The 1,139,334-nt window shown below is 32.1% G+C and overlaps 20 protein-coding genes, 1 long non-coding RNA gene and 2 pseudogenes across 35 annotated transcripts; 12 read left to right on the forward strand and 11 right to left on the reverse strand.

Annotated features, from left to right (window-relative positions):
• Positions 1-4,211: 4,211 nt before the first annotated feature.
• Positions 4,212-568,368, reverse strand: LOC135127681 (protein bric-a-brac 1-like). 6 transcript variants are annotated; one of them, XR_010280263.1, is made up of 10 exons: positions 568,208-568,368; positions 512,521-512,566; positions 444,312-444,440; positions 388,198-388,942; positions 118,206-118,259; positions 44,769-44,826; positions 22,650-22,931; positions 15,928-16,076; positions 8,373-11,484; positions 4,212-7,743 (listed from the first exon to the last, which is right to left on the reverse strand). XR_010280263.1 is itself a non-coding variant. In XM_064054229.1 (9 exons), the coding sequence occupies exons 4-9, from the start codon at positions 388,927-388,929 to the stop codon at positions 10,882-10,884; spliced, it is 1,875 nt and encodes a 624-aa protein (XP_063910299.1). In that variant the 5' UTR covers positions 388,930-388,942; positions 444,312-444,440; positions 512,521-512,566; positions 568,208-568,368; the 3' UTR covers positions 4,212-10,881. The 6 variants fall into 6 exon arrangements, 5 of the variants coding, with proteins under 5 accessions (XP_063910299.1, XP_063910302.1, XP_063910298.1 ...); XM_064054229.1 differs by having other exon boundaries at positions 4,212-11,484; positions 22,650-22,928; XM_064054232.1 differs by having other exon boundaries at positions 4,212-11,484; positions 22,665-22,931.
• LOC135128295 (uncharacterized) lies at positions 108,657-109,533 on the reverse strand. 2 transcript variants are annotated; one of them, XM_064055203.1, is made up of 2 exons: positions 108,827-109,533; positions 108,657-108,761 (listed from the first exon to the last, which is right to left on the reverse strand). In XM_064055203.1, exons 1-2 carry the CDS (start codon positions 109,496-109,498, stop codon positions 108,750-108,752), a joined length of 684 nt encoding a protein of 227 aa, XP_063911273.1. In that variant the 5' UTR covers positions 109,499-109,533; the 3' UTR covers positions 108,657-108,749. The 2 variants fall into 2 exon arrangements, with proteins under 2 accessions (XP_063911273.1, XP_063911272.1); XM_064055202.1 differs by having other exon boundaries at positions 108,657-108,777.
• A 5,200-nt stretch (positions 568,369-573,568) lies between the features above and the next one.
• LOC135128296 (myosin regulatory light chain sqh) lies at positions 573,569-574,503 on the reverse strand. The gene is made up of 3 exons (XM_064055204.1): positions 574,369-574,503; positions 574,076-574,268; positions 573,569-574,028 (listed from the first exon to the last, which is right to left on the reverse strand). The coding sequence occupies exons 2-3, from the start codon at positions 574,263-574,265 to the stop codon at positions 573,694-573,696; spliced, it is 525 nt and encodes a 174-aa protein (XP_063911274.1). The 5' UTR covers positions 574,266-574,268; positions 574,369-574,503; the 3' UTR covers positions 573,569-573,693.
• A 5,357-nt stretch (positions 574,504-579,860) lies between these two features.
• Positions 579,861-646,552, reverse strand: LOC135127682 (P-selectin). Its single transcript, XM_064054235.1, has 16 exons — positions 646,308-646,552; positions 618,148-618,324; positions 610,000-610,305; positions 603,598-603,720; positions 595,334-595,624; positions 588,564-588,713; positions 582,371-582,846; positions 582,087-582,321; positions 581,866-582,039; positions 581,636-581,815; positions 581,348-581,587; positions 581,120-581,299; positions 580,897-581,070; positions 580,665-580,841; positions 580,506-580,614; positions 579,861-580,458 (listed from the first exon to the last, which is right to left on the reverse strand). Exons 1-16 carry the CDS (start codon positions 646,387-646,389, stop codon positions 580,182-580,184), a joined length of 3,351 nt encoding a protein of 1,116 aa, XP_063910305.1. The 5' UTR covers positions 646,390-646,552; the 3' UTR covers positions 579,861-580,181.
• On the forward strand, positions 598,403-601,024 carry LOC135127747 (golgin subfamily A member 6-like protein 26; annotated as a pseudogene).
• Positions 646,553-653,778: 7,226 nt separating the features above from the next.
• LOC135127683 (uncharacterized) lies at positions 653,779-670,065 on the forward strand. 2 transcript variants are annotated; one of them, XM_064054237.1, is made up of 7 exons: positions 653,779-653,921; positions 653,978-654,049; positions 654,106-654,253; positions 654,305-655,217; positions 660,090-660,297; positions 660,349-660,547; positions 669,503-670,065. In XM_064054237.1, exons 2-7 carry the CDS (start codon positions 654,042-654,044, stop codon positions 669,662-669,664), a joined length of 1,638 nt encoding a protein of 545 aa, XP_063910307.1. In that variant the 5' UTR covers positions 653,779-653,921; positions 653,978-654,041; the 3' UTR covers positions 669,665-670,065. The 2 variants fall into 2 exon arrangements, with proteins under 2 accessions (XP_063910307.1, XP_063910306.1); XM_064054236.1 differs by lacking the exon at positions 669,503-670,065 and adding an exon at positions 660,599-661,345.
• A 99-nt stretch (positions 670,066-670,164) lies between these two features.
• Positions 670,165-677,138, reverse strand: LOC135127684 (twisted gastrulation protein homolog 1-B-like). Its single transcript, XM_064054238.1, has 5 exons — positions 677,011-677,138; positions 676,312-676,525; positions 676,053-676,256; positions 670,512-670,722; positions 670,165-670,455 (listed from the first exon to the last, which is right to left on the reverse strand). The coding sequence occupies exons 2-5, from the start codon at positions 676,517-676,519 to the stop codon at positions 670,359-670,361; spliced, it is 720 nt and encodes a 239-aa protein (XP_063910308.1). The 5' UTR covers positions 676,520-676,525; positions 677,011-677,138; the 3' UTR covers positions 670,165-670,358.
• Positions 677,139-693,893: 16,755 nt separating this feature from the next.
• On the reverse strand, positions 693,894-708,435 carry LOC135128297 (protein twisted gastrulation-like). Of its 2 annotated transcripts, none has more exons than XM_064055205.1 (4): positions 708,304-708,435; positions 694,856-695,075; positions 694,577-694,780; positions 693,894-694,526 (listed from the first exon to the last, which is right to left on the reverse strand). In XM_064055205.1, exons 2-4 carry the CDS (start codon positions 695,061-695,063, stop codon positions 694,207-694,209), a joined length of 732 nt encoding a protein of 243 aa, XP_063911275.1. In that variant the 5' UTR covers positions 695,064-695,075; positions 708,304-708,435; the 3' UTR covers positions 693,894-694,206. The 2 variants fall into 2 exon arrangements, with proteins under 2 accessions (XP_063911275.1, XP_063911276.1); XM_064055206.1 differs by lacking the exon at positions 708,304-708,435 and adding an exon at positions 707,880-708,152.
• Positions 708,436-716,751: 8,316 nt separating this feature from the next.
• On the reverse strand, positions 716,752-729,785 carry LOC135127685 (paraplegin). 2 transcript variants are annotated; one of them, XM_064054240.1, is made up of 7 exons: positions 729,571-729,785; positions 729,217-729,519; positions 728,796-729,161; positions 728,427-728,743; positions 723,401-724,010; positions 717,058-717,453; positions 716,752-717,003 (listed from the first exon to the last, which is right to left on the reverse strand). In XM_064054240.1, the coding sequence occupies exons 1-7, from the start codon at positions 729,724-729,726 to the stop codon at positions 716,812-716,814; spliced, it is 2,340 nt and encodes a 779-aa protein (XP_063910310.1). In that variant the 5' UTR covers positions 729,727-729,785; the 3' UTR covers positions 716,752-716,811. The 2 variants fall into 2 exon arrangements, with proteins under 2 accessions (XP_063910310.1, XP_063910309.1); XM_064054239.1 differs by having other exon boundaries at positions 729,217-729,785.
• An 8,940-nt stretch (positions 729,786-738,725) lies between these two features.
• Positions 738,726-772,796, reverse strand: LOC135128081 (uncharacterized). Its single transcript, XM_064054905.1, has 5 exons — positions 772,761-772,796; positions 772,619-772,716; positions 772,261-772,564; positions 739,981-740,055; positions 738,726-739,067 (listed from the first exon to the last, which is right to left on the reverse strand). Exons 1-5 carry the CDS (start codon positions 772,794-772,796, stop codon positions 738,873-738,875), a joined length of 708 nt encoding a protein of 235 aa, XP_063910975.1. The 3' UTR covers positions 738,726-738,872.
• LOC135128298 (uncharacterized) lies at positions 761,238-763,662 on the reverse strand. The gene is made up of 2 exons (XM_064055208.1): positions 763,528-763,662; positions 761,238-763,239 (listed from the first exon to the last, which is right to left on the reverse strand). The coding sequence occupies exon 2, from the start codon at positions 763,237-763,239 to the stop codon at positions 761,308-761,310; it is 1,932 nt and encodes a 643-aa protein (XP_063911278.1). The 5' UTR covers positions 763,528-763,662; the 3' UTR covers positions 761,238-761,307.
• LOC135128299 (fork head domain-containing protein crocodile-like) lies at positions 772,749-774,332 on the forward strand. The gene has a single exon (XM_064055209.1). The coding sequence runs from the start codon at positions 772,917-772,919 to the stop codon at positions 773,925-773,927; it is 1,011 nt and encodes a 336-aa protein (XP_063911279.1). The 5' UTR covers positions 772,749-772,916; the 3' UTR covers positions 773,928-774,332.
• An 89,203-nt stretch (positions 774,333-863,535) lies between these two features.
• On the forward strand, positions 863,536-864,123 carry LOC135128469 (uncharacterized). Its single transcript, XR_010280414.1, has 2 exons — positions 863,536-863,751; positions 863,815-864,123. It is a non-coding gene; the product is annotated as an uncharacterized LOC135128469 (long non-coding RNA).
• A 46,620-nt stretch (positions 864,124-910,743) lies between these two features.
• LOC135128300 (forkhead box protein F1-like) lies at positions 910,744-925,616 on the reverse strand. Its single transcript, XM_064055210.1, has 3 exons — positions 924,964-925,616; positions 919,233-919,779; positions 910,744-911,279 (listed from the first exon to the last, which is right to left on the reverse strand). Exons 1-3 carry the CDS (start codon positions 925,348-925,350, stop codon positions 911,119-911,121), a joined length of 1,095 nt encoding a protein of 364 aa, XP_063911280.1. The 5' UTR covers positions 925,351-925,616; the 3' UTR covers positions 910,744-911,118.
• A 43,046-nt stretch (positions 925,617-968,662) lies between these two features.
• Positions 968,663-1,004,825, forward strand: LOC135127690 (importin-4-like). Its single transcript, XM_064054245.1, has 14 exons — positions 968,663-968,869; positions 968,966-969,138; positions 969,496-969,670; positions 969,792-969,977; positions 976,605-977,276; positions 984,186-984,567; positions 984,619-984,854; positions 991,737-991,939; positions 991,987-992,332; positions 992,382-992,567; positions 992,629-992,837; positions 992,903-993,035; positions 1,004,214-1,004,391; positions 1,004,487-1,004,825. The coding sequence occupies exons 1-14, from the start codon at positions 968,792-968,794 to the stop codon at positions 1,004,612-1,004,614; spliced, it is 3,285 nt and encodes a 1,094-aa protein (XP_063910315.1). The 5' UTR covers positions 968,663-968,791; the 3' UTR covers positions 1,004,615-1,004,825.
• A 70-nt stretch (positions 1,004,826-1,004,895) lies between these two features.
• On the forward strand, positions 1,004,896-1,031,979 carry LOC135127687 (adenylate cyclase type 2-like). 2 transcript variants are annotated; one of them, XM_064054241.1, is made up of 18 exons: positions 1,004,896-1,005,027; positions 1,005,446-1,005,610; positions 1,012,874-1,013,017; positions 1,013,075-1,013,431; positions 1,013,483-1,013,632; positions 1,013,689-1,013,807; positions 1,013,863-1,014,007; positions 1,014,059-1,014,198; positions 1,022,809-1,022,958; positions 1,023,005-1,023,622; positions 1,023,690-1,023,857; positions 1,023,928-1,024,174; positions 1,024,228-1,024,380; positions 1,030,519-1,030,662; positions 1,030,715-1,030,934; positions 1,030,991-1,031,154; positions 1,031,215-1,031,440; positions 1,031,493-1,031,979. In XM_064054241.1, the coding sequence occupies exons 2-18, from the start codon at positions 1,005,485-1,005,487 to the stop codon at positions 1,031,765-1,031,767; spliced, it is 3,546 nt and encodes a 1,181-aa protein (XP_063910311.1). In that variant the 5' UTR covers positions 1,004,896-1,005,027; positions 1,005,446-1,005,484; the 3' UTR covers positions 1,031,768-1,031,979. The 2 variants fall into 2 exon arrangements, with proteins under 2 accessions (XP_063910311.1, XP_063910312.1); XM_064054242.1 differs by lacking the exon at positions 1,004,896-1,005,027 and having other exon boundaries at positions 1,005,341-1,005,610.
• Positions 1,031,980-1,036,266: 4,287 nt separating this feature from the next.
• Positions 1,036,267-1,040,854, forward strand: LOC135127689 (adenylyl cyclase X E-like). Of its 2 annotated transcripts, XR_010280265.1 has the most exons (18): positions 1,036,267-1,036,494; positions 1,036,547-1,036,690; positions 1,036,742-1,037,101; positions 1,037,163-1,037,312; positions 1,037,367-1,037,485; positions 1,037,531-1,037,675; positions 1,037,724-1,037,863; positions 1,037,919-1,038,068; positions 1,038,117-1,038,695; positions 1,038,744-1,038,911; positions 1,038,961-1,039,207; positions 1,039,256-1,039,387; positions 1,039,441-1,039,584; positions 1,039,633-1,039,852; positions 1,039,906-1,040,069; positions 1,040,112-1,040,313; positions 1,040,361-1,040,682; positions 1,040,733-1,040,854. XR_010280265.1 is itself a non-coding variant. In XM_064054244.1 (17 exons), the coding sequence occupies exons 1-17, from the start codon at positions 1,036,381-1,036,383 to the stop codon at positions 1,040,627-1,040,629; spliced, it is 3,447 nt and encodes a 1,148-aa protein (XP_063910314.1). In that variant the 5' UTR covers positions 1,036,267-1,036,380; the 3' UTR covers positions 1,040,630-1,040,854. The 2 variants fall into 2 exon arrangements, 1 of the variants encoding a protein (XP_063910314.1); XM_064054244.1 differs by having other exon boundaries at positions 1,040,361-1,040,854.
• Positions 1,040,855-1,050,354: 9,500 nt separating this feature from the next.
• LOC135127692 (adenylate cyclase type 2-like) lies at positions 1,050,355-1,053,382 on the forward strand (annotated as a pseudogene).
• On the forward strand, positions 1,053,325-1,054,048 carry LOC135127694 (adenylate cyclase type 2-like). The gene is made up of 2 exons (XM_064054251.1): positions 1,053,325-1,053,525; positions 1,053,574-1,054,048. Exons 1-2 carry the CDS (start codon positions 1,053,387-1,053,389, stop codon positions 1,053,825-1,053,827), a joined length of 393 nt encoding a protein of 130 aa, XP_063910321.1. The 5' UTR covers positions 1,053,325-1,053,386; the 3' UTR covers positions 1,053,828-1,054,048.
• LOC135127693 (uncharacterized) lies at positions 1,053,510-1,101,860 on the reverse strand. 3 transcript variants are annotated; one of them, XM_064054250.1, is made up of 6 exons: positions 1,101,821-1,101,860; positions 1,100,914-1,101,505; positions 1,100,797-1,100,865; positions 1,089,223-1,089,312; positions 1,053,947-1,054,001; positions 1,053,510-1,053,896 (listed from the first exon to the last, which is right to left on the reverse strand). In XM_064054250.1, the coding sequence occupies exons 2-6, from the start codon at positions 1,101,427-1,101,429 to the stop codon at positions 1,053,844-1,053,846; spliced, it is 783 nt and encodes a 260-aa protein (XP_063910320.1). In that variant the 5' UTR covers positions 1,101,430-1,101,505; positions 1,101,821-1,101,860; the 3' UTR covers positions 1,053,510-1,053,843. The 3 variants fall into 3 exon arrangements, with proteins under 3 accessions (XP_063910320.1, XP_063910318.1, XP_063910319.1); XM_064054248.1 differs by lacking the exon at positions 1,101,821-1,101,860 and having other exon boundaries at positions 1,100,914-1,101,622; XM_064054249.1 differs by lacking the exons at positions 1,089,223-1,089,312; positions 1,101,821-1,101,860 and having other exon boundaries at positions 1,100,914-1,101,622.
• Positions 1,059,203-1,089,230, forward strand: LOC135127691 (membrane-bound transcription factor site-1 protease-like). Of its 2 annotated transcripts, none has more exons than XM_064054246.1 (7): positions 1,059,203-1,060,533; positions 1,076,425-1,076,723; positions 1,076,794-1,077,173; positions 1,077,229-1,077,434; positions 1,077,493-1,077,896; positions 1,088,066-1,088,546; positions 1,088,609-1,089,230. In XM_064054246.1, the coding sequence occupies exons 1-7, from the start codon at positions 1,059,435-1,059,437 to the stop codon at positions 1,088,842-1,088,844; spliced, it is 3,105 nt and encodes a 1,034-aa protein (XP_063910316.1). In that variant the 5' UTR covers positions 1,059,203-1,059,434; the 3' UTR covers positions 1,088,845-1,089,230. The 2 variants fall into 2 exon arrangements, with proteins under 2 accessions (XP_063910316.1, XP_063910317.1); XM_064054247.1 differs by having other exon boundaries at positions 1,088,595-1,088,701.
• Positions 1,101,861-1,111,014: 9,154 nt separating the features above from the next.
• LOC135128159 (uncharacterized) lies at positions 1,111,015-1,111,945 on the forward strand. The gene is made up of 2 exons (XM_064055053.1): positions 1,111,015-1,111,169; positions 1,111,756-1,111,945. Exons 1-2 carry the CDS (start codon positions 1,111,015-1,111,017, stop codon positions 1,111,943-1,111,945), a joined length of 345 nt encoding a protein of 114 aa, XP_063911123.1.
• Positions 1,111,946-1,111,998: 53 nt separating this feature from the next.
• On the forward strand, positions 1,111,999-1,116,046 carry LOC135128160 (uncharacterized). Its single transcript, XM_064055054.1, has 3 exons — positions 1,111,999-1,112,163; positions 1,112,811-1,113,155; positions 1,115,981-1,116,046. The coding sequence occupies exons 1-3, from the start codon at positions 1,111,999-1,112,001 to the stop codon at positions 1,116,044-1,116,046; spliced, it is 576 nt and encodes a 191-aa protein (XP_063911124.1).
• Positions 1,116,047-1,139,334: the final 23,288 nt, after the last annotated feature.

The following is a 1,139,334-nucleotide window of genomic DNA, read 5'->3' on the forward strand; positions in this document are numbered from 1 at the left end:
TGTGAAATATGTTCTTCAGTAATCGTGTTATACAAAGAAAACTGATTGCATTAATAAAAAAGAAACCAAAAGTGATTTTCGATTTCTCAATTTTCCGGTATTTCAGTTTTACATTTTAAATTTTAAATCTTTCGATTTTAAATTTTCAATTTTTCGAATTTTTGATGTTTCGATTTCAGTTTTTGGGTTCTTCGATTTTTCTGTTGAATTTATCAAATTTTTAAATTCTAGATTCTTGATTCTTGATCTAAGTTTGTAAGTTTTTCGATTTTTCAGTCCTTCGATTTTTGTATTTTCCAATGTCTCGATTTCTCGATCTTCCGATTTTTCGACTTCCAGGTTTTACAATTTTCGGTTATTCACTTTTTCAATTTTTGCCATTTTTGAATTTTAGACTTTTCAATTTTTCTATTTATCGAATTATCAACATTTCGATTATTTGATCGTTAAATTTCCCGATTTTTCAAATTTTCGATTTTTCGTTTTTTTTAGAACTAAAATTTAAATTTTTTCGTTTTTGGGATTTTAGATTTCTTGATTTTTTTCTATTTTTCGATCGTTTCATGTTTCGATTTCTCGATGTTTCAATTTTCCAGTTTTTCGATCTTTCGATTTTTCAATTTTTCGGCATTTGTGTTTTCATCCTGTTTTAAAACAAAAAATCCAATTTTAAAAATTTTGAAACAACTAAAACCGTTTTATACTCACCAACATTATGTAGAACATAAGAATAAAAAAATCCTCACAATTGAGATGGGGTGGGTGGGCGGGCTTTATATTTTGTCTTTTTCTCTTAATATATTTAGTATTGTTTGAACAACACGATACTCAAAAATATGTTTTTCATTTCTTGTAAAGAAATAAGTATTTTGCAATCAAGCTCCGCCCCCATGATTAACGGTGAATAAAAAAAATCATCACAATTGAGATAGGGTGGGTGGGCGGGCAGACATTTTTCCTGTTTGTTTTAATATTTGTAGACTCCTTTCCACAACATCATTGCAAAATCCATCTTTCCTTGCAAAAATTACCATTTTACTCATGTTTTAAGTTTCTTGTTGTGAAAAGATGGCTATGTATATTAAGAAAAAAAGCAAAATATAAGCCCCGCCCACCCGCCCTTTCTCAATTGTGATGATTTTTTTTGTTATTTGTCGTAAGCTGAGGGGCGGAGCTTAATTATAAAATCCTTATTTTTCCACGAGAAATTACCATGTGAAAGTACCATGTGTTCTTAAGTAATCGTGTTATACAAAGAAAACTAATTGTAATAATTAAAAAAAAAAAAAAAAAACGAAACGAGATTGTCAATTTCTTGATTTTCCGGTATTTCAGTTTTACAACTTGACAATTTTGATTCTTCAATTTTTCAATTTTTTATTTTTGGCGATTTATCGATTTTACGACTTTTCGACTTCTTGACATTCCTATTTCTGGATTTCTCGACTTTTTGATGTTTTGGTTTCTCGGCGTCTTCATATCCCGATTTTTTGATTTTTTAGTTTTTCGATTCTTCACTTTTTCGATTTTTCAGATTTTTAATTTTTCAATTTTTCGATTGTTTTAATTTTCGATTTTTCAACTTTTCAGCTTTTCGATTGTTCGATTTTTCCATGCTTCAGTTTTGAGATTTTCGAATTATTTGATTTTTCAATTTTCGTCGATTTTTCAATTTTTCCATTTTCGATTTATCAGTTTATTAATTTTTCAATATTTCTGTTTTGAGATTTTTCAACTTCTTGGTTTTTTATTTTCGATTTTTCAAATTTTAGAACTTTCGATTTTAAATTTTCAGTTTTTCGCATTTTTGATGTTTAGATTTCACTGTTTTTAGGTTCTTCGATTTTTCTTTTGAATTTATCGAATTTTTGAATTCTAAATTCTTGATTTTAAGTTTTTCCGTTTTTCGATTTTTCGGTCCCTCGATTTTTCAATTTTCCAATGTTTCGATTTCCAGGTTTTACATTTTTCGGTTTTTCACTTTTTCAAATTTTGCAATTTTTGAATTTTGGATTTTTCAATTTTTCTATTTCTGGAATTATCAACATTTCGATTATCCGATTGTTAAATTTCCCAATTTTTCAAATTTTCGATTTTTTGTTTTTTTTGGAATTAAAATTTTTCAATATTTAAAATTTTAATTTTTCATTTCTGGGATTTTCAATTTCTTGATTTTTTATATTTTTCGATCGTTTCATATTTCGACTTCTCGATGTTTCAACTTTTCGATGTTCATATTTTCCAGTTTTTCCATGTTTTGATTTTTCAATTTTTCGGCATTTGTGTTTTCATCTAATTTTAAAACAAAAAATCAAATTTTAATAGTTTTAAAACAACTAAAACAAACCGTTTTTTACTCACTAAAATTATGTAGAACATAAGAATAAAAAAATCATCACAATTTAGATGGGGTGGGTGGGCGGGGTTTATATTTTGCCCTTTTTTCTTAATGTAATTTGTATTCTTTAAACAACACGATACTCAAAAACATGTTTTTCACTTCTTATAAAGAAATAAGTATTTTGCAGTTAAGTTCCACCCCCTTGAGACAGGGCGGGTGGGCGGGCAGACACTTTTCCTGTTTGTTTTAATATGTGTAGACTCCTTTTCACTATTTATATTAAGAAAAAAAATTAAGTCAAAAATTAGGCCCCACCCATACCCGCCCTGATCTCAGTTCTTAATTCTGATGATTTTTCATTCGTTGGCAGACCTAGGGGCGGAGTCTAATTGCAAAAATCATATTTCCTTACAAAAATTTACCATTTTAAACCTGTTTTAAGTTTCTATGAATAAAAAAAATCATCACAACAGAGATGGGGTGGGTGGGTGGGGTTTATATTTTGCCCTTTTTTTCTTAATATACATAGTATTCTTTGAAAAACACGACACTCAAAAACATGTTTTTAATTTCTTGGAAAGAAATAAATATTTTGCAGTTAAGTTTCGCCCTCTTGGTTCACAGCGAATAAAAAAAATCATCACAATTGAGATGGGGCGGGTGGGCGGGCTTACATTTTGTCTTTTTGTTTTAATATGTGTAGACTTTTTTTCACAACATGAAACTCAAAACATGTTTAAAATGGAAAATTTGTATAAGGAAATATCGATTTTGCAATTAGACTGCAATGTCGATATTTCCTTGTCAAAAATTACTATTTTAACCATATTCTAAATTTCTTGTTGTGAAAAGAAAGCTATGAATATTACTAACAAAAAGAATATATAAACCCCACCCACCCACCCTATCTCAGTGGTGATGATTTTTTTATTCCTAGAAACCTAAAACATGACGAATAAAAAAAATCATCACAATTGAGATAGGGCGGGTGGGCGGGCTTACATTTTGCCTTTTTTTTTTCTTAATATGTGTAGACTTTTTTTCGCAACATGAAACTTAAAACATGTTTAAAATGAAAATTTGTATTAGGAAATCTCGATATTTCCTTGCAAAAATGTACTATTTTAACCATATTCTAAATTTCTTGTGGTTAATAATGTGGCTATCTATATTGAGAAAAAAAAAAGGCAAAATATAAACCCCGCCCACCCGCCCTTTCCCAATTCCGATGATTTTTTTTATTTGTCGTAAGCCGAGGGGCGGAGTTTAATTATAAAATCCTTATTTTTTCCGGGCAAAATACCATGTGTAGTTAATATGTTCTTAAGTAATTGTGTTATACAAAGAAAACTAATTGTATTCATTAAAAAAGAAGACCAAAAGAGATTTTCGATTTCTCAATTTTCCGGTATTTCAGTTTTACGAATTGACAATTTTGACTTTTTCGATTTTTCTATTTCTCAAAAACCAAAATCAAATTTTATATGTTTTCAAAGAGCGAAATTTGCTGGGTTCTCTTCAGAGGCAAGGGAAGTTCTGACGGACCAATTCTTTATCGAATCAATTAATCATGTTCTGTCTACTATTGGTTTTGTTATTTCGATCCCCGGACTGAAATCACAGCATAGATAACTAAATTGTTATCTCTACTGTGCTGAAATGCTACACAGACGAATCTAAATGTATATGCAACCAACATTACACGCACACTTGAAAACAAACCGGAGCGCTGGAAATTAAAAAATGACAGTTGCAGTAATTTTTGTGACGTGCTACCAATCGCTGAACGAAATGTCACCAAATTTCGATTTGGTTGATTTTTTTGGTGATCTTTTTAGAAACGTTGGGGATATAAAAGTATGGAGTCATGTTTAAAATTGTACAATTTATTCTTATTTACCATACAGACATAAAATAATAGTAATAATAATGTGCATAAATGAAAGAAAACAACAGTTGTAGACTGGAAACTTAGTCTTATAAAAATATAAATAAACAGACTGCACATATAGGTAATGACTTATGATGCATACAATCGGGCCATTGCATGTAAGTTCAGACTGTCTCTACGAGTAGCACAACTTGAATGATAATAATTATTGCATACTGACTAAAGAGGCTATTTATAACTTTAGGTATGCTATGTTATATTTGCACTAACATCGAACTATATTATGTTTCTTTAATAGTATACATTAAAATAAAGCTTTTACCTGAATTTTGAGTGGTTATACATATCTAAAAAATGCCAATCTCACATCACTTTTGCTTATATATATAATAAAGTTAGGTATATAAATGTAATTTACAGAGATATGAAAAAGAACATGCCATTCAGGGTGATACCATACCGAAACACATCAAAACGCGTAATTTTGTCAAAAATTTAGTATCTCGGATGACATAAGTGGTCATAGTTTGGAAGGCACTTACTACTTCATTTTTGAACACATTAAGCCTAGTCGAGAACGCAACAACTACTACACCAACAAAAGATCGGGAGAATTAGTTCCAAAGGTTTGCGCAATTTCGAAACAAACACAGTTTAAAGGCCACTTTTCGAAAAATATCACTTCACGAGACGCATAAAGTTAAACGAGCGTGGTAGACCCATAAATGGCAGGAAGGCATTTATAATTTCTTTTAAATCGTAATAATCTTTCTACATTTACAAGTTTTTTATATAAATTTTGTACATTATTTCATATCCTACACTCTAAACAAATCACAAAAATAATTTTTTGTTGGCTCCGTGACTCCTAAGACTATCTCTGAAAGTATAAATGTTTGTTTCAATTAATCAACATGTGCTATCTGGTGAACTGAGTCGCAAATAATCGTGTGGCAGCACTGGAGTTCGTCTGTTCGAGTTGCACTACACTTTGTACATACACAACACCTACATTCACTATTGATGCTACGTTGTAACATATAATACATTTGGCATTGCTACAAGTCAGTAAATCATAGCTTCTCACCAAGTGGAAATGCACAGGGGGGCGCGGGGCGCCCGGGGGTGCGCCGGCCCGCGTCACGCGCATGCGCACGATTGCACATCGGGGGAGTTAATTTTGATTAAGAGTTGCGCGGGCGCGGCGCCCCGGGCGCGCATGCGCCCTCTAACGTCTGGAAATACAGAAGCTAAAGGCATCAACAAAGCATCTTTAATATCTATACATCTGTTTTAGTTACATATTTACTAAATAAATACAAATAATTTAAGGAGGAGACCAACTTATAAGAAATACTGATAATAACTGACCGTTTCTATTAAGTTAACGCCTATGTCTCGAACTAAAACTACCTAAAACAGGAATTCCTCAATATTGCACTGAAAAAATACAGTGGCTGATAAGAGCTAGTAGTCGTAATAGTACACGTACAATCGATTACATTGTCATTTTGTACATGCTCAATAACCTATCGAGTGACTTTGGTGTATTCTCATAGTTAGTATTAAAATAAACCATTCTCACGTTTCCCTCAACGCCTGGTATGCAAATATGAAAAAATAAATAGCATCTGCACACTTAACCACTAAATATACAAAAATTAAATTACTAATAAAATAAATAAATAACCTTTTTACAAAATATATTTAAACTATTTTTTAAGTAAACATTAAACAACTCCTTAAAAAATGTTTATTTCTCTTTATGATTCAACCGTTCGAGATATGCAAATGTGGAGTATACTAGGTGTTTTAATAGGTAAATCAATAACTTCTTCCGCACGACCGCGATAAAACTCTATTTTCATAACGTCGTCATTGTTTCGCCAGCGTACCAACTACTCAAACAAAAATGTATATAAATAACAAACAATTTAGCTTCTCAGAAATGCAGATTACGCCGCCCTAATTGTGTGCTTCGCGTTTATTACAGCGACACTGACTATGTCGTAAAAGAAAAACAGTTACGTTTATAGAAACGTGACGTAATTTTTATAATTGTACGCAATTATTCACTTAATGAGCACAATGGAGGCTATCAGACATAAATAAAAATAAACATTTTAATAAGGCGGACTGGGAAAACAATTTTAATTTAAATTTGTATACGTGTACAGGTGCCTGGATAAAGATCTCTTTAGAATATCATTATTGCATAGCATTTTCAACTGTTTGGGCCCCGATACAGCAATGTCAGTGTCAAGAAAGCACGGTTTTAGTTCTGGTGGACTGGAAAAGCGAACACGGGGCGAGCGCAGCGAGCACCACGAGGTTTTACAACGAACCACAATGTTAGTCGTTTTTTAATTCATACTAGGACTAAAGTGGGGTCGTGACGAAGGACAACCCGATCACATTTTTTTTTCGACCTTAATTTTTTTTAAATCACTCAAATAAATGTAACAATGGCCAAGTTCAAAACACATCTACCAGACTTTGAGTATTTTGATTACTTTAAAATTCGGATTCATTGATTGATTCGCAAAATCTGTGCAATTCTAACCTTTATGTACCAAAAACCACGACTACACCCACAAAAAAACACTTTGTTGATGTCAACAAATTTCGATTTAAAATTTTTAGCTTAGACTTAAAACTAAATCCGGCGCTGGAAGTTAAAACTTGAAACTTTAATTGAAACTAAAACTGAGCCTGAATGTAATAATCTGGAAGGAAAGTTCAAACTGGAACTGCTTAAAACTCAACGTGAAACTAAAACGAAGTCCCAAATTTGAACTATAACTGACTTTCGATCTCAATTTCAAATTAAAACAGATCAAGAACGTGAAACTATAACTGCGCTCAAAGCTGAAACTGAAACACTGAACGGTGATCTAAAATGAACCCAAAAGTGACTGTAACGTCAAAATTAAACTGCAGCTGAAACTGAACGTGAATTTCGGTCTTAAAATGAAACTGAGTCTGAAATTCAACTAGACAAAACTGAACCTACAATAAAATATGCCTGAAACTAAAATTGAATTCAACTCTGAATTTCGTTCTAAACTTCAAACTGAAACAGAGCTTAAAAGTGAAATTGAACCTAAAAATGGCAAAGCTACAAATCGGAAATTAGACTCTCGCTTAAACTGGGTTCGAGTTTATAATGAATTGGATGTGAATACAAACCAAAAAATGAAACTGAGTTTAAAACTAAATCTGAAACTAGATACAGTTATAAACTATAAATTGAAACTTTGGTTGCACCTTGAAAGTGAATTTGAAACTAAACTTGTAACGTTGAACTAGCTTCAAGTGGAACTAAATTTGATTCTTAATCTTGAACTGAGCCTGAACCATAATTTGAACTTGAAACTGGAATTCTTAATAATCTGCAAGGAAAGCTTAACCTGCAACAGTTTAAAACCTGAAACTAAAATTGAGCTCCAAATTTGAACTGAAACTGAATTTCATTCTAAATTTCAAACTAAAACAAGCTTGCAACTTGAAACTATAACTGAGTTCTAAGCTGGAATACTGAATTGTGTTCTAAAATTAAAACTAAAAATGACTGTAACACCCAGCTATAAATTACAAAATTAAACTGAACCTGAAACACAATGTGGATTTCGACCGTCAAATGAACTAATCTAAAATTAAACTGAAAAAAACTGAGTTTGAATCGAAATCTGAAACTGAATCTAACTGTAAACTTAAACTAAGAGCCTGAAATTACAATAGAACATGGCTGAACCTAAAACTGAAACTGGCTTTGACTCTGAACAATAACTGAATTTCGTTTCTCAGCTTCAAACTGAAACAGAGTTTGAAAGTGAACCTGAAGCAATAATAAAACAAAAATTCAAAATGAAACTGAATGTGAATCACAGCTGTAAAATGAAACTGAGTCTAAAACTGAATGAGAAAAAAACGGAAACTGAATTTAAATCTGAAACTAGGTTAGAATACAATTGTAGACTGAAACTAAAATCGTCACTGAATTTGAGCCTAGACTCAAAATCGAAGCTACAACTCTTCTTGAAACTAAATCCAGCGCTGGAAGCTAAATTTGACTCTAAACCCTAAAATGAACTATATTAAAATTGACTTGAACTTGAAACTAAAACCGAGCATGTGGACCTCATACGAACTAAACAGAAATAGAATGTGAAACTGCAACTGAGCTTAAAGCTGAAACTGAAACACCGAATTGTGTTCTAAAATTGAACCTAAAATTACTGCAACGCCAAGCTGCAAACTACAAAATTAAATTGAAGCTGAAACTGCACGAGAAAAAACTGAGTTTGAATCTAAACCTGAAACTGAATCACAATATAACTGTAAACTTAAACTACCAGTTTGAAATTACAATAGAAGAAGTCTGCAGCTAAAACTGAAACTGACTTTGACGCTGAACAATAACTGAATTTCTTTTCTCAGCTTCGAACTGAAACAGAGCTTGAAAGTGAACCTGAAACAATAAAAAATCAAAAATTTAAAATGAAACTGAATGTGAATCAGAACTGTAAAATGAAACTGAGTCTAAAACTGAACGAGAAAAAAACACGGAAACTGTAAACCGAAACTAAAATCGCGATTGAATTTGAGCTTTGACCCCAAATTGAAGCTAGAACTCATCTTGAAACTAAATCCAGCGCTGAAAGTTAAATTTGGCTCTAAACCCTAAAATGAACTAAATTAACATTGAGTTTAACTTTAAACTAAAACTGAGCCTGAATCTGAACCTTAAATGAGATTTCGTTCTTCGTGAAACTGAAACTGAGCTTAAAGCTGAGACCAAAATACTGAACTGTATTCTAAAAATGAACTTAAAAATCACTGCAACGCACGCTGCAAATAACAAAATTAAATTGAAGCTGAAACTGTATGTGAATTTCAGTCTTAAAATGAAACTGAAGCTGAAGTTGAAGGAGAAAAAATTGAGTTTTAATCTAAATTTGAAACTGAATCAGAATATAATTGTAAACTGAGACTAAGAGCCTGAAGCTGCAATAGAACATGCCTGAAACTAAAAGTGAAACTGAGTTTGACTCTAAACAACAACTGAATTTCAGCTTCAAACTGAAACTGAATGTGAATCAGAGCTGTAAAATGAAACTGAGTCTAAAACTCGACGAGAAAAAAAAACCGGAAACTGTAGATTGAAGCTAAATTCGCCACTGAATTTGAGCCTAGACCCTAAATTGAAGCTTCTAAATCCAGCGGTAGAAGTTAAATTTGACTGTAAACCCTAAAATGAACTAAATTAACATTGAGTTGAACTTGAAACTAAAACTGAGCCTAAATCTGAAATTTGAAACTAAAATAGACTTTGCAATTAAACCTCAAACGAACTAACCGGAAATAGAATGTGAAACTGAAACTGAGCTTAAAGCTGAAACTAAAACACTGAACTGTGTTCCAAAATTGAACCTAAAAATTACTGCAATGTTAAGCTCCAAACTACAAAATTAAATTGAAGCTGAAATTCAACGAGAAAAAACTGAGTTTTAATCTAAAAGTGAAACTGAATCAGAATTTTATTGTAAACTGAAACTATGAGCTGATTCTGAACAATTACTGAATTTCGTTCTGGACTTCAAACTGAATAGAGATTGAAAATGAACCTGAAACTGAAGCTGGTGAAGTTGAACCTGTAAATGACTATAGTGCAAAGTGGAAGTTAAACTCTAACTAAAACTGAGTTTGAAACTAGATACAGCTATAAGCTTTGAATTGAAACTTTGGCAGCACTTTGAAAATGCAACTGAGATTTACTATAAGCTCTAAACTAGCTTCAACTGGAACTAAATTTAATTCTAAACCGTGAACTATTATTTAAAACTGAGGCTAAATTTTCATCTGAACTGAATGTAATTTAGGTGTGAAATGAAACTTGAATGTTTCCTAGTTTTTTGACATTTTGACAAATTTGTGAACTAGGTTTGACCAACTCAAACTGCAAACCAAATAAAAAAAATCTTCAATGAACTGATTGAGAAAATCGTGGTTTTATGGGAAAATGTGACATAACCTAACCTCAACTTTTGGTACAAGCGCACTCTAGATTATCTCTCATGGTCATGGTGTTTGAGATTCGTGATATCATCGTAAACTTGGCCAATTGTAGTATTTTTGAGAATGTTATCTGGAAATATATCTCTGACAAGGTCGAATATGGGTATGTAGATCCGGTGTCCTTGAAACCTGCGGCTCCCACCGCTCTCGCTCCTGCGCGTCGCGTTTTCCGCGTTAAACAGTATATCTCATAACGTCAAAATGGAACCTCGCGCATTGGACGTTCATATATCCTAAGTCCGTCCAATCCAACCGGCGAGAACAGATTGTCGTAAAGCGAATTGGGAATGTTGATAAATTTTCCCTGCAACGAATGTGATTTACCTAGCGAAAATATCCACTCTAATTTTGAATTTCGAACAATAGTATACATATACACAACAGTCTTTTATGGAACTGGCCGAAACTTTGGCTTCTAGATAAATTTTATAAAATCGTCCGAAACATTCTACACACTAAAACTCGAAAAAACAACTGCTCGCAATCCACATAAAAAAAGCCTGCCGGGGCTCCCCCCGCCTACCGTCAACTAATAATAATTTATCACATTACATTGTAACACCGTCTCGTCTCATTCGCCGCGGCACTCCGCCATCGGCTCCATCTTGATGGTGGCCATCGAGTCCTTGGGCCTGGGTGTGGCGGCGTGCATGGGCTTGACCAGCTCGTCGATGTCCTCCTGGAAGAGATTCTCGGGGCGCGGGGAGGCGAAGCCCCGCGGCGGCTTGTACGCCATGCCCATGCCCACGTCCATGCTGATGGCCGGCTCCATGGAGCTGGAGACGGTGAGGCCGAGCGGCGACGAGATGGGGCTCTCGAGCGCCGACTCGGCGGGGCTGATCCGCAGGTCCTGGATGCTGCCGGCGGGGCTGCTCATGCTGCGCATGGAGCTGACGTGGGGCATGGTGACGGGGGCGGTGGCGCCGTTGCTGGCCATGGAGGTGACGCTGCCGCAGTGGCCGGCGAGCGCGAGAGAGTTGACGAGGCTGGCGACGGGGTTGGTGTCGTGGCCGGAGCTCTGGTGCTGCGCCGCCGCCACCATGCTGCACATCTGTTGGCGGAGGCCCTGCGCGACGGCCGCCACGGCGGCGGCGGCCGCGGCGCCGGGGGACACGTTCGGGTCGGACCCGTTGCTGCAGGAGTTGTTGGGGTAGCTGTGTATGCTGACGCCGTCCTGGAATTCAGTCATGGCGCGGTTAGTGGGATTCTTAATCCTGGACATAATTTGCTTTATTAAAAATGATTTGCGATTGTAAATGAAAAATCCGCATTAAATAAAATGTTGTAAATTTAAAAAGTATATGTAAAAGTTTCTAAAACTAAAGAATATTTTATAAGAATTCAATTTCCTGAACGGAAAATGGAAACAATCTTCGAGTGAAGATCTAGATCGAGATTAAAAAGAAAGCTAATGAAGGTGAATTTTATTAATCAGGACCGGTGAAGGCCTTATCAGGTCAAGCCATGTCAGGTTAAGCCATATCAGGTTAAGTCAGATCAGTCCACGTCAGGTTGGATAACTTAGGTTAGGTCAGGTCAGGTCAGGTCAGGTCAAGTCAGGTTAAGTCAAATCAAGTCAAGTCAGGTTAGGTCAAGTCAGGTCACGTCTGATCAGGCAAGGTTCGGTCTGGTCCGGTTTTGGTTTCTTGACTTCTCGACTTTTTATATTCCTATTTCTGGATTTCTCGACTTTTCGACGTCTTGATTTCCCGATGTTTTGGTTTCTCAGTTCTTCGATTCTTAAATTTTTCGATTTTTCTGATTTTTTATTTTTCAATTTCTCGACTGTTTTGATTTTCAATTTTCCGACTTTTCAGCTTTTGGATTGTTCGATGTTCCAGTTTTGGAATTTTTAAATTTTTGGATTTTTTAATTTTTCGTCAATATTTTAGGCTTTCGATTTGTCAATGTGTGAATTTTTCAATATTTCAGTTTTGGGATTTTTCAATTTTTGGGATTTATTAATTTTTATTTTTCAAATTTTAGATTTTTCCATTGCAATTTTTTCGAATTTTCGACATCTCGGTTAGATTTTTCAGTTTTTCGGTTTTTCAATTTTTCAGTTTTTACAATTTCTGATGTTTACATTTTTCAGTTTCTCAATTTCTCGATTTATCAACGTTTCGATTATTCATTTATTCAGTTTTTCGCTTTTGATTTTTCGATAAATCGAAAAGTTGAGAAGTTTGAATATCTGGATGTTTCAATTTTTCGATTTTTCAATTTTGGAATTTTTCAATTTCTCGATTCTTCAATTTTTCAATTTTTTTAAATTTTAGATTTTTCTATTTTTCGTTTTTTTATTTTTCTTTTTCTCCATTTTATAAATGTTACATTCCTCAATTTTTTAATTTTTAAATGTCAATTTTTCCAGTTTTCAAATTTTCGTTTTATCGACATCCCGCTGTTTGAAAATTTTTCGATTTTTTGATTTTTTTTTGACGATTTCATAAGTTTTGAATTGCTTTATTCATCCAGATTTCGATGTTTCGATTATTTTCCATTGTTCAATTTCCCGATTTTGCAATTCTTCAATTTTCCGATGTTTTTAGAACTAAAATTTCTAATTCAAATTTTAATTGTTCGCTTTTGAGCTAAATTTCTCGATTTTTTCTGTTGGTGTTTCAATTTTTCATTTTCTCGATGCTTCGATTTTTCAATTTCTCGTTTTTTTAAATTTTTTTGATTCTTAGGCTTTTCGATTTTCCGTTTTTTCAATTTTTCGATTTCCCACATATATATTTCAGATTCGGAATGTCTCAATTTCCCGATTTTTTAAATTTTATAATTTTCGAATTCTCGTTTTCTTGATTTTTGAATTTTTAAAATTTTACATTTTTCGATTTTACGATTTTTTTCCATTTCCCAATTATTCAATTTTTTAATGCAAACTTTTCGATTTTTCGAATTTTCGATTTCTCGATTTGTTAATTTTTAAACGTTTCAATCTTTATCGTTTCATGTTTCGATTTGTTAGTGTTTCAATTTTTCGAAGTTTGGATTTTTCGATTTCTCGCCAAAAAATAATTTTTTTCATTTTTTGGCTTTTCGATTTTCCAATTTTTCGTCATTTCAGAATCCGAATGTGTCAATTTCCGGTTTTTAAAATTCCATACTTTTCGATTTCTAGTTCTATTTGATTTTTAAATTTTTTAAATTTGACATTTTTTGATTTTCCGATTTCCCTATTTTTTAATGTCGATTTTCCGAATTTTCGATTTCTCGATATCTCGGTTTTTAAAATTTTTGACTTTTAGCATTCTGGATTTCTCGATTTGTTATGTTAATTTTTTAAACATTTCAATTTTGGGGATTTTTCCACTTCTGGGTTGTCAGTTTTTCGATTTCTTTAATTTTTGAATTTTTTGATGTTTCGATTGCGCCTGTTTTTTCAGGTTTTCGATTTTCCAAATTTTCAGGTCTTTTTCGATTTTAAAACGTATTGAGATCTTGATTTCTAGAATTATCAACATCTCGATATTTCAATGTTGGAATTTTAAAATTTTTCGATTTTTTAAATTTTATACTTTTCGATTTCTCGTATTTTTCATTTTTAATTTCTCCATTTTTAAAAAAATACATTTTTCGATTTTACGATTTTTCTTGTTCTCATTTCCTTATTTTTCATTTTTTAAATGTCAATTTTTCGAATTTTTGATCCTCGACATGTCGGTTTTTCGGTTTTTAAAATTTTTGACCTTTAGATTTTTGGATTTCTCGATTTGTTAATTTTTAAACATTTCCATTTTGGGTACTTTTCCATTTCTGGGTTTGTCAATTTTTTAAAATTTACATTTTTCGATTCTACGATTGTTTTATGTTTCCATTTGACTATTTTTCAATTTTTTAATGTTAATTTTTCGAGTTTTCGAATTTTCAATGTCTCGACATCGAGGATTTTCGGTTTTTAAAATTTTTGGCTTTTAGATTTTTGGATTTCCCGATTTGTTAATTTTTAAACCTTTCAATTTTGGGCCTTCTTTGAGTTCTAGGTTTGTCAATTTTTCGATTACTTTCATTTCAAAATTCTCAATTTTCCAAATTTTCGAGTCTTCTTCGATTTTAAAACGTAGTGATTTCTTGATTTCTAGATTTATCGATATTCCGATGTTTCAATGTTGGAATTTTTCAAATTTTTGATTTCCCAATTTTTCCTCATATCAGATTCGGAAAGTGTAAATTTTCAGATTTTTTAAATTTTAGACTTTTTGATTTCTTGTTTTTTTTTTGATTTTTAATTTCTCAATTTTTTAAATTTTACATTTTTCGATTTGACGATCTTTCTTGTTTTCATTTCCTTATTTTTAAATTTCGGATTTTCAATTTCTCGACATGTCGGTTTTTCGGTTTTTAAAATTTTCGACTTTTAGATTTATGGATTTTCTCGATTTGTTAATTTTTACACATTCCAATTTTGGGAATTTTTCAACTTCTGGATTTGTCAATTTTTCGATTTCTTTAATTTCAAAATTTTCAATTTCTTAATGTTTAGATGATGCTTTGATTTTTCGAATTTTCAATTTTTCGATTTTTAAAATGTGTTGATTTCCCGATTTCTAGATTTATCGACATTCCGACATTTCAATGTAGGAATTTTTCAATTTTTCGATTTCCCAATTTTTCGTCATGTCAACTTCCCGATATTTTAAATTTTACAGTTTTCGATTTTACGATTTTAGCTCAGGTCAGGTCAGGTCAGATCAGTACATTTCAGGTTGGATAAATCAGGTTACGTCAGATGAGGCCATGTCAAGTCAGGTCAGGGTGAGTCAAGTCAGGTCAGTCCATGTCAGGTCAGATTATAGTTTTTGAAAAAGTGGTCTAAAAATCTTCAAAAAATTCTGAAATATAGATCTCGACGTGATGATTCGAAAAATATAGCGTGTTTGTGATTTCTAATACCAATCTTCGAAATATTTGGCTTTCAATTCAATTTTTTTAAAGAAATCCTAAAAATTGCAATATTTCATTAGTAGGAGTTATCGAAGAAACGAAACCGGACGTAACTTCTAGAGGTCAAATTCACAAGAAAATGTGTTTAAGTAATTTTCGAAAATGGTCGAAAATGGGTCGAAATTTTCACGAGGGGATTTGAAATTTGAGATTTTGAAACAGTTACCAAAAAAATCTTTAAAAATTCTGACAAAAAAAAAACGAAAACGGAAACGAATGAAAACACAGACAAAGACTTGAACATGAAAAATGAAGAAACGAAGTAACAACGTGAATTTCATAAACTTTATATCATGTACAGAAAAAACATTTACGCGCATTAACACAAACAATAAACCCGATATATGTATTTATAATAGTTTACAATTATCGTCATCGATAATATAAATAAACCAGTAAGTTAATTATAACACAGCAAGTATTTTGATTACAAACGATGCGCCAAACCGCAGATTTTACAACAAACAATTATTTTGCTAGCGCACATATGTTTAATTTGAACAAATATTTGTCGTGATTTATTAAGTTCCGCTGCAACAGTTGTTTACGTTAACAGATGATAAATTTATCAGCGAAAAAAAAATGTTTGCAATTCATACGCAGATCAGTGAAGTGGCAAATTTCGATTTTTGTGAAAATTTTACTTATTTTATTCGATACGTACGTGTAATCGCGGGTAGCCAATATGAGGTTCTTCTTTGATTTGATGCGAGTCTCTAAACACTACTGCTCTTATAACGCCTCGTATATGCTCGTCCGGCCACACTCCTAGCAGAATCCTCTGAGGCCTTCCTCTTCCTTTCGGCCGTAAATCTGAAATCGAAAACACTTTAGCTAAAGCATCACAAAACACACACCAAAGCAAAATTTAATTTTTAAGTGCGTCTTCCCCGACTACCTGTTCCTGTTTAGTCTGGGCTTTTACCCAAAATCTAAAAAAAGCGATTTTTTTATAACTTCCTTTCAATAATTGAAACGGGAATGTCGTCAAACACTGTTAAAAATAGCAAGGGTATCTACCCCTATACATTTTTAAAGCGGACTTTTCCACTATAAATCATACAACTAAAAAGCGACGAGTAAAAAGTGTATTTCTTTAGATTAGCTCGATGTAAGGAGGAGCAGCGACACGAAAACGCAATCGAGACGATTGCCTTAAGAGATCAATTCCGTTCATACGAGTTGAATTTTTTAGGGAGTAAACGCTTCCGTTTGCAAGCAGTAATTAGGAAACTGAATGTCTGCACATCCGTAATTAGTATCGACTTGAACGCTCTAATAGAGTTTGGGTATGGGTTTTCGCAACGCTCTCACGGAATTTACTGAATAACAGAACTGTTGTGGCGGTTAAGAGGGCTGCGAAACTCACAAATACAGAAATTGGGTTGCTAATACAGCTATTCAGATGTAGGTGGCGCTCAAATTTCAAAGTCCACCATTTATTTTTTAAGCAAATGATTTGATAAAGACAAGAGATGATGATGTGGCGATTAAACTAAAAGAACACAATTCAAAAACAAAACTGGGACTTTGGCGAAATTTCGGAAAGAAAAACTGCGACGCCAGGATAAATAAGAAAAAACGAAAAAATTGTAAATATTCTAGAGAAAACAATAATAGGACACTTACGTGGCAGTCGAATCAACAAATCAGTACCTATGAATAAAAAATTAAATAAATATCAAAACTCAGAACTAGGAAAAAAACATAAACAAAGACAAGGGAGATATTGGTATGTTCAAGACAAAAAGTATGTTAAAAAAATTATATTATCTACGAATCTACGTATGGAATGAAACAACAACATCAAACAATGAAGAGAAAAAATAAGAACAAAAAGAGCATGATAAGGAAGAGTCAAAGAAATAATTTAACTCGACAACTCTGAATTTACGACAAACTACGATTAACTTTAAGGATTCTGGAAATGGAATACCAAAATCAATTATACTGGGTGTCTGGAAAATGGCGGATTAAATCTCCGTTACGCTCTTAACAATCAACTGGTGCGTCTGGGAAAAATAGTAAGAATTCCTTCTCACATTTTGGTTCTTTTGGTACGTTTAACAACTAAATATTCATTATCACAATAACTAGTAATAAAACATTTAGTTAATATTTTGCTCGCCCATGACCATCTTCAATTACCATTTCAGTTAGAATGTGCAAAGATATGGTTGTGTTGTTTTTGTAATAATTTGTCAAAATTCCATTTGACAACAATGTTTGTCTGATATAAAGGTACAAATCAGCAAAAATTGAGCAGCTAAAAAATTTGACGTTTCAAAAATTGTCAAAAGTTTTCAAAACTCTATGTTCAACAGTTCGCAATTAATTTTAGTTTGTTTTATTTTTGGACTAAATTTAAAGGAATCTAGTGTTTTGTTGCTGGATAAACGAGAAAAAAAAATGTTTTGAACTTGTAGCTGCTACGATAAGAGTGATTTTGGCAAGTGAGCTACCCTCCAAGAATAAACAGGGTGGGTGGGTGGGGCTAGTAGCTGCTAAGATAAGACTGATTCTGGCAAATCATATATCCTTTAAGAAAATAGAGGGTGGGTGGGCGGGGCTAGTAACTTCCAAGATAAGACTGATTTTGGCAAATGAGATAATTTCTAAGAAACGACAGGGTGGGTGGGTGGGGTTAGCGGCTGCTAAGATAAGACTGATTTTGGCAAATGAGTTATCTTCTAAGAAGCGAAAAGGTGGGTGGGTGGGACTAGTAGCTGCTAAAATAACACTGATTTTGGCAAATGAGATACCCTCTAAGAAAGAGAGTGTGAGAATATTGTGTTTGTAAGGTATTTTCAGTTCTATTTGACCAACTGAGTGCTGCGCCATTTTTGAATCAATGTCTTTTATTTTTTATTTCATCGGACTCAAATGAAATAAATCAATAATCAAAATTATTTATTACTAAAAAAATACAAAATTAATAAATTTGATAATTAAAAAAAGCTAACCATTAAAAGTAACATGAATTGTGGAATCTGTTTTCCCAATTATTTCATCCGGAATATTACAGTTTGTTGTCATTTTGTCCCGGAAAATTCAACAAAACAAACAATAGAAACAGTAACCTTAGAGACTAGCGTTTCATAGATGATCACATTTTCAATTAAAAAAAATATATTTTTTTTTCAAATTTAAACAATAAACTCGAAATAAAACTCATTCGACGTCCGGTAAACAGTAACTTGTAAAAAATGAGTTTACCGGACTTATAACGTAAATTACTATTACGAATTTGAAAAAGTATTGAGTGCCGCAGTGTTTTTTTTTTAATTCGGGAGACTTGGGTACCCATGGTGTATTATTTTGGGAATCCATGGAGTTTTTTTAATGGTTTTTTAAATTATTTAAAAGAACTATGATCTAACCTGTTTTGAGTTAATTGTGGTACCCCGTTTTTTTTGCTTCTTGCTGGGAAAGGATTTGAAAGTGCCTTGGAGCTTCTAGTGTCTTATCATATAATAATTTAATCAAATTTCTTAGAGGATACGTCATTTACTAAAATCAGTCTTATCGTAGCAGGAACTAGCTACGCCCACCCACTCTCTCTTTTCTTAGACGGTATATCATTAGTGAAAAACGCTTTTATCTTAGCAGGTACTAGCCGGGTGGGCGGAGCTAGTGCTTTCCACGATAAGGCTGTGACTGTCAAACGGCATACTCTCGAAGAAAATAAAGGGTGGATGGGCGGGGTCAATATTTGCCAGGATAAGACTGACTCGTCAGCTATTAGTCCCGTCCACCCACCCTCTCTTTTCTTCGAGGTCTGTCATCTGCCAAAATCAGTCTTATCTTAGCAGCTACTAGCCCCGCCCGCCCACCCTCTCTTTTCTTCGAGGATATGTCATTTGGCCAAATCGTCTTATCTTAGCAAGCTTTACTTCCCAGGATAAGACTGATTTTGCCAATTTATATAATCTCTAAAGAAATAAAGGGTGGGTGGGCGGCACTAGTAGCTGCTAAGATAAGACTGATTTTGGCAAATCATATATCCTTTAAGAAAATATAGGGTGGGTGGGCGGGGCTAGCAACTGCCAAGATAAGACTGATTTTGGCAAATGAGATACCTTCTAAGAAACGCCAGGATGGGTGGGTGGGGTTAGTGGCTGCTAAGATAAGACTTAAGACCTTCTAAGGAAGAGAGTGTGAAAATATTGGGTTTTTAAGGTATTTTCAGTTTTATTTGGGCAACTGAGTGCTGCGTCATTTTTGAAGACGTTTCATCAATGTGTTTTATTTTTTATTTCATCGGAGTCAAATGAAATAAATCAATAATCAAAATTATTATTTATTACTAAAAAAATACAAAATTAATAAATTTGATAATTAAAAAAAGCTAAACATTAAAAGTAACATGAACTGTGGAATCTGGATTCCCAATTTTTTGATCCAGAATATTACAGTTTGTTGTCATTTTGTTTCGGAAAATTCAGCAAAACAAACGAAAACAGTAACCTTAGAGACTAGCATTTCATGGATGGTCATATTTTCAATAAAAAAAATATTTTTTTTTCAAATTTAAACAATGAAGTTGAAATAAAACTCATTCCGACGTCCGGTAACCTGTTACAATAACTTGTAAAAAATGACTTTACCGTAAATTACTATTACGAATTTGAAAATGTCTTGAGTGCCACAGTGTTTTTTTTTTAATTCGGGAGACTTGGGTACCCATGGTGCATTATTTTGGGAACCCATGGATTTTTTTTAATGGGTTTTTGAATTATTTAAAAGAGATTTAGGAGACTTTGGTGTTCTATTTTTGGAAAATTCTAATCTAACAACCTGTTTTTGAGTTAATTTTGGCACCTCGTTTTTTTTGCTTCCTGCTTGGAAAGGATTTGAAACTCCCTGGAGTCTCTAGTGTCTTATCTTATAATAATTTAATTAAATGTCTTTGAGGATACGTCATTTGCTAAAATTAGTCCCACCCACCCTCTCTTTTCTTAGAGGGTATATTATTTGCCAAAATCACTCTTATCTTAGCAGGTACAAGCCCTCTAAGAAAATGAAGGCTCTTCATTTTCTTGGAGGGCCTGTCATCTGCCAAAATCAGTTTTATCGTAGCAGGTACTAGCCCCACCCACCCACCGTTATTTTTCTGAGAAGGTACCTCATTTGCCAAAATCAGTCTTATCTCGGCAGTTACTACTCCCGCCCACCCACCCTCTTGTTTCTTAGAAGGTATGCCAGCTGCCAAAATTACTTTTATCTTAGCAGGTACTAGTCCCGCCCGCCCACCCTCTCGTTTCTTCGAGGGTCTGTCATCTGCCAAAATCGATAATATTTTAACAGCTACTAGCCCCGCCCACCCACCCTTATTTTTCTTAGAGGGTATCTCATTTGCCAAAATAAGGCTTATCTCGGCAGGTACTAGCCCCGCCAACCCACCCTCTCGTTCCTTTGAGGTTATGCCATTTGGCCAAATCGTCTTATCTTAACGAGTTTTATTTCCCAGGATAAGACTGATTTTGCCCAATGATATAATCTCTACAGAAATAAAGGGTGGGTGGGCGGGGCTAGTACTTGCTAAGATAAGACTGATTTGGCAAATGAAATACCTTCTAAGGAAAATGAGGGCGGTTGGGCGGATTAGCTAGTACTTGTTAAGATAAGTCTGATTTTAGGGAATAAGAACATAAACGGCGGATTGCGAGGCTAATATTTGCTAAGATAAGATTCATTTTGGCAAATAATATACCTTCTAAGAAAATAGAGGGTGGGTGGGCGGGGCTAATACGTGCTATGGTAAGACTCATTTTGGTAAATAATATGCCTTCTAAGAAAAGAGAGGGTGGGTGGGCGGGGTTAATATTAGCTAAGATGAGACTGATTTTAGCAAATGATATACCCTCTTAGAAAATAGCGGGGGGTGGGCGGAGCTAGTACCTGCTAAAATCAGTTTGATCTTAGCAGCTACTAGTCCCACCCACCCACGCCCTATTTTCTTGATAGGTATCTCATTTGCCAAATCGGTCTTATTTTAGCAGGTACTAGCTCCACCCACCCTCCCTCTCTTTTCTTAGAGGGTATGTCATTTGGCAAAATCGTCTTATCTTAACAAGCTTTACTTCCTAAGATAAGACTGATTTTGACAAATGATATAATCTCTAAAGAAATAAAGGGTGGGTGGGTGGGGCTAGTACTTGCTAAGATAAGACTGCTTTTTGCAAAGGTCCTACTCTTTAAGAAAATAAAGGGCGGGTGGGCTAGTACTTGCCAAAATAAGACTGATTTTGCCAAATAATATACCCTCTACCTTTCATTTTCTTAGAGGATATGTCATTTGACAAAATCACTTTTATCTTAGCAAGTACTAGCCCCGCCCACCCATCCTCTATTTTCTTAGAAGGTATGTCATTTGCCAAAATCAGTTTTATCTTAGCAGGTACTAGCCCCGCCCACCCACCCTCTCTTTTCTTCAAGGGTATGTCATCTGCCAACATCAGTTTTATCTTAGCAAGTACTTATGACTTAACTTCTAGAAAAAAATGATTAAAATTTGGAAATATTACGAGTTTACCTATATCTACAAGGCGGAAATTTTGAACATCTCAAGTATTTAGTTGGTTATGCTTTAATGGATTTTTCTTTTGTTGGTTTTGTTGTTGTTGTTTATAATTTATAAATGTCTTATTAATTTTTTTTTTGGTTAATCCGCCAATTTGTCCAGACACCCGGTATGTTCTCATTGGAAGCTATGCACTAAATTTTCACCTATTTAAAAGTAAAACAGCGTTTTTTCAAGGAATTTTCAGTTCTATTTAGATAACTGAGTGCTGCGCCATTTTTGAAGACGCTTTATCCATGTATTCCATGTTTCAATGAATTGCCTAGTTAGACTAATTTTCCACAACCACATCATGAGACACCCTGTATACAAAGGAGTCTTAACCTATTTCCGGAAATTTTCTGACATTATAATTTTTATTATATAATTATAATTTAGTTGTATATTGTATCATTATCGTTTTGCTGGTTATTAAACAATAAATCAAATTATGAAAGAGACGAATATCGAGGTTGAATGTCAGAAAAAAAGAAAGTGTTGTCCGGTGTTGCGCAAGGAGCAAACGTCACCCACTGCTATTTCACGGATACATGAATGACATTTGGAAACCTGTGCTGCGGACGTTAATCGCTCAAAATTGCTTTACAAGATAAGATTTATGACTGCTAAATAGTGGTTTGAATTTTATAGCAGTATTATTTATAGTCGTATTGGTGGCACTAAATCTAATTTCTAAGTTTCTAAACAAACATTATAGATATGAAGATAATAAAACTATCATTATCTTAATATTTATAACGTAAAAATTCGCCCAGCGCCATCTACCCGCGAATAGCAAGTTCGAACCTATAAAATTATTATACCTAAGCGACCGTTACCTGATCCGCCATCCGCCGAAGGTCCCAACATATTGTGCACTCGATTTGCGTACAGAACGAACGTAGGATAAGGTATATCGTATTTCCTGGCGGCCTGCGACAAGGACAACCCTTCCTTCAGCACCGAGAAAATTGCCTCGGCCATGGTCTCGGGTCGCCAAGACTTCAATGGCCCTCTTTCACGGAAGCGCAGATTGTGTACAAGACTTTGATTCGTATTCCAACATTTTTGCCACATGGATTGCAACTGGTACTGGTAGCTGTCTGCTGGAAGAAAAAGAAAAAAATATCGATATTAGTATACTGGTGAGCAAAAGAGGACAAGATTTACAAAAATGGAACAAACGGCCAGACTGGACAGTCAATCAAAATGTATGTTTTTTTCTGAAGTTGTAGTCAACTGTGAACCAGTTTTTTTTTTGAAGAGTGATATTGTGGATGGAGCGTCCAGTCTGGGGAGCAATATATATCGAAAAAAAAAATGTTTAATGGTTTAAATAAAGTAGAAAAATATTACCATTTGATGGGTACCTGGAACATAAGAGTAATTACACATGAGTGGTATGTTTCAAGAAAATTTGGAAACGTAGAAGGCTACTTTTTGTTTTTAGTATCTCGAGAAATGGTTACCTGTGTGAAAATTAACGGCTACTTTTATCGGCTTTTGTTATTTTAATATAGCAAAGAAGCGGTGAAAGACGAAGAACACTGAAAAAAAATCTTTTTAGTCCTCTTGTGTTTTTTTTTCTTCTATTTCCTCTTGGTCTTCTGGTTTTCTTATTGTTTAACTAACATACCTACATGATCGCACTTAGAGTGGAAATACTATGGGAAGATTATAACAGTGACGTCTGGAATGCGTTTTATTCCCATAGTATTTCCACTCTACTTAATTTTCTGATATACCTGAAGTTGGAAAGGAGACGGGCGAAAGAAAACCAAAATTTATAAATTCTCTTTTTATTTATTCAAAAATGGGGAAAAGGACTGAACTAAAAAAAAATAAAGAAAACTGACGACTTTGTACTTTACGAATCGGTGAAATGCGGTCATGACGTCATGCGCGTCTTAATATAAAGCCTCCTAAATTTAAAATGCAATTTTCTCCATTCTGTTAGTGAAGGAAAAATTTGTTGTTTTTGTAGCGAAGCTCAGGCCCGAAAGTTCAGTGCGCAGCGAAAACAATAAAACGACGTCGGAAAGCAATAAGAGAAGCTCTTCCAGCGTGAAAAACAAAAATCGCGAAATGATTGTTTACATTCTCGAAACAATTATTATAAATGAGCGTTTTATGTGGTAATGAAACTGAAATAATTTTATTAATTTTGATTCCCACTACATCACCTACACAACACGACTGTAATTTGCGTAACTTTGTGCTGTTTAAATTGCGAAATAAAAATGGCACGTATTTAATATTAATTTGCGCCCGAAATGAAAGCTTTGAAGTCGAAAGATCCAGCTTTTCACTAATTTAGCTTATTCGAAACAATTTCAACCTTTCGCATTTAAATAAATATTTCAGGCTTGAGTTCCATCACAATACGAAATACTTTTGTGGCCGACATTACTCACGTCCGCGACTCATTTCATTGTTTTATTATCTTAATTGGGTTTTTTATTAAAATTTGCCATTTAATTGAACTAATTGGAAAAGATTAAATAAATTACTGCAATTGCGGTTAATAATTGTTTATTAGGAATATAATGCGCAAGTTTGGGTCAAAATAAAATCATTCTGGATGCGGCTGAAGACTTACATTATTGCTAAAGTTACTAAACTACTTTAAATAAATTTAAATAGGAGCAGCTGCCACTAGGAGACGACTTATGCGAAAAATAAGTTATATACATAAAGTAAACTAAACTAACAATATCGCGTGTAATCAGTTGCATAAATATTTAACGTGAACCATTTCTCGGTCCAAAGTATTCAGTTTTAGTTTTATTTTATATATACATGCACTTCGGACACGGTCGACTCACTTCGTGTTTTGCGCAGACTCGCTGCGCACAAATTCAAATTTTCCCGCCAAAAGATTAAATAAATTCCTCAGTACGATTGATCATGATTTATTAGAAAGATAACGCGCAAGTGTAAAATAAAAATTTTGGATGCGGTCGACGACTTAAATTATTGCTAAAATAACTAAACTAGGAAGCAAGTTTAACTAAAATTAAATAGGAGCAGCTGCCACTAGAAGACGACTTAACAATGATCGATGCCGGGAATAAGTTATTATAAAAATAAAGTACAACTAAACTAATAATGAAACACAATATCGCATGTTGAATATAATAATATAACACGCATGGTATAATAGCCATGTAATTAGTTGCATAAATATAGCTCACTTGAACGCAAACATCGTATCATTAATAACAAAGTAACGTTAATAGAGGATGCAATGTACAAAATAAACCTAACGAGTAATGATAATAATATAGGAATGGAGGAAGCACAGGGAATGTAGAATTACATACGTTTTTAATCCTAACGATACAACCTTCGTAAAATATGTCACAAATCAACCGACTCTTCCAAATTCAACGAGTTACAAAAATAATTGCTTAAGGGTATTGCTGCGTTATTCTTAACCCTAAAATATCGGCGGCAGTGTCCATCTATCACAATCTCAAATCGTGTTGTTCATAATATTCATCGAGCCGTTATTCTCGTAGTACAGAGAGACGATATTGTGCTTCTTGCAGAACGCCCACCACCACCGGAAGCCCGACAACCCTGTGAACATGAACTCCGGGTCCCTAGTGCGCCGCAATTTCTCCACGAAGTAGAGTACCGACTGGAGCGACTTCTTCGTCCGCCGGTTGTACGGAGACAGCGACACGTCGCAGCAGAACTCCAGCACGGCGGCCTCCTCGGAGGGCGTGAGTCCGGCCTCCTCCAGCACGGCCATGCGCTTGGACTTGCCGAGGATGTTGTCGTAGAGCGTCCCCTTGGGGATTCCGTACCGCGCTGAAGCCTGCGTGAAGCGCATTTTTTGTTTCACGACGGCTTCGATGGCCTCTTTGAGCTGGTCTTGCGTCCACGTGGGGGTTTTTAGTTTTAGTAATGTCGGGAAATCTGAGCAAAACAAACGTGCGGGTTAGAGTCATGCGCGCAGCGTCGGGTGAGAACTAGACCGGGCGAGGGACGATAGAGGCGAGAGTCCCTCGGCCGGTGGCTGGTTCGTGCAGCGAGGCAGTTCTCAAGCGACGACGTACGGGGTAAGCCAAGGCCGTGTTGCGAAACGCCGTAACGAGCGGATTTAATTTATGGGGAGTAAATCATTGGTCTGAGTTGTCGTTTAGTGCGACGTTGAGTAATACATGTTGGGATTTTATACTTGCTATAAAAATGGAGCTGGAATTATTATTATTATTACAACTAATATGGCAGGACGGAGGTTTTGCGCAAGTGGACGGTTTATGGAGGTTCGAATATGGAATGTCGAGCTACTAAGTGGGCTGCGCGTTTGCCTAAAAAAGGTCTAGCGGCGATAAATAAGGCTCGGATGAAAGAATTGCGAATAAATGGACGTTTCGTAAACGTAATCGTTATCGTGGAGTCGTGACTGGAGCGCCATTTAACTAACAATTCAGACATATAAATTAAGAGTAACTCTAATTAATACTAAAGGATTTTTTACTGCAGTAATAGCAGGTTGTGTCAGTAGGAGTAAAAGTAATATTTCATGTGGCAATCCAGGCACATAAAAACACAGTTTATTTTCGCGATAAAATTAAATAAAAATGGTCAAATAAAGCAAACCAGGTTAGTTTGTTATTATGGATATTCGCATTGTTATTAATATTCATATTCTCACAACTAATTGAATTCAAGACGTTTGTTTCGGTGAAACTTTAACGAAACTTTGTCGAAATCTGACAATACCGTGGATTTTCGAATGGTGCGACAAAAAAATTGAGTAATGATATACACATCAAAAGTGTATTGTTACCAAGTTTCTCGGAAACAGGGACGAAAATTAACACCTCAACATGTAGTCATATTGTTTTCTCCAAAAAAACTCCCTAGTGTCTTAATATTACAATTTTACTTTCAAGCTTAAACAAAAAATAAAACTTACGTTAGCAATCAAGTCATAAAAGTACAAAAATTTTGCTGAAACCGGCATTAAAGTGGCACTTTATTCTATGTTTTTGACTATAGCTTTGTTGCTAGGTCTCGTAACCTTTTAGAGTCCATTTTCCTTAAAATAATCACCACTATCATATTAATTAAATTAGTTAAATTGAAATTAAAACCAGAAAAAATTGATCACTCTTATTTTCTGGCTGTGAAGATTTCTTACTTCATGAATATTATGACTGAATAAATATAAAAAAAAAAAAAATCGAACGTTCACATGAATAACACAAATATAAATACCTAAATTACAGATTTTTTATAGACAAAAGTGGAGAATATATACAGGGTGGATTATAAAAATGACCCAGGTGATCAGGCTATGGCGGGTGAGATGAGACTTAATTGGTTCATTAATTTTTACAACATATCGATTTATTTGCAAATGTGCTAATGAGACTGCATTATCAGTAAAACATATTAAGAATGCGAGCGCAGCGAGCACGTTTAGGTGTTATTTAAAATTACTCGTCAGTGCCCTTGAGAAGCTAAATTATTAATGAGATAATTTTTCTTGTCTAAAAAAAATGGTGAATACTAAAAATGTTTGTGATTATCTGCTGAAATTGGGAAGACTCCTGCACTCTTAAAAAAATTATTCGTTGGTGTCCCCGGGAAGCTAAATTATCATAAATCAAAATTTTTTTGTCTAAAAAACTGAATTTTAAAAATGTTTGCTTATTTAATGTAATAAGACTAGATTATTATTACTACAAAACCTAGGCAGCCTCGATGAGATTCTTTTATAATCACTTCTATGAGTATTATAGACTACAAAAAAGTGAATCTTAAAGACAATTCTGATTACTCAAGTTGAGGAGACCTATAGTCTACAGTCTATCTACCTGTACAAACGGTATCTACTTGTGTCATTTTTGTGAACTTAGAATTTGTATATGATTTCTGGTACTAACAAAAGTGATTATAGCTATGCAGCAACAACCATAAATTTTCAAAACCTTTTTTTCGACTAAACCAAATAGATACTGACCATATTTTTTTTAATTAGTATTTTCTTATCATTTGTCACATTTCTTCTTCAAACAAACACCACTCCAATCAGTGTTTCTGATCCGCTTTTCGCAGAATCACCATTTATAATAAACTAGATCATGATTCTTACACCCTCGACCAACACATTTATTCCAATTCACAAAACAAGCTCAAGTATTTTTTTAATTAAATATTATTTCGAACTTGTTGTACTTTGTTGTAAAAGGTGAATTTTTCATTCGTAATCAGACTTAGGGACAGGGCTGGAGGCGGAGCTTATTTGCAAAACCCATATTTTTCTACAAAAATTCACAATAACACCATTTTAATCATGATTTCCGTTTCTTGTTGAAAAAAGAAGACAATGTGTATTAAAAAAAAAAAGGCAAAATATAAACCCCGCCCACCCACCCTGTGTCAATTCTGATGAATTTTTTATTCGTTGTCAGATCGAGGGGCGAAGCATTGCAAAATCCGTATTTGGCTACAAAAATTTACCTTTTTTTTTTATTTATTTATTTATTTTTTTTGTTAAGATTACTAAGAAAAACAAAGCAAAATGAAACCTCGTCCACCAGCTTTATCTCAATTGTGATGATTTCATTTCTTATCATTTGTTACATTTCTTCTTCAAACAAACACCACTCCAACTAGTGTGTCCGCTTTTGACAGAATTACCATTTATGATACACTATATCATGATCCTTACATCCTCGATCTAACACATTTATTCCAATTCACAAAAAAGCTCAAGTATTTTTTTTAATTAAATATTATTTCGGATTTGTTGTACTTTGTGGTAAAAGGTGAATTTTTCATTCGTAATCAGACCTAGGGGCGGAGCTGGAGGCGGAGCTAATTTGCAAAATTCATATTTTTTTAGAAAAATTCATAATAACACCATTTTAATCATGATTTCCGTTTCTTGTTGGGAAAAGAATATCATGTGTATTAAAAAAAACGGCAAAATATAAACCCCGCCCACCCGCCCTGTGTCAATTCTGATGAATTTTTTATTCGTTGTCAGATCGAGGGGCGGAGCATAACTGCAAAATCCGTATTTGGCTACAAAAATTTACCATTTTTTTTTAGTTTCTTTTTGTTAAGAAGATTACTAAGAAAAACAAAGCAAAATGCAACCTCGTCCACCAGCTTTATCTTAATTGTGATGATTTCATTTCTAATCATTTGTTACATTTCTGCTTCAAACAAACACCACTCCAACTAGTGTGTCCGCTTTTGACAGAATTACCATTTATCATACACTATATCATGATCCTTACATCCTCGATCTAACACATTTATTCCAATTCACAAAAAAAGCTCAAGTATTTTTTTTTATTAAATATTATTTCGAATTTGTTGTACTTTGTGGTAAAAGGTGAATTTTTCATTCGTAATCAGGCCTAGGGGCGGAGCTGGAGGCGGAGCCTATTTGCAAAATCTATATTTTCTAGAAAAATTCACAATAACACCATTTTATTCATGATTTCCGTTTCTTGTTGGGAAAAGAATATTATGTGTATTAAAGAAAAACGGCAAAATATAAACCCCGCCCACCCGCCCTGTGTCAATTCTGATGAATTTTTTATTCGTTGTCAGATCGAGGGGCGGAGCATAATTGCAAAATTCGTATTTGGCTACAAAAATTTACCTTTTTTTTAGTTTTTTTGTTCAGAAGATTACAAAGAAAAACAAAACAAAATGCAAGCCCCGTCCACCAGCCTTATCTCAATTGTAATAATTTCATTTCTTATCATTTGTTACATTTATTCTTCAAACAAACACCACTCTAACCAATGTTTCCGCTTTTGACAGAATTTCCATTTATAGTAGACTATATCATGATCCTTACATTCTCGATCTAACACATTTATTCCAATTAACAAAAAAAACCTCATGCATTTTAATTAAAAATTACATGTTATTTTGAATTTGTTGTACTGAAAACGTCATGTTTTAAAAGAAGTGGAACTATTTTATCGTACTGTAAAAAAATAACAGGTTGTTTCAAATTTTAACACTGATAGTAATTTTGTTAATGAAAAGAAACTACAGGAAAGTTTCGGATATTTAGTCTACCATTGTTTCAACAATTTATGACAAAAAAAAAACACAAAACTAAACAAACAAGAAGATGTCTCTTAGGATTAGGGCACCTTCTTAAAAAAAAGAGAAAAGCGAAAAAAAAAATAGAAAACAACATAACACTCTTAAAAATAACAGAAGAAAACCTTTGTTGAAACAATTATTTTTCTACTCATCTCTTTTTACAACACTTATACCTTCCTGTCTAGTTTTGTTACAATAATTAATTGCCTTTAATTTCACGCCTTGTAAACAAACAGAGAAACTGCTCAAAATTGGACGACAAATTCGAAGAACACACAAAATTAAAAATATCCACACAAAGGAAAAACATTCTTACTCTACATTTAATAGTCATCACTTCTATTAAAATATGAAGTTAAAATCGGATTTGTGTTGCAGATATAAGCCGCCAGTACGACGCTTATGTCATTCGCTGAATAACTTCGCCAAAAAAAGAATTCTCGTGATTAAAATCAACATAAAATATTCTGAATAATAATCCACCCCTTCTCCGAAACATTAGTAACTCGACATTCTATATCTCTCCGGCCGACTTACTTAAAATACTCCAAAGCGCCTCTTTTTAATGCAGACCGCAACTTGCACAAACCGCACAATATTCCTCGACTCACAAAGGCCGAAGTTTTTGTATCCCAGCCAAAACACTTTTAAAAATACGAAAGCCCCACATCTATCGAAAATATTACGACGTTATTTATTAGAGAAACTCAGAAAGTTTGCGAAAACAGCACAATAAAAACTATTAACAACAGCAAAACACACATAAAGCAAACGAGAAAACTTATCTAATAACTAATTCTTCAATTTTTCAACTTTAACCGTACGTCCTCGAGCGCAGTCCGTACGTTTCGTTTCGGTTCGTACCGCTTTTATCGTCTCCTCTTTAACCGAAAAACCTCAGCAATGCGAGCCCTGACGAGTGCTGAAATTTTTCAAATTGCGATCTTAACCACACCTCCGTTTCACATGAGTCCATTTACCAACCTCCTCTATGCTCGCATCGCAATAATATAAAATGTTTTTGCACGTGATTTATTCGCTAATATGCATAATGCCAGGCAATAATTCATTTTGCACACTGAATTAATACCAGCCTTGATTTATAAACCCCGGAGATGATTATTTTCATGAAGTTATATCGAACGAATCTAAATAAACACGGCATTTGGCGCCCGATTTACCGCAATCGAATTTCAGCGGGCCGGGACCATCTCGAGGTCGTGTCACCTGTCGCCCGAAAGCGGCAGAATCGTGCATAAATCGCTGCACTTTTTGATTAAGTGCACGCCCGTTAGTTCGTACGTAGGTGTAAAATATAAAGCAGATTTTATAGCTGTTACAATAAAAGATGCTGAGATTGTTGCAATGTGTGGGGCCTTAAACCCGATACGTGTCACGCTACAATTTATTTGTTACATATGTTACAATTTTGTCGACCGTGAAACACTTAAATATAAACTCCATATACACGTCGGTTCTCCTGTTACTGGCTATGTGATGCGGCCATTAACTTGTCACTCGTTAATCCGCTTGCATGCATTTCGTCTTCGGATGCCCGGCTTGTCGCGTTTTTATGTGGGATTTGGATTATGCTGTGCCGCTGTGGGTTATAGTTACGCTAAATAGACTGCGTGCCGATACGTATTCATAGGTAAAATTCAGACCGTGGGAAATTTTATGGCTTTTATAGTTTTGTGCTTGCATTTGCGATCACGACACGTTCGTACATACACATCTGTGTTCCCACTCTTGGAGTCAGTAATGTATTGACTACACCAAAAAGGTGAAAAAAATTAAGTCGACGCCAAGCCAAAATATAAACCCCGCCCACCCACCCTCACTCAATTCTGATGAATTTTTCATTCATTGTCAGACCGAGGGGCGGAGCGGAATTGCAAAATCCGTATTTTCCTACAAAAAATTACCATTTTGAACACTTTTTTGTTGTGAAAAGAAGACTACGTATATTAAGAAAAACAAGGCAAAATGTAAGCCCCGCCCACCCGCCCTATCTCGATAGCGATGATTTTTTTTATTCGTCGTAAGCCGAGGGCGTAAGCTTAATTGCAAAATCTTTATTTTTCTGCAAGAAATTACCATGTGAAACAAGTAAATGTGTTCAAAGAAAACTAAAGGCATTAAGCAAAAAAGAAAGCCAAAGATTACGTAAATTGAGGATTTCAGAAGATTTTTTTAGAAAAATACTAATCATTGTGTTCAACTACGATTTTTTTCAAAAATCAAACGCGTCAAACGGTGTTCAAAATTTTGACTTTTTCGTTGCTCATCGATTTTTTGTAAAAATAACAACACAAAAAAAGAAAATAGTTGCAGTTTTTTCAAGACGTCTACACCCAGATAGTTGTAGGAAACATTTGTTGGTCACAACAGTATCAAGTTTAGGACCGTCCTGTATCGAAATTTTTGTAGGCAAGTATGGATTTTGCAGTTATGTTACGCCCCTCGATCTGACAACCAATAAAAAATTCATCAGAATTGAGACAGGGCGGGTGGGCGGGGTTAATATTTTGCCTTTTCTTTTAAATACGCGTAATCCTTTTTTCCCAACAAGAAACTGAAAAAATATTTCAAATGCGTCAAACTGTGTTCAAAATTTTGACTTTTTCTTAGGCTCATAGAAGATTTTTATAAAGGTAATAACACAAAAAAAAAAGAAAATAGTTGCAGTTTTTTTTCCATTGTTTTGTTGAAACGTCTACACCGAGATAATTGTGGGAAACATTTCATGGTCAAAATAGTATCCATAGCTCAAATTTTAATATCTTGAGAAAATTTATGTCAAGCTTTAGGACCAGCTTGTATCGAAATTTTTGTAGGCAAATATGGATTTTGCAATTACGCCCCGCCCCTTGGTCTAACAACGAATGAAAACAATTCATCAGAATTGAGGCAGGGCGGGTGGGCGGGGTTAATATTATGATAAGAGCATCTATTGTAAACTTTGCAAAATTTTTATTTCCTTGAAAGCAGCGTTACTCAAGCGAAAAAAGATGAAGTTTTCATACCTAGGAGCCGAACTTATTTGCAAAATCCATATTTTTCTACAAAAATTTACGATTACACTATTTTAAACATGACTTCAGTTTCTTGTGGAGAAAAGGATATCATGTCTATTAAAAGAAAAGGCAAAATATAAACCCCGCCCACCCACCCTCACTCAATTCTGATGAATTTTTCATTCGTTGTCAGATCGAGGGGCGGAGCGGTATTGCAAAATCCGTATTTTCCTACAAAAATTACCATTTTGAACAAGTTTTTTGTTTTGAAAAAAAGACTACGTATATTAAGAAAAACAACGCAAAATGTAAGACCCGCCCACCCGCCCTATCTCGATTGTGATGATTTTTTTTTATTCGTCGTGAGCCGAGGGCGTAAGCTTAATTGCAAAATCTTTATTTTTCTACAAGAAATTACCATGTGAAACACGTTCTTAAGTAAATGTGTTCAAAGAAAACCAAAGGCATTGAGTAAAGAAGAAAGCCAAAGATTACGTAAATTGAGGATTTCAGAAGATTTTTGTAGAAAAATACTAATTTTTCAAAAATGAAATGCATCAAAAATTCAACGGTATTCAAAATTTTGACTTTTTCTTTACTCATAGAAGATTTTTTATAAAAGTAACAACACAAAAAAAAAATTGTTGCAGTTTTTTCTACAGTTTTTTCAAGACGTCTACACCCAGATAATTGTGGGAAATATTTCTTGGTGACAATAGTATCCACAACGCAAATTTTAATATCTGGAAAAAAATTATGTCAAGTTTAGGACCGCCTGTATCGAAATTTTTGTAGGCAAGTATGGATTTTGCAGTTATGCTCCGCCCCTCGGTCTGACAACCAATTAAAAATTCATGAGAATTGAGAGAGGGTGGGTGGGTGGGGTTAATATTTTGCCTTTTCTTTTAAATACACGTGATACTTTTTTCCCAACAAGAAACTGAAAAAAATGGTCACAATAGTACCCATAGCTCAAATTTTAATATCTTCAGAAAATTTATATAAAGTTTTAAGACCGAAATTTTTATAGGCAAGTATGGATTTTGCAGTTATGCACCGCCCCTCGGTGTAACAATGAATAAAAAATTCGTCAGAATTGAGAGAGGGTGGGTGGGCGGGATTACTATTCTGAATTTTTTTAAATACACGTACATATCTTCTTTTGCCAACAAGAAACTGAAATCATGTTTAAAATGGTGTAATTGTAACATGATATAGAAAAATTAAAAAAAAAAAGATGATTTACATATCAATCTAGCAAATTTTATAATACTCTAATTACTTTATATTTTTATTAATTATTTTCTGAAGTTTTTTATTTAGGATATGCATTTTCTATGCATTGATTTTTTATTGTTGTACCCTTGTTTTAGTGTAGAGGTTGCTGTTGGAGTACAGTTTTCTCCAATAAAGATCATTATGATTATTATTTTATAGCCATGACTTAAACGACAATTTTAAGGAAATTTCATATGTACATTTTAAAATTGTACAAACACAAAGATACATATTTCGTGAGCTTTTTACATATCTTCTCACACTAAAAAAAAGTGACTATAACAACCAGAAATTATCAAAACTTGTGTTTTTGACTAAACTAAATAGATGATAACCATATTTTTTTAAGCTGTATTTTCTCATCATTTGTTACATTTTTTCCTCTAACAAACCCCACTCCAACCAGTGTTTCTGACCCGCTTTTGATAGAATTACCATTTACAATACACTATATCATGATTCTTACACCCTCGATCCACAATATTTATCCCAATTTACAAAAAAAATCAAACATTTTTTTTTAATTAAATGTTATTTTGAATTTACTTACTATGTTCTCGTATTATAAGAGTTATAGTTTTTTTTCCAAATTTTAGCGTTGCTAATAATTTTGAATAAATTACAAATATGTAAACAGAAAGAAAGTTTTTTTTGACAATTTTTTTATTTCGTTAAAAGTAGCGTTAATCAGGCGAAAAAAGTTTAATTTTTCATTCGTAATCACACCTAGGGGCGAAACTTATTTGCAAAATCCATATTTTTCTACAAAAATTTACGATTACACCATTTTAAACATGATTTCAGTTTTTTGGTGGGAAAAGAATATTACGTGTATTTAAAAAAGGCAAAATATAAGCCCCGCCCACCCACCCTCTCTTAATTCTGGTGAATGTTTCATTCGTTGTCAGACCGAGGGGCGGAACGTAATTGCAAAATCCATATTTACCTACAAAAATTTGCCATTTTGAACAAGTTTTTTAGTTTTTTGTTTTATAAAGAAAATTACGTTGATAAGGCAAACTGCAAATCCCGCCCACCCGCCCTATCTCAATTGTGATGAATATTTCATTCGTTGTCAGACAAAAGGGCGGAGCATAACTGCAAAATTCTATTTCCCTAAAAAAATTACCATTTCAGACATGTTTTAAGTTTTTCGTTGTGAAAAAAAGACTACGTATATCAAGAAAAAAAAAAGCAAAATACATATATGTAAATATAACAGGAAAATGAACTATTGGACATGTTTTTTGTAATGCGCAAGTCCAAAAATGGAATGGAATTATGTGAAATTTATACAGACTAGATAGAACTGATAAAATTTTAGGAGAGTTAAAATCCACAAGAGAACCTTGAAAGAAGGATAGAACTCCATCTACGTCAGGGCCCCAAAAATTTAATTTTTCAGAAGATTTTTTTTTCTATAAAAATTTCAGTTAAAAATGGAGATAGGGAAGATTACACATTTCTATAAAAAGAAAATTTGTGAGGATCAAGTGACTAATTTTGGAAATATTTTCACAAAAAAATGTTGCCACAATACAATATATCATGGTTCTTACACCCTCGATCTAACACATTTATTTCAATTCACAAAAAAAACTTGTGCATTTTTTTAAATTAAATGTTATTTTGAATGTGTTCTACTTTGTTCTAAAACGTCATGTTTTAAACGAAGTGGAGCTATTTTATCGTACTATAAAAAATTAATAGTTTTTTCCAAATTTTAACGTTACAAAAATTTGCGATTATACCATTTTGAATATCTTGTTCGGGCAACAACATTACGTGTATTGAAAAAAGTCAAAATATAATTTGGATACGGCCCTGTTCGGCTGGGGGCAGTCGTCCAGGAAAGCGGCGTCCATTAAAACTGGCTTTGTCCCCGCCGATAAACAACATAATGGGTTTAATTAAAGAATTAAGCGAAAGAAAAGTGTGCCACTTGAAAACACACCGTCCACGTAACATTATCAGATTAAGCACTTTTTCGAGCTAATAAACGCAAAACAAAGCGTGAAATTCGCCCGTAGCGCTCGCCGTACAAGCATACAGAACACATCCAGCTCAGTCAATAATTTTATAAATTAAACATAAAACGCCACAATGAAATTAAACATTTGCACATTAATAGCAACTGTTTCATTAATACATTATTAACTGCAGTAAATAAATTTAATTAAATACATAATTTAATTCCGAAGCCAATGTTATCGACTGCTGGAATATTGAGATAGCTGACGGACCTGACGTTAATCTTTAATGATTCCATTACGGCTTGACCTGTAGTGTTGCTAATTTATTTAACTACTTTGTTATTTGAATCTCATTGTTATAAAATAATGAAATTTTTAATTGTTAATTGATTGGCGGGAAGTCGATATGCGAGATCGACGTGCTTTCCTCATTGTTGCGCCCTACGTACATTGTTGGCTTTTTATTGAGGCGATTTATAATTAGCCGGATCATAATTGAATCGGAATATTTTCGGCAAAGTGCTCCTGCTGCGAGGAAATGAGATTCGGCGGACGTTCAACCGTCACGGGCGGCAGGATTTCAACGAATGCATCGTTCTTTTCAAAACGGAATCGAAGAAACAAAGCGCCAGACGCGGAAATTTATACCTGCGACATTGACACAGATTGTTGAACGTCAACATTTTTTTCAAAATTTTTACGACTGACCTAATTTGTTTGTTTATGGTTTCATTAGGATTGCGAGGTATAACATATATGAAAAATAATAAAATTAAAAACAATAGTTGATTATAAAACCGCAGCATATTTAACAATGCTCAATTTAGCTAAGAAAATTGCTTTTTAACTTATCAAGGTTCTATTAGTTTTAAAGAGCTTGGTTGTTTTATTTTTCATTATTTTGCATTATTATTACTTCGTTTAAATATACAACCTTTTTATTTATTTTTCGTATTAGGGTAAATGTGTACAAGAGTGCGCATATGTATAAGAGTACGCACTGATGATTTCTGCTTATTAGTGCCATCTGGGTAAGATGAAGTTATACCATTCAGAATTTAATGTTAAACCTGAGTTAAAGGTGCAAAAGTGACCTGAATATAGTTTATAGTTTGGTCGTACTGACGATTTTATGTTCACACGTTGTGTGGATGTAATTTTTACCGCTCATAGTTTTAGTTTTTTGTAAGGTACGTACCAGTTCTTTTATTTTACAGTAATAATTTTCATTAGTTGTAACTTTTAAGGTGTCGTTATACACTAAGGCCCGGTTGTATAAAAGCCTGTCAAGTTGGATGTCAGCTAACACTCTGTCAACTTTAACAGCTTGTTAACATTGGGTTATTTGTGACACCGTTGTATAAACAATTTGCGGACGCTAGTTAACTGACAAACCTTTGACAACGAGTTAACATAGGATCACGTTCGAATACTAGAAATTTTATCGTTTATGAATTGATGTTGGTACGAGTTCACGCGTTGTTGACGTTTTCTCTAACGTAACTTCAATTTTTGATTTTGTTGTGACTTGTATTGTGTGGTGTGGTAGTTTTTGGTGGGTAACATGCAAGATAAACCCATTATTGAACATAAAGGTACGTCATCTGTTACGACAAAAAGAACAGATCGTGGTAATGATTCTACCCATCAAAGATTTTTGAATGTCAAGATTGTCCGATTGTCCCCGAAAACTTGCTGAAAAGATGCATTTGCCAGAAATCGTGATGTATGAAGAAGTTGCAGTTTTGGATAAATAAAGTGATATCTTTTTAATGCGGGTTCTAGGTGATGCTGATGACCGATTAGATTGAGCAACTGGATCAAGGTGTTGTTTTTTATCCTCCACCTTTTCTCGTAAAATCCACATCATCATACAGCTTAAATGGGTTCTTACGAATGAAAATACGTCTTGGATGGCGCATTCTTACTGCTTGCAATCTCGTTTCTTCATCACTGTTTTCACTCATCGAAGACGAACGAGATAATGATATCTTCTAAGATTTGCATGAACAATTACAGTAAATACAACCATTACTACCCAATTACGTTTCCTTTATTTCAAAAACCTAAGAAATCTTGTCCTTAAAGCTTTATACAAACACGAAATCGAAACTTAATTGATGGCGGATGACTGATTAGCTGACAGAAAGTTAACTAAGGTTTGACATGATGTTAACTTTGACGATAGCTTTATACAACCCAAATCCAGAGTTAACACAGGTTTGACATACTGTTAGTTAACACGTTGTTAATCGATTGTCAACTGCTTTATACAACACTTGACATTAGCAAACGAATTTAACATTGGTTTAACAATTTGTTAAAGTTAACAAAGGCTTTATACAACCGGGCCTAACAGTTTTACACTTTCTGTCCATCAAAAGCTTTTAACTTTGAAAACATTAGGTTATGTACAAATGTACAAGAGTGCGCAGCGAGGTATTGTATAAGCGTGCGCATTGCTTGCAATATGTAGTCTAATAGTCTTGGAGATACATATCATACGGTAATGAATTATTTAACTCTACTACTTTGTACTGCTTCTCGAGTTGTGGGGTGGTGGTTATGGTGATTTTTTTTTTATTTTTACTTCCTGAGCGTGTTGTAATCGAGTCCGTCGACCGACTTTCTATTTTTACGTTTTCTCGTCTTTTCAAGACCCCTAGAGTACGAAGAAATAGGTCTCCCGTTTTATGTGTAGTCTGTAGTCACTTATTCCCATTTATTTTCACCTTAGAAACAAATATTTTTTCATAAAATGTAATGCGTACTCATAAGCGTTCAAATGCGCACTCTTGTGCAATGAACTGTCTAACAGTGCGCATTTACACATCTTGACAAAAATTGAAATTACTCTTAAAATATAGTGGTGTTGAGGCGTACAATTAAATATATCTGATCTCTAAACATGTATATAACGAACCCATATCATAAAATTTGTCTATCCAAAAAAATTAAAAAGTTGTTGACAGTTTTACACTAAGTGCGTACTCTTGTACACATTTACCCTAACACTTCGAATTGATGTTAGTTTTAAAGAGCTTGATTGTTTTATTTATTGTTTTTTGTTTTATTTCGCGACAGTGCTTAGAAGGATTTTATAATCAAGTTTTTATTGTTCTGTTTTTCGAGTCGATCACGTTTTATTTAATTCTTAATGCTTTTCTCGTCTCATTTTTTGTTTCACAATTCGCATATTTTACATTTTTTCTGCCTTTCTTTATCTCTTTATAACCCCTTTTTCACACCTAATTTTTCTCCTAATCATTCGTGTTTTTCTTATCGCATTTCCGTCTTTCACAATGCACGCGTTTTTTTTAATTTATTAATTTTATTAAAATAACTTTTAATTTTTTTAATTTTGCACCGTAAACATGTCATGATTTTTCTTTGTATGTAATATTTTATCCTATTTTTGAATTATGTGTTTTTCGTCTACTTATTACAAAAAGGCGTTCTTCCCTTAATTGAAAAATACAGGTTTTTTCAATTTTAAGTTTTATTTTTGTCCTGTCTTGGTTAATAATAATTTTTATTGGCTTTATGAAAATTTTGACCTTTTTTCGACCACTTTTGAAACTACCTAAAGATATTTTTTTGTTTTTAGGCAACATTTCTTTGGAAATTTCAACCACGTTTCCGGAATCACCTAATAAAATATGGTAATTTTTGGGACATTTTACAAATTCGAGTTTGAAACCGAAAATTTCGAAACTCTTGCTCTGGAACCATCAACAAGCTGTTTTCTGAATTAGGTCGTTTATATCCCAGATTTTTTTTATATTTTTAGGCAACTTTGTAAAACGCTCGAATTTTCACTATCCCTCCTTACGAAATTTTTGACTTTTTTTCGAACACTTTGGAAAACTACCCAAAGACATTTTTTTGTTGATTTCGATTTGTAAAAGTCATTTTAGGTAACATTTCTTTAAAATTGTCAACTACTTTTCTGGAATTACCAAAATTAAATATGGCAATTTTTGAGATATTTTAAAAATTCGAGTTTGAAATTAACGGAAAATTTCAAAAATCTTGGTTTGAGACCATCAACTGTCTATATATTTCTTTTTTATAGTATCAAGCGACTTTGTTAAAAGCTCAAATTTTCATGACTTCCTTCTTATAAAATTTTTGAACTTTTTTCGAACACCTGTCCAAATTACGGAAAGAGAGTATTTTAAACGAAAATTATGAAATTCTATATTTTCTAAATCAGCACAGAATTTTTTGTGGATTTCAAACAAGTTTTCAAAAAAGTCAACTTTTCAGTATTTCAGCCTTATGAAATTTTTGATATTTTCCGAGCACTTTTGAAAATCACCCAAAGACATTTTCTTGTCGATTTCGATTTGTATAAGCCATTTTAGGTAACAAAGCTTTGCAATTGTCACCCACTTTTCCGGAATTGCCAAGAAATATGGTAATTTTTGAGATATTTTAAAAATTCGAGTTTGAAATTAACGGAAAATTTGGAAAATCTTGGTTTGGGACCATCAACTGTCTATATTTTTCTAATTAGGTCGTTGACATTTATATTTAATTTCTTTTTTATAGTATCAATCGACTTTGTTAAAGGCTCAAATTTTAATTACTTCCTTCTTATAAAATTTTTGAACTTTTTTCGAACACCTTTCCAAATTACCGAAAGAGATTATTTTAAACGAAAATTATGAAATTCTACATTTTTTAAATCAGCACAGAATTTTTTGTGGATTTCAAACAAGTTTTCCAAAAAGTCAAGTTTTCAGTATTTCAGCCTTATGAAAATTTTGATATTTTCCGAGCACTTTTGAAAATCACCCAAAGACATTTTCTTATTGATTTCGATTTGTATAAGTCATTTTGGGTAACAAAGCTTTGAAATTTTCACCCACTTTTCCGGAATTGCCAAGAAATATGGAGATATTTTAAAAATTCGAGTTTGAAATTAACCGAAAATTTCGAAAATCTTGGTTTGAGACCATCAACTGTCTATATTTTTCAAATTAGGTCGTTAATCCCAAAATTTTTTTTATATTTTCAAGCGACTTTGTTAAAGGCTCAAACTTTTTTCGAACACCTTTCCAAATTACCGAAACAGATTTTTTTGAATCGAAAATTTTGAAATTTTATGTTTTTCAAATCAGCTTAATGATATCGACAGCACACAATTTTTTGTGAATTTTCAAACAAATTTTCCAAAAAGTCAACTTTTCAATATTTCACTCTTATGAAATTTTTGATATTTTTTGAACACTCGAAAATTACCGGAAGACAGTTTTTGTTGATTTCGATTTCTAAAAGTCATTTAAGATAACATTTCTTTAAAATTTTCACCCACTTTTCCGGAATTATCAAGGAATACGGTAATTTTTGGGATATTTTAAAAATTCGAGTTTGAAATTAACCGCAAATTTCGAAAATATTGGTTTGGAACCACCGACTGTCTATACTTTTACCGAATTATGTAGTTAATATTTATATCTCATTTTTTTTTTATATTTTCAACAAACTTTGCGAAAGTCTCAAATTACAAATACTTTCTCTTTTTGAAATTTTTGACCTTTTTTCGAACACCTTTCCAAAATACCGAAAGAGATTTTTTTGTTGATTTCGACTTGCAGACGTTACTTTCGGATTCGTTTCCTTAAAAATTCGAATCCTTTTTCCAGAATCACCAAAATGAAGTACGGCGAGTTTTAGGATAATTTAAAAATCTGAGTCTGAAACCGAAAATTTTGAAATTCTTGATCTGAAACCGTCAACAGGGTATATGTTTCAAACTAGCTGGTCGATATTTATATCGCAAAATTTTTTGTGAATTTCTAGGGCAATTTTTCAATACAATTTTTTGAGATTTTTGACCTTTTTTCGAACATTTTCGAAAATTATCCAAAGACATTTCTATGTTGACTTCGATTTGTATGTCAACATTTTGGTGAAAATTTCAACCACTTTCGGAATCACCAATGACAGATGGCAATATTTTAGGATATTTTAAAAAATCGAGTTTGAAACCGAAATTTTGGAAAATTTTGATCTATGTTTTCCGAATCAGCTCGTGGATATTTAAGTATATGGCACAATTTTTTGTGAACTTTTAGTCAACTTTGTCAAAGGGTACTTTTCCAATACACTTTTTTATGAAATTTTTGACCTTTTTCTGACATTTTCGAAAATTATCCGAAGACATTTCTTTGTTGATTTCGATTTGTATGTCATTTTAGGCAACATTTTGGTGACAATTTCAACCACTTTTTCGGAATCACCAATGAAAGATGATAATTTTGGGACATTTTAAAAATTCGAGTTTGAAAGCGAAAATTTTGAAAATCTTGGTTCATGTTTTTCGAATCAGGACGTCAATATCTAGGCATATGATACATTTTTTTTTGTGGATTTTTAGACAATTTTGCCAAATGCCAGATTTTTCAATAATCCTTCTTTAAATTTTTGAATTTTTGACTTTTTTCCGAGAACTCTGGAAAATTACTCAAAGAAATTTTATGGTGGATTTCGATTTAACAGAACTTATTTTTGGCAACATTTCTTTGAAAACTCCAACTACTTTTCCAGAATCATCAAATTGAAGTGTGGCGAGTTTATGATAATTCAAAAATTTTAGTCTGAAACCGAAAATTTCGAAATTCTTGATCGGAGACCATCAACTATGTGTTTCGAATCAGCTCGTCGATATTTATATCGCAGAATTTTGTGTGGGTGTTCAGGGAACTTAGGCAAAAGTGCAAAATTTCAATACAATTTTTTATAAAATTTTTGATCTTTTTCCGAGCATTTTCGAAGACATTTCTTTGTTGATTTCGATTTGTGAAAGTCATTTTAGGCAACATTTTTGCGAAAATTTCAACCACTTTTTCAGAAGCACCAATGAAAGTAGTAATTTTGGGATATTTTAAAAATTCGAGTTTGAAACCGAAAAATTTGGAAAATCTTGGTCTGTTTTTCGAATAAGCACGTCGATATCTAATGCCACATTTTTTGCGGATTTTTAGACAATTTCGCCATATGCCCGATTTTTCAATACTTCCCTTTTAAAATTTTTGACTTTTTTACGAGAACTCTGGAAAATTACCCAAAGAAATTTTATAGTTGACTTCAACTTACAGAAATTATTTTTGGCAACATTTCTTCGAAAACTTCAACTACTTGTCCAAAATTACCAAAATCAAGTATGACCATTTTTGGGATATTTAAAAAAATTGAGTTAGAAACGGAAAATTTTGAAAATCTGGATGTGGGTCGTTCAACAGACCATGTTTTTCGAAAATTTCCATACTTGCCCTTTACGAAATTTTTGACCTTTTTGAGCACTTTCGAAAATTACCCAAAAATATTTTTTTCGATTTGTAGAAGTCACGTTAGGCAACATATCAACAATTTCAAGTATTTTCTGGAATCACCAAAATGAAATAGGATAATTTTTGGGATATGTATTTTAAAAATTCTAGGTTGAAACAGAAAATTTCGAAAAACTTGGTCTGAGATCACAGCATTTTTATATCCCAGATTTTTTTTATTTTTTTAGATTCATCAAAATGAAATCTGGCCATTTATGACATACTTTAAAAATTTGACTTTGGGATCAAAAATTTCGAAAATTTTGATCTAGAATAGTCTCAGACAGGCTACCTTGACAATTTTTTCTTATTGTTTTCGTCGTCTCAATTTTTTTTGTTTCTGTTATTTTTTCATGAAGTGTACAGAAAACCTGGTCGCGAACAAAAATCCCCACCACCCCCAAACCCGCCCCTCCCCCCTTTCCCCCAGCACAGATTAAAACCAACTTCATCAATTTACGCAATTGCCAACGTTCCAGACACCGCCGTCCCTTTTTCTTATTCACCGTCACGGAAGAACATCCAGAAGTGTTAAAAACTTTCCCACCCCTCGGAAACAACGCCAACCCTGCGACTTTCCCACAGTCTCGCTCCCAAAACGGGTCACGACTGCGAATTTCTCGCGAACACAACTAATTTGCGCCGAAAGAAGCTGTGCTCGAGCGCAATTAAGTTGTCACGTGTCATATGCGAGCTGCATAATCAAACGGCGACTAGTAAACGTAAATCGCAGGTGGCCTGTCATCGCGGCACAGCATAATCGGCGCAGTTTGTGTGTTTGTGTGGCGCGATGGGTCGAAACTGCAAGTATTGAGCGAGGGTGGTGGATCGATGCGGATGTATGATTAGTGTTTATTTTAATTTTAGGTCAAGAAATGGGGTTTAATGTCCAATATTTTGCATTCGATAAAATATAAACATAGAGGAGGATGGTTTTGCCTTATAAGTAGGTAGTTAATATAAAAATACGAGTTTTCAGGTAATGCGGCACTAAATAAAGTAGTAGTCGTATCAAATGTGACATCGGCATTAATTTAAACGTGGATTATTGATGGCGAGTAAATGTATAAGGAGAAAATATGGAATGCCATGTGAAATTGACAATCAAAGCCGATAAAAAAAATGTGAATAATAAACGTGGAAAATCAAAGCATGTGGAGACGTACTGTTGAATAATAAAGGTAGCCATAAATGTTACGTTTCGTATCGGAGAGAGTAACTGAGGGGAAATTGTTGACACTTACCGGCTATAGAAGACGTGGAGGCTCCGAGCCAAGCATGGGAAGACTCCAGCAACTTGGCCTGTAAGAAAAGAAAAACAACATTAACGCAAAGCCAAAAAAAATTTTTAATTTCGACAAGTCTGAGGCGCGCAATAAAAACTCGTGTCGACCGACACTTTTTTATTTTAATTAAAAGAACTGACGAGAAGTGGCGCCTTAAACGATTTCCCAGATAAGTGTAGTAATAGTAATTTAAAATAATAGCGATCCAGTCCTGATATAAAATTTATGAAGAAAAGTCATTGAATTAAAAATTTCATAGTCGTATTAAAAATTTAGCCGGTTGCTGTAAAAGCTTCAAAGCAACCCCTTTTTTGTTCCTGCGCCCCAACGTCACGTAAAATGACGTCACATGCCCTTCTTACTGCATTAACAATTTAGGCCCATTAATACTTAATTATATTTGTTCTCCTGAATAATTAACGGGTTCACTAACAATGTTTTTATTATGTATGCTTGTACGTACGTGTATTATAAGTAATTCATTACCGAGTGGATATTTGTGTACATATCTATCGAGTTAATGTGGTTTAAATGTTTCAGGGTAGTAATTATGATTGCCAGGTAACGTTATTACTGTTTCAAAATATTTCGCCCCGGTTTTCGCTCCTTGTGAAAACACGAAGGCGCGTTTTCGATTGAAATCGGTCGCGTGCATTATAGATGCAAGTGGACAAAATAAAACGCGAATGCGATCTAAAAATGGTCAGCTCCTTTCGAGGATTGCCGCCAGTCAATAACCACTAAAATCGCTTTGCGCATCACAAAGTTTTTATTAAATTACGGGATATGAAATATGGATACGATATTATATTGAAATTGGCGGAAAGGCGAATTATAATTTTCGAATTTTAGCGAATTTGCTCCCTTGGGGCCGGCGCACCGACTGCGCCATGTTTAATAACTCAATTTTTTTGAGAAAAAAAATTGTGATTGTGTAGCAAAACCAAATCGGTTTTGTCGTTTTTTTCACGTTTGTGACGAAATAGGTAGAAAAAAATGAAAAATATGACAGGTTTTCGTAGAAGAAATTGTTAAGTAAACAATCCGACAAGTCCCCACGGGGGCATTAACGTCTACGACATAAAATTAACTATATGACACGCCCTATTAAATAAAGTTATAAATGGGATTATTAAACGAACTCGGAAAATTAACAATAAAATGCTTAGAGTTCATTATGGCACGAAAACACTTCCTACAGTTGTATTATTATTGGCACAGTAAATAGTTCGTTTAAAAAACACATTCTGGAGTACTAATGGAACTGCGTTTGCCACGATAGTTTTGCTCTTGGATACAGAAACAGGATATTTAATAAATGTTAAAGGATTAGAAAAAACGGGCAATAGTTGCTGGATTTGTTAATGAGTCTTTGACCAATTTTTAATTCCTACGCCAAGATTTTGGTAAATAATTTATTAACGTTTGGATATTTCTGTGAATTCTGGTTCTATAATTTCCTTAGCTCATTTTTCCTATAACATGGGCAAGTTTTCCACTTTTATTTTTACGAAAACATGTCTTTCTTTCTTTCTTTCTTTCTGATAATAATTCCATGATTAACTAAATTATTTCAGAATAATAATAGAGGTTCCTAAAGGTCCTTTCATTTTTTTTTAACATAACACCGCCGCAAATTCTTCGAGTTTCTTTCAAAATTTTTTAAACATAAAACACCAGGGGTCCCAATGCTCCAAAAGTTTTTCCAAAAATAAGCAATAAGGGATTAATTCCAAGAGTCAAATTTAAAAAAAAAGACGATCCCAAGATCTTTCAAATTTTTCCAAAAATGAATACTAGGGACTAAAGGAATTCTTTCCAATTCTTTTGAACATAAAACACCAAGAGTCTCAATGCTCCTTCAAATTTTTACCAATATATACACTACGGAAGTCCAAGACTCGAATTAAGAAAAAAAGGCGAATGGTTCCCAAGATTCTTTCAAATTCTTCCAAAAATGAATAAACACCAGAAACCCTGGCAATTTTTATCAAATTCGTCCGAAAATAGAGCATCAGAGGCTCTAGACATTTTCCCAAATTATTTGAAAAATAAATAAAGCACCAGGGGTGCCAATGCTCTGAAAGAACTTACAAAAATACAAATTCTTTTAAAAAGTAAAACACAAGAATCCCAAGATAGTTTCATTTTTTTCTCAAAATAAACACTACCGGATTCCAAAATTCACATTCTTTTAAACAGACGCAAGGGGACCCCAAGATTCGCCCAAATTCTTCCAAAAATTGAAACACCAGAAGCTCTATAAATTTTTTCAAATTCCTTTAAAAATAAAACACCAGCAGGGGTTTCAATATAAAACATCACAGGCTTTCGAAATTTTTTAAAATAATAAAAAAAAAACACCACGGGATTCTGATATTCGAATTTGGTTAAAAAGAAAAACCCATGAACCGTTCAAATTCTTCCAAAAATAAAACACCAGTAGTCCTCGAGATTCTCTTTTAAAAATAAAACACTAGGGAGCTCCGAGATTCTTTCCATTCTTTTGGAAATAAAACACCAAGATTCCCAAATTTCCTTCAACTTTTTTAGAAAATAAGTAGCACTGAATTGACTCTCCAAGATTATTTCAAATTCCTCCAAAAATGAAACACCCGAAGCCCTGGAAATTCTTTCAAATTTCTTTAAAAATAAAACACCAGGTGCCCGACGATTCTTTCACATTGCTTCACTATAAAACATCAAAAGCCTTCGAGATTTTTTTCCAATTCTATCAAAAATAAAACACCGATGGTTTCAAATGCTCTTTCAAATTCTTACGAAAATAAGCACCACGGGATTCGGGTCTTCAAATTTCGTTAAAAAGAAACACCCATGAACTTTTCGTACTCTTCCAAAAATGGAACACCAGAAGTTCTCGAGATTCTCCTTTAAAAATAAAACACCGGGTGTCCCCTGACTCTTTCAAATTAGTTAAAAAATAAATAAAACACTACACAAAATACGAATACACTGTGAGAGTGCAGAATTCGAATTAAAAAAAAGGGGAAGAATTCGAAAGATTCTTAAAAATTTTTTTAAAACAAAAACAAAGGGGATACCAAGATTCTTTCAAATTCTTTTAAAAATAAAACACCCAAGCCCTTGTGATTCTTTTCAGAACATTTTAAAATTAAATGAAGCACTAAGGGCCTCCGAAATTTTTTCGAATTCTTCCAAAAATGAAACACCTTCGAGATTTTTTTCAAATTATTTGAAAAATAAATAAAACAATGAGGGCCTCGGAGATTTTTCCAAAATATTTTAAAAGTAAAAGGCGAAGGGTCCCAATGGTCTTTCACCTTCCTACGAAAATAAACACCACGAGATTCCTTGATTAAAAATTCTTAAAAACAAAAACAAAGGGGATACCAAGATTCTTTCAAATTCTTTTAAAAATAAAACACCCAGGCCCTCCGAACTTTTTTCGAATTTTTTTAGAAAAAGAACACGAAAACTCCAGATGCTCTTTCAAATTCTTAAAAAAATAAACATCACGACATTCCGAAGCTCACATTCTCTTAAAAAACTAAACAGAAAGGGGCCGCGATATTCTTTCAAGTTTTTTTTTTTTATTTTTTTTTTATTTTATTTTTATTTTATTGGTTAACGTTACCCAACAGGCCGGAGGCCCAATTACAGGGTAACGGGGGACATACACAACACCCAGAGCAGGGCGGGAATCGAACCCACGACCCAAGGTGTGGCAGGCAAGCGCGATGCTACCTAACCCACCCGGGTCCTTTTGAAAATAAAACACCAAAAGTCCCAAATTTCTTTCAACTTCTTTCGAAAAAAACACTGAATTCCGAGATTCACATTTCTTTTTTTAAGAAAAACACAAAGGGACCCCAGGATTTTTTCAAATTCTTCCAAAAATAAAACACTAGGGACCTCCGAATTTCTATAAAACACCAAGAGTCCCAATACTCCTTCAAATTTTTACGAATATGTCCGAGATTCGATTTAAAAAAAAGGCAAAAGATCCTCAAGATTCTTTCAAATTCTTCCAAAAAAGATTTAGAGGCCCTTGGCATTTTTTTAAATTATGTAAAAAGTAAATATAATACTGAGGGCCTCCGAATTTTCTTTTAAATATTTTAAAAGTAAAGCACGAAGGGTCCCAATGGTCTCTCCGTTTTTACGAAAATAAACACCACGGGATTACTAGATTAAAATATTTAAAAAGAAAAACAAAGGGAATCCCAAGATTCTTTCAAATTCTTTGAAAAATAAACACCAGGAGTTCCATTTTTTTTTTAATTCTTCAAAAATTATACCAACAGAGGCTCTCGAGATTTTTTCAGACTATTTCAAAAACCAATAAGACACTTGGGGCTTCCGAGATTCAGATTATTTTAAATGAAGAAACACAAAAAGAACTTCAAAATTTTTTCAAATTCGTTTAAAAATTAAACACCAGGAGGAAATTCTGCGGATTTCACGTCTAAACATTTAGAGACATGTCATATTTTGGTTTGTTTTAATTCTAACGCCCTTGAAGAGTTTACATTTTGTGTAGTTTAGCGTAGTTTGTATTACGGTAAATCATTTATACAATCAAATGTTTCTGTCTATGAAAAAAACAGATACAATTTTTGTAAATTTGATATGATCTTACAAAAAAAAAACAAGACTTCCAAATACTCAAAAACATTTTTGGATCTGAAAATAGTTCAGTAACCTGGTCAAGTCAAGACAATGATGTCAAAAGTGCCAACAACTTTGAAGTAAATATAATTTCTGTCGGTACCTCATTTCAATTTTTCAGAGTTTTCTGGAACTCCTTTTTTTAGTTGAATCTATTTACGCTTTTTAATTAGTTTTTGTTTTGACCCGGTTTCCGCTAGCAACAATCCATTAATTAACAACACCCTTGCAACAAACTGCACTTAGCAATTAGTTGAAATCTTGACGGAGTGTAAAGAAATAATAGCAAACTGCAACACCGTACACAAAATAAGACCGAAACAAGTGGAAAAAAATGGTAATCCACAGCCGCTAGTTTACACTTGAACATTTTTATTACTCATTACCCGTAATTAGCGGAATTATGTAATTTCATCGTCCAGAACTCCACAATGCTACAAGTTAAAAAAGCCAATTAACGCAAACACACTCGAATTAATCTTATATGCTCGCACTAGAATAAAGTCGTTCGTGCGATCTTCACCTCGAACGAATTCTAATTAATCCTCTCTTCATCCATATGCATCAAACAATCTCCGAGGCATTCCAGGACTCTCGAAAACGCACAGCATCCCCTGTAAACTAACCCGATTTTTCTCGGAACACGCGAAGCCGGATAAAAGAGACATCCAAACAATTTATCGTATTTTGCCTCCGTATTTATCGAATCGAGCAACTCTAAATTTGAGTGCAAGAGACAGGCTACAATAAAGCATCTTTAATAAGACAGGCGCTGGTCGACAGCGACGTCATAAAATGCGCACCGTTTGTGGACTGATTCTTGATTAGCATGAGCGGCAACTCGGTGCGCGTAGCGCACCAAGCGAAAAACAACGAATATCGCTGTAATTGAACTAGGAAATGCACAACCGCAGGCTTAAAAATGGATTTCTTTTCTGTCCTCGCGACATGTGTCTCGTTCCGGAATAATAGCGGTTCGTGAGCTATACATCATACTAAGTAGATGTGCATTGTGGGACTGTCTTGTTAAAAAAATACGAACGTAATTATTACGGAGGAATATTGGACGTCCTGGTTACCGTAACCAATAGTAAACGGCGAATCGGAAAAAATGTGGAGCACTTGTTGAATGTTGCATGACTCGATGGTAGCTTGGGTGGCTTTGCTAAGTTATGACCTTTACGACGTTGGCTCGGGCTTGTTCCAGCCTCCGGTGAGCACTCTGATCGCGTAATTCCCTTATCTTGCTCTTAAAACTCGCAATTAGCTTCTGGATGGGCGCAAGCGGGCTCGTGATAGCGATTGTGATTTATTGTGTAACGAGAAACGAAATTGGAAGTTTGCAATAATTACGGGTAAAGTAACCGTAACAGGTCATGGGCCCAGATTGAGCGCTAAACTATTACAATTTTTCTACAAGTCCCCCATCGCTAATCCATCACCTGCCGACACGTTCTCGTCCTCATCCTCATCCTCATCCTCAGCCGCCTCTCCCACTTTATTAATAAAACAAGAAAACTCGACAACTATTAATCATTAATGACATCATAAAAGCAGTAGCGCGCGAAGAACTCGACGAACACGTTCCGAGATAGGTTCCTCAATTTGGAAGGAAACACGTGTCTATGTAATGAGACGACCGTTTAGCACCAGTGGATGACAAGTGACAAGTTGTCTGCGATAAGCAGATGAGCGACGTCGCAAAGCTCGCGTACACCACACGAGCACGCACGCAGACATACGTTCCTGTGTGTGTTTGTGTGTGTTTTGCCGTCCTCTTCGGCTCGCGTGAGTCGTAGGCCATTAAAATGCCGCAAACACCTTGTCACCGTAATTAGTTGTGTTGTAGCACTAATGCATTTTTAGATAAATCGTTACGATTTATCTGATCTACGCTGCTTATTTTCTCTTAATCATTCGGCGTGGTTTGTTTTTTGCTAAATTTGAGTAGGCATTCGCGTGTTAACGGCCGGACTGTTTGCGTTACGTTTGCGATTATGCTAATGGGATCTTGTTACGGCGGGGTGGTCGGCGGGACGGATGTGCACATGGACTGGCGGGCTTTGGAAAACTAACAAGATGACAGGCGCTGAAAACACTTGTTCCCACTTGTGTAGTTGGCGATTTTTTTTTAAACCTATCAAAACCAACGAATTTTGGCGAGGAATAAAAATTAAATAAATTTTCACTGATTACTACTTTTCCTACAGCGAAATGGTGTTCTTCCACTTTTAGTTTTCGGAGCTCTTCGTCAATTTTTTATGTTTCTTGCGATAACCACAAGATTAACTTCTTTCGGATTAATTTTTAAACAAAATACTCCAAGATTCTTTCAATTTATTCCGAAAACAGAATACCAGAGGCTCCCAGATTCTTTAAATTCGTTCTAGAACAAAATTCCAGGAGGACTATCAGAGACCGTCAATTTTCGCTTAGTTCTAAAAAAAAAACAACATTACAGCCCATGAATTACGTTCAATTTTTTTAAAAACAAAACACCAAGGGCTCGAAAATCTTTAAAATCTGTTTTAGATCAAAATACCGGGGGCCCCAAGATTTTTAAAATTGTTTCAAAATTAAAACACTTGCAACCCCGAGACTCTTAATTTTATTCCAAAATAAAACCCCCAGAGGCCCGAAAATTCTGCCAATTTTTTTAAAAACAAAACAACATCGTCCCGAGATTATTATAAATTTGTCCCAAAAAAAACCTCAGGAGATCAAAAAATTCTTCAAAATTTTTCGAAAAAGATGGACCGACTAGATTAATTTAGATTTTTCTAAAACAAAATAGCAGGGGTCCAGGGACCTTTTAATTTACTAAAACAAAACCCAAGGTGTCTCAAGATACCTTTAAATTTGTTCCAACGCAAAACCCCAGGTACCCGAAGATTTCTTCAAATATTCCCAAAAATAAAATATTAGTGGCACTGAAATTTTCTTAAATTTGTTGAAAAACAAAACACCAAAGGCCGGGAAATCTTTAAAATCTGTTTTAGATCAAAATAAGCCCGACGATTTTTCAAATTGTTTCAAAATTAAAACCCCCAGAGGCCCAAAACTTCGCTCAATTCTTTTTAAAAACAAAACAACATCGTCCCGAGATTATTATAAATTTGTCCAAAAAAAAACCTCAGGAGTCCAAAAAATTCTTCAAAATATTTCGAAAAAGATGGACCCACTAGATTAAATTAGATTTTTCTAAAACAAAATAGCAGGGGTCCAGGGACCTTTTAGTTTACTAAAACAAAACCCAAGGTGTCTCAAGATACCTTTAAATTTGTTCCAACGCAAAACCCCAGGTACCCGAAGGTTTTTTCAAATATTCTCAAAAATAAAATATTAGTGGCACAGAAATTTTCTTAAATTTGTTGAAAAAAAAAAAAAAATAGAAAAAGCACAAGTGCGAAAATTGTTTCAAATTCTACCAAAAACAAACCAAAAACAAAATACCAAGACCCACAAGCTTTTCACAAGTTTTTCAAAAACAAAATACCAAAGGAACCAAGAATCTCTTAAATCTATTCTAAGCCAAATTGTCTGTTTTAAATCCATGGTATTCCAAAACAAAACCGCAAAGTCCCAAATTCTTTCAAAAACAAAAAATCCCGGCCTATAAGATTTTTTTTGATTTTTTTTTAATGAAACCTGAAGAATCCCGAGATTTTTTGTACATATTTCAAAGCAAAATACAAGGGGTTCCCAGGATTCTCTCAGGTTCGTTCTAAAATGAAACATTAAAGTCCATAAGATTAGTTCAAACTTTTGAAAAACAAAATACCAGGGACCCCAAGATTCTTTCAAATTACTTGAAAAATAAAACGCTAGGATCCCCAAGATTCTTCTAAATCTATTTTCTATTCCAAAAAAAAAATAAACCGGAGACGTCCGAGGATTGGTTCAAATCATTTCAAAAACAAAACATCAAGGGCTTCGAAATTGTTTTAATTCTATTCCAAAACCAAGGCCCAGGGGTCCCGAAATTCTCTTAAATTTGTTCCAAAATAAAACTGAGGACTGAAGATTCTTTCACTCCAAAACACCTGGGAACCCGAGGCACTTTTAAATAGGTTTTAACCCCCAGAAGCCTGAAAATTCTTTCAAAGCATTAAAAACAAAAGAACTGAATTATTCTAAAGCAAAATAGTAATGGGATTCAAAGATTCTTTTAAATGTTTTAATTCTGTCCCAAAAAAAACCCAGGTTATTCTTAAATTTCTACCAAAACAAAACTTTGGAGATCCGAAATTAATAGATCGATTCTGTAACTTGTTATGTTAATAACATTCTGTTATCACTATGTAAACACAGCTAACATTCTGTTGTTGCTATGTAATCACATATTTAACATAAATTGCAATTCGCTAAGCTTCTTTCTGTTATGTTAATAACATTATGTTATTAAAATACTCTGTAAAATAACAGAGACATTTGAGTCAATGTTATTAACATAATGCGGTTATTTTGAGGTTTATTAATTAATAATATCACAAATTTGACTGAGGTGGCAAAAGAAGTAAAATGACAGAAGTGGATGATTTTCTACCCGTTTTCGGTTACTTATTATTAGAAGACGAAATTCAACGGTAGGTCTTTCAATTCATAGTATTACTAAAAATATTACAATACATGTATTATATGAACAGAATGAGAATTCGCCTGAGAGAGCTTCGCGACAATCAAAATTCCTTTGAAAATTTAACAGAGACGGAATTTAGAAAGTCCTTTCATTTTAGCAAAAATATGACCCGTTTCTTGCTGGAGAGGTTGGAACCTCATTTGGGAAATCTACGTGCCAGTGGTATTCCGGGATACTTAAAAATTTTAGCCACATTGAAGTTCTTAGTCCATGGCTCCATACCAACACTGCGTAGGAATGTCTTCTTCTGTTGCCATGAGTCAACCATCGGTTAGCAGGGTCATGACTTAAATTTGTCACCTAATTAGTGAAATTTTAATGCCTGTCTGGATCTAGTTCCCAACGACAGCAGAAGCGATAATATCTACTAAGCAAAAATTTTATGAAAAAACACATTTTCGTGGTGTATTTGTTTGACAGTGACAGATGATGAAAATGGTGTCATTACTTCGAAAAATAACATTTTCGGACAAATGACACATCTGTTATTTAGGTACTAACATAACGGTTTACAGAATACGACATTTGTTGTTTTATGTTAACGTCCTGATAACATACCAATTTTAATAACAGAAATTTAAAATAACATAATGTTAACTGATTGTTACAGAATCGACCTATAAATTAAAATGGTTCTGAAAGAAAATTCCAGTGGTCTGAAGATTGTTTCAAATTCTTGAAAAACAAAGGCACCCAAAAATCTTTTAAATCTGTTCTAAAGCAAAACACCAAGAGCCCCGAGATTCTTTTAAATATCCTTGAAATCTATTCTCTATTCCAAAGCAAAAAAGAAGAGGGGCCCGAACATTGATTCAAATCATTTCCAAAACAAAACACCAAGGGCCTAGAAATTGTTTTAATTCTATCCCAAAACCAAAAATTCTCTTAAATTTCTTCCAAAATAATACCCCAGAGGTCCGAAGATTCATTCAAATTCCTTCTAAAACAAAAGACCAAGGGGCCCAGATTTTTTTTGTTACATGTTTTTAAGCAGACTACCATGGGTCCCCAAGGTTCTTTCAATCTCGTTCTAAAATGAAACACCCTTCAATCAGATTTGTTCTAAAACAAAATATCAGGAGACTCGAAAATCTGTCAAATCTGTTCTAAAGCAAAACACCAGGGGCCTCAAGATTCTCTCAAATTGTTTCCAAATTAAAAACACCAAGAAACCCGAGGCTCCCTTAAATCTGTTCAACCCCAGAGGCCCGAAAATTCTTTCAAAGTGTTAAAAACAACAATTGATCTAGAACCTCACGATTCTTTTAAATTTCTTTTAATTCTATCACAAAACAAAACCCCAGGGTAGTCTTAAATTTCTTCCAAAAGAAAACTTCAGAAGCTTCGAAATTACATTAAATTTGTTCCAAAAGAAAACCCCACTAGTCTAAAGATTCTTTCAAATTTTTCTTAAAACATACTTTTCAAAAACAAAACACAAAGGACTCAAGATTTTTTCAAAAGTAAAACACCAGAGGGCCCGAGACTCTTTAAATTTGTTCTAAAATAAAACACCAAGTGTCTTCAAAATTCTTTCAAACTTGTTCTAAAATGAAACACCAAAGAGACCTTCAATATTCTCTCAGAAAATCTTTCAAATCACCTCCAAAGCAAAACACCAAGGGCTCCAAGATTCTTTCAAATTGTTTAAAAAATAAAACCCAGGAACCTCAAGATTCTTTTAAGTCTATTTTAATTTTGTCCCAAAAAAACCCAGGATATTTTCAAATTTTTGCCAAAATAATACCCCAGGGGTCCGAAGATTCATTTAAATTTCTTCTAAAACAAAAGACCAAAGCTCACACAAATACTTACATATTTTTCAAAAACAAAACACCAAGGACCACAAGAGTCTTCTTTCAATAGTAAAACACTAGAGGGCCCCAGACTTTTTAAATTTGTTCTAAAATTTTTGATACATTTTTTAAAGCAGACTACCATGGATCCCCAAGATTCTTTCAAACTCGTCCTAAAATGAAACACCAGAGAGAGCCCTTCAATATTCTTTTAGATTCGTTCTAAAACAAAATATCAGGAGACTCGAAAATCTTTCAAATCTGTTCTGAAGCAAAACACCAGGAGCCCCAAGATTTTTTCAAATTGTTTCAAAATTAAAACACCAGGAAACCCGAGGCTCCTTTAGATCTGTTTCAATCCCCAGAAGTCCAAAAATTCTTTCAAAGCATTAAATACAAAACAATTGAATTGTTCTAAAGCAAAATAATAGGACCCTAATATTCTTTGAAATTATTTAAACAATAAAACCCAGGAACCTCAAGAACCTTTTAAATCTCTTTTAATTCTGTCCCAAAAAAAACAGGATATTTTTAAATTTCTTCCAAAATAATATCCCAGAGGTCCGAAGATTCATTTAAATTCCTTCTAAAACAGAAGACCTGGGGTCACACGATTCTTACATATTTTTCTAAAACATAACAAGAAGAGCCCCAAGATTCTTTCAATAGTAAAACGCCAGAGGGCTACAGACTCTTTAAATTAGTTCTAATTTTTTTTTATACATGTTTTAAAGCAGACTGCCATGGATCCTCAAAATTCTTTCAATCTCCTCTTAAAATGAAACACCAGAGAGAGCCCTTCAATATTCTATCAAATTTGTTTTTAAACAAAAGATCAGGAGACTCGAAAATCTTTCAAATCTATTCTGAAACGAAACACCAGGTGCCCAAGATACTTGAAATTATTTCAAAATTAAAACACCAGGAAACCCGAAGATCTTTTAAATCTGTTGGAATCCCCAGAAGCCCGAAAATTCTTCCAAAGCATTAAAAACAAAGCAATTGTTCTGTTCTAAAGCAAAAGAATAGGGCTTAAGGTTCTTTGAAATTAAAAAAAAAAGAGAAGCCTTAAGAGTCTTCTAATTCTATCTCAAAACAAAACCCCAGGGTATTCTTAAATTTCTTCCAAAACAAAACATCAAATTATTCCAAAAACAAAACAGTAGGGCCTACGAGATTCTTACATATTTTATATTTTTCAAAAACTAAACACCAACACCCAATCTTTTATCTGTTCAAAAAAAAAAAAAAAATCTGGAGCCTGCAAACTCTTTTAAATTATATATAAAAAAAAAAAAACAAAACCCGCAACGGCCCCAAAATTGTTTCAAATTACTTCAAAATTAAAACATCAGTGAACTCGAGACTCTTCCAAGTTTGTTTTAACTCCCAGAAGACAAAAAGATTCTTTTAAATTAGTTCCCACACAAAACCCTAGGGTCCAAAGATTTTTAGAAATTCATCGAAAAACAAAATACCAGGGATCCCGAGAATCTTTTAAACTGTTCTAAAACATAACACCAGGAGCCTCATGACTCTTTCAAATTATTGAAAAAATAAAACACAAAGGGCTCTCAGCGTTCTTTAAATCTATTGCGAAACGAGATCCCCAAGACTCGAAAATTCTTTCAAATCAATTTAAGAATGAAATTAGATTCGTTTATTTTTGTTCCAACCTGGTTGATTTAATTATACTTGACCTGACCTGATATGATACGACCTGGATTGGTCTAGTCTGACCTAACCTGACTTGATCTGACACGATTTGACTTGACATGACCTGACCTGACATGACCTGACTTGACATGACCTGACTTGACATGACCTGACTGGACATGACCTGACTGGACATGACCTGACCTGACGTGACTTGACACCTCTAACATCTGTTAAGCAATTTTTCCCAAATCCTGTCTGACATACTCAAAGAATTTTTTTAACCCTGAATCTAGGACAAAACAAAACGCCAAAATTCTCTTGTCCCGCCCTCAACCCTAGCCTCCTTGTATCTTATTGGCAATTATGCAAATGTCCATCTTGTCACGTTTCCGTCAGTCTTCGACGTCGCGCCGACGTGCCCTCCGACTTACTCGCATCACAATAGCCCGGATGAAGCGTCGCCGAAAGCAATAAAATAATTAATTATAAAATATCCAGCTGAATCGAAATATAATTAGTCGTGATTGGCCCCGTTCCGCGCGAAACGTGCTGTTGACATACGTCTGTTACAACGCGACGTTTCTGTCACATCTCTGGTTTGTCCTTTTTAGAATATCTGAATATTTGTAATGGAAATCCGTGTTTTGGTGATTCGTCGGAAAATTGCTATTTGTTCGACGGGGTCGGCGCAGACGGCCACCCTTTTCGAATTATTCACCGGGATTTTTCCTAGGGCTCGTCGATTTCAGGATTAATACTTTTATATGTGGCGGCGATAATTTATGCTCTCGCTGCAAAGCCGCCGCTGCAGTAGCCGGTGCAGGAGTTTTTATTCGGCGAAACGGCCGGGATGATTAATGAACTCTTGGCCTAAGTCGGCTATCCACTAGATGAAATCTAAATTGCTGAATATTTGCGAAAAATATCAAGGGCAGGATTCCAGGCTCCGGCTGAAATTGCCAGTGTTTGGTATTTGAGTAGTCCTTGACAGATTCTGTTGATGTGGTAACACGAATTCCATCGTAAACGCTGGACCGGCATCTGCGTCAATCACTCTACCCGTGTTTTAAAAATCTGGGAAACAATCGACTAATTCCTAAATACGTTGTATCAGAGTTGTAAACAGCGTGAAAACGAAAACGATTTCGGCACGTTCGGTGCAGCTTACACAGGAACGCAAAAAAAAAAGAGTGGGGGAGCGGACCAGCATCCGCGTCGCTCACTCTATCGCACCATAACCTCGTGCGAAAACAATTTTTTCTCTTCGTTGCACTTAATGTGTGTTTACCGACGTCGGGCATGAAAAGTGTGCGTTTTCTCCCTCGAGCACCGCACCTAGTGCGATTACGAACCCGCCTAAGAATATGGAAATTACAAGCACGTAATTGTTTTCAAATAATGAGTGTTCAGTGTTCATTAATTTATGGCGGCGGTAAAATGTTTGACTTTATTAGTAATACATGGGCACGACGTGCGTAAATACCAGCGCCGCCACCTTCGGTGCCATTTAAACTTGGCCCAAAATGTAAATAAATAACTAATGGACGAATTTGAATTAGGGCGATAACTCCGAAAACAAATTGCTGTCGGTAATTTATTCAAGAGATATAAGGAGAATTTGGACGCGTGTGTGTTACAAAAAAGTGGCTGACTAACTTTAATAAAATTTTATAACGCTGTGATGATTAAATAGCAAGTGTTTTAATTATAAGCGGAATAAACATAAAATAATTGTCGGGCGAAATACTGGCATGATGTAATAATTCAAATAAGAAAGAATGTATAAAATTAAAACGCAACTGCTGTGAGTCACGATGACATATTTTCATCTGATTTAATTAAGGAAAGAATACGACTTTGTTTCGCTTGATAATTTACACAGGCTTCGGAAAAGCTAATTTTCTGCTATATTAAAAAAGTGCGAAATATTTTTCTGAGCAACAAATAAATATTTCGGTTCGGGTTGAATTGAACAAGGTGGAATATTGGGGCGGCCGATAATTTGGCGGGTGGTGAATTATTCGACACGTAATTAGAAATTCTCATTAGAATTCAATTCGACGTCGAGGTCCATCAATATTTCTTCCAGTAACTAACTCCATTTGTGTGTTAATAGTGTCATTCTCATTAATCATATCTCTAAAATATTCACGACTTTCGTAGAGTTAACAACAGTAGATGTAGACGGGAGCGAATCTGCGCCATTTTCTATACGCACATTCAAAGCCTTAATTACAAATGTCCTGTATTATTTAAATTACAATTACGAACTTCCTGTTATAATTAACTTATTACATTACAAAGACTGAAGCTTTAATGTCGGCAATAATTTCATTAAAAGTTGAAATGGAACACACGTGCATTCAATTATAATAAAACATTTATAAATCTATTTCATTTTGTACTATTTCGAGACTTCGCATTCGCTATAAATATTCCTCGGGCGAACTTTGTAAAGTGTGATTCACAAATACTCATAATTTCATAAATACACACCGGAGGATTTTCTATTTAAAATTAACGCTCGTTTTGATTTAATTTCGTTATTTAGAAAAGCGATAAATAACGCTGCGCGATTTTAATAAATAAGCGTATAAAACTTTTGATGTTATAATAAAAAGTCTTTAAATAATCAAAGATAAAACATAATAAAATTTATTGGAACTATTATGTTTTAAAATGTTCGATAAATATTTACACACTCACACAAACGGTATTTATTTAAATTGTTTGTTTATTAAGAGAAATAAAACTTTTATTTTTAGTTGTTTATATGCGTTTCACCCAGTTCCGCTCCCATGTTCCATTGTAATCCAAGCCAGTACAGTCATCACTAAAGTTACAAGTGACACGTTGTACAGACGTCACATTCGACGCCGGAAAAACACGAAACTAACACAACTAGAGTCAAAAACGGTCACTATTTTCGTCCTACGATCAAGTACAAATATGGTCATTTAGGAAAAAATAGCTGGCCGATCTTTTTTGAGGAAGTTAAAGGGTTATCTGCAGGGATTGAACATATAGAAGACCAGATGGATTATAAAAAACAAATCAAATAGCCGATTTTTTCGAAATTTGGTAATTTAGCTGCAATTTTTGAACCTGCCTAGCAAAAAACTTAATCTATTTTCATAAAATCTTACAAAAATGTTTTGTTAAACAAATTGTGTTTTTATAATCTCAAACTGTAATGTGAATTTTCAAATAATAAAAAAAATCTCTGTGGAATATTAATCACCATAAATACTCCCACTTGTCTATCCTTTAAACAAATTAGCGTCTCTTATCATTTACAACATCCATAAATCTTTAAACAATTTAGATTAAGTGTTTTTCTTATAACAATGATAAAATTTTAACCAGAAATAGCAACCTGTCATTTTTAATTCTCAAGCGTAAGGTTTTCTCCGTTTTCGTTTAAACGTTACGAATATCGTGTAGATGGTAAAAGGTTGACCAAAATTTGGTTGATCGTCCTCACCAACAGTTTGGTGATGTAAGTTCGACATGTTTTTAGTAAACTCTATTTAAATTTTATAAAATAACATACTACTATATTTGTGGTTTATGAATCCGCCTTGATCTTTCACCTTGAGCCTACAGATTTTCGTAAAAAAATTTAAATTGCATCATCATTTTATAGAAATGAGGTGTAAAAGCAGGTTATAGCTAATGATTAAAAAAAATCTATAAATTCTAGAGAAATGACACATTTTGGGGCTTTTTGGATTTTCTAAATAGTTCAAAAATTCCTATCAATTCTAAAGTTCCTAGAACTTTTGGATGCGTTTCCGAAAATTTCCAGCATACCAAGTTTCCAGGGATTTTAAAGAGTACCTAGAGATAACAAAAATTCTTGCACTAGTTCGAAGTTCCCAGAGATTCCTGTTGTATTTGAGGCGGAAAAGTTTTTATAGATCTTCGTAATTTTAAACATTTCCGAAATCATAGAAATTCTTGAGATGCCAAAAATCTGAAAGATCCTTCAAATTTTGGATATTCTAGGAATCCTCGACATTCCAGAAGTCCTATGTATATACTACAGACCTTAGAGATATTAGAAGTCACAAATATTGAAAAAATTAAGTAATTTCAGCGATGACATAGATTTCAGAGATTCTCGCCATTCTGAAGTCCTTGAAGGGGTTGAAGATATTAAAATTCTGAAAATTCTTTCAATGATTCCATTCTAGAACCCATAGATATTACATAAATTCCAGGAAAGCACAGATTTCAGAGAATTTCACGATTCTGAAGACCTTAAAGATTCTGAAATTTTGAAGATTCCTCCAACCAATCAGATTTCCAAAAGGTTAGAGTTTTTAAGGTTTTATACACCTTAAGGACCTTAGGATTCATAATTACTGCAGAAATTTAATAAATTCCAGGGATGCAAAAAAGTCCGAGAATCTTACTTTTCTGAAGACCTTGCAGAGCTTGACGATTTTAAAATTTTAAAGATTGTTCCAACGATTCAGATTTCCAAAATCCCCGTAACTTAAGCGATTTTCAAGGTTTTTGCGAAAGAGGTTCTGAAGACCTTGAAGAGCTTGAAAATTCTGAAAATTCTTCCAACCATTCAGAGATATCCAAAATCCCCATAACTCTTGAAATTTCAAGGATCTTAGAAATCCTGGATATTCCACAAATGCTAGACATACTACAAACCTTAAGGACCCTAGGACACATAAATACTGTAGAAAACGAATAAATTTCAGGAATGCGAAGGAGACAGGGAATCTCACGATTATGAAGACCTTAAAAAACTTGAAAAATCTAAAGACTCTGCCAACGATTCGAAGATTTCCAAAATCCTCCTAACTTTTGAGATTTTAAGGATTTTAGAAATCCTAAAAAATCGAAGAAAATATTAAATTTAAAATTGCGAAAAATTCCAACACTAAAATTACGAAAAATCGGGAAATCCAAAAACTGAAAAACCCAAATATCGAAAGATTAAAAGAATCGAAAAGCCGGAAAATCAAAAAATCAAAATGAAACCGAAACATGAAACGATCGCGAACTCGAGAAATTGAAAAGTCGGGAAATTGAACAATGGAATAATCAAAACGTCAAAATCTCGATAAATCCAGAAATAGAAAAGTTGAAAAACCGAGCTGTCCAGGAATTGAAAATTGGTGAAATAGAAAATTTTCTCGATTTTTCCAGTTTTTGTTTTTTTTTTCAATTTTTGATTTTTCGATAATAATAAAAATGGAGAAACTGAAAAATCCAAAACTGAAATGACGAAAAATTGGGAAATCGTATAATTGAAAAACAGAAACATCGAAAAACTGGAAAAACGAAAAGTTGAAAAATTGAAAAATCAAAAAATCGAAGTAGCCCAAAAGCGAAAAATCAAAAAATCGAAGTAGCCCAAAAGCGAAAAATTAACAATTAAAATATTTTAAAAAAAGATAAATCAATAAATCGAATAATTGCAACTTGAAATCTCGATGAAACCAGAAATAGAATTGAAATATTAAAAATGGATTAAACAAACAAAAAAAAATAAAAAATCAAAAACTGAAAAGTAAAAAAATTGAAAGCTCGAGAGATCGAAGCATTACAAAATTGAAAAATCTAGAAATATAGAATTCGAAATATCAAAAAATCTAAAAATTGAAAAGCTTATAATCGAAAAATCTCAAAACATTGACAAATAGAAGAATCGGAAATCTGAAAAATCGAAAAATAGATAAATTGAACAGTCGAATAATCAGAACGTTGAAATCTGGATGAAACAAGCAATAAAAGATTTGATAATTGAAAAACTAAAAAAATTGGAAAATCAAAAGTAGCCGAAACGTGAAAAAAATTGAAAAACCGAAAAATCTACAACCGAGAAGTCAAAAAATCCAAAGCTCAAGAAATCTAAGTATTAAAAAAAAATAGAAAAATTTGAAATTTAAAAATCCTAAATAATTAAAAACTGTAAAAATCGAAGAATTAAAAAATCGGAAAATATAGAATTCGAAACATCAAAAAATCTAAAAATTGAAAAGCTTAAAGCCGCAAAATCTAAAAATTGAAAAATGCCAAAACTGAAATATCGAAATATTGAAAAATCGAAAAATGCCAAAACTGAAATATCGAAATATTGAAAAATCGAAACAAAACTGGAAAATCCCAAAACTGAAACATCGAAAAATCGACAGATTGGACAGTCGAATAATCGCAACGTCGAAATCTCGATGAAACAAGAAATAGAACTGGACATTGAAAAACTGAAAAATCAAAAATGGTCGAAATATCAAAAAAATTGAAAAACAGAAAAATGTACAAGCGAGAAGTCGAAAATTCGCAAGCTCCAGAAATCGAAACCTCAAAAAATCGAAAAATTGAAGAATCGAAAGTCTGAAATATCGAAAAATGGACAAATTGAACAGTCGAATAATCAGAACGTCGAAATCTCGATGAAACAAGCAATAAAAGATTTGATAATTGAAAAACAAAAAAATTGGAAAATCAAGTGGTCGAAACTTGAAAAAAATTGAAATACCTAAAAATATACAACCGAGAAGTCGAAAAATCGAAAGCTCAAGAAATCTAAGTGTTAAAAAAAAAATGAAAAATCTTAAATTTAAAAATCCTAAATAATTGAAAAATGTCAAAATCGAAGAATTGAAAAATCGGAAAATATAGAATTCGAAACATGAAAAAATCGAAAAATTGAAAAACTTAAAATCGCAAAATCTAAAAATTAAAAAATGCCGAAACTGAAATATCGAAATATTGAAAAATCGAACAAAAACTGGAAAATCGCAATCTGAAACATCGAAAAATCTACAAATTGAACAGTCGAATAATCGCAACGTCGAAATCTCGATGAAACAAGAAATAGAACTGGACATTGAAAAACTGAAAATCAAAAATGGTCGAAACATCAAAAAAATTGAAAAACCGAAAAATGTACAAGCGAGAATTCGAAAATTCGAAAGCTCCAGAAATCGAAACCTTGAAAAATTGAAGAATCGAAAGTCTGAAATATCGAAAAATGGACAAATTGAACAGTCGAATAATCAGAACGTCGAAATCTCGATGAAACAAGAAATAGAACTGGACATTGAAAAACTGAAAAACCAAAAATGGTCGAAACATCAAAAAAATTAAAAAACCGAAAAATCTACAACCGAGAAGTCGAAAAATCGAAAGCTCCAGAAATCGAAACCTCAAAAAATCGAAAAATTGAAGAATCGAAAGTCCGAAATATCGAAAAATGGACAAATTGAACAGTCGAATAATCAGAACGTCGAAATCTCGATGAAACAAGCAATAAAAGATTTGATAATTGAAAAACAAAAAAATTGGAAAATCAAGTGGTCGAAACTTGAAAAAAATTGAAAAACCGAAAAATATACAACCGAGAAGTCGAAAAATCGAAAGCTCAAGAAGTCTAAGTGTTAAAAAAAATTGAAAAATCTGAAATTTAAAAATCCTAAATAATTGAAAAATGTCAAAATCGAAGAATTGAAAAATCGGAAAATATACAATTCGAAACATCAAAAAATCGAAAAATTGAAAAGCTTAAAACAGCAAAATCTAAAAATTGAAAAATGCCAAAACTGAAATATCAAAATATTGAAAAATCGAAGCAAAACTGGAAAATCCGAAAAATGAAACATCGAAAAATCCACAGATTGGACAGTCGAATAATCGGAACGTCGAAATCTCGATGAAACAAGAAATGGATACTGAAAATTGAAAAATCAAAAACGGTCGAAACATCAAAAAAATTGAAAAACCGAAAAATGTACAAGCGAGGAGCCGAAAAATCGAAAGCTCCAAAAATCGAAGCACTAAAAAATTGAAAAATCTAAAAATTGAAAAGTCCCAAAAATGAGAAAAAAATTGAAGAATTGAAAATCTGAAAAATCTATACATTGAAGAATTTGAAAAACTGAAAAATCGAGAAATTCAGAAATGGGAATGTCGAAAAATCGATTAATCTAGAAATAGAAAAGTTAGAAACGTCAAAATTTTAAAAATTAAAAAAATTGAGAAATCATAAAACTGAAATATCGGAAAATTAAGAAGTCGAAAATTTGAAAAACCAAGAAATTGACGAATCGAAAAATTGAAATTAGATTTATGGCCAAAAATGGGAAAAACGGAGCCCAGCATATTTTTTTGAAGAAACTGCCGAAAGATATGCGGAAGGAACGGACAAAGTCACCCTCATCCCTGCCACTAAATGCTTCCATATTTCCCATAGCTCCCACTTTGGGAATAAAAACGATTCCAAAGCATCTCGATTAGCCCGAAATCGAAAACATCTATACATATTTTAAAAGTTCACCAGCACCTGTACCACAAATCTGCCCAAAACCCCCGCTCGCGGTAGTTTTTTCCTCGTCCGTCCCGATTTCGCCGCCGCCAGCGCCGCCGCGCTCCTTCGGATGAATCTGGTCAACCGTCCGAACACCCTTCCGCGTCCCGACGTCTGCCACGAGGGATCTGCAGGTCGATATCACATTGTTAATTATGTAGGATATCGACCGACCAACGGAGGTGTAGCCACTGCAGTCAACTCTAATGTAATAGAATTAAGCTCTGGTACAGCCAGATTATTAAACATCCCGCTCATCTGTCACTGCCTGGCGTCGTAAGGCCGCTCCACGCCGGTCGACGGCGTCTCTTTCTGCCGCCCTGGCGGCGTGCGGCGTCCCTCTCATTTAATAAGTTGACGTGGACGGGCGTCGGGGGCGGCTTGTTTTAGCTACAACATTGTAGTGCACGGGATGACATTCGCAAATTAATGGCGGCGCAGCATCTCATCTATATCGTTAGTGGAATATCATCAAATTCCGCAACGACATGGGAAGATTTAGGCTAAATTGCCGCATTTGTTACATGTAAAATTTCAATTTCGGTCCAAATGACAGTATTAAATTTACCTCATAATTGGTTTCGGGGGCGGCGAAGAAGCGCGATGGGGTTGATAACGGCGCAACAAGAAAAATAGCAGGCGTTGGAAGATGGATACTACTTTTAGTCCACTTTGTGGGGGTGCGGCGGGGGACGATCTTGTGGAACGTTTAAACTTGAAACTGCTTCAGGATTTTCGGCGGTCGTCAGTCAGCAGGAGCTAATTCCTGCGGGCCACGTGACCTGGCTTCTTTCAGCGCCAGTGGAAATGGTCCGCGCGGAATTACTCAAAGCCTTCTTTAATCCGTTAATTATACTGGCAACTAACCGCCAATGACGCTATTCAATTAGGAAATTAAGAATTAAATTTTAATTACGCTCAGTTAAAACATATTTGCAATGTTTATAGTCTGTATATACTCAATTTAAGCGATCGATAAACTTATAAAACTTGAAACAACAAACTTCGCAACGCACTCCGACTTGCTTGTTTCGGGGCAGTTTTCGTTTTCACTACGTGTTTTCTTACCAACAGTTAACAAAATATATGATTTTAATTATCTGCGGAACGGTTAATTATTCTTTATTTACGTTTCGTGCGTTATTAAAGCGGCCGTTTTGCAATTACGGGCGATGAGCGCTGTCATTAAAAATATGCACTGCGAAAAATCGGTGACCGTTTTCGAAACTAGGGCGATTTGCTTACGTTTTTCCTAATGGAAATTAGAACTGTTCTCTCATTTCGAATTCAAACACCCATTCTGTCATGTTTCGATATTATTGAAGTTTTCATTTGAATTAATTGAAATTCGTGCTTATAATTAGAATAGGATCGAAGTCGGAACTAACAATAATTATTTATAAATTCCGATAATCAGGCAGGTCGCTTGTCAAATGACTTGTGGAACGAAACATCCATGTGTAATTGTCCTTTGTTTCAAAGTGGCGCAGAAGGAAATGACATTCCAAGTTTGGATTACTTTTTTTTATCTTATTGTTGTTGTTAAAGTGGTCACTATCTGATCAAAAATAACGACGACGTGACCGTTATGATACAAGTAAACGCCCACATTTTAATGTTCTTGCTTACTTATTAGAATTCTGACGTAAAAAATAAGCGTTGTGATGGCGAAATTGGGAGTTTAAAAATTTACATGTTTGTGTATGTGTCTTCTAAAATGTGGACGTTTAGAGAAAATGGGATTGTTGCTCGAAGAATTTAAAACAGATCGGAAACAATTAAAATTTCTCCACTATTTAAGAATTCTTGGATCCTTAAGGTCTGCAAAATGTCTAAGATTTTTAAAATTTTCTGCAGTATTTATGTCTTCTGAGGTCCTTAACGTCTATAGTATATCTAGGATTTGTGGAATATCTAGGATTTTTAAATCCCTAAAATCTCAAAATTTATGAGAATTTTAAAAATCTTCGAATCGGTGGAAGAATCTTTAGAATTTTCAGTTGTTCGATTTTTCAGTTACAGTTAATTTTTCGACTTTTAAATTTCAAATTTTTTAATGCTTCGATTTCTCGAGCTTTCGGTTTTTCGACTTCTCGGTTTTCGATTTTTCGGTTTTTCTTTTTTTTATGTTTTGAGCATTTTTGATGTTTCAATTTCCGTCCCGATTATTCAATTTGCTCAATTTCTCGATTTTTCAATTTTTCAATTTTTCGGTTCATTTATATTTAAAATTTTTCAATTTTTGGACTGCTTCGATTTTTCGACTTCTTGTTTCATGTTTTGATTTCTCGAGTTTTTCGATTTTGTGATTTTCCGGCTTTTCGATTTTTCAACTTTCCGTTTTTCCAGTTTTTCGATGTTTGCGTTTTTCAATTTTACGATTTTCTTATTTTTCGTCATTTCACTTTTGGAATTTTCAATTTCTCGATTTTTTAATTTTTGAATTTTTAAATTTTAGATTTCGGATTTGTTTTTTTATTTTTCAGTTTCTCGACTTTTTGAAAAACTGTAAATTCAAGAGAAATCATAAAATCTAAAATTTAAAAACTCGAAAAACTGAAAAATCGAGAGATTTTTTGATTTTCCCAATTTTCAAATTCTCGACATCTCAGTTTTTCGGTTTTTAAAATTTTTCGATTTTGATTTTTCGAGTTCTGGATTTTTCAAATTTTAATGTTTCGCTTTTGGAGTTTGGACAATTGTATTAATTTTCTGCAGTATTTATGTCTTCGGGGGTCCTTAACGTCTATAGTATATCTAGGATTTGTGGAATAGCTAGGATTTTTAAATCCATAAAATCTCAAAATTTATGAGGATTTTAAAAATCTTTGAATCGGTGGAAGAATCTTCAGAATTTTAAAATCTTCAAGCTTTTCAAGGTCTTTAGAATCGTGAAATTCTCTGATTCTTTTGCTTCCCTAGAATTTATCCCGTTTCTATGGTACTTATGACTTCAGAGATCCTTAAAATCTATAATATATATATATATAAGATTTCGAAAATCCTTAAAATCTAGAAAATTACGGGGATTTTGGAAGTCTGAATGGTTGGAAGAATCATCAGAATTCAAAATTTTCAAGCTCTTCAAGGTGTTCAAAATCGTAAAGATTCTCTCAGGAACCCTAGAACTTAGAACCTTAGAAAATTTCTGCAGTATTTATAACCTCTAGATCCTTGAGTTTTGCAATTTTTGGATTATTTTGGTGTTTCGATTTCTATATTTTTGGATTTTTCGGTTGTTCGATTTTTCAGTTACAGTTTTATTTTTTAATGCTTCGATCTCGAACTTTCGATTTTTCGACTTCTCGGTTTTAGATTTTTCGGTTTTTCATTTTTTTTATGTTTTGAGCATTTTTGATGTTTCAATTTCTCAGTTTTTCAATTTTCAATTTTTGTATTTCTGGTTTCATGGAAATTTCGGCGTCCCGATTATTCAATTTGCTCGATTTCTCGATTTTTCAATGTTTAGATTTTTTGGTTTATTTATATTTAAAATTTTTCAATTTGTGATTTTTCGCTTTTGGACTGTTTCGGTTTTTCCACTTCTTGTTTCATGTTTTGATTTCTCGAGTTTTCCGATTTTTGAGTTTTCGGCTTTTCGATTTTTCAACTTTTCGTTTTTCCGGTTTTTAGATGTTTGCGTTTTTCAATTTTACAATTACCTTATTTTTCGTCATTTCAGTTTTGGAATTTTCAATTTCTCGATTTTTGAATTTTTGAATTTTTAGATTTTAGATTTACGATTTGTTTTTTAATTTTTCAGTTTCTCGACTTTTTGAAAAACTGAAAATTGAAGAGAAATCATAAAATCTAAAATTTAAAAAATCTAAAAACTGAAAAATCGAGAGATTTTTCGATTTTCCCAATTTTCAAATTCTCGACATCTCAGTTTTTCGGTTTTTAAAATTTTTCGACTTTGATTTTTCGAGTTCTGGATTTTTCAAGTTGTCTATTGCTCGATTTATCGAGATTTTGACATTTTTAGATTTAAGGTCACTCAATTTTTCAAATTTTAATGTTCGCTTTTGGAGTTTGGACAATTGTATTAATTTTCTGCAGTATTTATGTCTTCGGGGATCCTTAACGTCTATAGTTTATCTAGGATTTGTGGGAAATCTAGGATTTTTAAATCCATAAAATCTAAAAATTTGAGGATTTTAAAAATCTTTGAATCGATGGAAGAATCTTCAGAATTTTAAAATCTTAAAGCTCTTCAAGTTCTTCAGAATCGTGAAATTCTCTTGATTTTTTTGCTTCCCTAGAATTTATCAAGTTTCTATTATATTTATGACTTCAGAGATCTTTAAGATCTATCATTTATACCTAAGATTTCGAAAATCCTTAAAATCCAGAAAGTTACGGGGATTTTGAAAGTCTTCACAATTCAAAATTTTTAAGCTCTTCAAGGTCTTCAGAATCGTGAGTCTCTCTGACTGTTTCGCATCCCTGAAATGTATTAATTTTCTGCAGTATTTTGTCTCCTGGGATCCTTAAGGTCTACAGTATATCTAGAATTTCTGAAATATCTAGGATTTCTAAAATCCTTAAAACCTCATAAGTTATGGGATTTTGGAAATCTCTGAATCGCCGGAAGAATCTTCAGTATTTTAAATTTTCAAACCCTTCAAGGGGTTCAGAACCGTGAGATTCTCTCTTTAGGAACCCTAGAACTTAGAAATTTCTGCAGTATTTATAACTTACAGATCCTGCAATTTTTAGGTTATTTTGGTGTCTCGATTTCTATATTTTTCGATTTTTCAGTTGTTTGATTTTTCAGTTACAGTTAATTTTTCAATTTTTTAATGCTTCGATATTTCGAGCTTTCGATTTTTCAACTTCTCGGTTTTAGATTTTTCAGTTTTTCATTTTTTTTATGTTTTGAGCATTTTTGATGTTTCAATTTCTCGGTTTTTCAATTTTCAATTTTTGTATTTCTGGTTTCATGGAGATTTCGGCGTCCCGATTATTCAATTTGCCCGATTTCTCGATTTTTCAATTTTTCGACTTTTTGGTTTGTTCATTGTATTTAAAATTTTTCAATTGTTGATTTTTTGCTTTTCGACTGTTTGGATTTTTCGACTTCTTGTTTCGATTTCTAGAGTTTTCCGATTTTTTGATTTTTCGGCTTTTCGACTTTTCAACTTTTCAAAAGAGAAGTTGAAAAGTCGAAAAGCCGAAAAATCAAAAAATCGGAAAAAATTCCAGTTTTTCGATGTTTGCGTTTTTGAATTTTTATGATTTCTTTATTTTTCATCATTTCAGTTTTGGAATTTCCAATTTTTCGATTGTTTAATTATTGAATTTTTAAATTTTAGATGTTACGATTTGTTTTTTTTTATTTATCAGTTTCTCGATTTATTGAAAACCTGAAAATTGAAGAGAAATCATAAAATCTAAAATATAAAAAATCGAAAAACTGAAAAATCGTGAGATTTTTCGATTTTACCAATTTTCAAATTCTCGACATCTCGGTTTTCCGGTTTTTCAAATTTTTCGACTTTGATTTTTCGAGTTCAGGTTTTTTCAAGTTTTTTATCGCTTGATTTATCGAGGTTTTCACTTTTTTAGATTTAAGGTCACTCAATATGTTTTCAGTTTCTTGTAGGAAAAAGAAGACTTCGTATATTGAGAAAAAATGGACAAAATATGGGCCCCGCCCACCCACCCGTTCTCGATTGTGATGAATGTTTTATTTATCGTGAGCTGAAGGGCGGAGTTTAGTTGCAAAATCCTCATTTCTCTACAAGAAATTACCATATGAAATTCATCACAATTGAGATTGGGGCGGGTGGGTGGGGCTTAATTTTTGTTATATTTTTAAATTCATAGTTTTCTCTCAACAATAGGACAGTTAAACATGTTTTCAGTTTTTGTTAGGAAAAGAAGACTTCGTATATTAAGAAAAATGGACAAAATATAAACCCCGCCCACCCACCCGTTCTCGATTGTGATGAATGTTTTATTCATCGTGAGCTGAAGGGCGAAGTTTAATTGAAAAATCCTCATTTCTCTACAAGAAATTACCATATGAAATTCAGCACAATTGAGACTGGTGCGGGTGGAAGGGGATTAATCTTTGTTTTTTTTTTTTAATATATATGGTTTTCTCTCAACAACAGGATAGTTAAACATCTTTTTAGTTTCTTGTTGAGAAAAGAAGACTTCGTATATTAAGAAAAAATGGACAAAATATAATGCAATTTTAATGTTTCGCTTTTGGAGTTTGGACGATTCTATTTGTCGAATTTTCAACTTTTCGATTTCTCAACTTCTCGATGTTTCAATTTTTTCAGTTTCTCGATTTTTTAATTTCTCGATGTTTCATTTTTCTGTTTGTTTCAATTTTAGATTTCTTGTTTTTTTTTTAATTTTCCAGTTTTTCGACTTTTTTAGATTTAAATTTTTCGCATTTTCAATTTCAATTTTTTCCCGATGTTTAAAATGTTTTGAGTTCTCGACTTCTCGATATATAGATTTTTCGAAAAGCCTTTTTACTTCCTGAGTCACTATGGAAGTAGTGATCGAGTCCATCGGGCGACCTGCCAGTTTCATGTTTTCTCGGCGATTCATGACTCCAAGAATACGAAAAAGTAATCTTCTGTCTGCCTGTCGTCCGTGTCGATTTTTATTAGACACGTAATCTCCGAAACTACTGGACCGATTGTTGTCAAATTTGGTATGCATATTAGGTAGATGATTTTGATTATTATTAATATATTTCTTTATTGTCTAATCACCTTATTTTCTCGAAAATGGATAAAATAAGCATTATAATAAAAATATCCAGAGCACTTTGGTCGACTGTGGCTCAATCAATAATTTTAGGTGTCTGTTTTCAGGCGACAAACTCATTCAAATCAAACAAATTTCTACGTGACATTCTTCCGATGCATAAACATAAACACTAGAAATTAATATTCCCGTACAAGTTAGAAGAATGTCAGAAGAGAACAAACACTGGATCTCTTAGCTGATTTGAGTACTTTTTCGATGTTCCTCTCGGTGCCAAGTCTCGTGTCGCATTTATGCGGCGACTCTCCCGCCCCGGGATTATCCGGCCGTCAGGCTTAAACCGGACAAATTTGCAAGCAAGTTGTAACTATAATAAAGTGCACCCTCGACCTAGTTGCGCCCAAGCGGGCCCCAGGTCCAATCGAAGTCGTCCGCCGCGGCGCAGCAGCAATAATTAATCTCGAAGACACAGGGAGCCTTATCTGAACAACGTACAACAGTTTGAATAATTAAAAGTTTTCTTAATAAACGCGGCAATATAATAATACGGCCCAGTAAGTTCATTTACATTAACATTCGGCTAAATATATTCTCGCCGGCAACTTGACACCAGCGCCAACGGCACGTGATTGAACTAATGAAACTCCCAAGAGTCGTATACATGTCTTACGAATGGTTATTGTTATGATTATTGTTATTCGTCGCGGCGTTTACGATTATTGTTATTATTATTATAGAATATAATAATACTTAGAGCATAACAGACTTTAGAGCGGCGAACGAAAATGAGCGCTCGTACCAAAAGTGCCCATCAAAATATGCGGCCATAACGGAAATTTACGCTCTTCCGCAATCACATATTGCCCAATTTTTGGCGACGCGGGGTTCAAAGTCGTTCGCGTTCGATGCATACACACAGACAGACACGACGCGACTTCGCCCCGTCCTCGTCGCCCCCACGCCGAGACCTCCGTCGCTCCTTGTTTATATTTTATTCCGAAGCCGTATTTGAGTCGTGAGTCGAGCCACCCACCAAGTGGTTGTTGAGAACGGTGGCACGTACCTTTCTCTGCATGCAGCTCGACTTCTATTTACAATCATACACATTTATCAAGTATCCAGCCAGACGAACGGTCATTTATGTCTAAATTGACAATAATGATATGTTGAGGAATATATTTAGATTCCTTGATTGGTAAGCCTTAAGTAACTTGTCTCATGGATTGCCGAGTTCAAAGACGTGCATTGTACAGTTCATACCGAGCGAACGATGAAGAGTCGAACACATGATCCGGTGTTTACTATACCACAAACAAATTTAAATAACGGGAGTCGTACTTGCGGGAAAAATGGGATTCGGCTTCTGGATAAGTTGCTTTGCATGAACGGGAGCGAATTCGTGAAAGACGCTCGTTTGTTGCGAAAGATGAATTTCGCAGGAGGAATGGCCGGATTTTTCTAGTCGTAGCGCTAACAAGGAGCGACAAAGCAGCTACCAATTTTTCCCGGAGAGGGATAATAGTGAACATTCTAATGGAGGACTCCGGGAAAAATGGCGTCGGAAGGAAAATAAGTTACCAGTGCAAGTTTTTTACGTTGGAACGTGTGCAAGGACAAGCGGAAATTAACGTCTTTTCGAACGGGTGTTTAAAAAAAGGAATCATGACAATGGTCTATAAAAAAAAATAATAATAAGCGGTTACCACTTTACTAAAAACTTTGTTCTATGTTTGTGAAGACTGCAATTTAAGCATATTTAAGTTTTGCAGTTTGTCAGGTCAAGTCAGATATAGTCAAATCTGGTCAGACGACATTTTTTTTCCTGCCCCTTTCCTTCTATTGAAATGTCAAAGATGGGAAGAGGAAGGAAAAATGCCCATTTCCAGTCACCCAGGGGAATGTGAGTGAAGAAATCACCGATGCAGAAAGGACGGAATTCTTGCGAAAAGGGGGTCACATATGGTCAGACCGGACCACATCAGGTCAGGTTTGTTTTCGTCAAGTCAAGTCAAGTCAGGTCAGGTCAGGTCAGGTCAGGTTGGGACAGACACTGAATACTTTTTGGAGTACTCGATGGAGGTCCTAGGGACTCAGGACACTGTTATTAACACGCAGCTGAAGTACTTCGGCAAAATCCTGGACGTTACAGGACGTTCGATCCACATGTCAATTATTTAACAGGTAAGCCCTTGGAAAACGGATGCCTGATGTCCGAGGGTCAACCGGTCCAAGAGAGACAAGATCATACCCTATATAAGACAGCAAGAAGGGAGATTGGTAACAAGAAGGTGGTAAACGAGATGGGAAGTTGAGACTAAGGAAGCTTGGATCAGGAAACTGGTTACCAATATCAGGAAAACCAGGATTAGACTAGGTCAGCTGTAACCTAGATCAGGTTTAGTCATCCGCAGCAATGCCAGGTGAGACCAGGTCAGGTCATGGTATCGCTCGTCTCGACCAGTTTCTTAATATGATATCTTTTAAGCTTGGTAAGAAACAGACTATTTACCTGCTAAGATAAGGCTGATTTTGGCAAATGATATACCTTCCAAGAAAAGAAAGGGTGGGTGGGCGGGCCTAATTCCTGCTAAGATAAGACGGATTTTGGCAAATGATATACCTTCCAAGAAAAGAAAGGGTGGGTGGGCGGGCCTAATTCCTGGTAAGATAAAACGGATTTTGGCAAATGATATACCTTCCAAGAAAAGAAAGGGTGGGTGGGCGGGGCTAATTCCTGTTAAGATAAGATGGATTTTGGCAAATGATATACCTTCCAAGAAAAGAAAGGGTGGGTGGGCGGGCCTAATTCCTGGTAAAATAAGACGGATTTTGGCAAATGATATACCTTCCAAGAAAAGAAAGGGTGGGTGGGTGGGGCAAGTACCTGCTAAAATAAGACCAATTTTAGCAAATAACGTATCCTCCTCAAGATTTTTTTAGAACATCATTATATAGGTAGATACAAATAAAAAAATGGTTGACGGTTATTTCGAAAGAACTTCTCAGGCCCTTGAAGTATACCTAGTCCGACAAATCCAGCTTCTTTGAAAAATTATACACTCTGACACTAACCTCTATAAAATAAAAAGCAGTGGTGTAAATAACGCCTTCGCAGTTCTCAGTACATGTTTAACTTCGACTGTTTATGTTTATACTACGAAAGACTTCGATAATTAGCACATTCGGATTTCAAGAATCGACGCTTAAAAAAAATCAAATTTGACTGATTTTGTCTCCCTAACGCAGACGTCTAACGCACACACTCATAAATTTGAAAAACATTCATTCGGCAAAACTGTAAAATGACGTACGTCATGATTTTTTGGGAGGTCATGAACGAATAATTGCAGAGCATTGAGTTTTGTAGTTTCAAAGTTAAATAGCAACATTGTAAAATAACGTCATCATTTTTTCGGGCGGCAAAAATGTAAAAATTTTGATTACTGATTTACTATGCTTAGGACAATCTTACAATGTTAGCAAGGATTTAGAACATTCGGTTTTGGGGTTTCAAAGTTAAATTGCAAGATGTTGTTACACAGTTTTGATTTTTGTTTTAAAATCTAGACGTCTAAGGTAAAAATTCAACACGGATTCATAAACCACGAGTGTGGGAGTATCTGATTTTATAATATTTAAAGAATAATTAGCCAAATTTTGGTACGTTTTACCATCTACAGGATATCCCTAATATACATAGACAATTTTACAACACCCTACTAAAAATCGATACAGACGGCGGAGATGCAGGCAGACGGAAACGGGAGACCTATTTTTTCGTACTCTATGAATCATGAAACGCCGAGAAAACATGTAAAGAGCCAGTCGCCCGATAGACTCGATTACAGTATTTGTCTAGCTTACGCTCAGGAAGTAAAAATGGTATGAAGGTGACAATTTTGAAATACATCTACATTATATGTTCAACAGTGGAAAAATTTTCAAACTATGTGAACTATTTTCAAGAATAATTTCTGATCGGGGTTCCACTTTTTTGGAGACGCTTTTAAAGCTAGTAATGCATACAGGAATTACATAGGTTTTTTTTTGTTAATACTAACTCCCAGATTTTTTCATCTCTCCTTTAATCAGCGTATCGGGTATCGCGTGATTTGTTAAATTTATGCTCTAGTTGGCCATGACGCTTAAACCAGCCGTTTAAATTGCATTGCTGACGTGCGCGTTATGACCAAATAGAGCAGAATTTAAAAAGTCACGTAGTACACTATGGTAATGAAAATTTTTCCAAAAACCAAATATACAACTAGATGTTTGGTTTTTGGAAAAATTATCATTATTTGAAAAAAATGCTCTTTCAGTGTTAAAAAAATATACAGTCATAATTATTGCAACACTTTCGCCAGTTGTTTAATATTTAACTTCTCATTAAACCTAATTTTTATTGCTTATGGTATAGATACTAGTATAGATACTCCCCATTAATGGGCTAGCCATTGTTTGCTATTAAATATTCTGGGTAATTATTTAAAACAATTTTTGGGGATTTTGGTGTTCTATTTTTGGAAAATTCTGACCTGACCTGTTTTTGAGTTAATTTTGGGATCTTATTTGCCAAAATCAGTCTTATCTTACCAGGCATTAGCCCCGCCAACCCTCCCTCTCCTTTCTTAGAGGGTATGCCAAAATCAGCCTTATCGGAGCAGGTAAATAGCCCCGCCCACCCACCCTCTCTTTTCTTAGAGGATATGTCATTTGCCAAAATCACTCTGAGGCTAAATGTTTGCTATTCTGGCCTTTTTTTGGTAATTTTGTCATGACAGAAAACCGTTACTTCTCTCGAGTTTCCTTTTAAATCATAAAAAACCCGACTTTGTGCCAAATAGACTTCTTTTTCGATCTCGTGGGAGGTTTTGGTCTTGTAATTTTTGTTTAACGATTTTCTGTTAAGGAATATTAGTATAATGTCTTCCGAAAACCAAATTTAAGTTTGAATTTTTGTTAAATGCTAACCAAAATTTGGCTAATCATCTCCAGCAAAAATTTGATGACTTTTGGGGATTTTGGTATTCTACTTTTGGAAAACTCTGACCTGACCTGCTTTTGAGTTAATTTTGGGACTTTTTTCTTGAAAAATTTAAAACAATCTTGACGTTCTAGGTCTTGCTATTTGGAAAAATTTCAAAGTGCTTTGGAGCCTCTAATGTCTTTTCTTATAATAATTTAATTAAATTTCTTAGAGGATGCGTCATTTGCTAAAATCAGTCTTATCCTAGTAAGTACTAGCCCCGCCTACCCACCCTCTCTTTTCTTAGAGGGATCTCATTTGCCAAAATCAGTCTTATCTTACCAGACACTAGTCCCGCCAACCCACCCACTCCTTTCTTAGAGGGTACGCCAAAATCAGCCTTATCCGAGCAGGTAAATAGCCCAGCCCACCCACCCTCTCTTTTCTTAGAAGGTATGTCATCTGTCAAAATCAGTGTTATCTTAGCAGGTAAATAGCCCCGCCCACCCACCCTCTCTTTTCTTAGAGGATATGTCATCTGCCAAAATCACTCTGAGGCTAAATGTTTGCTATTCTGACCTTTTTTTGGTAATTTTGTCATGACAAAAAACTGTTACTTCTCTCGAGTTTCCTTTTAAATCATAAAAAACCCGACTTTGTGCTAAATAGACTTTTTTTCCATCTCGTGGGAGGCTTTGGTTTTGTAATTTTTATTTAACGATTTTCTGTTAAGAAATATTAGTATAATGTCTTCCGAAAACCAAATTTAAGTTTGAATTTTTGTTAACTGCTAACCAAAATTTAGCTAATCATCTCCACCAAAAATTTGATGACTTTTGGGGATTTTGGTATTCTACTTTTGGAAAATTCTGACCTGACCTGCGAGTTAATTTTGGAACTTTTTTTTGAAAAATTTAAAACAATCTTGAGGTTCTAGGTATTACTATTTGGAAAAATTTCGAAGTGCTTTGGAGCCTCTAATGTCTTTTCTTATAATAATTTAATTAAATTTCTTAGAGGATGCGTCATTTGCTAAAATCAGTTTTATCCTAGTAAGTACTAGCTCCGCCTACCCGCCCTCTCTTTTCTTAGAGGCTATGTCATTTGCCAAAATCAGTCTTATCTTAGCATTTACTAGCCCCGCCCACCCACCCTCTCTTTTCTTCAAGGGTATGTTATCTGCAAAATCAATTTTATGTTAAGAGATACTAGCCCCGCCCACCCACCCTCTCTTTTCTTAGAAAGATCTCATTTGCCAAAATCAGTCTTATCTTAACAGGCACTAGCCCCGCCAACCCACCCTCTACTTTCTTAGAGGGTATGCCAAAATCAGCCTTATCCGAGCAGGTAAATAGCCCCGCCCACCCACCCTTCTTTTCTTAGAAGGTATGTAATCTGCCAAAATCAGCGTTATCTTAGCAGGTAAATAGCCCCGCCCACCCACCCTCTCTTTTCTTAGAGGATTTCATTTGCCAAAATCACTCTGAGGCTAAATGTTTGCTATTCTGGCCTTTTTTTGGTAATTTTGTCATGACAGAAAACCGTTACTTCTCTCGAGTTTCCTTTTAAATCATAAAAAACCCGACTTTGTGCCAAACAGACTTTTTTTCGATTTCGTGGGAGGCTTTAATATTGTCATTTTTGTTTTACGATTTTCTGTGAAGAAATATTAGTATAATGTCTTCAGAAAACCAAATTTATGTTTGAATTTTTGTTAAATGTAAACCAAAATTTGGCTAATCATCTCCACCAAAAATTTGATGCCGTGTTTTCAATGAATGGTATTTTAAAATGATTTGAATGTTACACAAAAATATACATATGTACTTGTAGTGTACGAATACGCTTTCAGTTTTTTCGCTAAGCTTCAAATTTTGGCAAAAACATTTGCAAGGTATAACAACGTTGTATTCCCAACACGGTTTGTACGTATCCGTGCCGCAGTGGGTGTAACCTTTCCTATTTTTTTTTCTTGCATTGGTATAACGCTGTGACTTCTTTTGTGCTGTCACCCCATTTTTTCGAAAATGTGAAGAATACGCAATGTATATATGTGTAATAATCATAAAATAAGAATTATATGCAATATTCAGAACAGTTTGTTCCATTGTGGTTCAATTAATAATTTTAGTCCTATTTTGAGAAGACAACTCATTCAAATCAAACTGATTTCTACGTGACATTCTTTCGATGTATACACATAAACAATCGAAGTTAACCATTTACAACCACTAGTTGTTACTATATAAAGGTTATCAGAAAGCACAAATTTTCTATAATGTTTCAAAGAACCGGAATTTGTTGGACGGAAATTCTGTCGAAGTAACCTTGGACCAATTTTTTTCGCAAAATTATCCGTTGTTAAGATAATAAATAGGATGACAATCAACGAAAAAAAAGTTTTCAGGTATTTTTTGTCACTATCACAATCAACTTTTTCGCCTTAAAAAGATCAAACGCCGCATTTTTAACCTATTACGCCACCGCCGGCTCTGCCTCCGATCGTTCGCCGCCTAAATTCCACCTGAAAAAAGAAAACCCGCCTTCCATTATCCATCCGAAAGCCTGATAGCAAAGTATAATCACGCGGCGAAGCACAAAGCTGCACCGATACAACGGCAGCGACACACTTCCCGTGAAAACTTTAGCAGGATTGCAGGAGATCAAAGGATACGGACGTGCCGTAACAGGCGACGTTACAAACGTCGAATAAACCGTGTAAACGGAGTCACTGGAGAGCGTTTATGGTTACGGCCGATGGCGGAGTGCTAATGTTTAGTAAATTATTCAGAGTGCAGAGCACACGCTACAGACTGAAATGCATTAAAGAGCACTCCGATCCCTAACTGATTGATAGATTAATTAACTTACAACGCCATCGACGCACGGGTTCCCATTATAAAAAATTCAGGCGCACGGTGCGACTAAATTTAATAAACGCGACCAAGAACTTGCACTATTTACCGATCTCCGTCCGCAGCGCCCGGATTATTTTATGCGACGCGATTAAATTTTAAGCGGGCGAAGACGCGCCACCCGAAGACTTCGCACATATCTACGACCCTCCGGAATGATAACACTGCGGCCATTGTGCATAGTTATAACGAGTAGAACTCGCTGATGGCGTAGTTACGACTATCGTCGCAGTTAATCCGGTCGTAACGGGGCGGGGGCGCAATCGGGACGTGAGGGGCGCCCCTTGACGTATTATGGAGTTCCTAACCCGAAAAAATGCTAGTTACGCAAAGTAGGCGACGATCGGAGACGTAAGCGCGCCACTGATCGATGTATCGCAGCGACCCGTCAAAATCCGCCGTTACATTTTCGTCGTCGTGTCATTTCCAATTTATCCGTACGTATCACAGCGCCGCGACCGGCCGTAATTTATGAACGCAGCATAAAAATCCAATTTTCGCTGCAACAATAACGCCAGAGTGTATGTAGAATAATCGGCCTGCGCCCGTTATCGCAGCCGATCTGCTTTATTTACCATTATTAAAACAATAAATTCGCACCAACGTCACATTCTGTATTTTTATTATTTTTGTTGCCGACAAGTGATCTGCATTGTGAGCCACGTTCCCATTATAAATATCTAAAATAAACTGTTTTAATCTAGAATAAACGCCGTGAAATACGCCGGCTTTACACCGGCGACCCAAAAATTGCCACCATAAATATCGCTTTATTAATTTTATAATATGTTGCACGAGTTCGTTTAGCATTTTTGCGAATTTGAGGAGCGGCGAGGGCTTAGGACGGACGGCGGCATCGGCACGGGCCGGGGGCGGCGCCGCGGGGGCATTTTTACGCAATCACATTAACGGAGAAGAACGGACGGGTTGCGGGTGTAATGGCGCGCCGACACGAAAACGGAAGCTCTTAGGATGCGGCCACATCGGCCCGATATGCAGATGGATACAGTCACTCGATATTGACTTTCATAACACTAATGGGCTCGGCGGGCACGAAATTGCGCCCAAAACGCAGCGTCGCGGGTGGACAGATCGCAGAATTGGAGTAAAACGTGACGTTGGAACGACACTCAAACACACTGTTACTATTACTATTATTATTATTAACAGTTGAGCACCCGACTAGCACCTTTTTTCTACGACCATTTAACTATGAAAAGGATTATCAGAATCCGAAAGAAAAAGTTGGGGTTACAAAATAGTTATTTGTGTATCAGGGCCACCAAGAAGGAGGAGTTTTTCCGCCGAGATGAAGTTTGGGGCTGTTTCTTTAGTTCTTAGCCGAGGCACACACGTTTTTTACGCCACCATACACAAGAATAATTGGTTATGGAAGTGATTTTGAGGTTAGGAAATCTGTTTTCCTTGTTGGGGGAAAAATGTTGCAGATTTGATAAAAACCAAAGTGCCACTTTGTTCCTCTATTAGGAAAAAATTGCTACCGTCAGAAAACACAAGCGGAACTTTCAGTATCTTTCGAACTACTTGAAAAGTAAAACACAAGGGGCCCACAAGATTCTTTCAAATTACTTCAAAAAAAGACCCACAGAGGGTCCCCTAGATTCCTTTAAACCACTTTAAAATTAAAACACAAGGGGTCCCCGAGATTCTTTTCAATTACTTCAAAAATAACACCCACAAGGGGTCCCCGAGATTCCTTCAAAACACTTCAAAAACAAAATATAAAGGGTCCCCGAGATTCTTTCAAATTACTTCAAAAACAAGACCTACAAGGGATCCCCGAGATTCTATTCAATTACTTCAAAAATAACACCCACAAAGGGTCTCCGAGATTCCTTCAAACCATTTCAAAAACAAAACATAAAGGGTCCACGAGATTCTTTCAAATTACTCCAAAAACAAGACCTACAAGAAATCCCCGAGATTCTTTCAAATTACTTCAAAAACAAGACCCACAAGGGATCCCCGAGATTCTTTAAAACTACTTCAAAAACAAAACACAAAGGGCCCCCGAGATTCTTTCAAACTTCTTCAAAAACAAAACACAAAAGGTCCCCGAGATTCTTTCAAATTATTTCAAAAACAAGACCCAGAGGAGGTCCTCAAGATTCCTTTAAACTACTTCAAAAACAAAACATAAAGGGTCCCCGAGATTCTTTCAAATTACTTCCAAAAACAAAGCACAAGGGGTCCCAGAGACTCTTTGAAATCATTTTAAAAACAAAACCCACAGGGAATCCCGGATATTCTTTCAAACTACTTTAAAAATCAAACACAAGGGGTCCCCGAGATTCTTTCAAATTACTTCAAAAACAAGACCTACAAGGGATTGCCGAGATTCTTTCAAATTACTTCAAAAACAGGGGGTTCCGCAGATTCTTTCCAATTACTTCGAAAATAAGGCGCATAGGGGAACCCCGAGATTCTTTCAAACTACTTCAAAAACAAAACACAAGGGGTCCACAAGATTCTTTCAAATTACTTCAAAAACAAGACCCACAGGAAGTCCTCGAGATTCCTTTAACCCACTTCAAGATCAAAACATAAGGGATTCCCTAGATTCTTTCAAATTACTTCAAAAATAAGACCTACAAGGGGTCCCCGAGATTCCTTCAAACCACTTCAAAAACAAAACATAAACGGTGCCCGAGATTCTTTCAAATTACTTCAAAAACAAGACCTACAAGGGGTCCCCGAGATTCCTTCAAACTACTTCAAAAACAAAACACAAGGGGCCCACAAGATTTTTTCAAATTACTTCAAAAACAAGACCCACAGGAAGTCCTCGAGATTCCTTTAAACCACTTCAAAATCAAAACATAAGGGATTCCCTAGATTCTTTCAAAGTACTTCAAAAAAAGATCCACAGAGGGTCCCCTAGATTCCTTTAAACCACTTCAAAATTAAAACACAAGGGCTCCTCGAGATTCTTTTCAATTACTTCAAAAATAACACCCACAAGGGGTCCCCGAGATTCCTTCAAACCACTGCAAAAACAATACATAAAGGGTCCCCGAGATTCTTTCAAATTACTTCAAAAACAAGACCCACAGGGGGTTCCCGAGATTCTTTCAAATTACTTCGAAAATAAGGCCCTTAGGGGACCCCCGAGATTCTTTCAAACTACTTCTCAAAAACAAAACACAAGGGGCCCACAAGATTCTTTCAAATTACTTCAAAAACAAGACTCACAGGATGTCCTCGAGATTCCTTTAAACCACTTCAAAATCAAAACATAAGGGATTCCCTAGATTCTTTTCAATTACTTCAAAACTAACATCCACAGAGGGTCCCCTAAATTCCTTTAAACCACTTCAAAATTAAAACACAAGGGGTCCCCGAGATTCTTTTCAATTACTTCAAAAATAACATCCACAAGGGGTCCCCGAGTCATTTAAACCACTTCAAAAACAAAACATAAAGGGTCCCCGAGATTCTTTCAAATTACTTCAAAAACAAGACCTACAAGGGATCCCCGAGATTCTTTCAAATTACTTCAAAAACAAGACCCACAGGGGGTTCCCGAGATTCTTTCGAATTACTTCGAAAATAAGGCCCATAGGGGACCCCCGAGATTTTTTCAAACAACTTCAAAAACAAAACACAAGGGGCACCTAAGATTCTTTCAAATTACTTCAAAAACAAGACTCACACGAAGTCCTCGAGATTCCTTTTACCCACTTCAAAATCAAAACATACGGGATTCCCTAGATTCTTTCAAATTACTTCAAAAAAAGACCCACAGAGGGTCCCCTAGATTCCTTTAAACCACTTCAAAATTAAAACACAAGGAGTCTACGACATTCTTTTCAATTACTTCAAAAATAACCCCCACAAGGGGTCCCCGAGATTCCTTCAAACCACTTCAGAAACAAAACATAAAGGGTCCCCAAGATTCTTTCAAATTACTTCAAAAACAAGACCTACAAGGGATCCCCGAGATTCTTCCAAATTACTTCAAAAACAAGACCCACAGGGGGTTCCCGAGATTCTTTCCAATTACTTCGAAAATAAGGCGCATAGGGGAACCCCGAGATTCTTTCAAACTACTTCAAAAACAAAACACAAGGGGCCCACAAGATTCTTTCAAATTACTTCAAAAACAAGACTCACAGGAAGTCCTCGAGATTCTTTTAACCACTTCAAAATCAAAACATATGGGATTCCCTACATTCTTTCAAATTACTTCAAAAAAGACCCACAGAGGGTCCCCTAAATTCCTTTAAACCACTTCAAAATTAAAACACAAGGGGTCCCCGAGATTCTTTTCAATTACTTCAAAAACAAAACACAAAGGGCCCCCGAGATTCTTTCAAATTACTTCAAAAACAAGACCCATAGGGAATCCCGGATATTCTTTCAAACTACTTTAAAAATGAAACACAAGGGGTCCCCGAGATTCCTTTAAACCACTTCAAAAAGAAAACACCACGGGTTCCCGAGATTCTTTCCAATTACTTCAAAAATAAGACCCACAGAGGATCCCCAAGATTAGTTCCATTTACTTCAAAAATAAGACCCATAGGGGATCCCCGAGATTCTTCCAACTCCTTCAAAAAGAAAGCACCACGGGTTCCCGAGATTCTTTCCAATTACTTCAAATAAAAAAGACCCCCCAGGGGATCCCCGAGATTCTTTCCAATTACTACAAAAATAAGACCCATAGGGGATCCCCGAGATTCCTTTAAACCACTTCAAAAACAAAACACAAGGGGTCCCCAAGATTCCTTCATATTACTTCAAAAATAAGACCCACAGGGGATCCCGAGATTCTTTCAAACTACTTCAAAAACAAATCATAAGGGACTCCCAGATTCTTTCCAATTACTTCATAAATAAGACCCACAGGGGGTCCCCGAGATTCCTTTAAATCACTTCAAAAACAAAACACAAAGGGTCCCCGAGATTCCATCAAATTACTTCAAAAACAAGACCCACAAGGGGTGCCCGAGATTCTTTCAAATTACTTCAAAAACAAGACCCACAGGGGGTCCCCGAGATTCTTTCCAATTACTTCAAAAATAAGACCCAAACGGATCCTCGAGATTCTTTCAAACCTCTTCAAAAACAAGACCCACAGGAGGTCCTCGATATTCCTTTAAACCACTTCAAAAACAAAACACAAGAGGTCCCCGAGATTCTTCCAAATTACTTCAAAAGCAAGACCCACAAGGGATCCCCGAGATTCTTTCAAATTACTTCAAAAACAAGACCCACAAAGGTCCCAGAGATTCTTTCAAATTACTTCAAAAACAAGATCCATAGGGAACGCCCGAGATTCTTTCAAACTACTTCAAAAACAAAGCACAAGGGGCTCCCGAGATTCTTTCAAACTCCTTCAAAAACAAAACATAAGGAATCCCAGAGATTCTGTCAAATTGCTTCAAAAACAAGAATCACAGGAAGTTCCCGAGTTTATTTCAAACTACTTCAAAAACGAAACACCCCTAGGATTCTATCAATTTACGTGACACGAGTGGTTCTCAAGATTCTTTCAAATTTCTTCAAAGACGATATTTCTCAAAGACAAATGGTATAATTTTGGCATTTTTTCCGCGCTGGGTTAAGTTATTTTATAAGTAGAATTTTTTCTACATAAATTGTTAAAAAAATTTATGATTCAGTTAATTTTATTGGTTATTAATTTTTGATAAATTTCTTATCATTGAGTCATATTAATATTAATCATATTTATAATCGCATTATTGATTCTACTTTCACAAAAAAATAATCGACTATACATCTACTAATTTCTTGCCTTTGAAAAAATTCGCTTTTTTAGCTTTCAGGGATATCAAACATTTTAACGCTCGAAAAAAGTAATCATTTTCTCATATTTAATGCTGATATTTTCCTTAATCGCTAGCGTTGGTCACCATGGAATATTTAAATCAAACTGTTAACGTTTTCAACATATTTGAAAGCCACTTAAAATTTTTTAGGAATCGACAATCGTCAAAAATTAATAAACCGATTTTTCAGTGAGCTTTAAAAGGTTGTGATGTGTAATTCCGGATGGGTTTTTGAATGAAATTTTGCTATATAATTTATTAAGCAAGCTACTTATGTTTTCCCAATTATTCTGTAATTGTGGTTCGCCCTGTGGGATATTTAAATAAGTAACAACAAAAGTAATGAAAATTGATGGACTCTCTGATAAGAATGATTAATGGAAAAACAGGTGGCATTAATTTTTGAAATAGCTGATGCGTGTCGCCGTAAAGAGTTAAAAGAAATTCGAGTCCGCTTTACCCTTACAAAAAAATTCCGAATTTTAACCCAGTATTGTTGACATTATGTCACCGAATGCAGACAATCACGTTTCTCCGACCCCTATGACCAGATCCACCCGAACCAAGTCGGCTTGGTAAACATCACGAAAGAAAGGCCGCGTAAATATTAAAACATGTAATCTAGAGATGAGCCAACACAATTTCTTTTATGCTTTTAACTAATTTCCAAGGAAAATAAACGCCGTTTATTGGGTTTATTTTTAAGAAGCTTTAACAACACTCGGAGATCAAGCGTTGCGAGCAAGATGTGTGGAACAAATATTTGTGAGGAGGGATGATGGGTGGGTTCGGGCACACATCCGGCATTTGCGAGCATACTGCATCAAGGCTCGTGCCAGCCAAGAGATAGATCTAGATTCAACGGCGAAAAGTGAAGCGGGTCATCGAAGATTTGTCCGTGCTCGTGATTGTCCGCCGGCTGTCCGCCGATTCGTGTGTAGTTTTCGGCTCTTACACTGTTAAAAATTGAAGCACGGCGGCAATGTCGATCCATGCCTCTCCTACTTAATAGCATAATATCGAAGTCTTGCTCTTTTCCACCAATTTGTTCTCTGCTTCGGCGTTCATAAAATTTGTAAGTTCATCGGAACTAAATATTTGATGAGTCGTTCTCAACAACCGCTCGTACTACTTTATTAAATTATTACAAATGTATTTTTAAACCGGCACAGTTTATTTATTACAAAGGCAATCACGAGGAAACTCGAAGCAGTTTACCAACTTTCTTTCGAAAATTAAATCGATTAACTCGTTATTGAATTCCGAACAAGACGGCGTAATAATAAATTTATTTCTAAATAGGATTATGTATTATGTATCTGTGACGAGCAAATATCTACCTACATCAATTCCTACTTACTTACGTTTCGATTACACATGCATGCAGCCCAAGAATAAAAATTACTGAATAAATTATCACGCGATGAACAACTTTAAAACGTCGTGAATTTTTTATGCACAACTCATCTATTTTAAAATAACTGCCTTTTACGGAGGCCGGAAAATGGGAAACTCCGCCCAAACGTGGAAAGTTTTATGTGTTATGGGGAAAGTTCCACGGGGGCGGACTGCCCACGTCACGTGGAGATAATACATACGTTTTGCGGCACTTCGCATGTAACGACAACTTACCATCCCCGCAACGCCAAGACTAAGCCCGTCTTTTTTCACAAGCTCCATCACTCACCGCTTAAACTACCGAAAATCGTATTCCAATCGTTTAAACTCCCACAGCCGCGCATTTAACCTATCGATAGTGAAACGCAATTGTCGAAAATAATTCGAAATATTACAAAGAGGAGTAATTACGGCGATAAACAAAAACAATTAATCAAACCATTCATGTAATTTTACATTCCGCAATCAGAGGCGCAAAATAACACGGAAAATTGAAAATAACAGGTGTCAGAGCGTACACAACAACACAGTTGGCTCTCGCACCATGGGCGTCACAAAGCACTCGAAAAACACACACGGCGCAACACCGCCGGGTTAAAATGCCGCCCGATGCAAACATTTTAAATGGCAAATTCGGAAAACCATTAATTAGCCGTTTAATTACAAAGCCTGGTCAATATACGCGCCACTATGAATCTCGCCACTTTTCACCTACGCTCATCAAGTGGTCCGCGATTGAAAGCGGGGGCGGCGCGCCGCCACCGAACTAAACCGTTTTCTTTATCTAAGCCAGTTTCTGAGACTTTTTCAAAAGACGCCACTTAACTTCGCATTAAAACAGCAGCAAATAAGGCAATTTTTAATATCTTGCATGTTTCCTCGACGTTTCATGACCCCTAAAGTACGAAGAAATAGGTATGCCGTTTCCGTCTGTCTGTCTGTCTGTCTGTCTTGCCTGCCGTCTGTCCAGACTTTTATTAGACAAATAATATCCTAACCAAGGACCCTTAATATACACTCTTCCAAAAACAAAGTAGCAAATATTGTCAAGAATCTTTCAAATTCTTCCCAAAGTCTTCTCAAAAAGAAATTAAATTAAATCCGTTGAAAATATGCGTTGCAATAAAAAAAATCGGTTTGCGTCCTGACACTTCCAAGCTAAAAATAATGGCGTTTACAGAATTTCAATATCTCTATCCGTTCTAAAGCTATTTCTTTATTCCACAAAAACCAACTTTTCATAAATGGTACGTTGTTTACTATAAAATATTAAAAGAAAAAATTTCATTATGTGTGTGCCGGAGTCGACCGGAAGCGATTTTCTCCAGAGAAAGAGGTTGTTGGAGGATCGGCGCTATCTTGATGCGAAATTAGCAGAACAATGACCAATCGACGAAAACAGGAAGAGCCATCTCTTGCGCTATCGCCGAGATCGTGATATCGTTAAATATATTTAACTGTACTCAATACCGTATCGTTAGCATAAATTAAATCGGTGAATAATAATAGCCACGGTAAGAGTGGCACACCGGAAGCTATAAAACAATTTAATAACATATTTAAGTGGCAATGCTGAAATCTGAAACAATAGATGTGTGTTTTGTTCGGAGGCAGATGTCCGCACCGTTTAATATTACTGAATATAATACTGGTGTATATTACTCGGAATGGATTTATTTACTGCGTATTGTTTGTCAGGAATAATAAATGAGGATTTCATATGGAGGACGTGGATTTAAATTAATTCTGGGTGATTGTAAGAACGGCGTGGCGGACGATGGAGCGCTTGGACTTTCGTTCAACCGCCCGAGTCATTTGGTAGCACTATTGTTGAATTACAATATTGCACTGATTTAGTCTGAATGGAGAAGATAACCAGTTAGTTTTACAATTCCAGTTACAGTTATTTCTAACAAATATAAGTATTCATTCAGACTATTGCAAGGATTCTTTTAGAATAAGCGTATTTCAAGGATAGTTCCATCAATCCAAAAGGAATTACTGCAATCTAACAGACTGTTGCAGGGTGAATGCACTGTGACTAAAATAATAATAGAAAGCGTTGCGGATTCACAGAGTACGGTTTCGAACCCAAAAATCTTCAGTGTTGTAAGCTTGAGAGAAAATTGTGAAATTAAAATTTTTCTTAGTGAGAAATCGTTATAAAAATCACTGCAGTAGAAAAATAAGTTATTCGCGGTGAAAAATAAAAATAACTGTGCTTCATACTCCCAAAAAAAAGTATCACGATTTCGTGTACAACGTTGAGGAACATTAATTTTGATTCCTGAAAGAATATTCGGTAAATCCAAGAAACTATTAATTTACTTATATATAAAACATAATTTATGGTATATTCGACGATATTGTGAAGAGATAAAACAGATACTTATAATTTAACATACAACCAGTATTTTAAAAATAACACCTTTTATATTTTAAATTAAAAAAAACTGAACTAACTCAATATGCATTAGGTTTATGAAGTTATTTTTGTAAAACTTGGAAGAATCTTGGGAGTCCTTGATATCCAGCTTTTGGAAGAATTTGAAAGAATATTAAGGGTTCTCGATACTTTAATTTCGGCGAAATTTAAAAAAATCTTGAAGTTTCCGTCCTTTTTCTCCAGAACTTGAAAAGCAAACCAAGGATTTTGGTGTCCTTGGTATGCTTTTTTGGAAGAATTTGAAAGAATCTTGGAGGTACTTGTTATTCTGCTTTTGAAAGAACGAGGAAGAATTTTGGTAGCTTACGGTATTTTATTTTTCACAGGATTTGAAAGAATCTTTGGGACCCTAGGTTTTTTTTCACACAAATTTGATAGAATCTTTGAGGTTTTTACCGTTTTGTTTTTGGAAGAATTTGAAAGAATTTTGAGGGTCGTTAATATTTTAATATTGGACATTTTTAAAAAAACCTTGGGGATTTTCGCCCTTTTTCTTAAGAATTTGAAAAAATCTTGGGATCTCCACTGTTTTATTTTTGGAAGTATTTGAAAGAGCTCTTGGGGGATACTGGTATTTATTTTCTTGAGAATTTAAAAAAATCTTGAGTTTTTGTTTTTGGAAGACTGAGAGGACCTTGGTATGCTTTTTTGGAAGAATTTGAAAGAATCTTGGAGGTCCTTGGTATTCTGCTTTTAAAGATTAAGATCTTGGTGGCTGACGGTATTTAATTTTTCGAAGAGTTTGAAAGAATCTTGAGAATCCTTGATGTTTTATTTAAATTTGAAAAAAATTTGAGAATTTTCGCTCTTTTTTTCCGAAGAATTTGAAAGATTCTTGGAGATATTTGCTACTTTGTTTTTGGAAGAGTGTATACTGAGAATCCTTGGTGTTCTGGTTTTGGAAGAATTTTAAAGAATCATAAAGGTCACTGACATTTTGTTTTCGGAAAAATATGAAATAATCTTTGCTGTTTCGTTTTTGGAAGAATTTGAAAGAATCTTAGGGATCTTTCCATTTTTGATGAATTTGAAAGAATTTTGGGGACCTTGATGTGTTATTTTTGGAAGACTGAAAAAATCGTGGTCGTTCTTGATATTTTGCTTTTGGAAGACTTTGAAAGAATCTTGGGGGTCCCTGGTGTTTTGTTTTAGAGACAACTTGGCAGAATTTTTGGGATGTATTTTCGTTTTGAGAATTTGAAAGAATTTTGAGGGGGCTTGACGTTCATTTTTTACAAAAATTTAAAGGAACCTTTAGGGTTTTTGGCATTTTGTTTTTGAAAGGATCAGAACAATCTTGAAGACTTTTGGTGTTTTATTGCTAGAAGAATCTGAAAGAATCTTGCTAGTCTTTGCTGTTTTGTTTTTGGGAGAATCTAAAAGAGTCTTGGAGGTCCGTGATGTTTAGTTTTTAGAAGAATTTAAATAAATATTGAGGGTCCATGATGTTCTATTTTTGGAAGAATTTGAAAAAATGTTGAGAGTCTTTGCATTTTTGTTTTTGGAAGACTCGGAGGATCTTGGCGTCCTTGGTCTGTTGCTTTTGGAAGAATTTGAAAGAATCTTGAAGATCCTTGGTATTCTGGTTTGGAAAAATTGAGAAAAGAATCTTGATGGCTTATGGTATTTTATTTTTCAAAGAGTTTGAAAGAATCTTGAGGACCCTTGATGTTTTATTTAAATTTGAAAGACTTTTGAGAATTTTCGATCTTTTTTTGGAAGAATTCTCGGGGAAATTTGCTAGTTTGTTTTTGGACGAGTGATCGTTGGTGTTCTGTTTTCGGAAGACTGAACAAATATTGGAGGCTCTTGGTATTCCGTTTTTTGGAAGAATTTGAAAGAATCTTAGGGATCTTTTCATTTTTGATGAATTTAAAAGAATTTTGGACAGCTTGGTGTGTTATTTTTGAAGAGTGAAAAAATCGTGGTCGATCTTGTTATTTTGCTTTTGGAAGACTTTGAAAGAATCTTGGGGGTCCCTGGTGTTTTGTTTTAGAGACAACTTGAGAGAATTTCACGGATGTATTCTCTTTTTGAAAATTTGAAAGGATTTTGAGGGGTCTTGACGTCTATTTTTACAAAAATTTAAATGAACCTTTAGGGTTTTGGCGTTTTGTTTTTGGAAGTATCAGAATAATCTTGAAGACTTTTGGTGTTTTATTGCTGGAAGAATCTGAAAGAATCTTGCTGGTCTTTGCTGTTTTGTTTTTGGGAGAATCTAAAAGAATCTTGGAGGTCCGTGATGTTTAGTTTTTAGAAAAATTTAAATGAATATTGGGGGTCCATGATGTTCTATTTTTGGAAGAATTTGAAAGAATGTTGACAGTCTTTGCATTTTTGTTTTTGGAAGACTGGTAGGATCTTGGCGTCCTTGGTCTGTTTCTTTTGGAAGAATTTGAAAGAATCTTGAAGATCCTTGGTATTCTGCTTTGGAAAAATTGAGAAAAGAATCTTGGTGGCTTATGGTATTTTATTTTTCAAAAAGTTTGAAAGAATCTTGAGGACCCTTGATGTTTTATTTAAATTTGAAAGACTTTTGAGAATTTTCGCTCTTTTTTTTGGAAGAATTCTCGGGAAAATTTGCTACTATGTTTTTGGAAGAGTGATCCTTGGTGTTCTGTTTTTGGAAGCCTGAGCAAATATTGGAGGCTCTTGGTATTCCGCTTTTTGGAAAAATTTGAAATAATTTTTGGGACCTTGGTGTGTTATTTTTGGAAGACTGAAAAATTAAATAAGAGTGATTTTGGCAAATGACTTATTCTTTAAGAACTTTCATTAAATTATTATAAGAAAAGACACTAGAGGTTCCAAAGGACTTTCAAATTCTTTTCAAACAGGAATACCTAGAAAATAGTTGAAAAATGGACCAAAAATGTTAAAAGTGCCAAAATCAGTTTTATCTTATCAAAACTAGCCCCGCCCACCCACCCTCTATTTTCTTGGAGAATATGTGATCTGCCAAAATCAGTCTTATCTTAGCAAGCCCCACCCACCAACCCCCTCTTCTCATTCTAACGACTAATTATTTTTCTGTTCAGTTTAAGATCATTAATTTCATTCAGACTGGATAAAATCAATCACTAAAATAGAGACAGGGTGGGTGGGCGGGGCTAGTTATGTTCTTCTGTTGTGTAGGAGTAGAAAAAGGATGTGAAAAAGTAAAAAAAAGCGCCAATCGTATTTTTTTTTTGTTATACTATTTGCTATAAAATTTATTTCTTATTTCACGTTACCTCACGTGACTTGACCTAATGTGACCTGACCTGTCCTGATTTTTCTATTGTCTCAAATAAACAAATTTTAAACATTTCTGTGAATCTACAAGACAATGTCTTCCACTAATTTTGAAAATAGTTGAAAAATGGTCCAAAAATGTTAACAGTGCCAAAATCAGTTTTATCTTATCAAATACTAGCCCCGCCCACCCACCCTCTATTTTCTTGGAAGGTATGTGATTTGCCAAAATTAGTCTTATCTTATCAAGTACTACACGGAATTATTTTAATTTTCAATTTTAACTTTTTCAATTTTACGATTGGTCTTTTTTTGATATTTCAATTATTTTGCAATTTTCCAATTATTCCATTTTTCGATTTTTAAGACCGACTTTTATTTCATAATTATTCTAGATTTCAATTTTAAAGGTTTGCATTTTTTTATTTTCAGCAATTTTTCAATTTTTGAATTTAATTTTTGGCTTCTTCAGTTTTCCGTTTTTCAATTTTTTAAATTCTAATATATTTCTATTTTTCAATTATCGCATTCTTGGATTTTATTTTCCACTTTTTACAGTTGTTGGATATTTTCAATTTGGTTTTTTGAGTTTTTCGAATTTCGCTGAAAACAAGTTCTATTTTGCAGTTTTTCTCGTTTTCAACAAGAATTTCAAAAGTAGACTGCAACGAAGCCAAAACATAGGGCGCGCATAAACTTAAAAAACTAAGTTGTGTGTTATGTTTCAAAAATTGAACACTTTGTATAGTTGAAAATAAGTTTAGCGTAGGTTACTCAGACAACCGTACAACAACTTCAGTTCTTGATCTTTTTTTTTGTTTTCAATAATTAATCAGATAAAGTAGACGAACGGGTGCTTACTGACTCACCCTGTATATAAATATAAAATGTGATGCGCTGTTGCCGTAATGCGTTGTAAACATCAGAGACTATCTAAAAATTTGTCTTTAAATTGAAAAGTTATAATATATATATATATATATCTTGAGGGTCTTTGCTCTTTTGTTTTTGGAGATTCCCACTCCGTTGTTCTGTTTTTGGAAGACTGAGCAAATATTGGAGGCTCCTGGAATTTCGTTTTTGGAAGAATTTTATCTTTTTATTTTTGAAGAATTTGAAAGAATTTTGAGGAACTTGGTATTTTGGGTTTGGAACATTTTGAAAAAATCTTAGGGGGTCTCTGGTGTTTTATTTTAGGGGCAATTTATGAGAATGTCAGGGATCACTTGTATTTTTTTTTTGAGAATTTGAAAAAATCTTGAGGAGTCTGTAAAGACGTAAATCTATTTTTTGCAATTTTGCTTTTGGAAGAATTTGGAGAATCATGGAAGCTCGTGATGTTTTATTGTTGGAAGAATCTGCAAGAATTTTGAGAGTCTCTGCTGTTTTATTTTTCGAAGACTATGGAAAATATTGGGAGTTTTTAGTGTTTTGTTTTTGGGAAAATCTAAAAGGTCCTTGATGTTCAGTTTTTAGAAAAATTTGAAGGAATCTTGGGACCCCATGATGTTCTATTTTTGGAAGAATTTGAAATAATCTTGAAGGTCCCTGACATTTTGTTTTCGGAAAAATTTGAAATAATCTTTGGAGATCCCCACTCTGCTGTTTTGTTGTTGGAAGAATTTTGAGCAAATATTTGAAGCTCTTGGTATTCCCTTTTTGTAAGAATCTGAAAGAATCTTTGGGGCCCATGGTGTTTTAGTATTTCTAAAGAACTTGAAAGAATTTTGGGGGATTTGACGTTATTTTTGAAAGAATGGGAGAATCGTGGGCGTCGTTGGTATTTTGTTTTTGGAAGAATTTTGGGGGTCCCTGTTGGTTTATTTTAGGGACAACTTGGAGTTTCTTTTTGAGAAGCCCTTGGTGTTTTCTTTTTCGAAGACTTTGAGAAAAAAATTGGGGATTCTTAGTGTTTTGTTCTTGGGTGAATTATTAACATAAGTAATTAATTTTTCGAAACAATAATGACAAATTGGTTTCATTCCTTTTTAATTTGCTTTGACAGCTGCTCGCGATTCCCCAAAAGAAATATATCAAAACTAAGAAAAACTAATTATTATACAGGTGTTACGTTAATAACAACTGGAAACCAAAGTGATCGATGTACTGCTACAGTTAGTCAAAAAAAAACACACACAGAATCCACAGATGACCTCAACACGTGTACTTATTTTTGTATTTTAATTTGCAACAATTTCCACAATCAATGTCAACAACAAACAAATTTTTTCCCAATCCAAAAGCAACAGTCAACCCAGAAAAACTAAAATTGACGTCGAAACCCCGGTGGGACGTATCAATAAATGAGTCACGGAGATTGTACGAGCAGCTGAAAGGTGTGGAACACGGGAGTACAAAAATCAGTCGCCGTAGGCCAACCGAGCGATCACGTGGGCAGCAACATTAATTAAAACATGCATTGTAAAGCACAGACAAGAAGTAAATATGCCCCGATACAAATCCATTTATATTTGTTGAGTGTAACCGAAGAAAACGTATCGGTATTTTGACCCTCCTTGGCGCCGAGCAGATTTCATAAACAAGTTTATTTTGCACATAAATATATATGCGTGGTGTAATTACAGTGAAATATTATTTTTGGGAATAATATAAGCAGAGAACCCATTAAACGGTAGCTTATACTCGAGTTATTAATACGGAACATTATTTAAAATGATTTAGTGCGCGTGTATTAATAATATTATATGTATAGGTATGTAGTCCGGAATTAATTAAGAATATATTACAACAATAAATTCATAAAATTCCGGGCAATCTATCCAAATCAGAATGAAATACCGACACGTCATTGCTGCGATCAGTGTAAAATATTCTCGACGTGATGGATGTTTATGGATAAGTGTTTCATTTGAATATCGGATTTTTGAGGACGGGGGAAGACAACGCTGATTAACCGAGACATTTGCGATGAAGTTGTTACAATTCAAACACTTCACACTGAATTACCGCCAAGATGTAGATTTTCCGAGCGTTTAACGTCGCGTCCATCCGTGTAAATACGGCTTTAGCGATCTCGATTTTGAAACGTGCAGCGTTACGACCAAAGAAATAAAAGCTCTTACTCTCTTATGGTCAGTCTTACGTTAACTGGTTCGAAGGCCGCCTCGAAGCTGGTACTCACCTGAAAAAAAAAAACAATTATGAGAATTAAACCCTCGCATGGAATAGAGTTCGAAAGTAGAAATTACAATTTTCATCATCTAGAGACCCCGGGGATTAAATAAAAACAGCGGTAAATTTAATAATCATAATAAAATTCCATGAATATTTATGATGTGGGTTGTCATGTCAATAAATTTCATTGTCATAAATCAGAATTTATTTATTATCAGTTTCCAAGAAATTTTGTTACAGAGTTATGATTAAATATTTTATTGTAAGATAATGAGCTTTGTGCGCACATGCAATGCGTACAGACCGTGCAAATAACGCATGCACAACGAGTGGAATATTACAAAAATTGGTCGAAGGCTATTCCGAGAGAACTTCCCTTGCCTTATAAAAAGTGACTGCGATTTTTGTTTTATGATGATCTCTATAAAGTAAAAACCAGTAGCGCAAATAACACTCAGTGGCTTTTTTAACTTGAATTTTTCAGTTCTGCAGTTTTTTGACTTGCAATTTTTCGAATTTGTAAGGTTCAATTGGTCAGTTTTTCAATTTTCGAACTTCTGAATTTTTCAGGTTTTAGATTTTGAAATTTTTGAGTTTTTCGAGTTTTCAGTTTTTAATATTTTCGGTATGCAATTTTTGGTTTTGGTGTTTTATTATCTTTATTTTTTAGTAATTCGATTTTTTAGTGTCTCGATTTTATAATTTTTGTTTCTTAAATTTAAATTTTTTATTTCTTCATTTCATATTATATAATAATAATACTTTTTAAAATATTGTACTTTTCAATTTTTCAACTCTTCAATTTTCCATTTGTTCAAGTTTTCGATTTACAATTTTTCATTTCGGTTTTTTATTTGCTCTACTTTTAAATTTTTCGATTTTTCAATGTTTCATTTCTTCAATTGTTCGATTTGCAATTTTTCAATTTTTTATTCTTTTTTATTTCTTCAATTTTACGATATCAAACTCTTCGAGTTTTCATCTTCAATTTTTCAGTTTTTCGATTTTCCGATTTTTGGGCGTTTCATTTTTTTTTTATTTCTTCATTTTTCGATTTGCAATTTTTCGTTTCCGTTTTTTATTTTCTTATTCTTTTCAATTTCTTAGTTCTTCAATGTTCTGTTTTTATATTTACATATTTTTCAATGTACAATGTTTAAATTTTTGGATTTTTCAGTTTCTTCACTTTTTAATTTTTCGTTTCGTCAATTTTTGATTTGCAAAGCTTGTAGTTTTTCATTTTAAATAAGTAATGCCAATTATAATCTTTACAATGTGACGATTATAGAATTTTTATATTTTTCAGTTGAACTTATACAATTTTTCAGTTTTTTGACTATTCAATTTTCCATTTCTTCAATTTTTCGACTTGCAATTTTCCATTTTTTCAATTTTGCGATATGCAACTCTTCAAGTTTTCATTTTCATACGTTTCCGTTTTCGATTTCAATTTTTTGATGTTTCAAATTTTATATTTTGGGACATTTCGATTTACGGGTTTTCAATTTTTAATTTTTCATTATTTTCATTTTTCAATGCTTGGATTTTATAATTTTTCATTTTTTCAATGTGAAAATTTTCAATTTTTCGATTTGCAATTTTTAGACTGATTTTTCGTTATTTCGATTTTCGATTTTTCAAATTTTCGTTTTTTCAATTTTTCATCTGCAATTTTTCTAGTTTTCATTTTAAATAGGTAATAATAATGATTTTTAAAATACTTCACTTTTTCAGTTTTACTATTACACAATTTTTCCATTTTTTAATTAAATTTTAAGACTTTTTCATTTATTCGACTTTTCAATTTTTCATTGCGGTTTTTTATTTGCTTTAGTTTCACATCTTTTTTTATTTTCAAATATTCCGATTTTATAATTTTGTTTTTTCAATGGGAAAATTTTCAATTTTTGGATTTTTCAATTTTTCGATTTGCAATTTTTAAACTTTAATTTTTCGTTTTTTCAATTTTAGATTTTTCAGGTTCATGATTTTCCAATTTTTCGTGTCTTCAATTGTTAATTTGCAATTTTTATGGTTTTTCATTTTAAATACGTAATAATGTTTATAATTTAAAAAAAAATTACTTTTCCAATTTTACGATTTTAGAATTTTTCCATTTTTCAATTAGTGGATTTTAAAACTTTCATTTATTCGATTTTTCAGTTTTTCGAGATTTAAGTTTTAAATTTTTTTAACTTTATTTGTTACAGTTTTTCGACTTTACAATTTTGAAAATCTTATCATTTTTCGATTTCATGAATTTTGGGTTTCTCAATTTTTCGATTCGATTCGTTTTCTCTTTCCAACTTTTCGATTTTGCCTTTTTTCAGTTTTTCGAATAAAAAAAATGGAGAAATTTAAAAATTGAAACATTAAAAATGAAAAGCGAAACAGGATAAGACGAAAACTTAAAAAAATAAAAATTGGAAATCAAGAACTTAAAAAATTCAAAAATCGAAATATTATAAATTGAAAAACTTTTAAAAGTTGTACAAAATCGAAAAAACGAAATATGTATTGTAAAATCTATATATTGAAAATTAAAGAACTCGGGATTTTATTTTCTTAGTTTTTAAAATTGTTTTGTTTTTCATGGTTCTGATTTTATAATTTTTCTTTTTTCAGTGCGAAATTTTTCAATTTTTCAATTGGCAAATTTTACATTTTTAAATTTTTCGTTTTTCCAATTTAAAATTTTTCAGATTCATGATCTTTCAATTTTTAGTTTTCTCAGTTATTGATTTGCAATTTTTCGATTGAAATTTCAGGAATTTTCATTTGCTTTTTAAATTTTTCGGTTTTTCAATTCTTCATTTCCACAATTTTTTGATTCACAATTTTTAGTTTCTGTTTCTTATGTTTCCATTTTTTCAATATTTGGATTTTGCAGTTTTTCTACTTTTCGTTTTAAATGTAATAATAACTACAATGTTTAAAATTATTCATTTTTTCAACGTCACGATTTTAGAATGTTTCCATTTTTAAATTAGATTTTGAAACTTTTTCATTTATTCGATTTCTCATTTTCTCGATACATATTTAAAGTTTCAATTTTTCGATTCTTCAATCTTACATTTTTCACATTTGACGATTTTGACGATTTTATAATTTTTCAATTTTACAATTATTGGGTTTTCCAATTTTTCGATTCGATTCGTTTTCTCTTCTTTCCAACTTTTCGATTCATTAAGTTATTTGAATTTTTAAGTTCTTCATTGTTTCAATTGTTCCATTTTTTGGATTTTGCCTTTTTTCAGTTTTTCGAATAAAAAAAAATGGAGAAATTTCAAAATTGAAACATTAAAAATGAAAAGCGAAATAGGATAAGACGAAAACTTAAAAAAAATAAAAATTGGAAAACAAGAACTTAAAAAATTCAAAAATCGAAATATTATAAATTGAAAAACTTAAAAGTTGTACAAAATCGAAAAAACGAAATATGTATTGTAAAATCTATATATTGAAAATTAAAGAACTCGGGATTTTATTTTCTTAGTTTTAAAAATTTTTTTGTTTTTCATTGTTCTGATTTTATAATTTTTCTTTTTTCAGTGCGAAATTTTTCAATTGGCAAATTTTACATTTTTAAATTTTTCGTTTTTCCAATTTAAAATTTTTCAGATTCATGATCTTTCAATTTTTAGTTTTCTCAGTTATTGATTTGCAATTTTTCGATTGAAATTTCAGGAATTTTCATTCGCTTTTTAAATTTTTCGGTTTTTCAATTCTTCATTTCTACAATTTTTTGATTCACAATTTTTAGTTTCTGTTTCTTATGTTTCCATTTTTTCAATATTTGGATATTGCAATTTTTCTACTTTTCGTTTTAAATGTAATAATAACTACAATGTTTAAAATTTTTCATTTTTTCAACTTCACGATTTTAAAATTTTTCCATTTTAAAATTAGATTTTGAAACTTTTTCATTTATTCGATTTCTCATTTTCTCGATACATATTTAGTTTCAATTTTTCGATTCTTCAATCTTACAGTTTTCACATTTTACAATTTTGACGATTCTATAATTTTTCAATTTTACAATTTTTGGGTTTTCCAATTTTTCAATTCGATTGTTTTTTTCCTTTTCCAGTTTTTAGTTTTTCAGTGTTTGAATCTTTCGTTTCTTCAGTTCTTTGATTTTCAATTTTTCGGTTTTTCAGTTTTTCGATTTTTCAACTTTTTCGGATTTGCGAATAAAAAATGGAAAAATTGCAAAACTGTAAACTGAAAAAACGAAAAGTATAAAAGAAAAACTTTGAAAAACTAAAAACTGGAAATAAAGAACTTATAAAATTGAAGAAACGAAAAAACTGGAAATCCAAAAATTGCTAAATTAGAAAATTTTAAAATTGAAAAATCAAAGAAATGAAAAATCAAAGATCGAAAATTTGTGAATAAACGGATAATTCAAAAAAAGAAAGATTAAAAATTGAGCAACCTAAAAATCAAAAAAGTGCAAAATCGAAATACTGAAACTGAAAGGAATCGGAAAAATTTTAAAATTGGAACATCGAAAAATTGATAAACCGAATATTGAAAATCTGAAAAACTAAATGAACGAAAAATTATAAAATCGAAAAGAATATTGAAAAATAAAGGAAACGATAAAACGAAAAATTGTGATAATAAACTCCAGAAAATAAGAATTAAAAAAATCAAGAAAAATGAAAAATAAAAAACAAAAACTTGAAAAACTGAGGAAACGAAAAATTAAAAAATGAAAAAGTGAGAAACTGGAGATTCGAAAAAAAAAATCTGGAAGTCGAGAAAGTGAAAAATTGAAAAAATTAAAGTTAAAAAAAACGAAAAATTCTAAAACGAAAATATTGAAAAATGCAGAAATTGAAAAATGATAGGCAATGAAAAGACGAAAAATTGTGATATTAATGATATAATGTTGGTAGTGGGGATGACTAATCAAATTTTGGTTAGCGTTTTCCTAATATAGAGAAATTTTGTCTAATAAAAATTGATGCAGACGACAGAGATAGACAAACAAACAGAGACCACTTTTTTCGTACTCTAGAGGTCATGAAACGTCGAGAAAGCATGAAAGTAGCAAGTCGTCCGATGAACTCGATGTCCAAATGCAACTTTTAAATCGAACACGAGGTATAATTTGATCTTAACCTGCACCGGAACGAATGTGGCACTTCGTCGACTGGGAGAAATCGCTCGGTGAAATTATACAGCGTGTTTGAAAAATAGCTTGTACTTTAAGCTATCGTCGTGGCCGCGATCCGTTTATTATTTAAGGTGAGCGTTAAAAAAGGCAGCCGTTACGAGGCAATAAATCTCCTGTTGCACAGTGAGAGTGGTAAGGTGGTAATTAACTCATTATCGAGTAGAATGTGGTAGCACTTAACCTAATGCAAAAATGTTGGTCTAGATTATTTTAAAGCCGGGGTGAAACCGCCCACTCCGTTTTCACAAAGATGAAATATGAAAGGCGTGTTTGAGCGATCAAATCCTCGCATTTATTATACTTAATTACTGATACAAATTATATGGAACATAATAAATTAGATACGTAAGTATTATTTAATTACATATTCTCGTCGTTGTGGTGTTCTTTTTTACAGTGAGTCGATTTCCTCACATCCTATTACCGGCCATAATTAAATTTAATTATATAGATACAATTGATACGATCTGTACGAGCGAAGAATAAAAGTAATTATCGAAGGAAATGATTTTTTCAGATGGGACCTCCAGATAGCGCAAACACATACCGAGCGACTGGCGGACGTTTCGGACCGAGCCCATTATTCGAGGTGCAAAACGGAATATACATAACACGTTTTGTACATTTAACGTACAAAAGTAAACCTAAGTTTCTGCATATAAAACTCGTTCGGCAAATAAGCTTTGTAAAATGAACATATTTTCGTTCGTTTGAAGTGCTGGAAGCGACTATTTTAATTTTAACACTCGGGCCGAAGTAGACACTGCTAATTTCTCTGCTTAAAGGTGAAATATGAATTATTTACCGTTTTAAAAGTAAAATACACTTTAAACCTGCATTTCGTATGAATTTACGCGGATCACTTGTTTATTCATACTTTAATAATTTGCTGGTTTGTTTAAGAGCCCGCTTTAATAAACATAAATTATTTTCGTTCTGGCTAAGGCCTGCATATTCATGCCGACCTACGCTCGGTTTTATTCGTATTTTCGTTAAATTGTGCTTTATATTTAAAGAATTAGATTAAATAAACTCCTTTCTCTTTTAACCTTTGCGCAAAAAACGACTCGTGTTTTGGAAATTCAATTTCCGAATGGATCGACCACACTTTCTTTGACGAGGCGAAGCCGAGACCTTCGCGATTTTGTGTCCTCCAACACCTGTCACTTTACGTCGTTCAAACACATACAATTTCGCACCGTGTTTGCTTTTGTTATGTAAATTCGTGAATTTTATGCCCACGACTTCATTTTCGGCGAAACGGTGGGCTCGCTTGATTATCTACAGCGTGGTTTTCTAAAATATTCAGAAATCAAACAGCCAATAAACAATTTTAACTTGTTAAACTACATTCCCTGCTTTAAAAAAAATTAAAATACGTAGTCCTAAAAAAAAAAAAAAGAAATCACGTCTAAAAGGGCAAGCAAATTAGTTTACTTGTACTACAACATCTTTATTAGAATTTAATTTAAGTTTTTTATCAGCGCTCTCGACACTAAAAAGAAAATGCTTTATCACAAAAAACAGATTTCCTAGTAATTTTTTTATCGAGCCTGCTTTATCATCTTCTCTTGTTTTTTAGGCCGATAAGAGCGGTTCGGGATTTTTCTAATTTACCAGCAGAGTCTGAGGATTAATTTATCTTGTTTTCATTAAGTCTCTGTGCTTAATCTATATAAGTTTTTACAGCAGTGTTTGCAAGTGGAGAAGCTTTATTTATAACGATTATTTCGTATCTCTTAAAGATTAACGCACGCTTTCCGTCATTTTTACTTTCCGAGCGTCAGTTAAGGAAATTTGGATCCATCAGGATCCTAAGGGTACGAAAAAATACGTCTCCCGTTTCCGTCTGTGTGTCTGACTGTCCGCCGTCTGCGTCGACTTTTGTTGGACAGATTATCTCCGAAATTACCGCATCGATTTTTGTCAAACTACATGAGTAGTTCATGAGTCCGCGTTGATTTTCAAAAGAGATTTTTTTCATAAATTTTGAGTTTAGTAAAATTATTTTTGGACTCATTTCTTCGAAAATTCTTATCATTTTCCCAGAATCGCCCAAATTTTAGGATTTAAAAAAACATTCTATTTAAAGACGAATTTTTCGAAACTCTTGCTTTGGGCTCTTAAACAGGCTATATTTTTTTGTGGATTTTAAATACCTTTTTCAAAGTTCAATTTCTCCATACTCTTCCTTTGGAAAATTGCGAACTTTGAAAATTACCGAAAGAGATTTTTTTATAAATTTTGACTTCAAAAGTTACTTTTGGAAAGCTCATCATTTTTCCTGAATTGAATATATGAAATTTTTCAAATTTTAAGATTTTCAAAAAAATTCAACTTCAAGCCGAATTTTTGGTAAACTCTTGATCCAGGACAATAAACACGCTATACTTTTCAAATCAGGACGTCCCGATCTACATTTCAAAACTTTTTGTGAATTTTTAGACCACTCTTTCAAGAGCACAAGTTTTCTACACGAAAATTACGGGCTTTTTTCGACCATATTCGAAAATTTCATAAAGACATTTTTTTAAAGATTTTGACTTTAAGAAGATAATTAATTTTGGAGTCATTCCTTGGAAAATTCTTAACATTTTCCCAGAATCGCCCATTTAATTTTTTTTTTCTTAGAAAACTAAAACATTACGAATAAAAAAAATTAATCACAATTGAGATCGGGTGGGTGGGCGGGGCTACATTTTTTCTTTTTTTTTTCTTCATATGTGTACTTTTTCTCATAACATGAAACTTAAAACATGGTTAAAATGGAAAATTTGTATAAGGAAATGATATCCATATTTTCTTGGAAAAATGTACCATTTTAACGATGTCCTAAATTTCTTGTTGTGAAAAGATGGCTACGTATATTACGAAGAAAAGGTAAAATATAAACCCCACCCACCCACCCTACCTCAATTGTGATGTTTTTTTTTCGACCACATTCGAAAATTTCCTAAAGACATTTTTTTAAAGATTTTGACTGTAAGAAGATAATTAATTTCGGAGTCATTTCTTGGAAAATTCCTACCATTTTCCCAGAATCGCCCATTTAATTTTTTTTTCTTAGAAACCTAAAACATGACGAATAAAAAAAAATAATCACAATTGAGACCGGGTGGGTGGGCGGGGCTACATTTTGCCTTTTTATTTTCTTAATATGTGCAGACTTTTTTTCACAACATGAAACTTAAAACATGGTTAAAATGGATAATTTGTATAAGGCAATGTCCATATTTCCTAGGAAAAATGTACCATTTTAACCATGTCCTAAATTTCTTGTTGTGAAAAGATGGATATGTATATTACGAAAAAATGGTAAAATATAAACCCCAAAAAATTGTGATGTTTTTTTTTTGACCACATTCGAAAATTTCCTAAAGACATATTTTTAAAGATTTTGACTTTAAGAAGATAATTAATTTCGGAGTCATTTCTTGGAAAATTCCTACCATTTTCCCAGAATCGCCCATTAAATTTTTTTTCTTAGAAACCTAAAACATGACGAATAAAAAAAAATAATCACAATTGAGATCGGGTGGGTGGGCGGGGCTACATTTTTTTCTTTTTTTTGTCTTAATATGTGTAGACTTTTTTCACAACATGAAACTTAAAACATTGTTAAAATGGAAAATTTGTATAAGGAAATATCCATATTTCCTAGGAAAAATGTACCATTGTAACCAAGTTCTAAATTTCTTGTTTTGAAAACATGGCTATGTATATTACGAATAAAAGGCATAATATAAACCCCACCCACCCACCCTATCTCAATTCTGATAATTTTTTTTTCTTAGAAACCTAAAACATAACGAAAAAAAAATAATCACAATCGAGATCGGGTGGGTGGGCGGGGCTACATTATGCCTTTTTTTTTTCTTAATATGTGCAGATTTTTTTCAACATGAAACTTAAAACATGTTTAAAATAGAAAACTTGGATAAGGAAATATATATATTTCCTACGAAAAATGACCATTTTAACCATGTTCTAAATTTCTTGTTATGAAAAGATGGCTATGTATATTACGAAAAGAAGACAAAATATAAACCCCACCCACCCACAGAATTGAGATCGGGTGGGTGGGCGGGGCTACATTTTGCTTTTTTTTTTCTTAATATGTGTACACTTTTTTCACAACATGAAGCTTAAAACATGTTTAAAAATGGAAATTTGGATAAGGAAATATCCATATTTCCTTACAAAAATGTACCATTTTAGCCATGTACTAAGTTTCTTGTTGTCAAAAGATGGCCATGGATGTTAGGAAAAAAAGACAATATATAAAACTCTTGCTCTAGGCCCATAAACACGTTATATTTTAAAGTATATCAAAGTCTATAACGCAAAATTTTTTCAAAACTTAAATTTTCCACATTCCTTCAGGACCACTTTCGAAAGTAGCGAAAGAGATTTTTTATAGATTTCAACCTCTAGAAGTTACTTTAGAGCACATTTTTTAGAAAATTTGTATAATTTTTCCTGAATCGGATATATGAGATATTTCAAATTTTAAAGATTAAAAAAAAAATTCAATTTCAAACGGAATTTTTCGAAACTATTGCTCTAGGACCATAAGGCTATAATTTCATACCAGTACATCAATGTCAATATCCCAGAATTTTTTGAGGATTTTAAAAAGCCTTTTTCAAATGTTCAATTTTCCACCTCCGCTTTGGAAAATTTCGACCTTTTTTCGACCATCTTTGAAAATTACAGACAGAGATTTTTTACAGATTTTGATCTCAAAAGTTACTTTAGGACTCACTTCTTGGAAACCTGTCTTTTTACCTAAATCGGTAATATGAGATATTTCAAATTTCAAGATTTTGAAAAAAAAACATCAATTTCAAAGCGAATTTTTGGAAACTCTTGATCCAGGACAATAAACAGGCTATATTTTTTGTGAATTTTTAAACGACTCTTTCAAAAGCACAATTTTTCCACACGAAAATTTCGAGCTTTTTTCGACCACATTTGAAAATTTACTTAAAGAGATTTTTTTTATAGATTTTGACTTTTAGAAGTTAATTTCAGAGTTAAATTCAATCAGTACGTGAATATCTATATCCCAGAATTTTATTAAATTAATATTTAATTATAATAAATACTTTTTCAAAAGTTGAATTTTTCGACATTCTCTTTTCGACCTTTTTTTCAACCACCTTCGAAAGTATCGAGAGTGATTTTGTAAGGGATGAAAAATTTTAAACAAAAAAAGAACACATTTTTTTTTTTTTCGATGTGTTGTGTTTGTGAGGGCGTTACATTATTTCTTTACCAGTTATCCACATTATCAAACGTCAGATTTTAATATAACATAAATTATAAACTCACTTTTAAGTCGTCAGTGTTGATAGCTGATTAATTACATTTACAGCCTGGTCAGGAGGGCTGGTGTCGAGGTGAATCGGTCATTACAACAATTATGCACCCTGTAAAATGCAATTGGGGATGTGAGCCATCGATTCCTAAAGTCGATGTGGCGAATTTGCTAATTGGGTGATACTCTTTAACAGCGAGTCCGTGTCATTTTGACTTATCAACAATCAACAAGTTTGGTACTACTTTATCGTGAATATGACTGCTTTAATTAACAATTATTTCATCAATCAATGAGCTCTGTCCTAATGGTTGGAATCACACATGGTCCATACTGCCCGGTACAGAGTGTACAATGAGCACTAAGGGAAAACCGCACGAAGTGCTCACTCTCATACCGTCGTAGGGTATAGTACGGAGTCTACAAGGGGCGAAGGGGAAGGCCGCGCGACGCACCCAGCTCCTGCTACTATCCCAGGTCTAGTACCAAAGGGTGCAGTGACACCAAGGGAATAACCGCACGAGGTGTCCACTTTGATACTAGTCCTTTGACCACAGACATCAGGATTGATGTCCGCACCGTACCCGCAACAACAGGCACATACCCGCAACAACAGGTATTTCTTCGCCCGCAACAACAGGCATAAACCCGCAACAACAGGTCTCTTCGCCCGCAACAACAGGCATAAAGGTATCACAGGAAGGCGGACAGCCTAATCAAATTAGCTCGACATGTCAAGGCTCATTTCATCACTTTTACTATTTCAATATCTCTCAGGATTATGTTAACATTATTTGACAACTGACTCGGTACCATTTATCAATAATCATGTCAAATACAACAATAACAACAAGGAACGGACTCACCAAATTACAGTAGATAATCCAATTAGCTTTTACAACAATTAACAACGCAGATTACACCTTAGTGAAATCTCACTCACATCACCCCTAAGATCGATAACTCAGTGATACACTCACCTCAACACTTTTTGAACAACCGTAACACGGAACTGTTAAATTTTCGTCTTAATCGGTACGCGTCCGTTTTAAAACTGAAATCTTTATCCAGGCCTTTTTAGTTACACCCTCTCAACAGAAACACAGTCAACCAATCAACCCCAATCTGGTCTATTTTCTTTGGGTCACACATGTGGTTTCTGTTTTTGCCTGCGACTGCGATAATCTCAGATTTGTTTCGCTCAAGTGTAGGTCGCTGGACCACCCGCACCCCTGCATCGCAGGCCATTAGTAGGCGTGTGAAAGGACATAGGCCATTCCCCAGTTTCTGGGAAATATATATTTTTACGAGCCCCAAATTAGCATGAAACTCTTAACTGCATGCTTCTACACCCCAAATATAAAAAAAATATGAAGAGAAGCACATGTTAAGTACAAACCTATCTTACAATTTTTTATAGATTTCAACCCCAAGCAGTTACTTTAGGGCTCATTTCTTAGAAAACTCGTATCATTTTTCTTGAGTCGGACGGACAATTCAAATTTTAAAATTTTCAGAAGAATTCAATTTCAAGCCGAATTTTTCGAAACTGTTGCTCTAGGACCATAAAGAGCCCAATTTTCTACATCTAAAAATTTATTTTTTACATAAATACACAACTAATCATTTACAAGTTCCTGGACGCATCCAAAACGTTCCTGGACGCATCCAAAACGTCAAACGCACACTCCCTTCGGCCAAAACTCCCCTCTCAATAAGCTACCCTTGATCCTAAAATCAACATCAACTTTATAAGCGTCGTACGCACTCTCAAGGTACAAATTGTTTAGGATTACTTCATCGCTTGAAAATTTGTCGGCTATGAAGGACCGGATGGCCTCGAAATCCACATTGGGTACCATTTTCCCCATATAGTACCAAGCCCTTTTGACGTACCACGCACCAAAACCGTTGTCCACCTGGACTGTCCCATTCACCGTACCATTTCGTCGTGGTTTCCGCTCAACATCGTCTTCAACATTTTCGTTCGACGATTTCCGCTTACGACGATTTGGACGCGAACTTTGTTCCAAACAACGATCTTCGTCTGTGGTTTCCACATTAATTGAAAGTTTTTTGTTGTCAAAATTTCTTTTGACAAATTTTGGACCATGATTGTCAGATAAGAACTTCACGAGTTCCACGTTGCTTTCTTTGAGAGTTTGAACTTCACCTCGCAGCAGCTCGATTTGGTGTAACAACGGCTGGGTTACTTTTCCCACAAGGTCTTCCATTTCGTTTTTTGAAAGTTCAAGCTTTTGGGGTGGATCGGGTTCATTTTTTGGGTTAGTGGTGGTCTCGCAACAGATTACCGTTGTGTCGTTCAGATATTGGATGTTTTTCAACAGTTTGAGACAACTAGGGTGGTTTAGGGAGTTACATTTTATGCATCTGAGCGCCGTCGAGGGCATTGATTTACATTTTCTGCAAGGGATTTTGGAAAGATTGCCAGACAAGTCACTGTTCATGGTCGTGATTCCAACTTTAACACTTTTTGACTTAAAAAAAAAAAGTGACAATTTCAAAATCAAATGTCACATTTATTACTTGATTAGAAATAGGGACGACGGACACACCGACGGACATTTGCGTCCGTTAAAATATAAGTCGCGCTATAAAGTTATGACGTTTCTATATTGCGTGGGCGATAGTTTATGCACCTTATTAAATAAATGAGATAATTTAAAACACCTACAAGGCGTTAAATTATAAAATGGGATGTGAGTAGGTCCCGTTCTGGTCAAGGTTTTTTCAATTCCGCGCCATCAAGTGTCGTTTTTGCATGGCGAAAGCGATCGCATCGCATGTGAATAATATTCCAATTACCGTGCAATAAAATATGTAGTCATGATATAATTTGAAAAGTTTCTCGGAAATTGATATTAAATATATTATTACGACTTTGGAAGTTATTGATGAGCGGAATGTTATATTCATGTGATTTTATTATAAAGGTAGTCTGAATAAATATTTAATAGAGCGAGCTCATGGGCACCGTTAAGTTATTACACTAAAATAAAAGCTAATAAATAATGAAAACGGAATGGAACAAGTAGTAATACGTTAAAATACAGGCTGATAATTTATTTAGCGTACATCTACTCTTCCATACCGACGTACGTAAATAAATAACAAACAGTGCATATTTACATTTAATTGAATATATATCGCTTTAATTAAATTATTACGGGAGCTAGTACGGCGCGGCGAATACAATATAATAATTATATAAATACACACATCATGTCGCCATAACTAATTAACGTCAATATTATATGATTAATGTGCAGTGACCGGGTTTACTCGGCCCGGAGAGGTTAAACGAGACGGTTTCCTCTTGTCTCGCTTTAATTACAATACCCGGATAGCAGCAGTCAATGCGAAATCGGAGATATATATACGTTGCAGCATGGCTCGTCTTCCGAAATAATGTGATTATTACACATCGTCCATACATCCAACAGGAATACACCGAATGTCGATAACAGGACAATGTCAACATTTCCGGTGTCAGATCTATGCTTCCGGGTCCGGCCGACAGACTCCGGGAAATCCGCAAGTCATTGTTGCACGGCCACCAATCAGGATAATTGCGCGTTTTTCCGAGGGATCTAATTGCGGGGAACTTCTTGACGAGACGAACTCGATATTTCCAAAAGGATGGAGAATTTTCAAGGAAATCGTGCATATCACAGGTTATTTTTTCTCCCATTTTGATTCTGGGGCATCCCTTCATTTAATTACAACCCCTACTGCAGAGAAATTTTGAAAAAAAGTTGGATAACTCAAGTTCAAACTGGGATCGAAGGATTCAAGAATTGATCTGAAATTTATATAGGCAGGATTACCCAGACGTCAACTTTGTTTACGTAAAATTTTGGTTTTCTAAGACGGTCAAATTAGTCAGGAAAAAAGTGATGGAGGTCTTAAAGGCAGGTCAAATGTTTGACAAAAAATGATGGGGGTCCCAAAGCAGGTCAAAATGGTCAATAGAAAAAAATGGGGGTCCTAAGAAGGATGAAATTGGTCGTCAAAAAATGATTGGGTCCCAAAACAGGTCAAAATGATCACCAGAAAATAATAGAGGTCCTAAGACGAGTTAAATTCGTCTTCAAAAGATGACAGGGTTCCGAAGACAGTCAAATTGGTCAGGAAACAATCATGGGGGTCCTAAGGTAGGTCAAATTGGTCGTGAAAGTCCGGAGGGTTCTACGCCAAGTCAAATTGGTCGATAAAAAATGATGGGGGACCTAAGACAGCTCAAATTGATCGTCTAAAAATGATGGGGATCCTAAGACCTTCTTGGCCGGGAAAAAGCGAACGGGGTCCAAAGACAAGTCAAATGTTTGACAAAGACAAGTCAAATGTTTGACAAAAAAATAAGAGGTCCTAAGACAAGTCAATTTCGTCGACAAAAAAAAATGATGTGGTTCTAAAACAGGTCAAAATAGCAGAAAATAATGAGTGTCCTAAGACAGGTGAAACTAGTCGTCAAAAAATGGGGAGGGGTGGTCCTAAGACGGTCAAATTGGTCAGGAAAAAGTCATGCGGGTCTTAAGGCAGGTCAAATTGGTCGTGAAAAAGTCAGGAGAGTTCCAAGACAAGTCAAATTGGTCGATAAAAAATGATGGGCGACCTAAAACACAACTCAAATTCATGGACTAAAAATGATGGGAATCCTAGGACCGTCTTGGCCTGGAAAAAGTGATAGGGGTCCAAAGACAGGTCAAATGTTTGACAAAAAATAAGAGGTCCTAAGACAAATCAAATTCGTAAACAAAAAAATGATGGAGGTCCCAAAACAGGTCAAAATGGTCAACAGAAAATAATGGGAGTCCTAAGACGGGTGAAATTCGTCGACAAAAAAATGATGAGATTCCTAAAACAGGTCAAAATGGTGAACAGAAAATAGAAGGAGTCTTAAGATAGGTTAAATTGGTCAAAAAATGATGGGGGTCAAATTAGTCGGAAAAAAGTGATGGGGGTCCTAAGGTTTGCCAAATGTTGGACAAAAAATAATGAGGTCTTAATACAAGTCAAATTCGTGGACAAAAAAATGATGGAGGTCCTAAAAAAGGTCAAAATGGTCAACAGAAAATAATGGGGGTTCTAAGATGGGTTAACTTGGTCGTCAAAAGATGATAGGGGTCCTAGGAGGGTCAAATTGGTTAGGATAAAGTCATGTTGATCCGAATGCAGGTCAAATGGTTGACAAAAAATTATGAGATTCCTAAAACAGGTCAAAATGGTCAACAGAAAATATCGGGGGTCTTAAGATGGGTTAAATTGATCGTCAAAAAATGACGGGGGTCAAATTAGTCAGAAAAAAGTGATGGGGGTCCTAAAGTTGGTCAAATGTTCGACAAAAAATGATGGGGTCTTAAAACAAGTCAAATCCGTCGACAAAAAAATGATGGAGGTCCCAAAACAGGTCAAAATGGTCAACAGAAAATAATGGGGGTTCTAAGACGGGTTAATTTGGTCGTCAAAAGATGATAGGGGTCCTAGGAGGGTCAAATTGGTTAGGATAAAGTCATGTTGATCCGAATGCAGGTCAAATGGTTGACAAAAAATTATGAGATTCCTAAAATAGGTCAAAATGGTCAACAGAAAATATCGGGGGTCTTAAGATGGGTTAAATTGATCGTCAAAAAATGACGGGGGTCAAATTAGTCAGAAAAAAGTGATGGGGGTCCTAAAGTTGGTCAAATGTTCGACAAAAACTGATGGGGTCTTAAAAAATCCGTCGACAAAAAAATGATGGAGGTCCCAAAACAGGTCAAAAAGGTCAACAGAAAATAATGGGGGTTCTAAGACCGGTTAAATTAGTCGTCAAAAGATGATAGGGGTCCTAAGACGATCAAATTGGACAAGAAGAAGTCATAGATGTCCTAGGACAGTTCAAATGTTCGACAAAAAATGATGGTGTCCTAAAACAAATTAAATTCGGGGACAAAAAGATGATGGGGTTTCTAAAACAAGTCAAAATTGTCAACAGAAAATAGTGGAGTTCCTAAGGCGGGTTAAATTAGTCGTCAAAAAACGATGCGGGTTGTAAGATGGTCAAATTGATTGGGAAAAAGTCATGGGGTTCCTAAGGCAGGTCAAACGTTTGACAAAAATGACGGCGTCCTAAAACAAGTCAAATTCATCGACAAAAAAAAATGATGGGCCTCCTAAGACAAGCCAAATTGATCCGTGAAAAAGTAATCGGATTCTAAGACAGGTCAAAATAGTCGACAAAAAATGATGGATATCCTAAGACGGTCTTGGTCGGGATAAAGTGATGGGGGTCCTAAGACGGTCAAATTGGTCACGAAAAAGTCATGGGGTTCCTAAGGCAGGTCAAACGTTTGACAAAAAAGATGGGGTCGTAAAATAAGTCAAATTTATCGACATAAAAATGATGGGGTCCTTATACGGTCAAACTTATCGTGAAAAAGTCAGGGGATTTTAAGACAGGTCAAATTGGTCGAGAAAAAATTATGAGGATCCTAGGACGGTCAAACTGGTCAGCTAAAAGTTGTGAGGGTTCTAAAGCAGGTCAAATGTTTGACAAAAAAATATGGGGTCCTAAAGTAAGTCAAATTCGTTGACAAAAAAAATGATGGGTCCCTAAAACAGGTCAAAATGATCAACAGAAATGAATGTCGTAAGTTGGGTTAAATTGGTCGTCAAAAAATGATGGGGGCCCTAAGATGATCAAATTAGTTGGAAAAAAGTGATGGGGTTCCTAAGTCAGGTTAAATATTAGACAAAAAATGATGGGGTCCTAAAACAAGTCAAATTGGTCGTGAAAAAATCAGGGTGGTTCTGAGACAGGTCAAATTGGTCGACAAAAAATGATGGGTGTCCTAAGACAACCCAATTGGGCGATAAAAAAATTATGAAGGTTCTAAGAGAGGTCAGCCGAGGCTTGCCGACGATCTTGAACGAAGCGATCATTGACAGAAAATGATGTCGTTTCTAAGACAGGTCAAATCGGTCAACAAAAAATGATGGGTCCTGAGACTGATGGTCGAGAAAAAGTCAGGGAATTCTAAGAGGGGTCAAATTGGTTGACGGAAAATGATGGGGTTCTAAAACAAGTCAAATTCGCCGACAAAAAAAATGATAGGGGTTCTATAATAGGTCCAATGGTCAATAGAAAATAATGGGGATCTTCAGGTGGGTTAAATTGGTCGTCAAAAATGATGGGGGTTCTAAGACAGTCAAATTAGTTAGGAAAAGTATGGGTGTCCTAAAACAGGTCAAATTGATCGACTAAAAATGTCTAAAGACAGGTCAAATGTTTGACAAAAAATATGTGGTCCCAAAACAAAGAACAGGTCAAAATAATGACAGGGGTTTTAAAACAGGTCAAAATGGTCAACAGAAAATAATGGGGATCCTAAGACCGGTTAAATTCGTCCTCAAAAGATGATAGGGTAACTAAATCGGTCAAATTAGTCAGGAAAAAGTCATGAGGATCCCAAAGCAAATCAAATATTTGACAAAAAATTATAGGGTGCTAAAACAAATTCGTTGACAAAAAAATGATGGGGGTCCTAAATCATATCAAAATGGTCAACAGAAAATAATGGGGGTCCTAAGACGGGCTAAATTAGTCATCAAAAAGTATTGGGGTCCTAAGAACGGTCAAATTAGATGGAACAAAATTATGGGGGTCTTAAAACAAGTCAAATTATCGTGAAAAAGTCAGGGGATTGTACGACAAGTCAAATTCTTTTACAAAAAAAAATAAATATAATAATAAAAAAAAATAATGGGTGTTCTAAGACAGATCAAATTCGTCGACAAAAAAAGATTGGGGGTCCTAAGAAGCTCTAATTAGTCGACAAAAAATGATGTCGGTTCTAAGACAGCTCTAATTGGTCAACAAAAAATCATGCCGGTCTTAAAACATGTCAAATTCGTCGATACAAAAATGATGGAGGTCCTAAGATAGGCCAAAAAAGAAAATGATTTCGGTTCTGGCTCAGATCAAATGAGGTCAAAATGAGGTAGAAGCGGCATCATGTAAATACTTACTATCAAGGAAGAAATGTTGAACTAATAAGTTTAATAATATTTCTTGATGATTAAGCTGGCAACAATGGTTAAGTTTCTGACACAATTCATAATCTTAAACCGGTGACTCCATCAGAAGAAGCAATTCAAAGGCAAATCGCTACAAGAATTTTTAGAATTAACTTCGATATTTGAAGAAGAAAAAAAGATCATTAAGGATCTGTAACCGAAAAAACACAAACACCTAAAATCATCCGCATGAAAATGAAAAATCTTTATAAAAAATTGGTCTAAAGAGTTTAGACAGTACTTCCCTCGCTGTCGGAAACGTGACGACTGCATGCCTATTATGTTTTTTTTCGCAGTGGATTTCAAAGAATTCGGTTTTGTAGTTCCTGATTAAATCAATAAAATATATTTACGCATTCATTAATTTTTTTGAGTCACTCTGTATATGCAAATCCAAAAAATATAAATGGAGTGATAAATGACAAGTACAGACTCACCATATTTTGTACATTTTAGATATGATTTATTCGGCAAACTTTCGAGCTGACGTCATCAAGTTTTTGGAGGGGATAAGCAAATATATTTTGACTAGACATTTATTATGCTCTTTATGACCTTAAAACATCTGCAAGATTTCAGAGCATTCGGTTTTGTAGTTCCTGATTAAATCAATAAAATATATTTACGCATTCATTAATTTTTTTGAGTCACCCTGTATATGCAAATCCAAAAAATATGAATGGAGTGATAAATTACAAGTACAGACTCATCATATTTTTACAGTTTAGATAGGATTTATTCGGCAAACTTTCGAGCTGACGTCATCAATTTTTTGAAGGGGATAAGCAAATATATTTTGACTAAACATTTATTATGCTCTTTAGAACCTTAAAACATCTGCAAGATTTCAAAGCATTCGGTTTTGTAGTTTCTGAGTAAATCAGTAAAATAAATTTACGCATTCATTAATTTTTTTGAGTCACCCTGTATATGCAAATCCAAAAAATATGAATGGAGTGATAGATCACAAGTACAGACTCATCATATTTTGTACATTTTAGATATGATTTATTCCACAAACTTTTGAGCTGACGTCATCAAGTTTTTGGAGGGGATAAGCAAATATTTTTTGACTAAAGATTTATGATGCTCTTTATAGCCTTAAAACATCTGCAACATTTCAAAGCATTCTGGTTAGCAGATTAAAAATTAAATTTCAAAATGTTGTTTTATAATTTTGATTTTTTTTCCAAAAATCTGGACGTTTCGGGTGAAAAGTCGATTCGGAGTTGTAAACTACATGTGTAGGACTATGTTATTTTATACAATTGAAAACCCATTTACTACGTACAATTTTGAAGTGACGTCATCGCATTAGTGGTGGGGATGATTAGACAAATTTTGGTTAGCGTTTTACCATCTACATGATATTCTTAATATAAGTACAAAATTTCACAACAATCGGTCGAGTACTTTCGGAGATTATCTGTCTAATAAAAATCCGGGACAACAGACGGACAGACGGACGGACAGACGGACGGACAGACGGACAGACGGACGGACAGACGGACAGACGGACAGACAGACGGAAATGGGAGACCTATTTCTTCGTCTTCTAGGGGTCATGAAAGATCGAGAAAACGTAAAAGTAGAGAGTCGGCCGACGGACTCGATTACAATACTTCCTTTGCTTACGCTCGGGAAGTAAAAAAGTCCAAAATTTTGCCTTTTAATCCCAATGCAATAGTGCACTCTAATCGCACGTGATGCACTACGGATAGCTTACATATTAAACGCCATCAGTTTATAATATGTAATTTTTGAAAAATTTTCAGCATCATTACAAACGAACCAAGTAAGAAAAGTCTGAAATATTTAAAAACAAATAGTTAAAATACTGTTACATTGAACCAAGTTAGACCTTTTAAATGTACGAATACAGAATTACACACTAGTAAAAAAAAATACTGTTACCTGTCATTGCTGACCTTGCATGTTGTCGATTGTCAGCTAAATTTCAATTTCAAATTAAAAAAAAAACAAGCAAACACCTAAGATCGCCCCTGCCACTACTTCCATCAAGGTAATTGAACTTATTGTACTTTATTGCATGTGTGTGTTATGAATGCGTACAAAGTAACAATTAAATGCCCACTGCCTTCTAAGAATGTTAATATTAGTACAATGCCAGTATAAAACTCGCATAAGCGTTACGTTCAAGGTTTGCACCAGAAAAGAAATTTCTTCGAGCAAACCAACCATCATTCGAAGATTGACTCTTTCTAGTTTAACATAGACCATTAAACTTTCACATCTCGGTCTCCCATCTCCTCATTCGAACCACCACACATTTATACCGTCAATAATTACAATCCGCATTTTTCTCGTGCACTAATTGCAGCGCTCTGTCAGCTCACGTCTTAAAACTCGCCCGCGGCCAAGAAACAGATTATCCGCGATCATTTAATAACAATTATTATTAAAATGCAAAGGCCGACAAGCAACATTCGCGATGCGCAAATGGCGAATTGTTATTAAAAGCTTTCCGGAAGTTCGTGACGTCGTTGCATGTGGAAAAGCTCGTGTGAATGTAACACTTCGGGCGAATGCGACCTGTGGGATCAGCTTAAGCTGCGACAAGGGGTGCGTTGTAAGCGCCCGGATCACGGGACTACAGGTGTTCCGGTAAAAACTCCAGGTGCTGAAAAGGTAGGCGGACCTGCCGCGAAATTAAGATTGATTGCGTTGAGGGAATGCCGAAGAAATATGGGGCTTTAGCGGCGGCTTTCTTACGGGGAGACTCGCTTCCAATTAGCCGGAGCGGGTTTTGGCCGGGTTGTAGCACGGATGGGAATTAATAGCGGCTTGCTTAACTAGGCGACAAAGTTGCAGCATATTTACACCGGTTTCGAATATCGATAACATGTGACAAAAAGTCGTTTGCAACTTGCGGTAAAAGAGGACTTTACACACCAGCTACACAAACACTTACAACATTCGAATTCTAAAAATAAACAAGAGCGGTGCATGCATGGCGAGCTTTGGCGACATTTGTGAAGACTTGGTTTGGTTTTTTGGTAAAAGTAGAATAGTATCGCGCTAAAACAAACAAACAAAAAACAAAAACAACGGATTTATAATAGAGATGCGAAATACCTTGTAGATGCTTTCAATTTTCTGCTTGTCAGTATGGTTTCCGTCCAAAACGATCTACGACAAAGGCAAATGTCAGTTGTGTCAGGTGTCCACTTTGGTCTACTCTAAATACACTGATTAACGAGCTGCTTAAAAAATTCACTGTTAATAATAATAGTGATAAAAAAGTACAACCTTTCTCCATTTATATAATGATTTGGAGACTGCTCTCATGCTATAATAGTGAATGCGAAACAAATTAGAGTGTATTTATTTTTGAAAAGTATTCAAATAAATTAAACAACTCAGAAATAATTGGCCTGAAATGTTTAGAGTGTTTTTACAGCAAAATTCTTTATCTGCCAAGTTTAATTATTCATTTGAATTAAATTATTTATTTTTGTAGACAATGTACGAGGGACATTTAGTATAGATTGAGAGCATTATCGTTATGACCCTGTATAACAAATTGTCGAGATCTTTAGACCACACTAAGGTTGACAAGGTTAAAAGAAACAGCAATAAAACACAAGATTTTGTGACATCAAGAGGGAAAATCTGTATCGATTTTATCGTTTTCCTGACAGTTCAGAAGCGCTGATGAAAGCAAGGCGCTAATTTTGCACTTATTTAAAAAACAAGCAATTTAACAAAATATCGTTGATTTGTTTTTATATCAGTAATATTATTTTGTCTTTAATTCAGAACCAAAAATGAAATTAAAATATAGCACTTTTGGACAGATGTTGGTGATGATTTTAGACAACTAAACTGTAAATTAAACATACAAAATTGACAATTAGTTTGCTTTGTCAAAGCTCCAGGGTTCAAGGTTCAAGCGAAATAAAACATAAAAAACCAGAAAAAAAGCGGAGATAAGAAAATTCATGAAAACACAGAACACTGCAAAAACAGGAGATCAAAGTGCAGTTATTAATTGCAAGAAAATAAATATCTCAAAAACTTTACCCATGGAAACCACCAAAAAAGAAAAAAAAGACCTCAAAGAAAAGCACTGAATGACTTCTTTAAAATGACTAAATATAAAAGAAGAAATTTGGCTTTAACATACAAAAGAAGTTTTGTAATAGACTCTTTTGAAGTTTAAAATTAAAATGAAGAAAAATAACAATACAGAAAATCTGGTCTGACTTGACTTGAGTTAACATAATCTGACCTGACTTGACCTAATCTGATCCGATCTGACTTGATTTAAGGAACAGATTGAACCAACAGATTTACACAATATTTAGAAAACTTTTGGACGAAATTTCATCTACAAAATATCAACGAGAGTCCTTAGAAACTGTTAAATTAAGTGCCAAACAGGACAATGGAGTCGAAAATTGGAAGAAAAAGTTCTAGAAAAGCAAAATAGTGGTTTACCAAACGTGGATACAGAACGAAAAGTTTGAATAAAACGATCCAATGAAAAATTCATAACTGAAAACTCAAAAAACTGCAAATTGAAGCACCGAGAAATCACAAAGCTGAAAATTATAAAAACAGAAAAATCGAAAAACTACAAATCAAGGAGCTGAAAAATCTAAAATTGGAAAACTGAAAAAACGACAAAGTGAAGAAATGAAACTCTGAAAAATCGAACAATTGAAAAATGGAAAAACTGAAGAAAAGAAAAAATGGAAAGTCCAACAATTAAAAATTGAGAAGTTAAAAATTCTAAAAATTGGAAAATACAAAAACTGAAGAAACGAAACTTTGAAAAATCACAAAATTTTGGAAACTCGATAAATTGTAAAGTCGAAGAATTGAAAAATCGACGAATTAAATTCGAGAAATTCAAATATTGAAGGTGTGAAACGTCGAGAAACTATAAAAACGAAAAATTGAAAAGAATGAATAATTCGAAAAATTCAAAAGTTTGAATCAAGCGATCAAATGAAAAATTCACAACTGAAAATTATAAAAACTGAAAAGCCGAAAAATTAAAAACCAAGGAGATGAAAAATCTAAAATTGGAAAACTGAAAAAACGAAAAAGTGAAGAAATGAAACACTGAAAAATCGAACAATTGAAAAATGGAAAAACTGAAGAAAAGAAAAAATGCAAAGTCCAAAAATTAAAAATCGAAGGAGCGAATACTCGAAAAATTGTAAAACGAATAATTGAAAAGATACAATAATTCTAAAAATTCAAAAGTTGAAATGAATAAAATGAAAAATTGCAAATCGAAAAATCGAGGAATTGAAAAATTGAAGAAACAGAAGAATGAGAAAAGAAGAAACTTGGCTTAAACATAAAAAAAGAAAAGTGTTATAGTAAATGAAGCAGATAGAGGAATGCTATACATGTCAAAAGCAACGAAGAGTACGAATCCGAAAAGGACCTACTGAGTGTTTCTGGATCGAGGAAATACATCCAAAAAAAAACAATATAGAGAACCTTGTCTGATATAACCTGAGTAAAACACATGAGTTCCAAAAGAAATTCAAACACTTTGAAAATGTTCATGGTCGTAGAAAAACTTTTATCGCAGGCATAGTAAAAAGAAAGTTGTAGGGTACCAATTTTGGCACATACTTTATCACACACATGGCCAGTTTTGCATAGATTTTTGATATAGCCACATCAGCATCATTTTTTTAGGACTTTATAAACGGTAAATCGAAGTAAATATAAAAATGGTGAATTAATTCAGCAGAAGACTGAAGATGTTTTGCGACCAAGGTCTGCCAATCATTGTAAAGAGAATGATCTCAATGTGACGTTTATCAACCAGTCGAAAACTTCGAAGATTTTCTATTTCTAAATTTTCTTTTTCGTACATTTTTCATTCCTCACATTAATCAATTCTTACTTTTCCAATTTCTCACGTTTCCGATTTCTCAAAAGTTCCCACGTGACCCACATATTTCTCGCTTCTGATTTCTCATTTCATCTCATGTCTTTATTTTCAATTTTCATTTCATATTGCTCACATTTCTAAATTTTCACGTTTCCCATTTCTCACGTTTATCATTTCTCAATTCCCAAGTTTCTGATTTTCCACGTTTCTCATTTGTCACGTTGACCGTTTCTCACATTTTCCACTTTTCTCATTTCTTATTTATCACATTTCTCGTTTCATATTTCGCGTTTCTCACATTTCTCTTCATTTTGTATTTTTTTTGCCTCATTTCTCACATTTGTCATTTCTCGGGATTCAATTTTTCACATTTTTCATTTCAAATTTTGTATTTCTCGTATTTCTCAATTCTTGCTTTTCCAATTTCTCACGTTTCCCATTTCTCAAAATTCTCACGTGACCCACACATTTCTCGATGCCGATTTCTCATTTCGTCTCATGTTGTCTGTCTTCTCATTTTTTATTTCATATTGCATACATTTCTAAATTTTCACGTTTCCCATTTCTCACGTTTAACAGTTCTTACATTTTTTGATTTCTCACGTTTCTCATTTCTCACCTTGACCATTTCTCACAATTTCCACCTTTCCCATTTATTACATTAACCTTTTCTCTTTTCTCACGCGTCAATTTTTCTCATTTCTTATTTCTCACATTTCTCGTCCCACTTCTCAGATTTCTTTCCATTTTGTAATTTTTTCTCCTTTCTCATATATATTATTTCTCAAGTTTCAAATTTTCACATTTCTCATTTAAAATTTTTCATTTCTCGCATTTCTCAATTCTTATTTTTCCAATTTTTCACGTTTCCCATTTCTCACAATTCTCACGTCCCCAATTCTCACGTGACCCACACATTTCTCGTTTCTGATTTCTAATTTCATCACATTTTGTCTATCTTGTCATTATCTCATTTCTCATTTCATATTGCCCACTTTCTAATTTCTCACGTTCCCTATTTCTCCCGTTTATCAGTTCTCACATTTTTTGATTTCTCACATTTATCATTTCTCATTTCCCAAGCTTCTGATTTTCCACGTTTCTCATTTGTCACGTTGACCGTTTCTTACATTTTCCAGTTTTCCCATTTCTCTTTGCTCATTCCTCAATTTTTCTCATTTCTCACTTCTTCACATTTCTTATTTATCACATTTCTCGTTTCACATTTCGCGTTTCTCACATTTCTCTTCATTTTGTATTTTTTTTGCCTCATTTCTCACATTTGTCATTTTTCGGTTTTCAATTTTTCACATTTTTCATTTCAAGTTTTTCATTTCTCGTATTTCTCAATTCTTGCTTTTCCAATTTCTCACGTTTCCCATTTCTCAAACTTCTTACGTGACCCACACATTTCTTGTTGTCGATTTCTCATTTCGTCTCATGTTGTCTGTCTTCTCATTTTTTATTTCATATTGCATACATTTCTAAATTTTCACGTTTCCCATTTCTCGCGTTTAACAGTTCTCACATTTTTTGATTTCTCACGTTTCTCATTTCTCACCTTGACCATTTCTCACAATTTCCACCTTTCCCATTTATTACATTAACCATTTCTCTTTTCTCACGCGTCAATTTTTCTCATTTCTTATTTCTCACATTTCTCGTCCCACTTCTCAGATTTCTTTTCGTTTTGTAATTTTTTCTCATTTTTCATATGTCATTTCTCAAGTTTCAAATTTTCACATTTTTCATGTAAAATTTTTCATTTCTCGCATTTCTCAATTCTTATTTTTCCTATTTTTCACATTTCCCATTTCTCACAGTTCTCACGTCACCCATACATTTCTCGTTTCTGATTTCTAATTTCATCTGATTTTTTCTATCTTGTCATTATCTCATTTCTTCTCATTTCTCATTTCATATTGCCCACTTTCAATTTCTCACGTTTATCAGTTCTCACATTTTTTGATTTCTCGCATTTATCACTTCTCATTTCCCACCAAGTCTCTGATTTTCCACGTTTCTCAGTTTTCACCTTGAGCATTTCTCACAATTTCCACTTTTCCCATTTATTACATTAACCATTTTTCTTTTCTCATTCCTCAATATTTCTCATTTCTTATTTCTCACAATTTTCGTTTCACATTTTCCAGTTCTCATATTTCTTTTCCTTTTGTAATTTTTTCTCATTTTTCACAATTGTCATTTCTCAGATTTCAATTTTTCACATTTTTCATTTAAAATTTTCATTTCTAGCATTTCTCAATTCTTACGTTTCCAATTTCTCACGTTGATCGTCTCTCACAATTTTCACTTTTCCCATTTATTACATTTCCATTTTTCTTTTCTCATTCCTCATTTTTTCTCATTTCTCCCAATTTTCATTTTTCACATTTTTCATTTCTTATATTTTCAGTGTCTCGCGCTTCTGATTTTTGAGCAATTTTTTCAGTTTTTCGACTTCAAATCTAACCTAACTTCACCAGACTCGACTTAACCTGACCAGATCCAACCCGATCTGACCTAATAAGAACCAGATTGTGGGAGAAGATTTACACAGTATTTGAAAACAGTTTTGGACTAAATTTCAACTACAAAATATGGGCAAGAATCCTTAGAGACTCTTGACCCAAATAACATTGTAATTGAAGATTGGAAAAAAAAATTCTAGAAAAGTGGCAAGATCTTGGTTTATCAAATGTGGAGACCCAACCAAAAAAAGAAGAAATTTTACTTGAACATACAATCGAAAATTTCTTAGAAACTTTTGAACTGTAAATGAAGATGAATGATGAAAGAAAGAGATAAACAAATGTAAAACATGTCAAAACCAACAAAAGCGAAGTAGAAAACGAATCCGAAGAGGACCTACTCAGTGCTTCTGTATAGAGCAACTACAACCAAAAGAAGAAACAAGATTATGTGAAAAAATTTACACAGTATTTGGGAACATTTTTGGACTAAACTTCAACTACAAAATATTGGCTCTTAGAAACTGTTGAATAAACACCAAGCAAGATATTGAAGTTGAAGATTAGAAGAACAAATTCTAGAAAAGCGGTAAAATGGTCGTTTCCAAATGGGGATACCGAACCAAAACAAGAAGAAATTTGGCTTGAACATAGAAAAGAAAATTTCTAACAGACACTTTTGGAGAGTAATAGTCAATGAAGAAGAATGATGAAGGAAACAGATAGAGAAATATCAAAACCAATAAAAGTGAAGAAGAAAATGACTCCGGAAAGACCTAATCTGATCTGACCAGACCTGATCTGATTTGATATGATCCGATCTGACCTAAGAAGCAGATTATGTGCGAAAATTTACACAATTTTTGGAACCATTTTTGGACTAAATTTCAACAATAAAATATCGGCAAGACCCCTTTGAAACTGCTGAAGCTAATATCAAGATGACATTGAAGTGTTGAAAATTGGGGAAAAAATGTAGAAAAGCGACAAAATAGTGACTTATCAAGCGTTGATACCGAACGAAAAAGAAAAAACTTGGCTTGAATATACGGAAAAAATTCGTAAGAGAGAATCTTTGAAGAAGAAAAAGAACAGATAAAGGAATGTGAAAATTGACAAAAGTGAGAATAGAACGAATCGGAAATGGAACCACAAAGTGCTTTCCAGTAGAGGAAACCTAACATAACCTGACCTGACCTGGCCTGGCCTGAGAGAAATGATACTTTCCTCTTCTCCAGTTTCTTCCAAGTACGAAATTCGCCGGAATTCAACATTTAACCTTAAGAGAAACGAATTTCAAGTCCACATCTTCGGGAGTCAAAATTCTCTCTTTAAAGCTGTCGTTTTCGCTCGACTGTTATCTAAAGCATTCGAACCACCGCAGTTTCATCAATTACTCAACGAATCCTCGTCGCCTCGTCGACGTTCCGATCGTCTAAGAAAATCACAATTCGTTCACTAGGTCCTTCCTCGTCGTGCGGGCGAAAATAGCAAAAAGTCTCGCTGTAGCCGTGTGTATCCCGAGCCGGCTGGCGTGTTTGTATGACTTTTTGCCGGCGGCAAACGCTAAGTGGATAAATAAATATTTCAGCCCTGGTTTGCTTCGTTTTCAAGCAAATGGAAATGCTTGTTTTCACACCTACAGATATATTGTACGCGCCCGCTCTCCCTCTAAATTGAAAAGTTGTTTTTTTAGCAAAAAGAAAATTCGTGTATTTTAAAAATGCAGCGGATGGAAACACGATTTAGTTGGTGTGTTTGCAGCATTCGGATTAAATAACTAGCGATGTGCGAGCGAGCCGAAATTGTTTTTCTTTGATTTTTCTGCGATAATAAGCGCGTTTTTGGGCGCGCGATTCGGTCGAAATTTATCCCGCGTCCGCATTAAACTTTAACGACATTATTTTATCGACAGTAAAATGCACGTTATAAACAATATACAATGTAAACAAAATGATCTCATAAATTGCAAAATACGAGGAGCAATTTTAGATATGTTCCTTCCGTCCGTCTCGTACCGAGCTTGTTTATTACTTTAAACAGCATAAATATTTATAGAATTCGCCGGTATTGACGTTATTTATTTTTATTTATTATCAAATTTGCTTCATGCACTATGCATCGGGTCTTATCACGAATTCATGTATTCAATTATTTAAATTGACGGCCAGGACGCCGCTAACTCGTGTATACGCCGAACGGGACCGAGGAGAAAGAAAAGATGGTAATTGACGTGGAAATGTGTGTTTTTGAATAAAAATACCTACAATTTCGGCGCTACTTTGTATTTTGTTTTCTTTAATAATATGTTAATGCCGGACGTATGCATATTTATTGCGCCACTTTTGTATACTTTATCGCCATCACGAATTCCACAATTTTCAACAACCTTCTATCAAGATAAGAAAATCTAACTGTCACAGTACAACGGCGCGACTCCCCTTGCGTATATCAACGTCATGAAAAATGTATGAAGCTCTCTTTTTTCCTGCCGGATTAACCCATTGCTTGGCCCGATACAATTCTGATTTATCTTGACCATTCCGTGGGCGTACTGATGGAACTTCATCTCTCTTTTCAATATAAGAAATTCGGACATCAAATATTTACATCCATCGATTCGGCCGACGGTTGGACTCCGCTGCAAGATTTCTCCCGGACAACCGAATTATAACAGAACCGTAATCAAATCAAACACGAAATCCACACTATTTACAAATTACAACAAAATTAAACTCGATAATTCGATCTTCTTCTTACTTTTCTTGTAAGAGTTTCCAGAAATATATATTCTATAAAAAAAAACTGTTTTTGTATTCAAAATTATGTAGACAGTGCTACAGTGAAGCATTCTCGACATATAATTCTCTGAAGATCGTCCTTCCCTAGGCCCTGAAGTAAAATCCTCTTACATTATTGTAAATTGATTTTTTTGTGATTTTTTATAAACAAGTTTGAAACTTGAAAAATTTAAACATCAAAAATCGAGAAGCTACAAATTCGACCAATTGGAAAAAATTGAAGAAACGGAACTCTGTAGAATCTAAAGAATTTGGAAACTCGATAAATTATAAAATCGAAAAATGGAAAAATCGATGAATAAAATTCGAGAAATTCAAATATTAAGAAAGTTGAAATCAAGCGATCAAATGAACAAATTCATAGCTGAATTGTCGAAAAATTAAAAAACAAGGAGCTGAAAAATCAAAAATTGGAAAACTGAAAAACTGAAAAATGAAACACTGAAAAATCGAACAATGGAAAAATGGAAAAACTGAACAACAGAAAGGAAAGTCCAAAAATGAAAAAATCCAAAAATTTAAAATCGAGAAATTTAAAAATTGGAACACAGAATACTCGAAAAATTGTAAAACGAGAAATTGAAAAAATCCAATAATTCTAAAAATTCAAAATTTTAAATCAATCCAATGAAATATTCATAACTGCAAACACGAAAACTGCAAATTGAACAATCCAAAAATCGATAAAAAGAAGAAAAAAACTGAAAAGTGGAAAAATTAAAAATCAAGCTGAAAATTCAAAAAATGGAACATTTAAAAATCCAAAATTGCAAATTGAAAAATTTTAAAAATCGAAAAATGGAGAAATCGAAATACTAAAAAAATCTAACAATTGAAAAAGGAAAAACTGAAGAAAAGAAAAAATGAAAAGTTGTGAAATTAAAAAATCCAAAAATTAAAAATCGATAAACTGAAGAATAGAAAAATTGCTCATCGGAAAATTGAAGAAAAAAAACTGAAAAGTCGAAAAATTAAAAACCAAGGAACTGAAAATTCAAAAAATGGAAAATTCAAAGATCGAAATATTGCAAATTGAAAAATTGTAAAAATCGAAAAATGGAGAAATCAAAATACTAAAAAAAATCTAAAAATTGAAAAAGGAAAAACTGAAGAAAAGAAAAAATGAAAAGTCGTGAAATTAAAAAATTCAAAAATTAAAAATCGAAAAAGTGACAAATTCAAAGAGGGAAATCTCGAAAAACTGTAGAACGAAAAATTAAAAAGATCGAACAATTCTCAAAATTCAAAAGTTGAAGTCAATCAGATGACAAATCCATAACTGAAAACTCGAAACACCCCAAAGTGAAATCACAGTGATCGGGAAATCACAGAAATTAAAATTATAAAAATTGAAAAGTCAAAAAATTGTACGACCAAAAATTTGCAAAAACAAAAAATCGAGAGGCACAAGAAACGAAAAATAAAAGAAGCTACATATTGAAAAATCGTAAAATTAAAAATCGAGAAACTGAAAAATCCAAAAATTGAGAAATCCAAAAATTGCAAATCGAAAAATTGAAGAAAGAAAAAGAATGAAAAGTATAAAAATAAAAAATAAAGGAGCTGAAAAGTTAAAAATTGGATAATCAAAAAAGAAAAATCGAAGAAACGGAACATTGAAAAGCTGAAAAATCGAACAATGAAAAATGGAAAAGCTGATGAAATGAAAAAATGGAAAGTCCAAAAATTAATAATTGAGAAACTCAAAAACTGGCACAACGAAACCTGAAAAACTTTAAAATGAATAATTCGAAAAAGTCAAAAGTTGAAGTCGATCGAATGAAAAATTCATAATTGAAAACTAGAGAAATCGAGGATTCGAAATATTGAAGAAAACGAAAAATTAAAAATCAAGGAGCTGCAAAATCAAAAATTGGAGAATCGAAAAATTCAAGAAACAAATGATTGAAAAATCAAAATATCGCAAGAAAACTGAGAAATCGAAAAATTAAAAATCTGGAAATTAAACAATCGAAAATTTAAAAAATGGAAAACCGAATAAGAAAAATTGAAACACCAACAATTAAAAATCGAGAAACTGAAGTATTTGAAGAGCGGAAACTCGAAAAATTATAAAACGAAAAACTGAAAAGATGAAATAATCGGAAAATTTAAAAGTTTACAATCAATCAAATATAAATTTCATAAATAAAAACTCCAAAAACTAAGAAAGAAGAGTCGAAAAATTATAAAATCACGGAACTGAAAAATTGAAAAATCGAAAAATTGTGAAAACCAAACATCGAAAAATCGAGCAACCGAAAAATTGAAAAATTAGAGAAGACTGGAAAATCCGGAAATTAAAAAATTGAAAAACAATTTAAAACCGAAAAATTGTAAAATCAAAAAATTGAGAAATCGAAAATTTTAAGAAATAAGACTGAAAAACCAAAAAATTGTAAATTAGAAAAATTGCAATTTAGAAAATTGAGAAATCGAAAAATTTTATAAATTGAAAAACTAAAAAATCGAAAAATGTTATAGAAAAATTAAAAATTGTAATGTCCAAAAATTAAAAATCCAGAAACTTTAAAATTGACAGACCGAAAACTCGAAAAACTAAAAGGAAAAACTCAAGAGATCGAATAATCGAAAAATCAAGAAGCGGCAAGATCAAATATTGGAAAATTGAAAAAACCAAAAAATTGAAGAAACGAAACATTGAAAAGTCGAAAATTGCAAATTGGAAAACTAGAAATCAAAAAATTTTGAAATCTTAAAACTGTAAAACCAAAAACGCAGAAATCCAAAAACTGAAAATCGAAAAAATCTGAAACTAAAAAAATTACAAAAACCAGTAAGTTGAAAATTTGAAATGAAAAATGGAAAAACTGAAGAAAAAAAATAGAAAGTCCAAAAATTAAAAAATGTAGAAATTAAAAAACGAGAAACTATTAAATTGAAAGAGCGAAAACTCGAAAAATTGTAAAAATGAAAAATTGAAAAGCTGCAGTAATTCGAAAAATTTGAAATTGAAATCAAAGGAAAAATTCATAACTAAAAACTTAAAAAATTGTAAATCGGGAAATTGAAAAATTGAACAATCCAAAAAGTCAAAAATCAAAAAATTAAAAATCAATCCCGAAAATTTGAAAAAATGAAATATTGACAAAATTAACATTCGGGAAATTGATAAATCGAAAAATTGGTTAACACTGGAAAATTCTGAAAACGAAAAATTGAAAGAATTTAAAACCGAAAAATTGTAAAATCGGAAAATGGAGAAATCGAATCCAAAAGTTGAAAATGGAAAACGGAAGAAACGTAAAAGCGGAATTTAGTGCTTATGTATTGAGGGAATCACAAATAATTGTACGAATTATTTAGAATTAGGCGGAATTCACTATACATACGTGGAAATCGAGGGTTTTTACCTTACAAGATCGGATCCAATTTTAATCAAAATTACCAATTTGTGTAATGGAAAATTTCTGTAGGAATTCTTCGAACCTCCGCAAATTGTTTCAGGAATAATAAAATTAATTATAAAGAAGAATTATTCTAGAGAAAATCAACTTCGGAAATTAGCAATACAAAAATTTACTATGTTACGAGACCCTATTTTTTGAGTTAAAACTACAAAATTTTGAATATAGAAACGAAAATAAATTTATTTGTATGAAACCTGACACTTTGTAGATTCTCGTTGCTAAATACCCTGGATAGTTACAAAAAAGCATCGTATGTTATCCAAACAGCAACTTTTAAACACGATGTGAATAACAATAAATGTAAACATTAAAATTTACCTAAAATCCCAACACTATGAATCTGGGCAAAATAGCGTAAATTCAGCTAAAATTTTTTAGAAACTTTAAAAACCCGAATATAACAAAGAGGTAATGTGTATTATTACTAGTTTTAGTCGTGGATTGTTTGCATAACGTTTTTATTCGAATTGTCAGAGTCGAAAACAAGGCTGTTCTACCAGCTACCGTAATACCCTCAGGGTAAGAGTGGTATCGAACGTGCTGACGTAACACCCTGCTTATTTGATATTTTTTAATTAGACGAACTCATTAAATAATGGCACGATATCAGCATGTGTTATTAGCGTTTGAGATTTAATCTTGTTAAGTTGGTACGCATTGGTACTGAATTAAAGGGTTAAGCTCATATTGGTTATGAAGTGAAACATTAATCAATACATTTCATCATGCTCATTGGCACGAGTAGAAAATTAACGGAATTATCCTTAGAGCTCGGTGTACGAGGACGAGAACTTAGGACGATAAGGACAAAAAGCGGTTTGTCGTCCGCGACTTCCACGAACGGCAGTGCCGTTGGTGTCATTTCGCCTGAATAAATAATGAATAACTATTAAATTTTAAGACCTTATACATTAAAGATTAAATCGGCCATAAATCTGCCCCTCAATGGCGTCGCAGATCATATCTTCGGAATTTGTTTATCGGGAACAAGCGGCTAAAATCAATTTTACGATTGCAATATTTCCCAGTACACCTGTGCTTATATTTTTAATTACCCTTTTAATAACCAATAAGGCAACAACGGCCGGCATAAAACATGTATGGACGGCGACTTCCCCGAATTCAATTAACTTTACACTTTATTATATTATATTAGCACTTGGCACTAATTTTAATTTGTCCGTACAACACTTGGAACAAGCGTCGCTTCAATTAAAGCTAATGTATTTTAATTACTTACAAATTTATACAATTTGCAATGAATAACATTTTACCGAGTGGGCTATTACGGTACTATTTTCTTTGGACATTTCGAATCGGAATAAATCGCGGAAAACGTCCGTAATTGATTCGCGTAATCACTTTGTAATGCAGACGCTGAATAAAATATTTACCGCCGGTCCTGGATTATTCAGATTTATTGGAAGGTACGTAGACAAATAACCTGCATCTTGAATTATAAAATTCCTCTAATAGGGGTTGCACGGATCGATCGACATGAATTTTTTAGCGCCGAATTTCTTATATTGAAAAGAGAGAACAACCTGTTTATGTGAGCACAACCGCCCACACCACGAAAATCCACAAAAGCGCTTTATTTCCCCTTCAATAGGATCTATCTTTAATAATAATAAAAACTTGAGCCACAAATTTTTTAAAAAGGCGAAATATTTCGAAAAAACTCGCACAGATACTTTTGGTTTATTACAGTGTTATTTTGACCGAATTTCCCTCGCCCTTGAAGTATAGTCCTACAAATTCCGCTACTTTAAAAAGCAGGTAACTAACATTCTCAATTTCTCAGTATATGCTTAACTTCGACTGTTTATGTTTACACTTCGACCGAATTCGACTTTTAGCACGTTCAGATTACAAGCATTAGCGGTTAAAAGAAAATGAAATTTGGTAATTTTTTTCCAAAAATCTCTATGTCTAGGGGAAAAACCCAACACGGATTTTAAATTACACATACATGGAGTATGTGATTCTATAAAATTTAAGGAACACTCGTTCTGCAAAATTATAAATCATTTTTTAGGAGGCCATAAACGAAAATCGATTAACGATTTACCATGCTTACGATAAACTTAAAAGGGTTTGCAAGTTTAAAATTAGTTAGATGAAAATTTCATAAATAAAAATTAGAAAAATTGCAAAACAAAAAATGGAGAAATCAAAAATATCATAATTCCAAAAGTAAGAAACCAAAAAATTGAAAATCCAAAAATTAAAAAAGGAAAAAAAATCTAAAAATTCACCAAGCTGAAAACTTGAAAAATCGAAATATTGAAAACCTAAATAATTGCAAAATCAAAATATAGAGAAACCGAAAACTGAAATATCGAAATACTAAAAAATCGGAAAATTAAAAATCGAGAAGCTGAAGAATTGGACAAGACTGGAAAATTCGGAGACTGAAAAATCGAAAGAATTAAAAACCGAAAAATGGAGAAATCGAAAATTGAAAAAATAAAAAATCGAAAAACTAAAAAATCGATACGTCGAAAAATAAAAAAATTGGCAAACTCAATATCTGAGAAATCGAAAAATTTTAAAAACAGAAAAATCGAAAAATGAAAAATCGATAAATCGAAAAATTGAAAAACTGATGAAAAGAAAAAATGGAAAGTCCAAAAATTAAAAATTGAGAATCCTAAAAATTGAAACAGCGAAAACTCGAGCAACTGAGATCCAATAATTCGAAAAATTCAAAAGTTCAAATCAATCAAATGAAAAATTCGTAACTGAAAACTCGAAAATTGCAAAACTGAAAAACTGAGCAATCGAAAATTGAACAAAGGAAAAATTTCAAAGTTGAAAAATGAAAAATCAAGAAGCCGCAAAATAAAAAAGCGGAAAATTGAATCCGGGGAAATTCGGAAATCGAAAAATTCGACAATCGAAAGATTTTTAATAAATTTTTTATTTTACGATTTTTCATTTTTCGATTTCTCCATTTTTCAGCCTTGTCCAATTTTTCAATTCTTCAGTTTTCGATTTCTCTATTTTTCGATTTTGCAATTTTTCGGTTTTAAATTCTCTCCATTGGTTAATTTTTTTGTTTCCGAATTTCCCAGTTTTTCCCAATTTTTCAATGATTCGTTTTGACAATTTCTCCATTTTTCAATTTTTCAGCTTGGTGCTTTTTAATGTTTCGACTTTCCAGTTATTTCTTTCTTTAATTTTTGGATTTCCAATTTTTTGATTTCTCACTTTTGGATTTTTCGGTTTTTCCATTTTTCGATTTGCAATTTTTCGAGTTTTTATGTATGAAATTTTCATCTGATTTCAGTTTTTTTTTACGATTTTTCGATTTCTCAATTTTCAGGTTGTAATATATATTTGGATTGTTCAATATTGTGTTTTTACAATTTTTCAATTATGACTTTTCAATTTTTCTTTTCTTTTGGTTTTGGATTTTCAATCTTTTTATTTCCCCTTTTTAGATTTTTCAGTTTTTCGATTTCTCGATTCTTCGATTTGCAATTTTTCGAGTTTTTATTTATGTAATTTTCATTTAATTGATTTTAAACTTTTGAATTTCTCGATTATTCGATCTTTTCAGTTTTGTTTTACCATTTTTCGAGTTTTCGTTCAGTTTTTCAGTCTCTCGATTTTTAATTATTGGATTTTCCAGTTTTTCTTTTCATCAGTTTTTCAATTGGTCGTTTTTTTCAATTTACGAATTTTAATTTTTCAATTTGTAGATATTAAATTTTTCGATTTTTCATTTTTCGGTTTTAAATTCTTTCGATTTTTCAATTTCCGAATTTTCTAGTTTTGTCCAATTTCTCAACTTTTCAGCTTCTGGACTTTTAATTTTTCGATATATTAGTTTTTCGATTTTTCAGTTTTCGATTTCTTCGTTTTAAATTTTTTCGATTGTTCAATTTTTCTATTTCAAAATTTCCCAGTTTTTTCCAATTTTTCAAGTTTTCAATGTTTCGTGTTCTCAATGTTTCGATTTTTCAATTTCACAGCGTGGTAATTTTTAATTTTTCGACTTTTCAGTTTTTCCTTTATTTAATTTTTGGATTTTCAATTTTTTGATTTCTCGATTTGCAAATTTTCGAAGAGGGATTTATTTATGAAATTTTTATTTAATTGATTTTGAACTTATGAATTTTTCGATTATTCGATCTTTTCAGTTTTTGTTGTACAATTTTTCGAGTTTTCGCGCTTTCAATTTTTCAGTATCTCGATTTTTAATTTTTGGACTTTTCCATTTTTTCTTTTCATCAATATTTCAATTGTTCGGTTTTTCAATTTACCGATTTTTAATTTTTCCATTTTACTATTTTAAAAATTTTTCGATTTGAAATAGAAAGAACAACACACTCGAAAAATTGTAAAACAAAAACTGAAAAGATCGAATAATCGAAAAATTCAAAAGTTTAAAATCATTTAAATGAAATTTTCATAAAAAAAACTCGAAATTGCAAATCGAAAAATCGAGAAATCAAAAAACTGAAAAATTCAAAAAGTCAAAATTAAAAAAATTGGAAATCCAAAAATAAAGGAAAAACTGAAAAGGCGAAGAATTAAAAATCACCACGAAAAATTGAAAATGGAAAACCGAACAATTAGAAACCGAAAAACTGGATATTTGGAAAAATGAAATTTTTTATAATTCACTGAAATTATTTCAAAGATCACCGAAATTCCTGTGGTAAAAGTACGTTTTGATAGAATTGAATACAATATTGAATTATTTAATGGTATATTTGGAAACTTTTCTTTAATTTTTCCAGTTCTCCATTTTAGTCGAGTTTTTAGTTATGAATTTTTCATTTGATTCATTCCAATTTTTTGAATTGTGATTTCTAATTATTCGATCTTTTCAATTTTTCGAGTTTTTGTTCTTTCAATTTCATTTTTGAAATTTTGATTTTTTCGATTTCCCCATTTTTTGATTTCTTAAATTTCCAACTACCAATGTTTCTATTTCTCAGGTACTTGATTTTTAAGTTTTCTTTCTCTATTTCTGTTTGCAATTTTTTGATCTTACAATTTTTCCAATTTTTGCAATTTCTCGGTGTTCGAATTTGCAGTTTTGCATTGATTTCAACTTTTGAACTTTTCTTTTTGATTTTTCAATTTTTAAAATTTGTCAGTGTTTCGTTTCTTCGACTTTTTGATTTTCAGTTCTTCTCTTGAATTTTTCGAGCTTTCAATATAATTGTAATTCCGATTAGTCGCAAAATAATTCCAATAGATTCCAAAACCCCGGTAAATGAATTTCAAATAATGAAAAACACTCACAAACTATGAAAATATAGAAAAGGAAGAACACCCTGACGGTTTTTCCTCCCCCTAAAGGCACAAATGGACCCGTCCGGACGCTTTTACGTCTACTGCGACGTTTCATTGACGCCTTTACTTGGTGAGCGTAAGCTAGGGAAGTATTGTAATAGGGTCCATCCTACGAAACAATATATTGTCACCCGGACTTTTTCCCTTTCCAAATCGCCTCAGCAACGCCAATTTTTACCGTGAAAATGTAAATCTCGACCCTCCCAGATTCGCACGTCCGGCTGCATCAATCCGCTTTTTTTGTATTCGCGAGATCATAAATTCACAACTTACATCTCTGCGTACGACAGTAGACCCCGTTTAATAATGAAGTCGCCGGCTTCACATTCATGCAACTTTTATCACAACGTAGATAGATGTATATATTATACATGGTCGATGTAAACAAGCTGGTACTGCGAGCGGGTCGCCGCAGTGAAGAGCCCTTTCCGTGAACGCACTTCAACTCATAAGCAAAATACCCCTCAAGAACCATGAGCCATTGCACAAAATCTCGCGACGGTTAACAAAGTAGGTCGCGAGAGGCCACGTCGAAAATTTTCTAAAACGTGATCGAGCGACGGTAATTAGCCGCATCGTAAATCCACTGCCGTAATTACAGTCGGATTTGATTTATTATCATAGCGACAGTGTGTGGAAACGGTGTCGTTACGCAACGAGCGCGGAAAGGGAGACATTTCGCACGAACGCCGGAGCGCTCCGGAAGCAATGACCGGTGTAAATTCTAATTCTAGGCGCAATTAGTGTGTCTGGAAGCCGCTCCGTAAAAATGGTGGCATGACAAGTCAGGATGAAAAGGTGTATTTTCAGCATTCATTCGACAGCAGCAATCTGCACTGGTTTAAAGTAAATAATAAACCTTATTATAAATGTTTTATGAGGCTATCAAGAGTAGTTGGCATTGTATAATACATATCGAATCTCATCTTGTCAAATGCATAGAAACTAGCGCTTTCACAGGTTGACATCGTATATTTATAGTGCGTTTTATGGACGATGTACACGTGATTTATTTATTCCAATGAGATTGATTTTCTTTCAAGAATGTTGCTCCACAAGTCTAGCATGCATTTGTGAAGCGTTAACCGTATTTTACGACCTTAATACAAATGATTTTTTGCACTTTATTACGGAGCGATTGTTTCACTCGGAGTACCTTTAATACAAATAATGCCAATAAGGAGACCACCTACGGCGTGGTTTCATTCAATTAATTTTACATGTAGAGAAATTATCGGGAAGAGAAAAAGTCGACGGGTTCATGCAAACTAACCATTTGCTCGAACCTTCGGGTTACACCCACTTTGTTATAATTAGAAAATTATTACCGGCTGCGAACTCGGGCGTTTCTTTTATTGTATTTGAAGAATTTTCCTACTATTGACTATTCGATGGTAAAATTTTAAAAGATTCTCGTCGTCGCAGCTGTTTGTGGAAGCAATTAGTTTCATTACGCAGTTCCTGGAAAGGTTGTAAAAACCGCCTTAAAACCAACGGATTTAATTTGTCATATTCTAATTACTAAGAAAATAAAAAGGAGCTTCTCGAGAAACAATTTAGCGTCCGCTTGTCATAACTCGGAGTGATACAACCGCTTATTAATTTCTTATGCACTTTGAAAAACGAGCACTAAAGAAGGAAATTACCAATCAGGTGTGTATTAAGTAGTATTTTGCAACGCGACACACTGACAATATTTTTTCTCTGTCTGTGTATATTGGTTTGGTGAACGTCTCGCTCGTCCCGCGTGCCAGCGGTTCCCTTTTCTCCTTTTTCGCGAGCACATTTCCCGTTTACACACTCGAGCAAAGCCGACGATGGTCATCATAATGGCGATTAAGCCAAACTAAGCATAAAATCGTCCCGGAGTCCGGGCTCGCTGCCAATTCCGGCTTTTTCTGCCTGTCGTCGCACGAAGAACTCGCCTAACCTTGCACGTGTGGTCCGTCCGACGCGGCTTAATTTGAATTTCACTCAATTATTCGACCCGGAATTATATTCCCGACACATTTCAATGCGGGTGTGAAATCGACTGAAAATGAAATCGGCGGACATCAATTTTCCAGACTATATAATTTGGTAGCCAAGCGGGCTTTCGCTAGGCCGGGTTTTCTGGATCGATAGCAGCTGCTTGCTAAAGTGTATGTGTGGAGTGTCTTGCTCTTCCTTCGTGCACGCGAGATTTCTACCCCCGAGATCCCGGATGAGTTATTAAGGGATTCGATGCGGCGATATCATCTCGACCGCTTACTTGGAAGGGTTACTTTGCGCCCTAATTTATTTCGCGTTTACCTGCGGATAGACGAAGGGAGGAATTGTTTCTTGATCGATGCCGAAGACCGGATGGCAGAAATTCTTCGCGAATCACGCTCGAAAGTAGATCTGAATGCGAAGACGAGACTAGGATGTCGTGGGGGTTCTGGACGACACAGTGGGATAAGTGACGACTAAAAAATATTGAGGTTGCCAGATCGAATTTATTTTTTAAAATGATACTTTATCTTTCACGTTTCTTATATTTTGATTTTTGATTATATATTTTCAGGAATTTTTGGTATTAATTACTTTATCTCGAGTAGCAAACAAAACCCTTCTACTTGGGAATCCAAACTCAGAGGCGGATTATGCCGCCGGGACACCGGGATTTTTTTTTTGTATACAAGGATGTTACAATTTTTTTTTGTGTATCTCTTTAAAGTGTAGGTGGGCGGGGCCTTGGATTCCTAAAGATTTAGATCATGATTTCAGCGAAATCATATAGAAACCGCTGACTTTGAGATTTAAAATAAAAAAAAACCTTTTCGCATCAAATTGGCCTACTTTCTTAAAAAAATAAATAAAGTACCTTATAATAAATTAAAAAACAAAATATGGGATGAATTTTACAGTTTTACTTACGTTTTAATGTCGAATTCTCACCCTAGACATCCAGATTTTTGAGAAAAAAATCAAAATTGTATAAAAAAATTTTACAATTTAACTTTGAAAACTTGCAAGCTTTGTAAGATTATCGTAAGCATAGTAAATCGTTAATTAAACTTTTTTCATTTATGGCATCCTAAAAAACGATGAAGCCAATTTATAATTTTGCAGAACAAATGGTCCTTAAATTTTACAGAATTACGTAGACATCGATATTTTTGGGAAAAAATTCAAAATTGTATTTTACAATTTAAAATTCCAGAAAAATTAATAAATGAGTATTATTATAATTTTTTAAAGAACAAATTAAAATGAAAAGATATAAGAAAATGCAGAAAAGGTTTATACTGAAGGTAAGCGAAGAAAAATGTTGCTGCTTTGATGGGAATCGAACCAGACGTCACCCGCTTGCCGGGCCGGTATCCTGACCACTAGACTACGAGGCCGCTTATCTTTCTCTGCTTACCAACGTGTTATTGTGCCGCCACAATACCATTAAATAATTCAATATTCTATTCAGTTCTATCAAAACGTACTTTTACCACAGTAATTTCGGTCATCTTTGAAATAATTTCAGCAAATTATAAAAGATATCATAGCTTTTTGAGTATTCATTTTTCCAAATATCCAGTTTCTCGATTTGTAACTGTTGGGTGTTCCATTTCCAATTTTTCGATTTTTTAGTTTTGCAATTTTTCAGATTTCGATTTCTCTATTTTTAGATTTTTAATTTTTTGGTTTTAAATCCTTTCGATTCCTTTATTTTTAGATTTTATAATTTTTTGGTTTTAAATTCTTTCGATTGTTCAATTTTTCGTTTTCCGAATTCCCAAGTTTTTTCCAATTTTTCGATTTTTCAGTTTCTCGAGTTTTAATTTTTCGAGCTTTTAATGTTTCCTTTTCTCAATTTTTCAGCTTGGTGATTTTTAATTCTTCGCCTTTTCAGTTTTTCCTTTCGTTATTTTTGAAATTCCAATTTTTTTAATTCTGACTTCTTGGAATTTTCAGTTTTTTTATTTCTCGATTTTTCGATTTACAATTTTTCGAATTTTCAGTTATGAATTTTTCCACTGATTGAACTTTTGAATTTTTCGATATTTCGATTTAATTTGACATTTATAAATTGAAAAATCAAAAAAATGCATATTCGAAATTTGAGAAATCGAAAAATTTTTTAAATAGCATAATGAAAAAATTAAAAAATCGGTAAATTGAAAAATTGATGAAAAGGAAAAATGTAAAGTGCAAAAATTAAAATTCGAGGGACTGCAAAAATTGAAAGACCGAAAACTCGAAAAATCGTAAAAAACAAAAACTGAAAGAATTTCAGCGAATTATAAAAAATTGCATCGCTTTTTGAGTTTTCATTTTTCCAATTATCCAGTTTCTCGATTTCTGATTGTTGGACTTTCCATTTTTACATTTGTTCGGTTTTCCATTTTCAATTTTTCAACATATCGATGTTGAATTTTTCGATTTTTAGTTTTTCGATTTCTCTATTTTTCGAAACATTGAAAAATCCAAAAAAATTGAATAATCGATAACATGTAAAATCGAAAAATGGAAAAAAGGACAAATTAAAAATCGAGAAATTGAAATATTCAAGAAGAATCTGCAGAAATAAAAAACTGAAAAGATTGAATAATTAGAAAAATTCAAAAGCTGGAATCAAGAAGAAGAAGGGAAAAAATTAAAACTAGAGATGCTGAAAAATCGGAAAATAAAAGCAAAGAAACAGCAAAACCGAAAAATAAAAAATCGAGGAACTGAAATATGGAAAGTTGAGAAATCGAAAAACTGAAACTGTATCTGTTTTTTTTTTAAATAAAGACCTTTATTATCATTATTATTACTATTAATTACAAATGCTAGTACTTGCTATAACAAGACTGATTTTGCCAATTAACATACCCTCTAAAAAAATTAAGGGCGGGTGGGCGGGGCTATAATTTGTCAAAATAAGTATAATTTTGGCAATGACCTTCTCTCTAAGAAAATAAAGGGTGGGTGGGCGGGGCCTTGGATTCCTAAAAAATTTAATCATGAATCCAGCGGAATCACATAGAAGAAAAAAAAAGAAAAAAAAAACCTCTTCGACGTTGAAATTGGCCTGTTTTCTTAAAAAAAAAAGATAAAGTACCTTATAATAAATTGGAAAACAAAATATGGGATGAATCGTACCGTTTTACTCACTACGAGTTTGTCCCTTTTTTGGTACTATATATATTTAATTTTATAGGATTGCAAACTCCTCCATGTGTGGTTCATGAATCCGTTTCGAGTTCTCACCCTAGACATCCAGATTTTTGATAAAAAAATCAAAATTGTATAACAATTAACATTTTACAATTTAACTTTGCAATTGTAAAACCGAAAGCTTCGAAAACGTGCAAGCGTTAATCCATTTTTTTTCATTTATGGCCTTCTAAAAAACGATGACGTCACGTTATAATTTTGCAGAACAAATTAAAATTAAAAGATATAAGAAAAATTACACTGAATTCCCAAGATTTGTAGTAACTGCAGAGAATTTAAAATAATTCTAGTGCAGAAAAGGTGCCAAATATAGCATTAAATAATTATTCAACATTCTATTCAATTGTTTAAAAACGTACTTTTACCACAGAAATTTCGTACCTGGATTTTGGAATCTATTGGACTTGATTGGAATTATTTTGCGACTAATCGGAATTACAATTACATTGAAAGCCCGAAAAATTGAAGGAAAAAACTGAAAATCAAAAAATCGAAGAAACGAAACATTGGAGAATTTTAAAAAATAAAAAATCAAAAAAAAGTCGCAAAGTTGAAATCAATGCAAAACTGCAAATTCGAATACTTACCGAGAAATCGCAAAATTAAAAACTATAAAAACTGAAAATTGAAAAAATGTAAGATCAAAAAATTACAAATACAATGTTTGAAGATGGGAAAAACTGAAAATCGAACAATTAAAAATCGAGAAGCTAAAAAGGAAAATGAAAAATAGAAACATCGCTAGTCGGACATTTAAGAAATCAAAAAATTGAAAAACCGAAAAATGGGGAAATCGAAAAAAATCAAAATTTCAAAAATTAAAGGTCAAAAATTGAAAGAGCGAAACTCGAAAAATTGTAAAAACGAAAAATTGAAAAGATCGAATAAATAGAAATCACAATTCAAAAAACTGAAATGAATCAAATGAAAAATTTTACTAAAAAACTCGACTTAAAATGGAGAATTCGAAAAATTGTAGAAAAGGTTCCAAATATACCCTTAAATAATTCTATATTCTATTCAATTCTATCAAAACGTACTTTTACCACAGCAATTTCGGTGATCTTTGAAAAAATTTCAGCGAATTATAAAAAATTTCAAGGCTTTTTGAGTTTTCATTTTTCCAATTATCCAATTATCCAATTATCCAGTTCCAAGTCCATTGAATGAAGAATCCATAAAAATTGAAAAATCGATAACTTGTAAAACCGAAATATGGAAAAATCGACAAATTAAAAACGAGAAATTGAAATATTCAAGGAGAAACTGCAAAAATGAAAACTGAAAAGATTGAACAATTCGAAAAATTCAAAAGCTGCAATCAATCGATCAAATTAAAAGTTCATAACCAAGACCCGAAAAACCGCAAATTAAAACATCGAGAAATTTCAAATTGACAATTATAAAAACAAAAAAATCGAGAAAAGAAACATGGCAAAACCGAAAAATAAAAATGGAGGAATTTGAATATGGAAACATTGCTTATCGGCAACCTGAAAATATTTTGGAATCGAAAAATGAAGATTTGAAAAATTAAAAAATTCAGAAATTCAAAATCAAGAAACTGAAAAATTAAAAAATCCTAAATCGAAAAATTGAAGAAAGCAAAAACTGAAAAGCCGAAAAATAAAAAATCAAGAATATAAAAACTAAAAATTGTAAAATCGAAAAATGGGGAAATCGAAAAATCGAAAAACCAAAAAATCCAGAGAATATAAAATATTGAATATTTGGAACTGGAATTTTTGCAATTTCTCTGGAATTACTATAACTCTTAGAAATTCAGTGGCATTTTTCTTATATTTTTCAATTTCAATTTCAATTTCTTCGTTAAAAAGAACTATAAAAATACTCAACTTGCTAAATTATACGAAATTTCGAGAATAATTTTAAGTTAGTGGAATTACTTTAACTAACAATACAATACTTCGTTAGCTTATCTTTTCATAATTCCTGAGTGTTTATTATTATCTATTCGAGTCAGTTCTTTTCAGAACCACAAAGCTTTCGATTTTCACAAGTCAAACTCTAACAACTGACAGATTGCGATGACTCAGTACTCTTCTCACAGTATTTCTACTCTAGAAGTATTCTAACATTGTGTATTTATTTACTTATTTATTTGAAATTCGTTTACTTGGATTTTGGAATCTATTGGAATTGATTGGAATCATCAAAAAGAAAAATTCAAAAGTCGAAAACAATGCAAAAACTGCAACTTCACACGCGACTTTAACACGTCGTGTTTTCGAATCGAAGAAATTCTGCGCAATGTCGGAATGTAGTGCGCCTTTTACATCAATCACGGCCGATTTTCTTCCTTGTTATCAATAATAATCAAAGTTTAATTAAAATTTTATTCCAATTACTTTTGTTTACGCTACGAGCCACCTAGCAACAAAATCAAACCTGGGTGGTGTGGCTTTTCGATAAGCGAAAACGAATAATTTTGCGATTAAAATAATGGCGGTTTTCAATCATTTTAAACATTAAGTTTTTCATTGTTTAACGAGTGCAATCGCCCGTGCGTAACCGACACATTTTCCTCCTTTGAAAATCGACGTAATTGTGCCAGAATCGGGTTCTCGTGGCGACACAGATGCACGCCTCGCTAACCACATATCTGTCATAAAATTTTCTTTTAATGCATCGCTTTAAAATATATTCCGGTTTAATTTCTTGTTTGCAGTCCGAAATTGCCCATAAACGTTGCTTAGTACAGTTATAGTAAATTTGTAAATTTTATCTTCAACCGCACACGTAATTTTATTGCTCGTATTAGGGACTTAAAAGCGTCAACCGAACATACACGCTATATTTCAAGCTTCATAATTTGTATTATAATGTGTATAATGTAAATTGTTAATAATCTGGAAACTCTCGGAATTTATTGCGTTATTAAATTAAACATATAATGGATATTTCAGCCGCTTCTTCTCGTATAAATCCACAAAATTGGACGTGCCGCTACATTACAGTTTGCTTTTAATCTGATTAATGGGCGCAGGTGAGGTACCGCGACACACACACATTTTTTTAATCAACACCCCGAGTACTTGGTATCGTATCGATCACTATTTATATCACCACGTCGACACTCCGGAGCGCGCGACCACTAAACGCTGGCGCCATCTCTTAGACACGCATCTTTCAGCGTAATCCCGAGTCCGTGCCTGCCCCAACCCGGGCGCCGTGGCGCGGATTCGGGATAAAAGATGTCGGGCGATAAAATAAAATTCGCGTTGCGGTTAAATGTCTGCTTTAATTCTGAGATTCGCGGCTGCGGTGGCAATGTCGCCGACCCTAAAAATCTCGTTTGTAGATGTTTTAATTAGCGTGGTGGAGGTTGTAGAAGGTTTTGGCTGGCTGGGAGGCTGTTAATTGTGTTGTCGACCGCAGAATGCTGACGGCTCGGGGGTTACAGAATCAGAAAAGCAGAATGCCGATTTTAGCCGCCGTTCTCGCGTTTCTTCATCGTTCTCGCGTAATTCGGCGCTAGTTTACGCAGAAAATTGAAAACATTCGGATGGAGTGGATCGAGAACAATCGCGTTCGGGGAGATGGGGCGGAAGGCGGGAATATGTATCGAGGTAAGAACGGCTGCTAAGCTGGGAAAAAAAGGTGTCCCAAGGGGCTGTTTGGTCGTGATAGGACGAAAATTGCGCGGGGATTTTTTGAACGACGAAAAAATTTTCGAATTTGTAGTGGATGGTTGGATACATTATTGACGGGGTTTAATTCGATGTTTGATAATTTCGTTCATTATTCACGGCCTCCATTACTGACGCCGGAATAGATTGCTAAGTTTTTGTGAATTATAGTTTTGGAAATTTCAATCTACCCCATATTGCCAATAAAATTTAATAGGGTAGAATGAAATTTCCAAAACTATACGAAGTTTCTCATATTTGGATCTTTGATTATATATTTTCTGCAATTCTTGGTATTAATTACTTGGTTTTGAATTTTAAAAGATGTGTTAATCAGTTATTATTACCATTAAGTCTTAATTTGCCAAACACGTAAATCAAATAGTGAATAAAATTATTTCACAGCCAGCTGTTCTATTGGTCTTGCAAAAAATATTTTATTGGGCATAATATTTATTCATAACATACATCACTCATTAACACTCAATTGCTACAAAAACATTTAACTTGCACTAAATTAAAATTAACATATTCTAATAATCAGTTTCAAAACAAATCCGGCGCTTGTTGTCACTGAGAATTAATTCAAACAGTATTTAACATAATCAAAAATTTTAAATTTGGCTGTATTATCGCACGCAAAAGTATTGTCGGTACCTAGCAGCGAGGGGTATTAAGCTGCTCTGCCTTCTCTCTGAGGGTTGCAATAATTCCATAAACACTCAGGTAGAATAAAATCGACAAGGACTACAGTTTCCTTGCTCGATTACAGAAATTAGTTACACAGAACCTTTTTCAATTTTTCGGAATTTCGATTTTTCAATTTTCGATTTTTTTTTTTATTTTTCGTTTTTTTGTTTTTAGATCGCCACATTTTATACCAATATACGAGTACTGGTTTGTGAAGGACGCCAGGGCTCGAAAATTTTAGAATACAGTAATGTTGTGCGCGCCTACATTTAATAATGATAAAATAAATAATGTCGTGTTCTTTCGATATATAAACATACACAACGGAAGTTAAGCGTGTACCGATAATTATTTTTTTTTTTTTTTAATATAAAAATCTTCGGGGCTCCTAGCGTCTTTTTTTTAATATGTGAGGTTTCGTTTTTGAAGGAGAAATCAAAATATTGTCAAAACCGAAAAATTGAAACTTAAAAAACCCGATAAATTGAAAAATTGAAAAGGCGAAATATGGGAAAACCGGAAAATTAAAAAATTGCAAAATCGAAAATTGAGAGAGCAAAAAATCGAAAGGCTGAGAAACCGAAACAACCAAAAAGTGAAAAATCTAAAATTTAAAATTTCGAAAAATTGAAATATATATTGAAAAATCCCAAAACTTAACACTGAAAATTTGAAAATAGAAAAATAAAAAATTTAGAAACTCCAAAAATTGAATAATCGAAAAATTGAGAAATGGAAGTGGCTAAAAATCGAAAAATGGATAGGAAAATTCAAAATTGAAAAATTTTAACTCAAAAATCGATAAACCAAAAAATGAAATATCGAAAACCTAAAAAATTAATACCGACAAATTGAAAAACCGGACTATTTAAAAACGAGAAGACGAAAAATCGAAAGAAAATCGTTAAATCGAAAATTGAAAAATCGAAATGTCGAAAAACTGAAAAATTAATTCCGAAAAATCGAAAAATGAGAGGGCAAAAATCGAAAACCTGAGAAATCGAAACAACCAAAAAGTGAAAAATCTAAAATTTTAAAATTCGAAAAATTGAAAATTTACAAAATCGAGAAATCAAAACATCACCGAATTGTAAAATCGAATAAGGAGAAAATGGAAAAATTGAGAAATCGGAAAGACGAAAAATCCAAAAGGCGAAAAATTAAAAATCCATTAATCGAGAAATTGAGAAATCGAAAAATCCAAAAATTTAGAAACGCCAAAAATTGAAAAATTGAAAAATGGAAAAATTTAAATACATAAAGTATGCTCAAATGGGTAGGCTTTATTTACATTTTTAAGTATTAAATTAGGCAGACAGCTGCTCTGTGTACCGAATTATGTAAAAAAAGAATTAGGCCCGCCCACCCACCCTCTGTTTTCTTGGAAGGTTTGTCATTTGCCAAAATCAGTCTTACTTTAGCAAGAACTAGCTCCGCCCACCCACCATCTTCTAATTCTAAGATCATTCCATACATTCAGAGCGGATAAAACTAATCACTGAAATGGAGACCGGGTGGGGGGGAGGGGCTAATTATGTTCTTCTGTCAAGTAGGAGCGGAACCTAATAGAATCTAGGATGTGAAAAAAGTAAAAAAAGGGCTAATCGTAACTTTTTTTTTGGTCGAGTATGTCAAAACCAAAATCAGTCTTATCTTATCAAATACTAGCCCCGCCCACCCACCCTCTATTTTCTTGTAGGTTATGTCATTTGCCAAAATCTGTCTTATCTTAGCAAATATTAGCCCCACCCGCCTACCCCCTCGTCTCATTCTGACGGCTCATTTTATTTCTGTTCAGTATAAAATCATTCCATCGATTCAGAGCGGATAAAACCAATCACCAAAATGGAGGCCGGGTGGGTGGGCGGGGCTAATTATGTTCTTCTGTCGAGTGGGAGTGGAAATTAATAGAATCTATGATGTGAAAAAAGTAAAAAACAGCGCTAACCGTAACTTTTTTTTGGTCGAATATGTCAAAAGTCCCAAAATTAATCTTATCTTGTCAAACACTAGTAACGCCCACCCACCCTCTTATTTTTTTTGTAGGATAAGTCATTTGCCAAAATCTGTCTTATCTTAACAAACATTAGCCCCACCTGCCCACCCCCTCTTCTCATTCTAACGACTAATTTTATTTCTGTTCAGTATAAGATCATTCCATCCATTCAGAGCGGATAAAACCAATAACCGAAATAGAGGCCGGGTGGGTGGGCGGGGCTAATTATGTTCTTTTGTCGAGTAGGAGTGGAAACTACTAGAATCTAGGATGCGAAAAAAGTAAAAAAGCACTAATCCTAACTTTTTTTGGTCGAATATGTATGTCAAAAGTGCCAAAATCAGTCTTACCTTAGCAAATATTACCCCCGCCCGCCCACCCCTGTTCTCATTCGAACGACTAATTTTATTTCTGTTTATAAGATCACTACTTTCATTCAAAATGGATAAAATCAACCAATGAAAAGGACACAGGGTGGGTGGGCGGGGCCAATTTTTATTATACTATTTGTTATAAAATAAATTTATTACTTAATTCATGCACCGACCTGACTTGACCTAACGTGTTCTGACCTGTTATGACTTCTTTATTGTCTGAAATAAACACCAAAACTGAAACGTTGAAAAATTGGAAAATCGAAAAATCGAAAAGATGAATTATCGACCAATCAGAAATCGGGAAATCGAAATGGAAAAATTGAAAAATCGCGAAATCGAAACATCAAAAGATCGAGTCGAAAATAAAATTTTAACTTCAAAAAACCGATAAATCAAAAAGTGGAAAATCAAAAAGCTGAAAAATTAATTCCGAAAAACTGAAAAACTGGAAAACTTAAAAACGAGAAGGCGAAAAATTGAAAATAAAAATCGAGCAATGAAAACATCCACAAATCGAAAAATGTGTGATACTATAACACAGTTTCCATCTGAAGATGGTAGTGTGTAATCAATTTTTGTAATTAAGCAAGGAAACATTAGTCCTTGTCCGTTTTGTTCCACCTGAGTGTGCAATAGTACATCTAAAATGCGACACTGGACATAGTTTCAGGCGTTCATCTTCTACAACATTCCGCTGCATCTTTTACTACTCATACGATTGTACTGACGGAATTGGTATCGAATATAATTGAATTTTAAAAAAATTTATTTTGGTCGGGTTTTTTGAAAAAAAAAGCTGTAAAAATCGCGCGTCTTCCTCAGACCCAAGACGGAATCCGGCGAACTAATTAAAAAAGTAATCTTAAAAATAATAAACACGCCCCCGCCAGGCTTTGTCTCCGGCACACAATTATCCCGTGCCGTCCGCCTCCGTCATTATCCCGTCGGCGAGTCCTGCCCGAGCGGTGCATTGTGGGTTGCAGCGCGAAATTTTTCCGAATGATAAACCCGAAATGCCTGCATTTGCCGTAAATAATTCCCCGATACCGAAGAAACAAAAAAGCACGCGCGCTTTTCCCGCAAAACTGTGACGTGAAATTTTCCACACAATAACTCCGAAGTGAAAAAATACGAAAACAATGGAAAAGTTGAATACGATTTTCAATATAAATTTTAAAAAGTAAATTGAATCGAATTGAATAGAAACGCTGGAACTCGCAATTTTTGCGAATATCAAAATAAGCATTATTCGAAAAAATATTACTTCCAGCATCCGTTCACGACAGAAATAAAGCTCGATACAATTGTGCTTTGATGATGGTAAAACTCGGAACAAAACAAAGCGCGCGCTTTAAAAATGTATTATTTTTTATTGACACATGGACGTGTTTAAAATACGAGGAACGTGAGGTTTTTGTGTTGGCCTGCGTCAGGAGTTATAAATTCTTGCCTGGAATCTGGCCGACATCAAAGCGGAAGAGTCGGAGGTCCTGGGGCGCCGCACCGTTTGTGACGCTGAGCGCCGCGACGCGAGGCAGGTCAGTAACAAAGCGACGTCGTGCCGCGTGCCGATGTCTTTATGCTTTACGAGACTTGCACCTTTTCCCATACCGAGGGCCCGGATCGATTCCGCGCGACGGAAAAACGGGAGCGGAAGCGGACAAATCCCACCACCGCTGGGGAGCATTGTGTGTTGTCTAAGTGGCCGGGCGCGTGATCCTCGTCCCCATTATTATTATTATTGTTGTTGTTATTTTTCAATAAAAATTTTTATTTTTTTTGTCCATGCGTGCGCGGCTGGGTTTGGGGGTCCGGGTTCCGGGTCGGATCTTCCGGTGGCGTCGTCGCCGGTTATCTGTGTGGCGTAAGACACGTCTGAAGCGAGTCGTTAAACTCGCAGTTAGAGGCTCGTTAACGTTTTAATTGTTTTGGAGAGTTATCTGAAGTCTGCGCAGATGCTGCACTTCGAGATACTAAGTAAATTTATTTGAGACCTAGGCGGTTTTCGCGAGTCGGTATTAAAATTAAAGCAATACATATTATATATTGCCGGCTCGAAAGTTTCCGTTAATATTTTCAGATATTCTCAAGTTTCACCATAATATGCAAATTTCTCAAATGCTAGTACATCTCGAAAGTTTCCAAGATACGTTTTTACATGAAATATGTGCCCTCGTCTGCGTATATATTCTAATTTAAAATATAGAATACAAATTTATACGAAGCGCACCGAACGGAGTTCAATTCCCCGCGGAGACGTTCAATTTGATAAATGTGAAATAAATATTAACCAGAATTTACCTCTCTTACCGACTAACTTTATTCATCCACTTTAATACTTTAATATTCGATAAAAGAATTATTTACTCGTTGATTATTAATTTCTGTTTGCCTTGCTACCAGATTTAATCTTGCATAATTGATTCCCGATTAGCAAATTAAACGAGGAGAGAAAAAAACCGGCCGAAGGAGAGCCGACTCTATTTGCGCTGGAACACTCAAAGAAAATTTTATATTTAGTCGTTTGAAGTATGTTTCCTTCAATTAAACATTAAAACAACCCCGTTCCGCGCTCCCGATTGAAAAAATAAATTGGGCGCCGCGCTACACATTTTTCAGGATTTTCAAGACTCGACGTGTTTGCAGTGCATAAATCGTCATCCGTCTCGCGTAAATATACAAAATACATGTGCATACATATGTAAACGCGACACTATACTCAATGGTGATAAAAATAGAGCACATATCGTCGAAACTAAAAAATACCGCTTCATTATCAAAGTGTCGAACCGTATTGAACATGTATGATTCATGTTTCGAAACGACAACTTCAATGTAAAAATATGCACTCCTCGTGTCATAAACAGGACATATATTGCACTATACATTATTAATACGCCATGAAAAATGAATCAAAGGGATGCATGCGCCTGCATTCCTTCCAGAGACCCTCTTTTGTGACGACAAGAGACAAAGTCGCCACCGGTGACGACGAAACGCAAAATTCTCTCAACTCTATTTACTAGAAAGACGCATTTTGCAAATTCTTTACTCAAAATAGCCAAAATTACGCGAAAAATCGAGAAAAATTACAAGTTCTAACATTGTTCTTTTTATTTTGATAGGTGCACTTTAACACACCACACAGACACTCGAATCTTGCGTCTGGAGTGTAGGCAAAACTGATGCCGTTTAATATGTAGGCTATCCGTAATGCACCCATAACCGGTTGGGTTGAAAAATAGCGTGTACTTTGCACTATGTCTTCCATTAGTATCAAAAATCAGAATATTCTATTGATATTTTACCATTGAAACGTTGCAAAGAATGAAATGAATGATAAACAACAGAAATTACGGTTAATGTTTTCAGAAATTCTTATAATTAATCAAATACAAATTATTTCAACTCATGAACCGCCCATATCTGTTACCTAAGGCCAAGTGTTCGAATCTGCGATCTTGGTGTTGTTGGCACGCATTTTAACCAGTTGAGCCAAATTGAAAACTTGAAACATCGAAAATTCGAAACGAAATGGTTAAATTGGGAAATCGAACAATCGAATAATCGAAATGTCGAAATCTCAATGCAGAGAGAAATCGAAAAACTGAAAAAACGAAAATTGAAAATTTGAAAAATTTTGATTTAAAAAATTGAAAAGCGAAAATTCTAAAACCGAGAAGTCGAGAAACCGAAAAATTCAGAAACGAAATACCAAAAATCTCGAAAAATAGAAAAATCGAACTAATGAAAAACGGAAAAATAGAGAAATCAACAACTGAGAAATTGGAAAATCGCACAGTCGAAAAATTGAAGAGAAATGTTGAAGAATCATAAAACTGAAACATCAAAAAATCGAGACAATAAAAAATCAAAATTTGAAAAACTGAGACATCGGCGGATGGGAAAATAAAAAAATTGAGAAACGCCAAAAGTTAAAAAATTGGTCAAAGGTTATTTCGACGGAACTTTCCTTGCCCCTGAAGTACAGTACAACCAATCCCCAAACTTTTTCGAAAAATTATAACATTAGCGAATTTTTTCGTGTGATTACCCTTATACTGCTTAATGTTATGTGGTATACAGTGTTGTAATTAAATTTTTTGTGAACATTTGGGCGCCAGGATAAAAACCCAAAGCAGATTCATAAACCACAACAATTCCAGATTCTGTGAAAAATTATTAGATTTGATTTTGCGAAATTTTATATAATTTTGATATGTTTTGGCCAGGGTAAAAAATGAAGTCGGATTCATAAAACACAAGTACAGGAGTATCATATTTTATAGGATAGCCGTTTACTATCTAGACGATATTCCTAAAATACAATAAAATTTGGCAGTCTGGTAGTTTTGGAAAAAAAATCCTAAAACTGAAATGTTGAAAAATTTGGAAATCGAAGTCGAAAAACTGAAGAAGAAAAACATTGAAAAATCTCAAAACTGAAACAACAAATAATTGAAAAATCAAGAAATTTAAAAATCAAAATTTGAAAAACCGAAATAATGAAAAATCAAAAACTTTAACGATATTTCAAAAATACACACAAAATTTGACAATCTGGTAGTTTCGGAAAAAAGTCCCAAAACTGAATTGTCGAAAAATTGGGAAATCGAAAAACTGAAAAACCAAAACATCGAAAAATTGGATAATCGGAAAATAGAAACATTGTGGAATCGAAACATCGAAAAATTGAAAACTTGAAACATCGAGAATTCGAAACGAAAGGAAAAGATGGTTAAATCGGGGAACTGAAAAATCGAATAATCGAAACGTCGATATCTCGATGAGAAACCGAAAAACTGAGAAAACGAAAATTGAAAATTCGAAAAACTTCAATTTCAAAAACTGAAAAATCGAAAAAACGAAAATTCTAAAACCGAGAGTCGAGAAATCGAAAAATTCAGAAAACGAAATAGCAAAAAATTGAAAAAGCTAGTGTTCAAAAATTCCAAAAATTGAAAAATACATAGAAAAATAGGTATGTAGAAAAATCGAAGTAGTGAAAAACTGAAAAATAGAGAAATCAAAAACTCAGAATATTGGAAAATCGAAAAGCCGAAAAATTAAAGAAGAGAAACATTGAAAAATCTCAAAACTGCAACACCAAAAAATCGAAAAAATCGAGAAATTAAAAATCAAAATCTGAAAAATCGACATATGAAAAATCAAAAATTTAAAAAATTGAAAAATCTATCCACACGATATTCCTAAAATACACATAGTTTTACTTAGAAAAAAAATCCCAAAACTGAATTGTCTAAAACTTGGAAAATCGAAAAACCGAAACATCGAAATACTCGAAAATTGAAAAATTAAATAATTGTGAAATCGATAAATCGAATAATCGAAACGTCGAAATCTCGATACAGTGAAAAAATAGAAAAAACTGACAAAACAAAAATTCAAAAAACTTCCAATTTTAAAAATTGAAAAATCGAGAAAACGAAAGTTCTAAAACTGAGAAGTCGAGAAATTGAAAAATTCAGTAAAACGAAATTCCAAAAATTGAAAAAACTAGTGTTAAAAAATTCAAAAAATTAAAAAATATTGAAAAATCGAAATAGAGAAAAACTGAAAAATAGAGGAACCAAAAACTGAGAAATTGGAAAATCGAAAAGTCGAAAAATTGAAGAGAAACATTGGAAAATCTCATCAAAAAATCCAAAAATCGAGAACATAAAAAATCAAAAATTTGAAAAATTGAAAAATCTACCTACACGATATTCCTAAAATACCCATAAAATTTGACAATCTGGTGGTTTCGTAAAAAAAATCCCAAAACTGAAATGTCGAAAAATTGGGAAATCGAAAAACTGAAAAACCAAAACATCGAAAAATTGGAAAATCGGAAAATAGAAACATTATGGAATCGAAACATTGAAAAATAGAAAACTTGAAACATCGGGAATTCGAATAATCGAAACGTCGATATCTCGATGAGAAACCAAAAAAATGCGAAAACGAAAATTGAAAATTCGAAAAACTTCAATTTCAAGAACTGGAAAATCGAAAAAACGAAAATTCTAAAACCGAGAGTCGAGAAATGGAAAAATTCGGAAAACGAAATAGCAAAAAATTGAAAAAGTTTGTGCTCAAAAATTCAAAAAATTGAAAAATAGAAAAACAGGTATTTAGAAAAATCGAAATAGTGAAAAACTGAAAAACAGAGAAATCAAAAACTGAGAAATTGGAAAATCGAAAAGCCGAAAAATTAAGGAAGAGAAACATTGAAAAATATCAAAACTGAAACACCAAAAAATCGAAAAATCAAGAAATTAAAAAATCAAAATCTTGAAAAATCTATCTACACGATATTCCTAAAATACACATAAAATTTGACAGTTTGGTAGTTTCGGAAAAAATCCCAAAAGTGAAATGTCAAAAAATTGGGAAATCGAAAAACTGAAAAACCAGAACCTGGAAAAATTGGAAAATCGAAAAATACATAGAACCATTGCGAAATCGAAAAACTTTGAAAAATCTATCTACACGATATTCCTTTCGCAAAATATTTTTTTTTGTTTTTCAAAGATCGGGTTTTGACGAACTGTTGTTCAGTTTCACCGGAATTACCGGAATTTTCCGGAAACATTTCGAAGGTAACCGGAAATAGCGTTACGCAGATGCAGTTCGGGAAAAGGTCGAACGTTCAGAACTACTTAGCACCTGTGCTATTGTACGTTTTAATAGATTTAATTTCGAATTATCTATTTATTTAGTGAAATCAGTGTTTCGAGCTTCGTCGGAATTATTTATTTCCAGCACTAGTAGAGCTTTCGGAATAAATGGAATTCATTACGAAGATATGAAATTTATTTTTTAATTGTTTCGCAAGATTGTCAGATTGAGCGCACGTGATCGCTCCATCTGTTCGGTAACCGGCCTCACACACGCTACAAATTTGAGGTGTCTCCGGATTCGGTGCTCAGGTGCCTCTCTAATCACATAAATGGATCCGGAATCATCCGGCGACGATGGCGTTCGTTTTACCCTTCCCCAGTAATTAAAATTCTTCCATAAATGAAGAAGTGAAGAATGCGATTGGTTCTAATTACTGGGATCTTAGGAGTTTGGTGTAAACGCAATGATAGATCGTTGGGATTCCTCTTGGAAGCGCCACTGCGCTCCACCCTACTTAATTACTGCCCGTCTTGGATTACGGAGAAATTAATTTCTCCGGAGAGCTCGAGCATTTCTCTATATAATATATTAAATATTGCATTATATTAAATTTTCCATCTGGATATTCTCGCTTAATCCCCGACGCCATTGAAAGTTTTAGTTTCTAGTTAGCGAATATATTTCCAAGTTATTACGAAACATTCGTAATATCCTCCAAGATAATGCATATCGCTAATGCCGAACCGCTGCATCTTACTGTTTCGGCTTTGTCTGCGCTAATGGCGGAGTAATTTACAATGCGCATACATCACTTACAAACTTTGCCGATGTTGCCACCTTAACATTCACTTCGAGGATGATTTAGGGCCTCGTTTGCTGTCTAACTTTAAAATATCATCAATTAGCCCGGCGATTATTACCGCAGAGCAAGAACCAAGCGGTCGCTCCAGAATGAAAACGCTGAACCCTCGACATCTCAAACGAAACTCGACCGCACGTGAAGACGCTACAAAGACACCACAAAGATCCGGAAATCTTGAGAAAAAATCGGGTCTTTGGGGTACGAGTTTGCTCGGAGGCGTCGTCCCGGGTCGGCGGCGGTTTCTGGGCTCGCACTTGGAGGCAGGAGGCGGCGGCGGCGGAGAGTTATATGGCGGCACATTAATTATAACTTGCGTAAATGTAATATTACATTCCGGCAGTGCCATCCAAATGTTAAATTACATTGGAAGTTGGCTCAGTGGCTCACGTTATCAAGAGTCGTGCCCCAGCGGTAACAGCTCGAATTATATTATAATGAAAATTAACTTTTAATTGACAGTGCAGATAATTTCAGATTCGCAATCCGGGAATAATGCGTTAGGCATTTGTAAAGTGTCGCAAATAACCGCATGATAGTTTTCATTGGCGTTAACAAAAACAGGATTAAAAACAGATCAATTATTATTATGGCGGGCCGTCAAACAATGGGAATAGGCCGATTCGCGCATTTGCACTTTCGGCGTTTTGCTCTTTTGTCGGCTGCGGTATCAGCTATGCTCAGGTACGCCGGCGGCGGTGTGCGTTTTGGTCTATTATTTACGGGGGCGGCGCTATTACGCGGGTGATGGATTAATATTTATTTAGTTATATTGCGATGTAATGTCGGACCATGCCAAAGATGCATTGTCCAAATGGAAGCTACCGATTTCCATTAACTATTTAACTCGTTGCGACAGGGAGAACGTTTGCTGCGGTCGCTAGCGACGGATCACCGAGGAATTACTATAGACGAGCTGTTCGGGGCGCTGGATAGGGCTCTGATTACAAATTGCCTCACTGGGGTAACTGGGTTTGCGTTGGAACGCACTCTAGCATCGGAAATTTATTCTAGATCCAAAATAAAGAATGTTAGTTAGATATAATTTCTTTTTGATTCTCTAGACCTTTTTATTGAAAAAACTAAAACGTAGACCACGTTTTAGTGAGTATTTTGAGGTGCAGACCGGGGTTCCACAAAGATCAGTCTTAGGTCCGTTGTTATTTATAGTATATAGGTACGGTCGAACTGAAGTATAGTCATCAACTACTCCTCCAAAACGAAGTTTAAATAAATCAGTTAACCCCTTAAGTAATAAGCTAGATTGTCCAGTATTAATTTGACTTTTCTCCCCAATTTCTTCGGTCTCATTCCAGCATTACGCAACCACACCTCCCCACCCCCTCCCTCCCGAAATTAAACGCCAAACGAATACAATTTTCTTTTTATTCAGCAGACACGGCCGAAATGCGCGTTTTTTATGAAAGCGCCTCGAAGTTTAACTATAAAACTTTGCGTCGAGTCAACAATATAAGCAAAGTTGAGAGACATTTTTATATGGGCAAAAATCCGTTCCAGTAGTGTATCTTTAAATTAGGTAGAGAAATGCCTCCGCAGCCACGCCACGTTTAAATCTCATCCGAGCGTGGATGTCTCGAGTACAAGAGGAGGAACATCAATAGCGCTCCCAGCTGAAAGTGAGGCTCGTCGGGAGCGTGTCTGGAATGAGAAAACAAAAAACGAGGAAAGTGTGCAAAATCCGAGTCGCGGCGGTGCGAACGGCCCTCCGCGAATTAATCAAACGGAGCTCCGGAGCGATGTTGCCGTTCGTGCAGCGAGTGACCGGAATTGGCGGTAAAACGCCTACTTGGTCCTCCGGGCTGCCAGAAAATCGGAAACTTTGGACAACTTTCACACCAAGGTGCTCGTTTGAAGAGTTTTTCAGACCTTGAATAGAAATATATGTACATTTTTGCAGACTTGGATCAACAGCTTTTTCTTTGGAGGCTCCGGGACAAACGTATTATTATAACTCTGTGGACATTCACTAGCCCTGTGTCCAAATTTTCTACATTTGTTGCATTTAATTTGAATGTACCACTATTTGTTTTATTTTCAGGTCCATTCTGCCGCTCAAATCTTGATCTCATCCAGAAAAAAAATTTCCTTTGCCATCACTGCTTCAGGATCATCCCCAACCTGTTGACGCTGCTTTCAGGATGTTCTTAGACAAAGCTAGGACATATAAATCTAGTCATTTGATTGGCAACTAGTTCGGTAAATACAAAAATCCCTAAATGAAATTTTAGCCTATTAGGTTAAGTTGTTGTTTGTAAGGTTAGAAAATGCCCACCAGCCCTATCTCAATTGTGATAATTATTTTTTTATTCGCCGTGAACCAAGCTTAACTGCAAAATACTTATTTCTTTGCAAGAAACTAAAAACACGTTTTTGAGTATCGGGTTGTTCAAAAAATACAATGTATATTAAGAAAAAAAGACAAAATATAAACCCCGCCCACCCACCCCGTCTCAATTGTGATGAAGCTTAACTGCAAAATACTTACTTTTTACAAGAAATTGAAAACACGTTTTTGAGTATTGAGTATTCTTACATGGTAATTTCTTGTAGAGAAATAATAATAAACCCTATTTCAATTGTGATGATTTTTTTATTCTTAGAAATCTAAAACATCACAAATTTAAAAAATCATCACAATTGAGATCGGGTGGGTGGGCGGGGCTACATTCTGCCTTTTTTTTTTCTTAATATGTGTAGACTTTTTTCACAACATGAAACTTAAAACAAGTTTAAAATAGAAAATCTGTATAAGGGAATATCCATATTTTCTTGCAAAAATGTACCATTTTAACCATGTTCTAACTTTCTTGTTGTGAAAAGATGCCTATGTATATTACGAAAACAAGGCAAAATATAAACCCCACCCACCAACACCCTATCTCTTTTGTGATGACTTTTTTATTCTTAGAAACCCAAAACATGACGAATAAAAAAAATTATCACAATCGAGATCGGGTGGGTGGGTGGGGCTACATTTTGCTTTTTTTTCTCTTAATATGTGTAGACTTTTTTTTACAACATGAAACTGAAAACATGTTTAAAATAGAAAATTTGTATAAGGAAATATCGATATTTCCATAGCAAAAATGTACTATTTTTTAACCTTGTTCGAAATTTCTTGTTGTGAAAAGATGGCTATGTATATTACGAAAAAAAGGCAAAATATAAACCCCACCCACCCACCCTATCTATTTTGTGATGACTTTTTTTATTCTTAGAAACCTAAAACATGACGAATAAAAAAAATCATCACAATCGAGATCGGGTGGGTGGGTGGCGCTACATTTTGCCTTTTTTTTTCTTAATATGTGTAGACTTTTTTTTACAACATGAAACTGAAAACATGTTTAAAATAGAAAATTTGTATAAGGAAATATCGATATTTCCTTGTAAAAATGTACTGTTTTAACCAGGTTCTAAATTTCTTGTTGTGAAAAGATGGGTATGTATATTACGAAAAAAAGCAAAATTTTTTTTTCAGTAAGTTCATTTTTCGGTTTTTAATTTTTCCTTTTTCCAGTATTATGATGTCAATTTTTTGAGTTTCCCGTTTAATTGTTCGATTTTTTAATTTTTCGTACTTCATCTTTGAGATTTGTAATTTCTTCAAGTTTAAAATTTTGTTTTTTGAAATTTTGGAACTTTCACTTTCTCGATTTTAAAATTTTTGGTTTCCTCAATTTTTTGATTTGCAATTTTGTTTCCAGTTTTTAAATTCTTGAATAATTAGAATTTGCAACTTTTGAATTTTAAAATTTTTCAGTATTTCGATTCTTCACCTTTTAGATTAACTTTTCTAGATTTATACTTTTATATTTCTCAAAATTTCCATGTTTTAGTTTTCGTCTTTTCAGTAGTTTGAGTTTCTACATAAGAGCAACACGACGAAACATTTTTCAAAATTTCAGTTCGAAGAAACTTGTTTTTTTTTTCCAAAATTTCAGAATTCAAAAAGGAGAACTTGATTATTTAAAAGCTAAAAGTAGAAAAGATTAAAAATTCAAAACTACAAAAACCGCATGAAAATTTGAATAATCGTTTAAGTCAAATAAAGAAAAATTAAAATATCTAGGAAACGAAAAATTGCGGCTCGAAAAACTGAACGAACGAAAATTTGGATGACCGAAAGTCTAAAAATTCGAAAAATTGAAAAGTAGAAAACTTGAAAGCGGATAATTCTAAATCGAAAAAGTTAAAAATCCAAGTATAAAATAGAAAATTTGTTAAGAAAATTTTAAAAACTTAAAACAAATTGAAAAAATTGAAAATCGAAAAAATTGCAAAGTCAGAAAACTAAAGAATTAAAAAAAAATCAGTTATAATAAATTTGTTCTTTTTGTTCACAATTTAAAAATTACAATCTGGGAAACTGAAACAGTAAAAAATTGAGAACTTGAAAAATTTAAGAGCTAAATTAAAAATTGAAAACTAGAAAAACTTACAAATAGAAAAAATAAAGACATGAAAAATTAAAAAATCGATTAAAAATTAAAGTATCTACAAATCGAAAAATTGAAGGAGTGCAAAATTGGAACATCAAAAAATTGCACAAATCGTAAAATTGAAAAAATAAACATTGAAAACTGGAAGACCTGAAATCGGAAAATCGTAAAATCGAAAAATTAAAAATCGGGAAACTGGAAAAACCAAGAAGGAATAAACGAAAAATTACAGCATCTAGAAATTGATAAACACAGCTAACTGTAAAATCGAAAAATTGTAAATTAAAAATAAAAAAAACAAATGTCGACAAATCGAAAATTTAAAAATTGCAAAATAAAAATCCAAAAATGAGTGATATTAAAAAATCCTCAGTCAACACGATATAAACAAACGTGGCGAAATAATTTGGGAGGCTTTCACGGTCGGAATCAATACATGATCGTTTTCCGGGTTGAAACCGTGTTAATTGAGTTTTTGGGCTCAACGTTTTGCACACTTTCGTTAAGTGGCATCTTCAGGAGTAGGGTTAAGAACAAGGCAAAAGAGCACGGTAACTCAATAAGTAAACCATATCAGAGGCGAAACTCTTTTAACTCTGCTCCTGAAGATGCCACTTACGAAACGGTTCCAACCCGGAAAACGATAATGTAAATGTGGCGAAAGCTGCAACATTCGAATGACACCGACGTGCTTTGTTGTTTGTCGAAATTAATGCATGCCCTCAATTAAAAATCAAAAAGTTAAAACAATTTAAATATAAACGAAAAAATCGTAAAACTGAAAAATTCGAAAGTTCAAAAATTGAACAACTGAAAAATCATAAAATCGAAGAATCAAAACGAAATTTGCAAAACAAAAAACTGAAACAATGAAAAATTGTAAGTAAGTTCCTTTACAGATAATCTCAGAGCTAGGAACCATCTTTAACAAAATTTAACAAATAACGTTTCTGTGTATTTATTTTGTACTAGAAAATGTTGGTGGCTCGTCCAACTGCATTGAATGATGTGGTACGTTGTCCATAACCACCACACATTTTTGTTCAACTTAGCCAAAACAGCAATAAGTTGATTAACCACCCAATTTTGAAAAAGTGTCTCGTTGACTGTTTTGTGATAATTGCTGTTCGATTTTTCAGGGTTCAATCTGGTCCCATAACCTGTTGTTGTAACTTCAGCGTATGACAATACAAACATAAACCAACTTCCGAAATTATTAGAAGAGTGCTTTTTTCTTGTAATTATGTTGCCACAACAACCCGTCGAGCGCCGTAATGGCAGTCGAAAGAGGAGCGTGAAAATCGGGATCGCGCAAATGGCCTTCCGCGGAATGAAGACAAGTCGCAATTCGGCCGCGAATTAATCAAAGTTTAAGCTCCGTAATAATGTGCGCTGCCTGTACGTCAGCATTATTCCTATTTTACAGCAAAACTCAATCAGGGACTAATATATTAGAGCTGTAAATTGGCAATCAATGTTTCCATGCATATGTATGTGTGTGTGCTCGAGTACAGGTAGGGCCCGTGCTCGCCATGTAATAACAACGCTAGATTGCATCGTATATTAAGCAACATCCAATATAGATAGGACAGTTTTAAAATCAAATTTTCTCTATCTATCATGTGTACGGTTTATAATTTCCAGCATTAATACAATGCACAGGATGTTAATCTGCAATAACCGTTCGCGCGCTGGGATTTGCTCCGATAACGCTGCGATTCAGATTCGGAGTCGGAACGACCGTTCTGGATGCGCGGATCTAATTTAAGGCCCATATAGGCGTCCGGCCCTTTTTCCCCGAAATGGATGGGGCAACCGATCGGCGACTAAGCGAATTAAGCGGCGCAAATTAACCAAAGCAAATGTTTTCGACCGGAGACGCACGAAAAGTTTACTCTTGGCTTGCACGCACAAGAGATGGGATGAGATCTTTGATAATGGGTTCGGCGGCGCGGGAAATGCGCAAGTGAGGGTGTGAGGACAGGAGAAGGAAGTAATAGTTATTGGATGGACTCTTAAAATATTAAAATTCTCTTTAGAAAAAATGCGCTCGGAATGCCGTATTTTCAGCGACGAGTCGCGCACCGAGTCTCAGGTCGCATCACACGGAAATGCAGGTTTCGTCGCAACCCTGTCTTGCTGTCGCGATTAAAACCGGCGTCAGTTTCGGCATCAATTCAATAAATTTGTTCGATTTCAATCAGTCGTAATAGTCCAATAAAACCGGCAATTATAATAAATAATCATATTACAAGCCCGAAGCCGTCAAAACGGCGAACCGCACAACACTACCGTATTAAAATGACATTTTGAACTAAAATAGCGGCGGAAATCAAACAGCGGTCAACACTTTGCGATAGTATTTCATAATTAACACACAATGATTGCATTATATCGATTGATCGAGCGATTGTGGGTCCGATGATCGCATTACGGAGAGTGCCGGACGGGACCATAATCTCTCTCGGTAAAACAGCGATGATTGATGTTGCTAAACGAACGAGCGCTATTTACTACACTCGGTATTACTGTGTGCGTGTACTTGGTGGCGGTGGCACGGGCCGGCGACGGATTAGTCGACAATGGAAGGTGTTAACTCTTCAACCTAACTAGTACTGAAGAAGTTTTTTCATTTTGCGTCATACCAAGTTCCATGTAATTATTGTACCCTTAACATGTACCAAAGCTGAAGAAAGGTGATGTTATCACTGAAAAAGAAAGTGGAAGGTGTCGAGTGTAGCAATCATGGAGGTAGATAGATTAATACCAGCAAAATAAATGGGCGAAAATTGCAGGTTTGCTTGATTAATACTGGTGCCAATAACACTTCTTGTCTTTAGAATTATAGCAGGTGCGCTCGAAAACACCTCCCCTAAGAAACTAAAATTATTTTTTTTATTCAGCGTATCTGTGGAGTAAAAACAAGATAACTAGTGCTTCAAATTATATTTGCGTGTGAGTGCATGTTGTCCCGGATCAAATTCATCACTGATGCAATCCCAGTTGATTATGCAAACTCAAACTTGCCAATAGGAGCTAATAGATGAATGGCACAACTCGAAATATATAATAGACGATTTCTGATTTTAGCTACAAATCGATCACATTAGTCCCAATAGGGCGACATTCATCAGATTATTTTGACTTTTGTAAAGGAGGTTATGTTCTGATTTTCTATATAAATATGTAAAATGCGCTATATTTTTCGAATAATCTTGTCGAAAAACGAAAATTTCGATCTATTTTCGATCACAATTATTTTTTTAATATGTCCCCCATAATCTATTTTCGATCTCATTTCTTGGAAAACTGCTACCATTTTTTGAGAATCGCCCAAGCAAACATGGAAATTTTGGGCGTTTTTGAAAAAATTTACTTTCGAACCGAATATTTCTAAAATTTTGCTTCAACCCCATAAATATCCCACATTTTTCTGTGGATTTTTAGACGACTTTTTCAAAATCTCAGTTTTCAATAGTTCCCCCTTATGAAAATTTTGCCCTCTTTTCGATCATTTTCGAAATGGAATTTTTTGTCCATTCCGACCTCCAGAAGTTACGTGCGACCTCATTTCTTCGAAAACTTCGACTATTTTTTTTTATTTTCGGCCTTATTTCTTCGAAAGCTGCTACCATTTTCCGAAAATCGCCCTACTAAACATAGAAAATTTAAGAGTTTTTCAAAAAATTGACTTTCAGAACGAATATATATTTCTAAAATCTTGTCTCAGGACATCTTGGCTAGATAAATTTTTCGAAAGCTCAATTTTTCAATGTTTCCTTCTTATAAAAATTTTGACCTGTTTTCGATCATTTTTGAAAATTACCTAATGGGATTTTTTGTCCGTTCCGACCTCCACAAGTTATTTTCGACCTCATTTCTCCGAAAACTTCCACCATTTTTCCAACATCGTCCAATTACTTATGGCAATTTTAGAATGTTTGCAAGAGATTCTAAAATAATGCCTCGAAATTATAAATATGCCACATTTTTCGAACCAACACTGCATGATCGCAGAAATTTCTGTGAACTTTCAGACAACTTTTTCAAAAGCACAATTTTTCAATGTCTCCCTTATGAAAACTTTTACCTCATTTCTTCCAAAATTCCTATAATTGTTTCCTTGAAATAAATGCCAATTTTTAAGACTAAAAAAAAGAATATTTCTAAAATATTATATTAATATCTAAAATTTTGCCTCGAAATCATAAATATTTTTAGAGGAATGTTTCCCGATCTTAATTATTGGAGTGGTAAGAATAAAAAAATCATCACAATTGAGATGGGGTGGGTGGGGTTTATATTTTGCCCTTTTTTCTTAATATACATAACCTTTTCACCACAAGAAATTTAGAACATGGTTAAAATAGTAAATTTTTGCAAGGAAATATCGAGATTTCCTCATACAAATTTTCCATTTTAAACATGTTTGAAGTTTCACCTTGTGAAAAAAAGTCTACAGATTTTAAAACAAAAACGGCAAAATGTAGCCCCGCCCACCCACCCGATCTCAATTGTGATGATTGTTTTTATTCGTCACGTTTTAGGTTTCTAGGAATAAAAGAAAATCGTCACAATTGAGACAGGGTGGGTGGGTGGGGTTTATATTTTGCTCTTTTTTTCATAATATACATAGCTATCTTTTCACAACAAAAAATTTCGAACATGGTTAAAATGGTACATTTTTCCTAGTAAATATGGATATTTCCTTAAACAAATTTTCCATTTTAACCATGTTTTAAGTTTCATTTTGTGAAAAAAAGTCTACACATTTTAAGAAAAAAAAGACAAAATGTAACCCCGCCCACCCACCCGATCTCGATTGTGATGATTCTTTTTATTCGTCATGTTTTAGGTTTCTAGGAATAAAAAAAATCATCACAATTGAGAACGGGTGGGTGGGGGGGGTTTATATTTTGCCTGTTTTTCGTAATATACATAGGCATCTTTTCACAACAAGAAATTTAAAACATGGTTAAAATTGCACACTGTTGCAGGGAAATATCGATATTTCCTTATACAAATTTTCCATTTTGAATATGTTTTAAGTTTCATCTTGTGAAAAAAAGTCTACAGATCTTAAGAAAGAAAAAAGCAAAATGTAGCCCCGTCCACCCACCCGATCTCGATTGTGATGGTTTTTTTTATTCGTCATGGTTTAGGTTTCTAGGAATAAAAAAATCATCACAATTGAGATCGGGTGGGGGGGTGGGGTTTATATTTTGCTTGTTTTTCGTAATATACATAGCTATCTTTTCACAACAAGAACATTCCAACAATGTTAAAATGGTACATTTTTGCAAGGAAATATCGAGATTTCCTCATACAAATTTTCCATTTCAAATGTTTTAAGTTTCATCTTGTGAAAAAAAGTCTACAGATATTAAGAGAAAAAAAGGCAAAATGTAGCCCCGCCCACCCACCCGATCTCGATTGTGATGATTTTCTTTATTCGTAATGTTTTAGGTTTCTAGGAATAAAAAAATCATCACAATTGAGATCGGGTGGGTGGGTGGGGTTTAAATTTTGGTTGTTTTTCGTAATATACATAGCCATCTTTTTACAACAAGAAATTTAGACCATGGTTAAAATAGTACATTTTAACGAGGAAATATCGATATTTCCTTATACAAATTTTCCATTTTAAACATGTTTTCAGTTTCATGTTGTGAAAAAATTCTACACATATTAAGAAAAAAAAAGGCAAAATGTTGCCCCGCCCACCCGCCCGATCTCAATTGTGATGATTTTGTTTATTCGTCATGTTTTGGATTGCTAGGAAAGGCAAAATGTATACAGCGTGTTATTGAAAGGTACGTACAAAATAAAATCGGCAATTGGTCTCAAAGTATGAGTGCTAAAGGTAAAAAAAAGCTCAGGTATAAGTGTTCTCCTTTTATAGATAAAAATTATTAAAATTTATGTCCAAATTCGTTGTACGCCTCTGATAAAAATATCACCTTTCGTTTCTATAGCAACATTTAGTCTTGACAAAAGTTTTATTGTTACAATTGCTAGGCTTTACTAAAATAAATTAATTTAACCTATTTATCCTTCAATAGAGTCTAAAAAAGTTGGATAAGGGTTAATTTTCCCCTTATAATTTTGATAACACAAAATAAGTGTTTCAGATTTCTTAGACTTCGCGAATAACTGTCAATTTTGTTGTACGTACCTTTCAATAACACCCTGTATGTATATATAAATCCAATTACAATATTATACAAATACCAGTATGACCTGACCAGTCGTAACTTAACTTACCATGACCAGACCTGACCTGACTTGCCAGGACCTGAAGTGACCTCAGTTAACTTGAAATGACCTGACTTGACAGCGGTATTCGTAGTACCTTGATTATTTCTGGTTTCAAATATCGAAAAAGCAACTGCTTTAAAAAAACAACGGTTAGCTTGAAATACACGGAGGATTTATTTTCTTTCCCATTAGCTTTGTTTAATTTATTGTCTCGTACAGTTTATCGGCGGAAATAATTCAACGACGTTTTGAAGTGTCGCTGGGAACTTTTGAGAGAAAAGTTCTTCCCAAATTGATTTTTATCAAATTTATGGCTTGGTTGTTTTGATGCAGTTGGAACTTTTTGGTTGTTGTGTCTGCCGTTTGAAAATATTGCAGAATAATGGAATAACGACTAGTCTTAAAAATAGCTCGCTATAAATGATTTTAATTTATAACGGAATCAATTTCGTAAATTTTGGGCACGATTTTAGTTTTGTGTGTTACGAACGTCACTGCAACACAATTTAACCGTCGAAACTGTGTGGAAGCAGCGACTCCGCAGCGCTAAATGAGAAACCCACCTTTACTGCGTTCGCGAAATCTTTCATAGGAATATTTTATTGCCGCCGTTATACCCAATAAAAGTTTCGGAGTCGGTCTATCAGTCAACAAAAAAATACATTGTTGGTAGTTTTTACATTTTATAATGTTTCCTGCTGCAATATACAGCCCGAACGGGGCTCATAAAGTCGGATATGGTCTGCAATTCTGATCACCGCCCGTGTAATGGAAACATCCAATAGGCACCGCATAAAAACTTTTTCATATAACATAATAAAACCCTGCACTAGTACGTTTGTTTATAAATGTGTTCATATTGTAGACTTATACGACATTATGTATACGGCAGGCGCATTTAAAACGCCCGCCTTAATTTCATTCCGCCCGTATTTGAAACAGGTACTTTACTGCACCATAAAAGTCTCAATAACTAAATTTCAGACGCCCGTATTTATACGACATTATATTCCGACGTTCATCAAAGTAAATGTATTTATTATGTTTACACATAAAACTTAATACAAGTGCAGGGGCGGACCCCGAATTTCTCGTCAAATACAACCCAGATTCTTGGATTAGCAAAATTTTAAGATGGCGTCATATTATTAATGCTCTTACTGCAGGAATTGATGTAGAGTGTGTATTAGGTGAAGTGAGGGAGCGGTAATTTTTCGATTTTCAGCAACCCTTGGCCTTTGCCTCTCGTAAACTTCACTTGCACATTCCGGCGGAGCTTATTATTATTTTCGAGTACAGGTCCCTTCCCCGTCCGAAATCCCACAAAGTTCATTGATGTAAGAAATTCGAAATTAATTCAAAGCGAGAGTGAGGCAGATAGGGCTTCCTTCCAATAAGAAAATAAAATATAAAATCGAATAATAAAAACGAACCCCTCCCTTCCTTGATAAAATAAAATTTAAAAGAGAAACGACAAAAGAACATTTCCATCCATTTTGGTTATATAAATGTAAAGTCTCGCGCAAGAAATTCAAATGTGTAAATTAGATTATTTCAGTTCTTTTATCGGAAAGCTGTAACAATATAAAAAGTACAAAAGCTTCTCGGAAAGAGTTGTAGAGACTGGCTGCAGGGCGTTGGCCGGGACGAGAAGAAATATTTACCTTAGAACTTAGCATCGTCGCGCTCTGCGTAACTCACAAATTCAATAACAATACTTTCGAGACGCGGAGCCCGAAAAATCTCGGGCTCACACGTCATTACGGAATATTTACTGCCCACAAAGCCCAGGTGCCTCGACTCATTAAACCGCCAGTCTTCGCTCACGTCCACTTTATTAAATTCATTTCATTAACTTACAATACAACAATGGCTACTTTGAATGTTTATTGGGAAATTTACTGCCCCCATTGTCGCGTTACATCCGTTAAACGCACGTACTTCGCGCCGACTTCGGATTGTCTCCTCTGGACACGCTTACGACGATTGAAACGTTACCCATTCTCCGCGGGATCGATCGCTGACGAAGCATAAATTTTTATTTACTCACTTGTTGGCGATGAAGGCAGTTTATCAAAAATTCCGCGCAGGTGTTCGTCCGCCTCGGACCAGAAGAACCGCGCTCTTGTTTTGACCGCTCGCGTGTCTTCAATTAATGGCTCTTCCTGCGGACCGCAAATTGGGAGCCAAATTCGGCGGAAGGACCAGCTGCTAACGTTCGCCTTCTCCCCCTTCACCCAAAAAGACCAGATTTCTGGTAACCCCTCTTGTTAATAATAATAACTTTATTCATCCAAAGACAACATCCACAAAGTATGGATTTCGTCTATATGCGTACCAATTATAGAATTGGCACTCGGACAACAGGTTTTTTGCTCAACGCACTCCCGTTTGAAGCACACCTAACATTTCCAATGATTCACAAAAACATCTATGATATTATGAATAACCTTATGAATCACTGAACTAACTTGAAGTCTGGTGTAAAGTGGATCCACCTTAGACTCTATTACTTCCATATTTTACAAAGATAAAGAAGCTTAAGAACTTTCGCTGAACAGTTTCAACTCTAGGTTTTTTTATTCTATTATATGCTATTTCTCATATCGGAACACAACCAACCCTAGAGATTGCTACTTCTAAAAACGAAACAAATTCGATCTCCAGACAGTTTATATTCTATATCGTCCTATTTCAAAAATCGAAAACATTTAGCCCCGAAATTGCTACTTCTAAAAACGAAACGGTCGATATCTGAACATCTTTCATTCTATATTATGCTTTTTCTAAAATCGAAACTCTTTTAACCCTCGTGATTTCGAGTTTTAACCCTGATATAAAATTTATATCTTGACGTTTTTTATTCTATTGTATACTAGTTCTAAAACTGAAACAATTGATCCCCAAGAACGCTTTTTTCTAAAATCGAAACACGACTAACTCTCGAGATTGCTTCTTCTAAAAACGAAACATAATCGATCTGGGGACACTTGATATTCTGTATTGTGCTAGTTCTAAAATAGAAACACAATTATCCCTCGTCTCCCGAGATTGTTAATTCTAAAGGCGAACGAAACACGATTATGCCGCGAGATTGCTACTTCTAAAAACGAAACATAGTCAATATCTGAACATCTTCCATTCTATATTATGGTATTTCTAAAATCCAAACACATGTAACCCTCGACATTTCTAGTTTTAACACCAATATAAAATTTAATTGTTGACGTTTTTTATTCTATCGTATGCTACTTCTAAAATTGAAACACAATTAATCCCCGAGGACGCTTTTTTCTAAAATCGAAACTAACCCTCGAGATTGCTACTTCTAAAAACGAAACATACTCGATTTCCAAACATCTTTTATTCTATACCGGGTGTCTCGAAAATGGCGATTAACTCTTCAGGACGGGGGTTTCGGGAGTCCCAAAACATTAATAAAAAAATCTTTATGATACAGATTACGCAGAAAACATAGTTAAAAAGTAAAATTGGCAACACTGGACGCACCTAATGCGTGAATACCCCCGGCTTACTTTCTGATTTCTTAGTAACGATGGTGACTGAAATCTACCTTTTATTTATTTTATGACAGTAACCATAACAACCAAGGGGATAGTAGCTGCTAAAATAAGACTGATTTTGGCAAATGAGATACCTTCTAAGAAAAGAGAGGGTGGGTGGGCGGGGCTAGTACTTGCTAAGATAAGAGTGATTTTGGCTAATGGGAAACCCTCTAAGAAAAGAGAGGGCGGGTGGGCGGGGCTAGTGTCTGCTAAGATAAAACTGATTTTGGCAGATGACATATCCTTGAAGAAAAGAGAGGGTGGGTGGGCGGGGTTAGTTGCTGTTAAGATAAAACTGTTTTTGGCAAATGAGTTACCCTCTAAAAAAAGAGAGGGCGGGTAGGCGGAGCTAGTATCATTCTATTGTATGCTAGTTCTCAAATTGGAACATAATTCTCCGAGAATGCTTTTTTCTAAAATCGAAACACAACTAACCCTCGAGATTGCTTCTTCTAAAAACGAAACATAGTCGGTCTGCAAACATCTTTTATTCTATACCGAGTGTCTAGAAAATGGCGAATTAATTCTTCAGTAGCTTATGTGGGGGGTTTCGGGAGTCCCAAAAAATTAATACAAAAAATCTTTATGAAACAAATTACGAAAAAACGTAGTTTTATAAAAGTAAAATTGGCAACACTGCACGCACCTAATGCGTGAATACCTCCGGCTTATTTTTTTAAGATAAGAGAGGGTGGATGGGTGGGCCTAGTGGCTGCTAAGATAAAACTGATTTTGGCAAATGAGATATTGTACTCCCAGTTTAAAGTAGTTTTTATGACAAGATAATAAACATTATCATCTCATTATTACCCCACGGCGAGTTGAATAACAAAGTACGGCTCTGCAAGAAACCGAACACTTTCTTATTTATGGCTAGGGATTTACTCCATCATCAACTTCGACACAATGGACCTATCATGAAAACCACTTTAAACTGGGAAGACCATAACCTGTAAGAAAAGATAGGGTGGCTAGTATTTGCTAAGATAAGGTTGATTTTGGCTAATGAGAGACCCTCTAAGAAAAGAGAGGGTGGGCGGGCGGGGATAGCGGCTGGTAAGATAAAACTGATTTTGGCAGATGAGTTATCCGTTAAGAAATTTAATTAAATTATTATAAGAAAAGACACTAGAGATTCCAAAGCAGTTTCAAATTCTTTCCAAACAGGAATACCTAAAACCTCAAGATTGTTTTAAGTTTTTAAAAAAAACGGGGTCCTAAAATTAACTCAAAAACTGGGTATCGAAATCTACAATAAAATGAGTTCAATTATTTCGAAAATGGTTGAAAATGGTCCAAAAATATTAAAAGTGCAAAGTATATTCTTAAAATAATTGCATTTTGTGAAACAGAAATTAATAATTATTTGCTTGTTTATCTACAAAATTTTTATGTCCAGCTATTTTGACGGAACTGGACAAATTGCTATATTTCAGTTGGCAATTTTGAAAAAACGGTAGAAATTTCCGAAGAAATGAAGCCGAAAATGACTTCTGGATATCGAAATCTACAAGAAAATGAATTCAAGTACTTCGAAAAATGGTCGAAAATGTCAAAAATGCCAAAATCACTTTTATCTTATCAAATACTAGCCCCGCCCACCCACCCTCTCTTTTCTTGGAGGGTATGTGATTTGCCAAAATCAGTCTTATCTTAACAAGTACTAGCTATATAAGATAAAACTGATTCTGGCAAATGACATACTCTCTAAGAAAAGAGAGGGTGGGTGGGCGGGGCTAGTACCTGCTAAGATAAGACTGATTTTGGCAAATGACATACCTTCTAAGAAAATAGAGAGTGGGTGGGCGGGGCTAACACCTGCCAAAACCGCCAAAATTAGTTATATCTCATCAAATAGTAGCCCCGCCCACCCACCCTCTATTTTCTTGGAAGGTATGTGATTTGCCAAAATCAATCTTATCTTAGCAAGTACTGACCCCCCCCCCCTCTCATTCTAACCACTAGCTTGTACTTGCTAAGATAAGGCTGATTCTGGCAAATGAGATGCCCTCTAAAAAAAGAGAGGGCGGGTGGGCGGAGCTAGTATTATTCTATTGTATGCTAGTTCTCAAATTGGAACATAATTCTCCGAGAACGCTTTTTTCGAAAATCGAAACAGACTTAACCCTCGATATTGCCACTTCTAAAAATGAAACAAACTCGAGCTCCAGACAGTTTATATTCTGTATCGTCCTATTTCTAAAATCGAAACACAATTATGCCTCGAGATTGCTACGAGTACTTCTAAAAACGAAACATAAGCGATTTCCAAACATCTTTCATTCTACATTATGCTACTTCTAAAATCGAAATACTTTTAACCCTCGAAATTTCTAGTTTTAACACCGATATAACATTCAAATCTTGACGTTTTTTAGTCTATTGTACGCTGGTTCTAAAATTGAAACACAACTAACCCTCGAGATTGCTTCTTCTAAACACGAAACATACTCGATTTCCAAACAACTTTTATTCTATAGCGGGTGTCTGGAAAATGGCGATCAACTCTTCAGGACCTTATGTACCCAGGGGTTTCGGAAGTCCCAAAACATTAATAAAAAATATCTAACCTAATGCGTGAATACCCCCGGCTTACTTTCTGATTTCTTAGTAACGATGGTGACTGAAATCCACCTTTTATTTATTTTAGGACAGTAACCATAACAACCAGGGGGGATAGTAGCTGCTAAAATAAGACTGATTTTGGCAAATGAAATATCTTTTAAGAAAAAAGAGGGTGGGTAGGTGGGGCAGTACTTGCTAAGATAAGAGTGATTTTGGCTAATGAGAAACCCTCTAAGGAAAGAGAGGGTGGGTGGGCGGGGCTAGTGGCTGCTAAGACAAAACTTTTTTGGCAAATGAGTTACCCTCTAAGAAAAGAGATTGAGAGTGTTTGCTAAGATAAAACTGATTTTGGCAGATGACATACACTTGAAGTAAAGAGAGGGCGGGTGGGCGGGGCTAGTGTCTGCTAAGATAAAACTGATTTTGGCAGATGACAAATCCTTGAAGTAAAGAGAGGGCGGGTGGGCGGCTCTAGTGGCTGCTAAGATAAAACTGTGACAGTTTAGAAAATTTTCAAAAAATGTGGTTTTCAAACCCAAAATTTGGAATATTTTGGTCCGCGACCATAAATAAACCCTAATTTTTTTCAAATCAGCTCGTCGGATTTATATTTTTTCAATACCCACTCTTCGTGAAATTTTTTACTTTTTTCTAGCACCTTTGAAAATTATGCAACCAGTTTTTTTTCTTAGATTTTGGCTTCATCTCTGTGAAAATTCCTAGTCTGTTCCCAAAATCTCCAAAATTAAATGTGGCAATTTTTAGAACTTTAATTAATTTTGTAATAGCCAACTTTCAAATCGAATATTACAAAAATCATGGCCCAGGATCATCAGCACGCGAAATTTTTTGACTCAAGTTACTTTTCCAGTAGCTCAATTTTTCACAGAAATTTTTGACTTTTTTCTAACCTCTTCGAAAATTACACAACAAGGTCTTTTTGATTTCCACCTCCTGAAGTTATTTTCACCATTATTTCTTCGAAAATGCACACACTTTCCCGAATCTTCACAATAAAATGTATCCATTTTTGGAATTTAAAAAATATTTGACTTTCGAACTCGATTTTTCAAATATTTTGGTCCGGGATCATCAACACGCAAAATGCTTCGACTCTGCATCTGTATCTGTGATTTTTTATCGATTTTTAAACTACTTTTCTAAAAACTCAATTTTTCAATGAAATTTTTGACTTTTTTCGAAAATTGACACACGAGATTTTTTTGTAGATTTCGACCTCATAAAGTCATTTTGGGCTTCATTTCTTTGAAAATTCTAGTTCTTTCCCAGAATCGCCAAACTAAAATGTGGTGATTTTTAGAACTTATATTTAACAAATATCCAACATTTAAAACTAGATAATTTCGATTAAAACTCGACGATAGACGACCCCAAACCAATTCCCCCTCATTTAGTGATGATAGGTTCAGGTGGGAATACAGAATGTGCTCATAGTTGTTGTGGGCGCTATAGTTACAGTTCTGAAATAATGAATCGGTTGACAAGTTTCAAAACCTGGATTATACAGAAGATAGATTTAGAAAAAAATCGAAAAGAATTGTTCACGTTTTGTGTTATAATAAATAACTAATTCGAAAACGTTGTTATCCCCACGCGATTAAAAACATTATCACATTCCGCTAATTACTCCCCATTTCCTCCGATTTTTCCGCCCGATCGCCCTCACTATTCACCACACGTCGTTATAATTATTCGTTTCCGATTTTCGAGTGAGAAAAATAAATACAATTCCCGTATTTGCATTGCAGTGCAATTGTACATATGTATATTAAAATGATAAACAAAACTGAATGAGCATAATTTTATTTGCTATTAAATCATTAAATATGACAAATGCCGTTTTTCGCCGTAATTTGGATTAATTCATCCCGCAAACTTTTACAACAATCGTCACATCCGAAATGTTTTATTGTTTCGAAACAAAATCGACAAATCAAAAATTCCGACCGACTGCCACGCGATAATTAAGTGCTTGAGCGACAGCAACTCGGGCTAATTTATTAATATGCATGCATCCGAGTTGATTAGGTTTATTGAGTGTAATAAAATGTATTAATCACTTTTTCTGCGGCCACACCTTGCGGACAATACTTTGTTTAATTAAAAGCCATTTGATGGAACGAGAGGTATTGGCTGCACGGCGGGTTGCGGCTCACCCAGGCTGATCAAGAGATACCTATTTATTTATTTTTTCAGTGAAATAGAAATCTCTTAGTTTATAATTTACAGATAAACTATAAACAATGGCTGAAACTAAATAATAGACTCGTAATTAATTAGCCATTTACTTATTATTAATAGCATAGTATAGTAAAACAAACATTCTAAAAAATTTCAGCAGTCTCAACACATTAAACTCGTTAACAACTATGTATAATTCCATATATTATAATTTTCAGTTTTTGTCCTCCGAACTGGATTCGAATATTCAAATTACTAAGGTTAGTTTGTTTGCCGAACTTTGGAAATTCATAAAAAAATCGACTTTTCGTTTTCTGATAAATTCCATAAAGTATTGTTCAATTTTTTTTGTTTATTTTCTTTTTCGATTTGCATTTTTTCGAGTTTTCAAGTTTACATTTTTTTAGTTTTTCGATTTTTCAGCCTTTGATTCTTTCAACTGTTAGATTTTGCAATTTTTCAATTTGAGTTTTTCGAGTTTTTCGTTTCTATTTTTCTTTATTTTTTTCGATTATTCGACTTTTCAATGTTTCGGTTTTATAATTTTTGTTTCTTCAATTTTTAGATTTAAAATTTCCCCGAGTTTTCAGTTTTTAATTTTTCAGTTTTTCCATTTTTTAATTTTGCTTTCATTTTTTCAAATTTTTAATGTTTCGAATTTATAATTTTTGGTTTTATCAATTTCAATTTTTCGATATTATAATTTCTTCGATTTTTCAGGTTCTCAAATTACAATTTTTAATTTTTTCATTTCCTTTATTTTTTCAATGTTCCTTTCGATTGAATAATTTTTCGATTATCCAGTTTTTTTATTTTGCAATTTTTGGATTTTCACTTATATGGGATTTTTCGATTTCCTTAATTTCCAATATTTCGATTTTACAGTATATATTTCTTTTGCCTTTTTATTATGTCCTTTTTTGATCTTTAAGTTTTCCAATTTTTAATTTTTAGATTTTTCAAAGTTTTCACTTTACACTTTCGTATTATTTTCATTTTTGATGTGTCAGTTTTACAATTTTGCAATTTTTCCAGTTTAAATTTTTAGTTTTTTGTTTACCAACTTTTGAAACTTTCAATTTTTAGATTTTGCAATTTTTCAATTAAACATTTCTTGAGTTTTCAGATTTTTAATTTTTTATTTTGTCGATTTGCAATTCTTCGTTTCTATTTTTCTTTATTTTTTTAATTATCGACTTTTCAATGTTTTGATTTTATAATTTTTTGTTTTTTCAATTTATGTACTTCAGTTTTTCAATTTGCGATTTTTCATTTTTCTTGTCTCTTCAATTTTTAGATTTTGCAATTTTTCGATTTTTCTTGAATTTTCAGTTTTTAGTTATTCAGTTTTTCGATTCCTTAATTTTTCTTTCATTTCTCAAATTTTCGATTTGCAATTTTTCTTTTCTGTTTTTTAATTTTTCGGTTTTTCAATGTTCCAATTTTATAGTTTTTTGTTTTATCAATTTTAATTTTTCCAATTATTCGAAATTATAATTTTTCATTCTTCGATTTTTCATTTTCCCAATTTAATTTTTTTTTTTGAATTTTTATGTTTTCGTAATTTTACCATTTCTAATTTCCATATTTTCAATTATTACGATATTCCATTTTTAGTTTTCGATTTTTCAATTTTTCATTTCTCGACTTTTAATTTTGCGTGTTTTCAATTATTATAATATTCGACTTTTAGTTTTTCGGTTTTTATTCCACAATTTTTGTTCTTCAATTTTTCCATTTTTTTAACTTTTGATTTTTTTAATTGTCGATTTTTTTTCTTTATTTTTACGTTTTCGCAATTTTACGATTTTTACTTTTTCAGCTTTAAATTCGTCGATTTTTCGATTTTACAATGTTGCAACTATCTATTTTTCAATTTCTCGATTTTTAATTTTTCATGTTTTCAATGATTTTTGTTTTTCCGCCTTTATTTTGCAGTTTTTCAACTTTTCGTTTCCTAAATTTTGCAATTTTGAATTTTTCGATGATTTCAATGTCTCGATTTTTTTTAATTTCTCAATTTTTCATTTTTTCAATTTCTTTAATTTTCAATACTTCAATTTTTCCATTCTTGTTTCAATTTTTAGATTTTTCAAAGTTGTCATTTTACGCTTTTTCCTATTCTCATTTTTGATGTCCCAATTTTACAATTTTGCAATTTTTGTCATTTTTTTTTGAAAAGTTGAAAAATTGAAAAATTATAAATCGAAAAATTGAAATGTCGAAGAGATGAAAAAGTTTCGAGTTTAAATTTTTCAGTTTTCTATTTACCAACTTTTAAATCTAAAGTGTTTAGATGTTGCTTTTTTTGAGTTTTTCGAGCTTTCAGTTTTTAATTTTTAAATTTTTTGATTTTCAATTTTTCGTTTCGGTTTTTTATTTTCTTTATTTTTTCAATTTCCAATTTTTCCAATTTTTGTTCTTCAGTTTTTCGATTTTCAATTTTTCAGTTTTTTTTTTCTTCAGTTTCTCCAAACGGAACTCTTCATGTTTCATTTTAAATATGTAATAATAATATGTAATAATTTTAAATTTTTTTGACTTTTCAATTTTACGATTTTACAATTTTAGTTTTTTTTTTTCATTTATTGGACTTTTCCAGTTTTTCGACTTTTAATTTTTCGATTCTTCAGTTTGTCATTTCATCAAATTTTCAATTTGGAATTTTTTTGTTTCGGTTTATTTTCTTTATTTTTACAAATTTTTGATTTTTCAATGTTACTGTTTTATAATTCTTTGTATTTTAAGTTTCAATTTTTCCAACTTTTGAATGTTTCACTTTTTAGATTGTGTCATTTTACGATTTGCAGTTTCACCAGATTTCAATTTCTATTTTTTCAGTTTTTCATGTCTTGAATTTTTCGATTTACAATTTTTCCATTTTTTTTTTATTTTTACTTCCCGACCGGAACCGAACGAAGTATTGTAATCAAGTCCGTCGGCCGACTCTCTACTTTTACGTTTTCTCGACCTTTCATCACCCTAAAACTACGAAGAAATAAGTCTTCCGTTTCCGTCTGTCCGTCTGTCTGTCTCTCTGTCTGTCAGTCTGTCCGTCTGTCTGCCGTCACGGATTTTTCAGTTTTGCGATATTGTGATTTTACAATTTTTTTTCAATATGAATTTTTTAAGCGTTTGGATTTTTTAATCTTTTGTTTTTTTCAGTTTCATCATTTTTCCGGTTTTCGTTTCTTGATTTTTTGATTTGCAATTTTTCTAGTTTTCTTTTTAAATATTTGTAAAAATGTTTTCAATTTAGAATTTTAGGTTTTAGAAATGTTCTATTTTTCAATTATTTTAAATCTTTGTTTTATTCGACTTTTCAATTTTTCGATTTTTAGTTTTTCAATTTTTTTCCTTTTCGAATAAAAAATGGAGCAATTGCAAAATTGTAGAATAAAAAAATCAGGACTGAAAAAACGAAAAAGTGTAAAATGAAAACTTTGAAACATCTAAAAACTGGAAATCAAGAACTTGAAAAATTGAAGAAACGAAAATTGAAAAATCGAGAGATTAAAAATAGAGAAACTTAAAAATCCATAAAAGGAAATATGTATTGTAAAATCCAAATATTGAAAATTAAAGAAATCCGAAAATCGGGTAACTGGAAATCCAAAAATTGTTGAAGTTCAAAAATTGAATAAAGAAAAATTATGAAATCGAAAGGAACATTGAAAAAATAAAGGAAAAGAGAAAACGAACAATTGTGCTATAAAATCGAGAAAATTAAGATTGTAGAAATTCGTAGAATGAAAAATAAAAATCAAGAAGTTGAAAAATTGAGAAAACGAAAACCTAAAATACCGAAAAATTAAAAATTGAGAAAGTGAATAATAAAAAATTAAAAATTTTAACAACGGAAAAATGCAAAAAAATTGACAAATTACGAATCGATGATTCAAGAAACGAAAAAGTGAAAGAACATGAAAAAATGAAAAATTGTGTTATAAAAAAATTGTAAAATCATAGGAAAAGGAAAAACTAGAAAATTTCATAAAAAAAAATAGAATTTTGAAAAAAATGAAATAAAATAAAAAATTTACCTTATTTGAAAAATCTGGAAGTCAAGGATGAAAACTAATATTTCTAATATACCTATAAAAGTTGACAAGACAGGCAGACAGACAGACAGACTGATAGATAGACAGACAGACGGAAAAGAGGGACCACTTTTTTCGTGCTCTAGTTCTAGTGGTCACGAAAACACGAAAGTGTCAATGCGGCCGATGGACTCGATTACAAATACTTCCTTAGCTCACCCTCGGGAAGTAAAACGCCAGAATCCTTGCACCTCGATCGGCCCATTGTTCCCTCGTCCTTTTTAATTACCCCGTTCTCGTCCTGCCGCCACAAGTTCATTATTCTTGAACCGGACGGAAGGCTTTCCTCTTTTTGCTCTCGGTAAGTGCGGCCGAAATCCGCCGAAGGAGCCCCGACCCTTTTTCTCGCAATAAAGAAGGCTATCATTACGTAACCCAGATACTCCCGTGTAGAGCGAGTCAGGTTGTAATAACATCTGAAGACGCAAATAGCACTTCCGCCGATTTAAGCTCCGTAATCCTGGAAAAGCGACGAGTATTGAAAGTAAAACTCTGCAGCGGGGTGGCTACGACCCGCACCATCACATCCGCTTTAAGCAGCCGCCCCTAAACCGTTCGACGTCGATTCGACGGAACCCTCTCTTAAGGAACACACGCCTTATTATTTAATCAAGCCTAATTAACACGGACGCGGCTCTAGGTTTTAAACTAACAACTGGGGCAGGTTGCGGAGGGTTATTTTTGAACGCGGACGGAGAAAGAAGGCGGGAAAACACAGGTGGAAGTGGCTGGCGTTCCGCAATGTTTGTTTAAAGAGTTTAATGAGTGTTTGGTGTTTGGAATTGGGGCATAATTTGCGTCTTGGGTTTCTGGATGGGTGCTTACGCTTAAAGCACTTTTAAGACGCGAGGTCGTAATTATGGCGCGGGGTTCGAATGGAGATGTATGGGAGGAAGCGAACACGCGCTGCCACCACGAACTGTGGGCAATATTTTTATTTGGTCTCTTGGTCGCCACTTCAAAGGCTCGAACTCTTTTCCTTTCAATTGAGTTCTTTGGTCATTCCAGCGGGCACGAGGCGGTTTAATTCAGATTCCGGCGTCCCGTGCGTAAACCAGCTCCGGTCATGCGTTCTCATGTAATCCGCCATCACACGATTTTATCTAGTTACTTGTTTCATGTTAATGTTCACACTAGTTTGGGTAATTCGGTACGTTTATCGCCATCGCCGCCGCCACCAGCGACCGGTTTATTTTTGATGTGATTTGTTAGGTGCACGGTTCTTTCGTGATAATGGTAGTAGTTGTCGGTTGTCGGCGTTCGCCGTTTTTTAATTGCAAAACACATTTTTATGCGTTTCTGCCCGCCTAAGTAATTTGCTCTTGCCTACAAATTAACCTTATACAAAGTCGTTACTTTATACTTTGTTTTACGTTAACTGCGTTTTTGAGCTGATTTGCATCCAGTTTTCGTGTTCATTAGCGGACGGCTTTTTCTTTGGCTCTCGATAGGGTGCCGAGTGAGAGAGAGAGAGATAGAAAGAGAGGATCGTAGACAGGGACGGGTTAGTCACGGTTGTGGTGGTGCATCCAGTGGTCGAACTCAAGCTTATTAAGTATCCGCATAATCAATATCTATATACACGGTGCAAAAAAATCCGAACACCTGGTTAGAATTAAGGGGGATGTTATACACCGGTCGAGTTGCCAGTGGTTAAAACATTCGTTGACACGTCTTAGCGTAGGTCTAACGAGCCGATCGATGTTTGAGGTAACCCATCCCAGACAACGCACATTTGACCCCTAACATAATTTAAGATTGGTGCAGAACAGTGTAAATTGGACAATCGTTGTCCCATGAACACGTGTCCGATTGGGAAGGGTCAGGGACTTAGATTTTGCACTTCTGAAAAGTTTAAGGCGGCTCTGGAACATGACCGAAAAGAGAAATGGGAAAAATGTGATCCTCATAGATCTTGTATTTTAGTTAAGTAGCCGGTTCAGGTCTAAGATTTTTTTTTTAATTTCAACCGGAGAGGGTGCTGGCGCCCGAGCAACCGTCCCCGTAGAAGGCGCCAATCCCCGTGGCCAGGATCCAATTTATTATGCCACAGATGATATTGCTAACCTTTCCAGAGGTCAAAGAGAATTAGAAAACGCTGGAGAAATCGGCGGGGAAAATAAATTAATTAATCAGACAAAAAATTTCAAGAAGAGCGAAAGTATAATGTAAAAAGGTAAAGTTACCGGTTTGAAGAGGCGAAAAGCTTTAAATATTCGGGTGATGATAAGAAACCCAAGAGGCCAGGAAGAGATACATACAGACTTCAAAAGTGACATATGTATGTCTAGACAAACAGATCCAAAATCAATAGAAGTATAGTAAAAGAATTTACATTTTATATCAGTTTTAGAACTAGAAATCTCGAGGGTTAATTGTGTTTAACTTTAGAAATAGCACAATACAAAATATGAACTGTCTGGAGATCGAATTTGTTTCGTTTTTAGACGAAGCAATCTCGAGGGTTATTTGTGTTTCGATTTTAGAAAAAAGCGTTCTCAGTGAATTATGTTCCAGTTTGAGAACTAGCATACAATAAAATAATACTTGCCCCACCCACCCACCCTCTCTTTTCTTAGAGGGTAACTCATCTGCCAAACTTTGGCTATTGTATGAAGAAACTAAAATTTTCAAAGAAATGAATCCAAAAACAACTCCATGAAAAATCTACAAAAAAATTCGTTGGGCAATTTTTTAAGCTGTTCGAAAAAAGTCAAAAATTTCATTGAAAAATGGAGTTTTTCGAAACGTAGCCAAAAAATCCACAAAAAATACTGATATACATGTCGATGAGATTATTTGAAAAAAATAAGTGTTTATATTCACGGATCAAAATTTTCGAAATATTCGGTTTCAAAGTAATTTTTTTTTTAAATTCCAGAAATTGTCACAATTCATTTTGGCGATCCTTGGAAGAAACTATGAATTTTCAAAGAAATCAATCCGAAAATAACTGCGTGAGTCGAAATTTACAAAAAAAAATCTTGTTCGGCAATTTTCGAAAATGTTGAAGTCCAAAACTTAATTGAAAAATTGAGCTTTTGGTAAAGTAGCCTAAAAATCCACAAGAAAAGTACTGACGAGGTGTTTTGGAAAAAATTACATGTTTATGGACGCGGATCAAAATTTTCGAAACATTCGGTTAGAAAGTAAAAATTTTTAAACATTCTAAAAATTGCAACGCCATTTTGGCGCTTCTGCGAAAACACCAAGAATTTCCCGAGAAATGAAACCGAAAATAACTTCAGTAGGTCGAAATTAACAAAAAATCTAGTCGGGCAATTTTTGAAGATTTCATTGAAAAATTGAGTTTTTGGAAAAGTCGTCAAAAATCGACAAAAAATCCCAGATACAGATCTTGACCACCTGAATCGAAAAAAAAAGGCGTGTTAATGATTCCGCACCAGAAATTTTGAAACTTCAGGAGGTCGAATTCAAAAAGACCTCGCTGGGTAATTTTGAAAGGGGCTCGAAAAAAGTCACAAATTTCACTGAAAAATCGAGCTTTTCGAAAAGTAGATTAAAAGTCCACAAAAAATATAGATCCTGACAACCTGAATCGAAAAACTTTGCGTCTTGGTGATCACGGACAAGGACTTTTGTAATGTTCGGTCTGAAAGTCACGATATTTTTAAAATTCTTAAAATTTTAAAAATATCATTTCATTTTGGAGATTTTGGGGAGAAACTAGGAATTTTCATTGAAATGAAGACGAAATCTACAAAAAATCTCGTTTGGTATTTTTCGAACGAAAGTCAAAAATTTCATGAAGAGTTGGTAAAACAATACTGACAAATCCGACTAGCTGTTTAGAAAAAAATTAAGGTTTATTTATAGTCGGGCATCAAAATTTTCGGTTTGAAAATCAAATTTTTTGAAAATTTTAAAAAGTTCCGCTATTCATTTTGGCGATTCTTTGAAGAAAAACGCCGAGTTTTCAAAGAAATGAGTCCGAAACCAACTTCATGAAGTCGAAATTTACAAAAAAAATCTCGTTGAGCAACTTTTTAAGATGTACGAAAAAGTCAAAAATTTAATAATAATTTTAGTTTTCGGAAAAGTAACCAAAAAGTCCACAAAGAATATTGGTATAGATATCCATGAGATGACTTGAAAAAAATTAGGTGTTTATAGTCGCGGAACAAAATTTTCGAAATATTTGGTTCGAAAGTCAATTTTTTTTTTTAATTCCAAATATTGCCACAATTCATTTTGAAGATCCTGGAACAAAACTAAGAACTTCCAAGGAAATGAACCCGAAAATATCTTCATGACGTTGAAATTTACAAAAAATCTCCTTGGGCAATTTTCGAAAAGTCAAAAATTTAATTGAAAAATTGAGTTTTTGGAAAAGCAGCGAAAAAATCCACAAAAAAAATACTGATATAGATCTCGATGAGATGTTAATGATATATATAGATATCTATGAGCCGAGTTTAGAAAAAAAATTGGTGTTTATAATCGTGGATCAACATTTTCGAAATATTCTGTTTGAAAATACAATGTTTTCAGTTTGACAATTCTGGGAAAAAACTGAGAATTTTCAAATTTATTGAATCCGAAAATAACTGCATGAGGTCGAAATCCACAAAAAAAAAAATTTCGTTAACCAAAAAAATCCAAAATATCATTGAAAAATTGAGTTTTTGGAAAAGCAGGCAAAAAATTCACAAAAGATATAGATCTCGTTAAGATGATTTGAAAAAAAAAAAAAAGGTGTCGATCAAAATTTTCGGTTTGAAAGTCAACTTTTTCAGAAATTCCAAATATTGCCACAATTCATTTTGGCGATCCTGGGAAAAAACTAAGAACTTTCAAAGAAATTAATCAGAAAATAACTTCAGGAGGTCGAAATTTACAAAAAAATCTCGTTCGACAATTTTCGAAAATGATCAAAAAATAGCCAAAAAATTAACTGAAAAATTGAGTTCTTCACAATTAACAAGAAAAATATCTCGAGGAGTTGATTTGAAAAAAATTAGGTGTTTATAGTCGCGGATTAAAATTTTCGAAATATTGGGTTTGAAAGGAAACGATTTTTAAAATTCAAAAAATTGCCACATTTCATTTTGGACATTTTGGGGAGAGGATGGGAATTTTCGAAGAAATGAAGCCCAAATTTACAAAAAATATCGTTGGATAATTTTCGAAGATTATAGAAAATTTGGTGTTTATGTCACGAATCAAAATTTTGGATATATTCGGTTTGTAAGTCAAACTTTTTGAAAATTCTAAAAATTGCCACATTTCATTTTGGCGATTCTGGGAAAAAATAAGAATGTTCAAACAATTGAATCCGAAAATAACTTCATTAGGACGGAATTTTCAAATAATCTCGTTGGACAATTTTCGGAGATCAAAAATTTCATTCAAAAATCGAGTTTTTGGAAAAGCAGCTTAAAAATACACAAAAAATCACAGATATAGATGAGGAACGAGTTGATGTGAAAACAAATTCTTGTTTTTTATAGTAGCGGATTAAGGCTTTCTAAATATTCGATTGAAAGTCAATTTCTTGAAAATTCTAAAAAATAGCTTCCGGAGGTTGAAATAAAACAAGTTGAAAATGTCATTGAACAGTTGGGTTTCTGGAAAAGTTACCTAAAAACTGACAAAAAATCACGCATATAGATCCTGACCGAAAAGCCTTGCATGTTGATGATCCTGGACCAAGATTTTTAAAAAATTCGGTTTGAAAGCAAAACACATTTCTATAATCCTAAAAATTGCCACATAGATTTTGGGGAGACGCTAGAAATTTTCAAAGAAATGAAGCCAAAATCTACAAAAAAAATTCGTTGGGTAATTTTCGAAGGTGCTTGAAAAGTCAAAAATTTCATAAACCGGTTTGAGTTTTTGGAAAAAAGTAGCTTAAAAATCTTGCCATAGTCCGGGTTTTGAAACTCGTCCACCGATTCATTATTTCCGAACCGTAACTATAGCGCCGACAAGTTTGATGTTGCACTACGAGTTTATTCCGAGGGAACGCGGAACCAATCACGCATGTCGGATGACAGTTCCACGTTTCGCAATAACTCGCTTACAAAATCTGAATTTCGTATGGATTCATCGTGATCCGGTTTGCATATTTTGGGGGTGAACGGGTTTGCGGCCGTTTATCGTCGAATTTTAATCGAGAGATTATCTAGTTTTAAACGTTGGGTCCTTTTATGACCCAGCGATGGGCGTACCCGCCATAAATAGGTAATACGCGGAGGCGGCTTGTTATCAAGTTGGAATAAACCGTGTGGGGTGTGCGAAGTATTAGCGGGTGAATAATGTAGAACGTCTTCGATGTCATTGTGTAGTAAAACAAAGCGAAGGAGGGTTGCGAGAGTGCGAGCAAACATAATTTTATACTTTCATCGAAAATAAAACAATAACATTAAATAAACAATAACGAGCAAGCCGTCTGCGAGGAGCGAAGCTTTCATAGAGAACGTTTTTAGTTTATTTGATATTAGCAAAATTGGAGCAATAAAAAGTTCCGAAAATACGAAGCGGGCGAAGCTATTAGATGCAATATAAAATGAAAAGATTATAAACTTGTATCTTTAATAGCCAAAGTTTATGTGCGGATGTTGAACGATGAATATCGCCTTTCTTATAAAATAAAAATATACGAAGATAAAACGTTCAAGTCTTTAGCTTTAATATCTTATATTTATTATCCTCCATCCAACGAAATAATTTAATATTCCTCGCAATAAATTTTGGATTAGGGTTTACGGTGCAATAAAAATGATAATTTATAACAAAATATACAAAATTCCATTTCGAAGCTTCGTTTCTTTTTTCTAAAATAAATACTATCATTTATAATTTTAATGCGCCGTCTTATCGCGTCGTTTATCAAACGCATATAATATATTTCCTACCCCCCGCCAGCCGGACACACCCTCCATTATTAATGCGATACCGATCTTTAATAAAAATTATGAAACGTTTCATCCATATTTAATTTGAAACTAATTAGAGAGATGATGTGAAATACCGCAGCTCAATACCATTACTCTGCTGGGCATTTACCTCCGACGCCGCCGTAATATTTCGTTGGCACGACACCGCCAAATCCCAACTCCGACTCTGCAACTCTCCTTTTGAAAATCAAACCAAACAGCGCCCTTATGACCAAAATAAAAAATGCACACAAACGTATACATATTTTTGAATCAACTTGTCATTAAACGGGGCTTTTACTGTCCGCTTTACACGATTCGATTCCGATCGACTCCCCCGATTTCCCTCGCTTTTAAAAAATTTAATAAACCCGATTCTTGCTTTAATTCCATCGTGTAATTGTTGCTTTGACCAGAGCCCCCCACGCGCCTTCCACGAATGTACAAATTAAAAATTAATATCGCCGCGGAGTCGAGGTCATTGTTACAAAATTGATTTAGTTTCGTGAAGCTTGCTCAAATAAAAGGATTCGCCCTTTTTTCCGTCGCCAGAAGTAGAACGCAATCAATACTTCATAAGAAATTTAATTAAATTGCAGTCTATATTTTATTTTTATAGCAGTGCGGCAATTACATCTAATGAGAAAAAAAGAAGGAAAAAATTCGATCGATCGCCGGTGCGGCGATCAAAAAAAAATTTAAGATCGCGACGTCATCGTGTTGTTTCCAACAAGTGTCTCCCACTGTGAACAAGTCTAGAGGGATGAAAAGTTCGAGCGGGGTCGCGCAGGGTGGGTTCGGGAGGGGAAAGTGGCGGTGATTGACGATGGGCGAATTGTGTGGAGCACAGGGCCGGGGTGGCGGCTAGGGTTAATTTGCGTGAGGGGGCGAGATGGAGGAGTTGTGTACTTACGGGTGGTGAAGTCAAAGGCTGGTACTCACCTGGAAAAAAAAACATTAATTAAAATGAGGACTGTGACAGGTCGTTGTGCACTAAATACTCTCAGTTACGGGTAAAATTAGCGGCTAGAAAATTAATTTTGGAAAATATTGCGGGCTGAATGATGAATTCGATGGCTTCAATCAATTAATTCCTTTCGAAACTAAATCGAGGTTTGGAGTTAATGGAGTTAAGTAAATGAAATATATTTAAAAATTTTCATTCGACTTGAGATAATTTTTTCTGATAGATGCATCATTCCTGCACAAATACGATTTTTGTCATAATTTTTCGTGATTCACTTCCTCCTACATAGGTCTTCAACAAAAACAAAACTTCACCAACAGAAATTTTCTGAATTTTGTTACATATTTCCGAGCAGCCCCGAAAATTACCAATTATTTTGCCAATTTAGACAGCCAGAGGTTTTCTAACGGTTGTTTTTGTAGATTTAGACCCCCAAAAGTCATTTTTGGCTGTATTTCCTACAAAATTTCGACCACTTTTCCATTCGGGAGCATAAACAAGTTATATTTTTCGAATCACACGTCAAGATCTATATCCTAGAATTTTTTGTGGATTTTTAGACCACTTCTTCAAAAGCTCGATTTTTAAATAAATTTTCATTTTGAAAATTTCGACTTATTTTCGAGAACCTACGAAAATTGCCTATTGCTATTTTTCCAGAATTGCCATTCGAAATACGGTGGTTTTTAAAAATTTTGATTTTCAGACCGAATTTTTCGAAACCGTAATACGCCGAGATGATAAACACGATTAATTCGACAGTTGGAGATCTATTTCCTAAAATTTGTTCTGTATTTTTTGGTCTTTTTTTCTAATTTTTGAAAAAAATTTTAAAATTTTTTCAAAAAATGCTCATAAAATTTTCGACCACCTTCGAAAGAGCACCTAAACAGATGTTTCTGTAGATTTCACCCTCCAGAAGTTATTTTAGGATTCATTTCCTTGAAAATTTCCACCATTTTTCCAAAATTGCGATATCAAATACATATGTCAATTTTTTAAATAAAAAAAAAATTGATTTTCAGATCGAATATGTCTTTCGAAACACCTACTCCGGCACCCGAGATTAATACGACATATTCTCGAAATTAGTACGTGGAGATCTTATATCCTAGAAGTTCTTGATTTTTCGAATTTTTTTTTTCAAAAAAATGTTTATATTTTCAAAAAATGCTCAGAAAATTTTCGACCTCTTTCGACCACCTCCGAAAATCTGGGTAAAGATATGTTTTTATTGATTTCGTCCTCCAGAGGTTATTTTCTGTTTAATTTCCTTGAAAATTTCTACTATTTTTCCAGAATTTCCATTTGAGATATGTCAATTTTTAGAGTTCTAAAAAAACTGATTTTCAGACCGAATATTTCGAAACCCTTACTCGGGAAAGATAAACACGATATATTCTTCAAATTATCACTTGGAGATCTAAATCCTAAAATTTGTTTTGGATTTTTGAAAACTTTTCCTATTTTTTCAAAAATTTTTAAAACTTACATATAAAAAAAATGCCCATAAAAATTTCGACTTTTTTTACCACCAGACTGTTTTATTTCCTTGAAAATTTCCACCATTTTTCCAAAACTGCCATCTCAAATGTGTCATTTTCAGAGTTTTAAAAAAATTTTGACTTTCAGACCCAATATTTGGAAGACCTTACTCCGGAATCATTAATATGACATATAATTCAAATTAGTACGTGGAGATCTAAAAGTTGTGGATTGTCTGATAACTTTCCCATGTTTAAATGTTTTTTTTTAATATTCCAAAAAAGGGTCACTTTTCCAGAATTGTCATAAAATCAGTCAATTTTTAGAGCTTATGAAAAATATTTCGAAACCCTTACACCGGGATCATCAACACGAGATACTGCACAAATGAGGTGGAGATTTATATCCTATTTTTATTCCCGCATTTTTTTAGCAAGTTTTCAGTTTTTCAAAATTTTAAAAAAAATTTCGAAAAATACCTACTTAATAAAATTTTCGACTTCTTTTTGACTAGTTATTTTCCAAAGAGTATCTAAATGTTCTTATGTATCTCGTCAGTTTCGGTTTCATCTCCTTGAAAATTTCTACCATTTATCCAGAATTACCATATGAAAAATGACAATTTTTGGAGTTTCTAAAAAATTAGAATTTAGATTTTTAGGCCGAATATTTCGAAATACGAGATATTATTCGAATTAGCACAAGGAAAACTTATCCTAAAAGTTATTCCGGATTTTTTGCAACTTTTCCATATTTTCCAAAAAAATTCAAAATTTTTAACATTTTTTATGAATGGATTTACAATCGTCATAAAATTTTCGACCTGTTTTCGACCACCTAGAAGAGTATTCAAAGATTTTTTTGTCGATTTCGACCTCCACAAGTTGGTTTCGGTCATTTTTCTAAAAATATGGCAATTTTTTGGGTTTTTAGAACATTTTTATCTTCAGACCGTATATTTCGAAACCTTTACTTCGCCATCACTAATATGACAAGGATCTATATCCGAAAATTTGTTCTGCATATTTTTGGCAATTTTTCCAAAAATTTTTAATTTTTCAAAGAAAGCTCATAGTTTTCGACCTATTTTCGACTACTTTCTAAAAGTGTACAAAGAGTTTTTTTGTAGATTTCAACCTCTAGGACATATTTTTGGTTTGGTTTCCTTGAAAATTTCGATTTTTCCAGAATTGGCAATTTTAGACATTTAACAAAAACTGATTTTCAAAAATATTTTTCAGTAGATTTCGATCCCCAGAAGTTTTTTTCGGTTTCGTTTCCTTGAAAATTTTTCCAGAATTGCCATATACAATATGGCAATTTTTAGAGTACCTACCTTAAAAAATTTTGATTTTCAGACCTTATTTTTCGAAACCCTTGCTCCGAAATCGCAAACATATTTTTTTAATCATCAGAATTTTTTGTGGATTTTTAGACCACTTTTCCAAAATTTTCAAATACTCTACTACATATTTTGAAAATTTCGACCTTTTTTTGACCACCTTCGAAAATTACTCAAAGAAATTTATTTCTAGATATCGACCTCCGAAACTTATTTTCAGGTAATTTTTTGAAAATTGCCGCTATTTTTCCAAAATAGCCATATGAAATATATTTTGATTTTCAATATATATATTACGAAACTCGTACATAAACACAAAATATTTTTTAAAACAGGACGTGGAGGTTTACATCTTTTTTGGAATTTTAGACAACTCAAGGCCCACAAAATTTTCGATCTGTTTTCGACCATTTTTGGAAATTGCCAACAGATTTTTTTTTGTAGATTTTGATGTCCAGAAGTTATTGTTGGCTCCATTTCCTCGAAAAGTTCTACCATTTTTCAAAAAAAAAAAAAAAAATTAAATTTCGTTTTCAAACCGAATGTTTCGAAACTTTTACTTTGAAACAATACACAAATTATATTTTTTGAATCAGCACGTCAAACTCTATATCCCAAAATTGTTTGTGGATTTTTATACCACTTTTTCAAAAACTCAATTTTTCAATACTCCCACATTTTCAAATTTCAACCTGTTTTCGACAACCTACGAAAATTGCTCAAGAGATTTTTTGAGATCTCAACCTACCGAAGTCATTTTTGCGTTAATTTTTTTTAAACTGCTGCTATTTTTCCAGAATTGGCATACGAAAGATGTTAATTTTTAGAATATTTAAAAAATTTTGATTTTCACACTGAATATTTCAAAATCCTTACTCCAGGATTATAAACCTGATATGTTTTTTAAATCTATCTATATGGGGATCTATACTCTAAAAGTTGTTCTGCATTTTTTGCAATTTTTCCAAATTAAAAAAAAAAATAAACAAATTAAAAAAAATGTTTTCAACCTGTTTTCGATCACCTTTGAAAAACTAACGAGATTTTTTTTGTAGATTTCGACCTCCAGGAGTTATTTTGGGTTAATTTCCTTGAAAATTTCGATGATTTTTCCGAAATTGCCATATGTTGATTTTCAGCCCGAATATTTTTTAACCAGATTTTCAAAATTTTCTCTATTTTGAAAATTTCGATATTTTTTCGATGACCTACGAAAATTACAAAAAAAAAATTTGCAGATCCCGAACTCTAGAAGTTATTTTAATTGAAATTTTTTTAAGTGAAATTTGACAATTTTTAAAACTTAAAAAAAAATTAATGTAAGACAAAATATTTCAAAATTCTTCCTCTGGGAACATAAGGTATTAGGATATTTTTCAAATCAGTAAGTCGAAATCTATATCTTGGATTTTTTTCGGAACTTTTATTAGGCAACTCTTTCAAAAGTTGGATTTTTAAAAAAATGTTCATGAAATTTTCTTGCGAAGTTATCTAAAGGGATTTTTTAAATAAATTTTGACCTAAAGAGGTTATTTTCGGCGTTATTTCTACCGTTTTTCCAGAACTGCCCTTTGAAAATGGCAAATTTTTGGGATTTAAAAAAATGACCAAAAATCTTTGAGGGAATTTTAACAAAAAACCAATTTTCAATACATATATGCAAATTAATACTCTGGAACTGTCGGGAAAAACCTTTTTAATTTAATTTAATTTTAAAATTCTTAGTATTTTTTACGTATTTAAAAAAATTGTATTCAAAATCACAAACTTCAAAAACTAATCTTAAAATAAGAGAACAAGGTCTATTAAACCACAAAAGAGAGAACATAACACCTTTAAATGGTAACCTGATTTTGGAACAATATGTGGTTGTGATGGCGCGCAACAATAATCAATTTATGTGGCAACATAGTTTCAAGCACTACTGAAAACTAATGAACTTTCAAAGAGATTATGTTTTAAACTAACCACAATTAAGAAACTCGTAGTTATAAGATTACGCAATATGTAAACTAAATCTGAAGAAGACACACCTCATTTAATAACTCAGTTAGAACTCAATGACCCGGCTCGAGATTTAAATTTATCAAAAGCTCGAACGGAGATACTGAGATCAAGATTACGAGAATCGACGTTACGAATTTATGATTATTTCGTGATAAATAGCTATAGTTAATCTTTTTCTACGTAATTTGTTCTGTTTTTTTGTCTTTTACCAAATATGTCAAAAATTCGAACGCGCCATCCAGCCGCCTATTTCTAGAAAATCTCGACTTTTCTTATTTTTAGGAGCAAAGGAACATAATTCTACGCCGCCATTACATAATTGCATGCTAGACCCGTCCAGCAGACTTCTGATTGCATGCTACGGGGGCCCCATTAAAATATGTATGGTAAAGTCTAATTGATATAAAATTCAACTGTATAAAGATTATAGGCGCAGCTCGTAGCAATTATTGGTCCGGTACGTACTCATTATAGATCATCATTCACTCTGCTTTATTTTATTATATTCGTTTCCAGACATCGAATACGTTATTTTGATGTTGCAGGTCCGACTACTTGTCGTAATCACGGCTGATTAATAAAAGCGCCGGGCGTGATTGAAATTTTTTGCGTTGTTTCTTTTACTGTCTGCTCGGAAAAAATTATAAATTAACCGGCGTTTAATTAATAAAATTCCTCTTATTATTACAGAATTATGTAAATTGTTTTCGCGAGGTGTGTCTATCTGATAAAATTGGCGCGTCTGTGTTTGAAGAGCACTGACATTGAAAATTCGTAAATAGGGTAATGCTGGAAATGTGTAAACCTGATCAACGTCTCTGCGGGATTAAACGTGACAAAACAACAGCGGTAACTACCGTGTAGCACATGACACGTAGTTAGCGTACTAGATAACATTTTATTAATTAATTTACGGGTTTATTCATAAAAAGCGCACGAAATCGAAAGTTCGCCAGGAGCTTTTCGGAAATTGCTCCTTGGGATGTTGTAATGTTCCAGGGCTTAATTTTGCGGTGTGTAGTTGCGTTGCGCACTACTATTTTGGTGACGATGTTTTGTCGATATTATTGTAATGTGATGCAATAATATGCTTATTAATAATTATAAATTAATTACCCCAATAATTGTCGATAGCGTGGTTTCGTTTTATTTAATTAAAATCGAAATGTAATAAAAGCAAACGCAATAATATTCGCCTGATTATAAGTGCCATTAAAATAATCGCAAAAATGTGACTAATCGACCGGAAATTATTTTATTTATTAAATATAAGGAAATGCCGATTTGTAATCGTTTAATTAAAGATGTATCTCTTTTTGGTTGAAATTTTTAAACTCTGAACATTAAAAGTGTTTCTAAATTTTCTTCTATCATTTCTGAAACTTGCCTGGCTTGGATATTTTTCCTGTTTTTTTTTTTAAATCATGTAAACATTTTTTCTTGTGACTAGATATTTCTAGGCAATTAGTTCTCCATAATTATCGTTTCAGTCTAATAAACTTCAATGTAATAAACATTAATTTCCGAGATTGTTATAAATATTATTACGCTTTAATAGTCTATGTTATTTCTTTTTTAATAAGGGTCGAGGAAAGCTAACTACGTTCTGGATGTTCTAAATAGTCTTTAATTCTTAAATTTTCAAAGTATGCAAAATTTTATAATTTTATACATTCTACTAAAATATTTTCTTTCAAAAAATTATTCGAATATTTTTTATTAATCTGTCATTTTATATAATTAATAATAAATTAATCAATACACAAAACTGACAACATTTAGATTCTCGTCACTACACTAACCAGTTATTTACCTGAACAATCAGATTTATTAAAAATTGGAAAATCGAAAAGTTAAAAAAAGAGGGAAAATCCCGAAAACTGAAAAATAGAACTGAAAACTTGAAAAATAAAAAATCTAGAATTTTTAAAATTGAAAAATTAAAATATCGAAAAGTTGAAAAATTGAGAAATCGAAATATAAAACAACCGAAAAATTGAAGAATCCAAAGTTTAAAAAACGAAAAACTGAAAATCGGGAAATCCAGAAGTCGAAAAATTGTATGCTTAAAAAATCTAAAAATTGAAAAATCAAAAACCTGGAAAATCGAAAAACTGAAACATCAAAAACATGAAAAATCGGAAAATTGAAGAATTGAAGAAGTGAAAAAACTTTGGGAAGAAATGGGAAAATAAAAAAAAATACTCAGAAATCGGAACACTGAAAATTTAGAAACGTCAAAATTTGAAAAATTCAAAAAGTGAAAAATCGAAATGTTTTGAAATCGTAAAATTGAGAAATTGTATTATTGAAACATCGGAAAATTCAAAAATCGAAAACTTGAAGAATGGAAAAATTGAAATTGTCCAAAATTGAAATACTGAAATCCAGACGTTGAAAAATCGTAAGCTTAAAAATCGAAAAATTGAAAAATCAAAAACCTGAGAAATCGAAAAATTGAAACATCAAAAACCTGAAAAATCGGAAAATTGAAGAAGTGAAAAATCGAAACTTTGGGAAGAAATGAGAAAATAAAAAAGTTTGCTTCAGAAATCGGAAAACAGAAAATTTTGAAACGCCAAAATTTGAAAAATTGAAAAATCGAAATATTTTGAAATCGTAAAATTGAGAAATTGTATTATTGAAACATCGGAAAATTCAAGAATCCAAAAATAAAAAAATGGAAAAACCGAAAATTTGAAATTGTCCAAAATTGAAATACTGAAATCCAGAAGTCGAAAAATCGTAAGCTTAAAAATTCGAAAAACTGAAAAATAAAAAACCTGAGAAATCGAAAAATTGAAACATCAAAAATCGAAACTTTGGGAAGAAATGGGATAATAAAAAAAAGATTACTACAGAAATCGGAAAACTGAAAATTTAGAAAGGTCAAAATTTGAAAAATTCAAAAATTGAAAAATCGAAATATTTAGAAATCGTAAAATTGAAGATAAAAATTGAGAAATTGTATTTATTGAAACATGGGAAAATTGAAAAATCGAAAAATAAAAAACGGAAAACCGAAAATTTGAAGAATGGAAAAATTGAAATTGTCCAAAATTGAAATACTGAAAAATTGAAAATCAAAAGTTGAAAAATCGAGAAATCGAAAAGCCGAATAATCTCAATAATGTATTTATAAACTACAAGTTCAGGACTGCTACTTTTTAACATTTAAATAACATTTATTACACAAAATTGTAAGATAACGTGTTAACATGCTTCCAATGACTATAAATTGGAAAATGTTGATTTTTTTCCAAAAATCTTGGCATCTAAGGTAAAAACTCAACACGGATTCATAAACCATAAACGGAGGATAAAAAATTTAAATTACATCTACTACTGTAAAATTTGTTCGTGTCGGAGGAGTCATTTTACATGGAATTGCCATTTACGGATGGCTATCGAAGTGATGACGAGTTCGGTAAGTACTTTTTCTTTTTTCTTATTTGAAATAAGTAACTTCGTTCATTTTTTCATACAATATTGGAACACAGGATTAAACAATTGCATTTTTTTTTTTAATGTTATATTTGGACATAAACAGTTTTTTTACATATTTCTAAAACATTATCAAGAAGATACAAAGTTGTGTTAGGGTGAACCTTGTGGGTTTCTCAATTTCTTTCAAAATACATACAAATGGACTTCGTTATTCCCCTGTACTCTTGATTTGGAAATAAATAAGCTTATCTGGTGTTGTTTACAAATTTACATTTTATGACGGACTCCCTACAGTGACTATAATCTCTCCTCTCTCGGATCGGTACCTGCGGTGGGTTAGTACTTTGGGATGCAATAGTTACAAAAAATAATTCTTCCCACTGGAATCGATTTTATACGCGACGACTGGGCACCCTTAAGGTGGTGGCTTTCCTCGATCTCTATCAGGGGATATATCAGATCTCTAAAGCGAACAACCTTCTAGTTTTCCCTGAGAAGGGACAGTGGAATCAATTCATTTGGAACTAACGACTCCAAGTAACTTAGAACTTAGGACGGGTACCACGTAGAATCCCATCTTGGTGCCGAAGGTCGGAGATTGTAAATGCCCTTAAAGAATTGTCTGATGCGACGGTCAGTTCCAAGGTTCTCTGAGCTATACGATGCTCCATTATTATACAAGAGCGCTAAACGTTCTAAAGTGGTGGTGACTGATTTCTTGAGGGGGCTAAGTGTCGGTCTTTACACTAATCCTTTTCCAGGCGGTACCGTACTGACGGAGATTCGAGTTGATAACCGATGAACAAAATATTCGCACCGTGGATTGTGGCAATTTTTTCCGTGCCACCAGGGTAAGCGATGACCCTGTTAGAACAATTCAGCATTGACGTGAATAAAGGGTACCATGACCGTGTTTTTCAATACGAGACCACGAGGATCCCTCTTGCCTTGTCGAAGGCAGTCTTTTGGAGTCCCTTGGTAAGATTGCGAACGGGGCAAAGGCTTAAAAAAACTGTTTCCAAGACAGTGTGAATGCGTCGATAGCAAACGCTTCCGGGTCCTTGTCCCATAACAAATACCCCTGGAATTTTGCATTGGTTCTGCTGGCGAATAAATTTATTTCCGAGAGTCCAAAAAAGGGAGACAATCCTGTCATAAAACTCTGGAGACCATTCTATCTCCGATGTCATGCGTAGAGCCAAATATTTCGACCTTCGCACCAGTTGTTGTTGACGTGGTTGTTTAGAATTTACAACACCTTTCTGACCTTACCATCGAGTTTGCACTTTGATTGTAAACCCTAACCTTCAAAAGGGAGAAACAGTTAATGGGGAATATTATGTCACTCTACTATAACGTCTACAACAGGAAATTAAAGCAAAACGGCCACATTTAGCGAAAAAAAAGGTGTTGTTTCACCGGGACAATGCACCCGTCCTTATTTTAGTCATTGCGGTGGCTACAATTCATGAATTAAAATTTGAATTGCTCCCGCAGCCTCCCTACACACCCGATTTAGCCCCATGTGACTTCCACTTTTCCTCAAACCTCAAAAAATGGTTGGATGGTAAGAGGTTTATGCCAGCATCGAAGCAGTAAAGATCGCTGGGTTAAGGGGACTCGCTAGACGAGGTATATTTTTTTAGTTTTTTGTATGAAAAAATTATATTAATCTAGATGTATCATACATCAAACTGCAGCTTTTTTCATATTCTAGAGCCCAGAGACCAGTTCAATCAACTAAAAAAATAGGGCTGAGAAATATTGTAAAAAAAGCACCATTGTATGTTTTCTTTTCAAGTTTTTTGAGTCATAACCATCATAGAATCGCTTGAAAATTCGCACATGGATAAAACATCACTTTTAACAGGGCGCAGAGTCATTAAATGTTTGTTAGTGGTACAATTTGTTTAAATAATAATGCGTTTATTAAAATCAAAATATACCACAAATTAATGCAAAATACGTCGAATAATTTTAACAGGAATATCAGACGAAAATTAGTGATCTATTGGTTAGCAGAGTTTTTAACAAAAACTAACAATTATTGAAAAAAATGGGTATCAATTCTACAGAATTTGAGCAGTTAGTTTAGTACTTTGCCGATAGGAGCGCCACTAAAATTTACGGAAGCGACTTTCCAGGTAAAACCCTTATCGCCTGCTCTACCATAAGCTGATTGTTAGAGTTCTCGGCTGATTTTTCTAATTTATGGCAAAGAACTCAGTTTTATAACAAGCCGCCAGGACCGGCCGTAGTAATCTATTGTTAAGGAAATTAACCTTTACGCAATGAGGTACTATCATAAAACCGAATTAAAACTGGGGAACCATAATATTTTTACTCCACTCAGGATACTGAATTCAATACACATGGTTACTAAAAATTCATTGTAATATTATTGTTAATATATATTTCGCTTTCTTAATTAATAAAACTAATAAACATATTTATAATAATAATAAAAAATATATAAAATACAGCTTTTGATTAACACGTATAAGTAGCTAAGTGTATCTACTACTTAATAATAATAATAATAATAATAAGACTTTATTGCCCAACAGATTATTATCCAATGACAGGACAATATATTACAATTAAATTAAGATAACATTCAAAGAAAAGAAAAAAAAATTATACATAATTAAAGAAATAATTACAAAAATTACAAAATACAGTGCAGTGCTCTCTAAATCTGAACCCTAAATGTAAAATAAAAATTAAGTAATATAATATCATATTGCTTTAAACAGTACAGTTCACATCACTAAAGTTGCGTAAAATTGCACTAATACTTGAAACAAATATATCACAACGGTTTGCTACTTGATTCATAGATTTGCACATCCTGTATACTGGTGAATTTAACCCTAAACTAAACTAAAAAAAAACTACTTATCCCAGAAAGGAGGTGTTTTAAAAAAGCCCTACGCCCAATAACTTCTCCCTTCATTGTTTACTCGAAAAAGTGCTCGTATATGTTTTCATTTGCCGAGAGATCATGTTCAAAATATATTTATAATAAAAATATGCAAGTCTTGGTGATGAAAAATGTACTCCTAATAAATTATTAAAGTACATAAAAAAATAGAAACAAATTTTATTTATTTTTTAAAAAATCTCTGGCAAAGGCAGGTTCCTCTTTCTTCTTGAATCAATTATTTCGGGCAATAATGCGTCAAAGTAAAATCCGCCAAATTTATCTGCCATCTTTTTACATATATTTCTTCGTCTTTATACATTTTTTCTATATTTATTCCTTTGGGTGTCCATACAACAAAATAAACTTGTGAAATACTCGTAACAAGCATTTGTCCCTGGACTTGAAAGTAATAATCATGATTTTTTTTAGTTTCAATTCTGTCTGTCAATGTACAAAATTTGATTTTTTTTTTCTAACCGCTTCTTCGAGAGACAAATCTTGCGATTTTGAAGGGCATTTAATTTCGACTAATGCACTCCTATCCTCTAGAACCCTGTCTGGACTAGCAGATAAGTAAGGAAATTATTTTGAAATAAAAAGCCACACCGCTCAGTTTTTATATTTTTATTTATTTTAAAACACTTGACAGCTTTTTCCTCACTTTGTTGTCCATAGTATGTATGATTATTACGTCTAAATGTACTGTACAACAGAGACTCCACAGTTTTAGCTATTGCTATAGTCGGTCTAAGTTTGTATAATACGTCCAAAATTTGAAGCCGTAACCCTAATTTCTCTTTCTTTTGCCCAAATGTGCCTGTTGCCTAGTGTCTATTTCAATTTGGTCTAAATTCAAAGATAATTTTCTCAAAAAAACCTCTTTGGCTGTCACAAATGTTTCTACATCCATGACAGGATTTTCTAAAAAATATTTAAACCATAATCTCAGTCGGGACCAGCATACGTAAATTTTTTTACGACACATTTTTTTTACGAATACTTTGTCTAAGACGAGCTTGTTCTACAGACGAACAATATTTTTTTGTTATTAAACCAGGACCGTTTTAATCACAATATATTTACTTATCCCCTCTAAAAAATTGATGACGTCACCTCAAAATTTTGCTGATTAAATCTTATCTAAATTGTATAAAATATGATGAGTCTCTTCTTGTGATTTATCATTCCATTCATGTTTTTGGATTTGCATATACAGGATGACTCAAAAAATTTAATGAATGCGCAAATTTATTTTATTAATTTAATCAGGAACTACAAAACCGAATGCTTTGAAATCTAATGTGAAAAAAAAAACATAATAGGCATGCAGTCGTCACGTTTCCGATAGCGAGGGAAGTACTGTCTAAACTCTTTAGACCATTTTTTTTTATTTTCCCATTTTTCCATTTCTCAATTTTTCAATGTTTCAGTTTGGGATTTTTTCACTATTTCGATTCTTTAATTTTCCTTCCATTTTTAGGTTTTTCAATATTTCAGCTTTGGAATTTTGCAATATTTCGCTTCTTCAATTTTTCAAATTTTTGATATTGTTTTTTCGGTTTTAAAATTTTTCGATATTTTAATTTTTCAGTCTTTGAAGTTTTAGGTTTTTAGATTTCTCACTACCTCGACTTTTCGATTTTTCAGTTCCATGATTTTTCAATTTGTCGAATTTTTAAATTTTAGATTTTTTGTTCTCGATCATTCAATTTTCTGAGTTCTCAGGCTTAGATTTTTTTGTTGTTCAATTCTTGGATTTTTAAAATTTTTGATTTTTAAATTTTCCTATTTATCAACTTACTGGGATTTCAGTGTTTTGATTTTTTGATTGTTCAATTTCTCGATTTGTCGAATTTTTAGTTTTTGATACGATTTTTTTTTTCAAAAATTTTCAGTTTTTCAATTTATTAACTTTACGATATTTTTTTGGTTTTGGTTCTAAGATTGTGAACTATCGTTAGGTACATGACGAAAGGTTCTAAAACTTCGAAAGTTTTTGTATTAAAACTGAACGCAATCACATCTTAAAAGTAGTCTCTTGGAATCTTGGAATTTATAAAACTCAGAAACTTCGTAAAATTTCAAAAATTTAGAAACTTAAAAAACTGTATTAATTAAAATATTATCAGAATGCGTAATTTATTCATTAATTGCAAACCCTAAATAGTAAAAGTAGCAAGAAGTTAGAAACTGAACGAGAAATCAAATCTTAACAGTGGTTTCGTAAAAAGTTGAAATTTTCAAAAATGCAAAATTGTGAACTGTCCTTAATGAAAAGTTCTAAAACTTCCAGATTTTTTGTAATAAAACTGATCCCAAAATTCTTAAATTTTCAAAATTATGATCTGCCTAAAACTTCTAAAACTTCAAGATTTTTTATATTAAAATTGAACGCAATCAAATCTTGAAAGTAATTTCTAGAAATATTGGAATTTTCAAAAATCAAGAACATCTACAATTTCAAAAATATAGAAATTTTAAAAACTGTACTAATTAAAATATCACAATGTGTAAGTGTTAATAAAATAATTTCGATCAATTAATACGAGGTGAATTTGGAATCCAAATTTTTCTATTACATTTTGGACTTTTTTAAATATTTTTCAAAATATTGTAGTTTGAAGCGAGTCTTTGATTAATTTGTGTTTATGCAAAATTAACAGAAAACAAGAACTCGCCATAGTAACAATAGAAAAAATATGGATACTTTTTCCTGTTTGATGACATAAATATCTCATTTTTTATGAATAATAATCAAATTTTTGTTTAATGAGTTAAATATTTTAACCAAAAATTGCCAAGTTGCGGGGTTAGTTATTTTTATCCAATGACATTTTTTAAAATCATTTAAACTTGTGCGTAAATAGGATGTACTAGCCCCGCCCACCCGCCGTTTTTTTTTTGCTTGGAAAGGATTTGAAAGTGCCTTGGAGCCCTTAGTGTCTTATTTTATAATAATGTAATTGAATTTCTTAGAGGATTCGTCATTTGCCAAAATCAGTCTTATCTTAGCATGTACTAGCCCCGCCCACCCGCCCTCTATTGTCTTAGAGGATACATTATTTGCCAAAATCAGTCTTATCTTGGCAACTACTAGCCCCGCCCACCCGCCCTTTATTTTCTTAGAAGGTATGTTATATGCCAAAATCAGTTTTCCCTTAGCCTGTACAAATTTTTAAATTTTCTAAATTATGAATAGTATTAATATAACGAAAACTTCTAATACTCAAAATTTTTGTATTAAAATTGAAGGCAATCAAATCTTAAAAGCACTTTCTGGAAATATTGGAATTTTCAAAAATCAGGAACATCGTCAAATTTGAAAAATCTAAAAATAAAAAAAAAACTGTATTAATTAAGGTATTATCAGAATGCGTAATTTACTCATTAAATACAAACTCTAAATAGTAAAAGTACCAAAAAATCAGAAACTGAATGATTAATTAAATTTAAAAAATAGTTTCATAAAATGAAAAAATTTTCAAAAAATTAAAAACGTTCTCGTTGTTTTAAATTTTCAAAATTATGAACTGTCATAACATAACGAAAAATTCTAAAAGTTTAATAATTTTTGTATTAAAACTGACTACAATCAAAATTAAAGCGGTTTCCCGGAATCTAGGAATTTTCAAAAATCAGAAACATCGTCAAATTTTAAAAACATAAAAATTAAACAAAATTGTTGAGAATTAAAATATTTTCAGAATGTGTAATTTACTCATTAATTACAAACTCTAACTGGTAAAAGTACCAAAAAGGTAGGAATTGAACGAAAAATCAACTCTTAAAAATGGTTTTACAAAATGTTGAAATTTTCAAAAAGGTAAGTGCGCTCTCGATGTCCTAAATAGTATTTTAATTCTAATAAAAGGTCCAAAACTTCAGGGATTTTTGTATTAAAACCAAACGCAATTAATTCTTAAATGTAATTTCTTGGAATTTTGAAATTCTCCAAAACAGGTATATCGTCAAATTCCGAAAACGTAAAAATAAAAAAAGCTACTAATTAAAACATTCTCAGATGGCGTAATTTACTTATTAATTACAAATTTTAAATGGTAAAATTAGCAAAAAGCTAAACGTTGAACGAAAAATCAAAATTAATAAATAGTTTCACAAACTGCTGAAATTGTGAAAAAATGTTTTTTAATTCTTACTAAAATTTCTAAAACTACAAGAACTTTTGTATTAAAACCGGACCCATTAAATTCTAAAAGTAGTTACTCGAAGTTTTGAAATTTTCACAAAACACTGAAATCGTCAAGTTTCAAAAACTTGAAAATAAAAAAAAACTGTCTTTTAATTCTAAAATTATAAACTATCGTTACATTTCGAAAGATTCTAAAACTTCAATGTGTTTGTATTGAAAGTGAACGCAATTAAACCTTCAAAAACGTAAAAATTAAAAAAAAAAAAAAACTGTTGCCCGTTAAAATATTATCAGAATGCGTAATTTACTCATTAATTTCAAACTCTAAATGGTAAAAATACCGAAAAAAGTAGAAACTGAACTAAAAATCAAATCCTAAAGGTAGGACTCTACAAATTTTCAAAAATCAGAAACACCCCCAAATTTCAAAAATGAAAAAATTTTAAAATGTCTGTACCAGAATATGGTACAAGTGGTAAAAAAGTAGAAACTGAGTAGAATGGAATCTTAACCATGGTTTCAAAAAATTTTGAAATTTTCAAAAATTAGAAACATTGTCAAATTTCAAAAAATGTAAAACATAAAAATCTCTGTTAATATCATAAGTGCTAGTGTTCTTATTAATCACAAACTCTAAATGGTAAAGGGTAAAATTTCGAAAAACCAAATTAAAAAAATTGCAAATATCAAATGTCATGGCCAATTTAAATACAACTAATTAGAATAACGGCAACATTTGATGATTTTTCTCAAAAATTTAAAATCAACACTTAGCGTTTTCGGTATTTTTTTTTGACTTGCCTTAAATTCAACATATTTGACAATTGGTATTTTTGACAAAACGTCAATTAATATACAGGGTGAGTCAATAATCGCATTCTGTTTATGTGGTGTAACATACCATCTGGTTTTTTTAATTGAGACGCCTATATTTTGTCAGATGTCTTGGTTGACTTTACAAGTATATTTAATTTCTTTGTAATATTGGCTAATGGGCTAACTTTTTACACATGTGTTCTAATATTTCTTGTGATATACATCAATAAAACAGACACTCAGTATACAAAGTATACATAAAAAAAACTAAAATGCTATGATTTTCAGTCAAATCTTATTTTTATGTTTTTTAATTTTTCAGCTTTTTCGAAGTTTTTTCATCTCTAAGGGTTTTCCAGGACTCGTAGATCGCAGTTTATCTTTATAGAACTAGAGTGGAAATGCAATGAGAAGAACATCTTGACGAGGTTTCACTAGCGTGTTGTTCTCAAAGTATTTTCACTCTAGGATGCACATACACAACAAATCCACATCGAAACCTTTATCCTCAAAAACTCGCAAATAACGTTGGTTTGTGTTTATACAATTTTGTGTAAAATTCACCACAACCGTTGCGAACGAATCGCGAGTTTATTAAAAATAAAAAAGCGAAGACAAACACCGAATGCAATATGTAGTTGCACACAGAGCCTTCTGGACGCATCCATCCCTCGCACAAAAAAGTGCTTCCAACCCCCGAACCAATTAATTCAGTCTGACAGTGCGAAAAAATTTTGCACCGCTTCCCGTTGTCCTCAAGTCAGGCTTGTCAAATTCGCCATACCCTCTAGCCTACAAGTGGCAAACAGGCGCGATCGCCGACTTAACAAATCGACTTCTTTCATTACAACCCTCCTCTCCAAACCCGACACCCTCATTAAGAAACCAGAAATCAGACGCCCGAAAAAGTCCGCGCGCCGACACCGAGAGGGTGGGAAATTAGTAATCTCTGTGGTGATAAATGAGGCAGATAAGCGCGATCCTGGCCGAACGCAAGCAATTTTAATAAATCGGGAGAGATCCTTGGGCATGAACATGGGTGAAGTTGTCGGCGGAGAGGAGCGAGCACAAATACATAGGGTACACAGAGTTAAGCACTAAAATACACCGTGAAAGCCGGGAGCAGTTGTCGACAGCGGCTGCCGCTTTGTCCTGATCGCCTCGGTAAACGCTCCTACAAAAGGACGAAAACCATCGCCCCGGATTATTCTATATCGATGGCGACCGTGGACAAGTGTTTGACGTTAATATTAACAACTAACCGTTTTTCAGGCTCGCGCAAAACCCAGATATTGCCGATAACAAATAAGCCGCTGATGGATGCCGGGAATAATTAACATTGACGATCTTAGGCTCAACCGTACCATTTTCAGATTACGATATCACTTCCAAGTCGAAACCGAACCCAGAAAGAAAGTGGAACGCCGAAATGAGGGTGCACTTCCCCCCGAATTTTTTAACTTTTCCCAGAACGCGTCCCGAGCATGTCAACTACGTCTGTTTGTCGCAATCAGGGCGGCACTTCTTTTCGATTAAGACCTCATCGGGTTTTCGAAAAGGCGTAAATTTTTAAAGAGCTTGAAACCAACGACCCGACTAGAAATTACAAAGTGTGAGCGTCGAGCTGAATAAATAATTGGCCGCCGGACCTGGATTGGTACGATGCAGTAATTAAACGTGCCTATTGGAAGACAATAAAATTATTGGTCATTACCTATGTAAAACAGAAAAAAACTGAAATAACGGTTTTCCATGAACCTTTAATTTAATCGAGGCACACTCGAACATCGTGCACATTTTAACGACTATTTCGAAATGAATCAAATATGCAAATAATAGATCTTTGGATAAATTCATGTTTTATTTATGACAGCAATATTTACTTAAGTTGATTATTTTCGAACAAGAGATGTGCGCCGCGGAAAAAATAACGACGCCGAAACACGAACGACGTATTTGTTTCGAAGATTTCTTCTTGCGCAGTAAATTAGGGAAAGGGGTGGCAGGGACGCGAGCCGCAATAATCACTAATTATTTGCTAAATTGCGTGATGTTTGTAATTACGTCGAGTCAAAAATCGGCCGTACACCAAGCCTTCGACGATTACGCCGGTGGTCATTCCATTTGGGCCATTCGTTATTCGGTGTCATTAAAACGAACATTAACATACAGCATGCGAAAGCTGACACGTCGAAGAACGACACGAAATATTATTCGTCTTTATTATGGCGGCGTGTTCGCCCGCCCGCGAATCTATAAGAGACACAGTCACTTCGAAGATAGCCAAGAACGAGCGCAAACACATACCCCTAACTATTTTTCTTCATTTAAGGCACTCCGAAAGAGACGGAGTGGCTTCTGTACCCATGAAGGTGCAACACAGTATCTGAAAATACTCGATTAATATTCAATACACTGGTCACTGCGGCTACAAAAATCGCTGTCATTATCATCGTCAACTGAATTCATTATTAGTTCGTGCAATGATTTGCACGAAAGTCAGTCTTCCTCTGTCGGTTTGTTATTTTCTCGTGACGACTTTATTTTCGTTAAATATCTACATTCATTCCTGTTATTTCTGGAAAGTATCTTCAGAATATTGTAATTGTCTTTCAAATTCTTCCAAAAACGAAACACAAGGATTTCTCAAGATTCGTTCAAAAATAAAACACCAGAATTTCAAGGTTCTTCCAATTCATTCAAAAATAAAACACCATGTACTACCAACATTCTTCCAGATTTGTTCTAAAATAAAACACCTATAGCCCTCCAGGTTCTTGCAAACACTTCCAAAAATAAAACACCAAGGACTTCAAGATTCTTTCAAATTCTTCCAAAAACAAAACACTTGGGGCCTTCGAGATTCTTGCAACTCTTTTAAAACACCAAGAAAAGTCAAATTCGTTCAAAAACGAAATACCTGCAGCGCGCGAGATTCTTTTAAATCCTTTCAAACACAGTCGCAAAATACCAGGAAACATGAGATTCCTTAAGTTCTTTATAAAATAAGATACCGGGGATCGCAAGATTCTTTCAAAAGCAAGACATCAAGGACCTCAAGATTCTTTCAAATTCTTCCAAAAACAAAACACTAAAGTCCTCTAGGTTATTTCAAATTCGTTCAAAAACAAAACATCTGTAGTCTGCGAGATTCTTTTAAATTCTTTCAAACATACTCGTAAAACACCATACACCCCAAGCTTATTTCAAATGCTTTCAAACATAAAACATCACTGGCAAATTCTTTCAAATTTTATCAAAAACTAGGCACCTGGAGCCCTCGACATTTTTTCAGAATAAAACACCAGGTATTCCAAGATTTGTCAACATTTTTAAATATAACATTAGAGGCACTAAGATTCTTTTAAATTCTTAAAAAAAACACAGGGGTCACAAGATTCTTTCAAATTCTTCCAACAATTAAACACTTGAAGCCCCAGATTGTTTCAAATTCTTTCAAACATAAAACACAAGAAACCGCAAAATTCTTTTAAATTCTTTCAAAAACTAAACATCTGGAGCCTGGGAGATTATTTCAAATTCTTTTAAATATAAAACACCAGGAACCGCAAGATTGTTTCAAATTTTTCCAAAAACTAAACACTTAGAGCCCACAAGATTTTTTCAAATTCTTTAAAAAATTAAACATCAGGGTCTCTAAAAGTCTTTCAAAAATAAAACACTAGGAACTGCAGAATTCTTTCAAAAACAAAACACCACGGGTTCCCATGATGCTTCAACATTTTTAAAAATGAGGCATCAAAGGCCCCAAAATTTGTTTAAATTCTTAAAAAAACACTAGAGGCCCCAAAATTCTTTCAAATTCCTCCAAACTGAACACTTGGAGCTCCGGAGATTATTTCAAATTCTTTCAAAAACTAAGCATCTGGAGCCTCGGAAATGATTTCAAATTCTTTTAAATATAAAACACCAGAAACCGCAAGATTCTTTCAAATTTTTCCAAGAACTGAACACTTAGAGCCCCCAGGATTTTTTTAAATTCTTTCAAAAATTAAACATCAGGGACTCTAAAATTCTTTCAAAAACAAAACAGCACGGGTTCACAAGATGCTTCAATATTTTTAAAAATAAGACATCAGAGGCCCCAAAATTCTTTTAAATTTCTAAAAAAAATCCACCAGGGTTCCCAAGATTCTTTCAAATTCTTCCAAAAACTAAACACTTAAAGCCCCGGAGATTATTTCACATTCTTTCAAACATAAAACACAAAAAACCGTAAGATGCTTTGAAATTCTTTCAAAAACTAAACATCTGGAGCCTGGGAGATTATTTCAAATTCTTTTAAACATAAAACACCAAGAACCTCAAAATTCTTTCAAATTTTTCCAAAAACTGAACACTTAGAGCCCCCAGGATTTTTTCAAATTCATTAAAAAATTAAACATCAGGGTCTCTAAAATTCTTTCAAAAATAAAACACTAGAGGCTGCAAAATTCTTTCAAAGACAAAACACCACGAGTTCCCAAGATGCTTTAACATTTTTAAAAATACGACATCAGAACCCCCAAAATCCTTTCAAATTCTTCCCCGGAGATTATTTCAAATTCTTTAAAAAATTAAACATCAGGGACTCTAAAATTAAAAAAAAAATTAAACACCAATGGCCTCAAAATTCTTTCATATTCTTTCAAAAACAAAACAACACGGATTCCCAAGATGCTTCAACATTTTTAAAAATAAGACATCAGAGGCCCCAAAATTCTTTCAAATTCTTCCAAAAACTAAACCCTTAGAGCCCCGGAGATTATTTCAAATTCTTTCAAACGTAAAACACAAAAAAAAACAAGATTCTTTTAAATTCTTTCAAAAACTAAACATCTGGAGCCTCGGAAATTATTCCAAAATTCTATAAAACATAAGACACCAGGAACGGCAAGATTCTTTCAAATTTTTCCAAGAATTAAACACTTGGACCTCAACGATTTTTTCAAATTCTTTCAAAAAGTGAACATCAGAGACTCTAAAATTCTTTCAAAAATTGAACACCAATGCCCGCAAAATTCTTTCAAATTCTTTCAAAAACAAAACACTACGGGTTCCCAAAATGCTCCAACATTTTTAAAAATAAGACATCAGATGCACCAAAATTCTTTTAAATTCCTAAAAAAACACCAGCGGTACCAAGATTCTTTCAAATTCTTCCAAAAACTAAACACTTGAAACCCCGGAAATTACTTAAAATTCTTTCAAATGTAAAACACAAGAAACGGCAAGATTCTTTTAAATTCTTCCAAAAATTAAACACCTGAAGCGCCCGAGACTCTTTCTGAATAAAACACCAGGGGTCGCAATATTTTTTCAATTCTTCCAAAAACATAACACTTGGGGCCCCGGAGATTCCTAAAACAAAACACCTGGAGCACCCTAAATTTTTTCAAACACAAAAACACCAGGAACTCCCAGATTCTTTACAAATTCTTTCAAAAATAAAACACTAGAGACCCCCAGATTCTTACAAATTCTTTCAAAAACAAAACACCACGAGTTCCCGAGATGTTTCAACATTTTTAAAAATAAGACATCAGAGGCCCCAAAATTCTTTTAAATAAAAAAAAAACACCAGGGGTGCCAAGATTCTTTCAAATTCTTTCCAAAAATCTAAATACTTGGAGCCCCGGAGATTAATACAAATTGTTTCAAACAAAAAACACAAGGAACTCCAAGATTCTTTCAAAAATAAAACACCAGAGACCGCAAGATTCTTTCAAATTCTTTCAAAAATTAAACACCACGGGTTCCCAAAATTCTTCAACATTTTTGAAAATAAGATGTCAGAGGTCTCAAAATTCTTTTAAATTCTTAAAAAAAAAACACCTGGGGTGCCAAGATTCTTTTAAATTCTTCAAACAATTAAACACCTGGAGTCCCCAGATTCTTTCTGAATAAAAAACACCAGGGGCCACAATATTTTTTCAATTCTTTCAAAAACGTAACACTTGCGAGATTCCTTCAAAAATAAAATAAATAAAATACGAAGGATCGCAAGCTTCTTTGAAATTCTTTCAAAAACAAAACACCTTGGTGCCCCCGAGGTTTCTTTAATTTTTTTCAAAATGAGCGACTCGGAGATTCATTCCAAATTTTTTCAAAAATAAAACACTAGAGGCCCCAAGATTCTTTCAAACTCTTTCAAAAACAAAACACCATGGGTTCCCTAGATGCTTAAACATTTTTAAAAATAATACAACAGATGCCACAAAATTGTTTTAAATCTAAAAAAAGCACCAGCGGCCCAAGATTCTTTCAAATTCTTCGTAAAACTAAACACCTGGAGCCCCGGAGATTATTGCAAATTTCTTTAAAAATTAGAACATCAGGGACCCCAAGATTTTTTCAAAATTCTTTCAAAAATAAAACACTAGGGGCCGCAAGATTCTTTCAAATTCTTTCAAAAACAAAACACCAAGTAGCTCAAGATTCTTTCATGTTTGTTTAACAACAAGAATCAAGTTTTTTAATAATTCTTAGAAATAAAACAGCTCAGGTTACAAGATTCTTTCAAATTCTTTCAAAAACAAAACACGTGGAGCTCTCGAGATTCCTTCAAATTTTTTCAAAAATAAAACACCAGGGTCCCCAAGATTTTTTAAAAAACAAAATACCTGGAGCCTATGAGGTTATTCAGTCTTTTAAAATAGAACACCAAGGACCACAAGATTCATTCAAATTTTTCCAAGATTTTCGGAATTTTTTTGAAAATGCTTTTGAACATACTGAAATTTATTTGGAATTCTGGAATATAAAATTCGCCGAAGATTTCCTAAATTATTTTTTTTTTACTTTTAGTAATGGTAATGCTCTGAAGTATGGTCACAATCATAATTATTATATTTAATTATCTAATTACTCAGAATTCTGACAATTATTTTTGACTAAGTAGAAGTACTGGGACTAATTGGACTTCATTGGAATTGTTTTTCATTTGAATCTAGCGTTGTATTAGGTATAAATTTTGATCCTCAAATTTTCCTAAAAATATCTATTGGAAAATTTAGCTGCGATATTTGTATTAGAGATAATTGCGCGTAATTTTTTATTTCAGTTTCAAAGCCGACGAAGATCACTTGACAGTTCACATTACAGGTATTGAATGTACAAAAGTGGTCAAAGCCTAGACATTTTAGTTAATTCATTTAATTAATAAAGAAAATGAAAAACTAAATACAGATAGATATTTTGTCGATTCTTCACCTTCATTCAAAAAAGATTCAGAGAAAGGAAAATTTTCGTATTTTCAATTTCGAATTCTTTCAAAAATAAAGTTTTTTAAAAATGAAACGAAGATAATTAATTAACAATTTGACGTCGTTAGCTCCTTAAGTCGTGTTTAAGCTTACTCATTTTTTCCAAAAGAGACTTAAGTGGCCACTTGGATCGAACGAATGAAGAAATTACAATTTCCGAGCTCATCGTTGGTTTCCGTCATCTTGTTGGCCGCCACTAATAACTATAACATCTTTAAGATGTCTTAAACAAACCGGATGGCTTAAGCTGAGCCAGTTTTTACGAGACGCCTTTTACTGACGTAACTGAAACGTCTCCTCACATATTTTATTCCAAATTTAGATATTTCTAACTAATTTTTTTCGATTTTTCCGAAGACGCCAATTAATCCAACATTAGCTAATTTACAAACACAACGCGCTCATGTTATTTTATTTAAATTTGGATAAAGTTGCGCTTAATTGGTGCGGCAGCCGACAGCACATGATGTGTTAAATTAGCGCCGAAAAACAATAAAAAGGCGAAATTTTATCACGTAATAAATCATAAATAGGTAACGATTTATTAAAACGGATCATTCATAATACCAAAACACCAAAACTTGGTGACTGCATAAATATTACAATAGGTAAATAGTAGGAACATGCGTGGAACAATATTTAAATTTAAACAGTGGACGGAATGTGACACACGGCATTATGAATATTAAAAAACTTTAAGCGTTGAAAATTTCAATGCAATTTGCATATTTGATGAATGCTTTGTATTTTAATTACGGTATAATATTTAATTCAAATTTTCCGTACAATTAAATACACGTAACGACACACCGAAAGGGCCGTGACGGCGTTTAGGGATTTTTACACACTACGGGATTTTTTTTAACGTTTCAGACAACGATAACAAGCTGGGGATGCCAACGCCGTGTGCTCCGAATTGAGCTAACCCAGCGCCATTTGCACTCACTCCCAATATAACCCGATTTAAACTTTGCCCCATAGAAATATGGAGTGCACAGTCTAATTTAGCTCCCTTGCAAATAAGTGCCTCGAACAAAGTATGTGCATAAATATCTAATTGTTCAAAGTACGAGTTGTTTAGGTTCGGAATAGGAACTTGCCCTTACACATATAAGATAAATAGCCTGCTCCGTTATTATTGCATGGTATAGGTGCACATTGTTTATATAACAAACGTTAAACTTTGCAAACTTGGGCGTTGTATTGATTGGATAAACTTGGAGGAGCGCGCAAATCGAGGAAACCTACAAACTTATGAACTAATTAAACTATCCTACACTTGCTATCCTATGACAATAGAGATATGTAAATGTAGTTGGGGCTAGACTCGAATTCTTGCTGCTATTCAATGCGACTTCGACGCGAGGTGGCGCTGAGGGACGCCTCTTACAACAAAACATGATAAAATTTGCTATTCTTTTTTCTTCTATTTCGATTTATTATTATTGAAAGTATGTAAAACTTCTCTGGTTAGTTTGAGTGTATGTCGCGCGTCTCGATTATGCCCGGCCCGCATCATGCGACCCCGCCGAACTCGGTGACGCAATCGCTAATTAGCCATCTAAATCAAATTAGTGGAACACTTGCAAACGTGAGTCTCGGCTCTCCGCCTTCGAAAGTGCGACACCGTGAAAACGTGCGTTACATAACAACAAATCCGAGGGCCGTCCCGAACGAAAGCGCTCGCCTGTATTTTTCGCAAACTGCGATGTTAATTAGCTTAAAATAAAGCTCAAACTTTAATCGTGACAGTTGTAATTGCAGACGTGCCTTGTCAGTGTCTGTGGAGCGCGAGCATTACAACAGCGAGCTGCTGAATCGACGGGGCGATGAGGTAACCGAGGGGCGAGGGTGTGTTTGATATATCGTGATGGCAGTAAGACATATTAATAGTTATTAGTCAAGTCTGCGAGCATGCTACATTACTATTGATTACAACTTGTACAAACAGGCACGCGAGGCCCCACATTGCGCCAAATCTAAACTAACGCCGAGTAATTACAAACACAACTGCTAATGCCCACTACCTGCCAATCTGGATTGAGACGTGAAGGCTGCCTTGCACGACAAGGGGGTGGTTGGGTTCTAAACTCTTGTAAAGGTTGATGAGTATGTCCAAAAAAGCGAAAAGTGAGTGGTAATCCGCGAAGAAGTGGTTGAGATGCCTATGAGGCGTGAGTAATGCGCGCTGGAGGTCCTGGTTTACGAGCGATCTAGATGGCTAATCGCTTAATGCATGGACAAGTTTGAGAAAGCTATAAATCGAATGGTCTCATTTTCAGTAATGTAGTGGGAAAAATTGAAAAAAAAAATCAGTAGACTTCATAGATACTTTTTGAGTTCATATTCATGCCCTGGAGATTCGTTTTACAAAAAGGACCAAATTTCAGAAGGCTAACCGCCGAAATAAGCAAATTAGAACCAGACAACCGAATGCTGAAAATTTTCCAGTGTCCATCTATGAAGGAATAATTTGTCGAAAAAGGAGAAATCAAGCTATCTTCATATAGCTGAATCTATTTCTGAATCATTTACAAGATAGCTCTCCGAGTTCCACCCGAACAGCGCGTTTTTTTTTCAATTCACAAAGTCAAAAAGGAAAAAAATTGAAAAAAAAATCGGAAGGATTTATAAGATACTTTTTGAGCCTAGATTCGTGTTCCAGAGATTCGATTTATTAAAAGGACCAAATTTCAGAAGGCTAGCTGCCGGAAAAAGCAAAACATGACCGAATTCTGACAACTTTCAGGTGTTATGTACTAAGAAAAATTGAGCCAAAAAGTAAGGTCTTGAGAGACACTAGAACATTGGATTCTACACTAACTTGACATCGCTGAATCTATTTCTCAAATCAATTATAAGATATCACCCCGAGTTCCACCTGAAAAACGGTTTTCCCATTAGGGAGATTTTTTTTTCAATTTATAAAGTATAAATCGAATGGTGTCATTTTTGGATATCTGAAGTCTGAAAAAAAAAATCGTAGAATAATTTTGAGCCCGGATTCATGTTCTGGAAGATCAGTTTATTAAAATAGCCAAATTTCAAAACGCTACCCACCGGAACAAGTAAACTGGAACTACATGACTGATTTCTGAAAAATTTCCAGGTCATCTACTCGTATAAAGGGAAAAATTTGGCCAAAATGTAAGCCTTCAGAGAAACTTAAAAATTGGGTTCTACGCTAACCTGACTCGCCGAATCCATTTCTGAAATCAATTGCAAGATATATTCCCGAGTTCGACGTGAAAAACGGTTTTTTCCATTAAGGAATTTTTTTTTCAGTTTATAAAATCACAACTCCGGAATGTCAAAACGTGGTGCTTGAAATTTTAAGCCATCTGATTCCTTTAACTAACTTGCCATCGCTGAATTTTTCAGTTCCTCAATTTTTAGCTTCGATTTTTCAATTTTTCATTTCCTCAACTTTTCAACTTCTTGATTTTTATTTTTCATTTTCTCGACTTTATATCACAATTTTTGGTTTTTTTAACTTTCAGCGTTTGTTTCGATTTTATAATTTTTCATTTATTCAATTCTTCAAATTTTCATTCCTTGATCCTCGATTTTCCAATTTTAAAATTTTTGGATTTCCCAATTACACATTCGATTTTCCGATTTCTTTAATTTTCAATATTTCGATTTTTCAATTTTTCGTTTCTTCAATTTTTCAAGTTCATGTTTTCTGCTTTTTAGATTTTCCAGTTTTTCATTGTTATTTTTTCGTTTTTTCATTTTTGATTTTCCAATTACAACACGATAAATCGGAAGACTGAAAAATCGAAAAGTCGAAAACTAGAAAGAATCGAGAAAACAAAGTCGAAAAGTCGAAAAGCTGAAAAACGTGTAAATCGAAAACTGAAAAATTGAAAAACCGAGAAATCGAAAAATGGAAAAATGAGAAGTCGAAAAATTGAAAAATTGACAAATCGGAAAACTGAAAAATGTAGAAATGGAAAATTGAAAATTTGAAAAATCTAAGAAATTAAAAAAGCTGCAAATCGAGAAATCGAAAAATGGAGAATCAAAGCTCGAAAAATCGAAAAATTAAAAAATCGACAAATCGCAAAATCGAGATAAAGGAAAATTGGAAAATCGAAAAGTCAAGAAATTGAAAAATTGAAAAAATGGAGAAATCGAAAAATTAAAAACTAGAAAAGCCAGAAAGAAAAAAATGGAAAATCCAAAATTTGAAAAACTGAAAACTCAAAAAAATGATAAATCGAAAAATTGAAAAGTCGACAAGTGGAAAAATTAAAAATCGAAAAATCAAAATGCTGAAAACCCTGCAAATTGAAAAATCGAGCAATCGAAAACTTGAAAAGTCGAAAATCGAAAAATTGAAAAATCAAAAAATCGACAGATTGAAAAATGAAAAAATAGAAAAATCGAATAGTCGAAAAACCTACAAATGGAAAAATGGAGAAATTGAAAAATTGTAAACTCGAAAATCGAAAAAACAAAAAATGAAAAATCGATAAGTCGAAAAATTGAAAAATTGACAAGTCGAAAAATTGAATAGTTGAAAAATCAGAAACTGAAGAATCAAAAACTTGAAAAATGGAAAATGGGAAAATCGGGAAATCAAAAAAAGGACAAATGGAAAAACCGAGAAATCAAAAAATTAGAAGATCGGAAAATTGGAAAGTCTAAAAGTCGAAAACTCGAGAAATCGAAAAATCGAGAAATTGAGAAATCCGGAAAACGAAAAATGGAAAATCGACATCTGAAAACCGAAAAATTGACAAATGGAAAATCGACTAATGGAAAAATCAACAAATGAAAAAATCGACAAATTGAAAAATTAAAAAACTGAGAACTCGACAAATGGAAAATCGAGAAATTGGAAAATACAAATATCGAAACACAGAAAAATTCAAAATCGAAAAATCGTGAGATCGATAAATTGAAAAATCGACAATTACAAAAATCGAGAAATCGAAAAATGAAAAATTCAAGAATAGAAAAGTCGAAAAATGAAAAATTCAAGAATAGAAAAGACGAAAAATCGAGAAATTGAGATTGAGAAATGGAGAAATAGAAAAATCAAAAAGTCGAAAAATCGAAAGATCAAAAAGCTGTAAAAACCAAGAAATCAAAAAATTGGAAAGTTAAAAACCGAAAAATTGAAAGATGAGAAGATCGAAAAATTAAAAAATCTAAAATTGGGAAACTCGAGTAACCGAAAAATATAAAATCGAAAAATTGAAGAGCCATGACATCGAAGAATTGAAAAATCGAAAAATGGAAAAATCGTAAACTCGAAAAGTTGGAAAATCGAAAACTGAAAAAACGAAAAATTGCAAATTGGAAAAAGTGTAAGTGTATTTCTGAAATCAGCTGCAACATATATCCCCGAGTTCCACCTGAAAAGCGATTTTCCCAATCAGGGAGTTTTGTTTTCTCAGTTTACAAACTCATAAATCCGGAACGTCAAAATCGTAATGCTGAAAATTTTACGCCATTTAATTCCTTGAGTTTTTCTGGTCTCGACAATTGACTTTGAGGCCAAAATGGGCATTGACTTCAGTTTGAGAAAATTATAAATCAAATGGTGGAATTTTCAGATGGGTGACGCAATGGAAAAAAAAAAGTCGGGAAACTTTGTACATCCTTTTTCAGGCCGGATTCGTGTTCCGGAAATTCGATTTACTAAAACGACGAAATTTCAGAACGCTGCCTGCCGGTATAAGTAAAATCGAACCACATGACCGTATTCTGAAAAATTTCTAGGTCACTTATGAACGAAAAAATTTGGCCAAAAAGTAAGTCTTCAGATAAAGTTGAAAATCGGGCTCCAAACTAATTTAATATCGCTCAATTTTACTTAAGTCAGTTACAAGAAATCTCCCCCAGTTCCAAGGCTGTTTTTTTTGAGTTTACAAACTCAAAAATCTAGAACTCCAAAACATATTAGTTGAAAATTTAGATCATTTAATTCCTTGAGTTTTTTGGTTGCCACAGCTGATTTTCCGGCCAAAATCGGCATTGACTTCAGTTTGAGAAAACTATAAATCAAACTGTGGCATTTTCAGATAGATAACACAAAAGAAAAATTTAAAGAAAAAAATCGGGAAACTTCGTACATCCTTTTTGACCACGGATTCATATTCCGGAGATTCGATTTACTAAAAGGACCAAATTTCAAAAGGGTACCTGCCGGAATAAGCAATTTAGAAGCACATGACCAAATTTTGAAAATTTTCCAGTGCCACTTTTGAAGAAAAAATTTGGTGAAAAAGTGAAAGCCCAGATGAACTTAAAATTTAGATTTCTAGCTAACTTGACATCGCCGACTCTATTTCGGAAATAAGTTAGAACATACTGTCGTTGAGTTCCACCTAAAAAGCGATTTTCTCAGTTAGGGAGTTTATTTTTTTTCAGACTACAAACTCATAAATCCGGAACGCCAAAGCGTAATGCTTGAAAATTTAGGTCATTTGATTCCGTGAGTTTTTTGGTTACGACAGCTGATTTTCAGGCCAAAGGCGGCATTGGCTTCAGTTTGAGAAAACTATGAAACAAATGTTATCATTTTGACATAGGTAACGCAATAGAAAAAAATTGAAAAAAATCGGGAAACTTTGTACATCATTTTGAAGCCTGAATTCGTATTCCGGAGTATCGATTTACTAAAATGAGCAAATTTCAGAAGGCTACTTGCCGGAATAAGCAATTTGGAAGCACTTGACCGAATTTTCAAAATTTTCCAGTGTCAGTTTTAAAGGGAAATTTTAGTGAAAAAAGGGTAAGTACTCAGATGAACTCGAAATATAGAGGTCCCTTGCTAACTTAAACATCGTTTTACTGAAATAAGTTCCACCTGAAAAGCTATTTCCCAGTTAGAGATTTTTTTTTTCAGTTTACAAACTCATAATTCCAAAACGGCAAATTGTGCTTGAAATTTTAAACCATTTGATTCCTTGAATTTTTTAGTCTCGACAGTTGACTTTTAGGCCAAAATCAGCATTGACTTCACTTTTATAAAAATTTATTTCGAAAAACGCCATGTTCAAATAGGTGACGCATTTTGAAAAAATCTGGAGAAATTGTATGCCTTTTTGGGCCCGGATTCGTGTTCTGGAGGTTCGATTTAGATTAAAGGACCAAATTTCAGAAGGCCACCTGCCGCAATAAGTAAATTTGAATTTTCTGAAAAATTTCCAGCTCATCCAGGAAAGAAAAATTTGGGCAAAAAGCAGAATTCTTCAGATAAATTTGGAAATTAGGCCCCTTGCCAACTTAACATTGCTGAACCCATTCTGAAATCGGTTACAAGATATCTGCGCAAGTTCCACCTGAAAATTTATTTTCCCAATTAGGAAGTTTTTTTTTTCAGTTCAGAAATTCATAACATTTTCAAAGAGATCATGGGATATTAAAAAAAAATCAGAAGATTTCTTAGATCCTGTTTAGGCCCGGCTTCGTGTTCCGAAGATTCAATTTACTAGAGGAACCAATTTCAGAAAGCTACTTGCCGAAATAAGCAAATTAGGAGCATATGACCGAATTCTCAAACATTTCCAATGATGGAAAAATTTGGCGAAAAAGTGAAAAGCTGTTTTTCCCAATTAAGAAGGTTTTTTTTCGCAACTCCGGAACGACAAAGCGTAGGACTTGAAATTTTAAGCCAATTGGTCCTTTCATTTTTTTTTTTTTTTTTTGGGTAGCGACAGTTGACTTCAGTCTAGAACTATAAAATTTAAGAACAGGTGATCCAAGCGAAAAAAAAAAATCAGAAAATTTCGCTGGATCCTTTTTGAGCCCGGATTCGCGTCCCGGATGTTCAACTTACTAAATTGAGCAAATTTCAGAAGGTTACTTTTCGGAATAAATAAATCATGAACAGAATTAAAATTTCTAATTTTCAAAAATTTGGTAGTGATAATTTTTAATCTAGTTTATGAAGTGTACGAAAAAAACTTTCCAACTGGACCATTTCTTTTCCACACGTCATACTTTAGAAAAAATTTGGAGCACTTTTGTTAAGTTTATGACGTCTCTACGATTTTTTTAATAACACCCAATATTTTTCGTATATAGTTTAGAAGTTGGATGAAACAAAAAAAAACTTCTGAGACCACTCTGAAAATCAGCATCAATAAATAAGTTTTCAAAAAATACCAACGAACGACCATAAAATCGGCGCAGTTCGGTGTTGGCCGGAAGTTCATATCCAAACAACCCCTATTTTAAGCTGATTCTTACAACCGTTATTAAAAATAAATTTAAAAAAGAACTTCTTAATAGTTTCTCAAACTGAAAGACAGCAAGAATTCGTAACAGTTCAAATATTTGTCTCCTTAAATTTTAAACATCCATCTCACATTTAAGCTTGAAAATTAGAGTAATTTAAACATCCTCAAATTTACTTTTTCACGAGTTCAAGAACTCGCATTTAATGGCATTACTAAAAATTACATCAACATCCCAAGCTGGGCATCAGGGTCGTTAGAGGGGCGATGAGGCGACTTCGGCAAATTTGCACTGTGTCTACCCAGAAGTGACGTTTTAGTGTCTCTTTCGTCAGCTGACCGTGAGATAGCGCCACACAACGCGATTGACGGAAAACCCAATATTAATCATTTTAAAACCCCACACTCTTGTAAAATTAAAAAGCGAATAACACGTTAAAATCTTAAATGGGCACTGAACACTCGTCCGTTTTTTTTCGTAAACAAGCGCGTTCGTTTTTCCAGCCGCCCCAATCAGTCCGCCGATCTCGCAGTAATTAAGTCTAAATTAGTGAATTTGTGTATTTCTGAATAATTAAATCACAAATTATATTTGAAATATGTAATTTTATCGCATGACCAGTCATGACTAAGTTAATTAATTTTCCAGAAACGGCAATTTGTCAGATGATTTAATAATAAATAAGTTATTTTACAAATGTCGAGCGAGCATAAATTTCCAGCGACCGCGTCACTGCACTTTTTCCTATCGTCGTCGATAATTAGCCGCACCACGACCGCCAACCTGCCGCAAACAAAAGTAATTACTCAGCCGAGCGAGAAGGAGCACCCGAATGCAATAAATTAATATCAACGCATTTCAATTTACTTTAATTCGTTCGAAATGAAGAAAAAGTATTTACGTGGATAGGTCGAGATATTATATTATATTCGGGACGGGGTAAAAGCGAGCTTCGGGCTTTTGATTTAATTTAATCTGCGGAGAAATATTAGTTTTCTGAGAAAGGTTTTCTCCGTTTGAAGTAATAGCTGGTAGGTAGATAGCGGCGTGCAATATTTACGGCTCGAACTAAACCATTAGACTTAATATATTTATATTGTTATTTATAGTGGTTTCTTGGAAATTACGGGGAGGAACTCGAGAATATGGCCGTTGCGTGCTCGAACCGGACGCTCAAACAACCTTTCAGAAACTTGGTAATCGGCCAGAGTAATATATTCAAAGAGTGCACAACGACCAAATGGGAGAGACCATAAAAACCGGTCAATATTTGCACCCAAGACACTCGCATCACTTTTATTCTCGACACGAAAATTAGTCGTACGTTTTCCTGATAATCGAGGCGTGCCTCAGTGCTCAGCCCTGGACCCACTTCTATTCCACTAGTATAGTAGTAAAAGCTTTCCGTTATCAATTTCTTCCGATCATAAATAAATATGTGTTTCTTGTTTATGTAGTGCGACTATTTTAGGCGCCTGGCCCTCGCTCGTCTTCCGTTTTTAATTCTGTAATGGTTCCCCTCCCGTTCGTAGTCTCACGGAATCGGCGAATTTTTCCGCGTATAGAATATTCGGCGTCGCCGACCATTATTTGTAGTTTACTTAGTAAATTAAGTTTTCGGCTCGTCCGGGGTGCCGTTCCTAATGGGGTGTATGGGCCCCGGAATGGTCCGTATTTTTGTTCGGCGCACAATCCATGACGTGCAAGTGTTATCACAAATCCTGATCGAAGAGTTTCATTATTCCGTCTCTCATTAATCAAACCGGGCCCATGCGTAAATTTAAAAATCTCGTTAACGAAATAACTCTTGCGTTGTATTTATTGTGAATTTAAATTCGGCGTATAGCCGATATGAAAAGGGGTGGAAAAGTCCGAAAGGAGGGGTCGCAGCGGCATGTATGTGTTTTGTTTCTTTCATTCGGCGAATATCAATTAAGTCGTGCTTTATCGCGTGTCCACTAAATTGCGATTTATTTGGAGAGAAGAGGAAAAAACTCATTTTATTTTACAAATTATCATAATAGCATTGAGTCTCTCCCTTATTTTATGCTTTATTACAAAGTAAGAGATGGAAAAACATTAAAATTTAAATTTTCATTCTCCGCCGTTATAATTTGCATGGCATTATTCTCCGTCTAGAATACAATATGCATTATGAATGTTTATTTATAAATTATGTAAAAGAAGACTTTAAAGCTTAAGTATATTGTAATATATTGGCTGGATGGACGCCGCCGCGACGACCACGACGCCGTTTACACGCCAGACGCCTAAACCACGTTAAGTGCCGGCCGCAAACGAATTTCGATTTTACATCCCATCAAACTCGCCCCCAGCACGACACCCGCGGAGGGCCCGGGACCCGCACTTTTCCCGCGTCTTGAACAGAATGAACAACCCTAGTCATAAACGAACGCCGATCGACCATCAGATTTATATTTTCCCAACGGACTCGCCGAACCTGCGGCCGTGTAAGCGCTACTTTAAAGCAGGCCAAACCTTTATTTTTAACCCTCTATATCTGGAAGACAATCTTAAAAAGAAAAAAAATACAAGGTGTCTGATCGAGGAACTACTATAGTCGAGTTCATTACCCCTAGAGTACCAAAAAATAGGTCTCCCGTTTCCGTCTATCTGTCTGTCGTCTGTGTCGATTTTTATTAGACAGATAATTTCGAAATTACGGGACCGATTCTTGTGAAATTTTTTTGATCATCCCCATCAACAATGTAATGATGTCATTTCCAAATTTTTCAACAGTAAATGTTGTTTAAATTTTATCAATAACGTACTCTTCCACCTGTGATATATGAATCCGCTTCGAATTTTTATCCTAGACAACGAGATTTGTGGAAAAACAAAAACAAAATTGTATGAAAATTTTTCAATTTCTCAGTTTTTCAGTTTTTCTATTTTGCAACTTCCGATTTTTAGTTGGAATTTTTCAATTTTCAATTTTTCGATCAGGCAGATCATCAATTCTAAGATATATCAGTTTTTTGATATTTAATTTCTTGATTTTTGAAATTTTAGATTTTTCGTTTTTTTTATTTTTCGATTCTTCAATTTTCGATTCCTCAATTTTTCAAATTTTCAATCTTTTCGATGTTCCGATTTCTCGTCGGTTTGCTTTTTCAGTCCTTAAGTTTTTCGATTTTTTTAATGTTTGGACTTTTCAGTTTCCCGATTCTTCGATATTTCAGTTTTGGCATTTTTCAATTATTCAATTCTACTTTTCAATTTTTCGACTCTTGGTATTTTAATTTTTCGATTTTTTCAGTTTTTGATTTTTCTATTTATCGATTTTTCAGTAACACTTTCAATTTTTCAAATTTTAAATTTTCGCTTTGGGAATGTTTCAGATTCTCGTTTTTTCGAGTTTCGACTTTTCGATTAATCCATTCCTCGCTCTTCTCGTGTATCGATTTCTCAATGTTTCGATTTAACAATTTTTCGTCATTTCCGTTTCGGATTTTTAATCTTTGGAATCTTGAATTTTTCGATTTTTTAAATTTTGGATTTTTCGATTTCTCGATGTCTCGTTTTTTTGATTTTCGAGTTTTAAATTTTCTCGTTTGGAATATTTCAGTTTCTCGATTTTTTGACTTCCGACTTTTCGATTCCTCCATTCCTCGATCTTCTTATGTTTCAATTTCTCTGTTTCAATTTTTTGAGATTTCGGTTTTTCGATTTTTGGCTTTTTCCATTTTTCAAATTTTCGATTTTCCAATATTTCGATGTTTCGATTTCCCAATTTTCGATTTTGAAACTTCGGATTTTTGTTTGGAATTTTTCAGTTCTTTAATTAGGTACTCAATTTTTCAATAATTCACTTTTAAGATTTTACAGTTTTTCAAAATTTAATTTCTTGGTTTTCAATATTTTAGATTTTTCCATTGTTTTTATTTTTCGATTCTTCAATTTCCAATTTTTCGACTTTTCGGCTTCTTGATTTTTTTGATTTCCATCTCTCGAATTCTCGATATTTTAATGTTTTGATTTCTCGACGTTTTGGTTGCCCGAGCTTTTCAATCCTTGCATTTTTCAATTGTTCAATTTTTAAAATTTTCGATTTTTGATATTTTAAATATTTCGATTTTAAGTTTTTCAATCTCTTGATGAATTTTGAAATTTTGAAATTCTCAATTTTTTTTTTCGATTTTGTGATCTTACAATTTTTCGACTCGCGTTTTTTTAATTTTTCGATTTTTACAATTTTTGATTTTTCGATTTTTCAATTTTTCCGGTTATCAAGATATCGAGATTTCAACGTTTCGACAATTTGAGTATTTATTTCCCGATTTTCTAGATCATAACTTCTTCAATTTTTAAAATTTTAAATTTTCCCTTTAGAATACCTCAGTTTCTTGAGTTTTCGACTTTCAACTTTTTGGATATTTTGATTTTTGACATTTTCCATTTTTCGACTTTTCGACTTTAAAATTTTTCGATATCTCGATTTATCATTTTTTCCTCATTTCAGTTTTGGAATTTTTTAATTTTTCGATTCATGTATTCGATTTTTCGTTGTTTTCATTTCCCAATTTTTCATCATTTCAATTTTGGAACTTTTCATTTTTTGAATCTTGAATTTGCCGATTTTGTAAATTTTGGATTTTTTGATTTCTGGATGTCTCGTTTTTTTGTGATTTTCCAGTTTTTCAACTTTTCAACTTTCGAATTTTTAATTTTGAATTTTCCAATTTTTTGATCTTTCAATTTTTCGACCCTGTTTTTGAATTTTTCGTTTATTACAATTTTTGATTTTTCGATTTTTCAATTTTTCGGTTTTTAAATTTCGACGTTTCGATTATTTGAGTGTTCATTTTTATGATTTTTTAGATGTAACATTTTCAATTTTTCAAATTTTAAATTTTCGCTTTTGAAATATGTCAGTTTCTCGATTTTCGACTTTCGAGTTTTCGATTCCTTTATTCTTCGATCTTCGCATCTTACGATTTCTCTGTTTCAATTTTTCAATATTTGGCTTTATTGATTTTTGGCTTTTTTCACTTTTAGATTTTTCGATTTTCCAATTTTTCGATTCAACTTTTCGATTTGTCAATGCTTCGATTTCCCAATTTTTCGATTTTTTAAATTTTGGATTTTTCGATTCTCGATGTCTCGTCTTTCTAATTTTCCATTTTTTGACTCTTCAATTCTTCAAATTTTCAAATTTGGGATTTTCCAATTTTTTGATGTTTCCATTTTGACAATTTTTCGGTTATTAAATTTATTCATTTTTCAGTTTTTCACTTTTTCTATTTCTCCAAATATCGGATTTCTACGTTTCGATTATTTGAGTGTTCATTTGCAAATTTTTCAAATTTTAAATTTTCGCTTTGGAATATTTCAGTTTCCCGATTTTTCGACTTTCGCCTTGCCGATTCCTCGATTCTTCGATCTTGTTATATTTCGATTTCTCTGTTTCAATTTTTCGATTAATGTTTGTTTCGGTTTTAGATTTTTTAAATTTTTGGATTTTTCAATTCTCGATGTCTCGTTTTTCTAATTTTCCATTTTTTGACTCTTCAATTTTTCAAATTTCCATCTTTCGACTTCGATTTTTCAAGGTGTCGATTTTTCGTTGTTTCGATTTAGCAATTTTTCGTCATTTCAGTTTTGGAATTTTTTAATTTTTCGATTCAACTTTTTCAATGTTTAGATTTCTCAACTTTTCATCAATTCAGTTTTCGAATTTTTTAATTTTTCGAATCTTGAATTTTTCGATTCTCGATGTCTCGTTTTTCTGATTTTCCAGTTTTCCGACTTTCCAGTTTTTCGAATTTTAAAATTTTAGATTTCTCAATTTCTTGATGTTTCGATTTTTCGGTTTTTCAATTTTTAGATTCTTAAATGTTTTGGTTTTTGATTCATCGATTTCTCAATATTTCGATTTATCGTTTTTTTAGAATGAAAATTCTGGTTTTTTCAAATTTTGTTTTTTTTAAATTTTGATTTTTGGCTTTTGGAATATTTTGGTTTCTCGGTTTTTCGATTTCTTGGCTTTTTGATTTCTCGATTCTTCGATTGTCTCATGCTTCGATTTGTCGATGTTTCAGTTTTTCGATGTTTCTACTTTTCAATTTCTCGTTTTTTCGATTTTTAGCTTTTCCATTTTTCGACTTTTCGATTTTCCAATTTGACGATTTTTGAATGTTTCGATTTCCTTGTTCATCAATTTTTTAATATTTCAATTTTTCCAATTATCGAATTCTCGAATCTTCAAGTTTTCAATTCAATGTTTCAACATTTTAATTTTGAAAATGTTATTCGATATTTTGATGTTTCGATTGCTTTCTCTTGAATTTCGAATTTTTGGGCTTTTCAATTTTTCGATTTTTATTTTTTTTTTGTTTCTCGATTCTTTCTGAAACCACCTTCTACAAATCTTTGATCGTAGTCTTGTTTAATACAAACAATGTAAGACCATCTATGTATACGGTAAAAAATAACGGACCCAAGATGGAGCCCTGGGGGACACCAAACAGGTGAATATATCAAGACTGCGCCTACTTTGTGGCATTTGTGTCTAGTCCGGCCCTGCCCCCGAATTGGGGCCCCACGACGCCTTGTGCGGACGCGCGCCTTTAGAATCCGCGTAGATCGTTCGTGTTTACTGCAGCGAAGAGGAAAGGGAGTGGAAAATGCAGAATTCCTAATAAAGTAAATTGATTACGTTTTTGTTCTTTTATCCGCATTACAAAGAAGTTCGCTAAAATTATTTTTAATTAACTTAATTAGAGTTGATTTATAGTCCACGATAAAAATATTAAATTAAATTAAAGACAGCCATAAAAAATGCGCCGGAGCCGTTCATCATTTAAATTGGATTATGGGCGTTAATTATAAAAATTGAAGTTTTTGTTTTCGATTCGCTCGGATATCGATACCGTCTGTATATCACTTGGTTTGGCCCGAAATAAAAAGTGTAATTAATTTTTGAGATGGATATGAAAATATCGGGGCGATGCGATTTTCCCGATTGAAAAATAAATCTAAAAAAATACATTTGCGATCTGTGATATCGGTTTTCACGTAAGGGGCGGCGAACGGGGGCGGCGAGAGCGAGGGGCGGCGGATTGCGCGACACATTAGCCGGCCGCCCCGGATCCGTTGTCTCCCTGCGTGCTGCGGCCGTGCAAATCGCTGATTGGAAACGGATTTTCACGCGCTCGTTACACCCAAATTCCGTTACGCTCGCTCTGAAAGCTACACCGTAACCACCAAACGGCCAAGGAGTCAATCTGTCAAGCTGTAACGTTCATTCTGAAAGTAACGCGCTTTAATTGGGTAACTTTTCCGCCTGTGGCCGCGCGCTATAATAGCGATTTACTTTCGGCCGAGTTACTTCGAAACGCTGTGCAAATCAAACCTGTCATATCCCTGTGTTGCGCCGCCCCCGTTCGTTCGCCGTGGATCAAAGGAGCCACCAGAGGTACAAAAATAATTAGGTGGTAAGTGTATCGGACAAAAATCCCGTGAGCGAGCGCCGATTCTGGAAGGATGGGGTTGTAGGGCTGAATGGAGGGCGGCGTGTTGCACCCCTTGCTTAATCAATATCCCTGCCGTTGACGGTGCTTTGGTGCTCTGCCCCCGGTACTTGTGCAGACTCGCAACCCCGCCGCCACCCTGATTGCTAATTTAATAATATGCACACCGCCAACTCTTGTTTAATATGCGGAATCTGATTTGTCTAAGTTGTGTGTTTTCGTACGAAGTTGCGAGGTGCGAAGCGCCGCTTCTTGGCCATATCTAATCAAGGGAGTTCGCGCCGCCTGGGGGCCGCTGAAATGTTGAGGGGCAGCAATTAGGCGGCAGGGAAGATGTGGGTTCGCAATGTCTTGCGAGAGGTGTCGAGTGGTGGTGCGATCGATATACATACTACATTTTTACTTCCTGAGACTAAGCTCATAGTAATCGAGGCATTCCGACTTGCCACTTTCATGTTTTCTCGACGTTTCTGTCTGTTTAAGTTTTCATCCTCGACATCCAGATTTTTGGAAAAGAAATTCAAATTGTATAACATTTTGCAATTTAACTTTGGAACTGTAAAACCGCATTCTCTGAAATCTTGCAAACGTTTTAACGTTGTCGGAATCGTGGTAAATCGTTAATAAAAATCTATTCGTTTATCATCTTCCAAAAAATTGATGGCGTCACCTTAAAATTTTGCCTAATAAATCATCTCTGATAATAGATTTTAGAAATACTTATATACATTCGACCAATTTTTTGATATCACAATTTTTAATTTTTTTAATTGTCTTTCATGTTTCCATTTTTCGATATTAAATTTTTCATTTTTAGATTTTTTAGTATCTCAATTTTTAATTTTTCGATTTTTGAATTCATCGTTTCCCCAATTTTTCAAGTTCTTGATTTTGTTTTTCATTTTTTCGATGTTCTGATTTTCATTTTATCGATTTTACATCATCATTTTTCGTTTTATTTTGTTTCCTCTGCTTTTTCAACGTCCGTCTTGATTTAGTAATGTTTGGTTTATTCTATTTTTCAAATTTTCTTCTTTCAATACCTCCATTTTCTGTTTTTTATGTTTTTAAATTTTGCTATTTTGGATTTTCAATTATCCGATTTCTCTAATTCAATTTAATTTTTCATTGTTCAAGTTTTCAGTGCCAATTTTTAGATTTTTTAAAGTTTTCATTTTATACCTTTTCGTTTTTTCTTTTGTGAGTATTCAATTTTACAATTTTGCACTTCTTTCATCTTTTTGATTCCACAAGTTGAAAAATCGAAAAATTAAAAATTAATAGACAAAAAAATCAGAAAAAATTGCAAAGCAAAGAACTTAATTTTTGAATTTTTCGTCTCTTCAATTTTACAATTTGCAATTTTTACTAATTAAAATTTTTCATTTTTTGAATTTTCAGTTTCGCAATTTCTAACTTTTAGATTTTTCAATTTTTCAAGTCTTGATTTTAATTTTTCATTTTTCCGTTTTTTAATGTTCATTTTCTCGATTCTATATCACAATTTTTCGTTTTTTTATTTGCTTTATTTTCTTTATTTTCTTAGTGCAACATTTTTCAATTCCTCGATTTCCAAATTTTAAAATTTTTCAATTTTGCAATTTTTATATATCCAATTATCCCATTTCGTATTTTAGATTCGAAAAATTGAAAAATCGAAAAACAAAAAATCGGAAAAAATTGGAAAAACGAAAAACTGAAAAACGAGAAACTGCAAATTTCAGAAATTGCAAAATCGAAGAAGTGGAAAATCAATAATTACAATTTTTCGAAATTAGAATTTTTTAATTTTGGATTTTTCAGTGTATCAATTTTTTATTCTTACATTTTTCAATTTTTCAAGTCTTGATTTAAATTAGTCATTTTCCCGATTTTTAATTTTCATTTTTTCGATGCTATATCACAATTTTTCGTTTTTTTTTCATTTTCTTTCGTAATGTTTCTTATAATTTTTCATTTATTTAGTTTTCCAAAGTTTCAATCTGCGGTTTTTTCAATTCCTCGCTTTTTCTATTTTTAAGTTTTTCAATATTTTTGGGATTTCCAGTTATCCGATTTTCCGATTTCTTCAATTTTTTTTTAAATATGCCCAGTTTACAACACATTTTGTTATTCGATTTTTCATTTTTGGGTTTTCAAGTTTCTCAATTTTTAATCTTTCGGTTTTTAGATTTTCAAGCTTTTGATTGACAATTTTTAGAGTTTTCATTTTTCACTTTATCGTTTTTCATTTTGGATTTTTCAATTTTCCAATTTTTTTATCTTTGAAAAATTGAAAAATTAAAAAACTGAAAAAATGAGAAATTGCAAAATCGAACACGAGAAAAATCGAAAAATTGGAAAATGAAGGAACTCAATTTTTAAATTTTTCATCTCTTCAATTTTTCGAATTGCAATTTTTCAAATTTTCAACGTTTGATTTTTAAATTTCTAGATTTTCGAATTTTAACATTTTTCAGTTTTGCAATTTTGGATTTCCAATTGTCCGATGTTCAGATTTCTTTAACTTTTAAAAAGATTTCCATCTTAGAACAATCTGTATTTTGATTTTTTATTTTTCAGATTTTTAAATTCTCAATTTTTAATCTTTGGATTTTCAAATTTTTCGCTTCTTCAATTTTTCAAGTTCATTATTGCCAATTTTTAAATTTTTCAAAGTTTTCATTTTATATTTTTTGGTTCTCTCATCTTTTTTTCGACTTTTTTCATCTTTTTGATCGAAAACTTGAAAAATCCAAGACTAAAAAATTGGAAAAAAATTGAAAAACCGAAAAACTGAAGACGAGAAATTGCAAAATCCAGGGACTGCAAAATCGAAGAAGTGGAAAATCGAAAAATTCCAAATCGAAGAACTCAAATTTTCACTTTTCGATTTTTCAGTTTCGCAATTTTTTATTTTAAGATTTTTTAATTTTTCGAGTCTTGGATTTTTATTCTTCATTTTCCCGATTTTTAATTTTCACTTTCTCGATTCTATATCACAATTCTTCGGTTTTTTTCTCATTTTCTTCAGTTTCTGAATGTCTGATTTTTCAATTCCTAGATTTCCAAATTTTGAAATTTTTCAATTTTTCAATTTGCATATTTCCCAGTCTGTTATTTTCCGATTGCTTTGATTTTCAATGTATCAATTTTTACAACACATATTTCATTTTTTCTATTTTGCCCTTTTCGTTGTTTCTTTATCTTTGTTTTTTCGAAAAGTTGAAAAATCAAAAAATTGAAAGATAAAAAAATCGAAAATATGGAAAATCTGAAAATTGCAAATCGTCGAAATTGTAAAGTTGAAAAACTGTGACATTGAAAGATCAAAACGTTTTAAAATCTAATAAAATGTAATTAAAATAATTAAAAATGATAATTATTACATAATTTTTAAAATTAGAACTAGAAAAAGTGGACATCTATAATCGAAAAATAGAAAATTAAAAAATCTAAAAGTTGAAACATCGAAAAATTCAAAACCGAAAATTGAAAAATTCAAAAAATAGAAAAATTTCATATTGAATAACAAAAAAATTATAAAATCGGAACATTGAAGAACCAAAATCCTGAAAAAATAAAAAAAATAAAAACCCGAAACGAAAAATTGCAAATCGAAAAATTGAAGAAATGAAGTACTGAAAATTCGAAACGTCAAAAACTCGTGAAATTGCAAAATCCGAAAATCGAAACATCCGAAAGTTAGAAAATCGAAAAACTAAAAATTTCAAAATTAATAGTGGAAGAGTTGTACATCGTAAAATTGAAGGAAAAAAATGAAAAATTTAAAAATTGCAAATTGAAAAATTGAGGAAACGAAGGACTGAAAAAGCAAAAAATTATAAAATCGGAACATTGAAAAATCGAAAAATTGCAAATAAAAAATGAAAAATTGAAAAATTTGAAATCGAAAAATGGGAAAATTCTAAAATCTGAATTTATTTTTTTTTAAATATTACTACATACAGGGTGTTCAAAAAATGGGGCATCAACTCAACGGTACATTATTAAGTTCACAAGTCTGATATGGAGACAAATTATTAAACAAAATTTTTCTAAATCCGCATTTCGCCAATCAGCGCGGCACCGTGCGGATAAATCGGCGAATATCCTGCCAGCTCAAATCCAGATCAGCCGAAAATGGAAATTCGGGTTTATCTGTTTCACACTTGAACTTCAGGCCCGGTATTTACGTCGCCACGGAAAGTAATGTATAATAAAAATTAACGACCACCGTCCAGGTTAAAAAAGGCCGATAATTTGAAAGTTTTCTCTGTAATTTGTGCATATTTAAGACATAATAAGTAAACAACCTCCTATAGTGGTGTGCACGATAATGATACAGTATCTCTGTGTGAATATTTTCCACGATTTCATTTTATACGTTTTACATTATTTAAGTGTAGTCTGTTTTATTACTTTAATAATATGGAAAAGTTGATTCTAGAATTGTTTAAGTGGACGGTAAACTCGGAAACAAAAACACAACGGGGAATCAGGCCGCAATTACATGGTAATGAAATTGTGTAGCTATAAAATACTCCTTAGCTACATATACGGACTACATAAATAAATTACCGGCTGCAATTTATGAAATAACGGAACGGATTTTGTTTGTCTTTATATTACTTGGAAGTCGGAGTATGAAATATTCATTCAATAATTGCATATTCGAGGCGAGCTGAATTCATCATTCGAGCGGTTGGTTACTTACGATTTGGATGGGAAACAACAACTGGGACTCACCTGAAAGAGAAAAAGAAATTAGTATATGCCACGATAAATGCACTGTTTGTAGTAAAATCTTAAAACCTCACCGAGATGGCGAGAAAGTTTATTACTACTCACTTTTACGAGGATGTTTTAGCGGTTCCGACTCTATTTATCTCATTGTTGCATTATCTGCGAGGAAAACGCGACCGTATACTTATTATTCATTACTTTTACGCAGATTAACATATGCGGCAATTTCTCTACAATTTATCATGGAGATTGCGCTCGTTCAAAGTATATACATTGCACACATAACTGCACTCATCATCGTACCAGCTCCTGGCCACGACAGATCATTACCTTTCGAAAAATCTATAAATAAAACGTCCCCAGAGAAATTATGCTATCTTCTGGACCCATCGCACTATTAATAACGTCACGTTAATCAAAGGAAATTGCAGTGCAATAAATTCTGCATGTTTTATATGCGCTTTTTGCGAGTCGATGCAAAAGTAAAAATAACTTCATTAGGTGGTGGCGGCCGGATAACGAGTACTTGGCTTTTTGCGATATTAATGTCGGATTGTATTTAAAGTTTGTGTAATCAGAGGCTATAAATGCTCGAAGATTAACAAAAGGTAAAAAATGTAGTTTACGGCCGCACGAACAAAATCTCAAGGCGCTGGAGAAGCGAGTGAAATTGGAAGGTTGAACTCTTAAATCCTGATGGTGACTTGTTTCTAGATTTGCTGCAGCTAAAAAAGGAATTCCGCTTATTTTTGGCTCCTTTTTAGCTGATTCGTGGTTAAAATATGACCGAGTAACATGGAATATTTTTGGATGGAATTGTAGCTTATAATTTATCAACGAATATTTACAAGGAAAATCGCTGCTGAAAAATTTGTGCGGTGAAAAATCGTTGGTTTTAGGCAACCAACAATACTGTTTTGGTGGTTATATTGTTCATCTATCTGCAATTCTAAAATTATTTCTATACTTTTTGTGTCTGACGTACTCTTCTTTCAAAGAACAAGAAAATTACCAATTTTATTCCCTTATTTCTCTTGGGTCTTCTCCAGCAATTGCCTGAACTTTAAAAATTCAAACTTGAAAACACTGTTATATCACTATTATTAAACATTTCATTTATTCATTTCAAAGTTGTCTTCCATCGATAAAATAGTTTCCAAACGGACATTAACTTTAGCCGGTTCATATCATTGGAAATTTTTGTAGCATTCTTGGCGACTTCACATTTCCATTTTTTCTCATCATTGTGAAGCGGAATTCTTGGAATGTTGCAAACTAGTGCAAAATATACAGGTGTTCCTAAACTCTAAGGAAACATTTTTATGGTAACTAATTGTCGTGTGATCGACTGAGTTTGGGATAATAATATATAACCCCTATAAGTTAAAATAGAAAGCTCTTGATTTGTAAAGTATAGGTAAAGAAGAATGTTATCCAGTGTACGGTCCCCACAAGTGCGAGAGTTATGAAATATTTTTAATGCAGAGAACCAAGGGAAAAATGTATTCTCAGTACAAGCTTAACTTCTACCGTTTATGTGTATAGTGTGAAAGAATTAGACTATTAAGCCCGGCATCAGCGGTGGCAGATCAAAATAAGGATTTGTGTTAAAATAAAAACTTTAAAATGGTAAATCTGTACAGGGCAATATCGATTTTCCAATTACGCTCCGCCCCTTGGTCTGACAACGAATGAAAAATTCGGCACAATTGAGATCGAAACGGATGGTAGGAGCTTCTCTATTGGTTTTCTTTTTTAATTAGTACATTTAGTTTTCTTTGTATAACACGATTACTTAAGAACACATTCCACATGGTAATTTCTCGTAGAAAAATGAGGATTTTACAATTAAGCTCCATTCGGCGGCTCATGACGCATAAAAAGATCATCAGAATTGAGATAGGGCGGGTGGGCGGGGCTTATATATTGTTTGGCTTTTTTTCTTAATATACAAGTCATCTTTTCACAAGAAGAAACTTACAACATTGTTAAAATGGTAAATTTTTGAAAGGAAATATGGATTTTGCAATTATGGGGCGGAGCCTAATTGCAAATTCAATATTTTCTTATACAAATTTTCCATTTTTAACATGTTTTAACTTTATTGTGAAAAGAAGTCTACACATATTAAAACCAAAAGGCAAAATGTAATAACGCCCACCCACCCTATCTCAATTTTGATGATTTTTTTCATTCATCATGTAAGAGGGCGGAGCTTAACTGCAAAATACTTATTTCCTTAGAAGAAATGAAAAACATGTTTTTGAGTATCATGTTGTTCAAAGAATAGTATGTACATTAAGAAAAAAAGACAAAATATGAACCCCGCCCACCCACCCCATCTCAATTGTTATGATTTTTCTGTATTCGGAGGTGAAGCTTAAACCTAAAACACGTTTAAATTGGTAATTGTTCGTAAGGAAATAAGGATTTTCCAGTTAAGCTCCGCCCCTTTGGCCCACGACGATTAAAAAAAATCATCCCAATCGAGATAGGGCGGGCGGGCGGGGCTACATTTTGCCTTCGTTTTCTTAATATACATAGCCATCTTTTCACAACAAGAAACTTAAGTATGGTTAAAATTTTTGCAAGGAAATATCGATTTTGCAATTATGGGGCGGAGCAAATTTTCCATTTTAAACATGTTTTAAGTTTCATGTTGTGAAAAGAAGTCTTCACATATTAAAACAAATAGGCAAAATGTCAGCCCGCCCACCCGCCCGATCTCAATTGTGATGATTTTTTTTATGCACCGTGAACCAAGGGGATGAAGCTTAACTGCAACACACTTATTTGTTTACAAGAAATTAAAAACATGTTTTTGAGAATCGTGTTGTACAAACAATACGATATATATTAAGAAAAAAAGGCTAAATATAAAATCCGCCCGCCCACCCCATCTCTGAGATTGTGATAATTTTTTTATTCTCAGAAACTCAAAACACGTTTAAATTGGTAATTTTTTGTAAGGAAATAAGGATTTTGCAGTTAAGCTCCGCCCCCTTGGCTCACGACGAATAAAAAAATCATCACAATCGAGATAGGGCGGGTGGGCGGGGCTACATTTTGCCTTTTTTTTTTCTTAATATACATAGCCATCTTTTCACAACAAGAAACTTAAAACATAATTAAAATGGTAAATTTTTCAAAAGAAATATGGATGTTGCAATCATGGGGCGGAGCCTAATTATTTTCTTATACAAATTTTCCATTTTTAACATGTTTTAAGTTTATTGTTGTGAAAAGAAGTCTACACATATTAAAACAAAGAAGCAAAATGTAAGCCCGCCCACCCGCACTATCTCAATTGTGATGATTTTTTTATTCTTAGAAACTTAAAACACGTTCAAATTGGTAATTTTTTGTAAGTAAATAAGGATTTTGCAGTTAAGCTACGCCCCTTTGGCTAACGACGAATAAAAAAAATCATCACAATCGAGACAGGGCGGGTGGGCGGGGCTACATTTTGCTTTTGTTTTCTTAATATACATAGCCATCTTTCAATTGTGATGATTTTTTTGTATTCGCCGCGAACCTAGGGGGTGAAGCTTAACTGCAAATATTGATTTCTTTACAAAAAATTAAAAACATGTTTTTGAGTATCGTGTTGTACAAAGAAGATTATATATATATTAAGAAAAAAGGCTAAATATAGACCCCACCCGCCCACCCCATCTCAATTGTGATGATTTTTTTTATTCTTAGAAACTTAAAACACGTTTAAATTGGTAATTTTTTGTAAGGAAATAGGGATTTTGCAGTTAAGCTCCGCCCTCTTGACTCACGACGAATAAAAAAAATCATCACAATCGAGATAGGGCGGGTGGGCGGGGCTACATTTTGCATTTTTTTTTCTTAATATTCATAGCCATCTTTTCACAACAAAAAACTTAAAACATGGTGGTTTTTCTATACCAAGAAAAAAAAAGCCAAAATATAAACGAAAATCGCAAAATTAAATGAAAAATAGCCTACTTGACCTCCTGAAAATACAAATTTGAAACTTTCGGGAAAGTCCCTACGTTCATTTTTTCACGCCAGTAAAAAATAAATGATGACGGTTTTTCGTAACTGGTTACCTAAAAAATCATCCTCCATTTTTTTTTTCAAAATGAAAAATGTGGCACTTTTTTATTTAAATTTGGTGTTTTCGTATGGAACGACCCGTAAAAGAAAGCCAATATTTGGCATTCAAGAAATAAATGCTAAAAACCGAAAAGGAATAAAACCTAGAAACGAAATGAGAAAGATTATTGGTTTAATTTAATATACACTGCGTTTAAAAAAAAAGTAGGACCCTAAAGGAGCATACTTTTAATACTGAAATTTTGTAGAAATAGGTACGACCTTCCAGAAGTGACTTTCCAACAAGAAAATGCCCGCCCTTATATCACTAACATGACTTTGGACTGAAATAATGAGAATCTTTTGCTATGGCCACCACGGTCACCAGATTTAAATCCAATCGAACATTGCCCCAAGATGCAATCAATCATCTCACTTCCAGCATGCCTAGAAGGGTTGCTGATCTTTATTATTTTTTTGTAAATACATATTGTCAGTTTTGTTGAAAAGTTAATCACAAAAACCAAACTAGGAACACGTTTATTGTAATTTTTGAGAAAAAATCTCAACATGACGATCCATCACGATTGTCAAGTGAGACATCTTCCTTTCGAAGCGTTATCTCGTTCTGTCGTTTCATGTAGTCGTCGCACGTTTCGCGATTAGAACCGTATGTGTACAAAGCGCCCCATGTAAGAAATTAATCTTTTATGTAGAGCAACTAATCCAGCTCTGTAGCTTTCGACGCGAGTTCCTCGCCGCCCGTATGAATAATACCACATATCCTGGTATCGATCCGAGGATTTTTCGCCCATCCATCCACAAAGCGAAGAGGAACCCATCAACATACATTTCTCGCTGGCGAAGGAAACTCATTTTAATTACAAAGATTAAAAAATCGCTTAGACCGCGATGAAAGACACAAAAGCTCGCGATGATATACGGCAACTATATGCAAATTCATGAATAATTCTTACCTATGTGTTGCTAGATAACTATTATAAATATGGGCGTCTACGCGAGCGCCATGTAAATGAAGTCGACTCAGGAACTAATATATTTTAGTGTTTTAACACTTTGAGCGTTGGCCTGACCGCAGCCGCTGTTTATATTGTGATATATCACGGGTAATTAGTGACTTACGGTGTCAGATTTTGTTACGTATCGGCAATCTCCGCGCCTCCTTTCACAGTGGATGACGTCTTAAGTGCTTCGATATTTATAGCTCGACAATTTCATGTTGTTTTCCAGGGTAATATACGTTATGATCTATATCGGTTTATCATATGTTATGCGCCTCTCTTCTTTGATTTATCTTCACGAACGGAAAAATCCTCGCGTGACAAATAGGGGAAGTCGGGACGGAGCGGCGGGGGTCAAAAAACCACCTTCTAAAGCCAAAAACTCTTCTACACCAAAAAGGAAAAATTCATTTACACTTATTTAAGCAAGCTACACACGAAAAACATTAAAATTCCCAAATCTTAGGCTAGGTCGTGGCCAGCAAGGTCGCCAGATTTGGTTTCAAATGATTTCATCTAGTATGGTTATTTGCATGACCTTCTGTACTCTGCTAGAACCCACGGAGATTCGGAGGAGTCGAAGCTGATGTAATTCAAAGACCAAATCAGATAACCTGCCAACAATTAGCCTGAACAAGAAGAAATCGATGTAATGGATTGGGATTTTATGGTTCGAACGATTTATTTCTTACATTGTATTAAATTGAAACAACTGCATGACTTGTTGTTTAATTACAACTATTTTATTTGAATAGATCTAGACGCCTTGAAGGTATATGCTTTAATTTCCATATCTAATTATAATAAAAAATAATACCGTTCGAATTGTCAACATTGTATTCTTTTTAATACATTTCATTGCAGTTGCAAATTATTTGCATGTACTACCTTTTTCCACTCCCAAGATTCTTTCACATTTTTCAAAAAAACAATTTTTCAAAATTTGTTCAATTCTTTCAAAAAACGTTTTGAACACGCTGGAATTTACTTAATTAAAATTTTGAATTCGTGGAATTATATATATATTTTTTATATTTAATTGCTCAAAATTTTGGAAATGATTTTTGACCCAATAGAACACCATTAGAATTACTGGAACTACAGGGCTTTCTTAGAATTGTCTTCTATTTGAAACTTGATCTATATTACAAGCTTTCAAAAAGACAGTGATCTAATTTTTAGTAATGTAGGAAATTTTTACAATTAGTAACTTATTTATTTGTCACCAATTTATTTAACAGGTTGTTTAAAATAAATATTTTTTTCATCAGTTAGTTAGATACTAACTGTCTTTTGTATCTCAACATATTTTTCAATTTCAATTACTATCTTTAATATCTTTTGCGTTGCTAAACATAAATATTGTATGGGCCGTCAAGAGTGACGTTCGAAAAGCCAGGAAGCGGAAATTGCGATGGGTATTCGAGAAAGACCTCGATCGCAGAAGTACGGGTTTAAATAGACGCCACCTTCGGGAACGATTATGATTCAGCCAGTTGAGTCAAGAGAGTCCAGTCAAGTTGCGCCGGAATTATTTTGTACATAATCGCTGCAATAGTTAGTCGTGTAAATTCGAGTTAGTAAAAAATAAATTGTTGAGTTTTACCCAGGCCGATTTTAATCGCCCGTTCAACGTAACAATGTTTTTTAAAATCTATGAATTCCAAAATTTTGACACAAAATGCTCACTTAAATCCCCGGAACATTATTTTTGACATATTTCAACGATTAACGACGTGGTACTTCTACAAAAGTCACGGAAGATTTTGTTTTAGCGATAACTGCGTGTATTTTGTCTCACATCCGGCATAGACAAAGAATTTAAAGGTTTAGATTAAATAAAACAGAAGAGAAAACAATGCTATGTAATGGCAAAAAGAAGAGAAAGAAAAATAAAGAAAAAAATGATTTAATTTTTACAAGTTACTTAGAAAAAAAAAATGGTATGTTTAGCATTTTTTATTTTGGATTAATTTATCTAATATGCTCTCACAAATTGAAAAATTATACATCGAATCGTCAAAATTGTGGAGTGGAGAAACTGTAACATCGAAAAATTGAAAAATCAAATATCGACGAACTGAAAAATCGAATAAATAAATAAAAATTCATAATCGTAAAATTGACAAAGTGAAAAATTATAAAAATTGTAATATTTATAATTATTATTTTTCTTATTTAAAACGAAAACTAGAAAAATTGCAAATCAAAAATTGAAGAAACGAAAAATTGAAAAATGGAAAAACCGAAAAATCTGAATTGAAAACACGAAAAATTCAAAATTCAATATCAAAAAATTGAAATTTATCCAAAAATTGAAAGATTTCACAATGAAAAAAAAATTATAAAATCAAATTACTGAAAAATCGAACATTTTCAGTGATCTGATATTATAATTTGTCTTTTTTTCAACGTAAATTTTTCAATTTTTGGATTTTTCGATTTTGAATTTTTTAATTTTTCGTTTTTCAACTTTTGTTTTGCAATTTTTCAAGTTTTCGTTTCAAATATGTAATAATAATTTTAATTTTATTAATTTTTCGCCCTTCTCAGTTCTACGATTATAAAACTTTTCCACTTATTTGGTTTTTGAGTTCCTCGATAATTAATTTTTCAATTTTCCAACTTTTGAATTTTTCAATTTTTAAATTTTGCAATATTTCGACTTGAGTTTTTTTTCAGTTTTACACTTTTTAATTTTTGGATTTGCAATACATATTTCATTTTGGTTTTTATATTGTTTATTTTTTCAATTATTCGATTTAGAGTTTCTCGTTTTTCAATTTTTGCGATTTGCCATTTTTAAATTTACAATTTTTTAGTTTCTTCGAAAATTTTCCAATTTTTTGATTTAAAATTGCCCGACTTTTCAATTTTTTATTTTTCAGTTTTTCAATTCGTTCAAATTTTCAATGTGCAATTTTTCGTTTCGGTTTTCTATTTTCCTAATTTCTCGTTTATCGGTGAACGAACTGAAAAACCGAAAAAGTGAAAAAGCTTTATAGTGGTAAAACTGAAAAACTGAAAAATTATAATTATTACTACAGATTTAAAATAAAAACTAGAAAAATTGCAAATCAAAAATTGCAGAAACGAAAAATTGAAAAGTCGAGAAACCGAAAAATCTAAATTGAAAAAACGAAAAACTAAAAAATTCAAAACTGAAAAATTTGTAAAACCAAAAATCGAAATATTTTACATTGAAAAAAAAAGTTATAAAAATTTATAAAATCAGATCACTGAAAATTGAAAAAGTAAAGAAAATAAAAAACTGAAACGAAAAATTGCAAAAAAAATCTGAAAACAACGAAGAATTAAAAACTGAAAAATTAAAACTTGAAAAATCCAGAAATTTTAAACCGAAAAATTGCAAAATCTAATAATTGAGGAAACTAAAAAATTAAAAATTTGCGAATCGCAAACTGCAAAAAATAAAATTTGGAGAAACTGGAAAATCGAATAATTGAAAAAATAAAGAAAATAAACCACCGAAATGAAAAACTGCAAATCGTAAAATTAAAAAGTAAAAAATTCAAAACTGGAGAAAATCAAATCGGAATAATGCAAAATTTAAAAATTGGTAAATTCAAACCTTGAAAATTGAAAAATTAAAGACCGAGGAATTGAAAAACCGAATAAGAGACACAGTTTTATAATTACTGTTACAGATTTAAAATGAAAACTAGAAAAATTGCAAATAAAAATTTTTCAATTTACAATTTTTTAGTTTCTTCGAAAATTTTCCAATTTTTTGATTTAAAATTGCCCGACTTTCCAACTTTTAATTTTTCAGTTTTTCAATGTGCAATTTTTCGTTTCGGTTTTATATTTTCCTAATTTCTCGGTTTTTCGGTGATCTGATTTTATAATTTTTCTTTTTTCAATGTCAATTTTTAAATTTTTGGATTTTTGTATTTCGATTTTTCATTTTTCGTTGCCTCAATTTTTGATTTTCATGTAATAATTATTATAATTTTTATAAGTTTTCACATTTTTAATTTCGCGAGTATAAAACTTATTCGGTTTTTCAAGTTTTGGTTGTTGCATTTTTTCGACTTCACAATTTTGACGTTTCTATAATTTTTCAGTTTTAAAATTTTTTTGAATTCGCTTTTTCTTCTTGCCAGTTTTTCGAGTCATTATTTCGTTTCGAATTTAAAGTTTCCCGATTTTTAGTTTTTCGTTGTTTCAATTTTTGGATTTTTCAACTTTTCGAATAAAAAAAATGGAAAAGCTGTAAAACTGAAAAATCAAAAATGAAAAAACGAAAAACTATAAAATGAAAACTGAAAAATCGAAAGATTAAAAATTGAAAAATTTATAAATTGCAACGAGGAATTAAATCAAAGATCGAAAATTGAAAACTTGAATAAACGAAAAATTGTAATACATATAAAGTCGAGAAAACGAAAATTAAAAAATCGCGAGAATAAAAATACTTCAAAAATTGAGGAAATAAAAAATTGAAAAACTGTAATTAATATAGGGAAATTGAAAAATTGACGGTAATCTGAAAAAGGCCCAATGAAAACTTGAAAAATTCAAAATCTTAACGCAAAAGACACAAAAATAGTTCTAAGAGGAACACATTATTCATGAAACGACGTGTAAGAAAGGACAAACCAATTGCAATTTAGAATGATAAAGATTATTTTACAATAAATTTAAATAATAGTGTAAATTAAAGGCCGAAATGAAGTAGTCTACTAAAGGTCGTTGACATTACAACTCGAAACTGACTTGTTCTGAGTCAGACTAAAAATTATGCAATGAGGTCTTTTCTGTTTACTCTGACTCACTGACTTAAGTTATTTCGTCATTTCTATGTCTCACTCATGATAATTTGCCCCTTTTTTAGGGAGAAAAACCAACCACCACAAGGTCTATTTTAATAATGGCGAGAGATTCACACTAATTGGTCGAAAATGCGTTCTGAAATGTGCGAAAACGCCGCCCGATGACAATCCGCCGCCCCAAAACGAATAACTAAAATGCACCGCGATCGCGTCCCCCACTCGCCGCCGCCCCCGTCCTTTTTCGTTTTCCCAGAGAATAGAGTTAATTAGTAACATCGAGCGATGGAAAAATGTCAATTTCCGCTTTGTTAACTTTTGATTCGAAATTTAGCAAAAATGTGACGAGCCGGCGTCCGAACAACAGCAATCGTCGATGCAGTCTCGAGTGCATTCGAGAATTAACGTTTCTTCATTGTTATATGCATATGAAGGGTTCGGATGAAACGTTGCCTCTCTCAATGTGGGAATACTAATCAAATCCGATTTGTTTGAACGGGCAAAATTTAAAAAGGTTTTTATAATGAAGTGCTTTCTACACGTCCTGTTGGATTTTTGTTCCGCTCTTAGTTGTTTTATGGAATATGGCGTGCAAGTCTCTCGTACTGTTAATCCAATCAGCCGTTCAAATTTTGTTATTGTAAACGCTCATTTCATAAAAGCCATTTGCTTGTTTTGCGACTTTTTGAGGGGCTATTTTGCGAAGATGGGAGCGATGGATGCTAATAGAAAACTGACCGGCATAATTCAATTTGCACAGTTTTGTGTTAATTGATTTACAGTTGTAAAATATTTGCGTTTTAGTATAACGTGTCGACGGGTTTTCGCTCGACTTTGAATAGTTTTTTCGAAAATTTTGAAATGGCAGTTTGATTTCCGTAATTACTCTCTTGTGTGCTGTCGTTTCGCGGTCGGCCGAAACGCGGAAAACCATTCATTTAGAACAAAGGTGTGTTCTGGAATTTTTAACGCAGATAGTAATTACACAGTATGTACATAAATTATCGCAACGTTATTACGGACCTTAGCCGGCAATTAAAAATGTAGGGACAGCGAAACAATTGCTGAATATTATGATAATTAAGGTACCTTGTCTCCGGAAATGCTTTTCATTAGTTTAGACAAATACATAATGCAGTAATAACAACCGAGACGAATTCTCATGAATTCACCTGATGCAATTTATTCCGTAACGGGACTTTTTAAATGCCCGATAAAATTTCGCTCGACTTCGAAACACAATTGGATATTATTTTAAGCATTTATGGCGGACCCTGCAGGAATAATAATGTTTACCGACTAGTGGAGGAATTCTAATAAGACTAATTGCAATCATGGCATATTCAACATACTTGCATTCACTCCACATTAGCCATTGTTGGCGGATTCGTTTATAATTAACGCCAGAACTTAACGCATTTTTGCTTTTCGCTATTACGTCGACTATTTTGCTTCCTTTGTTTCAAAACTAGGTCATAATCGTTGGCGGCGATTTAATATATAACTAAGCATGAAAATTTAAATATTAAACAATTGTAATACTGGCTGTGACTCAATGTAAATGAATAAGCTAAATGAAGTGGAGGATGACATTTCGAATGCTTGGATGTCATTAGCATACATGAAGTCAGATGGGTTACAAAATATGTGAATCCTACAACCGACTTACGAGACGAAGGATTTACACGTTTCCTTGCATTCCTTACTTTGCTGACGATTGCAATGTCATTCTTATGGACGGAATTTAAGTGTAATCATTGGATTTTTCACTGCATTCAAATGTCGCAATTTTTTAAAGTTAGAGTAAAATTCACAATTAATACTTATCTTGCAATCACGCGAAATGGCATTTAAATCATTTTCAATTTAAGTAAATTCAACAAATTATTTTAGGCTTATTACTCATCTTGGCGCAACAAACATTCAATAAAAATTTCATCACAACGAAATTTAAATACCTAATATAAATCACGTTTACTTTCCAATTTTAAAATTTTAATAAAATGTAACAAATAAATCTTCACATTATTTTTAAAACAATTTTAAAGAACCTGGGAGACTCTGCTGGTTTGTTTTGGGAAGGATTTTAAAGAGCCTAAAAATACCAAAAATCTGAGATCAAAGTTTTAAACTGTTGAAAATATGCAAATCCTTTCTCCCAGAGTTTTTTGTACGTTTTGTGTCTATATTTAGCTTTCTCATTTGTTTTTTTCCTTTTTTTACCTTTGACTATTATTTAGTTTTAGTACGACAGCCGGTAGTCGTTGGAATTGACAAAAAATAAAAAATATTCTTTAATTTGTCACAAAAAAAAACATTTTTTCCTAAGTAACTGGTTAGAATGAAATCATTTTTCCTTTTAATATATTTTTTCTCTTCTTTATGTCATTAGATGGCAGTGTTTTCTGTTCCATTCTATTTAGTCTGAACCTGTGCAATTTAATTTCTTTGTAGATGCTGGAAATGGGAAAAATATACCCAGTTATCGCTCAAATAAATATATCATCTAGATTTTTCAAATTTTCCATGTTATGGTTTTTTGACTCCACAATTTTGACGATTTTATAACTTTTCATCTTCGAAATTTTTTTTTCAATTTTCATTTCGATTTGAGTTTCTGCAGTTTTTGATTTCAAACTTTTTAATGTTTCGATTTGCGATTTTTCATTGCTGTTTTTTATTTTCTTATTTTTTCAATTAAATGTTCTTCCAGTTTCTCGTTTCTTCACTTTGCGATTTGTGATTTTTCGATTTAAACTTTTTCGGCTTTTCAATTTTTAATTTTTCTCTAATTTTTCATTTCTTCAGATTTACAGTGTGCAATTCTTCGTTTTTTCGTTTTTGATTTTTCAATTTTACGAAAAGTTGAAAAATCCAAAAATTGACACAACGAAAAACTAAAAATCGAGGAACTTTAAATTCGAAACAAAATAATGATTCGAAAAATTGGAAACAAGAAAAAACGAATTGAAAAACTGGAAAACCCAAAAAATTGTAAAACCGAAAAAATATAGGAACGTCAAAATTGTGAAGTCGAAAAAAAGCAACAACCAAAACTTGAAAAAACCGATTTTTTAATTTTCGTTTTCTGGATTTTATATCACAATTTTTCGTTTTTTCATTTCCTTTATTTTTTCAATGATTCTTTCGATTTTGTAACTTTTCGGTTATTCAATTTTTAAATTTTCGATCTTCGATTTAATTCCTTGTTGCAATTTGTAAATTTTTCAATTTTTAAACTTTCGATTTTTCATTTTAGTTTTTCGTTGTTTCAATTTTGATTTTTCAATTTTACGAAAAGTTGAAAAATCCAAAAATTGACACAATGAAAAACTAAAAATCGGGGAAATTTAAATTCGAAACAAAATAATGATTCGAAAAATTTGAAACAAGAAAAAACGAATTGAAAACCCAAAAATTGTCAAACCGAAAAATTATAGGAACGTCAAAATTGTGAAGTCGAAAAAAAGTAACAACCAAAACTTGAAACAACCGAATAAGTTTTATAATCGCGAAATGAAGAAAAACACTAATTATTATTACATGAAAATCAAAAATTGAAGCAACGAAAAATTAAAAAATCGAAATACAAAAATCCAAAAATTTAAAAATTTACATTGAAAAATTATAAAATCAGATCACCGAAAAATAAAACAGATCACCGAAAAACCGAAAAATTAAGAAAATAAAAACCGAAACGAAAAATTGCACAATGAAAATTTGAGGAAATGAAAAATTACAGAATTGAAAAACTGAAAAATTAAAAATTGAAAAATGGCAAATCGCAAAAATTGAAGAACGAGAAACTGGAAAAATTAATTTTGAAAAATGGCAAATCGCAAAAACTAAAAAACGAGAAATTAAAAAATCGAGAAACCGAAAAATCTAAACAGAAAAAACGAAAAATTAAAAAATTCAAAATCGAAAGATCCAAAAATTGAAAAATTTACGTTGAAAAAAAGAAAATTACAAAATCAGATCACCGAAAAACCGAACAATTGAAAATGTAAAGAAAATAAAAAAGTGAAACTAAAAATTGAAAAGTCTAGAAATTTTAAATCGAAAAATTGCAAAATCTAATAATTAAGGAAACTAAAAAATTAAAAACTGGAAAATTGAATAATTGAACAAATAAAGAAAATAAAAAACCGAAATGAAAAATTGTAAATTGAAAAATTAAAAAGTTGGAAAATTGAAAAATTTCTGAATCGTCAAAATTGTGGAGTCGAAGAACTGTAACATCGAACAATTGAAAAATTAAATATCGAGATCAGATTGAAAATTTGAAGGAATGAAAATTGAAAAAATTGAAAAATGAAAAAATTAAAAATTGAAAAGTCGAGAAATTTTAAGTTGAAAAATTGCAAAATCTAATAATTGAGGAAACTACAAAATCGCGAATCGCAAAAATTGAAGAAACTGGAAAATCGAACAGTTGAAAAAATAATGAAAATAAAAAAACCGAAATGAAAAATCCCACATCGAAAAATTAGAAAGTTAAAAATTGAAATTTCGACAAGCTCAGATCGAAATATTGCAAAATTTAAAAATTGAAAAATTCAAAATTTGTAAAATTGAAAAATTATAGAAGCGTCAAAATTGTGGAGTCGAAAAACTGTAACATCGAAAAACTATAAAATTAACTATCGAGTAACTCAAAAAAAGGAATAAGTGAAAAAGTTACAAAATGGTAATATTGAAAAAGCGAAAAATTATGAAAATTGCAAATCAAAAATTGAAGAAACGAAATCGAGAATTAGATTTTTTATCTAAATTGAATAAACGAAAAATTAAAAACTTCAAAATCGAAAAATTGAAAAAATCAAAAATTTTACGTTGAAAAAAAAATTATAAAATCAGATCACTGAAAAACCGAAAAAGTGAAAAAGTAAAGAAAATAAGAACTGAAACGAAAAATTGCACATTGAAAATCTGGAGAAATGAAAAACCGAAAAATTAAAAATTGAAAAGTCGAGAAACTTTAAAACGAAATATTGCAAATTCTAAATTTTGAAAATTCAAAACTTGGAAAATTGAAAAACCGAAAAATTTAAATTCAAAAACTCGAAAAATTGCAAATTGCAAAAATTGAAGAAACGAGAAACTGGAAAATCGAAAAACTGAAAAAATAAAGAAAACAATATATATATAGAGGTCATCAGAAAACAAAAATCGCAAACAATTTTAACAACGTTTCAAACATTATTATTATTATATTGTTTACCGACGTATTAGATAATCAGAAACTCAAAGACGAACTAAAGGATCGAAAACTTAACCATGTTCGGTAATCTCACGATGGCCACTTTAAAATATTTGCCGTGAGCTTTGTTCTTTACGAAAATGTAATTTCTTGCTCCCCCCATTGAAAAAAACTCACCGAATGCGGCCGCCCGTATTCTTTTTGGATTATTTAATAAAATGAGTAGATACTTAAAATTTAATTTAAATGGAGATTGGGTAATATTTTATATGGCAGGAGAGAGAAACTGTGTATAAAACATTTCGATAACAGTTTGCAGACTCCATTTAGACTAGACTGAGATACAATTGAAAAGTTTCATAAATACGGTGTGCTATAAACTAAACAGACCCATTCAATATATTTATTTCAATATCGAGAAATAGATAAATGGCGGCATATATTACATTTACATTTCTAGTGAATATATTTATACAATGCAAAAAGTTATTTCCAATTTAAAATACAAGTTCGATATAAATCTTTGTGTGGTATAGAAACGCTCGAAACGGACCCTATTCATAAAGCCCCAGCGTGTACGTTCAATCTGCACTCATAATACGTTGCTGCATTCTTATTACCAGCTGCATTATCACATGAGAAAGTCATTTACAAATCAAAGAAATATATTGCTGGATCACCGTACATCCATACACATCTAATCACGTAATAATTAATAATGCGTTTCCTGTTGGTATTTCCAACAATGAAAATACTTTTATTGTTTGTTTACGGCTTCGCAGCAAGTATGCATGCAATTTATTCGGCCGTTGCACAAGCCGGAGACAATGATGGGATTTTCGGAATTCGCCGGCCACATTTTCGAAATGCGCCCCCGGACGCACGCTTACACGCATCATCAGCGTCCGCAGCGCTTAAACGACCCGAGTTAATCAAAGAAAAGTCATTACGTATCCTTGAAACGAAGTTTAAGGTTGTTATTACCAAGACTCTGCCCGCCGGCTGAGAAATTCAAATGAAAGAAATACCGCATAAAATGTATATCGCTTTATATTTTATTATTATTATTTCAAGCTGCAGGTATGTAGGAACGATGAAAAATTTATTTTATGCAAATTGCCGTTTTGTTCTTCATAAATTATTTAAAACGTTCTGTTGTAAAGTGTTCTCACAGAGATACGGATCTCCGGGGTCTTTTGTTCTGATGTTGGTTTACAGCAAAAATGCGAGTAATGAACAAAGTGTGAGTTGCAACATTGGATTCGGTTCCGGATCGCGCGAATTTTACAAGAAAGACGAAAGAGCTAACTAGGACCACCATTTCCGATTCATTTACTCAATGAAGGATTATCGGAGTAGCGCCGAACATCGACAGCATGAGCTGGAGCGTCATCTTGTCGAAACCAAATTTTTGCTCACAATTTTTTCCAAGGAAAACTCCAACAATGGATTATAATTTTAACTATCTGTTACCATCCACTGCCTTTATTAATAATTATAACGCCACATCACGGGACCCCGAGGTTCTTTCAAATTACTTCAAAAACTAGATACATGGAGTCCTCGAAATTCTTTCTTAAGGTCAAAAACCAGACGAGATATTTTCGAAATTTTTTCAAACTACTTCAAAAATCAGCCTGAGATTCTTTCAAACTACTTTAAAAAGCAGACACCAGCGATCTCCGAGATTCTTTAAAACTGTTTCAAAAACCAGACAAGAGATTCCCGAGAGTCTTCCAAGCTACATTAAAAGCAAAACAAAAGGAGTCCGCGAGGTTTTTTGAAATTGCGTCAAAACCAGGACAAAGGATCCCCAAGATTCTTTCAAACTACTTCAAAAACTAGACAACAAATCCTTCAGATGGATTCTTTCAAAGTACATCAAAAGCAAAGCAAAATTGGCGAATGAGATTCTTTCGAATCACTTCAAAAACAGGACAAGGGATCCCTAAGATTATTTCAAACTACTTCAAAAATCAGACACAAGAAATCCTCGAGATGGATTCTTTCAAACTGACACCAAAAATAAAAGGAGTCCCCGAGATTCTGTCAAATTACTTCAAAAACTGGATAAAGAATCTCGAAAATTCTTTTCAAACTACTTCAAAAACCAGACAAAAGAGGTTTCCGAGATTCTTTCAATCTACATCAAAAACAAAACAAAAGGGGTTCCTGAGATTCTTCCAAATTACTTCGAAAACAGGACAAAAAAATCCACAAAGTTTCTTTCAAACTACTTCAAAAACCAGACACAAGAAATCCTCGAGATGGATTCTTTCAAACTTATATCAAAAACAAACCAACAGGAGTCCCCGAGATTATTTCAAATTACTTCAAAAACTGGATAAGGGATCTCCAAGATTCTCTTCAAACTACTTCAAAAACCAGACAAAATAAGTGCCCGAGATTCTTTCAAACTACTTCAAAAACCAGACAAAAGAGTTTCCCGAGATTCTTTCAATCTACATCAAAAACAAAACAAAAGGAGTTCCTGAGATTCTTCCAAATTACTTCGAAAACAGGACAAAAAAATCCACAAAGTTTCTTTTAAACTACTTCAAAAACCAGACACAAGAAATTCTCGAGATGGATTCTTCCAAACTTACATCAAAAACAAACCAAAAGGAGTCCCCGAGATTCTTTCAAATTACTTCAAAAACTGGATACGGGATCTCCAAAATTCTTTTCAAACTACTTTAAAAACCAGACAAAAGAGGTGCCGGAGATTCTTTCAAACTACTTCAAAAACCAGACAAAAGAGGTTCCCGAGATTCTTTCAGTCTATATCAAACACAAAACAAAAGGGGTCCCTGAGATTCTTCCAAATTACTTCAAAAACAGGACAAGAAATCCACCAATTTTCTTTCAAACTACTTCAAAAACCAGACACAAGAAATCCTCGAGATGGATTCTTTCAAACTTATATCAAAAACAAACCAACAGGAGTCCCCGAGATTATTTCAAATTACTTCAAAAACTGGATAAGGGATCTCCAAGATTCTCTTCAAACTACTTCAAAAACCAGACAAAAGAAGTGCCCGAGATTCTTTTCAAACTACTTCAAAAACCAGACAAAAGAGGTTTCCGAGATTCTTTCAATCTACATCAAAAACAAAACAAAAGGGGTTCCTGAGATTCTTCCAAATTACTTCGAAAACAGGACAAAAAAATCCACAAAGTTTCTTTTAAACTACTTCAAAAACCAGACACAAGAAATTCTCGAGATGGATTCTTCCAAACTTACATCAAAAACAAACCAAAAGGAGTCCCCGAGATTCTTTCAAATTACTTCAAAAACTGGATACGGGATCTCCAAAATTCTTTTCAAACTACTTTAAAAACCAGCAAAAGAGGTGCCGGAGATTCTTTCAAACTACTTCAAAAACCAGACAAAAGAGGTTCCCGAGATTCTTTCAGTCTATATCAAAAACAAAACAAAAGGGGTCCCTGAGATTCTTCCAAATTACTTCAAAAACAGGACAAGAAATCCACCAATTTTCTTTCAAACTACTTCAAAAACCAGACACAAGAAATCCTCGAGATGGATTCTTTCAAACTTATATCAAAAACAAACCAAGAGGAGTCCCCGAGATTATTTCAAATTACTTCAAAAACTGGATAAGGGATCTCCAAGATTCTCTTCAAACTACTTCAAAAACCAGACAAAAAAAGTGCCCGAGATTCTTTCAAACTACTTCAAAAACCAGACAAAAGAGTTTCCCGAGATTATTTCAATCTACGTCAAAAACAAAACAAAAAGGGTCCCTGAGATTAGTCCAAATTACTTCAAAAAGAGGACAAGAAATCAACCAAGTTTCTTTCAAACTACTTAAAAACCAGACACAAGAAACCCTCGAGATGGATTTTTTCAATCTTACATCAAAAACAAACCAAAAGGAGTCCCCGAGAATCTTTCAAATTACTTCAAAAACTGGATAATGGATCTCCAAGATTCTTTTCAAATTACTTCAAAAACTAGACAAAAGAGGTGCCCGAGATTCTTTCAAAATACTTCAAAAACCAGACAAAAGGGGTTCCCGAGATTCTTTCAGTCTACATCAAAAACAAAACACAAGGGGTCCTTGAGATTCTTCAAAATTACTTCAAAAACGGGACAAGAATTCCACAAAGTTTCTTTTACACTACTTCAAAAACCAGACACAAGAAATTCTCGAGATGGATCCTTTGAAACTTACATCAAAAACAAACCAAAAGAAGTCCCCGAGATTCTTTCAAATTACTTCAAAAACTGGATAAGGGATCTCCAAGATTCTTTTCAAACTACTTCAAAAACCAGACAAAAGAGGTGCCCGAGATTCTTTCAATCTACATCAAAAACAAAACAAAAGGGTCCCTGAGATTCTTCTAAATTACTTCAAAAACAGGACATGAAATCCACAAAGTTTCTTTTAAACTATTTCAAAAACCAGACACAAGATATTCTCGAGATGGATTCTTTCAAACTTACATCAAAAACAAACCAAAAGAAGTCCCCGAGATTCTTTCAAATTACTTCAAAAACCGGATAAGGGATCTTCAAGATTCTTTTCAAATTCCTTCAAAAACCAGACAACAGGTCCCGAGATTCTTTCAATCTACATCAAAGACAAAACAAAAGGGATCCTTGAGATTTTTCCAAATTACTTCAAAAACAGGACAAGAAATCCACCAAGTTTCTTTCAAACTACTTCAAAAACCAGACACAAGAAATCCTTCAGATGGATTCTTTCAAAGTACATCAAAAGCAAAGCAAAATTGGCGCCTGAGATTCTTTCAAATCACTTCAAAAACAGGACAAGGGATACCTAAGATTATTTCAAACAACTTCAAAAACCAGACACAAGAAATCCTCGAGATGGATTCTTTCAAACTTACACCAAAAACAAAAGGAGTCCCAAAGATCTGTCAAATTACTTCAAAAACTGAATAAGGAATTTCCAAAATTCTTTTCATACTACTTCAAAAACCAGACAAAAGAGGTTTCCGAGATTCTTTTAATCCACATCGAAAACAAAACAAAAGTGGTCCCTGAGATTCTTCCAAATTACTTCAAAAACAGGACAAGAAATCCACCAAATTTCTTTCAAACTACTTCAAAAACCAGACACAAGAGATCCCGAGATTCTTGCAAACTACTTCAAACGCCAGGTAAGGGATCCCCGAGACTCTTTCAAACTACTTCAAAAACCAGAGAAAAGATCATCGAGATTCTTTCAGACTAAATCGAAAACAAAAAAGAAAAAAGAAGTTCCCCACATTCTTTCAAAATACTTCAAAAACAGGACCAGGGATTGGCAAGATTTTTTCAAACTACTTCAAAAACCAGACACAAGAGGTTCCCGAGGCTCTTTCAAATTACTTCAAAAACCAGACACGAGATCACCGAGATTCTTTGAAACCACTTGAAAAAGTGGTTCCAAATTTTTCCAGATGGGCCAGTATCCGTCGTACACCAGCGCCAAATTGTATATATTTTTGATGCGATTTTGACAATTGACAACAAACGTCAAAATAATTTAATTTTAACGAAAATTGTCAAAATTAAATAAAACATGAATACAAGATATTCGAAAAATTGTGCTCCAACTCTATGACGCTTTGTTCAAGACCATTTATAGAGCAGACGAAAAACAAAAAATCCTTTCTCCAAAAGAGAAATTCGAAATTTTACCATATTTTAACTACCTACTAAGTGACTAAATTTTCACGCTTTTTTTGTCTATCTATCTACATCGATATTTTGTTTTTGTAAGTGAACGTCGAATGGACGTAAAAATTTTTTAATGATTTTTCTCGAACTTGGACTTGTGAATTTAATCCTGTATCGTCGAGTTGGTGCGTCATTTTTTGAACAGCCTGGGTAACTTAACGAATATTACTCATGTGTTGGATAAAACTTTATAATAGACTCGTGTGTTATGGCTTTAAATCACTTGAGAAAATTAGTCACTGGCTCCGTGGTCTCTCGTGACTAAACTTTTTCTCGCGTGATTTATAAGCTACATAACACACTAATATAATAATAATTAAAAATTAAAGATAAGAAAATTCGTATTTTGTTGTTGTTGTTAAAAACAATTAATTAATTAATTTTAGCTTCAAAGCAGTTAAATACGGAGAGTGGGAATTAAAGTGGGACAAATTGTGCTAAAATTTCAGTTATCTGTCGCTGGATTTAAAATGACAAAACTTCAGTTTCTTTCATTGTTAACTTCAAATTTTGAGAAAAAAAGTTGACTTCAGTGTCAGGTGCAGTATTCGAACCTGCGGTCGTTGAACTTTAGATTAAAAGTTCAAAATTACAGAATTCAACACTGCAACTAGAGACCGTGTTTGAAAAATCGGTGTTCCAAAACCGCGTGTTTGAATAATCGAACGCGAACAAGACTGACCCAGTGTTCTAGAAAACTCCCTCGCCACTTGGCAATTCCGCCAAATTCGCCAAACAAATGTAGCTAATTAATTTGTCGATTGTTTCTTTGTTGTGTGTATCTGTCGTTCTGCATTGCTGCCCCCGAATTTCCCCCAATAATCAGTCGTTACTAAATTCCTATGACACATCAATAACGTTCATTGTACTAATTACAATTGGCTGATTTAGTTGGAAACCGACCCAGCCGATGACCCATCCTTTAATTTCCATCATTATGTTTAATGGCGTAAACTTAACGAAGAAAAACTAAATTGATTTAGCTAAATTATTGTTATGACAAGCCAGCAGCGCGGCACATATTTCATTGCAAATGGGCATAGTTGCAACCAATAACTACAATTACTGTAGTGACAAGGCGAGATACACGACCGGCCTATGACCATTAGTTATCGGACAAGCCACCAATTAACATCGCGATAAGTCGCAGCCCTTGACGCGGGGTTTCGGACGCGACGCGATGGTGCCCCGCCGCACTAATTCCAAAAACGGGTTAACCCCGTCAGAAGCGAATAAAATTCGTGCTAACAATGACGGATCCTGCGAGCTAATGACGATGGATGGTTTCATCAACGACTTACGTGCGGGTGACTTATAACATAGTTTTAATAACATGTATCAGCCTTATTGCAACATGCTCCGACATACAATTAACGCATCACGCGATCTCTGTAATTTCTCCATTATGACAATGGACTTCACTTCATCATGTATGACATTGGCTTTATTGGACGTATCCTTTGTATATCTAAACGTATTCATTATTTTTAAAACTTATGTGATTTTTTTTCCTTCGGCACAACGTATCCTAGCCGTGTTATCGAACAAGTTCGGTTGCTACGAACACTGCCTTCATATTAAACGATTTTTGTGCTCAAGTCTCCTGTTAACCTGCCTTTATGTGTGTAAGTTATTAAACGACAGTTAATAGAACGGTGCACGCACATGTACTCCATCATACGTTTTATTGGAAACTCCTCAGCTCTGCTAATTAAATTATTTAATGTTTGTCTGTTTAAGTATTCGGAGCAATTATGAAGGAAACATGTTTTTACGTAACGGGGTCAAAAGTGTCACCGCGATACGACGCACACGACCGTCCCCCGGTTCGTTCACCGAACAGATGGAGCGATCGCGAAAAATTCTCGCTTTTCTGTTTGGGTCTGCGGCGGCGGGGTAATCGGGAAAGCGCGACCGGAATGTCTGTCGGTTAGTCGGTGCGGTTGCGGTCGACAGGATTTTCATCGACCACGGTTCTCTCTGAATTCGCACTTACGGGAAAGCGTCGTCAGAATGGAATGACTCTTATTAAGTTCGAATGCTCGGATGAATGCGAGGTGAGAGAATGAACGAAAAAGTCGTCTTTATTGGAGACGTAGGATATGTATGGGGCCGTCTGTCTGTGTGTGTGGGTTCGTCGGTAATAACTTGACAGCGAGATATTGGTTCGAAATTCGGCGCACAAAAACAAGCACCGTTGCTTGATTGATGGACGGTTAAGGTAACGAGTTTGGTGCTTGTTAAACTACAAAAAAAGTGGATTTTAAGATATTCGGGTCACAAGTGTCACTCAATGCGAATTAGTTAAAATTCTCTAGTTTTGCATAATTTTTTTTTGAGCGAAACCCGCTCAGTTTGGGTTTTCAGGAGTTAAGACGGAAACATTGAAAATCAATTAAATTAAATCTGGCGCTCCTATATTTAATAGTTTTAACACTTTTTTCACCGTTCGGAAAACCCCGAACCCATTCCTTGTTCGAGTGATTTTCCCAAAATTCCGAAGTCTTATAAACGTTTCTGTTTCTTTTTTTTTTTTTTCGGTAGTTCGTCGGAAACGAAAAAAATTGAAAACTAAAGTTTTAAAGAAATTAAGCAGTAAGTACACTGTGAACCTACGTGCGATCAAAAATAAAACACCTCTAGTTACCACTGGATGCGCAAATGTTTTTTGAACGTATGACGCAGCTAACATCATACACCGCAGGCTTGTCGTGAATGAAGTGGAGCGCACGTCACTAACCGAGTTGTAGATGTAATCTCATATGATTGTTAGATATTAGCTACGCCATACGTTAGAAAACATTTGAGCATCGAAAGGTTATTAGAGAGGTGTTGTTTCGCTCATTATACCAAGATAGAGCAGTAAAAAAATACGATCAAAGGCAGCCACGGATTTTTTAAGATTTGTCTTTGATAGAATTTTCGTTGTCGGATTACCGTCAGTTTGAAAGTTAGAGTTGAAAATGCAGGAAGCAAAGACAAACTTTAAACAATTCATGGCTGTCTTTGATCGTGTTTTTTATTGCTCTCTCGGTATAAGTCGGGGCTCCAATTTGAGTCCTCTCCTCTTTATTTTGTTTATAAATGACGTTATAAAAGTTGTTTCGCCTGATATGCCATTGGAATACTATAGCTTAGAATAATGAGATTTATTTTATTGTTTAATTGAGGTTCCCTGGACGACGAAAGACTATAATAAAGATTATTACTATTGACGGAACTTTTGTCTTGTCAGATTACCGTCAATTTGAAAATTTGAGTTCAAAATGCAAAGACAAACCGTCAAAAATCCAGGGCTGCCTTTGATCGTGTTTTTATTGCTATATACCCAGAATCTAAGGAAGTATTGTAACAGGGTCCATCGGGCGACTGGCTACTTTTATGTCTTCTCAACGCTTCATGACCTCTTCTGTCTGTCTGTCGGCTGTGTCGATTTTTATTAGACAAATAATCTTCGAAACTACCGGACCGATTGTTGTTTAATTTTTGATTTGTCAGGATTAGAAATATTGTGTGGATAGTAAAACTCTGACCAAATTTGACTAATTACCCAAAAATTTGCCAACATCGCCCCATTTTTTGTAAACGCCATTTAAATTTTATAATATAACATACACCTATACTTGTGCCTTATGAATCCGCCTTGATAGTTTATTACTGCTATTGACTATTTTTTTATGTACAGAGGTTATCAATAAAATGTCGCAGACTCAAATTTTATGATTTTTCAAAGACGCGGAATTTGTTGGATTCTACTTCAGGTGCGAGGGAAGTCATCAGAATCGGGAGATACATATATTTTTTAATGAAGAAAAAGTATAATTTTCTATATTTGGCTATAGTATTTCAAAATTTGAAAATTTTACTGTTGCCTGTTGTAGATTGGAACTTTGAAAAAGTAATTCTGTAATGTTAACATGAAAATTCACAGGCAAAAAATTCTAAAAAACTTAAAATCAACTGAATAACATTTTTACTGTGATGGGTTAGAACCACAACTCGCTTCAGCTTCAAGTTGAAATTAAAAAAAACATTTTTTTCTTTATATGGAACTACAAGTGAAGTACAAATGAAAATAATAGAAAATTGCAAAAATTTGCGAAAAAATATAAAGCTAAAAATTGGTCCAAAGTTATTTCGACAGAATTCCCCTCGCCCTTGAAGTATAGTTCAGCAAATCCCGCTTCGTTGAAAACTTATCCAAAATGTTTGTTTTCTGATAACCTTTATACCGGGTGTCTGGAAAATAGCGGATTAACTCTTCAGTACGTTATATATGGGGTTTCGAGAATTCCAAAAAATCTATAAAAATATTTTTTTTACGCAAATTGACAACACTGCATGCACCTATGCGTGAATACCTCCCGCTTATTTTCTGATTTCTTACACTTCTGACTGAAATCTACTTACTAGTAGCTCCTAAGATAAGACTAATTTTGGCAAATCAGATACCCTGTAAGAAAAGAGAGGGTGGGTGGGCGGGGCTAGTATCTTCTAAGGTTTGGCAAATGACATACTCTCTAAGAAAATGAAAAGTAGAGGGTACATCATTTGCTAAAATCAGTCTTATTTTGGCAAGTACTAGCTCCGCCCATGAGCCCTATATTATTATTTGCCAAAATCACTCTTACCTCAGCAAATATTAGCCCCGCCCACCCACCCTCCCTTTTCTTAGAAAACATGTCATTTGCCAAAATCAGTCTTATCTTAGCAAATATTTGCCCCGCCCACCCACCCTCTATGTTCTTAGAAGCTATGCCATCTGCCAAAATCACTCTTATTTCAGCAAATATTACCCCCGCCCACCCACCCTCTCTTTCCTTAGAGGGTATGTCTTTTGCCAAAATCAGCCTTATCTTAGCAGCTACTAGAAGAGAGGGTGGGTGGGTGGGGCTAATAGCTGTCAAGGTAAGACTGATTTTGGCAAATGACATACCTTCTAAGAAAAAAAAGGATGGGTGGGTGGGGCTAGTACCTGCTAAGATAAAACTGATTTTCGCAAAAGACAAATCCTTCAAGAAAAGAGGGGGTGGGTGGGTGGGGTTGGTGCCTGCTAAAATAAGGCTGATATTGGCAACTGACCTACTCTCTAAGAAGATGAAGGGCGAGTGGACGGGACTGGTACTTACTAAGATAAGACTGATTTTGCCAAATGACATACTCTCTAAGAAAATGAAAAGTAGAGGGTATATCATTTGCCAAAATCACTCTTATCTCAGCAAATATTAGCCCCGCCCACCCACCCTCTATGTTCTTAGAAGCTATGCCATTTGCCAAAACCACTCTTATCTCAGTAACTATTACCCCCGCCCACCCACCCTCTCTTTTCTTAGAGGGTATGTCATTTGCCAAAATCAGCCTTATCTTAGCAGCTACTAGAAGAGAGGGTGGGTGGACGGGGCTAGTAGCTGTCAAGATACGACTGATTTTGGCAGATGAGATACCCTGTAAGAAAAGAGAGGGTGGGTGGGCGGGGCTAATTCCTGCTAAGATAAAACTGATTTTGGCAAATGATTTACCTTCCAAGAAAAGAAAGGGTGGGTGGGCGGGGCTAATTCCTGCTAAGATAAGACTGATTTTGGCAGATGAGAAACCCTGTAAGAAAAGAGAGGGTGGGTGGGCGGGCCTAGTATCTCCTAAGGTAAAACTGATTTTGGCAAATGGCATATCCTTTAAGAAAAGAGAGGGCGGGTGGGTTGGGCTAGTACTTGCTAAACTAAGGCCAATTTTGACAAATGACGTAGCGGAAAGTTAATCCGCCATTTTGCAGACACCCGGTATAGTAAAAACTAGTGGTGTCGTCCGCAGACATACGGACAATATGAAATATATTCAAAACAAATAACCAACGGAAGAAAGTGTATTATTGTCAGTGTACAAGTTCGACTGTTTATGTTTATACATCGAAAGAATGTCACGTAGAAATTTGTTTCATTTGAATGAGTTATCTCCTCAAAACAGTGGACTAAAATGATTAATTAACCCATAATGGAACAAATATTATGGATATGATTATTTTTCTAAATTGGTAATAATTAAACAAAGACGTGGGTACTCTCATATTTTCTAGAAAACGGGATTCTTAATTTGATCAATAAAAAATTGGTCAAAGGCTATAAGTATAATCCGACAAATCTCGCTCTTTAAAAAAATGATAAACTTTGATTTTACGATTTTTGTTTTATGATAACCTGTGTAAAGTAAAAACCAGCGGCACGAATAACACTCTCGCACTCCCTGCGCCGTACGGACAATATAAAATATATTTAAAGCACATAACATAACTAACGGGATAAAATGACCTTCAGTACTAGGTAATAGCAATCTGAAGTGTTTACTTGTGTTTATACATCGAAAGAATGTCACGTAGAAATTAGTTTGACCTGAATGAGTTTGTATCCTCAAATCAGAAGGCTAAAATTATTAATTAAACCACAATCGAACAAAATGCAATGAACATTATAATTCTTAATTTATCGTTATTATATAAAAACGTGCATATTTTCACATTTTCGAGGCTCGTTTTTAATTTGACCAATAAAAAATTTGTGATGATGTCACCAACATGGATAATACTAGTCACAGCGCATTACCAGCGCAAGAGATGGCGTCATCAAATTGTTGGTGGGGATGATTAACCAAATTTTGGTTGGGATTTAACCATCTACATTATATTTCTAACATACATACAAAATTTGACAACAATCGGTCCAGCAGTTTCGGAGGTTACGTATCTAATAAAAATGGATACAGACACCAGACAGACACACAGACAGACAGTCGGAAGTAAGATTAGTCTTTAGATTATGTTAGAATTGTACGGAATTTTAAAGCACAGGAAGAGAGTTGTTTTTTTTTTAATTTTGGCTTTAAGTGATGAATCAAGCAGTATTAGCTTGATAATCAAATACTGAATGAATTGAAAGTAGCAAAAATTAGTAAAATCTCTTTAATGTACAACACATAGATTTTCAGATTGAAATAGAGTCAAAATTTTCAAATTAAACTAAATCTGTAGGTGTTTTATGTCTTTTGTTAAAACGAGATTCTAAATTTAGCGAAGTTCCTTTGAAGTTTCTCAGATGATACTCGTGTTTCTACAGCAGTTTTTCAAGCTCGACGAGTGAGTGACATCGAGTTCCGATCGCCCGAAATAATGTTACAACACTCGAAAATTGCGTAAACTCAAAGCCTCGTCGCTTAATGCTCCATTAAGACAAAAAAATCCGAAACTAAAGCGTTCCTAAACACTAGTTCGGTAAGTCCGCATCCGAGTTCCTTCTCTGCGGCTTTTAAGCACGAATGCAAGTGTTCTTCTGAAAGCTCCGCTTGCAAGTTGCAAATGGTGTTATTTACAATTTTCCCTGTCGACAGGCGGCCTTTGAAGTGACGACATTTGATTATATTATGAAAAAAATAACGCCCGCCAACATACGGATGGCGTTTATCATAAATCTTGTAGGAAATTAGATTTACACAAATTTTAACACATTTCTCGGATCGCCGAAGGATTGGTAAGTAAATAATCTTTGAATATTGCGGTTATTTTAAACATGGTTTGTATCTGTTTATTTGAGCTGGCGTCGAGAAGTAATTTTCAGTGGCGTTTAATGTATTTATTAATGGATTGTTTATTAATGTTGTGTTATTTCATTATAATCTACTATGAGCTGCTGGGAGCGATGTTTCTATCGCTTGTATCATTTTCGAATTTAGAGCAACACCGACTATTCGATAACTAATTTATATTTCGGCGATATTGAATCAACGAATAATTGCGGCGCTGCGCGCGGAAGGAGTCCGACGATTTGCGAATTTATTTACAAAGTGCGCAAAAAAGGACGCTGCGAGCCCGATTAATATTAAATTAACGCTTTTGTTTATGGCTCGGATTCAGACTAGTGTTTAATTCCAGCGTCATGCGGGGATATCTCGACTTTCGCATAAAACTATAAAATATAGGCTATGCAACGTTAAACGAAATTTAATTAAACAACTTTTATATCCTTCTGGTCATAAAAAGCGACGCTATTATTACAATGTAACACAGCAACGACATAAATTCCACACGTTTATTCCGAATAATGGTATGGCTAAAATCGGCAAGCGAACGCTTTAATTTTTTAAACGCAAACGCACATCCATCTCGTCGTTATGCCTTTTGTTGAAGGCCACCGGACTGGATTACGCGCGCTTTTTGCGCGTCAATATTCCGGCCGGAGCCGCAAATGCACCCCAAACTTATTCGAAAACGCAAAATTTCCCCGCCCAATGAACTTGAACACGATTATAGACGTACTAAGACCTCTGAAATGAACTCGGTTTTCGAATTACCCTCGTATAACGACCTCGAGAGAACGTTCTTGATGCATATTCTAGTAACTGATAATCAGACTTGCAAAACGCGAGAAAAAAATCCTGCAATTGCTGGTATTAGTTTAATTGTCGCCGTCCGCCCCCTTACATTTTTGCCACTCCTGATAGCCCGAACGTGCACTTCCTCGTCGATAATAGCAAGCGCAATATATTTTAATTTTATTACACAATGATACACGTATCTAATATTATAAAATATATTGCATATTATCACTCTAGCCTTCGCAGTTAATTTACGCTTTAATTACAGCCTCACTAATGTCATTTATATAATATAGCGCTGGCGTCACAAAGCTTTTTGTAATCATCCCAGGAAAATAATTAATAATTATCTTACCCATCGTTATTCTTAATGGTAATTTAAATTTTTATTTTCATTGATTTACAATGCAAATACGGTAAACTTGGCGGCTGCGTCGCACGTCTTGCGCATTTAAAAACTCCGCAACGCATTAAGTCCGGGGTCCGCACTCGCTCCGTCGTTGTTCTAAAACTTCTGGACGATCGAGATTGTCGTTTTCGTGCGCGAAAACAAGGGTGCCGCCGCCGAAAGCAAAACAATGGGTGAAATTTTATATTTAATCATTTCCGAAGCAGCACGGAAGCTCCACAATTATCAGCAATTAGCTGATTGGAATCCGCATATGTGGCCCTAACGCGATTAGCGGAATGAAATAAGTCGGCTGAATATCTAACACGTATTTCTCAACTCAGCGGGCGATTTTTCCCGCCATAAAGGACCCGTAATTGGATCCTACTGGTGCCCTTTGCCCGGCCGGCTCCTTGGGCGTATTGATTGCCGCACTTTGTATCAAATTAGATCAATTTGTCAAATCCTTCGGGCCGAGTGTCCGCCACGTTGATGAATTTTATGTAATGGCGCCTCCCTTAGTTGAATTACGGCAAATTGGGGAGACGCCGCGGCTGTCGGGCCCTCGCACCGACATTACAACAAGTTATTACAGATATTAACACAGTGAGGCTGTTTACTCTTGGTTACATCTTGTAATCTTTGCCTCCACTATCCGCTCTGCCCTTTTCGCAGCATTAATAACGTCTGATTTGTGTGTATTATCCTGAGAATTTCTCTGTAATTGCTTTATTAAATCCGACTAAGTACATCGTCGTTCTCGGCGGGATGAACATCTCGAGGCGAGGAAAGAGTCCAGGCGCCAGACGAGAAGAATCCAGGCCGCGAGATAAAGCACGATGCAAATTAAACGCGACTTTCACTGCTGAATCTCGACGGGCGTATTTATTGCAACCGTGTTTGTATTTATTTGTGCGGTAAAGGGGCTTTCCCCGCCACAGGCCGCGCTGGAGTGACACGTCGCGCTCGCACCGCGAGCTTCTAACCTACGACCTAATTAATGGACTAACTGAGATTGAGGTCAGTCGAAAATCTCCCAAACACACTGTCCACAAGCTGGTTAAATTTAAAATCGCCACCGATTTTCGTGCAGATTGAAATCAACGTGGCAATGTAAATTTTTTGCAGCGTAAATGCCAGCGTTTCTTTTTACCTTTTTTCATTGATTATTCCGCAAATATTAAGCCTGCATGCCATTAAAAATTTATATTTTTGCATAAAAGTTGATCCCGTATTGAAATAAAATGGGAAACGCAATTTCCAATATGTTGAAGGATTTTTTTATGGATGATGGTTGAGTACTTTTTACTAAAAAGTATTTCCCAAGAGATTGCTGAATATTTTTCTGCTTTTATCCTGCTTTCAATTACTCGTATTGACACGCGGACGTTCGGTGACGCACATACAGTTCATTTTCGTCTTTTGACTTCATGAGCGTTCAATGCAAATTGTGTGAATGTTTTATAATATTAATGTCGATATTGAAAAACCCAAAGACCTCATTCGACCAAAAAAAGGAAGCACAACTTCTTGATTTTAGAAGCAATAAATTGATTTTAGGTTTACCACACTAAAAAATTGGTTATTTGGACAGAGCTTTCCTCGTCCATGTGAAGGTCATCGCTAATTACACTTTCAATTTCACCATGTTAATTCGCCACTGGACTTCTTTGTCACTCGTGATCAATAATGAAATTCCATTTTACGTCACAAAAATAGTGGAAAATTCGCTATGCAACATATACATAAAGACGAATTCCGTATTCATTAGGCAACTTTTTTTCATTTAATTAATTAATAGTGTAATAATATTTAATTAACCTAGTGATAATTATTTCATAATTTAATCAGAAATTAATAGATTTTGATAATGATAATGAGTAGTTAATCATTGCCCCGAGGGTAATTAGCACGGTGAAAGGGAAATTGTAATTACGGATGACCTTCACCATTCTCATGGATACTACTAAGATATCAAGGTTTTGCAGTTACAAAGTTAAATAATCACAGCGAATTCATAAACCACAAGTGTAGGAACATTTTATTTTTCAGATTCAGAAATAACATTAGAGGCCACCGAGAAATTTTCCGATTATTTTAAAAAGTACTAAAGGATCCTGAAATTCCTTCACATAAAAACATTAGGCTCCCCTGAGATTCTTAAAGTTTCTCTCTGACAAAAGTCACTAGGGGACTTGGAAATTATTCCGCAATTTTTAAAATACTAAATATATTTAGGAACCACCAAGATTCTTTCAGGTTCTTTAAAAAAGGTATTCCAAAATTCTTTCAGCATCTCTAAAAAACGTCCCTAGGGGACCTCAAGATTATTAAAGTTTGTCTTTGGAAAAAAACGACACTAGAGGACCCCTAAATTCTTCCAGATTCTCTTAAAAACAACACTTAGAGTCCCCTAGATTCTCAAAATTGTTCTTTGACAACAACGACACTAGGGGACCCCGAGATCCTTAAAGTTTCTCTTTGAAAAAAAAAAAGACACTAGAGGACCTCGAGATTCTTTCACATTCTCTAAAAAACGGCACTAGATTCTTAAGTTTCTCTTGGAAAAAAAGACACTAGGGGGCTCAGAAAGTATCTTACATTTTATAGAATATCACTATGGACCATCGAGATTCTTTCAGATTATTTAAAAGAAAAACACTAAGGTGCTCCAAGGTTTTTCAATTGCTTAAAAAACGACACTAGGTTTCTAGGTCCTTAAGGTTTCTCTTTGAAAAAAAGAGACACTAGAGGACCCTAAGATGATTTCAACTCCTCAAAAAAGGACAATAGGGGACACAGATTCTTAGTTTCTCTTGGAAAAAAGACACTAGGGGACCCTGAAATTCCTTCAGCTTCTCTAAAAAAAAAACTCCAGAAGCCCTCGAGATTCTTTCAGATTTTCTAAAAAAGAAAATAGAGACCCCAAGATTTTTAAAGCTGGTCTTAAAAAAAAGACACTAGGGGACACAGAAATGTTTTCAGATTCTCTTAAAAACAACACTTAAGAGTCCCCTAGATTCTCAAAATTGTTCTTTGACAACAACGACACTAGGGAACCCCGAGATCCTTAAAGTTTCTCTTTAAAAAAAAAGACACTAGAGAACCTCGAGATTCTTTCACATTCTCTAAAAAACGACAGTAGGGGACCCCGAGATTCTAAAGTTTCTCTTGGAAAAAAAGACACTAGGGGGCTCAGAAATTATCTTACATTTTATAGAATAATATCACTATGGACCATTGAAATTCTTTCAGATTATTTAAAAGAAAAACACTAAGGTGCTCCAAGGTTTTTCAATTGTCTAAAAAACGACACTAGGGGACCCCTGAGGTCCTTAAAGCTTCCCTTTGAAAAAGAAAAGACACTAGAGGACCCTAAGATGATTTCAACTCCTCAAAAAATGACAATTGGGGACACAGATTCTTAGTTTCTCTTGGAAAAAAAGACACTAGGAGACCCTGAAATTCCTTCAGCTTCTCTAAAAAGAAACTCTAGAAGCCCTCGAGATTCTTTCAGATTTTGTAAAAAAGAAAATAGAGACCCCAAGATTTTTAAAGCTTGTCTTAAAAAAAAGAGACACTAGGGGACCCAGAAATTGTTTCAGATTTTCTTAAAAACAACACTTAGAGTCGCCTAGATTCTCAAAATTGTTCTTTGACAACAACGACACTAGGGAACCCCAGATCCTTAAAGTTTCTTTTTGAAAAAAAAAGACACTAGAGAACCTCGAGATTCTTTCACATTCTCTAAAAAACGGCACTAGGGGACCCCGAGATTCTTAAGTTTCTCTTGGAAAAAAAGATACTACGGGGCTCAGAAATTATCTTCCATTTTATAAAATAATATCAATATAGATCATCGAGATTCTTTCAGATTATTTAAAAGAAAAACACTAAGGTGCTCCAAGGTTTTTCAATTGTCTAAAAAACGACACTAGGGGACCCCTGAGGTCCTTAAAGTTTCTCTTTGAAAAAAAAGAGATACTAGAAAACCCTAAGATGATTTCAACTCCTCAAAAAACAACAATAGGGGACATTGAGATTGTTAGTTTCTCTTGGAAAAAAAGACACTAGGGGACCCTGAAATTCCTTCAGCTTCGCTAAAAAGAAACTCTAGAAGCCCTCGAGATTCTTTCAGATTTTCTAAAAAAGAAAATAGAAACCCCAAGATTTTTAAAGCTTGTTTTAAAAAAGAGAGACACTAGGGACCCAGAAATTTTTTCAGATTCTCTTAAAAACAACACTTAGAGTCCCCTAGATTCTCAAAATTGTTCTTTGACAACAACGACACTAGGGAACCCCGAGATCCTTAAAGTTTCTGTTTGAAAAAAAAGACACTAAAGGACCTCGAGATTTTTTCACATTCTCTAAAAAACGACCCTAGGGGACCCCGAGATTCTTAAGTTTCTCTTTGAAAAAAAGACACTAGGGGGCTCAGAAATTATCTTACATTTTATAAAATAATATCATTATAGACCATCGAGATTCTTTCAGATTATTTAAAAGAAAAACACTAAGGTGCTCCAAGGTTTTTCAATTGTCTAAAAAACGACACTACGGAACCCCTGAGGTCCTTAAAGTTTCTCTTTGAAAAAAAAAAAAAAAGATACTAGAGAACCCTAAGATGATTTCAACTCCTCAAAAAAGAACAATAGAGGACACTGAGATTGTTAGTTTCTCTTAGAAAAAAAGACACTAGGGGGCCCTGAAATTCCTTCAGCTTCTCTAAAAAGAAACTCTAGAAGCCCTCGAGATTCTTTCAGATTTTCTAAAAAAGAAAATAAAGACCCCAAGATTTTTAAAGTTTGTCTTAAAAAAAAAGAGGCACTAGGGGACCCAGAAACTTTTTCAGATTCTCTTAAAAACAACACTTAGATTCCCCTAGATTCTCAAAATTGTTCTTTGACAACAACGACACTAGGGAACCCCGGGATCCTTAAAGTTTCTCTTTGAAAAAAAAAGATACTAGAGAACCTCGACATTCTTTCACATTCTCTAAAAAACGACACTAGGGGACTCCGAGATTCTTAAGTTTCTCTTGGAAAAAAAGACACTAGGGGGCTCAGAAATTATGTTACATTTTATAAAATAATATCAATATAGACCATCGAGATTCTTTCAGATTATTTAAAAGAAAAACGTCAAGGTTCTCCAAGGTTCTTTAGGTTCTTTCAGTTGTCTAAAAAACTACACCAGGGGATCCCTGACTCCTCAAAAAAGAACAATAGGGGACACTGAGATTGTTAGTTTCTCTTGGAAAAAAAAAAACACTAGGGGACCCTGAAATTCCTCCAGCTTCTCTAAAAAGAAGCTCTAGAAGCCATTGACATTCTTTCAGATTTTCTAAAAAGGAAAACAGAGACCCCAAGATTTTTGAAACTTCTCTTAAAAAACTACAAACACTAGGGGACCCCGAGATTCTTTCACATTTTGGAGACAAACGTTAGAATCCCCGAAGATTTTTTAAGATTTTCTAAAAAAAACAAACTAGGAGATCTCCAAATTTTTAAAATTCTCTAAAAAACAATTCTAGAGGCCCCCAGGATTTTTCATGTTTCTCTTAGAAAAAAACGACATTAGGAAACCCCGAGATCCCGTTAGTTTCCCTTGGAAAAAAAAGACACTAGAGAACTTCGAGAAAAGTTCAAAAAAAGGCACTAGGAGATCCCGTTTTTTTTAATTCTCTAAAAAACAACACTAGAGGCCCCCGAGGTTCTTAAAGCTTCTCTTAAAAAAAAGATACTAGGGGACCTCGAGATTCTTTCATATTTTGGAGAAAAATATTAGGATCTTAGAGAAGGTACTAGGAGATCCCGAGATTCTTCACGCTTCCCTTTGAAAAAAACGCTAGGGGACTCCCACATTCTTTCACAATTAGGGAACGAGCACTAGGGTCTCACGAGATTTTTTCACATTTTTGGGAAAACCAAAACTTCTTTCAGCTTCTCTAAAAAAAGACAGATTCTTAATGCTTCTGTTTAAAAAAAAAAAACAAAAATACTAAAGGCCCTCGAGATTCTTTCCGATTTTCTAGACAGACAGACAAGCAACAGAGGTAAATGTGGGACCTACTTTTTCATACCCTAGGAGTCATGAAAAACAGCAATGTAACGTTTGGAAAAAATTAAAAGTCACGTACCAAAGTGTTTGAAATTTATACACATTATATGTATATTTTAACAAACTTATGTTTCTTGTAGAAGCACCCTGTATATGATAGATTGTATTAGAAACCGCAACTTATATGAGATCGTTCCGACGCGACGTGTTCTAAATTTTCGCCTCCCGCTCGAAAATCGCCAACCAAGAGTCGCTCGACAGCAGCCGGAGCGTAAATCTGACATGAGCGATATGGAATTATTGCACAGCACAAGAGCCTAATGGACTATGTTCAGAAACGAAGTAATCACATTAGCGGCCATAATTACTAACCCCTTTGAGAACGGAAATGCATCCATATCCTGTTGTGCATAACGGCGGCTTTTTTGCTCATCCCTCCGCGTGCCCTCTGTTTAATGTACGTAATTCGATTAATTTATTGTCAAATTGCCTTAATGCGGTTGTTTCACGGCAAATGGCGCACTTCGCCTCCGGAATCAAGGCAAGATTTGCCCGTGCCGGATGTGGACTCGGAGACAATCGTTTTGCTCGAGTGCTTCCATCGACCAGGCTCTGATTTAGACTATAAACACTGTTTTACTAAAAGCTTCGATCCGGTTCGGACGACTTTAGACTCGCTATTTTTGGTCAACGGAAATTCGATTCAACCCCTTTTTAGTTCGGGGAAGACGGGGCTGGGACCCTCGGAATTCACAGTTGGTCGATAGTGGTGCACGGGCATGCAGATAGAGAGGGTTATGGCGATACCCTAATTATCATTCGAATACGTTGGAACCACAACGACGCGAAAACGAAGGGTGATGAATTCGAACACTTAAGAATCGAAGTTTAAACAACATCGTATGAATAAGTTGTCAATATTGTGAAATTAAAAAAAAAACATGTACCATGCAACATTATGAGGTGACGTCATCACATTGATGGTGGGGATAGTTAAATAAATTTTGGTTAGAGTTTTACCGTTTACACGATACTCTGAACATACACATTAAATTTTACAACAATAAAGTCGACACAGACAGACAGACAGATAATAGACCGAAAACACGAAAGTAGTCATTGATCCGACACTCCCTAACTCAGCTTACGCTCGGGAAGTAAAATGAATACCAAGGTAAACTTTCTTCACTTGAGAGAAAAAACCCCATTATCTGCCTAGATATGTACAGTTGACGGCAAAGATGTTTGTCACGTTGAAATTCGTATCGAACGCCCTACTTCCACCAACTAACTAAAGTAAAAAAATAATTAATTTTTGAACTTGGACATAACAATTACAGAAGCTCCATTGAATAAATAATTCCCGAGCGGGCGGAATAAAACATTCAGCTTATTACCCGTCCGATAGAAAATAATAAATATTTGATTTATTACCATTTAATCTTAAATACACTTAGCCAGAAATAAATAATTTCCAAAGCAGTCTTATTTATTACGGCATGTATTATTCAGTCTAGCTAGTGACATTCGCCCCGTTACGGCTATATTTAAACCCCCGCCCCAGCTGCGACACAGTTTCCGTCTCCGGAGAAAGCCGCCGCCGCCACACACCGGCGGCACAGGTCAGTGCCGAAAACAATCTCCTCGTCCCGTGCTCCCAATTGATTTATCCGCCCCCAGCATCCGTTCGTCGGCCCAAGATTCCGTCGGTGGCGGCGGCGCGCGGCTCAATGAACCCGCTCCGTACGCGTTCCTCTCCTCCTTGACATTCACGAGCGGCCGCCGCCCGCCGCCCCCTCGCCGATCAGCTGTTCCCGACGAAAATATTGTGGGAGGACGACCTTGCAGCGTCGCCGTCGTCGCCGTCACGACGCCCCTGCACGTAGCGGCGGCCCGGCCCACGTGCCGCCGAATCCGAATCCTCTTCGTCTACTACGATTCCTTCTATTACGACTTTTACTGCGTGTTCATTCATGGCTTTCGGATCCGCGGACCGCATTAGTCATCGCCTCCGATGTGTTTACGATGAGAAAGGCTGTTGTCCTGTGTGCGTGGCTCCGGTGAATACCCGGAAATGAGGCGCGTTGGCTCGAGAGAATTGGGGCACCGGAGCAGCGGCGGGGACTCAGAGCGGGAGGAGGGGCTTTAGAAGGGTTAAACAAACATTTGGCGAACTTTTAACTTATATAAAAATATAAAAAAAAAAACTAATCTCTCTGGGTTCTACTACGCTAATAGAAGAAAATCATTTGGAGTCAAATCTGGCGACCTTGCAGGTCAATGAATTGTACCACCATGACCTATCCACTGATTCGGGAATCTACTGTCTAAATGAAGTGAATTGGTATAAAAAATGGTTCAATAATCCGGTGACCTAATATTCCAACCCATGCGTTGACGGTATTTCTGGACTGGGTACGTTGATAATTTTATCTACTGGCTTTAAATCGTCTGTAAATAAAATTTCTTTCACCTTTTCTTTATTCTCCTTGAATATTTGCTGCTGTATTCCCAAATTTTGTCCAATTTGTCTCAGAGATACATTGTCATTGTGCGTAACACGTAACAGTACATTTTTATGAGTTTACTTTTCCATTTGTTCGAATTCGTTGAAGTTTACATACTTTGTTAACAGTACCATGACTATGAAATTTTTTAACAAATCGTCGAATTGTAGCCAAGTTTGGCATCTTGTTTTTGGGATGGAAGACAAGAAACAGTTGTTTAAGAACTAAATGGAGACAAAGAAAATGCAAGAACCATGATTTTTTTAAATATTATAATAATTATTAAAGCCTGTAAAATGATGTACCTACACAGAACTTCCCACGCTCTTGAAACAAGACAACAAGTAAATGTATGCAAAAAATTAATGTTTGATAACTTCTTGGAACAGAATGAATAATTCACTTTAATATTTGACGTTTATTTAATAATTTTTGATATGACGTCACCCACTCACTGAATAATAAACAACTAAATTAGCAAGAACGTTTGTCAATTCAATAATTTACCTTCACATTTATGTCTAGAAACAGACGAATACGATAAATCAAACAGTCAAGTTGGCGATTTATCCGTAAACATGTCTAGTACCTAGATTTATAAAAAAAAGCGAGCACAGCGAGCAGGTAAATAAATAAGTGATTCATTAGTGTACCTAAATAAGTACCATTAAAGAAAAGTGGGCCCGAAAAAAGTCCTTTTTAAAGTCGATGAGACTTTGATAACTTGAACATGCTCGCTGCGCTCGCATTCAAACTGTTTGTTTTTTTAATTCAATTTACCTTCTTAGGTACCCCTAGAACTTTATTATGATAAAACCTAAACTGTCTGAGTTTGAAAAAAGTTCGTCGTTGTTAAGGTCCACGAAACACGAAGCAACCTGAACGTGCTCGCTGCGCTCGCATTCAAGACAGATGTTTTTTAAGGCAATTTATCTACTCCCAGAAATTATTGTAATAAAACCTACTCCATCTGGGTGACAGTTTGTTCGTAAACATTTCAAGGAACTAAATTAGAAAAATAAGAACCTCTAGATTGCGAGCACAGCGAGCACATTCAAGTCCTACTTATAAATTTTACACTGGTGTCCGTAATAAGGTAAATTATTAACAAAGCGTGTGAACCTGACTCGAGTTCGTCCTTACTAAAGTCGATGAGATTTTGACACCTAAATAAACTCGCTGCGCTCGTATTTTAGAAGTTTCTGTTTGCTTCACATCTACTCCTTGGGAAAATTATTATCATAATAAAACAAAAATCGTCTCCGTGACAATTCGTTAGTAAATGCTTTTACGAAAATTAAATTTGTAAAATAAAGAACGTCCAGAATGCGAGCGCAGCGAGCACGTTCAGGTCTTCTTGTCGATTATTATTCATTGGTGCCCCTAAGAAGCTAAACTAATACCAAAAGATATTTTAATTGCTTGAAAAGGGATAGTGATTTGATGGAACTTTGGGAACCGAAACATGCTCGCTGCGCTCGCATTTTAGACGTTTCTTCTTCTTACAACCTCCTCAGTTATCTCTACAAAATTATTATCATAAAAAAACCTAAGTCATTTCGGTGACAATGCGTTCGTAAATAACTTTACCAAATTAATTAGTAAAAAAAGACATCTCTACAAAGTGAGCACAGCGAGCATTTTAAGATCTTATAAACATCATTCATCGGTGTCTCTAAGAAGCAATTTTTTTCATAACTAAAAAATTAACCTGAAAAAGGATCGCGATTCTTAGACCCGATGGGATTTTGATAACCTAAAGCTCGCTGCGCTCGCCTTCAAGTTTTCTTCTTTCTAGAGCAATTTACCTTCCTAGGTACCTCTATGAATTTATTATCACAATAAAACTCAAGTCATCTCGATGACATTGTGCCCGTAAACAGTTCTAGTAAAGTATATTGGCAAAAAGACCTCTAGACAGCGAGCACAGCGAGCACGTTTAGATCTTATAATAGATCATCCATCGGTGTCCATAAGGAGCTAAATTACTAATAAAAGATATTTTTATTACTGAAAAACTGTGAGCTTGAGAAAAGATCGTCATTATTAAAGTGGATGGCGTTTAACCAACTTAAACGTGCTCGCTGCGCTCGCCCTCAAACGTTTTTTTTATTTAAAGCAATTTACCACCGCAGGTACCTCTGTAAATTTATTATCTAGGTGACAATTCGTTCATAACAGTTCTATGAAAGTAAATTATTAAAAAAAAATCAACCTCTATAATGCGAGCGCAGCGAGCACGTTCAGGTCTTATTAATATGTCATCGATGGGTGTCCCTAAGAAGGTAAATTATTAACAAAAAAAAAAATTTATTACTCAAAAACAGGCAGTTTAAAAAAGAATAGTGATGAGGTTTTCGCAATCTAAAAGTGCTCGCTTCGCTCGTTTTCTAAAGTTTTCTTTTTTTAAAAGCAATTTATCTCTGGAAGTACCTCATAAATTTGTTATCAGAAAAAGACCAAAGTGATAATTCGTTCGTAAACAGTTTTAGGAAATTAATCATTAAAAAAAGAAACCTCTAAAATGCGAGCACAGCGAGCACGTTCAGGTATTATAAATAAATCATTCATGGGTGTCCCAAAGAACCCAAATTAGTAGGAATTTTTTTCATAACTAAAAAATTAATCTGAAAAAGGATCATTAAAGCCGATGGGATTTTGTAACCTAAACGGGCTCGCTGCGCTCGCATTCGGGAGTTTTCTTCTTTCTAGAGCAATTTACCTTCGTAGGTACCTCTATGAATTTATTATCACGATAAAACTCAGTCATCTCGATGGCAATGCGTTCGTAAACACTTCTAGGAAAATAAATTGGTAAAAAAGAGATCTCTACAATGCGAGCACAGCGAGCACGTTCAAGTCTTACTAATAGATCATCCATCGGTGTCCCTAAGAAGCTAAATTATTGATAAAAGATATTTTTGTTATTGAAAAACTGTGACCTTGAAAAAAGATCGTCATTATTAAAGTGGATGACGTTTTACCAACTTAAAAGTGCTCGCTGCGCTCGCCTTCAAGTTTTTTTTTATTAAAGCAATTTACTTCGGAAGGTACCTCTGTAAATTTATTATCTCGGTGACAATTCGTTCATAAATAGTTCTAAGAAAGTAAATTACCAAAAAAAAAATCAACCTCTATAATGCGAGCACAGCGAGCACGTTCAAGTATTACAAATTAATCGGTGTCCCAAAGAAGATTAATTATTAACAAAAACAAACTTTTAATAAGTAAAAAAAAAAAACCTGAAAAAGGATTGTGATTATTAAAGCCGATCGGATTTGGTAACCCAAACGTGCTCGCTGCGCTCGCATTCCGGAGTTTTCTTCTTCTTAAAGCAATCTTTTATGAATTTACGTAAAACCAAAGTCATCTTGGTGGCAATTCATTCATAAACAGTTTTAGGAAAATAAATTAGGAAAAAAGCATTTTATATTGATTTTGACATTCGTAAAAAAATTAAATCTTCGGATTTGCCTGAAAATAAGTTTTTAGTTTAATTTTGCACCGCAGAATTTATTTCTGCCAGCAGTTTTCAAATACTGGTTCGATTTAGGTATCCCAAAATCGCCTTTCCTTTTGTATTTAAAAAAATAATTTCGAGTTTACGGGCTCTTCATTTAAAAATGGTTCAAGACATCGACTTTCAGTTTAGACCAGTCGATTCTTTGAAGATTTGTGTTCACAATACGTTTTTTTTTGGACCGGATAGATTAAGCGTTTTGGTTTCAGAAACCGATGAACTGGATGGTGTCATTTTTCATCATATAAAAAATTTAAAAAAACCAGGTAACCTTTTAGCGTAATTCTGAGTACGGATTCTTAATAAGGAGGCCCAAATTAGTGAGCACAAGAAATTTCAGGAATCTTAGTTACCGAATAAAAAAGTTATTCGACGTAATACAACCACGAGATTTTACATAGAATGTCAGGCGGAAAAATAAATGTGTTCATCTTTGTCTGAAATTGAATTTCTGGACTAATTTTAGACTGCAGAATTCATTTCGGCCATCAATTTTCGAATGCTTGTTCGATTTCATCCAAAATCGAGTTTGATTTCTTATCTCAAAAAATATTTCTCTAGTTTAGGGACTCGTTATTTCAAAACGGTTATCTTGGTCAACTTTCCGTTTATACCATTCGATTCGCTGGAGTTTACTAGTGGGAACATGTGAATTTTGTCCCGGATAAGTTAAGCGTTCAAGTTTGAGAGACCGTTAAACTGGACGATGTCATTATTCTATAGGTAACATTATTAAAAAAAAGAAAATCAGGAACTTCGTAGCTTAATTCTGAAGACGGATTCGTTATCAGGAGTAAGATTGAAGAATCTGTGTTATCAAGTAAAAAAGTTAGCCTGTTCAGTTTAATTTTGCGCTGCAGAATTCATTTCTGCTCTCTCTAAGAAAATAAAGGGTAGAAAGTATATCATATGGCAACATCAGACTTATCTTGGCAAGTACTAGGCAAGTAAGACTGATTTTGGCAAATCACATATACCATAAGAAAATGAGGGTGGGTGGGCGGGGCAGGTACTTGCCAAGATAAGACCGATTTTGGCAGATGACATATATTCTAAGAAAACACAGGGTGGGTGGGCGGGGCTAGTAATTTCTAAGATAATTTTTGTTAAGTATCTAGATCAAGATTCTTAAAAAAAATTATGATATAAAAAATAATAAACTCGAAAAACGTTGTGATTATTCAAGACGATGGACCTTTATGCTCGTATTCTAGGAGCTTTTTCAAGGCAAAAAAAAAATAATTTTTCGTGAAACGAGAAGAAACAATAAAAGAAAAGGAAATAGCCATTTATGGGTTAGTGTGGAGCATGGTATAAAAAAGACGAAACACAGAAATATATATATTCTAAATTGAGAACCTAGGGAAGCTCGTAGAACCATAAACGGAAAATATGAACAAGGTGAAACGAATCAGGAGCCAAAGACAATCAAACAAATCGAGAAACACGAAACTAATTATACTCGTTAATCAAAATCGCATAGCACAGACAGAGTATCTCCAAAATTTGACAAAAGTAAATTCAATAGGCCAACTAGAAGATCATAGTTTTGTAACTCAAACCTGTAAAAATCAAAAGGGAAAAGGAATCTCGTCTACCCAGTCCGACCCTGCGTCTTTTCGAAAAGCGCGCCTCGCGTCACCTCCGAACGCGCTACTCCCATAACCTCCATTCGGCGCGGTCGCAGGGCTGCCATCTGGGGCGCAATGCATAAATTAATGATCTACAAACCGGCAGCCATGTATAATCCACGGTACTGCACACAATACATGCTCAGAGGTATTGTACGGTGGAGAATGCATGTGCAGTGGGACCACCCTGGTGCAAGGCAATCGATGGATACAATAGTTAGTTTGCTCCAATGAATAATTAAACTATACACGTAATTACATAGTTTAATGGCAATGACGTCGATGGCCGGTCCTGCAGCAGTTGCCTTCTTGCCGTCGACGGATTTGTTTATAGTCGGATTCTTCACGCTCGGATTTAATCCGGTCATGCGGCAATAATAAAACCATTACGGTCGTGTCGCGGGAGCGAGGGTAACGCAGGGTCGGGTTGGCCATCTGTGCCGATTTTCGCAAAATTTCGAAAGTTCCACCTGGCGGCATTTTTAAAAAAGCGCGTAGCGGCAACAAATCCCGGCGGCGATTGCGCCCCCTGCCGCCGCCACACCGTAACCAAGAAATACATATTTCGCGCACATAGATTCAATTAGTTTAATACATAGCAGTACAGACGCATTAGTTACGTTGCTCCGTTAATTAGTTGATTAATTAAATGATTAATCAATTGATTGGTCTGCCGGGTAGCAGTAATTAGTTTTAATTGAAATCCCGAGTCATTAACATTGGGCCGTCCCTGATAAGCTATTTTGGCATCACGAGATCGGCATTCATGGCGGTCAAGTTGCCCTTCGGCTTCAATACATCTAATTAAATTAATATAATTGTAGTTCGTTTCGGTGGGATTTATCATTTAGTTTGGACGAGGCCGCCTCTGAGCGTAATTATATCTTATAGTTAGTTCGTTACGGGGAGATTTGGGGTCTTGTGAGGCGATTATGATTAGGTCGTTCGGACGAAAATTCGAAAATATGTGAAAAATTATTGAGTAAGTAGATGGTGCAATATCCTGCAGACAGGCAATCGAGGACGTTCGACGGACTTAATTTACGGCTCCTGAATTAACAAAGGTCGCTGTATTCTTTACAAATGAAATACCTACTTAGGACGCTCAAATTTAGACCGATTACTAGTCAGCGACGAAAAATTTGAAGCACAACAATGACACTTTTAGGAGGTTCAAGGTTAGCAGCGTCACCTGGAGGAGTCGGTCGCCTGTAAAAATTCCGATTTTGACTTTATGCAAAGAATTTAATTATCAGCGGAAGCGTTGAGTTCAAATGAACGTTTTTGATGTTCTTCGTGTTCCAAGTGCTAGTTAGCAGTCAGTCGACCGAATTCTTCCTCTTCGTACACATGATTGTTGGTTATTTTAGTTTTTTAGAAGCGCGGAATCATGAATTTATAAAATATCGAATCATGCATAGTGGTTTCTTTCTTATTGAGAGGAGGTTCTGACCTCTAACCCCACCCTTGCAACCAACAACCGCTGATTATCATGCGGTAGGAGTAGTCAAAGCATTGCCGGAGACTACATCCATGGGCGTCCATTAGGTGGGGTTGCAGAAGGATCTGAGAAGACTAATTTAGCAAATCTAATAGAATTATAGAGAAACTGGAGTATAAATCAAAAAAAAAAAAAAAACATTTTGTTAGAATTTAAAAAACATAGAGTACGTGTTATCTGCACCATATACTTCATAATGTCGTTTTTTCGCCCCCTGTAGCGCTCTGAAGGTGGTGAATAAATTATATATAAAAAATATAATACCCGAAACTTGTCGACAAACCATTCTCGACTCGCGTTTAATTTTAAAGCTTGAATCCACAAAAGTTCTTGTCCTACACAGAAAACAAATTTAAACGTTTTGTTAAACTATCCAATTTTTCTCTCTTTACAACTTGCAAAGCACTTAATTAAAAAAATCCAGGGTGTTTCATCTCAAATATCCAATACAAACTACCACAACCACTATTTGTGCAGGGACCAAATTATTAATTGGACTTGTCGCTTGAAACGAAAGTTGTCTTCCTTTCCGGCGAAACCGGATGTGCCACAATCAATAGTATGAAAGTTTTGTCTGGATTCTTGGTATTATAATTTATTTTCTATACCCACAGGACCTTTAAAGTAATTTTCATCGATCGATTGTGATGACACATCGTGTGCTTTAAACTGTTTTATTCCTGGTAACATATTCTACATTTCGTTACGATTTTTTTTATGAGACAATTTCCTGTTTGTTTTTTTTTTCGTCCTGTGGGATTCTACCCGACATCCAAAGATCTCGTTTTCTGTCATGTCAAAAGTTTAAATTTAGCTTGCAAAAAATTCTTTTCGTTTTATAATTCATAATAATAGTTTCTTTATTGTATTGATCTGTGCAAGTGTTAAAAGCATGTTTTCACGTATGGTTGTGTCAGTTGTTTGGTTATGTTATCTACTTGGAACTGGAAGAGTTGTATTATCTTTGAGTTCGACGATAAGTTGGTAAACTATGCAAAGAATCTTGTTTATTCTGTCACACAACAACATTGTCTAATTATTATAGTTATCAGTTTTGTCAAATTTCTTTTGTTGTGCATTCGATAGGCACGGTAAACAAGTCCATTGTAAACAGCTCGGCTCGTATTATTGTAAAATGTTGGCGAAATTCATTATCTCTCCTTTACAAAATATTAGCACCCGTGCAGTGTCAATGCAGCTCGTCTAATTATGATAGTTTTCGTGAATTACGTCGCCAAACAGTGTGTCCCCGGCGGTCCCGTATAATTTATGTGTCCAAAGATAAAAGTTCGCTTCGGCATCGGAATGACATTTAAAAATATGCTTCCTTTTTTGTTATAAAATCCAATTTTATTTTTGTTATTTCCATATTTTCTGTCTGAAATTGCTTCGCCTGAAACTTATTACGCCGGTGCTATTAAACTGAAATATTTACATCGATTCATTTCCAGACAGAAAAAAGAGGAACGAAGAGAAAAAAACTCGCCAGATCAATCAGGAAACGCAATACGTTTGAAAAAAGCAGTGCGTGTAAATAATTTGTGTATTTTCATAAATATTTCAGGATTTATTGCGATTTTTTAGCGGCGCTGTACGCGTCACAAACGGTCCAAAAGTATCCTCCGCCACTCCGCACGACGCACACAGATTGAATTAACCTCGGTTCCATCTCTCACGCACAGAGCACTCGCTAAAAAATCCCGGCTTTTATAGTGAAATATTGATGGGGACGTTAAAATATTCAGTCGGCTGACCTAACCTTTCATAGCGCCTGACGTTCGACTGATACGTCATTCGATTGACAGAAAAATCGCAAGCCGTCCTTTTCTAAAAGATAGCGGACGACCACGGCAGAGACAAAGGGGGCGCCTTCCCATCGACTGACTGCAATGGACTGCCTAATGAACTGACGATTGACGGCGGAGACTAGAATCCGGGGGCAGGGCCGGGTTCGGAGATTCGAAGCCCGACGCCGCTGTTATCCTCATGCAAGAGTTGCGACGACAACTTATCCGGGAATCGTTTCGGTCCTCGTCCTGATCCCTAGTGGTCGATTTACCGACTTTCCACACCCAAATTTTCTCTTCATTTCAACAATCAGCAAAAAACGACATTAATAAATCGTGTCAGGTCATATCAGGGCAAGTCAGGTCAGACAAAGTCGGGTCAGGTAGCAGTAGTCAGAGGTGTATTCTTGTGAGTTCATGAGTAGACAAGTGAGAAAACCCAAAGAACAAAAAGAAAAAATAAACGACATTGATCCTGGTGCAATTTGGGACAGTCTTTTACTTTGAATTCGATAAGATCTTCAAACCACTTTCAGGCATCCTTTTCACATTAATTCTTCCTCTTGTTCACCATCAACAAACCCATTGATTCTAATTTGTGAGTGTTTTTTTTGTCACTGTTTTCTCTGGGTCTCGTTTTCTTATCTTTGTCCATCTTCTAGTGCGTATTTCATTTCTATAGAATGGCTGAACAATATCTACCATTGTATCTAAATCGTGATCTTATAACTAACCAACTAGTAACAGTTAACTGAGCAAGACTACACAGGGTGTTCATTTCATCTGTTCACGCCTGAATACATAGGCAACCCATTTTACGTTTCATAAACAGCAATGATCAGAAGCAAAATTATGACAAATTATTATTTGTGTCAGCCAAATATTTTCAATTTTGGTTTGTTTTAAAATCTTTTCGAATTCTGAAAAAACAGACATGCTATTAAAATTGGCAAAGTGTGACAAAAATTTTGATGCTGCTGTTCGTCTCTACGCCAGACAATATCCCAATAAAAGAACTCCCTCAAATCAAGCGTTTAGAAAACTTGAAAAAAAGTTTCGAGAATTTGGACAATTCAAAAAAATTAAGTTAGAAATCGAACTGTAACAACAAAATTGTAGCAGAAAATCCCCACGTGAGTCATCTACAGATTGCAAGACAATGGAGATTAGTATTTTAAAAATATTTTACCTGAACTGTTGGAAAACGTAGAAATAAACATACGAAGAATAATTTGGTTTCAACACGATGGCGCTCCCACTCATTATCAGAGAGGAACTATTTACACAGAGCGTTTGGACCAAGACTTATTGCTAGAGAAGTAGAACACGTTTGACCAGCACGGAGCCCTGATATAAAGCCACTAGATTTTTTTCATTGGGGGAAGGTGAAAAATGACGTTTATAGTATCTCAATCGAAAATGAAAACCACTTACGAAAAGAAAAGAGAGAGCGGGTGGGCGGGGCTAATACCTTCTAAGAAAAAACTGATTTTGGCAAATCACATACCCGCTAAGAAACAGAGGGTGGGTGGGCGGGGCTAGTATCTGTTTAGATAAGATTGATTTTAGCTAATGAGATACCCATCTAAGAAAACAGAGGGCGGGCGGGCGTCATGTAGATCTATAATTCCCGGACATCGTTAAATAAGTAGGTAGAAATAGAATACTGTCATAAAGAAGCGGTCATTTGTGGCAATCTTGGTGAAACTGTAGTAAATTTTACGAACATCAAAAAAAAACAGAAGACAGATTTTGAAATCCTTTGCCAAAACTATTTAAATTAACGTCGACAAATACAGGGTCACTAGAATGTATGGAAACGGTTAAATATCTTGAGAACCAATTGTACAAATCAACTGAAATTAGGTATAGGCATACAAGAAGTTGTGCTCTAATTACTCGTGAAACAATTTTTTTTTTGCTAAACAAACATAATACTTAGCTTCTACGTAACTTTTAATATTCAAGAAAAAAGATCAGCTTTATCATGAACTTGAGAATAGGTTAATATAGCCTGATGAAGCAGAGAAGTTTTCAAATATCTGTTTTCGGTTCCCGAACTTCAAATATATTGGTAGCTTTTAAATGTGAATTAAATGTTCGAATTTTTAATTTGTTTAATAACTGCTGAGAGTCTATATTTAAACGCACTAAATGTACTAACATCAACTAGAAAAACAGAATTCCCCTGCAAAGAAGGCTCCTAAATCCAAACCTCCCTTATCACAACGCCTAAACACTGTCTACCTTGTAGACTAAACAGGTGTTTGAGAAATCGCCTTTGGATTTTTCAAAGCTGGAGATATGTGTTTCATATGCCCATACGATTAATATATGTTCGCAGTTAATTGTGGGTTCCCTGGCGTTTTATTTTCCGATAAATTTACAAGAATCTGGTGTTTTGTTCTGGATGAACTTGAAAAAATCTTATGAGCTTATTTTGGGACCCCATGGAAATTTTTTTGTAAATTATTTAAAATAATTTTTGGGGTATAGGTATTCTCATTAGCCAAAATCAGTCTTATCTAAGCAGCTACTAATCCCACCCACCCACCCTCTCTTTCTTAGCAGGTATATGATTTGCCAAAATCAGTTTTATCTTAGCAAGTACTAGCCCCGCCCACCCACCCTCTCGTTTCTTCGAGAGTATCCCATCTGCCAAAATCAGTCTTATCTTAGCAGGTACTAGCCTCACCCACCCACCGTGTCTTTTGTTAGCGGGTATGTGATTTGCCAAAATCAGTCTTATCTTAGCAGCTAGTAGTAAGAGGATTTCAGTCAGAAGTGTAAGAAATCAGAAAATAAGCGGGAAGTATTCATGCATTAGGTGCGTGCAATGTTTTTTTCGTAAAGAATATTTTTATTATTTTTTTGAGACTCCCGAAACCCCGTACTGAAGAGTTAATCCGCCATTTTCCAGACACCCGGTATAAAGGTTATCAGAAAACAAAAATTTTGTACAAGTTTTCAACGAAGCGGAATTTGTTGGACTGTATTTCAAGGGCGAGGGAAATTCTGTCGAAGCCTGGTAGATTATAGAAAAGTAAAATTATAACTTTTGTCGTCTTATTTAAATTTAAAATTAACTGAAGCGAGTTGTGGTTCTAATCCATCACAGTAAAAATTTTATTCAGTCGATTTTAGGTTTTTTAAAATTTTTTCCCTGTGAATTTTCAGATTAACATTGCAGAATTATTTTTTCAAAGTTCAAATCTACGCCTTAACAGTAAAGTTTCGAGTTTTGAAATACTATAGGCAAAATATAGAAAATTTTACTTTTTCTTCATTAAAAAAAATATATTTGCCAAATCTGATGACTTCTCTCGCCTCTGAATTTGAGGATCAAACAAATTCCGCGTTTTTAAAAAATCATAAAAGTTGAGTCTGCGACATTTTATTGATAACCTCTGTACATAACAAAATAGACAATAGCAGTAATAAACTATCAAGACGGATTCATAAACCGCAAGTATAGGTGTATGTTATATTATAAAATTTAAATGGCGTTTACAAAAACCACGCGACGTTGGCAAATTTTTGGGTAATTAGTCAAATTTGGTCAGCGTTTTACTATCTACACAATATTTCTAATCGTGACAAATAAAAAATTAAACAACAATCGGTCCGGTAGTTTCGAAGATTATCTGTCTAATAAAAATCGACACAGCCGACAGACAGACAAACAGACAGAAGGAAACGGGGACCTATGATTTGCCAAAATCAGTTTTATCTTAGTAAGTACTAGCCCCGCCCACCCACCCTCACGTTTCTTCGTGGGTATCCCATCTGCCAAAATCAGTCTTATCTTAGCAGGTACTAGCCCCGCCCACTCACCCTCCCTTTTCTTAGAGGCTATATCATTTCCCAAAATCTATTTTATTTTAGCAAGTACCTACTGATGACTAACTTTTTACAAAAAAATGATCAAAATTTGGAAACATTACAAGTTTACTTATAAGGCACGAATTTTGAACATCTTCTCTGGTGTTTAGTTAGTTATGCTTTAATGGATTTTTCTTTTGTTGGTTTTGTTTTTGTTTATACTTTATAAATGTGTTTAAATGTTTTTTCTTTGGTTTATTTATTAATGAAAACAGTGTTGCCAATTTTACCTTTACAAAATTAGGTTTTTTTCGTAATCTACATCATAATTTTTTGTTTATTATTTTTTTGGAACTCCCGAGGTACATAACGTACTGAAGAGTTAATCCACTATTTTCCAGACACCCGGTATAGGACTCCAAATCTTGTTTGCATATTCTAGTTGAGATCTTACAATATGTTGTTTTATAAAATCTAAATAGCATTTACCACGCAAAATTTTGAGTTGCTGACCCGATGTTCCCAAGGGAAAAAAAGGTCTAACAACAAGCGATTCGATAGTTTCAGAGATTACCGGTCTGATAAATATCGGCACAGACTATTTTTACTTCCCCAGAGTACGAAAAAATAGGTCTCCCGTTTCCTGTCGGTCGTCTGTGTCCATTTTTATTACACAGACAACCCCTGAAATTATTTTAGGAGTATCGTGTGGAAGGTAAAACGTAAACCAAAAAAGGTTTTTAGTAATGGCCAATTAAATTTTGTAAAATACTCCTACACTTGTAGTTTATGAATCTACTTTAATTTTGTTTATTATCATGGTATTTTTTTTATTGTTTAAATCGGCTTGTAGGCACATAGCGGTCGCGCAGCTTTTTTCGGTGACCAAATCAAGAATGGTTTATCCTAATTCCCCGAAAATTTAATAATACAGTAATTATTATTAAAATTAATATTATATTAATACACGTATTCAAATTGATATGCGAAAATTGAAAATCATAATTTTTAGAAGCCGCATTTGTTCGACTGTGCTTCTGCGATGACGGAAGTTCTGTCTAAGTAATCTTCAACCAATTTTTTCAAACTCTAGGGATCATAAAAACATCAAAGTGGTCATTCGTTGGAAGATTGTATTACAATACTAGACCTAGACCAAACTTGACCTGACTTAACCCGACCTGGCAAGACTAAACCTGGCAGGACATGACCTGATCCGGGAAGGCATCATGGATAGCACGACTTCTGATCTGATCATCTGGCAAAATCATTGCGTTCAACAAAAACTTCATTTGCGTTTTGCTTGACCCAACAACATCCGACTTGGGAAGGCTTGATACGTTATAACCTGACCTAACTTAACCTGAAAAGGCATAACCTGACAAGACTTAACCTGACCAGGTTTAAAATCAGTTGATGCTTTTTTACCGTCAAGACTATGAAAAACGTGACATTCAAGAGCTTCAATGAAAATCAGCAGACTTACAAATTACGGTTGCCGCCGTACTACTGTGTGCTCAATCCTATTGAACTGGTATGGGCTACGCTACAAAAATCCATGCGGAAACATAACGCAAAACCAGGTTAAAGCTTAGGAGTGGTCGATTTGATAATAAACTTACAATTTGGAAACTACTGTCGGTCGTAGGTCCTGAAATTCCAGGGTCGTACCGCGGGGTCGTTTTTCGCGCACCTGCGTTCCGTGGGAAAAAATGTCCGTTCGAGGTCTTGCAGGGCCGTTGGCGACGCGCATGCAAGAGCCAGTATTACGGAAATGGCGAATATGACAAATGAACTCCTACTCTTAATATTTTCAATTGCGGCATGTATTATTCATGCGTCTTACTCATCTAGACACATTTGCACATTACATACATTACGTAACTCCGGCGACATCGTTTATATTATTTAAACCATAAAACACAACATTAAGTAGAAATTTTATAGTCATGGACGTGCATAATGCTAATAATGCCAACAATTATCATTACAACTTCGAATTACATATAATAAAAATAAAAACAAATGATATCCATAACCATAACGAGACGAAGCCTTGAAGGTTCGAGGGAGTTGCCGCTGCAATTTATTCGCGAGTTTTTCTCCGCAACAGCGCCAGCAAACGAAACAGTCTGCTATCAGAAATCAGGAATTGTGTGTGTGCCAGTGCTTCCCGGTAATAATATTATACTATCAACGTTCCCTGGCTAATATGCGATGCAGTACATTTATTACATTAATACGTCGTGCCAGTATTGCCCCACATACATGCAGGGGTTTGGCGGTTACAGATAACTCAACAGGGTGGAAAGTGCGCCGGATCCCTCCCTCGACGTTCGATGATGATATGGAAATCTTTATTTCATCATCATGGCGCACGGGGGCGGCGAGAGGGCGCTAATTTCGGACGAATTATGGAAACATATGCGACTTTTTCCGACACTTTTCGCAAAAAAACAACTCCAAGCGAGTTTCTTGAATTCCAACTAGGAAAACTGGTGCCCGAGCAAGTCGAAATTAATTAAAACTGTCGTTTTTACGGCGAGCCCGTTCCCGAATAAAGCTATTTGCTCAGCGTAAAAATAAATCGACAGAAAAACAAGACAAATAAGCGCTGCATTAAAACATTTGTCGGTTGTAAATTACAAAATCCCAGGTAGAGTTCTCAGCGCCTCGAATAAAACGTCCATCCATCCAGTCGGTTTACTCAAGAAATAAAACAAATAATGACGTAGTAATAAAATGCAATTTCGAAGAAAGCTTTATGCGGTCGGTTATTAAAATGAAATTATAAGAATAATTAAATAAAACATGGCAATATTATTAATGGATTTTAGATTATATGTGGGAAAGTGAATAGTTTTGTTTCTTATTTGTACAAGATTTTAAGCGGGATGTGGAGCACTTTGAGAAATTTTCATAATTTCAGGCACTTTCCCATCGCATAATGGGCAAGTTATTAGTTCGTCGCAACCGGCTCGGATACTTCATCTCTGGTTATTAAACACTAATCTGCAATAACCAGGACGTATGGAGGCGTACGAGTTTGTTGACTTGTTCGTCGGTTTTCGATAATTGCGAATTTTTAATTTCGTGTTCTAGGGAAGGGGCTGACTTGCTGGCGGCCGTATGAAATTAGGGCACACGTAAAACAAAGAACAAAAGTGTCGGTGGTCATATCATTAATTGTAGCTAATTGATTCTAATTAGTTCGTATTGTTATAATCTTATCGGTGCACATTAAACTGATTCTTGTATCGTAATTATTCTATATTTTTATCTGAATAATTCCCATTACTAAAGTTCTATTGCATCATTATGCAGGATTATGGGCTGGAGATTTTTCATTTTGAACGGCGATTTTCACGCACAAACATTTCCTATTTATAATTATTTTAATACAGTTGGTTAGTGACAGAATGCAGGTAAATAAGTGCCGATCTTTTCTAGTACTGCGGACGGGTTTTTCCAAGACTTCAATTGTGGGCACACCTTATAATATATTATAAACTTTGATCCAGCTGCACCAAATGGTACAAATGGTAAAAGTGTCCCCAAATGACACTCGCAAGGAAGATCTTGAACCTCTCCGCCTCATGGTTGTCATTTTCCCCACTTTTTCCCGCCGTCGAAGAGCAAGTCATCGCCAGGATTAACCTCAGACGCCGTGTTTGCCGGAATGGCCCCGGTGGTCCTGGCGGCGTAATCCTATGCGGCGTATTTGCGGATTCCGGCGTAATGCATATGTGCCGGTCGTACAATTATTACCGGCAATGCAATGTCATATTAGAGCGAGACCGGCAATGTGTGATGGCAACAGCAATCCGGAGCTCTTGGGTGCAGCGCCCCAGGCCGTTCGTGCTCCTCGCAGACGTGCCGGCGCCTGCACGACTTGCATGGTTGTCCGCTCTGGTCATACCTATTTGCATAACACATTCAATACCTATTGATCACGAGCATTTACTCTCTCATGATGCCGTGAATTATGGTCGGCCACTATCTATTTGTTTAGCTGATTAGTTAGTAACATTATTAGATCACTGCGATACCTGCTAATCAATTAATTATTTATGTATGATCCGCCATTGCTGTGGGCAGGACTCGGTTCGTTAATTTCAAGATATTGCAGTTGCGTTGTGATTAGTTGGAGCGACTCCAATTGGGGAAAGTCGGACGTGGATGGTGGCGATGGGGAGATATGGGAGAGGGAGAGAGATGGAGGAAGTGCACCGTGGCGAGGATGTATGGAAACGCGTGGCTGGAGGATGGGCGATGGGCTAACTCTCCACTCTTCTGGAATGTGCGAGGGTACCGGTTTCGGGATTCTAAGGCAAAATTTTTAAGTACGACGATCTAAATAAGGTGACAAGAGAATGCCAAAAACTACAGACCTACAGCTCTTACTGTTAACAGTGATGTGGGACAAGGGTCAAACCTACGTCCATTGCTATTCACTATATTTTATAATGACGTTGTGAAATTTTTGAACTATATATGCATTTATATATGCAGATGATCCAAAAATTGCAAAAGTGTTAAGAAAACTAAATGTTGAAAAAAACGTTGAGAAACGAGGAGGAATATGTCATGTTCAGTATTTTTACAAAGGATTGTAACCGGACAAATTCATAGTCAAATTTTACTCGGTGAAATTAATTTTAATGTACCCAGATTGAGAATCCGTATTTAGATAAGTTTCTCATATCATATTCCAAACACATTTCACCACTTCAATAGTCCCCTTATAGCTTGTTTTCGTTTGTATAATTATATTACTTGCAAAGACAAAGATATTGATATCTTCCACGATAATTTCGGGAACTCTAGAACCAGAAATAAGATTTTGAAAATTGAATACTAACATTAACCTAGTGGCCTTTTTTTTTCGAAAAGAAAAATCTTTGTTTTCGTATAAATTCGTCTCTAAAACCTAGACTAATTGCGTCTCGAAATAATATAAGTCGTCGCTTCGGAATATTATATGAAAAACAGCAATTAAAAGTATCTTTAAATACCCTTATTTAGTTAAAATAGAACCGTCGCGTATTTTTTATTAATGCTTCGAAGACGTTTCGATCACGTCTCTATATTTATCCGTCGCCTGCATCGATTTCCCGATCGTCTCTTTTCCCGTTTTAATTGTAACAATTTTTGCGTCGACTTAATTGAAAAACTCCGCAACGAATTGATAAATTCAGCCCCGCTCGGCTCTTTCTCTTTTTTCGAATTAGTGCAAACTCTGTATAGAAATGAAATTTAATAATAAATTAAACTCGTATGTCATGTTCCGCATGAAATTTCAGTCCGAGAAAGAAAAACGTCCCGTCATTCAGAAAAAAGGAATCGTAATAAATACAAGCAAAAATGTAAACGTCACCTCACAATAATTTTTCATTATACACTGATTCAGAGTGATATATAAATGTATTACACGTACGAAAGTATGAGTGCGGATCAATAGATGGGTGTATGCAAAATATAAAAACAACCCTCGCGAGGCGCGCGGGCGGGGGCGGGACCCTTCTCGCTGCCCCCTCGCGCCGCCACTCGACGGATAGTGACAAACAACTGTCGTTTCACCCTCTGTCATTCGGGCCTTTGGGCGAAAACTTTGATTGTTGCCAACGCGGCGGCTTGCGTCGTCGCGAACGATCCTTGCAACAAAGTAGACAGATGCACCCTACCTGTCGCTGCGGTAATTATTTCGTGCATTAATGGCGCATAAAGGCGATGCAAGGGAGATGTTTGCTCAGCGTTGTGCGGAGGATTTGTGTTCAGAGGGAGACGCGGCAATCTGGGTCGCCGGGAAACGAGCCGGTCGTTGCTCAGTTCGGCGTCTTAGTTTTACTATAGCGTTTACCGAACAGATGGAGTGGTAAAACACACAATGGATCAAGTCATTAATCTAAATAAAGGCTTGGAAGGTCACCAGAACAGAAAATTGACAAGGAAGACGCGGGAAAACACATTTTGGACAAGAAGCCGCTGACAACGCAGAGGAAAATCAAAAAGGAACACTAAACCAAGAGCTAATGACACTGTTGTAAACAATTATATCAGTAAAAAGTTAAACGTACAAACTTCAGAAGTTTCAGTGAAAGAACTAGATGTGAGAACGAGAATTCAAGATTTGATTTTAGGCTAGGACCTCATTTTTTTGATATGAAACAGATGAAATAAGTACAGTAAATTTTGTTAAAAAATACTGCAGTCGATAATACTTTTCACTTAAATGTTCAATCTAGGACCAATCAAATTATTGAGCTTGATTCCTTCTTGGAATCTGATAAGCCCCTAGCGATCCTGTGCATACATGAACACTGGCTTTCCTTAATAATGATATAGCATTTCTCAGGTTTGAGTTTGATTCTTATTTCTTTTAGATCAGAACGACTGTCTGGTGCAGTAGCAACATTATAAAAAATTCGTTGACAGACTGGAGATCCCTAAACATTATAAAATCCTCTGAAGAATTTCATTGTGAAATTGCAGGCGTTTTCTCCAAAAACCTTTTGCTCACTTACTGTATACAAGTCTCCCAAACTGGATTTTCATATTTTTATTTCAAAACTAGAAAGTCTTCTGACAAAATTTATTAGTAACTATAATATTATTATCACAGGTGATTTCCATGTCAAATTTAGCACATCTGATAAACAAGTTTCAACTTCCGTAAATATGTTTTTGTCTTTTGAACTTCTGCAAACTAATAATGAGACTTCGGCAGCGCGGAAATAATGCACATTGCCGTCCGATCGTCAGCGCTATTGCAGTCCTGGGAATTCTCAATAATAAATTACTACATTTTCTAGGTTTTCCTCAGTTGTACCAGTTTTCCTAGAGGTTAAAATGCTTTAAAAATCAAAAATGACTGCTCAACATCACAATTTTCGTGATGATCTTAATCAAATAAACCCTGAACTGCATCAAACGCCACTGAAGTTGGGACTGCACAGTCGGCCACCCAAATTTACCGCCTGACGTCACGCCGTCGTTTTTAATATTTGTCTGATTGATTACCCATCACTTCGGCTGTGCCTAGCTCTGCTAATAACAGTCCTACCAGAGGAAATTCCTGTTTGGACAATGTCTTTACAAATTCTCCATTTGATAAATTTCTTGTAACAAGTTATGATCCAACTCATTTTTGATCACTCTGGGAACAAGAAAAGGGATCCTCGAGATTCTTTTAAACCACCTTGAAAACAAAACAAGGATTTCCCCGAGACAATTTCTAATCAATTCCTTCAAAGAGAAAATAAGGGATCCCCAAGATTCTTTAAAACTACTTCAAAAACAAACCACCGGGGTTTCCGAGATCCTTTTAAATTAGTTTTAAGACAAGACAAGTTTTCCCCCGAGATTCTGTAAAACTACTTCAAAAATAAGACAAGGGATCCCCAAGATGCTTTCAAACCACTTCCAAAACAAAACACAAGGGATCCAGCAAGACTCTTTATAATTACTTCAAAAACAAGATCCACGGAGGGTCTCCGAACTTCTTCAAACGACTTCAAAAACAAAACACAAGGGGTCTCCGACATTTTTTCAAATTACTTCAAAAACAAGACACAAGGGGTCCCCGAGAATCTTTCACGTTACTTCAAAAATAAGACCCACAATGTGTACCCGAGAATCTTTCAAACTAGTTTAAAAATGAAACACAAGGAGTCCTTGAGATTGTTTCAAATTACTTCAAAAACAAGATAAGAGATGCCAGAGATTATTTCAAACTATTCTTCAAAAAAAAAACACAAGGAATGAACGAGTTTTTTTAAACTACTTCAAAAACAAATCACAAAGGGTCCAGCGAGACTCTTTATAATTACTTCAAAAACAAGAACCCCACGAAGCCTCCGAAATTCTTTCAAACTACTCAAAAACAAAATACCAGGGATCCTCGACATTCTTTCAAATTACTTCAAACACAAGACACAAAAGGTTCCCGATATTCTTTCACATTACTTCAAAAATAAGACCCACAGGGTGTACCCGAGATTCTTTCAAACTACCTTAAAAACAGAACATGGGGTGCCCTGAGACTCTTTCCAATTAATTACTTCAAAAAAAAACCATGACGAGCCTCCAAGAACCTTTTAATTTACTTTTAAGACAAGACAAGACCCCGGGATACTTACGAATTACTTCAAAAACAAAACACAAGGGGTCCAGCAAGATTGTTTATAATTACTTCAAAAACAAGATCCACGGAGGGTCTCCGAGCTTCTTCAAACTACTTCAAAAACAAAACACAAGGGGTCTCCGAAATTTTTTCAAATTATTTCAAAAACAAGACACAAGGGGTCCCCGAGAATCTTTCACGTTACTTCAAAAATAAGACCCACAGGGTGTCCCCGAGATACTTTCAAACTACTTCAAAAACGAAACACGGGGTCTCCGACATTCTTTCAAATTACTTCAAAAATACGACAACAGGTCCCCGAGATTCCTTTAAATTACTTCAAAAACAAGACAAAGGATCCCCCAGATTTTTTCAAACTATACTTCAAAAACAAAACACAAGTGCTCCTGCGAGAATCTTTATAACTACTTCAAAAACATATGGGGGTCTCTGAGATTCTTTCAAACTATCTCAAAAACAAAACACAGCGAATCCCCGAAATTTTTTCAAATTACTTCAAAAACAAGACACAGGGGGTCCCTGAGATTCTTTCACGTTACTTTAAAAACAAGAGAAGGTATCTCCGAGATTCTTTCAAATTACTTCAAAAACAAGTCAAGGAATCCCCGAGATTCTTTCAATTTATACTTCAAAAACAAAACACAAGGGATTCAGCGACACTTTTTATAATTACTTCAAAAACAAGATCTATAGGGTGTACCCGAGATTCTTTCAAACTACTTCAAAAATGAAACAGAAGGGATCCTTGAGATTGTTTCAAATTACTTCAAAAACAAGATAAGGAATCCCAGAGATATTTTCAAACTATTCTTCAAAAAAAAAAAAAAAAACACAAGGGATTAACGAGGTTTTTTAAACTACTTCAAAAACAAATCACAAGAGGTCTAGCGAGACTATTTGTAATTACTTCAAAAAGAAGATCCACAGGGGGCCTCCGAGATTCTTTCAAACTACTCAAAAACAAAATAGCAGGGATCCTCGACATTCTTTCAAATTACTTCAAACACAAGACAGAAAGGGTTCCCGAGATTCTTTCACATTACTTTAAAAACAAGAGAAGGCATCTACGAGATTGTTTCAAACTACTTCAAAAACAAAACACAGTATGTCTCCTGAGACTATTTCTAATGACTTCAAAAACAAGACTCACAGGTGTATCCCAGATTCTTTCAAACTACACTTCAAAAACAAAACACAAGGGATTCCCGAGATTTTTTCAAACTACTTCAAAAATGAAACACAAGGGGTGCTTGGGATTGTTTCAAATTATTTCAAAAATAAGACAAGAGATCCCCGAGATTCTTTCAAACTATCTCAAAAACAGAACAAAGGGTTCCCTGAGACTCTTTCCAATTAATTAGTTCAAAAACAAACCACGAGGAGTCTCCAAGAACCTTTTAAATTACTTCTAAAACAAGACAAGACCCCGAGATTCTTACAAGTTACTTCAAAAACAAAACACAAGGGGTCCCCGACATTCGTTCTAGTTACTTTAAAAACAAGAGAAGGTATCCCCAAGATTCTTTCAAATTACTTCAAAAACAAAACACAAGAGGTCCCCCGAGTGTTTCTAATTACATACTTCAAAAACAAGACCCACGGGGTGTCCCCGAGATTCTTTCAGAGTACTTCAAAAACGAAACACCACAGGCAGTTACCAATCGGACCATGTGAAAATCAGGAATTTTCCAGAGACGCCAGTAGCTGTGGTACACTAAAGCGTCGGTGTAGAAATTCAACTTTTATTTACTTTTAAATGAAGTAAGATTTCGGCCTTTCAGATCTACATTTTTCAAGCCCCGCCCACTAAGTACAAAGGTAAAAATATTTATAATATTAATTCTGCTTTGGACTTCAAATCCTACCGGTCGTATCCGAACTACGGTGCAAATTTTGTTCAAATATCAGGTACATGGATATTTCTCACCGAATTGTGGTTCATTCTCGAACTGTAGGGGTTCAGGGGTTTCTGGTATTGTTCTTAAAGCAACTGAATAAATTCGAAGAAGAGATGAAACATCATTTAGTGCTTTAAATTTAAATTTTGATGAAAACTATACACTTTTTAGACTCATAGAATAAAGGGAATTTTTTACATAAAAACGAAAAAAGTTATATTGAAAAAGAAAATTAAATTCATAGAATCTAAAATTGTCCAATATAAGTTATCAAATTTTCCTTATTAAATGATTTCAGAACTTATATCTTTCGGAACTACATCAGTAATAATATCTACCATTGATAGAATTACTGTTACGAAATAAACCCATACGCCGCCCCGGTACGACGCCTATGGGTTCTAGTTGTGTAGGTCGCCGATGACTCATTGTCGGCGACGGCGGCCAGAGAAAAGCTGGAAGCGGAAATCCCGAATGGGTGCTCCAGAGAAGTCTAGTGATGTAGGCGTCTCGACAAAAACAGCGTGCTGTTTAAATGGGTGTAGTCCAGACAACGAGAGCTGAATTCAGTTAACAAGTCGAGTCCAACGAATGTCGAGAAAACATTTAATCATGACATTTTTTGAAGATTTCAGAAAAATATATCGTCAACGCTAAAAAAAAGTTACAATGATTGTTGAAAGTGGGAGAAAGGGTAGAATCCAAACAAAATGGGATGAAATGGAGCAACTGACAAAAAATACAGAAATGAAGGTAGAAATTAGTAGGAGTGGGGGAGGAAAAATGACTGGTGGAATGAGGAATGTCACATATTAAAGAGAAAAACAATAAAGGCATTAAGAAGATCGAACAAGCAAAAGACAACAAAAGAAGAGTTCGTCAAAGCCAGGAAACATCGTTTTGAATGGACTTCTTGTTAATGACACTTCTGATACTCACATTTATGCTAAATAAATGTCACTTAATTTTAATAAAAGACAGCTATGCAAATATCAAAACTTTTGAATGTGTAATTATTTGGGTTAGGTCAGATGTTAACTCGTCATATTTACTAACTCGGCTTTCGACCTCGTTGTACATCTTCGGCGACTCGTTAAAAAACGCTTGTGCTTTTTTTAAAACTTGATAATTTTACAATAAATTAATCAACACGTGTTTTTAATTTATTGTAAAAAGCAAGCGATAGCAATTATAATTTACAAGAGTGAAATAATTACGGGTAATAACAACATAATGACAGGACACTGAGCATTACACTGATAACGATAACCCATACCCGGAATCGTCGAAAATTGAATATAATAATTTTTCCGAAGACACTAATTCGCGTCGGGTGTATTTGGATTAAGTCGTCGCCGAAACGCCGCAAATTAAAGTCGTTAAAGAAACGAGTCCAAGAAGTGGAATAGCCCCGGTATTTATTCGCAGTCGTTCCGATGCAAACGGCTTCATACAGAGCGTCGGCGGAGCGAATTTCTGTACAATATGTTATTTATCGATTATGCATTAAACCGAACAAAAAATAAAAAAATAAGCACATTGTAAAGTCGTTTCGCCAATCAGACGCATCGAAATTCCATACACAAAAATAACCAAAACGTCCCGTCGTCCATTGGGGTATACAGCGAACGAAAAAACACAACAGTACACATTTTCCTATACTCATATTTCAAATGGCCATTTTTATTTGTCTGTCAAACTTTTTCCGCATGCCTGAAAAATGTTTAATTATTTTTGCGTTTCATATCGAGAAATGTAGGCAGGCACATCTATATCGCCGATATTTCATTTAAAAAATGTGTCCGAACGAGAACCGACCATCATATATTTATATTCTCGGCGGACTGCCATTGTTTCAGTTGCAGACAAAAATTCGATGTGATTTTTAAATTTAATGAAACAAAACGAACCCATCAAATATGCAAAATATCATTCGGATTTTTTACCCTTGTAATTTTTAAAAACGCTGCACTTTTATTTCGCAGCACACACCACCGGCCAGCGCCGGCTTTTTTAAAATCAACATTTTAGATGCACCTACCTACTAATTGCAATCGTAAATTCTGCACATATTCGGCAACTACAATGCATCATTCGGCGCGACGTATACATTATATGCATCATCATCAAAAAAACTGCGCTTTATTTTTTAGCAAAAACGCTTTAAAAAATGGAAAACGCTTAATAAGTTCTCTGAACTGCTGACGCTTCGAAATGGTTCATCTCGTATCTTTACAAACAGTCACTGCTTTTACGAATACATCAAAATGATTTATTTATTCGTCGCTCGACATCGGAATCGCACACCGGAAGCGGGTTCGACACTCCGGCGAACTAGTTTGAATTTCCCGCGCCACATAAATGGATCTGAAGATGTCGCACGAAACCGGTCGCTCCCCGAACAAACTAAAAAACACCCATCCACTTAACCTTTGTCACCGTTTTTTCTCCAATTTGATCGATTTCCATCCGATTGATTGATTCGATACAAATAAACAAACCCATGCAAAACCTTACCCCTCGCCCCTCGTCGGTTCCACTCACCTGCAACAGAAAAAAATAAATAAAAAATCACCCTCAACAAAAGCATACAAATACACATTACACAAAATACCCGAAATCCCTTCGCCTCTTCGCCAGATTACCGCGAAGCCGTGAAAACGTGCCGACTCCTCGCGAAAATAAACCTCTCCCAGTTCCTTGATTTCCTTTTACGTGGTCTTTTGGGGGTTTATCGACAAATCGAAATTGAATGGTCGGCATTTGGAACCGATATGAACAAGCAATCAAAAGCGCGCGATAACGCTTATTAGCTCGCGAACCGTTTTGAATATTTTCGTGGTTAGCAGGTTTATGGTCGGGAAATATCGGCACAATCAGTGTTAGTGATAAAACAACCATCAGCTATCAGTGAACTGATCACCGAGCTGCGAAATCATTCGGTTTTACGGCGAGGGCACAATTCGCATGTGGACTTTATCGTAAATGCGCATTCGGCGTATGGTCGGGCTGCCAGGACCGGCGCGACGCGAAAAGGCGTTTTCTTTGAGAAAAAATTCCTTGACGTCATCGAATTTTATTTTAAATAGCGTTAAAACGGTTCTCCTGTTGCTTTAAAACCGTCCGATATTTCGCTTAATTTCTTTCGATTTTCGTGTCCGAAATTTGCGATTCGGTCCGCAGCGAGCTGCATTCGTTAATCAGGACGCATTGATGGAAATTGCACGTGGCGGTACAGATCCGTACAGGCGATAATTAAGTGCGCATAATATGTGTCTATTCATCGAGAAATGGGCGACGTGTAATTTATTACGGAAAAAGTGGAAGGCAGACAGGAGTCCATTAGGGCTATTTGTTTCTGTTATAACGATTATTACTACAATTTCCTGTCATATAAAGAAATAGAAATTATAATAAATATAATGTTTATTAACCGTATTTGTTGTTATTTTACTGTTATTGTTATTATACACGTTTTATACATGCATCATGTCTTTCTCATATTATTACAAGTTATTTCAATGAAATATTATTAAAGCCGGCTATTATTGGAAATAATCTTCATTGTCCTGTTCTTTGTATGGCTAGGATGCCTGCCAGGGTTTAATGAGCAAATTACACACTAATACAACGCACTTAAATACACACTATATACATGCGGGAATTGCTTGCTTAGGACTTTTTTACTCATTTTCATGCGTTACGGCTTCACTAAACGACACATCACTGGAATGCTTTTAGCCGTCGAACTATCGCAATCGATGAGAACGAAACGTGCAAAACATAAACAAGAAGGTCGGCGAATTCACCTACATAAATCTTGATCGTAATCTCCGTCTATCTATACGCGATGACACAAAATGCAAACCGACGCGAAGAACGAGATTACGCGCTGCAGGCGTTTGCGTAGGCACGAACCCCCAGTGTTCAGACCAGGAAAAGAATACCAAAAAATCCCCGCAGATAAAAATTTTATCTGTTAAAAAGCTTCGTGACTCGGTTTAGTGATCTGATTAATGGTCACGTATACAGGTTTGAAAATCTGATAAGAATGTTGTAAGGTTAATATTTTTACTGTTTAAAGTGACTGCATTTTTATAGGGTTTTTGTTATTCATTTGGTTCATAAGTTTTATTGGTGTTTAATTGCATATTTAGATTTCTTTACGCTGATTGTATTTTAATGGTTCCAGAAATTTCATATAACTGTTGAGTGTTTTATGCCAAAAATAAAAAGTGTTTTATTTTAGATGTAAGTTTTGTTTTGGTTAAAACAACTATAATAAATTTTAAGTTTTATTTTTAGACTATATAGTATATTTTAATATTTTATAGTTTAAATTAAATTTACTCCCAAACCGACTAAACAGAATGAAAATATATGTATCATATGGTAAAGTAAAACAGAATACGTAATTTTTGGGGTAAAATTACCATAAAATATGTTAGAGTCCAACGTACTTTAAATTTTTCTTGAATTTTTAAGACCTAACAATTTAAGCAATTGATAGATTGGATTGGAATGACAAAAATTGCTCGAAAATTGTTTCGACAGAACTTATATCGGGAAATTGAAAATTTGAAGCATGGGAAAAATTTAGAAATCGAGAAATCAAAAGGTTTTAAAATTCAAAAAATCGAAATATTGCAAAATCCAGAAACTGACGAATGCCCAAAATTGTAATGCTGAAAAATTGACAAATCGAAAACTTGAAAAACAGAGAAATTGAAAATTCGAAAAAACCGGCTCAACTATTCTGGAAAAATGATTGTGCTTTTCGTAAAAATAAAGACGAAAGTATTTTCTGGAGGTCGAGATTTATTTGAAGAAAAATCTATTTAGGGAATTTCCGAAAGTGGTCGAAAAAAAGTAGAAATTTTCATAAACTGACTGGAAAATTGACCTTTGGAAAAAGTTGTCCCAAAATTCGAAAAAATCAAGGATTTAGATTTCGACGTTCTGGCTCGAAAAATATTGTTCGATAGGATTTTTTTTAAATCAAAAAACTTAAAAGCTATTTTTTGAACGATTCCGGAAGAATTATTGGAGTTTTATTAAAAAAGAAGCCTAAAGTATCTTGTGGAGATCGAAATATACAAACAATACTCTTTGGGAGGTTTTCGAAAGTGGTCAAAAATTGTTGAAATTTTTTATATTGAAAAACTGAGCTTTTCAAAAATTTGTCTAAAAATCATCAAGAAATTTTACATAGATGTCGACATCCTCATTCGAAAAATATATTGTGTTTGTGGTCGCCGAGTAAATTTTAGAAATATTCAATTTGAAAATATTTTTTTTTTGGAAATCCTAAAACTTGCTATACTTCACTCAACCATTCTGGGAAAATAATTGTAGTTTTCAAGTCCAAAGTCGGCTAAAAATTAAGAAAAAAATCTAGGATCTATTTCTCGATGTTCTAATTCGAAAAATATTGTGTACGTGGTCCCGGAGCAAGATTTTAGAATTATTCAATAGCAAAGTGTTTTTAATAGAAAAATTGTTACACTGCTTTGAGCAGTTCCGGAAAAATTATTGAAATTTTCGTAAAAATGAAGCCGAAAGTCTCTTCTGGAAGTCGAAATATACAAACAGATTGCTTTGAGTAGTTTTCAAAAGTGGTCAAAAATAGTCGAAATTCTTTATGTTGAAAATTGAGCTTTTGAAAAAGTTGTCTAAAAAACCCGCAAAAAATTCTGGCATATAGATTGCGACATTCTGGTTCAAAAAATATAGGGTATTTATGATCCCGGAGCAAAATGTAGAAATATCAAATCAATTTTTTTTTTAATTCTAAAAATTATTTTTACTCAGTTATTCTGAAAATATGATTGCAATTTTCGTTAAAATAAAGTCGAAATTGTCTTCTGGAGATCGAAATATATCTACCTAAAAAATGACCTTTGGGAATTTTTGAAGGCAGTCGAAAAAAGCAGGAATTTTCAAAACTGACTGAAAAACCAAGCTTTGGAAAAACTTGTCTAAAAATTTAGAAAAAAATCTGAGATTAGATTTCGACCTTCTAGCTCGAAAAATATTGTGTAGGTAAACCCGAAGAAAGATTTTAAAATTGTTCGATAGGATTTTTTTATAAATCAAAAAATTGTTCTATTTTTTTGAACGATTCCGGAAGAATTATTGGAGTTCCTGTAAAAAAAAGCCAAAAGTATCTTGAAGAGGTCGAAATATATAATCAAATCTCTTTGGGTAGTTTTCGAAGGTCAAAAATTGTCGAAATTTTTTATATTGAGAAACTGAGCTTTTCAAAAAAATTTCTAAAAATACACAAGCCATTCTATATGGATGTCGACATCCTCATTCGAAAAATATGTGGTGTATTTTAGAAATATTCAATTCGAAAGTTGTTTTTTTTTTTTCGGAAATCCTAGAACTTGTTCTATTTCACTCAACTATTCTGGGAAAATAATTGCGGTTTTTGTAAAAATAAAGTCGAAAGTTGGCTAAAAATTCAGAAAAAAATGTGGAATCTATATCTCGACGTTCTAATTTGACAAATATTGTGTATGTGGTTGCCGAGCAAGATTTTACAATTATTCAATAGGAATTTTTTTTTGTAATCAAAAATTGTTACATTATTTTGAGCGATTCCGGAAAAATTATTGAAATTTTCGTAAAAATAAAGCCAAAAATATCTCCTGGAAGTCGAAATATACAAACAAATTTTTTCGGGTGGTTTTCGAAAGTGGTCAAAAATAGTCGAAATTCTTTATATTGAAAATTGAGCTTTTGAAAAACTTGTATAAAAATCCGCAAAAAATTCTGACATATAGATTGCGAGATTCTGGTTCGAAAAATATGGGGTATTTATGATCCCGGAGCAAAATGTAGAAATATCAAAGCAATTTTTTTTTTATTCTAAAAATTGTTTTTTCACTCAGTTCTTCTGAAAAAATTATTGCAAATTTGGTAAAAATACAGTCGAAATTGTCTTCTGGAGATCGAAATATATCTACAAAAAAAAATGTCTTTAGGGAATTTTTGAAAACGGTCGCAAAAAGTAGAAATTTTCAAAACTGACTGAAAAACTGAGCTTTGGAAAAAGTTGTCCAAAAATTTAGAAAAAAATCTGGGATGTAGACTTTGACCAGTATTGTGTACGTAATCCCGGAGAAAGATTTTAGAATTATTCCATAAGAAAGTTTTTTTTAATCAAAAAATTGTAATATTGCTTTGAGCGATTCCGGAAAAATTATTGAAATTTTCGTAAAAATGACGCCGAAAGTATCTTCTGGAAGTCGAAATATGTATACAAACAGATCACTTTGGGTAGTTTTCGAAAGTGATCAAAAATAGTCGAAATTCTTTATATTGCAAATTCTAAAAATCGTTATATTTCACTCCAATATTCTGAAAAAATGTCGAGATTGTCTTCTGGAGATCGAAATATTTCTACAAAAAAAAATTCTTTAGGGAATTTTTGAAGACGGTCGCAAAAAGCAGAAATTTTCAAAACTGACTGAAAACTGAGATTTGTAAAAAGTTAAAAAATCCTGAAAAAATTCTGGAATGTAGATCTGGTCGTAGATTTTAGACCTATTTAATTAGATTTTATTTCAAATCCAAAAAAGTTGCAGCTCTTTGAGCGATTCTGGAAAACTTATTGAAGATTTCGTACAAATGAAGCCGAAATATATTTTGGAGGTTGAAATTTTCAAAATATTCAGCTTTTGGAAATTTTGGAGTTGTTGATTATTATATTTGACCAAGTTTCGAAATATTTAGTTTCAAAGTCAAATTTTTAAAACATCTCAAAGATTGCCATATTTCATTTTTGGGAATTCTGAAAAAGTGGTAGGAATTTTTGACGAAATTTAAATGAAAGACTCGAAATTAACACAAGAATCTTTTGGTAATTTTTTAAGGTGTTCGAGAAAAGGCCAAAAATGTTGAGTACTGAAAAATTCTGAAATATAGAAATTGATTTCGGAAATTTCAAAAGGTGGTTGAAAATTTCCACTTTTTTCAACCAACCAATCGAAACATTGAGTTGTCTAATAATTCAGAAAAAAACTCTAGGAAATAGATCTGATGTTCAGATTCGAAAAATATATATAGTTATTTGTGGTCCGGAATAGAATTTAGAATTATTCAATTTGAAAGTTTTTTTTTTTCAAATCCAGAAAAAGTTGCAGTTCTTTGAACGATTCTGAAAAAATTATTAGAGTTTTCGTAAAAATCAAGCCGGAATATCTTTTGGAGTTTGGAATTTTCGAAACTTTCAGCGGAAGATTATCTACAATTGACACCAATTTTCGGTCGATAAAACCAATTTTAACCACTTTTTTTTGGAAAATTTTTGGAAATTTTGAAGTCACTTTTCGGTTCATTGGACCAGATATCGTGGCGGCGATTTCAGAATCGTAACTAGCGAAAGATTATCTACAATTTGACACCAATTTTCGGTCGATTAAACCAATTTTAACCACTTTTTTGGAAATTTTGAATTCACTTTTCGTGTTTATTGGACCAGATATCGTGATGGCGATTTCAGAATCGTAACTAGCGGAAGATTATCTACAATTTGACACTAACTTTCGGTCGATTAAACCAATTTTAACCACTTTTTTGGAGAATTTTTGGAAATTTTGAAATCACTTTTCGTATTTATTGGACCAGATATCGTCACGGCGATTTCAGAATCGTAACTAGCGGAATATTAGCTACAATTTGACACGACGAGCTAAATCGAAAAACATGACGCATTGACCAAGGTTTTCGAAACATTTAGTTTCAAAGTAGTAGGAATTTTTGACGAAATCTAATTGAAAAAGACTTGAAATTAACATAAAAGTTTTTTGATAATTTTTGAAGGTGTTCGGGAAAAGGCAAAAAAAAGATTGAGGATTGAAAATTATAAAATATAGAAATTGATGGTCTGAAATCTAACCTGAAAGTTTCTTCAGGTGGTCGAAATGTATCTACAAAAAAATCTCTTTAGGGAATTTCCAAAAGTGGTCGAAAAAAGTCGAAATTTTCAAAAACTCACTGAAAAATTGAGTTGTCTAATAATTCAGGAAAAATCCAAGAGTATAGATCTCGACGCTCAGATTCTAAAAATAGCAATAGTGTATATTTGGTCCCGGAAAAAGGTTTTAGAACTATTCAATTCGAAAATTTTTTTCAAATCCAAAAAAATTGCCGTTCTTTGAGCGATTCTGGAAAAATTATTGGAGTTTTCGTAAAAATGAAGCCGGAATATCTTTGGAAGGTTGAAATTTTTGAAATATTCACCTTTTGGAACTTCTGGAATATAAGTCACGACAGACTAAATCGAAAAACATGGCGTGTTGATTTAAAACTGAGTTTCTATAGATTTAACACAATTAGTTTTAAAAAGCAACATTTTTCCAAGAAAATTGACTTAAGTGAGTGTTTTGCCTATCGTAACACACGTTAAGTGAACCGTCTATTATTCATATATCCAAACAAATAAGTGCACAATTTTCTCGTAATTATTGTTTAAATGATCGTCTGCTGCACCTAATTCCTCTACATGGTGCCATTAAAACCGGTTCTTGCACCCTTGAAAAACAGCTCAGGACGAGAAGATTACCCAGCGATCATTATTCCGTTTTAAAAATCCTGAAGATGTAAATCTGTCATTAGAAACGGGATGAATACAATTACATCGTTAAATAAACAGTTATTACGAGGTAATTACGTCGCTACCGACGACGTTCTTTCAAAAATTAACACTAAAATATGGCTCGCCGATGAAGTGTTGATGGCCGTCGTTCCATTTTCAGGTTTTTCTTTCGGTACCACGGTCACGTCCTGGGAACCTAATTGTGTTTTTTCAGCGTCCGTCAAATAAATCGCGTATATAAATATACACATTATTTCGTCAAGCCCGGACAAATATAATAACCGATATATCAAAGTTTTCAGTCCGGAGCGCCCGGAGCGATCTTAGATCGGTGATTAATAGATCTATAACTCTTGACCAGGTGAGCAAGTCGGGTCTGCTAATAGTCTTCATAATATATTTTGTTGGAATTAATTGTCGAGCAACATTCATCTTGAACGCGTACGTTAATGTCAAAACAAGTTAGGGCCCTGGCAATTACGTCATAAATTGAAGTAGTTTTTATTATTTCCATTTGCTCGCCGGCCGCCGTTGTTCTCAAGGTATTTATTATTGTACCTAAAACAAAAATAATATAATTGGGATTATTACTTTCCTGATTTATTGTTTTATTCTGGCGCGGGAGGGAAAAAACGTAATTGTGGCGCGCTCTTGCGCTGATTGCGTTCTGGCCGGGGCTTTTTCAAGGAGTGGATTAGCGGCGAATTCGTCAATAGGGGTAATGGAAATTGCGGCATTATTTCGAGAAATTTTCCTGTGTTTGTTTGCCGTTATTTACACAGAATGTAGATTCGGCGGATCATGCAACCTACTTCGATGCTCATAATGAAAATAACAAACGTCCCCAAAACAATGATTTGCAATTCAAGTTTTGTAATGTGATGAAAGGTGAGGCCAGCGTAATACTTCCTAGAAGCTAATAATCTAATTTTATGGCGGTATGGACGCTAACTAAGTAATTACGCTGATGATGTGATGTATAGATTCATCACTCTCTGAAGGATTAAAAATGGAATATAGATTAGTGCGGGAACATGACCGGTTCCGGTGTTTTTCCGGCAGAACGAACGAATGAGAATCGCTCAAGTGGTAAGAACTTGGAAATCGAATTTTTAGACAACTTCTTAAGAATTCAGTTTTTATAATTTTTCGAAAAAAATAATTTTCGAATTGAATATTTTTAGAATCTTGCGCCGGAACCAGAAATGTGCTACATTTTTCAAATTAGAACGTCGAGATCTCAAACATTTTTGTGGATTTAACTTTTTCAATATGAAAATTTTCGACTACATATTTTTCGACCACTTTCGAAAATTAACCCAAACGGATCTTTCGACCTCCAAAATCTTGCGAATCGAAACACGGTACATTTTTCGAATCAGAACGGCGAGATCTATGTATATTCCAGAACATTTTGTGTATTTTTTAGACAACGTTTTCAAAAGCTCAGCTTTTCCATGTGTTTTGTTTGTGTACTCCGGGACCTCCGGGAGATATTTTCGGCTTCGTTTTTATAAAAACTCGGATTGAATATTTCTAAAAACTTGCTCCGAGACCAGAAACTACGTATTTCGAATCTCTACGTCCGGATTATAATTATAAACAAGAATTTTTTTCTGAATTTTTCGCAGATTTTTCTACAACTTTTTCCAAAGCTCAATTTTTCATGAGGAAATATTTCCGCCTTTTTTGATCACTTTCGAAAATTATCGAAAGAGTTTTTTTTATTAATTTCGACCGTCAGAAGATAATTTTACTTTCACTTTTACAAAAACATCATTTTTCCAGAATCGCTCAATGAAACATAAAAATTTGTAGGATTTAAAAAGCAATAAATTTCGAATTGAATATTTCGAAAATCTTGCTCCAGGACAACAAACACGTTATATTTTTCAAATCAGAAAGTCGAGATCCATATCCTACAATTTTTTGTGGATTTTTAAACAACTATTTCAAAAGCTCCATTTTTCAAGAGAAACATTTCGACTATTTTTCGACAACTTACCAAAATTTTTGAATATTCCGACGCCAGAAGATACTTTCAACTTTATTTGGACACGAAAACTCCGACCATTTTTGGAGAACCACTGTATGAAACTTGACAATTTTTCGGACTTCTTAAAAAAATTAACTTCCGAATTAAATAGGTCTAAAATCCTGCTCTTTTCAAAAACTACATTTTTCGAAAATTATGCAGATTCTTTGTAGATTTCGCTTGGTTACGGTTTTTTCGCACATTTTGAAAATTAAAAAAATATATTCAAAACAAAATTTCAAAGCACTATCGAAAATTAGAAGTTTTTAATATCGATTTCAAGAAATTTTTTACAAAATCGTTAAAAAAAAATTGGATCTAAATTTATTTAAATAGAACTTCTTTCGCCACTAAAGCACAAGCGAACAGCTTTTTCTACTAATTTCGACCACCAGAAGTTACTTTCGGCTTCATTTTTACGAAAACTCCAATCATTTTTCCAAAATTGCTCGATAAAATAAAACAATTTTTAGAATTAAAAAAATTATAATTTTGGAATTGAATATTTCGAAAATCCTGCTCCTTGACTATAAACACGCTATATTTTTTAATTCAGATCGTCGAGGTTTCACAAATTTTGTGGACTTTTAAGCAAATTTTTCAAAAGCTCAGTTTTTCAATATGAAAAATTTCGATTTTTGACAATTTTCGAAAATTATCCCGAGGGATTTGAGAATTTTTTTTGTTTCGCCTCCCTTTGATGAAAACTACGATCATTTTTCCAGAATCGCTCAATGAAACAATATTTAGGTTTAAAAAAAAATCAAAACGAATATTTCTAAAATCTTTTTTCGGGACCACAAACACGCTGTATTTTTCGAATCAGGACGTCGAGATCAAATATCATAGAATTTTTTGTCGGTTTTTGGAAAACTTTTTCAAAAAGTCAATTTTTCAATTTTTACAATTTCAACTATTTTTCGACAACTTTCGAAAATTGTATAAAGAGATTTTTTTTGTATATTTCTACCGCCAGAAGATACTTTCAGCTTTATTTTCACACGAAAACTCCGACTATTTTTCGAGAATCGCTCTGTGAAACTTAACAATTCTTCGGTCTTCTTAAAAAAAATAACTCCCGAATTGAATAGGTCTAAAATCTCGTCCTTCTAAAAAACTCCATTTTTCGAAAATTACACAGAGATTCTTTGTAGATTTTTACCTAATAAAGTAATTTTCGGCTTCGTTACGATTTTTTCCAAGTTTTTTGATTTTGAAAAAACAATTCCTCAAAAAAATTTCAAAGTACTATCGAAAATTAAAAAAAGGTTTTAATATCGATTTCTAGAAGTTTTTCACAAAAGCGTTTAAAAAAATGGATCTAAATTTATTTAAACAGAACTTCCTTCGCCACTAAAGCACGAGCAAACAGCTTCTTTGGAAAATTATAATTTCGACTTTTTTCTTGACCACCATCAAAAATTATCTAAAGCTCTTTTTTTACGGATTTCGACCTCCAGAAGTTAAGTTTCGGTTTCCGTTTTACGAAAATTTGAACTTTTAAACAACTTTTTCAAAAACTCAGTTTTTCCATATGAAAAATTTTGACTATTTTTGACAATTTTCGAAAATTACGCAGGGAGTTGAGCCATTTTTGTTGTTTCGGCTTCCTTTTATGAAAACTACGAGAATTTTTCCAAAATCACTCAATTAAACTACACTCACCGGCAAAAAAATCGAATCATCAGGATTTTTGTAGAAATCTTCAACAAATTCTGGTGTGCGTCACATTTATAAGACAAATTAGTTTATCTAGGACAAAGGAGATGAGAAGGTAACGGGACCTTCGCTGAAATTGCAACAATTACGAGTTTATTAAAAAGTACCAGAAAATCCATTACATTAAACCAACAAAAGACTACTTAACATATCATTATTAACGACTGTTGCCGCCTCTAGCTTGCATTACGGTTGCCATACGTCTTCCCATACCTTCTATGAGGTGTCTAATCTCAGCCTGGGCTAATTGGTCAAATTCTTCAACTAACGCATTTGCAAGATCTCTTATGTGTTGTATGGCCGGCACACGTGCTCTGATACGTCTACCTAACATGTCCCACACATGCTCAATTGGATTCAGGTCGGGACTGCGTGCTGGTCATTCCATACGTGAAATCCCGAATCCGTCGAGGTAGGTTTGTACAACTCTAGCGATATGTGGTCTAGCATTATCATGCATTAGAATAAAATTATCGCCAATAAAAGGAGCAAAAGGTACGACATGCTCTTGAAGAATATTTGCTATATATATCGATCAGCATTCATTGTGCCTCTATCCACCACTACAAGTTCCGTGCGAGCCTCGGCAGAAATTCCTGCCCAGACCATCACAGAACCTCCATGAAAACTTAGTCTGGAAACAATATTGCACTGAGCCTACCTTTCGCCTCTTCTTCGCCATACTCTTTGACGGCCGTCAGAAGAACGTAGACAAAAACGCGACTCATCTGTAAAGAGTACTTGGCCCCATTGGGCAAGATCCGAGTTAACGTGTTCTCGAGCAAATGCAAGTCGGGCTACTCTATGGCGTGGGAGAAGTTCTGGGCCACTTGCAGGTCTACGGGCCCTCAATTCAGCTGCAGTTAACCTTTTTCTTACAGTTCTTTCACTTACACTAACTCCTCGTGTTTTTTCAAGTTGATTTCTGGCCTCAGCTGCGGTCGTATCACTATTACGGAACACGGTCAGCGTTAAAAAACAGTCATCCCAAGCCGATGTTTTCTTTGGACGACCCGAATCAGGTCTTCGGCTGTATGATCCAGTCTCATTAAACCGTCGTACAGTTCTGTGAATGCTCACTTGTGATACCCCTAACGTATTGGCAACGTACCGTTAACTTCGACCATCCTGAATAAGAGCAATTGCTCGTGCTGCATTAATGGCCACAATACTCATGTTAATTGACAAAAACACAGTTTTCATCAAATTACAATGACAAACAGTCTGTTAATGCCCTCTAAACGTCACAATTGCAAATCTCATTGTTGGAAAAAACTTATCATCTTCAGATTTGAGGTTCATATCATGTACAAAAAAGAACCAAAAACCTAGTATTAGTATATTTTGTGTGATTTTTTCAAAACTGATATTGACTGTAGCCAAACGTTTAAAAAAGGAACCATTTTCAATACAAACTTTGGGTGATTCGCTTTTTTTGCCGGTGAGTGTAGTTTGTTTTCAAAAAAAAAAAAAAAAATGAAATTGAAAATTTCTAAAATCTTATTTCGGGACCACAAACACGCTGCATTTTTCGAATCAGGACGTCGAAATCAATATTATAGAATATTTTGTAGATTTTTGGAAACCTTTTTCAATTGTTCAATTTTAAAATTTCGACTATTTTTCGACAACATTTGAAAATTGTCGAAAGAGATTTTTTTGTAGGTATATTTTGACCGCCAAAAGACACTTTCAGTTTTATTTTGACGCAAAAACTCATCATTTTTTCAAAATCGCCCAATGTAATTAACAATTTTGAAAACTTCTTAAAAAAATTGACTTCAGAATTGACTATTCCTAAAATCTGGTTCTGGGATCACAAACAAGTTATATTTTTCAAATCAAAACGTCAAAATCCAATTTTTCAATATCCTTCAATGAAAATTTTTCGACGAACTTGGATATTTTTTTTTGAACATGGCTCAATGAAATATGACAATTTTTTGGCTCCAAAAAAATATTGGAAAAATTTGGCTCCCGGACCATAAACATGCTGTATTTTTCGATATTAGCATATATATATCAAAAATTTTTGTGGATTTGTTAAAAAATTCAATTTTTCGATATTTTTCGAAAATTGCGCAAATAATTTTTTGTAAATTTCGAGCAACTCACTGCAATTTTCCACAATTTTAAAAATTAAAAAAAAATACTCAAAAAAAAAATTCAAAGCAGTATCGATAATTTAAAAAAGTTATCTTCATTTCTTCAAAAATTCTTACCTTTTTTTCAAAATTGCTAAAAAAATTTGAACATGTATTTCAAAAACCAGTCATTGTATGGACTTTTGTTTTTTTTTTCTTTTTTATATTCTTATCTTGCTCTAAATTTATTATTATTCCCATTGGCTCTGAAGAAAGCATTTCTCGAGTTTTCAATTTTTAGTTATTCACTTTTCGATTTTCCAATTTTTGACGTCTCCAATTTTTCGAACTGAATTTCTTTAATTTTTCATTTTTTTTGTTCGTATTTGTTAAGATAAAACAGATTTTGGCAGATGACATCTTCTAAGAAAAGAGAGGGCGGGTGGGCGGGCCTACTACTTGCTAAGATAAAACTGATTTTGGCAGATGACATCTTCTAAGAAAATAGAGGGCGGATGGGTGGGGCTAGTATTTCCTAAGATACGACTGATTTTGGCAAATGATATGTATACCCTCTAAGAAAATAAAGGCTTAGGTATAATTTTTGACGTCTTCAATTTTTCGAACTGCATTTCTTCAATTTTTGACTTTTTTTTTTGTTAGTAGTTGCTAAGATAAAACTGATTTTGGCAAGTGACATACCTTCTAAGAAAATAGAGGGCGGGTGGGCGGGGCTAGTACTTTCTAAGATGCGACTGATTTTGGCAAATGATATGTATACCCTCTAAAAAAATAAAGGGCTAGATGGGCTGCACTAGTTCTTGCTAAGATAAGACTAGTTTTGGCAAATGACATACACTCTAAGAAAATAGTGGGCGGGTGGGCGGGGCTAGTATTTGCTAAGGTAAGACTGCAGAATCATAAGTATAGTCACTGGAATGAAGAAGGGGTCAGTGGGCGGTGCTATTGCTTGCTTACAAGACTCTTAAGAAAAAAGCTAAACTCAGCTCCGCCCACCTTTTTCGCTATTTCACACTTATTTTATTTACTGTACAGAGGGAATTGAATTCTATTTTCACAAGCGGTAGAAACTAAGATTTAAAACAAAGTCAAAAGTGGCCATCCAGCCGTCCGTCCTCTATTTTCTTGGAAAGTATATTATTATTTGCCAAAATCACTCTTATCTTTTTAAATATTAGCCTCACCCACCCGCCCTCTGTTTTCTTGGAAAGTATGTCATCTGCCAAAATCAGTCGAATCTTAGGAAGTACTAGCCCCACCCACCCGCCCCTTTTATTTTCTTAGAGAATATATCATGTGCCAAAATCAGTCTTAACTTTACAAATACAATTTCAATTTTTGAAAATTACAATTTATGAAAATTTCGACTTTTTTCGACCTCAACAAGTTACTTTTGGCCTTATTTCTTCGAAAATTTCGCAATTTTTCCAGAATCGCCAAAAAAAAATTCGACAAATTTTGAGATATGATAGATGTGTTACTCAAGTGCAAACACGATTTTTTTGATAATTTTTGACCACCCAGTTTTTTCAAAGATTCAAGAAACAATGAACATCAGTAAGCAATTCTCGAAATTAAAAAAACAATAATTCCAGTGATGCCAACACGTACAAAGCACTTTTAGCAATCATAACGATTCGAGAATAATGTGCCGTTAAATAAAGATAATTCCAAAAATAATTCCACCAAAGAGTGGGTAGCCCGGGGGGACTGACTGGTCATTTCCAAAATTAACAACACTATGGCTAATGTTAATTTCCATTAGTTCCATTTCCACCTACTTTCAACAAAACAATATCCGTCTGTGTTAACTAAACTCATCAATATATATTACGAACCAAGATATTTACAGGGTGTTCCATTTTCAGAAAAAAAATTATAGTAACAGTAACTGCGTTATTTCACTCAAATACTCTTTAATAATGAAAAAAAAAAACTACTACTGAAATTTCGTGTGTAGGTGTCAGTAAAAATATTTTTTAAATCTTATAAACCGAACCGTTTATAAAAACATTATCAAAATTTTATTATCCTTCGTTTAGTGGATTGCTAAAATTATTTTTATTTCTTCCTGTAAGTAAATAGCTGATCAAAGTTTTAAATTTAGAAATGTATTTTGAAATTTATTTTAAAAGTCGTTATGTCATACCCGTTTTGAAAAAAAATCTTCTTGAGATATAGCCACAAAACCGATTTAAAAACGTTTCGTGTCGCTACAGACTGTATAACTTAACCCCTCCTTTGTGATTGTATAAGTACGTTATTCGGGTTCACACCCGGTATAAAGGCAGCATCTGGTTTCCAGCCCCTCCCAGCCGCCAACCCATCCCCTTGTGTTAAAAGAATAAGAATAAAAATATTACACAAAAATACAATATTTCTCTGAGCAACTTCATCGAGATACTGAATAAATAAAGGCTGAATAAATATTAGTGCTGTGAGAAAAAATACACACATGGTTTAAAATAAAAATATATATAATTGAACTCCGAACGCAAATGTTGTTTGTGATAATAAAACCCAATTTTTACGAGAGCTCTCATCAAACAAAGGCTTTTCAAATAAAATAAACATAAAAAAGTAAAATAAATTATCGTCGGTCCAAGTTTTGTTTTTATAAAACGAGCAAGAATTGTATTTTAGATTGAACAAAAAAAAAAAAAAAAAACAAGTGTATTACGTTCAGAAATATGTTGTATTTTATTGAATTTGTTTCGTATTCACGGTGAAATTTCTATCAGAAAACGCAATTTCATTCGGATGCTTTTTTCAGCCCCGTACAACGCTGGAAAATAAATACACGCAAACTTTAATAATAACGTAAAAATGCATTCTTCAATAATTAATACCCGTGCGCGGCATTCATGTGTTGATTTTAGCAAAAAAATATCAGTTTACATTTTTCTGGCAAAAAATTCGCGATGCATATTTTATTTACATAATATGTATGCAATTTTTACAAACGCGGTTTCGTCGGGCTCTATTTTAGAAACGCTCGTAGCGGATGCGGTTACAATTAGCGCTATTATTATTTATTTGTGGGTGGGACTCGAAAAGGGACTTTCACTTCGTAATAGATCGACGGCGTTCTTGTATCGCTAATTGAATCAATTTTTAAATGGTAACGTAAGAAAAAGCGCTGGCTCGAGTGTGAAACTTTGATTCCACGAGTCATTCTTTGTCAATTACACCAGGACGTAATCGCACAAATCGAAATAGATCGTCCAAATTTAAAAACTCCAGTCAATGACTCCCAGAAATTACATACTACGTTCGTCGTGATGTCTGTTACACGTATGTTTTCGGAGCGGCCGAAATTACACAGCAATTTATAATATGATAATATAATACACTCGTATTATGAAAAAATATATAAATATTTATCAAAAATTCAAATTATAAATTAAAATGGGATAAAGCTTAGACGATTTGGAAATGGATCGGTAAATTATAATAAAATGTAAATCTTAGAGATTACGAAAAACTAATGTATTCGTGTGGACGAAAATCTGATCTGGATTTAGGACGATTTTAATTTCATAAAAACATGACAAGATCGTTGATCCCTCCGTTATGTTGATGACTACTTGTCGATTTTCCCAGAAACTTTATAATCACGTGCTGGGACACACAATGGACGACAATCGTGGCACGCCCAGAAGTCTTTTTCTTAGTTCTACCATAAACATAAACTTTCTTCCCGAAAAGAGTATTATTTATTTTACTACTTAGTTATGACTTCATTCGCAATTATGAGAGTGACGCACTTGCTTAAAAATAGGAAGCTATTAGTCTGTAGTGAAGGAATATTAGTCAAGTTACAGAGAAGATTTTTGTTTATTTGTGTAGAAAAATACAAGATAATAAATAATACATGGTGGTCGGTACGTTCGCACGAAGATAACACGTGTTGTTGAATTATTTATCGATTGTTCGTTAATATAAGATGGAATGTATGAGGAAAAACCATTGTGTATTATAAATTCTTGAATCTTAGATATAAACTCCAGATCTAATTTAAAATGTTCTGTAAGAGTAAATTACTACGCTCCGAGTTTAAAAACTAATAATTTATTTATGAATCGCGCAACTTTTTAAATGTTAATGGGCATTTTTTACATTTTTTCAAGTTAATTCGTGGGTGACGTTTTTTTCGAACAACATTTTTTAAGTTAATTTTTAATAACTTGGTGAAGAATTAGTTACTTTTTTAATATTTATTGTGTACTCGAATCAGAATGTTCTTTGCTTTTTTAAAAGCATTCAGTTTTTATTTTTAAACTAAACAATAAATTGTGAATATTAATAAAAATAACACGTTTTAAAATTTAGAGATTTTCTGTTTGTTTTAAGTTTTAGTGAGTTTATAGGCTTTTTGTTTTTAAACTGATTCAATTTCAAAATTTCTTCCAATATTCTAAAATACTTTTTTATTAAATTTATTGTTTAACTTTTTTCAGAATGGTCTAGTTATGTCCTCTTTTGGAAACTAAAGAGTTCAGACTTTTTTCAAAAATGCAAAAGCCACTAAATTATTCGACTTCAAGATCAAATTTCCTTATTTTGAATTTGAAATATGTACTTTTGGAGCAAAAAAAAAGATAATAACGAGATGGACCAAAAATATATATAACAAGGAAGGTAGTTCATCAAGGCTAAACATTGTTTTAGAAAATTCTTAAATCGTCGATCTTCTGTAAAATAATAAATTCTGACTATTAAGAAAAAAATAAATATTAGTAATTAGACGTTCTCAGGGCTTATGTAAACCTGGCTGCCCCCTTAGAATTACACCTAAAGTCACTGACGCGCACACTTCCTTCTGCGACGAGCGACTTGGGTGGAGAACCCCAATTCTACTCAACCTGTGACGAGAGGACTGGCAGGATTTAACGTAATCCTCTCTACTCCAGAATTTTAGTTACAGGCACTGACGCGATCACAGCGAGCGACGCAATTCTTCCTGCGACGAGCGAATTACACGGAGAGCCGCAATTCTACAAAACCCGTGGCCAGAGAACTGCGAAATGCGTGAAGTGGCGCAATTCCAACCAGACGGTGACGTACGCCAGAGGATCAGTCCGTATCAAAATCGTTCAAAAAAATTGGGTCTAAATTTCTTATTATTCTTAGTGGCTTTTCAATTTTTAATTATTCACTTTTCGATTTTTCAGTTTTTGACGTCTTCAATTTTTCGAACTGCATTTCTTCAATTTTTCTTTTTTGTTAGTATTTGATAAGATAAAACTGATTTTAGCAAATGACGTATCCTATAGGAAAAGAGAGGGTGGGTGGGCGGGCCTGGTACTTGCTAAGATAAGACTAATTTTGGCAAATGATATACACTCCAAGAAAATAGTGGGCGGGTGGGCGGGGTTAGTTATTTTTATCCAATAACATTTAATTTTTTTAAATCATGTTGACTTGTGCGTAATTAGCATGTACCAGCCCCGGCCACCTGCCGTTTATTTTCTTAGAGGGTGTCGTTTGCCAAAATCAGTCTTTTCTTAGCATGTACTAGCCCCGCCCACCCGCCCTCTATTTTCTTAGAGGGTATATTGTTTGCCAAAATCAAGTACTCGCCCCGCCCATCCGTTCTTTATTTTCTTAGACTGTAAGTCATACATCAAAATCAGTTTTATTTTAGCCTTTGAATTTTATTTGAATTTTCAAAAATCAGCAACATCGTCAAATTTCAAAAATTTTAAAAACTGCATTAATTAAGATATTATCACAATGCGTAATTTACTCATCAAATACAAACTTTCAATAGTAAAAGTATCAAAAAAGCAGAAACTGAACGATTAATCAAATTTAAAAAATTGTTTCATAAAATGAAGAAATTTTCAAAAATACGTTCTCGGTGTTTTAAATTTTCAAAATTATAAACTGTCATAACTCATAACATAACGAAAAGTTCTAAAAGTTGAAGAATTTTTGTATTAAAACTGACCGCAATCAAAATTAAAGTGGTTTTCCGGAATCTTGAAATTTTCAAAAATTATAGAAATATCGTCAAATAAAAACATAAAAATAAAAAAAAAATGTTGAGAATTAAAATATCAGAATGTGTTCTTGATGTTTTAAGCAGTTTTTTAATTCGTAATAAAAATTCCAAAACTTCAAGAAATTTTGAAATGTTCCCAAAATAGAAATATCGTCAAATTTCAAAAAAGGTAAAAATAAAATAGAGTGCGGTTAATTAAAGCATTATTAAAATGCGTCATTTAGTCATTAATTACAAATCAAAAATGAAAAATTAAAGAAAAATCAAAACTGAAAAATTGTTTCACATAATATTGAAATTTTCAAAAAACCCAAATGCGCTCTCGATGTTCTAAATACTTATTTTTTTGATTCTACTGAAAGTTCCAAAACTGCAAGAATTTGTATTCAAACCAAACGCAATTAAATCTTAAATGTAATTTCTTGGAGTTTTGAAAATTTCACGAAACATATATTGTCAAATTTCGAAAACGTAAAAATAAAACAAAAATGCTGCTAATTAAAACATTGTCAGATGGCGTAATTTACTTATTTACAACAAATGGTAAAATTAGCAAAAAGCTAAAAGTTGAACGATGTACCAAATTTTTTTTAATTCTTACTAAACTTTCTAAAACTACAAATTCTAAAAGTAGTTAGTCGAAGTTTTGAAATTTTCACAAAACACAACCATCGTCAAATTTCAAAAACTAAATACGACTGATTTTTACAAATGACACGCTCCAAGAAAATAAAAGACTGGTGAGTGGGGTTAGTATTTGTAAAATTAAGACCTATTTTAGCAAATTATATATATGTATACCCGCTATGAAAATAAAGCCCTAGGTAAAATTTTTGAGGTCTTCAATTTTTCGAACTGCACTTCTTCAATTTTTATTTTTTTTTTGTTAGTATTTGGTAAGACAAAACTGATTTTAGCAGATGACATATCCCCTAAGAAAAGGGAGGGCGGGTGGGCGGGCCTGGTACTTGCTAAGATAAAACTGATTTTGGCAAATGACATACCTCCTAAGAAAACAGAGGGCGGGTGGGAGGGGCTAATACTTCCTCAGATACGACTGATTTTGGCAAGTGGTATGTACACCCTCTAAGAAAATGAAGGGCTAGGTATAATTTTTGACGTCTTCAATTTTTCGAACTGAATTTCTTCAATTTTTCTTTTTTCTGTTAGTATTTGCTAAGATAAAACTGATTTTGGCAGATGACATATTCTCTAAGAAAAGGGAGGGTGGGTGGGCGGGCCTAGAACATGCTAAGATAAGACTAATTTTGGCAGATGCCATACAGTCCAAGCAAATAGTGGGCGGGTGGGCGGGGCTAGTACCTTAGACAGCGTAACATTATGATTCAGATTTATTTGTACTAGACTTTGAGGCGAAAGTTTCATTTTTGAAGTGTTGGAAGCACTGTAGAAATATTTCATCAGTCATTGGATAAAAAAATAATTGCTCAAATTGGTGTGGGATATTACAAAAGTTAAAAAATAGTTTGTGTTAAAGAATTACTTAAAAAAAATGTGTAATTACATGCAGATGTTTATGTCTCCTTAAATATGATTTGAGGAGTTTTGCAAGGGTCTTGGCGTAGACCCATTCCTTTTTCCGATTATTTGAATGATGCTGTGACTATTTTTAAACGATTAAAAATAATTTGGGAATCAACAGAAAGCCGTTTCTTCTACTTCGACACTAAAAATTTCTGAATTGTTACGTATGCAGATATGTGGTATAAAAAGTAATGAATGGATCAAATTTTTTATATTAAATTTTTTTTAAATAAAATAGCGGAATCAATTTCGGGCGTTTTCCCACGCTGATGGTTCTTTTAAATATAACTCCAAATTGTAATTGTTTAATTGTGTGCCGAACAAATACCAATTCGACATTTTCAATTATAAACTGTTCGCATTATTTATGCCAATAATAACATAACCGTTTTTGATTAAGTTCGCGTCGAGAGCAAATTGGACCGTCTCGAAGGCTTAGATTATGATAGTCATTTGGCTCGAATTAAAATATGCAGCCTGCCATCATAAAATAATGCCTCCATACAATATAACATTAAGAGAAATAACCAGTATCTGTATTGAATAAAAGTATTTTTAGGCGCGCCGCTGGTCGAGCCGCAGACGCTGCCTCAGTAATTATTTTTATTATTTTAATATCCCGACAAGAAAACGGGTTCATGGTCGTTATCATTAAATATTATAACTTTTATTCCAAGACCATTTGTGGATGATTGTTGTATAATAACACATTTTGAAGGCATGTAAGTAACTATAAACTACAAGCACAATTATTATACATTGTTCTCGTTTAAAACATTATAACGAACTAAATTAGGAGACATTCTACCGTAATTTAGCGTGATTATACGGACGAAAAAAACACGTTCGGACGTCGAAGCGACGTTGTTAATACGTATTTTAAAGCCGGAGTTAAACGGCGACGTTACGTATTAATATTAAGTTATGTGCCGTAAATTCAAATCGCAACAATAGTACGTACATATTTCTACTCGAGGAATACACAGGCTGGCAATATTTTCCTAAGCGGGGTTGGATATTTTTCTCGAGAACTGGTTTTATCTCAGACTGGCGGGTTATTTATTTTGAATAATATAAACATTATACGTATATTTATATATAAATGTACTCTCTGCCCAAGATATTGCAACAGTGCAGAACTATAACTCATCAGACACGCCGCAAGATCGTTACTATAAATTCATTCCAGTGACGTAGAGATGCATTAAACCGATTGTGCGAAGTGAATAAATCATCGCCGGTGTATCGATTGAAAAATCTCATTATTATTCGCTGATGGGGAACCTTTTATTACTACAAAAATAAATGTAAATAAAATGCGAAGAGAATATGTTCAATTTAAGGCTGATATTGACAAATGTTGCTCTGCTTCGTACAGGCTCCCTATTAATTTTACCTCATTAAAATTACAAATTGCTTTATTGTTGGGCAGATATGGAAACTAACACCGCCACGTTTTCGAGCAGGAAGTAGGAGGAAGAATTGATTAATTTTTCCCTTGATAGGATTTCTCTCTAGATTGCACAGACAGTGATTCATCTCGGTTTCTTTTATCGCTAAACGTCTACCGATTTTTCACCTGCGTGTGTACACGATAAGCGGACAATGTTGCCAACAGACGGTGACCCACCCATAAATCCTTCCTTATACGCGCATAACCTACCGATTTAAAAATCAGACTGACCCGAAAGCTCGACGTGACGTCATAACCACATCCGACCGATTCGGGATGTAGGACACACTGTTACCATTTGTTTTGCGTTATGTTGCATCCGAAAGATGTTCCGCTCTGTTACATAGTAAGAAAGCCATTAACAATCGGAAACATCCTATAGCTAGCAATTTTATTGTTTCATTTTTGAATTCGAAGTAGCAAAAAATTCGTGCGAACCGTCTAAATCTTCAAATAAGGAAAAACACCATTTTAAGATTAAAACTCATGATGAAGTTTTACAGAAGATCTAAGATTTCAAAATGTTATGACAATTCTACTTTCCTTCTTATATATTTTGGATTTATGTATATAGTGTCAACCCAAATTTTTTATAATAAATATCATTTAAATTTTATACAATAAACAATAACATAGGTATCGGGTGTTCAATTAAAAAAGTCATCAAGTTGGCTTTGATTTTTTGATTGTGAAGTATATCTACAATTAATCTCAAATTTAATTCATGACAGCTGACAACGCGGAAATGCCGACTATATAGAGCAGTATGAATTAATAAAACACATGCGTTTTTCTCTACGTTTTCTTCTATCAAAAAAGCAACCCCAACTTGATGACTTTTTTAATTGAGTCGACGTCATCACAATGTTGGTGGAGTTGACTGGACAAATTTGGGGTTGCGTTTTATCTACACGATATTAGTAAGATTTATGTAAAATTTGACAACAATATTTTCGTACTGTAGGGATCATGAAACGTCGAGGAAACATGAAAGTTATTTATTTACACTAGTTCAAAACAGGTAATGTTACTAGAATTTTTCAAAAACTTCAGGCTTATTTCATTTTTCTAAATACTGAAATACAATTTTAGTTAATATGTAACTTTTGATAAAGCACTGAAACAATCGACTGCTTCTGAGTTTCCAGCCAAAATACCCCATGAAATAGACAGTTTAGACAGAATTCATTATTTTACAGACGACTTAAAGTTTAAAAAAATTACGACACATGGTTTTGCGTTATACTTTCCATTCTATTTGTTTGATTTTTGGAAATTTTGTTGTCTTTAAGATAACCCCTATAAGTTAAAAAATGTAGATAATGCCAGTTAAGAGTGTAAGAAAAAAATGCCGCATAACCCACGACGCTGCTTATGTTAGTATAAAAGGTTATTCAATTTCGATTTATTTGCGAAAATCTGAATGCTTAAAGGAAAGGTTAAGGCGGATTCATACAGCACGAGTATGTACAGGAGTAGGGAAAGGTGCCTAAAATGATCCCCCTAAGGGAGAAATTCTTTAAAAAATACAAATTATTATTATTCATGTAAAACTGTAGCATTATTTGTAAGAACATTGATTTATCTAGGTAACAGTATAAGCCAATTGGTGATTCGATAATTATAAAAAAAGTTATTAACGTTTTTCCAGGACCTTACAAAAGGATCATTTTAGGCATCCCCATAGGTAAAATGATCCCTCGGCATGGGCATAATGATCCCTTTGAATTTTGACCATAAGGGGACAGCATCAACAAGAAAAATCAAATCATGACATAACTGATAAATATTTTATTTCAAAAATTAACAAAAAAATTAATTCTTAAAAAAATAAACAAAAAAAGTTTGAAAAGCACCGAAAATACGGGGTGTATAATTTCTGGAAGAGTTTGAGACAATACTTTAGTCATCTGTACGTGCTAAGATAAGACTAATTTTGCCAAATGGGATACCCTCCAAGAAAAGAGAGGGCGGGTGGGCGGGCCTACTACCTGCTAAAATAAAACTGAATTTGGCAAATGATATACCCTCTAAGAAAAAGAGGGTGGGTGGGTGGGGCTAGTAAGTGCTAAGATAAGACTGAATTTGGCAAATGATATAGCCTTTAAGAAAAGAGAGGGTGGGTGGGTGGGGCTAATACTTGCTAATATAAAACTGATTTTGGCAAATGAGATACCCTTTAAGAAAAGTGACGGCGGGTGACTGGGATTAGTACCTCTTAAGACTGAGAATTTCCCAAAAATAGAACACGAAAATCCCCAAAATTCTTTTAAATTATTTAAATTTCCCCGTCTTAAGAGGTAGTAGCTCCACCCACCCTCCCTCTCCTCTCTTAGAGGGTATTTCATTTGCGAAAATCAGTTTTATTTTAGCAGGTAGTAGGTGGGTGGGGCTAGTAACTGCTAAGATAAAACTGGTATTGGCAAATGGTATTCCCTCGAAGAAACTAAAGGGTGGGTGGGCGGGGTTAGAGGATATGTCATCTGCAAAAATCAGTCTTATCTTAGCAGGTAGTAGCCCCGCCCACCCACCCTCTCTTTTCTTGGAGGATATGTCATTTGCGAAAATCAGTCTTATCTTATTAGGTACTAGCCCTCTAACAAGATAAAGGGCGGATGGGCCGAGCTAGTGCTTGGCAAGATAAGGCTGATATTGGCAAATAACATACATTCTAAGAAAATAACGGGCGGGTGGGTGGGGTTAGTACTTGCTAAGATAAAACTGATATTGGCAAATGGTATTCCCTCAAAGAAAATAAAGAGTAGGTGGGCGGGTTTGATATGTTATCTGCAAAAATCAGTCTTATCTTAGCAGGTACTAGCCCCGCCCACCCACCCACCCTCTCTTTTCTTAGAGGGTATATGATTTGCAAAAATCAGTCTTATCTTAGCAGGTACTAGCCCCGCCCAATGATCCGGTATCATTTTGCCTCAAGAAAAAGGGATCATTTCGCCTTAGGTAGCATATCCGCATTCAAAAATTGTAAACTAACCTTCAATTTTTACATGCGGTAAAAAGATCATAACTAACCTACGACTGAAATGTATCTAATTCTGTCAAAACAACTACCACCGCTATAAGACCTTTCAAATGGAAGTAATGGACTTTTAAAATATATTCTTACCTTAGATCAGAGGTGCTTATTTTACATATTTTGGCACAAAACTGTGCAGAATACACAGAACGCCATCAAACTTTCAGAAGGTACTAATTACAGAGCGCTTAATCAAATGACAGTTATGTTTGGTAGATGGAGCCACAAATTTTTCTTACAATTGATGGGGATCATTTGACCTGAGGGGATCATTTTAGGCACTTTTCCCCTATGTTATTTTATAAAATTTAAATCATATTTATTATAAGAATTTGACTTGACGTCAAGATTGGACAAATTTTGGTTGGCGTTTCATGATTTGTACGATACTTCTGATATTCATGTAAAATTTTACAACAATCGGTCCAGTAGTTTCAAAGATTATTTGTCAAATAGAAATCGACACAGACAGACGACAGACGGAAACGTGGACCTATTTTTTCGTACTCTACGAATCGTAACACATCGAGAAATCGTGAGATATTTGGAAAAACTCAAAAGTGGTAATTTTAGAAGCTTAGAATTATCTACCAGAATTTTTCAAAAATTTCAGGCTTAGTTAATACAAATTCTTACGAATAAAACAGAACCAGAATATCCAAAATGAGTCAATTTTATCTTGATTACTAAATTTTACAAAAAATTGTTAACATTTTTCAGTTCCAATATACGGATCGATCCTTTTGCGTATGTCACCGTTTGGATGGCATTGCGCCATTTCACGCAATCCGCAGTCCTCTGGTCACAGATTTCGTAGAATGCGGCCGACATCTCTTTTGATAATTTTCGAAAGTGGCCGAAAAAAGTCGAAATTTACATAAATTGTAATTTTTTAAAATTGAAATTGTATTTGTAAAGATAAGACTGATTTTGGAAAATGATATACCTTCTAAAGAAAATAGAGGACGGGTGAATGGGCACTTTTGACTTTGTTTTAAATCTTAAATTCTACCGCTTGTCAAAATAGAATTCAATTCCAACTGTACATTAAATAAAATAAGGCAGTGAAATAGCGAAAAAGTTCGGCGGAGCTGAGTTTAATTTTTTTCTTAGGAGTCTTGTAAGAAAACAGTAGCCCCGCCCACTGACCCCATCTTCATTCCAGTGACCATTCTTATTATTGTGCAGTCTTACCTTAGCAAGTACTAGCAATGTTATATGTTATATTCCTGTATTTGTGGTTTATGACTCTGCCTTGATTTTTACTCTAGGCGTCAGATTTCCCTAACAAAATCTGTACTATCTTTATTTTTTAACTTATAGGCACTTTAAAGGCGACGGAAGTTCTGTCTAAATAACTTTGGATTGGACCAATTTTTTTAAGAGTGGATTAGCAAAAAAATACTTATTTTTACCAAAATGTTAATTTTCAAAACGCTTTGAAATTTGAATGAACTGATAGTTACAAAGTTTTCTTATTTTTGTCTCCCTTTTAATCGTTCAAAAGCAAGAGTTCAGTGCTTTTCGAAATATATAAACTGTCAATATAACTTTATACAGGGTGTTTCAAGTGATAAGTTAATATTAATCCAAACCTGTTACCTGTACAGAGTAATAAACAGACAACTGAAAAATTTACCCTACAATAGGAACCCTAGTTTGTTCATTCATTGATCACGTGTTTTTTACTACGTCTGTTCACTGAATTTAGTATACAAAAAATCATTTCGGGGAGATCGGTTTCACCGACAGTGAAGACAACTTTTTTTGTTCTTTTAAACATAAAAAATTTCAAAAAATTACAACAAACGATTATGAAACTTAACCATAGGTCAAGCAATACAATTGTCAAGTAGGTACATAAGATTTTAAATAGAAATTTCACTAAAAAATAATCAATTTATGGTAACACAAGGCAAACATTATTAAAAAAGAGTCTCTATTTATACAGAGTGTCTCATAACTAACGACCAGTGGAAAAATTAATACTTCATTACCAAACAAATAATTTAAAAAAAATCCTGAAGCAGGTAATCTCATCTAAAAACAATCTGCCTTCATTTCCGGCGAAACCGAAAGGACTACAATCAAGTATATGATAAGCTTGTTTTGTAGATCCTAGTCAGCAAATTTTTTCATATCTTGGTAAGGTGTGTGTTTTTTTTAATTTCTGCTCTACGTCAAACGGCTGATGTAAACGTCATGGCCAACTAGAGCAGAAATTTAAAAACTCACCCGATAGTTTGAAGTAACAAACGAGATGAAACAGCCTGTATATACAAGATAAAAACGTCTCAAAACCAAACATTCTGTTAAAATATCAATCGAGTCTGTGATTCAACTTTAATTTTAATATTATTCTCACAACTTGGAAACAAAATAGCTTTTATAAAAAATTATTATAATTCGCGTTTTAACAATATCATAAGCGACTTAGCAACCGATAACGGCGCCAACAAAATTTCTTCATTTTTGAAACGGTACACACAATTATTAAATTATTTAAAATTATGTAAAATTCAGTACTAGAATCAAGCAGTCGAAATAAATTTTAGTTTATGTAAAATTCGCTCCACCGTGACCTAATCCATAAATCTTCTCAGTTATTACTTTATCGTTTGCAATTGTGTCAGATAACAAAATGGCCGCCGCAATCCTAGTTATTCCATGGACTAATTCGCGCCAGAGTTGACGACTTCCACGGCCGCCCGTGCTCTCATTTTTAATTCATCAGGCGCTTAGCGTTATTTTTAATGCGTATTTTTGTACATTCCTGAGTTTCTTTTATTTAGCTGGCACGTTATTAAATTGATATGATTATTTATGAGCGCGAAAGAGAAAGTAATTAAGCGGGCGGCCGTTTTAAAACCTGCTTATAGGTTAAAATACTTTACGCACCAAATAGTCGCAATTAATTCTTTTTGGCTAGTAGCTCGTCCCCGACAGCTACGGCTGAACCTTTGTTTCGCAGCAGCTCTGCTCTCCCTCGAAGATTATTATTATTCATAGCCCGACAGATAATTTAATAATGACTCTGTCAAGCGGCGAATAATAAATTTTTCCAAAAATATATCAATATTGCATTAATCATATCGGTTCAATTAGATATTAATGCAACGTCAGAACACTGTCAAATAAATCTAAATTCTTCACCGGCGGTAGAGCATAATAATACTTTATGATATAAATTCAGTTCTGAGAATGAGTTATTTTAGAACAGCCATATATCTGCGTGACTCATTTAAAATTCAACGCCAAGAAAAACTAATTTAATATGAATAAGTAATTCCGAATAAATATAAAAGCTGTGTGATGTTCGAGCTTGAGGCGCGGGGGTATTAACTAATATAATATTCTATTATTTTTTATTCGATGCTATAAAATATGAAAAGGAAGTATATTTTTTCGAGAGTGCATATAAATTATTTATATTGAAATCCATTGTACCGGGACCGGCTGGGGCTGCATTATTTAGGTGCGCAGCCTTATTTATACATATAACATGATATATCTGCATTTCGTAAAATAATCATACACCCTGCCACCGCTAATTTATCGTCGGTTAATGCTGAAATATAGAATTCATTTATATTAATGTCGTTTATAATTCAGCCTCTTGCCGATACGTGCATGCCTGGCGAATAATAAGCAAAGACATAAATAAACGTTGCAACACAGGCAACAGCTACGATTGTTCATAAATCCAACAGCCATAATTGACAGCAAATCGGCCACGACGAACAAAATTATAGCAAAATCGAAAAACACACAGTGATTAAATTAACAAAAACATGCTCTTGACTGCCATCCCGGAAAAATGCATTACATTGCTTGTGCGTACTTAACGTCGAGGTCACTATTTATTATTATACAACTATTAGCTTAAAAGGTTAAAATCATGAAACGCGCCAACTTTTATAACTATGTATGTATATACATATTTTAATAATACACCAGCACCATTTCATTAAATTTATATGCCGGATGATTTATATCTGGAACTACCAAAACTTTGTAGCAGCATAATAATACAATCTATATTTAATCTGGCAACACACTGAAGTTTGAACCGGTACATGTAAGCGTCAAAATAATGACACATGCAAAAAGAGCGAAAGCTGTTTATTGAAACCGATCCGAAATGCAAAAATAGTCGACAGTGTTAAATGTGATGAATATTAATTAACTAAAAACTGCGTTAACGGATTTCCTGACAATCAGTTTCAACAGGTTTCAATAATTTCATCAACAACATGTGTTTTTATGGCTTTAAAATGTAAGTAATTTGTAATAAACGAGACGCTGCATTTAAATTAATCAATTTCTGAGATGAATTAGTTTCATTTATGGTTAATAAAAGCAGAGGAATGCCAATAAATCTTCGCAAACCGGTTTGATGACAAGTTGATAAGATAACACAACAGGATATGGCTGAAAAAGCAACGCTCTGAGGTACTACCACCAAGTACTTTGTTCCCAAATATTTTACTTCGTTAATAAGACGAAGCGCAGAAATCTGTGTTAATTCACTTTTATAAAAAAAAATCAAAGTGTTCCAACTGTTCGTCCACCTGTTGTAGTACGTAGTCAAGGATATTTGATACACCTGACAGGGTTTGATGTGGATTTGATCATTCCACTTGACAGATAAGTGGCGCGGTGTTGTTAACCTAAATTGTTACCACACGGAATTGTGGCTAAACACACCCTTGGGTGTAGCTTATAATACACAAACCAAGTGAGAATCTTCATCGAACGACACACCATTAAATTTTGTCTTAGACCATAGTTATTTTGAAAATCTACACTTATTCCAATGTAAAGAATAATTAAACATGACTATACATTTTTTAGGAAAGTGTACTGAGAGTTTTTCATTTTTTTTCCTTCTTCAATCTCAACACGAGAAAACTCTTCTCAAAAATTTCATTCTATTGCCTGCATTGTGCTTTTGTGTCTTTGATTTAGTACTCAAGTCTTGCATCCAAATGTTAACTATTTAGTGTATGTGTATATTTCTTTTATCTCTTCAAGGTCAGTTTGATTTTCCTGAATCTCTCCTTCTGCTCTCTGATTATTTGGTTATGGTTCTACCTTATTGTGATTTTTCTATCTTTCCATAATTTCTTTGTCGTTAGTACATCGTTCCTGTCTTTTATCCCTTTCGTAAATTCCGTGTGTTAATGTTCTATCGAATAGATTTTGATCTTTTAAGTCTATCCATTGTTGTTTTTTTCCTTTTATTAATAAATAGCTCTTTTCCTTTTTTCCTTGCAAATTCCATAGCTTTCAGGATTTTTATTATTTAAATATAGATTCCATTTTTACTTTTTTATTTCTACTTGCTTCTTTGTATTTTGTCCACTACGCAGTTTACTTCCTTTTATTATTTTTCCTTTTATGTCCACAAATGTCTTTAGTTGCTTCGAGGATTGTATTTTTGAAAAAGTTCCAACTCATACTTTTTTGTATTTCTTTCTGCTCATTTCTTTTCTTCTTTGTCCCTTATGTTTGTCTCGATTATAGCCTATTCCTCTCTTTCTCCTTTTCTTTTCCGTTTATTTCTTGATTTTCCACTCAAGTTGTCTTGCTCTTGTGCTATTTCTGATTGTCATATTGTGTGTTGTTCTGACTTTGTCTTTTCTTGTGTTTATTTCATCCGTTTTCATGTCTTTCGTCTTTGCTTTGGTTGTTTTTTACTATGTGCCTTTTACAGTTTTTTTACGGATCTTCGTGTCTCTCATCTGATCTTAACGTGGTTAGGATTCCTGTTCCACTTCTATACTACTTTTTTCCTTTCCCTTTTTTGCTTTTGTCTTCATTCTCATCTCTCGTTGCATGTTTCTCCCTATCTTGTTTAGGTCGTCGTTTAAATAGATTTTTTTTCTGTTCCATTTCTCAACAGCTTTTTGTTCTTTAGTATTGTCTCTTTATCTGTCGTGTTTTCTTTATTTCTTCATTTTCTCTTCCTATTTCTCTCATTTCTCTTTTTCCTGAGCTATACGCAGTTTGACTCTCCCAAATTGATTTGCAACTAAGTGTGGAATCCAATAATAAATTCGTCTTTCTTTGTAGGATTGAAAACACCAGAGTTATTCCACTTCGAAGTTTTTATTATTATATTACATACAACAAATTTTCTTACATATTTTTTTGTTAGACTCAAGATTACAAAGAAAAAGAAAAGAAAATTGCAACCTATACTTATATATCCACATTTAAAGGAAAAAACTCTTTTGGAGGAAAGTTGTTGAAAGAGTGGTTGACAATTTTATGTTGTAAAAAACTGGATGGCTAAAAAGCAAAGACTTTTACCGATGGGAAAATCACAGAAACCTCGCAACTTAAAAAATGTCTAAATTTTCACAAAGTTTATTACCGTGTCAATAAGAAGGCAGCCAAAAGTTTTCAAGACGAAATCCTCCAATAGGATCGAAAATTGAACCAACAAAATCGGAAAAATGACAACCAGGAAAAAATTGAATATTTGGCACAATAACATAACTTAAGATAAGATCGATTTTGGTATGACATATCCTCTAAGAAAAAAAAAAGGTGGGTGGGGCTAAAACTTGATAAGATAGAACTGAACAATATTAAGAGTACTCACTACAACGACGAAGGGGTGGGTGGGCGGGGCTACTGTTTTTCCTAGAACTACACAAAGGGTCCCCGAGATTTTTTCAAATGACTTTAAAAACAAAACAGGGGATTCAGAGATTCTTCCAAACTACTTCAAAAACAAAACACTAAGGATCCACGAGATTCTTTCAAATTAATTCACTAACAACACAAAAAGTGGTCATCGAGATTCTAATAAATTGCTTCAAAAACAATGCACAGAAAGAAACCCGAGATTCTTTCAAATGAGTTCAAAATCAAAACACAAGGCATCCCAGAAATTCTCCCAACTACTTCTAAAACCATCCACAATAGGTTCCTGACATTCTTTCAAACTACTTCAAATACAAAGCACAAGCTGTCCTCGAGATTCTTTCAAATTACTTCAAATCAAAAACACAAGGCATCCCAGAAATTCTCTTAAAATTCTAAAACCATCCACAATAGGTTCCTGGATTCTTTCAAACTACTTCAAATACACAGCACAAGGGATTCTCGAGATTCTTTCAGATTACTTCAAATCCAAGACACAAGGGGTCCCCTAGCTCCTATAAATTGCTTCAAAAACAATACAGAGAAAGATCCCCGAAATTATTTCAAACTACTTCAAAAATAAAACACAAGTGGTCCCCGAGATTCTTTCAAACTACTTCAAAAAGAAAACGCTAGGGATCCCTGAGTTCTTTTAAATTACTTTAAAAACAAGACAATAGATGCCCGAGATTTTTTCAAACTATTTTAAAAATACAACAGAAAGGGTCCCTGAGATTCTTTCTTCTACTTCAAATATGAAACACAAGAGGTCCCCAAGATTCTTACAAACTACTTCAAAAACAAACCACAAGGGGCCCGTCAGATTCTTTTAAAGTACTTCAAAAAGAAGACCCACAAGGAGTCCCTGAGGTTTTTTTTTCAAATTACTTCAAAAATAAAACACAAGTGGTCCCCGAAATTCTTTCAATATACTTTAAAAATATGACACAAGGTGTTCCCGAGATTCTAATAAATTGCTTCAAACATCGTACATAGAAAGATCCCCGAGAATACTTTAAATTACTTCAAAAATAAAACAAATATCGTTCCCGAGATTCTTTCAAATTACTTCAGAAAGAAGACCCACAAGAGGTCCACGAGATTCTTTCAAATTACTTCAAAAACAAAACACTTCGAGTCCCCGAGATTCATACAAACTACTTCAAAAACGAAGCACAAAGGGTCCGTCAGATTCTTTTAAAGTACTTCAAAAAGAAAACCCACAAGATGTTCCTGAGGTTTTTTGTCAAATTACTTCAAAAAAAAAGACACAAGGGGTCTCCGAGAGTTTTTCAAATTACTTCAAAAATAAGACACAAGTGGTTCCCGAGATTCTTTCAAAATACTTTAGAAATATGACACAAGGTGTTCCCGAGATTCTAATAAATTGCTTAAAAAACGGTACAGAAAATTCCACAGATTCTTTCTAAGTATATAGTTCAAAAATAAAGCAAAAGTGGTGCCCGAGACTCTTTCTAATTACTTCAAAAATAAAACAAAAGCGGTTCCCGAGATTGTTTCCAATTACTTTAAAAACAAGGGATCCTGGAGAAGAATTTCCAAAAATTTTGAGCTTGAAATCGAGTACATATTTCGAAAATCTGCATCCAGGACCATCGAAAAGCTATACTTTGAGAGTTAGTTTGTCGAGATCTACTTAACTCGCTTTTGTAGATTTTAGGCAAAAAAACCTCATTTTTTTTTGTAATTTACGCCCTTTTTTAGACTACTTTCGAGAACTATCCAAATAGAACATTTTGTAAATTTCAATTTCCAAAATTTAATTTCGACTTAATTATTTCCTCGAAAATTCCGAGCATTTTTCCAAATCGTCAAATGAAATACTTCAATTTTTAGTATTACTAAAAAAATGATTTTGAAACAGAATACTTCGAAAATCTGTATTGGGAATAATCAATAATAATCTGTATTTTGAGAATCGGCATGTCAGCATTGGCATCCTACAATTTTTTATAATTTTTGCCCAACTTTTTTTGGAAAAGTTTCCTAAACATCCCCAAAAAAATAAAATTTTCGACTCTTTCAAAAATTGCCGAATGATTTTTTTTTTTTGTAAATTGCAAGCCTCTGAATATTTCGAAAATCTGCATTTGGGATGATGAAGATGCAAAATTTCGAAAATCAGGATGTCAAAATCCATATCCTAGAATTTTTTCATGCAATTTTCCCAATTTTTTGATACCTTATGAAATTTTCGACTCTCTTTCCACCACTTTAGAAAAATTACTGGAGGAGATTTTTCTGTAAATTTTGACCTCTAACACTTACTTTCGGCTTCATTTTCGAAAAACCATACCGATTTTCCAAAATCGCCAAATGAAATATCCCCGAGATTCTAACAAATTGCTTCAAAAATAATACATATAAAAATCTCCGAGATTCTTTCTAATTACTTTAAAAACAAGGCAAGGGATCAAGGAGAAGAATTGCCAAAAAAATTGAGCTTGAAATCGAGTACATATTTCGAAAATCTGCATCCAAGACCATTGAAAAGCTATACTTTGAGAATTAGTTTGTCGAAATCTACTTATATCTCGGAATCTTTTGTAGATTTTAGGCAAAAAAACCTGAATTTTTTTCTTTTGTAACTTACGCCCTTTTTAGACCACTTTCGAGAACTACCCAAACAAAAGATTTTGTAAATTTCAATCTCCAAAATTTAATTTCGACTTCATTAATTCTTCGAAAATTCCTAGCATTTTTCCAAATCGTCAAATAAAATACTTCAATATTTAGTATTACTAAAAAAATGATTTTGAAACAGAATACTTCGAAAATCTGTATTGGGAACAATCAATAATAATCTGTATTTTGAGAGTCGGCATGTTAGCATTGGCATCCTACAATTTTTTATAATTTTTGCGCAACTTTTTTTTGGAAAAGTTTCCTAAACATCCACAAAAAAAATAAAATTTGTGACTCTTTTTCAAAAATTGCCGAATATTTTTTTTTTTTGTAAATTGCAAGCCTCTGAATATTTCGAAAATCTGCATTCAGGATGATGAACATGCAAAATTTCGAAAATCAGGATGTCAAAATCCATATCCTAGAATTTTTTTATGCAATTTTCCCAATTTTTTGATACCTTATGAAATTTTCGACTCCCTTTCCACCACTTTAGAAAAATTACTGGAGGAGATTTTTCTGTAGATTTTGACCTCTAAAACTTACTTTCGGCTTCATTTTCGAAAAACCATACCGATTTTCCAAAATCGCCAAATGAAATATTCCCGAGATTCTAACAAATTGCTTCAAAAATAATACATATAAAAATCTCCGAGATTCTTTCTAATTACTTTAAAAACAAGGCAAGGGATCAAGGAGAAGAATTGCCAAAAAAATTGAGCTTGAAATCGAGTACATATTTCGAAAATCTGCATCCAAGACCATCGAAAAGCTATACTTTGAGAATTAGTTTGTCGAAATCTACTTATATCTCGGAATCTTTTGTAGATTTTAGGCAAAAAAACCTGAATTTTTTTCTTTTGTAACTTACGCCCTTTTTAGACCACTTTCGAGAACTACCCAAACAAAAGATTTTGTAAATTTCAATCTCCAAAATTTAATTTCGACTTCATTAATTCTTCGAAAATTCCTAGCAATTTCCCAAATCGTCAAATGAAATCCTTCAATTTTTAGTATTACTAAAAAAATGATTTTGAAACAATACTTCGAAAATCTGTATTGGGAACAATCAATAATAATCTGTATTTTGAGAATCGGCATTTCAGCATTGGCACTCTACAATTGTTTATAATTTTTGCCCAACTTTTTTTTTTAAAGTTTCCTAAACATCCACAAAAAATAAAATTTTTGATTCATTTTCAAAAATTGCCGAATGATTTTTTTTTTTGTAAATTGCAAGCCTCTGAATATTTCGAAAATCTGCATTCAGGATGATGAACATGCTAAATTTTGAAAATCAGCATGTCAAAATCCATATCCTAGAATTTTTTTATGCAATTTTCCAAAACTTCAATTTTTTTTGTACCTTATGAAATTTTCGATCCCTTTTCCACCCCTTTAGAAAAATTACTGGAGGAGATTTTTCTGTAGATTTTGACCTCTAAAACTTACTTTCGGTTTCATTTTCGAAAAACCATACCGATTTTCCAAAATCGCAAAATGAAGTATCCCCGAGATTCTAAAAAATTGCTTAAAAAATAATACATATAAAGATCCATGAGATTCTTTTAAATTACTTCAAAAATAAAACACAAGTAGTCCACAAGATTCTTTCAAACTACTTCAAAAACAAAACTCTAGGGGTCCCCCAGTTTCTTCCAAATTAGGAATTCTTCCATATTACTTCAGAAAGAAGACATACAAAGGGTCTCCGAAATTCTTTCAAACCGCATACTTCAAAAGCAAAACACAAGGAGTCCGTCAGATTTTTTTAAAGTACCTACTTCAAAAAGGAGACCCGCAAGGGGTCCCCGAGATTTTTTCAAATTACTTTTAAAACAAGATCTACAGGGAGTCCCTGAGATTCTTTCAAACTACTTGAAAGGCAAGACAGGTCAGGGGCGGGTGGGTGAGACCATCTGGAAATGGTCACCCCTGGTCATTAGAGGTTAATATGGAGGGTTCAAGCATTTCTGAAAAAGTGTCTGCGACGAATTGTGAAGATCTATTGGTCAGAAAAAAACGGAACAAGGAACCATATCTTGGGGAACAAAAAAACGAGTTAATTTTTAATTATTATTAATTGCCCATTTTGGTCAGTTCGTTTATAGCGCCCTTCGACACCGTCATAGCGTAATGCCGTTATTTATCCGGTTTCGAGCGTCGATCTGTTTTTCTTTGTGGCCGCTAAGAAAGCGGCATTAAAATAAAATAAATATCATAAATATGGCGTATTTGTGTTGGAAAGCACCTTGTGGCATAAATTGTGCGGACGTAAAACCTGCGTTTATCCTTTTCACCTGCAATTTTAAATCGTAAATATTTCGATTGTTTATTTTTATTTCAATTTAGCGAGGATTATAATTTTTCTCCGTCGACGGTTTTCTGCTTCCTTTTGTAACTTTATAGTTGTGTAAATATTATCGGGTCGTATCTAACGGCGGTAAGTATGCAACACCTGCATCGCCATATGACTTTACGATATTAAGGCATTTCTTTTGTGCGGCGTTATTAGTCGGTTGGCATTTTTACAAAATGTTTACCAACAGGTAATTGATTTTAAATAACCGCTCGGACGCTTATTGAAATCGTCAGAAAAATGTATGTGTTCTTTTGTAACGAGTCGCATGTGCTAGGATAATTATTGCTATTAGAGATAAATTGCAGATCGAACCTTTTTATTGCATTTTTTCCTCGCATTCATGCTCTTGAGAGGGGACTATTATTATTCATGGACTGCCAGGTAATTTAATAATGATTCTGTCAAGCTCTGAATAATAAATTCTAAATACGTAGCAGCAGTAGTGCGTCTATCGGCTAAATGGAGGTTGTCACAAGCAACATTTTTTCCTGCGAATTCAACAACAAAACGCAGATTCGATTGTCGTTTTCTTTTCGGGGGATTTTTCTGACGCGTCGGAAAGCTCGTCGTCAACGCGTCCATTCAAGTCGCCCGAAACCCCCGATTTTTGTTTATGTTTATTTATAATCCGAGCGAAGAGTCCATCCGCTTTCGAAAAATCATCTATTAATTGAATGCCGGCATTATTGTTAATGAATGCGGGGCATTTAGAGCGCTGCCATAAGATTATAAAATTGGAGCTAAAAGAGCTTTCTTGTGTTCGGTAATTATTAATCCCGATTTGTCGAGCTGTGAGCACCGAGCAGCCACGTTCACACAGTACAGTAATTTTTCCATGAAAAAAGGCAAGAAAAAAGCACTCGAACAAGCAGCGCGCTTTATCAATATGTGAACAATCAATTTTTCGAGTTCTGTGAACCCTTTATTTTATTAAGAATGCGTACAAATTAAACATAAAGACAGACGGGCTGTGTGGGCCGACAACAAATGAGAAGTGTCAACACTGTCCATAAATAAGAAACTCGCATCGCGTCTGTAATAACATATATTTATACATGCGGACAAGACAAACAGAGAACGCTGACACCCAGATACACTCGCATCGAAAAAATAAATAATAAAGGAATTTTTATTTAGAGGACTTTGTCGAAAATACGCAGACGTTTCAACGAACTCCGAATTGGCAACTTATCGGATTATGAAAAGAAAATTACGGACGGGAGGTGCACAAGAATGTGGACCAGTTTCCATAAGTCGTTCATTATTTATGTCTGTGCGCTGCAACACTGAGCTCACGATATTTTCTATTATGTACAGGGAGCTCAGTGATTGTTGGCTTCGGAGTTTTCCTTGCCTTTTCTTCTTCTTACTTTCTGCATTCCGCTATTACTGGTTTACGCGCTACAAAGCGACCACTTGTCGCTTTTTTACTATTCTCTTTTTCGGCGGTCCTGCGGTTCCCGGGTTTTATTTTATCTTTTCTTGATCCCGGTCTCGGATCACATTTGTGCATCACGTCTCCGCCGTGTCTAATTAACATTTCCGTTATTACCTCGAACAAAAAAATTCTATCATAAACATACTTTACCAATTTTGAAAAAACAACCAACAATGAATTGTTATAACAACAGCGAATATTCCAGGCGGATTTTATTTACATGCGAGTGTAAATTTTCTTTGAATGGTGAAGCCAACAGATAAAATTATCGCCTCTGGAGTACCAAAAAATACGGGCTGGAATATTAGCTACCGGATTATTGAACCGTTTTTTATACCAGTTCACTTAACCGCAGTCGTTTTTTTAAATTTAATGGATGGACTAAGTGGACCAGCAATGGAGGAAATTGCTGGTGAAAACAAAATTTGGTACCAACGTGACGGTTGTTCTGCGCATTTTACCCAGCATGGTCATGGTACAACTAATGGATCTGCAAACTTGCCAAATTTAGTAGCAACTGAATTCTTGCTTGTTTTTTTTTATTTGCTTGATATTTTTGTATTTTACTATTTTTGTTCGTTCTTTCAAAGATTTACAAACAAGTTATTAGAGAACTCACTACAGATATTTGTCGAAGACTAAAAGTGGAAACGTTCTAAATAGAACAATCAATTAACTGGAAAAATTTTCGTTTTTTCATTTATTTAAAAGAAACTCAAAATGTCTTAGGCTACTTGGAAAAAATTTGAACCAATTTCAATCAAATTTTATTTTTGAACAAAATGTGAAAACATTCGGGGGTCCCTGGTGTTACATTTTTGAAAAAATTAAAAGAATTTCTTGGTATCTGATATTTTGACTTTATAAGAATTTGAAAAAACTCGTAGAAGCTCCTATTTATTTGGTTTTTGGAACAATTTATTAAAATAGTTCTATGGGTTCCTGCATCTTTTCCTGTCTTGTACTGAAAGACAAACAGGAAAACTAAGTGTCTGTGGTGTTCTATGTCTGAAAGAATTTGAAAGAATCTAGAGAGTCTCTGGTGTTTTTTATTTTTGAAATCATCGGAAAGAATCTCAGAAACCCCTGGGATTTTATGTTTAAAATAATGTTGGAGACCCCTGGTGTTTTAATTTATAAGGTATTTGAAATAATCTAGGGGGCTCTTGGTGTCTAATTTTTGAAAGAATCTCGTGTTGTTTTAGGAAAATTTGGAATAATCTCGGAGGACTCTTTATTCTGTTTATGGAACATTCTGAAAGAATCTTTGGAGACCTCTGGTGTTTTATTTTTGAAAGAATATGAAAAAATCTTCGACACCACTAGTGTTTTTTAAGGAATTAGAAAGAATGTCGGGGACCTCTGGTGTTTTGTGTTGAAAAGAATCCTGGAGACACCTCGTGTTTTATTTTTATAAAATATTTGAAATAATCTAAAAGGCCCTTGGTGTTTGAAAAAATTTGAAACAATTTCTTAGGCTCTAATGTGTCGATTTTACAAAACTTTGAAAAAATCTCCCAAGCGTTGCCGTTTAGTTTTCCTGCTTCCTGCTGTCTTGTACTCAAAGAATTTGAAGGAATCTTGAAGAGTCTCTGGTGTTTTATTTTTGAAAGAACGGGAAAGAATCCTTAGAGACCATTGGTGTTTTACTTTTGAAAGAATGTGAACGAATCTTAGAAACCACGGGTGTTTTTTAACGAATTTGGAGGAATCTCGGGGAGTTCTGGTGTTTTATATTTAAAAGAATCTTGGAGGCCTTTGGTGTTTTAATTTCATAAGGTATTTGAAATAATCTACGTACAGGGCCCTTGGTGTTTCATTTTTGAAATATTTCGCAGACTAAGGCTGTTTTGTCCTTTGTAAAATTTGAAAGAATATCGGAATTTGAAAGAATCGGCCGCATTTGGTGTTATTTATACTTTTTAAAGAATTTGAAAGAATTTCTTAGGTTCAGATGTTTGTTTTTATAAGAATCTCAGAGACCTCTAGGATTTTATGTTTAAAAGAATCTTGGAGACCCCTGGTGTTTTAATTTATAAGGTATTTGAAATAATCTAGGAGGCTCTTGGTGTTTCATTTTTGAAAGAATCTCGTGGACTGCAGCTGTTTTGTCTTTAGAAAAATTTGGAAAAATCTTGGGGGACTTTTTATTCTGTTTTTGGAATATTCTGAAAGAATCTTAGGAGACCACTGGTGTTTTATTTTTGAAAGAATATGAAAAAATCTTGGACACCACTAGTGTTCTTTAAGGAATTTGAAAGAATCCCGAGGACAGTAGTTATATAGTGGGGGTTCTAGACCAGGTCAAATGAGGTCAAACTGGTCCAGCTCCCCCATTACTTTTCATCGAGCGGTCATTGACCTTTCATTTGTTGTCGAGCTTGTCGGTGCACGTGGCTGACCTTGCCAGCTGGTCCAGCTCCCCCATTACTTTTCATCGGGCGATCATTGACCTAGTCGTTGCTCGACCTTGGTCGTTTATTGCCCTCGTTCATCTCGAGATCTATCCCCTCTTTTCGTTTAGGTCGGGGAGGGATCTCGGACGCAATCTCGCATCCCCACTTCCGTTTTATACTTGTATAAAAGTCGATGGATTCGTGTGTAAGAATTAATTAGTTTTTTGAATTCAATTATTTAACACTTAGAAATGTCATCTTTCATTTCTACCTTGAATAAAGAGTCTCACTTGCAAGCTTTTGTGAGTGCGAAAACTTTAGAAGAAAATAAAAAATTTTTAACAAAAAATTTTAGTAAACTGTCTACAAAGTACGGTGACAAGATATTTGTGCAACTTGAAGAGTCTAGAACGATACTTCCACAGAGATTTACCGAAAAATTCACCGACTCAGTGATCAGCGATCTGAACCAGAAGATCGTGAACGGCTTGAAATTGTACTTGGTAAATAGAGGTCCGATCGGTCGAACCATCAATATCGAATTTATCGAAGAATGAAGAAGGCATTGGTTCATGTGGAAAACAAATCAAGTGCAGTTAGACTGCTTCGTCGTAGATTAGAATTACATTTAAAACGAATTAGTTATTTAAAAGAAGCAATTAAAATGTATGAAATAAGAACTAAATTGAATAATCTTAAGCTGTAATAGAAATTATAATAAATATTATTTAATTCGTTCGGTGTATTATTTTCCCCAGTCTCATGTAAAAAATATTTGATTGCAAACTGTCATGAATAACAGACGTGTTTGTTTCGACAAAGTTCCGGTTATTTTCTTAATAAATGATAAAGAAAGCCGAATTAATACTTGGTTATACGATGTTAAAAGATTTCAAATGAATGTGGAACGTTTCGAATTGCAAATAAAGCCCTTAATCGAAAAAATGATGGAGAAGAAGCGAAAATTTAGAGAAACAATCGAAAAATTGGATTCAGAATTGAAAATTATTCAGCAAAGAAAATCAGTTAAATAACTGTGCACATTGCGGTTAAACCACTGCGTCGTAAATTAGATTTAAATTTAAAACTTATTAGTTTCTTAAAATGTATAAAATACGAACTAGTTTGTATAATCTTAAGCTGTAATTGAAATTATAATAAATATTGTTTATTTCGTTTGGTGTATTATTTTCCCCAGTCTCATCTAAAATTATTTAATTGGGAATAACAGCAACGAATAAAAGCCGTGTTTGCTCCGACAAAACTCCTGTTATTTTCTTAATAAATAAATGTTCATCAGCAACTTTCTGCCGATTTAAGCTTATTTGTCAGTGATTATTAGAATAAAATCTCAAATGTCAGAAGGCGAGTGTGTTGTTAAAAATTAAAAAAATTGTTACTTACGACATTGAAAACAGGCAATAAAATCATCCGTTCTCCCTCGAAAACATTCAAATACACGCACACTTCACAGAAGCCACCATTTAGTTCAACAAAACCACCTTTTTCCCAAATCTTTTCACGGTAAAATTCATAAACCGAAACACGCCGCCCGTCATTATTACAACACAGAATGAAATAACGCGATGCTGTTTCAGCAAATTCTTACGGAACTGGACGCTCTTATCTTCAATAGACAGGGACGTATTCGGAAATATTAAAAAAAAAGAATTATCGCTTGAGGGTGCCAAAGGGCAGAAAGTTTGTTAAAAAAATAAAAATGCATCCCTATAAACTAATGACACATTTGTGTAAAAATAAATGTGGGTTGGAGGTGCAATAATTGTTTAAATATAAAAAAAAAATGTTTTACTCGAAGACGGTAAGAGATACGAGGTTCGTGCAAAGAACAAAAAAGTTCCTAAAATACGAAACACATGCACCTGTGTCGACGGTTTTTAGTTTGAGTTTAGCATTTCGGAGAAAAGGGCAAAAGTTTGTGGTGACCAAACGGAATTAGTTAAAAATTTGTTTTTTGTGTCAAAATATTTTTGGATGAATAATCAATAGGTCCATGTAATTAAATATGTGAAAATTTGAGTTTGGGGCGCAACAATTTTTGTCAAAAAAGGTTGTCAAAATTCGAAAAAAAGTTTTCCTTGAGCAGTAGGAAAGTAAATTAGAAGTTTTGGTGAAAAAAAAAATTTTAAAAATTCAAAGAATCCAAAGAAAAATTAAAACAAAAAAAATCTAAAAAAAAAAATCCAAATTTTGAAAAGTTTGTTTTTCCACAAAATCAAATGCATATTCATGAAGTACTATCTAATCGTGTGTAAAAATGATTATGACTCATAGGTGTATCTACCGTTTAATTAGAAAAAATTTTTGTTACTCGAAAATGGTAAGAGATAGGAGGTTCGTGTATAGAGCAAAAAAGATTGACAAAAACAAATAATATCGACAGCCGTCGACGGTTTTTCGCTAACTTTTGACATGACTGTGAAAAGGGCAAAAGTTTGTGGCGCCCAAACGGTAAAACTTAAAAAATATATTTTTGTACCAAAATATTTCTGAGTGAACAGTCTATAGGTCCACTTAGCAAAATAAATATTTTTTGCTACCGTTTAGTAGTAATAACGAAAAAACGTCATAGTTCGTAAGCGGTAAGAGGTAGCATGTCGGCTCAGGGGAACGGGGAAAAGCTAAAAAAATTAAGCCATATGTTGAGCAAAAAAAATTTTCAAAAAAGTTGAAAATAAGGGAGAAAAGGGCAAAAGTTTCTAGTGTCCAAATGGTAAGAGATAGAATATCGGTTGTATACATCAAAACCTTCTTCTGGAACGAACGCATAAGTCTGCTCAAAAAAATCGATTCTGTCCACATCGACCTAGATACAGGAGCCATTTCTAGTTTTTTCGAGGGCGCTACGTAAAAATTTTTTCAGGTCGAAAAAAAGACCATCGAAAAAGGATTCGAATAAGCCCAACATGCAACACTTAAAAAAAAAAAAAAAAAAAAAAAAAGCGAAATAGGTTGTTCTTTATATGTATTGTTATATGACTACTACCATCACAACTAAATATACTAAGACATTAAAAAAAAAAATTTCAAGTTAACCAAAAACGGCTTTTTGTTGAATTTTATATGAAAACAACAAAACATCATTAAAAAACGAAAATCAAAAACCTATAAACAATCATCAAAAATCACTGCTGTGGTGGTAGATCGTGATGAGTCATATCGTGCTGCTGGACAAATAATTTAAAACATATTAAATAACTTATTGTTGTATTAAATCGTAGTACTGATGCTGTTAAATAAATATGTTAAAGGACATTAAATAAAACTATTAATAATAACTAATTGTTTTATTGAATCATACATATATTTGTTAAATGTCGCATGGTAGGCGTTTAAGGCTGTTCTATCTAAAAACAGGGATCTATCTAACTTTGGGACATAGGTCCCTGAGAATTCGTTGTCCCAGTTTTCCACTTGCGGTGGTGTTGGTGGTGGTTGGCTGAACCACTTTGATGGTGGTGGGGGTGGTGTAGATGGTCTTGGAAGTGCATTCTCCCAGAGTTTTCGCTCCCTTTCCCAGGCATCCCGGTGGCATTTGAAAATATGCTTTCTCAGCCTATTCTCTAAAAGCCTGTGGCTGACATCATAGGGGCAGATAACAAATTTCTCTATACAAAAAAAAAAATTAAATACTACAAAAAAAATATATATATATAAGCTTACCCATTTCTGTCGTTAATTAATTTTTATGATATGTACTTGCAGAACACTTATTAATCTGTTCTTTTGTGTGATCTTTAATTTATACACTATATTAATCCCCACCCCTACTTTTTTCCCTCCTTCAGTTGCTTTCCTCATGTTTCATTTTTCGCTGACTTGAATTTATTTTTTACGACCACGTTTTCAACTACGACTTGCAAGTTGTAACTTGCAAATTAATTCTCATATAAACAAGAAACTAGTCAACGGGAAATAGTAGTGTTTCTTTTTTTCTGCTGTGGTGAGCAAGTTTCACGACAAAAAATGAAATCACAAGAATCAGTGACGGCTATATGTAAAAACTCTCTTAAGCTAATTCATGAATACATAAGTAAAATCAAAACAATCGAAGAAACTAAACATTTTTTAGTTTATATCAATACCAGTATTAGAATAATTAGAAAAGCACTCAAATGTAAAATCCATCGAGAAAATATGTTGGAAAACGCAAATTCCTTAGAAACAAGTTTGGCGTATTTGAAATTTTATCGCCTAAAGCTTTTAAATAAGAAAAAACAATTATCTATAAAAACTGGTGAAGGCTATATTAAAACAGTCAAATTTAAACCGGTGACTAATGTAACATGGCAGGATGTCGAATCCTGTTTTCAACAACGAATTCGTACAGGATTTATAAGTAACCACCACATTAAAGATCCTCTTCAGTTTTTTCAACAATCTTTTAAATGCTTTATGTTTAGAATTAAAAAAGAACGGAAAAACTCAATGCTTAAGGTAAATGTAATTTTTTCGGCAAATTTTATTCAACCGCACTCTGGTGAAACAGACATTAAAACATTTTCAACAAAAAATCAGCACATTGATCAATACACAAATTTAAAGGAATGGTACGAAGAAAACGTCATTGATAAAATCATGAAAAAATTAGAGGAATTTGCAGAAAAGGATTCCGGTTGGGCGTTGTATGAAATTTTAGGATTGAAAATTAACATAAATAAATACGACCCAATTAAATTCGGCTATTCAACTTTTGTATCCACACCAGATTTTATAAAAAAAAAACATGCAATAATTAATGTACAAAATAATGATGAATATTGTTTTCTTTGGGCCATAGTTTCGGCTTTATTTCCTACCGATAAACATTCAGACCGAAAATCATCGTATCCTCATTTCAAAAATGTGTTGAAATATGATAATTTAGACTTTCCAATCACAATTAAAGACATTCAAAAATTTGAGGAACTCAACAATCTTGCCATTAATTTATACTGCATCGAGAAGAAAAAAATTTTACCTTGTCGTTTAAGCACTAGATTTTCAAATTCTTATAAAGCAATTAATTTGCTTATGCTACCCGCTGAAAGACAAATACAAAATACTAATAACAGTAATGATAACTTTGAAGATCAACAATTGCTCTATCATTTCGTATGGATCAAAAATTTGTCAGCTCTTTTAGCTACGCAACTTTCCCTCCATAAATGTAAATTTCATATATGCGAAAGATGCTTAAACCATTTCACCACAGAGGAATTGCTCCAAAAACATAAAACTTCATGCCAGAGTATTAATAAATATTCCATAAGACTGCCAACAGAAAACGAAAATTACTTGTATTTTCAAAATTATAGACATCAAGAAAAAGTACCTTTTACTATTTATGCAGATCTCGAGAGTATTCTTCTTGATTGTACCAAACAGCATATGTCCACCACGAATAAGACCGAAACTTATCAAAAACATATTGCGCACAGCATTGCTTACTATTTTCACTGCTCATATGATAATTCATTTTCTAAATTTCGTTTGTATCGAGGTAAAAATTGCATTCAATGGTTCGTTCAGGAGTTACATCGAATGGCTCATTTTTGCAACGATAAATTTCAGAACGTTATTTCTATGGAAACATTAACTACGGAAGAACGTGAGCAGTTTGAATCCTCCCAAATATGTCATATATGTAAAAAAGGATTTTCGGAAAAGAACATAAAAGTACGCGATCATAGTCATTTAACTGGAATGTATAGAGGCGCTGCCCATCAAAGTTGTAATTTAAATTATAAAGATATTTGTGTTATACCCGTGGTCTTTCATAATATGAGCGGATATGATGCCCATTTTTTTATTAAAGAACTTTCAAATTCAATAAAAGGTGATATTAAGTTACTTCCCATTAACAAAGAAAGATATATCTCGTTTACTAAATTTGTCGAAGACACGAAAGTTAGTTTACGGTTTATTGATTCTTTCAGATTTATGCCACATAGTTTAGACAAACTTTCCTCCAATTTAGATAATTCTCAGAAAATTATTACGTTGGCAAATTGTAATAATATGGAAGAATTTGATTTGTTAAACAGAAAGGGAGTTTTTCCTTACGATTATATAAACTCCTGGGAGAAACTACTTGAAACAAAATTGCCCGAAAAGGAGGATTTCTATAGTCGCTTATCCGATGAAAATATTAAATATGAAGATTATTCCCATGCTACCAATGTATGGAATACTTTTAATATTCATACATTAGGAGAATATTCTGATTTATATTTAAAAACTGATGTGCTTCTTCTAGCCGATGTATTTGAAGCTTTTCGAACTACTTGTTTAAATACTTATCAACTTGATCCGTTGCATTATTATACTGCTCCGGGCCTAACATTTGATGCTATGTTAAAAACAACAGAAATTAAACTAGAACTTTTAACGGATATAGATAAAGTTCTATTTGTAGAAAGAGGTATTAGAGGTGGAGTTTCGCAGTGTTCCAATAGATATGGTAAAGCCAATAACAAATACATGCCAAAAGAAGAATATGATCCTTCGAAAGATAGTACCTATTTAATGTATTTTGATGTTAACAACCTTTACGGAGCGGCAATGTCTCAATACTTACCGTATGGAGAATTTGAGTTTGTAGAAAATTTCAATATAGCTGATATCTTAGATACCCCAGAAAATTCAGCAATCGGTTATATTATTGAATGCGATTTAGATTATCCAATAGATTTACATGAAATTCATAGTGATTTACCATTAGCTCCAGAGCATATGATACCGCCCATTTCAAGATCTAAACTTAAGAAGTTATTGGTGACTTTATATCCCAAGAAAAATTATATTATTCATTATCGGAATTTAAAAATGTATACAAAATTTGGTATGAAAATAAAATGTGTACATCGTGTTATGAAATTCAAACAATCTCCGTGGTTAAAGGAATATATAGATTTAAATACAAAACTTAGGCAGCAAGCAAAGAACGATTTTGAAAAAGATTTTTTTAAATTAATGATTAATGCTATTTATGGTAAATGCATGGAAAATGTAAGAAAACATCGCGATATTCGATTGGTTAGTAAATGGGAGGGAAGATGGGGAGTTCGTTCTCTTATATCTAAACCAAATTTTCACAGTTCTGTTGTATTTGACGATGATTCAGCAATAATCGAAATGAGTAAATTAGAAGTATTTTTGAATAAACCAATTTATGTTGGTTTTTGCATTTTAGATATTTCTAAAACTTTTCTCTATGAATTTCATTATGACTATATTAAAAAAACATTTAAAAATAATGCTAAGTTACTTTATACCGACACTGACAGCCTAATTTATGAATTTCACGTAGACGATATATACAAATATATTAAGAAAGACTCACATCGATTTGATACTTCTGACTATGATTTATATAATATTTATGATATAGAACTGAAAAATAAGAAAGTACCAGGTTTAATGAAAGATGAAAATAACGGTAAGATTATGCTAGAATTTGTGGGTCTCAGATCTAAAATGTACGCATATAGAATTGCAAGTGACGATTTCAATAAAAAATTAGTTAAAAAATCCAAAGGTAGTACAAAAGCATCACTTAAAACAATAACGTTTGAAAATTACAAAGAATGTTTATTTAATAATCGAAGTTACGAAAAATCACAAAGACTCATCAAGTCCAAACATCATACTGTTTACACAGTAAAACAAGAAAAAGTAGTTCTCAGCCCAAATGATGATAAAAGGATTGTCACAAGATTTGCAACGGATACGAAACCTTGGGGATATCATATTTCGCACGTAAGTTAAAAAAAGTGGGGATTGCCATATATAAGCAATTAAATTTCACAGATGATTTATTCGATGTTGGTTATTTCATTATTACAACAATGTCTGACTTGAGACAATTTGTTGATTTACAAGCATTTTGTGCATCCGAAAATGTGTACAAAACATATCTTAAAGCCGCTGCGAGTGATCGAACGAAATTAAATTTATTCCTTCATCTCATCGATAAAAAAGATTTTATTGTACCGGACGAAGTGTTTAAATGGATTGCCGAAAGTGAAAGTGACTTTTATACACTTGACATTTGTATTCTGCTACAAAGAAAGCAATGTGTCGATGGTTACATTGATGCATTTCTACATGTATGCGAAAGAGACCAAATTGAAAATTTAAATTATGCTGCTTTGGAGTTTTTGATGACCACCAACTATTTGGACAATACTCTAACGTATAAATGTTTTATTTATAAATTATTGAGTGATAATCGCTGGCAGAATCTTGGAGATATATTCTATCCTGTTGAGAATATCCGGAAAAATTATCGAAGGATCGACCAGTGCGTGGATGAATTTATGTGTCGGGCTGCGTATTTGGCAAACCATAAAGCGCTCAGTACTTTCTATGAGTCTTTAGAAATAATAAATTACGATTCTTTCGCATTTCAACCTTCTCAAAATCAGGAGCACCGAAGAATTTTCAACTGGATCAAAAAGAACATTGTCAAAGGAGAAGCCAATCCTGAAATACCATTAGGATGGACTGAGGGACCGGATTCAACAAAATGGCCCTCGATTAAGTTAGATGATTATAAGAAAACTTTACATGTAATTTCTGGTAGCCATGAATAAAACACACAGAAATGGGTTATATGTAGTTTTATTTACCCCCAAACATAATAATAATACAATAACAGGTTAAATTATTTACAACACTCTGACGACATCTTGTGCAGGGATGTATTTTACCATTCGGTCGTGAAGAATAAGACAGTAGGCTGTAGTGTCTGCAGGAATACCAGAGATCGTCTCAAACCACAAAGTGATTGTAACGGGGCCTCTCTTCAAAGCTTCCGTTTGTTTAGAACAGTCGATTACTATTATAGGCGTCTTTTCTTTAAATTCATCCTTATCGAATAATGGTTCGCTGGTTTGTTTGGATAAGAACGATGTCTGGAATTCTTTAAACATATCATAGAGAATTGCATACCGATTATTTGTGAAATCAACATTCAGGTTGTCGTAGGGATACATGGTATCATTAAGGTACAATTTTACATCTCTCAGATTACAATGATCAAACTGACTGTAGTTTTTCTTCAATTGGTTTTTTCTTCCTTGCTGTAATGCAAAAAGTATGTACTGAGGTTTTTCTAAGGAAGTTTTAATAGTCCAAGTATTTGTTATCGATTGTACTGGTGGAGCAAATTCATGTAATTCTTTACTTCTAAACATAATATCCAATTCCCTGTTGCTTCTTACAATATCGATTAATGCGATCCTTTCGGCATCGGACACGGACAAGTGATGCATTTTCCAGCATATTTTACTAAGTTCTACTTTAATTTTGTATTTATCATTTGAGGAAATTAAAGCATTCACATCGGTATTAGAACGAACCAAAACAAGCTCCTGTCTTACATTCAAAATGGTCTTTTTAAAATCTTCACAAAAACCAAAAATCATTTTTAATGGAATCGAAACTTCAAAAGTTCCATTTTCCTTAATTATATTCGAATCTTTTTTGGGAAACCATCCAGCATTCTCTAGAGCTACGCTTTCATTACTGTTATACGTTACATATCCTTTCATGGTAGACGCTAACCCAGGATTTCTAATACTATCCACAACGACTCCAGCAATTTCATATCTTATTTGATTAAACATCAGAAGAACGCCATTATTTACAAATTTGATTTCTGGTTTCTGTACAATTTCGTCGATTTCATTCTTCACAATAACCTTACCCTCTATATGCAATGTACTCAAATGTGGAAAAGTGTATAAATCTTGATGTTCAATAGGAATTCTTATTTCATCATCGTAGTTAAATGAACTGTTAGAATAAGGTAGGTGTGTATGTCTTTCTCCATAATAAATTGAATGATCATAGGCAGCTTTTTCGCTTACGTTTAATATTTCAAAATTCATTGCTGATTTATATATTCAATAAAAATATTATTTCAAGACCGTTAATCCTAGAGATTCAAGAAATTTACGATTGCCTAAAGTTAAACGTTTGACCCTTCTCAAAGGACTGACTGATCTCTTTTTCATTGCCCTACTTATATATACCGAATTTCGTTTTTTTAGATTTTCATTAAATATAATACCCATCACGTGACCTTCTTAAGATGCAACCGTACACCTACCTCTTCACCTCTGAAACTAACAATATTACCTTCTTGATCTGTTATTTTAACGATTATTTCATCTATTTGTTTCGTATTAATTGGTAGATATATCACATTTAATGGTCGTTCCACTATTTTGTAACCGGGTGGTACTGTTGGAAAAAATTGATGGATGACGTGAACGGGACTTCCGTTCTTGTATGAACCAGTTACTATATTGCAATAAACGCAAAGAGCATTTACCTTTAAAATTTTTGCTGGAAAATCTGATATATGAGTTTTATGCGCTTTCAGAATGGTATCCTTAAATCCCAATAAATTCCCTAACGAATCCTTTCTTGAAAAATTTATATCAAGAGTACATTTAACTTCCGATTTTAAAGTATTATTATTTCCTCTAATTATTAAGCTTGGTGTTAACATTTTAAATTTCTTTATTCTATTTCCGTGTTTGTCAATTTCGTATTGAAAATAATGTTCCATATAGTTTTTGATTTCTTTATTTAAATACGACTCAATGTCTTCTATCTCGTAAGAACCCTCGGGAATTTCTATGTAATGCTCTTTTTTGTCTGGTGTAAAAAAATAAAATTTGTTGTTATTGCTATCGATATTTGGAAAAGAATTCCAAGTAACCAAACTTTCTAATCCTAAAGCATAGTTATAATCTTCCAAGATAATTGGTGGATAGTATCTGCTCGAAAGTACAGAACTGTTTCCATCCAATGAGAATACGTTGGACATCGTGCAACTTACTTCGACGACACTAACAGTTCAACTAAAACGCTCGAATTTCAAACAATTTTATTTGTAGCAGTTATATAGGAATCTTAAACACAAATGTCCACAATTAATACTATTAAAAGTCTGTAAAGATTCATAATTATATACTATATTACAGAAACCGTTGCTTTGTAAATATTTGATCAGTTCAAGAGGTGGTCTCAAATCTCCATAACCATCAAAGTATATAACTTCGTTTCGAGTTTTTTTATAAGCTGTCCAATGTGTTCCAGGACCTTCCTTATTGTCTAAATTTAATATACCACACTCATTAAGGCGTACTTTATTTGGAAGTGAATTTTTCATAAAAACTCCTCTGAAGCGGGGAATTTTCAAACGCTTTACATATTTGTAAATGTCGATGTTGGTGAGAGCATGTTTTGGAATATTTATCGGGAGTTCTTTTGAAATTTTGATGGAGCTAAAAAAAGACCATATCCTCTTTTATATGGTTTCAAATATAATCCACTTCCTGACTTTCCTACAGCTATCGACTCCATTTTCTGATTGTGTCGTTGATTTTCTTTCAACTGTTCTTTAGCTGATTTAGCATCGTTAACAGCTTTTGCAATGGCTGCTGCGCCACCACCTAGAGATCCCAGAGCGCCTAAAGCGGCAAATATTGGTAGTAGAGGTAAAAATCCACCACTTTTCGGTATGGGTATTATACGTCTGTGACGAACAGGTCTCACTCTCTTTTTTCCTTTTGATGATTTTACTGCTCTCATGGCCACTTTTACAGCATCGTTCATATTCTTAAATTTCTTATTTTTTAAAGCAAGTCTGGCGGAATTTCTTAAATCATTAAAATTCAAGACTTTTCCACGTTTGCTAGTTTGTCTTTTGACTCGACAACCCATACCGAGTTTTATTTTAGCTTTCATCGCAGCCGCAACACCTAAAGCAGCAGCTTTTTCGCCCAAAGAAGCGTCCGAAGAACGTAGTCTAAGTTTCGCTTTATCTAACAGAACTTTATCGGCCTTATGTCGATTTTCCAAATCTTTATGTTCACCATAAGCTATATCGTGAAATTTGCAAGCTTCATCTAATTGATTCCGGCCTTTATCTCCTCTTGCTAATCGTTTTTCTAATTTAGTTCCTGGTCCACAAAAGTTATAACCGGGAATATGAAGTTCAAACGGTAATTTATTAATAACCGAATTTACGATCCCACGTCCACAATATCTCTTTCTGTAGGTCTCAATCCGACGACTGTTCCTTTTTCGCTTCGTAATCTTCATTTATACTCAAACTTTCGGATCAGCTAAACTACTAACGGAAACGTAGAAAAATTTAGTATTTATACCCCCCCACATGTCAGTTTCTTAATCAGATGTAGAAATGCGTTTGACACCTCAAAACCTCAAATTGCCGATAAATAATAACGATATCAAAATTAATAGTGGGAATAAAAGACATGGGGATCTTTTACCATCTACAGTAAGATGTATTATTGTCGGACCGTCTAACTGCGGAAAGACTAATGTTATGATAGGTTTAATCGAACATCCAAATGGTTTAAGATTTGAAAATGTCTATGTGTATTCTAAATCTCTTTTCCAACCAAAATATCAATATTTGGAAAATCTTCTAAAACCTATTAAAGGTATAAATTTTTATAGTTTCAGCAATTTCGACAATAACAACATACCACCACCGCACAAAGCTAAAACTAATTCTGTCTTTATTTTTGACGATGTGGCATGTGACAAGCAAAATTTAATGAAAGAATATTTTAGCATGGGACGACACAGAAATATAGATTGTTTTTATTTATGTCAAACCTACACATGTATTCCTAAGCATTTAATAAGAGACAACGCAAATTTTATCATTTTATTTAAGCAAGATAATTTAAACTTGCGCCATATCTATGATGATCATATCGGCACTGATATCTCATTTGATAAATTTAAAGAAATGTGTTCATTTTGCTGGCAAAACAGTTATGATTTTTTAGTAGTCGATAAAGAGAACGAAATTCGTAGTGGTCGGTTTAGAAAAGGATTTGATAATTTTATTGATCCATTTTCATAATTTCAGTCTATAGAAGTATGTTGAACATTCAACATGCCAGTTCCTGTAAAATATAAATGTCCAAAATGTGGAGGTGAAACAGATACTCCTAACTTACCATGTATATACTGCTACTATAAAGATCATATAAGAGATCATTGCAAAACAAAACATGTGCATCTGTACTATTGAATAAAGTATTTTTATAGAATGTTTGTGAAATTTTGCATAGGTATATAAGCCTATCATTCAAATAAATAGATTCAGTTTATTTGTATTTTCGGAAGCCTTAGGAGACATGGATTCAAAAATATCAGATGTGGTTGATTTAAAAAGGAAACTGATTAAGAAAAGAAAAGATTTACAAAGAAAATTAGAACTAATTAAAGCAACTCAACGAAATGAAGAGAAAAAGTATGAACCCCTCACTAAACATTTGGAAACATTAATTGAGAGACGGAGTGAAAATCCAATAAAAAGTAATCAAGATGTGAAAACAAAAAATGTGTCGAACATTGAGCACAGTACACCTACAAAGCGAAAGTTAGAAAATACAATTCTGTCTCCTGTTCGTGAGAAAAAAACTATTGTTACTACACCAAAGCAAGCAGAAATTTTCACGCCAAGACAAAAAAGAATTGCTACAAAAGTTGCTAACCTTGTGAAAAGAATCGATGCCATCAAAAATGAAAAAGAAGATCGAATGAGTCCGATTAGTTCAAAATATGATGTTTTATCACAGGAAGATTTCGAAGAATCAATAAATAAAACAGATGCACAGGACAATGTGTTCCAATACATTCCCGAGGAAGACAATGATAATTATAACTTCAATGAGGTTCTTGAAAAATCTGTTCAGTTAAGTAAAAATTATATTAAAAACATCGTTGATACAGACGTTTACAACGAATATTTAAATGATTTTGATGAATTACCCAGAAAATATATTGACGAAATGCATCACGATGCAGAAAGTAAATTTGATCACAGAACAGGCGTAAGACATGACACTTTCTCAGAGAAATTTTATATTGGTTCGAAGGAGGTACAATTTATAGGTCCAGATATAAAAATAGACAATGAAATCTTTAAAGGGACTCCTGGAATTTATGAACTTATTTTTAAAAAGAAGCCTGTTCATTTTACTACGGAAGACAAGGAAATTTACAAAAAAATTTTAGAAAAAACCAATGCATATCGAAGAAATTTCGATGAAAATGATCGAATATTGGGTACAAGTTCGATGAAATACAAAAATATTATAGGACCATTATTCTCAACTCTCACGAAGTATAAAAAACCGAAGAAAGGTGGTCAAGTACTATTTAAAGAAGTAAACACAAATAAAGTTGATTATGTGTATTGGGAAGATCCAAATGAATTAGTTGAAAGACTGAAGTTGTTAGTCGCTTCCCAGACAGCAGGCCATTCGGGTCATCAAAACGAAATCGTTTCTATAATAGAAGAACTACGCGAAGCTAAAATTATTGCTTAATATGACTCTGGATAAATTCGGGCGTCATTTGTTAAAACATGCTAAACTTTCAGGTTCTATCGACAATGATATGATTACTATTTCAAACTATATGTTCTATAATCTGATATTTCGCTTCGAATCCGATAAAACCGTGGAAAACACGTATGTATTAAATTCTAAAGAAACGCACTATACGTTTCCTTTAGAAATTGGAACCCTTACAAAATTGAATATTACCATTAATGAAATAAATGTTTATGTAAATAACAAATTTTTTAGTAAAGAAGAATTGAAAGGATTTGTACTACGTAACGGTGATCGAATATCGTTCAAATATGCTGTAAATAAAACAGAAAATGTACCAAATTTGTTCGCAGAAATGATAATAAAATGTCCTGTTAATTTTGAAGAATCGTTAGTTAGTGCCGAGAAAGCACATTATATACATAAGACTGATAAAAATGAAACGCAAGAAGGTGTATGAGCCAACTCCCATTAAAAGAGATATTGTTGCAGAATTGCACAAACCCGTAAGAATTAATTTTAAACGACGCAAGGTTATAATAAAAGGTATTAATGAAACATTACAAGCAGATCTAGTGGAAATGATACCGTATGCTAAGATAAACAGAGGATACAAATATATACTTGTTGTTATTGACTGTTTCTCAAAATACGTGTGGGCTGTCCCTGTAAAGTCAAAAGATGCTCAACAAATCGCCACTGCAATGGAAACAATTTTATCCAAAATCGTACGGTTACCCAAAAATTTACAAACAGATCAAGGAAAAGAATTCTACAACGTAAAGTTTCAAAATCTTATGAAAAAATACAAAATTAATCATTACAATGTCTACAGTTTAAAAAAAGCCTCAATCGTCGAAAGAGTAAATCGCACATTAAAAAATTTAATGTGGAAAGAATTTAGTTTGCAAGGAAATTATAAATGGTTAGATTTATTGGCAAATGTGGTACATCGATATAATAATTCTTATCATCGTACTATAAAAATGAAACCGTCACAAGTTAACAAAAGTAATGAAAACGCTATTCTAAAAGCTGCTTATACTCAGATTAAAATAGTTAGCAATAAATCAAAATTTAAAGTTGGTGATAACGTAAGAATAAGTAAGTATCGCGGAATATTCGATAAGGGATACACACCCAATTGGTCAAATGAGATTTTCATAATAAGAAAAATTAATCTCACTAATCCCACCACATATTTTTTGAAAGATGAAAAGGGTGAAAACATTTTAGGTGGTTTCTATGAAATGGAACTATTGAAAGTTAAGCATCCAGGTGTATATCTCGTTGAAAAAGTTTTAAAAAAGAAAGGTAATCAACTTTATGTTAAATGGTTAGGATTTAATAACACCCACAACAGTTGGATTGATAAAAAAAAAATTACATAGTCGCTTTTCTCTCAGTCAGTTGACATAATTGATACGATGAAGTTGGTTGTAGTCGACGTACAAGGTTTTTGTCTACCTGAATTCATTGTAAAAGAACTTGCGATTTACGATGGAATTAACACAATACACGAAACATTCAAATCTACAAAACAACTCAAAGAAATCGATGAAAGAACGAAGAAACAAGCTAGATATCTAGAACGTTATCATCACATGTTGAGATTTAATGACGGCTTCAAGGAGCAGATATCTGTAAAAGAAATTTTGTTCAAATACATCAAGGAATATGCAGTGGAGATCTTATATGTAAAAGGAAAATGTAAAGAAAATTACCTTAGGGAAACGCTAGGAAAAGACTGCCCCAAAATTGTGAACCTCGAAACAATTGAAGACTCTGTGAAATTATCTAAAGAAATCCCAGCATGTGATAAACATATTGCTAATAATAAAAAATGTTACTGTTCTTTAAACAATGCTAAATGTATTTACAATTGGTTGTATTCAAGGTTTCCTCAATAAATAATACTATATTAAACTGTGTTTTATTTAATCGCAACACAAAACGTCAAAATAACGAACGAAAAAAAAAAACTGTCAGGTGTGGGATTCGAACCCACGCTCCCTTTCGAGAATCAGAGCTTAAATCTGACGCCTTAGACCGCTCGGCCAACCTGACTATGGAAAAACGGGTCAGGTCGATCGAGTAAAAGGCATTGCCAAAACGTACAGGTCAGGCACGTGAAGTCCTAAGGCAAGTCAGCCAAGGCCAGAACCGTGCAGCGACCCGACCTAAAAAAAAAGAGGGGATAGATCTCGAGATGACCAAGGGCAATAAACGTAATTCCTACAGACGAATCCATCGACTTTTATACAAGTATAAAACGGAAGTGGGGATGCGAGATTGCGTCCGAGATCCCTCCCCGACCTAAACGAAAAGAGGGGATAGATCTCGAGATGAACGAGGGCAATAAACGACCAAGGTCGAGCAACGACTAGGTCAATGATCGCCCGATGAAAAGTAATGGGGGAGCTGGACCAGCTGGCAAGGTCAGCCACGTGCACCGACAAGCTCGACAACAAATGAAAGGTCAATGACCGCTCGATGAAAAGTAATGGGGGAGCTGGACCAGTTTGACCTCATTTGACCTGGTCTAGAACCCCCACTATATAACTACTGAGGACCTTTGGTGTTTTAAGTTGAAAAGAAACCTAGAGGCCTCTGCTGTTTTAATTTAATAAGGTATTTGAAATAATCTAGAGGGTCGTTGGTTATTGAAAAAAATTGAAACAATTTCTTAGGCTCTGATGTTCTAATTTTACAAAAATTTTAAAACATCTCGGAAGCTCTGCTGTTTAGTTTTTGTAACAATTTATTAAAATAGTTCTACAGGTTCCTGCATCCTGCTGTTTTATACTGAAAGAATTTGAAGGAATCTTGGAAGAGATCCTGATGTTTTATATTTAAAAGGATCTTGGAAGCAATTGGTGTTTTGATTTTATAGGTATTTGAAATAGGAAGGGTGGGTGGGCGGGACCGGTACTTGCCAAGATAAGACTGATTTTGCCAAATGATATACCCTCTAAGAAAATGAAGTGTAGAGGGTATATCATTTGCCAAAATCGGTCTTATCTTGACAAGTATTGGCCCCGCCCACCCACCCTTTATTTTCTTCCAAGGTATGCCATTTGTCAAAATCAGTCTTATTTCGGCAAGTACTACCCCCACCTGCCCGCCCTTTATTTTTTTAATTTGAAGAATATCGGACGAAATCTCGAGAGTTCCTTTTGTTTTCACAAAAATTTAAAAGAATCTTGGGAGCCCATGGTGTTTTGATTTTATAAGAATTTGAAATAACCTCCAAGATATCCGGTTTTTTATTTTTGGAAGAATTTGAAAAAATCTAGGAGGAGCTGCGGTTGGAAAAAATAATTATAAGATTTCTAGTGTTGTTGCTGTCTTGTTTTGAAAGAATTTTGGGTGTTTGTGGTGTTCTATTTTGGAAAGAATTTTAAGGAATCTTGAGAGTCTCTGGTCTTTTGAACAAATCTCGGAGACCCCTGGGATTTTATGTTTAAAAGAATCTTGGAGGTCCCTGGTGTTTTAATTTCATAAGGTATTTGAAATAATCTAGGGGGCTTTTAGTGTTTCATTTTTGAAAGAATTTCGTGAACTGCGGCTGTTTTGTTTTTAGGAAAGGTTTGAAAGAATCTCAGGGGACCCTTTATTTTGTTTTTTCAAAAATTTTAAACACTTCAGGAGTCCCTGGTGTTTTATTTGAAAATAATACCAAAGAATCTTAGACACCAGTGTTTTTTTAAGGAATTTGAAAGAATCTCGAGGATCCCTAGTTTTATATGTTGAAAAGAATCCTGGAGGCCTCAGGTGTTTTAATTTAATAAGGTATTTGAAATAATCTTGAGGGTTCTTGGTGTTTCATTTTTGAAAGAATCTCAGGGGACCTTTTATTTTGTTTATACAAAAATTTGAAACACTTCAGGAGTCCCTGGTGCTTTATTTTTGAAAGAATATGAAAAAATTTCGGGGACCTCTGGTGTTTCATGTTGAAAAGAATCCTGGAGGCCCCTGGTGTTTTAATTTTACAAGGTATTTGAAACAATCTAAAGGACCCTTAGTGTTTCATCTCAGGGGAGTTTTTATTTTGTTTTTACAAAAATTTGAAACATCTCGGGGGTCCCTGATTTTTTAATTATGAGATAATCTGAACAACTCTGGCGTTTGACTTAATATATTTTGAAAGAGTCTGGGGGACTCCTGATGTTTCATTTTTGAAAGAATTTGGAAGAATTTCGGAGGATGCGGCTGCTATTTTGTTTTAGTAAAATTTGAAACCGTCTCGAAAATCTCCGATGTTTTTTGTTCACAGAAGAATTTGATAGATTCTTGGGGATTCCTTATGTTTTGTTTTTAATAGAAATTTAAAAGAATCTAGGAAGCCTGTCGTTTTTTTACAAGAATTTGAAAGAAATCTGGAGCCTATGGTGGTTCCTTTTTAGACGAATTTGAAAGAATCTGGAAGACATCCACTTTTTTTAAAAGAATCTGTTTTGCTGTTTTGCTTTTGGCATTATTTTAAAGAATTCTGGGTGTTCCAGCTTCCTTCTTTTGAAAAAATTTTGGGCGTCTTTGGTGTTTTATCCTGGAAAGGATTTGAACGAATGTCGAGAGTCTGGTGTTTTTTTTTAAGAAATTAAAAGAATCTTGAAGACCGCAAGTGCTTTTTGAATTTTTTAAAGAATTTGAAAGAATCTCGGATTTCTCTGGTGTTTTATGTTGAAAAGAATCCTGGAGGCCTGTGATGCTTCAATTTTATAAGGTAAGTATTTGAAATAATCTGGAGGGCCCTTGGTGTTTCATTTTTGAATGAATCTCAGAGAACCTTTTATTTTGTTTTTACAAAAATTTGAAACATCTCGGGAGTTTCTGTTTTACTTTTATAAATATTTTGAAAGAATCTCGGGGACTCCTGATGTCTAATTTTTGAAAGAATTTGGAACAATTTTGGAGGATGCAGCTATTTTGTTTTTGGTAAAATTTGAAAGCATCTCGGGAAGCCCCCATGGTTTTTGTTCACAGAAAAACTTGATAGAATCTTGGAGAGATCTTCTGTTTTGATTTTAACAGAAATTTGAAAGAATCTAGGGAGCCCCCGGTGTTTTATTTTTGAAGATTTTGGAAGAATTTCACGGGCTCGGGTGCACTGTTTTTTTTTACAAAAAAATTAAAGATCCCCTGGAGCCTATAGTGTTTTCTTTTTAGAACAATCTGAAAAAATCTCGGGGGTTTTGTTGTTTTATTTCTGGAATAATTTCAACGAATTTTGGGTGTTCCAGCTTTCTTGTTTTGGAAGAATTTTGGGTGTCTGTGGTGTTTTATCTTGGAAAAAATTTCAACCATTGTGGAGTCTGGTGTGTGTGTGTTTTTTTTTTTAAGAATATAAAAGAACCTTGGACAGTGCAAGTGTTTTTTGAATTTTTAAAAGAATTTGAAAGCATTTATGGTGTTCTATTTTGGAAATAATCTCAGAGAACCTTTTATTTTGTTTTTACAAAAATTTGAAACAGCTTTCAGTTTACATCGTAATTTTAAGAAATGTTCAACAATTATTTTCCCCTAAAATACATTAATCTTGTTTATTCTATTTGAAGTTATTTTTTGTTGTACCTCATTAATGTTCAATTCTGAAGGAAAACCTGATTGCAATCCAATAGTGTGCGTGATGTCTTTTATTCATTCTTTCAGTTATTTTTTTCGAAACCTGACGTACTAGGATTGGTTTATTTTTAAATTTGTAATTAGAACTAAACAACAAAAACAAGATTAGCCAGAAACAACAAAGAATGGGCTAATTTCCTACATTACCTGACTGCATGTAATGGCAGAAGGGTTTTGATAATATATATCTATTTGTTTTAATATTTAAGAATTTTGTATGAATATAATTTGACTCACGATAATCTAGTACCTGGAATCATTCGATGGAGTCCATACCAGACCTACTTCTCCATTAATAATAGTAATAATAACAATAATAATGTGACGTTATAGGTAAATTGGCGCTACAGCCTTGGTTGTTATGATCGAGTTCTCTGTAATATTATTAATACAAGAACACCACATTTTTTTACAAACCCTGATCAATAACTCCGATGAAATATTAAAACCTGCGTTGCAATTAACTTACGTGGTGGACGCTGGCGGTCTAAAAATATTCGACTTTTCGGCTTTCCACCACGTCAGGCGTTTTTCTCTCCTTTTCCGCGCACGAATCTTCCGTCTTCGCGAACCGAAATCGCGCGCTATTATTAAGCGAAAACTAATCGATTTAGGCGGTTAAAATAAATTCATATCGAAGGGAAAACGAGCCAATTTTAGTTCAAGGGAGCGAACAGAAATACCGTAAATTATTCAGGAGACAAAGGTCCGTGAACTGAATCCTACTGGCGGCGTAGACGCAAAAAATGTGCCAAACAAAGTGGCGATTTTTTGTTTGTTTTGCCGAATCGGGGTCCCATTTTAAAAAATTCGATCCGTGACGTCGGCGGCGCTCTTGTGCGACGTAACGAGTCTATTTAAGTCGGTCATTATCTGATAGAGATCTGTTTGTCGTCGTGTATTACTTAATCGATTACGGACAGATACGAGGTGATAGTGGAATAAAATGTGTTCGGAGCGTAATAGGTCGAAATGAGAGGCCGTAATTGCCTACATTTAATAGTGATATTTAATTCAATACGCAATTAGTGGGCTAAAGAAAATGATATAATAAATCATGATTTCAAAGGCAGTTGCTTTCTTAGAGGAAGACATTAGTTATTTTATAAAACGGAGTAAAATTCTCGACGATAATGGCTTTTCTTTAATAACAATAAAAGGTAATTAAGACCGGGGATATTTAAATATAAATTAGTGCATTTAAATATTTAAATAAAACGATAATTTAAATCGTTATTTATTCAACAACGGCAATTTTACGCCGGCAATAAAAGAATTATTTATTTTACCATGTTTATTATTTATCCTCGAATTATGTATTTCTTTTTATACACTATAAAACATAAACATAAATACGGAATACATCACAAAGGTTGATGGTCGTGCTTTGTGAGGGGAACAAATGAACGTTGTCTGGTTGACGGAAGGGTAGGGATAAAAGTAATAAAATGTTAATCATAAGTTATAAACAGAGGGATTCAAATCCGGCATTCTTTTATATTTCATTTGCGGTTTGCAGCGCAATAACACAAAATATAAATTTTATCGTCATCGTGATGGAAAAATCGACGCTCGATCGAGAAAAGTTCATCGCTATTAGCCCGACTTAATTAACATTCGTTTTAATTGAGTAATAATTCAGAAAAGCTCTTGTTCTAATGCTGAGGCATAGATTTGTAGGTAACGCCTCTCGGCTCGGAGGTGTCGATGCGCTCGATGCTTATATAACCATTACTAAATGATTAATGATTTACAAAAAATAATATTAATAATTAATGAACGAAACCAACTAATTATCCATAAATATAAAGTTCCCGGCTCGGTGTTGGATTTCATCATTTTAATCGAAACGCAATGTAAACGACCTGGGACGATCACCTCTACACAGAAATAATTACGCATTTGACGAAAAACAGAAACAATTTAATGGGTGTTCGCATTGTCAAGAAGCGGCACAACGGTTGTCTTGATAGTAGGGTCGTGCGAAAAGGTATGCGGCACATTACATTTACACCATTGAATTTATACAAGTCTTCGCTTCCTGGTCTGATTGATTGATTTTTGTATGCAAGAATGGTTGCCACAATATTTTTTTAGAGGTAAGTAGAGCAAGTGGAGTGAGCGTAACGAGATCAGAGGAACATAAACGCACCGAAGTCAGTGCATCACAATGACTAAGGCTATCACGTTACACTAATAAAATCAAAATATACGGTATTTGTGTCGACTGAGTATCACAAAGTTTTTAATAGCACGTTGTTTAATGTTTAAAAATAAAAACCTTTTTCAAAATCGTTCAAATGCAACACATTTTTTGAAATTTTATTTTGGCGTGTTTTTTTTTGACTTAGATAGAGCTTTTCATTTTACGACTTCAACATCATCATCATTTCCAATACTAAGTACATACTCATAATTGCAGATATTCTGAAGAAATTTACAAAAATAACAAGAATTCAGAAACCAATTTTGCACAAATATTGGTTTCGATTATAAAGTGCTTAAAGCAAAGATTCTTCAGAGTCAGGAAAAATATTTATTAGTATCTATTGACTAGATCAATAAAACAAAAACAATGATGACGGCAACATGGTCTTTTTTTAAGAATTTGAAATCTTTTGGTTTTAATTAAGAATGAATCTGAAAAAAATCTGAAAGGCCCCTAGAAGAATCTGAAAAAATCTTGGCAGCCCGGGGTGCTTTGTTTTTGGATGAATTTTAGAATCTTAGGTGCCTTTGATGTTTTATTTTTTACAGATTTTGACAGAATCTCTGGGAGCCCTGCGGTTTTTGGAATAGTCTGGAAAAATCTCGAGAATCCCTGGTATTTTATTTTTGGAAAAATCTGAAAAACTCTTGGCACTCCATGCTGATTTGCCTTTAGAAAAATTTTAATGAACGTTAAAAATCCTTGATGCTTTGTTTTTGAAAGAATTCAAAAGTGATTTGGGGGTTTCTGATGTTTTACTTTCGAAAGATTTAGAAAGAACCTTTAGAACTCCTGGTGTTTTATTTCTGGAAGATTAGAAAAAATCTCGAGGATTCGTAGTGTTGTTTGCAGGAAAATTTTTAAGGATCTTAAAAGTTCCTGATGCTTTATTATTAGAAGAATTTTGGACACCCCTGTTGGTTTTATTTTTGAAAGAATTTGAAATTTGAACCTCTAAACCCATGGTGTTTTATTTTTGGTAGAATTTGAAAAAACCTGAATCTTGTAAGCCCATGGCGTTTTATTTTGAGAATAATTTGGAAGAATTTTCGCCACTCCCTTCCGTTTTAATTTTAAAATAATTTGAAAGAATCTCTGGGACCATGGAGTTTTATTTCTGAAAGCATTTGAAAAAATGTTGACAACCTTTGGTGTCCTATTTTTTGACAAATTTCAGCAATCTTAGGAGTCCTTGATACTTTCTTTGTTTTTGGAAGAATTTGAAACTATCTGGGGTTTGTTGGTTAATAGTTTTTTTATATCTGGAAGTATAAGGAATAATCTTGGGCTCCTTGGTGTTTTATAATCTCTGAGACATTGGTGTTTCATTTTTGGAAAAATTTGAAAGAATCTCGAGGACCCTGGGTGCTTTATTTCTGAAAAAATTTGAAAAATACTTGACAGTCCCTGATGTTTTGTTTTTAGAAGAATTGTAAAGAATTTTAGGAGCTCCTGAAGTAGTGTTTTTTTTTCTGAAAAAATTTAGAAGAATCTGGGACCCTGGTATTATCTTTATGAAAGAATTTTAAAGAATGTCGAGAACCCCTGGTGTTTTATTTTTGGAAGAATTTGGAAAAAATCTTGGAACCGTGGTGTTTATTTTTGAGAGTTTAACGAAATCTTGGGAGTGTTCTATTTTTGAAAGAACTGGAAACAATCCTGAGGGCTTTTATGGTGTCTTTTTGAAAGAATCTGGAAAAATCTTATGGTCCTTCATGTTTTATGGTTTGAAAAAAATCTTAGAGGAGCGCAGTATTTTTTTCTTTAAATTTGAAAGGATTCTAAAGCTTCTAGTGTTTTGCTTTTTGAAAGTCATTGAAAGAATTTTCAGCCCTTTCGGGTGTTCCGTTCTGAAAAAATTTGAAAGAATTTTGAAAACTCGGGTGACTTATTTTTGGAAGAATTTGAAAATTATTGCTAGGCTGTGGTGTTGTTTTTGAAAAGAATTTGGAAGAATCTGGGACCCTGTTATTTTCTTTACGGAAGAATTTTCAAGAATCTCGAGAACCCCTGGTGTTTTATATTTAGAACAAAATTAAGAACATTAAGAGCTCCCGACACTTCGTTCGTGGTGTTTTATTTGTTAAAGAATTTGGAAGAATCTCTGGGAATCCAGGTATTTATTTTTGGGAGTTTGGTGGAACTTTGGGGAGTGTTTTATTTTTGAAAGAACTGGAAACAATCTTCAAACCATAAAATGAGATAACCTTGAAATCACAAAATGATGTTTTTTTGAAAGAATCGGAAAAAATCTTATGGTCCCTCGTGTTTTATGGTTTGAAAAAATTCTTAGTCAAGCTCAGTATTTTTTTTTTACGAAACTGAAGGGATCTTAAAGCTTTTAGTGTTTTGTTTTTGAAAAAATTTGAAATAATGTTGATAAGAACTCCGGTGATTTATTTTTGGAAAAATTTGAAAAAATATTTGTTGTTTTTAGAAGAATTTTAAAGAATCTTAGGGATCCCTGATGCTTTTTTTTTTTTAAGAATTGAAAGTGTCTTGAAAGTTTCTGGTGTTTTATTTTTGAAACAAATTGGAAGAATTTTTAGGTCTTTGGTGTTTTATGATTTGATTTGAAACAATCTTACACCCCTCGAGTTTTATTTTTGGAAAAATTGGAAAACTCTTGGCAGCCTCTGCTGTTTTATCAAAAAATTAAAAGAATCTTAGGAGCCCCGAGTACTTTGTTTCTGTAAGAATTTGAAAGTATCTAAGTGTTTTGTATCTAAATGAATTTGGAATAATTTGAATAATTTGAGATCCTTGGTATTTTTTGATCTGAAAGAAGAATATTGGACCTGCTTGGTGTTTTATTTTTGAAAGAATTGGATGACACCTCTGGAACACTCGCGAAAGAATCTTGAGGACTCTGGGTGTTTTATTTTTTAAAAAACTTTTGAAAAAAAAAATTCTGGCTGTCCCTGATGTTTTGCCTTCGGAAGAATTTAAAAAAAATCCAAGGAGCCTCTGATACTTTGTTTTTGGAGGATATCAGAAGCATCTTCAAGGGTTCGTGATGTCCAAGAATCCCTGGTGTTTTTTTTTGAAGAATTTGGAAAAAATTTTGCTTGGCAGCCGCTGGTGTTTTCTATTTTGAAAAAATTTAAAGACACTTTGGTTTTGGTAAAATGTGAAAGAGGGTTCCTGGTGTTTTATTTTTGAAAAAATTTAGAAGAATCTGTGGTTCCTTACATTCTATGGTCTGATTCGAAAGAATCTTGCGCATCTCAGGTATTTCATTTTTGGAGGAATTTGAAAATGACTGGGTGTTCTATTTATAAATGAATTTCGAATAATCTTGAGATTCTTGAGATCCTTGGTATTCTATTGTTTGATTTGAAGGTATCTTGGGCTTCCTTGGTGTTTTATTTTTGAAAAAAATTGACAGAATCTCTGGAGCCCTTGTGAAAGACTCTGAAGATTTCTTGGTGTTTTATTTTTGGAAAAATTTTAAAAAAAGTCCCGGCTGTCCCTGATGTTTGGCTTTAGGGAGAATTTTAAGGAATCTTAGGACCTTTTGATACTTTGTTTTTGGACGATATTAAAAGTATCTTCAAGGGTTCGTGATGTTTTATTTTTTGAAATAATTTGAAAGAATGTTTGGGAGCCTGGTATTTTATTTATGGAACAATTTTGAAGATCCGCGAATCAATTTGGAAAAATTTTGTCAGCCATTGGTGTTTTCTACCCCCAGACACTTTATTTTTGTAAGAATGAGAAAAAGGGTTTTTGGTGTTTTATTTTTGAAATATTTAGAAGGATCTTGTGGTTCCTGACATTTTGTAGTCTAATTAGTAGGAATCTTGAGCATCCCAGGTATTTTATTATTGAAAGAATTTTTAGAAACACTGGTGTTTTATTATTTATGAAAGAATTTTAAAGAAACTTATCCATGTTGGTTTTTGTTTGGAAAAATTTGGAAAAGGGTTCCTGATGTTTTATTTTTGAATTAGTTCGAAGGAACGTTGAGAAGTGTTTTATTTTTTTGGGGCTTATGGTGTCTTATTTTTCAAAGAATTTGGAAGAATTTTAAGGTGTTTTATGGTCTGAAAAGAATCTTTTGAAGAATTTTGAGGACTTTTGATGTTTTAATTTTGGAAAGCATTGATAAAATCTTGGCAGGCCTTGGTTTTGTATTTGGAGGAATTTGAAAGTTTGTTGGGAGTTCCTGGTGTCTTATTTTTGAAAGAATTTGGAAGATTCTTTAGCCCTCTGCTGTTTTATTGTCGGATTTGAAAAAAATCTGGAAAGAATCTTGGTGGTCTCTTTTATTTTTGAAAGAATTGTTAGAATCTTAGTATTCTGTTTCTGGAAGTAATAATTCGAAAATTTTCCATTCACAGCAAAACAGGCAAAATTACATATTCATGATGTAGTCAGTCTAAGTGTTCACCGTTTTAAATGTTGATTTAATTTATTATGGCTCTACATATTATTATGTTAATACCCGCATCCACACGATATAGCTATTAAATATATTACCTCAGAATGTATAAAATTATCACAACCATTAAACAAAACGAAATTTTCCCTTCGTACACCTGTAGTTTTACAAAATTCATCAATTACCCCATACACTAACTTGAAATTAACAAAAACTGCGATGTATTTTGAAGGGCGCCGAACACATAATCCCCCACATGCATCACTCAACATAAAAAAGCCACAGCGTTCAATATAAACTTTTTACCATCTGGCAAACAAAAAGCCAAGACGAAACTTCACGCTATATCTGTCTGTCCGTGTGGATAATTTAATATCACAACCGCAGAATATAACAAAACACAATGTAACCTCTGCGCACTAACACTTCCTTAATTATGTAAATAACCCCATAACAAACGTACCGAGGCAAAAAACATCTTATTTATAACAGCATCAGCAAAGTGTACCTGAAATAATTTCCACATTCTCCGGTGCTATCAAGAATAATAATATATCGTTGTTGCAGAAACATTCATTTTCAAAAAAAAAAAAACCGAGAGAAAAAACCACCGGCATTCCACGATTCCAAACATGAAAGTAATAGAATTTTACGACTTGTCGATAAAGTAGTGGCCGATCGTTGTTATATTTTATCTATAAATCCATTTGCAACTAACTGATTAAGTTTAATGGCACTGAAACTGGCACAGAACAGACTTGAGCTAGGCTAGGCGAGGTCGTATTATTTTATACAACAGGATGGGACTTGTTATATTTTATTTATATTAATCAACTGTAGGCGAATTATTACCTCAATTACACGGAACAAATCTAGATGAGTGGAAGGAACGTTTTTACGTTTCGACGCAATTTGCAATTTTCGCTACAATATTATTATAACTGTATGTGCGTACATTGTACGTTTTGTAATTAATTGATGCAACGGGAATGCGGGAGGGGCAGGGCCGGACTCGCGGAAATGTTAACATGGGAGAGTGTGTGTCGACGCCAGGAAGCGAGAATTTCCAAAAAAGGACACTCTTTTTTGTGGAAAAGTAAACCGCTGCGCTCTTACCAGTTTAATCCACCCCTGCGGCGTTAATCGATGCCCCGACGAAGTAATAAATATAGATTCAATTATAATTTATTGAAAAAACAGGAAACGGTCTCGGAACAATAAGCAATTGCTTTTCATTATATTAATGGTAGTGACAGAATAAAATTAAATGAAATACAAAGTTTAATTCGTCTATTGTTAAGATATTGAGGAAATTTAGTAAAGGGCAACCGTCTTTAAATATTCAACTCGAATGATTAAAATTCTCCGACAATAAAACAAAAGCAAAAGGACGTTCATGATCTATTATTAAAGACCGAAGTTACTAATTAATCAGTAAAGATGGTCGAGATATGCCACTAATCGAATATTTCCAATAAACGTCCTAACTTCATTCATTATTCAACATATTGTTTAGAAGGAGTAGTGATGTGACTCGAAACGCAATAAATATTTTACGAATTCATCCATAGTCGGATTGATGGACTACAGCGGGTCTTCTGTATGCCGCAGCAGGACAAGTTCGGAGGGACCTCAAAGGTCAGTGTCGTCGTCTAGCGACTGTCTACCCACTTTTATTAGTACACGTAGTAGGCATAATAAGCTTACCGATAGCCATGTCCAAGTTAGAAAACGAGCGATACGAAGAGAATCGAGCTAAAATGGCATACTTTTCAATTTAACGTCCACTTTTATCAAAATTATTTACATGGAAGCGACTACGTTTGAAAATAAATCCACCACATTATTTATTTCCTCTATTCACCAACATTTCTTCGCCCAACACCCGCCTATTACTAAATAAACAACAAGCCGCTGTTTATTATTTGTCTACCGAAAACATGTCGTTAATACAGGACACGAGAACAAGATAGACAACAAGGTTAAAATCTACATAGCACTTGGCAGACATGTCATGACCCTGATGACTCAAACCTCTAAGATCATCAACGACTGTTAATTACGAGTGCCATCACCTGTCAACTTCAGTGACATACGTAGACAGACACACATGTCCCCAAAAGAAACCCAAATCCCGACAGTGCCGATTTCCATTTTCCCCTCCTTTTGAATAAATCGTGCATGGAAACAATATCTGCGTTCGTTCAGACCGTCCATCCTTCGATATTCCCAATTATTTGTTATTTTGTTTAGTGGTGTGTATCAAAACCGTTCAATCATTATTTTCAACGCGTCAACATCATCAACCTGTTGAAAATAGTTTGGAATTCACGATGTGCGGGTCTGGATAGCGTCTGGATACAGCGGGCGCTCGTTGTTCGGCGTGGATGTGGCGCTTAAAATATTTTCGAAATGGGAAGCTGCTGGGGGTCTTGGTAATTTGGGAGTGATGGGAATGGTCGTTTCTGGAATTAGTGGCGTGATAATTGGCTGAGAAATGAGAAATATTGCGGTTTTGGATGTTCTTGTCTTTGGATTTGTGTTAATTTGTAAGATAATTGATGTGTATAAAAGCATGCTTAATTTAAAAAAAAAAAAGAAAAAAATCGAAAATAAAATGAAGACATTACTTAAATTGAAGCTCAAGACTGTATGCAATTTTTTCGTTTAAATTTAGATTCTAAAAGAACATTAGAGGCACCTGATATCTTATTTTCAAAGAATTTTGGGAGTCTTGGTGAAGTCTGATGTTCTATTTTTGAAAAAACTTGTAAAGATCTTGGAGCCTCTGATATGTTATTTTAGAACGAATCTGAAAGAATCTTTGGGGCCCTATTGTGCAGTGTTCCATTTTTGAAAGAATCTAAAAGAGTCTCCGCGACTCTGGTGTCTTATTTTGGAAGAATCTTGAAGGTCTCTGGTGTTCTGTTTTGGAAAGAATGAAAATCCCTGGTCTTTTGTTTTAGAACAAACACTAAAAAACCTATGTTCTATCTTTGAAAGAATTTCAAATCTAGAACCTTCTGATCTCCTGATTTTTAAACAGTTTGAAACAATCTCGGCCCTGTTATTTTGTTTTGCAGGAATTTTGGGGGTTTGTGTGGTGTTCTATTCCCTAAAAAATCAAAAGAATCTCGACAGTTCCTATTTAAAGGAATTCTAGGGGTTTCATCGTGAATGAATTTTGGGAGTCTTTGATGTTCAATTTTTAAAGAATTTGAAAGAATCTCGAGGGTCTCTGGTGTTTTATTTTTGGAAGAATTGAAAGAATCTCGAAGATCTCTGGTGTTCAATTTTGCAACAAACATGAAATAATCAAGGGGTTTCCTTGTGTTCTATCTTTGTAAGAATTTGCAAAAATATAGGAGACCTCTGATGTTTTTTATTTTCAGAAGAATTTGATTGGTTTTTAAGAAAATTGAGTGCTCTATTTTCGAAAGAATTTGAAAGAATCTTCAAGGTGTCTGATGGTTTCTTTTTCGAAGAATTAAAAAAATCTCAGGGTCTCTGCTGTTCTGTTTTAGAACAAAAAATGAAAGAATCACCGGGTTCTATATTTAAAAGAATCTGGAGGAGGCTGCCCTAATGTTTTTTACAAGAATTTGAAAGAATCTCGGTAGTTTATGGTTTTTGGTTTTTAGAATTTCAAAGAATCTCAGGTGCCCTGATGCCTTTTTAAAAGAATCTGATAGAATTTCGATTTTCAGAATATGAAAACTTCTCAGATGCCTTTGTGTTTTATTCTACACGATTTGAAAGAATTTCAGATTTTTTTTCAAGGTGTTTAGTTTTCAGAAGAATTTGAAAGAATCTCCGCAGTTTATTGTGTTTGGTATTAGAAGAATTTTGAAAGATTCTCATGTGCTTTGATATTTTTTTACAATAACTTCAAAGAATGTCAGAATTTCATGGAGTTAGAAAGAATCTGGGGAGTTTATGATGTTTGGTTTTGAGAAGAATTTGAAAGAATCTAGAGTCTTTATCATATTTAGTTAGTTTTTGGAAGAATTTGAAAGAATCTCGGTAGTTCATGGTGTTTGTTTTTGGAATTTGAAAAATTCTCAGGTCCCTTTATGTTTTTTTCTACAAGAACTGAAACGAATTTCAAATTTTTTTTCCATGATGTTTAGTTTTCAGAGAATTTGAAAGTATCTCAGTAGTTCATAGTGTTTTAGATTTTAGAAGAATTTGAAAGATTCTCGTGTGCTTTGATTTTTTTTACAATGATTTCAAAGAATGTCGGGATTTTGTGGTGTTTGGTTTTTAGAAGAATTTGAAAGAATCTCTGGAGCCCTGATACTTTTTTACAAGAATCTGAAAGAATCTCGATTTTTAGAATTTGAAAAATTCTCAGGTGCCTTTGTGTCTTATTCTACAAGGACTTGAAAGAATTTCAGATTTTTTTTCAAGGTGTTTAGTTTTCAGAAGAATTTGAAAGAATCTACGCAGTTTATTGTGTTTGGTATTAGAAGAATTTTGAAAGATTCTCGCGTGCTTTGATATTTTTTACAATTTTTTTTAAGAATTTGAAAGACACTCAGAAGTTCATGATATTTGATTTTTAGAAAAATTTAAAAGAATCTCGGATGCCCTGATGTTTTATGCAATAATTTCGGGATTTTATGGAGTTTACTTTTCAGAAGAATTAGAAAGAATCTCGGGAGTTTATGATGGTTGGTTTTTAGTAGAATTTGAAAGAATCTTGGTAGTTTATGCTGTTTCGTTTTTTGAATTTGAAAAATTCTCGGGTGCCTTTATGGATTTTCCTAAAAGAACTTGACAGAATTTCTGGATTTTTTCATACTGTTTAGTTTTCAGAAGAATTTGAAAGAATCTCGAACCTTAATGATATTTAGTTAGTTTTTGGAAAAATTTGAAATAATCTGGGTAGTTCATGATGTTTAGTTTTTAGAATTTGAAAAAATCTCAGGTGTCTTTCAGTTTTTTTTTTACAAGAACTTGAAAGAATTTCAGAAATTTTTCATGGTGTTTAGTTTTCTGATGAATTTGAAAAAATATCCGAAGTTTATGGTGTTTGGTTTTAGCAGAATTTGCAAATAGGTATCTCAGTAGTTCACAGTGTTTGGTTTTTAGAAGAATTTGAAAGATTCTTGTGAGCTTTGATGTTTTTTTTTACAATAAATTAAAAAAATATCCGGATTTCATGGTGTTTGTTTTTTAGAAGAACTTAAAAGAAACTCAGGAGTTCATGATGCAAGATTTTTAGAAGAAATTAAAAGAATCGACCCTGATATCTGTCAAGGACTCAAAAGAATCTCGCGATTTCATGGTGTTGAGTTTTAGAAGAATTTGAAAGACTCTCGGTAGTTCATGGTGTTTGGTTTTTAAAATGTGAAAGAATCTCTGGAATTTATGTTTGGTTTTTAGAAGAATTTGAAAGAATCTCCGCTGTTTTGATGGTTTTTTACAACAATTTGAAAGAATATCAGGATTTCTTGGTGTTTAGTTTTTGGAAGAATTTGAAATAATCTCGGGAGTTCTTTGGTATTTGGATTTTAGAAGAATTTGAAAGAATCTCAGGTGCCCAGATTTTTTTTTACGAGAATTTGAAAGAATCTCGATAGTTCATAATAAGTAGGTATTTGGTTTTTAGAATATGAAAGAATCTCAGGTGCCCTACTTTTTTTTCTACAAGAATTTGGAAGAATCTCTGGTCTTCATGATGTTTGGTTTTTAGAATTTGAAAGAATCTCCGGTGGTTTGATGATTTTTTACAACAATTTGAAAGAATGTCGGGATTTCATGGTGTTTGGTTTTTAAAATGTGAAAGAATCTTTGGAATTTATGTTTGGTGTTTAGAAGAATTTGAAAGAATCTCCGCTGTTTTGATGGTTTTTTACAATTTGAAAGAATGTCAGGATTTCTTAGTGTTTAGTTTTTGGAAGAATTTGAAATAATCTCGGGAGTTCATGGTATTTGGATTTTAAAAGAATTTGAAAGAATCTCAGGTGCCCAGATTTGTTTTTACAAGGATTTGAAAGAATCTCGATAGTTCATAATAAGTATTTGGTTTTTAGAATATGAAAGAATCTCCGGTGCCCTACGTTTTTTTCTACAACAATTTGAAAGAATCTCTGATGTTCATGGTGTTTGGTTTTTAGAATTTGAAAGGTGCTTTGATGATTTTTTACAACAATTTGAAAGAATGTCGGGATTTCATGGCGTTTAGTTTTTGGAAGAAATTGAAAGAATCGTGGATGTCCTGATATCTTTCAAGGATTCGAAAGAATCTCTGGATTTCATGGTGTTTGGTTTTTAAAATGTGAAAGAATCTCTAGAATTTATGTTTGGTTTTTAGAATAATTTGAAAAATCTCCGGTGTTTTGATGGTTTTTTACAACAATTTGGAAGAATGTCAGGATTTCATGGTGTTTGGTTTTTAGAAGAATTTGAAAGAATTTCAGGTGACCTGACTTTTTTTTACGAGAATTTGAAAGAATCACGATAGTTCATACTGCTTGGTTTTTAGAATTTGAAAGAATCCCAGGTGCCCTAATGTTTTTTTCCACAAGAGCTAGAAAGAATTTCGGATTTCATGGTGTTTAGTTTTCAGAAGAATTTGAAAGAATCTCCGGAGTTTATGGTATTTGGTCCTTAGTAGAATTTGAAAGTATCTCAGTAGTTCATAGAGTTTGGTTTTTAAAGGAATTTGAAAGAATCTCGGGGGCTCCTGCTGTTTTGTTTTGCAAGAATTTGGGGGCAATGTGGTGCTCTATTTTCGAAAGAATTTTAAAGAATCTTGACGGTCTTTAGTGTTTTGTTTCTGGAAGAATTAGTAAATCTCGAGAATCTCTAGTGTTCTGTTTTAGAACAAACATGAAAGAATCATGAGAGTTCCTTGTGTTCAAACTTTGAAAGAATTTGAAAGAATCTCGGAAATTCCTTGTTTTTTGTTTTCAGAAAAATTTGATAGACTCTCGGGAATTCATGGTGTTTAGTTTTTAGGAAAACTTTCAAAGGGAGTTTATAATGTTTGGTGTTTAGAAAAAATTGAAAGAAACTTCTTTCAGAAAGTTTTGCACAAAGATCGGTAAATTAAATTGACAACGCTTTTTGTTTAATTCCGTATTAAACAAAAATACTTTCCTAAAAAACAATAAATAAAACATTAAATGCAGATTTTAAAAGTGTTGCCTTGAATTCGACTTTGATAATCATTCTCAACGGTTGAGCTCATTTTAACACGAAAAATGATAGTCTAGACAAAATAAAAAAAAATAAAACACGTTATTTACCGTTATAATTCAAATATTTAAATGAGTATTTTGCATATTTTATCTTATAATTTATGTCACTTCATACCAGTTTAAATATGTATAAGAGCACAAAACCAAAACTAAGAGCCCAAATCTTCGACGAAAAAGCCGCAATCGAGACAGACAATACTCAACACGAACCAATTAATCTCCCACCGTCTTTTAGGCTTATCACATAGATTTTTCCACCAAAATCGATTTTCTTCGACTACCCAAACGAATCGCTCGTAAAAACAACGCAAAATGCATTAACATTGACTAGCCTATACATGAACGAAACATAAAACGTTATCTCGTTTACTAATGCCATCGTAACTAAACAAACACTGTTTAACGACACATCGAAAACAATATACGGTAGGAGAAAAAATATTTTGATTGATTACCAACAAACTTAATTTGATTTCGACGTTTCAAAACACACCTACAGGCCTCTGCACCTCCTGTACTCGCACCTAATTTCCTAAGCGGCAAAATTTGAACCGACCATTATGTTATTTTTAATCGTTTTAATGAAACAAGGCGTCCAATTTTAAAATGCAATTTCATTTTTAATTAAAAAATATATTAATAAGAAAATAAGTCTCTTAATCTTTTCAATTTAATAATTTTCAAGTAGACGGTTAAGAAATAAATCGAAATTTCGTAATTATTTAACTGGGTTTGCGGCAACGCCCACGGAAATGTGGGTCTCGTTGTAAACAAACAAAAAAATATATTGCACATGCAATAGTACAAGAAAACCAATTCGTCGACGCTAGAACACACCCGGCCCCCTCCGGGCTCCTTTTCGAAACAACCCCCGAACGCCGCGTCCTAATTTGTTTTTAATTCTCCCGAAGTCGCCATGTACCACATTTCGTGTGCGCTCCGAACAAATGACTTAATCATCGCAAGTGTTGACTGTAACAAATTATGTTTTAAGGTCGTTAAATGATAACGTCTCGCATTCCTCAAATAACCTTTCCGTTTTGACAAAACATTCGGACCCCTTTACCCTGGCGTGGCACCCCTGCAATAAACACCCGAATCCGCCGCCACAATAATTCAAAACCGGTTCTCTTTCCAATGCGGGCCTCGCCACCCTCGCCCCATCTCTCTCCCGACATTAAAGCAGGTGTAGAGTGGAGTGTTTAGGATACAACGTTGCAGCTCGAGGGTGGGTTTGATTAGCGGTTTTACGATCCCTGTTTTGTTATGTCGTGTCTCCACGCTGCACGGTTCGCCACAATGACTGTCTTTTCGCTTTGGAAATGTGCGAGGCGGGTAGTCGCGAAATCCGGCTCGAAGGAGCGCCGACAACGTAATCCTTTGTCGACGATTTTTCATCCCGTCTACGGTTTTTTTGCTTGTTGTTCAAGTTTAAATACAATTAGGGTTTTTCTAATTTACGCAGGGGCGGTGAAAACTCCTCTAGAATAACAACCACGTAGCTGTTTTTGAATAAGTTTTACTTCCGGTGCGTAAACTAAGGAAGTATTGTAATCGAGTCCATCGGGCGACTGGGTGCTTTCAAGTTTTCTCGACGTTTTGTGACCACCAGAGTACAAAAACATAAGTCTCCCGTTTCCGTCTGTCTGTATATCCTCTGTCCACCCTTTATGTCGATTATGATAACCAAAATTTGTCTAGTCATCCCCACTAACAATGGAATGACGCCATTTTCCCAATTTTTACAATAGTAATTGTTCATTAACTTTTATAAATAACATCCTCCTGCATTTGTGGTTTATGAATCTGTGTTCAATTTTTATCCTGGACGTCGACATTTTTGGAAAAAATCTAAACTGTATCGAAATTTTTCGAATTTTTATTTTTCAACTTTCGGTTTAACCATTTTTCGAAATTTCACTTTTGGTATTACTCGAGTTTTCACCCCCTCGATTTTCAATTTTTCGATTCTTCAATGTTTCAATTTTCTTAGTTTTTGCCGTTTGTAGATTTTCAATTTTTCGACTTTTTGATGTTTTGATTTCTCGACGTCTCAATTTCCCGATTTTTCCATTTTGTCAGTTTTAACATCCCCAATTTTTCGACTTTTTGATTTCTAGATTAATCGGCTTCTCGATTGTCCTAATTCTCAATTTTTCGAATTTCAAATTTATCGATTAAGCGTTTCAATTTTTCGATTTTTTGATGTTTCGATTTTTCAGATCCTCGATTTCTTTATTTTTCAATGATCCGAATCGTTAATTTTAGATTTTTAAATTTTTTGATGTTTCAATTTCTCGATCTTTCGATTTTCCGACTTGTCGGTTTTAGATTATTGGGTTTTTCAATTTTTCATTTTAATTTTTCGATTTTCCAATTTCTTGATTATTCGATTTCTGGATCTTTCGGTTTTTCGATTTATCAGTATTAGATTTTTCGATTAAGATTTTTTGATTTTTCCATTTTTGAATTTTTCAGTTTTTACATTTTTTGGTTTTTAAATTTATGGATTTTTCAGCGTATGGATTTCCTAATTTTTCAATTTTTCAATGCTTCGATTTTCCAATTTTTCAATGTATCGATTTTTCAATTTTTCGATTGCCCAATTTTTTTGCCCTTTCAGTTTTGGAATTTTTGAATTTTTCGATTTCTAAAATTTAGAATTTTTTGATTTCTCGTTTTTTAAAAATTTTTCAGTTTTTCGGTTTTTCGACTTTTAGATTTCTGGAATTATCAGCTTTTCGAATATTAAATTTTTCGATGTTTCAGTTTTGGTACTTTTCAATATTTCGAACTACCGGTTCTTCAATTTTTTGATATTTCAGTTTTGGAATTTTTCGATTTTCTTCAATTTTGCGATTTTTTTGATGTTTGGATTTCTCGATTTTTCGAATTTTTAAATTTCAGATTTTTCGATTTTTGAGTTTTTCGATTTTTTTATTTTTCAAATTTTAAATTTTAAGTTTTTAAACATTTTGTTGTGTCGATTTCTCGATCTTTCAATTTTTGACTTCTCGGTTTTATATTTTTCGATTTTTAGAAAAATATAAAACCGAGAAGAATATAATTTTAGTTCTTTATAATTTTAATTTTTCGATTTCTCGATTTATCAATCTTGAATTTTTCGATTTTCAAATTTAAAATTGTTCAATTTTTTGAAGTTTTGATTTTTGGATCTTTCGGTTTTTCGATTTCTTAGTTTTAGATTTCTGGATTTTTCAATTCTACAATTTTTTACAATTTTCAATTTCCCAATTTTTCAATTTTTAAATTTCTCAATGTTTCTTTCCATTTTTCGATTTCTCGGTTTTTCGGCCTTTCGATTTTCCAATTTTTCAATGTATCTATTTTTCAATTTTTCGATTGCCCAATTTTTTTGCCATTTCAGTTTTGGATTTTTTTAATTGTTTGATTTTTAAAATTTTGAATCTTTCGATTTCTCGCTTTTTAAAATTTTTCCAGTTCTTCGATTTTTCGACTTTTACATTTCTCCATTTATCAGCTTTTCGAATGTTCAATATTTTTTTTTAAGTTTAGATTTCTCGATTTTTCGAATTTTTAAATTTCAGATTTTTCGATTTTTGAGTTTTTCGATTTTTCTATTTTTCAAATTTTTCAATTTTAGGTTTTTAAATATTTTGTTGTTTCGATTTCTAGATCTTTCAGTTTTTGACTTCTCGGTTTTAGATTTTTCGATTTTTAGTTCTTTATAATTTTAATTTTTCGATTTCTCGATTTTTCAATCTTGAATTTTTGGATTTTTGGATCTTTCGGTTTTTAGATTTCTCAGTTTTAGACTTCTGAATTTTTCAATTCTTCAATTTTTTTACAGTTTTTGATTTTTCGATTTTTCAAATTTTTAAACTTCTAGATGTTTCTTTCCATTTTCCGGTTTCTCGGATTTTCGGCCTTTCGATTTTCCAATTTTTTAATGTATCGATTTTTTAATGTATCGATTTTTCAATTTTTCGATTGCCCAATTTTTTTGCCGTTTCAGTTTTGGTTTTTTTTAATTTTTCGATTTTTAAAACTTTGAATCTTTCGATTTCTCGATTTATCAGCTTCTCGAATGTTCAATTTTCCCATGTTTCAGTTTTGGGATTTTTCGATTTTAAGTTTTTCAATTTTGCGAATTTTTAAATTTCAGATTTTTCGATTTTTGAGTTTTTCGATTTTTCTATTTTTCAAATTTTTAAATTTTGGGTTTTTAAATATTTTGTTGTTTCGATTTCTTGCTCTTTCAATTTTGGACTTCTCGGTTTTAGATTTTTCGATTTTTACTTCTTTATAATTTTAATTTTTCGATTTTTTAATCTCGAATTCGATTTTAAAATTGTTCAATTTTTTGAAGTTTCGACTTTTGGAACTTTCGGTTTTTCGATTTCTCAGTTTTAGATTTCTGGATTTGTTAATTCTCATATTTTCGACTTACCGATTTTTCAATTTTTCTATTTCTCAATTTAAAGATTTTGACGTTCGGATTTTCCCGATTTTTCTCGATTAATCGAATTTTTTAGATTCACAATTTTTCAAATTTCATTTTTTCGATCTCCCGATGTTTCGATTTTTCAATTTTCCCGTCTTTTAGATGTATCGACTTTTCAATTTTTCGCTTTCCCAATTTTTTCGTCATTTCTGATTTAAAATTTTTTGATTTTCCGATTTTTTAAATTATACATTTGCCATTTTTAAGTTTTTAAATTTTTGTTTTTTTAATGTTTCGATTTCTCGATTTTTCAATTTTTCGATTATTATTTGTGGTTCCGATTTTACAGTTCTTCGATTTTTCTATTTCTCAATCTTTCAAATTTTTTAATTGTAGATTTTTCGATTTTTTAATATTTAGATTTCTCGACTTCTCGATTTAAGATATTTTGGTTTTTCAGTCTTTCATTTTTCGACTTTCAAATTCAAGATTTTTAATTTGTCGATTTCTCGATTTTTTTAGATTTAAACATTTTCAAATTTTATTTTTTCTCTTTTGGGCTATTTCGATTTCTCGATTGTTTCACGGTTCGATTTCTTGATCTTTCAATTTTTCATATTTTCGCTTTCCCAAATTTTTCGTCATTTCAGTTTTGGAAGATTCTTTAGTTTTTAGTTTTTTTAAATTTTCGATTTTTCAGGTCTTCGATCTTTCTGTGTTTTTCAATTTTTCAAATTTTTGAATTTTAGATATTTCAATTTTTTTATGTTTTGATTTCTGGATCTTTCAATTTTCCAACTTATCGATTTGAGATTTTTCGATATTTTTATTTCTCGATTTCTCAATTTTTCGATTTTACAGTTCTTCAATTTTTCTATTTTTCAATTGTCGAATTTTTGAATATTAGATTTTTCAATTTTTTGATGTTTCGATTTTTACAATTATGTATTGACTTTTTGATATTCCAATTTGTCGGTTTTTAAATTTAGGGATTTTCCCAGCTTTTCAATTTTTGTATTTCTGGAATAATCGCGATTTCGACGTTTCGACTATTGGAACGATCAATTTCCCTATTTTTCATTTTTTTGATTTATCGATTTTTTCAAATTCAAAATTTTCTAATTTTTCAAATTTAAATTTTCCGCTTTCAAACTATCTCGCTTTTTCGAGCTCTCGATAGTTTCATCTTTCGATTTCTCGGTTTCTCGAATTTTTAGCTTTTCGATTTTACAATTTTTCAGTGTTTCGACATTTCAACTTTTCGATTTTTCAATTTTTTCGTCATATCCGTTTTGGAATTTCTCAATTTTCCGATTTTTTAGATCTTGGATTTCTCGATTTCTCAATAAAATATTTGACTTTCCAGTTTTCAATTATTCAATTTTTCGATTTTTTAAATTTTACGTACCTGTTTTGATTTTGATTTTTTAAAATTCTTCTATTAGATTTCTAGATTTTTCGAGTTTCGGTTTTGTCAATTTTTCAATTTTTTGACTTTTCCTCTCAACTTTCTGATTCGAAATAGACATTTTCAATTTTTCGATTGTTTGATTTTTCGGAAAAATAAGTTCTGTCTTTGACCAATTTTTTCAAATACCTACACCTACTTCGACATAAATAAAACATTGTGCAGCATTTGTGGTGAGTTTCCGCTTCTTCTTCTTTCTTTTACCCGCCAATATCAAACGAAAGCGAAATTGGTCATCACCAGTGATTGCGAAATCCGGCTCGAAGGAGCACCGCTGTCGCAACCTTATCGGCCGCCGCTGCGCAATGCGGATTGCTTTATTTATTTAAATTCGTACGGCACAAATTGATTTTAGCGTTATTATCGCATTAACTAGCTTTCATAAAACTTTTTTTATATTTCAACGAAATTATTACCTGCTCATAATTACGGCCATTAAAGCCATTATTTACTCGAAAGTTCCGAGTTCTTGTTTTTAAAGCGACGGCCTCTAGATTTTAGATTGCTGCCTGGATTTTTACGATTATGGTGGGTAAAGTGGACAAATGAGGCGGGGAAGTGTTAATATACGTTGGAAATCGAGAGGGCAATGACGCCTAGATCTGGGCATCGTGTTTGCTTTTTTAAGACAAGATTCGTGACAGTTGGCGAACGGCGAAGCTTAATCTTCGTAAATGCAGTGGATGTTCGGATTTCGTAGTTTATATAAATTGATGTCGGCAACAGCAAAAGTATACACGGTTCGCGGCGGCAGCCGCTCATGAGCTAGCGGATTCGATCCGTCGATCAGTGCCGCTCTTACGTCTCCAATATGGAAACTGAATTTGAAAATTTTTTTTTATTGGTTTACGCTTAATTTCTACATCTAATTTTACCGAACACAAAAGGTTCCGTCAGCACAGCGATCCTTGACACCACACACTCGCTAGTGATACACAACACCGAAGACATTTCAATCACGATATAAATAACTGTAATGTATCACATCGCTTATAAATGTCAACTTGGCAAATCTTATTATAATATAAATGTAAAATTTCTGGTAAAAAATGTATTAATCAATTTACCTCAGTATATTGTTATGTAATGGTCCATTTAGTAATATCAATATCCAATTAAAAACAATAACGGCTGATTAGATTTTAGTTTATTTTTATAAAATTGTGGGTGTCGCTGTATATCGAAATAATACGTTTCATAGATTTACTAAAACGTAAATAAAATTGAACATATTAATGAAATATACCTACATAACGTATCGCTTTATTTACGACTCATAAAAGGAGATAATCAAATGCCATTGTTGTTTCTGCTTAGATTTAGGTCAACCGCGTATCTAGAAGGAGCACTCGAAACCGAACCGAAAAGTCGGCGATTTTTCGCCGGGCCTAAAGGCCGCATTCCACGGTGCGTGCCGCGACCGCACACCGTGTAAAGCCCCCTTTACCCCTAATTTTCGTAATTCGCCGCACAAAAAGAAAAGTTAATCAAAACGTGTTCGGAGCAATCACGGCGTCGGCAAAAATGGCGGCGGCGATTATCAGCGAACGTTGCCCACATCGATTCGGCGTCCGTTTGAAAAATTATTCGTCAAACGAAAGCACGACTTTTTTTGCGCCCAGACACAGCCAGTCTCGCCGCGATAAAAAATATTTTCATTATTTAGCCCCTTTTATCTGCATATATTCGTTATATATAAAATAACTTGTCAGGCATGTAGATGTCACAATGTATATCAGTAATATTGCTACATTGTTCCAGCTCGACAATACAACATTATCTCGTCGAGCAAAAAATGACACATTAATATTCGCAGCACCCTCGCCTCGCAATATAAACTTAGTTACAAAATACATTAAAACTGTTTAATACACACATAAAGTAAATTGTGTGCAACGCTCAACTGCACCGAAGCGGACTAATGGTGACGAGGCCCGTCGACGGCGGCGGCGCCCCTGACTCCGCCGGACGCCGGGGCCGGTGTATGGCCGAATTATACAGAGCGTCGGCGAAATGCGCGCTTAATCTAGCGTTTAACGCGCTCCAGATTCGCCAAGAGTCGCCAGGTGATGGCGCCGGTGCGGACGGCGGCGAAAGCGATCGGGCGCTCGCGTGCCGCCGGAATCGGCGGCCGATGCGTGACCTGGAGGCTTAAAGAGCGTCATCTGGACGGAGGAAGCGCGTAACCGGAAATGGAAGAGGATGGGGACCGGAGCGGCGCCTTGAGGAATCGGGAAACGCGAAATTCGACCTACTAAGGCTAAGTGAGTTGATTAAGGAAACTGGGTCGAGATGTGGGTCCTAGAATACCCTACATTTTTTACTTACAACATTTTGGAATTTAAATTTGAAACTGCAAAACCGAATGGTTTGAAATTTTGCAGATGTTTGAAAGTTATGATAAGCATTATAAATCTTTAATCAAAATATATTTGCTTATCCCCTCCGAAAAATTGATGACGTCAGGTCAAAATTCTGCTGAATAAATCCTATCTAAAATGTCCAAATTGTGATGAGTCTATACTTGTGATTTATCATTCTATTTTAACCTGTGCATAAAATTAATCAACCTGATCAGTATCTGACTAGCAGACATAGAAAAAAAAATACGACCGGAAGCAGATATTTGTTCATAATTTATCTCTAGGGAGGAAAATATGAGACTCAGTTCATTTCGACGCCACATTTTTTTCTACGCCCATGACAGAGCAGAAAAAAAAAGATAAAAAATGTGGATCTTAAGTTAAATGCTCTCTCGTAATTTTTCTTACCAGAAAGATAATTTGGACGTATGTTTTTTAAACTCTGCATAAAATTAATCAATTTGAGTTTTATCTGGCTAACAAATCTAAAAAAACTTGTACAACGGCAAATGGATGACAGCGAATTTATTAAGTTGTGTTTGCCATCTAAAATAAAAAAAATAAAAACGGTGATATTTTTAGAAAATGTTTTGCGTGCATTTTATGTATTTTCATAACAATATGCATTTATTACTTTTTTAGTAGATCATTAATTTCATTCAAAAAATCAGAGGTCACACAAGTGTTTTTTACATATACAGGGTGAACGATAATTATTGGACAGAGAAACAAAAATCACAGACTAAATAAAGTTGTACATCTCGCGTCTATACAGAGTGTTTTGATTTTATGGCATGCCACGCAATTTATTTCTTTTCTTTTAATAGAATACCCTATATATGTAATTTTAGGTAAGTATTTCGGAAGACATTTTTTTATAGATTTCGACTTCTAGAAGTTGGTTGTGGACTCATCTTTTCTTCTACCACTTTTCGAGAATGAAATACTGCAATTTTTTGGATAAAAAAAATATATTTTCTAGCTGAACATTTTTAAATCTTTTTTTTTGTGAATTTTTTTAGCAATTTTTCAAAAACAAAATTTTTCAATACCTGAAATTTTCGGCCAATTTTTGACAATTTTCGAAATTTAAGCAAAGATATCTTATAGACTTCCACCTTAAGAGGTTGATATCAGATTCTTTTTCAATACTATTTATTTTTTTTTTTATATTGCAATTCTTGGGATTAAAAAAAAATTCAAATCGAGTATGTATTTGTAAATCTTGAAATAGGATTTTTTTGGCAACTTTTTCAAAAACAAAATTTTTCAACACCTTCCCCTATGAAAATTTCGTCAAATTTTCGACAATTTTCGAAATTTAACCAAAGAAAATTTTCAAAATTTAACCAGACATTTTTTATACATTTCGACTTCCAGAAGTTTGTTTAACATTCATTTCTTCGATAGCTCCTAGCATTTTTCCAGAATCATCCGATGAAATATTGTATTTTTTCTATAAAAAAAAAAGAATTCAAGCCGAATATATATATATATAAATCTTGCACCAGAAGCATAAACACGCCATATTTTTGGAATCAGCACGAAGAAATCTACCCCACAGAATTTTTTGTGATTTTTTTGGCAACTTCTTCAAAAGACAAAATTTTTCAATACTATGAAAATTTAGTTCAATTTTCGTCAGTTTTTGAAATTTAACCAAAGACATTTTCTTATAGATTTCAAGTCCAGAAGTTTGTTTCAGATTCATTTCTTCGATAGTTCCTACCATTTTTCCAGAATCACCCAATGAATTGTCGCATCTTTTTTGAATACAGAAAAAAAAACAATTCAAACCGAATATTCTTAAATCTTGCACCAGAAGCATAAACACGCTATGCTTTTGAAATCAGTAAGAAGAAAATCTCGCAATTTTTCTGGAATTTTTGGCACCTTTTTCAAAAAACAAAATTTTTCAATACCTTCCCCTACGAAAAATTCGTCAATTTTCGAATATTTTCGAAATTTAACCAAAACCAAGGACATTTTCTTATAGATTTCGACGTCCAGAAGTTGGTTTGGGATATATTTCTTCAAAAACTTCTACCATTTTTCCAACAGCGCCCAATGAAATATCGCAGCTTTTTTGGATTAAAAAAAAGAATTCAAACCGTATATTTTTAAATCATGAACGCCTTATTTTTGGAATTAGCACGAAGAAATCTATACCCCAGATTTTTTTAGGAATTTTTTGGCAACTTTTACAAAAGACAAAATCTTTCAACAATCATCAATCAACAATTCAACAATCTTCCTCTATGAAAATTTCGTCAAATTTTCGACAATTTTTTTAAATTTACCCAAAGACATTTTCTTATAGATTTCGACGTCCAGAAATTTGTTTGAGATTCATTTCTTCAATAGTCCCTGTCATTTTTTCAGAATCACCCAATGAAATATCGGAGCTTTTTTGGATTAAAAAAAAAAAAGAATTCAAACCGAATATGTTTAAATCTTGCACCAGAAGCATAAAAACGCTATGTTTTTGAAATCAGTAGGATGAAATCTATATCTAGCAATTTTTCGGGAATTTTTGGTAACTCTTTCAAAAAACAAAATTTTTCAATACCTTCCCCTAGTAAAATTCATCAAATTTTCGAAAATTTTCGAAATTTTTCCAAAACCAAAGACATTTTGTAATGGATTTCGACGTCCAGAAGTTGGTTTCGGATACATTTCTTCAAGAATTTCTACCATTTTTCCAACAGCGCTCAATGAAATCTACATCCCAGAATTTTTTGGCAACTTTTTCAAAAAAGGAAATTTTTTAATATGAAAATGTCGATAATTTTCGAAATTTAGCCGAATACATTTTCTTATAGATTTCGACGTCCAAAAGTTTGTTTAACGTTCATTTCTTCGATAGTTCTTACCATTTTTGCAGAATCACCGAATGAAATATTGCAATTTTTTTGATTAAGGAAAGAAAAAAGAATTCGAACAAAGTATATGTATTTAAATCTTCCACCAGAAGCATATACACGCCATGTTTTTGAAATCAGTACGAAGAAATCTATCCCCAGAACTTTTTGGGACTTTTTCAAAAGTCAAAATTTTATTTTTATGAAAATTTCGTCCAATTTTCGACAATTTTTGGAATTTAAGCAAAGACATTTTCTTATAGATTTCGACGTCCAGAAGTTTGTTTCAGATTCATTTCTTCGATAGTTCCTACCATTTTTCCAGAATCAGCCAATATCGTAGCTTTTTTGAAAAAAAAGAATTCAAACCGAATATTTTTAAATCTTGCACCAGAAGCATAAACACGCTGTTTTTGAAATGAGTAGGATGAAATCTATATCACTCAATTTTTTGGGAATTTTTGGCAACTTTTTTAAAAAACAAAATTTTTCAATTCTTTCCCATATGGAAAATTCGTCAAATTTCGGACAATTTTTGAAATTTAACCAAAACCAAACACATTTTTTATACATTTCGACTACGAGAAGTTGGTTTCGGATACATTTCATCAAAAACTCCTACCAATTTTCCAGAAGCGCCCAATGAATTACCGCAGTTTTTTTGGATTAAAAAAAAAAGAAAACGATTCAAAGCGAATATCCCAGATTTTTTTGGGAAGTTTTTGGCGACTTTTTCAACAGCAAAATTTTTCAATACAGTAGACTCCTTTGACTTTATACCTAGTAAAACTTTATTATATGTATATTGTAGATTTCAACCTCCAGAAGTTAGTTTCGAACCCATTTTTCAATTTTTCGAGTATCGCCTACTAAAATATTGCAATTTTCTTTTTATAAAAAAAAGTCTATTAAATATAAACACGCTATATATTTAGAATCAGTACGGCGAAATCTATAGGTAGGTGCCAGATTTTTTTGACAACTTTTTGGAACACAATTTTTTTTATAACCCCCTATTTTTTAAATTCCAATGCCACGTTGCCACGTTATTCCTACATTTTTTTAGACTTCAGCAATGCAAAGATCCACAAAAAAATCGTGATAACGTTATTTTTAACAATTTTTTATGAACAGATATACAGAAGTAGACACTTTGTCATGATATTATCAGTCATATACAATTTTAATAGACAGGGTGTTCTCAAAAAGATTAAACCTTGCAATTTTTAAATACTTATTTTTTATAAATCTTCATTCGTCTCTCCACAAAATATTTAAAATAGCCCTACTGCGATTTCTTTGTGAAACCTAAAAATTAAAAAAAAATTGGAATAACGTTGCATAGGAATTTCGAAAATAAACTATGGTTATAAAGCCTAGAAAGAGGCCAATCAGAATAAGTACATTTATAAAAATTTAGAGGGTTTTCCATTTGAAAAAAATCTACGTTGTGTACCGTCTTAAAAACAGAACACCTGTATAGTTTAAAATAATGTAATCAAAGAACTGTATAGCTTTAGTCTTGGATTTTTTTTATTGCCAATGGATAATGTGATATCAAAAAGGGAACTCAGCCTGTATACACATAAAATTAATAAATTTGACAGGCATAGAAAAAAAGTTGTACGACCACCACAAGTAGCTATTCTAGCTAATAATATTGCATTAATTTCGACGCTACAATTTTTTTTCTACGACTACGATACAAAGTGTAAATAAGAAGCTGTAGTCTTGGCTGTATTGAACTCGACTGTAGGTGTGGTTCCTTGGAGGGTATCTCTCTACATAACTTTGAAATTTTGTTGCGGTAATTATATCAATGAAACCAAATTAGGCACAGAAAATAATGAAGTACGTAGTAATTTTCGTCGAGAACTCCACCATTCACACAAAAAAATTAATTAAATGCTATCAAATGAATCTACAAAGAATTGGAGAAAAGTTAAATATAACATGAACGATTTAATTATAAATTTCTTTATACTTCTGCAATACGCATTTTAGCCATAAAACTGTGTGACCAGTAGTGTAGATGACACTGGATTATTTGTTCAATACACGGGTCACTGTTTTGGGCGTTGTTCTAATTCCGGATCGCTCATTTAAGTAAAACTCGTTCTCACAAAACACATTCAACGGCGAAATACCAGCGCATAAAACAGCGTCCTTGATTTTTGTTCTGTTATTAAATTATTCCATAATATAATACAACAATGCGTTAGTAAAACAATTCTTGAAATTAATATAAGTTGTATACGATAAACAATCTAAGGATAATAATTTCACAACGTGAATAACATACTGCGTCACCAAAGCAATAACGTATACTTATTTAAACATAATGTAATAAAATACCTCCACAACGAAAGCAAGTTTATTAGAAATTTAAATATATATGTTTTAGAACTGAAAGTATACAATTAATAAAAGTGACGTAGATAATGACCGGGTAGAGGAGGAAAATGGGAGAATAATGCACGTCGAGAAATCCGCTTTGCTGGCCAAAACTGACCACGCAGAAGGCACTGACCATTCCCAAAAGTTATTTTTTGTGGTGGTTTTTCTTGGAACGTCGTCAACGACAACATCCGATCACCGGAACGAAATTAGCCACTCGAAGTTATCTTATTATTCACTTTTCCCGTAAGTAATCACTATTTTCATGCTCGGGCGCCACGCTCTGATTTCTCACAACTATTAAAAGTTTGCTGAATAATAAAAGACACAACGTGTCGCAAGTCACACACGCATAGATCAATAGTTGTTTACCGTATCTATAAATATAGAATTATTGTCGAGTACGTAACACGAAATCATCTATCGAGCGCTCTTTTTTCATCTAAATTTACCCGAGACCTCGACGAATAAATTTATTCCCAACTTTAATGCAATAATTTACAGCAAGGCATGATTAAATATGTACTCTAGGCGAGAAAACCATTTGGAATGTAAATATTTTTACACGACGTTATAACTTCGCTTTCACCAATAAACCGTACCACGAAGATGTAATATACAAATACAGACTTTCCTTTATTATCTTAAATAAATAGGTTTATTTGACGCTCGTCAACGAGGTGCATTTTTGGTGATTGGAAATTCAAACGACGAGCCGATAATTGGATGGACAATTTTTGGACTGAGTCGCTTCTAGGAACTATGTTTTCTGTGAGACATTGTGACTGTGTAATCAATAGATGTTATCAGGGCATTTCAAAACACGTACGTATATAAATTATTATATCAATATTAATATCTCAGTCAAACGCACTCAAACATTTTAACGTTTAACAAAGACAAACAACAATATCGTGTTTGAAGAAATCTCCTTGTGTCATTTACACTTTTTATTTTAGCACAGATAAAATAGATAATAAAAGTAACAAAAAGTCATTCCAGTTTATAATTCTTTTGTAATTTACCGTTGTCGGCGGGGAGCTCAAAGCATGTAAATACAACGCGACATATCCAAACACGGCCTTTATTAAATAAGATTAAATTATTTTACTCTTTATTGCTCCGAATTGTGTTTATTCTTATAAATTATCCCGATTTTTGCATAATATGTTTTTTTTATTTCCACAGCAAACACACTAAAGTAGTTGTAAAACACACCTCGGTCATTTATTCTAGAAGCAGAACAAAACAAATAGAGTAACGATTTACGTGTTTCTTATGACGAAAATAATGCGTAGGAGTACGAGCTGTAAAACGCAACAAAATAATAAAAAACAAATATGGGTAGGTCAATAATTCTTCGAACGGATGTTTGTCGGAGGTTCTGGGAAAATTACACGCATGCATAAAAATAATTTCAAACAAATAAAAATCGGAGGGTAAGGACTCCGCAGCGGCCGTTACCCCCTTCTTCACAAAAAGTTTTTTAATTCACTGACATAAGATTTATCTCTCGCAAATAATATTTTTTACGCTGAGTTAACGTCCCCTCACAATGCACCGCATAAAAAAAATTTTACAGTCATTTTGATACTTAAAACAAACAAAAACTTTAAACGTAAAATCTCCATCAAATTAACCGTGGCTCTGTTTTATCTAAAAAAATATTAAATCAATTTATAGCGCAAAATGTTCCGAAATTGCGACGTTAAACGCCGGATTAAAAAAATTATATTCAGCGTGTTTTAAGGATCTCTTGGGTCAGGTTTCATGGGTATGATTGTGATAACTGTCCGATCATTTTTATTTTTGTTTTCGAATCTAAAGGGCTCCTTTGGGTTTTATTTTTTTATGAATTTAAATATTATCATGAGAACTGGTGTTTTAATTTTGAAGATTTTTTTTTGTTTTCGAATCTCAAGGGCTCCTTTGGGTTTTATTTTTTTTTATGAATTTAAACATTATCATGAGAACTGCTGTTTTAATTTTGAATCAATTTTATTAAATTTATAGAACACCCGATACGTTTTTGACGCAGTTTTACAAAATTTTAAGGCCCCTGGTGTTTTATTTTTGAAGATTTTAAAGAATCTCTGATGTGCTACATGTTTGTTTTTGAAGTAGTTTCGCAGAATCTCCTGGGCACCTGGTGTTTCATTTTTTTAAGAATTTAAATAAACTTCAAGGGTTCCGAACGTTTGTTTTTCAAGTAGATTTAAAGAATCTCGGAGGCACCAGTGTTTTGTTTTTGAAGTATAATTTCAAGGAATCTCAAGGGCCCCAGACATTTGTTTTTGAAGTACATAGTTTTAAAGAATCCCGATGTTTTATTTTTTAAAGAATTTAAATAATTTCGAAGGACTTTAGACGTTTTGTTTTTGAAGTAGTTTTGAAGAATCTCAGGACCCCAGACGTTTGTATTTGAAGTGGTTTTAAAGAATATCAGGGGCACCTGGTGTTTTTGAAAGAATTTAAAAGAATGTAGTATTTAGGCGGCTCCTGATGTTTTATTTTTTAAAGAATTTAAATAATTTCGAAGGACTTTAGACGTTTTGTTTTTGAAGTAGTTTTGAAGAATCTCAAGACCCCAGACGTCTGTATTTAAAGTGGTTTTAAAGAATATCAGGGGCAACTGGTGTTTTTGAAAGAATTTGAAAGAATGTAGGCGGCCCCTGGTGTTTTCTTTTTTCAAGAATTTAAATAATCTTCAAGGGCTCCGGACGTTTGTTTTTAAAGTAGATTTAAAGAATCTCAGGGGCACCAGTGTTTTGTTTTTGAACTATAATTTCAAGGAATCTCAAGGGCCCCAGACATTTGTTTTTGAAGTACATAGTTTTAAAGAATCTTAGGGGTACCTGATGTTTTATTTTTTAAAGAATTTAAATCATTTCGAAGGACTTTAGACATTTTGTTTTTGAAGTAGTTTTGATGAATCTCAGGACCCCAGACGTTTGTATTTGAAGTAGTTTTAAAGAATATCAGGGGCACCTGGTGTTTCATTTTTTCAAGAATTTAAATAATCTTCAAAGGCTCCGGACGTGTTATTGAAGTAGTTTTAAAAAATCTCAGGGGTGCCAGTGTTTTGTTTTTGAAGTATAATTTCAACGAATCTCCTGGGTACCTGATGTTTTATTTTTTAAAGAATTTCAATAATCTTCAAGGACTTTCGACGTTTTGTTTTTGAAGTAGTTTTAAAGAATCTCAGGGCCCCAGACGTTTATTTTTGAAGTGGTTATAAAGAATCTCGGGGCACTTGGTGTTTTGAAAAGATTTGAAAGAATGTAGGTAGCTCCTGGTGATTTATTTTGTAAAGAATTTAAATAGGTAATCCTCTGGACGTTTGTTGTTAGAAGAAAGAATCTCAAGGGCACCTATGGTTTTTGAAAGAATTTGGGTGGAACTTCCCCCGTTTTATTTTTAAAATGGGTTTAAAGAATCTTATTAATGACTTTAATGAAAACGCAATCTTCGTAGAAGTTTTCTCTTGTCTATATGTCTCCTAAAGCTGCTAATAATTTGCGTAAAAATATAAAAATAAATCATGTTTAATTTTGAAATGCTAAAAATTTAGAAACTGTCATCGATTTTGTCCCTATTACTTTTTCTGCAATTTTTCTACGCTCTTCGAAATTGCTCAAAATTGATAATATAATATTTCATTTTTATTCAACTAAATTAACCGTGGCAACGTCAAACGATTGATTAAAGACATGTTTGTATTCAACATTTATCATTTGTGTTTTATAAGAATCTCTTGGTAAAGTTTCATATATAAGCTTGAATTGTGATAATTTATCAACTCTCTAATAGTATCTGATTCATAAGAGATAATTCCGCTATTTTATAGCTTTCAGGATAAGAAAAAGAGATTTAATAGAACCTACTATCACAATTAATAAATAAAAAATAATAAATAAAACACCAAATATAGATACCTAACAAAATTCAGTTACTTATCGTTTATGGAATTATTACAAAAAATCTATGGACGTAAAATTTTCTTATTTATGTTTTGTTTTAACCGAGTTAATGTTCCCTCGTAACACACAACATTAAAAATCACAGTTATTTTAACACAAAAAATAATAAAATCTTTAAACGTTAAATCTTTATCAAAACAATCGTGGTTAGGCGTTATCTAAAAATATTAAATCAATTTATAGCATAAAACGTTTTATATTCCATTGAAATTGCGGCGTTAAACTATATATAAAAAATATTTGCTGCAACACATACAACAATGAAACCAATGACATGAAAAGTTTTTATAGTAAAGTGAGTAAAGCTGTAAACTTTTACTAGCTACAAGTCAGCTGACTTTACTATATTAAATTCGTCTGTCTGATGAAGACATGGTGTCGAAACACGTGCAGCACTCATTCAATCTTATTTCGTGGTATGCAAAAAGGGTGACATTGTAAAGCCATAAAGTCGGCCAACTTTTAAACAAACTAAGACCCAGGCATCTGATTGCCACTATTTGACAACAGGTATAAAAATGACCCCTAATATAAGAAGGAAAAATTCTAGTACGATTTTATGAATTCTTCACACTATATTAGAATCACGTTTATTTCAAAGGAAATTCACCTCACACAGTGTTTGAACATTTTCTATTGCCTCGATGGCCCACAAAGATAAAATCGAAAACAGCGAACTCATCGGTGTGTTAAAAATCACTATAATGCAGAAAGTAGGAAATCATATAATACTTTTTGTGGCAATTTTATCGAGCGAATGTCAACATTGATAAAATTTTATTGGCGATTTTAATGACAAAGTCCATTTGATTTTCTAAATTTAGTTGCACACTGATTTTAATTTAATAGTGCGGCTCAGGTACGACGCCTTCGACTATTTAAATTCAAATTATGCAGCTATAACACCTTTAGTAATAATTACACACAAAATTCCAGCAATAGCTTATTTGAAAAAACGGCAATAAATTTTATCGCAGCGTCCAATTTGTAAAATTTAGGTGATGGTTGTAATTTTTCGAAATAGTGGAGTATACAGTTCGACAGTAAAATTTCATGTTCGGTTAAATTTTGTTGATGTCCACTAATAAACGTTACGACCGCTACCACCACATTTTTCGAAAAATCAAACCCCCAGACGCGACGAACTCGTCGCCTCGAAACTGAATCCACGAAATCAGCAAATTCCGACTTCGTCCCCCTTTTTCCACTAAATCATCGCACAATAACTCAAACCCACAACATATCCCGACCACTCGAACTCCATCATACATTTAAGTACAGTAACCTTATTCAACCCCCTTCGCGACCCACAAAAAAGCCTCCCCATTCAACGTGAGCCGAGCTGAATTGCACTTAAATCTATCGATTGCTGCATCTGACCTAAGCGAGTCGTTCGCATCAAAAGACCGAGACTCGGTCGACATGATGACATCTGGCAGTTCAGCGGGGGATATCACAGCAAGAAATGCTCTCGACTAAACCACAGAGGAGTTTTCCCTTTCGACGGCTCTATACCATCGACGTTCGTATTTTTAACCAAGGAGGTATTTTTAGACGGCCGTTTGTGGCGCGTTTTCTCGCATTTGGGCACGCTGTCGTCGTTATTATTATTATTATTATCATTTTCAAGACGAATTTAGTGCAGTACAAAGCTTAAAGAAGTGGCTTTATTCATCGAGCTTGTCGCAGTTTTCGCCCGTATGTCCCCCGTGATAAGGGTCACGCCACTTATGTCAAAGCTGTAGCTTCTCTGATTCATCACATTACGTGTAACAACATCAAGAGAATGGGTTATGCTTTACTAGGGTATTCCACGACTACACAACATTCTAGAATAGATTATCAATAAATGTTATAATTTGCTTAAAACGTTAAGAAAAAAATACCGTTACCAAACACGTGTATCTGCGCACCTAGAAGCGTAATATTATTCGTTCTATAAATATATACATTATACTTTTCTTTAATTCATTATTATGATCTTTTCCGTGGTCTGATGCTAGACATCAAAAAGCTTATTACGCTATTGAAGTTGCGTTACGTAAGCTAGTAATGACGCACATTGCTTTAATTCAGCATCTCCTAAATCATATAAATAAATTTATGACAAGTCTAATTGTTTCATAGACTCCCACGGGCTCAAATTTAGCTTATCGTACGAAATATTACGCGTAAGTAACAAAAATCGTCCTGTAGCTGGGTTTCGTATTTCCCGTTTGACTGCTGGTCGAGCGCCAACTTGAGGACAATTGACACGTTGTGCATGTTTACGACTTGCTATGTTCGATAATCATCGAAAGTAAAAATTAAAAACTGCACAACTTCCTGGGTGCCTCAAAGCTCCAATTTAGGTCCTTTACTTTTCCTACTTTTAATTAATGACTCCTGACTATAATAATAATATTTTGTTAAGTAAATTTAACCCAATCAATTTTGTAAATTAGGTTTTTTCAATGTTATTTATTTTTATGTTGTCCCATAATTAGGTGTTGTAATGGGTGACTGTAAAATTTAAGTTTACCTTGCAAAAATTGAAATTTAATTTTTAATTTTACCATTTTTGAGCTATTTAATACGAGTATTCACAGTATTTTTTTCATATATTAGTAATTTACTGCATTTATGAGAAATTTTACCATGAAAGTATGGTTATTAACGGAATTGTGTTTAATTTTACCTCCAATAAACCAATTTTACAGTGATCAGCAAAACAAATACTTAAAATGTAAACCTACTACGAACTGTATAAAAGATTTTTCATGTGTCATCTGTTACTACAAAAAAAAATTGTCTAACATTATTTCGACCGAACTTCCCTCCTTTCGGAAGTGCACTCCAATAAATACAGGGTCTTAAAATTACAAAATTTGACTTTGCGAATTAAATTTTTTTTACAATCCCTATACGTTAAATCTGTGTGGACTGTGAAGATAGGTGAAGGAGCATGCTATGCGTCTGTTTCAAGTGAATTTTTCGTAACAAAATTTTGTATTGACGTCATCAACATTTTAACAAGATCACATAAATAGCTTAAATCGGTTGAAATTCACTTCCATTTCAAAAAATTGATGAAAAATGTGAAGATTTCTTTACCAAAAAATCATTAATTTTGGTATCAAAAGTCATATCTATTTAAAACAACTTAAATATTTTTCTGAAGATATGCGAAATTTTCAGCGAAGAAGGTATAATAAGTTTTCAGAAATGATGATAATAATACAATAAATAATAATAATAATAATACAATTTTAGTATTCCTCTAGTTTATAAGAGTACCAAAAGTTGAACTTTTTTTAACTGACGGAACAAAGCGCTACAATATTGTCATGAATATTTAAAGATGGATCAGGCGAAATGTTCGCCTCTATTTAATTTGAAATACAAAAAAAAAAAAAAAACAACGTTAACTTGAGAGTTCATTCAGTATTATTTCCTGAAATATATCCCCCAAAATATTTAAGGGTTGATTTGCATCTGTTACATATTCTGAAATGAATGTTATTAATTTCAGATTAACCTGATTCGCTAAGAATTGTGAACGAGCACCCGGTACAGGAGCCATATCATCTAGAATTTGATGTTTACACAAGTATGTGGTCTACTTTTTTAACCTATTTCTCTCTAGCTGTCAAAAACTTGGACCGAAACGTCAAGATTTTGACAACTCAATGACTTTCTACACAATCGTATCGATCAAGCATTAGACTCAAAATTTGTCTTCGCTCGTTATTTTAATTTACTGATTTAAACTATTGCTTAATTTTCTTTAACATAAAGTTATCAAGAAAAAATAACAAGATATGCAATTGAAGTCATATAAAAATAGGATCTATGAAGACTTTCGTACTCGTCTGCAACAAGTAACGTTTTCGCAGACAAACTTCCAAAGATTGTAGAAATTTTCATTGTTTTCTGGCTTTGTTTGTGTTTTTTTTTTATTTTCTCTGTTCTGTTTGTATGATAACAATATAAAACCTCGATACCAACAGCTGCTTAAGTATTAAAGATCCAAAATCGCTATTTTTAAACTGATCAATTTCCAGTGGCCGATCAAAATAGATTCGTGCGTTATCCAGTGGCCATGTCGAAAGTGGTTACTTTTCGCCGCCCCCCGAACAAAACAGGCGATTCTTATTCATGTGGCGGCGGCGGCGGTCGAAATCCCGCCGCCATCGCCACGTGCCGCACCTCGTGCTTGCCGTCCCCTCCCGCCACTTACCCGTTCCTCCTCGCGTATCATCTCGGCGATGCCCGGCTTGATCTCCATGTCGTCCGAGCCCCCCTGGTGCGTGACCTGCGGCTGCTGCTGCAGCGGCAGCGTGAGGGGCAGCGGTTCCGTCGAGACGGCCGCCGCCAGCGGCGTGGCGGGCGGCGCCGGCGACATCTCCACCGAGGGCGGCGGGTCCGGCGCCTCCGTGCCCGCGCTCTCCGCCGGGCTGCTCAGGCTGCTTCGCTCCCCCGAGGGCCGGCGGCGCTTCTTCCTCGGCGCGCCCTCCTCCGGCCGGCCCTCCCAGTCGGCGGCCGGCGTGGCCACCTTCGGCAGCGAGCGCGCCGTGATTTCGCCGCCGATCTCCTGGTCGCCGTTGACGTCGGCCAGGCCGCGGATCTTGAGGCTCTCGGCCACCTTGAGCAGCGGCCCGATCTGCTCCTGCGACACGTTGATCTCGCCCTTGTACATGAACTCCACGGCGGCCTTCAGCTCGGGCCACTTGATGTCGCGCATGATGACGATGGGGTGTTGGCAGGGGTTCTCGAAGAAGAGCGACTGGAAGTAGGGGCTGCAGGCGCTCAGCACCATCTTGTGCGCCTTCACCGAGTGCCCGTCGCAGGCTAGCGTCACGTCGACGAAGCTCTCGCTCTGCAGCAGCTGGTCGAAGACGCTGGTGAGGTTCGACTGGTAGTTGTTCCAGCGGAGGCAGAACTGCTGCGGCGACCCGGTGTTGTGCTGCATCTTGCTTGCCTGCCTGCAAAAGTCCGCAACTTCACAACACGCACATCTCCTCGAGTTCTAATGTCTAAGTGCTGGGGGCGGCGAGCACGTGTTCACGTGTTTTCTATCGGAAACGCTGCTGCTTACACCGACACGACGACTACAGCGGCGATACTGACACTGACTGACGAAGGTACGGCGATGGGTTCGGCAGGAGGGTCGAGGCCGCCGCCTCCCGCGCACGCCTTACCCCCTCCAGCGGACGAGACCGCCCCTACCCCACCCATACACCCACAAGACCGCGTGGCCGCCGCGCGGCAATCACCGCCACGCCAGCCTAATTACCAACACCGATACGAATACGACCATCGACACCTGAACCCGGGGCGCCGCCACCGACGGACGAGGGAGCAGCTCGCCGGGGGGAAGAAGGAACTGCCGGAGGCTGCGGATGGGGGTTGGTTTTGGTCACCGCAAAGACGCGAGGGACGGGAGAAAGCGGGAAGCGAGAGCTCGCGACGACGGTTTTCTTACAAGAAAAAACGAATTGTGGGAGGACGCGGCAGACTCGAGAAATATCTGGTTTCTTTTACAAAAAAAAAATCAAAATTACCACGAGGGTAGGATGTGGTTCTTTTTTTTAACACCAAATGGTGGCTACAATAATCTTGAATTTCTGATTTAATTTAGCCGCGGCTAAATTTTTTGTAATAAAACGTACTAGGAGGAATAAGACCGAATACGGGACTTTTAATTTTTAATTGATTATAAATTCTTAAAATACCCTACTTTTAGCAGTACAACGGTGCACTAGGAAGAACATATCTCGCTAGATTTTATAATTTAAAATCTGAGAGAAGTGCTTTTGTAAATTTGGAGCACAAAATGTTAAATAATTACACAACCCAACACTAAAAAATCACTAACAGTCTGAATACTAGTTATATTACATTGGATCCATAGATGCTACAAATTAGCAACTGGTTCTGCTATCACGTCCCAAAACGTAACTACAAACTTACTTAATGTGGAGAGCAGGTAGAACTATTATCTTGTGGAAAGTCTGAACAGTTGACGTTTCTTACACACAACAACTGATCCATTTTTTAGCTTTACAAAGCAACGTGTTCATGCTAATTCCGGGGTTTTATTGTGTCTCCGTGGACAACTAACTGTTAAATTAAAAAATGTCACGCTGCTTATTTTAATTTTTAAACTAGAAATCAAGATAAATCCTGGGCCCCAGTTCTAGAGAAAATAAGACATGAATCGCGTTTATGAAAGTAACGAAAAAGTTTTTAAGCAACTACACGATTTCCACTTTTATTTCAAAAATCATCAATCAAATAAATTCTATTTCAGAAAATTACAGTTGTAGTTCTAATTTTTACTTAATTAAGAACCAACTTTTTCTAGACATAATTTAAAATTCCATCGGCACAGGATTGTATTATATAATAATGCGGTTTTGGCATTGGAGGGTGACAATGTGACATTAAATATTATTGTACAGAACGTAAATATTTCAACAAATTTAGGCTTACGTTAATTTTGTGTATCCTCTCATTCGAGTGCTTTTGACATTTTCTGGAATAAAAATATTGTAATCTGAATTAAAATTGATATTTTCTGAAAACAGTTGACTAATCTGAATTACAACTGACCTTTTATCTGAAATACAGTTGGAAAAGGGGTAGAGATTGCCTGATTTTGCCCTCGTAAATCTTAGATCTTAAATAAATTTACCAAATCAAAACTATTTATAACACACATGGAAATTTATGCAGCCACTAAAGTTTCGCTTTTTCTGAAATTACGAACTTCGATTCCAGGCAGCGAAAAAACTACTTGGATTCATAATGAGTTTCCACTTTTACCATGAGAAAAAAAGGTCAGAAAAAAGCCTCGCTTTTGCTCCTACGAAAATGGCATGTTCAATCCACATTGTCGGCGATTTTATGATAAATTAAGAAGTACCTCATGGTAAACACTCGTTTATTTTTCATTTTTCAGTTAACACTGATACCGTGGTAGTAAAAACTTAATATCGACTCTTTTTATTGAAACAGCACTCCAATGACCAAAATAACATTAGCCGGTTTGTTGTACAGACTGCCGTTTAAATAAAGAGAGGTGATGATAAGTTTTTAGTATCGCAGTATCTGTGTTAACCAAAAAAGGAAACACAAACACAAACATTAATGAGTTAGCATTTCTAGAGAAGTAAAACCAATCGTCAATTTAAACGTCATTCATTTCTTGGGGAGCATAAACAGACAAATTTTGGTTAACTGCACTACATTTGTCAAGAACGCTGCAGACTTCAACAAATAAAAATCTACACAATTTATAGATCCTTCAAAATATTTTCTAAGTACAGTTTTAATGGGGCAAGTAGCCAAACACGAAAAAAATTAATTGAATATTTTGGAGCTTGCATAAAATGAAATAGTGGTTTCCAACATAAAAAAATAATCGACTGTCATATAATATCCGATCAATCTTCCACTTATGAATCATAAAAATTGCTAATTAAAATAAAACTTACGTTACTCATAACAAAAGTGGCGCGCCAGTCTGACGTGTCAAATTAAATATTTTAAAGTAATGGCGCACATAATCAAAGATAATAATAATGACCCATTCGATAAATTTCTGCTGAATTTATGTTTATCACGTGCATTGTGCTTGCCAGTTTGAACATAAACAAAGAAATCGTTAGACTAATTAAATCTCGTGTAGAGTAATGACAACGATTATGTAAAAGAATGAATAGTTTAGATATCAGTGCGCATATTGCAAAGTGAAGTCCCTAGGGTGCGATAACGCAGTCTTTATCAGTTGACTACGACTCATATGTAATGTAAAATTAAACTATGCTTATTGGGTAAAAACCAAAACACTATTAACTGCTAGTCTATCAATATACAATAATTTTAATTTAGAATTTAGTTTTATTGTGTGTCGATTTGGCGATTTCGTTAATTTTTGTTGGTTGTTGCGTCTAAAAGCCTAATAAAGCTTAGAACCAGTTGCTTCAAATTGATTATTCCCTCAGAACTCGCCAAAAATGAACTCTGTCCGTACAAAGCGATTGTTCCCACCTCCCCTAAAAATACGTCCACCAACAAAGCCGCCGTTCAAACTCCGTTCAATGTATCAAAACTTAATTGAAAAGTGTCTCATTAACAGTCGCCTTAAAACTGGTTATTTTTTATAGCTCCTTCATTAAATTCCGCCGAGAAATATTATTATAATTAAAATTATGTTTAGTGTGTTTGCTGAAAGAGAAACAGGATCGTGGGCACGCATTTTAATAACTTATCGATTATTTAACATATAAATTACGTTGTAAGATATTTTGTAATTAAAATGTGAGATAAAAATCTTCGTTAATAGCCCATAAATGATATTTTTGTCAACCGGGTACTTGCTTTGAAAATTTAATCGTCGACGCTATAAAGTACACGAAATTTATCGTCGCAGCCTTGGAAGAAATGCATAAATTAATATTTACAATATCGAGTACGCTTGCTCGCGTACGATAAACGATCGAGGTAATTACAGACGTACATATTCGGGACATCCTGTAGCCGACGTTAACAGATGTACAGGCTGTCCCACAACCGGGAATTACGCCGACGACGAAAACGACCAATATACGCTCTTTTTTTGTTTCCGCACCCGTAGCTACGTTTACAGAACTGATTTAAATAAAAATGTGTTTAAAATGTAAAATAATTGCTCCGTTCCGGTCAGAATACAAATTTGTTAAATATGTTCGCTATTTAATTATGGAGATTTTATGACGTATTTGTAGAGATACGGATCTGAAAAAAGCCACATTGTTAGAGCGAGGATTATTTTTCGATTTTTTCGCGAAAAAACGGCGCATTCGGGGTAAGAATAAACCCGGCTAATGCTATGCACATGTTGCAAGCCCGCTCATTTTCTTTCCGACTTCAAAGAGCCTGTCTTATGAATAACTAAACCGCTTTGACTTTCTTAAAGGAAATGTATGTGCGAATTAAATCCCAAAGAACAATATGAAAGCGGGTAGTTTATTAAATAAATGATTAAAATAGTGACGTATAAACGACGTCGCGCCGAGATATAAAATTAGCGTCTTTAGAGCGTACTTTAAACAGAAATGTTAATATTGAACAATACATCCAAGGCACCATTTCTCAGGCCATTCTCAAACAATTGAATTATTTACCGAACGGATTGGCATAGAAGAGCGAGTTCTATTCAAATTGCACCTTTAATATTGCATAAATGAAGTGAAATAATTCATAAGTTTGTAGTCTGCGCGTTTAGGGTTATTTACAATGCACAAGGAAATATTTATGATCCTCTTCTTGAGGAAGGATTGCCCGTGTTGTCTTATTGCCGAGTTTGATTCCTTGTGTTAACTATTAATGCGGGGACTACGGCAATTTGTTAATGTATTACCTCGGCCCACTCAAAGGGCGCCCCATTTTAAAAAAATCGCCGTTTCTTTTTCCCTCGACCCGCAATCCCGACGATTCCTCCGGAGGTTTTAATTAAACACCCTCGTCTGCACCCAGGTATTGTCGTTTATTAATTTTGGATCGCCGGTTTACAACTTAATAATTGTAGGGTTTGTGTGTATCAAAGTTCCAAATTGCTTAATTTTCGATTCAGTGCTTTACCGTATTGTAAGACGTCTTAATCACGTTATTTTCGACCAACGAATCAATTAATAACATCTAAGATGCACGCGCAATTTCCTATGATTAAATCACGACTTAAATGTCGACACTTCCTTCAGATTTACATGTTAAGGCTTTGATTTATTTATTAATGCAAATCTCGCATTCCTTGTGTCCTGCGAATGCACCTAGACATGAATTTAGATTTGAAAAGGATTTATTTCTGCGCTGGACTTGCAGATTCTTGTAAACGTTCTAGCATAGATCGGGAAATATAGCAAATTTATATTTTAGTGTAACTCCGGGTTCGAAGCTTGAAGCTTTCAGCGAGATTTTTGATGAAGGATCCGAAGAGTACGATCATCTGAATTTAAAGTGAGATCTATACATACGTTTGAATTCTAGCCAAAATCTAAATAACAAAGAAATGTAACAAAGAAAAAAATAACTGTACCTACATACGTATGGCGTTGGGTTTCGAACACTATGTGTTCTTCTTCAGTGTTATATTTGGTAATTTAGCGCGCTAGCATCGTGGCGGTTACAATCACTACTGTTAACCTCAGACAACTACTGCATGATAAATAAAATTTCCTGAAACTCTGCTAAATCACAAGTCGGTTTTATCCAGAATTCAACGAAATATTATTAAATTATTATATACCGAGTGCAGGCGTCATCTTTCTCACTACTGTGTTATCAGAACCATCCTGTATACCCAGCAAGTTCTTAATGTAGTTAACATACGAATCCAGATATGCATCTGTATGTACTAAATTAAAATTTGTAAAGTAAATTTATGATTAGAATCTGGGTATGAATTAAATTTAAATTTAAATTAAACAAATTAAAAAATGAATACTTCGTGTTTAAATGTAATATATACCACTCACTTAAGTTAATCTATAAATTAAACTTCCTGGTGGTTTTACTTAACTTAATTCTTATATCGTTTCATCTAAATTTAAAACTGCTAATACGATTTAACGGAACAATATAATTTTTTTTAATTTTGAAAATTCTCCCTTCTTGCCTACTCAATAAATATTCGAAAAAAGTCATATCGTTTACAACTGGTCGTAAAAGCTCGAGAAATTCGTTTGTTTAGTCTTAAGCAATAAAGGCTTACACCTGTCAAAGTACAAGTCGTAAAATTAAATATTACGTTTCTGTGTTTTACTTAACGATAACGGGGAATTAATTAACAATGCGCGTTTTTAAAATGAAAGAACGGAACTAAATGGATTAGTGGCACACAGGGTGTTTCCTGATCGCAATTACTTCGTGTATTGGAAACGAATTATGCGGCGGATAATTTACAAAATCGAGTTTAACAAGGTGGCTTTGAAATAAATACAGTACGATTTTTTTTAAATACTGTCGGCTGGAATATATCTGTGTACGGATGAATTCGAAATACCACGCCACTATATTACAATATTAAATTAATTTTTTTAAGAAATTAAGTTTGATTGATTTCGACGTAGTTCAATTAAAATTCTCAATCAGAAAAATAAAAAAAAGTCGTTCGAGCATTAAATTGTTTCCTTAACGATTTATAAATTTTCAATTAAGGGGGCGAAAATGATTTAAATTTCGTTGATATCTATCTAATACTTTTTTTTTACTCTTTTTTCGATTATTTTGAAATTTTCTTTCAGGATTAAACAAAATAAAAAAAAAAATAAGGCGGCTTATGGATTATGTTTCATTATACAGGATGTCCCAAATCATCTGGTGGTGGAAGATTTCGTACATTAAAAATGTAATTAATTATGCAATGAAATCGCTGTATTTAATTTTTTTTAACTCCGTCATGTTTAAAGATGTAGGTCTGGGATTTTACACAAAACATTTCAGTCAACTTGCCTTAATATATGTACTAAAATATGCTAATAAGGTTTAAATTTATTTATACAGGGTGATTAAATTTGAGAACTCTATACAGGGAATATTCTTCGAGATACAGAAAAATTGAGAAATCGAGAAATTGCAAAACTGGATAATTAAACATCCAGAAACAAAGAAATCGTAAAACTGGAAAAGTCGAAAAATTAAAATCCCATCTGAAAATTAAAAAATCGAAAAATTACAGAACGAGATTCAAAAAACGAAAAAAACCGAAATATTAAAAATTCAGAAACTGAAAAATCCAAAATCTGAAAATTGGAAAATTTGCAAATCAAAAAAACTAAAAAAAAAAAGGAAAAATCCAAATATTGTAAATTAAAAACGAAGAAACTAAAAAAAAAATTGTATGATTAAAGCATTAATAATCGAGAATGTGAAAATCGAAAAATAAATATCTATTAATTAAATAAAACATCTAAAAACTGAAGAAACGGAACATTTAAAACACGAAAGATAAAAAAATGAAGCAACTAAGAATTGAAAAACTGAAAGAACAAAAAATTGTAAAAGTGAAATATTGAAAAATCCAAAAAACCAAATCGCGAAACTGAAAGAATGAAAATGGCAAGATTAAAGAAACGAAAATCTAAAAAATTAAACCCGGATAAACTGAAAAAAGAAAAACTAAAATCAAAAAATTAAAAATCGGGAAAGTGAAAAATCGAAAAATTTAAAATGGAAGAACTGAAAAATCCAAAAACTGTAAAATGGAAGAATTAAAAACCCAGATATTGAAAAACTGAAAAATTTTAAATGGGGAAAGTGTAAAACAAAAAATTCAAAAATCAAATTATCTGAAAACTGATTATGCAATCGAAAAATTGCAGAAACAAAAATTGAAAAATCGAAAAATCGAATAATTGCAAATCAAGAACTCAAGAATCGTAAAATTAAAAACGGAGAACTAAAGCTGGAAAAATTATAAAATGAAGCTTTAATAATCGAGAATATGAAAGATCAAAAAATAAATATTTATAAACTGAAACATCGAAAAACTGAAGAAACGGAACTCTGATAAATCGAAAAAAAATCCAGAAACTGAAAAATTGTAACATCGAAAAATTGCCAGTCAAAAACTGAAGTAATGACATATTGAAAAATCGACAAAATAAAAATTGAGAAAAAAATGAAAGAACGAAATTGTAAAATCTGAAGATTGAAAAATCCAAAAATCGAGAAACAAATAAGTCAAAAAATCAAAATGGCTAAAAATTCAAACAACAAAAGTCTGCAAATCCAAAAATTGAACAAAGAAAACTTGAAAAACTAAATACGAAAAAACCAGGAACCAAAGAACTGTAAAATCTAAAAATAGCGAAACTGAATAAGGAAAAATTAGAAACTTTTCAAGAAAATCGACAAAAAGTAAAATCGAAATTTTGCTAATCGAAAAACCGAAAAACTAAGAAGTCAAAAAATTAAAATAGCTAAATAATAATCAAACAACAAAAGTTTGCAAATCTAAAAACTGAATAAAGAAAAATTAAATATGAAAAAAACACAAATCGAAAAATTGTAAAATCGAAAAATTAAAAATGGGGAATCTAAAAAAAGAAAAATCAAAAATTTGTAAAGAAATGCTGCCCCAACTCTATGGGAAGTCATTAAGGACTGTTTATTGAGCAAAGAAAAAATAATTTAAAAAATCCTTTGGCCTCAATGTTGAACACATAAGCCTCAAAGTTTCATTTTTATTTTCCATATTTCACCATATTTAATTTAATTACTAGGTGATGAATGCATGAAATCGATTACATTTTCATCAGTCACAAGAATTTCGAAAGTATCATGCCTTTTTCCATCTTTTCTAAAATTGACATTTAACGAAAAATGGAAAATTTGCGAATCCAAAACGGAAAAACACAAACTTGAAAAATTAAAACGGAGAACCTAGAAATCGAAAAATTTTAAATCAAGAAACTGACGAAATGAAAATTCAAAAAATCAAGATAGGTGAAAATTCAAAAATCTGACAAAAAGACCGATAAACTGAAAAACCCAAAAACTAAAATCGAGAAATTAAAAACAGAGAAACTGAAAAACGAAAAATCGAAATATTTAAATATCTAAAAATTGAAGAAACGGAAAATTGAAAATTCGAAAATTTAAAAATCTAGAAACTGATAAATCGAAAAAACTGTAAATTCGAACAGTTAAAAATGGAGAAACTAAAAAATCAAAATATCCACATATTCAAAAATCGAAATTTTAAAACTGGGGAAACTGAAAAACGAAAAATCGAACAATCAAAAATCGAGAACCTGAAAAATTGAAGAAACAAAAGAAGATATACCTATAAATTGAAAAATTAAAAACTGTGAAACTAAAAAATCGAAAAACATAACAGTTAAAAACTCAAAAATCAAAAACGGAACATACGAAAACTTGAAAAATTAAAAACGGAGAAAGCAAAAATCGAAAATTAAAAATGGAAAAATCAAAAAGTTGTTCTCAAAAAACTAACTCTATGGCTGCTTATCAAGTAAAGAAAAAATAATTAAAATAACCCTTGTTTGGCCTACATATCAACACAGCCTTCAAACTTTAATTTTTTATTTCATCGTATTTTAATCTACTACCACAATAATTTTGGAAGTATCATGCCTTTTCTATCCTTTTCCAAAATTGACGTTTAACAAAACCTTGTTTTAACTTTTTTTTGTCGAACTTAGACTGGTAAACTTAATAAAATGCCGTTGAGTGGGTGCGCCATTTTTTGATCACCATGTATTTCTTTGAACTTTTTTCTAAATAAGTTTTCATTAACTGGTAGATTTGATTTTTTTTTTCTAATAATAATTCGTAAAAATTATAGGATAAACCTTAATAAAGTTATTGGTCTGAAAATTAAGCATAAAACAGGTGAATATAAATACCGGGTGATTTTTTTTTGAATTGCGATGTTACCCAAGAATCTGTTGACAGAATTCAGTCAAAAAGTAGGTCGTAATTCGACAGTTTTAAAAATTATAAATTTTAATGAATTTAGCGCATACAACCCACTACAACACAAGTTGTGTTCTACGAGATGACCTACTAGATCACAAATCAGAAAAATCACACGATATTTTGCATATTGGACACAGTCAAGTTCTTAATCATTTTTCACAGAGTTTGATTTTTGAGTCAGACGTTCTGGAACGAAATAAACAAAACTTTGGTTGATTGCATTACACAGTTATAACCTTTGACAAGTTGCCATCGAATTTAAAATTAAAATTAGCACAACAATGACAAAAATTACTCAACCTTCGTTAAAAAAATGTGGAAAATTACACGAACAAAATACGAAATATGTAAATAAAATTTCCAAAAACGGCGCAGTGATAAAAGTCCCTGGACGTATTTTAAAACCCGTGGCGAATTCCTGTCCACTGTAAGAGAACACCTTTCCACACCGGATTTAGCCCGGTACACGTGTTCAAATAATAACTATAACTTATTTAGATTGATTACAGCATAGCCTCGTAAAATATTGAAGTAAATGTATGAAAATAACCCGGCGATCGGTTACAACGAATAAAGATTAAATATTATAATGGTTTAATTGAGTCGGATATGCGCAGAAAATCACGTCTCCGCGTTATATTTGGATTCTTTACCGTGCACGCAAATATTTTATTATTGGAAAATAATGTTGGAAATAAATTTTATTATTGTACCTACTAATCGGTTGAAAATAGAAATACAAAAATATACAAACCTACTCGTATATATTAAAAAATTTTACGGCGCCGTCTTGGATTCTGTTTTTCTGAGCGAATTACGACCGGTGATGATTAGAGATTAATTATTTCAATTAGTGTTCCGACGTAAACGCGAAAACGAAAACCGAGCGGAATATGTAAAAATACGACAAAGCAAAAATAGGATGCATCAATTATGTACATATTTAGTATTTACATTGCCGTGACGAAAGGTTACAAAACAAATATTCTTTGAAATGATTACAATAACTGAATTTAAACATACGTAACAATATTTGAATAAAATATACGGAATAACAAAATAACAAGTGATTGGGTAATAATTGAATGAGCACACAGGAGCATAAAACCGGGCTTCTAATGAAAAAAATCAAATTATTAAACATTTATACAATGGGTTGTGTTTTCGTTGAATGATGCTCAATAACATATGCTCGTATTATTTAACTTCCACTTATTTGAGCTCGAAGGCAGCACGAGAGTTGTGGAAATATCCGTTGCCTCTGCAACAACAGAAAAACAAAAGCCGCGGACTTTTCCGACCGTCTGTTGCGTGACGAACTCGAACTAACACACTCGATAAAGCTTAAACTTTTTTTTCTTCTTTCGGAAGGGTTGAGAACAGCGACGCTTTTGCTCCCGGACTGAAATATCCTAATTATCCCGGATAAAACTTATTCAGATGCAAAGTAGGCGCAATTTGTCTGTGGCCATTATTAAATTTTTCTCTTATTAGATTTTTAATGGGGCTAATGACGTCAAAAATGGATCCGAGACGACCCATTTTAAGATAAGCACTTGCTAAATCCCAACTAACCGACCTCGCCACACTCGATTCGGTGTACGACGACTCGTAAATCGCGATAATTCCAAAAACAAATTAATTTCACAACTTTGTAAAAATAGTAATTTTGATTGCACAACGCATTAAACACGACTGTTTGACTGTTTCGTACGTGAAACTGACGATTTAATTGGATTCATCGCAGGAATACGGCCGTTTAGATAGCGTTGACAAACAGCTCAGCTCTCCATCGAAATACAAGAGTTCATAAACTAATAGTTTTTATAATAATAATCGAGTCCACCGGATGACTTGCCACTTTCATGTTTTCTCGACTTTTCACGACCTCTAAGAGTACGCAAGAAGTCATCTCCCTATAAAATAAGATACTCCTATACTTGTGATCTATGAATCCGTGTTGAGTCGATGAGTTAAATATGAAGATATAAAAATCAGTAGACGAAATTGTGTGATGGAAATAAATACAAAAATACATTAAATAAAAGTAAAAAGTAGGTTTTAACTAATTACTCTCTCCCTCTCCCTAAAATTTTCGCTACAATTTTATTGGCGTAAGAAAGAGGAGGATTTTTTATTAAATAATCAAACAATTTCACTCGAGCGGAATGAAAATGAACTCCCTTAGCTGAATTATTGCTAGCGTCACTGTTTCAAATGTGACCCGATTCCAGCTAAATACAGCGACTAGAAGCGCGGTTTCCATGGCAACGTCTAAATAAGTGAGTCATGATTTGGCCTCCGCTTTTATCGAGACCTTATGAACGATATATCCAAGGCACAACATTTTTTGACGCGTTTTATACAAATGGAACGAGATAAAAAATTAGTTTTAGTAATTACCAAAGTATGACAAATTTCCGGATATTTTTTTAATTATTTTCTTTCATTTTTCAATGTTACGGTTTCGTCTTTTCAACTTTAATTTTTTCGATTTCTCAATTTCCCAACTTTGAAAATTTTCAATTTTCTTGTTTGTTTTTTATATACAGAGTATTTTTTCAACCACAGAATAGTTAAACATGTTTTCAGTTTCTTGTTGGGAAAAAAAGACTTCGTACATTAAGAAAAAATTAACAAAACATAAGCCCCGCCCACCCACCCCTTCTCTATTGTGATGAATGTTTTATTCATAGTGAGCAGAAGGGCGGAGTTTAGTTGCAAATCCTCATTTCTCAACAAAAAATTACCATATGAAATTCATTTTCGTTTTCGATGTCTTAATTTTTCAAATTTTCGTTTCCTAAATTTTTTTTCAAGCTCTTGACTTTTTATTTTTCATTTTCATGATTCTACATCACAATTTTTCTGGTTTTTTTTTGTTTCCTGTATTCTTTCAATGTTTCTTTCAATTTTATAATGTTCCGTTTACTCTATACTATAAATTCCCAATTTTTGATTTTCCAATTTTTTAAGTTTTTCAATTTTATTTTATACTTTCTATTTTTCAAATTTTCGTTTCTTCTTTTTCCTTTTTCTTCATTTTTTTGACTCGAAAAGTCGAAAAAACGAAAAATTGAAACGTTAAAAATAGGAAAACAAAAAACATCGGAAAAAATGAAAAATTACAAAATCCAAAAAACTGCAAATCGAAAAATCGGAAAACCCAAAAATTGTAAAACAGAAAAACTGTACACTGAAAGATCGAAAAACTGAAAAACAAAATATCGAAAAACCGAAAAATTAAAAATCGAAAAATTGAAAAATCGAATAAATGAAAAAAATTCTAAAATCCAATAATATCACAATTTTTCGTTTTCTCATTTTCTTTCGTTTTTCAGTTTTGCCATTTTTCAAAGTTTCGGCATTGTAAGTTCTCGTTTTTTCAACTTTAATTTTTTCAATCTTTCGTTTCTTCACTTTTTTTTAAGTTTCTCAATTTTTCAATTTTTCGTTTCCTAAATTTTTCAAGTTCATGACTTTATTTTTCATTTTCACGATTTTGTCACAATTTTTCGTTTTTTTTTGTTTCCTTTTTTCTTTCAATATTTGTTTTTATTTTATAATGTTCCGTTTATTCAATATTCTAAATTTTCAATTTTTGACATTTCAATTTTAAAATTTTTCAATTTTGCGATTTTTGGATTTCCAATTATCCGATTTTCCGATTTCTTTCATTTTCTCATTTTCAAAATTTCGATTTTGAAATATAGAGTTCGTGTTTTCTGTTTTGCACTTTCGATTTTTAAGTTTCTCAATTTTTAATCTTTCTATTTTTCAAATTTTCGTTTCTTCTGTTTCTTTTTTCATTTTTTTGATTAAAAATCGAAAAACTAAAAAATTCGGAAAACATTAATGGAACGAAAAACTGAAAAAACGAAAACTTGCAAAATCGAAAATGAGGAAAACCGAAAAATTGCAATCGAAGAACTGAACAAATGAAAAATTGAAACATTGAAAAACTAAAATCGAGAATCTTCAAAATAGAAAAAAATTAATGAATCAAAAAGTTGGAAAAAAAACCGAAAAATCGGAAAACCCAAAAATTGTAAAATAGAAAAAGTGTACACTGCAATATCGAAAAACTGAAAAAGTAAATATCGCGAAATTGAAAAATTAAAAACAGAAAAATTGAAAATCGAATAAAAGAAAAAAATTTAAAAATCCAAAAATATCACAATTTCTGGTTTTTCTCTCTCTTTTGATATCAATTTTTCAAATTCTTTACTTTTATTTTTCATTTTCTCTATTTTGTCACAATTTCATTTCGTTTATTTTTTCAATATTTCTTTCGATTTTATAATTTTTCATATATTTACTTTTTCAATTTTACAATACATTTTTTTAATTTCTGTTTCTAATCTTTCGATTTTTGAACTTTTCGTTTCTTCTTTTTTCTTTTTCTTCATTTTTTTGACTCGAAAATAGGAAAACTAAAAAACATCGGAAAAAAATGAAAAATTGCAAAATCGAAAAACTGCAAAATCCAAAAATTGTAAAACCAAAAATTGTAAAATTGAAAAACTGTACACTGAAATATTAGAAAATTGAAAAATTAAATATCGCGAAATTGAAAATTTAAACACTGAAAAATTGAAACTCGAATAAAAGAAAAAGTTTAAAAATCCAATAATATCACACTCTCACGTTTTTCTCTTTCTTTTGATATCAAAATTTCCGTTTATCATTCTCATTCATTTTTCAATTTTTCCATTTTTCAGTATTTCGGTTCCGTAAGTTCTCATTTTTTCAACTTTTCATTTCCTCAATTTTTCAATCCTTTGCTTTCCAATTTTTAAATTTTCCAATTTTCCGATTTTCCAATTTCCTTAATTTTCAATATTTCGATTTTACATTACATTTTTTTTAGTTTCTCAGTTTTTAACCTTTCGATTTTTGAACTTTTCGTTTTTTTAATTTTTCAAGTTCCCAATTTTCAAATTTTAGAATTTAACAAAGTTCTCATTTTATGCTTTCGTTTATTGATTTTTGATTTTTCAATTTCACAATTTTTCCATTTTTTATTCGAAAAATTGAAAAATCGATCAATAAAAAATCAAAACACTAAAAAAACGAAAAAAATTGAAAAATCGAAAAACTGACAAAACGAAAAATTGCAAAATCAAACAAGTAGAAAATGGAAAAATTGAAACTCGAAAAAATATACATTCGAACAATTGAATCATTGCAAAACAAAAAATACCGAAAATTTAAAAATCGAAAAAATCAATGAATAAAGAAGACAAAATGAATCGAATCGAAAAATTTGTAAATGTCAAAATTGTAAAATCGAAAAATTGTAACACTGAAAGACCGAAAAATTGAAAAATTAAATATCGGGAAACTGAAAAATCGAATAAAGTAAAGAGTTTTAAAATCCAATAATTGAAAAATGGAAAAATTCTAAAATCGTAAAATTGAAAAAGTGAAAATTTTTAAAAAGTTTAATCATCATTACAAATTTAAAATAAAAACTAGAAAAATTCCAAATCAAAAACTGAAGAATCGAAAAATTTTAAAATCGAGGAACTGGAAAATCTATAACTGAAAAACTGAGAAACTAAATCTAAAAAATCGAAAAATTAAAAAATCCAAATACTGAAAAATTTCACATTGCAAAAAAAAGAAAAAAATATAAAATTAGGATATTAAAAAACCGAAAAATTGAGGAAATGGAAAACTGAAAAATCGAAAAATCGAAAAATTAAAAATTTTCCTGAAATTCCTGAAATTGCAAACCGAAAAATTGGAAAATTTGAAAATGGAAAAATCTAAAAATGGAAAAATCCAAAAGTCGTAAAGTAGACAAACTGAAAAATTTTGAAATGAAAATTCGAAAGCTAGGTACATTTCGTAAAATTGACGAAACAAAAAAAATTAAAAATTTAAAAATTATAAATCGAAAAACTGAAGAAACGAAAAATTGTAAAAATAAAGCAAATAAAAAAACCAAATCAAAAATAGAAGAAATGAAAAATTGAAGAATCCAAAAATTGAAAAGTCGAATAAATGAAAAAGTTTTATAATCCAAAAAGTGGAAGACATATGTTAAAAATTATTATTATTACATATTTAAAATGAAATCTCCAAAAAATGCAAAAATTGAAGAAACGAAAATTGAAAAATCACGAAACTGAAAAAACTAAAATTGGAAAAACGAAAAATTAAAACACCTAAAAATTGCAAATCGAAAAATTGGAAAATCCAAAAATTGAAAAAATTCACAAAAAGAAAAATTATAAAACCAGAACATTGAAAAACCGAAAAATTGAAATTATAAAGAAAATAAAAAACCGAAATGAAAAATTGCGAATCAAAAATTTGAAGAAACTCAACAAACTCAAATAAAAAAATTGGAAAATCTAAAAATCGACAAACTGAATAATTTTAAAATGAAAATGCCAAAGTTGCACATCGTAGAACTGAAGAAACAAAAAAAAAACTTAAAAATTGCAAATCGAAAATTTTTAAAAATTACAATTGAAAAAACAAAAAAATATAAAATCATTTAAAATCAACTAAAACATTGGAAAATGGGAAAATTGTAAAAATAAAGCAAATAAAAAACCAAACTGGGAATTGAAGAAATGAAAAATTGAAAAATCGAGAAATTGAAAAGTGGAATAAATGAAAAAGCTTTAAAACCAAAAAAAGTGAAATATCATAAACATTATTATTATGTATTACATACTTAAAATGAAAACTAGAAAAAGTGCAAATCAAGAGTTGAAGAAACGAAAAATTGGAAAATCGCGAAACTGAAAAATGTAAAAGTAAAAAAACGAAAAATTAAAAATTCTAAAAACTGTAAATCGAAACATTTAGAATTAGAAAATCCAAAAATTGAAAAAATTCGCATTGAAAAAAAGAAAAATTTTAAACCAGAACATTGAAAAGCCCAAAAAATTAAATAATAAAGAAAATAAAAAACCGAAACGAAAAATTGCAAATCGAAAATTTGAAAAAATCAAAAGTGTAAAAACTAAAAAACCGAAAAATTTGACAGCTCGAAAAATTGCGAATAGAAAAAAAACCTTCGACTAATTTTTTAACCTGACGTTATCCATTTTTTTGAGGGGACGAACAATTCTTTGTTAAAATTCCGTCTCTCTGGTCTCAGTCTGTTAAGCACGTTTTACTTACTCACCGTTTCTATCCACTTGCGATAGTCTAAACTATGCAATAAATTACCCGATCTATAAAAGTAAAAACGTATCTTCCAAGCAAGTTGGGAGCAGGGTGGTTCAGATAACCTCGGAATTACATGGAGCCAAGTGCTAGGTAAATGTATATTTTATCGAGCAAAGCAATCTAGCAAATTCAATTAGTTGAAGATTAGTTGTAGATGGCGTTACACCATTTCATATTAGTTGTGCAGATCTCGGGATTCGGTTAATTCTACATCTGCTCTTCCATATAAATATCCCTATAATTTAACTTTATATTTTGCACGGAACTCACTCCGATAAGAACATTCTCGTCTCGGCGATCGATTCGCCCGTCGTAATTGTGATTGTTAAATAAATGAGCGCGCTAGTCGCGGCCCAAAAAACTGCAGAAAAACTCAAGTCGTCCGAATCGGCTAAAACAAAGCAGGGCCCTAAATTATTTTAACGAGGACGGCCAAAAAACCATTTACTTTTAGTTAAAACAACGCCTCGGCCAGTGCTGGTGCTAATTGACTGTTGTTTTAAAAATGCGAGTCACTCAATTTGGAGAAGCAGCACTGTCACCTTCATTAAACGCTATTATTTTTACTGGCATAATAACGCGCGGTATATTGTTTAACGATTTTTTTCTTGAGGTCGGAGGAGGTGCAACGAGGTCTGAATTGGCGGTTTTATGAGAAAAAGAGAAAAAGTGGAGGAAATAAACAAAGTTCAAATTTTGGGTTGTCGTTCTTTTGGGCTATAGTGAAGAAATTATGCCGATAATGGTATCTAAATGGAGGTTGTTACAAAAAGTACCAATTAATTACTACTTATTTAAAAAGTTTGTTTCCCATTGGGGGTACTAGGACAAAATGCCCTTATTAATCATTCCTTTTCTATTTTATCCATTTGACTGCAGTCCATGTCCAGTTCTATTTTATTGGTATTGGTAATATGAACGTATAGATATTAAGCAGTGCAAACATGTTAGTAATTATAATTGGTATTATGAAATGTTACACGCATGAAATTGCACAAGTTTTAAGCTTCACTTGGTTTTTACGCTCTTTATTTTAGATTTAAAAAAATATTGAAACCAACTATCAACAAAAATTAATTAAATCAATTAATTCTGTATAGAGATGCTAGATTATAGCACATATGATAGAAAATTGGATTTTGTCTGAAAAGGAACTTTGAATACAAAATGTAATTGAGAAAGCTATAAAATAAAACACAATTTTTCGTTGGAATTTTCTAAACAAGTCCGCTCCGCGTTGATGTTTTTCGAATCATCAAGATTTTCGGGCAACTTCGCCAAAAGCTCGATTTTTCAATACTTAATGAAAATTTCCATTCTATTTCGACCATCTTCGAAAATTACTTAAAGAGATTTTCTTGTAGTGGATTTTTTGGCAATTTTCTCAAAAGCTCAAATTTTCAAACTCCGCTCTTACGAAAATTCTGTTCTTTTTTCGACTATTTTCGAAAATTATATAAGCCGACTTTTTGTAGATTTTGATTTCCAGATGTTATTTTCCGCTTCATTTTTTCGAAAATTTCTGCCATTGTTCTAGAATAATGCAACTAAGACCCGGTTTATAGACGATCAAGCTCATGTTTGATTGGGATTAAATTTTGTACAGACTGTTAAAGTACCACATGACCGACTCTACGCCAATCAGACGTCGCTAAAAGCCTTATATCCCACAATTTTTTGTGCATTGTTAGACCATTTTTCGAAAATTTTGACCTTTTTTCGACTATTTTTGAAAATTACATATCACGATTTTTTGTAGATTTTCCGCTTCAGACGTTACGTTTTCGTTTGGCATTTTTCAGGTCAATTTCAGTATTTTTTTCAAAAAATTGATCTTCAAAACAAATTTTTTTGCTCTGGAACCATAAACACTGTACTTACAATTTCTATATATTTTTTTTAAATCAGATATAATAGATTTTTTATGGACTTTAAGAAAACTTTTTCAAAAGTTCAATATTTTGATATTTCCAGTTCCTTCGAAAATTATACAAAGGGATTTTGCGATTTGTATTACATTCTTTTATATATTTTTTGACACCATTTTTCAAAAGCTCAATTTTTCAATTCTGGATCTTCAAGAAAATTTTGACCTTTTTTGACCATCTTCGAAAATTGCCTACACAGATTTTTTTTTTGACTTTGACCCTCAGAAGTTACTTTAGACCTCATTTCTACTTACTTCTACTAACTTTCACTTTTCCAGAATTTCCAAATTAAATAAGGGGTTTTTTGGGTTATTGAAAAAAATTTACTTTCAAACCGAACAGTTCTCAAATTTTATTCCGGGGCATAAACACGTCACCTCGAGATGTATGTCTCAATTTTTTCTGGATTTTCAGACAACGTTTTCAAAAGTCCAATTTATCAGTAAATTATCCCTTGAAAATTTTGATCTTTTTCGATATACAATTTTCGAAGGTGGAAAAGCGAAATGCGAAAAATTTAAATCAAAATTTGAAGAAACGAAAAACTGAAAAATCAGGAAACTGAAAAATTTTAAATTGAAAAGCTGAAAAATTAAAAAATTTAAAAAATTGAAAAACTAAAGACAATAAAACACCGAAACGAAAAACTAAAAATCGAAAATTGAAGGAATGAAAAACCGAAAAATCGAAAAATTAAAAATTCTCCTGAAATTCGTGAAATTGCACATCGAAAACTTGGAAAATCTAAAAAATATCCAAAAGTCGGAAAATCGACAAAGTGAAATATAAAATGAAAATTCGAAAGTTACATACCGTAAAATTGACGAAACAAAAAAAAATGTTAAAAATTTAAAAATTGTAAATCGAAAAATCGAAAAAACGAAAAATTGAAAAAATCTGAAATTGAGAAAACAAAAAATTGTAAAAATAAAGCAAATAAAAAAACAAAACTAAAAATTTCAAACCGAAAATAGAAGAAATGAAAAATTGAAAAGTCGAATAAAAAGTTTTAAAATCCAAAGAGTGAAATATGTATTTTAAAAGTTATTATTATTACATATTTAAAATGAAAAGTAGAAAAATTGCAAAACAAACAACTGAACAAACAAAAATTGAAAAATCACGAAATTGAAAAATCTAAAATTGGAAAAATTCACAAAAAGAAAAGAAAAATTGAGAATCAAAATTTGGAGAAATCAATAATTAAAGAACCGATCCATTGAAAAATTAATAACTGAAAACTCGACAAACTCAAATCAAAAAACTGTAACATTTAAAAATTGAAATTACGAAAAGTGGGAAAATCGACAAACTGAATAATTTTAAAATGAAAATTCGAAAGTTGTATGTGGCAAGATTCAAGAAACAAAAAAAAAATAGATAAATTATAAAACAAATAAAAACCAAAACGAAAAACTGTAAACCGAAAATTGAAGAAATGAAAAATTGAAAAATCGGGAAATTCAAAAGTTGAATAAACGAAAAAGTTTTAAAATCCAAAAAACTGAAGTATCTTAAAAACTATTATTATTACATATTTAAAATGAAAACTAGAAAAAGGGCAAATCAAAAATTGAAGAACCGAAAAATTGAAAAATCGGGAAACCGAAAAATGCAAAAGTAAAAAAACGAAAAATTAAAAAATCTAAAAACTGTAAATCGAAAAATCGAAAAATCCAAAAATTGAGAAAATTTACATTGAAACAAAAAATATTCAAAGTCCGAAAATCGACAAAATGAAAAATTTAAAAGTGAAAATTCGAAAGTTGCATTTCGTAAGATCGGACAAACAAAAAAAGTAAAAGTTGTAAATCGAAAAAACTAAAATTGGGAAAATAAAAAATTTGAAATCAAAAATTGAAATAAAAAAATTTTCGAAAATTAATAAAATTATATAAAAGGGATTCTTTTGTAGAGTGCGATGTCCAGAAGTTATCTCAGACTTCATTTCTTCGGAAACTTCTACCATTTTTCCAGGATCGCTCAATTAAATATGAAAATTTTTAAAAGGAGTATTAAAAAGAAAAAATTACTTTCGAACCAAAAATTTTTTCGAATAGGCCCTTTTGAAACTTTTGATCTTCTTTCGACAATCTTCGAAAATTACTTTTTTTTAAGATTGGGACCTCCAGAAGTTATTTTCGGTCGCATTTTTTGGAAAACTTTTACCATTTTTCAAGAATCGACCAATGAAATACCTCCATTTTTAGAATAAAACAAAAAATTCGAAACCGACTATTTCTAAAACCCTTGACAGGCTATATTTCGAATCAACACCTCCAGATTTATATCCCAAAATTGTTTGTGAATTTTTAGACAAACAACAGAATCGCTCAATAAAATATCGCAATTTTTACGGTTAAAAAAGCAATTAAATTTGAAAGCGAACATTTCCAAAATCTATCCCAGAAATTTTGCTGAATTCTTAGGCATGTTTCTCAGAAGCTCAATTTTTAACATTTCAAAAATTTCACTTTTTTCGATGACCTTCGAAAATTACCAAAAGAGATTTTTTCTACGTTCCACCTCCAAACGTTACCTTCTACATCCAACTATTTTTCCAGAATTGTCAAACTAAATATGACAATTTTTTGGAATTCTGAAAAAAAATTGCTTTCCAATCGCATATTTTTTGTATTTTTCAATATCAAATTGCATGAAAATTTTGAATTTTTTCGAGCATCGTCGAAAACTGTCTAAAAGAATTTTTTGCAGAAGTCGAATTCCAGGATTTATTTTCAGTTTCGTTTTTTCGAAATTTTTACTACTACTCTAGAGCGATTCTAGAATCGCCAATATGAAAAATGGCGATTTTTATCTAGAATTTAAAAGATAACTTTCAAACTGAATATTTCTAAATATTTTAGTCCGGGACCATAAACACGCTTCAGTTTTTAATTAGATGTAGGTATCTACCAGAATTTTTTCTGGATTTTTAGACAACTTTTCAAAAGTTCAATTGTTCCCCTTAAAAATTTTGATTTTTTTCGATGACTTCTGAAAATTACCTAAAGAGATTTTTTGTACATTTCAACCTCTAAACGTTACTTTCTACATCCTACTATTTTTCCAGAGTTGCCAAATTAAAAATGGCAATTTTTTGGATTTTTGAAATTAACCTCGAACATTTTTTATTTTTCAATATGAAATTGTAGGAAAATTTGGACTTTTTTCGAACATTGCAGAAAACTATAAAAGAATTTTGTGTGAATTTTTAAGCAACTTTTTCAACACTTCAAATTTTCACTTTAAAACTTTATGGAATTTTTTACTTTTGTTCGAACACCGTCGAAAATTAAATATATACAAGGCTTTTTTAGAAATTGTCGACCTCGAGAATTAATTTTCGGTGGACTTCCCCGAAAATGTCTACCAAATCTTCAGAATAACCAAAAAGCATAATATGTCAATTTTTAGGATTTTGTAAAAATTTGACTTTGAAAACGAATAAGTACTTCCAAAATTTTTGTTCGAGATCACCAACAAGCTATATTCCAACATTTTTAGCTTTATCTCCTCGAAAAATCGTAGCATTTTTCCTGAATCGACCTTGAGAAATATGGCGAACTTTAGGATTAAAAAAAAGCTTTCAAACTGAAAATTTCTAAATATCTTAGTCCGGAACCATCAACTTTTTCAAAGCTCAATTTTTCTCCATGAAAATATTGATCTTTTTTCGACAACCCTCGAAAATTACGTAACGGGAGTTTTTTGTAGATTTCAATCTCCAGACATTATTTTCGATTTTTTGCGAAAACTTGTTCCACTTTTCAACAGAAGCCCAAAAATCTGCAATTTTTTAGTAGTTTTTCAAAAAATTGTCCTTCGAACCAAATATTCTAAAATCTTCTGTATCTCTCAAGATTTTTTTTTTGTGGATCTTTATTCAACTTTTTCAAAAGCTCAAGTTTTCAGTAGTACCTATTGTAAATTTTGAGCTTTTTTGGACCACATTCGAAAATAACCGAAAGAGATTTTTTTGTCTTATTTCTTAGAAAAGTCCATTTTTCCCAAAGCGCCCAATAAAATATGGCATTTTTTAGTATTTTTTTGTACTTGCTCGAAATTCATCTGCAATACGACGATATCAACACATTTTTTTGGATTCAACTCTCCAAAGATTTTTGTGGACTTTTAGACAACTTCGAAAAGCTCAGTAAATCCTTGACCTTTCAATTCTAGGCGAATTTGTTAAATTTGAAAAATGTATGCTGTTCTTGTTTAAAAATACCACCGCCAGGTGACTAACAAAACAATTGCCTCTCAGGGGTGCGATTTTGGGGATGATTCGCATGCAACCGTACCTCAAAACGCTCAAAATTCGCTTAGCTTATCTTCAACTAATGTGGTTATTGCGAGCGGAAAAAATGCACCTCAAGTCGCAGGCTTAGTCATCACAGAGGCCGATTAACACAGGCAAAACCAACAGGCGAAGTTTGCAAGTTCGTTTGATTAATATTGTTTCCCCCAACATTTCTTACCATTAAAATTATTGCAGGTGCGTTCGACATAAATGCTTAGGCGTGATTACCGCAAAGGAAAAAAAAACCGATGTCTTTGCAGTTTCAGCTCAGAAAATCTTCTTACTTTCAGTTGCCACAACTGAAAATTGTTTCCAATTAAGAATTTCATAAAAATAAGAATAAAACTATTCTTAAACGTTTTCAATTAAGTTCGAGCCGAAAATTGCAACGAAACGAATAAATTTAATTTGGTTTATTGCCACGTAAGATTTTTATTTGTGTCATAAATTATAAGCGAGAAGACAGCTGCCTTTTCCCATTAACAAACATAATTCGTACAGGAAATTTGTGTATAATGGAGAAGACTTAAAAAATTCATTTTCACATGTTAAAAAGTAAAACCGTGTCAAAAGTTTGGGCTTTTTATGGCGGCCGAAGCGCTGATGATAAAAATTTCATATAATATAGTCCATGTTGGTATTAACGCGATTCAAAAAAAATCGAGAACATAACCAATTCCACAAATAATGAGAATTGATGTGCTTTACATATTTATTATTATCGATACTCGTATTTATCCTGAGGTCATCATGAACTTTCATCCCGATTTCAATATTTTAGTAATACTCGGACGTAATAGTGCGCCTCAAGTGACCGTCTAATTTTTGTAGTCCATTAAGCTAATTTATTTTTATTCATTAGGAACGAAAGCGATAAATAAGGCGAAATGAAATATGTTGCGGGGAGTTTATGGAATAGATCATCTGTTTTTACGATCGTTATTATTTTCGTGAAAAGTGTTCCCGCTGAGCTAGCGTCATTTACATGGCAATCAAGCGATATTAAGACGTAAAAATTGACCGGAATAGAGACGTTAAAATTGGTTACAAACTGATAAATTAATACATCTGCTACTGCTTTGACGTATCCAATAAATATGCAAATTTAGTAGAAATTATTTTTTAATGGCTCGCCTTACATTACGTTTATTCATACAAATTAATTTTAATCTCTCGCTTAAGTTATGATAACACGATTCGTAGTAGCTCCGAGCGCGGAATAAATTTAATTTCACCAATAATTTTATTTGGGATTTAATCGATGATATAAGTTGTAAATTCGAAGCATGGTGGCCTCTACAATATTAAACTCAATCTACTAGAGTTCTCAATAATTAATTTCTCCAACCCCGTGAGCCTTCAGCTCTAGATTGCTCTTTAAGAACGCTGTTGGATATTGTTTAGTCATTACTTATTCAAGTAATTTAAACCTGAATAGTACGAACAACCGTACAAATACAAGTTTGCATTCTACTACTTTTCCCTCTCGCAGCCGCTGAATAATAGATGTCTTTATATGCGATTAGACGAAATATTTTTTATTCAACGAGGAATGGAATTTCTCCGCGTCGACTCGACTCCATAATGTTAAGCCTCCAGTTTTAACAAGACGGTGAGCGTATTGCTTTCGATATCAAATCATGTGTTAAATAATAGATGAATCTGAGGTTTAAAGTTTACACAAGTAATGGAATGGCGTAGGTATCGATCAAGATGTAATAACACTAATCCCGTTTCGAGCTGCACTCTTCATTTCTTATTTATGCCACGACAAAATAACAATTTTCTTTATTCCGTTTCTTATTTCATAAAGCAGCGGTGAATGTACGTACCACCGACGTCTCTCTCGGCGTGCATACGTATGAAAAACACGAGTGCAATGCACTTAAAAATTACATTTTATTTTTAGTTTGTCTGGTATTTATTTATAATTAAATATTTATGGGTCGTCTCATACTTGGCTCCGCTTTTAAAAATATTTTAATCGTTTTATTCTACGGAGTTCTTACAAACGCACGACTTCTTGCGAGGATGTGGGTCGGATTTTTGCGTCGGGACACGGCTAAAGCGCGCCCACTTGGCAGGGGTCATTTTCTACCATTGTTTCTACACATTTTTTCACTAAATTATGCATTTAATGATTGTCGGACTTTGCGATGTCATCTTCGAACATTAAAAAAGGTACGGATCCAAGTAGGAAACCCTGCGGAACGCCGCAAATGCTTTTCTGATACCCATTGACACGGTAGTTCTGATTAAATGACACATTTACCTTATCGAACCCAAAATTGTTAGCTTTAAAATGTCGTGTTTCAAGTATTGCGAATCCACAAAAGCACAACTCGATTAGAAGTTGAAAATTATGCGATGCTTAGTTAACGCATTCCAAGGCTCTTTGGACGTTTAGAACATATATTGTGTGGAATGGAAGTTTATGGATACTTTCTAGTAATTAAACTGAAGTAAAACAAACATTAAATTGTAAAATGTCAATTATTTGATTGCGTACTGTTTTCATTTTTACATAAAATACATAGAATTGTGAACAAGTTTGTAATAACTTCGAACATTGAAATATTATCATTTACAGGGTACCAAGTATATGACTAATTTAGCTTCTTATTAGTCAGGTCAGGTCAACTCAGGATAAATCGTAAAATAAATTGCATTGAGAACTCTAGTGCCTATATCACTGGTTCCCAAAACTCTTCCATATTCTTTAAACAATAAAATATGACGGGAATTTGCTTCAAATTCGTTCCAAAAGAAAACAGCAAGTGCCCCAAGCTTATTTTAAAAACAAAACATCAAAAGTCCCCAAGATTCATACAGATTCGTTCTAAAAAAACACCACGGATTCCAAAATTCTCTTGTATTTTCCCAAAATCAAAACAAGAGGACCCCTTTAAACTTTTTGAAAGTATACAACAGAGATACTTAGACACTTTCAAATTATTTTAAAAGTAAGACACTAGAAGCCCCTAAGATTCTTTCACACTCTTTCAAAAATAACACATCAGATGCTCCCAACGATCTTTTAAACTGATTCTAAAACAAAACATCAACGGCTTGAAAGATTATTTCCAAAAACAAAACGCCAGGGACTTCAAGATGCTCTCGAATTCTTCTTAAAATAAAACACTAGGAGTCCCCAAGATTCTTTAAAAAATAAATCACAAGAACACCCGATGATTCTTTACAATTCTTTTAAAAATAAAACGCCAAAGATTCTATGATGCTTCCAAATTCTTTTGAAAATAAAACACTAGGAGCCCCTAAGATTCTTTAAAATTCTTTCAAAAACCGAACGCCAGAGCCCTAAAGCTGCTTGCAAATTCTTTTTAAAGAAAAACACTAAGAACCACCAAGAACGTTTCAAAAATAAACAAGAGTCTCCGAAGATTATTTGAAATTCTTTTCAAAATAAAATACCAGAAGTCCACAAGATTATTTTAGATTCGTTCTAAAATAAACAAAAAAAAAACACTAGGAGTCCCAAAAAATTCATCAAATTTTTGCAAAAATAAAACACCAGGGAGTCGACGACGCTCCAAAGTTTTTTTTTAAATAAAACACTTGAAACACCATGTACTCCCAAGGATCTTTCAAACTCATTCTAAAGAAAACATTACGAGTCTCCAAGATTCTTTCCGATTCGTTTAAAGATAAAACACTACAGATTCTTTCAAATTCTTCCAAAAACAAACAGCCGGGGCACCGAGATCCCTTCAATTTTTTTTTTTTTATAAAATACTTGGGAGTCCCCAAGATTCTTTCAAAAATAAACCACAAGAGTCCTTGAAGATTGTTTAACATTCTTTTAGAAATAAAACACCAGAAATTCCCAAGATTCCTTCAGTTTCGTTCTAAAAAAAAACCCAAAGGGCTCTAAGATTCTCTTCTATTCTACCAAGAAACATCAAAAGTCACAATATTCTTTCCAATGTTTCCAAATACAAAACACCAAAGACTAAGATATTTTCAAATTCTTTCAAAAATAAAACATTAGGGGTTTCTAAGAATCTTTCAAACTCATTCTAAAACAAAACATTAGAGACCTCCAAGAACAAGCGTCCTAGATTCTTTCAAATTCTTCCAACAACAGAGTGCTAGCCGATTTCAAATTCTTTTTAAAATAAAATACTAGGAGCCATCAGGATTCTTTTAAAAATAAAACACCAGAAACCCCCAAGATTCTTGAGATTCGTTCTAAACAAAACCCAAGGAACTCGAAGATTCTCTTCAATTCTTCGAAAAAACACCAGGAGTTAAATATTCTTTCCAATTTTTTCAAATATGAAATACCAAAGACTCTAAGAAGCAAAATTCTTTTAAAATAAAACACTAGAAACCCCAAGATTCTTCCAAATTCTTTCAAAAACAGAACACCAGGGACTTCTCAGAATATTTCTACAACAAAACATTAGGAACTTCCAAGATTCCATCAAATTCTTTTAAAAATAAAACACAAGATCCCACGATCCTTTCAAATTCTTCCGACAACAGAATGCCAGAGGCCCCAAAGCCGATGTTAAATTCTCTCCAGGACTCATAATATTCTTTCAAATGTTCGCAAATAAAACACCAGAATCTACGATGTTTTAAAATTCTTTAAAAATGAAACACTAGGAACCTCCAAGATTCTTTCAAAAATGAAACACCAGGTACTTCCAAGAAGCTTTCAAACTCATTCTAAAAGGAAACACAATAGGCCTTCAAAATTCTTTCAAATTTTTTTAAAGATAAAACACTAGAAGCACCCGAAGTTCTTTCAACTTCTTTTTAAAATAAAAAACCAGAAGTCACCAGAATTCCCTCAAAAATAAACCACAAGAAGCTCCACAGATTCTTAAAATTCTTTTAAAATAAAACACTAGGGACTCCAAAAACAGAACGCAAGAGACCCAAAAATGGTTCCTGTTTTTTTTTAATGAAACACCAGGGGTTCCAAAGATTTCTTCAGATTCGTTCTAAATAAAAAACATGGGGGCCTCCAAAATTGACTTGTATTCTTCGGTTCTTCCAAAAACAAAACAGTTGCCTGTCAAATATTCTTTCAAATTCCTCTAATATAAAATATCAGAGACTCTAAAACACTTCAAGCTCATTATAAAACAAAAAATCAAGGCCTTTCAAATTTTAAAAATAAAATTCATGAGCTCCTCGAAGATTCCTTCAATTTTGTTTTTATATATAAAACACTAGAGGTCCACAAGACTCCTTCAGATTCGTTCTAAAAGAAAACACCAAAGTCCTCTAGATTTTCTTATACTCTTCAAAAAACAAAACACCAACATTTTCTTATAGATTTCGGGCCGCAGAAGTCATATCCGCTTTTATTTCTTCGATAACTCCAATGGTTTTTCCAGAATCGTCCTATGAAATATACAAAAATATGTAAAATTTTCGACCAATGTTCAACGAAATTTTCGAAATTTCACTAAATAAGTTTTCTTATAGACTTCGGGCCGCAGAAGTCATATCCGCTTTCATTTCTTCGATAACTCCAATGGTTTTCCCAGAATCGTCCTTTGAAATATACAAAAATATGCAAAATCCCACCAATTTTCGACCAATTTTCAACGAAATTTTCGAAATTTCACTAAATACATTTTCTTGTTAAATTTGGGCCGCAGAAGTCATATCCGCTTTCATTTCTTTCATAACTCCAATGGTTTTTCCAGAATCGTCCTTTGAACTATACAAAAATATGCAAAATACCACCAATTTTCGACCAAATTTCAACGAAATTTTCGAAATTTCACTAAATACATTTTCTTATAGATTTCGGGGTGCAGAAGTCATATCCGCTTTCATCTCTTCGATAACTCCATTGGTTTTTCCAGAATCGTCCTTTGAAATATACAAAAATCTGCAAAATACCACCAATTTTCAATGAAGTTTTCGAAAATTCACTAAATACATTTTCTTGTAGATTTCGGGCCGCAGAAGACATATCCGCTTTCATTTCTTCGATAACTACAACGGTTTTTCCAGAATCGTCCTTTGAAATGTACAAAAATATGCAAAATACCACCAATTTTCGACCAATTTTCAACGAAATTTACGAAATTTCATTAAATCCATTTTATTGTAGATTTCGGGCCGCAAAGTCATATTCGCTTTCATTTCTTCGATAACTCCAATGGTTTTTCCAGAATCGTCTTTTGAAATATACAAAAATATGCAAAATACCACCAATTTTCGACCAATTTTCAACGAAATTTTCAAAATTTCACTAAATGCAGTTTCTTGTAGATTTCGGGCCGCAGAACTCATGTCCGCTTTCATTTCTTCGATAACTTCAATGGTTTTTCCAGAATCGTCCTTTGAAATGTCCAGAAATATGCAAAATATCACCAATATTCGACCAATTTTCAACGAAATTTTCGAAATTTCACTAAATGCATTTTCTTGTAGATTTTGTGTCGCAGAAGTCATATCTGCTTTCATTTCTTCGATAACTCCAATGGTTTTTCCAGAATCGTGCTTCAAAATGTACAAAAATATCCAAAATATCACCAATTTTCGACCAAGTTTCAACGAAAATTTCAAAATTTCACTAAATACATTTTCTTGTAGATTTTGGGCCGCAGAAGTCATATCCGCTTTCATTTCTTCGATAACTCCAATGGTTTTTCCAGAATCGTCCTTTGAAACATTCAAAAATATGCAAAATACCCCAATTTTCAATCAATTTTCAATATCATTTTCGAAATTTCACTAAATACAGTTTCTTGTAGATTTCGGGCCGCATAAGTCATATCCGCTTTCATTTCTTCGATAAGTCCAATAGTTTTTCCAGAATCGTCCTTTGAAGTATACAAAAATATGCAAAGTACAACCAATTTTCAACCAATTTTCAACGAAATTTTCGAAATTTCACTAAATCCATTTTCTTGTAGATTTCGGGCCGCAGAAGTCATATCCGCTTTCATTTCTTCGATAAGTCCAATAGTTTTTCCAGAATCGTCCTTTGAAATATCCAAAAATATTCATACCACCAATTTTGAACCAATTTTCAACGAAATTTTCGAAAGTTCACTAAATACATTTTCTTGTAGATTTCGGGCCGCAGAAGTCATATCCGCTTTCATTTCTTCAGTAACGCCAATGCTTTTTCCAGAATCGTCCTTTGAAATATACAAAAATATGCAAAATACCACCAATTTTCGACCAATTTTCAACGAAATTTTCGAAATTTCACTAAATACATTTTCTTGTAAATTTCGGACCGCAGAAGTCATATCCACTTTCATTTCTTCGATAACTCCAATCAATGGTTTTTCCAGAATCGTCCTTTGAAATATACAAAAATATGCAAAATACCACCAATTTTAGACCAATTTTCAACGAAATTTTCTAAATTTCATTACATACATTTTCTTGTAGATTTCGGGCCGCAGAAGTCATATCCGCTCTCAATTCTTCGATAAATCGAATGGTTTGTCCAGAATCGTTCTTTGAAATATACAAAAATATGCAAAATACCACCAATTTTCGACCAATTTTCAAAACTTCACAAAATACATTTTCAGTCAAATTCTGGGAAATAAATTAAAGAGCACCCAGAAGATTCTTTCAAATTCATTTGCAAATAAAATACCACGGATCCTACCGTTTTTTCAAAAATAAAATACAAGATTCGATCAAAAAATCACAATATTTTTTCAAATTCTTCCAAATAATAAACTCCACAGATTCTATAATTCTTTCAAATTTTTTCAGGAATAAAACACCTGTGGCCCCAAGATTCTTTCAGATTCCTTCTAAAAGAACACACCGGAGTCGCATTCTTTCAAAAATAAAACACCGGATTTTTTTTCAAAATATGTGTAACTGTGGACACAGCTTTTTTTCCACGTAAGTTTCCATCCAAATAAATGTGAAATAACTGACGACGTTATCTCTCAATTTATACAAAATAATTTTGTTTACACTCTGATGCGACTAAAAAGCTTAAATAAGAGAGTTTGTAACTTTAAATAAATGAAAGCTTGCGACTTCTGTAAAAATAAAACAAAACTGAAGGTATTTGTGATGAAAGCGCAAAGAAAATAAATGAGAAATTTAATTATGTATTACACAAGAATAGTGGACTTAACAAACTTCCACAAATAAATAAAATGTTAAATGGGGATTTTAGCAAAAATGTTGACAAAATATCCCAATAGCTTCTTGCGAGATTAAACAAACAATTTGGTCGCTTAACATTTTTTTACAAATAAATGTGAACTTTTGCACTGATTATTATTATGTAACACTACGAGCTGATTGAGTGCAATTTCTCAAACTTGCGCCATCTGCGTCTAATTTCAGCGCATTCAGTTAATCGAATTCAAGTTTTCACGACTGCATATGCATACAAAGTAGATACTAAATATAATGTTTAAACCTTGACAACACTAAAAAACCGTTAATTGAATGTTTTGAAAATTTCGAAGTAATGAAAACGGTGTCAGTAGGAGCAGAATGCGGCTGAATCAGGCATCCGAAGTGCCGACGAACAAGAAAACACACACGCCGTTGGCCCCCACAGCAAAACGCAGCAAAGCCAGCTACCCTTCCACACCCCAGTGAGTGTAATGGAAGCAGCCCCATGCAATTTTAACAAGTTTCACTGTATATTTAATTATTGTAATATTTATAAAAGCAGGCCCGCTCAGGGGGTTACGCGCGTCGGTGGATGGGGGTCTCTAAATAACTAACAACACTCCGCCGTCTAATTTACTTCGCAAACTTTTATTATATATAAAAACTTTCAACTTTTATTCGCAATTTATTACTTTTACTTCTGAAACACCTAGCAGGGATATTAAAAAAAAAGCAAAAACACGAATGTCGTTCGAGCCGCGTTAATAATACAACAATAAGGTAAAAAGTTGACAGCCGGAATGAACCCGCGGTAATTATTTGAAAAGCAACGGAATTACCATTCTTAATTTCGAACAATACGATAATTTGTGAGAAACGGGAGTCGTCGTAATGACGCCATTAATTTGCAACAAATGCGGTTTTGATTGATAATCGCAGGAGAATTCGAGTTTTTGTTTCGCGATTTAAATTTAGAAAGTGTAAATGCGGCACAACTATCGGAAAGAAATACAATACTTAATTACATAAACATTATTCTACAAGCCGCACTTGTTAAATTATTTCAGAATACAATAATAAAACTTTACAGCCGCTATTTCGACTTCTACAGGATGTGTATACATAACCTAAAAACCGGCGATAAAATCAAATATTTAAATTCAAAAGCATAAATGCAAATCCACTACCAAATTAAAAGCTGAAAGGAAATTATATATTTTATTTCAGCCGAGCCTGAAAACTATAGATGTGCGTGTTCTGCGAAAGCACAAGCCCGTCGCCACAATACGACGCCTCTCGACCTCTCTCTCGCAAACGAAGAAACGCAAAACGACGAACGGACTGGAACAACAGGTGGAGGAAAAGCAAGAAAGGAACGACAAGATCGCCACCCCGATGCATATTTACATTCGTTCGCTGCAATTATGTGCATGCTGCCAATGCACACAACTTTGGACCGCCTCAGTGAACAGAAATGCGAACGAATTTGGACCTTCTTTACAGCAACCACAACGCTTCTAATGCATGCTAGTATCAAACTAAAGCGGGATTTTAGAATCAATCGTTAGTAGATGAGTACTAGAAAGCAAAACGAGCAGCGAATCCCAAGTGGCTACACCTTTCTGGCAATTGGCTATTATGTTAAACGAATATAAAGACCTATGTCGGGTACAAAATTTTAAAAGCAACTCTGGGACAACAAGAATTAAACCCTGTCGGATTTAAAATGATTTATTACTTCGAAAACAAGAGAAGGGATCCCCGAGATTCTTTCAAACTACTGCAAAAACAAAACACAAGGAGTCCCGAGATTCTTACTTCAAGATTCTTTAAAATTCCTTCAAAAACAAAGCACAAGAAATCCCCAGGATTCTCTCAAATTACTTCAAAACAAAACAGAAGAGAACCCCGAGATTCTTTCAACTTACTTCAAAAACAAGACAAAGGATTCCCGGAGATTCTTTAAAACTACTTCAAAAACTGACCACACCGAGCCCAGAGATTCTTTCAAATTGAAAACACTAGAAGCCGTCAGGATTCCTTAACAAAAACACGCAAGAGCCTCTTTTTAAAAATTCCTTCAGATTCATTCTAAAAAAACCCAAGGGACTCCAAGATTCTCTTTTATTCTGCCAAAAAACACCAGTAGTTACAATATTCTTTCCAATTTTTGAAATACAAAACAACAAAGACTCCAAGACGCAAATTCTTTTAAAACAAAACACTAGAAGCCACAAGATTCTGCCAAATTCTTTCAATAATAAAACAGCAGGGACTCCACAGAATCTTTCAAATTCTTTTAAAAGTAAAACAGAACAAGCTCCCTAGAGTTTTTCAAAATCGCCTGAAAACAGAATGCTAGGAACCACAAACCGATTTTAATTTTTTTTTTTTTTAAGTAAAACACTTAGAGTCACCAGGATTCTTTAAAAAATTAACGACAAGAACTCCAAAAATGTTTTAATTTTTTTTTTTTAACAAAACATCATAGGCTCCAAGATTCTTTCAAATTCTTTCGAAAAGAAAACACTATAAGCTCCCTCGATTCTTTCAAATTCTTCCACAAACAAAACGCAAGGGACCCAAGCCCAAGACGCTCCTAAATTCTTCTAAAAATAAAACACTAGAAGCCTCCCAAGATTTTTTCAAAAATAAACCATAAAAGCACTGAAAGATTCTTTAAAATTCTTTTAAAAACAAAAACACGCGGGGTTTCAAGATTGTTTTGTATTCATCCAAAAACAAAACACCAGGAATCACAATAGACTTTCCTATTTTTGCAAATATAAAACACTAAAGATTCTAAAACATTAAACTACTTCAAAAACAGACCACACGGAACCCAGAGATTCTTTCAAGGTACCTACTTCAAAAACAAAACAAAAGGGATCCCCGAGATTCTTTCAAATTACTTCAAAAACAAGACACAAGAGATCCCTATGACTCTTTCAAACTACTTCAAAACCAAAACACAAAGAGCCCCGTGATTATTTCAACTTACCTTCAAAAACAAGACAAGGGATCCCCGAGATTCTTTTAAACTACTTCAAAAACAAAACACACAGAGCCCCGAGATTCTTTCAACTTACTTCAAAATCAAGACAAGGGATTCGCGAGATTTTTTTAAACTACTTCAAAAACAAAACACGACGAGCCCCGAGATTTTTTCAACTTACTTCAAAAACAGGACAAGGGATTCCCGAGATTATTTTAAACTCTTTCAAAACCAAACCAGAAGGAGCACGGAGATTCTTTCAAACTACTTCAAAAACAAAACACAAAGAGCCCCGAGATTCATTCAACTTACCTTCAAAAACAAGACAAGGGATCCCCGAGATTCTTTTAAACTACTTCAAAATCAAGACAAGGGATTCGCGAGATTCTTTTAAACTACTTCAAAAACAAACCACAAGGAGCCCGCAGATTCTTTCAAACTACTTCAAAAACAAGACAAGAGATTCCCGAGATTATTTTAAACTCTTTCAAAACCAAACCAGAAGAAGCACGGAGATTCTTTCACACTACTTCAAAAACAAAACATAAAGAGCCCCGAGATTCTCTCAGTTCACTTCAAAAACAAAACAAAAGGGATCCTAGAGATTCTTTCAACTTCAACAATAGGAGCCGTCACGATTCTTTAAAAAAAAACCGCAAGAACCTCTTTCTTAAAACTCTTTTAAAAATACAACACTAGAAATTCCCAAAATTCCTTCAGATTCGTTCCAAAAAAATTCAAGGGACTCCAAGATTCTCTTTTATTCTACCAAAAAACACCAGGAATTATAATATTCTTTCCATTTTTTGCAAATGCAGCCCCGATATTTTTTTAAACCACTTCAAAAACAAACCACAAAGAGCCCGAAGATGCTTTCAAACTTCCTCAAAAAAAAAGAAAAACACAAAACGGATAACCGAGATTCCTTCAACTCACTTCAAAAACAAACCACACGGAGCCCGGAGATTCTTTCAAACTACTTCAAAAACAAAACAAAAAGAATCCCCAAGATTATTTCAACTTACTTCAAAAACAAGACAAAAGATTTCCGAAATTCTTATAAACTACTTCAAAAACAAACCAGAAGGGGCTCGGAGATTCTTTCAAACTGCTTCAAACACAAGACAAGGGATCCCCTAAATTCTTTTAAATTGTTTCAAACACAAACCACAAGAGCCTGGAGATTCTTTCAACCTACTTCAAAAAAACAAACAAAAGAGATAACCGATGTTCTTTTAACTCACTTCAAAAACAAACCACACGGAGGCCGGAGATTCTTTCAAACTACTTCAAAAACAAAACAAAAAGAATCCCCAAGATTCTTTCAACTTACTTCAAAAAGAAGACAAGGGATTTCCGAAATTCTTATAAACTACTTCAAAAACAAACCAGAAGGCGCTCGGAGATTCTTTCAAACTACTTCAAACACAAGACAAGGGATCCCCCAAATTCTTTTAAATTATTTCAAACACAAACCACAAGAGCCCGGAGATTCTTTCCATCCACTTCAAAAAAAAACAAACAAAAGAGATAACCGAGATTCTTGTAACTCACTTCAAAAACTACACGGAGCCCGGAGATTTTTTCAAACTACTTCAAAAACGAAACAAAAAAAATGCCTAAGATTCTTTCAAATTACTTCAAAAACGCAAAATCACGGGTTCCGATATTCCTTAGAATAAAATAGAAAAAAACAGAATAAGTTTATAGCACAAATAAAAATAGCGTACAAAACCTACATAATACTAATTAAAACTAGTCAAATTTTAAAACGGCGAATATTGATGTCGTGACCATTTAAAATATCGGATTTCCTTCACTTTTTGATACAAGAACTAGATGCATTTAATATAACAATAGATTATTGTTAATATGTGATGAAAAATAGGAGAAAGAAAACTAAAATCTTGCACTTTTATGAGTCGTTGATCAACATATCTCAAGTTTCTTACATGTACTTCATTTTACTTTATCAATTTTGCAAAAAAAAATTCTGGAACATGAGTTTCTAAAATTTTTATGAAGTTTAAGTAGTGTAAGAAATGCTTTTCATTCAGCTTAAGATCCTTTAAAAATTTTGTTTATGGTGAAATTGGTTGAGATAACAACGTTAACAATAAATCTTACACAGGTATTTTAAATTTTTTCCGGACCATAGACTTGAGTATAATAATTTAACTTAGAAAAAAGTATTGATTTGACTAAAATGAGTTTAGTGCCCTGAAAGATTCTTTCGGATTGGTTCAAAAACAATCCATAGAAAAATTCCCGAGATTCTCGCAAATTACTCCCAAAAATAAGACAAAAGGGATCCCTGAGATTTTAAACATTGGTTCAAAAGAATACACAGAAAAGTCCCCGAGATTCTTTCAAACTACTTCAAAAGCAAAAAGCAGAGGGTCCCTAAGATTCTTTGAAATTACTTCACGAAGGACCCACAGGGGGTTCCCGAAACACCCTAAAACTACTTCAAAAATAAAGCACAAGGCATCCCCGACAATCTTTCAAATTACTTCAAAAACAACACACAAGAAATCCCCGAGATTCTTTCGAATTTCTTTGAAAACAATACACAGAAAGATTCTCACAAAAAGCCCCGAAATTCTTTCAACGTACTTCAAAAACAAAACAAGGAATCCCCCAGATTCTTTTAAACTACTTCAAAAACAAACTACAAGGAGCCCGGAGATTCTTTCAAACTGCTTCAAAAGCAAAACAAAAGGGATCGATGAGATTCTTACAAATTACTTCAAAACAAGACACAAAGAGCCCCGAAATTCTATTCAACTACTTCAAAAACAAACCACAAGGAGCCCGGAGATTCTTTCACCTTTACTTCAAAAACAATGCATAAGGTGCCCCGAGATTCTTTCAATTTACTTCAAAAACAAGACAAGGAATCCTCGAGATTCTTTTAATGTACTTTAAAAACAGACCACAAGGAGACCGGAGATTCTTTCAAACTATTTCAAAAACAAATCACAAGGAGTCCGGAGATTGTTCCAACCTACTTCAAAAACAAAACACAAGGAGTCCCGAGATTCGTTTAAACTACTTCAAAAACAAATCACAAGGAGCCCGGAGATTCTTTCCCACTACTTCAAAAACAAAACACAAAGAGCCCCAATATTCTTTCAAATTACTTCAAAAACAAGACAAGGAATCCTGGAGATTCTTTTAATGTACTACAAAAACAGACCACAAGGAGACCGGAGATTCTTTCAAACTACTTCAAAAACAAAACAAAAGAGATCCGCGAGATTCTTTCAAATTACTTTAAAAAGAAACCACAAGAAGTCCGAAGATTGTTTGCAATTACTTCAAAAACAAGACAAAAAGGATCTTCCAGATTATTTTAAACTGCTTCAAAAACAAAGCACAAGGAATCTGGAGATTGTTTCAAACTACTTTAAAAACAATAGGGATTCCCGAAATTCTTTCGAATTACTTACTTCAAAAACAAGGTACAAGGAGTTCCGAGATTATTTCAAGGAAGTAGAACAACGATTTGCAAAGATGGGACAAGTGTTTAACACGACAAAAAATACGTTTCTGGATAAACGAGAAATCCCGAAACAAGGCAGAGTAGAAGTTAAAAAAAGTCATTAAACCAACTCAAGTAAATCGTGAGGTTTAACAGAAAATGATAAAAGTAGACTTAGTGCATCTGAAACCTACGAGTTGTTTTTAAGGAAAATTCGGGAAAAAATAAGACAATACAAAATCATAAGTGGAACATTTAGGTCACAATTATCAGTAAAGCCGATGGAAGATGCAATAAAGGCTCGACAACTGGAATAGTTGGGACAAACAGAAAAATGACAGTCTTTGAACACCCGAAGGCAAAAATAGAAAAGGAAGACGTCCTTAATCTTTTAGCATTGTAAAACGGTTCGATATTTAACGTAGACATTTTTACGCAACCAATTTCAGTTAAACCAACAAATGCTTGCAGCCACAAATCGTTATAGGTTAGCTACCTCAGCCAAGTTGTCCTTTGAAATTTTCCTACGATATTTATGCAAATGAGTCAACATCACAAGCTTTCTAATCGGTAAAGCTAATAATAAATTCGATACTGGTTACAATCACTGTGGTAAATACATCGAGAAAACATTTAAAACACTCGTTTGTTAGAAAACTCTAAGCAGTAGCGTTCGCTACTCGTTTTACTTTATAGTTCGGTCGACAAAGCGGCTGTCACAAACTCTTCGACGTGCTAAAATTCCGCTTTCGTCCGACACTACCACGTACTACAAGGCAACGGAAATCGAAGTTTTGATTTCGCCTCAATACCCCCAAAGCCACCGAAAAGCGCACCAGTTCTTGTCGGCGCCGCTGACGTCACGTCCCGTGAATCATTATTTCTATATATTTTGTTTGTGAATGAATATTTCATCGAATAATTACGACGGAAAAGTAAATACGGTGGGGTCGGTTTCTATTTAATTAAGTCCCTAGACGAACACGGGCGGTGCATACCCAGAATGGGGTTATGTTAAACACAATGCACGAAAACGACCGCTACACATATAATATAATGTAATTACAATCAAAAAGTGAGTTAGCTCGCGGCGAACGACGTAAAAAATATGAATTATGCGAGGTAAAAATCGTAATTATAAATAAAATATTACACGTTCGGAGTATAAAGCCGGATTTATACAAACAGAGGAATTTGTAAGCGGCGTTATGCGGAGTCCGATGATCGCAAATATTTTTCATTACGTGTTTTAATTAATTTAAAGCATTTATTATTTTTCTCGGAGCGTCAAACGTACGCCGCTGGACGACAACATCAATTTCGAGCGTGTTTGTGTATGTGCGTTAAATCATTTGAATAAAATAATGAATTGTCACCGGCGATTAATTAATTAAAAGGACAAGATTGCCGCATTTGATATGCGATTGCTTCGTGACGGAGTTGTAATATATAGACGCGAAATGGAAACAAAACAAGAAAAAAAAAACTGTTTTCGGACGAAAATTAAGGGGTGTCGTTCTATTACGATATTACTGAGACGACTTTTTAGTTTTGATTTTTATTTTTAACTAGTCCACATCAACTATTTTTAATGTGAATAAAATAAATTTTTGGCAGCTCGAAAGTTTAAAAGTTAATTATACTACAAGATACAGGCTGTTAGGCAACAATTGAAACGGATAATAAACCGTACAATTTTTATTCTTAAAAAACACATCCTCCACTTAGAAAAAACTGACGCGTTTAGCTAATTGTTATAAGTGGCCTTTTCTTCAAGATATCATTAAATAATTGAGCAAAACGTTGACCAGTGAATTTGCACGTTGTCTAGGCGCAGCAATTAAAAACTACTTAGTATTATAGACACATTTTATGACCTCACTTATCCTAATAATTATTATTAAAAATCGCCATTAACACGCAAGAGCTTTAATTTTATTAACAACAAAGATCCGTCCAAATGTTATAAAACTCACACTTTGTACTTTCCACAAGTACTTGCTAAGACAAGACTTATTTCGGCAAATGACATATTCTCTGAACAAATATTCTCCAAATATTCTAACCCTTTCAAAGGTTTTAAAGCATTCAAGGATACCAAAAACTCTAAGACTACAAGGATTTCAGGAATTTAAAAAAATTAAAAAAAGCTAGAGAAGCCGGCAATTAAAAAAGTTTAAACGGATTTCAGGGATTTCAAAAATTCAGAGATTCCACAGATTCCAAATATTTAAAAATTGGAAAGATGATAAAAATTGTAAAGATGTGAAAATATTTAAAATTCTAGAGATACTGAAGTATCTAAAAATAATGAAAATCTCAAAGCTCTAAAGATTATAGAAATTTTAGTGATTCTAGTTTCTAGAGATTCTAAAGATTCCAAAGTGGTTTGAAAGATTCAATAAGTATAAAAGCTTTCACGGATTACATACACTAGAAACTGCGAATTGTAAAGACACTTAAGATTCTAAATAAACTAAAGTTCTAATGTTCCAAATATAAAAAAGATCCAACAAAATCTTAAAAATTTTAAAGAGCCTGGGGGTACTAATGATCCTAGAAATTATAACTCCTAGTAATTCCCAAAGTGTTCAAAATTTCCATAGTTTGGAAAGGCTCTAAAGACTAGCTAAAATTCTGTTTCGAATACTTGAAAGATTCTAAAGGTTCTAGAGAAATTCCAAAAGGCCAAAGATTCTAAAACTTGCAAAAATCGCGTGAACTCTTAAAATACCAAAGATTTTAAAAATTCCAAAGACTTTAAAGAAAACAAAAATCTTAAAGACCTAAAATTCGTAAACATCGGAAGAATGCTTTCTTTAATTTTTATAAATCCTAAAAGCACTGAAGGCCTTGAACACCCTAATTATTATTTTGTAAATCTTGGAGACTGTAAAGATTCCAGAGATTCCAAAAATTCCAAAAATTTAGACTTGAAAATATTGGAAAAGGTTGAATTTCAAAATTGTGGTATAACTGGAGACTGATAATTTTAGAAATTTCGGAAAATGTGGAAATTCTGGTCATTTTGTGGACTTCGGAAAATCTGAAAAATTGAGCTAATGTGGAAAATCTGAACATCCTGGAAATTTTGAAAATTTTGAAAATTACGAAAATTCACAAAAATTAAAAGGAAATAAAAAAGTATTGAATCTCAAAATTTCAAAAGTTTACACGATCTTAAGATTGTAGATATTCTAAAAATTCCAAAGTTTCCAAATGTTTGAAATATTTAAAAGGTTTCAAACCTTTCAAAATTTCTAAAAATCTTGAAGTTTTCATACACAAAAATAATAGTAAAGGCAGCAAAGACGCTAAATAAACTAAAGTTTTAGCTTCTAAATAGAAGAAACATCCAACAAAATCTTAAAAATTGTAAAGATCTTGGAAGTACTAATGTTCCTACAAATTATAAAAATTATTAACTTCATAAAATTTGTGGTAATTCTGAAGCATCCAAAATTCCCAAAGATTGTTAAGACTCTAAGGACTCTGAAAACTCTAAAGATTCTAAATACTCAGGACTCAAACGTTAAAAAGGTTTTTAAAATTGGGTTTCAAATATTCCAAAGATTCCATAATTTGTAAAAAACGCATGAACTCTTAACATGACAAAAATTTTAAAGATTCCGAAGACTCTAAACAAAACAAAAATCCTAAAAATCTAAAAATAGTACAAATCTTAAGAATGCTTCCTTTAATTGCTATCAATCCTACGAGTGTTTTGGAGTGAGTTCGTCAAGACCTATATCCCAAAATTTTTTGGAATCTCAATTTTTCAAAACCCCATCGTATGAATTTTTTGACCGTTTTTTGAGATTAGAGATATTAAAAATTTTTTTGAAAATAAATGTTTCCAAAATGTAAAATCTCCAGATGTTTAAAAACTTTCATTTTAAATTTGGTCCAAAACCATTGACACTTTTGGAATCAGCTCGTCAAGATCTATTTCCTAGAATTTTTTGAGGATTTTTGAGAGTGTATGTCATTTGCCAAAATCAGTTTTATTTTAGCCGCTACCAGGCCCGCCCACCCACCCTGTCCTTTCTTAGGCTATATGTTATTTGCCAAAATCACTCTTGTCTTAGCAGGTACTAGTGTAAAGTTGCAAAGGTTTTTTTTTGTATGGCAGTGTAGTTTAAAAGAATCTCGGAGACCCTCTGTGGGTTTTCTTTTTGAAGTAATTTGAAACAATCTAGAGGACACCTTGTACTTTTGAAGTTGTTCGAAAGTAATAATCATTTTATTTCCAGAGAGACAAATACATTTGTATGGAAATCGTCAGTATAAAAAATAAAACAAAAGAGAATACATTACAAAGACATACATCAAACTAAGAATTCATTCACTGTATACAAACACTTCTTAACTAAATAATATTTTAGCTTATTTTTAAAGAGCCGCAAATTTGTAGTAGCTGTAATTTCCATAGGTAACCTATTATACATTTCTAAACCTGATACAAACAAACAATTTTTACAAATGGTTTTTTTCTTGAATGGAACATGAAACAGATTTTTTTGTCTTGTATTTTTGTCATGGATTTCATAATTTTTGATGAATTTATCCCGACTTTTATGTACATATGTGCAACACTCATAAACATACAATGATGGTAAAGTTAGAATTCCTAATTCAGTAAAGTATACCTTACATGATTGTCTCTGTGATACCCCTACCATAACTCTCACAATTCTTTTTTGCAACAGAAAAACCTTTTGTAATGATGATGATGAGCCCCAGATACAAATCCCGTACCTGAGCTGAGACTCTACTTGAGCATAATAAATCATTAGCAAATGCCCTATATCGAATACACTTCGGATATTACGGATTAAAAAACATGTCTTAGATAATTTATTTGTTAATTTTTCACATTGCGTGTACCAGCACATGTTATCATCTATAGCTAGACCTAAAAAATTAACATTGTCATCTCTCGATATGTTGTTATTATTCAGCGATAAGGTTATATTATCTAGGTCAAACTGTATATTTTTTAGGTGAAACCGGAGATATTTGGTTTTATTTTGGTTCAAATATAAAGAATTTGCCCTAAACCAGTTTAACATCGTGTGTGTAGCTTCATTACAGATACGCTGCATTTTTGTTGGGTCTTTGTCTGAGATGAGTAATGTTGTATCATCCGCGTATAAGGTGAGATGAGTATCAGGACCAACATTCTTAAATAAATCATTGATATATAGGACAAACAAAATTGGCCCGAGAACAGACCCTTGAGGTACTCCCATTGTGGTAGTTAACGTGTCTGAATTTACATTATATACAGAGTTCTTTTCAACATTTAAATACTTTATCGAGACGTACTGAGAGCGCTCATCCAGAAATGACTGTAGCCATTCCTGAGCCACTCCACGGATACCATAATGTCCTATCTTTTCCATTAATTTTCCATGATTAATGCAGTCGAAAGCTTTGCTCAAATCACAAAAAAGAGCAATAGGATGCTCGTCATTATTTATTCGATTTAAAAGAGTTTCATAAAAGTGACTTACTGCATCAAGCGTGGATAAATTTGGTCTGAAACCATACTGATTTTTATCTAGAATGTCATTTATATCTATATAAGTTTGCAATCTGGATAGAAAACAGTACTCAAAAATTTTTGAAAAGCTAGAATTAAGTGTTATTGGTCTGTAGTTATTAGCATCATAGGTTTCACCTTTTTTGTGGATTGGAAGAACTTTACTCAGCTTTAGTTTTTGTGGAAAGCACCCGGTTTCAAAGGATAGGTTAATTAAAAATGTTAATTCATCCGCCACGTATGCAATAACTCGCTTTATCAGATATGTCGGTACATCATCAGAGCCTGAGGATTTTTTGGATTTGAGTTTATTGATTAAGAGAGTTATTAATTCATCTGTTGTAAATGGCATCAAGAACATGCTATTATGATACTGTTGTTGAAAGTGTAAGTCTGTGGCATTTGCAATTTGGTTCACCACCTTCTTAGGTGCATCTCGGAAAAATGTGTTAAATATATTAGCAACCTGATATGGGTCATCCACAGATTCACCTTTAGACCTCAAATTAATATTTGTATGATTGGTGGTTTTGTTAGACATTTGCTTAAACACATCCCAGGCACGTTTCAAGACATTATCCGAACCGTACATTAGCCCTTGATAATACTTCTTTTTAGTCGTACTTATTAACAAATGATGCAATTTCTTTGCATTATCATAGACGGGTTTTAAAATCGTATACTTTTTTTGCAAGTTATACAAATCGCGCAATTTTAAACTTGATAGCCGGACCTCATCATTTATCCATGTTTTACTATTAATATTGCGAACCTTTTTTAATGGGAAATGTTTTTCGAAATATTGCATAAAAACATTGTGAAAATAATCGAAAGCAGAATTAACATCTTCATATAGATATAGGCGTCCCCAATCTTCACTACTAATATCGTTTATAAAATTAGCTACGTTGGTTTCATTATAAATTCGTTTTTGAGATACAGGTTTTTTTGTCATACCAGTTGATCTTTTGAAGTAACCATCACAGTACACAACATTGTGGTCAGAGAATGTTACTTCTTCTGTAGTACAGAAATTTGTGTTAGGTATATTAGTGAAAACGTTATCTAGAATATTTTTATCTCTAGTGGGAGTTTTGACTTTATCGGTTAAATTATATGTACCTAGAATGTGTTTTAGATAGTCAAAGCTTCCACGATCTCTTATAGGGTCGACATTAAAATCACCGCATATCACAACATAAGCATTACTCTTATAAAACATATCCAGTACTTCGCAAAGTTTGTTGCAGAAAAGGTTAAAATCGCTACCAGGTGATCTGTAACATGTGAATAAAAAAACCCTTACACCGTTGTCCCAGGTAACACCGCAGATTTCAAAATGTTTATCATGACAATAACTTGATATATTGAGAGCAGTTACTTGCAGATCCGATCGGCTCCAGATGCCGACTCCGCCACCCTTGAATTCATTTCTGGAGAAAAATGCAGCTAACTTATATCCTGGAAAGTTGAATGTTTCTGCACTTGTTGCTGTACACCAAGTTTCGGTTAGACACAAAAATTTAATATTGTTACTAATAAGTTCTGCAAAAAGGACATCACATTTTGTTGTTGTAAGTGCTTGAATATTGAGCAGCAAAAGGTCATTTGTCATATCCCAAGAAGGACAATTTAGAGCTACGGAGTTTTCAGAGGAAGCAACCTTTTGCGAAAAAACTTATTAATGGTTACACCTTGGGGCCAAAATTCCGCGTCCATAACTGTTTCCGTCAGAGATGCAGGAATTGTAATTTTAAATGAGGAGTAGATTTCTGGCTTTTTTGCATTAAGTTTTTCACATGTCACATCATTGGTTGTATTTGAAAGATACTCGACCACCTTATCTATAGTCGTACTCGGATGTAATCTGGTAATATGAAAAGTGGCTACACGTGCTTTGGGAACACTAGTTAAGGATGTTTTGGACGAATTTCCCACTATAGGCTGTGATTTCACTTTATTAAACGTTGTTACCTTTTCATTTTGATTATCTTGCTTTTTAGGACTCTGTCTACGTTTTTTGTGTGTTACGAGAACAAAATCATTGTCATCTGGGGTGTTTTTACCAAGCGTTGTCTTTTCGACGTTATCGTTGTGTTTCATTTCAAAATTAGTGAGATTTATCAATTTATTCATGACATTCACTTGTTTATCGTGAATCAGTTGATAATTATTTGCCTTGTTTGAATCTGGTATAGTATTTACGACGGATGTTTTTGTGGTATTACTTTGTGCAGACCTGTTATCAGAAATTGTCGGTGATCTTGATGTCAATAGATTCTTTCGAGATATTTCGGATTTAATAATATTCAGTTCCGCTAATAGTGTGTTAAAGCCAGCGTTGATCTCATCTTTTGTTGCGAAAAGTTTAGTACGTTGATTCTGTTGTTCCGCAGTGGCTCTCAAATAAGTGATCTCCAACCTTGATTCTTCCAGTTTATTTTCTAACACAGAAATTGTTGCTCGCAACTCCAAAATGGTATTTTTCAGGACTTTATTTTTGATAACATCAGGTGAGTCGCCATCTCGTGTATTTTCTTGATCCTCCGTATCATCTACAGCACATTTAAGGTCACTTGAAATTAACTTTTTCGAACAACATCTTGCTCTATCCGCACAACTTTTATGGAACACGGATTTACAAGAAAGGCATATAACCTTTTTTCTTGTCACTGAATTTTTACAACTAATACAAGGCACAATATTATCGGGGACAATTTTAGCAGCACCATCATCGTCGCCCGCCATATTGTATTTCTATTAGTAACTCGGGGACCCACTGTAGGCCTTGTTTATGAGCTAATGTGAAAGAATCTCAGGGATCAGAGAGGTTTTTGAAGTAGTTTTTGAAAGATTTTCGGGGAACCACTGAGCCTTGTTTTTGAAGCAATTTGAAAAACTCTTAGGGCCCCTTGCGTCTTGCTTTCGAAGTAATTTGAAAGAATCTGTGGGATTTTTGTGTTTTGTTATGAAATAGTTTGAAAAAATCTCGGGAACTCCTTAAGTTTTGTTTTTGAAGTACATAGTTTGAGGGTTTTTGGAGTACACTGCCAGAAAAAAAAACAGAAACTGTTGATTTTTTGTGATTACCTGCAATTGGAGGAACTTCTGTAAAAAATGTCAAACAGAGAAAAAATTAAAAAAGTTATAATATTAAACATTAGAATAAAATTACAAATATTCAAGTGTCCAGGTTTTTTGTTTGCTAGTGTGGTTTGAAAGAATTTCAGGGAATACTTGTGTTTTGTTTTCAAATTAGTTTGCATGAATCTCGGGGATCCCTTGTGTCTGGTTTTTGAAGTAGTTTGGGAGAATCTCGAGAAACGGTTTACTTTTGTTTTTGGAGATCCCTTCTCTTGTATTTGAAGTAATTTTAAAGAATCTTGGGAATCTCTTAGGTATCCTTTTTAAATAGTTTGAACGAATCTCTGGGATCTTTCAGGATTTTAAAAGTTTAAAAGTTAATTATACTACAAGACACAGGCTGTTAGGCAACAATTGAAACGGATAATAAACCGTAGAATTTTTATTCTTAAAAAACACATCCTCCACTTAGAAAAAACTGACGCGTTTAGCTAATTGTTATAAGTGGCCTTTTCTTCAAGATATCATTAAATAATTGAGCAAAACGTTGACCAGTGAATTTGCACGTTGTCTAGGCGCAGCAATTAAAAACTACTTAGTATTATAGACACATTTTATGACCTCACTTATCCTAATAATAATTATTAAAAATCGCCATTAACACGCAAGAGCTTTAATTTTATTAACAACAAAGATCCGTCCAAATGTTATAAAATTCATACTTTGTACTTTCCACAAAATTGTAACAAAATTTCAAGGCTTACTTTTGTCTAAGAACATCTTCAACGGTTTACTCAAGTCGATGCGCGCGAAAGCTCCCTATTTTTATTATTTAAATGTAAAATTTGTTGTTCTATTGCATCTCTCTCGGTCGTTAAAGTTAACAGAAAGCCATTTTGCCCCGAGACATGTAATTTACTCTAATACCGCTGCAACAATGTAGAAGTAATTGATTTATGACGAAATTTTGTTTTATATTTTCTGTAAAATTAATTCAGAATTGTTTTAGTCGAACAAAAATAGCTACATTGTGGTAAGTCGTAAAGTTTTATAGGTTTATTTAAATGAACGAGTTGGAAATTAATCCGTGCTATATAATCCACAATAATTGTTTCTGAAACTCACGCCATAGATCTGTGGCGGGCGGCGCAAGCCCGTCATCCCGAAAACCGAAAATTTCTTTCCGGAAATTAGCGAAGCGTCCGACGGGCTTCAACGATTAGAAGGAAATTTATGTGACTGGCAAACCGAACAAAGTCGCCTTATAAATGTTTGATCTGAACACTTGTGCAAAGTTATAAAGTAGAATTTTTACGAGATTGAATAAGTCCATGTGTACGCATGTTTTATGAAAGTTATGGTGGTTTAATAATCGAATCGCGTTCTCTTGTTAACGTTAATTTTACACCAGACTTGTGTTTAATAATTACAGAAAATGACCACCCACAACGATATTTCAAGTGGACTAAGTTTACCCTTAGCCGTAATTGTTTTCGCGCCTATTTTTTTACGATACTCATTTTGACATTTTATACAAGCACCGTAACTTTCCACTTATTTTCACACACGTGATGGAGGCCGGCTCGTGTTGCTCCTGGCTGGGAGTATGTGGACGACGGTAAAAAGGCATTCGAGATGATTTCGTTTATTGAGCCGTCGACGACCAACTCGCTTACTCGGAAGAAGCCATGAAATTCAGCTTTAAAGCTCTTGTTTGTTCATTTAACACACATAATTTACCAGCATAAAATCTTCGCTCTTCGAGGATTAACTCTTGCGTTATGACTACGAAATGCGGTGGCTACGAACACCGACGAATTAATATATCTACTTAAAAGTATTACGACCGAATTTATTATTTCTAGTGGGAGATTACGACCTCCGCGGAATTATTAACATTTTGTTTATTAATAATTGTTATAAGACTTATAAGGGAAATGGATATTGTTATGGGTACTGTTACAGCCGTACTCAAACTTTACCAACGCTTGGTCCAAGGACTTCACAGAACATACGAACACAGTCCATTTCGCACGATGCACCGACTCGGAAAGACGCAACTTGCAATTACAGCTCGGGTTTTACACTAAATGCATGTTATCAGCACGGAAACATATTTTTAGAGTTTTAGAGTCGAGTTGAAATTATCCCCTTTACTAAGATTCCACCCCACAGTACAGTGATCATGCGGTTCAAAGGACTGGATTTGTGAACTTTTAATATTCAAAGCTTCCGGGAAGAAGGATCGCACCTGACCTACAACACCGTCATAGGTACCTTTATAAATCTAGTACAAGACATACGGGCACTGATAATGAGAGTTTTATAGTAACTACTAACTAGAGGAATTGTGGATACGCATTTATAAGGCTTTTGGGGTTGATCTGTGGAATAAAATGAATGAACTTTCTAATTTTACTTTTCACATCCTTTCCACAAAATTCTCAGGGCAATTTAGCGTCAGGCAATCAATTGCAGTTGCAACAGACTGTAGAATTATCAACAAAAGTGTGAATTTTATCCTAGGCAATGCTTCTAACAAATATCATATCCTTCGATTTTCTTAGTACATACACATAATCTTCTTTCAACAATAAAATAATTAAAACATCAAATGGTAAATTTGAGGTTAGATTTGTTTTAAATATCGTGTTGTTGAAGACAAGCCAATAATTAAGCCCCACCCACCCACCCCTACCTCAATTGTGATGCATTTTTTATTCGTTGTCAAATAGAAGGGCGGAGTTTAATTGCAAAATCCATATTTTTCTCAAAAATATACCACTTTAAACATGTTTTAGGTTTCTACTTCTTCTTTCGATCTTCTTTTGCTTTTAAGAGAATAAAAGTATTCATTCCCTATTTTTTCTCAAAATAGTCGATTTTCTACAATACGATCGTGTCTCAAACATATGGATTTTGCAGTTAAGCTCCGCCCCCTGATCTCACAACGAATAAAAAATTCATCACAATTGAAATCGGGCGGGTGGGTGGGGCTTAAACTTTGGTTCTGTTTTTCTTAATATGTGTAGTTTTCTTTCAACCACACGATACTCAATATGTTCGACATGGTATTTTCTTATAGAGAAACATGGGCTTGGCATTTACGCTCCGCCTCGTATTGTCAGAGCAAGGTATATGGGTCGCATCAGGTCAGGTTAGGTTAGGTCAGGTCAGGACTAAGAAATATGTGTGTATAATTTCCCATAATATTTACATCATACCATTTGAAAAAAAAAAAAATTCGGGGAACCAATGATACTTGTTTCTGAAGTAATTTTGAAAAAAGTCGGAGATCTTTCTGTATATTTTTTTTGAAGCAATTTGAAATATTTTGAAAGAATCTTGCGGGCTTTTGTGTATTATTATGAAATAATCTGAAACAATCTCGAGGACCCCTTATGTTTTGTTTTTGAAGTACACTGAAGGCATTTCTTGCGTCTGGTTTTTGAATACACTGCCAGACAAAAAAGCCGAACAGTTGAATTTTTTGTGATTACTTGCAATTGGCCGGACTTCTGTAAAAAAATATTACAAAAAGCAAACCATTAATGTATTCATTAACAGAAAAAAATTACTATTCTAAAACATGTGGAAACAGAAAAACTTGCGGTAATTGAGATTGCAGTGCCATAAAAACGAAGTCAGAGTTGGACCACTATAGAATAAAATGGATTACAGAAATTGTATAATCAATTACCTTCTTCAGGTAGAAACTGCGTTGTAGTGCGTATCACACAGTAAAATATGAAATATACTCAGAAAGTATTTTTCTTAAGATAAAAGTGAATTAATGGAGTTTAAACAAGCAACCGCCATATCCGTATAAATCATTATTTTTTAACAAAAATGAATATTTCAATTTATCATGGGTAGATTTTAAATGGGAAGTGGTGTTTTTTTGTCAACCTGATTTAGTGAGAAATCTAATAAACTAACGAATATTGACAACTCGAAAAAAAAAAAGACGAAACCTGGGAATGAAATATATAAAAATTATCTTCTATTTATCTACTACCTGCTTCACTTTTGGGACTTTTTAAATCTCACATTTTTCGATTTTTCAGTTTTTTGATTTTTAGATCTGTTGATGTTTTGATTGTTCAATTTTTTGAATGTTCAGTTTTTAGAATTTTCAAATTTTTGTATTTTTCGATTTTCCAATTTTTCGGAATTAACTTTTCAGTTTTTCGATCTTCAGCTGTTTCAATATCTCAATTTTTAGATTTTTCGACCTCTCGACTTATCGGTCTTTTGATGTTTCGATTTCGAGTTTTTTTCATTTTTCGATTTCCATTTCTCGATTTCTCAGTTCTCCGATTACTCCTGTTTTCGATTATTTGATTTTTCAATTTTTGGCGTTTCTAAATTTTCGGATTTTTCGTTTTCCCAATTTCTCGATTAATCGATTTTTTAATCTTTGGATTTTTTGATTTCTCTGTTGAAGTTTTGAGATTTTTCAATTTTGAGATTTTGACTGTCTTTTTTACTTTTTGCTTGATTTTTCTATATTTTGTGAGTTTTTAAATCCTACATTTTTCAACATTTTCATCTATTCGATATTTTAATTTTTGGATTTTTGGATTTTTTAATTTTAAAATTACTGATTTTTATATTTTTAGGTTTTGACAATATTTTGATTTCTCCTTCAAAAACGAAACATTAAAGAAGATTCTGTAAAATTCTTTCCAAATAAAGAACTCCACGGATCTTTGCGATTTTTTAAAAGTACCTTTAAAAACAAAACACAAAAGGCCTGAATTATTAGTACGTGCTTAACTTCAATCGTTTATGTTTATACATCGAAAGAATGCCACAATTAAGCACGCAGCAAATTGTCTCCTCAAACAGAGGAAGCGACTAAAAATATTAATTAAGCTTCGATGCAGAAAAACGTTCTGAATATTATTTTAGCTAAATCGATGTTATTATGACCATTTTTACTTTGTCATTATTAAATATAGATGGGCGCAACATTACTGTATTCTAAAATTTTCGGGCTCCGGCGTCCTCCACAAACCAGTGCTCGTATATTGGTATAAATTTTGTGATGATCCAAAAACGAGAAGGCGAAAAATCGAAAGAAAAACGTTAAATCGAAAATTGAAAAACCGAAAAATCTAAAATCGGAGGACTGAGAAATTGAAACAACAAAAAAGTGGAAAATCTAAAATTTGAAAATTCGAAAAATGTAAGATTTAAAAAATCGCAATATTTTGAAACACTGAATAAGTAAAAAATCAAACAGACGAAAAATAAAAAAAATCGAAAAATTTAAAAGTTGAAGTATTTAAAAATCCCAAAATTGAAATAAATAGAAAATAAATAGAAGATAATTTTTATATACATATTTCATATAGTTCGAACGCACCTCGGGGACCACTTGCATCTGGTTTTTGAAGTACACTGCCAGACAAAACACCCGAAAAGTTCCAAAAAGCAAAACATTGATGTATTCATTAACAGAAAAGATAACTTTATTCTAAAACGTGTGGAAACAAAAAAAAAAAAAGAAAAAAGTTATAAATAATAACTAATAGCAGGCTGATTTTGGCAAATCACATACTTTCCAAGAAAATAGAGGGTGGGTGGGCGGGGCTAGTACTTGCTAAGATAAGACTTATTTCGGCAAATGACATATTCTCTGAACAAATAGCCTCCAAATATTCTAACCCTTTCAAAGGTTTTAAAGCATTCAAGGATACCAAAAACTCTAAGGACTACAAGGATTTCAGGAATTTCAAAAAATTAAAAAAAGCTAGAGAAGCCGGCAATTAAAAAAGTCTAAAGGGATTTCAGGGATTTCAAAAATTCCGAGATTCCACAGATTCCAAATATTTAAAAATTGGAAAGATGATAAAAATTGTAAAGATGTAAAAATATTTAAAATTCTAGAGATACTGAAGTATCTAAAAATAATGAAAATCTGAAAGCTCTAAAGATTATATAAATTCTAGTGATTTTAGTTTCTAGAGATTCTAAAGACTCCAAAGTGGTTTGAAAGATTAAAAAAAAAATAAAATTCTGTTTCGAATACTTGAAAAATTCTAAAGGTTCTAGAGAAATTCCAAAAGGCCAAAGATTCTAAAACTTGTAAAAATCTCGTGAACTCTTAAAATACCAAAGATTTTAAAAATTCCAAAGACTTTAAAGAAAACAAAAATCTTAAAGACCTAAAATTCGTAAACATCGGAAAAATGCTTTCTTTAATTTTTATAAATCCCAAAAGCACTGAAGGCCTTGAACACCCTAATTATTATTTTGTAAATCTTGGAGACGGTAAAGATTCCAGAGATTCCAAAAATTCCAAAAATTTAGACTTTGAGATCTATAAATTTTAGAAAATTTGAAAAAATTTAGAAAGTGTGGGAAAAACGTGGTAGACCTAGAAATCTTGAAAATATTGGAAAATGTTGAATTTTAAAATTGTGGTATAACTGGAGACTCATAATTTTAGAAATTTTGGAAAATGTGGAAATTTTGAAAATTTTGCAAATTACGAAAATTCCCAAAAATTAAAAGGTAATAAAAAAGTATTGAATCTCAAATTTCAAAAGTTTACACGATCTTAAGGTTGTAGATATTCTAAAAATTCCAAAGTTTCCAAATGTTTGAAATATTTAAAAGGTTTCAAACCTTTCAAAATTTCTAAAAATCTTGAAGTTTTCATACACAAAAATAATAGTAATTGGCGCTAAATAAACTAAAGTTTTAGGTTCTAAATAGAAGAAACATCCAACAAAATCTTAAAAATTGTAAAGATCTTGGAAGTATTGTTCCTAAAAATTATAAAAATTATTAACTTCATAAAATTTGTAGTAATTCTGAAGTATCCAAAATTCCCAAAGATTGTTAACACTCTGAGGACTCTGAAAACTCTGAAGATTCTAAATACTCCAAGGACTCAAACGTTAAAAAGGTTTTTAAAATTCTGTTCCAAATATTCCAAAGATTCTATAATTTGTAAAAAACGCATGAACTCTTAACATGACAAAAATTTTAAAGATTCCAAAGACTTTAAACAAAACAAAAATCCTAAAAAAAAATAGTAAAAATCTTAAGAATGTTTCCTTTAATTGCTATCAATCCTACGAGCGTTTTGGAGTGAGTTCAAGACCTGTATCCCAAAATTTCTTGGAATCTCAATTTTTCAAAACCCCATCGTATGAATTTTTTGCCCGCTTTTCGAGATTAGAGATATTTAAAAATTTTTTGAAAATAAATGTTTCCAAAATCTACCAAAAATGAAAAATCTCGAGATGTATAAAAACTTTCATTTTAAATTTGGTCCAAGACCAATGACACTTTTGGAATCAGCTCGTCAAGATCTATTTCCTAGAATTTCTTGAGGATTTTTGAGAGTGTATTTCATTTGCCAAAATCAGTTTTATTTTAGCAGCTACTAGCCGACCCTGTGACTATTATACCATTGCAAGAAACTTTTTTAAATTAAATAATTAAGGTAATTAAAGATGGTGTTTAATGCCAGTAGATAAAATAATAATAATGAAGTAATAAATAAAGTTTTACTGCATTCCTGTACATTTATCATTAACCTGCGATAATCAAATATGCTTGAAGTACTCCACGTGAAAGAAAAAAAATTGTTGGCAACATGTTTCGACCCCCGCTGAGGCCATGTTCAGTCTTAAATAAACTAAACTAAAACTGCGTGATTAATCTTTGTTTCATAATTTATCATTTAATTCGTACAACTAACTGTAAAAAGAGCAGAAATTTACATTTTACCACACGTACCAATTAAAAGTGAATTTTACAGAATTAGATTAACCTTTACAATAAAAAATTTAATTAATCGGTACCCAAGTGCCGATGCGTCAAATGCATAACACAAAAACAGTTTGAAAATTAAAACAAAAACGTTCCCGAAAAACACAAGAGGGACGTCCATTGCTCATCCCTTAAAATATAAAACTGACAAGTTACACTCCAAAGCTTTCATCTCCTACAGCCACAGTTTAACTCTTATCGTATCATCCGAGTGCAGACGGAGAGGGCAGCGCAAATTTTAACTCCCTGGGCACCTCTGCGGATGAATATCTCTAACAATTATATTCGAACGGGTGCTCGAACTATGTATGTTCAACTAGAAATAATCTAAATATGTCCGAAATGGTGCACAATGCATTAATTACCCAGCTGCCCATAGTTGATTTATTAATAGTCCTCGAAAGTACGTAGGCAATTTTTTCTCCTAAAAATGGGTGTTTCATTATAGTCTTTACAAGCTATTGTATTGTTGAATGAAGAGGACATCGGCTCACACAATAAAAATTAAAAAACAATGTTCTATTCTTATTGTGGAAGTATGATTTCTTACTTTATACGTTGGATTTTGATAACGTGTGAAAAATAGATGTATACACTGTTCGATAAATTCCAACTGCAGTTAGGGAAAAAAAAGTACACACTTGCTTTTATATATTTTACGAGGTGTGAAACGGTAGAAAACTTGGATTAAACATTTATCAAAACGACGTAATCACAATAGTGATCTCTCAAAGCAAAAATCGTTATTATAAAGTGTCAAGGCATTAACAAGCCACTTTATTGTTAGCACTCCTACTTCCCTCTCATTTGAAAGCTCCTTGACGGTTTTACATTTAAAAACCGTTCTCGTTGTACAGCGTGGCATTAATAACGTTACTACAAACAATAAAACGAATTCCCAGAAATCATTCCCATTTAGAAACTAGCAAACTTCAGCCCCAGTATTCAAGTTTACAAATTGAACTTCTCTCATACAATTGACTTCTTATAAAAATCGCTCCGTAATTTCCCTGAATTCTGGACTTGACGCAGAAAATCTTATGAAAGAAAACAACTGTAGAATCCGAGAGGAGAAAAAAACACTCAAATAACTTTCCTTAATTAAATTAAAACCAAGATATTTCAACGAGTTCTGCAGAGAATTAATTAAAGAAAAACTTAACGTGTTTCCGAGTAATATATTATAATCGTTAATAACAAAAATTAATTTCATCGATCCGGGGTTCGAAGTTGAGTGAGAATTTCCCGAAAAGGAACGACTGTTTAAAAGTTTCCCGTGATTTGCATACAAGCCTCCTCCTAACTGGCTACTGCCAAATGGAATACGAACGAGTTCTAAATCAAAAAATACACTAATGGAACACAACCCGACTCCTTATTAATGGAGCCGTCGCCGATTTATCCCGGACGTCGAAAAAACCGCCCTAAATCTAGATTAAAACTAGTACTCACCGATTAAAATTTAGGAAGAGTTGCTACGTGCAGGATCCCTCCTTCCAGAAGCCCTTCTCGTCCGCCCCTGCCGCTGCCCCTCGTCGATGCGAAAGAAAAATGTGACGAGGCAAGAATGGAACGCGTCAACTGTAAATAACAAGTAGTAATGTTAATAATTTAGCGGGAAAATTCGCATTCGGGATATTTTATAGTTTTCATTAAATTGTTCCGGTTTCTTTTAGGGCATATATATTTCCCTGCTGAAAAATCTGATGAAAAAACCCATCGCGTTTTCGCAGATATAACCCGTATTTCTATTAAAATTGCATTTTTACGGTTGCAAAGTTCGTTTCTGGTATTTTATCATCATTTCTGAGCGAAAACAATGTAATATTATTACGTTTTTATTACTTTTTACTGTATTGAAATGAAATATTAATTTTTCTCCGAGCCGAAAGGATACTGGGCTGTTGTTGGCGTTTTTTAATTGGAATTTAGCGAAACTAGCCGAAAAATGGGATGGGCGAAATTAAAAGTTACGCAACTGATCAAGTGGGCTTGGTAACAAGAGGTCACTCGATTTTCAAAAAATTGCGCGGAGGTTAGTTGGACAGAACTTACCTCGCCCCTGAAGTACAGCCCCCAAATCCCGCTGCTTATTATAACTTTTTTTGCGATTTTGGTTTTCTGACAAGTGATAAATTCTATAAAGTTAAAACTACAGGCATTTGTTTGTTTTTTTTGCAATTTTTCGACTTTTCAATTTTTTGGCTTTTCAACTTCCAGATTTTTTATTATTCCGTTTTTCCAATTTTGTATTTTTTTCAGTTTCTCGTTTCTATAATTTTTAATTTGCAATTTTTCTAGTTTTACCATTTTAGAATTTCTTCATTTTTCGATTTTTAATTTTTGACTTTTTCGATCTTTCAATGGTACTGTTTTTCGACTTTGCAATTTTGACGATTTATAATCTTTCGATTTTACAATTTTTGGGTTTTCCAATTTTTCAATTCGATTCGTTTTTGCTTTTTTCCAATTTCTAGAGTAATTTTTTTTAGATTTTTACGTTCCTAGATTTTTAGTTTGTTAGTGTTTTAATTTTTCGTTTTTTCAGTTCTCCGATTGGCAATTTCCCGATTTTCCATTTTCAACGTAGCAATTTCTCGTTTTTCACTTTTTTGATTTTTCAATTTCCTCCTTTTTTTTTAGATTTTTCAACCTTTCTAATCAAAAAAATCGAAAAATTGGAAAATTGTTAAATTGAAAAATCAAACAAAAAAAACGAAAAAGTATAAAATGAAAACTAAAAAAATCAAAAAATCAAAAATCAAGAACTTGAAAAGTCGAAAAAACGAAATACATATTGTGAAATCGAAATACTGAAAATTAAAAAATTGGGAAAATCGGATAATTAAGAAATCCGAAAATTAAAAATTGAAAAATCAAGGAGGTGTAAAATTCAAAGATAGAATAATTGAATTAACCAAAGATTATAAAATCGAAACAAACATTGAAAAAATGAAGGATTCGGAAAAACGAAAAATAAAAATCAAAAATAAATTGAAAAAGCGAAAAATTGTAAATAATATCGAAAAATATCAAAATTGAAAAATTGCAAATCGAAACATTAAAGAAACGAAAGATTAAGTAATTCCTAGATGTCAAAACCTGCAAAAAAAATCTTAAGGTTATTACCGATAACGCTCGAAAAAAGATGAAAATTTTCATAATGGTGGAGTTTTGAAAAAACATAGCAGGTGTTTTTGGTTCCGGGCCAAAATTTTGGAAATATTTGGTGCTGAAATCAATTTTTTCTTCAGAGATTTCTTTGGGCCGTTCTGGGAAAATGGTGAGTCTTCGGAGAAATGAATTCGAAAGTAACTTTTAGAGATTGAAAATTTGAGTAAACGAAAAATTGTAAAATCGAAAGGGACATTGAAAAAATGAAGGAAATGAAAAAACGCAAAGCTGTGATGTAAAATCGAAAATATGAACATTTAGAATCAGGAAAATGAAAAATAAAAATCAAGAACTTGAAAAACTGAGAAAACGAAAAATTTAAAAACCAAAAATTCCAATGTCGGAAATTGAACAACTGAAAAATAAAGAAATTGAAAAAACAAAGAAAATGAAAAAAATTCAAAATTGTGACCCCAAAAAATTGCACAGTTGAAGAAAAAGGAAAACGAAAAAGTGTGATATCAAAAAATTGGTCGAAGGTTAGTTCGATAGAACTTCCCACGCCCCTGAAGTACAGCCCCCAAATTCCGCTTCTTATTATTATACAACTTGTTTGCGATTTTTGTTTTCTGACAAATGATAAATTCTACAAAGTTAAGACCACAGGCATAAATTTTTATTTTTGTTTGTTTGTTTTTCTTTACAATTTTTCGTTTCCGATATTTATTTTCCATGTTTTACAATTTTTCGATTTTTCCATTTTCCGATTTTATAATTTTTGTTTTTTCAATATCAATTTATTTAAGTTTTCGTTGCATTGCACTTTGCAATGTCTCAATTATTCATTTTCTTGTTTCTTCAATTTTTTTTCTTCCAACTTTTGGACATTTCAATTTTCAGATTTGCAACTTTACGAATTTTCAAATTTAAATTTTTTGTGTTTTCTACTTCCAGATTTGTTATTATTTAATTTTTTCAATTTTATACTTTTCAGTTTCTCGTTCCTATAATTTTTTATTTGCAATTTTTCTAGTTTTCACTTTAAATATGTAACAATAATTATAATAATTTTTAAAATCTTTCACTTTTTGAGTTTTACTATTTTAGAATTTTTCCGTTTTTCGATTACTGGATTTTAAAACTTTTCCATTTATTCCATTTTTAATTTTTGAATTTTTCGATCTTTCAATGTTACAGTTTTTCGACTTTATAATTTTGACGATTCTATAGTTTTTCAATTTTACAATTTTTGGGTTTTCCAATTTTTCAATTCGATTCGCTTTTCCTTGTTAAATTGAAAAATGTAAAAATTAAAAGACGAAAAACTATAAAATGAAAACTTGAAATAATTGAGAAATCCAAAAACTAAAAATTTAAAAATTGGAAATTCGAGGAGGTGAAAAATCAAAGATTGAAAAATTGAAGGAAACGGAAAAACGAAAAATAATTATGATTATATCGAGAAAATGAAACTTAAAAAATCGGGAAAATGAAAAATCGACAAATTAAAATTTGAGAAATTGAAAAATCAAAAAATGAAAAATTCTAGATAATACCGAAAAATGTCAAAATTGAAAAACTGCAAGTCAAAATATTGAAGAAACGAAAGATTAAGTAATTTTTTTCTAGAAGTCGAAATCTAGAAAAAAAAACTCTTCAGGTTATTTTCGAAAAGGCTAGGAAAAAGATGAAAATTTTCATAAGGATGCAGTTCTGAAAAATTGAGCTTTCGAAAAAAAAAAAATCCACAGAGAATTCTGCGACATACATCTCGAGGTGCTGATTCCAAATATATAGCGTGTTTTTGGTAGCAGACCAAAATTTTGGAAATATTTGGTGCTGAAATCAATTTTTTTAGTTTAAAATTTGAGAAATTTCTTTGGACGATTCCGGGAAAATGATGTTTTCGGAGAAATGAATCCGAAAGTAAATTTTAAAGATTGAAAATTTGCATAAACGAAAAATTATAAAATCGAAAAACGCGAAATTGTGATGTAAAATCGAGAAAATGAACATTCAAAATCAGGAAAATGAAAAATAAAAATCAAGAACTTGAAAAACTGCGGAAATTAAAAATTGAAAAATCAAAAAATTAAAAATTGAGAAACTGAAAAATCGAAAAATAAAAAATTCTAACACCGAAAATTGCAAAATTGAAAAAACCAAACATTTTAAAACCGAATCGCTGAAAAATAAATAGAAAAAAATAAATAAAATGAAAAAACGAAAAATTGTGACATCAAAAAATTGCACACTTGAAGAAAAAAGAGAAACGAAAAATTGTGATATCAAAAAATTGGACGAAGGTAAATAAATCCAGATTTTTCGAAAAATCATAACATTTGATTTTGCGAATTTTATTTTTTATGATAATCCTTATAAGTGAAAAAAAAGATGTCCATATAATGTTAAAATAAATATCAAGCAGCATGCTACGCGCTTATTTCAAGTGAGTTTTTCTATTACAAAATTTTGTGATGACATTATCAACATTTTTGCAAGGACACGTATGTCAATGTGGATAGTTGAAGTGTAATACTGAGAATAATAGTTCTGTATTACCAAATTTTCGAAAAAATCGAGTAAGTGCTTCTTGATTTAAATCAATACAATAAATTGCCTCAGTTATTAATTTCTTTTCAAAATTTGAAAATTCAAGCCCAAAGTATGGTTCAAAACATAACTAATTGAGTAGTGATTATCCGAATCTGATTAATTATTGCAAACTAACCTTCCACCGAATTACGACAAATTACTAATTAATTATCACACATAGTAGTACAACAGTATCTCAATTATTCACAATGAAACGATTAATAATTAACCAGTCATTACATCGTCGTTAACTCAATGAACTCCCGCTTTTCCTTAATTTTAGTCAATTATAATTAATTAGTTATTTATGTTATTACTGTTTTACTTAGTTGCCATTCTTTGGATTATAACATTAACATAACTGAGATTTGACAGACATATGACGAACGTATTATTTAACAGCCGTGGGAAAATATCTAACGCCGTACGAAAAACATCGCGTTATCACACACAAGTAGGAGCATTTTTGTGAATAACTAATTGAGTGCTAATTAATTACTGCAGTTAATCACACTTAATAACAGCTTGCTGCATGAAATTACAACTAATTTATTAATTAATTATCACACATTGCAGTATCACAATACCTTAATTAATCACAATTACAAAATTAATCATTAACTAATTAACAATTTTTCGTGCTTGGCTTCTTCCTTAATTTTAATCAAATACATATAATGAATTAGTCACTCTTTGGACGACCGAACCATAAAAATTTAATTCAAATGAGTGGCTTACAATTTAGTGGTCGTAGAAAAAATGGTTTCCGATTCCACGTTATCGTTGCAAAACTCGTCGATTTTCTAACACCCTGCGAAAAACATCCCGTTATCGCACCGTTACGCGGGCAGATACGAATCGAGCGAAATCGGCGAGTTTTATATCATGTCACCGGCACAATAGTCGCTTTACATTTTACAACATTTAGAGAAATGTATCAGGCCGATCCGAATTTACATAGAAAAGGTATTTAAATTGAAAATTAGAATAGTAATAAAGTAATAAAATAGCTTTTAAAGTTATTGTACATCCACAAACGCTAAAGTAACTCTATTTACATATTTATATGACGTGTTTTACTATGATATGTCGTCCACACATGAGTGGTGAAGTGTGAAAATACTAAAATGAATACGCCGGTCGACATTTGTATTTATACAAATTTACATGAAACTGTTTTGTTCCATGTTTTAACGAAACGTTCGAAACGACTTATTTTACATAAAAATTTATCATAGATGACGGCTCTTATTTTTCGACGCGGGGGGTAAACTATCATGCAAATCGGCCGAAAACGGTGCTGGCCATTATTTGCATCTCATTGTTTTATTCATTTTATTGGTGTGTTGTTTTACTAATCAGCGTTTTTAAAACGAATTTTATTTTAATGTACGTACGACGTTCAATTTTACGGCGACGGAAGTGGAAACTATGATAATTATAAAAATCTCGGACGACGTTAATATCGCTTAAAGGCAACTCAGAGCGTTGCGAAAGAGCGTATTCGAGAACTAGGTCATACAAAAGTGGCGATGTTATTAGTAAATATATAGCAAGAAATGCATGGAGTTGCCTTTTTTTCAACCTGAATTCTACTGTTTCAATTATCAGCACGTTGAGTGAGTATCGAATCGTAAAAAAAGTTTGAGTTTGCGTCCTGTTTTGTCTCTTCCGCTTTCATTAAATCTGAAAATCTCTCAAACTTTGACTTGAGATGACATTCATTGATTAAGAAAAAAAAACAAGTTCGACGTTAATCTCGAAACTTTTCTGTTTAAAATCGCGGACTGTTTCCGTCGAATTCTTTTGCCGAAAGAGTGGAATTCGAAACATTTGTTTATTTTAGAAAAAATATCCTAGTGAAGCCTTAACACTTCACAAGTGAACAATATTAACATATAATTTCCGAAGCCTTAAGAGTGGAAATATTATGAGACGAAGATGTTAAGGAAACACACTAAAAAGTGAACAAAATACTCTAGATTAAACCACGAAAGACCCACAAAACAGAGAGATGAAGAACACGACCAATTAAGTTTCCTCCCCCTAAATTCGCAAGTGAACCCGTCCGGATGCTTTCCGTCTACTGCGACGTTTTATCGGTGCGTTCTTCTCAAAGCATTTCCACTGTACCCATGAATTTGGAAGTCTGGACTTTTTAAGTATCTTCGAAATATAATTTTAAATATTCAGTTACACACTGGACAGCACAAGTAAAAAATCATACAATACGAATAATATATGTCATATATAGGTAATAATGAATAAACATTGCTTGAAAATCAGACAGGATTTTTGCTAAAACTGAAGCTAAATGAAAATTATATTTTAAAATTTTTTAACCACTCTGTAGATTAACATTCAATTTTATCGATTCCTTGTTTATTCATAAAATATTACAATGTAAACGTTAAAAATAACCTTAATGTGTTTTTTTCTGTAAAACTTTGCTTTGCTAAAAAATAAATGGCGAAAATATACAGGATGTTTCGTAAAAAACAAAACTACATCGTGTATTGCTTCTTTAAAACACAGCAATAATTTAGCGTCTGCTACTTTAAGAACCGTTTAGAAAGATTTTAGTTTTTCATCTTTTCTCTCTGTCTCAGCAATTTAAAAGTTCTGTTAAATATTACTAATCTATACTTTTTATCTCTGATGAAGCTCCAATAAAGCAAGGCGAAACGTTAACGATACTCCCTCATAAACATATCTTTACTGTGTTTACAGAATTAAAAAAAAAATGAAACCGCCTAGTTTGGCACGCTGATCTGCTATACTTGGTTTTTAGAAGTAGCAAAGTAGAAACCTTGGGGAAAGACCGTGTTATTTTTGGATCGAATAGTGTTTCGTTTTTAGAAGTACCATACTACACCTCAATTTCAAAAATAATCTTAGGACAGACAGCCAGTTTCACTTTCAGAAGGTAGTAATATGCTGTGCTTCGTTTTTTAGAAGTACCATAATACACTTCGCCAATGCTGTTTTATTTTTAGAAGTACTTAATAATAATATGGTCTCACTTCGCAAGCTGAATGAAAAAAAAATCGAGGATAGACAATTTCATGTTTAGTAGTAAGGAAAGTAGCTCTTTTGGCATGCTGAAAGAATCGCAAGTACCTTCTGTACCTCGTTTTTTGAAGTAGCATAGTATTTAAAAACCCCAGGGAAAGACTGTTACGCTTTTAGAAGTAATATACTACAAGTCGCTGTGTTCACTGAACGAATCTCGTGGTTAGAACAGTGTTTCGTTTTTAGTAGTAATATAATAAGTAGTGTTTCGTTTTTAGAAGTAGCATAGTAGAAACCTCGGGGAAAGACTGTCTAGATAGTGTTTCATTTTTAAAAGTACCATACTACACCTCAATTTCAAAAATAATCTTAGGGCAGACAGCCAGTTTCACTCTCAGAAGGTAGTAATATGCTGTGCTTCGTTTTTAGAAATACCATAATACACTTCGCCAATGCTGTTTTATTTTTAGAAGCACCATAACACGGCCTGATTTCGCAAGCTAAATGAAAAAAAATCGAGGATAAACAGTTTCATGTTTAGTAGTAAGTAAAGTAGCTCTTTTGGCATGCCGAAAGAATCGCAAGGACCTTTTGTACTACGTTTTTTGAAGTGGCATACTATTTAAAAACCTCAGGGAAAGACTGTTACGCTTTTAGAAGTAATATACTACAAGTCGCTGTGTTCACTGAACGAATCTCGTGGTTAGAACAGTGTTTCGTTTTTAGAAGTAGCATAGTAGAAACCTTGGGGAAAGACCGTGTTATGTCTGGAGAGAGTTTCATTTTTAAAAGTACCATACTACATCTCAATTTCGTTCGTTGATTGAAAACTAATCTCAGGACGGACATCTAGTTTCACTTTCAGAAGGCAGTAGTGCTTCGTTTTTAAAAGTACCATAATACACTTCGCTTTGCTGTCTGTACGAGTATCTGGGATTGAGTGCCGTTTTGTTTTTAGAAGGACCATGACACACCCTGATTTCGCCCGCTGAATAAAAAAGAAAATCGAGAATACACAGTTTCACTTTTAGAAGAAAGAACATAGCTTCTTTGGAACGCTGAAAGAATTACAGTGACCCGTAAAGTTTCATTTTTAGAAGTAGCAGATGGAAAACTTGAGTAATGATTGTGTTTCACATTTAGAAGTAGTGTAATACAAGAGATCTAATAGTGGTGTTTTGATTCTAGAAGTATCATACTGCACCCTCAATTTAGTCGTTGATTAAAAAAAAAATCTCAGGATTGGCAGTTTCACTATTAGAAGAAAGTAAAATAGATCTCTAAGATCACTGAAACAATCATGGGGATCTGCTGTGCTTCGTTTTTACAAAAAGTATAATACAATTTGCTTTATTGCCTCTAGGAGTCTCTGGGATCGAAGTGTTTCGTTTTTAGAAGCACCATTTTGCGCCCTCATTTCAAAAGTTGAATAAAAAAAATCGAGGATACACGGTTTCAATGTTAGTAGTACGCAAAATAGCTACTTTTGCACACTGAAAGAATTACAGTGACCTGTTACGCTTCATTTTTAGAAGTAGCAGATTGAAAACTTGAGGATGGTGGTGTTTCGCATTTAGAAGAGCTATGATAGACGGGATCGAATAATGTTTCGTTTTTAGAAGTATCATACTGCACCTTCAATTTGCTCGTTGATTAAAAAAAAATCTCAGGACTAGCAGTTTCACTTTTAGAAGAAAGTAAAATAGATCTCTTAGGTCAATGAAAAAAATCATGGGGACCTGCTGTGCTTGATTATTTCTAGGAGTCTCTGGGATCGAACAGTGTTTCGTTTTTAGAAGTATCATTTTACGGCCTCATTTCTCAAGCTGAATGAAAAAAATCAAGGATAAACAGTTTCAATTTTAGTAGTAAGAAAAATAACTTTTTTTGCACGCTGAAAAATTCACAGGGACCTGCTGTGTTTCGTTTTTAGAAGTAGTATAATTCAGGGAATTGAATAGTGTTTCGTTTTTAGAAGTACCGTACTGCACATCCATTTAGCGCGTTGATTGAAAAAGAAGCTCGAGTAAAACGGATCTCTCAACTCGCTAAAAAAGCCATTGGGATCTCGTTTTTAGAAGTAGCACAGCAACAATCTCCAGGAAAAATTGTGTTTTGCTTATAGAAGTAGTGTAATGCCTTTGATTTTCTTAATATACGTAGCCATATTTTCACAACAAGAAACTAAAGAGCATGATACATTTTTTCAAGAAAATATGGTTTTTGCAATTATCGAGTGGAAGGCAAAACGTAAGCCCGCCCACCCGCCCGGTCTCGATTGTGACGATTTTTGTTATTCGCCGTGAACCAAGTGGGCGGAGCTTAACTGCAAAACACTTATTTCTTTACAAGAAATTCAGAACATATTTTTGAGTATCGTGTTGTATAAAGAATACTATGTATATTAAGAAAAAAAGGCAAAATATAAACCCCGCCCACTCGCCCCATCTCAATTGTAATGATTGTTTTTCTTACAAACTTAAAACACGTTTAAAATGGTAAATTTTTGTGAGGAAATTTGGATTTTGCAGTTAGACTCCGCCCCTCGGTCTGACAGCGAATGAAAAATTCATCACAACTGAGAATTGATGTTGGGGCGGGTATAGGTGAGGCCTAATCTTTGGTTTTATTTTTTTATTAATGTACAGAGTATTCTTTGAACAATGCAACACTTACTCAAAAACATGTTTCCAATTTCTCGTAGGGAAATACAAATTTTGCAGTTAAGCTCCGCCTTCTTGGCTAACGATGAATAAAAAAATTCATCAGAATTGAGACAGGGCGGGCGGGCGGGGCTTATATTTTGCCTTTGATTTTTTTAATATACGTAGCCATATTTTCACAACAAGAAACTTAAGAGCATGATACATTTTTTCAAGAAAATATGAATAGTGTTTCGTTTTTAGAAGTACCAAATTACACCTTCGTTTCTCTCGTTGACTGAAAAAAAAAGTAGTCCTTAGCTTACGCTCAGGAAGTACAAAAACCTCGACGGCAGACAGTTTCACTATTAGAAAGAAGTAAAATTGATCTTTTAGCCTGCTGAAACAATCATAGGGGACGTACTGGGTTTAGTTTTTAGAAGTAGTATAATACAACTCACTTTGTTCTCTGTAAGAATCGCTGGGAGCGAATAGTGTTTCATACATATATAATAGGGCCTCATTTTGACATGAAATAAGTACCAGAAGAAACAATTTTTTTTAATGATCACACAGCAACTCAAAATAAACAAAATAGAAGCAATATTTAACGTTTAAATTTTTTCTGAAGTAACAAATGTTGTCTCTGGTTTCTAATTTTTTGTAGTTTTTACTGAAACATTAAAACCTATATTTCCAAAATTTTGAGTCACAAAAAGTTTTCATATTGTGAAGTATGGAATTATTAAAAAAATCCTTCACTAAATTTAAGACTTTGACACTGTTCAACTAAGAAAAAAGTATGGAGTTTCGCAGGGATCAGTGCTTGTTGTGGTGTTATTCAGAGATTTTATTAGCGATCTCTATAATGCCAGCACAATTTGTATTTTTTGCAGAGGATGTGATTTATTTCTTTATAAAGTAAAAACTCGAAAACTGATTCCATTTGATGGACATGCTTAAATCGGAAGTCCATATTATCAATATTATATACATTGATGGGATTTTTTTGACGTTCGAAAAATGACTCTGTATCTCCTGACACTATTAATATTCAATATTCCACATGTCGCACCACATTTGCACATTCTGCAATAATCGTTGCGGCTTTTTTCTGTTTATTAATGCAAATTAGGGCGAAACCCACCAACGTTCGTTTGCTCTTAGGTGTTGCCAAAAAATAATTCAAAGTAGTGGCAGCAATAACGTCGAAAGTTGGTGGTTTGTCGAAATCAATCAACAACTTTCAGCGGAAACAATTTTCCAGCAAAGTTGTACAACATGCCGAGCATCCTCTAGCCCTCTCATGGCCAATAAAGCAACCGAATTATAAGAGCGCCTGTTGTCAAAGGTAGTTTAATGAAACACAACACAATATCCAGATGACGAAATACATCACCGATGTAGATTCTAACATAAATATGGTCAGTTGCGTTCGGAACATATATGCAAATTGTTGTTTGTATTGGGGAGGGAAAGAGGAAATCTAATAATTTCACAACACTAATTAATTCAAAATATCATTCCATTATCAGTTTCATATGAATTTTCTCTATGTTATGACCACACTAATAATAGGTAAACGAAATTTACTTGGTTGTATACGTGATCAATATTGCCATTATTTTGCATATGATTAACATAATGGACGACGGATTTTCGCAAATTTCGGCGGCCGCCATCGATCCCGCCACAGCGAAGGAACAAAGTTTAATTAAAATATATTATAAGGATATTTAAAATCAGTTCGTATATTTAATATCGAAAAGTTCGCCAACTTATTCGGCGGAGCTCGGAAAAGAATTTTTTAATTGCATTAAAATATTGTATATTAGTAATGAGAACTTCTTTCATTACTCGGCCAAAGTTCCGAAGTTGAAGTATGGCCGAAATTTTTAATATATCGAAATTTAACGCAACAATAATTGCTTTTTATTAAACCTCGTCCACGGATCGCCGTTATTCGTAACACTTGCGTTAATTTCTTTTTCTTCGAAACGGCGAAATGGATGTAAATTTCAGCATTCGGAATATTGCAACCGCTCCGAGTGGAATTTTTTTATTTACAATGAAGGAAAAGGCCATTAGTTTTAAAATTAAAATATACATCACTCGCGGATACACCGAAGCAAAAACAAATGGCTCCCCGTTTCTTACAATATTACACTATGAAATTTATGATAAGTTATAAAGAACGGGGCTACATTCGCCATTAGCGAGGGAACTTTACTTTTTTATCGCCGGCCACAATGTTGACTGTTGTAAAGACGACGACGTGTTGACTCTTGCAGATTTATATTTTTACTAGTTCGAGTTTCGGTTTTTACTCGACGCCCCTTTTCAAATGAACTTTAAATGTTTATTGCTGCCGGAGTTTTCAGCTAAATTGCATGAAAACATTGCTGGAGATTTTCCAGAAAGAACTTACGTAAATTCTCGCACGACGTCGACGGGCATATTTAAAATATACTGCGATGGAGAAATTATGCGCTGATTGGCCGCTCAAATTTCGACACCAAACATTATACAGAGGAACGATAAAGCGCGACACACCGAACGCAATAAAACCTTTATGCGCAAATATAAAGAAGACAACACTCTGCTTAAACTGCCTATACATTCGTTGCTGTGGCGATGACGTGACGTCAACAAACGTTATTTAAATGGAACTGGATCATTTTTATACTTAATTTTCAACTCGTTGTGCTAAATTTACAAACAATGTCCTGAAAAATACCATTTTCTCAACTCGCAGAACCTCATAACACCGTCAGATTTATGTTTAGCATTTTTTCCAACGAATTATTGTAAAATACGCAGTTTAAAAAATGGCTGATGACGTTATACAACTAATGTACCTACTAATTGCTACTTGTTGTAAAATGTAAATTTCAGTTGTCTGAACAGTTAGTTCTACGAATTAAATGATAAATTATGAAACAAAGATTAATTACGTGCTTTTGGTTTAGTTTATTTATTTAAGACTGAACATGGCCTCAGCAGGGGTCGAAACATGTTGCCAACAATTTTTTTCTTTCACGTGGAGTACTTGAGCATATTTAACAATCACGGTTTAATGATAAACTTTATTTATTACTTAAATTTTACCATGTTATCTACTGGCATCAAACAAATTTTTAAGAATTGTGTTGTTCGAACACCTCAACTTCAAATGGTATTTTGGTAATCCTGAAATTGTAAATATTAAAAAAAAAACTTGAAAATTGCGACTTATACGCAGAAAAAAGTCAAGTTTCCAAAAGTCTATTACCTATTTTTTTAAGTTCAAGAAATTTAAAACATCAAGCAAGTTCATGGATTCACTCTGTGAACATTAATTTCAGCCACTGCATGTTGCCAATTTAATTTTAATTTAGGTAGATGTTAGCGACTGTAGACTTAAAAAAATCTTTCAAAAACCATTGAAAATCAGGCTTAATTAGGTATAAAAAAAAAATAGTAGTGGGATTATTTTTAAATGCCAAACTAGTTGGACATCGACGACCGGAAACGTCCGACAGGAGCAGAGGCCACCGGAGAGGATTATGATCTTTTGTTTATATTGTACTTTTTGTTTTAACACTTTATCATTTTAATAAAATGTAAAATCACAACGGACTCTTACAGTCGCCCCCAAGTGTACAAAAAATCGGTCCAAAGTTATCTAGACAGAACTTGCCATGTTACTGTACCACAAACAACAAAACAATTACAGTTCCTTACATAAATTATAAAATTTGATTCCGCAAATGTCATCATACAAAAGCGACAAAAAATGCAACAAAAAAGGGCGTCAAAAAATATATAAAAACGCTCATAATGCGAGCGCAGCGAGCACGTTCCGGGGTTGTTAAAAATAAAGCATCGGTGTCCCTGAGAAGCTAAGTTATTAATTAAAAATTATTGTTATAAAAAAAAACTTCCAGAATTTTAACCGAGATTTGTGGGATCAAACAACCTGAACCTACTCGCTGCGCTCGGTTTCTAATGGTTTCTATGTTTTTAAGTAATTTATCTTCGTGGATATCCAGGGTAATTTATTATTATTAACATAATAAAACAGAAATCATTTCGCTGCTGATTAATTTATCAACGCTCCTGTGAAATCAAATTAGAAAACAATATACAGAATGCGAGCGCAGCGAGCACGTTCAAGTGATATTTAAAATAAATCATCGGTGTCCCGGAGAAGCTAAATTATTAATTTAAAAATATTGTTCCTTAAAGAAAAGTGAACTTTCATCATGTTAACCAAGGTTTTTGGGCTTCAAACAAACTAAACGTGCTCGCTGCGCTCGCACTCGAGTGTTTTATTTGTTTTTAAATAATTTACCTTCATGGGCATGTCTGGAGTATGTAGTTTACTAAAAAAATAAAACCGAACAAATAAATTCTTTGGCGATTCATTTGTCAACGCTCCTACGAAACCAAATTATCAAAAAAAACGCTTATAATGCGAGCGCAGCGAGCACGTGCAGGTGTTAATAAAAATAAATCATCGGTATCCCTGAGAAGTTAAATTATTAATTTAAAAATACCCTTATTTAAAAAAAATGTGAATTTCCAGAATGTCAACCGAGGTTTGTGGACTCAAACAACATGAACGTGCTCGCTGCGCTCGCATTCTAGTGTTTTCTTTGTTTTTAAGTAATTTACCTTCATGGGCATACTTCCAGTGTAATTTATTATCATAATAAAACCGAAATAAATTCACTGGCTATTCATTTATCAACACCACTGCGAAATCAAATTATTAAAAAAAAAACTCATAATGCGAGCGCAGCGAGCACGTTCAGGTATTTTTGAAAATAAAAAATCGGTATCCCTGATAAGCTAAATTATTGATTTAAAAATATTTTTATTTTAAAAAAATGTGAATTTCCAGAATGTTAACCGAAGTTTGTGGAACTCAAACGACCTGAATGTGCTCGCTGCACTCGCATTCGAATGGCTTCTTAGTTTTTAAATAATTTACCTTCATGGGCATATCTGGAAAATGCAGTCTATTCATATAATAAAGCCAAAATAAATTCGCTGGCGATTCATTTGTCAAAGCCCTTACTAAACCAAATTATCAAAAAAAAAAGCTCATAATGTGAGCGCAGCGAGCACGTTCGGGTTTTATTAAAAATAAATAATGACCAGCATCCCCGAGAAGCTAAATTGTTAATTTCAAAATATGTATTCTTATTTAAAAAAGTTTGTGGAGCTGAAACAACCTGAACGTGCTCGCTGCGCTCGCATTCTACTCGTTTCTTTAGTATTAAGTAATCTACGTTCATGGGCAGCTGGAGTAAATGATTAACATAATGAAACTGAAATAAAATCCCTACGAAACCAAATTACAAACAATCTCAGAAGCGAGCGCAGCGAGCACGTTCAGGAATTATAAAGATCATTTTTTGGTGTACCTGCGAATCTAAATATTAAAGAAATATGTTTTGTTATTGAATTAATGGTGATAAAAAGATCTAAGAAAAAACAGAACTAAAAAAAAACAGTTTTAACTTAATAAGTACCAGCCCCGTCCACTCGCTCTTCATTTTCTTAGAGAGTAGATCATTTGCCAAGATCAGTCTTATTTTAGCAGGTACTAGCCCCGCCCACCCACCCTCTTTTTTCTTTGAGGATATGTGATTTGCCAAGATCAGTCTTATCTTAGCAGGAATTCGCCCCGCCCACCCACCCTCTCTTTTCTTTGAGGATATATGATTTGCCAAGATTAGTCTTATATTAGAAGGAACTAGCCCCGCCCACCCACCCTCTCTTTTCTTTGCGGATATGTGATTTGCCAAGATCAGTTTTATCTTAGCAGTCATAGAAAACTAGTATCCTATAATTGTGTGTCAATCATCTGAACCATCAAAATCCACAGACTTCTGTAATTTAAAAGTTTTGATAATGTGATATTTTTGTGTCTAAGAATTCCGAAAAATCTAATTTTACTAATTCAGTTTAGTATTTATACAGGAAATGAATATCTCAGAATTCCGTATCTTAAGTATCCAAATCTACTTCCATAATTTAAAATTTTTGGAAATCTGATATTTTAGTATCTAAGAATTAAGAAACACCTAATTTTACTAATTCAGTCATAGGAAATTAGTATTCTAAAATTGTCTGTCAATCATCTAATTCCACAGACTTCTGTAATTTAAAATTTTTGGCGATGTGATGTTTCAGCGTTGACGAATTCCGAACAACCTAATTTTACTAATTGAGCTTAGTATTTATATTGAAAATTAGCATCTCAGAAATGTGTATGAATCATCTTAAGCATCCATATCCACAGAGTTCTACAATTTAAAATTAAGAATTCCGAAGAACCTAATTTCACTAATTGAGTTTAGTATTTTTAAGGAAAATTAGTATCCCAGAATTGCGTAACTATAATTTTAAGCATTCAAGTCGACAGATTTCTATAATTCAAATTATTTGAAAATGTGATATACTAGTATCTAAGAATTACGAAAAACCTAATTTTATTAAATCAGTCATGGAAAATTAGTAATCTAGAATTGAAATTGAAAGTTAGAGGGTCTATTTTTTCTTTCGAGATTATTCCATTTGCCAAGATCAGTACAAGGTACTAGCCCCGCCCACCCACCCTCTCTTTTCTTTGAGGAAAGTCTTATCTTAGCAGCTACTAGCCCAGTTTTTCAGCTTTTAAATTGTGAAAATTCATAAACTTCAGCTCTATAGTTGTGAAAAATGAAAAATCTTGTCATAACATGGTCAACTTCCAGAACAATAAAATACAAATGAAATTTCAAAAGTGGTACGAATGTGAACAATAAATTATATAAATTTTTTCATGAATACAATATCTAAATTTCCAGTCGGTGACGATGACGACTTTCAAGTAATTTAATTACGTAACCAAAATGAAAGTGTACATCGTATAGTTTAAACCATACTGTATTAGGACATTTATTGAATTAATTGTAACGAAACAAATTTAATTTATTCTTAAAACCACACACATCCAGGGACACCTGTGTCGTTTCTTCTATGAAACAGAACATTCAAAAGCCGATAAAATGTACGTACTTTCAATTTATACAAGTAATGATTCTGTACATATTTAAAATTATTTTCAATTTAGACATAAAACCATCGAAGTATATAATCTTAACCATAAAAACCGTTGTTTACTGAAATCTCTGCTTTGTGTAATGACTATTACTATTCCAGGACACAAAGCTCATCTTAGAATTGGCAGAGTGAAAAAATCAAGGGTTGCTTTAATAACACCTCGGAAAGCAGTTTTTAGATAGGATTTCTTAACGGAAAAATTGTAGATGTTTACGTCGGAGATAATGTTTAAAATTCTCTATAAATAACCAGAATTCCAAAAAAATCTAGATCCAGCAACACCAAAAAGAAAACGCAAAAAAGTGAAACGTTTCAGACACAACTCGGGAAAAAAATCTGAAAAAGCTTTCCACAACCCACAACACTTACGTAACACAACACCAGACAAGCGAACCTCGTGTTATTAAAACAATTGTTTTCCAGACGTATTACTCGATGCGGCTACATAAAGATGCGGTTATACAGAATCCCGGCTTCGCCCTCTTCCACAGCCCGACCGATTTTAAGTGCCCTTTTAGCTCTAGTATAATCCGGACCGTCCACAAAGCAACACGTTTCCCAAATGATTTACACGCAGTGTGACTAAAACGCGATAAAACTGCAACTGCAACAAGCGGTGGTGCATCATTGCATGTTTAAATCGTTAGGCTACAAACCCCACGGCTTGTCAGCGGCCAATTTCGCACTGCTTGTCAATTACCGGACACACTGTTGACAAAACGATACATCTTGTGATTGACGCTTTTCGGTAGGAAGAGGTTTACAGAAATTCGGCCGGGTTTAATAGCGCTGCGTGAAATTTTAATTGTAAATTGTAGATAACGGAGAGATAAAAGTGGGATTTTAATTATATTTGATGAGTTATTTCTCGGTTTGTGAAATATTACAATGCTTTATTTGCAATAAACGAAATATGTTTTTGTTGGGGGAGATCGCGGGCTTTATACATGACCGGACATAATATGGATATAATTTGTACTGTGTAAGTAGCCAGTTTAGATTCATTAAATTGTCTATTACACAAAGGTTTTTGGTAAATTTGCACTTGTGAGGAACACGTGGTCGCTCCATCTGTTCGGTAATCAAACTATATTACCGACGTTAGTTTAATTGAAAACGTGTATAAAAAACAACATAATAACATATTTGTTAAGGCAACGACACGCTACGGTTCAGAAGCTACTTAAATCGAATAGAATAGAAACATGTAAAATTTTATTTTGTTAGTACAGTAATTTTCTGTGCACGTGCGTTTCATGGACAGTATTGTTGGCTAAATTATATGTAGGCGTACCTGTAGTTATTTTATATGTTCAATTGGCCATTAGTAAGACTATAATATTTAAAATATGAGAGACACGAAGTTTCAGGGAATTTGGGGTGAATGCATCGGACGCGCAGCTACGCATTCTAGCTACGTCACACGTCTTTAGGTCGACTATTAAATAACACTATCTCGTCGCCTTAACTAAGTCGATAGAGCGTCGAATCTCGACTCTGCAAACAAAATTTGCGAAGAAAAGCGATTATCGTTTTATAAAAGTTTGTCATAAAGAACGAAAAGCTGCGAGTTTCTTATTTAATATTCTAATACAATTTATTTTATGCATAAATTTAAGTAAAAAACCGTAATGGAATAATAAAAGATTTCTCGGAATTTGCATTAAATATGAGAGAATAACTAAAAACAAATTAAAATTTAAGAATAAAATTTACATACATAGTAGGATCCGCTAAATTAAATCCCAGTAAAGCGTAAGTTGCTTTAATACTTTAATCAATATTAAGTGTCGTAAACAATGATTAAAGTTAATGGTTATTGGTCGGGTGTAGCGGTCGATCGATGCATTATAGTTCAATAAATTACTGATAAATAGGCAAAACTCCCACGTTCCGTGGAGGCATTGGGTGCGAACCGGTGACGTAGGTGATATTGTCAATGGGGGATAAGATCTCGACAAGAATGTGCAATCACAACGCAAGATTCTGTCATGTGATGTCACAGCTCATAAACTGTTTTCACTTCCGTTGCAGCTACCGAGGTGATTATATGGCCGAACAGGTGTGCGAAGCTCGATGGCGGTGGCTAGGGTGGGAGGAAAAAGGATATCGATCTAGAGATTTCGATAAGCGAACGACGGTAGAGGACACAAGCGAACCACGAGGCGCTCGCCGAGGCACCAAATGTGGTATTCACACAAATAAGATAATATGTATCGGAAGTAATTGATGGTAATGGACAATGTCATCATATATACTGATTTCGAAAAGGCTTTCGATAAAATAGAACAGTGTTTATTCCTGCAAAAGCTCTGTAATACTGACTTCACAAATTCGTTATTGAAACTTTTAATCTCATATCTGACCGGTAGCTCTAAACCATTCAGTCAATCTTCTGGGGTCCCACAGGGATCGAACTTACGACCCTTGTCGTTTTTGCTCTTTATTAATGATCAGGATGTACTCTTATTATGTATAAGGTTACATAATTTTTTTAATTTTCTAGTAATTTTTTGTAGGAGTTTATTTTTAGTTTATTTAGTTTGTGTAATGACACTTCTTCCAGTTTTTCTCGAGTGGAAAATTCTACTTTTGTGCTAAAACACTAACTTTCTTGTTGTCAAAATAAGTCTACACATATTAAGAAAAAGAGGCAAAATATAAGCCCCGCCCACCCACCCTGTCTCAATTGTGTGGTTTTTTTTATTGTCGAGAGCCAAAGTAGCCGAATTTAATTGCAAAATCGTTATTATTTTATCATGTAAGACATGTTTTTGACTATCGTGTTATTAAAAAAATTCTATGTCTATTAGGAAAAAATGAAAGCCAAAGATCAAGCCCCACCCATACCTTTTGATTCGTTGTCAGACCTAGGGGTGGAGCCTAATTGCAAAATATATATTTCCTTACAAGAATTTACCATTTTAAACGCGATTAAGTTTCTAAGAATAAAAAAATCATAACAATCGAGATGGGGTGGGTGGGCGGGGTTTATATTTTGGTTTCTGTTCTTAATATACATAATATTCTTTGAACAACACGCGTACTCAAACGCATGTTTTTAATTTGTTGTAAAGAAATAACTATTTTGCAGTTTCTTTGCGCCCCCTTGGTTGACGGCGAATAAAAAAAAATCATCACAATTGAGATAGGGTGGGTGGGCGGGCTTATATTTAGCCTTTTTCTTTTAATATATGTAGACTTCTTTTCACAACATGAAACTAAAATCATGTTTAACATGGAAAATTTGTATAAGGAAATAAAAATTAGGCTTCGCTCCGTAATTGCAAAATCTATATTTTCCTTGTAAAAATGTACCATTTTAACCATGTTTTAATTTTCTTGTTGTGAAAAGATGTCTACGTATATTAAGAAAAAACAAAGGCAAAATATAAGGAATATCTCAATTCTGATGATCTTTTTTATTCGTCGTAAGCCGAGGGGCAGAGCTTAATTGTAAAATGTTTATTTTTCTACGAGAAATTTCCATGTGAAATATGTTTTTAAGTAATCGTATTATCGATTATATTTGGGTTTATTTGATTTCTGTAATTGAGATTTTTTCCAGTTTTTCTCGAGTGGAAAATTCTACTTTTGTGATAAAACACTAGCTTTCTTGTTGTCGAACTAAGTCCACATATATTAAGAAAAAACAAAGGCAAAATATAATCCCCGCCCACCCACCCTGTCTCAATTGTGATGATTTTTTTATTGCCGAGAGCCAAACCAGGGGAATTTAATTGCATAATTGTTATTATTTCGCTACAAGAAATTATCATCGAAGACGTGTTTTTGAATATCGTGTTATTAAAAAAAAGCCCCACCCATACCTGCCTTTATCTAAATAATAATGAAGTTTTGATTCGCTGGCAGACCCAGGGGCGGAGCCTAACTGCAAAATATACACTTCCTTACAAGAATTTACCATTTTGAACATGATTAAGTTTCTAAGAATAAAAAAATCATAACAATTGAGATGGGGTGCTTTTTTCTTAATATACACAGTATTCTTTGAACAACACGATCCTCAAAAACATGTTTTTAATTTCTTCCAAAGAAATAAGTACTTTGCAGTTACGCTCCGCCCCCTTGGTTCACGGCGAATAAAAAAAATCATTACAATTGAGACAGGGCGGGTGGGCGGGCTGACATTTTGTCTTTTTGTTTTAATATATGTAGACTTCTTTTCACAACATGAAACTTAAATCATGTTTAACATGGAAAATTTGTACAAGGAAATAAAAATTAGGCTTCGCTCCGTAATTGCAAATTCTATATTTTCCTTGTAAAAATGTACCATTTTAACCATGTTTTAAGTTTCTTGTTGTGAAAAGATGTCTACGTATATTAAGAAAAAACAAAGGCAAAATATAAGCCCCACCCACCCGCCCTATCTCAATTCTGATGATCTTTTTTATTCGTCGTAAGCCGAGGGGCGGAGCTTAATTGTAAAATGTTTATTTTTCTACGAGAAATTTCCATGTGAAATATGTTTTTAAGCAATCGTATTATCGATTATATTTGGGTTTATTTGATTTCTGTAATTGAGATTTCTTCCAGTTTTTCTCGAGTGGAAAATTCTACTTTTGTGCTAAAACACTAAATTTTTTGTTGTCGAAATGAGTCCACACATATTAAGAAAAAAAGGCAAAATATAAGCCCCGCCCACCCACCCTGTCTCAATTGTGATGATTTTTTTTTATTGTCAAGGGCCAAAGTAGCGGAATTTAACTGCAAAATCGTTATTATTTCGCTACAAGAAATTACCATGGAAGACATGTTTTTGACTATCATGTTATTAAAAAAATATCTACTACGTATATTAAGAAAAATTTGAAGCCAAAGATTAAGCCCCACCCACACCTGCCTTGATCCATATAATAATGAAGTTTTGATTCGTTGGCAGACCTAGGGGCGGAGCCTAATTGCAAAATATATATTTCTTTACAAGAATTTACCATTTTCTTTTAACTTTCTAAATAAAAAAACCATAACAATTGAGATGGGGTGGGTGGGGGGGGGGGGTTTATATTTTGGCCTTTTTTTCTTAATATACATAGTATTCTGTGAACAACACGATACTCAAACGCATGTTGTTAATTTTTTGTAAAGAAATAAGTATTTTCCAGTTTCTCTGCGCCCCTTTGGTTCACGGCGAATAAAAAAAATCATCACAATTGAGACTGGGCGGGTGGGCGGGCTGACATTTTGCCTTTTTGTTTTAAGGTGTGTACACTTCTTTTCATAACATGAAACTTAAAACATGTTTAATATGGAAATTTTGTATTAGGAAATAAAAATTAGGCTCCGTCCCATAATTGCAAAATCTATATTTTCCTTGTAAAAATGTACCATTTTAACCATGTTTTAAGTTTCTTGTTGTGAAAAGATGTCTACGTATATTAAGAAAAAACAAAGGCAAAATATAAGCCCCGCCCACCCTCCCCGTCTCAATTGTGATGACTTTTTATTGTCGTGAGCCAAAGTTGCGGAATTTAATTGCAAAATCGTTATTATTTCACTACAAGAAATTACCATGGAAGATATGATGAAGTTTTGATTAGTTGGCAGACCTAGGGGCGGAGCCTAATTGCAAAATATATATTTCCTTATAAGAATTTAGTACCATTTTAAACGTGATTAAGTTTCTAAGAATAAAAAATCATAACAATTGAGATGGGGTGGGTGGACGGGGTTTATATTTTGGCTTTTTTTCTTAATATACATAGTATTCTTTGAACAACACGATACTCAAAAATATGTTTTTAATTTCTTCTAAAGAAATAAGTACTTTGCAGTTACGCTCCGCCCCCTTGGTTCACGGCGAATAAAAAAAATCATTACAATCGCGATAGGGGAGGTGGGCGGGTTTACCTTTTTCCTTTTTCTTTTAATATCTGTAGACTTCTTTTCACATTATGAAACTTAAAACATGGTTAACATGGAAAATTTGTACAAGCAAAATAAAAATTAGGCTCCGCCCCATAATTGCAAAATCTATATTTTCCTTGCAAAAATGTATCATTTTAACCATGTTTTAAATTGCTTGATGTGAAAAAATGTCTACGTGTATTAAGAAAAAAAAAAAAAAGGCAAAATATAAGCCCCGCCCGCCCTATCTCAATTCTCATGATTTTTTTTATTCGTCGTAAGCCGAGGGGCGGAGTTTAATTGTAAAATGTTTATTTTTCTACGAGAAATTTCTATGTGAAATATGTTTTTAAGTAGTTACATTATATTTAGTTTATTTGATTTCTGTAATTGAAATTTCTTCCAGTTTTTCTCGAGTGGAAACAAATCTAAGCCCCGCCCACCCACCCGATCTCAATTCTGATGATTTTTTTATTGTCGAGAGCCAAAGTAGCGGAATTTAATTGCAAAATCGTTATTATTTGACCATGTAAGACATGTTTTTGACTATCGTGTTATTAAAAAATACTATGTATATTAGGAAAAAATGAAACACAAAGATTAAGCCCCACCCATACCTTTTGATTCGTTGTCTGACCCTGGGGTGAAGCATAATTGCAAAATATATATTTCCTTACAAGAATTTACCATTTTAAACGTGATTAAGTTTTTAAGAATAAAGAAAATCATAACAATCGAGATTGGGTGGGTGTTTATATTTTGGCTTTTTTTCTTAATACACATATGTAGTATTCTTTGCAACACGACACTCAAACGCATATTTTTAATTTGTTGTAAAGAAATAAGTATTTTGCAGTTTCTCTGCGCCTCCTTGGTTTACGGCGTATAAAAAAATTATCACAATTGCGATAGGGCGGGTGGGCGGGCTTACATTTTGCCTTTTTGTTTTAATATGTGTAGACTTCGTTTCACAACATGAAATTTAAAACATGTTTATTTAATATGGAAAATTTCTATAAGGAAATAAAAATTAGGCTTCGCTCCATAATTGCAAAATCTATATTTTCCTCGCAAAACCAAAGGCAAAATATAACCCCCGCCCACCCGCCCTATCTCAATTCTGATGATTTTTTTTATTCGTCGTAAGCCGAGGGGCGGAGTTTAATTGTAAAATGTTTATTTTACTACGAGAAATTTCTATGTGAAATATGTTTTTAAGTAATTACATTATATTTAGTTTATCTGATTTCTGTAATTGAGATTTCTTCCAGTTTTTCTCGAGTGGAAAAAAATATAAGCCCCGCCCACCCACCCTATCTCAATTCTGATGATCTTTTTATTCGTCGTGAGCCAAGGGGGCGGAGTTCAACTGCAAAATCCTTATTTCTCAACGAGAATTTAAAAACATGGTTTTGAGTATCGTGTTGTCCAAAGAATACTATGTATATTAAGAAAAATGTTTGGTTTCCTCTCAAATAAAGATTTCGCATTCAAAAAGTGAAATTTTACTTCATTTAAAAGCACCTAAAATTTGGAAACGTTTCTGAGGCCCCTGGAAAATTCTGGGAACCCTTTGTATCTTGTTTTTGAAGTAATTTGAATCTCGTAATCTTTCTTGAATTGTTTTTGAAGCACCTTATTAGAATCTCTTCTCCCCTTCTGTCTTCTTTTTAAAGTAGTTTGAAAGAATTTCAGGGACCTCCAAGTTTTGTTTTGGAAGTAATTTGAACGAATCTCGGGGATATTTCTATCTATTGTTTTAGAAGCAATGTATTAGAATCTCAGACACCATTTGTGTTTTGTTTTTGAAGTAATTTGAAAGAATCTCAGGGACCCCTTGTGTTTTGTTTTTGAAGTAGTTCGAAAGAATTTCTAGAATCATTTGTCTTGTTTTTGAAGTAATTATAACGAATCTCGGGGGAGTCTTGACTTTTGTTTCTGAAGTAGTTTGAACGAATCTGCAGGATCCCTTGTGTTGTTTTTGAAGTAGTTGAAAGAATCTTGGGAATCCCTTGTCTGATTTTTGAATTAATTTGAAAGAATCTTCATTTTATCTTTATTTATTAGATTAATAAAACTGACTATTTACTTCCAGCGGAGAACCTTTTTTCTAAGTTTCAATACCGACAAAAAAACCTTTGAAAATTTCCATCCCACAAGTACAAAAACACTAAAAGCGAACAGAAAAACCAAAAAATACGATTATTTAATTGAGATTAACCTAAAAATATCTTTTAGTTTATTCTGTAGTAAAAAAAATCCATTTCAAGCAATAATTTTTTAAAGCGACGTTTTCCTAAACATCGTAAAAGCCAAAAAACGAAAGTACGCGTAAAAAGGCTTTCTTAAACCGGCGGACTGTAGTTAAAAACCGCCGCCTTTCATCCGAGTAACTCAACGCAAAAATCAACGTCAAATTAACGTTTCCTCCTCTAGATTGTTTTCGATGTTTTTTATTTTATGCGTGATGAATTATAATTACGTTTTGTACATTTCCATTTCGGGCTGTTTTGTACATCCGCAAAGATATTTTATCCGTGATTTATGTAAATCTTAATAGCATTTCGTACCGTACAGTGTTGAACCTGAAATTATGGGATCCGATCGCTGAAATTACACCGAAATTAGTATGTACATGCGGCATAATAATTAGCATATTTTATTCTTATTGCATCTTATAATATGCAAGTTTTCTACATAAAAAGTCGTCGACATGTGCACCTACCTATAATGCTACATTGAACTACTATGTGTTTGAAATTTTATGGCTCATAATTAACGTCTTTGAGGGGATAAATAAAATGTATAAAGTTTGTCTGCTGCAATAATAACCACCATTTACATAGAGTGGACGTTAATACTTGTTACCTACATTTTATGTGGCGAAGGTTTTTTCGACTTTTTACGCCGTCGCGCATTCCTTTCTGTTATTTACGATTTATAGTTTAATTGCGCTTATCTCCGTGATAAATTCGACGCAGTTAATACGGCAAGGAATATTCGAAACGCTTTTTAGAATCGACGAATTTTTCCAAAAATATCTTCCACTACTTGTTTTTAATTTTAGAGCTCAGTTGCGCTTATTCCGGCGATAAATCGTCAAATTTACAACAAGGAATGAATATTCGGGGCGGTCGCATTTGTCGTCCTTCATTAACAAGCGCCCGGATTTAAATAGTATATCTTAACAATGGCTATAGAATCGTCCGCTGTCCAACAAGATCCCCATTTAATAAATCTAATTCTGACATGCACACAACGCATATATTATTTATCAATGCTGGAGCCGGACAATTGGAGTTGACAAACACCGATATGGCCATTATTTGAATATAACATCATGATCCACCTATCGGTTGCATTATTAATTAATACAAAATACACAACATACATGTTTGTGCCGCATAATTGCAACTAAATTTGTGGCACTTTCATAAATTAACTGATATTGATATTGGCTAATATTTTGTTTAAATTTGCAAACATAAATTGTCTTTATTGGGCGGCGGGAAATTCTTCGGAATGACTTATTGGTCATTTTGCTGCGGGAATGACGGATATGCAAACGGATTTTCGCATTACGGGCGAAAGAAACGCCGCTGAATTATGAAAACGGCATGGCGTTACGCGATGACATAATGCTACTGCAGAGTTTTGATAAAATTCCAAAGAAAAAATCAAAGGATCTGGAGAAGTTACCTGGGCGAGGATTTTTCTCAGTCGGTTTATACCGAAAATCTGGTCGGCGCTACAAAAGTTAAGATTTTATTATAAAGTGAGGATTAACACGTTTCGGTACCATCATCAGAGCTAAATGGTGAACAGGAATTAGCTTACAAAAACATTAAAGTTAATTAATACACTTACCCAAAGTACAAACTTAGTGATTACATAATTACACAAATTATGCTTGAAAGCTTGTGTTAACAGCAACCTCAAGGTCTAACTGTGAAATAAAACATGAAATACAAAAGTAAATTAAAGACATCCAGAATAGAACTAATATGGTAATTGGCGCCATCTACCGAGTGTCTTTAGAAAAAGAAAAACCAAGTGTAAACTACAAAAAGAGAAAAAACCAGACGTGGACAGGACGTAACAGAGAAAGATTTAAGAAATAGGTAGGAGGGAAAAAAGAAAAGGAATATTGAAACCAGTTTGTTCAATTACACAAATTAGAGATCTCCCAACGGCTTTATAAATTTCAAAAAATTCGAAAAAATTGAAAGTGGTGCTTTTGTTTAAAACATGTAATATTATTAGTGGGGTGAAGAGAATATCTAAATTCTAAAATGTGATTATCAAAAGCTGAATTTGTGTTAGTTATACCAGTGTTTGGGTATTGGGTGATTAATTTATTGTGTTCTTTAATCCTAAGAAAAAATAAGGACAGAGTCTTTGTTTTTTACAAAGGAAGTCTTAAAGACAATGTTGAGAACTTTGAAAATGTACAGAGAAGGACAACCAAAAAAGGAGATGGAGGGCAAACCAGAGAGAGAAATTTATTATTAATGGCAATTTATTTAGATACCACACTCAAAGGCTTCATAACTTAGGGGAATGTGGAATAATCCGCATAATAAGAAATTTATGAATAATGAGGGAAAGGATTCTAGAAACCACAGATTTTGGACATTCCAAAGATTATAAAGTTTTGAAGATTTTCAAACTTCATAATTTTGAACATCCTTAAATAGTCTGGAAATTTTAGATGTTTGGAATTATAATTTATTAGAATTCCATGCACATCTATCTTACAAGACTTACGAATTATAAGAATTCGAAAGATTTTAGATATTTTACAATTTCATCGATAATTATGCGGATTTTGCATTTTTTAAGATTTTCAAGACTTTGAAGACTCCAGAAATTTCAAAGTGTCAGAATATGTTGCAATTTCTGACAGTTTAGAGATTTTAGAACTTTGGCAATCTAGAATTTTTGAAATTCTCGAGACTCTAGAATTTTGCAGATTTTAGATATCCTAGAACAATTCTCATTTCAATTCTTATAATTTGTATAGTTCTGGTAATATATTGTTAATAATCTATAGAATTTTACAGATTACAGACATTTCCAAAAAGATTCTAAAGATTTTAAAGCGTTTAAAATTTTTACGAACTTTGAATATTCGGGAGATTACAGAAATTTCTGAATTTTTGGAATTACTGATGATTCTAGATGTCACAGATTTTGGCCGTTCTAAAAGTTACAGAATTTTGAAGATTTTCAAACTGTATAATTTTGAACATCCTCTGGATATTGTGGAGATTTTAGAGTGTTTAAAAATGTAACAAATTTAACAAACTTTGAAGATTCTAGAGATTACAGAAATTTATGAATTTTTGGAATTACTGATGATTCTAGATACCACAGACTTTGGACATCTCAAAAGTTATAGAATTTTGAAGATTTTAAAATTTTATAATTTTGAACATCCTTTGAATATTGTGGAGATTTTGGAGTGTTTGGAATCTTGGAATGCTTGGGGAAATATAGAGATCTTGAGGGTTCTAACGATTCTAGAAATGCTTCCAGACGATCTAACAAATTTCAGCATCAAAGATTTAGAATTGCATGCGTATCTATTTTATGAGATTAAAGAATTATAGGAACTCGAGAGATTTTAGAAATTTTAGAATTTTATCTATAATAATTAAGGGGATTTAGCAATTTTAAAAATTTTCACGACTTTGGAGACCCCAGAAGTTTCAAAGTGTCAGAATATGTTGCAATTCCTGACAGTTTAAAGATTTTAGAAATTCTCGAGATTTTAGAGTTTTACAAATTGTCATGATTCTAGAATTTTGCAGATCTTTGATATCCTAGAACAATTCTTATTTTAATTCCTATAATTTGTATAATTCTGGTAATATATTCTTCTTAATCTATAGAATTTTACAGATTACAGACATTTCCAAAAAGATTTTACAGATTTTAAAGTGTTTAAAAATTTAACGAACTTTGAATATTCGGGAGATTACAGAAAATTCTGAATTTTTGGAATTAGGTACTGATGATTCTAGATACCACAGATTTTGGTCATTCCAAAGGTTACAGAATTTTGAAGATTTTCAAACTGTATAATATTGAACATGCTTTGGATATTGGGGAGATTTTGGGGTGTTCGGAATCTTTGGATGTTCAGAGAAATTTGGAGATCTTGGGAGTTCTAATGAATCTAGAAATAATTATGCTTTCAGACGATCTAACAAATTTCAGCATTAAAGATTTTAGACTTTCATCCATATCTATTTTACGAAATTTAAGAATTATAGGAATTCGGAAAATTCGAGAAATTTTACAATTTTATTGATAATTATGAGGATTTAGCAATTTTAAAGATTTTCAAGACTTTGGAAACTCCAGAAGTTTCTTCAAAGGGTCAGAATTGTTGCAACTTCTGACAGTTTAGAGATTTTGGAACTTAGGCAATATAGAATTTTAGAAATTCTCGAGATTATAGAGCTTTACAAATTTTCGTGAATCTAGAATTTTACAGATCTTAGATATCCTAGAACAATTCTCATTTTTTTTTGTGTTTTTATTACTCCATAGAGATTACAGAAATGTATGAATTTTTGTAATTACTGATGATTCCAGATACCACAGATTTTGGAGTTTCCAAAAGTTATAGAATTTTGAACATCCTTTGGATATTGTGGAGATTTTGGAGTGTTTAGAATCTTTAGATGTTTAGGAAATTTTGGAGATTTTGAGGATTCTAACGATTCTGGAACTAATGGAATTATAAATATTTTCAAAATTCTAGAGATTCCAGAAGTTTAAAAGAGTCAAAATATGTTGCAATATCTGACAGTCTAGAGATTTTAGAACTTAGCCAATCTAGAATTTTAGAAATTCTCGAGATTCTAGAATTTTAAAAACTCTCTAGATTCTAGAATTTTGCAGATCTTAAATATCCTAGAGCAATTCGCATCTTAATTCTTACAATTTGTATAATTCTGGTATATATTCTTATTAATCCATACAATTTTACAGATTATAGACACTTCAATTAAGATTCTATAGTAATTAGTGTCTAAAAATGTAATAAATTGAACAAATTTTGAAGATTCTAGATTACAGAAATTTATGAATTTTTGGAAATACTGATGTTTCCAGATACCACAGATTTTGGGCATTCCAAAGGTTATAAAATTTTAAACATTCTTTAGATGTCTTGGAGATTTTAGAGTGTTTGGAAACTTTGGGTGTTTGGGGAAATTTGGAGGTACTGAGGGTTCTAACGATTCTAGAAATAATTATACTTTCAGAGGATGGAACGAATTTCAGCATCAAAGATTTTATAATTTCATGCATATCTATTTTATGAGATTTAAGTTTTATGGGGACTCGGGAGATTTTTATAAATTTTATCTTTAATTAAGGGCACTTAACAATTTTAAAGATTTTCAAGACTGAAGATTCCAAAAGTTTTAAGGAGTCAGAAAATGTTGAAATTTATGACAGTCTAGAGATTTTAGAACTATGGCATCTAGAATTTTAAAAGGTCTCTAAATTCTAGAATTTTGCGAATCTTAGATAGTATCCCAGAACAATTCTCATCCTAATTTTTATAATTTGTATTGAGGTATAATTGTAGTGTATATTCACGTTATTAAAAAAAATGACATTTTAGAGTGTTTTGAAATTTTATACATTTAACAAATTTTAAAAACTTTATTTATCACAGAAATTTATGTATTTTGGAAATACTGAAGTTTCTAGAAAGTACAGATTTTGGAAATTGTTGAGATCTTGGTGTGTTTGGAACTTTTTATTAACTTTTTGTAAGCTAACTCGTGTTCATCATTTAGCTCTGATGATGGTACCAGAAGGCACCGAAACATGTTAGTCCTCACTTTATTATCTTTCTGATTTTCTTGGTGTACCTAATACTAATTGGGGGCACTTTGAGAAAAACATCTAAACTAGTAGATTTTCTAACAGAATAAAAATAAACTCTTTTCTTTTGGTTTTTGATTAATGAGGGTTAAGTTTAAGTCCGTCATAACGAAACCTCCGGCTCAGTTTAAAAGCTGTCAATCTTCCAGCGTCGATAATCCCCCGCAGGCAATCAAACGAAGTTCGTTCCTCGTTAAAAAGATTCGCATTGTAGAAATAATCCTCAAAAATCCGCAATTAGCATCCATCCCCTCGCATAACTCTTGGAATTTTATTGCACCTAGACATAAAAATCTATAAAATATTACGGAATAACGACCGAGCCTAACAAAAAATTACGGACTTTAATATTAAATAATTAATTTTAATACAGTGCGCAGGGGTTATAAATTTGTAAGCGCCGTAAATATTTAATGTTGCAAGGCATTGCTGAGACTCCGGCCCAGGAATTTCACGATCCCTTCATAAGTAATAACACTTCGCATGCAATAATCATTTAGTTGCGAAGCAATTTGCACGCTCTACGTAAACAGCTTTATAACAACAAACACATGCTATATGCATGCTCATGCTTATTGCTTACGACTGTAAATTATTATTAAACTGCCGAAACTTTAATAATATCGCCGACTCCAGACGCCATTAAATTTTTTCCGTGCTGCCCGAATCGCGCAAAAAAACCCCCGTTCCCTCCCGTTATCAGCATTTTTGCTAAGCCCGCCTCGACTTGATGCAAGTTTCAATTGGGTCGGGAATAATTGAAGCTTTCGTCTATAATGCATGCGGACATTTTAAACGACGATTGTTCGCCGCTGACGTCACTTTGTACTCGTTGACTTAGGTCGGAGAGTTCGTGTGTCGTCGTTATTAATGTTTAATCTTCCACAAAAACATATATTCCACAAACTATCGTTGTCTCCGGGTTCCTTTGATGTCGGATTTTCTCGATTTGATGAAAAAATTTATTTTGGTTTATTTATCAAAGACGAGCAAGCTGTACTTAGTGCAGTTCTCAAGAAACGGGGCGGTTAAATATGGAGGAACTTATGCATACGTCATGTATAAATTGAAATTGAGGGTGACGCTACGACAAGGTAAAGGAAAAGTTGTGGAATTGAGTTTTTATTAACGGAATAGTAGAAAGGTACTCGTTGCAATTGCAGTCTCCGCCGACGCCTCGTCAAAGAAATCTTGAGCGTTTTAATTGTTGTATAATTTGTGACCGAACAAGTTCGACCGAAAGTAGGTGTTTTTTAAAGTCGGGAATAAGAAATAATCTAAAGGTGTCAAATCAGGTGATCGAGGTGGGTAGATATGGTGTGTGTCGGAAATAATTAAGATGGATGCTTAAAAAATACTGATCTTGTCAAAAATTGGAAAAACAATAAGCGAAACGAATTTGCGAAAATGAAAACACAGTACAATTTACGTTGTTAAGACGCGAAGTTATAGGCAATCGACTAGATACAAGTTGTATGTTCTGAAAACGACCTACGTAATTTGGTGATGTATTGGGTTGTGAAAACTAGATCACAAATCAAAAAATCACACGTATAACGTTTATAAAGCGTTAAAATATATTTTTTGATTTTTGATGTGTCCATTTAGATATTTTTCGATTTCTTAATATGCCAAAATTAGTCGAATTTTGGATTTTTCGACATCTCCGTTTTTCGGGTTATGGATTTTGCGATATTTCGATATTCCCGATTTCTCAATTCTTTGATTTTTCGTTTTTTTTTTAATTACAATTTTTCAATTCTTCAAATTTTAATTTTTCGCTTCTAGACTAATTCAATTAATCGATTATTCGACTTTTCGATTTCTCGATCGTTTCGTGTTTCGATTTCTCGGTTTTTTTATTTTTTTATTCTTCGGCTTTTCGATTTTTCGATGTTTCGATTTATCAATTTCTTAGGATTTAAACTGTTCAGAATATTAAAATCCTCATTTCTACTCTTGGTGCATAGAGATAAAAAATTGAAAAAAAAAATGTCTGTCTATATTGGGCTTTCACTTTTTTTCTCGTTTTCTGCCTTATATTTTTTCTTGTTATTTAGTTCAACCACTACTCGTCAAATTTGGAAAAAATAACAATTACAACTAAGATAAAATTACTAAAACTAGATCATTTTTCCTCTTAATATACTTGTTTTCTTTTTTTTTGACATTACATAACATTTCATTTTTATTTTTTCTGTTCGCGTTTAATTTTTCTACACTTGTGCAATGTAAATTCTTAAGTGACATTTCTGGATGTAAAAAAGAATCAACCCCAATTATTTCTGAAACAAATATGCAGCAAAATTTTCCAAACGCTATTTTACATGAAAATTTGAGTAACTGATCGCTAGACAACATAATAATTGTCAGCATATTCGAGGCATAAGATACTGAAAAAAAATCCAAAATTCCAAATAAATTTTCGTTAAATATAATTTCAAAAATACTTAGTTTTGTGAAACAAATACAACTATTTTGACCAAATTCCAAATAAATTTCACAATTTCACAATGAATTCCATTAATCCCAGAAGCTCTAAATAGTGCAGGAAATAAATAATTCCGACGAATCTCTAAACAGTTGGTAATTCTAAATAAATCTCAGCAATTTCATTAAATAAACATATAACTTGAAATTAAATCTATTAAAACCTACAATAAACACAGGCGGTAAGCAGTTCTAACTGTCGGACATTTTCCAGAACTGCATAGGACGTAACGCTTTTTCCGGTCAGCTTTCAAATGTGTCCGGAAAATTCCGGTAATTCCGAGGGAACTAAATATGTAATCCAATTTTTGATTTAATAAGTTTCATTAATCTAATATTTTTTCTAAAAATCTATATATACTCAGGCAGAAATTGTCAAAAAAAAAAACAAAAAATACAATGACAATCATTCGGTTGAATTTCGAAGAAGTCTTGTAAATTTCAAAACAAAAAATTGAAATTGCGCTAGCATTCTAAGCAATCTTTTTTTAGCAGTTTAGTCTCATCGCCATCGAAGTGATTTAGGTATATAGGTTTTATTGAAATAATAAATCTCTACACTTAAAAAAAACACATAGGTTTAGAATGCGAGCGCAGCGAGCACGTTCAGGTTACTCTCTGACTTTACGTAAGGTAATGAAGTATAGGACGAATTGCCACTTTCTTGAAGTTTCTGCACAATCTTTAAAAGTGTTTCTATGACTTCTACAACTAATTTCTACGTGACATTCTTTCGATGTATAAAAAACAAACATTAATAAACACTTGAGTTTCAGAACTGTAAGATAAATTACTTTGAAAAAATTAAACTCCAAAATGCGAGGGCAGCGAGCACGTTCAGGATGTTTCAGTCCCACAGAGATTAGAGATCACAAACAAAATCACATTTTTAAACAACAAAAAAATTGTTTTTAATAATTTAGGTTCTCAGGGGTACCAAATTGAACAAAAAACTGTCTCACTATTTCTTAGTGAATAAATTTCGTAGATTTTACGCCAGAAAGACTTTCCGAAGAACATGAAGCACAGAAGAAATTACGAAGAAAAGTTTAGACGAACTCCAATTGAAAGGTGAAGAAGATATTGGAGCGTCAAGTTGAATTAACAGTCTTAGAAGACGCCCAAGGTGAGAGGACTGGACCACGAAATATATTTCAACGATTTAATGTTTAACTTGTTGGACTGTACTTCAGAAGCGAGGGAAATTCTGTCGAGATAAATTTCGACCAAATTTTTCAAAATAGTCTATTTTCTACAATACAATCATACCTCAAATATATAGAATTTGCAATTAAACTACACCCCCTCTCCAATCTTATAACAATTGTTATACGGGTGGGTGGGCGGGGCTTAAATTTTTACTTTGTCTTCTTAATATCTGTACAGTTTCTTTCAATAACAGGATTAAAACACGTTTCACATAATAAAACACAATTAAAACACGTTTCACATAATAATTGCTTGTAGGGAAATATGAATTTTTCAATTCAGTTCCACTCCCTGTGTAACGGCGAATAAAAAAATTAATCATAATTGAGATGGGGTGGGTGGGTGGGGTTTATCCCTTTTCTTTCTTTTCGTATTATACGTATCATCTTTCAACAACAAAACACTTAAAATATCAAATTGGAGGTTAGAATTGTGTCCAGCTGCGTCACTAGATCTACCGATTTTCTTCTTCTTTCGATCTCTTTTTTTACTTCCCGAGTGTAATCTAAGGAATGTCAACTTTTATATTTTCTCGAGGTTTCATGACCCCTAGAGTATGAAAAAGTAGTCTCCCGTTTTCCTCTGTCTGTCGGTATCCATTTTTATTAGACACGTAATTCCCGAAACTACTGGACCGATTGTTGGCAAATTTTGTGTGTATGTTAGAAATATCATGTAGATGGTTAAATGCTAACCAAAATTTGGCTAACCGTCCCCACCAACAATTTGATGACGTCACCTCAATGAATCGTATTTTAAAATGAGTTGCATGTTATACAAAAATATGCTCTTACACTTGTGTTTTTTATTAACAAATAGAGTTTTCGTTCAACAACAGGAAAGTTAAACATGTTTTCAATTTCTTGTTGGGAAAAAAAGACTTCGTATGTTAAGAAAAAAATGGACAAAATATAAGCCCCGCCCACCCACCCCTTCTCGATTGTGATGAATGCTTTATTCATCATGAGCTGAAGGGCGAAGTTTAGTTTAAAACATCCTGATTTCTCTACAAGAAATTGCCATATGAAATACGTTTTTAGAAGGGTAAAATTTTCTAGAGAAATATTGATGTTACAACGGTCTGATTAGGAATGATAAACTCATCACAACTGAGATCGGGGCGAGTGGGTGGGGCTTGGTTTTTTTTTAATATATAGAGTTTTCTTTCAACAACAGGAAAGTTAAACATGTTTTCAGTTTCTTGTTGGGAAAAAAAGATTTCGTATGTTAAGAAAAAAATGGACAAAATATAAGCCCCGCCCACCCACCCCTTCTCAATTGTGATGAATGCTTTATTCATCATGAGCTGAAGGGCGAAGTTTAGTTTGTAAAATCTTCATTTTTCTACAAGAAATTACCATATGAAATATGGTTTTAGAAGTTGGGAAAAGATGGATAAAACATATTTTTTAAGTTGCACCCGTAGGTGCTCACTGCGCTCGCATTAAATTTTTTTTTTCAGCTTGATTCTCATAGAAGTGTGCAGGAAAAAGTCTGAATTAAGTTGTGTAGATTCTGTTGTAAGAATAAATTTCCAAACTTAAAAAAAAACACCTTTACAATACGAGCGAACTGAGCAGTTTTAGATTGCTAGATCTCCCAAACTTCAACAGATAATGACAAACATTTTTAAGATTCACTTTTTAAGACAATAAAAATTCTCTTATTAATAATAATTTAACTTCTCGGCGACACCGATCTTTAATTTTTAAGAAAACCTAAACGTGCTCGCTGCGCTCGCGTTCCTAATATAATTTTTTCAAATAATGCGATCTTATAAAAACGTTGTCGAGTTATTTATTATTAAAAAATCACTATAAGGTTATCATTGACATTTGCAGCGCGTTTCTGTTGTTAAATAAACATAGGAATTTTTTAAATTTTTGGGAATTTTTCCTAGTTTGTACGACAAATGTCAGATTGTAACATTTCAAAGCGAAATTTTCACAAATGGGCTTTTAGCGGTTGGTTATTTCTAGACAGTTATAAAATATTATTGGTTTTAATGAGTCCTATAGTACGTTTACCGAACAGATGGAGCGATTACGTGGCTACGAAGTGAGCGTCTAATCTTACACGATAACGTCGAAATTGAACGTGCAACGACGGGAAATTTGAGGATCACACACTATTACAACTCCATCTGTTCGGTAAACGGAGTATAAACTACCACAAGTTTACAACCGGCGACGACTAATATATTTGAAAACATCATTTATAATTCAGTCGGACAATAAATTATTACAATAAGACAATTCGTTTCGTGGTGTTCGTTAAGCAGTCGATTTTTTTCGAGGAATCGGTCTCATAAATAGCTAATCACTCCGTAATGCAGTAATTATGATTGTTTTACGTAAACGTCGTAAAGCATACGCTTAACGAAATTTATTAGCTTTTAAGTGAACCGCGCCACCGTGAACATGTATACATAATAATTAAATTTCATGTATAAAATCTTTTTCGCTGCCGCCAGTTTCAATTAGATTTTATCTAAACGAAATAATAAAGAACGGCAAACCCTTTTAGACTAAACGTTTTACCTTCGAGGCGGAATTTAGTTTCGAGTACGGTTAATTTAAAAATTATAAGCATGTCATATAATTAAAGACGCACCGATATTACGCTTTTACCAACTCTTTCACAAAACGTTATTCACATAAATGAATAATAAATTGTGGACATCAAATGCAACGCGCTATGGTCCTTTATGTTGTTAGGGGACGCCGAGGCACACACACGTACACAGTTTTATTTGCTTTTATGACAATTTATTCTGTTTTCTTTGAGTTTGGAACGAATTATGCCCGTGCATGTCCACAGTTTAGATGTTATGGAATTACCTTGATTGAAATATGCAATTTTAGATGAAGGCACTTGATGCAAAATGGAAACGATTTCACCCGACAAATCGGATTTTATATCTCGGTACGTTGCCAAAATGACGGCAGGAGGTTTATTTTTTGGTGTGTTGATTTATTGTTTTGTTGTTGCTGCTTGCTGGATTTGTTTGATGCATTAGCTTTTCGGTTATATCTGCCTATAATTTTTTTCCAAATGAAAAAACAAACCGGAACGGGGATCAAACTTTCAAAACTCAAAATTCTTCGTTGTGTTGAACAAATAGCGGCAACCTTGGCCACAACCGCGGCTTCCAAGCACAAATAATAATAACAAATTAGAGAATGAAATGCAATAATTCTGTAAGGTTAATATCATAATTAAATGAATTCCATTTCCCGGTAAAACACAATGTCACAGTGGTCAAACAATGGTTACACCGTTCAACTTTATAATTTAATACAAAATAATACCTAAATAATGTTATAAATTAGCATAAATAACGACTGCGCAACACAAATATGGCTCTAATTAAACACATTTATTAGCTCGGCGTTGCGTCGCAAGGAAGGAAATTTTTGAGTGTTTTAAGAGCGACAATTAAGTGAGTAAAGGAAATTTTAAAATCAAAGAAAAAGAAAAGGGTTATGCAGTCTGCAGAGGATTCTTTAATAAGTATATTGGAGCTGAAATGAAATTTCTTAATTGTTCCATTTCCGCCTTCTAGGTCGGATTTTTCCGATGGAAGAGTCACCGGGACACGTGTGGACGTGAATATTAAAGGCCGAGGTAAAAAAACATGTTTATAAATATTTGTATGCAGTTTTAAGCATCACATATCAGCGAGTTGATCAATATTATCCATAAATCAAAGTCCCGCCTATTCCAAGAGCGCACGACATTCTATCATATTTCAAAAACATCAAGCCATTATTCTAATTACTGTGGAATGAATATAGATGATTTTAATAATATAACAACTCAGCGGGAACTCTTCGCTGCTGTAATTACAAAATTTGAATCACAGAAACCAGATTTTCCTAAGCTGTCTATAGCGTACGTCGCAGCCAAATACGGTTTTACATTGAGAAAAAACTCTAATCAGATTAACCGGAGAACACTGATAAATTAAATAACTGTAACGACTTGTTTAAAAAAATTCGTCTTCGTCCTGGCTATCGACCTCTACTTACATTAGGGCGGCTCTTACGTGCAACAAATACCGCCAACCCTTAATGTGTTTGTTTTATAATAAACTCATCAATAATATTAACGATGGCGGCGAGTAATTAAAACATTCATGAAAATACATGTTGTTTATGTACAGCAGGACATCATGAATATTTGCTAAACCTCATTAATTGCCACTTAGCTGTTTTGTTCGTTCCCCAAATAATTACACTCGGTATTCTTTCAACGTTCAAAACAACTTTAATGTATTGTCGAGGCGGTAGTTTCGAAACGTTAACCCGCAAGTGCAAAAAGCGATGCACAATTTTCAGGGATGGGATGGAATTGCTGAGTTAATTGGACAATCGGTTCATTTATTTGCATACGAAAAATGTGTGATTATTATTTGAGTCTTTAAATGGCTCAGAGGAGCGGTTTGTGTGTAATGGCCACCAGATGTTCACTCTTACAACTCCATCTGTTCGGTAAACGGCATATAGCATGCATTTTTTTGAGATTTTTATAAATCCTCGATGTTTTACTTTTGTATGTTCACACAAAAATTAAAAAATTGGTCCAGGGTTATTTCCACAAAACTTCCCTGAAGTGTATCCCAACAAATCATATCTTTGAAAAAGTATAAAAATTGTTTGTGATTTTTATTTTATGATAATCTGTACAAAGTAAAAATCCGCGCCATTCCTGCAGCTTTTTGACTTGAATCTTTCATTATATTATTGCAATTTTAGAGTTTTTAAGTTTAAGTTTTTTAATTTTCCAAATTCTGAACTTTTCAAGTTTTAGATTTTACCATTTCTCGACTTGAGCTTTTGGAGCTTTCAATTTTATAATTTCTTGTTCTTCAATTTTAATTTATTCAGTTTCTCGTTTCTTCAATTTTTCGATTTGCGATTTTTCAGTTTTTGTATTTTGTTTCTTCAATTTTTAGATTTTGCAATTTTTCGATATAAAATTTCACGAGTTTTCAACTTTTCGACCCTTTAATTTTTCATTTATTCAAATTTTTGGATTCGCTATTTTTCGTTTCGGTGGTATATTTTTTTAATTGTACAATTTTTCGATTTTTCAATGCTCCAATTTTATAATCTTTTATTATTAAAAATTTTCAATTTTTAGATTTTGCAATTTTTTGTTTCGGTTTTTTTATTTCTCTATTTTTTTTTTCAATTTTTCGGTTCTTCAATGTTCTGACTTTAGTTTTTACTTTTTTTTAATGTGAAATTTTTGTAATTTTGGATTTTTCATTTCCTCGATTTTGCAATAATTTTTAATTTGCATTTTTCCTAGTTTTCATTTTTAATATGTATTTAATAATTATTATAATTTTTAAAATTTTTCAGTTTTCCAATTTAACGACTTTGGCATTTTTCCATTTGTCAATTATTGGATTTTAAAACTTTCTTATTTATTCTATTTTTCAGTGTATAGGTATTTAATGTTCAATTTCTCGATCTTTCAGTGTTCCGGTTTCGATTTTACAAATTCGACGTTTCTATTATTTTTCAATCTTTTTCTATTCAGTTCGCTTCTTATTCTTTCCAATTTTTCAGTTTTTTACGATTTTTTGATTTTTCAACTTTTCGATTTTTCAGCTTTTCGAATTAAAAAAAATGGAAAATTGCAAAACTGTCAAAATGAAGATTTTGAAAAATCTAAGAATTGGAAATCAAGGACCTGAAAAATTGAAAAATCAGAAATTCCAAAATCGAAGAATTAAGAATTGAAGAACTTACAAATGGAAATATTGAAAATTAAGGAATTCGCAGGTAACTATAAATCCAAAAATTACAAGATCGAAAAATTAAAAAATTAGAAAATCGATGAAGTGAAAAACCAAAGATTGAAAATTTTAAAAACTGAATTTAAACGAATAATTAGAAAATCTAGAGACATTGAAAGAATAAGACAAATGAAAAATCGAAAAATTGTGACATGAAATTGAAAAAATGAAAATTAAAAAAATTGGGGAAATGAAAAATAAAAATCAAGACCTTGAAAAATTGAGAAACTAAAAATCACTTTTTCCTGTCTACATTTCTTCAATTTTTGTTTTTTTCAGATTTTCGGTTATTAAATTTTTTCCGATTTTTCAGTTTTTCGATTTTTAGTTTGATTATTCGATTTTTCTACTTTTCGGATAAAAAATGGAAAAATGGCAAAATTGATGAATTGAAAGATCAAAAATGAGGGAGCGAAAGTGTAAAATGAAAACTTTCTTCAAATCTAAAAATTGGAAATGAGGAACTTGAAAAATTGAAGAAACGAAAAATTTAGTTCAAATTCAAAAATTGAAAGACTGAAAATTGAGAAATTTAAAAATCGGAAAAGTGCAAAAGCGAATAAAGGAAACATGCAGGACTCCAAAATCACAATATTGAAAATTAATAAAATCGGAAAAACAGGAAATCAAAAAAAAAAATGCAAAATTGAAAAATTTTAAAAAATAGTAAAAAAAAAAAGAAAATCTAAAGGAAATGAAAAAATCAAAGATTGTGACATAAAATTGAGAAAATGAAAATTAAAAAGTTGGGAAATTGAAAAATGAAAAATTTAGAAAACAAAACTCAGTTTTTCCTGTCTACATTTCTTCAATTTTTCGTTTTTCTATTTTCCACTTGTTCGATTTTGCAAATTTTCGATTTTTAGTTGTTTGATTTTTTGATTTTTCTTCTCTTGAAAAATCGAAAATGAGAAAACGAAAATGTAAAATGAAAACTTGAAAAACTTAAAAAATAGACGTCAAGAACTTAAAAAAAAATACAAAAATCGAAAAATCAAATACTGAGAAACTTAAAAATTGAAAAAGTGCAAAATCGAAAAACCGAAAGTTGTATCGTAAAATCAAAATATTGAAAATTAAACAAATCGAAAAATCGGATAACTGGAAAGCGAAAAACAGCAAAACTGAAAAATTTAGAAATTGGAAAATCGAGGAATTGAAGAATTAAAGACTGAAAATTTGAGTAAGCGAAAAATTATAAGATCGACAGAAACATTGAAAAAATAAGGGAAATGAAAATAAAAACGAAAACCAGGAAATTGAAAAATTGAATTCATTTAAAAATCGAAATATCAAAAACTGAGAAATTTAAAAATCGAAAGTCTAAAATGAAAACTTTGTGAAAATATGAAAACTGGAAATCAGAAACTTGAAAAATTGAAGAAACGAAAAATTCAATTCAATTTCAAAAATTGAAAGATCTAAAAATTGAGAAATCTAAAAATCGAATAAACGAAAGATGTATTGCAAAATCAAAATATTGAAATTTAAAGAAATCGGATAACTGGAAACCAAAAAAATGCAAAATTGAAAAATTTAAAAATTGGAAAATCAAGGATTGAAAATTTGAAAAATTAAATAAATGGACAGTTATAAAATCGAAAGAACATTAAAAAAAATTAAGAAAATGAAAAAACAAAAAACTGACAAAATCGAAAAAATGAAAATTAAAAAGTCCGGAAAATGAAAAATAAAAATCAAGAACTTGAATAATTGAGAAAATAAAAATCAGTTTTTCCTGTCTAAATTTCTTCAATTTTTCGTTTTTCTATTTTCCACTTGTTCGATTTTGCAAATTTTCGATTTTTAGTTGTTTGATTTTTCGATTTTTCTACTTTTCGGATAAAAAAAATGGCAAAATTGGTGGATTGAAAAATCGAAAATGAGAAAACGAAAATGTAAAATCAAAACTTGAAAAATTTTAAAAATAGACGTCAAAAACTTAAAAGAAAATACAAAAATCGAAAAAATAAATACTGAAAAACTTAAAAATTGAAAAAGTGCAAAATCGAAAAACCGAAAGTTGTATTGTAAAATCAAAATCAAAATTAAAGAAAACGAAAAATCGGATAATTGGAAAGCGAAAAACTGCAAAACTGAAAAATTTAGAAATTGGAAAATCGAGGAATTGAAAAATTAAAGCCTGAAAATTTGAATAAGCGAAAAATTATAAGATCGACAGAAAAATTGAGAAAATAAGGGAAATGAAACTAAAAAGACGAAAAATGGGGAACTTGAAACTTTGAATTCATTTAAAAATCGAAAAACTAAACATTGAGAAATAAAAAATCGAAAAAGTGCAAAATGGAATAAACGAAACACGTACCTAGGTATTCAAAAATCAAAATACTGAATATTAAAGAAATCGGAAAATCGGATAACTCGAAACCAAAAAAATGTATAATTGAAAAATATAAAAATTGGTAATCAAGGATTGAAAATTTGACAAATTAAATAATTGAAAAATTATAAAATGTGGAAAAATTGACAAAATAGAGGAAATGAGAAAACGAAAAATTGTGACATAAAATCGAGAAAATGAAAAATAAAATTCAAGAAGACGAAAAATGGAGGAAACGAAAAATTAAAAATTGGAAAACTGAAAAATCAAAAAAATGGAAAATTGTAATATCGAAAAATTGCAAAATTGAAAAATTGCAAATCGAAAATATGAAGAAACGAAAAATTGAAAAATTTGGAAAACTTTGAAAAACTGACAGAATTAAAGTTGAAAAAACGAAAAGTCGATCAATAGATGAATTTCGAAAAATCAAAAAATTAAATAGAAAATTTGAAAAATCGAAAAAGTGAGAACACAAAAAATTTACAAGTAAAATAATTATAAAGTCTAAAAACTGGAAAATACATATAATAAATTGAAAAATCGAGAAATTACAAAATTGTGAAATTGAAAATATGGAGGAATTGAAAAAAAAAATTGAAGCAGAAAAATCAGAAACTTGGAAATTTGAAAAATCGATAAATTGATATTAAAAAATTGAAAAATCGAAAAATCGAGACATCAAAAAATTCGAAATTCGAAAATTAGGAAATTGAACCTGAAAAACTTAAAAATCAAATATGTAATTCAAAAATCGAAAAATCGAAAATCGGAAATCGAAAAATCGAAAAGTTGAAACCACGAAAAGTAGAAAAGTCGATTAATTGATGAGTTGAAATTTCGAAAAATCTAAATATCGAACTATCGAAAATTCGAAAAATCAAAAAAGTGAGAAAATAGAAAATTGAAAAGTAAAAAAAGAGAAAGAAAAATTGATATCCACGAATTTTAAGTCTAAAAACTGAAAAATTGAATAAATCAGATAATAGAAAAATTGAAAAATCAAAAAACTGATAAATAGATAAATTGAAATAAAAATGAAAATGGGTAAAAAGCATCGAAAAAATGAGAATCCAAAAAATTGAAAACATCATAAAATTGAACAAAAAAACTGAAACAAGGAAAAACATTAAAAAATCATGAAACTGACTAGAAAAGTGACAAATTAAAAAATGGAAGAACTGAAAAACTGAAAAAATGAAAAATCGGAACACTGAAAAATCAAAAATTGAAAAATAAAAAAACGAGACACTGAAATGTCGTATAATTGAGAAATTCGAAAATAACAATAATTGTGAAACTGAAAATCGAAAAATTGGGAAATTGAAAATTGTGAGTTTCCATTACAAAATTTTGTGATCAACACGTTTGCAAGGACACGTGTAGCAATTTAAATAAATGTAGTGTCTTACCGTATTTCCAATTTTTTGGAAAAATGGAGTGAGTCCTTCATTTAATTAATAAAATAACATTCATTAATTTTTTGAGTCACCATGTATGAGAAATTCCAAAAACTATTAGTCCATTGATAAATCACAAGTATAGTCATGATATTTTCCATATTTCAGAGAGGATTTATTAGGCAACGAATATATTTTGATTAAGTTTTCAGAGCATTCGGTTGTATTCGTAAAATAATGCTCATTTTCGTTCGTGATTAACGATGGTCCCTGTCTGGACTTGGATCATTCTGCTTTCTACCATCTGGGGATTACCGGCACGCGACAACTTTAAGTTGTAAGTATCTCTTGTTATTGTTCTACTGTCCGTCTCATTATTGACAGTACAATTTTATAGGGTAGAATGAAATTTCCAAAACTATAAAAATCAGTCTTTTTCAAGACTTTGTCGCACAACAAATTCAGATCATGCGAGAACAACACAGGTCAAGAAAGAATACAAACCCACAGCCTATTAGCCAGAATCCGAATAATTCGTGGAGTGTTGTGTCGAGTCCACATTTTTCACAATGCCGACAACATTCAAAATTAAAATAATTACTTTCGCACTAGGGCCGGCTCGCAAAATTTCATACAGTCCCTCCTTTAGTTGTATTAAAAATAAAGATGTCACCGTGCGTGTGCACATTTTTTCTCTGTAATTAAAAAAAAGCCGTTCCATAATTTTCTCTTTTGAACATAAAGCCTCTCCCCCATACGTGTATATCATCCGCATATAATGTATGTATCATATACATATACACATCTGCATAAAATTTAAAAAAAGAGTATGAGTTTTTTACGCTCGCAAAAATTTACCCTCTGCTCTGACCCATTAGTAATTCAGTCAACCCCGATCACATGTGGACAAAATTCGCTCTAATTATTGTAATGGATGGCGATTTCGTTGATTTTATTTTTAAATTCAGAAAAAAAAATGCAAATTATTAATACATGGAATTTTTGCGAACCGCTCCTGTTATTCAATTACTTTGTTCTGTTTGGTCATCACGAATATCGAAATGGCGGAACAATTTTATACGCGGCGGTGGCGGTATGTGTGTGCCTTGTTATCAAACAAAATGTAAAACAGCAATATTGAAAGTTTTCGCTGGATGGAGAGAGAAAAAATGGAAAAATTCTGGAAAAGCTGGGAACGGGTGGGTTATTACGGGCGCTAGGGGTAGACGCGAAACTAGAAAAATAAAACGGATGTGTTTGTTAACAACAAGAAATTTTCTACGTACGAACGAAATCGACTATCTTCGTAATGTTACCGCTGCTGGCTGCGAAGACTCGTCTGGAAATATCGACACTAGTGTTTTCGTTGTTAATAAATCTAAACACAGTCACATTTTAGTTTTTACTCTTCAACAAGAAGTAATTTAGCGATTGAATGTTTTTATAACTCTCGGCTGCGCCTCGGGTACAAATCGTAAAAGCTTTCATAAATTCTAGAAATGTAAGCTGCACAACTCAACAATAAAAACCCTCAGATCTGCATCGACTTCACAATCGTGTTTTTTTAAATATATAAACGTAAGTGAACTATTACCCGAGGCGTAGCCGAGAGTTGCAAGTGTTCAGAGACATAAATTTCCATTTAAAGGACGGCATTTCCTGTTTATACATCACTCCTGTTGAATTATTGAAACTCAACAAATTTTGATGTCATGAAATAATTATATTCCAGTAACGAATGATTCATTCACAGAAAAGTATGTCAATTTAAATCAAGTTGCTATAAATTTTGCCGAGTAAAAATTTTTCTCACAATAAAAAACTTTGGCACTTTTGGGCAAATAACCCTCGGCTACGCCTCGGGTGCACATTAAAACGTTTACTTAGAGCTTGGGAATAAACTGTAAACCTTGCGTACGCTATAAAATTGTCTGTTCGCAATCCCAGAAGTTATTATATACACAGAATCCAAATAAATGGTTGTCCGAGACGTAGCCGAGGATTACGAACTTCTAGATCTTGTGGCATAAACAGTTTCTTAATTACGATTGCTGTACGTATTGTTGCTTTTACGAACCGGGTTTTATTAGATATTTTCTGCGTTGGCAATTTTTGAGTTTTCTCACTATATATAATTATAAGCAAAAAAACGATTAAAAATTATATACAGGGTGAGTCATTAAGGGGGCGATCTTCGATATCTGATTAATTAGTACAAGTAGTAGAAAATCATAAATCAAAGTCGATGCAACGTTGCCACATTATTTCAATTTTTTTTTGTTTTTTTAGTAACAAGGGATCACAAAAAATCGCAGAAACGCTATTTTTAAGATCTATATTGCAATATTTTTATTGAGAAATAAACTGAGGTAGCGCTTTGTTATGTTGTCGATAATATAAAATTTTAACATACACAGTATTTAAATTTCACAATTTTCAAATATATTTCAGTTTTTTCAAATAGAACACTCTGTATTTTATTACCGCATCAACTTTAAACATAGAAAATACTTAACAAAAACAAAAACGAAGAAAAACCAGAACAAGATTCGAAAAAACTGAACTATCAATATTTGACAATTTTTATAAAAATCGAGCTTTTGAAAAAAAGTTGTCTAAAAATCCACAACCAATTTTACGACATGCATTTCGAGGTGCTGATTCCAAAAATATAGCGTGTTTTTGGTACTCGGCCAAAATTTTGCAAATATTGGGTGTTGAATTCAATTTCTTTTTTTTAATCTATAATTTGCGCGATTCCTTTGGGCCATTTTGGGAAAATGGTGAAAGTTTTTGGAGAAATGAATTCGGAAGTAACTTCTAGAGATTGAAAATTTGAATAAACGAAAAATTATAAAATCAGAGAGACATTGAAAAAGTTAAGGAAATCAAAAAACCAAAAATTTTGATATAAAATTGTGAAAAGAACTTTAAAAAAATCGGAAAAATAAAAAATAAAAACCAAGACACCGAAAAATTAATGGAACGAAAAACTCCAAAATCGAAAGATCAAAAATTAAAAAACTTCAAAATCGAAAGAACGAAATATTGTAAAATTTAAATATTGAAAATTAAAGAAATCGGAAAATCGGATAACTAGAAATCCAAAAATCGCAAAATTTAAAAATTCAAAAATTGGAAAATCGGGGAACATAAAAATCAAATTCTTAAAGTTACTTTCGAAAGAGGTAAAAATAGGACCAAAATTCTCATGGAGGTGGAAATTCGAAAAATTGAATTTCTGAAAAAGCTGTCTAAAAATCCACAAAAAAATTCTACGACATACATCTAGAGGTGCTGATTCAAAAAAAAAAGTGTATTTTTGGTCCGAACAAACATTAGAAACATTCGATTTTAAATCATTTTTTTTTTTAAATTCTAAAGTTTGTGAAATTTTTTTTGGCCATTCTGGAAAAATGGTGAGAGTTTTTGGAGAAATGAGTTCAAAAGTAACTTTTAAAATTTTAAAATCAACAAAAAAATCTCTTGAGTTCTCGAAAAAAAATCAAAATTTTCTAAAGATTGGAGTATTGAAACATTGAGTTTTCGAAAAAAGTTGTCAAAAAATCCACAAAGAATTCTACGACATCCATCTCGAGGTGCTGATTGCAAAAATATAGCGTGTTTTTGGTACTCTGCCAAAATTTTGGAAATATTGGGTGTTCAGTTCAATTTCTTTTTTTTAAATCTATAATCTGCGCGATTTCTTTGGACCATTCTGGGAAAATGGTGAAAGTTTTCGGAGAAATGAGTTCGGAAGTAACTTTTAGAGATTGAAAATTTGAGTAAACGAAAAATTATAAAATCGAAGAGACATTGAAAAAATCAAGAAAATCAAAAAACAAAAAATTTTGATACATAATTGTCAAACTGAACATTAAAAAATCGGAAAAATGAAAAATAAAACCAGGAAATATGTATGTATTGTAAAATCTAAATATTAAAAATTATAGAAATCGGAAAATCGGAAAACTGGAAATCCAAAAATTGCAAAATTTAAAAATTGAAAAATTTAGTAATTGGAAAATCGGGGAACTAAAGTTTGTGAGATTTTTTGAGCCATTCTGGAAAAATGGTCGTAGTTTTTGAAGAAATGAGTTCAAAAGTAACTTTTAAACAATAAAATCAACAAAAAAATCTCTTCAGTCCTCGAAAAAAGATCAAAATTTTCTAAAGGTTGGAGTATTGAAACATTGAGCTTTTAAAAAAAGTTGGCTTAAAAAAAAAAAAAATTGTGAGATATATATTTGGAAGCGCGTTCTTGGTCCCGGACCAAAATTTAAAAAAATTCGATCTTACAATCAATTTCTTTTTTCAATTCCAAAACTTGCCATTTTTCATTAGGCGATTTTGAAAAAACGATGAAAGTTTTCCGAGAAATGAGGCCGAAAGTAATTTCTGGCAATCGAAAGAAAATTTTCGAAAGTAGTCGAAAAAAGATCGAAATTTTCATAAGGCTGGAATTTTGAAAAATTGAAAAAGACTGAGACTTTAAAAATGACCCTATCACGATTTTTTCGAATCGTTCCATTACCAAAAATGTGTAAGACAATTGAAAAAACATGGCAACGTCGCATCGAAATTTCAAAATTTAAACGCCAAAGAAAAGATCAATCAAAATATGTAAAAATATATACGGTGTTTCATTTAAAAATACGTATTGTAAAATCTAAATATTGAAAATTATAGAAATCGGAAAATCGGATCATTGGAAATTCAAAAATTGCAAAATTTAAAAACTGGAAAATCGGGGAACTTAAAAATGAAATTCTTAAGGTTATTTTCGAAAAAGGTTCGAATTTTTTATGGGGGTGGAATTTTAAAAATTTGAACTTTTGGAAAAAGCTGTCTAAAAATCCACAAAAAAATTAGTGATATATATTTGGAAGTGCTGATACAAAAGTATAGCGTGTTTTTGATCCGGGACCAAAATTTAGAAAGGCTCGGTCTTACAATATTTTTTTTTTTTTTAATTTCAAAACTTGCCATTTTTCGTTAGGCGATTTTGGAAAAATGGTGAAAGTTTTCCGAGAAATGAGGCCGAAAATAATTTCTAGCAGTCGAAAGGAAATTTTCGAAAGTAGTCGAAAAAAGATTAAAATTTTCATAAGGCTGGAGTTTTGAAAAATTGAAAAAGAAAGACTTTAAAAATGACCTTATCACGATTTTTTTTAATCGTTCCATTACCAAAAATTTGTAAGACAATTGAAAAAACATGGCAACGTCGCATCGAAATTTCAAAATTTAAAAGCCTCAGAGGAGATCAATCAAAATATGTAAAAATATATAGGGTGTTTCATTTAAGAAAAATAAGTTGTGTTGCGCCTTAATAAACAGAACATTCTGTACCTATAGTTAAAAATAATTTTAAAGAATAGTCCTCAAAGAACCGTTCAACTTTGATCTGTGATTTTTTCTTTTATTTCTAATAATTAATGAGATATCGAGGACCGCGCTTAGTGAGTCACCCTGTATAATTATAGAACTATTTTAAAGTGGAATAAATTTTGGTGGTACATACTTGTCACTCTGTAGACTTGGAAAATTTAACAATAGTATATCAAGGACGTTAGATAATTTCTTTATAATTCTAGGTGTATAAGAATATTGATTACCATGTACAAGTATATGTTATAGTATTTACCAGAAAATATAAAACTCGGTGGGGCCTCAGATACCGTAAAACTGATAAAACCATAGAAAAATGTTCCAAAAATTTTTAGGCACCCTGTATATTTACGAATTATAAAGATTTGTTTTAAAATTTTACGAAAACTAACGACGTTTCGAAGGTAGTTTCCTACTTCTTCAGGTGTGATTCTTCGGCACGCTTCGTCTGCGCGAGAAATCCAATACGCAAAAAGTAGACTTGGAGAAGAAGAAAACTATCTTCGAAACGTCGTCAATAAATACAAAGTAGTGATATACATACAAAAAAAGCTGTTGACTTAACAAAAACAAATTTTGCGTTTTTTTATAAATCAAGACGCTGAGACTATCAAGATTGATCATTTTCAAAATTAATTAACTAAAAGGTATAACATTTTTTTTGATTTAATAAATTTCGAAAATCCAAACACATTTTCGTTATTTGACTTCAGCTTTTATTTAACCCAATCTAAATAGTCATTCAGATTTTTTAGTTGTGTTATTTAGTTTAGTTATTTCTTCGTTTTTTTTTTTCCGGCTACGCAAAATTTGAATCCTTTGAAATTAACAATTTTTAAAATTTTGACAAAAATCAGATTTTTAAGGTTAAAAATTTGAAACAATAATTTTAAATATTTTAAAAATTTTCACATTATAACAACAACAAAAAACCCTTCACGAATTTCGATAAAAACATGAATGTGGATTTTTTTGTTTAATTTGCCGTACTAAATTTTAATGTGTGTTCTAAATTCATCTTTACTGAAAATCTCAAAATATACGTTCTAAAATGTTAAAAAAGTGGCTCGTGTGAGGGTAAAATTCAGAACTGATATCCAACTTCATCAAATCATGTCTTTCATGTTTTTGGAAAAAAATATTTCATGGTTTTCTTATTTTATTTTATTTTTATATTACTGACCATATAAACGTTGCAAAAAATGGGATAAATTCGGACACCAAAAACGTAAAATACTAGTCTATTTGCATTTATCTGGTTGGTAACAAAGTGGATCCACGACACAGCATCATCGAACCAACTGATCTCAAAATTAATATCATTGATAGAACACAAAAACAAAACGAGTGTTAAAAGCCATCCTTGCGAGCACCCGACGGAACATTTTGTCGATCGAGCAAGTCACGCCGGAAAAACTCACCGGATTAACCTCATCACAGCACTAAATACCTCAAATACTAGTCACACATCATTAAACAAACGTCACAGCTATTTAGAGTCTGATTACACTGCCGAAATCCCAACTATCCGAATCCGTCCATCCCCATCCCGACTTATCACAAATCCGCAAATATTCGCGCCTAATCTGCAATCAAACCTCCTCGAACAATTAAAAAAAGAAGCATATTTCAAGCGAAACACAAAAATCGCCGACCGCTATAATTCTGAGTTATCTGCAATGTGGGGGCAGGGCGGCAGAGATACCACAAGATATATCAATCCGCATGTGACATTTATAATAATCCAAAAATATATATACGTATGCGTTATCCGGTATACGGTTGACAGTGGGCAACTCGTCACCAGCCCTCCCTTTGTTGTTTGCAAAAAATACATTCATTATTCATCAAAAGTGGGGGAAGAGTGTAATCAAAACAAATCGCGCTTGCTACAGACCCACTGCCCTGGTGGTGGCGGTGGCGGTGGCGGCGGCAGTAATACAAATGCTGCCCTTGCCGGAGGCTCCGGCACGAACCAAACACACGCCTGACTCGGTGGATTCGATACCTCGGAGGGAGGTTTGGGGGATGAAAGAGTTTTGACAATGGAACTGCGGATAAAATGGATAATTCTGGCGCGATCGGGTGACCTACAGGTATGGGGACGGGTGGGGCGGAAAAATTGTGGTTAAAGAATGGCCACACGAAAAATGTACATGGGAAGGTTGGGCAGGTTGTGTGTTGTGGTAACAGAAAATGGCATTATTCGCTCGGCGGCCTTGAACTGTAATGAGTGGAAAAAGATCTATCTACAGCGCCAAACCCGAGGGGCTAATGGCGATGTAATTCCATTGTACGGTTTGTTAAAATTGAAGGTTTGGAAGGACGAAGGCGTTATGCTACAATTATTAAGTTTGTAGTGTACTGGCTAGGTCTATATTTTTCACTATTCCTATATGCATAATCAAGTTTACTCTATTTTGATTATTCTTGACGTCATGTTTTTACGTTCTTGGTGCACTTAGTTCAAGTGTACAAATAGAATTTTCATTTCGTATTAATTATACATTAAGTGGGTAGAGGGGAGTTTGTTGTTTGTCGAATAGTTCCGGTTTTTGAAAGGGTTGCTCGACAAGAAAGTTTAGTCGAATATAATGGATTTTATTTTCAAGGATCGTAGTCCTTCCTAGGTCATCTGAGACTATAAACACTTCATAATTTTGATATGAAAATATTATTTTAGATCGTATTGTATAATTATGAAACAAGGATCCACAGTTTCAATCTAGAAGCAAAAGAACGAATATAGAATTAAAATACAGTTCTTCCCCCTCTAGTGAATTTCCGGTCCATTAAATTGGCAGGAAAAGTTTTCACAGCAATTGGGTAAAACTTTTGCGGGAAAGTTTAATTTTAAGTTATTAACAAATTTTATGAAAACCAAAAATGCATAAAAAGGTCGCAGAAAAATTTCCACGTCACCGGACCTAACCTGACCTATATCATTAAAACTCGTGAAAAGTAAACTAAAGGCGAGAAAATATTGGATCAAAATCCATCGACACATTTTACACTGACCTCGATTTTTGAAATACTCGGTGTTAAAATCATTTTTTTTTTAAATTCTAAAATTTGCGAGATTTCATTGAGCTATTCTGGAAAAATGGTGAGAATAAAGAGAAAAAATGAAGCGCAAAGTCATATCTACAAAAAAAAGTTGTCGAAAAAAGATAAAAATTTTCATAAGGGTGGAGCTTTAAAATATCGAGCTTTTGAAAAAAAAAGTGTCTAAAAATTCACAAAAAATTCTACGATATACATTTCGAGGGGCCAATTCCAAAAATATAGCGTGCTTTTGGTCTCAGATCAAGATTGTAGAAATATTTGGTTTAAAAGTCAATTTTTTGAAAAAATCCCAAAAAACGCCATATTTAATAGAACGATTCCTGCAAAATTATAGAAGTTTTCGAAGAAATGAGACTCCTTATGTAATTTTTGAAGGTAGTCGAAAAAAGATCAAAATTTTTATAAGGGTGGAGTTTTGAAAAAATGAGCTTTTGAAAAAAGTTGTCTAAAAATCCACAAACAACTGTGAGAGATGCTGACTCCAAAAATCTAGCGTTGTTTGGCCCCGGACCTTTTCTAAAAATATTCGGTGTTGAAATCAATTTTTTTAATTCCAGAATTTCTGAGATTTAATAGTGAGAGTCAACAACAAAAACAATCTCATTAGGTAGTTTTCAAAAGTGGTCAAAAAAAATGAAAATTTACATAAGGGAAGAGTTTTGAAAAATTGGGCTTTTAAAAAAAGTTATCTAAAAATCCACAAAAAATTCTGTGCTGATTCCAAAGACATAGAGCGTTTTTGGTCCCGGACCAAGATTTTAGAAATATTTGACGTTAAAATCAATTTTTTAAGAAATTCGAAAATTTGCGAGATTTCATTGGGTGGTTTTGAGAAAATGGTGAGACTTTTAGGAGAAATGAGGCAAAAGTAATATCTGGAAGTCGAATTTTCGAAAATTGTCGAAAAAACACCAAAATTTTCTTTCATAATGTTAAAATTTGAAAACCAATACTTTTGAAAAAAGTGGTCTAAAAATCCCAAAAAAATGTTTCGTGATCCACTTGGAGGTGCCAATTTCATAAATATCGAGCGTTTTTGGTCGCGGACCAAGATTTTAGAAATATTTAACGTTAAAATAATTTTTTTTTTTATTCTAAAATTTGCGAATTTTCATTGGGCGATTCTGGAAGGATGGTGAGAGTTTTAGGAGGAATCAGGCGAAAATAATTTCTAGAAGTCGCAATGTACAAAAAAATTTCTTAAGATAATTTTCAATCAAAATTTTCGTAAGAGTGGAATTTTGAAAATCCAGCTTTTGAAAAAATTTGTCCAAAGAACCAAAAAAAATTCTGCAATGTACAACTCGAGGTGCTGATTCCAAAAATATTGCGTGTTTTTGGTCCCGGACCAAGATTCTAAAAATATTCAATGTTAAAATAATTTTTTTAATTAAAAAAATTGTGACATTTCATTGTGCAATTCTGGGAGAATGGTGAGATGTTTACAACAATTGAGGCGAACATAATTTCCAGAAGTCGCAATGTTAAAAAAAATCTCATAAGATAATTATCGAAAGTGTTCGAAAAAAAATCAAAATTTTCATTAGTTTGAATTTTGACAAATAGTGCTTTTGAAAAAAGTTGCCTGAAATTGCAAAAAAAATTATGTGGTTCACCTCGAGGTGCTGATTTCTAAAATATAGAGCGTTTTTCGTCCTGGACCACAATTTTGAAATATTTGACTTTAAAATCAATTTTTTAAAAACATTCTAAAATTTGCGAAATTTCATTGGGCGATTCTGGGAGAATGGTAAGAGGTTTAGGACAAATGAGGCGAAAATAATTTCCAGAAGTCTCAATGTTCAAAAAAAATCTTTTAAGATAATTTTCGAAAGGGGTAGGACAAAGATCCAAATTTTCATAATTTTGAGTTTTGAAAAATAGTGCTTTTGAAAAACGTTGTCTAAAAATGCAAAAAAACATTTATGTGATACACCTCAAGGTGCTGATTTCTAAAATATAGAGCGTTTTTGGTCCAGGACCAAAATTTTAGAAATATTTGACGTTAAAATCAATTTTTTAAAAAGATTCTAAAATTTGCGAAATTTCATTGGGCGATTCTGCGAAAATAGTAATAGTTCTCGGAGAAATTAGGCCGAAAGTAATTTCTAGATGTCGAAATCAACAAATAAAGTCAGGTAAGGTAACTTTCAAAAGTGGTCGAAAAAGATGAAAATTTTCTAAAACATTTTGAAAACAGTTATCTAAAAATCCACAAAAATTTTTCGTGATTCATCTCGATGTGCTGATTTAAAAAATATAAAGCGTTTTTGTTCCCGGATTTTAGAAATATTTGACGTTAAAATGAATTTTTCAAAAAAAATTAAAAAATTGCGAAAATTCTTTCGGCGATTCAATGTCAAGAAGTCGCAATCGACAAAAAAAAATTTCTTCAGAAAATTTTCGAAAGTGGTTAAAAAAAGATCAAAATTTTCGTAAAAGTGGAATTTTGAAAAATCCAGCTTTTCAAAAAAGTTGTCTAAAAATCCGAAAAAATTCTATAATATACATCGCAAGGTACTGATTCCTAAAATATAGTCTCATTTTGAGCCCAAATTTTGGATTTTTTTTTATTCTAAAACTGACGAGATTCCATTAGGGAGTTTTGGGAAAATAGTGAGAGTTTTTGGAGAACTGAGGCCGAAAGTAATTTCTAGAAGTCATAGTCTACAAAAAAATCTCTTTCGGTAATTTTCAAGAGTGGTTGCAAAATGATCAAAATTTTCACAAGGATTGGGAAAACAAGTTGTGTACAAATCCACAAAAAATTGACCAAAATCAACCTTATCTTACAAAGTACTAGCCCCGGCCACCCGCCCTCTCTTTTCTTAGAGGCTATGTCATTTGCCAAAATCAGTCTCATCTTACCAAGTACTAGCCCCGCCCACCCCCCCTCTCTTTTCTTAGAAAGTACGTGGTTTGCCAAAATCAGTCTTTTCTTACCAAGTACTAGCCCCGCCCACCCGCCCTCTACTGATTTTGGCAAATGGTATACCCTCTAAAAAACTAAAGTGGGGGTGGGTGGGGCTGGTACTTGCTACGATAAAACTGATTTTGGAAAATTATATACCTTCCATGAAAATAGAGGGCGGGTGGGCGGGGCTAGTACTTGTTTAGATAGGACTGGCTTGCCAAAATCAGTCTTACCTTACAAAGTACTAGCCCCGCCCACCCGCCCTCTCTTTTCTTAGAAAGTATGTGGTTTGCCAAAATCAGTCTTTTCTTACCAAGTACTAGTGTCTTCTCTTTTAGATATGTCAAAGGATCTTAAGGACGCTTTGTTTTATTTTTCAAAGAACTTCAAAAAATTTCGGGGCATCCAAGTATTTCATTCTTTAAAGTGTTTCGAAAAAAATCTTAATGATTCCTAGTGCCTTTTTAATATGAAAAAGAATCTTTTGAGCCCTTTGTATTCATTTTTGGGAGCATTTTAAAAATCCTCGATGTTTGTTTTGCTTCAGAAAGAATTTTGAGAAAATTTGACGATCCTGATTTTCAAAAGGGTGGAATTTGGAAAAATCCAGCGTTGGAAAAATTTTCTACAAATCCAAAAAAAAAATAACCGGTAATATGTATTCCGAGCTGTTGATTCCAGAAATATAGCATATTTTTGGTCTCGGATCAAGATTTTAGAAATATATGACGTTAAAATCTTTTTTTTTTGTTTTAATTCTAAAATTTGCGCATTTTCATTGGGCGATTCTGGGAGGCTGGTAAGAGTTTTAGGAAAAATCAGGGGAAAATAATTTCTAGAAATTGCAATGTACAAAAAAAATTTCTTAAGCTAGTTAGTTTTCGAAAGTGGTCGGAAAAAATCAAAATTTTCATAAGAGTGCGATTTTGAAAAATCCAGCTCAACGTTAAAATAATTTTTTTATTTAAAAAATTTGTGAAATTTCATTGGGCGATTCTGGGAGAATGGTGTGAGGAACAATTGACGCGAAAATAATTTCCAGAAGTCGCAATGTTAAAGAAAAATCTCATAAGATAATATCGAAAGTGGTCAAAAAAAGATCAAAATTGTCATAAGTTTGAACTTTGAAAAATAGTGCTTTTGAAAAATATTTTGCTGGGAAAATAGTACGAGTTCTCGGAGAAATTAGGCGGAAAGTAATTTCTCGAAGTCGAAAATCAACAAGTCATGTGGTCGAAAAAAATGAAAATTTTCTAAAAAATTTTGAAAGAAGTTGTCTAAAAATCCACAAAAATTTTTCGTGATTCACATCGAGGTGGTGATTTCAAAAATATAAAGCGTTTTTGGTCCGGACCAAGATTTTAGAAATATTTGACGTTAAAATGAATTTTTCAAAATAAATTAAAAAAATTGCGAAAATTCATTGGGCGATTCTGGGATGAAGCTGAGTTTTAGGAGAAATGAGGCGAAAGTATGTCAAGAAGTCGCAATAGAAAAAAAAAACTCTCTTAAGATAAATTTCGGAAGTGATCAAAAAAGATCACAATTTTCGTAAAGGTGGAATTTTGAAAAATCCAGCTTTTCAAAAAAGTTGTCTAAAAATCCAAAAAAAATTCTATAATATACATCTCAAGGTACTGATTCCAAAAATATAGTGTCATTTTGGTCCCGAGCCAAAATTTTGGAAATGTTCCGTGTTTAAGTCATTTTTTTTTATTCTAAAACTTACGAGATTCCATTAGGAGATTCTGGAAAAATGGTGAGAGTTTTTAGAGAAATGAGGCCGAAAGTAATTTCTAGGAGTCGAAGTCTACAAAAAAAATCTCTTTAGGTAATTTTCAAGAGTGGTTGCAAAAGTATCAAAATTTTCACAAGGATGGAATATTGGGAAAAAAAGTTGTCTACAAATCCACAAAAAATTGGCTAGTACTTGATAAGATTAGACCAAAATCAATCCTATCTTACAAAGTACTAGCCCCGCCCACCCGCCCTCTCTTTTCTTAAAAAGTACGTGATTTGCCAAAATCAGTCTTATCATACCAAGTACTAGCCCCGCCCACCCGCCCTCTTTTTTCTTAGAGGGTATGTGATTTGCCAAAATCAGTCTTATCTTAACAAGTACTAGTGTCCTCTCTTTTAGATATGTCAAAGGATCTTTGGGAGGCTTTGTGTTTTACTTTTCAAAGAACTTGGAAAAATTTCGGGGCCTCCAGGTATGTCGAAAAAAATCTTAACGATTCCTTGCGCCATTTTTTAATATGAGAACTAATCTTTTGAGCCCCTTGCACTCATTTTTGGAAGAATTTTAAAAATCCTCAATTTTTGTTTCGCTTCAGAAAGAATTTTGGCAAAATTTGACGATACTAATTTTCAAGAGTGGTCGAAAAAAAATCAAAATTTTTATAAGGGTCGAAAATTAAGCTTTTGAAAAAACTTGCCCCAAATTCACAAAAAATTCTACGATATACATTTCGATGGGCTGATAAAAAATATAGGGTCACTTTGGTCTCGGAGCAAAATTTTTGAAATGTTCCATGTTAACGTCAATTTTTTCTTTATTTTAAACCTTACGAGATTTCATTGGGAAAAGGGTGAGAGTTTTAGGAGAGATGAGGCGAAAGTAATTTCTAGTAGTCGAAATATACAAAAAAAATCTCTTAAGATAATTTTCATAAGGGTGGAATTTAGAAAAATCCAGCTTTTGAAAAAATTTGTCTAAAAACCCACAAAAAATCGGCAAAATGTATTCCGAGCTGTTGATTCCAAAAATATAGCTTATTTTTAGTCCCGAATCAAGATTTTAGAAATATAGTGTTAATTTCAATTTAGTTTTTAAATTCCAAAATTTGCCAAAGTCCTTTGAGTGATTCTGGAAAACTGGTGAGTTTTTGGGTGAAGCGGGGCGAAAGTAATTTGTAGAGGTCGAAATCAACAAAAAAAATTCTCATAGTAATTTTCAAAATGGTCAAAAAAGATCAAAATTTTCGTAATTACATTTTTGAAAAAAAGTTGTCTAAAAATTCACAGAAAATTCTGCGATATATACGCCTCGAGGTGCTGATTCGAAAAATATAGCGTGTTTATGGTCTTTGTGTTGGATTTTAGAAATATTCGGTTTGAAAGTCAATTTTTTTCAAAAGTCCAAAAATTGGAAAATATGTAATTAATTTGATAGTTCCGAAAAAATTATAGATTTCGAAGAAATGAAGTCGGAAGAAGCTTCTAGAGGTAGTAATTTACAAAAACAATGCATTTAGGTAATTTTCGGATTTAATCAAAAGAAGTACGAATTTAGTTTTTGAAAAAGTTATCAAAAAATCCCAGAACAATGTCGTAATAAAAGTTAAGTTGTTATAAACCATTAAAATCCATAAAAGGCAAGAAAACATTGCATAAAAATCCACGAAACAGTCATTGCAAACCAAGTACAGAAAAATACAATAATATAAATCGAAAAACAAAATACCTGATTACCTCTAAAACGGTAATGTTTCAACCAGTAAAGTTTAGTAATCCGAAAACTATTCAACGCCGGCGTTGTAAAACAGCATGTATTTATTAATAAAAGCAGCAACGATCGAAAATCGTGAGTAAATTCAAGTTGAATTTTATTTAGAATTGTTTATTGCAACTATTTCGCTCCATCAAGCGGCCGCATTAGAGTATTAAAGGTGCCATAAACCGTGGAAATAATCACGCGAAAAACAACATTTTTGTCATTAAACGCCGTCGGTCAGTAGCAAACAACGAAATTAAAATTTACTTTATGACATTTGTGCCAGATGTAGAAGTGACATTAATAATTACACTATAATAAGCTTGTATATTGATTTAAAAGTTATCAAATAAATATTTCGGATTGATAAATATACATCTTTATGGCGAATAAAAATTTTACGACTGTTGCCTAATTAAACAAAAATATGAAAGAATAAACTCCCGTTTCGCGTTATAAAAACATAACGTAGGTACATAAAATGTAAATATTAATAAAAAAATCTTAATATGTATTAAAATCTAAATAGACGTTGGGTCATAAAGCGTAATTTATTATTATTATTTGCGTAACGATTCGGGGGATATAAAACATGCACTAGGACTAATTAAGGCCACACATCGCCGCTTCGGAAAGAAACTTATTATTATGCAAATGTCCTCCAATAAAATCGTTTCAGAAACGAAAATAGCCTAAATCCAACGTAATAAAAATAATTTCACAACAAAGACACCTTTTACATACAATGGCCATTTAATACGACAAAATGTTTATATAAATATTTAGGTTACTATATTGTAATTCCACATTAAAATGCATCATTGATTTTTTTTACACGTAAAGTTTACGAGCTATAAGTAAATGCTTATTCATCGAAAACAGGAAGTCGGCTCTTATTATAATATGATAGATTGTCCATTATAATAGCTTTTAAATATTCTTTCTACTAAATAAAAATGGAAACGCTGACGTTAAAAAAATGGATAAGTAAATTAATGATAATTTCGCGGGACGAGCATGGATACGTCAAATTACATAGTAATGATGGAACGGCATTACAATAAACATATTAATTATATTAGATATTTGAATGACATTTGACAAGTAGCTGCTACTACTGAATATAGTAATAACGAGGAGGACAATGACTAGGAAATAACAGTTAGTTACACAATTCTCACAAAATTGTTTACAAAATTGTCGTGTCGGAAACGGAATGAAATCACAGTATCTGTAATAATGATACTGCCAGCCTAATTAAAAATGTTTGAGTTGATCTAAAGCACTGTATCCCTCCACAAATTATATCTTCGATGGCAATTTTTAGTCCGCGCCCAGCGGACGTTTCAGTAATTAATAGTAATTTCAACATGGGGGACTAAGATGACAATTAAAGCTCGCCACCACCGTGTAATAATAAAAAATTACGGTCACGATCCAGTCAACGCGCAAAAGAAATTTTTCTTGGGTTGGAAATTTTCGTTCGGTCCAAATGTTGATTAATCATCGAATTTTGTCGCAGTTTAGTGTAGTGCGACAAAAAAAGCGGGAATCAGAGTTGCCTACGAATTGTAACGCATACGCGTCAGACAAGATATTATTATATTATTAATATATTTTCTAATTAAAATACATATTTGCGATTGTTTATTTAAAATAACAACCTCGTCTGTTCTTTAGGTATTAAAATGTTGGCAAGGAATCCTGAACCGCTTCGTCATTCGACCACGAACGGATACTTTCTCAAGCTCCAATTTTTCAGATGCGGATCTGTAGCATTAGAACATGTTCGTTTGTTATCTCCATTAAATCCGTTGTTCCTCTTCGTAAGTAGATGTAGGATGTATCATTTTTAATTAGGCTTAATAAAGCACCGGCTTCATTAACATGGCAAACAATCCATCGTTTTATGTAATGAAGCAGATAAAACTAATACTCTCCGAAAGCGTCTTTCTCTAAAGCATCACCTCCGTAAATAACTCGAGAAAACCGCAACAATATCAAAATAAATTAGTGGAAGCGTCGAGCAATGCTCGTATATTTTTAAAATTTATTCACGTTGACTTGTTTTTTTCGGCGAAATTTATTTCGTACGGATATAAAAAATTCAATTTCATTTACAAAACTGTAAAAATGCATAAATAATTCAAACAAAAAAAGAGTCAATATTACATAAGCTTGCGTTAGCAGAACGCGCTCCCGAATCATACATACGTACCTACAAAACGTGTATAAGGGAGGGCTGGAGGGGCGCGATTTTGTACGAGCTCATCACTCAAACCGCATCACTGAAAAATGTATTTGGGATTTTAATTTTTGTCATTGATTTTCTTGCTGGGCGTGCAGTGGGGGTATTCTAAGCCGTGCCGGTATTACCAGTTATTATTGGTATTTGGGAAACAGGGACAAAGGACGCGCAAACAGAAATTTCTTTCTGCTGAAATGTTTTAATTGCGTTAAAGTAGCAACAAGCCATTGACGGTTTAATAAAGGGATGAGAATTATGTTAGTCGGCGGATTAATTTGTAATGGATGATTAAAAAGTTTGTGGAGTGGAAGAGGCCGGCGAAGAATTTTTCATACTGCAAATGGCAAAAACTCAGACTTGTCGAAAGTAAAAGCGTATTATTATTTTATTCTCAGAAATTACATACTTAGTTTTAAAATGTTTCACCGTTGATGGCATTGGAGAGTCACGTATGTTACGAATAACACCATCCTATACTTGTAGTTTATGAATCCGCCTTGATTTTTACAAATTCAAATTCAATCATCACACTGTATATTAGTATGAGAGCGCACTTACGTGTGGTAATCTCGATTGCTGGTTCGATTTACTCATGATTTTTTTTTTAATCAAATCAAGAACGACTTACACTGTTTTATAGAAAATTTGAAAATACAATAATGCTGCGCCCATCTATATTTAACAATAATAAAATGAGACTTATGTATCATAATACCAGCTCTATTTTTTGAAGAAGCTGTATTTGTTTGAATAAATTTCAGTAACTTTGGAGCAATTTTTTGTGTTTAATACAAATTTCATCTTTTTTACTTTTTTTAACTGTTTGGAGATATTAGAAAAAACTTCAACAAAGCTATGTCATTTGCCAAAATCAGTCTTATCTTACCAAGTACTAGCCCCGCCCACCCGCCCTCTCTTTTCTTAGAAAGTACGTGATTTGCCAAAATCAGTCTTATCTTAACAAGTACTAGTGTCTTCTCTTCTAGGTATGTCAAGAGATCTTTGGGACGCTTTATTTTATTTTTGAATAAACTTGAAAAAATTTCGGGGCCTCCAGGTTTTTTGTTCTTTAAAGTGTTTCGAAAAAAATCGTAACGATTCCTAGTTCCTTTTTTAATATGAGCAAGAATCTTTTAAGCCCTTTGTATTCTTTTTGGAAGAATTTTAAAAATCCTCGATTTTTTTTGCTTCAGAAAGGAAGAAATTTGGCCATACTAATTTTCAAAAGTGGTCAAAAAAAGATCAAAATTTTCATAAAGGATAGAAAATTAAGCTTTCTGTTTTAGCTTATAGGAGCGAAATAGTCAAATTCGATTTTTTTGGAAAAAAAAGATGTATTTGTTTAATATATTTCGGTAACTTTAGACCAACTTTTTTGTGTTTAACACAAATTTCTAAACCTGTTTGGAGATATTAGAAAAATCTTCAACAAAATAGGCCGAGGTTAAGAATTAAGAAAGCAACCATTGATAAACATAACTTTTTTAATTTACTCCTCCTAAATTTTGAAAAATGGCTTCAATGTGAAAAACGTCTTATCGTAAATACTAGACAATGATTTAGATTTATTTATACATGCTAAGAATTAACTTCTTAATTTTGTTTTAATCAACTGCATGTCTAATAGATAGTTAAATATTTAATTATCAACAATTTAATAATAATTTGCTAGAACTCGATTGACGGCATTTTTTACTGTTCGCGGATGTCATTTTTGACAATTTGTATCGAAATTTTAGCCTGTCAATTAAATTCACATTAAAACTTGTCAAAATTACAAGTTAATTCTTCAACTTTGAAGTTTAATATTTAAAAAAATTTGGTTTAAGGATTTTTGGAACAACTGTATATTTTGATTCACCTCTACTTCTGTTCTACAACCATGGTTTATTTTCAAAATTTCGATGCGATGTTGCCAAGTTATTCCAGTTTTTGGATTTTTTAAAAATGGAAAAGTTCACAAAAATCGCAGTATAATTATTTTTTAAATCTGGCTTAACGATATTTTATAGGGAGATAAATAAATGTACACGATTTATTGTTGTAGAAACTTGAGTTTTAATACACAAATGTTTATTAAAAAAAAAAAAATTATAATAATATTCAAATATCATTTATATCAGTTTTTGCAAATAAAACACCCTGTATTTTACTGCTACATGTTACTCTGTTTTAGGTTCTCTTTTTTTTTTGTTAAATATCTTCTATATTTAAGGTTGATAGTTATTTGGATTTTTTACTTTTTTAAGGGAAACACCGACATATTGAAAGAAAGAGAACAGAGCAAAATGCAGTAGTAAAGTACAGGGTGTTCTAACTGAAAAAACTGAAATATCGATATTTGAAAATTATTGAATTGTTTTTGCGAAGCGTTGCATTACTAAAAAAACTCAAAAATTGGAATAATGTGGCAACGTCGCATCGGAATTTCTAAAATAATAAATGGTTATAAAGCCTATATAGGGTGTTCTACTAAAGAACATGTGGTGTGCTTTATCTCGAAAACAATATAATTGTATTCTGATTGACCTCTTCTTAGGCTTTATAACCGTAGTTTATTTTCGAAATTCCGATGCGACGTTGCCAAGTTATTCGAATTTTCTTGATTTTTTTTTTGCAATGGATGTTCTGTTAGTGTACAAATAAGACCGGGTTTTAATATACAGAGCGTTTATATAGAAAATTGGTCGAAAGTTGTTCCGACAGAACTTCGCACCTAAAGTACAGTGAAACATTTCCAGCATTTTGGAGTTGAGTTTTTACTTTACACAATTTTGTGGTGACGTCATCAACATTTTTGCAAGGACACGTATATCACGTATGGATTGGTGCAGTATAGTACTTGCCTAAGGAAATAAGGGCGGGTGGGCGGACCTAGTAATTGTTGAAATAATATTGATTTTGGTAAATGACTGAACAATATTAATAATAATCATTGAAATGAAACGAGGTGGGTGGGGGGGATGTTGCTTGCTTAGAAAAGATTCTGTAGGAAAAACTTAAACTTAGCCCCGCCCACCCACCCGTTCTCTCAGTTTTTTCTTCAGAAATAAGAAATAAATGGTATAACAACTAAGTAGTATAACAAAAAAATTACGATTAACGCTTTTTTTAACAGTTCTAGTAGTTGCAATTCCCACTTTAAGAACATTAATTCGCCCCGCCCACCCACCCCGCCTCCATTTCAGTGATTGTTTATCTAGTCGGAATTAAAGGTGGATCACAATTGAAGAGAGATAAAATCGTTAGAATGAGAACAACGTGTGAGGGCGGGGCTAGTAGCTGCTAAGATAAGATTGACTTTGGTAAATGATATACTTTCCATGAAAATAGAGGGCGTGTGGGCGGGGCTAGTACTTGCTACGATAAGACCAAAATCATTCTTACCTTGTAAAAGTCCTTTTTTTTATTATAAAACTTACGAGATTTCATTAGGGGATTTTGGGAAAATGGTGAGAGTTTTTGGAGAAATGAACCCGAAAGTAATTTTTAGAAGTCGAAGTCTGTAAAAAAATCTCTTCAGATAATTTTCAAGACTGGTTGCAAAATGATCAAAATTTTCGCAAGGATGGAATATTGGGAAATTAAGCTTTTGAAAAAAGTTGTCTACAAATCCACACAAAAATCGGCTAGTAATTGCTAAGATAAGACCAAAATCAATCTTATCTTACAAAGTACTAGCCCCGCCCACCCGCTCTCTACTGATTTTGGCAAATGGTATACCTTCTAAAAAACTAAAGGGGGGTGGGTGGGGCTGGTACTTACTAAGATAAAATTGATTTTCGAAAACTATATACCTTCCATGAAAATAGAGGGCGGGTGGGCGGGGCTAGTACTTGCTTAGACAGGATTGATTTTGGAAAATGCTATACCTTCCATGAAAATAGGGGGCGTGTGGGGGGAGCTGGCAGTTGCCAAAATCAGTCTTATCTTACAATGTACTAGCCCCGCCCACCCGCCCTCTTTTTTCTTAGAGGGTATGTGATTTGCCAAAATCAGTCTTATCTTAACAAGTACTAGTGTCTTCTCTTCTAGATATGTCAAAGGATCTTTGGGACGCTTTGTGTTTTATTTTTCAAAAAAGCTGAAAAAATTTCGGGCCCTCGAGGTATTACATTCTTTAAAGTGTTTCGAAAAAAATCTTAACGATTCCTAGTTTTTTTTTTTTTAATATGAGGAAGAATCTCTTGAGCCCTTTGTATTCATTTTTGAAAGAATTTTAAAAATCCTCGATTTTTGTTTTGCTTCAGAAAGAATTTTGACGAAATTTGACCATCCTAATTTTCAAAAGTGGTTGAAAAAAAGATCAAAATTTTCATAAGGATGGAAAATTAAGCTTTTGAAAAAACTTGTTCAAAATTGACAAAAAATTCTGCGCCCTGTGTGCTGCTTTTTTTCCTACTGTATAATATCTTTGTTTCAGCTCATACGGTTGTCACAGAAAAATAATCAAATTCGATTTTTTTAAGAAGAAGCTGTATTTGTTTGAATATATTTCAGTAACTTTAGACCAATTTTTTTGTGTTTAATACAAATTTCATCCATAAACTTGAAGAACAATATATAGAACTTTTTTTTTAAACTGTTTGGAGATATTAGAAAAAACTTCAATAGAACAGGCCAAGAATAAAAATTAAGAAAGCAACCATTGATAAGCATAACTTTTTAAATTTATTCCTCCTAAATTTTGAAATATGGCTTCACTGTGAAAAACGTCTTATCGTAAATACTAGACAATGATTTAGATTTTTTATATACATGCTGAGTAATTTTTTACTGTTGACGGATGTCAATTTTGACAATTTTTATTGGAATTTTAGGCTGTCAATTTGATTCACTTTAAAACTTATCAAAATTACAAGTTAATTCTTCAACTTTGAAGTTTAATATTTAAAAAAAAATTGGTTCAGGGATGTTTGGGACACCTTGTATATTCGTCTTCTTGGGTTCTACAACGATGGTTTATTTTCAAAATTTCGATGCGACGTTGCCAAGTTATTCCAATTTTTGGATTTTTTTAAAAATGGAGAAGTTCACAAAAAATCGCAGTATAATTATTTTTCAATAAATAAAAGTACACGCTTTATTGTAGTAGCAAGTTGAGTTTTAAAAGAACACCCTGTATTTTACTGGTACATCTTAATCTGTTTTTGGTTCTTTTTTTTGTTAAGTATCTTCTATATTTAAGGTTGATAGTTATTGGGATTTTTTCCTTTTTTAAGGGAAACAGACATACTGAAAGCAAGAGCATAGAGCAAAATGCAGTAATAAAGTACAGGGTGTTCTAACTGATAAAACTGAAACATCGCTATTTGAAAATTGAAAAGTTCTATCCTTTTTTATAAACACTCTGTTTTTGTGACGCTTTACATTGCTAAAAAAAAATAAAAAAATGAAATAACGTGGCAACGTGGCTAAGATAAGACTGATTGTGGCAAATTACATACCCTCTAACGAAATACAAGGCGAGTGGACGGACCTAGTATTTGTTAAAATAATAATGATTTTGGTAAATAACTGAACAATATTAAGAGTAATCACTGAAATAAAAAGCGGGTGGGTGGGCGGGGCTATTGCTTGCTTATGAAAGATTCTGTGGGAAAAAATGAAATTTAGCCCCGCCCACCCACCCGTTCTCTCAGTTTTTTCTTGAGAAATAAGAAATAAATGTTATAGCAACTAAGTAGTATAACAAAAAAATTACGACTAACGCTTTTTTTTAACACAGTACAAAAGAACATATATAGCACGAATTCTTGAATAATAACCGTACCGGGTGTTTCAGAATTTCGGGAAAATTAGAGAAAATTTTTGACTATAAAATTAATTGTTTCATACAATAATATTTTTGAAACATCAGATTAATTCTGCCTAGTGATTTTTCATTTCCAAAACAATCTTAAAGCGTGTTTAACGTTCTAATGCAATGAATTGGGTTTCTAGCTTTTAGATTAAATCGTAAAATTTTGTCGCACCATTTTGATATTTTTTCCCAAAACCCACTCAACTTACGCTCGGGGGGTAAACACTAACAAAAAATCTTATTTATTGGCAAAACTGGGTATAAACGTCAGAAATTTGCTTAATTCGATGTATTTATGTATATGGATGCAGATTATTCTAATGTTTGGAACGGCAGAAACATGCCGAGCTAATAAAGTCGACCAGATGACACTAGATGCAGAAGATTCACGAAAATCACTGAAGGTGAAAATGACTGAAACGATTTTTGTGTTTTTACGGTTGTGGACACTGGCGCACCACCACGCCGTCCCGATTTTGGCCTGGGTAAGTTGCATTCGCAGCGCACCCATGCACCGCCTGCAATCAGAACGCATTGATTAAATCAGTCCTTGTCCCAGCTCAAAACCCAACCGAAGCCAATAATTCTTATCATTTGTCGAAGCGTGCATTACCTTGTAATTTTCGTGTTAGCGCATCGACGTCCTCCGCATTGATCTACAGCAAGAGGGGGTGATCCGACGACGCCCCCCATTCAATCAAGCCCCAGGGAGGACGATTGACAATTTGTATCCATTATATTTATGTATTTTTACTAAGCCAACAGCAGCAGGAGTGGATATTGCAGACCAGTTTTTTTTATATTTGGGAATAACGGCTAGCTCCGGGGCTTGATCGAGAGCCTATCCATTCGATATTTGATAACCAAATGTGATATATTTGATTTTTGCTTTGCTGCTTTGCGACCAACGAGTTCTCTCGAAGTATCATGATGAATTGGAATTTTTAAAACGGAATAAAGAGAATGCCAGATTCGAAAATGTAATCAATATCTATACTCCCCCACACCGCACCGCACACATGCACGCTAATTTATAAGTTCCAAGATATCGGGAGAGCAATTTTTGCGATTCGCTTTTTGACACGGAAACTCATAAATACCGCTATTTCATTGCTGGATTCTTTAATTGCCCGGCTTTCGTTATTTATACGAGCTAATATGTTAATGTGCTTTTATATTCATGCAAATACTCCCATTGTAATTACGATTTTAATCAAAACGTCTTTATAAAATATGGACGCCGTGAAATACTTTACTTACCGAATGGTGATGGTGATAAGAAGTATCGTACTTCGGTCGGCTCGAACTGAAACATAGAAAATAATTATTAGAGCGTGTACTACAGGTAAATTATTGTCAGGGGTGTATAATGGAAAGTAGGGCAGCGAGAGCCGATTCTACGTTACATATTCAAAATTAATTACGTCTTATTGATCCTTTTAAATGTGGCGAAGAGGCATAACGAGACGCTGCACTTACACCCATCCCTGGACAATTTCAATTATTTGTTCTTTATTCAAACGTTTTTTTATAACAGAAAAAATTCAACAAACTGTAATTTTCTAGGACGAGATTCTACTGCTACCGCTACAGTCATTAAAGGTATGTTTACACAATTACTGCCTTTAACGTCAATCAAATTTTAGTGGAAACAAAAATGACGTTCTGAGAATAAAATAAATTCGAGAGCGGTCCTGTAACGCTCACAACAAAAGTCCCTTAGGTAAACACTTTTACAACCCCTTGCGGTTATGGGGTAATAAAGACCTGTGAAAGTTAATAATCATTTTGGGTCATAATCACACTATGAGTGTAGTTGTAACTTGTAACAAAGCTCTGCCACCAGAATGTTAAAAAATTGGTCAAGGTTATTTCGACAAAACTGTCCTAGCCCCTGAAGAGTAGCCCAATAAATCCCGCTTCTTTGAAAAATTATAAAAATTGATATACTGATTAATTGATAACCTCTATAAAAGTTCAAGTTTTTAAGTTTAAATTTTCCAACTTTGGAATTTTTCAATTTTTAGATTTTGCAATTTTTTGATTTGAGTTTTTCGAGTTATTAATTTTTAATTTTTCAATTTTCCGATTTGCAATTTTTCGTTTTGGTTTTTTTTATGTTTTCAATAATGAATTCGATTTTTCAATGTTTCTGGTTTTCGTTTCTCCAATTTTTCGATTTGCAATTTTTCATTTTTTTGTTTCTTTAGTTTTACGATATAGAGTTTCATTTTTAAATTTTTCAGATTTTCAATTTTTCAACCTTTGGACGCGCCAATTTTTAGATTTGCAATTTCTCAAGTTTCAAACTTTTCGGGTTTTTATTTTCCATATTTTTTCAATTTTTCAGTTTTTCTATGTTCTGTTCTATTTCTCAATGGGTTTTTTAGTTCCTTGAGTTTTCAACTTTTAATTTTTAAAATTTTCAATTTGCAATTTTTCGTTTGGGTTTTTTTATTTTCTTTAATTTTACAATTTTTCGATTATTCAATAATGCTCCGATTTTATAATTTAATTTGTTTTTGATATTTCAATTTTTTCAATTTTATTCTCCGCTTCTACAGTGTTTCAATTTATAATTTTTCATTCCTTTCTATTTCTTGAATTTTAGGACATGCAACTCTTGAAGTTTTCAGTTTAAATTTTTTCAGTTTTTCGATTTATCAACTTCTGGATGTTTAATTCGTAGATATGGCAATTTATCGATTTGGTTTTTCAGTGTTCTAATTTTATAATTCTTTATCCTGTCAATGTGAAATTTTTAAATTTTTGGATTTTCAATTTTTCAAGTTGCAATTTTTAAATTTTTCCTTTTTTCAATTTTAGATTTTTCAGTTTCACGATTTTTCAGTCTCATGATTTTTCAGTTTTCGTTTTTTCAATTTTTGATTTGTAATTTTTGCATTTGCAGTTTCACGAGTTTTCAATTTTTAATTTTTCAATTTCTCGATTTTGCAGTTTTTCATTTCTTCATTTTTTCGTTTCGGTCTTTTTTGCAGTTCTTCGAGTTTCCAAGTTTTAATTCTTCAATTTTTCTATTTGCAATTTTTTGTTTCGATTTTTTTATTTTCCTTAAATTTACAATTTTCCGATTATTCAATAATATTCCGACTTTTGTAATTTTTTGGTTTTGATATTCCAATTTTCTCAATTTTATTGTTCGTTTCTTCAATTACTCAATTTGCAATTTTGCTTTCTTGAATTTGGAGTTTTCGGTTTGAAATTTTTTAGTTTTTAGATTTTTCAACTTCGAATGTTTCACTTTTAGATTTTGTAATTTTTCGAATTGTGATTTCACGAGTTTTCAATCTTTCGGATTAATAGCTTGTTAATTTTTTCGATTTTTCGGTTTTTCAATGTTCCAATTTTATTAATGTTAAAGTTTTCAGTTTTTGGATTTTTCAAATTTTCAATTTGCAATTTATAGATTTTTAAATTTCTCGTTTCTTCAATTTTAGACTTTTCAGTTCATGATTTTCAGTTTTTCGTTTTTTCAATTTTTAATTTTTCAATTTCTCGATTTTGCAATTTTTCATTTCTTTGATTTTTCGATTTGCAATTTTTCGTTCTGGTTTTTATTTTCCTCAATTTTTCAATTTGTCGTTTCATTAACTTTTTATTTCCAATCTTCATAGTTTTCATTTTTTCACTTTTGAATTTTACGATTTTAAAATTTTTCCATTATTCAATTGTTGGATTTTAAAACTTTTTCATTATTAAATTTTTGAGTTCCTTGATATTTAATTTTTCAGTTTTTCGACTTTACAATTTTTGGGTTTTTCAATTTTTTGATTCGACTCGTTTTTTCGTGTTTCCAATTTTTCTATTCATTGAATTTTTTCGATTTTCAAGTTAATCGAGGTTTAGTTTTCCAATGTTTCAATTTTTCGTTATTTTAGTTCGATTTTTAATTTTTAAATTTTTCAACTTTTCAAATCAAAAATTAAAAAACAAAAAAGTATAAGATGAAAACTTTGAAAAATCTAAAAACTTTAAATCAATACCTTAAAAAATTCAAGAAACGAAAAATTCAACAATCGCAAGATAAAAATCTGAAAAACTTAAAAATCGAAAAAGTGCTAAATCGAAATCTGTATTGTGAAATAGAAATATTGAAAATTAAAGAAATCGGAAAATCGGATACCTGTAAATCCAAAAATTGCAAAATTGAAAAATTTTTAAATTGGAAAATTGAAAATTTCAAAAATTGAATGGACGAAAAATTCAAAAATCGAAAGATTAAAAATTGAGAAACTTAACCAAAAAAGTGCACAGTCGAAATATTGGAAATGAAAGAAACTGGAAAATCGGATTTTTGAAAATCCAAAAATTTCAAAATCGAAAAATTTTAAAATTGGAAAATCGAGAATGTGAAAAACCGAAGATTGAAAATTTGAAAAATTATAAAATAGAAAGAAATATTGAAAAAATATTGGAAATGAAAAACCGAATAAATGTGATATAAAATGGACAAAATCAAAATGAAAAAATCTGAAAAATGAAAAATAAAAATCGAGAGCTTGACAAATTGAAGCAACTAAAAATTGAAAATTGGAAAAACTAAAATTTGGGAAACTCAAAAATCGAAAAACGGAAAGTTGTAATACCAAAAAATTGCAAAATTGAAAAATTTGGAAGTCGTGAACTTTAAAAAATTGAAAAAAAAGTTATAAAAACGAAAAATTATGAAACGGAAACATCGAAAAGTTGAAAAATTAAAAACTAAAAAATTAAAAAAATGAAAGAACCAAAAATTGTGATATAAAAAAAAATCGGTCTAACGTAATGTCTTTCAGTGGCGCGTAAAAACAATAAAGGAAGGCGACAAAAAAATAGAAAAACCGAAAAAACGACAAAATATGTAACAAAAAGAGACAAAAACCCAAATAAAGCAACAAAAATACTAAAAAAATCAAAGGGGAGGGAGGCGTAAAAAAGAATAAAGAAAGACGAAAGAACATAGTGGAAGGCGAAAAAAACGACTAAAAACCATTAAAAGTAACAAAAGAGGCGACCAAAAAGATCCACAAAAAAAGAGACAAAATAACCCAACAAGTGACCAAGAAGACGACAAAACAGCAACAAAAAACGAAAAAAAAATGAGATAAAAAAGAAACGCGTGAAAAAGGGACCAAAAAAACCCACAGGGAAATCAACAAAATAAAGCAATAACAAAATGCGACAAGACATAAAAAGGAATAGAGAAAGACTACGAAAAAACGATAGAAAAAGGAGAAAAAAGCTATTAAAAATCGACAAACAAGTTTACAAAAAAAAAAGATGACAAAAAAGGACACAAACCCAACAAAGTAAAGGTGAAGAAACAGGCGACAAAAATAACATAAAAGGAACAAAAAAATGAGACAAAAAAAAGGTCTAAAGAGAAAGAGAAAAAATTAAAAAAAAAACAAGCGAAAATGGACTTATGGAAAAAAACAAAAAAGGTGGCGGGCATAAAAAGGAAACAAAAAAGCTGCAAAAAGTACGAAAAAGGGACAAAAACAACAAAAAATATATGACAAAAATGCAAAATTTTGAGTGATTATTTTTTTGGAAGGGGATAAACGAATAAATTTTAGTGAAGGATTTACCACGATTACGACAACCTTAAAACGTTTGTAAAATTTCAGAGCATTCGATTTTACAGTTTCAAACTTACATTGCAAAATCTTAGACATCTATTTTTTTTTTCCAAAAACCTGGATGTCTATGGTGAAAACTCGACACGGATTCATACCTCATAAGTACAGAAGTATCTTATTTTATAAAATTAAAAGTACACGATACTCCTAATATATACAAAATTTAACAAAAATCGGTCCAGTAGTTTCGGAGAATGTATGTCTAATAAAAACTGATACAGACGTCCAGAAAACATTAAGTATAGTAATCGTCCGATCGACTCGATTACTATACTTAATACTTGTAATAATTAAAAAAAAATTCGGCTCGCAGGACCAAACTACATTTAAATTCCAACCCATGGAATACAGTAAATAGAGAAAATTGTGTGGGTGTCTCGTGTCGTCGTGTTTTTTGGCGATCCAGGGGCCAAGAATAAAATGTTTCTGCTGCGACCCTAAAATCATTATTCGATAACGCAATTTTGAGTAAAGCTGGAAGTAAAAGTTGTAGATTAATATAATTTTCTATTGACGTTCAGGAATATCGTTCGGCAAGTTGAAATGAAATTTGCGAACATGAAATATAATTTGTAGGAGAGCCAGGCCGGCTTCCGTAATTATATTTATTAAATTATTTATTAAAGCAACGAAGTAAGAGGACCCTCCCTTAGAAAATTGCATTGTGGTCATATTTTAGTGCGGCGTATAGCACAAGACAGGTTAGTTGATGCGAACACATTAGAATATTGATATAAACTTCACAAGTAATACTAGTTTTAGTTAAAGTTTATGTCGGCGCTAATGAACTCAATTATAACTTTGAGAATGTTATATTCGATTAAATTTTGGCAATGCGTCGAGAAGTATTAAGACGTAAACTAAATATTAAGTTACTGTGAAATTCAAGACAGACATTTAATTTTAGACGGGGGAAAACGTCCTCTAGAACAAATCGTATTTGAGCAATATTCAAACTATGAATCAAATCGAATTAAGCTCGGAGCAGCGCTGTTTTTCGCTTTTTAACCGCTAATAAATATTGCAAACGAACAATCGGAATAAATTCTACTGCATAGTTAATGTTTTATTAACAATACTTAAGTATGCCGGGCCGATGAATGATTTATTAAATATGATTAAATTGGAAACTTTAATTATAGTTAGGGGGTAATGTAATTACTAAGATTTTCGGCTTTCAAAAATTCATTAGGAATATAATTATCAGAAATACCCAATTATTCCGCTGAACTATTAACAAGTTTTAATTATTTAGAGCTGATATCCTCCCTCACTAATTCTCAAACAGTTGCTCCATTAATTGAACGGATGAAGATGTTAGAGGGACGAAATCGAAATGTCAAAGGACACGCATGTGTGGAAAAAATCAAGTTTACGAAACACATCGAATCGCGGCTAATAACTATACATCGAATAATAAGACTGGAATGTAGATAAACGTTTCCAAACTATCTGATGCGATATATTATTGAAGGTCTATAATTTAAGTACCTGAACCTTCGTACATCCATTTAAATAAGTTATTACTAAATTACCGTGGGTGATGGCTGAATGTTCAGATTTATTACAATCGTGCCTTTTTCTTATTAATACCAGCATCATTTACAACTACTGACGATAATTATTATAAATAGTACCTACGCTACTTCTGATTGACACGATGCAGAAGAGTTTAATGGCGAACCCGGCTATCATTCTCTTTTACTCGCAGCAGAGCAATTTCTTGTATTATTAATGTAATAAATTTGTTTCTCTTTTATCACTTGTTAATTACGCGATTTCCTTCTTTTTGCTGTCTGTTCTGGTTTGTTTACGCACTGAGATTAAAATAATATGTTAATAAGATTGCTGCATATGCTGGAAATTGCAACATATTAAGCGCAGAGCGCTTTTTTCTCGATTCGAGAAATCTATGAATAATAATGGTAGCTGGGCGGAAAGCAAGACTGTTTAGATAACCATCATAAATGTAAACAGTGACAACAAAAAAGGTTCTTTCCATGAAAAGACTTGCACAAATCCAAACGCTACTGGAAATGGCATGCATGTGAAAGAGTTGGATTTATACTTGATGCTGTAAATTTAAGATTTTATTGTAGACAAACTGTTGAACGCAAATTCACACTTTTTGAAAATTTATCATAGCGCCTAAACGTCAATGCGACAATTTCGCAAAACCAACACATCACTTATTTTTCGAAAAATTTTCCAGAATTTCAAAATCTAAATTTTCTGTAGTTTGTAGAAGGTATTTTCGGTTTTAGCTCTTCGAAAATTCCAACAATTTTTCTAGAGTCGAAAAATGAAATGATATTTTCTGAGATATGTCTGATTCTCCAAATCAGATAGTCGAGATCTCATCACAACATTTTTTATAGATTTTTGAGCAAGATTTGCAAAATTTTAATAAAATCAACTTTTTACCGTTTTCAGAGGACCCTTCAAAACTTACCTTAATACATTTTGTTGTAGTTTTGAACTTGCAGGCATTACTTTGGGCCCCAGTTTTTCGAAAATTACTACACATTTTTCAGAATCGATTAAAGAAATAGGACGAATTTTAGGATACTTTAAAAATTACATTTTCAAACGGAACATTTCAAAAAACCTTCCTGTTTCGAATCAGCTCGTCAACACGATAATTTCGAAAAAAAAAACGGAAAATGAGGCAACGAAATAAACTATCTGAGACAGAGAAATGTTTAAAATTTGTTTATTGGAGGTCAGAGCTAGTCAGGTCAGGTCACCAACAATTGTTTGCATATTATGCATTTTCAAGTCAGTTTAGGTTCAGAAATTAGATATTCTGAATAAACGACATGTTTTTCGATAAAAGCCTATTGAAATTCACATTCCAGAATTTTTGTCGTTTTTTAAGCGACTTTTCGAAAATTTCAATCTTCCGATCAAATCAAAATTTCATCGAATGAAATTTTTTGAGTCATGTCAAAAATTTACTTTTCGAGTGGAATATTTCAGAAAACCTTCCCGGGATCATCAACAGGTTATGATTTCTAAATCATATAAACGAGATCTGATAACAGAATTTTTCGTAGATTTTTGGACAAAATTTCAAAAATTTCAATTTTTCAACCAAATCGAATTTGTTAAAGTTTTCGGAGAAAATCACCTAAATACATTTTCTTGTAGATTTCGACTTGTAGAAATTACTTTGGGCTTCAGTTTTTCAAAAATTCCAACAATATTTTCAGAAACGATTAATGAAATGGGACAAATTTTAAGAAATTTCAAAAGTTAAATTTTCAAACAGAATATTTCAACAAACCTACCAATGCTATTAACACACTATGTGCTTCGAATCAGCTCGTCAAAATTTACATCCCAGAATTTTTTGTGGATTTTTAAGCAACTTTCCCGAAGTTTTAATTTTCCAATCAATAACCAAACACATTTTCTTATAGACTTCCATTTGTAAAAGTTAGTTTGGGATTTAGTTTTTCAAAAATTCCAATTTCCTGAATCAACAATTGAAAACAGACATTCTTGAGATGTTTAAAAATTTCAGCTTGAAAACGAGTATTTCAGAAAATGTTGCTTCAAAAGTAACAACATGTTACTTTTCGAATCAGCTCGCCCAGAAATTTTTATAAATATTCGGGTAACTTTTTTAATTTTATCTTTTCAGTCAAAATTTTGACCATTTTCTGAGAATCCTTAGAAAATTAATTAAAAAAAAAAACATTTTCTTGTAGATTTCCACTTGTAGAAATTATTCTGAGTTTTAGATTTTCGAAAATTCTAATAAATTTTCCTGAATCAGCAAATGAAAATATGACATTCTTGAGCTGATTCAAAAATTTCAATTTCAAACCGAATATTTCAGAAAATGTTGCTTTAAGACCATCAACACATTACGTTTCTCCAATTATCTCGTTAAAATCTACATCCCAGAATTTTTTATACATTTGTGGGCAAGTTTTCCAAAATTTCAATTTCCTAATCAAATCCAATTTTTGGTCATTTTCTGAAAATCCTTCGAAAACCAACAAACGTATTTTTTTGTACATTTTCACTTGTTGAAGTTATTCTGGGCTACAGTTTCTCGAAAATTCCAACAATTTTTCCTGAATGAACAAATGAAAATATGATATTCTTGAGGTATTTCAAAAATTTCAATTTCAAACCGAATATGTAAGTATTTCAAAACCATCAACACGTTATGTTTTTTGAACAAGTACGTCGAGATGTACAACCTGAAATTTTTGTAGATTTGTGAACAAGTTTTTCAAAATTTCAATTTTTCAATCAATCCAAATTTTTGGCTGTTTTGTGACGAACCTTCGAAAATTAACTAAACACATTTTCTTGTAGATTTCGACTTGTAGAAGTTATCCTGGGTTTCAGTTTTTCGAAAATTCTAGCAATTTTTCCAGGATCGATAAATGAAATACGACATTTTTTGCGATATATCAAAAATTTCGTTTTCAAATAGAATACTTTGAAGAAAATAAAGATAACACTGATTTTGCCATTTGGATCATTTGATCTACCTTCTACCCTTCATTTTCTTAGCAGATATGTCATTTGCCAAAATATATACATATATATACAGTATGCGGTTAATATATATTTCGATATACTCTATGTAAGCAATTGTACTCATCTTTAATAAACTTATATTTAATAATTTGTTGCAGTGGCGTCATCAACTTTCTAGAGGGGGCAAAGACAAAATTTATTTAATGTTGTATAATGGAGAATGATCAAATCGATGGCAGTGCTTTAGTAAAAGTTAAAACATCTCCGTTGTATCATCTCTCAGATGAATTTAAAAATGTTGTTGTAGAGGGAAAATAGTTTGAGAAGAACACACCAACAAAATATCGCCACAAAGCATAAGTGACAGATAGGGATGATTTAACACGTTCTTCTCATAATGTTTCTACTCTACCAATTTGACTTCTTTTTTTTTATAATCCGACTATGTGAAGTTAACAATAAGAATATTTTTTGAACGTCAAGTCAAGGACATTGTTTCAAAACAGATGCATTTATGGCGTCATCAATTTTTCAGAGGGGATGCATAGACAAATTTTCGTTAAGTTTTCATTATATTAATGTACAGACATAAAATTTTAAGAAAATTGCTACAGACTTTCGAAACACGGAATATACATGAAACTAGTAGATGTGTTTGTTAATGAGTTTATACAGTTCAAATGGTGCTATATATATATTTTGAAACATTCTGGGTAAGTAATTGTAAAGCTACCATTTAATAAACATTTATTTAATAATTTCTTGGGGTGACGTCATCAATTTTCTAGAGGGGGGTAAAGAAACAAAATTTATGTAACGTTGTCTAGTGGAGAATAAGCAAATCGGTGTCAGTACTTTGGTAAAAGTTGAAACATCTCCGTTCTGTCATCTCTCAGATGAATTAAAAATGTTGTTGTAGAGGGAAAATATTTTGAGAGGAACACACTAATAAAATAATCGCAATCATCACAATTGAAAGAAGAAACTTAAAACATGTAGAAAGGGTAAATTGTATAGGGAAATATCGATTTTGCAAGCCCTAGATCTGACAACGAATGAAAAATTGGGTGGGGCTTCTCTTTTGGTTTTCTTTTTTATTTAACACATTTAGTTTTCTTTGTATAACACGATTACTTAAGAACATATTTCACATGATTATTTCTCGTAGAAAAATAAGGATTTTACAATTAAGCTCCGCCCCTCGGCTTACGACGAATAAAAAAATCATCAGAATTGAGATAGGGCGGGTGGGCGGGGCTTATATTTTGCCTTTTTTTCTTAATATACATGGCCATCTTTTCACAACAAGAAACAAAATGGTACATTTTTGGAAGAAAATAGGGATTTCGCAATTATGAGACGGAGCCTAATTGCAAAATCGATATTTCCTTATACAAATTTTCTATTTTAAAGATGTTTTGAGTTTCATCTTGTAAAAAGAAGTCTACACACTTTCAAACAAAAAGGAAAAAGATAAGCCCGCCCACCCACCCTATCGCAATTGTGACGATTTTTTTTATTCGCTGTGAACCAACGGGGTGGAGCTTAACTGCATAATCCTTATTTGTTCACAAAAAATTTAAAACATGTTTTTCGAACCAACTCGTCGAGATTTACATCCCTGAATTGTTTGTGGATTTTTAAGCAACTTTTCCAAAAGTTGAATTTTCCAATCAAACAATATTTTTCCCGTTTGCTGAAAATCCTTTGAAAGTTATATAAACACATTTTCTTATAAATTTCGACTCCAGCTTTTCAAAAATTCCATCAATTCTTTTAATGAAAAAATAAAAAGTGATATTTCTTTAAATGTGTCAAAAATTTCGTTTTCAAACAGAACATTTCAGAAAACCTTCCGGAAATATAGAATTTTCTGTCTTAAAAAGGAAAATTAATTTCCGGTAAAATTAGAGTTCTCCTTGTACAGAACAAACTCAAAGATTTTGACAAAATTGCATATTAACGAAATTAGCCAAGAGTTTTTGACATCACTTGGGTTATCATTTTTGAATGCGGACAAACGGATTCTTGTAACCAATGGTAATTTTTGAAGATTGAAGATTGAAGACCTAATAATATAAAGGATTTTTGGGTTAAGTAAGATATATTAAAATGCGCCAAGAATTCCAAGCTGCTCTGTGTACAATTCACACGATAATAATTGTTTAAAAATAAATTTCGCGTTGTTTTGTTTCGCAAACGATTCGTTAATGCCGAACGTTAAAGCCTCTTAATATTTAAGTGTCGTAGACGTCATGATGCGGGTCTCCGGCGTTGGTTAAGAAGTACTGTAAGTAAGATCCGTCTGAGGCACTCGGCAGACGCAAAGAACTCGCAAGTATGTTTTTAATCAAAAACAAAGAGAAAGACATATTTAATTTCCCATCTACAATCGGAATATATAATAAAAGTGAGTTGTTGAAGAGAAAGATTAACAATTGCATGTCTGAATAAAAGACGAGGGCAAATAAGACAAGTGGATAATTTCTTTGGCAAATGCTGCAACTGCTGAATAAAGCATCGAAGGGCCGAGGAGAGCGCGGAAAAGCGGTGGATATAATACATACGGCTGCATCGCTGAATCCTAGTTTATATTAAAATTTTTATTCTAAGCGAGCCATAGTTAAGGGAAGAGGCGACTCGCCAGTAGCAGCCCGGTTAGTTATGCATTTATGTATATATTTGCGGGAGAGAGTCGGAATACACGACCGGCGGCCATCTTGAATTGATTTCAAATCGATATGTCATTATATTAATTCCGATAAATAACGAATGAATGCTTACCAACCTCTGCCATTATTTCCGATCGTGATTTCGCGTTCTACTTATTTGTGAATTTTAAAAAATGACAGTTTTTATTCCTCTCCGGTCGCTCTCCGCTCGCCCCTCTCGTGGCTTTTACAGCAACTCGTACATATTTATGATTTTCAGAGTGCCCGTGAAACAAGCCTCGATGGACATACTTACTCATTATTTTTTATTGATGGTAATTCGACGTTCTCCAATATATTGAGAAAAATGCAATTTTGAATACTATATCAGTTCGTTTCACCTGAAAAAACCTTTTCGAATAACGGCGGACGTGAATTATGGATTCCCCCACGTATACAAAACGCGTTTATTTGCACTTTTCGTTTTTTAGATTACGCTGCGAAGGCTACATGCAGTAATTACAAAGCTTGTCAGGGGTCCTGAAAATTTTTATTGACAAACGCGGACTAGACAAAACCGCACATACGTCTAGCTAAAATCTTTCAACTAAATACTGAAACATCAAAATTGGTCGACAGAACTTCCCTCGCTCCGAAAGTACAAGTCCAACAACTCTTTGAAAAATTAGAAAATTAGATTCTGCGATGTTTGATTTGTGATAACCTCTATGAAGTAAAAATCAGCGGCTTAAATAACACCCGCGCGGTACGGAAAATGTTAAATTTATTGAAAGCAGATATCCAACGGAAAAAATGGCCTCACAGCAATAACGACAAGCTTTAACTTCAAGTGTTTGTTTATACTTTAGTTTCAATTTAAATTTTGCGCCAAAACTGTACCGTTTTAGCAACATTATATTATAATAATGTTATTATGACACAATTACAGTTAAAATAGAGGTTTTGCGTATTTACAGGTGGTTCTTGTGAAAAAAAATCTCCAAAACCACGGCAGCTTCTCGGTTCTTCGAAACTACAGACGAAGACATTAACTCCGAAAAAAATTTCCGCCCAAAACAGAAGCTATCTAAACCGATCTAAAAAAGTGTCAGCCAACAGTGAATGAATAATTCCACTGGGCCGATGTCCCTGAGCTCCACTATAGCACATGCACCACAACTCGGTCCCTAATAACAGAGTGCTTCGCCGCAATCTCCACGGGGTTGCCGTCCACAATTATAGATATTACAATATATTGTCTGTCTGCTCAAATTACCTCCAATCACAGACATTACCGGCCGCTCCACTAATTGTTGATAACATTCCGGCCGTGATGAATTATCTTACTTCTTAATCCGGTTTGATTAGGGGTTTGGCCCTCCCGTATTCCAGCCATGACGCGATCTCTTCGACATTCGTCATTAACTATGGTTTTATTTTTCCGAGTTTGCAGCAGGGAGTGCCCTCGCCGAAACTGCCAGCTAAATTATTGTTATTACTGGGTGTTGTATTTTGCGACGGCGGCGGGGAATTTTTCAAATGTGCGAAAGACGGCTGGAGTTCGCGGACGTTGACGTCGAGAGGTTTGGAGCAACTTTGTGCAAGAAATTTGGCCTAATTTGTGATTATTCAGATGTCGGGTTTTGCGTTTGGTCTTGGTTATCAAAACGGACTACCACATAGTTAGTGTTAACTGTAGATACGTTTCATATACAAAAATAAAATATATAAATAAATAAATAGAACTTGAGAACGGCAACCCAAAAATGTCTTCCTAGACAAGGCTGTAAAGAAAATCTCTTGGAATTCGGAAATCAACTGTGGCAAAGGTTTAAGCTAAAGTGTAAAAGTATTGAAGAGTTTTAACAATTTGTAAGGAAATCCTAATAAATCAGCCACGTCGGGTTGGGTCAGACCAGGTCAGGTCAAATCCGGCCAAGTCACGTCATGTCATGTTAAGTCAAATCATGAGAAATCAAAAAAGTTGAGAAACCAAAAATTGAAAACGATGAAAAACTGTGGAGTCTAAAAATTGCAAAAGCGACAAATCGAAAAATTGAAGTCCAAAATTTGAAGAACTGAAACATTTAAAATTGAAAAATGGAAAACCGAAAAATTCAAAAACTCGAAATCTGAATAATCGAAGAATCAAAAATTGAAAACCTAAAATGTGAAAAATTGCCAATCGAAAAATTAAAGAAAAAACAAATCAGATCATGTCTAGTCAGATCATGTCACATCAAGTCAGGTCAAGCCGGGTCATGTCAAGCCATGAAAAAACAATCGAAGATTGATAACTTCAATAGCAAAAAAAACTGAAATTGAAATATTTTATATTGAAATTTTTAACTGAAAACTGAAAAATTGGAAAATTTGAAAAGTTCAGACGTTGAAAAATTGAAATATCGAAAATTGAAAAAAAAAGAACACTGGAATCGAAGTATAGAAAATTTTCACACATTCAATTAGAAAAAATTTAAAACTGCAAAATCCAAAAAATTTATAAATCGAAAATAGAATGAAAAACTCAAAAAATTGGAATATAGGAAAATTGAAAAATTAAAACCTGAGAAATTGAGAAAGCGTCAAATGGATAAATTGAGGAATTCGAAAGTTAAAAAATTGAAAACTTTAAAATTTTAAACTGGAGAAATTACAATCGAATAACTGAAGAAACAAAAAATTAAAAAGCTCGAAATCTGAAACATCGAAAAATTAAGAAATTTAAAACTCGAAAAATTGCTAGTCAAAGAATTGAAGGAAAAAAAAGGCAGGTCATAAAGTCAGGTGAGGTAAAGTTATTTCATGAAAAAGAAACCAAAAACTAAAAAATTCAATAGCTGAAAAAATCAGAAATTGAAAAATTTTAAATTAAAAACCCGAAAAATTGCAAACAGAAGATTTGACGAAAGAATAAAATTATAAAGTCAAAAAATTGTAATCTCGGAACATTGAAAAATTAACAATTGAGAAATTGAAAACTCCTCAAATGGAATTCAGGAATTCGAAAGTTGAAAATCCTAAAATTATTCACTCGAGAAATTATATCGAATACCTAACTGAAGGAATCAAAAATTGAAAAAGCGAAAAATTGAAAAGCTCGAAATCTGAAAACATCAAAAAATTCAAAAATTTAAAACTCGATAAATTGTCGTCACGAAGTTGGGTCAGGTCAAGTTAAGTCGGAAAATTTGAAAAGTACAAAAGTTGAAAAAATTAAAAAATCGTAAAAGTTGAAATTGAAATATCGCAAAATTGGCAAAAAAACGGAAAACTGTTGAATCGCAGCATTGAAATCACAGTTTAATTGGAAAAAAATTAAAACTGGAAAATCAAAAAATTGACAAATCGAAAATTGGAAATCTCGAAAACTATCAAATCAAAAAATTAAAGAAACGAAAAAATAAAAACCCGAAGAATTGACGAAAGGAAAAAAGAAAAATCGGAAATTTTGCAATGTTCTGAACTGGAAAAATTGAAAAAACGGAAAACTGCAGAATCGAAGCATTGAAAAATTTCACAGGTTAAACTGGAAAAAATTTAAAACTGGGAAAACAAAAAAGTTCTCAAATCGAAAATTGGAAAAGATCAAAAATTGTAGAATCAAAAAAATGGAATCTAGGAAAATTGAAAAATTAAAACTGAGAAATTGAAAAGCTCGAAATCTGAAACATGGAAAAATTAAACAATTTAAAGCTCTATAAATTGCTAATCGAAGAATTGAAGAAAAAACCAGTCAGGTCAGGTCAAGTTAGTTCATGAAAAAGAAACTAAAAACGGAAAAATTTAATAGCTGAAAAGATCAGAAATTAAAAAATCTTAAATTAAACACCCGAAAAATTACAGAAGAATTAAAGAAAGGAAAAAAAATCGGAAAATTAGAAAAGTTCAAAAGTTGAAGAATCGAAAAATCGAAAATGTGACAAATCGCACATCGAGAAATTGAAGAAAAATGAAGCTGAAAAATCAGAAAGGTGGAAAAGTTCCGAAATTGAAAAATTGAAAAACGCAAAACTGTAGAATCGAAGCATAAAAAAATTTACAGTTTAAATTGCGAAAAATTTTAAACTAAAATATGAGAAAAATCGATAAATCGAAAATGATGAAAAATTATGAAGTCAAAAATTTGTAACCTCGGAAAATTGAAAAATTAAAAATTGAGAAATTGGAAAATCGTCAAATGGAATTGAGGAATTCGAAGGTTGAAAATCCTAAAATTGTCCACTCGAGAAATGGCATCGAATAACTGAAGGAAGCAAAAATTGAAAAAGCGAAAAATTGAAAAGCTCGAAATCTGAAACATCGAAAAATTCGATAAATTGCTTATCGAAGAATTGAGAAAAAAATAAGTCATGTCATGAAGTCAGGTCAGGTCAAGTTAGGTCATAAAAAAGGAACCAAAAACTGAATAATTCAGTAACTGAAAAATCAGAAATTGAACAACTTTAAACTGAAAACTCAAAAAATTAAAGAAACGAAAACTTAAAAAACCGAAAAATTGCAAATCGAAGAATCGGAAAATTGAAAATATGAAAAATTTTAAATCGAGACACTGAAACACATAAAACTGAGAAATCGGTTCCAAGAAAATCGTCATAAATGTCAATCACAACATGATTTGACCTGACCTGGCTTGACACGACCTGACTTAATATAAAGTAACTTGACATGATTCATTAAGATTTCGTTTAAAAATTGTTGAAAATCTTGTCTCCACTGTCACCCTTCGTAATTTTTGTACAAGAAAAACGTACGTTTAACACTATATGGTAACTTTATAGCTGAATAATTGCAAATTAAGTCAAAAATGCAACACAGAAAATCTTATTTTAGCGTAGCATATTAAAACCGAGCAAGAATTATCGCTTTCAATGCTACCTCGGCTATTCAAATGAAATATTGTTTCTTATGGAGCGCCTGCATTTAAAAAGTAATTTAGAAAAAAGCGAGATATTTATAGACCACTGGATACGGATTGACGAAGGTCGAACTGGCATCCACTAACAAAGAAAAAAAGTGGAAAGTAGAACGTGTGTTTAACTCCACAAAAACATTCAAAGCGTAATAAATAGACAGCGGATTTCTGTCGGGCTACGTCACGATTTTAGTGGGGACGCGCTGCATCGCCGGGACTCAGTAGCGGGTCATAGGTAATCACTGAATTTAATTGTCACTTGATTCCATAAATATAATTAACGATTTATTAATCAAACGGCTAACTAAATGAGAACTGGAATTAACAGCAGAGTGCAACGAAGCAGCGTTATTCTAATCTCAAATAAACGAAGTGCAGCCGGTAACTGCAATGAATTCCCCTCCCGTACGAGCCGTACCGAGTTTGGCCTTGTCTAGCCCGACAGAAATCCGCTCTCTAGTAATAAAGCTTAGTTAACACTTGTTAAATTTTTGTCGCAGGTATTACGAAACTAAAATCTTAAGAAACAAAACATAGACGAGAATTGTGATGGGAAAGGACACAAAAGTCGCCGTCCACTCATTACTTAGCGAAGTTTGCAGCAGGGTGTGTCCTCTCGATAGTGCCCGATTTAAATAGTTGTTATTGGGTTTCGTTATTTTTGCGTGGAACGCCAGGAATTTTTGAAATGTGCGACAACCTGTTCGACGTATTTGTAGATGAATATAAAACACAATAATAACGGTATGGGTGGTCTGTAGCACAAATAACCCCGCCTTTATTTGTATTGTATCCACCCAATGTCCATTCATCCCGACCAATTAATATATCAAATATTTAAACTTTTCACATTTACATTACTAATGTTGTATAATTATTCGATATTTGCCCGCTTCCTCGGACAATATTTTTAATTAAAAAAAGAGGAGAAGTAATAAAACTTTCAGAGATAGGAATTCACCAGTACGTCGCAATAACGTCAAATTAAAAAATAATTAAATAATTAAAGTTCGCAGGGAACTTTTATACTATATAATTAAAATCGAGTTCAGTAGACAGCCGAGCCTGTAGATTTATATGTAATAATTATGAGATATGAATTCAGTTCCAAGTTTTAATTAATCGTTATTAGAGAGAAAAAGTGGAAAGCCGCTAAATTATCTTTGCATCGAAGGCACATTTTTCCTGCGCGAAATATCGCCGAAGAAACAATAACTTACGGTTCACGTCTGTTAAATTTCAATTGAATACATTATTTCTCTTCACGAAATTGATGTATATTTTTCATAAATGTAACTCTCTATTGTTTTATTAGCCGGGGTATTGAAGGTTGCGCACGATCCATGCTCATTGTCTTATGAATAATTTACAAATAGACGGACAATTGCGAACGATTTTGTACCGTTTTAAAGAAACAATTGGAAAAGAGAACATGTTATATTTGTTTGTTTTTTATCGGGCGAGCATGCCTTATACCGTTATTGTTTTTGGCTCGTTTATGGAATGAGTAATCTGGAAAAATGTATGCGGGGATATTGTAATGCCTCTTAATGATAAATTAATCGCGTTGTGCTGTATAATTTTACGAGGGATTAAAAGTTGGATGCGAGTTAAGGAACCAGTTTTTGAATTGGCCGCCTAATTATGTGATGACATCAGATCTTTCCACTAGATTTAGAAAATGACGAGGTGCCGTTTATTGCTCTAAACGATCGTCAAAATAACATAAGAGATCGGCTTCTGTGTTCGCACCATTGTTTCTAACAGGTTTGTATTGTTGATCGTGTTACGAACCTTTTTTCGGGACGGCTTTCAAATAGAGCGTTAAGAGATTCCTATCTTCCGTGTTTTAATTTAGTGCCATTTCTTAATAGTACTTTATTTCCGGTTCTTTATAAACTCTAGAAATGTATAAAAGAATATTAAGCCAAATGCGACTTCCTCTCAAACAATTGACATGATTTTAACCTGCTCTCTACGCTACGGAAACGCGGATTTCTAATATTCGAGTGAATTTTTTTACCAAGAAAGTGATAATAAGATAGATAGGAATGTTACTTGTGAATTCAAAGTTTTTACCACGTAAGCGTGAAACCTACTCGCGACGAGGCGTCAACCGAGTGATGTAATCAAACGAGTGGAAACTAAATATGTAGATTGTACTTCAATGACAAAAATTTTAATTGGACCAAATTCAAAACGAATTTTATGGTGGAATGAGGACTCCTGAATCTTCCGTAGGCACATCTGTCATATAGTTGTCAATTTATTCAAAATGCTCCTCATCGTTGAACTGCGCGAACACCACAAGTTGAAAAATAAAAAACAATCAATAAAAAGCTTCTTATTTTAATTCTGAAAAAATTGAACTTTAAAGCTCGCAAAAATTTTTGAATCAGTTTCACAGAAGGCTTTCCATACAATTGATTTCTTTATTTTTCTGTCATTATGGTTTCACTGATTCTCTAATTACCCTTTTGAAGCCAGACCTACTCAGATCTCGCAGTCAGTATTCTGCTCCATTTTGTCCCAATATCCAGAGTCCCACAGGATTCTAATTTAGGACCATTATTATTTTTAAATCGTTATTTGTGAATAATTTGAAGTTTTATATGGAAATCATTTCAATAGAAGACTGTACAATCCCTCAAGCCGATGTTAATCGCAATACTCAATAGGTGTAAACTTGAAAAATCGAAAAATTGTAAAATGGAAGAATATAAAATTTCAAACTTAAAAATCAATACATAAATTAAAAAAAGAAACGAGATATTAAAAGATCTAAAAATTGAAAAATGAAAAAGCTGAAATATGCTAACATTGAAACTTTGAAATATTAAAATTTCGAAAAACCGAAATTGATAAAAAAAAGGAACACTTTAAAGAAACAAAAAATTTAAATCGAGAAGGTGAAAAATTGAAAAATTAAAATTTGGAAATGAAAACTCCAAAAATTTGAAAAACTGGAAGATCTAAGAATTAAAAATTCGAAAAATTACGATATCGTAAAACTGAAGAAACGAAAAATTGTCAAATGGAAAATTAAAATTAAAAAAAAAAATAATAAAATGAAAAAATAAACGAAAATACTAAAAGATCTAAAAATCGTAAAACTGAAAAATGTACAAAATCGTAAAATTGAAGAAACGAAGAATTGAAAAATCCAAAAATTGTAAACTGAAAACTCAACGATTGATGAAACTGAAGAAACGAAAAATTAAAATTTGTAAAAACTGAAAAATCGAAAAATTAGAAATTACAAAAGCCAAAATTGAAAAATTTGGAAAAACGAAAAATTAAAATATCTAAAAACTGAAAAGTAGAAAATGTCGAAACCATAAAATTGAAAAATTAAAATTTCGAAAAACCAAAAGTGGTAAATTCGAAATTGCAAACCGAAAACATTAAGAAACAAAAAATTGAAATATCAAAACTTAAAATCGAGAAGATACAGAATCGAAAAATTAAAAATTTGGAAATGAAAACTCGAAAAATTTATTTCGAAAAATAGTAACATCAAAAAGTTAAAATTCGAGAAGCTGGAAGATATAAAAATTGAAAATTTAAAAAATTACGACATTGTAAAAGTGAAGAAACGAAAAATTGTCAAATCGAAAATTTTTTAACGTTAAATCTGAAAAGTCGATGAACTGAAAAAACAAAGTCTGAAAACATCCAAAAATTGAGAAATTGGGAAATTGTAAAATTGAAAAAACGAAAATTGCAAAAGTATAAATTTAAGAAACCGAAAAATTGCCAAGTCGAAAAATTGTAGAATTGTAAAACTGTACAACGAAAAATTCTAAAATGGAATAATTAAAACTTAAAAATCAATAAACTGAAAAAAACGCAAAACTAAAAGATCTAAAAATTGGAAAACCGAGAAACTGCAAAAGCCTAAAACTGAAAAACCAAAATCGTAAAATTGAAGAAATGAAGAAATAAAAAATCCAAAAATTGTAAACTGAAAACTCGAATCTCTTATGAAATTGAAAAACCGAATAATTAAAAATTAAAAAAGGCAAAACTGAAAAATTCGGAAAAACGAAAAATTAAAATATATATCTAAAAATTGAAAACAAAAATGTCGAAACCATAAGATTGACACATCCAAAAATTGCCAAATCGTAAAATCGAAGAACGAAATTTTGAAAAATCGAAAATTTCAAAAAAATTAAAAAACTTCGAAAAACGCAACACGGAAAAATTCGAAATCACAAACTTGAAAAATGGTAAAATAGAAAAACTGCAGACCGAGAAATTTAAGAAACAAAAACCTTAAATATCAAAAAATAAAAAATTTGGAAGACTAGAAAAATTTAATTGGAAAAATTGTAAAATCCAAAAATTTAAAATCCAGAAACTGGAACATCTAAAAATTGAAAATTGGAAAACTGAAGAAACGAAAAGTTGTCAAATGGAAAAATTAAAAATCGATAAATTGAAAAACTGTAAAAAAAAATTATAGAACTAAAAAATCGAGAAATTGCCAAAATTGCAACAGTAAAATCGAAAAATTTCGTTACCAAAAAACTCAAAATTCGAAAAATTAATAATTTGGAAGTGACAACTTGAAAAATTGTAAAATAAAAGAATTAAAATTTGAGAAACTGGAAGATCTAAAAATTGAAAATTCGAAAAAGTACGATATCGTAAAATTGAAGAAGCGAAAAGTTGTCAAATGGAAAAATTAAAACTTTAAAATTAAAAAATCGATAAATTAAAAAAACAAAATATTAAAATTTCCAAAAATTAAGAAATAATTTATTATAATATACAACAATAAATGAATTGGGAAATTGTAAAATTGAAAAATTACAAAACCGTAAAACTGAAGAACAAAAAATTGTAAAATGGAAATAGATTTAAAACTTAAAAATCAATAAATTTGAAACTGCAAAACCGTAAAAAATTGAATGATGAAATTGAAAAAATGAAAAATTAAAATTTGTAAAAATTTGAAAAATCGAAAAATTACAAAAGGCAAAATTGAAAATTTCGGAAAAATGAAAAATTTAAATATCTAAAAATTGAGAAGTAGAAAAATTTCGAAACCATAAAACTGAAAAATCGAAAAATTGCTAAAACGAATAATCGAAAAAACGAAATTTTGAAAAATCGGAAATTTCAAAAAATTAAAAAACTTCGATACAGGCTACACTGAAAAATTCGATATTGCAAACTTGAAAACTAGTTAAATAGAAAAATTGCAGATCGACAAATTTAAGAAACAAAAAACTGAAATATCAAAAAATTAAAAATTTGCAAGTGAAAACTCGAAAAATTTAATTTGAAAAATTGTAAAATCCAAAAATTAAAATTTGAGAAACTGGAACATCTAAAATTTGTAGATTCGAAAAATTACGATGTCGTAAAACTGAAGAAACTAACAGTTGTCACATGGAAAAATTAAAAATCGATAAATTGAAAAAGTAAAATATGAAAATATCCAAAAATTGGGAAATTGTAAATCTCAAGAACGAAAAATTGTAAAATGAAGAACAGAAAATTTAAAGCTCACAAATGAATAAATTGAAAAGAAAATCGAAATATTAAAAAATCTAAAACTTAAACGCAGGATTAAAAAATTCGAAAAAACGAAAAATTAAAACATCTAAAAATTGAAAAGTTTAAAAATCGAAGAAAAGCAATTTTGAAACATCGAAAAATTCAAAAATAAAAAAGCTAAAATCCTAAAAATGAAAAATTGAAAATTCAAAAAATTCAAATTTCGAAAAACGCAAAATTTATAAATTCGAAACTGCAAATCGAAAACTTCAAGAAATAAAAATTTCAAATATCACAAAATTAAAATTGAGATGAAAAATCGAAAAATTAAAAATTTGGAAACGAAAAGTCGAAAAATTTATTTCGAAAAATAGTAAAATCAAAAAATTAAAATTCGAGAAACTTGGAAGACCTAAAAATCGAAAATTCGAAAAATTACGATATCGTAAAACTGAAGAAACGAACAATTGTCAAATGAAAAAATTAAAATATCCAAAAATTGAGATGCATATTAAAAAAATCGAAAAATTGCAGAATTGTAAAACTGAAAAATGAAAAATTCTAAAATGGAAGAATTTAAAATTTAAAACTTAAAAATCAACAAATTGAAAAAAACGAAATACTAAAGGATCTAAAAATTAGAAAACCAAAAAGCTGCAAAAGCGTAAAACTGAATAATCGAAAATATGCAAAATCGTAAAATTGAAGGAACGAAGAATCGAAAAATCCACAAAATATAAACTGAAAACCCGAATGACTGATGAAATTGAAAAAACGAAAAATTCAAATATCTAAAAATTGAAAAGTAGAAAAATTTCGAAACCATAAAATTGAAAAATCGAAAAACTGCCAAAAAAGTAAAATCGAACAAACGAAATTTTAGAAAAATCGAAAACTGACAAACCGAGAAAATTGCAGAATTGTAAACTGAAAACTAGAATCATTAATGAAATTGAAAAAACGAAAAATTAAAACTTGTAAAAATTGAAAGGTTGAAAATTTCGAATCCACAAAGTTGAAAAATCGAAGAAAAGAAGTTCTGAAAAATCGAAAAATTCAAAAATGAAAAAGCTAAGTTCTAAAATTGAAAAATCGAAAAATTAAAATTCCGAAAAACGCAAAATTGGTAAATTCGAAATTGCAAATCGAAAACTTTAAAAATTAAAAATTAAAAATTTGGAAACGAAAACTCCAAAAATGTATTTCTGAAAAATAGTAAAATCAAGAAATTAAAATTCGAGAAACTGGAAGATCTAAAAATTGAAAATTCGAAAAATTACGGTATCGTAAAACTGAAGAAACAAAAAATTGTCAAATGGAAAAATTAAAACTTTAAACCTAAAAAGTCGATAAATTGAAAAAACAAAATATGAAACTATCCAAAAATTGAGATATTGGGAAATTGTAAAATCGAACAATTAAAATTTGGAAAAATTGAAAAATAGAAAAATTAAAAAAATGAAAGTTCGAAAAAACGAAAAATAATAATATCTAAAAATTGAAAAGTACAAAAATTAAAAAAAAAAAAAGAATTACTAAAAGATCTAAAAATTAGAAAACCGAGAAACTGCAAAATCGTAAAACTGAAAAATCCAAAATATGCAAAATCGTAAACTTGAAGGAATGAAGAATTGAAAAATCCAAAAATTGTAAACTGAAAGCTCGAATGATTGATGAAATTGAAGCAACCAAAAATTAAAAATTAAAATTAATAAAAATTGAAATGCAGGAAAATTTCGAAACATAAAATTGCCAGATCGTAAACTCGAACAAACGAAATTTTGAAAAAACTTCGAAAAACGCTACACTGAAAAATTCAAAGTTGCAAACTGGAAAAATGGTAAAATAGAAAAACTGCAGATCGAGGGATTTAAGAAACAAAAAACTTAAAAATAGTTAAAAATTTGAGAATGAAAACTTAAAAATCGATAAATTGCAAAAATTAAATATGAAAATATCCAAAAATTGAGAAATTGGGAAATTGTAAAATTGAAAAATTAAAACTTGATAACTGCAAAATCTAAAAATTGCTAAATAATAACATTGGAAAAAATCAAGATTTGTAATTGTAATAATAAGATTATTTCTTAAATTTTCCAAAATATAATGTTTATCAGGGTGTTTTAATTTTGAACTAGTTTAAAGGAACCTGGAGAACCCTTTGTAGCTTTAAATTCAGATCAACGTCAACAAGATATTTTAACTCCATTTGTTAATGAACTTCATGACGATGGAAAGGCAACTCTCAACAAGATGGAGCACTAGCTCACTGGATACGACAACATTTGAATATGTTTTCAGAATTTCTTGCCGAACTAATTATTATCAGTCGAAATTTCGACAACAAATTGAACTTTGACACAGAATAAATGAAAAAACCATTGAAACTATAGTAAAAAGTAAAAATACGACAACAACGACAAGATCATCCCTATTATCGACTTCTCCGCTCTTTCTTTGTTAGATTCCTGCGGAATTTCGATTTGTGCCCGCTTTTTAATGATAGTTTTCCACACCTGATCAGCGATTTTTTGCGAACGCGGCCACTCGAAATCTATAGTTGATCACAACTAACCGTATAATTTATTTACAACGTAACCGCAACATAATACACTGTAATAAATCGGTATTCGAAAATTCATTTAAATAATGACCGTGAATAAACAAAGAATCAAAATAGAGAACAGCAATATAATAAAGGTCTGCGCCGTGTACAGTTTGTATTATGTTAATGCGTAATTAGACGAGGTTGTGAACAGTAGCCATTCGGCCCGCAGCGCATAAGAGTTTCTCGAAAAAACGCATAATAATTGCTTTAATATCGCAGAATGCAGTAATCACACAGTGATATTTTATGTAGATATCAATCCGCAGTCGGACTATCGGATCGCCGTAATCTTTATTTGACTCAAATTACATACAAACCGCCTTCAGCCATCACGGTTATTTAGTCGACCGCCATTGCAGTTCTTTGGGAAAGAGAGGAGATTGCTTAATTGTGAGACGTGTCCGATTTTGCGGATGCGAACAGGGCCGTATGGTGAATTTTGAGCGCAGGGCCGGCTCGAGTCCGACGTTCGTAGCGACTTTATGCGGCTACTTATTCGTATCATAACGGCCGGCGGTTTCGTTTTTTTCTAATTAAATCGCAAGTGGCCATTAAGGCATCACAACATGCCTGAGTTGAAGGATCTACAATTTAAAACATAAAATACATGATCGTAATTGTTCAGTATCGTGTTCTCAACCATTTAATATAATATGCAAATTCTGCTTGATAAAACATAAAATTAAAGAGTAACTGATTCAGTTCCTGATCATGTTTGAGTTTCAATTGCAGAACACGACCAACTGGATCGGGTTCCCATGATGGTAATTTTTGTTATTAGAAATGTCAAACAACGAGAAATCGGAATGTGAATGCACGATCTGGTTGGATGGGAGGCCGTTTTGGTACTGAAATTGGTAGCTGTACGCACCTTGGAGAGAGGGAAGTTCGAGTTTAAAAGAAATTAAATTTTCGTCTGTAAAAAAATGATTTAACCAAAGTTATTTGGACAGATCTTCCCTCGTCTCTGAAGGACAATCAAACAAATCCTGGGTTTTTTATTCATTCTTTTGACAACCCCTACAAGTTTAAATAAAGATATGCGTTGATTGTTAAATTACGGGCAAAGGAGCATTCTATGCGTGTGTTTCAAGTGAGTTTTTCATAAAAAAAAGCGAAACAAAGGCCAAACACAATAGAATACTATAGTAAAAAGATGACAAAAAAGGAACCACAAAAGATGACCAAGACAAAGAGACAAAAAAACAAAAAATGCGAAACGAGAAAAAAATGTCAAAAAAAGTGAGCAAAAAAGACAACAAAAAATCGACCAAAAAAACGATAATAAAGAGGAAAAAAAGGCGACAAAAAACAACAAAAGTAGAAACAAACTATGATGAGACAAAATTGAACTCATATTCTCAGTTCAAATTGGAATTGTCATTAAATAAAACATATAAAAAAAGCGAAATAAAACGAGAAAATAAGAGCAAAACGGTCACAAAAAAGCAACAAAGAAAAAGCCACAAAAGGGCGATATGAAAAAGCCAGCGAACATAGTAAAAACGAAAAAAAAAATGACCAAAAAAGCGGTAAAAAAAAGATTAAAAAAAACTTGAAAAAAGCAAAAAAGACTATAAGAAAAGATAGTAAAAATGGACAAAAACAGTAATAAAAATGGGTGAACAAAAAAATACTATGAAAAACAAGGGTCAAAAAAAGCGGAAAATAAAAAAAGACCAAGAAAAGGACTTGAAAAACAGCGAACAAAAAGGGCAAAAAGGCTAAAAAATGCAGCAGAAAATAAAGGCAATTAAAAAAGGCGGGAAAAAAACAAAAAAGGCAAACCATGTTATTAAACAATAAAGAGTCGAAATAAAACAAACAATTGAAGACACAAAAAAGATAAAAAGGTGACAATAAAGCAACAAAAAGAAGGTGAAAAAAAGCGACAAGGAAAAGGCAAAAAAAGGTAAAAAAACAAGAAAGTAGCAAAAATGTGACACAAAATATAATAAAATCAAAACAGGCTGCAAAAAAAGGGCGACAAAAATGTACAAAAAATGCAATAAAAAATGAGCAAAGGCGACAAAAATCAAAAAAATTAGAAACAGGCGACAAAAAATGCCGTGAAAAAAGAAACGAGACTCGTCAACAAAAGCACAATATAAAAAAAAAATAAAACGAAACAAAAATAACAAGAAAAGGGGGCAAGAAAAGAACTATACAAAAGATAACACAAAAAGAACAAAAAAAGGACAAAAAACAATTAAGTAATGATAATAAAAAGACAAACAAATGCAATAAAAACGCAGCACAAGAATGATTCAGAATAAGGCGAGAAAAAAATTGACGAAAAAGCACTAGAAGAAAAAAGACAAAAAGGAAGGCAAAAAACGTCGTCAAAATTGATCTAACATTTTCAGTTCAAATTGTCATTAAATAATGATAATAAAAAACCGAAAGAAGAGGAGAAATTAAGAGCAAAGGGGGGCGAAAAAAGCCACAAAACGGAAATAAGAAGAAAACCGATGGGAAAAAAACACCAAAAACGAAAAGCACAAAAGAGGGAAAAAAGATAACCAAATGACGACAAAAAAAAGTAAGGAAAAAACTACAAAAGACTACAAAAAAGGAACAAAAGCGACAAAAAAGGGCAATAAAAAGACAGCCCAAAAACCACAGAAAAGGCTACCAAAAAATCGACGAAAAACAGGAAAAACAACACAGAAAACAACTACAAAAAAGGGAGGGAAAAATGGCGACAAGATTGACTTGATTTAGATAATCACAATAATAAAGAGGCGAAATAAAACGAGAAAATAAGACGCCAAAGTGAGAAAAAAAAAAGACAAAAAATGGAGACAAAAATTAAGTGATAAAAACCTAATTTAAAAAAAGAACCAAAAAATACACATTTTAAAAAAACTCAAAATACGGACGACAAAAAAAGCGGAAAAGAACTAGAAAAGATCGCAAAATAAGATCAAAAAGGCAGCAAAAAGCAGGTAACAAAAAAAGAGACAAAACATCATTCAATAATAACAAAAAGTCAAAATAAAACACAAAAAAGAGAAAAAGGCGACAAAAAAGCAATGAAAAGGTGACAAAAAAAACCTACAAGAAAAGGAAAAAAGAAATAGTAAAAAAATACAAAAAAATCTCAAAAAGGTGAGACAAAACAAAAACGAAAAAATGACAGGAGGCGACAAAAAATTCTACGAAAAAAACAACCCAAAAAAAGAGGTCGACTAAAAGAAGAGCCAAAATAGTGCAATAAGTATTAAAAAAAAGGCCAAAACACAACAAATTAATATAATAAAGGGATGCAAGAAAAAGACTACAAAAGACAACACAAAAATAACAAAAAGGCGACAAAAAACTGGCCAAAACAAACACAAAATAAATAAAAGCACAAAAAACAAGAAGCAGGAAAAGAAAAAAACTACAAAAGAAAACAAAAAAGGAACAAAAAGGCGACAAAAAAGGCAATAAAAAGGCAGTCCATAAATACCAGAAAAAGCGACCAAAAAAATGGCAAAAAAACAAAAGCAATAAGAAAAGACGTCCAAAAACGATACAGAAGACGCTAGAAAAAAAAAATAGACGAAAAAACAAGAAAAAATAGGGAAAGAAAAAATGGCGACAAAATTGACTTCATTTAGATAATCACAATAATAAAGAGGCGAAATAAAACGAGAAAATAAGATAACAAAAAATGTGAGAAAATTGGAAGTTAAAAAACAAGAGAAAAAGACAAAAAGGATAATAAAAAGGAAAAAACGGCGACAACAAAGACAACAAAAAAAAAGACAAAAAACAGGGACAAAAACTAAACTAAAAAAAGAACCAAAAAATACACCATTTAAAAAGAGGCTAAAAAAGCACAAAAAAGGACGACAAAGGAAAGCGGAAAAGAACTACAAAAGATCGCAAAAAAGGAATAAAAAAGGCAGCAAAAAGTAGGTGACAAAAAAATGGACACAACATATCATTCAATAATAAAAAGTCAAAATAAAACAAGAATAAGAAAACGCAAAAAAAAGAGAAAAAGACGACAAAAAATGCAATGGAAAAGGAAACCAAAAAAGACGTCGACTAAAACAAAAACCAAAACAGTGCAATATAAAAAAAGGTCACAACAAAACAAAAATAACAAAAAGGCGACAAAAAGAGCCAAAAAAGCGCAAAATAAATAAAAGATAAAATGACTACAAAAGAAAATAAGAAAAGAATTACAAAAGACAACAAAAAGGCGACAAAAAAGCAATAAATGGGCAGTCCATAAACGACAGAAAATGCGATAAAAAAAAATCGACGAAAAAACGCGAAAAAAAAGGGAAGGAAAAATAGCAACAAAAAACAAAATATTCTTATTTAGACAATCAAAATACGATGACAACAAAAAAGGTGAAAGAATGCGATAAAAATAAAAGCGACAATAAATTAAAACTGTTCTATAAAAAGGGGAAGTTAAAAAACAAGAGGAAAAGACAGAAAATGGAATATAAAAACGAAAAAACGGCTACAAGAAAGACAAAAAAGACACAAAAAACTGGGACAAAATAAAACGACAAAAAACACAGTAAAAAAAATATTGGACCAAACAGGTCGACTAAAAAAGAACCAAACACTATTTTAAAAAGGTCAAAAAACGTACAAATAATACGACAAAAGGAGGAGAAGAAGAAGTACAAAAGATAGCAAAATTGGAATAAAAAGGCGAAGAGAAGGTAAGAACAGGAGTTAAAAAAGGAGATAAAAATATGAATACACAAATTTACAGCATTTTATACATTTTAGAGAGGATCTATCTAGCAAAATTTTGAGATAACGTCATGTGTATGCAGCGATTTAGCATTTTTACAAACTTTAGACCAAAGAAACGTTTGTAAGATTTCAGTGCAACTGATTTTATAGCTTCTAAGTTGAATTGTAACATATTATTTTTCAATTTTGATTTTTTTTCCAAAAATCTAGGCGTCGAAGTGCGAACTGATAAAACGTATGTACAAGAGGATGTTATTTTAGACATTTAAGTGGAATTTATTTTATAAAATTACATCTATGCGATATTCCTAAAATATTATATTATTTGTCTAATAAAATCGCCAAGAGACATCAAATAGACCGAAAAGGAAGACCTACTTTCTCATACTCTTGGGATTATGAAACATCGGGAAAACCGGAAACTAATCCTTCGTCAAATCAACCCACTTACAATATTTTCCTAGCACTTAACTCTGAAAGTCAAATACACGAACACATTTGTTTCAGTTGTAGAATCATCAAGATTGATTAACAAAGAAAAAAACCGTTGAAATCTTTCCCTTCCCAACTCCGTCCGACACCCTTCTGACCCAAAGAAATCCTCCCTGACCTTCCCTCGCGGCGTCCCTCCGCTAATCCTCCAAGCCTCCAAGCCCTTCCACGCGATCCTCCGACCCCATGAATTTTTCAGGCCGGCGGCGTAAAAAGCGGCGACCCCTCGCCGTGCCCGCCAACGCCGGTGACAACAAACCGCCGCCGCTCAAAATAAAGGAAGCCACCTGTAACGTTCGTCGTCAGCACCTAGCAATCAATCGAACCCTCGTCTGCCCCACGCAATCAGGGAAGCAACAGCCCGAGGGCCCGAGCCGGTCCGCAGATGTTCGGGGGAGGTGGCGGGCCAATGCGGGGCGCAAAGACGTGGCCCTCGTGGGTGGGCCCTCATTCGATCAGCGGCGTTTAGATTGATATTCGACGATTGATGATTGACGGTTCACGGCCGGCGGCGGCGGCGGTGGCGGCGGCGGCCCTCCAGACGCCCGCCGCGCGTTACTTTCACTCTCGCGCCCCTCGATTTAGACGTTTCATGCCGAGGGGCGTCACAGATATGGGAGATAGAGACGACCGCCGCGACGCCCGAAAATATTTAAACGTAATGCGCGCAGGAAATGGGTGTCAAAATTCTATTTGGACTAATTTGAGGAGAGCGAAATATAAATTATTGCTTTTTAAATCCGATTTTGACAACGAAAAAACTTTATGGGAGTTAATCGCGTTTAGAATGGAACGGAAGGCGAAAGGTAATGGAGGGTACTAATTAAGGGTGGATTTTTTGAGGAACAACGTGCGAATCAAGACTTGAATGACGCCATTTTAAAAAATCTTCTTTCGCGTTTTTAAATATCTCACTGGAAAAATGTGAAATGGACTGCGGTCTGACTTTCATTATAATTTTATACAAACATTAACTTCATGCTACATACATGGATTTTTTCATAAAATGCCGCAGCGAACAACAAAAAAAATTCAAGAAATATGTGAACTGATCCTGATCGCGTTTTTCACTCATTTTCTATAAAAAAAAACTATGAAATTTTTACTAAAATTAAAGAAATAAAAATTGAAAAAATAAAAAATTATAAAATCGGAACATTGAAAAATCGAAGAATTGTTAAAATAAAGTAAACAAAAAACTGAATAAATGACAATTTGAAAACTCATGAAACTGTAACAGTAGTTTCAGAGGTTATGTGTCTAATAAAAATTGACACAAACGACAGACAGACAGACGGAAACGGAAGACCACCTTTTTCGTACTTTGGAGATCATGTAACGTCGAAAAAACATGAAAGTGACAAGTCGTCCGATGGACTTTAGCTCACGCTCAGGAAGTACAAATGCAGGAACTTCGTATCAAACGCGAATTCTTTGCTTATCTAAATCTGGAAATTTTTTTCAATTATCAGACAGCAAAAAAATCTAATTCAATCCATTTCCTATTCGAGCGTGCAGCCACAAGCATTAATCCGTTAGCGTTTGATTACTTTCTGATTACATTATCACTTCGCACGTTGTCCAGCAAAGCAGGTGGCCACATTAGGGTCCCCGTACAAATATTCTTTCGTCACAAACGCCACACGAAGTGATTATAACTCTGGCGGCCCGTCCGTGTCTAAATAAGCCCAATTTAATTTCTAAATATATAAATGGCGACCATGCGTATGATTAGGTCCCCAGACTGCACGCTTTGCTGCATGGACATGCTCTTCGAGAGGTCCCGCTCTTTATTCTTTACCTTCCCGGTCTTCTTTTTTCCGGTGGTGCCACCTGTGCGTAGTCGCGCTCCAACGCTCGATGCCGCCGTTAATCGCCCTTAAATAGATTCGCTTATTTTTTAATGTGTCGCGCTAAATACGTTCGAAGGACCGATGAAAAGCTCTATTGAACCTTTTAGGGCTATTAGGGCTGATTCGTGCGAGTTAAAATTGAAAGGTCGCGTAGCGCACGGGATGTTGTCGTTTTTGAGCGGGGTTGAAAGTAAGAATAATGTACCAGCAGGTGATGGTAATTAATAGGTGGTAAGTGGTGGAAGAGAGCGACTGAGTCACATCTGTCATGCGACTTGGTTCCTATGTTAAGCTCTACAATGAATCAATTTGGGGAAAATGGAGACCTGCTGCGTATTCCACATTTTATTGAATAATTAATTTAATATACCTGACAAGTGCATACATGCAGTGGCTGATGTGAAATATTGTTTAGCATTAACGGGGATGGCATTCGGGTTGGACACGTTTCGCAGGATTTGGGGTAATTGTTTCGCCAAAGCACGATGCGACCGATATTTGAGAGGATTTAAGGGCGGTCGCATGACAGACAAGCAAAGCATTAACTTTGTATAGATTGTGCGCAATATCCCTAAATTTTCACCCTTCTACCACCAACCCCCATTTTTTAATAACGATATGAGTAACTTTACTCTCATCCACAGATGCGCAATAGGGTCGCAAGATGGTTATTGAATATAATCATTGTCGTACGATAAATTTTTATGTATAATTTATAATTTAAATTAATTATATTTATATGTATTTATTTTAATTTAATTTTTTATTTAACTACCAAAATATTCACTAGAAATGCCAAAACAACGTTTGCCAGGTCGGCTAGTCTTAGATATTCTTAAAATCCAGAAGTCATAAACACTGTAGAAATTCAATAAATTCTACGAATACAAAGACTCCAGAGATTCCTGTCGTTCTAAAAACCTTGAAAAGTTTGAAAATCTTGAAATTCCAAATAATCTTCCAAAGATTTAAAGACTTTCAAAATTCTTATAACTTTTGGGATTTTATAGACTTTAGAAGTCTTAGAGATTCCCAAAATCTTGGAAATACTATAGATTCTAAGGATCCTAGAAGTCATAAACACTGTAGAAATTCAATAAACTCTAAAAATGCGAAAAATTCCAGAGGTTCCCATCATTCTAAACGACTCAAAGATTTTCAAAATCCCTGTAATTTTTGAGATTGTAGAGATCCTAGAAATTTTAGATATTCCAGAAATCTTAGATATACTATTGACTTTAAGGTTCTTCGAAATCACAATTCCAGAGATGCGAACAATTCCAGGAGTTTTGACGATTCTGAAGACCTTGAAGTTCCCGAAATTCTGAAAATTCTTCCAACGATTCACACATTTTCAAAATCGTTATAATGGAATTTTATAGATTTTGGAAATTCCCAAAATCTTGGAAATACTATAGATCCTAAGGATTCTAGAAGTCATAAACACTGTATAAATTCAATAAATTCTAGGAATGCAAAAGATTCCAGAGATTCCCGTCATTCTAAAGACCTCGATGAGTTTGAAAATCTTAAAATTCCGAATATTCTTCCAACGCTTCAAAAAATTTCGACATTCCTGTAATTTTTGGGATTTTAGAAATCCTAGAAATCCTAGATATTCCAAAAATCTTAGATATATTGCAGACTTAAAGATAGTCGAAATCATAAATAACGCAGAAGTTCAATAATTCCAGAGACGCGAAAGATTCCAGAGATTGTCACGATTCTGAAGACCTTGAAGATCCTGAAATTCTGAAAATTGTTCCAACGATTCACACATTTTCAAAATCTTTAAAACTTTTGGGATTTAATAGATTTTGGAAATTCCCAAAATCTTGGAAATACTATAGAATCTAAGGATTCTAGAAGACATCAACACTGTAGAAATTCAGTACATTCAAGGAATGCAAAAGATTCCAGAGATTCCCGTCATTCTAAAGACCTCGATGAGTTTGAAAATCTTAAAATTCCGAATATTCCTCCAACGCTTCAAAAATTTTCGAAATTCCTGTAATTTTTGGGATTTTAGAGATCCTAGAAATCCTAGATATTCCAAAAATCTTAGATATATTTTGGACTTAAAGATAGTTGGATCCTGAAATTCTGAAAATTCTTCCAACGATTCGCACATTTCCAAATCCTTATAACTTTTGGGATTTTATAGATTTTGGAAAATTTCAAAATCTTGGAAATACTATAGAATCTAAGGATCCTAGAAGTCATAAACACTGTAGAAGTTCAGTAAATTCAAAGAATGCAAAAGATTCCAGAGATCCCCGTCATTCTAAAGACCTCGATGAGTTTAAAAATCTTGAATTTCCGAATATTCTTCCAACGCTTCAAAAAATTTCGAAACTCCTGTAATTTTTGAGATTTTAGAGATCCTAGAAATCCTAGATATTCCAAAAATCTTTTAGATATATTTTGGACTTAAAGATAGTTGAAATCATAAATAACGCAGAAGTTCAATAATTCCAGAGATTGTCACGATTCTGAAGACCTTGAAGATCCTGAAATTCTGAAAATTCTTCCAACGATTCACACATTTTCAAAATCCTTATAACTTTTGGGATTTTATAGATTTTGGAAATTCCCAAAATCTTGGAAATACTATAGAATCTAAGGATCCTAGAAGTCATAAACACTGTAGAAATTCAGTAAATTCAAGGAATGCAAAAGATTCCAGAGATTCCCGTCATTCTAAAGACGTCGATGAGTTTGCAAATCTTGAAATTATGAATATTCTTCCAACGCTTCAAAGATTTTCGAAATTCCTGTAATTTTTGAGATGTTAGAGATCCTAGAAATCTCAGACATTCCAGAAATCTTAGATATACTATAGGCTTCAAGGATCTTCGAAATCATAAATAACGCAGATGTTCAATAAATTCCAGAGACGCGATCGATTCCAGAGGTTTTCACGATTCTGAAGATCTTGAAATTTTGAAAATTCTTCAAACAATTCAAAGATTTTCAAAATCCCTGTAACTTTTGAGATTCTAAAGGTCCTAAAAATCTTAGCCAGAAATCGTAGAAATAGAATCTTCGAAATCATAAATACGGCAGAAATCCAATAAATTACAGAGGCGTGAAAGATTCCAGGGATTTTCACATTCTGAAGGCCTTGAAAATTCTAAAATTCGGAAGATACTTGCTACGATCCAAAAAATTTCAAAATCCTTATATCTTTCGAGACTTTATAGATTTTATAAATCTTAGATAAGTTATAAACACTATAGAAATTCAATAAATTCTTGGAATGCGAAAGATTCCAAAGATTCTCGTCATTCTAAAGACCTCGAAGGGTTTACAAATTTTGAAATTCTGAATATTCTTCCAGCAATTCAAAGATTTTAAAAATTTCTGTAATTCTTGTTTGAGTTTTTACGAATTTTAGGGATCCTAGAAATCCCAGACATTCTAGACATCTTAGATATGCTGCTACAGACCTTCAGATTCGTAGAAATCATAAATATCGCAGAAACTCAATGAATTCCAGAGATACGGAACCTTCCAAGGACTTTCACGATTCTGAAGACCTTTAAGATCGTAAAATTCTGAAAATTCTTCCAACTATTCAAAGATTTTCACAATCCTGTAATTTTGAGATTCTAGAAATCTTAGACATGCCAGAAATCTTATATATAGATTTTTAGAATCTTCGAAATCATAAATACCGCAGAAGTTCAATAAATTCCAGAAACACGAAAGATCCCAGGGATTCTCACACTCTGAAGGCCTTGAAGATTCTAAAATTCGGAAGATTCTTTCAACGATTCAAAAATTTCAAAATCCTTCTATCTTTTGAGATTTTATAGATTTTAGAAGTTCTATATATTCTCAAACTCTTGGAAATACTTACTATAGACCTTAAATATCCTAGAAGCCACAAACACTGCAGAAATTCAATACATTCTAGGTATGGGAAAGATTCCCATCATTCTAAAGACATCGAAGAATTTGAAAATCTTGAAACTCTGAATATTCTTCCAACGATTCAAAGATTTTCAAATTCCTCTAATTTTTCTATAGGCTTTTACAAATTTTAGAAATCCTAGAAATGCTAATTATTCTAGAAATCCTAGATATAATTACTAGTTATCTTAAGAGTCCTAGAAATCATAAACACCCCAGAAGTTCAATAAATTCCAGGGATTTTTACGATTCTGACGGCGCGGCGTTGAGGATCCTGAAATTCTGAAGTCTTCTAACGATTAAAAAATTTTCAAAATATCTGTAGCTATTGAGATTTTACAGATTTTAGAGATCTAGAAATCCTAGATATTCCAGAAATCCTAGTTCATAATAAAAAGTGATTAAAATGGGAATATTTACTTCCACCGTAATGATATTATTTAATGAAATTACTGCGATTTATTTAGAATTTTCAACTACTTCAAGATTCGTCGGAATTATTTCCTTCCTGCACTATTTAGAGCTTTTGGAATTAATGATACCCATTACGAAGATGCGAAATTTGCTCAAACATTTATTTCAGAAAACTGTCCACTGATTCAATGGTAGGGTAAAATAGAAGAAATATGTATATGTTTTGAAATTATATTTTTCTAGTGGTTTTCCAAAATTTTTTAAAGTGCCTGGTTCATGCTGAAATTTATTTGGAATTTTGGGATTTTACGAAATCCACGGCAAGTATTTCGAGGATGGCTGAATTAATTTTTTTTTACTTTACTATGCGCTGAAATATGGTTACAATTACATTATTAAATTAGTTAATTGCCTAGAATTTTGAAAATTATTTCTGACCCACTAGACGACATCATCCATTGGAACTATTTATTTAAAATTGTTTTCTACTCAAAATTAAATTTACATATATTGTACGCAATTTCGGAAGTAATCAGCTACTCAAATTTTCCTGTTAAATATCTTTTGCAAAATGTAGCTGTAATACTTGTTTGGTAGATAATTGAGACTGATTTTTTTTTAAATTCAGGTGATGGATTTTTTTTAACTTATTCCATCTACGGACTATACAACTTTTAAAATTTTAACTTTCTAGAAATAATCAACCGATTTCAATGCAATGAATCCGTGCCTCTATAAACAAATTTTGTGCAGAATAAGAACCACTTTCCATATTGCAAATACATAATAAAAGTGCAATCTGGAAGAATTCGAGTTTAATTAATTTATTTATAGCTTATTTATACACCAAAATTTGGACAATTTTGAAACGAAACAGAACTCATGGGATTTACCAGACTTCTAATTCAACTGAATTATTGTGATATTTTTTTTAACTTTTTTTTGAGAAATATAATAAGATTAATGAAAGTGATTTAAATGAGAATCTGTACTTCCACCGGAATTAGACATTCATTTATTTAATGATATTATTGAGATTTATTCAAAATTATCAGGGTAAAATAGAAATATGTAATTTTGAAATTACATTTTTCTAGTGGTTTCCGTAAATTTTACAAATTTTCAATAAAGTTGGATATATTTTATTGTACTTCTGGGATGAGGCAAGTTCTGTCGAAATAACCTTTGACAATTTTTTTATTTCACTATATTTGGCATATTTGAACGATTAATGGCTGAACTAAAAAAAAGTGAGAACTTATATCGACAAACTTTTTTTTCCATTTTTTACCTCATACGAGAATTTTAAATATTCTCAAGAGTTTAAAACTTTGACCCGAAGTTCTCAGATTTTTGATAATTCTAACTTAAAACTTAACTGGCAACTTTTAATATTGAATATCAGACGATATTTCAACGCTTGCTACATGTTAATACCGTGTGATTTTTCTGATTTGTGATCTAAAACGTACAACCTGCGTCGTGGTTGGTTGCCTATAATTTGGGGTCTTATAAACCTAAATTGTACTTTGTTTTTTTCGCAAATTCGTTTAATTTATGGTTTTTTCAATTTTCAAAATTATCCATGTCTGGCACAGAAGCAGAATTTTCATTCATACTTGAGTTTTAGTTCCGTAACGACCAGCAAATGAATAGGAATGGGTCAAGAAGTCCGACCATGTTTCAGAAATTTAGTGAAAAATTCCCTATTTTTTTTTTTAAAGACTCTCAGTTATGTGATAAAATTATTTTGTGAGGCTTGTAGTATTATGAGGAAATCAGGAAGTCGTACATTAACAAACCGAACTCCCGAGGCGTTAAAATTGCCAGCAAGCTGACTTGTCATACTCAACTTATTAAGAAATTGTTAAAAAAGACCTGATGTTTCCTGCAAAATGCAGATGTTTCAAGAACGTAAACTAGTTATTATTGTAACTGACACACAGGCCACCTCGATCACCTGATTTGACACCTTCAGATTATTTCTTGTTCTCGACTTTGAAAGACCTAAAAGTGAGAATCATACAGGAGTGTGGACGAAGGTTTAATTCTTGTCGACCTAGCTTATAAGTTTAGTCACATTCATGTTAAGAAAAAAAACCATCGTTGCACTCTTGTAAAGATCTGAAATTGAATTTGGCGTTAATTTCCCCCAACCTCGAGAGCCCCATCCATCCCGTCTAGCGCCAATTAATTGAAATTTCGGTTCGAAATAGATTCACACTTGTGATAATAGTTTAAAATTGCTCTATAATAACTGTATATCACTGCGGGTGTTAATGGGAAAATAATAAAAGTTAAAATGCAAATGATTTGTGCTCGTCCCCTTTTGCGTCGCAGTTTATTCGCAAATCAGCACGAGAGCTCTCGGCGGGTTTCCAGCGGGTCGGGCGCTTATTCAACTGGAAACCAACCTAATTGTGAATTTCTTCATCTGTTTATTATTTTATTATAATCATCAACACTAAGTGCACTCGGTGCGCCGACCTGCATGCTTTCAAACGTACACGAGAGCAGCTGCCTCCAGTTATTATATTTATAATCATCACAACCGTCAGCCTACAACTGAATCTTTGTTCATAATTTTATTGTGGTCTTTGTTGCAAACTCTGAACGTATCTGGTTAACCGGCGCCACCTGTCGACGAATAGAGCAACAGTCGCCGTATACTCGCATCCTGCGTCCGCTTTAAAAACGCATTTTTTCCACACGTGCGAAAAACCCTGCATCCGGTTCGCGTTTACGTTGTCTATAAACAAACCAAATTCGATTAATTTAGTCAGTCCGGAACAGCCGCGTCTCATCACACCATCGCTTCGATTTTCTATAAAGAAACTCAAATATAAAACGTAGATAAAATTCTCTCAATGCGAGAGACCATTACGGACCGAGCTCTTTACACGGTATAAGAGTAACAGAAAATCATAAACGCCGTATACACCAGAAACACTATTAAATGCAAAGCGGCAAAACGCCATACTATAGCTTCTTGAATGTAAATGGAAGAGAAGGCGAGGAGTTAGTTACATTCAATTCCGGACATAAAAATATACTGCACTCATCTAAAATATATTAAGAAAACGGCAAATCGAACACGACATCAAGCCAGGTAATACGTGGCGATGAAATTCGTCCAAATCAAGAAGAAGGGAACGTGGGTTTTGCTAAAGCGACTTTGTTTAATATACAAATTTAAAGAAGGAGGTTTTTCTCTCTCTGCTGGCAAATAAAAGGCATCGTCAGGTCATATTACGGGCACAATCTGACGCTATTGGGTTGCTAATGTCTTGACATCAAATAATACAGACCCTTTCTTATTGATTACTTTCATAACCGATACTGATACACAAATAACGGCGGGGCGGCAGAACAGATAAAATAGATATAAAAGTATTATGTTCATCATAAACAGGTTAATAGCGAATAAGATGTTTAATATTGGTAACATTACATTACTACAATGTTGCTCAAAATCGAGTAATGGATTCCGATGGATGCGATATGAATGCGCAGGAGTCGGTCAAGGGGTTACTTTATTAATTTAAATTGATTTTATCTAGTGCGACTTTACGGAAACGTTCAAGCTTGCAACTAATTGACCATTTTGTTTCAAGGTTATGAGTGTTTTCGGATTTTATTATTTATCGAAATATTTTGTTTTTTTCAAATTTAAGCTTACAAAATTATATTGTCTGATTTGTTTTAATTTGTGATCTACTTCTCGCTGCCTATTCTGTCACCAAATTACAGTTTTTATATATTCCAAATTTTAAATACTCTTAAATGAAGTAAAATTTAGATTTTTCAGACCGGTCTAAATTTTTCACACAAGGGGGACCCCGACATTCTTTGAAGCTAGTTCAAAAACAAAGAAAACACAATGAGACCCTGAAATTGTTTCAAACTACTTCAAAAACACGACACAGGGGTTTCCGGAAACTCCTTCAAACTACTTCAAAAACAGGTCACACGGGGACCCCTACATTCTTTGAAACTACATACTTCAAAAACAAAACACAAGGGGTCCCCCAGATTCTTTCAAATTACTTTAAAAACAAGACAAAGGATACGCGAGATTTTTTCAAACTACTTCAAAAACTCAAGGAGACACCGAGGAAATTCTTTCAAACTACTTCAAAAACAAAATACACGGAATCCTGGAGATTCTAATAAATTGATTCAAAAACAATAACTGAAAGAACCCGCAGATTCTTTCAAATTACTTCAAAAACAAAACAAAAAGGATCCACGAGATTCTTTCAAACTACTTCAAAAACAAGATAAGAGATTCCTACTTTAAAAGAAAAACCCACAGGAGATGGCCAAGTTTCTTTCAAACTACTTCAAAATCAAAACAGCAGGAGTCCTCGAAATTCTAATAAATTTCTTCAAAAACAATCAACTGAAAGGACCCCCAGATTCTTTCAAACTACTTCAAAAACAAAATACAAGGAGTCCTCGAGATTCTAATAAATTGCTTCAAAAACAATCAACTGATAGAACCCCCAGATTCTTTCAAATTACTTCAAAAACAAAATACAAGGGGTTCTCGAGATTCTTTCACACTACGTCAAAAACAAAACACAAGGAATCCTCAACATTCTAATAAATTGATTAAAAAACAATCAACTGAAAGAACCCCCAGATTAAATTAAATTAAAATAAATTACTTCAAAAACAGAAAAAAAAACGGCCCCCGAGATTCTTTCAAACTACTTTAAAAACAAAACACAAGGGATGCCCGAGATTCTTTCAAATTACCTCAAAATAAGACCCAGATGGGGTGTCCGAGATTCTTTCAAACTTCTTGAAAAACAAAACACAAGGAAACCCCGAGATTCTTTCAAACTACTTCAAAAACAAAAATTAAAAACAAAACACAAAAGGTCCTCGAGATTCTTCCAAATTACTTCAAAAGCAAGACCCACAGGGGATGCCCGAGATTCTTTCAAACTACTTCAAAATGAAAATACAAGTAGTTCTCGAGATTCTAATAAATTGCTTCAAAAACAATCAACTGAAAGAACCCCCAGATTCTTTCAAATTACTTCAAAAACAAAACAAGAAATCCCAGACATTCTTTCTAACTACAAAAACATGAGACAGGGGTTCCCGTAAATTACTTCAAACTACTTCAAAAAAAAGAACACACGAAGACTCCGACATTCTTTGAAAGTACTTCAAAAACAAAACGCAAGGGGTCCCCCAGATTCTTTTAAAACACTTTAAAAACAAGACAAGGGATCCGCGAGATTCTTTCAAACTACTTCAAAAACAAAACACAAGGGGTGCACAAGATTCTTTCAAATTACCTCAAAACAAGACCCAGATGAGGTGTCCGAGATTTTTTCAAACTTCTTGAAAAACAATACACAAGAAGACCCCGAGATTCTTTCAAACTACATCAAAAACAAAACACAAGGAATGTTGGAGATTCTTTCAAATCAATCCAAATAAACAAGGCCCATTGGAAGTCCCCGATATTCTTTCAAACTACTTCAAAATCAAAATACAATCAGTCCTCGGGATTCTAATAAATTGCTTCAAAAACAATCAACTGATAGAACCCCCAGATTCTTTCAAATTACTTCAAGAACAAAAGACAAGGGGTTCTCGAGATTCTCTCAAATTACTTCAAAAACAAAAAACAAGGAATGCCTGAGATTCTTTCAAATTACCTCAAAAACAAGACCCACAGGGGACGCCCGAGATTCTTTCAAACTACTTCAAAATCAAAATACAAGGAATCCTCAAGATTCTAATAAATTGCTTCAAAAACAATCAACTAAAAGAACCCCCAGATTCTATAAAATTACTTCAAAATAACAACAAAAAGAACGTCCCAGATTCTTTCAAACTACTTCAAAAACAAAACACAAGGATGCCCGAGAATCTTTGAAATTACCTCAAAACAAGACCCAAATGGGGTGTCCGAGATTCTTTCAAACTTCTTGAAAAACAAAACACAAGGTCTCCCCGAGATTCTTTCAAACTACATCAAAAACAAAACACAATGAGTGTCGGAGATTCTTTCAAATCAATCCAAATAAACAAGGCCCATTGATTCCTTCAAATTGCTTCAAAAACAAGACAAGGGATACTGAGATTCTTTCAAACTACTTCAAAAACAAAACACAAGGAAACCCTAAGATTCTTTCCAACTACTTCAAAAACAAAACACAAGGGTGCCCAAGATTCTTTCAAATTACTTCAAAAACAAAAATTAAAACAAAACACGAAGGGCCCCCGAGATTCTTCCGGTGTACTTCAAAAGCAAGACCCAATGGGGATGCCCGAGATTCTTTCAAACTACTTCAAAATTAAAACACAAGGAGTCATCGAGATTCTAATAAATTTCTTCAAAAACAATCAACTGAAAAGACCCCCAGATTCTTTCAAACTACTTCAAAAACAAGGCCTACAGGAAGTCCCCAAGATTCTTTCAAACTACTTCAAAAACAAAAATTAAAAACAAAACACAAAAGGTTCTCGAGATTCTTCCAAATTACTTCAAAAGCAAGACCCACAGGGGATGTCCGAGATTCTTTCAAACTACTTCAAAATAAAAATACAAGGAGTTCTCGAGATTCTAATAAATTGCTTCAAAAACAATCAACTGACAGAACCCCCAGATTCTTTCAAATTACTTCAAAAACAAAACACACAGGAAGCCCGAGATTCTTTCAAAATACTTGAAAAACAAAACACACGGGATCCGAGATTCTTTCAAACTACTGCAAAACCATACACACGGATTTTCCGAGACTTTTTCAAATTACAAGTCCAACTTCAAGAAAAATGACATCGTCTGATAAATTCGTTTCCTGCTACTAAACGACTTAAGCCGTCCTCTGGCGAATTTTATTTCTGATTTACAAAAGCCTGAGGAATTGAACAGTTTTTATTTCAGCTGCGTAGCGTCAGTGGTTCGCGACTAGTGAATTTTCAAAATTAAAGAAAACATTTTGAGCACACGAAAAATATGAAATGAAGGATTTTCTTGAACCATTATAAATTCCCGACAACTGATTGCCAAAATCAATTCAGCAGCGTCGAATTGACCTTATACCAAAATCTCAACTCAATATCAGAATTTTGATTTTTTTATCATTTTTTCGAAATCGCGAAAAATTTTGAAAGTTTTCTCAAAAGGCATCCATCTTCTTGAAATTGGTTCTACTTGGTAATTCGAACCTCCCGAACACGAACCGGGCTTCATGTTTACTCTCTGAGGCCGTAGTAATTTTTTATGAGCTGACCTAGCCCAACTTCAAGAAAAATGAAATCGTCCGATAAATTCGTTTCTTACGACTGAACCACTTATACCGTCCTGCTGACAATTTTTTTTCTGATTCACAAAGGTCTGAGTAATCGGATAGTTTTCATTTCAGCTGCGTAGCATTAGTAATTCTCGAGGTATAAATTTTCAAATTAAAAAAAAAACTTTGAGCACACGAAAAATATTAAATCAAGCGGATTCTTCTTGAACCGTTATAAGTTCCCAACAATTGATTGCCAAAATCACTTCAGCAGCATCGAATTGACCTTAGACCAAAATCTCAGCTCGATGTGAGAATTTTTTTCGAAATCGCGAAATCGTCAGATTTTAAAATTTTCTTAAAAGGCACCCATCTTCTTTAAATTGGCTCTACTTAGTAATTCTAACCTCTCTGAAACCGCAATATTTTTTTACAAGCTGACCTAGTCCAACTTTAAGAAAAATGACATTGTCCGGTAAATTCGCTTCCTGCGACTAAACCACTTGAGCCGTCCTCTGGTGATTTTTCTTTCTGATTCACAAAAGCTTGAGGAATCGAACAGTTTTTATCTCAGCTGCGTAGCGTCAGTGGTTCTCGAGTTGTGAATTTTCAAAGTAAAAGAAAAAATTTTGATCACACGAAAAATATGAAATGAAGGAGGATTTTTCTTGAACTGTTATAAATTCCCGACAACTGATTGCAAAAATCAATTCAGCAACGTCGAATTGACCTTAGACCAAAGTCTCAGCTCGATGTGAGAATTTTGATTTTTTTCTCATTTTTTTCGAAGGGTCGCGAAATCATCAGATTTTGAAAATTTTCTCAAAACGCACCCATCTTCTTGAAATTAGTTCTACTTGGTAATTCGAGCCCCCTGAACAAAAATCCAGCGTCAGATTTGCTCTCTGAAACCGTAACAATTTTTTACGAGCTGACCTAGTCGAACTTTAAGAAAAATGACATCGTCCGAAAAATTCGTTTCCTGCGGCTAAACCACTTAAGCCGTCCTTTGGCGATTTTTTTTTCTGATTCACAAAAGCCCGAGGAATCGAACAGTTTTTATCTCAGCATAGTATCAGTGGTTCTCGAGTTATGAATTTTCAAAGTAAAAGAAAAAATTTTGAGCACACGAAAAATATTAAATGAAGGAGGATTTTTCTTGAACCGCTATAAATTCCCGACAACTGACTGCAAAAATCAATTCAGCAGCGTCGAATTGACCTTAGACCAAAATTTCAGCTCGAAGTAAGAATTTTGATTTTTTTCTCATTTTTTTCGAAATCGCGAATTAGTCAGATTTTGAAAATTTTCTAAAAAGGCACCGATCTTCTTGAAATTTGCTCTACTTAGTAATTCGAACCTCTTGAACAAGAATCGGTCTTCAGATTTGCTCTCTGAGGCCGGAATCATTTTTTACGAGCTGACTTAGTCCAACTTTAAGAAAAATGACATCAGCCGATAAAGTCGTTTCCTGCGGCTAAACCACTTAAGTCGTCCTCTGGCGATTTTTCTTTCTGATTCACAAAAGCCTGAGGAATCAAACAGTTTTTATCTCAGCTGCGCAGCGTCAGTGGTTCTCGAGTTACGAATTTTCAAAGTAAAAGAAAAAATTTTGAGCACACGAAAAATATGAATTGAAGAAGGATTTTTCTTGAACCGTTATAAATTCCCGACAACTGATTGCCAAAATCAATTTAGCAGCGTCGAATTGACTTTAAACAAAAATCTCAGTTCGATGTGAGAATTTTGATTTTTTTCTCAATTTTTTGGAGGGGTCGCGAAATCGTCAGATTTTTAAAATTTTCTCAAAAGGCACCAATCTTCTTGAAATTTGCTCTACTTAGTAATTCGAACCTCTTGAACAAGAATCGGTCTTCAGATTTGCTCTCTGAGGCCGGAATCATTTTTTACGAGCTGAGTTAGTCCAACTTTAAGAAAAATGACATCAGCCGATAAAGTCGTTTCCTGCGGCTAAACCACTTAAGCCGTCCTCTGGCGATTTTTCTTTCTGATTCACAAAAGTCTGAGGAATCGAACAGTTTTTATCTCAGATGAGTAGCGTCAGTGGTTCTCGAGTTATGAATTTTCAAATTAAAAGAAAAAATTTTTAGCACACGAAACATAAATTGAAGAAGGAGTTTTCTTGAACTGTTATAAATTCTCGACAACTGATTGCAAAAATCAATTCAACAGCTTCGAATTGACCTTCGACCAAAATCTCAGCTTGATGTGAGAATTTTGACTTTTTTCTCATTTTTTTCGAAATCGCGAAATTTTGAAAATTTTCTCAAAAGGTACCTATCTTGAAATTGACTCTACTTAGTAATTCGAACCTCCTGAACAAGAATCGAAGCAGGCAGCCAACATTTTCCAGCAATGTAAATTCAATTAAATATGTTACTTATCATAAACAAATCATTTTAAAACTAACGGGGGTTTGATTCTTGTTGACACAACATAACCTAGCTTTGTAAGTTCAACCAGACTACCCATTTCTCTCCGTGAATTACCTAATGGACACGACACGAGTTTTTTTTTACTGTACAATAATTAAATTGACTGTTTCGAAAACAACGTCACACCGGTCAGAAACCACAGAAAACTGTTTAATTTTACAAATGCTTTCATTATTTATAAACAAAAAAGGCTAATGGAAACTTTACAACAACACTACTACATTTATAATTATAGTTGTGTTGTTTTCACAAAAACTTCAAGGAATGACGTTTATTTTCCTTCAATAAAAATGATAACTAATTTATATTAATTATAATAGAAAAACACAAGTGATTTTTTACGCATTTAAATAATAGTTCCAACACCTGTTCATTTAACAGAACTTTGATTTGTAATGCCATGAGTAGGATGAAGATTTGCGATAATCCAGTCTGAATTATAAAAATATTCATCCCAGGATTAACGCTGCAAGTTTGTTTCTGTTAGTATCTAAAGTAAATTTCTGTCGAGACTTTGGACCATTTACTATACTCCGTTTACCCAACAGATGGAGTTGTAAAAATTCTCCCTAGACTACATTGTGACTACAGTATGGGACGCAACAATGTCGTATGTATATTTCCAAACTCATAACAGCTGCGAAACCAAAAAAAGCCCATGTAAAAAAATCACACGACCCGAATAACTTAAAGCGCATTTTTGTACCAAAAAGGTAATGCAGCAATTTACTTAATACATTTCTGATAAGACAATGTAATAACATACCACTTTAAATTCAAATATAATTACACCTCTTGCCACGTACCGTAATTTAAAGTGTTGCGGTTTGATTGACTGCAGACATGTGTGCATCGTCTTGTAATTACAATCGTTATTGTTAAAAAAAATATTATTCTTCGGCTACGCTATTATTATTATTTACACAAAATTTCCACGACGTAGTCGCAGTTTCTAGAGCATGTATGTGAACAGCACCACATTGTCTTCGAACCTCGGTCTGGAATGAAATGATACAACACATTTTCAACTCGGTCAAAACGAATAAACTGCCATTCCTAGTCATAACATGAGAATATCGAGCCAAACCATTGTGTGTCTACCACAAAATTATACCCACGTTAGAAATGCAAATTATTTTACTTCTAATTACAACAAGATATTGAAGTGATAACAAGTCTTTTTAAGTTTGACCTGTAAATAAATGCATTCCGGGAAATATTTTTGTAAGACCTCGCGTGTCCCGGAATATGTATAATACTCAAATTACTTTCTGCGCCGTAATTCCCGCATTTCGTCATGAATCGACATTCTCCCGTGAATCGATTCGCGTTGTTGAAAGTGTAAAAAAATCGTCGAAAATTATAATTTTGGCGATTCGTCGATAAACTAGCGAAAATTGTCGCTAGTTTCGAATCCGGCCCGATAATGAAGTAATCGAATCGTCAACTAATTACTCCTTGAATATTTCGCGTCGTATCGCCCGAAACAATAAAGGCCATCGCGTCCGATGAGTTCCGTTCGTAGGAATATAAATTAGGGTGGCTAAAATAAATAAAGGGGAGTTGAGATCAATAATTTACAACTGTGTTTTATGTTAGTCTCATATGTACCCAGCGAAATTACTGGTCCGCATTTTTACAATCGAAATTCTCCCGAGAATTTGTTTCATATAAATGTTATATGGCTCAATTAAATTGCCTTTCGGTTATGTTGGGTATTGTACAGCATAGTTGGCGACATTTTTTTCTCTTTTTTATTTTGTATGTTGTTCGATGTTTTATTCAGTATGAGTCAATTAAGGCTAGGCGCATTTTATTCGGACGAGGACTGATTCGATGTAAAAAGTTGATGCAATTTTTCAGATGTACATTTTTTCAGGTTCGGTTTTAGCTCTGTATTCACTTATTGGAGGTGGCTGATTGATTTTTTTAGTTTGTAATCAACAAAGCAAATATGGAACTTTGCGATGGCCGCTTTAAATGTCTATTTTCATTGTTGTGTGGGATGGATCGGGGGGATAAAGCGATTATGAACGCAGCGAGCCGTGTTTTTCTTATTGGAATGAAGCTTTTTGCGTGCGTTGAAACTCCAACTATTTTTCATTTTAGTTAGTTTAGTTAACTGCTCTCGACTTGCTACCGACTTTTTCATTGCATTGGAAATTGAAAATTGTCATGAAAATATGACCTGGTTACAATAAATACGATACGGAATTTTTTTTAAGAGAAAAAAGGAGAGCTGAACGCTGAAGAGTTCATTGGCAAACGTTCATTTTTGTGTTGCCTGGATGTTTCAAAGTTTGTAAAACACGAAAATATCGGCCTTCTATTCACTATTCAAACTTTAAGTACTTTAAAATTATCGTGTAAGTGCCAAAATGCTATACCCTGAAAAAAAATTATGACAACATATAATTTCGGTTTAAAAAAACTAATAATAAAAAACCGTGATTTTTTTTTACATCATATTTTAAATTTGTTAGTTTTCTAAATATTTGCTTGGATTTATAACTCAAAAGGTAGCAAGAAAATCAAAAGTTAGAAGTTTTAATTGCGTTAATTCAGATTTTGATAGCGCGGTTTATACTACCGAGTTATTTTAATTTTCATTTTCCACGTATTTTAACGCACATTCACAAATAAGCAAGTATTATGTTTCGGCGAGTTTTTGGATAAAGACAATTTATTTTCATTTACATTGCTATGATTAAACCACTAAAGGCATAAACCACAAATTTAGGATTGTTATTTTATAAAATGTAAATACCATTTACTACGCAAAATTCTTAGATGACGCCATCCGAATGTTCAGTTTTACCATCTACACGATATTTTTAAATTACAAATAAAACTTGAGAACATTCACTACAATCAGGGGCGGATATCGGGAATTTTCCAGAGGCGCCAGTTGCCGTGCTATACCAGGGCGCCCGTGTCCGAATCCTAGTTTTAAGTCCTCTTAAATGAAATAGAATGTACCTAGGTACCTCAGGTGCCGGTCTAAATTTTCGCTGTCTTGATTCAATCTTTCAAATTACTTCAAAAAACAAAACAGGGCAACACCAAAGTTATTTCAAACCACATACTTCAAAAACAAAACAAAAATATAACCGAGATTCTTTCAAATTACTACTTCAAAAACAAGACACAAGGAGCGCCGAGATTCGTTCAACCTAATTCAAAAACAAGACAAGTGATCCCCGAGATTCTTTCAAACTTATTCAAACCCAAACCACAAGGAGCCCGGAAATTCTTTCAAAACTATTTCAAAAACAAAATAAAAGAGATCCCCGAGATTCTTTCAAATTACTTCAAAAACAAAACACACCTGGAGCCCCGAGATTCTTTCAACTTATTCAAAAACAAGGCAAAGGATTCTGGAGATTCTTTTAAACTACTTTAAAAACAAAACACAAGGACCCCGGGGATTCTTTCAAAGCTACTTCAAAAACAAAACAACAGGGATGCCCGAGATTTTTTTCAAATTAGTTCAAAAATAAAACACAAGGGCTCCGGAAATTCTTTCACCCTACTTCAAAAACACGACACAAGGAGCCCCGAGATTCTTTAAAACTTCTTCAAAAACAAACGACAAGAAGCCCGGGGATTCTTTCAAAACTACTTCAAAAACAAAACAAAAGGGATACCCGAGATTCTTTCAAATTACTTCAAAAATAAAACACAAGGGGTCCGGAAATTCTTTCAACCAAAGTACTTCAAAAACACGACACAAGGAGCCCCGAGATTGTTTAAAACTTCTTCAAAAACAAACCTCAAGGAGCCCGAAGATTCTTTTAAATCGAAAGCGATTCCCGAGATTCTTTCAAATTACTTCAAAAGCATAACACAATGAGCCCCGAGATTCTTTCAACTTACTTCAAAAACAAGACAAAGGTTTCCCGAGATTCTTTTAAACTACGTCAAAAACAAAACAAAAGGGATACCCAAGATTCTTTCAAATTACTTCAAAAATAAAACACAAGGGGTCCGTGAATTCTTTCAACTTACTTCAAAAACAAGACAAGGGATTCCCGAGATTCTTTTAAACTACTTCAAAAACAAAACAAAAGGGATACCCGAGATTCTTTCAAATTACTTCAAAAATGAAGCACAAGGGGTCCGGAAATTCTGTCAACCTACGTACTTCAAAAACACGACACAAAGAGCCCCGAGATTCTTTAAAATATCTTCAGAAACAAACCACAAAGAGGCCGGGGATTCTTTCACAACTACTTCAAAAACCAAAACAGAAAGTATCTCCGAGATTCTTTCAAATTACTTTAAAAACAAAACAAAAGGGATCCCCGAGATTCTTTAAAACTTCTTCAAAAATAAACTACAAGGAGCCTGGAGATTCTTTCAAAACTACTTTAAAAACAAAACAAAAATAGAAGCCCCGAGATTCTTTCAAATTACTTCAAAAACAAAACACAAGGGGTCCGGAGATTCTTTCACCCTGCTTCAAAAACACGACATAAGGAGCCCCGAGATTCTTTAAAACTTCTTCAAAAACAAAACTCAAGGAGCCCGGAGATTCTTTCAAAACTACTTTAAAAACAAAACGAAAGCGATTCCCGAGATTCTTTCAAATTACTTCATAAACAAAACACAAAGAGCCTCGAGATTCTTTCAACTTACTTCAAAAACAAGACAAGAGATTCCCGAGATTCTTTTAAACTACTTCAAAAACAAAACAGAAGGAGCCCGGGGATTCTTTCAAAACTACTTCAAAAACAAAACAAAAGGGATCCCCGAGATTAGTTCACCCTACTTCAAAAACACGACACAAGGAGCCCCGAGATTCTTTAAAACCTCTTCAAAAACAAACCACAAAGAGGCCGGGGATTCTTTCACAACTACTTCAAAAACCAAAACAGAAAGGATCCCCGAGATTCTTTCAAATTACTTTAAAATCAAAATACAAGGAATCCTCGAGATTCTAATAATTTGATTCAAAAACAATCAACTGAAAGAACCCCTAGATTCTTTCAAATTACTTTAAAAACAAAACAAAAGGGATCCCCGAGATTCTTTAAAACTTCTTCAAAAATAAACTACAAGGAGCCTGGAGATTCTTTCAAAACTACTTTAAAAACAAAACAAAAATAGAAGCCCCGAGATTCTTTCAAATTACTTCAAAAACAAAACACAAGGGGTCCGGAGATTCTTTCACCCTGCTTCAAAAACACGACATAAGGAGCCCCGAGATTCTTTAAAACTTCTTCAAAAACAAAACTCAAGGAGCCCGGAGATTCTTTCAAAACTACTTTAAAAACAAAACGAAAGCGATTCCCGAGATTCTTTCAAATTACTTCATAAACAAAACACAAAGAGCCTCGAGATTCTTTCAACTTACTTCAAAAACAAAACAAGAGATTCCCGAGATTCTTTTAAACTACTCCAAAAACAAAACAGAAAGAGCCCGGGGATTCTTTCAAAGGATCCCCGAGATTCTTTCACCCTACTTCAAAAACACGACACAAGGAGCCCCGAGATTCTTTAAAACCTCTTCAAAAACAAACCACAAAAAGGCCGGGGATTCTTTCACAACTACTTCAAAAACCAAAACAGAAAGGATCCCCGAGATTCTTTCAAATTACTTCAAAATCAAAATATAAGGAATCCTCGAGATTCTAATAAATTGATTCAAAAACAATCAACTGAAAGAACCCCTACATTCTTTCAAATTACTTTAAAAACAAAACAAAAGGGATCCTCGAGATTCTTTAAAACTTCTTCAAAAATAAACTACAAGGAGCCCGAAGATTCTTTCAAAACTACTTTAAAAACAAAACAAAACAAAAATAGGAGTCCCGAGATTCTTTCAAATTACTTCAAAGACAAAACACAAGGGGTCCGGAGATTCTTTCACCCTGCTTCAAAAACACGACTTAAGGAGCCCCGAGATTCTTTAAAACTTCTTCAAAAACAAACCTCAAGGAGCCCGGAGATTCTTTCAAAACTACTTTAAAAACAAAACGAAAGCGATTCCCTAGATTCTTCCAAATTACTTCAAAAACAAAACACAAAAAGCCCCGAGATTCTTTCAAATTACTTCAAAAACAAGACAAGGGATTCCCGAGATTCTTTTAAACTACGTCAAAAACAAAACAAAAGGAGCCCGGGGATTCTTTCAAAACTACTTCAAAAACAAAAGGGATACCCGAGATTCTTTCAAATTACTTCAAAAATAAAACACAAGGGGTCCGGAAATTCTTTCAACTTACTTCAAAAACAAGACAAGGGATTCCCGAGATTTTTTTAAACTATGTACCTCAAAAACAAAACAAAAGGAGCCCGGGGATTCTTTCAAATTACTTCAAAAATAAAACACAATGGGTCCAAAAATTCTTTCAACGTAAGTACTTCAAAAACACGACATAAGGAGCCCCGAGATTTTTTAAAACTTCTTCAAAAACAAACCTCAGGAGCCCGAAGATTCTTTCAAAACCACTTTAAAAACAAAGCAAAAGCGATTTCCCAGAAAATGCAGCAAAAAAGACCAAAAAAGGCAACTAGATGACGCGTCGCAAAAAAAAAACGACAAAAAATAGTGCGCCAAAAAACAAGGCTATTAAAAAGGCAGCAAAAAACAGGCGATAAAAAAAGACGACAAAATAAAGCGATATAAAATAGGGGAACAAAAAAATAGACAAAAAATGTCCAAGTGATACTAAAAAGTCGAAATGAAACAAGAAATTGAGAACACAAAAAAAAGAGAAAAAAAGGGACAAAAGAGCAACAAAGAAAAGGTAACAAAAAGAAGGTGAAAAAAACAAGAAAGTACAGTAACAGGAAAAAAACAAAAAAATAGCAAAAAGGTGGAACAAAAGATAATAAAAGGCAAAAAAGGCTACAAAAACAGGCGATAAAAATGGACAAAAAACGCAATAAAAAATCAACGGACAAAAACGGCAATAAACAAAAGAGGCAGAAAATATGATATTAAAGAATATGAAACTGGCAATTCGCCGGATGGAAAAAAGAAAAAATGTCCAAGTGATACTAAAAAGTCTAAATAAAACAAGAAATTGAGAACACAAAAAAGAGGAAAAACAAGAGACAAAAAAGCAACAAAGAAAATGTAACAATTTAAAAGAGGTTGAAAAAACGACAGGAAAAAGACAAAAAGTACAGTAAAAGGAAAAAAACAATAAAATAGCAAAACGGTGAAACAAAGGATAATAAAAGGCAAAAAAGGCTACAAAAAGGGGCGATAGAAATGGACAAAAAACGCAATAAAAAATCAGCGGACAAAAACGGCAATAAACAAAAGAAATTACAAAAGAGGCGGAAAATATGATATTAAAGAATATGAAAGTGGCAATTCGCGAGTGGAAAAAAGAAAAAATCGACAAAAAATGTCCAAGTGATACTAAAAAGTCTAAATAAAACAAGAAATTGAGAACACAAAAAAAGAGAAAAAAAAAGAGACAAAAAAGCAACGAAGAAAGTGTAACAAAAAGGAGGTGAAAAAAACGACAAGAAACAGACAAAAAAGTACAGAAAAAGGAAAAAAACAACAAAATAGAAAAACGGTGAAACAAAGGATAATAAAAGGCAAAAAAGGGTACAAAAAGGGGCGATAGAAATGGACAAAAAATGCAATAAAAAATCAACGGACAAAAACGGCAATAAAAAAAAAATTACAAAAGAGGCGGAAAATATGATATTAAAGAATATGAAAGTGTCAATTCAATCAGTGATTTTTTTGAAAAAAATTTAAAAAATCACGATTCAATCTGGGATTCAAAACACAATTTAAATCAAATGACTTAAATCGAGCCAACCCTGCTTGTATTTCAGAAAAAAAAGCTTTATTTTAAGAAATATTTATACAGGCTCAGAATGTTTGCTTGTTTTTCTAAAACGCTTTTAAAATGTGTAAAACTATTCAGATTTTAGTCTGAAGATGTCAACCTTGCTGGTGAAATACAGGTGTTTAAAGCGCTGTAGAAAAATTTTAAGAAATTTTAACTGAATGAATTTTTTTACAGCTTAACTTCGCAATCGGCTACTTTCATGTTTCCTAGCGTTTCATGACCCCATGATTACGAAAAAATTGTTAAAACGCTAATCAAAATTTGGCTAGTCGTCTGCACCAAAAATTTGACGACGTCGTCTCAAAAGTTTCTATATTAAAATTATTTAAATATTATACAATCATATATTCCTACACTTATGTATATTGTTTTTACTTTATAGAAGTTATCACAAAAAAAGTAAGTATCGCAAAACGGAATTATAGAATTTTTCAGAAAAGCAGACGATTTTTTTTCAATCTCGTAAACAAATTTAAATTTTTTTATGAAATAAATATTTAGCTACATGTATCTTTTAGAAGGTGAATTTAATATTTTTCAATTTCTAAAATCAATTTTATAAGGAAGAAATTTAGTGTTTCAAGAAATCTAGGTTTCCGATTTTCCAAATTTTGGTTTTGGACTAATTATGATAAATTATTCCATTAAAAAAAAAATAATTTTTGATATAGTCAAGAATAATAGTAAAAATCAGAATACAAACATACATTTACATACAAAGAAAAATGTATTCTACTTTGGACAATTATTTAAAAAAATCCAAAGCCATTGTGCGGCAGAGAACTAGAAAAAATTAAATAATGGTGCTAACTTTAGACTGATATTAATTTGAAATTTTTTATTTTGATAGAATGCCAACATTTTGTTAGCTTTACGAACTTTGATAAGCATTTTACAATTTTCACAATGGTCTTATTGAGAGAAATGGAAAATTAGTATGTAAAAATAGAAAATTCGATTATTAAAAAATTAAATTATTAAAATCAATTGACATAGTTTCACACACCTCTAATAATATTTTTTAAAATTCTTCACCCTTCCGTGTATCCTAACTCCGGCAAACTACACCGAGCGCATTCCATCGACCATAATTCACAACAAAAAACCAGAAACGATTAAATTTAGCACTCATTATAACATCAGGATGTAGAAGATATTAAGCAAAGTAAACCATCTTCAATACTCTCAAATAAATGAGCTTTTCTTCAAAGAGTTTCTAATTTTAACTTCCTTGACCGGGTGTCTTAAGAATAATAATAACAATAACAAACGCCTCTATTTATATGAGTGATGAGTATAGGCTGCACCTACTTGTAAGGCGACTCAACAAAACAAATAAATAAATTTCAGCTTTAATTTCACAATTCGAAGGAATCCTGGGAACCGTGTTTCTAATTTCGTGAATTCGGTTTGATACCGTACGCAAAATGGTAATTGTGGCGCCACCTGTTGCCGCGTGGCGAAACCTGAGAGGAATGTTTTGAGTGGGTTGTTGCAGTAAGTAGAAAACGCTAGTGCGACAAGCGAAAAAAGTTTAAATTTTAAATAGAGAATATAGCGTGACTTAATTTAATTAGCGATATTTTGTACTTTAGGAATTTAATAAATCAGCATAAAATGACGGTACGAATTCAACTTCTATCCGTAGTTTTAGTTTGTTAAAAAAAAAAAAAAAAACAAACGAAATATATTTTACTACAGTTTTAATTTGGACGTTAATGGGGGTTGTACTTTTGAAACGCCATTTAATTTAAAAATTTTAAAAACGACGTTAAAAGGGTCGGTATATTTTAAGTTTTTCAATTAATTCTAGTTCCGGTCGCTTTTTATCATATCATGTCACTAAAAACCAATTAATTTAATCACCCCACAACAATCCCAAGTCGAGATCGTCTCGATTCACCGATAAACTGATAATCTCCTCATGACATCACCCTGACGTCACGCCGGGGGTGCTCAGGCCCAAAACAAACACCACAAACCCACCTAACCTCACTTTTCCGCGGCCACCCCCATCCCGCCCGAACCCCGGCCGCAGCGCCGCCCCCGCGCGCCCAGCCGCCCCCCGGCGACCCCACGACCCCCCATCCGGGCCCCCCTCGCCCGCTCCGCCATCGCAAGACGGGCGTCTTGGGCGTCTCATGACCCCAAACAACAAACAAAACGTCAACTTAAATTCAAAAATAAAATAAAAATCTCACCTCGAAAAAAGAAAATAAAGAAGCACGCCAACACACAGCAACATAAACAACATCGAGAAACACAAAAACTAAACAGAAATCAAAACTTTCATTGTGAGGACGTTTGTTGGTAGGTGTGCTAAGAAAACAGGTGGATTGATGGTGGAGGGACGCGTCGTGGCGCGGCCAACGTCGTAAATAGCGGCGCTGCCGTCGCGGCGCCCGCCACTTGTTGATTCCGTTCAAAAAGACGCCGCTTTTTCGGGCGGCGGCTGGACGAGGAGGCGCCGGCGTTTATCTCAGCGCTAATTTTTTCGTAAAATGCTGTGTACACAAGGAGCACGTGGAGTTTGACAGTAGAACATGTGTTTATTAAACTATGTAAACAAATGAATAATGAGGGGGGAGTGGGAGCGCGAACCGGCGGGAAAAGGACGCGACTGGCGTGAACTTGGGCTACCAGCGGCCAGAGGGCGCTGGCTACTCAATTGTTAGAATTGTAGGCATCTTTCGGAAATTCAAAATACGCCTTAGGGGAAACTAAGGTTGAAGAAAAGTTGAGTTTTTTTTAGACTTTTGCTACGTCAAGTTTCGGCTTGAAAGAAATCAAATTTTATATGATTAATAATTTGATGACGTGCTCTCAAAATTTTGTACATTAAATGTTTAGAAATTTTATAAAAAATATATTCCTATATTTGTGATTTATTAATCCGCCTTGACTTTGAATCACAATTATTTTACAAAACTCTGTGCAAAATGTTGCATATAACCATTGTTTAAGTATCTTATAGTTGGACAACCTAATACAAATTTTACTTCGCCTGAATAGGGAGCTTTGGGACAAGGAATCAATCCAGGGGGCGCAATTAGGTTTATTTTACTCTACATCAGATGGCGCCATCAAAGATTAGCAAAAGCAAACACCTTTCGCTCTGCTCTTATACGAGGAGTTATCCATAAATCCATAATTAACATTGTTCCGTAAACAGTAATGCGTATAGACATATATATACAAAATATGAAAATATACTTGACATAATAAATATGAAGCAACGCGTTGTAACGTTGATACGAAAGAATTGTATTTAAATGAATTTGACGCCTATTTTTATTTGACTATATCTGAAAACTGACAGAAACTTTCCAAGGGTTTTTAAACTGGTATAATTGTTTAGTTTTACAAGATTTAGTAAAATTTAGATTCGTGGTGTTACAAAAATATTAAGACAAAATGAAAATATATATTCAAAATAAATAGCAGAATGACAAACTTTCGGCGTTGACATTACAAATAATTACAAGACAGAAAAAAAAACACATTAAGAATTTAAGAAGCATGTTTGTAATATCGAGTTGTTAAAGGCTTCTTTGAAGACTGTTGGTTTCTATGAAAAACAATTGATGTTATCCGACGTTTTGGTACATTTTGTTCCAAAAATACGAGATAACTACTCCTAATTGTTTCTTGAACTAGTTTCCGTAACTTCTAAAATTTAAAAAGGATGCGCCGTTCTGCTGTAATAAAATCTAGAATAAGATCAAAATCACGCTAATATTACATCTGATTTTGTCAACCACATGAATATAATTTACATTAAAATAAGTTACAGACATTGTTTGAAATGTTTATTATATTTCGAAAACAAGATAAAATAAATAAATAAATAAAATGTGCAGTTTATAAACTTCAGAATTTATGATATTTTTATAATTATCATTTTAATGAAATTGTGTTCTTCACTTCACGAACAACAGCAAACAAATTAAAATTACTGCTAGTCCCACACCTGAAAATCCATCTCTCCTAAACATTTTACACCGATGTAAGTTTATTACTTTCTTGGCACGATCTGTAATCCGAAGTCTCCCTCCACATGCAATTTTTCGTCGCCTGGGAACTTGTTTGATCTACAGACCAAAGCACACTCAGGCCAATATCGGCTCTAAGCGATTTATCTATAAGCCGATATTCCTAAGATTTGATCTGATGCACATCCACTACGAAGAACTAACCCGTTTCGACCATTGGACTTTACAACGAATAAGTGAACAAAGTTCTTGAACATCTTAACGATTTAATACATAATGTTCCCGAATTACAAAATTTACATTTCAAATTGTGTTATCAAATGGTAAAACACTCACCAAAATTTGTCACCAACAATGAAATGACGCAATCTCCAAATTTTACAATTGTATATCCTCCGTTTACGGTTTATGCATCCATGTTGAGTTTTCACCCTAGACGTCAAGATCTTTGGAAAAAAAATCAACATTTTCCAATTTATAATGTTAAATAGCATATATATTTAAATTTTAAAAAGTACCATAGTCCTGATCGTGTGATTTATAAATACGCTATTGAGATTTTTCGGCTTTTCGATTCTCGATTTTTCAACTTTAAATGTCTCAATTTTTCAATATTTCAATTTTGGGCTTTTCCAATTTTTCCATTCTTCAAATTTTCCGTTTCTCGATTTTTTTATTTTTCGATTTCCCAATTTTTCGATGTTTCAATGATACGATTTCTCAATTTTTGTCCTCTTCAATTTTACGGTTTTTAAATATTTCGATTTTTCAATTTTTCAAATTTTCACGTTTCTAAATTTTCAGTTTACCGATTTCTAAAGTAATTTTTTTTTTTATTTTTCGATTTCTGGACTTCCTAAAGTTTCGATTTTTCACTTCTTCAATTCTTCAATTTTTCGACTTTTTAACCTTACGATTTTTCGACTTTGCTATTTTAGATTTTTGATTTCTCAATTTTCCAATTTTTTAATTTCTCAACTTTTGAATATTTCTTTCAGTTATGAGATTTTTCAATATTTTGATTTTCCGACTTTTCGATTTTTGAATTGATGGATTTTTTTCTCTCGATTTTTTACTTTTTGGATTTTTAATTTATTGTTAAACTTTAGATTTTTCAATTCTTCGACTGTTTTATACTTCGATTTCTCAATTTTTCAACTTTATGATGTTTTCATATTTCATTTTTTAAAATTCTAGGTTTTTCGATATCTCGCCTTTTCAATTCTTCGATATTTCAATTTTTCCAATTTTCTAATTTTAATTTTCGACTTTCCAGTTTTTCTTTTTTACAATTTTTCGATCATTCAATGTCTCAATTTATCACTTTTTCAATTTTTAACTTTCCTTTTCAACTTCCGACTCATCAATTTCTCAATCCTCAATTTTTCGATTTCTCGATGTCTCAGTTTTTGAATTTTTCGATCTTTCGATTTTTGGATTTCTCGGTTTTTCGATTTTTTAATTTTGGGCTTTTCAATCTCTGGATTTTCCAATTTTTCAATGTTCCGATTTTTCAATTTTTTAAATTAAGTTGGATTTCTGGATTCTTCAATTTTGCGATATTTTAATTGTTCAATGTTTTAAATTTTAGATTTTTCCATTTCACCATTTCTCGATTTTTTAACTTTTCAGTTCTTCAGTATTTAAATTTTTCAAGTTTTGACGTTAAATTTTCAGTTTTCTGATTTCTCAATTAATCTATTTTTGATTTTCCCACTTCCCAAAGTTTCGATTTTTCAATTCTTCAATTCTTCGATTTTTCGACTTCGCTTGATTGGTTTTTCGATTTCTCAATTTTTGGATCTTTCTTTCAGTTTTGATATTTTTCAATATTTCGATTCTTTGATTTTTAGACTTCTAGATTTTTCGATTTTTTATTTTTAGATTTTCAGTTTTTCGTTTTTTATACATACTTTAGATTTTTCAATTTTTCGATTGTTTTATATTTCAATTTCTCAATTTTTCAACTTTTCCATATTTAATTTTTCAACTTTTAAATTTCTAGGTTTTTCGACTTCTCGAGTTTCCAGTTCTATATTTTAATTTTTCAATTTTCCGAATTTGTAAATTTTTTGAGATCTCGATTTATTGAGATTCGGATGTTTCTATGTTTTGAATGTTCAATCTCTCGCTTTATCAATATTTCCATGTATAAGTTTTCGATTTTTCGACTCCGATTTTTTGGTCTTTTGATTTTTCGATTTCTCGATGTCTCAGTTTTTGAATTTTACGATATTTCGATTTTTCCATTTGTTGGTTTTTCGATTTTTTGCTTTTCAGTTTCTCGAGTTTTCGATATTTCGATTTTTGATTTATCCGATTTTTCAATTTTACAATTTTTTTCATTTTCGACTTCTCGATTCTTTAATTTTTTATTTTTTCGATTTTTAAATTTTAGATTTTCCAATTTTTATTTTTTTGATTTTTTTATGTTTCGATTTCTCGATTTTACAATTTTCCCATATTTGAATTTTTCAGTGTTTTAAATTTTCGATTTCGAGGATTTACTGTGTTACAGTAGTCGTCGTTCATCAAGAACGATTATTACTGTGCGTTAAAATGCCTACATACTGATAAGCACGTACATACAAGACGCATTTAAGGCTGTTTTAACTCTGCTGCATTTAATTTTTGCAATTTTAAATTTATTTCTTGATATCTAAATCGTATATATTTAAATGGTGGTAAATATTTTGTGATAAAATGCATTTTAGTTTAAAAAATAATATGTATTTAATGATTTGACTACTGTTAATAAAAAAATACGTAAGAAGATGTTCCATATTGAATTACTTTGGTGCTCATAGTTTGATGATAACCCATAGTTATTCTGGAGGCAAATTAGATAACTTGTTACTTATTAATTAAAGTAGTGCTCGTTTAATTTCGTGCCTTTAAAGTGGGCGAAAGGACGCATATTTGTTAGCCTTGCAGTTCATGGATAATATACCGTGATAATATTAAATTTTTGTTACCTTAACCTTTATTTGTTTTTGTGCAAATATACGTGCTACCACATACATGAAACAGGTATGCACTATATATAAATATATTACATATATGTAGTCTTCAACACGCGTTTGCTTATTTTGTGACTGCTCCCCGTACAACGTACTGACTAATACTTCCGTTTACTACCTTATCGACATCACGTGCTTACAGACTATTTTTACCCCCTTTCGTAAGGTACCGCCACTTCATAGTGAAGCGAGTGAGATGTAAAATATATGTTCATTCTTTTCTACATGGGAAAACGATTCTCCCTATTCATTGTCCAACTATAATATACTTAAACAATGATATAACCGATATCTTGCACACGTAGGGACAAACCTTTCATGGTAGCATTAAACATCTGTTTAATCAGCCCCACCAAAAATGCGATGACGTCATCTCCAAAATTTTCAACAGCACACGTTATTTAAATTTTATAAAATACAATATTCCTGTACTTTTTGTGGTTTATGAATCCGTGTTAGCTTTTTACCTTTGAAGCGTATGAAAATTGGAAACTGGGAAAAAGGAAAACATTGAAAATTGCGGCCAGTTCTAGGTACAAAAATGAAAACATGGGAAGCAAAATTTTATCACCTCATACACATATAAAAATGTACCTATAGTCTAAGTTGGTAAATACTCGATATCAACCCTTACAAATTTTAATAAATGGCCAACCAATAACAATGAAAATAAAATTATTGCTCATCCTTATCCTTGGCCCCGTGTTTCAAAATGCGTGTAAACTCAACATAATCAAACAAACCACCTTTAATAGGTGCCTCCCTGTACATCTCGTCGACTTCATCATCCGTGAACCTATCACCCATGGAAGTCAGCAGCTCCCTCAGCCTCTCTTCATTAATCACCCCATTATTGTCTTCATCAAAACAGCCAAAAGCATTCTTAATCACATCTTCAGGGTCAGTCCCTTGCAGCCGCTCCCCAAACAGCGTCAAAAACATGGTAAAATTGATGGGCCCGGGCGCCTCGTTCATCATACCGTCCAGATAGTCGTCGGTTGGGTTCTTGCCTACAAGCAATCTCTCAAAACACAACCACCACGTAGTCAAAACCCACCCAGCGACGCCAGCATATCATGGAGGTCCTCCTTATCAACAAACCCGTCATGGTTCTGGTCAATCATGTTGAAGGCTTCTTTGAACTCGGCGATTTGGGCCTGGTCGAACATGGCGAAGACGTTCGAGGTGGCCCTTTGGGCCCGCTTTTTGGTGGTTCCGCGTCGGTTTACGGTCTTCCGTGACGACATTTCCTAGAAACGGGGTGTGAAAAGTAAACAATGAGGTTAAGTGTAATGGGTGAAAATATGGGTTGTAAAATGAGTGAAGGGTTGAATTAATGGGTTTACTTACGGGCAGTGGTCGAAATTAACGCTAAATTTGTAAAAACTCAATACTGATGGAATGGCAGTTTGTGCACAGCCAACTATTTAGAATTGTTGATGAATCAGTCGAAATACCGTACCCCACTTCACCACACCTAAATTGGTGACCAATCAGGTGTGGAGGATTTCGGCGCGCTGTTTAAATATGCAACTGAAAAGTTGTGTTTTCGTGTTTAAATAGCTTTAAGCGTGCTTCTTTTTTTGGGAGTGGTATATTTAATTGTAATTTAATGACTTGAGTTTGATTGTTTACGTTATTTGTCGATTTTTTCGGGTTTAAAATATTTTTGGGCCTCATATGGTTTGTTTAAACTTTAGATCGCGAAGAGGAGGAGAAAAGAGGTCGTTTTCTTTTTTATGACTATATTTGGTAGTGGATTTATTACGTCTGAACTCTCACTGTTGTTTATCTTTCTCTGCAATAGGAGAGGTTTAGTTTTAAATTTGCTAATTGGACTTAAGTGACACCACAAACGGTCTGTCTTTTCAAATTCTAATCTAATAAACTTAGTAGATGCTCTTGACTGATAGTGGAATAACGTTTTATCGTTATATCGGTTAAAAACCGTTGCATTTTTAGCCATGACGTCATAATTTCGTTGGATTAGAAACTGCTCTTATTATGAGTACAAAACAAATAAAACAAAATAAACCAATTTTACAATAATAATTTACTACTTCAAACTATGTTGAACCGTTCAAATCTCCAAAGAACTGTTACATTTTGTACAAATGTCCACGTGTATTATTGGTTGCCTATAGTCAAAATTATAAAATGGTTAATAAGGTTATATCATGGATTAATATAGATGCGAAATATACAGGCTGATTTTAGAAAACCACTCTTAATAACATTGGGAGTTCTCAACCGCCAAATTTAAATACTCCATGCCAGTAAAAAAACTTGATTCACTACAACTCGTCGCCTGAGAACTTGTTTGATCTACAGACCAGAGCGCGCTCAGGCCATTGTCGACTCTAAGCGTTCAGAAGCGATTTGGTTGGTTTAGACTATAATTTCTGCGGGAAATAGTTGTTTGGTCGTTTTTTATAACGACTAAGCGAATATTTTTGGTACATATGTATTTAGATGATTTTACATATTTTGTTTAATTATTTGCGTTTTATACTAGCAAAACGTCTTAAACTAAGAATATTGTTGAAATCGTAGTAACCCAATGGATTTTTTCGGGAAAACGTTTTGGAAACACTGTGTTCTATTTTTTTTTAGGGTGGGTTTTTCCAAAATGTAGTTAACCTCTGGTTTCGTAATTTTTAGTTAACTTTAACTCCAAGTTAACTAGCAGTTAATTTTGAATGCGTTTTTCCAACAAATTTGTAAATTTGGTTAGAAAACTAACAGTTAACTATGATTTATATTTGGTATCTATGGCAACGTTTCACAAATCTGTTGTTTATTGTGATAAATGTCATTCAAATTCTTCTGGTGTGATTATTTTGTACAAAAATGAGTAACACAGAGAAAACAAAGCGGTGTTCTAACTTTACGAAAGAAGGGGAAAGGATTTTGACCCAATTGGTTAATAAAAATAGAAATATAATTGAATGCAAAAAAAGTGGCCAGGTAACATGGGAGCAGAAGGCAAATACCTGGCGTACCATTGCAGATGAATTCAATTCCACTGTTGGGGGGCATTTTAAAGGGGTCCAAATTTTAAAATGCAAATACGCCAATTTAAAAAAAAAGTTGCAAACGTTTATCTTTGTAAGAATTCTTTTCTATCCCATTTTTCAAAATGGTTTATACGTTCCCTTAAAACTCTTTATTTTCGTACAGGCACCTCCTCATCGTCGCTATAAACGTTAATATCGACGAAATCCATCATTTTACTGATGACAGTTTTATCAAATCAAACGTCAAAATATGAAACTACTAGTTAACTGATACTTTGAGTTTTGGTTAAATGAAATTAGAAGTTAACTTTAAACCGTTAGTTAACGAAAATGGAAAAACACTGCAGGCCTAGTTAACTGTGAGTTAGGTTAAACCGTAAGTTAACTAGAGATGGAAAAACCCACCCTTAATGATTTTAGTGACAATTTTGTGGTTGTTTTCGATACACTGTATGATATTAACTGAGAAAAAAAAACAAACAATTAAAATAATGGAAAATTCCAAAAATTGAGAAATCTAATAATCGAAAAATCGAAACCTTGAAAAATCGAAACATCGAAAAACTGGAAAATCGAAAAATTGAGAACTCGAAAAATCAAAAGATCAAGAAATCGTGGAGTCGAAAAGTCGAACAATTGAGAAACCCAAATAGGCCAAAATCGAAAAATCGAAAACTTAAAAATTAAACAATTTATAAATTGAGAAATTGGCAATCAAAATATCGAAAAATCCAAGTCTCGATATATCGAGAAATCAAAAAACTTAAAATTTTCAAAAATTGAATTGATTGGAAGATCAAAAGAACGAGAAATCGAAAAGTGATGAAGTCGCAAAATCGAAAAATAGAAAAATCGACAAACAAAAAGTTAAAAGTTGAAAAATTGGAAAAGCGGAAAAATAAAAAAATGGAAAACTGGAAAAACTGAGAAATCGAAATAGGCCAAAATAGAAAATTGAAAAACCGATAAATCGTCTAAAATAGAAAAGCCGAAGAATTGAAATATCGAAAAATCCTAAAACTGAAATACCTAAAAACAAAAAAATCGAAAAATCAAAAAAGTGAAGTCGAAAAATAGAAACCTTAAAAAATCGAAAAATTGAAAAATCAAAAACCGAAAAATCAAAAAATTAAAGAATTGAAGAACAGGAAAATCGAAACACTCGAAGGTCAAGAAATGGGAAAATCAAAACATCGATTAATTGAAAAATCGAAAAATTGAGAGTTTATAAAAGTCAAATTTGAAAAATTAAAAAACAGAAAATCTAAAACCGGGAAGTCGAAAAATCGATTGATCAAGAAATCAAAACATTTGAAAAATTCGAAAACTTGAAAAACTGAAATATCGAAGAACTGAAGTGAAAAAATCGAGAAATCGAAAAATCTACAATTTTAAATATTTAAAAATTAAAATATCAAAAAACTGAAAACTGTAAAATTTAAAAAGAGAAGAAAAGAATTGCAAAAACGAGAATTGAAAGACAGAAAATCTAAAACCGGGAAGTCGAATAATCGATTGATTAAGAAATCGAAACATTTGTAAAATTGAAATATGGAAGAGCTGAAATGAAAAATCGAGAAATCGAAAAATCAAAAATTTTAAATATTAAAAAATTAAAATACTAAAAATTGAGAAATCTAAAATTAAAAAATGGAAAAAGTAAAAAGTCGACACATCGAAAAATCCAGAAGTCAAAAATGGAAAAGTCGAAGTACAGAAATATTGAAAAATCCGAAAACTGAAATGCCCAAAAACTGAAAAATCGAAAAACCAAAAAAGTGAAGTCGAAAAATAGAAACCTTAAAAAATCGAAAAATTGAAAAATCAAAAAATTAAAGAATTGAAGAACAGGAAAATCGAAACACTCGAAGGTCAAGAAATGGGAAATATTGAAAAATCCCAAAACTGAAATGTTCAAAAAACTGTCCAAAAACCAAAAAAGTGAAGTCGAAAAATAGAAACCTTAAAAAATCGAAAAATTGAAAAATCAAAAACCTGAAAAATCAAAAAATTAAAGAATTGAAGAAAATTTGAAAAAACGACAATTGGAAAACAGAAATATTGAAAAATCCCAAAACTAAAAAATGAACTGACGAACCGAAAAACTGAAAAACCCCAAAACTGTAATATCCAAAAACTGAGAATCCAAAGAATCGAAAAATCAAAAAAGTGAAGTCGAAATATCGAAACCTTAAAAAAATCGAAAAATTGAAAAATCAAAAACCTGCAAAATCGTAAGATCGAAAAATTGAAAAACAAGTAAACTGAAAAATCCCAAAACTGTTATATCCAAAAACTGACAAATTAAAAAATTGAGAAATCGAAAAATCAAAAAAGTGAAGTTGAAAAATCGAAACCTGAAAAAGTAGAAAAAATGAAAAACCAAAAAAACCTGAAAAATCAATTAATTAAGAAATCGACACATAAAGAGCTTATAAAAGTCAAAAATTGAAAAATATTTAAAAATCGTAAAATTGAAGAGAAAAAGTGAAAACCGAGAAATTGAAAAATTGAGTAATAAATAGGAGTAAACTGAAAAATCCCCAAACTAAAATTTCGAAAAACGGAGAATTCGAAAGTTGAAACAGCAGAAATTATGGTCGAAACCGGTTAGGATGTGTAACAGATCACGGATCATGGCTTATAAATTAAATCGTTTCCGAACGCTTAGAGTCGACATTCGCATGAGCGCGCTGTGGTCTGTAGATCAAACAAGTTCTCAGACAACGAACTGTAATTCGTGTGACCTGAATTAAAGTGAAGGAAACAATAATCAGCTTGTAATATTCTGGTAAGTCTAGTGTCAATTTGTCGAAAGTAAAACGCGTCGTTAAAAATATTATGACATTTTTTCTATTAGCCACTAACACGTGACGTTACGCTGTGGCAGGAACTCAGATGAAATGGAACATAATCAGGATGGTCCACATCCGACAAATCTGCAGGTTTAACTAAAAGAGCACCAATGTAGTAATTTGTTAGAAACTGTATAAATCTAATAGGTAGGTACTGTACCTAAAATAAAATGATCTGAACAAACATAGGAATACTTTACATTGGATTCTGTTAAATCCACTCGTTTCATCCTGTATATATTTACCTTTATTGTTGCGAATTGCTGGGAAAGGAAAATAAAATTTGTCCACATTTCTGGTGCTTCGATTCGCGCAACCCACAACAGCACAAAATTTAGGCATTTTCTCCTAAAATACAAAATATTATAATATTAAGCTGCCAGTGTACTTAAAAAACATTGACATACATTAACAACGAATTAATTTGCAAAACAAATAATATAAGATGCAGCGAAGTTAACCTGTACATCACATTGGAAAACATTATTTTTTAAGCATATTAAAACATTATGGTGCGTTTTACAGATATCTACACAGCCTAGAAACTGTAACAAACTTACCAAAGTATAAAAACACAGTTGACACACTCTCAAATTTAAATGAATTGCGAAAATATTAGCATTGACTCTTATGAGAAAACCGGTTAGTTGTCAAACGCTGCCATCTTGATCACCTCGGATGACGTCAAACACTGTTGCCAACATAAGTCGAGGAGTCCTCAACCATCATTTAATTTAAACTATGACGCTTCTCTATTTTCTCTGGTTATATTAATAAGTTTGAAAGTAAAACGCACACAAATAATGTTAAAAGCTGCAATTCTACACAATCTAAAGACTGTACTTAGGCAGAGGCACCTAATTCCTGAGTATGAATAATAAGTTTGGGACCACAGACGTAAAAATTATAGAATATTTCTATTGAGTTAGTCGTAGCAAGGATAGCCATCTTACTAATGAAACTACAAATATTTTATTTATTTGTTATATTTACTATAATACAATAACACTATCTTAGTACAAAATGAGTATTTACATTGGTCCACACAATTTAACCCATGAACCATTCACTCCTCCATTCACACAACACCCACCCACACAAATTTACAACAAGTAAACAATTTTTAATTTAAATCATATTTCCACTCTTGACAGTCATCAAATAAATAGTCCCCAACACATCAACTCTCCACAAAACACAATTTAAATTAAAAATCGTCCAAAATAAAACTCTCTACTATCAACATCTAGGTCTCGTTGTTTTGGTTCAGTTCACGTGATAACAAGTTCCCTCATCTGACGGAAACGCCATTAATGGTAACTACACTCCCATTTGACCGTCCAATGGGTTCAGGCTCGTAAGTGCCACTATCCCTACTCGTTTCTTCGTAAGGCGCGTCGTACATGTTTTCGTCGTGGATATTTTCATAAATGTTTGGCGGTAAGTGCGTGTGAGCGTACCCATTTCTGTCACTTAGCGTGGCGTAACTCATAACGGCTGCGTTTCTGTCTTCTTTGCGCTCCGCCCCTTCCACGTTTTCGGTGTTTTTCACTGGGATGGGCTTGCGTCTGAAGGGATTTGGTGAAAAATTTGTACTAATTGGGGTGGTACTTACAGTTTTAGGTAGATTATGCCGAGGAGGAGAAGGAGGAAGAGTACCACTCCGGCGCCTATGCCTATACTAGTACCTAGGTTTGAGGTTTCTTGTGGTTCTTCGTTCGACACTAAAATGCGTAAAATGCGTTAGTTTGTCTCGATGGTTTGCGGTACTTACTTTCACATCGTGGTTCTTCTCCCGACCACTCTCCATTTTCCATACATTTTCTCAAATAAGGTCCGATTCGTTCATAGTTTGGTATACAGTGGTACTCCACGCCGCTATTGTACGTGGTACCGTTCATTATAATCACCCGTCCGTTTTCTATTAACCCTGGGTGCTTACAGTCCATCACTGCAATCGAAATTTTAAGTAGGTACCATTAGTACCAAGATTGTTTTGTTCGTACCAGTACAAGAAGGCGCTTGACCACTCCACACCCCTTTCTTCAAACACAAACGAGTCGAGTTTCCTTGCATTATGTGCCCTCGAGGACAAGAATACACAGCGATTCCGCCCACACTATGGGTACTAATTTTGAACGACATCCCTTCCAAACTATCTGGATCTCTGCACTGAATCTCTAAAACCAAAGTTTGAACTCTTAAAGAACAAAAATTTGTACACCGTACCTCGACAAACAGGCGCGTTTGAACTCCAAGTACCATTTTCCAAACACAGCCGCCTCGATACCCCGTCAAGCTCGAAATTTTTGTTGCAAGAGTACAGCGCCAAAGCGCTATAGTAGGTCGCATTTGTGGCTAAAGTAACTTTACCGTTTTGGATTTCCTCAGGATTCGCACAGTCGACATCTACAAAAGAAATTAGAACCTCTGGCGGTACTCGAGTGTTTTACGTACAGACACACTGAGGTACGTCCCCGCTCCACTGCCCTGTATCCTCACACGTGCTTAAAGGCTCCCCTATAACTTTGTAGCCTCGTTCGCACCTATATTTCACCAAAGCCCCGATTTTGTAAGTGGTGGAGGCCACGTTTGACGAGTCCTGGGTTCGGATGAGGGTACGACCGTACATTCGGTCGTTTCCGGTCACTGAGAGTATACTATGTTCGGCGAGGACCGGTTCGGGACACCGAATTTCTAAAACGTGACTTTAGGAACGAAATTTATTGTGGTACCGCTTAGTACCTTCACATTTTGGGGCTGAATCGCTCCATTGTCTGCTTTCCAAGCAACGTCTGCTACGAACCCCGCTTAACCTATAGTTTTTGGTACAACTGTAGACGATTTGGCTGTCGAGGTACGTCGTGTCGTTGATGTAGTTGACGGTACCGTACAACATCGTAGGAACTTTACCACAGTCGATAACTACAAGCAATTATTTAGTAAACCGAAATAAAAAAATGGAAGGGACTTACATTCACAGGTGGGGGTAGTACCCGACCACTCTCCGTCTTTGGTACACGTGTGCACTGGTTCGCCTTTTAGCACGTGTCCAACTTCACAGTGGTACTCGATCGACGAATGAATGTTGAAGTCGTACCCGACGACGTAGCTTCCTGATGGAACTTCAGGTTCCTCGCATGTAATCACTGGAAGGAGAACATAGTACGAAATGGTACCACAATAAAGTACTTACATTCACACGACGGAGCGTCCGCAGACCATTTCCCTTCGCGTGTACACGTCTGTGTTTTTTGCCCATCTAGCCAATAGTCGTCGCCGCATTGGTACTCCACCAAGCTTTCAACTGTAGTGGTACCATTGGTTAGTATATAGCGACCATTGTCAATGTTGGGAGGGGCTCCACAGTCCACAAACTTGCACGAGGGAGCTTTACCAGACCACTGACCGCCCAATTCGCACGATAGTACCTTAAACCCCAAAATACAGCTTCAGTACCAAATTTTAAACAGTACTCACTCCTTGTCCAAATAAGATGAAGCCCGACTGACACGCATAGACCGCCGTGTCTCCAGCTCGATGACCTGAATTTTTCACTATACCTCCATTGATAGAAGGAGGGTCAGGGCACCAATCAAACAAACACTGAGGTGTGGAATTCGTCCAAGTACTATTTTCCCCACAAGTACGGACTTCGTGCCCTATTAAAGTGTAGTTTTCGTGACAGGTGTAGACCGCTTGGGCTCCATACGTAGTACGCTTGTCTTTTAGGGTCACAGTTCCGTGTTCAAGTCCCGGAAGAGTATCACAGTTGACATATTTGCACGTGGGGGCGTGTCCCGACCAGAACCCTTCGTTCCCGCAGGACCTTGTGGCTTCCCCTATTAACATTTGTCCTTCTGGGCACTGGTACTCGATGGTTGAGTTGACGTTGTAGTTGGTACCTTTGATGGTTGTGTTGAGTTGTTTATCGGGGCTGCCGCATGATGATGGTGCTACGATAAATAACAGTGAGCGAGTGTTATGGGTGGTTCGTGATGGGTGTGGTGAAAGGGTACACAGTCTCTAGAGTCTTAAAGTTCACACTAACAATTTCGTGCTTTCGCTGAAAAAGTACTGTTGCTCCAGAGTATTTGAGTATTGTAACACTTTACCAAATAGAGAGATTAGAAAGGTTACTCTAGTAAGGTAAAGTGTTATTTTCGGGTCACTGGTCTTACCTAATTTTAACTAAGTTTTTGATTAGTTTGCAGTACTTAAGTGTCAATAAAATGCAGCGATTTTCACTTTATAAGAAACTGAATGGGTGTTTACCATGTTAGGATCTAAGCAAACTGGTGGTAAAGTGAAAGGATACAGATGTTAGATAAATAACTTTGTAACGCATGCTTAAGTTTTATGTATTCAAAAAATTAAATAATCCTTGTTTTCCTTTATCCTAGTACTGAACTATACAGTAAACACATTTTTTCTACGACCTTTAAAAACCCATATATCTAGTAGTGATTAACCACACGTAATTGAAATAAATAAGCAAACGTTTCATCAAAACAAACAGCTAACTAACACATTTTCTGACTCCATAACCGGTTTTTGATTTTTAAAAAACGTGCGTGAAAGTTTTAAATTAAAATTAAAATTAGGTTTACAAAGAATGCATGTAACAGTCGTAAACAATAAATTTTAGTTAATTAATTTAGTCGTCTGAGTATAGTAAATTACGAAACAATTACTACAGATTATGGAGAATTACATTTAATTACGGTTACTTATAATAAATTTACATTTAACTTAATGACTTAGTGATTAATTTAGTGTTAATTTTGGCTAATTATGATTATTGTTTATTTACACTTTTGAGATCATTAATAAAGTGAATAATTCAGTAATTTAATAGCTTTAAAAGTTTTAATTTGAAATAAATTTCCCTTGAAAATGAAAATTGAAAAACCGGACAATTGAGAAAACAAAAAATTGCCGAACTAAAAAATAAAAAAGCTACAAAAAAAAATTGCAAAATTATTAAATTGAAAAGTCAAAAACTCGAAAACTAAAATCGAAATTTTGAAAATTTAAACATCAAAAAATTGGAAACTCGAAACAATGACTAAAAAATCAAAAAAGTGTAAAATCAAAAAACTGAAAAATCGGAGAATAATGGTAAAATCGAAAAATTTCAAATTATTAAAATTGAAACATGGGGAAGTTAAAAAATCGAAAAATCAACAAATTTTAAAATCGATAATATTCTAAAATTCAAAAATTGGACAATCGAAGATTGAAAAATTCAAAAATCCAAAATCGAAAAATAAAAAAAATCGGGGATCAGGAAAATCTGATAACTGAAAAAGCAAGAAATGAAAATTGTAAAATTGTTTCACTAAAAACCAGACACCTGGGAAGTCGAAAAATATAAAACTGAAAAATCAAAATATTCTAAAATTACTAAATTGAAAAATTGAAAAATTATTAAACTGTAGAAGTGAAAATTTTCAAAAATATAACATTGACAATAATCATTTTAAAATAAAAAAATTGAAAAGTCAGGTAACTGCAAAATAGAAAAATTATGAAACTAAAAAATCAAAAACTAGAAAAACTGAAAATGGATTATTTGAAAAATTAAAAATCAAAAAAATTGGAAAATCAGAACAATGAAATTGAGATATCCCAAAATTGAGGAAAAGTAAAATTAAAACATTAATTTAAAAAAGTTTAAATTAATCGCAAAATTAAAATTTTGAACAGGTAAAAATCAGAACATTGAAAAATTGTAAAATTACAAAATTGAAAAATTGGATGTAATTGTAAAATCGAAAAATTATTAAAGTGTAAAAACTGTTAAGTCGAACTGAAAAATGAAAATCAAAATAAAATAAAAAATTGAGAAAACAAACATCTCATAAATGAAAAATAAAATTGTACACTGAAAAATTGATTCATTAAAAACCGGACAATTGAGAAATCGAAAAATTGTGAAAATATAAAAACTAAAAAATAAAAAAGTTGCAAAATTATAAAACTGAAAATTCGGACAATTGCAAAACGGAAAAATTACAAAATTGAAAAACTGGAAAATTGCAAAACTATGAAATTGACAAGTCAAAAACTTCGAAAATCGAAATTTGGAAAAATCAAAATTCAAAAAATTGGAAATTCGCAACAGTGAAAAAAAATCAAAAACTTTAAAAATGAAACATTATAAAATTGAAAACTGAGAAATGAATTAATTAAAAACCGAATAATTGACGCATACAAAAGTTTTAAAAATATAAAATTGAAATATCAAAAAAATGTAAAATCCAAAACTTGAGAAATCGGAGACCTATAAAAACGAAAAATTCTAAAATAATTAAACTTATTAAAATAAATCTTGAAAATTTAAAATTAAATATTGAATTATTGAACAATTAAAACTTATGAAATTGCAAAATTGTAAAATTACAAAACTGAAAAATTAAATAATTGTAAAATCGATAATATTCTAAAATTCAAAAATCGAACAACTGAAGGATTTAAAATTCAAAATCGGAAAATAAAAAATCCAGAAATTTGATTCCCTAAACTCCGGACAATACGAATTGAAAATCAAGTCTGAAAAATTAAAAATTAAAAAATTGGAAAATCAAAATAATGAAATTCGGATAATTGAAAAGTCGAAAATTGAATATTTGAAAAAAAAACGAGAAATTTTAAAGACGATGAATTATAAAATTCAAAATTGAGAAATTGATTAATTAAGAATCGAATAATTGAGGCATCCAAAATTTGCGAAAAAGTAAAATAGAAACATGAAAAAAGTGTAAATTAATCTAAGAAAACGAAAAAGTCTAAAATCATCAAGCTGAAAATTTAAAAATTTGAAAAATGAAATTGAAATTTTGAATAATTAAAAATCAAAAAATTGAAAAATTGGATAGTTGTAAAATCGAAAAATTACTACACTGCAAAAATGAAAATTTGCAAAATTAAAACAAATGAAAAATCAAATAATGATAAAATCGAGAATTTTCAAAATATTAAAATTGAAACACAGAGAAGTTGGAAAATAACAAAATCAAAAAATCAAAACATTTTAAAATAGATAAAATTCTAAAATCGAAACGAAAATTGTAAAATTGGTTCACTAAAAACCGGTTAATTGAGAAGTCGAAAAATATAAAACTGTAAAATTAAAATATTCCAAAATTACAAAATTGAAAAATCGGATAATTGTAAAATCGAAAAATTCTTAAACTGTAAAAGTGAAAATCAAGAAAAAATTGAAATTAATAATTTTAAAATCAAAATATTGGAGATCCGATAATTGCAACAGAGAAAAATTATGAAACTAAAAAATCAAAAACTCGAATAATTGTAAGTGAAAAATTTGAAAAATTGGAAAATCAAAAATTGATGAATTGAAAAAACTAAAAATTTTACAAAACAATGAATTATAAAATTCAGACTTGAGAAATTGATTAATTAAAAACCGAATAATTGAGACATCCAAAAATTGTGAAAAAGTAACATTGAAACATCAGAAAAGTGTAAATTAATCGAAAAATGGAAACATCGAAAAATGTAAAAAATGAAAACTGAAATTTTGAACAGAAAATCAAAAAATTCAAAAATTATAAAATTACAAAATTGAAAAATTGGAAATCTAAGGAAACGAAAAATTGTAAAATAATTAAATCGAAAAATCAAAAATTTGAACATTTCAAAATCACGAAATTGAAAAACTGTAAAATTATAAAATGAAAAAATTAGATAATTGTAAAATCTAAAAATTATTAAACTGTAAAAATGAAAAATTGCAAAATTATAAAGTTGAAAAATCGAATAATGGTAAAATCCAAAAATTGCAAATTCTTAAATTTGAAACATGGAGAAGTTGAAAAATCGAAAACTGAAAATTCTAAAATCGAAAAAATTCCAAAATTTTCAAATATTGCGGAATGAAAAATCCAAAAAACTAAAAGCAAAAAATTAAAAAATGGAGAAACTAGGAAATCTGATAATTGAAAAATCAAGAATTGAAAATTGTAAAATTGATTCATTAAAAATAAATATATGAATATTAACTGAAGAGTCAAAAATTGAATATTTCAAAAAGGCGAAATTTTAAAAACAATAAATTATAAAATTTAAAAAAATATTAATACATTAGAAAAGTGTTAATTAACAGAAAAATTGAAAAATCGAAAACCTCAAAAATCGAAAAATTATTAGATAATTAAACTGAAAAATCAAAAACTTAAAAATTTAAAACTGAAATTTTGAATAATTCAAAACTAAAAAATTTACAAAAACGATAAATTGCAAAATCTTAAAATAGAAATATTGAGAATTATAAATTACAAAATTATAAAACTGTAAATTTAAACCATTAAAAAATGGAAAATCACAATAAACTAAAAAATCGAGAAATGGAAATGGAAATCTGATAATTGAAAAATGAAAAATTGTACATTGAAAAAATGATCATTAAAAATCGGAAAAAGAGAAATCGAAAAATTGTAAAAATATAAAACTGAAAAATCAAAAATTGCAACATTACAAAATTGAAAAATCGGATGTAAAATCGAAAAATTATTAAATGGAAAAATTAAAAAAACACGTAACTGCAAAATAAAAGAAGCACAAAATTGAAAAATCGAAAAATTATAAAATTATGAAACTGAAAAATAAAAAACTTGAAAAATTGAAAATTGATAAATTGATTAAGTAAAAACCAATAATTGCAACATCCAAAAATCGGTTTCCTTCAAAAAGAAAAGTTGCAAAATGATTACACTGAAACATTTAATAAAAAATAATTCATAAAAACATTATTCATCTCTATATATGTACAGGGTGTTTTTCCGTAAATAAAACGGTTCAAAACGACAAAATTTAAACCATATTTAAATAACCTACTCCCTGTACAATTTCTCTTTGTTTCGTTGCAAAAGCACAAAACTGGAAACGTTTGATCCGTAAATAACTATGACCAATATTACTCAAATTAGGTAATTAATATGTACGGCACAGTCCGATTTAATTGGGTTATTGACATATGTAATTAGTGTTTGTGTACAGTTACATGCTAGTGATACGCGTGTCGATTTAATTTCATAGCAGTTGGATTCTGATTCCAATAATAGAAAACCAAGCCGTGAACCATGACGTGATTACTGATATCCACCTGTATTCAAAATTCATTAAAATTTCGAATTTCCATTTCGTCATTGTTCGAGTGATGTTTTCTTACTTTTCGTAATTTCGACCAAAAATCGTCCAAGCATCCGGGAATTTTGGTCGGTGATTAAGCTTATGAAGCTCCGAAGTTATTGTTCATTATTAGGACCGCCTAAATTACCACGCTTCAAGAACTTTTGAATATTCAGACGATGAAGTAACACCGACATCCTTCATAAGGTTGTAAAACAATAGATTTTTTAGGAGTAGCAAGTGCGTGTTGTTGGCCAGTAATTTAACTGACAGTTTAATAACAGATCTGACTTGCATGTAAATAAATTAACGACAGAATTGTCGCGTTTATCTCGAATTTTGTTTTTGGATGTTGATTATTGTTTTTATAGTCGGTGACATTGCATCTCAGCCTTCGGACTAAATGCATTGTTAGATGTGTTTTTATTGTTTGAAGACTAATATGCTAATGATGATTTAATTCGAATGCCATGGGTACTGTTGGGTACGGGGAGTTTGTTTTGTGATGGAGACTTACTGTGCTGACAGATCCATGGTAGATAGTCGAGATTGCATCCCACGTCATTCCATAGCCACCCGCGACCACCATCAAGGACCACGCAGTTTTGTTCGCCGTTATAGTTGTTCGGTTGGTCTTTTCCCCACGCTGGGCGCTGGACCAAATCGCCTGGACAAATTGGAAAGACACAAATTAATTAATTAATTCATAATTTCCGTTTGTTTGTGAGAAAACTTAAAATGTATTAAAGCAAACTACATTATTTTTGTAATGCTTGCTGATGACGTCATCGGTCTTTTAGTGGGGATTAAATACATCAGATTATGTACGACCGAGAAATGTAAGAAAATATTTTGCAAAAACTGTCCAAAAAAATCCCTGAAACAGATTTTAGTTGAATAGAAAAAGCATTAGTTTATCGTGAATTTTTCGAAGATGACAAACTTGAGAACAATTTACAACAACTGAGAAAAATACAAAAATCAGAAATTTAAAAAAAAATCGAACTGTAGTCCACTATAAAAGTCACCATCTTATAAAGAAGTATTTGCCGATTGTCACTTTGAAGCCATTTCTGCTACGGCTGCTCAAATACTGGAAAAAAATTGAAAAATGTTTTTAAAAATCGTCGAAAAAATTATTTTTGACCATAGCTTTCCAAATAATTTAGAAAAATAGATTCCAAAGGTTTTCCAAAAAAATGTTAAAAGGAACTCTATTCCAGTAAAAAATCACTATTTCATAAAGAATTATTTGCAAATTATCACTTTGAAGCTATTTTTGCTGCAGCTGTTTACATAATGCCGAAAAATTGCAAACATATTTTCCAAAAATTGCTCAAAAAATGTCCTAAAACAGACTTTACTCGAATCGAAAAATGCGTTAGTTCATCGTGAATTTTTTCGGAGATAACGAGCTCTTGTGATAACTGATAAAAAGAGAAAATTAAAAAAAAATTATTTACAAAATTTTACAAAAAAATGTTGAAACGAGGTTTAGTCCAATACAAAAGTTATTATTTCATGAAGAATTATTATCACTTTGAAGCCATTTTTGCTACAGGTGTTCAAATGATCAAGAAAAACTGGAAAATATTTTCAAAAACTGTCCAAAAAATTGTTGAAGCTGATTACTCGGAAAAAAGAAATTAGTTTATCGTGAATTTTTCGAATATCACGAATTTTAAAGCAATTCTACTATAGTTCTTCAATAATTTTGAAAAATAGAAATATCATTTCCAAAAGGTTAAAAAAAAAAATGTTGGAACGAAATCAGTGCCAATACAGAATAAATCACTATTTTGTCAACATGTATCTGCAAATTATCATTTTGAAGCCATTTTTGCTACAGCTGTTCAAACATTGCAGAAAAATTGGAAAATAATTTTCAAAAATTGTACAATAAATTGTTCAAACGGTCTACTAAAATAAAAAAGAGGTTCGTGTATTGCGAATTTTTCGAAAATAACGAATTTTATGACAATTCTACTACAGTTATTGAAATAATTTTGAAAAATAGAAAAATCATTTTCAAAAGTTTTCAAAAAAATGTTGAAATGAACTCTATACCAATATAAAAGTCATTATTTTATTAAGAATTTTTTACAAATTATCACTTTGAAACAATTTTTGCTATAGATGTTCAAATATGGAGAAATATTGTAAAATATTTTCCAAAAATTGTCAAAAAAATGGTTGCAACGGACTACTCGAATAAAAAACAAATTAGTTTATCATGAAATTTACAAATATAACGAATTCTAGGACAATTCTACTATAGTTCATTAAATATTTTGAAAAACAGAAAAGTTATTTTCAAAAGTTTCCCAAAAAAATGTTGAAACGAACTCTATTCTAATACAAAGCTCATTATTTTATTAAAAATTAACTGCAAATTATCACTTTGAGGCCATTTTTGCTACAGCTGTTCAAATAAATGGAGAAAAATTGAAAAATAATTTCCAAAAGGTTTCCAAAAAATTTTTAAAACAAACTCTATTCTAAAAAAAAGTACAGATCATTACTTTGAAGTCATTTTTGCTACAGCTATTCAAACAATGTCGAAAAATAGGAGAATGTTTTCCAAAAACGTGAATTTTTGAAAACAACAAATTTGAGAACAATTTGACTATAGTTCTGCAAATAATTGAATAAAATAGAAAAATAACTTATACATTTTTCCAAAAAATGTTGAATATAACCATTTTCTATTTAAAAAAACACTGTTTTATTAAGAATTATCACTTTGAAACCACTTTTGTTACATGTGTTCAAATTATCAAGAAAAATTCGAAAATAGTTTCTAAAAATTGTCCAAAAAATTGTTGAAGCTGACTACTCGGAAAAAAGAAGTTAGTTTATCGTGAATTTTTCGAGTAAACAAATTTTAAGGCAATTCTACTATAGTTCTTCAAATAATTTTGAAAAATGGAAAAATCAGTTTCAAAGGTTTTCAAAAACATGTTGAAACGAACTCTATTCTAATACAAAACTCATTGTTTTATCAAGAATAATTATCTGCAAATGATCACTTTGAAGCCATTTTTGTTATAGTTGTTCAATTAATGGAGAAAAATTTTTGAAAGAGAATATACTCGAATAGAAAAAAGAATTACAGTATCCTCAATTTTTCGGAAATAAAGAACTTGAAGACAATTTTACAATAGTTCTTCAAATAATTTTGAAAAATTCAAAAATCATTTTTAAAGTTTTTCCAAAAAAAATGTTGAATTGAAATCAGTTCCAATACAGCTTTTCCTGCAGATTATCATTTTAAAGCCATTTTTGCTACAGTTGTTCAAATATTGGAGAAAAATTGGAAAATATGTTTCAAAAATTGTCCAAAAAAAAAATGTACAATGGACTCCTAGATTAAAAAAAAGGTTCGTTTATTGCGAATTTTTCGTATTTAACGAGTTTTAAGACAATTCTACTACAGTTATTCAAATCTTTTTGAAAACCAAAAATTGATTTTCAAAAATTTTCAAAAACGTGTTAGAACGAACTCTATTCCAATATAAAAGTCATTATTTTATCAAAAATTAGCCGCAAACTATCACTTTGAAGCCATTTTTCTATAGCTGTTCAAATAATGTAGAAAAATTGGAAACGATTTTGTAATAATTGCCCAAAAAATTACTGAAATGGAAAAAAGTGTTAATTTATTGTGAATTTTTCGAAGATAACAAACTTAAACGCAATTTTACTATAACTCTTCAAATAATTGTTGAGAAAATGAGAAGAATAATTTCCAAAAATTTTCCAAAACAAATTTTGAAATGAACTTGATTCCAATACAAAATCACTATTTTATGAAGAATTATTTGTATTTTTGTTACAGCTGTTTGAATAATGGAGAAAAATTGGACAATATTTTCCAAAAATTGTAGAAAAAAAAATCCTGAAACAGACCTGGGTTTTTATTTTGAAAAGAGCCTTACTTTATTGTATGGCTACAGCTCTTCAAATAATTGAGAAAAATAGAAAAATAATTTTCAAAATTTGTCCAAAAAAATAGAATAATCAATATTGCATCAAGAATTATTTACAGATTATTACTTTGTAGCAATTTTTGCTACAGTTGTTCATATAATGAAGAAAAATTAGAATTGTTTTTCCAAAAATTGTTTCAAAAAAATTATTGACACATATACTTGAATAGAAAAAAGCGTTAATTTATCGTGAATTTTTGGGATAGATATTTTTCAAAAGTTTTCTAAAAAAATATTAAAACGAACTCTTTTCCAATACAAAGTAACTATTACATAAAAAAATACTTGTAGACTGTCACTTTGAAGCCATTTTTGAGACAGCTGTTCAAATACTGCAGAAAAATTGGAAAATATTTTTCAAAAATTTCAAAAAAATTCTTGAAGCAGACTTTACTCGAATAGACAAAATCGTTAGCTTATCGTAAAATGTTTTAATATAACTAACGTGAAGACGATTCTATTATAGGTCTTCAAATAATTGAGAAAAATAGAAAAAATATTTCCAAAATTTTTCCAAAAAAAAAAAATGTTGAAACGAACTATATTTCAATGCAAAAATCATTGGTTTATAAAGAATTCTGCAGATTATAACTTTGAAACCATTTTTGCTACATCTGTTTAAATAATGGAAGAAAATTAACTAATATTTTTAAAAATTGAAAAAATTAAAAAAAAACGGACTTTGCTCGAACAGAAAAAAAACTTGTTTTATTGCGAATTTTACGGACTTAATGAACTTGAACACAATTTGACTATAGCTCTTCAAATAACTGAGAAAAATAAAAAAATCCAAAATTTTTCCAAAAAAAAAAAAAATGACGAATTCTATTCTAAAACAAAAATCACAGTTTTATAAAGAATTATTTGCAGATTATCACTGTGAAAAATATTTTCCAAAAAATTGTCCAAAAAAATTGTCCAAAAAACATTGTTGAAAGAGACTACCCGAATAAAAAAAAGGTTAGTTTACCGTAGATTTTTTGAATTACACAAATTTTAAGACAATTTTACTTTCGTTCTTCAAATAATTTTGAAAAATAGAAAAGTCATTTTCAAGTTTTCAAAAAAAAAAATTTTTAGCACGAATTCTGTTCCAATACAAAAGTCATTATTTTAGCAAAAATGTTCTTCAAAGTATCACTTTGAAGCCACTTTTGCTACACTTGTTCAAACAATAGAGAAAAATTGGTCAATAATTTCCAAAAATTGTTCAAAAAAATTCTTGAAGGAGGATTTACTCGAATAGAAAAAAGCTTTAGGTACTTTATCGTGAATTTTTCGGAGAAAACGAACTTGTACACAATTTTACTAAAACTCATCAAATAAATGAGAAAAATAAAAAAATAGTTTCCGAAAATTTTCCAAAAAAATGTGGAAACGAACTATATTCCAACACAAAATTCACTGTTTTATGAAGAATTATCTGCAGGTTATCACTTTGAGACTACTTTTATTACAGCAGTTTGAATAATGGGGAATATTTTTAAAAAATTAGTATAGCGTAAAGAATTATTTGCCGATTATCACTTTGAAGCCATTTCTGCTACAGCTATTCAAATAATGAGGAAAAATTGGAAAATGTTTTCCAAAAATTGTGTCCAAAAAATTGTTGACATACATTACACTTAAGAATAGAACCCCGCCCACCCGCCCTATCTCAATTATTATATATATTTTTTAAATCTATATTTCTCTATAAACATTTACCATTTGAAACATGTTTTAAGTTTCTTGTTATGAAAAGAAGACTATGTATATTTAATAAAAAAAGATAAAATATAAGCCCCGCCCACCCACCCTATCGTAATTGTGACGACTTTTTTATACGTCGTGAGTTGGGGGGTGGAGCTAAATTGCAAAATACATATTTCTCTGTAAAAATCTACCATTTTATAATATGCTTTCAATTTCTTTTATGAAAAGAAGACTATGTATTTTATATATTATTAATTATGTATACGCCATGCTACAAGTAATAAAAAATTGGAAAAAAATTTCAAAAAATTGTCCAAAAGATTAAATTACAAAGTAGAATAGAAAAAAATTTTAGTTTGTCGTAAATCATTGAGAAAAATATTAAAATAATTTTCAAAAATTTTTCAAAAAAATATTGAAATAAATTATTCCAATACAAAAAAATCACTATTATATAAAGAGATTATCACTTTCATACCATTTTTGGAATGGAAAATAATTTCGATTTTTTTTTTTCTAACAATTCACTGCGAATGTGAATAAATTTTTATCATAACCTAATTTTCAAATAACCGAGAAGAACGGGAGTCAATCTTCCAAAAAAATAATTTAAACGAGTTCTGTCTGGATAGAAAAAGCATTAGTATACAGAAAATTTTTCAAAGATACGAAAAAATAATGAAAATATTTTTCAAAAATATTTCAAAGTTGAAGCTATGACATTTTTTTTTTATTTCACAAATTGGAAAAGCACTATTTTTATGGAAATGAGGAATTTAAACCAAATTCTAAATTGTTTGAACTTAAAATATTCTCCGTTTAATTTAAAAAACAGAAAATATTTATTAGGTACAAATTTTACTCATTAACTATGAAATAATAATAATACGAGTAGGAAGGTGATCTTACTGTTATATCCATTTCTTGATAAACATCTTACCTTTAAAATTTTATCTATAAATATGCAAATTATAAAACCACTACAACTTTACCTCGTTTCAAAACGCTAAAAATAAATTTTTATGTGGATCAATGTCAAAGTTAGAAATTACGATAGGCGCATTAAAACGAACGATAAATATTTATCACAGCGTGTAAATTCACGAAGCACCAATTTTGGCTAAAAGCATCATCAATTTCTTCCAAAGAAAGTAGCACTTGAATTTAGAAATACCGTAAGTAAACAGTAGCCATCCATCTTCGACTTTTCATCAACATTAAGATAATCTCAACAACCCATTCACCATCAACTACTCGTGTTTTCTAGCACACAACACGTCGAAGTTACCAGAAAAAGTGAAACACTTTGTGAGGTTCAATGCATTATTCACTTTCCCATCGACAAATAAACAACTAAAAAAATCGCGAGAGAGTTCGAGGAAGTCTTTAACAACATCCACACAATACATACACAATTTTTTCTACTTTTTCAGCGATGATCGCATTAGATGCAATTATTACGTTATACCGCAACCTTGAAAATCTCCGCAATCATGTCATTTTAAAATCGTTCGTCCTGTAGCTGTGTAAGCGTTCTCACGATTATCCTAACGGATGTTTCGTCTAATCGCCGAACATAAAAACAACAACAGATTGGACTCACCATTAACCCATTTCCACACTCTGGAGGTGATTCCTGGCTCTTTCTGGGCGCCGATCCACACCAGCTGGGTCTTCAGCATGGGTTTCCTTCGTTCCAGTTCTGCGAAGAGGAAGGAGGTCGCTCCGGCTGTCATCCCGTGGACGAGATCGCCGTTGTGGCCTTTGCAGTAGTTGCGGGCCTCGACGAAGGAGCCGCCCCTGGACACGCCGAATTCGTAGCAGGTCCGGGCGAAGGCGGCCAGTTGGACGTCTTCTGGGGCGCCGCGGGGGGCGCAGCGGTCCACGGAGAATTCTAGGGGAATACAAAAATTGAGTGAAGATGAGAGAAATAAAATCGAAACATCTAGACGCTTTTAAAATTCTGAATTTGAAAAAAATTAAACAAACTGAAAGAAGTAAAACGTGTTCATATATTTTTTTATTTGTTAAATATAATTTTGTACAATATGATTTAAGCACAGATTTGATTCAAGAAGGTCGTCGATGTGGACCAACGTTTTATAAAAAGAATTTGAACATTTTTCCTTTAGCTTCTGTCAGTTATATTATTATTCTGTATCGGTATATACTATTTGTTTTCCATTTTCTTCCTTATACGTATATTTTTATATCTTTTAACTTTTTAGTTTATAACATATTTTCTTTTGCTCTTTGTCTCCCTTCTTCCCGCTTCTTCACATTCATCGTCAAACCAACTTCTATGTTTCTGTTGATTCTGCTAGCGATAAAAAAGAGACGAAAAAAAGCCACAAAAATTTATTAAAAAACGCAACAATAAAACGAAAAACAAAAAATTAAAAAAACGGCAATTAAAAAAAGTAGCAATAAAAAAAGGAAAAGGGCGACAAAAAAAAGATGGAGAAAAGACAAAAAGCGACAAAACAAATACAACACAAAAGGCTAAAAAATGTAACAAGAAGAAGACAACAAAAAAACAATAACAAAAAATGATAAAAAGAGACAGAAAAAACGCAAAAAAACAAAAAGCGATAAAACGACAGTAAAAGTCAAAAAAGGGGGCACAAAAAAACCTTAAAAAAAAGGGAAGATGTAAAAACGAACGAAAAAACAACAAAAAAGCAAACTGATAATAAAAATTGGAGAAAAGTGAAAAGTCGACATAAAAGAAAAAGAAAAAACGCAGCAAAAATAACACAAAAAAGTAACAAAAAAAAGACAAAAAAAGGTAGGGAGATAGGATGATTAAAATATAAAACCTGAAAAAAGCCAAGAAAACACTACAAAAAAACCTGACCAGAAAAAAGCAACAAAAGATACCAAAAAACGACATAAACAGGACGTCGGAGAAAGACAATCCCGAGAAAGGGAATCTCGTGAAAGAAAATACTGAGAAAGTCTATTCTAAAAAGGAGAATCCGATAAGAAAAATAAAAAAAATAGATAGAAAGTAAATCGCGAAAAAAAGGAATTTAAGAAAGGAAATCTGAGAAGGACAATATAAGAAAGGGAATCCGAGAATGACAAGCCTGGAACGAGAAATCAAAAGAGAGAACCACGAGAGAAAAGAAATCACAAGAAAGGGAATCCCGAGAGAAGAAATCACGAGAAAGAGAATCCCAGGAAGATAGAATCCCGAGAGAGCGAATCACGAGAAGGGAATTCCAAAAAAGCAAAACTCGATTATGAAAAGTCCGAGAAGAAGACGCCCGAGAAGGAGATTCCGGAAACAGAGAATCTCGAGAAAGAGAAACCTGACAGAATCTATTCCAAGAAGAAGAATCCGATAAGATGAATCCCAAAAAAAATCGCTAGAAAGGAAATCGTGAAAAAAGGAATTCAAGAAAGGGAATCTGGGACAACAATCTAAGAAAGGGAATCCGAAAATGTGGAGCCTGGAACGAGAAATCGAGAAGGAGATCCACGAGAGAAAAGGAATCACAAGAAAGGGAATCCCGAGAGAGGGAATCACGAGAAAGGGAATCCCGAGAAAGAAAATACCAAGAAAGGCAATTCCGACAAAATCAATCACCAGAAGAGAAAAATATGTCCTAGATAGAATCTCGAGAGAGTGAATCACGAGAAGGAGTTTCCCGAAAAAGAGAATATCGAGGAAGAGAGTCCTGAGAAAGTATATTCCAAGAAGAAGAATCCGAGGTTCCAAGAAGAAAAATCGGAAGAAAGGATATCGTGAAAAAGAGAATCCAAGAAAGGAAATAGGGGAGAGGAAGGACAATCTAAGAAAATGAATTCGCGAACGAGAAGGAGAAATTTAGGAGAATCCCGAAAAGGATAACCCAATTAGAACCTCGAAAGGAATTTTGTCAAAGGACAGCCTCGAAGAAGGGAATCCCGAGAGCGGAAATATCGAGAGAACCTATCCCGAGAGAGAGATAGAGAGAGAATACCCAGAGAGAAGCCCGAGAAAAAAAAATTAAGAAAGAGAAATTCGAAAAAAAAGCCCGCGAGGAAGACGTCCGAGAAGGATAATACCGAGAAAGCGAATCTCGAGAAAGAGAATCCTGAGAAAGTCTATCCCAAGAAGGATAATTCGAGATTTCAGGAAGAAAAATCGTGGGAAGTAAAAAATCGTGAAAAAAGGAATCCAAGAAATCGAATCGGAAGAAGCATATAAGACGAATACTCCGAAGACATTTTTACAGAATTACGAAAAAAAAGGGAATCACGAGAAAGAGAATCCTGGAAAAAGCAATACCGAAAAAGGAAATTTCTAGAACTTGAAAAAAGGGAATCTCGAGAGATGGAATATCACGAGAAACGATCCCGAGAAAGAGGAGCTGGGGAAAGAGAAACTCGAGAAAAAGAATCCCGAGAAAATTTATTCCAAGAGGTGAATCCGAAAAGGAAAATTCCAAGTAGAAAAATCGTGAAAAAAGAGTCCAAAAAGGGGAATCTGGAAAAAGCATCCAAGAAGGGAAATTCGAGGAGGACAATCTAAGAAAACAAATGAGAGAACGAGAAACCCGGAACTATAAATCGAGAAGAAGAATCCTGAGAAGGGGAGCCCGAGGAGAAGCCTGAAAAAGGGAATCCCAAGAAAGAGAATCACGAAAGAAAACGAATCACGAGAAAGGGAATCCCAGAAAAAGCAATGCCGAAAAAGGAAATTTCTAGAACAGGAACTTGGAAAAGTAGAATCTCGAGAGACAGAATATCACGAGAAACAATCCCGAGAAAGAGAAGACGGGGAAAGTAAAACTGGAGAAATAAAAACCTGAAAAGAGAACGTCGGAGAAAAAAAATCTAAGGAAAGGGACTCTCGAGAAAGAGAATCCCGAGAAAATTTATTCCAAGAGGTGAATCCGAGAAGGAAAATTCCAAGTAGAAAAATAGTGAAAAAAGAATCCAAAAAAGAGAATCCGAAAAAATTATCCAAGAAAGGAAGGACAATCTAAGAAAACAAATCAGAAAACGAGAAACCCGAAACGAGAGAAAAGGAATTATAAGAAAGGAGATCTCGACAAAGGGAATTTCAAGAAAAGCAACTCCTAGAAGGAGAGAATTCCGAGAGAAACAGTCCCGAGAAGAAGGTGTCCCAGATATAATCCCGAGGGAGTAAATCACAAGAAGGGGATTACCGAAAAAGACCATCTCGATAAAGAGGAGTCCAAGAAGGAAAATACCGAGAAAGAGAATCTCAAGTAGGAGAATCCTGAGAAAGTCTATCCCAAGAAGAAGAATCCGAGATTCCAAGAAAAAAATCGTGAGAAGGGAAATCCAAGAAAGGGAATCGGGAAGAGGCATCTAAGACGGGGAACTCGAGAAGGACAATCTAAGAAAGGGAATCCGGGAAGGAGAAGCCTGGAACGAGAAATCGATAACAAGAGGAAATCACGAGAGAGGGAATCCCAAAAAAGGGAATTCCAAGAGAAGCAATCCCGAAAAAGACAATCTCGAGAAAATGAATCCTGAGAAAGCCTATCCCAAGAAGGAGAATTCGAGATTTCAAGAAGTAAAAAATCGTGAAAAAAGGAATCCAAGAAACGGAATCGGGAATAGGCATACAAGACGGAGAATCCGAAGACAGTCCAAGAAAATGAATTCGAAAATGAGATGGAGAACTCGAAAAGAATCCCAAGAGAGAGAACCACCAAAGAGAAGGAATCACGAGAAAGGTAATTTCGGAAAAACAATCCCGAAAAATAAAATTTCTAGAACTAGAACCTCAAAAAAGGGAATTTCGAGAGACGTAATATCGAGAGTAACAATCCCGAAAAAGACAAGCGGGGGAAAGAAAAACTCGATAAAAAAAGCCTGAGAAGAAAGAAAACGTCGGAGAAGAACAATCCCGAGAAAGGAAATTTTGAGAAAAAAAAAATGACTAGAAAGTTTGTTCCAAGAGGTGAATCCGAGAAGGAGAATTCCAAAAAGAAAAATTGCGAGAAGGAAATCTTAAAAAAAGAATACAGAAGAGGCATCCAAGGTTCCCTGAAGCGGTATCCGAGGAGGACAATCTAAGAAAAGAAATCAGGGAATGATAAGCCTGGAACGATGAATCGAGAAGGAGAATCCTGAGAAAGCAAACCCGAGAAGAAGTCTGAAGAAGGGAATCCCAAAGGAGAGAACCACGCAAATAAAGGAATTATAAGAAAGGGAATCTCGACAAAGGGAATTTCAAGAAAAGCAACTCCTAGAAGGAGAGAATTCCGAGAGAAACAGTCACGAGAAGAAGGTGTCCCAGATATAATCCCGAGGGAGTAAATCACAAGAAGGGGATTACCGAAAAAGACCATCTCGATAAAGAGGAGTCCAAGAAGGAAAATACCGAGAAAGAGAATCTCAAGTAGGAGAATCCTGAGAAAGTCTATCCCAAGAAGAAGAATCCGAGATTCCAAGAAAAAAATCGTGAGAAGGGAAATCCAAGAAAGGGAATCGGGAAGAGGCATCTAAGACGGGGAACTCGAGAAGGAAAATCTAAGAAAGGGAATCCGGGAAGGAGAAGCCTGGAACGAGAAATCGGCAAGAAGAACACGAGAGAGGGAATCCCGAAAAAGAGAATCTCGAGAAAATGAATCCTGAGAAATCCTATCCCAAGAAGGAGAATTCGAGATTTCTAGAAGAGGCCTACAAGATGGAGAATCCGAGGACAGTCCAAGAAAATGAATTAGAAAATGAGATGGAAAACTAGAAGAGAATCCCAAGAGAGAGAAAGGAATCACGAGAAAGGTAATTTCGGAAAAAACAATCCCGTAAAATGAAATTTCTAGAACTAGAACCTCAAGAAAGGGAATTTTGAGAGACGTAATATCGAGAGTCGCAATCCCGAAAAAGACAAGTAGAGGAAAGAAAAATTCGATAAAAAATGCCTGGAAAGAAAGAAAACGTCGGAGAAAAACAATCCCGAGAAAGGAAATCTTGAGAAAAAAAATGACGAGAAAGTTTGTTCCAAGAAGTGAATCCGAGAAGGATATTTCCAAAAAGAAAAATTGCGAGAGAAAAAAAACTAATCTTAAACAAAGAATAAAGAAGAGGCAACCAAAAAGGGGAATCCGAGGAGGACAATCTAAGAAAAGAAATCAGGGAATGACAAGCCTGAAACGATAAATCGAGAAGGAGAATCCTGAGAACGCGAGCCCGAGAAGAAGCTTGAAGAAGGGAATCCCAAGGGAGAGAACCACGCAAAAAAAGGAATTATAAGAGAGGGAATCTCGAGAAAGGGAATTCCAAGAAAATCAACCCCGAGAAAGAGAGTCCCAGAAGGAGAGAATTCTGACAGAAACAGTCCCGACAAAAAGGTGTCCCAGATAGAATCCTGAAGAGTGAATCAAAGAAGGGGATTCCCGAAAAATGGAATCTCAATAATGAGGAGCCCGAGAAAGAAAATACCGAAAAATAGAATCTCAAGAAACCGAATCCTACGAAAGTCAGTGTCAAGAAGATTCCAAGAGTTTAAATTGCGAGAAAGGAAAACGTGAAAAAGGAATCCGGAAGACGTATCCAAGACGGGAAATCTGCTAAGGACAAGCCTGGAACGAGAAATCGACAAGGATTAAGAAAGAAAATTCTGAGAATCTCAAAAAAGAGAATCCTGAGAACGCCTGTCTTACAAAGGAGAATACGAGATTACAAGAAGAAAATCGCGGGAAGGAATATTGTGCAAAAAGGAATCCAAGAAAGAGAATCCGGAAGATATATCCAAGACGGGCAATCTAAAAGGAACAAAAAGAAACATAAGGCAAAAGGAATCCCGAGAGAGAAAATCACGAGAAAAAGAATCCCGAGAAAAGAAATTCGAAGAAAAGCAACCCCGACAATGAGAATCGACTGGAAAGGATTCCGAAAGAAACTTTTCCAAAGAAAAGATGGCCCAGACAGAATCCCGAGAGAGTGAATCACGAGAAGGGGATTCCCGAAAAGGGAAATCCCTATAAAGAGAATCCTGAGAAGAAAACGCCCGAGGAAGAAATTCCCGAAAAAGAGAATCTCGAGGTAAAGAATACTGAGAACGTATATCCCAAGAAAAAGAATCCGAGATTCCAAGAAGAAGAGAAGGGAAATCGTGAAAAAGAAAATAAGGAAGAGGAATTCAAAACGAAGAATACGATAAGGACAATCTAAGAAAATGGATTTGCGAACGAGAAAAGAGAAATTCAGGAGAATCCGGAGAAGGGTAACCTAATTAGAACCTCGAAAAAGGGAATACCGATGAAGAAAACCACAAAAAAAAGGATTACGAGAAATCACGAAAAAGGAATTATTGAGAGAGAGAGAGAGAAAGAGAGAGAGAAGACCCAGAGAGAAGCCCGAGAAAAAAAAGCCGAAGAAAGAGAAATTGGGAAAAAAAGGCTGAGAGGAAGACGTCGGATAAGGGAATCTCGAGAAAGAGAATTCGGAGAAAATTTCCACGAAAAGAAATCGTGAAAACAGAAATCCAATAAGGGGAATTTAAGAAAACCAATCTAAAAAAAATCCGAGAACGACAAACTGAGAAGGAGGATCCTACAAGTGGATTTCGATCAGAAGAATCCTAGAACAAGAATTTCGAGGACAATCCCAAGAAGCGCAATTTGAGAAGGGAAAACTCGAGGAGGGGGAGTCGAGAAGGAATAATCGGAAAACTGAATCTGAGAAGTAGAACCGGACAAGGAGAATCAATCTCAGAAAGAGAATTCAAGAAATTCCGGGAAGGAAAATCTTGAGAAGGAAAATTCCGAGAAAAATCTCAAAATAATCCGGGAAGGAGAATTAGAGAGTAGAAGTTCGAGCCAGAGAATAGAAGAGGAAAATCGGAAGACAATCTGATATAAAAAATCCGCGAAAGGGGAGTCAATAAAAAAAATTCCTGAAAGAAAAACCGGGAAGCTGAACTCTGACAAGGAAAATCTCGGGAAGGAAAATCTCGAGAAAGAGAATTCCGAAGAAAATCCAGGAATAATTGAGAAGGCAAATCGAAGGAGAATCGGAGAAGGAAATTTAACCACAAAAATAGTAACAAACTTTCACGAAGTTACAATGCACAAAAAATAGGCGCACGAACTGTTCAAATCTGTCAGTGTCCAAATCCAACATTTCTAGCATTGTCCGAACCACCTTGCACAAATCACTAGAGCATAAAAAACAATTTCGATTATTAACTCCGACTCATTTTCCACAAACCCGTTTTCTTCCGACGTAGAAAAGAAGAAACTCCGCAAACAATCCTGAGAACGGCTCGAAATTATCATTGTTCCCAACACAATCTGCGTACCCGCTGTGCTCTTCACAATTAATAACAATAGCATATTTCCATTCATCCATTTCTTCTAAATACACCCTAATTAAAATGCTACCAGTGCAACGAAAAGCGAAAGCTGCTCGAAAGCGATACCGACGAACAAGAATTCAAATTTAGAACCATGACCGTGTCGAAATTATTATTACAGACACAAAATAAAATCATAACCGTCAATACCGACAATCAGGCGAGAGATATTATTGGAGTTTATAATAGAATTTTAGAAACCTTGAGCTTGGAAGAAGATTAAGATACGAAATATCCTTAGTTGCTTGTAACGCATTATCTAATTATGTTACTTAGATTGTTTTAACTGAGTGTTTTACACCTTTCTAATTACATTACCGTCACAATGCTAAATAAATAATGATAAGATCTGTCTAATGAAACCTTTATTTAAATTTCGTGTTATGACTTAATAGTGAAGTCAGCGGATGCAGCGGCTCTTCAGAATTGAGTCAGAAGCAGATCTATATTTACGCGATAACTTCATGTACTTATTTAAGTTAAAGTAACGCCTTATTCATTACCTAACATAAACGTTACATAAACGTCATTCTGCATACACTTACCATCCGTGGTGAAAATTTCCACTTCGCACAAGGACAGCGATCCTTCCACTCCTACCAGCTGCAGGAAAACGAATTGTCCTGTCAGGACCCTGGCACAGGTGAACGTTTTCGTTATTCCCTCGTCTGCAAAAGCCAGTTATTGTTATAATATGCACAACAAGCGGAACGAATTCGTATTCAGTGAATAGACACATTTGCTTTCATAATATTTGTCAAGCGGTAAACGCAATGCAAATGCCACTTTCGTTTGTTGCTAAAAAAATAATTCCAACAAAATTATACCAATTCGAAATTTTCGTCGTCGCGAGGTCGTTGCTTTCTCGAAAATATTGCTCATGTATAGTGGCACTCAAGGTCGCTAAAAAACCAGAAGTGTGGCAGAAAAATAACTGAACGCGCATTCATGCGAAAATGTTGCCCGATTTGATTTGCCTTGTAGTAAATCGTGGACGAAGAACGTGAGTAATAGTTTGATATTTCAGAAACCTAAATAGTTGCAAAGTTGTCGATCGTGGAACGGTTCTTTTGTGGATGATTTTTCGTCTTGGAGGTGTCGAGTGAAAGAGTTTGAGTGTTGTTATTTATGTAAATTCGCTGGGTTTAATTAATGCACTCGCGAAAAACTGGATGGTATTTCACAGTTGCTAGGCAAGAGGTTGAAAGTGTACGTGTGCTGAGTTTTACTTGAATTTAGTTAATTATTTATTTTATTCAGTTTTACTTTCAGTTGACTTTCATGTTTCATGTGACAATAATAATTAACGTAACTGTAGAAAATTATACAATAGGTGGAAGGCGTGGCGAGGAGCCGGTTTTTTGTATGAATAATTATTAAAAAATTAAAAATAGAACACATATTTTATTGCGTTGTTAATATATTCCTGATTCTGTTCGGGAATTTTTGTGAAAAAATCCTGTGATTGCACAACCGGTTGTCGAAACCAAAAAGAACTTAATTAGTTTGTCATTTAAACAAATTAATTGTGTTAACTTGGAAATATTTTTGAACTGAGAAAAAGTTGAGAGATTGCGGGATTCTCAATACTTAAATAAACAAAGTCATAATGGCATAATTATCAAAAAAATTGGTCGACAGAACTTCCCTCGTTCCTGAATTGCAGCCCAACAAATCCCGCTCCTTTGATAAATTACAAAAAATACCGAGGAATCGAACAACCGAAAAACTAAACTCGAGAAATGAAAAAATAATTTAAAAATCGAAAATTGAAAAACCGATAAATCGAAATCCGAAAGTCGAAAGATCGATCAAAATCCAAAAATTGAAAAAAATGAGATTTTGAAAAAAGCCCAAAATTGAAAAATTGGGAAATCGAAAACTTGAAAAATCGAGAAAACAAAAAAATGAAGTCGAAAAGTTTGAAATCGGGAATTCGAAACAACTAAAAACCGTAACTAGAAGTCGAGAAATCGAAAAATCTACATTCAAAAAAATCGAAAAACTTAAGAATCGAAAAAAAATCGGGAAATTGAAAAATCCCAAAACTGAAATGTTGAAAAATTGAAAAACCGTAGAACCGAAAAGTCGAAAAATCGAAAAACCGACAAATCGAAATTGAAAAATCGAAACATCAAAAACATGGTAAAATTAAAAAATCGATACATCGAAATTTCGATAAATTGGAAAACTGAAAATTGAAAATTCAGAAAACTGAAAATTGAAAAATTTAAAACCCGAAAAATTGAAAACTTGAAAAATCAAAAATTTCAAAAATCAAAAAATTGAAAAACGGGAAAATCTACAAGCGAGAAGTTGAAAAATCGAAAGATCAAGAAATAGAAATATCTAAAATTAAAAAAAAATTAAAACGTCGAAAAATTGAAGAAACGAAAAATTGAAAAATCGAAATTTCGAAAAATATCAAAATTGAAAAATATTAAAACTGAAACACCGAAAACTTGAGAAATCGAAAAGAATCGCTTAATAGCGAAATTGAGAAAAGGAAAAGTCGAAAATTTCGAAACGAAAAATTGACATATTGAAAAATCGAAAAATTTGAAAAATAGAATAACTGAAGAATCAAAAAACTGAAATCGTAAAACTAAAATGTCGGAAAATTGAAAAACCGAAAACTCTAGAAGCGAAAAGTCGAAAAATCGAAAGATAGAGATATCAAAACATAAAGTAAGTGAAAAATTTAACATTTAAAGTCCATTGTAAAATTCGAAAATTTGAAAACTGAAGTAGTAAGAAGCCGAAAAATCGAGAAATAAAAAAATTGAAATAAAATGAGATTTTGAAAAAAATGAAGTCAAAAAAATTTAAAATTCGAAAATTGAAAAAATATATACATACTAAAAAGTTTAAAATCTGGAATTCGAAATATAAAAAAATGGTAAAATCTAAAAATGGAAAAATCGTTAATATAACATTTAAAAAATCGAAAAACCAAAAATCAAAATACTAGAAATCGAGAAATCGAAAAATCTACAATTAAAAAAATCGAAAAATTGAAAAATCGAAAACTTGAAAAATCGAGAAAACAAAAAAATAAAGTCGAAAAAGTTGAAATCGGGAATTCGAAACAACTAAAAATCGTAAAATCGAAAAATGGAAAAATCGTTAATATTTAATTTAAAAAATCGAAAAACTAGAAGTTGAGAAATCGAAAAATCTACTATTAAAAAATCGAAAAATTGAAAAATCGAAAAACTAAAAAATCGAGAAATTGAAAAATCCCAAAACTGAAATGTCGAAAAATTGAAAAACCGTAGAATCGAGAAGTCGAAAAATCGAAAAACCGAGAAATCGAAATTGAAAAATCGAAACATCAAAAACTAGAAATCGAGAAATCGAAAAATCTACGATTAATAAACTTGAAAAATTGAAAAATCGTAAAACTGAAGAATCGAAAAACTAAAAAATCAGGAAATTGAAAAATCCCAACACTGAAATGTCGAAAAATTGAAAAACCGTAGAATCGAGAAAAGTCGGAAAATCGAAAAACCGAGAAATCGAAATTGAAAAATTAAAACATCTAGAAATCGAAACATCAACAGATTGAGAAATCGAAAAGTCCAAAAGCTGAACAATCGAAATTCGAAAAATTTGAAATTGAAACATTTTAAAAAACGGTAAATCGAAAAGTTAAAAAACCGATACCCCGAAATTTCGATTAATTTGAAAATCGGAAAACTGAAAATTGAAAAATTTAAAAACCGAAACATTGAAAACTGGTAAAATAAAAATTTTAAAAATCAAAAAATTGAAAAACCGAAAAATCTAAAAGCGAGAAGTTGAAAAATTGAAAGGTCAAGAAATAGAAATATCTAAAATTAAAAAAAAAAACGTCGAAAAATTGAAGGAACGCAGGTTGAAAAATCGAGAAATCTAAACATCAAAAAATCGATAAATTGAAAAATCGAAATATGTATTGAAAAATCCCAAAATTGAAAAAACTAAAACTGAAACATCCAAAACTTGAGAAAAGGAAAAGTCGAAAATTTTGAAACGCCAAAAATTTAAATACTGAAAAGTCGAAAAATTTGAAGGTTCGAAAAATTGAAAAATCGAAAAACTGAAATCGTAAAATAGAAACGTCGGAAAATCGGGAAATCGAAAATTTGAAAAATCGAGAATTTGAAGAATTGACAAATTGAAAAATCCTCAAACTAAAAATGTCGAAAAATTGAAAAACCGAAAAATCTAACATTTAAAAATTCGAAAAATTGAAAATTGAAAACTGTGTAGTAGTAAAAAAACGAAAAATCGAGAAATCGAAATATCTAAAATTAAAAAAATAAAACGAAAAATTAAAATGTCAAAAAATTGAAGAATTGAAAAACTGAATCGAAAAATTAAAACATCAAAAAATTGAAAAATCGAAATATCGAAAAATCCCAACATTGAAAAATATTAAAACTGAAACATCGAAAACTTGAGAAATCGAAAAATTGAAAAATCGAGAAATTAAAACATCACAAAATCGAAATATCGAAAAATCCCAAAATTGAGAAATACTGAGTAAAACTTGAGAAATCCAAAAATTGAAAAATCGAGAAAACAAAAAGTGGAGGAATCAAAAAATCAAAAAATTGGGAAATCGAAAAGTCGAAAAATCAAAGAATCGCTTAGTAGAGAAATTGAGAAAAGGAAAAATCGAAAATTTCGGAACGCCAAAAATCGAAATATTGAAAAATCGAAAAATTTGAAGAGTCGAAAAATTGAAGAATCGAAAAACTGAAATCGTAAAACTGAAATGTCGGAAAATCGAAAAATCGAAAATAAAAATCGAGAGACCGAAAATTAGAAAAATCGAGAATTTGAAGAATGGACAAATTGAAAAATCCTCAAACTAAAATGTCGAAAAATTTAAAAACCGAAAAATCTAAAAGCGTAAAGTCGAAAAATCGAAAGATAGAGATATCTAAAATTTAAAAAATAAAATGAAAAATTAAAATGTCGAAAAATTGAAGAATTGATAAACTGAAATCGGAAAACTGGAATATCGGAAAATCGACAAATTGAAAAATCCTCAAACTAAAATATCGAAAAATTAAGAAATCTAAAAATCTAAAATCGAGGAGTCGAAAAATCGAAAGATCAAGAAATAGAAATATATAAAATATAAAAAAAAATTTAAACATTGAAAAATTGAAACTGAAATATTGGAAAATCGAGAAATCGAAAAATAAAAAATCGAGAATCGAAAATTTGCAAAATCGAAAATTTGAAGAATCGACAAATTGAAAATTCCTCAAACTAAAATGTCTAAAAATTGAGAAATCGAAAAATCTAAAAGCGAGAAGTCCAAAAATCGAAAGATAGCGATATCCGAACATCAAAAAAGTGAAACATCTAACATTTAAAAATTTGAAAAATTGAAAATTGAAGTAGCAATAAACCGAAAAATGGAAGAATTGAAAAACTGAATCGAAAAATTAAAACATCAACTAATCGAAAAATTAAAAAATCGAAATATTGAAAAATCCTAAAATTGAAACATGCTAAAACTAAAAATCGACAACTTGAGTGAAACAGTCGAAAAATCAAAGAATCTATTTATAGAGAAATTGACAAAAGAAAAAAATCGAAAATTTCGAAACGCCAAAATTTATTCGGCCAAACTTTGAGATGACGTCATCAATTTTTTGGGAGGAAATTGATTGACGATTTACCATAATTACAATAACGTTAAAATATTTACAAGAATTCAGAGCAATGGGTTCTGCAGTTTCAAAGTTATATTGCAAAATATTGTTATTCAGTTTTGAATTTTTTCCACAAGTACCTACAGGAGTATCCTATTTTATCAAATTAAAAAAACTTTTTATTATAATGCTGTAATTTTAATTATAAATGTATCCCATGCTTTTTATCTTCGATGTCATATTGATCAAATTCCAGACATTGTTTTTATTTTGTACCATTTGTTTTTTGTAATTTTTTCGAAAAGTTGAAATTTTAAATAAATTCTAATTGATTCAAGATTTTCCAAATTCCAAGCTTAATGGTATTCTCAATATTTAAAATAAAGGAAACTCCAAGTTCAAAAGATTGTTGTCGGAAAGTTTATTGACTGTTCGGTTTTTAAATTTTTTTTTTTTCGAAATTTTCAGTGTTTATACTTACATTTAATCATTATGTCAGAAATTGTTTTTTTTTCTAGGATTAAATTATACTGTATTAAAATGTATATAATTGGAAAGTTCTTCGTAAAAAATGTTTGAAATTTTTTAGTTTCAATATATGTATAAACTTGGAATTTATAACGATATTAAATTATTACTAAAAAAGTACTTTTTATATTTTGTAGAATTGTTATTTCCATAATTTATTGGTCTTTCCGTTCATTGCTAATTCATACTCAAAATTTCCGTCAATGAGTACACAATCCTCACCTAATTGACCTTTAGCCACAATCTGTCTTGAACTTTCTCTCCAACGAAATATCTTCTTCATTATTTTATCATTTAACTCCGCAAAAACCACGATTCTTCACCCAACCGACAAAAATCTCGTTTCACAATCGCACTCAACACATGTGAAATTCCCCAAACCCGAAAACAAGCGTCGCAATTAACTCACGATTTTCCCACGAAAAACCTACAGAAAACCGATTGAACCGAACCAATTTCAAAACAGCATCAGCATACTAATTAGATTTCTAATAATAAAAACAACTAGGTTATTCATGAAGAAATCTCCCATAAGAAAAGGAAAATTTATAGCCATATCATATCAATCTATACATGCCATTGTTGGTGTTTTTCCCCGAAGTCCCTAAGTGGGATATTCATTCCAATAATAGTGAGATTATAAATTAATTTTGAAACTTTCAGTTAAACTAGTTAGATGCAATTTGACCTCATAAACCTTCACCACGATCCTGGAATTTCGCCTCTAAGTGTTTATTTTGAAATGAAAATAGACTGTGTACACACCTATTGTGCCGGGAAACCAGGCACACAGTGGGTTTCTCTGGAGGTCGCTGCTACTGTTGCCCACCCGGATCTCCAGGTCCTGCAGGGGCTGGTGGCCGCAGCAGCCGCGGGTGGTAACCCTGACGACCTTGACGGCGTAGGCTTGGAGGAGGTCCACCTGCCACCAGGGGCTGGCCTCCTTCTGGGTCTCAGAGCACCTTTTGCCGTCGTGGTCGGTGCTCTTTTCGCCGTCGTTGGCGTTGAGGGCGCTGCCCCCACGGACGGTGGTGGACTGGTTGGCGGGTTTGCGGTAGGCGATGTTCGTACCTGGAGAAAAAAAGGAGTTAATTGAGTTAAAATTCTAATTTTGTTTAGTTTTCATTCCCTTTGGTAATTGCGTCAGTCTCGGTCTTTTCTGAATGGCTCTTATAAAACACTTACTTGGTTTTAATAAAACAACGGTAATTACGAATTCTTTATCGTGTCTATTAATCTTATTTTAATATGGATACTAGGTAAGTAATTAAATTATGCTTTCAGTTAAAGGTCGTTTGGTGACCTCCAATTGGTAACGGCAGTGGGATTTCACGCCATTAGAGGGTTCGAGAATTCTTGTAATCAATAATTAAAAAAAAAACACAACAATGTCACTTTTCGCCTATTTAGCTTTCTAGACTGCCAATAATTAGTGAAAAAAATTCAACTTTAAATACAGAAAATACTTAACAAAATAAAAAGAAAAATATCTATAGCTGTTCATTGAAAAAAACAAACCGAAATATCGATATTTGAAAATTGTAACAATATAATTTTTATGAACACTCTGTAGACGAAGATTCAATTGTATTGATACCATAAGCAAGCGTATTACTTTATTTATCTCTCTATACTGTGGTTATAAAATTCTGGTATACATTATGCCATTCAAAAAAAAAATAGTTGGATGTTATGCCTTAAAAACAGAACACTCTGTACATACTAAAATAATTTTTTATCGAAGACCGGGCGCTTAGTGACTCATTCCGTATAGTCAAAGGTTACTAAAAATATTAAAATGAAAAATTATTGCTGGTTTCAAGATATTCAAAAATGTCGCCATTAACTTCTAAAAATGTATCAATGTATGTTTAGAAGTTTTCATTTATTATACCCTTTTCCGCATTTCTAGGGTTTTCGATTTTTCAGATTCTCGATTTAAAATTTTTTAATTGTTCAATTTGTCGATTATTCAAATTTTCATTTCCTCAGTGTGGAAAACTTAAAATTCCCAACTTTTGAATCTTTTAATTATTCGATTCTTTAATTACTTAACAATAGCCCGTTCTTAGTTTCCTCGATTTTTCGAGATTTCAGAATTAAATTTTTCAGTTTTTCGATTTTCCAACATTTGAATTTCTATTTTTGCAATTTTTTATTTTTTGTTTCTTCAATTTTTCGTTTTTGCAATGTTCTGATTTTCTAAATCTTTAATTTTTCAATTTTTCGGTTTCTTGATTTTTAGATTTTTCATTTCTTCAGTTATTCAATTTCCCAACTTTTGGATTTTTCTATTCTTGAATTTTTCTTTTCTTCACTTTTACGGTTTTAAAATGTTTAATTTTTCGATTGTTAGATAAATTGGTCAAATATTCGATTCTGTGTCCTCGATTTTTCGAGTTTACAAAATTAAATTTTTCAATTTTTTGATTTTTCAAAATTTTAATTTATTTTTTAATTTTTCACTTGTTAATTTTAGAATTTTGCTATTTTTCGACATTTCAGGTTTTCGTTTCTTCAGTTTTCGATTTTGCAGTCCTTTCGGTTATTCAGTATTTTCATTTGCTCATTTTTTCGAATTTTAAAATATAAGTTTCGATTTTTAGATTTTTGGAATTTTCGTGTCGTTAATTTTACGATTTTTCAATATTTAGATTTTTGTTATTTAATTGTCGATTTTTCAATTTCACATTTCTAGATTTTTCCTTTCTTCGATTTTTAATTTTTAAGTACTCGTATTTAAATTTTTCATCTTTTGGTTTTCGTTTTTTTAGTTTTCTCGATTTTTAATTTTTCTGTTATTCAATTTGTCGATTATTTAATCAAATTTTCGTTTTCTCAATTTTTCAAGATTTAAAATTTGTACTTTTTAAATTTTTCGATTTCCCAATTTTTGAATTTTTGAATTTTGAATTCTTGAATTTTTCTTTCCTTCAATTATGATTTTGAAATTTTTCGATAAATGAATTTTGTAATTTTGTGATTTTCCAATTTTTCCAATATTTCATTCTGGGTGTCTTCGATTTTTCGAGTTTCCAAAATTAAATTTGTTAATTTTTCGATTTTCAACACTTGCATTTTTTATTTTTTTCATTTTCCACTTTTTCGTTTCTTTAATTTTACTTTTGCGATTTTTTCACGTTTCAATGTTTAGATGTTTGAATTTTTCTGTTTTTCGTTTCTTTGACTTTACGATTTTGTGACTTTTCGATTTTTCAATATTTTGATTTTTGTTATTTCATTTTTCAATTTTTCAGTTTCTTGATTTTTAGATTTTTCATTTCTTCAGTTATTAAATTTCCCAACTTTTGGATTTTTCTATTCTTGAATTTTTCTTTTCTTCACTTTTACGGTTTTAAAATTTTTAATTTTTCGATTGTTAGATAAATTGGTCAAATATTCGATTCTGTGTCCTCGATTTTTCGAGTTTACAAAATTGAATTTTTCAATTTTTCGATTTTTCAAAATTTGAATTTATTTTTTAATTTTTCACTTGTTAATTTTAGAATTTTGCTATTTTTCGACATTTCAGGTTTTCGTTTCTTCATTTTCGATTTTGTAGTCTTTTCGGTTATTCAGTATTTTCATTTGCTCATTTTTTCGAATTTTAAAATATAAGTTTCGATTTTTCGATTTTTGGAATTTTCGTGTCGTTAATTTTACGATTTTTCAATATTTAGATTTTTGTTATTTAATTGTCGATTTTTCAATTTCTCATTTCTAGATTTTTCCTTTCTTCGATTTTTAATTTTTAAGTACCCGTATTTAAATTTTTCATCTTTTGTTTTTCGTTTTTTTAATTTTTCTGTTATTCAATTTGTCGATTATTTAATCAAATTTTCGTTTCCTCAATTTTTCAAGATTTAAAATTTGTACTTTTCAATTTTTCGATTTCCCAATTTTTGAATTTTTTAATTTTGAATTCTTGAATTTTTCTTTTCTTCAATTATGATTTTGAAATTGTGCCATTTTTCGATAACTGAACTTTGTAATTTTGGGATTTTACAATTTTTCCAATATTCCATTCTGGGTGTCGTCGATTTTTCGAGTTTTCAAAAATAAATTTGTTAATTTTTCGATTTTCAATGCTTGCATTTTTTATTTTTTTCATTTTTCACTTTTTCGTTTCTTTAATTTTACGATTTTGTGACTTCGATTTTTCAATATTTTGATTTTTGTTATTTCATTTTTCAATTTTTCAGTTTCTTGATTTTTAGATTTTTCGTTTTTTCAATTTTTCGATTTTTTAGTTTCTCGATTTTTAATTTTTGAAGCGATAAAATTTGAATTTTTCAATTTTTCGATTTCTCAACTTTTGATCTTTTTAATTTTTCGCTTCATTAATTTTGTAATTTGGGAATTTCCAGATTTTTCGATTTTCCAATTTTTCGTTTCCTCGATTTTTCGAGTTTTCAAAATAAAAATTTTCCATTTTTCTATTTCTCATCATTTGAATTTTTTATTTTTTCGGTTTTTCAAGTTTACGTTTCTAAATTTTAAGATTTTTGGAATTTTTCGACGTTTCAGTATTTATATTTTTTAATTTTCCCATTTTTTCGTTTCTTCAGTTCTTGATTTAAAATTTGTACTTTGTAATTTTTCGATTTCCCAATTTATGAATTTTTGAATTTTTAATTCTTGAATTTTTCTTTTCTTCAATTATCATTTTGAAATTGTGCCATCTTTCAATAGTCAGATAACTCCATTTTCGATAACTGAATTTTGTAATTTTTTCCATTCTGGGTGTCTTTGATTTTTCGAGTTTTCAAAATTAAATTTGTCAATTTTCTGATTTTCAACACTTGCATTTTTTATTTTTTTCATTTTCCACTTTTTCGTTTCTTTAATTTTACGACTTTTGAGATTTTTTCCACGTTTCAATGGTTAGATCTTTAACTTTACGATTTTGTGACTTTTCGATTTTTCAATATTTTTATTTTTGTTATTTAATTTTTCAATTTTACAGTTTCTTGATTTTTAGATTTTTCGTTTCTTCAAATTTTCAGTTTGATAACTCTTTAATTTTTCGATTTTTTAGTTCCTCGATCTTTAATTTCTGAGGCGTTAAAATTTGAATTTTTCAATTTTTCGATTTCCCAACTTTTGATTTTGTAATTTTGGGATATACAGATTTTTCGATTTTACGATTTTTCGTTTCCTCGTTTTTTCGAGTTTTCAGAATTAAAATTTTTCGTTTTTCTATTTTTCATCATTTGAAGTTTTATTTTTTCAGTTTTTCAAGTTTACCTTTCAGAATTTAAAGATTTTTGGACTTTTTCGATGTTTCAGTATTTAGATTTTTTAATTTTCTCATTCTTTCGTTTCTTCAGTTCTCGATTTTTGCAATGTTTCGATTTTCAATTTTACAACTTTTCGATTTTTAATTTTTTCGATTTCCCAACTTTTGAATTTTAAAATTTTTCTATTTTTGACTTTTTCTTTTCTTTACTTTTAAGGTAAAGGATATTTTTCAATTTTTCAATTGTTAGATAAATGTTTTAATTATCCGATTTTATGTGCCCTCGATTTTTCGAGTTTTCAAAATTAAATTTTTCAATTTTTCGATTTTTCAACATTTGAATTTGTTATTTTTTTAATTTTTCACTTGTTCATTTCTTTAATTTTAAGCTTTTTCCGTTTTTTCAACGTTTCAGTCTTTAGATTTTTTAATTTTTCACTTTTTCGATTTCCCAAATTTTGAATGTTTTAATTTTTTTATTCTTGATTTTTTTCCTAAATTTTAATTTTACGATTCTGAAATCTTTTTAATTTTTCAATTGTTGGATAATTCAATTTTTCGATAATTGAATTTAGTAATTTTTCGATTTTACAATTTGTTGTTTCCTCGATAGTTTTTAAAATTAATTTTTCAACTTTTCGATTTTTCAAAATCTGATTTTTATTTTTTTTATTTTTCACATTTTTCTTTTTTACGATTTTTGCAATTTTTCGACGTTTCAATGTCTAGATTTTTTAATTATTCACTTTTTCGTTTCTTCAATTTTCAACTTTGCATTGTTATGATTTTTTCAATTTTTAATTTTTTGATTCTCCAATCTTTCGATTATTTAATTTTTCGTTTGCTCAGTTTTTCGAATTTTAAAAGTTAGGTTTCGATTTTTCGATTTTTGAAATTTTCGTTTCATTAACTTTACAATTTTGTATTTTCAAGCTTTTTCGATATGTAAACTTTCGTTATTTAATTTTTCAATTCATCAGTTTTTTGATTTTTAGATTTTTTGTTTCTTCAATTGTTCAATTTTACAACTTTTCGATTTTTCATTTTTGGCTGTTCAAATTCTACATCTTTTAAATTTTTCGAATTTTTAGTTTCTCGATTTTTAATTTTTGAAATTTTAAAATTTAAAATTTTAATTGTTCAGTTTTTCGATTTCTCAGCTTTTGATTTTTTAATTTTTCCATTAATGAATTTTGTAATTTTGCGATTTTACAATTTTTCAAATATATATTCCACTTTTCCTTTCCTCAATTTTTCGAGTTCTCAAAATTAAAATTTTCCATTTTTCCATTTTTCACTATTTGAATTTTTTATTTTTTTAGTTTTTCACGTTTTCGTTTCTATAATTTTACGATTTTTGGATTTTTTCGACGTTTCAGTATTTAGATTTTTTATTGTTCCCATTTTTTCGTTTCTTCAGTTTTTGCAATGTTTCGATTTTCAATTTTACAACCTTTCGCTCTTTAATTTTTAGGTATTTCCCAACAGTTGAATGTTTTATTTTTCGATTCTTGAATTTATTTTTTTTCGTAATTTTATTTTACGATTCTGAAATTTGTCTATTTTTCAATTGTTATAAAACTCAATTTTTCGATAATTGAATTTCGTAAGTTTGCGATTTTACAATGTTTCAAATACATATTCCATTCTATGTGTCCTCGATAGTTCGAGTTCTCAAAATACAATTTTTCAATTTCTCGATTTTTCAACATTTGATTTTTTTTATTTTTCACATTTTTTCTTCTTTAATTTTATGATTTTTGCATTCCTTTGACGTTTCAGTGTTTAGATTTTTGAATTTTTCAGTTTTTCGTTTCTTCAATTTTCAATTTTGATTTTCTCAATTTTTAATTTTTTGATTATCCAATCTTTCGATGATTTAATTTTTCGTTTGCTTAGTTTTTCGAGTTTTCAAAATCAAAATTTTCCATTTTTCTATTGTATGTATTTTTTATTTTTTCCGTTTTTCACATTTTCGTTTCTACTATAATTTTACGATTTTTGGAATTTTTCGACGTGTCAGTATTTAGATTTTTTAATTTTCCCATTTTTTAGTTTCTTCAGTTCTCGATTTTACAATTTTTTCATTTTTCGATTAATCTTTCGGTTATTCAATTTTTCATTTTCTTAGTTTTTCAACTTTAAGTTTATACTTTTCGATTTTTGAGTTTTCGTTTCTTTAACTCTACGAATTTGTATTATTCCGAGTTTTAATATTTAGATTTTTGATGACTAGATTTTTCAATTTTTTAGTTTCTTTATTTTTAGATTTTCTCATTTCGTCAATTTTCAATTTTACAATTTTTCGACTTTTAAATTTTAGATATTTAAATTTTTCATCTTTCAATTTTCCAAATTTTCTAATTTCAATTTCTGATTTTTCATTTTTTTGATTTTTCAGTTTTTGAATTTTGCAGTTTTTCGATTTCACATTTTTTAAAAAATATTTTATTTAAATTCTGCATTTATTTTTTTCCACCTTTCAAGTATCCCGTATTTGTAAATGATTCAAAATAAACTTTCTCTTAAATAAGGCCACAAAAAAAGTCCAGAGGTGTAAGATCCGGAGATTTTATAGGCCACCGAATATTCTTGTACCAATATATCCGGTCCATCGCTCACAATAATGCAGATTTAAGTGTAGTTTGCATTCGGTGGCCTGCAAAATTCACGGATCTTACACCACTTGAGTTCTTTTGGTGGCCTTATTTAACAGAAAGTGTATATTTTGCGTCTTTAAAAGACGTGGAAAATTTGAAATTTTGTTACACATCACTCTTGATATCGTTGATATATAAGAAAAATAGGACCAGACCAACAATTATATGGTCCTTGAGGTACACCAAATGAATAAAAAAAAGATCTTATTCGAGTTCGACATTTTAAACATTTTAAAATTAACATTATAAGGAGTCTGATAGTTAAAATTTATATCTATTATTTATTAGTTGTTACTTTAGGTACTGTTAAATTGGAACAAATCAGACATAAAACTATTACAAATATTTTCGTCATTATGTGACCTAACATTGTCAAGCAATGACAACCATTAATCGCTTCCATATAAGGCTAGGTATTAAATATAATATACCATAAAGGGTGCTTATGCATTAACAATATGATCGGAATAAATAACGAAGATGACTAAAGCTGGCATGTACATAAATATTTACTAATAAACTATTTGTCCAATTTATCTTCCATTTCAACCTTCGTCAGTCGAATCTGAACCTCTGAGAACCCATAAACCACAAACAATTCCCCAAACCAATCTAGCCATTACATAACAACAATACCTTGTCCATCAAATTCTCTAATGGCCATTATCTCTTACTTAACAAACAAAAAACATACCATTAAATAGAGCTGTTACGAAACGACAAGCAAACCCAATTTTCGACCACTTCTGGCAACAAGAAAAATTCGTGACCTGCTCTTCTAGCCATCGCGATAACAGCGCATTGTTCTTTGTCTCTTCAAGTCTTTATTTAATTTATTAAAATATTCCTCTTCCAGTTTCCTGCTCCTACACGATAAATCGTACTCGGATCATAATTGTTTCTTTTTTTTTTTTCTCTCTTGTTATTATTACAGTGTAGATTTCAGACACGGGCAATAACGGAAGTTAGGCAAGTCGGAAACATAAATTAAATGAGAAAAAATGGTTTACTTACCGCAGAAAGGTAACTCGCCTATCCATTTTCCCGAAGGCGAACACGAGATTTCGGTGTTGCCGAAAGTTTCATAACCTTCGTCGCACTGGTAGGAGGCCACGGTGCCGGGATTGAGGCCCGGGGAGCTTAAGGACACGCGTGCGTTGAGGGGGATGGCGGGGTGGCCACATTTTATTTCTGGAACAAAAAAAAAATGTATAAGTTTTCTTCTCGGTCGAAAATTTTCATAGACATGTATTTTTAAACGACGTTTCGAATGTGGTTTCTTTCTTCTTCAGGTATAGTTATGGTTTAGGAAATTCTGTAAGATTATATGTAATAGTAATAATAACCCTGCGTCCGGTTGCCAGCAGATGCAGGTCAGGTCTCAGTTTTATTTCCACATTTTATTTGAAATTTTTATAATTCATCTTTTTTTAATATCAAATAATTTGTTAATTAATAAAACTAAACTCACATATTATTATTATTGAACTGATAGCAATTTATTTTCCAATTGCTCGATTTTCAAGTTCTGAATTTTTCAGTTTTCCAATTTTTGAATTCATTTTTGATCCATTTTTCGTTTTTAGAACTTTTGAATTTTTCAAATTTTTAGATTTTTAATTTTTCTAATTTTCAGTTTCTTTTCAATTTTTTTGTTTCTTCAATTTTTGGTTTTTTCAACTTTTAAATTTTTCAATTTTTTTAACTTTGGTTTTTTGAAATTTTTGGTTTTTTCGAAATTAAAATTCTCAATTTTTCATTTTTTAATTTTCAGTTAATTTTTTTTCAATTTTCTTTAGGTTCAAGTTTTGGATTTTACAGTTTATCGATTTATCATTTTTCGAATTTTTAAATCTTTCGTTGTTTCAATTTTTCATTTCTTAATTCTTCAGTTTCTCCATTTTTCGATTTGCAATTTTTCATAAATTATTGTTTTTTTAATTTTTGCGATTTTTCCGTTTTTTTAATTTTCCTATTTTACAGGTTTTCGATTTATGATTTTCGATTTTAAAATTTTTCGGTTTTTCAGTTTCTCGATTTTTCAATTCGGATTATTCGGTTGTTCAGTTACGTTGCTCTTCGAGTTTTCAAATTTAAATTTAAATTTTTAGAATTTTGAATTTTTTGTTTCTTTATTGTCATTTTGCGATTTTTCAATACATGTGTGTATTCAGAATGTTCAGTTTTTCAAATTTTCGATTTTTCAGTTTCTTGATTTTTCGATTTTAAAATTTATCTTTCAATTTTTCGTTTATTCAGTTTTTCGTTTATTTAATTACTGAAATTTAGATTTCATTTTTTCGATTTTTTTTCTTCAATTTTTTGATCATTCAATAGTTGCATTTTTTCTTCATCAGTTTTTCAAATCATCAATTTTATAATTTGATTTTTCAATTTTTTCGTTTGTCCAATTTTTAGATTTGAAATTTTTCGATTATACAGTTCATCAATTTTTCAATTTTTGGATTTTTGAATTTCCTGATTTTCAATTTTTTGATTTATCAGTTTTCGGATATTTCAATCTTGTGTTCTTTCAATTTTTCCGTTTTTCACTTTCTTGTGTTTTAATATTTCCATCTTTTAGGTTTTTCACTTTTCAGATTTCATTTTTCAATATTACAATTTTTCATTCCTTAATTCTTCAATTTTTCCATTTTTGAATATATGTACAATTTTTCCATTTTTGGATATATGTACAATTTTTCGATTTTTTATTTGAGTTTTTCAATTCTTCGAATTTTTCAATCTTCGTTTCTCTAATTTTACCATTTTAGATTTTTTCAGTTTTTCAGTATTTAAAATTTTTAATTTTTCTAATTTTCAGTTTTTTTTTCAATTTTTTCGTTTCTTCGATTTTCGATTTTTTCAACTTTTGAATTTTTCAATTTTTTTTAACATTAGTTTTTTGAAATTTTTCGTTTTTTCGAAATTAAAATTCTCAATTTATAATTTTTTAATTTTCAGTTAATTTTTTTTCAATTTTCTTTAGGTTCAAGTTTTCGATTTTACAGTTTATCGATTTATCATTTTTCGGATTTTTAAATCTTTCGTTGTCTCAATTTTTCATTTCTTAATTCTTCAGTTTCTCGATTTTTCAATTCGGATTATTCAGTTGTTCAGTTACGTTACTCTTCGAGTTTTCAAATTTAAATTTAAATTTTTAAAATTTTGAATTTTTTGTTTATTGTCATTTTTCGATTTTTCAATACATGTGTGTATTCAAAATGTTTATTCTTCAGTTTTTCAAATTTTTTATTTTTCAGTTTCTTGATTTTTCGATTTTAAAATTTATCATGCAATTTATCGCTTTTTCAGTTTTTCGTTTATTTAATTTCTGAAATTTAGATTTAATTTTTTCTTCATCAGTTTATCAAATCATCAATTTGTAATTTGATTTTTCAATTTTTTCGTTTGTCCCATTTTTCGATTTCTTAATTTTTTCATTTTCGTTTATTGGTTTCTCAATATTCTTTTTCTTCAAGTTTTAGATTTGAAATTTTTCGATTAAACAGTTCATCAATTTTTCAATTTTTGGATTTTTGAATTTCGTGATTTTTGAAATTTTTTGATTTATCAGTTTTCGGATATTTTATTCTTGTGTTCTTTCAATTTTTCTGTTTTTCATTTTCTTGTGTTTTAATATTTCCATCTTTTAGACTTTTTCACTTTTCAGATTTCATTTTTCAATGTTTCAATTTTTTGCTTTTTAATTCTACAATTTTTCCATTTTTGGATATACAATTTTTCGATTTTCTATTTGAGTTTTTCAATTCCTCGAATTTTTTAATTTTCGTTTCTCCAATTTTACGATTTTAGAATGTTTTAATTTTTTGGTATTTAAATTGAAGACTTGAAAAACTGAAGAATTAAAAATATAAAAATTCAAAAATCCAAAAATTGCAAAACCGAAAAAATTGAAGAATTTTGAAAAATTGAAATTAAAATTTTAAAACTCGAAACAGTACCTACACGAAAAATTGAATAATCAAAAATTAAAACTCGAGAAAGTGAAAAAACGAAAAACTGTAAAATCGAAAATTGGATAGAACAGAAAAATTGAAAAAACAGGACATCGAAAAATCGCAAACACTGAAAAATTAATAATCCAAGTAAATCGAAAAATCGAAAAATTGAAAAAAGAAAAATTGAACAATCGGGAATTTAAAAACCGAGGAACTAGAAAATCGAAAATTTCAAAAAACGAAAAATTAAATTATCAAGAAATTGGGAAACCGAAAAACTTATTTTTTTTTTTAAATTGCTTTGAAGGTGTAAAGATTTAATTTTATTAATTTCTTATTTGGAAAACAGAAGTAAAATATAAAAAAAATTGTTGGTTTTTAAATCTAATACACTTAAGATATGGCACGAGCAAAAATTAAAGTCGTTTCTCATAAATTTGAGTCTAAATGACAATTTCGTTTCCTCATTTTTCCATTTCTGAAATCATTTTCATTCATTTTTCGATTATTCCATTTTTCGAGTTTTCAAATTTCAATTTTTCAGTTTTCCGTTTTTTACAACTTTTGAATTTTTCAAATTTTCAATTGGTGAATTTACAAAATTTTAAGATTTTTAAATATCCCCAATATTAATTTTAAATTTTCGATTTATTAATTTTCGGATATTTTAATCTTTCTTTCCTTCAATTTTTCGGTTTCGCAGTTTCTTGTGTTAGAATATTTCCATTTTTTAGGTTTTCGAACTGCAATTTTTCGATCTTTTAACTTTAGAATTTTTCAGTTTTTCGAATTTTTTAATTTTCGTTTCTCTGATTTATGATGTATAATTTTCGATTTTTAATTTTCCAATTACTTAATTGTTTGGTTACGTTATTCCTCGAGTTTTCAAGTTTAAATTTCAATTTCTAGAATTTTGAATTTTTCGTTTCTTCGATCGTGGATTTTATAATTTCTTGATTTTTCAATTTTTTCGTTTTTCCAATTTGTATTTGATTTTTCTGTTTTTCAAACTGAAAAATCAATTATTTTTGTTTCCTCAGTTTTTCGATTTTTGAATTTTTCATTTAATTAATTTTTCGAGTTTTCAAATTTAGATTTTTCAATTTTTAGACTTTTGAATAGTACGATTTTTAATTTTTCACTTTTTCCAATTTTTCAATTTTATGGTTTTTCAAGTTTTTCGATTTCACAATTTATCCATTGTTAAAATTTTTGATTTTTCTATTTAATTATCTAATGACTATTATTATTATTGTTATTATTATTATTATCATTAACTTATATAATTTAATTTTGCAAGATCTTTCTACTTTTAAGCCTTCAGTATGTTTCTAAAAGTATGTAGGTATTTAAAAAGAATTTCATATATTTTCAGAAAATTTTTGTTTCCAGTTTTTGAAACAAGAGTACTATCGAGTCCATCGGGCGACTTGTCAGTTTCATGTTTTTTCGACGTTTCATAACCCCAAGAGTACCTGAAATGTGATTTCCCGTTCCCGTTTGTCTATATATGGTCTGTGTCGACTTTCATTAGACACGTAATTTCCGAAACTACTGGACCGATTGTTGTCAAATTTTGTACGTATATCGGGAATAGAGTGTAGATAGTAAAACGCTAAACACTTGAAGTTAAAGCGTGTTACTAGTGTTGGGAGGCAATTTTTTCTTCTTGGTTATCTACTTTAATTGTATTTTACGTTCTCCGTACGTGTGTAATTAGCATAATCGCAAAATCTAATTTCATATTTTTTCAAAGACCAATTTTTTGTTCCTAATCTTGATCAAGTTAATGCATTTTTGCTAGCAGATTCCTGATTAATCGACAAAACATCGTTTGACTCACGTACGTTGTAACAAATATGATAAACATTAAATGCAAATTTGACGCCCACTTAAATTCATGTCTTTGTTAGAGACGGCTCCAAAACAACCTAGTTGATACATCCATAGTTCAGTTAAACCATTCTCGATTCACAATACAAAAAAAAAGTGGCAAAATGAACATTAGAAAAATCTTAACACTTGACTTTGGAGTTCGATGCGTGTAAACGATTCTTTGTCCCTAATGACATTTACGTTTGAGCGGTTATAATGCTTGCATAAATACGAAATAATCCCCTGTAACCGAACCATGCTAACCGTTACGCTTTGTATAATTACACCAACCTTTCTTCACTCTTCAAAAAATCCGCAAAACCAGTCATTTCTAGACCAGCGTAGTCGCCAGTCATGATCTACATAAGCAATGACACTAATTTGGCAAGTACACTGTACCTAGAGTTCGTAACATATTCCGTTTAGTGACCTGTAAACACCCACCACGCCTCGTCATCCACCAGATTTAACACCAAGCGATCATAGTTGTTGTTATTTACGACTAGACCGGCAAGAAATGCGATGGGTGTGAATTTTCTTCGTATTTATTCAAATTTCAAGGACACAACCAGCAGCAAGAACTATCTCAAGGCAATGTCATCGGAATAAAGACAATCGTTTTAGCAGCTGACAAACCCTGAAAACGACGTCGTGAAACCGCGTTGAGAAATTTCACATAATGGGGATTTTTGAAGTGTCGTTCATTAATTCAGTTAGTGGGTGGCTAATCAGCTGAAAGATCAGCAGGAGAAATTATCGCCGGGAACAAAGGATGAGGGCATTGTTTCGGGTAATTGGCTCTCAGCAGGATGACTGCTAATCAGTTAATTAAAACTTTTGGGTGAGCTTTCTCCGCGTAGAAGAAAATTTCTGTCGAAAACAGTGTCTTTCTTTTGCGCCGAATTGCGTATGCACTTGTTCAGCCTATTGCACTGAAAATTTTCTTTATCGAAACAGCGATTTCTCAGCGTGTAACAGAAAATCGCATTCTTGGAACTTTCTAGCCCGATTGCAAACATATTGTTGCCTCATATTATAATCTGTCAAGTCGTTATTACTCGAACGTCCGGAATATTCCTTTTGTTTCCTCGTTATTGGGTCATAACATGTCATTAAGAGAAATGTCCATCAATAACCGGTAATATATTACGGATTTCTCCCATTATCAACTCGTACACGTACTATTAATAATAAATAGAGCAACGTGTATAAGTATCTTGGACACGTTTTTGCTGAATTTTAATGACTTTAATACAGTTACGTAGATAACAGTAACGGCGTAAGGTTGGGAATTTTTAAATCCGTCACGAAAATTGTGTTGAACATTTACGTTATGTAATTATGGTGTCGGGACGTGGGTGGGCACACCCACAGGAAAATTTTGGCGCGCCACTGGGTAAGCGTGCGTTTGAAGCAGCTTAAATTCAAAGGACCAGTTGCCATTTAGCTAATTAAAACCAACACGAGAAGACACGATTTTTAGTTATATTTCATTTTCAGATTTTTTGGTTTTCTAATTTTCGTTTTGCAACTTTTGGATATTTTCATTTTTCCTTGTTTCAGTTTTCCGGTTTTTCAGTTTCTCGATTTTTACTACATATTTGGATTTTTCAATTTTTCGTTTCTGTAATTTTACGATTTTGAAATTTTCTAATTTTTCAGTAATTAGATTTTTAATTTTTACATTTTTGCGATTTTATACATTTCTTCAATTTTCGGATTTCACAATTTTTCGATTTCTAATTTACGACTTTGAAATTTTTCTATTTTTCATTTACTCGTTACGTTGTTCTTCGAGGTCTGAAATTTAAATTTAAATTTCTCGTTTTTTCCCATTTTTAGATTTTTTGGTATTTAGATTCTTCAGTTTTTCAAATTTTCTATTTTCCAATTTCTTGAGTCGTAATTTTTTTATTTTTCAGTTTTTGAATCGAGAAATTGAAGGCTCGAAACAAGAAATTGAAAAACTCAATTTTGAAAATCAAATAATTGTAAAATCGAAAAATTGCAAATCGAAAAATGGGAAAAATGAAAAATATTGAGAAATCAAGAAATTGAAAAATTGAAGAATAACAAAATAAAAAAAATCAAAAAATTGCAAAATAGCAAAACTGAAGAAACGAAAAATTCAAAATTTGAAAAATTGAAATTGAAATTTTAAAACTCGAAAGTTACGTAAGCGAAAAACTGAATAATCAAAAATAAAATCAGAATAAATGAAAAACCGAAAAGTTGTAAATCCATACATTGTAAATCGAAAAATTGTAAAATCAAAAATTAAACGAAAGAAAAAATTGAAAAATAGAAAAATTAAGAAATCTAAAAACTGAAAATATGAAAATTTACAGAACCGTAAAATTAAAGACTGAAAAATCGGAAAATTGAAAAATTAAAATTTTTGAATTCGAGAAATTGGGAAAGCAGAAAACTAAATAATAGAAAAAATAAAAATCGAGAAACTGTAAAATTCAAAAATTGAAAAACGAAAAATGAAAATTCCGAATATTGCAAAAACGAAAAATTTAAATTTAAAAATTTGAAAAGTTGGGAAAAAAAGTAGAAAAAACTGGAAAAGTGGGAAAATTACAAAATCTCTAGTTGAAAAAACTAATAATTCAAAAGGTGAAGATCCAACAATAAAGGGAATGAACAATTGAAGAATTCAAAAAATTGAAGAATTACAAAAAAAAACAAAAAAATGCAAAAGCGTAAAACTGAAGAAACGAAAAATTCAAAATTTGAAAAACTGAAGTTTCAATTTTAAAACTCGAAAACTACATAAACGAAAAACTGAATGCTCAAAAATTAAAATCAGAACGAGTGAAAAACCAAAAAATTGCAAATCGATGAATTGGAAACAGAAAAATTGTAAAGTTAAAAATTAAACAAAAAAAAAATTGAAAAATCTGGAAACTGAAGAATAGAAAAATTTAAAAATTCAAAAAACAGAAAAATTAAGAAATCTAGAAACTGAAAAAATTAAAATTTGCAGAACCGTAAAATTAAAGATTGAAAAATTGAAACATTCAAGGTTGAAAAATCGGAAGATTGGAAAATTTAAATTTGTGAATTCGAGAAATTGGGGAAACAGAAAACCAAATAATAGAAAAAATCAAAATCGAGAAAGTGGAAAATCGAAAAATTGAAAAGACGAAAAATTAAAACTCCGAATATTGAAAAATCGAAAAATTTAAATTGGAAAATTTGAAAAGTTGGGAAAATATGCAATTAAAATACCTGAAAAACTGGGAAATCGGAAAATTACAAATCTAAAGTTGAAAAACCAATACATAATTCAAACATTGAAAAACTGAAAAATTCAAAAGATGAAAATCCAACAATAAACGAAATGAAAAATTCAAAATTTGAAAAATTGAATTTTAAATTTTAAACATCGAAAACTACGTAAACGAAAAACTGAATACTCACAAATGAAAATCAGAACGAGTGAAAAACCGAAAAATTGCAAATTGATAAATTGCAAATCCATATATTGAAAATCGATAAACTGTAAATCGAAAAATTCTAAAATTACAATTACAACAAAAAATTGAAAAATCTGGAAAATGAAAAATAGAAAAATTCAAAAATTCAAAAACAGAAAAAACGAAAATTTGCGGAACCGTAAAAGTACAGAAATGCAAAGTTGTAAAATTGAAACATTCAAGATTGAAAAATAGGAAGATTGGGAAATTTAAATTTGTGAATTCGAGAAATTGGGGAAACAAAAAACTAAATAATAGAAAAATTAAAATCTGGGAAATCGGAAAATTAAAAAAAACAATGACTCAAATATTGCAAAAAGAAAAAATTCAAAAATTGAAAATCCAACAGTAAAGGAAATGAAAAATTGAATAATCGAAAAATTATAAAATCGGAAAATTCGAAAAACGAATAAATTGAAAAACAAAGAAATGAAAAATTGAAGTCTTGAAATATCGAAGAGTTAAAAGTACAAAAATTTAAAAGTTGAAAATTGCAAAACCACAAATTTGGTTAAAACGAAAAATTTCAAATTTAAAAATTAAAGTTTTAAAACTCGACAAAAATACGTAAACGAAAAATTTAATATTCAAAAATTAAAACTCAAGAAAGTAAAAATTCGAAAAATTGTAAAATCGAAACAAAAATTGAAAAATCAGGAAGTTGAAAAATGACAAACACTAAAAAATTAATAATTCAAATATAGAAAAATCGAAAATGACAAAATCGTAAAATTGAAAAATCGAAAATGGAAAAATTGTAGATTTTAGAAATCCAGAAACTTAAAAACTTTAAATCGAAAAGTTGCAAAATCGAAAATTAAAAATTAAAAAATTCTAAAATCGAGAGACCGAAAAATTCAAATAATGGAAAATCGAAAACTCGAAAAATTGAAAAATACGTAAACGAAAAACCGAATACTCAAAGATTAAAATCAGAACGAGTGAAAAACCGAAAAATTGTAAATTGATAAATTGCAAATCGAAAAATTGTAGAACTAAAAATTAAACCAAATAAAAAATTGAAAAATCTAGAAACTGAAGAATAGAAAAATTAAAAAATTCAAAAATAGAAAAATTGTGAAATCTAAAAACAGAAAAACGAAAATTTGCAGAACCTTAAAAGTAAAGAAATGCAAAGTTGAAAAATCGGAAGTTTGGAAAATTAAAATTTGTGAATTCGAGAAATTGGGGAAACAAAAAACTAAACAATAGAAAAATTAAAAACTGGGAAATCGGAAAATTACACTGAATAATCGAAAAATTATAAAATCGAGAAATTCGTAAACGAATAAATTGGAAAAGAAAAAAAAAATGGAAAATTGAAGACTTAAAAGTACAAAAATTAAAAAGTCGAAAAATTGCAAAACTGTCACAAATTTTGAAAAACGAAAAATTTCAAATTTAAAAATTTAAGTTTTAAAACTCGAAAAGCTACGTAAACGAAAAACTTAATATTAAAAAATATAAACTAAAGTAAGTGAAAATTAGAAAAATTGTAAAATCGAAACAGAAAACTTGAAAAATCAGGAAGTTGAAAAATGATTAACACTGAAAAATGAATAATTCAACTATAGAAAAATCGAAAATGACAAAATTGTAGATTTTGGTAATCGAGAATCTTAAAAATTTTAAATCGAAAAGTTGCAGAATCGAAAATTAAAAAATTTAAAAATCCTAAACTCGAGAAATTGAAAAATTCAAATTATGTAAAATCGAAAACTCAAAAAATTGTAAAATCAAACATTTTTTATAATTGCTTGAAAGGTATACAGAAACAAAATCTGATTTTTTCTTAAGAAAACAAGAAAAATATTTCAAAAATTGTATTTAGCATTTGTGGTTTTTAAATCTCATAAACTTAAAATATAACAGGCGCAAAAGATTAAAATTGCTTCTCATAAATTTGGATTTAAATAACAATTGTTTTCTTTACAAACAAAAAAATCGAAATATTAATACTAAGATATTAATTGAAAAACAAATCAACAAATTTCCAAACCTTTACAATGTTTATCATCATCAATCAACACAGATTTGAAAATCCTGATAAAAAGTTACAAAAAATGCTTAATAAATTGCGCCAGGAAACAAAATTCGAATAGTTGTCATTCACCTGTCTAGGAAGTTTAATTTATGCCATTCAATTAAAAAAAGACTATAATAAATTGTCGTTTAACAGGTTGCAAACTATAATATTAGCATAAAAATTGATATAACGAATCAGCGAAGCTCACAACTGTCTTCGAAATATCTTCTACTCGAAAAAAAAAAACACACAACTAACTTTACATACTAAAGACAAACCAAAGATCTAAAGATAATGACAGTCAGTCGTGGAAGACTCATCTAATTATCTCCTTGATATTTCGACTCGCAATTAGCAAATTAGCAAAATGCCACCTACCAAGCATTTTTCCTTTCAAATTCACACATATCCAAAAAAATCCTAAACACTTGTTTGTAGGTGTAGAAAGCAGTTTGCAGTAAAGTGTGACCCTCGCGGTGCAGTGTAAAGCCGTCTCTTTATTTGTTATCGTGTATAACCAGATCACCTTGTAACCAAGACTCCAGCAGTGCTCACCATTCACCTTACCAAAAATTGAATGTCACCGTAACGACTCCGCATGCAAACTAAACCGCTTCAAACACGAAAAACCCTGTAACCCATTTCCAGAAGGAAGTGACAAAGTGTAGCAATCGATAACCACGGAGAAATTAGGATAATCTAGTGTGTAATTATTAATTGCGATATCTCTGTGTTTTTCGTTTAAGAGTAACTTTCTTTAGGCAATTTTCTCCGAGAATATGCGCATATTTTATAGGCGGTCAAGTCTAAAAAACGTGTTATTAGAGAAGATCAATTAGAAGAGTATTTTTGCCTTTTTGTGAAACAATGGTTTCAAGGTGAGAAGCACCTACTGCGCTTTGCTTTCCCAACCCAAATTATTCCAAAAATGCAAAACTAATGAAACTAATCTATGCAGGATGTAGGCTGCTTTTGCTACCTAATTTATTTGAAATATTTACCGCTACGGCAAATAATTTCAGAGTCGACGTACCTGACTCACCTTGCTCTTGAAAAAGTGCAAATTGAATTAGAACAAGAAGCAGGAATAAGGCGGTAATTACTTAATTCGTTGTTATTAGAGGGATAATTAGCGAGCGATTTAAAAGCCAGTGGACAATTTTGTCTGATAATTTTAATTGACGTGGTGTATCGAAAAGTCAAGGTTTTCTTCGGGAATATTAAGGTTGTTAATTTTTAACGGTTGTACATATTTAGAAATGTGGAACACAAAGACAAGGAAAAAGTTAGCACCTTGCAGTTTTGTTTTTGTTATTTATAAGTATATTTGTAGATATAATTTGCATATCAGTAGTTTCCGCTCGATTTTGGTTTTAATTTTTTTAAATATTAACATATTTAGTTGCAGTTTTGACAAAAACAAGAAGCAAACCAGCTATTGAAATGAGGTCATAAAAGAAGAAATCAAGGTAAAAAAGGATAAGTGAAAACATTATTTAAAAAACAGAAATAAGTAAAAGGAAACATTTTCTAATTCCAATATTTTTATCTCCCTGATGTTCTAGAATATTTGAAATATTTAAAACACACTAAATCGAGAGTCTCGTCTGAAAGCTTAACTAAGTATTCCTATGATCTTTCAAATTTTTGGCTGCTTCTATAGTTCTAGATAAGTTTAGTTTTAATGAATTTCCAAAATCTATAGCATTTGTAGATTTTTTATGTATTTAAATTTTTAGAGCATCAAAATTTGTGTAATGACTAGAATCTCCGAAATAGCCAAAATCACTACAATCTTTCAAATTTTTGAATATTTTTTAAATTTATGAAATTTCTCGAGAACCCTAGAAATAGAAGACGCTCAAAATCTATAAAATTTCCGAACCTCTGAAATCTCTGAAAATTTTAAGGAGTATTTTCACCGTAATGTCGTTTCCAGGTAAATATATTTACGTTAATTTTGGAAGTTAAAATCGGTTTTTTTTGTTTTGTAGAAAATATATCCATAAAAGTGCAATGATTAAATAATGAAACATCCAGATTAATAAATTCGTCAGAATGTCTAGTATTCTAGCATATTCAATATCTACAGAAGTTTTAAAACTACTAGAACATTTTTAAGATCTTTGAAATATCTGAATTAAAGTTATAAAATTTCTAGAATATAGAAAACCTCTAAAATCTTTACATCATTTGGAAAAAAAATGAAAAATTCTAAAATTAAAAGATCTTAATGTTGAAATTCGTAAAATCTCCAAATTTTCATAAACTTCTAAAATTTCCACCATATCCAAACAATAGTCTTTTAAATTTTTACAGTTTTTAAAACCTGTAGAATCTCTAGAATATTCAAGATTATGAAGTTTTAAAATCTTCAAAATTCGATAACGCTTAGAACTTCCAAAACTATTAAAGGCTATAGTTCAGTATTTTAAGTTTCAAATTTTCCAAAATTTAGCGTATATACCAGAATAATAGTAATAAAATACTTAGAATGAGAAAAATTCTAGAATATTCAAGATCTCTAGAAGTTCTAAAATTCCCGAATATCTATTTTTTTTCTTTGGTTATTAAAAATTTGTAACATTTTTATTAATCCTAAAATACTGGAATACTCATAAAATTTCTAGAATGTAGAGAATCTATAAAACTGTTAAATCTCCACAAATGAAAAAATTCTAAAATTCCTAAAATCTCCCGAGTTCCTATGGTCCTCAAATCTTATGATACACAAAATTTCCTAAAATTTTTGATGTTGAAATTCGTAATATCGGCTGAAAGCTTAATTATTATTTCTAGAATCGTTAAAACCCTCAAGATCTCCTAATTTTCCTAAACGTCTAAAATTTACAAAACTTTAAAATTTTTATAGTCATTAAATTCTCTCGAATATTCAGGGTATTCGAAATTATGAAGTTGAAAATCTTCGAAATTCGATAACTTTCAGAATTTATAAAATTTGTAGTCTCTAGACTTTTCAGTATTTCAAAAATCTAGGACGTCATAAATTTCTCTAGTCTCTAAAATCTTTTAAGTTTCCTAAATTTAGTAAATCTCTGAACATTAAAATTTCTAGGACCCTTTTTCCAAAATTCTATGGTATTACTAACTGTATGAATTAAAACGAGAATTATTCTAGGACATTTAAGATCTGTAAAATTCTGGAGTTCTAGAATATCAATAATCTCAAAAATTCTAGATTATTTAAGTTCTAAAATCTCTAGACCATCAAAAATTGCAGCATATTTTGGCTTTTGAAATTTCTAGAATGCCTAAACTTTACAACATTTCTAGAACCCTCAGAATCTCTAAAATTTCTAGAATTCATTAAATTTTTAAATGTTTAAATAAAATATCTCAAACATCTAAAATTTTAGAATAAATTAAATACCTAAATTTCGGAAAACTTTGAAATCTTTAAAACGTACAAAATGTCAGGAATCATTTAAGAGGTCCATTATTTCTAGAATGTTTAATATTCTAGAATATTCAAGATCTCTAGAAGTTCTAAAGTTCTCGAATATCTAAATTTTTTATTTTCTTTGGCTATTCAAAATTTGTAACATTTTTATTAATCTTGAAATATTTAAAATAAAGTTATAAAATTTCTGGAATAAAGAGAATCTCCGGAGTTCTTATGATACTCAAATCTCATGATACACACAAGATTTCCTAAAATTTTTGATGTAGAAATTCGTAATATCGTCTGAAAGCTTAATTACTAGATTAAAACCCTCAAAATCTTCATAAACGTCTAAAATTTACAAAATTTTTAAAGTCTTTGAAAACTCTAGAATCTCCAAGATGTTCAAAATTATGAAGTTTGAATATCTTCAAAATTCTTTGACCTTTAGAATTTCCAAACTTTGTAGTCTCTAAAATTTTTAGAATTTCCAAATTTTGGAACGTCATAAATTTCTATAATCTCTAAAACCTCCAAAATAGATTAAATTCAGTAAATCTCCAGACACTATATAATTTCTACGACTTTTTTTGAAACGTCTATAATTTTCAAAATTCTATGGATTAACGAGAATACATACCAAAATAATACTAATTATGAGAATTAGAATGAGAATTATTCTAGGATATCTAAGATCTGCAAAATTCAGTAGTTCTAGAATATCGATACTCTCTAAAATTCTAGATTATTTAAGTTCTCGAGTCTCTAGAGCATCAAAAATTTCCACATATTCTGGCGTTTAGCAATTTCTAGAATCTCTAAGATCTATTACATTTCTAGGACCTCCAAAATCTTGAATATTTCTAGAACTCATTCAATTTTAGAATCTTTAATAAAACATCTCAAACATCTAAAATTTTAGAAACTCTTCAATATCTAAATTTCTGAAAACTTTGGAATCTCTAAAACGTTCAAAATATCAGAAATCAGAGCTCTATTATTTTTAAGATGTCTAATATTCTAGAATATTCAAGGTCTCTAGAAGTTCTAAAGTTCATGGAATATCTAAATTTTTAATTGTCTTTGGCTATTCAAAATTTGTAACATTTTTATTAATCTCGAAATATTTAAAATAAAGTTATAAAATTTCTGAAATAAAGAGAATCTCCTGAGTTCTTATGATACATAAGATTTCCTAAAATTTTTGATGTTGAAATCCGTAATATCCTCTGAAAGCTCAACTATTATTTCTAGAATCGTTAAAACCCTCAAGATCTCCTAATTTTCCTAAACGTCTAAAATTTACAAAGCTTTTAAAGTCTTTAAAACCTCTAGGATCTCCAGGTTGTTCAAAATTATGAAGTTTGAATATCTTCAAAATTCTATAACCTTTAGAATTTCCAAAATTTATAGTCTCTAAAATTTTCAGTTTTTTCAAATTCTAGAACGTCATAAATTTCTGTAAAATCTAAAACCTCCAAAATTGATTAAATTTAGTAAATCTCTAGACACTATAAAATGTCTAGGACCTTTTTTGAAACGTCTACAATTTGCAAAATTCTATGGATTAACGAGAATACATACGAGAATAATACTAACTATGAGAATTCGAATGACAATTATTCTAGGACATCTAAGATCTGTAAAATTCGGGAGTTCTAGAAAATCGATAATCTCTAAAATTCAAGGTAGTTTAAGTTCTAAAGTCTCTAGACCGTCAAAAATTGCAGCATATTCTGGCTTTTTGGAATTTCTAGAATATCTAAAATCTATTACATTTCTAGGACCTCCAAAATCTTGAAGATTTCGAGAACTCATTGAATTTCAAAATTTTTAATAAAACATCTCAAACATCTAAAATTTTAAAAACTCGTCAATATCTAAATTTCTAAAAACATTGAAATCTCTAAAACGTTCAAAATATCAGAAATCAGAGCTCTATTATTTCTAGAATGTCTAACATCTAAATTTTTAATTTTCTTTGGTTATTCAAAATTTATAACGTTTTTATTAATCTTGAAATATTTAAAATAAAGTTATAAAATTTCTGGAAAAAAGAGAATCTTCTGAGTTTTTATGATACTCAAATCTCATAGTATAAAAGATTTCCTAAAATTTTCGATGTTGAAATTCGTAATATCGTCTGAAAGCTTAATAATTATTATTTCTAGAATCGTAAAAACCTTCAAGATCTCTTAATTTTCCTAAACATCTAAAATTTACAAAACCTTTAAATTTTCATCGTCTTTAAAACCTCTACAATCTCCAGGATGTTCAAAATTATGAAGTTTGAAAATCTGCAAAATTCTGTAACCTTTAGAATTTCTAAAACCTTCAGTATTTCCAAAATTACTAGAACGTCTAGAATCTGAAAAATTCTGTGGATTAACAAGAATATCTACCAGTATAATAGTAATTATAAGACATAGAATGAAAATAATTCTAGAACCTCTAGAATGTCAAAAACTGCAACATGTGGCTTTTTGAAATTTCTAGAATCTCTAAACTTTACAACATTTCTAGAACCTCCAGAATCTTGAAAATTTCTAGAACTCATGAAATTTTAAACTCTTTAATAAAACATCTCAAACATCTAAAATTTTAGAATCTGTTGAATATCTAAATTTCTGAAAATCGAAATCTATAAAACGTTCAAAATGTCAGGAATCATTTAAGAGCTCCATTATTTCTAGAATGCCTAATATTCTAGAATATTCAAGACTTCTAGAAGTTCTAAAAGTCTCGAATATTTAATTTTTTTATTGTCTTCGGTTATTCAAAATTTGTAACATTTTTATTAACCCTAAAACATCTAGAATGAAGTTATAAAATTTCTAGAATATAGAAAATGTCTAAAATGTTTAAAACTGCTAAAGCTCCACAATCGATAAAATTCTAAAATTCCTAAAATCTACCGAGTTCCTATGTGATAGTCAAATATCATGATACACAAGATTTTTCTAAAATTTTTGATGTTGAAATTCGTAAGATCATCTGCAAACTTAATTATTATTTCTAGAATCGTTAGACCTCAAGATCTCCTAATTTTCCTAAACATCTAAAATTTACAAAACTTTTAAATTTTCATCGTCTTTAAAACCTCTAGAAACTCCAGGAGGTTCAGAATTTATTCAATTTCTAAACATTTTAAAATCTTTATAACCAAAACGTCTAGAATCTGAAAAATTCTGTGTATTAACAAGAATATCTACCAGAACAATACTAATTATAAGAAATAAAATGAAAATAATTTTAGAATGTCAAAAACTGTGGCTTTTTGCAATTTCTAGAATCCCTAAATTTTACAACATTTCTAGAACCTCCAGAACCTTGAAAATTTCTAGAACTCATAAAATTTTAAAGTCTTTAATAAAACATCTCAAACATCTAAAATTTTAGAATCTCTTGTATATCTAAATTTCTGAAAATCGAAATCTATAAAACGTTCAAAATGTCAGGAATTATTTGAGAGCTCCATTAACTATTTCTAGAATGTCTAATATTCTAGAATATTCAAGACTTTTAAAACTTCTAACATTCTCGATTAGCTAAATTTTTAATTGTCTTAGGTTATTCAAAATTTGTAACAGTTTTTTAATCCTGAAATATCTAGAATAAAGTTTTAAAATTTCTAGAATATAGAGATTCTCTAAAATCTTCAAAATTCAATAATGATTAAAATCTCCAAAATTATTTCCAACTCTAGAACGTCATAATAAATTTCTGTAATCTCTAAAACCTCCAAAGTTTATTAAATTTAGTCAATCTCTAAACACTATAAAATTTCTAGGACCTTTTTTGAAATGTCTACAATTTGCAAAATTCTATAGATTAACGAGAATACATACCAGGATAATACTAATTATAAGAAATAGAATGAGAATTATTCTAGGATATATCTAAGGTCTGTAAAATTCTAGATTATTTAAGTTCTAGAGTCTTTTAGACTGTTAAAATTTTAGGACATCTGTAATCTCGAAAATCCCCATAATTGATAAAATTGTAAAATTTCTAAGGTCTCCCAAATTCCTTGTTCTCAAATGTGCGGGGTGTTTAAATTTGTAAGTTCGTCTGAAAGCTTAATTAAGTATTTCCAGAATCGTCGGAACCCTCAAGATCTCCAAATTTTCCTAAACATAAAATGTCCGAATCTTTAGAATTTCCAAAATCCACACCCTCTAGAATCTTTAGTATTTCCAAAATTCTAGAAAATTCTACCCCTCATCACTAAAACCTCCAGTATAATTTATTAAATTTGGAAATACTCTAACATTTTCAGAATATTTTGTAAAACGTTTAAAATATCCAAATTTCAAGGTATTAACAAAAATATGTACGAGAAGAAAACTAGTTATAAGAATTAAAATGAGAATTATTCTAGAATATGTATAAGATCTTTAAAACTCTAGATTGTCTAAGTTCTAAAGTCTCTAAGTGTGAAATAAAATAGCAAAAAAATGAAACATGGAACAAACAATTTAGAAAGTGAAAACTAAAAATAATCCAAAACACCACAATTTAAACCACAAACAACCTTACAGTTATTCCTGCTATTCTCTTGCCTAATTACGCATCCAATTAAACCCAGTATCATTTAACTCATTAATTAGCAGAAACGCATTCATAAATTGTTAGTTTTTAACACCGTAATCCGACATCTGGTGATTAAGATTATCTCCGCGCATCATTATTTTATTTATTTAAGAATACCCACTCCAACCGATGACTATTACAAGCAATTACCACTAACGACAACACAAAAATTATAATTGACTGAGAAAATCGCATTAGAACCCATTTCCGCAACATTATCGTTTTTTAATTCGCCTCGCCCCGAAAAACTAAAATTAAAATAAAGATTGACACTAGACCGGAGTGAAATTGATTTCACACGGATTACCCACATTTCGTTTAAGTAATCGATTAGAAAATTAATTTTTTTCAAAAAGAGTGCCTACCGGGTTGAACAAGAGGAAGCCAGCGATTGTCGTCCGGATTCATCGGCTTTCGATTTATAATAATAAATCAAGCATTAAATTTTATAGTGGTGTTTATTTAAATTCCTTTCTCCACTTTCTCTGTAGGTTACTGTGGATGCATGCTAACACAGATTCGACGAGTTTTTTGAAAAACTTGATTCGATGCTAGTTATTACCTTGGAAATTGGAACTTACGTTGGCTATAATTAACTTGGGCGTTTCTTGCTAGCATTTACCTATTTTTCAGGCGGAAGGTTTGCTTTTGATTAATCGGAGATCAAGGTTATGGTATTTTATATGTTGGAGCCGGAAATGTGCCGGATTGCGAGCCGTTGAGATAAACAATGTAAGCATGTAGCGAAGTGGAACACTGATACAACGTAAGAGCTTTAAATATAAATAATATTTGTTATGTAAGTTGATTTATTCACGTATTTATCGCACATTCAAAACAGCTAATTGTTGCTGGTAAGTGTGGTTACCACACTGTGGGAGCGAATTAAGAAAAAATGTCGCCGAAGTGACAACGCTTTTTTCTCTTTCACACTTCGAAATCTACATTTTCCACTCACTGAATAGAATAATTTGTTCGCACTTTTTCGCGTTCTTGAACCATCTGTACCACACACTCGGAAGAGCTTAATTGATTGTCTTTGTCGATTTAACTCGGCAATCAAGCAGATGACTATAAACCCATTTAGTAGTTGTTAACGACCATTGAAAACCGACTCAGATTTATTAACTAGCGTCATTTTGGTTATTATTGTTACGAAATACGGAAGGAATGATGTTCTGTAATAATCAAAAGAAGAAGATTATTTGTAATTTGAGAATCGGCTACTTTCAAATCTTTGACAAAATTGGCTCTCGTTGCTTAATAAGGCTGAAAGTGTAGGAGTATTCGGGTCGTTTTTTTTATCGTAATGAAATCTCGCTTTCTGTTCTAATTTGACAATAAGTGCATTAGAGAGGGTTTAATGAAGGAAAAAATGAATCAGGAGCTGCGTGTCGATGCATGAAAGAGAAATTTGGTTTGAAGTTTTTCTTATTGTGTTTGTGTGTTGGTCGATTTTGAGTCGAGATGACTTGTTTTTAAGTATGTTTGTTCATTTGTTGCAATCGGTTTAACTTTTACTCATGTATAGAATTTTTAAATTGTGTCTTGATTGCCAATTTAGTTTTTGTTGCAACACAAATACGTTTGTAGAATTCATCGTGAACATTCACTTTCATAATTTTCTACTTTTATTAACATACGACAAAAAATCGTGTCAGAGGTGTACATGAGAAACAAAATTGTAAAAATGTGCTCCGTATTTTAATCCAAGTCTATTTATACTTCAGTGACGACTATTATAGTTATGTAATTAAAAATAATTAGCCAACATAATAAATGTGTAATTAAGAGTAATATACCACACCTTTCCAAGTTTTTGTTCGTCGCTTTCAGTTTTTTATAGTACGGTATTTGAATTAAAATTATTAATTACGACAACTTGTGATCTTTGAATTTGCATTAAAAATAAAGTTACAGGTTTATGATTCTTCAATTTTAAGACTGAATTTGGAACCTTTTCTTTGCATTTTGAACTTAGCATTTAGTAAAACTTTCTTGCTATAGTTTTTTCTAATTTTAATGCGTGTCCCAGATTTTATAAGTCAGTTTTCAAACATTTCAGAGAAGCTGCAAGAAACTTGTGTTTTTTCCTAAAATGTAAAAGAATGTTGGCATCTCTTAGTGTCCTTTTTCAAAAGAGAAGTTTTAAGAATTTGGGGGTCCTCTAGTATGATTGTTTTAGAAAATCTGAAAGAATTTCGACGATGGTGTGTTTTTTTTAAGATTCTGAGGGCACCATTGTATTTTTTTTTCTTTTCTAAAATACGAAAGAATCTCGGGTCCCTGTAGTGTGTTTTTTAAAAAGAAGATTTAGGAACTTCCTACTCACTTTTTTTAGAGAATATGAAAGAAGTTCGGTCGCTTCTAGTATTATTATTTAATTATGCGAAATAATTTCAGGGTTTTCTAGTAACCCTTTTTCAAAGAAAAGTCTCAATAATGTCGGTCCCCTAGTGTCTATATATATATATATATTAGAAAATCTGACAGAATTTCGAGGATCCTTAGTATCTTTTTTCAAGATGCTGAAACAATTTCGATGTTTTCCCTGAAAAAATCTCGGATAATCTCTCTATGCTTTTTTTTTTTAGAAAATCTGAAAAAATAATACCATTTCTTGAGAAGCTGAAAGAATCTCAGGAGGACTAGCGCATTTTTTTCCCTAAAACTTGAAAGAATCTCGAGGTCCCCTAGTGTCTGTTTTTTCAAAGAGAAACTTTAAAAATCTCGGTGTCCCCTAGTATTTTTTTTCTATAGAGAAACATCGCAAGGACCCTAGTTGTTTTTTCCCTAAAATGTGGAAGAATCTCGAGGTTCTGTTGTGGAATCTTTTAGAGAATCTGAAAGAATCTTGAGGACCGCAGCATTCTTTTTAGAAACTGAAAGAATCTCGGGGGAGACGATCGCGTTTTTTCACTAAAATTTGAAAGAATTTCGGAGTCCCGTAGTATTTTTTGTTCTTTAGAGAAGTTGAAAGATTGTCAAAAACCCTAGTTGTCTTTTTCCCAAAATGTGAAAGAATCTCGAGGTTCCAAAATGTATTCTTAAAAGAATCTGAAAGAATCTTGAGGATTCTATTTTTTTTTTTTTTTGGAAGCTGAAAGAATCTTTTGGGGACTAGCGCGTTTTTTACCAAAATTTGAAAGAAGCGCGGGGTCTCTAGTGTCTATTTTTATAACTTTCAAAATCTCGGGGTACCTTAGTATTTTTTTTATCTAGAAAGCTGAAAGGTTCTCGAGATCCCCACTGTTTTTCCTTAGATTGTGAAAGAATCTAGAGGAACCTCTGCATTTTTTTTTTTGAAGAGAAACTTTAAGACTCTCGGGATCCTCTAGAGTATTTTTTATATAAGCTGAAAGAATCACTAGAACCCTAGTGTTTTTCCCTACAATGGGAAAGAATCTCGAGGTACCATGGTGTTTTTTCTCTAAAATTTTCTCTAAAATGTGACAAAATTTCGGAATCCCCTAGTGTACTTTTTTTTAAGAATGTAAAAGAGTTTCAAGAGCCCCTAATGTCTTTTTTATAGAAACTGATAGAATATCAGGGTTCCCTTGCGTTTTTTTTTCGATTTTTAAGGAAACTGAAAAAATCTTGAGGTTTTCTGGTATCTTGAAGGACACACTTCAAGAATTTCTGGGTCCTCTGTGTCTTTGAGAAACTTTAAAAACCTTGGGGTCCCCTAGTGTATTTTTTACAGAAGTTGAAAGAGTCTCGATGACCCCTAGTGTTATTATTTTATAAAATGCGAAATAATCTTGGGGTCCCCTAGTGTAATTTTTGGGGGTTTTTAAAAAAATCTGAAATAATCTCGAGGATTCCTAGTCTCTTTTTTTTTTGAGAAGCTAAAAGAATATCGTAGAACCCCAGTGACGTTTCCCTAAAAGATGAAAGAATTTCGGGGTCCCTTATTGATTTTTTCTAAAGAATTTGAAAGAATCTCTAGGGCCCCTAGTGTTATTATTTTATAAAATGCGAAACAATCTCGGGGACCCCGAGTGTCGTTTTTTAGAAAATTTGAAAAAAATGCGGGGGACCCCACTGTTTTTTCCTAAAATGTGAAATAATCTCAGGGTCCCCTAGTTTGGTTTTTTAATGAATCTAAAAGAGTTTCAAGGGCCCCTAATGTCTTTCTTTTAGATAAGTTGAAAGAATCCCAGGCTCCCCTAGTGTTTTTTTTTTTTTGAAAAAGAAACTAAGAAACTCTGAGCCCCTTGTGTTGTTTTTTAAAGAATCTGAAACAATCTTGGGGTCCCCTAGTGTCTTTTTTTCAAAGAGAAACTTTAAGGATCTCGGGATCCCCTAGTGTCGTTTTTAAACACACTGAAAAAATCTTGGGATCCCTTAGTGTCTTCTTTTTCAAAAAGAAAATTTAAAGATAGCGGGTGCCCTTAGGGTATTTTTTAGAGAAGCTGAAAGAATCTCGGTGCTCCCTAGTGTTACTATTTTATAAGTTACGAAATAATTGTGTGTTCCCCTAGTGATTTTTCCTTAAAATGTGAAGGAATTTCAGGGTCCACTAATGTTTTTTTCTAAAGGATCTGAAAGGATCTTGGTGGTCCCTAGTGCTATTACTTTATAAAATACGAAGAAATCTCACGAGTTTGAAAGAATTTCGGGGGTCCTTAGTGTCCGTTTTTTAAGAATATGATAGAATCTTGCGACCCTTTCTGTTTTATTTTTGAAAGTATTTAAAAGAATCTCGGAGCACCCCTTGTGTTGTATTTTTAATAGAATTTAAAAGAATCTCGGGCACCCCTTCTATTTAATTTTTTAAAAGGTTTAAAATTATCTCAGAGGACCTCTGTTGTTTCATTTTTAAAAAGTTTGAAAGAATCTCGGGTTCCCTTATTTTATTCTTAAAAGAGTTTGAAAGAATCTTGGGGACAATTTTTGTTTAATTTAAAAAAAGTGTGAAAGAATCTTGGAGTTCCCTTCTTTTTTGTCTTTAAAAGAGTTTGAAAGAATTTCGGACAAATTTTCTGTTTTAGTTTTGAAAGTGTTTAAAAGAATCTCGGAGACCTCTTCTATTTTATTTTTGAAACAGTTTACAAGAATCTCGGAGGACCCCAGTTGTTTCATTTTTAAAGAGTTTGAAAGAATCTCGGGTCTCCTTGTTTTATTCTTAACAGAGTTTGAAAGAATGTTGAGAATCCTCTCTCTTTAATCCTTGAAAGAGTTTGAAAGAATCTTGGAGGTCCCTAGTTCTTTTTGTTAAGAATATGATAGAATTTGGGCAAGCCCTTCTGTTTTATTTTTGAAAATGTTTGAAAGAATCTCGGGAAAATCTTGGTTTTCATTGTTTAAAGGGTTTGAAAGAATCTCGGGTCCCTTGTTTTATTTTTAAAAGAGTTTGAAAGAATCTTGGGGACAAGTTTTGTGTAATTTAAAAAAAGTGTGAAAGAATCTTGGAGTTCCCTTCTTTTTTGCCTTTAAAAGAGTTTAAAAGAATTTCGGACAAATTTTCTGTTTTAGTTTTGAAAGTGTTTAAAAAAATCTCGGAGACCTCTTCTATTTTATTTTTGAAACAGTTTACAAGAATCTCGGAGGACCCCAGTTGTTTCATTTTTAAAGAGTTTGAAACAATCTCGGATCCCCTTGTTTTATTCTTAAAAGAATTTGAAATTATGTTGAGAATCCTTTCTCTTTAATCTTTGAAAGTGTTTGAAAGAATCTTGGAGGCCCCTAGATCTTTTTTTTTAAGAATATGATAGAATTTGCGCAAACCCTTCTGTTTTATTTTTGAAAATGTTTGAAAGAATCTCGGGGAATGCTTGGCTTTCATTGTTTAAAGGGTTTGAAAGAATTTCGAGGTCTTCTTCTGTTTTATCTTTAAGAGGGTTTGAAAGAATCGCGGGGTGCTCTTCTGTTTTATCTTTAAAAGAATTTGAAAGAATCTTTGGGACAATTTCTGTTTAATTTAAAAAGAGTGTGAAAGAATCTTGGAGTTCCCTTCTTTTTTGTCTTTAAAAGAGTTTGAAAGAATCTCGGGGATCCCTTCTGTGTTATTTTTAATAGAATTTAAAAGAATCTCGAAGACCTCTTCTATTTTATTTTTGAAAAGGTTTACAAGAATCTCGGAGGACCCCAGTTGTTTCATTTTTAAAAAGATTGAAAGCATCTCGGGTCCCCTCGTTTTATTCTTAAAAGAGTTTGAAAGAATGTTGAGAATCCTCTCTCTTTAATCTTTGCAAGAGTTTGAAAGAATCTTGGAGGCCCCTAGTTCTTTTTTTCAAGAACATGATAGAATTTGGGCAAACCCTTCTGTTTTATTTTTGAAAATGTTTGAAAGAATCTCGGGGAAATCTTGGCTTTCATTGTTTAAAAGGTTTTAAAGAATCGCGGGGTGCTCTTCTGTTTTATCTTTAAAAGAGTGTGAAAGAATCTTGGGGACAATTTCTGTTTAATTTAAAAAGAGTGTGAAAGAGTTTTGGAGTTCCCTTCTTTTCTGTCTTTAAAGGAGTTTGAAAGAATTTCGGACAAATTTTCTGTTTTAGTTTTGAAAGTGTTTAAAAGAATCTCGGTGACCTCTTCTATTTTATTTTTGAAACGGTTTACAAGAATCTCCCAGTTGTTTCATTTTTTAAAAAGATTGAAAGAATCTCGGGTCCTCTTGTTTTGTTCTTAAAAGAGTTTGAAAGAATCTTGGAGCTCCCTAGTCCTTTTTTTAAGAATATGATATAATCTGGGGGACCCCTTGTGCTTTATTCTTGAAAATGCTTGAAAGAATCTTTGGGAAATCCTGGGTTTCATTGTTTAAAGAGTTTGAATGAATTTCGGGATCCCCTCTGTTTTATTTTTAAAAAAGTTTGGAAGAATCTCGGGGACACCTTCTGTTTAATTTAAAAAAAAGTATGAAAGTTCTTGGTGTTTTTTTAAGAAAAGTTTTAAGAATCTCGGGGTCCCCTAGTGTCTATTTTTCAAAGAGAATCTTAAAGAATGTCCCTTAGTCCCTTAGTGTATTTTTTTAGAAAAGCTGAAAAAATCTCGGTGCCCCCAGTGTTATTATTTTAAAAAAATCGAAATAATCTCGGGATCCCCTAGTATGATTTTTTTTTTAGAAAATCTCAAAGAACGTAAGTAGTCCCTAGTGTTATTATTTTATTAGTTACGAAATAATTTCGGGATCCCCTAGTATGGTTTTTTGGAAAATCACAAAGAATCTCGAGTTACTCTAGTGTCTTTTTTAGAGAATTTAGAGAAACTAAAAGAATTTTGGGTTCCTCTAGTGTCTGTTTTTAGAGAAGTTGAAAGAATCTCTAGGCGCCCTAGTGATTTCTCCTTCAAATGTGAAGGAATCTCTTAGTCCACTAATGTTTTTTTCTAAAGGATCTAAAAGGATCTCGGTGGTCCCTAGTGCTATTATTCCTATTTTATAAAATACTCAATAATCTCGGAAATCTCGGAGTCCCTAGTGTTTTTTTTTTTTTAGGGACGTTAGAGATTTTTCGTTAAAATGTGGAAAAATCTCGAGGTGCCCTTGTGGTTTTTCTTTTTGTTTTAGATAAACTTTAGGAATCTCGGGGTCTCCTAGTATCTTTTTTTCGAAGAGAAACTTTAAGAATGTCGGCGTCCCCCAGTATATTTTTTTAGAAAAGCTGAAAGAATCTTGGTACCCCCTAGTGTTATTATTTTATAAAAATCGAAATAATCTCGGTGTCTCCTAGTGTCATTTAGTTTTTAGAGAATCTCAAAGAATCTAAGTGGTCCCTAGTGTTATTATTTTATAAGATATGAAATAATTTCGGGGTCCCCTAGTGTGTTTTTTTTAGAAAATCTCAAGGAATCTCGAGGTCCCCTAGTGTCATTTTTAGAGAAACTGAAAGAATTTTGGGTTTCCTTAGTATCTTTTTTTAGAGAAGTTGAAAGAATCTCCGGGACCCTAGTGATTTTTCCCTAAAATGTGAAATAATCTCGGGGTCCCTTAATGTTTTTTTTCTCTAAAGAATCTGAAAAATCTCGGTGGTCCATAGTGCTATTATTTTATAAAATACGAAATAATCTTACAGTCCCTAGTGATTTTTTAAGAGAAGTTTTAAGAATTTCGGGGTCTCCTAGTATCTTTTTTTTTGAAGAGAAACTTTAAGAATTTCGATGTCCCTTAGTATTATTATTTTATAAATATCGAAAAAATCTCGGGGTCTCCTAGTGTGGTTTTTTAGAAGATCTGCAAGAATCTCGAGGTGCTCTAGTGTCTTATTTAGAGAATCTGAAAGAATCTCCAGTAACCCTAGTGACTTTTCTTTAAGATGTGAAAGAATCTGGAGGTACTGTAATGTTTTTTTCTAAAGAATCTGAAAGGATTTCGGTAGTCCCTAGTGATATTATTTTATAAAATATGAACTACCGAGTGTCTTTTTTTCGAAGAGAAACTTAAAGAAACGCCAGGGACGTTAGACATTTTTCGTTCATTTCTCGTCGGAGTATTATTATCAAAAATTGTTACACAATTTGAATTTTCTTACGAAAATCTGAATGCGTAGAATAAAAAAATAAAGACGGATTCATAAACGACACGTACAGGAGTAACTTATTTTACAAAATATAAATTTGTTGGGCGCTTTTAGTGATAAAGTTACAGACATTTATGCAGAATCCAAAATGGAAGGGAAAAAAAACTTAAATTTGTTTCAATTCTGGGTTTGGATTTGGAACCTTTTGTTCGCAATTTAAATTTAAAATTTAGTAATACTTTCTTGAGATACTTTTTCTAACTCTAAAACCATACCGCGTGTTCCAGATTTTGTCTTGAAAATCAGTTTTGAAATAATGTCTACAGCAGTTTTTATATGGATAAGATTACTAAAAATAGGGTACATAAATAACAATCATTTTTATTTTATAATAAACACTAATAATTCGCAATTTTAAATTGATAATTTCAAAGATCATTTGTCTATTGTCGTATACACCGTGTGTTAGGCGTTTACAATATTTAATATTGTTTTAATATTTAATTTAATAAAATGAACTCTTGTTTTGATCATTTTCGAACCAGAGTTTCCAATACCAAAATATTTTAAAATAGTCGCTAGCTTTCACTAATTTTTTTTCCACTTAAAGTGTTGCTTTATCACAAGCTATTGCCAACACGAGAGCACAAATTAGAAAAAATTTCTCAATTTGATCGTTCTCCAGCAGAATTCTTGCTCTGCATCACCGGTCAATTTCCATTTTAATATTAAAAAACCCACAATTAAAATACTTTCTGTAGCCCAGAATACGTTATGTAGTAACGCATGTGTGTAATACTCACTCATGCTTCCTTTAACAAATTGATATCATCAACACCTTTTACCTTGAAACCAGCAGTCCGCAACTAAAACACTTTTTCTTTAGATTAAAAAAAGGTCAGTCCTTTGTATTAAAAACCACATTAAAATAAAAATTCTAACATTTACTCGAAAATCGCTAATCCCATTTCCTGCAACCATTGCTTACATTAATCTTTACAATAACGAGGAACTTTCACTGAGTTAAAGGCTACCACAAATTCGAATTCTAAATGTTAGTACCATGAATAATAAAATTAAGTCGCTTTACCGCGACGAATAATTGGCTCGCATATGGGCGCTTTCGTACCATTCTTATTAATAAAACCGACACAATGCTTATCAGGGGAAGTGTATTCAGAACAATACGCGGCCCCGTTTCTGGTTAGAGAAACCCAAAACGCGAAAAAACTGGCTAAAGTACAAAGAAACGCCGGAAATTTCAACGCTCGCACAGGACACAACCCTCAAAAGCTCTCCGTTTTATAACAAACATTGACATTTATCTGCATAAAAATAAAAATACTCAAGAGGTCGTTCTTAATGATACTTTACCTTGACAATCCCCCAATCCAAGTAACCCCAACAGAATCACAATCACACTAAAACCGGCCCTTCCTCGGTGACATTTCATCATGTCTACAGCCGCCACCACACATTTATGAAAACACAGCTAGTTTGAACACTAATGAATTCTCTTTCTGTCGAACATTTCTGGACTTTTCGAAGACCGACAAACTCGCGCTCTGCCGCCACGACCACTACTGGAATGAAAGTTCACGAGCTGGCGTGTTTTGTGGTTTTGTGCCATTTCAATTCTTAAGGTGAACTAGACAGGTGATGTGGGGACCATGGTGTGACGTCACGGCGGAATAAGAATCAACTGTTGATGATACCAAACGTAGAGGCTTAACGGTTTCTTCGTATGTCTGTAGTGGAGTACTAACAGTTGTTGGGCTGCAGGGCATGGGTCAGGACGAGAAAAAATTGTGTCTGCGGCGTGTGTACGCTAGACGTGTAGCGTTTGGTAATTGATGGGAGATGGGAGTGTTTGGAAGAGGTCGGTTTAGAGGGCAAATTGTCTGGAATTAAGAATTTCGAAAATTGACTGAGCCGTTCTAAAATTTGGCGAAATTTGCTTACTGATTTTCGAAAAATAGGTTTGAAAATTCATATAGTAATAGTTCTTAAAAAATCAAAAAGCAGAAAGAAATAGTAACAATAATATTGAGAAACTTGAAGAGTCTTAAAACGAGGAAACTATTTTTTGCAGAAACAATGTAATTTAAGCATTTCAAGCTTCTATTTCTTTTGTGTTAACTTGGCGTAAATCACGTCAGGCTTTTATTATTTTAATGGAGTAGAACTAATGGCTCTAATTTAATAAGGAAACTAGAATTTACTACGATATTACCTAAAGAAAAAATAAATTCACAACAGAAATAAATTTTTAAGCCACTTCAATTTTTTTCGTTCGTGTCACCATTATTCGTCCTAGGAAAAAGTTCGTAAAGACACTTGGGTGTAAACTGGTATTATCATACTTATATATTTATGAAACTTACACAACTATGCAATGCCTCATATTGTAATAAGCTTTTATTGCACTTGTGACGTAATTTTTATCTAAATTAAATCTAATATATGGAAACACTTTAGCTTTTTTATCATCATTCTCTTTTTGGTTTTTTCGGTTTAGAATTTTTGACGTCCCATTTTTCAATTTTCTGATTTTTCGATTTTTCAATTTTTCAATGTTTTAATTTTCCATTTTTTACATGTCTTAATTTTTTTCCTACTTTGTCATTGTTTCGAATTTTCAAATTTTCGATTTTTTCATTTTTCGGCTTTTCGATTTTTCTGCCTCTCGATTTTTCAATTTTTCGAGTTTCCGCTTTTTCAATTTTTAATTTTTCGTTTTTACAGCTTGAGGAATTTTCGTTTCGTTTTTCAATTTTTCGATATTTAGATTTTTCGGTTTTTCAATTTTTCATTTTTTGATTTTTCAGTTTTTTGAGTTTCCGATTTTTTGATTTTTTAATTTTTCAGTGTTTTTATCAATTTCTCAATAATTCAATCTTTCAATTTTCAGATTTTCGAAACTTTCAATTTTTGGTTTTTCAGTTTTTGAAATGTTGCATGTTTCAGTTGATTTTCTAACTTTTCAATTTTTGATTTTTCTATTTTTTGGTTTTTCCGGTTTACAGTTTTTCGGGTCAATTTTTCGACTACATATTTAATTTTTCGAGTTTTCAGCTTTCCCATTTTTCAATTTTTTAATTTTTCGATATTTTGATTTTTCAATTTTGTTTCAAATTTTCCAAAGTTTCAATTTTTTATCGTTCAGTGTTTCGATTTTTCGATTTTTCAATTTTTCAATGTTTTAATTTTCCATTTTTTCCGTATTTTAATTTTTTTCCTACTTTGTCATTGTTTCGAATTTTCAAATTTTCGATTTTTTCATTTTTCGGCTTTTCGATTTTTCTGCCTCTCGATTTTTCAATTTTTCGAGTTTTTGCTTTTTCAATTTTTAATTTTTCGTTTTTACAGTTTGTGGAATTTTCGTTTCGTTCTTCAATTTTTCGATATTTAGATTTTTCGGTTTTCCAATTTTTCATTTTTTGATTTTTCAGTTTTTTGAGTTTCCGATTTTTTTTATCTATTTCTCAAAAATTCAATCTTTCAATTTTCAGATTTTCGAAACTTTCAATTTTTGGTTTTTCAGTTTTTGGATTGTGCATGTTTCAGTTTGATTTTCTAATTTTTCAATTTTTCGATTTTTCTATTTTTTGGTTTTTCCGGTTTACAATTTTTGAAGTCAGTTTTAATTACATATTTAATTTTTGAGTTTTCAGTTTTCCCATTTTTCAATTTTTTGATTTTTCGATATTTTGATTTTTCAATTTTTTTTCAAATTTTCCAAAGTTTCAATTTTTTTTTGTTCAGTGTTTCGATTTTTCGATTTTTCAATTTTTCAATGTTTTCATTTTTCATTTTTTCCATGTTTTCATTTTTTTCCTACTTTGTCGTTGTTTCGAATTTTCAAGTTTTAGATTTTTGGATTTTTCGATTATTTATTTTTCAATTTTTTTAGACATTCAAATTTTTCGATATTAAGATTTTGTTTTTTCAGTTTTTCAAGTTTTACAGTTCGTCAAATTTTCAATTTTTCATTTTTCAGTCTTTAGATTTTTATTTAATTTTTCATTTTTCCACTTTTTCAATTTTTTAGTTCTCCAGTTTTCTAAGTTTAAAATTTTCCGATATCGTGCATCGATTATTAAATTGTTCGACTTTTCAGTTGTTCAATTTTTCAATTCTTTGATGTTTCGACTTTTCACTTTTCAATTTCCCGATTTTTTGATTTTCAGTTTTACAATTATTATTTTCCGATTTCTCAAATTTACGATATTTCAGTGTCGTTTTTTTTGGTTTTTCCGGTTTACAATTTTTGACGTCAATTTTTCGATTACATATTTAATTTTTTGAGTTTTCAGTTTTCCCATTTTTCAATTTTCTAAAGTTTCAATTTTTTATCGTTCAGTGTTTCGATTTTTCGATTTTGCAATTATTCAATGTTTTAATTTTTCATTTTTTCCATGTTTTCATTTTTTTCCTACTTCGTCATTGTTTCGAATTTTCAAATTTTCGATTTTTCAGTTTTTCAATTTTTTATTTTTTGATTTTTCAGTTTTTTGATTTTCCAGTTTTTTGATTTTTCAGTGTTTTTATCAATTTCTCAAAAATTCAATCTTTCAATTTTCAGATTTTCGAAACTTTCAATTTTTGGTTTTTCAGTTTTTGAATTGTGCATGTTTCAGTTTGGTTTTCTAATTTTTCAATTTTTCGATTTTTCTATTTTTTCGTTTTTCCGGTTTACAGTTTTTGACGTCAATTTTTCGACTACATATTTAATTTTTTGAGTTTTCAGTTTTCCCATTTTTCAATTTTTTTGATTTTTCGATGTTTTTTCCATGTTTTCATTTTTTTCCTACTTTGTCATTGTTTCGAATTTTCAAATTTTAGATTTTTGGATTTTTCGATTATTTATTTTTCAATTTTTCAGTTTTAGACATTCAAATTTTTCGATATCAAGATTTTGATTTTTCAGTTTTTCAAGTTTTACAGTTCGTCAAATTTTCAATTTTCCATTTTTCAGTCTTTAGATTTTTCATTTAATTTTTCATTTTTTCACTTTTTCAATTTTTTAGTTCTCCAGTTTTCTAAGTTTCGAATTTTCCGATATCATGCATCGATTATTTAATTGTTCGACTTTTCAGTTATTCAGTTGTTCAATTTTTCGATATTTTGATGTTTCGACTTTTCACTTTTCAATTTCCCAGTTTTTCGATTTTCAGTTTTACAATTATTATTTTCCGATTTCTCAAAGATACGATATTTCAATGTCTCGTTTTTTTATTTCTCAATTTTTGATTTTCTGTGTTTCGATTTTTCAATTTTTCAATGTTTTAATTTTTCAATTTTCCAATTGACCACTTTCCAATTCAATCAAACCAAACTTTATTGATGTTGAAAACTGAATTTTTCCATGTTTTAATTTTTTTCCTACTTTTTAATGTTTCGAATTTTCAATTTTTCGATTTTTGGATTTTTTGATTATTTATTATTTCAATTTTTCAGTTTCAGACTTTAAAATTTTTCGATATCACATTTTCGACTTTCCAGTTTTTCAAGTTTTACAGTTCGTCAAATTTTCAATTTCTCGATTTTTGGATTTTTTGGTTATTTAATTTTTCAATTTTTCAGTTTTAGATTTTAAAATTTTTCGGTATCAAGTTTTCCAATTATCAATTTTTCAAGTTTTACAGTTCGTCAAATTTTCAATTTGTCATTTTCCAGTTATTAGATTTTTTAATTAATTTTTCAATTTTTCAATTTTTCAATTTTCCAGTTTTTTAAGTTTTCAATTTTCCGATATCATGCAACAGTTATTTAATTGTTCGACTTTTCAGTTATTCAATTGTTCAATTTTTCGATTTTTCGATGTTTCGACTTTTCATTTTTTCAATTTCCCGATTTTTCGATTTTCAGTTTTATACTTGTTATTTTCCGATTTCTCAAGTCTTGTTTTTTTATTTTTAAATTTTTGATTTTCAATTTTTCAATTCTCCCATTTTTCCAATTTGTCACTTTATTTTAATTTATCTCTTTTCAATTTTTCCATGCTTTAATTTTTTTCTCAATATTCTGAATTTTCAATTTTTCAATTTTTGGATTTTTTCATTATTTATTTTTTCAATTTTTCAGTTTTAGACTTTAAAATTTTTCGATATCAAGATTTTGATTTTTCAGTTTTTCAAGTTTTATAGTTCTTCAAATTTTCAATTTTTCAATTTTTCAATTATTCAGTTTTTCTATTTCATGAATTTTCAATTTTCCTGTTATTCTTGTTTCCGTTTTTTTGCAATTTCTTGATGGTTAAATTTTTCAATTTTTCGGCTTCTCATTTTTCGATGCCTTTTTTCCATGTTTCTTTTTTCCCAATTTTTTTATTTTTCTATTTTTCAGTTTTTTGATTTTTCGATTTTTCAATTTTTCGATTTTCCGGTTTATTAAATTTTTCAGTTTTTAGACTTTAAAATTTGTCGATTTAAATTTTTCTTTTTTTTTTCTTTTTCTACTTTCAAATTTTTCATTTTTTTACTTTTTCGATAGTTCGATATTTAGATTTTTCAAATTATCAGTTCATCAATTAATCGACTTTTCCACTTTCCATGCTTTCAACTTTTCAATTTTTCAGTTTTTCGATTTTTCGATTATGTATTCGATTTTCAGATTTTTCGATTTTTCGATTTTCGACTTTTCAACTATTTGATTTTTGAGCTTTTCAGTTTAATTTTTCGAATTTTCGAATTTCGGATTTTTCGATGTCTCAATTTTTCAATATCAATTTTTCGGTGTTTCAATTTTCCGATGATGTATTTAATTTTTTGATTTTACAGTTTTTTAATTTTTCAAATTTATGAGTTTTCGATGTTTCAAGTTTTTTTTCAATTTCTTCATATTTCCAATCTTACAATTTTGTAATTTTTCGATTTCTCGATTTATTAAATTTTTCAGTTTTTAGACTTTAAAATTTTTTGATATCAATTTTACGATTTTTTGATTATTCGATTTGGCGATTTTTCGATTTTTCGGTTTTTCGAATTTCAAATTTGTCGAATTTTCGATTTCTTGATTTTTTAATTGTTCAACTTCTCGATTTTTCGATTTTTCAGTTTTAAAACTATTTAATTTTTGCAGTTTTTCAATTTAATTTTTCGAAATTGAAATTTTGGATTTTTTGATGTTTGGATTTTGAAATTTTCCGATTTTCGATTTTTCGCCTTTTCAACTATTTGATTTTAGAGTTTTTCAGTTAATTTTTTGAATTTTCGAATTTCGGATTTTTCGATGTCTCGATTTTTCGATTTTTCTAATTTCAAATTTGTCGAATTTTTGATTTTTTGATTTTTTAATTGTTCAATTTTTCGATTTTTCGATTTTTCAGTTTTAAAACTATTTAATTTTTCAGTTTTTCAATTTAATTTTTCGAAATTGAAATTTTGGATTTTTTGATGTTTGGATTTTTCAATTTTCCGATTTTCGATTTTTCGACATTTCAACTATTTGATATTTGAGTTTTTCAGTTTAATTTTTTGAATTTTCGAATTTCGGATTTTTCGATGTCTCGATTTTTCGATTTTTCGATTTTTCAATTTTTCAATATCAATTTGTCGATTTTCAATTTTCCGATGATGTATTTAATTTTTTGATTTTACAGGTTTTTATTTTATCAAATTTATGATTTTTCGATGTTTCAATTTTTTTTCAATTTCTCCATATTTCCAATGTTATAATTTTGTAATTTTTCGATTTCTCGATTTATAAAATTTTTCAGTTTTTAGTCTTTAAAATTTTTCGATATCAATTTTTCGATTTTTCAAAGTTCCTACTTAATTTTTTGTTTTTTCGAAAATCATTACTTCATCGACTTTTCGACTTTTAGTTTTTTCGACTTTTTAACTTTTCAATTTTACGTTTTTTTGATTATTCGATTTTTCGGTGTTCAGTTTTTCAACTATTTAATTTTTCAGTTTTGCAATTTAATTTTTCGAATTTGGAATTTCGGATATGTCGATGTTTCGATTTTCCGAACTTCCGATTTTTGGATTTTTCAATGTTTCATTTTCTCACTTCGGTTTTTTTAATTCCCTATTTAATTTTTTGATTTTTCAAAATTCATCAATTTAGCGACTTCTCGACTTTTCGTTTGTTCGACTTTTCGACTTTTCAATTTTTCGATTTTTTAATTTTTTGAATTTCGATTTTCGATTTTTCGATTATTCGGCTTTTTGATTTTCTAATTGTTCATTTTCTCCATTTTTCGATTTTTCAACTATTTAATTTTTCACTTTTTCAATTTAATTTTTCGAATTTTGGAATTTCGGATTTGACGATGTTTCTTCGATTTTTCGATTTTCGGATATTTTTCAATTTTTCATTATTAATTTTCTTGATTTTTCAATTTTTCGATTATCTGTTTAATTTTTTGATTTTACAGTTTTTCAATTTTTCAAGTTACTGATTTTTCGAAGTTTCAATTGTTTTTTTCAATTTCTCCATATTTTCGATTATTCAAATTTACAATTTTGTAATATTTCGATTCCTCGATTTATTACATTTTTCAAATTTTTAAGTTTTGATTTTCCAGTTTTTCGCTTTTTCATTCTGCGATTTTAAACTTTTTCAAATGTCAGCTTGAATATATTTTTTTTTTTGTGGAAAAAAATTGCGAAACAAAAAATCGAGAAATGAAAAATTTAAATCGAGAACTTGAAAAAGCGAAAATGGGAAAATTTCTTTGAATTTGATGTCGATTTATGGTAATTCGTGGGCACGGTTATGGAAATTGATTAAAATTGAAGTGTTCTGGCGACATCTAGTGTGCGTGGAAAAATGACAGCTAACGATATTGACGCGACGTACTTTCTATTTTACCGACAATTCAAATTTGACATTTTTTTACTGTTTTCACGTTTGACGTTTCTCATAACCTGTTTTGTAATATGTACATAATTAATTTTTAAATTTTTCTTACAAAAACACCCCTCAGCACATGAAGAAATTAGCTTTAAGTAAATTTTTACGTTTGCCGCAAACGTATAAGTAAGTTACAATAATTCCCCGGACTGTGACAACACCCCCAAAGTAACTTGTTTCAGTATTAATCTAGTTTTGAAAACAACCCACAAACACAATTTATTAACCGACTAACAATAACCTAAAATGGAGCGGTAAGCCCTACTAATCTAAGCAGTGAACACAACTCTCAATATCATTCAATTGGCAGAGAGCTACAAGGATCAGGACCCCCCGAACCCACTGAACCTGATAAAGATAAGAAATCAGAAGACGCAAACGTTCCGCAGCCTCCAAGCCCCAACGCCTTGAAGGTTGCAGCTGCTGAGTGTTTAAACAGCTGGGTGAATTATCTCCAGGTTAGTTAATTCGAAATATAATCAAAAAGTCACTCGAAATTTTGCGTCCAGATGCTCAACAGCATGTGCACTGCCGGGCTCCGCCTCTCCCAGTCCCTCTCCACCCTCGCCCAAATGCAGAACGCCCACTTAGCCAACCTGTGCCAAACCAGCTGGGAAGAACTCACCAAAGCCACGATTTTCGCCTCAAATTCCGTCAAAACCCACATCGCGGCAGCCATGCAAGACATGAGCATCGGCGACACCTTCACTGAAAGCGACGCCCAAAGACAACAAGACCACAACCAGCAAATCATCACCGAGAACCTCCTCACCTTCATCAACCTCCAGTACCAGTTCTCCATAGCCGGGTGTGAGTGCTTCGGCTCTATGGCCATGTGCCCCTCTTGTCAAGCCACCCCCGGGGGCATCCACGACCCCGACTGCAGCATGGCGGCGCTGCAGCAGTGTTTCGCGCGACTCTCCATGCACGAGTCGCGCTCGCAGACCTCCAGCCCCCATTTCTCCACGCTAGACAGCCCCAAAGGGGCGGAGTTCCAGCGGCAGCAAAGTCCGTTAGGTGCGGAGCCGAGAGGGCCGTCGCCTTATCAAGAGGTGCACAGGGGGCCGAGCCCCATTCACGCGTTTTCTGAGACCATTCGGGGACCGGGGCCTATCGAGACCATCAGGGGGCCGTTTCCGAACCCGGGGCAGCTGTTCTCGATGAAGTCGCCGTTTCCGGGGAGGGGGTCGCGGTCGCCGCTGCATTTTCCGCTGTTTCCGATTAGCGGGCAGAGGAGGTGGTCGGAGGCGGCGGCGGCCGAGGTGGTGGGGGATAGTGGGGACGGGACGATGCGGAGGTGGTCGATGCCGTGGGACTGCGGGCGGGTGGAGGCGGGGCCGTGGCAGCAGAGGTACTTGCCGTCGAAGTTGGTGGTGCCGCCGGCGAGTACGTCGCAGGATAGGAGTCGGAGTACTACTCCAGGTGGGTTTTCACAAATGTTCACTGGTACACCACTGACTGTTAGATCGTTATGCAACAAATGTCAACTTTTTTTCACAATTTGTGTCACACCAAAAGGCAAAGTCCAATCTTTTATCAATATACAAAATATACACACAAAGGAATTGTAAGAAACTTCATTCAAAATTATTTTAATTTTAATTTGTGTTTGATTAATTCTGTGTTCGCAAGACATGTAACATTCACAATTCAACCGATTACTGTTGTTTAAAGAACGATAAAACTGTGAATTTATTTGAAATTTAGTCTAAAAGTCTTAGAAAATACATTTTCCAAGTGTTTTATGAAACAATTTTGCATGAAACTGGAAATTCAAGGGTTAAAAAATGCTGTTTAAGTTTAAAATTTACCTCAAATGCGCGCGTACACATGTATTTTTTTTGTCCTCCGGTTTTTGGTCGCCTTTTTTGTTTTTTTTTTACTTTTTCTGTCTGTTTTTGTTGTTTTTTAGCAATTTTTTTTTATCATCTATTTTTGGTATTTTTTTGGATCTTTTTACTACAATTTTTGCGTTTTTTGTTGTTTTTGAGTTGTTTTTTTTCCACAATAAAAAAAGTCGACTTAAAAAGGGCCACAAAAATACAATTAAAAAAGGAATAAAAAACGACAAAAATGTACTACTAAAAAAAAGGTACGTCAAAAAAGACACCAAAAACGACAAAAAAATTTAAACCAAAAAAAAAGGACAAAAGAGACGATAAGAACAAACGACAAAAAATATTATAAAAAAACCAGACAAAAAATGGCAGCAAATAAATATGACAAAAAAAGACTAAAAAAAAAGGCGATAAAAATCGAACAAAAAGCGACAAAAAGGGTCACAAAAATACAATTAAAAAAACGATGAAGAAAAGGGGGAATAAAACAAACAAAAAAAAACGGCGACCAAAAAATATGACAAATAGATTAGACAAATAATAACTAAAAAAACATTTAAAAACAGCATGCATAAAATGATAAAAAAGTTAAAAAAGTTTAAAAAACAAAAGAAGAACAGATGAGAAAACAGATGATAAAAAATGGATTGAAAAACGAGACAAAAACGGTGGTAAATAAATGTGACAAAAATACAAAAAGAAAGCCGACAAAAATGGAACAAAAAACGCCAAAAAAGCCACAACATTGTGGCAAACAAATATGATTAAAAAATATAATAATAAAAAAACAAAAAAGAGAAAAAATTGCCTAAGAAAGGACGACATAAAAATGTGACTAATTAAAAACGTGTTTTTTGAACATATTTTGTGTTTTTGGGCACCTGTTTTTACATTTTTGTGGCCTTTTTTCTTGTCTTTTTTTAAATAATTTTTTGTCGTCTATTCTTGCTTTTATTGTCTTTTTTTTACTTTCTTTGACTCCTTTTTTTGTCGTTTTCTTGGTCGCTTTTTGAATTTTTTGTCGCATTTTTGAGGACTTGAGGACTTTTTGTTGTATTTTATTCCTTTGTTTGTGGTTTGTTTTTTCACATTTTTATGGCATTTTTTGCCATCTTTTTTTGGTCGTGTTTTCGTTTCTTCTTGTTTTCTCTTATTTCATTTATTCATATTTTTTTGGCCGCATTTTGTATTTTTTTGTAATATTCTTTTGTTGTTTTTTTCACCAATTGTTTTGTCCTTATTTCTTCTTTTTTTGTATGGTTTTTGTTATCTTTTCTGTTGTTTTTTTAATTATTTTGTCGTGTTTTTTTAAATCTGATTCTTATGGCCTTTTTTTAATCGGCTTTTTTTTGTTCTGACTTCTGTCATATTTTTTTATCGCAATTTGGTTGCGTGTTTCGCGTTTTTTATTTTTTAACTTTTTTTTGTAATGTTTGAATGTGGTTTTTAATCTTTTTCCTCGGCCTTTCGGAACGCAATGTTTTTGTCGAAAAAAAGAAAAAAATGGCCTTAGAAAAGACGACAAAAAAGACTAAAAAAAAACAGATTTTTTAATAATATTTTTGAGTTGCCTTTTCGTGTTTTGGCGCCAGTTTTCGGATTTTTTGTCGCTTTTTTAATTTATTTTTGTTTTCACATTTTTATTGCCTTTTCGTAACTCCTTGTTTTTTCTCGTATTTCATTTATTCATATTTTATTAGCCGCATTTTGAGGCCCTTTTTTTTCATTTTTTTTTGTATTTTTGTCACCTTTGTTTAATTTTTTGTGGTCATTTTTTAGTAGGATTTTTTGTTTTTCTTTTTTACGTGTATTTACTACTATTATTGATCCGTTTTTAGTCCCTTTGTTATCTTTTTTGCCGTCTGTTCTTGCCTTTGTTGTCTTTTTAACCCCATTTTTTTGTCGATTTTTTGTCGTTTTTTGAATTTTTTGTCGCATTTTTGGCGCCTTTTTTTAGTGATTTTTTATTCTTTTTTTTGTGATTTTTTTCACATTTTTGTAGCCTTTTTTGTCAACTTTTTTTGGTCATCTTTTCGTGATGCCTCTTCGTATCTCCTTGTTTTTTCTCGTATTTCATTTATTCGTATTTTGTTGGCCTCATTTTGTGGCCTTTTTTGTCGTTTTTTTTTTTTAGATTACTTTTTTGGTAAAATTTTTTTGTTGTGTTTTTCGGCGATTGTCGTTATTTTTTCTTCTTTTTTTTTAGTTGTATATTTTTTGTCGCTTTTTTGTCATCGTTTTTGTTGTTTTTTGTTCTTTTGGCGTGTTTTTTTTTTGTCTTGATTCTTATGGCCTTTTTTAGTCGTTTTTTTTTTAGTCTGACTATTTTCTGTCATATTTTTTTATTGTGGTTTTTAATCTTTTTTATCACACTTTTGTAACGCAATGTTTTTGTCGAAAAAGAGAAAAAATGGCCTAAGAAAGTTCCATAAAAAAAGGCTACAAAAATGTGTCTAAAATACCTCTTTTTTTTTTAATTGTTTCTTCATGTTTTTTGGCGCGCTTTTTCGCATTTATGTGACCTTTTTTCTTTTGTTTTATTTCTTTTTCAGTATTTTCGTCTCCTTTTTTTTTCATTTTTTGTGGTCATTTTTATTAGGTTTTTGTTATTCTTTTTTACGTTCATGTACCACTATTTTTGGTCCGTTTTTAGTCCATTTTTTATCTTTTTTTTGTCATCAGTTCTTGCCTTTGTTGTCTTTTTTACTCCCATTTTTTTACGTTTTTTTTTCCGCTTTTTTGAATTTTTCGTCGCATTTTTTTAGGCTTTTTTTTTGGTGATTTTTATTCCTTTTTATTAGTGATTTGTTGCCACAATGCCCTTTTTTGTCAACTTTTTCGTCTTTTCATTGTGCCTTTTCGTATCTTCTTGTTTTTCCTCGTATTTCATTTATTCATACTTTATTGACCGCAGTTTGTGGCCTTTTTGTCATCTTTTTGTAATTCTTTTTTTTTATTGTAATTTTTTTCTTATTCTTTTGGCCTTTTTTAGTACGGCTTTTTTTATTCTGACTTATTTTCGGTCATTTTTTAATCATATTTTTCTGTCGCAGTTTGTTTGCATTTTTTGCGTTTTTTTTTTCAAATTGTTTTCTCTTTTTTTACTGCGGTTTTTAATTTTTTTTGTTGTCCTTTCGTAATGAAATGTTTTTGTCGAAAAAGAGAAAAAAATGGCCTTGGAAAGGACGACAAAAAAAGGCTACAAAAATGTGACTAAAAACGTGATTTTTTTAATTATATTTTTGAGTTGATTTTTTGTTTTTTTTTTTTGTGCCTATTTTCGCATTTTTGTGGCCTTTTTTTAGTGTCTTTTTTTTTAAATTCGTTTTTAGTAGTGTTTGTGGCTTTTTTTTGTATCATTTTTTAAGTAGACTTTTTTGTTCTTTTTCATTATTTTTTGATTCGTTTTTAGTCCCTTTTTTAGCTTTTTTTGTCATCTGTTCGTGCCTGTATTTGTTTTACTTCCTTTTTTTGACTCCCATTTTTTGTCATTTTTTGACGCTTTTTGAATATTTTGTCGTATTTTTGAGGCCGTTTTAGTTGTTTTTGTATGCCTTTTTTTAGTGATATTTTTCGTCACATTTTTATGAACTTTTTTGTCATCTTTTTTGTTTTTTATTCTTTAGGCGTGTTTTTTTTATCTGATTCTTATATTACCTTTTTTAGACGGCTTTTTCCCCTTTTTTTTCGTGTATTTCCCTCTCTTTTTTTTCGGTCAAATTTGTTGCAGGTTGGTTGGGTTTTTGGTGTTTATATATATATATTTTTTTCTCTTTTTTTTTATTTTTTTACAGCAGTTTTTAAATCTTTTTTGTTGTCCTTCGTAACGCAATGTTTTTGTCGTTGTTTTGGATCTCCTTTTTTTTTATTTTTTTTTTTTTAATTCCTTTTTTCATTCATACTTTTTTGCGCATTCTTTGTCGGTGTTTTATCACTTACTCGTTTTTTTTATGGTTTATATAAATTTTTTTTGTTTCGTTTTTCTGCTGTCATCTTTTTTGTCGTTGTTTCTTATTGACATTTTTTGTGTTTTTTTGACTTTTTTTCCCAGTAATATTTTTTGTCATTTGTTTTTTGTTTTTTTTGCACCTTTTTGCCTTTTTTTTAACTTTCTTTATTGTCGCATTTTTTGTGGCTGTTTTTGTTGCCCATTTTGTCTCTTTTTTCATCGTTTTTATCTTGTCCTTGCTGAAAAAAACTTACTTTGCCTGTAATTAAATAATCTGGACATTTTTCAAGAATTTCAACATTTTCAAAATCTGTAAAATTTTGAATTATGTCGAAATGTCATAATATGATTCAAAAGAACCAATTTGTTTACGCAGTTCGTCCAGACAGTTTATGACGTCACCTCAAAATTTTCCAAATAAATAAATAATAAAAATAATTTGAATTTTAAATACATTTTGAACGTAATAAAATTCCAATAACCAAAAAAAAATAAATTTTCTTGCAGAAGCAATACCTCAACCCGGCACCATCACCAGCGGCGAAGGCTTAGCCGAAGCCATCCAGTTACTCTCGTGCCGCCCCACTCGCCAATCGATACCTCAAACAGCACTGCCAGGACACCCTCTTCCCGGAGGACCCTTCATACCCCCGTGGGCCGAAACCCACGAAGAACGAATGCACAGACGCATGTACCCAGGCCCGGCCTCCCAGCGGTAAAAACCAAAATCCCGAACAGTCAATTCTTAAATCACTCCACGTTATAGAGGCAACTGGCAGTCCATCGACGTCCCCCACGCCAGCGGCATGTCCGTCACCGAGCACTACGACATATTCCCACCAGGGCTTCCACTAACCTCTAGGAAAAGCAGCTCATCCACGGACTCGTCGTCATGTCTTTCCATACACAGCAGATCCACAACGAGCAGCTCGGAACGCGGCTCGGACAGTGCCGCCAGCGGTGGCGTACGTACAATTTAATTATTTAATTTTTCATTTTTTAATTAAAATATCTAGGACGCAATTCGGCTGCACACGAATTTGTACTCCATGTGGAGCGGTAGCGAGCACTTGCCATTTATACGACTGCCAGAGTCGCAAGAGCCACAGGACGACAGCGACACGGACGATCCTCCTACGGAGAAGAGCGGAAAAACGCCTTTTCCTAGACCAACTTAAGTGTCATATTGCTAAGTTAAGTCATTTTTTATGAGGCCGTCAAGGTTAGTGATTTTTTTATTGATTCAAGGAGATGAGAGGCAAACAGGGGTTTAGCGTAATATAAGGACCAATTATTTATAATAATCGATTTTTAAAGTAGTGTTTTGTATTCCGGTATTCACGTGTTTGGTGTTCTGTATTATGATGGGACGTGTGTAATGACGTAGAGGAAGGTGGGGCAAGTTATAACAGTGTGTCCCCCTTTCTCTACTTTTGTTATTATTAGACTGTATCTCAAGTAAAACTAAAACTGCATGAATGCATATACACTACAGCTGTGAAATGTCTAATTTTCTCGTTTAGATGTTCGATGTTTTTCTAGTCATGTGTTGTACAGGGTGTTTGAAAAGAAAATCGAACGACTTATGTAGCTCAAATGAGAAACTATAGCGTTTCTCGTCTCAGTGCAATCGCACTTTTGAAACACTTTGAACAAGGTTTGTCTGGTACAAACAAACATGTCCGTTTTACGGATTATTTATTTTATTAGTGTTGATTCTTATATATAAAATTTTATACTGATAATAAAATGTACAAGTACAATTACCTAACACTTATTTTCCCCTAAAAACAATTTCGGTAACTTCGAAAACAAGTTAAAACTTTCAAAAAGTCTTTAATTTAAAGCGTCTGCTTGTCAAATTTTGAGTGAAGTTCACAAGTTGAGTGCGTCGTCGGAATTGTGCCAGGTCCTGCAACCTTTCATGAAAACCACGGTACAGTTTAGGGTGATTATGTTGTGGGATTCTAGGGGAAGCAGTCCTGGTTGGTCGCCGCTTTCTGCGCAAAAAATTAACATGATCTGAAATGATCTGAATTGATGATAAAACAACCGTGATTTAAGACATTTTATCCACTAAAACCATGTTTCCCTCAAGATTGTTTAAACTCTTTTACTAACAAAGCATTGTGGATATTACTTGAAATGATAATTATTATTTTACCTAGACACAAATATTAAATTATATGATTCTTTTGAAATATTTTTATTTATTTCACGCTTACGATTTTATCAAACCTATGATCTCTTTTAATAATAATAATAATATTAATATATATTTGTCCACCAGAATACTTCTTCCTAAAAGGGACAAAAATATTTGTGTACGATGTATTAAAATAAATTACAATTATCTACCAAATAACAAAAAATTAAATTTTTACACTAATTACTGCTAAGAAAAATTAATTACTGCAATTAATTTGAAAAATAAGGGCAAAATGTCACTAAAGATTCTGGAAAGTCGATTTCTTTAAAAAAAATAGATTTATTATTGAATTTTTGGATTTTATAATTTCTCAATTTTTTAATTTCTAGATTTTCAGTTCTACGATTTCTCAATTTTCCGATGTTTCAGTTTTACGTTTTTTCAGTTTTTCTCCTTTTCAATTTTACGATCTTTAAATATTTGGATTTTTCACTTTTGACTTTTATAAACTCTCAATCTCAATGTTTCCATTTTTTAATTAATCGATGTTTTGATTTTTCTATTTCTTGACTTTCGACTGTTCCGATTTTTCGGTTTTTCAATTTTTTAATTTCTCAGTTTGTGAATATTTCAGTTTTGAGATTTTCAATTTTACCATTTTTCAGTTTTTCTTTAATTTTTCAATTTTTCGAAATTTCAGTTTTGGGATTTTTCAAATTATTTATTATTCAATTTTTCCATTTTACAATTTCTCAATTTATCAGTTTCTCGATTCTCAATTTTCCGATTTTTCATTTTGTTTTTTCAATTTTTCTACTCTTTAATTTTACGATTTTTAAATATTTCGATTTTTCAATTTTTCAAATTTGGCTCTTATACATTCTCTGTTTTCAGTTTTTTATTTCTTCAAATTTTCAATTTTTTAGGTTTTTGATTTTTTAATTTTTCAATTTTTTACGGTTTCGATTTTTTGACTTGACTTTTTGAGTTTTCGATTTTTCAATTTTTTAGTTTCTCAGTTTTTGGATATTTCAGTTTTTCAATTATCCAATTTTTCAAGTTTTTGATTTTTTAATTTTTCAATTTTTTAAGCTTTTGATTTTTTGACTTCACTTTTTGATTTTTCGATTTCTCAATTTTTCAATTTTTGGTTACTTCAGTTTTGGGATTTTTTAGTTTTTCTTTCATTTTTCAGTTTTTCTAAATTTCTGTTTATTTATTATTCAATTTTAAATTTTTTCCATTTTCAACTTCGCTAATTTCGATTTTATCGATTTTTCTATTTTCCCGTTTTTCCGATTTTTCTCCTCTTCAATTTTGCAATTTTTAAATATTTCAATTTTTCAAATTTGACTTTTATAAATTCTCTATTTTTCGATTTTTCTTTTCTTCATTTTTCAATTTTTTAGGTTTTTGATTTTTTAATTTTTCAATTTTTTAAGGATTTGATTTCCAATTTCACTTTTTTAACTTTTCAGTTTTTTAATTTGTCAGTTTTTGAATATTTATTTCAGTTTTGAGATTTTTCAGTTTTTCCATTTTTTAGTTTTTCTTTCATTTTTCAACTTTTCGATTTCTGGATTTTCAATCTTCCGATGTTTCAGTTTTACGTTTTTTTCAATTTTTCTTCTCTTTGATTTTACGATTTTTCAATTTTTTTCTTTTCTAAATTCTCAATTTTACGATTTTACAATTAATCCATGTTTTGATTTTCCCGTTCTTAATTCTTCAGTTTCTCGATTTTTCGATTTCAGTTTTTTGTTTTTTTAATTTTTCAATTTTTCAATTTTTTAATTTCTGATTTTTTGGATATTTTAGTTTTTGGATTTTTTAGTTTTTCTTACATTTTTCAATTTTGCGATTTTCAATTTTTCGATTTCTCAATTTATCAAATTTAACCTTTATAAACTCTCTGTTTTTCGATTTTCCATCTCTTCAATCCTTCAATCTTTTAGGTTTTTGACTTTTTAATTTAGAATTTTTTAAAGTTTAATTTTCGACTTCCCTTTTTTGACTTTTTGATGTCTCAATATTTCAATTTTTTAATTTTTCAATTTTCGGATATTTCAGTTTTTCCATTATTCAGTTTTTCCCTCATTTTTCAAAATTTCAGTTTTGTGATTTTTCAGATTATGTATTTTATTATTCAATTTTTCGATTTCACAATTTTTCAATTTCTCGATTTTCAATTTTCCGATGTCTGAATTTTACGGTTTTTCAATTTTTCTCCTCTTCAATTTTAGGATTTCTAAATGTTTCGAATTTTGACTTTTATAAACTCTCAATTTTTTCAATTTTTAATTAATCCATGCTTCGAATTTCCCATTTCTTGACTGTTTTGCAATTCTTCAACCTTTCAATTTTTCTGGTTTTTGATTTTTCAATTTTATATTTTCAGACGAGGAAATTTAAAAAAAAAATTGTAACTTGATTTTCGCAGATACTTTTTTTAATTTCTCAGTTTTTGGTTATTTCAGTTTTGGGATTTTTCAGTTTTTCTTGCATTTTTCAATTTTTCGAAATTTCTGTTTTGGGATTTTTCTGTTTGTTTATCATTCCATTTTTCAATTTTTAATTTTTTCAATTTCGCGATTTCCAATTTTTTCCTCTACGATGACTTTTATAAACTCTGTTTTTCGATTTTTCACTCTTCAATTCTTCAATTTTTCAGGATTTTGATTTTTCAATTTTATATTTTTTAAGGTTTCGATTTTTCGACTTCACTTTTTTGATTTTTCGATATCTCAATTTTCCAATTTTTTAATTTCTCAGTTTTTTGTTATTACAGTTTTGGGATTAATCAGTTTTTTTCAGTTTTTCGAAATTTCAGTTTTGGAACTTTTCAGTTTATTTCTTATTCAATTTTTCGATTTTACAATTTTTCAATTTCGCGATTTTCAATTTTTCGATTCCTCAATTTACCGATGTTTCAATTTTACGTTTTTCCAATTTTTCTCTCATTCATTGTACGATTTTCCTTTTTTGCCTTTTTATAATCTCAATTTTTGATTTTTTCAATTAATTGAGTTTTGATTTTCCCATTTCTTGACTTTCGACTTTTCGATTTTCCAGTTCTTCAATTCTTCAATTTTTTTATTTTTCAATTTTTCGATTTTCTTTGAGGTTTCAATGTTTCGACTTCACTTTTTTGATTTTTCGGGTTCCCAGTTTTTCAGTTTTTTAGATTGGGAATTAGGTTTTGGGATTTTTCAATATTTCAAGTCTTCTGGATTTTTCGATTTCTCGATTTTTCATAACAATTCTTCGACATTTCATTCCGTAAATTTTTCCAATTTTTAAATTTTGATTTTTCAAATTTTCGATTTTTTTAATTTTTCATTTTTTAATTAAAATATTTAGTACCCAATTAATCTTCACACGAATTTGTACTCGATGTGGAGCGGTAGCGAGCACTTGCCATTTATACGACTGCCAGAGTCGCAAGAACCACAGGACGACAGCGACACGGACGATCCTCCTACGGAGAAGAGCGGAAAAACGCCTTTTCCTAGACCAACTTAAGTGTCATATTACTAAGTTAAGTCATTTTTTATGAGGCCGTCAAGGTTAGTGATTTTTTTATTGATTCAAGGAGATGAGAGGCAAACAGAGGTTTAGCGTAATATAAGGACCAATTATTTATAATAATCGATTTTAAAAGTAGTGTTTTGTATTCCGGTATTCACGTGTTTGGTGTTCTGTATTATGATGGGACGTGTGTAATGACGTAGAGGAAGGTGGGGCAAGTTATAACAGTGTGTCCCCCTTTCTCTACTTTTGTTATTATTAGACTGTATCTCAAGTAAAACTAAAACTGCATGAATGCATATACACTACAGCTGTGAAATGTCTAATTTTCTCGTTTAGATGTTCGATGTTTTTCTAGTCATGTGTTGTACAGGGTGTTTGAAAAGAAAATCGAACGACTTAGATAGCTCAAATGAGAAACTATAGCGTTTCTCGTCTCAGTGCAAACGCACTTTTGAAACACTTTGAACAAGGTTTGTCTGGTACAAACAAACATGTCCGTTTTACGGATTATTTATTTTATTAGTGTTGATTCTTATATATAAAATTTTATACTGATAATAAAATGTACAAGTACAATTACTTAACACTTATTTTCCCCTAAAAACAATTTCGGTAACTTCGAAAACAAGTTAAAACTTTCAGAAAGTCTTCAATTTAAAGCGTCTGCTTGTCAAACCTTTCATGAAAACCACGGTACAGTTTAGGGTGATTATGTTGTGGGATTCTAGGGGAAGCAGTCCTGGTTGGTCGCCGCTTTCTGCGCAAAAAATTAACATGATCTGAAATGATCTGAATAGGATGATAAAACAACTGTGATTTAAGACATTTTATCCACTAAAACCATTTTGCCCTCAAGATTGTTTAAACTCTTTTACTAACAAAGCATTGTGGATATTACTTGAAATGATAATTATTATTTTACCTAGACACAAATATTAAATTATATGATTCTTTTGAAATATTTTTATTTGTTTCACGCTTACGATTTTATCAAACCTATGATCTCTTTTAATAATAATAATAATATTAATATATATTTGTCCACCAGAATACTTCTTCCTAAAAGGGACAAAAATATTTGTGTACGATGTATTAAAATAAATTACAATTATCTACCAAATAACAAAAAATTAAATTTTTACACTAATTACTGCTAAGAAAAATTAATTACTGCAATTAATTTGAAAAATAAGGGCAAAATGTCACTAAAGATTCTGGAAAGTCGATTTCTTTAAAAAAAATACATTTATTATTGAATTTTTGGATTTTATAATTTCTCAATTTTTTAATTTCTAGATTTTCAGTTCTACGATTTCTCAATTTTCCGATGTTTCAGTTTTACGTTTTTTCAGTTTTTCTCCTTTTCAATTTTACGATCTTTAAATATTTGGATTTTTCACTTTTGACTTTTATAAACTCTCAATCTCAATGTTTCCATTTTTTTATTAATCGATGTTTTGATTTTTCTATTTCTTGACTTTCGACTTTTCCGATTTTTCGGTTTTTCAATTTTTTAATTTCTCAGTTTTTGGATATTTCAGTTTTGATATTTTTCAATTTTACCATTTTTCAGTTTTTCTTTAATTTTTCAATTTTTCGAAATTTCAGTTTTGGGATTTTTCAAATTATTTATTATTCAATTTTTCCATTTTACAATTTCTCAATTTATCAGTTTCTCGATTCTCAATTTTCCGATTTTTCATTTTATGTTTTTTCAATTTTTCTACTCTTTAATTTTACGATTTTTAAATATTTCGATTTTTCAATTTTTCAAATTTGGCTCTTATACATTCTCTGTTTTCAGTTTTTTATTTCTTCAATTTTTCAATTTTTTAGGTTTTTGATTTTTTAATTTTTCAATTTTTTACGGTTTCGATTTTTTGACTTGACTTTTTGAGTTTTCGATTTTTCAATTTTTTAATTTCTCAGTTTTTGGATATTTCAGTTTTTCAATTATCCAATTTTTCATGTTTTTGATTTTTTAATTTTTCAATTTTTTAAGCTTTTGATTTTTTGACTTCACTTTTTGATTTTTCGATTTCTCAATTTTTCAATTTTTGGTTACTTCAGTTTTGGGATTTTTTAGTTTTTCTTTCATTTTTCAGTTTTTCGAAATTTCTGTTTATTTATTATTCAATTTTAAATTTTTTCAATTTTCAACTTCGCTAATTTCAATTTTATCGATTTTTCAATTTTCCCGTTTTTCCGATTTTTCTCCTCTTCAATTTTGCAATTTTTAAATATTTCAATTTTTCAAATTTGACTTTTATAAATTCTCTATTTTTCGATTTTTCTTTTCTTCATTTTTCAATTTTTTAGGTTTTTGATTTTTTAATTTTTCAATTTTTTAAGGATTTGATTTCCGATTTCACTTTTTTGACTTTTCAATTTTTTAATTTGTCAGTTTTGAGATTTTTCAGTTTTTCCATTTTTTAGTTTTTCTTTCATTTTTCAACTTTTCGATTTCTGGATTTTCAATTTTCCGATGTTTCAGTTTTACGTTTTTTTCAATTTTTCTTCTCTTCAATTTTACGATTTTTCAATTTTTGTCTTTTCAAAATTCTCAATTTTACGATTTTACAATTAATCCATGTTTTGATTTTCCAGTTCTTAATTCTTCAGTTTTTCGATTTTTCGACTTCAGTTTTTTGTTTTTTTAATTTTTGATTTTTTGGATATTTTAGTTTTTGGATTTTTTAGTTTTTCTTACATTTTTCAATTTTTCCAAATTTCAGTTTTGGGATTTTTCAGTTTATTTATTATGCAATTTTTCAATTTTGCGATTTTCAATTTTTCGATTTCTCAATTTATCAAATTTGACCTTTATAAACTCTCTGTTTTTCGATTTTCCATCTCTTCAATCCTTCAATCTTTTAGGTTTTGACTTTTTAATGTTGAATTTTTTTAAGTTTTAATTTTCGACTTCCCTTTTTTGACTTTTTGATGTCTCAATATTTCAATTTTTTAATTTTTCAATTTTCGGATATTTCAGTTTTTCCATTATTCAGTTTGCCTCTCATTTTTCAAAATTTCAGTTTTGTGATTTTTCAGATTATGTATTTTATTATTCAATTTTTCGATTTCACAATTTTTCAATTTCTCGATTTTCAATTTTCCGATGTCTGAATTTTACGGTTTTTCAATTTTTCTCCTCTTCAATTTTAGGATTTCTAAATGTTTCGAATTTTGACTTTTATTTCTTTACTGTTTCTTGACTGTTTTTCAATTCTTCAACTTTCAATTTTTCTGGTTTTTGATTTTTCAATTTTATATTTTCAGACGAGGAAATTTAAAAAAAAATTGTATCTTGATTTTCGCAGATACTTTTTTTAATTTCTCAGTTTTTGGTTATTTCAGTTTTGAGATTTTTCAGTTTTTCTTGCATTTTTCAATTTTTCGAAATTTCTGTTTTGGGATTTTTCTGTTTGTTTATCATTCCATTTTTCAATTTTTAATTTTTTCAATTTCGCGATTTCCAATTTTTTCCTCTACGATGACTTTTATAAACTCTGTTTTTCGATTTTTCACTCTTCAATTCTTCAATTCTTCAGGATTTTGATTTTTCAATTTTATATTTTTTAAGGTTTCGATTTTTCGACTTCACTTTTTTGATTTTTCGATTTCTCAATTTTCCAATTTTTTAATTTCTCAGTTTTTTGTAATTACAGTTTTGGGATTTATCAGTTTTTTTCAGTTTTTCGAAATTTCAGTTTTGGAACTTTTCAGTTTATTTCTTATTCAATTTTTCGATTTTACAATTTTTCAATTTCGCGATTTTCAATTTTTCGATTCCTCAATTTAACGATGTTTCAATTTTACGTTTTTCCAATTTTTCTCTCATTCATTTACGATTTTCCTTTTTTTGCCTTTTTATAATCTCAATTTTTGATTTTTTCAATTAATTGAGTTTTGATTTTCCCATTTTTTGACTTTCGACTTTTCGATTTTCCAGTTCTTCAATTCTTCAATTTTTTGATTTTTCAATTTTTCGATTTTCTTTGAGGTTTCGATGTTTCGACTTCACTTTTTTGATTTTTCGGGTTCCCAATTTTTCAGTTTTTTAGATTGGGAATTAGGTTTTGGGATTTTTCAATATTTCAATTCTTCTGGATTTTTCGATTTCTCGATTTTTCATTTCAATTCTTCAATATTTCATTCCGTAAATTTTTCCAATTTTTAGATTTTGATTTTTCAAATTTTCGATTTTTTTTATTTTTTATTTTTTAATTAGAATGTTTAGGACGCAATTAGGCTTCACACGAATTTGTACTCGATGTGGAGCGGTAGCGAGCACTTGCCATTTATACGACTGCCAGAGTCGCAAGAACCACAGGACGACAGCGACACGGACGATCCTCCTACGGAGAAGAGCGGAAAAACGCCTTTTCCTAGACCAACTTAAGTGTCATATTACTAAGTTAAGTCATTTTTTATGAGGCCGTCAAGGTTAGTGATTTTTTTATTGATCAAGGAGATGAGAGGCAAACAGGGGTTTAGCGTAATATAAGGACCAATTATTTATAATAATCGATTTTAAAAGTAGTGTTTTGTATTCCGGTATTCACGTGTTTGGTGTTCTGTATTATGATGGGACGTGTGTAATGACGTAGAGGAAGGTGGGGCAAGTTATAACAGTGTGTCCCCCTTTCTCTACTTTTGTTATTATTAGACTGTATCTCAAGTAAAACTAAAACTGCATGAATGCATATACACTACAGCTGTGAAATGTCTAATTTTCTCGTTTAGATGTTCGATGTTTTTCTAGTCATGTGTTGTACAGGGTGTTTGAAAAGAAAATCGAACGACTTATAGCTCAAATGAGAAACTATAGCGTTTCTCGTCTCAGTGCAATCGCACTTTTGAAACACTTTGAACAAGGTTTGTCTGGTACAAACAAACATGTCCGTTTTACGGATTATTTATTTTATTAGTGTTGATTCTTACATATAAAATTTTATACTGATAATAAAATGTACAAGTACAATTACATAACACTTATTTTCCCCTAAAAACAATTTCGGTAACTTCGAAAACAAGTTAAAACTTTCAAAAAGTCTTTAATTTAAAGCGTCTGCTTGTCAAATTTTGAGTGACGTTCACAAGTTGAGTGCGTTGTCGGAATCTTGACCGTAGTCGCCTTCGTCGTCGTCGTCGTCCTCTTCCTCGTCTTGGTTCATGGAGCACTCGCGACATCTGCAACAAAATGGCGGTGAAAATGGCGGTTTCGGAGAATGGGTGGATTTGTTTACTTGCTCTCGTTTATTCCGTAATTTATGCAGTGTTGGCCTATGCATTCGCAGCACCCATCGTGGAACCATCGGTAACTATTGGAACCCATGCTTTCACAGTTGGATCTACATTTGTGCCAGGTCCTGCATCCTTTCATGAAAACCACGGTACAGTTTAGGGTGATTATGTTGTGGGATTCTATGGGAAGCAGTCCTGGTTGGTCACCGCTTTCTGTACAAAAAATTAATCTGGTCTGAAATTATCATTTAAGAGATTTGGTCCACTAAAACTATTTTAAAAACTAAACAACTGGGAAAAGTACTAGGCGCCCTCAAATGATAATTATTATTTTACCTAGATGCAAATATTAAATTATAAAATAAATTACAATTATCTACCAAATAACAAAAAATTAAATTTTTACACTAATTACTACTAAAAAAAATAATAATTACTACAATTAATTTGAAAAATAAGAGCAAAATGTTTGATTGAGTCGAAGTGTCAATAAAGACTCTGCAAAGTCATCTTCTTTAAAAAAAAGTACATAAACATCTTAACGATTTCTTGCTTTTTCAACTTTCGAATTCTCAATTTTTCGAAAATTTTAGTTTTAGAATTTTTTCGTTTATTTATTATTGAAATTTTGGATTTTATAATTTCTCAGTTTTTCAATTTCTAGATTTCTCAATTTTCCGATGTTTCAGTTTTACGTTTTTTCAATTTTACAATCTTTAAATATTTGGATTTTTCAATTTTTGACTTTTTTAAACTCTCAATGTTTCGATTTTTTAATTAATCGAGGTTTTGATTTTCCCATTTCTTGACCTTCGACTGTTTAAATTTTTCGGTTTAATTTCTCAGTTTTTGTGATTTTTCATTTTTCTTTAAATTTTCAATTTTTCGAAATTTCGGTTGTGGGATTTTTCAGTTTATTTATTATTAAATTTTTCAATTTTACAATTTTACAATTTTTCAATTTCGCGATTTTCAATTTTTCGATTTCTCAATTTTCTGATGTTCCAATTTTACGTTTTTCCAGTTTTTCTTCTCTTCAATTTTAGGATTTTTAAATATTTCGATTTTTCAATTTGTCAAATTTGACTTTTATAAACTCTGTTTTTCGATTTTTCATTTCTTCAATTCTTCAATTTTTCAATTTTGTAGGTTTTTGATTTTTTGACTTCACTTTTTTTTGATTTTTCGATTTCTCAGTTTTTGAATTTTTGGTTACTTCAGTTTTGGGATTTTTTCGGTTTTCTTTCATTTTTCAGTTTTTCGAAATTTCAATTTTACATTTTTTCAATTTTCAACTTCGCGATTTTCAATTTTATCGATTTTTCTATTTTCCGATGTTTCAATTCCACGTTTCTCCAATTTTTCTCCTCTTCAATTTTGCAATTTTTAAATATTTCGATTTTTCAATTGTTCAAATTTGACTTTTATAGACTCTGTTTTTCGATTTTTCATTTCTTCAATTCCTCAATTTTTCAATATTTTAGATCTTTGATATCTCAATTTTTCAATTTTTTAATTTCTTTGTTTTCGGATATTTCAGTTTTGAGATTTTTAAGTTTTTCAATCATCCAATTTTTCAAGTTTTTGATTTTTCAATTTTTTTATTTTTGAAGTTTTCCATTTTTTGACTTCACTTTTTTGATTTTTCGATGTCCCAATTTTTCAATTTTTGGTTATTTCAGTTTTGGGATTTTTTAGTTTTTCTTTCATTTTTCAGTTTTTCGAAATTTCAGTTTATTTATTATTCAATTTTACAATTTTTCAATTTTCAACATCGCGATTTTCAATTTTATCGACTTTTCTATTTTCCCATGTTTCAATTTTACGTTTCTCCAATTTTTCTCCTCTTCAATTTTGCAATTTTTAAATATTTCGATTTTTCAATTGTTCAAATTTGACTTTTATAGACTGCTTTTCGATTTTTCATTTCTTCAATTCTTCAATTTTTCAATATTTTAGATTTTTGATTTCTCAATTTTTCAATTTTTTAATTTCTCTGTTTTTGGATATTTCAGTTTTGAGATTTTTCAGTTTTTCGATTATCCAATTTTTCAAGTTTTTGATTTTTCAATTTTATTTTTGAAGTTTTTCATTTTTTGACTTCACTTTTTTGATTTTTCGATTTCCCAATTTTTCAATTTTTGGTTATTTCAGTTTTGGGATTTTTTAGTTTTTCTTTCATTTTTCAGTTTTTCGAAATTTCAGTTTATTTATTATTCAATTTTCAACTTCGCGATTTTCAATTTTATCGATTTTTCAATTTTCCGATGTTTCAATTTTACGTTTTTCCAATTTTTCGCCTCTTCAATTTTGCGATTTGTAAATATTTCGATTTTTCAATTTTTCAAATTTGACTTTTATAAATTCTCAATTTTTCGATTTTTCATTTCTTCAATTCTTCAATTTTTCAATTTTTTAGGTTTATGATTTTTCAATTTTTTAAGGTTTTGATTTTTGACTTCACTTATTTGACTTTTTGATTTCTAAATTTTTGGATATTTCAGTTTTTGGATTTTTTAGTGTTTCTTATTTCGCGATTTCCAATTCTTCGATTTCTCAATTTTTCAAATTTTACTTTTATAAACTCTGTTTTTCGATTTTTCGTCGCTTCAATCCTTCAATTTTTTAAGTTTTTGATTTTTTAATTTGTCAATTTTTTAAGGTTTTGATTTTCGACTTCACTTTTTTACCTTTTTGATGTCTCAATTTTTCAATTATTTAATTTCTCAGTTTTCGGATATTTCAGTTTTTCCAATATTGAGTTTTTCTTTCAATTTTCAATTTTTCAAAATTTCAGTTTTGTGATTTTTCAGATTTTGTATTTTATTATTCAATTTTTCGATTTCACAATTTCTCAATTTTTCAATTTCTCGATTTTCACTTTTCCGATATTTGTGTTTTACGTTTTTTCAATTTGACTCTTCAATTTTGCAAATTTTAAATATTTTGATTTTTCAATTTTCAAATTTGACTTTTATAAATTCTCTATTTTTCGATTTTTCATTTCTTCAATTCTTCAATTGTTTAGGTTTTTTGATTTTCGATTTCACTTTTTTGACTTTTTGATGTCTCAATTTTTCAATTTTTTAATTTCCCAGTTTTCAATTTTTCAAAATTTCGGTTTTGTGATTTTTCAAATTATGTTGTATTTATGATTCAATTTTTCGTTTTACAATTTCTCAATTTTTCAATTTCTCTGAATATCTAAAAAAATAATAAATTGAAAAGTCCAGAAGTCGAAAAGTCGAAGAACCGAAATATTGAAAAAAATCCCAAAACTGAAAGAAATCTCAAAAAATTGAGAAATTAAAAAATTAGAAAATTGAGAAATCGAAAAACCAAAAAATCACAGTCGAAAAATCGAAGACGTGAAAAATCGAGAAATTGAAAAATCAGAGGATCGAGAAATGCAGTTAAAAATTGAAAAACTGATAAATAGAGAAATTTTGAAATGAAAAATTGGATAATCGAAATTTAAAAATTCGGAAAATTAAAAATTGAAGTATAGAAGAACTGAAAACTCAAGAATCGAAAAACCTAGAATTTTAAAAACTGGACCATTATAACTTGGAAAAGTTGAAAAATTGAGAAATCGAAGCAATAAAATAGTCGAAAAATTGAAAAATTTAAAGTTTTACAAAAAATTGAAAAACTAAAAAGTAAAAAATCCAGTAATCGAAAAATCGAAGTCTTGAAAAACCACAAAACTGAAAGAAACATCAAAAAAATTGAGAAATTAAAAAATTGTAAAATTGAGAATTCGAAAAATTAAAAAATCAAAGTCGAAAAATCCTAAACTTAAAAAATCGAAAAATTGAAAAATCAAAAACCTGAAAAATTGAAGAAGTGAAGAATCGAAACTTTAGGAAGTCGAGGAATAGACAAATCTAGAATTTTAAAAATCTAAAAATTGAAAAATCGAAATATAAAACAGCCGAAAAATTGAGAAGTCAGAAATTGGAAAATCAAAAATAGATTAAATGAGAAATCGGAAAACTGAAAATTTAGCAACGTCAAAATTTGAAAAATGGAAAAATAGAAATACTGAAGAACTGAAAAGTCAATAAATCGAGAAATCTAAAAATTTAGAACATTGAAGAATCTAAATATCGCAAAATTGAAAAATCGAGAAATCTAAAAATCTAAGGTTTAACGAAAAGTCGAAAAGTCGGAAAAACGAAATATTGAAAAATCCCAAAACTGAAAGAAATTGAGAAATCGAAAAACTAAAAAATCAAAAACCTGAAAAATCGAAAAATTGAAGAAGCGAAATATTGAAACTTTGGGAAATCGAGAAATGGGACAATAAAAGAATGATTACTCCAGAAATCGGAAAACTGAAAATTTAGAAACATCAAAATTTGAGAAATTGAAAAATCGAAATATTTAGAAATTGGATCGAAAAATATCAAAATCCAGAAATCAAAAATTTGAAGAATGGAAAAATTGAGACATCTACAGTTGAAAAATCGAGAAATTGAAAAGCCGAAAAACTCAAAAGCGTATTTAATAAACCACAAGTTCAGGACTATGCTACTTTTTAACATTTAAATAACATTTATTCGTTAAAATTGTAAGATGACATCATCGAACAAATTTTGACTAACGTTTTAACAACTATAACTTGGAAAATGTTGATTTTTTTTCCAAAAATCTTGACGTCTAGGGTAAAAACTCAACAACGATGTGTAGACTTATTTTGACAACAAGAAATTTAAAACATGTTTAAAATGGTAAATTCTTGCAGACACATATCGATCTTGCAATTAAACTCCGCCCCTCGAACTGACAACGAATGAAGAATTCATCACATTTGAGAATTGAGATCGGGGCGGGTATGGGTGGGTCCTCATGTTTGGCTTTGTTTTTTTCTTAATGTACATAGTATTCTTCGAACAATACGATACTCAAAAAAATGTTCTTAAGTTCTCGTAAAGAAATAAGGAATTTGCAGTTAAGCTCCGCCTTCTTGGCTCACGACGAATAACAAAAAATCATCACAATTGAGACAGGGCGGGTGGGCGGGGCTACATAATGTTTTTTTTCTTAATATGTGTAGATTTTTTTTCAAACAAATAAAAACAAAATTCAAGAGGTCCGAAAGATTTCTTTGACATTCTTAAAAAAAAGACAAAAACCCTAAAATTTGTCAGACTTTTTATAAAACGAAACACCAACAATCTTCAAATGCTTTCAAAAATTAAACACAAATGGCCCCGAAGATTCTTTTGTATTCTAAACGCCGAAAATTTAAATTCAATTTGCAGGCAACACATTATACATCTTGGTACTGTTGCCTGCAGTACTATTGACCCCCATGATTTTCAACACATTTTTTAATTATTCCAGATTTTTCAGATTATTTCAAAAATATAACAATTTCATTTTCTGCAAAAACAAAATTAAGCACACTCAGATTCCTCCAAACTCTTTCAAAAACAAAACACAAGAACTGGCCGAATTTTTTTCAAATTTTTCCAAAATGACGCTTTCTTTTAGCTCTCCTGGTAAAAAATCACAAACTAACTTAATTGGAGACTTACGCATGACTACTTTTACATGACCTTTGGGCCCGTAGTGACTCAAGTCGATGTTTATGGGCATTCTCGTAATATTCCAGCGATTCTGTGCATCCGGGACCTGTGTTAAAGCGTCGAAAAGCCCTGGAACCGGTTCCTTGAAATCCTCCACGTGTGATTTTTTGCTGAGGAGAGTTTCGTCGATTTCGTGCGGCTGGGGACACAGATCTGCACATAAAAACAACATAATCGGTTTAGCAAAATAAATTATAATAAAACTCACCCACGCAAGAACAGCATTCATCGTACAGATAACTCAGACAATTAAAACATTCCTTGCAGCAAGTACAGTTCTTGAGTTCGCATTTACAGGACTGTGTGAGGAGACATTTACTTACAATGCTGCCACAGACTGCCTCATTGCATGTGTTGACTTTGGGTGTTAAGAAGAGGGTTCCTGAGATGGCGCAAAGGAGAGCTAACTTCCACATTTTGATCTGCAACAAAGCGAAAAAATTGTAAACGGAATGAAGTATTTACAATGGCGGAATGTGTTCAAACGTCACAAACAATTAGTGTTAGCTTTGTTGAATTTATTGTTTCACAAGTATTCCCAAATCTGCATAAAAATCGTGAAAATAAAACAAAAAAAAATGTTTACATCACGCAAGCAAAACCTTGCAGTGACGTCAAGAATGCGCCAATTAACATAATAATTAACTTGGGACTACTTTATAATCCAGCCCCCCATAACAAACACAAAATAAATAAAACATCCATTCCCTTATTTATAATCGTAAATTGTAAAAAAAATTCGAAAGTTGTTTGTTATAAATACAAATGCAAATATTAAACCGAAGCGCAGAACTTTAAACCGCCTAAGTGTTAATTTAGCCTAAGGCCAGTTTAAATTAATTAAGGCGACATGCGAGGAACGCTGTCGTTCCGCGTCTGCAAGGAATAACGACTTTTGGGTACTTACGGTGGAAATGGGACACACATTTAGTCCGAGAAGTGGTTCAAACGATGTAAACTCGAAGAAAATATCCGACGGAACTCCTCAACATCGTGCTTCTCTTGAGAAACTTGTTTTGCGATTTGCTACTGAGCCCCACCGTTCGCTAAAAGCGGCAAGTTCAAAGATCGCGGTACTGCGTTAAGGGGGCAGCTGGTGATGTCTGTAGGCGATTTAGGCGGTTTTGGGTGTTTGAAAATGTGTTTGCAAATGATCAAATTTTTTTGTAATCATGTTCTTGAAAGAAACTGGTTGAAGGTCATTTCGATGGAACTTTCCTCGTTCCTGAAGTGCAGCCAATGAATCTTCATTTTTGAAAAATGATAAAAATTTGATAATCTCTATAAAGTAAAAACCAGTGCCGAATTTTTGACATTTTCGAAACTTAACTGAACACATTTTCTTCTAGATTTTGAGCTCTAGAACTCATTTCCGGAATCGTTTCTTTGATAACTGCAACCGTTTTTCCGGAATCGGCCGTTGAAATATCGGGATTTTTATAAATTTTCAAAAATTCGCATTTCCTACCGATTCTTCCGAAAATGTTTCTCCGTGACCATCAACACGCTATATTTTTGGAATCAGCTTGTCGAGATCTAAGTCTCTGAATTTTTTCGCAATTTTAAGACAACTTTTTTTTAAGTGAAAATTTTCCAATGGTCCCCCCTTCTTCACTTTTTGGCCAAATTTTGACATTTTCGAAACTTAACTAAACACATTTTCTTGTAGATTTCGAGCTCTAGAACTCATTTCCGGAAACGTTTCTTTGATAACTGCAACTGCGTTTTTCCGGAATCGGCCGTTGAAATATCGAGATTTTTAGAAATTTTCAAAAATTCGCATTTCCTACCGATTCTTCCGAAAATGTTTCTCCGTGACCATCAACACGCTATATTTTTGGAATCAGCTTGTCGAGATCTACGTCCCTGAATTTTTTCGCAATTTTTAGACAACTTTTTTTATGTGAAAATTTTCCAATGGTCCCCCCTTCTTCACATTTCGGCCAAATTTTGACATTTTCGAAACTTAACTAAACACATTTTCTTGTAGATTTCGAGCTCTAGAACTCATTTCCGGAAACGTTTCTTTGATAACTGCAACCGTTTTTCCGGAATCGGCCGTTGAAATATCGAGATTTTCAGAAATTTTCAAAAATTCGCATTTCCTGAGAATTCTTTCAAAAATGTTTCTCTGTGACCATCAACACGCTATATTTTTGGAATCAGCTTGTCGAGATCTACGTCCCTCAATTTTTTCGCAATTTTTAGACAACTTTTTTTTAAGTGAAAATTTTCCAATGGTCCCCCCTTCTTCACTTTTCGGCCAAATTTTGACATTTTCGAAACTTAACTAAACACATTTTCTTGTAGATTTCGAGCTCTAGAACTCATTTCCGGAATCGTTTCTTTGATAACTGCAACCGTTTTTCCGGAATCGCCCGTTGAAATATCGAGATATTTAGAAATTTTCAAAAATTCGCATTTCCTACCGATTCTTCCGAAAATGTTTCTCCGTGACCATCAACACGCTATATTTTTGGAATCAGCTTGTCGAGATCTACGTCTCTGAATTTTTTCGCAATTTTTAGACAACTTTATTTTAAAGTGAAAATTTTCAATGGTCCCCCCTTCTTCACTTTTCGGCCAAATTTTGACATTTTCGAAACTTAACTAAACACATTTTCTTGTCGATTTCGAGCTCTAGAACTCATTTCCGGAATCGTTTCTTTGATAACTGCAACCGTTTTTCCGGAATCGCCGGTTGAAATATCGAGATTTTTAGAAATTTTCAAAAATTCGCATTTCCTGTCGATTCTTTCGAAAATGTTTCCCCGTGACCATCAACACGCTATATTTTTGGAATCAGCTTGTCGAGATCTACATCTCTGAATTTTTTCGCAATTTTTAGACAACTTTTTTTTAAGTGAAAATTTTCCAATGGTCCCCCCTTCTTCACTTTTCGGCCAAATTTTGACATTTTCGAAACTTAACTAAACACATTTTCTTGTAGATTTCGAGCTCTAGAACTCATTTCCGGAATCGTTTCTTTGATAACTGCAACCGTTTTTCCGGAATCGGCCGTTGAAATATCGAGATTTTTGGAAATCTTCAAAAATTCGCATTTCCTACCGATTCTTCCGAAAATGTTTCTCCGTGACCATCAACACGCTATATTTTTGGAATCAGCTTGTCGAGATCTACGTCCCTGAATTTTTTCTCAATTTTTAGACAACTTTTTTGAAAGTGAAAATTTTCCTTCTTCACTTTTCGGCCAAATTTTGACATTTTCGAAACTTAACTAAACACATTTTCTTGTAGATTTCGAGCTCTAGATTTCACTTCCGGCCTCGTTTCTTTGATAACTGCAACCGTTTTTACGGAATCGGCCGTTGAAATATCGAGATTTTTAGAAATTTTCAAAAATTCGCGTTTCCTGAAAATTTTCCAATTTCCCCTTCTTCACTTTTCGGCCAAATTTTGACATATTTTCCGCAATAGTTATTAATAATAAAGTAGAAATTCGCTAAAACGCCGCACTTTCACGCCAAAACGACGCCATAATCTTGCCGCCATCCAACAGAAATTAATAGTGAACACAAAGAACCGCGACACATGACCTTCGGACAGCTAGCTCAGGTGACAGTGACGTCATCGTACGTCACGATGAGATTGCAAGAATTATTTTTCATATTTTGGCCGTTAAAATGCACATTTTCATGGATAATTTAACAATTTTTAAACAAATTGATTTGTTTTTGATAATTTCGGACTTGTAGGACGAGTTTCGATTTAATTATCATATTTATTTATGCTTATCATATTTAAACATTATAAGTGATATTAATTATGTTTAAAATTTATAAATTAATATCGTGCAAATGTATAGCTTTGATCAACCGACTTCAATCGTTTCGAAAATTTGCCCAAAATTTAAACATTGTCGAGTGAACGAATCACGGAATCCGATAAATTAAAACTGAGGTCGTACTTACCCTGTTTTCGGTCCTTTTCGGAAAAATATCCATTTCGTTCGTGTTTACAGTACTAACACAACACATTTTCACCAATATTTATTAATAATAAATTATAAATTCGTGAAAAGAACCCTACTTGTAAGCCAAAACGGAGCTCCAGTGTTGTTGCTACCAGACCGGTATCAAAACTAAACACAGAGGACCGAAAAATGTGACCTTTTATCAGGTAGGTCACGTGACAGTGACGTCATCGTACGTCACGATGAGATTGCAAAAATTATTTTTCATATTTTCGCTCAGAGATTGTACATTTTCGGCGTTAATTTAACAACGTTTAAACAAACTAATTTGTTTTTGGTAACCTCGTGTTCTTAGGAAAATGGTTTTCAGTTTAATTATCACATATTAATAGTTATCATATTTAAACATTATGAATTATATTAATTACGTTTAAATTTTATTTAATTATATCGCGAAAATGTATAGCTTTGACCCACCAACTTCACCGATACGTCGCAGCATAGGTTTTTTATCAATAGTGCCAACGCAAAGTTACAAAACACCAACATTGCTGATTTAGTGATGACGCTTATCAAAGAAACGACTCCTATTAAAGGTAGAAGTTGCCGAGGAAAAAAAGGAAAATGAAGGAAAAATTTGTTAACAACTTGTCTTCACATTTGTCCTTATAAATAATAAATTAAATGTAATACATTTTTGTTTCCTTAAGAATACAAAATTAACAAAGTTAGTTGAGTTACAAAAGTCTCTTTTGCTCCACGTTGGCCACCAACGAGCGATTTTCAAGATTTTTGTGAAACTTTGCTGGTTTTGAATTTGAATTTTCTGTCCTCGATAGTTGATGCTCAGCAAGAACCACGGGAAGGTCTGGAGCAGATCTCGCTAGGAAAGGAGAGGGCTAGGATTTGTTAATGAGGGATAGAACGTTATACAGTACAATACAAAAGAAATACAATACAGGTACCTACAATCTAACTACAATACAGAATACACTACAGATACAGATACAATTTAGATACAAAACAAATGCAAAGTTAGTACCCAATTCATCACCGGAAGAAATTGCACCAAAAATTGAGAATGTTGCAAAATGAAAACCCAAGCAAGCACACCGATGGAACTCGGAACGAAATCTATTGGTCGCAGTGCTCGTTCGCCCAAGAGAGGAACGCAGCCGCATAAATCCAAGGCCGTCTGACCTCATCCTTAAAGAATGATGCGACCCAGCGTCTAAGGGCCAATAGAACCCCCCCAGACCAAGAGCTTCTAACGACATGGAGAATTCCGACCCGGAACCAAAGGATGCGCTGTTGCAAAATGAAAACCCAAGCAAGCACACCGATGGAACTCGAAACGAAATCTATAGGTCGCAGCGCTCACACGACCAAGGGAGAATGCAGCCGCATAGATACAGGGCCGACTGACCTCATCCTTTTCGGATGATGAACCTCATCCTTTTAGGATGATGACCCAGCGTCTAAGGGCCAACAGAACCCCCCAGGCCAGAGCGTCTGACGACATGGAGAATTCAGTCTCGGAACCAAAGAATGCACTGTTGCAAAATTAAAACCCAAGCAAATGCACCGTGAAAACAAAGCATTTGCACCACTGGAGCTAAATTGGCAAGACCCAAGTTAAGTTAGTAACACATACAATATACAGTACAAAATGGTTCAATTACAAAAGTTACAATATACAAATTTCTCCACGTTTGCCACCAAAGAGCGATGACTGTGCTCGCTCGTTGTTGTTGCCCAGCAAGAACCAAACAATACGAGGAGGTCTGGAGTGCGTCTTGCCATGAGAGAAACAATAAATTAGAAATTCGCGAACACGGGCTACTTTTAAGCGAAAACGGAGCTCCGAATGCTCATATGTTGCTGCCACCAGACCGAAATCAAAACTAACCGAAAACCGCAATATTTGTTCAGGTGGCTCTCCTGACAGTGATGTCATTGAACATCACGATGAGATTGCAAACACTATTTTTCATATTTTGACCGGAAAATTACACGTTTTTAATGTGTTCACGTTTGTAGGAAAACGGCTTTAATTATATTAATTAATACTCATAATCATATTTGAACAGTATATATAAATTAAAACTCCAACCGTATTTACTCCGTTTTCGGGCATTTTTGGAGAAATGCACACTTTGTTCCGTGTTCACAGCGCTAATGTAGAACATTTTCACTAATATTTATTAGCAATTAATAAGAAATTCGCGAAAACGTGGTAGTTTTACGCCAAAACGGGGCTCCGAATGCTCCGACGTTGCTGCCACCAGATCGAAATCAAAACTGAACACAAAGGAGCGAAGACCGTGTCTTTGTTCAGGTAATCACGTGACAGTGACGTCATGGTGCGTCACCATGAGATGGCTAAAATTATTTTTCATACTTTGCACGGAAAATTGCAATTCAACAATGTTTAAACAAATTGAATTGTTTAAATTTTATTTAATTGTGTCATGATAGTTTCTTAGCAGCGTTTGCACGATTTGATTTCATTAATAATTGTAAATCTGTCATATGTCGCCATGTGTTATTATACACAACGAATAATTTTAAAAATAAATAAATAAATTCGCCATTTAGTTGCGAAATTGTTTCCTTACTTTCCTTATTCCGAACAGACGTCTTCACGTGTTGAACGTTCGACTCAGACTGCCCAAAAGTGACCGCCGACCTCTATATATACCGGTTGGCTGACGCAAGACGACGTTCGCGAATGTTCGAGAAGCTATTCCTTTGTTTGAATACGCCCTGACGTCACGATTTGCGACGTCGCAATACGAATCTTTCATTTATCAATGTATTATTAGCAACTAAAATGTTTATATTAATCTTTTTGGACATTGTTTGTTTATATTTGTTAATTTACAATGTACAGACTAAAAAATTGGTTAAATACCGGTTGGCTGACGCAACAACATGTTCGCGAATGTTCGAGAAGCTAGTCCTTTGTTTGAAAACGTCGTGACGTCACGATTCGCGACGTCGCAATATGAATCTTTGATTTATCAATGTATTATTAACAACTAAAATGTTTATATAAATCTTTTTGGACATTGTTTGTTTATATTTGTTAATTTACAATGTACAGACTAAAAAATTGGTTAAATACCCATTGGCTGACGCAACAACATGTTCGCGAATGTTCGAGAAGCTATTCCTTTGTTTGAATACGTCGTGACGTCACGATTCGCGACGTCACAATATGAATCTTTGATTTATCAATGTATTATTAACAACTAAAATGTTTATATAAATCTTTTTGGCCATTGTTTGTTTATATTTGTTAATTTACAATGTACAGACTAAAAAATTGGTTAAATACCGGTTGGCTGGCGCACCAACAAGTTCGCGAATGTTCGAGAAGCTATTCCTTTGTTTGAATACGTCGTGACGTCACGATTCGCGACGTCACAATATGAATCTTTGATTTATTAATGTATTATTAGCAACTAAAATGTTTATATAAATCTTTTTGGACATTGTTTGTTTATATTTGTTAATTTACAATGTACAGACTAAAAAATTGGTTAAATACCCATTGGCTGACGCAACAACATGTTCGCGAATGTTCGAGAAGCTATTCCTTTGTTTGAATACGTCGTGACGTCACGATTCGCGACCTCACAATATGAATCTTTGGTTTATCAATGTATTATTAGCAACTAAAATGTTTATTTAAATCTTTTGGGACGTTGTTTATATTTGTTAATTTACAATGTACAGGCTAAAAAATTGGTCGAAGTCTATTTGAACAAAAATTCCCTCGCTTCTGAAATACAGTCCAAGAAATACTGCTTTTCTGAAAAATTATACCCTTAAAATTTGATTTTAAAAAAGAAAAATTTTGGCAAATTACACTAATAAAATAGAGGATGGGTGGCTGGGGCTAGTACCTGCTAAGATAAGACTGATTTTCACAAATGACATATCCTCTAATAAAATAAAGGCCGGGCGGCGGGGTTACTGTCTGTAAAAAAAATATTGTAGAAAAAAGTTAAAGTTAACCCCGCCCACCCCCCTGTTCTTTCATTTTTTTCTTCTGAAATAAGAAGTATAAGTATATATTGGTTCCCATTCTCACTCCACACAGATTTCGGACAAACTTTGACATTTTCGAAACTTAACTAAACACATTTTCTTGTAGATTTCGAGCTCTAGAACTCATTTCCGGAATCGTTTCTTTGATAACTGCAACCGTTTTTCCGGAATCGGCCGTTGAAATATCGAAATTTTTAGAAATTTTCTAAAATTCGCATTTCCTACCGATTCTTTCGAAAATGTTGCTACGTGACCATCAACACACTATATTTTTGGAATCAGCTTGTCGAGATCTACGTCCCTGAATTTTTTCGCAATTTTTAGACAACTTTTTTGAAAGTGAAAATTTGCCAATGGTCCCCCCTTCTTCACTTTTCGGCCAAATTTTGACATTTTCGAAACTTAACTAAACACATTTTCTTGTAGATTTCGAGCTCTAGAACTCATTTCCGGAATCGTTTCTTTGATAACTGCAACCGTTTTTCCGGAATCGGCCGTTGAAATATCGAGATTTTTAGAAATCTTCAAAAATTCGCATTTCCTACCGATTTTTCCGAAAATGTTTCTCCGTGACCATCAACACGCTATATTTTTGGAATCAGCTTGTCGAGATCTACGTCCCTGAATTGTTTCGCAATTTTTAGACAACTTTTTTTTAAGTGAAAATTTTCCAATGGTCCCCCCTTCTTCACTTTTCGGCCAAATTTTGACATTTTCGAAACTTAACGAAACACATTTTCTTGTAGATTTCGAGCTCTTGAACTCATTTCCGGAATCGTTTCTTTGATAACTGCAGCCGTTTTTCCGGAATCGGCCGTTGAAATATCGAGATTTTTAGAAATTTTCAAAAATTCGCATTTCCCACCGATTCTTCCGAAAATGTTTCTCCGTGACCATCAACACGCTATATTTTTGGAATTAGCTTGTCGAGATCTACGTCCTTGAATTTTTTCGCAATTTTTAGACAACTTTTTTTTAAGTGAACATTTTCCAATGGTCCCCCCTTCTTCACTTTTCGGCCAAATTTTGACATTTTCGAAACTTAACTAAACACATTTTCTTGTAGATTTCGAGCTCTAGAACTCATTTCCGGAATCGTTTCTTTGATAACTGCAACCGTTTTCCCGGAATCAACCGTTGAAATATAGAGATTTTTAGAAATTTTCAAAAATTCGCATTTCCTACCGATTCTTTAATAATAATAATAATAATAATGATGGGTTTATTTTCCAACGGACAGGTGTCCATATAGATACAAAAATCTTACAATTTAACAAATATATATATGTATATATATACACTAACTAGCGCTTTATAATACATGTTACAAAAATTAAATATTTAGAACTGAGTATAATAGTCTATAATTTTATTCCTTAACCTACGATTCAATAAACTGTCGTTAAAAATATCAAATATATTACATATGCAATTGTACAATCTAAGGCAATTTAACAGAGGAGAATTATAATGGTGAAATGTATTAGGAATACAATAAAAAAACGTAAGTGGCACTCTGCTCACTATCCTCGGCACAACTATTTTTATTTGACTAAGTATTTCATGACTATTAATTGAACCATTAAGAATTTTTTGAAGAAATGTTATGCTGGCTACGTTTCTTCTACTCAATAGAGATTTTTCATTCAGAATATTCAGGAGAACTTTTTGATTACAGTGTAATTCCGGATAACGCCCAAACATTTTAAAAAATAAAAATTTACAATATTTACGTAAGACATTCTCAAGAAGACTAACAAAAATCTGTTGTGCAGGACTCCATATACAACTACAGTACTCGAGTTTGGATCTCACTAACGAATAGAACAATAAACGAATGGAAAACATATTTTGTAAATCTGAGCTGTTACGTATGATGAATCCTAATAATTTTATAGCACTGTTAGTGACATATTCGATATGAGGTATAAACGATAGCTTTGAGTCAAAAACTACACCTAGATCTTTAAATTGAACACAACGTTTCAAAATTTTACCATTGATATTGTAGTGAAATATTATAGGCTGCATTTTTCTACTGAAGGACATTACATTGCATTTAGATGTATTAATAATAAGGCGGTTTATGGAACAGTAATTGAAAAATGAGTCAACATTATCTTGCAGGCTAAAACAGTCGGCATATGAACTAATAACATTAACGATCTTAAGGTCATCAGCATAAATATAAAATTTACAGTTGATGTGTTCACATATATCATTTAAAAACATAATAAATAAAAGCGGTCCAAGATTAGATCCTTGTGCTACACCACTATGACACCAATATGCATGAGACTCATAACTATTGTATTCAACATATTGACGCCTGTTCATCACCATTGATTTTAAAAGCAAAACTAGACTGTTACATAATCCAAACTTATGTAGTTTGCTAAGTAAAATGCAGTGATGGACTTTATCGAACGCTTTGGTTAAATCCGTGTATATGACATCTATTTGCATTTTTTCATCCATTGCTTGAGAAGCAAATTGTGTAAACTCAAACAAGTTAGTTGTAGTCGATTTGCCTTTAATAAAACCATGTTGATTATGTGAAATAGCATTAACTACGTGCGAGTATATAACATTAGACATAATACATTCAAACAACTTTGCAAAATTTGATAAAAGAGCTATTGGTCTATAGTTATTAATATTACTTTTATCCCCACTTTTAAAAACTGGACAAACTTTCGACACAAGCCAACAACTAGGATACTTAGATGTTTTTAAGATTAAGTTAAAAATATAAACCAAAGGTGTTAAGAAGCAACTAATGCAATCTTTTACAATAAACGCTGGAACATGGTCAGGACCGGATACATTATTAGCCTTAATCTTTTCTACAGCCTTAACAATATCACAATTTTCGATTTTAAATAAGTGTAAAACAGGTAAGTTATCACAACCGTAATTGAGATGCAGAGATGGACAGCACTTTTTATCACAGAAGCTGCAAACACTGTCACTAATGTCACAATACTCATCGCAGATATGTTCGTTTTCTTTACTAAACACACTGGCAAATAATCTTCCAAAGGCGTTTACAATATCTTCAGGAGATGTTAATATGTTATCGCCTGAGGTCATAGTTCCAGGAATCCTGCTTTCCTTCTTCTTTGCATTAACAAATGACCAAAAATTTTTGGGATTCTGTTTAAATGAGCGCTCCGCACTGACTAAAAAACAAGAATATGCTTTGCGCGTTTCTGTCTTTATCAAGCGTCTTAGTTCCCTGTATTTATCTAAATGATGAATCAAGCGAGTATTTTTATATTTGTTCCAGTGGCGTCTTTTTTGTTTGATCATATCAATTATGGATTTGGTGAACCAGATTGGATAGCTCTGTTGTTTACTGTTCATAAGACGCAGAGGTACATATTGTGAAAAATTATCATACAATACTTTATAAAAATAATTGCATGACGACTCCACATCTTCAAATTCTTGTATTTTTGACCAGTCAGTGGACGATAACGAAGAATATAATCCTATGAGATCTGCCTTTCGAAAATTAAAATTAAGTTGGTTCGGGTTTATTCCAAAATATGAGCTCTCGAACATTTTAATTAAAATATTTATGCACAAACATGGATGATGTTGGTCTTCAGCAACTAAGGGATATTCTTCTTTTAATACATCAGTTGTTATGTCATTAGTGCAAATGACCAGATCCAATAACCTTGAATTATGATTCAATATGGAGTTTCGCTGAGTAATATTATTCAATGAAAGAAAATGACAAAAAATATTAAAAAGGTGTGATGATTTCCTCTTAATTCGACAGTCCTCATATTCCGAAATGTTAAAATCACCAGTTATCAGCACGGGATGTGAGAAATTAATATTCGATTCCAAATACTCAAATATATGCTGATAGGTGTTAATTCGTAATCCTGGTGGAATGTATAAAGATATAACAGTAAGGCTAGATGAACCAAACGAAACTTTAACGACAATTAGCTCAACATCTGGAATAGGTGACATTGAAGTTAAGCTTTGTGCTGAATATTTATCTTTAATGGCTATAAGAGTTCCTCCACCTCTAGACAATTTTCTGTCGCAACGGAATACGCTGTAACCTGCGGGAAACAACTCGGTGCTTAACACTCCATCATGTAACCATGTTTCGGTTAATATAATTAAATCGGCATCACTTGCACAAACGTTTATATAGAAATCATTTACTTTAGTATTAAGCCCGCGAACATTTTGATAAATAATATTTAGTGAAGTTGAGAGAGGGTTATCATCAGTCTTTGTGCGTTGGAATTCTACATGTTTTTTGTGATAATTTTAGGGATTCCTTTATAATATTTTAGCATAATATTATTCTCACCATTGGCAATTCGAGATTTGTATTCTTTTCTTACATTGTATGCCAAGTTCTGCTGCATTCGTGTTAGATCCCTGTTAATGTAAACACCATTTTTAGCTCTATATTTACTAACAATATCCTGAGCAAGCATTGGGGTAATTAATGTAACCTTAAGAATTCTGGGTTTTCGAGAAACTTTACCAATTCTGACGACTTTTGAAACTTCAGCATTATCTACGCCTGTACTTGATATCAAACTTTTTATCCTATTCAAATCATCTTGATTTTTATCCTCAACAGAAGCTTCCTGAGATTCAGGCAAGTTGCTGATAATAATATTGTTAAGCCGAGCTTGTCGATCCTCAATTTCCTGGAATATTTGTTCATCAGGAATATGATTCGCATCTGCTGTTCTTGTTTGTATTTTTTCAGCCTTCATTTGTTCAATTTCTTGCCGAAGTTTTTTATTCTCAACTACGAGGTCATTCATTACTGTCTTCATGTCATTTACCATCAAGGACAATGAATTGATTGTAGATATCAGACTTGTTATTGAATTGAATTCATTATTCTCTCTTCTTTCGAAAATGTTGCTCCGTGACCATCAACACACTATATTTTTGGAATCAGCTTGTCGAGATCTACGTCCCTGAATTTTTTCGCAATTTTTAGACAACTTTTTTGAAAGTGAAAATTTTCCAAGGGTCCCCCCTTCTTCACGTTTCGGCCAAATTTTGACATTTTCGAACTTAACTAAACACATTTTCTTGTAGATTTCGAGCTCTAGAACTCATTTCCGGAATCATTTCTTTGATAACTGCAACCGTTTTCCCGGAATCGACCGTTGAAATATAGAGATTTTTAGAAATTTTCAAAAATTCGCATTTCCTACCGATTCTTTCGAAAATGTTGCTCCGTGACCATCAACACACTATATTTTTGGAATCAGCTTGTCGAGATCTACGTCTCTGATTTTTTTCGCAATTTTTAGATAACTTTTTTTTTAAGTGAAAATTTTCCAATGGTCCCTCCCCCCTTCTTCACTTTTCGGCCAAATTTTGACATTTTCGAAACTTAACTAAACACATTTTCTTGTAGATTTCGAGCTCTTGAACTCATTTCCGGAATCGTTTCTTTCATAACTGCAACCGTTTTTCCGGAATCGGCCGTTGAAATATCGAAATTTTTAGAAATTTTCTAAAATTCGCATTTTCACCGATTCTTTCGAAAATGTTGCTCCGTGACCATCAACACGCTATATTTTTGGAATCAGCTTGTCGAGATCTACGTCTCTGAATTTTTTCGCAATTTTTAGACAACTTTTTTTTAAATGAAAATTTTCCAATGGTCCCCCCTTCTTCACTTTTCGGCCAAATTTTGACGTTTTCGAAACTTAACTAAACACATTTTCTTGTAGATTTCGAGCTCTTGAACTCATTTCCGGAATCGTTTCTTTGATAACTACAACTGTTTTTCCGGAATCGGCAGTTGAAATATCGAAATTTTTAGAAATTTTCTAAAATTCGCATTTCCTACCGATTCTTTCGATCATGTTGCTCCGTGACCATCAACACACTAAATTTTTGGAATCAGCTTGTCGAGATCTACGTCCCTGAATTTTTTCGCAATTTTTAGACAACTTTTTTTTAAGTGAAAATTTTCCAATGGTCCCCCCTTCTTCACGTTTCGGCCAAATTTTGACAGTTTCGAAACTCAACTAAACACATTTTCTTGTAGATTTCGAGCTTTAGAACTCATTTCCGGAATCGTTTCTTTGATAACTGCAACCGTTTTTCCGGAATCGGCCGTTGAAATATCGAGAGATTTAGAAATCTTCAAAAATTCGCATTTCCTACCGATTCTTCCGAAAATGTTTCTCCGTGACCATCAACACGCTATATTTTTGGAATCAGCCTGTCGAGATCTACGTCCCTGAATTTTTTCGCAATTTTTAGACAACTTTTTTTTAAGTGAAAATTTTCCAATGGTCCCCCCTTCTTCACTTTTCGGCCAAATTTTGACGTTTTCGAAACTTAACTAAACACATTTTCTTGTAGATTTCGAGCTCTAGAACTCATTTCCGGAATCGTTTCTTTGATAACTGCAACCGTTTTTCTGGAATCGGCCGTTGAAATATCGAGATTTTTAGAAATCTTCAAAAATTCGCATTTCCTACCGATTCCTCCGAAAATGTTTCTCCGTGACCATCAACACGCTATATTTTTGGAATCAGCTTGTCGAGATCTACGTCCCTGAATTTTTTCGCAATTTTTAGACAACTTTTTTGAAAGTGAAAATTTTCCAATGGTCCCCACTTCTTCACTTTTCGGCCAAATTTTGACATTTTCGAAACTTAACTAAACACATTTTCTTGTAGATTTCGAGCTCTTGAACTCATTTCCGGAATCGTTTCTTTGATAACTACAACTGTTTTTCCGGAATCGACCGTTGAAATATCGAGATTTTTAGAAATCTTCAAAAATTCGATTTCCTACCGATTCTTCCGAAAATGTTTCTCCGTGACCATCAACACGCTATATTTTTGGAATCAGCTTGTCGAGATCTACGTCCCTGAATTTTTTCGCAATTTTTAGACAACTATTTTTTTAGTGAAAATTTTCCAATGGTCCCCCCTTCTTCACTTTTCGGCCAAATTTTGACTTTTTCGAAACTTAACTAAACACATTTTCTTGTAGATTTCGAGTTCTAGAACTCATTTCCGGAATCGTTTCTTTGATAACTGCAACCGTTTTTCCGGAATCGGCCGTTGAAAAATCGAGATTTTTAGAAATTTTCAAAAATTCGCATTTCCTACCAATTCTTTCGAAAATGTTGTTCCGTGACCATCAACACGCTATATTTTTGGAATCAGATTGTCGAGATCTACGTCCTTGAATTTTTTCGCACATTTTAGACGACTTTTTTTGAAGTGAAAATTTTCCAATGGTCCCCCCTTCTTCACTTTTCGGCCAAATTTTGACATTTTCGAAACTTAACTAAACACATTTTCTTGTAGATTTCGAGCTCTAGAACTCATTTCCGGAATCGTTTCTTTGATAACTGCAACCGTTTTTCCGGAATCGGCCGTTGAAATATCGAGATTTTTAGAAATCTTCAAAAATTCTCATTTCCTACCGATTCTTCCGAAAATGTTTCTCCGTGACCATCAACACGCTATATTTTTGGAATCAGCTTGTCGAGATCTACGTCTCTGAATTTTTTCGCAATTTTTAGACAGCTTTTTTTTAAGTGAAAATTTTCCAATGGTCCCCCCTTCTTCACTTTTCGGCCAAATTTTGACTTTTTCGAAACTTAACTAAACACATTTTCTTGTAGATTTCGAGTTCTAGAACTCATTTCCGGAATCGTTTCTTTGATAACTGCAACCGTTTTTCCGGAATCGGCCGTTGAAAAATCGAGATTTTTAGAAATTTTCAAAAATTCGCATTTCCTACCAATTCTTTCGAAAATGTTGTTCCGTGACCATCAACACGCTATATTTTTGGAATCAGATTGTCGAGATCTACGTCCTTGAATTTTTTCGCACATTTTAGACGACTTTTTTTGAAGTGAAAATTTTCCAATGGTCCCCCCTTCTTCACTTTTCGGCCAAATTTTGACATTTTCGAAACTTAACTAAACACATTTTCTTGTAGATTTCGAGCTCTAGAACTCATTTCCGGAATCGTTTCTTTGATAACTGCAACCGTTTTTCCGGAATCGGCCGTTGAAATATCGAGATTTTTAGAAATTTAAAAAAAAATCGCGTTTCCTACCGATTCTTCCGAAAATGTTTCTCTGTGACCATCAACACGCTATCTTCTTGGAATCAGCTTGTCGAGATCTAAGTCCCTGAATTTTTTCGCAATTTTTAGACAACTTTTTTTTAAGTGAAAATTTTCCAATGGTCCCCCCTTCTTCACTTTTCGGCCAAATTTTGACATTTTCGAAACTTAACTAAACACATTTTCTTGTAGATTTCGAGCTCTAGAACTCACTTCCGGACTCGTTTCTTTGATAACTGCAACCGTTTTTCCGGAATCGGCCGTTGAAATATCGAAATTTTTAGAAATTTTCTAAAATTCGCATTTCCTACCGATTCTTTCGAAAATGTTGCTCCGTGACCATCAACACCCTATATTTTTGGAATCAGCTTGTCGAGATCTACGTCCCTGAATTTTTTCGCAATTTTTAGACAGCTTTTTTTTAAGTGAAAATTTTCCAATGGTCCCCCCTTCTTCACTTTTCGGCCAAATTTTGACTTTTTCGAAACTTAACTAAACACATTTTCTTGTAGATTTCGAGCTCTAGAACTCATTTCCGGAATCGTTTCTTTGATAACTGCAACCGTTTTTCCGGAATCGGCCCTTGAAATATCGAGATTTTTAGAAATCTTCAAAAATTCTCATTTCCTACCGATTCTTCCGAAAATGTTTCTCCGTGACCATCAACACGCTATATTTTTGGAATCAGCTTGTCGAGATCTACGTCCCTGAATTTTTTCGCAATTTTTAGACAGCTTTTTTTTAAGTGAAAATTTTCCAATGGTCCCCCCTTCTTCACTTTTCGGCCAAATTTTGACTTTTTCGAAACTTAACTAAACACATTTTCTTGTAGATTTCGAGTTCTAGAACTCATTTCCGGAATCGTTTCTTTGATAACTGCAACCGTTTTTCCGGAATCGGCCGTTGAAAAATCGAGATTTTTAGAAATTTTCAAAAATTCGCATTTCCTACCGATTCTTTCGAAAATGTTGTTCCGTGACCATCAACACGCTAAATTTTTGGAATCAGATTGTCGAGATCTACGTCCTTGAATTTTTTCGCACATTTTAGACGACTTTTTTTTGAAGTGAAAATTTTCCAATGGTCCCCCCCTTCTTCACTTTTCGGCCAAATTTTGACATTTTCGAAACTTAACTAAACACATTTTCTTGTAGATTTCGAGCTCTAGAACTCATTTCCGGAATCGTTTCTTTGATAACTGCAACCGTTTTTCCGGAATCGGCCGTTGAAATATCGAGATTTTTAGAAATTTAAAAAAAAATCGCGTTTCCTACCGATTCTTCCGAAAATGTTTCTCTGTGACCATCAACACGCTATCTTCTTGGAATCAGCTTGTCGAGATCTAAGTCCCTGAATTTGTTCGCAATTTTTAGACAACTTTTTTTTAAGTGAAAATTTTCCAATGGTCCCCCCTTCTTCACTTTTCGGCCAAATTTTGACATTTTCGAAACTTAACTAAACACATTTTCTTGTAGATTTCGAGCTCTAGAACTCACTTCCGGACTCGTTTCTTTGATAACTGCAACCGTTTTTCCGAAATTGACCGTTGAATAATCGAACAACGATTAGGCAACCAGTAATACTAACACAATCCGTTTCTTTTCAAAATAAGTGTTAGTAGTAACAGTAAGCATACAAAGTGTCTGAAAAATATATGCACTTTTGGTAAAGTTCGTTCGATAAAAACAATCCAGTCCATTGTAAAAATTATTTATTTATTAGTGTCGAATCTCATCTATAAAACTTCATACTGACAATAAAATGTACAAGTAAAATTATATAACATCTCTATTTTTCCTTAAAAACAAACCTTTAAATTTCCATAACTTATAAAACAAGTTAAACCTTCCAAAGCTAAGTCTTTAATTTAAAGCGTTGCCTCCCTATATTACGTTATGTACAAAAGTTCAGTTTTTAAAACTTAACACCCGTGGACGGCAAGCAACTTTATCTCTTATGTACGGATACAATAAGCGCTTGAAACAGTCCACAGCCGTCACAAACAATTTACAAGTCATCGAGTTCGTTGCCCGAAGTTTCACCATAACCATAATCCAATTCTTCTTCGTCCACATCCTCCTCCACTTCGTCGCTCAGGTCGTTCAAGGAGCACTCACGACATCTGCTCTCATTTATCCCGTAGTTTATGCAGTTTTGGCCAATGCACTCGCAGCACCCATCGTGGAACCATCGGTAGCTGCTGGAACCCATGGTCTGGCAACTAGTTTTACACTTCACCCAATTCATGCACCCTTTGAGAAAAGCCACTGTACAGTTGAGAGTGATTATGTTGCTTTTTATAGGGGCTACTTCTTGTTCGGCGCTTTCTAAAATCAAACATGTACATCCAATTAAGTATATTTGGTTGCATATTTACGCATGTGTATTTTGATTTCGCGTTTTGTACCATAATGACTCGCATCTATGTCTATGGGAAACGTTGTACTATTCCAGCGCATCTCTGGATCTGGGTATTGGGTCAGGACGTCGAAGAGTCCTGGAACGGGTTCCATGAAGTCTTCCACGTGGGATTTTTTGCTGAGGGGACTTTCGTTGATTTCGTGCGACTTGGGGCACATGTCTGGGTATAAATACAACGTTAATTTGATGTTAAAAAGCAAGAAAGCGGTGAGCCGGATATTTCATTTAAACTCACCTACACAAGAACAGCATTCATCGTATAGATAACTCAGGCAGCTGAAGCAGTCCTTGCAGCAAGTACAGTTTTTTAAGTCGCATTTGCAGGATTGCGTGAGGAGGCATTTGCTGACGATGCTTCCGCAGACTGCTTCGTTGCAGGTGTGGATTTGCTGGATGATGAGGAAAGTTCCTAAAATGACACTGAAGAGGGCTAACTTCCACATTTTGGGTTAGAGCTGTGGAAAAAATAATTGTAACAATGTCAAGTCGAAACAACTATAGTCGAATTCTTTCGAAGTATAAACATAAATACTCGAAGTTAACCATGTAATTATTGAGAGTTCATTTTCCCGTTGGTTATTTGGTTTAAATATATGTTCCTCGGCGCAAGGGCTGCGGGGAATATTATTTACGCCATTGATTTTTACTATTTTACTTTATTATAGGGGTTATCACGAAACAAAAATAGCCAAATCAAGTTTCATAAATTTTAAAGTAGTGAAATGGATTCTATAATTAAATTAAATAATTTCGTTTCAGGTTTAAAGTGGAAGGTGAGTGTTGTGATGTGCCCATGAGGAAGAAGTCTGCGAGAATCGGCGCGGAACGAAAGGAAATCAGGATTTAAAGGGTAAGTGTTACTATTAAGCTTTATGTATCGGTCTATTATTCAACGTATTGTGCCTTATTTCTTCAGTTCTTTTTTCCTAAATTGATATAAAAATACGGAAGTTAAGGGAGAAGTAGTTCTATCGTACACATCGTTACTTAACGACTTAATAAATAAGTTTGTTTCAACAAGAACTCAAACGTTAATATCTCGTCTGATATTTAATTTCAGAATTGTTTTGAAAACATTTTTGTATTTGGGACATATTACCTACAACTAAAAGAAGTTCATTAAACCAGTAAAACGTTTCAGACAATCATTTTAATTGAAAACAGTGGTTTTCAATGTTTGAGTTTATTGAGAAGTGTTTAGTGAAGTTTCGGTTTTATTAACTTTAGAACGTTCTTAATTTCCAAACATAGTGTAGCAGAGTTATTTTTATTAAACTTTCATTTCTTGTTTTCTTGACATTCCTTAGTTTATGGAGTGAAAATATCGATTTTCCGTTTCCGTCTATCTATTTGTTAGTGCTCAGAATTTATATTGTGATTCATATTTTTTTAAATCTGATCTACTTATTAAACCTGTGGAATGTTGACTTGCACCGTTTTTAAAAATTAGTATGTGTAAAGTTGATTTTAAATTCTTTGGTATTTTTCTTTGTGTACATAAAACGTGTTTTTTGTTGCAGTGGGTTCGTAAAGAAGATGAGGGAATTCGCTAAATTGTAGCTGAAAAAGAAGCCTAAAGGTTAGAATTTTGCATTAATTTTAAATTGAGTGTTGTTTTTTTTAACATTTTTTTTCTTTCGTGAAGGCTATTTTGATCGGTAATTTTGTCTTATTTTTGTTTTATCAACATTTTTTTGACGTCTTTTCGTTGCATATTTTGTAAGTACTTACTTTATTTAATTTTTATGCACCTTTTCTCTTATGGGTGTATGTGCAGACGATTTTTTCGTTTCGATTTTTCGTGCAGGAGAAAAAGAATTTTTCGGTTCTTGATTTATGTCACTTTTCTATTGTTTTTTATTTTTTTTAATTTTTCAATTTTTCAGTATGTGATTTTTCGATTTTTCAATGTTTCACTTACAAAGCTTTCGGTTTAATCAGTTTTCGATTTTTTAAATGTTTCTTCAGATTTCCAGTTTGCAATTTTTCGACCTCTCTTCATTTTTCAGTTTTTCGACTTACAATTTTTCCATTTTATTTTTTCCTGTTTTCAAGTTTTTATTGTCACAAATTTACAATTTTTCACATTTTTCATTTCTCGAGTTTTCATTTTACATTTTCTTGATTTTTTGGTTTCTCAATTTTGTTTTTTTTTAATTTTTCGTTTCGTCAGTTTTTTTCATTTTTCATTATGTACTTCAGTGTTTCAATTTTCAAATTTTCGATCTTCCTTTTTTCATATTTTCAAGTTTTCGTTTTTACTATTTTTTACTTTTTCGATTTCTCAACTTTTCGTTTCAATTTTTCGAGTTAAAATTTTTTGATCTTATTTTTTCGTTTTTGGTTTTTCAGTTTTTAATTTTAGGTTTTTTTAAATTACTTGTTTCTTCATTTCTCGATTTACAATTTTTCGATCTTACTTTTCTCATATGTATTTTCAAATTTTCGTTTTTGCAATTTTTCACATTTTCGATTTATCATTTTTTCGTACTTTCATCTTTTTTTTTTTTCATATATTCGCCTTTTCAATTTCTCAGTTTTTCGTTTCTTCAATTTGCAATTTTTCAGTTTTCGTTTTTTTAATTTTTCATTTCTTCATTTTTTCGATCTTTATTCGATTTAAGAATTTTTTGTTTTTTCACATTTTCGAATTTTCGATTTTTCGGTTACTTCATTTTTCGGGTTGCAATTTTTCGATTTTACTTTTTCGGCTTGCAAAATTTTTCGATTTTACTTTTTCGATTTAACAATTTTTATATTTACCATTTTTCGATTTTTTAATTTTTCGTTTCTTCAATTCTTCAATCTGCAGTTTTTCGATCTCACACTTTTTCGAATTTAAAATTTTTCGTTTTTACAATTTTTCAATTTTTCACATCTTAATTTTGTAGATGTTTCGATGTTTTATATTTTCGACTTTTCAAGATGAACTTTAAAATTTTTGTTTTTTCCAATTTTTCGATTAATCAGTTCCTCGACTTTTCAATGTTTCGTCAAATTTTCAATTTGGAATTTTTAGACTTCTCTTGGTTTTACAGTTTTTCGATTTTTCTTATTTTTTCCTATTTTCTAATTTTTGTCTCCACAATTTTTCAGCTTTTCACATTTTTGATTTCCTGATTTACTCGTTTTTACAATTTTTTGATTTTTTTGTTTTTCGATTTTTAACTTTGGATTTCGTCAACTTTTCGTTTCTTCAATTTTTCGATTTACATTTTTTTTAATTTTTCACATTTTTCATTTCACGATTTTTTATTTATTATTTCCCCAATTTTTAATTTTAGGTTTTTAAAAATTTTCATTTCTTAATTTTTTGAATTAAATTTTTTTTTGTATTTTTCAATTTTTAGATATTTCAATTTTTCCATATATCGTTACTTCAATTTTTCATATTCTCAAGTTTTGTTTTTACAATTTTTCGCATTTTCGATTTATCAATTTTTCGTACTTCCAATTTTTCTGTTTTTTATATATGTATTCGATTTTTCAATTTTCCAGTTTTTTATTTCTTCATTTTTTTCGACATTTATTCGATTTAAGAATTTTTCGTTTTTTCACATTTTCCATTTTTCAGTTTTTCGATTTCTCTAGTTTTTGATCTTTCAATTATTCGAATTTTAGATTTTCAATTTTCCGAGTTTTCGATTATTCGAATTTTCTATTTCTTTGTTTTTCCATTTTTGACTTTCCGATTTTTTGAAATCTTGATTTTCGACACTTCGGATTTTTGTTTTTGCATTTTCGATTTGCCAGTTTTGATTTTACGAATTTTGATTTTGGATTTTTCGAATACATATTTGGTTCATCGAATTTTTGGATTTTTCAATTTTCAATTTTTCGTTTCTTCAGTTTCTCGATTAGTTTTTTCAGATTTTCACGTTTTCGTTTTTACAGTTTTTCACACTTTCGATTTTTCAATTTCTCAGTATTTAATTTTTTTTTTTAATTTTGCTGCTTTTCAGTTTTCGACTTCTCAGTCTTTTATTTCATTTTTTTTTATCTTTATTCGATTTAAGAATTTTTCGCTTTTTCACATTTTCGAGTTTTCAATTTTTCGGTTATTCAGTTTTTGCGATCTTACTTTTTCGATTTAACAATTTTTGTAATTACATTTTTTCCATTTTTTCATTTCTCAGTTTTTAATTTTTGGTTTTCTCAATTTTTCGATTATTCACATTTTTTATTTCCCAGTTTTTCGATTTGCTATCTTTTGTCCTTACTTTTTCGATTTTACAATTTTTCGATTTTTCAGTATCTCATTTATTAATTTATAGATTTTTCAACTTTTCGCTCTAACTTTGTCCATTTTTTGATTTTGCGATTTTGCAATTTTTCCATTTGCGAAAAATCGGAAAGAGGAAAATTCGAAAAATCGGCAACAGGAAAAGTGTAAAATCGAGAAAGTGAAAGGTCGCAAAAAGAGGAAAATCGCAAACTCAAAAATATAGAAAAAGTAGATCGAAAAACTGTAAATTAACAAATTAAAGTAACAGAAAATGGAAAAATTAAAATATCTAAAAACTGAAAAATTGAAGAATCCTAAAATTAAAAGTTGAGAAACTGAAAATTCGAAAAGTTGAAACGAAAAACTGAAAAATCGGGGAACTGATAAATCGAAAAATTGAAAAATCAAAGGTTTGAAAGTGAAGAATTGAAAATGTGCAAAACCGAAATTGTAAATCAAAATATTGATACAGTGGAATTGAAGAAACAAAAAAACTTTAAAGAGCTAAAATTAAAAATTGAGAAGCCGAAAAATCGAAAAACTGTAAAAATGAAAAATCGAGAAATCAAAAATGTAAATGTTAATTGGAAAATTGCAAAAACAAAAACTCAAAAATACGACGAAAAGTTCGAGCTTAAAATTAAAAACTCAGAAACTGAAAAATTGAAAACTCGAAAATTCAGAAAGAGGAAAATTCGAAAAATCGGTGAGAGGAAAAATAGTAATAATGAAAACTTGAAAATATGAAAAAAGTAGATTGAAAAATTACAAATTAAAAAAATTAAAGTAACAAAAAATGGAAAAATCATAAACTTAAAACTTGAGAAACTGAAAAATCGAAAAGTTGAAGAAAGAAAAAGAAGAAACTGAAAAATCAAAAACTCGAAAATGCGGAAACAGGAAAATTCGAAAGATTGGCAAGAGGAAAAATGGTAAAAAAGAAAAGTTGAAAATATGAAAAAAATAGATTGAAAAATTACAAATTAAAACATTAAAGCAACAAAAAATGGAAAAGTTAAATATCAAAAAATTGAAAAATCGGAAAAATGTAAATCGAAAAATTGAAGGAACGAAAAGTTGAAGAATTCTAAAATTAAAACTTGAGAAACTGAAAAATCGAAAAATTGAAACGAAAAATTGAAAAACCGAAAGTTTGAAAGTGAAGAATTGAAAATGTGAAAAATCGAAAAATTGTAACATTTTTAAGAAAAAGTAAGAAGTGAGAAACCGCAAACCGAAAAAAAATTGGCAATCTAAAAAATTGAAGACACGAAAAATTTTAAAAACCTAAAATTAAAAACTGAGAAACCGAGAAATCGAAAAATTGAGAAATCAAAAATGTGAATAATTGGAAAATTGCAAAAACAAAAACTTGGAAAATACGGAAAAAATAAGATCGAAAAACTAAAATACGAAAAGTTCCAGGACACTAAAATTAAAACTTGAGAAACTGAAAAATCGAAAAATTGAAACGAAAAATTGAAAAACCAAAAGTTTGAAAGTGAGGAATTGAAAATGTGAAAAATAGAAAAATTGTAAGATTTTTAAGAAAAAGTAAGAAGTGAGAAACCGCAAACCGAAAAAAAATTGGCAATCTAAAAAATTGAAGACAAGAAAAATTTTAAAAACCTAAAATTAAAAACTGAGAAATCGAGAAATCGATAAATTATAAAAACGAAAAATCGAGAAATAAAAAATGTGAATAACTGGAAAATTGCAAAAACAAAAACTTGGAAAATACGGAAAAAATAAGATCGAAAAACTAAAATACGAAAAGTTCAAGGACACTAAAATTAAAAATTGAGAAACTGCAAACTCGAAAATGCGGAAAGAGGAAAATTGGAAAGATTGGCAAGAGGAAAAATGGTAAAAACGAAAAGTTGAAAATATGAAGAAAGCAGATGAAAAATTACAAATTGAAACATTAAAGTAACAAAAAATGGAAAAATTAAATATCAAAAAATTGAAAAATCGGAAAAATGTAAATCGAAAAATTGAAGAAACGAGAAGTTGAAGAATCCTAAAATTAAAACTTGAGAAACTGAAAAATCGAAAAATTGAAAAATCGAAAAATTGAAAAACCAAAAGTTTGAAAGTGAGCAATTGGAAATGTGAAAATCGAAAAATTGTAAAATTTTTAAGAAAAAGTAAGAAGTGAGAAACCGCAAACCGAAAAAAAATGGTAAATCTAAAAAATTGAAGAAACGAAAAATTTTAAAAACCCAAAATTAAAAACTGAGAAACCGAGAAATCGAAAAATTATAAAAACGAAAAATCGAGGAATCAAAAATGTGAATAAATAATTGGAAAATTGCAAAAACAAAAACTTGAAAATACGGAAAAAATAAGATCGAAAAACTAAAATACGAAAAGTTCAAGGACACTAAAATTAAAAATTGAGAAACTGAAAAATCGAAAACTCGAAAATGCGGAAACAGGAAAATTCGAAAGATCGGCAAGAGGAAAAATGGTAAAATCGAAAAGTTGGAAATATGAAAAAAGTAGATTGAAAAATTACAAATTAAAACATTAAAGTAACAAAAAATGGAAAAATTAAAATATCAAAAAATTGAAAAATCGGAAAAATGTAAATCGAAAAATTGAAGAAACGAAAAGTTGAAGAATCCTAAAATTAAAACTTGAGAAACTGAAAAATCGAAAAATTGAAACGAAAAATTGTAACATTTTTAAGAAAAAGTAAGAAGCGAGAAACCGCAAACCGAAAAAAAATTGGCAATCTAAAAAATTGAAGACACGAAACATTTTAAAAACCTAAAATTAAAAACTGAGAAACCGAGAAATCGAAAAATTATAAAAACGAAAAATCGAGGAATCAAAAATGTGAATAAATAATTGGAAAATTGCAAAAACAAAAACTTGAAAATACGGAAAAAATAAGATCGAAAAACTAAAATACGAAAAGTTCAAGGACACTAAAATTAAAAATTGAGAAACTGAAAAATCGAAAACTCGAAAATGCGGAAACAGGAAAATTCGAAAGATCGGCAAGAGGAAAAATGGTAAAATCGAAAAGTTGGAAATATGAAAAAAGTAGATTGAAAAATTACAAATTAAAACATTAAAGTAACAAAAAATGGAAAAATTAAAATATCAAAAAATTGAAAAATCGGAAAAATGTAAATCGAAAAATTGAAGAAACGAAAAGTTGAAGAATCCTAAAATTAAAACTTGAGAAACTGAAAAATCGAAAAATTGAAACGAAAAATTGTAACATTTTTAAGAAAAAGTAAGAAGCGAGAAACCGCAAACCGAAAAAAAATTGGCAATCTAAAAAATTGAAGACACGAAACATTTTAAAAACCTAAAATTAAAAACTGAGAAACCGAGAAATCGAAAAATTATAAAATCGAAAAATCGAGAAATCAAAAATGTGAATAATTGGAAAATTGCAGAAACAAAAACTTGAAAATACGGAAAAAATAAGATCGAAAAACTAAAAATACGAAAAGTTCAAGGACACTAAAATTAAAAATTGAGAAACTGAAAAATCGAAAACTTGAAAATGCGGAAACAGGAAAATTCGAAAGATCGGCAAGAGGAAAAATGGTAAAAACGAAAAGTTGGAAATATGAAAAAAGTAGATTGAAAAATTACAAATTAAAACATTGAAGTAACAAAAAATGGAAAAATTAAAATATCAAAAAATTGAAAAATCGAAAAAATGTAAATCGAGAAAGTGAAGAAACGAAAAGTTGAAGAATCCTAAAATTAAAACTTGAAAAACTGAAAAATCGAAAAATTGAAACGAAAAATTGAAAAACCAAAAGTTTGAAAGTGAGGAATTGAAAATGTGAAAAATCGAAAAATTGTAAAATTTTTAAGAAAAAGTAAAAAGTGAGAAACCGCAAACCGAAAAAAAATGGTAAATCTAAAAAATTGAAGAAACGAAAAATTTTAAAAACCCAAAATTAAAAACTGAGAAACCGAGAAATCGAAAAATTATAAAAACGAAAAATCGAGGAATCAAAAATGTGAATAAATAATTGGAAAATTGCAAAAACAAAGACTTGAAAATACGGAAAAAATAAGATCGAAAAACTAAAATACGAAAAGTTCAAGGACACTAAAATTAAAAATTGAGAAACTGAAAAATCGAAAACTCGAAAATGCGGAAACAGGAAAATTCGAAAGATCGGCAAGAGGAAAAATGGTAAAAACGAAAAGTTAGAAATATGAAAAAAGTAGATTGAAAAATTACAAATCAAAACATTAAAGTAACAAAAAATTGAAAAATCGGAAAAATGTAAATCGAAAAATTGAAGAAACGAAAAGTTGAAGAATCCTAAAATTTAAACTTGAGAAACTGAAAAATCGAAAAATTGAAACGAAAAATTGTAAAATTTTTAAGAAAAAGTAAGAAGCGAGAAACCGCAAACCGAAAAAAAATTGAAGACACGAAAAATTTTAAAAACCTAAAATTAAAAACAGAGACACCGGGAAATCGAACAATTATAAAAACAAAAAATCGAGAAATTAAAAATGTGAATAATTGGAAAATTGCAAAAACTAAAACTTGGAAAATACGGAAAAAATAAGATCGAAAAACTAAAAATACGAAAAGTTCAAGGACACTAAAATTAAAAATTGAGAAACTGAAAAATCGAAAACTCGAAAATGCGGAAACAGGAAAATTCGAAAGATCGGCAAGAGGAAAAATGGTAAAAACGAAAAGTTGGAAATATGAAAAAAGTAGATTGAAAAATTACAAATTAAAACATTAAAGTAACAAAAAATGGAAAAATTAAAATATCAAAAAATTGAAAAATCGGAAAAATGTAAATCGAAAAATAGAAGAAACGAAAAGTTGAAGAATCCTAAAATTAAAACTTGAAAAACTGAAAAATCGAAAAATTGAAAAACCAAAAGTTTGAAAGTGAGGAATTGAAAATGTGAAAAAACGAAAAATTGTAAAATTTTTAAGAAAAAGTAAGAGGTGAGAAACCGCAAACCGAAAAAAATTGTCAATCTAAAAAATTGAAGAAACGAAAAATTTTAAAAACCTAAAATTAAAAACTGAGAAACCGAGAAATCGAAAAATTACAAAAACGAAAAATCGAGGAATCAAAAATGTGAATACATAATTGGAAAATTGCAAAAACAAAGACTTGAAAATACGGAAAAAATAAGATCGAAAAACTAAAATACGAAAAGTTCAAGGACACTAAAATTAAAAATTGAGAAACTGAAAAATCGAAAACTCGAAAATGCGGAAACAGGAAAATTCGAAAGATCGGCAAGAGGAAAAATGGTAAAAACGAAAAGTTGAAAATATGAAAAAAGTAGATTGAAAAATTACAAATTAAAACATTGAAGTAACAAAAAATGGAAAAATTAAAATATCAAAAAATTGAAAAATCGAAAAAATGTAAATCGAGAAAGTGAAGAAACGAAAAGTTGAAGAATCCTAAAATTAAAACTTGAGAAACTGAAAAATCGAAAAATTGAAACGAAAAATTGTAACATTTTTAAGAAAAAGTAAGAAGCGAGAAACCGCAAACCGAAAAAAAATTCGCAATCTAAAAAATTGAAGACACGAAACATTTTAAAAACCTAAAATTAAAAACTGAGAAACCGAGAAATCGAAAAATTATAAAATCGAAAAATCGAGAAATCAAAAATGTGAATAATTGGAAAATTGCAGAAACAAAAACTTGAAAATACGGAAAAAATAAGATCGAAAAACTAAAAATACGAAAAGTTCAAGGACACTAAAATTAAAAATTGAGAAACTGAAAAATCGAAAACTCGAAAATGCGGAAACAGGAAAATTCGAAAGATCGGCAAGAGGAAAAATGGTAAAAACGAAAAGTTGGAAATATGAAAAAAGTAGATTGAAAAATTACAAATTAAAACATTAAAGTAACAAAAAATGGAAAAATTAAAATATCAAAAAATTGAAAAATCGGAAAAATGTAAATCGAAAAATAGAAGAAACGAAAAGTTGAAGAATCCTAAAATTAAAACTTGAAAAACTGAAAAATCGAAAAATTGAAAAACCAAAAGTTTGAAAGTGAGGAATTGAAAATGTGAAAAAACGAAAAATTGTAAAATTTTTAAGAAAAAGTAAGAGGTGAGAAACCGCAAACCGAAAAAAATTGTCAATCTAAAAAATTGAAGAAACGAAAAATTTTAAAAACCTAAAATTAAAAACTGAGAAACCGAGAAATCGAAAAATTATAAAAACGAAAAATCGAGGAATCAAAAATGTGAATACATAATTGGAAAATTGCAAAAACAAAGACTTGAAAATACGGAAAAAATAAGATCGAAAAACTAAAATACGAAAAGTTCAAGGACACTAAAATTAAAAATTGAGAAACTGAAAAATCGAAAACTCGAAAATGCGGAAACAGGAAAATTCGAAAGATCGGCAAGAGGAAAAATGGTAAAAACGAAAAGTTGGAAATATGAAAAAAGTAGATTGAAAAATTACAAATTAAAACATTAAAGTAACAAAAAATTGAAAAATCGGAAAAATGTAAATCGAAAAATTGAAGAAACGAAAAGTTGAAGAATCCTAAAATTAAAACTTGAGAAACTGAAAAATCGAAAAATTGAAACGAAAAATTGTAAAATTTTTAAGAAAAAGTAAGAAGTGAGAAACCGCAAACCGAAAAAAAATTGAAGACACGAAAAATTTTAAAAACCTAAAATTAAAAACTGAGACACCGGGAAATCGAAAAATTATAAAAACCAAAAATCGAGAAACTAAAAATGTGAATAATTGGAAAATTGCAAAAACAAAAACTTGGAAAATACGGAAAAAATAAGATCGAAAAACTAAAATACGAAAAGTTCAAGGACACTAAAATTAAAAATTGACAAACTGAAAAATCGAAAACTCGAAAATGCGGAAACAGGAAAATTCGAAAGATCGGCAAGAGGAAAAATGGTAAAAACGAAAAGTTGGAAATATGAAAAAAGTAGATTGAAAAATTACAAATTAAAACATTAAAGTCACAAAAAATTGAAAAATCGGAAAAATGTAAATCGAAAAATTGAAGAAACGAAAAGTTGAAGAATCCTAAAATTAAAACTTGAGAAACTGAAAAATCGAAAAATTGAAGCGAAAAATTGTAAAATTTTTAAGAAAAAGTAAGAAGTGAGAAACCGCAAACCGAAGAAAAATTGAAGACACGAAAAATTTTAAAAACCTAAAATTAAAAACTGAGACACCGGGAAATCGAAAAATTATAAAAACCAAAAATCGAGAAATTAAAAATGTGAATAATTGGAAAATTGCAAAAACAAAAACTTGGAAAATACGGAAAAAATAAGATCGAAAAACTAAAATACGAAAAGTTCAAGGACACTAAAATTAAAAATTGACAAACTGAAAAATCGAAAACTCGAAAATGCGGAAACAGGAAAATTCCAAAGATCGGCAAGAGGAAAAATGGTAAAAACGAAAAGTTGAAAATATGAAAAAAATAAATTGAAAAATTACAAATTAAAACATTAAAGTAACAAAAAATGGAAAAGTTAAATATCAAAAAATTGAAAAATCGGAAAAATGTAAATCGAAAAATTGAAGAAACGAAAAGTTGAATAATCCTAAAATTAAAACTTGAGAAACTGAAAAATCGAAAAATTGAAAAACTAAAAGTTTGAAGGCGAGAAATTGAAAATGTGAAAAATCGAAAAATTGTAAAATTTTTAAGAAAAAGTAAGAAGTGAGAAACCGCAAATCGAAAAAAAATTGGCAATCTAAAAAATTGAAGACACGAAAAATTTTAAAAACCTTAAATAAAAAACTGAGAAACCGGGAAATCGAAAAATTATAAAAACGAAAAATTGAGAAATTAAAAATGCGAGTAACTGGAAAATTGCAAAAACAAAAACTTGGAAAATACGGAAAAAATAAGATCGAAAAACTAAAATACGAAAAGTTCAAGGACACTAAAATTAAAAATTGAGAAACTGAAAAATCGAAAACTCGAAAATGCGGGAAGGAAAAACGGTAAAAACGAAAAGTTGAAAATATGAAAAATGTAGATTGAAAAATTACGAATTAAAACATTAAAATAACAAAAAATGGAAAAATGTAAATCGAGAAATTGAAGAAACGAAAAGTTGAAGAATCCTAAAATTAACTTGAGAAACTGAAAAATCGTAACGAAAAATCGAAAATTGAACACAATGTTTAAATTCACATTTTTAAATAACCACAAAATTGTTTTTAATAATTTAGCTTCTCAGGGACACAAAAAGATATTTTTTTAAATCTCACCTGGACGTGCTCGCTGCGCTCGCATTTTAACGTTACCTGATAATAAAACTATAAGTTTCACCTTTTTTATGAAACATAATCTGTTGACAGAAAATCATAGAATTACACAACTGATTCTAAATTTGTAAAGATATTTGAAAAAAAAAACATTACTCAAACTTATTTTTAGATGAAGATAGAGAAAAATTAAAATATTTGTACAACTTTAACCTATAATAACATAATTCTCGCAATGCCACGGGTTCCATTTTAGGCCCCTTGCTGTTTACAATATATATTAATGATTTAGGAGCTGCTGATGTAATACTTTATTAAGGCGATGACCCAACGTCACGATACTCTGGTTCATACATAAATATTTGGAATATGGATACCTAGTATATGGTGTGCTGGTCAGCCCCTCAAAATTAAGACATAAAATTTTAATAGATACAAAAATAACGTTCTGAGTGTATTATCACACCCCTTAAAAAATTCTTTGACGGTGTTTAATATAGAACTAACTTACTCTATAAATTTTATGTTATTTTTAAATATACAAGGTGTTCCACGTAGACATAATCAACCTCAAATCATCCACAATTTTAAAAATACAACATACACAATAAAAGCGAAGAAATTCGAAACATCCGACTTATCATCACTCACCAGTCGATAGTGAAACACCGTGACGCCGTAGCCCATTCATAAACTAACAAATAAAATTTTTCACATCAACTTAATAACATTCAAGAATGCGATAAATACATACAACTCGACATATTTATAAAACATGCCAATTACCAAATTCAGACGAGATAATCTCCAGGACGTTGCGAAAACGCGCATTTTTTCGATAATTGCGCGCCGAAACGCCGACAAAACAAAAATCGATAACTTTCCACAAAAAAAAAATCATCAAAACAAATCGAAAACCATTCGTATCTCGCACGAAAACCTTGCAGTGACGTCGCACCACAACACCTGAGAATGCGCCAATTAACATATAAATCGTCGCTAAATCAACACACATTAAGTCACAAACCGGAAAACAAAATTTTTCGAACGATCTCGTACGACCGAAAAGTCTTGGTCGGTGCTGAAATTAAGCGCAGCAGCATTTAAAGCGCGTAATTGTTAATTTAGCCTAAGGCCAGTTTAAATTAATCAAGGCGACGGGCGAGATCTGGGGTAAGTGGGTACGTGGAAACGTGACTGTGGTACTTACGGGGAAACTGGTGACGTTGGGTGTCGAAAAAGGTTCAAACACTAGCAAGTTGGAGGAGATATCGGAAGAAACTCTTCAACATCGTGCTTCTCTTGAGAAACTTGGTTTGCTACTGAGGTACTGAGACTGAGCCCCACCGTTCGCCAGCCGCGGCAAGTTTAAAGAGAAGTGGTACTACCTGTTTTCCAGGAAATCTTGACGCTGAAGAGGCTAGAGATTCATTGAGTTAAAGAAAATGGGTTTTTGAAGTCGCTGCAGTGCGTGAAAATTACGCATCGAGTGTGGTCGCTAGTACCAAAGGTACCCGAATAAAAGGAGATGAAGAATACTCAAAATGGTGAAAAATGACACGAAAATACAACCGGAGATTACGTTTGGTACTACACCGAAATTCTTTTTCCCTTTGGTACTTTTTCCACATTCCATAAATCTTTTCTTTCGTTCTGTCTACGCCGCGCTGATAAAGCCATAAAGCATCATCCTTGAGCGGAAATGTATAATTGCATGGCAGGTAAAGCAGGTACTCGACGCGTTGGGTCAGTCGAGTGAAATCTATGGAATGCGTTTGTCTCAGACCCAGCGGCGACCACCAACAACGTTTTGTTTTAGAAAGAGATGAGTGCCGAAGCTTGGACTTGGTCCATTAAATTCCGATTTGAAACCGATATACGGGCGAGTTTAACGATTCTGTGTGAAAAGTGGTACTTCCGTGTCGGTTGCAGTACCTACTGGTCGGTTTTGATGTGGAGAAAATCGTTCTGTAGTGACGTTTTTCGGTTATTTTGATGTTGGTAGTGGTTTTTATGAATGGGTGTTTTTGCTTCCTCGGTATTTTTTTTTGTTTGTTAATTACGTGCTCAGGTTGCTATAATTTTGTTTTTGTTGGGTTTGCTGAGTACCTATCTAAAAGGGTCGTTTTGACAATGTAAAATGTCATTAAAATATACTTAACTGCCGACATTAAATTTTAGCTCTAGCTGTGTTTCAAAGCATCCGAGAGGCAGTGTCTTCTTACCGTGAATCAGAGGCTTGAACCGTAGTGGTTGTCTTTGTCTATCCAAGGATACATCAATGAAGAACTACACGTACAAAAAAATAACATTTTTAAATATGAAAAATCACTGTGTTCCAATTTAATTGTTACGATTTAATTTTCTAACTATATACTTTACAGTTATTTTTTTTTTCATTTTTTAATTTTCGGAATTTTGGAATTTTTGGTTTTTCGAGTTTTCGATATTTTGATTTTTCTGCTTTAGATTTTTCAGAATCTCGATTTTCAAATATTCGACATTTTGGTTTTTTGAATTTTCCCTGTTTTGATTTTATGATTTTTTCGTTGTTGATTTTCCAGTTTTAGAGTTTTCAAAATTTCGTTTTTTTGGTTTCCGAATGTTTCTATTTTCATTTTTCGAATAACTGTTTCATCAAATTTTCGGTTCTTACAATTTTCAAAATTAAGATCCAATTTTCGATTTTCGATTTTTCTAGTGTTTGATTCTTTAATTTTTTATTTTTCGTTTTTCAGTTCTTCGAATTTTCGATTCTTGGATAACGGTTTTTTCAATTTGTATACCTTTCTTTTTTCGATTTCTCTATTTACGGTTTTCCACTTTAGATTTTTTGAAATCTCAATTTCCGAATTTTCGTCATTTCAGTTTTTTGAATATTCAATTTTTCGAATTTTGGTATTCGAGTTTTCGATTTTTCAATTTTCTATTTTTCGTTTTTCTTTTTTCGATTCCTCAATAATCGTTCTTTTAGTTTTCTTAAATTTCTTTTTTAGATTTTTCAAATTTTTGATTTTTCGACTTTCCTATTTTTCAATTTTTCGGTTTTCGATTTTTCGAATTTTCGATTTCTAGTTTTCGAGTTTTCATATTTTTGATTTTTCGATTTTTTATTTTTCCACTGTCGGATTTTTCATTTTCGATTTTTCAATTTTTCAAATTTTAGGATTTTCTAGTTCGATTTTCAAGTTTTCGTTGTTCAATTCTTTGAATTTTCGATTTTTCAACTATCGTTCTCTCAGTTTTTTATCTTCCTTCTTTCAGATTTCTCAATTTTTCAAATTTTTGGTTTTCGACTTTCCGATTTTTCAATTTTTCAAAATTGCGATTCTCGTTTGTCGTCATCTAGAATTTTCGAATTTTTCGTTTTTCTTTTTTTCAACCTTTTTTCAAGTATTGATTTTTTAATTTCCGTTTTTCAACTTTTCGATTTTCGAATTCAAATTTTTTTAAATCTCGATTTTGGAGTTTGGAACATTTTGATTTTCTGAATTTTGAATTTTCCAAATTTAGGACGTTCAATTGTCGTATATGTTGATTTTTGATTTTTCGAATTTTTGGATTTTCGGTTACTCTGGTTCGATTTTCAATTCATCGTTTTTCGTTCTTTCATTTTTTTCCGTTTTTAAATCTAATTTTTTTGATTTTCGACTTTCCGATTGTTGAATTTTTTGGTTTTCGAATTTACATTTAAAAAAAATCGAGATTTCGATATTTCGATTTTTTGAATTTTCTATTTTGCAAATTTTCGATTTTTCAATAATCATTCTTTCAATTTTTGATTTCTCAATTTTTCAAATTTTTGAGTTTTCGATTTTCCGACTTTTCGAATTGTCGATTTTTCGAATTTTTGGTTTCTATTTCTCTATTGTCGGATTTTTGATTTTCGATTTTTTGATTTTTCAAATTTTAGAATTTTTGATTTCTCTGGTTCGATTTTCATTCTTCGTCTTTCAGTTTTTTTGAATATTCGATTTTTGATAATCGTTCTTTAACTTTTTTTCAAATTTTTGATGTTTCGATTTTCCGATTTTTCAATTTCTCGGTTTTCGCATTTAGATATTTCGAAATCTTGATTTTCGAGTGTTCGACATTTCGGTTTTTTGAATTCTCAAATTTTCCATTTTGCAAATTTTTGATTTTCAGTTTTCGCGTTTTCAATTTTTGATTTTGAATTTTTCAAATTTAAGACGTTCAATTGTCGTATTTGTTGATTTTTGAATTTTCGATTTTTTGATATGCGTTCTTTCATTTTTTTTCCTTTTTTGAATCTCAGTTTTTTGATTTTCGACTTTCTGATTGTTCAGTTTTTTGGTTTTCGAATTTACATTTTTAAAAGTCGACATTTCGATATTTCAGGTTTTTGAATTTTCGATTTTGCAAATTTTCGATTTCGAGTTTTCAATTTTTCTTTTTTTTTATTTTTCGATTGTCGGATTTTTGATTTTCGATTTTGCAAACTTTAGGATTTTCAATTTTTCGTTTTTAAATTTTTTGAATATTCGATTTTTCAATAATAGTTCTTTCAATTTTTGATTTCTCAATTTATCAAATTTTTGATTTTTCGTTTTTCATTTTTTGAATTTTCGATTCATCGATAATTGTTTTTTCTTTTTTCCAGTTCAAAATCTATATTTCTTTTTATTTTTTGACTGCCCGATTTTTCGATTTCTCTATTTTCGGTTTTGGAGTTTAGAGTTTTCGATATCTCAGTTTTCGAGTTTTCGACATCACAGTTTCTCTTATTCAACTTTCAATTTTTCGTTTTTCAATTTTTTTGAATTTTCGGCTTTTCTATTTTTTAATTTTTCTAAATCTAGATTTTCAGCAATTCGGTTTTTTGTATTTTCGAATTGTCGAATTTTCGATTTGCCAGTTTTTGAATTTTCGTTTTTTCATTTTTCCATTGTCAACTTTTGCATTTTCGATTTTTCAGTTTCTGACTTTCCGACTTTAGATTTTCGTTTATTCGAATTTTCAATCTCGAATTTTCGGTTTTCGAATTCAGAAAATTTCTATTTTTCGGTTTTCGATTTCTCGAGTTTTCGTTTTTTCGAATATGTATTTGATTTTTTTAATTTTTGATTTTTCGTTTTTCAATTTTTCGAATTTTCAATTCTTCGATGGGTAATTGTTTTTTCAATTGCATATCTTTCTTTTTTCGCTTTCTGAATATTTAAAATTTTTGATTTTCCGACTTTACGATTTTTCAATTTCTTTATTTTCGGTTTCCGATTTTAGATTTTTCTGAAATCTAGATTTTCGACATTTCGGTTTTTGTAATTTTCAATTGTTCGAATTTTTGATGTACTATTTTTCGATTTTTGAAATTTTAGAACTTTCAATTTCTCTAGTTTTTCGTTCTTCCAATTGTTTTACCTTTCTTTTTTTAAATTTTTCAGTTTTTCAAATATTTGATATTTTTCGACATTCTGATTTTTCAATTTTTCGAAATCTCGATTTTTGAGTTTTCGACATTTCGGTTTTTCGAATTTTCGATGTTCTATTTTTCGTTTGATGACTTTTTCTTTTTTAAATTTTAGGTTTTTCGATTTCACTTATTCAACTTTCAATTTTTCGTGAATTTTCGATTTTTCAATAATCTTCCAGTCTTTTTACCTTTCTTTTTTGGATCTCAATTTTTCAAATTTTTTGATCTTTAAACGTTCCGATTGTTCATTTTACAGTTTTCGATTTTTCGAGTTTTCGATTTTTCAAATTTTTGATTTTCGGTTTTTCGAATATTTGATTCTTTAATTTTTGATTTTTCGTTTTTCAATTTTTCGAATTTTCGATTCATTGATAATTGTTTTTTTTCGATTTCAAAATTTGTAAAAATTTTTATTTTTTTGAATTCCCGATTTTTCGATTTCTCTGTATTCGATTTTCGATTTTAGGCTTTTCGAAATCTCAATTTTCGAGATTTCGACATTTCGTTTTTTAGAATTTTCGATTGTTCGAATTTTCGATATTCTATTTTTCGATTGTCGGATTTTTAGATTTTCGATTTTTTCATTTTTCAGATTTTAGGTTTTTCGCTTTCTCTGGTTCAATTTTCAATTTTTCGTTTATCAATATTTTTGAATTTTCGATTTTTCAATAATTCACTTTTTCGAGTTTCCCATTTTTCGTTTTTTTCGAAATCAATCTCGATTTTCTATTTTTCGATTGTCGGATTTTTTGATTTTCAATGTTTCGATTATTCAAATTTTAGGATTTTCGAATTGTTTGTTCAATTTTATATTTTTCGTTTTTCGTCTTTCAATATTTCGATAATCGTTCTTCCAATTTTTTTCTTTTTCTTTTATAGTTGTCAATTTTTCAATTTTTTTATTTTTCTGATTTCCGATCTTTCAATTTTTCGGTTTTCGGCTTTTCGAAGTCTCGAAGTTCGACTTTTCGACATTTAGATTTTGAATTTTCAATTTCCAGTTTTCGAGCCAATGAATTTCGATTTTTCGATGGTCGGATTTTTGATTTACGATTTTCCAAATTTTAGTATTTTGGGTTTCTTTGGTTCAGTTTTCGATTTTTTGTTTTTCAATGTTTTGATTTTCGGTTTTTCAATAATCGTTTTATACATGTTTTTACTTTTTTTAGATTTCTCAATTTTTAAAAAATATTGATTTTTCGACTTTCGAGTTTTCAACATTTTGGTTTTTTGAATTTTCAATTTTTCGAATTTTTTGGATTTCCAGTTTTCGAATTTTTGAATTTTCGATTTTCTATTTCTCTAATGTCGGATTATTCATTTCGGATTGTTCGATTTTTCAATTTTTCAAATTTTTGATTTTTCGACTTTCCGATTTTTCAATTTTTCGAACTTTCGATTTTCGAGTTTTCGACATTTCGGTTTTTTGAATTTACGATTTTGCGAATTTTTATGCACTGTTGTGCAATAAACTTATCTTATCTTAAATTTTCGATTTTCAGCTTTCGAGTTTTCGAATTTTCGATTTTCTATTTCCCGGTTGTCGGATTTTTGATTTTCGATTGTTTGATTTTTCAAATTTTAGGATTTTCGAGATCTCTGGTTCGATTTTCAATTTTTTCAATTTTCGATTTTTCGATAATCGTTCTTTCAATTTTTTCCCTTTTTTCTTTCTTTATTTTTAAAATTTTTGATTTTCCCACTTTCCGAATTATCAATTTTCCGGTTTTCGAATTTAGATTTTTTGAAATATCAGTTTTCAAATTTTCGAATTTTAGGCCTTTTAATTGTCGCATTTGTTGATTTTGGATTTTTGGAATTTTTGGATTTTCAATTTCTCTGGTTCAATTTTCAATTCTGCGTTTTTCCATTTTCGATTTTTGTTCTTTGTTACTTTTTTCGTTCTCAATTTTTCGAGTTTTCCAGTTTGCGAATTTTCGATTTCCAATTTTCGAGTTTTCGATTTTTGATTTATCAAATTTTAGTATTTTTGATTTCTCGTGTTCAATTTTCAATTTTCCGTTTTTCAATTTTTTGAATTTTCGTTTTTTGCAATAATAATCATCGTCTCAGTTTTCTTTTTTTAGTTTTCTCAATTTAAAAAATTTTTCTTTTTCGACTTTTTGATTTTTCAATTTTTCTTGAATTTTCGATATTCTATTTCCTGATTGTCGGAATTTTGATTTTCGATTTTTTGATCTTTCAAATTTCAGGATTTTCAATTTCTCTGGCTCGATTTTGAATTTTTCGTTTTTCAATTTTTTGATTTTTCGATTTTCCCATACTCGTTCTTTCAATTTTTTTACATTTTTTTTCTTTATCAATTTTTCTAGTTTCCGATTTTATTCAGTTTTTCTGTTTTTAATTTTTCGAAATCTCGGTTTTTTCGAATTTTGGATTTTCAATTTTTCGAATTTTAGGATTTTTGATTGTTGGATTTGTCGATTCTAGATTTTTGATTTTTCAAATTTTCGATTTATTTTTTTTTTGAATTCCCAATGTTTCCATTTTCTATTTTTTGATTATTTAATTGTTTGATTTTCGATTTTTCGAATTTTAGGATTTTCGATTTCTCGAGATCTTTTCGTTCTTCAATTGTTCGAAACTTCGAACAAGCTTTTTTTTAATTTTTTTACCAGTTTTCGATTTCTCTATTGTTCGATTTTTTGATTTTCGGATGTTGATTTTTCGAAGTTCCTATTTTTGAGTTTTTGACATTTCGTGATTTTTTGGATTTCCGATTTTCGATATTTCGAACATTCGCTTCATCGAATTTTTGGTATTTCGATTTGTAGAAATAAAAATGTTCAATTTTTCGAATTTTAGATTTTTTGATCTCGAGTTTTTGATTTTCGGTTTTTCGTTAATTTTCAATTTTTCGAATTCTCGATTTTTTAAATTTTCGATATTTTGACTTTCCGATTTTCCGAACATTTGATTTGTCATCGAAATTTCCAAGTTGTTTACTCCAGTAGCTTTTACAAATCAAATAATTGGAGAAACAAAAAAATGAAAACAATTCGGAAAAAGCATTGCTATTGGCCAAAAACCAGAATTATACTCGGCTTAAAGTAGGCACCCAATTGTACAAATTTTAGGAATTTAGATTTCTTTGGTTCGATTTTTAATTCGTCGTTTATCAATTTCTTGCATTTTTGATTTTTCGATAACCGTTCTTTCAATTTTTTTATCCTTTTTTTCTTCTTCAATTTTTCAAATTTTTGGTTTTCCAATTTTTGGTTTTACAATTCAGATTTTTTGAAATCTCGATTTTCGATTTTTCGAATTTTTGGAATTTCAATTTCTCTGGTTCGATTTTCAGTTCTTCGTTTTTCAGTTTTTTCAATTTTCGATAATCGTTCTTTCAATTTTTCACATTTTTTCTTTCTCAATTCTTCAAATTTTTAATTTTTCGACTTGTCGATTGTGGAATTTATCGTTTCTTGATTTCAGATTTTTCGAAATTTTGGTTTTAGAGTTTTTTAGACTTTCAATTATCGAATTTGTTGATGTGGATTTTAAAATTTTCGACTTCTCGAGTTCGATTTTTCGGTTTATTTTGAATTTCTCGTTTTCAATATTTCGAATTTTCAGTAATCGCTTTTTCAATTCGTTTTCTTTTCTTTATTCGATTTCTCAGTTTTTCAAATTTTCGATTTTTCAATGTTCTATGTTTCGAATGTTGGATTTTTTAATTTTCGACTTTTCGAATTTTAGGATTTTCGATTTCTCGAGTTCGATTTCTCGTTTATTCAATTGTTCGTAATTTCGATAGTTTCATTTTCGGACTTTGATTTTTCGAAATCTGTTTCTGAGTTTTCAACATTTCGTTTTTTGAATTTTTGATTTTCCGAGTTTTCAATCTTTCAATTTTTCGAAATTAAAATTTTGACGTAAATTAAATGTCACTTGTCAATTATGACAACAGGAAGTAACGTGGAGTCTGGAGTGACAGGTATACCAATTTCAAGCAAAATTCATTGACACCAACTGAAACAATACTTGATCAGTATGATCAGTGATCACGCTGTATATAACAATCAGAATTATATTCAAAATAAAATAGGCAACCAGTCGTACAAAATCGGACATAGGCAACCAATTATACAAACAGGTTCGGTTATAAACAAATTGTGATAACACGTGAGGCCCAAATATAACACAGAAAAAGAAAAAAAAATGTCAGAAAAGGAAACAGGGTAAGGTATAAATGAAATAAAACCCAACTTCAATAAACATAAATATAATTTGTTCATCAATAAGACTATCTACAATATGAACACTATCTCACACCTTCGGCGCAGACGTATTAGCTTGAGACTTCGAGTCCGCAGGCTTCGTATCACCGGCGTCCTTCCTCACCGACTCCTCGAACTCCGCAGGCTCGATCAAGTGCTTGGCACCGAAAGGAGGAGGCCCCAGAAGACCCTCAACGTCATCATAATTCAAAGTTTCCTTCTTTAAAAGAGTCTCTGCAAGCTACAACAACCACAACGTCACCACAGCCACAATAATAATAATAATAACCCTCACCAACTCCAACTTGTCTTTATTCTGCATCAACACCTCCTCAGTTTTCTTATACGCTCTAGTCACCAAAGTTCGCGCCTCCATGTCAATCAAATTCGCCAACTTTTTGCTGTAGGGTCTCCTTCCTCTTTCCTGGACCTCCTGCTCCGGGAAACACACCAGCCCCACGTTGTCACTCATCCCGAACTCCCGGACTTGAGCGTACGCCATTTTGGTTACTTTTTCTAGGTCGTTCTGGGCCCCCGTGGTGATCCTGTTGAAAATTAGGGACTCCGCTACTCTGCCCCCGAGGGTCATGCACATCCGTTCGAAGAGTTCTTCTTTCGTGTAGAGTTTTTGGTCGCGGGGGATGTACTGGGCGAAACCTAGGGCTAGATTCGTTCTGGGGACTATCGTCACCTAAAACCAACAAAAATAAGTCGACTTAAGTCTTTACTTAAATAAAATGTTATTTCGATTGAACTTTCCTTGTTCTTGAAGTGCAGACTAACAAATCCTTTTTTAAAAAATTAAAAAAAAAAATGCGATTTTTGACAACATTTACAAAGTTCAAATAAGCATTTCCGCAAAATTTTTCAATTATTCAAGTTTTAAATTAAAACTATTTTTGCTCTCTCAGTTTTTGGATTTGCAGTTTTTCGAGTTTTCAAGTTTAAATGTTTAAGTTTTTCAATTATCCAACTTTTGAATTTTTCAATTGTTAGATTTTATACTTTTTCGATTTTTCATTTTTTTAAATAGTTTGTTTTTTCAATTTTAATTTTGTCAGTTACTTGTTTCTTCGTTTTTTCGATTTTTGATTTTTCGAATATTTGTTTCATCGAATTTCCGATTTTTCGATATTTAGTTTCACGATTTTCAATTTCTCTAGTTTTCGATTATTTGAATTTTAGAGTTTTGACTTTCCAATTTTTCGATTTTCGATGTTTCTATTTTCCAATTTTCGAGTTTTCAAATTTTCAAGGAATTTTCCATTTTTCAATTTTTCGATCTGAAATTTTTCTGTTTGCAATTTTTAGATATCTCGAAATTTAATTCTTCAATTTTTGGAGATCTTTCCTTTTCAATTTTTCGATTTCCCATTTTTTTTTAATTTTTCGAATTTTGGAATTCGATTTTTATTTTTATGTATGGTGGATTTGTGTCACTGAGTTGTAATGGAATTACTTAATTATATAATTATTTTTCAACTTAATTTTATGTCAATTTTTATTTTAGTTTTTAACTAAATTATTTAAACTATTATTATAGGAGTTATATTGTCGTCTAAATAGAATGTTTATGTTCGGTTGGACTATAAATCTATTTATTTTATATTTATTTATTTTTCTATTTTAGATTTTTCTAAATCTCGATTCTCAAGTATTCGAGATTTCGGTTTTTTGAATTTTCAATTTTTCAATTTTTTGAATTTTCGATTTTTCAATAATCGTTCTTCCATTTTTTTACATTTCTTTTCTTAGATTTCTCAATTTTTCAAATTTTTGATTTTCCGACTTTCGGATTTTTTAATTTTTCGAACTTTCGATTTTCGAGTTTTCGACATTTCGGTTTTTTGAATTTACGATTTTGCGAATTTTTATGCACTGTTAGCTGACCTTTTGTGCTGTTGCGCAATAAACTTATCTTATCTTAAATTTTCGATTTCCAGCTTTTGAGTTTGCGGATTTTTGATTTTCTATTTCTCGGTTGTCGGATTTTTAATTTTTCAAATTTTAGGATTTTCGAGATGTCTGGTTCGATTTTGAATTCTTCTTCTTTCAATTTTTTCAATTTTCGATTTTTCGATAATCATTCTTGCAATTTTTTTACCCTTTTTCTTTCACAATTTTTAAAATTTTTTATTTTTCCACTTTCTGAATTATCAATTTTTCGGTTTTCGAATTTAGATTTTATGAAATATGTTTTCAAATTTTCGAATTTTAGGACTTTAAATTGTCGGATTTGTTGATTTTGGATTTTTGGAATTTTTGGATTTTCGATTTCTCTGGTTCAATTTTTAATTCTTCGTTTTTCAATTTTCGATTTTTCGATAATAGTTCTTTCAATTTTTGTTACTTTTTTCGTTCTAAATTTTTCGAAATCTCCATTTTCGAGTTTTCAACATTTGGGTTTTTTGAATTTTCGAATTTTCCATTTTGCGAATTTTCGATTTCCAGATTTCGAGTTTTTGAATTTTCGATATTCTATTTTCTGATCGTAGGAATTTTGATTTTCGATTTTTTGATCTTTCAAATTTTAGGATTTTCGATTTCTCCGACTCGATTTTGAATTTTTCGTTTTTCAATTATTTTCCCATAATCGTTCTTTCATTTTTTTTTTACATTTTTTTCTTTATCAATTTTTCGACTTTCCGATTTTATTCAATTTTTCGGTTTTCAATTTTTATTAATTTTTTGAAATCTCGATTTCGAAGTTTCGGTTTTTTGAATTTTCGGTTTCTCGAATTTTGAATTTTCAATTTTTAGAATTTTAGGATTTTCGATTGTTGGATTTGTCGATTCTAGATTGTCGATTTTTCAAATTTTCGATTTATTTTTAAATTTTCGAGTTTTCTATTTTCCAATTTTTTTGATTTTCGATATTCCACTTTTCGAGTTTTTAAATTTTCGATTTTTGATTGATTTATTTATTTATTTCAATACAGTGCCAACGGGCTTAAGGCCCACTATTTTTCGAATATTTGGCCCATCGAATTTTCAATTTTTCTCGTTTTCAATTTTTTGATTATTCGAATTTTAGATTTTCCGATTTTTCGTATTTTGATTGTACAATCTGCTAATTTTCGAGTTTTTAAATTTTCAGTTATTCGATTTTCGATGTATGGAATTTTCGTTTTTCCGAAATTTAGGTTTCACGATTTTCAATTTCTCGAAATATCGATTTTTCAATTTTCAATTTCTCGAGTTTTCGTTTCGATGTTTCGATTTTCGAGTTTTTGACGTTTCTGTTTTTTGAATTTTTGACTTTTCGATTTTAGATTTTTGGAATTTCCAATTTTCCAGTTTTCGAGTTTTCGAATTTTCGATTTTCTATCATCCGATTTTTCCATTTTCTATTTTTACACTTTCCATTTTCGAATATTTGCTTCATCCAATTTTCGTTTTTTCGAAAATTAGATTTTTCGATTCTCGATTTCTCTAGTTTTCGATTTTTCGATTATTCAAATTATAGATTTTCAATTTCTCGATTTCGATTTTTTTATTTTCGTCTTCCGGATTTATCGATATTCGATCTTTCGATTTTCGTGTTTTTGACGTTTCGGTTATTTCAAATTTTTCGAGTTTTCTATTTTCCAATTTTCGAGTTCACAAATTTTCGATTTTTCAATTTTTATATTCTTCACTTTTTCGATCTGCAATATTTCGGTTTTCACTTTTTAGATTTCCCGAAATTGAATTTTTCAATTTTTCTAAATTTTGCTTTTTCAATTTTTCGATTTCTAGATTTATTAATTTTTAGAATTTCGGAATTCTCCATATTTCGATTGTTCGATTTTCGATTTTTCTATTTTAGATTTTTCCAAATCCCGATTTTCAAGTTTTCGGTTTTCCAGTTTTCGAGTTTATAACTTTTCGATTTTGCGATTTTCGGATTTTTCGATTTTTTGAATTTAGATTTTTGATTCTTCGAATATTTGGCTCATCGAATTTTCCATTTTTTGAAATTGAGATTTTACGATACAATTTCTCTAGTTTTCGATTTTTAGATTTTTAGATTTTCAATTCCAAATTTTTTCCAAATTTCGAGTTTCCGATTTTTCCATTTTCAATTTTCGAATATTTGCTTTATTCAATTTCCGATTTTGCGAAATTTAGATTTTCCGATTTTCAATTTCTCAGGTTTTCGATTTTTCAATTTTTTCCCTTCTTTTTTCGATTTCTCAATTTTTTATATTTTGGATTTTTCGAGTTTCCGATTTTTCAATTTTTCGACATATCAATTTTTTCAATTTTCGATTTTTCAAGTTTAGATTTTTTAATTTTAATAATAATAATGTAGATTTATTGACTAACAGAACAAAAGTTCTAACAGAGACAGAGATTATAAAAAAAAAGATACAGACGATTTTCAACTTTTCGTTTTTAAATTTTTCGAATTTTCCATTTTTCGATGATCGTGTTGTAATTTTTTTTAAATTTTCATTTTTCGATTTCTCAATTTTTCAAATTTTTGAATTTTCAACTTTCCGAATTTCCAATTTTCAATTGTTCGGTTATTTGATTCAATGAATTTTCGACGTTTCGTTGTTCAATTTTTCGAATTTTCTATAAAGAGCTTTTTCAATCTTCTAACTTTCTTTTTTTGACTTCTCAATTTTTCAAATTTTTAGATTTTTGGATTTTCCGATTTTTCAATTTTTCGAATTCTCCATTTTTCGATGATCGTATTGTAATTTTTTTTAATTTTTCATTTTTCGATTTCTCAATTTTTCAAATTTTTTAATTTTCGACTTTCCGAATTTCCAATTTTCAATTGTTCGGATATTTGAATCAATGAATTTTCGATTTGTCGATTTCCAATTTTTCGAATTTTCTCCAAAAGGCTTTTTCAATCTTCTAACTTCCTTTTTTTGATTTCTCAATTTTTCAAATTTTTGGATTTTTGGATTTTCCGATTTTTCAATTTTTCGATGATCGTATTGTAATTTTTAATTTTTCATTTTTCGATTTCTCAATTTTTCAAATTTTTGAATTTTCGACTTTCCGAATTTCCAATTTTCAATTGTTCGGATATTTGAATCAATGAATTTTCGATTTTTCGTTTTTCAATTTTTCGAATTTTCTCTAAAAAGCTTTTTCAATCTTCTAACTTCCTTTTTTTGATTTCTCAATTTTTCAAATTTTTGGATTTTTGGATTTTCCGATTTTTCAATTTTTCGAACTTGCCATTTTTCGATGATCGTATTGTAATTTTTTTTAATTTTTCATTTTTCGGTTTCTCGATTTTTCAAATTTTTGAATTTTCGCTTTTCAAATTTCCAATTTTCAATTGTTCGGATAACGTATTTTCGATTTTTCGAATTTAGATTTTTGATTCTTCGAATATTTGGCTCATCGATTTTTCAATTTTTCGAATTTTCCATTTTTCGATGATCGTATTGTAATTTTTTTTAATTTTTCATTTTTCGCTTTCTCAATTTTTCAAATTTTTGAATTTTCGCTTTTCGAATTTCCAATTTTCAATTGTTCGCATAACGTATTTTCGATTTTTCGAATTTTCCATTTTTCGATTATCGTATTGTAATTTTTTTTAATTTTTTATTTTTCGGTTTCTCGATGTTTCAAATTTTTGAATTTTCGCTTTTCGTGTTTCCAATTTTCAATTGTTCGGATATTTGATTCAATGAATTTTCGATTTTTCGTTTTTCAATTTTTCGAATTTTCTATAAAGGGCTTCTTTCTTTTTTTGATTTCTCAATTTTTCAAATTTTTGGATTTTTAGATTTTCCGATTTTTCAATTTCCCGAATTTGCCATTTTTCGGTGATCGTATTGTGATTTTTTTTATTTTTCATTTTTCGATTTGTCAATTTTTCAAATTTTTGAATTTTCGATTTTCCGAATTTCCAATTTTCAATTGTTCGGATATTTGATTCAATGAATTTTCGATTTTTCGTTTTTCAATTTTTCGAATTGTCTATAAAGAGCTTTTTCAATCTTCTAACTTTCTTTTTTTTGATTTCTCAATTTTTCAAATTTTTGGATTTTTGGATTTTCCGATTTTTCAATTTTTTGATTTTCGATTTATATTTTTCAAAGAGCAATGAGCTTTTTCAATTCTTTTAATATTCTTTTTTCGATTTCTCAATTTTTCAGTTTTTAAATTTTTTGATTGTAGATTTACATTTTTTTTTTCAAGATCTCAAATTTCGTTTTTTGAATTTTATATTTTTTAATTTTTCAATTTTTCGATCTTTCAATGTGACACTTTTTCGACTTTACAATTTTTTAGTTTTCAAATTCGATGTGTTTTTCCTTTTTTTTTTAATTTTTCGATTCATTAGTTTTTTTTAAGTTTCTCGATTTTTAGTTTTACAATGTTTCAATTTTTCGTTTCTTCAGTTCTTCGTTTTTGGCATTTTTGTCAACACTGGTTCATAGACCACAAGTGCAGGAATCTCTTATTTTATAAAAATAAAAACAAATTTCCTATTGTAAATTTTGGAGATGACGTCGTCAAATTGTTAGTGGGGATGATTAGCCAACTTTGGTTGGCGTTTGACCGTAATATACATAGAAAATTTGACAACGATCAGACCAGTAATTTTGGAAATTGATACAGATGACAGACAGACGATTGACAGACAGACAGACAGACGGAAACGGGAAATAAAAACAACATACTTTTAGTAAAGCATCCGTGTGCTCCAGCATCCACCCCACCAAAGCATGCCCCGACTCGTGATAGGCCACCACGCGCTTCTCCTGCGGCGACATCGCGTGGTTGCGCTTCTCCGTGCCGCCCACCAGCCTCTCTACTGCGTACTCCAGGTTCTCCTTGGTCACGTTCTTCTGCTTGGACCTGGCCGCGTGCAGCGCCGCCTCGTTGCACACGTTGGCGATGTCGGCGCCGCTGAAGCCGGGGGTGAGGTGCGCCATTCGCATGGAGATGGTCTCCGGGGGGCAGTTCAGGCAGATGCCGCGCAGGTGCTGCTCGAAGATCTGCTTGCGCTCCACCAGGTCGGGCAGGTCGATGAGGATGTGGCGGTCGAAGCGGCCCGGGCGCAGGAGCGCCTTGTCGAGGATGTCGGCGCGGTTGGTGGACGCCAGCATGATGACGCTCTCTTTGCTGGCCATTCCGTCCATCTCCACCAGGAGCTGGTTGAGGGTTTGTTCGCTCTCGCCGCTGGTGCCGGTCTGGGAGAGGTGGGCGCTGCGTTTGCGGCCCACGGCGTCGATCTCGTCGATGTAGATGATGCAGGGGGCGCGTTTGCGGGCTTCCTTGAAGAGGTCTCTGGAAAGTAAAAGGGTGGGTTTAAAATATGCCATTTAGATTTTAATATTTTTCCGTTTTTCATTTTTTAATTTTTTGATTTTTCAATTTTTTAACCGATGAAGTTTTCAGTTTTTTTATTGTTTATTTTTCAAGTTCCTGACTTTTAATTTTTCATTTTCTCGATTTTTAATTTTCCAGTTTTTCAAAAAAAAATATTCAAACTGAAATTTTGAAAAATCATAAACAACGAAATTTTGGCTTATTATTCCTGATAGACGTTCCATTCGCTATTGAAAAGTCAAAAAATTAAAAAAACCCAAAAATTAAATACATACATATCAAGAAAGTGAAAAATCTAAAATTGAAATAGCGAAAAATTGCAAACCTAAAAATTGAAAAATCGAAAAATAAAAAATGGGGAAACAGAAAAATCTAGAATCCAAAAAACTGAAAAATCGAAAAAAGGGAGTGTAAAATCAAAATATGGATACATCGAAAAATCGTAAAATCGAAAAATTGGAGAAACGAAAAATTGAAACATTGGAAAATTAAAAATTGAGAAAGTGAAAAATTGAAAATTGTAAATCGAAAAATTGAAAAACCGCAAAATTAAAAATCGAGAAATTGCAAAATCGGGAAACCGAAAATCTAGAGCCGAAAATTGAAAAATGAAAAAATGTATACTCGAAAAATTGAAACATCGAAAAATTCGACAAACTGAAAATTGCAAATCGAAAAACTGCAGAAACGAAAAGTCGGAAAATAAAGAAACTGGAAAAACTATAGTCAGAAAAATAAAATAGAAAAATTAAAACATCGAAAAATTAAAAATCGAGAAACTGAAAATCCAAACCACGAGACATTTAAGTAGAAAAATTGAAAAACTAAAAGGAATGAAATCAAAAATTAAAAATCGAGAAAGTGAAAAATTGAAAATTACAAATCGAAAAATCGCAAATCAAAATTTCGAGAAATTGCAACATCGGAATTGACACACGACAGAGTGAAAAATCAAAAAAGTAAACGAAAAATTGTAGAGATTAAAAAAACGAAAAATTGAAAGACCGAAAATTAAAAATTAAAAATCGGCAAATTGTAAAATTTACAACATTATGAAAAGTCAAAAAACCAAAAAGTGTGAAGTCGAAAAATTAAAAATCGAAAAACTGAAAAATTGGAAAAGAGAAAAATTACAAAATCGAAAAATTGGAAGATCGAAAAATCGCAAATCGAAAAATTGAAAAATCGAGAAATCGAAAATCTAGAATCCGAAAAATTGAAAAACCGAAAAGTGTAAAATCGAAGAACTGAAATATCGAAATAACGAAAATCGAGAAACTGAAAAATCAAAAGTAAACGAAGAATTAAAAATCGCAAAAATGTAAAATTAATGATTTTGAAAATGGAAAAATTGAAAAACCAAAAAGCCACAAAATGTGAAGTCGAAAAATTCATAATAGAGAAACTGAAAATTGGAAAAATTGGAAAAATTGAAAAAACAAAAAATTACAAAATCGAAAAATTGGAAGATCGAAAAATGCAAATCGGAAAATTGAAAAAAATGAAAATTGTCAATCGAAATTTTGAAAATCCAAAAGTCTAGAAGTGTAAAATCGAAAACTGAAAAATCATAAAATTGCGGAAACGAAAAATTCGAAGCATCGAAAATTAAAAATCGGAAAAATGTAAAATTAATGATTTTGAAAATAGAAAAATTGAAAAATCAAAAAACCACAAAGTGCGGAGTCGAAAAATTGAAAAAACAAAAAATTACAAAATCGAAAAATTGGAAGATCAAAAAATTGCAAATCGGAGAATTTAGAAAACGAAAAATTAGAAAATCGTAGAATTTAAAATTAAAAAACCAGTGTAAATCGAAAAACTGACATACTGAAATGTAACTGAAAAATCGTGAAATTGAAAAATTTTAAATAAAAAAATTGAAACATGGAGAAATTAAAAATCGAGTAAATGAAACATCGAAAAAGCGAAAAATAGTCGAAAAATCCTAAAATATTTGACGAAAGGAAAAATTAAACCATCGAAAAATTAAAAATCGAAAAAAACAAAAATGGTGAAAAAACGAAAAATAAAAATTCCAAAATCTGAAAAATCATAAAATCGATAAATTGCAAATCGAAAATTTTAGGAAACATAAAACTGGAAAACGAAAAACTGTAAAATGAATGACAGGAAATTGAAAAATCGAAAGGAAAATAAAAGAAACGAAATTATTAAAAATCAAAAAAAATTAAAATCAAACATTTTTCAGTTTTTCGATTTACACTTTGATTTTTTGCTTAATTTCGAACAATCGAAAAGTAAAAAAACGAAATGAAAATTTTAATCATTAAAAATCGAGAAACTGTAAAATCGAAAATACGAAAAGTAAACGAAACATTGTAAAATGGAAAAAATAAACAATAGAAATAAGTGAAAAGTTGAAAAATTAAATATTGAGAAATTGAAAAATCGAAAACACGAAAAGTAATGGAAAAATGATAAAATCATAAAATCGAAAAATCAAAAATGGAAAAATTCAAAATAAAAAAAAACAAAATATAATGAATAAATCGAGAAGTTGAAAAATGTAGGAAAAGAAAAATTGAAAAAAAAACGAAGTATAAATCGAGAAAGTGAAAAATCGAACAACTGAATGAAATATGAAAAGAAAACGAAATGTAATCGAAAAATCGTAAAATCAAAAAATTGAAGGAAAAAAATTAAAAATATCGAAAAATGAAAAATCGAAGACCGAAAAATCGAAAAATCAAAAAATCGAAAACTGAAATTTTTTAAAACGAAAAGTGCTTTAAATCGAAAAACTGAAAAATCATAAAATCGAAAAATTGCAAACAAAAAAATTTAGGAAACGAAAAATTCGTAAATCGAAACTTTTAAAATTAAAAAAAAAAACAATGTAAATCGAAGAACTGAGAAACAATGAAAGTATATTAAAAAAATAATTGAAAAATCGTAAAATCGAAAAACTGTAAATCGAAAACTTAAAAAAAAAATCCAAAAATCGGAAAAATATTTTAAGAAAAGAAAAATTGAAACATCGAATAATTAAAAATCGGAAGAAACAAAAAGTGTAAAGTCGAAAAATTAAAAATTCAAAAACTGAAAAAATCATAGAATCGCAAAATTGCAAATGCAAAAATTTAATAAACGAAAAATTGAATCGTAAAATCGAGGATATTAAAACTCGAAAATTTAAAAAACAGGGAAAAACAAAATGTAAGGCATGAAATTGAAAAATCGAACAGGAAAATAAAAGAACCGAAATGATTAAAAATCAAACAATTGTTAAACATTTTGAAAATGGAAAAATTAAAAAATCAATAAAACAAAAATTTGGAAGTTGGAAATTTAAAAATCAAGAAACTGAAAAATTGAAAAATTGTAAAATCAAACATTTTGAAAATGGAGAATTTGGAAATCGCAAAAACAAAAAGTATAAAGGCCAGAAATTAAAAATCAAGAAACTGAAAAATATCGAAAATTTTAAAAAGTAGAAATCGAAAATTTTTAAAATTGGAAAAACAAAGTGTAAATCCAGAAGCTAAATAAGGGAACAACTGAAAAGTTAAAAAAAAGAGCCAAATCTAATCGAAAAATCGAAAAATAATCAAAAAATCGAAAAATTTAGAAAACGAAAGATTGTAAAATCGAAAATTTTAAAAATTGAAACAACAAAGTGTAAGTGGAGAAACTAAAAAATTGACAAGAAAAAAAAACGAACTGTAATCCAAAAATCGATAAAATCGAAAAGACTCGAAAAGAGTAAAAGTGTAAATCTGAAAAATCGAATAATTGTAAATCGAAAAATTTTTGAAACGAAAAAATAGAAAATTGAAAATATTAAAAATTAGAAAAACAAAGTGTAAATCGAGATACTAAAAAATCGAAAAAATGAGAAGAAATCGAAAAATTGAAAATTCGAAAAATAGGAGAGAAGAAAATTCTCAAGTCGAAAAACTGAAATATCGCAAAATCGAAAACTGAAAAGTCGAAAAATTAAAAATTTAAAATCTAAAAAAACAAGAATTGCAAAATTATTATTTTTTTAAATCGAAAAAACCAAGCGTAAATCGAGAAACTGAAAAATGAAACACTAAAAAAACAAAAAGTAATAAAAACTGAAAAATCGATTTTACAGTTTCATGTGTGATCAAAATTTGGACAACTTTAAATGTTATACCAATTTCGAAAATAAGACTGAAACTACAAAAAAAACTTTGAATTTGCTTTTGAAAGTTTAAATTCGAATGAATTAAAAGTTTTTTTTTTTCAAATTTAACGGGACATAACTCCAGGACAGTTCAGGTATTTGTATTACCGTTAGGAGCCGATTCTTGGTATATTTACGGAGTTAATGACATAATGATGAATTGTTGGTTGCCTACTCACTACAAAATACAAATTTCATACCTCACTCGTGCCGCTCCCAATCCACCAATCATCTCAATAAACTCCGACCCATTCATCGACAAAAACGGAACATTAGCCTCAGTCGCCACCGCTTTGGCCAACAACGTCTTCCCACACCCAGGCGGCCCCAAAAGCAGCGCCCCTTTGGGCACTTTCGCCCCCAAACTCTTATAATGCTCGGGCCGTTTCAAGTAATCCACAAACTCCATCACCTCGAGTTTGGCCTCCCTGAGCCCCGCCACATCCGAAAAATGGACACCTTTTCCAGGACCGGTTAGCGGGTCGACTAGGGTGAATTTGGCGCGCCCCAGTTGAGTCTAAAAACACCACATAAATAATCAACTCACAATTACTAATTATTAACTTTACAAAAGTGTCCATATTGATTGGGGGCCTAATACTTTTGCTTCTCGCTAGGAGGGAGATTAATATGGCTACTATTAACAACGAAACTAGGAGTTTTCCAGCCGTGTCAGTTCCTCGTTCGAACGTGATGGGGACCCCATCCTGAATCCCCAAACGACGTTCAGCTTCTCTTAGTTTATCCTCGAATTTATTTATATCCACTACGTTCATGTGGTAAGTCCTGTTGTCCACTTTTTTTCCTTTAATGATAGCGCCTTCGTAGAGGATGATGGTGACGATTTCAATATCGGGGCGGATAATGATCTCTTCAACCTCTCCTTTCGAGAGCATTTGGTAAAGGAACTCGTTCCAGGCAACATATCTTACAATCTATAAAAATTCACGGAAAGTTTAATAAGACACACAATACGAATTTGTGACGTACTTCCGGCTGGTTGCTACTCGGAAACATCAACGATATTATCGCTATAACCATATACGCTGTGAGCATCCACAAAAATGCCTTCGCCAACAATGACGAAATTTTGTCTTTGTCGTCGTCGTCGTCTTTGTTGGGTTTGTTTTTGTCATCGCCTGGTTTTCCAGGACCGGGAGTCTGTTGGTGAGGTTGCGACGAGTGGAGATCCCTCCTGTTTAAGTAAAACGGCAAATCGTTGATGTTTTGTAAACCGGATCGTTGTATTAGGGAGCATACTGCGGCGTATTCTTTGTCAATTTTTCGAAGTACCTGAAATTTTCGTGGTGGAATAAATATTAAATGGGGTTTGCCGGTACGTACTAGGGGGGTTATAAAGGAGACGTTTGTGGATAACCTCTTTGTCGGGGTGATGACATTTTGGTTTGTGTTTAAGTAGTTAGGTGGTGGGTTTCGTATGAATGGGGACCTAGATATTGTACGCAGTATGTGGTTGTATTTGTGTAAGTGGCTATACATTTTTGTGGTTCATTTTTGGTTATTTTTTGACGTTAAAATTTAGGTTATGTTAGATGAATTGTCAGTTAATTTTTGGAACGAAGTTGGTGACATCTATATCTGGAAAGTAAAAACTTCTTGAAATTGTAGCGGTTTTACAGGAATCTGTATTATTTGACAGATATTTGCGCTCAATGTGGTCTTCAGGGATTTTCTTTAATAAAGGTACTAGATGGCAGAAGTGTGTTCTAATCTGGTGGTACCATGAATCGACGAATTCGCACTTTTTCGAAAAGAAATAAAAAAAGCTTAACAAAAAAGACAAACTAAAAATGACAATAGTGACTTTTGCATTTTTAGTGTAGTGCCATCATGACAACGTTAAATACTTTGTGAAAAAAGTTACCAAAATTATCTCGTTTACCAATATAAATACTTCTAGTTGTCACTCAGTCCCTTCGGTTATTTTTGTGAAATGTTCTTTCATTGATTCCAAGCTTAGGATAATTCTGATTTAATTCGAATATTTTCCCATTCTCTTTTAAATTATAGTTTTTACTTGAAAAATTAGATAAGAGATCTCAACATTCTTTCAAACTACTTCAAAAACCAGACACCCTGTGGTCCCCGAGATTCTTCTAAATTAGGTTAAAACCAAAATAGAAGGGATCCCGAGATACTTTAATTTGAATATTTTCCCATTCTCCCTTAGATTATAATTTTAATCTTATATAAAAGCAGATTCTTTAAAAATTACTTCAAAAACCAGATACACGGAATACTCGTTATTTTTTCTAATTACGTACTTCAAAAACAAAACAATAAAGGTCGCCGAAATTCTATCAAACTATTCAAAAATCAAGCAGAAGGTGTCCCCAAGATTCCTTCAAACTATGTACCTACTTCAAAAACAAAACATAATGGATCCCCGAGATTCTTTTAAACTACTTACTTCAAAAACGCAACATTATTTCAAACTACTTCAAGAACCATACAAAAGAGGTCGCCGAGATTGTGTCAAACTACTTAAAAAACAAAACAAAAGGAGAAAGGAGTCCCTGGTATTCTTCCAAATTTTTTCAAAAACCATACACAAGGAATTTCCGAGATTCTTTCGAACTACTTCAAAAATAAAACAAAAGTGATCCCCAAAATTCTTTCAAACTATTTCAAAAACTGGACAAAGGGAGTCTCCGAGATTCTTTCAAACTACTTCAAAAACGATATACAAGAGATCTCCGAGATTCTTTCAAAATACTTCAAAAACCAGACACAAGGGGTCCCCGAGAATCTTCTAAATTAGGTCAAAATGAAAATAGAAGGGATTCCGAGGTACTTTAATTTGAACATTTTCCCATTCTCCGTTAGAGTATAATTTTAATCTTATATAAAAGCAGATTCTTTAAAAATTACTTCAAAAACTAGATACACGGAATATTCGAGATTTTTTCTAATTAGTTCAAATACAAAAAACAATAGAGGTCCCCGAGATTCTTTCAAACAACTTCAAAATTAAAACAAAAAGGCTCCGAGAGATTCTTTCAAACTACTTCAAAAACCAGACACAAGAGGTTCCCGGGATTCTTTCAAACTACTTCAAAAACCATACACAAGAGGTCCCAGAGATTCCTTCAAAGTACTTGATAAACCACACATAAGAGATCCATAAGATTCTTTCAAACTACTTCAAAAACCAGACACCCTGTGGTCCCCGAGATTCTTCTAAATTAGGTTAAAACCAAAATAGAAGGGATCCCGAGATACTTTAATTTGAATATTTTCCCATTCTCCGTTAGATTATAATTTTAACCTCATATAAAAGCAGATTCTTTGAAATTAATTCAAATACTAGATACACGGAGTCCTCGTCATTCTTTCTAATTATTTTAAAAACAAGACAAAGGATCTTCGAAAATCTTTCAAACTACTTCAGAAACTACACTACACAAGAGATCCATGAGGTTCTTTCAAACTAAGTAGGTACTTCAAAAACAAGACAAGGGATCCCCAAGATTTTTTCACTCTACTTCAAAATTAAAACTAAAGAGATCCCCGAGATTCTTTCAATGCACATTACTTGAAAAATTAAATAAGGAATCGCAAGATTCTTTCAAACTACTTCAAAAATCAGACACAAGGGTTCCCCGAGATTCTTCTAAATTAAGTCAAAACCAAAATAGAACGGATCCCGAGGTACTTTGATTTGAATATTTTCCCATTCTTCGTTAGATTATAATTTTAATCTCATATAAAAGCAGATTTTTTAAAAATTACTTCAAAAACTAGATACACTGGGTCCTCGAGATTAATTCTAATTACTTCGAAAACAAGACAAAGAATCCTCGAAATTCTCTTAAACTACTTCAAAATCAAAACAAAAGGAGTCGCCTACATTCTTTCAAACTACTACTTCAAAAACCAGACACAAGAGATACATGAGATTCTTTCAAACTACTTCAAAAACAAGACAAAGGTTCCTAAAGATTGTTTCAATCTACTTCAAAATTAAAACAAAAGAGATTCCCGAGACTCTTGCATGCACACTACTTGAAAAATTAGATAAAGGATCTCAAGATTCTGTCAAACTACTTCAAAAACCAGACACAATGGGTCTCCGAGATTCTTCTAAATTAAGTCAAAACCAAAATAGAAGAGATTCTGAGGTTCTTTAATTTGAATATTTTCCCATTCTCTGTTAGATTATAATTTTAATCTTATATAGAAGCAGATTCTTTAAAAATTACTTCAAAAACTAGATGCACGGAATACCCGAGATTTTTTCTAATTATGTACTTCAAAAACAAAACAATAGATGTCACCGAGATTCTTTCAAACAACTTCAAAATTAAAACAAAAAGCCTCCGAGAGATTCTTTCAAACTACTTCAAAAACCAGACACAAGAGGTTCCCGGGATTCTTTCAAACTACTTCAAAAACCATACACAAGAGGTCCCAGAGATTCCTTCAAAGTGCTTCATAAACCACACATAAGAGATCCATGAGATTCTTTCAAACTACTTCACAAACAAGACAAGGGATCTCCAAGATTTTTTCAATCTACCTCAAAATTAATCCAAAAGAAATCCCCGAGATTCTTTCAAGCACATACTTGAAAAATTAGATAAGGGATCTCAAGATTCTTTCAAACTACTTCAAAAACCAAACACCAGGGGTCCCCTGGATTCTTTTAAATTAGGTCAAAACTAGGTACTTTAATTTGAATATTTTCCCATTCTCCGTTAGAGTATAATTTTAATCTCATATAAAAGCAGATTCTTTAAAAATTACTTCAAAAACTAGATGCACGGAATACTCGAGATTTTTTATAATTACTTCAAATACAAAACAATAGAGGTCCCCGAGATTCTTTCAAACAACTTCAAAACCAAAACAAAAGGGGTCTTCGAGATATTTTCAAACTATTCAAAAATCAAGTACAAGGTGTCCCCAAGATTCTTTCAAACTATGTGCTTCTAAAACAAAACTAAAGGGATCCCCGAGATTCTTTTAAACTAATTACTTCAAAAACACAACAAAAAGAACCTTCGATTATTTCAAACTACTTTAAGAACCAGACACAAGTCTAGTCACATTGAACACAAGATGTTCCCGAGATTGTGTTAAACTACTTCAAAAACAAAACAAAAGGCGAAAGGAGTCCTCGGTATTTTTCCAAATTTCTTCAAAAACCATACACAACGGATGTCCGAGATTCTTTCAAACTATGTACTTCACAAACAACACAAAAATGATCCCCAGATTCTTTCAATTCTTACAAACTACTTCAAAACCGCAACAAAAAGAACCCTCGAGATTATTTCAAACTACTTCAAAAATCAGACACAAGAGTTCCCCGCGATTCTTTCAAACCATGTACTTCAAAAACCAAAAATAAGGGACCCCCGAGATTCTTTCAATCTACTTCAAAATCAAAACAAAAGGAATCCCCGAGGTTCTTTTATGCACATTAGTTGAAAATGAGGATAAGGGATTTTTCTCTAGGTTCTTTAATTTGAATATTTTCTCATTCTCCATTAAATTATACTTAATTTCAATCTTATATAAAAGCAGACTCTTTAAAAATTACTTCAAAAACTAGATGCACGGAGTCCTTGAGATTCTTTCTAATTACTTCAAAAACAAAAAATCTTCGAAATTCTTTCAAACTACTTCAAAAACAAAACAATAGAGGTCCCCGGGATTCTTTCAAACAACTTCACAATCAAAAGAAAAGGGGTCCGAGAGATTCTTTCAAACTACTTCAAAACCAAAACAAAAGGGGTCTCCGAGATTCTTTCAAACTATTTCTAAAACGAAAACAAAAAGGATCCCGAGATTCTTTCACATTACTTGATAAGGCAAATAAAGGGATCCCAAGATTATTCCAAACTACTTCAAAAACAAATTACTGGAGGTTCTCGAAATTCTTTTAAACTATTTCAAAAACCAGACACAAGGAGTCCCCGAGATTTTTCTAAATTAGGTCAAAACCAAAACAGAAGGGATCCCGAGGTTCTTTAATATGAATATTTTCCCATTCTTCATTAAATTATAATTTTAATCTTATGTAAAAGTAGATTTTTTAAAAATTACTTCAAAAACTAGATACACTGAGTCCTCGAGATTCTTCCTAATTAGTTCGAAAACAAGACAAAAAATTTTAGAAATTCTTTCAAACTACTTCAAAAACAAAATAAAAGGAGTCCCCGAGATTCTTTCAAACTATGTACTTCAAAACCAGAACGAAAGAGGTCTTCGAGATTCTTTCAAAATATTTCAAAAAGCACACACTAGAGATCCATGAGATTCTTTCAAAGTAGGTACATGAAAAATGGTACACAAGAGGTTCCCGAGATTCTTTCAAACTACTTGAAAAATAAGAAAAGGGATTCCCAAGATTCTTTCAATCTACTTCAAATCAAGAACAAAAGGGATCCTCGAGATTCTTTCACATTACTTCAAAAAGAATATAAGGGATCCCAATATTCTTTTAAACTACTTCAAAAACCAGACACAAGGCCAAAACCAAAACAAAAGGGACCCAGAGGTTCTTTCAAGCTACTTTAAAATCAGACACAACTGGTCCCCGAGATTCTTTTAAACTAGTTCAAAAATCAGACACAAGGGGTCCCTGAAATTCTTTCAAATCACTTCAAAACCAGGACAAAGGATCCCCAAGATTCTTTCAGTCCACCTCAAAACCAAAACAAAAAGGATCCCCGAGATTCTTTGAAACTACTTCAGAAACCACACACAAGAGATCCCCGAGATTCGTTCAAACTACTTTAAAAATCAGACAGAAGTTGTCCCTGAGATTCTTTCAAATCACTTCAAAAACAAGACAAGGGATCCCCAAGATTTTTTCAATCTACCTCAAAACCAAAACAAAAGGGATCTCCGAGATTCTTTCACATGATTTCAAAAAGAAGATAAGGGAACCCAAGATTCTTTTAAACTACTTCAAAAACAAATCACTGGAGGTCCCTGAAATTCTTTCAAACTAAGTACTTCTAAAACCAGACACAAGGGGTGCCCGAGATTCTTCCAAATTAGGTCAAAACCAAAAAAAAGGGATACCGAGGTTCTTTAATCTGAATATTGTCATATTCTCCATTAAATTATAATTTTAATTTTATATAAAAACAGATTCTTTAAAATAACTTCAAAGACTAGATGCACGGAGTTATTAAGATTCGTTCTAATCACTTTAAAATATAAAACAAAGTATCTTCCAAATTATTTCAACCTACTTCAAAAACCAGGCACAAGGCCAAAACCAAAGCGAAATTCTTTCAAGCTACTTTAAAAATCAGACACAAGAAGTCCTCGAGATTCTTTCAAATTACTTCAAACACAAAATATATAGCAATAATACATAATCGAAGGAAGTTTTCATTTTTTTCTTTAAATTTCATACATCCTTGGAGTTTGACAAAATTTTGTTTTTTTACGAGTAGCTAATACATAGTAAGTATATAAGTAAGATTTATTGTCTGTGAGGTATTTATTACAGTGTTTTAATTTTCCGATATATATTTTTGGATCTTATAAATTATACCAAAGACTACTTTTTAATTCATGTGTTTAGTCTGAATATAGAAACAATTTTAGAGTTCTAAAAAAAATTAACATCTGGTGCTAAAATGTTTAGGATAAATAGTTTGTTCTCTAGTAAACTTGATATGCAATGAAAGACAAAAGTTTAATAAACTGATTTTCTTTCAAATTTTAAAAATTATAGATAACAATAATTTCCTGAAAATTGGGAATCCAAAGTTGTGAGTAAACACAATTCCTTGAAAAAGAAGATAAGGGATCTCAACATTTTTTCAAACTACTTCAAAAACAAATCACTGGAGGTCCCCGAAATTCTTTCAAACTACTTTAAAAACCAAACAAAAGGGATCCCCGAGATTCTTCGAGGTTTTTTAATTGGAATATCTTCCCATTCTTAATTAAATTATAATTTTAATCTTATATAAAAGTAGATTGTTTAAAAATTACTTCAAAAACTAGATGCACAGAGTCTTCGGAGTTTTTTATAATTACTTCAAACACAAGACAAAAGAGGTCCCCGAGATTTTTTCAAACTACTTCAAAAACCACACACAAGAGATCCATGAGATTCTTTCAAATTACTTCAAAAACAAGACAAAGGATTCCCAAGATTCTTTCAGTCTAGTTCAATATTAAAACAAAAGTGATCCCCGAGATTCTTTCGTGCACATTACTTGAAAAAGACGAGAAGGGATCTCAAGATTCTTCCAAACATCTTCAAAAACAAATCAGTGGAGGTCCCCGAAATTCTTTCAAACTAATTCAAAAACTAGACACAAGAGGTCATCGAGATTTTTTTAAGTTAGATCAAAACCAAAACAAGAAGGATCCGGAGGTTCTTTAATTTGAATATTTTCCCATTTTCCATGAAATTATAATTTTAATCGTATATAAAACCAGATTCTTTAAAATTTCTTCAAAAAGTAATTTTGAAGTCCTCGAGATTGTTTCTAATTACTTCAAAAACAAAACAAAGAATCTTCGAAATTCTCTGTCTACTTCAAAAACAAAACAAAAGGGTTTTCGAGATTCTTTCAAACGACTTTAAAACCAAAACAAAAGGTATTCCCGAAATTCTTTCACATTATTTCAAAAAGAAAATAAGGGACCCCAAGATTCCTTCAAAATACTTCAAAAACAAATCACTGGAAGTGCCCGAAATTCTTTCAAACTACTTCAAAAATCAAACACAAGGCCAAAACCAAAACAAAAGGGATCCTGAGACTCTTTCAAGCTGCTTTAAAAATCACACACAAGAAGTCCTCAAGATTTTTCAAAGTATGTACTTCAAAAAAAAAAAAAATAGCAATAATACATAATCGAAAGAAGTTTAAATTTTTTTCTTTAAACTCATACATCCTTGGAGTTTCACAAAATTTTGTTTTTTACTAGTAATAATTGTAATAAGATTTATTGTCTGTGAGCTGTTTAGTACAATGTTTTAATTTTACGATATATATTTTTGGATCTTATAAATTATACCAATGATTAAAAAATTTAGAATTCTAAAAAAAATGAACATCTGGTGCTAAAATATTAAGAATAAATTGTTCTTTCTCTAGTAAACTTGATATGAAATGAAAGACAAAAGTTTAATAAACTGATTTTCTATCAAATTTTAAAAATAATAACAGTAATTTCCTGAAAATTGGGAGCCCAAGGTTGTGAGTGAACACAATTCCGTTGAAAAAACGTTGTTATGTTGACCAAACAATCGTTATAATTACGTCAACATGTCGCAGTCTTCAACGTATTTTTCGATTATATAGGGTGAGTCATTAATTGCGCTAAATCTCGGTATTTATTGAAAATATCAAAAAAGGTTAGAGATTAAAGTTAATTAATTTTATTATTTTGCAAATATACAGAGTGTAAGTATTTTATTGGAAAAAAAAACGAAATAACAAATTTAGAAAATTATGTTTTAGAAAATTTTTATAAACACTCGGTGTATTCAAATTTAATTTAATTCGTACTACAAAGCACGTACCTCTGTTTATTTTTCTACAAAATATTCTAACGCAGATTTTAAAAATAATCCGATAGTGATTTTTTTTTTGTGAATCCTTGCTTGCCAACAAAAATTTAAGAAAATTGAAATAACGTAGTAACACCTCGTCAAAATTTTGAAATTGAAGAGTACGCAAAAATATATGGTGTGTTTCATTAAAAAGAAGTAAATTCTATGTTACGCCTCAGAAACGAACGCTCTGTATAGTTGAAAATAATTTTAGTTTATTGTACTTAAAGAATCATAAGTATAACTTTGACCTTTAACTTCTTTTTCTGTCTCTGATAAACTAACAACAATAATTAATGAGATCTAAAAAGAACCACGTGCTTAAAAATCCACCTTGTACACGTTGTATTTACGTTATTAATTGATATAAGGTGATTATTATACACGAAATTTTAAAGATAAAACGCTGTTTTAACGTCGAAAGAGTTTAATCAACGTGATTTCGACGTGTGTGTGTTTATTGAGACTTATTACAATAATTGTGTGAAAATTCAGAGAAACTGGGAAAATGCAGCGGTCCTGGGAAAAATGTCCTGTCCTTGAAATTTTGGATTTTCTTTAATAATAATCTATTAATTTCACCTCAGTAATTTAGACTTTGAAATTCTAGAATGTTCAAATGCAAATGTACACTACATTTTCGAAGGTCATAATTTTTAAATTTTTATAGTCTATTTGAACTTTGTTTTCCAGTGAGAAATAGAGACAAGGTCCTTAGATTTTCGACTTTTAAACTATGTATTAGTAATTATCTCCAGACACCTAGACAACAATTTAGAGTTAGTTTTGGTAAAGTACTGTGAAAAATCGAATTTATGATCTCAACAAGTACTACAAAATTCATAAATAATGTAATACTTAATGTATTTTCACACTTTCGAAAAAATGTTGACCCATAAAATTCTCTTAATGATCACCCCGTCACCCCAATAAAACCCTCCCATCCACTTAACCAAATCTTTATTGTCACAGAACTTTTTAACACTCAAGAACGACAACACCCATCAAGTCGACAGCTCATTATCCTCGCGTCCATCTGGTCTCACACGTATTAGTAAACTCCGTCCGTACCATCGTCCCCGTTGTTGTTTTAAGCGGTGATAACCGGACAATGGTAGCCATGGAGTAGGCGAGTGGCGAGGGGCATTGCAATAATATTGACGCGATATGTGAAGTGTTCCACCGTCGATGTCGATGGGTTCGGCCCCAGCATTATTACCGAGACGTCCCTATTGGTTGTGTCGCCATGTTGATATCCATTGTTGGATTCCTCCTCGATCCGCCACTGCAATATGAAATATTTCGTTGTCATAAGCCGTGTCTTTCGAGGGGTGAGCTCGGCAGTGGAGGGAAAATCGATAGGGGATGGTGGTGACTATGTGCTCAAGTGGGCTGATTGTGGTAGAGGGAAAGCGATGGTGATGGGTTTTTGACAGACAACAAATAAAATTATTATTATTTTCAACACGGATTCATAAATCACACATTAGTAAATCTATAAAGACCTGGACTCTCTGGTTGTGCTTTAGGGGCGAGGAAACTTTCGTCCAGACGACTCTAAACCATTTGCTTTGTCGTGTAAATATTTAGAAAATTCGCACCCAGCCCAACGAGCCCCTAAAAACCCATCTCCTCTTTACCGACGTAATTTCCGGCTGCTACACAAATCCGAAGCCAATTCTCGGAAACTTCTTGCCACGACTCGGACTTTCCGTCATTACCACGTGTTTGGGAACTTAAGAAGCTTACGCGTCACCGTAGACATGCAAAGTCTAAACATTCCCACGCGCTTCCAGCTAACACAATACTGGGAGGAAAGGCTTTGTACGAAATAATTTATCAGGTTTCATTTTTTGATAATAAATAACGTTTGCTTGATCGGCGCGAGGAGAAGATATGTGGCTTCCGCAAACTGTAATAACAAAGAAATATTCGACAGCCTGCGGATGAGGATCGAGGAACGAAGGGAAAAGTTAATCCAAAGCTTCCTAAGGCGGCTACCGACAAAAGCGAGGACTCGCATACGTTAACATATGATCATGGTAGGTTGGAGGTTTTTGGGAAGCCAGATTTTGGTGTTTAACTAAATGTGAAGGTGGTGTATTTGTGTGTTCGGGGTCGTGTGGTTAAAGGGTTAAAAGTCGCAATGAATTTGGGCTGTGTTATTATTTTTAATTTTTTTATTTTTTTGGACGAACCTTGCGTGTGTAGTGTACGCAAAACTGATGCCGTTTAACATGTAGGCTGTCCGAAATGCACCCATAACCGGTTGTCTGAAAAGAATGATAAATAACGAAATCTTTTCCGAAATTCTGGATATTACTTTGTTATTAGTAGATAATTAATACACAATTTTCTTGATTTTGTTATGATTTGAAAAAGTTTCACCACAGTAATTTAAAAAACGTTTAATAGTGCAAAGGAGGTCATTAATCGCGAACCATAGAGCTATCGGGACATCCTGTATTTAATTTAGAAATAAAAACCAACATCGGTGAATGACGTCTTCTTTGTCTTTTAGCTGAACGTCTGATTATTTTAAGATTATACGACAGGATGCGCAGTATGTGGTTGTCAGGGAGTTCATAGAGAACAAAAATGCGCATTTTTGTTTCCCCGTCTCTTTGTTGGCGATATTATTAGAAATAAGCTCCGAATTTATCGAACTGGGTGTATATTTACTTTAAAACGCTCTTGGACTTGGTAAAACGATAATCAAGATTTGTATTTTTATTTCTTGTTGATTGAGTCATTTTTTCGTAAACTTGACATCTCTGATATGCCAGTGGATAATAAATAATTAAGTTATTTTTATGGGTGATTTTAATACTCTCAGTTTTGTATCAAACGGGTTTTAACGAATTTTAGTCTAGAAAAACTACGCTCTGCACTAGAAATCATCACAGGTAATGTTAATAAATATGCGAAGTGCCACAAATAAATTAGAATATAAAAATTCGTTGTGATTGTATATGTTCACGGGACTCCAAAATTCTTTCTACTAAGAATACAACAAATCATCACAATTGAGATGGGGTGGGTGGGCGGGGTTTATATTTTGCCTCTTTTTCTTAGTATATATAGTATTCTTTGAACAACGCGATACTCAAAACATGTTTTTAATTTCTTGTAACGAAATAAGTATTTAGCACTTAAGCTCCGCCCCCTTGGTTCACGGCGAATAAAAAAATAATCAGAAATGCGACAGGGCGGGTGGGCGGGCTTACTTTTTTTTTTAATGTTCAAAAGTTGTATGCCAAATTTTAGTCAAAACTCGCTGAAGAAACCTTTGATAATTTTTCTTCCAATTGTCTACCATAAAGGGGCTAAACTCTTCAATTTGATAGCACTGAAGGTCATTTGTAAACGTTCTTGTGAAACCGCATTATTTTAAAAAAGAACGATAAAAATGCGAGCGCAGCGAGCACGTTCAGGTGTTATTAAAAATTACTTCTCAGTCTCCGTGGGAAGCTAAATTACTGATAAGATATTTATTGTCTAAAAAAGGTGAATCCTAAAAATATTTGTGATTATCTGTTAAAATTTGGGAGATTTCCGCAAACTAAACGTGCTCGCTGCGTTCGTATTCTAACGGTGCGTGTTTTTTTTAAGTTTAGAGATTTATTAATTTACTGAGACTTTTTCCTGCACCTTTCTAGGAGGATCTAACGTTGAAAAAAAAAACAGATTAAAATACGAGTCCAGCGAGCTCGTTCAGGTGTAATTTAAAAAATTATTTATTGGTGTTCATGAGAAGCTAATATCAATTTAGTATTAATAGAATCCTTAGAGTTTTGACACCCTTGGAATCCTCGAAATCTTTAATTTTCTTAGTACATATATTTAGACTTCTTTCAACAATAAAAATGCTTAAAATATCAAATGGTAAATTTCAGGTTAGAATTATGTTTTAAATTTCGTGGTGTTGAAAATAGGTATACATTAAGAAACAAGCCAATATTTAAGCCCCACCCACCCACCCATATCTCAATTGTGATGAATTTTTTATTCGTTGTCACATAGAGGGGCGGAGCTTAATTGCAAAATCTATGTTTTTCTACAAAAATTTACCATTTTAAACATATTTTAAGTTTCCTCTTCTTTTCTTCAATTGGGGTAGTTTTTTATATATAAAATTAATCACCGAAATGGAGGCGGATGGGTGGGTGGAGTTTATTATATGTTTTTCTGCAGAATGGGAGTGGTAAGTAACTGACAGAAATTAGGCTGTAAAAAAGCGCCAATCGTAAAGTTTTTGTTGTATACTATTTGTTATAAGATTTATTTCTTATTTCAGAAGAAACAAATTAAACAACGGGTGGGTGGGCGGGGCTAAGTTTAACTTTTTCCAACAGAGATCTCCGAAATTTTTTCAATCTACTACTACGAGATTCTTTCAAAGTACTTTAAAACCAAACCAAAAGTGGTCCCCGAGATTCTTTCAAACTGTGTCAAAAACCAGAGACATGGGGTCCCCGAACTTCTTTCAAACTACTTCAAAAACCAGCCACACGCGCTCGTTGAGATTCTTTCAAACTATTTCAAATCCAAAACAAAAGAGGTCCCCAAGATTCTTTCAACTCAGTTCAAAAACAAACCACAAGTGATCCCCAAGATTCTTTCAAACTACTAAAAAAAAAGAGTACAAGGGATCGGCAAAATTCTTTCAAACTATTTCAAAAACTAGGCCCAAATAGTTCCCGAGATTCTTTCAAACTACTTCAAAATCATGCCTGTCGGACAGAATTTGAGGATGATTGTAACTGTGATGTTCAATTTTTGCCGTATTTAAAGGGGTTGTAGAAGAAAAGTGAAGGATTTACATGATTATTACAAAAATTTACCATATTAGACGTCTTTTCAGTTTCTTGTTGGCGAAATAAATCTACACATACTAAGAAGAAAAGGCAAAATGTATGGCCGCCCACCCGCCCTATCTCAATTGTGATTAACTGCAAAATCCTTATTTCTCTACTAGAAATTAAAAATATGTTTTTGATTATCGTATTGTTCAAAGCATACTATGTATATTAAGAAAAAAATAAAGCCGAAGATTAAGCTCCATCCATAATTGCCCTGATCTAAATAGTAATGATGTTTTCATTCGTTGGCAGACCAAGGGGCGGAGCATAATTGCAAAATCCGTATATCCTTTCCCATTTTAAATGTGTTTTAAGTTTCTATATATTAAAAAATATATCGCAACTGAGATGGGGTGGGTGGGTGGCGTTTATATTTTGCCTTTTTTTCTTAATATACATTGCATTCTTTGAACAACACGATAGGTACTCATTTTTAATTTCCTGTAAAGAAATGAGTATTTTGCGGTTAAACTTCGTCCCCTTGGTTCATGGCGAATAAAAAAAATCATCACAATTGAGATAGGGCGGGTGGGCGGGCTTACATTTTGCTTTTTCGTTTTAATGTGTGTAGACGTCTTTTCACAACATGAAACTTAAAACATGTTTAAAATGGAAATTTTATAAGGAAACATCGATCTTGCAATAGGCTCCGCCCTATAAAATCCATGTTTCCTTGCAAAAACCATGTTTTAAATTTCTTGTTATGAAAAGATGGCTGTGTATATTAAGAAAAAAAAGCCAAAATATAAGCCCCGCCCACCCACCCGATCTCAATTCTGATGATTTTTTTTATTCATCGTAAGCCGAGGGGTGAAACTTAATTATAAAATGTAAGCGTAAGCGAAGGAAGTATTATAATTAAGGCTGACACTCTACTTTTACATTTTTTCGACCCTTCATGACCCCTAGAGTACGAAGAAATGGGTCTCCCGTTTCCGTCTGTCTGTCCGTCTGCCCTCGGGATTTTTTCAGACTAATGCAAAAATACTATGACAGGAACCCTCGGGACTCTTTTAAACTAACTCAAAATATTACTACAGGAACCCTCGGGATTCTTTCAAACTGATTTAAGTATACTACGATAAGAACCCTTGAGATTCTTTCAAACTAATTCAAAAATACTTCAACAGGAACCCTCGGCATTCTTTCAAACTGATTCAAAAATAATACCATAGGAACCCCCGAGATTCTTTCAAACTAATTCAAAAACACTTGAATAAAAACCACCGGAATTCTTTCAAACGAACTCAAAATACTAGAACAAGAATCTTGGGGAATCTTTCAAACTGATTCAAAAATAATACAGTAGCAACCCCGGAGATTCTTTCTAAGTAACTCAAAATTACTACGATAAGAACGCCTCAAGATTTTTTCAAACTAATTTAAAATACCACGATATGAACCCTCGGGATTCTTTCAAACTGATTCAATAATAACACGACAGGAACCCCTGAGATTCCTTCAAACTAATTAAAAAATATGTACTTCAATAAGATCCCCGTTATTATTTCAATTTCTTTCAAAAATAACACAACAGGAATCCTCCAGATTCTTTCAAACTGATTCAAAGATATTTCGATAGGAACCCCCTAACATTCTTTCCAACTAATTCAAAAATACTACAACGGGATCCTCGGGATTCTTTCAGACTAATTCAAAAATACTACGACAGGAACACTCGGGATTCTTTTAAACTATTTCAAAATATTACGAGAGAAACTCTCGGGATTCTTTCAAACTGATTTAAGAATACTACGATAAGAACCCTTGAGATTCTTTCAAACTAATTAAAAAATATTTGAATAAAAACCACCGGAATTCGTTCAAACTAACCCGAAATACTAGAACAAGAATCTTGGGAATTCTTTCAAACTAATTCAAAAATAATACACTAGCAACCCCGGAGATTCTTTTAAAGTAACTCAAAAATACCACGATAAGAACTCCTCAAGATTCTTTCAAACTAATTTAAAATATCACAATAGGAATCCTGGGGATTCTTTCAAACTGATTCAAAAATAATACGACAGGAACCCCTGAGATTTCTTCAAACTAATTCAAAAATATGTACTTCATTCAATAGGATCCCCGGGATTATTTCAATTCCTTTCAAAAATAACACAACAGGAGCCCTCCAGATTCTTTCAAACTGATTCAAAGATACTTCGATGGGAACCCCCTAACATTCTTTCGAACTAATTCAAAAATACTACAACGGGACCCTCGGGATTCTTTCAGACTAATTCAAAAATACTACGACAGGAACACTCGGGATTCTTTTAAACTATTTCAAAATATTACGAGAGAAACTCTCGGGATTCTTTGAAACTGATTTAAGAATACTACGATAAGAACCCTTGAGATTCTTTCAAACTAATTAAAAAATATTTGAATAAAAACCACCGGAATTCGTTCAAACTAACCCAAAATACTAGAACAAGAATCTTGGGGATTCTTTCAAACTGATTCAAAAATAATACAGTAGCAACCCCGGAGATTCTTTTAAAGTAACTCAAAAATACCACGATAAGAACTCCTCAAGATTCTTTCAAACTAATTTAAAATATCACGATAGGAATCCTGGGGATTCTTTCAAACTGATTCAAAAATAATATGACAGGAACCCCTGAGATTTCTTCAAACTAATTCAAAAATATGTACTTCAATAGGATCCCCGGGATTATTTCAATTCCTTTCAAAAATAACACAACAGGAGCCCTCCAGATTCTTTCAAACTGATTCAAAGATACTTCGATAGGAACCCCCTAACATTCTTTCGAACTAATTCAAAAATACTACAACGGGACCCTCGGGATTCTTTCAGACTAATTCAAAAATACTACGACAGGAACACTCGGGATTCTTTTAAACTATTTCAAAATATTACGAGAGAAACTCTCGGGATTCTTTCAAACTGATTTAAGAATACTACGATAAGAACCCTTGAGATTCTTTCAAACTAATTCAAAAATATTTGAATAAAAACCACCGGAATTCGTTCAAACTAACCCAAAATACTAGAACAAGAATCTTGGGGATTCTTTCAAACTGATTCAAAAATAATACAGTATAGCAACCCCGGAGATTCTTTCAAAGTAACTCAAAAATACTACGACAGGAACCATCGGGATTCTTTCAAACTGATTGAAAAATCCTACGATAGGAGCCCTCGAAATTATTTCAAACTTAATAAAAATACTACGACATGAACCCTCAAGATTCTTTCAAACAGATTCAAAAATACTAGTGCAGGAACCTCCGAGATTCTTTCAAACTCCTTCAAAATTATCACAACAGGAACCCTCGGGATTCTTTCAATCTGATTCAAAAATAATACGACAGGAACCCCTGAGATTCCTGCAAACTAATCCAAAAATACTTCAATAGGATCCCCGGGATTATTTCAATTCCTTTAAGAAATAACACAACTGGAACCCTCCAGATTCTTTCAAACTGATTCAAAAATACTCCATTAGGAATTTCTAACATTCTTTCAAACTAATTAAAAAATACTACACCGGGACCTTCGGGATTCTTTCAAACTAATTCAAAAAGACTACGATAGGAACCATCGGGATTTTTTCAAACTGATTGAAAAATCCTACGATAGGAGCCCTCGAAATTATTTCAAACTTAATAAAAATACTACGAAATGAACCCTCAAGATTCTTTCAAACAGATTCAAAAATACTAGTGCAGGAACCTCCGAGATTCTTTCAAACTCCTTCAAAATTATCACAACAGGAACCCTCGGGATTCTTTCAAACTGATTCAAAAATAATACGACAGGAACCCCTGAGATTCCTTCAAACTAATTCAAAGATACTTCAACAGGGTCCCCGGGACTATTTCAATTCCATTCAAAAATAACACAACAGGAATCCTCCAGATTCTTTCAAACTGATTCAAAAATACTCCATCAGGAATTTCTAACATGCTTTCAAACTAATTCAAAAATACTACACCGGGACCTTCGGGATTCTTTCAAACTAATTCAAAAAGACTACGATAGGAACCATCGGGATTTTTTCAAACTGATTGAAAAATACTACGATAGAAGCCCTCGAAATTATTTCAAACTTAATAAAAATACTACGAAATGAACCCTCAAGATTCTTTCAAACAGATTCAAAAATACTACTGCAGGAACCTCCGAGATTCTTTCAAACTCCTTCAAAATTATCACAACAGGAACCCTCGGGATTCTTTCAAACTGATTCAAAAGTAATACGACAGGTACCCATGAGATTCCTTCAAACTAATTCAAAAATACTTCAACAGGATCCCCGGGATTATTACAATTCCTTTCAAAAATAACACAACAGGAACCCTCCAGATTCTTTCAAACTGATTCAAACATACTTCGATAGGAATCTCTAACATTTTTTCAAACTAAATCAAAAATACTACACCGGGACCCTCGGGATTCTTTCAAACTAATTCAAAAAGACTACGATAGGAACCAGCTGGATTCTTTCAAACTGATCGAAAAATACTACGATAGGAGCCCTCGGGATTATTTCAAACTTAATAAAAATACTACGACATGAACCTTCAAGATTCTTTCAAACGGATTCAAAAATACTACTACAGGAACCTCCGAGATTCTTTCAAATTCCTTCAAAATCATCACAACAGGAACCCTCGGGATTCTTTCAAACTGATTCAAAAGTAATACGACAGGAACCCCTGAGATTTCTTCAAACGAATTCAAAAATACTTCAATAGGATTCCGGGATTATTTCAATTCCTTTCAAAAATAACACAAGAGGAACCCTCCAGATTCTTTCAAACTGATTCAAAAATACTTCGATAGGGATCTCTAACACATTCGTTCAAACGAAGTCAAAAATACTACGACATGAACGCTCGGGATTCTTTTAAACTGAGTAATTCAAAATATTACGACAGAAACCCTCGGGATTTTTTCAAACTGATTTAAGAATACTACGATAAGAACCCTTGAGAGCCTTTCAAACTATATAATTCAAAAATACTTCAACAGGAACCCTCGGCATTCTTTCAAACTGATTAAAAAATAATACCATAGGAACCCCCGAGATTCTTTCAAACTAATTCAAAAACACTTGAATAAAAACCACCGGAATTCTTTCAAACTAACTCAAAATACTAGAACAAGAATTTTGGAGATTTTTTCAAATTGATTCAAAAATAATACAGTAGCAAGCCCGGAGATTGTTTCAAAGTAACTCAAAAATACTGAGATAAGGACCCCTCAAGATTCTTTCAAACTAATTTAAAATACTACGATAGGAACCCTCGGGATTCTTTCAAATTGATTAAAAAATAATACGACAGGTGTTGCAGTTTCAAAATTAAATACAAAATTTTATCATACAATTCTGATTTTTTTTTTGAAAAATTTGGCTGTCTCGGGTAAAAAGAAAGACGGATTCATAAACTACACATGTAGAAATATGTTATATTTATTTAATATCAAGTCATATTTCATCGCCTTATTATTTTGAATTTATATCAACGATTTGCCTACTGTTATTGTTTTTACTATTATTAATTCGGAAATAAAAAATCTAAAATTCCCGATAGTGCTTCTAATCCCCAGATCAGCACGGTCTCAAATCATCTTAAACAAACACACAAGTGATCATTCTAATAAAGAACCTCACAATCCAAGAACACTTTTAGTGTAGCCTGGGACGTTTCTGGCACGACTACAAGCCGCTGAATGCTTATAATCTTCCCCGCTTAACAATTTGACAGTAGGATTAACCGCTAAGAACCGTGAAGAAATACAGAAGAAAACACACACGTCTCTATTTCAGTCCGATTCCGTGGCGCATTTATCAGAACATCGTGACGAAACCAAAAAAACCCGTTCGATTTTCGGAGGAGTTAATTTAGACATTAGCATTTCGTAGATCTTCGGGCAAATTAAAGTCGCAAGTTAAGTCGTCTATTTTCGCATTGTAAAGGTTAAATATATCCCGCCCTCTGTGTTGTCATCTATCTCTCGTTTGGACTGACATGCACTAATTTAATTTTAGACGGGGCATTTGCGTTGACGCATCGCAACTGTTGTTTTAAGGGTTCCCCACACAATATACACATCCAGTCAAAATTAAAACTCCAACTCCGATATCGCGGCGTTCCATTTTTTGTGCACTAAAGCAAAACACAGACACGGAATTGCAAATTCCGTAGTATTGTATTTGACGAGTCTAACTTTTTTAAATGTGAAATCAAGATTTACGGTTAGCTAAACACCATTATCGTGGGTACGGTTTCGAAAGGCACAATTTCGGCGATTAGATAATTTGGTGACAAACAGGATGAGTGCAATTATTTTAATGGGTGGAGAAAAGCGGAATGTGGTTTAGATGATGTCAAGCCTCGGTGGAGTTAAAAATTCTGCTTTTTGTCCGATTTCGATGGATCCAATAGCTCGTGGAACAATAGCCGAATTTGGATTTGAATATAAAATACCCGCATCATGTATCTAACAATTCATTCAATTTCCTGCAGGCTTTTGTCCTATCGCTCCTCGTTGAGTGCCATTCAAAGGATTAAGTCAATCCTGCATATTAATATAGGAGTTTGTCGGTTCGTGGCATATTGTTTTGTTTATTTAAAATAATCGATTGCGGCATTATTCTGAGACGTATTAAAGTGGTGCGAGTTTACATAAATTGATATTTTATCGTGTTTGCTTAGTTAATTGGGGGGGTAGGGGTGTGGATATTGGTTATTTAGGGTGGCTTAAATTTGATACAAATTGTGCGGAATTGCTACGTCTACCGGAAGATTTTTCTAGTCCAGAAAAGTTTTAACTATAAATTTTGTAAGCTGAAAACAGTGATGAAAACCGCTTTCCAAAATTTCCACTAATAATTGTAAAAATTTCAACATATCCAGCATTTTCAAAAATTATAAAATTCACCAATATTTTTGCAAGGAGGCGTACATCAACTTGGATTGGCGGAGTGTAATGCTAACAATAACATTATTGTATTCCCAAATTTTCATGAAAATTATTAATTTTTTGAGCCACCTGTATAAGTAAATCTAAAAATTATGAATGCAGTGATAAATCACAAGTAAAAGCTCATCATATTTTGCACATTTTAGGCAGGATTTATTCGGCAAAATTTTGAGATGACGTTTAATTAATCAAAAATTTACCACGCTTACAATCAATTTAAAACGTCTGAAAAATTTCAAAGCATTCGGTTTTTCAGTTCCGGATTTATTCAATAAGATAAATTGACCCATTCTTCATTAATCTTTTTGAGTCATCCTGTACAAGCAAATTATCTGTCTAACAAAAATCAACACAGACGGCGGACAGACAAACAGACAAACAGGCAGACAAACAGACAGATATACAGACAGACAGTCGGGAAGTAAAAATCGAAAAATTGAAAAACCAAAAAATAAAAAATCAAAAAAATGGGGTATCGAGAAAGTGTAAAATTTAAAATTTAAAAAAATCGAGAAACTGAAGACTTGAAATTAAAAATTGAAAAATCAGCAAATTGAAAAATCCCAAAACTAAATTGTCCAAAAATTGGAAAACAGAAAAACCGTTGGAAAAACCAAAAAATCGAAAAATTGGAAAATCGAAAATTGAAAAATTGAAACATGAAAAGATCGAGAAAAGATAATTTAACATTGAAAAATTGGATAATTTAAAATGGAAAAGTCTGAAATTTAAATAATCGAAAAATTGAAAATTGGACAAATCAAGAAATCGATTTATTAAAAGTCGGGAAATCGTACCATTGAAAAGTCGAGAAATCGAGAAATGGGAAAATTAAAAAGTCGAAAAATCGATAAAGTGGATTAATACAGAAATCGAACAATCGAAAATTTAGAAACGCCAAAAATTAAAAAATAAAATTGAAGAATCAAAAAAAAGAAAAATGGTAGAATTGAAATATCGGAAAATTGAGTAGGTAATGGAAAAATTGAAAACCGAAAAATTGAAAAAAGAATTGAATTTAAAAATTGAAAAATCGGCGAATTGAAAAATTCCAAAACTAAATTGTCCAAAAATTGGAAAACAGAAAAACCGTTGGAAAAACCGAAAAATCGAAAAATTGGAAAATCGAAACATGGAAAATTGAAAAATTGAAACATCCACCAATCGAAACATGAAAAGATCGAGAAAGAATAATTTCATATCGAAAAATTGGATAATTTAAAATGGAAAAATTTGAAATTTAAGAAAATCGAAAAATTGAAAGTCGGGAAATCGTACCATCGAAAAGTCGAGAAATCGAGAAATGGAAAAATTAAAAAATCGAAAAATCAATAAAGTGGATTAATAGAGAAATCGAACAATCTAAAATTTAGAATCGCCAAAAATTAAAAAATAAAATTCAAGAATTGAAAAATTGAAAAATGGTAGAATTGGAATATCGCAAAATTGAGTAGGTAATGGAAAAATTGAAAACCGAAAAATTGAAAAAAGAATTGAATTAAAAAATTTAAAAATCGGCAAATTGAAAAATCCCAAAACTAAATTGTCCAAAAATTGGAAAACACAAAAACCGTTTGAAAAACCGAAAAATCGAAAAATTGGAAAATCTAAAAATCGAAACATGGAAAATTGAAAAATTGAACATCCACCAATCGAAACATGAAAAGATCGAGAAAGAATAATTTAATATCGAAAAATTGGATAATTTAAAATGGAAAAATTTGAAATTTAAAAAATCGAAAAATTGAAAGTCGGGAAATCGTACCATCGAAAAGTCGAGAAATCGAGAAATCGGAAAATTAAAAAATCGAAAAATCAATAAAGTGGATTAATAGAGAAATCGAACAATCTAAAATTTAGAATCGCCAAAAATTAAAAAATAAAATTGAAGAATTGAAAAATTGAAAAATGGTAGAATTGAAAATTGAGTAGGTAATGGAAAAATTGAAAACCGAAAAATTGAAAACAAAAAATTGAAAAAAGAAGATTGAAAAATCGGCTAATTGTAAAATCCCAAAACTAAATTGTCCAAAAATTAGAAAACACAAAAACCGTTGGAAAAACCGAAAAATCGAAAAATTGGAAAATCGAAAAATTGATATATGGAAAATTGAAAAATTGAAACATGAAAACATCGAGAAAGGATAAATGAAATGAAATGAAAAGAAATTGAAAAATTGATAAATTGAAATATTGAAAAATCGGGAAATTGAAAAATCGAACAAGTAAAGAATCAAAGAACTGAAAAATCCCAAAAGTAGAATATCCAAAATTGATCAATCGAGAAATTGCTATATTTTTTTCTCCAAAAATCTAGAGGTGCCTTCTTCATTTTTTTGGGGAGGTAAACAAATATATTTCGGTTAAAAGGTTATCATGCTTATGATAATTTTAAAATATCTGCAATATTTCAAAGCATTCGGTTTTTTTAGATTCAAAATTAAATTGGAAAGTGGTGTTATATAATTCTACTTTATATTTTATTTCAAAAAATCTGAACGTTTCCGGTAAAAACTTAACACGGTTTCATAAACTACATGTATAGAACTATGACATTTTATACAATTTAACACCCATGTACTCGTACTATGTACATTTTTGTGGTGACGTCATCGCAATATTGGTAGGGGTGATTAGACAAAGTTTGGTTACTATTTTACCATCTACATGATATTCAAAATACACATACAAAATTTGACAACAATCGGTCCGGTAGTTTCAGACAGACAGACAGACAGACAGATGGAAACGGAGACCCATTTTTTCGTACTCTAGGGGTCACGATCCATCGAGAAAATATGAAAGCAGCTAATATCCCGATGGCCTCGATTACAATACTTCCTTCGCTTACGTTGAAAAACAAAGAAATGAAAAATCAAAAAACGGGATATGGAGAAACTGTAAAATCTAAAATTAAAAAGAATCGAGAAAATGAAGAATTAAATTTAAAAATTGAAAAATCGGCAAACTGAAAAATCCCAAATCTAAATTGTCCAAAAATTGGAAAACAGAAAACTGAAAAATCCAAACATCAAATAGTTAGAAAAACGAAAAGTCGTTCGATAAAGTGGATCGAAAATTTAGAAACGCCAAAAATTAACAAATACAATTGAAGAATCGAATAGTTGAAAAATCAAAAAACTGAAAAATTCCAAAACTAGAATACGGAAAATTGAAAAATCGAGAAATTGCTTTTTTTCCAAAAATATAGATGTCTAGGACAAAAATTCAACACGGATTCATAAATCACAAGTTCAAGACTATGTGACTTTTTACCATTTAAATAGCATTTATTTGACAAAATTGTAAGATGACGTACACATCATTAATTAGGGAGTGGAGGATAAATTTTGATTAACGATTTATCATGCTTCCGATAACCTTAGTACGTTTGGAAGATTTCAAAACATTCGATTTTGCAATTTCAAATTTAAATGGTGTACAATTTTGATTTTTTTCAAAAATTTGTTTTTTTTTTAATCAGAATCTATTACTTTTTTAGCTGGAAGACTGTTCCAAGAAATTAATCGAATGGAAAATTTATAAAATCCTGTCCAAAGTCCAAACCAGAATTCCCTCTGCTAGGGTTACTGTCAGTTTGACTAAGTCTGAAGGAGAAAACCATATTTACTAAAAACTTGTTTTGCTGAAAGCCTCTGTGATAATAATATTTTGGTTACCTACAATTTTTGTCAGAAGAATTTCTAGTTTTGAAATAAAAATAACAAAGTCCTCTTTGAGAGATCTGTAATGTCATAATGAGCTCTTCGGAGTATTTTACAATGTTTATGGGTCTTCAATCTGTCAACGATTTTTTTTATATATTATGCAGTCGTTCTGATAAATGGATAATTTTCAAGTCTGACAAATATTTTCTATTTTCTATAAGTGGGTTTATTAAGCACCATCTAACAACCCCTCATCCGTCAAGCTTCCTTTTTAAATCATCACCACTTAATATATTCCGCAAAACCAGCCCGAAATTCCCGTATATCTTACAAACGGCCCCTCCAGCGGTGCACAGCCATCATCATCATCAAATTGAAAGTAGGAAAGAGGATCTGCGCGGCGGCAGCGGCGGTGGCGGCGGCAGTCGAGGGAAATAGAATAGAATTAAGAGGTTTTATCTGCGAGTCGAATGAGAGATCGCGCGGTTGGATGGTTAATTCCGGGGGCTCTAAATAAACACTGCTCACACGGAGGTTGAAGGCTCAGAAGTAGCGACCCCCAGATCCCTCTTGTACAAACACACGGCGCTAATGCCACTCTCTATTTGCAATGCAATTTGCCCCACAGAAATTACAATTAACAACCGAAAGCCGAGTGCGCTTCAGTTCACTCCAGTACTCTTCCGACAGTGTGTTTCATTAGAAATTAACCGAGTTTTTTCAGGACGCAAAGAGGTAAAGTGGAGGACGGCGACAGGGAAGGACCGTCTGTAATAACATAAGTCGTAAATGAATTATTATCGTCATTGTTATTAACTATTTTTAAAGTGTCAAGTAGAGTCAGAATTAATGACGTCTTCAGGTAGAGTATTCCATTGCTCGAAAAGACTGTTTGTAAATAATAAAATATTGTCTGACGCTGTCAAGAAAAACAAAGTTCGCAAAAAATTGTTTTTTTGGTTTTTGCGATTTTCGTTGAAATTTGGTTGATTTTGTGTTGTATTATTATACAGTGTTGATAATTTTTCCAAAAATCTGGATGCTAAGGGTAAAAAGTCAACACGGGTTCATAAATCACACATGCAGGACTAGGTTATTTTATAAAATTTAAAAAAAAATTTGTTCGATAGAATTCTAAGATGACGTCATAATTTTTTGGAAAGGTATGTATCAATACATTCGCTTTTGGAATTTTAAAGTTAAATTGTAAAATACAATTTTGAATTTTTTCCCAAAAATTTCGCTGTCTAGAGGAAAAACTCAACACGGATTCTAAATTACATATACATCGAGTATGTAATTTTATAAAATTTAAGGAATATTTGTTCTGCAAAATTATAAAATGACGTCATTATTTTTTATATAAACGAAAAAAATGTTATTGACGATTTACCATGCTTACGACAATCTTAAAAAGCTTGCAAGTTTTCAAAGCATTCGGTTTTACAATTTCAAAGTTAAATTGTAGAATGTTGTTATATAGTTTTGATTTTTTTTCAAAAATCTAGATGTCTAGGGAGAAAACTCGACACGGATTCATGAATCACACATGCAGAAGTATGTAATCCTATAAAATTAAATATACCTATACCAAAGGAAGGGGCAAATAAATAAGTAAAATGGTACGTTTCACCCCACATTTTTTTTTTAATTTATTATAAGGACTTTGTCATTTCTTTTTTTAGAAAACAGGCCAATTTTGACGTTGAAGATTTTTAAATTTTTTTTGTAAAAATCTCAATGGATCCGCTGGAATCATTAGAAACCTACAACTTTTTTAAAAAATAACTTGCTTAAAAACAATGGTACAGTACCTTAAAATAGATAAAAAAACTGGGAAAAAATAGCTTAAGACAACGGGTTAACTTTAACTTTTTCTTACAGAGTCTTCTATTAGCAATCAATAGCTCCGCCCACCCTGTCCTTCATTCTAGTTACTACCCTTAATATTGTTCAGACTTATCATAGCAATTGCTAAAAAATCGAGAAACAGAAAAATTTAAAATTCAAAGAGTCCAGAAATTGAAAAACTGAAGAATTTAAAGAATGAAAAATCGACAAATTGAAAAATCTCGAAAACTACAATGGAGAAAAATTGGAAAATCGAAATACTAAAAAAAATCAAACACCAAATAATTGGGACAAATCGAATATTTGAAAAATTTTAAACTTGAAACCTCAACAAATCGAAAATTGAAAAGTCGAAAAACCTAGAAATCCAAATCGACAAATTAAAAATTGAAAAATTTCAAAACGAGAAATCGAGAAACGGAAAAATCTAAAGCTTAAAAAGTCCAGAAATCGAAAAATTGAAGAATTTAAAAATTGAGAAAATCGACAAATTAAAAAATTCCGAAAACTACAATGTTTTGATGATTTTAGATTTTCTAGTTTTCTTTTTTTTAATTTTTCTGTTTTTGAATTTTTCTATTCGGTTTTCGATTCTTCATTTTGGATCTTTTAATTTTTCATTTTTTTTTTACTTTTGAGTGTTTCGATTTTTTTCAGGTTTTCAAGTTTTTGCGTTTTTCAGTTTTTGATTTTTCGATTTTTCAATTTTTCGATTCTTCAGTTTTTCGATTTTACAATTTTACAACTGTGCGGGTCCGATTTTTCGGCTCCTTACTTTTCAGGAAATACAGTTTTCGATTTATGTTTTATTTCACTTTCGTTTCTTGGATTTTTTTAGTTTTGAGTGTTTCGATTCGTCTGTTTTTCAGTTGTTGATTTTGCAATTTTGTATTTGTTAAATCAACATCAACAGATCTACCAATATAAGAAACCTAAATACCCCAAAATTGACAAATTAAAAATTGAAAAATCTAACATAAAAAAAATCGAAAAATCTTGAAATTGAACAATCGTATAATCGAAATGTCTAAATCTTCATCAATTTAGAAATCGAAAAATTGAAACATTGAAAAAGCAAAAAACTGAAAAATCCAAAAATTTCAAAACCCAAAAATTTAAAACCCGGAAGTCAAACAATCGAAAGAACGAGAAATCAAAACATTAAAGAACTGAAAATTCTAGAATGTAAAAAATCGAAAAATTGTAATATCGAGAACTCTAAAAGTTTAAACTCGAAAATTTATCAAAAAATCTGAAGTTTTAAAATTTACAATATCGAAAAATCGAAAATTGGACAAATTAAGAAACCGAAAATTCGAAAAGTGAAATAGTGAAAAATCCAAATTTCGAAAAATTGATAAATCGAAAAATTTAAAAATTCTTGAAGAATTGTAGAATCGAAAAATTGAAAAATCCTAAATCTGAAATTCTGAAAAACCGAAAAATTGAAATATCGAGAAATCGAAAAAACGAAAAGTCGAAGAATCGAGAAATCCAAATAGCTCAAAATCGACAAATTAAAAATTGAAAATTGAAAAACGAGAAATCGAGAAACAGAAAAATTTAAAATCGAGGAATTGAAAAATTGAAGAGTTTAAAAATTGAAAAAATCGACAAATTGTAAAATCTCGAATACTACAACGTTGAAAAATTGGAAAAACTACAAAATTCAAACACCAAATAATTGGGAAATCAAAAAATTGAAAATTGGATAAACAAAGAAATCAAAAACATCCCAAAATTGAAGAAGCGAAATAGTGAAAAATTCTAAAACTGAAATATCGAAAAATTGATAGACTGATAAAAAAAACATTTTAAAATTGAATTGTAGAACTGAAAAATTGAAAAATCGTAACAGTGAAACATCGAAAAATTGCAAAACCGAAAAAACTGAAAAATCGAGAACTCCAAAAGTTTAAAATCGAAAACTTGAAGAATCGGAAGTCGGTAAATCAAAAGGTCGAGAAATCGAGCAATATGAAAATCAAAAAATCGAACAAAAAAAAATTGATTTTTTTATTTTATAAAAAAAACTGGCCTGCTTGCTTAAAAAATGATGTAGTACCGTAAAATAGACAAAAAAATTAAAGAACAAAAAAAAGTTCCCTCTCCCTCTTCATTCTAATTATACCTTTAATATTGTTCAGTCTTATCATAGAAATTACTAGACACGCCCACCCGCCTTCTCTTTATCATCTGTCAAGATCAGTCTTATCTTAACAAGTACTACCCCACCCACCCTCCCTCTTCTCATTTTAGCGACTAATTTTATTTGTCTATAAAATCCACCTTTCATTCGGAGTAGATAAAATTATCATCGAAATGAAGGCGGGTGGGTGGGCGGGGTTAGTTATATCTTCTTCTGTAGAGTGGGAGTGGAAACTAATAGAAATTAGGGTGTAAAAAAGCGCTAAGCGTGACTTTTTTGTTGTATTATTTGTCATAAAATTTATTTCTCATTTGAAAAGAAAAAACAATTAGAGAACGGGTGGGTGGATGGGGCTAAGTTTAACTTTTTCCTACAGAGTCTTCTATTAGCAAGCAATAGATCCGCCCACCCTCTCCCTCTTCAATCTAGTTACTAGCCTTAATATTGTTTAGTCTTATCATCACAAGTACTAGCTCCGCCCCCACCCGCCCTCTATTTTCTTAGAAAATATATCACTTGCCAAAATCAGTCTTATCTTAACAAGTTTCAGCCCCACCCACCCTCCCTCTTCTAGTTTTAGCGACTAATTTTATTTATATATAAAATCCGCCTTTCATTAAGACTAGATAAAGTTAATTACCGAAATGGAGGCGGGTGGGTGGGCGTGGCTAGTTATATCTTCTTCCGTAGAGTGGGAGCGGGGACTGATACAAATTAGGCTGCAAAAAAGCGGTAATTGTAATTATTTTGCTGTATTTTTTGTCATAAAATTTATTTCTTATTTCAGAAGAAAAAAAAAACGAGAGAACGGGTGGGTGGGTGGGGCTAACTTTAACTTTTTTTACAGAGTCTTCTATTAGCAAGCAATAGCTCCGCCCACCCGCCCTCTATTTTCTTAGAGAGTATATCACTTGCCAAAATCAGTCTTATCTTAAACAAGTACTAGCCCCGCCCACCCTTCCCTTTCTCATTTTAGCGACTAATTTTATTTCTATATAAGATCCGTCTTTCATTAAGAGTAGATAAATTCAAGCAGGAAATGGAGGCGGGTGGGTGGGCGGGGTAAGTTATATGTTCTTCTGTAGAGTGAGAGTGGGAACTGGTTGAAATTAGGCTGCAAAAAAGCGCTAATCGTAATTATTTTGTTGGATTTTTATCCTAAAATTTATTTCTTATTTCAGAAGAAAAAACGGTTACAAAATAGCTTAAACAGTGATGAAAAAAAATATGGGGTGAAACGTACTATTCTACTTTCTACTGATTTCACTTTAGAAATTTCATCCAAAACGTCCGACAATCCAATCCTTAAAACCGAATCACTCAGATGAGAATTGGATTTGAAATAACAAATATTGTTTTAGGGGCCGTAGACCAAAAAAAATCATTAACGATTTACCTTGTTTACTTACTATAGGTAACCTTAAAACATTTGCAGAATTTCAGAGCGTTCTGTTCTGCAGTTTCGAAGATAAATTGCAAGATGTTATACAAAAATCTAGATGTTTAATTTAAAAACTATGAAAAACTCAACAGGGGTTGATATGTGCTGGAGTATTGTAAATTTTGGAAATGACGTCAACAAATTGTTGGTAGGTGTGATTAGCCAAATTTTGATTAGTGTTTCACAATCTACACGATATTAGTAATCCACGTATAAAATTTGACAACTGGTTCAATAGTTTTGGAGAATAATGTTTAAAAAAATCCGGACAGACGGGAGACAGACAGACAGACAGACAGACAGACGGACAGACGGACAGACGGAAATGGGAGATTTATTGTTTCGTACTGCGTTTAGATTGTGAAAAGATACTCTTATTTAATATTTAAATATATAGTATTTTTATGTGTCAATTATGAAAAATGTAAATAAATAATTGTATAAAAAAAAGAACTAGGCTCTTTCAGGGCCCACCGGGAAATTTTTTGGTGTCCCGGCGGCAAAATCCGACACTGTTTATGCAATAAGCGACATTTAGGGACACGATCAAAGCCTTGGAAAAATCGAGAAAAAAAACATGGACTGTATTTACTTTACAGCTTTGATTTTTGTTGTCCATGATAAAAATTATTCATGAAATCGAAAAAATTAAATTACCTATATATCTCTCCACTGGAGAAAAATATTTGGGTATAACTGGACTATAGTTTACACTATCGACAGGTATATTGTACTTATATAATCAGATAAACCTCAAAAGGCAAAATGTATGCCCGCCCACCCGCCCTGTCTCAATTGTGATGATTTTTTTTTTCGTCGTGAGCCAAGGGTACGGAGCCTAATTACAAAATCCATATTTCTTTACGAAAAAATTTACCATTTTAAACGTGTTCTGAGTTTCTAAGAATAAAAAAAAAATCACAATTGAGATGGGGTGGGTGGGCGGGGTTAATATTTTGCCTTTTTGTTTTAATATGTGCAGACTTTTTTCACAACAAGAAACATGATTATACAATAACAACCCGAATATTGACAACATAGTTTGCTGTTTAGACAACAAGTAAACCTTCTTTTCCAATACCTAACTAAAAAACCGCCACTATCGAATTACATCCACCGCCTCTCGGTCCAAATGTAGTGTAAAAGTGTCAACGGGAGGTCTGTGGAAGTTGTCCGGCTTTGATATGACAGTGACGTACAACATCTGCAGACATTCGAGAAGTTAACCAGCGGGATATCCGGACATCACATAAAGCACATCCACTAAAAGCCAAAAGCTGCTACATGTAAAATCTAAAAACGTGGTTGATTATGAGTTCGTCTTGGCCGCATCTAGGGCGTGTTTGTTTCGTTGTTAAACTCGGAATTGTTTTGGAAACGAATATGATAATGCTACGAATCTCTCGACAGTTTGTGTATTTGTCGAAGAAAGAGGAAACAAACTGCATCGGTTAGAGCACGATGTCAACGTCTAGCTTGGAAATGGAACAAGCGGTGCTCTTCGCCAACGAGCAATGTTATACAAATAGAAAAGTACTTAATGTAAATATATCACTTTTATTTTTATTTATTCGAGGAGAGAAGGGGCAGGTGGGAGTGACGTTATCGTGTTGCTGTGCGGACTTAATTTTGAAAGATATGTAAAAAACAATAAACTATCTGCTAGGGGTGTTGGACTGCTCCGCCTCTTGACTGCGGGTTTCATAATTCCTAAACACTTGATTTTACTAATATTGTATCGAAGCAAAATTTTCATTCTTAAAAAACCCCCATAAATTAAATGTAAATAAAAATGCGGATCTGTTTACTAGTCTTCATGAAGAGCAAAATGAATGATTTCCGCCTGTTCATTCATCAATACAAAGTCAATAATTCCACATCTCCCTTCATCTTGAAATTTATGTGTCGCCGTAAATCACAATTTCAAAGATTATTTAAATAATTATGAAAATATATAATTATTCAAAGGCGAGCTAAATTTTGAACCAAATCGCCCGTTTTTTGTCTCCCTTTTTTTAATAGCCCCATCAATTCCGCACCATGTGACAAGTTTTTATCAAAGAACGCCCAGAAAATTTGTCTGTAGTCTTCCAGGACAATCATTCATCATGTGGAAGACACCGGAGAGGAGCTGAGCGTATTTACGGCGACACGTGTACTCATTTAGCGGCTACAAATCAAGCCCGAGCTCACGACATCTTCTAATCTTTGTTTAGGGTAAAATGGGGGAATGGCGGTCACTTAAGCGGAATTCCAAATAATTCTCTATCTAAAGGGTTTTGCGCAAAAGTAATTGGACATTCACATAGCTAATTTAGTTTACTTTATGCCTGTAGGGTATAAATTGCCACACTTTTTAGCGTGTGCCATAGTTGTATACGTTTTTAAAACCTTTCCTTGACCACCATTGCCCGCATGTTGCGGGAAATGGCAGTCACCACTGTGGGTAATAACGGTCAGTTGAAAACAGTATAAGCTTTGGTTCCAAAATAAATCAGTTAATAAAAAAAACCCATAGAACAATATTTTTATAGTAATATAATGTCTATTTAAAGAAAAAAAGAAATTACCGGAAGTTTATACATACAAGTTACTAATTAAGACGCTTGCGAACCCTCTGTTTGCGGTCACAATAATCACATATATATTCATCAGGAGCATCGGCACCACTACAGTCTTTATGGGCCCATTGCCCACAACATCGACATCTATACCAAACCTCGTTCTTTCCGAACTCTTCACAGATGAAACATGTTTCTTGTTCATGTGATACAGAAATGTCATCGTCGCTGTTGTCGTCGCAAATATTGTCCACATCCTGTTCGTCTGTTGAGTTTGAGCTTGAAGTAGAAGATTTCGAATACATTTTCTTCTTCCTTTTGGAAGCTACAATTTCTTCATCTGAAGAAGAAGAGGGTCGTGATGCGATCTTTGATGTCTTGATATTCTTGGGTTGCTTTATTTTTTTATTGGTGATGTGTGTCTTTTTCTTGTCAGTTTTCTTGTTGTCTTTTGACAGTTTGTCATTTTTCTTTTTTTCCTTGCTTTCTAAATCTGCTTTCAGAGGTGATGCTGTCAGGATGGCAGAGTGTTGTTTCATATGTGACCGTTTTCTAGTTTTAGTCGCTGTTGGAAGTGGCAACGGAGACAATATAGTTTTACTTGGCGTTAAAATATTGCTAGGCCCTGGAAGTGGCTGTGTTTGAGCGCTTGATCCTGGCAAATTGTTATTGATCTCAGGAGTAGGTGTTCCTTCATCCTGGTGTATAAGATTTGCTGTGGAGTCATTACTGACAGTCACAGTGTCGTTTGAGGTACTCAAAAGATAGTCTGAAGCCAGGAAATCTTCTTCTCCAAAAATGGTAGGATCGATTGGCATAATTCCAGACGCGTTAAATCCAGAAACCCCCTTCTGAATTGTAGCTGTGTCACAGTAGGCTTTGTTAAATATAGAAGCCACATCGTACGGGGTTATTTTTTGCAAAGCGTGGCTTTTCATAAACAAATCACACTCCTTCCGAAAGGCGGTTTTCAAGGGCCCATAAAATGCAATATCTAACGGTTGCATTCTATGCGAGGTGTGTGGCGGAATGGAGAGCACAACAATGAAGTTTTCTCGACAAAATATGTATGCTTCCAATGACACGTGGCTGTAATGATTGTCTACAATAAGAAGAATAGGCTCAGCTGAAGATGGTTTTGCAAACTTTACAAAGTGTTTAAGCCATATCACAAATAAAGCTTGATTTGTCCAGCCATTTTTAGAACAATGGTAAATAGCTTCCGTTGGACCACCTTTGCACAATTGAGGCGACATCCTCTTTCTTGGATAAATAAACATGGGAGGAATATAGGACCCTGCAGCGGACACTGCGCAAATGACAGTTATATTTTTTCCCCTTTCATAGCTGGTAACTGAACCAACTCTTTTCTGTCCCTTTTCGGCAATTATTGTACCAGGGTCTTGTACGGTGCTGATACCGGTCTCATCCATGTTGTATATTTTCGAGGCAGTAAACATATGTTTTTCCATGATGTCTTCTAAATTTTTGAAAAACAATGTCACCTCCGCTTTATTGAACGCTGTTACGCGATTAATACTGGTTGCCTCGGGTTGCCGGATAGTTATCGATGGATTTCTCTTTAAAAAACCGTACAGCCAATCTTTTCCAGCCAGCTGCTTCACCTTGTTGAACCTATGCTGTATATTATGTTTCTCAGCATAAACATAAGCTGCACGACGAACTTCGAGCGGATTTAGACCATAAAATAATTTGGCTAAAAGTTTTATGTTCTCAGCCATACTTTTTTCTTCTTCTGATGAGAAAGTGGAATGCCTTCCTAGGGAAGGTCCGGTAATTGGAAGATTCTTCTTGATCCGTTCTTGTAATGTACTGAAGGGTATGCTGAACTTCTTGGAAGCTTTCCGTATAGACTCTCCATTACGTACAGCTTGTATGGCATTTTCTAAGTCCTCTTTACTCCACTGTGCTTTTGTTGTGGTTCTAGGTCTATTTCTCGGCATCTACTTAAAGAATAAAGACAATTATCAGCCACTATTTCAATACAAGAATCTTTCAACCTAAACGTAAAAATTGTCCTATATTTTTATATTGGGTAATGCCAGTCGGTGACCGTCATTACCCGCTTCGAGTGATTGGCATAACCCCAAAACTACTAAAACGTTTTCTTTGGTCTTTACTACCAAACTTAATTGGCTTTCATGAATCTAACCGGCACATTATGTACTAATACAATCGTAATAACTAATAATGAAACAATATCCTTTTGCATAAAGTTTTTATAAACTTACCTCTGATTGAAATTTCTCGATTTTTACAAGAAAACACAACCTCACACATGAACAGCCGTCATGCACAGTGCAGGCGACGCAAGATGGTGGCGCTTCGTAAATAAGGTTACTCGAACATACGCTAGGTAGCAGCACTTGTATTTTTATTTAAATGTTCCTGGAAGTTAAATATCAGACAGTGACCGGCATTGCCCACTGACCGCCATTCCCCCATCTTACCCTACACTGCTTATTAACCGCAAATTATAACGCCTGTTTTAACTTGTACTTACGACGCATTTTTCAGAGGGGGTTTTTTCACGTTTCACGTTATTAGTTGCCTAAAATAAGTGAATGCAGAATCACTGTGAACTACTTGATGGAAAAAAATCGACTGTTGATAAATCCACGACGATGTGCCACCGAAAATATTTCTGAAAGTCTGTCTAAATATTATTTCAGGCATTTCCTCGCTATAATTAAACTTCCCATTCTTCCATTCAGCCTATTCAGCCCGTAAATGCATTTTCCGAGCGATTCTGGTCCGATTTCGAATTCTGAATGTCGGACAATTAAGCTCTTGAAACTGAAGGTAAACATCTCAGTATTGGTCAGACACGGTAGTGTTAAACCAATGTTTAGAAAAGCGGCGTGTTTCACGTGGATTAGGTAAACTAAAGGTTATCTGAGCAAACTAGCCTAAGATAACTTTGCCGGACCTGGATAAGCTTTTCGAGAGGGGTTTCGAGTGAGAGATTGGTATGCACTAGAGACCACCTGTGCTGGAGAAGATGCTTACAAAGAGGTGTGAAATGCACTTGATAAATAGTGATTAAGGAGGCAAACATTTCGATTTTTATTTGTTGGTTGGGTCCTTGGACGAATTTTTATCTAGAATTTGTGAGAACATTTCGATTTTTATTTGTTGGTTGGGTCTTCGGACGTATTTTTAACTAGAATATGTGAGAAATTTTCTACACTCGTCAGGTAGGTATACGAAAACGAAAAAGTGGCAATTTAGCCCGGGTTCTTTCACCGGCTTAGGTACAAAGAGCCAGTGTTATTGCACGCGCTCTCCCATTTTCCCATTTTTCTGTCGAACAAAACGAAACAAAAATGTGACGACAAAACTATGAGGATTTAAGGGAGTGTATAAAATTGATGGCTTAACTGATGGTTTTATCCTTCAGCAATAATGCAGTCTATAGTAACTAGCTGATGTTTGTTCAGCCGCGTCTTCTGCAGCCACTACGTCTACCGTTCGTTTGCTCATTGTGGAGAGATAAATATTCGTGACATGTCTGGTGCAGGGCGGTTTGCCGATCTCGGCGGTGGAGAGCTTATCATAACAAGGCTCATTCCGGGCGTAATCCTGGAGGAAGTCATCAAGTCGTAAATTTACCGGTGGTGAAAGTGGTTTTTAATAAAAAATTACACAAAATCAACCAAATTTCATTTTCTTGTAACCGCTGATGCTAGTAATCTGAACATGCTAAAAGTCGAATTCGGTCGAAGTATAAACATAAACAGTCGAAGTTAAGCATATACTTACTGAGAAATTGAGAGCGTCTAACTTTATAATTTTTTAAAGAATCGAAATTTGTCGGACTATACTTCAAAGGCGAGGGAAGTTCTATCAAAATAAACTTCCATAGCTTTGTTTTTCTTGGTAGCTTCATCAAAATTCCAAAAACAACATAATTTTTTCAAAACGCCAATGTCGCCGGCGAAACTGAAAATAATAATAGTAATAATACGCATACAACATCTGTATATAATACTGCAGGGCTCCACTTTGTAAATTTTCCGGTGGACCCCCGTGTCCTTAATCCGACAGTGCCGTAAACATCCAGATTTTTGGTAAAAAAAATGTATAAAAACATTTTTCAGTTTAACTTTGAAACTGCAGAATGCTCTGAAATCGTGTAAAGGTTTTTCCCGAAAATTTGGGAATACAATATTGTTATTATAAGCATTACATTGCATATATCCACATAGACATTACGTACATATCTTTATTTCAACTATTATTAAATTAATTATCATAGAAAATACAATTCGCAAAAAGAATCATATTCCCCTATAATTTTTCGAAAAATGTAGATTTATTTACCTTCAACCAATTTTTTTATTATCACATTTTTCCGTTTTTCCTGTTTCGTATATTTTCCAAATTTTCTATATCACATTTTTTCGTGTTTGCAACTTTACTTTTCTCAATTTTTTAGTTCCTCTAAATTTTTAATTTTTCGTTTCTTCAAGTAAAAAATTCAAAAAGTTCAAATCGAAGTGCTGAAGAAACGAAAAATCGGGAAACTTCAAAAATGAAAATAATTGATGAATCGAAAAAAGAAGAAAAAATGAATCGAATCGAAAAACTGGACAAGCCAAAAATTGTAAAAACGAAAAGTTATAGAATCGTAAATATTGTAAAGGCGAAAAACTGCAACTCAGAGAGATCGGAAAATTGAAAAATTAAAAATCGAATAATGAAAAGGTTTTAAAATCCAATCATTGAAAAAATGAAAAAATTCGAACATTGTACAATTGCAGAACTGATTTTTTTTTTTTAATTATAATAATTATGGCATATTTAAAGTGAAAACAAGCAAAATTGCGAATGAAAAATTAAATAAACGAAAAACTGGAAAATCCAAAATTGAAAAACGTAAAATAAAAAATGTAAAAGTTGAAAAATCGACAAATTGAAAACCTGAAAATTTAGACTTGAAAGCTTGAAAAATTGGAACTGAAGAAGCGAAAAAAATGAAAAATTGAAGAACTGAAAAATTCGAGTCACAAAAACTGCGGGAGTGTCATTTATTTCATTAGTTTTAACTTGATAGAGGTTATCAGAAAACAAAGATCTCAAAAAATGTCATAATTTTTCAAAGAATCGGGATTTGTTGGGCTATACTTCAGGGGCGTGGGAAGTTCTTCGACCACTTTTTTTTATTGATTGTTTATTGATTGATTAATTTCTATAAACATAATTTTTTGGAAGGGAAAAAATTCCCCAAAATAACATTTAAATTTGCATTTACATCAAAAATACGTAAATTTCAGTCCTATTCAAGGTGTAAAGTTACTTATGTAAAACCTTCATTTTTTACAGTGTGTTGTAAAATTTTAGATATTATTTAGACAATAAAGTGCTAACCATAATTCTAGAATCGTCAATTGAAATATGAGAAATTGTAGAATTTTGAAAAAACAAGTATTTTGAAAATCTTGATCGGAACCATAAACACGCTATATTTTTCAAATCAGCAGGTCGAGATCCATATGCCAGAATTTTTTATGGACTTTTAGGCTATTTCTCCAAAACCTCAATTTTCAATACCTACCTATTCAGAAATTTTTCACCATTTTTCATACACCTTCGAAAATTAGCTAAAGACATTTTTTTGAAGAATTCAACCCCCTGGAGTTATTTTACGCTACTTTCTTCGAAAATTCCTGCCATTTTTGCAGAACCCCTAATTGAAATTTGTCAATTATTAGGGTTATTAAATAATTTGGTTTTCCAACCGAATATATAAAAAATATTGTCCTGGAACAATAAATTCTTTATATTTTCGAATTAGCACGTTGAGGTCTAAGAGTTTTTGTAGATTTTTGTCAGCTTTTCAAAAATCTCACTTTTTTCAAGCACTTTCGAAAATTAGATGGACATTTGTTGTACGACTCCCAGAAGTTATTTTCGGCTTCATTTCTTTTCATTTTTTTTTTGGGATGACCTCTATATAAATTAAAAAAAAATAGGCATGTTATTTTACAAAATTTAATTTTTTTTCGGCAAATTGATAAAATCATCATTTTTTACGGGGAGGGGGCATAAACGAATAATTTTGAGAAACGATTTACCATGTTTCCGATAACCGTAAAACATCTGCAAGATTCAGAGCATTACAATTTTGCTTTTTCCCAAAAATTTAGATGTCCAGGGTAAAAGCTCAACACGGATTCATGAACTATAAGGCCAGGGGTATGTTATTTTATAAAATTTAAATAGTGAAAGCCTTTGTGGCCATACGCATCTAAGGTTTTTAGTGCTAATAAACACAAGAAAATGTATAGGTTGTCAAAAGACATTTACAGGATATCATTTAGCACCTTACGCTGTTAATGGCATTACTTATCTATAAGTATTTGTTTTTGCCTCAAATTACCTCCAGATCCTGCTTTTCGTAGTCTTATGTTTTTTGAAATGGTAGATATTAATTCTTACTTAATAGGTATTTTCATGGGAAACATTACCAGAACAACTCATTTTAACTTTAGTAGTAGAAAAATTACAGAAACTTGTTTCAAAGATCATTTGATTTAAGAATGAAAAGGAATCCTAACTTTTATCCGGTTGCAAACTGACAAATTTGGGATTTTTAATGAGTGTAATGTATTCACATTAGAGTGAAATTATCTCCGAAAGAAATCATTAAAAGAGAACGCAGACTCAGACTGAGGTTATTTTTATTTACCATAGGTATTCTTAAATAAAATGGCGTCATCAAATTTTTAGCATATTTTACCGATTTCCAGAAGGGGATGAATGAACGTTGGAAATAATAAATAATGTAAAGATTTTACCTTTTTCTTCCCACACTGAGTTGAATTTTAATATTATGTAAAATCTATTTTTATTAAGCTTTATTTACAGCATAATAAGTAGGTAATAATGAAAATGCCAGAAACATTTTTAATTAATATTTATATACAAGAATTAGGACCATAAGTGTTAATTTTAACACTTTATTTTAAATAATTATTTATATGGTCCTAATTCTTGTATATAAATATTAATGAAAAATGTTTCTGGGATTTTCATTATTACTTATTATGAAAATACAACGGAAGATTTTTTTTTTTAATTTGATAATACCTAATCTTTTTTGGAAATTTGTTTTCATAAAGTAATTGCTACCAAGAATTTCCCAAGTATCTATTCCAATTTTATCGAAAATTAAAAATAATAGGTAGGTAGTTAGGTACCTACGTCTTTTTGGTAATTGGGGTATTTTTTAATTTTGGGCGACTTTCCTAAGTGACTTTAGGTATTATACCTTCAAAGGGAAGGATTTTTTTGCTGTTTACGACAACATAAAATTTGAAATGTTTTTTAGAGAAACAATCTAATATCTTCTGTTTAAATGAAACTTCAAGAATTTAGAGGTCTCCTAGAGTTTTTTTCTTGAAAGAAGCTTTAAGAATCTCGGAGGCCTCTAATGTTTTTTTTTTCTAAAATGTGAAAGAATCTCGCTGTCTCCTAGTGTCTTTTTTCGAAGAGAAGCTTTAAAAATCTTCCTCGGTGCCCCCTAGTGTCTAGTGTTACGTAAAAAATCAAGGCGGATTCCTAAATCACAATAGATATGAAGATTTAGCAATTTTAAAGATTTTCCCAGAAGTTTGAAAAATTCAGAATATGTTGCAATTTCTGACAGTATAGAGATTTTACAAATCTTCGAGATTCTAGAATTTTAGAAATATTGTCAATATTAATTTTCATTTTTATAGTTTGTACTATTCTAGTATACAGTGCGTCTTTTTTAAAAGTGGCCATAGGGATTCCCATGTTAAATTTTAGACCCCATGTTAACTTTTGTTAGCGTGAAAACCCATCAGACCTGATTTTTTAATGAAAATTATTTTGATTAAAAAGTTTGGTACATCGTAGACGGTTTTGACTTGTCATTTTTGACACCATAATTTTGATTTAATGATTAAATACCCTTATTGCAGGGTTTAGAAAAGAAACAGAATAATGGAATCCAACCATAAATGAAGATAATAAAAGATAATTTCACTGAAATTACGTTTTTAATGTCCACGATTGAAAAACCTGTGTTTATAAATCTGCCATAAAATTTTCAAAATGTTTAGTTTAGGAATTTAATAAATTTAACAAACTTTGGAGGATTTAGAGATTATAGAAATTTATGAAAGAAACTACAAGTTTTGGAAATTTTAGGGGTTACCTAAGTATAGGATTTTAAGGATTTTCAAACTTCATAATTTTGAAAATTTTAAGTGTTTAGGAAAATTTGAAGATCTTGGGGGCTCTGCTGATTCTAGAAATAATTACATTTTTAGATGATGTTACGATTCTCGACATCAAATAGAATTTGAGAATTAAGAGAGAATCGGGATACTTTATTAATTTAAGAATTTTCAGAAAATTCTATATTCTGGCGATTTTTGAGAAGAAGATATTCGTGAATTTCAGACATCCTAATGGTTTAAGAATTTCTAGATATCTTGAATATCCTCGAATAGCAGACAGTCTGACGAATTTACAGATTTTTATTAATCCTAGAAGTTTTAGATATTTTGGTAAATTTGTATGGTCTCGATGTTTTATTATTTAATCAATGAACTTTTATATTGCACTTTCGATTTTCCAGTTGAACCTATTATTACTTCTTTTAATAGAAAATTAGTTGCCGCGGATCCAATAATTTACTTACAGATACAGAACTTCTATGTGAAAATGTTTTCATGGAAACAAACTATAAATTATCGATAAATTTGAAAGGAGTTTCAAATCTGTAAAAAAAAATAAAAAAAGTTATAATAGCATTTGTAGGATAGGTAGTAAAATAAGGAATTGTCTTTGCTTTCAATGACTTTACTTTATTCTTGTCTTTGATATTTAAACAAGATGTTGCGGGGCTAATAAAGTGTTTGTGACACATGTGAACATATGAAACTAGGAATTTCTAAAAAAGACATAAAATCCTCAAAAAAATCAATTAATTTTTTTTCCAAGAACGGTTATCATAGTAGTTACAAAATAAATAAAAATAGATTTAGGTACAGTTTTTTATTCTCCACAATTTTTGTATTTAACGTTTTGTTCTAAAATAATTAGTTGTTACATGTTAAATCCCTTTGATTCAAAAATGATTCTACACCCGGTATATTTTAAACTTGCAGGTGTCATCACAAAAAAAATAATATTTCCCAAAATCAGATCTTATAATTTTTCGAAGAAGCTTTTTTACTTTTCAAGCCTAAGTTGTGACTAGGTCCATTTGACGAACGGCTAATTTCATGTTTTCGCGAGATTTGATTATCCCTAGAATATGAAAAAGGGGTCTACCGTTTCCATCTGTCGGCCTATATTTTTTTTACCTGTGGATACTCATTTTAGAATCTTGGATGCTATTTTTAAAGTTCATAAAATAGCATACGTTTATATTTGTGGTTTATGAAACCGCCTTTATAACTATGTACCACATTTTATGTTAGCATTGTGTACGAACGCTGTACTTTGTAAATTCTGAACGCCAAATTCCATAGTTTATCCATTAGATATATTTTGAATGATTTTACAGCCGCTTAGTTCTTTGTACGGTCGGCACGTCATATTTTTTATTCCTATTATTTTACGTGCATTACAAATAAAAATTTATTTTTGTTATTTATCGTTTAGGTACGATAAAAAATGTTGACCAATCAAATGCGGAATTTCTTGAATACCGTCCGCTCGAATTAATTTCCAATAAGAAAACAGTTCTAGCGGGCAAAAATAGAGTTTTTTAGTGGAAAAGTTTATCCAATTGTGTTACTCTGTGTTTCCTTTAAACGTGACAAAAAATTGATTGAAAATATATGTTTATCTTATTTGGACTGTTTTCAAACGATTTGTGGTTGATTTTTCTCTTACTGAAAAAAGGTGGGAAAATGATAGCCGGTCCCAAGTGGCGCTTTGCTGTTGACTATTCTCGATTTATTCAATTTTTTCAATAATTCCGAAATAAGGATTTTTTTAATGTTTGTAAAACTAATTAGTAACTATAGAGAAAAAAATTGTTTAGCTCTGATTGAAAGCAAAGAGCTCGCAATAAAAATCACGATCAAAGGCAGCCATGAATTGTCGAAAAACTATAGCTCTCTTTGATCATAATTTTTATTGCTTGGGTATTTTGTTATTTCAATAACCAAAAGTTCATTTTAATTCTTATCTCTTTAAGTGGACAAAATTTTTGAGCCGTAGAATAGGTCTATGTATGTACTTATATGGAGGAAGTGCAGACATCCAAAAAAAAGTCAAAAATTGAAATCTTTATAAACCGATTTTTTACTCTTAGAACTTTAAATATTTGTTTATTTCACTCAATGACCATATTAGCAACAAATTGGCTAGATTTTGTACTACAACTGTACGACGATGAAACGGTAGGGTTATTTGCAACAAGACGGGGCTGCAGCGCATTCGGCTAGGACCCAATACCAACGTTATGATAATAAAATGAATAAATTAATCTTGTCATGTGCCAAATCCTTTCCAACGATGACTAGATTACATTTTTTTTATGGGAAAAGTAAATTTTAAATACCGAAAAGCCCGTTTACTCTAAAAACTATGGTTTAAAAAAGCAACTAGAGAACTGATAAAATTCCGGGTGCTTTGAACAAAGTGGCAGCACCGCCGCGAATCCAGTGCTTTGGTGTCCACGGCCGCAAGTTCACCATGAATCACCAAATTACTTTCAAATCACGAAAATTGCCACATAATTAACCGTAATTTGCGACATTGCCAAGGTCTACACACTCTGGTTAGGTAATTACTGTGCAGCCGTCGCGTCGCGCCACCTTCCTCTACTCTCTTTTTGCGAATTTTTTTCCACAATAATCCGGCCGTAAAAATGTCAAACCGTGCAATGACGTCGCTGCATCCTCCCCTACCACGTGAGGCGCCACAAGCCGCCTTCGCTCCGTTTACCACATAACCGCCACCTTGGCCATAACTACCTCGAACAGCCTCGTCCGGTCCACCTCCTCGTCACCACAAGCACACACCTTCACTTCCCATCGAACTCGTCGGTCATGCTCGCGAACTGAACTGAAGTTCGCGTCGGTCCATGTGAATGCCGGCGTCAAGTGATTGTTTTCTCTGGCACAAGTCCGTCCTCCGCCGGCGGCTGCCAAGGTACACAACGCGGCGATATGCATCATGTTTGTGTTCATCCTCACAAAAATGCCCTCCGCCGCCGCCTCCAGGGGGCGATGTTGACACAGAGCTCCCGTTCTGGGGCGCTCTCGCCGTTCCCACGTCCTTCACGCCGACCTCGCAAAAAATCGGCAAGTGGGCGTGCGCGCCGATGGTCACCGCATCGATTCGAGGCGTGAGCGCGCCGCGATTGGTGTAGAGTCGGTGGGCGTGGCGACCTGCGCACGCCCCTCGCTAATTCGTCGGCTCCCTAGCCACTGTTTTCACTAGTAACATTGTGTCTCGGCTCGAAGCAACATACTCTGTTTTTACTTAATCTTTGTGTAAACTGCCCCATGTTGTGTATCATAATATTAAGTGAACGCAAACTTGTTTTTGGAAGATTGATTCGAACGAAAACACTGTGGTGTTGAAATAACAAGACTGTTTGCGTTTTAGAAAAAGAGGTTTGTTTACGATGCACACCATCTTCACGGAGCACCAGAATGCGTATTATCGGCCCGGGGGCGGGTACACGGCGGCCGCCGCCACCAACCCCTACGCGTACGAGCAGTACTCGCGCTACGGCTACGCCGCATGGCACCACCAGCAGCACCAGCTGAGCACCGCCAAGGACATGGTCAAGCCCCCCTACTCCTACATCGCGCTCATCGCCATGGCCATCCAGAACGCCCCGGACCGCAAAATCACCCTCAACGGGATCTACCAGTTCATCATGGAGCGCTTCCCGTACTACCGGGAGAACAAGCAAGGCTGGCAGAACTCCATCCGGCACAACCTCTCCCTCAACGAGTGCTTCGTCAAGGTCCCGCGGGACGACAAGAAGCCCGGGAAAGGGTCGTACTGGACCCTCGACCCGGACTCGTACAACATGTTCGATAACGGCTCCTACTTGCGCCGTCGGCGCCGCTTCAAGAAAAAAGACGCCCTCCGAGAGAAAGAGGAGGCTTTGAAACGCCAACAAATCGATACCAAGCGCGAAGACCCCAAGGAAGAACCCAAGAAGGTGGACCTCAAGCCCAAGCGCGAGCCCAACACCGAGTTGAACCAGTGCATGAAGTCGGTGATCGTCCAGCAGGAACACCCGGTGAGCGACGTCTCCGGGTCGCTGCAGATGGACTCGGGGGCGGCGTTCAGCGTGGACTCGCTGATGACGAGTCGGGAGCAGCACGCGTACGCGAACTCGGGGCGGCTGCACACGTCCGGCGGCATGTACTACTGCCCGAGCGCCACCCCGCAGCACCAGTACAGCATAGGGGACGACGCCGCCCCCAGGTACAGCCCGTGGTACAGCCCGGAAACGTCGCCCGAGTCGGCCTCCGGGTACAGGGAGATGATCTTCGACAGCAGTGCCGCCCCCAGCTGTCAGCTGGCGGGTTTTCGACATTCGGCCGTTTCTCCCAGTCCGCCTAATTATAGAACGGCCGCCGCTTACTACCAGCAGGACTGTGTGGGACAGAAATACTGAGGGTACGCGTATTTAGAGCGGTTTATAAAGACTGATGTTTGAATTTGGTGAGGAAACTCTAGCCGTCGTTTCGTAGGGAAATTCTTCTTGATGGCAGCTGATTTTTATTTACTTGTGATATTGATATAGCGTAATTGACGATCTTTTTGTGGGTTCTGGTAGGAATGGTCTTGTGCGATTTAGGTTCCTATGTAAAGTTTTTACCATTCCCTCAGCGAGTTGAAGCATTTATTTCGGTTTATGGACTATTTAGGCGAATTATTTTACGTGTCCGGTGTACATATTTATTTGTAATATATTGTAGATGTATTATTACTCCACTGTATGTGTTGAAAGCACGGATGTACATTATTTATTGAGATTAAAGGAATAAATCACATCTTTGTGACATACCCGTAACAATTACGTTTGTGTTTTATTCGACGACGAAAAATTTGGCCTAAACTAAATTCAAACCTTTTTAGATTATTTCGTTTTTAATATTATTAGCTGCGCAGAACACAAATTTAAACGAAAATGATTCAAAACTCTGAATAAAACAACTCCGTTTCAGACCGTAAATTAACAAAACAAGTTTTTACATTATCAAACCAAAATCCAGAGAATCAATTTAGCTTTCGAGGCTACAGATTTCTGTATTGTTCTAAGCCTACAGCTTTTAAAATTTGCTTAAATATCTCGAACAGAAAAATATCACAAATATTAATAACGTATGTTTTATGGGCGAATTAATTTATCCACATTGAAACTATCTATAATAGACAAACGAGGAAGACGGCGATTTAATTTTTTTCTGGTAAAAATAAAAATTGGATGTGCTGCAGTGTTAATTTGATTTTTTTCTGATTTACCTGTGTATCTCTCTTGTTATTATTATTTTAATAAACAGCGGGTTGTGATCGCAATTTAAAATAGATAAATAAGTATCTAATTGCCAATAATCCAAATCAAATTTTAATTCGATACGAAAGGTAAATATTTGAAGCTTCATAATAAATAAAGCTATTTATTTCATTCGAAAATAGTTATATTTTATGAAACTATATTTCATAGTGGGCACGCTTTAGTTTTTCATTCACTCTTTTAGTAGACTTTTGTGTTTCATTTTTCGAAAAAAATTTGCATAAAGTTGTCGCAATAATGTGACAGTTTTTAACCCTATATTTTCATAATAATTTAAGCTATTTAAGCACAATTTGTTCCATATATTGGGGCCACATTGTATTATTATTGATTTTTAAATGACAGTAGGCTGTGGTGGTTTTAAAATTTGTCCTAGAGCAGATGTTGCGGCTTCGATAAGTGGGACATCCTGTATAATCCGGCCCGCTTTTCGACAACTTCGAACTCAAAAATGAAAATACTTATTTTGTGCAAAAAATGAAAAGTGTAGGCGTCAATTTTGGTTTTCTTTTAGCGTAAAAACGAAGATTACAGTGAGAAACCACAAAATATGAGTAGATAGTGTGAATAAAGAGAAGTTTTCTCACACTTATGGCGACAATATTAAGAATGCGAGCGCAGCGAGCACGTTTAGGTATAATTTAAAAATTTATTTATTGGTGGTCCCTGAGAAGCTAAATTATTAAGAACATTTTTTTTTTCGTTAAAAATATGAGTCCAAAGACTATTTGTGATCACTAATTTATGTGGAACTGAAACATATTAAACATGCTCGCTACGCTCGCCTTTTAAATGTTAATTTACCTTCACAGGAGATCTCGAGAATTATTATACCTATCTAATAGAAAAGAAAAGAACATTCAAAATGCGAGTGCAGCGAGCAAATTTAGGCGTTATTCAAAATTGTTCATCGGTTTTCCTAGGAAGCAAAATTATTATTACTGAGACAATTTTTTAGTGTCTAAAAATGTGAATCTTGAAAATGAGAGACATCAGCCTGAATGTGCTCGCTGCGCTCGCATTCTAAAAGTTTGTTTTTTTAAATAATAAGTCTAGAGGCTTATTAATGCAGCAGAACCTAGACTGCTTTGCTGAGATTATTTCTTTGAGTGTTCTGAATCACAATAACTATGAACTTTAAGTGTAAAAAAGAACAAAACACAACAAAATACAGTATAAACATAGGTTATTCTGAATATTTCAAAAAAAAAAACTAAAATATCAACACCTGAAAATTGTAATTGTACCACAAAATTTTGTTAATTAAACCCTTCCATTGCTAGAAAAATTCAAGAAAACTTCAAAAATGACTGTGGTTATAAAGGCTAAGAAGAGATCAATCTGAATATGTAAAAATATACTATATGAAACTGTGTTTTTCCGTGGAAAGTAATAGAAAGTAGGCTGTGATAAAGGGAAAAATGAATAAACTATTTCCTACAAAACACAATGGCGACACTGGAAAAACGGTGGGAATTTCCGAAAATGAATCTGGATGTCGAAATCTACAAGAAAATGTTTAGCTTAATTTCGAAAATTATTACAAATGTCAAAACTGTCAAAATCAGTCATATCGTAGAAAATGCTAGCCCCGCCCACCCGCCCTTATTTTCTTGGAAGATAAATCATTTGCCAAAAACACTCTTATCTTATCAAGTACTAGCCCCGCCCACCCGCCCTCTATTTCTTGGAAGGAATGACATTTGCCAAAATCAGTTTTATCTTAGCAAGTATTAACCCCGCCCGCCCCCAGTTTTCTCATTCTAAGTACTAATTTTATTTCTGCTCAGTATATGATCACTCATTTCATTCAGACCGGATAAAATTAATCACTAAAATGAAGGCAGGGTGGGTGGGCGGGGCTAATAATGCACTTCTATGAAGTGGGAGTGGAAAGTAATAGAATCTAGGACGTAAAAAAAGTAAAAAAAGCGCCAATCGTAAATTTTTTGTTATTCTTACTATTTGCCACTGCGACTGTAAAAATTGCTATATTTCAACTGATGATTTTGGTAGAAAATGATTTCTGTATGTCAACATCTACAAGAAAATGTCTAGCTAATTTTCGAAAATGGTTAAAAATGTTAGAAGTGTCAAAATCAGTCGTATCTTATAAAATTAAGTTGTGTGTTACGCCTTAAAAACACAACACTCTGTATAGTTAGTTGAAAATAATTTTGGTGTATGGGTTTGTACAACTTAAAGTCTTTGATTTTTTTTTATTTCTAATAATAATTAATGAGATATCGAGGAGCTGGCGTTTAGTGATTCACCCTATATACCTACTTCTACAGGTTTAGATTCCTCCAATGGAAAAATGAAAAATAGTATGAGATGTAAAGACTTCTGTTCAAGAATTTTCAAGTTATTTGTATAAGGAAGTATCGATTTTGTAATTACTTAGGTTCCGCCCCATAATTGCAAAATCCATATTTCCTTGCAAAAATGTACAATTTTAACCATGTTTTAAGTTTCTTGTTGTGAAAAGAAGGCTATGTATATTAAGAAAAAAAAAGGAAAAATATAAGCCCCCCGCACCCACCCTCTCTCAATTCTGATGATTTTTTTTTATTCGTCGTAAAAAAACAAAAATTAAACCCCATCCATACCTGCTCTCATTTAAATAATAATCAAGTTTGTATTCGTTGCCAGACTCAGGGGCGGAGCCTAATTGTAAAATCCATATTCCATTATATTTTGATTTTGTTTCTTAATATACATAGTATTTGAACAACACGACACCTACTCAAGAATATGTTTTAATTTCCTGTAAAGAAATATGTTTTTTGCAGTTAAGCTCCGCCCCTTTGCTTCACAGCCAATAAGAAAAAATTATCACAATTGAGACGGGGAGGGTGGGCGGGCTTATATCTTTTCTTATTGTTGTTGATTCTGCAATTAGGCTCCGCTCTATAATCGCAGAATTCATATTTCCTTACAAAAATGTACCATTTTAACCATATTTTAAAGTTTCTTGTTGGGAAAAGAAGGCTATGTATGTTAAGACAAAAAAAAGGCAAAATATAAGCCCCGCCCACCCGCCCTGTCTCAATTCTGATGATTTTTTTTATTCGTCGTAAGCCGAGGGACGGTGCTTAACTGCAAAATCCTTATTTCTCTACAAGAAATGAAAACATGTTTTTGAGTATTGTGTTATTCTAAGAATATTATGTATATTAAGAATAAATTAAAGCCAAAGATTAAACCCCATCCATACCTGCCCCCATTTAAATAGTAATGAAATTTGTATTCGTTGGCAAACCTAGGGGCGGAGCCTAATTGTGAAATCCATATTTCCTTACAAAAATTTACCATTTGAAACTATTTTAAGTTTCTAAGAATAAGAAAATCATCACAGTTGAGATGGGGTGAGTGGCTTGGGTTTATATTTTGCCTTTTTTTCTTAATATACCTACATAGTATTTGACTAACACAATACTCAAGAACATGTTTTTAATTTCCTGGAAAGAAATAAGTATTTTGCAGTTAAGCTCCGCCCCCTTGGTTCACGGCGAATAAGAAAAAATCATCACAATTGAGACAGGGCGGGGGGGAGCAGGCTAATATCTTGCCTTTTTGTTTTTGATTCTGCAATTAGGTAGGCTCCGCCCCATAATTGCAAATTCCATATTTCCTTGTAAAAATGTACCATTTTAACCATGTTTTAAGTTTCGTGTTGTGAAAAGAAGGCTATGTCTGTTAAGAAAAAAAGACAAAGCATAAGCCCCGCCCACCCGCCCTGTCTCAATTCTGATGATTTTTTTTTATTCGTCGTAAGCCGAGGAGCGGTGCTTAACTGCAAAATCCTTATTTCTTTACAAGAAATAAAAACATGTTTTTGAGTTTCGTGCTATTCTAAGAATACTATGTAATTTAAGAAAAAATTAAAGCCGAAGATTAAACCCCATCCATACCTGCCCTGACCTGAATAGTAATGAAGTTTGTATTCGTTGCCAGACCTAGAGGCGGAGCCTAATTGCAAAATCCATATTTCTTTACAAAAATTTACCATTTTAAACGTGTTCTATGTTTCTAAGAATAAGAAAATGACCACAATTGAGATGGGGTGGGTGGGCGGGTGTAATTTTTTTTTTTTTTCTTAATATACATAGGATTTCAACAATACAATACTCAAGAATATGTTTTTAATTTCCTATAAAAAAATAAGTATTTTGCAGTTAAGCTCCGCCCTTTCCGTTCATGGCGAATAAGAAAAAATCATCACAATTGAGACAGGGCGGGTGGGCGGGCTTATATCTGTCCTTATTGTTTTTGATTCTGCAATTAGGTTCCGCCCCGTAATTGCAAAATCCATATTTCCTCGTAAAAATGTACCATTTTAACCATGTTTTTTAGTTTCTTGTTGTGAAAAGAAGGCTATGTATGTTAAGAAAAAAAAGGCAAAATATAAACCCCGCCCACCCGCCCTATCTCAATTCTGACGATTATTTCTTTATTCGTTGTAAGCCGAGGGGCGGAGCTTAATTGCAAAATCCTTGTTTCTCTACAAGAAATAAAAACAAGTTTTTGAGTATTGTGCTATTCTAAGAATAATAATTAAAGCCAAAGATTAAACCCCAGCCATACCTGCCCTGATCTGAATAGTAATGAACCTTGTATTCGTTGCTAGACTTAGGGGCGGAGCCTAATTGTAAAATCCATATTTCTTTACAAAAATTTACCATTTTAAACGTGGTTTACGTTTCTAAGAATAAGAAAATCTTCACAATTGAGGTGGGGTGGGTGGGTGGGGTTTATATTTTGCCTGTTTTTCTTAATATACAAGTGTATTTGAACAACACAATACTCAAGAACATGTTTTTAATTTCCTGTAAAGAATTAAGTATTTTGCAGTTAAGCTCCGCCCCTTTGGTTCACGGCGAATAAGAAAAAATCATCACAATTGAGACAGGGCGGGTGGGCGGGCTTATATCTTGCCTTTTTGTTTTTGATTCTGCAATTAGGCTCCGCCCCATAATTGCAAAATCCATATTTTCTTGTAAAAGTGTACCATTTTAACCATGTATTAAGTTTCTTGTTGTGAAAAGAAGGCTATGTATGTTAAGAAAATAAAAGGCAAAATATAAGCCCCGCCCACCCACCCTATCTCCATTCTGATGATTTTTTTTATTAGTCTTAAGCCGAGGGGCGGTGCTTAACTGCAAAATCCTTATTTCTCTACAAAAGATAAAAACATGTTTTTTTAGTATCGTGCTATTCTAAGAATACTACGTAAATTAAGAAAAAATTAAAGGGAAAAATTAAACCCCCAATACAAGAAAATCGACAGTTTATAAGCTTAAGTCACTGTGTATAAAAAAATTAAGATTTTCTTGAATTTTTTTAAGGGTTTTTATTTAGATCTCTGCTGTGTAGATTTGAAAATAATTTTGAACACATTTTTTCAGTAACTCAAAAAGCATGTGTAACGTTTCACTAGACAGTAGAGACACCCTGTATTAAAATTAAAAAAAATATTTTTAAAAGGTAGTAGGTACTAAAAACAATGCATAATCTTTAAAAATTAACAGACAAAATAAAAATAACAAAATAAGCTAAAAAAAAACTTTATCAGGAGATATTCAGTTAGTACAAGAATAACAAGAACAGTAAATTTGAAAGATAACAAAAAAATTGAAAAAATTGTGACTGCTACTATAATAAATATAACAAAAATTTTGAAAGAATAGCGAAAATGTAAAATCTTGGGAACAATTCAAATCAGTGAAATTTGACTAGAATACGTCAACAGAATGTCGCAGTAGACGTAAAAGTGTCCGAACGAGTCTACGTTTAAGGGGAGGAAACTGTAATAATTGTAAACTGCAAAAGAAGTGGTTTTATTGAACAAAAAAATCGGGAAAATGGGGTCAGTCGTTCTTGATTTCTTCTAAAAAATGTTTGAGTCACCCTGAATATAAGTAATTACAAAAACAATAGTGCATTGATAAATGAAACACCTATGGAGTCATAGTATTTTAAAACTATTTTATTTGTCTCGGGTAAAATCCAACACGGATTCATAAACTACACATTTAAACGTTTAGTTTTGTCAAAAAATAACTTTGTGGTGGATTATTTAACAAAATTAACAAAACAATTTTTGCAGTAACAAAATTAAATCAGAGAAGAAATTTAGGTTTGCGGCTACAGATTTCCGCTTCGTGTTAAAAGTGTTTAAAATACGGTACAGTTATAACTGTCGTGTAAACAATAAATTCCAAAGTAAGTGCAACAATTTGACTGAGATTTTTAATCGACGACAAAGAAAAGAAAATATCGAAGGAGTAATTACGCTCTGTTTAAATAAATCAGACTTTTCCAAATTACAAACACGGCAATTTTAAAGTTGTTTTATTTGTTATGTAATTTTGTTTCCTCCATTGTGTCATACGTGGTAATTTTAATTTGAGATTTTTGTGATTTGCCTGCGTTGTTATTATTATTTTATTAAACAACACACGTCGTTGTTTTAGTTTAAAACAGATAAATGAGCACCTAATTGCCAATATCCAAATCAAATTTTAATTAGCTACGGAATATAAATATTTGAAACTTCATAATAAATTAAATACAAGTATTTATTTTATTAATGAAAGTGACGACAATTAATTTACACCTGAAAGATCTATGTTACACTTAAAAAAAATACGTTTTTCTGTACCCTAAAATTTGCAGCGCTTGTTTTTCTGGTAGCTTGATCTTCTCCTTAAAATGACTCATTCGAAAAAGTTGCAAATTTTACGGTAACTATGTCACCGTCTATTTCAGAAGATAATTAAACACCAAAATTCCTTAAACACATAATGCGACCCAGATTGTCAGATCCGAGATGATGTCAACCGTGGTTGGAAAAACGGTGCGTTAACACTGATTTGTTCGCAATCAACGTTTATTTGTTCAACTTAGTTAAAATATATAATGAGCACAAGTCCACTTATAGCGCAATTTTGGAAAAATCGTCTAATTATAGCCATCCGAAACCCAGTTGCGAAAATCGCTTGCGTGGAATCACAGTTATCGATAACTTATTAAAAAGTAAAATCGGGGAAAATAGCACAGACGGAGTTTAAGGTTTTAAGAAACAATAATATTATGTTTTGTATAATATGCATTGTATTATCCGAACATTACAGCCGGAGTCTTTAAGAAAGATAGCTATTTTATCAACGATTCCGCTTCGCCTTATTTCAGAAGCAGCGGCATCAGCGGAGCCCGGATTTCAGCTCAACCACCCGGAGGAAAAACGAGCTTCCGACTTCGTAATTACAATTTTAAATTTTACTCCGTAGAATGGGAATAACTTTACTTAATAAAGATTTCATGAATTTTATTGCGGTATTTCTGCTTTAATGCTCGCCAAGGAATTATGCTACCTAATGATAGCCGCGGTGCGGGGAGGGACAGACGTCCACCGAGGGGGAAAGAGGAACACTTTGTCGCCCTATTGATTTTGAAAGCAAGCCGGGTTGGGGGGTTCATAATACCAATGGCAAGAATTTTTTGGGGGATTTTGCGGTTTGGATTTTGGGGGTTTCAGGCCTACTTATAAGCAGCTAAAAAAAGTATGATAATAATTTGTTATAACCTCGTGGAGTTCGGAAAATATGCTTGAAAATAATATAATAACGCGCTCTGTTGATGTGATGCAAATTGTTGTATAAATTATGGACAAAAAACTTGTTTCGTTTGTATTTATGTATATTTACTAATATATGCAAAATTGAGATAAAAATAGGTTCAGGTATAGGCCATATACCTACAGATTTCAGTTATAAATAAGTCAACATTTTTTTTTATTTCATATTTTTATTGAATACAAAATTATCTCTATCGTACCAAAATTTTGAATTTTGAATTTTTATTTAAAAAAAACAAAATTTTTACATCACTGGAAGGATCATAAACAAATATCTACATTTTAATCCAAGTAATTTTAACAACAATCTTTTTGGTATCTTGTACCTAGTTATTCCCACCAAAAAACTGATGACGTCATTTCAAAAATCCAGTCCATTTCAAATTTTTAAATTTTAATTTCCTGCAAGGAATTATTTCTGAAATATGTATTATAAATTTTTCAATATCTTTTTTCCACGTTTTATTAACGTTATATTTGCCACTAAAATCTGAATCATTTATAATTGTTGTAAAAATACTTCTTTGGCGTCATTTGTGAAAATTTGCCGCTAAGGACGTAAGATGTTAATAAACGTACAATATAATGAAACAAATTACAAAATCTACAAAATGTCATACTTAACTGAATGCCTGAAAAAAAAATTTCAGAAATAATTGAATACAATTTTTTTTGACAAAACATTTTTTTCGTCTTTATCGATTAACAATTTTTAAATGGTACAATTTGTTTCGTTACGGTTTATACCATTCAATTCCTAGGAGTTTTTTGATCTCAGAAAATGAATTTTTAGCCAGAACAATTTAGCCGTTCGGATTTGAGATATCGATTAATCGTACGATGTCGTTTTTCTAAAGGAGCGACATATAAAAATATCAAAAAAATTCAGGAAGTTTCGCTGGAAAATTCTGAATGAGCATTCCTATTCAGGAGATTCTAGTTAGTAAGTACAGAAAATTTCAGAAATCTTCTTTATCGAATAAAAAATTTAGAAGGACCCTAACCGAAAATGTCAGAGGAGAATTTTCGCATTTTTTTTTTCGATTTTGTTATGTCATTATTTCTAAACGGTACAACTATGAGATTTCCGGTTTATACCCTTCAATTCTCGGCACTTTTTAATTCCAGTAATTGAAATTTTAGTCCAGATAATTTGGTCGTTCGGAATTGAGAGATCATTAAAATGTACGATGTCATTTTTCTAAAGGTAGTGACATAAAAAAATTAAAAGAAAATTCAGGAGGCTTCGCCGGAAATTTCTGAACGCGGATTTGTATTCAGCAGCTTCCAATTGATCAGTTCAGCAAGTTTCAGGAATATCTTTTATCGAATAAAAAATTTAGAAGGAGTATAACAGAAAATGTCAGTTTAGATTTTTCACTTTTTTTTTCGATTTTAATGTGTCACTATTTCTAAACGGTACAACTATCAGACTTCCGGTTTATATCATTCAATTCTTGGAATCTTTTGACCCCAGTACTTGAAATTTTAGTCCAGATAATTTGGTCGTTCCGAATTGAGAGATCAATAAAACGTACGATGTCATTTTTCTAAAGGTAGTGACATAAAAATATCAAAAAAATTCAGGAAGCTTCGCCGAAAAATTCTGAATGCGGATTCGTATTCAGGAGGTTCCAATTAATAAGTACAGTAAATTTCAGAAATCTTCTTTATCGAATAAAAAATTTAGAAGGACCCTAACCGAAAATGTTATAGGAGAATTTTCACATTTTTTGTTTCGATTTTGTAGTGTCATTATTTCTAAACGGTACAACTATCAAATTTCCGGTTTATACCATTCAATTCTTGGTAGTTTTCGATCCCAGTAATTGAAATTTTAGTCCAGATAATTTGGTCGTTCGGAATTGAGAGATCAATAAAATGTACGATGTCATTTTTCTAAAGGTAGTGACATAAAAAAATTAAAAAAAAATTCAGGAGGCTTCGCCGGAAATTTCTGAACGCGGATTTGTATTCAGCAGCTTCCAATTAATCAGTTCAGCAAGTTTCAGGAATATCCTTTATCGAATAAAAAATTTAGAACGAGTATAACAGAAAATGTCAGTTTAGATTTTTCACTTTTTTTTTCGATTTTAATGTGTCAGTATTTCTAAACGCTACAACTATCAGACTTCCGGTTTATATAATTCAATTCTTGGAAGTTTTTGAGCTCAGTACCTGAAATTTTAGTCCAGATAATTTGGTCGTTCCGAATTGAGAGATCAATAAAATGTACGATGTCATTTTTCTAAAGGTAGTGACATAAAAATATCAAAAAAATTCAGGAAGCTTCGCCGAAAAATTCCGAATGCGGATTCGCATTCAGGAGGTTCCAATTAATAAGTACAGTAAATTTCAGAAATCTTCTTTATCGGATAAAAAATTTAGAAGGACTCTAACCGAAAATGTCAGAGGAGAATTTTCACATTTTTTGTTTCGATTTTGTAGTGTCATTATTTCTAAACGGTACAACTATCAGACTTCCGGTTTATATCATTCAGTTCTCGGCAGTTTTTGATCCTAGTAATTGAAATTTCAATCTAGATAATTTGGTCGTTTGGAATTGAGAGATCAATGAAATGTACGATGTCATTTTTCTAAAGATAGTGACATAAAAATATCAAAAAAATTCGGGAAGCTTCGCCGGAAAATTCTGAATGCGAATTCGTATTCAGCGAGTTCCAATTAATAAGTACAGCAAATTTCAGAAATATCATTTATCGAATAAAAAATTTAAAAGAAGTATAACAGAAAATGTCAGTCTAGATTTTTTCACTTTTTTTTTTTCGAATTTAATGTGTCACTATTACTAAACGGTACAACTACCAGACTTCCGGTTTATACCATTCAATTTCTGGGAGTTTTTTAATCTTAGGAAACGAATTCCTAGCCCGCATAATTTAGCCGTTCGGAATTGAGAGATCGATAAATCGTACGATGTCATTTCTCGAAAGGTAGCAACACGTAAAACTATTAAAAAAATTCAGGAAGCTTCACTGGAAAATTTTTAATGGGTATTCGTATTCAGGAGGTTCTAGTTAGCAAGTACAGCAAATTTCAGGAATCTCCTGGACCAAATAAAAAATTTAGTAGGACTACAACCGAAAATGTTTGTCGAGATTTTTCATCAAATTTTTCCTTCGATTTTATGGTCTCATCATTTCTAAATGGTGCAACTATCGAAGTTCTGATTTATAGCATTCGATTCCTGTGAGTTTTTTGATTATAAGAGATGCAGTTTTAACCCGAATAAGTTAGCCGTTCTGGCTGGAGTGACTGTTAAAATATACAAAGTCATTTTTCTAAAGGTAGCAACATACAAAAATCAAAGGGTACACTTAAAATTTCAGAGTAAACGGTACGCTAATTTCGAAAATTTTCTCTTCAAAAATGTTCAGTGGACAATTTGACGGACATAGGGTATTTGCTTTTTTGGGTACACGGTTGTGAAAATCAGAGAAAACATGAAATTGAAAAATTCTAAAATAAACCAAAAAAATTTTGGTGTGAAAAATTTTAAATTGAAGATTTTCGGGTTTATATGGAAAAATAGAAAATGTCTAGTGTCTCCAAAAAAAAGTAAACAAAATGAGATCACATCATTTAATTTTTGAAGGTGATGAAGAGTGAATTTTTGTTAGAATTTTATTATCTTCTAGCAAGTTTAAATTGTCATGTCAATAAATTCCAACAATTCTGAAACGTCAAACAAACGTAAAATCAGACATTTTTTAAAACAACCTTATTATAATATTTTCCTTGGTTAATGGTTTGAAGGTGAAAAGTGTCATCGTATTATTATTCTACAATAATTGTTGTCGATTTTGCCATGCAAAAGTTACTAGTGAGAAAGCAAATAATAGAAGCATGATGAATGGGAGGGATAGTCACTTTTGCATGTCTTATACTATAACCATTTTAGCTAGGTGTAACATTAACAATCCAGTAATCCAAATGCAGTGGCGTTTTTCGAATCCTTCGAGATTGTTTTTCAATTACAGAAAAATTGTCTTTTCCAATGCGAAAATTCCGCTCGGCCCGAATTTTGCAGCCGACATCAATTTCGCCCAGCCTCGTACTCGCCCGAACATGCAGATTTTTATGAGATGGCCGCATAATGCCATAATGGCCCATCAAAAGAAAATAAACCTCGTTATTACCAAAATTCCTGGCAGAAAACGTTAGAGATACGTGATTAACTAATTATTGATGAGCAGAAGCCGGCCCATGATTCGTTGATGGATTATACCTAAATCCGACGAGCTGCCGTAATTTTATTGTGGCCATAGTGTAAATATTGGTTCACATATTTACTTTTCCTCGCGTACACGCTGCGTCGTGTGAGGTTTCACACACTTACTCTTTCTAAAACAAATCATAAAATTCTATAAACAATCTAGACACACCGTCTTTTAATAGTGTTTGAATCTAAACTAATCTACACATTAAATTTGTGGTTTTATGATGGTTACACCCTGGAAACGCTACATGGAGGTGCAGGATCGTAAAAGCGGCCATCTTGGAACGGACATGCGAAAATGTGGAATGCGAGCGATGCAGCGCTGCAGAGCGGGGCGGGGGCGGGCGGCTCGACCGCGCGACTTCCCCAAACACTGGAGCTTTATTATTGTATTTTCGCTTCATTTTTTTCGATCGATGAAAAGGTTGATATGATCTTGATTTTTGGAGAGTGCAGAGAAAGAAGATATCTCGATGGGCGACATCCATCAGAAAAAACGTTAAGACAAAATTGGCCGACAGAAACAAGAAATAGAGGACTTACCGCTACTGGTGTCCAAAATGAAATTCGTGTAATTGAAGCCGTAGACAATGACACAAAATATTTATAGCACGACAGATAGGATCTCAATCTTCCGTTTCAAAAATTTTGAGAGCGAATAAGTTCCACCCTTACCATGTGACATTAGTACAAGATTTAAAAGAAGAAGACTTTCCCAGAAGAATACAATTTTGCAATTTTATGCAACATCAGTTAGAGTTGGGCAACAATTTTTTATTCAAAGTTTTATTCAGGGATGTTTGATATTTCTTTTATGTTTAGCTAAAGACCTAGAAACAATTTTCCATTCGTTAAAACCTGTTAGGAAGTTATTAGTGTCTTTCAAGAACAATTTACAACAGAAAGTAAATAGGCTATTTGTGGATTTAGAGCAAACAAGCTAAATTCTTTTGATTTTTTCCGTTTATAGTATGTAGTTTAGAAGATTTTTTTGGTGAATCTGCGTCTAGAAATGTCATAAGAAATTAATCCTTTCTCAATTAATATCTGTTTTATATTATCAGTCAAAAATTCAACCGACGACTCTAGATTATTCAAATCTAGATCTTGTGAAAATTTTATTTCCTCTACCTCTGCTGAGATTTCTTCCAGACCGGGTGGTTGTGCAATAATTTCCATTTTTGATGATGACGCATTTACGTCTTTTTTCCCTTATCTTTTCTACCATTCAAAAAAGAAGCTAATGAATCTCTCAATTTTGGCGCTTCTTACTTTTTACATCACTTCACTATGATTCCGAGGTGATTAATGCTATTTTTTACAAGTTAAATTTTGAAAGAATACCAATTGTTTTGCCACTTCACATTTTGCCGCCTCCAAAATCTGCCCTTAGTGTTAGTCCTGGATAATACAAATATCAAAAAAATTCAGGAAGCTTCGCCGGAAAATTCTGAATGCGGATTTGTATTCAGGAGGTTCCAATTAATAAGTACAGTAAATTTCAGAAATCTTCTTTACCGAATAAAAAATTTAGGACACTAACCGAAAATGTCAGAGGAGAATTTTCACTTTTTTTTTTTCGATTTTGTTGTGTCATTATTTCTGAACGGTACAACTATCAGATTTCCGGTTTATACCATTCAATTCTCGGCAGTTTTTGATCCCAGTAATTGAAATTTTAGTCCAGATAATTTGGTCGTTCGGAATTGAGAGATCAATAAAATGTACGATGTCATTTTTCTAAAGGTAGTGACATAAATTTTTTTTTTTAAATTCAGGAGGCTTCGCAGGAAATTTCTGAACGCGGATTTGTATTCAGCAGCTTCCAATTAATCAGTTCAGCAAGTTTCAGGAATATCTTTTATCAAATAAAAAATTTAGAAGGAGTATAACAGAAAATGTCAGTTTATATTTTTCACTTTTTTTTTTCGATTTACATGTGTCAGTATTTCTAAACGGTACAACTGTCAGACTTCCGGTTTATATAATTCAATTCTTGGAAGTTTTTGAGCTCAGTACCTGAAATTTTAGTCCACTTCACTATGATTCCGAGGTGATTAATGCTATTTTTTACAAGTTAAATTTTGAAAGAATACCAATTGTTTTGCCACTTCACATTCTGCCGCCTCCAAAATCTGCCCTTAGTGCTAGTCCTGGATAATACCCCATCTTATTTCAAAGATAAGGAAGATAAAATACATTTATAAATAGGCAAAAATAGTTTTAAACATTTCGTCAGAGTTTAGCTTCTTTGTAAGTACTTGATCACTCCATCTGTTCGGTGAACGGACTATAATCCAGCATTTTTATGAAATATATGTAATGAACCCAAAAAAGAAAAATCATAGTGAAGAATATTTTAAAAATATATAAAGAAATCTTGTGATTTTCTGGGATAAAGTTGGAAAATAAAAAAAAAAAAAGAATTTTAAGTGACACTTTTTAGAAATACTAAAAATTGCCATATTTCTTATGGGCGATTGTGGGAAAGTGAGGAATTTTCAGGGAAACGGAACCGAAAAGAAGTTCTACAGATCGAGATCTACAAAAAATCCCATTACTACCTGTTGGGATAAGACCGATTTTGGCAGATGAGATCCCTATAATAAAAGAGAGGGCGGGCGGGTGGGGCTAGTAGCTGCTACGATAAAACTGATTTTGGTAAATGACATAGCCTGTAAGAAAAGAGAGGGTGGGTGGGCGGGGCTAGTATTCCTGGTAAGATAAGAGTGATTTTTTTTCAACTTCACCCGGCAACAAAACACCAGATTCCTTTAAATTTATCCGAAAATAAAACACCAGGGGACCTAAAATTAATTGTGACATTTTAAACGTATTATTTTGAAAACTTTGACGATTTTTGATACGTCAAACATTTGTAACTGCTTACTGGATTTTTCCTGATTTGTACCTTCCCTTATAGCAGGCAAACATTGTTGTCAAATTGAGGAACCAGTTTTAAAATCATTAGAACTCCACCAAAATGTAAGAAGGATTTTTTTCTAAGTTGAGTTCTAGATTAATTTTTGCCTTCAGTTGTGAAATATAAAGTTAATTTTAATCAATCTTTATCTCAAAAAATATTTTTCCAGTTTAAGGGTTCACCATTCCAAAATGGTTCAACATACCATGAGATGCCCTGAAGCTTTTTAGTTTTAATGAATGATTTTTGGGCCGGATTCCTAACGAATTCAGGCCAAAGTGTCTGAAAAATGTATCATTTTTCTATAGTTCTATTTTCGTCTCAAAAAATATTTTGTTAAGCTGTTATAAAAAATAAGAGTGCTTTTTCTAGGATTAACATGTGCTTTGTACAACTATAAATATATATTAAATAAAATTAAAATAATACAAACACTAAAATAAATAAAAAAAGAGTGCGTCGACCCAGGGAGCCAGGGACGCACGGTTGGAGTTTTAACTCTGCGTTGTCAATTTATATAAATTAACACCTATATGCGACGAATTCATTAATTTTCTCTTAATAATAAAAACCAAAAATATGTTGCATTTGTATTTTTTGACAAAATGATGATTAATGATGATGATTGGGTTAATTATTGTCACTTGTTGTTTGTTATAAAATATACTCACTTTTTTTTATTTATCATATAGAAATATCATAATTAATTATTATAATAATATTGTATAAAAAAATTAAAGTATAATGTGTAATTTACCAACTAAAGTAACAAGTAAATATTTATAAATGCTAGAGCCGGCAAAAAAATCGGCCATCCTGAAAAATTTCGAAAAACCAAACTTTAAAAATTATTAATTTAACTAGTGATCGTTATTTAATTAAAGAACTAATCACTATTGATACATGATGTATAAATTAGCAAAAAAGAAGACAAATAAACGCAGAATTAAATTTAATTTAACAAAATAGAGAAAATAGATTTTCTCTTTAGAGCATTCTGGGGGTCCTAAAAAATGGAATCAGCACCAACCACGACTCTCTGAGGCGTTTCATGTACATATTGTTTCATAATTTATTTCTGTCTGTTTCTATATAGCGCGGCGTTACATAGAAACACCGACACCGACACCGACACCGAGCTCGTAACTCTAACTCGACATCCTATTCCAGTGCGCGTCGTATACGTGTTCTATATTACGACAAGAAAGGAGTCAAAACTCCAACAGGCAAAAATAGTTTTAAACATTCCGTCAAAGTTTAGTTTCTTTGTAAGTACGTTTAATTTTGATGTTATCATGTAAGCTCGAACGCCCACTTTGTAGGCACGTGGTCACTCCATCTGTTCGGTGAACGGATCCAGCAATTTTATGAAAGCGAAGAATACTTTAAAAATATATGGAGAAATTTTGTGATTTCCTAGGATAGTTAGCACTTTAGGAACAAAACTGCTTGGTCATGAAGTCTTTGAAGTTGCAATTTAAAAAAAAAGAGTTTTAAGAAACATTTTACACATCCTAAAAGTTGCCATATTTTTTATGGATGATTGTGGGAAAATGATAGGAATTTTCAGGAAACGAAACCGAAAGGATGTTTTACAGATCGATATCTACAAAAATCCGTTTAGATCATTTTGCAAAGTTGTCGAAAACAGGTCGAAAATTTTCTATTCATTCAGGAAGCTCCGTTAGGTCAATACTCATAAAATTTTCGCTAATAAAAATAAGGTAAAAAATTTAAGTGTTCCGATCTGTCTGAAATTAAGTTTCTACCAGTTGTTGAATATTATTCGATTTCAATCAAAATCGCGTTTCAATCCTCATCTCAAAAAATATTTTTCCAGTTTACGCCCTAATTCAATTGTGATGATTTATTTTATTCGTCGTGAACTTTATTTTTTTCTTAACATACATAGTATTCTTTGAACAACACGATACTCAAAAACATGTTTTTAATTTTTCGTGGAGAAATAAAAATTTTGCAGTTAAGCTCCGCCTTCTTGGCTCACGACGAATAAAAAAATCGTCACAATTGAGACAGGGTGGGTGGGCGGAGCTCCATTTTGCCTTTTTTTCCTTAACATGTGTAGACTCATTTCGGCAACAAATTCAAAACATTGCTAGTACCTGCTAAGATAAGACTGATTTTGGCAAATAAGACCCTCTAGAACATGGAGGGCTGGTGGACGTTACTATCACTTGTAAGACTGAACAATATTTAGAGTAGTCACTGGAATGAAGAGGGGGTGTGTGGGCGGGGCTACTGCTTACTTCTAAAAGTCTCTGTAAGAAAAGATTAAACTTAGCCCCGCCCACCCACCCGTTCTTTTTTTCTTCTGAAATAAGAAATGCATTTTTATAGCAACTATTGTAATAAAATAAATGGGCTTAGCGTTTTTTTTTTCTCTTTTTAACAGCTAGTTTCTTGCCACTTTACAGAAGAACATATAATAACTCCGGTATTCCGGCTTCATTTTAGTGATGAAAGGTGGATTTTCTTCTGATAAACAGAAATATAATCGTTAAAATGAGAATAGGGGGGTGGGCGGGGCTAGTGCCTGCTAAGACTGATTTTCGCAAATAACAACCTCTAAAAAAATTAAAAATAGAGGGTTGGTGGGCGGGGCTATCACGTACCAAGATAAGACTGAACAATATTAAGAGTAGTCACTGGAATGGAGAGGGGGTGGGTGGGGGGGCTATTGCTTGCTTATAAATGATTCTGTAAGGAAAAGTTAAACTTAGCCCCGCCCACCCACCCGCTTCTTTTTTTTTCTGAAATAAGAAACCCATTTTTCGTAGAAAATAGTATAACAAAAAAAAGATTAGCGTTCTCTTTTCTCTTTTTAACAGTCCAGGTTCGATTAGTTTCTTGCCACTTTACCAAAAAACCTATGATTAACTCCACCCACTTACCCCGCCTTCATTTTAGTGATTCATTGTATCTAAATGAAAGATGAATTTTATACTGATGAATGGAAATAAAATCGTTAAAGTGAGAATATAGCGCGTGGGTTTAAAAAACTAAAGGGTGGGTGGGCGGGGTTATCACTTACCAAGATAAGACTGAACAATATTGAGAGTAGTCACTGGAATGAAGCGAGGTGGGTGGATGGGGCTACTTGTAAATTCTTCTAAACTGTTTCAGTGCTACCTAGCACCATTTTCATTCAACGAACAAATCACGGCTCAAAAACCCGCCACGAAAACATAAATCCGCGAAAAAATGGAAAGTTAAGCAATTTCAATCGAAGTAATGAATGTACTATTTTAACCATGTTTTATAAGTTTCTTGTTGTGAAAAGATGGCTATGTATACTAAAGGAAAATAGGCAAAATATAAAGTCCCGGCTATGGGGGAGAAGCCGACAGCGTCACGTCATCCCGACCGCCCCTGACTCCTATTGAAGACCTGCTTCTTTTGTGCAGATGGCGCGACCGTCAGCTCGACCACGAACCGCGCCCTCCGTTTCCGCCACGTGTTATTGCGTTATTTACCTCAACGCCTTTTTAAATGTTCAGTTTCTATGACTCTGATATTAAACTACGACTGAACAAGTGTTAAAGTTTCAAGAAGAGCAATAAACAATATTTAAATTCGCCATACACCCTCGTGAAATTTTAAACAGCAAGGAATTCTTTTCTGAGATTGAGATTGAACATCAGACAATTTATGTGATGGAAGCATTAATCAACAAAATATTTACATGAAAGAAAAACTAGCAAAGATTTATAAAAACAAAAAAGATCTGATGTGAAATCAAACTTGTGCAGATGAAAAGTTACGTGAGATTAGGAACTGCACAGCTTGGAAATTTTCGTTCAAGAAAAATTGCAAAGCTAACAAAATTACATGAGTTTAACATTTGCCACACTTTAACAACGATTCAAACAAAGAATTTACTTGATGTTAAATTATGCCATTATCCAAGTGATTAGTTACTTAAAACAATTAAACAATTAGCTTTGAGTTTTTATATCGTGGATTGTCCCCAGCTTATCCTAAACACATGATAAATAAACAGCTAGTGCTTTCTCTAAACAATCTTAGGACCGTTAAATTATGTTAGAACCAGTTAACGATTAAAATCCTAACATGAACTGTGAATTACGTTACGATTCATTTTCGTAAAGCAAAAAGGCTCCTGACTTTTATTAACTACCAAACCTACTAAACTTAACCCAGCTAACTCACCACGTAGTTTCGCTCACACCAACAAACCAAAAGTGACGTGTTACGACCCTCTGGCAAGCCAGCACACCACGCTACCAACCCTTTAACTAAAATTCCCTAGCAGAAATGGGTACCAACTACCAAAAAAAGAATTAAACGTGAACATGGTTGCCTACGTTTAAGGATTTTCCTGATTGATTTTTTTTTTCAAATTCAAATTATTCAAATGCGATTTCGCGCCGTTGTTTTTTTCAGCGCGAAATTTTTAATTCAAATCTGGTCACCACAATACCGACTTTCCATTTATACCATGAAGTGCTTGAAGTTAGTTTTAATGAATGATTTTTTGGGCCGGATACCTAACGAATTAGGGCTTAAGTGACCGAAAAGGAGAATTATATAATTTTTCTATAGATAGCATAAAGTAATTTTTTTCTTTACACATTTTTGTGATGACGTCATTAGCAGGCGTATATCAACTTGTGTTGGTGCAGTGTTATACTAAAAATAACTGTATTCTATTCCAAAAATTTTCTGACTAGAAATAGTCAGTAATGGATAAATCTAGTCATTTTTATATCTAAAAATTAATGGCACTTGAGCAAAATGGCCGCTGAGTTTTTCAAAATTCGTCAAAAATTGAACGAAACTAAAACCTGGAAAGTTGTCGAAATAGAGCTCTATCACCAAAAGATTAATCAGACAATTTCAGTATGGAAATCTTGGTCACCCTCCTAACAATTTCACGATTACCTTTTCAAAAAAAGTCGAAATTTTCAGTTTTCAAAGAGTTTTACTGAAAACTGGAAAATTCAATTTTGTATTTAAGTATAAGACCAACATTTTCATTTCAGTCAAGGTTTCGACGGGATTTTTTCACCAAAATTGTGCCTAATACGAACAAAAAGTCAAAATAAGTGGATATTAAGACAGGTTATTTTTCAAAACTCGTGAAAATTAAATAATATTCGAACACTAATGGATAAATCTAGTCATTTTTGTATGTAAAAGTGGATGGCATTGAAACAAAATAGCCAATGAGTTTTTCAAAATTTGTCAAAAATTCAACGGAACTAAAACCTGGAGAGTTGTCGTTTTCGATTTTTGGAATTTTCTGTTCCTCATCTAGGTTTGTCGATTTTTTTGAGTTTTTCGATTTTTCCGTTTATCTTTTTTTTAAGTAAATATTTCAATTTTGAATTTTCCGATTTCGGCCTATTTCGATTTCTCGATCTTTTGAAGTCTCAAGTTTTCGATTTCGATTTCTTGGTTTTTCGATTTTCAAAATTTTCGATTTTTCTAGTATATATTTTAAATTTTTCATTTTTCCCTTTTATAATCTTTGTTTCGATTTCCCGATTTTAATTTTTTAATGTGTTTCAATTTTTCCATTTTTGGAATTTTCGATTTCTCATATCTCAATTTTCCAATTTTAAAAATTTTTCGATTTCTCGATTTTTCAGTTTTCGCTATCTCAATTTTGGGAATTTTTCAATTTCTATATTTTTCAGATTTTCGATATTTTCATTTTCCCGATTTTGTATTTTCATTTTCTTGATTTTATATCACAATTTTTCATTTTTCCATTACCTTTATTTTTTCAATGTTTCTTTGGATTTTATAATTTTTTGTTTATTCAATTTTTTACATTTTCAATCTTTGATTTTTTAAGTTCTTGATTTCCAATTTTTTTATATTTCGAAGCTTTCATTTTGTACTTTTTCAGTTTTACAATTTTTCGATTTTGTATATTCGAAAAGTTAAAAACTCGAAAAAGTGAAAAATTGAAACAATGAAAAACTAAAAACCGAGAAACTTAAAAATCTAAAAAAAAAATAATGAATCGAAGAATGGGAAAGAAGAAAAACCATTCAAATTGAAAAATTGGAAAATCCAAAAATTGTAAAATCGAAAAATTATAGAATCTTGAAAATTGTAAAGTCCAAAAACTGTGACATTCAAACACCGAAAAATTGAAAAATTCCAAAAACGAAAAACTGAAAAAGTGAACAACTTTAAAAATTATAATTATTAGGGGTGTTACATAATTAAAATGAAAACTAGAAAAACTGCAAAATGAAAAATTAAAAAAACGGAAAATTGAAAGCCGAAAATTGAAAAAATAAAGAAAATTAAAAATCCACATGAAAAATTGCAAATCGAAAAATTGACGAAATTAAAAACTGAAAACGCGTGAAATTTGCAAACTCTAGAATTTGAAACATCTAAAAGTTGGAAAATCAAAAACTGAAAAATCGAGAAATCGAAAATTATCAAAACTGAAAAGTCGAAAGGTTGAAAAATCGAAATTTTGGAAAATCTACAAACCGAGGAATTCAAACTGAAAAAAGATCGAGAATTCAAGATGTCGAAAAATCTAAATATCTAAAATTTAAAAAATAGAAAAATTACAATAACGAAAAATTTAACATTAAAAAAAACACAAAATCAAAAAGTCGAAAAATCGAGAAATTGAGAAATGGAAAAATGAAAATTTAGAAAAACCAAAGATTGAAAAGCATAAAAAAAATTAAAATCGTGAAATCGGAACGTAAAAAAAATAAAATCGAAAAATGGAAGAATTTTAAATTTAAAAATTCGAAAACTTGAAAAACCGAAAAACTGAAGAAATGAAAAACTAAAAAATCGACAAATTGAAAAATCTCAAAACTGAAAAGTCGAAAAATTTAAAAACCCGGTAAGTCGAAAAATCAAAATTTAAAAAGTTGAAAAATGAAAATATCAAAAAACTGAAAAAATTAGACATTCTCTAAATTGAAATGTTGAAAAATTGAGAAATCGAAAATTTGAAAAAAACAACGAAAAGTAAAAACTTTTTAAAATCGAAAAAACGAAAAATCGAGATGTAAGAAATCGAAAATTCTAAAATCGAAAAATTGCAATACACGTTGAAAAGGTTAAAATCGGGAGATCGAAGCATAACAAAACATAAAATCGAAAAATGGAGAATTTTAGAAATCTAAAAAGTTGAAGAAATAAAAAATTGAAAAATGGAAAAGTCGAGAAATCGAAATTAAAAAATTGAGACATCAAAAGATCCGTGAAATGGAGAAATCGAAAAACCGGAAAATTTAAAACTGAAATACATTTTTAAACTTTAAAAAAAAAACGATAAATCAAAATATTCAAAATTCGAAAAATCAGAAATTTTAAAAATCGAAAGATCGAGAAATCGATATATCAAAAAAGTGAAAAATTTTAAATTAAAAAATTGGAGATATTGAAAAATCCCAAAATTGCAACAACGAAAACTTGAGAAATCGAAAAACTGAAAAATCGATAAATTGGAAAGATGAAAAATCGAAAAATCAAAGAATGGATTAATAGAGAAATTGAGAAATGTAAAAATGATTTTTTTTTTAAATTGCAAAAATTGTAAAACTGAAATATCGAAAAATTAAGTAAACTAAAAATCGAAAAATCAAGAAATCGAAACATTGTGATTCAATTTTGTTTTATTTTTCCACAAAAATTTCGATGTCGAAGATAAAAATTCAACACGGATTCATAGACCATAGGTACACTGTTACTTTTTTTTAATTTATATAACATTTATTTGACAAAATTGTAGAACTGAAGAAACGAAAAATAGTAACATTGAAAAACTAGAAATCGAGAAAAAATTAATGAATCAAAGAACGAATTAAATCGAAAAGTATTCGTGAAGTCCAAAAACTAACATTCAAAGATCGAAAAATTAAAAAATTCCAAAAACAAAAAATTGAAAAAGTGAACAACTCTAATAAAATTACAATTATTATTACATATCTAAAATGAAAATTAGAAAACCTACAAATCAAAAATTGAAGAAACGAAAAATTGAAAACAAAAAAAATTGAAAAATCCAAAAACTGAAAAATTTCAAATTGAGAAAAAGAAAAAATATAAAAATCATCCCCACCAATAATGTGATGACGTCACTTCAAATTTATGCATAGTAAATGGGTTTTAAATTGTATACAGTAACATAGTCCTACACATGTAGTTTATGACTTCGTGTTGAGTTTTTATCCGAAACGTCCAGATTTTTGGAAAAAAATCAAAATTATAAAACAATATTTTGCAATTTAATTTTGAATTTGCAAAATCGAATACTTTGAAATCTTGCAGATGTTCTAAAATCATGATAAACATGATACATTTTTAATTAAAATATATTTGCTTATCCCCTCTAAAAAAATTATGACGTCACCTCAAAATTTTGCAGAATAAATCCTATCTTAAATGTATAAAATATGATGAGTTTTATACTTGTGATTTATCACTGCATTAATATTTTTTAGATTTGGTTATACAGGGTGTCTCAAAAAAGTTAATGACTGATTCAATTTATTTTATTGAAGAAATCAAGAATAGCAAAACTGAATACTTTGAAATATTGTAGATGTTTTGAAGTTTTTGTAAGCATGGTAAGTTTTTCGAAAATTTGATTAATCAAATATGCGCAAAATCAAAAATCGGAAAAACTGACATTCACTAATGCAAAAAACAGAAAATCGAAAAATACAAATCGTAAAAATCGAAAATCTAAAAATGGCTAATCAAAAATTCGAAAATTCAATGAATCAAATACCTAGGTCGATCGAAAAGTGGAAATTCTCAAACCTCAAAAATCGAAAAATCGAAAATTGAAAAACGGGAAAACCAAAAAATCGAAAAGTCAACAATTTTTAATATTTAAAATTAAAAAAATCAAAAACAAAAATAAAAAAAATCGGAAATTAAAATAATCAAAATATATAAAGCAAAAAAAATTGCAAAGCCTAAAAACTGAAACAAACAGAAAAATCGAAAAAGCAAAAAATTGGAAAAACAAAAATTCGAAAAATCTAAAATCGAAAATCTGAATAAAGAAACTTGGAAATTCTGAAAATTGGAAAATCGAAAACCAAAAAATCGGAAAGTAACAAAATTGAAGTCTAACAGTTGAGAATGGAAAAATTGAAAAACCGAAAATTCTAAAAATCGACAATGGACAAATTGAAAATCGCAAAATTTAAATTGACAAATTGAACATAGAAAAATCGATGAATTGAAAAATCGAAAAATCATAAAACTGAAAAATTCAAAATTCTAATCATCGAAAGTCTGAAAACTGAAAATCTAAAATTCTGAAAAGCGGAAAATTTAAAAGAAAGAAAATTGAAGTCTAAAAACCGAAGAATGGAAAAATTAAAAATCCAAAATTCGAAAAATCAAAACCGAAAAATTCAAAGATTTAAAAAGAAAATCGAAAAATCAAAAATCTGAAAATTGAAACTCGAAAATTTGGAAAATCGAAAAGTAAAAAAATTGAAGTCTAAAAGCTGAAAAATGGAAAACTGAACAATCGAAAATTCGAAAATCAAATATCGAAAAATCGAAAAGCCGAAAAATCGAAAATTTGATAAAGCAGATATGCGAAAAACAGAAAATCTGAAAATACAAAACTGGAAAATCAAAAATCTAAAAATGGAAAAACCGAAAATCGAAAATTCAATGAATCTAATACGTAGGTCGATCGAAAAACTGGAAATTCACAAATCTGAAAAATCGAAAATTTGCAAGATTTAAAAACCGAGAATTGAAAAATCAAAAAACCGAAAAATGGAAAAATCAAAAATCGAAAAATGGGAAAACCGAAAATTCGAAAATTCATAATATTGAAAACACTAAAAGTCGACAATTCAAAAATCAAAAAACTGGCAAAAAATAATCGAAAAATCGAAAAGTAAAGAAATTGCAAAGCCTAAAAACTGACGAACAGAAAAATCGAAAAATCGTAAAATCAAAAAGTGGAAAATCGAAAACTGGAAATTGAAAAATCGAAGATTGGAAAATCGAAAAATCGAAAATCGGAATATCGAGAATCGACAAATTAAAAAGCCGAAAAATCGAAAAATTAAAAAATCGGAAAAGTAAAAATTAAAAAAAAAACGAAAATTCAAAAATCGAATAATCCGAAACTAAAATAAGAGAAAAGTGGAAAAGTAAAAATTGCAAGGCCTAAAAATTGAAAAATCAAAAAATCGAAAAAACGACGATCCAAAAAAAATCAAAAAATCGAAAAGTGGAAAATCGGAAAGTAACAAAATTGAAATCTAAAAGCTGCAAATTGCAGAACCATAAAATCTGAAACAAACAGAAAAATCGAAAAACCACAAGAGCGGAAAAACGAAAATCGAAAAATCGCAAATCGAAAAATCGTAAAATCCAAAAATGGAAAATCGAATAATCGAAAGTTAAAAAATCGAAGGTCGAAAAATAAAACAACCAAAAAATCGAAAAATGTTATGATTAATGGAAAATCGAAAAATCGAGAATAGAATATGTAATTAAAAAAACGGAAAATTGAAAAATCGGAAATCGAAGAATTAAAAACGTAAAATCGAGAATTCAAAAATCAAAAAAAATCGAAAAGTAAAATATAATCGAAAAATGCAAAAAAATTACAAAGTCTAAAAACTGACGAACAGAAAAATCAAAAAATCTAAAAATGGAAAGACGAAAAATCGAAAATTGAAAGAATGGCAAATTAAAAAATCTAAACATCAAAAAATCAAAAAAGCGAAAAATTAAAAAATCGAAAAACGAAAAAACTGAAAACTGGAAAAATCAAAATACCGCATATTTGAAAAATCAGAAAATTAGAAAGTAATAAAATCGAAAAGTTGATAGAAAAATGGAAACTGAAAAATCTAATTCGATGAAATTGTTGGTCGAAAAAACGAAAAATCGAAAATCGAAGTGACCTTTTTTTGAGACAGGCTGTATAAGTAAGTTGCAAGTTATACAATAAACAACCATCTTAAAAAAATAATAGAAAAAATTAAAAAGAGGTAGTTGGATAGATAATATAATTGATTATAATCAGTGTGCTAATTTACACCACTGTACCCTGTGGTAATATTAACCAGCTAAAGTTCAGCCACGTGAATAAAACAAGTTTAAAAGAGATAATTAAACCCAAAAAAGAAACTCTAGCGATAACTGATATTCACACGAGCCAATAGCGTTACAGAGACCCAACAAAAAAGCTACATTAATTTATTAATTGCGAATCCACCTAAACATTGTTGATAATATAACAGTGTACACACACGTCCACACACTATCAATCGTTTTCACAAATTTTTTGTGATAAATTAAACAATTAAATAAATTTAACTTGTATACTTGTTTCAACAAAATGGCGCCCCTCCTCATTAGAAAAATCGATGATTTGGACGACGTAAACTAATCAAAATTGATGCAAAACTAATATTTACTGTTTTTCACATCAGTTTTATTAAAATATGTACAGGTTAAACAGAAAGGCTCCCTGACAATACAGAAAAAGAAAAAAGGTAAAAAGAGAACACGAGACAATTACCACACCTTTTCCGGAAATACCTATCTGAAATGGGAAAAATACATAGAAGTAATCGAAAATTCAACTCCCAAGAAGGACCAGATTCAAATGAGCTTCAATTTGCATTAAAATCTGCCTCATCTGCATCTGCTGAACTAACACGAGAAGACCCAGAAACTGCATTAATAAATAGCCGGTCTTGGTGTTTTCCCATAAAGGAAAGGGGTTACCAAGACGACGAGCATCTTGTTCAAATTTCACTTTTGAAAAAACTTATTATAGGGTAAAAAGGTGTACAGGAAAAAAGCTGCCATAACAACTGTCACTTTTGAAGCTTTCAGGCCTCACATCGTGGAATTGAAGCTATTATATTTGGTTTCACAGCACTTTTAAATAGAGAACGACGTTATGGAAGCGTTTCATTGCATCAAATAAACTATATTAAATTAAAATAGCCATATCTCTGATGAAAATTTTGCTTTATTTAGTTAAATAGTATTAAATTTGGATCCTATAAAGCGTTGTCGAAGTCCCTGTGGCAAACTTGGCACACCACGAAGCTCCGAAAATCTCCAGACCCAACACGAAATCAACAACGTTTCCCTCGCCGAGCGGTTCTTAGTGATCTTAATATTTTATTTATTTAAGATGAGCGTGTAATATTCCAGGAGATTTCAAAGGCTTCAAAAGTAATGATTATTAGTAATTGATTTATCTTCGTAAATTTTATTTGTTATGAAAATAAGCTAATTTTAGAGCAAAGCTCCCGTTTTTCTCTGAATCATTTTCAGTGAACTGGGTGCGAAGAGATGTGACCGCGTTTAGTGTAAACAAAAGTGCGTCTGGTTAGTTTCGTCGTCAACTTTAAACATTCCGTGTGATGGTGCAGCCGCGAATTTCTCAAAATTATTGCCGTTTCCTGAAAATGCATATTTTATACGATAAGTGTGAGAACATGGCACGATTTATTTGCCTTGTCCATAATTAGCGGGGGGAAATGTTTTTATGGGGCCGGCAAAAAACAGGTGAAAGACCTGCTGCTGAAACGCTTCAGACAGCGCTGTTGATAATAAATTTTTCCAAAATTTGCTTTCAGAAATCGCGAACTCCAAGGATCCAACTTGGGACCACTACCGTTTACAATATTCGTTAGTGACGTTGTAGACAATTCATTGATCACACAGTAGATAGCGCGTCCAAAGGGTATAAAAACCCCGAATTTATTGTTTTTTTTCCCTGAAACTGTGGAAAACCAGATTCCGGCCGAACGTAAACAAGTTCGCATTAAAGCTCGCCGCCGTCCGGGAAAATCCCGTAGTGCATACGCGGCACAATATGCGAAATAGACGGAAAACATATCATGTAGGTATGTGGATGTCGCCGGGGGCGGCTGGGGCCGCACGGGGCGGCGGTGTGATGCGTTTGTTCGCTCGGACGCTTCGCCGCGGGCCGCCAATACGTTTGCTATTTTCAAAGCAAACAAAGAAACCCATTAATTAAGAGCTCCATCTAGAGCTTTAAGCGCTGTCATAACAAACGGGGCCTGATTCTCCGATTCATTTTCACAATCCTTTACTCGCGGGCGGTGCCGTCAATGCGCCATTTTCAACTTATTTTAGTTTACTTAGATTATACTTACATTAAGAGCTCTTTAATGAATTATTGCCGGCCGAAAATAAACACGATTTCGGAGATTCGGAGAGGGGTGGGTTTAATTAGGAGGAGGGGGCGATTAGCGAAATGGGAAAGTGGAAAAATGCGGGAGGAGCTTTCATAATACCCGAGATATAAATATATCAACTCGACGAATGTATACAGGGTGTTTTTGAAACTGATCTCTCGAAATCATTTCATAGCTCTCGTCTTCCGTTTCCACAGATCCTCGTATTCGTGATTATAGCTAACAGATATTTACATTAAATACACTATTAATTTTTTTTTTAATTTACACAAGCAGCTTAAGTGTTTATGGCGTATCTCGTGGAATTCCTGTTTCGCCGAAATGTTTAGAAATTTTCACAGCATGTGGTAACACCATGAAAGAAAAATTTTTGGCCCCGACATTTTGCTTACTAATTAAATTTAACAGGAGGCAACTCTTCAACACTATCTACTCGTAAAATTCCGCTACGTAGTTGTATAAGCGAATATGTGAATTTACGAATTACGAGTGAAATAGTAACAATTGCAATAATTTGTGACCAGAACAATTAATGTCATCTGGTATAAAAATGATAATAAAATCGAAAGAAACATTAAAGAAATGGAGGAAATGAAAAAACGAAAAACTGTGATTTTGGTATTCTGAGGATTCGAGGATTTTGGTGTCTTGGGGATTTTAGAATTTTGGTGTTTTGAGGATTTGAGGACTTTGGTATTTTGAGAATTTGAGGATATTGGTGTCTTGAGAATCTGAGGATTTTGGTGTTTTGAGGATTTAAGGATTTTGGTGTTTTGAGAATTTGAGGATTTTGGTGTTTTGAAGACTTAAGGATTTTGGTGTTTTGAGCATTTGATGAATTTGGTGTTTTGAGGATTTGAGGATACAGGAAATGAAAATTTGTGATATAAAATCAAAAAAATGAAGAATCGAAAAAACGAAATATTGTAAAATCGAAATATGTATTGGAAATGAAATAAATCGGAAAATCTGATAATTGAGAAATCCAAAATCTACAAAATTTAATATTTAAAAATTGGAAAATCAAGGAATTGAAAAATCAAAGATTGAAAATCTTTTGTATTTTGATTTTTCATTTCTTCAGTTGTTTGAGTTACAATTTTTTATATTTTTCGGTCTTTCGACTTTACAATCTTCTGTTCTTTCGATTTTTTAATTTTTCGATTTTTAGTTTTTCGAGTTTGAAATAAAAAATGGAAAAATTGCAAAATTGTAAAATTCAAAAATCAAAAATGTATTTTATGAAAACTTTGAAAAATCTAAAAATTGAAAACCAAGAACTTGAAAAATTATAAAAACGAAAAATCGAAAGATTAAAAATTGGGAAACTCAAAAATAGAAAAAGTGAAACATTTAATAAACGAAATATTCTAAAATCGAAATATTGAAAATTAAAGAAATCAGAAATTGAGAAATCCAAAATCTGCAAAACTGGATAAATTAAAAATTTGGAAAATCTCTCCGTAATTCTCCCATTTATCTCTCTCTCTCTCTCATTCTCCCATTTATCTCTGTATAATTCTCCCATTTATCTCTGTATAATCCTCCCATTTATCTCGCTTTCTCATTCTCCCATTTATTTCTCTCTCTCATTCTCCCATTTATCTCTCTCTCTCTCTCTCTCTCTCTCTCTCTCTCTCTCTCTCTCTCTCTCTCTCTCTGATTCTCCCACTATATCTCTCTCTCATTTTTCAACTTTTCAATTATACTATTTTTCATTGTTTCATTTCGATTTTTCACTTTCTCGTGTTTTAATTCTTAAATTTTCAGTTTTTCATTTTTCATTTTTTCGTTTCTGGAATTTCTTGAATTATAATTTTTCGATTTTTTAATTTTCTGGATATCTTGATTTTTCGATTTTTTAGTTTATGGATTTTTATTAACTCCTTCGACTTTACAGTTTTTAGATTTTTAATTCTATGATTTTTCAGTTTTTGTTATTTTGATTTTTATTTCTTTAGTTTTTTGGTTTACAATCTTTTATATTTTTCGGTCTTTCGATTTTACAATCTTCCGTTCTTTCGATTTTTTAGTTTTTCGATTTGCAATATTTTGATTTTTCAATTTTTCGAGTTTGCAATTTTTGGAAGAAAAAATGGAAAAATTGCAAAATTATAAAATTGAAAAATCAAAAATGGATAATATGAAAACTTTGAAAAATCTAAAAATCGAAAAAGTGAAAAATTGAATAAACGAAATATTCTAAAATCGAAATATTGGAAGTTAAAGAAATCGGAAATTGAGAAATCCAAAATCTGCAAAAGTGAATAATTTAAAAATTGGAAAATCGAGGAAATGAAAAATCATGGATTGAAAATTTGAAAAATTGAATAACCGAAAAATTATAAACTCTAAAGAAACAATAAAAAAATTAAGGGAATGAAAAAACGGAAAATTGTGATAACAAACCGAGAAAATGAAAATTAAAAATCGGGAAAATGAGAAATTAAAATCAAGAACTCGAAAAATTGAGGAAACAAAAAATTGAAACAACGAAAAATGAAAAATAGTTACCGAAAATTCCAAAATCGAAAATTCTGGAAGCCGGGAAATTGAAAATTGAAAAAATTAAAGTTGAAAGGACAAAAAATTATGATATCGAAACACTGAAAAATGGAAAAACAGAAAAATTAAAGAACATGAAACGAAAAATTGTGATATGAAAACATTGTAAAATGCAAAGATAAAAAATGAGAATCTTAAAAATCGAAAAAGTGAAAAATTGAAAAAACGAAATATTGTAAAATCGAAATATGTATTTAAAATGAAAATCGGATAATTGAGAAATCCAGAAATTGCAAAGTTGAAATACATATTTAAAAATTGGAAAATCGAGAAATTGAAAAATAAAATATTGAAAATTTGAAAAATTGAATAAACGAAAAATCATAAAATTCAAAGGAACGTTAAAAAAAGAGGAAATGAAAAAACGGAAAACTGTGATTTTTGTATTCTGAGGGTTTGAGGATTTTGGTATTCTGAGGACTTGAGGATTTTGGTGTTTTGAAGATTTGGGGATTTTGGTATTTGATGATTTGAAGATTTGAGGATTTTGGTGTTTTGGGGATCTAAGAATTTTGGTGTTTTGAGGATTTGAGGATTTTGACATTTTGAGAATTTGAGGATATGGGTATCTTGAGAATCTGAGGATTTTGGTGTTTTGAGGATTTGAGGATTTTGGTGTTTTGAAGATTTGAGGCTTTTGGTGTTTTGAGCATTTGATGATTTTGTTGTTTCGGGGATTTGAGGATACAGGAAATGAAAAATTGTGATATAAAATCGAAAAAATGAAAAATCGAAAAAACGAAATATGTATTGTAAAATCGAAATATTGGAAATTAAATAAATCGGAAAATCTGACAATTGAGAAATCCAAAATCTACAAAATTGAATCATTTAAAAATTATAAAATCAAGGAATTGAAAAATAAAATACTGAAACTTTGAAAAATTGAATAAACGAAAAATTATAAAATCGAAAGAAACATTAAAAAAATAGAGGAAATGAAAAAACGAAAAACTGTAATTTTGGTATTCTGAAGATTGAACGATTTTGGTATTCTGAGGACTTGAGGATTTTGGTGTTTGAAGATTCGAGGATTTTGGTATTTTGAGGATTGAGGATTTTAGTTTTTTGGGAATTTAAGAATTTTGGTGTTTTGAGGATTTGAGGACTTTGGTATTTTGAGAATTTGAGGATATTGGTGTCTTGAGAATCTGAGGATTTTGGTGTTTTGAGGATTTAAGGATTTTGGTGTTTTGAGAATTTGAGGATTTTGGTGTTTTGAAGACTTAAGGATTTTGGTGTTCTGAGTATTTGATGAATTTGGTGTTTTGAGGATTTGAGGATACAGGAAATGAAAATTTGTGATATAAAATTAAAAAAATGAAAAATCGAAAAAACGAAATATTGTAAAATCGAAATATTGGAAATGAAATAAATCGGAAAATCTGATAATTGAGAAATCCAAAATCTAAAAAATTGAATAATTTAAAAATTCGAAAATCAAGGAATTGAAAAATCGAAGATTGAAAATCTTTTGGTATTTTGATTTTTCATTTCTTCAGTTTTTTGAGTTACAATTTTCTGTGTTTTTCGGTCTTTCGACTTTACAATCTTCAGTTCTTTCGATTTTTTAGTTTTTCGATTTTCAGTTTTTCGAGTTTGGAATAAAAAATGGAAACACTGCAAAATTGTAAAATTCAAAAATCAAAAATGTATTACATGAAAACTTTGAAAAATCAAAAAATTGAAAACCAAGAACTTGAAAAATTATAAAAACGAAAAATCGAAAGATTAAAAATTGGGAAACTCAAAAATGGAAAAATTGAAACATTCAATAAACGAAATATTCTAAAATCGAAATATTGGAAATTAAAGAAATTGGAAATTGAGAAATCCAAAATCTGCAAAACTGGATAAATTAAAAATTTGGAAAATCTCTCCCTAATTCTCCCATTTATCTCTCTCTCTCTCTCTCATTCTCTCATTTATCTCTCTCCTTAATTCTGCCATTTAACACACTTTCTTTCATTCTCCCATTTATCTCTGTCTCATTCTCCCATTTATCTCGCTCTCTCATTCTCCCATTTATTTCTCTCTCTCATTCTCCCATTTATCTCTCTCTCTATCTCTCTGATTCTCCCACTATATCTCTCTCTCATTTTTCAACTTTTCAATTTTACTATTTTTCATTGTTTCATTTTTCGATTTTTCAGTTTCCCGTGTTTTAATTCTTAAATATTCAGTTTTTTATTTTTCATTTTTTCGTTTCTGGAATTTCTTGAATTACCTATAATTTTTCGAATTTTTAATTTTCTGGATATCTTGATTTTTAGATTTTTTAGTCTCTGGATTTTTATTAACTCCTTCGACTTTACAGTTTTTAGATTTTTAATTCTACGATTTTTCAGTTTTTGTTATTTTGATTTATCATTTCTTTAGTTTTTTGATTTACAATCTTTTGTATTTTTCGGTCTTTCGATTTTACAATCTTCCGTTCTTTCGATTTTTTAGTTTTTCGATTTGCAATATTTTGATTTTTCAATTTAAAATTATAAAAACGAAAAGTCGAAAGATTAAAAATTGGGAAACTCAAAAATCCAAAAAAGTGAAAAATTCAATAAACGAAATATTCTAAAATCGAAATATTGGAAATTAAAGAAATCGGAAATTGAGAAATCCAGAATGCAAAACTCAATAATTTAAAAATTGGAAAATCTCTCCCTCATTCCCTCATTTATCTCTCATTCTCCCATTTTTTAATTTTTCGATTTTACAATTTTTCGTTATTTCATTTTTCGATTTTTCAGTTTTTCGTGTTTTAATTCTTCGATTTTCAGATTTCAATTTTTCATTTTTTCGTTTCTAGAATTTCTTGAATTATAATTTTTCGATTTTTCAACTTTTTGGATATTTTGATTTTTCGATTTTTTAGTTTCTCGATTTTTATTAACTCCTTCGACTTTACAAGTTTTTCGATTTTTAATTCTTCGATTTTTCAGTTTTTGATATTTTGATTTTTCATTTCTTCAGTTTTTTGAATTACTATTTTTGTATTTTTCGGTCTTTCGATTTTACAATCATCCGTTGTTCCGATTTTTTAGTTTTTCGATTTGCAATTTTTCCGGTATGTAATTTTTGGAATAAAAAGTGGAAAAATTGCAGAATCATAAAATTGAAAAATCAAAAATGTATAATATGAAAACTAAATCTAACTAATCTAAAAATCGAAAGATAAAAAATTGGGAAACGCAAAAATCGAAAAAGTGAAAAATTGAATAAACGAAATATTCTAAAATCGAAATATTGGAAATTAAAGAAATTGGAAATTGAGAAATCCAAAATTTGCAAGACTGAAAAATTTCAAAATTGGAAAATCGAGGAACTGAAAAATCATGGATTGAAAATTTGAAAAATTTACGAAAGAAACATTAAAAAAAATTAAGGAAATGAAAAAACGGAAAATTGTGATATCAAACCGAGAAAATGAACATTAAAAAATCGGGAAAATGAAAAATTAAAATCAAGAACTTGAGAAATTGAGGAAACGAAAAACTGAAACATTGAAAAATGAAAAAGTGAGAAATTGAAAAATCTGGAAGTTAAAAAATTGAAAATTGAAAAAATTAAAGTTGCAAGGAAAAAAAATTATGAAACTGAAACATTAGATTGTTGTTAGGGTAAAAATTGTATTCAAAACATTTCTATAAATTAACATGAAGTGCATTTGGATCCGAGGGTTGATAAGTCGCTTGATGGTATAAACTTCAAATAACACCCGTGGTACAAATTTTTCTTACCGTTTGGTTTTTATTTTTATAAAAAAGTCATCTGTGCATATTTTTCCATTTTTTGGTTTCTTGGATTTTTGGATTGTTTATTTTTTTTCATTTTTGGGATTTTTAAATTTTTTAGGTTCTTAGAATCATTAGAATTTATTAAGTTTCTGAATTTTTTAAATTCTTTGGTTTTTTGGAGTTTTTGGTAATTTTTGGAATTTTTTGCTTTTCGGATTTTCTTTGGATATTTTTTTCGTTTTTTTTTCTTCGGATTCTGTGGATTCTTTGGATTCTTTGGATCCTTTGGATCCTTTGGATTCTTTGGATTCTTTGAATTCTTTGAATTCCTTCGATTCTTCAGATTATTTCGATTTTTTAGACTTTTTTGCAATTCTAAATTTTTTTAATTTTATTGGATTGTTTGTACTTTTTGTAGAAAATAGAAGTTTAATTTTGGTTTCGGTTCTTATTGGTTACTTATTTAATCATTGTTTAATACTCGTAATTTATTTTGCCGCTTCAGTCAGAAAGAAAGTATGAATGTGCTAAGAAAAGAGAGGGCGGGTAGGCGGGGTTAGGACCTGCTAAGATAAGAGTGACTTTGGCAAATGAGATATCCTATAAAAAAAGCAAGGGCGGGTGGGCGGGGTTAGTACCTGCTAATTAAGAGTGACTTTGGCAAAAGAGATATCCTTTAAGAAAAGAGAGGGCGGGTGGGTGGGCTTAGTAGCTGCTAAGATAAAATTGATTTTGGCAAATGAGATACCCTATAAAAAAAAGGGAGGGCGGGTGGGAGGGGTTAGTATCTGCTAAGATAAGAGGGACTTTGGCAAATGAGGTATCCTATAAAAAAAGAGAGGGCGGGTGGGCGGGGTTAGTGCCTGCTAAGATAAGAGTAACTTTGGCAAATGAGATATCCTATAAAAAAAGAGAGGGCGGGTGGGCGGGCTTAGTACCTGCTAAGATAAAACTGATTTTGGCAAATGAGATATCCTATAAAAAAAGAGAGGGCGGGTGGGCGGGGTTAGTACCTGCTAAAATGAGATCCACTTTGGCAGATGACGTATCCTATAAGAAATTTAACTAAATTGTTATAATAAAAGACTAGAGGCTCCAAAGGACTTTCAAATTCTTTCCAAACAGGAACACCTATTATGGTAGTGCCATTTAAAAAAAATCTAGTTGGCCTTGCATCTTTCAAACAAATGAAGCAAAAAAAAATTTTTTTGACGAATAATTACAACTTCTTCTACTATACCTAATCTCTGTTGATTTGTACAATTGGTATAAATATACATATATACTTACATGCATTACGCATTACGCCAGATTAGTTCCTATAGTGACTGTTTTCACCTTCAGGATAAGATTGATTCATTGTTCAATCACATTTCCAAAAATGTTCTTATTCTAAACAAATCTAAATGTAATGTTATGTCTTTAGGTAGGAAAACACAGGCAATAGTATTTCACTACAACATCAATGGCAAAATGTTATTAAAGTTATCTTTTGTGCCTCATACTGAATATATTTATCACAAACTAACAGTGCTCTAAAATTTTTAGGAGTCATTGTATGTAATAGCTCGGATTCATAAAATACGTTTTCTATTCGGTTATTCTTCAACACATTATTAATGTAGATAATTAATTAATTAATGCTGCCGATATAATGTTTCTCCTTTTTTTAATAAGGAATCTAAATCTCTAAAAATATATGGAGTCTAACATTCAAAAATGCAACTTATCTTAGCAAATAATAGCCCCGCCCACCCGCCCTCTATTTTCTTAGAGATTATATCATTTGCCAAAATTAGTCTTATCTTAGAACGTAGCGTTGTTCCCAGAGTTTTGCCATTGTAGCAGAAGTATCACTGAAAAAATGGAACTTTCTGCTCGTAAACGGTATTGATGTTGAGATAAAGGGCTACAAAAAGCTGCACCAACTCCTGTTGAATTTTTAGCTTCGTCTGTGTAGAGAACCAACGGATCAGGAATACTCTTTAGTTGGTCGACGACTCTGGTTAAAAGTGTAATGTTGGGTTTTGAGTCTTCTTTAAAATTTGCATAACACAGTTGACATTTTTATAAATTTTCATCAGATAAAAGTCTCCTTTTGTCTGTTAGGACATTTTTGTACTTATTTTTTTGTAAAGTACATTGCAGCTTTTTTAAATACCATTTCACTTACTCTTCCCGGGGTATCTTCCGATCGTTTATACAATAAACCATATTATGTTTGAGATGCTTTGTTGGAAATAGTGTTGAGCATCTCTCTTTCGACACTGTGTAAAACACACAGTAACACATTTTGTAAAATTCCATAATAACCTAAAATGTTTCTTTCAGTTTAGAATTGCACAACAAAATTATGAATAGCAATAAACGAACGTTTTTATATCCTCAAAATTATCGCAATAATATATTGCCGCTTCAATCCATAAACCTCATCTTATCAGAACAGGTTCTGGAGGCAATGGACAATCCAGTAAGGCTTCCCGGAAGGCTTGGATCCTCAAAAGAGCTTTAAGAAATACTTTGTTTACGTTGGAAATTAAAGCATTGACATCTTCATATTGATTCTGGATAACTTCAGCTACTAAACTTACGGCGTGAACCAAACATGTTACATGAATTAATTTGGGATAAAATATTTCCAGATGTTTTCCATATTTAACGTCTTTGTTTTTCGTCCATTCCCTAAATTTTTCCTTTAAAGACGATTTGACTTTGGATATTTTTCAAAATAGAACAAGATACTAGATGATAGGTAGACAATTTTTAGAACGCTTTTAATTTTTTGAACTTCACTTTACGAAAACCCAACACGAACTAACTGATATAGGAAGAGAACTCGAAAAGAAAGTTGTAGGAGGGCTGTGCAATAAAATTTGTTCTTTGGGTTATTGAATAGACAAATTCTATCCACATAAATTAAGCCGCACGTCATTTTTACCAACCAAGTTCATATTCAGTACTCATTAGACTACCACAACACACCATCCTACATCTGAACATCATAGTTTAAACATAATAAACACAAGCTCGACGAAAAACTGCATCCACCACATTCCACCCCGGCTCCGGGCTACTCGAAGCCCCGACATGGAAGTTGTAATCTGTTTCGTAAAAACGAAAGAAAAGACCATCGCGGAACACCGGAGACCATGCGAAGTCAAAGCCCGGAGCAATCCGCTCCTCATGCAATTTTCATCCGGAGCTTCCCTGAATTATTCAATTTCTCAAATATGTTTCCGGTTAAAGAAAATCGCTTCTCAGACATAAAACGCACTCATTCATTAATCTTCCGGATGATTTTCGCTTAAACGGGAATTAGCCGAACTTGAGAAAATTACCACAACGCTGTTGCAAATTTTTCTGATTTTTATTGATTCGGTGAACAATTTCTTGACACCCCTAAGCCGCCGCCCCCAGTGTCCCCGGCACCCATTCGCATGACCCTCAAGATTTTCCAGACTCACTCCGTTGCTACGGCAACCTTTTGAATTTTACGTATTCGGTTGTCTGCCAACATTTGTCTCTTTTTTAAATACATACTGGATGTGTTTTCCACTCGACATAACTAAACAACTGTAAATAAATCGTAATAGCTCTACAGTAATTTAATGTAATTATGCATGTATGCGAGAAACAATAACAAAACTGTATAATGGAATTAATTAACAGGTGCCTGTATGTACAAGCGTTTTCCGGATGGAAATTTTGTTTCAGGGGAGTTGTGAACGAACGCATAATGTTCATAAAGTTAAACAAGGGCGTTTAAATGCGCTCGGTTGCTTAAATTTCGAAGAAAAATGTGCAGGAACGAATTTCGTTTCGTTCGAATCGCCGTCGGTCCTGCGGAAAGCGCTCTTCCGGGGGGTGTGAAAATGCGAAAAGTAACCCCAAAAATAAACCAATATCATTTAGAGGCGCGGCTTTGAGGGAGAAGTTAATAGGAAACGCATATTTGCCGAGCACTTTCGTTAGGGCCAATGTCAACATAATAAAATCCACCACGCCTCTAGCCTTCACCGACTATTACCACGGTTACCCTGACGTTAATAACCACGAGGTGACAGGGGATAGAGGCGACAGCGAAAACCAATTTAATTATAATTTGTGCTGACAATCTACTTAACATATTTATTATGCTGATGCTCCACTTTGACAAATTAATGCGTCGCAGTTTGCTTTGCCTTTAAACAAACAGAGGCGGTATTAGCGGCGGGTATTTTTAAAAATTAATAAGGGGGGGTGGATAGCTTAACACCGTGTTTGCTTAACGTCTTGGATTTTTGGATGCGGTGCGGAAGCGAACGAGTGAGCTTTGCGGGAAAGAGAACAAACAGATTTTTACTTTGAGAGCGTAAATTAAGGAATTATGAATCCAGTTTTTCGAGTTGCAATTTTTCAATTTTGCAATTTTTCATTTTTCGATTTTTCAGTTTCAAAGTTTTCTTCTACTTTTTGATTTTTAGTTTTCATTTTCCCGATTTTTTAATTTTCGATTTTATATCACAATTGTTCATTTCTCTTATCCTCAAATCCTCAAAACATCAAAATCGTCAAATCCTTAAAACACCAAAAGCTTCAAATAATCAAAACACCAAAATCCTTAAATCTTCAAAACACAAAAATCCTCAAGTCCTCAAAATACCAAAATTCTCAATTCCCCGGAATACCAAAATCACAGTTTTTCGATAATTCATTTCCTCTACTTTTTTAATGTTTCATTCGATTTTATAATTTTTCATTTATTCAATTTTTCAAATTTTCAATATTTTATTTTTCAGTTCCTTCAATGTTCCAATTTTTAAATATTTCAGGTTTGCAATTTTTGGATTTCTCAATTATCCGATTTTCATTTTCAGTATTTCCATTTCACAATATTTCGTTTTCTCGATTTTTCACTTTTTCAATTTCTAAGATTCTTCTCAATTTTTATCTTTGCATTTTACAATTTTTTTATATTACAATCAGTAAAAAAATAATTTTTCGGTTGCTTCATTTTCTTTAAATTTTCAATTTTTCCATTTTTCAATGTTTCGCTTTTATCATTTTCGACGCTTTCAACATTTATTTTTTTCAACTTTCAATTTCTCGACTTCCAAATTTTGAAAATTTTGGAATTTTCTGTTTTGCTATTTTTCATTTTTCAATGTTTCAATTTTTCGTTAACTCAATTTTTCAAGTTCTTGATTTTTATTTTTCATTTTCACTATTTCTTAATTTTCATTTTCTGGATTTGATATCACAGTTTTTCTTCTTTTCGTTTCCTTAATTTTTTTAATGTTTCTTTCGATTTTATAATTTTTCAGTTGTTCAAATTTTCAATCTTTAATTTATCAATTCCTCGATTTTCTAATTTTTAAATTATTCAAGAATGAGGGAGCTCTCTCCCTCATGGGAGATTGAGAGAGAGAGAGAGAGAGATAAATAGGAGAATAGAGAAAGGGTGATAAATGAGAGAATGGGAGAGAGTGATAAATGGGAGAATGAAAGAGAGTGATAAATGAGAGAATGGAAAGGGTGATAAATGAGAGAATGGGAGAGAGTGATAAATGAGATAATGGGAGAGAGTGATAAATGGGAGAATGAGAGACAGAGTGATAAATGGGAGAATGAGAGAGAGGGTGATAAATGGGAGAATTAGAGAGAGTGATAAATGTAAGAATGAGAGAGAGAGAGAGTGATAAATGGGAGATTGAGAGAGGGTGATAAATGGGAGGATGAAATAGAGTGATAAATGGAAGAATGAGAGAGAAAGTGATAAGTGGGAGATTGAGAGAGGGTGATAAATGTGGGGATGAGATAGAGTGATAAATGGAAGAATGAGAGATACTGTGATAAATGGGAGAATGAGAGAGAGTGATAAATGGAAGAATGAGAGAGAGAGAGAGAGAGAGAGAGATAAATGGAAAAATGAAAGAGAGTGATAAATGAGAGAACATTTAAAAGCCGAAAAATTAAAGATGTGAAAAATTGAACAATGGAAAAAATGAAAATTTTGAAATGAGAGATTGGGAGAGAGTGATAAATGAGATAATGGGAGAGAGTGATAAATGGAAGAATGAGAGACAGAGTGATACATGGGAGAATGAGAGACAGGGTGATGAATGGAGGAATGAGAGAGACTGATAAATTATTAGAGAATGGGATAGAGACACAAATGAGAGAATGGGAGAGAGTGGTTAATGTGAGAATGAGAGAGAGAGTGATACATGAGAGAATGAGAGAGAGTGATAAATGAGAGAATGGGAGAGAGTGATAAATGGGAGAATGAGGGAGAGTGATAAATGAGAGAATGAGAGCGAGTGATAAATGTTAGAATGAGAGAGAGAGAGTGATAAATGGGAGATTGAGAGAGACTGATAAATTAGAGAATCGGATAGAGAGACAAATGAGAGAATGGGAGAGAGTGATAAATGAGAGAATGAGAGAGAATGAGTTAAATGGTAGAATGATTTTAGGGTGATAAACGGGAGAATGAGAGAAGGAGATAAATGGGAGAATGATAGGGAGAGTGATAAATGGGAGAATGAGGGAGAGTGATAAATGAGAGAATGAGGGAGAGTGATAAATGAGAGAATGAGTTAAATGGTAGAAGAATGAGAGAGACAGTGATAAATGGAAGAATGAGAGAGAGAGAGAGAGAGAGAGAGAGAGATAGGAAAATGAGAGAGAGTGATAAATGAGAGAACATTTAAAAGCCGAAAAATTGAAGAAATGAAAAATTGAACACTGGACAAAATGAAAATTTTGAAATGAGAGAATGGGAGAGAGTGGTTAATTTGAGAATGAGAGAGAGAGTGATAAATGAGAGAATGGGAGAGAGTGGTTGATGTGAGAATGAGAGAGAAAGTGATAAATGAGAGAATGAGAGAGAGTGATAAATGAGAGAATGTGAGAGAGTGACAAATGGGAGAATGAGGAAGAGTGATAAATGAGAGAATGAGAGAGAATGAGTTAAATGGTAGAATGAGTTTAGGGTGATAAATGGGAGAATGACAGAGAGAGGCGGTGATAAATAGGAGAACGAGAGAGAGATAAATGTTAGAATGAGAGAGAAAGTGATAAGTGGGAGATTGAGAGAGGGTGATAAATGGGGGGATGAGATAGAGTGATAAATGGAAGAATGAGAGATACTGTGATAAATGGGAGAATGAGAGAGAGTGATAAATGGAAGAATGAGAGAGAGAGAGAGAGAGATAAATGGAAAAATGAAAGAGAGTGATAAATGAGAGAACATTTAAAAGCCGAAAAATTAAAGATGTGAAAAATTGAACAATGGAAAAAATGAAAATTTTGAAATGAGAGATTGGGAGAGAATGATAAATGAGATAATGGGAGAGAGTGATAAATGGAAGAATGAGAGACAGAGTGATACATGGGAGAATGAGAAAGAGGGTGATGAATGGAGGAATGAGAGAGACTGATAAATTATTAGAGAATGGGATAGAGACACAAATGAGAGAATGGGAGAGAGTGGTTAATGTGGGAATGAGAGAGAGAGTGATAAATGAGAGAATGAGAGAGAGTGATAAATGAGAGAATGGGAGAGAGTGATAAATGGGAGAATGAGGGAGAGTGATAAATGAGAGAATAAGAGAGAATAGTTAAATGGTAGAATGATTTTAATGTGATAAACGGGAGAATGAGAGAGAGAGAGGGTGATAAATAGGAGAATGAGAGAGGGAGATAAATGAGAGAATGATAGGGAGAGTGATAAATGGGAGAGTGAGAGAGAGGGTGATAAATGGGAGAATGAGAGAGAGAGAGAGTGATAAATGTTATAATGAGAGAGAGGGTGATAAATGAGAGAATGGGAGAGAGTGATAAATGGGAGAATGAGGGAGAGTGATAAATGAGAGAATGAGAGAGAATGAGTTAAATGGTAGAATGATTTTAGAGTTATAAACGGGAGAATGAGAGAGAGAGGGTGATAAATAGGAGAATGAGAGAGGGAGATAAATGAGAGAATGATAGGGAGAGTGATAAATGGGAGAATGAGAGAGAGGGTGATAAATGGGAGAATGAGAGCGAGTGATAAATGTTAGAATGAGAGAGAGAGAGAGTGATAAATGGGAGATTGAGTGAGACTGATAAATTAGAGAATGGGATAGAGACACAAATGAGAGAATGGGAGAGAGTGGTTAATGTGAGAATGAGAGAGAATGAGTTAAGTGGTAGAATGATTTTAGGGTGATAAACGGGAGAATGAGAGAGAAAGGGTGATAAATAGGAGAATGAGAGAGGGAGATAAATGGGAGAATGATAGGGAGAGTGATAAATGGGAGAATGAGAGAGAGGGTGATAAATGGGAGAATGCGAGAGAGTGATAAATGGAAGAATGAGAGAGAGAGAGAGAGAGAGATAAATGGGAAAATGAGAGAGAGTGATGAATGAGAGAACATTTAAATGCCGAAAAATTGAAGAAATGGAAAATTGAACAATGGAAAAAATGAACATTTTAAAAACTGAAGCATCCAAAACTTGGAAAATCGGAAAACTGAAAAATTTTAAAATGAAAACTCGGAGAGATGCATATCGCAAAAAAATGAAAGGTTGCAAATTGAAAAATTGAATAATACATTTTTTTGTGTTAAATTATTAATTCTAATGAAAATTGAAAAAAATTGAAATTGAAAAAAGAAAAAATAATAATTCGGAACACTAAAAAATGGAAAAGTTGTAAAAACGGAGACAATAAAAAACCAACACGAAAAATTGTAAATTGAAAAATCTAAAAATTGAAAAACTGAAATGCAAATCGAAAAAAATTGGAACATCCAAAAGTTGTAAAATCAGAATGTTGAAAGATTTTAAAACGAAAACTCGAAAAGATGCATGTCGCAAAATCTACTTATTTATTTATTTTAAAAGAAAGATAATATTAATAAATTGAAGAACAAAAAAATAGAAAATTGCGAGAAAACTGAATAAACGGAAAATGGAAAAAGTTGAAATTGAGGAAACAAAAAATTATAAAATCGGGAGTATTGATAAATCGAAAAACTCTTTTATAAAATAAACAAAAATTTGCAAACCAAAAATTTGAATAAATAAAATAAGTATTAAGGAATCGGAAAACTGAAAAATTAAAAATCGAAAACTCCAGAAATTTTAATTCGAAAAATTGCAAATCGAAAAACTTAAGAAACAAAAAAAGATTGGAAAAATTCAATTATAAAAACTGCGGTAGTGTTCTCTGCGCCATTGGTAAATAAAAAAAAAATTGGTAACAATTTTTTATATTTATTAGGTTGGACTTTAGGGACGAGGGAAGTTCTGTCGAGCTAACCTTCGACCAATTTTTCATTAATGGTGGAACGAACATTTGTTATTTTCTAAAATAAATTATTTATATAGTTCGTCCCAGTTCAAACATTCGCTTTCGCATCGAAAAACTACATTTCCCCCTGCACCGCCCCTGCACCGCCCTTGTCCCCGTCCGCGTGGTGAAGCGGCCCACATGTCGCCCTAAGCCGCCCCGAGCCCCAATGTGCCCCATTTCAGCGGGATCCCGGCTCGATTTTTTACTAAAACGCCAGTTTAAAACTTTCCACACCATCGGATCCTACTTTCCTGGGACCGTTTATGCAGCGGGTCGTTGTCTTTATTTTTACATGATGCGTGTCTTTCAGACACAAAAATTTTATGGAAAAATACAATTTCCGCTCCCATTTCTCGGCGAGCGATCTTCCGTTTCCTTCACACTCTGTCGGCAAACAAAATATATCGGTCAGCGCTAGTCGTTGTGAAAATATTATCTTATCCTCCCTGCAGAAAATCAAAATAGGAAAAGTTTATTTTCTTAGTTAAAATATTTTTTGACCTAGGCCAATGCTGAAAGTGTTGGCGGGGCGGGGTAATGAAAATTCAAACGGAGATTCGCTGGTTAATTATTGGAACTGGGTTTTCGGTAATTATAACGTGCTATCAAAAACGTTTGTGTTTACGGTTGGCTACGAACGGGATAATTTTTTTCCGTATTCCGTAATGTTTGCCCTTGTATTCGAGATGTGTAGTTGTTATGTCAATGTCAAACTCACTTTTCAAAATTCATTTCCCGATAATTCTTTAAATCATTAATGCTTCATAAATGTGGTAATCAAAGCCAACTCTAAACAGTTTGTTTTTCTTTAAACAAAAAACTGTCTGTGATTTTTTTTCATTTCATAAAAGAACGCAATAGTGAAAATATGAAAAGCCCTTATGTTCTTATACTAAGTGTATAGTTTTATATTTTTCATGATTTTTCCTCTTGTGCTTGTTTAGCGAAATTTTGTTTTTTGTCGATTTTGTTCCGTGTTTATTAATAGCGAAGTTACTCAAAAGGAGGAAGAGCCAGGAAAATAAAGACAAAAAAGAAGGCATAAAGAAAGAACAGCGGAAAATTCGAAAAAACGAAAAATTAAAAAAAAATGGAAGAACTAAAAAATCGAAAGAGCGAAAAATTGAAAAATCGAAAAATGGAAGAATTTAAAAACCGAAAATTGGGAAATCGGGAAAAGAATTTCTAAAAATCGAAAAATCAGAAAGTAAAGAAACCGAAAAGTCGAAAAATCGTTAAAGTGACAAACCGAGAAAACGAAAAATCGAAAATTTAGAAATGCCAAAAATTAAGAAATTGAAAAATTGAAGAATCCAAAATTGAATAATCATAAACCTGAAATATTGAAAAATTGAGAAATTGACAAAGAAGAACACAAAAAACACGAAGATAGAGAAACAGAAAGAAGGAAGGAAGACAGGCGCGGAGGCGGAAATATAAAGGAAGGGGGGAAGAAAGAGCGTGCGAGGAAGAAAGAGAGAGAGACTTAAAAACAGAAACAGCGAAATAAAAGCAGAAACATAGAAGAACGAATAGTCAGAAAGAAGGGGTAGGGGATGAGAAGTAGATAAAGATAGAAACAGAGAGATAGAAAGATAGGCGTACAGAGAGACAGCCTGGCAGAAAGATAAAAGAAAAGAAACAAAGGAATATATACAGAGGGACAGGAGGACAGACAAAATCAGTGACAGAAAGTCAAAATATCAAATAATACGAAGAAAATCAGAAAGGATAAAAAAGATAGTAAAGAGACCGACATTAAAAATTTAAATAGAATGGCAGATACAGAAACAGAGTGATATGAATAAAGAGAAAAGAAAAGCTGAGTGGGAAGAGAAAGTAAAAAACCGACACACAGAGACGTAAATAATAAGCAGAGAAGGTAAGAAAACGGATGAGAGAGAATTCACATAAACAGTCCCAGGTACAGACAGAAATATAGAAGAATAAAAAACGGACAGCATTTGCAGAGAGATAGAGAAAAAGAAAGAAGGAAGAAAGAGAGACAGACAGAGGCAGGAAGAGAGTGGAAGAAAAGGACAGAGACACAACAACAGAAACAGCGAAATAGAAGCAAAAACACAAAGGAACTAATAGACAGAAAGAAAGACACACAGAAAAAGGGATATGGGACGATAAATAGCCAAAGATAAAAACAGAGAGACAAAAAGGTAGGTAGACAGAAAAACCGATAAACAGACATATAGAGAGAAAGAAGCAGGGAGAAGTATATAGAGTACTGACTGAGAGAGAAATAGAGAAAGAGAGAGGGAGAGGGAGAAAAAAAAAAAGAGGAAAATTGACGGTGCGAAAGAGAAAGAAGAAGAAAGAGACAGATACAGAAACAGAGAAATAGACGCAGACGTATGGAGAAGAGAATAGACAGAAAGAAAGGGACAGAGAAAAAGAGATAGTGGATGATAAATAGACGAAGGTAGAAGCAGAGAGACCGAAAGATTCGCAGAGACAGGAGAAACATTCAGATAAATAGAAGGAAAAAAACAGGGGGATATACACAGAGGTAGAGAGAGAGTGAAGGGGAATAGGTTTGAGACTTAAACAGGCAGAGACCTAAATAATAAACAAAGAAGCTAAGAAATGGGATGAGAAAGAATTCGCAGAGAGATAGAAAAAAAGAAAAAAATGAAGAAAGAGAGAGGGTGTGGGAAGAAATTGGAAGAAAGGGACAGAGACAAAAAAACAGAAACGGCGAAATAAAAGCAAAAACACAAAGGAACTAGTAGTCAGAAAGAAAGACACACAGAAAAAGGGATATGGGATATAGTCAAAGATAAAAACAGGGGTACAAAAAGGTAGGTAGAAAGAAAGACCGATAAACAGATATATAGAGGTAAAGAAAGGGAGAGATATATATAGAGCAAAGAATGTCGTAGTGACTGAGAGAGTAAGATAGAGAGAAGGAGAAAGATTGGGGGTGCGAAAGAGAAAGAAGGAGAAAGAAACAGATACAAAAACAGAGAAATAGAAGCAGAAATATGGAGAAGAGAATAAACAGAAAGAAAGGGACAGAGAAAAGGACGTAGGGGGTGATAAATAGATAAAGATAGAAGGAGAGAGAAAGAAAGATTGGCAGAGAGAGGGAGAGACATACAGAAAAATAGAAGGAAAGAAACAGGGAGATATATAGAGAGGTACAGAGGAGGAGAGAAAAACAGAGAGAGTGAGGGGGAATAGGTTTGAAACTTAAACTCAGATACGTAAATAATAAGCAGAGAAGGTAAGGAAATGGATGGGAGAAAATTCGCATAAACAGTCCCAGATACAGATAGAAATATAGAAGAACAAAAAACGGACACACATTTGCAGAGAAATAGAGAAAAAAAAAGAAGGAAGAAAGAGAGACAGACAGAGGCAGAAAGAGGAGGGTGTGGGGAAGAAAATGGAAGAAAGAGACAGAGAAAAAAAAACAAAAACAGCGAAATAAAAGCATAAACACAAAGAAGAAGTACGGAGAAGAGAACAGACAGAAAGAAAGGGACAGAGAAAAAGAGGTAGTGAGTGATAGAAAGAGAAAGATACAAACAAAGAGACAAAGAGATTGGCAGAGAGAGCGGGAGACACACAGATAAATAGAATGAAAGAAACAGGGAGATATATGGAGAGGTACAGAGGGGCAGAGAGAGAGAGAGAGAGAGAGAGAGAGTGAGGGGAATAGGTTTAAGACTTAGACAGGCAGAGACGTAAATAATAAGGAGGGCAGCTAAGAAAAGGGATGAGAGCGAATTCGGATAAACAGTCGCAGGTACAGATAGAAATATAGAACAACAAAAAACGCACACACATTTGCAGAGAGATAGAGAAAAAAAAAGAAGGAAGAAAGAGAGAGACAGCGGCAGAAAGAGGAGGGTGTGGGGAAGAAAGAAGAAAGTGGAAGAAAGGGACAGAGACAAAAAGACAGAAACAGCGAAATAGAAACAAAAACACAAAGAAACTAATAGTCAGAAAGAAAAACACAGAGAAATAGAGATATGGGACGATAAAGAGACAAAGATAAAAACAGAGGGACAAAAAGGTAGGTAGACAGAAAGACCAATAAACAGATATATAGCGAGAAAGAAGCAGGGAGAAGTATATAGAGCACAGAAGGACGTACTGACTGAGAGAGAAAGAGAGAAAGAGAAAGGGGTAGGGGGAGAGAAAGAAGGAGAAAGATTGAGAGTGCGAAAGAGAAAGAAGGAGAAATAGATAGATACAGAAACAGAGAAATAGACGCAGAAATACGGAGAAAAGAATAGGCAGAAGAAAAGGGATAGAGAAAAAGAGATGAAGGATGATAAATAGACAAAGATAGAAGCAGAGAGACAGAAAGATTGGCAGAGAGCGGACAGACATACAGATAAATAAAAGAAAAGGAACAGGGAGATATATACAGAGGTACAGAGGAGCAGAGAGGTAGAGGGAGAGTGAAGGGGAATAGATTTGAGACTTAAACAGGCAGAGATGTAAATGATAAGCAGAGAAGATAAGAAGAATAGAAACACAGAAAAACAAAAAACGGATGCCATTTGCAGAGGGATAGAGAAAAAGGGAAAAAGAAAGAAGGAAGAAAGAGAGACAGACAGAGGTAGAAGGAGTGAATGTGGGGAAGAAAGTGGAAGTACAGTACAGAGACAAAAAAATAGAAACAGCGAAATAAAAGCAAAAACACAAAGGAACTAATAATCAGAAAGAAAAACACAGAGAAATAGGGACATGGGACGATAAATAGACAAAAATGAAAATAGGGGGACAAAAAGGTAGGTTGACAGAAACACCGATAAACAAATATATACAGAAAGAAGCAGGGACAAATATATAGAGCATAGAAGGACGCACTGACTAAGAGAGAAAGAAAGAGAGAAAAAGAAAAATTGAGGGTACGAAAGAGAAAGAAGGAAAAAGACACAGATACAGAAACAGAGTAATAGAGGCAGAAATACGGAGGAGGGAATAGACAGAAAGAAAGAGGCAGAGAAAAAGAGGTATGATGCGATAAATAGACAAAGATAGAAGCAGAGAGACAACAGAAAGATTGGCAGAGAGAAGGACAGACACAGACAGATAAAGAGAGAGTGGGGGGGAGTAGGTTTGAGCCTTAAACATGCAGAAACGTAAATAATAAGCAGAGAAGCCAAGAAAAGAACACCAAAAAGAGATCAGCTCATACCAAGAGATTGGGAAACAGAAAGACAGAAGAACGAGAGAGAGAGGGACAGATAGAGACAGGGAGGAAGAAACAGAACCAAAGACAGAAAAAAAGAGATATAAAGAAAGAAAAGCACAGACAGTGATAGAGAGACAACGAGGCAGAGACAAAGAAATATAATGTTAAACCCACATAGGTAGAAAGACAGACGAAAAGAGAGACAGAGATTGAAAAGAGACTTAAGCGCAGATAGTTAACAGAGATGTAAAAAACTAAGAAGCTGAGACAGAGAAAAACAAAGAGCTAAGAGACAAGGACGTAAAGCACGGGCAGAGAGACTCAAACATAAAACAAAAACATAAAGAAAGAAGCAGAGAGAGAGACAAAGGGATAAAGGGGTGGATAGCCAGAAACCGATAGAGAAAGAGAGGAAGAGGTACGAAGAGAGAAACAAGGAGACACAGAGAGGCAGATTGATAAAGAAGCTGAGAACCAGAGAAATAGAGAAACATAGTAACAGAATTAGAAACCTAAACAGAGATGAACAAAGAAAGAGAGGAATACGGAGAGACAGAGACCAAGTGTGGAAAATGGAAAGGCCAAGAGAAAGACAAACGGACAGACAAAGAGAAGAAGACAGAGAGAACCGTACCTCGACGTTTTTAAATTGTGCGATAAAGGTCTCATTGGAGAACTAGTGTCAGACAGAGGAATCCAGCAGAATCATTTTGCTAAATTTTTCATAGTAATCTATAACTCTAAAACCGACAGTTACTGACATCGAAATGGAAAGTATCATGTAAACATAATTTATAACATTATTTTTATTACAAATAATTGTTTTGCATCACAATGAAAAATCCCGGCGTTAAAAAATTAAAGCGTTTTTAATTTTAGAAACCCAAATGAATCTCTTCTCGGATTAAACTTCTTCTACATGGAATTGTGTAGATCACTATACTTTTTAGAAAAATCCATGAGTCTAAATATTTTCCACCGAATTTTACATCCACGTTTCAACACTTAACGGATAGTTACCACATTATAACCATAAACACCACCGAGATGAATCTTTCCGTGAAAGTTTTCGTTGCTTTCGTTGTTTGTGCATTCACACAGTGATTTAAACCCAATAAACACCGACGATTGGACAAATTTGATCGCCTCTTTCAGCAAACTTGACCCCCGCATCTCACACGATTTACTTTACAAGACAAATAGGCGATAGAGGGCTTAAAATTCCGGTAAATAAATGAGGCTAGGAATCTGACGAGGCGTAAAGTGAAGAGATGCAGCATTATGAAAGTATGCAGTATTCTAGTGTCGGCTCCGGGCCAAAGTACACAATACTGAGACTAAATTGCGCTCACCATACAATATATTTACATACTGCTGTCTATTACAATGATCTCGCCTGTTAACGACCTACAATATCTCGGCCTGAAATATGAAATGAATGAAGTTGTAATTTACCAAGTAACAGATTAATCCGCCAGAAATAAGATGTTTTTTCGGGTTAGGACGAAAACATGTCGACTCTTAAATGAAACAATTTGTTTGAATTATTTCTACGAGGAGGTTTACCAAATAAACTCGGCGAGAGCTTGACGAGTTCGAGGATTTTTGGAATTTTTGACTTTTCGATAATTTTGTTCAAGAACTCGTTTAAAAGTTTGGAGAAAGCTTTTCAAACATTGGCAAACATATATCACGCTTTATAAATTAAAAATTCTATTTTTAACATCATTGAATGATTTTTCTAAATCAAGGTGGGTACAAGTGAAGAACCTCATTTTTCTGCTCTGTGTATCTAGTCGCTCTGGTAAATATTTATTTTGAAGTTTTACGTAGAATTTCATAACTTAAATTTCATCCGTGTCGAAGATATCAAAATATTTAAAATTCGTTTTCATAGCCAATAGATTTAAGTAATTTTGGCATTTTCTGAACCAAGGAGACATTTTTATGGTAAAAATTAGGTTTGATGGCAAGTTGAGCAAAATCTAAAAATGTTAAATCAATGTTTCACTGCCGCTGAAAAATTTCATCAGCGCTTACCTGAATAATGCTCCCGCAAGATCAATTGCCCTAAAATAAACCTTTCTCACATTATTCAGTTGTTTATGCGGCCAGAAATTATAGGCCAAAGAGTGCCTCTTCACACCACGTGCGTAATAACTTGCCGCGTTAAAAATAACCACTCCAACAACTAATCGGTTCAGATCGAACCTGTCAGTTATCTTTAAATAAGTTTAGAAACATGTCCATCCATTTCGTTGTTGGCTTTTTGATGGGCATTTAGTGACAGAAACGTGCTCCATGTTAATGTGCCAGATATTTGAACATATCATTGTTTTCGAGATGTTGTATACACATCAGCGGCTGACATGGGATTCAATTACATGGGTATTCCGTATCAAGACCTGGCTTGTTCGAGAGACGAAGGCCGGGCTGGGATTTATGAAAGATTTACTGTGTTGAAAAGGAGAGATGACAAAATGTGGGATGATGAGGCAAGAGGTGGCGTGAGGGGATTAAGACTTATGGTTAAATTATTCAGAGTACGGATCTGTGTTCTCTGTAATGAACGCGAGATGATTATAAAAATGTTGCAACTTTGGTTGGTTGAAATACAAAAAAATGTTCAAGTATATGTAAAAATCCTAAACGTTTAGAGATCTTTGAAGTAAAGTGTTCTATTATGAAATCCGCCTACGTAAGCTTAAGCGAACGTGACCCTTATTGGCAATCTAACTTAACTGTCACTCCAACTACGCCTAAATTACGTGCCAGCAGTTGGTGATTTTTTTATAAATTTCTGTAGCGAAATCGGACCACAAACATCCACTGAAATTACATCTAATTTCAAATGATAACCATGCTTTTTAAGCTCAACCAATCACTAAGCAGTGACATTGGCTCCGCCTCTTTGTACTATTTACATACGTGTCACCTTCGAATATTGCTAATTTCTATTTCAGTTAAAAAAAAAACTCGAGGTATTTAGATAACTATTCTCAATTGGTTTTGGGTTATTGAATCAAAATCTGGCAGTAAAGCTGGTCCACCAGGTCTAGATTTAGAGATATAGAGAGAAAATTCAGAAAGTTATATCAAATATTTTTTTTTACTTATATAAATGTGTTTAGTGTCGTCCAACTTGTTTTATTCTCAGTAAATCTGCAGTGACGTTCCATTTTTTATCATCCTGTGTCCTCAATTTTTGGAAAAAATCCAAGGGTAAATACGGAAAGTAAATTTTGAAGTTAGTCAACATTCAACGATGTGTTCGTTTGTTGAAACAATCTACAACGTCTTGGAACAAAATTTGCTTTCAAAACATTCTGAGAAAACAGCTTCTGTTTCTGTAAATAATTATTTTGGTATTAGGAGACAGAAGATTCCATTTTTTCAGGCGAGAGCCAAGCAATGAGGGATTTTTATATATTTTTTTTTTTTTTTGGAAAAATATCAATTACAGTTTCAATATACCCATATTTTATTATCGGTTTTGTTTTATATGTAAATAAAACTGTAGTCAGTTACAATAATTTTAAGCTGTATTGGAGGTGTAGATCTTAAAGACCTAGAACCAAATGATGGTTTTCGGCTCATTTCGGGTCAACTGAGGTCAAAGTGATCTAGAAGCCCCACTATATAACTACTGCCAGTAACCTTGATTTATGTAGTAGTCAATATCTCCTCATTAGTGCGCGTACCCCTAAAGTCTGCCGTGAGTTCAACTTCTCATGGTTTTTAAAATTCTTTTTTTTTCCTTCTAACATTTTTTAATAGTCATGTTTTTCAATGTTGTTATTTGTATTTTTATACGAACCATTTCATGAAGAATTCGAAACTTAACGAACGACATTTTCTTGTACATTTCGACTTCCAGAAGTTACTTTCGGCCTCATTTCTTCAAAAACTTCTACCACTTTTCCAGAATTGCCGTTAGGATTTTGAAAATTTTGCCCTGGGATCACAGACATAAATATATTTTTTGATTCGAGTATCCAGATCTATATAACAGATTTTTTTGTATATTTTTCGTCAATCTTTCCAAAACTCCATTTTCACCTCGCGTATGAAATTTTTGACCTTTTTTGAGCAAATTCGAAAATTATCGAAAGAGAGTTTTTGTAGATTTCATCTACAGACGTTATTTTCTTCGAAATTTGTATCATTTTTCCAAAATCGCCAATATGAAATATGGTAATTTTTGGGATATTGAAAATATTTTACTTTTTAACCGAATGTTTTCAAAATTTTGATTCGGCAATATAAACATGTCACATTTTGTTCATCAGTTCATTTCTAGTCACTTTTTGCAAAAGCTTAAAATTTTGACTTCTCTTTGGCAAATTTTTCGTAAATTTTTCAAAAAACTATTTTTTTTTTATTTTGACCTTTTTTGAGTACATTCGAAAATTACCGAGACATTTTTTTTGTAGATTTCGATCTCTAACGTTGTTTTCGGCTTCACTTCTTCGAAAATTTCTATCAATCGCTAATATAAAATAGGGCGATTTTTAGGATTTGGAAAAAACGTTTGAACTGAATATTTTGAAAATTCTGACCCGGAATCATAAACGTGTTTTATTTTTTTGTGGATTTTTTGTCACCTTTTCCAAAAGACCAAAATTTTGACTTTATTTTGAGCAATTTAAAAAATTTTGGAAAGAGTTTGTTTGTAGATTTCGATTTTCAGACATTATTTTCGGACACATTTCTTTGAAGATTTCCACCATTTTTCCAGAAATTAAAAAAAAATACCCTTGAACCGAATATTTTGAAATCTATATAACAGGTTATTTTGTAGATTTTTCGCCAATTTTTTGTCAATTTATCAAAAAAATGTTGAAATGTATGTAATTTTTTTTTGAGCAAATTTAAAAATTACCGAAAGAGATTTTTTTGTAGATTTCATCTCCAGACGTTATTTCCTTCGAAATTCCTATCATTTTCCCAGAATCGCCTATATGAAAAATGGTAATTTTTAGGATTTTGAAAAAAATTTACTTTTAGACCGAATGTTTTAAAAATTTTGATTTTTTCCAAAAGTTCAAAATTTTTGACTTTTCCTTGACCAATTTCAAAATAATGACCGAAAGTCATTTTTTGTAGATTTAGATCTCCAGCCTTCATTTTCAGCTACATTTCTGTGAAAATTACTACCATCTTTCCAGAATCACCAATACATATAGAAAATAGATTTTTTTTTATTTTAACCTTAAACCGAATATTTTGAAAATATTAATTCTGGAACATAAACATGTTACACTTTCCAAATCAGGTCGTCGAATCCAGATAATAAAATTCAATTTTTCAGTTTGTAATGGTATGAAATTTTTCACTTTTTTGAGCAAATTTGAAAATTACCGAAAGAGTAATTTGTAGATTTTGATCTCGAATGTTATTTCCGGCTTTATTTCTTCGAAAATTTCTACCATTTTTCCAGAATTGCTAATATGAAATATGGCGTTTTTTAGTATTTGGGAAAAACTTTTGAACAGAATATTTGGAAAATCTTGACCCGGAATCATAAAAGTGTTTTATTTTTCGATTCAGGTTGTCGAGATCTATACGAAAATTTTTTATGGATTTTTGGTCACCTCTTCCAAAAGCTTAAAATTTTGACTTTATCTTGAGCAATTTCAAAAATTATCGAAAGACATTTTTTATTTATTATTTCGGCTACATTTCTTCGAAAATTCTCACCATTTTTCCAGAATCGCCAATATGGAACATGACAATTTTTAGAAATTAAAAAAAAGTACATCCTCATACCGAAAATTTTGAAAATCTTGATCCTTGATCATAAATGTGTTATACTTTTCGAATTACGTCGTCGAAATATATCCGACAAATTATTTAATTTTGTAGATTTTCCGCCAATTTTTCGTCAATTTTTCAAAAATCTCAATATGAAAATTTAAATTTTGGACATTTTTTGAGCAAATTGAAAAATTATCGAAAGAGCTTTTTTTTTGTAGATTTCGATCCGTAGACGTTCTTCGAAAATTGACCGAATACGCCCCTGACCGTGAGTGATGTCTTTGCCTTTGAAGTAATTTGAAAGAAACTCTGGGGACCATTTTGTTTTGTTTCGAAGTAGTTTGAAAGAATTTTGGGGTCCATTGTCTTGTTTTTTAAGTAATTTGAAAACATCTCTGGGAATTCTTGTGTCTGGTTTTTGAAGTATAGTTTGAAAGAATCTCGGGAAACCCTTGTGTTTTGTACTTGAAGTAGTTCGAAAAATCTCGTAGGTTTTTATGCTCGATTTGCTTGGTTTTTGAAGTAGTTTGAACGAATTTCGCGGACGCTTTTTATTTAGGTTTTGAACTTGTTTAAAAAAATCTTGGGGAATTTGAAAGAATCTCCAGTAGTTTGAAAGAATTCGGTTACCCCTTGTGTCAGGTTCTTGAAGTAGTTTGAGAGAATCTTAGGGATACTTTGTGCCTGGTTTTTGAAGCAATTTGAAAGAATCTCTGAGACACACTTTTGTCTTATTTTTGAAGTAATTTGCAAGAATCTCAAGGACCCCTTATGTTTTGTATTTGAAGTAGTTTGAAAGAATCTCCGGGACCCCTTTTATTTTGATTTTGAAGTAGTTTGAAAGAATCTAGGGTTCGTTTTGTGTCTGGTTTTTGAAGTAGCTTGAAAGAATCTCGCTGATCTCTTGTGACTGGTGTGTGAAGTAGATTGAATGAATCTTGGGGATCTCTTGTGCCTGGTTTTTGGAGTAGTTTTAAAGAATCTGGGGGACCCCTTGAGTCAGGTTTTTGAAGTAGTTTGAAGGAATTCTGGAGATACTTTGTGCCTGGTTTTGGAAGTAATTTGAAAGAATCTCAGGGACCTCTTATGTTTTGTATTTGAAGTAGTTTGACAGAATCTTTGGGACCCCTTTAGTTTTGTTTTTGAAGTAGTTTGAAAGAATCTCAGGTCGTTCTTGTGTCTGGTTTTTGAAGTGGCTTGAAAGAATGTCAGGGATCTCTTGTGACTTGTGTTTGAAATAGATTGAATGAGTCTTGGGGATCTCTTGTGCCTGGTTTTCGGAGTAGTTTGAAAGAATCTCGGGGACCCCTTGAGTCAGGTTTTTGAAGTACATAGTTTGAAGGAATCTTGGGGATAATTTGTGCCTGGTTTTGGAAGCAATTTGAAAGAATCTCAGGGACGTCTTGTGTTTTGTATTTGAAGTAGTTTGAAAGAATCTCGGGAACGTCTTGTATCTAGTTTCTGAAGCACTTTGAAAAAATCTCGGAGATATTTTGTGTCTCGGGTTTTGAAGTCGTTGAGAGAAAGTTGAGGACATCTTTTTGAAGTAGTCTGAAAGAATTTTAGGAACTTCTTGTGTTTAGTTTTTAAAATAGTTTGAAAAATGTTGGACACCCCTTCTGTTAATTTTTTGAAGTATTTTTTAAAGAATCTCTTGGACCTCCTGTGTCTGGTTTTTGAAGTAATTTAAAAGATCTCGGGGATTTCTTGTGTATGGTTTTTCAAGTAGTTTTAAAGAATCTCGGAGACCTCTCATCTGATTTTCGAAGTAGTTTGAAAAAAATCTCGGGGGCCTCTAGTGCCTAATTCTTAAAGTCGTTTGAAAGAATCTCGAGTATATATTTTGCCTGGTTTTTGAAGTCGTTTGACAAAATCTCTGGGACGTCTTTTGTCTGGTTTTTGAAGTAGTTTTGTTTACTTTTTCAAATAGTTTCAAAATGTCGGGAACCCCTTCTGTTAATTTTTTTAAGTATTTTTTAAAGAATCTCTTGGATCTCTTGTGTTGGTTTTTGAAGTAATTTAAAAGAGTCTCGGGGATTTCTTCTGTTTGGTTTTTAAAGTAGTTTGAAAAAATGTCGAGGAGGTATTGTGTCTAGTTTTGAAGTCCTTGAGAGAATCTCGGGGACGTCTTTTTGAAGTAGTTTTAAAGAATTTCAGGGACTTTTTTCGTTTAATTTTGATGTAGTCAGAAGGAATCTCAGGGACCTATTGTATTGTTTTTGAATTAGTTTTAAATAATCTTTTGTTTAGTTTTTAAGATAGTTTGAAAAATGTCGAGGACATCACTTCTGTTTATTTTTTGAAGTAGTTTTTGAAGAATCTCTTGGACCTCAAGTGTGTGGTTTTTCAAGTAATTTAAAAGAATCTGGAGGTTTTCTTGTTTGGTTGTTGAAATAGTTTTAAAGAATCTCGGAGACCTCTTTTATCTGCTTATTGAAGTAGTTTGAAAGAATGTCGGGGGCTTCTAGTACCTGATTTTTGAAGTAGTTTGAAAGAATCCCGGGTCCTTTTTGTGTCTGGTTTTTGAAGTGATTTGAAAGAATCTCAGGGATCTCCTGTGACTGGTGTTTGAAGTAGATTGAATGAATCTTGGGGATCTCTTGTGCCTGGTTTTTGGAGTAGTTTTAAAGAATCTGGGGGACCCCTTGAGTCAGGTTTTTGAAGTAGTTTGAAGGAATTTTGGAGATACTTTGTGCCTGGTTTTGGAAGCAATTTGAAAGAATCTCAGGGACGTCTTGTGATTTGTATTAGAAGTAGTTTGAAAGAATCTCCGGGACCCCTTTTGTTTTGTTTTTGAAGTAGTTTGGAAGAATCTCGGGTCCTTCTTGTGTCTGGTTTTTGAAGTGGCTTTAAAGAATCTCGGGGATCTCTTGTGACTGGTGTTTGAAATATATTTAATGAATCTTGGAGATCTCTTGTGTCTGGTTTTTGGAGTAGTTTGAAAGAATCTCGGGAACCCCTTGAGTCAGGTTTTTGAAGTAGTTTGAAGGACTCTTGGAGATAATTTGTGCCTGGTTTTGGAAGCAATTTGAAAGAATCTCAGGGACGTTTTGTGTTTTGTATTTGAAGTAGTTTAAAAGAATCTCCGGGACCACTTTTGTTTTGTTTTTGAAATAGTTTGAAAGAATCTCGGGTCCTTCTTGTGTCTGGTTTTTGAAGCAATTTGAAAGAATCTCGGGACACACTTTTATCTTGTTTTTGAAGTAATTTGCAAGAATCTCAGGGACATCTTGTGTTTTGTATTTGAAGTAGTTTTAAAGAATCTCCGGGACCCCTTTTGTTTTGTTTTTGAAGTAGTTTGAAAGAATCTCGGATCCTTCTTGTGTCTGGTTTTTGAAGTGGCTTGAAGGAATCTTGGGGATCGCTTGTGACTGGTGTTTGAAGTAGATTGAATGAATCTTGGGAATCTCTTGTGCCTGGTTTTTGGAGTAGTTTGAAAGAATCTCGGGGACCCCTTGAGTCAGGTTTTTGAAGTACATGGTTTGAAAGAATCTCGGGGACCCCTTGAGTCAGGTTTTTGAAGTACATAGTTTGAAAGAATCTTGGAATCTTGGAGATTTGTGCCTGGTTTTGGAAGCAATTTGAAAGAATCTCGGGACACAATTTTAGTCTTGTTTTTGAAGTAATTTGCAAGAATCTCAAGGACGTCTTGTGTTTTGTATTTGAAGTAGTTTGAAAGAATCTCCGGGACCCCTTTTGGTTTGTTTTTGAAGTAGTTTGAAAGAATCTCAGGTCCTTTTTGTGTCTGGTTTTTGAATTGGCTTGAAAGAATCTCAGGGATCTCTTGTGATTGGTGTTTGAAGTAGATTGAATGAATCTTGGGGATCTCTTTGCCTGGTTTTTGAAGTAGTTTGAAGGAATCTTGGAGATACTTTGTGCCTGGTTTTGGAAGCAATTTGAAAGAATCTCGGGCCTCACTTTTGTCTTGTTTTTGAAGTAATTTGTAAGAATCTCAGGGACGGCTTGTGATTTGTATTAGAAGTAGTTTAAAAGACTCTCCGGGACCCCTTTTGTTTTGTTATTGAAATAGTTCGGAAAAATCTCGGGTCCTTTTTGTTTATGGTTTTTGAAGTGGCTTGAAAAAATCTCAGAGATCTCTTGTGACTGGTGTTTGAAGTAGATTGAATGAATCTTGGGGATCTCTTCTGCCTGGTTTTTGAATTATTTTGAACAAATCTTGGAGATACTTTGTGCCTGGTTTTGGAAGCAATTTGAAAGAATCTCAGGGACGTCTTGTGTTTTGTATTTGAAGTAGTTTGAAAGAATCTCCGGGACCTCTTTTGTTTTGTTTTTGAAGTAGTTTGAAAGAATCTCGGATCCGTTTTTTGTCTGATTTTTGAAGTGGGTTTAAAGAATCTCTGGGATCTCTTGTGACTGGTGTTTGAAGTAGATTGAAAGAATCTCGGGATATACTTTTGTCTTGTTTTTGAAGTAGTTTGAAACAATCTCCGGGACTCCTTTTGTTTTGTTTTTGGAGTAGTTTGAAAGAATCTCGTGTCCTTCTTGTGTCTGGTTTTTGAAGTGGCTTGAAAGAATCTCGGGGATCTCTTGTGACTGGTGTTTGAAGTAGAGTGAATGAACCTTGGGGATCTCTTGTGCCTGGTTTTTGGAGTAGTTTGAAAGAATCTCGGGGACCCCTTGACTCAGGTTTTTGAAGTAGTTTGAAGGAATCTTGGAGATACTTTGTGCCTGGTTTTGGAAGCAATTTGAAAGGATCTCGGGACACACTTTTGTCTTGTTTTTGAAGTAATTTGCAAGAATCTCAGGGACGTCTTGTGTTTTGTATTTGTGGTAGTTTGAAAAAATCTCCGGGGCCCCTTTTGTTTTGTTTTTGAAGTAGTTTGGAAGAATCTCGGGTCCTTCTTGTGTCTGGTTTTTGAAGTGGCTTTAAAGAATCTCGGGATCTCTTGTGACTGGTGTTTGAAGTAAATTGATTGAATCTTGGCGATCTCTTGTGCCTGGTTTTTGGAGTAGTTTTAAAGAATCTCGGGGACCCCCTTTGTTCTGTTTTTCAAATAGTTTAAAAGAATCTCGGGTCCTTTTTGTGTCTGATTTTTGAAGTGGCTTGAAAGAATCTCAGGGATCTCTTGTGACTGATGTTTGAAGTAGATTGAATGGATCTTGGAGATCTCTTCTGCCTGGTTTTTGAAGTAGTTTGAAGGACTCTTGGAGAAACTTTGTGCCTGGTTTTGGAAGCAATTTGAAAGAATCTCAGGGACGTCTTGTGTTTTGTATTTGAAGTAGTTTAAAAGAATCTCCGGGACCCCTTTTGTTTTGTTTTTGAAGTAGTTTGGAAGAATCTCGGGTCCTTCTTGTGTCTGGTTTTTGAAGTGGCTTTAAAGAATCTCGGGGATCTCTTGTGACTGGTGTTTGAAGTAGATTGATTGAATCTTGGCGATCTCTTGTGCCTGGTTTTTGGAGTAGTTTTAAAGAATCTCGGGGACCCCCTTTGTTCTGTTTTTCAAATAGTTTAAAAGAATCTCGGGTCCTTTTTGTGTCTGATTTTTGAAGTGGCTTGAAAGAATCTCAGGGATCTCTTGTGACTGATGTTTGAAGTAGATTGAATGGATCTTGGAGATCTCTTCTGCCTGGTTTTTGAAGTAGTTTGAAGGACTCTTGGAGATACTTTGTGCCTGGTTTTGGAAGCAATTTGAAAGAATCTCAGGGACGTCTTGTGTTTTGTATTTGAAGTAGTTTAAAAGAATCTCCGGGACCCCTTTTGTTTTGTTTTTAAAGTAGTTTGAAAGAATGTCGGGGACCCTTTGAGTCAGGTTTTTGCAGTAGTTTGAAGGAATCTTGGAGATACTTTTTGCCTGGTTTTGGAAGAAATTTGAAAGAATCTCGGGACACACTTTTGTCCTGTTTTTGAAGTAATTTCCAAGAATCTCTGGGACGTCTTGTGGTTTGTATTTAAAGTAGTTTGAAAGAATCTCCGGGACCTGTTTAGTTTTGTTTTTGAAATAGTTTGAAAGAATCTCGGGTCCTTCTTGTGTCTAGTGTTTGAAGTGGCTTGAAAGAATCTCGGTGATCTCTTGTGACTGGTGTTTGAAGTAGATTGAATGAATCTTGTGGATTTCTTGTGCCTGGTTTTTGGAGTAGTTTTAAAGAATCTCGGGGACCCCTTGAGTCATGTTTTTGAAGTAGTTTGAAGGAGTCTTGGAGATACTTTGTGCCTGGTTTTGGAAGTAATTTGAAAGAATCTCAGGGACGTCTTGTGTTTTGTATTTGAAGTAGTTTGAAAGAATCTCCGGGACCTGTTTTGTTTTGTTTTTGAAATAGTTTGAAAGAATCTCGGGTTCTTCTTGTGTCTAGTTTTTGAAGTGGCTTGAAAGAATCTCGGGAATCTCTTGTGACTGGTGTTTGAAGTAGATTGAATGAATCTTGGAGATCTCTTGTGCCTGGTTTCTGGAGTAATTTGAAAGAATCTCGGGCATCTCTAGTGTCTTGTTTTTGAAGTAATTAAAAAAAAATCTCGAGGACTCCATATGTTAAGCCTTGTCTCGTGAATCATGAGTCACAATTTTTTTATTAATTAAATCAAGAATGATTCACCTCATTTTCTCGAAAATTTGAGAATACAGTAATGTCGCGCAAGTCTATATTTAATAATAATAAAATAAAAATTGTCACAATAACAGCTATTTCTAAATAAATTTAGACCAACTCTTGATGTTTGGTTCATTTTATCTTCCTGACATAATCCAAGGTAATTCAAGTAACCATCGACTAAATTTTTTGGTTGCTCTTCCAGAAAACTGATTAACTTAATCAAATTTTGGCATTTATTTCTGCTACTCTGACTTGACTTGCTCTGATCTGACCTGACCTGACCTGTTCTGATCTGGACATTTAGCAAGATCTGTAAGATTCTCATTGTTTCTGTTGAATTAGGTTGGTAACTTCGTGGTTACATACCATAAATCCCTAAAAATGACAATAATGAAGTGACACTTTAACAGTAAACAGTACAAACTGTCAACCACCAAGACCCCTCTCCAGATTAAATATAATCTACCATAAACAAACTCTCTTACCTGGATGATGGTTAACCACATCAGTGCTAGAGATAACGCAGTCACCTTTCGCAGTCGTTCGACAGCGTCAACAATAAAGCACCTTTTTTCGCACTCGTTCGATAAAGCTTAAAAATCTCACGGTGATCTTGAGCGCGAAAATACGTCGGCGTCTGGAGGTGGTTAATTGTGAGTTTCATCGCCGCCAGTGGCGTACTGTTGATCATAACTCAGCTCGCATCTTTTGAACAATGCGGAACAAAAGCCCGGCGAAACAAACCATACCATCTTGCGTGATTTGTGTAATCCGTGTATCCGCCATGTTGTTTTAAGATTGGTTTTAATTGTCGTAATTTATGAAACTTATTGTTTACACGAACCCGTAAACATTTTCTTTGACTTCCGCCGCGGTTTTTTGTGTCGAATGTGTGCGTTCGTCAAGTAGATGTCACATAAAGATATTAACCTAACGGTTTGTTATGGTGGTACAATTAAGCCAGCTCGACGCTGTTTTATAAGAAAATAATCAGGCAGTGGCGGTTAACCATATTTATTTTTGTAAATCCTAATATTGTGAACATTGGGGTATTGTACCGATTTAGATAAATATATTGAGAGAACCCTGGAGTGTTTGATGACTGCTTGTTGAGACTGATACTAAAAAAATAATCCCACTTAAATATTGATATTATGGGTTAAAAACACGAAATGAAAGTTTGATGCAGGTAACTTACAATAAAAATAAATAATACAATTTTTTTCGGTGCTAGTTTCAACAAATACGAACGCTCGAGATATATCGCTTCCATTCACGTGGAACGTGTTTGTTATGGTAAAAATAAAAGGATTTCGTTCAAAATGAAGAAATAAAAATAACCGAGATCTGTACTACACATCGCATCGAATTTATCGAGGTGTTAATATGTTAAGTGCGACGGCTTCGGGGCTAACATCGGCTTTTGTCGACGTTCAAGACTTGGCACCTCGTACCATCAAAGCCGTAAATTCCGGAATTCGAGAACATCGAGGTAAATGAAAAGCTTGTAGAATCATATTGTGCGCTTAATGAGCAATTTGTTTACAAAATTTGCTACAGAAATAGATCGAATTTATATTGGGGAACACTCACGCGAAAGGAATCCCATTTTGTCATTGCTAGCGAACGACCACAAATTCTACCAAAAACCAACACAAGAAACTGATCTTTCTTTCAGGGACCAGAATTTATAATATCTGCACTTCCTCAACAGCGAATTTCAACACTCAGTTCTACTTGAATCTGTAATTCGGTTCCAAGTATTTCAGTTAACCTATTTTCAGTATTTTCATATTTCAGTTACAGCAATAAATGATTCAGATTTTTGCTTCAGCGATAAAAAGAACTCATTGGGGCGTTAAAATTGGATCCAAGTCAAGATTTTCGTTACAATCTCGGTTTTAATGTTTTATTTATTTGTGGAGGTTTTTTTAATTTTTTGTACGGAGCTTTAAGAAAAAGCTTGTTGGCGTTCAGGTCGAAAGGTTAACAAGAAAGAAGCTCTGTTTAAAGCGTCTTCAAATATTAAGAATGGTTAAAATACGTTTAAATTATCTGCCGCTTTTGCCACCTACGTGGGAAGATCACCCACGATATTGTTTGTTGGAACTTAATGAAACAAATAAAAGTTCGTTAATGTTTCATTAATGAATCTAAAAAGGGTTAAATTTTGTTAATTATTTCCAATTTCCGAATCGCGGTTAAACAACATTGTCTTGTCGATTTTTCGTTTAGGTAGCCCATCACAAAATTTTTATCATTCATGAAAAACCATATGGGTTATTTATTTTTGATGATATGTACAAAATCGTAATGTTTAATGTGGAAATATTAATTAATATTGACTATATTGACTATATTGAAATTTCACCCCTTTTCATTTTCTTGGAGACATTTTCAAACCGATTTTTTCGAAATTCTTAATCTAGAACCATCAACAACCTATGTTTTTCGAATCAGCTCGTCGAAATTTTTTCAGGACTTTTGGGCAACTTTTCAAAATTTGAATTGTTAGACATGTTTTAATTAATTTTGTGTTGTAGAAGTTATTTCTGGTCTAAAAATTCGTACAATTTTTCTAGAATGGATAAATCGAAAACTGATAATTTTCTAGATATTTAAAAAAGTGTATTTTTAAGCCGAATTTTTCAAAAATCTTGGCTCGGAACAAGTTATGTTTTTGGAATGATCTCATCGAAACGTAGTTCCCAGAATTTTGTGAAGATGAACAATTTTTCAAAAATCTCAATTTTTTTATTACTTCGTATAAATTGTTTGACCATTTTTGGTATACCCTTCGAAAACACTACCTAAAGGCATTTTCTTGTAGATATCGACTTGTGTAAGTTATTTTTCGTTTCGTTTCTTTGCTAAATTGTTATATTTTTTCTAGAATCGATAAAATGATAAATGACAATTTTCAATCTTGGGCCGGGATCGTCGAAAAGTTAAGTTTTTTAGGAAATTTTAGCCACCTTTTCAAAAGACAATTTTTTGACAGATGAATTTTTTGGCCGTTTTTGTAGATGGTTTCAAAAATTACTCAAAGATATTTTCTTGTAGATTTTAACTTGTAGAAGTTATTTTCGACTTCGTTTTTTCGAAAATTCCTACAATTTTTCCACAATTGATAAAATGATAAATGACAAATTTTGAGATGTTAAAAAAAATCATTTTCGAACCGAATTTCCGATAATCTTAGGCTGTACTCTTCGAATGAACTCATGAAAACATCATTAACAAAATTTTAAAGATTTCTAGAGAAAAAAAATACAGTTTTCGAGATATTTAAAAAAATATATATTTTCAAACCGCATTTTCGAAAATTTTAGTCTGAAACCATCAACAAGTTATGTTTTTCATCGAAATGTAATTTCCATCCCACAATTTTTAAGGATTTTTACTTTCAGAAACGCAATTTTTCCTCAAGTTTGTATTTTTTGCTCGTTTTTGGAGCACTTTTCGAAAATTGCCCAAGGCTATTCCAAAAACCGATTTTTTCGAAAATCTTAATCTGGAACCATCAACAAGTTATATTTTTCAAATCAGCTCGTCGAAATGTGTTTTCCAGAATTTTCTGAGGAGTTCTAGGCCAATTTTCAAAAATCTCAGTTTTTCGATAATGGTTACTACTAATAATATAAAAACATTTTTTGTGAAATTCGACTTGTAGAAGGTATTTTTGGTTTCACTTCTTCGAAAATTCTGAGATATTTAAAAAATCATTTGCAAACCGAATTTTTCGAGGATCTTTAACAAATTATGTTTATGAAATCAAGTCAAAATTTTTTGTCAATTCTTGGTGTACCCTTCAAAAGCACTACACACAGACATTTTTTTTGTAAATTTTTACTTGTAGAAGAAAATTTAAAAATTTTTCTAGAATCAATAAAGTGACAAATGACAATTTTTGAAATATTGAAGTTTTGATGGTTTTTGGAGCACTTTTCCAAAGTTATTTTCGGATTTATTTCCTCGAAATAAATTTCGTCCGTTTCGTCCTTTTTCGCACTTTTCGTCCTTTTTCGTCATTTTTCGTCCTTGTCGTCCTTTTCATCCTGTTCGTCCTTTTTCGTCCTTTTTGGTCCTTTTCGTCCTTTTAGTCCTTTTCGTCCTTTTTCATCTTTTTCTTCCTTGTTCGTCCTTTTTCGTCCTTCTCGTCCTTTTAATCCTTTTCGATCTTTTCGTCTTTTTTCATCCGTTTTCGTCGTTTTCGTCTTGTCGTTCTTTTCATCATTTTCGTCCTTTTCGTCCTTTTTTATCCTTTTTCGTTCTTTCTCGTCCTTTTTCGTCCTCTTCATCCTTTTCATCCTATTCGTCCTTTTCGTTCTTTTCATCCTTTTCGTCCTTTTTCGTCCTTTTTGGTCCCTTTCGTCCCTTTCTCGTTCTTTTCGTTATTTTTCATATTTTTCGTCCTTGTTCGTCGTTTTTCGTCCTTTCCGACCTTATCTTCCTTTTTCGTCCTTGTTCGTCTTTTCTCATCCTTTTTCGTCCTTTCTCGTCCTTTTTCGTCTTTCTTCGTCCTTTTCGTCCTTATCACCCTTTTCGTCTTTTTTCGTCCTTTTTCGTCCTTTGTCGTCATTTCTCGTCCTTTTTCGTCTTTTGCGTCCTGTTCGTTCTTTTTCGTCTTCTTTCGTCCTTTTTCGTCCTTTTCGTCCTTTTTCGTCTTTTTCGTCCTTATTCGACGTTTTTCGTCCTTTCCGACCTTATCTTCCTTTGTCGTCCTTTTTCGTTTTTCTCGTCCTTTTTCGTCCTTTCTTGTCCATTTTCGTCCTTTTCGTCCTTATCACCCTTTTCGTCTCTTTTCGTCGTTTTTGGTCCTTTTCGTCCTGTTAGTCTTTTTCGTCCTTTTTCATCTTTTTTGTTCTTGTTCATTCTCTTTCCTCCTTTTCGTCCTTTTTCGTCCGTTTGCGTCCTTTTTCGTCGTTTTTCGTCGTTTTTCGTCCTGTTCGTCCTTTTCGTCCTTTGTCATCTTTTTCGTCCTTGTTTCGTATTTTTTCGTCGTTTTCGATCTTAACGTCTTTTTTCGTCCTTTCTCGTCCTTTTTCGTCGTTTTTCGTCTTTTTCGTCCTTGTTCGTCGTTTTTCGTCATCTTCGACCCTTCCTTCCTTTTTCGTCCTTTTTCGTCCTTTCTCGTCCTTTTTCGTCCTTTTTCGTCCTTTTCATCCTTCTCGTCCTTTTTAGTCCTTTTGGGTCCCTTTCGTACCTTTAGTCCTTTTCGTCCTTTTTCATCTTTTTCGTCCTTTTTCGTCCTTTCTCGTCCTTTCTCGTCCTTTTTCGTCGTTTGCGTCCTGTTCGTTCTTTTTCGTCCTCTTTCGTCCTTTCTCGTCCTTTTCGTCCTTTTTCGTATTTTTCGTCCTTGTTCGTCGTTTTTCATCCTTTCCGACCTTATCTTATTTTTCGTCCTTTTTCGTCCTTTCTCATCCTTTCTCGTCCTTTTTCGTCCTTTTTCGTCCTTTTTCGTCCTTCTTCGTCCTTTTCGTCCTTATCACCCTTTTCATCTTTTTTCGTCCTTTTTCGTCCTTTTTCGTCCTTTGTCGTCATTTCTCGTCCTTTTTCGTCCCTTCTCGTCCTTTTTCGTCGTTTTTCGTTTTTTTCGTTCTTGTTCGTCGTTTTTCGAGCTCTTCGACCTTTTCTTCCTATTTCGTCCTTTTTCGTCCTTTCTTGTCCTTTTTCGTCCTTTCTCGTCCTTTTTCGTCCTTTTTCGTCCTTGTTCGTCGTTTTCGTCCTTTTCACCCTTTTCGTCCTTTTTCGTCCTTTTTGGTTCTTTTCGTTCTGTTGGTCCTTTTCGTCCTTTTCGTCCTTTTTCATCTTTTTCGTCCTTTTTCATTCTCTTTCGTCCTTTTCGTCCTTTCCGATCTTTTCGTATTTTTTGTTCTTTTTCGTCCGTTTGCGTCCTGTTTCGTCCTTTGTCGTCGTTTTTCGTCCTTTGCGTCATGTTCGTCCTTTTCGTCCTTTTTCGTCCTTTTTCGTCGTTTTCGTCTTTTTCACCCTTTTCGTCCTTTTTCGTCCTTTTTGGTCCTTTTCGTTCTGTTGGTCCTTTTCGTCCTTTTCGTCCTTTTTCATCTTTTTCGTCCTTGTTCGTTCTCTTTCGTCCTTTTCGTCCTTTCCGATCTTTTCGTCTTTTTTGTTCTTTTTCGTCCGTTTGCGTCCTGTTTCGTCCTTTGTCGTCGTTTTTCGTCCTTTGCGTCATGTTCGTCCTTTTCGTCCTTTTTCGTCCTTTTCGTCCTTTTCGATCCTTGCGTCTTTTTTCGTCCTTTTTCCTCCTGTTTCGTCCTTTTTCGTCCTTTGTCGTCCTTTCTCGTCCTTCTTCGTCGTTTTTCGTCCTGTGCGTCCTGTTCGTCCTTTTTCATCCTTTCTCGTCTTTTTCGTCCTTTTTCGTCTTTCTCGTCCTTGTTCGTCGTTTTTCGTCCTATTCGCCCTTTGACTAAATAATTTTCTTGTAAATTTTGACTTGTGCAAGTTTTTTGCACCTTTAGTTTTTCCAAAATTCCAAAAATATTTTCGTATGAAACCGTTATTTTTTCGAATTAGCTCGTCGAAATCTATGTTCTAGATCTTTTTTGTGGATTTTTGTCAGTTTTTTCAAAATCGCATTTTTTTAATTTTTGACTGTTTTCCGAATACCTTCAGAAATTATCTAAACACACGTTCTAGTAGATTTCAACTTATAAAAATCATTTTCGGCGTCGTTTTTTCGTAAATTATGTACTACAATTTTTTCAGAATCGATAAAAGGATAAACAACAAATTTCGACATTTTTGAAAAAATAATTTTGAATTTTTTTTGAAAATCTTTCTTCGGAACCATCAACGAGTTATGTATTTTTTTTTTACGAATCAGCTCGTCGAAATATATTTTCCAAAATTTTTAAATATTTAGATTTCGACTTCATTTCTTATAAAATTCCAACAATTGTTTTTCTAAAAAAATCATTTTCAAACGATTTTTCGAAAATCCTTTTCCGGAACCATCAACAAGTTGTTTTTCGAATCAGCTAGCCGAAAGCCGAAATATCGTCCCCAGAATTTTCTTTGATGAAATTAATAATAATTTTTTGAAAACTGATCAATATCAGACTTGTGGAAAAAACATTTTCGGTCCAAAATAACGACCACGAACTTCTCTATTGGTTAATTAAGCATTAATTTATCACCAAATACATTAAGGATTCCGTATATTTACATGAAACAGTTGCAATAAACACCAACAGGTATCCGACGCCCCGTAAAACCTCCCAACTTAATTTCCCTCCTTTTCTCCAATGTTTCAAACGACAATCCACCTCGCCCGCCCACCCACCCACTTCCCCATTTATCACCTCCCGAAAAATTGTTCCTCCAAATCTAAATCCGTCTGTTCCGTGCGCCGAAACAAACCCAACCTTATGTAACATTTGAATTTTATTATAAACTCTCGCCAAGTTTCAAAACCGATTTCTTTACACAAATAAATTGAGTTGTATTCGTGACCTACCTCACCGCAAGGTTATGATATTCCGTTTACATATTGGCAATTGTTTTAAACGCTATTTAGTTTGTTTAAACTGGCTCAGTAGATGTTTACACTACAAACAAAGGCGTCAGATGATACAGAATTAGTATGTTGGTTCGCCATTGAAATATTAGTTCTTACAGGTGTTAGAGCAAACACCGCCGAGCCAAATCATTATTCATTAATAAACAAATTGCGGTGGAATTTATTAGACCCAGACCGGGTTCCGATTTCCGGCCTTCCGGTTTGTGGAGTTTAAATTAAAATAATTTTTTATTGGGGTTAATTTTTTGGCAGACTGTTAGTACCCAAAAAATGTTTATTTATATCTTTATTTATACCAGAAAATATCGATTTTTTGGTTATTTGTATTCATTTTCGGAAATAGAAAATCAAACAAGCTTTCAAGTTTTTTATACAGGGAGTGACTAAATTTGCAACTTTCAATTTCCTTATATTTTTGTGATAATTTATGGGATTTTTTACACTTTTTAGATTGTGTAATACGTTCAGGTGGAAAGCGACTATAACCAGTACATTATTCACCGTGGGTGGTAAAATGCACCTTACACACGAGTGAGAAATTACGACATGCACATGATTAACTGTGCAATAAAAAAAGCGGAGTTCGGTTTAGTGACGCAAATTCGTAAATTTCGATGCTTTATAACTCGGTAACGATGATTGAAGACTCTTTAAATTTTCAGATTTCTGGCAAATTTTCCACCAATGAATTTACTTTATTTTCAGTATCCGAGCTCATAAATTTATTGTGAACATCAGGTTTGTACACCCTTTCGATTTACTTTATACCCTCAAGATTGATTAACGTATAAATGTTTTTTCGGATTTACTTTGAAGGTTACTAAATCAGTTTCAGATGGTTTGAAAAAAACTTTTGTAAATACTTGAAACACTAAGGGCCGGTTTATAGAACAGCGAGTTAAATATTTAATCCTCGATTAGTTTAACAGAGAATTAAAATGTGGAATATGAGCCCGTGATTGGTCCAAACATGCGCGTTGCCTCGCAACGGACCTCAATTAAAAGTTAATCGCGAATTAACTTTAACTTCGCTTTCTATAAATCGGGTCTAGACTTAGTTAATGTTGAAGGTAAATTTTTACTTCAGGTACAGATTAAAAATAATGTTTGGTTCATGAAAAGTGAGTTTAAAATTTTTCAAAATTTTTCGAAAAATGTGATCAAAATGGGTTTCCTCGAATGAGATTTGGTGTAAAATGTAGACAATCTTCAGTTAAATACAAATCCGAAATCACCGTCACGGCATCTATTCAAACAAACCTGAAAAGTGAGTTTAAAATTTTCAAAATGTTTCCAAAAATGTGGTAAAATGGGTTCAATCGATAGAAAATTGGCGTGAATTTGTAGATAATTTTCAAACAATTACAAATCGGAAAGCGTCCGTCAAGATATCGATTCAAATGTACATGAAAAGTGAGTTTAAAATTTTTAAAAATTTTCCAAAAAAATGGTTAAAATCGGTTAAATCAGCTGGGAACTGGTGCCAGATTGTTGACAGTCCTTCGCCAATTACAAATCCGAAATTGCCGACACGACATCTGTTCTAAACATTTAAATACTTAATTGTGAAAAGTGAGTCCAAAATTTTCAAAATTTTTTCCAAAAAAATAGCTAAAATGGGTTCAATCGTCTCAAATTTGGAGTCAACTTTCAACAATTGCAAACCCGAAATCGCCGTCACAAAATAAATTCAAATAAACGTGAACAATAAGTTCAAAATTTTCAAAAATTTTTCAAAAAAAATGTTTAAAATGGTTTCAATCGACTGAAAATTGATGTCAATTTGTAGGCAATGTTCTACAAATTACAAATCCGAATTCACTCTAACGATATCTATTCAAATATGCGTGAAAAGTTAGTTCAAAATTTTGAAAATTCTTCTGAAAAAATAGTTAAAATGGGTTCCATCGACTGAAAATTGGAGTTAAATTGTAGAAAATCATGAGCCAATTACAAATCCGAAATCACACTCAAATAAACATGAAAATCGAATTCCAAATTTTCCAAAATTTTCAAAAAAAAAGGCTAAAATGGGTTAAATCGACTGAAAATTGGTGTCAAAAATAGCTAAAATGGGTTTAATCGTCTCAAATTTGGTGTCAAATTCTAGACTACTTTCGACAATTGCAAATTCGAAATCGCCGTCACAAAATGAATTCAAATAAACGTGAAAATGAGTTCAAAATTTTCAAAATTTTTTCAAAAAAATTGGTTAAAATGGTTTCAATCGACTGAAAATTGATTTCAATTTGTAGATAATCTTCCACAAAAACAAATTCGAAATCACCCTAACGATATCTATTGAAATATGCGTGAAAAGTTAGTTAAAAATTTTGAAAATTCTTTTGAAAAAATTATTAAAATGGGTTCCATCGACTGAAAATTGGAGTTAAATTGTAGAAAATCATGAGCCAATTACAAATCCGAAATCACACTTACGACATCTACTCCAATAAACGTGAAAATCGAATTCAAAATTTTCCAAAATAAAAAAAAAGCCAAAATGGGTTAAATCGACTGAGAATTGGTGTCAAAATGTAGATAATTTTCAGCCAATTACAAATCCGAAATCGCCGTCACGATATCTACTCAAATAAACATGAAAAGTGAGATTAAATTTTGAAAATTTTTTCCAAAAAACAAAAAATTGTGAAAATGGGCTCAATCGAATGAAAATTGGTGTCAATTTGTACATAATTTTCAACCTATTACAAATCCGAAATTCCCGTCAAGACATCGATTCAAATGTGCCTGAAAAGTGAGTTCAAAATTTTCAAATATTTTCAAAAAAAAAATCTCCCTAAAGACATTTACTTAAATAAATGTGAAATGCAAGTGTAAAATTATGAAAAGCTTTTCAAAAAAAATGTAAAAATGGTTCAGTGGACTTATCGACTGGGAATTGGTGTCAAAATGAAGATAATTTTCATCCAATTTGAAATCCGAAGTCGCCGTCACGACTTCTACTCAAATAAGAGTGAAAAGTGAATGTAAAAATTTTCAAAATTTTTCCAAAAAATTGTTAAAATGGGTTCAATCAACTGAGAATTGGCGTCAAATTTTAGATAATCTTTCGCCAATTACAAAATCGAATTAGCCGTCACGACATCTATTCAAATAAACGTAAAGAGTGAGTTCAAAATTTTCGAAATTTTTCCAAAAAAAGGTGAAATGGCTTCAGACACTAATTCCGAGTGTCAAAATGTAAATAATTTTCAGCCAATTCCAAATCCGAAGTCGCCGTCACTACATCTACTCAAATAAGTGTGAAAAGTGAATGTAAAAATTTTCAAAATTTTTCCAAAAAATTGTTAAAATGGGTTCAATCAACTGAGAATCGGCGTCAAATTTTAGATAATCTTTCGCCAATTACAAAATCGAATTAGCCATCACGACATCTATTCAAATAAACGTAAAAAGTGAGTTCAAAATTTTCGAAATTTTTCCAAAAAAAAAGGTGAAATGGCTTCAGACACTAATTCCGAGTGTCAAAATGTAAATAATTTTCAGCCAATTCCAAATCCGAAGTCGCCGTCACTACATCTACTCAAATAAGTGTGAAAAGTGAATGTAAAAATTTTCAAAATTTTTCCAAAAAATTGTTAAAATGGGTTCAATCAACTGAGAATTGGCGTCAAATTTTAGATAATCTTTCGCCAATTACAAAATCGAATTAGCCGTCACGACATCTATTCAAATAAACGTAAAGAGTGAGTTCAAAATTTTCAAAATTTTTCCAAAAAAAAAGGTGAAATGACTTCAGACACTAATTCCGAGTGTCAAAATGTAAATAATTTTCAACCAGGTACAAATCCGAAATCGCCGTCACTACATCTACTCAAATAAGTGTGAAAAGTGAATATAAAAATTTTCAAAATTTTTCCAAAAAAATTGTTAAAATGGGTTCAATCAACTGAGAATCGGCGTCAAATTTTAAATAATGTTGTAGATTAACTTCCAAAATAACCGTCACGACATAAATCGAAATAAACGTGAAAAATGGGTTCAAAATTTTGAAAATTCCTTAAAAAAATTGTTAAATATGTTTTCAATTGACTGAAAATTGGTGCCAATTTGTATATAATTTTCTACCAATTACAAATCCGAAATCATCGTTACGATATCTATTAAAATATTAGTTTAAAATTTTCAAAATGTTTTCAAAAAAATTATTAAAATGTGTCAATCGACAGACAATTGGCGCCAAATTGTAGATAATCTTCCGCCAATTACATATCCGAAATTGCTGTCGCGATATCTACTCAAATAGGTGTGAAAATGGAATTCAAAATTTTCAAAATTTTTTCGAAAAAATTGTTAAAATGGCTTCAATCGAGTAGGAATTGGTGTCGACATGTAGACAACTTTCAGCTAGTTATAAATCCAAAATCCCTGTCACCAAATTTATTCAAATTAAGGTGAAAAGTGACTTTAAAATATTAAAAAATTTTCCAAAAAAAAAAAATCGACTGAAAATTGCTGTCAAATTGTAGCAAATATTGCGTCAATTACAAAGGCAAAATGATCGTCACATTTAATTATTTACATAACGGTGAAAAATGAGTCTAAAATTTTCAAAATTTTTTCAAAAAATCGGTTAAAATAGGTTCAGTCGACTGAAAATTGGTGTCAATTTGTGGACAATTTTCACCAATTACAAATCCCACATCACCCCAATGATATCTATCCAAATATGCGTGAAAATGTAGTTAAAAGTTTTCAAAATTTTTCCAAAAATGGTTAAAATGGGATTCATCGACTGAGAAGTCAAATTGTAGAAAATCATGAGCCGATTACAAATCCGAAATCGCCATCATGACGTTTATTCAACTAAACGTGAAAATTGAATTCAAAAGTTTCAAAAAATTTTCCAAAAAAAAAGGTAAAATGGCTTCAAACGACTAAGAATTGGTGTCAAAATGTAGGTAACCTTCCGCCAATTATAAAGCCGAAATCAGCCGTCACGACATTTAAATATTTAATTAATCCTGAAAAGTGAGTCTAAATTTTCAAAATTTTTCCAAAAAATACCTAAAATTAGTCCGATCGACTTAAATTTAGTGTCAAATTGAAAATAAATTTCCGCCAATAGCAAATCCAAAATCGTTGTCACGACATGAATTCAAATAATCGTAAACAATGAGTTCTTAATTTTCAAAATTTTTTCAAAAAATCAGTTAAAATAGGTTCAATCGACTGAAAATCGCTGTCAGTTTGTAGATAATTTTCACCAATTACAAATCCGAAATCACCCAAATGATATCTATTCGAATATGCGTGAAAATGTAGTTAAAAATTTTCAAAATTTTTCCAAAAGAAAGGTTAAAATGGGTTTCATCGACTCAGAATTGGAGCCAAATTGTAGAAAATCATGAGCCAATTACAAATCCGAAATCGCCATCATGACGTCGACTCAAATAAACGTGAAAATTGAATCAAAATTTTCGAAAATAATCGTGAAAAGTTAGTCTAAAATTTTCAAAATGTTTCCAAAAAATACCTAAAATTGGTCCAATCGACTGAAATTTGGTGTTAAATTGTAAATAAATTTCTGCCAATAGCAAATCCGAAATCGCCGTCTCGACATGAAATCAGATATTCGTAAAAAATGAGTTCTTAATTTTCAAATTTTTTCAAAAAATCGGTTAAAATAGGTTCAATCGACTGAAAATTGCTGTCGGTTTGTAGATAATTTTCACCAATTACAAATCGGAAATCGCCCTAATGATATCTATTTAAATATGCGTGAAAATGTAGTTAAAAATTTTCAAAATTTTCCAAAAAATACCTAAAATTTGGTGTTAAATTGTAAATAAATTTCCGCCAATAGCAAATCCGAAATCTCCGTCACGACATGAATTCAAATAAACGTAAAAAATGAGTTCTTAATTTTCAAAATTTTTTCAAAAATTGGTTAAAATGATTTCAATCGACTGAAAATTGGTGCTAGTTTGTATATAATAATTACACCAATTACAAATCCGACATCATTGTCGCGATATCTATTCATAAAAATGTAAAAAGTGAGTTTAAAATCTTCAAAATTTTTCAAAAAAAAAATTAATAAAATGACTTGGAATTACCGTCAAACTATAGATAATTTTCCGCAAATTACAAATCACCGACACGATTTCTTGTGATAATTTCTATAAATTAAAAAAATATAGATAATACCACTCATAATTTTAGCAAAAGAAAATCCATAAGTGGTCCGAACACGTGACCTTCGGCGAAGCTAGACGTTACTCTATGGTTTCCTTTACGCTTATACTACGCATAGTGTGAAAGGTTATTACAAAATTAGTATTTTTTGAGAAAAATTTGGATCGCTAAGAGACAGACAAACTTTTCCCTTCAAAAAATCATCTTACTTTTACTTTTGTTGTTAAAATTTCAAAGTAGTCGGTTCGGTAGTTCGATGACTCTTTTAATAAATTTCGCAGCTGTATACCAATGGAATGAATACGAATCTATAGTCATTGTGTGGGTCATTAGCACAAGAATGTCGTAAAATTTAAATTCCCAGCTTCCCCTAATGATGATTTTTTTTTTGTTTTGTTTGAATGTGCTGAACAAATGTGTGAATTCTTGCTTACAACTACCGATTTCGGGACTTTAGCAGAGGGTGTACGACAATCTCGAAGTCGGACACGTTGAGTTAATGAAGCAACACATCATTGGAAACCCTGACAGTGACGATGATAAATGTGTCCATTTTGCCTTCTTTCACAAATAGGATGTTCCAGCAAGTTACGATTTTGTTCGAAACTGACAGAAAATAAAACATACTAATTTTCAAACAATCCCAGATACCATAAAATTAGAACTCATCACTAGACCTTTCCTTTCGAGTGGTTAAAAACAGTTTTTTACGACGTTACAGCGACATTTTTTCTAGATTATTTCGCTCCAAACGAAACACAACCCCAAATTCCATCCGTCCACCGAAAATCTTATTCATTGTGTAGTCTGCTGCCAACTTTGTTTACGTCCCGACTTACTGGAGCAAAAACCCTTCATTGTCGCCCTCCACGTGGGTGGGCAAGGTCGCGCCCACTATCACAATTTCGCCAAAATTGCGGCAATAAATCCCACAATTTCACAAAAAACTGCTTAATTCTTTAAAGCGAATTCGATCTGATGGGGCTGCAAAAAACCCAACCCTCGTGGTGGTCCACAATCTGTTTGAGATTATTGCGGACCCACCCCGAATGCATTGGCCGTATAGAGGGTTTATTTTATCCCTCGCAGCCACAGCCTTTGTTGGCCTGACGCCTGGAAAATGAGCTCTGAATGCGATGAACTGTTGCACTATTCCGGACAATTACCTAGCTTTCCACCGCCCATTATGCCCATTATACGGCTTTCAGTTAGAACGGGGGCCCGGAGGCTGTGAATTGGTGTGATTTAATAATACTTCTTTTAAGTTTTTGATTTTTTTAACAGTTGCTAAAGTTTTGTTTATAAATTTTCGTTTTGTTTAATGAAACATTAAATGTTTGACTAAAGATTCTTGATCAGGTGTTACGTTAATTGTGTGAGCAATTGCAGCATTAATATTGGAAGGGTGCCAAATGTTCTGATGGGTGTGTTATTGTATAACGTAACGTAACATTTTAAAAATGTGCACTATATTTATTTGACAAAGAATCATTCCTACAAAAACCGAAAATTTTCCAGGTTATGGGGCATTTGGTGTTAAATTGAGTTTTTCTTAAAAAACTGCTCCTCAGTTGATTTATTAATTAATTTTGGTGTTTGGAAAATAATTCCAAAATCTTTCCAAAAAAAAATTGTGAAAATTATTACTAACATCGTTTTGGAGTTCATCACAAGGCTCTGTCCTTGGACCCTTGTTGTTCTTAATATCCATCAACGATTTTTTTATATTCATTAAAAATTCATTAAAAATATTAACTGCAAGAAAAGTCAAAGTCATTTCGACCGAACTTCCATCGCCTCTAAAGCACGATCGAGTCCTTAAACTGAAACATGTTTGATGTGGTAAACCAAAAAAAAAAAAAAACGCTACTGTGTACAATATTTGTACAATTCGACAAAAAAAATCCTGTCTCAACGCTATCCCTGTCACGGCCCGCTTTTTCTGCCGGATTAATTTACCAAAAAGCCGAGTTTATCACATGTTTGTAGGAGCGACGAGTGCTTTACGCTTTGTTTGGATTTAGAGAAAACCTCGTTGTGTGGGCTGGATGCGTACCACCGAAATTCCAAACAGCTTGATCGTTTTTTGCGGCCGAAATAATTAATCATCGATTATTAAATTAAATAAGAGGGCTTCTCGGAAAGCTCGAAAAAGCCGAATTCCCAACGGTGCGATGATATAATGCGATGGCGCGTCCTCGCATCAGCATATGCGTAAAAATAAACAAAAAACTGCAATAGATAAAAATAGAGGCTTGATTGGCTCGACATATGTAGTAAGTTTGTCATAATAGCTGGAGGTGTCCGGAGACGGGGGAGAACACCTCATTAGCACCATCCATCATTTCAGACGTTCATTTTTTCGAGCACCTTTGCACCGTGTTGCAAGGTTAGGTTTGTAAAAATAAAACCGGCACGTTTACCGCACACCGTCGCCGTCTTGCATAAGAGAGAAATTTGGTAATTATACAAATGCGCGGGGTCGGTAGTTGGGGTATCTGAATTTAGAGGTCAAGTTGAAATTACCGCTTTTTATAAAATTTAGACAAGTCAGGTCAAGTTAGGTCAGGTACTGATGATGAGAGATTTATGGGAAATTTTCACACTTTGTGGTAAAGCGATTTTCTCTAACCCAGCATTTTTGGTAATTAAGGAACGCCCGTTTTGGCATTTTTTTTGAAATTTTTTTCAATTTTTGGAAACTAGGTCCCCGTTTTTGCCGGTGATTTGACCACCTTGAATAATATCACTTAAAATTCTTAGTCTGCAGAAGATTCCCCATGAGCTAACACATTTTTCTCTTTGCATGAAGTCCGTTACCCTTACATTTTTGGAAAACTTTTGAAAAATATTTGTAATTTGAAAATCTCCGAGAAAAATTACTTCTGATTCACAATAATCTACCTGGGAGACTTTCTATAATCTAGTACTTGTCTGCTTGAATAATGCCCATTTTTAATTTTTTTGAAAAATGTTTGGGAACTCCCGTTTTTCGTAATTATCTGAAAACCTTCAGTGAAAGGACTTCAAGTTCTTAATCTGCAGAAGATTCTCTATATTCCAGAATATTTTTCTCATCGAATAAAGCTTATTAGAATTACAAAGTTTTTGGAAAATTTTGGAAATTATTTTGCCGCTTTTCGAGATTATTTAAAAATCTCCGGCGAAAATTCCTTCAGACTGTTTCAACCTGAGTAACGCCCATTTGACATTTTTTTGAAAATATTTAAAAATGACTTCAAGATCTTAGTCTGCAGAAAATTCTTTGTAAGCCAACATATTTTTCTCTTTGTATAAAACCCGTTTTTTGAAAGTCTTCGAGGAAAATTATCCAGATTCTGAATCCACCTGGAGGATTTTCTATAATTTAGCACTTTTTCTACTTGAGCAACGCCCGTTTTAACATTATTTTGGAAAATTTTTAGAAACTTTTTCCCGTTTTTCGAGGTTACTTGAAGATCTTCGGGGAAAATTTCTTCAGATTCTTAATGTAACCGAAAGATTTTCTATAATCTAGCACTTTTTCTGCTTGAGTAAGACCAGTTTAACATTTTTTGGAACATTTTTGGAAACTTTTTCCCATTTTTCGCGGTTATTTGAAAACCTTCAGTAAAACAACTTGAAGTTGTTAATTTTCAGAAGATCTCCTATAAGCCAGAACGTTGTTCTCTTCGAATAAAGCCTGTTATTGTTATAATATTTTTGAAAAATTTTTGGAAATTATTTTTCCGCTTGTCGGGGATAACTGAAGATATCCGTGGGAAATTGCTGCAAGTTCTTATCCAACTGGACAACTGGAGAGTTTTCTATAAATCCACCACTTTTTTCAACTTGAGGAACTCTAATTTTGACAAATTTTGAAAATATTTGGGAACTAATTTTCCGTTTATGGCGGTGATTTGAAAACATTCAGTAAAATGACTTCAAGGACTTGATCTGCAGAAGACTCCCTATAAGCCAAGGTATTTTTCTCTTTGCATAAAATTCCTTGGGGTAAAAGTATTTTTGGAAAATTTTTGGAAATTATTTATCCGCTTTTAGCAGTAATTTGAAGATCTAGGGAAAAATTACTTTAAATTCTTAATCTACAAGGAGGATTTTCTATAATCTAACTCTTTTTCTACTTAATTTTAACTTGTTTTTGGAAAATTTTTGGTAACTCTTTCCCTGTTTTTCGGGGTTAACTGAAAACATTCGAAAAACTGACTTCAGGTTGTTAATGTGTGGAAGATCATCTATAAGCCAGAATGTCTTTTTCGTTTTGATTTTGGAAAATTTTTGGAAAATATTTTTCTGCTTCAATAAGTTATTTGAAGATGTCCGGGAAAAATTCTTAATCTACCTGGAGAATTTTCTAAAATCTATAACTTTTTTTCAATCAAAGTAAAGCCAATTTTGATTTTTTTTTTTTTATATTTGTAAACTAATTTCCTGTTTTGACGATGATTTGAAGTTCTTGAGTAAAGCTTCAAGTTCTTAGTCCGCAGAAGATTCCCCATGAGCCAAATTATTTTTCTCTTTGGATGAAGCTCGTTGTGGTTAGACATTTTTGGAAAATTTTTGGAAATTATTTTCCCGCCTTTCGCAGTAATTTGAAAATCTCCGAGGAAAACTACTTTAGATTCTTAATCCACTTGAAGGATTTTCTATAATCTAACACTTTTTGTAGTTCAAAGACGCCCGTTTTAACATTTTTTGTAAAATTTTTGCGAACTCTTTTCCCGTTTTTCGTTGTTATTTGTAAACTTTCAGTTAAATGACTTTAATTTCTTCATCTGCAAAAAAATCCCTATAAACCAGCACGTTTTTCTGTTGGATTGCAATGTTTTTGGAAAATTTTTGGAAATAATTTTCCCGTTTTCGAAGTTATTTGAAGATTTCCGGGGAAAATTCCTTCAGACTCTTTCTTAATCTACCTGGAGAATTTTCTATAATCCATAACTTTTTTCCATCTAAGTAAAGCCAATTTTGATTTTTTTTCATATTTGTACACTAATTGCCTGTTTTTGACGATGATTTGAAGATCTTGAGTAAAGCTTCAAGTTCTTAGTCCGCAGAAGATTCCCCATGAGCCAAATTATTTTTCTCTTTGGATAAAGCTCGTTGTGGTTAGAACATTTTTGGAAAATTTTTGGAAATTATTTTCCCGTTTTCGAAGTTATTTGAAGATCTCCGGGGAAAATTCCTTCAGAATTTTCTATAATCCATAACTTTTTTCAATCTAAGTAAGGCCAATTTTATTTTTTTTTTTTCATATTTATAAACTAATTTCCTGTTTTTGACGATGATTTGAAGATCTTGAGTAAAGCTTCAACTTCTTAGTCCACAAAAGATTTCCCATGAGCCAAATTATTTTTCTGTTTGTATAAAGCTCGTTGTGGTTAGACATTTTTGGGAAATTTTTGGAAATTATTTTCCCGCTTTTCGCAGTAATTTGAAAATCTCCGAGGAAAACTACTTTAGATTCTTGATCCACTTGAAGGATTTTAACACTAGTTGAATGACGCCCGTTTTAACATCTTTTGGAAATGACTTTAATTTCTTCATCTGCAAAAAAATCCCTATAAACCAGGACGCTTTTCTGTTGGATTACAATGTTTTTGGAAAATTTTTGGAAATAATTTTCCTCTTTTCGAAGTTATTTAGAAACTTTCAGTAAAATGAATTCAAGTTCTTAATCTGCAGAAGAATCTCTATAATCCAGAAGGTGTTTTCTTTACGAATAAAGCCTATTAGGATTACAACGTTTTGGGAAAATTTTTGGAAATTATTTTCTCGCTTTTCGAGGTTATTTAAACATCTTCGGGGAAATTTACTTGAGATTCTTATTCTACCTCTATGATTTTCTATAATGCAGCACCTTTTCTAATTGAGTAACGCCAATTTAACACTTTTTTGGAAAATTTTTGGAAACTAGTCTCGTTTTTCGCGATTACGGATTTAAAAATCCTTGGTAAAATGATTCCAAGCTCTTAACGTTTCTACATAAGTAACGCCCGTTTTAACATTATTTTGGAAAATTTGTGGAAACTCTTATCCCCTACTCACGGTTATTTGAAAACCTTCAAGATCTTAATCTGCTGAAGATTCTCTATAATCTAGAATGTTTTTCTTTAAGAATAAAACTAGTTACAATTACAATATTTTGGGAAAATTTTTGGAAATTATTTTCCCGTTTTTCGATGTTATTTGAAGAACTTCCAGAAAACTGTCTTCAGATTCTTAATCTACCCCTTTTTATACTTGAGTAACGCCAGTGTAACATTTTTTTGAACAATTTTTTGAAACGCTGTTCCTGTTTTTCGTTCTTATTTGAAAATTCTCAGTAAAATGGTTTCAAGGTCTAAATTTGTAGAAGATTTTCTATAAGCCAAAAAGTTTTTCTTTTTGAATAAAGCCTATCAAGATTACAATTAATAATATAATCTGTTTGGAGGATTTTCTATATCTAATCCAGCGGCTTTTTAACTTGATTAACGCCCATTTTGACATATTTTTTTAAATATTTCCAAAGTAATTTCCCGTTTTTGGTAGCGATTTGAAGACCTTGAGTAAAATCCCTTCAAGTTCTTAATCTGCAGATGACTCCCTATAAAGCATCACATTTTTCTCTTTACTTAAAACCCGTTGCGGTTAGAACGCTTCTGGAAAATTTTGGAAATTATTTTGCCAATTTTCGCAGTAATTGAATTTTAATCTAGATTTTTTATTTAATCTAGTACTTTTTCTACTTGAGCAATACACGTTTTAACACTTTTTTGAAAATTCTTGCTGCTGTTTTTAAATTCTGGAAAAATACTTTCAAACTGGATATTTCGAAAATCTTACTCCGGAACCTTAAAGACGCTATATTTTTCGATTCAGCTTGTCCAGATCAATATCCCAGATTTATTTTGTAGATTTTTAGACAACTTTTCCAAAAGTTCAGTTTCAGTATACAGGGTGAGTATTATAATAACGGAACCCTGACCAACTTTCAGTGGAACAAAACATACATCTATCAGTTATTAATAGATTCCAAAATAATCACATACGTTTTTAGGATCAACATAGGTACTCTCCTTACTAGTTGTCACTTTTTCTGAAAGACGTCAATCAAAATTTCACAAATGAAATATTAAAAAAACACCAACATGTAAATTCAAAGAAATGTAATAAATAAATTGAACAATTAAATAAATTTAACTAGCATAAATAAGTACTGTTCCAAATGCCTTCCTTCCTGGGCAACACACATTTCGATGCGCTTTAAGCAAGACAAACGGACGCGGGCAAGTATTTCAGGAGTTATTGCAGCACATGCATTCCTAATTCTGGTTTTTAGATCTTCACAATTACGAATAGGACTTTGGTAAACTTGTTCTTTTACAACCCCCCAGAGGAAGAAATCTAAAGGTGTTAAGTCGGGACTACGAGGGAGCCATGCATTCACACTGCCTCTGCCAATCCACTTAGTTGCAAACGTCTATCAAGATAGTCCCTAACGACTCTGTGATAATGAGGTGGTGCCCCGTCCTGCTGAAACCACAGCTCTTGTCGGAGGTTGAGAGGAACATTTTCTAATAACCCCGGAAAATCATTTTCCAAAAATTGTCGATATCTGTGCCCTGTTAAGTTGCCTTCGAAGAAGTATGGGCCAATTACGTAATCTGCAATAAAACCAACCCACACATTTATGGAATAAACATTTTGAAACTCTAGTTGATGTTGCATAAAATTGGAAAATTGTATTCTTCTGGGAAAGTCTTCTTCTTTTAGATCTTGTACTAATGTCACATAGAATTATTGCGAAAGTCAACAATTAACTACTTACTAGGTAACTATGTTTGTACATTTTAGAAAAATAAAATATAAAAGGAGCGAAAAAATGTTAGATGTAAATTATCTGTCAACCCGACTGCATTATACAGTTTCAGAATTTCTGACCCAAAAAAAAAATGAATTCTTACAAATTTATTATTATTCCACTACGTACCTAAACACTCTAAACAAACCCACCACTTCCACAAGCCAAGATCGCCGTTACCAATTTCCTGCCAACTATACCTCAAATCAATACCGCCTAGAATTAACCGAATTGGAAGTGTCCTGGGCGCGGCCGATAATGCAGACATCACCATAACAATACCATCTGTTCATCCACAAATTTCAGCGCGCACTTTGATATGCTAATTGCGGCTTTGATCCACTATCACAACGCTCAGGGTCCACAGATTATCCGACGGCAGAGCAAAACGTTTGTTTCTTGCCAGTTTTTCCTTCGGCTACCATTTCGGGCCGCCGATCCGCAAAAAAGCCGCTATTCTTCGACGCGAACTATTGATCGTTAGTGAAAGTGTCCGTCAGGTTTAAATCGGGCAGAAAAAAATCCAATGTTGTTTCACGTGGTGCCGGCCCCGTACGCCCCCGATGCTCTTTTGTCTGCGACCACAATACAACCTGCGAGTTCTTATCTCCTTTATTGTGGCGGATTAGGCGCGGGCTGGCTACCGGCGGCGGTCAGGCCGCAAATTCGCCCAAAGGAGGGAATCGGGGGTGGCGCAATTAAAATTGGGGTTGGTGGAGCGAAAGGGGGTTTCTATGACGAATTTGAAAACATGTTGAATCAAATGTATCGTTAGAATTATATATACAGAGTGTTATATATTACGTGTCAAGTGATTCCTTAAAATTGTTTCAAAACTACTTTATAGTAAGTGAAAATGAAATAAACAAATACATTTTCGTTGTATTACACGTAAAATTTCAAAGAAAAAAATTATTGCATTCAAAAATTAATTTACAAACATTTTCCAAAATTGTGGCCGTAACGGTATTTATTGGAAAGAATCGAAAAAATGAAGCAAAAAAAGAGGCCGAAAATTTCATTATTGAAAAATTGAGCCTAAAAAGCCACAAAATAAATCTGAGATATAGACCTCAATATGCTGAATTGAAAAACATAATGTTTATGTGGTTCCGGAGCGAGATTTTCGAAATATTCCGTTTGAAAGTAAATTTTTTTAAATCCTTGAAACCGCGATATTTTAAAAGAGGAATTTTGCAAAAGTGGTAGAAATTTTCGAGAAGTGAAGCCGAAAGTAACTTCTAGGGATCGAAATTTACAAAAAATTTCTTTGGGTAACTTTCGAAGGTGGTTGACAAAATTTTATTTATTTATTTATCTTTCAAACATTGATTTATTATTATGCGAATTTATGCAATTAATTTGACAACTAGTTGTCCTATTTGAATTATGAAACATTATTGCAGTTTTACCACATTGTCCTTTAAACACGATTTGATTTTGGACATTTTTAAAAATCGCACACAATATTGGATGATAAATAATTTTTAAAACATTTTTACACTTTGGATCTCACCCAACACGAATTAATTGAGTGTATTCAACCCATCAAAGCTCTTCCTAGAAAAACAAGAGACAACTTGTCGGAGTCTGTAAATGGGTATTTTAATTATTTTCAAAACCTACCTGCTGTGCAATAAAAATTGTTTGAGTTATTGAATTGTCGGCGTTTTGCTCACGGAATTCCCCAGACCCTTTTACCCAAAACTCGGGTTGGATTATCTTTCTTTATAGTACCGGAAATATTAAAAGTGAGCTTCGCAAGAAACATGTGCTAAGGGAAAGAAAATGCAGATTTTAGAACAAAATAGGGAGAAAAAGGTAAAAATCGTTGGCGATTGCTTATAAATGAATAAAACTGAGGTATAGTTGCGAAATGTATTGATGCTCTTTATAAGGACTTCTACTTCTATCTTGTCGGCTTGGGAGAATTTGAACGTCAATTACTTTATCCATTTGGTCAATTCTATGAAGAAACGCGTCTACAATCTCATCGAAGCAGGTGGAATATACATTGGGTACCTATATTAAATCAGTAATTTAGTTAATTAGCTAGTTCTCTTCTGAAACGTGATAATAATTTGTCACAATAAATCTGTTAACCACAAAATCTCCTTCTTCGGTTTCCATTTTGTATCCTTTTTCAAAATTTTCGAAAAACTAGATATAAAGTAACATAAAAGGCAGTCCCAAACTGTTAAAAAATTATTGCGAGTGTTTTTAGAAAAACTACACTTCGCCATTGTGCTCACTTAAACTTTAGTAGACAAAAATTCCAGTTTACGAAAAATTGTTCGTATTCCTGTTTACCGAAATCAATTATGACGACCTCCAAATCACTGACTTCATACACGCAAATGTTTAATAAAAGTATTATACAGCGTGTCATTGAAAAGTACGTACAAAATAAAATTGGCAATTGGTCTCGAAATATGGGTGCTAAAAGCAAAAAAAGTTCGGGTAAAAGTGTTCTCCTTTTAGAGATTAAAATTTATGTCCAAATTCGTTGTACGCCTCTGATAAAAAGATTTATAACGTTTCTATAAGAACAAAAGGGTCTCTTATATTTTATTATTGTTGCAGTTGCTAGGATTTACTAAAATAAATTAATTTTACCTATTTATCCTTCAGTAGCGTCTAAAAAGGTTGGATAAGGGTTAATTTTTCCCTTTAAATTTTAACAACACAAAACTAGTTTTCAGACTTCTTAGACTCCGCGAAGAACTGTCAGTTTTGTTGTACGTACCTTTCAATAACACCCTGTATATATAATTTTTTTAGAATGTATGTTATTTGCTAATTTCAGTCTTTTCTTAGTAAATACTAGCCCCACCCACCCGCCCTCTATTTTCTTAGACTGTCTGCCAAAATCAGTCTTATTTTGGCAAGACTAACCCCGCCCGTCTGCCTTCTATTTTCTTAGAAGGTACGTCATTTGTCCAATCAATATTATCTTAGCAAATCTTAGCCCCGCCCACGCATTTTCTATTTCTTTGGAGTGTACGTCGTTTTCAAAAATCAGTCTTATTTTGGCAAGTACTAGATCCGCCCATGCGCCCTATATTATCTTAGAAGGTATATGATTTGCCAAAATCACTCTTATTTCAGCAAATATTAGCCCCGCCCACCCACCCTCTATGTTCTTAGAAACTGTATCATTTGCCAAAATCATTCTTATCTCGGCAAATATTTCCCCCTCCCACCCACCCTCTCTTTTCTTAGAGGGTATGTCATTTGCCAAAATCAGCCTTATCTTAGCAGTTACTAGAAGAGAGGGTGGGTGGACAGGGCTAGTAGTTGTCAAGATACGACTGATTTTGGCAGATGAGATACCCTCTAAGAGAAGAGAGGGTGGGTGGGCGGGGCTAGTAGCTGTCAAGATAAGACTGATTTTGGCAGATGATATATCCTTTAAGAAAAGAGAGGGTGGGTGGGTGGGGCTAGTGCCTGCTAAGATAAGACTGATATTGGCAAATGACATACACTCTAAGAAAATGAAAAGTAGAGGGTATATGATTTGCTAAAATTACTCTTATTTTAACAAATACTAGCCCGCCCACCCGCCCTTTATTTTCTTAGACTGTACGTCATTTGCCAAAGTCACTCTTATCTCAGCAAATATTAGCCCCGCCCACCCACCCTCTCTTTTTTTAGAAGGTATGTCATTTGCCAAAATTAGTCTTATCCTAGCAAATATTAGCCTCGCCCTGCCACCCTCTATGTTGTTAGAAACTGTATCATTTGCCAAAATCATTCTTATCTCGGCAAATATTTCCCCCTCCCACCCACCCTCTCTTTTCTTAGAGGGTATGTCATTTGCCAAAATCAGCCTTATCTTAGCAGCTACTAGAAGAGAGGGTGGGTGGACAGGGCTAGTAGTTGTCAAGATACGACTGATTTTGGCAGATGAGATACCCTCTAAGAGAAGAGAGGGTGAGTGGGCGGGGCTAGTAGCTGTCAAGATAAGACTGATTTTGACAGATGATATATCCTTTAAGAAAAGAAAGGGTAGGTGGGTGGGGCTAGTCTAAGCTGTCAAGATAAGACTGATTTTGACAGATGATATATCCTTTAAGAAAAGAAAGGGTGGGTGGGTGGGGCTAGTGCCTGCTGAGATAAGACTGATATTGGCAAATGACATACACTCTAAGAAAATAAATTAAATGTAGAGGGTATATCATTTGCTAAAATTACTTTTATTTTGGCAAATACTAGCTCCGCCCATGCGCCCTATATTATCTTAGAAGATATATCATTTGCCAAAGTCAGTCTTATTTTAACAAATACTAGCCCCACCCACCCGCCCTTTATTTTCTTAGAGTGTACGTCATTTGCCAAAGTCACTCTTATCTCAGCAAATATTAGCCCCGCCCACCCACCCTCTCTTTTTTTAGAAGGTATGTCATTTGCCAAAATTAGTCTTATCTTAGCAAATATTAGCCCCGCCCACCCACCCTCTATGTTCTTAGAAACTGTATCATTTGCCAAAATCATTCTTATCTCGGCAAATATTTTCCCCTCCCACCCACCCTCTCTTTTCTTAGAGGGTATGTCATTTGCCAAAATCAACCTTATCTTAGCAGCTACTAGAAGAGAGGGTGGGTGGACGGGGCTAGTAGTTGACAAGATACGATTGATTTTGGCAGATGAGATACGCTCTAAGAGAAGAGAGGGTGGGTGGGCGGGGCTAGTAACTGTCAAGATAAGACTGATTTTGGCAAATGACATAGCTTCTAAGAAAAAAGAGTGTGGATGGGCGGGGTTAGTACCTGCTAACATAAGTGCCTACTAAGATAAGACTGATATTGGCAAATGACCTACTCTCTGAGAAAATGAAGAGTAGAGGCTATATCATTTGCCAAAATCACTCTTATCTCAGAAAATATTAACCCCGCCCACCCACCCTCTCTTTTCTTAGAAGGTATTGTCATTTGCCAAAATCCCTCTTATTTCAGCAAATATTAGCCCTGCCCACCCACCCTCTGTTTTCTTACAAGGTATGTCATTTGCCAAAATCAGTCTTATCTTAGCAAATATTAACCCCACCCACCCTCTCTTTTCTTAGAAGGTATGTCATTTGCCAAAACCAGCCTTATTTTAGCAGCTACTAGAAGAGAGGGTGGGTGCACGGGGCTAGTAGCTGTCAAGATACGACTGATTTTGACAGATGAGATACGCTCTAAGAGAAGAGAGGGTGGGTGGGCGGGGCTAGTACCTGCTAAGATAACACTGATTTTCGCAAATGACATATCCTTTAAGAAAAGAGAAGGTGGGTGGGTGGGGCTAGTGCCTACTAAGATAAGACTGATATTGGCCTACTCTGTAAGAAAATGAAGGGCGAGTGCTGAAATCAGTTTTATTTTGGCAAGTACTAGCTCTGCGTACTTTAATTAACATCTTAGAAGGTATATCATTTGACAAAATCAGTCTTATCTTAGCAAATACTACATACCTAGATTTCTTTGGTATTATTACTCGAAACCCCACATAATATTCGCGTTTCAACTATTAATTCATTTATTCTATTATAACATTGCCTTTTAGACTTTCTCTAACCTTTTTTCTTTGTTTGTAGGAAACCAAGACCCTATTTTCTTTCATTCGGTAATTTTTCCCTTTCCCATTTCCCTTAGGATTAAAGAAAACAATAAATTAATCACTCAGTATTCAAACGCTGGTATAAATAGCACAAATTCAGCTTTTGTCAATCACATTTTAGAATTTGGACATTTAGAATTTTTACGATAATTATGTCTACATCTGGAACAACTTTTCATTAAATCGCCCCATTGTCTGCAGTATTATCTGTCCAGTTTTTTTATGGTAAATAGTTTCTCGGAGTTTTAAAAATATTGCAAATGATGTTTTCAGGAAATATTAAAACTGCATGATGATGAGTCAGTTTCAGCATGATGGTGCTACTGCTCATACAACTTGAGCTTCATGCAAAATTTCAAAAAAAATCCAAAAAATCGAAAATAGTCATACTTTTTTTACTAAATAAATATTGTAAAAATCACGCCGCCTTTGACGACAAATACGTCAAGTCAGTTTTGACAGACAGCCATTTCATAACCCACATCATTACTAAACCGTATTAAAAATGAAAATCGTGCATTGCATAAGTTGCTTATTTTTTGTTCTATTGTGCTATACAGTCGTCTCCGGAGCAGTCAGAAAGTGCTTCTCTTGTGACAAGAAATGCCAAGAACCTTTTGAGGTTCAGGACTGCTCGAAAGGACACGACGGCCACTTCCTTTGTTTTACTTTGAAAGAGAAAGGTAAGAAATGAAAGCAATTAGGGCACCGTTTGCGCCTATGTGTTTTATGTTTGTTGATTACAGATAAAAAGGAACTAGATAAGGGATGCGTTGATGCGGTAGACAATCAAGCGTTTCACGACAAATGCAAAGGAGTGAAAGAGCAAGGAGGCAGATGTAGTTTGTGTAGCACAAACTTTTGCAATTCAGGGGAAATCAGCTCGATGTCGGTGGTTTTAATTACTTGCTTAGTCGTCGTATTGGTTAAAATTGTGTGGTAAAAAACCGTGGGTAGAAGACTAAATCTGAGAGGGATGCTGTGTGATAAATTGAGTTTTTTAAAAACAGTAACTTTTCGGAAAAAATTAATATAATTCTTGTAATTTTATGAAAGTGGTGTGATTATTTCCAAATCCCTTTTTTTTTTTTAGAAAAGTCCGACTGTTTACAAATTATCAATTAATAGAAACTAGAATTAAGTGCAACGAATCATCAGTATTATACTGTGGAATCCAAAACGACCCTCTTGGAAAGTACAAAATGTCAACCGAATCGCCCATCCCTCGTTACAATTCCACGTTTCCTGTCTTGTTTTCTCGTTCCCCGAACACATTATCTCGGACCACCTCTGTGCGTCTCCAAGACAAGGGAATAGAAGACTTGTCGAATTTGACGCGGGTCGACATCAAGTGGAGGTCTGAAGACCCTGGTACCAGACTGCTTGGCACCACACAGAAACAGGAAACGACCCGAGTTACGCCCAACCCTCGTTCATCATCTGCCCATAAAACACGACTAACGATTACCAGTCATCATATTTTAGATTCTCTTTTAATGAACCGTGACGCTTCCACGTCCCAGTCATTAATATATCAACGGGCTTGCTCCTGCTGGATAGATCGCTGGCCCAGAGCACATCTGGGCGATTGGGAAGTGCGAACGTCCAGTGTGTGGAGGAGTTTGATAAACTAATTAATTAATTAATTAGTAAATAGAATGTTGTTGCATCTGCAAATTAACTCGTCGAAATAATTGTCGGCTTAATTTCGTCGAAAACGTGCCACTTTTCCAGAATTTTCGGAGGTGGTCGAAAAATAAAAAAAAAATATTACCCTTCATAGTTTACTAGTGGCGTCATTAACTTTGTTTGATTAAAAAATTGTGCTTTTATGATCCATTTAAACGTCTTCGTTCCAAATCTAAACAATTTATTAATATTGCTTATCCATTTTTGTTGATTCCAAAAAGTTCTGGAGCTTTAGCAAAAAAGGAACATCTAGAATTCCAGGCTTAATGATCTATAAAGACAATGAGTTATCTGATCCATCTGAAATTATTGACGCTTTTACAGACTATGGAATACTCTTACCTCATTTTTAACACTAATTCTAATATTTCTATTCCACCGTGCCAAATTACAGTTGAAGATGTTCTGATAAATTTTAAAAAATCGAATGATTCTTTCACAGTGGGTATCGATGAAATTTCCTCATTTTTAAGAATTTAAAATCATCACAATTGAGATAGGGCGGGTGGGTGGGGTTTATATTTTGTCTGTGTTTCGTAATATACATAGCCATCTTTTCACAACAAGAAACTTAAAACATGGTGAAAATGGTTTTTGCAAAATCGATATTTCCTTATAAAAATTTTCCATTTTAAAACATGTTTTACGTTTCATGTTGTGAAAAGAAGTCTACACATATTAAAACAAAAAGAATGTAAGCCCACCCACCCGCCCTACCTCAACTGTGATGATTTTTTGTATTCGCCGTGACTCAAGACGGCAGAGCTTAACTGCAAAATACTCATTTCTTTACAGGAAATCAAAAATGAGTACTTATCGTGTTGTTCAAAGAATACCATGTATTTTAAGGAAAAAAGGCAAAATATAATCCCCGCCCACCCACCCCATCTCAATTGTGATGATTTTTTTAATTCCTAGAAATTTAAAACACGTTTAAAATATCAAATCTTTGTAAGGAAATAGGGATTTCGCAATTAAGGTCCTCCCCTTGGCTGACGACGAATAAAAAAAATCATCAGAATTGAGATAGGGTGGGTGGGCGGGGCTTATATTTTGCCTTTTTTGTTTCTTAATATGCATAGCCATCTTTTCGCAACAAGAAACTTAAAACATGGGTAAAATGGTTTCTACAAGGAAACATGGATTTTGCAATTATAGGGGGAGCCTATTGCATAATTGATATTTCCTTATATAAATTTTCCATTTTATGTTTTAAGTTTCGTGTTGTGAAAAGAAGTCTACATATATTAAGACAAAAAGGCAAAATGTAAGCCCGCCCACCCACCCTATTTCAATTGTGATGATTTTTTTTTATTCGCCGTGACTCAAGAGCGCGGAATTTAACTGCAAAATACTCATTTCTTTACAGGAAATTAAAAATGAGTACCCATCGTGTTGTTCAAAGAATACTATGTATATTAAGAAAAAAAGGCAAAATATAAACCTCGCCCACCCACCCCATCCCAATTCTGATGATTTTTTTGATTCTTAGAAATTTAAAACACGTTTAAAATGGCACATTTTTGTAAGGAAATATGGACTTTGCACTTAAGCTCTTTCCCTTGACTGACGGCGAATAAAAAAAAACATCAGAATTGAGACGGGGCGGGTGGGCGGGGCTTATATTTTGTCTTTTTTTTTCTTAATATACATAGCCATCTTTTCATAAAAAAAACTTAAAACATGGTTTTTACAAGGAAACATGGATTTTGCAATTATAGGACGAATCCTATTGTATAATTGATATTTCCTTATATAAATTTTCCATTCTATGTTTTAAGTTTCATGTTGTGAAAAGAAGTCTACACATATCAAAACAAAAAGGCAAAATGAAACCCCGCCCACCCGCCCTATCTCAATTGTAATGATTTTTTTATTCGCCGTGAACGAAGAGGGGACGGAGCTTAACTGCAAAATACTCATGTCTTTACGAGAAATTAAAAATGAGTATCGTGTTGTTCAAAGAATACTTAAGAAAAAAAGGCAAAATATATATCCCGCCCACCCACCCCATCTCAGTTGTGATGCACTTAGGCTCCGCCTTTAGGTCTGTGAACTAATGAAAATTTCATTACTATTTAGATCAGGGCAGGTATGGGTGGCCTTAATCTTTGGCTTTAATTTTTTCTTAATATACATAGAATTCTTTGAATAATACTGTACTCAAAAAATCTTACATGGTAATTTCTTATAGAGAAATAATAAGAATTTTGCATTTAAATTCCGCTCCTTTGACTCTCGATGATTAAAAAAAAAAATCATCGCAATTGAGATAGGGCGGGTGGGTGGGGTTTATATTTTGTCTTTTTCTTGATACACGTAGTCGTCTTTTCAGAACAAGAAACTTAAAACATGTTTACAATGGTAAATTCTTGTAGACAAATATGAAACTTGCAATTAAACCCCGCCCCTCGATTTCACAACGAATGAAAAATTCATCACAATTGAGATAGGGCGGGTGGGCGGGGCTTCATTTTGTCTTTTTCTTCTTAGTATGTGTAGACTTATTTCGACAACAAGAAACTTAAAACATGTCTAAAATTGTAAATCCTCCACTTTTCTTCTACAACCCCTTTAAATACTGCAAAATTTGAACATCAAAGTTGCTATCAACGGCAACTTGGCAACGGAGTTTATAAATGACAATTTTCATCTCTAAATGCAACGTCAGCGGAAATAGCAATTGCAACGTCAATAGTAAGTTTATAAATCCCACTGCTACCGTCATCAAAAAAAGATGTTCATGGAATAGTCCCAAATCTGACAAAAATCTGCGATGAATTTTCTGCAGAGGACATAATTTTGGAAATTTTACGACTGAGGCGCTACTTGGAAGCCTATAGCATTTCTTTCCAAGAAGCGGTTCAGTGGATTACATTGCAGTTTTTCAGATTCATCGTAAAATTATTATTCTGAGTCTGTTCCGAGTCTAGCGCTGTATCTAAGATTTTTTTAACCATTTGTTTCAGTGGCTTCATGTGAAAGAAGCTTTTCAAAATTAAAATTGATGAAATCGCGCTTAATCGATCATAGTTTATTATTGCAAAAGCTCTGTAATATTGGCTTCACAAATCCGTTATTCAAGCTTTTAATCTCTTATTTGAATGGTAGAATCTCATTTGTGAAGAACAGAAATTTTAGCTCCAAAACATTTACTCTTCTGGGGTCCCAGAGGGATCGAACTTAGGACCCTTGTTGTTTTTGCTCTTTATTAACGATCTCCCTGATGCTATTCCCTGCAATAAACTTATGTTGGCTGATGATCTCAAACTATACATGGAAATTAATTCTTATTAATGATTGTTACTATCTCCAGTTTTGCTTAATTTTTCTATTCGAAATATATTAATGTTGAATATCTCTAAATGCAAAATTGTTTCTTATACAAGAAAACTTATCACCATTGTTTTTGACTAAAACTTAAAGGGAGTCGTACTGGAAAAACTTAGATAAAATAGAACTGACTGTTCTGGGCTCTTGGGTAAAATTAATTTTCATGTACCACGACTAAATACTGGCCAACATATTTCTTTTTATATTAACTCTGTTAGAACTAATGCTCTAGTCTAGATACATCTCCAATTAATTTAATGTGCGGTTTATTTAATTGTATTTCTAAAAACTGTGATATTCATAATGAGTCATTAATTTTGATCTCTGCTAACTTGCTAAACATTGTATGCTTAAGATGTACGCAATATAGTAAATTAAGCTTCCCCTTCAAGCTAAAAACAATGGCGTTTACAGACTTTCGACATCTCTACCCATTGTGAAGACACAACGCCGTCGAGGTAAATTTATCTTTGTCAGTGATACGATAATTTTCAGTTGCCGAATTAAAAGCTCTCACAAATCCCCTCACACTGCAGCGTTCCAGAAAACAAAGCCTCCTGACCACTCCCCGTTTGCCACAAACCGAAACCTCTCCAATCTCGCCCACATGCGAAATTATAACGCGCATTCATCGCTTTCAGATCGAGCTTCAAGAGCAGTCTTTATGTCAGAGGAACGTCCAAGTCAGCATATCTTGGAGACTCTCCTCGGTCCGGATGCCGTCGTTCCATCATACAATAGTGCTATCAGTGGCAGCAGAATAACGGGCGATTGTCCATATTTTGCCCAGTCATCAAACATCGCGTACAGCAGCCACCAGCCATCCTCAATCAGCAATGACAATACAGCCCGTAATGCTCCTTCTTCATTCACGTTCACGTTTACCATGTCAGCTGTCAGTGCTGTCAGTGCTCATCGTTTTTGTTGTCTTCGGGTTGCTGGCACCGGCTGGTGCCGGGGTCACCGGAAAAATCTAAACGACGAATTCTTCAAAATCGTACGAAACGTGTGCATATAAATCCGCTGTTTATTACGTGTGTTCCAACAAACCCATCAAACTTTCGTCCCATCCATCATCCCATCAAGGCCATTCCTCGCACCCACTAAATCGGTCCGACGAGTGGTGCTAAATCATCTCGAGTTGAAGTTTCTTAATAAGCGTTTCGAGTGCGGAGAGCACTCATCTAATTACTACCATTATGCATAAATCAGGCCAGGAGTAATTGAAAAAGCGTGTCCACGAAAAAATTCCTCGCCGGATATCTCAATTAGTGTCGATGGCGATGGAAATGCGTCGGACCTCGGTCGGAGTGACGTGTCAGCGAATCGCGAGGTGACGGTAATCCGTGATTATTTAGAATGTTGGTCCAGATGGTTGTCTGATTGCGGATTGCGCTACATTTCCTCCACTTTGTGCGCGGTTAGCACCTAGCCTGAGCGCAACTGGTACCCAGCCACATCAAAGGCGGCTTGCTAAAAATACAAACAACGTACGATCGGAGCGGCCGCCTTTGATTCTCCTCCGGACGCGATATGATGTCTCATTTGATAGGGACGATTTTAGGAAATATCCGGGAGGAAGTTCCTCCTCCGGGGATAGTTCGACACCTTTGAAAAAATTATGTTAGTTTTGGAATTTTAATGACGTTACCGAGAAAAGCACCGCTACTAAAAAAATTCTGGAAGGTTATTTTGACAGAACTTCCCTCGCCTTCTTTTCACAACATGAAACTAAAAACATGTTTAAAATGGAAAATGTGTATAAGGAAATATCGATTTTGCAATAGGATCCACCCTATAATTGCAAAATCCATGTTTCCTTGCAAAAACCATTTTAATCCTGTTTTAAGTTTCTTGTTGTGAAAAGATTGCTATGTATATTAAGAAAAAAAGGCAAAACATAAGCCCCGCCCACCCACCCTATCTCAATTCTGAAGATATTTTTTGTATCGTCTTGAGCCAATGGGACGGAGCTTAAATGCAAAATTCTTATTTCTCAACGAGAAATTAAAAACAAGTTTTTGAGTATCGTGTTCTTTCAAGAATACTATGAATATTAAGAAAAAAATAAAGCCAAACATTAGGCCCCACCCATATCTGCTCCGTTCTCAATTCTCAACTGTGATGAATTTTTTTATTATAAGGAAATATCAATATATTACAATCAAAAATGAAAAATCGAACGATTGTAAAATCGAAAATTCAGTAATTGAAAAATCAAAAATTGAATTCAAAAATGAAATAAGTATCTTAGCAGGTACTAGCCCCGCCCACCCACCCGTTCTTTTCTTAGAGGGTATGTCTTTTGCCAAAATCAGTCTTATCTTAGCAGCTACTAGCCCCGCCCACCCACCCTCTCCTTTCTTAGAGGATATGTCATTTGCCAAAATCAGTCTCATCTTAACAGGTACTAGCCCCGCCCACCCACCCTCTCTTTTCTTACAGGGTGTAATTATTTGTTTTTTCAATTTCTCGCCGACTTTTAATTTTCGATGTTTCAATTTCTTCTTTCTTCAATTTTTACGATTTTTCGTTTACTTTTTGATTTTTCATTTTCTCGATTTTACCCATTTTGATGTTTCCATTTTTGGATTTTGCAGTTTTTGATTTTTTAGTTTTTCGGATTCTTGATTTTCGGTTTCTCGATTTTTAATTATTGACTTCACACTTTTTGTTTTTTTTCTTCAATTTTTTCAGTTTCACGATTTTTTTTGACATCACACTTTTTGGTTTTTTCATTTTTCAATTTTTCCCTTTCAAAATGTTTAATTTTACAAATTTCCAATTTTTAGTTTTCGATGTTTCAATTTTTGGTTTCTTCAATTGTTACGATTTTTCGTTTGCTTTTTGATTTGTCATTTTCTCGATTTTCAATTTTTGATGTTTCAATTTTTAGATTTTGCACTTTTTGATTTTCAATTTTTCGGATTCTTGATTCTCGGTTTCTCGATTTTTCAATTTTTCGATTTGTATTTACAATTTTTTTAGTTTTTCGATTTTTTAGTGTTTGTTTTAACGCTGTTTTTTTTTCAATTTTTTCACTTTTAAAATGTTTCGATGTTGTAATCATTTGTTTATTCAGTTTCTCAATTTTTCAGTATCTGTTTTTTTTTCGATTTCACACTTTTTGGTTTTTCGATTTTTCAATTTTTCCATTTCCAAATTTTACAATTTTCAGACTTTTAATTTTCGATGTTTCAATTTCTTCTTTCCTCAATTTTTACGATTTTTCGTTTACTTTTTTTATTTTCCATTTTCTCGATTTTCAATTTTTGATGTTTCAATTATTGGATTTTGCACTTTTTGATTTTTGAGTTTTTAGGATTCTTGATTTTCAGTTTCTCGATTTTTCAATTTTTCGATTTGCAATTTTCAATTTTTAGTTTCTCGATTTTTTTTTGACTTCACACTTTTTGGTTTTTGATTTTTCAATTTTTCCGTTTCAAAATGTTTAATTTTAGAAATTTCTGATTTTTAATTTTCGATGTTTCAATTTTTTCATTCTTCAATTTTTACGATTTTTCGTTTACTTTTTGATTTTTCCTTTTATTGATTTTCCATTTTTTTATTTTGCACTTTTTGATTTTTTAGTTTTTCGGATTCGTGATTTTTGGTTTCTCGATTTTTAATTTTTGACTTCACACTTTTTGTTTTTTTCTTCAATTTTTCCACATTTAAAATGTTTCGATTTTGTAATTTTTTGCTTTTCCAATTTCTCAATTTTCCAGTTTTTCGTTTTTTTTTTACTTCACAGTTTTTGATTTTTAAATTTTTCCGTTTCAAAATGTTTAATTTTACAAATTTCCGATATTTAGTTTTCGATGTTTCAATTTTTAGTTTCAATTGTTACGATTTGTCGTTTACTTTTTGATTTTTCATTTTCTCGATTTTCAATTTTTGATGTTACAATTTTTGAATTTTGCACTTTTTGATTTCCAATTTTTCGGATTCTTGATTCTCGGTTTCTCGATTTTTCAATTTTTCGATTTGTAATTTACAATTTTTTAGTTTTTCGATTTTTTAGTGTTTGTCTTAACACTCTTTTTTTCAATTTTTTCACTTTTAAAAGGTTTCGATGTTGTAATTATTTGTTTTTTCAATTTCTCAATTTTTCAGTTTCTAGATTTTTTTTTCGACTTCACACTTTTTGCTTTTTCGATTTTTCAGTTTTTCCATTTTCAAAATGTTTAATTTTGCCATTTTCCGACTTTTAATTTTCGATGTTTCAATTTCTTCTTTCTTCAATTTTTACGATTTTTAGTTTACTTTTTTATTTTCCATTTTCTCGATTTTCAATTATTGATGTTTCAATTTTTCGATTTGCAATTTTCGATTTTCCAGTTTCTCGATTTTTTTTGACTTCACACTTTTTGGTTTTTTGATTTCTCAATTTTTCCGTTTCAAAATGTTTAATTTTACAATTTTCCTACTTTTAATTTGCGATATTTCAATTTCTTCTTTCTTCAATTGTTACGATTTTTCGTTTACTTTTTGATTTTTCATTTTTTGGATTGTAGATTTTCGCTTTCTCGATTTTCCAATTTTTCGTTTCTTCAGTTTTTCGATTTGCAATTTTCAATTTTTTTTTTTCAATTTTTCCACTTTTAAAATGGTTCGATTTTTTATTTTTCGTTTTTTCATGTTTTCGATTTTACGATTTTTCAGTTTCTCGATTTTCAATTTTTCGTTATTTCAATTTTTCTATTTTACCCTTTTTTAATTTTTCCATTTTCTGATTACATATAGTTTTTCGGTTTCTCAATTCTGCAGTTTTTCGACTTTCAGTTTTTGATTTTACACATGTTATTTTTGATTTTGTAATTTTTCGCTTTTTCAGTTTCTCGATTTTTAATGTTTCGATGTTTAAATTTTTCAGTTTTTCGTTTCTGCAGTTTGGTTTCAATTAAAAATAAGAATGATTAAAATCAAATTTTTAGGTCGAAACTAAATTGTTAAACTAAAGTTTTCGATTTTCAGTTTTTCGATTTGTCGCTTTCTGAATTTATAATTTTTCGATGTTTCTTCTCGTGTTTACAAATTTTCAGTTTCTCGATGTTTCCATTTTTCGATTTTACACTGTCATTTTTAGATTTTTCAGTGTTTCGGATTCTAGATTTTTCTGTTTCTCGACTTTTTATTTATCCATTTTAAAATTTTTCGGTTTGCAATTTTCAATTTTTCCAAGAAACAGCGAATGGAACTTCGTATCAGCCAAAATTTCCTTGTTTACGATTTTTCAAAATTTCAAGTATTCAATTTTTTGTAAAATTGTAAAATAAAAAAATCCAGAAAATGAAAAATTACGAACTTGAAAAATAAACAATAACATAATTGAAAACTTCAAAAGTTGAAAAACTGAAAAACCGAAAAATTAAATACTAAAAAATCTAAAAAATAAAAAATTGAAAAATCGAAAAAAATTTAGAAAAATATCTAATTTATGTAAAATAATAAAATAAATATTGATCCAAAGAAAACCCGACGTTGTGTAAATTTATTTTTCCTAAAACTTGTCTAAAGCGCCCATATTTCGGGCCTAAATCTCCCGTTTTTGTCGTATTTTAGGGCTTGTTTTGGCTTTTTTATCCGAAAATCCTCTCTTTAGTAATACTATAGTAACTAATAACGTAGACAACCAGCATTTCCGACTTTATGAAAGCAAACACCAACTTCCTGACCACTACGTGACAAAATCTGTCCAACCTGTCGCCAGTTTGTGGTGCAAAATCCCCGATGATTGGCACCATTTACGTTAATTCGGATGTCCAAAATACCTGTTAAACGGTTCTTTGTGCTGGCACAAAGATCTCCCGTGACACAAGTCACTTGCTGGAGGCAGGTACGACGACAGACAGCAGCGTTTAAAAGATTACCTGGATTATGTATAGGCCATTGATTAAAAACATTTGTTAGTTAATTTGGTGAAATTCCCTGCGAGCTTTTTACTATAATGGTTGACAGCTGCTGAATAGTGGAGTCAAATCATCAATGAGCCATTGTACGAGGTAGAGGAATTTCTTCGGACGGGGTGTGAAAGGAGTCTCGGTTTGACATCATTATGGTATGGGAGATTAGAAAAGTTGCGTAAGTAGGTGTGGGATTGACTGGGTGATTAATTAAAATTGGGTTCATGGATGGGTGTGATGAAAGTTCCTGAATGCGGTTTCTTAGCTGCTCAACTGGGCCTGATATATTTACCAACTACTTTATGTAGTCGGACGAAAAGTAATCGCAAGGATTGAGATCGGGAGACCAAGGAGGCCATAAGACTATTACTATCTTAAGTTAAAATTTGACTTGACGTGAATAAGTTTATTCGCAAAACTAGAAAAAAAAAAATTTGACAAAAAGTGTCCACATTGTGTCACAAAATACAAGGCAAAGAGACAAAAATTTAGAAATTATTGTAAATGATAGAACTGAAACATTGAAATTCGGAAAAACCGAATAATTAAGGCATCCAAAAATCAAAAACTTAAAAAAATTTAATTGAAATTTTGGACAATTAAAAATAAAAAAAATTGAAAAATTGTAAAATTATAAAATTGAAAAATTGCATAATGGAAACATCGAAAAATTATGCAAGTATAAAAATGAAAATTACAAAATTATAAACTTGGAAAATCAAGTAAAGGTAAAATCTGAAATAGTGGTAGAACTGAAAAATCCGATAATTTAAAAATTTATTCCTTAAAAACTGGACTACTGAGAAATCGAAAAATTGTAAAAATATAAAATTGAAAAATAGGAAAGTTGCAAAATTGTGAAACTGAAAAATCAAAAACTTGAGAAATTAAAATTTTAAGCGATTAAAAAATAAAAAAAAAGGAAAATTGGATCATTGTTAAATCGAAAAATTTTTAAACTGTGAAAATGCGGACTGCAAAATTACAAAATTGAAATATCCAGTAATGGTAAACCTAAAAATTTTCGGATCGAAGAAGTTGTAAACATGAAATATCGGACATGAAAACTGAAAAATTGAAAAATTAACAATCAAAAAATGAAAAATCCAAAATTGAATAATTGAAAAATTTAAAATTGAGAAATTAACTAATTAAAAATCGAATAATTGAGACATTCAAAATTTGTAAAAATGTAAAATTGAAGTGTAAAATCGATAAATCGAAAAGTGTAAAATCGATAAATCGAAAAGTGTAAAATCGATAAATCGAAAAGTGTAAAATCGATAAAATGAAAAATCCGATCCCGTTAAAAACGAAACATTTTAAAATGATTAAACTGAAGAATCAAAACATCGTAAAACTGCAAAATTACAAAATTAAAACATAAAGAAGTTAAAAAATCGGGAAACTGAAAAATCGGATAACTGAAAAGTAAAAAATTGAAAAATTTTTAACTTTCGGATCGAAAAAATTGCAAATTTGAAATATCGAACATGAAAAATGGAAAAACCGAGAGATTGCAAAATGGCAAAAATTCAAAAATCTAGAATTTAGAGTATAAATTGAGAAATCGAAAAAAGCTGCAAAATTACAAAATTGAAAAACTGTAAAATTGGTCAATTGCAAAATTGGTCAATTGAAAATCTAAAAATTTGAAAAATTGAAATTCGAAATTTTGAAAAGTGAAAAATCAAAAAATGAATAATGGAACGATTGAAAAAACGAAAATTGAAAATTTGGAAAATCAAAAATTGAATTCAAAAACGAAATATAATAAGGAAGGAAGATTTACAAAATTTTTGAAGGTGTACGAAATTGAATAATTGTGAAATCTAACAATTATTAAATTGTAAATTGAAAAATTGTAAAATTATAATAATGAAAAATCGAAAAGGGAGATAATCGAAATATATTGAAATTAAAAAAAAAATTATTCAAATATCAAATCATTGAAAAATGAAAAATCGAGAATTTGGAAAATCTTGTAATTAAAAAATTGATTCATTAAAAACGGCAAAATTACAAAATTGAAATTAAAAAACTGAAAATAGAAATTTTGAAAAATTATAAACCATCAAATTGAATAACGGAAAAACGAAAAATTTTTAAAATGAAGAATTATAAAATCAAAAATTGAGCAATTGATTAATTAAAAACCGAATAATTGAGACATCCAAATATTGTAAAAATATATAATGAAGTCGTCTGAAACCGAAAAATTGACAAATCGGATCCTTTATAAACGTAAAATATAATTAAACTGAAAAATCACAGACTTGAAAAATTAAAATTGAAATTTTGAGCAATTATTATGAGTCAAAACATTTAAAAGTCATAAAATTAAGAAACTGAATGACTGTGGAATCGAAAAATTATTAAATTGTAATAATGAAAAATTGTAAAGTTATAAAACTGAAAAATCGAATAAGGAGCAAATCGAAAAATTGAAAAGTCAAGAATTTGGAAAACCTTGTAATTGAAAAATTGATTCATTAAAAACCGGCAAAATTACAAAATTGAAATTGAATTATAAAACTGAAAAACTGAAAATAGAAAAAATTTTAAAAAGTTGGTTATCACAAAAATTGATAAATCGAATAATTGAAAAATTGAAGAATTATAAAATTCAAAATTGAGCAATTGATTAATTAAAATACCAATAATTGAGACATCCAAACATTGCAAAAATGTATAATTGAAATAGTCTAAAATCGAAAAATTGAAAAATTGGATACTTTATAAACGAAATATTTTAAAATACTTAAACTGAAAAATCAAAAACTTGAAATTTTGAGCAATTTAGAATCAAAACATTTAAATGTGATAAAATTGAGAAATTGAATGATTGTGAAATCGAAAAATTATTAAATTGTAAAAATGAAAGATATAAAATTGAAAAATGGAATAAGGAGAAAATCGAAAAATTGTAAAATCTAAATATTTTCAAATCTAAAATAAAAAAAATCAAATATCAAATAATTGAAAAGATTCTAAAATTGAAATAGCAAACAATTGAAAAATGAAATATTGCAACATCGAGAAATCAAGATTCCAAAATCGAAAAATTGAAAAATCCAGAATTTGGAACATCTTGTAATTGAAAAATTGATTCATTAAAAACCGGCAAAATTACAAAATTGAAATTGAATTATGAAATTGAAAAACTGAAAATAGAAATTTTGACAAGTTAGTTATCACAAAAATTGAAAAATCGAAAATTGAATAACCGAAAAAACGAAAAATTTTAAAAATGAAGAATTAGAAAAATCAAAATTGCGCAATTGACTAATTAAAAACCGAATAATTGGGGCATTCAAACATTGTAAAAATATATAATTGAAATCGTCTAAAATCGAAAAATTGAAAAATCGGATCTTTTAAAAACGAAAAATCAAAAACTCGAAAAATTAAAATTGCAATTTTGAGCAGTTAAGAATAAAAACATTTAAAAGTCGTAAAATTGAGACATTGAATAATTGTGAAATCGAAAAAGTATTAAATTACAACAATGAAAAATTATAAAGTTATAAAATTGAAAAATTGAATCAGGAGAAAATCGAAAAATCGCAAAATCTAAATGTTTTGAAATCTAAAAAAATTCAAATATCAATTAACTGAAAAAATTCTAAAATTGAAATATCAAACAAAAAAAAAAAACGAGAATTTGGAAAATCTTGTAATTGAAAAATTGATTCATTAAAAACCGGCAAATTCTGGAATATTTTCAATTTTTCGATTTTGGAATCTTGATTTCTCGATGTTGCAATATTTCATTTTTCAATTGTTTGATATTTCAATTTTAAAATCTTTTCAATTATTTGATATTCGATTTTTTTTTATTTTAGATTTGAAAATATTTAGATTTTGCAATTTTTCGATTTTCTCCTTATTCCATTTTTCAATTCTATATCTTTACAATTTTTCATTTTTACAATTTAATAATTTTTCGATTTCACAATCATTCAATTCTTCAATTTTACCACTTTTAAATATTTTGATTGTTAATTGCTCAAAATTTCAAGTTTTTCATTTTTCAGTTTAATTATTTTAAAATATTTCGTTTATAAAGTATCCGATTTTGAAATGTTGACTATTTCAATTATACATTTTTGGAATGTTTGGATGTCTCAATTATTGTTTTTTAATTGATCAATTGCTCAATTTTGAATTTTATAATTCTTCAATTTTTCAATTATTCGATTTTTCAATTTTTGTGATAACTAACTTTTCAAAATTTCTATTTTATGTTTTTCAATTTCATAATTCAATTTCATTTTTGTAATTTTGCCGGTTTTTAATGAATCAATTTTTCAGTTACAAGATTTTCCAAATTCTCGGTTTTTTTTTTGTTTGATATTTCAGTTTTAGAATTTTTTCAGTTAATTGATATTAGAATTTTATTTAGATTTCAAAACATTTAGATTTTGCTATTTTTCGATTTTCTCCTGATTCAATTTTTCACTTTTATAACTACATAATTTTTCATTGTTATAATTTAATAACTTTTCGATTTCACAATTATTCAATGTCTCAATTTTACGACTTTTAAATGTTTTTATTCTTAATTGCTCAACATTGCAATTTTAATTTTTCAAGTTTTTGATTTTTCGTTTTTAAAAGATCCGATTTTTCAGTTTTTCGATTTTAGACGATTTCAACCTATACATTTTTACAATGTTTGGATGCCCCAATTATTCGGTTTTTAATTAATCAATTGCGCAATTTTGAATTTTCTAATTCTTCATTTTTAAAATTTTTCGTTTTTTCGGTTATTCGATTTTCGATTTTTCAATTTTTGTGATAACTAACTTTTCAAAATTTCTATTTTCAGTTTTTCAATTTCATAATTCAATTTCAATTTTGTAATTTTGCCGGTTTTTAATGAATCAATTTTTCAATTACAAGATTTTCCAAATTCTGGAAAAATTGTACAAAATAAAATCGAAACATGGAAATCTTGATTAATCGAAACATCAAAAAATCGAAGAACTGGAAGATAGAATAATCTGAAATTTGAAAATCGAAAAAGTAAAAAATTTAGAAACCGAAAAAGTCGAAAAGGCGAAAAACTCCCGAAATTGAAATGTCGAAAAATTCAGAAATGGAAGTAAAATTGAAAAATCGAAAAACTGAAAAATCCCAATATCGAAAAAATAAAAACTTGGGAAATCGAAAAGTCGAAAAACCGAAAATTTTAAAAATCGGAAAACCCAGAAATCGAGATGGCATTCGAAAATACAAAATTTAAAAATTCGAAAAATTGAAATGCTGAAAAATAGAGAAATCTAAAACTGGAAAAATAGACAAATCTAAAAATCGGAAAGTCGAAAAATTGTAACATTCGAAAATCCGAGATGACAAAAACATCAAAAAATCGAAATATTGAAAAATAATTAAAATTGACAAATCGAAAAACCGAGGAATTAAAAGAAAGGGCAATCGAAAATCCAAAATTTAAAATGTCGAAAAACTAAAAAATCGAACAATAGGAGGGTCGAAAAAACGGAAAACCGAAAAATCGAAAAATTGCAAAATCGAAATATAAAAAAAGTCCCAAGACTGAAATATCGAAAAATTAAGAAAAGGAAGAAAAATTGAAAACTCGAAAAATCGAAAATTCGAAAAATCAAGAAATTGAAGAATCGAAAAGGAGAGGAGAAGAAATTGAATAACCGAAAAAACGAAACATTTTAAAAATGAAGAAGTATAAAATTCAAAATTGAGGAATTAATTAATTAAAAATATATAATTGAAATCATCTAAAATCGAAAAACTGGAAAATCGGATCCTTTAAAACGAAACATTCTAAAAGAAACTTGAAAAATTAAAATAGAAATTTTGAAGAATTAAACACCAAAAATTGTTTTCTAAAATCGAAAAAAAATTAAACTCAAAAAATAAAAAATTGCAAAATGATGAAATCGAAAAATTGAGAAATCGTAAAATTCAAAAATCTTTCTTCTAAATGACACCTTCTATTTTTCTACACATTTTTGTAGCGCTTGTTTTGCTAAATTGTTTAATGAATCATATTTTAATCACCCATATACCACCACTGCTTCTGATTTGAACGCATTAGGTTTCGGAAACACACTGTGTTAAGGCTGGCGTCTGGTTCGGTTTAGCCCTGTACTAAATACAGGGGACCTCCATATTTATATTCATATCTAGTATGCAGTTTTTACAAAAAAAAATTATAAAGTTGAACAACTTTTACATGACATTTTAACCGGCACATTGATGCATTTTTTGACGAAGTGCTGAAGTTTTTTGCATTCTGAGATAGGAGGTCCCCTGGGGAAAAGTGTCAGCTTTCTTTTGATACCATTTATAATATTAAAAAATCCAGGACTGAGGTAAATAACTCGCGAAAAGTCAAAATCTATTGAAACGAGAAATCGGCATTAAACGAGCTGTGATGCGGTAGCAGAATGCAGGTTTACTTAGATTCTGACTTGGTTGGAGATTTCAGTATTTTAAAAATGCAATTCCGGAAACTACGACGATGTTTTCAATGTATTTAGTATTGGGCGAAACCGAACCAGACGCCACCCTTAACTTGATTATATTTGGTCTGGACTGCACTTATCCACCCATGATAGAAAAACAACTGCTCCAAAAATCTAGATGAATCGATTAAGCGCAAGAACAGGAATGTCAATTCGAACACGTGCAGTGAATATTAATAATTAAATAATTAAACAGTGGAATGTACCATTTTTTATTTAATGAAAAATAAAATAAGCATCGAGCTGACGAATAACCTTGTGAGAGCTCCCTTAACTGGTAGCTGCACAATTTCGATTTTCTTCGAACATTTGGATGCCTCTGGAAAAATCTCTAGGCGGATTCATAAACCATAAGTACTGGAATATTATATTTCATGAAATTTAATGCTACGTACCACGAAAAATGTCTTGCTTTTCCGTCTAACAAAAATCTGGACAGACGGGCAGACGGAAACGGGAGACCTATTTTTTCGTACTCTAGGGGCCATGAAATGTATGAAAATATTACAAGGCTCCCTAAGTTTACTCTTGGGAAAGACAAAAAATCAGGTATATTATAACTACTAATATAGTAGTAGTTTTAATAATTTCGTGGTTTGATTGTGGTTAATGAAGTAACAACTTAGATTTTTGAAAATATGACACAATAAAGTATTGTATGTACGAGAAAATTGTGGAAATAAGGTTCAAACATGGTTGATGAAATTTGACACTGGAATCAGGAAACTTGGGAAATTTTTTACATATAATTTCCAGAATTTCAAAAAGTACGTTCGCCATGTCCACTTATTTGTCTATAATTTTATCAGATGTTGATAATTTGACTAATTTCAAATGTAAGAAAATTAAGAAAATTTGGAGACGATGTCATTTAGTTTTTGGAAGCAATGAAGACTAAGTCAATTTATAAAATTGATTTGTAGAACTATGAATTTTCTCTCGATAAGATAACACGAGTATTCAAGCAAAATTTAGAGATGACGTCATCAAATTCGTTCACATTCTTAAAATGTTCCTTGAAATGAATAACTTACTAGTTTGTTTTTGTAAAATAATGCTTGCCATGGCTATTAAACCGAAAAAAATAACAATAAAAATCACTACAACGCAGAACGTCTAGGTCGCTATAACTCGAAATCTACACCACTCGTCTCAAATTTCAAAACTCCCATGGAATCTAAACCGAAAAACCCACCCAACCATCTTCTTCTATAAACTTTCGCATTAGATGCAGTTGACTAAAACAATTTAAGTTTAACCTCTCGTAATGAGTTTAGAGTTGAAACATCTCCGCCGTTGTCTAATTAACATATCTTGGGTGAATAAGCTTACACACGAAGCTGGTTAATTGAGTTACTGTTGACTTTAACTTCTTAACTTCTAAGGTACTAGTAAGTTGGCAAAGTTGTAAATATCTTGCACAATGCATACTCTAGATAATGTTTTCAAAGTTCAAGCCTGCTTACTTGTTATTGTTTACCCAACAACTAACTAACTTTACCTCGGGCGAATCTTTACTTACGAAAACAAACTTCAAAGCACGCAGAGCTTTGCGAGTTTATTAAAATTTATATCGTATATCATGCGTCGATTTTCCGCCGAAAATGAAATTTTATTTTTAAATCCACGTACACGTGTGTCGAAAATTGATCCGTCAGAGAGGTATGAAAAATTGTAATAATAAAAATCGTAAACACTTGCATACGGAGCAGACATAATATTTACGTTAAGAATATTGCGATTCGGTCGCTAGGAAAGAGTTTTTGCAGAAGAGGATCAAGTGTGTGTGTTTATGATTGGCGATACTTATTTTTGTGTTTAAGTGAGAAGGAGTGTATAATAAATACGTCGGTTTCGAAAAGAAATAAATTTGGAAATTATTCCGATTGACGGAGACATCTGGTGGTGCGTAGCTAAATCAGAACGATTTTAGTACGGCTCCCCACCACTACTAGTAAAGAACTGCGCAGAGGCGGCAACGTGATCTGCAATTGTGCGACTTATTGTAAACGAAGTCGGTAGATGACGCCACACGAAAATCGATTTAGTCTAAAGCCTGCATTACAACATCGGTTAAATTTAATGATAACAAATTATCAAGTTGGCTGATGCCAAGCTACATACGCAGCTTACTTTGATGAACTGACTGAAATTGTTGCAAATTTTTCATGGTCACAATAAAAATAATTTTGCTAAGAAAACATTTTGTTCGAATGTTGAAACACCTTGTATTTAATTAACTAAATTATTTTATTCCAAGTCATGACGCTATTCTATTTAGAGATTTATTATTGTGGTGTTTAATTTACACTTGCTAAATGTTGAAATTATAAATTAAAACATCCGTTGAAGTTGTTTAAATTTACAAAATATGTACTTAAAATTTCATAACCTAGGAACCACATTTTTTCCAGTTAGTTCCTTTTTCGCTCGGGATATTCGACATTTGATAAAAAATATCAAACCTGTTGTACTTTGAAAATCTCTCAGTTTTTTTTTTTAAATGTGACATTTTTTGAGATATTTCCAAAATTTCATTTTCAACAAAATATTTTAGAAAACTATCCGGATTTCTACCTACTTATCAGTATGTTGAGAATTAGATCACAGAATTTTTTGTGAATTTTTGGGCCACTTTTCCAAAATTTCAATTTTTCAATCAAATCAAATTTTGGTTGTTTTCCTATGCCCCTTCGAAAATTAACTAAGGACATTATCTTGTATATTTCGACTTGTGGAAGTTATTTTCAGGTTCAGTCTTTCGAAAATTCCAACAATTTTTTCATATGAAAATAGAGATTTTTTTGAAGTATTTCAAAATTTTCATTTTCAAATAAAGAAAGTTCAGATTTTTTTGGGGATTTTTGGGCAGTTTTTCCAAAATTTCAATTTTTCAACAAAACCAAAATTTTTACCGTTTTCTAAGACTCCTGGAAAATGAACTAAATACATTATCTTGTATATTTTGGCTCGTGGAAATTATTTTCGACTTCAGATTTGCGAAAATTCCAACAATTTTTTTAAAATCCATAAATGAAATATGAAATATTTCAAAATTTCCATTTTGAATTTTTTGTGGATTTTTAGTATATTTTTACAAAATCAACATTTTGTTTTAAGACCATCAACATTTTATTTTTTCGAATCAACTCGTCGAGATCTACATGCTAGAATTTTTTGTAAATTTTTGAGTAACTTTCCCAAAATTTCAATTTTCTAAATAAATTTTTTACCATTTTTCGAGAACTCTTCGAAAATTAACAAAATATATTTTCTTATAGACTTCGAGTTGTAGAAGTTATTAGCGGCTTCAGCTTTTCGAAAATTCCAAGATTGTTTTTAAAATCCATGAATAAAATAAGTATGACATTTTTCTAGATACTTACCTATTTAAAAATTTCGTTTTCATGCAGGATATTTCAGAAACTCTTCCGGAAGCATCAACACGTTATGTTTTTCGAATCAACTCTTCTAGATCTAATTTCGAGAATTGTTTTCAATTTTTTTGAAAACTTTTCCAAAATTTCAATTTTTCACACTAATCAAAATTGTCCGAAAACTCTTTGAAAATTAACTAAATACATTTTCTTGTAGATTTTGACTTGGAACAGGTTTCTTCGGCTTCAATTTTTCGAAGATTTCAGCAATTTTTTCCTTTGAAATATGACATTTTTGAGTTATTTCAAAATTTTCATTTTCAAACCGATTTTTTTTTCTGAATCGATTAATGAAATATGACGTTTTTTGAAATATTTCAAAATGTTATTTTTCAAAGCGAATGTTTTAGAAAACTTGGGTTGACACAAATTGTAGCAATCGGCAAACTGAAAAATTTAAAAAAATCAATACATATTTGAAAAATTGAAAAATTAAAATTTGACAAACAAAGCATCGCAATTAAAAAAAATTAAAAATAAAATAAACATAAAAATTTTTCAAAATTGAAAAATCTCTAATCGTGAGGATAAAACTCGAAGAATTAAAAATTGAGACGAAAAATCGCAAAATTGAAAACAATAAAAAATTGCAAAATCCGAAAATGAGATAATAGAAAAAGTAAAAATTGGAAAATCGAAAAATTGCAAGAATGAAACATTGAAAAGTTTACGAATTCGGGAGATTGAAAATAGAAAAATTGAAAACAACGAAAAGTTGAAATATCTAAAAATTAAAAAAATGAAAAATATTAAATCGGGACAATGAAAATAAAAAAATTGAAAAATCGAAAAACTAAAGAATTAAATAGTTGAAAAATTTAAAAGTCGAAACCCCCAGAAATTGAATATTCAAAAATGAAAAACATAAACATTGTAACATTGAAACATAGAAACACTGAAAAATTTAAAAAACTCAATACATATTTGAAAAATTGCAAAATCTTAAAATTGAGGAAACGAAAAATTGAAAATAAAATAAAAATAAAAATTTTTCAAAATTGAAAAATCTCAAATCGAGAGGATAAAACTCGAAAAATTAAAAATTGAGAGACGAAAATTTACAAAAATGAAAACAACGAAAATTTTGAATTCGAAAAAAAATAAAGAACGAAAAATACATAATCCATAAATAGGAAAAATCCAAAAAATTGAAATTCGAGAAATTGAAAGTCAAAAATTTAAATATTAAAAAACCGAAAAATTAAAAATTGGGAGACGAAAAATCGCAAAATTGAAAACAACAAAAAATTAAAATAACTAAAAATTGGAAATCCATAAATAAGAAAATCGGAAAAAATAGAAAAAGTGAAAAATTGGAAAATCGAAAAATTGCAAGAATGAAACATCGAAAAGTTTACGAACTCGAGAAATTGAAATAGAAAAATTGAAAAACTTAAAAATTAAAAATTGGGAGACGAAAAATGACAAAATTGAAAACAACGAAAAGTTGAAATATCTAAAAATTAAAAAATTGAAAAATATTAAATCGAGAAAATCAAAATAAAAAAATTGAAAAATCGAAAAACTAAAGAATTAAATAGTTGAAAAGTTTAAAAAACACTCAGAAATTGAATATTCAAAAATGAAAAACCTAAAAATTGTAACATTGAAACATACAAACGTTGAAAAATTAAAAAAAAATTCAATACATAGGTATTTGAAAAATTACAAAATCTTAAAATTGACGAAACGAAAAATTGAAAAATCAAAAATTAAAATTTGAAAACCAAAACATGGCAACTTCGAAAAATTAAATATAAATTAAACTTTTTCAAAATTGAAGAAAAACCAAATCGAGAGGACAAAACTCGAAAAATTAAAAATTGAGAGACGAAAAATCACAAAAATGAAAACAAGGAAAAATTGAAAAACTTGAATTCGAGAAAGTAAAGATCGAAAAATTGCAAAAAGGAGAAATAAAAAAATTGCAACAAGGGAACATCGAAAAGATTAAGAATTGAAATTCGGGAAATTGAAAATCGGAAAGTTTACAAATTAAAAAACGAAAAAATTAAAAATTGAGAGACGAAATCAAAAATTGAAAAATCGGAAAACTGAAAAACTAAATAGTTGAAAAATTGAATATTCATAAATGAAAAACTTGATTTTAACACTGAAACAACGAAAAACTGAAAAATTAAAAAAATCCAATACATATTTAAAAAATTGAAAAATTGTAAAATCTTAAAATTGAGGAAACAAAAAATTGAAAAATCAAAAATTAAAATTTGAAAAGCAGAATATGGCAACTTTGAAAAATTAAAAAAAAATAAAATTTAGAATTTTCCAAAAATCGCAATCGAGAGGATAAATATCGAAAAATTAAAAATTGAGAGACGAAAAATCGCAAAAGTGAAAACAACGAAATATTGAAAAATCCAAAAATTTGAATTGGAGAAAGTAAAGATTGAAAAATAATTCAAAAATAGGAAAAATCGAAAAATTGAAAAATCAAAAATTAAAATTTGGGAAGCAGAATATGGCAACTTTGAAAAATTAAAAAAAAAAAATTAAATTTAGAATTTTTCAAAAATCGCAAATCGAGGGGATAAATATCGAAAAATTAAAAATTGAGAGACGGAAAATCGCAAAAATGAAAACAACGAAAAACTGAAAAATCCAAAAATTTGAATTCGACAAAATAGAGATTGAAAAATAATTCAGAAATAGGAAAAATAAAAATATTACGACAACGAAAATCGAAAAGATTAAAAATTAAAAAACGGGAATATTAAAAATGAGAGATAAAAAATTGCAAAAATGAAAACAACGAAAAACAGGTCAAAAATCGGAAAAAAATCGAAAAATTAAAAAATCGAAAAATTGCAAGAATGAAACATTGAAAATGTTATAAATTCCAGAAATTGAAAAACTTAAAAATTAAAAATTGAGAACGCGAAAAATGGCAAAATATTCATTTAAAAATTAAAAAATCGAAAAATATTAAATCGAGAAAATAAAAATTGAGAGGCTAAAAATCGAAAAATTAAAAAAACAAAAATTAAACATTAAAATTGTGAAAACGAAAAATTGCGAAGTTAAAATCGAAGTTAATTTAAACTGAAATTGACAAAATCTATATTTGTAAATTTTTGACCGTTTTTCAAACACACGTCGAAAATTATCTAATTTTCTTGTAGATTTAGACTTGTATAAGTTATTTTTTGCTTCCGCGTTTCGAAAATTCCAATAATTTTTTCATATATCTAAGAATATCACATTTTTGAGATATTTCAAAATTTTTACTTTTGGAATTTTCTATAGATTTTTAGTCAACTTCTACAAAATCTAAACTTTTAAATTTTTGAGCGTTTTTCAACCACATTTTGAAAATTACCGAAAGTTCTTGCAGATTTCGACTTGTAGAAGTTATTTTCAGTTTGAGTTTTTCCAAAATTCCAACAACTTTTTCAAAATCTGACATTTCTTAAGACAATACCTATGTAAAAAAATCAAATTTTAAACCTAAAATTTCAGAAAATGTTGTTTCAAGACCATCAACAGGTTATTTTTTCGAATCAACTCGTCGAGATCTACATCTTAAAATTGTTGTGGATTTTTGAGCAATTTCTCCAAAATTTCAATTTTCTAATCAAATAAATTGTTCACCGTTTTCCAAGGACCTTTCGAAAATTAACAAAATACATTTTCTTATAGATTTCGACTTGCAGCAATTTTTCCACAATCGATAAATGACATCTGAAATTTTTTAGAGGTGTACAAAAAATAATTTCCAAACACAATATTTTAGAGAAAATTGGCAACTTCTTCAAGATTTCAATTTCTCTATCAGGATTGCAATTGTATTGAGATTTGTTATTATTGAACGAATTACATTCACAATTTATAAAACTGAAGGTGGGTAAATTTAACAAGCTTTAAAAAAATATGCTTTACCCAGTTCAAAGCAAATATTTCATTACAACAATTAGTTAAAGTGTGCACAATCGCAATATTTTGAAATCTTGTAGTTTTTCAGAGTTTACCATTTTCTTCTACGATTTAATGGTTACAAAACTAACGAAAATTGATTTATTCGCTTCCTTCGAAAATTTGGTGACGTCATCCAAAAATAAATAATAAACTATATCTACCCATACAAATCGTGTGAGTAGGTATTTATTCCGGATGAAATATTGAGGATGCCACTTCACTCGTGATTTCCCGTTTTCCCATTATGCTTGATGTTGCCAATACAATTTTTTCCAAGTTCTTTGTATCTGCACCAGCTATAAATAGCCCCACCTCCACGCCTCCGAAATCGCCCCAATTTTTCCTCGACTCCTAAAACAAGGTTTTTAATCCCGACCAGCATTTCAATTCAGTTAATCAGAGCAAAGCTTTCAACGCAATTTAGAGTGCCGTCGTCGACACCTCGTATAACTCGACTATGAAAAGACTTTCTGTACCTCCCCCCTTGTCCCAGCGTACTCAATCGCCCTATTTATAGAGAATATTTCATATAATTTTAGATGCATATTCATCTCCAATAAGTAATCACATTATCGAAGTCATTTTTCAAAACACCAAAATATTTTCCCGTTGTATAAATAGATTTGTGTAAGTAGATTGCCTTTTACATAAACGAGTAAACTCAAACTTAAACGCTTAAATAAAATGCTTGAGTGCAGGATGAACACGTTTACGGCGCGATGAAAATTCATCAAAAGGGTCAAAAATAAACAAAATGAAAAAATAAATAAAAGCGAAAACGCAACTTGTTCCAGTCGTTCAACTTTAACAAGCATTTTAGAACGTACCAAATTTTTGGTTGTCGGGGAAGTTACTAAATCGAGAACCTCTCCCGATTTTTGTGGTTATTAAAACAAAACAGATAATTAATTATTATACGACTCTGAGTAACCACAGAGTGTTAAAACACTCCGTCCACAAACAAAAAACGCAAACCATAACCGAAATGTCGCAATCAGCTTTTTTAAACTGTCTCATCATGGGAATCACTGACACTTATTTTTTGCACGTGCGTCGATAAGATTAAGACCAAGGAATTATTATCAAATGTCTAAATTTAAACTTTCTCACAGTGTGAATTTTCCGTCTGACGTACCGCATTGTGGTTTTTTACGACCTGCGTCATTTTCGAGCTGATAGTGCAACGAAAATAAATAATGGGCCAAGATGAGCTCTGAAACCGTCGACTTTGGTAAAACCGGCCCCAAATTGCGGTCGATGTGCGGCCTGGATTATCTTAACAATTACGATAAGCGGAGGATGAATAGGTCTTTATATGAAATGCTACGACTTCCTCCGAAGTGGAAGTTTCTACGAGGAAGTAGGATGTGGCGATGCAAGTCGGGTTAGTCATTTTCTTGTAAAGGTTGCTGGAAATGTCGTTGGCTTTATTATTTAACAAGAAAATGAATGTTGACGTAAATTTCAAAATGTTTACTTCCTTGATGTTACACGGCAAATAATTTTTATTACAATAACTGCCGCATTTCAAAAGAGAGATTCTGGAAAAACAACAGGCATTTTCGAAGAACTGAAGCGAAAATTAAGTTCCGGAGGATAAAATCTAAAAAAGAATCAAAAAGGCCGAAAATTTCATTTTTGGGAAATTGATCTTTTGAAAGAGTTGCCTAAAAAGCGACAAAATAAATCTGAGAAATAGATCTCAATATGCTGAATCGAAAAACATAATCATTTTCGAAATATTCCGCTTGAAAGTAAATTTTTTTAAATCCTTGAAGCCTCGATATTTTAAACCATCAACACGTTATTTTTTTTAATCAGCTCGTCTAAATCTACATTCTAGAATTTTTTGTGGATTTTTGAGCAATTTTTCCAAAATTTCCATTTTTTTCCTTCGAAAATTAACAAAATTCATTTTCTCACAGATTTAGACTTGTAGGAGTAATTTTCTGCTTCAGATTTTCGAAAATTGCAACAATTTTTTCATTTCAGAATTTGTAACATTTTATTGAGATATTTTAGAATTTTCGTTTTGATTTTTTTGTGGATTCTAAGTCAAATCTATACTTTTAAATTTTTGACCGTTTTTAATGAACATTATTTTAAGCTTTAGTTTTTACAAAATTACAACTAATTTTCCAGAGTGGATAAATGAAATTTGACATTTTTTGATGTATGTCAAAATTTCAACTTTCAAACAGGATATTTGAGAAAACCTTCCCGGATCATCATTTTCGAATCAGCTTTTCTAGATGTAATTTGAAGAATTTTTTGTGAATCTTTAGGGAACTTTTTCAAAATTTCAATTTTTCACACAAAAGAAAATTTTTACCGTTGTTCCAGGATCCTTCCTTTTTTACTTTTCCACTTCTGAAGTTTTTAATTTTTTGAGTTTTCAATTTAAAATTACTCAATTTTGATACATTTTCATTTTTCGTTTTTTTAGTTGTTCAATTCAACTTGTGAATTTTTGAATTTTTCAATTGATATTTAGTTTTTCGCTTTTTCAATCTATGTAAAATCACTGTTCGATTTTTTTTTTTCTATTATTTTGCAATTTTTCAAGTTTTCAATTTAAAATTTCACAATTTCACAATTTTGTTTGATTTGAATTTTTCATTTTATCAATTTTTTGAATAAACTTTTGAATATTACAATTTTTTGGTACATTAATTTTACCATTTAATAAGTTTTAGATTTTTAAACTTTGGAATGTATCGGTTTTTCGAGTTTTGAATTTTAAAATTTTTCAGTTTTCAAATTTTAAATTTTTTTAGTTTTTCTATTTTGATTTTGCAATTTTTCGAGTTTTCAATTTAAAATACTTCAATTTTGACGTTTGATTTTCTTCAATTTTTCAGTTTCTAAAGTTTTTCCGTTTGTTCAACTTTTGGATATTTTTGTTTTTTGTTATTTCAATTTTTTAGTTTCTCGATTTTTTAGTTCTCACATTTTTTGATTAGGCATTTTAGTCTTAATTCGTTTCAGTTTTCTGTTTTATATTTTTAGATTTTCCTATTTTACAAGATTTTGATTAGCATTTTTTGATTTTTTAATCTCGATTTTTTGAATTTTTCGAATTTTTAATTTTAGATCTTTGGTTTTTCAACTTTTGGATTTTTTTAGTTTTGGTGTTTTAATTTTTCAATTTTTCCAATTAACTTAGTACATTTTTGATAGACTTCCACTTATAGCAGATGTTTTGGATTTTTCTAACACAGTCTTTTCATATGAATTATGATATTTTTGAGATATTTCAAAATTTTCATTTTCAGACTGAATGTTTCAGAAAATTTGGGTTTCTGACCATCGAAACGCTAGGTTTTCTAATTAGCTCGTAGAGACCTAAATTCTAGATTTTTGTGGATTTTTGGTCAATTTTTCCAAAATTTTAATTTTTAATTTTTGGCCGTTTTTCCAGCAAAAATATAGCGTCTTTATTGTTCCGGAGTAATATTTTCGAAATATCCAGTTTGAAAGTATTTTTTCAGAATTTAGAAACTGCCGCATTTCAAAAGAGAAATTTTGGAAAAACAACAAGCATTTTCCAAGAACTGAAGCGAAAATTAAGTTCCGGAGGACAAAATCTAAAAAAGAATCAAAAAGGCCGAAAATTTCATTTTTGAGAAATTGATCTTTTGAAAGAGTTCCGGAGCGAGATTTTCGAAATATTCCGCTTGAAAGTAAATTTTTTTAAATCCTTGAAGCTGCCATATTTTAAACCATCAACACGTTATTTTTTTTAATCCGCTCGTCGAAATCAACATTCTAGAATTTTTTGTGGATTTTTGAGCAATTTTTCCAAAATTTCCATTTTTTTTCCTTCGAAAATTAACAAAATTCATTTTCTTACAGATTTAGACTTGTAGAAGTAATTTTCTGCTTCAAATTTTCGAAAATTGCAACAATTTTTTCATTTCAGAATTTGTAACATTTTTTTGAGATATTTTAGAATTTTCGTTTTGAATTTTTTGTGGATTTTAAGTCAAATCTATACTTTTAAATTTTTGGCCGTTTTTAATGAACATTATTTTTAGCTTTAGTTTTTACAAAATTACAACTAATTTTCCAGAGTGGATAAATGAAATTCGACATTTTTTGATATATGTCAAAATTTCTACTTTCAAACAGGATATTTCAGAAAACCTTCCAGGATAATCATTTTCGAATCAACTTTTCTAGATGTAATTTGCAGAATTTTTTGGGAACTTTTTCAAAATTTCAATTTTTCACACAAAAGAAAATTTTTACCGTTGTCCCAGGATCCTTCCTTTTTTAATTTTCCACTTCTGAAGTTTTTAATTTTTTGAGTTTTCAATTTAAAATCACTCAATTTTGATACATTTTCATTTTTCGTTTTTTTAGTTGTTCAATTCAACTTGTGCATTTTTGAATTTTTCAATTGATATTTAGTTTTTCGCTTTTTCAATCTTTGTAAAATCACTGTTCGATTTTTTGTTTTTCTATTATTTTGCAATTTTTCAAGTTTTCAATTTAAAATTTCACAATTTCACAATTTTGTTTAATTTGAATTTTTCATTTTATCAATTTCTTGAATAAACTTTTGAATATTACAATTTTTTGCTACATTAATTTTACCATTTAACAAGTTTTAGATTTTTAAACTTTGGAATGTATCGGTTTTTCGAGTTTTGAATTTAAAATTTTTCAGTTTTCAAATTTAGAATTTTTTTAGTTTTTCTATTTTGATTTTGCAATTTTTCGAGTTTTCGATTTAAAGACTTCAATTTTGACGTTTGAATTTCTTCAATTTTTCAGTTTCTAAAGTTTTTCCGTTTGTTCAACTTTTGGATATTTTTGTTTTTTGTTATTTCAATTTTTTAGTTTCTCGATTTTTTAGTTCTCACATTTTTTGATTAGGCATTTTAGTCTTAATTCGTTTCAGTTTTCTGTTTTATATTTTTAGATTTTCCTATTTTACAAGTTTTCGATTAGCATTTTTTGATTTTTTAATTTCGATTTTTTGAATTTTTCGAATTTTTAATTTTAGATCTTTGGTTTTTCAACTTTTGGATTTTTTAGTTTTAGGGTTTTAATTATTCAATTTTTCCAATTAACTTAGTACATTTTTGATAGACTTCGACTTATAGTAGGTGTTTTGGATTTTTCTAACACAGTCTTTTGATATGAGTTATGATATTTTTGAGATATTTCAAAATTTTCATTTTCAGACTGAATGTTTCAGAAAATTTGGGTTTCTGACCATCGAAACGCTGGGTTTTCTAATTAGCTCGTAGAGACCTAAATTCTTGATTTTTGTGGATTTTTGGTCAATTTTTCCAAAATCTTAATTTTTAATTTTTGGCCGTTTTTCCAGCAAAAATATAGCGTCTTTATTGTTCCGGAGTAATATTTTCGAAATATCCAGTTTGAAAGTATTTTTTCAGAATTTAGAAACTGCCGCATTTCAAAAGAGAGATTCTGGAAAAACAACAAGCATTTTCAAAGAACTGAAGCGAAAATTAAGTTCCGGAGGACAAAATCTAAAAAAGAATCAAAAAGGCCGAAAATTTCATTTTTGAGAAATTGATCTTTTGAAAGAGTTGCCTAAAAAGCGACAAAATAAATCTGAGATATAGATCTCAATATGCTGAATCGAAAAACATAATGTTTATATGGTTCCGAAGCGAGATTTTCGAAATATTCCGACATTTTAAACCATCAACACGTTATTTTTTTTAATCCGTTCGTCGAAATCAACATTCTAGAATTTTTTGTGGATTTTTGAGCAATTTTTCCAAAATTTCCATTTTTTTTCCTTCGAAAATTAACAAAATTCATTTTCTTACAGATTTAGACTTGTAGAAGTAATTTTCTGCTTCAGATTTTCGAAAATTGCAACAATTTTTTCATTTCAGAATTTGTAACTTTTTTTGAGATATTTTAGAATTTTCGTTTTGAATTTTTTGTGGATTTTAACTCAAATCTATACTTTTAAATTTTTGGCCGTTTTTAATGAACATTATTTTTAGCTTTAATTTTTACAAAATTACAACTAATTTTCCAGAGCGGATAAATGAAATTTGACATTTTTTGATATATGTCAGAATTTCAACTTTCAAACAGGATATTTCAGAAAACCTTCCCGGATCATCATTTTCGAATCAGCTTTTCTAGATGTAATTTGCAGAATTTTTTGTGAATTTTTAGGGAGCTTTTTCAAAATTTCAATTTTTTACACGCAAATGAAAATTTTTACCGTTGTCCCAGGATCCTTCCTTTTTTACTTTTCCACTTCTGAAGTTTTTAATTTTTTGAGTTTTCAATTTAAAATTACTCAATTTTGATACATTTTCATTTTTCGTTTTTTTAGTTGTTCAATTCAACTTGTGCATTTTTGAATTTTTCAATTGATATTTAGTTTTTCTCCTTTTCAATCTTTGTAAAATCACTGTTCGATTTTTTGTTTTTCTATTATTTTGCAATTTTTCAAGTTTTCAATTTAAAATTTCACAATTTCACAATTTTGTTTAATTTGAATTTTTCATTTTATCAATTTTTTTAATAAACTTTTGAATATTACAATTTTTTGCTACATTAATTTTACTATTTAACAAGTTTTAGATTTTTAAACTTTGGAATGTATCGGTTTTTCGAGTTCTGAATTTTAAATTTTTCAGTTTTCAAATTTTAAATTTTTTTAGTTTTTCAATTTTGATTTTGCAATTTTTCGAGTTTTCAATTTAAAATACTTCAATTTTGACGTTTGATTATCTTCAATTTTTCAGTTTCTAAAGTTTTTCGTTTGTTCAACTTTTGGATATTTTTGTTTTTTGTTATTTCAATTTTTAAGTTTCTCGATTTTTTAATTTTCACATTTTTTGATTAGGCATTTTATTCTTGATTCGTTTTAGTTTTCCCTTTTATATTTTTAGATTTTCCTATTTTACAAGTTTTCGATTAGCATTTTTTGATTTTTTAATTTCGATTTTTTGAATTTTTCGAATTTTTAATTTTAGATCTTTGGTTTTTCAACTTTTGGATTTTTTAGTTTTGCGGTTTTAATTTTTCAATTTTTCCAATTAACTTAATACATTTTTGATAGACTTCGACTTGTAGCAGGTGTTTTGGATTTTTCTAACACAGTCTTTTCATATGAATTATGATATTTTTGAGATATTTCAAAATTTTCATTTTCAGACTGAATGTTTCAGAAAATTTGGGTTTCTGACCATCGAAACGCTAGGTTTTCTAATTAGCTCGTAGAGACCTAAATTCTAGATTTTTGTGGATTTTTGGTCAATTTTTCCAAAATTTTAATTTTTAATTTTTGGCCGTTTTTCCAGCAAAAATATAGCGTCTTTATTGTTCCGGAGTAATATTTTCGAAATATCCAGTTTGAAAGTATTTTTTCAGAATTTAGAAACTGCCGCATTTCAAAAGAGAAATTCTGGAAAAACAACAAGCATTTTCCAAGAACTGAAGCGAAAATTAAGTTCCGGAGGACAAAATCTAAAAAAGAATCAAAAAGGCCGAAACTTTCATTTTTGAGAAATTGATCTTTTGAAAGAGTTGCCTAAAAAGCGACAAAATAAATCTGAGATATAGATCTCAATATGCTGAATCGAAAAACATAATCTTTATATGGTTCCGGAGCGAGATTTTCGAAATATTCCGCTTGAAAGTAAATTTTTTTAAATCCTTGAAGCTGCCATATTTTAAACCATCAACACGTTATTTTTTTTAATCCGCTCGTCGAAATCAACATTCTAGAATTTTTTGTGGATTTTTGAGCAATTTTTCCAAAATTTCCATTTTTTTTTCCTTCGAAAATTAACAAAATTCATTTTCTTACAGATTTAGACTTGTAGAAGTAATTTTCTGCTTCAGATTTTCGAAAATTGCAACAATTTTTTCATTTCAGAATTTGTAACATTTTTTTGAGATATTTTAGAATTTTCGTTTTGAATTTTTTGTGGATTTTAAGTCAAATCTATACTTTTAAATTTTTGGCCGTTTTTAATGAACATTATTTTTAGCTTTAGTTTTTACAAAATTACAACTAATTTTCCAGGGTGGATAAATGAAATTTGACTTTTTTGATATATGTCAAAAATTCAACTTTCAAACAGGATATTTCAGAAAACCTTCCCGGATCATCATTTTCGAATCAGCTTTTCTAGAAGTAATTTGCAGAATTTTTTGTGAATTTTTAGGGAACTTTTTCAAAATTTCAATTTTTCACACAAATGAAAATTTTAATTTTTACCATTTTCAATTTATAACTAGTCAATTTTGATACATTTTCATTTTTCGTTTTTTTAGTTGTTCAATTCAACTTGTGCATTTTTGAATTTTTCATTTGATATTTAGTTTTTTGCTTTTTTAATCCTTGTAAAATCACTGTTCGATTTTTTGTTTTTCTATTATTTTGCAATTTTTCAAGTTTTCAATTTAAAATTTCACAATTTCACAATTTTGTTTAATTTGAATTTTTCATTTTATCAATTTTTTTAATAAACTTTTGAATATTACAATTTTTTGCTACATTAATTTTACCATTTAACAAGTTTTAGATTTTTAAACTTTGGAATGTATCGGTTTTTCGAGTTGTGAATTTTAAATTTTTCAGTTTTCAAATTTTAAATTTTTTTAGTTTTTCTATTTTGATCTTGCAATTTTTCGAGTTTTCGATTTAAAGACTTCAATTTTGACGTTTGAATTTCTTCAATTTTTCAGTTTCTAAAGTTTTTCCGTTTGTTCAACTTTTGGATATTTTTGTTTTTTGTTATTTCAATTTTTTAGTTCCCACATTTTTTGATTAGGCATTTTATTCTTGATTCGTTTTAGTTTTCCGTTTTATATTTTTAGATTTTCCTATTTTACAAGTTTTCGATTAGCATTTTTTGATTTTTTAATTTCGATTTTTTGAATTTTTCGAATTTTTAATTTTAGATCTTTGGTTTTTCAACTTTTGGATTTTTTAGTTTTGCGGTTTTAATTTTTCAATTTTTCCAATTAACTTAGTACATTTTTGATAGACTTCGACTTGTAGCAGGTGTTTTGGATTTTTCTAACAGTCTTTTCATATGAATTATGATATTTTTGAGATATTTCAAAATTTTCATTTTCAGACTGAATGTTTCAGAAAATTTGGGTTTCTGACCATCGAAACGCTGGGTTTTCTAATTAGCTCGTAGAGACCTAAATTCTTGATTTTTGTGGATTTTTGGTCAATTTTTCCAAAATCTTAATTTTTAATTTTTGGCCGTTTTTCCAGCAAAAATATAGCGTCTTTATTGTTCCAGAGTAATATTTTCGAAATATCCAGTTTGAAAGTATTTTTCCAGAATTTAAAAACTGCCGCATTTCAGAAGAGAGATTCTGAAAAAACAACAGGCATTTTCCAAGAACTGAAGCGAAAAATAAGTTGCGGAGGACAAAATCTAAAAAAGAATCAAAAGAGGCCGAAAATTTCATTATTGAAACATTGACCTTTTGAAAAAGTTGCCTAAAAATTTTTTTAAATCCGATATTTTAAGAGGAATTTTGCAAAAATTGTAGAAATTTTCGAGAACTGAAGCCGAAAGTAACTTCTAGTGATCGAAATTTACAAAAAATCCGTTTGTGTAACTTTCGAAACTGGTTGACAAAAGTCAAAAATGTCGTAAGGAAATTTAAAAATTCACCTGTTGGAAAAATTACCTAAAAAATACTAAAAATCCACAAAAAAGTCTGGAATGTACTTACATTTCGATCTCTTGATTCGAAAATGTAGCGTTTATCGTTCGGATGCAGGATTTTTGAAATATTTGATTTGAAAGACAAAACCTTTGAAAACACAAAAAATTGACGTATTTCATTTGGCGATTTTGGTAAAATTCTAGAAAGTGAACCCGAAAATAACTGGAAGTAGAAATCTCCAGAAAAAGTTTCATTTATCGAATACCAAACAATTCCTAAAAGTGCACTAAAAAATCTTGAATATAGATTTCGATGTATTGATTCGAAAAAATTAGCGTATGTGCGGTCCCTGAGCAAGATTTTCACAATATTCAATTTGGAAATATAATTTTTTTTTAATCCTTAAAATTGTCATATTTCAGTAGAGGGATCTGAAAAGATGATACAAATTTTCGAAGGACGAAACCTGAAAATAACTTCCGCATGTCTAAAAAAAATGTAACAAAAAAAGTATCCTATAAATACACAAAATATTCGGGAATGTAGATCTCGACGTACGTATTGATCCGAAAAATATAGCACATATTTGGTATAAGGATTTTGCAGTTATGCTCCTCCCCTTTGGCTCACGACGAATTAGAAAAGATCATTACAGTTGAAACAGGGTGGGTGGGCGGGGCTACTTTTGCTTTTTTTTTCTTAACATGTGTAGACTTATTTCGGCAACAAGAAACTTAAAACATGTCTAAATGCTACATTTTTGCAACGAAATATGCAAAATCGATATTTCCTTATACAAATTTATCATTTTAAACATATTTTAAGTTTCATGTTATGAAAAGAAATCTACACATATTAAAACAAAAAGGCAAAATGTAAGCCCGCCCACCCGCCCTATCGCAAATGGGATGATTTTTTTTATTCGCCGTGAACCAAGAGGGCGGAGCTTAACTGCAAAATACTTATTTCTTTTCAAGAAATTAAAAACATGTTTTTGAGTATCGTGTTGTTCAAAGAATACTGCGTATATTAAGAAAAAAGGCAAAATATAAACCCCGCCCACCCACCCCATGTCAATTGTGATGATTTTTTTATTCTTAGAAACCCAAAACACGTTTAAAATGGAAAATTTTTCTAAGAAAATATGGATTTTGCATTTAGGCTCCGCCCCTGGTTCTCCAACGAATGAAAAGATCATTACTATTTAGCTTTATCTTTGCCTTTAATTTTTTCTTAATATACATAGTATTTTTTTAATAAGACGATATGGAAAAGCATATTTATACTTCTCGTAGAGAAATAAGGATTTTGCAGTTAAGCTCCGCCCTCTTGGCTCACGACGAATAAAAAAAATCATCACAATTGAGACAGGGTGGGTGGGCGGGGCACCATTTTGTTTTTTTTTTCTTAGTATGTGTAGACTTATTTCGGCAACAAGCAACTTATAACATGCCTAAAATAGTAAATTCGTCTAGGGTAAATGTGTACAAGAGTGCGCATATGTATAAGAGTACGCACTGATGATTTCTGCTTATTAGTGCCATCTGGGTAAGATGAAGTTATACCATTCAGAATTTAATGTTAAACCTGAGATAAAGGTGCAAAAGTGACCTGAATATAGTTTATAGTTTGGTCGTACTGACGATTTTATGTTCACACGTTGTGTGGATGTAATTTTTACCGCTCATAGTTTTAGTTTTTTGTAAAGTACGTACCAGTTCTTTTATTTTACAGTAATAATTTTCATTAGTTGTAACTTTTAAGGTGTCGTTATACACTAACAGTTTTAGACTTTCTGTCCATCAAAAGCTTTTAACTTTGAAAACATTAGGTTATGTACAAATGTACAAGAGTGCGCAGCGAGGTATTGTATAAGCGTGCGCATTGCTTGCAATATGTAGTCTAATAGTCTTGGAGATACATATCATACGGTAATGAATTATTTAACTCTACTACTTTGTACTGCTTCTCGAGTTGTGGGGTGGTGGTTATGGTGATTTTTTTTTTATTTTTACTTCCTGAGCGTGTTGTAATCGAGTCCGTCGACCGACTTTCTATTTTTACGTTTTCTCGTATTTTCAAGACCCCTAGAGTACGAAGAAATAGGTCTCCCGTTTTATGTGTAGTCTGTAGTCACTTATTCCCATTTATTTTCACCTTAGAAACAAATATTTTTTCATAAAATGTAATGCGTACTCATAAGCGTTCAAATGCGCACTCTTGTGCAATGAACTGTCTAACAGTGCGCATTTACACATCTTGACAAAAATTGAAATCACTCTTAAAATATAGTGGTGTTGGGGCGTACAATTAAATATATCTGATCTCTAAACATGTATATAACGAACCCATATCATAAAATTTGTCTATCCAAAAAAATTAAAAAGTTGTTGACAGTTTTACACTAAGTGCGTACTCTTGTACACATTTACCCTACTAATCTTTTTAAATATTTGAATTTCTGGATTTTTCGACGATTTAATATTTCGATTTTTGAGTTGTACGACTTTTCAGTTTCTGGATTTTTCAACATCAGTTTTTGAATTTCTCGGTCGTTCGATTATTTCCATACGATTTTACGACTTTTCAAGTTTTGATTTCTCGATTTTTTTGACTTTCCGGTAATTCGATTTTTCGTTATTTAAATTTTTCGACTTTACGATTTTTCAGTATTTCGATTTTTGGAATTTTAGATTCTCCGACTTTTCGATTTTTGGTGTTTTCGGTTTTGCAATTTTCAAATATTTTAAGTTCTCGATTTTTCGAAGCTAAATCGAAAAATATAGCGTCTTTAGTGTTCCGGAGTAAAATTTTCGAAATATCCAGATTGAAAGTATTTTTCCAGAATTTAAAAACTGTCGCATTTCAGAAAACTGAAAAACAACAGGCATTTTCGCAGAACTGAATCGAAAAATAAGTTCCCGAGGACAAAATTTAAAAAAGAATCCAAAAGAGGCCGAAAATGTCATTATTGAAAAATTGGTCTTTTGAAAAAGTTGCCTAAAAATTTTTTTAAATCCGATATTTTAAAAGAGGAATTTTGCAAAAATGGTAGAAATTTTCGAGAACTGAAGCCGAAAGTAACTTCTAGTGATCGAAATTTACAAAAATTCTGTTTGGGTAACTTTCGAAGGTGGTTGACAAAAGTCAAAAATGTCGTAACGAAATTTAAAACTTTAGCTGTTGGAAAAGTTGCCTAAAAAATACTAAAAATCCACAAAAAATTCTGGAATGTACCTACATTTTGACTTCTTGATTCGAAAATATTGCGTTTGTCGTTGCAATGCAAGATTTTTAAATTATTTGATTTGAAAGACAAAATTTTTGAAAATACAAAAAAATTGGCGTATTTCGTTTGGCGATTTTGGTAAAATGCTAGCAAGTGTATGGTTCCTGAGCAAGATTTTCACCATATTCAATTTGGAAGTATCAGGAAAATTAGGATGTCCCTAATCTTAAGTTTCTATGCAATCACACAGTACTTACGTCATCGTAAACTTGGGACAAGTAATTCTTTCTTAAACTCATTCTTCAGGAATGTTAGTTTTGTAGTTTCTCTCCCGTTATTATAATAATCACCCTGTATAAGTTGAACGGAACATGTTTGAAAATACTTTTAAATTATAGCTCTACTAGACTGCGCTGAAGAATTTTTTCTACAGTCACTAGCTAATGTTTAATTTTCCACCCTTCTTTTAAAACGCTAATCAAAATTTGGTTAATCGTCCCTACAAACAATTTGTTGACGTCATCTTCAAAATTTATAATAGTAAATGTTATTTGAATTTTATAAAATAAGTGGTTTATGAACCGCTGTCGAGTTTTTATCCTAAACATCCAGTTTTTTGGAGAAAAAATCGAAGTTGCAACATCTTGCAACTCTGAAATTTGGAAACGTTTTAACGTTATCTTAAGCATGGTAATCGTTAATCAATTTTTTTTCGTTTGTGGCCCTCTAAAACAATAATGATCATTTTAGAATTTTGCCTAATAAATGTTCTTTAATTTATACATATTTACCAAGCATTGTTTGTTATTTCAAATCCAATTCTCATCTAAATGACTTGGGTTTAAGGATTGGATTATCGAACATTTTAGATGAAATTTTTTAGGTTGAAATCAGTAGAAAGTAAAATGGTACGTTTCACCCCACATTTTTTTTCCATCTATTTAAGCTATTTTTTTTTACCAGTTTTTTTACCTATTTTAAGATACTCTATCATTTTTTTTAAATAAGCATGTCAGTTTTGTCGTTGACGGTTTTTTTTGCTATTTTATAAAATAAAAAAACCGCAATTTTTGTCGTCAAGATTTTTTTAATGCATTTTTTTAACATTGTACCCCATTTCCAAGGTTATTTTTTAAAAAGTTGAGGATTTGTAAAGATTTTGACCATGATTGCAGCCGATCCATATAGAAACCGCTGACTTTGAGATTTTTACAAAAAAATAAAAAACCTCTTCAACGTCAAAATTGGCCTGCTTTCTTAAAAAAAAAAAAAATGATAAAGCACCTTATATTAAAAAACAAAATGTGGGGTGAAATGTACCATTTTACTTAATATTAATTTGCCCCTTTTTGGTATTTTTAGTTATTTAATTTTTTTTTTTTTTTGAGACAATAACCATAACAACCAGTAGTCATACGAATTGTTGTGCATCATTAGTATAAAACAAGCTGTTATTTTTCATTAATAAACAAACCAAAAGAACATTTAATAAGACATTTATGAATTATAAACAAAAAGAAAACCAACATACACTAGAGAAGACTTGGACACGTAAGTTAGCTCATAATGTTTCCAAATTTTGATCATTTTTTGTAAAAGTTAGTCATTAGTACTTGCTAAGATAACACTAATTTTAGCAATATACTCTCTCAGTAAAGAGAGGGTGGGTGGGCGATACTCGTACCTGCTACGATAAAACTGATTTTGGCAGATGACATACCTTCTAAGAAAAGAGAGGGTGGGTGGGCGGGACTAGTACCTGCTACGATAAAACTGATTTTGGCAGATGACATACCTTCTAAGAAAAGAGAGGGTGGGTGGGCGGGGCTAGTACCTGATAAGACAAGACTGATTTTGGCAAATGAGATACCCTCGAAGAAAAGAGAGGGTTGGTGGGCGCTGCTAGTCCCTGCTAAAATAAGATCGATTTTGGCAAATCACGTACCCTCTAAGAAAATAGAGGGCGGAAGTAATTGAATTATAAAATTATTATAAGAAAATATACTAGAGCCTCCAAAGCACTTTCAAATTCTTTCCAAACAGAAATACCTAGAATCTCGAGATTGTTTTAAATTTTTCAAAAAAAAGACGGGATCCCAAAATGAGCTCAAAAACAGGTCAAATAAGAAGTTCCTCAAAATTGTGTTAAATAATTTACAAAAAAAGCTCCATGGGCTCCCAAAATAATACACCATGGGTACCCAAGAGTCTCCCGAATAAAAAAAAAACAGTGCGGTACTCAAGACTTTTTCAAATGTATGTATAAAAATGTGTGAGTCTGGGAAAAATAGTAAAAGAAATCCTTCTCACATTTTGGTAGAGATATAATCATTTTAAAATTGGTTCTTTTGCTACATCTAACAACTAAACAACACATTCATTATTACAATAACTAGTAATAAAACTTTTAGTTAATATTTCTCTTTCAGTTAGAACAATAAAACAATCTTGAGGTTCTAGCTCTTTTCTTAGGGGTATGTCATTTGCCAAAATAAGTTTTATCTTAGTAAGTACTAGCCCCGCCCATCCGCCCTCTTCTTTCTTACAGGGTATCTCATTTGCCAAAATCAGTCTTATCTTAGCAAGTACTAGCCCCGCCCACCCACCCTCTCTTTTCTTAGAAGATATGTCATCTGCCAAAATCAGTCTTATCTTAGCAAGTACTAGCCCCGCCCACCCGCCCTCTCTTTTCTTAGAAGATATGTCATCTGCCAAAATCAGTCTTATCTTAGCAAATACTAGCCCCGCCCACCCACCCCCTCTTTTCTTAGAGGGCATGTCATTTGCCTGGATCAGTTTTATTTTAACGAGTATTGAACTTGTAAAAATCGCGACAACTCTTAAAATGTCAAAGACTTTAAAGAAAACAAAAATCTTAAAGGTCTAAAAATCGTAAAGATGGGAAAAATGCTTTCTTTAATTTTTATAAATCCTAAAAGCGCTGAAGATCTTAAACGTCCGAATTATTACCCTTATAAATCTTGGAGATTGAAAAGATTCCAGAGACTCCAAAAATTCCAAAGCTTTAGACTCGATAAATTTTGGAAATTCTGAAGAAATTTATAGAATGTGGGTAAAATGTGGTAGACCTAGAAATCGTAATAATTTTAGAAATTTTTGGATAGAAAGTGTGGAAGTTCCGGCCATTTTCTGTACTTCGGAAAATTTGAAAATTGGGCTAATACGGAAAATTTCAACATTCTATAAATTTTGAAAATTTTGCAAATTACGAAAATGCCCGAAAATGAAAAGAAATTAAAAAAATATTAAATCTCAAAATATGAAAAGTTTACACAATCTAAAGATTTCAAAGTTTCCAAATATTTGAAGGTTTCAACCCTTTGAAAAATTCTAAAGACTCGACACATTCTAAAAATCTTAAAGATTTCATACACTACAATTGTAAAGACATCAAAAACCTAAATAGAAAAAAACATGCAACAAAATCTTAAAAATTGTAAAGATCTTGGAAGTATTGATGTTCCTAGAAATTATAAAAATTCTAAATTTGATAATATTTCTAGTAATTCTGAAGTATCCAAAATTTGCAAAGATTGTTAAGACTCTGAGGATTCAAACGTTAAGAAAGTTTTTAACATTCTGTTCCAAATATTTCAAAAAAAGTCTATAATTTGCGAAAACATGACAAAAATTCTGAAGATTCCAAAGACCAAACAAAACAAAAACCCTAAAAATCTAAAAATCGTATATACTTCCTTTAATTTTTATAAATCCTACAAATATTAGGTGCCTTGAACACCCTAATTATTATTTTGTACATCTCAGAAATTCTGAAGATTCCAGAGATTCCAAAAATTTCAATGATTTATTAAAAACTCTTGGTGTCTATTACTTAATTTTAGAAAATCTGGAAATCTCTAGAAAGTGTGAAAAATCTGGAAGACCTAGAGATCTTAAAAACCGGGGAAGATGTTGAATTCTGCAACATCCGAAGACTGATATTTTTATAACATTTAGAAAAGCTGGAACTTTCACTCTATTCTAGAAATTCGAAACATTTTACTGAATTTGTGAAAATATAAAAAAAAAAATGGCAAAACTGACTATAAAAATGAAAAAAAAAAGAATTCTCAAAATCAAAGTGAATAATAACTGTTCGACTGTACTTTAGGTAAAATAACTTTCACCGAATTTTTTTTACTAGCTTTGGTTTTCTTAGTAGCGTCATCATAATTTCAAAAACAACATAATTTTTCAAAAATGCCAATGTCGCCAGCAAAACTGAAAATAATAATAGTAATAATAATAATATCCAAACAACATCTGCATACCACAGGGCCCCACTGTAAATTTTCGGATGGACCCCCACGTCCTCAATCCGACACTGTTTTCTTTGTGTACACAAAAATCTAATGTATTTTTTGTTGCAGTGGGTTCTAAAAGAAGATGAGGGGATTCGCTAAATTGTAGCAGAAGAAGAAGCCTAAAGGTAAGAATTTTAGATTAATTTTAAATTGAGTGTTGCTTTTTTATATTTAATTTTTTTTATCTCTTACGAAGGCTATTTTGATCGAGATTTTTGTCTTATTTTCTTGAAGTCTTGGTACATATTTTGTAAATGTTTATGTTTTTTTGAACTCTTCCTTATGTGCGTATATTCGGACAATTTTTTTCGTTCAATTTTTGGTGCAGGAGAAAAAATTCCGTTGTTTCATTTTTTTCCCAAGAATATTTTTGTTTTACTATTGGATTTAAGGAAAAATATCCAACAAGAAAATTAAATTTCTAAAAACTCAACATTTACGGGATATTTAATTTTTGAAATAATTGTTTTCGTCTTAAAATTTGTGTGTTAGTGTTCATTTTTGCGCGAAAAACTTGGCAGTATGACTCCAAAATTCAACACAATTTTAGTTCTAGAAATTTCAGTTCAAATGGGAGAAATTTCGGGAAAATTTGGTGAACCAATATATTTTATAAATCTGAAAATCGTATAACCTGAAATTGGGTTGAAATCTAAGAAAGTTATGTTTTTTGGGGTACATACTCTCACTTTACACTTTGGAAATTATACCTCTGAAAAGAATAATTTATAAAAAATGATGCAGTTTGACAATAAAAAATAATTATGCGAACTCTTATCATATTATTTTTTTCTTTGGTGAGATTAAGACTGGAGTACGCAGCAGTTATTCGGTACCCCATCTACGCAGTCCATCGCAAGGAGATTGAGGCTGTACAAAGAAAATTTTTAAAATTCTTATATAATTTTCTTCATAATAGAACTGACTGTTTTGTGCTCTTGGGTAAAATAAATTTTCGTGTACCACGACAAAATACTCACCAACATATTTCTTTTTATATTAACTCTGCTAGCGCTAATTCTCTGGATAGATCTCCAATTAATTTAACGTGCGGTTTATTTAATTGTATTTCTAATAACTGTGATTACCATAATGATTCATTAATTTTATCTCTGGTAACTTGCTAAACATTGTAGAATAGTGTTATAAAATTATGTTTAAGGTTACTTTTTGAGATTTCTTTCTGTTGAAATCAGTAAATATTATTATTATTATTATTTTTATAAAAATGAAGTTATTTTAAAAGAACGTTTCTTGTTCGCTCTAGCATCTAAAAATTCAAACTCAATCATTTGTTTAAAGCACACTTGAAAAAGCGAAAAAATTCTGTAAACACTCGTTCCCAGTCATAACAGCGCTGATAACTCATGTGCATATTTATAGCCATTTACCAGCTTAACAAAATGTTACGAAACCTATTCGGAAACGCAGCCGTCTTTTCTGCTAAAACCATAGTCTTAACCACCGAGTGTATTTTTATAAAACATTGTTTTGCGGAAGTATATAACGCTTACACATAGCTCTATTTTTAATAAATGATGTAACAAATATTGCTAGACTATTCGTCTCAAAAGCTTCCCGGAAATCTTTGTTTCCGGTGACGTCCGGCACGTAGGCACCTCGCCAGAGCGAACGCAGAAAACCAACGCAACGAACACTCCCCAAATTGTTCGAAACCGAGATAAGGGTTGCTCTTGATCTCGTCCAAGCCCCGATCTAAGTGTGCCACATCGCCACAAGTGGGTTAAAAGTTGCCTAATAATTTACCGAAGGAAGTATGACCACTTGAGATAAAGCTGAAGGGCACTCCTGCTTCCATAATACGTTAAGAAACGCGTAATTTATCACCAGAGGAAAGATTTGTATGATCGAGTTCGAATGTTTACTGGCGGACGCTGGAAGAAATCCGACAAAAAGCTCGTACATTTAATTAAAACTGGCAAATCATCGCAGATGTGATGGAAATTTAATTACGTAACAAAATGAATGATTTCATGGGGTTTATGTGATTTTTATGCCTCGGCAGTCCTTGTCTGGATGGTTTACAGCTGGTGAAATTGCTTAAAAACGTTACTCAATTAATGGGCAGGGCCGGGTTAAAATGAGAGTGTGAGGTGATTAAACAGCGCAACAATCCCGACTGAGGTACCAAGATTTTTTTTTATGAAATATCGTGGTTTGAAAAATCTGAATTCGTACGAATCCGAAACAAGCAAAAATTTTGAAGATTCGTGTTCAAAAAACATACAACCAAAATTTATTTAATTTTATCTAAGTAGCTTAAATGTGATCATTAGAGAGCGGATTTCTAGGTTTAATTAATGCTTTTTGTGAAAAATGTAAGCACTTCGGCGTAATGATGTTGTTTCAAGTTCTTCAGTTTTTTCATATCATTTTCCCAATTTTTTAATTTTCATTTTCTGGATTTTATATCACAATTTTTTGTTTATTCAATTTTTCACATTTTCAATTCCTCGATTTTCCAAATTTCAATACATATTTAGATTTTACAATAATTTTCGTGTTTTCGACCGCAATTTTTCGATCTTCCGATTTTTGAATTTTCCGTTTCTTCAATTTCTCAAGTTTTTAGATTTCTCGAAGCTTTCATTTTATACGTTTGCGTTTTTTCATTTTGAGTCAATTTTACAATTTTTCTATTTTATAGCTTTTCCATTTTGTTTATTCGGAAAGTAGAAAATTCGAAAAATTGAAAAATCGGAAAATTAAAAAATTGAAAAAAATTGAAAAAATCGAATTTGTTTTTACGATTTTTTAACTTCGATTTTTTAAATTTTTTAATCTGTATTTCAATATTTCGATTTTTGGAATTTTCTGTCTCATATCTAGGTTTATCGACTTTTTTAGTTTTTCGATTTTTCCGTTTATCTTTTTTTAAGTAAATATTTCACTTTTGAATTTTCCGATTTCGGCCTATTTCGATTTCTGGATCTTTTGAAACCTCAAGTTTTCGATTTCGATTTCTTGGTTTTTCGATTTTCAAAATTTTCGATTTTTCTAGTATATATTTTAAATTTTCGATTTTTAAATTTTCCATTTTTCGCTTTTATAATCTTTATGTTTCGATTTCCCGATTTTTATTTTTTAATGTGTTTCAATTTTTCCATTTTTGGAATTTTCGATTTCTCATATCTCAATTTTTCAATTTTAAAAATTTTTCTATTTCCCGATTTTTAAATTTTTGGCTATCTCAATTTTTCAACATCGCAATTTTGGGAATTTTTCAATTTCTATATTGTTTGGATTTTCGATATTTTCATTTTCCCGACTTTGTAATTTTCATTTTCTTGATTTTATATCACAATTTTTCATTTTTCCATTACCTTTATTCTTTCAATGTTTCTTTGGATTTTATAATTTTTTGTTTATTCAATTTTTTATATTTTCAATCTTTGATTTTTTAAGTTCTTAATTTCCAATTTTTTTATTTTTCGAAGCTTTTATTTTGTACTTTTTCAGTTACAATTTTTCTATTTTAAAATTTTTCGATTTTGTTTATTCGAAAAGTTAAAAATTCGAAAAAATGAAAAATTGAAACAATGAAAAACTAAAAACCGAGAAACTTAAAAGTCTAAAAAAAATTAATGAATCGTAGAATGGGAAAGAAGAAAATCCAAAAATTGTAAAATCGAAAAATTATAGATTCTTGAAAATTGTAAAGTCCAAAAACTGTGACATTCAAACACAACTTTAAAAAGTATAATTATTATTAGGAGTGTTACATAATTAAAATGAAAACTAGAAAAACTGCAAATGAAAAATTAAAGAAACGGGAAATTGAAAGACGAAAATTGAAAAAATAAAGAAAATTAAAAACCCACACGAAAAATTACAAATAGAAAAATTGACGAAATTAAAAACTGAAAACTCGTGAAATTTGCAAACCCTAAAATTTGAAACATCTAAAAGTTGGAAAATCAAAAACTGAAAAATCGAGAAATCGAAAATTTTCAAAACTGAAAAGTCGAAAGATTGAAAAATGGAAATTTTGGAAAATCGAAAAACCGAGGAATTCAAACTGAAAAAAGATCGAGAATTCAAGATGTCGAAAAATCTAAATATCTAAAATTTAAAAAATAGAAAAATTACAATAACGAAAAATTTAACATTAAAAAAAACCACAAAATTAAAAAGTCGAAAAATCGAGAAATTGAGAAATGGAAAAATGAAAATTTAGAAAAACTAAAGATTGAAAAGCATAAAAAAAATTAAAATCGGGAAATGGGAACGTGAAAAAAATAAAATCGGAAAATTGAAAAATTTTAAATTTAAAAATTCGAAAACTTGAAAAACCGAAAAATTGAAGAAATGAAAAACTAAAAAATCGACAAATTGAAAAATCTCAAAACTGAAAAGTCGAAAAATTGAAAAACCCAAAAATCGATTTCCGGTAAGTCGAAAAATCAAAATTTAAATGTTGAAAAATTGAGAAATCGAAAACTTGAAAAATCCAGAAATCGAAAAAAAGAACGAAAAGTAAAAACATTTTAAAATCGAAAAAACGAAAAATCGAGATGTCAGAAATCTAAAATTCCAAAATCGAAAAATTGGAATACACGTTAAAAAGGTTAAAATCGGGAGATCGAAGCAAACAAAACATAAAATCGAAAAATGGAGAATTTTAAAAATCTAAAAACTTGAAGAAATAAAAAATTGAAAAATGGAAAAGCCGAGAAATCGAAATTAAAAAATTGTGACATCAAAAGATCCGAGAAATGGAGAAATCGAAATAGCCCGAAATCGAAAAACCGGAAAATTTAAAACTGAAATACATATTTAAACGTAAAAAAACGATAAATCAAAATATTCAAAATTCGAAAAATCAGAAATTCTAAAAATCGAAACATTGAAAAATCGAAATATCAAAAAAGTGAAAAATTTTAAATTAAAAAATTGCAGATATTGAAAAATCCCAAAATTGGAACAACGAAAACTTCAAAAATCGATAAATTGGAAAGAGGAAAAATCAAAAAAATCAAAGAATTGATTAATAGAGAAATTAACAAATGTAAAAATGAAAATTTAAAAAAGGCAAAAATTGAAAAATTGTAAAACTGAAATATCGAAAAATTAAGTAAACTAAAAATCGAGAAATCAAGAAATCGAAAAATTGTAATTCAATTTTGTTTTATTTTTCCACAAAAATTTCGATGTTGAAGATAAAAATTCAACACGGATTCATAAACCAAAGGTACACTGTTCCTTTTTTTTAATTTATATAACATTTATTTTTTTTGTGCTTATAAATCCGCTCTCTCGTGATCATCTACGAATTTTCAAAATTATTCAAACTTTTATCGTTTAAAAATATCAGACAGTGTAAAAAGGCGATCCATTTGAAATTTAATCACGAATTAAATTATGTTTACCTACCTATCTCTTCAAATCCTTAAAGGGAATTTGCGCTCTTTGATCGTGACATTTTTGAGTAGAAGATATTTAAAATACTAAAAAGTTATGTCTGAAAATTTTAATAATCCATTAAAGTTTTTAAAATAGCTCGACGCATTTACGCGCCATAAAGCTAAAAATCCAATTACGAAAAATGTAAAAAAAATTAACACACAATAAAGCCAAAATCCATTTAAAATAATTTCTAAATGCGCATCTTTAATTAATCAAAAACCGTGTCGAAATCAAACAAAACCTCAGAGCGGATTTTTTTTATTTTACTATAAATTACAAAATAATGTTTTATGTACACAATTTTTGGTAAGTAGCTGTATGGTGGTATTTACACGTCAAAGTAGCATACTCTATGTCTTAAAAATACCACTACGTCCTACAAATAAATATATTTACAATTAAGTATGATTCACCTACCTACAGAACTAACAGTAAAAATAAATTTGAGCTGCTTTCGATCCAAAGCTGTTCGACGTACTCGTACATAGTTCGCGTTTGTTGAAAAAACAACGTCCGTCTGCTCATATCTCGAAAGAGAAAAATAACGACAAAGATTTGGCTCGGCGGATGAACGACGAGTACAAATGTCCACTTAAACGAAACCATAAATACTGAATTTATAAGCTGTACTTTACTGAAGGTTCATAAAATGAGTGCGCTGTGTTGGCTGCTGGTGGTGATGGAAGAGAAGATGGAATCGACGGCGGCGGCGAACTCAAGTAGGGCTTTCGGTCGCACTGGATGGGCTGCATGCTGTTGGTGGAGGAGGATCGCATCACTGAAACAAGGAAAACATTCGTAAATAAAACAGACTTGGCAAAATTTTTAAACGCTAATTAATAAAGAGCGAATTCTATTTATTTCTATTTATATTAATTATGTACAAAAATGTAACCTCTTTCAAGTCCCACCATTACTCTTCCATTTCAAGTTCTTAAAAGAATTAAAAAAAATCTCAAAGCTTGGATAGGCCATATAGGGTCCAGTTTTAGAATTTTTTCAATTACCTATATGATATTTGAATTTCTTTTTTAGATTTCAAAATATTTAGATTTTGCAATTCTTCGATTTTCTCCTTATTCGATTTTTCAAATTTATAACTTCACAATTTTTCATTTCCACAATTTAATAATTTTTCGATTTCACAATTATTCAATTTCTCAATTTTTAGTCTTTTAAATGTTTTAATTCTCAATTGCTAAAAATTTCAATTTTAATTTTTCAAGTTTTTGATTTTTCAGTTTAATTATTTTAAAATTTTTCGTATATAAAGGATCCAATTTTTCAATGTTTCAATTTTTTGATCTCTAATTTTTCAAAATTTCTATTGTCAGTTTTTCAATTTCATAATTCAATTCCAATTTTGTAATTTTGACGATTTTTATGAATCAACTTTTCAATTACAAGATTTTCCAAATTCTCGATTTTTCAATTTTTGGATTTTGGAATCTTTTGACTTTTCAATTTTTGCAATTATTTGATATTTCAATTTTAGAATTTTTTCAATTACCTATATGATACTTGAATTTTTTTTTTTAGATTACAAAATATTTAGATTTTGCAATTTTTCGATTTTCTCCTTATTCGATTTTTCAAATTTATAACTTCACAATTTTTCATTTCCACAAATTAATAATTTTTCCATTTCACAATTATTCAATTTCTCAATTTTTAGTCTTTTAAATGTTTTAATTCTCAATTGCTAAAAATTTCAATTTTAATTTTTCAAGTTTTTGATTTTTCGGTTTAATTATTTTAAAATTTTTCGTCTATAAAGGATCCAATTTTTCGATGTTTCAAAGTTTCAATTTTTTGATCTCTAATTTTTCAAAATTTCTATTTTCAATTTCATAATTCAATTCCAATTTTGTAATTTTGCTGATTTTTATGAATCAACTTTTCAATTACAAGATTTTTCAAATTCACGATTTCTCAATTTTTATATTTTGCAATTTTTACAGTTTTACAAATTTTGGATGTCTTAACTATTCGTTCAAATTTGCAATTCTCCCTTCTTTATTATATTTCGTTTTTGAATTCAATTTTTGATTTTTCAACTACTCAATTTTAGATTTGTCAATCGCTCCATATTTTTCATTTTTTGTCTTTTAGTTTTTCAGAATTTCGACTTTCAATCTTTCAAGTTTTTGATTTTTCATTTAATCAATTTTTCAATTTTGTAATTTTGCAGTTTTTTGATTTTTCAGTTTGATTTTTAATTATCAGATCCTCGAAATTCTCGATTTTTCAATTTTTGTCATTTTGCACTCTCCAGATTTTTCCATTTTTAAATTTTGCATTTTTCGTGGTTGATGTTTCAAATTTACCATTTTTTCGATCCGAAAATTTTTAAATTTCTCAATTACATATTTAATTTCAGTTATCCGATTTTTCAGTTTCCCAATTTTTTAGCGTATTTATGTTTTAATTGTACGATTCTGAAGTTTTTCGAGTTTGCCATTCTGGAAATTTCAATTTTGTAATTTTGCAGTTTTACGATTTTTAATAAATGATAAACAGAAAATCTAAAACCGGGAAGTCGAAAAATCAAAAGATTAAGAAATCGAAACATTTGAAAAATTCGAAAACTTAAAAAATTCAAATATCGAAGAACTGAACTGAAAAATCTAGAAATCGAAAAATCTAAAATTTTAAAAATTAAAAAAACTTAAATTTAAACATCGAAAAATTTAAAAATCGAAAAAGTAAAATAATCAACACATCGAAAAATCCAGGAGTCAAAAATCGAAAAGTCGAAGAATCGAAATATTGAAAAATCCCAAAACTGAAAAATGAAAGAAAACGACAATTGAAAAACAGAAAATCTAAAACCGGGAAGTCGGAAAATCGATAGATTAAGAAATCAGAACATTTGAAAAATTCGAAAACACGAAAAACGGAAATATCGAAGAACTGAAATGAAAAATCGAGATATCGAAAAATCTAAAATTTTAAATATTGAAAATTAAAATATCGAAAAACTTCAAAATCTAAAACTTAAAAATCGAAAATTGAAAAAACGACAATTGAAAACAGAAAATCTAAAACCGGGAAGTCGAAAAATCGAAAGATTATGGGATCGAAACATTTGAAAAATTGAAATATGGAAGAGCTTTCTTAATATGTGGAAACTTATTTCGGCAACAAGAAACTTAAAATGTGTCTAAATGGTACATTTTTGCAAGGAAATATGGATTTTGCAATTATCGGGCGGAGCCCAATTGCAAAATCCATATTTCCTTATACAAATTTTCCATTTTAAACATATTTTAAGTTTCATGTTATGAAAAGAAATCTACACATATTAAAACAAAAAGGCAAAATGTAAGCCCGCCCACCCGCCCTGTCGCAATCGTGATGAATTTTTTTATTCGCCGTGAACCAAGAGGGCGGAGCTTAACTGCAAAATACTTATTTCTGTTCAAGAAATTAAAAACGTGTTTTTGAGTATCGTGTTGTTCAAGGAATACTGCGTATATTAAGAAAAAAGGCAAAATATAAACCCCGCCCACCCACCCCATCTCAATTATGATGATCTTTTTATTCTTAGAAACTCAAAGCACGTTTAAAATGGTAAATTTTGTGAGAAAATATGGATTTTGCAATAAGGCTCCGCCCCTGGTTCTGCCAACGAATGAAAACTTCATTACTATTTAGTTTTATCTTTGGGTTTATTTTTTTCTTAATATATTTACATAGTATTTTTTTAATAACACGATATGCAAAAGCATATTTATATTTCTCGTAGAGAAGTTTAAGCTCCGCCCCCTTGGCTCGCAACGATTAAAAAAAGATCATCACAATTGAGACGGGGTGGGTGGGCGGGGTTATATTTTGTTTTTTTTTTCCGGCAACAAGCAACTTAAAGATGTCTAAAATAGTAAATTCGTCTACTAATCTTTTTAAATATTTAAATTTCTGGATTTTTCGACGTTTCAATATTTCGATTTTTGAGTTGTTCGACTTTTCAGTTTCTGGATTTTTGGTGTTTTCGGTTTTGCAATTTTCAAATATTTTAAGTTCTCGATTTTTCGAAGCTGAATCTTTATTGTTCCGGAGTAAAATTTTCGAAATATCCAGATTGAAAGTATTTTTCCAGAATTTAAAACCTGTCGCATTTCAGAAGAGAGATTCTGGAAAAACAACAGGCATTTTCGAAGAACTGAAGTGAAAAATAAATTCCAGAGGACAAAATCTAAAATAGAATCAAAAAGGCAGAAAATTTCATTATTGAAAAATTGATCTATTGAAAAAGTTGCCTAAAAAGCGACTAACTTTTCGGTAATTCGATTTTTCGTTATTTAAATTTTTCGACTTTCCGATTTTTCAGTATCTCGATTTGTGGAAATTTAGATTATTCGATCTTTCGATTTTTGGTGTTTTCGGTTTTGCAATTCTCAAATATTTTAAGTTCTCGATTCTTCGACTCTATATATCTCGGTTTTTGATACATCAAATGTTCGATTTTTGGCTTTTCCGATTTTTCGACTTAAATTTTTCAATTTGTTTCTATTTTCGATTTTACAATTATCAAATATTTCAGTGTGTCGATCGGGGACTTTAAGATTTTTGCATTTTTCCATTTTTGGTTTCGTTTTTTCGAATCTCCAATTTTTCAACTTTTCGGTTTTTGAATTTCTGAGTTTTTAAATTTTCAGTTGCTCGATTTTTCAAATTTTCGTTTCGAAATTCTATGCTTGGAATTTTCCGCCTTTCAGTTTTTTGTGTTTTCGATTCCCCAATTTTTGATATTTCGACTTCGATTTTTAAGAACCTTAACAGAAAAACATTTCGTTTATTTTTGGACAAAAACTGCAAAAATAATATTCCTAAAATAAAGATTAGGATCGCTGATTAAATAAAATTATAAAATAAATGTAGATCTCAAAGAAAACAAAACGTTACGTAAAATACCAATCTATCTGTTTATTAATTTATCTATTATATTTGGTGTGCAATCTAAAATAACTTAATAAACGAAATAGCGAAAATTAGTATGTTCTCATAAGGACTTCTACCTTGATGTTGCAATAATTACACATACAATCACAATCAATTTTTCAATTTGCGATTTTGCAGGTTTTTGATTTTTCAATTTCAACTTCACTTTTTTAATTTTTTGATATCTCAATTTTTCGATTCTCTAGATTCTCAGTTTTTGGAAATTTCAGTTTTGGGATTTTTCAATATTTCTGTTCTTCGACTTTTCCATTTTTGACTTCTGGATTTTTCGATGTGTCGAGCAAAAGTAGCCCCACCCACCCACCCTGTTTCAATTGTAATGATCTTTTCTAATTCGTCGTGAGCCAAGGGGGCGGAGCTTAACTGCAAAACCCTTATACCAAATATGTGCTATATTTTTCGGATCAATACGTACGTCGAGATCTACATTCCCGAATATTTTGTGTATTTTTAGAATACTTTTTTGTTACATTATTTTAGATATCCGGAAGTTATTTTCAGCTTTAGTCCTTCGAAAATTTGTATCATCTTTTCAGATCCCTCTTCTGAAATATGACAATTTTAAGGATTGAAAAAAAATTGTATTTCCAAATTGAATATTGTGAAAATCTTGCTCAGAAACCGCACATAGGCTAATTTTTTCGAATCACTACATCGAAATCTATATTCAAGATTTTTTAGTGCACTTTTAGGAATTGTTCGGTACTCGATAAATGAGACTTTTTCTGTAGATTTCTACTTCCAGTTATTTTCTGGTTCACTTTCTAGGATTTTACCAAAATCGCCAAATGAAATACGCCAATTTTTTGTGTTTCCAAAGGTTTTGTCTTTCAAATCAAATATTTCAAAAATCTTGCATCCGAACGATAAACGCTATATTTTCGAATCAAGAAGTCGAAATCTAGGTACATCCCAGATTTTTTTTGGATTTTTAGTATTTTTTAGGCAACTTTTCCAACAGCTGAAGTTTTAAATTTCCTTACGACATTTTTGACTTTCGTCACCACCTTAGAAAGTTACCCAAAGGGATTTTTTGTAAATTTCGATCCCTAGAAGTTACTTTCGGCTTCAGTTTTCGAAAATTTCTACCATTTTTGCAAAATTCCTCTTTTAAAATATCGCGGTTTCAAGGATTTAAAAAAATTTACTTTCAAGCGGAATATTTCGAAAATCTCGCTCCGGAACCATATAAACAGTATGTTTTTCGATTCAGCATATTGAAGTCCATTTCAGATTTATTTTGTCGCTTTTTAGGCAACTTTTTCAAAAGATCAATTTTTCAAAAATGAAATTTTCGGCCTCTTTTGATTCTTTTTTAGATTTTGTCCTCCGGAACTTATTTTTCGCTTCAGTTCTTGGAAAATGCTTGTTGTTTTTCCAGAATATCTCTTTTGAAATGCGGCAGTTTTTAAATTCTGGAAAAATACTTTCAAAGTGGATATTTCTAAAATCTTACTCCGGAACAATAAAGACGCTATATTTTTCGATTCAGCTTGTCCAGATCAATATCCTAGATTTATTTTATAGGTTTTTAAACAACTTTTCCAAAAGTTCAGTTTCAGTATACAGGGTGTGTATTATAATAACGGGACCCTGACCAATTTTCAATGCAACACAACATACTCTCAGTTATTGCTAGATTCCAAAATAAACACATACGTTTTTAGGATCAACGTAGGTCCTCTTATTACTAGTTGTCACTGTTTCTGAAAGACGTCAATCAAAATTTCACAAATCAAATATTAAAAAAACACCAACATATTAATTCAAAGAAAAGTAACAAATAAATTGGACAATTAAATAAATTTACACACATTTCGATGGGATTTAAGCAAGACAACCGGACGCTGGCAAGTGTTTCAGGAGTTATTGCAACACATGCATTCCTAATTCTGGTTTTTAAATCTTCATAATTACGAATAGGACTTTGGTAAACTTGTTCTTTTACAACCCCCCAGAGGAAGAAATCTAAAGGTGTTAGTCGGGACTACGAGGGGGCCATGCATTCACACTGCCTCTGCCAATCCACTTAGTTGCAAACGTCTATCAAGATAGTCCCTAACGACTCTGTGATAATGAGGTGGTGCCCCGTCCTGCTGAAACCACAGCTCTTGTCGGAGGTTGAGAGGAACATTTTCTAATAACCCCGGAAAATCATTTTCGAAAAATTGTCGATATTTGTGTCCTGTTAAGTTGTCTTCGAAGAAGTATGGGCCAATTACGTAATCTGTCTACACATTTATGGAATAAACATTTTGAAAATGAGCTGTTCTGATCCAGTGTAGGTTATTTTGGGAGTAATAGTGACAGTTGTGCCGATTAACAACCCCGTTATTGCCAAATCTTGATTCATCGCTGAACAAAACTTTGAATAAAAAATTCCTGTCCAACTCTAGTTGATGTTGCGTAAAATTGCAAAATTGTATTCTTCTGGGAAAGTCTTCTTCTTTTAGATCTTGTACCAATGTCACATGGTAAATTAACTAATTTGTTCGAAAAATGCAGCACAAACATCCACAGTCGCTATTATCCACCTAAAAATCTCCTCTCGACTAGTAAAACTTTACGATCTGACTCAACCAAGGCCAGCACGAGCAAAAACATTCCAGACTTCACGCTGATCCTTCAAACTCCGTCCATCTAAAATGTCAACATTAATTACGACCAAATTGTGGTCGACGAAGATCCAGATGTTGCGCTGGCCGGACATCGGCATTTTCCCCAGATTGCGACATCCGGGTTCTATCGTAAACCTGGTGATGGGTTTTAAAGGGTTATAAGTCGGGGATAGAGACAATAAATTAAGACCAGTGATACTAGGCCCGGCTTCCAAATATTTTGGCACGGTTTGAGCCCACCCACAACGCGACGCACATGCGTTTGCCAGCAATGTCAAAGCCTTGTCATCTGCCTTGTAAAACGTCTAGCTCCTGTTACTAAGAAAATAGGCACAAGCGCCATCAGGGACGGCGAAAGTGGAAGGGTGAGGCGCCTTTTTGACGTGCTGGCACGAGGTATCTGTTCGCACTTTTGTTATCGGGTTTGTGCGGTCACAGCACCGATAAGAATAAATATTGGGATTTTAAAATGCGTGCAGACTAAATTTAAACAGTGAAGCTCTTCCTTCTTTTATTTAAATTACGTCAAATTATTTTCTCTAATTTTTAAAATTCTTCCTATAGACAAAATGTCAGCTTCTGTGTAAGTTTCACAATTCCAGGCAAACTTAACTGAGACGCAAATTAAATTTATTTCAAAATGATTTTCGAAAAATTGTTTGAAAATTGAAAATTGTTTCAATTATTCAGGTTCTTTTGATTGTTTTTCTAAATGTGCACCAAAAAAAAATATTATAATGCAGAAAAATATCAAAAAACAATAAAAAATTTAAAACACCTAATTTTGACTTAGTTTCAAACAATTTTTTTTTGAAAAATTAATTAAGAATCGTGTGGTCTTTATTTAATTTTTTAACTTAATGAAATACGAAAAAAAAATACACAAATATACAAATTGGGCAATTTTTATTTTGGCTAAAAATAAAACAATACTGTATCTAATTTGTGTTTACTGATTCTACTTCTAATTTAATGTTGTCAGTGCGAGATTTACGAATAAGATATCGAACCGCCGCTTTATTTTGACGTTACACTTTAACAATAACAAACTCAGTCGGACGCTTCATAAACTGTTTATCTAAACATTAGGTATCACAAATTTTAAATAAAATACTAGCTACATCAAACCAACGACCAACACAGCAACTTACAATTATCTGCAGACGACGTCGAAATCCCCCCATACTGATAATTGTACGTGTCGGCGATGACCGGCGGCGGCGTCTCCTGGTTCTCCCCCATGGGACTGATCGGCGCCTTGATGTACGAGCTGGAGATGGCGGCGTCCGGGTACGGCGGCAGCAGCGCCGACGAGCTCCAGTCCCGGTCGCACTGCTGCTGGTAGACGGGGTAGTCGTAGTTGGAGTAGTGGGTGCCGGAGACAGACGACACCTGCGGCGAGGAGGTGTTGTACGAGCACGTGGAGTACTCCTGGGGCTGGACGAGAGTCTGGTGCTCGTAGGCGGCGGGCTGGTTGACCATGCCGGTCATGTTGTTGCCGAAGAAGTTGCCCGGGTGGTACTGGGGCTTCATGGCCTGGCATTTCCGGCGGAAGCCGCGGGGGCGGCGCCGGAACGAGCCCTCCTCGAACATGAACTCGCTGGCGGGGTCGATGGTCCAGTAGTGGCCCTTGCCGGGCCGGCCCAGGCCCTTGGGTAGCTTGATGAAGCACTCGTTGAGGGAGAGGTTGTGTCGGACCTGGGGGAAAAAACCACATTTGATTCAAAGTTTGAATTTCGAAGTTGTGTTAATTTAAAATTCTGCAGACGCCGTTGTTTTAAGTTTAGAGACTATATGCAATTTCAAAAGATAATTTACATTTTTGAATTTTTTTTTTTTTCAATTTTCTTGTTGGGAGCTATACCGGGAGGTTTCGGGGGTCCCAAAAAAATAAACTGTTATTTTTGATTAATAAATAAACCAAAAAAAAATAATAATAAGACATTTATAAATTAACTCGTAATGTTTCCAAATTTTGATCATTTTTTGTAAAAATTAGTCATCAACTCTTGCTAAGAAAAACCTAATTTTGGCAAATAACATACCCCCTAAGAAAACAAGGGTGGGTGGGCGGGGCTAGTAGCTGCCAAGATAAGACTGATTTTGGCAAATGAGATACCTTCTAAGAAAAGAGAGGGTGGGTGGGCGGGGCTAGTATTTGCTAAGATAAAACTGATTTTGGCAAATGACATACCTTCCAAGAAAAGAGAGGGTGGGTGGGCGGGGCTAATAACCGCTAAAATAAGACCAATTTTGGCATTGACATAAAAATAAGATTCGATCAACTTAGATGGGCTCATTGCAGTTTAAAATGCGAGCGCAGCGATGCGTTGTTCGTTAAAAATATGAGTTTAAAGATTGTAATTACTAATGTCTATGGGACTGAAATATCCTGAATTTGCTCGCTGCGCTCGCCTTTAATTTCTACCTTCATGCGGAAATATCGAGAACTATTATAACAAAAACTAAGTAGCCTAGTTGACCGTTCATTCGTAAATGCTTTATTATTATTATTGAGAGAATTTTTTAGAGTCTAAGAAAAATGAATCTTGAAAATGAAAATTCGGAGATCCCAGCAACCTGTGCATGCTCGCTACGCTCGCCCTTTAAATATTTGTTTTTTAAAAGTAATAAGTTTAAAGATTTATTAGTATTAACTACAAAACCTACATAGCTTTACTGAGATTCTGTTTTAATCACTTTTATGAAACTAAATTGTAAAAAAAGAACGCTTAGAATGCGAGCGCAGCGAGCGTGTTCGGGTATTATTAAAAAAAGTTCACGGTTGTCCCTGAGTAGCTATATTATTATTAACAAAAAATTACGATTATTAAAGTGTGTATTTTTAAATCTAGAGATTTGTTATTACAGTTGAATCCAGACAAGTTAAGACACTTTCGTCAAAATTTTAAGAATAAACTTCAAAAAAAGAATATTTAGAATGCGAGCGCAGCGAGCATGTACAGATTTTATTTAAAAAATTGGCTAAAGATACTCGTACAAAATTTTCAGAAAAATAGAGTCAGCCGTTCTTGATCAATAAAATAGACCAGCTTATTCATTATTTTTTTTTTAGTCACCCTGTATAAGTAATTACAGGGTGTCTTCATGTCGCGCGTTCCTCCATATTTCGTTAATTATTAGAAATATAAAAAAAGTATATACATAATATGCTATTTTTAAGGGTTTTTCAGGTTTTTGATTTTCTCGTTTTTTAATTTTTTCAAATTTTCGAATTCTCAATTCCTCGATTTTTGACTTTTAGGATTTTACAGTCTTTTTCGGTTCTTCAATTTTTCTTAGTTTTTTTCAATTTTTTCAATTTATTGATTTGTTTATTAATTTTTCAATAATTCAGTTTAGGAATTTTTTGATATTTCGATTCAATTTTTCGATTTTTCTCTTTGATTTCCAGATTTTTTACATTTTTGATTCTTCAAATTTTGGATTTTTTCATGTTTCGATGTCCCGATTTTTCAGTGCGTCCATTTTGTTATTTTCCAATTTGTCCCATTTTCAAATTTTAGATTTTTCTTTTTAAATTTAGATTCTTCTATTTTTTGGTAGTTCGATTTTTCGATTTCACGATTTTTCGAGATTTCGATGTTTCGCTTTTTAGTTTTTTTTTTTTTTTTTCAATGAAACACCCTATATATCTTTACATATTTTGATTGACCTTAATTTATTTTTGAAGTTATGATTCCACGTTATTCAAATTTTCTCGAAACTTTTTAGCAATGGAAGCGTTAACAAAAAATCACAGAAGGCTTATTTTTAAAATCTGTGTTACCATATTTTGTGGAGAGATAAAGAAAACTATGCGCTTTATTGTGGTATAAATGAGATTAAAGATTCATATACAGAGTGTTTATAAAAATGTTTTAAATAATACAATTTTCAAATATCGATGTGTCCGTTTATTCAAATAGAACACCCTATATTTTAGTATTACATCTTATTGTATTTTTTGTTCTCTTTGAAATTTTTTAGCAATGGAAGCGTTCACAAAAAAATCTCAGAAGGCTTATTTTCAAAATCTGTGTTACCATATTTTGTGGAGAGATAAAGAAAAGTATGCGCTTTATTGTGGTATAAACGAGATTAAAGATTCATATACAGAGTGTTTATAAAAATGTTTTAAATAATACAATTTTCAAATATCGATGTGTCCGTTTTTTCAAATAGGACACCCTATATTTTAGTATTACATCTTATTGTATTTTTTGTTCTCTTTGAAATTTTTTAGCAATGGAAGCGTTCACAAAAAAATCACAGAAGGCTTATTTTTAAAATCTGTGTTACCATATTTTGTGGAGAGATAAAGAAAACTATGCGCTTTATTGTGGTATAAACGAGATTAAAGATTCATATACAGAGTGTTAATAAAAAATGTTTTAAATAATACAATTTTCAAATATCGATGTGTCCGTTTTTTCAAATAGAACACCCTATATTTTAGTATTACATCTTATTGTATTTTTTGTTCCTATGAAATTTTTTAGCAATGGCAGCGTTCACAAAAAAATCACAGAAGGCTTATTTTCAAAATCTGTGTTAATATATTTTGTGGAGAGATAAAGAAAAGTATGCGCTTTATTGTGGTGTAAACGAGATTAAAGATTCATATACAGAGTGTTTATAAAAATGTTTTAAATAATACAATTTTCAAATATCTATGTGTCCGTTTTTTCAAATAGAACACCCTATATTTTAGTATTACATCTTATTGTATTTTTGTTCTCTTTGAATTTATTTAACAATTGAAGCGTTCACAAAACAATCACAGAAGGCTTATTTTTAAAATCCGTGTTACCATATTTTGTGGAGAGATAAAGAAAAGTATGCGCTTTATTGTGGTATAAATGAGATTAAAGATTCGTATACAGAGTGTTTATAAAAATGTTTTAAATAACACAATTTTCAAATATCTATGTGTCCGTTTTTTCAAATAGAACACCCTATATTTTAGTATTACATCTTATTGTGTTTTTTGTTCTCTTTCTATATTTAAAGTTGATTTAGTACTTTTTTAAGAGACGCATCGACATATAAGAAGAACGAGGACAAAAAATACTAGTGAAATATCGATACTTAAAAATTGTAGTTTTAGATTTTTTTTTAATCACTCTGTATATTGAAATAAGACTTAGTTGATACCACAACAAACCACGTACCTTTATTTATCATTCCACAAAATATTATCAGACAGACTTTAAAAATAACTCTTTTAGTATTGTGATTTTTTTGTGAACCCTTCCATTGCTAAACAAATTTCAAAAATGTTCAAAATATGTAAAAATATAGGGTGTTTCATTTAAAAAACTATCTTGTATTTTACGCCTTAAAACATATCAATACGAATAGTTAAATTTTTTTTTATGGTATAGTCCTCAGAGAACTGTACAACTTTAGTTCATGACTTATTTTCTATTTCACCCTGTATAAAAATAATAAATGCATTGATAAACCACAAGTATGGAGTCAAAATATTTTGCTTATTTTGTGTAGAATGAATATTTTTCTGAGGCGAAAACGTTTTTAAAAATTGATCTAAAATTATTTAGACAGAACTTTCCTCGCCCCTGAAGTATGTGCCTACATTCTAACGAATACAAATGATTTTGTCTTCTCAAAAAGTTCTGGATATTAGTTTGGATAAGTAAAATTTCGAGAAAATGGGGCGAATAATTCTTGATTTGATCGGACCACCGGCCTTTACGTTAGCACTTTAACATTATCAATAGCGATTTCATAAAATTTGGATGCTCTCAGTTTCGAAAATTATATTAAAAGCAACACTGAAAAGCAGACAGACGGAAACGGGAGACCAATCATTCTAAAAATTTAATGTTTTCTTAAAAATGCAAATCGAGATAAACAACGAATCGAGAAGGCTAAACATGTTTTTTTGCAACGTTGGTGCTTGACAAAGTTCCAAAATAAGACAAACACTATTTGATTTACTATTTCCCAGGCTGTCTTGGCCAACCTGTAGCAGTGTAAGCGTCACTTAACGCACCAAGTACCTTACTTTAGTTCAATGAATAAAACAAAATAAAATAAGGTTAAGTGCACAATAAATTTAAAGAACTTTTAGTACCAAGTGTTTTTGCCATAAATATTTGCCGTTTTAAATTAAATTTCAGATTTTATTTTTTTGTAAAACACTTTGACAAAATTTTGGTCGCATTCTTACGATCTGTTCTTTCAATATTACGAAATTTTGAAAAAAAAAAAACAGAACTTGAAGAGTATAGTGTCCGATCACGTGTTAGAGGTATCGGCTGTATAAAGCGTCAATAAGTGCGGTCCTAAAACCCAGTCTTGATTACGTTATCTGAAATCTTATTTATAAATAGAACTTCTTGATTCCTTTCATAAAACTAAGAGTTAATTAAATTATCGCATAAACTCGTTGATTCCGTAATAATATTAGCAAATAATAACTGATGATTATGAAAGGAATGAGCAAAATTTGTATGGTTTCATCTGTACCATTAAATTGAGATATCAAATTCAGCAATAGAATATAATTAAAATAACATCAAATAAGGTATTTTTTTATAGAAATCTCTAGAAATTTTTAAATTTTAGGGAAAATATTTTTTATGAAACTGAAGCAACGAAAATACAGATATGAATTTGGAGCTTCCCATGGCGGAAAACCAAACTTTATCACCCTGTAAAGTAATAATTTTTTTTTAGTACCATATGTATGTAACTAACGCAACCTTTCGAACACATACGATAAATGTGTTAAAACACGCCGTGAGATAAAGGGACTTTTGCCAGATTTTGCTTTAGAAAAACTAAGAAAAACATGAACGAATGCTAATTACACTTAATTACACTACACCGTTTCACTCGTCGCCGCCAACCTACCGAATTTTTCCATCCCTGGTAGGAGCCCCGGAAGAACGGGAACCTCTGCTGCAGGAAGGAGTAGATTTCGCTCAGCGTCAGCCTCTTCGTCGGCGAGTGCTGGATGGCCATCACGATGAGCGCGATGTACGAATACGGCGGTTTCTCCTGCCTCCGGATCCCGGACTTCTTGTCCGAGCTCGAGGGCTTCGCGTCCAGGTCCGGCGCCGTGCTCTCCGGGGCCACATGCTGCTGCTGCCCCGCCTCGTTGGGCAGGATCACGCTGGCGTGGTTCTGGTGCAGGTGGAGGTGGTGCAGATGCTGCTGGATGTTGATCCCCTGGTGGATCGGCGGCGCGACCTGGCCGCTGGAAGCGCTCACTTCAGACAACTGCTCCTTATTCATCATACTTTAAACATTTACGCGCTAAGCTAAACAATTTAATCTCCGTCTTTATATTACAAACATTTGATACTCGTAACGAGTTGTATACACAAATATTGTATACACAGTTTATATACAAACACGCGACGAAATCGTACACAATTTACTGGTTTTATATACAAATGTCGGGGCCGTAAATTTCAGTGATATTAAATGGTGCGCGGCCAGTCGGGCTCTGGTGGTCGAAACCGCGGAATGGCGATGCTGCCGGCGGCGGAGTGCACGTCTTTCGAGCGGACCGGAGTCGGACTAAGTCGCGCGGGAGCGGTGCATGTGTTGGGTGTGGGATGTCCCCACCGAGCCCCGCAACACGCGCTCGTGGAGACGACGGTTTTTATTTTCGATGCAGTGCTGTGCAAGGAGGTTGTGGACGCCGTTTCCGGGACGGAGATGGGGGTGGCTTGCGAGTGATTCGCGCTGTGCTGGCACGGGAAGCCGCGAAAACGACTCGGAACACGAATTTCGACTCCGGGGTGCCGAAGCGCCACATGGCAGTGTTGCACCCACTGGGTTATTAGTCACAGTTTGCACTGGTGTCGTCATCGAATTTGCGAAATAGACGCTTAAAATAAAGCTTCGGGAAAGGATGTAGACGTACTTAGAGGAAATTCTTGAAGCTGCGACTTTAAAAACTAAACTTGTAACGAACTATCACTGTATACATATATGGTGGCGTGACCTTAGTATATAACAGTGTTGTAGCGTGCAATAGCAAGCATGTTAAAGTAACCAGAAAAGTAAGCTTTCGCAGTGCTTTTCTTTAAAATAAAAGTACTATTAACTTGTTATTTGGAAGCAAATTATATGCAATTTTTAACACTAAATTTATATTTAGTGACATCTGTTACCACTATCGCCATTGTTTAAAAAATTATTTTAGTTCTCTTTTAGTTGTCTTCTAGTTTCTCATTTTCTTATTTTCACTGTATGGTCGTTTTATATTTTTGTTAAGTTTTTTCAAGATTTTTTTAACTATTCTTAACTCTTCAAAACGTTGATTTATATATGTATTTGTTAAAAATTACCTCTTCAGTTTTCATTGTGTCTCTAAAGATTATCATAATTCTGTTCGAAATCTGTAAAAAATACGTAGATTTTTTTTGACAAATTACCAAAAAATTCTCAAAAAATATGGAAAGTTGACTTGATCGAAAAACATAAATTGTTAATGGGTCTCAAACAAAGTTTTGAAAAATTCGATAAATTTATTATTGTTATTTTAATCTCGAAAGTTTTCATTTCTCATTTTATCAATTCCAGAAAAAGTGTTAGAATTTTCGAAAAATTGAAAATAGCTTCTACAGAGATTTTTTAAACATTGCCTGAAAATTCTCAAAAACAATTAGGAAATGAACCCCGACGAGCTGTTTCGAAAAACGTAAAGTGTTAATGATTCTGGACCAGATTTTTCGAAAAATTCGGTTTGAAAATCATTTTTTATCTCGAAAATTTTCATCTTTCAATTTTATTGATTCTGGAAAATTTATTGAAATTTTCGAAGAAATGAAGCTGAAAATAACTTCTACAAGTTGATATGTTTACGAAAATGTCTTTGGGTATGATTTTCGAAGGGTGCTCTAAAAATGGAAAAAAATGATTTTTGAACAATTGAGATGTTTGAAAGGTTACCTAAAAATCCTCAAAAAATTGTGAGAAGTATTATAGATATATCTCGACGAGCTGATTCGAAAAAACATAACGAATTAATAATTACAAATCAAGGTTTTCAAAATATAGGTACGGTTTCAATTTTTTTATCTCAAAAATTGTTATTTTAATTTAATTGATTCTGGAAAAATTGTTTCAATTTTCTAAGAAATGAAATCGAAAATATCTTCTATAAATTGAAGTCTATCAGAAAATGTTTTTGGTAATTTTCATAAACTGCTAGAAAAGCGGCAAAAAATGAATTTTTGAAAAATTATGATCTGAAAAATTTACTAAAAATTCTCAAAAAATTCTGAGAAATGGACTCCGACGAGCTGCTTCGAAAAACGTAAAGTGTTAATGATTCTGGACAAGATTTTTCGAAAAATTCGGTTTGAAAATCATTTTTTGTCTTGAAAATTGTCATGTTTCAATTTTATTGATTCTGGAAAATTTATTGAAATTTTCGAAGAAATGAAGCTGAAAATAACTTCTACAAGTTGATATGTTTACGAAAATGTCTTTGGGTATGATTTTCGAAGGGTGCTCTAAAAATGGAAAAAAATGATTTTTGAACAATTGAGATGTTTGGAGTTACCTAGAAATCCTCAAAAAATTGTGAGAAGTATTATAGATATATCTTGACGAGCTGATTCGAAAAAACATAACGTATTAATAATTACAAATCAAGGTTTTCAAAATATAGGTACGGTTTCAATTTTTTTATCTCAAAAATTTTCATTTTTCAATTTTATTGATTCTGGAAAATTTGTTGAAATTTTCGAAGAAATGAAGCCGAAAATAACTTGTACAAGCCGAAATCTTTACGAAAATGTGTTCAGGTAATTTTCGAAAGGTTCTTAAAAATGGTTAAAAAAAATGATTTTTGAAGACTCGAGATCTTTGAATAGTTGCCTAAAAATCCTCAAAAAATTCTGGGAAGTAGATCTCGACGAGCTACATAACGCGTTAATAATTTCAAACCAAGGTTTTCAAAATATACGGTTTCAGTTTTTTTCATCTCTAAAATTGATATTTTAATTTCAGCTTTCTTTCTGGAAAAATTGTTGGAATTTTCTAAGAAATGAAATCGAACATAACTTCTATAAATTGAAATCTATAAGAAAATGTCTTTGGTAATTTTCAAAAGCTGCTAGAAAAACGGACAAAAAATGAATTTTTGAAAAATTGTGATCTGAAAAATTTCCTAAAAATTCTCAAAAAATTCTGGGAAATGGACTCCGCTGAGCTGCTTCGAAAAACGTACTGTTAATGATTCTGGAACAGATTTTTCGAAAAATTCAGTTTGAAAATCATTTTTATTTCGAAAATTTTCGTTTTTCAATTTTATTGATTCTGGAAAATTTGTTGACATTTTCGAAGAAATGAAGCCGAAAATAACTTCTGCAAGCTGAAATCTTTACGAAAATATGTTCCAGTAATTTTCGAAAGGTTCTCTAAAAATGGTTAAAAAAAATGATTTTTGAAGACTCGAGATCTTTGAAAAGTTGCCTAAAAATCCTCAAAAAATTCTGGGAAATAGATCTCGACGAGCTGATTCGAAAAAACATAACGTATTAATAATTCCAAACCAAGGTTTTCAAAATATACTGATTCAGTTTTTTTAATCTCTATAAAATTCTTATTTTAATTTAATTAATTCTGGAAAAATTGTTTGAATTTTTGCAAGAAATGAAATCGAAAATAGCTTCTATAAATTGAAATCTACCAGAAAATGTCTTTGGTAATTTTCAATAGCTGCTAGGAAAACGGGCAAAAAATGAATTTTTGAAAAATTGTGATTTCTGAAAATTTCCTAAAAATTCTCAAAAAATTCTGAGAAATGGACTCCGACGAGCTGCTTCGAAAAACGTAAAGTGTTAATGATTCTGGACCAGATTTTTCGAAAAATTCAGTTTGAAAATCATTTTTTTATCTAGAAAATTTTCGTTTTTCAATTTTATTGATTCTGGAAAATTTGTTGAAATTTTCGAAGAAATGAAGCCGAAAATAACTTCTACAAGCTGAAATCTTTACGAAAATGTGTTGGGGTAATTTTCGGAAGGTGCTCTAAAAATGGTTAAAAAAAAATGATTTTTGAAAAGTTGCCTAAAAATCCTCAAAAAATTCTGGGAAGTAGATCTCGACGAGCTGATTCGAAAAACAACAAATTTCCTAAAAATTCTCAAAAAATTCTGAGAAACGGACCTCAATGAGCTGATTGGAAAAAACGTAAACTGTTAATGAGTCTGGATAAAATTTTTTGAAAAATTCGGTTTTAAGGTGACTTTTAATTTCGAAAATTTTTATTTTTCATTTTATTGATTTTGGGAAAATTTTCGAGGAAATGAGGAACTTGTACAAACTGAATCTTAACGAAAATGTCTTTGGGTAATTTTCGAAAAGTTGTCTAAAAATCCTAAAAAAATCTGAGAAATAGCTCTTGTTTCGAAAAAACAGCGTTATGTATTAATGGTTCCGGATCAAGGTTTTCAAAATATGCAGTTTTAATTTTATTGATTCTGGAAAAATCAATGGAATTTTCTAAGAAATGAAACGAAAATAACTTCTACACTTTGACATTTGTAAGAAAATGTCTTTCGGTAAATTTACAAGGATTTTATAAAAATGGTAAAAAATTGATTTTCGAAAAATAGTCCAAAAATTCTTAAAAATTTCTGTCAAGTAAAAACATAAATTGTTAGTGGTTACAGACAAAGTTTTTCGAAAAATTGGGTTTGAAAATGGATTTTTCTCTCCAAAATCGTCATTTTTCATTTTACTGTTTCTGGAAAAATTGTTGGAGTTTTCAAGAAATGAAGCCGAAAATGATTTCTACAAATTGAAATCTATAAGAAAATGTCTTTCGGTAATTTTCGAAGGGTGCTCGAAAATCGGTCAAAAACCTTGTTTCTGAAAACTGAGATTTTTGAAAATAAACTAAAAGTTGTCAAAAAATGCTGGAAAGCAGATCTCGACGAGCTGATTCGAAAAACATAAAATGATAATGGTTCTGGACCAAGTTTTTCAAAAAATTGGATTTGAAAATGAATTTGTTTCTATCTCGAAATTTTCCATATTTTATTTTACTGTTTTTGGAAAAGCTGTTGAAATTTTCGGAGAAATTAAATCAAAAATAGCTTCTACAAGTTGGAATCTACAAGAAAATGTCTTTGGTTAATTTTCGAAAACTGCTCGAAAAAAGGTCAAAAAATTCATATGGGAGATCCCGAAAATTTGTCCAAGAAACCTCAAAAAATTCTGGAATTTTATTCCTCTCGATAGCTCGATAGGCTGATTCGGAAAATATAAAGTGCTAATGGTTCCAGACCAAATTTCAAAACATTCGATTTGTAAATGATTTTTTTTTTTCTTAAAGATTTTTATTTTTCCTTTTATCAATACTGGAAAAATTGTTGAAAAATAGTAAAAAAATTGACTACTGAAAAATTGAGATCTTTTAAAAATTACCTAAAAATTCTCAAAAAATTCTGGGAAGTAGATTTCGAGAAGCTGATTCGAAAAGAGGAACGGCAATAGTTCTAGCTCAAGTTTTTCGAAAAACTGAGTTTGAAGTTGACTTTTAATTATGTTGAAAATTTTCGTTTTTCATTTTATTGCTGATTCTGGAAAAATTGTTGAAATTTTCGAAGAAATCAATTCTAAAATGACTTCTACAAGTCGAAATCTACAAGAAAATGTCTTTGGGTAATTTTTTAAATTACTTGAAAAAAGGTCAAAATATTTATACCTATGTGAAATATCGAAAAATTGTGATTCTACGATTTAGAGTCGACAGGTTGGTACAAAACACAAACTGTTAATGGTTCCACACCAAAATTTTCAAGATTCGATTTCAAAATGATTTTTTTAATCTTGAAAATAGTCATTTTTCGTTTTATTATTACTAGAAAAATTTTTGGAATTTTCTAAGAAATGAACAATCAAATAACTTGTACAAATTGAAATCTATTAAAATATGTATATATTTCGTTTCATTTTAGAAAAGTACTCGAAACACGGTTAAAAAATTGATTTTTGAAAAATTAAGATTTTTGAAAAATTAAGATTTTTGAAAATTTAAGATTTTTGAAAAATGACTTGAAAATTCTCAAAAAATTATGGGAAGTAGCTCTCGACGAACTGTTTCGAATTGTTGATCAAGATTTTCGAAAAATTTGGTCTAAAACTGAGTGTTTTTTCTTCATTTCTATCGATTTTGGAAAAACGGTCGAAATTTCCGAAGTAATGAACTCGAAAATAACTTCTACAAGTCGAAATACTTAAGAAAATGTCTTTGGGTAATGTTGGAAGGTTATTTGAAAAAAGGTCAAAAAATTCATATGGTAGCTATCCCAAGATTAAAATTTTTGAAAAATTGATTAAAAATTGGGATATAGATCTGAACGAGCTGATTCGAAACACATAAAGTGTGAATTGTTCCAGACCAAGATTATCAAAAAATTCGAAGGATGCTCGAAAAACGGTAAAAAGTGTAGTTTTGTAAAATTGTGACTTCTGAAAAATTTCTTATAAATTCTCAAATTTAATTCGAAAAACCTAGTGTGACCAAAATTTTTCGAAAAATTCGCGATAAGTTTCATTTTCATCAATTTTCAAAGAGATGAAGCCGAAAATAACTTTCAAAAAAATGATTTTTGGAAAATTAAGATGTTTGAAGTTGCCTTAAAAATCCTCAAAACATTCTGGGAAATAGATCTCGACGAATTAATTCGAAACACAAAGTGTTGATCGAGATTTTTACACAATTCGGTTTGAAAATGAATTTTTTTTAATCTCGAAGATTGTCAATTTTCATTTTATCCATTCTAAAAAAAAATGCTTTAATTTTCGAAGAAATGAAGCCAAAAATAATTTAATTTTGTACGAATTGAAATTTAATTTTTATAATCTTATTAGAAAATGTGTTTCTGTAATTTTCGAAGGGCACCCAAAAACAGTCAAAAACTGGTTTTTGAAAAATTGAGATTTTTGAAAAATTCCCTAAAAATTCGCAAAAAATTCTGGGAAGTAGATCTCAACGAGCTTATTAAAAAATATATAAAGTGTTAATAGTTCTGGGCCAAGCTTTTCCAAAACTTAGGTTTGAAAGCAAATTGTTTTATAACAAAAATTATAATTTTTCATTTTATTGATTCTGGAATTATTTTTAAATTTCGAAGGAAAGAAATGTACAAATGGAAATCTCTAAGAAAATGTCTTTCGGTAATTGTCGAAGGCTGTTTGAAAAACGGTTAAAAAAAATTCATATGAGGGGGTACTAATCGAAAATTTAAATTTTTTAGAGAGTTGCTTAAATCTCCTCAAAAAAATCTGGATACAGATCTTGACGAGCTGATTCGAAAAACATGAGGTCTTATTTTTTTATTTCGAATATTTTTATTTTGTGTTTTATGGATTTTCGAAAAATTGTCCAAGTTTTCGAAGAAATGAAACCGAAAATAGCTTCTGCAAATTGAAGTTTGTCAGAAAATGTCTTTTGTTAATTTGGGAAGGGTGCTCGAAAAATGGTCAAAAAACTGATTTTTGAAAAATTGAGATAAATTCGGAGATACAGATCTCGACGAGGTGGTTCGAAAATCATGACATATTAATGGTTTTCAAGATTTTCCAAAAATATTCGGCTTGAAAACGATTTTTTTTTCTTGAAAATCGTAATTTTTCATGTTATTATTTCTTCTAAGAAAGAATTTTCTAAGAAATGAAGCCGAAAATAACTTCTACAAATTGAAATCTATAAGACAATGTCTTTCGGTGATTTTCAAAGGGTGCCCGAAAAACGTTACAAAATTCTGATATCGAAATTTAAGATTTTTGAAAACTTTCCCAAATTTAATGTCCACAAAAAATTCTTTGAAGTAGATCACGATAAACTGATTCAAAAAATGTAAGTGTTAATAGTTCCTGAGCAATTTGGTTGAAAAACTGATTTTTCATTTTATTAATTCTATAAAAATTTTTAAAATGAAAATGACTTTTACATGTCGAAATCTACACGAAACTGTCTTTAGGTCAAGTCAGGTCAAGTTTGGTTAAGTCAAGTATAGTCATGTCAAATCAGGTAGGAGTCAGGTCAAGTTCGGTCAGGTCAGGACAGGTCAAATCAAGTTAAGTCAGGTCAAATCATGAGAAATTCTTGTACCTTCAGTGGCGTTCGTGACTCTGTTTTATGATTCCTTCATACCTATTTATTCCTTTCATAGTATTTCCACTATACCTATATACCTATATAGGTATTAACTATCAAATTAAAAAAAATGGAATTTTTTGTACAGGGTTTCAATGTTTCCACCTTTTTTTTTCCAAATGTTCAGTGGTTGAAAAGTTGTAGCTTAAAAATCGAGTCTTACAATGAAAACTGCATGACTAACCTACATGTAATCATAAAACACCTTGTATTACCCATTACTGCAGTTCTTGGCCTTCTAATTTTAAAATCGCTTTTAAAACTTAATTTATGAAACATAAACTGTGTTCTTAGAACCAGTTCGTTCTCCAAAAACTTCCTCTAGTCGGCCAAGGTCCTAGAAACGACAAGGTGATTTTTTTAGATGAATGTTGTTTTATTGGTTGTATTTGAGAAATTAAAAATTGTGAATAATGTACAGTCGCGAAGACAAACGCTAATGAAATCCCCTCCAAAAACCCGATGACGTCACATCAAAGCATTGTTGCGTCGTTTTTAACACAAATCGTTGCCGATAGAGTCCTCTGAACGTTTAATAATAGACAAAAATATTAAAGTATAATAACAACAGCATTAACAGTATTTTAATACATATTTATCACATGTTTAACTTGAACTTGACAGAACACCTATTTACGAACCTTAAACGCCGATTTATTATAAACACATTAAAGTAAAAAGCCGTAATTAAATTAGTCGATCATTGTATAGCCTATTTCTTTGTATCACCGTCGTAATAATAAGTATAGGATGAATCACCGAGTCATTCAAGTGAATATGTTATTATTTATCGCAAATCCAGCAAACCTGTCAATATTAAATATTTATTCGGGTGTTTATTTTCCCCAAGATGATGTTAATTTACAATAATATACAACACACAGCTATCTAATATGTTATTATTGCTCTCTCTACCCCGGTCAACTCCCCATAATAACGATTTTTTTTTTAACTCAAGTAACCAGAAAAAACCTAAACACGCACCATTCTCGGAAAATTCCCACAATTTACGATTTGTTAACGCAAATCCAGCCATAACCACTCGTCGTTAATCCCCATGTATATCAAAAAATGCCGCACCATAAAACTAGTGAATCATAAATGAAGTGAACTGTGGAAAGAAAGTCATCTTTGGCGTAATCAGTAATTAGCAGTCGCTGTTGCCATAAAAGCATCATAAATCCGTACATAAAACTCCGAAACGCAGTGGGCGTTGGAAGAAGAGGCGGAGCGTGCTGACATCTGGGTGTATCCTTAAATACTTGTGATATGATCCACGCACTAGCACATGGGCGCAGAGGGAAAAAAATCCGAATTGTTAGCGACGCTACCATAAATAAAACGTTTTATTGGAAACGGCTGCGAGTTTTACCACCGAGACCAGCATGTGGTAAATATGGGTGTTTTGAGATGAGGGGTGGGTTTTTTGGAGGGGTTCGTGGCGATGTTAATAAGGTCGAGGTGAATCAAATATGGTGGTTGGCGCAGCACAGGTAAAGGTTGCTTGGTTACCTGTTGGCGGCAGCCTATCTCTGGCCAGAATTCTCCAGCTTTGAATACGTTCCCCACTTCCATCTGACACTCCTCCCACATGTATGGCGTCTTGTAACCTTGGCGATCCACAAACAACGCGCTTTTGCGGGGCGTTTTTGTGGAAAATTGGCGTTCTTGAACTAAAATGTGCTATTTTATTTTCTATAATTTAATTTAATTAACTGTTTGGTTGTTTATTTTTCTGTTTTCCGAATATGAAAAGTCGCACACCGAAATAAATTTAACAAAGTCTTTTTCAAGATTTTTTATAGAAGAATGATTTTAAATTATTTTCCCGTTTTTTGGCTTCAGAAGGGTTAAATTTGCCCATTTTTGTGGCGCAATTAACTTCATAATAATTTTAAAGTGTTTCTAACACAAATTAATTTAATATTGTTAAATACCTACTTATTTATTATCAAATTATTAATTCTTTTGAAAGATATGTAGAACTTGTACTCACACAATTAAAAATAAAAATTATGTTGTTTAATTAGCAAAAAATTTCTATAATTAATTTTTTTATATTAAAATATTAATATCTAAAATAATTAAAATATGAAATATTTAAAATTTTAAAGCAATTAATTTAATAGTTCCGGAAATTGTTTCGTTAATAAATGTTCAATAAAGTGTCAAAACAACTTTATTTTACAGTGAATTCCTCGATTATCATACCGTTTATTTAAATTAAAATTATTTTTTCGTTTTCTTTTAAATTGATTTTAATAATAATCAATGTTGTGATGGTTTTAAAAGAAAATTTTAAAAATTGTAGTAACATCGAGAATTTCTTAAGTACGAACGAGAATCTGTAATTTATGTTTTAATGGTCAAAATTTAAATATTTTTTTAGTTTTTAATTTTCACTTTCCTTTGAATTTTCCTTGATATTTTTAAACTCCTTGGTTAAATTTTGTGCAAGTTATAAGTTAATTTTTCTAAGTTTTTATTTATTCTGGGCTTTTCACAATTTTAAATAAGTAGGTATTTATTTTGTCACATTTTTTCATAGCCACCGGACTTTGAAATTCTATCAAATTACATAAACACTAAATACATGTTGTCCTCGAGATTCTTTCAAACTAAGTACTTCAAAAACAAAACCCGAGATTATTTCAAATTAATTCACATACAAAAGCAATGTCTCCCCGATTCTTTCAAATTACTTCAAAAACAATAAACAGAAAGAACCCCGAGATTCTTACAAATTAAGTACTTCAAAAACCAGGCACAAAAGATCCCCAACTACGTCAAAAATCGGGCACAAAAAGTCCCTGAGATTGTTTCAAATTATTTACTTCAAAAACCATACACAAGAGGTTGCCAAGATTCTTTCCAATTACTTCAAAAACAAGACAAGGAACCCCCAAGATTCTTACAAACTACTTCAAAAACAAAACAAAAGGGATCCCTGTCATAATTTCAAATTACTTCAAAACCAGGCAAAAGAAATCCCGAAGATTCTTTCAAATTACTTCAAAAATAAAACAAAAGTGGTGTCCGAGATTCTTTCAAACCACTTCAAAAACCATATTTACACAAGAGGTCCCCAAGATTCTTTCAAAATATATAGTTCAAAAACAAAACAAAAGGGGTCCCCGAGATTCTTTTAAACTACTTCAAAATCTAGGCACAAGTGATCCCCAAGATTCTTTCAAACTACTTTAAAAACAAAACATTCTTTCAAATTGCTTCAAAGACAATGAACAAAAAGAGATTTTCTGGTTTTTAATTTCACCTTTTCTTTGAATTGTCTTTAATATTTTCTAAACACCTTGGTTTACTTTTATTGCAGTATTTTTTTAATTATTTTTCTATGTTTCAATTTTTTTAGGCTTTTTAACAATTTCTACTATTTTTTAAACATTTTTATTTCCATTTGTCATTTGTGTTTACTGTTTTAAAGAAAAATTTCGAAGTTGTAAAATTAGAAACAAAAATTTCCTTTAATGACCCTAAGAGTACGAAAACTACTGGACTGATTGTTACACTTTATTCACTTTGTTCTTAAAACTGTGTATTACTGTGTGAATTCGTAATTTCACAAGATAATCTGCGTGTGAGTTGTCTGTGGCTGAACTTAGAAAGTTAGTTAATTCTTTTAGGTTTTCATTTATTCTACTGTTCTACTTTGTAACTTTTTTTTAATAGGCACGGGACTCGAAACAAAACACAAGGCATTTCTGAGATTCTTTCAAATTATCTCAAAAATAAAACACGAAGGGTCCCTGAGATTCTTTCAAATTACTTCAAAAACCAAGCACGAGAGAAGCCCAAAATTCTTCCAAACTACGTCAAAAACCATACCTAAGATGTCTTCAAGATTCTTGCAAATTACTTCAAAAACAAGATAAAGGATCCCCAAGATTTTTTTTAACTACAAAGGGTCTCCGATTCTTTCAAACTATTTCAAAAACCATGTCTAAGAGATCCCCAAGATTATTTCAAATTACTTCAAAAAACAAGACAAGGGATCCCCAAGATTCTTTCAAACTAAAAGGGGTCCGCGAGATTCTTTTAAACTACTTGAAAAACTAGGAACAAGGGACCCAAGATTCTTTCAACCTACTTCAATAACCAGGCACAAGAGGTCCTCCAGATTGTTTCAAACTATTTCAGAACCAAAACAAAAGTGGTCCCCGAGATTCTTCCAAACTAAGTACTTCAAAAACCAAACACAAGATGTTCCCAAGATTATTTTAACCTATGTACTTAAAAAAACACAAGAGTTCCCCGAGATTTTTACAAACTACTTAAAAAAAACACACAAAGGGATTCCGAAGATTCTTTCAAATTAATTCAAAGACAATTTACAGAAAGAGATTTTCTAGGTTTTTTTTTTTATTTTTCTTTGAATTGTTTCTGATATTTTCCAAACATCTTGGTTTGCTTTTACTCCAGTCATTTTTTATCCAGTTTCAATTTTTTTAGACTTTTTAACAATTACCGCTATTTTTAGCCATTTTTCATTAAATTTTTTTCAATTTCTTGTGAAGAAAAATTCCGAAGTTGTAAAAATAGACAAACAAAAATTTCCTTTTACTTTCCACACGTAAACTATGGAAGTAATATAACATAATCTATTCGGTGAATATCTACTTTCATGTTTTTTCAACGATTCATAACTTCAAGACCACGAAAACTAGTGGACTTCAAAAACAAGACAAGGAATCTCAGCCATCTTTAAAACTACTTCAAAAACAAAAAAGGGGTCCGCGAGATTCTTTCAAACTACTTCAAAAACAAAACTTAAGTTATTTCTGAGATTCTTTCAAATTAGCTCAAAAACAAAACACAAAGGGTCCCTGAGATTCTTTCAGATTATGTACTTCAAATATAATACACAGAAAGATCCCCGAAATTCTTACAAATTACTTCCAAAACCCAGCACCAGAGATTCCCAAGATTCTTTCAAACTACGTCAAAAACCAGGCACGAGAGGTCGGCGAAATTCTTTCAAACTACTTCAAAAACCATACCTAAGAGTTCCCTAGGATTCTTTCAAATTGCTTCAAAAACAAGACAAGGGATCTGCAAGATTCTTTCAAACTATTGCAATAACAAAACAAAAGGGATCTTGGAGATTCTTTCAAACTGCTTTAAAGTCAATACAAGAAAAGAGATTTTCTAGTTTTTAATTTTCACTTTTCTTTGAATTGTGTTGTTGGTTTTTTGAGAATTTCTACTATTTTTTTACCATTTTATTTCCATTTGTGTTTATTTATTTATTTATTTTTTTTGAAGAAAAACTGCGAAGTTGTAAAAATAGAAACAAAAATTTCCTTTTATGACCCCAAGAGTACGAAAACTACTGAACTGAACTGATTGTTGTCACATTTAATCAAAACTGATCTAAAACAAAATTTTGCACGGTAAATAGTAGATATTTAAATTTTATAACATACTTTCATACTTCTGGTTTATGTATTCGCCTTGATTTTTACCGCAATTTCACAAGATAATCTGAATACTTATGAGTTGTCTGTGGCTGAACTTAGAAAACTAGTTAATTTTTTAGTTTTTATTTATTCTACTGTTTTATTTTGTAACTTTTTTTCATGGTCACGAGACTCTGAGATTCTGTCAAAAAAACTCCAAATACAATACACAGAAAGATCCCCTAGATTCTTACAAATTACTTCAAAAACAAGATAAGGGATCCTCAACATTGTTTCAGACTACTTCAAAAACCGAACACAAGAAGTTTCCGAGATTTTTAGAAACTATTTAAAAAAACACAAAGGATCCCGAAGATTCTTTCAAATTACTTGAAAGACAATTCACAGAAAGACATTTTCAATTTTTTTTTTAATTGTTTCTGATTTTTTCCAAACATCGTAGTTTGCTTTTATTTTTCTATGTTTTAATTTTTTAGGCTTTTTAACAATTAGGTACCGCTATTTTTTTGGCCATTTTTAATTCCATTTTTGCCAATTTCTTGTGTAGAAAAACTCCGAAGTTGTAAAAATAGATAAACAAAAATGTCCTATTACTTTCCACACGTAAGCTATGGAAGTAATATAACAGGATCCATCTACTTTCATGTTTTTTCAACGACCACGAAAACTAGTGGACTTCAAAAACAAGACAAGGAATCTCCGCCATTCTTCAAAACTATTCCAAAAACAAAAAAAGGGGGGCTCGAGATTCTTTCAAACTACTTCAAAAACAAAACACAAGATATTTCTGAGATTCTCTCAAAATAACTCAAAAACAAAACACAAAGGGTCCTTGAGATTCGTTCAGAAAGAGCTCCAAGATTTTTAGAAATTACTTCAAAAATCAAGCACGAGAGATCCCCAAGATTCTTCTAAATTACTTTAAAAACGAAGCACGAGATATCCCAAAAATTCTTCCAAACTACGTTAAAAACCATACCTAAGAGATCCCCAGGATTCTTTCAAATTACTTTAAAAACAAGACAAGGGATCCCCAAGATTCTTTCAAACTAAAAAGGGTTCCCGAGATTCTTTGAAAGTACTGAAAAACCCATATACCTACAGAAACTTCTAGAAATTCTTTCAACACACAAAGGGTTCCTGATATTCTTTCAAATTACTTCAAATACAATACAGAGAGTGATCCCCGAGATTCTTACAAATTACTTCAAAAATCAAGCACGAGAGATCCCCAAGATTCTTCCAAACTAAGTCAAAAACCACGCACGAGAAGTCGGCGAAATTCTTTCAAACTACTTCAAAAACCCTACCTAAAAACTCCCCAAGATTCTTTCAAATTACTTCAAAAAACAAGACAAAGGATCCCCAAGATTCTTTCAAACTAAAAATGGTCCGCGAGATTCTTTCAAACTACTTCAAAAATTAGGTACAAGGGACCCCAAGATTCTTTCAAACTACTTCAATAACCAGGCACAAAAGGTCCTCCAAATTGTTTCAAACTACTTCAGAACCAAAACAAACGTGGTCCCCGAGATTCTTTCAAACTACTTTAAAACCCAGATACAGGAGGTTCCAGAAATTCTATCAAATTAAGTACTTCAAAAACAAGATAAAGGATCCTCAAAATTCTTTCAAATTACTTCAAAAACTAACCACAAGATGTTCCGAGGATTATTTCAAACTATGTATTTACTTAAAAAAAACACACACACAAAGAATCCCAAAGATTCAAAAAAATTACTTCAAAGACAATTCACAGAAAGAGATTTTCTAGGTTTTTTTTTTTAATTTTTCTTTGAAATGTTTCCAATATTTTCCAAACATCTTATTTTGCTTTTATTCCAGTTTTTTTTATTTTTCTGTTTAATTTTTTTAGCCATTTATAATTGCATTTTTTTTTCCATTTCTTGTGAAGAAAAACTTCGAAGTTGTAAAAATAGATAAACAAAAATTTTCACAAGTAAACTAAAATGTGGAAGTAATATAACACGATCGATTCGGCGAATATCTACTTTCATGTTTTCTCAAGGATTCGTGACCTCAAAAAACTAGTGGACTTCAAAAACAAAAAAGAGGTCTTCGAGATTATTTCAAACTACTTGAAAAACAAAACACAAGGCATTTCTGAGATTCTTTCAAATTAGCTCAAAAACAAAACACAAAGGGCAAAGGGTCCCTGAGATTCTTTCAAACTACTTCAAATACAATACACAGAAAGATCCCCGAGATTCTTACAAATTACTTCAAAAACTTAGCACGAGAGATCGCCAAGATTCTTTCAAACTACGTCAAAAACCAGGCACGAGAGGTCGGCGAGATTGTTTCAAACTACTTCAAAAACATAGCTAAGAGATCCCCAAGATTCTTTCAAATTACTTCAAAAACAAAACACAAGAGATCCCGGAGATTTTTTCAAATTGCTTTAAACACAATATAAGAAAAGATATTTTATAGTTCTTAATTTTCACTTTTCTTTTAAATTGTCTTTGAAACACCTCGATTTACTTTCATTCCAATAATTTTTTTATTTTTCTGTTTCAATTTTTTAGGTTTTTTAACAATTTCTACAATTTTTTTTAAGTTTCTTTTGAAGAAAAAAAAAATAGAAACAAAAATTTCCATCCACGGCCCAAAGATTACGAAAACTACTTCGCTGATTGTCGTAACATTTAACCAAAATTTGCCTAATCATCTCCAACAACAAAATTTTGCATGGTAAATGCTATTTAAATTTTATAAAACGTACTCTTACAAGTACTTGTGTTTTATGTATCCGCCTTGATTTTTACCCAAGAAATCCAAATTATTACAAGAAATATATAGGTACAAAATTTTATAGTAATGCTGGGTGATTTTTTTGATCTTTGACTGAATTATGAAGTTTTTATTTATTCTACTCTTTTATTTTGTAACATTTTTTCGTAGTCACGGGGTTCTGAGATTCTTTCAAAAAACTTCAAAAACTATACACATGTAGTCTTTGTGATTCTTTCTAATTACTTAAAAAACAATACATAGGTATAAAGATTCAAAAATCAGGTACAAGAGGTCCCCCAGATTTTAACTACTTCAGAAGAAAAACAAAAGGAGTCCTCGAGATTCTTTCAAACTACTTCAAAAACGAGACACGAGAGTTCCCAGAGATGGTTTGAAATTACTTCAAAAATAAGACAAGCGTTCCCCAAGATTTTTTCAAACTACTTCAAAAACAAAACAAAAGGGGACGCCGAGATTCTTTCAAACTATGTCAAAAACAAAACACGCGGGGTCCCCGAGATTCTTTAAACCTCTTGAAAATTTAGGATCTCCAAGATTCTTTCAAATTATTAAAAAAAAAAAAACAAAAGGAGTCCCCGAGATTCTTTCAAAATACTTGAAAACCCACGTACAAAGTTTCTCGAAAATTCTTTCAAACTAAGTACTTCAAAAATCAGGCACAAGAAGTCCCCGAGATTATTTCAAACTACTTTAAAAGCCGAACACAAGAAATCCCGCAGACTCTTTAAAATTACTTCAAAAACAAAACAAGGGATCCCCAAGATCCTTTCAAACTACTTCAAAAACAAAACAAAAGGGGTCCCCGAGATTCTTTCAAAATATTTGAAAAACCAAGTACAAGGGATTCCCAAAATTCTTTCAAACTACTTTAAAACAAAACAAAAAGGGTTACCGAAATTCTTTCAAACTACTTCAAAAACCAGACACGAGGATTCCCCGAGATTCTTATAAACTACTTCAAAAACAAATCACAAGGGGTTCCAGAGATTCTTCCAAATTATTTCAAAGACTAATCAAAGAAAGAGATTTTCTAGTTTTTAATTTTCACTTTTTTTCGATATTTTCTAAACACCTTGGTTTGCTTTTATTACCGTCAAATGTTATTTTTCTGCGTTTCAAGAATTTTTAATTCCATTTTTTTTTCATTTATTTCGAAGAAAAACTCTGAACTTGTAAAAATTGAAACAAAAATTTCCTTTTACTTTACAAACGTAAACTAAGGAGGTCATATAACAGGATCCATTTGGCGAATATCTACTTTCATGTTTTCTCAACGATTAATGACCTCAAGACCACGAAAACCAAAATTTGTCTAATCATTCCCAACAACAAAATTTTGCATGGTAAATGCTATTTAAATTTTATAATTAGCATACTCTTATACTTGTGTTTTATGTATCCACCTTGATTTTTCCCCTAGACATTCCGATTATTACAAAAAAATAAAAAATAAAAAAAAATAATAAATTTTATTTTTATAGTAATAATGGGTGATTTTCTTAATTTGTGATCGGGTTACCAAGAAATTGTTACCAGAATAAATTTGACACAGTTTTTAATTTTATAAAAATTATAAAATTGTGATGAATTCGCACTTTCATAAGATACCCTGAATATGGGTTGTCTGTGGCAGAACTTAGAAAACTAACGAAGACGGATAGTAGAAGAATCTTCATTGTTCAGACGACGGAAAACCTAGTTTGTCAAAAATTATGAAAACTCTGGAATTGAAATAACAAGTCGTTTCATGTATCATCTCCAAAATTAATCGTCATATTTTTCCCTCGAAAACCAGCTCCTTCTCCTCTCTTCCTTGCGATCAAAACATAAACTGACCTTGCTTTCTCGGTAGACCCGTTTACACGAAAAGGTAGCCATAAAGAATTGTTACACTTAAATTTAGTGCAGCGTTAACTGTTCATATGACGGGAAACAATAAAGACAGTAATAAATTAGCGACGCAGATTCTGTTTACAATAAGCCTCTAACAGTTTACAGTATGGAACCCTTCATCATGTAGGTATTTAGAATTCCGGATGGATCACTTAGAAGCCATGTCTGTCACCCACTTGGCCTATCTCTGTTTATACATGGTTACTATCAGGATTACCTCTTTACCTCTTTGATAGTCGCAAAAAAAGCTCGCCATCTGGAACGTTGACTTCTTCGATCATCAGGTAAGTGGAGATGGTGCTGCCGAGATGGGTCTAGCGCTGGGTGAATTATGATTTTTTCGGACGTGATTTAGTATCATGGGGCTTGTTTATTTGGCTTCTGTTTGGTTGTTTATGGTGATAGGGAAGATGGAAAAGTTACATTTTTGTATTAGATATTTTTTTTATTAAAGTGTTTGATTAGTGATGGGTCGTGTTTTATTGAAGGAGTATTGATAAGTATAATTTTTATTGTTAGTAGGAATTAAAAAAATTTGTACAAAGCTATTGAATTGAACCTGTAACTTCTCCCATAAGATAAACAAATACTTGTTAGTAGATAAAGACAATGTTATTACACTGTAACTTGAAGAAGATGGCTCTAGAATAAACTTATAGGTCAAAAATGAAAATTTTGATCCAAACAGTTAGTGATTTTCGTCAAAATATTATTATAACAATTCAACGGTTAGTAAATATGAATTTTATTTTTGTTTTTGTAATAATTATAAAATAATTTTTCGTCTTTTCTAATTTAATTTTTTCAATTTTTGAATTTCATTGCATTTTTTGATATTACAATTTATTTTTCAAGTTCTTAATTTTTATTCCTCGCTCTCCCGTTTTTTTAATTTTTCACTTTTGCAATTTTTGGGTTTTCAATTATCCGATTTTCCGATTTCTCTAATTTTCAATATTTCGATTTTACAATATGTATTTTATTTTTTTCGATTTTGAAGTATCTCAGTTTTTGATCTTTCGATTTTTCAATTGCAGTTTCTTCAATTTTTCAAGTTCTGATTTCCAATTTTTAGATTTTTATTTTTACAATATTGTACTTTTTCCATTTTTTTTTATTCGAAAAGTTGAAAGATCGAGAAATTAAAAATCGAAAAACTGAATAAACGAAAAATTGAAATTGAAAAACTAAAAATCGAGAAAATTAAAAATCGAAAAAATTAGGTAATCGAAAAATTGGAAAGAAGGAAAAACGAATTGAATGGAGAAATTGGAAAACCCAAAAATCGTAAAATCGAAAATTTGTAGAATCGTCAAAATTCCAAAATTGAAAAACTATGTAGTAACGCTGAAAAATCGAAAAACGAGAAAATAAAATCGAGAAATTAAAAAATTAAATATGGAAAAATTCTAAAATCGGAAAATTAAAAGAGCGAAAAATTTGAATTATCTATTATTACATATTTAAAATGAAAATTAGGACAATTGCAGATCATTGAAGAAGCGAAAAATGGGAAAATCGAGAAGTGAAAAATCGAAAATTGAAACCCGAAAAATTGCAAATTTGTAATTGAAAATTTGAAAAATTTTACATTGAAAAAAAAAATCGAAACATGAAAAATTGTAGATATTTTTTTTTCAAGTTCTTGATTTTTATTTTTCGCTTTCCCGATTTTTTAATGTTTTACTTATGCTTTCTTTGAATTTTCAATTATCCGATTTTCCGAATTCTTTAATTTTCAATATATCGATTTTACAATATGTAGGTAGGTACATATTTCGTTTTTTTATTTTTGTACTCTTTCGATTTTTAAGTTTCTCAATTTTTAATCTTTCGATGTTTCAATTTTATAGTTGTTTCAATTTTTCAAGTTCTTGATTTCAAGTTTTTATATTTCTTTTTATAGGTACTTTTCGTTGTTCTCATAATTGATTTTTCAGTTTTATAATTCTGTAATTTTTGTACTTTTTTATTCGAAATGTTGAAAAATGGAAACATTAAAATTCGAAAACTAAAAAATCGTAAAAACTGAAAAATCGAAAAACTGAAAAAAAATAGCAAAATCGAAAAAGCGGAAAATCGAAAAACTGATAAAACGAAAAATTGAAACATTGAAAAATTAAAAATCGGGAAACTTAAAAAACAAAAAAAATTAATACATCGAAAAATTAGAATGAAGAAAAAACTCATCGAATTGAAAAATTGCAAAAATTATAGAATCGTCAAAATTCCAAAATTAAATACCGTGAAATTCAAAAATTAATTAACTATTATTACATATTTAAAATGAAAATTTGAAAAATTGCAAATCAAAAACTGAAGAAACGAAAATAGTTGAAAAAATTAGAAATTAAAAAATGTAAAAGTTGAATAACCGAACAATTGCGAATAGAAAAATTGGAAAATCCAAAAATTGAAAAATTTCGCATTGAAAAAATAAAAAATAGAAAATCATTGAAAAGCCTACAAATTGAAGAAATAATGGCAATAAAAATCGAAACGAAAAATTGCAAATCCAAAATTGAAAAATCGAAAAATGAAAAATTGTAAGTTTCAGCTTTCGATTTTTCGTTTCTCAATTTTTCAAGTTCTTGATTTATAAGTTTCATTTTCGCGATTTTTTAATTTTTCACTTTTTTAACTTTTGGATTTTCAATCCGATTTTCTGATTTTTTTATTTTTCAATATTTGGATTTTACAATAGATATTTCGTTTTTTCGATTTTGTACTCTTTCGATTTTAATTTTTTTCACTTTGTCGATTTTTCAATTTTCGTTTTTTCACTTTTTCGAGTTCCTGATTTCCAGTTTTTATATTTTTCAGTTTTCATTTTATATTTTTCCTTTTTTTCATTTTCGATTTTTCAATTTTACAATTTTGTAATTTTTCCATTTTTTTTTATTGAAAAATTGGAAAATCAAAAAATTAAAAACCGAAAAACTGACAAATCGTCAAAATTCTAAAGTTGAAAAACTGTGTGTAGCCGTGAAAATCGAAAAATTAAAAAAGTGAAAGGTTTTTAAAATGATAGCTTGAAAAATTGCTAATCAAATTATCAAGAAACGAAAAGTGGGAAAATCGAGAAAGTGGAAAACCTAAAATTGAAAAAATTAGAAAAAAAGGAGAAATTAAAAAATATAAAAGCGGAAAAATTGAAACCCGAAAAATTGCAAATTGAACAATTGGAAAATTTTAAAATTGAAAAATATCACATCGAAAAAAACGAAAAATTGCAAATCGAAAATTGAAAAATCGAAAAATTGTAATTTTCATTTTTCAATTTTCGTTTCTCAATTTTTCAAGTTCTTGGTTTTCATGTCCCGTTTTTATTTTATTTTTTAATTTTTCACTCTTTCGATTTTTAAGATTCTCAATTTTTAATCATCAAATTTTTCAAAATTTTATTTTAAACTAAGAAATTGTAAAAATTGAAAAATCGGAAACCTGAAAAAATAAAAATTGGGAAATCAAGAAAGCGGAAAATCGGAAAACTGCAAATCGAAGAACTGAAAAAATGAAAAACTGAAACATTGAAAAATCCAAAAAAATTAATAAATCGAAAAATTGGCAAGAAGAAAAAACGAATCGAATCGAAAAATTGGAAAATCCAAAAACTGTAACACTGCAGGATGGAAAAATTAAAAATTAAATGTCCAGAATTTCAAAAAATCAAAAACTCTAATATCGCAAAATTGGACAAGTGAAAAAATTTTAAGATCATTATTATCATTACATATGTATTTAAAAGGAAAATTAGAAAAAATGGAAATCAAATATTCAAGGAATGAAAAATTGAAAAATCGAGAAAGTGAAAAACTTAAAAGAAACGAAAAACCGAAGCCCGGAAAACTGCAAATGGAAAAATCCAAAAATTGAAAAATTTCACATTGAGAAAAAAATTAGAAAATCACACACTCAAAAACCTAAGTATTGAAAAAATAAAGAAAATAAAAAATCAAAACGAAAAATTTTAAACTTGTGAAACTGCATATTGAAAATTCCAAAATCTAAAAATTGAAAAATTCAAAAGTTGGAAAATTGAAAAACTGAAAAATTTAAACTTGTAAATAGAAATATGATCTATCACATAGCAAAAATTATAGATTTTTTTCACTTGATAACATAAATATCTCTTTTTTATCCTGAATTATCGTAAGATGAGTTAAATTTTTTAACCAAAAATTGTCAGTCTATTATTGCTCAAAAATCTAAATGACTTAAAAAAATTAAAACTTATTGGATAAAAATTAAATAGTTTTAAATTAATTTACGAGGCACCAATGAAACAAATTCTACCACTAAATGTTTGAATGTTAATCAGCGCCCTCTTGTGGAGCATTGCCGCACTACGTACTAAAGCGTGGGCAACCGAAGTCTCCAGAGACCACAACAACGCTACTAAAATGGTGATTCCCCGATTTAATATTGTAAATGTCACAAGAAGGCTGACACTTTTCTTCGGAGTACCTCCGGGGTCAAATCTTGCGCTGCTACTTTTTTTGCCTTTCATTAACGATTTTACCGAAATCATTTCATCTAATAGAAACCTTGGCATTCTTTTTGATGACAAATTTACTGTTATTAAATTTTGTACACAGATGTTTGTATTACCAAACAGTAGTCTGATAACCGAACGTTTGACATAGTGAACTAATAGTAAAAGTATTTCATCAAAATTGTTTGTTTATTTTAGACAAAATCTAGCTTTTTGCTACACTTGCTTGTGACATTGTCTATTGATTTAATAATGTCAAGGCCTTATGTATTGGAGCGCCAATATCTTTCAGGCATTATCATTTGCCAGAACACGATTTTGTATTAAGCTCCAGTTCATTTCAAAAACTCATTGCTATTTTTTATTCCGTATAAGCGTACAATAAATAGGGAAGATTTTTTTATGACATTTATGAGAACCCTGAAAATTGGCGGACATAAACGGGATCCTTGTTGGAGTCCAGAAGATCAAAAGTGTGTTTAGTTTTTCAATAAATCTTTTATGATTAACCTTGTCGGGTAGGAAACATTACCTGGTTTCTCCGGAAACGACGAAAATCACTTAAATCTTCATTTCAAAAGCAATTTTCTCCGCTAATTTGCTCCTCTCCCGCCCCGCACGCAATTAAAAAAGCTAACCCATTTAACGGCGATAAGTAAATACGTCAGCCTGTGCATATTTTCGGAAGCCCCGAACTGATAGCTAACACAAGGCCGTCTGTTGAGAGATGTAAACAATGTCTTTAAGATATTTTTTGCTATTCTGAAATTCGTGATTTACAACATCCGTTTCCACATTTTTTAAATCTGGCACGTCAAGGCGAGTTTTCGGCCAAAAGACGCTCGTTTCGAAAATCGAAAACGGTTTCTAAAAAGCCGGATAAAATTAGAAGCGAATAACTTCACATGAGCAATGTGTGGTATATCACGAAGACACCAAGCCATGCCATCCCGAGAATCATTTCCTTATTTATTTATTCAAGGCGGCTACAGCACAACGCGTATCCATAAAATTCCCGAAACGAAACTGGTGAACCAACATTCTGGTTCTAATTTCATAAGATGTTATGTCGATGGTTTTTGTGCGGATTGTTCAGGGGCGCCGGAAGGGGCGGGGGTTAGACGAGTTTAAAAGAATGAAGACGCGGTCATTTTTTGGACGTCTCTGTATTTGTTGGAAATTTTGGTTATATGAAATTGTCGAGAAAAATAAACCAGCTTTTTGGCGAAAAAATACATTAAAATATCTTAAAAATAAAAGTCAAAATTAACCGTTTTTTGGCAACTATTGTTTTGATCTTTTCATGATGTACTTAAAATAAAAATCTAGATTCGAGCCCACAATATCTAATTATTTTTTAAAGAAACAACAATTCGGCAAAACTTATTTTTAATGATTTGAAATAGGCATGGATAGAAAACGAAAGTTTTGAATTTTTGTTTCCGGTAAGGGTTGATCTGAAAGCTTTGAACACAAAAAATGTCTTAAAATATCTTAAAAACAAAACTAAAAATCAACAATTCTTCGGTAACTACTGTTTAAATCCTTTCATGATGTATGAGAAAAATAGAAATTCCATCTCACGTCAAAATTTTTTTAATGAAACAACAATTCAACAAAAATTATTTTTAATGATTTAAAGTAGGCATTCACGGAAAACAAAAAATCGTAAACAAAGGTTTTGAATTTTTGTGTACGGTAAAGGTTGATGTGAAAGCTTCGAATATAGAAAATATACATTAAAAATAAAAGTCAAAATTAACTATTTTTCGGTAACTACTGTTTTGAACTTTCATGATGCATAATAAAAATCAAAATTCTATGTCAAATTTTTTTAAAGAAAAACAGTCCAACAGATGTGGATCAAAAATGTCTTAAAATATCTTAAATTTATCAGTTTTTCAATTCGGCTTTTTTTGAGTTCTCAATTTTCAATTTTTAATTTTTCATCTTTACAGTTCATTAATTTTTAATTTTTTAGATTTTTCACTCTTCTAAATTTTAATTCTGCGTGATGCCAATTTGCGATTTTTCGAGTTTTTAACTGTAAATTTTTCACTTATTCAAGTTTGTATTTTTTCAATGATTCGATTTTTACTGTCAAGATATTATTATTATACTGCTCATTTTTTCGATTTTTCAATTTTTTAATTCTTCAATTTTCCATATCTTTATTTTTCGAATAGCAATTTTTTAAATCAATTTTCAGTTTCAGCATTTTTAATGTTTACTAAAAAATCGAAAATCGAAAATTCCACAGGAACGTGAAAAAATCTTGTTTGTCCACGAATGTAACACAAAATAAAAACATTTGAAAAATTATTGATTTCAATTCCAATGTTCAAAAGTGCAACTCGAAATATTGCAAATCGTCAAACTGAAAAAACAAAAAATTGCAAAATGAAAAATTGAACAATAGAAAAACGCAAAATTTGCATCTGAAAATTGGAAAATTCCAAACTGATATTGAAAATTTGATAAATTCCAAATCGAACAACTCAAGGAAAGATAAATGAAAAAAAAATAGATAATTAAACATTAGAAAAAGCGAAAAATTGAGTATCTTGAAAAATCTAAAAATCGAAAATTTGAAAAATTCCGAAAAAATGAAACATTTTAAATTCAAAAGTCGAAAAATCTCAAATCGAAAAATTATAATGTGTCTAAAAATCAAAAAATGGGAAATCGAGAAATTGAAAAGACCAAAAATTGAAAAATTCCAAAATTGAAAAATTAAGGAATTTAATATTGAGAAAACGTTCAAAAAGTGAACATTTTAAAGATAAAAACAAAAATTTGCAAATTTAAAAAATTGAAAAAATGAAAGATTAAAAAGAGGCTAACTGAAAAATCAAGAAAATGAAAAATTAAAAAATTATAAAAATGGGAAATCGAGAAATTGAAAAGACCAAAAATTGAAAATTTCCAAAACTGAAAACTCGACATTTTTCAATTTTAGTTTTTTCCCTTTTTCAAGTTCCTGATTTCCAGTTTTTAGATTTTTCAGAATTTTCATTTTGTATATTTTTTTCCGTTTGGAATTTTCAATTTTACAATATTGTAATTTTTCCATTTTTTTACTGAAAAATCGAAAAAACCAAAAAATTAAGAATCGAAAAACTAAGAAATCGTAAAAATTGTAATATGTATCACGAAACTGGAAAATGGAACCAATGCAAATCGAAGAACAGAAGACAGGAAAAATTGAAACATCGAAAAACTAAAAATCGAAAAATTTGAAATTCAGAAAAAAATTAATGAATCGAAAAATTGGAAAGAAGAAAAAACAAATTGAAAGTAAGAATTGAAAAACCCAAAAATTGTAAAATCGAAAAATTATAGAATCGTCAAAATTCCAAAGTTGAAAAACTGTACGTAACACTAAAAATCAAAAATTAAAAAAATAAATATCGTGAAATTCAAAAATTACGAATGAAACAATTTTAAAATCGTAAAATTGAAAAAGTGAAAAATCTTAAAAATTATAGTAATTGTTGTTACATATTTAAAATCAAAACTTGAAAAATTGCAAATCAAACATTGAAGAAACGAAAAATTGAAACATCGAGAAAGGGAAAACCTAAAACTGAAAAAACGAAAAACAAAAGAGTCTGAAGTCTGAAATAAATTAAAAATTAGAAATCAAAAAGTTGAATAATTGAAAAATTCAAAATAAAAACATTTAAAAACTTTTTAATTGCAAATCGAAAAATTAATGAAACATAAAATGAAAAATGGAAACGTTAAAAATGGACAAATCGAAAAGTCGAAAAAACAAAAACTTAATATATGTATTTATATAAAATAAACACTCCAATGTTCAAAAGTGGAACATTTTAAACTGACAACTCGAAATATTGCAAATAGTAAAACTGAAAAAACAAAAAATTGCAAAATGAAAAATTGACCAATGGAAAAACGCAAAATTAGCATCTAAGACTAATATTGAAAATTTGAAAAACTCTAAATCGCATAAAAATTAGAAGAAGCAAAAAATTGTAGATGGAAAAATTGCAAATCGAAAAAATGAAAAATCAAAAATTAAAAATCGAGTATGCACCTGAAAAATCTAAAAATCGAAAATTTGAAAAATTCCAAAAAAGTGAAAACTTTTAAATTGATAACTCCAAAAATCGCAAATAGAAAAATTGTAAGATCGAAAAACTGAAAAATCAAAAAATTCCATAATCGAAAAACTAGAACGTGGAAAAACTGACACACAGAAAAATCGAAAAATTATAATGTGTCTAAAAATCAAAAAATGGGAAATCGAGAAACTGAAGACACCAAAAATCGCAAAATTCGAATACTGAAAACCTGACAAATTTAAAAATGAAAAATTCCAAATCGAAAAACTGAAGAAACCAAAAACTGAAAATCGAAAAGTTGGAAAGTTAAAAATTGAGAAGCTGAATCGATATAGAAAAAATCAAAAAATTGGAAAAACGAAAAATAATATTTAGAATTCCAAAATTTGCAAACTGAAAAATTGAACACATTAAAAATTAAAAAAATCCAAAACTGAAAAAGTAAAAAATTTAATATTGAGAAAAAGTTCAAAAAGTGAAAATTTTAAAGATAAAAACAAAAAGTTGCAAATGTAAAAAATGAAAGATTAAAAGTGGCTAACTGAAAAATCAAGAAAATAAAAAATTAGAAAATTATAAGATGGAAGAACTGAAAAATAAAAAAATTGAAAAATCGAAAAATTGGAGAATCTAAAAAATAAAAATGGAAAGACTGAAGCATCGGAAAAACGAAAAATTGTAATATCTAAAAGTAGAAAACTAAAGATACGCAAAATCGAGAAATCCCAAAAATGAAAAATTTAATAATGAATAATTATTGAAAAATTGTTAAAAAGAAAAATTGAAAAATCGGATTACTAAAAATTAGAAACTCAAAGTCGAAAAGCGAAATATTGAAAAACGAAAGAACTAATAATAATTTATTGTAAGATAAGAAAATTAAAAATCGAGAAACTGAAAAATCCGAAAAACGAAGAGTTAAAAAAGTATAAGTCGAAAAATTGAAAAATTTCAAAGTTGGAAAAGTGAGAAATTTTAAATTAAAAACTTGAATATTCGTAAATCGAAAATCAAGAAATTGCTAATCGAAAAATTAAAACATTCCAAAATTGAAAACTTGAATTTATAAAATGAAAATTCGAAAAATTCTAAATCGAAAACTCATGAAACGAAAAATTGAAGATTGGAAAAATTCCAAATCGAAAAACTGAAGGAACCGAAAACTGGGAATTCGAAAAATTGAAAAAACAAAAAATGGTAAGATCGAAAAACTACACAATCAAAAAACCAAAAATCGAGGAACTGTAATAAGAAAAAACAAAAATTTATAATATCTAAACATCGAAAAATTGCGAATCAAAAAATTAAAGACCCTCAAATATGAAGATTCCAAAATCGAGAAATAAAAAAATTTGGAAATTGAGAAGCTGAAACATGGATAAAGAGAAAAATCACACAATTGGAGAAACTAAAAATAATATCTAGAAGTCCCAGAATTGCAAATCGAAAAATTGAAGATACGAAAAATGGATAAATTCTAAAAATGAAAAATTCAATAATGAATAATCGAAAAATTGCGAACCCGGTAAGTGCTGATCAAAAATGTCTTAAAACATCTTAAAAATTAAAGTTAAAATCAAACATTTTTTGGTAACAATTGTTTAGATTTTTTCATACAAAAAAATCGAAATTCGATCTCACAATGTCAAAATTTTTTAAAAGAAATAACAATTTAACAAAAATTGTTTCTGATGATTTAAAACAGGCATTTACCGAAAATACAAAATCGCAAGCAAAGGTTTTGAATTTTTGTGTCTGATTAGGGTTGGTCTGAAAGCTTAGAATGTACAGGGTGTTCAAAAAATGACGACTCAGCTCAACGCTACGTTATTAAATACAAAAGTCCAAGGTCGACAAAAATCATTAAAAAATCCTTTACGTCAATTTGAGGTTCATTTACAAAAGCGAAATATCGATTTGGATGAATAGATCAAAAAACGTAAAAATGTAACCACTTTCGTTTAAATCATATTTCTTTGCTCCATACATGGTCCTGAACGATGTGTCAGAGTTGCTGCATCATTTTTTGAACACCCTGTAGAAAAAAAAAATGTTTTAAAATATTCTAAAAATAAAAGTCAAAATTAACCATTCTTCGGTAACTAATGTCAAGAATGTAAGAATGTAAGAAAATGTCAAATTATTTTTGAATATTTGAAGAAAATTTTTAATGCTTTGAAACAGGCATTCGCACGAAATAAAAATCGTAAATAAAAGTTCTGATTTTTTGTATGTCAAGGGTTAGAATATAGAAAACAAATGTCTCAAAATATCTTAAAAATAAAGTCAAAATTTACCATTTTTCGGTATCTAATATTATTTAGATCTTTTCATGATTTATAATAAAAATCTAAATTCGATTCCACAATGCCAATTTTTTTGAAGAAACAACAATTCAACAAAAAATATTTTTAATGATTTGAAACAGTCATTCACAGGAAACAAAAATCGCAAGTAGGGGTTTTGAATTTTTGTATCTGGTATTGTATCTGAATATAGCAAAAATGTCTTAGAACACCTATCTTTCAGAAGCTCTCTGTGCCTAATGACCGAAATTTCGCCTGTTCTTAAAACTAATCTCGAAAAACCAAAAAATCGTTTTTCAGAAACTAACCGACTTGAAACTCACACCCGATCTAAACATGGCACTTCCTCGTGAAACGATGCAGATTATCACGCGACTCTAAGCGGAAACCGCCTCTCGATTTAAACATCTACCTGAAATTAATTAGTGAAAATTTTAAAGAAACCAGACCGAGAGCCATGAATCAGCCCCGAACAAACTTAAATAAACTTTGAATGATAGATGCGATTTACGGATTACTTTATTGGTGCAAGAAGCATTAAACGATGAACAGGAAGCCGTGAATCCCAACTTAAACTTGTTTACAATCTCCGAAGGTTTTATTATATCAGATTCCGACGCTAAGGTGTCGAAGATTACTCTATAAATTTTACGGTTTTATCGTTAAATCCGGCTCTGTTTACGTTAATTTGCCAAAGAGGTGCTATTTCGATGGTCCAATAGCCGCGACTCGATTTAGACCGAAATTGTTTTATCACTGCGATGACGAGAGGACGAGAGGTGCGAAGTTTATTAAATTTAAAGACTTGCGAGAAAATATTGCAGGAATTTCGAAGAATAATCTGAGTATTCATCATCTCTTCCCGGAATATACATTTTCTAAACACATTTTTGAAATTTTTCGCTACGATGTTCCAATAAAAAACACACGATCCCAAGCCACCCTTCGGTGTACAGTTTCAGTGTTTTGGCACCGGGCTTGGCGCCAGGGTTCAGTCAAAATAGTGGCACTCCTCCTACAAACGACTTAACGAGTGCTAGATAAGCCGGTCAACCCCTAGAACAACATGGGTGGTTTAATAGCGCCGGCAGTAAACTTACACTTGTCTGTTTGTGCTATTTATGTCCGAATGTCTCCACATGGCCTTTTCTGTCAACATTTCGGAGGCGAGCGTTTGACCCCTTTTGAAGAAAATTTTGTGTCTTTATGGTCCCGACACATGATTGTTGGGATACTGCGAAATAAAAATTTTATTACATGTTAAAATTGTTATAGCTGGCCTATTTTTACCCATGTGTGAAGACCGTACGCACATAAAAGTTGTCTGTTACCGTCGAGAGGCGAATTTTCGGAAGATCTCGGAATCGGAGATGGGTGGGTTTGTAGTGCGTCAGGGACAAAAAGCTTGTGTTTGGGGAGGTTTATGAGGGGACTTGTTTACTTTTTTTGTTCTGTTTTATTGACGCAGAGCTCAACAAATCATCTTGAACTGATCTGTAACTGCTAAATTTCATTTTGTTTCTTATCTAATTTAATTCAAAAAGTCCTAGATTATTCTCTACAGAATATAGTAGATAATCATACACAATATTTTTCAAATGATGCATCCTTCTTTCAAGAAAATATTTCGTTTACTGGTATAATATTTATTTATTTTCTATTCTATTAATGTTCAGTACAGCAAAAAATATCGCACAAAATATTCCACTGTTGATTAATTAATCTCCCGTAAAAAATATTTTTTCTAAATAAACTCCCCTATTTTTGTTAAGTTCTAAAAACAGAACACCAGAGGGCCCCTTCACACTTTCTCAAAAATAAAACACAAAGGGGCCTGAAGATTCTTTCGACTTTTCCAGAAGTAAAACACCAGACCCCCCAAGATTCAATTTTTTTTTTCGAAAACCAGGCACCAAATTCTTTCAGGCTTTATTTACATGACACACTAGTCTCTCTCAAATGTTTTCAGTCTTTTCCAGTAGGTTTCCCATAATTCTTTCAAACTTTTTTAAAAACAGAGGAGGAGCTAAAAGATTCTTTCAACTTTTCCAAAAACAAAGTACGAGGAGGCTCTTAGATATTTTCATTAAAAAAAACACCAAGGTGATCTTACATTCTTTCCATTTTTCTGAAAATAAAAACACCAAAGGTCCCCAATTTTTTTAATTTTTTTTTTTTTTTAATAAAACTTTAGGAGTTTCCAAGATCTTTCAGATTCTTCAAAAAAAAAAAAACACCAGGGGTCCTCATTATTTAATTTTTTTTTTTCAAAAGAAATAAAGCGCTAGGAACCCTTATGATTTTTTCAAATATTTTCAAAAATTAAACACCAGGATCTTACAAGATTCTTTCAAATTCTCTCAAAAACAAAACACCTGGATTCTCTAAAATTCTTTAGATTTCTACACCAATCAAACACCAGAGGCCCTCAAGATTCTTCAGGAACCCTACATTATTTCAATTTTTTTTCAAAAATAAAACACCAGAAGTCCCCAGGATTTTTTCAACTTTTTCAAAAACAAAACACCAGGCCACTCAAGGTTCTTTAAATTCTTTTTAAAAATAGAATACTAGGAGCTTCCGAGATTCTTTCAATTTTTTTCAGAAATAGAGAAAATTTCCGATGATTTTTTCAAATATTTTCAAAATAGAACACCAGAATCCCTTTTTTTTCAATTTTTCTCAAAAATAAAGCACCAGCAGTTCCATAAGTCTTCCAACTTCTTTCAAAAACAAAATATCAGAATTTTAGAAAATTCTTCAGATTTCTCCACCAATCAAACAGCAGATGCCCTCAAGATTCTTTAGGAGACCCCTGCATTGTTGCATTTTTTTTTTAATAAAACACCAGTAGTCTCCAGAATTTTTTCAAATTCTTCCAAAAACAAAAACCAGCCACTCCCCCAAGTTTCTTTAAATTTTTTTCAAAAACAAAACATTAGAAGCTCCCAAAATTCTTTCAACTTTTTCCAAAAATAAAACACCAGGGGTGCCCAAATTTCTTTCAACATTTCTAGAGAACCACACCAGAAGACCCGTTTTTTAAATTTTTTTTCAAAAATACAATACCAGGTGTTCCCAGAATTTCTTCAACTTCTGCCAAGAACAAAACATCAGCAGACATTTAGATTCTGGCAACTCCTTTCAAAAAAGAAAACTCCAAGAGATCCTTTTAATTTTTGTTTAACTGAAACACTAGGGGCTCCTAAAATTTTTTCAACTTTTTCCAAAGATAAAACACCAAGAGTCCCAAAATTCTTTCAATTTTGTTTCAAAAATAGACACTGGAAGCCAAGATTCTTTTAACTTCTTTCAAAAACAAAACACCAGTGTCCTCCAAGACTCTTTCAAAGTACAAAAAAATAAAATTAAACAACAAGGATCCCAAGAATCTTTAAAATTTCTTCACAATACCTACATCAAAGGCCTCCAACATTTTATTAATTTCTTCCAACAGAACACCACGCGCCCAAACATTTTTTCAATTTCTTCCAAATACAAAACACCAAAATCGTCCAAAATCCTTTCAATTTTTTGCAAAAATAAGGAGATTCCAAGAGCTTTTCAACTACATGCTTTTAAAAACAAAACACTAAAAGCGCCCAAGTTTCTTTTAATTTTGTTTATTCTACTATAACCCACATTTGTGGCTTCGAAAGGGAGCAAATTTAACAAGCCCTAAAGAAATTTTCCATGATATATACTTTAAAATTCGGTAACAGATTATATAGTTTATTGTAAGATTTTCTAGACAACTTTGCCAAAAAGCTCAAATTTTCAGTACGAAAATTTTGATATTTTTTTCTCAAGTACGTTCCAAAATGACATAGAAATTCTTGTGTTGATTAGATTTCAAGAAGTTATTTTCGACTGCATTTCGTTAAAAACTTGTACTATTTTTCCAGAATCGCCAAAATGAAATATGACAATTTTTGGCTTATTTAAAAAAATATATACTTTAAAACCGTATATTTCGAAATCTTGGTTCGAGACTATTCAATTCAGCTCACAGAAATCTTATATTTCAGATTTTTTTGTGGATTTTAAACATAACTTTTTAAAAGTCAAAATTTTCAATACTTCCAAGCATAAAAAATTGTACTTTTTTCAAACACTTGCAAAAATAACTACAGAAATTCTTATAATAATTTCCACTTACAGAAGTTATTTTCCGATTGATTTCATGGAAAATTCCTGCTATTCATCCAAAATCGACAAAAGGAAATACGACAATTTTTAAGATCCCTAAAAAATTTTATTTTGAAACCAATTATTTCAAAAATCTTGATCCAGCATCACCAACTCGCTAGGTTTTTCGATTAAGTTCACCAATATCTGTATCCTAAAATTTTGTGTGAATTTCTAGACAACTTTGCCAAAAAGCTCAAATTTTCAATATGAGAATTTTGACATTTTTTTTCTCAAGCCTGTTCAAAATTGACTTGGAAATTCTGGTCTTGATTTCGACTTCAAGAGGTTGTTTTCTACTGCATTTCGTTAAAAAGTTTACAATTTTTTCAGAATCGCCAAAATGAAATATGACAGTTTTTGGCTTATTTAAAAAAATATATACTTTGAAACCGAATATTAAAAAATCTTGGTTGGAGATTATCAAGATTCCATGTTCTTCAATTCAGCTCATAGAGATGTCTATTTCATATTTTTTGTGGATTTTAAAGGCAACTGTTTAAAAGTCAAAATTTTCAATAACTCCAAGCATGAAAATTTGTAGTTTTTTCAAGCACTCGCGAAAAATGACTAAAAAAATGTTTATGTTAAATTCGACTTGCATAAGTTATTTTCTGATTGATTTCTTGCAAAATTCCTGCTATTCATCCAAAATCGACAAAAACAAATATGACGATTTTTAAGATACTTTAAAACTGGATTTTGAACCGATTATTTCAAAAATCTTGATCCAAGATCACTAACTCGCGAAGTTTTTCGATTAAGTTCACTGAAGTCTATATCCTAAATGTTTTTGTGATTTCTAGACAACTTTGCCAAAAAGCTCAAATTTTCAATATGAAAATTTTGACATTTTTTTTCTCAAGCCTGTTCAAAATTGACTTGGAAATTCTGGTCATGATTTCGACTTCAAGAGGTTGTTTTCTACTGCATTTCGTTAAAAAGTTTACAATTTTTTCAGAATCGCCAAAATGAAATATGACAATTTTTGGCTTATTTAAAAGAATATATACTTTGAAACCGTATATTTAAAAATCTTGGTTCGAGATTATCAAGATTCCATGTTCTTCAATTCAGCTCATAGAGATGTCTATTTCATATTTTTTTGTGGATTTTAAAGGCAACTATTTAAAAGTCAAAATTTTCAATAACTCCAAGCATGAAAATTTGTAGTTTTTTCAAGCACTTGCGAAAAATGACTAAAAAAATGTTTATGTTAAATTCGACTTGCATAAGTTATTTTCTGATTGATTTCTTGCAAAATTCCTGCTATTCATCCAAAATCGACAAAAACAAATATGACGATTTTTAAGATACTGTAAAACTGGATTTTGAACCGATTATTTAAAAAATCTTGATGCAAGATCACTAACTCGCGAAGTTTTTCGATTAAGTTCACTGAAGTCTATATCCTAAATGTTTTTGTGATTTCTAGACAACTTTGCCAAAAAGCTCAAATTTTCAATATGAAAATTTTGACATTTTTTTACTCAAGCCTGTTCAAAATTGACTTGGAAATTCTGGTCTTGATTTCGACTTCAAGAGGTTGTTTTCTACTGCATTTCGTTAAAAAGTTTACGATTTTTTCAGAATCGCCAAAATGAAATATGACAATTTTTGGCTTATTTAAAAAAATATATACTTTGTAACCGAATATTTGAAAATCTTGGTTCGAGATTATCAAGATGCATGTTTTTCAATTCAGCTCATAGAGATGTCTATTTCATATTTTTTTGTGAATTTTAAAGACAACTGTTTAAAAGTCAAAATTTTCAATATGAAAATTTGTAGTTTTTTCAAGCACTTGCGAAAAATGACTAAAAAAATGTTTATGTTAAATTCGACTTGCATAAGTTATTTTCTGATTGATTTCTTGCAAAATTCCTGCTATTCATCCAAAATCGACAAAAACAAATATGACGATTTTTAAGATACTGTAAAACTGGATTTTGAACCGATTATTTCAAAAATCTTGATCCAAGATCACTAACTCTCGAAGTTTTTCGATTAAGTTCACTAAAGTCTGTACCCTAAATGTTTTTGCGATTTCTAGACAACTTTGCCAAAAAGCTCAAATTTTCAATATGAAAATTTTGACCTTTTTTTTTCAAGCACGTTCAAAAATTACTTAGAGATTCTTGTGTTGGTTTCGACTCCAAAAGGTTATTTTCTATTTTATTTTGAAATAGTAATAATAATGTCGGATTTTAAAGCTCTGTTGTTTAAAGAGTAGACAACAAGAACAGTGGAAATCTTGTCGTTTTTAAGAATTTTAATGGCTTATAATGAACACTTACAGTGTTAAATCACAATAACACAATATGTATTATTAAAAAAAGAAAAAAAAATCGCATTTAATGTGCTTTCGGTTTAAATAACCTCCTGCTCGTTTAAAAGCAGCTCCAATTCACTCATCAATCCCGCAATTGATTCGCGACCATAAATCACCCCTTAACCCGCAGCGTCTGAAAGAAACCTCTTGAAATAGAGCCGTAAAACGGGTCGAATCAGCAGGCAGCGAAGCCGCGGCTTCGTGTCAGCAATTAATGGGTACAACAGCCGAGATAAAAAGATAAAATAAAAAGAAAATAAATAAATCGAACGACGACGCATCAGATGTAAGTACTAAATGCACATGCTGATGGCTGGAAAGGCGGCAGCAGCTGAAAAACAGTCACCATCTTCCTCGTCTAAGCTATACCTTTGCGTTCGGCATTGTTTATTATTGTAAAGCTCGGGTCAGATGAGTTACGCCGCGACATCCTGGGTGGGCCGCCGCAAAATGAGATATTTTGTTTAAAGTCGGAGATTAAAGCTGGCTATGAGCGCCGCGGTGCCGACCGGCGGTTTGTTAATAAACTTTCTTTGCCGTCATTAAACGTCCTTAATTGACGCCTTTGAGTTTTCTACTACTGTCGTCGGCGTTTGAGGGGCCGTAAATGGACGGAAGCGAGATTTTTTGAGGGATGTGAGGGATTTTTCGACGGAAATAGAGGTCTTGGCAGTTTGGTGGAGAAGAGATGGATGGGAGGGGAACAGGAAGTGTTTTAATGACAGCGCAATTAGGTATCGGGAATAAATAAAGCTGTATACTTTTTATTGAAGATCCACAAATGCGGTAATTTATACGAAAATAACAGAAAAATTCAAAACAGGAACTTGGATAGCAGTTCAATCTAAAATGTTTGTGTGGAATCTGAAAATGTTTCAGTTAAATCAGCTCATCGAAATCCCACGATATTTTCTAAGTTTTTCAGTTCCTACAATTTTTGACCTTTTTCCAGAATCGACGAAATGAAATATAATAAAGTTTATGACAGGTACTTTAAAAATTCGACTTTGAAACCAGTTATTTCAAAAATATTGATCAGGGGCCACTAACAAGGTATGTTTTAGATTAAATTCATTGAGAATTCCAGATTTTTTTGTGGACTTTTAGGACAACTTTGCCAAAAAGCTCAAATTTTCAAAATAAAAATTTTGACCATTTTACGTTCAAAAATTACCTAGAGGTTTTTTTGTTGACTTCGGCTTCAAAATGAAATATGATAATTTTTTGGATATTTAACAAAAACACACTTGATTTTTTTGTGGATTTTTAGACAACTTTTCGAAAAGTCTAAATTTTCAATGATTTCCAGTTGGAAAATGTTTACCTTTTCTTAAGCACCATCTAGAATTCCCTAAAAAAAAATTATGTTGATTTCGACTTCGAGAAGTTATTTTCGGTTTCATTTCCTCGAAAATTCCTGCTATTCTTCCAGATTCGCCAAAATAAAATGCCACTTTTTAAGATATTTTAAAAATTCGATTTTGGAACCAATTACTTCAAAAATCTTGATCAGGGACCACCAGTACGATAAGTTTTTCGATTCAGTACATAGAGATCTATATTCCAGATTTTTTTGTGGATTTCTACACAAGTTTAACCAAAAGCTCAAATGTTCAGTAGGAAAGTTTGAGCTTTTCTCAAGCAAGTTCAAAAATTACCCATAGGCTCTTTTACTAATTTCGACTTCAAAAGATCATTTTCGACTTAATTTTCTCGAAAATTCCTACCAGTTTTCCAGAATCGCCAAGTTTTTTTATTAAGTTTGCAGAGATTTATATCTTCGAATTTTTTGGTGATTTCTACACAATTTTGCTAAAAAGCTCAAATTTTCGATATGAAAATGTTGACCTTTTTTTCTTCTTCAAAAATTACCTCGACATTCTTTTGTTGATTTTGACTTCAAAATGAAATATGACAACTTCAGCTCATAGATTCTTTTGTGAATTTTTATTACAACTTTTCCAAAAGTCAAAATTTTCAAATCCTCCAAGTATGAAAGTTTCTACTTTTTTCAGGCACTTGCGAAAAATAACTAAAGAAATTCTTAGGTTGATTTCGACCTCCAGAAATTATTTTCCTGTTGAGTTCTTCGAAAATTCCTGTTATTCATTCAAAATCGACGAAATGACTTATGATAATTTTTAAAATACTTAAAAATTTGATTTCGAAACCGATTATTTCAAAAATCTTGATCCAGAGTCACTAGCACGTTAAGTTTTTCCTTTAAGTTCACCGAAATCTATACTCTGAAATTTTTGCATCGATTTCTAGACAACTTTGCCAAAAAGCTCAAATTTTCAACATGAAAATGTTTACCTTTTTTTTCTCAAGCGCGTTAAAAATGACCTAGAGATTCTTCTATTTTAGATTGCAATTAGTTAAAAACTTGTACCATTTTTCCAAAATTGCCAAAATGAATGACAATTTTTGGGTTATTGGAAAAAATAATTTAAAACCGAATATTTCGAAATCACGTCATGTTTTTCAATTCAGCTCATAGAGATCTATATTTCAGTTTTTTTGTAGATTTTAGTACAACTTTACCAAAAGTCCAAATTTTCAAAAAAAAAATAATGAAAACTTTACCTTTTTTCAAGCACTTGCGAAAAATAACTAAAGAAATTTTTATTTTGATTTCGACCTGTTGAAGTTATTTTCATATTGATTTCTTAGAAAATTCCTGCTGTTCATTCAAAATCGACAAAATGAAATATAACAATTTTTAGGATATTTACCTACTTTAAAAATTCGATTTTGAAACAGATTATTTCAAAAATTTTGATTCAGGGCCACCAACAAGCTAAATTTTTGGATTAAGTTCAGCGAGATCTATATCCTAAAATTTTTTGTAGATTTCTCGACAACTTTTCCAAAAAGCGCAAATTTTAATTATAAAAAATTTGACTTTTTTCAAAACTTTAAAAATTACCTAGAAATTCTTTTGATCATTTCGACTTCAAGAGATCGTTTTCGATTTCATTTTCTTGAAAAATCCTACCATTTTTCCAGAATCGTCACACTGAAATATGGCAATATTTGGAATATAAAAAAAAACATTTTGAAACCGAATATTACGAAATCTTGGTCCGAGACTATCAACACGCTGTTTTTCGATTAAGTTCACAGAAATCTATACCCTAAAATTTTTTGTGGATTTCTAGGCAACTGCCAAAAAGTTCAAATTTTCAATATGAAAATTTTGACCTCTTTTTTCTCAAGCACGTTCAAAAATTGCCTAGAGATTCTTGTGTTGCTTTCGACTTTTAAAACGCTATTTTCGCCTTAATTTCCTTGAAAATTCCAACCATTTTTTCATATTCGTCAAAACAAAATTGAGTTTCTAAAAAACACTATGAAAACGAATATTTCGAAATTTTGGTCCGAGACTACCAACACGCCAAGTTTTTTGATGATTCAGCCCATAGAGATCTAGTTTTCAGATTTGTTTGTGGATTTTTAGGCAACTTTTTCAAAAGTCTAATTTTTCAATAGGTATGAAAATTTTCACCTTTTCTCAAGCACGTTCAAAAATTACCTAGAGATTCTTTTATTAATTAGACTTTAAGAAGTTATTTTTGACTTAATTTCCTTGAAAATTATTCCTACCACTTTTTCCACAATCGCCAAAACAAAATTGACAATTTTTGGAATATTAAAAAAGACACTTTGAAATCGAATATTTCGAAATCTGTATCCGAGACTAATAACACGCCATGTTTTTCGATTCACCTCATAGAGATCTAGATTTCAGATTTTTTTGTGGATTCTTAGACAACTGTTCAAAAAGTAAAAAATTTCAATATCTTTCGATATGCTTCTAATGTTTTATTTTTGAAAAAACTTGAAAGAACCTTGAGGCTTCTGCTGTTTTATTTAAACAAAAATTAACGGAATTTTGAAGGCTTCTGGTGTTTTGTTTTTGAAAAATAATAGAAAAAAACCTTCACTCGTGGTTTTCTGTTTTTGAAAAATGTGAAAAATTATGGGGGACATGGTGTTCTATTTTTGGAAGAAATTGATAAAAGTGTTGGTGTTTTATGTTTCGACAAAGTTGAAAGAGTCTTGGGGCTTCTGATGTTTTTTTTTTGAAAGAATTTTAAAAATCTTGGGAGCTGCTAGTGTTTTATTTTTCTTTTTTAATTTAACAGAACTTTGGGAGTCTTGGTATTTTTTTTTAAAGAAGTTGAAAGAATCTTTGAAGTCTCCAGTGTTTTATTTATTGTTGACAGAAATTGAAAAAATTTTGGGAGCAACTGGTGTTTTATTTTTGGAAGAAGTTGAAAGAATCTTAGGAGCCCCTAGTGTTTTATTTAAACATAATTTAAAGGAATCTTGGGGGCTCCTGGCATTTTGTTTCTTGAAAGAAGATCAAAGAATCTAAGGGGTTTTTCTTTTTGGAAAAAGTTGAAAAATTTTGGGGCCGTTGCTGCTTATTGTAAAAAAAAAATTAAAGAATCTGGCGTTTTGGTTTTGGAAAAGTAAAAAGAATCTTTTGGGCTTGTGATGTTCTATTTTTGAAAAAATGTAAAAATTTTTGTAGCATGTGTTCTGTTTTTAAAAGAGATTAATAAAATTTTAAGGGCCCATGGAGTTTAAATTTTTGAAAGAATTTTAAGAATCTTGGGAGCTGCTAGTGTTTTATTTTTTAATTTAACAGAATTTTGGGGTTCTGTTTTTTTTTTAAGTTTAAAGAATCTTTGAAACTGCCAGTGTTTTATTGTTGAAAGAAACCAAAAAAATCTTGGGGTCCCCTGGTGATTTATTTTTGAAAAAAGTTGAAAGAATCTTGCCAACTCCCAATGTTTTATTTTTGAAAGAAATTGAAAGGATCTTGGAGTCTCCTGGTGTCCTGTTTTTAGAAGACACTGAAAGAATCTTTTCGGTTCGTGGTGTTCTATTTTTGAAAAAGTGTAAAAGAATTTTGGGAGCCTATGGTGTTCTATTTTTGCAAAAGATCAATAAAATCTTGGAAGAATTTGGTGTATTGTTAGTAGAGAAATATTAACGAATCTTGAGGAGTCCTGGTGTTTAATTTTTGAAGGATATTGAAACAATCTTGGGAGCTCCTCCTAGTGTTTTATTTTAGAAAAAAATAACAAAACTGCGGCTTTTCGTGTTTTGTTTTGGAAGAATTTGAAAGAATTCTGGAGGACTCTGGTGTTTTATTTTTGGGAAAAATAAAAAAAAAAACAGAGGTTTTGGTGTTTTGTTTTCTGGAAAAGTTGAAAGAATATTTTGGGCTTGAAGTGTGCTATTTTTGAAATAGACTAAGATTTTTAACGGCCCTTGGTCTTTAATTTTTGTTGAAAGTTCCTAATGTATCATAAAAAAAAGAGAAAACCTTGAGGCCCCTGCTGTTTAATTTAAACAAAAATTAACGGAATTTTGCGAGCCTCTGGTGTATTGTTTTTTGAAAAAAGTTAAAAGAATCTCAGAAGCTCCTAGTCTTTTGTTTTAAAAGCAATTGAAAAAATTATGTGAAATATGTTGATGACGTTTATTTTTGAAAAAAATTTAAAGGATCTAGGTGGCTTCTGGTGTTTTGTTTTTGGAAAAATTGAAAAACCTTTTGCACTCGTGATTTTTTGTTTTTGAAAATTGTATAAAAGAATTTTGGAGGCATATGGTGTTTTTGTTTTGTTTTTGGAAGAAATTGATAAAATTTTGAGGCCTTTGGTGTATTTAGTGGATAGTTAGTGGATGAATTTTAAATAATCTTGGCGGCCTCTGGTATTTAATTTTTGAAAATATTTTAATGGTGGGGGGGGCTAGTGTTTTTTTTTTTAATTTAGCAGAATTTTGGGGGTCCTGGTGTTTTTTTTTTTGGAATAAGTTGAAAGAATCTTTGAAGTCTCCAGTGTTTTACTGTTGAAAGAAATCGAAAAAATCTTTGGGGAACCTGGTGTTTTATTTTTGGAAGAAGTTGAAAGAATCTTAGGAGCCCCTAGTGTTTCATTTAAACAAAAGTTAAAAGAATCTTGGGGTCCCCTGGTGATTTATTTTTGAAAGAAATTGAAAGAATCGTGGAGCCTCCTGGTGTTCTGTTTTTAGAAGACTTTGAAAGAATCTCTTGGGTTCATGGTGTTCTATTTTTGAAAAAGTGTAAAAGAATTTTGGAAGCCTATGGTGTTCCGTTTTTGCAAAAGATCGATAGAATCTTGAGGGCTCCTGGTGTTTAATTTTTGGAAATAATTTAAACAATCTTGGAGTTCCCTAGTGTTTCATTTTTTAACGATGTGAAAGGAGTCTTGGGGTCCTCCGGTGTGTGGTTTTTGAAAGAAATTGAAGCAATCTTGGGAGCTCCTAGTGTATTATTTTTGAAAAAAATAGAAAAAATCTTGCGGCTTTTGGTGTTTTGTTTTTGGAAGAAGTTGAAACAATTGTGAAAGCTTCAGGTGTTTTATTTTGAGAAAAATTGGAAAAGAATATATGTAAATGTTTTGGGAACCTCTGGTGTTTATTTTTTTTAATTGAAAGAATCTTGGGGACTTTTGATGTTTTGTTTTGGAAGAAGCTGAAAAAATTCTGGGTGTAGAAATATTAAAAAAAAGATATTTTCGTGTCTGGAAATCTTGAAAGAAATTTAGGGGCTTTGGTGTATTATTATTGTTATTATTTTTAATTGAAAAAATATAGAGGGCTCCTGGCATTTTCTTTTCTGTAAATTTTGAACGAATCTTTCGGGCCTCTAGTGTTTGGTTATTGGATGAATATCGGAGAATTTTGGAGACCCCTGGTAGTTGATAAAAAAAATTCAAACATTTATTAACTTTTCTCAAGAACGTTCAAACATTGCCTAAATATACTTTTGTTGATTTCGACTTTAAGAGGTTATTTTCGATCCCATTTCCTTGAAAATTCCTACCAACCAAACCAAATATTTCAGGATTTTTTGACAACTTTTCAAAAAGTCAAAAATTTCAACACTTCCCCATATGAAAATTTTTAACTTTTCTCAAGCACTTGTGAAAATGACCTAACGAAATTCTTAAGTTGACTTCCATTTCCAACAGTTATTTTCGGCTTCATTTCTTCCAAAATTCCTGCTGTTTTTCGAGAATCGACAAAACAAAATATGTCCATTTTTAAAATACTTTAAAAAATCGGCTTTGAAACTAATTATTCAAAAATCTTGGTTCGGGACCAACAATGTTTTAGGATTAAATTTATCGAGATCTACATCTTAGAATTTTTGCTAAATGGTTCAAATTTTCAATATCAAAATGTTGACCTTTTTTCAAGCACGTTCAAAAATGATCTAACTATTCTTTTATTGATTTCGACTTCATTTCCTTGAAAATTCGTATCAATTTTCCAGAATCACTATTGGTATATTAAAAAAAATTCCACTTTGAAAATGACCTAAAGAAATTCTCGTTGGATGTTGCATAGTTGCATAAATTGCATGTACACCGGATGACTATTTAAACTTTTGTATTGGAAATTCTGAATTATTGGCAGCAATGATAGTTTGTCAGTTTGCAGTTGTCATTAAAGGGTATTCCACCCAAAGCTAAAGTAGGTGTCGCCACCACCGAAGGGGCACGAACTTGTAACCAAAGGTTGGCAACAGCCAAATTGATATTTGTGTTTTGTGTATTTGTCTAACTTTATCACATGAAAGTCATTATATTTGACACTTTTTGGTGATTTTGACCTTACAGCCGTGGCGCCTCTAGCGGTACAAAGTGGCAATGGAATACCCTTTTCGGCATGAACGCATCTATATCGAGTAGATAACAGCTTTAAGGAGTATTCAAAACCCAAATAAAATTTTTAAATCCACGATATTCAAGCTTAAAGACTAAAAAACCGTATGCATACGTTACGTCCGCCATCCTTCCGTGTGAACGCACCTTTACCCCTCCCAAACTATCCCACCAGAGCGCAGCACCTACCACCTCCTTGTCATCTGTCACTTTCCACATGATTCACATCAATTTAGCCCCAACCCAAATTTCTTCTTTTTGCATATCAGTGCATCAGTGCGCAATTAGTTTATCGTTTTGCCGGTGTTTTATGGTTATATAGTTGTATGACATTAATTGTAACAAACACAATGGAGGAAATCCTGGCCAAACTGCTGGTGGCAAACAGCAAAGTTATTCAACAGGTAAATGTGTTAAACTTGATAAATAACGATCTTAACCTCACTAAACACGTGTACACCGGACAAAACTGACCGTCGACGACTTGTTGTGTTATAAAGGGCACCAAAGAACTGAAGGAGGCTTTCAAGAAGCCCGAGGCCATTCCGGCCCTGTGCGAAGTCATCGTTTCGTCCCCAAACTCCCAAATCCGGCAGTCCGCAGCTGTGCTGCTCCGGAGGAAGCTGGGCAAGAAGAGGCAGTGGAGTAAGCTCAATGTGGAGACCAGAAATAGGTTTGATGGTGTTCTAAATACGTACTTTTTAAGATTTTGAGCACGCATTCAGTGATTAGATTTTAATACAAGTTAAGTTGGTTTAACGTTAAAAGTAGTCAAATTTACTAATAAATAAATGTAAGAATAAGTTGTGGTGGCACTTCTAGTTCTAGGTAGATGGCGCCGCTGCTCCTCATGTTGTGTTTATTAAAAAAAAAAAAAATTATGTGTATGTTATAAACCAAAAAGTTACAACAACGTGGCCAAAATTTATTTATTTGAAGAGTTAAGGCCGCCACCCCAACAGCCCGCCCACTAGATGGCGCTGTGTCGTAACTTTAGCCACATGGACGTAGTACACTTTGCCTTTTTTAGGATAAAACAAGGGATGCTTCAGGCCTTAGTTAGCGAACAAGAGAAGCTCGTGAAGAATGCAATAGCTCAGTTTATTGGGATCATAGGTAAACACGAATTTCCAGACAATACGTGGCCGGAAGTTTTACAGTTTATACATACATTGTGTAGTAGTGACCACATATTTGATAGAGAGGTACTTTTTTGTTTTGAAAGTGTAGAGACGCCAGTTTATTTTTGGTCGAAAATTTTAGAAGAAAGTAAAATGGCGTCTTCTATTTTGTCGGTGGTGATTTTTCATGAAGGAATTTTTTCAGTTGGGGATGTATACCCTATCTATAATGACTGAAATTTCACAAGGCTCGTACATCAATCACGCTGACGCGTTTGCAATACTTTTTACCAATATTTTAAATACTCTCCCGGAACTGAATTCAAATTTGGCTTATTACACGGTGGTGACCATGAATAATCTAGTGTCGGTGATCGCCGGACATCAACAGGTAATGATTTTTTATTGTAGTGGCGCATAGTTGGGCAAACGAGTTATATAAATGTGGAAGTTTGTAACGACAACAATAAAAAATTGTTTTTAACGTTGGTATACATATGATTCACTCTAAACATATTGCTTGTATAAAGTGCTAGACGAGGATGACGAGATATTCGTATCTTTGTAATTTGTTTTTGTCTTCATCGTCGTTGTTGACAACTTTTATGGAGAGATATCTTTGAGACTACTTGATGTTTGGTCTACTTCTGTTGAATAATTCTCTACGCGTCGATCCCTATATACTATTTACATGAATAATTTTGAAAAGAATGGTTATTTTCAGCTTTTTCGACGTTTCGTAGTCCCTAAAGTATGAAAAATTAGGTCTCCCGTTCTGCTTTTTTTTGCCATTTTTTCCTTTATTTTTTGTCGCTCTTTTCTTTCATTTTTGTGGTCCTTCTTCCTTTTTCTTAGTTTATTTAGTGTTTTTTTTGTTCCCTTTGTGCCGCCTTGTTCTGCCTGTTTTTAATGCTTTTTTTGTAACCCTTTTTGTGTTTTTTCATTCGCATTTTTTTTGCAATTTTTATAGCTCTTTTTCTGCTTTTTGCTTTATTTTCCCGCTTTTCCCCCGTCTTTTTTGTTCTTTTTGCCCTGTTTATAATGCTTTTTGTACCTATTTGCAGTTCTTTTTTCACGGTTTTTCTCTTTTTTTCGTTTTGTCCTCTGCTGTGTTTGTTCTTTGTGCTTTTTAAAATCTTTTTTTTTGCTTCTTTCTATGCTTTGTTTTTGTTTCTCCTGTTTGTTGCGGTTTTTTGGTCATTTTTTCACCTTTTACTGCTTTTTCGCATTTTGTCCCCTTTTTGCCTTTTCCTCGTTTTTATTTCGCATTTTAAGTAATTTTTTTTTTGAACTTTTTTGTGACGGTTTGTGACTTTCCCCACCTTTTTTATTCTTTTTTTCACCTTTTCCCGCATTTTTGTTTTTTTTTGGTCTACCTTTTTTTTTAAACTTATTTGCTGCACTTATTTATCGTTTTGTATCGTTTTTTTTTTGTTCATTCATATGATCCCTTTTTCGCATTTTCTTGGAAAGCCCTTTTGTCATTCCTTATCTTGTCTTCTTTCGACTTTTTTTTGTAATTTTCCCGCTTTTTTCGCCCTTTTTGTCTTTCCGTTTTATGTTTTTTTTGTTCCTTTTTTTCATTCGCATTTTTTTTGTGATGTGTTTTGCCTTTTCTCTTTTTTCCCCACATTTTTTTTGACTTTTTTTCCAACTTCGCTGCTGCTTTTTTTCCATCTTTTATGCATTTTTTTTTTGCAATTTTTAGCCCTTTTTTCTGCTTTTTTTGCCTTATTTTCCCGCGTTGCAGTTTTTTTTCACCGTTTTTCTCTCTTTCTATGCTTTGTTTTTTGTTTCTTTTGTTTATTGCGGTTTTTTGGTCATTTTTTCACCTTTTCCTGCTTTTTCGCATTTTGTCCCCTTTTTGCCTTTTCCCCGTTTTTCTCGTTTTGAGTAATTTTTTTTGTTGAACTTTTTTGTGACGGTTTGTATGGCTTTTGCGACTCGACTTTGCCCACCTTTTTTATTCTTTTTTTCACCTTTTCCCGCATTTTTGTTTTTTTTTGTCTACCTTTTTTTAAAACTTATTTCCTGCCCGTATTTATCGTTTTGTATCGTTTTTTTTTGTTCATTCATATGATCTCTTTTTCGCCCTTTTTCTTCCACTTTTGTGTTTCTTATCGTCCTTTTTTCACATTTTTCTGCCCGAAGAAAAGATGCGTCGCGTCTTTCCGCACCTTTTTTATTCTTTTTTTCTTCTTCTCTTTTGCCGTTTTTCACGTTTTTCCCGCATTATTTGTTTTTTTACTCTTTACCTTTTGGTTCTTATTTCCTGCCGAAAAAATGCAAATTTATCTGCCCCCCTTTTTTTTCGAATTTTTCAAAATTGGTACGTTTCGACCATGTTGGGTGTCATTTCACGCAGAATTTCCTCAGGATTACGATTCCGTATTCGCCATTGACGTATCTTTTCAAATAAGCGAGAAAAATGCAAATTTCTCTGCCCCCCCTTTTTTTCGAATTTTTCAAAATTGGTCCGTTTCGACCATGTTGCGAGTCATTTTACGCGGAATCTCCTCAGGATTACGATTCCGTTCTCGTTTTTGATCTACCTCTTAAAATAAGCAAGAAAAATGCAAATTTGTTTGCCTCCCTTTTTTTTTCGAATTTTTCAAAATTGGTCCGTTTCGACCGTTTTGGGTGTCATTTCACGCGGAATTTCCTCAGGATTACGATGCCGTTCTCGTTTTTGATCAACTTCTTAAAATAAGCGGGAAAAACACAAATTTCTCTGCCCCCCCTTTTTTTCAAATTTTTCAAAATTGGTCCGTTTCGTCCATGTTGGGTGTCATTTCACGCGGAATTTCCTCAGGATTACGATGCCGTTCTCGTTTTTGATCTACTTCTTAAAATAAGCGAGAAAAATGCAAATTTCTCTGCCCCCCTTTTTTTTCGAATTTTTCAAAATTGGTCCGTTTCGACCATGTTGGGAGTCATTTTACGCGGAATCTCCTCAGGATTACGATTCCGTTCTCGTTTTTGATCCACCTCTTAAAATAAGCAAGAAAAATACAAATTTGTCTGTCCCCCTTTTTTTCGAATTTTTCAAAATTGGTCCGTTTCGACAATGTTGGGTGTCATTTCACGCGGAATTTCCTCAGGATTACGATTCCGTATTCGCCATTGACGTATATTTTCAAATAAGCGAGAAAAATGCAAATTTCTCTGCCCCCCCTTTTTTTCAAATTTTTCAAAATTGGTCCGTTTCGTCCATGTTGGGTGTCATTTCACGCGGAATTTACTCAGGATTACGATGCCGTTCTCGTTTTTGATCCTTCTTAAAATAAGCGAGAAAAATGCAAATTTCTCTGCCCCCCCTTTTTTTCAAATTTTTCAAAATTGGTCCGTTTCGTCCATGTTGGGTGGCATTTCACGCGGAATTTCCTCAGGATTACGATGCGCGTTCTCGTTTTTGATCTACTTCTTAAAATAAGCGAGAAAAATGCAAATTTCTCTGCCCCCCTTTTTTTTCGAATTTTTCAAAATTGGTCCGTTTCGACCATGTTGGGAGTCATTTTACGCGGAATCTCCTCAGGATTACGATTCCGTTCTCGTTTTTGATCTACCTCTTAAAATAAGCAAGAAAAATGCAAATTTGTTTGCCCCCCTTTTTTTTCGAATTTTTCAAAATTGGTCCGTTTCGACCATGTTGGGTGTCATTTCACGCGGAATTTCCTCAGGATTACGATTCCGTATTCGCCATTGACGTTTCTTTTCAAATAAGCGAGAAAAATGCCAATTTCTCTGCCCCCCGTTTTTTTCAAATTTTTCAAAATTGGTCCGTTTCGACCATGTTGGGTGTCATTTCACGCGGAATTTCCTCAGGATTACGATTCCGTATTCGCCATTGACGTATCTTTTCAAATAAGCGAGAAAAATGCAAATTTCTCTGCCCCCCCTTTTTTTCGAATTTTTCAAAATCGGTCCGTTTCGACCATGTTGGGTGTGATTTCACGCGGAATTTCCTCAGGATTACGATTCCGTTCTCGTTTTTGATCTAGCTCGTAAATTACGCGAGAAAAATGCAAATTTGTCTGACCCTCCTTTTTTTTCGAATTTTTCAAAATTGGTCCGTTTCGACCATGTTGGGTGTGATTTCACGCGGAATTTCCTCAGGATTACGATTCCGTTCTCGTTTTTGATCTAGCTCGTAAATTACGCGAGAAAAATGCAAATTTGTCTGACCCTCCTTTTTTTTCGAATTTCTCAAAATTGGTCCGTTTCGACCATGTTGGGTGTCATTTCACGCGGAATTTCTTCAGGATTACGATTCTTTTTATCTCTTCTTTGTCCTTTACTTCTTCCACTTTTGTGTGTTTTTTATCGTTCTTTTTTCTGCCTTTTTTCGCATTTTTTGGGGTATTTTTTGCCCTTGTTTCACTCATCTCTTTTTTTACTTGTTTTCTTGCTCCTTCTTTGCGACTTTTTCCACCTTTTCTTTGTCTTTTCACTTTTTTTGCGTTCTCTCTTTTTTAAACCTTTATTACGCATTTTATTGGAAATTTTTTAGCCCTTTTGTTCTTCCTTATCTTGCCTTTTCCCGACTATTTTTGTCATATTTCTCACCTTTTTTAATCCTTTTTCGCCTTTTTTCAAGTTCTTTTGTTCCTTGTTTCATTCGCATTAGTTTTGGTTTTTTTTTGTGATGTATTTTGCTTTTTGTCCCTTTTTTCTCCACCTTTTTTTCTTGGCTTTTTTTCCAACTTTGCTGCTGCCTTTTTTTCCACGTTTTTTGCATTTTTGTATTTTTTTTTCTCATTGTTGCCCTTTTTTATTGTCTTTGTTTTGTTTTTTTTTGTCAATTTTTTGCCTGTTTTTTAATGTTGTTTTTTTTGACGCTTTTTGTGTTTTTTCTGTTGTCTTTTTTTCTCCTTTTCGTGCCTTTTTTCCCCACATGTTTATGATTCTTTTGTACTTATTGCCAGCTCTTGTTTAACCGTTTTTTCCCTTTTTTTCGTAGTGTTTTGTTTTTGTGGTTCTTTCTATGCTTTTTTGTTTCTGCCTCTTTCTTTCTACCTTTCTTATGCCTTCTTTCACGGTTTTCCCGCATTTTTTGTTTTTTTACTCCCCCCCCCCCCCCATTTTTTTGAACCTTTATGTCGCTTTTATTTTGGCAATTTTTTAGCCCTTTTGTTCTTCGTCATCTTGTCTTTTTTCGAATCTTTTGTAATTTTTCCCACTTGTTTCGCCTTTTTTTCATGTTTTTTTGTTCCTTGTTTCATTAAATTTTGTTTTGTTTTTTTTTTTTGTGAGGTATTTTGCTTTTATTCCTCTTTCCCCACCTTTTTTTTGTTTTTTTCAATTTCGCTGCTGCCTTTTTTGCATTTTTGTGTCTTTTTTCCTATTTTTTGCACTTTTTTATCGCCTTTTTTATTGTCTCTTTTTTCCATTTATTCACCCATCTTCTGTTCGTTTGCAGCATTTATTTTGCTGTTTTTGGCAATTTTTCCGCCTTTTGGCGTTTTTTTTGTTGCGCCCTTTTTGTTCTTTTTATTTTAATTGGCCATTTTAATGGCGTTTTTGCACTTTTTTTTGGTGTTTTTTCCTCCTTTCTTTATCAGCATTTTCTCGTTTTTTTTTGACGCCCTTTTTCCCCCACTTGCCTTTTTGCCTTTTTTAACAATTTTACGTGTTTCTTTCGCGTTTTAATCCGCTTTTTTTTGTTGAACTTTTTTTGTGATGGTTTGTCTACCTTCTGTGACGTCTTTTTCTCCACCATTTTTATCGTTTTTTGTTTCACCTTTCTTTTGCCTTTTTTCACATTTTCTCCGCATTTTTTTGTTCTTTCACTCTATTTACCTTTTTGTGATTTTTTTTAACTTATTTCCTAATTTTGTTTCTCGTTCTATTCATTTTATCTTTTTTTTTTGCATGTTTTTCTTCCACTTTTGTGTGTTTTTTATCATTATTTTTTCACTTTTATTTGTCTTACCCAATTTTATTAATCTTTATTTCGCCTTTTTGGTAATTTTTGTTATCCCTTTTGTTCATCCTCGTCTTGCCTTTTTCCGACTTTTTTTTTCTTGTTGCCTTTTCTTGTTTCTTATTCCATTTGCCTTTTATTTTGGTTTCTTTTGTGATTTTTATGCTCCATTTGTCCCTTTTTTTCCCACTTTTTTTTCACTTTTTTCCAATTTCGCTCGTGCCTTTTTTTCATCTTTTTTGCATGTTCGTGTATTTTTTATGTCGTCCCTTTATTTACTCATTTTCTGCCCTATTGCCGAATTTATTTCGCTGTTTTTGGCAATTTTTCCTCTCTTTGGTGTTTTTTTTGTTGCTTACTTTTTGTCCTTTTTTTCTGGCTTTTTTCCCGTCTTTTTTTCTCCTTTATTGGCATTTTTTTCGTATTCTTTTGTCCGGCCTTTATCCCCCACTTTATCTTGACATTTTCCTCTATTTTTGTTGTACTTCTTGGTCTTTTCGTAATTTTTATGACTTTTTTTTGCAATTTTATCGTCTTTATGTGGCCTTTTACCCCCTTTTTTTACCTTTTTCATGCCCCTTTTTCCGCATTTGTTTGATAATTTGTTATCGTTTTTTTGACATTGGTTTACCCTTTTTTTTGGCTTTTTTTCCCGCATTTTCCATTTTTTTTCTATTTTCCCGTGTTGCTCTTTGTGACAATTTTGCGACTTATCGTTGTAATTTTTTTCTCTCTTTTTTCCGTATTTTTTATCTTATCTTATGTATCTTATCTTTTTTATCGTGTTTTTTTGTTGATCCCTTTTATTGTCCTTTATTTGTCACCTTTTTGTTTATTGTTTTTTTTAATCCCCCTCTGTTATTTTGACTAAAATTCACAAAATTAAATTTTATAAATTATCTAGATAATTGGATTGGTTTGACTCTACTTCAGGTGCAAGTTCTATCCAATAGCTTTAGACCAATTTTTTAGAAAAAGGAGGTGGATAGAATTTTCTCTGTTTAAATTTGTAAAATTTACATCAAAATAAAAAAAAAGTTTGCCCAACTATTGACACTTTTCTCGCATTCGCCACACCCACACTCTCACCCCCAGATGGTCAACGTCTACCACAACCTCCTCCCCCGCATCCTCGAAATCATCAACGCCTTCTCCCAAGAAGACGAGAAGCGCGCGTGCGAGCTCTTCGAGATCCTCGAAGAACTGATCGAGTACGCCGTCGCCGTCGTCGTCCCCCACGTAAGGCTGATCGTAGACATGTGCCTTCGCATCGGTGGCGACAGCTCCATGCCCACCACGGTCCAAATCAAAGCCATCAGCGTCGTCGGCTGGCTGATCCGCTCCAAGGGCAAAGTCATCCAGAAGAACAAACTCGTCGAGCCGATCATCAACGTGCTGATCCAGCTGATGGCGCAGCAGCCGGACGACGACGTCAACGAGGAGTACTTCCTGGGGGACCCGGACCAGTTCACGTCCATCACGATCGCCACACAGACGCTGGACTTGATAGCCTTGCACATACCCTCGGAGAAGGTGGTGCCGTACTTGCTGACCAGGGTGGAGCCGGCGATCCAGGGGAACGATATTTACGCGCAGAAGGCGGCGTATTTGTCGCTGGCGGTGCTGGCCGAAGGGTGCTCGGAGAGGATAAGGCACAAGTATTTGGAGCCGTTTTTGAAGTGCGTGTGTAATGCTATACACAATCCGAACGCTGTGGTGAGGAATGCGGCGTTTTTCGCTCTGGGGCAGTTCGCGGAGCATCTGCAGGTAGGTTGGTTTTTGGTTTAGGTAGAATGTGTTGACGTATTATGTCGTTTACCGGGTGTCTGGAAAATAGCGTCTCAAAAGTATAATAAAAAATTCTTTATGATGTAAATTACTAAAAAAAGAACCCAATTTTATAACAATAAAACTGATTTTGGCAAATGATATACTCTCTAGAAAAGAGAGGGAGGTGGGCGTGGCTAGTAGTTGCTAAGATAAAACTGATTTTGGCAAATAACGTACCCTTGAAGAAAAGAGAGGGCGGGTGGGCGGGGCTAGTACCTACTAGGATAAAACTGATATTGGCGAATGACATATCCTTTAAGAAGAGAAAGGGCGGGTGGGCGGGGCTAGTATCTGCCACGATAAAAGTGATTTTGGCATATCACATACTTCTAAGAAAAGAGAGGGTGTGTGGGCGGGGCTAGTAGCTGCAAAAATAAGACTGAGTTTGGCAAATGACATATCCTCTAAGAAAAGGGAGGGTGGGTGGGCGGGCCTACTAATACTGATTTTGACGAATGAGATACCCTCTAAGAAAAGAAAAGGCATTTGCCCTAGACATTGACTGACTCTAAATGACTGACTGAGTGACTGAACAGACTTACTGATTGTCTGAATGACCGACTGATTGACTGACTGACTGACTGACCGACCGACCGACCGACCGACCGACCGACCGACCGACCGACCGACCGACCGACCGACCGACCGACCGACCGACTGACCGACCGACCGACCGACCGACCGACCGACCGACCGACCGACCGACTGACCGACCGACTGACCGACCTTTCTATACTTCTCATCCATTTTATTCTTTTTTCCTTTTTTGTCCTTTTCGTCCTTCTCGTCCTGTTCGTCCATTTCGTCTTCACCGTCCTTTTGGTCCTTGTCGTCCTCTTCGTCTTCCCCGTCCTTTCCGTTCATTTTATCCTTTTTATCCATTCTACATTTTTATACTTTTTGTCCTTTTGATCCTTTTCATCCTTTTCATCCTTGACTGACTGAATGCCTGACTGACTGACTGACTGACTGACTGACTGACTGACTGACTGACTGAACAGACCGACTGACTGTCTGAACAGACCGACTGACTGTCTGAACAGACCGACTGACTGTCTGAACAGACCGACTGACTGTCTGAACAGACCGACTGACTGTCTGAACAGACCGACTGACTGTCTGAACAGACCGACTGACTGACTGACTGACTGACTGTCTGAACAAACTGACTGACTGTCTGAAGAAACTGACTGACTCTAAATGACCGACTGATTGACTGACTGACTGAAGAGACTGACTGACTGACTGAAGAGACTGATTGACTCTAAATGACCGACTGATTGACTGACTGAAGAGACTAACTGACTGAAGAGACTGACTGACGAGATTCACTGACTGACTGAAGAGACTGACTGACTGACTGAAGAAACTGACTGACTCTAAATGACCGACTGATTGACTGACTGACTGAAGAGACTGACTGACTGACTGAAGAGACTGATTGACTCTAAATGACCGACTGATTGACTGACTGAAGAGACTAACTGACTGAAGAGACTGACTGACGAGATTCACTGACTGACTGAAGAGACTGACTGACTGACTGAAGAGACTGACTGACTGACTGAGGAGACTGACTGACTGACTGACTGACTGACTGACTGACTGACTGACTGACTGACTGACTGACTGACTGACTGACTGACTGACTGACTGACTGAGTAGACTGACTGACTAACTGAGTAGACTGACTGACTAACTGAGTAGACTGACTGACTGACTAACTGAGTACACTGACTGACTGACTAACTGAGTACACTGACTGACTGACTGACTAACTGAGTAGACTGACTGACTGACTAACTGAGTAGACTGACTGACTCTCTGAATGACCCACTGATTGACGAACTGAGTGACTGACCGACCGACCGACCGACTGACTGACCGACTGACTGACTGACCGACCGACTGACGGACCTTTCTATTCTTTTTATCCATTTTATCCTTTTTTCCTTTTTGTCCTTTTCGTCCTTTTCGTCCTCTTGGTCTTCTCCGTCCTTTTCGTCCGCCTCCTCTTTTCGTCCTCTCCGTTCTTTTCGTTCATTTTGTGCTTTTTATCCTTTTTATCCCTTCTACCTTTTTATCGTTTCTATCCGATTTATCCCTTTTACCTTTTTATGCTTTTTGTCCTTTTGATCCTCTTCATCCTTGACTGACTGACTGAACAGACTTACTGACTGACTCTGAATGACCGACTGATTGACTGACTGACTGACTGACTGACTGACCGACGGACTGACTTTTCTATACTATTCATCCATTTTATTCTTTTTTCCTTTTTGTTCTTTTCGTCCTGTTCGTCTTCTCCGTCCTTTTCGTCCTCTTTGTCCTTTTCGAAATTTTCGTCTTCTTCGTCCTTTCCGTCCTCTCCGTCCTTTTCGCCCCTTTCGTCCTCTCCGTCCTTTTCGTCCTGTTCGTCCATTTCGTCTTCACCGTCCTTTTCGTCCTTGTTGTCCTCTTCGTCTTCTCCGTCCTTTTCGTCCATTTTGTCCTTTTTATCCTTTTTATCCCGTCTACCTTTTTATGCTTTTTGTCCTTTTGATCCTTTTCATCCTTGACTGACTGAATGCCCGACTGACTGACTGACTGACTGACTGACTGACTGACTGACTGACTGACTGACTGACTGACTGACTGACTGACTGATTGAACAGACTGACTGACTCTAAATGACCGACTGATTGACTGACTGACTGAAGACACTGACTGACTGACTGACTGACTGACTGACTGACTGACTGACTGACTGACTCAGTCACTCACTCTCTGAATGAGCGACTGATTGACTGACTGACTGAAGAGACTGACTGATTGACTGAATACACTGGCTCACTCTCTGAATAACCGACTGAAAGACTGACTGTCTGACCGAACGACAGAACTTTATCCTTTTTATCGTTTTTGTCGTTTTGATTCTTTTCATCGTTGACTGAATGAAGGCACTGACTGACTGACTCTCTGAATGATTGACTGACTGACTGACTGACTGATTGACCGACCGACCGACCAAGCGACTGACCGACCGACTGATTGACCTTTCTATTCTTTTTATCCATTTTATCCTTTTTTCCTTTTTGTCATTTTCATCCTTCTCCGTCCTTTTCGTCCTCTCTGTTCTTTTTGTCCTGTTCTTCCATTTCGTCTTCTCCGTCCTTTTTGTCCTTGTCGTCCTCTTCGTATTCTCCGTCCTTTTCATTCTCCGTCCTTTTCATTCATTTTATCCTTTTTATCGTTTCTATCCGATTTATCCCTTTTACCTTTTTATGCCTTTTGTCCTTTTAATCCTTTTCATCCTTGACTGACTGAATGCCTGACTGACTGACTGACTGACTGACTGACTGACTGACTGACTGACTGACTGACTGACTGACTGACTGACTGACTGAACTGACTGACTGTCTGAACAGACAGACTGACTGACTTTTTGAACAGACTGACTGACGGTCTGAACAAACTGACTGACTGACTGACTGATTGTCTGAATAACCGACTGATTGACTGACTGAGTAGACTGACTGACTCTCTGACTGACTGACTGACTGACTGAATAGACTGACTGACTCTGAATGAGCGACTGATTGACTGACTGACTAACTGAAGAGACTGATTGACCCTGAATGACCGACTGATCGACTGACTGAACAGACCGACTGACTGTCTGAACAGACAGATTGACTGACTGACTGACTTTTTGAACAGACTGACGAATTAACTGACTTTTTGAACAGACTGACGAATTAACTGACTTTTTGAACAGACTGACTGACTGTCTGAACAAACTGACTGACTGACTGACTGATCGTCCGACTGACTGACTGACTGACTGACTGATCGTCCGACTGACTGACTGACTGACTGCTCGTCTGACTGACTGACTGATTGTCTGAATAACTGACTGATTGACTGATTGTCTGAATAACTGACTGATTGAAGAGACTGACTGACTCTGAATAACCGACTGATTGACTGACTGAGTAGACTGACTGACTGACTGACTGACTGACTGACTGACTGACTGACTGACTGACTGACTGACTGACTGACTGACTGACTGACTGACTGACTGACTGACTGACTGACTGACTGACTGACTGACTGACTGACTGACTGACTGACTGACTGACTGACTGCTCGTCTGACTGACTGACTGATTGTCTGAATAACTGACTGATTGACTGATTGTCTGAATAACTGACTGATTGAAGAGACTGACTGACTCTGAATAACCGACTGATTGACTGACTGAGTAGACTGACTGACTGACTGACTGACTGACTGACTGACTGACTGACTGACTGACTGACTGACTGACTGACTGACTGACTGACTGACTGACTGACTGACTGACTGACTGACTGACTGACTGACTGACTGACTGACTGACTGACTGACTGACTGACTGACTGACTGACTGACTGACTGACTGACTGACTGACTGACTGACTGACTGACTGACTGACTGACTGACTGCTCGTCTGACTGACTGACTGATTGTCTGAATAACTGACTGATTGACTGATTGTCTGAATAACTGACTGATTGAAGAGACTGACTGACTCTGAATAACCGACTGATTGACTGACTGAGTAGACTGACTGACTGACTGACTGACTGACTGACTGACTGACTGACTGACTGACTGACTGACTGACTGACTGACTGACTGACTGACTGACTGACTGACTGACTGACTGACTGACTGACTGACTGACTGACTGACTGACTGACTGACTGACTGACTGACTGACTGACTGACTGACTGACTGACTGACTGACTGACTGACTGACTGACTGACTGACTGACTGACTGACTGACTGACTGACTGACTGACTGACTGACTGACTGACTGACTGACTGCTCGTCTGACTGACTGACTGATTGTCTGAATAACTGACTGATTGACTGATTGTCTGAATAACTGACTGATTGAAGAGACTGACTGACTCTGAATAACCGACTGATTGACTGACTGAGTAGACTGACTGACTGACTGACTGACTGACTGACTGACTGACTGACTGACTGACTGACTGACTGACTGACTGACTGACTGACTGACTGACTGACTGACTGACTGACTGACTGACTGACTGACTGACTGACTGACTGACTGACTGACTGACTGACTGACTGACTGACTGACTGACTGACTGACTGACTGACTGACTGACTGACTGACTGACTGACTGACTGACTGACTGACTGACTGACTGACTGACTGACTGACTGACTGACTGACTGACTGACTGACTGACTGACTGACTGACTGACTGACTGACTGACTGACTGACTGACTGACTGACTGACTGACTGACTGACTGACTGACTGACTGACTGACTGACTGACTGACTGACTGACTGACTGACTGACTGACTGACTGACTGACTGACTGACTGACTGACTGACTGACTGACTGACTGACTGACTGACTGACTGACTGACTGACTGACTGACTGACTGACTGACTGACTGACTGACTGACTGACTGACTGACTGACTGACTGACTGACTGACTGACTGACTGACTGACTGATCGATCGATCGAATCAATTTTTTTTTCGATTTTAGAATCTTCCATTTTCGAATTTTTAATTTCTCAATTCTCCGAATTTTCGTTGTTTCAAATTTTTCCATTCCACAGTTTTTAGACTTTTCAATTTTTTTTATTTTTCGGATTTTCGATATTCAAACACTCAATTTTTTTACGTTTTGATTTCTCGAGTTTTCGATTTTCGTTGCTAGAATTTTCTGTTTTTCTACTTTTCAACTTTTCTATTCTTCAGTTTTTCGATTTTTAATTTTTTTTTAATTTTTTGATTCTCTGATTTGTCGAGTTTTCGATTTTTCGAATTTTCGATTCTTCAATACTAGAATTTTCTACCTCCTTACTATTCGACTTTTTGATTTTCCGGAAGATTTTTTTTTTTTGATTTCTCGAAATCCCGTTTTTGAATTTTCAGTTTTTCGATGTTTCAATTTCCCAATTTTTCTACATTTTAGTTTTGAGATTTTTCTATGTAGCGCTTTTTTTTAATGTTACATTTTTCGATTTTACAATTTTTAAATTTTTTAATATTTCAATTTTTCGATTTTTCCAATTCTCGACTTCTGGGTTTTTTATTGTTTAAAGTTTTCAAATTTCTAGATTTTTCAAGTTTTCGATTTCTCGACTTTCTGGATTTTTCAGTTTTTGGATATTTTAATTTTTGGATGTTTCGGTTGATCGATTTTTCGACTTTTCAATTTTTTTCTCGATTTTTTGATATTTCGATTCCTAGATCTTTCAATTTTTCAATATATTGATGTTGCGATTTCTTGATTTTTCGGCTTTTCGATTTTTCAAATTTTTGACTGACTGACTGACTGATCGACTGATAGATTTGAGTGGAGCAGAAAAATGGCTAAAGTTTGTTCGACCACAAATTTTAAATATTCTGTCCCTGTTTACTCAATTATTTACTAAAATATTTTATTTCTGTAAAGCGCAATGGATTTTTTAATACAATTTCTACTAATGTACTTTTTTGAAAATTTAAAATTGATCCATAAATAGCGAAAACCAGATAACCTCATACTCATCACTATTTTAACGCGTTGTAGTTTTTTTTTGACAACAAAATTTAAAAAACGAAAAAGCAGTCTGGGTAGAGTTTTTTAGGCTCATTTCAACGGAGTGAAGTTTGTTACAATCGGACGTATACTTCTGACAAAAACTTGGGCAGAAGTTTATGTGTATTAAGGAATTGAATGACTTCCACTGTGAGGAGTGTCCAAAAACGACATAATACGCTTTAGGTTTAGTCTTCCGTCGGCGGAAAAAACTATAACTCGTTGAAATTTTTAGCCCGAGATTAGCCAATACGCCGCAGAGCTCCTTCCAGTACTCTTCGAGTACTTAGGTCAAGTGTACGCTCAAATGGAGAAGGACAAGACGGAGTCTGCCAGTTTAGATAGGTTATTCTACGCTTTAGAAACCTTCTGTGAGAACCTGGACGAAGGGTTAATGCCTTACCTTCCCACTCTCATGGATCGACTCTTCGTCGCTCTGGACCCCACTGGCTGGTCCATGCAGCTTAAAAGAATCGCTTTGAGTACTCTAGGGTCGGCCGCTAGTGCCGTCAAAGAGGGGTTGCTGCCCTACTTCCAGAAAATCATCGAAATACTCAACGTATACATAAACGCTGACCCGAATTCGGAAATCCACCAGCTTCAAAGCTACGCGATAGGTGAGGGTCTGGAGAAAAGGTTTATTAATTTTGTGAAAATGGGTTTTTTAGAGGCCTTAGCGGTGATAGCGCAGTTTATAGGAGTGGATAATTTTAAACCGTTGGCAGCCGAGTCTTTACAGTTTGGTCTGAAAGTTTTAGATGATACGGATGATCCGGACGTTCGGAAAAGCGTCTATGCCTTATTTGCAGCTTTAGCGATAGTCATGAAGGAGGAGATTAGTCCAGTGCTTCCAAAGGTTGTGGAGCAGATGATTAGTAGCATACAGAGCAGCGAGGGAATAGTTGTAAGTTTTTGTAGTAGAGATTTAGATTTTTGTTTCCCGAGCGTAAGCTAGAAAATCCGTCTGTCTGTCTGTCGTCTGTCCGGATTTTTATTAAACAGATAATTTCCGAAGCTGTTGGACCGATCGTTGTCAAATTTTATATGTGTATTAGGATTATCGTGTAGATGGTAAAACGCTAATCAAAATTTGGCCAATCGTGCCCACCAAAAACAGGATGACGTCACCTCCAAAATTTACATCAGTAGATGTTGTTTAAATTTTATAAAATAAGATATTGCTGCACTTGTGTGTGGTTTATGATATAATAATAAAAATATTTGTACATCCTTGACTCCAGAAAACAAAATTTTTATTTTTATTTATTTGGAGTTTTTAATTTTTCGTTATTTCAGTTTTGAGATTTTTCAGTTTTTTAACTTTTAAATTTCTTGATTTTTCAAATTTTCGAATTCTCGATTTTTTTATTTTTCCATTCTTCGATTTTTCGACTTTTCGACCTTTTTCATATTTTTCGAATTCTCAACTTCTCGATTTTTCCACTTTCAGATTTTGAGTTCAATTTTTTAATTTTTACTTTTTTTGATTTTCAGGTTTTTGATTTTTCAATTTTTCGATATTTTTGGATGTTTCAGTTTTTGGGATTTTTCTGTTTTTGGATTCTTCAATTTTACTTCGTATTTGCAATTTTTCAATACTCGAGTTTATGGAGTCTTTAATTTTTGATTTCTGAAATTTTGGATTTTTTGATTTCTCGATTTCTCGTTTTTTAATTTTTCAATTTTTTGGTTTTTAAAATTTTTCGATTTTTAGTGTTATCAATTTTAAGATTTCTCAATTTATCGAGATTTCGAAATTTCCATTTTTTTTATTATTTAAATTTTTGGATTTTTCAAATTTTAATTTTTCGACTTCTCGACTTGTCAATTTTCCAATTTTTTGATCTTTCGATTTTCCAATTTTTCTACATTTTTGAGTTAAGGGATTTTTCAGTTTAGCGTTTTTTTTTCAAAGTTACATTTTTTGATTTTACAATTTTTAAATTTTTTAGTACATATTTCAATTTTTCGATTTTTCCATTTCGACTTCTCGGTTTTTCAATGTTTAATGTTTTTAGATTTCTCGATTTTCCTAGTTTTCGATTTCTCATCCTTTTAATACTTTAATTTTGGGAAAATGTCCATTTCCGGATTTTTCAACTTTTCGTTATTTTTATTTTAGATTTTTCGGTTTATCCATTTTTTGACTTTTCGATTTCTCGATCTTTCGATGTTTCGATTTCCAAGTTTCCAGTTTTCGACTTGTCGGCTTTTCGATTTTTAAATTTCAAATTTTGGATTTTTCCATTTTTCGGTATTCCATTCTTTTTTTTTTCGTCTTTAGAATCTTCGATTTTTCGAATCCTCTATTTGCCAATTTTTCAATTCTCCGAATTCGTTGTTTCAATTTTACATTCTTCAGTTTTTAGACTTATCATTTTTTTTATTTTTCGGATTTTCTACTTTTTGTTTTTTTGACTTTTGATTTTTCGAATTTTCGATGTTTAAAGTTCAGTTCTTCAGTTTTTAGATTTAATTTTTTTATTTTTCAATTTCTTATTCCCCATTTCTTCGATTTCTCAAACTTTCAAATTTTTGTTTTTTTTTTGATTTTTTGAAATTTCGATTTTTCATTTTTTATGTTGTTTAGTTTTTAAACTTTTCATTTTTTTACTTTTCGATTTCTCGAATTTTCAACTTATCCATTCTTCAGTTTTTCGATTTTTAATTTTTTTTTAATTTTTGGATTCTTTGATTTCTCGAGTTTTCGATTTTTCGAATTTTCGATTCGTCAATATTAGAATTTTCTACCTTCTTACTATTCGACTTTTTGATTTTCCGGAAGATTTTTTAAAGTTTTGATTTCTCGATCCCGTTTTTTGAAGTTCCAGTTTTTCGATGTTTCAATTTCCCAATTTTTCTACATTTTAGTTTTGAGATTTTTCTATGTAGCGCTTTTTTTAATGTTAAATTTTTCGATTTTACAATTTTTAATTTTTTTAATACATATTTCAATTTTTCGATTTTTCCATTTCTCGACTTCTCGGTTTTTTATTATTTAAAGTTTTTAAATTTCTCGATTTTTCAAGTTTTCGATTTCTCAACTTTTTTACACTTCAATTGTGGGAATTTTCCCATTTCTGGATTTTTCAGTTTTTGGATATTTTAATTTTTGGATATTTCGGATGGTCGATTTTTCGACTTTTCAATTTTTTTCTCGATTTTTTGGTGTTTCGATTCCTAGATGTTTCAATTTTTCAATATATCGATGTTTCGATTTCTCGATTTTTCAAATTTCCAATTTTCGATTTTTTCGTTTTTTGATATTCCATTTTGTTTATTTCAATTTTGCGATTTTAGAATTTTCTATTTTTTGAGTTTCGAGATTTAATTTTTCCAATTTTCGAATTTTAATTGTTTCAATTTTTCACTTTTCGATGTTTCGATTTCTTAATTTTTCGATATTTCAGTTTTGAGATTTTTCATCTTTTGATTTTTAATTTTTTTAGATTTTTCAGTTCGTCGATTTTCCAATTTTTCAATTCTTCAATTCTTTTGATTTTTTTTTAATTTTCGATTTCTCGATTATTTTATTTTTCGATTTTTCCAGATTTTTCGATGTTTCAGTTTTGCAATTTTTCTGTTTTTCGATTCTTCAATTTTTCTTCGATATTTCAGTTCTTAGATTCTTCAATTTTTTGTTGTTTTAATTTGTTGATTTCTGAAATTTTAGATTTTTTGATTTCTCGATTTCCGTTTTTTTGAATTTTCAGTTTTTCGATGTTTCAATTTTTGGATTTTTAAATCTTTAGGTTTTTCTGTTTTATCAATTTTTCGATGTGTCGATTTATCGAGATTTTGATGTTTCCATTTTTATTTTTTTTAATTTAAATTTTTGGACTTTTCAAATTTTAATTTTTCGGATTTGGGCTATTTCGATGTCTCGATTTTTAGATTTCTCGGTTTTTAAATTTTTTGACTTTTCGACTTTCCGATTTCTTATTCTTTTGATGCTTCGATTTCTCCATGTTTCAATTTCCCAATTTTTCTACATTTTAGTTTTGAGATTTTTCAATTTAGCACTTTTTTTATGTAACATTTTTGATTTTACAATTTTTAATATTTCAATTTTTCGATTTTTCCATTTCTCGACTTCTCGGTTTTTTATTGTGTAAAGTTTTTAAATTTCTCGATTTTTCAAGTTTTCGATTTCTCAACTTTTTAACACTTTAATTGTGGGAATTTTCCCATTTCTGGATTTTTCAGTTTTTGAATATTTTAATTTTTGAATGTTTCGGTTGGTTGATTTTTCGACTTTTCAATTTTTTTCTCGATTTTTTGATATTTCGATTTCTAGATCTTTCAATTTTTCAATATATGGATGTAGCGATTTCTTGATTTTTCGGCTTTTCGATTTTTCAAATTTCCAATTTTCGAAATTTCCGTTTTTTGATATTCCATTTTGTTTATTTCGATTTTTCGATTTTAGAATTTTCTATTTTTTGACTTTCGAAATTCCATTTTTTCAATATTTCAGTGTTGGATTTTTCAATTTTTCCAATTTTCGAATTTTAGTTTCAATTTTTCATTTTTCGATGTTTCGATTTCTTAATTTTTCGATATTTCAGTTTTCAATTTTTCAATTCTTCAATTTTTTTTGATTTTGTAAATTTTCGATTTCTCCATATTTTTTTTTTTTTATTTTTCGATTCTTCAGTTTTTGACTTCTCACCTTTTAAATCTTTTGCAGATTTTTTAATTTCTTTAATTAACTTTCAGATTTTGAGTTTTTTAATTTTTGATTTTCTTTATTTTCAAATTTTTGGAATTTTTCAATTTTTTGAGATTTTTCGATGTTTCAGTTTTGGAATTTTTCTGTTTTTCGATTCTTCAATTTTTCTTCGATATTTCAATTCTTAGGATCTTCAATTTTTTGATGTTTTAATTTGTTGATTTTTAAATCTTTCGATTTTTCTGTTCTATCAATTTTTCAATATCTCTATTTATCGAGATTTAAATTTTTGGACTTTTCAAATTTTAATTTTTCGAATTTGGGTTATTTTGATGTCTCGATTTTTAGATTTCTCGGTTTTTAAATTTTTTGACTTTTCGACTTTCCGATTTCTTATTCTTTTGATGCTTCGATTTCTCGATGTTTCAATTTCCCAATTTTTCTACATTTTAGTTTTGAGATTTTTCAACTTTAATTTTTTTCTTGATTTTTTGATGTTTCGATTCCTAGATCTTTCAATTTTTCGATATATCGATGTTGCGATTTCTTGATTTTTCGGCTTTTCGATTTTTCAAATTTCAAATTTTCGAAATTTCCTTTTTTAGATATTCCATTTTGTTTATTTCGATTTTTCGATTTTAGAATTTTTTATTTTTTGACTTTCGAGATTCCATTTTTTCAATATTTCAGTGTTGGATTTTTTGATTTTTCCAATTTTCGAATTTTAGTTTCAATTTTTCATTTTTCGATGTTTCGAGTTCTTAATTTTTCGATATTTCAGTTTTCAATTTAATTTTTCAATCCTTCAATTTTTTTTTTATTTTGTAAATTCTCGATTTCTCCATCTTTTTTTTTATTTTTCGATTCTTCAGTTTTTGACTTTCAGATTTTGAGTTCTTTAATTTTTGATTTTCTTTATTTTCAAATTTTTAATTTTTCAATTCTTAGGGGCCAATTCCAAGTTGTCGGCGCAAATCACTGGTGCAGCGCAACTTTATAATGCTAATTTGGGTATCAAATGCTGGTTGCTAGGGGTGACGGAATCAACAAACGCAGTTTTGTCGAACTTTCCATTGAAATTTGCACCATGGAGTTGCGGCACCTCTAGTAGGCAGTGCAAGTTGGCGCAATTTATCTCGAAAAATTGCGCTTGTTTATTCCGTCACCCCTAGCAACCAGCATTTGATACCCAAATTAGCATTATAAAGTTGCGCTGCACCACTGACTTGCGCCACCAACTTGGAATTGGCCCCTTAGAATCTTCAATTTTTTGATGTTTTTTTAATTTGTTGATTTTCGAAATTTTAAATTTTTTGATTTCTCGATTTCAGTTTTTCTATGTTTCAATTTTTGGATTTTTAAATCTTTCGATTTTTCTATTTTATCAATTTTTCGATATCTCTATTTATCAAGATTTAAATTTTTGAACTTTTCAAATTTTAATTTTTCGAGTTTGGGTTATTTCGAGTTCTCGACTTTTCGATTTCTCCTTTTGATGCTTCGATTTCTCGATGTTTCAATTTCCCAATTTTTCTACATTTTAGTTTTGAGATTTTTCAAATTAGTGCTTTTTTTATGTTACATTTTTCGATTTTACAATTTTTAAATTTTTTAATATTTTAATTTTTCGATTTTTCCATTTCTCGTTTCTCGGTTTTTCAATGTTTAAAATTTTTAGATTTCTCGATTTTTCAAGTTTTCGATTTCTCAACTTTTTAACACTTCAATTGTGGAAAATTTCCCAATTCTGGATATTTCAGTTTTTCGATATTTCAATTCCTAGATGTTTCAAATTTTCAATATGTCGATGTTTCGATTTCTCGGTTTTTCGATTTTTCGGTTTTCCGATTTTTCAAATTTCAAATTTTTGGTTCTTCTATTTTCTGATATTCCATTTTGTTTCTGTCGAATTTTAGATTTTAGAATTTTCTATTTTTTGACTTTCGAGAGTTGTCGTTTTTTCAATACTTCCATTCTTGGATTTTTCAATTTTTCAACTCTTCCGGTTTTCGAATTTTAGTTTCTTCAGTTTTGGACTTCAATTTTTTTATTTTTTGATTTTTCACCTTTGCGATTTTTGGAACTTTCGTTTTTTAATTTTCGATTTTTGGGATATTTGATTCAACTAATTTTTGATTTTTCGACTTTCGATTTTGAGATATTCCAAGTGTCAATGTTTTTAATTTCAGTTTCCCGATTTTTCAGTTTTTCCATTTTTCGACTTTTCCATTTTAGAATTTTTCAGTTATTCGACACACGATGTTTCGTTTTATCTACTCATATTTTGTTTCTCTTGTATATTTCCAATTTGAGAAATCTCGATTTTCGAATTTTTGGTTTTTAGATTTTCGATTTTTCAAACTTTGAAATTTTCGTTTTTTATTTTTATATTAGAATTGTCCACCTTTTTAGTTTTCGACTTTTTAATTTTCCGGAAGATTTTTTTAATTTTTCGATGTTCCGATTTTTCAGAGTTATTACGCCACTAATAATTTTTCAAAGACATGGGATTTACTTTAATGACGAAAGAAGTTCTGTCGAAATAACCTTGCACCAATTCTTTGAAATTGTTTTTATTAACCTTTTGGTGAAATATTTTGTTTCGACAACTTATCAGGTTCAAGTTTTATTGAATTTTTGACGAATTTTGAAAAATTCAGTGACTAGTTTGTATAAATGTCATGCATTAGATAGAAATTTGATAGATTAGTAACGATTTCTGGTTCGGATTTTATGAAATTTTGACGAGTTTTGAAAAAACCTGTCTTTATATCTATTTATTTTGAGTATTTTTTTTGTGTTTGGCTTAATTTAGGGTACAAAAAAATCCTGTCGAAACGGTGACTTAATGAAAATTCGTCCTACATTCTACTATTAAAATACTTTCTAATTTTCCAATAAAACTACATATTTGAAAACTAAAAATTTTGACTTTTTTTTGAAAACGTAGTTGTTGAATTATTAGAAGTGTGACCAACTTTTCCACACTGAAATTTTCCGATTAATCTTTCGGTGATAGTCTTTTGTTCCGACAACTCCTCAGGTCCAAGTTTCATTGAAATTTTGACGAATTTTGAAAAACAATCGTAGTTTTTACTTAAAATCCCGCCGCAGACTCACTACGAAGAAGAAGAAAAGGAAGACCTAGACGTGTACGCGGAGCTCTCCGACGACGACGAAGAGGAAGAAGAAGATCTAGACGTGGCATCTTCGAGTAGCGCGGACTCGACCCACTGCCGCTACTCCGTCGAGAACTCCTACAACGAAGAGAAAGAGCAAGCCTGCTTAGCCCTCCGCGAGATCTGCATAAACACAGGGTAACCCCACGCTTTCGCCACCCCTCAATCTAACTCTCTGCCTCCAGGAACTCGTTCTTGCCCTACATAGAAAAAAGCTTCGAAGAAATCTTCAAACTGATCAACTACCCCCAGGAGGACATCCGAAAAGCCTCAGTCGAAGCTTTACTCCAGTTCTGCATCGCTTTACACAAGATGAACTCCACCGAAACCAAACAAGCTCTCTACAAAGCTTTGCAGATGTTCATACCGAAATGTGCCGAACTAATCCGAACGGACGAAGAGAGAAGTGTGGTTATGTGTTGTCTGGACGCGTATGCGTTGCTATTGGACGAAGTGAAGAGCGGGGTTTTGGTGGGGGAAGGACACAGGGAGGCCATTATGAATTGCGTGATTGACGTTTTGACGCTGAAGGTAGTCAGTCAGGGGGGTTTGGTGAGCATTTATAGTCTGAGTTTTGTAGACGATGTGCCAGGATACTGACTTAGATGTGAATCATGAAAATGCCGACGAGGAGGGGGAAGCTGAACAAGACGAGTTGTTGTTGGAGTCAGCTGGTGACGTCATTCCAAAATTCGCAGCCGCGATTGCACCAGACGACTTCATGTTGTATTTTCCGAATATTTTACAATTGATGACGCAGAGAACTGTAGGTTTTTTGTTTTTTTTTTGGTTGTGACAGCTGTTGTTTGTTTATTGGTTGGTTTTAGAAAAAACAAAATAGTATAAGTCAGAGGTCGTTCGCTTACGGGACTCTGGCGGAGTGCATGAAATCTCTAGACGTTTACGTGGAAAAGTTCAACCAGCACCTTTTGCACCTGTGGCTGACGGGAGCCAAAGACGCTGCTGACGAAGTCAGGAATAATGCGATTTTCGGACTCGGGGAGATGATATTGCATGGGAAAGATCGAATTTTTCCGTATCCTTTTGTAGCTACTCTGATCTGACCCAATTGAAATGTGTATTGTTTCTTAATATTGTCAGTTTTTACCAAGATATTCTCCAGTCGCTTTCTGCAGCCGTCGCCAAGGAATCTCACGCCGGCACTTTGGACAACATCTGCGGGGCGCTGGCCAAAATGATCATAGTTAATTCGTCCGGGATACCTCTGGAACAGGTATTACTAATATAATTCGATTTTACAATATTTCATTTTTTCGATCGGAAAAAATCGAAAAACTGCATTTCAAAAAACTGAAGAAACGAAAAATTGGAAAGAAGAAAAAAGGAATCGAATGGAAAAATTAGAAAACCCGAAAATTGTCAGATCGAAAAATTATAGAAACGTCAAAATTGTAAAGTCGAAAAACTGTAAGATTAAAAAATTAAATATGGAGAAATTAAAAAATTAAAAATCAAAGAATTTCAAAATCGAATGAAAAAATTGAAAAATGGAAAATTTCTAAAATTGTGTAATAGAAAAAGTGATTTTTTTTTAATGAAATCCAAAATTGAAGAACTTAAAAATTGAAAAATTCAGAAACTGAAAAATCTAAACTTGACAAAACGAAAAAGTCAAAAATCCAAAAAAACCGAAAAACTAAAAGCCGGAAAATTTGCAAATCGAAAAATTGAAAAATCTTTCATTTCCCCGATTTTCAAAGTTTCATTTTTGGATTTTATGTATCCCAATTTTTTGTTTTTTCATTTTTTTTTTATTTTTTCCATGTTTCTATCGATTATCTAATTTTTCGTTTATTCACTTCTTCAACTGTCAATCTTTGATTTTACAGTACTTCAATTTTTCTATGTTACAATTTTATAATTTTTCCATATTTTGTATTCGAAAAGTTAAAAACTCGAGAAATTAAAGAATCCGAAAAAATCGAAAATTTACAAACGTCAAAAATTGAGGAAACGAAAAACTAGAAAACCGAGAAATCGAAACATTGAGAAATTGGAAAATTGAAAAATCTGTTATTTAAAAATCGAAACAGTAAAAAATTGAGAAATCGAAAAATTGAAAAATTGAAGAATCGAAATATTGAAAAATCCCAAAACTGAAATATCGAAAAGTTGAAAAATCTAAGAAAAATTGAGGAAAAGAAAAAATTGAAAAATCGTAAAACTGAAACATACGCAAATTAAGAAATGGAAACTTTAAAAATCCACAAATCGAAAAATTGAAAAATCAAAGACTGAAAAATCGAAAACCCAAAAAATCGAAAATTTACAAACGTCAAAAATTGAAAAATCGTAAAATTGAAACATCGGAAAATTGAGAAATCGAAAAATGAAAAAATCGTGAAATCGAAAATTTCAAGATGCGAAAACCTGAAAAATCAAAAAATTAAAAAATCCAAAAATTGAAGAATTGAAAAATTGAGAAATCGAAGAGTCGAAAAACCAAAAAATCGATTAATCGAGAAACTGAAAAATTGAAAAGTCTAGAAGTGGAAAAACCGAAAAATTCAGAAATCGAAAAGCCCAAACTCGAAAAATATTTTTTTTTAAATTAAGATTTGAAATAAAAAAAAAATCGAAAAACCAAAAAATTGAACAATCGAAATCTCGATAAATCGAGAAAGGGGAAAATTGAAAAATCCAAAAATTTAAAAACCGAAAAACTGAAAAATCCAGAATTAAAAATCATAAAATTGAAAAACAGAATTCGATAGATCGAAAAATTGGGAAATTGAAGAATCTCATTTTTAAAAATGGAAAAATAAAAAAATCAAAACAGTAAAAAATCCACAAATCGAAACTTTAAAAAATCAAAAAAATCAAAAATCGAAGATGTAAAAATGGAAAATCAAAAAATCGAGGAAAAATTGAAGAATTGAGAAAGTGAAAAATTGAAAAATCGAAGAAAAATTGAACAAACGAAAAACTAAAAAATCGAGAAAAATTGAGAAATTGGAAAATTGAAAAATCCGTTATTTACAAATCGAAACAGTAAAAAATTGAGAAATCGACAAGTTGAAAAATTGCAGACGATTTTCCGGTTTCCGTAATTTTCATTAATTCGATTTTATAATATTTCATTTTTCAATCTTTCGACTTTTAAAATTGTCGTTGACTCAATTTTTCTAGTTCTTGATTTCCAATTTTTAGATTTTCAAAGGTTTTCATTTTATACTTTTTGGTTTTTTTATTTTTGATTTTTCAATGTTACAATTTTGTAATTTTTCCATATTTTTTATTCGAAAAGTTAAAAACCAATGGAAAAATTAGAAAACCCGAAAAATATCAGCTCGAAAAATAATAGAAACGTCAAAATTGTAAAGTCGAAAAACTGTAAGATTAAAAAATTAAATATGGAAAAATTCAAAAATTAAAAATCCAAAAATTCAAAAATCGAATGAAAAATTTCTAAGACACAATAATTGGACAATGGAAAATTTCTAAAATTGTATAATAGAAAAAGTGAACATTTTTCAATGAAATCCAAAATTGAAGAAATTAAAAATTGAAAAATGCAGAACCTGAAAGCCGGAAAATTTGCAAATCTAAGAATTGAAAAATATTTCATTTTCCCAATTTTTCGTTTTTTCATTTCCTTTATTTTTTTCATGTTTCTATCGATTATCTAATTTTTCGTTTATTCAGTTCTTCAACTGTCAATCTTTTATTTTTCAGTAGTTCGATTTTTCGGTTTCCTTAATTGTCATTAATTCGATTTTACAATATTTCATTTTTCAACCTTTCGACTTTTAAAATTTTCGTTAACTCAATTTTTCTAGTTCGTGATTTCCAATTTTTAGATTTTCCAAGGTGTTCATTTTATACTTTTTGGTTTTTACTTCCCGAGCGTAAGCAAAGGAAGTATTGTAATCGAGTCCGTCGGCCGACTCTCTACTTTTACGTTTTCTCGATCTTTCATGACCCCTAGAAGACGAAGAAATAGGTCTCCCATTTCCGTCTGTCTGTCCGTCTGTCCGTCTGTCCGTCTGTCCGTCCGTCTGTCCGTCTGTCCGTCCGTCTGTCCGTCTGTCCGTCTGTTGTCCCGGATTTTTATTAGACAGATAATCTCCGAAAGTACTCGACCGATTGTTGTGAAATTTTGTACTTATATTAAGAATATCATGTAGATGGTAAAACGCTAACCAAAATTTGTCTAATCATCCCCACCACTAAAGCGATGACGTCACTTCAAAATTGTACATAGTAAATGGGTTTTCAATTGTATAAAATAACATAGTCCTACACATGTAGTTTACAACTCTGAATCGACTTTTCACCCGAAACGTCCAGATTTTTGGAAAAAAAATCAAAATTATAAAACAACATTTTGAAATTTAATTTTTAATCTGCTAACCAGAATGCTTTGAAATGTTGCAGATGTTTTAAGGTCATAAAGAGCATAATAAATCTTTAGTCAAAAAATATTTGCTTATCCCCTCCAAAAACTTGATGACGTCAGCTCAAAAGTTTGTGGAATAAATGATATCTAAAATGTACAAACTATGATGAGTCTGTACTTGTGATCTATCACTCCATTCATATTTTTTGGATTTGCATATACAGGGTGACTCAAAAAAATTAATGAATGCGTAAATATATTTTATTGATTTAATCAGGAACTACAAAACCGAATGCTCTCAAATCTTGCAGATGTTTTAAGGTCATAAAGAGCATAATAAATGTTTAGTCAAAATATATTTGCTTATCCCCTCCAAAAAATTGATGACGTCAGCTCGAAAGTTTGCCGAATAAATCCTATCTAAACTGTAAAAATATGATGAGTCTGTACTTGTAATTTATCACTCCATTCATATTTTTTGGATTTGCATATACAGGGTGACTCAAAAAAATTAATGTATGCGTAAATATATTTTATTGATTTAATCAGGAACTACAAAACCGAATGCTCTGAAATCTTGCAGATGTTTTAAGGTCATAAAGAGCATAATAAATGTTTAGTCAAAATATATTTGCTTATCCCCTCCAAAAACTTTATGACGTCAGCTCGAAAGTTTGCCGAATAAATCATATCTAAAATGTACAAAATATGGTGAGTCTTTTCTTGTGATTTATCATTCCATTCAAATTTTTTCGATTTGCATATACAGGGTAACTCAAAAAAATTAATGAATGCGTAAATTTATTTTATTGATTTAATCAGGAACTACAAAACCGAATGCTTTGAAATCTTGCAGATGTTTTAAGGTCATAAAGAGCATAATAAATGTTTAGTCAAAATATATTTGCTTATCCCCACCAAAAAATTGATGACGTCAGCTCGAAAGTTTGCCGAATAAATCCTATCTAAACTGTAAAAATATGATGAGTCTGTACTTGTGATTTATCATTCCATTCATATTTTTGGATTTGCATATGCAGGGTGACTCAAAAAAATTAATGAAGGCGTGAATTTATTTTATCGATTTAATCAGGAATTACAAAACCGAATGCTTTGAAATCTTGGGAATATTTTAAAGTTATTATAAGCATGGTAAACTTTTGTTCAAAATGTATTTGTTCATCCGTCCTAAAAAAATTGATGACGTCACCCTTAAATTTTGCTGAATAAATCCTATCTAAAATGCAAAAAATATGATGAGTTTGTACTTGTGATTTATCATTCCATTCATATTTTTTAGATTTTCTTAAGAGGTGTTTCAAAAAAATTAATGAAGTCAATTTATTTTATTGATTAAATTAAAGGCAACACTTATTATTAGTATTACACCCCAACCAACCCAATTTGGTAGACACAAAATTTGTTAAAGGAAAAACTCGGTTGAAACATAAGGGTAGCACGCTTATTTACATCGACTTTAACATTACAGACCTGCATTTGTTTTATGCGCTCACTTGGTTCCGCGAATGTGAAATAGACATGTTTATAATCAACCAATTGTGAATTTCACCGTCAAGAATTAAAATAAAACCCAATGTTTTATATAATAAGCGGAAGTCGAAGCAATAAAACCGATGGTCGTTTTGTTTACAGTTTCTCTGTTTGACTCTCACGTATGCTGTTACGCTTGTCATCTTAAATTAAGAATGTTTATACATAAACGATTTTCAGTTGCCTTTCATATTACTAGACAGCGGATTTTTGTCGGGCTACGTCACGTTTAATCGGTACTAATTCCATAAATATAATTAACGATTTATTAATCAAACGGCTAAGTAAATGAGAAGGGGAATTAACAGCAGAGTGCAACGAAACAGCGTTATTCTAATCTCAAATAAACGAAGTGCAGTCCGCAACCGCAATGAATTCGCATCCCGTACGAGCCGTACCGAGTTTGGCCTTGCCTAGCCCGACAGAAATCCGCTCTCTAGATATTACACACCGACGCCGTATACGTGAGTAAATTGTTTCGTTATTTTATTGATTAGAAGAAATCAATATTCAAAACGACCCAATTCATTTTCCCGAAAATTTGGGAATACAATAATTTTATTCTTAGTATTACACTACATCTATCCCAACTGATATACGTGTCCTTGCAAAAATGTTGATGACGTCATCACAATTTTTTTTTAAATTCCCACTACAAAAATGTAATGAGAAAAAAAACCACAATAGGCATGCAGTCGTCAAGTTTCCGACAGCGAGGGAAGTACTGTCTAAACTCTTTAGACCAATTTTTTATTTTTGATTTTTAAATGTTACAATTTTGTAGTTTTTCCATATTTTGTATTCGAAAAGTTAAAAACTCGAAAAATTAAAGAATCCGAAAAAATCGAAAAATTGACAAATCAAGAACTGAAAAATTGAAAATTTAAAAACATCAAAAATTGAAGAAACGAAAAACTAAAAAACCGAGAAATCGAAACATTGAGAAATTGGAAAATTGAAAAATCTGTTATTTAAAAATCGAAAAGTTGAAAAATTGAAGAATCGAAATTTGAAAAATTCCAAATCTGAAATATCGAAAAGTTGAAAAATCTAAGAAAAATTGAGAAAAAGAAAAAATTGAAAAATCCTAAAACTGAAACATCCGTAAATTAAGAAATGGAAACTTTAAAAATCAAGAAATCGAAAAATTGAAAAATCAAGGACTGAAAAATCGAAAACCCAAAAAATCGAAAATTTACAAACGTAAAAAATGGAAAAATCGTAAAATTGAAACATCGGAAAATTGGGAAATCGAAAAATGAAAAAATCGTGAAATTAAAAATTTCAAAATGCGAATTTCGAAGAAAAATTGGAAAGAAGAAAAAACGAATCGAATGGAAAATTTAGAAATGCCGCAAATTGTCAGATCGAAAAATTATAGAAACGTCAAAATTGTAAAGTCGAAAAACTGTAAGATTAAAAAATTAAATATGGAGAAATTCAAAAATTAAAAATCCAAAAATTGAAAAATCGAATGAAAAATTTCGAAGACAATAATTGAAAAATGGAAAATTTCTAAAATTGTATAACAGAAAAAGTGAACATTTTTTAATGAAATCAAAAATTGAAAAATGCAGAAAGTGAAAAATCTAAACTTGACAAAACGAAAAAGTCAAAAAAATCGAAAAACTGAAAGCCGGAAAATTTGCAAATCGAAAAATTGAAAAACCTTTCATTTTCCCGTTTTTTAAAGTTTCATTTTCTGTATTTTATATCCCAATTTTTCGTTTTTTCATTTCCTTTATTTTTTCCATGTTTCTATCGATTATCTAATTTTTCGTTTGTTCAGTTCCTCAACTGTCACTCTTTGATTTTTCAGTAGTTCGATTTTCCGGTTTCCTTAATTTTCATTAATTCGATTTTACAATATTTCATTTTTCAATCTTTCGACTTTTAAAATTTTCGTTAACTCAATTTTTCTAGTTCTTGATTTCCAATTTTTAGATTTTCCAAGGTTTTCATTTTGTACTTTTTGATTTTTCAATGGTAGAATTTTGTCATTTTTCCATATTTTGTATTCGTAAAGTTAAAAACTCGAAAAACTAAAGAATCGGAAAAAATCGAAAAACTGAAAAATCGAAAATTTACAAACGTCAAAAATTGAAGAAACGAAAAACTAAAAATCGAGAAATCGAAACATTGAGAAATTGGAAAATTGAAAAATCTGTTATTTAAAAATCGAAACAGTAAAAAATTGAGAAATCGAAAAGTTGAAAAATTGAAGAATCAAAATATTGAAAAATTCCAAAACTGAAATATGGAAAGTTGAAAAATCTAAGAAAAATTGAGGAAAAGAAAAAGTTGAAAAATCGTAAAACTGAAACATCCGTAAATTAAGAAATGGAAACTTTAAAAATCGAGAAATCGAAAAATTGAAAAATCAAGGACTGAAAAATCGAAAACCCAAAAAATCGAAAATTTACAAACGTCAAAAATTGAAAAATCGAAAAACTGAAAAATCGGGAAATTGAGAAATCGAAAAATGAAAGAATCTTGAAATCGAAAATTTCAAGATGCGAAAAACTGAAAAATTAAAAAGTCGAGAAATGGAAAAACCGAAAAATTCAGAAATCGAAACATCCCAAACTTGAAAAATAAAAATGTTTTTTAAATCAAGATTTGAAATTAAAAAAAAAATCGAAAAACCAAAAAATTGAACAATCGAAATATCGAAATCTCGATAAATCGAGAAAGGGGAAAATTGAAAAATCCAAAAATTTAAAAACCGAAAAACTAAAAAATCGAGAAATTTTAAAAATTATAAAATTGAAAAACAGAATTCGATAGATCGAAAAATTGGGAAATTGAAGAATCTCATATTTAAAAAGGGAAAAATAAAAAAATCAAAACAGTAAAAAATCCACAAATCGAAACATAAAAAAATCAAAAAATGAAAAATCGAAGATGTAAAAACGGAAAATCAAAAAATCGAAGAAAGATTGAAGAATTGAGAAAGTGAAAAATTGAAAAATCGAAATATCGAAATGTCAAGAGATCGAGAAATCGAAAAACTGAAAAATTTATTCAATATCGAAAAATTGAAGAAAAACTGAAAAATCGAAAAGATACGTCGAAAGAATGAAAAAATGAAAAATCGAAAATATAAAAACGAGAAATCGAAACATTAAGAAATCGAAAAGTTGAAAAATTGAAGAACCGAAATATTGAAAAATTCAAAAACTGAAATATCGAATTTTAAAATCAAGGACTAAAAAATCGAACCCAAAAAAATCGAAAATTTACAAACGTCAAAAATTGAAAAATCGTAAAATTAAAACATCGGAAAATTGAGAAATCGAAAAATGAAAACATCTTGAAATAATTAAAAAATTCAAAAATTAAAGAATTGAAAAACTGAAAAATTGAAAAGTCGAGAAGTGGAAAAACCGAAAAATTCAGAAATCGAAACAGCCCAAACTCGAAAAATATTTTGTTTTTAAATTAAGATTTGAAATTAAAAAAAAAATCGAAAAACCAAAAAATTGGACAACCGAAATATCTAAATCTCGATAAATCGAGAAAGGGGAAAATTGAAAAATCCAAAAAGTTAAAAACCGAAAAACTGAAAAATTGAGAAATTTTAAAAATCATAAAACTGAAAAACAGAATTCGATAGATCGAAAAATTGGGAAATTGAAGAATCTCATATTTAAAAATGGAAAAATAAAAAAATCAAAACAGTAAAAAATCCACAGATCGAAACTTTAAAAAATCAAAAAAATCAAAAATCGAAGATGTAAAAATGGAAAATCAAAAAATCGAAGAAAAATTGAAGAATTGAGAAAGTGAAAAATTGAAAAATCGAGAAGTTGGGAAATCGAGAAATGTCAAAACTGAAATACCGAAAAATTGAAAAATCGAAGAAAAATTGAAGAAACGAAAAACTAAAAAATCGAGAAAAATTGAGAAATTGGAAAATTGAAAAATCCGTGATTTACAAATTGAAACAGTAAAAAATTGAGAAATCGAAAAGTTGAAAAATTGCAGACGATTTTCCGGTTTCCGTAATTTTCATTAATTCGATTTTACAATATTTCATTTTTCAATCTTTCGACTTTTAAAATTTTCGTTAACTCAATTTTTCTAGTTTTGATTTCCAATTTTTAGATTTTCCAAGGTTTTCATTTTATACTTTTTGGTTTTTTATTTTTGATTTTTCAATGTTACAGTTTTGTAATTTTTCCATATTTTGTATTCGAAAAATTAAAAACTCGAAAAACTAAAGAATCCGAAAAAATCGAAAAAGTGAAAAAACGAGAAATTGCAAAATCGAAGAAAAATTGAAGAAACGAAAAACTAAAAAACCGAGAAATCGAAACATTGAGAAATTGGAAAATTGAAAAATCCGTTATTTAAAAATTGAAACAGTAAAAAATTGAGAAATCGAAAAGTTGAAAAATTGAAAAATCGAAATATTGAAAAATCCCAAAACTGAAATATCGAAAAGTCGAAAAATCTAAGAAAAATTGAGGAAAAGAAAAAATTGAAAAATCGTAAAACAGAAACATCCGTAAATTAAGAAATGGAAACTTTAAAAATCGAGAAATCGAAAAATTTAAAAATCAAGGACTGAAAAATCGAAAATTTACAAACGTCAAAAATTGAAAAATCGAAAAACTGAAACATCGGAAAATTGAGAAATCGAAAAATGAATAAATCTTGAAATCGAAAATTTCAAGATGCGAAAACCTGAAAAATCAAAACATGAAAAAATCCAAAAATTGAAGAATTGAAAAACTGAAAAATTGAGAAATCGAAGAGTCGAAAAACCAAAAAATCGGTTAATCGAGATACTGAAAAATTGAAAAATCGAGAAGTGGAAAAACCGAAAAATTCAGAAATCGAAACAGCCCAAACTCGATAATAATTTTTTTTTTTAAATTAAGGTTTGAAATTAAAAAAAAATGAAAAACCAAAAAATTGAACAATCGAAATATCGAAATCTCGATAAATCGAGAAAGGGGAAAATTGAAAAATCCAAAAATTTGAAAATCGAAAAACTGAAAAATCGAGAAATTTTAAAAATCATAAAATTGAAAAACAGAATTCGATAGATCGAATTCAGAAATTGAAACAGCCTAAACTCGAAAAATATTTTTTTTTTAAATTAAGATTGAAATTAAAAAAAATTGAAAAACCAAAAATTGAACAATCGAAATCTCGATAAATTGAGAAAGGGGAAAATTGAAAAATTGAAAAATTTAAAAACCGAAAAACTGAAAAATTGAGAAATTTTAAAAATCATAAAATTGAAAAACAATTCAATAGATCGAAAAATTGGGAAATTGAAGAATCTCATATTTAAAAATGGAAAAATAAAAAAATCGAAACAGTAAAAAATCCACAAATCGAAACATTAAAAAATCAAAAAATGAAAAATCGAAGATGTAAAAACGGAAAATCAAAAAATCGAAGAAAAATTGAAGAATTGAGAAAGTCAAAAATAGAAAAATCGAGAAGTTGGGAAATCGAAACATCGAAATGTCAAGAGATCGAGAAATCGAAAATTGAAAAATCTCAAAACTGAAATATCCAAAAATTGAAAAATCGGGAAATCGAAACATCAAAAATCGAAAAACTGAAAAATTTATTCAATATCAAACAATTGAAGAAAAACTGAAAAATCGAAAATTTTGTAATTTTTCCATATTTTGTATTCGAAAAGTTAAGAACTCGAAAAACTAAAGAATCGGAAAAAATCGAAAAAGTGAAAAAACTAGAAATTGCAAAAATGGAAATTCGAAAAACTTCATTTCGAAGAACTGAAGAAACGAAAATTTGGAAAGAAGAAAAATTAGAAAACTCGAAAATTGTCAGATCCAAAAATTATATAAACGTTAAAATTGAAAAGTCGAAAAACTGTAACATTGAAAGATGGTAAAATTAAAAAATTAAATATGGAGAAATTGAAAAATTAAAAATCGAAAAATTGAAAAATCCAATAAATGAAAAATTTCTAAACACAATTGAAAAATGGAAAATTTCTAAAATTGTATAATAGAAAAAGTGAAAATTTTTCAATGAAATCCAAAATTGAAAAAACGAAAAATTAAAAATCAAAAAAACTGAAAAATTGGAAGCCGAAAAGTTGAAATATATAAAAATTGAAAAATTAATTAAAAATTCATGAAATTGTAGAAAAAATGCAAGATGGTTGGAATTTTAAACTTCTATTTTTAAATTATTATATGATCGAAATTAAAAAAAAATGTATACTTTTTAAATTATATTTTTCCTTTTTTCTTGCAATTACGCTCCACCCCTCGGTCTGACAACGAATGAAAAAAACATCATGATTGATATCAAGACGAATGGGCGGGGCTTATCTTTTGGCTTTCTTTGTTTCACTTGGTAGTTTTTCGTAAATAAATAAAGCTTTTGCAATTAAGCTCTTCCCTCTTGGCTCACGACAATAAAGAAAAATCGTCACAATTAAGAAAGGGTGGGTGGGCGGGGCTTATGTTTTTCTTTTGCGGTGCTTAGTAACCCCCTTTTCGTTAGGTGTTCCCGGTGTTCATCCAACGCCTGCCGTTGAGAGAAGACTTCCAAGAAAACGAAGCCGTCATCAAATGCTTCTTTGGACTTTATCGGCAAGGAAATTCGGTTTTACGCGACCATTTATCCGACGTTATTAAAATCGTCGTACAGATCTATCAAAGGAAGCAGTTTCCGAATGACGGTAAGACAAATTATTGACTCAGACTATCTTATCTCTAATGCGCTTTATCACTGAATAATTTTTAATCGATGTACTTACAATTTTTTTTCGCCAAGAAACCCAAAACCTGTTAGTCGAGTTCATCAAAACCGTAAACAGGGACTTCAGCGAGGAGTTCGGCAACGCGGTGTCTTCTCTGGGCCCAGAAGTGACTGAATCTTTACAAAATTTGTTCGCTTCGTAAAAGCGAAAGTGATAACTCTTGTCCTAAACGAATAGGATTCAGAGACTGGTCAAATGTTAATTAAAAAAGTATCTCAGAGAGTTGTTGAAGTTAGGACAAGCGTTAAATGGTTTTGTTATAATATTATAGCATTGATTTATTTATTGTACCTATGTATCGAGCATCATATAAGAGTTGTAATTATTGTTTTTAATAAAATGTATTGCTTTTATTTGTTGTCTCACTCCAAGTATTTATCTTAGGACTTATCTCTGTATAATCGTTGAAAAATCGTTGATACGGAATGCGAAAATGTACTTTTCTGAGTGGTGGATTTAGAGGTGAACGTGATCTAGTTGGCAACGTAAAAAAAAATGGTGAATAGCTGCGGTTTTCGCGAGACTTTGGTGTATAGAGGAGAATTTGAAGTACAAGTGAGTGGATTAAAGAACGGTTGTCGGGTTATTATTTATTATATAGCCTCACGAGGGATTAACACGAAAACCCACTTTTTAAATTCGGCCGTAATTTGTTTATTGTTATCCAGTTATCAAACGCGAACTAAAACCGCGGTTTTTTTTTACCTTTGATGCATTTTTTCGTAAAAACTATTGCCTTAATCTCAATTCTGGGTATCGCTATTGCAAAACGGAACGTCTTAAAATAAGCGTTTTCGAGTTAAAACGGTAACATATTATCTTATCTGTTTCCAGTCGAGATTATTTGCAATAATAAATACATTCGCTAGTCTCTAAATTTATTGGCGGTGTAAAATTTGTATTTGGAGCGAATAAGTGCAAAATATAATAAAAGATGAGTCAGTGAGGCAAATTCTGACCGAATTGGTTTTAGTTGTTATAGAAAGTAAGTTCTGGAATTTTGTTGTAAAATATGGATATGGATATGGATAGTCCGATTAGCGAAGAATTTCCAGAGGTGAAACGTAAGTCCACTGCTGCTGAAATTCTGTATCAGGAATCTAACAATGAAAGAAGGTGGAGACTTTCGTATTTAAAGGTAAGTGGATTTTTGTAAATTTATAACAAAATTCACGTATTTTCTGTTTTTTCTTTTTTGGAAAATAAAAAATAATTTTGCCACGCATACCGGGAATTCCTGAATTCTTGTTAGATGTCAATTTTGATAAGAGGGCTGTATATCGCCAAGTATCGATGTTGCGAAATTGTCCCCTTATGTATACTGGCTAAGTCTCTATATTAGTATTACTTATATTATTACAAATGTTACGAAATACACCCTTACGCCGCCCCGGTGCGACGCCTATGGTCGTCGAGAGTTTTCTAGACGTACGCACGGCACTGATGGGTGAGTCATCGTGCTGTCGACGCGGCTTACCGGGCGGGCCTAGAAAACTCTCGATGCGGCGTTCTGGATCCAACGGGCAAAAAAAACATTTACAGGACAATGTTGAACATGGAATTATTTTGCTCTAAGTGGGATGTTCAAATCGTCTTAATTGGTTTTATCTTCTTTGTAAGTGTCCTCACAAAACATTTAAATTTGTTGATTAACAGATTATTTTTGCTGCACCAAAAACCTTGTCTATGTTTTGCAAACGTATGGAAACGCTTGCAGAGTTGATAACAGAGTAGATCTTTGATCATCGGTAGATAATAGATTGCTTGAAATGTGAGAATTTTTCCATTTCTGTATTTTTCAATTTTTCGATATATTAATTTTAGAATTTGCAGTGTGTAGATTTTTGATGTTTCGGTTTCTCATGTTTCAATTTTTCAATATTTCCATGTTTACATTTTTTCGTTTTTTTCTATATTTCGATTTTTGGATTTTTCAATCTTTCGAAGTCTTGATTTTCGTATTTTTGATTTATCAGTTTTCCGATTACTAGATTTTCGAATGATCGATTTTTCGATATTCGCATTTTCAATTCATTTCCTCATTGATTTCTCGATTTTTCAAATTTTCGGATTTTGGATTTTTTGAGTTTTCGATTTTTACATTCTTCAGTTTTTCAATTTTTCAATTTTTTACTTCTCGATATTTTTGATTTCCCGAGTTTTCGATTTTCGAAACACGTTTTTTCAATTTTTATACTTTTCGTTTTTTTGATTTTAGGAATTTTCTTCATTCTTCAGTTTTTAGACTTATTTTTTTTATTTTTCGCTTCTTCGATTTTTCAATTTTCCTCTTTGCGATTTTTCGAACTTCCAATTTTTTGCTACTCTAATTTTAATTTTTTTTCAATTTCAGTTGCTCAATTTTTCCGTTTTTCGACTTTTCGATTTTAAAATTTTCGGTAATTCTATTTTTCTTGTTTTTTTTTTTTCTCTTTTGAAATGTCGATTTTCGATTTTTTTTTCAGTCTTTCAACTTTTTCAATTTTTCAAATTTTTCGATTCTGCAACTTGACAACATTTAAATGATTTTTTCATTTTCGAATTTTCGGTTTTACGATTTTTCGATATTCAAATTGTCAATTTGTTTCCTTTTTGATTTCTCGATTTTTCAATTTTCCTCTTTGCAATTTTTCAATACTCTAATTTTAATTTTTTTTAATTTCAGTTTCTCAATTTTTCCGTTTTTCGACTTTTCGATTTTAAAATTTTCGGTAATTCTATTTTTCTTGGTTATTTTACTCTTTTGAAATCTCGATTTTCGGTTCTCTTTTTTCAATTTTTCAAGTTTTCGATTCCGCAACTTGACAACATTTAAATGATTTTTTGATTTTCGAATTTTCGGTTTTCCGACTTCTCGAATTTTCGTTTTTTCGATACCTATTTGAATAATCGAATTTACGATTTTTCGATATTCAAATTGTCAATTTGTTTCATTTTCGATTTCTCGATTTATCAAATTTTTTTGATTTCTCGATATTTCGATTTTCGAAGCTCCATTTTTCAATTTTTATACTTTTCCTTTTTTTGATTTCTTAGAATTTTCGATTTTTCACTTTTTGTATGCTTCAGTTTTTAGACTTAATTTTTTTATTTTTCACTTTCTCAATGTTTCAATTTTCGTGTTTGCGATTTTTTTAATTTCAGCTTCTCAATTTTTCAGTTTTTCGACTTTTCGATTTTAAAATTATCTAATTTCCGATTTTTTGATATTCAAATTTTCAATTTGTTTCCTTTTCGATTTCTCGATTTTTCGAATTTTTGATTTTTTGAGTTTTCCAATTTTACATTCTTCAGTATTTACACCTTTTAATTTTTTCACTTTTCGATTTTCAGTTTTTTGATTGTTCAATTTTTTTAAATTTCGTTTTTTTGATTTTAGGAATTTTCGATTTTTCATTTTTTGCATTTTTCAGATTTTAGACTTATTTTTTTTATTTTTCGCTTCCTCGATTTTTCGATTTTCCTCTTTGCGATTTTTCGAACTTCCAATTTTTCGATACACTAATTTAAATTTTTTTTAATTTCAGTTTCTCAATTTTTCCGTTTTTTGACTTTTCGATTTTAAAATTTTCGGTTATTCTATTTTTTTTTTGGTTTTTTATTTTTTTGAAATCTCGATTATCGAGTATTTTTCAATTTCTGGATATTTGTCTTTTCGATATTTTCGTGTTTTCGATACCTATTTGAACGATAGAATTTTCGATTTTTCGATATTCGAATTATGGATTTTTTGAGTTTTCGATTTTTACATTCTTCAGTATTTAGAGTTTTTAATTTTTTCACTTTTCGAGTTTCAGTTTTTCCATTCTTCAGTTTTTCGATTTTTCAATTTTTCTACTTCTCGATTTTTTTTATTTCTCGAGCTCTCGATTTTCGAGACTCGGTTTTTCAATTTTTATACATTTCATTTTTTCACTCTTTGCCTTTTTCAGTTTTTACCCAGACTTGATTTTTTAATTTTTCACATTCTCGAATTTTCAGTTTTTCCATTTTCAACTTTTTACTTTTCGCTTTCTCATTTTTCAATCTTCGTCACTGGAATTTTTCGATATTCCAATTTTCAATTCTTTTAATTTCAATTTCTCAATTTTTCCGTTTTTCGACTTTTCGATTTTTAAATTTTCGATTATTCCATTTTTCTTTTTATTCTTTTGAAATCTCTATTTCGATTTTTTTTTCAATTTTTCAAGTTTTTCGATTCCGATACTTTACAACACTCCAAATATGGAAAATTTTCCATTTCTGTATTTTTCAATTTCTGTCTATTTTAATTTTAGAATTTATAGTTTGTAGACATTTCGCCTTCTCTATTTTTAATTTCTGGATTTCTCGATCTTTTGATGTTTCGGTTTTTCAATGTTTCAATTTATCAATAATTCGATGTTTCCATTTTTAGATTTTTCGATACTTGAATTTTTTGAATTTCGATTTTTCGATATCAGAATTTTATTTTTCGTCTTTCGATATTTCGTTTTTTGTATTTTTCGATTCTTGGATTTTTCAATTTTTCGAAGTCTTGATTTTCGTTGTTGATTTTTCAGTTTTCCGATTTTTAGATTTTCGAATTTTCGGTTTTCCGATTTTTGGATGTTCGAATTTTCAATTTATTTTCTTTCGGATTTTTCAAATTTTCGAATTTTGGATTTTTTGAGGTTTAGGTGTTTCCATTCTCCAGTATTTAGACTTTTTAATTTTTTCACTCTTGATTTTCAATTTTTCCATTCTTCAGTTTTTTGATTTCTAGAGTTTTCGATTTTCAGAGCTCGATTTTTCAATTTTTATATTTTTCGTTTTTCTTTTGGATTTTTTAGAATTTTTGATTTTTCGCTTTCGCGATTTTTCAATTTTCGTCTTTGCGATTTTTTTAATTTCAATTTTTTCAATTGTTCCGTTTTTCGACTTTTCGGTTTTAAAATTTTTGTTTTTTCTATTTTTACTGGTTTTTTCATTCTTTTGAAATCTCGATTTTCGAATTTTTTTCAGTCTTGCAAGTTTTTCGATTCGGCAACTTTACAACACTTCAAATGTGGAAATTTTTCCATTTCTGTATTTTTCAATTTTTCGATATTTTGATCTTAAAATTTTCAGCTTGTAGACATTTCACTTTCTGGATTTCTCGTTCTTTTAATTTCATTTTTCGATGTCAGAATTTTGTTTTCGGCTTTCAATATTTCGTTTTTTCTATATTTCGATTTTTGGATTGTTCAATTTTTCGAAGTCTCCATTTTCGTATTTTTGATTTTTCAGCTTTCCGATTTTTAAATTTTCGAATTTCCGGTTTTCCGATTTCTCGAATTTTCGTTTTTTCGTTACCTATTTTAATTATCTAATTTCCGAATTTTTGATATTCGAATTTTCAATGTTTCCTTTTCGGTTTCTCGCTTTTTCAAATTTTCGGATTTTGGATTTTTTGAGTTTTCGATTGATTTGTTCACTTTTCGATTTTGAATTTTTCCATTCTTCAGTTTTTCGATTTTTCAATTTTTTTACATCTCGACTTTTTTGATTTCTCGAGTTTCAGATTTTCGAAGCTCGATTTTTCAATTTTCACATTTTTCGATTTTTTAGAATTTTCAATTTTTTACTTTTTCGTTTTTGCGATTTTTCGATATTGTAATTTTCAATTTTTTTAATTTCAGTTTCTCAGTTTTTCCGTCTTCCGACTTTTCCATTTTAAAATTTTCGGTTATTCTATTTTTACTGGTTTTTTCATTCTTGTGAAATCTCGATTTTCGATTTTTTTTTCAGTTTTTCAAGTTTTTCGATTCCGCAACTTTATGTGGAAATTTTTCGATTTCTATATTTCTCAATTTTTCGATATTTTATTCTTAAAATTTTCAGTTTGTGGATATATCACCTTCTCGATTTCTCGATCTTTTAATTTTTCGAGTTTTCGGTTTTCCGATTTCTCGAATTTTCGTTTTTTCGTTACATGTTTTAATTATCTAATTCCGATTTTTTGATATTCGAATTTTCAATTTGTTTCCTTTTCGATTTCTCGATTTTTCAAATTTTCGGATTTTGGATTTATTGAGTTTTCGATTAATTTGTTCACTTTTCGATTTTGAATTTTTCCATTCTTCAGTTTTTCGATTTTTCAATTTTTATACTTTTCGTTTTTTCTTTATTTTTTCGAATTTTCGATTTTTCACTTTTTGCATTCTTCAGTTTTTATTTTTCGCTTTCTCGATTTTTTTTATTTCAATTTTTTCAATTGTTCCGTTTTTCGACTTTTCGATTTTAAAATTTTCGGTTATTCTATTTTTCTTGGTTTTTTCATTCATTTGAAACCTCGATTTTCGATTTTTTGTCAGTCTTTCAAGTTTTTCGATTCCGCAACTTTACAATACTTCAGATATGGAAATTTTTCCATTTCTGTATTTTTCAATTTTTTGATATTTCGCCTTCTCGATTTGTCGATCTTTTAATGTTTCGGTTTCTCTATGTTTCAATACATCAATATTTCCTTGGTTCCATTTTTCGGTTTTTCGATACTCGAATTTTTTTAATTTCGTTTTTTCTGTCAGAATTTTATTTTTCGATTTTTAGATTTTCGAATTTTCAATGTTTCCTTTTCGGTTTCTCGATTATTCAAATTTTCGAATTTTGGAATTTTTGAGTTTTCGATTTTTACGTTCTCAGTTTTTAGATTTGTTAATTTTTTCACTTTTCGACTTTTAATTTTTCCATTAAGTTTTCCGATTTTTCAATTTTTTTACTTCTCGATTTTTTCGATTTTCGAAGCTCGAATTTTCAATTTTTATACATTTCGTTTTTTTTTATTTTTGGAATTTTCGATTTTTCACTTGTTGCTTTCTTCAATTTTTAAACTTAATTTTTTACTTTTTCGCTTCTCGAATTTTCAGTTTTACCATTTTCAACTTTTTACTTTTCGCTTTTTCATTTCTCAATTTTTCAATTTTCGTCATTGCAATTTTTCGATAGTCCAATTTTCAATTCTTTTAATTTCAATTTTTCAATTTTCGATTTTTCGATTAACATAACCTAACAAGAAAAACTGGGGAATTTTGATTATTTTGTACCGACTACACTAGATTTTCATGCACCTAAAAGGTGAATGAATGATACAGTATGATCAGAAATGACTGAGTCTGTTGGCAATCCTGGATTTTTAGTTAAAATTGGTATCACGATGTTTTTTCATAATTTCCGCTTGTCAGCAACCAAGATTGATAGATTACTGACATTTTTAATTTGCAAAGTGTATCCACCAGATAACCTAAATTTATCGCATGTCACGGTTGACATATCTGTCATAATTACTTCCGTTATGCCAACATAAACGCAAGAAAAATTCACATTCTTATTTAAAAAGTACTACCAACAGGAAGCAAAGAAGTGAAAGGTCCAGCAATTTCAACAAAATTCATTGATACCAACTGAAATAGTACTTGCTAATCACTGTATACTCTACCACAGAAGTATGCCACCATAAATTTTTAAATATATCTTGTCAACCTGATAAAAAAAATCACAAACATTAATAGTTACTCAGTAATTTCAACAGAAAATGCAAAAAATTGTCCTAGTACAAGAAAAAATTGCGTCGAAAAGATTGTGAATAGATAATAAATACAGTGTGATCAACAAATATTGTTTGAGACCCGTTTTTTGTCATGAAACGTTGAGGAAACATGAAAGTATCCATTCAAGAATAAGTTTATTAATACCTAGAATATTTACTTCACAATAGGAGATTTATAATTTCTTATCGGTCGTAAAATTAATCCATAATCTGGATTAATCTCAATGATGCTTAATTTCTAGCACACTTAGCAATTAATTTAAGACTTTATCGTGCTCCAGAACATTGTGGCCAATGACAACTGCATCCAAAACGCATGCACGTTATCAACATAATCACTAAGAGGTCCAATTAAAACGTACCGACAGTGCAAGGACAAAGTATAAATTTACGCAACTTGTGCACGTTAAAACTAAATTCAAATCTGTCTTTTATGTGATTCAATTTCACGTGAATTAAATTTTGTAGGAGAATTTAGTCAATTTTATTCCAGAAACTACTTGAAAGCACTTCACACTACATGTTCCAATTAAGTGAAAATTAGTGAAAAAATGTGCTTTGTAATAATCAGAAGCACAAATCACAGTTACGGATTTTTCCTTTGACTGTTTCTGAATGACATCACGTCAATTGTGTTATCAATTGCGTCATTGATCTTATCAAGCAGAAATGACGTAAACGTAAAATCACTAATCTTGAGTGATAAAGAATCATGTTGTCACACCTGTAAACATTTTGAAATAATGCCGTTTAAAATACTTTCATAATTAACTAGTGGAATTTAATTATTTATTTATCTCCCATTATAGTGTCATTAGTTAAGCCTCTGATTCACTCTCGATTCATTTTTTCCAGGACCAATTCGAAAGTCTAGAATTACACAAACTTTTCAATAGATATATCCAGAGAATAAGCCATGGATATTTTTCCCAGTTTTTGTCTCTCCAAATCATACTCGTAACGAGTCATTTCATCGTGCTTTTGGGCGTTGTAGACGACGTAAGTTCTTGTAATTAACACACAAAATAATTGTAATTTTTTTTTTAATTATTGTAGGACGACAAAATCCACGTTATGCCGGATCTCATCCTCTACGGCATAATCATCCTCTTTTCAATCCTCCTCCTAATCGTGACCGACATCTACGTCAAAGCTCACCCCAAACTCCTAAGAATACTCGCAGGGACCACCTTCGTGGTCACTTTTTTCATGAACGCTTTCATCCCCTTTTATAACAGAAACCAGAAAAATTTAAGACCAGCCTACACCCCTTACTTGATCATTTCGAACTACATTTTTTTGAACATCCACAACGACATTGTTGCTTTGGTTGTAGGTCTTTTTATTTCTGTTTTCCATTTGGTGATGTTGATACTCGTCACGTACGAAAATGTGGACACGCTTTATGCCAGAGTAAGCCCGACTGTATTTTTTTTGATACATTTTTGACGTTTGTGCTTTAAGATTGGCTCCGACGCGGTTTTCCTGCTCGCTATTAATTGTCTGGGGATGTATTTTCGGTATATGAACGAAATCGTGATTAGGAGGAGTTTTCTTGATCGGAGATCGTGCGTGGAATCGACGCACCAGCTCAAATTTGAAGAAGAACAAGAAGTAGGTTTTGGGTAAGTGTTCGTCTGAGATCGGGATTATTTATTTTTTTTTTGTAGAATAATCTCATGTCCAGTATTATCCCACAACACATCATAGTGAAAGTGCGCCAGACTATGATGGAGTACATCTCGCACTATTCGAAAGGTAGCTCCATGCCTAAGGAAAAACCCTTCGAGTATGTATAGGTTTCCACTACAAAAATTCACCTCTCTGTATTGTCTCGTTTTCAGGGATCTCTACGTTGAGGAGCATCCAAATGTCACTATTCTCTTTGCTGATATTGTTAATTATACGGCGATGACCACTCAGCTCAATGTTATAGATCTTCTGGATATTTTGAATGAGATGTTTGGTCGGTTCGATGACGCGTCTGCGGTGAGATTAACCTGAAACAAAGAAAACTTTAATACTTTCAGTGTTTTTCAGCAAGGGAACGTTTTGAGGATCAAATTTCTGGGGGATTGTTATTACTGTGTGGCAGGGTTGCCCCCGGATCCTGCGCCTCACCACGCAGACGCCTGTGTGGATCTGGGGCTCAAAATGATTACGATTATCGCCGATATAAGGTAAGAGTTTGTCCAAAAGGAACTGTGTTGTTGTAATTTGTTACGTATTATTGTTGTGTGAAATATTCGATTTAAAGCGCTCTTTATTTAAATACATTAAATATTAATGAATGTTTTTTCTTGCGTTTCTCTTTTTTATTGTGTTTTGCGCTTTTTTGTCGTTGTTTTGTGCATAATTTTTGATGTCCTTTTTTGTTATCGTTATTTGTATTGATTTTTTATTGTCTTTTTTGTCATGGTAGTCTGGCCACTCCATTTTTTTGTCGTCTTTTTTATGTTTTTTGCTTTGTCGCACTGTTTGTGGCTCATTTTTTCTTTTTTTGTTGCTTTTTTGATAATATTCCGTATTTTATTGTGGTATTTTTGGTTATTTTTGTTTCTCTTTTTTTTTGTTGGGTTTTCTTATGTTAATTTATTTTTCTCCTTTTTTCGGCGGGTCTTTTGTCGCTTTTTTTTGTCGTTTTTTGTTTGTTCTCCTCCTTTTTGTTTCCTTTTGTCGTCTTTCTGATGCTTTACTTGTCGTCACTAAAGTCGCTTTTTGTGACCTTTGTGTTTTTTTTTTTGTAGTTTTTTACTCATTTTTTCTGCCCCTTTTTGTCCTTTTTTGCTGTTTTATGTCACTTTTTTGTTGCAAAAAACGGTGCCATAACGAATTAAAAGGCAAGAAAAAAGACACAAAAATAGAAGTAAAAAAATGACAAAAAACAAGGCCACAAAAATGCCACCAAAAGAGCAACAGGAAATAAACTCAATTCTTCAAATCTTCGAAAAATCCTCAAATCACCAAATTTTCAGAATTTTCAAATCATCAAATCCTCGAAATCTTTAAAATACCAAATCCTCAAAATTCTCAAATCACCAAATCCTCAAATCCTTAAAATCCTCAAATCACCAAATCCTGAAATTTTGAAATCACCAAATTCCCAAAATCTTCAAATCATCAAATCTTAAAATCCTTAACTCACCAAATCATCAAATCTTGAAATCCTCAAAATTCCCAAATCAGCAAATCTTCAAAATCTTCAAATTATCATCAATCAAATCCTGAAATCTCAAATCACCAAATCCTCAAAATTCTCAAATCACCAAATCCTGAAATCTGAAATCACCAAATTCTCATCATCAAATCCTCTAAATTCTCAAATGCCAAAATCCTCAAATCACGAAACCCTGAAAACTCAAATCAGCAAATTCTCAAAATCCTCTAATCATCAAATCTTGAAATCCTCAAAATTCTGAAATCACCAATTCATCAAATCCTTAAAATCCTCAGATCACCAAGTTCTGAAATCTCAAATCACCAAATACTCAAAATTATCAAATCACCAAAATCCATAAGTCACCAAATCCTCTTCATGACATTAAAATCTTCCAAATTTTCAAATCAAATCCTCAAATCACGAAATCTTGAAACCTTCAAATCCTCAAAATTCCTCAAATCACCAAATACTCAAAACTTCAATTGTCAAAACTTCAAATCCTCAAATCACCAAATCCTGAAATCCTCAATTGCCCAAAAGCCTCAAATCCCCAAGTCATCAAATCCTGAAATCTCAAATCACCAAATCTTCAAAATCCTTAAATCCCCAAAATCTTCAAATCACCAAGTTCTGAAATTCTCAAGTCACCAAATCTTCATAATCCTTAAATCACAAAATCATCAATTCCTCAAAATCCTCAAATACTCAACATCTTCAAAACACCAAATCTTCAAAATCTTGAAATCTTCAAAATCCTCAAATCATCAAATCCTCAAAATCCTCAAATTCTGAATTCTTAAATCATTAAATCCTCAAATGACCAAATCACCAAATTCTGAAATCTCAAATCAGCAAATCCTCAAATCAGCAAATTCTCAAATCATAAAATCCTCAAATCATCAAATCTTGAAATCTTGAAATCCTCAAAATTCTGAAATCACCAATTCATCAAATCCTCAAAATCTTCAAATCACCAAGTTCTGAAATCTCAAATCTCCAAATACTCAAAATTATCAAATCACCAAATCCTGTAATCTCAAATCGTCAAAACCCTCAAATCACAAAATCATCAAATCCCCAAAATCCCAAATCCCCAAAATCACCAGATCCTGAAATATCAAATCAGCAAATCCTCAAAATCCTCAAATCACCAAACCCTGAAATTTTTGAATCACAAAATCCTTAAATTCTCAAAATTCTCAAATCACCAAATCTTGAAATCTCAAATCACCAAGTCCTCAAAATCTTCAAATCACAAAATCATCAAATCAGCAAATTATCAAAATCCTAAATCCTCAAAATCTTCAAATCACTAAATCATCATATTTTGAAATCCTCAATCAAAATTATCAAATCACCAAATCCTCAAATCCCCAAAATCCATGTCACCAAATCCTCAAATCCTCTTCATGACATTAAAATCCTCAAAATCTTCAAATCAAATCCTCAAATCACGAAATCTTGAAACTTTCAAATCCTCAAAACTCCTGAAATCACCAAATACTCAAATCCTCAAATCCCGTAATCTTGAAATCCTCAAAATTCTGAAATCACCAATTATTCAAATCCTCAAAATCTTCAAATCACCAAGTTTTGATATGTCAAATCACCAAATACACAAAATTATCAAATCACAAAATCATCAAATCCTCAGCCATCAAATTACCAAATCCTAAAATCTCACATCACCAAATCTTCAAAATCCTTAAATTCTCAAATTTTTCAAATCACCAAATTCTGAAATTCTCAAGTCACCAAATCCTCAAATGACCAAATCACCCAATCCTGAAGTCTCAAATCGCCAAATCCTCAAACCCCAAAATCCATAAAAAAATTAAAATTACAATTCCTGCCTCTCTGACCGAAACAGTTATGAACTCGGAGTTTTGGCCTAACGGTGTAACCATTAATAAGTTTTTTCGCAAACGGTTGCTTCCCCCGCAAATTTCGTAGCACAAGATTGTCCTTCTAGGTCTAGGGAAATGTCAGTTTGTCACATTAATGCAAGATCATTGTGTAATAAGATGCATGAATTTAAGGACTTTGTATGTGAAAATGATTACTTCGTTATCGGTGTAAGTGAAACCTGGTGCAGAGCTAATATTCCGGATGCTCACTTTGTTGTTTCCGGGTACAATATAGCTAGGAGTGACCGTAATTCTCTTGGTGGTGGTGTCGCTTTATACGTTAAATCTAATTATCACTACGAAATTTTAGAATTTGATAATAATACTAGTAAATATGGAGATATTAATTTTATCCTGGTTAAAATTAAAGTAGGTAGTCAATGTCTAGTGGTAGGTGAGTTCTATAGACCCCCCAGTTATTCGTACGCCAATATGATAATACTTTATGATGTAATCACTTTTTTGTTGTTAAATAATTTTTCTAATTTTATTCTGTTGGGAGATTTCAATATAGATATGCTTACTGTTGACTCTGCAAGTAGTTATGTTAAGGATCTTTTATATGAGTTAGATTGTATTCAATTAATTAACGAACCCACTAGAGTCACTGACGGTTGTGAATCCTTACTTGACCTAATTATAACTAACAGTAACATGAATGTTATTAGCTCTTGGGTTTCTGATTTTCTTCCTTCAGATCATCACCGTGTTAATTGTCTAATTTGTTTTTCAGATAATTCTCAGTCACATGTTAAAATTATTAGAACTTACAAACATTTCGATTTAGCAACATTCTATGATGATGCTAAAAACATTGACTGGAACTGCATTTATGTGATCAAAAATATCGATGATAAAGTCAACTATTTTAATTGCTGCCTTTTAAACTTATTTGATATTCATGCTCCTTTAACAGTTTTTAATAAAAAATCTCATAAAAGGTATCGACCCTGGTTTACACCTAATTTAAGACGCTTAAAAAAATTAAAACAAAGAGCGTGGAGTCGTTTTTGTCAGTCTCGATCAATTGTAGCTAGAAAATACTATTGTCAGATTAGGAACTACTATAATTTTGTTCTTAAGCAAGAGAAACGACATTTTTTAGTGTTCAATTTTAGGAAGAATTGCACGAAAAATCCTAAGCTCTTTTGGGCAAATTTGAGAAACTGGGATGTTATTAATACCAAACAGCTTAAAAATTCTATTCCACCTGAATTTTCGGATGTTAATGTTATAAATAATTTTTTTGTTGACTCTGTGCCAAAAACTTCTGCTTCATTTTCTTTTCGTGAATATCTTCATCGTGCAAATGTTTCTGAAAACCACAAATTTGAATATTCGCCTGTAGATCAGGAAACTGTAAGGGATGTAGTTCTCAAGTTAAAACCCTCTTTGACAGGTCATGATGGTATATCAGCTAAGATGTTACAACTCTCGCTACCTTTCGTATGCGCACCTTTGACACATATAATTAACATCTGCTTTGAAAACGGTATTGTACCAAGTCTATGGAAAACATCATGTGTGACACCCATTCCCAAGCAATCTAAGGTTAATGAATTAAATGACTTACGACCGATAAGTATACAACCAATTATGTTATTAATTTCGGAATCGCTCATGTATAAACAACTTAAAGAGTACTTTTCAAATATAAATATCCTACCAATGACTCAGTCTGGTTTTCGTCAAGGCTACAGTACAGCTACAGCCCTAGTGTCTATTGTTGATGATATTTTGCGTAATATGGATAGGGGAAACGTTACTGCATTAACTTTATTAGATCTGTCTAAAGCTTTTGATTCCATCGATATTAATTGCTTGTTGGAAAAATTATCTTATTACGGTGTAACTAATTCTACCTTAAAATGGTTTAATAATTATTTGCACAATAGAAAACAGGTTTGTCGCATAAACTCTGTCACAGGTCAAGACACTTCTGCCACTCGTGACATTAAAAGAGGAGTTCCACAGGGATCGATTTTAGGTCCTCTCTTGTTTTCAGTATTTATATCCGATATTCAGTTTGTGCCTAAATACTGTACCATGCACTTGTACGCTGATGATATTCAAATGTATTTAAGCTTTCATCCTCAAGATACAACAGCTCCGATTAAGATTAATGAAGATTTGGCAGAAATTTTTCATTGGACTGCTTGCAATTCTTTTTATTTAAACACTAAAAAATGTAAAAACATAATATTCGGTTCCTCTACTTTAACGGCAAACATTCATCTTAATTTAGTCATTAACGAACAACAAATTCCCTGTGAAAGTGTTGTTAAAAATTTAGGTGTAATCCTTGATTCATGTCTGAATTTTTCACAACATGTTTCTGCATTATGCCGTTCAAGTTATTTTAAACTAAAGCAGCTTGCTCCTCTCAGACAATCTTTAGATCAGGACACTAAACTCATTTTAGTTAAATCAATAGTATTGTCTAACTTAAATTATTGTACTCAAGTCTATGGTCCGTGTCTGTCGGAGTATGACAAAATCAAACTACAAAAAATTCAAAATAGTTGTGTGCGATTTATTATTAACGTACCGAGATTTCAACATATTTCACCATATATAAAACTTTTAAAAGAACTTAAGCTAAATGAACAGCGTTTCTTACATTACGTAAATTTCATTAAAAAGATTCTAGAAACTCATGTTCCTGAATATCTTTTTGTTAAAATGATTAAAAGAAATGAAATAAATATAAGAGACTTAAGACATGTTGATCAACGACTCGAGATTCCTGTTCACAGAACTGCAAAGTTTCAGTCGTCTTTCTCCTACTTAGCATCACATATTAACAATAATTTTTTGATATATTTAAATGCATCCAGTTCTTGTATCAAAAAGAGAATTAAGTCTGATATTTTAAATAGTCACGACATAAATGTTAATGTTCGTCGATTTTAAGTTTGACTATGTTTGTAAGGTTGTTTTATTTATTTTACTTATTTACGTATTCTAATTGTATATTGTATGTTTAATGTGTGTTGTGTAGGTATGAGTTAGAATCGTTTTAGTATCAGGGTTAGCCTGCATTCTAACTTTTTGTACGCTGCTCTAGTTGTGCAATAAACTTATTCTTATTCTTATTCTTATTCTTATTCTTATAAGTCACCAAATCGTCAAATCTTCATGACATTAGAATTTTCAAATCAAATCCTCAAATCACGAAATCCTAAATCCTTCAAACCCTCAAAATTCTTCAAATCACAAAATACTCAAATCTTCAAATTGTACAAAACTTCAAATCCTCAAATCACCAAATCCTGAAATCCTTAAATCCTCAAGTCACCACATCCTGAAATTTTCAAATCACTCAATCCCCAGTCACCAAATCACCAAATCCTGAAATCTCAAATCACCAAATCTTCAAAATCCTTAAATCACAAAATAATCAATTCCTCAAAATCCTCAAATCCTCAACATCTTCAAAACACCAAATCCTCAAAATCCTGAAATCTTCAAAATCCTCAAATCACCAAATCCTGAATTCTCAAATCATTAAGTCCTCAGATCCCCAAAATTCTTAAATCACCAAATCCTGAAATTCTCAATCGCAAAATCCTCAAAATTCTCAAATCACCAAATCCTCAAATGACCAAATCACCAAATCCTGAAATCTCAAATCACCAAATCCTAATATCGCAAATCACCAAATCCTCAAATCTCCAAAATCCTCAAGTCACCAAATCCTCAAATCTTCAGAATATTAATTAAAATCCCCAAAATCTTCAATTCATCAAATCTTGAAAATCTTCAAATTACGAAATCCCCAAAATTCTCAAATTACCAAGTTCTCAAATCCTTAAAATCCCCAAATCCTTAAATCACCAAACCCAGAAATTCTCAAATCACCAAATTCCCAAAATCTTTAAATCATCAAATCCTCAAAATCCTCAAAATCCCCAAATCAACAAATCTTGAAATCTTCAAAATTTTGAAATCACCAAATCATCAAATCCTCAAAATCTTCAAATCACCAAATCCTGAAATCGCAAATCACCAAATGCTCAAAATTCTCAAATCAATAAATCGTGAAATCTCAAAACCTCAAAATCCTCAATTCACAAAGTCCTCATCACCAAATCCTCAAAATGCTCATCACGAAATCCTCAAAATCCTCAAATCTCCAAAATCATCATACCACCACATTCTCAAATCTCAAATCACCAAATACTAAAATTCTCAAATCACCAAATACTCAAAATTTTGAAAATCACCAAATCCTATAATCTCAAATCACCAAATCCTTAAAATCTTCAAATCACAAAATCATCAAATTCTCAAAATCCTCGTCACCAAATTCTCGAAATCGTCAAACCCTTACAATCCCCAAATCCTCAAATCACGAGATCCTGAAATATCAAATCCTCAAATCAGTAAATTCTCAAAATCCTCAAATCATCAAATCCTCAAAATCCTCAAAGCACCAAATCATCATATTTTGAAATTCCCAAAATTCTCAAATCATCAAATCTTCAAAATCTTGAAATCACCAAGTTCTGAAATCTCAAATCACCAAATACTCAAAATTCTTAAGTCGCCAAATCCTGAAATCTCAAATTACCAAATCCTCAAAATCCCCAAATCACAAAATCATCAAATCCTCACTAATTCCCATCACCAAATCCTCAAAATCCTTAAATCCTCAAAATTTTCAAGTCCTCGAAATCTTCAAATCCTCAAAACCCTCAGATCACGAAATCCTGAAATCTTAAATCATCAAATCCTCAAATCACCAAATCATTAAATCTTGAAATCCTCAAAATTCTCAAATCATCAAATCTTGAAAATCTTCAAATTTCCAAGTTCTGAAATCTCAAATCACCAAATCCTGAAATTCTCGAATCACCAAATCCTCAAAAGTAATTTCAAGATTTTGACGCTTTGAAGATTTTAGTCTTTCCTGTTACCCTTTTGCTGTCATTTTTTGTGGCCTTGTTTTTTTTGACTGCCAATTTTGTGGCCATTATTTGTTACATTTTATTTCATCTTCTTTTCGTTTCTTTATTGTCGTTTTTTTTTTGTTGTTTTTTTTAGTCGTATTTTTAGGGACTTGTTTTTTGGCGCTTTTTTGACTCCCTTTTTCGTTTGATCGGATTGTTTTTCCTTTTTTTTTGTTGTTTTTGGTCCCGTTTTTTGTGGTCTTGGTTTTTTGTTATTTTCTTTGTATCTTTTTAGTTGCTTTTTCGTCTTTTTTGTTGTTTTTTTTTGTTTTTTGTCACTTTTATTCCTATTTCTTTTGTCTACTCACTTTTGTTTTTTTAAGTTTTTGGTGTCGTGTTTGTTGTTGCTGGTTCTTTTTTTGTAGCTTATTTTTCACTTCTAATAGTCTTTTCCTTTTCATTTTGTTGCTTTTTTGTCGTCTTTATCGGGCCCTACTTTGCCTTTTTTTTTGGCACACCTTTTTTTATTTCCATTTGTTTTTTGTCGCTTCCTATTTTTTGAGTTTTACAAGTTTTTTAAAATCCCTTTTTTTTGGCGTATTTTCTGTGACCTTTTTTTGTCTCCTTTTTGTTGTTATTTTTTTTCCCTGTATGTAATTTGTTTTCTGCCGTGTCTCTTTTGATCGCTTCCTTTGTCTTTTTTCGGCTTTTCTTTTTGATCGCATTTTTTGTTTTTCTTGCCGCTTTTTGACCTTTTTTCGACTTTTTTGTTACTTTTTAGTCAGATTTTCTTGCTCAAAAACTTAATACGTCAGAAAAAATATATTTCAGACGCCGCAAAAACGTCAACATAAACATGCGCATCGGCATCCACAGCGGCAAAATCAGCTCGGGAATCATCGGCACCATCAAATGGCAATACGACATCTGGTCCAAAGACGTCGACATCGCCAACAAAATGGAAACCGAAGGAATCGCAGGGTAAGTCCATCTCCCCGCACCAAACCCCTCTAACCCCCTTTTCCAGAATGGTACACATAACTAAAGCCACCAAACAACTCCTCCACAAATCCTACACCATGGTCCCGTCAACGAAAATCGTCAACGGCGAACGCACCTACTTGATCGAACCCCTTCCAAAAACCGAACCCAGCGCAAACGGCGGAGTCCCGGGGATAGTCGAGAACCACGTCAAGCAGGACGAACCCGACCAAAACAACAACGAAAACCAGCGCAGACCCACGATCTACATCAAGAGGATCAACACAGCGCCCAACGATTTGAGAGCCAGTGTGAGCCAATCACCGAGCACGAGGAGTTTTTCGTTGATTAGTAACTACCAAGCCCAGCAAGACTGTGATATTAGCGTGGAGAATGAGAAAAGGAAGGACTTTACGGTGGGGAAGCGACATACGTTTCCCAATTCGAACGAGAGGAGGATCAGTGGGAATCCCGGGATGGGGGTGTTCCAGAGAAGGGTTAGCGGGAACGTGAGGATTTCCACGGACAGGCGCTTGACGGGGAACGACAGGAAGAGGAGGACGGCGTTTATGAACAACAACATCAAGAGGTATAAGCAGAGGTTGGAGGAGACGAATAGGGAGTTGGAGGAGACTATAGAAAATATGTTGTTGTCGAAATTTGAGTAAGTGCGAGTGATTTAAATTCGCGGATTGGGTTAATACTGACACGATTTTCTCTAAATACAACAGGCAGTGGTTTAGAGCTACCGAAATGTACCCACTACTACTTGTCTTCAAGAACTGGAAGGGCGAAATGGATTTTATTAAAACCCCGGATCCTTTATTTAAATATTACCTTCTAAGCGAAATCCTAATTCTTCTTTTGGTTTATGTTTTGGAAAATTTGACGTTGTCAAAGTAAGTTTGATTATAATTTTTTTTTTTTTAATAAGTTGAAATTTATTCTACGTTTTTTTTTTCTATTAAGGTGGAGTTACCCCCAATGGCCCTTTTACGTAACACTCGGTCTAATAATTTTCGTTGGTCTTCCTCTTACTTGGACCCACTACATGTGGACTAAATACATAGCCAAATTTGAGAATGACCTCCCCACCAACAAAATTATAAGTCTCTTGTATAACGCTTCTAAATTCATTACGAATAATTGTGTGATGCGAGTTGTGATTTACACAGTTGTGTATGTGCTTTTTTGTCTATGCGTGCTGTCGGAGTGGGTAAGCAATCGAGTTTTCTAAGTGTTTAATAATATATGTATTTTCTATTTTAGTTGGATTGCTATACTTTTGAGCTTGCCGATCTAAACGACACTATGTTTCATACAAATCTTAATTTTTCTGCCGCTACTAAACATAGTTTCTTAGGGTTGGCGACGGGGGATAATTTGAGTCCTGAAGATCATGTACATTGTGTTATACCATGGGTAAGGTTTTTATTGTTTTTATTGCAATTTACATATTTTCTCGATGATCATAGCTTCTAGAATCTGAAAAAGCAGGTCCTCCGTTTTTAAGAAAAAAATTTACATCGTGTGCGCCAATACCAGTTTCAACAAAATTTTCGAAATTTAAAGGAATACATTTTCTTGTGGATTTTTGTTTTAGAAGCATTGTATTCTATTTTCTATTGATTTTTACATGTTTTTAATCACAATTTTGGTTGTTATTTGTCTTAGTTTTTGAATTTTTCCATGTTTCGATTTTTCGATTTTTGAATTATCCAATTTTTCAATTTTACGATATTTTAATTTTTCAAATTCTGACGATTCTTAATTTTCAGTTTTCTAATTTCTCATTTAATATTATATTTTTATTTTCCCATTTCTCGACTTGCCAAAGTCTCGATTTTTCAGTTCTTCAGTTTTTCCATTTTTCGATGTTTCACTTTTGGGATTTTTTAGGATTTCGACTTTTCGATTTTCCGATTTCTCGACTTTTTACTTTTTGGATTTTCAATTTTTCGTTTTTTAATCAATTATTCAAATTTTCGATATTTTAAGTTTTGAATGTTTAAAATTTTAGGTTTTTCGATTTCTTGAGTTTTCAGTTCTTCTATATTTCATTTTTCAATTTTCGGAATTTTTAAATTTTCGATTTTCCAGGGTTTTTTTTTTAATTTTTCGGTGTTCCGAAATATAGACAGACCAAAATCGAGAAGTTAAAAATGGAAAAATTGATAAATCGATAGATTTGAACAATCAAAACATCGATGAATCGAGATTTCAAAAAATTGAAAAATCGAAAATTTAAAAATTCAGAAAATTGAAAAATTAAGTTATAGAAAAACTGAAAACTCGAGAAATCGGAAAATCCAGAAGTTGAAAACTTGAGAAACCGAAATATAAAACAGCCGAAAAATTGAAAAATCTAAAGTTCAAAAATCGAAAAACTGAAAATCCAAGAAATAAAAAATCGAATTGAAAAATCGAAACTTTGAGAAATCGAGAAATGGGAAAACCAAAAATAGATTAATTGAGAAATCGGAAAACTGAAAATTTAGCAACGTCAAAATTTGAAAAATTGAAAAATAGAGATACTGAAGAACCGAAAAACCAAAAATCCAGACATCCAAAAACCTAAAATTTGAAACATTGAACAATTAAAATATCGCAAAATAGAAAAATCCGGAAAACCAAACATCAAAAAATAAAAATCTAAAATAGAAAAATCGAAAAGTTTTAAAGAAGGAAAATTGGAAAATCGAAAATTTAAAAATTCGGAAAATTGAAAAATTGAAACATCGAAAGTTAAAAAATTGAGAACTCGAAGAAATAAAACAGTCGAAAAATTGAAAAATCTAAAGTTTAACGAAAAATTGATAAGCCGACAAGTAAAAAATCGAGAAATCAAAAAATCCAGAAGTCCAAAAATCGGAAAGTTGAAAAATCAAAATATTGAAAAATCCCGTTGTGTTCTATTTTGTGTTGATATTTTTACATATTTTTAGTTACTATTTTGGTGGTTTTTTATTTTCCATACGGTCTCAATTTTTTGATTTTTCGACTTCTCAACTTTTTGACTCCTCGATTTCTGTACTTTTTGATGTCTCAGTTTTTGAATTTTTCGATGTTTCGATTTTTGAATTATCCGATTTTTCAATTTTCCAATTTTTTTAATTTTCAAGTTTCGATTTCTTGATTTCTTGGTTCTTCAGTTTTCCGATTTTTAAATTGTAGTTTTCGAATTTTTATTTTTTTGATTTTTTGATGTTTGAATTTCCCCATTTTTCAATTTGATGATATTTTAATTTTTCAATGTTTTCAATTTTAGATTTTTAGACGATTCAGTTGTTCAATATTTTTTTATTTTTCAAATTCTGACGTTTCTGAATTTTCAGTTTTCCGATTCTCAATTAATCTATTTTTTTGTTTTCCCATTTCTCAACTTGCCAAAGTCTCGATTTTTCAGTTTTTCAGTTTTTCAATTTTTCGATGTTTTACTTTGGGGATTTTTTAGGATTTCGACTTTTCGATTTTCCGATTTCTCGACTTTTTACTTTTTGGATTTTCAATTTTTCGTTTTTGTAACTTTCAACTTTTCGATATTTTAAGTTTTGAATGTTTAAAATTTTAGGTTTTTCGATTTCTTCAGTTTTCAGTTCTTCTATATTTCATTTTTCAATTTTCGGAATTTTTAAATTTTCGATTTTCCAATTTATTTTTTAATTTTTCGATTTTCTAATTTTTCGATGTTTCGAAATATAGATGGACCAAAATCGAAAAATCGAAAAGTTAAAAATGGAAACACTGATAAATCAAAAAATCGAAAATTTAAAAATTCAGAAAAGTTGAAAAATTGAGAAACCGAAATATAAAACAGTCGAAAAATTGAAAAATCTAAAGTTTAAAAAACGAAAAACTGAAAATCCAAAAAATAAAAAATCGAAAAATCAAAAAATCTGGAAGTCGAAAAATCGAAAAGTCGAAGAATCGAAATGTTGAAAAATCACAAAATTGAAAGAAATATCCAAAAGTTGAGAAATTAAAAATTGGAGAATTGAATGACCGAAAAATCTAAACTTTGAGAAATCGAGAAATGGGAAAATCAAAAATAGATCAATTGAGAAATCGGAAAACTGAAAATTTAGCAACGTCAAAATTAGAAAAATTGAAAAATAGAGATACTGAAGAACCGAAAAATCAAAAAATCCAGAAATCTAAAAATCTAACATTTGAAACATTGAACAATTAAAATATCGCAAAATTGAAAAATCCAAAAATCCAAATATCAAAAAATAAAAATCTAAAATTTAAAAATCAAAAAACTGAAAAATCCACAAATCCAGAAATCGAAGCCTCAGAGCTCGAAACATCGAAAAATTTTAAAATCGAAAAATAAAAAAGCCGAAAAGTCAAAAACGAAAAACCGAGGAATCCAAAAATCGAAACATCGAAAAATAAAAAACTGAGACATCGAGAAAAAAAAGTTTATAATTGAAAAATTAATAAATGGAGAAATTCATCCATCGAAACATCTGAATTCGAGGAATCGAGTGACGGAAAAATTGAAAAATAGAAAAATTTTAAAGAAAAATTGGAAAATCGAAAATTTAAAAATTCGGAAAATTGAGAAATCGAAGCAATAAAATAGTCGAAAAATTGAAAAATTTAAGTTTAACGAAAAATTGAAAAGCCGACAAGTAAAAAAATCGAGAAATCAAAAAATCCAGGAGTCCAAAAATCGAAAAGTTGAAAAATCGAAATATTGAAAAATCCCAAATCTGAAAGAACTATATAAAAAATTGAGAAATGAAAAAATTGGAAAATTGAGAAATCAAAAAATCGAAAAGTCGAAGAATCTAAATATTGAAAAATTCCAAAATATTCAAGTTGAGAAATTAAAAAATTGGAAAAAATAGTAATACTGAAGAACTGAAAGATCAAAAAATCTAGAAACCTAAAAATTAAAAATTTAAAACATTGTACAAATATCGCAAAATTGAAAAATCTAGAAATCCAAATATATATCAAACAATCAAAAAATAGAAATCTAAAATGTAAAAATCGGATCACTGAAAACTCGAAACATCGGAAAATTGGAAAAACGAAAAATTGAAAATCCCAAAAGTCAAAAATCGAAAAACCGAAAAATCCAAAAATCGAAACATCGAAAAATTAAAAAAAAAACTGAGACATAGAGAAATCGAAAAACCAGAGGCTCGAGAAATCGAGAAGTTAGGAATTTTTAGAATCTCTAGAATCTTTATCATCTCTAAAATTTTTAGCATCTTCACAACCTTTAAAATCTGTAGAATTTCTAAAATCTCTAAATCCTTAAAAATCTCTAGAATTGTTTGAGCTTCCAGAGTTTAAAACTTCGGAATCTTACTAATCTCTGGAATCTTTAGAATTTCTACAATCTTTAGTATCTCTAGAATCTTTAGAGTCTCTAGAATCTGTAAAAATTCTCTGGAATGTTTAGAATCTCTGTAATTCCTGGCATCTTTAGAATCTGTAGAGTCTTTAGTATCTCCAGAGATTTTAGCATTTCTAGAATTTTTATAGTTTCTAAAATCTCTAAGATCTTCAGAGTTTTTAGATCGCTAGAATATTTAGAATCTCTAGAATATTTAAAATCTCGTGAATCTTGAGTATCGCCAGAATCTTAAGAATCCTCTGTTAAGTGTTTAAATTCTGTAGAATTTCTAAAATCACTAGATTTTTAAAAATCTCTTGAATTGTTGGAGCTTCCAGACTTTAAAACTTAGGAATTATTTATAGCAATCTTTGGAATCTTTAGAATCTCTAGAATTTCTAAATTCTCCGGAATCTTTAGAATCTCTATATTCTCTGCCATCTTTAGAGATTGTAGAATTTTTAGAATCTCTAGAGTCTTTAGTATCTCCAGAGATTTTAGCATTTCTAGAATCTTTATAGATTCTAAAATCTCTAGAATATTTAAAATCTCTGCAATCTTTAATATCTCCAGAATCTTAAGAATCTCTAAAATCCCTAAATACTCTGGAATCTTTAGAATCACTAGAATCTCTAGCATCTCTACATTTTCTAGAATCACTAGGATCTTTAGTATCTCCAGAGTTTTTGGCCTCTCCAGAATCTTTATAATCTCTAGAATCTGTCCAATTTTTTGCATCTCCAAGATCTTTAAAATCTCTAGAACCTTTAGAGTTTTTAGAATCTTTACATCTCTAGAATCTCTAGAAGTGTTGGAAGCGCTCTACTCTGAAACTTTTCTTTGCAAACTTTGAAATCTTTAGCATTTCTAGAATTTTTAGCAGCTGCAGAATCTTTAGAATCCTCTTTTAAGTCTTTAAATTCTGTAGAATTTCTAAAATCACTAGATTCTTAAAAATCTCTTGAATTGTTGGAGCTTCCAGACTTTAAAACTTCGAAATTATTTATAGCAATCTTTGGAATCTTTAGTATCTCCAGAATCTTTAGAATCCCTAGAATTTCTAAATTCTCTGGAATCTCTAGAATCTCTATAATCTCTGGCATCTTTAGAATCTGTAGAATTTTTAAAATCTCTAGAGTCTTTAGAATCTCCAGAGTTTTTAGCATCTCCAGAATCTCTAGAATCTTTGGATTCTATAGATCTCTAGAATCTTCAGATCTTTTAGATCGCTAGAATATTTAAAATCTGTAGAATTTCTAAACTCTCGGACTTTTTGATAATCTGTAGAATCTTTACGATCTCTAGAGTTTTAGCATCTCCAGAATCTCTAGGATCTTCAGAATTTCTAGAATCACTTTGAAATCTCTAAAATCTTTAGAATCTCTACAATCTTTAGTATCTCAAGAGTCTTTAGTATCTAAAATTTCTAAATGCTCTGAAATCTTCAACATCTCTAGCATCTGTACAATCTCTAGAATCTGGAGAATCTTTAGTATCTCCAGAGTTTTTGGCCTCTTCGGAATCTTTATAATCTCTAAATCTTTCCAATTTTTTGCATCTTTAAAATCTTTAAAATCTCTAGGACGTCTGCAGGATTTTTAGAACTTTTAAATTTTCTAGAATCTTTAGAATCTGTTAAATCTTTAAATTCTTAAAAATCTCTAGAATTATTGGAGCTTCCAGACTTTAAAACTTCGGAATTATAGCAATCTCTGGAATCTTTAGAATCGCTAGAATCTTTAGTATCTCCGGCGTCTTTAGTATCTGCAGAATCTCTAGAAACTTTAGACTCTCTAGAAGTCTAGAAACTTTAGTCTGTAGAATCTCAGAATTTTTAGAATAGCTAAAATCTTTAGAATATTTACAAACGATTTAACATGCTTCCAGTATCTATAATTTGGAAAATGCTGTTGATTTTTTGTTTTCCAAAAATCTTGACGTCTAGGTAAAAACTCAAAACGGATTTTTGGACGAAATTTTCGAATTTTACTCTAACCGTTTTTCCAGAATCGCCCATTGAAATATCGCAATTTTTACAAATTTAAAAAAATTTCGAATTTCACACAGAATATGTCGAAAATATACATCCCAGAATGTTTTGAGAATTATTAGACGACTTTTTTAAAAAATAAATGTTACACGAAGTTCTGTCTAAATAAATGTATACCAATTTCTTTCTAACTTCAATATCTCTTTTAACATTTTAGCACATGACAGAAACATTCGCCCTGGCCATAATAATGAGTTTCCTCTTTCTTCGAATGTACATGTGGTTAAAACTCCTGTACGCACTATTAATCGCAGCAGTATACTCATTTTGCATTCTAAATTATAGCGTCACCTTTTATGAAGTAAGTAGAAAAAAAGACAATTTTGATCATAATAACCATAAACATTTTTTAGGAAAGTCAGACTTACAATTACGCTTTACGCCCCGAAGCTTCCCACGTCATGGGTGTGCTTTTCATGACGCTCATCCTCCACCTCGTGGACCGTCAGACGGAATACATGAACCGAATCGACCACTTGTGGTACAAAAATCTCGTCGAGAAGGAAGAACAAGCCAACATTATACACAAAGTAAACACGGTGTTGCTCGAAAATATCCTTCCCATACATGTCGGTAAGGGAATAAAGCGACTGGGGTCGGACTACATACTTACACATTTTTTTCTACAGCCGAACTGTATTTAAACGTGAAAAGACAGTCCTCCGATGAAGTGTACCACGAAACTTACCCCAACGCATCGGTGATGTTTGCCTCAATAACGAACTTCTCGGTGGAGGAAATGGGCAGTGGGTTTTTGAAAATAATGAGTGCCATTATCAGCGAGTTCGACATGGTAATTATTTGTGTGTGTTGTAATTTCAAAACACGTTTTTTTTTTTTTTGGTTGTGGTAGGTTTTAGTGAATAATAAGTACGGAAGACCCATCGAAAAAATAAAAATTGCCAAGTGGACTTACATGGCCGCCTGTGGGCTAGCCCCGGGTCTCGGTGACACCGAAAACATCCGCAGAGACCGCTCAGACCACGTCGTCATTTCCCTACTCAAACTCGCGGTCTGTCTCATGCAAAAACTGAAGCAAATCAACGCGGAACTAATGCAGGATATAAAACTGCGAATCGGTTAGTGTTTTGGATTTAAGTTGCGATCAATTCTGACTAAACTGCCTTTTAGGGATATCTCACGGTTTCGTGGCTGCCGGGGTCGTGGGCTCAAAAAAACCCCTGTACGATGTGTGGGGTGACCCTGTAAATATGGCTTCTCGAATGGACACTCTAGGGGTGGTTGATCGCATCCAGGTGCTGGAACCCACTGCTGAAATAATTCAGAGTTATGGCTACAAGTGTGTGTATAGGGATAAGATTAAAGTCAAAGGGAGGGAAAAGGATGGTCCTGTTCCTACGTATTTTGTGGCTTTGGATGAAGATTTTAACTTGATCAAGTTGTAGGGGGGAATTATGAAGAAATGTTGTCTTCTTGTTGAGAAACATGTCTCACGTTTTTCAGTAAGATTGAAGAAAGTTGCAGAAGAGATGATCTGAAGAAATCGCGAAGATTAAAATAAATACTCCACTTGTAAAACGCTTTTTAAAAATATTTGTATGTACGTGTTGTGGATATTCAAATTCAAATATAGATTTAGTTATTTAATTATAAATTATTCCAGTATTTATTTTTTAAATTGAAGAAAAATTAAATTGTATTCAATATTTTATTTTTCCGTATTTCCGCTGTACATTATTATTATATTTATCAATATTAATTACCATATTGCGAAAGTCGTTTCATCATCGTCATTGTAAAATAACCCCAAATTGGTAATGTCCTGAAAACCCCCTTTTACTAGAATGTTTTTCTATTCGAATAAAATTTTTTTGGATTTTTTTTAATGTTTTTTCCCATTCTCGACAGTTATTAAAGAATTGCTAAAAAAATGCTTTAGGTTGACAATCTACTGAATATTCCTTACGATTGACTAATTTTATTTTATTCAAATAAAGACAGTTTTAACATATTTTAGGAATTTTTTGGGCAAGCATTTTTCCATTTTCTGTGATTATTTGAAAAGTTATCGTGCTAAAAATTCCCCATAAACGAGAAAGTTTTTCTATTCGAATAAAAATCGTCACGATTTTTTTGGAAAATTTTTAGAATTTGTGTTCCCGTTTTAACATTTTTTGGAAATCGAGTAATTTCTTCTGCTCGACTGGAGGCATTTTAACTTAAAACACAGTTTTGGAAATTATTTCGCCTGTGCATTTATTTGAAATTTTTTGGGAAAATCTGTTTCAGATTCTTAATTTACAGAATTTTTTTATAAGCCCGCAGTTTTTCCAATTCAAATAAAACCCGTTTTAAGATTTTTTGAAAAATGTTTGAAATTGTTTTCCCGTTTTCCGCAGTTGTTTGAGGAATTGTTACGAAAATGACTTTGAATTGATAATTTAATGAAAATTTCCAATGAACAAGTACTTTTTTTGTTCAAATATAGACAGTTTTAACATTTTTTTTTTAGAAAATTTTGCCTTTTTCGCATTTATTTTAAGACTATGGAAAAATTGCTTCAAAATCGGAAATAATATTCCGCAGCTTTTTTGACTAGAACTTTTCGATTTTTCAATTTTTGAGTTGCAATTTTAAGAATTTTCAAGTTTAAATTTTTCAGTTTTTCAATTTTTCAACTTTCGAATCTTTTAATTTCTAGAGTTTTCAATTTTCCGATTGTATAATTTTTTGTTTTTCAACTTTATTTGTTTTTTCATTTCTTTAGTTTTTTGATTTGGGATTTTTCAGTTTTTCAACTCTTTAATCTTTTTTTTATTAATTTGTTTTTATTTTCTTTTCTTTTACAATTTTTCGATTTGCAGTTTTTCACTTTTTCAGTTTTCCGATTTTCCAATTTTTTGAGGTTTTGATTTTTCTATTTTGCAATTTTTCGATTTGCAATTTTTAATTTTTCAGTTTTTATATTCTTCAGTTTTTCGTTTTCTTTATTTTCGCAATTTTTCGTTTTTATAATTTTTTGTTTTTCTAATTTTAATTTTTTTTGCTTCTCCAAGTTTTCAGTTTTTAATTTTTCAATTTTTTAATTTGCAATTTTCCGTTTCGGTTTTTTATTGTATTTGTTTTTTCAATTTTTTGGGTTTTCAACTGATTTTTTAATTAATCGTTTTTCAATGCGAAATTTAAAAATATTTGGATTTTATAATTTCGCGATTTGCAATTTTTCGGTGTTTTTTCGATTTTTGAACCTTAGCTTTTTTAATTTTTCGTTTTTTCAGTTTTAGAATTTTCAGTTTCTTGATTTTTTAGTTGTTCGTTTCTTCAATTTTTGATTTGCAATTTTAATCTTTCATTTTAAATATAATTTAATTATAATTTTTAAAATTTTTTCCTTTTTCAATTTTCGATTCTACAAATTTTCCATTTTTCAATTATTGGAATTTTAAATCTTTTTCATTCATTCAATTTTGATTTTTAGTTTCTCGATATTTAATTCTTCAATTTTTCGCTCTTTCAATGTTACAGTTTTCCGACTTTTTTCGATTTTTCCTTTCGTCAGTTCTCCGATTTGCAATTTTTCGTTTTTTCAGTTTTCGATTTTCCAACTTTTCGAGTTTACGATTTTTTCATTTTTCGATTTTTCAATTCTTCGAAGTCATGGCTCTTCAATTTTTCGATTTTCTATTTTTCGATTACTCGAGTTTCCCAATTTTGGATTTTTTAATTTTTCGATCTTCTCATCTTTCAATTTTTCGGTTTTTTAACGTTCCAATTTTTTGATTTCTTGGTTTTTACAGTTTTTTGATCTTTCGATTTTTCGACTTTTCAATTTTTCGACTTTTTGATTTTTCTATTTCTCCATTTCTCAATCTCAATTTCTCGATTTTTCGACTTTTCTATTCTTGAATTTTTAATTTTTCGGTTTCTCGATTTTTCTAATTGTCGATTTTTCAATTTATCAATGTCACGGTTTTTCAATTCTTCGATTTTTCGATTTTGAATTTTTCTGTGTTTCGATATTTGTATTTTCCAATTTCTCGATTTTCCATTTGTCGAGTTTTTAGTTTTTTAATTTTTCAATTTGTCGATTTTTTCATTTGTTGATTTTTCCATTAGTCGATTTTCCATTTGTCAATTTTTCGGTTTTCAGATGTCGATTTTCCATTTTTCGTTTCCCGGATTTCTCAATTTCTCGATTTTTAGGTTTTCCGATTTTCCATTTTTCGATTTCTCGAGTTTTCTACTTTTAGACTTTCCAATTTTCCGATCTTCTAATTTTTTGATTTCTTCATTTTTTCGACTTTTCAATTTTTCAATTTTTCGACTTATCGATTTTCCATTTTTTGTTTTCTCGATTTTCGAGTTTACGATTTTTCAATTTCTCCATTTTTCCATTTGTAGGTTTTTCGACTATTTGATTTTTCAATTTTTTCATTTTTCAATATCTCGATTTTTTGATTGCTCGATTTTTCAATTTGCAGGGTTTTCAGGTTTTTGATTTTTCGACTTCGCTTTCTCGATATTTCGATTTTTAATTTTTCCACTTTTCAATTTTTCAATTTATCATTTTTTTCAGTTTTGAATTTTTCAAATTTTGGATTTTCCATTTTTTTCTTTCTGGCTTTTCTAGTTTTTAATTTTTTGATTTCTCCATTTTTCAATTTTTCAATTTCTTAACTTTTCGATTTTCCAATTTTCCATTATCTCGATTTTTCGATTTGTCGATTTTTTAATTTTTCGATTTTTTGAGCTTTGATTCTCCATTTTTAGATTTCTCGATTTGCAGGTTTTTCAGGCTTTCGATTTTTCAATTTTTAATTTTTCCACTTTTTAACTTCACAATTTTTCGATCTTCCGATTTATCGTTTTTTCGAGCTTTCGATCTTTTGTGTCTTCAATTTTTCGGTTTTTTAATCCCTTCGATTTTTCAAATTTTGATTTTTCCATTTCTCCATTTTTCAGTTTTCCGATTTCTCGATTTTCCGATTTGTGAATTTTTTAATTTTTCGACTTCTCAATTTTCCATTTTTCGATTTTTCGGTTTTTCAATTTTTCAGTTTTTGATATACACGTTTTTCAGTTTTTCGACTTTTTGACTTTGTTTTCTCGATTCTTTCTAGTTTTCGACTTTTCGATTTTTCAGTCTTCCGATTTATCGTGTTATAATTGAAAAATCAAAAATGAAAAAACGAAAAAATAAAAATGAAAAACTGAAAAATCTAAAAAGCAGAAAACAAGAACTTGAAAAATTGAAAAATCGAAATATTAAAAATTAAAGAAATCGGAAAATCGAATTTGTAATTGGGAAATCCAAAATTTTAAAATTGGAAAATCGAGCATCAAGGAATGAAAATTTGAAGAATTGAATAAATGAAAAATTATAAATTCGAAACAAACGATGAAAATTAAAAAAACCAAAAATAAAAAATTAAAATCAAGAAGTTGAAAAGTTGAGGAAATGAAAAATTGAAAAATCAGAGAGTGAAAATTACTGAAAATTTGCGCTGGACCTATAAGTACTTTTTTCTGTTCAAATAGAGGCACTTTCAATATTTTTTTGGAAAATTTTTGGAAATTATTTTATCGTTTTTCGCGGTTATTCCAAGATCTTGGGGAGAAACTGGCTTCAGATATTTAATTTCCAAAAAATTCTATACAGGCAACAATTCGAATAAAACCCGTTTAAACATTTTTTGGAATTTTTTTGAAAATGACTTTGGGTTGATAATTTCAAATCAATAACTACAACTGGTTAAATTTAAAACTAGTGTCAATTACCTACCCATCAAAAACCAATACAATACAATTTATTTATCCTTATCGTGCAATTTTTTATGTGATCTATTTTGCCATCTCTATTCCGGGTATTCATCCTTAACCTTATTATAAAATAAAATACCTGCCAAGATTTATCTTATCTCCATCAACTGATTAACGGAAATCGCCAATTTACAACTACAATAGATGAACACAGTCATAAGTTTTGAATTTTCTAAGCAAGTCATCAATATTTCGAAAAAGTGCCATGAGAAAATTTTAGAAGTAATTGTTGGTCAAAATGGATGTCCTTTTCGACGAAGAAGACTTCCTGGAGGAAAGAAGAGGCTCCACAGCGGATATCCTCTGCCAAGGGTCCAACGACGACAGGAAATGGGAACTTTCACGCTTAAAAGTACGTCTAAATTGTTGTGCAGCAGTTGTGGTGATTGTCCGCTTTCTTCCAGAATAAATTTGAAACCTTAGAACTGCAACAGCTTTTCAAAAAGTACCTCCAGAAAATCAACCACGGATACTTTTCTCAGTTTCTGACGCTACAAATCTTGCTGATTACTAGTCATTTCATCGTACTCTTGTCAGTTGTACCAAACGTACGTAGTAACCGGTTTTATGCCACCCATTCACACGACTTTTTTTCTCAGGTTGACAAAATTGATGTTTTACCGGATCTCATTCTCTACGGTTTAGTGGCAACACTGTCGATCGTAGTGCTCGTCGTGGTAGAAACGTATGTCAAGACGTATCCAAACCTTCTCAATTTTCTCGAAGGAGTCACTTTCGTGGCGATTTTCTTCACGAACGCTTTTCTTCCATTTTATAACAAAGACAACGGTTTGAGACCAGCATACACTCCCTATTTAATCATATCGACTTACATTTTTTTTAACATACAAAAGAACTTAATCGTCGTGGTTATGGGTGTAGTGATTTCCGTTTTCCATATCTTGGTGCTAGTGTTTGTCACTTATGCAAACACCAACAGAGAGACTCTGCACACCAAAGTAAGCAAAATTATTTTTTGAATTGTCTAATAATAATAATAATAATAATTTGCGGTCTTAGATTATTTCAGACGCCATCTTCCTCCTCTCCATGAACTGTCTAGGAATTTATTTTCGCTACATGAACGAAATTGTCATTAGGAAGAGTTTCCTCGAAAAGAGATCTTGCGTGGAATCGACGCTCCAACTCAATTTTGAAGAAAACCAAGAAGTAGGTTCGAATTTTGCACTTATAAATCAACAGTCGACTTTTTTTTGTTCATAGAACAACCTCATGTCCAGCATCATCCCGCTCCACATCGTAGGCAAAGTCAAAACTTCCTTGACCGAGTACATCTCCCAGTACCGAAAAAACGGATCAGTCCCCCTTCAGAAACCCTTCGAGTAGGTCACCAATCCCCAATTCAAAATCTGACGTTTTGTTTCCAGAAATCTCTACATCGAGGCGCACCAAAACGTGACCATTTTGTTTGCAGACATAGTCAATTACACCATGATGACCACCAGGTTGGAGGTTTCTGGTATTTTGGACGTTTTGAACCACTTGTTCAGTCGATTTGACGCCATTTCTGAGGTTAGAATTTTTGTCAAGACTTTTTAATCTATGTGAAGGTTTTTACAGAAGTTGAAAGTTTTAAGGGTGAAGTTCTTGGGGGATTGTTATTATTGTGTGGCGGGTTTGCCCCCAGACCCTGCCCCTAATCACGCTGAAGCTTGCGTAGATTTTGGACTAGAAATGATCGCGATTATTGCAGGTATAAGGTGAGTAGGATTGGGGGAGACCAGCATCTACACTCTATTCACTCTAATTCTATAGAAAACTCAAAAACCTGGATATAAACATGCGAATCGGGGTTCATACTGGAAGCATAAGTTCGGGTATAATCGGAACGATTAAGTGGCAGTACGACATTTGGTCCAAAGACGTGGACTTGGCCAACAAAATGGAAACAGAAGGAACCGCTGGGTAATTTCACACTTTCTTTTTATAAACACGCCTAATTCTGTCTTCTAGAATGGTACACATCACTAAAGAAACCAAAAATCTGCTTCACAAACCTTACAACATAGAACTGTCCACAAAAATAGTTAATAATGAACCAACTTACTTAGTAAAACCTTGTCTCGAAAAAGTTCCACCACAAAATGGTGTCATCGGTGGGACCAGAAACCCACACACGAACCCCGGCCACCACCACGAAAACCAACGACGAAAGACGGTGTTTGTTAGAAGATTTAGCACCGATTTGATTAATCGTGACAATGAGATACCAAACGCGAGGAGTTTTTCAATGATTGGTAGTTACCCGGATCAAGAAAATGGGTGCATTAGTGTTGAAATCGAAAGACGGAAGGACCTTACACTGGAAAAACGCCACACTTATCCCAGTTCGAGAGACCGGTGGTTTACAGGATTCCCACTTCTCAAGATGTTTAAGAAAAAGTCGAGCGGAAACGCGCGAATTTCCACGAACGACAGGAAGAGGACCACGGTGTTCATGAACAGCAATATCAAGAGGTACCGAGAGATGTTAGACGAGACGAATATGGAAATGGAAGAAACCATAGAAAATTTGTCGTTTTCGAAGTCCGAGTAAGTGGGAATTTTGGTTAAGTGGGGGTTGATTTTGGCTTGTTGTAGACAGTGGTTTAAAAATCCCGACATGTATCAAGTACTTCTTGTTTTTAAAGATTTCAAGAGTGAGATGGACTTTGTGAAGACCCCGGACCCTCTATTTAAGTACTACATTTTAAGCGAAGTACTAATTCTTCTTTTGGTGTATGTTTTGGAAAATTTGACGTTGACAGAGTAAGGACTTGGCGTTAACCACAATTTGTTTTATTTTTGTGTTTTTCAGATGGAACTCTCCCGAGTGGCCTTTTTACCTAACTCTAGGTTTGATCATCTTTGTTTTTTTTCCTCTTACGTGGACCCACTACATCTGGACTAACTATTTTTCAAACTTCAAAAACGAACTTCCAACTAACCAAGTCATAAGTTTGTTCTACAAGAGTTCTAAATTTATCACGAATAACTCTCTAGCACGATTTATAATTTACACAATTCTGTATGTTCTGTTTTGTGTTTGCGTTCTGTCACAGTGGGTAAGAATTCATCGACTTCGTAACGTTTGTTTTGATTTAATTCTCTAGGTGGAGTGCTACGAGACCGAAATTTTGCTAAATCCAAAGTCCAATGTTTCTGGTGGAGCCAAAAAAAATTTTTTAGTTCTGATGATGAACACCAGGAGTGAAGAAAACCACGAACAGTGTATTATCCCATGGGTGCGTCTGTACGTCATGAATTAATTTCAATATTTTTTTTTTTATTTTTGTAGCAAATGACTGAAACTTTCGCTCTAGCCATAATAATGAGCTTCTTATTTCTTCGAATGTACATGTGGTTAAAACTGTTGTACGCTTCCGCCATTGCAGCCATCTACTCCTACTGTATTTTACAATTCAGTGTTAAATTTTATGGGGTTAGTAAAACTTTTGCGTTAAATAACACAACAAAGGAATATTTTTAGGACAGCCAGACATTCAATTCCGCTTTAACCCCCGAAGCTTCCCACATTTTGAGTATTTTTTCTCTAACCCTCATCCTCCATCTCGTCGACCGCCAGACCGAATACATAAACAGAATCAACTACTTATGGTACAAAGATCTAATAATAAAAGAAGATCAAGCCAGTGCTCAACACAAAGTGAACACTTTGTTGCTCGTCAACATCCTCCCCATCCCAGTTGGTAACTTATTTTCCATTTTGACAAGCAGTGCTACCACATCACCATATTTTTAGTCAAATTGTACCTAAATGTGAACAGACCATCATCCGAAGAAGTCTACAGCGACACTTACCCTAACGCAGCTGTTATGTTTGCGTCAATCACAAACGTGTCTTTAGAGTCTCTAGGCAGCGGTTTTTTGACAATAATGAGTGCGATTATTGGCGAATTTGATCTGGTAAATAACAAATTATAAAGATTGTTCTACAAACTTGCGTAGATTTTAGTAGAAAATATCCACGACAGTCCTATCGAAAAAATCAAAATTGCTAAATGGACCTATATGGCGGCTTGTGGACTAGTCGATAATTCAAATCAGTCAAACAGCGTCATTTCGTTGTTAAAATTCGCCGCGCGGTTGATGCAGAAGCTGAAAGAGATGAACGAAAAGGAAATCAAGCAGGACTTGAAACTAAGAATAGGTTTTATTAGTTTTGGTGATGGTCACTATGTACATTTTTGTTTGTAGGAATATCTCACGGTTCCGTGGCTGCCGGTGTCGTGGGGTCGAAGAAGCCTCTGTATGATATATGGGGCGATCCTGTAAATATGGCGTCTCGAATGGATACTTTGGGTCTAGGTGACCACATTCAAGTACTGGAAGCTACAGCTAGAGTAATTGAAAGTTGTGGCTACGCTTGTCGCTACAGAGGAACTATTAAAGTCAAAGGGAGGGAAGGTCTCGTTCCTACGTATTTCGTGGGTTTGGATGAAAATTTTGACTTGGTGGAACTGTGATTTTGTTAAAGTAGTGAATTGCGTGCGACCATTTCTTCAAGTTTTGTTAAAAAGTAATTATTATTATTATTATTTTTATAGTGTTAGTTTTACCTTCGTCGAGGAACTGGATCGAAACCACGAGATACATAGCGATAGACGACAAGACCTGAGAAATTGTATATTTGTATATATCAAGATGTATGTGTATTTATTATGTATTTATTATAAATTATGTGACACTTGTGATGAGTTATTACTCCCGAGTGTAAGTATTGTAATCGAGTTTCATGATCCCTACATTATGAAAAAATAGGTCTCCCGTTTTCGTCTATCTGTCCGTTCGTCTGTGACGATTTTTATTAGACAGATAATCTGCGAAACTATGGGATCGATTGTTGTCGTATTTTATATGTAGATGCGAAAACACTAACCAAAATTTATCTGATCATTCCCAAAGTATTCCGCCCATTTTTGGTTTATGAACCCGTGTTTACCCTAAACACCTACATTTTTGAAAAAAAAATCAAAATTTTAAAGCATTTTTAGATTATTGGAAAAAACACAAAATTGTATAACAATTTCTTTCCGATTTTTCTTTTTTTGATTTCTTAATTTTTCGATATTTCTGTTTTGATGTTCTTGAGTTTTTCACAATTTGCAATTTTTCGATTACTCAATTTTCTGTTATTTCGGTTTTTTGATTCTTCAATTTTTCAATTTCTCGATTTTTCAATTATTCGATTCCTCAGTTTATCCACGTTTAAGTTTTGGGATTTTTCCATTTTTCTTCGATTTTTCAATTTTTCGGTTTTCCGACTTACCGAGCTTCAATTTTGGAATTTTTCAATATTTCCATTCTTTATTTTTTCAACTATTCCATTTTTAGATTTCTAGATTTTTTGCTTTTTCGATTTTTCAATTTTTAAATTTTAGATTTTTCGATTGACTAACTTTATCAGTTTTTTGCTTCTATTTCTCGATTTTTGAATTTTTCGATTTTTAGATTCATCGAGATTTTGATGTTTCGAATTTTCATTTGATCAATTTCCCGACTTTTCAATTTTACAATTTTTCGATTTCTTCAGCTTTTCACGTTTCGGTTTCTCAATGTTTCAATTTTTCAATTTCTCGGTTTGTCGATTTTTCAATGTTTCAATTTTTCGAAATTACAGTTTTGGGATTTTTTAATTTTGCTTTGATTTTTCAGTCTGCCCAAGTTTCAGTTTTGGAATTTTTCAATTTTTCGATTTTCCGATTTACCGATTTACCAAATTTTCGATAGTTTAGTTTTGGAATTTTTCAATATTCCTATTGTTTAATTTTTCAACTACTTATTCCATTTTTAGATTACTCGATTGTTTACTTTTCCGATTTCTCAATTATTTTTTTTTTTGATTTTTTATATTTTAGATTTTTTGATTTTTCAATTTTTCGATTCATCGAGATTTCGATGTTTCGAATTTTCATTCGATCAGTTTCCTGATTTTTGAATTTTACAATTTTTGGATTTATTCATATTTTCATTTCAGTTTCTCATTATTTCAATCTTTTAAATTTTCGGTGTTTCGATTTTTCGATCTCTCGGTTTATCTTTTTTTCGATTTTCGCCTTTTCAATTTTTTATTTTTTCAATTTTGCGATGTTTCGTTTGTTCAGTTTTTCGACTTCCGAACTTTTCAACATTTCAGTTCTGGAATTTTTCGATTTCTCGATGTTTCAATTTTTCCGTTTTTCAATTTTTTGATTCTTCAATATCTGGTTTTTTTGATTTCTCAGTTTTTCAATTTTTCGATTCATCATTTTTTTCTATTTTTCAATTCTTTAATTTCCCCTTTTTTATATTTTTCAGTTTTCAATTTTTGGATGACTCAATTTTTCGATATTTCGGTTTACAACTCAATTTTTCGATTTCTGAGTTTTTAAATTTTTCGGTTTTTCAATTTTCCAATACTTCAGTTTAACGATTTTTCCATTTTTCGATTCTTCAATTTTTCGATTTTTCAATTTTCTAGGTTTTTGTTCTCAATTTTTTGACTTTTCCACTTTTCGATTTTTCGACTTTAAGATTTTTTGACTTACTAATTTTTCAATATTTCTATTCTCTAATTTTTCAACCACTTATTCCATTTTTAGATTACTCGATTTTTTACTTTTTCAATTTTTTAAATTTTAGATATTCCGATTGTTCAATTGTTAATTTTTTGCTGTTTCGATTTCTCGATTTTTCAATTTTTCGATTCTCCAATTTTTAACTTTCCGATTTCCAGATTTTTTACTTTTTCGATTTTTAAAATTTCAGGTTTTTTGATTTTTCAATTTTTCGATTTTTCGATTTTAGCCTTTTCAATTTTTCGTTTTTCCAATTTTGCGATGTTTCGTTTGTTCAATTTTTCGACTTTCAACATTTCAGTTCTGAGATTTTTCGATTTCTCGATTTTTCAATTTTTCGACTCCTCAACTTTTTCCATTTTTCATTTCTTCAATATGTCGTTTTTTTTATTTCTCAGCTTTTCAATTTTTCGATATTTCGGTTTAAGGTTCTTCAAGAAGAAGGAAGATTCTAAAAAGGTAAAGATTCTAGACAGCTACAAATGCTAGAGATTCTATAGGTATATTAGTTCAAAGATTGCAAAGATTCCAAAGTTTTAGGATATTGAACTTCCAGCAATTTTAGAAATTCTAGACATCTAGATATTCTAAAACATCCAGAGGTTCTAGAGATCTAAAGATACAAAAAATTCGAGAGATTCTAGAGGTCATAAAGATCCTGGGGAGGCCAAAAACTCTGAAGATACTAAAGATTTTAGAGATTCTAGAAATTCTAGAGATTACGACAATGCCAGAGACTATAGAGATTCCAAAGATTCCAGAGACTGCCAAGATTCCGAAGTTTTAAAGTCTGAAAGTTCCAACAATTCTAGAGGTTTTTAAGAATTTAGAGATTTTAGAAATTCTGCAGACTTTAAGGGTTCTACAGATAATAAAGATTCTAGAAAGTCTAAGTATTGTACAGATTCTGGAGATGTTAAAAATTATAAAGATGCTAAATATTCCAGACATTTTAAAGATTCTAAAGAGGTAAAGAAACTAGAGGTTCTAAATATTTCAAAGATTGCAAAGATTCCAAAGTTTTAGTCTAACGCTTCCAGCAATTCTAAAAATTCTAGGGATCTAGAGATTCTAAAAAGTCTAGAGGTTCTAACGATTTTAGAGATTCCAAAGATTCTAGAGTCTCTAAAGTTTCCAGAGATTCTAAAGATTCTATGATTCTAGAGGTTTGAATTCTAGAAGTTCTAAAGATTTTAAAGAGGTAAAAATTGCAGAGAGCTAAAAATTCTAGAGATTCTTGAGATTATAAAGATTGTGGAAAGGCCAAAAGCTCTGGAGATACAAACGATTTTAGATATTTTAAAAATTCTAGAGATTTTTAGCGATGCCAGAGACTCTAGAGATTCTAAAGATTCCAGAAATTGCTAAGATTTCGAAGTTTTAAAGTCTGAGAGTTCCAACAATTCTAGAGATTTCTAAGAATTTAGAGATTTTAGAAATTCTACAGACTTTAAGGATTCTACAGGTAATAAAGATTCTAGAAAGTCTAATTATTCTACAGATTCTAGAGACATCAAAAATTCTAGAGATGCAAAATATTCCAGAGATTTTAAAGTTTCTAAAGAGGTAAAGAAACTAGAGTTTATAAATATTTCAAAGATTGCAAAGATTCGAAAGTTTTAGAGTCGAACGCTTCCAGCAATTCTAAAAATTCTAGAGATCTAGAGATTCTAAAAAGTCTAGAGGTTCTAACGATTTTAGAGATTCCAAAGATTCTAGTGTCTCTAAAGTTTCTAGAGATTTTAAAGTTTCTATGATTCTACAGGTTTGAATTCTAGAAGTTCTAAAGATTTTAAAGAGGTAAAAATTGTAGAGAGCTAAAAATTCTAGAGATTCTATAGATTATAAAGATTGTGGAAACGCCAAAAGCTCTGGAGATACAAACGATTTTAGATATTTTAAAAATTCTAGAGATTGTAACGATGCCAGAGACTCTAGAGATTCTGAAGAATCCAAAAATTGCCAAGATTCCGAAGTTTTAAAGTCTGAAAGTTCCAACAATTCTAGAGATTTTTAAGAATTTAGAGATTTTAGAAATTCTGCAGACTTTAAGGATTCTACAGATAATAAAGATTCTAGAAAGTCTAACTATTCTACAGATTCTGGAGACGTCAAAAATTCTAGAGATGCTAAATATTCCAGAGATTTTAAAGTTTCTAAACAGGTAAAGAAACTAGAGGTTCTAAATATTTCTAGGATTGCAAAGATTCCAATATACCATCGGTAGATCGAATGGTAGAAGAGGGCGGTGTTACAATAAACCTTGAAGAATTCATTAAATCAACTATTCGTAAACCAGACAATGTTGAAGATATATACATTACGTTTATTACTGAAAAACGAGGTTATGCAATTTTCACTCTTAGGTGTGATTGTTTAGCACAAAATTTTTGTGCAATTGACAATGCCAGTACAATGGAGGCTAAATTAAAACAATTAAAACTGTAATTCATGCATATACATATCAGGTTTAGTAAAATTTCTTGCATGTATGTACTTGAAGGTGAAATCAAATGTAATGAGATTAAGTGTATACTTAGGTATCTATTTAATTTTGGTATGTAATTTTTTTGTAATTACATTAAGTTAAACTAAGTATTGGTTTTGAATTTATGTACAAATTATTTTGTATCGAATGGATTTTCCTTATTTCTTATTGAACAACATCTTGATTGTTGGGATATGTCAAATTTTTATTATAAATTTTTGTTAATGCATTTTAACTTTCTGAAGGAGAAGAAGGTTAAAAATATCTATTGTCTGCTTGCATATCGTAATGACACCATTCGAATTTCAGTACCTTAACAACGAATATTAAACTACTAGTACCTTTCTGATTTTCATTGAGTACTAGGACTATAATGACCCCACTATTAGAGTACTAGTACCGCAATGAGTTTTATGTGGTGACCAGATTTAAATTAAAATTTCGCGCTGAAAAAAATTAACTGCGGCGCGAAATCGCATTTGAATAATTTGAATTACGTTATAACACTTCTTTGTTCCTCACAAACAATTGCTAATAATTCATTTACGGCAGTTAAATTAACCTAACGTTGGAAAAAGACCGTGAAAGTGCGGTAGAATTCATGATATCGTGGAGTGAGGTACGGGGATTGTAAATTTTTCCCTTTAGGTAATTATCATCGTTATCACCGAGACATTTATTTTCTCGCAACTATAGGGATACTAAAAATTGTAGAGATTCTAAATATTTCAAAGATTGTAAAGATTCCAAAGTTTTAGAGTCTAACGCTTCCAGCAATTCTAGAGATGTAGAGATTCTAAAAAGTCCAGAGGTTCTAGACATCTAAAGATTTTAAAGATAAAAAATATTCGAAATATTTTAGAGGTCATAAAGATTCTGGGGAGGCCAAAAACTCTGAAGATACTAAAGATTTTAGAGATTCTAGAAATTCTAGTGATTATGACAATGCCAGAGACTCTAGAGATTCCAAAGATTCCTGAGACTGCTAAGATTCCGAAGTTTTAAAGTCTGAAAGTTCGAACAATTCTAGAGATTTTTAAGAATTTAGAGATTTTAGAAATTCTGCAGACTTTAAGGATTATACAGATAATAAAGATTCTAGAAAGTCTAAATATTCTACAGATTCTGGAGACGAAAAAAATTCTAGAGATGTTAAATATTCCAGAGATTTTAAAGATTCTAAAGAGGTAAAGAAACTAGAGGTTCTAAATATTTCAAAGAATGCAATTATTTCAAAGTTTTAGAGTACAGCGCTTCCAGCAATTCTAAAAATTCTAGAGATCCAGAGATTCTAAAAAGTATAGAGGTTCTAGAGAATCTAATGATTAGGAAGATACTAATAATTCGAAAGATTCTTCAGATTCTAATGATTATAGAGACTCTAAAGTTTCTAGAGATTCTAAAGTTTCTATGATTCTAGAGGTTTTAAAGGTTCTCGTGTTTTCGCGATCCTTGAATTCTAGAAATTCCAAAGATTCTAAAGAGCTACAGATTCTAGAGATTCTAAATATTTCAAAAATTGCAAAGATTCCATAGTTTTAGAGTACAGCGCTTCCAGCAACTTTTGAAATTCTAAAGATTCTATAGACCTAGAGATTCTAAAAAGTTTAGAGGTTCTAGAGATTCCAATGTTTGGGAAGATACTAAAAATTCGAAAGATTCTAGAAATTAGAAATTTCTGGAGATTCAAAAGTTTCTATGATTCTAGAGGTTTGAATTCTAGAAGTTCTAAAGATTTTAAAGAGGTAAAGATTCTATAGAGCTAAAAATTCTAGAGATTCTATGTATTTCAAAGATTTCAAAGATTCCAAAGTTTTGGAGTATAGCGCTTCCAGCAATTTTAGAAATTCTAGAGATTCTAGAGATTATAAAGATTGTGGAAAGGCCAAAACCTCTGGAGATACAAACGATTTTAGATATTTTAAAAATTCTAGAAATTGTAACGATGCCAGAGACTCTAGAGATTCTAAAGATTCCAGAAATTGCCAAGATTCCGAAGATTTAAAGTCTGAAAGTTCCAACAATTCTAGAGATTTTTAAGAATTTAAAGATTTTAGAAATTCTGCAGACTTTAAGGATTCTACAGATAATAAAGATTCTAGAAAATCTAAGTATTCTACAGATTCTAGAGATGTTAAAAATTCTAAAGATGCTAAATATTCCAGACATTTTAAAGATTCTAAAGAGGTAAAGAAACTAGAGTTTCTAAATATTTCAAAGATTGCAAAGAATCCAAGGTTTTAGAGTCTAACGCTTCCAGCAATTCTACAAATACTAGGGATCTAGATATTCTAAAACGCCTAGAGATTCCAACCAATTTAGAGATTCCAAAGGTTCTAGTATCTCTAAATTTTCTAGAGGTTCTAAAGTTTCTATAATTCTAGAGGTTTGAATTCTAGAAGTTCTAAAGATTTTAAAGAGGTAAAAATTGTAGAGAGCTAAAAATTCTAGAGATTCTAGAAATTATAAAGATTGTGGAAAGGCCAAAAGCTCTGGAGACACAAGCGATTTGAGATATTTTAAAAATTCTAGAGATTGTAACAATGCCAGAGACTCTAGAGATTCTAAAGAATGCAGAAATTGCCAATATTCCGAAGTTTTAAAGTCTGAAAGTTCCAACAATTCTAGAGATTTTTAAGAATTTAGAGATTTTAGAAATTCTACAAACTTTAAGGATTCTACAGATAATAAAGATTCTAGAAAGTCTAAATATTCTACAGATTCTGGAGACGATAAAAATTCTAGAGATGCTAAATATTCCAAAGTTTTAAAGTCTAACGCTTCCATAAATTCTAAAAATTCTAGAGATCTAGAGACTCTAAAAAGTCTAAAGGTTCTAGAGATTCTAATGATTGGGAAGATACTAATAATGCGAAAGATTTTTCAGATTCTAATGATTTTAGAATCTCTTTAGAACCTCTTTAGAAATTCCAAAGATTCTAAAGAGGTACAGATTCTAGAGATCCTAAATATTTCAAAAATTGCAAAGATTCGATAGTTTTAGAGTACAGCGGTTCCAGCAACATTAGTAATTCTAGAGATTCTATAAATCTAGAGATTCTAAAAAGCCTAGAGGTTCTAGAGATTCCAATGTTTGTAAAGATACTAAAAATTCGAAAGATTCTAAAGATTGTAAAGATTTTAAAGATTCTAAAGTTTTTATGAATCTAGTGGTCTGAATTCTAGAAATTGCAAAGATTTTAAAGAGGTAAAGATTCAAGAGAGCTCAAAATTCTAGAGATTCTATGTATTTCAAAGACTGCAAAGATTCCAAAGCTTTAGAGTATAGCGCTTCCAGCAACTTTAGAAATTCTAGAGATCTAGAGATTTTAAAGAGTCCAGAGATTCTAGAGATTCCAAAGTTTCTATGTTTCTAGAAATTTTAAAGGTTCTCGAGATTGTCGAGATTCTTGAGAGTCATTTAGATTGTAGTCGTTCCAGGAATTTTAGACATCCTAAAGAATCTAAAGACTTTACAGATTTTAAGGATTCTAGAGATACTAAAAATTCGAAAATTTCTAGAAATCCTGAAGATTGTATTAGATATTCTAACGGTTTCAAAAATTCTAGACTTTCTAAAGATTTCGAAGTTTCCAAAACTAATTCTAAAGTTCTAATGTTTGAAAAAGATTCTAAGAGATCCAGACCTCCACACTCAAACAGGATTTAACTCGTTTCTATAGGGTGTTTACGCTAAAAAAAGAAAGCTTTTTCACTAATTACAAATACTTCAAAAATTCTAGAAATTTAAAAAAAATGAAGGTTCCGAAAATTTTAGAAATTCCAAAATCCAGAAAATCTAGGGGTTCCACAAATTTTACATCCACATTCACACATTTTAAATAGGGTTTACTTAGCAAAGTTTTGAGACGACGTCATTAAATGATCAGACAAAACAATCAGTTCAATAGTTTCGGAGAGACAAAAGGTGACAAAAAATCACAAAAAAACGACAAAAAAAGTGCAAAAAAATGACAATAATATTGTTATTATTACGTTAAGTTGAACGACAAGCTTAAGCCCTATTACAGTTCAACTTTGCTGTTGTTATTAAAATAAATGAGTATGTAAATCCAGTCGATTTAAGCTGTACCATAGTTCCAGCAGCTGCAATTACTACTGTCCTCATAGCAAGGAGAGCTTAATCTGACTTTAAATATAATGCACTACAAAACCGAAAAAGTTAATTATCATTATGGATATTACGATATTAGAGTGCAAGTAGATTGTGAAGAAGACAAAAAAACGTAGCATAGAAAAAACATAACAAATAAAAACAATAATAGGTACGAGAAGATAACCTAGGAATAGTAATTTTAGTAATAATTGGCATTTGATAAGACAATGTTATTAAGTCTATAAGTATACAAAATCTATGTCTTCTGAGATTAGCAAAGTTAGAAAAAACATCACGTCTAGAGAAGGGAAGATTTTTAAAAGTATCTTCAAATTTATCTTCCATAGCATGTTTGGTAGCACCACAATCTACAAAAACTAAACAAAATTCACATCCCCACGTACCAATCCACGTGAAGATTGCAGAATTTTAAACCAGCAAAAAGAAACCCAGATAGCGATAATGCAGTTAATGGTGAAAAAGGACGAGAAAAATTCGCATTAAGTTGCGAATAGAACCACAAAATTAACAAAATAAATGCGGCGGCAAGCCGTCGAAGGACAAGATTTTGTTCATACTTATCTCAAACAATTATTGATGTATGAATTTATCCGTAACTGTAATAAAAACTACTAAAATCACTCAAAAGTTAGGCAAAAACACAGAGAGCACTTGAACGAACCGTCTCACACCGTATCACCGTATCTAATATGGAAAGTGTATCCAAATGACGTCATAAAGTTTGTGGAGTGTTACTTTAGGTTGACAATCCACTGAATATTCCTTACGACTGCGTCATTTTTTTTTTTTTCAAATAGAGGTAGTTTTAACATATTTTTCCATTGTCTGTGATTATTTGAAAAGTTATTGCAACATTACTTTACACTGGTATTGTGCTAAAAATTCTCCATGAACGAAAACATTTTTACAAAGTTTTACGATCTTTTTGGAAATTTTAAAAAAATTATTTTCGCGTTTGTCGTGGTCATTCGAAGATACTTCCAGAACAAATTCCGTTTTCCATACACTGGTACTAATGTTCGTCACCTACGAAAACACCAACAGAGACACTCTACACACCAAAGTAAGCAGAATTTATTTCCGCTACATCAACGAAATTGTCATCAGGAAGAGTTTCCTCGAAAAGAGATCTTGCGTGGAATCGACGCTCCAACTCAACTTTGAAGAAAACCAAGAAGTAGGTTTCAATTGCACTTTTAAATTAAATACCGAACTTTTTTTTTTGATAGAACAACCTCATGTCCAGTATCATTCCGCACCACATCGTAGGCAAAGTCAAAACTTCCTTGACCGAGTACATCTCCCAATACCGAAAAAACGGATCAGTCCCCCTTCAGAAACCCTTCGAGTAGGTCGCCAATCCCCAATTCAAAATCTGACGTTTTGTTTCCAGAAATCTCTACATCGAGGCGCACCAAAACGTGACCATTTTGTTTGCAGACATAGTCAATTACACCATGATGACCAGCAGGTTGGAGGTTTCTGGTATTTTGGACGTTTTGAACCACTTGTGCAGTCGATTTGACGCCATTTCTGAGGTTAGAATTTTTATCAAGATTTTTTAATCTATGTGAAGGTTTTTACAGAAATTGAAAGTTTTAAGGGTGAAGTTCTTGGGGGATTGTTATTATTGTGTGGCAGGTTTGCCCCCAGACCCTGCCCCTAATCACGCTGAAGCTTGCGTAGATTTTGGGCTAGAAATGATTGCGATTATTGCAGGTATAAGGTGAGTAGGAGTGGGGGGGGGGGACAAGCATCTATACTCTATCCACTCTAATTCTATAGAAAACTCAAAAACCTGGATATAAACATGCGAATCGGGGTTCATACTGGAAGCATAAGTTCGGGTATAATCGGAACGATTAAGTGGCAGTACGACATTTGGTCCAAAGACGTGGACTTGGCCAACAAAATGGAAACAGAAAGAACCGCTGGGTAATTTCACACTTCCTTTTTATAAACACGCCTAATTCTAGCTTCTAGAATGGTACACATCACTAAAGAAACCAAAAATCTGCTTCACAAACCTTACAACATAGAACTGTCCACAAAAATAGTTAATAATGAACCAACTTACTTAGTAAAACCGTGTCCCGAAAAAGCTCCACCACAAAATGGTGTCATCGGTGGGACCAGAAACCCACACACGAACCCCGGCCACAACCACGAAAACCAACGACGAAAGACGGTGTTTGTTAGAAGATTTAGCACCGATTTGATTAATCGTGACAATGAGATACCAAACGCGAGGAGTTTTTCTATGATTGGTAGTTACCCGGATCAAGAAAATGGGTGCATTAGTGTTGAAATCGAGAGACGGAAGGACTTTACACTGGAAAAACGCCACACGTATCCCAGTTCGAGAGACCGGTGGTTTACAGGATTCCCACTTCTCAAGATGTTTAAGAAAAACTCGAGCGGAAACGCGCGAATTTCCACGAACGACAGAAAGAGGACCACGGTGTTCATGAATAGCAATATCAAGCGGTACCGAGAGATGTTGGACGAGACGAATATGGAAATGGAAGAAACTATAGAAAATTTGTCGTTTTCGAAGTCCGAGTAAGTGGGTATTTTGGTTAAGTGGGGGTTGATTTTGGCTTGTTGTAGAGAGTGGTTTAAAAATCCCGACATGTATCAAGTACTTCTTGTTTTTAAAGATTTCAAGAGTGAGATCGACTTCGTGAAGACCCCGGACCCTCTATTTAAGTACTACATTTTAAGCGAAGTACTAATTCTTTTTTTGGTGTATGTTTTGGAAAATTTGACGTTGACAGAGTAAGGACTTGGCGTTAACCACAATTTGTTTTATTTTTGTGTTTTCCAGATGGAACTCTCCCGAGTGGCCTTTTTACCTAACTCTAGGTTTGATCATCTTTGTTTTTTTTTTCCCTTACGTGGACCCACTACATCTGGACTAACTTTTTTGCGAACTTCAAAAACGAACTTCCAACTAACCAAGTCATAAGTTTGTTCTACAAGAATTCTAAATTTATCACGAATAACTCTCTAGCACGATTTATAATTTACACAATTCTGTATGTTCTGTTTTGTGTTTGCGTTCTGTCACAGTGGGTAAGAATTCATCGACTTGGTAACGTTTATTTTGATTTAATTCTCTAGGTGGAGTGCTACGAGACCGAAATTTTGCTAAATCAAAAGTCCAATGTTTCTGGTGGAGCCAAAAAAAATTTTTTAGTTCTGATGATGAACACCAGGAGTGAAGAAAACCACGAACAGTGTATTATCCCATGGGTACGTCTGTACGTTATGAATTAATTTCAATCTTTTTTTTTAATTTTTTTAGCAAATGACTGAAACTTTCGCTCTAGCCATAATATTGAGCTTCTTATTTCTTCGAATGTACATGTGGTTAAAACTGTTGTACGCTTCCGCCATTGCCGCCATCTACTCCTACTGTATTTTACAATTCAGTGTTAAATTTTACGGGGTTAGTAAAACTTTTGCGTTAAATAATACAACAAAGGAATATTTTTAGGACAGCCAGACATTCAATTCCGCTTTAACCCCCGAAGTTTCCCACATTTTGAGTATTTTTTCTCTAACCCTCATCCTCCATCTCGTCGACCGCCAGACCGAATACATAAACAGAATCAACTACTTATGGTACAAACATCTAATAATAAAAGAAGATCAAGCCAGTGCTCAACACAAAGTGAACACTTTGTTGCTCGTCAACATCCTCCCCATACCAGTTGGTAACTTATTTTCCATTTTGACAAGCAGTGATACCACATCACCATATTTTTAGTCAAACTGTACCTAAATGTGAACAGACCATCATCCGAAGAACTCTACAGCGACACTTACTCTAACGCAGCTGTTATGTTTGCGTCAATCACAAACGTGTCTTTAGAGTCTCTAGGCAGCGGTTTTTTGACCATAATGAGTGCGATTTTTGGCGAATTTGATCTGGTAAATAACAAATTACAAAAATTGTTCTACAGACTCGTGTAGATTTTAGTGAAAATATCCACGACAGTCCTATCGAAAAAATCAAAATTGCTAAATGAACCTATATGGCGGCTTGTGGACTAGTCGATAATTCAAATCAGTCAAACAGCGTCATTTCGTTGTTAAAATTCGCTGCGCGGTTGATGCAGAAGCTGAAAGAGATGAACGAAAAGGAAATCAAGCAGGACTTGAAACTAAGAATAGGTTTTATTAGTTTTGGTGATGGCGAATATGTACATTTTTTGTTTGTAGGAATATCTCACGGTTCCGTGGCTGTCGGTGTCGTGGGTTCGAAGAAGCCTCTGTATGATATATGGGGCGATCCTGTAAATATGGCGTCCCGAATGGATACTTTGGGTCTAGGTGACCACATTCAAGTCCTGGAAGCCACAGCTAGAGTAATTGAAAGTTGTGGCTACGTTTGTCGCTACAGAGGAACTATTAAAGCCAAAGGGGGGGAAGGTCTCGTTCCTATTTTGTGGGCTTGGATGAAAATTTTGACTTGATGGAACTGTGATTTTGTTAAAGTAGTGAATTTGGTGTACAGTTTCGGGCCACCATTTCTTCAAGTTTTGCTAAAACGTGATTATTATTATTATTATTATTTTTACGATATTAGTTTTACCTTCGTCGAGGAACTGGATGGAAACCACGAGATACGTAGCGATAGATGACAAGACCTGAAAAAATGTATATTTGTAGATATCAATTATAAATTATGTGACAGTTGTGATGAGTTATTACTCCCGAGTGTAAGTATTGTAATCGAGTTTCATGACCCCTAGATTACGAAAAAATAGGTCTCCAGTTTCCGTCTGTCTCTCTGTCCGCCATCTGTGTCGATTTAGATAAGTATCCAAATTTTTGGAAAAAAAAAATCAAAATTTTATAACATTTTACAATTTAATTTTGAAATCTTGCGAACATTTCAAGGTTATTGGAAGCATGGTAAATCTGCAATCAAAATTTGTCCGTTTATACCTTAGGAATCGATGATGTTGTCTTACATTTTTGTTCAATAAATGTTATTTAAATGTTAGTCCTAAACTGGTTGTTTGTGATTACGTGGAATTTTTATCATATATATCGCAATTTTTGGGGAAAAAAAATTGTATAATCTTGATTTTTCAATTTCAGTTTTGGGATTGTTAATTTTTTCTTCGATTTTTCAAATTTTCCATTTTCCTACTTATCAATTTTTCAATACATATTTCAGTTTTGGAATTTTTCGATATTTTGATATTTCAGTTTTACAATGTTTCAATATTTCGATTCTTCAACTTTTCGACTTTTAAATTTTTTGATTTCTAGACTTTTTGCTTTTTCAATTTTTCCACTTTTAAATTTCTAAATTTATTTGGTGTTTCAATTTCTCGATTTTTTAGTTTCTCGTAACTTCGATTATTCGATTTTTTGACTTTTCTATTTTTCGACTTCTCGATCTCTTGATTATTTCTTTTTTTGCTTTTTCAATTTTTCGATTTTTTAAATTTTAAATATTTCGATTTTTCAATTGTTCAATTTCCCAATTTTTCAATTTTTCGATTTCTCGGCTTTCGCTTTCTCGATCTCATGTTTCAGTATCTCAATATGTATTTCAGTTTCCCAATTTTACGATTTTTCAGTTTTTCCAATTCTCGATTTTTTAATTTTTCGAGTTCTATTTTCCGATGTTGTACGATTTTTCATTTTCTAAAAATCTCCATTTTTTTCAAATTTTCAGGTTTCTGTTTCCTCAATTTTTCAGTTTTTTAAATTTAATTTTAATTAATCAATGTTCTTTTTTCGATTTTTGCACTTTTAGATTTTTCGACTTTTCGATTTTTAATTTTTCGATTTCACAATTTTTTACAGTTTTGGGATTTTCACTTTTCCTTGGATTTTTCAATTTTTCGATTTTTCGATATCTCGATTTATCGATTTCTCAATTTTTTATTTGTCCGATTTTTCAGTTTTTTAAATAAATTTTAGGTTTTTCGAATTTTGGTGTTTCGATTTCTCGATTTTTAATTTTTCGACTTATCGATTTTTTGATTTCTGGATTTTTTACTTTTTCGATTTTTCGATTTCGTAAATTTTAGATGTTTCGATTTTTCAATTGTAGAATTTTTCGATTTTTCGATTTTTTGACTTTTCGATTTCTCAATTTTTAAATTTTAAATATTTCGATTTGTCATTTTTTCAATTTCCCGATTTTCCAATTTTCCAACTTTTCGATTTTTTGATTTCTGGATTTTTTACTAATGCAATTTTTCGATATTTTATATTGTAGATTTTTCGATTATTTGATTTTTCGATTTCCTTTTCTTGATTTTTTATTTTTTCGATCTTTCAATTTTCGATTTTGTAAATTTTAGATGTTTCGATTTTTCAATTGTACAATTTTCCGATTTTTCGATATTTTGACTTTTCGATTTCTTACTTTTTTATTTGTTCGATTTTTCAATTTTTCGATTTCTCGACTTTCGATTTCTCGATCTTCTCATGTATCAGTTTCTCAATATTTCAATTTTTCGATGTTTCCATTGTACAATTTTTTGATTTTCCAACTTTTCGATTTTTTGATTTCTGGATTTTTTACTTATGCAATTTTTCGATATTTGAAATTTTAGATTTTTCGATTATTTGACTTTTCGATTTTTCGATTTCCTTTTCTTGATTTTTTATTTTTTCGATCTTTCAATTTTTGATTTTTTAAATTTAAGATGTTCCGATTTTTCAATTGTTCAGTTTCCCGATTTTCCAATATTTCAATTTTTCGATGTCTCGATTCTTCAATTTTTTGATTTGCCAACTTTTCAATATTTTACTTTTGGGATTTTTCAGTTTCCCGATTTTTCAATTTTTCGATTTTTCAATTTTTTGATTCTTCATTTTTTCTATGCTTAGTACTTCAAATTCTCGATTTTTTGGTTTCTCAGGTTTTCAGTTCTTTGACTACTCAGTTTTTCTACATTTCTGTTTTTTAGTTCTTTTCGATTTCTTAATTTTTCGGTTTCCCAATTTGACGAATTTCCAATTTTTCGAATTCTCGATTTTTTAATTTTTCGGTTTCCCATTTTTTAAAATCTTCATTTTTTGACTTAATTTTTCAGGTTTTTTAAATTTCCGGTTTTTTGATTTTGCCACTTTCAGTTTTTTCGACTTTTCGATTTCTCAATTTTTTTAATTTTTCGATTTCACTATTTTTTGAAGCTACAGTTTTGAGATTTTTAATTATTTGTTGATTTCCAATTTTTCGATTTTTCGATTTATCGACTTACCAATTTTTCGATATTTAGGGTTTGGATTTTTTCAAAATATTTCGATTTATCGAGTTTTTAATTTTTCGATTGTTCAATTTTTTAAATAATTTTAGCCTTTTCCATTTTTTGGTGTTTCGATTCCTTAATTTTTAATTTTTTCAGTTATAGGGTTATTGATTTTCCAGTTTTTCAATTTCCCGATTTATCGATTTTGGGTTATTTCTATTTCTGTTTTTTTCTTCAATTTTTCGATTCCTCGGCTTTTCGATGAATCGATCTTTTCATGTTTCTCAATGTTTTAATCCATCAATTATTCGATGTTTCGTTTTCTTGATATTTCAATTTTTCGATTTTTTGACTTGTCGCCTTTTCAATTTTTAGTTTTTACAATTCTTTTCAATTTTTGATTTCTCAATTTTCGACATTTTAGTTTTTTCGGTTTTATAATTTCTTAATTTTACATTTTTCGATTTTTTGGTACATATTTCGATTTCCCCATTTTAAAATTTATCGATTCAATTTTTCCAATTTTCGATTTCTCGACAACTCGACTTTTCGATTTAAAAAAATTTTCGGATTTCAATTCCCCGATTTTTTAAGCTTTTAAAAATTTCGCTTTCTGGAATGTTGATGTTTCTATTTCTCCATCTTCAATTGTCGACTTTTCGTATTTCAATTTTTCAATTTTCCAATTATTTTATTTTTCGTTTTAAAAATGTATCGATTTTTAAATTAAATAATATATAATATTTAAAAATGGTTGTTGACGTAATTGTGGAAACCCACCTTTAGATATGGTTACAAAAAATTGGTCTAAAGAGTTTAGACAGTACTTCCCTCGCTGTCGGAAACGTGACGACTGCATGCCTATTATGTTTTTTTTTTCGCAGTGGATTTCAAAGAATTCGGTTTTGTAGTTCCTGATTAAATCAATAAAATATATTTACGCATTCATTAATTTTTTTGAGTCACTCTGTATATGCAATTCCAAAAAATATAAATGGAGTGATAAATGACAAGTACAGACTCATCATATTTTGTACATTTTAGATATGATTTATTCGGCAAACTTTCGAGCTGACGTCATCAAGTTTTTGGAGGGGATAAGCAAATATATTTTGACTAGACATTTATTATGCTCTTTATGACCTTAAAACATCTGCAAGATTTCAGAGCATTCGGTTTTGTAGTTCCTGATTAAATCAATAAAATATATTTACGCATTCATTAATTTTTTTGAGTCACCCTGTATATGCAAATCCAAAAAATATGAATGGAGTGATAAATTACAAGTACAGACTCATCATATTTTTACAGTTTAGATAGGATTTATTCGGCAAACTTTCGAGCTGACGTCATCAATTTTTTGGAGGGGATAAGCAAATATATTTTGACTAAACATTTATTATGCTCTTTAGAACCTTAAAACATCTGCAAGATTTCAAAGCATTCGGTTTTGTAGTTTCTGAGTAAATCAGTAAAATAAATTTACGCATTCATTAGTTTTTTTGAGTCACCCTGTATATGCAAATCCAAAAAATATGAATGGAGTGATAGATCACAAGTACAGACTCATCATATTTTGTACATTTTAGATATGATTTATTCCACAAACTTTTGAGCTGACGTCATCAAGTTTTTGGAGGGGATAAGCAAATATTTTTTGACTACAGATTTATGATGCTCTTTATAGCCTTAAAACATCTGCAACATTTCAAAGCATTCTGGTTAGCAGATTAAAAATTAAATTTCAAAATGTTGTTTTATAATTTTGATTTTTTTTCCAAAAATCTGGACGTTTCGGGTGAAAAGTCGATTCGGAGTTGTAAACTACATGTGTAGGACTATGTTATTTTATACAATTGAAAACCCATTTACTATGTACAATTTTGAAGTGACGTCATCGCATTAGTGGTGGGGATGATTAGACAAATTTTGGTTAGCGTTTTACCATCTACATGATATTCTTAATATAAGTACAAAATTTCACAACAATCGGTCGAGTACTTTCGGAGATTATCTGTCTAATAAAAATCCGGGACAACAGACGGACAGACGGACGGACAGACGGACAGACGGACGGACAGACGGACAGACGGACAGACGGACGGACAGACGGACAGACGGACAGACGGACAGACAGACGGAAATGGGAGACCTATTTCTTCGTCTTCTAGGGGTCATGAAAGATCGAGAAAACGTAAAAGTAGAGAGTCGGCCGACGGACTCGATTACAATACTTCCTTTGCTTACGCTCGGGAAGTAAAAAGTTACCGAGATGCTAAGCCGAGATGTCAATTTTATCAGTTTGAGGTTATGGTTAAAAAAAAAAAGAAATAAGTTCGTGGTAACAATGGCAACAAAGAATTCAATCATGATTTCAAAATATTATATTTGATGCCAACTACCAACTTGATTTAGAATTTTCACAGCCACTTGCGTCGATAACAATTTTGAAACAAATAATACGTCACTGGTTTTTACTTTATAAAGATTATTCGAAAAGAAATCGTAAAAAAACATAATTTAAAAGTTCCGTCGACATAACCTTCAACCAATTTTTTTAATTACGATACGCACACTGAACGTAAACGCACCTTAATCTCCGCTCCGCGCTCTAAACCCACCATCTCCCAAACCCAAACGTCAACTTCGACTGTCACCACAACTGTCAACTGTCACACAATCTTTACCAAGTGTTTGACTCAACAGTGCCCCACTTTCACACCGTGCTCGCCCCATAATCACACTCGCCCCCAAAAACCACGCTGCCAAAAATGCCACACCTCCAGCCCCCATTTTAGCCAGCCCAACGATGCCTAACCTAGAAAATGATCCGCAAGAAACGAAAGTGGTATACCAAACAAAATGATTGTGTTCTTGTACCTCAGTGTGTTTACGTTTGTAATTCGGGCTTCCGACCCCAGCCACAACGAAATCTCCACGGAAGACAACCTAGAATCGCCCTTATGTTGCAACCTAACTGTCGATCATGTGGAAGTGGAGTACAGTTCAAAAGTCGTCGAGAATGAGTACATCGTCATGTTCAACGGTTACTACAAGAACCAGGCGAGGGCGAATTATATTAATACGGCCCTGAACACGTCGGGGGTGCGGAAGTGGAAGATTTTGTCTAGAGAGAACCCGGCTAGTGATTACCCGAGTGATTTCGATGTGGTTATCATCGAGGACACGGATAAGAACGCGGGTTTGAGCGCTTTAACCAACCACCCGACTATTAAAACAGTGACGGCGCAGCGGATGGTTTTACGGACTTTGAAGTTCATCAACGACAATTATGTGAGACGCGGGAGGACGAGTCTTTCCAAGAGCCAGTTCTGGCAGGCCACGGGGCGCCACACTAGTAGAAGACTACTAAGAGCTATCCCGAGACAAATCACCTCAGTGCTTCAAGCTGACTCTCTATGGAACATGGGGGTCACCGGAAAAGGGATCAAAGTGGCCATTTTTGACACAGGTTTATCCAAAACGCACCCCCACTTTAGAAAAATCAAAGAAAGGACAAACTGGACGAACGAAAAGACGTACGATGATGGGTTAGGTCATGGTACTTTTGTGGCTGGGGTGATAGCCTCCAGTAAAGAGTGCCTGGGTTTTGCCCCTGACTCAGAGCTCCATATTTTTCGTGTCTTCACGAATAACCAAGTGTCGTACACTTCGTGGTTTCTGGACGCTTTTAATTACGCTATTTTGAAAAAAATTAACGTTTTGAATCTGAGTATTGGGGGGCCGGATTTTAAGGATCACCCTTTCGTGGATAAGGTGTGGGAGCTGACGGCGAATAGGGTGGTTATGGTTAGCGCAATAGGGAATGATGGGCCGTTGTATGGTACTTTGAATAATCCAGCGGACCAGATGGACGTGATTGGTGTGGGAGGGATTAATTTCGAGGATCAGATTGCGAAGTTTTCGTCCCGAGGGATGACGACGTGGGAATTGCCGCAAGGTGATTTATTTTTGGGTTATTTCGTGCTAAAATGGCAAATACAAATTTTTACCTTTGAGGTTTTTCCAAAATTTTTCGCAAATTGTTTTATTTTTGGGCTATTTCGTGTCAAACGGCAAACCAAAATTTTTTACTTTAAAGTTTTTTGAATTTTTTTTTCGCAGATTGATCAAAATTTTTTTTTTAATTTTTCGAAAAATGATCAAGATTTTTAAAAAATATTAAGTATACGTCCAATTTTTCCGAAATTGATCGCTCTATTTTCAAATGTTGTCTGTTTTTAAATCATTTCATTCCAAAGCAGTAAATCAAAAAATTTTTACGTTTTAGATTTTTTTTCAAAATTTTTCGAATAATGTTTCCTCAGAGCTTGATTTTTCACAAATTGATAGCTGTAAATTTAATTGTTGTATTTTTTGAGATATTTCGTGCTAAAATGGAAAACCAAAATTTTTACCATCCAAACTTTTTGAAATTTTTGCGTCAACTGATCTTTAAAAGATTGTAAAAAGGCTTACTATAAGTTTGATTTTTCCGAAATTGATCACTTTAAGCTTTAATGTTGCCAGTTTTTGCATTATTTAGTGACGAAACAACATTGCAAAATTTTTACGTTTTAGATTTTTTTCAAAGTTTTTCTAAAAATTGATCAAAATTTGTAAAAAATATTAAGTGTACGTCTGATTTTTTTCGAAATTGATCGCTCTATATTTAATTAAATGTTATCTGTTTTTGAATCATTTCATGTCAAAGCAACAAATGAAAATTTTTTCGTCTTAGATTTTTATCAAAATTTTTGGAAAATTATCTAAACCAAGCTCGATTTTTCAAAAATTGATGGCTGTAAATTTAATTATAGTCGGTTTATGAGTTATTTCGTGCCAAAATGACAAACAAAAATTTTTACCATCTACATTTTTCCAAATTTTTTTAAAACGGATCATTTAAAGATTGAATAAGTTTGATTTTTCTGAATTTGATCACTTTATACTTCTATGTTGCCAGTTTTTGAATTATTTAGTGACGAAACGATATTGCAAAATTTTAACGTTTTAGATTTATTTTTTAAATTTTTCGAAAAATTGATAAAAATTTGTAAAAAATATTAAGTATTTGTCCAATTTTTCCGAAATTGATCGCTCTATCTTCAAATGTTGTCTGTTTTTGACTTTAATTCTAAAGCAGTAAATCAAAAAATGTTTACGTTTCAGATTTTTTTCAAAATTTTTCGAAAAATATTTCATCTGAGCTTGATTTTTCACAAATTGATAGCTGTAAATTTAATTGTTGTATTTTTTGAGATATTTCGTGCTAAAATGGAAAACCAAAATTTTTACCATTCAAACTTTTTAAAATTTTTTCATCAACTGATCTTTAAAAGATTGTAAAAAGGTTTACTGTAAGTTTGATTTTTCCGAAATTGATCACTTTATGCTTTAATGTTGCCAGTTTTTGAATTATTTAGTGACGAAACAATAATGCAAAATTTTTACGTTTTAGATTTCTTTCAAAATTTTTAGAAAAATTGATCAAAAGTTGTAAAAAATATTAAGCGTACGTCTAATTTTCTCGAAATTGATCGCTCTATATTTAATTAAATGTTATCTGTTTTTGAATCATTTCATGTCAAAGCAGCAAATGAAAATTTTTTCGTCTTTGATTTTTATCAAAATTTTTGGAAAAATATTTAATCTAAGCTCGATTTTTCAAAAATTGAAGGCTGTAAATTTAATTAATGTCGGTTTGTGAGTTATTTCGTGCCAAAATGGCAAACAAAATTTTTTACCATGTATATTTTTCCAAATTTTTTTCTAAACTGATCTTTAAAATATTGCTATAAGTTTGATTTTTCTGAATTTGATCACTTTATACTTCTATGTTACCAGTTTTTGAATTATTTAGTGACGAAACGATATTGCAAAATTTTTACGTTTTATATTTATTTTTTAAATTTTTCGAAAAATTGATCAAAATTCGTAAAAAATATTAAGCATACGTCCGATTTTTCAGAAATTGATCTCTCTATCTTCAAATGTTGTCTGTGTTTGAATCATTTCATTCCAAAGCAATAAATCAAAAAATTTTTACGTTTTAGATTTCTTTCAAAATTTTTAGAAAAATTGATCAAAAGTTGTAAAAAATATTAAGCGTACGTCTAATTTTCTCGAAATTGATCGCTCTATATTTAATTAAATGTTATCTGTTTTTGAATCATTTCATGTCAAAGCAGCAAATGAAAATTTTTTCGTCTTTGATTTTTATCAAAATTTTTGGAAAAATATTTAATCTAAGCTCGATTTTTCAAAAATTGAAGGCTGTAAATTTAATTAATGTCGGTTTGTGAGTTATTTTGTGCCAAAATGGCAAACAAAATTTTTTACCATGTATATTTTTCCAAATTTTTTTCTAAACTGATCTTTAAAATATTGCTATAAGTTTGATTTTTCTGAATTTGATCACTTTATACTTCTATGTTACCAGTTTTTGAATTATTTAGTGACGAAACGATATTGCAAAATTTTTACGTTTTATATTTATTTTTTAAATTTTTCGAAAAATTGATCAAAATTCGTAAAAAATATTAAGCATACGTCCGATTTTTCAGAAATTGATCTCTCTATCTTCAAATGTTGTCTGTGTTTGAATCATTTCATTCCAAAGCAATAAATCAAAAAATTTTTACGTTTTAGATTTTTTTCAAATTTTTTCGAATAATGTTTCATCAGAGCTTGATTTTTCACAAATTGATAACTGTAAATTTAATTGTTGTATTTTTTGAGATATTTCGTGCTAAAATGGAAAACCAAAATTTTTACTATTCAAAGTTTTTAAAATTCTTTCGTCAACTGATCTTTAAAAGATTGTAAAAAGGTTTACTATAAGTATGATTTTTCTGAAATTGATCACTTTATGCTTTAATGTTGCCAGTTTTTGAATTATTTAGTGACGAAACAACAATGCAAAATTTTTACGTTTTAGATTTCTTTCAAAATTTTTCGAAAAATTGATCAAAATTTGTAAAAAATATTAAGTGTACGTGTAATTTTTTCGAAATTGGTCGCTCTATATTTAATTAAATGTTATCTGTTTTTGAATCATTTCATATCAAACCAGCAATTGAAAATTTTTTCGTTTTAGATTTTTCTCAAAATTTTTCGAAAAATATTTAATCTAAGCTCGATTTTTCAAAAATTGATAGCTGTAAATTTAATTACTGTCGGTTTGTGAGTTATTTCGTGCCAAAATGACAAACAAAAATTTTTACCATTTACATGTTTCCAAATTTTTCTGTAAACTAATATTCAAAAGATTGCTATAAGTTTGATTTTTCTGAATTTGTTCATTTTATACTTCTATGTTACCAGTTTTTGAATTACTTAGTGACGAAATGATAATGCAAAATTTTTACGTTTTAGATTTGTTTTTTAAATTTTTCGAAAAGTTGATCAAAATTTGTAAAAAATATTAAGTGTACGTCCGATTTTTCCCAAATTGATCGCTCAATCTTCAAATGTTATCTGTTTTTGAATCATTTCATCCCAAAGCAGTAAATCAAAAAATTTTTACGTTTTAAATTTTTTTCAAAATTTTTCGAATAATGTTTCCTCAGAGCTTGATTTTTCACAAATTGCTAGCTGTAAATTTAATTGTTGTATTTTTTGAGCTATTTCGTGCTAAAATGGAAAACCAAAATTTTTACCATTCAAACTTTATCAAATTTTTTCGTCAACTGATCTTTAAAAGATTGTAAAAAGGTTTACTGTAAGTTTGATTTTTCCGAAATTGATCACTTTATGCTTTAATGTTGCCAGTTTTTGAATTATTTAGTGACGAAACAACAATGCAAAATTTTTACGTTTTAGATTTCTTTCAAAATTTTTCGAAAAGTTGATCAAAATTTGTAAAAAACTTTAACTGTACGTCTAATTTTATCGAAATTGATCGCTCTATACTTAATTAAATGTTATCTGTTTTTGAATCATTTCATGTCAAAGCAGCAAATGAAAATTTTTTCGTTTTATATTTTTATCAAAATTTTTGAAAAAATGCTTATTCTAAGCTTGATTTTTCAAAAATTGATAGCTGTAAATTTAATTGATGCCTGTAAATTATTACGTGCCAAAACGGCAAACCAAAATTTTGACCATTCAGATTTTTTCAAATTTTTTCGGAAACTGATCCTTAAATAATTTTAAAAAGGTCTTCTATAAGTTTCTATTTTCAGAAATTAATCCCTTTATACTTCAATGTTGTCAGTTTTTTAATTATTTAGTGCCGAAACGACAATTAATTTTTTTTTACATTTTAATTTTCTTTCAAAATTTTTCGAAAATCGACAAACCAAAATTTTTATATTTCAGATTCTTTTATTTTTTTTCGCAAATTGATTAAAAGATTGTAAAAAATGTTTAATGCAAGTTTGATTTTTCAAAAATGGGTGGCTGTAAATTTAAGCGTTTGATTTTTTTGAGCAATTTCGTGCTAAAATGGAAAACCAAAATTTTTAGGTTTCAGATATTTTTTTTTGTATATGGATCTTTAAAATATTGTCAAAAGGTCTACTATCAGTTTGATTTTTCTGAAACGGATTACTCGATATTCAACTGTTGGCTGTTTTTGAATCATTTAGTGCAAAAGCGGCGAATCAAAATTTTTACGTTTTAGATTTTTTTCAATTTTTTTCGAAAAATGCTTATTCTAAGCTTGATTTTTCAAAAATTGATAGCTGTAAATTTAATTTATGTCTGTGAATTATTTCGTGCCAAAACGGCAAACCAAAATTTTGACCATTCAGATTTTTTCAAATTTTTTCGGAAACTGATCCTTAAAAAATTTTAAAATGGTCTTCTATAAGTTTGTATTTTCAGAAATTAATCCCTTTATACTTCAATGTTGTCACTTTTTTAATTATTTAGTGCCGAAACGACAATTAATTTTTTTTACATTTTAGTTTTCTTTCAAAATTTTTCGAAAATCGACAAACCAAAATTTTTATATTTCAGATTCTTTTATTTTTTTTCACAAATTGATTAAAATATTGTAAAAAATGTTTAATGCAAGTTTGATTTTTCAAAAATGGGGGGCTGTAAATTTAAGTGTTTGATTTTTTTGAGCAATTTCGTGCTAAAATGGAAAACCAAAATTTTTAGGTTTCAGATATTTTTTTTTGTATATGGATCTTTAAAATATTGTCAAAAGGTCTACTATCAGTTTGATTTTTCTGAAACGGATTACTCGATATTCAACTGTTGGCTGTTTTTGAATCATTTAGTGCAAAAGCGGCAAATCAAAACTTTTACGTTTTAGATTTTTTTCAAATTTTTTCGAAAAATGCTTATTCTAAGCTTGATTTTTCAAAAATTGATAGCTGTAAATTTAATTGATGTCTGTGAATTATTTCGTGCCAAAACGGCAAACCAAAATTTTGACCATTCAGATTTTTTCAAATTTTTTCGGAAACTGATCCTTCAAAGATTTTAAAAAGGTCTTCTTTAAGTTTGAATTTTCAGAAATTAATACCTTTATACTTCAATGTTGTCAGTTTTTTAATTATTTAGTGCCGAAACGACAAATAATTTTTTTTACATTTTAGTTTTCTTTCAAAATTTTTCGAAAATCGACAAATCAAAATTTTTATATTTCACATTCTTTTTTTTTTTTTCGCAAATTGATTAAAAGATTGTAAAAAATGTTTAATGCAAGTTTGATTTTTCAAAAATGGGTGGCTGTAAATTTAAGTGTTTGCTTTTTTTGAGCAATTTCGTGCTAAAATGGAAAACCAAAATTTTTAGGTTTCAGATATTTTTTTTTGTATATGGATCTTTAAAATATTGTCAAAAGGTCTACTATCAGTTTGATTTTTCTGAAACGGATTGCTCGATATTCTACTGTTGGCTGTTTTTGAATCATTTAGTGCAAAAGCGGCAAATCAAAATTTTTACGTTTTAGATTTTTTTCAATTTTTTTCGAAAAATGCTTATTCTAAGCTTGATTTTTCAAAAATTGATAGCTGTAAATTTAATTGATGTCTGTGAATTATTTTGTGCCAAAACGGCAAACCAAAATTTTGACCATTCAGATTTTTTCAAATTTTTTCGGAAACTGATCCTTAAAAAATTTTAAAAAGGTCTTCTATAAGTTTGAATTTTCAGAAATGAATCCCTTTATACTTCAATGTTGTCAGTTTTTTAATTATTTAGTGCCGAAACGACAATTATTTTTTTTACATTTTAGTTTTCTTTCAAAATTTTTCGAAAATCGACAAACCAAAATTTTTATATTTCAGATTCTTTTAATTTTTTTCGCAAATTGATTAAAATATTGTAAAAAATGTTTCATGCAAGTTTGATTTTTCAAAAATGGCTGGCTGTAAATTTAAGTGTTTGCTTTTTTTGAGCAATTTCGTGCTAAAATGGAAAACCAAAATTTTTAGGTTTCAGATATTTTTTTTTGTATATGGATCTTTAAAATAATGTCAAAAGGTCTACTGTCAGTTTGATTTTTTTGAAATGGATTACTCGATATTCAACTGTTGGCTGTTTTTGAATCATTTAATGCAAAAGCGGCAAATCAAAATTTTTACGTTTTAGATTTTTTTCAATTTTTTTCGAAAAATGCTTATTCTAAGCTTGATTTTTCAAAAATTGATAGCTGTAAATTTAATTGATGTCTGTAAATTATTTCGTGCCAAAACGGCAAACGAAATTTTGACCATTCAGATTTTTCCAAATTTTTTTGTAAACTGATCTTTAAAATATTGCTATAAGTTTGATTTTTCTGAATTTGATTACTTTGTATTTCTATGTTGCCACTTTTTGAATTATTTAGTGACGAAACGATAATGCAAAATTTTTACGTTTTAGATTTAATCTTTAATCTTAAAAATCTTTAATCTTAAAAACAAAATAAATAAACAAATTTTGACCAATAATTTCAACATTGACACAATAAAATTTTAATGTGTTTCTTTTTTCTTGTCTTATTTTATTTTGTATACTCTTGTTTGTATTTACGGGTTTGGTTCTTAGAAATGTATCAGCGTTGAGCTGTAGCCGAACCTTTTGTTCTCACATTGTCTCTTTTGTAGAACAATAAACGCTTTTATTTATTTATTTATTTATATTTATTTATTTTTTAAATTTTGCGAAAAATTTATCAACATTTGTAAAAAATAGATAGATAATTTATTGGTGTTAAAAACAAATTTTTTTACACAGGTCATTAATTGCTTAGGCTACCTACTTACATATTTAAACAATTGAAATCTTTACAATAATAAACAATATTAAGAATACGTCCGATTTTTCCGAAATTGATCGCTCTATCTTCAAATGTTGTCTGTTTTCGAATCATTTCATTCCAAAACGGTAAATCAAAAAAATTTTACGTTTTAGATTTTTTCAAAATTTTTCGAAAAATGTTTCATCTCAGCTTGATTTTTCACAAATTGATAACTGTAAATTTAATTGTTGTATTTTTTGAGCTATTTCGTGCTAAAATGGAAAACCAAAATTTTTACCATTCAAACTTTTTAAAATTTTTTCGTCAACTGATCTTTAAAAGATTGTAAAAAGGTTTACTATAAGTTTGATTTTTCCGAAATTGATCACTTTATGCTTTAATGTTGCCAGTTTTTGAATTATTTAGTGACGAAACAACAATGCAAAATTTTTACGTTTTAGATTTCTTTCAAAGTTTTTCGAAAAATTGATTAGAATTTGTAAAAAATATTAAGTGTACGTCTAATTTTTCCGAAATTGATCGCTCTATATTTAATTAAATGTTATCTGTTTTTGAATCATTTCATGTCAAAGCAGCAAATCAAAATTTTTTCGTTTTAGATTTTTATCAAAATTTTTGGAAAAATATTTTATCGAAGTTCAAGTTTTCAAAAATTGATGGCTGTAAATTTAATTATTGTCGGTTTGTGAGTTATTTCGTGCCAAAATGGCAAACAAAAATTTTTACCATATACATTTTTCCAAATTTTTTTAAAACTGATCTTTAAAAGATTGCTATAAGTTTGATTTTTCTGAATATGTTCACTTTATACTTCTATGTCGCCAGTTTTTGAATTATTTAGTGACGAAACGATATTGCAAAATTTTTACGTTTTAGATTTATTTTTTAAATTTTTCGAAAAATTGATCAAAATTTGTAAAAAATATTAAGTATACGTCCGATTTTTCCGAAATTGATCGCTCTATCTTCAAATGTTGTCTGTTTTTGAATCATTTCATTCCAAAGCAGTAAATCAAAAAATGTTTACGTTTTAGATTTTATTGAAAATTTTTCGAAAAATGTTTCATCTGAGCTTGATTTTTCACAATTTGATAGCTGTAAATTTAATTGTTGTATTTTTTGAGCCATTTCGTGCTAAAATGGAAAACCAAAATTTTTACCATTCAAACTTTTAAAAATTTTTTCGTCAACTGATCATTAAAAGATTATAGAAAGGTTTACTATAAGTTTGATTTTTCCGAAATTGATCACTTTATGCTTTAATGTTGCCAGTTTTTGAATTATTTAGTGACGAAACAACAATGCAAAATTTTTACGTTTTAGATTTCTTTCAAAATTTTTCGAAAAATTGATCAAAATTTGTAAAAAATATTAAGTGTACCTCTGATTTTTCCGAAATTGATCCCTCTATTTTTAATTAAATGTTATCTGTTTTTGAATCATTTCATGTCACAGCAGCAAATGAAAATTTTTTCGTTTTAGATTTTTATCAAAATTTTTGGAAAAATATTTAATCTAAGCTCGATTTTTCAAAAATTGATGGCTGTAAATTTAATTAATGTCGGTTTGTGAGTTATTTCGTGCCAAAATGGCAAACAAAAATTTTTACCATATACATTTTTCCAAATTTTTTTAAAACTGATCTTTAAAAGATTCCTATAAGTTTGATTTTTCTGAATATGATCACTTTATACTTCTATGTCTCCAGTTTTTGAATTATTTAGTGACGAAACGTTATTGCAAAATTTTTACGTTTTATATTTCTTTTTTAAATGTTTCGAAAAATTGATCAAAATTTGTAAAAAACATTAAGTGTACGTCCGATTTTTCCGAAATTGATCGCTCTATCTTCAAATGTTATCTGTTTTTGAATCATTTCATGTCAAAACAGCAAATCAAAATTTTTACGTCTTCGATTTTTTTCAAAATTTGTCGAAAAATGTTTAATGGAAGTTTGATTTTTCAAAAATTGATAGCTGTAAATTTAATTGTTGTCGGTTTGTGAGTTATTTCATGTCAAAATTGTAAATCAAAATTTTTACGTTGATTGATCTGTTTTTGAGGAGCCAAAACGGCAAACCAAAATTTTTTAGTTTCAAATTTTTTCAATTTTTGTTTTTACAGATTGATCAAATGATAAAAAATGTTTCATGTAAAACTGATTTTTCAAAAATTGGGAGTTCTAAATTTAATTGTCTGTTTTTTAGTTATTTAGTGCCAAAATGGCAAAACAAAATTTTGACGTTTCAGATGTTACAAATTTTTTTGTATATTGATCTTTAAAAAATTGTGAATAGTTCTACCATAAGTTTGATTTTTCCGAAATTGATTACCCTATATTCAAATGTTGTTTGTTTTTGAATTATTTAATGCAAAAGCTGCATATCAAAATTTTTACGTTTTAGATTTTTTTCAAATTTTTTCTAAAAACGCTTGTTCTAAGCTAAATTTTTCAAACTTGATAGCTATAAATTTAATTAATGTCTGTTTGTAAATTATTTCGCACTAAAATGGGAAACCACAATTTTTATTTTTCAAATATTTTTTTTGTAAATTGATTTTTAAAATGTAAAAAGTCCACTGTAAGTTTGATTTTTCCGAAATGATAACTCAGTATTCAAATTTTCGCTGTTTTTGAATCATTTCATGCCAAAGCGGCAAATCAAAATTTTTTCGTTTTAGATTTTTTTAAAATTTTTCCAAAAATTGATAAAAAATTGTAAAAAATATTTAATGTATGTGTGACTCTTTCGAAATTGATCGCTCTATATTTAAATGTTATCTGTTTTTGAAGCATTTCGTGCCAAAACTGACAAATCAAAATTTTTGGGTTTTGAGTTTTTTCGAAATTTAAAAAAAAATTGATCAAAAGACTGTATAAAATATTTAATATGCTAATATGCGTCTGATTCTTTCAAAATTAATCGCCCAATATTTAAATGTTACGTGTTTGAATTATTTCATGCAAAATCGAGAAACCAAAATTTTTACATTTCAGATTCTTTTATTTTTTTTTATCTTTAAAATATATTTTTACAATATAAAATATATTGTAAAAAGGTCTACTGTTAGTTTGATTTTTTCGAAATTGATTATTAAGTATTCAAATGTTCGCTGTTTTTTAATTGTTTCATGCTAAACTGACAAATCAAAATTTTTCTAAACATTAATCAAAAGATTGTAAAAAAAATATTTAATATGGGTCTGATTGTTTCGAAATTTATTGCTTTATCTTTAAATGTTATGTTTTTGAATTATTTCATGCCAAAACGACAAACCAAAATTTGTATATTTTAGATTATTTTAATTTATTTTTGGAAATTGGGTGAAAACTAATTTTTTTTTGTAAATTGATCTTAAATACCGTAAAAGATCTACTGTAAGTTAATTTTTCCGAAATTGATTACTCTAGGCTCTCTTTGAATAATTTCATGCGAGAGCGATTTTTTTCAAAAATTTTCGAAAACTGTTTAATGAAAGTTTGATATTTTAAAATTTGATAGCTGTAAATTTATTTGTTGTTAGTTTTTGAGTTATTTCGTGCCAAAATAGCAAATCAACAAAATGTTTACGTTTGAGATATTTTCAAATTTTTTCGTAAATTGAACTTTAAAATATTTTAAAAGATCTATTATATGTTTGATGTTTCAAAAATTGATCATTCTATAATACTTCAGTGTTGTTTATTTTTGAATTATTTAATGGCAAAACAACAAACCAAAATTTCTCTACTTTTAGATGTTTTCAAAATTTTCGATAAATTCATAAAAAAATTGTAGAAAATATTAAATATAAGTCCGAAATGTTATTTACTTTTGAACCATGTCGTGGCAAAAATGAAAATTTTTGGGTTTTCGATTTTTTCAAAATTTTTCGAATAATTGATCAAAAGCTTGTTAAGAATATTGATTCTTTCGAAATTGATCGTTTTATATTTAAATGTTATCCGTTTTTGAATTATTTGGTGTCAAAATTACAAAGAAAAGTTTTTTCATTTTTTTTTCAAAGGGTTATAAAAAGTGTTTAATATAATTAAATTTCATTTTTAAGAAATTGATTGCTGTAAATTTAACTGTTATTTATCTGTTTTTGAGTTATTTGGTGTCAAAATGGTACACCAAAATTTTTACGTTTGATATATTTTCAATTTTTTTCGTAAATTGATCTTTGAACTATTTTAAAAAGTCTACTATAAGTTTGACGTTTCAAAGTTTGGTCACTTTAGACTTCAATGTTGTTTGTTTTTGTATTATTTAATGTCAAAACAACAAACCAAAAATTGATCCAAAGATTGTGAAAAATATTTAATGTACGTCTGATTCTTCCGAAATTGAATGCTCAATATTTTTAAATTATTTCCTGTCAACAAACTAAAATTTTTTCGTTTCAGATTAATTTTTTTTTTTGCAAATGAATCAAAAGGTTTTAAAAATTGGTTAATATAATTTTATTAAGTTTCATTTTTCAAAAATCGATTGATCTGAAATCCTTTGCCTCTTTTTGAGTTATTTCGTGCTAAAACGCCAAACCAAAATTTTTACGTTTCAGATTCTTTCAATTTTATATCGCAAATGGATTAAAAGATTCTAAAAATATTTACCACAAGTTTGATTTTTCAAAAATTTATGGCTGTAAAATTAATTTTACATACATTTTATTGTTTTCTTTTAAGAATTTTTCGAAAAATTAATTAATCAATTAATTATTGCCTTCTATTTTTTTTCTTAATCTATACCTGTTTTCGACAACACGATATTTAGGTTAAGCCCCACCCACCCGCCCCATCTCAATCGTGATTAATCTTTTTATTCGTCGTGAAGCAGGGCGGAGCTTAAATCCAAAGTTCATATTTCTCTACAGGAAAATACCATGCGAAACAGTATCATGTGGTCGAAAGAAAACTACACATATTAAGAAAAACAAGTCAAAAATTAAGCCCCACCCACCCGCCCCGATCTCATACGTTTGAGGCATGATCGTATTGTAGAAAATAGACTACTTTGAGAAAAAAATAGGGAATGAATACTCTTATTCTCTCAAAAGAAATGTAATTAAACTCCGCCCCCCGACTCACAATGAATAAAAAAAAATCTTCACAATTAAGATAGGGTGGGTGGGTGGGGCTTATATTTTGTTTTTTTTTTTTTTTTCTTAATATAAGTTCTCCTTTTCATAACAAAACGTATTTAAAAGGGGTACATTTTTCTAGAGAAATATCGAGTTTGCAATTAAGCTCCGCCCCCCGCTGTGGTAACGAATGAAAAAATTCATCTCAACTGAGATCGGGCCGGGTATAGGTGGGGCTTAAAGTTTGGCTTTCTTTTTTATTTAATAATTATATGCAAAAAGAAGAAACATCTTTTCTTTTTACATAATACTTACCTCAACGGGAAAATAAATCAAAATTAATTATTAGAGTTTTCTTACAACAATACGATTATTTAAGAAGATGTTTCAAATGGTAATTTCTTGGCGAAAAAATATTTATTATATGTCTGATTTTTACGAAATTGATCGCTGTATATTTAAAAGTTGTCTGGTTTCGAATTATTTCGCGTCAAAATGACAAACCAAATTTTTTTTCGTTTCAGATTTTTTCAATCAAAAGATTATAAAAATGTTTAATTGTAAGATTGATTTTTGTTTGTTTTTGAGTTATTTCATAACAAAAAGGGAAATCAAAAGTTCGACGTTTTAGATTTTTTCAGAATTTTCGAAAATTTGATCAACAAATTTTAAAAATATTTAATTTATGTCTGATTCTTCCGAAATTGATGGCTCTATGTTTAAATGTTGGCTGTTTTTGAATTATTTCGTGCCTAAACGACAAACCAAAACTTTTTCGTTTTAGATTTTTTCAAAATTTTTCGAAAAATTGATCAAAAGATTGTAGGATATAGTTAATGTATGTGTGATCCTTCCGAAATTGATGGGTCTATATTTAAATTTAATCTTTTTTTGAATTATTTCGTGTTAAAACGACAAATCCAAATTTTTTCGTTTGAGATTTTTTTCAATATTTTTTGTCGCAAATTATTCAAAATGTTATAAAAAATCTTTAAAAAACTTTTTTTTTTCAAAAATTGGTCGCTGTAAATTTAAGTGTTGTCTCTTTTTGAGTTATTTCGTACCGAAGCGGCAAATCAAAATTTTTACGTTCAAGACTCTTCCAACTTTGGTTCGCCAAGTTGATCAAAAAATTATAAAAAATATTTAATCGTAAATTTGATTTTTCAAAAATTGGTGGCTGTAAATTTAATTGTTTGCTTTTGAGTTATTTCATAAGAAAAAGTTAAATCAAAAGTTCGACGTTTTAGATTTTTTCAGAATTTTCGAAAAATTGATCAACAAATTTTGAAAATATTTAAATTATGTCTGATTCTTGCGAAATTGATGGCTCTATATTTAAATGTTGGCTGTTTTTGAATTATTTCGTGCCTAAACGACAAACCAAAACTTTTTCGTTTTAGATTTTTTCAAAATTTTTCGAAAAATTGATCACAAGATTGTAGGATATAGTTAATGTATGTGTGATCCTTCCGAAATTGATGGGTCTATATTTAAATTTAATCTCTTTTTGAATTATTTCGTGTTAAAACGGCAAATCAAAATATTTACGTTTGAGATTTTTTTCAATATTTTTTGTCGCATATTATTCAAAATGTTATAAAAAATCTTTAAAAAACTTTTTTTTTTCAAAAATTGGTCGCTGTAAATTTAAGTGTTGTCTCTTTTTGAGTTATTTCGTACCGAAGCGGCAAATCAAAATTTTTACGTTCAAGACTCTTCCAACTTTGGTTCGCCAAGTTGATCAAAAAATTATAAAAAATATTTAATCGTAAATTTGATTTTTCAAAAATTGGTGGCTGTAAATTTAATTGTTTGCTTTTGAGTTATTTCATAAGAAAAAGTTAAATCAAAAGTTCGACGTTTTAGATTTTTTCAGAATTTTCGAAAAATTGATCAACACATTTTGAAAATATTTAAATTATGTCTGATTCTTCCGAAATTGATGGCTCTGTATTTAAATGTTGGCTGTTTTTGGATTATTTCGTGCCGAAACGACAAACCAAAACTTTTTCGTTATAGATTTTTTCAAAATTTTTCGAAAAATTGATCACAAGATTGTAGGATATAGTTAATGTATGTGTGATCCTTCCGAAATTGTTGGGTCTATATTTAAATTTAATCTCTTTTTGAATTATTTCGTGTTAAAACGGTAAATCAAAATATTTTCGTTCGAGATTTTTTTCAATATTTTTTGTCGCAAATTATTCAAAATGTGATAAAAAATCTTTAAAAAACTTTTTTTTTTTCAAAAATTGGTTGTTGTAAATTTAAGTGTTGTCTCTTTTTGAGTTATTTCGTACCAAAGAGGCAAATCAAAATTTTTACGTTTAAGACTCTTCCAACTTTGGTTCGCCAAGTTGATCAAAAAATTCTAAAAAATATTTAATCGTAAATTTGATTTTTCAAAAATTGATGGCTGTAAATTTAATTGTTTGTTTTTGTGTTATTTCATAAGAAAAAGAGAAATCAAAACTTCGACGTTTTAGATTTTTTCAGAATTTTCGAAAAATGGATCGACAGACTTTAGAAATATTTAACTTATGTCTGATTCTTCCAAAATTGATGGCTCTATAATTAAATGTTGGCTGTTTTTAAATTATTTCGTGCCGAAACGACAAACCAAAACTTTTTCGTTTTAGATTTTTTTCAAAATTTTTCGAAAAATTGATCAAGATTGTAAGATATAGTTAATGTATGTGTGATCTTTCCGAAATTGATGGTCTATATTTAAATCTAATCTCTTTTTGAATTATTTCGTGTTAAAAAACGACAAATCAAAATTTTTTCGTCTGAAATTTGTTTCAATATTTTTTGTCCAAATTATTCAAAATGTTGTAAAAAATGTTTAATTAACTTTTTTTTTCAAAAATTGGTCGCTGTAAATTTAAGTGTTGTCACTTTTACGTTTCTCTTCCAACTTTTGTTTCGCCAAATTGATCAAAAGATTGTAAAAAATATTTAATTGTTAATTTAATTTTTCAAAAATTGATGGCTGTAAATTTAATTGTTTGTTTTTGAGTTATTTCATAAGAAAAAGGAAAATCAAAAGTTGACGTTTTAGATTTTTTTCAAAATTTTCGAAATATTGATCAAAAGATTGTAAAAAATAATTAATTTATTTTTGATTCTTCCGAAATTGATCGCTCTATATTTAATTGTTAGCTGTTTTGAATTATTTCGTGTTAAAACGACAAACCAAAATTTTTTCGTTTCAGATTTTTTCATTTTTTTCGCAAATTAATCAAAATGTTAAAAAAATGCTCAATATAATTAAGTTTCATTTTTCAAAAATTGATGGCCGTAAATTTAATTGCTGTCTGTTTTTGAGTTATTTTGTGCCAAAATGGCGAACCAAAATTTTTACCTTTGATATATTTTCAATTTTTTTCAGAAATTGTAAAAATTAAATGTCGAATTATTTCGAAAACTTGAGCAACGCAATATCAATTGGAAACATAAACACGTCACTGATCGATGTACTGTCTAAACCAACCCACTAGACCTTTGATCGCGATCTTTTATAACCCTATAACGAACTAATCCACTTTGAAACCGTTTTATTAATTCAAAACCCTCCAGGTTACGGTCGAGTCAAACCCGACATAGTAACCTACGGCTCAGCCGTCCGCGGCTCCAACATCAAAGGCGGCTGTCGCGTCCTCTCCGGGACCAGCGTGGCATCCCCCGTGGTAGCCGGCGCCGTCACACTCCTAGCAAGCGGGGTATTGCACCGAGGCGACGTCATCAACCCCGCCAGCATTAAACAAGCCCTTATGGCCTCCGCTCGAAGGCTTCCAGGCGTCAACATGTTCGAACAAGGCCACGGGAAACTGAACCTGATGAAGGCCTACCAGATTTTGAGCAGCTACAAGCCACAGGTGAGAAACCGCGGAATTATTTATAAATAGAAGTGACGTAACCACACCGTCGAATCAATACGTGTTTTAGGCCAGCCTCAGCCCTAGCTATATCGACCTTAGCGAGTGCCCCTACATGTGGCCCTACTGCACTCAGCCCTTGTACTACGGCTCGTTACCGGTAATCGTAAACGTAACGATCCTGAACGGCTTGGGAGTGTCCGGTGTAATCGTCAACAAGCCACAGTGGCACCCGTACTCGCCCCAGCACGGCCAAATGCTCGACATTGCCATTTCTTACTCGGAGTTGTTGTGGCCGTGGTCGGGGTGGATGGCGGTGAGTTTGTCGGTGGCGGCAGAGGGCGCCACCTACGAAGGGCTAGCGCATGGGCATATTTCGGTGACGGTGGAGTCGCCGCCGGGGCCAGGGGAGACCGAGGCGAGGCAGAGCACAGTAACACTTCCGATAAGGTAGTGGAAGGAGGAGGTTCGGGGTGTCACTCTGTGATAAACGTGCTTTTTTTAGAGCGAAAATCATCCCCACGCCACCTAAGCACAAACGCGTCTTGTGGGATCAATATCACAACTTGCGTTATCCCCCAGGATATTTCCCGAGGGATAACTTAAAAGTGAAGAACGACCCTCTAGACTGGAACGGGGATCATATTCACACGAATTTTAAAGATATGTACCAGAATCTGCGAAACGCCGGCTACTACGTCGAAGTTCTGGGTAAGTTTTTCCCTCAGCGTAGCGACACATATTTATATCACTAAAACACCTTGTCCAGGATCCCCGTTCACCTGCTTCGACGCCTCCCAATACGGGACTCTTCTTATTGTCGACCCCGAAGAAGAGTACTTCCCCGAAGAAATATCGAAACTAAAGCGGGACGTCGACGCGGGTTTGTCGGTCATAGTTTTCGCCGACTGGTATAACGAAACCGTCATGAAGAAGGTGAAGTTCTATGATGAGAATACGCGGCAGTGGTGGATGCCCGACACCGGCGGGTCGAACATTCCGGCTCTGAACGACCTGCTGGCGTCGTGGGGGATCGAGTTCGGGGATAGAGTGTTCGAGGGGAATTTTAAGCTGAACGACCACGATATGTACTACGCTTCCGGGACGAGTATACGGAAGTTCCCGAAGGAGGGGCTGGTGATTTCGGCGAATTTGCACGACCAAGGGGCGCAGGTAGGTGTCAATTTGCGAAAATTCGTTGTAGTTGGTAAAATTGCGACCATCACCGCGTCATATCTACGAGATTTACGATCCTGATTTTTTTCAGAATTTTTAGACGATTTTTGTAAAAGTGAAATTTTTCAAATTTCGGCCAATTTTTGACATTTTCGAAACTTAACTAAATACATTTTCTTGTAGATTTCGAGCTCTAGAACTTTCGAAAATGTTGCTCCGTGACCATCAACACGCTACATTTTTGGAATCAGCTTGTCGAGATCTACGTCCCTGAATTTTTTCGCAATTTTTTGACGACTTTTTTTTAAGTGAAATTTTTCCAAGGGTAGCCCCTTCTCCAAATTTCGGCAAATTTTTGACATTTTCGAAACTTAACGAAATACATTTTCTTGTAGATTTCGAACTCGAGAATTCACTTCCGGCCTCGTTTCTTTCGAAATGGATCGCTCTATATTTAAATGTTATTTGTTTTTTATTATTATATTATTTTATTTTATTTTATTTCATGTCAAATCGACAAACCAAAATTTTTATAATTCAGATTCTTTTATTTTATTTTTTTTTTTCGCAAATTGATCAAAAGATTGTAAAAAATGTTTAATACAAGTTTGATTTTTAAAAAATGGGTGGCTGTAAATTGAATTGTTTCCTTTTTTTAGCCATTTCGTGCTAAAATGGAAAACCAACATTTTTACGGTTCAAATATTTTTTTTGTAAATTGATCTTTAAAATATTGTGAAATGGTCTGCTGTAAGTTTGATTTTTCCGAAATTGATTACTCAATAATCAAATGTTCCCTGTTTTTAAATCATTTCAAGTCAAAGCGGCAAATAAAAATTTTTACGTTTTAGATTTTTTTCAAAATTTTTCGAAAAATGTATCAAGAGATTGTAAAAAAATATTTAATGTACGTCTGATTCTTTCGAAATTGTTCGCTCTATATTTAAACGTAATATTTTTGAATTATTTCATGCCAAAATTACAAACTAAATTTCAAATTTTTTCGCAAATATATTGATCAAAAGATTATAAAAAATATTTAATGTAATTAAGTTACATTTTTCAGAAATTGATTGCTGTAAATTCTGTTTGCGAGTTATTTTGTGCCAAAATGGCAAACCCAAATTTTTACCATTCAGATTTTTTCAAATTTGTTTCGTCAACTGATCTAAAAAAGATTGTAAAAAGGTTTATTAGAAGTTTGACTTTTCTGAAATCGATCACTTTATACTTTAATGTTGTCAGTTTTTGAATTATTGTGACGAAACAACAATGCAAATTTTTTACGTTTTAGATTTTTTTCAAAATTTGTAAAAAATATTTAGTGTACGTCTAATTCTTTCGAAATTGATAATATTTAAATATTATCTGTTTTTGAATCATATCGTGTCAAGGCAGCAAATAAAAATTTTTACGTTTTAGATTTTTTTCAAGTTTTTTCGAATAAGTTTCCTCTAAGCTTGATTTTTCAAAATAATATTGATAGCTGTAAATTTAATTGTTGTCGGTTTGTGAGTTATTTCGTGCCAAAATGGCAAACAAAAAGTTTTACCATTCAGATTTTTCCAACTTTTTTTGTAAGCTGATCTTTAAAAGATTATAAAAAGGCGTTCTACAAGTTTGATTTTTCTGAAATTGATCACTTTATACTTCAATATTGTCGGTTTTTGAATTATATAGTGACGAAACGATAATGCAAATTTTTTACGTTTTAGATTTATTAATTGAAATTTTTCGAAAAATTGATCAAAATTTGTAAAAAATATTAAATGTACGTCCAATTTTTCCGAAATTGATCGCTCTATCTTCAAATGTTATCTGTTTTTGAATCAATTCGTGCAAAAACGGCAAATCAAAATTTTTGGAAAAATGTTTATTTTGAGCTTGATTTTTGATTGCTGTAAATTTAATTGTTGTCTGTTTGTGAATTATTTATCTTCAAAAATTCGCATTTCCTAGAGGAGTCGTTTCTTTGATAACTGCAACCGTTTTTCAGGAATCGACCGTTGAAATATCGCGATTTTTAGAAATCTTCAAAAATTCGCATTTCCTACCGATTCTTTCGAACATGTTGCTCCGTGACCATCAACACGCTATATTTTTGGAATCAGTTTGTCGAGATCTACGTCCCTGAATTTTTTCCCAATTTTTTGACGACTTTTTTTAAAAGTGAAATTTTTCCAACGGTCCCCCCTTCTTCAAATTTCGGCAAATTTTTGACATTTTCGAAACTTAACTAAATACATTTTCTTGTAGATTTCGAACTCGAGAATTCACTTCCGGACTCGTTTCTTTGATAAGTGCAACCGTTTTTCCGGAATCGACTGTTGAAATATTGCGATTTTTAGAACTCTTCAAAAATTCGCATTTCCTACCGATTCTTTCGAAAATGTCGCTCCGAGACCATCAACACGCTATATTTTTGGAATCAGCTTGTCGAGATCTACGTCCCTGAATTTTTTCGCAATTTTTTGACGACTTTTTTTAAAAGTGAAATTTTTCCAACGGTCCCCCCTTCTTCAAATTTCGGCAAATTTTTGACATTATCGAAACTTAACTAAATACATTTTCTTGTAGATTTTGAACTCGAGAATTCACTTCCGGACTCGTTTCTTTGATAACTGCAACCGTTTTTCCGGAATCGACCGTTGAAATATCGCGATTTTTAGAAATCTTCAAAAATTCGCATTTCCTACCGATTCTTTCGAAAATGTTGCTCCGTGACCATCAACACGCTATATTTTTGGAATCAGCTTGTCGAGATCTACGTCCCTGAATTTTTTCGCAATTTTTTGACTACTTTTTTTTAAAAGTGAAATTTTTCCAACGGTCCCCCCTTCTTCAAATTTCGGCCAATTTTTGACATTTTCGAAACTTTACTAAACACATTTTCTTGTAGATTTTGAAGTCGAGAATTCACTTCCGTGCTCGTTTCTTTGATAGCTGCAACCGTTTTTCCGGAATCGACCGTTGAAATATCGCGATTTTTAGAAATCTTCAAAAATTCGCATTTCCTACCGATTCTTTCGAAAATGTTGCTCCGTGACCATCAACACGCTATATTTTTGGAATCAACTTGTCGAGATCTACGTCCCTGAATTTTTTCGCAATTTTTTGACGCCTTTTTTTTAAAGTGTAATTTTTCCCCTTCTTCAAATTTCGGCAAATTTTTGACATTTTCGAAACTTAACTAAATACACTTTCCTTGTGGATTTTGAACTCGAGAATTCACTTCCGGCCTCGTTTCTTTGTTAACTGCAACCGTTTTTTCGGAATCGACCGTTGAAATATCGCGATTTTTAGAAATATTCAAAAATTCGCATTTCCTACCGATTCTTTCGAAAATGTTGCTCCGTGACCATCAACACGCTATATTTTTGGAATCAGCTTGTCGAGATCTACGTCCCTGAATTTTTTCGCAATTTTTTGACGACTTTTTTTAAAGTGAAATTTTTCCAACGGTCCCCCCTTCTTCAAATTTCGGCCAATTTTTGACATTTTCGAAACTTAACTAAACACATTTTCTTGTAGATTTCGAGCTCGAGAATTCACTTCCGGAGTCGTTTCTTTGATAACTGCAACCGTTTTTCCGGAATCGACCGTCGAAATATCGCGATTTTTAGAAATCTTCAAAAATTCGCATTTCCTACCGATTCTTTCGAAAATGTTGCTCAGTGACCATCAACACGCTATATTTTTGGAATCAGCTTGTCGAGATCTACGTCCCTGAATTTTTTCGCAATTTTTTGACGACTTTTTTTTTAAAATGAAATTTTTTCAACGGTCTTCAAATTTCGGCAAATTTTTGACATTTTCGAAACTTAACTAAATACATTTTCTTGTAGATTTCGAACTCGAGAATTCACTTCCGGACTCGTTTCTTTGATAGCTGCAACCGTTTTTCCGGAATCGACCGTCGAAATATCGCGATTTTTAGAAATCTTCAAAAATTCACATTTGCTACCGATTCTTTCGAAAATGTTGCTCAGTGACCATCAACACGCTATATTTTTGGAATCAGCTTGTCGAGATCTACGTCCCTGAATTTTTTCCCAATTTTTTGACGACTTTTTTTTAAAGTGAAATTTTTCCAACGGTCCCCCCTTCTTCAAATTTCGGCAAATTTTTGACATTTTCGAAACTTAACTAAATAGATTTTCTTGTAGATTTTGAACTCGAGAATTCACTTCCGGCCTCGTTTCTTTGATAACTGCAACCGTTTTTCCGGAATCGACCGTTGAAATATCGCGATTTTAGAAATTTTGAAAAATTCGCATTTCCTACCGATTCTTTCGAAAATGTTGCTCCGTGACCATCAGCACGCTATATTTTTGGAATCAGCTTGTCGAGATCTACGTCCCTGAATTTTTTCGCAATTTTTTGACGACTTTTTTTTAAAGTGAAATTTTTCCAAGGGTACCCTCTTCTTCAAATTTCGGTCAATTTTTGACATTTTCGAAATTCAACTAAATACATTTTCTTGTAGATTTCGAGCTCTAGAACTCAGTTCCGGCCTCGTTTCTTTGATAACTGCAACCCTTTTTCCGGAATCGACCCTTGAAATATCACGATTTTTAGTAAATCTTCAAAAATTCGCATTTCCTACCGATTCTTTCGAAAATGTTGCTCCGTGACCATCAACACGCTATATTTTTGGAATCAGCTTGTCGAGATCTACGTCCCTGAATTTGTTCCCAATTTTTTGACAATTTTTTTTTAAAGTGAAATTTTTCCAATGGTACAACCATTGTTTAAGTATATTATAGTTGGACAACCTATACGGACAATCACTTTCCCATGTAGAAAAGAATGAATATATATTTTACATCTCACTCGCTTCACTATGAAGTGGCGGTACCTTACGAAAGGGGGTAAAAATAGTCCGTAAGCACGTGATGTCGATAAGGTAGTAAACGGACGTATTAATCAGTACGTTGTACGGGGAGCAGTCACAAAATAAGCAAACGTACGTGTTGAAGACTTTACATATATGTTAACAAATATGCGTCCCTTCGTCCACTTTAAGGGTACGAAATTAAACGACCACTACTTTAATTAATAAGTAACAAGTCATCTAATTTGCCTCCAGAATAACTATGGGTTATCATCAAACTATGAACACCAAATTAATTCAATATGAACATCTTACGTATTTTTTTGTTAACAGTAGTCAAATCATTAAATACATATTATCTTTGAAACTAAAATGCATTTTATCTTAAGATTGTATCACAAAGTATTCATCACCATTTAAATATATACGATTTAGACATTAAGAAATAAATTTAAAATTGCAAAAATTATATCTAGCAGACTTAAAACAGCCTTAAATGTATGTATGTACGTGCTTATCAGTATGTAGTATGTAGGCATTTTAACGCACAGCAATAATCGTTCTTTATGAGTAATGACTGATGACTACTGTAACACAGTAAATCCTCGAAATCGAAAATTTATAACACTGAAAAATTCAAATATGGGAAAATTGTAAAATCGAGAAATCGAAACATAAAAAAATCAAAAAAATAAAAATTGGAAAAGCTAAAATTTAAAAATCGAGAAATTGAACAATCGGTTAATTCAAAAATCGAAACATCGAAAAATTGGGAAATCGAAAAATAAAAAAAAATTGGACAATCGAAAATTTAAAAATTCCGAAAATTGAAAAATTGAAATGTAGAACTGAAAACTCAAAAAATCGAAAAAAATTAATAATTTAAAAATTGAAAAGTTAAAATTGAGAAATCGAAAAACTGAAAAATCACAAAATTGAACGAAATATCAAAAAATTAGGAAATTAAAAAATTGAGAAACAGAAAAGTCAAAAAAGCAGAGTCTAAAAATCGCAAACTTAAAAAATCGAAAAATTGAAAAATCAAAAACCTGAATAATCGAAAAATTGAAGAAGTGAAGAACTGAAAAATCGAAACTTTAGGAAGTGGAGAAATGGGAATATAAAAAAATAGATTAATTGAGAAATCCGAAAACTAAAAATTCAGAAACGTCAAAATTTGAAAAATAAAAAAATATTGAAGAACTGAAAAATCGAAAAATCTAAAATTTAAAACATTGAAAAGTTAAAATATCCTAAAACTGAAAAATGGAGAAATCCAAACATCAAAAAATCAAAAAAAAAAAATCTGAAATTTAATAATCGAAAAGCTGAAAAATCAACGAATCGAGAAGTCGAGAATTTAAAAAATTGGACAATTGAAAAATCGGATAAATCAAAAATCGAAACATCGAAAAATCGAGAAACCGAAAAGCAAAAAATCGAAAAACCAACAAATCGAAAAATCCAAACATTGTAAAATTCAAAAATTGAGACATCGAGAAATCGAAAAATCAAAAGACAAAAAATCGAGAACTCGAAAAATCAAAAAATTGAGAAACCGAAATAGGCCAAAATCGAAAAATCGAAAACTTAAATATGGAAAAACTGATAAAGCGAGAGTTTGAATAATCAAAACATCGAAACATCCGAATCTCAATGAATTGAGATCTCAAAAAATTTAAACATTCGGAAATTTAAAAAATTAAAATATAGAACTGGAAACTCGAGAAACCGAAAAATCTAGAAATTTAAAAATTAAAATATGAAAAAGTTGAAAAATTGAGAAATTCAAATAAAAAACAAAAAACTGAAAATCCAAAAATTAAAAATTGAAAAATCTAAAAGTCGAAAAATGAAAGAATGGAAGTATTGAAAAATATCAAAACTGAAAGAAATATCCAAAAATTGAGAAATCGACAAACCAATAAAGCGAATTCGAAAAATCGAAGAATTGAAGAGCTGAAAAATCGAAACTTTGAGAAGTGGGAAAATCAAAAATAGATTAATTGAGAAATCAGAAAACTGAAAATTTAACGCAAAAATTTGATAAATTGAAAAATTTAAATATTGAAGAATTGAAAAGTCAAAAAATCGAGAAATCGAAAAAACTAAAATTTAAAACAATGAATAATTAAAATATCGCAAAATTGAAGAATCGAGAAATCCAATTCAATTTGAAAAATTGAAAAATCGGGGCATTGAAAAATTGGAAAATCCAGAAATTGAAAAGCTCAAAAGAAAAAAATCGAAAAACCGAGAAATCCAAAAATCGGAACATCGAAAAATTCAAAAACTGAGACTTCGAAAAATTGGAGGATCGAGACATTGAGGAGTCGGAAGCCGAAAAGTAAAGTTAAAAATTGAAAAATTGAGAAATTGAACAATCAAAACAACGAAACATCTGAATTCGATAAATTGAGAAATTAAAAAATTGAATAATCGAAAAATTTTAAAAAAGAAAAACTGTAAAATCAAAAATTAAATTTCAAAAAATCGAAAAATTGAAAAATTGAAATATAGAAGAACTGAAAACTCGAGATATGGAAAAACCTAGAATTTTAAAACATGAAATATTAAAACATCGAAAAGTTTAAAAATTGAGAAATCGAAGCATTAAACAGTCCCAGAATTGAAAAATCTAAAGTTTACAATAAATTGAAAATCCAAAAAGGAAAAAAGCGAGAAATCAAAAAAAATCCATCAATTCAAAAATCGAAAAGTCGAAAAATTGAAATATTGAAAAATCTCATAACTGAAAGAAATACTCAGAAAATTGAGAAATTAAAAAATTGGAAAATTGAGAAATCGAAAATCGAAAAATTGAAGAATTGAAGATGTGAAAAATCGAAACTTTAGGAAATCCAGAAATGGATAAATAAAAAAAATACTTTAGAAATCGGCAAACTGAAAATTTAGAAACGTGAAAATTTGAAAAATTGAAAAATCGAAATATTTAAAAACCGTAAAATTGAAGAGGACAAAAATTGAGAAATCGTATCATTGAAACATCGAAAGATTGGGAAATCGAAAAATAAAAAAATCCAGAAATAGAAAATTTAAAGAATGGAGGAATCGGAAAAGCCCAAAATTGAAATATTGAAAAATTGAGACATTTAAAGTTGAAAAATCGAGAAATCGACAAGACGAAAAATCCCAATAGCGTATTTAGGTATAAATCACAAGATCAGGACTATTCTACTTTTTAAAATTTAAATAACATTATAAATTGGAAAATGTTGATTTTTTTTCCAAACATCTTGACGTCTAAGGTGAAAATTCGACACGGATGCATAAACCGTAAACGGGGCGAAACTACAATTTTACTATTGTAAAATTTGGAGATTGGGTCATTTCATTGTTCGTGACAAATTTTGGAAAGTGTAATTTGATAATACAATTTGAAATGTAAATTTTGTCATTCGGGAACATTATGTATTAAATCGTTAAGATGTTAAAGAACTTTGTTCACTTATTCGTTGTAAAGTCCAATGGTCGAAACGGGTTAGTTCTTCGTAGTGGATGTGTATCAGATCAACTCTAACGAATATCGGTTTATAGATAAATCGCTTAAAGCCGATATTGGCCTGAGTGTGCTTTGGTCTGTAGATCAAACAAGTTCTCAGGCGACGAAAAATTGCATGTGGAGGGAGACTTCAGATTACAAATCGTGCCAAGAAAGACATATTTGGGAGAGATGAATTTTCAGGTGCTTGACTAGCGGTAATTTTAAATTGTTTGCTGTCGTTCGCGAAGTGAAGAACACAATTTCATTAAAATGAAAATTATAAAATTATCATAATCACTATTGGTATTAATTAACACAAAATGGCGCGCAAGTTATCAGTTGATTTCGTTAATAAATTCATAGAAACCTATATGGGATTTTTTCATGCCTTAGAAAATTAAAAAGTAAAAAATACAATAACAAAAATTTTAAAATGCGGTTTACGAAAAATTAGTTGAACTGTGCAAAGAAGAAAATTTTGGAAACGCTGACAAATATGACATCTTAAAAAAAATAACACATGAAGAAGTGCTTTCGGCGTAATATTTTTGATGCTCGCGTGAACAAAATACTCTATGTCAGTGTGCAGTGCGCAAAGAGTTAACTGTGCAGATCTAGCCGAAAATCCGAAAACCAAATCGCTGTGTGTAGGGCCAGCATAACGGAAGTAATAAATCATCCATTCGGTTGAAGAACGTTGGGTCGGTGCACTGATGTCGGTGTTATATCCCGAGAGGGGCCCAATACACCCAATAAAATCGAATAGACAAAATAAAGCTTCAAACATGATTATTTTTATACTAAAATTCTGAAGTTTATAAACTGGACATTTTATTTATTTATTTATTTATTTTATCTTGTTTTCGAACTATAATAAACATTTCAAACAATGTCTGTAACTTATTTTAATGTAAATTATATTCATGTGGTTAACAAAATCAGATGTAATATTAGTGTGATTTTGACATTATTCTAGATTTTATAACAGCAGAACGGCGTATCCTTTTTAAATTTTAAAAGTTACGGAAACTAGTTCAAGAAACAATTAGTTATCTCGTATTTTTGGAACAAAATCTACCAAAATGTCCGATAACAGCAATTGTTTTTCATAGAAACAAACAGTCTTCAAAGCAGCCTTTAACAACTCCATATACAAACATGCCTCTTAAGTTCTTAATGCGTTTTTTTTTTCTCTTGTAATTATTTGTAATGTTAACGCCGAAAGTTTATGGCATTCTGTTATTTACTTTGAACATATATTTTCATTTTGTGTTAATATTTTTGTAACACCACGAATCTAAATTTTATTTAAAATCTTGTTTTACTTTAATCTTGTAAAACTAAACAATTATACCAGTTTAAAAACCCTTGGAAAGTTTCTGTCAGTCTTCAGATATAGTCAAATAAAAATAGGCGTCAAATTCATTTAAATTCAATTCTTTCGTATCACGTTACAACGCGTTGCTTCATATTTTTTATGTCAAGTATATTTTCATATTTTGTACATATATGTTTATACACATTACTGTTTACGGAACAATGTTAATTATGGATTTATGGATAACTCCTCGTATAAGAGCAGAGTGAAGGGTGTTTGCCTTTGCTAATGTTTGATGGCGCCATCTGATTTAGAGTAAAATAAACCTAATACGTTGGCTCACTGTAGTGAAAATGCGCGTTGACGAAAAATTTGTCCCACGCCCCCTGGATTCCTTGTCCTAAAGCTCACTATTTAGGCGAAGTAAAATTTGTATTAGGTTGTCCAACTATAATATACTTAAACAATGGTACAAGACGAACATTGCAAAGTCTAATTTTATTTTTAAGATGTTGGGCGAAACGTCCGAGGCGTCCAAAGTCCACAAAGTCCCAGTCTTAGGCCTCCACCAAACCAAGTCCACCGAAAAAAGCGGCCGGATAATCATCTACGGCGACTCTAACTGCATCGACGCCAGTCACTTAGAAGCGCCGTGCTACTGGATGTTGGACGCCATGTTGGAGTACACCTCCACCTCCCACCTGCCGTCAATATTCCAAGACAACCAGTTGAAAAACTGGGACAACGTAGCCGCCACCGATGTGCCCGTGCGCATGGACGGTAACCGCCTCTACCGCTACTCCAAAGTCCTCGAAGGCAACCTAGGCGAATCGCAAGCCAGACCATTGCCTCAGTGCCCACATCTCGTGTGGGCGCACCCTATCCCCCTGAACGTATCAGCCCCCTCCAACTTGTACCAGTCCCAAAAACTACTGTCTCTGATGGAAGACGTCGCCCTCCCCACCCTCAACATCGAGAACATGATCAAAGGTGAGTCGGCGGCTACGCCGTGGCGGACGGAGCTATCATTAATCTTAGATTAAATTTGACAGACGCGTTGGGGCACGAGAGTAACGAAGACGCTGATTTGTGGATGTGGAGGAACAAGCAGCTGGGACAGGTGGCGTACCAGAACGAGAACTTTAACGTTACTTTGAGCGTGTTGGTGTTGTTGTCGGTGCTCGTGTTTTGTTACTGGGTCAGGTTGTACCGGCCGAAGCCCAAGAAGCGGAAGATTTGCAAGCGGTTGGTGCATTTCATGCAGTGCAGAAGAATGTCGACGGTGTAGGAGAATTTTTGAGCTATGTACAAAGATAGAGTAGGGAAATACGTACTAATTGTTACTGCCACTTTTTTAACGTTGGTGTTTTTGATCAAGTCCGAGGAAAATCCCGTGGATTTTTCCTTTCCGTACTAGTCGTCGCAGATGACAAAAAAGGAACAAAGTTCACACTGTTCGTTCGGCGGAGAGTCGCTTGCTTTTTAGTGCAATGGCACGTGTATATTGTAGATAATCATGTAGATTCCAGTTATGTATAGTTATTTATTGAGGATGGATGCGCGATTTCGAGCAGTTTTGTATGCATGACCTCGTATTGTAATAAGATAGATTCAGAAGTATATTTTGAGTAAGGAACTTTTGTAGAGTTATTATTAAAGTACTTACTGACGGAATTTGGCGTTTGTCGATTATGAAGAATCCCGCTGCTGATACTTCAGGGGGCAACACGCTGATTTGCAACATGAAGGTTTGTATCTGGAGAGAAAAGTACCTTGAAATGATTATTGCACGAGGTAAGTAGAATTTTGTAAATTAGAACTTCCAAAAACTGACAGGTGCCGGAAAGTGTAAGAAGGCATTCGGAAGCCTTCGCCAGGCCTCGATAGTCGTCGTGAGGTTTACCGAAACCTTCCGAAGTGCTAATTGTAGAAGTTTCCCACGTTCGATTTTCGCGAAGCGTGGGAGAAAACAGCATTTTCAGTGTCGAATTGTGCCGCCGGATAACGGGAAACCCCGAAACAGTCTACCTTTTTTTTATACAGTTATTTACATTTTTCACATATCCGATATTATTAATAAAACAAGCTGGTATTTTTCATTAATAAATAAACCAAAAAAAAAACAGTTAATGAGATATTTTTAAATTATAAGTAAAAACAACAAAAGAAAAATCCATTAAAGCATAACCAACTAAACACTTGCATATAAGTGCATATAAGTAAGCTCGTAATGTTTCAAAATTTTGATCTTTTTTTTTTATAAAAGTTGGTCATCAGTATTTGCTAAGATAAAACTGATTTTGGCAAATGACGTAGCCTCTAAGAAAAGAGAGGGCGGGTGGGCGGGGCTAGTACCTGCTCTTGATTAGAAACTCAGCCGGAAATAATACAATAATGCATTACCTGAAGTGTCATTCGTCCCCTGAACACTTGAATTTTACTCCGTTTGTTTTTCGTCTGTCCATTTATTTTCCAAGAATTAAATTTGTATTCACATTGGAAAAAGGTATGTTAGATAAAACATAGATTTTCAATCTAATAAATTTTAGTTTTATTTTTTAGATTTACAACTTATACGCTCTTTCTACATTCCAAAATGTAGAGACCATGGAATAAAGTGGATGCTCTTCAACAGCGAGATGGTAGAATTTATTGAAAATGAATGAATTTTTCAACTACAGCAAGATGGAAAGGCGAAGCGGCTGTAGAAGAGGAAGTTACAGAACACCACACAGGAAGTGAGGAGCAACAATTTGAAAAACGAAATCATTTGCCACCGGAAGCTAAACAAATTATTCTGAACGTTTACGAATATAAAACCAAAATTCCAGAATCAATAAAATAATAAAAATTTGATAACTTTATTAATATAATATTTAATGATAAGTGTGTGTTTTTTATTATATATTATTATAAATTCAAGTACGGTCCTGTATTACTCAAGACAGAGGGCTGAGTAAGTAGACAAGTTTAAAATGATGGGTGGTTAAGCCCTCATAAAAATTTGTGGAATAGACGCCTGAAACAGATTGAGTTTAGTAAAGGACGTTCTTTTAATGCATTTTTTTTAATGTATCACCCCATTTTTAAGGTTATTTTTTTAAAAGTTGTGGTTTTCTAAAAATTTTCCAGCAGATCTATATTGAAACCGCTGACTTTGAGATTTTTACAAGTAAATGAAAAAACTTCTTCAACGTCAAAAACGTTCAAGCATTATTTTCTAATCTTAGCAATTGCAGTTTTAATATTTAAATATTCAAATAAATAAAAATTGTTGCTATATAAAGAAAAGTCAATTTCCATGGAGTGTCCGAAAAGCCATTTTTACCAATTCTTTAATAACTAGAAAACGGCAAAACAATTTCAAAAGATTTCCAAAAAATGTTAAAATGGGTTTTGTTTGGGTAGGTAGAACTGTTGGCTTATAGAGAATTTTCTGTAAATAAGAACCTGAAGCAATTTTTACCAAAAATTTTTAAATAAATACGAAAAAATATTTTTTTATCAATTCTTAAAAGCTGCAGAAAACGGAAAAAATAATACCAAAAAATTTTCCAAAAATATATGTTAAAACTACCTCCATTCCAAAAGAAAAAAAAATCAATCATACGGAATTTTCTGTAGATTTTCAACTTGAAGTTTTTTTTGGCAATTCTTAATTGCCGAAAATAGGAAAACACTTCCAAAAAATTTACAAAAAATGTTAAAACGGGTTTTTTCTTTATTTTCTAATAGAGCTATTAAAGCACCCAAATGACGTCAAAACGGTTCGTTAATAGCGGAAAGGGGTTTTGAAATAGATCTGGTGTAATTTAGATCGGTAAGATTGGTGACCATGACGAGAAATGTCGGGTGAATGTCAGCGGCAAATGTCAAATTAAAATTTCCCGTATTTCGGGAGGCGTAAGGACTTCACTAACTTCTTCACAAGACATTTGTGGCACTCATCCTTTATATAACTCGCTTCGTTCGTTCTTTAATATACATTATTTGTATTGGAAAAACTGCTGGTTTATAGAGAATTTTCTGTAAATTAAAAATCGGAAGCAGTTTTCCCCAAAAATTTTCAAATAAATGCGAAAACGGGCAAAATAATTTCCAAAACTTTTTTAAAAAATCTTAAAAATTTCCATGGAGTGTCCGAAAAAATGTTCGACGTATCAAAAATTGTCAAAGTTTTCAAAATCCTACGTTTAAAATGTTCGCAATTAATTTTAAGTCCCCTGGTGTCTTATTTTCGGATAGATTTAAAAGAAGTGTTTTGTTGCTGGATGAACTTGAAAAAATCTTTTGAGCTTTTATTTATTATTAGTGTTTTACTTTTTACGAATTTGAAAAAGTCTTGAGTGCCACAGTGTTTCGGTACCCATGGTACATTATTTTGGTAGCCCAAGGAGATTTTTTTTTGTAAATTATTTAAAAGGCTTTTGGAGACTTTGGTGTTCTATTTTTGGAAAATTCTGAGCTGACATGTTTTTAACTTAATTTTCGGATCCCGTTTTTTTATTTGAAAATGTAAAACAATCTTGAGGTTCTACACGTGTAATACACATCGTTTTTTCGGACACTCAAATACATATATCGAACTAGAATTTTTAAAGCGAAGTACAAAAATTTTAAAAACGAAAAACACGAAAATCAAATCGCTCTTTTGGATATCTGTGGCAATAAAATTTAAAGAAAGTTAACAGAGATTTCAAAATTGTGCTATTGTGCTCGCCTGATGAGACCTATTTGCTAAAGTCAATTTTTTTACCAATTCTTTAATAACTGTATAAAAGTGGAAAACAATTTCAAAAAATTTCCAAAAAATGTTAAAATGAGTTTTGTTTGAGTAGGTGGAACTGTTGGCTTATAGAGAATTTTCTGTAAATAAGAACCTGAAGCAATTTGTACCAAAAATTTTGAAATAAATACGAAAAACTATTTTTTTCATCAATTCTTAAATAACTGCAAAGAACGGAAAAAATAATACCCAAAAATTTTCCAAAAATATATGTTAAAACTGCCTTCATTCCAAAAGAAAAAAATTACTCAATCATACGGAATTTTCTGTAGATTGTCAACTTTTTGTTTTTTTTTTTGGCAATTGTTAATAACTGCGGAAAACAGGAAAACAATTCCAAAAAATTTACAAAAAATGTTAAAACGGGTTTTATTTGAATTGGAAAAACTGTTGGTTTATAGAGAATTTTCTGTAAATAAAAAATTTGACGCAGTTTTCAAATAAACGCGAAAACAGGCAAAATAATTTCTAAAACTTTTTCAAAAAATCTAAAAAAATTTCCATGAAGTGTCCGAAAACACTGTTCTGGTGTTTTATTTTCGGATAAATTTAAAGGAATCTGGTGTTTTGTTGCTGGATGAATTTGAAAAAATCTTTTGAGTTTTTATTATTAGTGTTTTACTTTTTACGAATTTGAAAAAGTCTTGAGTGCCGCAGTGTTTGGGTACCCATGGTACATTATTTTGGTAGCCCACGCAGATTTTTTTTTTGTAAATTATTTAAAAGGATTTTGAGGACTTTGGTGTTCTACTTTAGGAAAATTCTGACCTGACCTATCTTTGAGTTAATTTTGTGACCCTTTTTTTTTTTGAAAAATTTAAAACAATCTTGAGGTTCTAGGTATTCCTGTTTGGAAAGAATTTGAAAGTGCTGTGGAGCCTTCAGTGCCTATTCTTATAATGTATAATTTAATTAAATTTCTTAGAAGATATGTCATTTGCCAAAAACGGTCTTATTTTAGCAGGTACTAGCCCCGCCTACCCACCCTCTCTTTTCTGAGAGGATATCTCATTTGTCAAAATCAGTCTTATCTTAGTAGCTACTAACCCCGCCCACCCACCCTCTCTTTTCTTACAGAGTATGTCATTTGCCCGCCCAGTCGCCCTTTATTTTCTTAGAGATTAGTACTTGCTAAGATAAATCTTATTTTGGCAAGTATCATATCTTTTGAGAAAATAGGGGCGGGTGGGCGGGGCTAGTACTTGCTTACATAAGTCTTATTTTGGCAGATGACATATCTTATGAGAAAATGGGGGATGGGTGGGCGGGGCTAGTACTTGGTAAGATAAGACTGACTCTGTCCCTATTAAACTTGTAACAGCTTGTTAAATTTAAAAGGCTATAGTTGATGAAATAGAATGTATAATAAAAAATGTTTGCTGAAATAAGTCTTTTCTTAGCAAGCACTAGCCCCACCCACCCACCCTTTACTTTCTTACAGGGTATGTCATTTGCCAAAATCAGTCTTATCTTAACAAGTACTAGCCCCTCCCACCCGCCCCCTTTTTTCTCATAGGATATGTCATCTGCCAAAATAAGACTTATGTAAGCAAGTACTAGCCCCGCTCACTCGCCCTTTATTTTCTTATAGATTAGTACTTGCTAGTACTTGCTAAGATAAATTTTATTTTGGCAAATAACATATCCTCTGAGAAAATAGGGGCGGGTGGGTGGGGCTAGTACTTGCTGAGATAAGATTGATTTTGGCAAACGTCATATTCTCTGAGAAAACAGAGGGCGGGTGGGCGGGGCTAGTCCTTGTAAAGGTAAAACTTATTTTGGCAAATGACAAACTCTGAAAAAATAGGGGGTGGGTGGGCGGGTCTAGTACTTGCTAAGATAAGACTGACTTTGCCCTTATTAAACTTGTAAAAACTCGTTAAATTTTAAAAGCTATAGTTGATGAAATAGGATGTACAATAAGAAATGATACTTTCAGCGTTGTTGATCGTCCAAAAGGACAATATGGCTGGACACCAATGAAATAAACACTTGATGAAAAATTTAGAAATATGAAGATGACACCATTGAACTCAGTGCCAAAATCAATTTTATCTTAGCAGCTACTAGCCCCACCCACCCACCCTCTCTTTTTTAGAGGGTATGTCATATGCCAAAATCACTTTTATCTTAGCAAGTACTGATGACTAACTTTTACAAAAAATTATCAAAATTTGGAAACATCTCTAGTGTTTGGTTCGCTAAGCTTTAATGGATTTTTCTTTCGTAGATTTTTTTTTGTTTATAATTTATAAATGTCTTATTAAAATGTTTTTTTTTTGTTTATTTATTAATGAAAAATAACAGTTTGTTTTATTAATAATAATGCACAACGACTAATGGCCACTGGTTATTATAGTTATTGTCCTAAAAAAAAAAAAAATAAAAGGTGGATTTCAGTCACCATTGTTACTAAGAAATTAGAAAGTAAGTAAGTATTCACGCATTAGGTTCGTACAGTGGTGCCAATTTTACCTTTATAAAATTACGTTTTTTGTTTTGTAATCTACATCATAGAGAATTTTTTTATAATTTTTTTGGGATTTCCGAAACACCCGTGCATAACGTACTGAAGAGTTAATCCACCATTTTCCAGACACCTGGTATATTTAATTCCATAGGATGTGCATGTGTGATTCATGAATCCGTGTTGACTTTTTACCCTTAGCATCCAGATTTTTGGAAAAAAAATCAACATTGTGTAACAATATTTCACAATTTAACTTTGAAATTGCAAAAACCGAATGCTGTGAAATCAAATTTTTTCTGGACGTGCTAAAAGTCGAATTCGGTCGAAGTATAAACATAAACAGTCGAAGTTAAGCATATACTGAGAGAAAATAAATAACATCTGTATACAATCCCCACTTTATAAATAATAATTGGATTTGTTATCTTGTTCCTATATAAAGATAAGTGGGTCTTTTCTTTACGATTTGGTATAAAAAAATCTAGTGAATTTCCATGGAGTGTCCGAAAAAAGTCATTTTTTACCAATTCTTTAATAACTGTGGAAAACGGGATAACAATTTCAAAAAATTTCCAAAAAATGTTAAAATGGGTTTTGTTTGAGTACGTAGAACTGTTGGCTGATAGAGAATTTTCTGTAGATAAGAACCAAGAACCTGAAGCAATTGTACCAAAAATTTTGAAATAAATACGAAAAAAAATTTTTTATCAATTTTTAAATAAGTAACTGCAGAGAACGGAAAAAATAATACGCAAACATTTTCCAAAAATATATGTTAAAACGGCCTCCATTTCAAAAGAAAAAATTACTCAATCATACGGAATTTTCTGTAGATTTTCAACTTGAAGTTGTTGTTGTGGCAATTCATAATAACAGCGGAAAACAGGAAAATAATTCCAAAAAATTTGCAAAAAATGTTAAAAGGAGTTTTTTCTACCGCGCACCTTTTTTTTATTTTCTAATAGAGCTATCAAAGCACCCAAATGACGTCAAAGCGGTTCGTTAATAGCGGAAAGGGGTTCTGAAATAGATCTGGTGTAATTTCGATCGGTAAGATTGGTCAAATTAAAATTTCCCGTATTTCGGGAGGCGTAAGGACTTCACTAACTTCTTCACAAGACATTTTAACCGATTTTAACTTACAAAAACTTGAATTGATTCGAATTACATTTATTGTTGTGAAAATTCGAACTTCAAATATTTCGTGGTTCGTGTCAGACCAGTCTATCACCAACCACGATAAAATTCCCCAGATTTAAAAAAACGCAAATTTCAATTAAATTTTGCGAAAAAACGTGCGCGGTAGAAAAAATAGTATAAATAACTCGTTCATAAAACCATTGTGGCACTCATCCTTTATATAACTTATATTATTTGTATTGGAAAAACTGTTGGTTTATAGAGAATTTTCTGTAAATTAAAAATCTGAAGCAGTTTTCCCCAAAAACTTTCAAATAAATGAGAAAACAGGCAAAATAATTTCCAAAACTTTTTCAAAAAATCTTAAAAAATTCCCATGGAGTGTCCGAAAAAACTGTTCTGTCAAAAATTGTCAAAGTTTTCAAAACCCTACGTTTAAAATGTTCGCAATTAATTTTAGGTCCCCTGGTGTTTTATTTTCGGATAAATTTAAAGGAATCTGGTGTTTTGTTGCTGGATGAAATTGAAAAAATCTTTTGAGCTTTTATTAATGTTTTACTTTTTACGAATTTGAAAATGTCTTGAGTGCCGCAGTGTTCGGATACCCATGGTACATTATTTTGGTAGCCCATGGAATTTTTTTTTGTAAATTATTTAAAAGGATTTTGGTGCCTTTGGTGTTCGATTTTTGGAAAAATCTGTTTTTGAGTTAATTTTGGGATCCCGAGTTTTGTTTTTGAAAAATTTAAAACAATCTTTACGTTCCAAGTATTCCTGTTTGGAAAGAATTTGAAAGTGCTTTGGAGTCTTCAGTGTCTTTTCCTATAATAATTTAATTAAATTTCTTAGAAGATATGTCATTTGCCAAAAACGGTCTTACCTTAGTAGGCAAGTAAATCAAAATTGTCGCTCTGAAATTAATTAACAGCGGCGCGAAATCACATTTGAATAAATTGAATTTGAAAAAAAAAATCATAAAAAAAAACATAGGCAACCTGGTGCACGGAAACGCTTGCTTGGTAGTCGGACGATTTAGCGCTAGGGGTTTTTAGTTGGAGGGTTGGTGGTTAGACAAAGGGCGGCATGGCGTAGCGTTAGTCTGAATGTGTCTTTGTGAGTGTAAACACATGGTAAGAAGTAGTTTAAATTAGTTGGTTTAGTAGTTAATAAAATGGGAGGAAGCCTTTGTTTAACGAGAATCAATCGTAGCTAACGTCACTCTGTTGTCCCCAACCCGCGCGGTTAATTCCTACGGCCTTTTAATCGAAAATTGCGGATTTCCGGTCAACGCGAAACACGTGCTGTAAATTTGTTCTATTGTTTGTAAATTCACCAATCAAGTTAGTTTTTCTTAATCGTCAGCTAGTGCAAACACAGTTTAACAATCAGGATTATTTAAATAAACCATTTGCTAGAAGATTTCATGAAATTCACTTAGTCAGGAAAAACACCTTATCAAATTTGTATTCACATTGGGAAAAGGTATGTTAGATAAAACATACATTTTCAATCTAATTAATTTCAGTTTGATTTTTTAGATTTACAACTTCTACGCTCTTTCAACATTTCAAAATGTGGGAACCATGGAATAAAGTGGATGCTCTTCAACGCCGAAATGATGAAAACCTTAGCGTTGCGAGGAAATGCTTCAGTGATGTAATTTTTAACGTTGCGAGGAAATGCCTCGGTGATGTAATGATGATAACAATAACTGCCTAAGGGAAAAAATTATTTCAACCCACCACCAGTTCACGATATTATGAATTTTGTTAATTTAACTCCCGTAAATGCACTATTAGCAATCTTGTGTGAAGAATTAAGAAGTGTTATAATGAAACACTTGAGTATATGCATCTAGAAACTTCATTCATAACTTTGTAAACAATGGGTGTTATCCTGACTAAGTGAGTTTCATGAAATCTCCTCATAAGTGTTTGTCTGACTGAGCAAGTTCCTGATTGTTAAATTGTGTTAGAACGAGTTAACGATTAAACTCCTAACATGAACCGTGTCGGCGTCGGTCAAAAATTCACGTTTTCCGATTAGAAAGTTGCAAGAATTAGCTGCGCGTGTCGGGGAAAACTGGGCGCCGTCGTTACGATTAATTTTCGTTAAACAAAGGCCTCTCCCTTTTATTAACTACCAAGCCAACTAATTTAACCTAGCTAACTTACAGCGTCTTTTCACCATGCTCCCACAACAATAATGACGCTTTCACCATGCTTTCGCCATGCCGCGGACTTGTCTACCAACCCTCTAACTAGAATCCTCTAGGGAGCTACCAACTACCCAACAAGCGTTAACGTGCACATGGTTGCCTATGTTTAACGATTTTTTTGATTGATTTTATTTTTAAATTCAAATTATTCAAGTGTGATTCGCGCCGCTGTTAATTAATTTCAGTACAAAAATTTGATTCAAATTCGGTTACTACAGTATACTTGCTAAGATAAGACTGATTTTAGTAAATGACGTTTTTTTAATGCTTTTTTTAACATTTGACCCCATTTTTAAGTTTTTTTTTAAAGTTCTGGATTTCTAAAGATTTTGATCACGATTCCAGCAGATCCATATAGAAACGGCTAACCTTGAGGTTCTTACAAATAAGTAAAAAAAACCTCATCAACGTCAAAATTTGCCTGTATTCTTAAAAAAAGTGATAAAGTTATGACCATAGGTTATGACAAAAAACAAAATGTGGACTGAAACGTATGTTAGCCATGTTACTTACTACTAATTTACCCTTCTTGTATTATATACGGGGTGTGGTTGTGTTGTTTATGTAATAATTTGATAAAATTCCATTTGATAACAATGTTTGTGTGATATAAAGCGAACGTAGAAATCAGCAAAAATCGAGTAAGCAGTTAAAAATATTTGACGTATCAAAAATTGTCAAAGTTTTCAAAACCCTACGTTTAAAATGTTCGCAGTTGTTTTTAGGTCCCCTGGTGTTTTATTTTCGGATAAATTTAAAGAAATCTGGTGGTTTGTTGCTGGATGAACTTGAAAAAATCTTTTGAGCTTTCAGTGTTTTTTTTTTATTCGTTAGACTTTTGGGTACCCATGGTGACTTTTTTGTAAATTATTTAAAACAATTTTAGGGGACTTTGGTGTACTTGGAACATTCTGACCTGACCTGTTTTTGAGTTAATTTTGGGAGCTCGTTTTTTTTATAAAAATTTAAACAATCTAGGTTCTGGTATTCCTGTTTGGAAAGAATTTGAGAGTGCTTTGGAGCCTCTAGTATCTTTTCTTATATTATCTAATTTAATTAAATTAGAAACTTAGAGGATACGTCATATTTGCTAAAATCAATCTTATCTTAGCAGGTACTAGTACCGCCCACCCACCTTTTTTTTCTTAGAGAGTATGTAATTTGCCAAAATCGATCTTATTTTAGCAAACACTAAGGCCGCCCACCCGTCCTATTTTTTATTAGAGCGTATCTCATTTGCCAAAATCACTATTATCTTAGCAGGTACTAGCCCCGCCCACCACCCTCTCTTTTCTTAGAAGGTATGTCATTTGGCAAAGTCAGTCTTATCTTAACAGCTATTGCCCCGCCCACCCACCCTCTCTTTTGTTAGAGGGTATGTCATTTGCCAAAATCAGTTTTATCTACTAGCCGCACCCACCCGCCCTCTGTTTTTTTCGAGGGTATGTCATTTGCCAAAATCAGTTTTATCTACTAGCCGCACCCACCCGCCCTCTGTTTTTTTCGAGGGTATCTCTTTTGCCAAAATCAGTTTTAACAGGATCTAGCCCCGCCCACCCCCCCTCTCTTTTCTTAGAGGGTACCTCATTTGCCAAAATCAGTCTTATCTTAGCAACTACTAGCCCCGCCCACCCACCCTCTCTTTTTAGAGGGTGTGTTATTTGCCAAAATCAGTTTTATCTCAGCAAATGGTGATAACTAATTTTTACAAAAAATGATCAAAATTTGGAAACATTACGAGCTTCTTATATGGCAGGCAGGAATTTTGAACATCTCTAGTGTTTAGTTGGTCATGCTTTTATGCGTTTTTTCCTTTTGCTGGTTTTGTTTTTGTTTATAATTTATAAATGTCTTATTAAATGTTTTTTTTTGGTTGATTTGTTAATAAAAAATAACAGCTTGTTTTATTAAGAATTATGCACAACGATTAATGACTACTATTTGTTATGTATATTGTCCCAAAAAAATTAAAGGTGGATTTCACTCAGAGGTATTCACGCATAGGTGCATACAGTGTTGCCAATTTTACTTTTATAAAATTACGTTTTTTTTGTATTCTACATCATTGAGATTTTTTTTTACCCGGTATATTTAATTTTGTAGGACCGCATACTCCTACATGTGTGATTCATGAATCCGTGTCGACTTTTCAACCTAGATGAATGATGATTTGAGAAAAAAATCAAAATTGTGTAATATTTTACAACTTAACTTTGCAATTTCAAACCAAATGCTTTGAAAACTTTTCAAGATTATCGTAACCATGGTAAATTGTTAATAAAAAAGGCTTTCCCAAAAAATTATGACATCATCTTGAGAATTCTACCGGACAAATGTTCTTTAAATTTTATGCACTTTTTACCCTTAGCATCCAGATTATTGGAAAAAAATCAACATTGTGTAACAATATTTTCTGCGTTGAGGATACAAAATCAACCAAATTTCATTTTCTTTTAACCGCTGATGCTTGTAATCTGAACGTGCTAAAGGTCGAATTCGGTCGAAGCATAAACATAAACAGTCGAAGTTAAGCATATACTGAGAAAAAAAAATTCTGTATACAATGCCACACTCTGTAGATTTTCCTCAATCCGACACTGAGCACTTTTGTTAATTAAGGACTTACCTCAGTACGACACTTCTCGCTGACCCGTGAAAACACAATCCCATGCAGCAAATCCACGATCTTCGTCCCCTACAATTCAAAAATTACCTTAACCCATAACCCAACCTCAAAACTTACAGAATCCTTAATCTGATGGGAAATCACAAGCACTGCTACCACAACTAAGATATTAAAAATCGTCAGTGTCAACAGATGGGAGTCGTGGCCCTTGTCTTTTATAAAAGTACAGATATTAGCAATGACCATGACGATGATACAGAATTGATCTATAGCCATGAAATTTCCATAGAAGGTCCCCAATACGTGCACACTCTTACTACAAACGTTATGCATGTGCCTGAAATACTCCATAGCTTCAGCCATATCTTCCGGGTACTTAATGTCTTCGTCAAAAATACATCCCGAGTATCCCTTTCTCGCGATAGTGTCGTTAATAATGTCAAAATTGCTCTTGATTTTGATGGAAAAGTAGATGTACATGAGGAGGGGCAAAACCTGCCAGATGCTTAGTCCTCCGAAGAAGTAGGCGGCCACAGCCACATTCGTAGCTCCTAGTTCTGGAGGGATGGTTTCTAGAACAACTTGGGCTGATTCCATGAAGGATATACCGATGGCGATAAAACCAGTGACCATGGGTAAGACGGTCCAAAGGGCGAACGACCGCAGAACATTATTTCCGTTTTTGTCAATCAATAAAGGTGTTTTTTTTCTGTCGAACGTATCCAAGAGCCGTATAAGTATGGGAAGCTTACTGGAGAGACTTCCACAGAACAAAAAGCACACAAATGATCTAAGAATCATGACACACACTACTATAAGAAGATAGACAGATTTGTTATAATTAAACATAAATCCGGAGAAATAGAAGATCATGTAGACCATACTAGCAAATATGAAGAAGCTGTAAAGGTGGGCAAAACTGAATATTCTGACTTTTATGTCTTTGGGGTTTTTGGCTTTTAGAATGTTTTGCAAAGGGAATACTCCCAGAATTTTGCAAACGAGTGCTATGGGTTTAAAGTACCAGTAGAAGGTTTTGGCTTCGGGTGAAGATTGCATCATCACTGACACTCTTTTCACTGTACAACTTATCACGATACACTGTGGAAATGGTTTAGTTTATATTTGTTTTTCGTTTTTTACTGTAATGATAAACTTGTATCCAAGGTTTTTATTACATTAAAGTATGCATCGAAGCCATTATTTTGCCATATGGGACATATTTACTTTGTAATTAGCTTCATAGCGAAACGTAATAGGGCCTTGTTAATAAATTGAGTTGATGTTGATGATAATTAATCTCGGATTAAAAGTGCCGATTTCGTTCCTGGCTATCTATTTTCCTGTTAGTGTCATCTTTTTTAGGAATTGTTCTGATAAACGTCTATTTTGTAGATTTTGACAACTAATGAAGTGAAGCTGACACAAAGTGAAATAAAAAAACAAAATTTTATATATGATTTTTAATCATTTATATATATATTAGGGTGATTCAAAAAAAAAAAAATAATTTTTTTTTTCGTGTCAAAGAGGTTCAAAAGTTTCTTTTCAACGTAAAAAAATACCAGTTAAAAGTTGAGCTCTTAATATTAATATTAAGACCGTCCGCATCGCGTTTTTCTATTTCCCATAAGAATAACATGGGAAAATTTTTGTTTGCACCTTCTGATTTTTATTGCTAGCCCGTCGTGTGTCGTGAAAAAAATTCAATCACATATTTTTATAGAGAATTGAACGCTCTACAAAAAGTGTCTCCTATGATTGTGCGAGAAACCTGATAGTTGAAGAGTTATTTTAGGCTAAAGTTAAATTTATCCAAATTTTGACGTTTTTGATGCATTACAATAAATTTGATGGTCTTATTGGAATAAATCACCACAAAAATTTATACACATTTTAAATTTAGTTTTTTAAACAGTAATTGTTTATAATTTTATGCTATAATAAGGCCAGTAAAACTCTTTCCGAACATTTTCAGCATCAGTGGGTTAAAAAATCATAGTCAGGTTTCTCGCAAAATCATAGGAGACACTTTTTGTAGAGCGTTCAATTCTCTATAAAAATATGTGATTGAATTTTTTTCACGACACACGACGGGCTAGCAATAAAAATCAGAAGGTGCAAACAAAAATTTTCCCATGTTATTCTTATGGGAAATAGAAAAACGCGATGCGGACGGTCTTAATATTAATATTAAGAGCTCAACTTTTAACTGGTATTTTTTTACGTTGAAAAGAAACTTTTGAACCTCTTTGCACGAAAAAAAAAATTATTTTTTTTTTTTGAATCACCCTAATATATATATATATATATAAAAAATTGACTTTATTCATTATTAGAGAGCGGATTTCTAGGTTTAATGCTTTTTGTGAAAAATGTAAGCACTTTTTTATATCTGTAACTATGATACAATTTGGAGTCATTTGACACATTTTTTTAATGCTTATTCGCTTTTTTTTCAATTTTATGGATATTAAAACTTATATGCTTATTTAATGCTTTTTTCGACGAATATGAGTTTTAATGCATATTTTGTTCAAATGCCGGCCTTGTCGGGATGACAAATACTTGTTAGTTAGCCGTATCGTATCGTATGCATTTTACCTGGACTTGACCATTGAAGTACACTTACTCAAGACCCTTTCTGTGACTAGGTTCCGGTCGTTTGGGTAATAAAATTTTATTATAGGATTGGAAAAATACTCCATAGACTTTATGACTTTAAATCCTTACTTCCGTTGATAATGAATTAAAGCTTTTAACCAGATGTTCTTTTTCTGCATTTTGCGGCAAGACCGTTGAAGATTTTCTAAAAAAAAGGATTATTGTACAATCGCACGCAAATGTTTTAAGCCTATGGGCGGATCGTTTTTGCCTGCCCTCTCCGAAGAAGACGATCCAAATCCTTCAAGGGCAGAATTTGTAGGTAGGCTCAAACTACAACGAAATTTACATTTGGTAAGAAATATTTATGGCTCACACCAGTTCTCTCGAATTTGTCGGAGAAGATTTAGCAGGTAGTTGTTCCGATAAAATAATGGGCACTTTCGTTCGTGAGTAAGGATGGTCCGGACATGAATTATTTTTTTAAAAAAATTCATCACTTTTTCAATTAAAATACTCTTAAAAAAAAACGATATTGTCGTTGAGTGACATGTAACTGGCATAATGATAAAAACGTGCCATTTTTGTTAACTGATATTTTTTTCATAAATGTCGCAAATTTATTAAATTTGTCTAATCATCCTCACCAATAATGTGATGACGTCACTTCAAATTTATGCATAGGAAATGGGTTTTAAATTGTATACAGTAACATAGTCCTACACATGTAGTTTATGACTCCGTGTTGAGTTTTTATCCGAAACGTCTAAATTTTTGGAAAAAAAATCAAAATTGTAAAACAATATTTTGCAATTTAATTTTGAATTTGCAAAATCGAATACTTTGAAATCTTGCAGATGTTTTAAAGTCATGATAAACATGATACATTTTTAATTAAAATATATTTGCTTATCCCCTCTAAAAAATTTATGACGTCACCTCAAAATTTTGCAGAATAAATCCTATCTTAAATGTATAAAATATGATGAGTTTTTATACTTGTGATTTATGACTGCATTAATATTTTTTAGATTTGGTTATACAGGGTGTCTCAAAAAAGTTAATGACTGAGTCAATTTATTTTATTGAAGAAATCAAGAATAGCAAAACTGAATACTTTGAAATATTGTAGATGTTTTGAAGTTTTTGTAAGCATGGTAAGTTTTTCGAAAATTTGATTAATCAAATATGCGCAAAATCAAAAATCGGAAAAACTGAAATTCACTAATGCAAAAAACAGAAAATCGAAAAATACAAATCGTAAAAATCGAAAATCTAAAAATGGCTAATCAAAAAATCGGAAATTAAAATAATCAAAATATATAAAGTAGAAAAAAATTGCAAAGCCTAAAAACTGAAACGGACAGAAAAATCGAAAAAGCAAAAAATTGGAAAAACAAAAATTCGCAAAATGTAAAATCGAAAAAGTGGAAAATCGAAAATCTGAATAAAGAAATTCGGAAATTCTGAAAATTGGAAAATCGAAAACCAAAAAATCGGGAAGTAACTGAAAAACCGAAAATTCTAAAAATCGACAATGGACAAATTGAAAATCGCAAAATTTAAATCGAAAAATCATAAAACTGAAAAATCCAAAATTCTAATGATCGAAAGTCTGAAAACTGAAAATCGAAAATTCTGAAAACCGAAAAATTCAAAGATTTAAAAAGAAAATCGAAAAATCAAAAATCTGAAAATTGAAACTCGAAAATTTGGAAAATCGAAAAGTAAAAAAATTGAAGTCTAAAAGCTGAAAAATGGAAAACTGAACAATCGAAAATTCGAAAATCAAATATCGAAAAATCGAAAAGCCGAAAAATCGAAAATTCGATAAATCAGATATGCGAACAACAGAAAATCTGAAAATACAAAACTGGAAAATCAAAAATTTAAAAATGGAAAAACCGAAAATTCAATGAATCTAATACGTAGGTCGATCGAAAAACTGGAAATTCACAAATCTGAAAAATCGAAAATTTGCAAGATTGAAAAACCGAGAATTGAAAAATCAAAAAACCGAAAAATGGAAAAATCAAAAATCGAAAAATAGGAAAACCGAAAATTCGAAAATTCATAATATTGAAAACTCTAAAAGTCGACAATTCGAAAATCAAAAAATTGGAAAGTAAAATAATCGAAAAATTGAAAAGTAAACAAATTGCAAAGCCTAAAAACTGACGAACAGAAAAATCGAAAAATCGTAAAATCAAACAGTGGAAAATCGAAAACTGGAAATCGAAAAATCGAAGATTGGAAAATCGAAAATTCGAAAATCGGAATATCGAGAATCGACAAATTAAAAAACCGAAAAATCGAAAAATTAAAAAATCGGAAATCGAAAAATGAAAAAAAAAAACGAAAATTCAAAAATCGAATAATCCGAAACTAATATAATAGAAAAGTGGAAAAGTAAAAATTGCAAAGTCTCAAAACTGACGAACAGAATAATCGAAAAATCAAAAAAAAATCGAAAAATATCTAAAAATGGAAAATCGAAAAATCGAAAATTCGATGAAACAAAAATACTCGAAAAAACGAAAAGTAAAAAAATTGCAAGGCCTAAAAATTGAAAAATCAAAAAATCGGAAAAATGAAAATCGAAAAAACGACGATCGAAAAATAATAAAAAAATCGAAAAGTGGAAAATCGGAAAGTAAGAAAATTGAAATCTAAAAGCTGAAGAAGGGAAAATTCTAAAAAGCAACAATCGAAAAAAGCAAAATTAAAAATTGAAAATTTGAAAAATGGAAAATCGAAAACTCGAATATCGAGATTTTGAAAAATCGTAAAAATGATAATCGAAAAATCGAAATGCTCAAAAATCGAAAATTCGATTAATTAATATTCTAAAAATCGAAAAAACGGACACAAATCCACAAATCTGAAAAATTGAAAATTGAAATACGAAAAATTGAAAAATCCCAATCGAAAAATGGAAAAACCGAAAATTCAAAAATCAAACTATCGGAAAGTAAAATAATCGAAAAATGGAAAAATAAAACAAATTGCAGAACCATAAAAACTGAAACAAACAGAAAAATCGAAAAACCACAAAAGCGGAAAAACGAAAATCGAAAAATCGCAAATCGAAAAATCGTGAAATCAGAAAATGGAAAATCGAATAATCGAAAGTTGAAAAATCGAAGGTCGAAAAATAAAACAACCGAAAAATCGAAAAATGTAATGATTAATGGAAAATCGAAAAATCGAGAATAGAAGAATTAAAAAACCGAAAAATTGAAAAATCGGAAATCGAATAATTAAAAACGTAAAATCAAGAATTCAAAAATCAAAAAAATCGGAAAGTAAAATATAATCGAAAAATGCAAAAAAATTGCAAAATCTAAAAACTGACGAACAGAAAAATACAAAAATCTAAAAATTCTCCAATTTTAAACACATTTTAAATGATCGGCGAAAAAATTTTACAGTGGACAACTTGGAACATATTACAATTATAAATTGTTTTAAAGAAAACTGAAATACGTGTGTAAAATATAAAGTCTAGGATTATTGTAATAATATTTTATCCAATGTTCTAAGAAGTGTTCTTTGATTTGGAACATGATTATGTTTTTAATGCTTTTTTGCTTAAAATAAAACTTTTTTATTGAAAATGTTGTGCTTATTTAAGCGCTTATTCTTAATTTTTTTGTGCTTATAAATCCGCTCTCTATTCATTATCTAACACTTGTTTTGATCAGAAACATGGCGCTGGAGGCGTTCCTGTTATTTATTGATCGACCCCAGCGCCACATCAGGGACCTGCAGCGCAACACAAGCCTGCACAGCTGCTCATTTCAGCCGCCAGGTGGCGTCTTGGCTTGATTTTTTTCCCGTTTTTGTAACCAGACCTTAAAGTCGGCATTACTACTACAATTTACTATAAAAATCCAACTATCATAGTCGCTCCCAACACCCTTCTTTCGAGTTATACGTACAATTCGAATTTTGGATTAACGCAAACAGGGTTTCGGGTTCTCTTTGTTCTTCTCCTTTGAAGCGAAAATGACTGGAACAGCCCTCTGTGTCTTTAATCGTCGGAAAACATTTGCGTCTGAAAATTCGAAACTCGAATCAATAATTCAAATAGTTTAATTTTATCTAGGATTAGCGCTAAGCCAGACGAAACACGTTGAGCCGGGGTGTGTTTAGATCAAATGTCTGAAAGCAGAGACCGTAATATTAGACAATGAAGATGTATTAGTCCACGTTGCAGTTTTCCAGGTTTATTAGCAAGACAGATAGGGAATAAAGCTTGTTTAAAGGCGTGTAAAACGTGGATTCGGGTCGCACCTGGACTTTTGTGGTCGGGGCTAATTTGAAATATTTGTTTTATACAGTGGGTACCGGATGTTGCGAATAAAAACGACCATATCTAATTTTTTTATGACGCTATTTATTTTTTGTAACGTAAACATAGAAATGAGTTAAATCATGTTTGGTTGTGGAGGTCTGGATTTTTTGGAATCGCTTGAAACATTAGAAACTTTAGATTTAGATTTGGAATCTTTGAAATATTTAGAATCGCTAGAATTTTTAGATCTCTAGGACCCTTTACCTCTTTAGAATCTCTAGAAGCTTTATCATCTCTAGAATTTTTGGCATCTCCAGGATTTTTAAAATATGTAGAATTTCTAAAATATCTAAATCCTTAAAAATCTCAGAAACTTTAGGCTCTCTAGAATTTTAGTATCTCCAGAATCTCTAGGATCTTTAGAATTTCTAGAATCTCTTCAATCTTCTTGAGAATCTCTAGAATCTTTAGTATCTCCAGAATCTTAAGAATCTCTAAAATTTCTAAATTCTCAGAAATCTTTAGAAACTCTAGCATCTGTACAATCTCTAGAATATTTTGTATCTTGAGAGTGTTTGGCCTCTCCAGAATCTTTCTAATCTCTAGAATCTTTCCAATTTTTCGCATCTTCAAAATTTTTAGAGTTTCTAGATCTCTATAATCTCTAGAATTTCTAGAATTGTTGGACGAAAAGAATAAAAAGGATAAAAAGGACAAAAAGCATAGAAAGGATAAAAAGTATGAAAAGGATGAAAAGGATAAAAATGATAAAAAGGACGAATAGGACGAAAAGGACGAAAAACACAAAAAGGATAAAAATGATGAAAAGGACGAAAAAGACGATAAGGACGAAAAGGACCAAAAGGACAACAAGGACGAAAAGGACAAAAAGGACCAAAAGGACGAGAAGGACGAAAGGGACGAAAAGGACAAAAAGTATAAAAAGGACAAAATGGACGGAAAGGATGAGAAGGACGAAAAGGACGAAAAGGACAAAAAGGTTAAAAAGGATAAAAAGGACAAAAAGCACGAAAAGAACGAAATGGACGAAATGGACAAAAATAACCAAACGGACCAAAAGGACGAAAAGGACGAAAAGAATGGAAAGGACGAAAAGGACTAAAAGGACTAAAAGGACGAGAATCTCTTGAGTTTGTACTTCTCTAGAAGTTTTACCTCTTTAAAATATTTAGCGTTTCTAGAATTTTTAGCATCTCCAGAATCTTTAGAATATTTAGATTTTGTAGAATCCTTAGAATTCTCTGTTGAATGTTTAAATTCTGTAGAATTTCTAAAATCTCTAAATTCTTAAAAATCTCTAGAATTGTTGGAGCTTCCAGACTTTAAGACTTCGGAAATATAGTAATCTCTGGAAACTTTAGAATCTCTAAAATCTTTAGCATTTCTAGAATTTTTGGCATCTCTAGAATCTTTAGAATATTTAGATTTTCTTTAAAATGTGTAGAATTTCTAAAATCTAAATTCTTACAATCTTATAACTTCGGAATTTTGGCAATCTCTGGAATCTTTAGAATACCCAGAATCTTTAGTATCTCCTAAGTTTTTAGTATCTCGAGAATCTTTAGAATCTCCAGAGTCCATGGCATCATTACAATCTCTAAAATTTCTAGAATCTCTAAAATCTTTAATATCTCCAGTATGTTTGGTGTCTCCAGAATTTTTGTTATCTCTAGAATTTTTCGAATTTTTTGTATCTTCAAAATCTTTAGAATATCAAGAACCTCTAGACTTTTTAGAATCTCTACAATTTCTAGAATTGTTGGAAGCGTTATACTCTAAAACTTAATCTTTGCAATCTTTGAAATACATAGAATCTCTAGAAATTTTAGCTCTCTAGAATCTTTACCTCTTTAAAATCTTTAGAATCTCTGGAATCTTTAGCATTTCTAGGAATGTTTAGCATCTCTAGAATCTTTAGAATATTAGATTTTCTTTAAAATCTGTAGAATTGCTAAAATATCTAAATTCTTAAAACTTCGGAATTTTGTCAATCTCTGGAATCTTTAGAATCCCCAGAATCTTTAGTATCTTTTGAGTGTTTAGTTTCTTCAGAATACCTAGAATCTCCAAAGTCTCTAAATCCTCCAAAATCTCTAGAATCTCTGGCATCTTTACTATCTCTAGAGTTTCTAGAATCTCCAGAATCTTTAGTATCTTTAGAGATTTTGGCCTCTCCAGAATCTTTATAATCTCTAGAATCTTCCGAATTTTTTCATCTTCAAAATTTTTAGAATCTCTAGAATTTTTAGCTCTCTAGGACCTTTTACCTCTTTAGAATCTCTATAATCTTTATCATCTCTAGAATTTTTAGCATCTCTAGAATTTTTAAAATTTCTAGAATTTTTAAAATCTCTAGAATTTTTAAAATCTGTAGAATTTCTGAATCATTAAAAATCTCTAGAATTGTTGGAACTTCTAGACTTTAAAACTTCGGAATCTTAATCTCTGGAGTTTTTAGAATGTCTAGAATTTTTAGTATCTCCAGATTCTTTAGTCTCTACAATCTCTACATTTTCTGGAATCTTTAGAATCTCTATTATCTCTCGAATTTCTTGAGAATCTGTAGAAACTTTAGATTCTCTAGAATTTTGGCATCTCCAGAATCTTTAGAACTTCTAGAATCTCTGGAATCTTCTTTAGAATCTCTAGAATCTTTAGTATCTCCAGAGTCTTTAGTATCTCTAGAATCTTAAGAATCTCTAAAATTTCTAAATTCTCTGGAATCTTTAGAAACTCTAGCATCTCTAGCGTCTGTACAATTTCTAGAATATTTAGTATCTCGAGAGTGTTTTACCTTTCCAAAACCTTTATAATCTCTAGAATCTTTCCAATTTTTTGCATCTTCAAAATCTTTAAAATCTCTAGATTCTTTAGTTTTTAGAGTTTTTATGTCTCTATAATCTCTAGATTTCTAGAATTGTTTTAAGGATAAAAATGATAAAAAGGACGAAAAGGATAAAAAGGTCAAAAAGGTTAAAAAGGATAAAAAGGATAAAAAGGACCAAAAGAACTAAAAGGACTAGAAGGACCAAAAACACGAAAAGGACGAAATGGACGAAAACGACGAAAAAAGACGAAAAGGACCACAAGGATGAAAAGGACGAAAAGTATAAAAAGGATACAAAAGAGAAAAAGGTTAAAAATGATGAAAAGGACGAAAAAGACGATAAGGACGAAAAGGACGAAAAGGACGAAAAGGACCAAAAGGACGAAAAGGACCCAAAGGACGAAAAGGCCGAATAAGAACGAAAGAGGACAAAAAGGACGACAAGTATGAAAACGACGAAAAGTATAAAATGGACAAAAAAGACAAAAAGGATAAAAATGATGAAAAGGACGACAAAGACAATAAGGGTGAAAAGGACCAAAAGGACGAAAAAGACAAAAAGGACGAAAAAGACGAAAAGGACCAAAAGGACGAAAAGTACGAAAGGCACGAAAAGGACAGAAAGTATAAAAAGGTAAAAAGTACGAAAAGGATGAAAAGGACGAAAATGACGAAAAGGACAAAAAGGTTAAAAAGGATAAAAAGGACAAAAAGGACAAACAGGATAAAAAGGATAAAAAGGATCAAAAGGACTAATAGGACTGAAAGAACCAAAAGTACGAAAAGGACGAAATGGGCGAAAATGACGAAAATGACCAAAAGCACCAAAAGGACGAAAAGGACGACAATTATAAAAAGTACAAAAAAAGACAAAAAGGATAAAAATGATGAAAAGCACGAAAAAGACGATAAGGACGAAAAGGACCGAAAGGACAAAAAGAACCAAAAGGACCAAAAGGACCAAAAGGACGAAAAGGACAAAAAGTATAAAAAGGACAAAAAGGACTAAAAGGACGAAAAGGACGAAAAGGACGAAAAAGACGAAAAAGACGAAAAGGACCAAAAAGACGAAAAGGACGAAAAGAACGAAAAGGACAAGAAGGACGAAAAGAATGAAAAGGACAAAAAGAACAAACAGGATAAAAAGGATAAAAAGGATAAAAAGGACCAAAAGAACTAAAAGGACTAGAAGGACCAAAAACACGAAAAGGACGAAATGGACGAAAACGACGAAAAAAGACGAAAAGGACCACAAGGATGAAAAGGACGAAAAGTATAAAAAGGATACAAAAGAGAAAAAGGTTAAAAATGATGAAAAGGACGAAAAAGACGATAAGGACGAAAAGGACGAAAAGGACCAAAAGGACGAAAAGGACCCAAAGGACGAAAAGGCCGAATAAGAACGAAAGAGGACAAAAAGGACGACAAGTATGAAAACGACGAAAAGTATAAAATGGACAAAAAAGACAAAAAGGATAAAAATGATGAAAAGGACGACAAAGACAATAAGGGTGAAAAGGACCAAAAGGACGAAAAAGACAAAAAGGACGAAAAAGACGAAAAGGACCAAAAGGACGAAAAGTACGAAAGGCACGAAAAGGACAGAAAGTATAAAAAGGTAAAAAGTACGAAAAGGATGAAAAGGACGAAAATGACGAAAAGGACAAAAAGGTTAAAAAGGATAAAAAGGACAAAAAGGACAAACAGGATAAAAAGGATAAAAAGGATCAAAAGGACTAATAGGACTGAAAGAACCAAAAGTACGAAAAGGACGAAATGGGCGAAAATGACGAAAATGACCAAAAGCACCAAAAGGACGAAAAGGACGACAATTATAAAAAGTACAAAAAAAGACAAAAAGGATAAAAATGATGAAAAGCACGAAAAAGACGATAAGGACGAAAAGGACCGAAAGGACAAAAAGAACCAAAAGGACCAAAAGGACCAAAAGGACGAAAAGGACAAAAAGTATAAAAAGGACAAAAAGGACTAAAAGGACGAAAAGGACGAAAAGGACGAAAAAGACGAAAAAGACGAAAAGGACCAAAAAGACGAAAAGGACGAAAAGAACGAAAAGGACAAGAAGGACGAAAAGAATGAAAAGGACAAAAAGAACAAACAGGATAAAAAGGATAAAAAGGATAAAAAGGACCAAAAGGACTAAAATGACCAAAAGGACCTAAAGCACGAAAAGGACGAAATGGACGAAAATGACCAAAAGGACGAAAAAGACGAAAAGTATAAAAAGGACAAAAAGACGAAAAGGATAAAAAGGGCGAAATGGACGAAGAGGACCAAAAGGACCAAAAGGACGAAAAAGACGAAAAGTATAAAAAAGACAAAAAAGACAAAAAGGATAAAAATGATAAAAATGATGAAAAGGACGAAAAAGACGATGAGGACGAAAAGAACCAAAAGGAAGAAAAGGACAAAAAGAACCGAAAGGATGAAAAGAACAAAAAGTATAAAAAGTACAAAAAGGACAAAAAGGACGAAGAAAACGAAAAGGACGAAAGGGACGAAGAGGAACAAAAGGACGAAAAAGACAAAAAGGATAAGAAGGACAAACAGGATAAAAAGTGTAAAAAGGATAAAAAGGACCAAAAGCACGTAAAGGACGAAATGGACGAAAAAGACGAAAATGACCAAAAGGACGAAAATTATCAAAAGGACGAAAAGGACGAAAAGTACCAGAAGGACGAAAAAAACGAAATGGACCAAAAGGACGAAAAGAACGAAAAGGACCAAAAGGACCAAAAAGACGAAAAGGAGTAAAAGGACTAAAAGGACGAGTATCTTTAGAGTTTTTAGCTCTCTAGAAGCTTTACCTCTTTAAAATATGAAAAGGACGTCTCCAGGATCTTTAGATTTTCTAGAGAATCCTCTGTTGACTCTTTAAATTCTGTAGAATTTCTAAAATCTCTAAATTCTTAAAAATCCCTAGGATTGTTGGAGCTTCCAAACTTCGGAATTATAGTAATCTCTGGAAACTTTAGAATATCTAGAACCTTTAGTAACTCCAAAGTCTTTCGAATCTCTAGAATCTTTAGACCTTTAAATCTTTAGTATCTTCAGAATTGTTAGCATCTTCAGAACCTTTATAAACTTTAGAAGTTTGTTTCTAGATTTCTAGAATCTCTGGATAAAATATTTTAGACAGATTATTCGTAAAAAATATATGGCTAAAAATGATTATGATTTAAATATTTCAGATAATCCTGACATGGAAACTTGATGTTACTGGACGCATGGCTTTTACTAAACACATATTTTCTGGAATCAGTCTTAGCTGCTGATACGTGTTAGACAATGGCTATGTAGTTTTATTACTAACAACGCAAAACATACAATAAAAATATTACAATGAATTTGTAGTAATAGTAAAATAGCACGCACTTTTTTTACCTACCATAGACTAGAAATATTAACAATTATATAACTCCAAATTTACCAGTTTCTAGTACTAATCGATATAATAGCATTCCTGCTTCCGGACGACTTGCATAAAATCGACTTCGTAGTCATAAATTAGAAATATCAGCCGAAAACTCTAATAATAATTAATAATTATTTTAATGTAGTACTCGGAAAGTAAAAATTTATCCCCAATTCTCAAAATCTTACAACTAGACCAATAAAACCACCGAACAGGATTTCAGTCCAACAACATTGTTACACGTTCCAGATGCTCCTGGGAAACAGTTTCTCCATTTGTCCTCACATGTAAATATAAAAAGAACTCTCAACTTTGTTTCGTAACAGAATTTCGACTTTAGTGCATTATAAGTAAATAAAACTCGCAAACTTCATGTTTGCTAACTAAACAAATAACATTGTATCAAACTGACTGCCACTATTTACAAAATAAATGTCCCCGATTTAAATATCGCCGCGTAAAATTTATTACAACAATAATTTACATACGACGTTTCGTGTTCAGCTGATTGTGTCACGAAAACTACATTATTGTTTAAATAATCACGAGAATTTATGGCGGCAATAATGTTGTCACACTATTTAGACACATTCCCGAATCACTAGCCGGCGATTTTTACCTGCACAGAATAAATTATTACTCGTAAAAAATTGCTTCGCAACATTTATTCTTGGATATCGACCATTCGTTCTAAAATAACGTGCCGACAGAAGTAAATTACTTCTAATTTTAACGGAGATGAAAGCTGAAATTACCAATTTCGGGCAACAATGTAGGTTATTTTTTGTCGTGTGGAGTAATGAGCATTTTAAAAAGCACAACGGGAGGTTCAAAAAATGCAAACAGATTTATTTAGTGCGGAGATGACGTCACCGGGTTCCAAGAGGGGATGAATAAATAAGCGCGTAAGTAAGAGTGTCTTATGTCCTTGCTCGTGAACATTTTAATTAATTATCCCGGCTTTCGACCTGATTAAGGAAATTAAAAGCGGTATCAGCTTTAGTTAATTATCCACAATACATGTACAGTGCGGCTTAAATTAATTACGAGTCTTAATGCCTTGTATTCGTTCGCTCTAGAATCCTTTTCGATTTCAGTGGTTTTAATTGGTGGTCACTTGCTTACCGACTGGGAATTTACGGGATGGCATTAATCATTGTAAAGGATATGTCATTTTTCAGGCTAATTGCGCTGTGGATTAAGCGACGGGTAGAAAGTAGTAATTAAGTGAATGTAAACAGAATTAAGGGAGCTTGTGCCTTGTTAGAGTGGTATTGTAGGCCACGATCAATAAGAAATTATGCTAGTGGTTGGGACAGTCTTAAGACAGTTGGTTTCGACTACTCATAGGATTACCATTTTCCTAGACATATTCCTGGATTTTTCTTTAATAATGTCGAAGAAACGCTCTCGCTCAGTCCATTCTGGCCAAGGTCCTCTTTAAGAAATGACTCTCGGTATTATTTAACACGCCAGTTTTATCCAACCCAGTCACGTATAAATGGAGCGGAATGCGTATTTCTCTGGTTTACAGACATATGGGTTTTATGGAGTGGTTGAACGCAAGACGACGTTCTAATTTAAGCAGGAGCGTCTGATTTGTAATCTGGGTGACAAATAAATCTCAGATATTGCAAAATTTTGTGGTTGTGCATGATTAGTGGAGTTCGTCACCGAGACGATGAAATGTAGTGTGACGTTGCTAGCCACGCCCCGTTTCGCGCGAATTTAAGGGTGGGGGTAGACCAGCATTTACGTTAAGCACTCTATCCTCATGCATTAGTTATTTAAAAATGTTTACACCATGTGAGGTAATTTAAAGCGTTTAAGTTTCCAGCTCCTTTCAATTAATAGATGATACTTGTTGAAAGAAAAAAAAAAGACTTTCAGATCGAATATTTTTTAAATCTGGTCCTGGAATCACAAACACGCAGTTCAACTGCTAATAATCGTGTCATGCTGGAATATCACTAACTAAATTTCAACAGTTTGGTTTCAGCCGAATCGGTCAATTACTGATGTGAAGCAATTAGGCAAACTCGTTGGTGGTTTTAGTTCGCGTTAATTAGTGCCGGTGTTTATTTATTACCTCCCAAAGGTCACAAAATCGCTATTTTAAATCAACATTTAATTATTTTAAGACCCGATTCGTTCATTGTTCCATTATTCGTAGAGATTTCCTTTTTTCAGGGAAAAGCTCCATCGAGATTTGCAAAAATCGCCTCAAGTTATTCTTCGGCTCTGGAGCGCATTCAAATCTGTCCAGTTTCATGGATAACTTAATATTTTTTTTTATAGATATCTATTTAATACATTTTTGGAATAAAGTCATTAATTTTCTGGAGGATTGAATAAATAAATTTGTTTTTTGTTCTGTGATCAGTAATCACTAATTTAATAGCAGTATTCTTTCAATACCAAAACAAACATTTCGTAGATTATTCTGGAGATTCTAAAGATTCGTAAGATTCCAGGATTGCAAAGATTCCAAAATTTTATAGTCTAGCTGTTCCAGCAACTCTAGAGAATTTAGAGATTCTACAGATTCTAAAGATTCTAGAGATTCTAAAGGTTCCAGAGATTCTAGAAACTGTAAAGCTTCTAGAGATTCTACAGATTTTAGAGATTATAGAGATTCTAAAGATTCCAGAGATTCTGAGAGAGATTCTCAAGATTCTAAAGATTATGGGGATGCTAAATACTGTGGAGAGACAAAAAATTCTACAGATTGCTAAGATTCCAAAGAGTCCAGCAGTTCCGGCAATTCCAGAGATTTTAAAGAGTAGAGATTCTACAGATTCTGGAGATGCTAAAACTATAGAGTTCTTTAAGATTCTAGAAGTTCAAAAGAATTTAGAAAGTTTAATAAGATTCTAAGGAGTCAGATTATAGAAATTCTCGATATTCTAGAGATCCTAAAGACTACAAAGATTCTGGAGATACTAAAAATCCTAGCGAAACTAAAGATTCTAGAGATTCTAGAGTTTCTAAAGATTTCAGAGAATTTAGAGATTGTAAAGATTCTGGAGATACTAAACATTCTAGAGATTGTAAAGATACCAGATATTGCTAAGATTCCAAAGGTTTAAAGTGTGGGAGTTCCAACAATTGTAGAGATTTTTAAGAGTGTAGGGATTTTAGAATTTCTACAGAGTTTGAAGATTCTACAGATTTTAAGGATTCTAGAGAATCTAAATATTCTAAAGATTCTGGAGATGCTAAAAATTCTAGAGATGCTAAAGTCTCTAGAGATTCTAAAGATTCTAAATAGGTAAAAATCCTTGATAGGTAAAAATTCTAGGGATTCTAAATATTCCAAAGATTGCCAAGATTCGAAAATTTCATAGTCTAGCGGTTCCAGAAACTCTAGAGAATTTAGAGATTCTAGATATTCTACAGATTCTAAAGATTCTAGAGATTCTAAAGGTTCCAGAGATTCTAGAGACTATAAAGCTTCCAGAGATCCTAAAGATTCTAGAGGTTATGGAAATTCTAAAGATTCCAGAGATTCTGATAGAGATTCTCAAGATTCTAAGGATGTTAGAAGTTCTAATGATTCTAAAGATTATGGGGATGCTAAATACTCTGGAGAGACAGAAAATTCAACAGATTGCTAAGATTCCAAAGAGTCCAGCAGTTCCGGCAATTCTAGAGATTTTAAAGAGTAGAGATTCTAGAGATTCTAGAGATTGTAAAGATTTCAGAGATTCTACAGCTCTGGAGATCCTAAAAGTCTAGAGATCTTTAAGATTCTAGAAATTCTAAAGTATTTAGAAAGTTTATAAATTCTACAGTTTTTAAAGATTCTAGAGATTCTAAGGAGTCAGATTATAGAGATTCTCGATATTCTAGAGATTCTAGAGACTATAAATATTCTAGCGATTATAAAGATTCTGGAGATGCTAAAAATCCTGGCTATACTAAAGAGTCTAGAGATTCTAGAGTTTCTAAAGATTCCAGAGAATTTAGAGATTGTAAAGATTCTGGAGATACTAAAGATTCCAGATATTGCTAAGATTCCGAAGTTTTAATGTGTGGGAGTTCCAACAATTGTGAAGATTTTTAAGAGTATAGGGATTTTAGAAATTCTACAGAGTTTGAAGATTCTGCAGATTTTAAGGATTCTAGAGAATCTAAATATTCTAAAGATTTTGGAGATGCTAAAAATTCTAGAGATGCTAAAGACTCTAGAGATTCTAAAGATTCTAAATAGGTAAAAATTCTAGAGAGCTAAATATTCCAAAGATAGCAAATATTTGAAAATTTCATAGTCTAGCGGTTCCATCAGCTCTAGAGATTCTAGAGAATTTAGAGATTTTAGAGATTCTAAAAATTCTGGGGATGATAAAGATCCTAGAGATTCTGGAGACCCTAGAGTTTCTAGCAAGTCTAGAGATTCTAAAGGTTTCGGAGATTCTAGATATTCTGAGAGATTTTAGAGATTATAAAGATTCTAGAAATTTATAGATTCTAGAAATTTTAAAGATTCTAGATATTCTGAAAATTTTAGATATTCTGAAGATTTTAGAGATTCTGAAGATTCTGAGGATGCTAAAGACTCTACAGATACTAAAAATTTTACAGATTACTAAGATTCCAACATTTTAGAGTCCATCGGTTTCAGCAATTCTAGCGATTTTAAAGAATTTTGGGATTTTAGAGATTTTTAAGTTTCTAGAGATTTTAAAGAATTTAGAAATTCTACAGATTTTAAAGATTGTAGAGATTCTAAATATTCTAGAGATTTTAAAGAGTCATATTTTAGAAATTCTGGAAATGATAAAGATTCTGAAGATTATAGAGACTATAAAGATTGTAGAGATTCTAAAGGTGGCAGAGATTCTGGAGATTCTAAAGATTCCAGATATTGCGAAGTTTCCAAAGTTTTAGAGTCTGAAAAGTCTAGACGTTCTAGAGATTCTAAAAATTTTAAGATGATTCTCAAGTTTCTAGAGATTCTAGGGATTCTAAACACTCTATAGACTCTAAAGTTTCTAGAGATTGTAGAGATTCCAAAGATGTTAAAGTATCATGAAATTCTAGAAATTCCAAAGGTTCAAGCGATTCTAGAGATCCTAAAGATTCTATAGATTCTAAAGATTCTAGAGATTATGAAGATTTTGGAGATTCCAAAGATTCTAAAAACGCCGGAAGTTCTAGAAATTGTAGAGATTTTAAAGATTCTGGGAATGCTAAGGACTCTGGAGGCACTAAAGATTCTACAGATTGCTAATATTTCAAGGTTTTAGAGTCTAGCGGTTCTAGTAATGCTAGAGATTTTTAAGATTCTAGAGATTTTAAAGAGTCTAGAGATTCTAAAGTTTCTAGAGATTCTGAAGATTCCAGAGATACTAAAGATTCTAGAGATTCTGAAGATTCCAGAGATTCTAGAGATTCTGGAGATGTTAAAACTCTAGAGATCTTTAAGATTCTAAAAATTCTAAAGAATTTAGAAAGCTTATAAATTCTACAGATTTGAAAGATTCTAGAGATTCTAAAGATTCTAAAAATACTACAAATTCGAACTATTCTAGAAATTCTAAAAATTTTAGTGATTCTAAAGTTTCTAGAGATTTTAGGGATTCTAAACATTCTATAGACTGCAACGTTTCCAGAGATTTTAGAGATTTCAAAGAGGTTAAAGTATCATGAAATTCTAGAAATTCCAAAGGTTCAAGCGATTCTAGAGATCCTAAAGATTCTAGAGATTCCAAAGATTCTAGAGATTCTGAAGATTTTGGAGATTCCAAAGATTCTAAAAACGTCGGAGGTTCTAGAGATTGTAGAGATTTTAAAGATTCTGGAGATGCTAAGGACTCTGGATGCACTAAAGATTCTTTAGATTGCTAATATTTCAAGGTTTTAGAGTGTAGCGGTTACAGTAATGCTAGAGATTTTTAAGATTCTAGAGATTTTAAAGAGTAGAGATTCTGAAGATTCCAGAGATTCTAAAGATTCTAGAGATTCTGAAGATTCCAGAGAATCTAGAGATTCTAGAAATTCTAAAGAATTTAGAAAGTTTATAAATTCTATAGATTCTAAAGATTCTAGAGATTCTAAAAATTTTAAAAATACTACAAATTCGAACTATTCTAGAAATTCTAAAGATTTTAGTGATTCTAAAGTTTCTAGAAATTTTAGGGATTTTAAACACTCTATAGACTCTAAAGTTTTTAGAGATTTTAGAGATTCGAAAGATGTTAAAGTATCATGAAATTCTATAAATTCCAAAGGTTCAAGAGATTCTAGAGATCCTAAAGATTCTGGAGATTCTAAGGACTCTGGAGGCACTAAAGATTCCACAGATAGCTAATATTTAAATGTTTTAGAGTCTAGCGGTTCCAGTAATGCTAGATTTTTAAGATCGTAGAGATTCTAGAGATTTTAAAGAGTCTGGAGATTCTAAAGTTTCTAGAGATTTTTAAGATTTTAGAAATGCTAAAACTCTAGAGATCCTGAAGATTCTAGAGACTAAAGATTGTGGAGATGCTAAAAACTCTAGAGATATTAAAGATTCTAGAGATTCTGGAGATTCTAAAGTTGCCAAAGATTCTAGAAATTGTAGAGAATCTAAAGATTACAGAGATTGCTAAGATTCCGAAGTTTTAAAGTCTGGGAGTTCCAACAGAGATTTTTAAGAATTTAGAAATTTTACAAATTTTAAAGATTCTACAGATTCTAAAGATTTTAGAAAATCCAACATTCTAAAGATTTTGGAAGTGTTAAAAATTCTACAGGGCTAAAAATTCTAAAGGTTCTAAATATTTCAGAGATTGGAAAGATTCCAAAGTATAGCGCTTCCAGCAATTATAGAAATTTTAGAGATTCTAGAGATCTGGAGAATCTAAAAAGTCTAGAGGTTCTATAGATTCTAAAGGTTTTGAAGATACATAAAATTCGAAGTATCTGGAGACAATAAAGATTCTGGAGAGGCGGAAAACTCTGGAGATACTAAAGATTAGATACTAAAGACTCTGGAGATACTAAAGATTCCAGAAATTGCTAAGATTCGGAAAAATTTTAAAATCTGGGAGTTCCAACAATTCTAGCGATCTTTAAGAATTTAGAGATGTTAGAAATTCTTCAGATTTTAAAGATTCTAAAGAGGTACAGATTCTAGAGAGCTAAAAATTCAAATTTGAAATATTTCAAAGAATTGCAAGATTCCAAAGTTTTAGAGTCTAACGCTTCCAGCAATTCTAGAAATTTTAGAGATTCTAAAGACACTAGAGACTCTAAAATTGTCGAGGTTCTAAAAATTCTAGTGATTTTAAGATTTCCGAAATTGTTAAGATTCTCCAGTTTTAAAGTGTGGTTCCAACAATTCTAGAGATTTTAGAAAATGTAAATATTCCAAAGATTCTTGAAAGCTAAAAATTGTAGAGATTCTAAATATTGCAAAAATTACAAAGATTCCAAAATTTTACAGTTTAGCGCGTCCAGCAAGCAGAAATTCTAGAGATCTTAGAGATCTAGACATTCTAAAACGTAGAGGTTCTAGAGACACTAAAGTTTCTAGTGAATCTAGAGATTGTAAAAGTTCTCGAGATTGTCGAGATTCTTGAGATTCTGGAGATTATATAGATGCTAAAGTTCTAGCGATTTCAGAAATTGCAAATAGTCGATAGTTTTTAGAATCTATTCGTTTCAGGAATTGTAGAAATTCTAAAGGTTCAAGCGATTCTAGAGATCCTAAAGATTCTATAGATTATAAAGATTCTAGAGATTCTGAAGATTTTGCAGATTCCAAAGATTCTAAAGACGTCGGAGGTTCTAGAGATTGTAGAGATTTTAAAGATTCTGGGGATGCTAAAGACTCTGGAGGCACTAAAGATTTTACAGATTTTTAAGATTCTATGAGATTTTAAAGAGTCTAGAGATTCTAAAATTTCTAGAGATTCTGAAGATTCCAGAGATTCTAAAGATTCTAGATATTTAAAGATTATAGAGATTCTGAAGATTCTAGAAATTCTGAAGATTTTGGAGATTCCAAAGATTCTAAAGACGTCGGAGGTTCTAGAGATTGTAGAGATTTTAAAGATTCTGGGGATGCTAAGGACTCTGGAGGCACTAAAGATTCTACAGATTGCTAATATTTCATGGTTTTAGAGTCTAGAGGTTCCAGTAACGCTAGAGATTTTTAAGATTCTAGAGATTCTAGAGATTCTAAAGTTTCTAGAGTTTCTGAAGATTCCAGAGATTCTAAAGATTCTAGAGATTCTAGGAATGCTAAAACTCTAGAGATCCTAGAAATGCTAACACTCTAGAGATCCTAAAGATTCTAGAGACTAAAGATTGTGGAGATACTAAAAACTCTAGAGATACTAAAGATTCTAAAGATTCTGGAGATTCTAAAGTTGCCAAAGAGTCTAGAAATTCTAGAGAATCTAAAGATTACAGAGATTGCTAATATCCCGACGTTTTAAAATCTGGGAGTTCCAACAATTCTAGCGATTTTCAAGAATTTAGACATTTTAAAAATTCTTCAGATTTTAAAGATTCTAAAGAGGTAAAGATTCTAGAGAGCTAAAAGTACTAGAGATTCCAAATATTTCAAAGATTTGCAAGATTCTACAGTTTTAGAGTTTAACGCTTGCAGCAATTCTAGAGATTCTAGAGATGTCGACATTCTAAAATGTAGAGGTTTTAGAGATTCTAAAAATTTTAGGGAATCTAAATATTTTAGAGATTTTCACGGTTCTCGAGATTGTCGAGATGCTTGAGATTCTAGAGGTTAAAGATGCTAAAATTCGACAGATTCTAGAGATTCCAGAGATTCTAGAGAATCTAAAGACACAAGAGACTCTAAAGTTTGTAGAGGTTCTAAAAATTCTAGTGATTCTAGACATTTTAAAGATTTCAGAAATTGTTAAGATTCCCCAGTTTTAAAGTCTGAAAACTCCAACAATCCTAGAGATTTTTAAGAATTTAGACATTTTAGAAAATCTAAATATTCTAAAGATTCTTGAAAGCTAAAAATTCTAGAGATTCTAAATATTGCAAAAATTACAAAGATTCAAAAATTTTACAGTTTAGCGCGTCCAGCAATTCTAGAAATTCTAGAGATCCTAGAGATCTAGATATTCTAAAACGTAGAGGTTCTAAGACACTAAAGTTTCTAGTGAATCTAGAGATTGTCGAGATTCTTGAGATTCTATAGATGCTAAAGTTCTAGCGATTTCAAAGATTGCAAATAGTCGATAGTTTTTAGAATCTGTTAGTTCCAGGAATTGTAGAAATGCTAAAGAATCTAAAGATTTTAGTGATTCTAAAAACTCTAGAGATACTAAAAATTCGACAGGTTCTAAAAATTCTGAAGATTTTAGATATCCTAAGACTTTCAGAAATTTTAGACATACCTAAAAATTTCAAAGATTCCAAATCTAAATCTAAATTTTTTAAAGTTTCAAAAAGATTCCAAAGGATCCACAATTAAACAGGATTTAACTCATTTCTATAGGGTGTTTACGTTAAAAAAAGTAACTTTCAAATGGTTCATCCTGTACATTTAAACGGTTAAGAAATTTTTCCAGGAATTCCAAATATTTCAAAAATTCTATAATCCAAAAAACCGGGAGTTCTACAAATTTTTTAAATAACGGAATTTATTACACATTTTAAATAAGATTTACTTACTTAGCAAAATTTTGAGGCGACATCGTCAAATTTTTGGCGGGAATGATCAGACTAAACAATCGGTCCAGTAGTTTCAGAGAGACAAAAAGGGAGAAAAAGTCGCAAAAAAAACGACGAAAAAAGTGCAAAAATGGCCATAATATGAAAAGTCCAGGAAAATTTCTGAGTAGTTGGTTTTATTGTTTATTTGTTTTTTAACAAAATCTAGGGTAAAAAAATAAATTTAAGTACTATTATTTATCTACCCAATATTCCTAAAATGCCCAGAAATATTTTAGTAATTCAGTCAATTTCTTTGATGTTCAGGCTCGACTAATTTCACCACTAAATGTGTAAATGAATATCGACCACGATTTATAATCAACTTGAAGCGGCTGAGGCTCTTAAAATAAACAGGCCTAAAATCAATACAAATTCTTCAGAAATCAGGTTACATTGCATGTCTTTTTTGACTTATTGTATTCAGTTTTTAAACTTGTTTCAATGAAAGTATTTTTTTAAACTTCCAACAGTTAATTTGGATTATTCATAACTCTGATACAGAATTAGCAGATACTCAATCCCTTTACCGAAAAACTGAAACTTACATATTATGTATTACCAATATTGTCATTTTGCGTACTTACGTCACCGATTAAACTAATATTTATGCTAAAAAAATTAGCACCGGAGATGGTTATTCGCTCGTGCAACAACTGAAGAGACAAGATATTTACCTAAAAAATAAAATAATAAATAAAATTTCTAATTAAAAAAAAATCAAGATTACTTCTTTCCTTAAAGCACGATCTTTCCTCAGTGCCAACTTTATAGCCGCACACTTAATTTTGTCAGCCTACAAGCCACAAAATAAGTACAACAATACATTTTAAAATTAAGTACGACTTAACTGATGTTAGCGCTCCATGTATCTGTACAATCACCACCACAATCTTCAACAAAATGGTGCTCAACCACACCAACACCGTCACCGACTCCTGCAGCGAACTATCCACAATCTGGTAGTAAATATGAAACACGACCATGATAAAAGTGACACAAAACGGAACCACCAACTGGAACGCAATTACTTCGTTCACTTGCACCACAAGCTCGTAAGTCTCGTGGTACAAATGCCGGATGTTTCGTACCATATCAGGCGATGCTTCGTCGGTTTTCATGGTGAAACTCAAACGATCGAAGATGTTTTCGATTATGGCAAACAAAGTGAAGCATTTTCCGGTCATCGTGACTTGCATGGCATGCAGACCACCATAGTAAATAAAATCTAGAAAAATCGTGGTCGGTTTTATACCCATTTTCCAAAATTGGTAGGCGGTGTCTGTGTTAAAGTAAGCGTATATGGTTGCTTCGATGATTAAAACTGCAGCTGAGCGACTTCGCAATTTTTCGTAGTCTAGGAAAATGTTATTTCGTTGGAGCTTTTTATCAAAGTTGTAAAACTGTTTGAGTAGTTGGAGGAATTTGTCGTTTTTGTATTTGTCCCAGATTATGTTGGTGCCGATTAAAGCGAAAGCGTTGACGAGGAATACTAGAGCGTACACTAGACGAAGGGTGTCAGGTGCTGAAGTAAATTTAGTGGCGGTGTTTACGACGGCATATCCTATGTATACAATGTGGAAAATGTAGGTGACGCAGTTGAAAACTGTAAAGTAGGAAATTTTACTGTCATTTTTGATGGTGGTTTGAGAAAATAGAGCAAATCCGGTAATCCGGAGTAAAATACATAGTGGACGTAACACGCTCAGGAGGTTTTGTCGGGTTTTAAACATGCTCTGGTTAGTCTACGCCGAAAATCTTGGAGTCATTGGGTTTATGTAACTTAGGGAAATTAAATGAATAGTGTATAAATAATAAGAAAATTACAGGGATCGTTAATGATACGTAGTTATGAATAAACAAATAAATTGATACTCGGAATTAAATTACAAAGAAATGCGCACATGTTACGACCGAAACTTAATCAATAACAGAAAAAAATGGCTACTGGTTGTGGAACGAATAGTTGCAGCACTATAGTTAATTTAGTCTTCATTGAATGAGGAAAGATGGAAATATTTTGAGAAGAACACGGTATTATATACAGATGTTGTTTGGGTATTATTACTATTATTATTTTCAGTTTTGACTATGTTATTTCATAAAATCTAAAGAACATTTATTCGGTAGAATTCTAAGATGAAGTAATTATGCAACATTATAAAATGACGTCAAATGATACTGGAAAAATTGTTTCGAAAATAACTTCTACAAGTTGAAATACATAATGTAAGAAAATGTGTTACCAAGATTTTCACTTTTCATTTTATTGATTCTGGAAAAATTGTTAGAATTTTCGAAGACAGAAACCTGAAACTAAAATCTACAAGTCGGGATCTACAAAAAAAGTTTTTGGGTAATTTTCGAAAGATGCTGAAAAAGATCAAAAACTGGGATTTTTCAAAAATTGACTAAAATTTCTCAAAAAATTCTGGCATATAGATCTCGATGAGCTGATCCGAAATACAAAATGTTGATCGTTTCGTACTAAAATTTTTACAAAATTTGGTTTGAAATAGAATTTTTTTTGATCTCCAAAATTGTCAATTTTCAATTTGCGATTCTAAAAAAATTCAGGCAATTCTAGAGATCCTAAAGATTCTAGAGATTCTGAAGATTTTGGAGATTCCAAAGATTCTAAAGACGTCGGAGGTTCTAGAGATTGTAGAGATTTTAAAGATTCTGGGGATGCTAAGGACTCTGGAGGCACTAAAGATTCTACAGATTGCTAATATTTAAAGGTTTTATAGTCTAGCGGTTCCAATAATGCTAGAGATTTTAAAGAGTCTAGAGATTCTAAAGTTTCTAGAGATTCTGAAGATTCCAGAGATTCTGAAGATTCCAGAGATTCTAGAGATTCTGGAGATGCTAAAACTCTAGAGATCTTTAAGATTCTAGAAATTTTAAAGAATTTAGAAAGTTTGTAAATTCTACAGATTTTAAAGATTCTAGAGATTCTAAAGGTTTTAAAAATACTACAAATTCGAACTATTCTAGAAATTCTAAAGATTTTAGTGATTCTAAACACTCTATAGACTCTAAAGTTTCTAGAGATTTTAGAGATTCCAAAGATGTTAAAGTATCATGAAATTCTATAAATTCCAAAGGTTCAAGAGATTCTAGAGATCCTAAAGATTATAGAGATTCTAAAGATTTTAGAGATTCTGAAGATTCTAGAAATTCTGAAGATTTTGGAGATTCCAAAGATTCTAAAGACGTCGGAGGTTCTAGAGATTGCAGAGATTTTAAAGATTATGGGGATGCTAAGGACTCTGGAGGCACTAAAGATTCTACAGATTGCTAATATTTCAAGGTTTCGGAGTCTAGCGGTTCCAGTAATGCTAGAGATTTTTAAGATTCTAGAGATTCTAGAGATTTTAAAGAGTCTAGAGATTCTAAAGATAATACAGATTCTAGAAATGCTAAAACATTAGAGATCCTAGAAATGCTAAAACTCTAGAGATCCTAAAGATTCTAGAAACTAAACATTGTGGAGATGCTAAAAACTCTAGAGATACCGAAGATTCTAGAGATTCTGGAGATTCTAAAGTTGCCAAAGATTCTAGAAATTCTAGAGAATCTAAAGATTACAGAGATAACTAAGGTTCCGAAGTTTTAAAGTTTGGGAGTTCCAACAGTTCTAGAGATTTTTAAGAATCTAGAAATTTTAGAAATTATACAAATTTTAAAAGTTCTACAGATTCTAAAGATTTTAGAAAATCTAAACATTCTAAATATTTTGGAGATGTTAAAAATTCAAGAGGGCTAAAAAGTCTAGGGATTCTAAATATCTCAAAGATTGAAGAGATCCCAAAGTTTATTTAGATTTGTTTAGATAATCTTAAAAAGCTTGCAAGTTTTCAAGGTAAATTGTATAATCAAAGCGTATTCATAATAGACAGGGACAGGAGTGCGTTTATAATATTTGAAAAGTGTCTAAAATTCCTCAAAACTTGTCATTTTTTATTTTATTGATATTGGAAAAATGGTTCCGAATTTTCTATGAAACGAAGTCGAAAATAACTTCGACAAGTTGAAATATGTAAGAAAATGTTGTTCGATAAACTTTCAAGCGTACTCGAAAAATATGGCGTTACCAAGATTTTCAAAAAATTCGGTTTGAAAATGATTTATTTTAGCTCGAAAATTTTCACTTTTCATTTTATTGATTCTGGAAAAATTGTTAGGATTTTCGAAGACAGGAACCTGAAACTAAAATCTACAAGTCGGGATCTACAAAAAGTTTTTGGGTAATTTTCGAAGGATGCTGAAAAAGATCAAAAAACTGGGATTTTTGAAAAATTGACTAAAACTTCTCAAAACATTCTGGCATATAGATTTCGACGAGCTAATTCGAAACACAAAATGTTGATCGTTTCGTACTAAAATTTTTACAAAATTTGGTTTGAAATAGAATTTTTTTTGATCTCCAAAACTGTCAATTTTCAATTTGCGATTCTAAAAAAATTGTTACAATTTTCGAAGAAATAAGCCAAAAATTATTTGAAGTCTATCAGAAAATGTGTTTTGGTAATAATTTTCGAAAAACGATCAAATAACTGATTTTTGAAAAACACGGATTTTTGAAAAATTGTCTAAAAATTTGAAAGTAAATTTAAAATTAAATTTAATTAAATTGTTATAAGAAAAGACACTAGAGGCTCCAAAGCACTTTCAAATTCTTTCCAAACAGGAATTTCTCGAACCTCAAGATTGTTTTTAATTTTCAGAAAAAAAAAACTGGATTCCAAGATTAACCCAAAAACAGGTCAGGTCAGAGTTTTATCATAACAGGTACTAGCTCCGTCCACTCGCTCCTTTTTTTCTTAGATAGTGCCAAAATCACTCTTATGTTAGCAGGTACTAGCGGACGGGTGGGGCTAGTACCCTCTTAGAAAAGAATCTCAGGCGCCCTTGGTGTTTTATTTTTGGAAACATTTGAAAGAGTCTCAATGGTTCCTGGTGTTTTGTCTTTTGAAGAAGATGAAAGAATCTCTAGGTTCCCCAGTGTTTTATTTTTGGCGAAATTTGAAAGAATCTCGGGGACTCCCGCTATTGTACTGTTTAAAGAAAACGCAAGAATCTTGGGCGCCTTGTTTCAGTTTTTGAAAAATTTTAAAGAATCTCTAGGGCCGCTAGTGTTTTATTTTCACGGATTTTGATTTTGATTTAGGGGTAGAGCTTATTTCCAAAATCCATATTTCATTATAAGAAGTTTCCATTTTAAATATGTTTTAAGTTTCTTATTGTGAAAAGAAGACTACGTACATTAAAGGAAAAAAAAATGCAAAATATAAGCCCCGATCGCCCACCGGCCCTATCTTAATTATGACGAATTTTTCATTCGTTGTCAGACCGAGAGGCGGAGCGTAATTGTAAAATCGTTTTTTAAGTCATGCTTTAAGTTTCTTGTACTTGCCAAAATAAAACTGAATTTTGCAGATGACACACCCTCTAAGAAAATAACGGGTGGGTGGGCGGGCCTAGTATTTACCAAGAAAAACTGATTTTGGCAGATGGCATGCCCTCTAAGTAAACTAAGGGCGGGTGGGTGGGGCTAGTACTTGCCAAGATAAAACTGATTTTGGCAGATGCCATACCTTCTAAGAAAAGAAAGGGTGGGTGGGCGGGGCTAGAACCTGCCAAGATAAGACTGATTTTGGCAAATAACATACCTTCTAAGATAATAAAGGGCGGGTTTTATTATTTGAAGATAAAAAATTTAAAAATTTTTTCATGTCATTGATCCTGGAAAAAAAAGTAAATTCTCGAAGAAATGAAGCCGACAATAATATGTCCAAATGAAAATGTTTTTCAGTAATTTTTAAAGGCTGTTCGAAAAAGGGTAAAAAAATCATGTGCGGTGGTATCGAAAAATTAAATTTTTTGAAAGTTGTCTAAAAATCCCCCCCAAAAAAAAAAATTGGGTTACAGATCTTGACGAGTTGATTGGAAAAACATGACGTATATATTAATGGTTCTAGACCAAGATTTTCAAAAAATTAGGTTTGAAAATGTTTTCTTATATCGAAAATTTTCATTTTTTATTTTATTGATTTAAAAACAAAAATGTTAAACAAATTGAAATCTGTCAGGAAATGCTTTTGGTAATTAGGGAAACGAACACGGAAGACCTATTTTTCATATTATACTAAGTGTCTGGAAAATGGCGGATTAGTTCTTCATTACGTTATGTAGGGGTTTCGGGAGTGTCAAATCAATATTTAAAAAATTCTTTGTGATGTAGATTACGAGAAAAAGTCTAGTTCCCGCTAAGATAAGACTGATTTTGGCAGATGATATACCCTGTATAAAAAGAGAGGGTGGGTGGGCGGGGCTAGTACCTGCTAAGATAAGACTGATTTTGGCAAAAGAGATATCCTCTAAGAAAAGTGAGGGTGGGTGGGCGGGGCTAGTACCTGCTAAGATAAGACTGACTTTGGCAGATGAGATCTCCTCTAAGGAAAAAAAATTTGAGAAGGAATTTTTTACTACTTTTCCCAGCGTGGCGGAGAGTTAATCCGCCATTTGCCAGACACCCGGTATAGGGTCAAACGTCAACAATTGGGAGTTTAATTAAAAAATTTAGCAGTATAAAATTTTGTATTAATAAAATTCTTTCAGCTTATAGAACGTTCAAAGTGTTATATTGCTTTTTGTTAGCTAACAATGATTCCAAATTTTTGAAAATATTTTGGACGTTCCAGAAAACAAGAAGTTGATAATACATTCCGGCAGTTACATCAAGGTTCTGTACTGATTTTTTTTTTTGCGACAAACCTTCCTTTCTAAAGCGGTTACCTATATTAGAATAAAATATTTTCAGAATAAATATTTAGTAAAATTTGCTATTAAACCTAGGTATTGATCTTAGTAATTCATAATTCCTGCTCAGTCATGAACAACTAATTTAGCAATTACTTCTAGATTTCTCTTCATTTCATAATTACATATTATTTTTTAATTAAGCAAACATTATTTTTTTTTAATACAAGTATTAATAAACGCCATGGGTATATATTTATTAACAAAATACTTTCACGAATTACTCTTTTTTCTATTCTCCACAGATTCTCTCATAATTTTCGAAAATCTAAAATTTACGCGGTGTCCGAAAAAATTGTTCCAATGATCTTAGATTCCTATTTTTGTGCATCGAATATGCAGGGTGATGAAAAAATGAGGTATGAGGTCGATGGTACATGTTGTTAAGGAGGATCTGAAGAACTCGAAAAAAAAATGCTTAAAATATCCCTGAACCAATTTTTGAAAATATTAAACTTCAACTTTGAAGAATTAACTTAATAATTAATTCTGTCTAAAATTTCGATAAATATTGTCAAAAATGACATCTGTAGTCAGTGAAAAATGACGTAGTATATCGTATTGTAGCAAATTATTATTAAATTGGTTTAATATTTTCAAAATTTTTAAAAATTTCCTAAATCATCAAAAATTGGTTTTATTTTTGTTTTAATCGTTACGATAATATTTTATGGACGAAAAACAAATAAGTTTCCCAAATTTTTAGCTCAAAATATTAATTTTTAAAGGTCGCTCATGATTTTTTTTGATTTACGAGAGCATTACCTTAGATGTTTTCGAGCGACTTTAAGCTTTAAAATTGTGTAAATTTACAATTTGTTTTCAGAATTCATAACAAAGTTTATTTAAATGTTGAACAAATGAATTTTGCAATCGAGTATCAAACAACGTTTTTTGGAAAACTGCACAGCTCCACAGTAGCGGAAACTCAAAAAAGAATTACGAGAATCCAATAAAATAAAAGCAAAGAAATCAAACCAAGTAAATTTTTGAATCAAGACGATCCAACATAGCAAACAATAAAAATCAGTTGTTTTAAAACTGATATTTTGAATGTTATAATTATAATTCATATTTTGCACATTTGCGAAAGAATTTATTCGGGAAAATTTTGATATGCCACAATCAATTTTTTGGGGTTGATAAACAGATACATTTTCATTAAAAAGTTACCATGCTTACAATAGCTTCAAAACGTCAAGATTTCAAAGTATTCAGTTTTGCAATTCTTGATTTAATCAATAAACTAAATTGACTCGGTCATTAATTTTTTTCACCCACGCCGTATAAGCAAATCTAAAAAATATTTCTGCAGTGATAAATCACAATTATAAACTCATCATACTTTGCACAATGCACATTTAAGATTTTTTCGGAAAAATTTTGGGGTGGCGTAAGCAATTTTTTAGGGGGAGTTAAGCAAATATATTTTGATCAAAAATTTATCATGCCTATGATAACTTTAAAACATCTTCAAGATTTCAAAGCAGTTGGTTTTGTAGTTCCTGATTAAATCAATACACGCGTTCATTAATTTTTTTGAGTCACCCTGTATATGCAAATCCAAAAAATGTGAATGGAATGTTAATTACAAGTACAGACTCATCATATTTTCTACATTTTAAATAAGATTTATTCGGCAAAGTTTTGAGGTGACGTCATCAATTTTTTGGAGGGGACAAATAAATATATTTTGAATACAAACTTCTCATGTTTATCATCACTGTAAACCATCAGCAAGATTTCAAAGCATTCGATTTTGCAGATTCCAAATTAAATGTCAAAATGTTGTTTCCTAATTTTAATTTTATTTTCCAAAAATTGGACGTTTCGGGTGAAATCTCAATTCGGAGTCATAAACTACAAGTGTGACACTGTGTTATTTGGTACAATTTAAAACCCATTTACTATGTACAATTTTGAAGTGACGTCATCACATTAGTGGTGGGGATGACTAAACAAATTTTGGTTAGCGTTTTACCACCTACATGATATACCTAGTATAAATACAAAATTTGACAACAATCGGGCCAGTACTTTCGGAGATTATCTGACTAATAAAAATTCGGGACGGCAGACAGACGGACAGACAGACGGAAACGGGAGACCTGTTTCTTCGTACTCTAGGGGCCATGATAGGTCGAAAAAATGCAAAAGTAGAGAGTCGGACTCGATTGCAATACTTCCTTTGTTTACGCTCGGGAAATAATAAATGATAAACTGTATTAATAATTGTAATAATAATTGAATTACAATTGAATTACCAATAAGTTTTCAAAAGATTACAAAGTTTTTGACAGTTCTTTTACGTTCTAGAACGAAAAAGTGTTTCGCGGTGATCTGACCAAAAAAAATCACTTTGCCCACTAAAAATTTAACGAAAATGTCAACTTTTGGTGACAGTTTTCGAAAAATGTAACTTTTAGCTTTTCAATTTTAAAACAAAGGAAACTTTAGAACATTAAAATTATATCTGTTTGTTGAAAATTTAAATTATCGAACAGTTGTGAGACTCATAATATAAGTCTTAAAATAAGGATATTGTAGGTAAATAATAATAATGCTAATAATATTAATAACGGTAATTTATTATCCAACAGACAAAAGATCTATGTGGATACTTGTACATAACTCCGGATAAGTATAGACAATACATAATAATTAATAACCAAAAAGAAGAATACAAAACAATTATACAACTACTTAATCACTAAAAATTTATATAACAAGACATTCAGGAATTTCAACTACAGTGGCATAAGTACTGTTTTTTTTACATAGATGAGTAAAATGTTTAATAATCTGTAAACAGATTTCTCGTGTCGCATTTTTGCATTTTCCATTTCTCATTCCTTATTTCTCATTTTTTATTTCACAATGCACATTTCGCATTTTTCATTTCGCATTTCTGATTTCTCATTTTTCATTTCTCATTTCTCCTTTGTCATTTTTCCTTTCGGCGATCTTATTTTTCATTTTATGTTTCTCATTTCTCATTTCGTATTTCTCATTTCATATTTTTTATTTTGCGTTTCTTTCTCATATAATCAATAAGAACATTATAGCTAACTAAATTACAAAAAAATGCGCACATATAGGTCAATTTAGTCTTCACTAAATAAGGTACAGCGGGAATATTTTGAGAACAACACCAACAAAAGGACTCAGTAGAGGTCAGAGCGTCCGGGAGGGTCCATCGCAAATTTGGAGGAAGGAACTGCTTCAGTACTATTTAGGATTTTTAAATTTGTACATTGTCACTTTTTTTCAGAGAGGTATTTTATTTTGTATTTTGTACAATTTTCAAGCCCATCTGTCTTTTGATGCCAAACTTTTGAGGTGGAATTTGTTTCAGGGGCGAGGTAAGTTCTGCCAAAACATGAAAGTAGCCAACATGTTTGAAAATACTTTTAAATTATAGCTATTAGAGTGCGTTGGAGAATTTTTTCTACAGTCTACAGCGAAAGTTTAATTTTCCGACCTTTGACCGTCCGAACACCCCGTATGAATCTATTTTAGAGAACATTTAAGTAATTTTGATCGCAGGCTTTAAGTCTTTCATCCTTATTAGACATATTTTGTCCCTCTTATATTAAAATTTGATTTTCAGTTCTGTTTTCTGTGTAAAAAAAAAGTACAAAAAAATAGAAAATATTGGTGGAATTAAAAAAAAAATTGCACAACACATTCAAAATTATTCCAAAGCTATCGGTGTTTAATAATAATAATAATAATAATAATAGGACTTTATTAAATAATAATAGGCGAAGTCTAGCCATAGGCTATTCCACTTAACCTTAGATTTACAAGAAAATAAAACTAACCAAACAGTTTGTACAGAAAAACGGATTAAATATCTAGACAGGAGTCAGCTAGGTAATGATCAAATTAAACAATTTAAACTAATTAAATCTAAATTAAATTATTTTATTTTTGATACTCAATGTAAATTGTTGAATTATAAAAATTGGTCTAAAGTTATTGAGACAGCACTTTCCTCACTCTTGAAGTCCGGTATAACATATTCAGTTTTGTCTGATAATTGTAAGATTCGACTTATGTAAATTTTATTTATGTTTTCTCGACGTTTTTTATTTATTCAATTTTTCAAATTTTCAGGCTTTGATTTTACAATACATATTTCTTTATTTTTATTTTTCACTTTTTCGAATTTTAGGTTTTTCAATTTTTACTCTTTCGATTTTTCAAATTTCCGTTTCTTCAAATTTTCATCCCCGATTTTTATTTTTCGTATTCCCGATTTGTTTAATTTTCATTTTTTCGGTTTTATGTCACCAATTTTCATTTTTTCAATTCTTTTATTTCTTGTTGTTTCTTTCGATTTTTCAATTTTTCGTTTCTTCGAATTTTCAGTTTCTCAATTTTTCGTTTCCACAATTTTTCATGTTCCCGATTTTTATTTTTCAATGTGGCGAATTTTTATTTTTTATTTTCTCGATTTATATCACAATTGTCCGTTTTTTCATTTCCTTTATTTTCTGTGTTTTTTTCTCGATTTTACAATTTTTCATTTGTTCAATTTTTCAAATTTTCAGGCTTTGAATTTTCATTTCGTCCATTCTTCAATTTTTAAATTTTTCACTTTGCAGTTTTTGGGTTTCCAGTCTTCCGATTTTCCAATTTCTTTAATTTTCAATTTCCAATTTCTATTTCATAATACATATTTGTTTTTTTTTATTTTTCACTTTTTCGATTCTTAAAGTTTTTCAAGTTTTCATTTTGTAATTTTTCGTTTTTTATTTTTGACTTTACAATTTTACAATTTCTCGACTTCCAAAATTTTCAATTTTCCGTTCCTTCAATTTTTCGGTTTGCTACAGGTTTTCATTTTTCTATTTTGCAGTTTCTTAATTTTTGCCTTTTCCAATTTTTTGTTTTTGATTTTTGTTTTTCATTTTCCCGATTTTTATTTTTCAGTGTGGCGAATTTTTAATTTTTATTTTCCCGATTTATATCACAATTGTCCGCTTTTTCATTTCCTTTATTTTCTGTGTTTTTTTTTCGATTTTACAGTTTTTCATTTGTTCAATTTTTCAAATTTTCAGCTGTCGAATTTTGAGTTCGTCCATTTTTCAATTTTTAAATTTTTCGCTTTGCAGTTTTTGGGTTTCCAGTCTTCCGATTTTCCAATTTCTTTAATTTTCAATATTTCTATTTCATAATACATATTTCTTTGTTTTTATATTTCACTTTTTCGATACTTTGGATTTTTCAAGTTTGTTTTGTAATTTTTCGTTTTTTATTTTTGATTTTTCAATTTTACAATTTCTCGTCTTCCAAAATTTTTGAATTTTTCGTTCCTTCGGTTTGCATCAGTTTTTCAATATTACAGTTTTTCATTTTTCGATTTCTCAATTTTTAATTTTTGTTTTTTCCAATTTTTTGTTTCCGATTTTCATTTTTCATTTACCCGATTTTTTAATTTTCACTTTTTCGATTTTATACCACAATTTTTCGTTTATTCAATTTTTCAAATTTTCAGGTTTTTTCAATTTTTCTTCAAATTTTCAAGTTTGGTTTTCACTTTTTACATTTTTCAGGTTTTTATTATACTACTACTTCTCATTTTTCCATTTTTCACATTCTCGATTTTTAAATTTTCCCTTTTTCAATTTTTCGTCCCCTAAATTTCTCAACTCCTCAATTTTTATTTTACGTTTTCCTGATTTTTTATTTTTCATTTTCTCGATTTCATATCACAATTTTTTGTTTTTTCATTTCCTTAATTTTTGTCGTTTCTTTCGATTTTTCAGTTTCTCGTTTATTCAATTTTTTTAATTTTCAGGTCAATCGATTCCAATTCGTCGATTTTCCAAGTTTTAAATTTTTCAGTTTGCAGTTTTGGGGTTTCCACCCCTTTTTTACTTTTTGGATTTTCAATTTTTCGTTAAACTTCAGATTTTTGAAATTGTTGACAGTTTTATACTTCGATTTCTCAATTTTTTTTTCAACTTTTCGATGTTTTAATTTTTCTTTTTTAAAATTTTTCAATTTTTTTATTTCTCGATTTATCGAATTCAGATGTTTGGATGTTTTCATTGTTCAATTTCTCAATTTTTTTCTATTTCTCCATGTTTCGATTTTTCAGTTATCCGATTTTTCAATTTTTTTTAATTCTAGAATTTCGATTTGTCGATTTTTAAGTTTTAGATTTTTGAATTTTTCTTTTTTGATTCTTTGGTCTCCATTTTTCAATTTTGCGATAATTCAATTGTTCAATGTTTTAAATTTTAGTTTTTCGATTTCTGGATTTTTTGATTTTCAGGTTCTTCAATATTTCTATTTTCCAATTTTTCAAATTTTGACGTTGCTAAATTTACAGTTTTCCGACTTTTTAATTAATATATATTTTTTTGATTTTCCCGTTTCTCGACTTGCAGTTTCGATTTTTCAGTTCTTCAATTCTTCGATTTTTGGTTTTTTCGGTTGGCTAATTTTTTAATTTCTCAATTTTGGATTTTTAGTTTTTCGTTTTTTAAACTTTAAATTTTGCAATTTTCGTCTATACATATACTTATTTCGATTTCTGAATTTTTCGAGTTGTCAGTTCTTGTATATTTTGAATTTTCTTTTTTCCGAATTTTTTATTTATCGATTTTTCAATTTTTTGAAAAGTGCGAGGGAAATGACTTTAGACCATTTAAACTTTAGACGATTTTTTTTAATATATATTTCAAAATTAAGAGTCGAATTGATTTATTTTTTGTAATACAATTTTTTTGCAATTAATTTATGGGGAATTCCAAACATCTGACACATCAAGGAAGTGTCTGTGAGTCACATTATTTTTTTTATTTTTCGTTAATGCGGAAAGATCATAAATAAATTTCTAATTCTAAAGAAAATTTAATCTCCCTCACTACATGTAAGACATTTTTTGCTAAAAATAAAATATAAGTGTACCCAGAAATCGCACCTTCAAAGCATAGTTCCGCTTTATCTAAAAATACGCTTCCTTAAAACTTGATCCGCCATAAATTCCTTTCATATTTTTTCCACAAAAACACTCTTAAAGAAAACGAAAAATAATCTCCATCCCGATGTTTACTTCAAAGGGAAACCACCACACTCGCACAATGCGTATCAGATTCCATCGCCAAAGATCGATGTCGGGCCGACTTTGTTTGTCTCCACACACGCTGCGAAAAATTCATAATTCATCCAACGCGTGATTTGGTTTTAGCTTTTATTAAACAACTATACATCTATCATCTGAATCAACGGAATACATACATCATAAAAAAAGTAAATTTACAGTTGATTAAACACCGATTAAATGATACCGACGACAATTCAACAGTCACTAAATCTATGCCACAACGGAAAAAAGCGTTTGTACATTGCTTATCATATACACTGACAAATTATTCGAAGGGCTGGGATACCGGGTGGCCCAGGTTGCTCGAACGTGGTTAGGTCGCTGATTGGTGGAGAGGGGGAGATGTGTAAAAACAACGTTGAGTTTTCACCCTATATATCCAGATTTTTGGGAAAAAATCAAAATTGTATAGCATTTGGAATTTAATTTTGAAACTGGAAAACCGAAAAATTGTTAACTAAAAAAAACAGTTTTTTGATAATACAATCTTTCGGTTTTTCATTTTCTTTAATTTTTCAATTATTCCATTTTTCAATTTTTGGTAATCATAATTTTTCGTTTTGTCAATTTTTTAATTTTGCAATTTTTCGATTTTACAAATATTCATTTTTCAAGTTCCTGCTTTTTATTTTTCGTTTCGTTTCTTGATTTTATATGACACTTTTTCGTTTCTTCTTTTCCTTTATTCTTTCAATGTTTGTCTTAGAATTTGCAAATCCACGACTTTCCAAATTTTAAATGTTTCAATTTCGCAATTTTTGTATTTCCCAATTATCCGATTTTCCGTTTTCCTAAATTTTCAATATTTCGACTTTACAATATTTCGTTTTTTCGATTTTACAGTTTTTCGATTTTTAAGTTTCTTAATTTTTATTCTTTCGATTTTCAATTGTTCTAGTTCTTGATTTCCAATTTTTAGATTTTTCGAAGTTTTCATGTTATAATTTTTCTTTTTTCCATTTTTGATTTTTCAGTTTTGCAATTTTCCCATTTCAAAAACGAAAATTTACAAAATCGCAAAATAGGAAATCTAAAAATTGTACATTAGAAAAATTATAATTATTAATTTAATTACATATTTTAAAGTCGAAAAATTGTGACATTGAAAAATTGAGTATTTAAATATCAAGAAATCGAGAAATTGAAAATTTAAAAATTGAAAAATTCTAAAATCCAAAAAGTGAAAAATGAAAAATTTTAAAGGTATGAGAAGAATCGAAAAATTGAAAAATCGGTAATTTCAGTTCTCGTTTCTTCAATTTTTCAAATTTTTGGTGTTTATTTTTTATTTTCCTGGTTTTTTAATTTTCAATTCCTCTATTTTTTATCACAGTTTTTCGTTTTTTCATTTTCTTTATTTTTTCAAGTTTTTTTCGATTTTATAATGTTTCGTTTAATGTTTGATTTTTCAATTTCTCGATTTTCCAATTTATAAATTTTTCAATTTTGCAATTTTTTGGATTTCTCCGTTATCCGATTTCCCAGTTTTTCTGATTTTCAATTTTTCGATTTTGCAGTTTTTGTTCTTTCGAATTTTCAATTTTTTGGTACTTCAATTTTTCAGTTTCTTGATTTCTAATTTTTATATTTTTCCATTTCCATTTAATACTTTTTTCGTTCTTTTCAATTTCACATTTTTTTTTTCGTTTTAGAATTTTCTGATTTTGCAAGTTTTCCATTTTTTGTCTCTTCAATTTCTCGATCTTTCAGTTTCTCAATTTATAATTTTTGGA

This window comes from Zophobas morio, unplaced genomic scaffold, assembly GCF_036711695.1.
Source record: "Zophobas morio isolate AGI-343-1 ecotype UQ-CSIRO unplaced genomic scaffold, CSIRO_AGI_Zmor_V1 ptg000012l, whole genome shotgun sequence".
NCBI classification, from domain to species: domain Eukaryota; kingdom Metazoa; phylum Arthropoda; class Insecta; order Coleoptera; family Tenebrionidae; genus Zophobas; species Zophobas morio.

Coding starts and splice junctions, on each gene's coding strand:
- LOC135127685 (XM_064054239.1), bottom strand. CDS start 729,726: ATGTATAGCCACTTACACAAATACAACCACATACTGCGTACAATATCT. Junction 728,744..728,795: donor CAATCAATATGGACACTTTT/GTAAAGTTAATA, acceptor TGGTGTTTTTAG/ACTCAACTGGGGCGCGCCAA. Junction 717,454..723,400: donor ACACGGATGCTTTACTAAAA/GTATGTTGTTTT, acceptor TGTTGGTTTTAG/GTGACGATAGTCCCCAGAAC.
- LOC135128159 (XM_064055053.1), top strand. CDS start 1,111,015: ATGGACAAAAAAGACAAAAAGGATAAAAATGATGAAAAGGACGACAAA. Junction 1,111,170..1,111,755: donor AGGCACGAAAAGGACAGAAA/GTATAAAAAGGT, acceptor AAACACGAAAAG/GACGAAATGGACGAAAACGA.
- LOC135127694 (XM_064054251.1), top strand. CDS start 1,053,387: ATGGCGGCTTGTGGACTAGTCGATAATTCAAATCAGTCAAACAGCGTC. Junction 1,053,526..1,053,573: donor GGACTTGAAACTAAGAATAG/GTTTTATTAGTT, acceptor TTTTGTTTGTAG/GAATATCTCACGGTTCCGTG.
- LOC135128300 (XM_064055210.1), bottom strand. CDS start 925,350: ATGATGAATAAGGAGCAGTTGTCTGAAGTGAGCGCTTCCAGCGGCCAG. Junction 919,780..924,963: donor ACCAGGGATGGAAAAATTCG/GTAGGTTGGCGG, acceptor TTTTTCCCCCAG/GTCCGACACAACCTCTCCCT. Junction 911,280..919,232: donor GACGTCGTCTGCAGATAATT/GTAAGTTGCTGT, acceptor TCCTTGTTTCAG/TGATGCGATCCTCCTCCACC.
- LOC135128299 (XM_064055209.1), top strand. CDS start 772,917: ATGCACACCATCTTCACGGAGCACCAGAATGCGTATTATCGGCCCGGG.
- LOC135127689 (XM_064054244.1), top strand. CDS start 1,036,381: ATGGATGTCCTTTTCGACGAAGAAGACTTCCTGGAGGAAAGAAGAGGC. Junction 1,038,696..1,038,743: donor TTGTCGTTTTCGAAGTCCGA/GTAAGTGGGAAT, acceptor GGCTTGTTGTAG/ACAGTGGTTTAAAAATCCCG. Junction 1,039,853..1,039,905: donor CATCCTCCCCATCCCAGTTG/GTAACTTATTTT, acceptor CCATATTTTTAG/TCAAATTGTACCTAAATGTG.
- LOC135128296 (XM_064055204.1), bottom strand. CDS start 574,265: ATGTCGTCACGGAAGACCGTAAACCGACGCGGAACCACCAAAAAGCGG. Junction 574,029..574,075: donor TGATATGCTGGCGTCGCTGG/GTGGGTTTTGAC, acceptor GATTGCTTGTAG/GCAAGAACCCAACCGACGAC.
- LOC135127687 (XM_064054241.1), top strand. CDS start 1,005,485: ATGGATATGGATATGGATAGTCCGATTAGCGAAGAATTTCCAGAGGTG. Junction 1,013,808..1,013,862: donor CCTAAGGAAAAACCCTTCGA/GTATGTATAGGT, acceptor TCTCGTTTTCAG/GGATCTCTACGTTGAGGAGC. Junction 1,014,008..1,014,058: donor GGTTCGATGACGCGTCTGCG/GTGAGATTAACC, acceptor AGTGTTTTTCAG/CAAGGGAACGTTTTGAGGAT.
- LOC135127682 (XM_064054235.1), bottom strand. CDS start 646,389: ATGATGAAATGTCACCGAGGAAGGGCCGGTTTTAGTGTGATTGTGATT. Junction 595,625..603,597: donor GGAAATTTTCACCACGGATG/GTAAGTGTATGC, acceptor GTATTCCCCTAG/AATTCTCCGTGGACCGCTGC. Junction 580,459..580,505: donor GGCATAATCTACCTAAAACT/GTAAGTACCACC, acceptor AAATCCCTTCAG/ACGCAAGCCCATCCCAGTGA.
- LOC135127684 (XM_064054238.1), bottom strand. CDS start 676,519: ATGTGGAAGTTAGCTCTCCTTTGCGCCATCTCAGGAACCCTCTTCTTA. Junction 670,723..676,052: donor TCATGTAAAAGTAGTCATGC/GTAAGTCTCCAA, acceptor TTTTTTGTACAG/AAAGCGGTGACCAACCAGGA. Junction 670,456..670,511: donor TACGGAATAAACGAGAGCAA/GTAAACAAATCC, acceptor ATTTTGTTGCAG/ATGTCGCGAGTGCTCCATGA.
- LOC135127690 (XM_064054245.1), top strand. CDS start 968,792: ATGACATTAATTGTAACAAACACAATGGAGGAAATCCTGGCCAAACTG. Junction 992,838..992,902: donor GGGAAAGATCGAATTTTTCC/GTATCCTTTTGT, acceptor TAATATTGTCAG/TTTTTACCAAGATATTCTCC. Junction 1,004,392..1,004,486: donor GAAGCAGTTTCCGAATGACG/GTAAGACAAATT, acceptor TTTTTCGCCAAG/AAACCCAAAACCTGTTAGTC.
- LOC135128160 (XM_064055054.1), top strand. CDS start 1,111,999: ATGGACAAAAAAGACAAAAAGGATAAAAATGATGAAAAGGACGACAAA. Junction 1,112,164..1,112,810: donor AGGACAGAAAGTATAAAAAG/GTAAAAAGTACG, acceptor AAAGACGAAAAG/GATAAAAAGGGCGAAATGGA. Junction 1,113,156..1,115,980: donor ATAAAAAGGACCAAAAGCAC/GTAAAGGACGAA, acceptor GTTTGGTTTCAG/CCGAATCGGTCAATTACTGA.
- LOC135128081 (XM_064054905.1), bottom strand. CDS start 772,796: ATGGGGCAGTTTACACAAAGATTAAGTAAAAACAGA. Junction 772,565..772,618: donor TCACGCCTCGAATCGATGCG/GTGACCATCGGC, acceptor GTCGGCGTGAAG/GACGTGGGAACGGCGAGAGC. Junction 740,056..772,260: donor ACCGGACGAGGCTGTTCGAG/GTAGTTATGGCC, acceptor CATTCTTTTCAG/ACAACCGGTTATGGGTGCAT.
- LOC135127683 (XM_064054237.1), top strand. Junction 654,254..654,304: donor GCTGGGTGAATTATCTCCAG/GTTAGTTAATTC, acceptor TTTTGCGTCCAG/ATGCTCAACAGCATGTGCAC. Junction 660,548..669,502: donor ACAGTGCCGCCAGCGGTGGC/GTACGTACAATT, acceptor TAGAATGTTTAG/GACGCAATTAGGCTTCACAC.
- LOC135127691 (XM_064054246.1), top strand. CDS start 1,059,435: ATGATTGTGTTCTTGTACCTCAGTGTGTTTACGTTTGTAATTCGGGCT. Junction 1,076,724..1,076,793: donor TGAGCAGCTACAAGCCACAG/GTGAGAAACCGC, acceptor TACGTGTTTTAG/GCCAGCCTCAGCCCTAGCTA. Junction 1,077,435..1,077,492: donor CTACTACGTCGAAGTTCTGG/GTAAGTTTTTCC, acceptor CACCTTGTCCAG/GATCCCCGTTCACCTGCTTC.
- LOC135128298 (XM_064055208.1), bottom strand. CDS start 763,239: ATGCCGAGAAATAGACCTAGAACCACAACAAAAGCACAGTGGAGTAAA.
- LOC135128295 (XM_064055202.1), bottom strand. CDS start 109,498: ATGAACAGTGACTTGTCTGGCAATCTTTCCAAAATCCCTTGCAGAAAA. Junction 108,778..108,826: donor ACAAATTTTCAAGCGATGAA/GTAATCCTAAAC, acceptor ACGCTTATAAAG/TTGATGTTGATTTTAGGATC.
- LOC135128297 (XM_064055205.1), bottom strand. CDS start 695,063: ATGTGGAAGTTAGCCCTCTTCAGTGTCATTTTAGGAACTTTCCTCATC. Junction 694,781..694,855: donor TGAATGCTGTTCTTGTGTAG/GTGAGTTTAAAT, acceptor ATTTATACCCAG/ACATGTGCCCCAAGTCGCAC. Junction 694,527..694,576: donor CGAAATCAAAATACACATGC/GTAAATATGCAA, acceptor GTTTGATTTTAG/AAAGCGCCGAACAAGAAGTA.
- LOC135127681 (XM_064054228.1), bottom strand. CDS start 388,929: ATGCAGCACAACACCGGGTCGCCGCAGCAGTTCTGCCTCCGCTGGAAC. Junction 44,827..118,205: donor AAATTGAAAGCATCTACAAG/GTATTTCGCATC, acceptor CTTTTCTTACAG/GCCAAGTTGCTGGAGTCTTC. Junction 22,932..44,768: donor CTCCACGTCTTCTATAGCCG/GTAAGTGTCAAC, acceptor TTTTTCTTCCAG/CAGACAGCTACCAGTACCAG.
- LOC135127693 (XM_064054248.1), bottom strand. CDS start 1,101,597: ATGATTCTTAGATCATTTGTGTGCTTTTTGTTCTGTGGAAGTCTCTCC. Junction 1,089,313..1,100,796: donor GCGAGAAGTGTCGTACTGAG/GTAAGTCCTTAA, acceptor TTTTCTCTCCAG/ATACAAACCTTCATGTTGCA. Junction 1,054,002..1,089,222: donor ACAAACGCCAAATTCCGTCA/GTAAGTACTTTA, acceptor ACATTTTTTCAG/GTCTTGTCATCTATCGCTAC.